Here is a 937,043-nt window from a genome sequence, read left to right on the forward strand (position 1 = left end):
ATAAATTTAGATTCGAATTAAATAGAAAATTAATTAACTTCGATTATAGAAGGAAGAAGAGCGAATTTCTATTAACACTAAACTTTCCGAACAATAAAATTGATTGTGCACTGCCTGACACGAGTGAAAAAATCCAATTTACTTAGATTTTGTACATTTTCTGTTATATTCTGTTATAGTAGTTGTTCCAACAATTAATTAAGTAATTTAACGCAATAATTTTCCTTGAAAATTATATTATATCTTAATTCTTAACAATTTAATTTATAATATCACTTTTGCAGGAGCTTTCCTGATATGCAACTGATTTTTCCACTAAACGAGTAACGACTAATCGAGCAATGACTTTGAGTCGAGCGAGCAAACAAAGGACAAACGGATTTAACAAAACGCAAAGAAATTTAACCTTGCCTTTGACGATCAACGCCAGCCGATCGTCCTAGTCTGCGCCCCATGCCAGCGCATGACGTCAGCTGACCGTTCAGCAGCCGCCGGCAGCAGCCGATCATCCTAGCCAGCGGCCGACGACAGCCGATCGTCTTAGTATCGTCGCAATTCGCAATGTTTAGATTGCGACACTCACGTACGCACGCACACGTACATCGTGTGGGGTAAACGCCCGGGTGCTGCGAAACCGATCGACTACGTAATTTCGAAGGTTGCTCCGAAAGCGATTCTAACACAACGCGTTGACAATTTCTCGCCACGCTTACACACAACGCGTTGTTTATCTCGTCTTGCAACTCTAAAGAAAATCGCGAATGCCTGAGCACTACGTTTCCTTTAAAATTATATTACATCTTAATTCTTAAAAATTTAATTTATTATAATTTTATGCACTAAGTTTCCTTTATACTTATATAATATCTTAATTCTTAACAAAGGATTCTTATTGCAAATGGTATTATTAAATAATCCTGTGGCTATTTCGTTGTAACATTTAGTAGCGGAAGTAATTAATAACGTCGAACATACGAAGTAATTTTTAAAGCACGAATTTGTCGAAGAATCGTTACATCAAAAATATTCTATCGCGACGCATTTATTATTTCTAGCTGTTTTAATAATAATTTAGAGATAGTAGGTTTTGGAAACTACTCTATTTTTTAAGCCGTGTTCATTATATTATAATCCCCTATCGTTATTCGTATCTTAAACCGTAATCGTGATTTTATAATCGTAAATTGCCTTACGACGTTCGTCACGTTCTGTCGTGTTCTGTCGCGTTCCCTGCGAGTGCGTCCTTTCGAATTGGTGGGTTTCATTCAACTAGTGCCCGACGTCCGCCGATCGTGCTAGCAGCCCCCGACGCCAGCCGATCGTCTCAGCCTGCGCACGATGCCAGCCAATGAGGCTGGCATGACGTCAGCGCATGACGTCGCCGACCGTTCAGCAGCCGCCGGCGACAGCCGATCGTCCTAGCCAGCGGCCGACGTCAGCCGATCGTCTTAACATCATCGCAATTCGTAATGTTTAGATCGCGACACTCACGTACGCACGCACACGTACATCGAAAGCGATTCTAACACAACGCGTTGGCAATTTCTCGCCACGCTAACACAGCGCATTGGCAATTTCTCGCCACGCTAACACAACGCATTGTTAATTTCATCCCGCAACTCTAAAGAAAATCGCGAATGCCTGAGCACTAAGTTTCCTTTATAATTATATTACATCTTAATTCTTAAAAATTTAATTTACTATAATCACAATATTGGAAGAGCTTACTTGAAATACGACTGATTTCCTCACTAGTCAAGTTCCGATTAATTGAGCAACGACTTTGAGCCGAGCGAGCACGTAGAGTACCCCCACCACCGACTTTGCTGATCGACGATCGCGCGATCGACCACGATCGATAACATCGATAACTTCGATTATTTCCAATGATTTAATATTTGCGGTAATTTATTTTGCAATAATGCTATCCGGTGCCCGGAAAATTATTTCATCACTTAAATTGTTCGTGAAAAGTACCAACGAGGTTTAATTAACATGAGAACAACGGTTGCACAAATCGGTCGATGAGTTATTAAAGTTTTATTTTCCTTTAAAATTATATTACATTTTAATTTTTAACAATTTAATTTATTATAATTTCACGCAGTAAGATTTCTTTGAAATTATATTATATCTTAATTCTTAACAATCTAATTTATTATAATAACACTTTTAGAAGAGCTTCCCTGAAACGCGATTAATTTCACGCACTAAGTTTCCTTTAAAATTATATTACATCTTAATTCTTAACAATTTTATTTATTATAATTTCACGCACTAATTTTCCTTTAAAATTATATTATATCTTAATTCTTAACAATTTAATTTATTATAATAGCACTTTTGGAAGAGCTTTCTTGAAACACGACTGATTCCCACATTAGACAAGTTCCGACTAATTAGGCAATGACTTTGAGACAAGCGAGCACGAGATATACCCCCACCTCTGACTTTGACGATCGACGACCGCACGATCAACGGCGGAAGTACTATTGCGGACCAAGTGGATCAAAGAAGAAGTCTCTGATCCACGGGGACCAAAATGAATCAGTGCAGAAGGCTCTGATTCTTCGAAACTAAGAAACAAGGACGAATCAGGGCAGAAGGCACTGACACGAGGGTGACGCGACGCGTACAATGCTCGCACAAGTCTGGAGCCTTGCAGATCTCGTTGCTCGCCGTTTTCACATGAGGAATGATGATCCAAAGTTGGATCATCCTACAATGAGTCGGATCGCCCTGCGCCCCGCCCCCAAAAGAGAGCTAAGGACGTCTTACATTGCGAATACGCGAAGCGAGAGCCTCCCCAGCAGGAGGGTCCGCGTTCGAATCACCATGCCGCATGGTCACTCGTCGAACAACGAGACGTGTCCGGACTTACCCAAGAGTTTGCGCAAGCAAGGCCACCACAGCTTTCTGCTGTGGCGGAGTCAAAGACGAGACGCGAAAAAGTAATGCTAAGGCAATACTACTGGACATATGCGAAATTAGCGACTCGGGTACCTCGGGGACGCTACCCCCCGTGCCCCCCACGGGCGCTCCCGTGGGTCGGGGGCCCCTGAGGGAACTTAACCCCTTGCCATACTATTCTCTTTAAATTTATGATGACTAGAAATTTTTCTCGATTGTAATTATTTCTCAGAAGGAGAAAAAAATTTGAGTTTACTGTGAGACTACACTTCTTGAGCAATTAAATATTGTGGTGAAAAGAAGAGAAATTTAGATAAAATTGTAAGAGCAAAATAATATTCATTCTAAAGAGAAATCTTTATTAAAAGCTGGACCCGTTACAGTACGGCAAGAGGTTAAGAATCTTAAACTAACTCACATACACTTATTAACTAACTCGCACGCACTTAATAACTAAGTCGCACGCACTTATTAGTTAAGACGTATCCCACGACGGATGATAATCCCACGACGGATGATAATCCCACGGCGGATGAAAATCCCACGGCGGATGAAAATCCCACGGCGGATGATAATCCCACGGCGGATGATAATCCCACGGCGGATGATAATATCTGTAATAAACCTGAAAAGATTGAATTAAAGTTAGTCTGAATTCAAGTCAAAATAGAAAACCTAAGACCAGCACAGGGGTGCCAAGCTAACCCGCACACGAGTGCAATTTTTGCGAAAATTATAGAAACTAAGACGCAACCCACGGCGGATGATAATATCTGTAATGAATCTGAAATGATTGAATTCAAATTAGTCTGAATACAAGGCGAAATAGGAAACCTAAGACCAGCACACGAGTGCCAAGCTAACCAGCACACGAGTGCCAAACTAACCCGCACACGAGTGCAATTTTTGAGAGAATGGAGGAAACAAAATTTAACAAACTTAAATTAAGAACCCTAGCAACCTACAAGCGCCTCGGGCACCTCGGGGACGCTACCCCCCGTACTCGCCCACAGCCCCACCCATGAGCGAGTCCCTGAGGGTCCTCCTATCGGAGGAATACCAATTTCAATATTTTCGAACGAAACATTATTTGGAGCTCCAATTTATTCACACACTTTTACAATGCAGACTTTGTTACAATATAAAGTTTGCAGCTATTTGCTCGCTATCATCCTCGACTCAGAAATTCATAGCAATTCGCAAGATTTTCTGAACCGAGGATGATACCGATTGCCCGAGTCTCACCGCGAGGAGGTTGCTGCTTTAGAGACCCGAAAGGGAGTCAGAACGAAGCCGGAATTCGCTATGGCTCCCTTTCTAACAACGACGACTTATAAACTAATACGCTCGCTAGCTAGCTATCACACATTCCCACACACTCGCTCGTTCGCATATGTCAAGTACTATTGCGGACCAAAGTGGATCAAAGAAGAAGTCTCTGATCCACGAAGACCAAAATGAATCAGTGCAGAAGGCAGTGATTCTTTCAAAGTGAGAAACAAATGCGAGTCAGTGCAGAAGGCACTGTGTCGTGGGTGACGCGACGCGTACAATGCTCGCACAAGTTCGGTGCCTCGCATATCGCGATGACCGGCGTGATCACATGAGGTGTGATGATCCAAAGTTGTATCCTCCCACATTGGGAGTGAGTGGCCATTTCTCGCCCTGCGACCTAAAACTAAGTTAGGCCGCCTTACCCGTCTGAATCGGCACTAGGTGGGAGACTACACAGGTAAACCTGTGTGACCATTTCTCACCCAACGCCCCGCCCCCAAAAGAGAGCTAAGGACGGATTACTGGCCGAACAGCGTCCAGGAGAGAGCCCTCCCAGAAGGAGGATCCGCGTTCGAATCACTACGCCGCATGGTCACTCGTCGAACATCGAGATGTGTCCGGACTTACCCAAGACTTTGCGCAAGCAAGGCCACCACAGCTTTCTGCTGTGGCGGAGTCAAAAACGAAACGCGAAAAAGTAAAAGTAAGGCAATAATACTGGACATATGCGAAGTTAGCGACTCGGGTATCTCGGGGACGCTACCCCCCGTGCCCCCCACGGGCGCTCCCGTGGCTCGGAGGCCCCTGAGCAATCTTAACCCCTTGCCGTACCATACTCTTTAAATTTATGATGACTAGAAATTTCCCGGCTGTAATTATTTCTCAGAAGGAGAAGAAAATTTTATTTTATTGTGAGATTACACACTTCCTTGAACGAGCAAAAAAGAATAAAAAGAGAGAATTAAATAATGTTCATTCTTAAGAAAAATCTTTGTTCAAAGCTAGACCCGTTAAAGTACGGCAAGAAGTTAAGAATCTTAAACTAAGCCACACACACACGTATCAACTAACTCGCACGCACTTAATAACTAAGACGAATCCCTCGGCGGATGATAATCCCACGGCGGATGATAATCCCACGGCGGATGAAAATCCCACGGCGGATGATAATATCTGTAATGAACCTGAAAAGATTGAATTCTAGTTAGTATGAATACAAAATAGGTGACAAGTCAAATTAGGAAACCTAAGACCAGCACACGAGTGCCAAGCTAACCCGCACACGAGTGCAATTTTTGGGAAAATGAAGGAAACTAAGACGCATCCCACGGCGGATGATAATATCTGTAATGAACCTGAAATGATTGAATTCAAATTAGTCTGAATACAAGGCGAAATAGGAAACCTAAGACCAGCACACGAGTGCCACACTAACCAGCACACGAGTGCCAAACTAACCCGCACACGAGTGCAATTTTTAGGAAAATGAAGGAAACGAAATTCAGCAAACTTAAATTAAGAATCTTAACAACCTACAAGCGCCTCGGGTTCCTCGGGGACGCTACCCCCCGTACTCGCTTGCGGGCCCCTCCCGCAAGCGAGCCCCTGAGGGACTAAGACTTATCCCTCGGCGGATGATAATATCTGTAAAACCTAAAATGATTAAATTCAAGTTAGTCTGAATACAAGGTAAAATAAGAAACCTAAGTCCAGCACACGAGTGCCATGCTAACCAGCACACGAGTGCCACGCAAACCAGCACACGATTGCCAAGCTAACCAGCACACGAGTGCATGTTTTGAGAGAATGAAGGAAACGAAATTCAGCAAACTTAAATTAAGAATCCTAACAACCTACAAGCGCCTCGGGTACCTCGGGGACGCTACGCCCCGTACTCACTTGCGGGCCCCACCCACAAGCGAGCCCCTGAGGGACCTCCAATCGGAGGAATACCAATTTCAACAATTTTCGAACGAAACATTATTCAGAGCCCCGACTTATAGTATAATTTCACATACTTTTACAATAAATACTTTGTTACAATACAAAGTTTGCAGCTATTTGCTCGGTATCATCCTCGATCCAGAAATTCATTGCAATTCTCAATATTTCCTGAACCGAGGATGATACCGATTGCCCGAGTCTCACCGCGAGGAGGTTGCTGCTTTAGAGACCCGAAAGGGAGTCAGAACGAAGCCGGAATTCGCTATGGCTCCCTTTCTAACAACGACGACTTATAAACTAACACGCTCGCTAGCTAGCTATCACACATTCCCACACATTCACTCGTTCGCATATGTCAAGTACTATCGCGGACCAAAGTGGATCAAAGAAGAAGTCTCCGATCCACGGGGACCAAAATGAATCAGTGCAGAAGGCAGTGATTCTTTCAAAGTGAGAAACAAATGCGAGTCGGGGCAGAAGGCACCGACTCGAGGGTGACGCGACGCGTACAATGCTTGCACAAGACCGGAGCCTTACAAATCTCGAAGTCCGGCGCGATCACATGAGGAGTGACGATCCAAAGTCGGATCCTCCCACACAGTGGGATGCCATTTCTCGCCCTGCGACCTAAAACTAAGTTAGGCCGCCTTACCCGTCTGAATCGGCACTAGGCGAGAGCCTACACAGGTAAACCTGTGTGACCATTTCTCGTCCAACACCCCGCCCCTCATAGGAGCTAAGGGCGGATTACTGGCCGAACAGCGACCAGGGAAGAGCATTCACGCCGCATGATCACTCGTCGAACATCGAGAAGTGTTCGTACCTACCCAAGAGATTGCGCAAGCAAGGCCGCCACAGCTTTCTGCTGTGGCGGAGTCAAAGACGAGACGTGAAAAAATAAGGCTAAGGCAATAATACTCGACATATGCGAAATTAGCGAATCGGGTACCTCGGGGACGCTACCCCCCGTGCCCCCCACGGGCGCTCCCGTCGGTCGGGGGCCCCTGAGGGAACTTAACCCCTTGCCGCACCATTTTCTTTAAATTAATAATGACTAGAAATATACCGATTATAATTATTTCTCAGAAGGAGAAGAAAATTTCTAATTATTGTGAGACTACATTTCATTGAACAAGTAAATATTGTAGTGAAAAGAAGAGAAGTTTAGACGAAATTGGAAGAATAAAATAATGTTCATTCTTAAGAAAAATCTTGAATAGAAGCTAGACCCGTTAAAGTAAGGCAAGAGGTTAAGAATCTTAAACTAAGTCACACACACTTATTAACTAACTCGCACGCACTTATTAACTAAGACGCATCCCTCGGCGGATGATAATCCCACGGTGGATGATAATCCCACGGTGGATGATAATCCCACGGTGGATGATAATCTCTCTGTAATGAACCTGAAACCATTGAGTTCAAGTTAGTCTGAATATATAGCGAAATAGGAAACCTAAGACCAGCACAGGAGTGCCATGTTAACCCACAGCCGAATGCAATTTGTGTGAAAATCATTGGTAACGAAATCTAACAAACTTACATTAAAAACACTGCTTGACTAAGACGCAGGCAATTATGAACTAAGACGCGCGCAATTATTAATTAAGTCTCATCTTTCGGCCGATGATCCTCCCTCGCGGATGATAAATCGTCGGCGGATGATAATCTCGGCAGAAGGAGTTCGAAGACTTGGACATAAGTAACGTGTATCGCGATTTTACGCCAACTGCTACGACTTGTAAATTCTCGGATCGAAAAAATGAATTCCTACTGCACGCAGTGGTTTCGCGGGCATTTGCACCACGTGCTCGGTCCTGGTCTAAAAAAGTCCGAAGGTACGAATAAAATATTCTTGCTCCCTGTGATGACGATCGTCCAGTGCTTCGCAAGGATATTGTCTGCGAATATACGAATTACAATTTAATTTTGGATGTCAGAGAGGAAATCAAAATGAAAGTGGCAAAGAAACGCGGACTCCTTTCTCGCGACGCTAATCCACGAGAATTAGAAGTGGATATTAATTCGTGCTAATTCGTCTAAATATTAAATCCGATGTTAATTCGTCAGATCCGGAAGCGAAAACACCCGCGAGCTTTGATTTGTTTTCACGCAACTCTAAAGAAAATCGTCGACGATTGCGAGACAATGTTGCGATCCTTGGAACGGCAACTCGCAGTGCGGCATTTATTTCGCGACTCTAACACAACGCGTTGGCAGTTTTCGCAATTCTGATACAACGCATTGGCAATTTTTCGCGACGCTAATACAACGCGTTGTTAATTTCGTCTCGCGACTCTAAGGAAAATCGCGAATGCCTGCACTGCGGAGCGTTGCAACTGCGGCATGGGCTCTGAAAGACGAACGAAGCTACTGCAACGCGATTATTCTCGCAACGCTAACTTCGAAACTAATTCGAAGAAAAAACGCGATAATTCATTTCGCAACGCTAGGATGGAAAAATCGCGATGTGCCCAACCCAGCTGATCGTTGGGACCTCGGTCCATTGTTGCAACTGCGGAATGGGCGCCTGGAAAGACGAACGAAGCTACTGGCAACGCAATTATTTCGACGCTACGCTAATGCATCGAACAGAAATCCGAAAGATTTAACTTTACTTTCTGGAAAGAACGAGTCTGTAGACTTCGAGAAATCTGATAGAATTGCAAAGTTGAAACGCGATTAGTTCGCAACGCTATATTCAAAGCTATTGTGCTTGATTATACAAAGAAAAGTCGCGTCTATTTTATTCGCAACGCTATGATTTCTGTTCGAAATTAATTATAACAACGCGTGAATAATTCGCAACGCTATGGCAAGTCGCGGATGTGCCCATCCGAGCTGTTGTTGGGGCGGCGAGGCCCTTCGTTGCAGCTGCAGCATGGGCGCCTGAAAAGTCGGAAGGTAAACTATTGCAACGCGATTATGTCGTCGCGACACTAATTCAATGAACAGAGATGCAAAAGCGAGTGGACTTTGATGATCTTCGAAAATTTCAAACTTGAAACGCGAGCGTACTTAGTCGCAACGCTATCTTTGACGCTTCTTGCATGTCGAACTAAATGAAATCGCGAATCTTTCATTCGTGACGCTATACTTTGAATAATTAATTTCGATGCTAATGATAATCGCGATGGTTTTATTCGCGACGCTAATTTTCATCTCTGTTAAAAATGAAGTGAAACAACGCGAGATTATTTCGCAACGCTATTGCAAGTCGCGGATGTGCCCATCTGTGCTGATCGTTGGGGCGGCAAAGCCTGCCCAAATACTACTACTACTACTATTACAAGAACTACTGTTACTATAGCAGCGAGTACAGTGACCAATTAACAATACATATACATAATAATATACATGATAATATACACCATAAGTTTTGTCTTACGATAGTATTAACCTGAAAATAAAGAATCTGAAAATAAAGAACCTGAAAATCCTAGCTAAAATGGGGTTATTAGTTTCGAATTATTCTTCAAAATTAATCTGTTTCGATGACTACGCGTGAATTTAATTGCTCGAGAAGTAACGGCAATAGCAATGGCAAAAAAGTAATGGAAGTAACGATGATAGAGGTATTGGCGAGGGTAACGGCAATAGTAATGTCAAAAATTTAATGGAAGTAACAATGACAGAAGTATTGGCAAGGGTAACGGCAATTGAATTCGAACGGAAAACGCAAGTCATTGAAAAGAATACATCCTAACTAAATATACAATAGAATTCGCAACAAGTATGTGGTCACTGTACTCGAAAAAATTGAGAGAACTACTGGTCAAAAAAGATTGACTTACATTTCGATGCGATGTTGGTCCTGGAATTTGTAGTAGGAAGAAGTAGAAGAGAGTAGCAGCGTAGAGAGAGTAGCAGCGTAGAGAGAGTAGCAGCGTAGAGAGAGTAGCAGCGTAGAGAGAGTAGCATCATCAAGAAGTGTCCAAGTTTCCATAGCACACGCATTTAAGATTTTAATCGAAAATATTAATTTCCATTCGCGGAAAAGATTTAGAAATTATCGGAAACCATTTGGAAATTCGCGTTGAAATTAGAGATACGATTTTGACAAATAACTATTAATAATTTTACCGAATGTTAAGTAAATTTAGATTCGAATTAGATAGAAAATTAATTAACATTGATTTTAGAAGGAAGCAGAACGAATTTCGATTAACAATAAACTTTCCGAAAAATAAAATTTATTGTGCACTGCCTGACACGTGTGAAAAAATCCAATTTACTTCGATTCTGTACACTTTCTGTTATATTCTATTGTAGTAGTTGTTTCAACAATTAATTAAGTAATTTATCGCAATAACGTTCCTTGAAAATTATATTATATCTTTATTCTTAACAATTTAATTTATAATAATATCACTTTTGCAAGAGCTTTCCTCAAATGCAACTGATTCTTCCACTAACCGAGTAACGACTAATCGAGCAATGACATTCAGCCGAGCGAGCACGAAGGGTACACACCCCCCCCCCCCCCGATGACTTTGACGATCGACATTATTGGAAGAGCTGTCTTGAAACACGTCTGATTCCACCTTTAGTCAAGTCCCGACTGATTGAGCTTTGACATTCAGCCGAGCGAGCACGAAGGGTACCCCCCCCCCCCCCCAATGACTTTGACGATCGACATTATTGGAAGAGCTGTCTTGAAACACGTCTGATTCCACCATTAGTCAAGTCCTGACTGATTGAGCTTTGACATTCAGCCGAGCGAGCACGAAGGGTACACCCCCCCACCCCCCCCCCCAATGACTTTGACGATCGACATTATTGGAAGAGCTGTCTTGAAACACGTCTGATTCCACCATTAGTCAAGTCCCGACTGATTGAGCTTTGACATTCAGCCGAGCGAGCACGAAGGGTACCCCCCCCCCGCCCCCCCATTGACTTTGACGATCGACATTAATGGAAGAGCTGTCTTGAAACACGTCTGATTCCTCCATTAGTCAAGTCCCGACTGATTGAGCTTTGACATTCAGCCGAGCGAGCACGAAGGGTACACCCCCCCACCCCCCTCCCCCCAATGACTTTGACGATCGACATTATTGGAAGAGCTGTCTTGAAACACGTCTGATTCCACCATTAGTCAAGTCCCGACTGATTGAGCTTTGACATTCAGCCGAGCGAGCACGAAGGGTACACCTCCCCCCCCCCCCCCCCCATTGACTTTGACGATCGACATTAATGGAAGAGCTGTCTTGAAACACGTCTGATTCCTCCATTAGTCAAGTCCCGACTGATTGAGCTTTGACATTCAGCCGAGCGAGCACGAAGGGTACACCCCCCCACCCCCCCCCCAATGACTTTGACGATCAACATTATTGGAAGAGCTGTCTTGAAACACGTCTGATTCCACCATTAGTCAAGTCCCGACTGATTGAGCTTTGACATTCAGCCGAGCGAGCACGAAGGGTACACCCCCCCACCCCCCCCCCCCAATGACTTTGACGATCGACATTATTGGAAGAGCTGTCTTGAAACACGTCTGATTCCACCATTAGTCAAGTACCGACTGATTGAGCTCTGACATTCAGCCGAGCGAGCACGAAGGGTACACCCCCCCCCCCCCCAATGACTTTGACGATCGACATTATTGGAAGAGCTGTCTTGAAACACGTCTGATTCCACCATTAGTCAAGTACCGACTGATTGAGCTTTGACATTCAGCCGAGCGAGCACGAAGGGTACACCCCCCCGATGACTTTGACGATCGACATTATTGGAAGAGCTGTCTTGAAACACGTCTGATTCCACCATTAGTCAAGTCCCGACTGATTGGGCTTTGACATTCAGCCGAGCGAGCACGAAGGGTACCCCCGCCCCGCCCCCCCCCCAATGACTTTGACGATCGACATTATTGGAAGAGCTGTCTTGAAACACGTCTGATTCCACCATTAGTCAAGTCCCGACTGATTGAGCTTTGACATTCAGCCGAGCGAGCACGAAGGGTACACCTCCCCCCCCCCCCCCCCATTGACTTTGACGATCGACATTAATGGAAGAGCTGTCTTGAAACACGTCTGATTCCTCCATTAGTCAAGTCCCGACTGATTGAGCTTTGACATTCAGCCGAGCGAGCACGAAGGGTACACCCCCCCACCCCCACCCCCAATGACTTTGACGATCAACATTATTGGAAGAGCTGTCTTGAAACACGTCTGATTCCACCATTAGTCAAGTCCCGACTGATTGAGCTTTGACATTCAGCCGAGCGAGCACGAAGGGTACACCCCCCCACCCCCCCCCCCAATGACTTTGACGATCGACATTATTGGAAGAGCTGTCTTGAAACACGTCTGATTCCACCATTAGTCAAGTACCGACTGATTGAGCTCTGACATTCAGCCGAGCGAGCACGAAGGGTACACCCCCCCCCCCCCCCAATGACTTTGACGATCGACATTATTGGAAGAGCTGTCTTGAAACACGTCTGATTCCACCATTAGTCAAGTACCGACTGATTGAGCTTTGACATTCAGCCGAGCGAGCACGAAGGGTACACCCCCCCCCTCCCCCCCCCCAATGACTTTGACGATCGACATTATTGGAAGAGCTGTCTTGAAACACGTCTGATTCCACCATTAGTCAAGTCCCGACTGATTGAGCTTTGACATTCAGCCGAGCGAGCACGAAGAGTACACCTCCCCCCCCCCCCCATTGACTTTGACGATCGACATTAATGGAAGAGCTGTCTTGAAACACGTCTGATTCCTCCATTAGTCAAGTCCCGACTGATTGAGCTTTGACATTCAGCCGAGCGAGCACGAAGGGTACACCCCCCCCCCCCCCCAATGACTTTGACGATCAACATTATTGGAAGAGCTGTCTTGAAACACGTCTGATTCCACCATTAGTCAAGTCTCGACTGATTGAGCTTTGACATTCAGCCGAGCGAGCACGAAGGGTACACCCCCCCCCCCCCAATGACTTTGACGACCGACATTATTGGAAGAGCTGTCTTGAAACACGTCTGATTCCACCATTAGTCAAGTACCGACTGATTGAGCTTTGACATTCAGCCGAGCGAGCACGAAGGGTACACCCCCCCCCCTCCCCCCCCCCCAATGACTTTGACGATCGACATTATTGGAAGAGCTGTCTTGAAACACGTCTGATTCCACCATTAGTCAAGTCCCGACTGATTGGGCTTTGACATTCAGCCGAGCGAGCACGAAGGGTACCCCCCCCCCCCGCCCCCCCCAATGACTTTGACGATCGACATTATTGGAAGAGCTGTCTTGAAACACGTCTGATTCCACCATTAGTCAAGTCCCGACTGATTGAGCTTTGACATTCAGCCGAGCGAGCACGAAGGGTACACCCCCCCGATGACTTTGACGATCGACATTATTGGAAGAGCTGTCTTGAAACACGTCTGATTCCACCATTAGTCAAGTCCCGACTGATTGGGCTTTGACATTCAGCCGAGCGAGCACGAAGGGTACCCCCGCCCCGCCCCCCCCCAATGACTTTGACGATCGACATTATTGGAAGAGCTGTCTTGAAACACGTCTGATTCCACCATTAGTCAAGTCCCGACTGATTGAGCTTTGACATTCAGCCGAGCGAGCACGAAGGGTACACCCCCCCGATGACTTTGACGATCGACATTATTGGAAGAGCTGTCTTGAAACACGTCTGATTCCACCTTTAGTCAAGTCCCGACTGATTGAGCTTTGACATTCAGCCGAGCGAGCACGAATGGTACCCCCCCCCCCCCCAATGACTTTGACGATCGACATTATTGGAAAAGCTGTCTTGAAACACGTCTGATTCCACCATTAGTCAAGTCCCGACTGATTGAGCTTTGACATTCAGCCGAGCGAGCACGAAGGGTACACCCCCCCCCCCCCCCCCACTGACTTTGACGATCGACGATCGCGCGATCGACGGCGATCGATAATATTGATAATTTCGATTATTTCCAATGATTTAATATTTGCGGTAATTTATTTTGCAATAATGCTATCCGGTGCCCGAAAAATTATTTCATCACTTAAATTGTTCGTGAAAAGTACCAACGAGGTTTAATTAACAAGAGACTTGTATAAATCGATCGAATTGTTTAAGTTATTATATCGAATCGCTTTCGTTAATTAATTTATTATTTCTCTGTTCTTAATATTTGCAATAATTCTGCTTGTTAGAAGTATGGTTAAGAAGCACACTGGCTATTTTGCCATTTAATTTGCTCGCGTAGATAATCGCGAAGATCAAGAATGTGAAGTAATTTCTCGAGCACGCGTGTTTCAAGAAATTGTTGCAGTAGACAAGTTTCGTTAATAAATTGATTTTGCTTCTCGATGTTTAATATTTATTTTAAGCATCCCCGTGGCTATTTAGTTGTATCATCTCGTGACGGAAGTAATTAATAACGTGAAACATACGAAATGATTCTCGAAGCACGAATTTATTGAATAATCGTTTCGTCGAAGATATTTTATTCATACATTTATTATTCCCAGCTGTTTATTAATAATTACAAGAATTACTTTTACTAAAGACCAACTTCTAATGCTCTCTCCTCTGTTTTATGATCCAATGTTTAAACAAATATAGCTAAATAGTACTCGAGGTTTGATATTCACGAAAATTCGTTTCGCGTTTCGTTATTACCTAAAGTTAAGGATGTTTATTTTATAAATATTTTTAATGAAAATTTCATTGCAATACCTTCAATGGTTCAAAAGTTATAAAAAAAATGTCACTGCATTTCTCGCGACTCGGAGAATTTTTCTGCTTGAATTGAGTTTCTTTTTTCGTTCGTAATAGAAAATGCCGGTGGCTCCATCTTGTATTTATCAAGCAGCTACACATCTCTAGATAATTCCACTTATGCAACGAAATCTGTACAACAGGTACCGACCTACTGTATCCGTCAAGTCACATGGCCATACCATCCCTTAAAGGCGAGATATAAAAATAATCTTGGCATTTTTGATCTTAGAATGTCTCCGGCAATTCACCGTATTGGATCCATGTCGCTGATTCTTATAATTACAGTGTCTAGATATATACGGGGCACAGATTAGGTTAGAAGAAATTTAATTGACAAATTATTTATTTATCGATATCTAATGTATATAATAATTTCTTTTCTTAGCAATATTGTTTGTTACCTCCTTAACTATTTTACCGTATAATTTGTCATTGAAAATACCTAATGCTGCTGGAAGAATTTTTATTTTCCTTATCATACCGACTAATACTCTCTCATCTGTTTTACAATCTACTGTTTAAACAAAAGTAACTAATAGGATACTGATACAGAAAAGCCTTTGAAGCACACATATTTAATTGCAAATAATTCGACGCTTTTATCAAAAACATTCATCAACATTTTTGAAATATAAAATGTTATACTTTATAAGTACCGTATTCGTCATTTGAATATGTGTGTGCCGCATGAATTTGTCACCTCCAAATCATAAATCATGCCTAATTACAAATGGGGTATGGGAATGGTAATGGGGTTTCTGAAGCACCATTCTTGAGTGACGAAATAATATATTAGGTGTCGAGTCTACTTCTATACGTAGTCTGTGGTGAAACGTAACTATGCCGTCTATGGATCTAAAATCTGTGACGCGGTAGCTAGTGGCGCCAACTATGGCAAAACGCTGAAGCTGTTAGCACATACACGATACGGACAGTTGTCTTATGATAACATTAATTTTTTTAAACTTTTATCGGCAAATATTGATATCAAAAAAATTATACTTAAATACCAAAAGAAAGAAGATCGTGGTCCTTTCTTGTGTGTATATGTAAAATATAGATTATCTCGCAACGAATGAACCTGAAAACCTAAATAACGCTCATCTACGCGCAAATGTCAATTGAAAATCAAGTGTTAATTTTGACTAGCTATGCATAGGATACGATTGGATAAGGTCAGAGAATCGGTATATTATTTTATTATTATTATTATTACTATAAGTACGAATGCACATGAAGCAGACAGATTTATTATTTCGATTTATTTAGAAATTATGTTTTTCGGATCTATTCTTTTTATGATTGTTTAATCTTGTAATTTTGCTTATTACTAACTGTACAATATTTTTGTTATTTAATCTGTCCTAGAATGCGAACCTAGAAATTATATTTTTGTATCGCCCATTCACTGTCCGTTTAATACTTTGTGCACACTAATCATCTGAATCATTTCATTTTTCGAGGATCTTATTTCTGAGATGAATAGAGTATATTTCAGAAACACGTTCTACTGATTTATACGATCGCAAGATATAGAGCATAAGGTAGGCTCTATACGTGGCAAAGGTGATCTTTTTGTTTTTCATGGCTTACGAATCGCGCCCAACAATTTACGCGCGCACATTTCCCGCGTGGTCCAGGCGTAAGTGCATGCGTGCATTCGACCTGAAGCTTGTGTGCGTTGTCCGAGAATCAGCTGAGCGCCAGCTGTGCTCCCCGTAATAACCAATAGGAAAGACGCATGCGATTACACAGCAGCGCCACGGATATACGGCCGGTGCTCACTAGTTTGGCGTTCCCGCGAAACTAATTCATAAGCGCCAGTTCGCGGTTTAAAAGCATTATTTTGTGGACAGATACGGCTATCGGCAGACTAGAACAACAGATTCAAGTGAGGAGTGTACGGTACATTCGAGAGTAATATAATTTTCGTGGTTTTTGTATGAAAGCTGAAGAATAATCGAGCGGGAAATACAGATGCGCAGTACGCGTGGGTGCTGCAACTCGTCGGATTTTTGCATCGTTTGCACACAATATTTCATGTTTTTCTACGAATGTATCGTGTTGTAGTGGTAAAATGCGTTTCTCCTGGATAATGCATAGTGTTTTACATGAATTTTTGTGATATTTTACTACAGAAAAACCGTGCGATACGCGGGCGTGTGTCACAGGACGCCAACGCTTCATGGTGTTTTTGCAGTTGTTAAATTCGGTGTATGTACACAAATGTGCCAGTGTTTTTCTATTGGAATTAAACGATTGGACCTTGAGGAGACTATTCTACCGAAATTTGGAATTTTTTTTACTATTTGAGGTTATGGTACAAGTATAGAGGGCGTGACAGTGGCAGATTGCAAGCAGGGGTTGGTCATCGTTTCGCGCGCTGGTCTCCCGCGCTTCGACTTCCACGTCCCTTATTTTTCTCAAGATTTACCGTTCTGTGATATTCTGAGGCTGAAAATAACATCGAAAAAGATTCCGAGAAATTTTCGCGCTGCATAATCAATCGGTAATAAGAAGTTATAATATAAAATATTGAATCAAACGTAGCCAAGTATACGTGCATTATGGCGATCGAGTGCGTGTAAGCTTCGCGCGCTCCTTTACTTTTCGCCCTTTTCTTTGGGAAAATCCACGAGCATACGTTGTGAAAACCGAACGGGCATTACATCGAGATATCAGTCAGTTAGTGTCTGAATTAAAAAACCCCATTCCCGTTGGAAATATTTCTTGAACACGTCGACAATTCTGCGACAAGATGCCACAGACGAGGTAAGTGAAAGACTTTCCATTTGGAGTTGATATTTCATTGTATTTGCTCGATATTTCGACGGAAACTCTGTCAAGATTTCAAAAATAGTCTTCACTCCGTGTAAACAATTTATCACGCTTCACAATTGGAAAAAAAATAAGTAAATGTGCTTGTATAACCTTCTTCATTGAGTACTCGCTTCTTGAATACTTTATTAATATTTTCCGAGTAGCAAACATAACACTTTTTTGTTTATTGTTTTATAAGATCTTTACGAGGATCTAGAGCATCGGATAAGGTATACATGCGGTGCATATGAGGTGAAACGAAGGATTAAACGTACTATCACATATACCTTTTACCTGTAATCTATGAATGTTTTGATCAATCCTGTCCCAATATTTCACTTTCAATGCATGTGTACAGCCGATAGTTTCACAGAACAATATGGAAAATGACCCGTTTGGTCTATTCAGTTTACAGGAAAAAAAATCACAAACTTATTTACAAGGTGGCAAAGTAGCAACACAATCTTTAAAACGTAAAAGACGTACAACAGAGATCTCTGAAGATTCAGAAAATGTGTATCCTCCCAGTAAAATACCAGCATTGTCGAATGTATCATATACAGAATCTTGTCATTCAGTACATTCATTAGAAAATACGTATACACCTCATCAAGTATCTCCATTAAAAGAGCAACAAGAAGCAGCCACATGGTCTGAGCTACGAAATGCAACATGCTTTTTAACGCCATCGTCATCTAATAATGTGACAAATAGACCTAGTCCTTTGCCTTCGTTTCCATGGGCTGATGGTTCTCAAGTTTGGTCTCTTATGTGTTCGGGAGATCAAAAAACAGTTACACAGAGAAACCCACAGATGTTCCAAAGGCATCCAACACTACAGCCACGTATGAGGGCAATTCTGTTGGACTGGTTAATCGAAGTATGTGAAGTATATAAACTACATAGAGAAACTTATTACCTTGCAATGGATTACCTAGACAGATATCTGTCCACTCATCAAAATGTACCTAAAAATCAATTGCAGTTAATAGGAATCACATGCCTATTCATAGCTGCGAAGGTTTGTGCTTGTTTCGTTCTTTCTTTTAATTCTTCTTTAATGAAACAATCGAGTTATTGATATGTATCATATTTTTACAGGTCGAAGAAATATATCCACCCAAAATAGCAGAGTTTGCATACGTCACAGATGGAGCATGCACAGAAGAAGAAATCTTAGGAAAAGAATTGATAATACTGAAAGGTCTTGGGTGGAATTTATCTCCCATCACAGCACCTGGTTGGCTGAATATTTATATGCAAATTGAATCTGGCGACTGGTCAAGACCAAGTGCTTTTATTTACCCTCAATATGGAGGCCTACAGTATTCTCAAGCTGCTCAGTTGTTGGATCTAGCTACGTTAGATGAAGGAAGCTTGAAGTTCCCATATAGTCATATAGCAGCAGCAGCCATCTATCACACTCAAGGAAGGGAATGTGCCTTGAGGGTATCACGCATTTCATGGGAGCAGCTTGCACCCTGTGCCAAATGGCTTAATCCATTTGCAGTAACAGCAGCAGAGGAAGGTTCTCAGCTTCTTTTAAGGTCTGCAGTACCACCTTCAGAGTCTCATTCTGGATCTGGTCTCAGGGCAACAGTGCCCAATATAGTTATGGATGAATCGCATCGTATCCAGACACATGTGGTTGATTTAAATATGCTGGAAAGGGCGCAACAGCGGTTAGCTGATGATGTCCCTTGTACAGACACAAATGAATCTGATTCCAACACAGAATCTGGGAGACAAAGCCCAAATGAAAGTGGCCTCTTAACTCCTCCATCTAGTAGTCAGAAAAATTCTACAACACCCTCGCGTCCTCTACCACAGTTACATCCGTATACATAATTAAATATATGCACACTTCGTAGTCGAAGATGAAGTGTATCGTTTACTAATTGTTGGTGAATAATTTTAACTAGGCACTGTAGTGTATATGTCTACTAGGAGATATCATTTCATTGCTTTGAATAATACAGCCAATGTGTAAACGTGCATAGACGTTACTAAAATATGGGATTGCATTAGTGCACGATGTTGATGGTATATACTGTGTTTATTGTTGGAAATAATACGGTGCTTCCCATTTCGGTCCATTGTTTTGTGCAATGGTACTTCTATTTGTTATAGCAAGACTTGCAGTACAAGGTGTTAACCATTTTCTATAGTGTTTCAAAATGGCACAGAGTTAATTTAATATTACTTATTTTATTATAGACGTTTAAAAAAGAAAAAAAAGTGCCTTATGTGAAGAAACGTAAACTTACATGGAAGCCTATGGCTAATTTCTGTGATTATATCCCCGCAGTGAAACATAATGCATTACATAGGTATGATAGGATGAATTAACGGTTATAATTATTGTCAGAAATTTAGACTAGCACATACAGAAGTGTCTTTAAAGCAACCGTTTTAACTAGTATCAAGATAAACGAGATCATTGTGAATAGTATTCTTTTATATAATTCGCTTTATTTTAACGCATCGTATTGTAACAATGCGTTACCGAGCCGGGTGAATGTATTTTTATGTATATGTACATTGTGAGGTACTAATAACAAATAAACAAAAAAAAAATGAAAATAATGACGAGGGTGTGATGGGATGAATGTATGAGCGAAGAATAAGACTACTTACTTGTGAAACGAGAGAGACTTCGTGATCAATTTACGCTGCCTTGTATGGATAACGCGGCAGTTTAGTACACCTTTGTATAAAAAAATTTGACAATAAACATTTGTAAATCTTACACTGAAATTGGTGTTTCATCCCTTTTAAAGTCCATATAAATTTTCCGACGTTATGCTAGGTAATGTAAAAACGTGGAATTCATAATGATTACAGTTACGAAATTTCGAAGCCGAGACTTACGCGCCGCGCGGTGAACTATCGATATTTAGTATCGATATTATCAACCGCGAAAACAGCACAGCAGCGCTGTGGACATTCGACCAACTATGTAAGGCGAGCTGCGATTGGTTGCTCCGTCCGCATTCAAGTTGTCAAACGGAGGACAGCCGTTAAGAAAGCGGTTGTGGCGTTGTGGGCTAAACATCGTAACGCTGGCGACTTTGTTCACAACGCCGCGAAGCAGAGGACGCAACAGAGGTTTCAAAAGTGTTTTTTGATTAAAATACGAAATTCCCGACTCAAAGTGGTTATTCGGAGGTTCGAGATTACCAGCAGTGCAACAACGGAATACGTTTGATGAACATATAACAAGAAGTTTTTGAATATTTGTGCGATATCGTCGAGATGTCAAGCCCTAGGAGTATCGGTGGTTCGGTTCGTGAGGGTACCCGGGTTGTGCTTCGTGAAATCACTGCATCTCTCCACAATTCGCCGCCGGCGCCATCGTCTTGTTTCAAGGTATTTATATTATCTTTCCCTGTTATATTCGATAATACGTTTCTATCGCACACGTGACCACAAAGACCGTTTGCAAGTTCGACGCTCTCATCCTTTTTTCCTCTCTCTGTTCTGACCTTTCCCCTTGTCTTTATTGCCAACACTCGCCAACAGCCGGAGAACCCCTATAAATAAACTCTGAATCTCCAGGAGCACCTTGAAACGAAAATAAGTTTCGCTTCTCGCGCTGGCGGCATTTATTTGACGTCCGAAAAAGAACGCATGCTCACCAAAAATGTATGGAATTATTCTGCATATAATAAGCCTTCATAAAGATTCATAAATCGTCGCGTTTCAATAGGATACCGAACGAAAAAGGGTATCAAAAAAACTGTTTCTCAGTATCACAAATAATATAATAAATTTTATTTTAATCTGTTAATTTAAGTTAAACTCTCAATTACAAATGTCTATGAACCGGCGTGGCGGTAGATTTCGAACGTTGGTAAAACTAACAATAAACATCGTCAACGAAGGATGGCCGTTTTACCAATGGTTCCAAGAAGTCGGGTAATCCAAGGCGAAACAATTCGAAGTTTATGTCTACAAACCGCTGTTGAGACCATTTTTGTAGATGGTACAAATATATCAAAATATTTTTATTATCAAAATATGATTATTCCCAACTCGCATCGAATTGGAACATTATGTTCAAACAGCTTATAGTGAAATCCATGATATTGGTTATTTGTTAAGAACGCATATACTCGATTGATATTTAAATTTAATGTTCTCGAAAACGCGAAGCCTTCCATACAATTTCGTTAGTCTTGATTTCCGTCTTATTTCCAGTTAGAGAATTTATCTGTGACCCAATTTGTACCACGAATTATGAAATATCCCGTATAGTTAATAAAGGTAGTAACATGAGGCCATAGACCTCTTGCGACATATTCGCGAAAAAATGTTCGCGTTTTTCACGCGCAAGGCAAAACCTGGTTTACCCCTTGAACCGGTTCTACTCACTGCCGGGAAAAAGTCGTTGCATTCTCGTTTACCTTTACGGAAGAGATAAAGACATACATCGATTGGGAAATAAAACTGTCTTCACCGTTAACTTTTCTTCTGATAATGACGTTGCAGATTTATTATTTTTTTAGCATACACCGAAGATGCAATTTAATTAGTGTACACTAGATACAGATGAAAGATTCGGTCTAATTTGTCGATTGAAATGAATTGTCAAGCGTAGCAACAAAAATTATTGATCGCTAAAGATAAAAGAATGAAATTGAACTCTTAAACATTCGAATTCGTCTGTATCGCAAAAGCTTAACGTAGCATACAGAAAGTTGGATCATGCACGAATTACGTTTAACGTTCAACTATCTCCGCTCGAGAGAAAGTGTTGTTGATTAATGAGGATAGTGCAGAAAATATTTAGCATTCTCACTGTGTCCGATATGCATACTGACCATTAGTAAGACTATTTTACAATGTTCATCTTCACGATATTAACGTTTTTTTTTATATATTTTCCCCTTCCTATCTTATTCATCGAAAGTAGAAAAATACTTACTGCAAAATTAATCTGTTCTTGTAAATTCTATTTTCACAAAACCTGTCTTCATTTAATTTCTAAAACTCTTTGTGCTAGACGTCTGGTTCGTTTCAAGAATTGCTTGAACATGTTCCATCTTCTCTGAAACTAACGTTGCCTAAAACTAACGCTAATGAAGGAAAGTGGCTTTTAGATTTGTATTCAGTGCACAAAATACTACGCAGATCGCCTATTAATTATATGTACACAAATAATATGCTGGATACTGTAATTATTATTATTAATAATTATTATTAATAATTATTATTAATTATTCAAAGCGTCATAAATCACGATCTTTTGTACTATTAGTTGAAAATCGATTTACCGATCGTGTCGTGAGATGACAGGATTAACGAGTGCCGATGAGTTGCTGTAGATAGCGCCACACCGTTCGTAAAAGGTCTTCTGTTTGTTTTAAATCGTGTCCCACTTCGCTTCTCCCATAGTTCGTAGCTTCTCTAGCCTAATCAAAGAATATGCATGTAAGAGAGAGAGTTTTTCATATTGAAATTCTTTATAGAGAAGAGAGCTGTGGGAAGCGCGACAATGTATGTCGAATTGTACGCTACAACATTCAACAAAATATTACAAAATTTATATTATATTATAATATTACAAAATAATACAAAATAATACAAAATTACTTTCATCTTACACATTCTAATCGAATGTGTCCTTCCATAATTGAGAATTTTCTTCTATTTCTATATATTAATTATAAATTAATAAATATAATATAATAATTATAAATTATAAATATATTAAATTTCTATATAATAACACGACTTCGATATCTTGTAACTACGTTCACGGAACACAATTTACCTACGCATGCGTAGTGGAAAATTAGATCTTCGGAAACGTTAGAGTTTCGCCTCTAATCAAGTGCTCCGTGTTTTGTGGCGTAATGCCCGTGCGGCGTGTGCGCGCTTCGACGTTCGAACAGCGGTGTTAAAGGAGCCAGAGGAAAAGTGTGTATTAGAACGCGTGTATGATCGTGGCAGTACGGTGGCGATGACTCTCCCGTGGCCGGCGATCGTCCTTTCCGAGACAGAAGCTTGTACCACGTTAGGCCGCGAAATCGTCTTGTGGAAAGGTGAGCCGCCGTGACGCTGTAGCGTTTTCCTCAGTGTGCCTCTACGTTATACCACGGGTCCCCACGCACACGCCTTCGAACGCATGTACGTGCACCACGTTCCGTGATCGCTTGCTCGCGCGCGCGTGCCAACCAGTGGTAGTGGTGGTGGATGTCTAGAGTATCGACTGGAGAATGCTCTGCGCTAATATTAGAATTTCGAGAGGAGAGACCATAATCCTTCGTTGATCGTCAGGTTCGGTGAGTGGCTGACTCCTCCGACGGAATTCGTCGCGGCGCAGAGACAAGAAGCAGGCCGCCCAACCGCACATTTCCTTCATCGATTCGCTTCTCTCTTTCTCACGACCCGTTGTCGTTATCGATTCCGAACAAACTGGAATTCGATTCGCAACATCCGTACGTAGAGTTCTCTTCTTCCGATCCTTCTCGCAAGTTCGAACGAGCCGAATATTATCGTTCACGTTTTTCGGCGCCCCCCCCCCTCTGGTCCTCCTGCAAGCAATACATATTTCTAGGTGAACATCGACGAAATCGTTGCGAGAAAGCGGTTCGTCGCATCGCAGGGCCGTAAGTAACGGGGTCCACAGGTTTTGTTGACTTTGAGTTTCGATTTGATTTCCCAACGTGTCTCCCGTATCTACCGGAAGTGTCCTCAACTAAAGGCTAGTGACCAAACGGAATCGCTGATAAAACGTGACCGCTTGACACGCATCGAATAATTCAGGGGAAACATTAATTTTCGGTGATACAAATCGATTCAAGTTATTCTTAAAACGTTATATGCTTCCGTTTGTTACGGCCGATTCTGAAATTATCGTGTTTCTTAGACGGACAGAGAAAGATAGACACACCCTTTTTGAGAAGTGTTAGCCTCTCTCTCTCTCTCTCACACACACACACACATACATACACATTCACACTCATTCTCTCGCTCTTTTCTTCTTCCTTCCTCTGTGTCATCACAACCAGATGCGAATGACTCATGCCGATGGTGTGTATGTGTGTTGCGGTCTCTCTACGACGATGTCAAGAACGCGCCGAATAAGGAGCTCGCGAGCTTCTCGAGTTTCAAAGGGAATCGCCTACCGATCGCGTCGTGTCGGCGCGATCGGCGGACTTACCCGCGCCTCGCGGTCAGCGTGCTCGACCGTGTACGCGCTCGCTTTACGCCGTAGATTAGCAAGTAAAAGCGCTCGGTGTACACGTCACGGTGCGTGGCTGTGTCCTTATAATTTCAAGTCGTCATATCGGCACGGAGTAGTAACCTGGTTCTCCTCGTAGCACGGGAATTTTGTCAGCGGTAAATAGCTTCTGGCCCACATTCTGTGCGTGCTTCTACTACACCTTCTCCTTCGATCGATTTGCCCGCAAGTCGCCGATCGAACTTCCCTGCGACGCATTCATTAATCGTTGGATGGTGCATTGCTGACGAAGAGAACAGACGGAGAAGATTATCGGAAGCCGATCTAGTCCGCTGTTATTGTACGTTGACATTTCATATCGGATTTTAATAACTTCATTATTCGGCGGTAATGCTAATAAATCAGTCGATCAGATCTTCTCGAAGAAGCTGTAAATAAAATTTCAAGTAATCGAAATTCGAATCGTACCACGAACTTCTAACATTTCCAATTGTTTCAATAGTATTGTTGTCAAGATCCGTGAAACTATCATTTTTGACTTGCCGATTCGAGATATTGGATTAAAAACTTATTAAATCTTGCCAAATTACTTAGTTATCGGTAACCAAACGTTTGGAAGTTCTTTGATACCGAAAGTGGAAGTGAATTAGTGAAATTAAATTGAACACACAAATTTATATCGAGAATATGTTTATATGAACTTTCCTTCTTATTTTAGCGTACCGAATCCACCTTTGAAGTCGTGTCTATACGTTTTGAAATACCTTGCACGTAGAATAAAATAATCGTTGGGACTAATTTTTCAAAAACTTGTGTGATATTATATATGTTCGTCCGAAGATAAAATTGTGCAACATCATCGTACGATAAATCGTAATGCGTATGTATCGCTTTGATTAATATTTTTTATTATGACTTATGCCGGCCAGAGCAAGTAGCAATTAGTTGGAATTTGGGAGACTTGACTGTTATTTAATTTTTATAGACGCGCTAATATTTATATAACATATATAATATAATATAATAATAAATATAATGTTTTTTATTCTGACTTATATCGGTCAGAGCAAGTGGTAATTAGTTGAAATTTAGGAGACTTGACTATTATTTAATTTTTACAGACGCGCTATTATGCATATGTCCCAATCGGACCATTATTTCTCTATTGCAATAACTAATTTGTTGCATGCACACCTGACTCTCCTTGACTGTTACACTGTTATATCATTTGCAATAGCCGCAATCGCGTGCGGATTGGCCTCAAGCACCTACTAGTGAAATATTCTAACGAGCTATACGATTGATGCTCGTGCCGTAGGTTTTCAAAAGTTATTTACACACCCGTTTGTTTCACGTTGGCCTTAATGTGTGCACCGAGAGAAAGCAATGTTATTTTTATGATTCGAACGGTAGCTAGTAACGCAACATCGGTGAACGAAATCTGTACCACTGAAAAAGAAATTTTGTTTAGTATAAATATGTTATTATATAGATTACCGATTTCCAACCTTTTTCATAGTGCAGCTTAGTGTTATTTAAATGTATTGGCTACGTTATAAACGGAAAGTTTCATGCTTCTGCATCGTGTTTATTGCAAAAGAATTTTAATGTTTGTTTGTGGCACACATGTGAATGAAACTTTCATACTAAATTTACAAAAACCGCAAGACTTTTTTCTATAAAAAAAGTAATAATATTTTTCTATATAAATACATTATTTCTATGCATATAGCGAAGTACCAAAAAATTAAGTGCGATCATATTTCTTTGTCTCACATTGCGTTGCTATTGTTATAGCAATATAATATAGAAACATAATATAGAATATAGCAATATATATATTGCTATATTATATGTAGCAATATATAAGTACCAAAAAATTAAGTGCGATCATATTTCTATATTATATTGCTATATTATATAGCATATTGCTATAGCAATATAATATAGAAATATGATCGCACTTAATTTTTTGGTACTTCGCTACGCATAGAACTAATGTATTTATATAGAAAAATATTATTATATAGCAATGTAATATATAATATAGAAATATGATCGCACTTAATTTTTTGGTACTTCGCTACGCATAGAACTAATGTATTTATATAGAAAAATATTATTATATAGCAATGTAATATATAATATAGAAATATGATCGCACTTAATTTTTTGGCACTTCGCTATGCATAGATTGATACTTCGCTATGCTTCGCTATTTATATAGAGAAATATTATTACTTTTTTATAGAGAAAAGTCTTGCGGTTAAACGGATAACATTAAACGGATAACAATCCGTTTCAGATGAAGTAATTACAATAAATTCTCCCTAATTGACGCTCAGATTATATACAAAAATGGACAATTTGGAAAGAGTAACTATAACAAATAATCGGATTTAATATTATATTAATTATATTAATTGTCCATTTTAGAGTGCACAATCTGAGCGTCAATTGGGGAGAATTTACGGTGCTCGGGTAACATTGCAGCGCCACATTGAGCCTACAATTTTCTAACGAAATCAGAGCAACAAACAATTACGCGATCGCGATAATCAGCGTTGATATTCGCTATAATCCGACGACCTCTCGAAAAACTGATAATTGTATAATACGGTATAGATCTCGAGTGCCCGATAACAAAAGCGTGTACGCAGAGGTTTCACGCGACAGAGCATCATCTCTGAACGAACGGCCGTGGGCGCTTCGGTAATAGAATAGTTGAATGCTGCATCGATAACATCGTCGGGTGTCGGTGAACCCGAGATACGTCGGATATTTTTAATTTCTTGGGGAAACAGCGCGGACAGGAAGAAGGACGGGGAAGCTCGGGACGGCGAAAGAAACTGGAGTAAACGTTCGTCCGGCTCTAAAATCGAGCAAAAGAGAAAACGCGTATACAGAGAGACGGGAAAAGGGGTGAATGGCTGACGAAAGACGTCTCGCGCCGTCGAAAATAAGCGTGTCGGGGGTGAGGGTAACAAGGTGGGGAACTAAGAAAACGGGCTACGTGGGGTTCCGTGGACTCGCGCGTAAATATGGCCTCGAAATCTGCCGGCAGTGGCAGCCGAAAGTGGAGGTCCTTTGGGAAGTCATGGGGAATCTCATCCACAAGGTAATCGCACCGCGAACTCGCGTTCTAATCGCTTCGTTTTCCATTCACGACGGCCTCTAATGGTGCCGGGTACCGCACGATCGATAACCGCCTAAGATTACTCGATAACTTCGGACGTTACGCAAGCGATGTGTAGCAAAAATCTCTGCGTTCTTGCCCCCGTGCCCCTCTCGTAGCAGAAATCCCTTACTGATAGAGTGTCCTTGTTGATAGAGGGGTCGAAGTATTAGGTTGGAGAAACTATGAAACACGGGCGTTTCTGGTTAGTTCCGTCAGTTCGTGCGGTACATATGAGTCCAATTTTTATACTTTGTTTATTGCACGCAGTGTTTATTAACACATTAAAGGCGGGGGATCTTGAGGAAAGTATGCTAGGTAACGCGGCGACCGCCCCGCCTCGTTTTTCGTCCTAGAGCGGGCGATATTTTGTGTAATCATAAAAAAATTTAGACTTAAAAAAGTTTATTTAAACTCTTAAAACTAAAAGAAATATTAAAAAAGAACTAAACGCTAATTACAAAAAATGTTTTAAAGTACATATTTATGAGAAGTCGAGATAAATCGTAGTACTACGACTCCCGCCTTTAATGTGTTAACACAGCTGTATGGCTGGTTCCTAGCTTAGTCCCAAGTTTAGGAATAATTGTGTTTGGATCGGATTCCACAGTCGTCCTTAATTCCTCGTTATCAATATGGACCGGTGCTCGTATGCTCAAATTGCCAGAACGAAATTTTTGCAACCAATATCGAGTATTTTTTTCCATCGGTGGATCCATCTTTGAAAGCTTGATTAATGTTTCTCGAAGCTTGAGCTGCGCTATGATTCAATTTGTACTCGTACAAAAAAAAAGTAGATGTAAATCGCGTTTTGTTTCCATCTGGTTTCGGAGAAATATAAAATAAGAATGGAACACGAACGTGAAAAAATTTTACAAAATGAGTGAGGAGAATACCTTTAAAATTTATAAATAAAAATATCGAGCGCGCGTTGTGAATGAACCTCTCTCAGTCGCAGTTGAACACAGACTAATCGAAAACGCCCGTTTCATAGTTTCTCCAACATAATATTTGCAGAGTAAATAGCATAAGGATGCTTCGCTTGTCTAAGTTAATTTCATTTCAAGTAACTACAAAGCGAGGAGCTAACAAAGCAGGTCAGTGACACATTTAGTGATCTTCAAGATGACTGCTCTTTACTGCGACGCACAGCTTCGAACGAGACTCCGCCGGGGATATTCGGTTACATTTGACGAGACACATTGAATCAAACAGCGTAGGCAGGTTGAAATTTTCATGCAGTATATTAGAGCGCTATATTACAGCACTCGTCCGTTCAGACATCGAAATTATGCGCTTATCGCTGTATTGCGGTATACGTAGAAACCGCAGATGTCGGGATGATACACTTCTTAACCCTTTTGGTGTCGAGCAAAAGCAAAAAATACCGGATCAATTTGACGAATTTGCTGAGGTTTGGGTAAAAGTTCGTAAAAACCAAAGTAACAATGATATTTATGAAATGCAAAAAGAAGAATATTACGAATATTAATTGTATTGAAATATTGTCAAAATACTGCCAATTGTATTTAAATATTTGTTGAAAATTATACGGATAATATGAATGTGAAACAGTATGAAAAAGAGAAAAATCAGTTCTCTTTTTAGAAACAGTATTTGCACATAAGAGAAATTATAGTTTGATCGTAACTTTATGTAGATCACTTAGTACGAAATATAGCAATATGTAATGTCTATTACATTTTCAATCATTTGTAACAAAGTAGCTGATAGCGGACCACGAAATTAAGATATAATGCCAAGTGAATTGGTGTAGTTAGTATAACATTACTGAAAACAAATTTATATATATTATATAATAATTAAATATTACATATTTTCAATAGACAGATAAATGAATATATTATAATATATATATATATATATATATATTACAAATATGTATATTCATTTATCTGGCTATTGAAAATATGTAATATTTACTTATTATTACTCGCACAAATAATTTATTTAACATTGATGCTTGCTAACGCATATACTAATGCATCCCGAACAATTAGGCGCCATCGCATACGCAATGTCTCGTCGCTCGGCACTAAAAGGGTTAAGCAAGACCAATGGCTTTGTGATTCTAGACAACGCTATCTTAGAACGCTTGAAAAACTGGACCAGTCGAAGCAAAGGTCGTCGGTTTTCAAAATCGCTGCAACAAGATAAATATCTCAGCCAGAGATTTCTTTAAACCAGCATTTTTCAAACTTTCTAAATCCATTTATATACAAACATCGCCACTGTTTCTACGTATCGTAAAAGAATTATATTTTCACGATACGAATCGGGAGCATTTTTTGAAGGTTACGAAGCACGGTTTAGAAACGCGGATTTCAACAACGGCGGAACATTATTATTCGTTCGTACTGCGTTGCAGTAAGAACTCGGTGAAAACCGAGAACAGAGCGGTCGCGGCGTATATCTCGTAAAAATGCAGAGACACAGCGTCTATATTTACAAACACAATTTGCGGGCACCATTGGTCGAGACATCGATACGATCTGATTCGTTTCCGCTCGGATTACAGTGACTGATGATTGGCAACAATTAAACGCAACGGAGCCGTGGAAACGAACCGGTATTTTCGTCCGTGGGAGTAGTACGTACCCCCTTTTTTTAACTCACCTTCCAACTTCTCTATCCGATCGGCGTCGATCGGAGCGCAGGAACGGGGAACTAACGTCGAAAGATCGGGAACTAGCTTTTTATCGCAAACACGCCAACTACGCCAGCAGTCCTGTTCATAACTGTTCTTGGCATGGGTTACGCGGCCGCGAGACCGGTGCGGGATTCAGCAAAACGAAATCCTTCTCTCTCCGCCCCTATATTTTATAATTAGTCGCAGCGGGCAGAAGAAGTTGCGCAATTCCTGAAAGAAATTCGCGAGCGCCCGCCTTTGGGCGTCAGCTGATCAGACTCAGTGAACGGTGTGAACTAGCTGGGAAATACACGCACGCAGAACTCGCGCTATCGCAGAAAATATGGAATACATCAATAAACTGCTGCAACGTGCTGCTGCAATCCCGCCAAGGACGTCGCCCACACCACCGGTATTTTGCGTCGGACTCTCGCGTTCGTCTCGTATCTCTATCAGGCCGCGAGAAACTCGCAGTCCGCTCTGAAGTAGAATGATCCGAACGGAAGAATGTCCGCGTTCGCTACGGATTTGTAGAGGCGTGCTGCGTTGTGCGATTGCTGTCCGAACGATTGGGTACTAATGCGGTGTTGGCGCGATCGATCTACTGCAGACTTAACCGAAGCGTCCTCCAAATGTTCCGCTCCCGCTGTCGAACTTCGTTAGAACAACAAGAAGCGATCAATAAAAAAAAAAACACGCTCACTTCCACGATAGTTCGATTCTTTGAACGCGAGTCGTCTTGAAGAATACGTAACTCTTTGTTGTTGATCGCTTGAAAGAAGCTTGTTAAGTTTCATAAAGAACGATAGCGAACGCTTAGGAAACGATCCCTGGCAAGCTTTGGCTAATAAGTTTCTCTCTCTTTTTTCTAGAACGGCAACGACAGTTCGCTACAGAAGACAGCAGAGCATGAGGTGAAGGTCCGATTCGCTCGGGAGTTCGCCGACGTCGGATCGATCGGCTATACGGTCCCGGAGTCTCTGTCCTCGTCGAGCAGTTTCCAAAGTCTCAGCAGCACAGTCAGCACCAAAAGCAGCAGCGGCATATGCCTGGACTCGGCGCACCAGACGCCGGACCAGATATCGGATATCTCCTACTTGAATTCCAGTATACCCGGTGTTGACGAGCTGATCCTTGGCTGCGGTAACATAAGGTTAAACTCCGAGGAGGACTCGATCGACTGTATTCAGGATCTCAGCCAGGATCAAACGTTCGCGTCCGCCACCGACGAGCCTATCACTGAGCTGATCGAGGATCTGAACAACAGCAGCTCGTTGTTGGCTGACTCTTGCAACGACGCCCAAGAGACCAGCCTCTATTTGACACAGAATCGCACACAGGATCCGCAGGATCGACCCATTCTGATAATTCCTCTGACGCAGACAGAAGAACCAATCGAGAATTCGGATTCTTGTAATGGTAACGATCACGTGACCGCCAATTCGCAAAGCTGCGGTTTCGACAACGTCGAAGAACTTCCACTGCCATCGCATAGCGCTCCTCTGACACAGACAGAAGAACCGATCGAGAAATCGGAATCTTGTAACGGGAATGATGACTTGACCGCCTACTCGGAAACCTGTAGTCTCGACAACGTCAAAGAACTTCCGCCACCGTCGCATAGCATTCTGACACAGACAGAAGAACCGCGCGAGAAATCGAATTCTTGTAGCGGGAACGATGACTTGACCGTCGACTCACAATCCAGCAACTTCGATAACGTCGAAGAACTTCCCCTAACGTCGCATAGCACAGAAGGGTCTAATTTGAATATTACGCAGTGTTTATCGCCCGGCAGAGTGAGTCCAGATGCGCCTAGAATCGAAGAAGAAATCGTAGAGGATATTCAAGCTCAGATTGTAGTTGAGGATATCCAAGCCCAGATCGTCGTTGAGGATACCCAAGCCCAGATTGTCGTTGAGGATATCCAAGCCCAGATTGTCGATGAGGATATCCAAGCCCCGATTGCCGTTGAGGATATCCAAGCCCAGGTTGTAATCGAAGATATCCAAGCCCAGGTTGTAATCGAGGATATCCAAGCCCAGACTGAATTTATAGCTGTAAATAATGTACCATGCTCCATAACAGACTCTGTAACCTCGGTGTCCCCGTTCACAGAACATACAGAAGACTTATCGTTGCCTAGTATACCGACTCTGTCATCGTTGCAGTTGACAGATTCTTCGCGATTGTGCGTAAACGAAGTCCATGAAGTTAGTGATATTGAACATCCTCCCTTACCTAGTTCGTTGCCATCTGTAGATGACAAAGCATATTATATATTGAAAGCATCGGTCGAACTTACTTCAAACTTAAGTGACACAAGTACTGAAGTAAAAGAGGAATTCGCGAAGACAGATGCGACCGATTCGCTGAAAGAAACAGAGGATGAAAACGAAGAGAAATCTTCTGATGATAAGTTAGATACGACTTTAACCTTTGAGGATGCATTATTAGATCCGGAGACTGTGCCGGAAGAGGAACAGTATAAGGATTTCAAACCTCAGAGACAGAGCACCACTTTAGTATTGCCTAGTATCGAACAACCGAACTTCGATGAACTAAAGTCGGCTGCCGAGGAAGTTTCAAATGATATTTTCAAGTCCTCGTTTGAATTTCCAGAAGAAAGTGGCAATTTCGTTACTGCAACATCCGATAGTGAGTACCGTTTGTTTCTTTTTACAGAACATTTGACTCTTGTAAATATTATTGGGATGCATTGTTTGAATCGCCTTGCAAGTATCTTTGCAATTTTATTTAAATTCATCCGAAAGTTGCAATGTTAATGCATTATCTTAATGGTAACCATGGTTTGCAGTATTCCAAGATCCAACGAGTTTCGACTTTCTGACAGCCTGCGGTAATTCCAAAACCATAAACCGTCTTAGAACGGAATCGTTGTATGTAAACTTTGACCCATTGGTGGGGGACACCATCAGTATGCTGCCCCAAGGGAACACAGAACCAATCAATGAAGAAGAACAAAATGGAAAAACCGAGAGCCCACCGCCAATTATTGGCACTCCGAAACGTAATCCTGCTATAGCGGCTATAGACAGGCTATTATTTTTCAGTCCTATCACTACAAACATGACACCGAAAATGGAAGAACCTAAAGAGAAAATTGTAAGTAACCATTTATAATATATTTGCAATATACAAGCACTTTATTCGTACAACATTACTAGCGAAATCGTAGAACCATTCTTCTTTCTTTACCAAAAAATACAGATAAATTTCAGAAAATTGAGAACCTGATTACCTTATTCAATCAGAATCGTGTGAATATTATCAAATAATTGAACAATCTGAAAATATTTTTTGCTAGTTGTGTAATACCTTTGTAAGTACAGTATCAGCCGAATGTAAGTCCGGATCTAAATCCGAGAAAACATTTATAGCAGCATTTAAAATTGAGTGTACAAACTGAAAAATTTCGAAATACCACTGAATTACTTGAAACACTATATGAAAAATGATAGTCCAGCCATCCTGCAATAATACAAAATTTACTGAAATCTACGCGTAAAAGGATGCAGGCAGTTGTTGATTTTCGAGGATTTTCTACGAAATATTAAGTTTTTCTTTTGTTTCGTGCCGAGAATTCGTTTATTTCATAACATGTGTAATATTTAAGTTTTGTCAGAATACATTTGTCCACCAAATTTTTGCTTGTATAAACATATATCTTTTATGTTACAATTCGTTAAATTAATTATTGTAAATTATTCATTGCACTGTTCTCTATAAACTAGCTAATTGGTTTAATATTATTATATTGTACTGTTTATAAAAATTGAGACAAATCATATGTCCAAATACATTTGGCCAATACTGTAAATGGAGGATACATGTAATGTGTAATACAGGAACAGCCTGCGGATGAACCAAAGTCAGATACTCCGTTCATTAACGGTGTTAATATGAGCAAGGAGTTAGAATTAGTGAGAACAACTGTATTGCAATTAGAAGAAGAATTGGAGAAACAAAAGAAGGAGCACAAGACAGAATTAGAAAGGCAGAAAAACTCTTTTCAAGAGGAGATTAATCAATTACAGGCACAAATAGCGCAAGAGATAAAGAGTAAATCTCAGATAACGTAAGTCTGCTACTTTAAGAATATTATACTTTTAAAGTAGTTAAAGTAACCGAAGTGTTGATACTAGGGTCGTGATCGAAGAATATGAGAAATCGATTAGCCGATTGCTTACGGAGAAAACGAAATTACAAGAAGAATTACAAGCCACGAATGTTCATTTATCAAATACCGAGGCTGCGTTCAACGATGTTCACCAGAAATACGAAAAGGTGAAAGCAGTCGTATCGGTATACAAAACTAATGAGTTAGTATTAAGAGAAAGTATCCAAGAAAATATGGACACCATAAAGTGCTTGCAAACGCGGTACGATAATTTGAAAGTCCATGCTACGTCTCAACTCGAAAAGTATGTATCCGCATAATGTGTAAAATAGCATATTGATAGTTAATATTAATCCATTTAATCAATATTTTAGGGCTAATTCTGATTTGGAGAACATAAGGAAACAACACGAAGATGAAATAGTTAAGCTTCACGCCTTGTTACGAAAAGCAGAGCTTAAAAGTAATTCATTGGCCCAACAGGTGGAGCAAAAGACTAGAGAAAACAAAGAACTGGCACAAATATTGGATGAGGTGATCGCTCGAGTAGGTCAACAGAATGCGGAATAAAAATGCGAATTAATAAACACAAGTATCGCGACTGCAGAACGCGATTAGTCGTTATTTTTTTATAAAGAAAATGACATGAATGATGTATATATATTATTTTTACGTTTACGTTACAAATTTCGTTTTTGTTTCAAAGTAGCACCTTTTATTTTAATAATTATTTATACGTTGTGACATATATATATATATATACTATTTTACCGCTAATAAAAAATTAGGCACATATAAAATAACCTTTCTCATTCATATTTATGCAGTAAAAAATGTCTTAATACTCCTTAAACATCACTCTATTTTTACAGTCACACACGTTGCATGTTGAAGTTTTATCACATGCTCTAGTTATAATACATTTCAAGTATATCTCACTATATATTTTATTAAATAAAATCCAATGGACGTGGGCATATGCTATCTTAACATACCAACGATCACTTATACTTCAAATCATGTAGACTTCGTGTAAAAAGTTGAGTCAATTTCTTCATGTCTAGTAGTAATGAGTATTGTCAGTCGGTTGGTCCCGCCTCAATTATAAATAAAACATGATGTTTTGCTAGTTTTAACATGCGATCACTTGTACTACCCGGCTTGCGAGGAATATTTCTATTTTCAAGATCAGGCATATATTTTTTGATAGTCTTTGCTAAGTTCGTAGCATATTGCTTGAATTGCGGATGAGTCATACCAATTCCTTCACTTCTTAAAGCCTCTGCTACTGCCCATAATAATTTCTAAAAAAAAAAAAGAAAAAGAAATAGTATAGATTTTCATCGACATTTATAATCGTTGCAAGAAGAGGAATTAGATGTACTTTGTAATTACGCACTTTTCTGTGAGCATCACTAAGTTCCGTTCTTCCTTCATTTGAAGATACCTTAGTTTTCTCAATTAGGTTGCTAGTCGAATGTCTATCCCATGTAACTGTAGAGTTATTATGAATTTCGTGAGAGCAATCAAATGATAAACTCTTCGGTCGCTTAAATCGTGAACCTTCCAATTCTTCTTCGTTTTTCCTCTTCCTTGATTCTTCTATCTTCTGAATTACTTCAACATTATTTTCTTTTGATCCACTACTGAATAATACACGTTTAATGCTTTGAGCATTTGCTCCACTTGAGAATAACTTGCTCGGCCCAGCTCTATCCGAAGGGGGACTTTGAAATAAGGCCCGCTTTGATGTTTCTATTCTTGCTTTCAAAGAACTAGGTTCGTCTAAAATAAGTCTTCGAGCAACTTTTTTCTTTGTTGAACTCTTCGGAGTTCCTCTTGGACTTTTACCTCGCGGGCTCTTTCCTCTTGGACTTTTACCCTTCTTAATAGTAGGTTTCCTAAATTGCAAAAGAGGAAGATAAATAAATACTTTAAATATTAATAAACTATGTTAGTAACTTCATTACACACTTAATATTTAACACTAGTAGTTTTTTATTATTGAGCGCTAATCCCTGTAAATTTGCACTAGAAAATGTCCTCCGTCTTCGCGTTAAATGACTTAGTCTCTTCCCAGGACTTTGACCATTATCACGTTTAGCTAAAAGATTTCGTTTCTTGGCACTTCCTGGTGCTTGTTTAGAAAACCACACAGTACAAGTGGATTGAGTTTCAGCTCCTATGTATCTCTCGCATAACTTCATTGAAAGACTTTCAAAATCCTCCACAGCTTTGTTTCTATTGTAACTAAAATTTGTAATACAATGTTACAAAATATTTTTAGTAAAATATTGATAGATGAGATGATTAAAACATTTATACACTCACTGAATTCCATGAAATTTGTGATGGTAAGCATCAGGCCATGTCAAACTGCTAGCTTCTTTTTCATCAACGGTATGATAAAAAAGTGATTCTTGTAGGGAGGTAACAGATGATTCTTGTGAATTATTTTCAGTTGAAGCTACCTGTACATTCTCAGTACACATTGTGTTTGTCTTATTATTAGGAACTACTTGTTCTATTCTAAAATTATCACGACAAATGTTATTCGTAACATCTTTCGTCTCTAAATTATTACTAATATTGTTTTGAAATTGTGGATCACATTCATCAAAAGCAATAGATAAATTCCTAGATGTGCTTTTGCTAAGTTGTACAGAACTATTTGTACTAATGTTTTCTTTTTGTTGTTCTGGGAAATCTTTGTTTACGTCAGGTAGCAATTGTTTCTTCGGTAATACATCTGGTGTCCAAAATAGGTGAGAATTTTCATAAATACGTACTAGAAGTTCTGAACAGTCGGTTCTACAAATTGTGTGCTTAGGTGGTGGAGGTATCCCACTTAATAGTTTATTGATTCTGGCTAATAAATTACTATCAGATTTAGTTACTAAATCAGCTTGAGAAGGCTTCGCAGGACTAGCTGTTGTTTCATGTTCTATAATTTCACTGCTGTGTGTATCATCTTCATCGTCGCTGTTAAACATTTCTGGGCTAGATATGTTTGGAAGTTCTCTTTCTGTCTCAAGACTTCCATTTTTGTTAAGATAACAGCAATCCATGGCATTGTCTACAACAGGTAGGAAAATATAAAGATAAAAATAAAAAATGTATCACCTTCCTGGTGATTACTTAAATAAAACTATACTATAGTCCATTTTTGTTACATTTACATTATGATATTTATTTGTGTTTTCAACCCTTTCCCCGCTAACAATGACTATAATCTCTGAATGTTAAACACTTCTTATATGTATACATTAGCAGTGATTGCAGATACTCGTCAAAATTTTGCATATAATAACAATTCTGATTTACTATCCAAATTTCTATTCTGACGCTCGATTCGCGGCAAAATTTAGACTCGTGGAAAACTGCTTCCTCCCGTAATGAAGGGATTAAAATCCAAATACCTGTTATTTCAAAATGGATCTCGAATAAGAAGAAAAACTTGTGCACAGCTCCAATTTATCGTTCCAAGAATGAACGTTATCTAACCTTTCAGAAAATATGTGGTAAGTGCGATATGATAAGAAAGAGATATTGCAAATTTTTCAATTATTCATGTATCATAAATGTCTATCGCTAAATACTTTAATGATATATGATCCTCATTCAAGATATGGACAGTCTGTTGTTTCGTAAAATTTATGATAAGATGTATGTATATAAATCGCATAATATATTTCAAAGTTGAACATGCAAAAATACGTTTTTATGCGAACGTTATAAGCCAAAATTTTGGTGACTCACGTCTTAAAATCTATCGACGTTTAAATTTTCTTCGCTCAATAATTCACTGGCTAAAAGCCAAACTTATTTATTTAATTTTCTAACACATGCTAGCCATTCTTCTATGCACAACACTGGCATTCTGTACTCAGTCTGTAAGTCTGTACTGTACGTTGCTGTACGTCATGCAACTGACGACGTGACGCATACACGTTTCAAACATTAAGGCTCATTCTCGTGTTAGATAATTTAAATTCAGATTGTGGAAGGTTGCGATTTTGTCAATAAATGTGTATTTTGAAATACATACGTTACTTTAGAACATGTTCTATACATAATTGCTTTGTTTTAACCTCTTTCCTTCAATCTTTTGTATTTCTAAATGACAATTTTCATCTGTTAATCTCGAGTGTTAAGATAATTTGTGACAGTTATCTAAACAAATATTGCCGTCAGTCGGAAATGTAACTGAATCACGGAATTGTACAGTTTGTATACATACAACTGCATTTGCATGTCAAACTGCTGGATGCATTTTGTGCGTGGTACTTGGCACTTCCACTTCGTACACATTTGTGTAGTCTATTGTAGAATGATTATTACGGGTGTACAATATGTCTAATTTAAAGTGTTCGAGACTGATAATTTTATTAAATGACAGAAACATAGTAACGTGAAAATATAGACAGTGATAACAGGATTTGGCAAAAGAACGTTTGGTGCATTGAATGAATGTCCATTTCCATGTAATTATACATACCTGTGATTCATAATGAGGATATAACCCATTCATCAAGTAGGTATATAGTTGTTAACCTAATCTTGTGTATCAGAAATTTTTATTTGGTCGTGTTTTGTTCATCACCAATAACTTCATAATAATTTGTCTTTCAGTTACATTCATCGAAGAAAGAAAGAAATACTTTTATATTTAAATAAAGCTCCCATCAACGGTAAACTTAATGACTATAGAGATAATTTGATTGTCAAGGTTCCATAGTTGATATATATTCTGTCCTATAATACCATGAACTGATTCATACATCAATTCTTATTATCAATTCATAGTACTTTTATGTACTTTCAATGGCAGTGGATAACTGGTTGATTTGTATGCAGAAAGCATAGGTATATTTGTATGCAAAGCAATGTTATTGATTGTTCGCAGTGAAGCGTTTCATTAAACAAGACCATTTGATACAAATTAAAACTCCAAATGGCGAATAAAATCAGAATTTTTGGCTTGTTGCTATATAAAAACCTGAAAGTGAGAATCAGGCATTGGAAATCAGCAATATTTTTACAATGTTTGGTACCGATTGCCTTGTTTGTATTAATACAAGCTGTAAGGGATTTTAGTGTACATCCACCTCGTGTAATTAATGAAAGTACCTACTATCCTATAGAAACTAAAGATGAATTAACAGACATAAGCACATATATGACAGAAATCTATTATGTGCCACAAAATGAATATACAGAAAGAATTGTCGAGGATATTCGAATGTGTTTGATGTTAGATCATAAAAGTAATTATAATATATATCACTTAATATTTTATTCAATATTTGTACTTTACACTTAATAATATTCATTATTATATTTTATAGAGATATCAGGGTTTCCATCTGAAGAAGAAATGATAAAAAAGTACACAATTGCAGAAGCGGAATCTGAAAATATTAAGGTGTTAGGTCTTGTGTTTGAACAATATAATACAAGCGATATAAGATATAAAATCAGGCATGCCATAGATATACCAAGTATATTATTTGAACATGTATTGTCTCAATCATCGTACAGTACACACACTTTATATATGATTGCTGCAGAATTTGTACAATTACAAGTATGTGCTGACGAATCGCTTATTCAGCATACAGCTCCTGATATAAAGCCTGATATAAAGGTATGAAAAACTACAAATGTTACACGTATCACTAATTTCTAATAGAATTTCTAATACAACTTAATTTGTGTAATTGCTGACATATATTTTAGATATCTGCACAAAGAATGCCGTATCCACCTTATATTAAAATAGATGAAGCTGATGTAATACTAAGACTGGTGATATGTATGTTTGCAGTTATAGCTTTTCTTACTCCACTTTGTGTAGAAACAAGTTATGCAACAAAAGAAAAACATATTGGAGTGAATGTTTTAATGGCAATGAATGGAGTAAAACAATATCAAAATCTACTTAGCTGGTTAATTACGAGCATATTGTTTAGTATTTTTTATATTATACCAATAATTGTATTGTTTAAGAATACATTCTCCAAAAATGTTGTATCATACTTGTATTACAGTAATACTTTTATATTTTGGTTCATACTTACAATGCACGTGGCTCATCTAATATCATTTGGTATGCATATTGCAGCATATTTTTCTAAACGTAAGTTTCATATTTATTAAAAGTACGAATATAAATGAGTATCCATAGCTTAAAATAATTCTTTTACAGCACGTTTTGTAACAATAACATTAGCAGTTATTTACACTGGATCTTTTTCACTCCATGGGAGTTTAATAAATCAACAAGTATTTTCTATAACACCAACCTTGGGTATACTGTTTCCTAATATATTATTATACAGATTTCTGGAAGAGGTGAATTCATATGAAACTCAGTGTATGTAAAATGTTTTGTAATAATTATTTTAGTATTTTTCAATTGTAGTGTCTAAATTAGCATGAAATTAAGTATATTCAATTTTGCAGTGACTGGAATTCAATGGTCAAATATGTTCTTGGTTGGAAATGCACAATATAATTCTACTGGAAGTGTTGGAGTTATATTAATTTATTCATTACTAGGGTTGTTGTTACATTTCACACTTGCAATATATATTAATGCTGTACTGCCAGGGAAGTATGGAGTACGCAAGGAACCATTTTATTTTTTGAAGGTAAATTTTTTAATATTTTCATTCAAGAGTATTTATTAATATACATATGATGTAAGCCCTTCACCAACAAAGATAAATTTTACAGTATATAAAAAAGAACAAAGTGAACCTTCATGAAGATATTGATAATTTTGATTACGAAAATATAGATAATGAAAATTTTGAACCAGTAACAAAGGGTGTGCTTACTCCTGGAATTCAGATTCGCAATCTTAAAAAAACTTATAGGACTGGTTGCCTAAGAAAGACGGTATGTTTAAATTGTACTCTAACATTCTTTATCATTCTTATGATAATTGTATTATAGACAGTCCAAGCTCTAAAAGGAATTTCAATAGATTTGTATAAAGGACAAATAACGGCTTTGTTAGGCCACAATGGAGCAGGAAAGACTACACTCATGTCTATTATAACAGGTAAAAATTTTAATATTTTTCATAATACCACATATATTACCATACAAGCCTTGTATGTACATTATTTTGCGATATTACACATTAGCATTCTTTGCATTCTTACACATCATATACAGTTTACTTGTTATTTACTTTCTATTAGGTGTAATAAGTGCAACAGAAGGGAAAGTGTTTATAAATGGTAAAGATATTACAACCCATTTAGAAACCATTAGAAACGATTTGGGTTTATGCCCTCAGGAAAATTTAATGTTTCCAGATTTGAATGTGTACGAACAGTTAGAATTCTTTGCTTTAGTGAGTAATTTAATAATTAATAACCAAGTAATGTTGCGTTAAGTACAATAAAATTAATCATGGTATTTTAGTTGAAAGGTTTTAACAAACCGAGGAAACAGATCAAACAAGATATTGCAGTTTTACTTGACAAATTAAAATTAAATGAAAAAAGAAATGCTCTACCAAATACATTATCTGGTGGCCAAAAGAGAAGACTGTGCCTTGGAATGGCCCTTGTTGGCGATGCTAGTGTAAGAGTTGTTTGAGATGCTAGTGCAAGCTTGTTTTTCGAAAAAAGGATACCGATGTATACTAACAGTTTCAGATATTATTACATTGGTGTGATTGGGATGGGATAGAGAATTATAATAATTAACAGTGTACATCACAACTCTATTTTTAGGAAAACAGACTAGAATGTTAATATAAATTCATCTTTTAAAAACAAAAATCTAGTAGACTTTTTGTTTCATTTACTTTCTACAGACTGTAATCATGGATGAACCAACATCAGGAATGGATCCCGAAACTAGGAGAGATATATGGAACATTATATTAGTAAGAATGTTATACTATATTTCAAATATATAGCCAGTGATTAATATATGTGTAAATTTCATCTTGTGAGTAATTTTGTAGAAAGTAAGAGGAAAGAAAACAATTTTGATCAGTACTCACAATATGGAGGAGGCCGACATTCTGGGAGATAGAATTGCGATTGTACATGGAGGCAAATTAAAATGTTATGGCACATCACTATTTCTAAAGAAGCAATATGGTTGGTGGTATTTATTACGTGGAAGTTACAAGTGCTTTAGGAACTAATTATTTATACATTGGTGGGTTTTAGGCTATGGCCACATGGAAGTTATATTATCAACTAAATCATGGTGTAATGCCGATACAGTTATAAGAAAATTTGATCCAAGAACGCAGCAAGTGAATGTGGATAGTGAGAAGATTGTTTTAAGCGTACCATCCACTGAAACTTTACCAGAATCTTTGGATAACGTGGAAAGTCAGAAAAAGAATTTAGGTGTTACAGGAATCAGTGTATCGCTAATTACTTTAGAAGAAGTATTTCTGAAGTATGTTATACTTAAATGTATCCCGCCCTTAATTAACGTAGCCGATAAAAGAAATATTACACATTTACTTTTATTTCCAGAGTCATTAAAAAGGAAGATAATGGAAAATATTTAAATGAATCATTTAGTCCGCCATCACAACGGGTAGATGGTTGGAATTTATGTGTGCAGACAATTTTGGCACTTTACCATAAAAAATATACGTATACTGTAAAAAATTTAAGTAACATTTTATTCATTGTAAGTTGCACAGATTGAATAATTCTAGGCTACAAAAGTATCCAAATTTAATAGGAATTTTAATTCTTCAGTTGTTTCTCCCACTTATATCTGTTGTATTAATGGGTCTAAGTAATAGTCCACCACGTGAATCAACAAATGAATTTCCAGTAGGACTTAACATGTATAGAAGCCCCAAAGTGTTATATTCAAGTCCAAATACTTCTATGGGCAGGTATTACAAGAGTGCAGTCGAAAGTTTTGGTGGTACTGCAATAGAAGTAGCAGAGAATCTAAGTGTTACGCATGGTAAATATTGCTTACAATTTCTTTTTGTGAATGTTGTAATGCAGTTGCAAGTGAAATGTTAACGCAGTTTTCATTTCCAGCTTTATTGAACCAGTCCATTAAAAGTATTTCGGAATATCGTAATAGATACATTGTTTCTGCGGAATTCAATACTTCGGATGGTGCATTGTATGCTAATGGTTTTTATTCTGGTATTGCGCTTCATAGCTTACCGATAACAGTGAATCTTTTATCAAATGCATTCATCAAAAGTGTTGCTGGTGAAGAATACTCCATCCATGTATCGAACCAAAAATTTCCAAGTAGCCTTTCTGCGACAAAATTAGGCATGCCAGAAACACAATCATTAAGTCAAGTCTTGATGTTTTGTTGCTTTTTCTTTCCCACTGTGGCCCTTTTTGTTATCCACCCTTTTCAAGAAACAGAGACCAAAATGAAACAGTTGCAAAGAATGACAGGTGTTTCATCTATATCGTATTGGCTCACTATATTCACATTTGATTTACTAGTTTACATAGTATCTGTACTTATTATCATGTTTGGATATTACATTATTGATATTATTCTGGATACTCGAGTGTACTACAAGATAGAGATGTGTAAGCCAATCAAATATTACAAATAGCTAAATCTTTAATACACTTTGGTTACCTGTGCAATTATTTTGATCTTGTTTTCAGTAACGATATTGTTGATACTACTTCTCTTTGGCATCAACTCTTTATTTGTAAGTTACATCTTTAGCTTTTTAAATCTATCAAGACATAGCGTTGTGAGTATGTTGAGTCTTGTGCCCATCGGGTTTGGTGAGTTATATTTTATTATTATTATAAATCTATCAATGTAAATTTTCAAGAGACTAGTCGTTTAAGGGTTTTAGAGAATTGTACATTATTTGACAAGTCTCGATTTATATAATTAGTTGATACCAAACATGTTTTGTTGTATTTCAGTCTTTTTGCAATACCTTTTGCACCAAGTGATTCGCAGTTTCACTAATTTAAGAGTTTTACACATGATTCAAAAGAGATTATTCCGTTTGGTACCGCATGTGAGTCTATTTCATGGTCAATTATCATTTTACAATGTCGCTGTACAAAATGCAAGATGTCGTCGACTGCCAAATCGTTTGTTGACGGTCGTATGTCCTAGGCTAGAGGATATTTGTTGCGGTATGAATAAATTAACAGCAATATTGTTTAATTCTTAGTATTTGAATAATATGTTCTTTGCAGGATTGGAATGCGATGATGGTGATTGTAAAAATCAGCTTTCCTATTTTCACACCGAAGACACCGATATGAACTTAACCGAATGTATAATATATCTATCAGTAACACCTTTGATATATTTTTCCCTGCTTATTATGTTGGAAGAGGGAGTGTTCAAAAAATTTTATATCAAGATGTTTGGTAAACATTTAAGGAACGCAGTTGATATAAAAGACGATGAAGTGGAGAAAGAGAAACGCGCCGTTGCATTGGAGATAAGGAAATTGAAAATGCACGGTATGATGTTATAAAAAGTTTTGGATATTTGATAAAATTTAAAAGCAAAATTAAAGTAAATATTATGTTTCGTTTATAGATCTAACCAACAGAATAGAAAATAATACCAAGGCAGTGCCTAATGCCGATTCTAACTGTTTGGAAAGTCTAGAGAACAACAATGATAGCCTCTTTTTAGTGTACGAGCTGAGCAAATATTACGGAAACTTAATGGCGGTGAGAGAAATAAATTTCCGTGTGAAACAGCGAGAATGCTTTGGATTGCTCGGTGTAAACGGCGCTGGAAAGAGTACCACATTTAGAATGTTGACTGGTGAAGAAATGCCAAACAGCGGCACCATGTATTTAGGAAAGTCCGATATTCTCACGGATCGAAGAAATGTAACATATAATTTTCTTCGATGTAAATTGTCAATGATGTATTTTCTTGTTGCTATATTGACTATCTTTGCAGTATTTGGCTCAAATGGGATATTGTCCACAAACCGACGCCATGCTTGGATCGTTGAACTCTTTTGATCATCTTCGACTGTTTGCCTTACTTCGTGGAATACCCAAATCAAAAGTTGATCTAGAAGTGAATAAATGGATCAATCGACTAAGTAAACTTCATTTAGTTGTTTCGAAGAATCGTTGGATGAACTTCTCTAATATTTGCATTATTTCAGATCTAAACGCGTGCATGTCACAGCCAAGCAGTACTTACAGTGGTGGTAACAAAAGGCGCTTGAATATCGCAATGGCATTAATAGGAAATCCAACCCTTGTTCTACTGGATGAACCAACGACTGGCGTTGATCCTGCTGCCAGGAGGTCTTTGTGGAATATACTTCAGTCCTGTCAGGCATTGGGACAAGCTATTATACTTACTTCGCACAGGTATTTCACTTTACTCGGTAATACATATTATTACAAAGCCACAGTACCATGATTTACATAAAATAAAAATTCCACAGCATGGAGGAATGTGAAGCTTTGTGCAACAGACTAGTCATTATGGTGAAAGGTCAATTGGTTTGCATCGGAGCTAGCCAGGAATTGAAGCAACGTTTCGGTGCCGGCTATGATATTCACATCAAATTAAACCCAAGCCGATCGGACAGTGATCTTAGTATTATTAAGAACGTTATGGAGTCTTCTTTAACGTGCGAAATCAGGGATGAGAATTTGGTAACGTGTTTAGACTACTGTGAATTCGTTTATATGTTGGACACACCGGTGATAACAATTACTTTTTTTACAAAGGGCCTTCTCGCGTACCATGTGAACGATGCTGCGACAACGTGGGAGAAAATGTACAGAACAATGGATGAGTTGAAAATACGAGTCAATTGCATCGAGGATTACGCCGTCTTATCGGCTACATTAGAGCAGCTATTTATTCAATTCGCCAGAGGAACTGAGCAGTCAAACCGGGACCTTACAAATGGCGATGTGTAATAAACAGGCGTTCAAATAACGTAACAATAGTTCTATCTCGAGATATTATTATCAACTTAAAATTTGCAGCTTAAATTCAATTTTTAGGTGTTTAAATACCGTAACAATCAGCCTATTTCGAAATATTATAATATATATTATAATATTACGATCCTTTCAAAATGTCTTTCTTGTCTGTATTAATATACACACATTTCATTGGGCACTATGTTTAATAGTATTATATATGAGATTATAATGCAAAAGATGTGTACACGCGCATATTTAAAAATATATACGGTATTAATATATTCATTACTTACTAATAATAATAATATATGTGAAACAATATCTGTATATAATTGTTATTAGCGTATGGAGATTGAGATTGCACTCATTGCGAAAGGGCGGCGGGGGGGGGAGGTACAATCAAATGAACAACGCGTACTTTGTATAAATAAAAAAGTTACATAAACGATATATTCTTATGTACATAAATCCGCCATTAAATACAATTATTGTAATGGAACAGAATTGAATCGTATAATATTCAATAACTTTTACGGTGTCGTTATCTAGTAATGGTATCCACCCGAACTTGTTTGGTATGAATTTGGACCTTGGTAAGAGCCGCCGCTGCCGCCACCGCCACCCCCTCGGGGTCCACCTCCGCCGCCAGTGCCGCCGCCGCTGCCACCACCGCCGTTTCCTGTGTTCATAAAGCAGAAACAACCAGTTAGAACGCGTTGATAATAAACATTTCAATGAACGTTCTGCCAGCCAATTACGATGAAACGCGAGCCGAGAAACATTTTCAAGAGATTGTCATCGATGCAACATACCGTAACCACCCCCTGGAGAGTATCCTCCTCTGCCGCCGCCATTACCACCGCCGCCACCACCACCACCCCCGTCTTGATTCTCGCCTCTAGCCTCGGCAGCAAGCGCTAACTCGACGCCCCGTTGAATCTCTGGCGGGATTGGAGGTGGTGTCGGAAGATGCGCACCCTGGGGATGGAAACCCTCTTCATCCGCTGTGTACTGCACGCTGTATTGCACGCCGTCGGGTCCTGTGTACGAATACGAACCGCTCACCGCTTCCCCGTTCCCTGCGAACAAGGGAATATATTTTTTAATATTGTATAGTTATATATTTTTATATTATAATTTTATTAAATTATAATATAATATATAATTATATATATAGTTATAAATTATTATTATTATATATTATTGTAATTATATATATAATTATAATATAATATATTATTATATATAATTATATTATTTTTTTGTATATTAATTTAAAGGGGAGAGCACCGAAAATTTAAGGCGAAGCAAATTTAAAGTAAAAACTATTGGCCGTGAAAATCATCGGAAATCAATCGACGAAATAAAGACTTCTCACCACGGCATCTTAGCTCTCAAGTTCAAAGCGTTGCGGAGAGCACCGTGTAACAAGTTGTATACGTATGTATTGCGCTCGTCGCATCCCGTTGCCCGTACAGAGCGCAGAAACAACGCATGGTGTTTGACGCAACAGGCGGCGGTCGAGCCGATTGCGTCACTCTATCGGCTGTTTTTGCGGCTTTCCAGCTTGTTAGAAGCAATCATTGTTCGGTGATCACTCATCACGAACCGAAATAGGAATACTAAGTTGCCCGAGGGATCTGTCGAAAGCCGGAAGAAGCTCGCGTTTTGGATCAGATCTTGCCGTTCCTGCTCCTCACTGACGCGAATCGATCTTTTTTCATCGTTAGATGAATATAGAGTTGCTTCTAACTTGTGGAAAACAGCCATATCGCGACGAATTAGATACCGAGGAAAGGAAACTTTCTCGCTTGCCGTGATCGATAAACGAGTAATGGTAAAATATTAGATGACTTCTCTGAATATAAATAGCGTGACTTGAAATATCGAAACAATCGACTCGACGGTTCCATAGCGCAGGGTGGCTCGTGGGTCGACCCCGCGCATACCGCATTCCGTTCACCGGGTCTGTTGTAACGAGTACACTCGAGGATGGACGCGATGATGGATAGGAATTCATAACACCGAAACATGATAGCGACGGACCGCGAAGACGAGTTCGGGATACGGTTGTTGGGAAACCCGTGTGACCCTGATCTCACCTTGCTGATGGCCGGTTTCCTGCGCACTGATACCGTTTCCTGTTTCGTAGCTGAACTGGTAGTTGCCGTCTCCGCCGTTATCGTTATTGTACGAGATGATCGGAATCTCTTGGCCGCCGCCGCCGCCGCCCGGTCCGCCCCTGGGTCCGCCACCCCCGCCGCCGCCGCCACCCCCAGCTGCTGAAATGGAAATGCAAAGAAGGAACCGATGAAAATTCGAAACGATCCACGAATAAGCTAGCAGTTGTCCAGCGAGAAATTCGATTCTTTTGAAAAAGAACAAAGTAACCGATACAACATTTAATTATACTTATATATATGAATATATTAATATTTATACGCGATTTCTTTTTCCAGGAATTTTCGAAATTCACCGTGGAACAATTTGCGACAGCCTTCGACTCGGTCCGATTTCAAGAAAAGGTTTCACCGAAAGCGTTTTAACGAGATCGGAAAATGTTCTCGTTTAACGACGAGACGTTTCCACGACGATTTTCCCCGTAGAAACGTCGATCAAACCGTTCCGGGGGCATAATCGGTTCTCGTTATCGATCGACGTGTCTGCGCAATCCGAGGGGGGTTGCGCCACGAAACCGGAGAAACCCACGACCCGGCGTGCCGGAGATTTAATTCGTAATTGAATAGAGACTAATTACACGGCACAAAGGGAACGACACACGAGATGTTCCGATGCGTTCCGATTCTCGCAACCGCCGCCGCCGCGAATTCTCACCGAGTTCGGAATCGTACTTGGGACACACAGCCGTCCTCAGATGCGGCGTCTTCATTAGACGGGAGCGCCTCGAGGGGGATTCGGAGCGATTAGGCATTCCGCGTTAGCGGTTTTCACTTTTCTTTCGCTGTCGAGGCGCTAATTCCACGACATACTTTACATAATTGGTGTAACTACGACCACGCGGGCCACTCTCATCGTTAGACAAAGTGGTTTCCCTTTGTCTTTCACGGAAATTGCTCCGATGTATGTGCATTCAAAAACGCGAACATTATTCATTCTTCGTTCGTTTTACGTTCGATTCGAATCACTCGAGTTCTCGCTATTCGGTTCGAAATTATGATTTTGTGGGAACAGGATCGAACGAAACGTTGGGTAAGAGATCTTCTCTTACGGATGGAATTCGCATTGCGAAAACTCGGGACAACCATGATTGCGCTCTTTGAATGTTTCGGAAATAAGAATTTATTTTAATTTGTAATATTTATAATAAGAATTTACAACGAGTAGAAGATATATACATATATACATATATATATATATATATGTAAATTCTTATTTTAAATATTATAAACTAATATAAAATAAAACATAGAACATTGAATTAAAAGAATCAAATATTTGAACGAGAATCAAAAAGAAAAAGAATACATGTATGTATATTTATTCTCGTTCAAATATTTAAATATTACTATATTAAATTTACTTACAACGAGTAGAAGACATGTATATATATTTGAGAATATTTTTTAATAGTAAAATTATATATTAGTAATAATACTAAAATTTTGAGAATAAAGAAAATATATATGTATTATATTGCATTGTCATATATGTATGTATAATATGTATTTTCTTTATTCTCAAAATTTTAGAATTACTATTAACATATAATTTTATTATTAATATTCTCAAATATTTCAATATTTTAATTTGTTAAGAAGGAACAAAAATACTCACGGCCACCGTATCCTCCTCCACCGCCGCCTCCAAATCCACCGCCCCCGGATCCGCCGCCGCCAAATCCACCGCCCCCAGGTCCTCCGCCGCCGTATCCACCGCCGCCAGGTCCGCCGCCACCTCCTCCAAAGCCACCTGGTCCACCCGGTCTGCCGGGTCCTCCCGGTCCTCCGTGACTACCAGGACCTCCAGGACCGCCTGGTCCCCCAGGTCCGCGTCCTCCGGGACCACCCCGTCCGCCGGGACCGCCGGGTCCGCCAGGGCCGCCGGGTCCCCGGTTAGGGGCCTGGATCAATCCACCGCCGCCCGCGCTACCCGCATTTCCCGGAGGGAGGTAAGTGTTGTCCAGTCGGGCCGCGTAACACGTGGCAGCCACGGCAAATACCGCCAAGGCGAGCTGTCAACAGTGACGTTACCTCAGATTTCTGACGTTTTTTTTCAGAACGTTGTTCTAAACTAACGAGGTAATCTCGGCGATCGGAAGCGCACCGATTTCGATGAAACTTGGCAGAAAGTGTTCGATAGACGCTGCTCGATTACTTAGTCGTCGTTCGTGCTCGTTATTTTGTTTTTTTTTTATTTTTTAAGGGAGAAATCAACACTTTTAAGCGAATCAACCTTTCGAGCGAAAATGCTTTAAAAATCGCCGGCGATTTCAACGATATCGGTAAAAATGAAAGTCGTGTACGTATTCTTGAGTCGAGAAATCTGTGCAAAAACTTTTCTCGAAGGAGAATGATATTTTTGCGAAACCGAGGAGAACCGCGGCTTTTTGAAGAGAAAGAAGAATTACGCGGGCGGGCTCAGTTTCGCGGGCCCAGAAATACGATGCAATTTCGTTCGAACAACATTAAGTTCTATATAATCGACGCTCAGCTCAGGAAACAAAAATGGATAATTTGTGGAGAGGCGGTACACGATTGAGCCCTGCGGCTCGTTTTCATAGTTATCGACAATCGGTTGCTATAAAAACTTCGAGCGGCAAGGCTCGAATAATCGCATCTCCTCTTCCCAAATTGTCCATCTTTGCGCACGATCTGAGAGTCAATTACAGAGACTTTACTATATTTTCGAGTACAGTAATGTCTCTGTAATTGACGCTCAGATTGTCCACGAAAATGGACAATTCGGGGAGAGGAGATACGATTAATTTGAGTCTTGCGCCACGTTCTTATAATTACCGATTTTCAGCAACTATAAAAACGAGCTGCAAGACTCGATCGAATAATCGTATCTCCTCTTCCCAAATTGTCCATCTTTGCACACCATCTGAGAGTCAATTAGAGAGACTTTACTATATTTTCGAGTGCAGTAATGTCTCTGTAATTGACATTCAGATTGTCCACGAAAATGGACAATTCGGGAAGAGGAGATACGTCTTGCGCCACATTTTCATAATTACCGATTCTCAGCAACTATAAAAACGAACTACAAGGCTCGAGTAATCGCATCTCCTCTTCCCAAAATTATCCATCTTTGCACACCATCCGAGAGTCAATTAGAGAGACATAACTGTATCTTTCGTCGTTCGCGATTTTTCAACCGTTACGCGCAAGGGTTGATTTCTCTTGTAAAGCAAAAAAAGAAAAACGAGAAACAAACGAACGAAATGCGACCGAATAATAGAACAGGTCCAACGGACCGAAACACTTACGCAAAGTCCCCTAAAAATCGACGCTTATCGCTTATCAACCTCGAGTCCCTCGCAAGCTAAGAAACGAGTTCGCTCGTTGCTCGGACCGAAGCGATCATCTCGTCCGAGGCCGTCACTTGGCGCATGTCATCCCGAGGCTCGCACTCCGTCCCGGTTCACCAACTTGCAAATTCTCTCTGAGAGTTCCCGGCGCGGCTCTCGTGAACAAACGGATTCTCAAAGCGAAGCAACAAAACGAATCGGGCGACGTTCTCGTGCGGCGGTCCGTCGCGAGCCGACGCCACTGACTCGAGGGCCCGGGGACCGGAAGTCGCGGGACACACCGTGGCGGCGGCCAACAGACAGAGAGTCCGGTCTTCTCGTTTACCGATCTCATCTCGGCGTCGAATCCGCTCCTCTATGAACGCGAGCCCTCCTCTCGATGCTATTCGTCGCACAGCCGTAACGTGTCTCTATGGCCAAACGATGGCAAATAATTGGTCTGTGTAGATCCAGGTCGAAGCGAGCCTGCTTATATACCGATCCGGTGTACTCGAGGCTCGTCTTCCTCCCACCCGGCGACGCAACCAGAGTAGTCTCGTTGGGCCTGACGAACACCCGGTGCGCCGTGTCCCTCGGCGAAGTTCGCGAACTCCGGGGGGACGGGCGGCGGAGGAGAAGGATTCGCACGGCGATCGGCACGATGTAAAAGGAGGAGGAGGAATAGGAGGTGGAGGAGGAGGAGGAGGAGGATACCGACGAAGGGGGAGAGGGCGGCCGAAGATGAGCACTCTCGGGTAGGGACGCGGGGCTGGGGAGGCGGTTGCGCAAGCCGGGTGATACAGATCGGCGGGCATCTCGAGTCGGACCTGAAGGTCGGCTAATCGGGTCGACATGAAAGTGAACCGAGCTTGGCATGTGGGAGAGCATAGACGGGCGAACGGGCCGCGACGAGAAAAAGAGAGGTTACGGGCTCCCATCGGGAAAAGACGGACGGATCCGCGCGGCGTTGGAGGGAAAAGAAGAAGAGGAACGCGGCGAGCAGAGTTCGCGGCGGGTACCGGCGCCGCGAACGCGTCTCTTCTTCTCTGATATCCTCGATTGCGTAGACAGCCGGGCACGATCCTAAGACGCGGTGCGTTCCTCCTTGTAATTATATCGGTCGCTCGGTGTCCGACATCGCGCCGGGGTCATCATCATCCACGATGCCGCGCGCGGGGATGGCTCTATGGAGAGCAACGCAAGCTCCTCCGCAACCGTCGATCCGTTGCGCAACCACGAATGCGTTGCGCATCGGATCACGCTGGATCACGGTGGTACGATCGTGTACGTATTAGAGAGGAGCCGCTCCAAATCGTTTCTTCTGTTACCGATCGGCACGTAACTCGCCGCGGCTTAACGATCCACCGCGGGTCAACCGTGTTCACGCTCCCAGGCGGACGCCTCCCAGATCGGCGCCGCCGCTTCTTCGATCGCTTCCCGATACCGCACAGTTCGTTTCGTCGTCCCGTCTTTCGAGACGACCGCGATCTTACCCCGCGGGGCGATCCTATGCATTCGCAGTTCCTCGTTCGCGGCCGCCGTTCCTTCGTCTCCGCGGAGAAAACCATACACGCCGCTTTTTCCCGCGGGGAGCGGAATCCGTGCGCGTCGAGAGACCGATCCCGCTGCACCGATTAACCCTCCGTTACCCATTGTTCTGTCCGTTCGACGACTTCATTTCAGGAACAGTGATTTAGGGTAGCCGAACGCGCGAGATTTATCGGCGGTACCGCGGCTTTCGCCCGGAGATAGAGCGCACCGTCCCGAAGAAAGGGACTCGTCGGTGATTAAAAATTGTTCACGTGCAGGATGACGATGATACGTATAGGCGACTAGGAAAACGTTCTCCTCCGACCTCCGCCGGGCACCTTCTTCACCTACCGCGAGGATCCGGAACGTCGAAGACAGTGTGTCTCGGCTTAAATGTGGCTTCCATTAGTTTCGGTTGAAAGACCGCCGCCGTTCCTAATTTCACAAGTCGATTATACGTCTCTATGCAGGCGTATTGCCGGGGCCCGCTTGTACACACATCATCGCCTACTGTCAGAACGATCGAACGATTAGAACGATCGCGCCGCGCCGCGCCGTCCGAAAGCCATCATCGTAATCGCCGCGCGTCGACGCGTCGCGTCGCGTCGCGTCTCCGGCTGCCTTTACTTTAACGTCGGATCGCCGTAAGGGCGAGCGAAATGCCTTTTACGTAATCGGTCATACTTTCTTTGTATGAGATTCATAATATGCACTCGCGAAAGAAAGTTCTTGAACCGGTGTGAGGTAATCATCCGTCGAACTCCCCCGACGACGCCGATCTTCGCGCCGCGGATCCTTCGTTCGCGGCAGTTATGTAAACCGTTTAATTTCTAAGATCGATTTATGGCGGCGGCGGCTGCCGCGGGGATCCGCGCCGCCATTGCGGCAGGCCCAGGGAAGCTGCTACCATTTTCGAGCGAGGGAACAAGGTTCGTTAACCCATTGACTGCCAACTACGAGATATCTCGTAGCAGGCGTCTGTACCAAAACTGCCAGCTACGAGATATCTCGTAGTGTTTAAATTGGCAAGTTTAGATTGGCTACGAAATGGGGCTAGTTGAGTTGGGAACTGTTAGAAAGGATGAATGAAAAATGTATGCAGGGTGTTCCAAATATGTCTCGCGATTCGAAATTAGGGGATTCCTGAGGTGATTTGAAGCAACTTTTTCCTCAGCGAAAACGCGATCCGCGGCTTCGTTTACGAGTTATTAACGAAAAACAGTGACCAATGAGAGGCGAGATCAGTTGCCGCGAGGTGGCCGAGCCGATGAGCGGAACCGGGCTCCGTGCGCTCGTTGGCTGGGCCGCCGCGCGCCAGCCGAGCTCGCCTCTTATTGGTCAGTGTTTTTCGTTAATAACTCGTAAACGAAGCCTCGGAGAACATTTTCGTAAAGGAAAAAGTTGCTTCAAATGATCTCAGGAACCTCTCATTTCCTGATTGCGAGACATTTTCGGGACACCCTGTATAGGACATATTGATTATCAATAAAAAAGATACTGTAAATGCCATTGCAATATTATATCAGTGACTTAATATTATTATATTTTGTAAAACTTCATGTTTTCTTTAAAATAAATAATAAATAAATAATAAAAAACCGTGGCACCCAGGGCAAGATGCACTAAATTTGCGTGGCAGTCAATGGGTTAACCCCTAACTACTAAGGGCGCCTATAGGCGCTTAGAATTTTGCGATTGTGACACTGAGAGCGCTTTTAGGCGTCGACGCAGTTTGGTTTTTTTTTCACGGAGGGTGTCCATAGGCGCCCTGAGAATTCTATCGATATTTACATATTCCGATAGATCTTGTATAAAGTTTTACATTAATCCTTTCGGTACGAGCGCCGGATATACCCGGCACCCATCTGATGACCGGTATATGGACGAGTGCCGAATACATCTGGCATTCGTGCGAGTCACATTTCTGACATATTAGAAATTATTCTAATAACCGTTTGAGTCCCAAGCAAGTGCGATCGCGCTGTTCGGATCTTGTGTCGCGATCAAACTTTAGTGACGCGCGAACATCGCATATAGCTGCTTTTTTTTCTTCATTCTTTTTTCTGTTTGTTTTGTTTGTCAATTTTGACGAGCGCTATCGCGTCGCTTGATTCTCTTCGCGATCAATTAAGACAAGCGCGTTATCACGCTGTTCGGCATTTATCGACCGTATTATTTTCCAATAATCCCATATTTTCCAATAATCCCTAGGACTCAAACGGATAAAGTCTTTTCTTACAAGGATTCCAAAAGATATAATTGTAATATATATTTATATAATATATTATATATAATTAATTTAATTATAATTAATAATTATATAAAAATGTATAATATGTAAATGTATAATTGTCGTTTGATCTGAATTGATTTACAAAATTTCAGGTTACATTTTTCTTCGAAACTTGTTCATAGATTTGTTAACATATCGTAGGCCCTTTACAGAATGTTTACAGGAAACAAAAGATTTAGAAACGGATTAAGCACAGTTATTTATTACTTAACGCTTATGAGAATCTTCGTACAAAAGTGGACTGACTCACTGTGCTATGCGCGCATTTTTAACGCAGCACCCTGTACAGGGTGGGAGTGTCACGGCGGACAGCGCGCTCGTACCGAAAGGGTTAATATCAACCCTTAGGGTACCAAAACTATTTATTTCCAGTTTACACACTGCCAAGTCCAGACCGTTCTTCTCAGACGAAGAGAAATTTCTTACTGAAAATTTTTCTATCAAACATAGAGAAGAGATATCCATTTTTTAAAAATAAAACTTCGTTGATATATTTTCATCGAAACAATCGCGCCTATTCTTTCAACGTTTCCTGCCAGATTCTACTGGCAGGAAATTTACGCGGCAGGATTTCTGTCGCGTATATGACGGCATTGAACCGTTAAGGGTTAATCTTAAATTTCGTAATATTTATAGCAATTTGGTTCAGAGAGAAATGAATAATATCGTTTCAATGCGGTGAAATTCAGTTTCTCGATTACCGAGATATGTTTTCACAAAAATGCATCCCTACCCAAAAGATCGCCGTGCGATCGGCGTACATCGTGACTCAATTCCCGCCGTATGGTACGGTCGGCGCGTCTCGAAACTTGCCGCAGTCGAGGGGTTAAAGACGAACAGAGAAGCCAGAGCACACCCTTCCGCGATCCATCGAATAAACGTCCGTCAGCTCGATTTCGAAAGCCCGAGAGCGGACGCGTTGCGGTTGCGAAGGGAAGAGACCCGGGACGACGGCCTCATGACCGATGCGTTCCGCTTAATCAGCCACTAAATTGTTCGAATTCAGAGCCGGCGTATTCACAAGCTGACACTCGGGCCTCCGTCGAGCTTATCTAACCATCGTTGCCGGTTTATTCAGCCGGCGAACGTTTACAGATTTCTCCGAGCGATCGGCCGGAGGAATCGAGGATTCGGATTCGAAACGATGCCGTTCGCGTCCCGCCGGTTTCCCACGATTCGACCCCGCTCCCTCGAGCATGCGTCAGAACCGCGGCGGTTTTCTTCGGAGATAAGAGACAGGGGATCGCGCGAAGCGCGCGCGGCAGAGCCGTATACAGGGTGTCCCGAAAATGTCTCGCAATCCGGAAATGGGAGATACCTGAGATCATTCGAAGCAACTTTTTCCTTTGCGAAAATGTTCTCCGAGGCTTCGTTCACGAGTTATTAACGAAAAACACTGACCAATAAGAGGCGAGCTTGCCTGACGCGCGGCGGCCCAGCCAACGAGCGCACGGAGCCCGGTTCCGCCCATCGGCTCGGCCGCCGCGCGCCAAATGATCTCGCCTCTGATTGGCGCACTGTTTTTCGTTAATAACTCGCAAACGAAGCCGCGGATTGCATTTTCGCTAAGGACAAAGTTGCCTCAAATCACCTCAGGAATCCCCTGCTTTCGGATCGCGAGACATTTTTGGGACACCCTGTAGATCTTTCCGCAGATTTTACTGAGACGCGCGAGAAGTTATCAGAAGTTTCTACGGGCGCGTTAACCGCGCGGAGTCGGTTGCATCGACGCGATGAACGGCAATCGTAAAAATGCGGGAGCACGAATCGAGAGGAAGAGGAGACGCTGCGAGCTAGACGGGTTCGAAGACCGATTCGTATTCAATAAAGTCTCGCTGGCTGAAGGAACGACGGACGGGATACACAGAAACTAGCGTGATCCGTTGATCGATAGGGATCGGTTCGGCTGTTCGAATTAGCTGATGCCGGAGGGGTGCGGCCCGCGCTGAAAAAAACAGGGCGATCGTGAGCCAGCGCCTCGATAATAGGATACAGCGGCCCCGCTCTCGAGACAATGTATTTACCCTGCTTTCGAGAGGAGCAGAACGATGTGCTTTCTAAACGGATCGAGTCACCGAACGCGCCGATACGCTTTGAGAAGACCCAGCCCTTTGCCGCGCTATCCGCGCGTTCATCTATCTTTTGCTGCTCGTGTTATGCCAGAGGTGAGGTTCACCCGGAGAAACACTTCTTCATGAGGCACTGCTCTCTGTCACGGTATCGTCGGCAGTTTGCTCCCGACGTCGGCCGCTGTCGCCAAAAAAGGATCGTGGAAGAAGACGAGCGAGATCCGAGCCGGGTAATAAGCGATCTCCGTGTTCCGCCGAGCTGTTCCTAACAGAGACACCCGATCCCCGCGGTAAACGCCGAATAAGGATTCCCTAGATTTTGCCGGAATTAAGAGTCGCGCCTTCCAACGTGCGCCGCATCGTCGGATTCCGCAGAGGGGTTGAACGAACCAATCCACTTCTCCGTGGGATCATTGATTGTCCCGCGTCCCGTCGGAATGGCGTGTAGCCTCGATCCTCTCCGACAACTCTTTCCTGTTCATCGTGCGACACGCTCAATTGGTCGTCTTCGCCAGTAAATCCTTCGTGCGATCTCCGCGGGAATACAGTGATTTCTCTCTAATTGGCGCTCGGGTTGCGCGCAAAAATGGACGATTTGGGAATAGGAGATGCGATTATTCGAGCCTTGTAGTTCGTTTTTATAGTTGCTGAGAATCGGTAATTATGGAAACGTGGCGCAAGACGTATCTCTTCTTCCCGAATTGTCCATTTCTGTGGACAATTTGAGCGTCAATTACAGAGACATTACTGTACTCGAAAATATAGTAAAGTCTCTCTAATTGGCGCTCGGGTTGCGCGCAGAAATGGACGATTTGGGAATAGGAGATGCGATTATTCGAGCCTCGCGGCTTGTTTTTATCGTTGTTGAGAATCGGTGACTGTAAAAATGAGGGAGCAAGGCTCGAATAATCGTATCTCCTCTTCTAGTTTTTGTTACAAGCTGAAGGAAAATTAGGGAGAATTTACTGTAATCGGATAGCGAGGGCTAGGAGAAGAGAGTGTAAGTCGGAGTTATTAATTGTGCAGAGAAGCACAATTAAAAGTAGGTTGAAGTATTAGATTTTGTACAATTGATATTAGGTTGGTGCATATGAAATGTCGGATTTTCTTTGCACGCGATCGTTTGTCTCCCTGTTTTCGTTGTGCTTTTCTTTTTGGCATAATCTCGTTTATAGTTGTACCGTCCATTGTCAGAGTCACGTTTCAACGAAGAAGATTTTCTCAAAAGTGTTCCATTTTGTTATTTGTTTCGAATTTCGTAAGGATACGAATTCAACCGATATTCGTGTAATTTTTTTATACGAGTATAAACTTGGTAACAATGCTGCGAAAGCTGCACGCGATGTAAACCAGGCGTTCGGGGAGAATGCTGTTAACGATCGAAAAGTGCAGCGTTGCTTTGAAAATTTTCGGTCCGCTGATTTTTCCCTAGAAAATGAACCGCGCGGAAGACCCGAAACGTCCGTGAAAAATGATGCTCCGAAAGCATCGGTGGAAACGAATGTGACCGGAGTAATTCGCTACTCGTTCCTTCGAACTGGGGAGACAATTACAGCCGAAAAGTACTGCCGGTACATCGATGAGATGCGTGAAAAATTGAAAATTATACGCTCATCGCTTGTTAATCGGCGTGGCCCGATACTTCTCCGCGACGACGCTCGGCCGCATACCTCGTATAAAACAATTGCGAAATTAAATGAATTAAAATATGAAATTTTGCAGCATCCAGCTTATTCGCCGGATCTTTCGCGAATCGACTTTCATTTGTTTAAACATTTAGTACAGTTTTTACGGTCTGAAAAATTCCATATCGGAGTTTATCGATTCTAAAGATCAGAATTTCTTTGAGACAGGCATCTGTGCATTGAAATCTCATTGGGAAAAGTGTATCGAAGCGAATGGAGCATATTTTGATTAAATAAACAGCTTTTGGGAAAAGATACGCAGTTTTATATATTCGCATAAAAATCCGACATTTCATACGCACCAATCTAATAATACAGTAAAATCTCCCTAATTTTCCTTCAGCTTGTAAATAAAAATGGACAATTTGGGAAGAGAAGATGCGATTATTCGAGAGTCTTGCGGCTCGTTTTTATAGTTTTTGCCAACTGGTAACTATAAAAACTATGAAAATTATGAAAACTATAAAACCTATACAAACTATAAAAACTATAATCATATCTCCTCTTCCGAAATAGTCCATTTTTGTACGCAATCTGAGCGCGAATTAAAAAACTATACAAATTATAAAAACTATAAAAACTATAATCGCATCTCCTCTTCCGAAACAGCCCATTTTTCTGCGCAATCTGAGCGCGAATTAAGGGAAAAGAATGACCATGGTTGCGCAAAGTACACTCCCGTTCGCGTGCAACGCTTTGTGCAATATTTTAAACAGACGCATCGAACAAAAACGACATCGCAAAGGAAAAAAAATTCAACGGTATCCAAAGAATTTGAGAAATTAACTCCGCGTATCCTCGGCCGATTTCTCGGCTTAAAAGATTTCTTGCGTTAAAGACTGTTGCGAACGCTGTGAAAAATCGCCGTGCAAAATTGACGCGCTTTTTGATCGTCGGATCAAACGATTTCCTCTGACAGGTAAAAAAGAAAAAAGGTACTGAAATGCCTGTAGCAAAGCGATTCGAAGGCTCCAAAAACTATCGAAACATCACAAGCTGGGAAAGTTGAACGTAGCTGAGACAAGTTAAATCGTCTGTCCCGGTTCGCGGGCCGCGATTGGCTAAGAGAGCTCTTTACCCTTGAAGCCACCCGCGAGGACAATAAATGCCAGATATTCTGAAACCATTATGGCATCACGGACAGGTATCGTTCGGTCATGTTTCATTGTTCCGCGGCAGTTAAGGGAATCGGGGATATCGCGGCCGGCCGTACTTGCTCTGCCATTTTCCGCTTAATTATTTATCGGCCGCGCAGATCTACGCTTTAGACAGACGTTTGTTGGATACAGCAGACTCGGGGGGACCTCTCGGTTTTAGAGAGAGATTCCCGGTAACCCGGGACACCCATGCGAGGCATATTTCTACACACTTGTCCAGAGAAGGTTGAGCTATAATGGATTAAGAAACGCTGCTGCTGCTGCTGCTGCTGCTCGTCTCCACTTGATGACCTGGCTAATTGCTGTTATGCGCGCATCTCGCGCCCGGTTACGTGCGCGCGCGCGCGCGAGCGCGAGCGCGAACGTCCAAAGAGAAATGATTTCGCGCCGGGGCCCCTCCACGCACGTTCCCGTAATCAGAATAATCAGGGGACAATTCCAATCGACTTTCTCCTTGCTACGAATTCCTCGGCGAATCGGCGGCGACGAGCGGCGAGAATACACGGAAGCGGGTTCGCACGTCGTTATTGAATAATGATCTCGAACTCGAGTCGGGAGACTGCGCGCGCGCGCGCGCGTACACACGTTGCGTGTTCCCTCCTCCGATCGGCATCTGTCTTGCTTTCTTTGTTACGACCTCGATGCCGCGGATGATCGTACCATTTCGAAACACCCCGCGTCGGAGGTCGGTACATAGAGGAACGGGAGGGAAGAAAAAAAAAAGTCTGCGGTCTCGCGGCGGTTCTTGCGCGTCCTGACGCAACGAGGTGAGCGCGGATGGACGTTCCCGACGGTAACAAGGAGAGCTACCGCGTGGACGCTATCCGGCAAATTCATTTTCTAAACACGACCAATCATCCCCTCTCCCTCGGTCATCGAGAAGATGCGTCCGCGGACGGTTTCGCAACGGCGACGCGCGCACCGACGGCGAGGACGACGACGGCTGACCCCCCCTGGCGTCAACGTCGGAACCGTCAACGATGCCCACGAAAAGACCCTTTTAGATCGCGCGCACTCGCCGGGCCAGTTGTGTCTTCTTTCGCTCGGAAGTCTCGTGCCGGCGCGCATCTGTCCCGATCATCGCTGCCAGATAGAAAACCTGCTGAACCGCGTCCTTTGCCGAGGCGATCTTAATTGTTGCGATTACTCTCGCGTTTGTAAGCTGTCGCCGGTCGTTTCACCCTTTCGAGTCTGTCTCGGGACGTATGTGTCACATCTATGCGTTTTCGTACGTTTTTCCACAATACACATTTATATATGTATAAAAACATTTTCTCCATATATATGTATAATTACATTTTTGTCCCAAAAATGTCTCGCAATGCGGAAATGGCGGGTTCTTCGGATCGTTTGAAGCAACTTTTTCCTTTAGAAAAATGTTCTCCGAGGCACCGCTAATGAGTTATTAACAAGAAACAGTGACCAATGAGAAGCGAGTTCAGCGGGCGCGAGGCGACCGAGCCAGTGAGCGGAACTGGGCTTCGTGCGCTGGTTGGCTAGACCGCCACTAGCCGTACTCGATTCTTATTGGTCGGTGTGTTTCCGTTAATAACTCGTTAACGGTGCCTCGGAGAAAATTGTTGTGAAGGAAAAAGTTGCTTCGAATGATCCGAGGAACTCGCCACTTTCGGATTTGCGAGACATTTTTGGGACATATATATATACCAGTCTCAGGATGCGTATCGCCCACGTATTTGTTTACACGTAACCACATAAGCTCTCAGTTTGGCGGCGAAGTCGGACCAACGCTATTAAAATTAACGTTTCTTGTTATTAGCAATGCCTGCGGTGATTCGTGACAATCGATTTGAAACATTTATTCGTAACTTCACGCGAGGACGATGCACCGTAAGCTGTATTCTTTTGAGGTTATAAAATGACATATTAGAGAGACAATATGTATTTAGACTTTACAAACGCGTGCGTACTTAATGGTTGTAGAAATTGAATTTCGAATGTAGAGAATTCATGAATAACTTGATTTCAGATATAACGCAAACTAACGAGAAATAAATCAGGCTTCAAAGGGTTGATCGAACGTCAGCTTCTATCGTAAACGCGTAACAATTATATCGCTGTATATTACGCAGTTCGGTACTTTATGGTATGAATGCGAATTTATATTTATACCGCAACAGTAATATTATATTATATTATTATATTATTACATTATTATTAGTATTATTATTATTAACAGTATTATTATATTATATTATATTATTATATTATATTACATTATATTATTATATTACGTTACATTATATTATTATATTACGTTAAATTATATTATTATATTACGTTACATTATATTTTTATATTATGTTACATTATATTATTACATTACATTACATTATATTATTATATTACGTTACATTATATTATTATATTACATTACATAACATTATATTATTACATTACATTAGATTACATTATATTATATTATATTATATTATATTATATTATATTATATTATATTATATTATATTATATTATATTATATTATATTATACAGCAAACATTTATTCCGATCAGCTTCATACACGACGCAGCGCCATTTTTATTTCTGCTCGACAACTTAATAAATCGAACGACCGATACGAGTCGAATATCATCACGATTCGATCGAAATAAGGACAATAGAGTTTCGCTTGGAAATCGTAAGTAATTTCGTTTTCATTTAAATCGAACATTTCTTCGTAATAATCATTCCAAGTAATAACTGCTCACGATTTAAATGTTTCGCAGGCGGTGCCGTTCGACGCAAATCAAACGCATTAATCCTCGTACTAATCGTTTCTCAAAAATCTTATCGTCTCGCCTGTCGGAGCAATTCCGGGACAGCTGACGCAACACGTTCGCGTGTATCGGAATCCGCAAATACTGGAGCTGATTGTACTTTCATCCCGGATACCGAGCGCGGCGCAGATAATAGCCAGGCACACAGTGTTCTCCGGCAGCGTGTAAATTTTAAGCATTCGTGCCCGTAGGGTAGCAAGACGTCGATGGAACGGTAATGGAGGCGGGTCAGCGAAAGGATGAGGCGAACAAAGGAAACGCGCGACGTCGAAGAACGTCAATATCGGTGAAGGTATATCGCTGCGGCTGTTGGTCTCGAAAGGGGTCCCAAAAAAGGTATCGACATGCCATCATCCGTGGGCACCGTGGATCGCTGGATCGATAGGATCAGGACTCGTGCGCGCCGCGAAGAGGAACGGTTTCTCCGGTGTCGAGGAACGAGCGAGTGAATGGGTGCACACGGTAGCGTTTCAAGCCTTCTCGAGCGAGCCGGCTCCGGGGAAAGAAAATATAGTGCAGTCCGGTTGCATAATGGCACGGAGGCGCATCACGTCGACCCGAGGCTCAACGCGAGCTACTTTGAGAGAGAACCTACGGTAACCAGTCTCCTGTGCACCGTCGACGGTGACCTTTGCAGCCGAAGGCGGCCGCGTCGGGGTAGGGGTGCCGTAACGCTGCAACCGACCGGTGCGCGTCCAATCAGCCCTAGGCTGTGAAGGTGGATGATGATGATACAGTTTCCATGCGGCACGAACAGACAGCGCCGGCATCCGGAATCGTAGCCGCCTTAGACGGTCCGCGAGGGCAGATCCTTCGAATCCCAATACGGGAGACATTCGGCATCCGCGAATCAAGGATGCGATTAGACGCGGCCGGCCGACCGCGGAGAGCAGTTTTCCGTACGTACGTGCGAGCAAAGCGTATTGCCAACTCGAAGGGATGACGCAACGCGAGGCTCTCGGTGCTTTGATAATCACTGGTATCAATTACAAATCTCGAAGTTTCGCACAGTTGACGGATTTCACTCGAGGAGACACATTCTAATTAGCATCGACAGGCAGTCGCGTCTAATTAATAGGGACACGGGTGATTAGAAGTACAGCGCGCGTGTACGTGTACAGAGTTTGAAAGGAACGTTAATTAGACAGAATGAAGTTATTGCGTGTGTTCGGTTGCCGTTTTTTCTTTTTCTTTTTTTTTCTTTTACAGCCGACCGCAACATCTTCGAGTCGTGTTTTTCCTTATTCCGAATTTTATCGCCGCGAGACGCAGCGTCGTTGCTCCAGGGAAGTAATTAACGTTTCTCCTACGATCCTGTAATTAATTATTTCGATATTGATTAGGTGAAAGCTTTCGTCTTTGTAAAATCATCCTTTTCTAACGTGTATGTAAAAATTTGTATCTGTCGATGCGCATGTACATATTCGATGCTGTTTACGGTCTGAAGTCCGGAACGGCGAGTTTCATTTTTCGAATTCGGACGCCAGGCTGGGCAATTTCCAGTTTGTACCCGGCGCGTAGGTTGGCAACGCTAAATTTGAACGATTTCGGCTGGAACACCGCCATCTGCAAACGGCGTTCCGAACCATCGCGAGACCACCGACACACATGCAACCGATTCGAACTGTCCTGAGCATCATCAACAGTTCCGAGAGACGCGAAAGTGGAAGTTCGTGTTCCGTAGAATGCGAGAACCGTTATGGCCAGCTTTCGTTGAAGTATTTGGTTACCGAAACACGAGAAGCCAGTAATTACTCGCGCCGCGGTCGGATATGGCGGAGGATCCGGAGGACGAACGGCCGAACAATGTTCTTCTATTTCGCATCGCCATTTCAAATTGCTTCAAAAGCATCGCGGAATCGGTTGGGTAAGTAACGAAAATTCTTTTCGATGTTCAACCAGAAATCTGACAATATTAACTAATGTAAGTTTATGTGATATTTACTAATGTAACTTTATGTAAGAATAATGCACCGCGAGCTGTATTATTTTGAGGTTATGAAATGACATATTTCGTGCCAATAGTCGCGGTTGTTTTAGACGTTGCAAACGCATGCGCAGTTAACGGCTGTAGAAATTCAATTTCGAACGTGCAAAATTCATTGTCGCGGCACTAAACTATATTAATTTAGTATTAACAATAATTAAATAGTTAAACGGAATTGTTTGCGTGAGGAACGAGAACGAAAATTGAAGCCGCACGAATTCCAGGGAATAGATGATAAACCATGCAAACGTGTCGAATTTATAAGCGAAGAAAGTGAGAAAAGACTGGCACGTGTAAAAAGCTTCAGCGTATACAATGTGAATGCGATTAGCTCGGCTATTCACGGGCTAGTGTTTCGGCGGTGTCAGATTGTACAGATAAAATAGACGCACAATGAAAAACGTACGATCAAAAGAGCGTCGACTGGCAACTCCGAGGGTAAGCAGATTGTAAGCCGTATCGGTCGCGTGTATACGATGGAAAATATTGATTACATTATGACGAGCGATGATTCATTGTTACCGAGAATTTCGTCCGCTTGTACGAGGACGCAGTTCGTGCTTCGAGTTACGCTATTTTCGAGTAAATTCATGGCGGCGATGGTACTGGAAACGTGAAGTGTGTCGAATCGAGGCCCGCGGTCAAGAATGTCGACTCGGTTCGGATGAAAGCCGAAAGATAGCCGCTCGCACGAACGTTGTACATAACGTTACAGCTTATTAACCTATTAACTATAAATTGCGTGTACACATATATATATACGTCATTCCGTAGCAATGTAAATTGTATTGTAGCGGTATTCAACATAGGATAAACCCACGGACCATCGCCGTTCCCCTTTACTTTACGTCCATGAAGATATTCGTGATCAATAAATCATCCGGTTAACAGGTTAATCGGGAAAGGCGCGTTAACTCATTATTCAACGCTGCTTTTCAGTAACTTCTTTTTCGTTCGGAGGATACGAATTTCCATTCCGCTAATGATACTTATTTTCTGTTACGTAACGGCACGCTTGCATCAGCAGAATTCGCGCCGCGCGGCATAGGCGTTAATTATGACAGAATCTTTACGGTATTAATTTGGCTCTTCGCGAAGCGAAGCCCCTTCGTGCACGAAAAATCTGCTGGTTAACAGTTTCGAGAGGCACGGCGGACCGTTTATCAGTGTCAAGAGGGGCGGGGAGGGGGGAGAGGTTCGGGTCGTCGATGACCCAAACGACCGATGCTGTTACTCGATGTCATTGGCCTCTGTGACTCGCCTGTTAATTTGTGGCCGTTCACGTGGCCAAGCAATTGTCCGACTCTTTGACCACCGCCAACACCAACACACATTATTGCTCGGGTCTCGTTCCTGTGCCGCGATCGAAGTTTCGGGTCGAACGATGGTTTGAAAAAATTTGGTTTCCCTTCGGGGTTTCCGCTTCCCAGAAACTGCCGGTCTTTGAAACCCAACACACCAGTCGACCTTCGAGGAATTCCACGAAGTGTTCGAGGAAACAAAGGGCCCCTGGTGTGTGCGGTCACCGTCGTGTTCGGCCTGCTCCCATTCCCATCATTCGTGCAGTGCGTGTCGCGGGGATCGCGCGTGCTTCTGGCTCTCCGTTCTTCCCACGTTAGAATAATTCGGTGACGGAACGGAACGGAACACACTCATCGATATGGACGCCATGTTCGGCTTCGAGAAACGCTTGTACAACGTTCGTCGCGGCTATACCTCCGCGATTCGTTCGTTCGTTCGTTCGTTCGTTCGTTCGTTCGTTCGCCGTTAATCGCTTAGAGACGAGTTTAATATCGTTCCAGTGATATTCTATTCTTTGTTTTCACATCTGTTCATTTATGGTTCAACACGTTGATAAAATCATCGCGTCGACGACAATCCTAACGTCCGTGTAGCTGAAGTTAATTAATTTATATTTGTACTCTTTGTGTGAGTTGAGAATCGCAGCTGATCGTTATCGTTCACCTTCGCTTGCTATAGTGCGCCCGTTTCGCGTGTAGGTATTCGTTAGTTAAGACATTATTCGGCGTATCAATTAACTATGTCGAAACATTGTGCAATAATACGTGCACACTATTGTATTCAGTTTTGTTGCCGCGGTATCTGAGTTTAGTATTCGTTTAGTTCTTAATGGGGCATTAATAAATAGCAACGGCGAAGATTTTTAATGAAAAGATCGACAATCGAAACACGCAATTAACGATTTAAGATTGAATCGGTCGCTCGGTTAAATTATTATTTTTAAAATTATTATTATTTTATCATTATTTATTATATTCATTATTATTATTATTATTATTATTTTATTATTTTTTAAATTATTATTATTATTCGCGATGATTCTATGAAGTAGATGCTAACGCAACACGTTTCGACCGCCGCCGAATCATTTTCTATTCCCACAGAAATCTCTAAACGAGACGGAGACGCGTCCGAGAAGATAATTGGACAGAGAGACCGGCCACACTCGGTTAGGTCCGGACTAATGCAAATATGTAGCATCGATATCAAATTGCACCAGTCCCGGCCTAATGGAGTGCGCGCGAAACAACGGAAGAAGAATCAAAGGTGTGGCCTTCATCCTCGGTAATTCCAAGCGCTTCCCACGAGAACGATAACGTACAGCGAGAGAAGGAGAACGGTGTTCATACATTCTTGATTTCTCGTTTCCGGGCTCTCCTAACATCTTTTCCAGGATACTATCCAGCAAACGAAACTATTCGCGGCCGACCATTTCGTAAGAACTTTATACTTGGCGTAAAAGTTAAAATGTATTGCCGAGAAAAAGATATCGTAGGAGAACCGTGTAGATCGTGAAACGATTTGCTTGTAAGACACAATTAGTTCTAGTTATATCATTGTTTCGCAGCAGTATGGCCACCGCTAATTACTTACATGCTTTATATTCTACGTGAACTTGAAAGTTTTGGTTACAATTATGAGACAGCGGATGAGAATTTCTCATTAAAATAAATTTTATGGTGTTCGTATAGCATCATTGTGTGAATCGTTCAGCTAACGTCTTTCAATGTGCGTAAACAATTTCTTTTTCATGCATACATTTTTCGTTACTGATTTATTGGAGGACACAGATGGCGTAAAATAATTTTTATATTATAATAATATTTATTATAATATTTAATTATAATAATAATATTATAATATAATTATAATAATATTTTGATTATAATATTTTTATAATAATATATTATTAATAATATTTCATAACTGATAGACTCGACGAGCCGTTTTTTCGGCAGTAATTAACGTTCGTCGTTAAAAGCGAGAGTTCTGCACGAGCATATTTTCTCTTCTCCTGTTCCATGTAATAAGATCCGGTATTGTGTCGTTAATAAATAAAATTCTCTATACTCACCGGAGCTTTCACAATTACGGAAAGAAGAGACTGTGTTTGCGTTTATTAATCATCTTGTGACGCACGAAAAAATTATTCCGGAAATTGTGCAACACGATTACGTCTTGCTATTGTATGCTTATTATAATACTACAAAACTGGATTGGGTCTGCCGGAATACTGGTTCTCCCCATTCAACCGCGTCGAGGTATTCTTTGTGTGCCGTAAACAAAGAAAAATTTGATTCCGGCGATAGCAGAGCCACCGCGTGCACACAAAGACCGGCCAGTGTGTAGATCGTTCACGGAAGTTCACGTTTACCTGGCCAGGTGTTAGTATAAAAGGAACGTTTTTCGCTCGAGTTACTACGGCACTTAACACCGCGCGTATATTAAGTAGTCTTAAATTCGTTTTTGTTCGGCCGTTTATTATGCATTTATTTATTTATATATCGGCATGTTTAATTATGCCTCTAAAAATCTTGTCGACTTAAACTGTTTAAACTGAAGTAAAATTGTATTATAGTTATTATAACAATTATTACTTTCAGATTAAACGTTAGAATGTGTGGTAAATGTACGTTGACTGCTGCAGAAATTTGTTGCGCTTTAATAAGTATCATTTATGTATACGTATTACAAAAATAAAGATTTAATTTATTAACAGTAGTTCTTATTTTATACTGTTGCTAAGTTCTTTGGGACCTTACAAAAGCTGTATCCATTAATTATTATATAATATATATAATAATATGTGTGTATTTATATATAATTGTAATATAATTATAATATATAGTGTTATATAATAACACTATATTATAGTGTATTATAATTATATAATTATAATATATAGTGTATTTATATATAATTGTATCCATTAATTATTCTGTAAAATATTATTTATTTTAAATTTTATTAAATACTAGCCAAGAAAGAGATGTAACGATCGCAAGCAAAGAGGAGTTCGACAGTAAATATTAAATTGTACAGTTTCGTTTCTGTTAAAATAGAATGTTATTTCATCTGTTAAACTCGTTAACCATGTGAGCTTGATGGATAGTCGATGCGTTGTTATGAGAGTAACGGAAATTCAGGATGCGTCACGGGCCATTATGTCGTAACAAAGGTTAATACAGCTCTAAACAGCGAATAATAGTGTTTAATCACTCGGTTGACCTAATTAATAATGGTCAGAATTTTTGCAAACATTTAAAAGAAATTATTTCAATTATTGTTTCAGTCACGACACATTTTCCGACATTTTGGCGGCATTGAAATCACAGCCATTGGACGAGCATACTATACAACAATTGCATGCGGCTATGATTAGAGAACTTCACGATGGCATGATCAACGATTTGGAAGGTATATTGAGCGAAGGAAGTATGGAGGAAGCTTTAGCGAAATTAGCAAAGTTGCGCGCGGATTCATCTACGCAAGAAGAAGCCTGGTAAGTTAAAACGGTATCTAGAAGCTATAAATTTTGTTTGTTTTTCTATTATTAATCAAATTCTTGTTTCAGGAGACCACCCGGGAATGTAACTTTACATTTACGCTCTTTGGACGCACAAGTGATGGAAGAAGAAATTGATCTGTTGGCGAAACGTGTGAACGAAATTGAAGAAGAAAATAAAGTTTTAATGAAAGATATCTCGGAGAGAAGGTCAAAAGTGTCTGCGTTACACGATACTATAACGCGGACGTTAAGTAGAACGCCAAACGCAATTGAATTATTACACAACAGGATGGAAGATCTAGAAAAATGTTTGGAGTTCTTAGACCATGAATAAACAACGATGTATTGGAAATTAGAATCAATGAGCACAGAGAATGTTTTATAAATATGTACACAGGAAACGGTATACGTGTGCGAGAATGAATTGCGTTTAATTAAGATTCTACTAGATAGTTATTATTGCTGGTTCTGACCTCAGACTAGAATGATGTACATAAGTATCGCCATTGTTACTACATCTTGTTTATACAGTATTTTGATTAGAAATGTTCGTTCCAGTAATTCTGGGATCACGTAAAGCTGCATTTATTCTTTCCTTCAAATCTTCTGTTAGAGTCTTCTTACCGGCCATTTTCTTCAATCTCCGCAGTAAGGCAATGTTCTTTTTCTGAGAAAAATGTTCTATGGCAAATTAAACGAAATCACCGAATACAATCGCTAATGAATATTTAATAGACGTACTTCTTGAACTGTGATTCTTCTTTTAATGTCGGCCAAGTTTCTACCATTTTCATCTGCACGTTTTTGCAATTCCTCGAGTTCTTGTTTCAAATTGGCCCTTAACAAGGTCAGAGATTCGATTTTATGTTGAACATTTTTCTCGTAAGAGTTCACTTTCTCAACACATTTCATATAATCATTATGAATTTCGTTCATTTCACTCTCTAATTCTTTGTATTTTCTCTCCTTGTCCTTTAATATAAACAATCCTTTATCCTTCAATCGACACACTTCGCGAATCTCTTCTTCCACGGATTGATATTCCTTGCGAGATTTTGCTAATTCTACCTTGATGTCATTTATTTCTTCATCTACAAGACGAAAGTCGTACGGATTGCAAGCTTTAGCATCTTCGCATTTCGTTGCTGTACAAACATATAGTAATAGTAGTAGTAGTAGTAGTAGTAGTAATAATAATAATAATAATAATAGTAATGTTATAGCATAACACAAAAACATAAAGTACAATATAGCGTAGAGAACGATGCGGTAAAATAATAAACGGTAGAGTTAAAGTAGAATTTTTTAACCAAAAAATGCACCTAAAAACATATTTCATGTAGAAAATCTTAGAAAAATGAATACTTCTTGTAACGATATATTTAAAAAAAGAGGAAAATCGTCAAGCTACAATACCCATTTCTGTGTCATCGTCATCATATTCGTTATCGTGATGCATCTTTTGTTATAGCGCGCCGTCCGATTTGAACGAGTAAACAACATGGCCGACGTCGCGCTAAACGCTTCCCGCCTAAACGGACGCCGTCACCCGATTGGCCGTTCTCGGCCAATCGGAGTAGCTCTTTTTGCCGTTGATTTGGCGTAACGGTCGCTAGATGGCGAGACTATTAGCTCAGTCCCTGCTACGCGGCCGCTGTTCGCCATTGTACCGTGATTGCTGTTAAGTCTCGTGTTTGTGAGTGGGAATTGATCCGGTGTAACCGAGTTCTGGAATTCCTCCACGCATCAGGTAAGTCGAAAATTTCATTTCTCACGGACGAGCGACTTGCGTGGGATCCCGGCGCGCCGCTATTGGCTATCATTTGTCACGTAAATCGGCTCGTCCCGGTGGGAAGTACGTGTACATTTTTTGGGGGTTAGTTTCCGACCCTCGCGCGTCTAGTCAGCCCTCTTCTGTGCGCGTGGTCAAGCCGTGTGTGCAAAACCGTACAGACGATTTCCTAATCGAATCTCCGCAACGTTCGCCGAGAATTCCCAGAGAACTACTCGGCCCGCGTCGAAGCGTCGATGAAACATTGAGGTTATGCGCGATTTATGAGTTCGCTGTTTTTCCAGCGGCGATATTGCGCCGCGAAATTTTTCCGCTTGGTCCCTGGTGCCGAGTCAATAATTTCGGCCATGCGACTGGTCGCTGAGACGAGCAGAACTTTTATTTAAACAACACTTATACTTCTGTCTTTGAAGTATTTTAGCGTTCCGTACCGAGGTTTAAGTAACTTCGGATAATATTTGTAAATATATTTTCTGGTCGAAAAAGAGATATCGCGGTTCACGAGATTATCTTCCCGAAAAGTACCTAACGGTTCTAACATCTGCCACCACTTCACGGTGGCAGTAATCATTTTGTCCGATGCCAGTGAATTTTATACAAACGAGAATACTCGGGTCGGACTAGTCTTTTTTTTTTTTTTAATCGAAGGAACGATTTTTATACGACCCGATAGCGACATCTTAAGATTATCTTAAATTTAACCTAACGTTGTCTGTTTCACAAAATTCCTTCACCGAGGGTTGAGACGTGGGTTGAACGACAACGATTACCAGACATTTCTTGTGCGGCATTCGGCGCCCGTTATCGGCCGCGTTCGGTAGAAATTCTTCGTTCTCTGTTTAAGTTATTCAGCGTCGAGTAGAGGATAAACGTACTGCACGGATGCAAACGAACCATCGATATTTTTATACGCGTTATCATCGCCTGGGAGCTGATACGAGCTGGATTTTCACGCTTGTGGTTGTTTTACGCCACGCTTACAATGCCACTCGACGCTGATCCGTGTTGTTCCTCGGGCCGGTGAATGGGACAGAGCGAACCTGAATTAATATTTGTAAATGATTATATAGGTTGCAACACGCTTTTTCGTCCCTGTTGTGTTGCGCCGATGCAAATAAAATGTAACGAACTGTGCCCGGCTCCGTTAATTATTCGAATATTCAATTGATCATCAGCGCGTCGAACGGTATTTATTTATTTTTTTCCCCGCATTGCGTCGCTGATTGACTTTGTATCCGACATAATTCCCCCCCGCACACGGGGAAATTTCCGTTTTTATCGAGTCTCGTTCGCTTAATGAATCCGTCGGTAACAAGTTTAACATTTATAGGTACCGTGCGACATTCTAATCCACGCTCCCAAATGTTGATCAAACTAATTTTGGTCGTTTCTCTTTGTGTAATTTTATGTCAATATTTTATCGTTGATATAACACTTTTTTAATATTATTTTATTCCAAGCGATGAATGGTAAAACAGCTGACGTTGATCAAATTACAATATTGTAAGACTAATTTTGGTCGCTTCTTTTTGTGTAATTTTACATCAATTGTTCGACATTCTAATCCGTGCTCCCAAATGTTGATCAAACTAATTTTGGTCGTTTCTTTTTGCGTAATTTCACGTCAATATTTTATCGTTGATATAACTTTTTTAATATTATTTTATTCCAAGCGATGAATGGTAAAACAGCTGACGTTGATCAAATTACAGTGTTGTAAGACTAATTTTGGTCGTTTCTCTTTGCGTAATTTTACATCAACCGTTCGACATTCTAATCCGTGCTCCCAAATGTTGTCAAACTAATTTTGGTCGTTTCTCTTTGTGTAATTTTATGTCAACATTTTATCGTTGATATAACTTTTTTAATATTATTTTATTCCAAACGATGAGTGGTAAAAGAGCCGACGTTGATCAAATTACACGGATTGTTTCAACAATTGTTAACGTCACTGTATCACTGTTAATTGTAACTGTGTTACAGTTCGATTTTGAAAAATATTTTCATGCGATGCAAGCGTACCAACTCTTGCAATCTATTGATTAAAGATGGACACAGTTTGTCGCGACTAGTAGGTGTGGTGCGTGAGCGTGTTTATGCAAGAAACACCGTGTGAACGCGTTCATTCGTAACAAGTTACCCTACATAATGTTTGCTGTTGTTATTTGTGTTACTTACGATCGTTAATTCAGACTTATTATTTCGACCGTCGATAAACGGGGCGCAATACAGTAATGTCTCCCTAACTGACGCTCGGATTGTCCACAAAAATGGAAAATTTGGGAAGAGGAGATACGATTGTTCGAGCCTTGCGGTTTATTTTTTGCCGTTTATAATGTAATAATTAATAATATAATAATATATATATATATATATATATATAATATATATCATATGTAATATATAATACTACTATATAATATACTATAATATACTATTATATAATAATATATTACATATATATTATATATTATATATTATTACATTAAATAATATTACATAAATAATATATTACATATATTATTTATTATATATTATATATTACATTATATTATTATATTGTAATATAATATATATATATATAAATAATATAATAATATAATAATTAATTTTGCGGTTTACAATTGCCCACAATTATAAAAATTAGCCGCAAGGCTCGAATAATCGAATATCTACTCTTCCCAAATTATCCATTTCAGTGCACAAAAATTATTATACTATATATATATTATATTATTATACTACTATATTTCAAAAGAATTTTCACATTATTTATGAGTTTATATTCCGTAAGGGAGACATTGCTGTACTTGAAAATCCTTTCGATCAAATTTGTATTTACGAAGTCTGTCACGCATAAACGATCATGGCCACAGAGCGACATCAAATTGAAGACTTTCCAAAGCAAAGCAGTTCGCGACGAATTTTCAGTGGTAACGTCAATGAATTTAATTTTATAATATTATCGTAATCGCTGAAGGTTACAGTCTAACACAAAACTCTGTAAGCCGCGATGTAAACAGAGAAATCGATGAAACATGATACGCTATTTGTAAATATCGCAAAGTTTGCCATTGACGACCGCTTTTATCGCGCCCAGCGAAGCTACTAAACGATGGTCGCTGGCCTGCTCAATGATTCTCCATTATCCAGCTTGAAGTTCATCGCGAGAAACGCTTAGACGCATGGGAGAGAAACCGTTCCGTAATAAGTGACACAATGGCCGCGTTATCATCATGTGCTCGCTTGCATAATGTTTTTCCTCTCCGGCACAGTGTCTCGTGTTGTTGTTGGACACAGTGTTACACGATGCTAGATCTATCTACTCGAGATTTTCTAAAACGACCGCGTTTCCCCACCGTTCGCACAACACCGTCGAATATTTATTTATAATTATCTATTTAGAGTCTGCGCCCCAAAACTGTAACTTATACTTTGCATCGCCATCGAATATCGAGTGCTATTTTCCCAGAAATTATTATTTCATTAATTCGTTCCAAAATGACGTCGGTTTTTCGTGTTTTCAAATTTATGTGATACAGTGTATCGATGAAATCGTTAACACGGGGTTAAGTTACATAATAATTGACTGTCGAGGACTTGGTAAATTTCTCCATGCTCGACAGGTGATGATAATAATAATAATAATAATAGTAATAATAATAATAACATAAGCATGTAATCTTTAAATCTTCCTTTTGTGCAATATTAATCTTTCAGTCGACCAGAAATCGTTAACACGGGGTTAAATTACATAATAATTGACTATCGAGGACTTGGTAAATTTCTCCATGCTTAACAGGTGATAATAATAATAATAATAATAGTAATAATAATAGTAATAATAATAATAGTAATAATAATAATAATAATAATAGTAATAATAATAATAATAATAACATAAGCATGTAATCTTTAAATCTTCCTTTTGTGCAATATTAATCCTTTAGTCGACCAGAAGTATTTTAAGTTGACGCATCGCCGAGTTCAAGCTATTTTTCGTACGAAGAGAAATTATAATACTAAAGATTTGTATAATCGAAATAACATTTAAAAAAACCCGAAATAACATTTGAACTATATTTCTTGCGTGTCAAAAGGCAGCAAACTAACTATAGCATTGTGCTTGTTTAACTAAGAATTAAGTACGAAAATTCTTGGACGACATATCTTAATTTTAGCAATTTATATTACCGACTTTTTATATTATTCTAATTAAAATTATAATAATTAATATTATTATTAATTACTATAATTTTCATATTCGAATTTGTTTTTAAATCTAGAATTCCCAAGCTATTATGCCGGCGTCAAACAAAAGAATCATATCTAAGATCTGCTATAGTGCTAATAAACATTCGTCGATTCGATCAAAATCGCGTCTATTCCACCGAAGCTTTCTGCCGGATTTCACAATCTCGTTCACTTTTTTTTGTCGAGTGTACGGCGACATTCGACCGTTGTCGAGGGTGTTAAACCCTTCAATTTTACATTAGCTGCCCGGACGTAATTTTTCCTCTTCGTTTTATCTGCGCGGAAGTGGCAATATTTGTTAACGAATCGATAAAAGCGTTCGATTTGCGCAAATTGAATCGTTCGCGTAACAAACAAACAAAAATCGCTCTCTCGGCCGGGACCGAAAAGCCGTGTGTCACGATTCGTCAAAGTTGTGGATTAGCGAATTATTGAACGCGCCGGTGGCCTTGTGGATCGCGGACGCTCGTATCGTGTTGTGATACGGACGTAGGAATTCGTAGGATCGAAGGTGAGAAGCGACGGTACGCGATAAATTCTGCTCGTTCGAAATCGAGGCTCCGTCAGCCTCGATCGCGCGCAGACAGAATTTCTCCTTCTTCTCGGCTTGTTGTTTGCTTCGACGGTGACTCTCGTCGATACGGCAGAGCATCGAATTGGAAGATGATATTGCCGTTTGCGTCACGAGATATACAGTAGATTTCTTTGCACCGGTAAACTCGGGAACACGACGTTTGGTTTCGTTGCAGCGTGTGTGTATGTACACTTGCGTTCGGTAACGCCAGGCCGAGCGCGTGTTGTGTGCGTTGGCAAAAGTTCAGCTTTCCATGAAATTACACCGGCGGTAATTGTAAATTGAACCGATGGAACAAAAATAATATGGTCATTCGAAAGCGAGAGGCGGCGCCGCAGGATTAGTCGTTTCATCCGTTGCACGTGATTCGAGACTCTAAGCTCGGCGCCAATTTATTGCGGGAGAGAGAGAGAGAGAGAGAGAGAGAGAGAGAGAGAGAGAGAGAGAGAGAGAGAGAAAGAAGCAGAGAGAGAGAAAGAGAGCGAGAAAGAAGCAGAGAGAGAGAGAAAGAGAGAGAGAAAGAAGCAGAGAGAGAAAGAGAGCGAGAAAGAAGCAGAGAGAGAGAGAAAGAGAGCGAGAAAGAAGCAGAGAGAGAGAGGGAGAGAGAGAGAGAGAGAGCAAAAGACCGAGAGAAAGACCGAGAGAGAGAGAGAGAGAGCGCACGAGAGAGAGACCGAGAGGAAGAGCACGAGAGAGCAAGAGAGCGAGAAAGAAGCAGAGAGAGAGAGAGAGAGCAAGAGACCGAGAGAAAGAGCACGAGAGAGAGAGAGAGCGCACGAGAGAGAGACCGAGAGAAAGAGCACGAGAGAGCAAGAGAGCGAGAGAGAGCGCGCACGAGAGGGGGGGGGAAATATCGAATGGTTCGTATTTCGAGATGGTCGCGTCCCGTTTCGGGTTTTTTTCTGACACTTGGAAAACTTGAGACTTACCTGCAAGATGTCCGAACAATTGTGATTGATTCTGGCAGTTCCGTGGACGAAGATATGACGACACTGTAGAACGAAGTTATCGAGAAGTTCTGTAAGAATTCGTTATTTATCGATTTTATTGGTACATTGGGGGACAAAAGTGTTGGGACACCTTTCGAAACGGTGTAACTTTCCTGAAACTGGAATAAATGACTGAATTTTTTCGGAGACGTTAGGAGTAGTTTATTGTAAAATGACCAAGATGCTGTTCTTTCTTTCTTTTTTTTTTTAATTTTGCTATTGCTTGGAATGATAAGAAAGGTGAAATACTCGCGTTCTTTAATTTTCTTTCTATCCGAGCCTGTAATGAAAATTTATGAAATGCGTTCTTCTTTTAGATCTTGGAAACTCATATGCAATACTGAAAATTCGAAGTATAATATTATATATTGTATAGTGCTGTGAATAATTATCGATTTAAATAACTTTTGCATTTTTCGTGATATTTAAACAAAAACTTAACGAAACATCACGGTTGTATATTTCTATTTTCTGTTCTTTCTGGCGTAGAAATAAAGAAATACGATGTATTGTTAAGTTTTCGTTTAGACACCAGCAACAATGTAAAAGTTGCTCCGAGTCGATAATTACGCACACCTCTGTAAAAAGGTACTAAAGATTATTAAACTTCCTCGAAAGTGGAGTTTTGTACGAACAAGGATTAAGATGTTCATCGTTGAGAATTTTGAAAGGAAGTAAACGCAGGGGAGAAATTACAACTTTTGTGTATGCCAGGGTGAACAAAGGTAACGATAATGGATGCCTTTCAGTTGTCGGATAAGAAGTAACGTGCGACAGGATCATCGTGATCCCAATGAAAAGAATTGTTTAATAGTTCAGGTAAAACAGGTACAACAATAATAATAACCATAACAATTGAAAATGATATTCTAGTTTCGACCGTTTGTTTCAACCCTTTGCACTCGTTCGGCGACTCCGAGGCGGCGCCAAAAATTATTATACTATATATATATATAATATATATTATATTTATTATTATTATTTATTTATATTATATTTACTATTATATTTATTATTATTTATTATTATATTATATATATTATTATATTATTATACTACTATATTTCAAAAGAATTTTCACATTATTTAAGTTTATATTCCGTAAATTTAAAACAAATAGAAGTCTTCTACAAACCAACGGGTTCAATTTTCTACGCATCCAATAAAAAACGATCATGCGATATGGCGAGGTTATTTTTTAAACGAATTTTATATATTATTTAATTTTTAATTTTGATAATTATTATATTATTTGTTACTATAATCATTATATTATATTATTTTATATATTATAATCATTATATTATATTATTTTATATATTATAATTATTATATTATATTATTTTATATATTATAATTATTATATTATATTCTTTTATATATTATAATTAATTTTTCTATATTATTATTATTATTATTATTATTATATTAATTTATTATTATTGACATTGACTTAAACCGAGCGTCACAATTCTGTACTCGAAACAGCCTCGAGTGCAAAGGGTTGACCCTCGGGCGCGCCGCCATTATTTCTTCGGCGGTGGGCGAGCATCGGAACGCGAGCGAGCCCCTTGTATTCCGATAACCTGGAATCCGAAATACTAACATTGTTTCGAACTGCTAATTCAATCAGGCCGAGCCGTGTAATAACCACGATCACGCGGCGCGGCCATTAGCAATACCGCCGGGATGATCGATAATTTCTATAATTCTGTCGATTCGTTACCCGGGCTATCTGTCGCAAGTTACCCCGAGAGTAGTCCTCGGCGCGGTGTCCGTGTCTCCCGATCGCATTTCATCGCGAGCCTCGTCCGGAACCGGCAAATTGTGTTTTCCTAACGTTAACTGCCGCCGACAACGTCCGTCCTGCGTGCCCGCAAACAAATTGCTCATTACATACATGGTTCACCACCCGGTTCCTATCGCGCGCGCCTTTCGATTCGTGCGGGTGCTGCAGCAGCTACGCCAAGCAATTATAACGACGACACCCGCACCGACGGCGATTTTCTTACCTCGCGAATGAAGAATGAATTCCATCCTTTCGGTTGTCCAATTAGAGCCGCGACGTGACGTAAGCGAGGGAATCTGTTGCGTTCGCGAGAGAGATCCATGTTTCAGCACAGCAACCGTGCATCCAGCAACACGACCATCGCGCACCGTTCGTTTAGCACCTTCGGCGACCGATCGCGTCGTCCCTGTTGCTTGCTTTCACCACCATTTCTCCGCCGCCGCACTTTCCGCCGCTGTGTTCTTTTAGGCTCGTTCGCCGGCACCCTCGGCTCTCCGAGCCACCTGGCCGACGATCGATGAATGTTTCCGCCTGATTGATCACCGTCGCTATTAATTACCTCGGAACAACCAGCGGCCGGCGTCCCTGTAATTTGGTCCAAATTTTTCTTCGTCGAATTCCTAATATCCCCGGATCCTTCGTTCGCCTTCGGTCAGGGTATCCTCTGTACCGATTCCGGGCACCCATAATTCGTTCTTCCGTTCTCCCGCTCGAAGTTTAACCCTTTTAGCGCTCCGTTGGCTCCGCTATGGAGACATCCGTCATTTGTTCCGTAAATTTGAAGACTTAGCTGCGAAGCCTAATGTTCTTAGCATGATTACACCGAAGATGCTATGTTTTTGTCGACGTTGGCGATCGTTATTTGTAGCGAAAACGTGCTCAGCGTGTGTACCGTTACGATTGAAACATTTCTTTGCCCATTTTTATACTTAGCAACATGAAATTAATAAAATCGGACGCTTTCCGCTCGAAATAAGACTTCCTTTATCTCGGGCGCTTCGGTCCAAAAATGTGCCGGAATTGCTGGTAGTGATATTTTGCAGAAAAACGCCGTTCAACTTTATTTTAGAACGTCCGAAGAATGTTTACTAATTTTTAATTTAATTTAATTATTAATCAAGCCGATTCCAGTGAAGATTAACGATACAAAAATTCCGGCAAACTCGCGCAAAAGATATTTTTGTTTCGATAATTCCGTATCCGAACAGAATTCAACGGACGATTCGCAATGTTAATTTTATAATAAATCGCGTCGAAGAACACGAGAGATATATTTATTTAAGAATTGCGAAGAATATCGTTAATAGTAAATTTACCCATTTCGATGAGGATGCATTTGCTGCTTGGAAATTTCGGTCACAATTCACGATATCGATGCACTGACCTCGCACAACGTTAAGTAGATACCATTACGATCGAAACATTTTTCGCCCATTTTTATACTTAGCAGCATAAAATTAATAAAATCGAACGTTTTCGCAGGGACGTCTAATCTTTTCCGCTCGAAATAAGACTTCCTTTGTCTCGGGCGCTTCGCTCCAAAAATGTGCCGGAAATGCTGGTAGTGAAACGCTATTCAACTTTATTTTAGAACGTCCGAAGAATATTTACTAATTTTTAATTTAATTTAATTATCATTCGAGTCGACTCCAGTGAAGATTAACGATACAAAAATTCCGGCAAACTCCCACAAAAGATATTTTTGTTTCGATAATTCCGTATCCGAACAGAATTCAACGGACGATTCGCAATGTTAATTTTATAATAAATCGCGTCGAAGAACACGAGGGATATATTTATTTAAGAATTGCGAAGAATATCGTTAATATTAAATTTACCCATTTCGAATTCAATGGACGATTCGCAATGTTAATTTTGTAATAAATCGCGTCGAGGAACACGAGGGATATATTTATTTAAGAATTGCGAAGAATATCGTTAATAGTAAATTTACCCATTTCGATGAGGATGCATTTGCTGCTTGGAAATTTCGGTCACAATTCACGATATCGATGCACTGACCTCGCACAACGTTAAGTAGATACCATTACGATTGAAACATTTTTCGCCCATTTTTATACTTAGCAGCATAAAATTAATAAAATCGAACGTTTTCGCAAGAACTTGTAATCTTTTCCGCCCAAAATAAGACTTCCTTTATCTCGGGCGCTTCGGTCCAAAAATGTGCCAGAGTTGCAGAGGTAGGTAGTACTCGAGAAACGCGTGGAGCGCTAAGGGTTAACCATTCGGCCGGTACGTGTGTCCCCTTCGCGGTCCTCCGTGGCCAACGAGCCGTGAACGTTTCTTCCCCGCCGGAGGATCCCCGTCGATATTAATTCTCTCTACCGTCTCCTCTATCTTTAGATCGTCTCTATCCTTCGTCGCGTTCTTCTCGATCCTTCGCTCGCCTGTCCAGGCCGGCGGAAGACTCGCGTTCCAAACTTAACGTCCGTCCCGCGCGTCTCCCTCCCCCTCCCCTCCGCCGTTCACCTGTTCGACGAATCGTGAACGTATCCTCCGCATTGATCCCCATCATTCATAATTCGGGAACCGTGTGCAATCGAACATCCTCCGGGAATCGAGCGGACAGTTCCGAGGGAAATGCAATCCCATCTCCTACGACCTCCCCCCCACCTGGATAGGGGTTGCTGGAGGTGGAGTGGGGAGGGGGGCAGACGGGAACGGTTTGGGCTAGGTCAAGCCGGGGTTAGGTCGAGTTCAGGTAGGAGTGGACTGACGGCCGGGAGTAGGGGCGGTCGGGTGGGGGGTGCGGATCCATCCCCTCCCTCCCTCCCTCTCGGTTAGACACAATGGCACAACAAAGCGTTACCGGGGCAACTGGTCGTTCGGGGTTGCCATCACAAAACTTTCCAACTTGTGACTGCAAACATTACCACCGGCACACGCGCTCCATCCACGGCAGAGAACCGTCGCGTCCATCGGGGGCGGCGTAGGCGAGGGGCCGCTGGAAGGGGGCGGCTGCGAGGGGCCGGGGCGCGGGGGGGGGGGGGGTGGCGCGTGAGCTCGAGCGCACGCACGGCCGCCGTCACGCGACCACGCGTGCTCCCGACACGCACCGCGCTCGTGTCCCCGCGCGGAAAACAATGGGAAAGGGGAAGGATGCGTGCACCCCCCGGTCGTACCCCCGTGCCATTATTTTCGAGTCCGTTTCTGTTTTTAATGCTAGACTGTTCCACGGTATGTATTTCGTTTCTTCTTGTTCGCGCGGTTATTAATCACCGGTTTTTGTCTCCTCTTTTAAGAAACGATACGGAGATACGCGCGGATTTTTAACCCCCGGACGACCCTCTTGGGTTTTGAAGAACGAGGGACGTTGTGGAGTTACTGGAGACTCGTAATATTAACTCTTTGCACTCGAAGCTATTTTAACTGAAAGTATAAAATCATTTTTAGAATATTTATAGTATTTCTACCTTATATTGCAAAATGCATTTTATGCATATGATGTTGAGTCTTGGGACTCGCACAACGGTTACACTCTTAACAATTTTTTAAATCTAAGCTTTGTTAATATCAACATCATCTTGAGAGGTGATGTAACAAATTTTAGTGGTGCCTTAAAGTCACCACTCGAGTGCAGAGGGTAAATAATATTAATAAGCTATTTTAACTGAAAATATGAAATCATTTTTCTAACTTGTAGTATTTCTACTTTATATGACAAAATGCATTTTATGCATATGAAATTGAGTCTTGGTACTCGCACAACAGTTACACTCTTAATTTTTCAAATCTAAACTTTGTTAATATCAACATCATCTTGAAAGGTGATATAACAAATTTTAGTGGTGCCTCAGAGTCAGCACTCGAGTGCAAAGGGTTAATAATTAATCCGTATGCCAATAACTAGGTTGCACCCTTTTGCGTATTCTTTTGAAAGTATTTTTTTGTTCTTGCTTAAATATTTCAATATCCAATAATTCGTTATTTTGCATATTTTATATGGATATCTGTTTCGGGTCTACAATTGTTGTTATTGCAAAAGTTATTGCAAAAGTACTAACGTTGGACGAGAAAGTTGAATACACGTTTGTTCAACAACCGGAGCACCCTTATTAGGGGGAGAATGGATGTTCCTCAGGCAACGAATAAAAATAAAATTTTATGGCGATTATAAATATGAGATAAATAAAAGTTAATGTTCGTATAATTACATGAAAGCTATAAAAAACAGTAACGTGTAATATAGGAGCTCGTCGGAAGGTTACCCGGGTACCCCGGTTATAGAACAACGTCCACAATTTCGGTTATTGACACAAGGGTTAAAATGTTATTTATTATTTTGAAAATATTATTCTTTGTGTTTTTCACACTGGGTGCCTTAAGAAATGATAAATTGCACGGTTCGATCTTCGTTTACAAAAAGAACAATCTTGCCACAGAAATATCCAATCGATTGTTTTATGTATACAATTATTTCTGTTAAAATTCTATACAAAATGTTTATTATTATATCGTGGTTATTATTATCGTCTATTATCGTTTATAATAATAATAATAATAATAATAATAGACGATAATAATAATAAATAATAATAATAAAAAACAATAATAATAATAATAATTATTATTATTATTATAAACGATAATAGACGATAATAATAATCACGATATAATAATAATAATTATTATTATTACATCGTGGTTATTATTATCGATTATTATTATTATTATATTGTGATTGTTATTATCGTTTATTATTATTATTATTATTATTATTATTGTTATTATTATTATTATTATTGTTATTATTATTATTATTGTTATTATTATTATTATTATATCGTGATAACTGTAGGGGATACACTATAGTATACACTTATCAACGAAAGATAGGAAGTAACTTTTTTTAAAATTGGACTTGAATTTTTTTTTGAGATGTCGATGACTCTAGTATACTGTACAATGATTAAAATACTTTTTTAAAAACTTTGCCATTACTTAGAGTGACGAAAATAATGAACACTCGTTTCTCAACGTTTTTTTATCTGAGCCAATAACGAAAATTTAGAAAATGCGTTTCGTGGGCCTCGGTAACTTATTTAGCCGAATATTCCGGTTAATTGTGAAAGGCGTCCAGTTGCTCTCAAAGGGTCAACCGGTCCGTCACGCAGTATCATTGGCTCGCGGAGTCAGCGCGATTGATGACAGAGAACGATACGCGCGTCTCGTCGAAGATGTCGGCGCGCCGATGCGATCGGCGGCTTTCGCGGCGCGCAAAAAGCTTCTGGGCCGTCTGTAATTACATCAGCGCGTCGGGGATGGTGTAATGAGCGAACGTTGACCAAGGTCAGTAACGAGAACGCTCTCGCGAAAAACGGGCCGCGGACCGTAGCCCGCACTTTGCGAACCTGAGCATCTAAAATGGAGAGAAAGCGGCCGGCGCGCGATCGCGATAAACGCGAGCAGGCGAAAAGGAAATTTTTCCGCGTGCAAATGCGAATGCGGCTAAACGTTTCCCTTTCGCATCGGAGTCGTGTAACGCGCTGCGTATCTCTTTGCCATCAAATCCAGCGGAATTGAAGTCGATTCGCCGATCAGCCGACCTATGCAGAATTATGACGAATCTCAGAAGCTTCGTGTCCATTTCGAACGGCTCTATGAATAGTTTCAGAGAAGACGACGCGGTGTTTACATCTTGGAATGGACGAGAGTGATGCGTTGTGCAACGAACGCACTGTCATCCAGTCAAGCGTCTGACTCAACTTTCGTGAATAAGCGCACATGTGCAGCTTGACGATGGAAGCACTTGAAATCTCCGCGTAACTCTTCGCAATTGTCTTAGCCTTCGCACCGAACAAATTCTGTGTCGGACACTTTCGGCAATTTTTTTACGTGGGTCGCGTGATACTCGTGATCCAAGCAGATCATGAAAATACGTCTATTAACACAGGCACGATTAAAGTATTTTAATCGATCAAAATACTTTGCGTTTGAAATTTCCGTGTAACTTCTCGCAATTGTCTAAGCTTTTGCATGAAACAAATTCTGCGTCGGACACTTTCGGCAATTTTTTTACGTGGGTCGCGTAATACTCGTGATCCAAGCAGATCATGAAAATACGCCTATTAACACATACACACACGATTAAAGTATTGTAATCAATTAAATTAAACTTGCTAAGCAAAGTTATATGACGTCGATTATTATTTCAACATTCTTACTTCTTGAGAATCTTAATGAAATTACGAAATTTGTATGCATTAGCATTGAAATTAAATTTTAAATAATTTGTAGGATGGTTTGTCAAAATCTGCTATGTAAATTGCACGTTTCCTCTATCGGAAAATTTTTCGTACAGAAGTTGTAGAGTATGAAATAGGACATACGCTCTCTGATACAATTAATTTATTTCTATATTTCTTTCTCAACGAGAGATATAAAATTCATTTTGAAGACGTGCGTTGATTAGAATGGGCAACATCTTGTGCGTCTTCTACATTCAGCATAACTTAGTCGATATCTTGGCGAAGTATAGGATTTTGCATCTTGGCTTCCATACTCTTTCCAGTAACAGTGTACAATTTTATACATTATGATTACAAAATTTGAAGTGATAAAGAACAATATAGAAGAAAAATTAATTATGTCCGCGTATGCTTCATTTCATACTCTACGACTTTTATTTGAAACATTTTCCTGTAGAAGAGAACAGTTTTCGAGTAATTTAGGTTATAGTGTATATCCATTATATTTATTAATTTAATATAAACCTATATATTCATTATATTTATTGATTTAATATAAACCTATATATCCATTATATTTATTAATTTAATATAAACCTATATATTCATTATATTTACTAATTTAATAGAAAACTATATATTCATTATATTTATTAATTTGATACAAAACCTATATATTCGTTATATTTATTAATTTAATAGAAAACTATATATTCGTTATATTTATTAATTTAATAGAAAACTATATATCCATTATATTTATTAATTTGATATAAAACCTATATATTCGTTATATTTATTAATTTACTATAAACCTGTATATTAATTATATTTATTAATTTAATATAAATCTATATATTCATTATATTTATTAATTTAATATAAACCTATATATTTATTAATCTCTCGCATTTCATGCTTTCACTTCGAATCTCCAAACTTCAAGTTTAGAGCGACGTCACCGCACCGATAATCATCCAAAATCTCTTAACATTTTGGATTCCGAATCTTTGAACCAATATAAATATCACCAATAAACACACACAGAACTATCTTCGAGAGGTAAAACCTCAAACATGGAACTTTCGTCCAGATCAAACGTGTTGTTTCCAGCCGACCGTGCGCCGAATCGAGTTCATAAATTAACCTCGTACTCGGACAATCGCCGATACATTATCGGGAGCTCTTCCAGAAGCAAGGAAATAAAACAAAATAGCCCGGTAAATAAATAAATTGGCAGCGGCGGGCCCCGAACTATAGAGGCGGAAAAGAATTCTGATATCTCGAGGTCCGGCGCCCGCTGCTCGCGCCGCGCGCGTATAAATCTTACGTCCGAAAAATCGCGGTTGAATTATTAACGTATCTGCCCGGGCTGAAATTTATGCATCGATCAGACCGGAATCGATCGCGCACGGGCATCGTAAATAAAACGGCGCCGATAAACGGATGTTAATTGAAAATCCCGGGAACTCTTCATGTCCGCGGAGAACGCATCGCGCGCGGCCCAGCCGAGAGAGGAAACGGAGGCGGTTGCGACACGCGCGGCTCTCTTTTTTCTCTCGTCTTGCGTTGCCTACTCGCGGATGCAACAAAAACTGGAAACCATCGAGGCCAAAGTAACCCGCATTTTATGCAAATCCGTGGCCGAGAGGCGGAATAATTAATTCGCTAAACCGCGAGCCGGCCGTGCACATGCACGCATCGATTTGTTGTATTCGCAGCGAGATCGCTCTGCCTCGAATCCCGTATCTATTTATCGCGTTTATGAACACTCTGTCGAGCGTGCACATTTCGAGCGCCAATTAACCACGAGCCTCTGTCGATTACACGGTCGCATTTTTCCCTTTTTTTTTCTCTTCTTTTTTCTCGATTTTCTTTCGTTTACGTCTAACTTGTACGGCAATGTCTCCCTTACTGACGCTCGGATTGTACACGAAAATGGATAATTTGGGAAGAGGAGATACGATTATTCGAGCCGTGCGTCTCGTTTTTTTACAGTCATTGACATTCGAATAATCGCATTCGACATTCCAATAATAATATAACAATATATAGTAATATATATGAGAAGATATTATTCGAGGAATGTCGAATATTGTTATATATATATATATAACAATATTCGACATTCCTCGAATAATCGCGTATTCTCCTCTTACAAAATTGTCCATTTCTGGGGACAATCCGAGCGTCAATTAGAGAGACATTATTGTACAGTAATGTCTCGCTTACTGACGCTCAGATTGACCACTAAAATGGTTAATTTGGGAGGAGATACGATTATTCGAGCCTTGCGGATCGTTTTTATAATTGTGGACAATTTATAACTATAAAAATAAGCCGCAAAAGGCTTGAATAATTATAATATAATATAATAATAATATTTTTATAGTTATAAATTGTCCACAATTATAAAAACGAGTCGCAAGGCTCGAATAATCGTATCTTCTCTTCCCAAATTGTCCATTTCTGTGGACAATCCGAGCGTCAATTAGAGAGACATTACTGTATTTAGCTCGAAAATCAAGCGACATTCAGAACGTAGAAAAAAAAAGTAAGAAGTACGCGTCCAATTCGCCGGAACGGGACTCGAATGCGCGTAGCATACGATGTATGTATTTGTTTAATTAATTAGATCGACCGGTTGCGGAATCCGGCGAACAGGTTGAAACTAGAACGCGCGGATAAAGAGAGACATTACTGTACAATAATGTCTCCCTTACTGACGCTCGGATTGTCCACTAAAATGGTTAATTTGGGAAGAGAGGAGATACGATTATTCGAGCCTTACGGCTCGTTTTTATAATTGTGGACAATTTATAACTATAAAAATAAACCGCAGGGCTCGAATAATCGTATCTCCTCTTCCCAAACTGTCCATTTTTGTGGGCATAGTCTGAGTGTCAATTAGAGAGACGTTACTGTAACTAGCTTACTACAGTAAATTCTCTCGAATTGTTGCAATCGTAAACAAAATCGTAAACAAAAGCAGACAATTTGAGAAGAGGAGATACGATGATTCGAGCCTTGCAGCTCGTTTTTATATTTCTTGACAATTCGTAACTATGAAAACGAACCGCAAGGCTCGAATAATCGCATCTCCTCTTCCCAAACTGTCCATTATTGGGCACAATCTGAGTGTCAATTAGAGAGACGTTACTGTAACTAGCTTACTACAGTAAATTCTCTCGAATTGTTGCAATCGTAAACAAAATCGAAAACAGAAGTAGACAATTTGGGAAGAGGAGATGCGATTATTCGTGCCTTGCGGCTCGTTTTTATAACTGTGGACAATTTATAACTATAAAAATAAACCGTAAGGCTCGAATAATCGTATCTCCTCTTCCCAAACTGTCCATTATTGGGCACAATCTGAGTGTCAATTAGAGAGACGTTACTGTAACTAGTTTACTACAGTAAATTCTCTCGAATTGTTGCAATCGTAAACAAAATCGTAAACAAAAGTAGACAATTTGGGAAGAGGAGATGCGATTATTCGTGCCTTGCGGCTCGTTTTTATAACTGTGGACAATTTATAACTATAAAAATAAACCGCAAGGCTCGAATAATCGTATCTCCTCTTCCCAAACTGTCCATTTTTGTGGACAATCTGAGCGTCAATTAGAGAGACGTTACTGTAACTAGCTTACTACAGTAAATTCTCTCGAATTGTTGCAATCGTAAACAAAATCGTAAACAAAAGTAGACAATTTGGGAAGAGGAGATGCGATTATTCGAGCCTTGCGGCTCGTTTTTATAACTGTGGACAATTTATAACTATAAAAATAAACCGCAAGGCTCGAATAATCGTATCTCCTCTTCCCAAACTGTCCATTTTTGTGGACAATCTGAGCGTCAATTAGAGAGACGTTACTGTAACTAGCTTACTACAGTAAATTCTCTCGAATTGTTGCAATTGTAAACAAAATCGTAAACAGAAGTAGACAATTTGGGAAGAGGAGATGCGATTATTCGTGCCTTGCGGCTCGTTTTTATAACTGTGGACAATTTATAACTATAAAAATAAACCGCAAGGCTCGAATAGTCGTATCTCCTCTTCCCAAATTGTCCATTTTTGTGAACATTTGTGGACATTTGACGATCCGAGCGTCAATTAGAGAGACATTACTGTATTTAGCTCGAAAATCAAGCGGCATTCAGAGCGTAGAAAAAAAAAGTAAGAAGTACGCGTCCAATTCGCCGGAACGGGACTCGAATGCGTGTAGCGTACGATGTATGTATTTGTTTAATTAATTAGATCGACCGGTCGGAATCCGGCGAGCAGGTTGAAACTGGAGCGCGCGGGTAATGCGCGAACGTATACGCGATATATGTATCGCTTGGATATATTTAATCACCCGTTCGACGGATGATTATCCTCAATTACCTTGACAATTTTCGTTTTTCTGGCGACGAGAAATTTGCGGCGGAAGTTCTAGGGGCGTTCGCGCAGTCGCGGTTGGGTAACGGAATTAGGAAACCGATCCTGTTGAAACGGCGTGTGTGTTGTCTTTTTAGGCGCGCAACGATGTTCTCGACTCGGCATAGCTTTTGCGCGCGTTCTCGTTCTAATCGTCCAAGTGGGTCGTCGCGATAACGAACGATTGCGAAGATATGAAATGTAAGAGCAGAGTTTGGCGAAATTTTATTCGGACGTCGGATAAGAGATAATTGATCAACGAAATAGAATTTGATTCGACGCTGTCGAACGAATATTCGATCGGATAAAAATCGAATGAAAATTTGTCTGGAGAGAAATTTATCCGTGTAAGATTTTACTCGAATGTTGCATTCGAAAGGTTATTTTTGGGCAGATCGATCGTTGATGTGTAACTAAGTAAACTTATGTTAATTGAATATTCTTATAATTCTATATATATAATTCTATATTTTTATATGTTTTATATTCTTATAAAATCACCGAAAAGCAAATGTAATCAGCAGTTATTCGCATTATTGTTCAAATAATTTTACGATCTCTAATCGAATAACTTATTTAAATTAACGCGAAAATTAAAAATAAATTAAAGGAACGCAAACATTTGATGACGAATTGCGAATAATCGTAATTGAACTAAAACGTTCGACTAAAACGAATTAATTCGGATAATTATGTTAGATATAAATATTTATTCAAATAATTATTCAAATAATTGTTATATAGCTCTGTGTAAGAGTAATAAATTTCGCGTAATAAATATCTCGGCGCGATCGGTGTAAATACAATGTTAGTTTATTGTGGATTCCATCGCTTAAAAAGAGAAGAATTAAAGTGATAGCAGTGCACAAATTACGAGTGAATTCGTCGTTCTTTTTTAGAATTTCAATATTTGTACATTCACACCGAATAACGACATGGTCGTAGAAAAGCAAGAAATTCGAATTAATTGAATTCGAATTAATTGAATTCGAATTAATTGAATTTGAATCGATTAAATTTGATACGATTTATTTGAGCAAGCGGCAACGTTAGATTGTTAAATATTTCAGCTTCTTATTTTGCAACGTTGAAACGGATCTTCTAAAATTAAATCGGTACACATGACAGAGTTAAGTATTATTAAGTTAAGTATTATACACTGTAAAATAATAAAAACCGTCAACTTCGTTATCTCGCGAGAGAAAAGCGAATTCTGCTTCGCCTAATGACCGTAGCAACCTAAGGTAATAATCGATGTTGTTTGCGGTGTTACGTTTACCTGTTATTGTTTGATCGTCGCCTGATTATCGTTTGATTACGTAACGAAACGCAGTCGATAAACGGCAGAGAAATTTCCCGGGCCTACGGGTGAGCGCGTGTGGAAATGTGTCATCGATTCCGCTGACTTTCGTGGTGTTCCAGTTATGCCACGTGGTGGTAAGTTCGGTTCGAGGAAAACACTCCTCCGGAGGTAAAGTGAAACTCGCCGCGCGCGATGTGTAAACCGCGCACACAGATCTGAGACCGCCGGCAACCGAAACGGGAAACGACCGGCTAGTTTTCCTGATAAGGCATCGAAGCGACTCCGTACTTTTGGTTTTACACAGTTCACGTGCTCCCCGACCGTTCTTCTGCGAATGCAATTTTTTCGTTTCGCGAATTTCGCAACGCGTCTCGCAACACGACGAAGACCGACCGAAATTGGTCAGCGAACTGTTTGCGAAAGTTCTTAGGTCGACACGTTTTTACATGACACTAAAAATAAAAGGACTCTTTGTTTTATATTTTTATTTTCTTTCCCTTGGAAAATCATTTTTAGCTAAAAGTCTTATTTATCGTTGCAATACGATCTTGCAATGATTATAATAATTAATATATATATATTATCTATAATTATAATTATAATATATATTAAATATAATTATAATTATAATATATATTAAATATAATTATAATTATAATATATATTAAATATAATTATAATTATAATATATATATTAAATATAATTATAATTATAATATATATTAAATATAATTATAATTATAATATATATATTAAATATAATTATAATTATAATATATATTAAATATAATTATAATTATAATATATATTAAATATAATTATAATTATAATATATGTTAAATATAATTATAATTATAATATATATTATATATAATTATTAATCAATATATATATAATAATTAATAATTTGTTGAAAGATAAATAATATTTGCATTCATCGTGTGTCCAGAGCAGAGTTGGACGTTATTCAAATTCTTTCGAATAAATATTTATCTGAGGTAATTATACACGTATGAATTAATTTTAGTCGAATTTTTTTATTTCGTTCGAATAATTGTATTTATTTATTTGATAATCCCGAACGATATGATTCATGTTGCTGACTGATTTATGCGACTGATTGGTACTCGATTGAAATTGCTATTGCCGCCAAACATTTTTATTTTCTTTTTTTTAAGAAGTTTCTGTCTGTAAGTTATAGAATTCTCAAAAATGATGAAATAATCATCGTCAGAATTTGCGGCACGTACATGGATTTATCTGCGGATTCTTGCAACGTACGGTAGAATGAGATCGACTTTTGTTCAACTGTTACACGGTACATTGGTCGCGAAAGGGGAACACACGATTCGTAAATCAATGAAATTCGTTTCCATAGGTATGCAGTCTGTTTGTAATCGAAATAATCGCTTGTGAAAAGAAGCTACTCAATCTGGTCACAAAGCGCGGGGGAATTTGTAAATTAATATTCCGTTGTAATCAGTTTTCTGGTCGACGTTTAATGGGAATTTAAAAATAATGCAAACGAGGAAATTATTTGCAACACGATATACCGAGCTGGACAATATTGTTCACTTTTAACCTGTTAAAAATAAGCTTGTGAAAGGAGATTTTGCAATTTCGTGAAAACCGTGAATTCGAAATTACGATGCGAAAGCGGAATATCAATTAAAAACGGAATATTTATTTGTATTCTGTAATGCAAATTATTGTTGCTAGGAAGCGGAACTATAATAAGCTAGAATAATAAATAATAAACAATATAAAATATAAGATATAATAATATATAAAAAATATAATAGAATAAAATATAATAAATTGATATAATAAGAAATATAATATAATATAAATTAAATAATAATAAACTACTAATAAACTAGAAAACGGAAAAATAAAAATTATTCCTCAATTGCAGCAAGCATGAGTCGAATAGAAATTTGTTTCTTTCTTTTCTTTTTTTGATGATTGCAGTGAGTTGAAAATAATACATAGATGTCTCTAAATGTTTTGAACATTTAGTAAAATACAGTATACTGTACTTTTAAATTTCACCTACTCTTCTTTGTCATAAATACTAATACTTATGTCAAATCCTAAATACCGATATTTATGTCAAATCCTAAACACTAATATTTATGTCAAATACTAAATACTAGTATTTACGTCAAATCCTAAATACTAGTATTTATGTCAAATCCTAAATACTAGTATTTATGTCAAATCCTAAATACTGATATTTATGCCAAATCCTAAACACTAATATATTTATGTCAAATACTAAATACTAGTATTTATGTCAAATCCTAAATACTAGTATTTATGTCAAATCCTAAATACTAGTATTTATGTCAAATCCTAAATACTGATATTTATGTCACATCCTCAATACTAATATTTATATCAAATCCTAAATACTAATATTCATGTCAAATCCTAAATAGTAATATTTATGTCACATCCTCAATACTAATATTTATGTCAAATCCTAAATACTAATATTCATGTCAAATCCTAAATAGTAATATTTATGTCAAATCCTAAATACCAATATTTATGTCAAATCCAAAATACCAATATTTATGTCAAATCCAAAATACCAATATTTATGTCAAATCCTAATATTTTCGTCATAATCCGTAAACCATATTTAACTACTCACGCTACGATCGATAACAGACACAATCTTAAAAATATCGTATCCACTTTTGCTCGCAATTTGAGCGCGAATTAGGGAGAAATTACTGTATCCTATAAATCAACGTACACGCAATTCTGCCAAAGGAACCGATAAACGACGCGATCGCACAATTTTATCGAGCACTGGCAGGAGCGCGAAGCTGTCGTAATAATTGTTTCGAACGAAGATGATGTTTCATTTAGAAAGCGCTTCGGCGTTACACGATCATAGATGCGAACACGGTAAGCAAATCTCGATTCGTAACTGCGGGTTTCTCTATTTCCTCCCTCGGCACGGTTGCGAAACGTCGGCGAACGCGCACGTAAACACACCGGGGAGACCTCGGTTCGGCCTAACTGCGTTTATTACGAGCCACGATCCCAGCTGGATCCATTTCCAGCTATCATTCTCCACCGACAATCCGCCGGTTATTATTTTTCCCCGCGGGTTTGACAAAACCGTGAGAGTTTCCCAGGCGTTCATGGAATTTCTTGGCCGTTCCGTCGATCGAGCAATTTGTTTACGCCGCCGCCGCCGCTTTTGCAACACCGGGAAGAGGTATAATCGATGAACGGAGCATGATTGCGCAATCCTAACAGGTGTTCCTTTTTTTCTCTTTCTCGCGATCTCTCTCTCGCGATTTCTCTCTCGCGCTCTCTCTCGCGCTCTCTCTTTCTCGCTCTTTCTCTTGCGCTCTCTCTCTCTTGCGCGCTCTCTTTCTCGCTGTCTTGCTCTTAGTCTCTCTCTCGCTTTCTTGGTCTCTCTCTCGCTCTCTTAGTCTCTCTCGCTCTCTTGGTCTCTCTCTCTCGCTCTCTTAGTCTCTCTCTCGCTCTCTTAGTCTCTCTCTCGCTCTCTTGGTCTCTCTCTCTCGCTCTCTTAGTCTCTCTCTCGCTCTCTTAGTCTCTCTCTCGCTCTCTTATCTCTCTCTCGCTCTTTTGGTCTTTCGCTCTCTTAGCCTCTCTCGCTCTTTTGGTCTTTCTCTCGCTCTTTTGGTCTTTCTCTCGCTCTTTTGGTCTTTCTCTCGCTCTCTTAGTCTCTCTCTCGCTCTCTTAGTCTCTCTCTCGCTCTCTTGTCTCTCTCTCGCTCTTTTGGTCTTTCGCTCTCTTAGCCTCTCTCGCTCTTTTGGTCTCTCTCTCGCTCTCTTGGTCTCTCTCTCGCTCTCTTGGTCTCTCTCTCGCTCTCTTGGTCTCTCTCTCTCAATCTTTTTCGCTCCCTCTCTCCCTCTCTCGATATCACTGTGAGACAGACCGTGATCGAAGAAATGGCGCCCGCGCTGGACGTTACGCAAACCGTCGACGTCCCCGGCGCTTGTCTATCTAACGAAGCGATAAAACGAAATTCAGCCGGAGTTTCGGTAACGCGAATCTCGTAATAACCGGTCGGCACACGTGAACCCGAGAACGTTAACGCGAAGAGAGCCTCGCTCGGCAAAGCTTACCCCGGTTATCCGTCCTCTCCCATCGCTCTCACGTAAACGAGAACGCAGCCCCGGTCCTCGGATGATTAACATCGACGCTCGTAAAAATTCGGAGCCGCACCGGCGCGGAATTAACCCCTCGTCTCATGCCTTATTGCCCTCGTGTCAGGCTCGTGATCAAGATCCCGAACGGATTTCAGCAAATACGAGCATCGTGCACACAGTCTCCCTAATAAGGAACTTGCTGATTTTAATAAGATTGTTCGGAGAGCTATATTCTTGGGAAAGAAAGGACTCGACGAGCATTATAATGTTCCTCGATGTTGGGGCGGCGGGAACATTCAACGGACTCTTTGACGCACACACACGAGCAAAATATTGTACTTTTTATTAGCACGTTCGGAAAGGTTGTTCAGTTCTTTCGCGGGAAAGTGAACGACGATATTTTTAATGTTCACGGGAGAGACGAAAGTTCTTGACGTTTTTCTGGCAGCTTTGAAATTTTACGCTCGCGGAAGTCCTGTTCTGTTTTTATCGATGAAATACTGTGTCGAGTGCTTTTTTCTTTTTGTAACATCGTTGTAAAACGAATTTTTCTTTTTTAGAAAAACGAGCTACGTTTCGAACGATTCTATAATTGGGAATCGAACGATTTATTTGGACTTGGTATAATTTCTATCGTAATGTTTGTATAGATAATGAAGTTTATCGAAAAATTGCTTATAAAAAGATTTTCATCATGCGAGGATTTGTAAAAGAAAAAGATTCGAAACCAGTCGTGTTTCGACTGGTTTAGTAATTCTAGTATTAAAAATATTGAAACACAAATATCGTAGACGATGTTGACTGAGACAAATATGAGTTCGCGATGTTTATTTTACCTGTAAAACTTAGGCACAAATTACTGTAACGTGGTAAAGATTATTATTATAAATATTGTTATTATTAATGAATATTATATTTAATATATTCTATTATTATTATTATATTATATATATATATATATATATTATATTATAATATATTACTATTATTATTACATTACATTATATATATTATACTATAATATATTATTATTATATATTATATTGTAATATATTATTATTATATATTATATTATATATTATATTACAATATATTATTATTATATATTATATTATATATATTATATTATATATTATATTACAATATATTATTATTATATATTATATTATATATATTATATTATATATTATATTACAATATATTATTATTATATATTATATTATATATATTATATTATAATATATTATTATTATTATATTATATTATATATATTATATATTATAATATATTATTATATTATATTATTAATAAAATATTATTTCCATAAAAGAAAATGTGACACTACCAAACACGCGATATTTACATGACACCAGCTTCTGAATAAACTGAACTTATCTCTTCGCTACGCATAATAAATGTGACAATTAGATGAATACAACAGAACCGTGAAGTGCGAGCGCGTGTGCAGTTATCCTTGAAAAGGTTCGTATCAGAGGATTTTATGATAGCGCAACACTGCGCGTAGTTTGTCCGGAACAGGCGACCCGGGGGGGGGGGGGGCGCCATCAGTCACGATTCTAGTTCTATTCGGTATCGTGTGCAGTTGTGTAAATTTAAAAAGGACCGTCGCCCGCGCCGCCGTTAAGCCCGAACAAATAAAAACAACAAACAATTTGAACGATGACGGCCGATAGGAATCCCGGCTCGAAACAAAAAAGTAGATTCGGAATCGACACGGTCGCCGCCGGCCGGTGGCGCCCGCGGCTTCGTTCCGACCGCGTTTCGCGCGACTTTATTGCACCCCCGGGAAGAAAATTAATTAACATCCGTATATAATCTGCCAGCGGAGAGGAGCACCGAGGAGGCCCGCAAGAACTCGTTCGCACGCGTTCACGACGCGTGTGTGCCGTGGCGACCGTAAATTTCAAATATTTGAATAGCCGCGGCAGCGTTCGGATTACGCGAATCGCGTTACTTGGAAAAGAAAGAAGAAAAAATAACGCTGATTGCTACAGCTAGGAAAATACTTCAACGGTGATGGAACGTCGTCGATAAGTGGTCGCGATGCGCGGCGAATGCGATCCGTTAGAGATTAAAAGCTTTGAATTTATTGGAGCGAAGTGTTTTAAATCTTATATATTTATATAATTTTATATAAATTGTGGCGTCGCATCCCTCTACCTGAGCGCGGCCGCTAGCAATAAAACAAGTACCGTTCCTAATCCTCAAAATTCCCTAAAAATCACGCACCCCTAATAAAACAATTCTCCTCACATCTGGACACCTCGACCCGCACGGGACTTTCCCAACTTTCTCCTTTCCTACGAAAGTCCATCTATTCCTTTCTTCTCTTCCACTATAAAAAAGACAAACGCGCAACTCAAAAAGCTCAGTCTGTCCTAAGTTGCTAGTCCTACGACACCACGCTAATCGCGCCCGCGCTCATCGATAACAATTCAATAAACTGCATTAATAGTAACCTCAAACACGCTCTCCGATTCGCTAACCTTACCTTCACAGTGCTAAAAAATATTAATAATTATATTAAATCTTAACGTAGAATTTTAAGTATTATAGGATTAGTATAATTATTAGTATATTAATATAATTCCAACGTCTTTACAGTTTCGATATGTTCGTTTTTTTGTTACGAACGCATAAAATCCACGGTCCAATCATACAAGTTCAAATATGAACAATTTGTCGGAAATGTGAAATCCAGTGCACGAATACTTTTTACACCGACTGTGAGTATCGCATTCTGTAAGACACAACATTCGTTTACCTAAATTGGATATTAAAAGATCTTTGAAAAAAATGTCATGGAAGTCGATGCTGTATGACTTAACCCCTTGACATAACATTTTTTAATCAGAGATCTATTAGAAATTTTTCGAATGCAATGATTTCTTAGGAGAGACAGAAAATTGATGCTTATTGTGTGCCTAAATTTACTTGGATTCTTAAATATTGATGACAGGAGATTAGAATTTTATTCCAATTTTAAAGAGTAAATAAAATAAATAAAAAATATAGATAAGAATAAAATAAATGAAAAGTAAAATAAAATAAACATAAAAAATAAAATAGATATAAAATAAAATAGATATAAAATAAAATAGATATAAAATAAAATAGATATAAAATAAAATAAATATAAAATAAAATAAATATAAAGTAAATGTAAAATAAATATAAAATAAAATAAATATAAAGTAAATGTAAAATAAATGTAAAATAAAATAAATATAAAGTAAATGTAAAATAAATATAAAATAAAATAAATAACATCTATATTCAATAAATTATTCCCAGAAATGTCCATAACGTGTCGGCCTCGTCAAAGCGCGACAAGGGGTTAAGCACGGCGCGCCGGAAAGAGAGTGCAAACGTCAGACGCGAATTCCAAACCCGTGTCGGCCCTGAATTAGGACTCCTGACGGCCTAATCGGAGGCCTAATCCCGGCGTCCAGACGCGATCGTCTCGAAGAAACGCTGTCGCCTCGAGGCCCTCGTAGAAGCAATTCCCGCGAGGTTTAAAAATCTCGGGTCTCGCTGGGAGCTCGGGCACGAGCGGTCAATTTGCAAAGAGAGAAGGGTTTTAATGGCGGTTCGCGCGGGGCGCCGTGCTCGCGCGCGCGCTGGATTCGCGATTACTCGCCGGCGGTAGACCTAGATCAAGAGCTCGCGACACCGGCAATCGCTGCATTCCATCGTTGTAAAAGTACACGACGCCGCGGTTCCAAGGACTACGGGTCCGCGAGGGGCCGAGGGGGGAGCGGCGAGATTCGAAAAGGGAAACGGCAGAGGGACGACGAGCTCGCGAGCGCGCTCTCCGCAACAAGAATTCGCTGTCGCAATTTTCTTGAGCAACTCGCCGGTGCTCCCGCTGCGACCAACTGAATATTCACGGGCAAACGAGTACGGCACCGGCTTCTTTTTCTCTCGGATCTGATTTTTGCGGGACCGCGGGCGAGAAGGGGTTCGCGATTTATGGCTGAACTAGCCGGGGCTACTGCAACCGCGGCTCTACGCGTATCGCCGTTGGACGCCGAGTCTGGAATGACGCATTAATGCTAGCTATCTTTCGTAGACGATAGCTCGTCGCTAACAAGGGACCTTACAGAAACTGTCCTATCGGAACAAAGGGCGAGTCGTGAACAATTTGTTCTCGAGCTCCGGTCGTGCTGTGGAGAAGCAGACGATTTATTTTGGGGAGGGGCGCTGCACGAAAAATAATCGAAGCACAGTAAATTCTCTCCAATTGTCCCGCAGCTTGTGAACAAATGTAGTCTGTTTGGGAAGAGAAGATACGATTGTTCGAGCCTTGCGGCGCTTGTTTTTATAGTTGTTAACTATCGGTAACTATGTAACAATGAGGAGCCGCGAGGTTCGAATAGGTTCGAACTTCGAAGATTCGCTCTTGTTCCTAAATTGTCCGCTTTTGTTTCCAAGCTGAAGGAGAATTGCGGAGAATTTACTGTATATTTATTGGTAACATTTTAAAGATTCAGAATCCAGAAGATTAGACGTTTTAGGTAATTATCGGTGCGGCGACGACGCTCTAAACTCATAATTTGGAGGTTCAAAGTGAGAGAACTCGTTATAGAGCATGAAATGTAGGATTAATAAATATAATATAGGTTTATATTAAATAAATAAATATATAAGTTTGAATTAGTGTTTTATATTATATTATTATATATAATCCTCTAATAATAATTATTAGATATTAATATTAGATATTAATAATTATTATTAGAGGATTATATATAATATTATTATAATATTACATATAATATTATTATAATATTACATATAATATTGTTATAATATTACATATAATATTGTTATAATATTACATATAATATTATTATAATATTACATATAATATTAATTATTATATATATTATTAATATTATATATAATATTAATTATTATTATATGTAATTATTATATATAATCCCCAAAATTGTCCATTTTTGTGCGCAATTTGAGCGCGAATTAGGGAGAAATCACTAATCGTAATCTCCTTGTTCCAAACTTTTTGTCTACACGCTGAAGGACAATCGGAGAGAATTTACTGTACCGTTTAAACAATTGTCGACTAAATTTAAGAATCACGTTACACAAATGCATACGCGTGGGTGCGATAAACCTTCTTAAGCAGCTGTAACTGCGGTTGTCGCGTGTACACGCTAACGCAAAGCCCTGTTGCGGTGCGGTCAACGTGTACACGCGTCTTGTGAAATAAAAAATGACCAATCGAGTATAAGAACTCGGAATTTTAATATAAGTTTATAATAGGAGCATTTCCATTGCGGTCGACGTTGTATAAACGTCATTGCTTGATGTTAATTCCGCACACCGCGAGGTATTTTTAAAACTACACTCTGCAGTTAACTGGTCAATAGAGAATATAAATTTGTATTGTGTCAACGTAAACATTCGTTCTAATTTTCTATAATTTTTTCATTTTTAATTTAAATTTTATTTCCTATTTTGTGTCTTGTTTTTGTTTATCTTTTATTTTTATTTGACGCATGCACTGGATATAACAATGTTGCAATATGAACAACGTGTTATATGCTTCACTATAATATGCACTTTTACTTTAATAAGATGTTTATTCATTAAAAAATATATATAAATTTTTTAATATATATATTTATATATATATATTATAATAATATATATTATTATTATTATTATTTATATATCATATATATAATAATAATGTATATATATTTTTTAAATATATATAATTTTACTAAAATATTAACGATAAGTTTCTTATATTTTGTCGAGTGACAATCAGATTAGACTAAATGATTTTTAAGTAACAATTCGGTAAAAATTGTTGCAAGCTAATTGTCCATGTCTGTTTATTTCTGCTTCAAAATTTCCATTTTTATCAATCTTGAATCAACGTTTCAATTTACTGTGACAGCCATAAATAATATTTAGCAGCGAAATTGACAGCCATAAATAATATTTAATATACATGATGTGTCAACAACGTACAATAATTTGAACAAGAATACTTCCCGCCACATTCCAGCTTGATATTTTCAACGTATTTCTCATTAACGTATTACCAAAATAATTTCCAAAAACTCGACGAATTGAATTACCTAAAACGTTCGCCGTTGAAATTTCGGTTTCGTTAAATTTATTTTTATTCCAGCCCTTCTATCATCGTAAGATCAAACTCTATCAAGATCGACGATTTACGCGAGCATCGGAGATCGTTTCAGCATAAAAAAAAAATGTAGCTCGATCGAGTTCTATCGAGTTCGCGGAAAGGAAAATATTCGCAACACTAATGCGATCACCTACTTACGACTGCGCTCGGCCCCGTAAACTTCTCTCCGTAGTTGTAATGTTTTATGCAACCCGCGTTGCTGAATAGTTGAAATTAGACCGGGAACTTGCGTAGTTAATGGAGCGGGGAACATCGGGCCGGAGTTTAGCGACATCATCTTGGTCGGCGAGTCGTGAAAGCGGTCGTGTCGTTGCTTTAATCCCCGACCGACGACGCTTTAACCCTCGGACCCGCTGCGGTGCCGGGGTCTATTTTCACTCGGCCTTTCAACAACTTTATCTGCCGCGTTTACGTTGGCTAACTTTTGTCGAAGGTTGTTTACACGGGCCACAAAAATCGGGGGCGTCCCCCGAAGAAATGCGGCTTCAATGCGGAAAATGGAGAACGGGATGAATGCGGTTCGTAAATGGAGCATTCGCACTTACAAATTCATGCGAAAAAAAGGAACCACGTACGACTGCGATAACCAGACCTGCGGTTCTACGGGCGAGATGAACATTTTCCGCATGTCATTTTCGGCGAGACGAAAAAATGATAGAAATATATCTTCTCCCGTGTCGGAGTGTAATTGTTCGCGTAGAGCTGTATATACAGTGGCCTATATTCCATTTAGAACGGAATAACTTTTTTTTAAGATTCGACCGAACGACTTGTATTTTTTTGGGACGATGGAGAGCTTAAATGACCGAACAATGGTAATTAAAAAAATGTAAACTAAAAGGAATTAAGATACTTCGGGTTTAAATGATTCGACAATGGTAATTAAAAAAGAATGCAAATAAAAAGAAATTAACAAATTTCGGGTTTAAATGATTCGACAATGGAAGTTAATAAAAATGTAAATAAAGAGAAATTAGAAAATTTCGGGCCTAAATGACTGGACAATGGTAATTAAAAAGAAATTGAAAAATTTCAGGCTTAAATAACTGGACAATGGCAATTAAAATAAATGTAAATAAAGAGAAATTAGAAAATTTCGGGCCTAAATGACTGGACAATGGTAATTAAAAAGAAATTAAAAAATTTCAGGCTCAAATAACTGGACAATGGCAATTAAAATAAATGTAAATAAAGAGAAATTAGAAAATTTCGGGCTTAAATGACTGGACAATGGTAATTAGAAAAGAATACAAATAAAAAGAAATTAGAAAATAGATAACATAGTATAAGTTTATAGAGAATCCTTTGTCCAGGCTCGAATAATCGAATCTCCTCTTCCAAAATTGTCCATTTCTCTGTACAATCTGACTCTCGATTAAGGAGAATTTACTATAATTCCTTATCGAAGCGCTCATTTTCTCAGACCTTATTCAGCTAGATTTGCAGTAGGCGCACGAAGATCCGTATTTTCACACACCGCGCGATAAACTACAGCTTTCATTCGAACAATTAACTCGTGAACGAAGCGGTTAAGAACATTCACATATTAATTATGTATATTTCGCGGCGGCATCCGAAGATGCTCGAGTGTTTGCAGACAAGAGCGAGGGCCGCGCCATGGCGGATATTATACTTTTTTCCCCCAGTCGATTTCGGGACAGGAATAGAAGTCGTGATTTGTTGATCTGGCGTTCGTCCAGTTCTACTTTTTCCGTTGTCCGGTGCAAAGAACGATTCGTTCTTTATTCCATGTATCGATTAAAATACGGGAAAGTGGAAACGAGGAACGGCCTCCCGGGAGCAACGATACGAATCGCGGAAAAACTAATCGAGGAGGGGGAACAACATTCCGAAGTAATTTTTTCGCTGGATCCGTACGATCGTCCGGCGCACATCATTCCTCCATCACGGTCATTTCGATTTTTATTGGAATTAAGAAATCGAGTTTCTTAAAACAAAATATTGACGACTTCTTCTCGTTATTGTTATCAGTATGTAACTTTTATCGGAAGATCATCTTGATTGCAGTTGCCCTATTAATCCTGGACATTTCACGGCAAAAGTGACTAACTCGCGCGAGTTAAGCGCATAATTAGACACATACAAAAAATAGCGAACGAACGCGGATCGGAAATTAAAACGAACAGTCGCCTCGGAAATTGCGTTAACGTCTTTTCAAACGGAATAACTTCTTTCTAAAATTGCTTTAGAGGACTCGAATATTTTTGAGTATTTTTACACCGACTAGTTTTCTTTGAAACTGAGTGTACAGAAATTTTCTTTCAGATTGCAATCGATTGGAACGATAAAAAAATTAAAAAATTGTGTTTAAAAATTTCTTTCACTTGAATCCGCAACGACAATTTAAGAAACGCAGTTTTCAGATCACGGGCCGGCGATTATCACAATTTTTGTCCAGCGTTTAATCATTTCCCAGCGGGTCGGTCTCGTTCCGAGATCGTCTTTCAGCAGCGGAATCATTGAGTGCTCGCACTCGGCGGGGCGCACGCGGCTTGTTTCGAATCATTCTGCACAACGTCGTTCCCCTTTTCACGCATGCAGGTCGTATCTCGTCCCTGGACGGCTCTCTTTTCGTTCTAAATCACCGCATCATTAGCAGGGGCTGCGCACAAAACGCCATTCATCGTTTCCGCGGAATAAACGCGAGCGTAATTAATAAGATCCCGCACGGCTGGTTAGACTGCGGCCGATTCTGATTACGTGCCGCCGACTGCTGACAGACATATGTGTTAATTAACGTCGGCCCGTATCGATGATTTCATCCCTCAATCTCTCCCGATTCGCCCGGTTCCGCGAAACACACCCCTTGCTCTCGCCGACTGCGCTGTTATTCCATCTACGATACGCTCTGTTCGCATCCTGAAATCCATCCGCGGTTATCTACTTCCATCTCTCGTGCACCAGAAGCGATCCCAAAAAATGATTTCGCGTAGATTCCGTTCGTTCTGCTTGTTCGATGCAGCTCGATTTAAGGATCACAGAATTATGGCATACATACGAGCTGCATGTTCGTTAACACGCGTTTTTCGATATTGTTAGAGCAAACATTTTTTTGATAATTTTTGCTTCGCAGTGTATACTAATTTTGAAATGCAAGATTCGGTAAAAAGTACGTCAACTATCAATGAATGGATACATTTTTACGAAATGACATCTCTATGATGGCTGTAGATCTATGATAGAACTATTCTATAATGTAAAGATAGCATAATTATCGTTAATTTTTCATATAATGGAAGAAAAATGAGAGATGTGTTCGTTCACTAGAGACGTTCATTCAAATAAAAGTTTATCTAGATACAAGTCTAGCCGAACAAGATTTTATCCGAACAAGATTTTATCCGAACAAGATTTCATTCGAACAAGATTTCATTCGAATAAGATTTCATTCGAATAAGATTTCATTCGAATAAGATTTTTATCCGAATAAGATTTTATCCGGATGAGATTTTATCTGAATAAAATTTATCCAGATAAGATTTTATTCGAATAACTTGTTCGAATGATAGATAGAATTATTAATGATGAATAACGAATAATCGTTGTCTAATAATGAATAAAATAATCGATTAAAAAGAATTCATTCGAATGATCATGTTAGATAAATATTTATTCGGTACAACTGGAATAATGCCAAACTCTTCTAAAAAAATCATTCTGAAAAAACCGTTTTCACGAAAACCCTGCTACCAGAAAAAATAAAAATCAATTCTTGTTTTCCGTAAAAGAAAACCGTAACCATTTTTTCAGCGCGACACTCTTTTTCTGTTATTTTTGGCCACTTCTTTTTTTTTATTGTTTTGATTTTTAACAGTGGCGCATCGTTACGCTGTTTGGCCGTGCGCGAGCCGTAACATCATTCCGGAAGTTAATGTAGATTTTTTGTTGTTGCTGGTGCACCCGATATCGTGTTCGTTTTCGGCAGAAATAAAAGCAAAACGAAGATCCGTAACACGGCTCGCGAATTTTCCCGAACAGTTGGAACGAAATAGAAAATGCATTCGGCGGAGAAGCTCTCCATGGAGATTCCTGTCCTCGAGGTTTTGTTTTTGCTCGGACAAAGTTGGTCCGGCTTCTGACTTTCCGCGGGGTTAATTGTTTCTACGTGTCGGTTCGTTTTAATTAATGTTACTTCATTTGCGAAGACTCGGATAGAGGTGGGCGAGAAACTGCTAACTTGTCGAGAAGAAAAGCTAATTTCTGTGGAACCAAAGTTAATTAATATCTGCAGAAATATAAACAATATTTCGATGGTAATTAATTTTTCGATAATAATCTTACAATATAATAATGAAATATAATAATGAGATATAATAATGAAATATAATAATGAAATATAATAATGAAATATAATAATGAAATGTAATAATGAAATGTAATAATGAAATATAATAAAGAAATATAATAATGAAATATAATAATGAAATGTAATAATGAAATGTAATAATGAAATGTAATAATGAAATATAATAATGAAATATAATATTGAAATATAATATTGAAATATAATATTGAAATATAATATTGAAATATAATATTGAAATATAATAATGAAATATAATGAAATAATGAAATATAATAATGAAATATAATAATGAAATATAATAATGAAATATAATAATGAAATATAATAATGAAATATAATAATAATAATCATTGACCACTTCGCAATACCATCAATTTAACAAAAATTCGAACTCGTACATAAAACGTCTGTTCAAAAAATTACAGAATATTTGTTAATTTCGTGAGCTTCTTATTGAAACAAAGTTTTCGTATACACTAATTGCAATTAATGCGCCGATACCCGTCAGTAGAGAATTAATTTGCGAAGCCATTAAAAATTCAGTTTCCTGTTGAGGGAAACGATGGCTTCGAAAATCACCGAGTTACAAATAAATTACGTATCTCCCTGAATAATCTCGCTAAATAAAATTCGTATTAATTGTAAGTACATAAACATGTAACTTCCTTTCTCAATAATCGTAATGTGTTAAAACCAGAATTGGACATTATTCTCGAATTGTTTCGAATAAATATTTATCCAAGATAATTATCCAAATGAATTCGTTTTGGTCGAATATTTTATTCGAATACGGATTATTCATTGTTCGTGGGGAATTATTCTATCTATTTATTCAAGTGATTCTTCGTTCAAATAAATTATTCGGGAAGAGATTGTAAAATTATTCGTGCAATAATGCATACAACTGTTGACTGTTTTTGTTTTACATAATGTTATAAGAATATATTTATACGAACACATTCAGGAAATGTTCGATTTCAACTGCTTATAAAATAAGCAAAAAGTATATGGACGAAATAAATCGATAAATTATGAAAAAGCATTTTATATTATATTTTATTCAAATCGATTGTTTTCCGTATGAATTTCTGTATGAATAAATTCTTATTCGAACGAATCCTTAATCGGATAAATTTGTCATCTAGATAAAGTTTTATTCGATTGTATGTTTATTCGATATTATCGAATCAAATTTTATTATTTTTAATTATTATTATACTCGCCTGCCAGTCGAATAAAACTTTCCTTGACTCTGGTTAAAACCGATATAAAACTGCTCTCAGATCCTGTAAACGTTTGATCTAAACGTTCGTCATAAATGCACAAAAATCGCGGTCTAGTAATAACAGTGTTCCCGTATACACCGAACGGAATTAATTAATTAATTAATTAGCCGGCAGTGGATCGTGGATGTTTTGGTAGGTTTACATTTCCATAAATTAGTCCGCGAAAATATTAATTGAACGGGGTTCCTTCGTGCACGATAATTTGCAAATTACAGATTGTTCTTCGACGGACAAGATCCGCGATTTAATTATTATGATCGATGCGAGAACAACGCGGCGCGGTCCGGGAGCAAAGGACGAGGAAAAAGTGGGAACACTGAAACGGTCGTAACAGGCGATCGGGCCGATTCAATGGGACAGGCCTTATCTGATCCGAGTAATTAACGCTAATTAGTGGAGAGGTGCGCGCGGGCTTTTAACCGTGGATAGTCGCAAGAAACTGCGACAGGGCGTCCAGCGAATGCGCGGGGCCGCGTTTTCCTTGCTTTTCGTCGACTCGCTCCAATTAAAGGTTTCCGACAGTAATGACTGTCTGGCCGTGTTTACCGAGACCCGATGAATGGACTGAAAAAGAACAGCCTTGAATAATCGGCACGCGTTCCGCGATCTATCTTGATCCGCGCCGCGCGGTTCAATCTCGCGCTCCCATTCGTCACGCACGATATCTCGATCGACTCCTGAGCCTTCGAGACATTCGATTACGCGAGTCTACGAATCTGCTAAGCTCTCGTTACGGTCCGGCCGCCTTATTGACTTTGGCGAGATCGTCTTCTTTTTCGTTCATTTTTATGCAGACTTTCGCGAGAGAGAATTTAGATCGGATAAAAGAGAATTTGATTCAAGTTTTTACATTATCTATCTTATAATATAATCTTATAACAGTTTTCTAGTAGTTCTATTAATTATTATTTTCTAGTAGTTCTATTAATATATATCTTATAACAGTTTACTAGTAGTTCTTTCAAATCGAAGATCGGTAGCTGAAAATTGGTTAAAAAATTGTTCAAAAGCGACAGTAATTTTATCCATAAACAAAGAAATTTCAAATTGGTACAGTGAAACCTCGATTATTCGGACTTCCATTGTCGGAATTTCTGCTTTATTTAAATACGTTTCATACGTGATCAGCTTAACATCTAATATGCAAAACGATTTACCGTATTTAAGTGGATACATGTTCGTCATTGAAAAGTCTATTGATAGGCTTCCGGTAGATGAAGACGGTGTTAAGACGATATAAGACGATACAAACGATACTCATAAGTGGCGACGGAACGTGTTCGTACACTGTCAACTGTTGATTGCAAATTATGATAGCTATTGAAATACTTCTGCCAAGGGAATTATTCGTAGAAAAGTATCGCACAGGATGTAAGTTTTGAAATAGTTATATTTTATTACCAGAGAATAATTCATTGTATCGACAGATAATATAATAAAGTACATCTGTAATGTATAGAAGCATCGGGTTTTGAATAATATAAAATGAAAAAGTAACTAATATTCGGTTGAATATCCACTTGAGTATTGCACTTACGATGTATGAATTCTTGTTCCAAGGAATTCTTGTTCCAAAGCGAATTCTTGTTCCAAAGCGAATTCTTGTTCCAAAGCGAATTCTTGTTCCAAAACGAATTCTTGTTCCAAAACGAATTCTTGTTCCAAAACGAATTCTTGTTCCAAAACGAATTCTTGTTCCAAAACGAATTCTTGTTCCAAAACGAATTCTTGTTCCAAAACGAATTCTTGTTACAAAACGAATTCTTGTTACAAAACGAATTCTTGTTCCAAAACGAATTCTTGTTCCAAAACGAATTCTTGCTGCGAAGCGAATTCTTGCTGCAAAGCGAATTCTTGCTGCAAAGCTAATTCTCGCTGCAAAGCTAATTCTCGCTGCAAAGCGAATTCTTGCTGCAAAGCGAATTCTTGCTGCAAAGCTAATTCTTGCTGCAAAGCGAATTCTTGTTCCAATGAATTCTCATTCGAATAAAATCTTATCTAATTTTTATTTAGAACAATTTTATTCAATTGCATATTTATTCGATAATTCTGCTTTAGGCTCGCTGCTACGCAGATCATCACTCTATATTCACGCATCTTCTACCGGAGAATCAATAAAGAATACAATGAAACAACAGCAGAGACTTCTAGGCGAGCATTCGCCTAGTTACGCTAGTTACGACATCGAGAATTGCGCGGGAGGTATTTCTTTTTTTTTTTCAAACGCGACTGGAATTTCAAAAGCAGCGATAAACGGTCGAGCGGGAGTAGAATGCGATTCGCAGTTTCGCGACGTTTGCGAAATGCAAATCCGTCGTCAGGTGTGGTTCGCGCGTATCTCTCACGCGCGCACATGTCCTTATTCTCGGTGCGCTAAGGTCACGTGGGCGCGCGGGTACGCGGCTGAAAGTCGAAGCGAAAGGTTTCGTGGCTAAGAAAGAGCGAGAGGATTCGTTGCCGCGTTTGACACAAGGCCGTGCAATGGCAGGTTCAAGGTCGTCGAAGATGGAAAAACGATTGCGAAACGGGGACACTCGCAGCAGCCTGCCCTCGCGTACGAACGTGCGCTGCACCTGCAAGCGCCGTGACACTCGCCGCCCACATTCCTCGCGATCGGTCTTACGAAACGCGAGTGCCACGATCGGCAAAGTCGAGTCGAGGCCGACTTGAGAAAAACGGGAAGTTTTCGATCTGCGTACAGATAGCACGCCGAGGTAAAAGCACCTATTATGAAACACCGTTCAATCGTGACTCTCTTCGCAACAATAGGACGAACAATGCGATAAAAAATCGATGAAAGTGGATGTAAAAATTCTGTTCATATTTTTGAATATCGTCCTTTATATATTCGCTTGCTTAAACATTGTTATGCAACGGTCAGTTGTGAACAAAATGGTTATTCGAATACGGGCGTTTCTGATGCACGTTGTTCCATGTTCGCGTACTTCGATTTTGTCATAGTCCCGATTTATGGAACAGTTGGCATCCGTATTTTATATTCGGCGACTCTATTTCGGAACGGACATTTCAAATGCGCGTTCCAAATTCGGGAAAACGAATACGATACACGGGGATATGGCACGAAAACGGTGTTCCATATTAGATACACGCTCGCGTACTTTATATAATGTTCCATTTGTACTATTTTTTTGTTCGTATTAAAGAAATATTTCAAAGTTCGTTGCGTTTTCTAGAAACATCAATCTATCAAATAGTAGACGAAATATTCAACAGTGATACTTTTAGGTTGTAATAAAATCGACGATAATCCTACATCTCTTGATAAGCGTTCCACGATAGGTACTTTTACCTTACGTATATTATGAAACGCTTTTCAGGGGATTTATTACAACTTGAAAGCGTTACTATTGAATGTTTATGCTACTGTTCGGTAGATTAATGTTTCTAGATAACGTAATGAATTGCATACATTGTAACATAATGATTGACAAATCACGCAATTGTCAAATTGTAACGTAATGAATTATTAGAGCAACTGTTGTAATAAAAATTGTACAAAATCCACGTAAATTGCATCCTCTCACTCTTTTGAGACAATCATACTAATCGATTGAACTACTTGGTCGCTTTCTTGTCGATACGAATCAAAAATAATACGATATAAATAGTAAAGTACGAGCATGCACCCAATATGGAACGCTGTTTTCGTGTTCCACGTTCCCGTGTTCCATATTCGAAGTCCCTTATTTTGAAACGGACATTTCAATCGTGTGGGACATCGAATATGAAACACGGCCACCACTGTACCATAAATCGGGCCAAAAAAAATAATTGAAACACACAATATGAAACAGTACGTTGTCACGTACAATTAGAAACGGCAGAGAAATAATTACAACACAGACTGAGGTTCGATACGATTTATTGCATCGATCACTAAACATTTGCGCTGCAAGTAATCGTTCGATTATCCGCGCATGCATAATTAATTCCTCGATTAGTCTGTATAACCGATATTCTCCTGTACGGACATTTCGAAGAGGATTTAGCATCTGATCTGACGCGCGCGCGCGCGCGCGCGGATCTCATGGATTTTCTCGCGCGATTGCCTTCTGTGGTCAACGACCAATCTTCGCTCTGCACGGAAGAGAAATTACAGTAATGTCTCTCTCGAATTGACGCACAGATTGTTCACGGACAATTTGGGAAGAGGAGATACGATTATTCGAGCCTTGCTGTTCGGTTTCATAGTTACGAATTGTCAAGAACTATGATAAAGGAGTTTGCGAGGCTCGAATAATCGTTCCTCCTCTTCCCAAATTGTCCATTTTTGTGGACAATCTATGCGTCAATAAGGGAGACTTTGATGTACAGTAATGTCTCTCTTACTGACGCTCAGATTGTCCACTAAATTGGATAATTTGGGAAGAGGAGGGACGATTATTCGAGCCTTTCGGTTTGTTTTTATAGTTATAAATTGTCAAGAATTATAAAAACGAACCGCAATGCTCGAATTAATCGTATCTCCTCTTCCCAAATTGTCCATTTTTGTGGACAATCTATGCGTCAATAAGGGAGACTTTGATGTACAGTAATGTCTCTCTTACTGACGCTCAGATTGTCCACTAAATTGGATAATTTGGGAAGAGGAGGGACGATTATTCCAGCCTTTCGGTTTGTTTTTATAGTTATAAATGGTCAAGAATTATAAAAACGAACCGCAATGCTCGGATAATCGTATCTCCTCTTCCCAAATTGTCCATTTTTGTGGACAATCTATGCGTCAATAAGGGAGACTTTGCTGTACAGTAATGTCTCTCTTACTGACGCTCAGATTGTCCACTAAATTGGATAATTTGGGAAGAGGAGGAACGATTATTCCAGCCTTTCGGTTTGTTTTTATAGTTATAAATTGTCAAGAATTATTAAAACGAACCGCAATGCTCGAATTAATCGTTCCTCTTCTTCCCAAATTGTCCACTAAATTGGATAATTTGGAAAGAGGAGGGACGATTATTCCAGCCTTTCGGTTTGTTTTTATAGTTATAAATTGTCAAGAATTATTAAAACGAACCGCAATGCTCGGATAATCGTATCTCCTCTTCCCAAATTGTCCATTTTTGTGGACAATCTATGCGTCAATAAGGGAGACTTTGCTGTACAGTAATGTCTCTCTTACTGACGCTCAGATTGTCCACTAAATTGGATAATTTGGGAAGAGGAGGAACGATTATTCCAGCCTTTCGGTTTGTTTTTATAGTTATAAATTGTCAAGAATTATTAAAACGAACCGCAATGCTCGAATTAATCGTTCCTCTTCTTCCCAAATTGTCCACTAAATTGGATAATTTGGAAAGAGGAGGGACGATTATTCCAGCCTTTCGGTTTGTTTTTATAGTTATAAATTGTCAAGAATTATTAAAACGAACCGCAATGCTCGAATTTATCGTTCCTCCTCTTCCCAAATTGTCCATTTTTGTGGTCAATCTATGCGTCAATAAGGGAAACATTACTGTACTCTGTAGAAACGATCTGCTCGCAATGCGACGACAATCGTCTCGTCTACGCGAATTAGTTAACGAAAACGCTCGGAAAATAATGTTTTCGCGCGGAAAAACGGCCGGTGCTTCACCTCGTCGCAGTCCGCTCGAAATTCTGCCGGGGCTCTTGAAGCGTGTAGACGGCGCTGATTTTCGAGACGCGTCGTTCTAACGAGCCTTTGGAACCGGTATTCAAAGTCGCGAGCCAGGACAAGACGTCGTCGCGTTGCAAGCGGGATTTTCAGGCGGAACCGTGAATGAAAGTATTCGATTCATAATGGGCAGGCCGGCTCTCGGACACGCCGCTCTCTTTCTCTCTCTTTCTCTCTCTTTCTCCCTCCTTCTCTCTCCCTCGCGCGGATCTCGAACGGTGCCAGGTTCTCTTTGAAATGTTAATTCTAGTCATTACGTATGATCTTGGCACACTGACCACTTTAGTTTCGCTGTGAATGGGGGACCATGCCGCCTGATCCTCATTTTCATACTCGGCGGGCCCGGGAACGGCGGAGCAGCCCGCGTTTCGCGTCGCGTCGCCGCTCGTAAAAAGAATTCTCACGCGCGCGGGTTCCGCGCTCGTAAAAACCGAACGCGATGAAGTTTTATTTCCACGACAGAAACATAAAGTAAGGGTTCGCGACCGGTAAGCTGTTTCGTAATGTCTATGACGTTCCGCGGACGGCCCGTTTCTCAGCCGACGCGATCGAACCGACGAAAATATCGAGCGCGAAACGTATCGTTGTGTTCGGCGGATTCGTGCGTCGGTCGCGAACGAGAGTGATACACGCCGGCTCGTTAAGTGGATTTCTCGTTCCTTTTTTTTTTTTCGTCGTCGTCGTCGGTGAGGCACGGGGATAAGAAAGTTCCGTAATTGAAGCGGCTTTGCAGTTAATTCACCAGGCAAGTATACATGCAAGGTCCGCCGGGGGTTGGTTTACCCTCGTAATTTAGTTGTCTCGAGCGGGTAAATAACTCGTCGGGGCCGAGTCTGCATTGCCGTGGCTTCCATACAAAAATTCCCCGGCGGCTGTTTAAACCTTTCTCTCTCTCTCTCTCTCTCTCTCTCTCTCTCTCTCTCCGGTGGGTGCAGCATCCCTTAAAAACAACGGATTAATGTCGTTAAAGCAATTCCGTTGTTGGTCTGCGGTCCCCGACGCGATCCCGAATGTCTTGTCCCGTATTTCTCCAATCTCGCAGCCTCGCAGCAATCTGCTCTTCGACTTTAGTCCTCCATCCTCGAGCCGATCGCGCGCGCGCAAAAAACGAAGATTTAGAGCCACTCCGACGAGCAGTCGATTTTTGTTGTTGTCGAATGGCGAACCCTTTAACCGCGTACAATAGGTGTAAAATTACGACGAAATTACAATTGGAGCAAGCACGCTTAGGATCTCGATTAACCCTTTGCAGTCGAGCGGTGACGCCGAGACACCATTAAAATTATTATATCACATTTTGCGATAATTTTTGTATTATCGAAGTTCAGATTTTAAATGTTACCGAAAGTGTGAAACTGTTGTATGAATCGCGAGATTCAATTTTGTAAACGTAAAACGCACTTTGTCGTGTAAAATGGAAGTACTGTAAGTCGGAAAAATGATTTTAGTTCTACAGTTAAAGTGGCTTCGAGTGCAAAGGGTTAAAATTTTGATGAAACGTATTCGTTGAACGTAGTCGTTTTAGAGTAATTAGATCGATAAAATGTGCACGATGTCGATCTTTAAAGGATCAGTCGACGGTGCTAAGAGTTTCAGTGGAAATTAGAAGCGATATCTAAATATATTAGTTGAGCGACTAGCCTGTTTATTATTTAACGTTTCTACTTATTTAAAGCACAAATATATGTAATTTCTCTCCAATTGTTCTTCAGCGTGTAGACAAAAAATGGACAATTTGGAAAGAAGAGATACGATTATTCGAGCCTTGCGGCTCGTTTTTATAGTCGCCGATTATCAATAACTACATATAATGATAACTATAGTATAAATTATATATAATAAATATAATATAAACTATATAATAACTGTAATAATAATAATAATAATAATAATAATAATAATAATAATAATAATAATAATAACTATATATAATGATAACTATAGTATAAATTATATATAATAAATATAATATAAACTATATAATAACTGTAATAATAATAATAATAATAATAATAACTATAACATAAATGATTGTATCTCCTCTTCCTAAATTGACCACTTTTCTGCACAATATGAGCGTCAATTACAGAGACATTACTTCGGAAAGTGGCGCCCGGTACGAGATTAAACAGGATAGTACTATCATTTGGAGCCACCCGGTATGTCCGCGAACGTGCTTGTCGGAGACGCATCCTCTACATCTAATACGGGCAATCAAATTATATAATATAATGATACAGCTTCAGTAAGAACGGTTAGTCTGATTGAACTATACAACAGCGCCTGCAGCACCTTTCAGTTTCTCTCATATCTCTGTTCGTGACGTGGGAAAGACGCAAATCGTTACCAGGGACGAGTAAAGCAAATTAATTATGCTATTAATATAATCGGTTCATTCAGTATTCAGGTATTAGAAGATCCAGTCCGTGCTTCGCTGGCCTTTCAAATGCCGTTGCAACAATTATTTAGTTAGAAAAAGATGAAGTACGTGATTTAAAAAAAAGGAGAGCACGTCCTCACTTCGATGCAGTAATGCGCATAACAATTTCGTGATCATTCTAGATCGAGTTTTTACGGTTTTACACTACGTTTCTTTTTGTATCAGTTCGAATAGAAAAAGCATCGAAAAATTGGATTTTCAATTGCTTTAATTGCATCACAGTTCTAGAATAATCTAACAGAAATTGAGAATAATGTTTACAGCAACGCCGTGTCATACAGTTAATATCAAATTGTTATCTTGCAAACTCTGATAAGGAAAAAATACGCTTTTCCAAATTCTTCGAGGTTTTCAATTCTTGCTTCTTTTTCGACTAGCTTCGACAATTTCGAAAAATCTAAAAAAGTAAAGAATACATGGAGAAACAGAATAAGAAACAGAATACGAGAACACCATAACAGGGGAACAGAACACCATTACTATAAAAATATAAATACGCTCACCGACAACTTCGATATGAAATCCGCATTCTCAGCATCTGAATTCTTAAGAAAACTGATATATTTTTCAACTTCTTCAACTTTTAACTGAAATTCAAAGCAATATTTCATGACAGAGTATGTTTATGTGATTTCTCTCGCAATCATCCATTAGACAGACATTAATCCGTTGATCCGATTTCACTCTGTAACTACCCTCGCGGCACCATCTTGCCTATGAAGCGGCCCGAACAAAAATCAATAAGGTTTGAGCACGATTGACCGTGTCTCGTCCGGCCGTAACTTTTCTGCAGCGAACATCAAAACGTATATGTCGAGGCTTCTCAATCGTGTTTAGGTGACTGCAACGCTGACAACGGCGAAGTATTATCGCCGGCGCTGTGTGTTAGCGTCGTTTAAGAGCAGTAGAATCCAGCGGGAGTACCAACAGTTACTGGTACACGTGTCTGGAATTTAGGTCAGCCATTTCGCTGGAGTCTGCCTTTTAAGCTGTTTCGCGGCACTTTTTGGATCGCTTCGATCTCTCTCTTTCTCTCTCTCGCTCTCTTTTTCTTGCTATCTCGCGCTCTCTCTCTCGCTCTCTTTTTCTTGCTATCGCGCGCTCTCTCTCTCGCTCTCTCTCTTGCTTTCTTGCTCTCTCTTGCTCTCTTGCTCTCACACTCTGCTTCTTTCTCTCGCGCTCGCTCTCTTGCTCTCTCTCTCTCTCTCTCGCTCGCTCTCTTGCTCTCCCTGCTCTCTCTCTCGCGCTCGCTCTCTTGCTCTCTCTCTCTTTCTCTCACACTCTGCTTCTTTCTCTCGCTCTCTTGCTCTCTCTCTCTCTCTCTCTCTCTCTCTCTCTCTCTCTCCCTCCCTCCCCCTCGAATACCGAGCGTCGCGTATCCCGTCACAAGTATCCTGACTTGGCAATAATTCCGCCATCCCCCGGCCTCGTGTTATCGATCCGGCCGCGACGGAGCATCCCTCGGCTCGCCACCCTCCGCGGATTTCGATTTTCCTCGCCACTTTGTCGCGCGTATCCCGGATAAGGCCCCTCCAGCCCCGTCTCGATCTCGTTCTCCACGCGATTCTCTTCTCTTCCGCGCGATCCCCGCGCGTGCCGATTCTCCTTTCCCTTTCTGTCCCGGCGCGCAATAAGTCGCAATTTGGTAACATCTGGCGCCGCCGCTGATCACAGGTAGCCGGGCCGCGTTCACCGAAACAGGTGCGAAAGAGGCGAAAGTGCAAACAGACAGTTAGTGCCGAAGCTTTTCGTGGTAGGATCGGGGTCGAAAGCGGGGCTTGAATTTAACTGCGATTCAACCGTAAACGTTTTTCGTCAATATTTCGTTATTCACGTAAATTTTTCCCCCCCCCTTTCGAGTTAACGTTTTACAGGAACAGTTTAATTGGTAATTAATCGATTATGTTGTCGATGCTGTTTAACCAGTTAGCTGTGGCGCCTCCATTTTGAAGCGCGCGCCTATATGCGTCGCGAGAATCGGGCGACGACGAGTATACTCGTCGAACACGATGTAAGTGTCGCTGTTAAAATATTGGATCAAAAAGACGGTTTTATTTGATAAAATTAACAATTTTATTACTAATATTTACTTATTCGCTTGACGTTAGCATATACCATATACATAATAAACGAAAAACCCAGGGATGATCAAATACCTATAAAAGTTAGAAATTCAAATTGCTGCTGCAGAGAGAGTGGTATTTAGCAAAGCGAGGAACAATATATAATGGCACTTTGCGCGCCGAACACCAATACCGTGATTCTTTTCTAATTTTATTTTTATAACAGTGTAAACAACTTTGTGCAGGATTGGCCTCGAAATATTCTGAACATCTTGAAATTTGAGAATATGTTTTTGTTTTCCTTAAAATTATAATTTAAGTAGCCAATGGTCACTACTTCTTACGCACGACGAGTATTCTCGTCGTGTCACAAAATATTGCCATTTCTCCATGACGAGTATACTCGTCAAACACAGCTAACTGGTTGTTATAAAATTAAAATTGACTTCCTCGTTTATGCGATCGGCATCTGTTGTTACGATATCGCGCGATGAATTAATTAACACTGGAACTATCGTGCCCTAAACGCGACTAATGTATATTGTTTTATAACAACGACAAGATTGGATTTATTTAACCCCTTGACATACGATGACGAGTTGGAGTCGTCGTTCATTTCATGTGCCACTGCAGACTTTGACTAGCCTAACTCGTCAAGGGTTGTTTTCGGCGAACGTAGTGCAGTATGGAGTAATGTCTCCCTAACTGACGCTCAGATTGTGCACCAAAATGGACAATTTAGGCGCAAGAGATGAGATTATTCGAGCCTTTAGCTCGTTTTTATCGTTATTAACAATAACACACGCTCTCTTTTGCTTTCCTCACCCCTTTCTGATTACAGTAAATTCTCCCTAATTTTCCTTAACAACAATTATAAAACAATTATAATATCAACAATTATAAAAAGAGGCGCAACACATCAGGCTTGTTCGTCTAATTTTCCCAAATAAAATTTAGATCTAAATCTCAAATTAAGGATCAGTGCATTATTTGTTTTAATAGTTGTTGACAATTCGTAACTATAAAAACGAACCGCAAGGCTCGAATAATCGCATCTCCTTTTCCAAATTGTCCATTTCTGTGGACAATCTGAGCGTCAATTAGAGAGACATTACTGTATTATTAAATTACTCAGTTGCATCATTCGTGCGTCCATTCTGGTTTGTTTACAATGTTCAAGATGCCCCACCCTCTTCAATAATACTTCAATAATAAAGTTGCATCCACAAATCAGTAATCCATGTTTCAAAATAAAACATACTCTTTCTCAGCGTGCGCATAACTGTTCAGTTGAGCCGAATTAAATAGTATTTTTCGGACGCATTAAATTCCGTTTTATCCTACGATTTTTATTATAATATATCCTTCGAACGAGAACATTCACATAAAAATTTCTCCTCGTCAAATGGAACGAAATACCTTGAGATAAATTCGTCGAAATAAATCACGGTAAAATTACATAATTCGACAGTTACAATTACATAATTACATAGTTCGACTAGAATGAAGCAGAGTGAGAACGAGCGAAACGAAGTGAGATAGAATAAAATAGAATAACATAGTTCGACAAGATAACGATAAAATAACACAGTGCGACAAGATAAAGTAAAAATCAAATTAAACGAAATAGGCTAAGACACAACGGCTATCATTTCTTGTAATTGCGCTAATCGTACCGTAACAGACAGTATCACATGAAAGCATAAAATCGCGGAGAATTGCAAGGGTTGTAAAATTATCGAATTGTATATAATGGAATCGTAAGATTACAAAGTTATCAAGTGATAAAATCGTGGAGCGGCGAGATCGTTGATTCATCGAAGAAGCATGTGCGTTGCTCATCGTTGGTATTTTAAAGTACGATGCAGGAAGTCGATAGTTAAATAGATAGCCACACCGGGGAATAGATAAGTGAAAATATGTGCGCGTCGTAAAGATAAAATGGCTACTAAAACACAAAGTTCGACACAGTTTTTATAGACTCGGTTTCTAAAGGAATAACCAAAATAAAAAAATAAAAAAATAAAAAACCCAGATGAAAGCCATGGGAATACATCTTGCGCAACGATTTCGGGGGGGAAGCGTGGAGGGTTTTATTCCCCAGAATGTTCTCCTTTATATACCGAACTTTCCTTATTTCGAAAGAACCTCGTTCTTTCCGTAGGAAAAACAGTAGTACAATTGAGCATCGCATGACGGCGGTTCGAGGGAAAGGCGGAGGCTTTGCGTCAGGTGTTAAAAAACTGCACGACAGAAGGCACACAGCAGCCAACGATGCGGGCATATTTCGTGAAAGAGAACGACGACGACGAGGAGGTGGAGGACGAGGAGGAGCAGCAGGAGGAGGAGGGGGAGGAATTGGTGAACGGGCTGGCGCGCATACGTTCGATTCGATTCGTTTCATTTCGCAGGGAACCGATCGTTTGATGTAACATTAAGGCATTACTGGAAACGACTAGGCAGACGGAAAGGTTGTGTGTTGCGAGGACAGCGACGAGTCGCACGCTATCCTCAATAATTCAGGAAAGGGTTCTATCTTTCACGGCGGGGCACACAGCAGCGCCTGAGGCCTCCTCGGGCAAGATACGCGGCGGGCGCCGATATATCCTCGACAAATATCTGGAATATATTCATATCTTTCTTTATTTATTGAAAGTTAACGGGGGGAGGGGACCTATTGGCAGATGATGCGACAGGCCGATTCGCTCGATAAGGGCGCGTTTTTCGGACCGTGGACAATTTACGGTAGCATCGGCGCAGCGAATACAATAATGTCTCTCTAATTGACGCTCGGATTGTCCAGAAAAATGGACAATTTGGGAACAGCAGATACGATTATTCCGGCTTTGCACCATGTTTTTATAATCGTTGAGAATCGATAACTATAAAAACAAGTCGCGAGGCTCCTCTTCCCAAATTGTCCATTTTTGTGGACAATCTGAGCGTCAATTAGGGAGACATTACTATACTCGCGTATTTCGAGAGAATGCTTAAAATATCAAAACGTCCACAACTTTAACAAACGTCCACTCGAGCCCTGTGGCTCGTTTTTTTATAGTTATCGATTGTCGACAACTATAAAAACGAGATGGAAGGTTCGAACGATCGTATCTCATCTTCCCAAATTGTCTATTTTTGTCCATTTTTCTCTGCACAATCCGAGCGTCTATTAGGGAGGTATTAGTGTATTGCGGACACGCGGAACTCGCGAACTCGCCGAAGAGCTCGTAATACCGTGAGAGATTCTTATTTAAATGCCAGAGCCAATCGACGCGAACGAGGCATAGAATTTGCGTGCGTGTTCCACGATGGCTTCGTTCTCCCAGCCCTTGGGCGAACTTCGACCGACGATAACTCCGTGAAAAATCCTCGTAGAACGATGATTCGTTTTTGAAATTAAAGCTCGAAATCTGTGCTTCGAGACAGTGTTGATGGATTTGAAGTTCGACTTCGATTGACACTTGGATCGCGTTATCGAAGCTTGCATCAACACAAGCGACTGACTTCAGGAGTAATGGAGTAACGCGGAGGAAACACGCGCTTCTGAAATTTATATACACACAAACACACAAGATGTGCATGATTCGATCGGTAATCTTCCCGCGGTGCACATCCGACAACGCCAGAGTAATGTGGTATAGTTCTTTATTCTCGATAGATAGTTTTCTTCGACGTTTAAAATTGTATCGAGACTACGTTAGAGCTGCAAAGAGAAACCTATTTTACTTGTACTTCGAAAGCAATCTAGGAAACAGAAGATGTAAAACGCAAATATTGCAACGCTGAAGCATCAACGTTTGTGTGTCCATCGCGAAAAATTAAACTTTCCGTTACGATGAACTCGATTTTGATTAAAGATGTTGTTTCGAAAGGTTCAATCTCTTGTTGTAGTTCGACGAGACGTGTCTGATTCCTGACGGAGATATCTTTGAAAATTAGTTATTAACTAATTTATAGTAAGCAACGAGTTATAATCGTTAATCGTTGATCGGGTCACTTTTTGATGCATTATTATAAATTAGTTGCAACTAACGAGTTATAATCATCAATCTTTGATGGGATTACTTTTTGTCAAACTCGAAGGTCACTGTATGCGTTGCTTTTTAAGAATTGCAAGACTGAATTTATTCGAATATTTTTTTTTTTTGTTACAATTTATGCTTCATTTAAGGGATTTATTCAGTCATTTCCTACGCGATATTCTTTATGATTTTAGCAATTTTTAAATAAAAGAAGAACGTCGTACCGGTAATTATGATCGGCGCATCAGATTTGTTGTTATGCATGAATATTGTAATATATATATATATATATATATATGTACAAATATTATAATATAATATTAATATCCATGCTTAACATTAAATCTGACGCGTCGATCATAATACTGTGTATATATATTATGAATATTATATATGAATATTAATATATAATTATATAATATAATATTTATTATTAATTATTTTATTTTATTTTTTTAATATTATTAATTATTTTATAATATTTAAATATTCAAGTAAATGCTAAGCGCGCGATAAATATACAGTAAATTTTCCCTAATTTTTCTTCAGAGCTTGTAAACCAAAATGTACAATTCGGGAGGAAGAGATACGATTATTAAAAGCCTCGTGGCTCATTTTCATAATTAGTAACAATCGGCAACTATAAAAGTGAACCGCGAGACTTCAATAATCGCGTCTCCTCTTCCCAAATTGTCCATTTTCGTTTGCAAGCTGAAGGAAAATCGGGGAGCATTAAATGTTCTTTTCTTCTAAGAAACGTCCACGATCGACAAATCTCTAAGCATCGCAACTGCGAGAGGGAAAATGTAAACACGAATTGCCGAATCGGAAATCTCGTTGAACTTTGCTCGCGAAACCTCCTTCATAGGCGAAGAGACGCGCGGATTGTTGCGAGTTATTTGGACGGGAAACCGAATGGTCGTGACCAGGAGTGGATACGAAGGACGCGGGCGCGATTCGCCGTCGAGTGGGCGCGACTCGTGCAATTTCAGGTCATCTCGCACTTATATCGGCTTTAATTGAGGCGCTCGTTAACGGCCACGTCCTTGTTAAAATTTTAGCCGCGCCCTCGCGTATTCCCGCACGGTCATCCGTGCAGTTTTGTGCCCCGTGCCCCGCGTAGCTCTGCTCGGCTTAGAAATTGAATCTGTCCGATCGTTTCTCCGGGTTGGTTTCGTCTGGGGGAGGTCAATTCGCTCGGCTGAAATTCGGGACCTTTTGGTAATGTTCCGCGAACTTCCCGTTTCGCTTACGAGTAATCCTACTTTCGAACTTCCTTGGTTATTCTATCGGACTTGCCGAAGACGGCTCTAAAGTCAACCTCTAATCTTCAAACGAAGTCTAAGAGCCGGGGATGCTTTCTTAGTTCGTAAACATTGGCGGAACTTGCACGTCCTGGACGAATAATTATTAGGGTGCATTCTTAAGAATTACGCGCGTCGAGCCCGGAATGGCGCATTATTTATTAACCAATTTTCCTGGGTTAGAATAATATTTTGTCATTGGACAATGTTTTGCCATGTGGAACAATTCTACGACAATGGGCCTAGCCGATTAAGATGGTCAAAATTGCGCTTAGAGGTTTTTCAATGACTATTATACCGTTCGATTGTTGACCAAGAGAGAAATCATCAGGGAATTAATATAAAAAAGAAGCACAATTCTTTGTTTTCGAGAAATCTTTAATTTTCCGATCTTTTGGGGGTTTTTCATTTTTGACAATCACAGATTGCAACCGAAAAATCTGCAAAAATTCTACAACATGCGGCTCGATGTCCAAAATAAGTCACATTTCTCTCAAAATTTTAGAAAGCCACCCAAGAGGGGAAATGGGTGGAAAAAAGCGCGCGATCTAATTTACCCTGTAACTACACTCACGGACAAGTTACAGGGTTGAAATTTTGCACAGATGAGTGTTTCTTGGTCAACTAACGAATAGTATAATACTCATTAAAAAAACCTGTAAGGGCAATTTTAACCATTTTAATCAGCTAGGTCCTTTATGAAAATATTTCGTGTTGAAGTTAAAATCATGAAGAGACGCATGGAGAGTACCTTCTTCTTTGTCTTCTTTCATCTGTATCAAGTTACACTGTTTCTCCTGCTTGTGTAATTTGTACTTTTATATGTTTTTATTCTGTGTTGTTATTACATTCATTTATTTTTACCTGTAATACAAAATAATGTGATACTATAAATACTATATTATAATATATAATATAATATAATATAATATAATATAATATAATATAATATAATATAATATAATATACATATACATATACTACAGTATAACACTATAAAATATAATACCAAAAAGTGTAATAAAATAAATAAAGTGGAATAATAAAATTCTTATTCCCTTTTTTTGCAAACGTACTCGGTTCAGCGAAGATCCAAAAACTCGCAGTTCGGTGCAAGCATAGTCTGCGAACAAGCGTTCGCGTCGACGCGATACGCGGCAAACAGTTGTTCGCAATCTTAGCATCGAGGCCTGGCATCGTACAGTTTTCCACGGGCAAGAATTTTCGGGCGGGGTGCAGGCCGCGCGTGTGCCGCCTCTCGGAATATATGTCCCGAAGTTTCGCAAGTTCGTAGCTCCCCGGGATTTACGCATCGACCCATCTGTTCAGCCAGCATTTTGTAAGGCGAGGATTTCCCGTGGACGGGGCTACCATTTAATCTTCTTAGCTCTTCGTTTAATCTCCCCGATTTGTTGGCCGATGTTTCTGCCGTTTAAGCTAATGGGTGAGTTAAATTTGCAAAAGGGTGCCCGGAGTAATCTCGAGGCGGCGGAGCGCGCTCGCGCGCGAGCGTAGTCTCGGAACGGGTCGCGATTTCTAGGCGTCTTGCGAATCAAGCTCGCGTCATCGTTCGTGATTACTCAAGAGACCGGCGCGGATACGGTGCGTTCGAGTCAAACGATTTATCCGTGCCGGCTGTTCGCTTTTTACCATTACGAAACGCCGCGTCGGAACGTTCTTTCCCGGCGAGCCGCGCAGCCGTTTCCATCGGGCCCGCGGAGCGCGCAGGGATTACCTAACGCAAAGGACTCGAACGCGCGCGTCCCTGACGTATTTTTTTCTTCTTCCAGTCTCTTTTTCCCCCCGTTTCTCGCCTTTTTTCCCCTTTTCTTGTTTTTTTTTCCTTTTTCATTGCCTAACGGCTCCGCCGTCATCCAGCCGTTCCGCGCACCTATGTGCGGTCGCACCTCCCGCGACGCGTCGCGCTCGCATCTGGCCTCCCACGCGTCACCTCGCCCCTCGCCTCGCTCTCTCGCGCCCACACCTTTGTGAGCCGCGGCCGCATTGAAACTCCGCCGCGGAAACGAGATTAAGCGGGCTCGTCGAGCTCGCGCCGTCGCGCCCTGATCTTGAAACCTCCGCGAAACACAAGCTCGGTGTTACACGACGCCGCCTGGAGACGCCGCCGCTGAAGAGCTCGCGCAATTGTTCGCCGCGCGAGAAGCGATCTCTCGGACTCGGACAAAAGTAGCTTCGTCTCGAAACTACGATCCGTTCGAGGTGCACAGGTTGTTGCCGCGTGTATTTACATCTTCGAACTCGAGCTAGTTTATAGAAAGGGTTCCGAGTTCTTCTTTTTGCTGGAACCGTGATAGATCGACTTTTTGCGGATTCTTATTTTGATATGTTGCTTCGAAAAATTGAGAAGCAAAGTTCGCTTTGTCAATTAGGAAATTAGTCGTGGAGAGAGAAAATAAGAATGCTATTGAGAAATTCGAAGCGAACTTTAGCTTCGTCGATTAAAAAATTACTTGCGGAGAAAGAGAATAAAAATGATATAAAAAAATTGAAAAGCAAAGTTCGCTTCGTCAATTACAAAACTGTTCGCGGAGAAAGAGAATGAAAATGCTATCGAAAAATGCGAAAGCAAAGCTCGCTTCGTCAATTACAAAATTACTCGCGGAGAAAGAAAATAAAAATGCTATCGAAAAATTCAAAAGCAAAGTTCTCTCTTCGTCAATTACAAAATTACTCATGGAGAAAGAGAATAAAAACGCTATAAAAAAATTGAAAAGCAAAGTTCTCTTCGTCAATTAAAAAATTACTCTTGGAGAAAGAAGATAAAAATGCTATCAAAAATTTCGAAATCAAAGTTCTCTTCGTCGATTAAAAAATTACTCGCGGAGAAAGAAGATAAAAATGCTATCAAAAATTTCGAAATCAAAGTTCTCTTCGTCAATTAAAAAATTACTCGCGGAGAAAGAAGATAAAAATGCTATCAAAAATTTCGAAATCAAAGTTCTTTTCGCCAATTAAAAAATTACTCGCGGAGAAAGAAGATAAAAATGCTATCAAAAATTTCGAAATCAAAGTTCTCTTCGTCGATTAAAAAATTACTCGCGGAGAAAGAAGATAAAAATGCTATCAAAAATTTCGAAATCAAAGTTCTCTTCGTCAATTAAAAAATTACTCGCGGAGAAAGAAGATAAAAATGCTATCAAAAATTTCGAAATCAAAGTTCTCTTCGCCAATTAAAAAATTACTCGTGGAGAAAGAAAATAAAAATGCTATCAAAAAATTCGAAATCAAAGTTCTCTTCGTCAATTAAAAAATTACTCTTGGAGAAAGAAAATAACGTATAATATTGTCAATTAATTTGTTCGCTTGCATTCCGAATGATTTTTACATGCCACAAAATGAACAAACGTCCGCAGTATAGTGTTTCTAACGCGTCCGTTACGCGCGTCATGCGTATGACGAACGCGACGCGGAATTTCGTATAAGCAACAGCAAATTATGCATTCGTGCTTGTGCGCAATGTTCTTTCTCATGTTTCGCAAGGCACGTTTTACAGTAAATTCTGCTTAATTTTCCTTGAGCTTGTACACAAAAATGAACAATTTGGGAAGTGGAGGCGCCTCGTTTTTATAATTGTCGACAATCGACGATATAAAAATGAGCCGCCATTTTGTTTACAAGCTGGAGAAAATTTGGGGAGAATTTACTGTATTTCATAAAATATCTTGACTGCACGAACATTTTAATGAACCCTTGCATTGTGCTCCCTTAATGGCTGTGTCTACATTGCTCTTCGTAGCTGAATAATAATAATAACAACGTATAATAACATATACGAGACGATGTTTTGCAACATAGGCGGCACAAATCACGCGGTTATAATTACAAGAGAGTTAAAACAATATAAAAGAAACAAGAATAACAATAATAAGCGAGATGAGACATTGATATAAACACAATAGAATAAGGTACAAACGAAACAATAATAGCAAAACAGGGGAAATAAGGCTGGATCTAAGAAAATATGAAAAAATAGAAGAAATTGCAGGCAAATTTAGAGGAAAGGAGTAGATTGGTGCGCCGTAGCGCGCATGAAGGCAGAGTGGCGAAGGGATTCGAAAAAAGTCGAGAAAGGTCGACGCGACGGTCGACGACACAACAAATTAGTAAATAACGCTCGTATAAAATGCGCTCTGCCGTACAAAGGCGAGTAAAAAGTACTTACAAAATATACCGCAAAATATTACTATATAAATACATACACGCAAGCTCCACGTTCCACGCGAAGAACGAAAACTTAAACGTCCCTTACGGGGTCATATTGATCCGAGCACACGGCAAGAGGGTCGAAGTTCTCCGGTGCGACCGAGACAGCCGTGCCTATTATTCTTTAAGCCGACCGGATGCATTTCTACGCGTGACACCGCGGCGTCGAGCAATTATCTTATCCCTAAAATAAGCGCGGGGCGCGCGTTGCAAGTTTCACAAGCGGCGGCGCGTTTTCCAAAGGCGGCCGGAAAGACGCGATCGGAAAGTTTCGCTCGTCGGGTCTCGGATTTTCGCGCGAAAGGAGGTCTCGGTTTGTGCGCGACGCATTTCTATCCAGAAAATAGGAAACAGATTATCGGGGCGCTTATCGCAGCCCGGTTTCGTTACGAGGAGGGTGGAATAACCTCGCGTCCGCTACATTATTGAACAGCCGCTCTCCCCCTGGCCCCCTTCCTCATCCCGCGGCTCTATAGCGCGCGGCCGGGTGGAACGGAACAGTTCTTTTTTCTGTCGGGGCGTAATTAGTCCATCGCGATGCGCACGCTGCGGCCGCGATATTATTCCGTAAACGCGTAAACCGGCCTCGTTACGCGCGCGACACATCCTCGCGTAGTTCGTCGTCGGGGCACTATCGATCGATCGCGTCGCGGAACACTTAGCCGACAATTCGACCCGGCCGTAGTCCTTTGCCTCTGCACTTTCCTAATTACGGGTCGGGCGGGCATCGATAATGGATCGGCCGCCATTTTCTCCGCGGACGCGCGGATCTGTGCCATTCAACGCGCTGGCCCGACCGGTCGTCCGCCACAATTACCGCCGCCCCTTCCCACCCCTTGCCGCCGGTCAGTGATCGATCAAAATTGTTAACGCGGTCGTAGGGATAAATCGATCGAATAAATGTTACAAACACGGCGCGGGCGGAACCTCGCGATTTTCTTTTTCTGTACTAGATACGAGTGTTTGGACAATAGAACGGATGCTCGATGAATATTGAATCGATCGTGCAACTCTAAGCTTTCGAAGCTGAAAACTCGAAACTCTTAACTGTTTACAATAATTTCGACTTTTCCGTATCTCCGGCTACAGCTGTATTCTTTTTGATGCAGCCGCTCCGTTCTTTTCCTGATTTACCCCTTTACTTGTACGCTCGAGTTAATTCGAGCGCGCCAAACAGGCCAAGCTGTGCGCACTCGAGATAATTCGAGCGGCGTTGTATTTTATGCTGCTGTAATTTTTCACGCTCGAATATAATCGAGAATTGAAAATAACAATGTGAAAGCAAAGAAAGAAAGTCGTTTCATTGATATTTATCATCTGCATCTTTACTCAAGAATAAAATATAAGCCTTTTTCCATGGAACAAAAGAGAGCGCAGTACATCAAAATTCTCCGTCAAAAGAAAAGTTGAATCAGGGACGGTATGAAATGGAAACCTTTGAGGATGTGGATTTGGTTGGATATTGCTTATCTACTTCCAATCAACGGCTTCTTCTGTACTATCTTCAGAATCACTATTATACTTATCACTTTCTTCTGAGCCGCTTTCCGACAGCGTATTCATATTCAGATTCTGATTCGCTCATATTTCAATAGATTTTTATATTCAATATATTTTTTTGCCAAGACAATGTTCTAAATTGTGTTTCTTTACATTTAAAAAAATTGATTCTTTTTGGCCGGGGTTTTTCAAAAAAACTGTGCGTTAAGGGGTTAATGGGGCAGCTGGAATGATGTCAGCCATGTAGATATTTTTTTTTAACGGGACTCCAACGTCCGATGGCGTATACGTATGGCATTATTTTCACTTGGAAAAGATACTGTAAAAACAATACCAAACAAATATTTAAAAAAATACTAGAAACATAATTAAATACATGTATAAAATCCCAACATGAAACAGTCTTTGGTTCGTGTAAAAAAAGAAACTCCAAAAGAATGCCTAAAAACGCGCTGTCTGAACCGAATCATCCCCTTAAATCCGACCAAAATTTCGTTTCCTCGTTACCGATCTTCAACCACATCTTTCTCTTCGAAATAATTCCAATCAAAATCGTGTTCTATCCGAAAAAAAACCTGCGCATTATTTCGAACGAAGCCACTGTTTCCACCGTGTAACATGCAAGCCTAAAAACGCGCTGTCTGATCCGAATCATCCCCTTAAATCCGACCAAAATTTCGTTTCCTCCTTATCGATGTTCAACCATATCTTTCTCTTAGAAATAATTCCAATAAAAATCGTGTTCTATCCGCGAAAAAACTTGCGTATTATTTCGAACAAAACTATCGTTTCCACCGTGTAACATGCAAGCCTAAAAACGCGCTCCCTGAACCGAATCATCCCCTTAAATCCGACCAAAATTTCGTTTCCTCGTTATCGATGTTCAACCGTATCTTTCTCTTAGAAATAATTCCAATAAAAATCGTGTTCTATCCGCGAAAAAACTTGCGTATTATTTCGAACAAAACTATCGTTTCCACCGTGTAACATGCAAGCCTAAAAACGCGCTGTCTGATCCGAATCATCCCCTTAAATCCGACCAAAATTTCGTTTCCTCGTTACCAATATTCAAACATATCTCTTTCTTAGAAATAATTCCAATAAAAATCGTGTTCTATCCGAAAAAAAACTTGCGCATTATTTCGAACGAAACCACCGTTTCCACCGTGACGTTGCGACCGCAAAAATTGGCCGTTCCGGCCGACGAAAGTGACGCGTTAACACGTTCCGTGCCACGTGTACCATCGATGGTACACGCTTGCATGTTTACTTAGTGAACTGAACAAATTGTTTACAAGAAATTTAGAACCGAAGAATCAATTTCCACCGCAAGAATGGGCGTTGATAAGTTTTTGTTACGTTGTTATGTGTACGAGAATTAATAATTGCACGTAATACATCAAGTTTTAGTAAAATATCAAAGTGTGAAGATTCGAGTAAAAAAAGCTCGGCACGGAACGTGTTAATTCCACATCGGTCAAATATAATCGAAGCGGGCAGTTTCTAGCGTTTGGAAAGCACAACCCCTCCCCAAGCTTCGCGAAAGTAGCAAGGGATGGAACCTCGCGCATCTCGCTCGCTCCGCGGACTCATTTCCCTTACATGCCAATTACGCGATACTTTCCTAGAATTACGCTCGTCCCGCCGCGCGTCCCTCTCTCGAGTCCGTTCGCGCACCGTACATTTTCAACTCGCCCGTCTCGGGGAGGAATTCGACTCGAGACCGCGCGGCTATATACCGTGTGGACGCGGCAAGAAAGAGGGAAAACGGCCGCGAACGCCGGGCAGAACGGTTATTAGAGGGAGAGAGCGCGGCGGCGACGGCGACGGCGGCGGAGGGTGGCGGCCGAAGTCGAAGAATAGGGTGGCGGATATCAAATATGCTCGGACAGATGCGTCGTCCCACAGTAGTTTGCCATTCTTTGTCCGTTTTTCTCTGTCTCTCTCGCCGTTTGGTCCGCTCCTCTCGTCCCGGCTCCTCCGGTGTGCTTTCAACCCCCGTACGAGCGACGTGTCCGGACCTGCTGGCTCTGTCCACGTTTTTCCCGCCGTGTAATTACAGTTTCCCGTGTGTTGCATGCCCCGACAACTGCTCTCGCGCGCTCTTTGCGCCGGCAACACCTGAATTAGGCCCGAAAGGCGGCAATCTAACGTCATACGGGGGCCCCTCGCCGCACCCGCCCTCCCCATTGTGTACGCCACTCGACGTCGAGCTTTCCTCCTCGACGTTTTCCTGCATTTTCGAGAGCGTGTGCAATTTTTTTCGCGGCGCGCGGAGAAGCCGACGCGGCGGACCACCCGCCAGCGATATTTAAATAACAGTTGGTTAGCGGACGAACAATGCCCCGGTCGCGGGCATCGCTTTTTTCTCTCTCTCTCTGTGGGAACGCGGATATCGAAATGGCGAACCTGCGTCGGGAAGTTGAACGTAATGACTCTTGACCTTTGCTACAGAAATCAATGAGTTTTTACTTTCTGATCTACGCTGTGAATTCTTTAACCCTTTTGCGTCATTAGCGTGTATCGGAGCGGAAAGCTCGAAAGCTTTGTGGATAGGTTGTTTAGAAGAAACGAATTGAAAGGAAACGATTTTGGTTGGCGTTGTTGGATAACGCTGTATGCAAATAACAATTGACGATAAGATTATTGTTATTAGAGTATGGAGTTTTTTTGCATTTATAGTATGCGCGAGTTTGTAATTAATATCGAAGATAGTTTGGTTGTTATTATAACGCGGATTTTGTGCAGTCATATCTAAAAAATGAATAGATCAAATACGAGAGTTATTGAAAAAATACAGGAAGACTTGTGCTTTGTTTGCAACCCGTTCGGGTTATTAAGTATAAAAATCTAGCGAATGACTTTTATTCTTGTAAGGCGAACAGGATAAACATTTATCGTCTGTGATCAATTTATTTATCGTCTATACATTTATCGTGCTTGTGATAATGAAATCAGGATAAAAACAGTTTCGAAAACGCGGAGATACAATCAATTCTTCCTAATTTTCCTTCAGCTTGTAAACAAAGATGGACGACTTAGGAAGAAGAGATATGATTATTCTAGCCTTGCACCTCGTTTTTATAATTGTTGACAATCATAATTCAACGATCTTCTTCTGATAATCTTCTTCCGAAATTGTCCATTTTTGTTTACAAGCTGAAGGAAAATTGGGGAGAATTTACTATACATCATAGTCTAGTATTCGAAAGAAAAAAGTGAGCAATGAAATTGCAGTTCTCCATTTTTTTGTTCACGTATTATCAACAGACTGCGGATCTTTACGTAAAATAAAAATTGTCTGTATATATAATTTATATACATATATATTTTATAATATAATTTATAATATATAATTGTAATAATATATAATGTATAGTATAATTTATAATATATAATTGTAATAATATATAATATACAATATAATATAATTTATGATATATAATTGTAATAATATATAATATACAAAAATTATATATGAATTATAATATACAAAAATTATATAAAAATTATAATATACAAAAATTATATATAAATTATAACATACAAAAATTATATAAAAATTATAATATACAAAAATTATATATAAATTATAACATACAAAAATTATATAAAAATTATAATATACAAAAATTATATATAAATTATAACATATAAAAATTATATATAAATTATAATATAATAATATATAATACGATAATTTATACTGTAATATAATATAATATATTTTATAGTTACCGATTGTCAACAAATATAAAAGCGCTCGCATCGCTGAAGAATTCGTCCGCGGAAAAATTGTCGAGAGTAGTTCGAAGAACCGCGAAATAGAGCGCGTTTCAGCGCGAAACAGCGCCCCCCCCCCCAAATTGTTCGGACGATTTCGAAAAAACGACAAGGGTCCGTTCGACGTGTAAAATTGCGAAAAAATTGCCGGAATACGGCAGCACCGGGGAGAGGATCGTTTCGACTCGTTTCTGCAGGCGACCGTGTCCTGTTTGTTCCGTGCGAAATGCGATGTTCTGGGAGGAGCTCTGCGATATACGGGCGAAGCTGCGGCTGTAAAATGGAATTGTCGGCGTTGTTTGATCGATCGAATTCCCGGACCGTCGAATCCTCGAGCGATCCAACCCGAAAATCCAATTTATTCATTGCATCTCGTTGGAGGCATTACTCCTCTAGGAAGACCTTTACAGTCTGTGCAACCCCTCCGCCGGGGTTATCCGACTTTAAATATTGAACTTCGGCTTTGGCGGGACGTCTTCCTACATCCCTTCGATCAGCGCTTTCTTTCGGCGCCACCGTCCCCGTCGACTTGATAGGCTTCTACCCTTCTGTTCCGACGCGTCACGATCTTCTCTCTTGACTTAATTTCGCGCGCGCGTTCCTCGCGAGCCGTCGAAACGCAATCACATTTCTTGGCCCGCGTTAGCGCACTCGACTTTGCCCGACAATTCCATGGTACTTCGAATGAAATTCTTTAATTTATTTTGCGAACAATTGCGCGGCTCGTGCGCCGAGCTGAATAAGTAGAAAATGTTTCTAGGAGACTTGTAGAACTTTTTTTTAAAAAAAAATCTCCGACGTTCTTTGCACAGCCGTTTCGCAGGCATTTTCTGTACGTTCACGACATTTATCGTTGAAAAGTGTACCATGCTCTGCAGAGTATAATAAATTTTGAAACGTTAGTGTATTAAATTTTGAAATATGGATTATACCATACTCTGCGGAGTATAATAAATGTTGAAACTACGGGTAGAAGAGATAGTAAGATAGCAATTCATCTCTTCGTACGATAATCGGACCAGGGAACATTTTATTTCGAATGAAAATAAGAAATGATTTTAAATAATTCATATCGAACCCGTTATTTTCGATGCTGTTATTTGAAAATACCGATCATATCGATCCGTTTGAAATAACAGCACCCTCTATTTCGATCATTCTATTTTCATCGCAATTATATTCACCGTATATTTATATATATAACATAAAAATATATAATATAATATAATATAAATATATAATATAAAAATATATATATATAATTTTTATATATATAATTTTAACCAAGACCATTTTCACCATTTTACCATTTAACCGAGAAATAACAGCACCCTCTATTTCGATCATTCTATTTTCATCGCAATTATATTCACCATCTACTTATATATATATAATATAAAAATATATAATATAATATAATATAAATATATAATATAAAAATATATATATATATAATTTTTATATATATTAATATATATATAATTTTAACCAAGACCATTTTCACCATTTTACCATTTAACCGAGAAATGATCACGGTAACGATGCAGGCAAATATTTATATTCTCTTCCAAAGGCTAAATCTTTTGTTTAGCAATATTACCCATAAAAAGGATTCTCAAGCTAAATTTTTAACGCTTCAAGGGTGATATCCTCCCCCTGGTCCACGCGAGTTGTCAGCGATCGGGGTTCGTTAATCAATTTCGTTCGACCCGTGCGACCGCAGACTTTTTCCTTGCCGGGCACCCATTTTCCCCATTCATCATACTCCATCACGTTTCGCCGCAACCTCCTTGAAAAAGAAGGAAAAGGAAGGGCGGAAGGATAAGCAACGAAAGCTTTCTCGAACGCGGGCGGTGTTTCCCACCGACGCGATACAATAACTTATGCATTCATAACGACACGCGGCAAATTAAGTTGAACGGAAGGCAGACCCGGGTTCTCTCAGTTTCGACGTGTACACCCCGCACCCTTGCTCGGCTGCGGAGGAGGGGATGATGCCTCCAGGAACCTCGGCTCTCTCTCTCTCTCGGGGGCCGCTAGATTCGATCGAAATCCATTTAACTTACCGTCGCCGATTCGATTCGTAAGATTCGCCGTGGCGCGTGGCGAGGGAAGAAAATAAAGGACGAAGGAGCGTGTAGGGGGTGAAAGAGAGCGAGAGAGAGAGATAGCGAAGAGGGGGTGGCGGGGGTGCGACGCGCGAGCAGCGGGGCTCCGGGAGGAGGGCGAGGACGGAAGGCGCGATTAATTATGCAGAGAAGCTGCGATCGATGGAGAAACGTGCCCCCGTAAAATATTGATACCACGAGCAGACTCTACCACCATAACCGTTCTCTGTTCCGCCACCCCCGATCCAAGTATACGGCCGTGTGTGCTATTTCGCTCCGCGGCCGCGGGGAGGCGAATCTCTGTACGTGTGCAGGGCCTCTCGATTGTTCTACGACCGACACGATCCGTGTATCGATGGTTCCTCCGGATACACGAAATGCGACGAAGCACTGGTTCTGTTGAACAATGCCATTAATTGGCATTATTATCGAAGTTGAGAACTCGACTTTTGCGAGTTGTGGAAGTAGAAATCGGCTATTTATCGGATTAATGGAGAAGATTGTTTAGTTTCGTTTTTGAATGGGGTTGTAAGGGGTGCCTGATTTTAATACTAGATTTACGGAATCCGTCAAAATGACGATTATTCTTATATATTATTATTCTCATATATTGTTATTATATATTTACGATTAATATAACTATATTAACTACTAACTATATTATTATAATACATTATTATTATTATTATTATTATTATTATTATTATTATTATTATTATTATAATATTATATGTTAACTACTAACTATATTAACTACATTAATTATAATACAATTATTATTAAATTAATTTATTATTTTACGATTATTAATTTACGATTATTCATATTGTTAAGATACATTTATGAGTTATTCATTCAATTTATATGTTACTTACGGTAAATGTTACAATAATACCTTTTAAAAAGCAGAATAAATGCCTTATTGTTACTTTTATAAATTAATATAGAACAGCTGGTTTTTGTGCTCCGTAAATCTAGCGTTAATATATGAATGAGAATAACTCGTTCATTGCACAATATGTAAAAAATGATTCCCACTGAAGTGGTTATTGAATGGTTACGACGGGACCACAGAGGATGACGTGATTCATTTTTCTGCAAGTGGACGCGTAGAGAGTAAATGAAGATCAACTTTGCATTTTTTTTCTTCTTTTATTTGGACGAAATCATATTATTTTGAATACGCCAATCGAATCAGTTTGCGATTCTCAAGAAGAATATACTGGAACACGTGTGGCAAAAAATGGTTAGTCTTGCCAGATATTTCAGAGCCAAATATTGCAACTTAACGATTTAAATCTTTCATCAATTCGCAAGATCTCAAGAAGAACGTTGTTGAATATTTGGAACCAGAATCTCATTAAAAATGAAATGGTCGACTGTACTTTAACCCCTTGACATACCATTTTCTTCGTAGTTACTGTGATTAGAAATTTTTCGATTGCAATCATTTCATAGAAAGGAAAGAAAATTGATGCTTACTGTGTGCCCAAATTTACTTGAATGCTTAAATATTCATAAAAAGAGATTAGAATTTTATTCCAATTTTAAAAGAGAGAATAACATTTACACTCAATAAGTAATTACTAGAAATTTTCACGACGAGTCGGACTCGTCAAAGTACAGCAAGGGGTTAACCCTTTTAGTGCCGACCGAAAGTATCGCACCTTTGTAAAAAATACCGAACCAGCTCGTCGAATTTTTCTAAGATTTTGGGGAAAAGCTCATAAAAAGCAAAGCAAGAATGATATTTACAAAATTCAAGAACAAGCATATTACGAAATAATGGAAGAATAAAGTAATGTGAATTGTATTTAGGTGTTTGTAGAAAATCATACGAATAACATAAATATAAAACAGTGTGAAAAAGAGAAAAAATCAATTCTCTTTCTTAGAAACAATATTTGCACCTAAGAAAAATCATCGTTTGGATCATAGCTTTGTGCAGATCACTTAGTATGAAGTATAGATATTCCACTTTTAATTATTTGTAACAAAATAAATAATATCGGACCACAAAACTGAAGTATAATAGCATGATGCGCGGCGAGTGTCAGAAGGATCTGCTGCAAAACAAGTGAATCGATGAAGCTAGAATAACGTTACTGCAAAAGATATTTATTATTATTATAAATATTTATATCTAGTATTACCTGGCTATTGAGGATGTGTAATATTTACTTACTATTATTCGCACAAATAATTTATTTAGCATCGATGCTTGCTAATGCATACACTAATGCATCCTGAATACAATAATTTCTCCCTAATTTTTAGATTCGGCAAGAGAAAATACGATTATTCGAGCCTTGCGGCTCGCTTTTATAATTGTTGATAATTCGTAACTATAAAAACGAGCCGAATAATCGTATCTCCTCTTCCCAAATTGTCCATTTTTGTGCGCAATCCGAGCAATCATCGATAATTACTGTCATCGGGCGCCATCGCATAGGCAACGATACATCATCGTTCGGCACTAAAAACGATCTAACCAAGATCTTCTCGATAACGTAGACTATCGTTCTGAAAATTCATTTCATCTCTGGACATTTTTAATCCTCGCAATCATGCGATTTCCACGTAAACAATCTTTCTGTGACTCAATTGCGTTCCAAGTTAATCGACCACGCACCTTGACCGATGGCAATTCGCTTAACGACCGACTGTTTCCGTTCCCCGATAATGTCCGGCAAGTGTCGACGGAACGGGCCGAAATATTAGGGTGTCCCGTAAGTTCTTTCCTTTTCTCTGATGCGAAACGATTGCACGATATTTGTTGTTTAAAGTTGATTTATCGAGTTATATATGAACCGTTCTGCTCTATTACCTTCTTCCATCTTTCAGGAAGCCTCATTATGCTGTCTTTCCAAGATTGTTGAGGCTTATTTGCAAAATATTGATCAAGGTGCGTTTTTATTTCGCTTACGAATTTAAACCGTTTTTCACGGGGAGAATTTTTTAACGAGAAGGACAAGTAATAATCGGATGGAGCAATGTCTGGGGAGTACGAGGTAGAACGTCTCAATCAAACTGCAACAATTTTTGTCTTACGACCAACGCAACATGCGGTTTTGCGTTGTCGTGATGGAAATTTGACGGTGTGGAACTTCGAATCGATTCACATGTCCCATCTTGATTAAATGCTTATGTACCGTTTTCCTGGGTATGTTAGTGGCATCCGCTATCTCGCGCACACTATATCGCGGATTTTCAGCGAGCATATCTTTGACAAGGTCCGCATCCGTCGTTGTTGGACGACCGCTGCTAATAAATATTATTATTATATTATTACAAATTTAGGTAAAATTAAATATTTTTCAGTTTTTTTTTCGTCTCCTCCTTCCCCTTCAAAATAGTAACTGGTAATTGAAAAACAGTACGATGGGTACAAAATTCGATCTGCAATGCGATTCAATATTCACGATAATTATTTATCCACTATTTTTATTGAATTTTTAGTAATTTTTGCATTTCTTTTACATATTTATTGAAATTAAGGTCCAAATATGTATATTTTCTTAGATAAAAAAAATCGATCTTTTTTGGTCGGTTTTTTTTTTAAATTGTGCATTAAGGGGTTAATAGCGCGGCGCGGAAAGAACTTATGGGACACCCTAATATTTTCCGAAGGCGGCCCGCTCGCGAGTGGCTTGGAATTCGGATCGGCGCGGAATGCTCGGGAATATTATTTTTCTCGAAGATAGGCTCGTCTGGGTTATAAACGCGAAAGAGATTAGGCGTCTACGCGCGGTATCAGGCGTCCCCTTTCTGTGTCGCGCGGCCGCGATAAGGCATTCCGGCACGCAATAACCGCGATAAATCCGCGCCACCGAAATATATAGCGCGCCGGCGACGCGCAGAATGGGCACGCCAATACCGGTTCCCGCGATGAGTAATAAACAACGCGGCGTATATTTCTCTGACGAAGCGCCTTGGCTCCCCCGCCGCGTCATTACGCTTGTTTCGGGATCCTACGATTTCCACTCGGGCCGGCGAAATCACTCGATTACTCCTCCTTCTACTTTCTGTCGACGATCCTCGGACTGATTCCTCCCTGTGCACAGTTTCGAAACGCGCGCGGTGTGCCTGCGAGGTGTCTCCATTTTATGCGACAAAGTGCATTTTATGCATATAAAATTCAGTCTTGTAACACATGCAACAATTAGACTTTTAAACACTTTCTATATCTAAACATTAATAATATAAAAATTATCTTGGAACGTGATGTAACAATGTTAGTGGTGCTTCAGAGTCACCACTCGACTGCAAAAGGTTAATTGCATTTTCGCAAAGGAAAAAGTTACTCAAAATGACCTCAGCTACCTCACATTTCCGCATTGCGAGACATTTTTGGGACACCCTGTTATATTTACACCGTCTATCACAGCTGATGCAGAGACGAATTTAATAACCAATTAACACGTCCCGTGCCACGTGTACCATCGATGGTACACGCTTGCATGTTTACTTAGTGAACTGAACAAATTGTTTACAAGAAATTTAGAACCGAAGAATCAATTTCCACCGCAAGAATGGGCGTTGATAAGTTTTTGTTATGTTATGTGTACGAGAATTAATAATTGCACGTAATACATCAAGTTTTAGTAAAATATCAAAGTGTGAAGATTCGAGTAAAAAAAGCTCGGCACGGAACGTGTTAACGCGCAAATATTTTCACCTACGGCGACTCGCATCGATAGTCTGGCACCTATTCAAATAGAATGTGTAATCTTTTTCGAATCGTACGAAATCAGTTGAATTTTTTTTTATTTTTTTTTGGAGATGTTGGAGGGATTTTGATGTTACTTGAAATTACTTCGAATTATTTAAAAAAGAAAATTGTACAGAGTTTCATGTTTTTGTTTAAGTTTTTCTTTTTATCGGAGTCTGTAACGAAAATTTGAACAATATGTTTTGTGGATCTTGAGAATTTATACGCGTATTGTCAATTTTATTAAAATCGGTCAGCGCAGAATCCGGCTATGGTTATTGAAAGAAGTTAAAATCACTCGATTTCTCACAGTTTTTGGTCGAAGGACGTAGGAAAATGTGAATTTTCGCTATATTTAATTGTTCGTTATTTCCTATAATTTTTAGTACAGTAAATTCTCCCCAATTTTCCTTCAGTTTGTGAACAAATATGAACAATTCGCGGCTCATTTTTATAGTTGTCGATTATCAACAATTATAATTGTATCTCCTCTTCCAAATTGTCCATTTTTGTTTACAAGCTGAAGGTAAATTAGGGAGAATTTGCTGTAGATTGTAAAAGAATGCATATTTTAGTTTTTTAGCCTTCGTCTACTTTCGATAAAAATGTTACTAATCGAAAATTATGATTTAAAAAAGATGGGTCTGATATTAGGCACTTTTACCCTATTTTCTGTCTTGTTCCATCTCTTTTCCTACCTTTTCCTCCTTGGTCTGAATATTCTAGTTTTTTAGCCTTCGTCTACTTTCGATAAAAATGTTACTAATCGAAAATTATGATTTAAAAAAGATGGGTCTGATATTAGGCACTTTTACCCTATTTTCTGTCTTGTTCCATCTCTTTTCCTACCTTTTCCTCCTTGGTCTGAATATTCTAGTTTTTTATAGCCTGTGTTTACTTTCAATAAAAATGTTACTAATCGAAAATTATGGTTTAAAAGAGATAGGTCTGATATTAGGCACTTTTACCCTATTTTCTGTCTTGTTCCATCTCTTTTCCTACCTTTTCCTCCCTTTTCCTCCTTGGTCTGAATATTCTAGTTTTTTATAGCCTGTGTTTACTTTCAATAAAAATGTTACTAATCTAAAATTATGATTTAAAAAAGATGGGTCTGATATTAGGCACTTTTACCCTATTTTCTGTCTTGTTCCATCTCTTTTCCTACCTTTTCCTCCCTTTTCCTCCTTGGTCTGAATATTCTAGTTTTTTTATAGCCTGTGTTTACTTTCAATAAAAATGTTACTAATCGAAAATTATGATTTAAAAAAGATGGGTCTAATATTAGGCACCTTTATCCTATTTTCTGTTGTTCCATCTCTTCTCCTACCTTTTCCACCTTGGTCTGAATATTCTAGTTTTTTAGCTTGCGTCTACTTTCAATAAAAATGTCTTGAATCGAAAATTATGATTTAAAAAAGTCGGGTTCTGATATTAGGCGCCTTTACCCTATTTTCTTTCTTACTCTATCTTTTCTCCTACCTTTTCCTCCTTGGTCTGAATATTCTAGTTTTTTTACCTTGTGTCTACTTTCAATAAAAATGTTTCTAATCCAAAATTATGATCTTATATTAGACACCTTTGTCCTATTTTCTCTCTTGCTCCATCTCTTCTCCTATCTGTTCTCCCTTGGTTTGCATATTTTAGTTTTTTAGCTTGCGTCTACTTTCAATAAAAATGTTTCTAATCGAAAATTATGATTTAAAAAATACGAGTCTTATATTAGGGGCACCTTTACCCTATTTTCTTCCTTGCTCCATCTCTTCTCCTACATCTCCCTCCTTGCTCTCCATCCGACTTCGCCCACCATCTCCGTCCGACTCGTCGAACCCCGGACTCGCCGATCGAAGGATATTCTCCCGCGTTCTCCATCTTCATCTCCAGGCACCTCTGCCTTCTTTTTCGAAACCGTGTATATTTCCATTCTCTATCTTCGCTCTCATCCCATGATCTCTATCCACACTCCTATCTCTTGTTTATTTCTCCGGTTATTCGCTTCTCCGGCGGTTGTCGTTGCTCGTTTCTCCGAACTCTCTGCGCGCGCGAGCCGCCTCCGTCCTTCTCCAGCTGCCTCGATCCTTCGGCTCTGCGGTTGAAGGATGCCCCGGGGCCGTGAGAAACATCGCCGCGGTCGGTTTTCCTTCGACCAGCCACGAACCGGGCTCTAACCGCGAGCATCGTATCTTCTCCGCGCCGATATTCCGTGCCCCGCCGCCGCCCCCGCCGGCGATTTTTTCCACAGCCTCGGAAACCGGCTCGCGACGCCTGGGCGGCCGCGACGGGAATCGGGCTGCTGCATCGCCGTCCAAGGCACACAATGGACCTGTTCGTCTTCCTGCCCGGCCGCAGGTTCGCGCGCCGTGCGAAAACCACTGTCCGCGCGCACGCGGACGCGCCGCATTGTGAGCCCGGCATGAATGAATTTTACGAGCGGCTGCCTCGCCGCGATCGGCCCGGCGATCCTCGATCTTCCGACAGGTTCTTGACTCGGCGAAGACGGCGGCCTGACTTGTGTAGCAAGGATAATCATCGGGTTGCCGACGTTTACCGCGCATCTCTGCCCGGAAATAGGTTCCCGTCGGCTTATCCTCTTTCATCGAGATTTCTTTCACAACTGCGTTAACCAGTCAGGTCTGTTCGACGAGTATACTCGTCGCGCGTAGAAAGTAGCGATCTCTTTTTAAGATAGGGAGATTTTTTAACCAGTTGGATGTGTTTGACGAGTATACTCGTCACGGAGAAGCGGCGGTATTTTGTGGCACGAGTTCCTTTAACCAGTTAGCTGTGTTCGACGAGTATACTCGTCACGAGGAAGTGGCGGTATTTTGTGTCGCGACGAGTATACTCGACGTGCGTAAAAAGTAGCGATTTCTCTGCAAAATAGGGATTTCCCTTAACTAGTCAGTTGTGTTTGACGAGTATATTCGTCATGGAGAAGTGGCGGTATTTTGTGTCGCGACGAGTATATTCGTCGTGCGTAAAAAGTAGTGATCTTTCTTCAAGATAGGGAATTCCCTTAACCAGTTAGTTGTGTTTGACGAGTATATTCGTCATGGAGAAGTGGCAGTATTTCGTGTCACGACGAGTATATTCGTCCTGCGTAAAAAGTAGCGATCTCTCTTCAAGATTGGGAGTTTCTTTAATCAGTTAGCTATGATCGACGAGTATACTCGTCACGAGGAAGTGGCAATATTTTGTGTCGCGACGAGTATACTCGTCGTGCGTAAAAGGTAGCGATTTCTCTTCAGAATAGGGATCTCCCTTAACCAGTCAGTTGTGTTTGACGAGTATATTCGTCACGGAAAAGCGGCAGTATTTTGTGTCACGACGAGTATACTCGTCGCGCGTAAAAAGTAGTGGCTCGTTTTTACGGTTATTGAGAATCGGTAACCATAAAAACGAGCCATTTTTTTGCACAATCTGAGCGTCAATTAGGGAGAATTTTGCTGCATATTTCGTGATGGAACCACGCGTCGTATGAACCTAAATTCTATTTAAAGGAATGCAAGAAGAATGATAATACGAGATTCTACAGAAAATAGTGAAAGTTTCCGTCTAGGTTTTAGCAAACGTTTCTTCTATTAGTTCGTTTCTACTCGATGTTAAAGTTTTTTTTTTCTGCGATACATAACTTTGTTCAGGTTGATGTGTAGCAATCTCGGACGATTGACAGAAAATCCCAGGTTTCGTTCGTCACTTTAACGTTAATTTTATCGGAAATATTAAGCGAAGAGTAGATTAGATGATCCAGGTTCGACGTTGCACCGGGTTGTACACATACAGCAGACTTGAAATTATGTAGCAACAAATTGGATTTGTCGAAGCTATTAAATAACCTTTCACCGTTAGAAACGTTCCTCTCGCAGTTGCAATTTTCGCGATGTAAAGTCCCCCGTTAAAATTGCATTGTTGTATTATTTAAATTAATACAGAGTATTTAGGTGTCACAGACCTGGTGAAATTTTATTTGAAATCAAACTGGAAAAAAATAACTATTTGAAATAATGTATTCCAGAATTTTATTGGACAATAAAAATAATATCGCTATATTTCTGACAAAGTGACTTCGAATAGTAAATTATTTCTTTATTTTAAATTGGTCGCGAGAAATAATACTGAAAATAGCGACGAACAAAAAGTTTCTATTTTACGAAATCTTTGGATCAGTTTGTTCAAAGCGATGCTCTCTATACAAATAAATCACCCATGAAATAATGATCAAATAATCTTTCTTTTTATGAAATTTTCACAATAATTTGTTTAGAGCAAAATGCTGCGAATCGTCTCCAAACATTAAATCTGGCTCCGTCATTATCTCAAATAATTAAAAAATGAAATAATATTGTAAATATTTAGTTATTATTTATATATATATATATATATATATATATATATATATATATATATAATAATGTAGTATAATATACTATATTTAATATACAATAATTAATATACAATAAAATATAAAAGTATAATAATATACTATAATTAATATACAATACAATATAAAAGTATAATAATATACTATAATTAATATACAATACATAGTTGTTATTCCAGAAGGGGTCGCGGCATGAGAACAGCTGTAAAATAAGATAACATCCAAAATGATACTTTAAACAATGCGCCCAGTCGTGATTTCTCCGTTTTTACTGTAAAAACGAAAAAAAAGATCGAATGAAATAAAATGAAAAAGAAGTTCGAGGCCGAAAGAAGACGTTCCGAAAATGATGCATAAGATGAATCCGCCGATTCCCGACGCTTCTGTATAATTCAACGGGCGTAATTCACTCTGAACGGATATATGCGTCCTCGGCACGCGAAAGAATAAACTGCGAAACAATGGGAGCAGCAGGGTTTTTGCGTAGCACTGCGAGGGAAAATTCGGTAATCCTCTTATTAGATTGACTCCGGAGTAAGAAAGTCTGGCAGGCCGGGGGAAGGGGGGAGACAGTAGTGTAACACGTAGGAAGATAAAAGAAACCGGAATGAAATAAGGAAAATTTGTTTTCTCTCGGGGAAAGAATGGGATGGCCTCTCGTATAAACCACGCCGGGCGACGCGCACCCACTTGACGTTTTCACGGGCAGAAGCGAAACAGCCGCGATGAATTCGCGTGCTCGCGCGCGCGCGGCATTCTTGCAGCAGCTATTTCTCCTCCGTGCTCTCCGACGCCTCTCTTTCTCCACTCTCCCTTTCTCCGCGAAGTTGCTCGGGATTTCCGTTCGTTCACCCTTTTTCCGGTCATCAGCCTCTGGTCTCTCCCGCTCCATCGCATTGTTGTCCCTTCGCGGCACGCTTCCGCGATTTCTTCTCGCGATCGTTTCCCCCGCGGTCTCAGAAATGTGCATCGACCTAGCACGCCGTGCTTCGACCGTCTTCGCGAGCGGATCGCTCGACCGGAACTTCTCGCGAACTCCGCGCGCGGGGCCACCCTACGCGGAAAACCGGCGGATAGGTGCTAGATCGGCGCGCGAGTAAAACGTCGGGTTTTTGATACGTTCGTAGAAGATTTTTTTTCGTTGCGCAGTGACCTGGCGAAATTGTTTCTGGTATCCAGGATTGTTTCAGCGTTGTCGCAATGTCCAAGGGGTCGTGGTATAATTAACACGTTCCGTGCCGAGCTTTTTTTACTCGAATCTTCACACTTTGATATTTTACTAAAACTTGATGTATTACGTGCAATTATTAATTCTCGTACACATAACAACGTGACAAAAACTTGTCAACGCCCATTCTTGCGGTGGAAATTGATTCTTCGGTTCTAAATTTCTTGTAAACAATTTGTTCAGTTCACTAAGTAAACATGCAAGCGTGTACCATCGATGGTACACGTGGCACGGAACGTGTTAATTGGTTATTAAATTCGTCTCTGCATCAGCTGTGATAGACGGTGTAAATATAACAGGGTGTCCCAAAAATGTCTCGCAATGCGGAAATGTGGGGTAGCTGAGGTCATTTTGAGTAACTTTTTCCTTTGCGAAAATGCAATTAACCTTTTGCAGTCGAGTGGTGACTCTGAAGCACCGCTAACATTGTTACATCACGTTCCAAGATAATTTTTATATTATTAATGTTTAGATATAGAAAGTGTTCAAAAGTCTAATTGTTGCATGTGTTACAAGACTGAATTTTATATGCATAAAATGCACTTTGTCGCATAAAATGGAAATACCGTAAGTCAGAAAAATTCATTTAGATTTACAGATAAAATGGCTTCGAGCGCAAAGGGTTAAATCTTTTCGCTCGCTTTCCTTAACTCCCGAATCTAGAAATTGATTTTTAATATATATATATAACAATATCATCCTAACCTTGATTTAATTATTATCGTTTTAATCTTGATTTTCAATTTTTAACCCTTTGCACTCGAGTGGTGACTCTGATGCACCACTAAAATTGTTACATCACGTTCCAAGATAATTTTTATATTATTAATGTTTAGATATAGAAAGTGTTCAAAAGTCTAATTGTTGCATGTGTTACAAGACTGAATTTTATATGCATAAAATGCACTTTGTCGCATAAAATGGAAATACCGTAAGTCAGAAAAATTAATTTAGATTTACAGTTTGGCATCGAGTGCAAAGGGTTAACTCTTTTAATCCTTGAAAGGGTTAACCCGGTTTTAATTCCGTAACGAAGACATTTGTTTCAATCTGCAGTATTTCCATTTTGTATGATTATTTTGTGATTTGATACATATGAAATCGAACACTTATAGAAGACTTCTATTCTCTGATAATTTATCGGATGCAGACACATTTAATAATGTGAATTCTTTTGAAAATGATATAGCAATTTTTAGCGTCGCCTCAGACGAGGTTAAATTCGAGTGCAAAGGGTTAATGTTAAAAATTTACCACTCGACTACAAAGGGTTAACGTTAAAAATATCGAATTAATTGTAGTAAAAATATCGCTTCTGAAATTTGATATATTAAAGTTTGTAGGATAACGAACGCAACGGATTATCATCGCGTACGCGCGCGCGTATGCTCGTAAAAATACACGCGGAATTAAAAGCAGCAGGAAACTGCACTTAAAACTTCCACGCGTACATGTTAACGATACCGCGAGATTTCATATAAATGAAATCCGGTGTCTGTCATTTTTAATCAACTTTTTTTGTAAGCTGTCTCAGAGTTCAAATTGATAAAAACTTGGCGGGTTCTCTTCATGAGTTAAAAAATTGTTATGCAACGTATAAATAACTGGAACGTAGTTGTTGACACGTGTACAAATGCACTGCACACTTCGCATTCGATATTCTATGGGGAATAATCAAAATGATTTATTTCAGATTACATTTGAAGAATTTTCTTTAACGTTGCTAAGCAAGAACTAAAAAATCTTAAAGCTGAAATAGATTTTCAATTTAAACTGGAGGACATTCATATCTAACATAAGCGTTAAAAATTGATTTCTGACCAGAAATTAAAATTTGGCCTAAAAAAATCTTGAAACTTAAATAAAGTTTCACTTTAAACTGAAGAACGTTCATATTTAACATAAACGTTGAAAGATTGATTTTTGGCCAGAAATTAAAATTTAACCTAAAAAGATCTTGAAGCTTCAATAGATTCCCATTTTAAACTGGAGAACATTCATATTTAACATAAACGTTGAAAAATTGATTTTTGGCCAGAAATTAAAATTTGAGCTAAAAAAATCTTGAAGCTTCAATAGATTCCCACTTTTAACTGGAGAACATTCATATTTAACATAAACGTTGAAAAATTGATTTTTGGCCAGAAATTAAAATTTGGCCCAAAAAATCTTGAAGCTTCAATAGATTCCCACTTTTAAACTGGAGAACATTCATATTTAACATAAACGTTGAAGAATTGATTTTTGGCCAGAAATTAAAATTTGGCCCAAAAAATCTTGAAACTTCAATAGATTCCCACTTTTAACTGGAGAACATTCATATTTAACATAAACGTTGAAAAATTGATTTTTGGCCAGAAATTAAAATTTGACCTAAAAAGATCTTGAAGCTTCAATAGATTCCCACTTTTAAACTGGAGAACATTCATATTTAACATAAACGTTGAAGAATTGATTTTTGGCCAGAAATTAAAATTTGAGCTAAAAAAATCTTGAAGCTTCAATAGATTCCCACTTTTAACTGGAGAACATTCATATTTAACATAAACGTTGAAAAATTGATTTTTGGCCAGAAATTAAAATTTGGCCCAAAAAATCTTGAAGCTTCAATAGATTCCCACTTTTAACTGGAGAACATATATGTTTAACATAAACGTCGAAAAATTGATTTTTGGCCAGAAATTACCATTTTCCGGACCGCCGACGAGACCGGTTTCGTTATTCTTTCGTTTGACGTACACGTACATCCTTGAACAGTCTATCGTCTATTACGTGAGTAACATTTCTTGAAGGATGTTTTATGTAATCGTGAATTTTGCTGGACAGAATGACCGGCTTCATATCTTTCAGTTTCAAATCGTAAAAACTGCAAAGACTCTTTTCCGGGAAAGGGTGAAAAGAATTTTATATAATAATTCGAGCAGACGTTGAAATGAAAATAACGAAATGTTTAAATAAATTCGGTCGATGTTCGTGTAATTATGAAGAAGCGGATATTTCTCGTTATTTTTAGAAACAATGGAATGTTACATATGCAGCTCAATATTTTGATACGATGGTTCAAAAATCAAGGAAATTTCAGACGCCGTGTTCGACGATAATGAAACAACGATATCGTTGATTTTCCCATTGTCATTTTGCTCGAGAAATTTCGATGATTTATTCTTCCTCGAAAAATGGATTCCAGGATCCTTTGTATTTCGTTCATGTGCTGGATTTCTCGTTAACAATTTATCAGAACCCGGAAATCCCAAAGGAGCTTCTATTTGAACGAACCCAGTTATCGCGTGGAATGAAATCAACCACGTAAGGGAGGCGCGATACAATGGCGTCCATTTGAATTACAAATGTCAAAATTTTTGTAAAAACGTCTGCTTTTTCAATCACTTTTCACGCTCGAATATTCGACATTTTATTAATGCTGATTATTTAAAAAATATATATATTCTATGCTTATTTTAGATCGAATTCGATGCAAAGTATGAAACCTGCGTACAATGATCTCTAAATTCCGTTTATTCTTTTCTTGAACGAAATTCCAACATGGTTATCATTTTTGAGCAGTTAAGATGATTTCATCCTTGAAATGATAACGATGCGAGAATGAAGAAAATAATGAAATTGAAATGAACAATGCAAAATTGGAACATGGTTGTCACTTTCGAACAATTAAGATGATTTCATCCTTGAAATGAAAACTACGCGAGAATGAAGAAAATAGTTAAATTGAAATGAACAATGCAAAATTGGAACATGATTGTCACTTTTGAACAGTTAAGATGAGAGCTCATCCTTGAAATGAAAACAACGCGAGAATGAAGAAAATAATGAAATTGAAATGAACAATGCAAAATTGGAACATGATCGTCACTTTCGAACAATTAAGATGATTTCATCCTTGAAATGAAAACAACGCGAGAATGAAGAAAATAGTTAAATTGAAATGAACAATGCAAAATTGGAACATGATTGTCACTTTTGAACAGTTAAGATGAGAGCTCATCCTTGAAATGAAAACAACGCGAGAATGAAGAAAATAATGAAATTGAAATGAACAATGCAAAATTGGAACATGATCGTCACTTTCGAACAATTAAGATGATTTCATCCTTGAAATGAAAACAACGCGAGAATGAAGAAAATAGTTAAATTGAAATGAACAATGCAAAATTGGAACATGGTTGTCGCTTTTGAACAGTTAAGATGAGAGCTCATCCTTGAAATGAAAACAACGCGAGAATGGAGGAAACAAAACGCGATACGCAACAATACCTCGAGAAAATTCAAGTAGAAAATCGTGTACTCTGTTCAGTGGAATGTGAAAGTTCCCGAGGTACTATGTGGCAGACATTTTTCATTCTCAAAGCCAGAGAGATAAGAGTAAGAGTCGCTTGAAAATTTCTTCGGTGCTTGGGCACACGAGAGTGTATCTTGTCTCTCGGCGCAACGTTCGGTTTACATGTTTTCTTTTAATTTGCATTGTTTGAGCTAATCGGTGGCGTCGAGCGTCCTCGTTTTTAACACCGGAACGGCCAAAACAGTCGAAGTAATTGGTTTCCGTTCCTTTTAGAGTTCCTGATATTATACAAATATATTTCTGGAAGTATACATTATAATATAAATCATAGGAAGCTTAAATAAATTTGGCATTGTTATAAAACAATGATTTTGGATTTGTTTAAACTTCCTATGATTTTATATTATAATGTATACTTCGCGCGCGCGATAAAGATACCTAAAAACTAAAAATCTCTGTACCTAAAAATTTCTCCTAGAAATATTTCTATAATATTAGGAACTGTAAAAAAAAAACAGAAACCAGTCATTTTGATAGTATGCATATGCATGCAATATGCACGATATTATACAACATTTATACATAACAATATATATATACATTAATCGCGTTTAGAGATCGGTATTTCTAGCGTTAAGAAAAGAAAAATAACACATCGCCAATTAAAGCTATTCAATTCGCAACAAGATTAACTGAATTACCTGTTCATAGATCGGTAGTTCTAGCGTTAATTAAATAACACATTATCAATTAGAGCTATTCAATTCGGAACAAGATTAACTTAATTACCTGTTATCAAACCACAGACACCACGCGTTCACGTCGAAATGCACCAAGTGCGATATACCGTAAATGCATTTAAGGAATTTTAAAACGCTTTCGCGCTGCTTCCAGCTCCGCGAAATCGTCGGAAAGCGAAATTAATGTCCGCGTAGCTTCTTTATCTCGCGACGAACGCAGTCGATTGTCGTTTCGTATAAAACTCCGCAGAGCCCGTTTATTACACTCAGCCCGAGAATAATGTTTGCCATAGATCGTGTTTTGCATAGCGAAATTGCCGCGAATGCTGCGGAATTTTTTCGCTTCAACGGGAAGAAACGCTGCGAAACGCGGCGAGTCAAAAGAGAAGCGCCGGCTAATCGCGCGGCGGCCGGCGTCGTTTTGAAATTTGTATCGCGGGTAGTCTGTTTTCATAGCGATATCGAATCACCCCCGGCTCACTTATCGGTGATTGGAATCTCAGTTCCTCTATAATTGGGAATTCAATCACCGAGGGTAAATTTGAGCTGCGAGAGAGAGAGAGAGCGAGAGAGAGGGAGAGAGAGAGAGCGCGAGAGCGCGAGAGAGCGAGAGAGAGAAGAAGAGAGTGAGAGAGACGGAGAGAGCGAGAGAGAGAGAGAGAGAGAGCGCGAGAGAGAGGGAGAGAGAGAGAGCGCGAGAGAGAGAAGAAGAGAGTGAGAGAGGGAGAGCGAGAGAGAGGGAGAGAGAGAGAAGCGCCGCGCGCTGCGCGCGGATATTTCGATGCTCGCTCCGCCGAGAATTCCCGCGAATTCGCAAATTCCGGGCAATAAATAAATTCGCGGGGCATAAGTATATTCCGCGTTAATATTGATGAGCGTCGGGAACAGCGGGGCGAGTAACTTCGAAGTTGTACGGTAACTGAAACCGCGCTTTGCAATTCGGCGCATATTTACCGAAATGTTACCGTTAGAAAACCGGCGATTTTTAACTCGTTCGACGGGAAACGCTTTCGCGCGATCCGTTTACCGAACCGCGCATTTTTTTAGCGAAACATTCTCTGCGCCAGCTGCGAAAAACATATGACGAACCACGACGTCTCTCTTCGGTCATTCTAACAGATTGCCAATAATTATTTATTTTCATTTTAAAAATATTTTCATTTTCATTGTGATTCTATTATTGTTATCGTTATTAATATATTGAATTTTTGGAGAAGAATTGAAAGGGCATCTGGCCCCCGTTTATGCTGAATAAATCAGATTAAAATGATACATCGACATGCTTAAATGTCTTTAATTAATAAAAAATGCCTGAGATGGTAAAAAATGCCACTTGCTTATTTTTCTCATAATTGCGGAAAATTCGCAATCCGTCCAGGATCGGTAATTCTCGAAGCATGAAATCCGAATCAACGAAGTCCGCTGAATCTTATAAAATTATTTCAAAGATGAAATCATCGCTTGGTTGTGTCCATTCGTGGATCGCATTTGGTCACACTTTAATCGCTGTATTTTCTGTCGTAAAAGGTCGACGCTTCGAAAGGATAAATTCGCAAATATTTCTCAACGAAGAATGAAAAATTCGATGCCGATACATTCGGACGCAAGATTGTTCGCAATATCGTAACTTAACGCAAGTGATTAATGCGTAAATCTGTGTCCGTATTTGTTACCACACGCGCGCTACCGCGTACGGTTACTCGTTACATGATTTTCTATTACGACACAGCAATAAACAGATTAAGTTAAGTAAAAAATGTATTCCGAACGTAGTTGCCGCTTCAGGAACGATCGCGAGACACGACAATGAAGTGCTTCGAGATTCTTTAGACACTTAGGTTGTCCGTAAGTTAACACTTTAGATAGTATATTATAATTTGAAATGCGTTTTCGCGTCACTGAATCTGTGAAATTGATAGAAATTTGTAGAAAATGCGTACTTTCATTTTCTGTGTACACGATATTACACCTATTTTCTTGGCTTTTAAATTGAAAGGATTTGAATGAACACATCAATATTATAATAATAACATTTCTTCTTTTTCCATTCTTCTATTTGCGCTCTATTCGATCGTTATTGTATTTTGGTATCGTATAACAACATTTTAAATTGAAAGGATTTCAATGAACGCATCGTTTGTTAGAACATTTCTCCTTTTCCATTCTTCTGTTCGCGCTCTATTCGATCGTTATTGTATTTTGGTATCGTATAACAAAATTTTAAATTGAAAGGATTTCAATGAACGCATCATTTGTTAGAACATTTCTCCTTTCCCATTCTTCTGTTCGCGCTCTATTCGATCGTTATTGTATTTTGGTATCGTATAACAACATTTTAAATTGAAAGGATTTCAATGAACGCATCATTTGTTAGAACATTTCTCCTTTTCTATTATTCTGTTTGCGCTCCATTCGATCGTTATTGTATTTTGGTATCGTATAACAACATTTTAAATTGAAAGGATTTCAATGAACGCATCATTTGTTAGAACATTTCTCCTTTTCTATTATTCTGTTTGCGCTCTATTCGATCGTTATTGTATTTTGGTATCGTATAACAACATTTTAAATTGAAAGGATTTCAATGAACGCATCATTTGTTACAACATTTCTCCTTTCCCATTCTTCTGTTCGCGCTCTATTCGATCGTTATTGTATTTTGGTATCGTATAACAAAATTTTAAATTGATAGGATTTCAACGAACGCATCATTTGTTACAACATTTCTCTTTTTCCATTCTTCTGTTCGCGCTCTATTCGATCGTTATTGTATTTTGGTGTCGTATAACAAAATTTTAAATTGAAAGGATTTTAATGAACGCATCATTTGTTAGAACATTTCTCCTTTTCCATTCTTCTGTTCGCGCTCTATTCGATGATTATTGCATTTCGGTATCGCATAACAAAAGGTTACTTAAGCTTATTTCTGAAACAATCAACCTTATTATTATGATTATTATTATTATCTTTAGATCACGGGTTTCCCGCGCGTTTGCGACAAAATTAGGCGCATAAACTACGAAACAGCGAATCCATTTATATAAAGATCCAGATTTTTCTTCGGCATAAAAATCCGCGGTCGACGCGTTTATCCGAAGATTCGATGAAATACGAAATCTCGACGCGTCGGCGATCTCGATCGATGAAGCGGCGGTGCAATCGTATTTCGAGCTTACGGGAGAACGATCGCGGATAATGCGGGGAGGGCCGCGAGGTAACATGCCTCGTCGTTAGTTTCGCAGCGGATTTGGATGCGACGCGGAATAAACGCGCTCGCGCGCTCCCTGACAAATGGTCCCCGGGGACTTTCGGTAACTTCAGCCCGTCGAATGGCGAAAACTCGATACCATAAGATCGGCTCGGAGGAGACTAGAATAGCCGGGGCTTGGGTATAGATCGTCGGTGTTGGTTCATGGTCATGGATTCAGCCGACCACCGGCAGCAGATAATTTATCACGCGATCACAAGTGAATATCAATGCGCCTGTCCAATGTTCATCGATCTTCAAGACCATTTTCTCTTTCTCTCTCTCTCTCTCTCTCTCTCTCTCTCTCTCTCTCTCTCTCTGTTTCTCTCTCTCTATCTCTCTATCTGCTTCTTTCTCTCCGCGCGACCGCGTTCCTCCGTTTTATTTGCATTTGCAACGTCCTCTTCGGAGATTCCATCGCGCTGCTATTACATTTGATGCTGATCCTCCTAACCTCCTGCTATTAGGATCGTCGGAGACGCTATATCGCTGTATCCGTATTACCGGAATCGTTCAGTTTATCGTATAAATGAGTCGGATAAATACGAACGGCCGCGGGTGTTTCTGTTGGCTAGCCTAGCTTAGCGTAGCTAAGAGATTTTTTTATCGAACGCTCTCACGGTGGACATTTCTCGATCAGAAACGTGATTAAGAATGCTCTGAACCGTTTATCATTGTGTTTAGCAATTAATTATTTAGCAATCTATTTCCTCTAGAGACGTTTAAGTTCTTTATGGACCGTAACCCTTTGCACTCGAAGCCATTTTAAAACTGTGAATCTCTAACATGATTTTTCTGACTTATGCTGGCGTCTCTGTTTTATACGACAGAGCGCATTTTATGCGTGCGAAATTTAGTCTTGTGACTTATACAACAGTTTATATTTTTAACGAATTTTCAAATCTTAATTTCCTTTTGATGCAAGAATTGTTTTCGAATGTGATATAAACAGTTTTTAGGGTTTTAACCCTTTGCAATCGAAGCTATTTTAATTGTAAATCTGAAATAATTTTTCTGACTTATGGTATTTTTATTTTACATGACAAAGCGCATTTTATGTATGTGAAATTGACTCTTGTGACTCGCACAGCAATTACGCTCTTAACAATTTTTAAAATCTGAACTTTGTTAATATAAAAATTATCTTAGAGTGCGATATGACAAATCTTAACGGTGCCTCAGATTCACCACGCGAGCGCAAAGGGTCAATAATTATTTGTACGATTGCTTTAACAATTATCACATAAAGGAAAAATATTAAATTTGTTGTATTAATATAAACTTTGCAGTCGGAGCTGTTTTAATTCGAAATCCAAAAGATGCTTTCTGATCTGCAGTATTTTTATTTTACACGATCCGGTGCAGTTTATGGATCTGAAATTCTGCCTATTGGCAAGTACAATAATTGCAATTTTAACAGTTTTTTAAATACAACAAATCCGATACTGTTACGATTATTCAATGAAAAATGATATAACAATTTTTAGTTGCGCCTCAGACTCGCCGCTCGAGTGCAAAGGGTTAATTAAACTTCCTACGATTTTTATTACAATGTATGCTTGAATGAAGAAATTCGTATAAAAATTTCTGACTGAAAAATTTTTACAGCGTCAGTGAATTGTGAAGGAAAAAATCGGAAATCATTTTTATTGGTTTGGTAATTTTAGTGTTAATACATTTCTATCTCATTGTGTGGTGAATGTTCAACTTTCCACGTTTTTATTATTTAATAAGCCGAGTACAATAATCGCAATTTTAACAGTTTTTTAAATACAACAAATCCGATACCGTTACGATTATTCAATGAAAAGTGGTATAACAATTTTTAATGGCGCCTCAGACTCGCCCCGCTCGAGTGCAAAGGGTTAATATGAAACACGTGGAAACTTCGATGAATTCTCAGAGTCTGGGTTACCAGTTTGAGTTATAATGTTCGGAGACGTAACAATATTTATAGTCTGAGTCGAAACGGACTTATGGCTCCGCCCGGTTCGGGTGTTAATACGGAATTAGAAGATTGAATTTTTCTGAAGCGATTAAGGACATAAATCGAGAGAAAAGTGTGCGCGCGAATGACAACAGTTCTACTTGGCTGAGAAAGATTGGAACTTAATTTAATAAGAAATGAATCTTTCGCGGATCGCGAGCTTGGTAGAAAAATTGTTTCCACTTAGCGTATTACCATCCGGAGTCAGGTGTACCGAAAGCATATAGGAAGTTCGAAGTTGAGTGGAGTTTGGGATGATGCGACAGCGCGAGTACACAAAACGGTGTTCCGCGAGAAACGCGATTTAAGTTTGTGTCATATCGTACATATATATATCGTTATAACTTCGTCGATTTCCGGAATTTAGGAAAATGGTTTCACATTTCGAGCCATCTGCTTGAAGAAAACGCGCGAACTCTGAATTCCCTCGTACCGCTACCTTAACCCTTTGCACTCGAGCGGCGACTCTGAGGCGACGCTAAAAATTGCTACACCATTTTCAAACGAATTTTCACGTTATTAAATTTGTATGCGATTAAATTGTCAAATGATAGAAGTCTTTTATAAGCGCGCACATACCAATTTCACGTGTATCAAATTGAAACAATTTGATACCAAATGGAATTACTGGCGCGGGGCCACCCTTCGCGGAAAATCGGCGAACGGGTGCTAGGTCGGCGCGCGAGTAAACCGTCGGGTTTTACACGTTCGTAGGAGATTTTTTTCATTGCACCGTGACCTGGCGAAATCGTTTGTCGTATTCAACATTGTTTTAGCGTTGTCGCAATGTCCAAGGACGTGGTATAATAATGGTCATTGAATTCGTCTCGGTTCCAGCTACGATACTACGACGGCATAAATATATGTATTTAACCCTTTGCACCCGAGTGGTGACTCTGAGGTACCGCTGAAATTTGTTATATCACGCTTCAAGATAATTTTGACATTAACGAAGTTTAGATTTACAAGATTGTTGAGAGTGCAACTGTTGTGCGAGAACTGCATTTTGTCGCATAAAATAGAAATACTATAGGTTAGAAAAATGGATTTTATATTCAGAGTTAAAATAGCTTCGGGTGCAAAGGGTTAAAATAATCTCGAGTGCAAAGGGTTGATTGATCGCGAGTTTTTCTTGATGCATCTTTTTTTAAAATCTGCGAAACAGTGTCATCGGTAAAAGGTTCGTAAAGGTTTTTTCGGTCTCGAGTTCACGCGATCGCCAAAAATTTCCACGAATTTCGCATTACAGTACAGCCACGTTCGGTTATTCGTTCATTTCAGTTCATTCATCGTCGATGTTCAGATAATGGTACAGTTATTTAGTTCAAGTGCGAAATGTTATCTATAATTCGACTTTAATTGAGCTCGTTACAGCTAATATTACAGTGCTGTAATTACAAACAATAGTCCACTATTGTGAACCCCCTTTACCAGAGCATCGAACTTAAAGTTAATCTAAATTAATTATAAAAAATCGATTTAAATGGAAAGACTGACTAAGAATCGTGATTTCTTCGAAATGATTTGCTAATCCGCCGATTCTTTTTCACAATCCCGAAGCGGTAGATAAATGAAGCAGCCGAATTTGAAATCAGCTCGTCGAAATCTACGGGAAATAATGCACAAAATATCGTTAAAAAAATAGTCCAACTGTACACGATGTCGTATAAACCACAATTTTGTTGGACTATTCGAAGTTCAACATCAGTTTTCAAATTTAGATCGCTGTTTGTTCCTTATTTCACAATAAAAAAATAGTCCAACTGTACACGGTATCGGATAAACCACAATTTTGTTGGACTATTCGAAGTTCAACATCAACTTTCAAACGTAGATCGCTGTTTGTTCCTTATTTCGCAACGTTTCAACTTCAACATAACAAAATATGGAATCCCTTTAACTCATTTCCATCAAAAATTCTTGATGGAAAATTCTCTCTTCTTCGATTCTGACAAAACATTGTCATCCGACCCCACCGTGCAACGCATGGTTAAAAAGAAAATCGTTCAAAGAGGACATGCTGATACTTGGCAGCTAAAGGGTTAATGGCATTCAAACCCCTGGACCAGCCGTTGGATCCCACAGTAGATATCGCGTCTCGAGCATCCATTTGCACAACCCGACGAGAAAGTGAACTAAGAGGGAGGGTTCTCCAATCCAAAATACCCGAAGAAGAAGAAGAAGAAGAAGGCTCCTCGGGGTGCACGGTAGGAGAACGCAGGGTGCCCCTCGATCGCCGAGGGGTGCGCGCTGCCGGCGGTTCGAAGGGTCGGTAGAGGAGGGGGGTCATCGTCGGTGGAAAGGAAGAAGCGGTTGCCCTCGAGAATTCCGGCTGGAGGTTATAGCCGCTAATCGCGTGGCGTACGGAGGGGGCTAGCAGGGGGGTTCCGCGAGGGAGAGGCGAAATGTAACGCGCGCGGCAAAGGTAGCCAAGGTGGTGATATCGACCGTAGACGTTGTTGATGCAAACGGTAACCATGGGTGACTCGGGCCGATTGACCAATTGCAGTGTTCACGGTGGCCGTACCCCGACCAATCGGCGTACGGTGTTCTGCCGGTTTTTTGATTGGGCGATACCGGGGATAAGAGGCCAGTTCGAGGCCGCCGAGACCCACAAACGGACGTCGAGACTCTTCGAGTGGACAACGGCATCGACGGCATCGACGTCGTCGTCGTCGCCGCCGTCGTCGTCGTCGTCGTCGTCGTCGACGGCGCCATCGTCATCTCCTGGTTTCTGGCCGCGGCCGAAGTGGAACGAACTTGGTCGCCGATGTGTACTCCTCTTCTCCTTCGCCACTTTGGATTTGGATTCTCTGTCTGTCCGTCTGTACCCGGGTGCCCTGTGTAAGCCTCTCTTTCACGCAACCCTTGTACAACGCACAGCCACTACGTGTTTTTTGCCCCCTCGTCGACGCGTGTTTCCGTAGATCTGCACCAAAGTCTTTCTCTCTGTCTTGCGCTTTTTCTATCCACTTTGTGACCCGCCGTGGCCCCTTCGGGCCGTTAGTCGTTCCTTTCGACCGGAACTAAATCCCCCCGTCTCTCTCGCTCTCTCGACCAGCCTCTTCCCACAGGCTTTGTCTATGCTTTCTTTGTCGCTCTCGCGGGCCCATTGTTCCCCCGCTGTGCCCGCGTTTCCGCGCCGAGTCTAGCCCGGATTGTTCTCCGTTCGTCTGACGAATTCCTCGGCTCGCCTAATTTCGTGGCCCGCGGACTGGATGTACGGGAATATCGCTACGGTCGCTCGGCTTTTCTCCTCCCGGCCCGGAATGCCGCGGGGACCCCTTTTGTCCCCGGACGACGAAGGAAATCGGAGTTTGTCTACTTACGATTCAACCTTGCCGGGGTCTAACTTAGCTCCTGTGCTTCGCTGGCTCGTTCCCCGACGGCTTTTCGTCTTCTCGTTTATTCGACCTGATAGCCCTCGGATTCTAAAACTCTCGTGCTCGTTCATCCGCCGCTAAAATGTGCGTGAACGCGCCATCGATTCGATCGCCGATGCCACGAAGGCGATTCCGTTCGCCCGAAGGCGCGCGCCCCGCCGATTGTCCTTAATCTCGGAATCGGTCGAAGCCGTCGCGTATCGTTCGCGTCGTTCTGTCCTCTTTCGATGGGAACGCTTTTTCTTTCTGCCCGCAATATACTGCACACGCGAGGTCAGTCTTTATCGGCGTCCGATCGAATAGGAACTCGATCGATCAGCTTTCGTCCCGCGTTCCCGCCGTTATTTATCAAGCACGGTGTTTCGTTCCGCGAATTTCTCTGCCGTGTTCGCATTCGTTCGCCGACGCATCTGATATCCGTTCGAAAACGTGTAATGGCCGCCGCAGGAGATAGCCCCGTCGCTTTTCGCGTTCGATGGAACGCACACGCGAGGATTCTAATCGCCGAATTCGGGCCGCGCCGTGGGTGCCCTCCTCCCTCCGGGATCGTCTCGCCTCCGCGCGGCGTTCTTTTTTTTCTCTTTTGTCTTTTTTTAGGCAGTTAGTGCTCTCCGCCGAAAAAAGTACGCTCTCTGTAGTATTATGTAAATCGGGAGTTCGCCGGAAGCCGGCTGCGATTAACTATTCATCGTCGTTTCGACGGGGCGCACACGCGCGATGGGTGTCCGGGGGAACGAGTGCGCCCAGATCAGACCGGCAAAGTGGATTACACGGTTCTCGGAGGTTTTAACACGCTTCCCATCGGTCTGTGTCACATATTTTACAGCCAAGCCGGCTGATCTATGTGTTTGCCGATGCGAAAATTAAGTTATTTCATTATCGAGCGACGCGTACGCGTAGGTGCCGCCCGGCCGCTGGCGCTGTTTTGGCGCCAAGAAGCTTCTCTCGCGCCGACCCGACGAAAAACGAGCGTCGTTTGCCCCCGCGAGGGCCGCCGGTACATCAGACGCGTCTCCCTTTGTTTCCGCGTTTCGTTTCCTTATTATCGAATCGCTCCGGGGAACGCGAGCGGGGAAGGTTGCGAGAGACGGACGGCCGAGATCGATTTCTCGCGACGACGCGACGTAACTTGGTCACCTTATAGCTGCTTCTTACGTTGGATTCGGTATCGCGGGGGTTTCTAAGACGTTCCAGTACCCGATCCCTTCTATACGAATCCAGATTTCTGGCGTATTACACGGTGTATAATGTTCCCTGTTTCTGTTTGCTTCAGGAAACGCTGATCTACAGGAGGTCGTCGCGAGCGCGAGCATAGCCGATCGCTCCGAAGGTGAGTCTCTGTGCATTTTTTTGTTCGTTCTTTTTATCGTTGTCGATGGTGTTGAATATTGACGGATGCGGTCCCCGTGGAAACTGATAAGTGCGTTAAAAAGTATGGAGTATTTAGGCTTGGAAAGATTGCGGCATGATCGCGTCTCGATGGGATAGTTGCTCGGAAGTAGCAATTTCTTTTTGCAATTTCTTTGCTTACTTTTGCAAATTCGCAGCATCGATCGCTGTTTTACATAAATTAGAATTAGGTAGCTATGCTGAGAGCAAGCTGAGTGTATTAACCCTTTGCACTCGAAGCTATTTTAACTGTAAATCTAGAACAATCTTTTTGACTTATAGTGGGGTTTCATTTTATATGACAAAGTGCATTTTGTGCATATGCAATTGGGTTTTGTGATTCATACAACGGCTTCGCTTTTAATGATTTCCTCAATCTAAACTTTGATGATATAAAAATGATCTTAGAACGTGATATAATAATTTTAGTGATATAATAATTTCCGACGATTAGTTTATATTCGCAAATGTTTCATTGTTTCTGTAAAAATGCTGACGTTTCTAGACGAAGTACCTTAAACAATACGTTGACAAAATTGATAAATAAAACGATTAATGACTCTAAGCGTAGTCGGTTATATTTTTGTCAAGAAGGCTCGCCTTTCGTGCGCTGAAGTAAACATTTTTTAAAGTAACTATATTAGAATTTAACGAAGATACAAATATTAAGATTAAGATAGATCCTCGAAATATTCTCTGAAAATTTATTTGGAATAACTCGGAAAATTGTATGAGCCAGTGAAAATAATAGTAGAAATGCTATCAGACCTTGTTAATTTATATGTATTTTTCATTTTGAAAATCTGCACATGTCGCAAGGCCCATAAAAATCCACAGTTCGCTCATAAACGTTAACTCGGGTTTGTGTCTCGCTTGATCGAAGAACGCGCGTTATTTCTCGAAAGAAATGTGACTTCGCGCGCAACTAACACGATTAAGGCAAAATTTACGATTGTTCGCAAACTGTTAGCAAACAGAATGCACGGTGAAATTAATGAACCGATCTTTAATTAACCCTTTGCACTCGTGCGGTAGCCCCGAGACACCGCTAAAAATCTTGCATCACGTTCCAAAATAATTTTAATATCGTCGAAGCTTAAATTTAAAAAATTGTTAATAGTGTAACCGTTGCACGAGTCACAGGACTCGATTTCATATGCGTAAACTGCACTTTGTCGTATACAATGAAAATACTATGAGTCAGAAAAATTATTCTAGTTTCTTCAATTAAAATGGCTTCGAGTGCAAAGGGTTAACGAGTTACACGCGAACATTTCGATACGATAAAAAGTGTTTTACGGACGCTCTGTTCATCGATTGGTTGCGACCTTCCCGTAGCGTCGATAGCGAAAACACCTTTAATCGAGTTCTCTAAGTCGAGCCGTGGGACTAGACAATGGGACGATTGTATTTTATTCGGAAACGTCTCGAAGAATGTCGGCTCATTTGAAAAGGAAACGAGAGGAGTACTTGGACGGTATATCTCCGCGGCCGCTAATTAAGCCTCTCTCTTTGAAAAGGAGGCGCGCGCGAGACTGTCTCCCGAGTCCTTCGCGGATTGCAAATGAATGCCGGTCGCAACGAATACCGGAGAGTTATCCGTTTAATTGTTAATTACACACGGGTTTCGCACTGTTCTCCATTTACCGCGATCCCTCGATAACGAACGATTACCATCTCCATTGTTTGATCGGGGATTTTCAACTTTTCCGTTGTCTCGGCTTCTTCCCCTCTTTTCACCGAGAACTGCATTTTACGCGCGCATTAAGATGCGCCGACTATTATTTTCAATTAAAGTATGCCGGGTGTTCGCAGTAGTATCGCTTTTTCGTAACGCATCGCGGTCTAGTATTCGAAAGAAAAATGAGCGAGCGATGAAACTGCAGTTTTCTATTCTTTTCTATTCGCGTCTTATGAATTATGCGGATCTTTGGGTAAAATCAAAATTGACTGGACTAATTGCAAGAAGCCGTGATCAGTTCGGAGTTCGTTTTTTTATTTCGACAATCTTAATGAGTTTAGAACAATATATCGACGTTCTTAAATTTTTAAATAAAGTTCTTAAATAAATATGACCTAAATGTAATATAATCTTTGCACTGTACTGTACTTGTTGTATTAATTACTATTTCGAGACTAAAGCGTGTGTGACGCAGTTGAGAGAACCAGTATCTGCAAATACATGTACAGTGGCCCACAAAAGTGTATGCGCACCTTTTAAAACGCGATAACTATTTTAAGACTGAGCGAAATGACTTGAATTATTTTTTAGATGACAGAGGGATTGGTCTACTAGACGATGACTGAAATGCTTTTTTTTTTAAGTTTTGCTATTACTTGGAATGACAAAAAAGTAAATATGTCTCGTTTTTTAACTTTTTCTATCCATAACGAAAATTTTAAAAATGTCGTAGATCTTATTTAAAAAATTTTATGGAAATCGGTTCACGTTGTTACGAGTTACAACAAATCAAAGAACGCAAAAGTCGCAGAATTATCGCGATTTTGACCAGAAATTGTAAGAAATCTGTAGTCTTTAAAGTCCTCCAACTTCAAATTTTTAGCACGCGTAGAAGTTGCCGATATCTACCGGCATTTTTTAAATTTTCGTTATATGCTCAGATAAAAGAGTTAGAAAACGAGGGTTTTTTCTTTTTTCTTTTCATTCCAAGTAATAGCAAAATTTAGAAAAAGGAAAATTTTGGCCAACGTCTAGTAGACTAGTCCCTTTATCATTTAAAAAAGTTGAAGTCATTTAGTCTAAAATTTAGTTTTGGAGAAGTTAGTAGGACTTAGTTGAAATATTATATATATTTATGTAATTATTATATATATTTATAAATATTTATAATATTATATAATTATATATATTTATAATATTATATATTATATATGAACAAAGACTTTCTCGAAATTTAATCGAATCGTCATCGTTCAAAGTGACTCGTCTGCGTTGCCTTATGCAAACTACTGTATCGAATTTATTTAGGCTTTTCCAATTTTGATATTAATATACGTCGGGATTAATATATGTCGTCAATTTATTAAATGTTTCCAGTGGATGCATCCTCATAATTTCAATAATTACACAATAAGAATTATCGCCCCTTTCATATAAAACCAGCGATCGTTATGGTTAATCTTCAACATTAAGAATGCAAAAAGGTCCACGCATCGATAGGGTCGCATTACGTTTATATTTTATAATCGGTACCGCGAACTTCCGTTTTACCAAAATACACCTAAAAAGATGACCTAAATGCACCAAAATTTCATCTCGATAGCTGCAACAGACCCTGAGAAAAATTAACATTGAGCCGCCTTACTTTCTGTGCACCGTAAAAGTTGCCCCCCTCCCTTCCCCGCCAAAGTTCGGGCGCCCCGAGGATTAGGCGTTTTTCTCCGTTGTCGGTTTCCACGCGAGCGCCGCGTTTCGAAACTCTCCTCTGCCGATCACGTAAAGATAACGAGTCCGTTAACCGCGGGCCCCGCAGCCTGCATTCGAATGAACAGAAAAATGAGAGTCTCCTCTCGGTGCCGATCCTTCTTCTGTCTACGCGCAATAACGTGTTTCTCACGGTAACGGCGGATGAATGGAACGGTTAGAAAGTTCATTTGCAACTTTTGCATCTTTTCAACGGTCTTCCTTCCCCGGCTGCGCACTCCTTGCTTCCTCTGGGGGCCCGGGCCTGTGGTGTATTTTACGCTCATTTCTCGTTCTCCATATTCATAGATTCGTCGCGAGTTTGTACGATCGAGTCTGTAAATCGCGAGCAGAAGTGCTATACTACTCTGGCAGCTGTAATAAAGAGATTAGATGATCATTCATTAGTTCGTTCGTCGAGTAACAATTAGCCTCGGTAACAATGCTCGTTACTTAATAATGAGTAAAAGATCTCGTTCACTGTTGCTTCGTTTCCTTCATTTTACTAATCATCGTTAGGCTGAGGACGATTATTAACTCTTTGCCTCTTTGATTTAGTTCACAGCAGCGATTTGGTATTTCTTTATCGTTTGCGATCTCCTCGCTGTAAATTACGCGATAAAATGCTTAATGTGTAATTCGATTTAATCTGATTAATGAATGATAATAGATGTTTGTACGTTTCGATTACTATTACGACGCTCTTAGAAAGTCATGAAATTATTGATATATGAAATTATTATATGAAATAATAATTATAATAATAATATGATAATATGATAGTACGAAATATTGTAACATGATAATACGAAATATTATAACATGATAATATGAAATATTATAACATGATAATATGAAATATTATAACATGATAATATGAAATATTATAACATGACAATATGAAATATTATAATATGATAATATACGAAATATTATAATATGATAATATACGAAATATTGTAACATGATAATATGAAATATTATAACATGATAATATGAAATATTATAACATGATAATACGAAATATTATAATATGATAATATGAAATATTATAACATGATAATATGAAATATTATAACATGATAATATGAAATATTATAACATGATAATATGAAATATTATAATATGATAATACGAAATATTATAATATGATAATATGAAATATTATAACATAATAATATGAAGTTATTGTATGAAATTATTATTACATGTATCCTCAATTGATGCGAAAGATTGGTTCTTTTATTCGACTAAAAATGTCGTTTCTCAAGCAAAAAAATAAATAAATAGCTGGCTATCTCGCAGATAAATTGCTTATTATTAGCATCAAGGCTCTAAACCTATCATCAGCGGTCGAATTACCGGCTTTCCATTTGTTATTTCAGGATTATTGAAATAACAAAGATGCCTTTATGGAAAAATGATCGACTGAATTCTTTAATTCAAGCATACGTTATAATAAAAATCACTAAAAGTGCAAGTAAATGCAATCATACAACTTTCATAAGATGCCACTTTTAGCACACATTGTCAGCATATTCAGTGTTAAGCCTTTGCACTCGAGTGACGACTCTGAAATGAAAATTGTTATATCACGTTCTAAGATCATTTTTATATTATCGAAGTTTAGATTTAGTATAGTATTATATAATTATTTAGTATAACTGTCCTGTGAATCGGGAGACTCGATTTCGTACGCATAAACTGCACTTTGTCGTATAAAATGGAAATACTTAAGCCAGAAAAATTATTTCACATTTATAGTGAAATTAAAAATAATTAAATAAAAGAAAAAAAGACGAAGGGTTAAATTTCCATTTTTCCCTTCTTGTCAATAATTTCTGCTGTTTACTATAATCGCGATGCAAGCCAAGTGTTGGTACGTTGAAACGATTTCTGGAATCATGAAAAATCGTGTCTCTCTGACACACTTCTTGAAATTCACTCAGAGCCACTCGATCTGCTGACGCTACCGCCGAAAGTCTCTTCCAGAATAATCGCGTTTCTGCAGAATGAGTTGCACCCGCGAATCCGCGCCTCTCATTTCGTTTCGATTTCCTTTGGCACGGGAACGGTCTGGCGCCATTATTCGCCGGGTTTCCACGTCGACGGTGGTCTCGGTAACGACAGTCAATTTGCATAAGAAAGGAAAACAACGGACAGTTAACAATGTTCCGATCCCGCGAATTCAGAATATTCAGCGACCCACTCGACGCGTGTGTTTGTCGTTAACGAGGTTCTTCGATCCGCCGGATCTGTGTCGCGAGTATCGGGTGATACACCTCGCGGGAATAATCCCAAAAAATCGACTCCGATCGTCTTCGAGAACAGAGACAAACCGAATCACGTCGCGCGAAATGAAAGGTTGAACGGCGATCGATGATTTTTATATACTCGCTCGTAAATAATATGTTATATATAAAATATATAAAATAATAATAATATAAAATATTAGCAATTTAGTAAATTTTTAACATCTGAATTATTTCTTTTTCTGTTGTAAATTGACTTTTATATTAATGTAGAGCTGGCACGGGGAAATCGGATGAAATTTTGAAAATATCCGTTTTAATAGCATTTTTTACGCTGATTCGAATTATGAGGAAATTATTTTGCCAACTTATTTTCTTGTTAACAAACAAAATTTGTTTTATCAAAATATGCGAAATTTGAGAGAAATTGATTGCAAAAAGGAATATGGAAGAAATAAATCGATAAATTTATATTTCATGATTTTTATTCAGATCGTTTATTATTGTATATTATTATTATATATTCCTGTGCAAATTCCGATATGAAATCTTGTTAGAATAAAAGCTTATTCGCATAAATTTTTATCTAGATGAATTTTTATTGGATTGGATATCTATTCGAGATAGCGTCTAATATAATTTTATTCTTTAGTCTTATCCTATCTCTTATCATTCGAATAAAATTTTGCTCAACTCTGATGGAACGCAGTGCCAATAAACCTCACTAAAATTGATATAACTCGAGCAATAACATAGTTTTCGCGCTGAAATTTTTACTTGCAGTTTCTGTACATGATGTAGAGAAGAATTGTGTCAGCTTTGTTCGACTCGTTTTTTTTTCATAAGAAATAGATTTGTTTATGAACAAAAAAATAAGTTGGCAAAATAATTTTCTCACAATTAGAATCAGCGTAAAAAGATGCTATAAAAATTCATATTTTCAACATTTTATCTGGAAAATTGTTCGTAATTGATTTTCGCCTGGCCGCCCTCCCTGCTTTAATCATTTTATAAAAGCTCAATTTTTACAGTTATTTTGTATTTGATCGATAAAAGTTGTGTAAAGAAATTTCAATATTAAACCGTAAATTTGTCTCAAAGTACTTCAACATTTCAAAGCAGAATCATTGTTACCGTCCAACCGGAACTTTTTCCATTTCCGAAGCGGTAAGAATTTCCTGTTTACGCATAAAAATACGTGGAACACGATTTTCAGCGGTTTTAAAACCGTGCTCTTCGAACGGAAGCGTTCGAAGTCGAAAAATGACTGTTACATCGGAACCGACCGAAAAATTCAACGGTTTTCGTTCCGAGTCCTGTTTGTAGATTTACCGAGCGTCGGGTTTTCAATCGTTGAGGAATTAAAAGTGCCATGACTCGCAGTCCCCGATGTTGTCGGCAAAAATTCACTTTGTAAGTTGTACAACGCATAATTGCGAACAGCTAAGAGGGGCGCGAGAGGGAGAGAGGAGGGTGGTCGCGTCGAGTTGGTAATGCGATTCGCCGCGGACAGGGCGAAACTAGTTTTCAACTGGCATCGAAGAGCACCGCTAACGAAATGAAAAGTCCGCTCCACGCTAGAAATGGGATGAATTCCACTTGGTCCGATTCTACTTCTCCGCGATAAGGGAGGGGGTGAGAAATTGGGGCTGTAAGCAAAGTTCGAACGGTTTCGTAACAATAAGTTTGAAGCCGCGAGTCCGAGTTGCACCTAATGACGACGACGGCTTTCCGCCTAGCATTTTACCATTTGTTTTGTTCACTGTTTTTAAACGCGGCACACTGTTTTTCGTGATTATCAATCGCCGGAGTTTTCACGTGTAATTAAAATCGTCCGTGACAATTATTATTATTTATTTATAACGATGACAAGATTGGATTTAACCCTTTGCAGTCGGAGCTATTTTAATTCGAAATCCAAAAGATGTTTTCTGATTGCAGTATTTCCGTTTTAATTGTAATTTTAACAGTTTTTCAATTACAACAAATCTGGTACCGTTACAATTATTCAATGAAGAATGGTATAACAATTTTTAGTGGCGTATCAGACTCGTCGCTCGAGTGCAAATGGTTAATTGAACTTCCTACGATTTTTATTATAATGTATGCTTGAATGAAGAAGTTCGTATAACAATTTCTTATAGAAACATTTTTATAGCATCAGTGAATTGTGAAGGAAAAAATCGGAAATCAGTCACTTTTACTGGTTTGGTAATTTTTGTGTTAATACATTTCTATTTCATTGTGCGATGAAAGTTCAACTTTCCACGTTTTTATGATTTAATGAGCCGAGTACAATAATTGCAATTTTAACAGTTTTTTTAAATACAACAAATCTGGTACCGTTACAATTATTCAATGAAAAATTGTGTAACAATTTTTAGTGGCGTATCAGACTCGTCGCTCGAGTGCAAATGGTTAATTGAACTTCCTACGATTTTTATTATAATATATGCTTGAATGTGGAAGTTCGTATAACAATTTCTTATAGAAACATTTTTATAGCATCAGTGAATTGTGAAGGAAAAAATCGGAAATCAGTAACTTTTACTGGTTTGGTAATTTTTGTGTTAATACATTTCTATTTCATTGTGCGATGAAAGTTCAACTTTCCACGTTTTTATGATTTAATGAGCCGAGTACAATAATTGCAATTTTAACAGTTTTTTTAAATACAACAAATCTGGAACCGTTACAATTATTCAATGAAAAATTGTGTAACAATTTTTAGTGGCGTATCAGACTCGTCGCTCGAGTGCAAATGGTTAATTGAACTTCCTACGATTTTTATTATAATGTATGCTTGAATGAAGAAGTTCGTATAACAATTTCTTATAGAAACATTTTTATAGCATCAGTGAATTGTGAAGGAAAAAATCGGAAATCAGTCATTTTGACTGGTTTGATAGTTTTAGCGTTAATACATTTCTATTTCATTGTGTGGTGAAAGTTCAACTTTCCACGTCTTTAATATTTATTAAGCCGAGAGTAAAATATCAATAGAATTTTTATGTAGATTTAGTATATCAGTCATTTTTTGGGAAAATCGTGACACCAGATAAAAGCTAATAATTTTGACAAGATGGGAATAATTGCATTCTTGAAATGATTTTAACGTCTCGCATTTGGTCAGCTCATTTTTGTCATGAGTGCATAATATTCGTAGTTTAATTACTATAAAGCTAAATAAAGTAAATACAGTAAAGTCTCCCTAATTGACGCTCAGATTGTGCACAAAAAAGAACAATTTAGGTAATTTAGATACGATTGTTCGAGCCTCGCGTCTCGTTTTTATAATCATCGATTGTCAACAAGTATAAAAAAACGAGTCACGAGGCTTGAATAATCGTACCACTATTTCCCAAAATTGTTCATTTCTGTTTCGAAGCTGAGCGACAATCGAAGACATTAATTTTAAACGATATAAAAATTTAACCGCAACGTTGGCAACATTATTCAAAATTCCGTTTGAAATTTTATACGATGGTTTTACTGATTCAAGAACGACAGCATGTCCGAACTAGAAACAGCATAAACTAGAAACTTCATAATTGCAGCTACTTTTTAAATACCGTGACGAAAATTGCCACGGGGAAAATCTCGCCACGAAAGACCCGGTATGTATGTATACGCCTGCGTGGTTAAGCCGCCTAGTAGAGATCTGAAATAATGATGAGCACTTAACCCTTCCATGATGTCTCGGGTTTATATGACCCAGACTGTATATTAGACTGTTTTTGTTTTTATTATAAGCTTTCAAATCTCGGATGAGATTCATTCGCTGCACAGAAAAGCGAATGTATGTACACTTAATCATGAACCTTAAATAAGTAATTCATGGGTTATTCATACATTTATGTTGCATGTTTTTAAGAATAATAGAATACAAAACAGACGTGGTGGTTGGTAGGAACAGTTTTAAGCTACTAAATTGTTGATATAATTTGGATCTTTGAGATTCGTAAAGAGAACATTGCCAGACAATGTGAGCAATACAGTAATGTCTCCCTAATTGACGCTCAGATTGTTCACAAAAATGAACAATTTGGGAAGAGGAGACCCGATTTTTCAAGTCTTGAGGCATATTTATATAGTTGCAGATTGTCAACAATTGTGAAAACGAGGTGCAAGGCTATATTATAGCTCAAATAATCGCTTCTCCTGTTCCCAAATTGTACTTTTCTGTGTACAATCTGAGCGTCAATTAGAGAGACATTACCGTATCTTGTTCGTTACTGTTGCAAGAACATCTGGGATTATCCAAGAAACCTACTCGACATAGGCTAAAGAATAGTGGTTATTAATTATACTAATTTATTTATTTATTTATTTATTTATGCTACACTATAAAATGTTTGTACAAACATCGATTTCACTAAAATCAGTTGAAATCGATATGTCAAATAAGTTCGAATTAATTCACGTCTGAAATAGATCCTAAATAAAAAGTATAGTTAAAAATACGATTAAAAAATCTATGAAATTCAGTGTTGCAGTTACTTGTAAAAAACTATAAAATTCTGAAACTGTAACAAGTAATGCATCCTAAAATGTGAAAATCTTCGGGATATCTTTCGTCGTTTCTGAGATCTTTTAATTTCAAGTTTTTTATGCAAATAACGAGTAAAACGTTGGACATCGATAGAGAAAGAATCTATTTCCAGTAAATATAAAAACAATGCAAATACCTTGGCTAGCATCTTCCATTGTACAGAATTTGAGTAAATTTAAAATAAGTGATAACTAATAATATAATAAAATGTGAAATGTGTTCGAGCAACAATTCACGTTCTTCCAAAGAATCCGAATCTCTCCTTGGATTCTTATTCCTTCGCCGATAGATATAAAACAAACGTTATAAACAAATTAAGAGTACAAATTAATAATTTTAACCTGCACAAAAATGATCGATATATCATTATCGCATAATTTTGTTACGATTCACGTTCTTCCGAAGAATCTCGATCTGTCCTTAGATTCTATATATAATTCCTTCTCCAATTCATATAAAACAATATAAGTTATAAACAAATTAAGAATACAAATTAATAATTTAATCCTGCACAAAAATGATCGATATATCATTATCGCCTAATAGTCTTACGCGTAAAAATGATCGATCCATCGTTATCGCGTAATTCTCTTATAAAAACAATTAATACACGATTATTCGTAACGATCGCCATCGCAATAAGCATTTTTCGCAGAAAAGTATATCTCGCGTCCCGGACAGACCACGAATATAGACTTTTGAATTTCGCCGATGCGGTCCGTCCGCGGCGCGCGTTTGACGCGTGCGCGAGCCTTTTACAGCCGCAGTTTTTTCTGTTTTACGCTCGTATCGAGTGTGTCGCGTAAAGACGCCTCGTTATCATTTATTTTCCGCACTTGGTACGCGCACTAACGAGTTCATGGTTCCACGAACGCGGCGTAATTTTCCTTGTAAGCGCGCGCGCCGCCGCGGCCGCGCGCTCTACTCGCGGAATTCGCTGAAAGCGGAGCGCATCTTGCCGCGTAAGCCGCGCCGGAGACACGCGCGCTCGTAAAGGAGGAAAGGGCTCCATCCGCGCGGGAGCACTGTTATTTCATGGTTGGCACGAGCATAGGACTGGCAGTCACGCGGCGTGATTCAGCCGTGGATTCGCGGCCAGAGAGAGAGAGAGAGAGAGAGAGAGAGAGAGAGAGAGAGAGAGAGAGAGAGAGAGAGAGAGAGTGAGAGGGAGAGGGAGAGGGAGAGGGAGAGAGAGAGGAAAAAAAAGAACCGGAAGGCTTTGTTTCATAGCCGCGGCGAAAACTGGTTCGCCCCGCATCCAGTTACAGTCTCGGCGTTCGCGTATCGCCGCGGCTCGCTCCGAAACTCGCTACGGATCTGCTTATTTTGTTAATTAGTTGCCGCGCCGGGTCTGTTTAATTTTTAGCCCGCCGGTGGAAATTACGGGTCACGAGAGCTTTGTTCAGCGGCGCTGCCTTGCGAAAGGCTTGTTAAATTCATAATTCGACCGAAATTGAATTGTTGTTAGCGCGCGCGCATACACACGCATACACATACACATCCGGCTCCGCGACCTTCGGATTCCCAAAAGGCTACGGCGAAAATCGAACTTCGCTATCGGACACATCGTCGCGATGAATTCTCTTCAGCGGCTCTGAAAGACACATAGGCATAATGCTTGAACTGTATTTGCGCTCTCGTGTGTACTCACGTATAGACGAGTAATTATAGATTATGGTTGCGAAGTCGCTGTCGATACGAAGATTCGGAAGTCAATCGGAATAACTAGCTCAACACGAAAACAGAGATCGTCGATCTTTTAGAATTTACTTGTATGAAATATCAGCACGGTTTTTCCCGCTTTTATAGTATTTTCTGGAAATGTGGGGTTCCTGAGGTCATTTGAAGCAACTTTTTCCTTTGCAGAAATGTTCTCCGAGGCATCGTTCACGAGTTATTAACGAAGAAGCAGTGACCAATGAGGGGCGAGCGCGACGCTGGCGCGAGGCGGTCCAGCCAACGAGCGCGCGCAGTACAGTTCCGCCGAATGGCTCGGCTGCTAAGCGCCAGCTGATCTCGCCTCTCATTGGTCACTGTTTTTCGTTAATAAGTCGTAAACGAAGCCGCGGATCGCATTTTCGCTAAGGAAAAAGTTGCTTCAAATGACCTCATGAACCCGTCAGTTCCCGGAAATACAATAATTTTAGGACACGCTGTATAACAATAAACCTAAAATTTCAATATTTGTAAAATTTACCTGACAATTTCTCGCTGATTTGCAAACTATAATTTAATTATAATTTTGTTTGCAAAATAGCAGTTTAATCCAGGATAAAACGCTGGCTCGCCACGAAGGTTTCTCATAAAAACGCGCGGCCTGTAAAATGTGAACCCATTGCACTCGAGTGGCGACTCCAAGGGGCCATTAAAAATTGTTACGTCGCGTTTTAAAATAATTTTATTAGTCAAATTTGTTTATATTTTTAAAAAACTGTTACCAGCGTAACTGTTGAATGAGTCAGAAAATTCAATTTAATATGTATAAAATGCACTAGGTTGTGTAAAATAGAAATATCATGGATCGGAGAAGCTGTTTTAAATTTTCCGTTAATTTTGCTCCGAGCACGAAGGGTTAATAGCGAATGATTCTCAATGGTGGATGATTTTCAACGATGGTTGTAGACAATGTCGTCGTTTGTCGATCCCGAACTCTACGATTGACAAATTAAGAGACAATTTCCAGTTCCAGACAGTCGCTCGACAAATCGATAGTTACCGCGAGCTACGCGTGCAGGGCTGAAATCCTCTGTAGGGTAGTACGGGGAGGGGGGACCCAAGGGTGTCACGAATCCTGCGGATCCCCTCGTTGCCTCGCGTCTTGAGGTTTATGACACGTCAATCGCTATTGAGTTTGATAGCTAGGGTATTGTAGCACACGGCGTAACAGTAAACCGACTTCCAGGGGCTAATTTCGAAAGAAAATGCCCGCGGCTGAAATATCGCCTGGATCCATTCAGTTTTAGGGTTGGATGGCAAGCCCAAGCGGTAAGCCTGTACCTACGATGGAAACGCGGAGGGTGGAACCACTGCCGAAGGTGGACGAATCTAATAAATTTCACCGGCACTTCTTAATTGAATTACTCTCGGTTAGGATATTATTTCATTTATTTAACATCGCGTCACCCGTATATGGGTGACGGCTATGTTTCCGCAGTCTTCGGTCCGATTAATGCAGGATTTCGGAGGTAATTTATAGTAATTTTAGTTGTTACACTATTGTAACTATACTATTTGTAACTATGTGGAGTATAGACAATATAAGGTAACGATGAAGTATAAAGTGAACAAAAAGAAACGTTAAAAATATTGTTATACTAATGATAAAGTAAGATAATAAAATATAAAATATACTTATATTAAGAAATTATACTTATATTTAAATTCGTTTATTATATTATTCGTATATTATTTAACAAACATTAAAAATATACATATACTAATGACAAAGTAAGATAATCAAATATAAAATATACTTATATTAACAAATTATTCTTACATTTAAATTCGTATATTATATTATTTATTATATTTATTATCATATACTGAAGATTGATGTATTATCACGCGATATTTCATTGCATCATTAATTCAAAAGTAGTTAGCTCGTTTGGAGCACAGTCATCGCGTCGTGTACCATTTATGATACAGTCAGTTCGAAGCTTTTCGATTAGTGAAAAAAACCTGCTGTAGCAAGACAAACGACATTTTGCAGCGATTGCCCGAAAAAGCTATTTTTATGCATCTCTTGTTTTAACAAATTCTACTATTACATGGAATTACTAATTATCGTATGTCAAGTTTATCAACTCAGAGCTTACACTGACATCTCCGTTGACATTCCTGCAAGATAAAAGCACCGATCTGACAATGTTAAACGATCATCCGATAATAAGAAACATTGGAAACGTTCCAAACAGTCGAACGATTACTTTCTTTTACGACAATATTAGATCAACGTATCCAGATAATAAGGACGAACCTTTCCTTTTAGGAAACTGTTTTGCTCGAAGTAAATCGATGCAACGGTTTTATAAAATAAAACGTTTCGGTCTGGTATCGTTTCGACGACCATATCTCTTGTCATATCAAGAATAAACAATAACGAAAAAATTCATCACTCGAGAGATTGCTATTATCTCGCATAAATCGATATTAATTTATCCTGAAATAACAGCGTCGTAAAATAACGGTTCTAAATTAATTATTTCCTATTTTCATGTCAAATAATATTTGCCCCGGACCGCGACTGCACACGCGCGCCTACTTCATAAATTGCGCTCATCACTGGTCCGACCAGTTTATCGCCTGCCAAGTGGTAAATAAAAGAGTTGTTAATCGAGATCAGTGACTTCTCGGAGAGGCAGTTCTCGCATCACGGAACTTCGTCCCAGCTAAACCCGTCGACGAGACCATACCCTAATCGACTGCATCGTGAAGTCGATTTTCCGAGCATCCGTGAAGTTCTCGCGAACGATTTACCCTTCGGTTGCGACACGTCGCGGATAGAGGAGTGCGAGATGAGAGACATGGTGTGAGGCGATAAGAGAGAGACGTGGCGCGAGGAAAAGTGAGAGAGAGAGAGAGAGAGAGAGAGAGAGAATGAGGGAGAGAAAAAGAAAGAGTGAGGGAGATAGAGAGAGTGAGAGAGAGAGAGAGAGAGAGATAGAAAGAGAAAGAGAAAAAGATAGAGTAAGAGAGAGGGAGAGATATGGTCCGCGCGAAAACGCACGGGAATTACGTAACGGCGCCGATTCGGTATTCCGGGCATCGATTCCGCATCGCGTTGTTGACCGGCGCACGTCCGCGGTCTAGAAATCACGAATTTATTTTTCGCCGGTTCGCGCGCACCCTCTTCACCCTCGCCGGAGACGGCGGCACCCGGTTTCTCTTGACATTTTTCGTCGAACAAAGGAGGGAGCGAGACGACGAGTGCTTCTGGTGACACAGTGAGAGAGAGAGAGAGAGAGAGAGAGAGAACTAGAAAGAGATCGAGAAAGAGAACGAGAAACAGAGAGAGCGAGAGACCGAAAGCGAGAGAAAGAGAGCGAGAGATAGAGTGGCAGAGTGTGAGAAAAAGAGAGCGAGAGAGAGAGAGAGAGCCAGAGAGCAGCAGAGTGCGAGAGAAAGAGAGCGAGAGAGTAGTAGAGTGCGAGAGACAGAGAGCGAGAGATAGGGAGAGCGAGAGAGAGGCAGAGTGCGAGAGACAGAGAGAGCGAAATAAAGCGAGAGAGAGTGAGAGAGAGCGGGAAAAAGAGCGCGAGAGAAGCAGAGTGCGAGAGAAAAAGAGAGCAAGAGAGAAACCGAGAACGAAAGAAAGAGAGCTAAAGAGAGCGAGAGAGTGAAAGAGAGACCAAGAATGAGAAAAGGAGAGCGAAAGATCGTGAGTGAGAGAAAGAGAGCGAAAGAGAAACCGTGAGCGAGAGAAAGAGAGCGAGAGCCCTTGAGCGAAAGAAAGAAAGAAAGAGAGCGAAAGAGAGACGGAGAACGAACGAAAGAAAGAAAGAGAGCGAAAGAGAAACCGTGAGCGAGAGAAAGAGAGCGAGAGCGTTGAGCGAAAGAAAGAAAGAAAGAGAGCGAAAGAGAGACGGAGAACGAACGAAAGAAAGAAAGAGAGCGAAAGAGAGACGGAGAATGAACGAAAGAAAGAAAGAGAGCGAAAGAGAGGCGGAGAACGAACGAGATTCCAAGACCAAAAGAGAGACCCCGCGAGCGCGAGAAAGATAGCGCGACCAGCCGTCACAGGGACGAAGGGGCAAGGGGTAGGGGCGGCCGGCCAGGAAGGCAAGAGTGGCGCGGAGGGGCGGCGCGGCCGTGCCGAGGGGTCGAAGCGCACGAAAAGGGAGGCCGAAGGGAGCGAGGGCTCGGCGCAGGCGCGCTGACGCAACAATATGGTGAATTCTGCGAACCGACCCAGTATCCACCCGACCATCAGCTGATCAATATACTTCCGCACACACGCCACGTCATACGCGCGCGACACGCATGTCACGCACCGTGCGAACCGTTACGCGTGCGAGACTCCGTGAACCCGTGAACGTGCACGAGCACGAGCACGAGCCGAGGAGGTGCACGCGGTTCCTGGCCGGTGCGGAACGCCGCCGTCGACGTCGCCGAGCGCACAGCCTCGCCGGGAAGTCGTCGGGGATACCCTTTCCTCGCCGCCAGGAAGGTGAACCACTGCCAGGAGGTACGTTCCGGAGGACATCGCGAGCCAACCCTTCGCGATTCCAGCCGCATTCGCGCCGCGACGTGGTGGCCGCCGGCGCTCCTCTTCGGGGCTGACTGACTCGTGGGACGGAAGCGACCGTGTCTCTCGGCTGGACGACGGACTCTTTTCTTCCGGCTGCCACGAGGTTCGCGGAACGATCTCGACGGATGATCCGTCGTCTTCCCACTGCGACGGCTCTACGCGAAGGCACTCGTGTAAGGCTTCTTCCCCCCTCGGGCTAGATTCGATCGAGAAGCAGACGGAAGATCGTTCGTGGATCCAGTGATAAAACCATGCTCCCCGAGCGAGCAGTCCGCTCGCGCGTGATCTGTTCGGCCGTTTTGTTCGGTTGGTTCGACGCCGGACGACCTGCCACGAGGTCCGGGGGTGACAACGTTCCATCGGAAGATTAATGCTCTCCGGTTAGGTAATTCGATAGAGAGAGAGATTTGTTTGCCGCGTGGCGTTAGGCGATCGAGACCGTTGAACCGCGTCGTCCGAGCGTTTTAATCCCGTTCTCTAATTGGTACCGTTCCGAAGTTCCGCGTCTTTCCGGCTGGCTCGTCGCGAACTGCCCCCGGGACACACCGTTCCTCGCGGTGATTCATCGTTCTCTTAGTCAGACTCTCTCTCTGCGGCTTCCCTACGGTTGGGTAATCGGAAGCACTTCCGATTCGGTCGGCCTCGCACACCATCCATCGTTTTTGCCATCATTTTGCCAGCACGAGAATTATACCGCTTGCGGGAGTCCTGTGTGTTCGAGGTGGTTCGTGGGGTATACCGGTTTAGGCGTGCGTATTTCGTACCGATTTCTGATCTTTTTCTTTTTTTTTTTTTGGATTAACCGTAGGGTGTTCTACATTTGGCTTTCGTATGTATATTTAGTTATATTAGGTTATTATTGCTTGTATTAAATTAACGTTGATTATATTAAATTATATACATTTAATTACATGTATCTACTTAAATATATTTACATGTAGTAAAAATAATGCCATACGTGCAAGCCACAGTATATTGAAGTAAGTCTCGTGAAAAAAAGTGTCTCCATGGCTGTGACGTGATTTCAGCTGTCACGTTAATCGGAAAAAAGCAGGGGAAAAAGTGTGTCCATTAGAAAGGACGTAGTTATGGCTGGGAACTAGGAAAGCGTCAAAATTTGTACCGACAAAAAGTGGCAGCAATTTAAAGTTACAGTTTCGACTTTCTAGCTTCCTTCTTTCGTGTCTTGGGCGTTAAAAAAGTTGCGAAATAAATATTTTGCAATTCTTCTAGTTGTTTCGTGCGTTAAAGATACGTCTGCTGGAAGATTCTCCCTGTAAATTTGAAGTCAATCGGCCAACTAGATCTTGAGATACTGTGTCAGCCAGTTGAAAAAAATAAGGTTTCGAAAAAAAACGTGTTTAAGGGCTGTAATTGTTAATAATATATTGAGTAATCAGTTTCAAACCTCAGAAACTTCGTTATCTTTTACAAATGACTTTGTACAGATATTTCCGACGGTTCTTTTTCGGAGGCTCTTTTTCAAAGGCTCTTTTTCGAAGGTTCTTTTTTGGTGGCTTTTTTTCGAAGGCTCTTTTTTGGAGGCTTCTTTCGAAGGCTCTTTTTCGAAGGCTATTTTTCGAAGGCTATTTTTCGAAGGCTATTTTTCGAAGGCTATTTTTCGAAGGCTATTTTTCGAAGGCTTTTTTTGGAGGCTTTTTTTCGGAGGCTTTTTTTCGGAGGCTCGTTTTCGAAGCCTCTTTTTCGAAGCCTCTTGTTCGAAGGCTTTTTTCGGAAATTCTTTTTCGTAGGTTTTTTTTCGAAGGTTCTTTTTTGTAGGCTCTTTATCGAAGACTCTTTTTCGAAGACTCTTTTTCGTAGGCACTTTTTGGAAGGAAATGAGGCAATGAAAAAGATCGATTTTTTTTTTCAAGTTCTACGCCGCGGAATACCCTTAACAGAATCGCTCCTTCTTTCGGTACGTAATTTCCGTCCCCGTTCAGGTTAATCATGCAAAGTCTAATGGACTCCGAGCATCCGCCTCGTTGAAACTCGATATACACTCCGTTCGAAATGTTGAGAAGTTTCAATTACGCGAAACATCGTCGACGTTAATTAGCAACCGTCGAAATTCCGATACGGACAGTCTCTCGCTGCGACTGTATAAACATTTTTTTTTTTGACCAAGTTCGGAGGATTTTCGTTGCCGGATGCGCAGGAATACTTAGAGGTGCGCGCGGGTGGGCCCGCTTAGCCGAAGACTCCGCGCCTCGGATTACACGTTAAATTAATACAAAACATTAACCGGGCTTCCTAACAATTTGGGCGCATTTCATTAACCTCGCCGCTCCTTATAACGACGGTCTCATCGCTCTGTTCCGTGATTGGTCGCAATGGAAGCCGAATACCGGTGTCTGGATTCTATTTCGGTCTTCCTAATTTTCAGTTCGTCAACTTCGAGTCCACGTTGCTTCTAAGCCCAGTTATCTTTAATAATTGATACTGTAGTTGCCAGACCGAAAAGTTACGCATTACAGATTTCATACTGATGTTAACTGCCAAAATTAACATCGTACCCTGTAACAACGAGTCAGATCCGTTAATGAAGATTTCACTCGTAATGTACTACATACGAATAATATTTATTTTTTAATAGTTGAAACATAATTCGATAGTACCGTTCTTAAAATTTAGGAATCGATTAATTAATCAATCATTTTTTCAATTCATTTGTAAAAGTTTATATTGTGGCAAAAATCGTGGCGAATCTAAATAAATTGGGTTTTGAAATTTCTATAAACCATACGTTATAGTTACTCTCAGATCATTTTAAGAAATGATTCATTAAATTCACTTGTAAATCTAGGAATCGATCAATTAATCAATCGTTTCTTAAATTCATTTGTAAAAGCTCACATTATGATCAAAATCGTGACAAATTTAAATAAATTTAACCTTGAAATTTCTATAAAACATACGTTATAGTTACTCTCAGATCATTGTAAGAAATGATTAATTAAATTCGCTTGTAAATCTAGGAATCGATCAATTAATCAATCGTTTCTTAAATTCATTTGTAAAAGCTCACATTATGATAAAAAAATCGTGACAAATCCAAGTAAATTCAGCCTTGAAATTTCTACAAAACATACGTTATAATCACTCTCAGATCATTTTAAGAAATGCTTGATCAAATTAATTAGTAAAAGCTCACATTACGATGAAAATCGCGACGAGTCTAAATCAATTCAAGCTTTAAATTTCTACAGAGCTTACATTACGATGAAAATCGTGGCGAGTCTAAATAAATTCGGTCTTGAAATTCTTAAGGCAAAGGATCTTCGTCATCGTATCGGCAACGTGAGAACAAAAGATGTGAAACCACTTTTTACCATAATGTGAAGGAGTTCCAGGAGTTCAGTGTCAAAAACGCAGAACTGTAAATCACCGTGGAATAAACCGTGACGCAAAGGGTTAACAAGATCACAAAGCCATTATCGAAGGAACGTAAGCTCGCAATTTTTCTGAGAAATGGAAATCGAATTATTTTAGCTCGATCTATAAACGTCGATGAGCGCGGTTCGTAAAATAATCGACGATCGTAGTTCAGGCTCGCGAAGTTCAAAATATCGTCCAAAGGGTTAACTTCGAGTGAACGTAAAGTTACGGGTTGACTTAAAAACCTAAGAGTTTTTAACAGAGACGAGCCAGAATATCTTCACGGCGTTGTTAATGCAAGATCCTCGGCGAGCGTATCGGAAATCCGTGTCACATTTATCCGCGATATTTTCGTCCGCGGGATCGCGAATTCGTGGTGGAAACGCTCGCAATATCTGCGGTCGCATCGTTCTCGAATCAATCTTCGCCGTTGAAAAATGTCGCGCGCGTCACCGTGTATCTCTGGCATCTTTGCTTTATGAATTTCGTGACTAGTAGCCGGCCAGAGAGTCGGCGGGCGAGCCCCGTTGCGGGCAAGTATTTTTCTTCTTCGATCGCGCGCGTCCGCACAGCACCCACCGCAAGCTAGATCGTTTTTCTAGCCGCTATCATCGGATACTGTCGGCAGTGTTCGGCTCGTTTACACGCGACCGCCGCGTAAACAAAATCGCTGTAAATATCTGTTCACCGAAAACTGCGGGAATATCGCTGGTGTGTGCTCCGGCGATCAACAATCAATAAAGCACAAGTAATTCATTTCGGCAACACGTTGCTCTCTCGTCGAACCAACGCGACCGCCCGTTAGACTCCGCGAAAAGTAATTCACGCGATGCAATCGAAACTGAAAAGTTTTCATCTGTTTCAGCGTTTAATCGCGCGGAATCCTAACCGAATTTTTGCGCGTTTCGTCGCATCGGCAGCCGCGGTGCTTTAATATTTTAATCCGAGCAGATAATCGCCTATAGCTGTGGCTCGATGAAACGACGCGAATTCATTTTTCGTGAAATTAATGAGTCGTAGCACCCGGCGTAAAACGCGGATTGTTATTTATTAATTTATTAATGCTTCTCGAATCGGATGGTTTATTTTTAGCCAATGCGGGGTTGTTACTTTTATGCGCGTTTGGTATATTATTTATTATCGTTATTATTAGCTTCTAAATTCTTATCGAACATTTTTAAAATATCGCACGCGATCGTTTACGAGAACGTAAATAATTTTTAATTGAGAATCGCGATGCAGAGATGCATGTGCGATTAAAATTTATTCAGCCAATGCAGGATTGTTACTTTTATGCGCGTTGGATATGTTATTTATTATCGTTATTATTAGCTTCTAAATTCTTATGGATCATTTTTTAAAAAAATCGTACGCGATCGTTTGCGAGAACGCAAATAATTTTTAATTGAGAATCGCAATGCAGGGATGCACGTGCGATTAAAATTTATTCAGCCAATGCAGGATTGATACTTTTATGCGCGTTTGGTATATTATTTATTACCGTTATTATTAGCTTCTAAATTCTTATGGATCATTTTTTTTTTAAATCGTACGCGATCGTTTGCGAGAACGCAAATAATTTTTAAACGAGAATCGCGATGCAGGGATGCATGTGCGATTAAAATTTATTCAGCCAATGCAGGATTGATACTTTTATGCGCGTTTGGTATATTATTTATTATCGTTATTATTAGCTTCTAAATTCTTATCGAACATTTTTAAAATATCGCACGCGATCGTTTGCGAGAACGCAAATAATTTTTAAACGAGAATCGCGATGCAGGGATGCACGTGCGATTAAAATTTATTCAGCCAATGCAGGATTGATACTTTTATGCGCGTTTGGTATATTATTTATTATCGTTATTATTAGCTTCTAAATTCTTATGGATCATTTTTTTAAAAAATCGTACGCGATCGTTTGCGAGAACGCAAATAATTTTTAAACGAGAATCGCGACGCAGGGATGCATGCGCGATTAAAATTTGACTATGTTGACGCCGGCTTTTGAATTACGCACGGCTCTTAAATACGTTCAGGCGATTTCTGGATTCGAGTGTCCACGGCATTTCCGCAACGAGTGGGCGAATGATAAACGAAAAGAGAGAAAGAAAGATCGAGAGAGAAAGAGAACGAGAGAGAGAGAGAGAGAAGGGGGAGGTATTTTCGGAGATCCTGTTGCAACATCCCAGCACTCGGCGGCGTACGATAAAGTTGAATGGGATTCAAATTTAATTCGGAAATTTCGAGAAGGGTTCATTTTGCCGTGATCAGTGCAAGCGTGTTTTTCGCTGATTGACAGCCTTCTCGTTTCGGCTCTTTTATGGAAGTTGGCTCAGCTCGGTCGGTTGCACGACGCGCGCGTTTAGCTCGATTTAGTCGCTCGAATTAGAACGACGCGGTGCGACGCTGGAATTCGTAATGAAAATCCAATGAACCGCTGGATTCATTAATCGCGGAATATATTTCGGTGGTTTCTATTTGAAAAGCTGATTACGATTTAACCTCCTGTCGGACTACAGATAAATCCAGTCGCTGCGAGCTGCTAGGAAAAAAATAGAAAATAGAATATTTGCTTTTAACTGCCAGAGTAGACTTTTAACTACCGGATCACTCGAAGTACACACACACACACACACACGTACACGTTGCTTTCTGATCTTTGCTTTCCATTTATTGAGGCGGCGAAGTTGCTTTTGTACGAGACTTGGGGCAAATCTAAGGGACAAGTTTAAAATTACGTTATTTGAAATATTATTTCAAATAAGACTTTCGAAGTAACGTTATTTGAAAGAACACTTTTGAAGTAACATTATTTGAAATAATACTTTTGAAGTAACATTATTTGAAATAACATTATTTGAAGTAACATTATTTGAAATAACATTATTTGAAGTAACATTATTTGAAATAACATTATTTGAAATAACATTATTTGAAATAACATTATTTGAAATAACATTATTTGAAGTAACATTATTTGAAGTAACATTATTTGAAGTAACATTATTTGAAGTAACATTATTTGAAATAACATTATTGGAAATAACATTATTGGAAATAACATTATTGGAAATAACATTATTGGAAATAACATTATTGGAAATAACATTATTGGAAATAACATTATTGGAAATAACATTATTGGAAATAACATTATTGGAAATAACATTATTGGAAATAACATTATTGGAAATAACATTATTGGAAATAACATTATTTGAAATAACATTATTTGAAATAACATTATTTGAAATAACATTATTTGAAATAACATTATTTGAAATAACATTATTTGAAGTAACATTATTTGAAGTAACATTATTTGAAGTAACATTATTTGAAATAACATTATTTGAAATAACATTATTGGAAATAACATTATTGGAAATAACATTATTGGAAATAACATTATTGGAAATAACATTATTGGAAATAACATTATTGGAAATAACATTATTGGAAATAACATTATTGGAAATAACATTATTGGAAATAACATTATTGGAAATAACATTATTTGAAATAACATTATTTGAAATAACATTATTTGAAATAACTTTATTTAAAATAACTTCGTTTGAAATAACACTTTTGGAGTAACATTATTGAAATATTTCATTTTGTACTTATTTGAGATAATTATTTGAAACAAACGTGAAAATCTTCTTAAAAGTTATGTTAGGAACTATAAACGAATCGGCAATGAATCTCGTTTATACTGATATTATCATTGAAATTTCTGGAAGATAAAGGTCCACCCTGATTATATTAACTGATTATTCGATGATAAAAAATATTTTTCGAAGAATATAAATATAACTTCTTGCATCTTTCGCACCGATGGGATGGTTATTTTCTTCCGCAATAATATTAGACAGACCGCGGCAAAAATTTCTTAAGAACGAATTTTTTTAGGAAAGAATTTTGCTCGAAGCGAAATCAAAAGATTTCTTAAATCGAAATCTTTTGATTGCATATTGTATTTCAAGGATTATATCTTTATAACGAGCGAGAGAATTCTACTCCGAACAAATCGATATAAAAGTTTATTCAAATGAAACAATCTTTTCGTTGCATTTCAATGATTACGACGAATTTACTCGAAAGAAAGAAAGAAAGAAAGAAAGAAAGAAATCATAGTGCAAGGGTTTAATCGAAACTCACGGAATAATAAAATCGGAATAAACGCAGTCTCGTCAGTCTGGTGCAAGCACCAGTCAAGCACGATCTTTGCCAGCTCCGCGGTTAACTCGACGCAATCGAGACAAAATCGTGCTTTCAATTACCCTTCCACGCGGCGTCCAGGATTCCGTGCTTTTCGTAAACGCGTCTCACGGAGCTGCGTCGCGAGAGACGCTTTGAAAACGAGCATCAGAATTCTCGGATGGTTCGGGAACCCGAATTCTGCTCGGTGAATAACTTCCGGCCGTGCCAGTCCTCAGCTTTTGATCTCGGCGAACGACTTTCCTCTGCGCGCGGCTCGCGGTGTGCATCGTCAATCCGCCGCCAGTTTTTCTTTGAATGGGAAGCCTCGTCACGCACTCGGTGGACCACCCCAAACGCTTCCCGCGCGGCGTTGGATCCAGAAACGTTATGCGGACCAAGATTATTCGCGGCTATACAGTGTGTCCCAAAATTATGGTATCTCCTGGAAATGAGGGGTTCTTGAGGTGATTTGAAGCAACTTTTTCCTTTAGAAAAATTCTCTCCGAGGCATCGTTAACGCGTTATTAACGAAAAACACTTACCAATGAGGAGCGAGCTCGCTTAGTGCTAGGCGGCCGAGGCAGTAAGCGCTGCGCGAGCTCGTCTCTGATTGGCTCGGCCGCCTAGCGCTAGGCGAGTCGCCTCTGATCGGCTCGGCCGCTTAGCGCTGCGCGAGCTCGTCTCTGATTGGCTCGGCCGCCTAGCGCTAGGCGAGTCGCCTCTGATCGGCTCGGCTGCCTAGCGCCGGGCGAGCTCTCGCCTCTCATTGGTCAATGTTTTTCGCTAATAACTCGCAAACGAAGCGGCGGAGAAAAATTTTGTAAAGGAAAAAGTTGCTTCGAATGACCTCAGGAATCTCCAATTTCCCGGACGTACCATAATTTTGGGACACCCTGTATATACGGCTCGCTCCCGACAGACCGCGTTCTCCGGACTCGTAAACTTCGGTTTATCGGCGGGCCTTTATTCGCTCGCATTATCGGCGTTATCGGGCTAATTACCGAGACTACGACGCTCCAGCGAACTGAATCGTTGTCGATTGTTCTGCGGTCTTCTTCACAGCATTCGAAAGCGGGGTACGATCGTCTTCAAGTGGCAAATTACGAGCCCTGGGAAATACGTATTGCAGTTCACGTTTTAAAATGAAATAACTTCTTTCGAACTGGTCTAATTGACTCGAATCTTTTTTCGTCTTTTTTTTTTAAGTGTTAAAGGAACTAGTTTACAGTACAATGACCGGTATATCCTTTTTTAAATTCTGCTATTACATAAAATGGCAACAGAAGATAAAGGACATTCTTAACAATTTTAACTTTTTTTATTTGAACCTGGAACGAAAATTTATATTTAAAATTATATGCATATTATATACAGTTCATCGAAATCGGTTGACGTTTGTTACGAGCTACGAGCAATTGAAAATCGTGAAAATCGCAGTTCATTCCGTGTCAGACGAATAGAATTATTCTGAAATATTTGTACATCGTTTTATATTCGACTGCGTTCGTTGTTCCCAATTTTGACTTGGAACTAGGTAAAATATCTCTGTGAATAGATATTTTAGTTCGGATCATGCACGCGAACATCTTTCAACATAAAATACTTTGTTTACTCGAAAGAGAACGTATTTTAAAAAATGATATATTGTAAAATATTCTTAAGATAATATTTCATTCGAACATGAGAGAAACGTTGCAGGGAACAGTTCGAAAACAACAGTAATAAAGACGGTTGTTTCCCCCTCTCTTCATTCAACATCGTCAAGCTTGAAACCTATTAGACACACTATCCAGCTTGGTCTGGCCGCGATCGGTCGAAAGCTCGAATGTTTTTAATCTCGGGCAGTCTGGCCGGCCAGACAGCGTCCAAAATGAAAACGGCGTTCGATACAGAAAAACGCGAAGGTCTTGGGAAGCTCGTTTATGTAATTGCGGGGGGCCACGGTTCGATCGGAAAGCGAGAGGCGAGCGTCGGGGGTGGAAAATGCATGTAGAGACCCCGGGAAACTGTAAGTAGGAGCCTCCGAGAGAGACGGAGAGAGTGAGAGAGATGAAGAGAGAGAGAGAGAGAAACGTAGAGAGAGAGAGGGAGAGACGATGAGAGAAACATACGAAGAGAAAAACAGATGAAGAGAGAGAGAGACGATGAGAGAAACAGACGAAGAGAGAGAGAGACGAAGAGAGAAACAGACGAAGAGGAAGAGAGAGACGATGAGAGAAACATACGAAGAGAAAAACAGACGATGAGAGAAACATACGAAGAGAAAAACAGATGAAGAGAGAGAGAGACGAAGAGAGAAACAGACGAAGAGGAAGAGAGAGACGAAGAGAAAAACAGATGAAGAGAGAGAGACGAAGAGAGAAACAGACGAAGAGGGAGAGAGAGACGAAGAGAGAAACATACGAAGAGGGAGAGAGAAACATATGAAGAGAGAGAGAGAGAGAGAGAGAGAGAGACGAAGAGGGAGACGAAGAGGGAGAGATGAATGGAGAGAGAGGAAGAGAGAGAGATGAATAGAGAGAGACGAAGAGAGAGATGAATAGAGAGATGAATATAGAGAGACGAAGGGAGAGGGACGAATAAAGAGAGGGAGACGAATAAAGAGAGGGAGACGAATAAAGAGAGAGAGACGAATAAAGAGAGAGATACGAATAGAGAAAGGGAAATGAATAAAGAGAGGGAGACGAATAGAGAGAGAGGAATAGAGAAAGAGGGAGAGAGCAATAGAGAGAGAAGAGAGACGAATAGAGAGAGAGAGAGAGAGAGAGAGAGAGAGGAGAAGAGAAGAGAGACGAAGAGAGAAATGAATAAAGAGAGAAGAGAGACGGAGAGAGAAATTAATAAAGAAAAAAGAGAGGCGAATAGAGAGAGAGACGAAGAGAGAGAGAAAGAGAGAGAGAGAGAAGCCCGCAACCGTGAAATTCTCTCGCCGCGTGGCGATTGCGGTGAAGTCGTTCATTGACTTCGCCCCCCCTCGGCACGAGGCCCCACGGCCCGCGGATGCATCCGGATTATTCGTTCACGTTGCAGCTCGCGGCCGAGTGCACTTACGTACACACATGTGTGTTTCCAGCCGCCCCCACCCGCCCCGCGGCCCCCTCCCCACCTCTCCGCCGTCTCTCTATCTCTGGTTCTCTCCCCCCGGCGATTCTCTCCTTCTCCGTTGCCCTTTCGTCTGGCTCTCCCTCCTCGCCGTGGCTCGTCCCGCGTACACGTGCCCCCCACCTCGTCCTCGCCCGTGCCTCTTCGCGACGAAGGAAGAGGTAGAAGAAGCCCGAGGAGGGTGGGGGGACACCGGAGCGTCGAAGAGCGGAGGAGTGTGCCCACTCGTTGGAAGAAGCAGGGCTCACCGCTTCGCGAACTTACTCGTGTTCCTGCGTCTAGTGTCGGTTCTTGCTCGCCGAGAACTCCATTCTACCGCGTCCCCTGCTCTCACCTGGATATCCTCGGCCAAGCAGGAATTCGCGCGTCACGACGCCAGGATAGCTCAAGGTACCCGCGCGCCCCCGGCCCTGACCTAGGCACAGTCTTCCCGCCGTGCTGCATCCTCCGCCGGTTCGAGAAATCGATCGCAACGACGGCCGGTGTTTCGATTTCGCGCGTTTTTTTTTTACGGAGAGCGCACCCCAGTGGTCCCAGTTGTGTCGGCCAGTCTCGACGCCGCCGTGCACGTGTCGAAGAAGCAGTGCAGTGTGCCGGTGTGTGAATTCGTCGACCAGGTGGCCCCGGGTGGTGCACCGGGCTCGGGTGATCGCGAGTCGACCGTGTTACCGGTAATTGCGTAATCGCGAGGAGATCGCCAGGAATGCAGGTGACTCGGCGATCTAGCGGCTAGAGGCCGGCCGACCGCGTGGGACTAGGCGCGCAAAGGCGGCCCGCGGCGCGGGTCGGTTGGCAAAGCGCGCGAAAATATTCAGCCGAGCGATAACGCGATAGCTAGCTGGCAGGCTGGAACGATAACCGAACCGACTGCGCGGCCAATCGACGACGCTCGCCGGCCGACCAACGGCGAAGCCTGTCGCCGCAATTAAATAAGCCGTCGCCTCGATGGACGATCGGCCCGGATTCCTGAGATTCCATCGGGAACGATCGCGCTGCGAGAACGCCGCCGACGACGCACCCTCTTGCAATTCATCGACGAGACCGCCACTTTCACTAGCGATCGGACGCGCTCGGTGCTACGTCCGAGATTCGATCGTTGTTGTTTCGGCGTAGGTCGTTCGAATTTGTTAGGAGAGTTGAAAAATGCTGAGGTGTTTCCTGGTGTCTCGTCTCGTCGACGCGGAAGACGAACACCGAGTTGTTTGCATTCGTCGCGTCGCTGATTCATTCACAATTCTTGGAGCTGATTCCACTGGACAGTGTCGGACGAAAATATAGGACACTTCGCGTGTCTCTATGTATCGTGTGTTTGAAGGAAAATGATGTATTAGGTTGGTGTATATGGAATGTCGGATTTTCTTTACGAACGTTCCTTGCGAATCGTTTATAGTCGTACCGTCCATCGCCAGAGTCACGTTTCAACGAAGAAGATTTTCTCAAAAGTGTTCCATTTTGTTATTTGCTTCGAATTTCGTAAGGATACGAATTCAACCGATATTCGTGTAATTTTTTTGTACGAGTATAAACTTGGTAACAATGCTGCGAAAGCTGCACGCGATGTAAACCAGGCGTTCGGGGGGAATACTGTTAACGATCGAAAAGTGCAGCGTTGCTTTGAAAATTTTCGGTCCGCTGATTTTTCCCTAGAAAATGAACCGCGCGGAAGACCCGAAACGTCTGTGAAAAATGATGCTCCGAAAGCATCGGTGCAAACGAATGCGACCGGAGTAATTCGCTACTCGTTCCTTCGAACTGGGGAGACAATTACAGCCGGAAAGTACTGCCGGTACATCGACGAGATGCGTGAAAAATTGAAAATTATACGCCCATCGCTTGTTAATCGGCGTGGCCCGATACTTCTCCGCGACGACGCTCGGCCGCACACGACGTACGAAACGATTGCGAAATGAAATGAATTAAAATATGAAATTTTGCAGCACCCGGCTTATTCGCCGGATCTTTCGCCAACCGACTTTCATTCTTTTAAACATTTAGAACGGTTTTTACGGGCTGAAAGATATGAAAATGAAAACAGTCTGAAAAATTCTATATGAGAGTTTATCGATTCTAAAGATCAGAATTTTTTTTTCTTTGAGACAGGCATCTGTGCATTGAAATCTCGTTGGGAAAAGTGTATCGAAGCGAATGGAGCATATTTTGATTAAATAAACAGCTTTTGGAATAAGATACGCAGTTTTATATATTCGCTTAAAAATCCGACATTTCGTACGCATCAACCTAATATTCTTTGTACCATATCCTATATATCTACAATATGTACGCATCCTATGTACAATATTTATGTACAATTTCTAGCCTGTGTATATACGAAACTTGAAGTTCGATCGGAACGTTACCATAAAAATTTAACACAAATGTTACAAGATAATGAACATAAAATGTTAAAATAAACCGAAGTTGTTTAGGCAAAAGTACAAGACGTCCGGTTTGTTTATCATCGTTGCAGCACGTGCCAGTAGTTATTCGACAGCGGGAAAACGTAGAAACGTTTCGCTGTCTTCTAGTAAGCACGATGCATCTATCTATTTAGGTCGTAGAAAATTTTCCAGTCGTCGCAAAGAATCGAACGAAAGCGTGGCGGATCGAATAACGTTGTCGAAGAATCGTGGCATCAACGCGAAATAGCTAATTTATATTAAACAGAAGTCGTTACGCTGTGGTGCTAAGAAAGTCAGAAAACAAGGAAAGAACTGGACGTCCTCGTGCCATAACAGAACGTGATAAGCGTGCAGTTTTACGAGTCGCATCGAACTTCAAGGGAACGGCAACGCAAATATGCAAAGCGTCTTATATTTTCGTCCGGCGCTGTAAATCACCGCTTGAATCGCGTTCGCTCGATGCTTGTTTCCAATGAAATTTTACAATAATAGGCTCTAAACAGCTCCGAGAACGGAACGAGATATTCGACTTGGATTATCTGTGAAAAGTTCGTGGCCCCTTTTATCTCGAATTAGCCTCGGTCTTCTTTCGCCGTGAAATCGTTTTATCATCGCGCGATTGTGCAACATTTTTCTTCGTTTCCTTGTGAATCTTCTCTCGAAGATTTCGCCGCAATTTCCTGTACCAAAAATACCGCCGGTACGTCGAGATATCTTTTCCTTTTGGAAAAGATTTATCGCGGTTAAAGGACGCGCGAACGCTATCGAACGATGTTATTATACTTTCTTCTCTGAAAATGTTCTCGAACGTTTTGCTTCAATTTTCTGTATCTAAAGTACACAGATTTGTCAAGGTATTATATATGCTTAAGATTTATTGCGGTAAACGGACGTATACAGGCCATTGTGCGACATTTTCATTCTTCCCGAACACTTTTTTCCCAAAGATTTTGCCTCGATCTTCCGTGTATCTCGAAAAACCCGGGTTTGTAAGATTTTTTTCAAATCTATTGCGATAAAAGGACGTGTGCGAAACATTTCTGAAAGATTGCTATTGCATTAAACGAACGTATACAGGCCATTACGCAACATTTTTATTCTTGCCGAACACTTTTCTCCCAACGATTTTGCTTCGATCTTCCGTGTCTCGAAATACACGAGTTCGTCACATCTTTTTTTCAAATTTATTGCGATAAAAGGACGTGTGCGAAACATTTCTGAAAGGTTGCTATTGCAGTAAACAGATGTATACAAGCCATTACGCGACATTTTTATTCTTCTCGAACACTTTTTTCCCAAAGATTTTGCTTCGATCTTCCGTGTCTCGAAATAAACGGATTCGTAACATTTCTTTCAAATTTATTGCGATAAAAGGACGTCCGCGGAAACATTTCTGAAAGGTTGCTATTGCAGTAAAGAGATGTATACGGACCATTACACAACATATTTATTCTCCTCGAACACTTTTTTCCCAAAGATTTTGCTCCAATCTCCCGTCTATCGCGAAGTCCACGATTTCGTCACATTTCCTTTCGCAAGCGTATTGCGATAAAAGGACGTGCGCGGAAACATTTCTGGAAGGTTGCTTACCGGAAGAAGTCTGTTTCTTCGAAAAGCACAATGCTGTCGTCCTGTACCTGTTAGGTATCGCGCGTCGATGGTTGCTTTGTCCAGCGTTCAGCCAGTTAACGAGTTAACTGTCGATAAAGAACTGTTTAGAGAGCCTTCGACATTGTTACGACTTCCGTTCATTTTGTTCCTTTTTCGAAAAGGGGAGACACAGTGTCCGAAAAGTTTGCGGAGTGAAGAAGAAGAAGTGTAGTTGTCGACGAACAAAGCAGGTCCGCGCGCGCGAGTGCGGCTTCGAAGGAAGAGGAGGACTAAACCGATGCTTGTTTTGTCTGTGCAGGGTTCTCTGCCGATCCATCCCGGAGGCTGCAGCGGCGGACACCATTATCGGTGAGTAACAGTTTCGAATTGTCGCGGCGGGAATGTAGCCGCGCTTCATTCCGCATGCGGAACACGCGGTCGAGGAATGCGCTCGGCGACGACACGCGAGGAATGCTCGGTCGTGTCCCCTCCGGCTCGTCTCGCGAATCGAAGTCTGTTCGATCCGGCTGAATTCTACGCCGGAATCCGGGATACTAGTCTCCTCGAAAACTGAACGATTTCATAAGATTCTGTACTCTCGCCCCGTTTTACAGCACCCTATGCCGCGCCCTTCGGCCGGGAAACTTCGGATATACGGTAATGTCTCTCTAATTGACGCTCGGATTGTCTCTCTTATTGACGCTCAGATGTATAGTTACGAATTATCAACAATTATAAAAACGAGCCGCAAGGCTCGAATAATCGTATTTTCTCTTCTCAAATTGTCCATTTTTCTGCAGAATTTGAGCGTCAGTTAGGGAGACATTACTGTACCTGGCAAAAACGTTCTCAATTTCCGAGCTCGCGTCGCTCCAAATGCGATCATTGCTCGCTTTTATCGATCGCTCTCATCTTTCGCTGACATTTTGCCGTTATTATTGTTACCGCAGAAATTGCGTAAACGTGGGTAAAATAGGATCATTTAAAATATTCAATGCAGATATATCAACGCCAAAGGTTCCTAGAATATCAGAGTCGTTTAATCGATGAAACGAAAAATAGGAAGTCAGAGTTTATCGGATATCATTTTAATTCTCTTGTTTCGTAGAAATCATAATAACGTTCAGTTTGTTTAATATGTTACAATAAAAATGAATTTCATAATCTGGTTAACGCGCCATTTATCGCGAGAGCCTATTCGCAGGCTTTTCAGTCACTGAACTAGGAGAAGCTCGATAATCTTGTCGTGAATAATTAATTAAAATAATTTCAAAAGTACCGCAGTAAATTCTCCCTAATTGACGCTTGGCTTGGAAAGAGAAATGAACGATATGGGAAGAGGAGATACGATTATTCGAGCCTTCTAGCTCGATTTTGTAGTCCTTGACAATCGGTAACTATAAAATCGAGTCCCAACGTTCGAATAATTCGTATCTCCTCTTCCCAAATTGTCCATTTTTGTGCAGAATCTGAGCGTCAATCGGGGAGAATTCACTGTAGTTATATTTAACTAAATTATTCGATGGATTATGAACGAAGAGGATCGCAGATTATTTTCAAGAAATTCTTAAAAAATTGTTCAAAGATCACTCTATATACAAGATGTCCCAAAAATGTCTCGCAATCCGAAAATGGAGAGTTCCTGAGGTCATTTGCAGTAACTTTTTCCTTAGCGAAAATGCGATCCGAGGCTTCGTTTACGAGTTATTAACGAAAAACGCTGACCAATGAGAAACGAGCTCGGCAGGCACGTGGCGACTGAACCAATCAGCGGAACCGAGCTTCGACCACTCGTTGACTCGGCCGCCTCGCGCCAGCTAATTCTCGCCTCTTATTGGTCAGCGTTTTTCGTTAATAATTCGTAAACAAAGCCGCGGATTGCATTTTCGCAAAGGAAAAAGTTACTTCAAATAACCTCAGGAACCCCGTTCCGAGACACCCTGTATAATCTCGCTCATAATCCATAATCAAAATCACAATTTATATCAAATAACCAGCTATAAAAATAACCAGTTCTTTTGAGAACATTATCTAAGACAAAATAATGATCCTCGACTGCAAGAAAATCATTATAAATCCGCACGCATGAACCGACGCGGCGCTCGACGCGTCAACAATCTCGACTGCTTTTAACATTCCCCGAAGATCGAGCCGATAATTTTGCCTGCCATGCTCACGGTATTACGAAGAGCTCCGCGAAACAACTGTTAGACGCAGCTGAAATACTTCGTTGCAACGGTCCGCTATCAATTTCGGTGCGCGCGCGTGCTGCACCGCTGTCGGAACTTAGAGGTTCGCCGCCTCGCCGCGGCGAGGAAAACCGACGGGGTAATTTTTGTAAAAGGACTTGTGCACACCCAGGAAGTTTTCGACGAAGCGGGAGCAAAGTTTCCTGGCGAACGGTCGCGCGTCTAAGCGTAGCAGAGAGTCGCGAGAAGGCGCGCGGGGAGAAGGCGGGGAGAGAGCCTTCGCCGCGAAATAAAACGAAATGCTGCGGAGGAAAGGAGCCAGGATATGCGGAGGACGAAGGAAGGCGAGAGAGTGGTCAGACTGGTGTAACAGGACGTTACTCCTTGGCTGGCAAGGGCAGGCCTTGTATTATTGCTCCGTCCTCCTTCGATATCCGCTCGCCGCGCGGCCGGCTTGCTGCTCTCCGGCTGTGTTCTCTAAGTCTCCTAAGCGTGGAATGCCACAGGGAGAGGAGACGGGTTAGCATACGGATAAAAGACCCTTCGCGGCGCGGCTGCCGGCTCGAGGGTTCTCCTAGCAGGGTCAAGGAACGCGAGCAATACCCTCGACTGTGTCTCGCGAACTTCACACCAGCCGATTCTACTACCGTTACCAACCATCTAACGTGATTTCACCTTAGAAAATCGAGACGCTCCTTCTTCAAGGACGACTTTTACGCGATGCACACTAGCTCTTGGACAGATGCATGCGGATACTTGAGAGTTTTAATGAATCAAGTGTGGTGTACGATATTAATTAACCGGTTAGCCCCGCGGTGTTATCGAACACCGACATCGCGATTCTTTTCTAATCTTATTTTTGCGACAATGTGAACACCTTCGCGGAGGATGGAAGCGTAGGATAAAATATTCGAAACATCTTGGAATTTTTAGAATTAGTTTTTGTTCTCGTGAAAATTACAGTTTAACTCGTAAATGCGCGACTTTTCTGTTTTCGATTTCTATTTATCGTTAACTTCACTGAAAAATGTGTGTATATGCGGGGAAAAATACAGAAAAACATTATATCTTTAGGAAAATAGCTTTTTTTATTACAAAATTATCGTATATAGCTAATCGACCATAAAACAAAATATTCTTCTAGATATATATATATTGCCAAACGGCAACACGATGCATTTAAGGGTTAAATAGCCAATGGTGACTACTTTTGTGTGACGAGTTTACTCGTCAAGCACGGCAAACTGGTTAATGTTATACCGCGTCTCATAATTATGAGATCAACCAAAATTTTTCATTTTCATATTATGAAAAGTTATATATTTATGTAGTCAACATAATTATATAATATATGTATATTTATGTAGTCAACATAATTATATAATATATATTTATGTAGTCAATCTAATGAGGAATTAAATTTCTTATTCAATTCAACGCGTCTCGACATTTTTTTTTTAAATTTTCCTCAGAGCTTAAATTGCTTAAATATTGCGCCACTCGTACATAGATTATAGAATGCTTAGGAACTAATTAAATAACAAGAACACGCCCCTATCGATAAATATAAGACATTAATTCGTACCTGTTACTTCATACTCTATATACAATGAATTTTTAGATCAATTGGTTTGACTTCGAACCCCTAAATTTTGCCTTCGTCGCGACACCTCCAAAATATAATAATAATTAGAATAAATTAGAATATAAATTCTTTAATTAATTAAAATATCTTGAAAACGATGCAAGAACGTCCTCGAATTCTCCCAATGCCTTCGCAGTCTTGTATTCGATCTGTTCACGTTTGTCAACGAACGCATAAAATCCGCGGTCTAGTTAATTATACTAATTACCATATCAATTACATCATCAATATCAACAGATGTATACAAAATTTCTTCCGAATTGTAATACGCCGATAATTGAATTTTCACCACGAGACAATCGCGAGTTTCCAGTTTGCCTGACATCGCGTTCGTCCCTCGGCTTTTCCGTGTCAAAATGGCGCCGCGGTTTGCAGCGATCTCGAAAGAGTCCGCTTTCGAAATTTCCGCCAGCTATTCTCGCGTAAGGAACGACTCTCACCGAAGGAAATTGTACCACCGCCGAGTGTTTCCCAACAGATTCCCGGGGAATGTCGGCCACCAAGGTTCGTCTCGCGATGAATGAATCGGCGCTCGTCGGCGGCGCGGGCCGCTAAATAAATTTTCTGCGGGCTCCCTCGTCGTTTCGCTTCCGGCTTGTTCGTTTCGTAGGATCTAATTTTAAGCCCGGCCGACCGGCTGAACGAACGAACGAACGAACGAACGAACGGACGAACGGACGGACGCTGACATGAAAGCTCGTTAGATGCTCGTCTTATGGAAATAATTGAACCGTCAGACGCAGAAAACACGTGGTCGCGGATCGATTCACCGGCTCGTTCGACGATCGGTCGGTCGGTCCGCTGACCGCCGAAATTGGCCGCGCCGCTGCAACCGCCGAATTTTGAGGGGATTTCCGCCGTTATCCTAAACCGCTGCACCGTTTCTAGGAATCCGCAATCCCTCGAGGAAACGTCGGCAATGTTCGAGCCATCTGCTGCTGCTGCTGCCGTCCGCCGTATCTGCTTTCCTTATTTCCCGATCCGTTTTCCAAATGTTCCGAGAGAGAGAGAGAGAGAGAGAGAGAGAGAGAGAGAGAGAGAGAGAGAGAGAGAGAGAGAGAGAGAGAGAGAGAGAGAGAGAGTTCGGCGCTTCGAGGCGCATCGCAGTCGCGAACAAAGGATTCGAACGAGATGAAAGAAATTACGAAAATGCACCGCGGCAGTTACAAATTCCTGCAACATCGCGATCTTCTTGCGGCGGAGTATTATATTTTTTGCCAATGCCGACTTGCTTAGGTTTATACGAGCCTTGGAAAGATGCGCCAGTGCCAGGTTTCGTGTGCTCAGTTGAAAATGTTCCAACTGTCTTCTAAACGTTCCAGCATCGATTTGTACGCCATTTGTTGAATTTTGCGATTTATGTCGCGGTAGATAATTGTTGACAAGTTCGAAGTTAACACAGTTCTCTCGAGTAAATAACAAGAATATTAATACCAAGAATTTAACCAATATTAACCCTTTGCACTCGGAACAGATTTTTCGGACATTCGGATTTCGTTATACGGAGTCGAATTGAAAGGAAAATCGTTGTGCTGCTGGAAAATTTTATAAGAATTAATTAATAATAGATTTGGTGTTTTTAATTATGCTTTTTACGTGATTACGCGTTCTATAGTACGAGAGGAAAAGAATGATTAAAAGGAGATGTCACTTCTACGTGAATACATTGTGTCGCCGCATCGGCGACATCCGAGTGCAAAGGGTTAAGGGAACGTTCCCTTCGGTTTCGATCGCAGCTTCTTTCAACCCTTTGCGCTCGAGTGGCGACACTGAGGCGCTACTAAACATCGGTATACTGTTTTTCAATATCATTGCAAGAGCATGAGACTCGTTTATATTTAAAAAACCAGACTGTTCAAATTGCATTGTTCTTGCCGACGGGCTCAGAAATAGCGCGGATCAGAAATCATATTTTGGACTGCGAATTGAAATAGCTCCGCGACTGCAAAGGGTTAATGTACAGTTTGTCTTAATAGTTAATTCTCTCTCGTGCAGAACGCTCGTAAGTGAACAACGGGTTTCATGCAATTATGACGAGATTTAGTACAATGCGAGATTTAGTACGAGATTTAGTAATAATATTAAATAGTAGAAATATCAAAGGAATTTAAGAACGTCAATATATTATTTTTGTATTATTTTAGAATGATATTATAATTTTATTGTATATATTATTTTACTATATATTATGTTATTGTATTATCTTAGAATGATCAAATGGATACAGTACTTTCCATTTTGCTTCTCTTTCATGAAATCGACGCACGCCATTTTTATTTTGCAAGAAAATCCGCGGTCTTCTTATAAAACAACCGAACTTGCCAACCTTGGAATACAAAAAATTGTCGAGAATTTTCTTCGATGTTATCGTTTAAATTGATTTCAGCTGTGATATCGGTTGCAGAACAAAAGCGATCCGTATCGCACAAACGATGAATACGACGATCCACTTGTTCGGCCCCTTTTTAATAGTCTGTCATTTTTCAGTCGGTGAAACTGAAAAAATTTTATTGAAAAATTTTGAAAAATTTTGAAAAATTTGTACCACGTTTGCTTGCAAGCATGTCCTCGCCTGGTTACGTAATCTTACGATTTGTTCCCTCTCGTTAAATATTAATTTCCGTGATCTTCCTATATAGTTGCACGTTCATTAAACGAACTTAAATCAACCAAGGGCACATTACACGCGGATTTTGATATTCGTGTACCATTGGATCCGTCGATTTCCCGCGTAATAATTGCCTAACAATTACGTCTTGTACGTAATTCGAAAGCTTTGGTTTTCTCCTGTTATGCGATTGTTTACTTATTCGTTCCATGCGAGCAAGAAAGTGATTAATCTTTTGAGAACTATGAAGTGTCTAGTCATCAATGGATATCTCTGACATATTCTGCTGCACGATTAAATCGCAAATGTTTAAATTCTTCTTAATTTGACGTCCTATAATTTTTAAATAAGTAATTTTTAAATTCGTAATACAGTGATCGATTGAACGTCAATGAACATCTCCGACACGTTCTGCTGCACGATTAAATCGCAAATGTTTAAATTCTTATTAATTTGACGTCCTATAATTTTTAAATAAGTAATTTTTAAATTCGTAATACAGTGATCGATTGAACGTCAATGAGTATCTCCGACACGTTCTGCTGCACGATTAAATCGCAAATGTTTAAATTCTTGTTAACTTGACACTCTATAATTTTCAAATAAGTAGTTTTTAAATTCGTAATAAAGAATGATTGATTTGACATACGACATAATAGTCGGGCGATCGTTATGCGGAAAATTTGAATAGAAATGAAAACCGCACAAACTTGCGATAAAATAATGAAACGAAGCAGTAAAGTATTTCTCGCTGGACAAATGACTATAATTAATATAATCGATCGTGACGCAACCACGGAAACATTTATAAGAGTATCGTAGCCTTTTTTTTTCTCGTGTCATCGTTCCCGAAAGATAGCAGCAGTCTGCTGTGAAACTGTTTGCACGTTCTGTCCTTGTACTCGTGCGATTAGAGAGCCACGATAATTCTGTGTACGTTGTTCCGCAGGTAACATTTCGTTTCCGATAACTCTAATCGGAATTCGAGGCGGTCGTCGCTCGTCGCGACATTTATGATTCGAATTTTCCTGCACAGTCTGCGCGTAAATGCTCGACGAGACCATCAAGCATTTCCTAGACGAATAATATACTTCGGACGACTTCCTTCAATGTCGAAGAGTAGTTGAGAGCCCAGAATCGATAACGTGGCTTTATAGTTGCGATTAGCGCTAAACCTTCCGAGGTCTCGATGGCGACATAAACTTGACGTAACCTTGACATAATCTCTCCTTATAAGAACTACAGGATAGAATTCATTGTAATTCTTCATACAGTGGGCCTTCGACTTTCGCACACAATTGGTTCCTGAAAGTGAAAGTAGAGTGAGGGGGAAGAGGGAAAGAATACTCGAAAGTAGAGGGATGTAAAAACAATATGCACTATAAACGGTGTTTTAAAGTATTTATTTATTTACTTAGCTTTCCGGTGTTTTCTTTATAAACTTGTCGAGAGTTAGTTGAGTACCACCTTTTTTTCTTTCTTTTCGCGATAAAGATTTCTATAACGCGCAGTGTCTTTTTATTGACCTACGTACTCGAGAGATATACGTTCTCCACTGGGATCGCATTTTTCCATAATAGTTAAAAATTTGTCTAGACGCATAAAGGCTTCGTTCATATTTTTAATTGTCAAAGTCTTGACCTCTCTCGATCGGAATAATATTGTAATCCGATGGCTAAAGTCTAATGTCTCCCTTACTGACGCTCAGATTGTCCACTAAATTGGATAATTTGGGAAGAGGAGATACGATTATTCGTACCTATTCTATTCGTTTTTATAGTTGTGGACAATTTATAACTGTAAAAGTAAACAGCAAGGCTCGAATAATCGTATCTCCTCTTCCCAAATTGTCCATTTTTCTGCGCAATCTGGGCGTCAATTGGAGAGACATTATTGTACAATGTAGCCTCCTCGACTCGCGATGTCCGCTCAGAGGGAACATTCGCCTGCAAAGGTTTACAAAGTTGAATTTTGTAAAATGTGCGAAAGTAGAATGTGCCAAAATCGAGGGCTGCCTGTAGTAGCATAGTAAATGTACCCTAATTGACCCTCAGTTGGAAATAAAAATAGATAATTTGCGAAGAGGAGATACAGAAATCTTTCCCTAATTCACACTCAGATTGCGCACGAAAATGGACAATTTGGGAAGAGGAGATTATTCGAGCCTTGAGGCTCGTTTTTATAGTCGTTGATAATCGGTAACTATAAAAATGAGTCGCAAGGCTCGAAAAATCATCTCTGCTCTCTCAAAATTGTCCATTTTTATGTACAAGCTGTATAATTAGGGAGATTTTACTGTACGATTATTCGAGCCTTGAGGCTCGTTTTTATAGTCGTTGATAATCGGTAACTATAAAAATGAGTCGCAAGGCTCGAAAAATCATCTCTGCTCTCTCAAAATTGTCCATTTTTGTGTACAATTTGTATAATTAGAGAGATTTTACTGTAGGATTATTCGAGCCTTGAGGCTCGTTTTTATAGTCGTTGACAATCGGTAACTATAAAAACGAGCCGAAAGGCTCGAAAAATCATCTCTGCTCTCTCAAAATTGTCCATTTTTTTGTACAAGCTGTATAGTTAGAGAGATTTTACTGTACGATTATTCGAGCATTGAGGCTCGTTTTTATAGTCGTTGACAATTACTAACTATAAAAACGAGTCGCAAGGCTCGAATAATCGCAACTCCTCTTCCCAAATTGTCCATTTTTGTGTACAAGCTGAACGTCAATTAGGGAGATTTTACTACAGTAAGCTTTCACGAGACAGCTGCGTTCCGAAATTTATCATCGTCGTACGCGATAACGATGTTTACTACGACGACGAGGTTAAATTGTTGCACGTTGCTGAAAGAACAGACAACAATAGGTAATTGAAAAAATTGTTAGCTTGTCCGTGAAAAAAACTATAGTAAAGCCCTCGTGGAACTAAACAGTAGATTAGGTTATGGCCGCGATAACGATTTATATGAATTTCAACGCAAATATTCTTGAAGTCTTGTATCGCATAACGATTTGTGCAAGTTTTAATAGATCATTTAACCATTTAGATAACTTCATTTATCTATCATTTAGATAACTTTTGTTATCTAACTTGTAATAGGATAACAAACTTATTAATGAATAATTACAGTACAAAAATAGTAGAATATGCATATTTCATTAATTTTTTTCATCAACCAGTTCTGGTCATGTTTGGTACCATTTTTCTCGCTATTAGGCGCAGAAAATTCGAATTCCAGTGAAAAAAGTATTTTCTGGGAATTCGATTGCAAAAATTTTATCTATTCGTTATATTGCCATTTGGTGCAATTCGTTTCCTACCGACGCATTTAAATCGGCAACTCTGTTAATAAGAAGCGACGGCAAGATCAAAAAACAACAAAAAAAGAACCACGGTGAACGACAATGCTGTTCAAGCATGTTGATCAATTTGTTTGGTTCTTGAAGAAGGTATTCGTGTCTGTGCCACATTTTTTAAAGAGAACATTATTTTCGAAATGTTGCCAGGGAACCAAGAACATCGCTTCCAGAGGATTAGGACGTCCATTAATGCTAGATTTACGGAACCCGTCAAAATGGCGGGTCACTAATTCTTTAATGTACTATTATTCAAATCGTAAATATACATTTATGAGTTGTTTATTCAATTTATATGTTACTTACGGCAAACGTTATGATAACACGTGTTAAAAATCAGAATAAACGTCTTATTGTTACTTTTATTTATTTAAGTTTCTAACGCTAGATTTACGGAATCCGTCAAAATGGCGGGTCACTAATTTTTAATGTACCATTATTCACATTATTCATATCGTAAATATACATTTATGAGTTGTTTATTCAATTTATATGTTACTTACGGCAAACGTTACGATAACATTTGTTAAAAATCAGAATAAACGTCTTATTGTTACTTTTATTTATTTAAGCTTTTAACGCTAGGTTTACCGAATCCGTCAAAATGGCGGGTCACTAATTTTTAATGTACCATTATTCACATTATTCATATCGTAAATATACATTTATGATTTATTTATTCAATTTATATGTTACTTACGGCAAACGTTACGATAACATTTGTTAAAAATCAGAATAATTGTCTTATTGTTACTTTTATAAATTAATATAGAACAGCTGCTTCTTGTGGCCCGTAAATCTAGCGTTAAAAACTTAAACAATAAAGAACACCCAGCGTGTCTTGATCACTTCTTACGTACATATATCTTTGCAATTTGTGTAACAAAATCCGCAGTCCTAACATCGTTGCTATGTTCGCTCTCAAAGAACCAAACAACAAAATTCGAAGAAAATTTACAGAAACATTGAAGGAACGTCGAAAATTCGAGGAACGTGTTAAGGAAGAATCCTCTTATCGTAGATTACATATATATATCTATCGAAAATTTATCTCCTTCGGAACAGACGGCAAATATTTGATCTATCCGAAAGAGATGCGCGTAATCCTAAGCAGTCCGGCGACGACCATTTCGACGGCGTCGGCATCCTCGCCGACGGCTAAAGCGACGTTTCGTAGGGATTAATTCGAAAACGTTTGCTGGTTCGTTAGTCCACTTGATGCTAATGCAAATAAAAAGACGAGATACGTATCGCGCAAACGTCTCCGCGGTCGCCGATTGTGTCACGCTCCGAGGTGTGCGATGTTCCGCTCGGCTTTGAACGAGAAGCTCCGCTTTCCGCGAAGCTCGAGGATAATTTCGCAGCCGCGGGGAACGCGGGGCATTCGGCGAGGAACTTTGTACATGACCGCGACAAATGGGCGAAAGCTCCGCTGGAACGTCTTCCTCGGCGCGCGGCGCAAATTAGTGTGGATCGAACAAAGCGGGTGTACGCGCGTAGTTACCGGGATCTTGTAGTCGGTCGACCAGTTCTCGTTAACACGTTCGCCGGGGACATCCGCCGTGTTGATATTAATGAGAAGTTCTGTAAGGATCGTCAGCACAATAGTGTGTAATAGACGTCCGAGGACGGGGCCACTCGTACGTTGATTCGGGGACGCTTCAATTCGGCTGTTCTAGGATCTCCTCCCTCTGTACGATACGCGAGCGTAGAACTATTTTTGTATACATTCACGGTAATGTCTCTCTAATTGACGCTCAGATTGTCCACAAAAATGGACAAATTTGAAAAAGGAGATACGATTGTTCCAGCCTTGTGGCTCGTTTCTTATGGTTATCGATTGTCAACAACTATAAAAACGAGTTGCAAGGCTCGAATAATCGTATCTCCTCTTGCCAAATTGTCCATTTTTGTGCATAATTTGAATGTCAATTAGGGAGACATTATTGTATTGGTAACTAGATCGCGGATTTTATATGCGTTTATTGACAAACATGAACGCGTCGGAATACAAAACTGTAAAGGCATTGGAAGAATTCGAGGACATACGTCGTATTCATTTCATTCGAATTACTAAAAGAATTTATATTCTAATTTATTCTAATTACTGCTAGATATTTCGGAGACGTTAAAGACAAAATTCGGGGATTCAAAGTCAAGGTGCGAGTCAATGTTTCATATTTATCGATAGGCGCGTTCTCATTATTTAATTAGTTCCTAAGCATTCTACAGGATGTCCCAAAATTATGGTACGCCCGGGAAACGAGAGGTTCCTGAGGTCATTTGAAGTAACTTTCTCCTTTGCGAAAATGCAATCCGAGCATTTGTTTACGAGTTATTAACTCTGAAACACTGACCAATCGGAGAACGTGTGCGGCCGGCGCTCCACGCTCGCGGCCAGTGCCGCGTCGCGCCGGCTGTCTGACGTAGCGGCAGTGGTCGCGAGGGCGGGGCGTCAGTCGGACTCGTTCTTTCATTGGTCACTGTTTTCTGTTAATAACTCGTGAACGATGCCTCGGAGAGAATTTTTCTAAAGGGAAAAGTCACTTCGAATGACCTCAGCAATCTCTCGTTTCTCGGAAGTACCATAACTTTGGGACACTTTGTATAATCCATGTACCAGTGGCGCAATATTTAAACAATTTTAAGGTCTGAGAAGGGTTTTAATAAAATGTCGAGACGCGTTGGATATTGGATTTGCTTCGTGCAAAAGCTTAGACAATTATGAGGGGCAATGCGCGAATTTCATTCCTTATAATAAATAAGAACTGTATATGAAAGCTGAAAACTTTCGGGTTTAATTTAACAGTTACGAAACGCGGTGTAACATCGATTAATATTGGATGTCACTTATTCATTAATCAGTTAGCTGTTTTTGAGAAATGACACAATAAATTCTCACCGTGTGTCCCCGAGCTTGCAAACAAAAGTGGACAATTTGTAAAGTGGGGCCACGACTATCCGCGTCTCGCGGCTCGTTTTTATAGTCACCGATCGTCAACAACTATAAAAACGAGTCGCGAGACTCGAATAATCGTATCTCCTCTTGCCAAATTGTCCATTTTTGTGCACAATTTGAGCATCAATTAGGGAGACATTACTGTAATCCCTCGTCGTCGTCTCATTTCCTTGCAGCATACTCGCGAGGCTACTCGCAGAACGACAACGGTATCGATCGGATTCATAAAGTCAATGACTCATTCTATGTTTTGAGAGTTCCCCGCATTGTGTCAAAAGATTGCTTTGTTCAGTCGCGTGCTGAAACACGCGGCATTATCGTATTATACTCGTTTGATCGTATCTTGTTCACATTGTTGTGTACTAAAAGGCTCTGACGCGTGAATAAGCGAATAATGGTAACGATAATGGCAACGGTAACTTCACATTTTACGTCTCGAAACCGTATTACGAGAATATGTATATCGGAAACATGATATTGATTCAATTTTGCCAATTAATGCCGGCTGCGCTCGAATAAATCACGTTCCCCCGTTTGGTTTTCATTTGAAGAACTCGAACTGTATCAACGATCCAAAATAATACTTCCAAAAATTGTCCATTTTTCTGGACAATCTGAGCGTCGATTAGAGAGACATTACTGTAATATTTTAGTATCGCAGATACTAAATGTCGTAAAATGTAATCTCCATACTTGCCAAAATGTTCGAAAAGGCGATTGAAATAAATTCCGAAGTTCTTGCGAACTAATCGAACTCTTGAATTATCTTAACAATAAATTCGTCTTAAAATGTAATCTCCATACTTGCCAAAATGTTCGAAAAGGCGATTGAAATAAATTCCGAAGTTCTTGCGAACTAATCGAACTCTTAAATTATCCCAGCAATAAATTCGTTTGATAAACAATGCACGTGTTATTAAACAATAACACTTCCTCACGATCAGGGAAAACATGATTTACGCGATTTCAACCCATGCTCGTTCGACGAACGAATTCACGGGATTCGCGGCTCAACGATGTTCCGTGAACAAAAAATGACTTTAATCGCACGCCTATCCCATTCGCCGTTCATTTTCGAAACTACGGTAACGAGATCCAAGATCGGAAATACCATTATCCGCTCTTCGCCGATAAAATCGTTGAAAAAAATGCCTAACACGTAATACTGAACAATGCAATCTTTTGACACAATGCGAGGAAGTCTCAAAATATAGAATGAGTCATTGACTTATGAATCCGATCGATACCGTTCTCGTTCTATGAGTAGCCTCGCGAGTATGCTACAAGGAAATGGGACGACGACGATGAGTAATTGATATTTTAGTATCGCAGATAATACCTTACGTATTAAAATGTAATCCATACTTGCCAAAATGTTCGAAAAGGCGATTGAAATAAATTCCGAAGTTCTCGCGAACTAATCGAACTCTTGAATTATCTTAACAATAAATTCGTCTTAAAATGTAATCTCCATACTTGCCAAAATGTTCGAAAAGACGATTGAAATAAATTCCGAAGTTCTCGCGAACTAATCGAACTCTTAAATTATCCTAGCAATAAATTCGTTTGATAAACAATGCACGTGTTAGTAAACAATAACACTTCCTGTTTCTCACGATCAGGGAAAATATGATTTGTGCGATTTTCACCCATATACTCGTTCGACGAACGAATTCAGCGATGTTCCTTAAACAAAAAATGACTTCAATCGCACGCTTATCCCATTCGCCGTTCATTTTCGAAACTACGGTAACGAGATCCAAGATCGGAAATACCATTATCCGCTCGTCGCCGATAAAATCGTTGAAAAAAATGCGTGACACGGACACGCACGTGTGGATGAATCAGAGGATAATATTGGCAATTTTTCCGGGACGTTGAATCAATTCGAATACTGTTAAAACGAACTGTGTCGTCATAATCGCGAGTGCTTATCCCATTGAGGCACGCACACAGCGACACATGTCGCGAACGCGCACGCAAGCAAACCCCCGCGCGGTTTGCTCATTACTATAATAAAGAGACTTCAAACACCGGGCGTTTCCTCCGTGCGCGGAACGGATCCGCCGCGGCGTTTCCATTAAAATTGCCGTGTGTCGACTTCTCGGGGTCGTGAATTTGTATTCCCGGGTGGTCCCCGTGTATTATCAGGAATGCACCAACCGGTTCCCGTTTCATTACCGGGGCTCTGCGTAAACCATCACCGCGAGCACTCGACGTGAACGCAACGCGCTAACACGGCCGTTGTTGACATAACTGTCTTATTTGCCCGGAAAGTGCGAGTCCACGTTGGTACTTCTGGTTTCCGTTTCACGGGGATCGGGGCGCAAGGATCCGCAGACAAGAGCCGGTCTTTGTTTGCCCAGCCGATTTCAACTGTTAACGCGTCAAAGTCGTTCGTCGGCCTCTGTTTGCTCGCGCGAGACTTCCGCCAGCCAGCCCGTTTCCCCCGGCCCGGTGCTTCCTCGTGTTCGTTGTATCGTTTATTCTAACAATTATCCGCAGATTTTTCGAATCGGGACTGACGCGCGCTACGTGCTACCTGTCGAACGGCAGAAAAGTATATCTCCGTTCGAGGACGGAGATTCGTTCGATTCGATTACATTTGCGGAAACAGGGATCCTCCGAGTTCCATTGTTCTTGCGTTCGCTTAACCCTTTCGATACTACGGGCCACTATAGCGGCCTTCCATAAGATGCCACCGAGGTACTACGGGCCACTAAAATGGCCCTCCATAAAATGCGACTGAGGTACTACGGGTCACTATAGTGGCCGTCCATAAGTTCGATCGTTTGTAGCGAATAAAGTCAGTGCTTACTGCAGAAAGGTAATTCACCTTATTTTTCTCTCAACAAGGGATAAATAGATATGCTTTTATTTTTTTTCTTTCAATTTTGTTTAACTTTATTTGGATTAACCCTTTTGCTACGGGCGGGTTCTCCGCTGCGGTACCCCCGCAACGATCGGCGTCTTGTAGCGTGCAGCGATGTCGCAGCGCGCCGTTCAGCAGAAGTACCGCGGCGGAAAATCCGTCCGTAGCGAAAGGGTTAAAGATTGTTTAAATATTGGGTTGGGCTGAATGTTCTTTTCTATGAAAGTCTAATAAATAAATAGATTAATTAATTAATTTATGAGTTTATTTATTATAGCGTGGTCGCCTCAATTGTGAAATCATAAGCGACCGCATGGCTTACAATTAACTATACATTAAGACATATGTTGTAGATTATAATTAACATTTATATTGGCATGAGAAAACAACAGAAAGCAAATTTTTATGGATGTATTGTAGATTATAATTATCATTTATTAATTAACAGCATGAGAAAACAACAGAAAGAAAAGATTTATGGATTGTGAAAGTCTAAAATTGATATGAAAATGATTTCTAGCTGATAAGAAAAGGATGTTATGTATACAGTGATTCCTATTAATATTGGGACACTTTTTAAAAGGCAATAATTTTTTTTAAAACCGGAGTAAACGATTTGAATTTCTTTTTTAGGTGATACAGGTTAGAGATTTTCGTTGCAGGCTCAGATAAAAAAGTTAGAAAACGAGAGTTTTATTTTCTTTTGTCATTCTGAGCAGTAGCAAAATTAAAAAAAAAAGCATTCTAGTTATCTAAAAAAATTTTTAAATATTTAGTTCAGTTCTGAAAAAGTTATTGCGTTTTGAAAAGTGTCCGAATATTAACGATAGTGGAATAAGGTATCTAAAGATGTTCCAGCGCACAAAATTGAGCTTATTGCAAATGTTTAAAAGTAAAATCATTGTTTAATAACGAGAACTGGAACGAACAAACTTTCTGCACAACCCTATATATTTGTACAAAAAACTTATAATATATAAAAATGTATAAAAACTACTTATAAAAAAGTACTTACTCGTTGATTTGCGTTTATTAGAATCGATCTTTTATTAAATTTATTAAATTGATAGAGATAAGATCACTATAAACAGATATAGATGAATCAGAGCGTAATAACAAATAAAACTTGAAAATAACAACCTTGAATGAAGCATACAAAGCTTGCATAATAAATGCGGCAACGAACGAGAGGAAAAGTAAGAGGAAAAAAAATAGCCTGGGAAGTAGAAAAAAAAATGGAATCAATTAAACAGCTATACGAGAAAACAATTAGAATTAAGCGGAAACATCGTGCTGCCGAAGATAACAACTGATGATTTTAATTTCTTTTAAAGGAGCATACAAAATAAAGCAGCGTAATTGCAAGCGTAATTGGCGAGCAATTAGTTCTAGCTGCAGGACCGTATTCTTCTCGATCGAAATCGAGTAAACTGCATTGCCGTAAGATACGATTCAGTTCCCTCGAGATCGTTCCACGTTTACAACAAGAAGGATCGAGCGAAGAAAAGATTTGATTTCAACAGCGAAGTGTTGAGATTATAACGAGTCAAGTTTAGATGGAAATCTAAGTCAGCTGTCAGAGCCCAAGTACGCGCATGACGATCCCTAATTGCTCGATTTAAATTCATTCGGCTGTCGTCACGCGAGCGTTAATCTCTCGAACGAAAATTAGATCGTAGTTATCGCGAGTTACAGAAAGAATAAATCAAGGTGGAAGCTGTTTACGTTTCTTATTAACTTTTCATGGAACAAGCTCGTTCGCAAAAACCAATCAGTGCAAGTCCATTAAACTTAAAACTGAGATGAATAGGGTTTTGCAGATTAGCTGTAAGAAAAAATAACGATGCCATTAATAAAGCAAAACACAATTTTGATTACGATCAAATAGACGGGAATTAATGGTAACGTCTAAACATTTTATTTAATCCTTTTTATTTATTTTTTTTAATTTGTCTTTTTGCTTTGTTCAGTCATTCCGTGGTGAACATAAGTGCTATCTACTGTTTATTTACGACGAAATCGATTGTATCGATTTATCGATCGAAAGATCCTATGATAAAGATGCGCTTGCACTCTAATTCCTTTTTTTTTTTTTTTTTAAAGCGAACTTGCCTCTGAGCATTATCTTCTGAGGCGTCAATTGTCTTCTTGTCAATTTTTACGAAAAACAATTTTCGTTCGCAGACAAAGTAAATGGAAAATGTAAACGCAGCTTGCTTCGACCTCTCCCTCTCCCCCCCCCCTCTCTCTCTCTCTCTCTCTCTCTCGAAATTTCATGTCGATGAAATTTTAATTCGTTCGGTTGGGATCGATAGGGTTTCTCGGAGCTGCGATTGCGATCCGGTAAATTAATAATTTGCGGTCCGTCGACGGCCACTACGCCTCGGCCTGTTTCCACACGTCACGCTCCGTCGACTGTTTCGGCGCGGCTTCGATCATTCGATTAATCTTCAGGTTCGATTTGCACTGGGCGACCAGCTAGCTGCACGGTGATCAATCGGGAAACAAAAACGTTGAATCCATTACTGCAAGATCGAAAGACATTCCGTGTTTAGAATTTATGAAATCGATGGCTTTTGCGAAATTGCGTGCTAAAATTGCATCGTAAAATTGCTTTTCGTCGGTCTATTATCAAAAACGTGACGGTGGAGCAATCACGTTCAGTTTCGGCAACGAATTTTCGAAATGGGGGCAAGTGGGAATTATAAACGAAATTTCGGGAATGATTTTTTTTTCGTTTAATTCTTTCCGTGATAAGCTTCTTCGATCATTCAATATCAGAGGTTATTTTCTTGTTCTATATGTATTTTATAGATTTTATATTATATATTCTATATCAATATTCTATATATTCTATATTTATATTCTATATTTTCTAGATCTATATTCTACATATTCTACATCTAAATTCTACATTTATATTCTATATTTTCTAGATCTATATTCTATATATTCTATATCTATATTCTATATATTATTTATTTTATATATTTATATATTTTATATATTATATATATTTATTATATATTATATATAAATATTTTATATATTCTATATTTTCTAGATCTATATGTATATATATATATATATATATATATATATATATATATATATATATATATATATATATACATATAGATCTAGAAAATATAGAATATATATAGATCTAGAAAATATAGAATTATAAATATAGAATATATAGAATATAGATCTAGAAAATATAGAATATAAATATATATGTTCTATACCTATATTCTATATATTATATATATTCTATATTTTCTAGATCTATATTCGATATATTCTATATCTATATTCTATAAATGTTCTATTATTCGAATCTTTCTATCGGATTGACTAGATATTGAAAGGTACAACAATTTTTGGTAACATTTCGTTCATCTTCTTAATTCGACTAGTTTTGAAATACTGTTTTTAAGAATAAAACTCTCCATGTTGTCGGGGAGAGATTCAACTTTATTCTCTTCCATTGTCGTATTTTCCGCGATCAATTACGTATTAACCTTTCGCGGACGAGGATTTTCCCAAGCGCTAAGAACACTTGCCTCAGAAAACTGGATCACGCGTTGAAGACTTGAATAATGGTAAAAAATGAACAATACATAATACATTAATTACGACGGCAAATTAATATATTAACCCTGAACGGTCCAATGCCGCCATACACTCGGCAGAAATCAATAAAACCGTAAAATCTGGCAGGAAACATTGGACGAATAGAATACGATTGATTCGATGAAAATACATCAACGAAGTTTTATTTAAACAAAAAAATGAATATCTCTTCTCTATATTTGATACAAAAATTTTCAGTAAAAATTTTCTCTTCGTCTGAAAAACAGTCTGGACTTGGCAGTGTGTAAACTGGAAATAAATAGTTTTAGTCGCCTAAGGGTTAACTATATATTAATTATACATTAATATAATTATATATTGCAATAATTTGTAAAACGGATTTCGTTATCTCTCGATACTCTATTTTCCTACGGCATAACATGCGAAGTTCTGATCGTCAATTCGACGTACCGATCGTCCGTCGACATTCGTCGGCAAAGGGTTAATAATGTTCGGCGCGTTACATTGTTCGCACAGCTGTCTCGATGTCGTGCGCGGCATTATTCGAAAATGAACTTAAATTTCGAAAAAAGCGAATTTTCCGAGCAACGGAAAATCGGTTCCCCAGATATCTCTAAAAACGCGTTCGCTCACCTGTCGGCGTGATTGCCACCTCGTCCACGTCGCAACGACGGTCAACCGAAATAAAGTACGTTGTCAGTCTCTTCCCGCGAACTCTGTCTGTCACATAAGTTTATCATGTCGCCGGTCGGAATGTCCCGTGCGGATTTTCACGAGAAAACGTAGTCGTCCCGCGACGCCGGTGTAAATATCTGCGAAGTCTGCGAGCGTCCAATCAGCGGTATCATTGATCACGCTATTTAAAGAAGCCGATGGATAGCCGCGAAGCGGCGTGACGTCAAGCGTCGAATTTCCAAGCCAACTCTCCGTTTAGTCTCGAACGAAGCCAATAATCGGGCTGTCTCTGTTCACCTGGCAGCAGCAGCAGCAGCATCATCATCATCATCGCGTCCTCTCGATTCCCGTTCGCATACTCTTGCTACCATGCTCGCGGTCTCCTCTCGCCGCGCCGCTTCAGCAGTGCACGCGCGTCAAATATTAGACGCGGCTGCTTGCTTTCGCGCTCGTTCATCCATATTCATATGGATTTTCATGACTGCCGGCAATTTTCCTCGTTACCCTCCTTTCCTGTCTCGCGAGACTCGCGGCCGGGAGAAACGACGAGGGGTCGATCGCGACCCGTCGCCGACTCGGAACGGGAACGCGCGGAGCAATTTCGCCTCGCCGAGAGGACGAGGAAGGCTGGCCGTTTCGTTTAATTCTTTCCGTGATAAGCTTCTTCGTTCTTTTAATATCAGAGGTTATTTTGTTGTTCTATATATATTCTATATTCTATATTCTATATTCTATATCAATATTCTATATTTATATTTTATATTTTCTAGATCTATATTCTATATATTCTATATATTCTATATATTCTATATTTTCTATATTTATATTCTATATTTTCTATATCTATATTCTGTATATTCTATATTTTCTAGATCTATATTCTATATTTTCTATATCTATATTCTATATATTCTATATATTATGTATATTCTATATTTATATTCTATATTTTCTATATCTATATTCTATATTTTCTATATATTATGTATATTCTATATTTATATTCTATATTTTCTATATCTATATTCTACATATTCTATATCTATATTCCATATATTCTATATCTATATTCTATATATTCTATATTTATATTCTATATATTCTATATCTACATTCTATATATTCTATATATTCTATATTTATATTCTATATATTCTATATCTACATTCTATATATTCTATATATTCTATATTTATATTCTATATATTCTATATCTATATTCTATATATTATATATATTCTATATTTATATTATATATTTTCTAGATCTATATTCTATATATTCTATATCTATATTCGATATATTCTATATGTATATTCTATAAATGAACGGGAACGCGCGGAGCAATTTCGCCTCGCCGAGAGGACGAGGAAAGCTGGCCGTTTGGAACGGAGCGTTTTTTTTCCTTTTTTTTTTTTGAGGACACGTTTTGTCCTCGAATTGTTCGTCGAAACGGCGTGCTCGGCAAACAACCGGCGCTGTCGGAAGAAACTCCGTCGGAAGAAACTGTAAATAAGCTTCTTGCCGGGCGGCGAGTTTATTATAAAGTTTTTCGAGTTCCGCTCGGGCGGAAGAACGAATTTCGCTGGTAATAATTGGAGAGCATGACGGTTGTTACGTTGCTGTTTGCTGTTCATGCGTTCGCGCAGCGTCTCTTCACGAACATCGTTAAAATGAAGATGTAAATAAGTTGGATTTGCTGCGCGCCACTGTGTGTACGTGTGTGTGCTGTCGTTAGCGTGCAAGTTTATTGCGCGAAATTCGATTCGGATACTCGAGAGCCGCCGGAACGGAAGACAGAATTTGCTTTGACGCGTTAATTGTTTTGTTTGGCAGATTGTTAAATGCATCTGTTTGTGATGCGTTGTGTCTGTTGAGATTCCTTAAACGATGTTTCTGTTTCGTGGAACCTTTCTGATTGTATATTTCTTTACACACGTTGTTACATCCGTTGGGGATAAGAAAAATTGTATGATTGTAAATACGATTGTAAATACGATTGTAGAAATTGTACGATTGTATATACGATCGCAAAAAAGATCAGCTCAGAAAAAGACAACCTTAGAAAAAATATTTTTTGCAATACGATGGTTTTTTCTGATCTTTCAAATAGCATACAAAATATTTTTTGCAATACGACGGTTTTTTCTAACCATTCAAATAGCGTACAAAATGTTTTTTGTTCCTCGCAATTAGAGGAGATATTTAGGTCTTATTTTAGTGGACCACCCGGTATATATGTCGGTTCTGATATGTATGTAAATGTAGATTACATTAATTTATTAATCTAATGAAAGAAAAATATGGGAGAAGATACTTTGAATGTATCTGTAGGATAATTACATAGGAAGCAATAATGGGGTTAATTGATGAAATAGTGGTGAAAATTGATGTACGAAAATCAGGTAAATTCTTCAAAATTCTGGAAATTCTGGTAAATTGAAAATACAAATTAGAAAAATGCCAACAACGTCGAAAGAAATGTTGAAACAAAGTTCGAAGGAAATTGAAAAAAATTACCTGCGATACGACTCAATTACAATTAGTTAATTGTGTTATAATTAACTAACATTTAACTAGTCAATTGCAATTGATTTATCGCTAATTATAAAAAGTAAGAAAATATTCAAAGTATTCAATATATTTAGTAATCGATATATTAAAGTGCAGCTAAAATCTAACATTGTTCTATCATTTCTAACATAATTTTCTTCTATTATGAATAACATTATAATGGAACAAAGTTAAAATGTCGTGCGAATTATTATTATTTGTAGTGCAAATGTTATTGTTCGTGCAAATGACCGATGTCCCCGATGCACGAAGAAAAGCGATTGACATCGCTTCGATTTCTGGGTCGGCAAAGAGGAAGAAGGATCCGTGCGTGTGTAGAACAATTCGACGCAAACGAGCCGGGAACGCGAACGCGATTACGGTTGTAAACTAAGGATAAATCAATTGCGAGTATAATGGACGCGAAGTGGTTTACGAAGCTGCAAGGAAAACCCCTTGCGAGAAGCGTCGCGAAGAGTTTGTCGGAGGGTTGGCTCTCTCGAGGGTGGAACGGAGAGAGAAGGAGTCGGACGCGATAGAGAAAAAAACAGGCCCGGCAAAAACTGTAAACAAGCTACTTTCGCCGCCGTCTGCGACTCGGATTTATGGTTTCTTCCGCGTTCGCTTTGTTCGCCGGCCCGTGCACGACCCTATCCGACCGTTCCGCGCGATTTTTCTACGTTCGCGTTCGAAGCAACGCCAAGCGATGCGCAAAAATGAAATTTCGATAGAACACGGAAGCGATTGCAAAATGCGCGGCTCAGGTACTCTCTCGCTCTCTCTCGCCCATTCTCGCTCTCGTTCGCGCTCTCTCTCTCTCTCTCTCTTTCTCGCGCTGTCTCTCTCGCGCTCTCGCTCTCTTTCTCACACTCTCTCTCTCACACACTCGCGCTTTCTTTCGCGCTCTCTCACTCGCGCGCTCTCTCTCTCTCTCGCTCTCTCTCTCTCGCTCTCTCTCGCGCTTTCTCGTTCTTTCGCTCTCTCTCGCGCTCTCTCTTTCTCGCGCTCTCTCGTTCTTTCGCTCTCTCTCTCTCTCTCTCTCTCTCTCTCTCTCTCTCTCTCACGCGCTCATTCTTTTGTTTCGAAAAGGAAGAGAACCGATCCAACGTTATCGCGTCGAGTATGCAATTTTCTTTCGGAAAGATGGGAAACGGGAGCCCTCTCTCTGGTAGCACCCTTGGAGTTCGAATGTTCTCCAGCGGCTTTCAAAGGGCGCAGAAAACGTTTGAAAATATGGCGCAACTACTGGAGCGTTAACGGAAAATACAAGACGCCTTCTACATACTTATTACGCGAGATGTGCCCTTTGTTGAGCTACCCCGCCTTTGGCAGAACGTTGTTTATTATTAACTGGTCGGGATCACGATCGACAAGAAAATCAACTTGTTTGCTTCTTACACCGTCGTCTCAATATACCCCGTCGTGAATAAAATAGCTGAATAAATGAATAAATGAATAAGAAGCTCTCTTGCGCAGAATTAATTAATTTATTATTTTGCGCGTAGCCTGTTTGTGATTTTTTTTATTTAATTTTAATCCATTTGTTCACTGGTTTAATTCCCTGGTATACGATTTATATGAAATACGTGCTTAAAAAGAAATGTAAAAAAATGTATAAATTACATCGTTGATATAACAATTATAATTTTAATATTTAATATCTTACATTTACGCGCAGCTGTGGATGTATAATTGACAGTTAGTTTCATTGCTGAATCGATGCTTTAGGTCGCGTTTGTACGTGTCTTTGTCGTTCAGTAAATGTTATAGTAACATAATTGGGCCTATGGTTTTTCTTGTTAAGCTATGTTGAATTATATTTAGTCGTGGGAATAACTTTAATACTTTTCCCCATTTCAACTGCCAATTATAACTTTCATTTTTAATTAAAGAATATATAAAATATGTTCTCTATAAAATATGGTCTGCATTAATTGGCACGATTCAATTCATTGAAAACAATAACGATTAAAAAGGTTAAATTACATTATCACGTGCATCCTTCACGATTAAATCGTATCAGCTGGTAAATGAAAATCTATTTGCTAGATTGATTTTTGTATTCAATCCCTGTTTGCTGAAATTTAACAAGCTTCGTCATTCTCTTCTTGTATCAATTATAATACTTGATACTTAATTATAAAACACTATATACTTGCTATTAAGCAAGGGTAAAACATTCGTTTGAATCTCGCAGGAATCCGATCTGAGAATCTCGGTTTGTCGGACAATATTGTCACGGTGGGATGGAACAGGCGTCACGATTGTTAGTACAACAACGTGAGAACGAAATAGCATGTCGGTTAGTTGGACAACAACAACGCGAGGAAGGAGTGAACAACATCTTGATACGTTGTACAACGGTACAGAGAGATATGTGCCTTGCACAGATTGGAAATGATTATCTGCAACCCGGACTCTGTGCAGATATCTAACGGTTACAGGAAATCCCACCTAATACGCTGGAACTTTTCGCAGCGTAACGGGTCGACGTAACACAGCGCCAATTAAGTTGCTCGTTTAATCGGAATTAACGCGATGTTCACCGCTTATTGTTCGTTGACCTAATTAGATGGCCGACAGTAATGAAAAGAGAGTCGTGCGCTGTCGATGGGCGCCGCGATAGTCGTCAGCTTCTCTCGATCGGCTCGCATTCTCTCTCTTTTTTTCTTTCGATCGTCTCTCTCGCTCTCTCTAACGCGCGCTCTCGCTCTCTCACTCTCTCTAGTGCGTGCTCTCGCTCTCTTGCTCTCTTGCTCTCGCGCTCTCTTGCTCTCGCGCTCTCTTGCTCTCACGCTCTCTCTCACGCTCTCTCTCACGCACTCTCCCTTTCGCGCTCTCTCCCTTGCGCCTTCTCTCTCGCGCGCTCTCATTCTCGCGCTCTCTTGCTCTCTTCCTCTCTCGATCTCTCACTCTCTTGCCCTCTCGCTCTCTTGCCCTCTCGCTCTCTTGCTCTATCTCGCTCTCTCTCCCGCTCTCTCTTGCTCTCTCGCTCTCTCTCACTCGCTATCTTGCTCTCTCGCTCTCTCTCCCGCTCTCTCTTGCTCTCTCGCTCTCTCTCACTCGCTATCTTGCTCTCTCACTCTCTTTCACTCGCTCTCGCGCGCGCTCTGTCACTCTCGCTCTATCACTCTCTCTCTCTCTCTCTCTCTCTCTCTCTCTCTCTCTCTCTCTCTCGCTCTCCCCCCTTTGGTCGCGAACGAGGGTCGAAAGTGCTGAATACCGGCACACTTTGGGTTATCGTTGACGAGTAACAGACTGGAAATTTCGCGGTTCTGAACCATGATACTACTCGTTGTTCTATCTTAATGCAACCCGACGAACCTGAAAAACTACATGCCGGATCCGATGAATCACGAGATCGAATACGCTGATGCAAAATACGCTGGAAACACCATGTACATACATATAGAGTATGCGTATATAGTCTAAAGGCGCGCTTGAGGTTTTAAGAGTAAATTAAAGAGACATTATTGTAATGCGCTTTTGTTTCTTGACATTTCGCAATGCGATGTTCGCATGGAAATCGTTGTACAATAAATTCTCTCCAATTTTCAATCAGCTTGTGAACAAAACGGGACAATTTGGGAAGAGGGGATACGATTATTTTGGGGCCCCGCGGCTGGTTTTTTATAGTTGCCGACAATTCGTAACTATAAAAACGAGCCGCAAGACTCGAATAATCGTATCTCCACTTCCCAAATTGTCCTTTATTTACAAGCTGAGGGACAATTGGAGAGAACTTACTGTAGCTTGGAACCATCTTTCGTGTCGGTATTCTATGAATTGTCCCCCAACAATGGAATCATTTGGATCTCAAATAGCGTCGAATAAGAAACGCGTACAGTTTTTAATGGTCACCAAGGTTATGCGAAAAGGAACGATTTCTAAGCAGAGTATTGTCATTATTTTATCTAGCCCAGTGAGACTTAGTGACACATGCTTGTAAATTGACGCGTTCCACAAAATGAACGCCGTGCCAGAAAATTGTCTGAAAAATCAAAATTAACGATAAGACTGCTGGTGGCTGTCTGTTAGCGAGACTCGAATAATCGTATCTCCTCTTCCCAAATTGTCCTTTATTTACAAGCTGAGGGACAATTGGAGAGAACTTACTGTAGCTTGGAACCATCTTTCGTGTCGGTACTCTATGAATTGTCCTCCAAGAATGGAATCATTTGGATCTCAAATAGCATCGAATAAGAAACGCGTACAGTTTTTAATGGTCACCAAGTTTATGCGAAAAGGAACGACTTCTAAGCAGAGTATTGTCATTATTTTATCTAGCCCAGTGACTTAGTGACACATGCTTGTAAATTGACGCGTTCCACAAAATGAACGCCGTGCAGGAAAATTGTTTGAAAAATAAAAATTAACGATAAGGCTGCTGGTGGCTGTCTGTTGGCGAGACTAGAATAATCGTATCTCCTCTTCCCAAATTGTCCTTTATTCACAAGCTGTGGGACAATTGGAGAGAACTCACTGTAGCTTGGAACCATCTTTCGTGTCGGTACTCTATGAATTGTTCTCCAAGAATGGAATCATTTGGATCTCAAATAGCGTCGAATAAGAAACGCGTACAGTTTTTAATGGTCACCAAGTTTATGCGAAAAGGAACGATTTCTAAGCAGAGTATTGTCATTATTTTATCTAGCCCAGTGAGACTTAGTGACACATGCTTGTAAATTGACGCGTTCCACAAAATGAACGCCGTGCCAGAAAATTGTCTGAAAAATTAACGATAAAGCTGTTGATGGCTGTCTTTGCCTCGTACGATTGCTCTTTCGTTGATCGCGTATTTCTCCTTGCTATTTTGCGGCCGACGAAGGAAATGTTGACGAAAACGTTGTATCTACGATGCGAGCCGAGACTGCGACAGCGGCTCGAAGCTTCTGCCGAGGACCTGTTGGGGCCAACAGCGGAGCATTCCGGGCCTAGAGTAAGCGCTTTGTCTGTCAGCAAGCAGCATGCAAACTTGATGACGTGCCAGCGCCGAATTCGGCGGGCATCGTTGTCACGCTCGCCACAATTATCCCGGATATCCGTCGTCTGCGCGACGTCGAAATAATTACTTGGACTGCAACTACCGGCCGGCAGGGTTACAATTATCTTAGCGACGCGCACCTCGCCCGGCCGCGTTTCTCGGTTTCTCCTTGCGCAGAGGATCCTCTTCCAGTCAAACTTCCGCGAAAATTGGAATAGTTTCGGTTCTCTCACCGTCGGTGGATCACGTTGCTCCCGTTTACCTGTCCTCATTCGATTTTCGATACATTTCACCTTGTTTTACGCTTCCCGACGCTATATACGCGGAAACTTCTCCAGACTTTCCCCCGACCGCGTGCCACAGCTTCGGCCAACTTCCCTCGACTGTCCGACTTCGTTTTGTTTATATTCGCTTGCTCGATTTTTTGCTGTCGCGGGTCATCGAACTTCCTGCCACAAGACAGCCGAATTTCCTGATTAACTTCGTCTCGTTTCGTCGAACTTCGGGACAACTTCGATTTATGATTAAATGTAGATTTTATCCTTTGAAACGTGCTATAGGGCAAGTGTGGGTATTACTGCGGACGCTTCGAATTTAGTAAATTCTCCCTAATTGACGCTCAATTTGGAAACAAAAATGGACAATTTGGGAAGGGGAGATACGATTATTGGAGTCTTGCGGGTCATTTTTATAGTTACCGATTATCGACAATTATAAAAACGAGTCGCAAGACTCGAATGATCGTATCTTCTCTTCCCGAATTGTCCATTTTTGTTTTCAAGCTGAGTGTCGATTAGAGAGAATGTACTGCACTGCGGTACTTTATGAAAGTAATAGAATCTAACGTTTTATAGCGTGTAATCTTCTGGAAATGAATCTCATAATTTTTTATATTTTTAATATTGATAGCAACGTTTAATGTTGACAGCAATCGCAGTTTTAATTTATTTATTGACTTTTGATATTCGGAAGCTTATGGAAACATCGAGTCTTATGAAATACTCGCAATGGCAGCTGCGAACGCTTATTCCTAAGGCATTTATATTTTGGTAATTAATAATAAACTTAATAATAAACTATTCATTTTAGCATTACTTTTAGATAAAGTAATCGTTACTTTGATAACAAATCGACGTACACTGTCGCTATCATCTGCCCTCAAATATTATTTACTAACACAGTATTTGGCGCAGAGTTTTTTACTATGTGCGTACATTACTGCGGTGCTTTACCGAACCGCGAACCTTAACCTATACAGCGCAGTTCTCGGCGAGCCGGTGCAAACACGCTCGATCGTAGAGTACCTATACATAATTTGTAAAGTGCTCCAGTGAGAATATCTTGATTCTAGGAATTGTAGCTGTGTGTGTACATTTAAAAGAAAATGGGTTATGTCAACCTTGAGACGCAGTAATCGGAACGTCCGCAGTATTTGGCTCGCAGTAATAGATACATAATCGCGGTAATATATGCACACGTATGGTTTCTTTACATTACGCTTTTTAATGAAATTTGTGCTTTCAGAGATCCAATATTTTGAGAAAAGTAAATGCTCAAGTTAAATAACAATAGGTGTGGCTCAAGTTGTCAATTTATTGGCGTAAAATGTCTTATTTTCTCTGTCAAAGTTCGTCATCATTGAGAAACCGCAGTAATACCTACGCTTAACCTAAAAGAGTATCGAGAGATTAATTTTTGCGAAGTTAATGAAAAAGATACCGTAATAAATGGAAGTATAAATGAATTTTATTATCGCGCCCCAGTGCACAGATGTAAATACATCGGCGGGTGAATCAGCTTTATTAATATCATTCGACGTTTTATTGAAACGATTGATTAATTCGGCCAGATTGCATCGTATATAATTTGCGGTGTTAACTAAAGTGCGGAATATTTGAAGAACGGGATATTCTGTGCACGCTTTCGTAAGAATTGTCGTCAAAATACAATATAGTAGAAATCCTGTGTAAATAAAAATGCGTCGTTTGTTCACGACACGCTGATTCTATTTGTAAATATGCAAACTAAATCGATGAATTTCAAAGAACGAAACGTTGCACCGAATCGATTTTATTCGATTTCTTCAGCTTATTTCTGCATGGAAAAATATCGCAGATCGGACCACGATTTTAAAATCTCCACGTTGAAAGGAGACAATTTTTATTTTTCGCGTGTCTTCGTTTACTTTCGTTCCTGGAGTTTGATCATCGAAGAATCAAATATTGTTTTCGTTTCAAAGCAACGAATAACGTTTACATTTAGTATGCGACCCGTTGCTATGATGCAAGAGGGGTAACAGTGTTTTTTCATATCAAATTGGTGAATAACTAGAACGATAGCATTCGAATTTATTCGACTGAATTTTCACCAATCGAATAGTCCTCGTGCACAAAATATTTTACCGGCTTCCTTATTTAAATGAACTTCAAGTGCATTCTTATTCCTTCAATCATAGTCGATAAATGAATATAAGCCGAATACAGCAATGTCTCCCTTACTGACGCTCAGATTGTCCACTAAAATTGATAATTTGGGAAGAGGAGATACGATTATTCCAGCCACGCGGCTCATTTTTATAATTGTGGGCAATTTATAATTATAAAAATAAACCGCAAGGCTCGAATAATCGTATCTCCTCTTCCCAAATTGTCCATTTTTGTGTGCAATCTGGGCGTCAATTAGAGAAACATTACTGTATTTTGTAACAATTATATTCGGATAATAACTTATTCGAATACAAAAATTATTTATTCGTACAACGAATCGTTTATACGAATACATAATTATTTATTCGAATAAAAAATTGTTCGGCTAGAGATTGTAAGATTATTCGAATAATACCATAATGTCTCCCTTACTGACGCTCAGATGGTGCACAAAAATAGACAATTTGGGAAGAGGAGACACGATTATTCGATCCTTGCAAACTCGTTTTTATAGCTGTTGACAATCGATAAGCATAAAAAACGAGGGACAAGGTTCGAACAGGTCCTTTTCCAAAATTGTCCATTTTTGTGGACAATCTGAGCGTCAATTAGAGAAACATTACTGTAATACGAATAATTGTTGACCGTGTTTGCTTCTATGTAATTTGAAAAGAATTTATACGCTAAAGAATTATTCGAACGAATCGATAAAATAATTTATAACGAAGGACGACTAATTGTTATTCGAATAAAATATTCGACTAAAAGGAATTCATCCGGATATAATCACCTCAAACTAATATTTACTCAAAAACAATTCGAAAAATTCTGAACTCGGCGTCGCGTCGCTCCGGTCGTGAAAACTTTAACCGCACATTGTGACTCACATACATCCTGATAGAGGACAAGTTGCGACGAAAAATTGTCCAGCGAACAACAGTCCGGGCGGGCGTTGCACACGCGTCGGCCGCCGCTCCGTCGCGAAATAGTCGCGTTCTCGTTAGATTACGAGCCGCGGCGGCCCGGTCAAATTTGCATGATTACGGGCGTCGATAAGGTAATTACGAGTACGACGGCGGCGGCCGCGATTAAAAACCCCCGTGTATCTGGCACGCATCACCGACGGGAAAGAGAGAGAAGCGGGACGCGTCCCGCCGGAATGAAAAGAAACACCGCCGGGGAAAACGCCAGCCGTTGAAACGCGATGGCGGATGCGGATCACGCGACACGGCTGTGGATTAGAATTTATCGCGGGGCTGAATCTACGCCGGCAAATATTGAAATCGAGTTCGCCGACGCGTCTGAAAAGGACGGGGGGGGCAGAGCTCGAACACACGGTGTTAGGCTCGTCGTCGGAGCCCAGGAACGGCTGGAAAAAAAAGGACCTCTCTCGTTCGATTTTCCACTTTCGAGCGAGAATGGAGATTCGGTTTTCTCTGTACGGGGCGAGCATATTTTCTCGTTCTCGCGGACGTGCCTTTTAATTATCGACGCGCGAATTCGTACGCGCGCGGCCGGTTGTTAACTCGTTTGCGGCGGAAAGATACGCGCGTAACTCTTTGCGGTCGAATTGTCTTTCGTTTTTCGCGATCAACAGCGGACGCGCGCGATCGTTATCTTAACGCTGTGTAATCTTGTCCATAAATCGTCAACTTACTTGGGTATTATTTAATAATGTTATTATTATTTGTTATTGTTATATTTCTTATATATAATATATTTATATATATTATATATAATGTAATAATAACAAAAATATATATATATATTTTTTATTAAATAATACAATTATATATAAATAAATATATCAATTATTATATCATATTGATATTATTATATTAATATTAAAATAAATATATATATTTATTATTTGTTATTATTGTATTATTTAATAAAACATTATTTAATATAATGTAAGAAGTTCTTCTCTAATTAGAATTTGAAAGAAAATTATTAAGCTCCTTTTAGACACATTTTAGTCATTAAAAAACTTGTTTATAGGCATCCGGCAAATACTGTCTCAAAAATACGCGAATATTATTTACTTACGAAGAGTTTTGCTTAAAGAAGAGTATCGCATTCTGTATTTACATAATCTTACGTTATTATCAGATTACGGATTTTTATGCAACATCCAAATTTTCCAATACGATTGTTCGAAACAGAAATTATATAAAACTAAATTATTTCTTGTAAACGTTTTAATAAATTAAAAATAAGGTTGTGAGAAGTGCTGAAAAGATGAAGGAATGAAGTAAAAGAAAATGAGCGTTCCATCCTGATAGAGGACTCACCAGTAAGACTACTGTAAATTCTCCTGAATTATAAACAAAAATGGACACCTTAGGAATAGAAGATACGATTATTCGCCACAATGCAAACGCATTGTCTAATAGCCTCATTGTCTAATTAAATTCTTATACAACAACACACTTTTACCGCGAATGCGTAAAATCCGTATTCCGATTATAAGAAAACGCGTCGGACGATTCTTTCTCGAAACTCGTATAAAATGAAATAATAATTGCAAAGTGGACCACATAAAATAGCGAAAAATAAATAAACGATAACTTGACAGACAAATAAATACGATGTAACGGTGGAAGCGCGAGAACACCGCGTAAGCCGGGGGCTGGAAGGAGATACGTTAATCTCTGAAATATCTGCGACACGAAACGAGGCGTGGAATCTCGAAGAACCTCGGCAGTGTCATCGAACCAGCCCCTAATTCTCGCCCCTCCGCCTTACGGTGGAAAGCACCGGTGTCGCGAACACGCGTCGGAAGTTCATCAAGTTCGAATTCCCGGCTCAAGTTCAGTGAGTTCAAGCTGGTCGCCGCTCCTAATTGCGGCCTTTCCCCCCGGCCCCGCCGCCCTCTGCCCGGGTCCCCCTTATATATATCAGCTCGGCGACCCTTACGAGTGGCGTGCGGACTGGTTATGGACTGGTTAGTTGATGCACCGCTGCCGGCAGTGGACTCTTCGGCGCCTCACGCTACTTCCATTCCAGACTCTGCGGCGTCCCCTTTCTACCCCCGCCCCCTTCTGCCCCCTTTTCAGCCCGCGTCCCACCCTCCAACGCTCTCTTTTTCGTCCCGCCCTCGGACCCGGTGGTGTCTCTCCCGCGCACCCCTTAGTCAGCCCGTTCACGCTCGAACGGAGCCGCGTGTCGGAAAAACGAACCAGACGGATACGGTTTTTCTTCTTTTCTTTTTTTTCGCGAATAACGTCGGGCTCAAAGGGTTTTCTCCCCGCTGGACAGAGAAATGGAATTCTCGAGACGGCCACTCTCGATCGTTCGAGCACCTTTTATCAGAGATTAACTAACCCCTTGTCTTGCGAGAACGAGTCAAGCCCGCGAATTCGATCCCCGTTTAACGGGTATCGTTAACGCCCCCACGAGGCCTCGGTATTCTTTATGGTAAACGTACCCTATTGTGCTACCTGGCCCCCTCCTGAAACAGTGGCACAAACAATGGAATAGAAATTGAATGGAGCTCGCGACAGTGGTCGTAAAAATTCTGCCCGTATTCTAGGACATCGTTCTTTATAAATGTATAAATAGTTATAAATATAAATATAAATTTATATATTATAAATTTGTATATCTTAAATTTATATATTATATAATATAAATATATAATATATAAATTTATATATTAAATTTATATATATTGTAAATATAAATTTATAAATATAAATTATAATTTATAAAGTAAATAAAATACTGTCTTAAATTAAATAAAATACTGTCTTAAATAAAATAAAAATACTGTTTCTAAATTAAATAAGGATACTGTTACCTAACAATTAGCTGTAAGAAAGAATGTTTACTTTACAGTAAAAGAAAAGATATCGAACTGGAGTTAAGACTTTGCTGTATATTTTCTATAATAGTCTTCGTATTTAACTAATTATTTTTAACAGTATATTACATGATATAAACACCCCCAAAAAGTGAAATATAATAATTGAGATAAATATAATAAATGAAATTAATATAGCAAATAAATATAATAAATAAAATAACCATACAAATAACCAAATATTTACTCAATTATAATTGTTATTAAGCTACCGAGTTCTTCGTCTGTGCTCAACAGTTCACTGCGGTCGCATGAAATCAAAATTATAATTCGTACAATCTGCAAAGATCAACGAAGTGTTGTTCCTATAAACTTTTACCATTTAATTCCTGTCGATTCAATTATTTCGTTTGCTTTCTCGACGCAGCTATTATTCGGCAGTCAAGCAGACGCAGATTGTTCCACACAAGAAAAAGAAAGTAATTCAAAAGTTCAAATCCTCGTAGCTCTCTCGTCCACGTGAAATGGAACAATCGTACAATTTCCCCAAGCAACTTTCGGAATTACGCAATTCGAAATGCATTACGAACGCGCACGCGATGATACTTATTTCATTAAATTCGTTCGATACAGTTATTGCGTAACGCGAAACAATAATACTGAAAGCGCGGCGTTATTGCCGCGCGGACAATATCGTGATTAGAAATACGTGTTCAAAAACGAAAGAGCGTTCTTCGATCGGCCCCGGCCGATGTGTTACGTGGAAAACCACCCCATCCCTCTCTCTCTCTCTCTCTCTCTCTCTCTCTCTCTCTCTCTCTCTCTCTCTCTCTCCCCTTCCAATTATTTTATCATTCGTTTTCTCCCCACGAGCACGTCGATCGACTGCTCGCTCGCTCGCTCGCCCCCGTTTTACCTCTCGAGTAATGGCGGGGACGGCCAGGAAACGTAGGAGGTCCTTGGGAGTTCGTGTCACGACACTGCCTGGTCACGCACGCCGCTTGTTTGTTGAAAACATGGCGGTGCTTGTAAAAATAAATCATTTCTCCCGTCGCGGCAGAGACGACGACGAGAGCCCCAATGGATACTGATGGCTAGCCATAAAACCGGCCGTTTCAATCGGTTACGTTGCCGCCGTTTTCTTCCGGAACGTCTGCGAATTTATTAACTACAGTTAAGGCCCGCAAAAGCGTTAGTACACCTTGTAAAATGTAATAACATTTTTGGAAGTCAACGAAATCGCTTGAGTTATTTTTAGACGATTATTATTATTTAATTATTTATTTAAGTATTTATTAAACGATGACTAAAATGTTTTTTAATTTTGATATTACTTGGGATGCCAAAAAAAATAAATAAATGAGGAATTCTCGTTTTTTAACTTTTTTATTTGAAGCTGTAACAAAAATTTAAAAAGATGCCTCTCGCAGATCTCGGTGATTTATATACGTGCTGAAAATTTGGTAGGAATTGGTTAATCCAGAGTCGAGCTACAGGCGTTGAAAGATTTAAAAAACTGGAGATTTCTTCCAGTTTTTTGTGAAAGTCGTGATGAAACTGCGATTTTTGCCACTTTTAATCTGTTATCACTCATAACAACGTCAAAATAAAATTTCTTAATATTATACTTAATTTTCTTTTTTAGATGATAGAGGGACTAGTTTACTAGACGATGGCTAAAAAGCTCCTTTTTCTAATTTTGCTATTGTGTTTTTGCTTGGAATGAAAAGAAAAGATTAAAAACCCTCGTTTTTCAATTTTTCTATTTGAACCTATAACGAACATTTAAAAAATGCCTTTGTAAATCTTGATAATCTATATGCGTGCCGAAATTTTGATCGAAATCAGTTAACCCGGAGTCGAGCTACAAGCATTTCTTCCAATTTTTACGTTAAATTTCTTACAGTTCAAAATCGTGATAAAACTGCGATTTTTGCGATCTTCAATTTGTCGTAATAGACAACAACGTGAAGCGATTTCCATAAAATTGTCAACATCCATCCAAGTTACCCAGAAAGACATTTGTTTTAAATTGTCGTTATTAGGTCAGATAAAAAAAGTTAAAAAACGAGGGTCTTTTATTTCTTTTTGTCATTCCAGATGATAGAAAAATTTTTAAAAGGCGTTTTGGTCCCCGTCTGGTAGACTAGTTCCTCTGTCGTCTAAACAAAAATTTGAAGCACTTAGTCCAGTCTCAAAAAAGTGATCGCGTTTTAAAAGGTGTACGAACACTTTTGTGGGCCACTGTGTACGTACAACCGTATTTATGCGAATCAACATCGACGCTACACCGTTCGGGTAATATGTTACGCGATTCGCGATTAATGATCTGCTACCAAATATTCGATTTCCAATTGCGATTTGAAACTTCAGCTCCAATTATCGTACAATCGAAGTTAACAGTTGGAGCAAATTCCGATTGATAATTATCCAATAAATCGTCGAATATTTATGCGGTAGTAATTTTAGTTTGATCTATGAATAGAAATCGATTAACTCCGGTGCACTTGTAATTCTGATATTCTACAGAAGCGATTAATTAAACGATTTAAAACCATTGACCCGCGATCATCTGTAATTAGAAATTACCGACAATGATGGCGCAAATGTTTAATTCGTTGCTCAGTGTTGACTGGTGCATACATACATACATACACGCTTCGCGAAAGCAAATTTACCGATAAAAATCGGTGAATTAGACATTAATATTTCTAATTAATTTCTAATTCAATTTCTTCATTATTCTCTAAGCATCTAACGCACAATTACAAATTGCTATTTTATACTGTTTTATGAAAGTAAGAAGGCGCGTTTCGAGCGGTGATTTATATCGTGTTCGAGGAGATAAATTTATTCACGCACAGAAATGTGCATTTTATAATTCGCTTTTGCAATCGTCATAATATAGAATGGCAATTGGGTTCACCGTTTAATTGATGGTTTTATCGAGACTGCGAATTTGTGGCAAAATTGTATAAAAATACAAAGCAATGGAAATATAATATATAATATAGAGGATATTCCAAAATTATGGTATTTCCGGGAAATGAGGGATTCCTCAGGTGATCCGAAGCAACTTTTTCCTTTACAAAAATTTTCTCCGAGGTATCGTTAACGAGTTATTAACGAAAAACACTGACCAATCAGAGGCGAGCACCATTGGCGCAAGGCGACCGAGTCAACGAGCTCACGCAGCACCGTTTCGCTGATTGGCTGAGCCGTGTCGCGCCAGCCGAGCGCTCGCCTCTCATTGGTCAGTGCTTTTTCGTTAATAACTCGTAAACGAAGCCTCGAACTGCATTTTCGCTAAGGAAAAAGTTGTTTCAATTGACCTCAGGAATTCATTTCCCGAAAGTATCATAATTTTGGGACACTCTCTATAAATCGAAACACAGAGCAATGGAGAGGCATTTGAAGAATATAAAACTCTTGTTACACACTTCTCAATTTATCGACGCTACTCACCATTTACTAACCAAGCATTTAACTGCTGCAATTAGACTCTGCTTGATTTCTTTTTTCCTATTTTGTTCAAATACAACGCTTAATTAAACAACGTATAATTAAAAACAGCCAACCGGTTGAAAGAAGAAGCGCGTGATCGGTTATCTTTTCTTCTGCACAATCGATACCAAAAAAAAATATTTAATTTGCATGAAAATCCGCTGCCTAGTTGTAACTGGAAAGGTCGAAATCGTTCGAAATTTGCGGGAACAGCGAGCCTTAGCTCGACGGAAGCACGAAATTGGAATTCGTAAAGTGGTTCGCGGATGCATTTTCACCCCGAAGCGTTTAACCCATTTGTAGCCTATGAGAGCCCCATTTGGGAATTTGAAGAGACGATAGAGCGGAAAGTCTTACGGAATCGTTCGGTAAATATTTGATGGCCCGCGTTTCGTTCGCGTCGCCGGTTTCCCGCAAGGGGGTAGCCCGGGAAACACGGGGGGTGAAGGGGGGGGGCGACTCAATCGTTCATCGTTTCGTGATCGATCACGGGGCACGGCGAGAATTCATCGAGTTATCCTTCGGCAATATCGACAGGACGAAAAAGTTTCTCCTTGTCCGACAGGCGCTTTTGCCCCGGGAAAATTGCTTTCGCGTTTTTAACAGAAAGTCGATAATCGGGGTGAGCGCGGAGAGCGAAGCAAGTAAACAACGTTGTCAAAGCGGAACGAATTCACCGCGGGAGGACCGGCTATATTAATATTCATCATGCTCGAACGCTACCGGAAGAATGGAGCCGAAGCGCGCTTCGCAAAGCGTATTCGCGCGTTATTAAGCAACTGTTAAATAATTTTCCCAACGACGTCGCCGTGTCGCGCGCCCCTGCGAGATTTCATATTTCCGCTGTTGGAACGCTTCTTGGAACACGGCCGAACTTCGAAAGTGGAAGAAATATGGACTCTGCTAACTGGGAAAAAAAAGAAACACCGGCGGCGGAAAAGAAAGCAAACGGGAAACTGGAAAACAATTATCGGAAAAGGTTTTACGAGAGAGAAAAAGAGAGAGAGAGAGAGAGATCGTGAAGGATGTCGAGTGAACAATGAATAATGAAAAACATATTCTTCATTTCGCTACGAGTCACAGATTCCTAGCAGTACGACTTCTGCGATTACTATCGTTCCGTCGAAACAACGAGACTACCTTATTAAGCTGACTCTCTAAACAGAAACCAACAGCAAGTTCCAGATGCGTGGTTTACGTTATTATTAAACCACAGTTGATTCTTTCAACCGTATAATCACAGAAACTTCTCCCGGCAACCGTGCAACGAAGCGCCCGTTATGCACTCGTGATCCGCAGTTGCAACCAAATCAGCGCAGAATTTCAGACTTTCGGATGCCATTTGCGTTTTGCCAGGATTTCACCAGTTGTGGGATATTTGACGAATGTCGGCGAACTGTAGATTCATTTTCTAAATAATAGAATAAACATTATAAAGCGATTTTGTTAAAAATATTTCAAAGCTATTGGAAATGTTTAATGGAATAACTCTTGTCTGTATGATATAATATTTTAAGATTTATTTAACGTAGTTGGGGTAAGCGAATGTAATGGAAATAGTGATTTCTGTTATGGTAAAGAAAATTTCCTGGTAATAGTTTACTGGTAATAATTATTTGAAATAGTATCTCGTGTGTCTAATTAATGTCTATTAATTATTTGACATTCTGTTTCGTACGATTAATGTTTATGAATGAAAATAAACCTGTGAAAAAGGTACGAACACATATCGTTTCGAAAGATAAGATTTTTTCTTGTATTTCTTATCTTGTATCGATTAATGAATATAATAATGAATACAATAACGAATATAATGAATATAATAGTGATTATAATGAATATAATAGTTAATATAATGAATATAATGAATATAATGAATATAATGAATATAATGAATATAATGAATATAATGAATATAATGAATACAATGAATATAATGAATACAATGAATATAATGAATATAATGAATATAATGAATATAATGAATATAATGAATATAATGAATACAATGAATATATTGAATATAATGAATATAATGAATATAATAATGAATATAATCTCTAACGTCTGCTTGCTTTCATATCGCAGATATTTCGTTGGCAAGAAAGCGATTTCGGTTTCGGAACAACATTTACAACGCTCTCTATGTGTGACAACATTGTGTGAAGAAACAACGCGTGGAAAACACTTTCTTGGCAACCCAATGATACGTATCTCAAATGTAAACACGAATGCGAATACACATACTCGCGGTTGCTTGGTCGATAAAATTTCATGGAAACAACACATACACGAGTGTTTCATTTCGCGCGGGATAAAGAAAATTCTCCGTAAAGAAAATATCTATTTCCATCAGGTATCTCAGGTTCGCACACATTCTGAACTATATATCATTTAAATACTTATTATACATATTGTTGCGACGGCAACACCGAAGGTCGAACGTCCCTGGCCATCCCTTGAGCAATTAAGCGATGCCTGCGACAGTAAAAAATGCACCCAAACGAAAATACCCTTCGACCCGACGAACGGACGACACGACTCATAAATTCCATATTTCCCAAAAACGGAAAATTTACAACCCGAACTTTCGAACAGTTTCCCACTCCTCATTTCAAGTTCCTTCCGACACACCCATCTCCAATCAAAAACGCTTCATTTCCTCCACCAAAACCCACCATCCACCAATCAACAAAAAAACCGAGGTGACAAGCGGAAAGGCACCTAGAACGTTAGACAGAACGGCTAGAACCACCAGAATTGTTAGAACCACCAGAACTGTTAGAACGGTCAGAACTCGTAGAACTCTAAGAACGCAGATAACGCATCGCTAAGACCATAGCTGTACTATAATATTAAAGTGTACATAAAAGCAACCAGCGACTTCATTAAACTTAATTCCATTTGGAAACAACGCGCATATACACATATATTCGTAAGATCGACGAAGTATTTCACAAGTAGTATCTTAATTTAATACAGAAATAAATTGCAATTTCGATCGAAGCGACACAGTTGAGGAGAACCGGTGTCGGAAACAGATATTTGTATATCCTTGGTCGAAATATTTTCATCGAGGCCCGTTCGACGTACCCAATGCAGATAGCATTAAAAGGGGAGAACTACGAGAGCCGCGGCCACAACGGAGAAACCCGTTGCAGGGAGAAACGGAATCGAAATAGCCACTCGATTTAGCCGCACCCACGGCCGGGGGTCCCTGGGCATCGCGGTTTTCGTGACGCGAGCCTCGTGTGTCTCGTGATTCTTTAACGAGCCGCGAACATATGTACGTGGCTCGCTGCCGGACGTTTTTCTCGAGGCCTTTTTCTCGCCGGCGTTCCAGCGACCGCAATGAAATCGAAACGGCGAATCGCATGGGGGTCACCGTTCGCCGCCGAATCGCCATGGTAAATTATGAACGTCGCGTGCCGACCGGTCTCTCTCCCTCTCTCTCTCTTTCTCTCTCTCTCTTTCTCTCTCTCTCTTTCTCTCTCTCTTTCTCTCTCTTTCTCTCTCTCTTTCTCTCTCTCTTTCTCTCTCTCTCTCTCTCTCTTTCTCTCTCTTTCTCTCTGTTTCTCTCTCTCTCTCTCTCTCTCTCTCTTTCTCTCTCTTTCTCTCTCTTTCTCTCTGTTTCTCTCTCTCTCTCTCTTTCTCTTTCTCTCTCTTTCTCTCTGTTTCTCTCTCTCTCTCTCTTTCTCTCTGTTTCTCTCTCTCTCTCTCTCTCTCTCTCTCTCTCTCTCTCTCGTATCGATTCGTCTGTCCGGACTGTGCGCTTACCTTTTTCCGGACGCTCGTCCGTCTTTTCAATTTCCAAGCGACCATTGGCGTCGCCGGGACCGTGGAAACCCAACCCGAACCGAACCGCCCGAGCTGCATTATTTATTCCTCGATTATACGGTTCGGTCTTTCGCTACCACGCAACAGACCAAGCGACGCTGCTGCCGCGGCTTGAAAACTTAATTAACGGATCATGGGATTTTATTGAACGGTCATCCTCGCGACTACGCGTTCTTCGGACGTTCTTACGCTAATGCGGCTGTTGCTGTTTGGATCTACGGTAATGTCTCTCTAACTGACGCTCAGATTCTTGACATAATCTTGGCGATTTGGGAGAAGGAGATACGATTATTCGAGCCTTGCGGCTCGTGTTTATAGTTACGAATTGTCGAGAACTGTAGAAACGAGCTGCAAGGCTCGAATAATCGTATCTTATTTTCCCAGATTTTGATTCGCCAACGATTCGTTTTTATAATTACGAATTGTCGAGAACTGTAGAAACGAGCTGCAAGGCTCGAATAATTGTATCTCTTTTTCCCAAATTTCGATTCGCCAAAGATTCGTGTTTATAGTTACGAATTGTCAAGAACAATAGAAACGAGTTGCAAGGCTCGAATAATCGTATCTCTTTTTCTTAAATTTCGAGTCGCCAAAGATTCGTTTTTATAGTTACGAATTGTCGAGAACAATAGAAACGAGCTGTAAGGCTCGAATAATCGTATCTCTTTTTCCCAAATTTCGATTCGCCAAAGATTCGTTTTTATAGTTACGAATTGTCAAGAACAATAGAAACGAGCTGTAAGGCTCGAATAATCGTATCTCTTTTTCCCAAATTTCGATTCGCCAAAGATTCGTTTTTATAGTTACGAATTGTCAAGAACAATAGAAACGAGCTCCAAGTCTCGAATAATCGTATCTCCTGTTCCCAAATTGTCCATTTTTGTGCGCAATCTGAGCGTTAGTTAGAGGAGACATTACCGTAGATCGGCACTGAAGTATCGCTTCTAATGTCATGTTCTATAATCCGCGGACTCGATTAGAATGATTCACTATTGTAAATGTCATTAGAATCTTCACCGAAGACCAGGCGTCGGCGACCTATGACCCGCGTGCCACCAAGTGACCTATTTTGACATTTTGACGATTATATCAGTCTTTGTAGTGATTGAAATTATAAGAATTATTATTGGAAACCTGTTCTCTCCCCAGGGAGGAACGGAATCGAAATAGCCAATAATAATAATTTATTTCTATGAAATTTCCATCCCAAATCTAATTTACCCTATAACTACCATCATAGAAAAAGTTACTTTGAAATTTTGCTCAGATGAGTTTTTCTTGTTAAGCTATCGAACAGTATAATACTCATACTCGTTAAGGAATCTCTAAAAGGCAATTTTGATCATCTTAATCGGTTAGGCTCTCTTTATGAAACATGATGATAGTCGAATTGGAAAATCTCAGCTTCGCAAATTTTGTTTCATTCGACAGGGCGTAAATTAACGATTATTCCTTTGAACGTAGGCATATTACCTCATTATACGTGAAACGGGATGGTTGAAATACATTAGCGGGCAGTTTCCGGATCGTTCACATTACGTGGGCAGATATTATGTCATTCTATGTCCGATCAAATACATACAGTATTCATATTATCGATAATTATATTTATCGTATATACGTATTGTATACAATGTATACATATTTTATATTTATTATATTATATTTATATTATGTTTGATATATTATATTTATTATATTACATTTATATTATATTTATTATATTTCATATTTATATTATATTTGGTATATTACATTTATACAATGTATACATATTTTATATTTATTATATTATATTTATATTATGTTTGATATATTATATTTACTATATTTTATATTTATATTATATATTTGCTATATTACATTTATATTATATTTGATATATACATATACATATTTTATTGTATAATATAAAATGCATTTTTTAATCGAACAACCGTGCATACAATATACACAGTAATAAACAATATAAAAAATTATACGTCGCACGCAAGTTCTTTTCATCGCGTGTTGGTATCGCTTCTCGCCTAAAGGAATATTTTTGATTCGATAGGTTTATATATATATATTCCTTCGACTAAAGGAATATTTTTGAACCAAAACCACACTAGCGTGTTTCGGCCCTTCAATTCTGAAGTTTCCATCTAACACAGTTCCTCTAAAAATGTGATCAAAGCAATATCAACGTAACGAAAAGAACGACGCGTTACATTTCCTAGCAAAAACGACGATTAACGGCAACGAAGCTGTTAAAAAAAAGCAACGAGCACTATAGGCTACCAAGCTGCGAGATCGCGTAATTACACATCCGCATAGAACCATAGACGGTCTGAAATAAACATCGAACAATGACGCAGACAAACTGCAAACATTCGTTGGAGCAGCGCGCGCGCGCGCATTTCACACTCACTTTAGAAAGAACGTTTTAATTAAGTTCGTACAAAAGGGAGGAGGAGAGGAGGGAACACCGGCAGAGAGAAACGGTTTCCTCTTCGAATGAATCCTTTGGCTTGCTTTTGCGCACACTCTAATAAAATTAATGTAGATACCGGCTAAACGGTGAATCGTGAATTGTGCCGCGCCGCGAGATCCGCGGCGAAATGAAACGCACCGGGAATGCGCATTGCGAAGATACCCGACTAATGAAATGCTCGCGCGCGCGCCGTATCTGCAAATAGCAACGTTACGAGTAATTTAGCCGAACGTTAATTAGCATGTAACGAAGGAGCGTAGTGGGTCGAATCACGGGATTTTCATTGTTAGCCGGCGGCCGAGTCCGTATGCGAGTCGCGCGTTCCCGATTCCTATGCTAAACGCGTATTATCGCATTATAGCCGCACGAGCGAGCGTCGCCGTCACGTTCCGCTTCGTTTTCGAGGCGACGACACCGTACGGCCGAGAATTTTTACGCGCGTGCCGCGCGAGGATTGATCGGCCCGCGCCTGGAAATTCCGTGCGCGACTCTCGGCGACCGTTCCGCGAGAGGATCCGTCGTCGACGCGATTCGGTCCTCGACTCCGCTGCGCGTTTAGACGACCGAAAACGCGGCCAAATTAATATTGTATAATTATATATATATATATATATATATATAATTATACAATATTAATTGTATAATAATAATAATAAATTATACAATATTAATTATATTATATATATATATATATATATATATATATATATAATATAATTATATTATATTATATTATATTATATTATATATTATAATAATATATTATTATATATTATATATAATTATATTATATTATATATATATAATATAATTAATATTCTATATAATAATATTGTATAATTTATTATTACACTGTATGTTACAGTTTAGGGCAAGTTCTAGGGCTTCCGGGGCCGCTGATTACGGAAATGTGGGTTCTTAATTATGAAAATATCGAATAATATGTTTTCGATTAATCGTTCGTTGGCAAACGAACGTCGCACAATAGTCGGTTTCCATATAAAAAAAAAAACGATAAAAAAGCATATGACAATTAAAATGATATATTTAAGCCTTACTTTTTCATTCTATGTTATGTATAAAATATTCGCATTTCATTTCATATTGTTATATTTGTTCTTTTCTTGGGATGGAATGATGGAAACAAATGCAGTGTTTTCATTGTTTATGGACAGATTTTGTAAAAATACAATCTTTGTTTTCGATTAAATCACAGCTCCAGGTATAGTTATATATGTATATGGTTTCATAAAATTGATACTAAATGTATTCATTTGAATTATTCCATTGTTTGATCGTCGAAGAATCATACGTAAAAGTTGTTTAAATGTATAATAAACAATGAACGGGACGTTAGCAAATTTTTGTTACATTTCATAGGATTCGAGTCTGTTAAAATTTCGATGAAACCAAGATTCAGCAATTTTATAATCACTTTTTCTTGCTGATATTTATTGTTTCGAATACCTTGAATTGTTAGTTAACAATATTAGATTATATTTTCAAGTATTTTTGACCGCGTTTTGGTCCAACGTCGATCGCGACTACGTTCAAATCATGGTAATTAATGCTATGGTAATTATATGATAATTATAAGGCTAGAACCCAGAATGCAACTAATGTACACTGTTTTATAACAATGACAAAATTCTATGTACTTAGATTTTGTACAATTTTATTCGAATCAGACCGCGGACATCTTTGCGCAAAGTAAAAATCGTTTATTTCGATCATGTGATAATAAACAAACAAATACATATATAAAAATATCTCAATAAAAAGACATTTCCAAAATATATTTAAATAAACAAATATTAATTACGAATATAAAAGACAGAGAAAACGTGAAACTCCTGGAATCGATACACAGACGATTTTTATTTCTCACGAAGACACGCGTTTCAATCACGACGAATCGAGCGAATTCTCGTGCGCGCGCGAGAAGGATTATTCTAGTTTCTTTACGAGACCCTGCAAGCTCTCCGCGCTATCGGTGTTTTCGCTGCTCCGCGGCTATGACGTCATAACGTTACTCTCGTAATCTTATCGCGTTCCGGAGCTGGCTGCGCCGTCGTCGTTTAAAACGCGGGATTTACGACGGTCCTTTAGCACGCGTTTTATTGCCAAACGAGTTCTTGCGTAAGCTTTTATTAAGAGCCAGCAGACCACGGCTGGCTATATTAGAATACAGATAATATGATTCGCTGCTCCGAATTGCTGTGCATCGATGCTCCTCGAAATTTATTTATCATACCGAGTGCTGCTGCCGTCGCGCAACACAATCTCGAGCTTTCGACCGGCGGTATCACTCGACCGACCCCGTCGATTCGAATCCGACAAGTTTACCAGTATTTTCTGTTCCATCGGATTCCTATGGGCATCAAAGTTTCCGTACAGCATTTCGGTACTATTACGCAATTAGATCCCCTAAGAGCACCGTAGTTACCGATCTAGTTTCCACGCCGGCTTCCTTCCATTTTGCCGAAGCCCGCTCGTAACGCACAGACCTTCGTCGAAATAGTACAATTGAGATTACGCGTAGCCTATTTCCCAGACAATGGAATCTTTCGATTTCAATTGGCGCGCCTCGGCGAACGAACCGTCGAAAACACGGAACTTCGATTTACGTTTAAACATAGCTTTTATCCTTCGAAACGTGCTATAGGGCAAGTGTGGGTATTACTGCGGACGCGCAAAATATAGTAGATTCTCCCTAATTGGCGCTCAATTTGGAAACAAAAGTGGACGATTTGGGAAGGGGAGATACGATTATTCGAGCCTTGCGGGTCATTTTTATAGTTACCGATTATCGACAATTATAAAAACGAGTCGCAAGACTCGAATGATCGTATCTTCTCTTCCCGAATTGTCCATTTTTGTTTTCAAGCTGAGCGTCGATTAGAGAGAATTTACTGCACTGCGGTACTTTATAAAAGTAATAGAATCTAACGTTTTATAGCGTGTAATCTTCTTGAAATGAATCTAATAATTTTTAATATTTTTAATATTGATAGCAATGTTTAATGTTGATAGCAATCGCAGTTTTAATTTATTTATTGACTTTTGATATTCGGAAGCTTATGGAAACGTCGAGTCTTATGAAATACTCGCAATGGCAGCTGCGAACGCTTATTCTAAAGACATTTATATTTTCGTAATTAATAATGAACTTAATAATAAACTATTCATTTTAGCATTACTTTTAGATAAAGTAATCGTTACTTTGATAACAAATCGACGTACACCGTCGCTATCATCTGCCCTCAAATATTATTTACTAACACAGTATTTGGCGCAGAGTTTTTTACTATGTGCGTACACTACTGCGGTGCTTTACCGAACCCCGAACCTTAACCTATACAGCGCAGTTCTCGGCGAGCCGGTGCGAACACGCTCGATCGTAGAGTACCTATACCTAATTTGTAAAGTGCTCCAGTGAGAATATCTTGATTCTAGGAATTGTAGCTGTGTGTGTACATTTAAAAGAAAATGGGTTATGTCAACCTTGAGACGCAGTAATCGGAACGTCCGCAGTATTTGGCTCGCAGTAATAGATACGTAATCGCGGTAATATATGCACACGTATGGTTTCTTTACATTGCACTTTTTAATGAAATTTGTGCTTTCAGAGATCCAATATTTTGAGAAAAGTAAATGTTCAAGTTAAATAACAATAGGTGTAGCTCAAGTTGTCAATTTATTGGCGTAAAATGTCTTATTCTCTCTGTCAAAGTTCGCCTTCATCGAGAAACCGCAGTAATACCTACGCTTACCCTAGAAGAGTATCGAGAGATTAATTTTTGCGAAGTTAATGAAAAAGACACCGTAATAAATGGAAGTATAAATGAATTTTATTATCGCGCCCCAGTGCACAGATGTAAATACATCGGCGGGTGAATCAGCTTTATTAATATCATTCGATGTTTTATTGAAACGATTGATTAATTCGGCCAGATTGCATGGTACATAATTTGCGGTGTTAAGTAAAGTGAGGAATATTTGAAGAACGGGATATTTCTGTGCACGCTTTCGTAAGAATTGTCGTCAAAATACAATATAGTAGAAATCCTGTGTAAATAAATGCGTCGTTTGTTCACGATACGCTGATTCTACTTGTAAATATGCAAACTAAATCGATGAATTTCAAAGAACGAAACGTTGCATCGAATCGATTTTATTCGATTTCTTCAGCTTATTTCTGCATGGAAAAATATCGCAGATCGGACTACGATTTTAAAATCTCCACGTTGAAAGGAGACAATTTTTATTTTTCGCGTGTCTTCGTTTACTTTCGTTCCTGGAGTTTGATCATCGAAGAATCAAATATTGTTTTCGTTTCAAAGCAACGAATAACGTTTACATTTAGTATGCGACCCGTTGCTATGATGCAAGAGGGGTAACAGTGTTTTTTCATATCAAATTGGTGAATAACTAGAACGATAGCATTCGAATTTATTCGACTGAATTTTCACCAATCGAATAGTCCTCGTGCACAAAATATTTTACCGGCTTCCTTATTTAAATGAACTTCATGTGCATTCTTATTCGTTCAATCATAGTCGATAAATGAATATAAGCCGTATACAGCAATGTCTCCCTTACTGACGCTCAGATTGTCCACTAAAATTGATAATTTGTGAAGAGGAGATACGATCATTCGAGCCTCGTTTCATTTTGAACAAAGTAAAAGTTGTCAAAAAAAGTTGTCAATTTATTGGCGTGAAATGTCTTATTTCCTCCGTCAAAGTCCGCCTTAATTGAGAAACCGCAGTAATACCAGCGCTTGTCCCAAGACCAACAATTCCCTTTCAACATCCGACAGTTTCCGAGATAAAGGGTTGAGCCTACAATCCCAACTCCGATGTCAATCGTCACCTTCGAACACGAATGGAGGCTGCGAAAAATCGGAGGACGCCACTTGCGTAATACCGTGTGCCACAGTGGCCGCTACACACACAGTTGGGCACAATAGTTATTCGTTTCACTTGAACCATTCGAACGTAGTCATTGTCACTGTAATGGGATTATAGCGGGGTGGACAGGTATTACGAAAGATCGGGTACGTCAGGTCTTTTCTTTCGAAGAGCAGACTCTGCGGTGCAGCAATGCGTATCGTACGAACGTTAAAATGCCGTTCGACCGTTACTAAATACCTAAATACACGATCGTCTATGGGATCCTAAAGCTTATGCACAGCGATTACTATTACCGGTGGTGTGTACCACACTTTTCCGATCATTTACGAACGCTAAAATTTCTTTCGCACCGACTAATCCGCGCCGTGGAAGGGGCGATGAAAAGTTCTTCTTCCCCTTCGACATTGTAGGGAAAATTAACAAAGGCGGCCCGGAAAGGAATCGAGAGATCAAGTCGAGGTGTAGTCCGACCTCATTAATTACGAAGTTATTAAAACGGGGCCACTCATCTTAGTCGGAACCTCCGCAAACATAGCTTAACCCGGATGATCGATGAGAGGTCGACGTTCTCCGTGCGACTGAGATACCTTCAGTTACCTAGAGATACCTGGATTTGGGCATTGTTTAAGTAAACGTTCATTTAATCGCTTGAGTAAATTTAAATAAGAATTTAAATAAAGAAATTAAATAAAGAAATTATTCGTTATTTGGGAGTTTAAACAAAAGACTGAAATAATTACTTAGTATTTGTATTGATCTAAATAAATTGCTTAAAGTAATCAAATTTATTTCTTTTAATATCCAATAGTTCTATCTCTAATGATTATCTAAATTATATTATCTGAGATACCTAGATTTGGGCATCGTTTAAGTAAATGTTCATTTAATCGCTTGAATAAATTTAAATAAAAATTTAAATAAAGAAATTATTCGTTATTTGGAACTTTCAACAAAAGACTGAAATAATTACTTAGTATTTGTATTGATCTAAATAAATTGCTTAAAGTAATCAAATTTATTTCTTTTAATATCCAATAGTTCTATCTCTAACGATTATCTAAATTATATTATCTGAGATACCTAGATTTGGGCATCGTTTAAGTAAACGTTCATTCAATCGCTTGAATAAATTTAAATAAAAATTTAAACAAAGAAATTATTCGTTATTTGGGAGTTTAAACAAAAGACTGAAATAATTACTTAGTATTCGTATCGATCTAAATGAATCACTTAAAGTAATCAAATTTATCTGTTTTAATACCTAGTAGTTATATATCTAAAGATTATCTAAAATATATTATCTATTTATTTATTTTATTTTACTTGTATGGATAATTTCAATTGTTGCTTGTTAATAGTAATGGTCAAGAATCGTTCCAAGCGATATCGTCGAGTTCACGAAGAAAGACGCAAGTTTTTCCGCAATAATAAATGTAAATTAATATTTATTACGCGATAAACGAAAAAACAAATTACCTATTATTCCCTTTTGACATGAATTCGTATTTAATTTGCAAATTTAATTTGCATTCGAATTCACATTTCATTCGCAAAACTGTGGTGTACGAAATGTCCATTGTATAATATCCAACAGACGAAAAAGAGGCAGAAATTATTTATTGTTTGTTTTTGCTTGAAATCCAAATAAAAGGTAACATTTTATTTTGCAAATAAGGAATAGCAAATAAATTGTTTGTGGAATTATTTAAACGACCTTTTAAAGCACAAGAAATTCATATATATCGTTGGCAAATGAAATATCGATTCAATTTTTGTAATTCGTTATTTATTATCGAAAATAAAATTTGCCCATCGCCGACAGTAAAATCCATCGAACGGGGCCAGGTTAAAGGACGCCGGCGCAGTAATTAAGCCTTCTTGTTGCCGGAGTAGCTGAAATTTCGAGCGATTAGCTGACAAATCGCGGCGATATCAATCGTTCACAATCGCATTCTTCTCTTCCATCCGGCTAATTCGTCTAATTATCGCGCGTTACCGCGACCCCGTGGCTCGCGAATTCAGCCAATTCCGCTCGTTTCCCTGGAACATGGGAAGATCCCAACCCTTTTCAAACCGTTACACGAACATAATATCATTTGCTGCGTCAATAGCTCTCGGTTTCCTAATGATTTATACCGTCGGCTTTGCGGAACTTCGCACAAAACTCGAATTCGCTTCCGCGTTTACCCATTCGGGGATTATTGAAATCAATTTTAGGCCTTTTTGTCGAGAAGTTTATGCCAATATCGGGACCATCGATCCTCTGTATTCGTTCGATGAAATTCGTCGAGCCATGTACATTGTTGCGTCTCAATTTCGATGTTCTGATTCAACGTTCTGAAAGTTGCAAATGTGTCAGCGCTGCCGTTCACATTTATTCGAAACACGAAATTCGACGATTCAGTGTTAAAATCTATATACAGAACGCGTTCAGTTGATCTGCGCACAAAGGACTTTCGAGAGATATCTCGCGCCTTTGACACTTTAATTATCGACCATCGAAACTCAATTGAATCGAAGCAATTTATTTACTAAAACGAATACCGAGAAATGAAAAAATGACGTTAATTATCGGACTGCGGATTTCATTCGTGTTTGACAAAAACGAGTAGTACAGTATGAAACTGTAAAGATATTATTAAATATTCAATATTTAATTGTTTCTGTAAAGAAATCATTTGATATCTAATATTTAATTATTTAGTTCTGTGAAGAAATCATTTGATATTTATTTATTTCTGTGATGAAACCACATTTAATATTTAATTATTTATTTCTGTAAAGAAATCATTTGATATTTATTTATTTCTGTGAAGAAATCACATTTAATATTTAATTATTTATTTCTGTAAAGAAATCATTTGATATTTATTTATTTCTGTGAAGAAATCACATTTAATATTTAATTATTTATTTCTGTAAAGAAATCACTTGATATTTATTTATTTCTGTAAAGAAATCATTTAATATTTAATATTTAATTATTTATTTCTGTCCAGAAATTATTAAATGTTTAATTATTTATTTCTGCAAAGAAATCATATAATATTTAATTTTTTGGTGATGATTGTATTTTAGATAAGACTTATATATATATATAGTGAAAAATACGTCGACCGGCCAATGAATGAACGCTTAATCAGATCGATAAGCATTTAAAAGACAAGACGTAATTAATAAGACGTAAACGTTACTTTTTCATGCAATCCAAAAAATGTTCATTCATCGTCTGATGTTTCATTCATGGAACTTGTCCCAATTTTTTTAGCAGTCAGATTCCGTCGCGACACGTACAGTAATTTTTCCCTAATTTTTCATACTTGTTGATATAATATATATATTTTTTTAAATAGTTGTTGACTATGAAAACGAGTCGCGAGACATGAATAATCGTGTCTCCCAAATCGTCCGCGTTTGTTTACAAAAGCTGAGCGTCGATTCACCGTGTCAGTACTCGGCAACAGATATTTCTAATTTGTCGTCGGGAAGCACGAGACGCTCTGAAACGGGAGATTAGTGATTTCGACGGTGCTCCGACTGCAACGTGAAACTCTTAGCACGCGCATTCGTGATTCCGAGGATCTCGCGTCACGCACCGCGCGAAGAGAAATATCGCCGCCCTTGCCGAATTAATGGCCGTTTCCGTGCGACCGGGTTTGCGGCAAAAATACCGGAAGCGATCGAGTCTCTGTGTGTCACGGGGGAATCCTCGGTCTCCGATAAGTCGCCGGCGAAACCGGGACGAGCGTGTTCCGTCGTAAATATGTCGACCGGGAACGTCGCGTTCCATCAGTTTCCCGTAGTATCCGCGCCATTAAATCGAACCGGCCGATTTAACGGACAATGAATTACAAACCACCGCCGCAAACGGACAGTTACGCGAACGCCGGACGAGTTTATAGGTGTTTATTACGAATCGGACCGCGCCGCGTTGTTCCCGAATTCGCACGCTCCAAAAGTCATCCAGTTCCCGTCCAATGAGACACTAAAACGTGTTAGCCTGATCGGCGACCTGTTTGACCCACGATAAATTATTTTTTATTTTTTTTGAAGTATTTTTTTTAAATAGTATTATAATAGTGTTTATATTAGATATTATTGTAATAGTGTTTATATTAAATGTTATTGTAATAGTATTTATATTAGATATTATTGAAATAGTGTTTATATTAAATATTATTGCAATAGTATTTATATTAAATAGTATTTCAATAGTATTTATATTAAATAGTATTGTAATAGTATTTATATTAGATATTATTGCAATAGTGTTTATATTAAATATTATTGCAATAGTATTTATATTAAATAGTATTGTAATAGTGCTTATATTAAATATTATTGTAATAGTATTTATATTAAATAGTATTGTAATAGTGCTTATATTAAATAGTATTGTAATAGTGCTTATCTTAAATAGTATTGTAATAGTGCTTATATTAAATATTATTGTAATAGTATTTATATTAAATATTATTGTAATAGTATTTATATTAAATAATATTATAATAGTATTTATATTAAATAGTATTAAAATAGTGTTTATAATAAACAATATTGAAATAGTATTTATACTAAATAGTATTAAAATAGCATTTTTACGCTCGCGCCGGAAAGTATGCTACCTTTTGAAACGGCGTAACTGTTTTAAAATTATTCCAAATAACATGAATTTTTTCGAGATGTTAGACCGATCAATTTTCTATAAAATGAGTGCACAACAATTTTTTCTACATTACAATTAATTTGAATAATAAAATGATTAAAATATGATCTGTTTTAAAATTGTTAATCCGACTCCGCAACGAAAGCTCGAAAAATGCATTTTCCAGATCTCGGCAACTTATCTTATAATTTCTTTTCAAAATTATATAAGAGAATTTCATCGAAATCGGTCGACACAATTACGAGCTGTTAACATTCAAGCTCGAGAAAATAGCTGTTCTTTCCACGAACCTATGAATGCTAATATATTCATTGGAATCTTATGGAAGAAGTCGAAGTCTGAAAGAAAACTGTGCTCGGCACCTGCGTCTCGCAATTAATGCAGACAATGTTGTTCGTCTTGCGTAAAGACTCGCGCGCGGTCCATTTATACCGTTCTTCTGGAATGGCGCCGCCGTTGCGTTGTTTTCGCGCTTCATTAAATAACGATGGATATCGGAATTCCTCGTGATCGAATGAAAAACCTTTCGCCGAGCTTATAGTCCGTGCGCGTTTATCAAGGTCTTCTAGTTCGACTAATCTACATTTAATGAACTGTTCGGCTGGCGTCTAATTCAGCCGCGGCGAATGTTTCCCTCGTTGAAGTATCCGAGCGACGCAGATTGACACTCGACTGGCGTGTATCGATTTAATGCGCGTCCGATCGGAACGAGTTTAATTGAAAGTCGATTTCCGTTTCTGTTGCAGGAATAATGAAGAGAGAAGCTGATGCAGGCGCTATGACAGGCTCAGGAGGACCGACAAGTCCTCACAAGCGTTACAGACAGGGTGACGATGAACTCCGTCTACTGATCCCCAGCAAGGTAAGGCTCCCGACTTTCAACTCGGCGCCCGATTGGTGCGCCAAGTCCTACAATTTTTTTTTTTTTTTTTTAAATGAATTTGTTTTCATATTCCCGAATACATGTGCAAGTAATCTAGAGTAATATTATGTCATAAGCAATAGTAGTTTCTCGGAAATAAATACTGGAAATTGGCATATTACCGCGATAAAGAAACATTTCGAGAAATATATGTATAATAGTAGAATATATAATAGAAGGTATATGAAAAGTGATTGTAGCTTTTGTGATAATGATATAAAGTGATAAAGCTTTTTGCTTTATTCTCTTCTGTGGTTTTGATGGGATAAAAAGACGAAAGTAATGCTTGTTCGAGAAATAAATACATAACGATGAATTGTCTAACATCTCTTTATTTCCTTTTCTTAATGTTTAGGCACTGTTCTATACAGTCCATAACAGATTAGACGCCAGGGAGTGCCTAAATTAAAGTAATTTAACTATTTTCAGTTATTAAGTAATTCAGGTGTGGATCAAGGCTCTGATTTTCAGACAGATAATATAGTCCAAAATATATAGAGTTTTCCATAATTGTGTTAACAACAGGAAAGGGCTGATTCCTGAGGTCATTCGAAGCAACTTTTTCCTTTACAAAAATTTTCTCCGATGCATCGTTATCGAGTTATTAACGAAAAACAATGACCAATGAGGGGCGACCTCTGCTGGCATGAGGCGGCGCAGCCAATGAGCGCACGCAGCACAGTTCCGATCATTGGCTCGGCCGCCTCGCGTCATCCGAGCGCTCGCCTCTCATTGGTGACCGTTTTTCGTTAATAACTCGTAAACGAAGCCGCGGATTGCATTTTCGCTAAGGAAAAAGTTGCTTCAAATTACCGCGAGTGACTTTTGGAACACTCTGTATATCCCTTTCGATATCAAGCACCAGCCCTTTCCGAGTGTTAACATAATTATAGGACCCTCAGTATAGCGAGTTTTGTCTTTGCTACAACTATACTCAAGATCTCCTCACACTAATTTCTACATTCGAATTCTCGTTTGTTATACAATTTTTAATGAACAAAGCATCAATCCTAAAATTATAAAAATATCTATTGTATTACACTAGAAGGTTATAAAGCATTGAAATATCTTGTTTTCGCAAAAGACGACACTTGTTTTGACACTTTTAACACGTTGACTGCCACGCGTATTTACAACAAAATCTCGTACAGGCCACCCGTGCCGCTATAGGAAGCGTGCGCTGTTAATTCATATCTGTTTCTGTTCCTGCATGAACAGTTGGAATCTTTGCCGAGTACCGAATGGTATAACTTAAAATCTCTGCCCTTATTTTTTTTCAATAATGAAAAGAGATCGGATTGGCCGGAAGGAGAAGCATAAATAAAATTACATCGTCAGATTCTGATTTGGATACTGATAAATATAATCCTAGTGATAATGAACGTTATGAAGATACTATCGACGAGATTTTACGAGAGAATTGGTCATGGAAGAAGAAAGAAATGTTGATGATACCGAGGAAGCTACAGTTCAAATAAAAGATACGAAATGGATCGATCAGAGGCACGAGCATATCTGAAAAAACAAACAACTTTTTGTCCAAGCTGTCCCGATCAACCTCAACTTCGCAGAGAATGTTTTAATGTTATACACTGCGAATAATTTTTTTAATAAACCATTTTTATAAGAATTCAATAGTTTCATTACCTCCTGTAGAATATTTGTCGAAATATTTTCGGAAATCCTTTGTAAGTAGTCGAATCAGCGTCACCCGAATTACGGGCGACGCGGCCTGATGAGAACTTTTGCTGTCACCCGAATACGGGTGACGCGGCAGTCAACGTGTTAAAATGTATTTTTGTATGCCACCACAATGCCGATGTTAAGACGAATTCAACGATACAAATATTATGATCGCCAGACAACGAATCGCTCTGCGCAAAGTCTCTTCTCCAATCGGGCGAAACACCCCGCCGCCGCCCCCGCCGTCGTCGCCGTCGTGCGGCGTTCGTATTTCGCGGAAAGAGGGAACCGTCCTCGGGCAGATACTTCGAATTCCCATGGAGAATCAAATATTTAACGGGTCGTCTGTTATGCAAATTCGAAGGTAGACGCGCGGAGAAACTGCTTAGAGTACTTTCTAACTTCTGGTGAAACTGAGCGTGTACTTTCCAATTCCTGGCCGCTTTTAGAGTTTCGAAAGGGATTTCGAACGGCGGCCGGGCATCGTTCCGCCGTCTAATGAATCAAGGTACACGAGCGTTTCTGTCCAAGAAATTGGCAGAAGCGCGCGCGCGCGTTCTGTTCGATTCGAAGAAATTGATCCGCGTGCCGTAGCCGCGAGCGAGCTAGCTAGCACAGATAACGATCGACCGGTGTCTATTTTCTCTTGGACGTCGCAAACGAGACACGGAAGAACCTTCACCGACGGTTTCCCCGGCCAGATAAGGCGCATAATGCATCCGCGTGTCTCTGCGCGTACTTCTTTTTTCCCCCCGTCCCGCGAACGGTAGCCTCGGTTTTCCGTTCGTTTCTTCATACAGCACGCGGCGACGGCGTCGACGGCCAGAACACGGCTGGCGAACGAACACGAAGCCTCGCAGTAGCACGTTCTTCCGGTCATTGTCGCCACGCTCGGCAGACCGTTATCGGGTTTCTTTCGGCTTTCTTTCGCCAGGGAAATTCCAACAGTTTCACAGATCTTTCTCTCTTCTTCTGTCTGTCTGTCTGTCTCTCTGTCGAAACGCTAACATCGGGAGTCGTCTTGTGCTGCGAGTCGGTTCCGATGAATGAACCGGAGTCAGGGTACGGGTGTACTCTATGCGTTTTTCAGTTGCATGCGACGCAATGTTGTGGGACTCGTTTGGGCATGCGAAAATTCATGTTAATTGTCAGAAATTTTGTGATCGAATAGCAATATTCTGGGCCTCGTCTCTTATTGGAACATGCGAAAGTTCAAGTTAATTGTCAGAAATTTTGTGATCGAATAGCAATATTCAGGGACTCATTTCTTATTGGAATATGCGAAAATTGAAGTTAAATGTCAGAAATTTTGTGATCGAATAGCAATATTCTGGGACTCATCTCTTATTGGAATATGCGAAAATTGAAGTTAATTGTCAGAAATTTCGTGATCGAATAGCAATATTCTGGGACTCGTCTCTTATTGGAATATGCGAAAATTCAAGTTAATTACCAGAAATTTTGTGATCGAATAGCAATATTCAGGGACTCATTTCTTATTGGAACATGCGAAAATTGAAGTTAATTACCAGAAATTTTGTGATCGAATAGCAATATTCTGGGACTCGTCTCTTATTAGAATATGCGAAAATTCAAGTTAATTACCAGAAATTTTGTGATCGAATAGCAATATTCTGTAATTATATAATGTATTATGTAAATTATACTGTGGATTCAATGGAAACTGCGCGGAACCGATCCTCACCCTTCGAGTGTCACTAGATTGTACAGTAATGTCTCCCTAACTGATGCTCAGACTGTCCACAAAAATGAACAATTTGGGAAGAGGAGATACAATTATTCGAGCCTTGAGGCTCGTTTTCTATAGTTGTTGATGATTGGTAACTATAAAAACGAACTGCAAGACTCGAATAATCATCTCTCCCTCTTCCCAAATTGTTCATTTTTATGGACAATCTGGGCGTCAATTAGGGGCGATCATAATATTTGTATCGTTGAATTCGTCTTAACATCGGCATTGTGGTGGCATACAAAAATACATTTTAAAAGTGTCAAAACAAGTGTCGTCTTTTGCGAAAACAAGATATTTCAATGCTTTATAACCTTCTAGTGTAATACAATAGATATTTTTATAATTTTAGGATTGATGCTTTGTTCGTTAAAAATTGTATAACAAACGAGAATTCGAATGTAGAAATTAGCATGAGGAGATCTTGAGTATAATTGAGGCAAAGACAAAACTCGCTATACTGAGGGTGCTATAATTATGTTAACACTCGGAAAGGGCTGGTGCTTGATATCGAAAGGGATATACAGAGTGTTCCAAAAGTCACTCGCGGTAATTTGAAGCAACTTTTTCCTTAGCGAAAATGCAATCCGCGGCTTCGTTTACTGCAGTCTTGCAGTAAACTTCGACCGCTAAAATTCACACAATACGCCAAGTTAATTTTCAAGAAATTACAGATAAAACTACGTTTTGTATTATTGCAACTGAGACGACTGTAAAATTCAGAATCACGCAAACCAAAGGAGGTTGCCACCTTCGCGCAGTTTAGTAGGCGACAGTAATTAATACGTGAAGTAACAGCTCGCGATGCAAAACATGATTACAAAACCGATCGACCGTTCTTTCGCATATTTTTGCATATACGCAAACACAGTCGGCTTCCAACAATAACTTCTAGAAAACTACCAAACTAGTTGTAACACAGATTGAAAGTTTGGTGGAACCCGAGTCTGGCAACTTCTGCAACCTAAATCGGTTTTTTGTACAGTTTTCAGTAAAACAAAGAATCTAAGAGCAGTTGTTCGACTGGTCCAATAGTTTCCACATGAAGGGTTTCACAGGGCGTTTCGAACATCCCGTGCCAGGCTGCGGATATTTCGCGGCAAACTGTAGTTTTACGGAGCAACTTATGCGCTTGCAAGGATGTATTCCAACCGCGAGTATGTGTCGGTGAAAATATCGCGTTCGTTTGCTCGAACGTCGAAAGCTGCGGTTATTCCGAATACGATTTCCGATCGCGATGCGAAGTATACTTTCGCGACGCAGACAAATCTCACTTGTTGCAACGCGTTCGCAACGCGTGTCAAACCCGCCCTTGCTGCAAATTGAGACAAACGAGGAATCCACGTTCGATCGCATACGCGAGTTGATCGATTCGTTTCGATATTTCCGTGCAACCGTTGGATTCTGGTGCATAATTTGTTCACTAGCAGTCGATTAAACGCGTGGCTTATTATGTACTATGATCCTTTAACACTTTATCGACCGCTAGCCTATTTATCGGCTTTTCGATTGCCAATGTTTATCGATCGCTAGCCTATTAATCGGCTTTTCGATTGCCAATGCTTATCGACCGATAGCCTATTAATCGACTTTTAGCTATCGACGGTTTTCGCTTCTTTACTGTTTTGTTAGCAGCTGACCTCCTGTATGCTGACCTCCCCATATCCTTATGAATTATAATAATAATAATTATTATTATTTATTATTATTTTTAAAGGAATAAGCACAACACAATGAATAGCGAAAATTTAGCCGGTACTGGGAGCAAATGCGCGCGCGACTAAGCCAGTCCTTACTGAGTGGCAGCCTCAACCACGACCGGACGATAAAGTGTTAAAATTGTCCCAAATTTAAGGATCCATTTTTGTGCACAATCTGAGCGTCAATTAGGGAGACATTACTGTAATTGGAATTACTTGGCAGTCTTGCAGTAAACTTCGACCGCTAAAATTAACACAATCCGCCAAGTTAATTTTCAAGAAATTGCAGATAAACTATGTTTTGTATTATTGCAACTTAGACGACTATAAAATTCAGAGTCATGCAAACGAAAGGAGGTTTCCACCTTCGCGCAATTTAGTAGACGAGTATCGATTAATTATAAAGCAAATAATAAGCATTCGGTGCAGCCGCGCTTTCGTTTAAAACTTTATCGTTATAATGCAGATGATTATTCTCGGTTACGTTGGCGATCATGAAACTTCGATGAAGATAATCTGGGCAAAATGATATTCTTCTTCGCAATTTGTGTCTACCGATACCGTACAAATTGCACGCGAAATATTTGTTTATAGCGTCGCTAGACCGCGGGTTTTATGCGTTTATGACGGAAAGTAGGTGTAATTTAACTCTTTGCGCTCGCAAAGCCGAATTAACGCAACATTTAAAATAGCTTTTCCCAGCCACGGTTTTTCCATTTTATACGACCTAATGCATTTGATGCGTATGAAATCGAATATTGTGACCAATGCAACAGCTAGGCTTTCAACAGCTCTTTAAATGCAAACAAATTTGATGAATAAAATTATTTTGAAACGTGATAACAATTTTTAATGGCGCCACGGAGTCTCGCCACTCGAGGGCAAAGGGTTAAAGCAGCGAAACGATTAAAAGTTACGAAACAAGTATTGATTTGAACTTACTAAAATTATGAAAGAAAATAATAATATTTAATTATTAATATTAATTATTAATAATTTTCTTATTTTTTAAATTAATGAAAAAACAAACTACGGTTTATTCGGAGAATACATCATCGAGTCCTTTTAGCGACAGTCATTAACGATTTGGCATCATTAACACTAGATTTACGAAGCACAAAAAACAGCTGTTTTATATTAGTTTGTAAAAGTAACAATAATACATTTATTCTGATTTTTAACAAGTGTCATTGTGACATTTGCCGTAAGTAACATATAAATAATAATAATCTAAATTGAATAAATAACTCATAAATGTATCTGTACGATATGTATAATAGTAAATTAAAAAATTAGTGACCCGTCATTTTTACGTAGATCCGTAAATCCAGTGTTAACACTAAACCAACCGACCTGTAATGATGATTAGCGTGCACATTGACTCGTAAGAGTGAAAAGATAGAATTCATTTGGATTTTGTAAAGTTTTAATTACGAGACTTGTTTCAATAATATAATTTATTCAATCATTTTCCACGAAGGAGTCTCCAAAGTTTGTAACATCGTAAAATAAAAAATCGGTCATTTTGACCGTGGTAGGTGTAGTGTTAATAAAACCTACAGCATTTACTAACACAGTACCACCGCTCAATTGCAAAAATAGAAGAAAATAACAAAGGCTTATTGACCAATCCAAGAAAAAAGAATACCTCCTCGAAGCTCGATCCTCGCATTAGTTTACAATCAGCCGGTAAACTAGCATGATCCAGTCGTCATCGCAAACTCATGGTAAAAACATTGAACAATGAGACTACAATCTCCTCGAAAGATCGATCATTGTTCTAGATCGCATCCCCGTGAATAGCGAAGAATAATTCAGACAAAGAAGCCCTTTGATGTTGGATCTTTCGTTGCGTTCTGGTTGTCAAGTCCGATCCTCCTCGACGAGATCTCGAGTCGGCTCTCGATCGCGATTCAGCCGGTCGCGCACCAACGATTCGGTACAATGTCGATCGTCGTCCGTTGGCCGGCAGCACGGCCGCGCAATTGGAATCTCTGCAAAAAGGGCTGTCGGTGTGTCAGGGTCGATCGGGCCTGGAAATCGGTGACGGGGATCGCTGCTGCCTCTTTTCGCGACCGTTCCGAGGACCGCGGAATGTAATTATCGCTGGACGGCGAGCAGTTGAAAGCGTCCACAAGCGTGGTCCTTGGCGATCGTAAAGGTCGCAAATACTTCTTCTTCTTATAAGAGATTCTTCTTAGATTTTATCCCTCTAAATTGTGTCGCTTGATGGGGAAAACGACTGTGCAGGATTTGGAAGCGATCGGACTGTGGGAAAGCGTGCCGCGTTCGCGTTAAAGTTTAATTATCGTTAGTAATTATTTAATTTACTTTTGGAACGTAATTTGATTTCGATAGTTATTTCGGTACGGGGTGTCCCGAAATTATGGCACTTCCGGGAAACGAGGGGTTCCTGAGATCATTTCAAGCAACTTTTTCCTTAGCGAAAATGCAGTCCGCGGCTTTGTTTGCGAGTTATTAACGAAAAACGGTGACCAATGAGTGACGAGCTTGGCTGGCGCGAGACGGCCCAGCCAATCAGCGGAACTGAGCTTCGACCACTCGTTGGCTCAGCGAGCTTGCCTAGCGCTAGGCGGTCGAGCCAATCAGCGGAACTAGGCTTCCACCACTCGTTAGCTCGGCCGCCTCGCGCCAGCCGAGCGCTCGTCTCTCATTGGTCATTATTTTTCGTTGATAACTCGTAAACGAAGCCGCGGATTGCATTTTCGCTAAGGAAAAAGTTACTTGAAATAGCCTCAGGAACCCCTCATTTCCTGCTTGTACTATAATTTTGAAACATCCTGCATGTTTTTAATTAACAGACAGTATCTTAGGTGAACAATGACGAATAGACTGCGGAATTTTAGAAAACATTAAAGTTGTCTGCATCAATTGCAGGGAGAACTAGATTATGCATCTAATCCTTAAATAATGGGAGAAATGAGGAATACTTATCCTAATCTTTTGATGCGGATATAATTAAATTATATATTTGTAACTTCTGAAGCAGGTATGATCAATCTTTCCGGGTTCAAATTATCATTTTATCACTGAGGCAAGGACCGGCCACAAATTATTAAATGAAATGAATTACACGAATTAAAACAATTTGCTACTTAATATTTGATATATTTATAGTAATGCTTCCTTCCACCAAGATATTAAACATAAAAATGTTTCGCATCAGTTTTGAGTGACAAGAGTTGGACACAAATTAATGCCCTCTCTTAACTGTTTTAATGTGCCGGAAACATTGCAACAGTCTTTCCAAATCCTGTCAATGTTCTACCGGTTTTGCATTTCGCTTACTTATTTTTGTAATAAATATATAAAATCCGCTTTCTAGCCATAAAGTAACGCGGTTTTCACTTTTATTGCTTGGCTCTAAGGCAAATGCAGCGCGGATTCTCGTTGTTAGATTGCTTCCGAATTTAGCGGACATTTTCTCACCTAGCATCACGACGCAAGCCACAAATTATAGGGGGTGAGATCAGGAAATATAGATCATAATAATAATAATAATCTTGACATGGTTTTCACTATTATTGCTCGGTGAATTTAGTGTTAAGCTCTAACGCGAATGCAACGCAGGTTCTCGTTGTTAGATTGCTTCCGAATTTAGCAGACATTTTCTCACCAGGCGTTATGGTACAGGCCACTAATTATAGGGGGTGAGATCAGGAAATATAGATCATAATAATAATAATAACCTTGACATGTGGTTTTCACTATTATTGCTCGGTGAATTTGATGTTAAACTCTAACGCAACTGCACCACGAATTCTGCTTGTTACATTGCCTCCGAATTTGGCGGACATTTTCTCACCAAGCGTCGCGACGCAGGCCACAAATCAAGGGCTAAGATCGAGGAGAACAGGAAGCCGAAAAATAAGGACCACCCTAATGGACAAACTCGCGCAAGCGTGTCGGAAAAACGTGTCGCAACCGGTCGCCGCGACTTATCGGCGCTAATCGGCGGAACGCGCGGGGCGCGTTGACCGTCTGAGCGATCGATCGACCTTCCGGCCGCGTTTCTCGGCCGAGATCGCCTCGATTCCCACGAAAATTGATCGCCTCGGGGAGGAGCCAAAAAGAACGAGCGAAAATGGAACGCGCGGCCAGATTAACCCCTTCGCCCGGCTTTTGTGCCGGGATCGATCGTCCCTCGGCCGCGCGCACTTTCTGATCCCGGCTCGATCGCGACGCGCTGCCTCGATGAAATATGGTTGTTCATCGATCACACGGCGGGCGAGGCCCTCCGGCGATCTGAAAATCGGCTTATAATCGGCCGCGGGACGCAGGCTACGGTAAATAAACACCTGCGCGGATTTCTTTACGCGCCGCGCTTGCTTGCCTCGCGCTTTTGTTCGTAACGTCGAACGCTCTTTGTTGCTTCTTATTTGCAAAACGCACGAGAATTTCGTAAGCTCGCCGCGAAGACCTCGGCTACGGCGCTGGAGAAAGAGGCAGTCTTTGTTTAAGGCGAGTGCAGTGACGGACTCAAGGACTCTGGCGACGCGCACCTGTCGCGAGCTGTGCTGCACACCTTCGAAGAACTTGGCAAACGCTCCTTCTTCACGGAAGCGAAATTTGTGTAATTCCCAGGCGATTTCACATAAATGATGTTTTCTCACGTAAATGATATTAACCGTTTGAGTCCCAAGCAGCGCGATCGCGCTGTTCGGATCTTGTATCGCGATCAAACTTTAGTGACGCACGTACAGTAATGTCTCCCTAATTGACGCTCGGATTGTCCACAAAAATGGAGAATTTAGGAAGAGAAGATACGATTATTCGATCCTTGCGATTCTTTTTATAGTTATAAATTGTCCACAATTATAAAAACGAGCTGCGAGGCTCGAATAATCGTATCTTCTCTTCTCAAATTGCCCATTTTTGTGCACAATTTACTGTAATTACAGTAAATTCTCCCTAATTTTCCTTCAGCTTGTAAACAAAAATAAACAATCTGAGAATAGGAGAGCCTTTCACCGAAACTTACACCTCGTTTTTATGGTTGTTGACAATCGGCAATTATAAGAATGAGCTGCGAGGCTCGAATAATCGTATCTTCTCTTCTCAGATTGCCCATTTTTGTGCACAATTTACTGTAATTACAGTAAATTCTCCCCAATTTTCCTTCAGCTTGTAAACAAAAATAAACAATCTGAGAAGAGGAGAGCCTTTCACCGAAACTTACACCTTGTTTTTATGGTTGTTGACAATCGGCAATTATAAGAATGAGCTGCGAGGCTCGATTAATCGTATCTTCTCTTCTCAAATTGCCCATTTTTGTGCACAATTTACTGTAATTACAGTAAATTCTCCCTAATTTTCCTTCAGCTTGTAAACAAAAATAAACAATCTGAGAAGAGGAGAGCCTTTCACCGAAACTTACACCTCGTTTTTATGGTTGTTGACAATCGGCAATTATAAAAATGAGCCGCGAGGCTCGAATAATCGTATCTTCTCCTCCTAAATTTTTGTTTACAAGCTGAAGGAAAATTGGGGTAAATTTATTGTACAGAGTAACGGAGGCATCGGAAGAATATAAGAATCTTGTTACATGCTTCTCAATTTATCGACGCTGTTAACCAGTTAGCTGTTGCAATCACTTTGAAAAGTGTGCAAGCTACTGCAATCAGACTCTGTATGTTTGATTTCATTTCTCGTATTTCGTTCAAATACAACTCTTTTGTGAAACATATAATTAAAAATAACAAATAATTAAACATATAGAAAACTATATGTTTGTTACGATGTCGGTTAGGGAGACATTACCGTACATCGCGTAGCTACCTTTTTTCATTTTTTTTCTTTTTGTTTCGTTTGTCGATTTTGACGAGCGCTATCGCGCCGCTTAATTCTCTTCGCAATCAATTAAGACAAGCGCTATTACGCTGTTCGCCACTTTTCGACCGTGTTTTCTGAATAACCCCCGGGACTCAAACGGTTAACACTGCTTGCCGCCGATCGAAATAACCGGTCTCTTATATTTTCATTCGGTACAGGCTGTTCAAACGAAAGCATTCAATATTTGTATGGTATATAGGACACGCTGTACCGAGGAGAAAAGCCTTGGTAAACGTAGGTCAAAAGGTCAACCGTTTCTGAGACATGATTGACTTGCTATTGACTTTTCGATATTTACAGAAGATTTTCCACGTGTCCTCCTTGAATTTCTGTACACGCTTTTGGCATCTTCTTTTTGCGAAATTCTCGGACTCTCTCTCGAAAATTCGACATCTCTGACGAGATTTATCATAACATCGAAGTACTGTCCGTTGCTCAGAAGAAGTCCGCTGAGAAAAGCGTAGGAACGATCTATCGGCTCACCCATTCTAACGCTCTCGCAGAAGTAGGGTAAACACGTTTTCTTTATTGGCAGTAACGATCACCTCCTATTAGTGGCAAGTGCACGCGACACAGAATTTCCACGAAACGAGGGACACGAGTACGGCTGATTAAAAACAAACAACGCCTCTTGACTCTCGTCAGAGACTCGCTTCGACGTGGTCGCCATTTTCGGCTAGGAGCACATCAGACTCTCTCTCTCTCTCTCTCTCTCTCTCTCTCTGTCTCTGTCTCTGTCTCTATATCTTAATTTCTCTCGCTCTCTCTCTCTCTATTTCTCAATCTCTCTCAATATCTCTCTCTTTCTCTCCCAATATTTTTCTCCTTCTTTCTCTCTCTTTCTCTCTCTTTTTCAATTTCTCTCTCTCTTTTTCAATTTCTCTCTCTCTCTTTCTCTCTTTTTCAATTTCTCTCTCTCTTTTTCAATTTTTCTCTCTCTCTCTCTCTCTCTCTCTCTCTATTTCTCCCTCTTTTTCAATTTCTCTCTCTCTTTCTCTCTCTTTTTCAATTTCTCTTTCTCTCTCTCTGTCTCTATATCTTAATTTCTCTCGCTCTTTCTCTATTTCTCAATCTCTCTCAATATCTCTCTCTTTCTCTCTCTTCCAATATTTTTCTCCTTCTTCTTTCTCTCTCTTTCTCTCTCTTTTTCAATTTTTCTCTCTCTCTCTCTCTTTCTCCCTCTTTTTCAATTTCTCTCTCTCTCTCTCTCTCTTTTTCAATTTCTCTCTCTCTCTCTCTCTCTCTCTCTCTCTTTGTGTATGCGCGCGCGCGCACGCGTAACCTTGACGGAACCTATGCTTACGAAGGTTGTTTTACTTAGTACAGTGTGTCCAATGATTCAATTTTCTTCATTCTAGCATACATTCTAATGAGAATAGCGAAATGTCTCTAAATATATTCAATATTGTTATTCTTATACATGTACATATATAGAGCACCACACGTTAACCAGTTCTTGCGTCCGATAAGTTTATTTACCTTGGATAGCATAATTTATAGTTTTTGAAAATTTTTTTTGCGTTTAGTCTAGTGCGACGTATGTATATGAGTTACCTCGATCTACAAAATACAGTTTAAAAATTATGGTTGTAACCTCAGATAAGAAAGTTAAAAAAGAAATCATTATTTCTTTAATTTGCTATCAATCCAACCAATTGCAATCTAAGAAGATTTGTGTATACAATTCTCTAGAAAATTCTGTAGAAAACATGTTGGTCTGACATCCCAAAAAATTCAAGTCATGTGTATCAACTTTAACCCATTACCTGCCGCAATTGAAAAATTCCCCCAAAAAATGAAATTGAGGTTATTAGTTTCAGCCTGAAGTTTACAATGATTTAAAACAAAATAGCGAGAATTCTTGATACTTTCATAGAGCACATGATATGTTCTCCCTATTTTAATCCCTGTATTTTATTTATTATAGAAGCTGCAGTTTTTAAAAGAAAAAAAATATGAAAAAGTGTCCCAGAAATAGGACATCGGCGGATAACGGATTAAATAATTTATTCCATTTGTCAACGCGCTTTCCACCGCGAGTGTAATCGATATCAAACATTTCCACTTGCCAATTTCAATTACCTTTAATTTAACCTAAATTCTCCAAAGTTTTGTCAACTCTTCGATCACAAAAATAAAAATCATTAAAGACGCGTCCTCGTGGTTGCCGATTTTTAGGCCGCCCACCAACGAACTTCTCTCGATCTAACGAACGAAAAACGTTTCTCTGTTGCAGGTGGCCGGTTCGATAATCGGCAAGGGTGGCCAGAATATCACCAAACTGAGAAGTCAGGTAAGCTGTTGCTACTTCCGTTCGTCGATCGCGCGTGTCCCGTCTTCTCGTTCCCTCTGTTTCCCCCTCCCTCGTCTTCGCGGCTCGCCGAAGACAGCGGAGCAGCGCGGTGGGGGGAAACAGAGGAGGAAGACGAGAAACGTTTCGAACCGAAATGCCAGGCGCGAAAGGAGCTCGCGAGAATGAACGTTGACGATGTGCGCACGGGACTCGGACGGCGAGTCGGCCGGTGGCAGACGGCAATTTATTTTCACGAGCTCCTTGACCACGGGTCTCGCATCGACCTGCTGCGAGAAAAGCATCGAGCCGGACTTTCGAGAGCCCTCGATGTCGGCGATCCACGCCGGATCGATCGATCCCGCGGCTCCGATTTGTACCTGCCACTCAGGGGAAGTTCCGAGAGACACGTGTGTGGATGATGAAAGTGTTAACTTAATTCGATCTTTTGTTTTTTGTTTCCCAGATCGTTAAGAGGATCTCGCGCGGACGTTAAATGATTCCTATATCTCGTATCGTTTCACGACAGCCATAATTCCACGCACGTACGAAAACCGCCGTCGTCGTCTCACACATTTGGTTCCTGAATCGGGAAACTTTTCGCCGTCTTCCGCAATTACGCTGACCCGCACGCGACGAACATATATATACAGGGTGTCCCAAAAATGTCTCGAAATCCGAAAGTGGCAGGTTCCTCAGGTAATTTGAAGCAACTTTTTCCTTTACAACAATTTTCTCCGAGGCACCGTTAACGAGTTATCAACGAAAAACAGTGACCAATGAGAGGCGAGCTCAGCTGCCGCGAGCCGGCCGAGCCAACGGCGCTAGCGGTCGAATCCCAGCTTAGCTGGCGCGAGCCGGCCGAGCCAACGGCGCCAGCGGTCTAGGCGGTCGAATCCCAGCTCAGCTGGCGCGAGCCGGCCGAGCCAACGGCGCCAGCGGTCTAGGCGGTCGAATCCCAGCTCAGCTGGCGCGAGGCGACCGAGCCAATGAGCGGAGCTGGACTTCGTGCGCGGTTGGCTGGGCCGTCACGCGTCAGCCGTACTCGATTCTTATTGGTCACTGTTTTTCGTTAATAACTCGTTAACGGTGCCTCGGAGAACATTTTTGCAAAGGAAGAAGCTGCTTCAAATGATCCGAGGAACCCGTCATTTCCGGATTGCGAGACTTTTTTGGGACACCCTGTATATATTCTGTTCCTGCTTTTCTCTATTCTTTTTTTTATCAATTTTTTTTTCTTTTTGTTTTCATTGTCACTCTTCTCTCTGCGTTGCTCACGATCGATCGTCACGGACGTCGATCATGGACGGCCGCGTAACGTGCATCCGAAACGATCACGATCCCAGAGAGCGTGTGGGCGTGTAACGCCGCTGCATCCGACCCTGAACGGTCGATTAACGATGCGGCTCGAGTGTCGACGAGTAAAGCCCGTTCTCCACTTGCTCCGAATTCGTTTACGACCGCGTCGGACCGGTCCAAACGTCGCGCGATTAGCAAACGGTTCCCAAAGAGGGGCCGAGATCACGCTGTCCAATTCGAAAGCCTCTGACGTTCACTGAATTGTCCTTCCGCGTGCAAATCTGAGCCTAAATCCACGATTATTGCTTTAGGGATATTTAGCGGTGTTCAAAAGTTCTCGGCCAGTGCGCGCGCGCGCGTAATAAAAAGATAATGCTTGTTTTTTATTGGGTAACTATTTTTCGGTGCATTATTCAACAGTATTATTATTATTGTTATTATTATTATTATTATTATTATTATTATTATTATTATTATTATTATTATTATTATTATTATTATTATTATTATTATTATTATTATTATTATTATTATTTTTCAACATTATTCGGGGCCATGCCTTTTGCAACAATGATAGCAGCACACCAATGAGAAATGGATTCAATTAACCGAGTAATATAGTCGCGTGGTACCTTGTTCCATTGTTCTATCAAATTTTGAAAAAATTCTGACTTATTCGACGGTTCATTTTTCCCCAAAGATGTTGTCGATTTATGTTCGCTGGTTGAGAAGGCCAGTATAAAACCTGTACTTTTATTTATAGGCGACTTTCGATGCACGTTTCAGGTTTTTATCATGCCGAAAGATCTTTTTTGACGTTTTTGGAATTTTCTGGCATTTTTCTTCCAGCATGTGGTAGAATATGGATTTCGAAAAGACTAATTTCTTAAACGGAGAAAGCTCCCTGTATTATAACGTTTATTGCACCATGTTTAACACTAGATTTACGGAACCCGTCAAAATGACGGGTCACTAATTTCTTAATTTACGATTATTCATATCGTAAAGATACTTTTATAAGTTATTTATTCAATTGATATCTTACTTACGGCAAATATTAAAAATCAGAATAAATGTCTTATCGTTACTTTTATAAACTAATATAAAACAGCTGTCTTTTGTGCTCCGGAAATCTAGTGTCAACACTAGAACGTGTTTAACACTAGAAATAACCAGTCAAAATCACTGGTTTCTGATTTTTTTAATTTACAATTGCTGATATCATGAAAATGTTTCTCTGAGAATTTTTCAGACGAATTTCATTGTTCAAGCATATATTATAAGAAAAATCTCAAATAAATCCGATCTTGCGATTGTTATGAAACAATATACATCAGCCTTTTGTTCGGTAGTTCTACTGTTAACAATTTGTGTTTGCTATCTGGTGTATCAATTCTTGTGCCAAGTGGACGTCGTAGCTGTTGTCATCCATCGCTTCCAAACAAATTAAATTTAGATTCGGCTGAAAAAAGAACAGTATTCCAGTTTGCAACAGTCCGGTCACAATATTTCTTCGCGGACATTAATCGGACTACTTTATTCTTCTCGTTCATTAATGTATTTTTCCGATATCGTACATCGACTAATATTAGCAATGCTTTCTTCTTGCAGCTTTGCTGCGATATCGACAGTTGTCTCCATCGAGCCCGCAATTTAATTCCCTTTCATAATGTTATCAGTTCTTTTAGCGATGTTTCGCGACCTCATTTTCCCAACAGAATTTTTCTCCCCATTTTTTGGAGAGAGATGAAACGTCGAATAAAGAATCGCGGAAGTTCTAAGAAGACAGAATTTTTTCAATAGTTAATAGAAGAGCGGAAAACAACGCACCACACTGTTAAATAATATAACTTTTATCTAACCTAACCTAGTCTAATCTTTATTAAAAAATAAATTAACTAAATTAACTGTAATTATGTTAAACGATCTACCACAAAATTGCTGAAAAATAAAAATGAAGTGTTACTTCTTTTTTTTTTGTTAAATACACTGGCCTAACCTAATTTTATCCAACTCTAAATACGTTAAATGATCAATCTCAAAATTGTTGCAGAACGAAAAACAAAGCATTATTTCTTTTTTGTTAAACGCACTGGCCTGATCTATCCTAATCTAACTCTAAATACGTTAAATAATCTTCCACAAAATTGCTGCAGAACGAAAACGAAGCATTATTTTTATTTTATCAAGCACACTGACCGCAAGCTTTCAAACACCTCAATTTAATGAATCATCGAATAAACGCGTACGATGAATAAATAGCGTCGATTTTTGATTTAGTATACTTTCACGCAAGTATACGCCCTTGTAGACGACATTAATAAAAATTTCTGAAGCTTCTTCTTCTGGCAAAAAAAAAAACTGCTAGAATCAACCGGCTGGATATTTTTGCACACCGCTGCATCTGCATAAGATATAATGAATCTTATCTGCATCTGCGTAATAAATATGAAATACAAAATCGAACTATGACGTCGAACGTGTCGAGAAAAAGACGGAAAAGCTCTCGTTCGCATTTCGACACGAGAAGACCGCGAAGTTCCGCTCGCGGATTTCCGACCGCGACGCACCGGGTGGGATATTTCAGAGCGGAAACGAGGCTTCGATTATAGCTGAACAGCGGGGATCGATGTCACAGATCATTCTATTGAGCCGCGTTCGGTACGCGGCCAAGCGTGCAACGGGCTTTACGAGCTTCGCCGCTCGACTCGGTTGCGCAACGTCGATTGTTTTCCACGTGGATTTCTTTCGCCGTCCTTGAGACGCGTCGAGAGAGACTCACCCTGCACGAACCAAATGGCCGAAGGAACGCCATAAAAGTAGGTCTGCGAGGCGGTGACGTTTGTCCGGGCGACGAACAGGGGAAGCCAGTCAGTCCTCGATCCGCGAACTTCGCTCGGGATCGGGTTCTCTCGATCGGGAACGGCTTTATATCACGGCCGTGGGGCGACACGTAGCCGAGAAAAGCACGCAGAGTCTGCGAATCTTACACCGAGCGCACAACACAGGTCACCGATTCTCGGCCGAGACGCAAGCCCGCGAACGCGAGCTTAAATTCGCCGCCGGCGGGCCTCGTTTCTACAAGCGCGAGAGCTCCTCGCCTTTTAAGCTCGCGTTTCGACAGCCGATTCGATCGTTCAGGCATGAAAAAGCCGCGCGCGCGGCTCTCTCTCTCTTTCGCCGAACCATCCGTCGATCATACACACGCCTCCGTCGTACACACTGTTCGTTTTATTATTGTTGTAGCTCTTTCTGTTTTTTTTTTCTTTTTTGTTCTTTTTTTTGTAACGCCTGCGACCCATTGCGAGTCCGTTTCGCACGATAAAACGCAGGCAACAGCGGACCCGGGAAAGGAAACGAGTGGATTTGACGGGGCTTCGCGGTCGCTTAATTGATCATTTATTCGCCTAGTTAATGATCGTTTGAAGATGGTGTAATACATGGTTCCTGGGGGACCGTACGCGTTGCTCCGATTCCTCGGCGACGGTCTCCGTGCAATTTTATTCGATTTTATTCGATTTTATTCGATTTTATTCGATTTTATGTTGATGATTTTCCTAATGAAACGGATCAACTTTTGTTTCTTGTATGTCTTCGCTAATTCCCGTTCCTTGACTTTGAAAACAGGAGAATCAAACGTTTCTATTTAGATGATATTAGGATGAACTTATTTTAATAAGTGAGACTTATTTTAATCGCTTTATCTTGACGCGTATCTAACAGAAAAAATAAGCAAAGAACTGTCGGTCGGACCGCGAAGTCTTTCGAAAACTTTACAACATTTTTTGATTCGGATTTCTTGATTACACGGATACATATATATATATGTATAAGTGCATCTTTTGTTACACGAGATTTAATAATGCGATCTTAACCCTTTGCGGTCGAAGCTATTCGAATTCGAAATCCAAAACATGATTTCTGATCTACAGTAGTTCTATTTTATATAATTTATTGCGACTTATGCGCATGAGATTGAGCCTGTTGACAAGTACAACGCAATTTTAATAGTTTCTTTTTAAGTAGAAACAAGTCCGATGCTCTTAGAATGATTTTGAAAAATGGTACACCAATTTTTAGTGGCGCCTCGGAGTCGCCATTCGAGTGCAAAGGGTTGATAGTCCTTTTTACGCCGAATATGCAATCCGTTTCTTTTTTCTATCGCGCAATCTACGGTATCTGTCGCGTTATCTATTCGATAATTACTATAATTACGAGGTATAAAATGTATTGTTTGCTGATTTTTCTGAAACATATGGCTTCTGGAACACGTCGTTCGAGTGTCCAGCAGAGTAATCGGCCGGCATATTAACGCTTAAACGACCGCTCACGAGATTTCTCGTGTTTCAATGCTGTGACGTAAAAGACCGTTTTTATCTCTTTTCTTTGAAAATTATCTGTTCTAACAGTATTACAAATGCCAAGTATTACAAAATATTCGAACGAATCCACGTGTTACAGAATTCAGTGAGCATGTACATCTTGAGCTTGCTGGACGCTGTTTGGTGTTCTCATGATAATTCCAATGTAAATTGAAATAATTCGCGGTCGTTTAAGTGTCACTTCGTTTGCGAACAGATATTAAACTTCATTCGAAACGTTGTTATTACGCTCGGTGTCGCGTGAGTCTCGTATAGGTGACACTAATTTTTAACTAGATTTTCGAAATTCATTTTTATCGTAGTATATTGAACAAATTTAATGTTGCTAAGATTTATAGAATACAAAATAGCTGGAGCAATATTTTCTGTGATAAAATTTTCATTTGCTAGTTTCGGTGTAATTAATTAAATGACTTCGATATCGCGTGAATCTTTCGACTTAATATTCGGCACTTAACCCTTTGATTACGGTGATATAGGCAAATCAGTCGATGCGAATGTGTGTCGCATAACACCACGAAGATAAGCATAAAGAAAGAAATTCGATATTGATAATGAATAACAAGTGTTTCCTACAAAAATAAACATAATGTTCGACAATCCGTGGCGGACCATTTTCACAAAACTGTAACTGAGCATGCTTAGGATTATTTATAATTTCATTTAACAATCTTTTCAATATAGTTTTTAATTTTGATCTTCTGGATACGACGGTTTCATTAAAGACATTGATCAAACACGTGCAAATTTAAATTAATCGTCAAAAATTGGACAATCGATTAACGATGTTCGTACTCTGGGTCCAAATGGACCCGAGACTCGTCCACCGAGCGTTAAACAAAATGTAGAGAACATATATTTACGTCTTTCGTACACATTGGCAGACTCGTAATGACGTATATTTACGCCTTTCGTAGCCAAAGGGTTAAACGTGCCATTTGAAACATCGAGTTTTCGGCGATCGAAAGCGCAATCGCGTCGAATATTATTATTACGAATAATATTATAATATTATATTATTATATAATATTACGAATATTATGTAGAAAAAAGCGGATTCCGTATTCGGCGAGAAGAAATAGATAAGAATCTGTGTAATTATTCTCCGCAACTAAAATCGCATTCATCAACGTTATAACTTTCAAAAAAAAATGATTAACCGTTTGAGTCCCAGGGGGTATTGAAAAAACACTGTCGAAGAATCCCAAACAGCGCAACCGCGCTTTCTCTAAACGAGTACGAAAATAGTCCCAATCAGCGCGTTAGCGCATGTTTTATTTTATATCGAGAAATACCAAGCGGCGCAATAATAATGAATTAAAAATTTTTATTTTGCAATGTATTATTGCATTATTATAGTATTATTCTACCTATTGTAAAATATATTATTTACTATATACTATTATATATTATAATATACTATTATAATATTATAATACTATTACTACTACTATTATTACTATAGTACTATAATATTATAATACTATTATAATATACTATTTACATTAACCCTTTGCACTCGAAGCCATTTCAACTGTAAATCTAAAATCACTTTTCTGATTTACAGTTCTTTTGTTTCACAAGACAAAGCGTGATTCGTACAACGGTTACACTTTCGATAATGTTTAAACTCTAAACTTTGATAATATAAACATTATCTTGCAACGTGATACAACAATTCTAGTGGTGCCTCAGAGTCACCACTCGAGCGCAAAGGGTTAAAGGGAGCCGCGCGATGGTACTTGCTCCGGTAAATCTGAGCGCGCTTCCACGATCGGTAACGCACCGTCGGTTGTCCACAAATGTTCAAAAAACGTGCTGGGTTTTCTCGACATAGAATCTCAGATCGCGCTGCTCGGGACTCTCAAACGGTTAAAAATCGGCGAGCTCCTGTCGAGTTCCTTTCGTTCATCCTTACATTTCATCGTTCGCGGTCCGAACAGTTTCGAGTCACTCCGGCAGGAATCGGATAATTGAAACGGTGCGATAAATACGGTTCGAACGCGGGTTTTCGTCGAGCCGAGGAGTCGAGCCGAGCCGAGCCGAGCGGAGGAGCGAAGCTTAGGATGCCAGAGAGGTCGGAACTATCGAGATTCATGGCCGGGTGGCCCGTCTCCGCGAGCACACATCGGGGCTGCGTTCGAGACGCACAAAGGCGGCCATAAATATCGGCGCGATCGCCGAGAGAGGTTCTCTTCGAAGCCGGCGGGCCGTTGCGCGCGTGAAATTAACCGAACGCGAACTAAGTCAAACCCCACTCGATCTTGTCCCGGGTCGTAAATAATCGGTCGACCGGCCATTCGTTCGGCTGAGTTTCGCCGCGCGTCACTGCCCGAGATTCGCAGGTGACACGCACCTGCGCGACCCCGACGCGAGGAAGGCCAGAGATATCGTATGCCCAGAGATATCCGTCCGGAGAAAATCTCGCGGGGAAAAAGCGCAGTTTCTCCTGGGGAATCCTCTCGCCTAGAGTTTCCCAGAGACTTTCGCAGCGAGCTCCCTGCGGCGAAGTCCGTCGTTCGACTAACGGGGAATCTCGCGCGCCGCTTTCGGGGCCTTTGATCGTCGTAAAGGGCGCCGCTCGAATCGCCCGACAAAAGGTTTCACTGTTTCCACCGAGACAAATGCGCCAGCGACAATATTATCCGACGATTGCGGCCAATTTTCCGAGGCGCCGAACTTACGGCGGGTTTCTTCTCTTGTTTCTCAAGAGATCGAAGGTGTTCGATTTTATTTCGGTTGTTCACGCGATGATCGAGGTTCGAGTTTTCGCTATTTACAATAGCGCTGTTTCGTGGTTACTGTTTGTGTAAACATTTCAGTTGGCTCGTTTAGTTGTTTCATTGTACGACCGCGTACGCGATCTAGCTGAAATACGTCGAACATTGCGGACGAAGCGAGAATGCAACATAGCGCGTTGCAGGCTTGAGAAACGCGGTTTATCCGAAATTAGTCTTAACGATGAGATTAAGAAATGAAATCGTTATATTAGGTTGGTGCATATGAAATGTCGGATTTTCCTTACACGCGAACCTTCGTCTCCCTGTTTTCGGCATAACCACGTTTATAGTCGTATCGTCCATTGCCAGAGTCACGTTTCAACGAAGAAGATTTTCTCGAAAGTGTTCCATTTTGTTACTTGCTTTGAATTTCGTACGAATACGAATTCAACCGATATTCGTGTAATCTTTTTGTACGAGTATAAACTTGGTAACAATGCTGCGGAAGCTGCACGCGATATAAACCAGGCGTTCGGGGAGAATACTGTTAACGATCGAAAAGTGCAGCGTTGCTTTGAAAATTTTCGGTCCGCTGATTTTTCCCTAGAAAATGAACCGCGCGGAAGACCCGAAACGTCTGTGAAAAATGACGCTCCGAAAGCATCGGTGGAAACGAATGCGACCGGAGTAATTCGCTACTCGTTCCTTCGAACTGGGGAGACAATTACAGCCGGAAAGTACTGCCGGTACATCGATGAGATGCGTGAAAAATTGAAAATTATACGCCCATCGCTTGTTAATCGGCGTGGCCCGATACTTCTCCGCGACGACGCTCGGCCGCACACGTCGTACGAAACGATTGCGAAATGAAATGAATTAAAATATGAAATTTTGCAGCACCCAGCTTTTTCGCCGGATCTTTCGCCAACCGACTTTCATTTTTTCTAAACATTTAGAACAGTTTTTACGGGCTGAACGGTATGAAAATGAAGACAGTTTGAAAAATTCCATATCAGAGTTTATCGATTCCAAAGATCAGAATTTCTTTGAGACAGGCATCTATGCATTGAAATCTCGATGGGAAAAGTGTATCGAAGCGAATGGAGCATATTTTGATCAAATAAACAGCTTTTGGAATAAGATACGCAGTTTTATATATTCGCTTAAAAATCCGACATTTCATACGCACCAATATTTCAAGCGTTTGCAGCTTTATTTAAAGACAAATTCTAGAAGTTCACCTAACTCGTCTCGAAAAGATTGTACAAAGTAAATGTTATTTCGATCAGTAATTAACACGAGAACGCTAATGAACCAGTTTCCACCGGTGTTTGTCTTTGTTATCGAAGCACCGTTACGTTGTTATTTCGAAATATAGTATTTGTCTTCGACTGTTTATCGCTCCGCGGTCGGTAGCGTTGCAAAATAGACTGTAAATCATAAACCGGCGTCGAATACAGCGTAGACACGGATCTAGATAGATGCGTTTTTCGCAGGAGTTTCTTTAATTACGCGCTCGAGATGCGGGAGATCGTGTTTCGAAACGGCACAATTGGAAGGGAATACACACGGTGAACGTTGTTGTCGATTAATATTGCTGCGCCGGTCAAGGCTGGTGTCGGTGAAATCTGTGTCGGTGGTTTTAATGTGACCCATGGAAAGAGCCTACGGGGTCGGAGAAATATTTGCAAGCGACACACTTGGCACGCGCGCACGCCTGTTCGATTGCGATCGCAACGCGGAGCCACGCGGCGAAGTCGCGGCCGATCGATTTCCGATTCGACGTTCGAATTTCGGCGAAGCTCCGAGCGGGATTGCGCGTTAATTATTAAGCGTCTCTTCGATCAACCGTATTCGGGCGACTTCGTTGGCGGCAAGAGGCACCGCTCGGACCGCCGTTTCGGTTTAACCGGCTTCGATCAGCTCGGAAATCGACTGGGCGCTGGAACGCGCGCGGACGTCTTGGAAGGGTTGTTCGGGATGTTTACGGGAACGTGGAAATGGCGGAGCTGATATCCGCCACGCACAGCTAACATTATTCCGTCTCTCTTGTCCCATGTGGAAATGCAACGATACGATTCGATCGTCTTCCTCCGATTAATTTCGCCCTTGTTTTCGCCCCTGGTGGCTGCATCGATTTCTCGTCGTTGCGTTCGGGAGACCTCTCTCTCTGGGTCACCCGTTCACAAATTTCGTTGCCGCGACGACAAAGATACGCGAGATAACGATGTTATAAAAAGGGCACGATTTCGAAACGGAGGAAAGAAATTTGCTGGCGACAAGTTGAAAAACGTTGTAATAAATTCAATCGGATGCACAGAAAATGTTCGAGCGCCATATTTCACATCAGGGGTGGCAAAACTTTCGATCGTTACGAGCGACCTGTTTCTGTTTTTTAAATTATAGGCGGTGGTGTGTTAACCCTTTGCACTCGAATGGTGACTCCGAGGCACCACTAAAATTAAAAAATTGTTACATCACGTTCTAACGATAATTTTTATATTAACAGTGTTAATATAACGTAAGACACAATTTCATATGCATAAAATGCAACTTGGACGTATAAAATGAAACCACTATAAAATAATAAAATTATAATAATATCTACTATAATAATAAAATTACTTTAGATTTACGGTTAAAATAACTTCGAGTACGAAGGGTTAACACGTTGAGCACCGCGTCGATGCACATACGTGCGACACTAATTTCTAACCAATTTTGAACATTCATTTTCATTCCAATATATTCGAAAAAATCGAATTTGATTAGGATATCTCGTTTGCGAAGGAATTCTAATATTATCCACTGTAATAAATTTTAACTTTCTAGTTTCGGTTCAATTAATTAAATAGCTTCGAACTTGCGAGAATTTTAACACGTTCCGTGCCACGTGTACCATCGATGGTACACGCTTGCATGTTTACTTAGTGAACTGAACAAATTGTTTACAAGAAATTTAGAACCGAAGAATCAATTTCCACCGCAAGAATGGGCGTTGATAAGTTTTTGTTACGTTGTTATGTGTACGAGAATTAATAATTGCACGTAATACATCAAGTTTTAGTAAAATATCAAAGTGTGAAGATTCGAGTAAAAAAAGCTCGGCACGGAACGTGTTAATGATTGCTTATCGGCGCCGAACGTCTTAAATTATCACAAGAAAAGCAGTAATATCAAGCCAAAAATAAGTTCAAATTTAAAATAAACATAAATAATATCAATCGGACGGATGACTAGGAGCAGTTACGCGATGCTCGCCACCCCTGTTTTACCTGGATAATTCGCTCTATATATCGTATTAACGCGTTGTCTGTCGCATCGCGATCTCCGAAGATCCGATAGCATCGAAATTCCCCTTTAACCCTTCCCGCGCCCTTCAATCCCTATCCCAGTACGCCACAGTGAAAATTGAATTCCGATACAACCTACGCGGCAGATTCAACATATTGAATCACGGAGTTCGAAGTATCAAGTTGCAATTAGATCGAATAAATCAGCGCAGCCTCATGGGACGGGAAAACGACGCAGCTCCGCCTTTCATCCGACGATCCGTCGTACGACCGACGCTCCGCGTCTACGCCGGATGCTCTCACGAATGGACGCAACAGTCGCGAACGTACGAAAATTCGTCAAACCTAGCTTATCAGTAATAATAACAATATCTTAACAATAATCTCCGAGCCGCGAGCGCGAGAACTTCGGCAGCGTCGAACTGCGATCGTCGATTCGTCGCCGTTTGATTGCGCGTCGACGACGCGTTCGACCGTGTTTGCTCGCTCTCTCTCGCTCTCTTTCTCGTTTTTGACCATGTTTGCCGACGTTTGCGATCGTTGGATCGGTGTTCGCCGAACGTGCGAGCGCCGCGTCGCCGGCCAGCGTCCGGCGGTCGAACGCGCGACAGAGGTCGCAGCGCGCAAACATTTCTCCAACCCTCGTCGCGAATTGGGGAGGGGGGTGGAAACCGTGGAACGGTTTCCGAACCGACGGTGGTAGTAGGCGGGTGCAACAGGAAGGAAGGAAGGAAGAAAGGGAAGGGAAGGGGGTGGTCGTGCGGGAGAAAGCGGTCCGTGCACGTAGCGGAAGCGGGATGTGGAGGAGAGGGGGTGGGTAGGTGGGGAGGGGGTTTATTAGACGATTAAGCCGCGACATTAATCCAGCCGTGAGAGACGTGATGTCTAACTTGGTTGATGGTTTGTGCCCTGGCCCCGCCCCAACCCCGGCGTTGCCCCCCTGGTGTGTTGCCCTGCCGTTGCCCTGCCGTTGCCCTGCCCGGAACGACGGACCCTGACTCGATCGGCAAATGGACCACCCTACCAACAATCGACAACAACCACCAACCAACCACCAATGAACCAACCACCAACCACCACGGCCCGACAGTACAAAGCCTCAATCATTGTACCCGATTGCCCCGGACCCGAACGGTAATGACCAACACCACTACTTAATGTCTTATTTTTCTTTGTCTCTAATTACAAGAATACCTAAAGCGCCGATATAATACGGATCGCTGTGCCGTCTTTCTTTTTTTTTTAACCGAACGACAGCGTCCTTTTTTTCTCTCTTCTCTCTCGCTCTCTTTTCTTCACTCTCTCTCTCTCTCTCTCTCTCTCTCTCTCTCTCTCTCTCTCTCTTCTCTTCACTTAATCTGCCTATCTCGCCATCATTTTTTCTGTATTCTTTACTATACTCTGTTTCATTTTCTCTAGTTCTATTTTTCTCTCGATTTCTCTCTATCTTCCTCCCTCTGTTTTCTCTCTATTTCTCTCTATCTTTCTCTCTCTGTTTTCTCGCTATTTCTCTCTATCTTTCTCTCTCTATTTCTCTCTCTGTTTTCTCGCTATTTCTCTCTATCTTTCTCTCTCTATTTCTCTCTATCTTTTTCTCTCTATTTCTCTCTATCTTTCTCTCTCTGTTTTCTCTCTATTTCTCTCTATCTTTCTCTCTCTGTTTTCTCTATTTCTCTCTATCTTTCTCTCTATCTTTCTCTCTATCTCTCTCTCTTTCTTTCTTTCTTTCTCTCTCTATTTGTCTATCTATCTATCTATCTATCCATCTATCTATCTCTCTGTTTTCTCTATCTCTGTTTTCTCCGTCTATTTCTCTATTCTCTGTTTCACGTCCACTTTTTGTACCTGTCTCTGCCTGTCTCTGCCTTGCCTCAAACGCCTGTGTCTGTTCGTACGTCTCTTACAAGCCTCTCTCAACCCTGTACATGTCCTCGACCGCCGCCGCCACCGCCGACGTTCTTGTGCCATGATTCATCGCGAGAGCCGACCATGTACGCGAGCTTTTCACCGAAGAACACGCGCGAGCGCGCGCGATATCCCCGACGCTTGTTGTTCGTGACTACACCTGCCGCCAAGCGGTTGCATGTCCTCTCGCTCTCTATGGCTACCCGGTCTATTCCCCTTTTGATCGGAGATCACTCTTTTCCCCGTTTCGTTTTTTCTATCTTTCTCTCTCCGTCTACCCTTCACCCGGATAGCTACTGCTATCTCTCTCTCTCTCTCTTTTTCTCTCTCTTTCTCTCTGTCCTAGTGGCATATACACTCTGTGCGACAAATTGACGACACATCCGTGAATTTTCAGTGTTCCAGCGGGTTATAATGCCGGCCAAAAGTTCGAGATCGTATCGCGAATCAGTTTCTTCGTTTCTCTTCTGTAAATTGACGCGTTTCCGGTTGCGTAAAAATCGATCGCGGGGGACTTGTGTTCGTAACTTTTGGCCGAGTCTGCGCAATGCGAAATAATTTCAGTTTGATTGGAATTAAGTTGCTGACGAAATGGAACGCAGTATCGTGACGAGCGCGAGAGCATTGTACAGTAATGACTCCCTAATTGACGCTCGGATTGTCCACGAAAATGGACATTTTGGGAAGAGGAGATACGATTATTCGAGTCTTGTAGCTCGTTCTTATAATTGTTGGCAATCGGTAACTGTAAAAACGAGACCCAAGGCTCGAATAATCGTGTCTCCTCGTCCCAAATTGTCCACTTTTGTTTCTAAGCTGAGCGTCGATTAGGGAGACGTTACCGTATTTTGGGACAATCGCGAAGTCTTGTTGTTCTCGGAATTTCCTCGTCATTCTCCGAATGTACGCTCGCTGTAACATTTCCCAAAAGAATTCTAGCACTGTCAAATTTGCTTATTTTTCGTGGAATTTTCGAAACAACGCGAATGCTGTACGAGCAGATGCAGGCTTGATTTCACATCCATAGAATAAAGAGAATCGGGTCGACGTTTTCTTTCACGTCGGTCGACCAAATTAACGCGCACCAAAGCAGAAACACGAATTTTCAAGCGACGTTCTTGCGCACCTGTGTTCTATGCATTTGTAGTTTTCAGTTTTTTAAATAGTTTTCATAGATATATTTTGTTACATTTGCTTACAGATGTATAATATATTTTGTATTAATTGTACACAAGGGAATTAAAACCGCGAATTAATTAATTCAATTAAATTACAATAAATATTCTGCATAAATTAAATAAAAAAAAGTTACATTCTAATCTTCTAAATTACATTCTAATATTCTGCAACGCGTCTAAATCTTTTTCTCTCTACCTCGTCTCCAAGTTACTATGTAACAACCATGCTACTATGTTTGTTACCGTAAATATAGTGCCTGTCCAATCTTGTTCCATGTACGAAGGGAATCTCAGCGTACGAACGAAACAAGATTGCAAATTTCTGCGCAGAGCTGAATTTTTCGGGGAACACCAAAAAAAAAACACAGGGGTGTGCTATTATTTTGTCGCCGAGTGTACACCGTACCCCCGAAGCTTTTACCATGGCTACAAATTGAATAGAAGGTCCGCTCTTCTGATTCTCTCTCTCTCTCTCTCTCTCTCTCTCTCTCTCTCTCTCTCACTCACTCTTTCGCCGTGCTCCTCGGAATTCCCACGATGGGATTGCGCGCAGATTGAGAGCAGCGAATGGTTCCGAGCTGGAACAGGAACGTCGAGGTCCCCCGGGGGTCTGGGAGAATGATTATGACGGATGGAGCTGTGCCGGAGATTGCTCCCGTCCGAATTTAAACCGAAGCTCCGAGCCAGACGACCTTCGCAGGTGTGCGACTATCTGCGAGAAGAGGGAAAGTCCCGCGGAATGATTTCGCGCCGCACGCGCGCACGACTTTCGAGCAATTAGGTGTCGATCCGTCGTCGTAACCCTTCCTGTTTCGTTGAAGCGTCGAAAAGGCGTCGATGTGGCCGATCCATCGGTTCTTCCTGAAGTATACAGTAAATTCTCCCTAATCGACGCTCGGATTCTACAAGAAAGATGGACAATTCGGGAAGAGAAGATGCGATTATGCGAGCCGTGCGGTTCGTTTTTATAGTTACGAACTGTCAACAACTAATAATCGTATCTCCTCTTCCCAGATTGTCCATTTTTGTGCAGAATCTGTGCGTCAGTTAGGGAGACATTACTGTATACTATAAATTCTCTCTAATCGACGTTCGGATTCTACAGGAAAATGGACAATTCGGGAAGAGGAGATGCGATTATCCGAGCCTTGCGGTTCGTTTTTATAGTTGCGAACTGTCAATAACTAATAATCGTATCTCCTCTTCCCAGATTGTCCATTTTTGTGCAGAATCTGTGCGTCAGTTAGGGAGACATTACTGTATACAATAAGTTCTCCCTAATCGACGCTCGGATTCTAAAGAAAAATGGACAATTCGGGAAGAGGAGATGCGATTATCCGAGCCTTGCGGTTCGTTTTTATAGTTGCGAACTGTCAATAACTAATAATCGTATCTCCTCTTCCCAAATTGTCCATTTTTGTGCAGAATCTGTGCTTCAGTTAGGGAGACATTACTGTATACTATAAATTCTCTCTAATCGACGCTCGGATTCTACAGAAAAATGGACAATTCGGGAAGAGGAGATGCGATTATCCGAGCCATGCGGTTCGTTTTTATAGTTGCGAACTGTCAATAACTAATAATCGTATCTCCTCTTCCCAGATTGTCCATTTTTGTGCACAATCTGAGCGTCAGTTAGGGAGGATATTACTGTATACAATAAGTTCTCCCTAATCGACGCTCGGATTCTACAGAAAGATGGACAATTCGGGAAGAGAAGATGCGATTATGCGAGCCTTGCGGTTCGTTTTTATAGTTGCGAACTGTCAATAACTAATAATCGTATCTCCTCTTCCCAGATTGTCCATTTTTGTGCAGAATCTGTGCGTCAGTTAGGGAGACATTACTGTATACTATAAATTCTCTCTAATCGACGCTCGGATTCTACAAGAAAAATGGACAATTCGGGAAGAGGAGATGCGATTATCCGAGCCATGCGGTTCGTTTTTCTAGTTACGAACTGTCAACAACTAATAATCGTATCTCCTCTTCCCAGATTGTCCATTTTTGTGCAGAATCTGTGCGTCAGTTAGGGAGACATTACTGTATACTATAAATTCTCTCTAATCGACGCTCGGATTCTACAGAAAAATGGACAATTCGGGAAGAGATGCGATTATTCGAACTTCGCGTCTCGTTTTTATAATTGTCGACAATCGGTATTTATAATAATGAGCCGATATTAATAATAATCGTATTTACTCTTCCAAAATTTTTGTTTACAAGCCGAAGGAAAATTAGGGAGAATTTATTGTACACAGTTGGACGGCGAGTTGGATTGTGCGCCGTTCTCCAAGCATTAAGGGAGCACACCACCCTGAAGCGTTAAGAAATAAGTAAAGTTTAGTGATCTTTATTATAGGTTATTACTAAACTGAAGATTTAGTCTTTCTGAGAGAATATAAATATACGTTTCAGCTTCGTATTTCAATTTTCTTTTCTCACTAAAAATCGTACAAAACTTAGTTGTTTTCGAAAGCCCTTCTCGCGGAACTCTGATTTGCTGGCCGTCAATTCTGGCAAATGCTGGGACCTCTGATACAAACAAATTTTCGCGATTAATGACCTAGAATCTATCGTTCGAAACGTAGCGTTCGGGTTTTCGAAAATTGTAATAATCCAAGAAATTTTTGCAATTTAAAGAAAAACTGCTACTTCTATCCCAATAAAAAATCAACTTTAAATGCATATGAGAAAAATCAAATAATAGACATATAAAAATAAATCATACACTATGTAGTGTAGTATACTCTATGCAGTACTCTATGTAGAATTTTGTGACGGTCAGGATGAAAAATGTAATTTCGCGAAAAATATAAGAGAAGTCCCAAGAGAATTTATCTCTGATAAAGTACGATTTTTTTTTCAACCATTTTCGACCAAATGTACGAATTTCGAAGAATTTCGACTCGACGTAACGTTCGACACGCTCGAAACTTTGTGATAATAAAGTAAAAAGTCAATTTTTTTGGATCGTAGGGGTGGTGTGTCTCCCCTTAACCGGGGAAAGCCATTTCGCTTGGAAACTTTTCTTCCTTCGGCATCCCCTTGCTTCTTTTCTAATTGTACGTCGAACTAACGCCTCTCTCCTCGACACTTTGAGGACTTCCCGCGCAACGATCGAAGCAAGAAAGTCGAGCACGGTTCTCGTTATTTCTTGCGTTCCGGCTCCGGAAGCTTCTCGGCTGCTTCTTGCGTCGAGGGCCAGTTGAAGAAGCTCGGCTGGTTCTCCGCGGTGCCAGTCGAGACATTGGAGGTGTCCGACGTGTCCCAACTAGACACGTTATTCTGTTTTCATAGCATACGTGCACGTGCTGCGGTGCTCGCAACCAAAATATGATACAGCACCTAAGAAGCACGTTGTTTGCTCCGTCCGTTTGCCTCCGCAAATTAAGGAGAGGTTCCGGTGTTGGAGAGGCGAAAAAGAAGATGAGTTTTGGGACTATTTTATTACGAAAAATAACCAGGATGATAGTCTAAGGGGGTTTCGAAATTATATTATATATCTTTTTAATGTACAAAAAATTATATAATTCTTTAGTTTATTCAACTATTTGGAATGAACGAGTCTCATTCAATAGGGGTTGTCGAAGAATCCTCTTTGAACGGTGGCGGACGTTTATCGTCTGTAAATTCGAAACAAGAAAACGAAATGTATTTTTAAACTATACGATATTTTTCCGGCATTTTAAAGTTAAACATCGCTCTTTTATCAATTTGCCCCGACTCCACGTTAATTAATGAATTAATTTGGTAAATTTTGGGACATCGAAGGTTCACAGCCTTCCTTGAAAAATACATTTCTTAATTAAACAAAAAATTCACTTGAATCGATCGATCAGTTTTCGAGATGTTCGTCCCATCAGTTCGAAAGATGGTGTTTCTAGAAGAACGCGTGTTAAGTTTTACTTGATGAAAAGAACACATTTTTACTATTTCAATTTTGTCATAAATGCATAAAATTCGCAGTCTACTTATTTGTTTTTCTCTACTAGCAATCTGTAACTTTGGTAATTTTCGGAATTTCGAAATTTTCTTTTCACTACATATTCTTGCAGCATCATAGAAAGCGAAAAACGAAAAGAAAGAAGGAACAGATTTGTTTAAAAGTTCTAGACCGGAATCTGCCCTTAAGCTTGCAAACTATTTAGGGAGTTATAATATCATTTGACTTGTGTAAGAGTTTAATTCGATACACGATTGTTGTCCCATCTTAAATGACACGGTATCATACGTCCCGGACATGTTCATCCGATACACCTCTATTTACCTCTGGTTTCTTTCTCTATCTCTCGAGCAAACTTCCCCCTCCTCCCTCTCTCTATCTGTCTATCTATCTATCTATCTATTTATCTATCTATCTATCTATTTATCTATCTATCTATCTATTTATCTATCTATCTATCTATCTATCTATCTATCTATCTATCTATTTATCTATCTGTTTATCTATCTGTTTATCTATCTGTCTATCTATCTATCAATCTATGTATTTATCTATATTTCTATTTGTCTGTCTATCTATCTAATCTATCTATCTAACTTTCTATCTGTCTGTCTATATATATATATATATATCTAATCTATCTATCTAACTTTCTATCTGTCTGTCTATATCTATCTATCTTTCTATCTGTCTGTCTATCTATCTATCTTTTTATCTATCTAATCTATCTATCTATCTATCTATCTATCTATCTATCTATCTATCTAATTTATCTATCTATCTATCTATCTGTCGGTCTATATATATCTATCTATCTGTCGGTCTATATATATCTATCTATCTGTCGGTCTATCTATCTATCTGTCTGTCGGTCTATCTATCTGTCTGTCAGTCTATCTATCTGTCTGTGTGTCAGTCTATCTTTCTGTCAGACTATCTATCTGACTATCTATCTATTTCTCTCTCTCTCTCTCTCTCTCTCTCTCATTTATCTCTCTCTTTCTCTCCCTCTATTTATCTCTCTCTTTCTCTCCCTCTATTTATCTCTCTCTCTCTCTCTCTCTCTCTCTCTCTCTCTCATCTATTTATCTATCCATCAATCAATCAATCTACTTATCTCTCTATCTATCTATCATCTATTTATCTGTCTGTCTGTCTATCTGTCTCTCTGTCTGGCTGTCTCTCTGTCTGTCCGTCCGTCTATTCGTCTGTCTGTCTATCTGTCTGTCTGTCCGTCCGTCCGTCTGTCTGTCTGTTTGTCTGCCTCTGTTTTTCGTTTCTCCTTGGATTGTCTCGCGCGCGGCCGACATTCCCGAACACCACACACAATCGCCGATGAACCACACTCACTTGTTCTATGTCGGGGATATGTACACCGTTGTGTCTCTTTATCTCTCTTTGTCTGGCTATCTCTCTCTATCTATCTATCTATCTATCTATCTATCTCTCTAATTTTGTTGTGGCTAACACGGATGCTAATCCGTGGAACGAGGCGGCAGCCGATTCCACGCTTAACGTCTCGAATATTATCACGCTTACTTTCTAGGTACGGCCCTGTCACCACTGACCATCTTGGCAGAGAGCTGCCGATGTGATTAACGAATAGTCCGTAGTCCGCAAAGTCGAAAGTCATTACCGCCCCCGATTCGCGATGCTCGCGTGTTACCGCGCCTCTCGGACATTTCGTTGCCGCGCCCCGCGGATTTCTTTAATTTGGAAACATTCGAATCGAATTGCAGCGTGACACGTTAGCTCGGCATTGATTTTCTGCAACGATCGAAATTCTGTCTCCGCCGTGGGTTTTCACTTTCAACCCTTTGCACTCGGAGGGTTAAATTTTATATAATATAAATATGATATATTATATATAAATATAAATGTTATAAATATATATAATATATTATATATATAAAAATATAAATGTTATAAATATATATAATATATTATATATATAAAAATATAAATGTTATAAATATATATAATATATTATATATATAAAAATATAAATGTTATAAATATATATAATATATTATATATATATATATAAATGTTATAAATATATATAATATAAAATTTATATTTGAACTGTAAATATAAAATTATTTTTCTAACTTATAGCGTTTTTATTTTTACGTCAAAATGCATTTTATGCATATTTTATGCATGAAATTAACTCTTGGGAGTCACACAACAATTACATTCTTAACGATTTTTTGAATCTAAACTTCGTCGATACAAAAATTATCTTAAAACGTGATGTAACAAATTTTAGTGGTTAGTCACCACTCGAGTGCAAAGGGTTAATATGCTTCACATTTGAAAATGTCGAGTCGTATTTCTTTTCAATAACATTAGATCGACCCTCTGTTCGATATCAGATTTTATTTTTCATGTCTTCATCGCGTATTTCTCTCGTTATTTTAATGCAAACTGATTCGCGAGCAAGATATTTTTTATTTACTCAAAATATTACATAGTTTATTTACCAGAAATATTTAATACGCGTGGCCGCAATTCCAAATGTTCGCATAATCTTGTTTCGGAGGCAGTTTCTGCATCTTCTTCAAATATCCTTAAAATCGGAATCCATGCAAACAATATTAAATACTCGAAGCGTCTTCGTACTTTGTTCGTGGACGGCGGATTCTTGTGCAAAATACGAATTGTCCGCGTCAATTGCAAGCGGCAGAAACTAAACGACAAATTTCTCCTCTCCGTAATCGTTTTAATAGATTAAAAATGACGCATCGATATTCTGGAATTCTTTTCATATTTGCCACGATTGCATCAAATCCGCGGTCTACTTACTCGTTTTCTTTTGTACTAGCTTTCAAAACAAGATTCATCGCAAAGCTCGATTCGGTTCAAACGAGAAAACACGAAGAAAATCTGCAAAGATTCGCAGAAATCCTTTTCGCGAAAATTCTTCGCGTCGCCTCGTCAATGCCGCCCCTCATCTCCGTCGTTAATTTGCCACCGTAGCGATTCACCGAGGAGAGAGAATTTCATTTGGTGCTCTCGGAGCTTGTCGATCGTTCAGCGGTGATCGAGTTATCTCGATCGATCGGCGCCGGCCGGCAACGAAAGGGTTCTTCTCGCGTCGACGGAACGCGGCGGGCCGCGGTGTCGAGGCTGCTCCCCAACCCTTTCGGAAGGGTCGCGAGGCCAGGTTTTCGTCGGGATTTTCGCGAGAATGCCGGGAGAAGCACACTTTGTCGCGGGTTTTAGACGCCGTTAACTCGGATCTCGAAACAATTAAGAATGTCCCCGGAGCGACGCGGCTCTCTTTCTCTCTATCTGTCTATCTATCTATCTCTCTCTCTTTCTCTCTCTCTCTGTCGCAGGGGGGAAAACACACTCGGACACTAACAAGAAATTTATCTTCGTTTCGGGACGTCACGTGCCGGGGCAATAAATTTTTTTATCACCGACTATAAAAGTCCCCCGGTCTGGCCTTAATGCGATTTCTATTCGCGAGCGGACGGACGTATCCGGGAACTTAACGGGAGAAGTTTCCCGCGGGAAGTTTCCCATATCGCGGCGCCGTCGCGTCGAAATTTACGGTGATTCCCGGGTAATTCGATCGTTTAATCGCCGACGGAATATTACGCCACGAATTTTCGCCGGACTCGGACTTTCGCGTGTCGCCCGCTTCGATCCGAACGAGTCCCCTCATCGTCCGCAAATGCCAACCCGCGCGAATCGAGACCCGAAAATCAGGGCTTGAAAATGTTACAAAACTAATAAACGATTTCCAAAGCGTAATAAAGAATTTCTGGCGGGAACTGTTACGGTGGACTTTTATTCTGAATAACTGTTACGAACAATTTAAGAACATTCGAACCGTATCAGTTTTAATTTAAGGGTTCTTGTGTTAGCTTCCGTGTAGGTTCTATAGCTTATGTTGTTTTTTTAAGTTCTTTATGGGTTCTGAGACGGTTTCAAGTTTATAATTAAATATTTGTCGATGCCGTTTTCGAGATATTTGCGAACTAAACGAGAGTTTATTTTTTGTAACGCGGTCAATTATCGCGTTGAAACAAGCATTCCTTTGTGCATTTGAGTTATTAATTAATTAATTTAACGGAAACAACGGGTCTGATCTTTTACCGCGAATGTAGTTTTCGTACTTTGTTTTATTTCATAATTTATGTATGAAAGAAATTATGCGTTTTGTTAAACGTTCTCTTGTACCTTCTGCATACTTAGTCGCGATGGACAAATGTGGCTTTTTTAACGTACTGTCGAGATCAATATTCCGAATAACTTTTTCTTATGCATATAACTTTGACTTAGTATGAATTTGCGAATATTTCGAAATAATTATCGACATGCGACGCGATCGTCGAGAACTACAAATATTTACCTTATATAGATTCGAAACCGTTTCAGAACGTACAAAATAATGGTTATAGAATCGCAGGGTATCCGAAAATTATAGTACTTCTCTGGGAAATAGGGGGTTCCTGAGCTCATTCGAAGTAACTTTTTCCTCAACGAAAATGCAATCCGCGGCTTTGTTTGCGAGTTATTAACGAAAAACGGTGACCAATGAGCGGCGAGCTGGCCTAGCGCGAGGCGGCCGAGCCAATCAGCGGAACTGAGCTGCGTGCGCTAGTTGGCTGAGCCGCCTCGCGCCAGCCGAGCGCTCGCCTCTCATTGGTCACTGCTTCTTCGTTAATAACTCGTAAACGATGCCTCGGAGAAAATTTTTGTAAAGGAAAAAGTTGCTTCAAATGACCTCAGGAACCCCTCGTTTCCCGGAAATACCATAATTTTGGTATAACCTGTCTACGTGAGCTAATGCAAGAATCTTAACTTAAACTTGTATAGTCCGACTTTTAGGTTCTTCGTAACAGCTGTTCGGAACAAAAGTTCTCCATAATAGTTTCGCATACCTAAGCCGATATTATAACAGTTTTCGAGCCCTGTCGAAAACGAAGAAGTCTCTCCTCTTCGCCCCAGCACGCGAGAACAAACGAAACAGGGTTTCGTCGAGAGAAACGTTAAATCAGCGATCCGAACTTCCTCAGCAAACGGATCGACGCGCCACAATGTCGATCCGCTCGATCCGTCACCGACCTTCTCCGCTGATTCTTTTCCTTTCTCTTCTCCGTTTCATTCGTTACACGCCTCGTTTTATTACCTCTATATATGTTTTTTCTTCCAACAACAACTCCGCGCGAAACGCACACAACGATCGGTCAGCTTCGTTCTCGAGGCGATGACTTTCGACCCGTCCGTTTCGGCGTGCACCACGAATCTTCTCCGTTTCGTTTCAGCTTGTTTCTGTGTGTGTGTCTGTCACTCCTAAAATTTTGGGGAAATTAGGGAGGACTAGTTGGTGATGGCCGCTTTCACGGTTTAGAAGCCGCCGACTAACAAAACCGTTCCCTCGCGGGCCGCCGCGTCATCGGGCCGGGCCCGCGTCCGATGATCGCGTGACGAGATTACACGTGCCAGGGAGAACCCGTGATTAACCCTGCAACTGTTCAAGGGAGGTTCGCAGAACCTGCGGTCCTTCGATGCCCAGCTACTTCGCGCCTGCGAATTCGATTCTGAAAATATTATTTATAATATTCGTATCGGAACCGATACCCCGCGAGATGATCGCCGATTTAGAAATCTCGGACTCGATTTATTTTCGTTCATTTATTATTTTCGTTCGCAAAATCTCGTTATCGCGAACTTCGCTGTGTAACTTACATTTCATCTTGATATCATAATTTATATTGACGGTATTATCAACAACGATATTAACGGTACGAATAATAACGCGAGCCCGTTCGAAGATTATCGAACGTAATGCACGCGGACGGTGTCCGGAAATCGTTCCCGCCGAAATATAAATAAATGATATTTGATAAGATAATGGAAATGTTTCGCCTCGGTGTACAATTCGGTTTGTTATTATACGAGTAGCTCTCGAATTAAACGCAAATGGAACTTGTCGCTCGATCAACGAACTAGCATTGTTTCTATGAAATTTCTATAAAATAAAGAAAGAGATATACATTTAAAGGAATAAAAAGATATATAAAAATACATTCTTGGACTAACAGCAAACAAGTCGGAGGAACGATTATTAAATGGTAAATAATGTCTTCAGAATCGTCGGAAGTATCTGTGTTTCGGGGCTCCCAGGTTCGACGAACGTCGTCCATAGAACCTCGATGGTTGACCCTCAATTGGTAGGGGTGAGTCACAAAGGTGTCCCGCGATTGGCCAGGATCCGTCGACGTTCGCGGAACGCGTCGGTCTTAACCAACCGCGCGACTGTCTTTCTGTTAACCCCGGATTAACCATGCGACGACCAATGGAACAACGGATTAACCAACAATGTGAGAACAATAAATTCGACGTATTGTTCTCGGCAGGTTTCATTAGCTTTCTGTGTGCCTGGTTCGGACACGAGAGAACGCCGCGTTCTACTACGTTCAGCGCAAACAAGGTTTCGGGAAGACAGTGGGAACGTACGCCATTGATTGTCTCTTTCCTTCGGGGGCTATTGTTTAACCGTCCCACCCCGGCGACCACACCCTGTCAATTGAGGGTTAACGTTAACAATAAATAACCAAGCTGTATAATCGACGAGCCGGCCGAGCTCGTCGCGAGGCTCTGGAACCGGGCATCAAAAGTGATCTCTTTTTCCCTTGATCTCGTTTGAGGAGAATCGAGGAAATAGCGTGTTACAATAACAGGGAACGGAAAGAGTGCTCGATTCAACGGTGGATCAGATTGTACCGTGAACGTCGGCGAAGTTCAAAAAGTTGGCCCGGAATTTATTCGGAGCCGGCCAGAAGCGGCGGCTTGATCCTATTTCGTTCGAGCACTCTCGAAGCACAACAGACGTCATCGTGATTAATTGAATCGCGATCGGTGAATACACAGTCTCTTCCACGGTTCTCGGTGTCCTCTCCTTCGAACGGCCAATTATCTGCGAAATCACGGTGTGCCTGGCAACAAACTCCTGGGATACTTTCGGCAGCTTCTCGCCTTTTCGCGTGATTTTCGCCCGCGCAAGTCGCAACGCCAGACGAATGGAAAGTCTTGGGAACGATAGTGAAGTATACAAATGTCTTCTTCGTCCCTTTTTAATCGAGGTCAAATTTAATTTGTCTGTTATTAACGCTTGGATTTAGGTAATAAATCAATAATATTTATATCTTTTTATATTATTATTATTATTATATTTTTTTATATTATCAATAATACAAATTTCATAATTATTATTAACCCTTTGCGCTCGACTCCGATTCATCACTTAAAATTGTTACATAACGTTTCAAAATAATTGTAACGTTAAGAAACTTGGTCGTATTTTAGAAACTGTTAAAAATGCAATTGCCGCACGAGTCGTAAAAGTGAATTCCATATATATGAAATGCACTGAAGTCGTACAAAGAGTGAAGGTACTGTGAGTCAGAAAAATTATGTTGAATTTCGAGTTAAAATGGCTTCGAGTGCAAAGGATTAACAAAGATCATTCTATTTATATTGTTAATAGAGAATATTATAATTGCACTATTAAAAAAGTATATCATAATCACGCTATTAACAAATCGATTGCCGCGTCACCCATATGCGGGTGACAGAATTAACTAAAATTTAATTTTTGAAACTTAATTTTTGCGCTAATCCATTATAATTTCTTAATTGTGTTGAGATTCGCAATAGGTCAGAATGTCGAAAAAGTAATCGATTGTCGTACAGATTTGCTTTGTAATTTTCATATAATTTAATAGAATATACTCGTCGTGACACAGAATGCAGTAATTTCTCCCTAATTCGCGCTCAGATTTCGCAAGAAAATGGACAATTTGGGAAGAGAAGATACGATTATTCGAGCCTTGCGTCTCGTTTTCATAGTTGTTGTCAACTATAATACTAATCATAACTATACAATAACTAGACTACTATATATAACTATAACATAACTATAAAAACGAGTCGCAAGGCTCGATCAATCGTATCTCTTCTCCCAAAATTCTCCATTTTTGTGCGCAATCTGAACGCGAATCAGGAAGAAATCACTATACTGCCGCTTCTCCGTGACGAGTATACTCGTCATGACACAAAATACAGTAATTTCTCCCTAATTCGCGCTCAGATTTCGCAAGAAAATTGACAATTTTGGAAGAGGAGATACGATTATACGAGCCTTGCGTCTCGTTTTCATAGTTGTCAACTATAAAACTAATCATAACTATACAATAACTAGACTACTATACATAACTATAACACAACTATAAAAACGAAACGCAAGGCTCGATCAATCGTATCTCTTCTCCCAAAATTCTCCATTTTTGTGCGCAATCTGAGCGCGAATTAGGGAGAAATTTCTTTATTGCCGCTTCTCCGTGACGAGTATACTCGTCATGACACAAAATACAGTAATTTCTCCCTAATTCGCGCTCAGATTTCGCAAGAAAATTGACAATTTTGGAAGAGGAGATACGATTATACGAGCCTTGCGTCTCGTTTTCATAGTTGTCAACTATAATACTAATCATAACTATACAACAACTAGACTACTATACATAACTATAACACAACTATAAAAACGAACCGCAAGGCTCGATCAATCGTATCTCTTCTCCCAAAATTCTCCATTTTTGTGCGCAATCTGAACGCGAATCAGGAAGAAATCACTATACTGCCGCTTCTCCGTGACGAGTATACTCGTCAAACACATCCAACAGGTTAAAAGCACCGTAACTAAGTAACTCTTTTACTGTCCAAACACTCGCGTGCCAGTTCAAATAGCCGCGATCATTTCCTTCTGGCGTTGCAATGCTGTATCACAATACAAATCGAGAACAACCACGGCGAACAAGAAACGAGTTGATCAAATCGAGCTGTTGACAGCGACGGCCCTCGGTACGGGTTACCAAGAAGCCGAACGCATTGTTCCGGGAGAACGATCGGAAAGAATGGAGCAGCAGCAGATGTAGGTGGAGACGACCACCTCCGAGTTGATTCGTGGCCGGTGTCGTTTCGAAAGTTCGCTGTTTATCTTCGGAGGCACCCCGGGAACTTTTTCCACGGCTCTCTCGGTGGCGATGTTTCCCGTCGTGCCTCTGTCCGCGTTCTCGCGCAGCCGCCTCTAGAAGGCGAGAAGCGGCCGATCGTTCGTAAAAAGAAAGGAACACGGCCGAGTGTCGCGTGAATTTCGTCGCCGGGAAGAAATCCCGGTCGTTGGCGACACACGCGGAACGACGGGTTCGATGTCGGAAATTCGAAAAAAGTTCGATTTGAAAAACCGAATCGAAAAAGAGGGAGATAGCACGCGGACGTCTCGCGGCAGTCGCGAGCCGGGAGCCAGGTAACCCGGATTTCGCGGTTAATTCTTCGCGAAGAAGAGGACTCCGTGGAGATTTACTTTTGCTAGAAAGAAAAAGAGAAAGAAAGAAAGAGCGTGAGCTCTGTAGCACGTAATCGCAGCTTCGGCGAGGACCTGAGTAACTGTTGGAGTCTTTCTGATTCTAGGGTGCTTACCATCAGCTCGGATCTGACCACCGTTCTTCAGGTGTTGAACGAGGTCGTACCTAATCTCGAGGAGGTGAGTGTTTCTACCAGAAGAGGATCGTACGGGAAAAGAAATGACTCAATCGTGAGACTTTTCACATGGCCCCTTGCTTCGCTAGGCTCTTTTAAAAAGTTCATTCTTCGCGTTGTCGCTTCGACACGACTGCTCTTGCTGTTACGTTTCCTCGGCTGTGAGATTGTCGAGAACAGTAATGTCTTTCTTATTGCCGCTTAGATTGCGCACAAAAATGGACAATTTGGGAAGAGGGGACACGATTAATTTGAGTCTTGCGCCTCGTTTTATGGTTTCGAATTATCAACAACTATATAAAAACGAGCTGCAAGGTTCGAATAATCGTATCTGCTGTTCTTAAATTGTCCAATTTCTTGCGTCAATTAGAGAGACATTATTGTACCGCTAGAAGCGCGGCGATTATGTTTCAGAGTCTGTTCTTTTCCGAACTAGAAAAGTGAAAGGTCCATGATTTGTGTACTTCCCTCGTTGTCTTCGGGTTGAAAAAGTGCCTAAATAATAAGTTAAAACCTTGGCGAAACGGAAGGATACCTTTCCGCCTCCAGTGAAAAGTATGAGACCAGGTCTTCCTTTTAGCGTCGCTTAAAAGTTCGATTAAAGTAATTTACCGAACCGAGATGATAAGGATTTGTATAATGACTTGCGCTACGATTTTTATAAAATTCTCTCGAAATTATGTAATCTATTGTCGTCGATCGTTGGTCTCATACTTTGGATCTTCGTAAGTGGGGTGCTTTATTTGTCTGACCACGATTTGAACGAAATTTTGTGAGATTAATTAACGCGGGTGTAGATATTTAAGACTAAAATTGTACATTTAATGATTTTTGCCGTATTCGTTTTTGTTGTTGTACTTTGTTAAGTCTCTTTTGTTATGTTTGTCCGGTCCTGTGGAGTTAATTTTCAAAAATTCTGTAAAAATTTTCAATTTTGCCTGAAAAAGAGATTTTCATAAAAACAGCTTTATATTTGCAATGGTTTTACGGTGCAACAACAGTTCAATCTGCGCGCGGAACGCTCGTTCAGCACGTCGTGTTATGAAATTACCTCTGAGAAGTATTCAAGTAGCGTTTCCACACAAATTGAAAGGTACATCGTGCTTGTACATTATGAAACTGTAGAATTGTTAAACAAAAGCAAATAGACTCGGTGATTGGAAAACGTCATCTCGCTTAACCAATGCAGCTTCGATATTGCTGCACCAGCGTTCCACTAGCATTTGCAACGAATCTTTCGAACTGACAAGTTCGGTAAGTTCTCCTTAATATTCCTTCACTTTGTAAACAAAAATGGACAATAGGGGAGAGCCGCGCGGCTCATTTTTATAGTTGTCGAGTGTCAACAAGTATAAAAACGAGGCGCTAGGCTCGAATAATCGTAATCTTTTCTTCCCAAATTGCCAATTTTTGTGCGCAATCTGAGCACGAATTAAGGAGAAATTACTGTAATAGATGATTTTTAATTGCAAATAGAAGCTGTTTATATTATGTATAGTAAATTCTCCCTAATTGATGCGCAGCTTGCACACAAAAATGGACAATTTTGAAAGGGGAAATATGATTATTCGAGCATTGCGACTTTTTTTATGAATTCACTTTCATAGTTGCTGTTAATAATAATAATAATAATAATAATAATAATAATACAATAATATTAATATTCTGATAATAACAATAGCATAAATAATAATAATAATATAAAGCCGTTGTTATAGTTGTCGACAATCGGTAACCATAAAAACGAGCCGCGAGGCAAATCGCATCTCCTCCCCCCAAATCGTCCATTGTCGATTCCAAGCTGTAGAAAAATTCGGGAGAATTTACCGTGCCCCCGCCTAATTGCACATTTGGCATCGGAAGAACCCTCGGCCTCGCAAAAAGTCGGTAACAATCGAAGACAAACGAGTCCCTTATCGGTTGCGCACGATTGACAATGCAATTTGCGAAGCGACCGCCGAGTATCTCGGCAGTGGACTTACCGATCAAGGAGACTCATTAGCCCCCCCCCCCCCCCGAAAGCACCGAGTGTTTCATAAAGCGTGGTCGTCGGTATCGTTCCCATTAATCACGGCGGCAAGAGAGCAGCTCTTGTTCCCGATGGCGGCTTCGTCTTTGCGAAGCACTCGGATGTTCGAATTTCCTGAGACACGAGTGGAACGCTGCAACCCAGAATAGCGGCGACGGAGACGGGGAACGTCGGATGGTTCGCTAACGGTTCGAAAATAATTTTCAGAACGGATCTCGCCATGGCAGCGATGAGATCGACGTGCGTATGCTGGTGCATCAGAGCCAGGCTGGATGCATCATCGGCAAAGGCGGGCTAAAGATCAAGGAGCTGCGCGAGGTGAGTCATGCTCGCATAATTCTCGCGGCCGTGTCACGTTCGACGCCGCGCGCCAAGGCCTCGGATAGTCGCGGGGATATTCATTCGTTCGCGCGAGCCGATTCGCCGTTCTTTTTCATTTCGGGGACGGTGTCACGTAAAACGGTGATCAAGAATATAAAAAAAAAAGGTAGTCGAGCCGTAGCCCAACTTACTACTTGCTTTTATTTCAAATAATTACACACAGATTATAATGGCACTTGGTAAGGTATCCGACGGGTTCGGTAGTTAAAATCAAGACTGTTCTTTGGGCGAAGTACAGCGGCTTATATACACGTATTTGTCTTATCATAGCGGATGTTATGGTTTATAAATGAAATGAGAACTACTGGATCGTGTTATGGGAATTGGGCCCGTTACAACGGCGTCGCATGCGCCGCGCGCGCCTGCAGCCTCGTCGCCGATTCCCCGGCGTCGTTGCAGCAGGCTCGCGGAACTGGGTTAAACTCGGAATCGTCCGATATTTAAATCGTCGCCCGCGGTGATCTCGCCGGCGGCGGCTGATGCATCTGGAATTCAGCGGCCGCGAGGGCAACGAGGAAATTATGCCGACGCATCGCGATCTCGCGTCGCGCAAGGACATCGCGATTCTTCGGACAACGTGGCACGATCGTGATTCAGCCGGGGCCCGGAATCGGATTAACCGATGCCAATTAAGAAATTAATTAGATGGCCGCGGATGGGCGGCGGAAAAACCGCGCGACAGCCTGTTACGGACCGATCGCTCCTCCGTCGGGCGGGATAATCGTTGTCCGTTTTAGGGAATCGCGAATTTCGGCCGACTTCTTCTCTCTCGCCCGAATGGTATTGTTTTCGGAACGATTCTGAGAAAACGTTTTATCGTCCGACGCAGACGGTGCTTAAACATTGACTTTTCTCTGTGCGGACGTGCTAATCGACGGAAGTTTTTGACTCGCAGCTGTTGAACAAAGTCGGGCATTATTCGATAAAATTTTATCAGGACAACGTCGCAAATAAATTTTTGGAATGAGATTTTATTCGGATAATAGTTTTACGAATATATTTTATAATATAATATATAATATAATTTATTATATTACATATTGTATTATATTATAAAATATATTTGGATTATTTGATATATATTATTATTATTGATATATATATACGTTAATAATATATAATATATAGAGTGGGCCACGCAACTTGTACACCTCTTATTTTTTCTAAAAATTTTCTTTACGTAATATCAAGTTGGAGACAATTTTCAAGAAATAAAGTGAAATTACTCGTTAACTATTAGATTTAGGGCTAATAAAGGTCAATACTTTTTTACGGAGAATTTGATATTCTTCCATATTTTCATGCAAAAAATACAGTAATCTATTTTAAAAAACAAAGTTGACCTTCAAATCTCCGAAACGCCTCCACCTATAAAAAAGATAAATACACTATACAATACGCCCCTTGAAACCATGCATCTTTTATATAAAGAATTTTTTCGTGCGACGCATATTTTGGGACTTATATACCATAAGAGGTGCAAAAGTCGCGTGGTCCTCCCTGTACAATATAATTCATAATATGAGCCGTTTATTTTGAAAGTGGCATAAGTCACTTTGTTCTTAAGTCGATGTATTTAAGGGTTTGCGTTTTAACACGTTTCAAAATATGGATGCTAACTTTCGAGAAGATCTACTTGTATTTGTTATCTCAGGATACTGATATTTTTCTCAGTATAAATAGTTTTGTATAAACATGAGAAAATCACCGCTTTTCATCGCGGTAAAGTGACTTATGCCACTTTCAAAATAAACGGCTCATATAATGCAATATATATTCTTTACGAATTTTTTAATTCGTTATTCTGATAAAATACATGCTCGACTCTGCTCGCCGATCGTCATTGTAGGAAACAACAATCTAATAATCAGAGGATCTAATTGAAATCCAAGGTGTAGTGGAAAGAAGCCGACAAATCGCTGGATTTATATAGCGGCTGGATTTCCGATGTTGTACCGATTCGCTGGAATTAAGAAATGGGGTTAAACTATGAACTGCCGACGCGTTCGATGAGCGACCGACATGCAAAGCAGCCGAAAATGACAATTAAGTCGCTTTTAATTAGCGATCTCTCTCTCTCTCTCTCTCTCTCTCTCTCTCGTCGGGTTGGGGTTGGATGGAGATTTTTTTACGTAACAACAGGGGCCCGCCGCCGGGTCACGGCGGAATATGCAACGTGGCCAAGTGGCTCGTTACGTTTTCGCGTTCAGAAGAGGCGAAACCGAACGATGCAGACCTTTTGTCCCGGACCGAGTCGCAGCGAGCCTCTTGAGTCTCGGTGACTTTCCAAGCTTTGTCGGCTACCTCGCCCACTCTCTCTCTCTCTCTCTCTCTCTCTCTCTCTCTCTCTCTCTCTCTCCCTCTCTCTCTCTCTCTCTCTCTCTCTCTCTCCCTCTCTCCCTCTCTCGTCGCTTCATCCCTCGATCTTGACACACTCGCGGGTCCCCAGGTTCGCGGCGCACCTTCACCGACGCCGGAAACGAACGGTCGCATTGAAATCAACGGAACGGATCTCGACGACGCGACGTTGTTTTCATCGGGAATAAGACAACGAAGATCGTCGGGATCGACGTTCGACGATACTGATTGCGAAGAGGCCTGTTGTTAGACCATTGTTGTTAGATCTCCGGATCATTAACCCTTTGTCGTACTTCGACGAGACCGACTCGTGAGGAAAATTTTCGTTATTCAGAAGTTCTAAAATTGAAGTGCATGCACTTTTTGATTTGTTCATATTTGGACTGATTTAATTATAATTTTCTTTCGTTATTAAATAATACATTGTTTTAAGACGTCGTTCGAATAAAAGCTTAAAAATTATTGCGATACGAATATATGCATAGAAGTTACATTTTCTAATTGCTAGTTTATTTTCCGCTTGAAATCTAATGATATTCTCGTTCTCACATTTTTATCAAATTAATAATTGGAGAATCATGACAATTTCTGGTATTAACTTATTAAGTATGGATGTTATTCTGTCGTTTAAAATTTGAATGGAATTCTAGTATTAATATTTAAGCGTTCGAGTACATTTAGGCACGCGATAAACATCGATTTTATTTATCTTCGAGGAAATTATTGCAGTCGAAAAATTTCTGATAGCAGTAACTGCGAAGAAAATGGTACGCCATGGGGTTAATGCGGAATGGAAATTTTTTGTACGAGTTGCAACGAACAAGAATCAGATGGAGAGATCGTTAAAGAGTTGTTAAAAGTATATAATCTTCAATTTTTCTAATCTCGTCGCTGTTTCAAATTTCGCTGACCTAGCTTTGCCGCAAACGCGTAAAATGCGCAGTCTAGTTATTATACTTATCGTTCATCTGGTAGCTGAACATGCACTTTTTGTTCATAATTTTAGCTGCTTGCGTTTTTTATAATGCCTTGGGTAAGGTAAGAAGTGGTTACGCTGATTAGAAAATATATAATATATAATAATATAATATATATAATAATAATATAATATATATAATAATATAATATATATAATAATAATATAATATATATAATAATATAATATATATAATAATAATATAATATATATAATAATATATAATATATTAAAATTCCATCGAATATATTCGTATCGAAAATATAAAATATAAAATGAAAATGTCAAGTGACATATAGGTCAACAAAATTTATACCATTAAAATGAAATTTTGCAGAATTCAAATGCATAAGTAGTACACTTACATTCGCATCGGCAATTAGCTAAATTAAACAAATTACCGCTGCATAAATAACAATTTTACATTTCCGTTGATTTTGAGGAGGGTAGCTGAGTTAAATAGTTAACGAAAATGAAACAAAAATATACCGCATTGTGAACCAGTTCGATTAACTCTATCTCCGAATTGCCTTCGAATCGTGGCAAAGAATTAGAAATAAAAAAGCTAAGTAATCGTTTTTATTCTAGCATCACTTATGTATTCGTACACTTCTACTATGGCCTACACTACTATGGCCACTCACTCACATGTATGTGATGCTTTAATAATAGGTGATTGCTTTAAACACAAAGGAAAAATATTAGATTTGTTGTATTAAATGCGTTATTATTGTTGGCGTTGTCTTTTTTTTCGTTTTATGCGTACGTTCGCACACGTTGAATTATTTCATGAATTTACGTAAAGTTTTTTTAAAATTAATTCTTCAAAAATATTGCCGGCCCCTGACGTCATTTGACTGCGTAGACGTGCGTCCATTAAAGTGTTAACCCTTCTCACTCGAGCGGCGACTCCGAGGCGCCATTAAAAATTCTTGCGTCGCGTCTAAAAATAATTTTATTAATTAAATTTGTTTATGTTTAAAAAGCTGTCGAAAGCGTAACTGTTGCACAGCTCACAATATTCAATATTATTTTGTATGCATGAGATGGACTAGATCATATAAAATGGAAAAACCGTGGGTCGGAAAAACTATTTTAAATTTTGCGTTAATTCACATTTCGAGTGCAAAGAGTTAACATACACCGGCACGCTGGCCGTTGCCTTTTCCTGCCGACTGCGCCGAGTTTCCATAAAAACGAGCCGCGAAGTCTCGACGAATCGCGACTTAGTATTCTCAGATCAGCCGGTTTCAATTCCGACCTCCGAACATTTCCGGGAGAAATTACTGTATACCGATATCGAACCCGCCGCGACCACGGCCTTACGCTGTTGCGGAAGGAGTGGGGGGAGAGGTAACGCCACGCGTCGAGAGGGTCCGCCGCATTCTGTATCGGGGCGAAAAGCCGGAGAAAACGGTGCGCCGGCGATAATGAAAGCGGCCGCTGCAAACGATGCCGGCGCGCCGGCGACCCCTCCCCTCCTCGCCCCTCCCCTCTCCGCACCCCCGCGGCCGGAGGAACGAAGACATGGCACCGCCACTCGGCGACGTCGCCGCTCGTTTTATTTCGACTCGCGGCCGGGAGGGGGGCGACTTTATTGATTCCTTTTTTCCCGTGTAACACGAAGATTTCATCCCTCTGCCTTCGCCTTGCTCTCGGAACCATTTTAAAGGGGGGGGGGGGCGGTTATCGTCTTCAACCCTTCCGATACGTTTCTCGATACGATATTCGCGGCCCGGGGCTACGTATGTATTTGTCCCGCGCCTTTTGTCTCGCGGTGTACAAACCGCGACGCAACAATTTAACCTGTCCCTTGGGGCGCGTCCTCGGAGTCGGGTAAATTTTATTCGAATTGCAAATCACCGATACGATTTCTTCAGATTTATTCGAAAACGACGAATCTCGTTCGACGATCTCGTTCGAATTTAAAATTATTCGTTGATTTTGAATGACTTCGTGTATTCGCGGCTTTCGCTCAAAGAATTATTCGATTAAAATATTCGAAATAATTATTCGAAACGTTGTTCGAATAATATCCGATAATTATCCAAACGTTCGAAATAACTGTTCGATACGTTCGAATAATATATCTAATAATTATCCAAACATTCAAAATTACTATTCAAAATATGTTGCTCGAATAATATATCCAATAATTATCCAAACATTCGAAATAACTATTCGAAACCTTGTTCGAATAATATCCGATAATTATCTAAACATTCGAAACAATTCTTCGAAACGTTGTTCGAATAATATGTCCAATAATTATCCAAACATTCCAAACAATTATTCGAAACGTTGTTCGAATAATATATCCAATAATTATCCTAACATTCGAAATAACTATTCGAAACGTTGTTTGAATAATATATCCAATAATTATCCAAACATTCTAAATAACTATTCGAAACGTTGTTCGCATAATATATTCAATAATTATCAAAACATTCGAAATAAATATTCGAAAAGTTGTTCGAATAATATATTCAATAATTATCCAAACATTCCAAACAATTCTTCGAAACGTTGTTCGAATAATATATCCAGTAATTATCCAAACATTCTAAATAACTATTCGAAACGTTGTTCGCATAATATATCCAATAATTATCAAAACATTCGAAATAAATATTCGAAATGTTGTTCGAATAATGTATCCAATAATTATCCAAACATTCCAAACAATTCTTCGAAACGTTGTTCGAATAATATATCCAGTAATTATCCAAACATTCGAAACAATTATTCGAAACGTTGCTCGAATAATATATCCAATAATTATCCAAACATTCGAAATAATTATTTAAAATGTTATTCGAATAATACCCAATAGTTATTAGATAATAATTAGATATTATTCAAGCCACGTTTCGTCTAATTATTTCGCGTGTTTCAGTCGAATAATCTTTGAACGAATACACGAAGTTGTTAAAAAATAACGAACACACCGTCCCCTCGTCTCTTCGGCGCTATTGATAGAACGCCAGCGAAATCTTTCGCCGCGGTTTCGCGATGCAGCCGGTCTTCCCTTTTCCTCGATTAAGGTCTCGGTTTCGGCAAATTCGCGGAATTTCCCGTGGAACAAAGGAAAGTCGAAGAGCATTTTCCCGGTTCGTGTGCGGGGGTGGCGCGCGGTAAGGCGAGCGACGTGTCAGCTCGGCTGTGAACTTAATCCCAACTTTAATGGTCTCGCGGTTCCCCGATCCGTTTTCCTCGTTTTCTGGCATGTCTCCGCGCACACCCTCTCTCGTGCTCGACACCGTCGCCGATCAGTCTCTCTCTCTCTCTCTCTCTCTCTCTCTCTCTCTCTCTTTCTCTCTCTCTTTCTCTCTCTCTTTCTCTGTCTCTCTCACTGTCTCTCTCACTCTCTTTTTCTCAGACCCGTCTTCTCTCTCTCTCTTTCTCTCTCTCTCTCTTTCTCTCTCTCTCTCTTTCTCTCTCTCTCTCACTCTCTTTTTCTCAGACTCGTCTTCTCTCTCTCTCTCTCTCTCTCTCTCTCTTTCTCTGTCTCTCTCACTCTCTTTTTCTCAGACCCGTCTTCTCTCTCTCTCTCTCTTTCTCTGTCTCTCTCACACTCTTTTTCTCAGACCCGTCTTCTCTCTCTCTCTCTCTCTCTCTCACTCTGTCTCTCTCACTCTCTTTTTCTCAGACCCGTCTTCTCTCTCTCTCTCTCTCTCTCTCTCTCTCTCCCACTCTCGCCTACTCTTTTGCCCCTGTCCCCGCCGTTCTGTCAACAATAACCGACGCTATTTCGGCGTTCTCTCGAGCGCCCTTAACGTGTGCAATATTTCGAGTATTTCGGCTCAAGAGACGCTACGTCTCGTTTATTGTGATACCTTCCGGAATCCCCGTTGCGGGATATACACCTCCGGCCTCCACTCGAAGCAATAAACCTGGTTGTTTGCGACGCCGCCGCGTCGCCTCTTTCCAAACTGATTCCTTGATACGCGGAACACGATGGGAATTGGTTGTTTCTCGGCGCGACGACCACGGATTAGACGGCGAGATGTGTTCTTCGATCATAACTCTTGTGTTCCGCGAGCCGTGTCGTCATGTTCGCGTTAAAATGACTTAATCGACGCGGATGTAGAAACCGCGAAAGTTTAGAATATCTTTTCGTAGGTTTTTTTCATGTAATCGAGGGTATAAGCTTGGTATTCGATTTTGTTCCTTGTTCGTCTGGAAGCGATGCGATGTTAAAATTTACTTCGATTTTGGTTCCGTTAATTTAGTCGATGGGAAGCGGGAATCTTGGAGATTTTGTATGGAATTTTTTGAATCGATATTAATTTAATTGTTTTTATTAATGTTAAATTGGGATGGTGCTGGAACGTTCGGTTTGAAAGAAAATGTTTGCGAGTCTATGATTGGCAGAAATCAAACGCTATATCGACATATTGTATTATTATATTATATATACAATATTCTATTGTACAATATTTTATTATACTATATTTTGTTATACAATATTGAATTGTACAATATTTTGTTATACAATATTCTATTGTACCATATTTTATTATACAATATTCTATTGTACAATATATTATTATACAATATTCTATTGTACAATATATTATTATACAATATTCTATTGTACAATACTTTATTATACAATATTGTATTGTACAATATTTTATTATGCAATATTCTATTGTACAATATTTTATTATGCAATATTCTATTGTATAATATTTTATTGTACAATATTTTATTATGCAATATTCTATTGTATAATATTTTATTATACAATATTCTATTATACAATACTTTATTATACAATATTCTATTGTACAATGTTTTATTATACAATATTATATTATACAATATTTTATTGTACAATACTTTATTATATAATATTCTGTTGTACAATATTTTATACAATATTCTATTGTTCAATATTTTATTATACAATATTGAATTGTACAATATTTGATTATACAATACTCAGCAATATTCTACAATATTCTCTTGTCAAGTTCACAGCGTAACAATCACTACCAAATTTTTGTGTTCAACATACACACATATACATACAACAAACAATCGTGCAGCCTCGCAAAGATGAGACGATCGAATTAATTCAAATTCCGCATGATTTTCGTATCAACGTGCACCGAGACCTTTATAATTTCAATAATAGAATAATAAAAAAATACATTCAGCCGCAGCCGGCTCGGTACTAATATTTATTTATGAATGATGAACGAAGTTCAATGAAAACGATTGTGCAAGAATTTGCGCGACAAGATAGCAACCGCTATGTCGAGGTTAAAGAGTGCAAAAAAGCAGCTTATCGATACCAGTCCAAAGAGCCTGAGAACCGGTCCGTTTTATTGCGTTTAACCCTTTGCGCTCGAATGGCGGCTCTGAGGCGCCACTAAATATTGGTATACTATTTTTCAAAATCATTATATTTAAAAAAAAACTATTAAAATTGCATTGTACTTGCCAATAGACTCAATTTCGTATGCATAAATTGCAATAAATTATATAAAATAGAAATACTGTAGATCAGAGATCATGTTTTAGATTTCGAATTCAAATAGCTTCGACTGCAAAGGGTTAAGTTTCCGTTGAAGTTGAAGTTTTACTAATCGGGCCTCCTCGGACCCGTGGAAATAATAGAGTGTCGGTCGATTCGGCGGGTACGCAGCCGATGATTAAGCGTGCACGCACCGAGAAACCGGATGGCCGCGTGTTCTATCGGGAAAGTGTGTTTTCACACGCACAGCAACCCCGCACACACGCGATCGTCCCCTCGGGGGCAGCGCGATCGCGGTCGCGATGAAAATTCGTTTTTTTTTTTTCGATCGACCATTCCATACGATTTCATGCGGCGAACAAGCCAACAATTCATTTCAACATGCAATTGACTGCAAAATATAGATCCTCGTGGATCGATCCATAGAATCTGGAACCGAGCGGAAGCTTCTTTGTTCCGTTCGGACTTTTATCACGGGAGCGAATGAAATAATGATGTTTTTATATTTTATTAAATTTCGTTAATGTTAGTCGCGTTTAATAAAATACGGTAAATTGCATTCGCGATAACGTGCACTCTTAACTGGTTAAATGTGGCGCCTTCTTTTCAGACGGTTTTATTTGATAAAATTAACAATTTTATTTCTAATATTTACTTATTCGCTTGACATTAACGTATACTGCATACGTGATAAACGAAAAACTTGGGAAAAATCAAATACTTGTAAAAGTTAAAAATTTGCACGTCGTACATCGATATCGTGATTCTTTTCTAATCCTATTTTTATAACAATGTGAACACTTTCGTGTAGGGTTGGCCTCAGAATATCCTAAATATCTTGAAATTTCAGATTTTGTTTTCTTAACCAATTAGCTGTGACGCCTTCCTTTCAGACGTTTTTATTTGATAAAATTAACAATTTCGTTTCTAATATTTACTTATTCGCTTGACATTAACATACATTGCATACGTGATAAACGAAAAACTTGGGAAAAATCAAATACTTATAAAAGTTAAAAATTTGCACGTCGGACATCGATATCGTGATTCTTTTCTAATCCTATTTTTATAACAATGTGAACACTTTCGTGTAGAATCGGCCTCAAAATATTCTAAATATCTTGAAATTTCGGATTTTGTTTTCTTAACCAGTTAGCTGTGGCGCCTTCCTTTCAGACGTTTTTATTTGATAAAAATAACAATTTTATTTCTAATATTTACTTATTCGCTTGACATTAACATACACTGCATACGTGATAAACGAAAAACGCGGGAAAAATCAAACGTTTATAAAAGTTAAAAATTTGCACGTCGGACATCGATATCGTGATTCTTTTCTAATTTTATTTTTATAACAATGTGAACACTTTCGTGTAGGGTTGGCCTCAAAATATCCTAAATATCTTGAAATTTCAGAATATGTTCTTGTTTTCGCTAAAATTACAATTTAAATAGCCAATGGTCACCGCTTTTTACTCGCGTCGAGTATATACTCGTCGTGACACAAAATATGTCTCCCTAACTGACGCTCAGATTGCGCGCAAAAGTGGACAATTTGAGAAGAGGAGATACGATTGTTCGTGCCTCGCAGCTCGCTTTAAAGTTATTGACAATCGGTAATTATAAAAAACGAGCCGCAAGACTCGAATAATCGCGTCTCCTCTTCCCAAATCGTCTATTACAGTGCACAATTTGAGCGACAATTAGGGAGACATTACTCTACTTCTTTACTCTTAAACTCTATTTGTTCGTCACGAAAAAAAATAAGACTCGCCATAAAAGGAAGCTAGTAGAGCAGCCTGTATCTCGTCCGCCGGAAAAGGACACCTGGAACACGTTTACAGCGATAATAACTTCCCATTCCTACGTTGTGGGGTGCACAGCTATTATGATTACAAGCACGATTGAGGTATCTGTTTTCAAAAAGCAGACTATGGAGTGTTTGCGAAGGTCAATATTTTCGTATATTGTACAAACTTACTAAATCTAGAGCTTACTATTCGAACGTTCCTCCTCGAGGCGCACACGTTTGCTCTCTCGTAATTATGCGAACACAAAATATTATTAAAATACTAAAAATTATACTATATATATTATACTAAAAATTGGTCTTACGGAGCACCTAAAAAATCGATCGATTAGCACGTTAGCTTATCACAAAAATGGAATTCGTTGAAATCACAAATGATCAGATGACTTCTCATGCGATATTCTTTAATCGGTGTGACAGATTTTGTGCCAATGCAACGTTGCATTGCAAAACAAGAAGACCTTAGAAAAAGCTCATAAAAATTTCTGAAACATCAATCTACATAAAGACCGAAAAGAATTTCAATTTTGCCAGTTTCCACTTGTTTTGCCAATTAATTCGCCAGATGCTAAATTAACCAAAATGCCGAGAGTTTCGTAATTAAAGCACTTCTTCGTCCTAGGTATTCGAATTTTCCGCACGAAAATTCCTCCGCGACGCGAACATCGTTTCAGCAAAAAAAAAAGAAAAAAAATAGAAAACGCGAAATTCCTCGTCGTTAAATTCGTTCAATTCGTTAGGACAAATATTTCGTGCGTCCAAACTAATTTGGCGTCGCATACGCGGCGGCGGGGGTGGCGTCGCGTCGCGAGCTGCGCGCACGAGAAATGAAAAGCCCGTTCTTCCAGGGAAGTTCGAAATTAATTCTAAGAAAGTGCACCGTACGATTATGCACACGCGATGCCTTTATTATCTGGCGCCGGTGTTTTGTCTGCGCTCGATAGCGGACGCGGCGACGACTGCGGCCGCGGAAAAAAGAAGGAAAATAAACTGCTAGGGACACGAAACGACGCGCGGTGTCTCGCGATTCTATCTGCGGTTGTTCGCGTTTTCGCCCCTCGAAGTTAGCGCGTGTCGCTTCTGAGCCATCGAGTAGAGAAAATGTGCACGAAATGATCGTACGTAACGTACGTGGAAGTCGACGGTAATAATTATAATTTTTTAACTAGAATTCGTGCAAGTGTTTACGCGCTCGAAGGATTTTCATTGTGAAATCGCAATGCAGTTGTAAAAGTGTGTACTTTTACAGTGCATGTAATCAGTATTATGCGAATCTGCGATATTTGAATTCTTTGTTAACACTCGAACGGCGCACTTTTTTAAATAAAAATATAACTCGGTATGCTTAGGATTATTTATAACTTTGTTGATTATTTTTTGTTTTTGTTTTTTTTTTAATATATTGTTCAAGCACTTCTTCTGAACACGTTAGTTTTTCTATAGGCGTCAGTGAAACATATGAGAATCTAGACGAATTGTCAGAAATTAAACAACGAGATAACAATATTTATATTCTGTGTTAAACAGTTCAATATTAAATAATCGACACACAACACTGGGCTATAATTGAACAAGCATATTCCTGTAGCACAGAGATGTGACATCTTTCAAAATCGGATTTTATGAAAAGTGTATTATTTATTTTATGAAAGTATTTTTTATTATATTTGTTTTATGAAAATTTTATTACGTGTAACATTCGGTGAGGGAAACAAATAACCCCTTTTTAAACTGTTACGTGAATTTAATCTTCCTAGCACGAAAGAAGAAAGACTAGCAACGAATCTTGGACGATTATTTTAATTAAATATTATATATTATATTATTTTAATTAAATATTAGCGACGAATTCAGGGTATTTCCAATTTTAATTGTTACACGGAGTTAAATTATTAGAATATTGACAAGAGATTTTTATACGATATAACAATTTCCTGCAAAAATGGTAAAAAACAGACTTAGAAAACCGTTCTTATTCGTCAAACTTATAACAAATCGAGAATAACGTGTCGCTTTTCCCTAATTCTTTCTAACGTTTCTGCTGTTTTAACCCATTATCCGCCAAAGTCCTATTTTTGGAACACTTTCCCAAACATTTTTCTTTCAAAAACTGCAACATCTAAATAAAATACAGGCATTAAAATAGCGAGAACATATCACGTGCTCCATGAAAGTATCAAGAATTCCCGCTACTCTGTTTTAGATCATAGTAAACTTCAATTTGAAACTAACAACCTCAATTTAATTTTTTCTCGTATCTTCGAACTGCGCCGGCTAAAGAGTTAATATGCAGCCATCCATTTTTCTAAAAAAAAGAAAGGCATTGAAATAGCAAGAACATATCACGTGTTCCATGAAAGTATCAAGAATTCCGAGCTACTCTGTTTTAAATCATAGTAAACTTCAATTTGAAACTAACAACCTCAATTTAATTTTTTCTCTTATCTTCGAACTGCGCCGGCTAAAGAGTTAATATGCAGCCACCCATTTTTCTAAAAAGAAGAAAGGCATTGAAATAGCAAGAACATATCACGTGTTCCATGAAAGTATCAAGAATTCCCGCTACTCTGTTTTAAATCATAGTAAACATCAAGTTAGGACTAATATCCTCAATTTAATTTTTTCTCGTATTTTTGAACTGCGCCGGCTAAAGGATTAATTTACAGCCACGCATTTTTCTCAAAAAAAAAAAGAAAAGTAAAGCACCAAAATCGCGGTCTACCAATGGAAAGTTCGAGAACCCGACGCATAAATTACAAAATATCGAACATCCGTGAGAACGGTTTCCGCTGGGCGATGGTCGCATAGTCGAAAAAAGGGCCGCAACCGACCCAGCCGATGATTTCCATCTATTCTCTCCGTGTACCTTCGGCTAGAAAAATAGTTCGCCGTGCAAGTTGCTTCTAACGTATGCGCCGATCTAGTAAAACTCGCTGCGCGAGCCGAACAACAGCAGGCGGCAGAAATTTCGAATAAACCGGCCCCGCCGACCATTCTTCGTGGCTGCGCAACGCGTATATATCGTGCGAAGGCCCTCGGCTCGTCCCTTCGTCCTCCGCCTGGCGAAGGCAAAACAGACGCGCTTCCATCGGCCTCTTTAATGCCGGGGCCCCGGGTTTTCTTGCGCTCTCCGGCAACATGTGTTGCTATGGGGCAGTTCTCGAGGGTCCACGCGGCACGCAATCCGAACAGGTGCTGGGGAGCCAGGTAACGGACGGTTTCTAGCAGCTGCCACATACACGCCAGGTGCAGCTGCCTCCTCTCCGGACGTCGTGGACACGCGGCAACAGGAGCTTTTCACGTGCCCGCACCTTCTCTCCTTCCGATTTCCCCTTTGCCGGGGCCCTAGGAAACGCGCACTCTCGTCACCCCCCCCCTTATCTACGAGTCGCTCGACAATTTTCCGTCCCCCCTTACTTGTTTCCCCTTCGTTCAGGATACACCGTGTTCCTGGAAGGTTCCGTCTCCCGGGCTCTTTGTCAGCGGAACGGCCAGGTGACTCTTCGTCCGGCACACGGGCGGATAGAACAGCGGCGCCGGTTACTGTGGGTCCGACCAATCTGCGCTCTGCTTTCGATCCGTTTTCGGGATCAAATTTATATTCAGCGAATTTGACGGGTTAATTGTGTTCGACGAGTATACTCGTCGCGGTTAAATTGGCGGTATTAATCGTGTTAGGCGAGTATACTCGTCGCGGTTAAATTGGCGGTATTAAGCGTGTTCGGCGAGTATACTCGTCGCGGTTAAATTGGCGGTATTAATCGTGTTAGGCGAGTATACTCGTCGCGGTTAAATTGATGGTATTAATCGTGTTCGGCGAGTATACTCGTCGCGGTTAAATTGGCGGTATTAATCGTGTTCGGCGAGTATACTCGTCGCGGTTAAATTGGCGGTATTAATCGTGTTCGGCGAGTATGCTCGTCGCGGTTAAATTGGCGGTATCTTTTTGCCGCGACGAGTATACTCGTCGTGCGTGAAAATATAGCGATCATTGGCTGTTTAAATTGTAATTGCAGTGAAAATAGAAACGTGTTCTCGAGTTTCAAGATGTTTAGAATATTTCGGGGTCAGGTTGGGGAATAGAACAAACGAATCAAAAATATGAATAACTGGTTAACATTGACCTGAACATAACCTTGCTTTGCCGGATACCATTTTGCAGCAGCAATTCGAATTTTTAGCTTTTATGAGTGTTTGATTTTTTCTTTGCGTTTCTCGTCTATTATGTATGTTAATGTTGAGCGAATAAGTAAATATTAGTATAGTAAAATTGTCGATTTTATCGAATAAAACCGTCTTTTTAATGCAATATTTTAACAGAAAAAAGAAAGAAAAAATTCTTTTATTTTGCTCACTTCTGAATAGAGAAAAATTTAGTACGTCTCATTAGATAAATTTAATAAATATAATATTCAATAAATATAAAGTTAACTATACTAGACTAAAGTTAACTATTATTATAAATAATATAATAAATATAATATTCGATAAATATAAAGTTAACTATACTCTACTAAAGTTAACTATTATTATAAATAATATAATAAATATAATATTCGATAAATATAGAGTTAACTATACTCGAAAACAAAACAAAGACACGACAATTGGCCGCCCCACAGTAACCGGCTCCCGGTATCCTGGTCCCCAAATCAGAAAAGATTTAATCAAAAAGATCATTTTGTTAATTTCTGAATAGAGAAAAATTTAATACGTCTCATTCGATAAATATGATAAATATAATATTCGATAAATATAAAGTTAACTATACTATACTAAAGTCAACTATTATTATAAATAATATAATAAATATAATATTCGATAAATATACAGTTAACTATACTCGAAAACAAAACAACGACACGACAATCGATTACCCCACAGTAACCGGCTCCCGGTATGCTAGTCCCCAAATCAAAAAGGGTTAATCCATAAACGAAACATTCGTAATTCACAATATCATACATATATCCCGTTTCGTTCAAACTCTCGTAAAACATTGCAAGGGTTGTTCATTACTTCATCGATCCAGCGATATTTTATCGATCACTATTAGATCGCTTCTATCAATCTAACCATCAATTCCACCGCGTCCCCCCGTGTCACGCTACGAAAACGATCAAAATTTCGTCGGACTCGGGCTGCGAACGAATCAGCATTTGCGGCAGGGTAGAAGGGGTCGCGGTCGGCTTAATTCCGAAAATTTCGGAAATTACAAGCCGAGGAGAGGTTCTCGGTAACTCGGAGCCCGCCGGAAACGCGTGTCCACCCCTCCGGCCTCCTCCGGCCACCCCTCCAGCTTCTCGCCGCAGGCCACGCAACTTTCCCTTTTCCCGGGGCGGCGGGGCGGGAGGGAGGGACGAGGCAGGCCCGAGCCACGATGCAAAGCTGCACACGTTTAAGACCCGAATAATGAAAAGCAGCCGCGGGTAATTCTCTTCGTGGATGAATGAAAGTGGGTGGAGTCTGAATCGCGGCCGAAACGGAATCAGGGGCGCATGACAGTCCTCGAACCCTCTGCCTTTTCAGTTCTCGGCCGGTCGTCCGCGCGAGAGGGTCTCTTCCGACTTGTCCTCCGTACTGTCGCGGCGGTGGCTCCCTTCCTCGCTCCGAGATCCTCCTTTTCCGCTGGGTTAGATCGTCGTCTCATCATCCCTCGTGTGTCTCCTTCTTAGTTCGTTTCGGCGTCGTCGTTGCCCCGTGCACGATGACCACGCGCACGTTATCCGGATTTCGGTGTTTCCCTGGATTTCTCGCCGCCATCGGTACGTAAACCTTTCTCTCCCTATCTTTTTTTTTTTTTTTTTTTTTTTCTTTAGCCGGTTATAAGGGCTCTACGTGACTACGCGAGTCGTTTAACTCGTTAATTGCGCAACGTTTCTCGCACTGCTCTCGCGTGAGCATAATTCAAGGTGAATAGAAACGGTCCGATCGCGTCCGCCGATAAGGCACGCCAGTCACGCGTTATTTATAGTGATAAAAGCGTCGTTGCTGAACTCGAAACAGGGAGGAATATTCGCGGATTAAAGCCGCGTCGTTAATTCACTTTGTATATATTTGTGAGTATATATAGTATATATTTAGTATATATATTTAGTATATATATTTAGTATATATTTAGTATATATTTAGTATATATATTTAGTATATTATAGTGGTAAAAGCATTGTTGCTGAATTCGAACTGGGAGGAATATACGCGGATTAAAGCCGCGTTGATAATTCACTTTGTCTATATTTGTGAGTATATATAGTATATATTTAGTATATATTTAGTATATATATTTAGTATATTATAGTGGTAAAAGCATTGTTGCTGAACTCGAACTGGGAAGAATATTCGCGGATTAAAGTCGCGTTGCTAATTCACTTTGTATATATTTGTGAGTATATACATATGGTATATATTTAGTATATTATAGTGGTAAAAGCATTGTTGCCGAACTCGAACTGGGAAGAATATTCGCGGATTAAAGTCGCGTTGCTAATTCACTTTGTCTATATTTGTGAATATATATATAGTATATATTTAGTATATATACTTAGTATATATATTTAGTATATATATTTAGTATATTATAGTGGTAAAAGCATTGTTGCTGAACTTGAACCGGAAGGAATATTCGCGGATTAAAGTCGCGTCGTTAATTCACTTTGTCTATATTTGTGAGTATATATAGTATATATTTAGTATATTATAGTGGTAAAAGCATTGTTGCTGAACTCGAACCGGAAGGAACATTCGCGGATTAAAGTCGCGTCGTTAATTCACTTTGTCTATATTTGTGAGTATATATAGTATATATTTCGTGTATATCTAATATATATATATTTAGTATAAATTTAGTATACATTTTCGTCGTCGCGAATTGAATTTTCACGAGGGAGATTCGCGGCGCCGTGGAGAAGCACGTGCGCCCCGTGTAATCCTCCGTGGGTTCGAATACTCCCCCCCCCCACCCCCGTTGGTCCCGTTGCTTTTATTCTCAGTTGGTTTTCGAGTTACGTAGCTGGAAGTAGTTCGCTCCGGCCGAAAGGGAGGAGAGCAGTTCTTAAGTGATTTCTTTCGGCCGTCCTTTTGTTTCCGTTGATATCGTCGGCCACGGCTCCTCGGGGCCGGGCAAAGTTTCCGCGAAACAGGTTGTAATTGGACGGGCCATGCTTTCCGTGTCCCGTTGTCGAGCTATCCGGTTGCCCCCTTTCAACTCGAAATGGCTTTGGCTTTCTCGGTTTTCCGTGGCGCGGCACCGCGATCATCCCACGGCGCACGCCGCGAGGATCCACGCGAAAGCACCATCGAAAATAGGAACGAAAGAGCGTCGTTCAATCGAGCCGTTCAATTTCGTAATGGAAGAAATGACCGGTCGGAGAAGAAGCACACCGATCAATTCGTCCTCTGCTACTTCCATTAACCTATATTCGAGTTTTTCTCTCGGACATTTTCTGGTTTGTTTAAACCGGCGATTCTCGTTTTTTTTTTTCTTTCTTTTTTTGTTTTTTTTTGTTTTGCTTCTGGCGCTTGGTAAAACAGCGGCGAAGTTTGTTTAGCTCGGTCAGCTGTTGCGACTTCTTCGAGAAATGTCCGTGGGAAATGTGTCGCGAACAGCGAGCTATGACGGTTTTTTTCGTAATTATTATTTGTGGACTTTTTAGCCGTGCATTTTATTTCTTTTCTTGGCCCCTCGACGTTCGAAATATCTTAACCCTTTGCGCTCGAGTGGTGACTCCGAGGCACCACTGAAAAATTGTTATATCACGTTCTAAGATAATTTTTATATTATCAAAGCTTAGATTTGAAACATTGCTGAAAGTGTAGCTGTTGCATGAATCACAAGACTCGATTTCGTGCGCACAAAGTGCACTTTGTCGTGTAAAATGAGAATAATACAAGTCAGAAAAATTATTTTGGATTCACAGTTAAAATGGGTTCGAGTGCAAAGAGTTAATACTCACGATGTACATTTTATAGTTTTCACTATATCAGTTTTATTTGAAATTGCAATTTAGAGAAAATTTAATTGAACTTAAATTTTCTCATATTTTATTTGAAAATAGCCTTGCCCTACTTTGACGACGAGAACATTTCTAGTAATAATTTATCGAGTACAGATGTTACTCTGTCCCTTTAAAATTCGAACAAAAATTCTAATCTCTTGTCGTCAATATTTAAACATCCGAGTAAAATTTAGGCAAACAATAACCATAAATTCTCTTCTCCTTGCAAAGAAATCGTTGCGATCGAAAAATTTCTGATCGCAGCAACTGCGAAGAAAATAGTACGTCAACGGGTTAAAGGGTAAATTAATATTATTTCGTCGCGAAACAAAATATTTAGCCGTTTCTCTTCGTGACGAGAATACTCGACGAAAGCGGCCAACTGATTAACACGTTCCGTGCCGAACTTTTTTTACTCGAATCTTCACACTTTGATATTTTACTAAAACTTGATGTATTACGTGCAATTATATTAACCCTTTCGATACTACGGGCCACTATAGCGGCCTTCCATAAGATGCCACCGAGGTACTACGGGCCACTAAAGTGGCCCTCCATAAAATGCGACTGAGGTACTACGGGTCACTATAGTGGCCCTCCATAAGTTCGATCGTTTGTAGCGAATAAAGTCAGTGCTTACTGCAGAAAGATAATTCACCTTATTTTTCTCTCAACAAGGGATAAATAGATATGCCTTTATTTGTTCTTTCAATTTTGTTTAACTTTATTTGGATTAACCCTTTTGCTACGGGCGGTTTCTCCGCTGCAGTACCCCCGCAACGATCGACATCTTGTAGCGTGCAGTGATGTCGCAGCGCGCCGTTCAGCAGAAGTACCGCGGCGGAAAATCCGCCCGTAGCGAAAGGGTTAATTCTCGTACACATAACAACATAACAAAAACTTATCAACGCCCATTCTTGCGGTGGAAATTGATTCTTCGGTTCTAAATTTCTTGTAAACAATTTGTTCAGTTCACTAAGTAAACATGCAAGCGTGTACCATCGATGGTACACGTGGCACGGAACGTGTTAAATGGTCCTCGCTTAATGTAACTCGAGCAGGTCGCGATAAACTATTAGTCTTCGTGCAGCTTAGCTAAAAAATGTCGGTTAAAGATTACATTTTAGCAACGACAAGTGGACTGCATATTTTACGCGGTTGTTATAAAGACGGATGCATGAAATATAAGACAACGGAAACTTAGGTAGGATTAAAAGAACGCTGCTTGCTTCGTTCTCGCCGGCTTAACGGGAGAATTGCATCAGAAAAGTCTGATCTTGCATAAAGATTCGCGGACTGGTTATGCAGTAGCTTTCCATGATTCAGAAATTCTAATCCGAAGTACTGAAAACTTCGATGCACGGTAAATTCTTCCCAATTTACGCTCAGCTTTCACACAAAAATGGACAATTTGGAAAGAGGATTATTCGAGCCATGCGGCTTTTTTTATAAAGCCGACTTTATAGTTGCCGTTAATAATAACAAGAATAATAATAATATAAATAATAGTAATAATAAGAATAAAATGGATAGTAATAATAATAATATAAAACCGTTTTTATGGTTTTTGACAATCGATAAGTATAGAAACGCGCCGTAAGACTCGAATAATCGTATCTCCTCTCCCCAAATTGTCCGTTTTCGTGTACAAGCTAGGCGTCAATTAGGGAGAATTTATCGTATATAATATCAGCAGCTTCTATTTTCAATTTCGAAGCACGGTCAACGATAAAAAGAAAATAAATCGGCATAGAAAAATCTCTAAAACGTGCAACGAGATCTGTAATCGTAAACTTGGCCTAAACCATCATCGTTATCTCAATTCATTGAAACACCTATATTAATGTGGGCTAGCACGTTCCTCGTCGTCGAGATTGGTCTCGTCTAATTTGCCTCTAACAGTGCATGATTGTGGGTAATTCGATCGAAAAATCAGCCGGTTAACAGGCCGAATTAACCTGAATTCGCGGAATTCATGTAACTCGCTTCATTGGCTCGAACGAGACCGATCTCGGGCCGAGTAGGTGGCAGTCTTCGGCGTGCAAACGACCAGGAGTGGAAGCCGAAGAACCGGGCAACCACACGGATTCCCCAGTGTTTCCGGTCGAGGCGTCGAGAAAACGAGCGAGGCGCTGCTCCTTTTACGACCATCCTTCACGGGAGGGCCGCCGATGTTATCGGTTTCCTCTTCCGGGGGGGGAAAGCGTTATCGTATCCAGGCCGTTTGTCGAAGCTTATTTAGATTCGAGCATCGAAACGGAATTATTATTTTGGCCCCCGTAGAAATGTACGCGCCATAGGAATTCGTTCCAACTACGGTAAAATCTTCCTAATTGACGCTTTTCGGCTTCGAAACAAAAATGGACAATTTGGGAAGAGGAAGAGGAGATTATTCGAGTCTTGCGGCTCGTTTTTATAATTACCGATTGTCAACAACCGTAAAAACGACTTTATATTATTATTATTTATATTATTATTTGTATTATTATTATTCACGTTATTATTATTTATATTATTATTCAAATTACTATTATTTATATTATTATTCACATTACTATTATTTATATTATTATTCACATTACTATTATTTATATTATTATTCACATTACTATTATTTATATTATTATTCACATTACTATTATTTATATTATTATTCACATTACTATTATTTATATTATTATTATTCACATTACTATTATTTATATATTATTATTATTAACGGCAACTATAAAAGCTTCGAGAGCAATCGCGTCGCGGTAGAACCCGAAAACGTTCTCGTCTCGGCACGAGCGAAAATTGTTGCAAATTAGGAGGATTCCATTGAAGCGGCGAGCCCTCAAAGTCTCCGCGCGCGTAGACCCGGGTTAAATTATTTCAACTGAAAACTACAAATCGTACGAAATAGAATTTAAAATGTTAAGAATATCACCATTTTAAAAAAATAGGGTAAGCACACATATATAGAAAAGTGTTGCAAATTATTTTGTAGTACTACCAATTGAATGCTCACCGCCCTTCTGTTTATTTACAATTGTATACAATATTTTTTATTTATATAATTTACAATTGTATATTGTTTCTTTCCAATTATATATTGTCCATTTATAATTGCGAGACCGAAGTCTAAATCGGTGAGAACGTTGCTTTTCGACAAGTTTACCAAAAATTTAATTACGTCCATGGTTTGGAAAAAAATCAATGCGAAATTTTACACGCTGGTATGAACGGAGTTCGACGCAGTACTAGCAACAGATTTTTTTCGCCATTATCTCGGAAGTGAAAGCCGAGCGACGGTAGCATCATGTACAGGAAAAAGTTGTTCAGAACATTGACCTGAACAACATAGTTTAAATAACGACCAAAAAAACCATTTCAATTAATAATTTCCTTTCCCACAACATAAATAACTATTTTCAATATCTCTACGAAATACTATTAATTGTTGCAATACTATCAATACTAATAATACAAATACTATTTCAAACACACAAGAGTATTTTGTCAACTATTCGCAATACATTTTGCAAATATTATTACCCAGATCTGATTTCAGCAAAATAAGATAAATCCATGTTGCGCAGAAATTTTATTGCACTTTAAATTAAACAAAATTGCTATATTTATATAAACGATTCAATGGCCGCGCGTCTACGCGGTCAAACGTCGTCAGGAGCCGGGGCGATATTTATGTAAATGCATAAAATAATTCCACGTGTGCGAACATAACAGAACATAACAAAAAGACAACAATAATAGCAACAGATTTAATGCAACAAATTTAATATTTTTCCTTCGTGTGATAATTAATAAAGCAATATTATCTACGTAATTATTAAAACATCCCGCGCACGTTGTGTGAGCGGCCATTGGAACGTTAACAAAGGAGTCGCATAGTATAAAAAGCATAAAAATAACAATAATAATTACTTCAATTTGTTGTTATATAGGGTGGTACTCAAACAGTGCCACACGGGTTTCGCGTGCAGCTGTTGCAATATTTCGAGGCGGCTCTGAAAATGTCCCGCCACGGCATTACCGTGCGTCAAAAAGATGGGACATTTTTAATCGCAGCGTGCCCGAAAGAGTTAACCCGCTCGAGCCGCTCGCGGTGTCTCGTGTCGGTTCGACGCGCGGAACAACTCGAAATAACAGCCCCGCGTCGATGTCGTGTCCGCGATCGTCTCTCCTCGTTTCTCCCGCGATAATTACATAATGCCGGCTCGTGACGGAAAGTCGCGCCGCGGCGACGCGCGTTAAAACCGCTCACGTGAGACCCGACATTCGCCGTGGCACCCCTTTCGAGCCTGGCCCCCGCTTCGGTGCTCTCCCGCAGGGGTGGCGAGAGAGAGGTAAGCGAACCGAGATCTCGCGTGTCATTTCGCCATAATTCTCGCCGGCAATTTATGCTTTTCGCAGAAAGCTGTCGGGGTCGGGGTAGCCGAGTTAAAAAGAAACCGGGGGCGGGGGTTGGCGTTCCCAGGAACGGCGGAGAGACGCGAAGAGGAACCTCGGACCACTTTGCCGGGGACAATATCGTATGTCTTAGCTACTTCGTAAAATAAACAGCGACCCCGCCTCTTTCTCCGCGGCCCGTCTCGCCCGTCTTCTTCCTCGCCATCCCTTTCGCAGGCTACATTTTCATACGTTCCATCCACCCCACCCCTACGGCGGTGTTTCGCGAAAGGTAAACTCTCGGCGTGCTCGCGTTTCCCTCGGCCGTTCGTCCTTCCGCTCGTCTTCTCTCCCCGCTTATGATTTTCTTCCCCGTCGCTTCCGCTCTCTTTGTCCTGCTCGACGACTACCCCCACCCTCCCCCTCTCCTCTTGGCTACTCGGTCTTTCTCCTTTTTTTCTTCGGTTCGCGCCAGGATTCCTCCCCGCCCCCGCTCTTGGAGAATCTTTTAGTCAAGCTCCAGCGCCCTCTCTCTCTCTCTCTCTCTCTCTCTCTCTCTCTCTCTCTAGCTCGCTCTCTCTCTAGCTCGCTCTCTCTGCCCTCCGGCTTCCTCGTTTAACCCTATCGCCATTTCCATCCAGCCACCGAGGAACAATCCTCGCCGATGTTTCACCGAAACCGCGCCGTCCGGTTCCTGCCACCCCGCGTACCCCCTTCGCGACTTCTGTCTAATTTTTTATTTATCCCACCGGGCACCGTTTCGTTAACTGTCCTCGCTTCATTCCAGTTCTCGCGTTTTCTTCTTCGCGGTGTTCCACCCACGCCGCGCAGTTTTATGGAACACATATTTCCTCGGACATCGTCGGTCAACGTTTATTTATTGGCGACATTTTGTGCCACAGCTTCGTTGAGTATTTCATTGAAACGAATGAAATGTTCGGTATACGTGTACATGTTACCGAGATTTACGAAACGTGTTTTTTACATTTTCGTTTAGATTGAAATTTATATAAAAATTCTCATATAATATTTGATATAAAATAACATATGATGTTTGTATGAAATTTACGTTAAAAAAGTTGAGGAAGCGTCGCTGTTAAATTTTTTATCACTCGAACCAATTGCAATGTAAAAAAGAAATTGTGTACTCGTTTCCTAGAAAACCTATCTCTCTAACAACCAAAAGAAAAAATTCAAATTATTTGGACCAATTTTAAACAATTTATTTAATTTGAAAAGGCGTTTGCGTACTTTCTGACGTATATTAAATTCATTTTGTTAAATGCACCTGTTATCAGCTAATTTTTCTATTTCTTGAAATCTCATCACTGAAACAGTGAATTGGTTGAATTGTGATAGTATTGCGATAGCATTTTATTATTATTATTATTGCTAATGTAATGCGGTGTTTCTTCTTTTATAGAAAATCGTTGTTAATAAAATATTCAGTAATACGCAAAACATCGAGAATCTATATAAACCGGTAGAATTTAGGTAATAATTATACAGAGTGTGTTTCATAATTATGTTAACACTCGGAAAGGGATGATTCCTGACGTCATTTGAAGTAACTTTTTCCTTGGCGAAAATGCAATCCGCGACTTCGTTCACGAGTTATTCGCGAGAAACAGTGCCCAATGAGAGGCGCGAGCTCGCCTAGCGCTGGGCGGCCTAGCCAATCAGCGGAACTGTGCTTCGTCCGCTCGTTGGCTCGACCGCCGCGCGTCAGATGATCTCGCCTCTGATTGGTCAGTGCGTTTTTATTAATATCTCGTAAACAAATGCTCGGATCGCATTTTCGCTAAGGAAAAAGTTACTTCGAATGATTTCAGGAATCATCCCTTTCCGAGTGTTAACATAATTATGAAACACTCTGTATAATTATTACCTAAATTCTACCGGTTTATAGATTCTCGATGTTTTGCGTATTACTGAATATTTTATTAACAACGATTTTCTATAAAAGAAGAAACACCGCATTACATTAGCAATAATAATAATAATAAAATGCTATCGCAATACTATCACAGTATTTACTATCCCAGTTATTAACATAATTATAGGACACCCTGTATAAACCAGAGCAACTGAAAAACAAAAAGCCCGAAATTCTCGTAACAGTCGCATTCACGCTCGATTCGATTAAACCTAACGCGCGTACAAAGTACATTTCTTAGAATTTTTTAATGCTACGATACCTTGTCAGAGATTTAATGAAACCGCAGTACAAAATTTTGGCCGATGATGTCCGAGAATATAGATGTTTCGTTCGGCTGTGCGCCGCACTCTGATTCATCTGCAGCTTGTTCCTCATAATTTCCTGCTTCTCCGTTTTCCCGTTCGCTTTTCAATTCTGGTCGACCGTGCCCGAACCGTCGTCGCTCTTCCATTCAATCTCTCCGGCGCGGGGGTGGGTGCCTCAACGAGAAGACGTCCACCCTCGCCCCCTCCCTGCCGGTCCCGCTCAACCTTGCACCCCTACCATATTCTTACGTAAGCAGCCAACCGTACCGATGCGCTCAAAGACTGTTTATTAAAAAGCTTTTAGCGATATTAGACTGCCCACCGGGAAGCTTCCTTCCGTGCCGAAGACGCGCGGGAATTTCGCAGATTTCTCGGTCCGGGGGTTGTTCCGAGGAAAATACGGATCTCGGTGTTTTAATTGCTCCAGTAGGAAGGTGGAGGGATGGCGAACGGTCGCCGCTTGGACGAGCATCGACAGCTGCAAGCTCCTCGCGCCCTCGTGGAATCGAAAGAATCCGATCGCGCGCGTCTTACAATCTTTTGCTTCCGCGCAACTGATACACACCACCTGCTCTTTCCACCTGTGAATCGAGTTTGCAAGTCGACCATCGAGACGCTTCGCTTCTCGGGAGTGTTCTATCGAACAGGTGTCTGGGAAATTGATCGTCCGTCGACAGGAAGGAACGATGCGTCGAACAATGCTGAGGGAAGAAACAGAAAATGAAAACTGAAATATACGGTGGGGCCCGCAAAAGTGCTCGTACACCTTTTGAGAAACTATAATTAAAATATAATAAAAATTAAAATAATATATATATATATATATATATATATATATATATATATATATATATATATGTATATAAATTAAAATTAATATAATATAAATAAATCTTTTGAATCAATAATTATTTTAAAACTGAACCAAATGACTCGAATTTTTTTCTTAGATGAGAGAGAGATTAGTCTACTAGACGATGACTGAAATGATTCTTTTTTTTAATTTTGCTATTACTTGGAATGACAAAAGAATAAAAATCTCTCGTTTTTTTAACTTTTTTATCTGAGCATATAACGAAAATTTAAAACAAATGCCTTTCGTTGATCTGGGTAACTTGGATGGATGTTGACAATTTTATGGAAATCGGTTCACCTTGTTGTCTATTACGACAAATTGAAGATCGCAAAAATCGCAGTTTTATCACGATTTTGAACTGTAAGAAATTTAACGTAAAAACTGGAAGAAATGCTTGCAGCTCGACTCCGGGTTAACTGATTTCGATCAAAATTTCGGCACGCATATAGATTATCAAGATTTACAAAAGGCATTTGTTAAATGTTCGTTATAGGTTCAAATAGGAAAGTTAAAAAACGAGGGTTTTTAATCTTTTCTTTTCATTCCAAGCAAAAACACAATAGCAAAATTAGAAAAAGGAGCTTTTTAGCCATCGTCTAGTAAACTAGTCCCTCTATCATCTAAAAAAGAAAATTAAGTATAATATTAAGAAATTTTATATAATAGTAAGAAATGTGCAGTTTTTAAAATCGTTCGACGCCTGTAACTCGACTCCGGGTGAATCGATTTCGATCAAATTTTCAGCACGCCTATAGATTATAAATATCTACAAAAAGCATTTTTTAAATACTCGTTATAGGTTCAAATAGAAAAGTTAAAAAACGAGGGTTTTTAATCTTTCCTTTTCATTTCAAGCAAAAACACAATAGCAAAATTAGAAAAAAAGCTTTTTAGCCTAGTAAACTAGTCCCTCTATCACCTAAAAAAAAAATTCAAGTCGTTTGGTACAGTTTTGAGGAAGTTATTGCGTTTTAAACGGTGTACGAACACTTTTGTGCTCCAGAATAAGACAAAGAAGGAAAATGATCGAACAGTCGACTCTGCTTTCAGACCAGTTCTTTCTTCACAGAGGCCAATCGCGACAGAGATCCTTTCGTCGGAACTGCTCGATTAACCTTCTTCTTGAATGAATTACTTATCGTGATGAAACAAGTGCTGGATACCGGGAGTAGGCGAATGAAAAACATTTTAATTCATGCAAATGACCCGGTCGTCGAGACCGATCTCGTTATCAGGCTTCATTTAATTCTTTGATATCGCAGCGTCGATTGCACGCGACGGATCGCATAAACGAGATCATTTCTTGGTGTGTTCGAAGGTATTTCGAACCTTTTTTTTCTTTTATCTGTCCCGCTGCATTATGCCGACTTCCATGCAATCGCCGTTTTTAACGTCGCTCGTTAAAACGAATGCATTTTAATTCCGAGCGCGTATTTCGTTAAAATTAGCGCAGCAGTCGGAATAATTTTAAGTCAACGCGTTCGCGAACGTTGACGAAGTTATTTTACGATGCGATGCAAAGCGCGCGCGCGCGCGTACGATTGCGGTACAAATCATACATTTTCGCTTTATACTTTAATTCGACCGATTATAATTAATTATTATAATCGTAATGCCATATTTTAATCGAGTATAGAAATGTAAAATATGTTTTGCAATATTTAAAACCGGAAAGAGATGAATTTCATCTGCGGGGTTAACGTGTTTCATTTTAGCTGGTTCATTTCTAGTTTATTTCTAATTATTTATTTATTTCTGGTTCATTTCTGGCTTATTTATTTATTTCTATTATTTATTGATTTCTAGTTCTCATTTCTGGTTTATTTCTAATTATCTATTTATTTTTATTATTTATTTATTTCTGGTTCATTTCTGGCTTATTTCTAATTATCTATTTATTTCTATTATTTATTTATTTCTGGTTCTCTCATTTCTGGTTTATTTCTAGTTATCTATTTATTTTTATTATTTATTTATTTCTGGTTCATATCTGGCTTATTTCTAATTATCTATTTACTTCTATTATTTATTTATTTCTGGTTCATTTCTGACTTATTTCTAATTATCTATTTTTATTTCTATTATTTATTTATTTCTGGTTCACTCATTTCTGGCTTATTTCTAATTATCTATCTATTTCTATTATTTATTTATTTCTGTTTCATTTCTAATTTATTTCTAGTTTACTTCTGGATTAGTAATCCACTAATAACTCAGAAACTGATAAAGCCTCGTATCCAGAATTGCACTCTTGGAACACCTCCGACTCCCAAAAATCGACACCCTTATCACAAAAATCTCAGCCGACTACAATAATGTCTCCCTAACTGACGCACAGATCGTCCACAAAAATGGACAATTTAGGAAAAGGAGATACGATCATACGACCCCTGCGGTTCATCTTTATAATTACGAATTGTCAACAATTACAAAAACGAGCCGCCGGCCTCGAAACAATCGTATCCCCACTTCCAAAATTGTCCATTTGTCTGCACAATCTCTGCGTCGGTTAGGGAGACAATTACATGTACAACAAGAGAGCAAATCATACCGCGCCATATTCGAAAAAGAATAGCATCCTCGAGGACGAGTATACTCGTCGAGCTCGGCCACAATAGGGCAAAAATATCGAGATCGAAGAATAGAACATCGCGCGGGGGCCGCGAAGGATAGAGAGGATAGGGGGTGCGAACGAAGCCGGATAAAGGGGGAGGAGTATAGAGGGTGGCGGTCTGAAGAGTTCGGTTGACCGACGAGCGGAAGTGGCCGCCGCGAAGAGAACAGATGGCGGTCGGTCGGGCAGGAAGGGTATGCGGCTTTCCACATGTGTCACCCGCTCTGTCGTGCTCCGGCAGGGTCAGGCCGTCGGTCCGGGTTGGGCCGGTAAACCGCATCCACGAGAAGAAAGCAGGACCCGTCGGGTCCGGCCGGAAGTCACGCTCGCGATGATTAACCGCACGGCCACTTTCTACCGGAAGGAGAGAGAGAGAGAGAGAGAGAGAGAGAGAGAGAGAGAGAGAGAGAGAGAAGAGAGAGAGAGTGAGAGTGAGAGAGAGAGTGAGAGAGAGAGAGAGGAGAGGAGAGGAGAGCGCGGGTCGGGCGATCGCGCCGCGGATCGGCCAACAATGACGCGAGAACACGGCAATTAGCGGGCACCAGGGGGGAGGGAATATGCGCCGTTGCGCTCGCCACAGGTGTCGAGAAAACTCGGTGAGTGCACGCGCGCGCACTTTTGTTCACGCAACGTGGCCCCCGTTAATTAGGCGAAAGCAAGCCGCGCGCGGCTCCCCCGTTTCGCTCGTGCCCGATCGTTACCGATCTTCGTCGTGTTACGATTTACTGCGAGATACGTACCTTTACACGGGTATACATTATTGCGGAAAGAAGGTGGGGGCGAGTGTGGGTATTACTGCGGACGCACCGAATACAGTAATGTCTCTCTAATTGACGCCCGGATTGCGCACGAAAATGGACGATATGGGAAGAGGAGATACGATTATTGGAGTCTTGCTTGGTTTATTTTTATAGTTATAAATTGTGCACAATTATAAGAACGAGCCGAAAGGCTCGAATCATCGTATATCGTCTTACCAAATTATCCAATTTAGTGGACAATCTGAGCGTCAGTAAGGGAGACATTACTGTACAGTAATGTCTCTCTTTATCCGCGCGCTGCAGTTTCAACCTGTTCTCCGGATTCCGACCGGTCGATCCAATTAATTAAACAAATACATGCATCGTATGCTACGCGCATTCGAGTCCCGTTCCGGCGAATTGGGCGAGCACTTCTTACTTTGTTTTTCTATGTTCTGAATGCCGCTTGATTTTCGAGCTAAATACAGTAATGTCTCTCTAATTGACGCTCGGATTGCGCATTAAAATGGACAATTTGGGAAGAGGAGATACGATTACTCGAGCCTTGCGGTTTATTTTTATAGTTAGAAAATTGTCCACTATTATTATATTATATTGCATGTATACAATATTGTTTATATACAATTATTATATTATATTGCATATATACAATATTGTACAATATATATATATATATATATATGCAATATAATATATATATATATATATATATGCAATATAATATAATAATTGTATATAAACAATATTGTATATATATTGTTACAATATATATATGTGTGTGTATCTACTCTTCCCAAATTATCCAATTTAGTGGACAATCTGAGTGTCAGTAAAGGAGACATTACTGTATTGCGGTATTTTATAATGTTAATAAAATCTGACATTTTGTAGCGTGTAATCTTCTGGAAATGAATCTCATAATTTTTAATATTTTTAATATTGATAGCAATGTTTAATGTTGACAGCAATCGCAGTTTTAATTTACTTATTGACTTTTGATATTCGGAAGCTTATGGAAACGTCGAGTCTTATGAAGTTCTTGTAATGGCAGCTGCGAACGCTGATTCGAAAAGCATTTATATTTTGATAATTAATAGTAAACTATTCATTTTAGCGTTATTTTTAGATAAAGTAATCGTTGCTTTGATCAAAAATCGACGTACACTATCGCTATCATCTGTCCCTAAATATTATTATATAATTATTATTATATAAATATAACCTTAACACAGTATTTGGCTGTCCTAAACTCTCGCGTTCTAAAGCAGACACCACTGTACATGATTATTATTACTCAGTTGTGACGCTGAGTCACAATCATGGTATTTACAGCAGCTGTTTATTTCAGTCGATATCGCGAACGAAATTCTTTTCATTTTTGCATCCCTAACGAAATTTCCTGGTGCCGATTTCTGATGACTCTGCATTCACGAAATGCGTCATAACTGCTGATCGTACATGAATTTACGATTAGGACATGAAAACAAGTCGTCAATCTTCGGAATATCGCTTACTTCATCAAAGAGACATACAGAAAGTTAAACAAAAATTCTATAATTATAATAAAATTATTATTAATTTTATTTGTTAATTATTACATCATCGATCGTCCGATTCTTCAAAAAATTGAAGAACATCATTCGTATATTGTTTGAATTTCTTCGTTTTAATAATCTCAGGCTCGACGAATCTGGATTCGAGGAAATCAATAACCCACGAAAAACACATCTTCTGGGTTCTCCAAACGAGAACATTTTCGCTAATTCGACTATTTTAGCAGATAACCGAGTACTCGAATCGCCGGCTATCTCATGAGATCCACTGTTACGTTCTTATTTACTCGAGTACCTCATGGTTAACTCGAATATCCGAGTACCTCATAAGTAGACCGTGGATCTAAAAAATAAAAACCGCGAAATAAAAATCGTCCTCATCGATTACATGGAACAGAAGTTGGATAAAAATGTTGTACCATTTCATCGGACGACATTAATACGGTATTTTTAAATTCATCCGGCGACTCCGCTGCGTTTCGTTTCGTTCATCCATTACCGCTATAAATGCATACGATCCATCCATACTCTGCTCACGAGTTACAGCTGTAATTACGATCGGAGACAGAAGTGCCATTTAATTTTTCGCCGCGCCGCGGTAACGATTCTCTTGCGCTCGACTCGTAGAAACAACCGCCAGTTATTTTCCCATTTCTCCGCGTAGAATTCTGCTCGGTTTCCGCGTGCAGCGTCTGTCATATAAGAATACCGTTACCTTTCCACCTAATTCGTAAGCGAAACGGCTCGTCGTATTGTCTCGTCGAGCGTACTGTGCCGGGGACGCCTTTCGGCCACTCGGTTATGCATAGTTACACGGACCGACCGGACTTTCCCTTTTGAGATTCCGCGACTGAAACGCGTCGTCGATGTCCAGAAATAACGGAGGATCGATTGTACGGGTACGATCCTTGAACTCAATGCATGTAATACGTCATGTGAGCCACCTTCTGTAATGACATGTGGACGGACAGTGAAAGGTGTAGTAGCATCAACCGCGAGGACGACGTTCAAAGACGTTGCCGCATAATCCTTCGGCTGTTCTCCGTCGAACTGGCACGAATCGCTGAAAAAAGAAAAAGAAAACGTCGTCTTCGGTGTTCCTCGCGACCCGAGGTAATTAATGGCTGGTCTGCAAGTATAAGCGAGGAGCCTAGATACCTGACCCCGAACCTTCTTTTTAACGAAACGCGCCGGCTGCATTTATGAATACAATTTTGAATGCCGGCTTCCGGGACTATCCTTACGTTGCGGACAAAGTCTACGATACAAAGGCTCTCTCTATCTCTCTCGCTTGTTCTTTCATTCTTTCTCTATCGCTCTTTTTCGTTCTTTCTCTCTCGCTCTCTCTTTCTCTCGCTTTATTTCCCCCTCTCTCTTTCATTCTTTATCCCTCGCTCTCTCTCGCTTTATTTCGCTCTCTCTCGCTTTATTTCGCTCTCTCTTGTTCTCTCTCTCGCTCTATTTCTTTCTTTCTTCTTTTTTTCTCGCTCTCTTGTTCTCTCTCTCGCTCTATTTCTTTCTTTCTTCTTTTTTTCTCGCTCTCTTGTTCTCTCTCTCGCTCTATTTCTTTCTTTCTTCTTTTTTTCTCGCTCTCTTGTTCTCTCTCTCACTCTATTTCTTTCTTTCTTCTTTTTTTCTCGCTCTCTTGTTCTCTCTCTCGCTCTATTTCTTTCTTTCTTCTTTTTTTCTCGCTCTCTTGTTCTCTCTCTCGCTCTATTTCTTTCTTTCTTCTTTTTTTCTCGCTCTCTTGTTCTCTCTCTCGCTCTATTTCTTTCTTTCTTCTTTTTTTCTCGCTCTCTTGTTCTCTCTCTCTTTCGCTCTATTTCTTTCTTTCTTTCTCTCTCGCTCTATTTCTTCTTTTTTTCTTGTTCTCTCTCGCTCTATTTCTTTCTTTCTTCCTTTCTTTCTCTCTCTATTTCTTTCTCTCTCTCTTATTCTCTCGTTCTCGCGCTCTATTTCTCTCTCTCTTTAGCTCTCTTGTTCTCTCTCTCTCTCTCGTTCTATTTCTTTCTCTCTCTCTCTCGCACTTTTTCTTTCTTTTTCTCTGTCTCTCTTCGATCGACGTCAAGTATTCAATCAATAACAGGTCGCTTGTTCCCGATCAACGGAGACGGACGGAGGATTCTTTGTGTCGCAAAGGGTTGAAAAGCATTATTAAATATGCCGGACGGGGCCAGACGTTGCCCAAGAGGGGCGGGGAAGGGAAGGGTGGCATTGATTCAGCGGAAGACACAAGCATCGATCCCGTCTTCCGATCGATTTCCTTTAGTTTTGTAGCGCCATCGACTATGATCACGTCACATTCTCTCTCTCTCTGTCTCTCTCAATCATCTTCATTCTTCTTTGAAAGCGTCCATGTCCCTCGTTGGCCCGGCGTTGCAAGGAGAGATCGAACCCGTTCGCGATTCACGGTACCGCGTCTATTTATTCGTGGCAATTCAATTACTTATCGCCAGGTGTACCGTCTTCCGGTTTCGCGAACGACAAAGTTCGCCGAGAGGAGCGCATTACGCGATTGTTAACGCGAGACTCAATTCGACCTGGCCCGCCCCCGAGAGACGTCGCTTTAGCCCCCCATCGATTTCATTTCATTCGCGACGGTGCTTCGTTTCGCATTCACGACGTTCCGCTAAGAAACGGTGCTACGTTTATAGGAGCTAGCTGCGACAGACAGAGTAGAGAGTGTTTTCTATGAGCTCGCCGGCGTTCCCTATTCAAGCGGGACACGTATGTACGAACCAGCCGAACGGCCGTTCCTCTTCCTCATCCAGGCCGTCCTCGCGCGCGCATTGTTAAATTCTCCCGGTCTAGTTGACGCCGACGCTCTCGGCGGTCCGTTTCGTTAACGTCTACGATCTCTTTTCAATTAGCGCCGGCGATCCGCAAACCTTTATTTTCCGGTGTTCGAGCGCATAACCCTGCCAGAAATAGCCGGGTTCGACTCGCTTAACTATCTCGCTTCGATGACGCCGCACCATTGACAGTTTACTATGTGTCCGGTTGTGTTGCCTCGAGTTCCATTGCGATTCGTGGATTCCCCTGAGTTTCTTTTCCAGCAAATACGGTAAATTTTCCGTAATTTTCCTTCAACTTGTACACGAAAATGGACAATATGGGAAGAGGAAATGCGATTATTCGAGCGGCTCATTTTTATAGTTGCCTCTTCCCAAATTTTTGTTTACAAACTGAAGAAAAATTAGGGAGAATCTGCTGTAACTATGGCGTCTTTGTTACTACGGCTTGATAAGTTTAACCTTTTTCACATAGACGTCTCCTTTCGGGGGATATAACGGAACTGCCGACGATTATGCTACTCCGAAAATTAAGAATTTCTGTCTTACAATACTTAGCAAACGAGTATGGTATTTAAATCTCTGTAACCGTGTTTATTCAGTCAAGACTTATTTCAAAATGGCATTTGTGCAGGCTATCCAAAAATTATGGTACCTCCGGGAAATTAGAGATTCCTGAGGTCATTCGAAGCAACTTTTTCCTTTACAAAAATTTTCTCCGAGGCATCGTTGACGAGTTATTAACGAAGAACGCTGACCAATGAGAGGCGAGCTCGGCTGGCGCGAAGCGGCCGAGCGGAAGTGTGCTGCGTGCGCTCGTTGGCAGGGCCGCCTCGCGCCAGCCGAGCTCGCCCCTCATTGGTCAGTGTTTTTCGTTAATATCTCGCAAGCAAAGCGGCGGAGAAAATTTTTGTAAAGGAAAAAGTTGCTTCGAATGATCTCAGGAATCTCTAGTTTCCCGGAAGCACTATAATTTTCGGACACTCTGTATATGTGCCATTTTGAAAGAAGTCTTTCGACTGAAACGAAGCCGCGGATTGCATTTGCGCCAAGGAAAAAGATACTTCAAATAACCTCAGTGACCCCTTATTTCCCTCTTTTTATAATTTTGGGACACCCTGTGTGTTAAAAACTCTTCAAGAAGATCGCATCGAAACAAATGGGTCATAATTTGATGGAGCGAACATCTGTCAAAAAACGATACTTTTGTTAATACTTTTAAATGACAGCTTTCGCTGCTTATTTAAAGATCGAACGTGTTTTATACGCGCCGAACTAATGGAAAATATAAACAAATGCCAAGAAATGATCGGGATTGCGGTTTACGCGAATTTGAACCAAATTCGGAGTTTCGCATTGCACAGATCGCACCGCTGTGATTTTCGCAGCAAAATTAATGTCGCCTAAATTTAAACGATGCCAGCAACAGTATCCCGAAGCGTTATTCGCGGGAGAACAACGGAAAGCGGAGCTCCTTCGACTAGGATTGCGCTAAGGAGCAGACACAGACCCGCGGAGGAATCCTATCGATTGGATCGCGTCGCTTCTCTCTCGACTCTGCCGTTCATTGAAAACTTATAACGAGGCTTTTGCGACGCGAGCCATTCGGATGCAAATGCCTGCTCGGCTTTCTTCTTGACGGTTCGCTTGGGAACGACTGATTTAACGATTAGAGAACCGTGGACGGGGTCTGCGGTTCGAGCACGGGTCAAACGACGCCGACGTTCCTCGAATTGTCGTTCCGATCCGACGAATTGATCCGCGTTCTTTGCCGTTTCGCGTGCAACGAAGTCGTTCTTCTCCGTCAGGAGGCCGCGAAGTTTTGTTATTTGCCTCGGCGAGCAACATTCGAAACGGTATCGACGATGCCACGCGTCAGATACGATCGTGTTCTCTCAACAATGCTGAGTTGACAATAGCTGATTTCTTAATTGTTTCATATTAAACATTTCGACTATTGCACTTTTCAATTCTCCAATAGTTAACAGTAATGTCTCTCTAATTGACGCTCAGATATATTGTCCACGAAAATGGACAATTTAGGGCGAGCTGATACGATTATTCGAACCTTGCGGTTCGTTTTCATAGTTACGAATTGTCAACAATTTTAAAAACGAGCCGCACAAGGCTCGAATAATCGCATCTCCTCTTCTCAAATTGTCCACTTTTGTGTACAATTTACTGTAATTACAGTAAATTCTCCGTAATTTTCTTTCAGCTTATAAACGTAAATAAACAATCTGAGAAGAGGAGAACCTTTCACCGAAACTTACACCTCGTTTTTATAGTTGTTGACAATCGGCAATTATAAAAATCAGCTGTGAGGCTCGAATCATCGCATCTCCTCTTCTCAAATTGTCCACTTTTGTGTACAATTTACTGTAATTACAGTAAATTCTCCGTAATTTTCTTTCAGCTTATAAACAAAAATAAACAATCTGAGAAGAGGAGAACCTTTCACCGAAACTTACACCTCGTTTTTATAGTTGTGGACAATCGGCAATTATAAAAATGAGCTGTGAGGCTCGAATAATCGTATCTCCACGCCCTAAATTGTCTATTTTTGTGCACAATCTGAAGCGTCAGTTAGAGAGACATTACTGTATTTTGAAACAACGGTGGAACATTTCTTGAAAAATTTACTCCAACGCGACATTAATTTGATCTATAATTGAACAAATTATTTGGATTGTTGTAATGTAGCAAGTTCTTTCGAGATTATTATTTTAACAAAAAATTCCCGATCTCCGTTTACAACGTAGCTCGGTTATTAAAGATTCTACTGATAGGCTTCTGCCTATAATAATAAATAAGCCACGGTATTCTACAGACATCAATCAATTTCTAATTGTTTCATATTATACGTTTCAACTATTGCACTTTTCAATTCTCTAATAGTTATTTTGAAACAACGGTGGAACATTTCTTGAAAATTTTACTCCAACAATAATTTGATCCGTAATTGAACAAATTATTTGAATTATTGTAATGTAGCAAGTTCTTTCGAGATTATTATTTTAACAATAAATTCCCGATCTCCGTTTACAACGTAGCTCAGTTATTAAAGATTCTACTGATAGGCTTCTGCCTATAATAATAAATAAGCCACGGTATTCTACAGGCATCAATCAATTTCTAATTGTTTCATATTATACGTTTCAACTATTGCACTTTTCAATTCTCTAATAGTTATTTTGAAACAACGGTGGAACATTTCTTGAAAATTTTACTCCAACAATAATTTGATCCGTAATTGAACAAATTATTTGGATTATTGTAATGTAGCAAGTTCTTTCGAGATTATTATTTTAACAAAAAATTCCCGATCTCCGTTTACAATGTAGCTCGGTTATTAAAGATTCTACTGGTAGGCTTCTGCCTATAATAATAAATAAGCCACGGTATTCTACAGGCATCAATCAATTTCTAATTGTTTCATATTATACGTTTCAACTCTATTGCACTTTTCAATTCTCTAATAGTTATTTTGAAACAACGGTGGAACATTTCTTGAAAATTTTACTCCAACAATAATTTGATCCGTAATTGAACAAATTATTTGGATTATTGTAATGTAGCAAGTTCTTTCGAGATTATTATTTAGCAAAGAATTCTCGATCTCCGTTTACAACGTAGCTCGGTTATTAAAGATTCTACTGATAGGCTTCTGTCGAGTAAAGCGTTAAATAAGCCACGGTATTCTTCAAGCATCAATCAATTTCGAGATAATCTTTATCGCAGAGACTGCACAACAGTGTCCACAAAAGGCGCGCAAACACAGAACGATTTGTTTAATTAGATAAGGAACGATATTGCTTTTGTAACCCTATTAACATCTCGCATTCCTAACATCGTTCAACTTACTTAGTAGTCTGTAATCAAAGCTTCAAGTTTGACAGAAGAATTGTGTAACTTGCACATATCGAGTTACTGAATTCGAATAAATCCATCCTCGTAGTATTAAAAATGCTCTGGGATTGAGAATTATCTAACTGCTGAAGAAATAATATCAACGTGAGACTACAGTAATCACAGTAAAAAAAATTGGAGAATCGGAAAATATTCGATTTTAACACTAGATTTGCGGAGCACAAGAAACCAGCTGTTTTATGTTAGTTCAGAAAAGTAACAATAAGACATCTAACTGCTGAAGAAATGATATCAACGTAAGACTAGAATAACCACAGTAAAAAATTGGAGAATTGGAAAATATTCGATTTTAACACTAGATTTACGGAGCACGAGAAACAGCTGTTTTATGTTAATTCATAAAAGTAACAATAAGACATCTAACTGCTGAAGAAATGATATCAACGTAAGACTAGAATAACCACAGTAAAAAATTGGAGAATTGGAAAATTTGATTTTAACACTACATTTGCAGAGCACAAGAAACAGCTGTTTTATGTTAATTCGTAAAAGTAACAATAAGACATCTAACTGCTGAAGAAATGATATCAACGTAAGACTACAATAACCACAGTAAAAAATTGGAGAATTGGAAAATATTCGATTTTAACACTAGATTTACGAAGCACAAAAACAGCTGTTTTCTATTCTAAACTAACAATAAGACATTTATTCTGATTTTTACCAAGTGTTATTGTAACATTTGCCGTAAGCAACATACAAACTGAATAAATAACTCAATTAGTGACATCCGTCATTTTCACGGGTTCCGTAAATCTAGCGTTAATTAATAACTAAATGGATCTACTAAATTACTAAATCGATCGATTCGACACTTTCGTCGATGTTAAGCCACAAAAAATATCTGCCCCAAACGAGAAATCAATAACGATACCGATCTGATGTTCGCATAACCAGCAACCAGCGAGCGTATATTTTCGAAAAATACCACTTTACACGTACAAGTACACGGAAATTCGTAGTACATAATTAATCGACGCGGTAATTACCGAGCGCACACGTAGCATCTACCATTAGTTCCCAACAAACACGTCGTACCGGGTTAATGAACGCACTAAATGTTAATACGGTATTAATAGAATGAGCGAGAGATGGTCGACCACAAACAATGATACTGTTCCGTTATCGCGCGTGTAATATCGTTACTTCGGGTCATCGTCGACCCGAATGGGCTCCATCGAACGCTAACACTATTCCGGCGATCGGCGATCGGTTCGGTGGGAAGGAAAACCAACGACTCCGGTTGTGCATTGAAATACGTGTATTTACCGTTTCTCGAGCGAGCACGGCCGCGCCTGCTCTATTTCACAAAATAACGATATAACAAGGAACAACGACGATCATTTGCCCAAGCAGGCGCGCGTCCGCTTATTGGAAGTTATGGTTCCCAGGGGTCGACAGCCCTCCGGCGATTTACGCGGATAGTCGACGCGCGCTTATCCCCGGCTCTCTACGCTTTGTTCAACGCGCCTGGGCGCGTTTCGACCCGTTTCGCCTAATTCCACAGTTTCTTATCAGCGACGTTCGCAAAGCAATTAGGCTCCGTAATCGTCGCACGGCCGAGAAAAGACGCGTAAACTCCACGCGAGAAAGCCGATTGTATCTAATTATGTAGCTTCGATCGAAGCCGCTTTTGACAATTCCGTCTCTTTTTGCTCGGCGATGCAGCGATTTTTCGAACGTCCGACAGATCGAGGAAAATCGACGAGAAACGGTGAAAACGGACCCGGGCGGTCGCCACGGTGCGTGTTGCAAGGCCGTTAAGAAGGCAATAAGGATAGAAAGACACAGTCAGTCGGTCGTAGGCCCCGGATCGTCGACGCGTCACGCCCGGAACCACGCGTCCTTTTTCGGGCCCCGAGCACGGGCCCAGTCTCCGGGGTGAGACTTTATAAGTACACAAAATACAAAATGGCGGCGAATATAGCGACGACGAGGCCCAGGGCCAGAGGATTCATCCCGTCCTCCTCTTTCTTCTGGGTCTCCTTCCCGTAGCTGGACGCCCAGCCCTCCTTCGGGTTCTTGTTGCTCTTCTCGGAGTCGACCAGCTCGCCGACCACGTACTTCTTCATTAGATCGAAGGCGTCCTTCGAGTGACCGACGTCGTCGAAGTCCTCCGAACCGTCCTTCCCGCTGTGCTCCTGCAGGATCTCCTCGCCGCCGGGGTGCTCGTTCAGAAAGCACGTGACATCGTACACCTTGTCGTGCAGGATTATCAGGGTCTTTTCCTTGCCGCTGCCATCCGCGACTTCGCTCCTCGTGAACGTTTTGCTCATCCTTCCGTCTTGCTTCTGAACTTCGCGTGAATCTGCGGGTGATAAATGGACCTTGTTAGAGTTCGCTTGCCGGGAAATGTTCTTAAAAAAGTCTTCGAATTCGAACGGTTCCTCTTTTTTTAACCAGCTAGCCGTTTTCGACGAGTGCAGACAAGGTTTTCGTTGTAACAGGAAATATTGCTACTGTGTTCCACTACGGGTGTACCCGTTGAAATTTGTTAAATAGGGGGTCCCAAAATTATTGTACGAGCGGGAAGTGGGGGATTCCTCAGGTCATTTGGAGAAACTTTTTCCTTAGCGGAAATGCAATCCGTGGCTTAGTTTACGAGTTATTAACGAAAAACGGTGGCCAATGAGAAGCGAGCGCTTGGCTGGCGCGAGCCAACGGCGCCAGCGGTCGAGCGGTCGAATCTCAGCTGGCGCGAGGCAGCCGAGCCAATGAGCGGAACTAGGCTTCGACCGCTGGTTGACTCCACCAGAGCTCGCCTAGCGCGAAGCGGCCGAGCCTATCAGCGGAACTGTACTGCGTGCGCTCGTTGTGGCTGGGCCGCCTCGCGCTCTCCTCTCATTGGTCACTGCTTCTTCGTTAATAACTCGTGAACGATGTCTCGGAGAAAATTTTTGTAAAGGAAAAAGTTACTTCAAATGACCTCAGGTATCCCTCATTTCACGCTTGTGCCATAATTTTGAGTCACCCTGTATATACTCTGACGTTGCGAGCTGAGTTATACGTTTCACAGAAGCGTGCGAATATGCAGATTTTGCGCGCGAGATGTGCGCGTTCGTCAACGTTAATTGCACGAACGCGTACAATTTTAATTAGTATCGTGCACGCCGAGTAAATTGTTGCAGTTTCCGCAGATTTATGTTCTACGGAGAAATGTGAAAATTTTCGATCTTTTTGTTGATACGTGCTGTAGATTCGAATGAAATGAAACTCCGTCGAGTTTTATCAAATCTTGCAGTAATTATAATCGTTATCGACATTGTTATCGATAAAGTAATCTATTCAATCCGATTTGATTTTGATCATTCTTCGCATAAAACAAAACTATTCTTGTTCGATTATTTCGTTCCTTAATATTTCGTTGTCTTCCATTTTTGGACTGGGAACCAAAATCGGTGAAAACGATGCACGCGACATTTTGATCACGATCTTCCGCAGGTTACATCGCGCGCGCACAAGCTTTCTATATAAAAAAAAAGCAAACTAATTTAATTGGTCGCATTCAATTGAAATCGATAGATGCTCGCCGCGAAAAAGCGAGCCGTTGTTTTTGCAACAAGCGTCGACGACAAATTAATTACGAGGATAGGACGTAATCGACAGAATGCGGCGTTCGGCTGAATTCCCTCGAATTACACATTATCGGCGTGGATTAAAATGCATCGGTCGATCTCGGATTACTTTCTGTGATCGCTGATTGCGCCCTTCAATTAGAAGCGGAGCGATCACGCCGGGACGCGTGGTTAATAATCATATAGGACAGTAACTTTCACAGCCGACTCAACGGCCGCGTATCAGTTGCGTCGTTAACGCGTAATCGCGGCGCGTTCGGGCCAGCGCGCGCTATGAAATTCCGCAAAAAAGATAAAAAAAAAAGAAAACGGTACAATGTACTTGATTTCATAATGTTTACGTAATTGACGAAGGCGAGCACGGAAGAAGCGTTCGCTTGGAGATTACAGAAATTTTCGAAATCGCGACGGAAAAAAACGGTCGTGAGTCACGTTCGGCCCTCGGCTACATACAGGGTGTCCCAATATTATGGTACTTCCGGCAAGTGCGGAATTCCTGAGGCGACTTGAAGTAACTTTTCTCCGAAAATGCAATCTGCAGTTTCGTTTAACGCGTTCCGCGCCACGTGTACACACGCTTACGTGTTTATTTAATGAACTAAAAGATTATTTACAACAGAGTTAGAACCGAAGAAATAATTTCCACCTCAAGAATGGGTCGTAACAAGTTATCTTAATATAATAAATTAATATATAATAAGTTTCGTTGTTGTATATACGAGAATCAATAATCACATACAATAAATCAAATTTTGGTAAAAAATATCAAATAGCCAGTGTAAAGAGACGAGTAAGAACGAACAGCTCGGCACGAAGAACGTGGACCAATGAGAAGCAAGATCAGCTGGCGCGTGACGGCCGAGCCAATAGGCGGAGAGCTGGGTCAACGTCATTGGTCACCGTTTTTCGTTAATAACTCGTAAACGAAGCCGCGGATCGCCTTTTCGCCAAGGAAAAAGTTCCTTAAAACAGCCCGAGGAATCCTCATTTCCCGGAAGCACCATAATATTTCGACAATAAATTACGACTAGAAAACGATTTTGCGGATCGTCGTCCCGTAGAACAGCTCGTAAAATAATTTGCAACCGGTTGCGGTTGTCCGACTCGGCAAAAAATCGGAGCTGTTCTCGTCGTCGGCTGGCGGCGACGGGGGGGAGGGGGGGAGATCGGTGCACACGTATCGATCGGAATGTTAATTTCGTGTTTGCCGTGGCATCGTCGAATCGATACGCTACCATCGCGCGTCGATATATCTTTGTTTGCTCTGTTAGTCAGCAGAACGTTCCTTTCGGCAAATAACCGACACGCGGCGATTTTATCGTGGCCGGCGCGATCTTCTGCCAGCGCTAATCACCCTCCCCGAGTTTATTGTTTCTACGTGGACGGTTTGTTTGCGACGATAAACGACGGGGCCGGCCGTTTTATTATGTAAGGCACTTCACCGAAGCCGCGGCCGGATAACGAACGGACTCGATGCGATACCGAGTGAAAAGCTTATCTAGATTTATTCAATCGCAATCGACCTCGTGGTGCAGCACACCGTTTTTGCCTGTTTATCGGTGCACCTTTGCATTTTCTGAAGGCGATCACCGGCTAACTAGACGTACGAAATCATTTTGGCGATGATACCAGGGACGAACAGTCATGAAATCGCGCAAGATGGTTGTGCGATTTTTGCTGGACTTGCTGACGACTTGCTTCTATATTAAAATTATCCTGTTTATATATGCAGGATAATTATATATATATTTCATTTTTATTATATTCTGTTATATTCTTTTATATTCTCTTATTATATTCTGTTATATTCTCTTATTATATTCTGTTATATTCTCTTGTTATATTCTTTTATATTCTCTTATTATATTCTTTTATATTCTTTTATATTCTCTTTTATTGTATATTCACTTATTAGATTCTATATTAAAATTATTCTGTTTACAACTATAATATAATAAAAATGAAATATATATAATTATTGTATATATGTACAGAATAATATTATATATAATTATAATTATATATATGTTATAATATTATCTAGCAAATATCTATTTTTTTTAAATTTATTATATATAATTATGATAATATAATTATCTACATAATTATGATTATAATATTATCCATCAAATATATACAATAATTTAACCTTGACATAACCTTAAAAAATGCAAACATCCACCGAATTCTGCAGAATAGCGGAAGAAAACGAGCCGAAAGAGCGAGCAAAGCGGGTTCGAACAAACCGAATTCGTGCGAACGTCGCAGCAAGCCGAGCCGAATGAATATGTATCAAAGATCGACGGTCATTAAAAATCGCATTGTTTCACGCGGGTCACCATGGGCTAACAATTAATGTCGAATTTTATTGCCGGCAAATCCGCGCGGCAACTTGATCGTTAACACGTTGGCGCGCTCGGTAACGTGATCGTCGCGTGGTAAAGTGAAAAAAGGAAAAAAAAGAAAGAAGAAACGGGTGCAAAGTCGGCAGAAAATTGATTTTACGATCGAATGTTCCACGCGCGACTGAGAATTGGCTTTCCCCGAAGAGAGACATCCGAAGCGCGGGCTGTTAAACGCGTGAATTGCAATCACGCAGAGAGATCGCCTGAAATTACGCAATCATACGTAAAACGATTCTTGGGCACTTCTAAGCCGCCGATAGCCGGCGCCCGTTATCGCAGATTTCTTATTTTCGGATCCTCGAGAGAGAGAGAGAGAGAGAGAGAGAGAGAGAGAGAGAGAGAGAGAGAGAGAGAGAGAGAGAGACGGAGCGGAAATTCTTCGGCTCGTCTGAAACCTGCATGATCATTCTAATAAGCCACACACGTTTGAAAACACGTCGTCATCCTCTGTTGCAATAGAGTGACGATAACGAAAAACTCGACGGAGCTCTCGCTAGGCTAGAGACGCGGCACGATGATCGTACCACGAGGAAGTCGCTTTTTAGAATCTTTCCGGAGCAAATATTTGAACTTATAATCTGTTCGAAAAATTCCTTTCCATATTTATACGGAGCGTCGTTTAAACATTGACACAGCCGGCAGTGGAACGATTCAAGTAATAATAATACGAAAACGTGGATTACGAAGTTTTCATTCGGGGCTTCGCTCTCGGAGAGAAACTGGGTCCCAGAAACCGATAAGTTCGCGTGTGCTGCACGACTGCGTGTCCTTCCACGAGAAACGTAATCAGCTGATCGCGGTCAGACACGTCGACCGATTGCTGTTAACCCTTTGCACTCGAGCGGCGACTTTAAGGCGACGCTAAAAATTGCTAAATTATTCTCAAAAGAACTTTCATAATTACTAAATTCGTCTGCGCTCGATAAATTGTCAAATAAAACAGAAGTTCAATTTTACGCGTTCAATTTCATATGTATCAAATAAAAACAATTGTATCGAATGGAAATGGTTGAAACGAATGTCTTCATTTTGGAATTAGAATAGTCCCGAGTGCAAAGGATTAACCGTTTGTGTCCCAGTGGTTATTCAGAAAACACGGTCGAAAAGTGGCGAACAGCGTAATAGCGCTTGTCTTAATTGATTGCGAAGAGAATTAAGCGGCGCGATAGCGCTCGTCAAAATCGACAAACGAAACAAAAAGAAAAAAAATGGAAGAAAAGTAGCTACGCGATGTACGGTAATGTCTCCCTAACCGACATCGTAACAAACATATAGTTTTTTATATGTTTAATTATTTGTTATTTTTAATTATATGTTTCACAAAAGAGTTGTATTTGAATGAAATACGAGAAATGAAATCAAACATACAGAGTCTGATTGCAGTAACTTGCACACTTTTCAAAGTGATTGCAATAGCTAACTGGTTAATAGCGTCGATAAATTGAGAAGCATGTAACAAGATTCTTCTATTCTTCCGATGCCTCCGTTACTCTGTACAAGAAATTTTCCCCAATTTTCCTTCAGCTTGTAAACAAAAATTTAGGAGGAGAAGATACGTTTATTAGAGCCTCGCGGCTCATTTTTATAATTGCCGATTGTCAACAACTATAAAAACGAGGTGTAAGTTTCGGTGAAAGGCTCTCCTCTTCTCAGATTGTTTATTTTTGTTTACAAGCCGAAGGAAAATTAGGGAGAAGTTACTGTAATTACAGTAAATTGCGCACAAAAATGGACAATTTGAGAAGAGGAGATACGATTATTCGAGCCTCGCAGCTCGTTTTTATAATTGTGGACAATTTATGACTATAAAAATGAATCGCAAGGATCGAATAATATCGTATCTCCTCTCCCCGAATTGTCCATTTTCGTGGACAATCCGAGCGTCAATTAGAGAGACATTACTGTACCTGCGTCACTGAAGTCAGATCGCGATACAAGATCTGAACAGAGCGCGATCGCGCTGTTTGGGACTGAAACGATTAAAACAGTGCCACGATCGACCGAATCCAATTTTCGTCTAATTTTCGCGAGCGGAATCGCCGCGTCCGGAACCACCAGTTGCACGACACCCTGTATAAAACTGTTGTGCGAACATGGCCGAGGATCAAGAGTAAGCAGTAACAACATTACGCAACATGTAACCCGTGGAGCCGATAACGTTATCAAGCAGATTCGCGAGGCGTACACCAATTGCTCCGTCCACGGTCGGTTAATTCGAACATCGCATCTTTTATTAGCGAAGGCTCGATGTTCGCAAAACGACGTCGCAGCGCGAGCTGTTTACACGGGCCTAGAAATGCCCGAGGGAGCCTGCCGCAAACAAAGGTGATCCATCGGGCGATACACGGGAGAGAGAGAGAGAGAGAGAGAGAGAGAGCGATCGCGGGGGCCGTATTTATATTAACGAAAGCGTGTTTCAGCGTCGCGTGACGCGCGCGCGCGCTCTTCTCCCGACTCGCTTCGACGAAGCAACGCGCTCCGTTGGCCTCCAAACGTTCGCCTTCGACCATCGACGACGCAAATACGGTGACGCGCGGATAGCATGGCAAACATAGACTCGTTATCGGACGGATCTCCGGCGAAGAAAGCGATCCGAACGGCGCTGGATCGTCTACGAACGCGTATTTGTTACACACCGCGCACCTTGGCGGAGAGGGGAGGAGGGATTCCTCGATGAAAGTCGCAAACGGTTAGTACACGGGTACGGCAGTTTCGGAGCTGCGCTGCGTCGACAATGGACGACGGGAGGGAACGCGGCCGAGAGAAACTCGTTAAACCAGATGAATCGACTCTCCGGACGAGGCTCTCTCTCGGCAACGATCGGAGCGCCGCTCTCTCGCTGGCATTCGAGGTTCTCGCGACTGGAATTCGCCGCTACATGTCTACGAGTCACGGTCTCTGTCCACTTTATTCACTTCCGGCAACGAGAAATGGTACCACCTCTCTTTCTCTCTCTTTCACGTACCTTCTTCTTCGTCGTCGTCGTCGTCGGCGGCGTCTACGTGACGGCTTGGAAACGCACTTGCTCTTGATATATCGTGGCCCGACTGACTGCCGGTCGATCCTCTAGAATTCCTTTGTGCGCTCTTTGACCGGGCCGGCGGAGAAGGGAGGATCAATGGCGAGAAAGAAACACGAACGAGCGAATCAACGCGGACGGATATATCGCTCTCTCTCTTTCCTTCTCGCGCTGTCTCTATTTCGCTCTCTGTCTCCCGGTCTATTTCCCCCTCTCTCTCGCTCGCTCGCTCGCTCGCTTGCTCGCTCGCTGTCTAGTTCTCCCTCTTTCTCTCCGTCTATCTCGCTCTCTGTCTATTTCTCCCTCTTTCTTCTCGCTCTCTCTCGCGCGCGCACACTATCTCCCCTCTCTTTCGCTCCGAACAGGCTCTTCGCGAGCCGCCACTGGCACAAACACTGCTACGATCCAGGTCAGGCTGTAGCAGCTTTATCCTTGCCCCCTCTAGAAGTTGCCCCACCACGTTCCCCTTATCATCATCGACTCCCACTCGACGGGACACCGGTTAACTACATACGTATGTACGTACGTACATACATAGTTGCTGTTGGATAAATAAAATAGTCGCACATAGAATGATTTTTCTTTTTTCGTTGCTTGTAATTTTCTACACGCGACGAGCTCTCTTGCAAACGTGTGGCGATGGAAACATGGATTTTCTTCTTCTTCTTCTTCTTTTTCTTTTTTCTTCTTAACACTGTGCCGTCCGGTGGCACCACGCTCTGGTGCCATGCAAAATCTATCTGTTGTATGCCGGTGATACCATTTTGGTGCCATTTTAACCCTCCGCACTCGAAGCTACTTTAACTGTAAATATAAAATCATTTTTCTAACTTATAGTATCTTTATTTTATGTGACAAAATGCATTTTACGCGTATGAAATTGACACTTGGGACCAACGCAACAGTTACATTGTTCACAATTTTTTAAATCCGAACCTTGTTAATATATAAATTATCTTAAAACGTGATGTAACGAATTTTAGTGGTGCCACGGAGTCACCGCTCGTGTGCAAAGGGTTAAAAAACTGAAGTAACATTTGAACTATATTTCTTGGGTGTTAAAAGGCAGCAAACTAACTATAGCATTGTGCTTATTTAACTAAGAATCAAGTACGAAAATTCTTGGATGACATATCTTAATTTTAGGGATTTATATTATATATTTATCAATTATAGGGATTTATATTAAACATATCTAAGATCTGCGGAGACGGCATAGTGTTAACACTAAACCTACCAAGCCGGTCATAATGACCGGTTTTACATTTTGTATTTTAAAATTGCTAAAATTATAGAGACTTTTTCATGGGAAATTATTAAATGAATTTCACAGTCCGAGTATTCGTTGAAATGAAAATTATGGAAAGTCTAAATAGATTCGGTTTCATCGTTCTTACAGAGCAACAGAAATTCGTCGTTTTTAGTGCTCGGTAGGTTTAGCGTTAATACGAATAGATTTTGATTGCAAAAAGTTGATCGTCAAAAGTTAACGTAACTCGTGTCGCGAGTTGTAATTTAGCGGCGCTGCTATTTGTGTTGCTTGAAACTAGATTCGGCTGCGAATTGGATGATTCGAATCGACGATTCCGCGATGATCGCGGAACATTCTACCGCAGAATTTAGCGCTGGCTTACGTCAGGGAATGCGGGAGCAGCTGTGGGTTGAAGCAGTGGGTTGTGGCAGTAAGGCGATGGAAAGAACGACGGGATATCGACCTTACCGAAATTATTGATGGCTCGCGACGTTTCACGCGACAAATAGAGACAATTTTTGTTTCGCACGATTTGATCCCGCGGTTTGATCGTGAGACACGATTATTGAGAGATCGCGGATAATTGTTGAAATGAAACGTGACGCAAGCTGTTTTTATGATGCGCAAACAATTATGCGATGATAGCGCGGTATTATTTGTTACATTCCTTCCAGGTATTTGGACAGATTTTTATAGCGAAGCGACTGAATAATGTTTGTTGCGGGTTTGGAATATACTTGTCTTTTTTCTCTTTTTTTCTTTTAAATGTTTCATTTATGTTCGATTTTATTTCGGTCGAACGATTATGTTAAGTTTGTCGCGAGTGTAGAATATACTTGTTTTTTTCTTCTTTTTTTGAAATGTTTCATTTATGTTCGATTTAGTTTCAGTTGAACGGTTATGTTAAGTTTGTCGCGAGTGTAGAATATACTTGTTTTTTTCTTCTTTTTTTGAAATGTTTCATTTATGTTCGATTTAGTTTCAGTTGAACGGTTATGTTAAGTTGCGAGTGTGGAATATACTAGTTTTTTCTTTTTCTTTTACGATTTTATTTCAGTTGAACGCTTATGTTAAGTTTGTTGCGAGTATAGAATATACTTGTTTTTTCTTCTTTTTTTTAATGTTTCATTTATGTCCGATTTTATTTCAGTTGAACGCTTACGTTAAGTTTGTCGCGAGTATAGAATATACTTGTTTTTTTCTTTTTTTACAAAAAGGTTTCATTTATATATACGGTTTAATTTCAATTTAACGCTTACGTTAGTAACGAAAATTTTTCTAAAACGTCCAATAATATTGCATTTGTTTAACTTCATCGTTGCAATTGCCAGACTTCATAGTTGCAGTTGCCAGACTTCGTAGTTGCAGTTGTCAGACTTCATAGTTGCAGTGCTTAATTACGTAAATCGATTAAAATCGATAAATTAACGTAAATCGATTTGTAGCAATGCAAGAAACTAGAGAGCTACGGCTACGGATCTTTATGCGAAATTAGAGTTGTGTAAAGTGCATAAAATCCGCGGTCTGGCGATCACGAAGTAGGCCACCGATCTGCAACCACGTTGCAGAGATTGCTTTCATCCTTCCTTATTTGTTCAAATTACCGTCGGTTTTCAACCATAATAAACGTAGTTTTCCAAGTCAAGATCGAAACAGCCACAAACAGATCGTTCAACTGAAATATCATTTTTAATATGCTTTAACAACAATTTCACGATACCGCGAAAATACAGTATTATTCTCTGCAATTTTCCTTCAGTTTGTTTCATGCAAATTAAAAATCGTCTGCATCAATTATACGGAAGAAAAGATAACCGATGACGCGCTTCTTCTTTCAACCGGTTAGTTTTTAATTATACGTTTTTAATTATATGTTAGTCTTTTATATGTTTAATTATTTGTTCTTTTTAATTATACGTTTCATAAAAGAGTTGTATTTGAACAAAATACGAGAAAAGAAATCAAACGTGCAGAGTCTGATTGCAGTAGCTTGCACACTTTTCAAAGTGATTGCAACAGCTAACTGGTTAATAGCGTCGATAAATTGAGAAGCGTGTAACAAGATTCTCATATTCTTCCGATGCCTCCGTTACTCTGTACAAGAAATTTTCCCCAATTTTCCTTCAGCTTGTATATATAAACAAAAATTTGGGAAGAGGAGATTATAGAGATTATAAGAGATTATACAGATTATATAGTATATAGATAGTGTATAGATTATATAAGACTATATTACACTATACTATAGAGTAATATAAATTATAACTTATATATGTATATAAGACTATATAAGAGATTATAGGAGACTATATAAGTATTATAAAAACGAGGTGCAAGGCTATCGAATAATCGCATCTCATCTCCCCAAATTGTCCATTTTTGTGCACAATCCGAGCGCAAATTAGGGAGAAATTACTGTACAACCCAGCCTCTGGTCTAAAGACTAATTATTTCAATGAAAATTCGTTAATTGATGCACGTGGCTCCGATAATTTAATCAGCCACCGTACACAAACATTGCAACGAAGACATTTTTAAATGAAACTCCCGCGAAACATTAGCGATGGCGTTTGACGTACAAGCAATTACGTTGTAATTAATTAATTACGAAACACTCTCTGTCGGATGTAAACGAAGTAATCACACAAATGTAATCCTGTTGCATTCGAACGCAAAGAAAATCAGTTAATCCGTGAACATCTTTTCAAAAACCTTTGTCTAAATATGCAGAATTTGACGAAGAACTTTCTTTGTCAATAATTGTTCGGAATCACTGATAAATTTCTCTCGTCAACCGCGTTCTTTTCCTATGAAAAATATATCATTACAAGCTAATCGTTGGTTAATTAAAGTTTATAACCTCCACGGAGTCGGAAGAATTACTATTATCGTTTCATAGTTGTCGATTGTCAACAATTATTAAAAAACGAGGTGCAAGGCCCGAATAATTTTATTTCATCTTCCCAAATTAGGGAGAATTTACTGTAATTACAGTAAATTGTCCACAGAAACGGACAATTTTGGAAGAGAAAATACGATTATTCAAGGCTCACAGCTGATTTTTATAATTGCCGATTGTCAACAATTATAAAAACGAGGTCTAAGTTTCGGTGAAAGGCTCTCCTCTTCACAAATTATTTATCTTTGTTTACAAGCTGAAGGAAAATTAGGGAGAATTTACTGTAATTACAGTAAATTGTCCACAGAAACGGACAATTTTGGAAGAGAAAATACGATTATTCAAGGCTCACAGCTGATTTTTATAATTGCTGATTGTCAACAATTATAAAAAGGAGGTCTAAGTTTCGGTGAAAGGCTCTCCTCTTCACAAAGTATTTATCTTTGTTTACAATCTGAAGGAAAATTAGGGAGAATTTACTGTAATTACAGTAAATTGTCCACAAAAACGGACAATTTTGGAAGAGAAAATACGATTATTCAAGGCTCACAGCTGATTTTTATAATTGCCGATTGTCCACAACTATAAAAACGAGGTGTAAGTTTCGGTGAAAGGTTCTCCTCTCCCAAATTGTTCATTTTTGTTTACAAGCTGACGGAAGATTAGGGAGAATTTACTGTACCTGTGTCTTCGTTCTTGCGTCTTTCGGGAGTCTTTCCACCGCGCAACACGGACTGAATCAATTTTTACGCCCGCTCCGGACCTCTCCCGTTTTTCATCAAAATTTATGCCCGGTAATAAAGAAAGATGCCGGTCATAATCCGACCGCGGATCATCGTGCAATTTTTCGGCCGCGCCTATTATGTACTTCCTCGACAATTTAACGAGCGACTGCCCTCGGCGTTCCTCGCGTCGAATTCGTGTACGCGAACAATCTGCATACGAACGTCAGCCAAGATTCTACTTTCGATACGGTTGCAAATGTAACGTTATTGACCGATCGTGGTAACAAAGCAGAATGCGAGGGCTACCTCTACACCTGTTGCCGAACCACGTTATCGTTACTCGTAATCCGTGTAACAAGTTCCAATGTGGCACAGTGCGCATCACGATTTACATTCGTTATCGTTTAGACAGCGCTGAAGCTATTTTCGTCGGCATCCAACGTGCTATCATCTTTTAGCTAAAACAGAGACATTCGAACGATTTATTGATAAAAATATCGTTCTTCCAACAAATTGTCTCTTATTTCTATGTATAATTTAAGTATACGAGCCGCCGAAAGCAGAAATGACGTAAATGGCATTAATAAAAAAAGGAGACATTCGAACGATTTATTGATAAAAATAGCGTTCTTCCAACAAATTATCTCTTATTTCTACATATAATTTAAGTATACGAGCCGCCGAAAGCAGAAATTACGTAAATGGCATTAATAAAAAAAGGAGACATTCGAACGATTTATTGATAAAAATAGCGTCCTTTCAACAAATTGTCTCTTATTTCTACGTATAATTTAAGTATACGAGCCGCTGAAAGCAGAAATGGCGTAAATAAAAAACCTTAATTCCTGGATAATGAAGGATGAATTAAAAGTTTTGTAAAAAGCGATAACGTAGAAAATTGTCATAGCTCTTTTACGTGAACCATTTCCAAGCTTTAACTTGAAACAGTACAAAAGAAGAATAAAATAACATGTTAAATTAAATACGATTTAGCAATATTAACCCTTTGCGCTCGAGTGGTGACTCTGAAGCGCCACTAAAATTTGTTATACCACGTTCTAAGATAATGTTTAAACTAACAAAGTTAATACAACACAAGACACAATTTCATACGCATAAAATGCACGTTGTCATACAAAATGAAAGTGCTACAAGTCGGAATAATTATTTTAGATTCACGGTTAAATTAGCTTCGAGTGTGCAAACGGTTGAATCGAGCCAGCAGAACATTGACTTTCGCAACACTTTTGCGTTGAACTGTTTACACGTGCATTCGACAATCGTCGTAAACAAAGTTAATGCACTCGGATGGTGCATCAGCGTTGAAAGTGGCGTTTTCAGGCTTTAATTGAAGAGACAAAATAACACGTTAAATTAAATATGATTTTACAATATCAAATCGAGCCCGCAAAGCATTCACTTTTGCAACACTTTTGCTTCAAACTGTCCATACGTAAATTCGACAATCGTCGTAAACGAAGTTAATGCACACGAGTGGTGCATCGACGCCAAAGGGGTGGTTGCATCGCGTTCCAAAATAATTTCCACGTTATCGAATTTGTTTACATTTGCAGACCCGTTAAACGTGTACACGGTGTACACGGTATAACATGGAAATACTTAGGAAAAGGATTAGAAAAACTATGAAAAATGGTTTCGCGTGCGCACGGTAAACGCAAGTTATCTTTTTCGGTTCGTAAAGCCGCGGGTAGCGTTCGCTGCGAAGCTGTTTCCGAAGGAACGAGCTCTGCCAAACAGAAACGCCGCGCGCAAACACGCGTGTAAAATCGGAATTCGTATGGGAAAACTCGAATTTACCGGCGAAGGGAATTGCGAACATTCTTTTCCACTAAAGCACGGTATTCGTGGGAAGAACGCGTTGTAATTTTCTTCCGGCGAAACCCGGCGATCGACTAACGGGTCTCGCGAGGGTTCGTTTTGTTGGTCGCGAGTTCTTCTGTTCTTTCCGCTCAAACCCCTGCTCGAATCCGACAAGAATGTCGTTTCGCAAATCATTGGGTCCCGACAGGACCTTGGCGACACGAAATCAGCGTGTTCGGAGCCCGAGGTATTGATCGGCAACGGTGCATCATCGTATGCGGACCCTGCATTAGCCGCATGCGGCTGCATTCGACGCGTATGCAATGCGCTGACCGTGCTACCGGTCTGCGCCTGATGTGGATGAAACTTTATTACCTGCTGGTGTCATTCTCCTCGCGGTCACGATCATCCGAATGCACGGTAATTCGGGAAGCGGTGATCTGTGGTCAAAAGTCGATTTTTTAAATTTTATATTAGAACAAAAATTTGTTTTTTTCTTTGCACCGAGAACCTCTATTGAAGCTTCAGAATAAGAAATATTAATTCTGTCGGATAATTTCACGAGTCTCGGTATAAGGTTATAAAGAAAAAAATCTTTGGATTGAAATTAAAATTAATTATTTCGATTATTTTCTGTAAGATATCAAATGCGAAGTACATGTGTAGAATATTTTTATACATGACAATACATCTCATTTATAATAAAAAATTATATTAATTATATATTTATTAGTATATTAATATACTAATATATTAATATATTAATAATATATGTATTATTTTTTTTATTTAAAGTCGCATCTATCTTTTTGAGTTATTAGCGACTAAATAATAATTATATATATTATGTATGCATAAATAATAATATAATAATAATATATTTATAACATATATAATATATATTATATATATATATAAATTTATTAATATATATTACATGTATAAATATATCATAAAAATTCCTTAACTCACCGATTTAAACTTCGAGGGAGCTTACAAAAAATCGATTGAAAGTGATAGACACGGGACTTTGTTTATATAAAAGTTTGCACTATTGTTAACCCTGTGCACATAACTTTTCGAGTGAAAACATCTGCAAAATTGAATTCTACGCTTATTTTAACAAACGAGCGTTGCAAATGTATTCGTATCTTGAAAATGATTGTTTATTTATATTGGATTTTTGTTTAACCTTCAGGAAAACGTTTTCTAAATGCACTTATGAATTTGTACATTCTATAGATTATATATAAATCTTGTTTTTAGTAACTATATCGCTGCCTTAGAACCCGTCGAAAATTTGTTTCAGATTTACAGACGCGTATTCTATGGGCAAACATATTTGTAGCTACATTTGTTTACTTATTTATTCGACGGTATGATTATTTATTCGACTGACAAACTTGCTTGATAGTGAAACTATTGTTAAAAAACATAAAAGAATCGTGCGAATCCTCCTCTTTAGTTTCCCCTTCATATTCACACTCATCTTTCCGTAAAGTTCGATAAATAGAAATTGAGAACAAAATCGATGCAACATCGATGCAATATCTGGTCAAAATTGCAGCGAATCGAGCCAGTTCGTCCAATATTTGTCCAATGTATCATTTAATATTTTATTCAATTATCCAATATAAATTCGCCGAGATCAATTTTGGAGTGATCCGTCGCGCGAGCATAGAAAACGCAGTTTTCAAGCAAGATAATATATTCAAGCTTTTATTGCGTTGCATTAACATACGGCACGGAAATACATTTCTAGTTCACGCGAGGAACAAATTGGCTCTCTGTATACACAGATAGCGCGCGTACAACCATCTCGCGCGATGATGCAACTCATCTTGCGCGATAATGCAGATAATACTTACCAGGCTTGGCGAATGTAATCGGGCAGTTCGGTTTTATCTGCTCAGATACTGAATAATAATGCCGGTCGTGACTGATAAGCAGCAATTGTCTTGCGGTATTTATAAGTTCTGCTGCTATTTCCAAGCTCGTTTTTCGATCCGTCGTCGCGTAACGCAGCGTAATTATTGTTTCGTTGCACTTACAGAACTGTTCTCCCAGATAATCGGTGATCAAATAACGATCGCGTATCGAGCACCCGCGGCAGATAAGTTATTGAACTCGCGTAGACGGCGCGTCACGCTGCGTTTCGACCGGAATGACAGCCATATTCGATCGCGAAAATCGCCTAGTCACGATGAAAACGCGATGCCTCGTTTTCTTATATCTTCGTATATCTTCGCGATATACGGCGCGAGACTCCCATTAATATTCGGACACTTATGAAAACGCAATAACTTTTCTAAAACCGGACTAAACGATTCCGATTACCGGCACGCTAGATAATGACTGGACTACTTTGTTAAAATTATGTATCGTTACTCGGAGTGACGAAAGAAAACAAAAATAACTGTCTCGTTTTTTTTAATCTTTCTATCTGAGCCTGTTCAATTTTAAACGTTTATAGGATACGCTTTTGCAATCGGTGAACGCAAAGTCAAGTTGAACGATTGTTTTAACTGCAGATCTCTCGCACTTATCAAAAATCGGGATAAAATTCCAATTTTTAACGATCTTTGGTTGTTTATTGCTTGGGTCAAGGGCAACCGATTTCGATGAAATTTTCAACATGCGCGAGTTTTTGACATTTTACCGAGTTCTACGAAACGCATTATTTAAATTTTCGTTGCAGGCTCGGATTAAAAAAAAAGTTGAAAATAGGAGCTTTTTATTTTCTTTTGTTATTCTATGTAATTGCAAAATTTAGAAAAAGCGTTCCAGTTATGATCTAGTAGACTGATGTTCCCCTGTCGTCTAAAAAATAGTTGAAGATGGGAGCTTTTTATTTTCTTTTATTTTAAATAATTGCAAAATTTAGAAAAAGCGTTCTAATTATAGTTTAGTAGACTGATGTTCCTCTGTCTAAAAAGATTCAAGTCGTTTAGCCCAGTTCTAAAAAAGTTATTGCCTTTAAAATGGTGTCCGAACACTGTAAATTCTCTCCAATTTTCCATCAGCTTGTAAACAAAAATGGACAATCTGGGAAGATGAAATAAAATTATTCGAGCTCTCATTTTTAATAGTTGCCGATTGTCAACAATTACAGAAACGAGACGCAAGGCTCGAATAATCGTATCTCCTCTTCCCAAATTGTCGCTTTTTGTGCGCAATCTGAGCGCGAATTAGGGAGAAATTACTGTATCCTGTGTCACGACGAGTATACTCGTCGCGCGTAAAAAGTAGCGACCTCCTTTTAAAATAGGGAGTTCCCTTAACTAGTTAGTTGTGTTTGACGAGTATACTCGTCACGGAGAAGCAGCAGTATAGTGATTTCTTTCTGATTCGCGCTCAGATTGCGCACAAAAATGGAGAATTTTGGAAGAAGAGATACGATTGTTCGAGCCTTCCGGCTCGTTTTTATAGTTCTGTTATAGTTGTCTAGTTATGTACAGTAGTCTAGTTATTGTCTAGTGTTATTGTACAGTTATGTTTAGTTTTATAGTTGTCAACAGCTATTAAAACGAGACGCAAGGCTCGTTTAATCGTATCTCCTCTTCCCAAATTGTCGCTTTTTGTGCGCAATCTGAGCGCGAATTAGGGAGAAATTACTGTAATTCGACTAATGGAGCTTGATCCCAGTCACCTAGCGCCGGTGCTCGTGGCGGCTCGGCGCTTCGTTCGAACTCTCTGATAAACGACTTTTGTTCTTCGGAACACTCTGTGTCATCGGAACACTGATTACATGCGACGCGTTCGACTGTAACTCCTCCCGCGAAGTTCATTCAACCGTTCGCGTGTATCTGTACTCGAAATGCACACGGAGCAATCAGATTGGTTACCGCGATCGCGCGATACAATGTCATATCTCGGATCGAACGATCGCGCAATCTTTCGCGAAAGACCGCCGCGGACACCGAAGAAAAATGTTTGCTCTCGCGAATGAATTTACGACGGCGTTTGCTCCTTTCTCGAAATCTTATTCGGTTTTCAAGGATACAGTAATGCCTCCCTAACTGACGCTCAGATTGTGCACAGAAATGGACAATTTGGGAAGAGGAGACACGATTAATTTGAGCCTTGCGGCTCGTTTTTATACTTGTTGGCAATTCGTAACTATAAAAATGAATCGCATGGCTCGAATAATCGTATCTCCTTTTACCAAACTGTCCATTTGTGTCTAGAATCTGAGCATTAAGTGGGGAGAATTTACCGTGCAGTAATTTCTCCCGAATTCGCGCTCAGATTACGCACAAAAATTGAGAATTTGGGAAGGCGAGATACGATTATTCGAGCCTTGCGGCTCGTTTTTATACTTATTGACAATTCGTAACTATAAAACGAGGCGCATGATTCGAATAATCGTATCTCCTTTTCCCAAATTGTCCATTTGTGTCTAGAATCTGAGCATTAAGTGGGGAGAATTTACCGTACAGTAATTTCTCCCGAATTCGCGCTCAGATTACGCACAAAAATTGACAATTTGGGAAGACGAGATACGATTATTCGACCCTTGCGGCTCGTTTTTATACTTGTTGACGATTCGTAACTATAAAAATGAACCGCATGGATCGAATAATCGTATCTCCTTTTCCCAAATTGTCCATTTGTGTCTAGAATCTGAGCATTAAATGGGGAGAATTTACCGTACAGTAATTTCTCCCGAATTCGCGCTCAGATTACGCACAAAAATTGACAATTTGGGAAGTCGAGATACGATTATTCGAGCCTTGCGGCTCGTTTTTATACTTGTTAACAATTCGTAACTATAAAAATGAACCGCAAGGATCGAACGAATCGTATCTTCTCTTCCTAAATTGTCCATTTTTGTGGACAATCTGAGCGTCAATTACAGAGACATTACTGTACTTCAAATACTGGAATTTCCGAGCAATCGGAATGTTCGATTGCCAATTTCTTATCGAAATTGCAATTTAGCTTATCCAACGGCAATCGTTTGTCGTCGATAAACAAATGAATAAATTTGCAACAAGATATCGGTTACAATCGTGAACAATCGAACGTGTCTGTGGTTGTGTGTGTGTGTGTTTGCCGGTTTGTTCTCATCCGACAGTTCCAGTGTCCAACGGTACGTACATTTTTATGCGAACATCCGTTGATCGAAGATAACTGAAACAAACAACGCACGCGCAGAGACGTTTTGCCGATCGATTGTCATCGTTTAAATCTTTGCCAAGAATCGTCGCGTGGCCTATCCTCGTTTTTATTTCAGATAATCGCATACAAGTAATACTGTATTTCGACATAAATTAGAATTTTACTAGTCATGGCGGCGCCTTGTTCCCAGTCGTGTTTTAACTCGCGTCCGAATCGAGTAACGTCCGGTTTTTACGAGAGCCAGAAGTAATAAAGCAGGATGCCGTAGACGCCGACGCCGGCCGCGATGAACCCGAGAAGCATGCTGGAATCGTTTTTCGCCGGCTTGTATTCCCAGTTGTCGACGTTGTCGTTTGTTGTCGCGCTTTGTTCACCTGCGGATAGAAATTAGTTCCGTAATTACGCGATCGTAAGAAAAGTTTGTCCGAACGTTACACCGTACACCTGTAGCGATACAAACGAATGACATGCAACCTCGTTTGCACCTGGACAAACTTGAAAGTTCGCTATGGTAGCGGTGCCGGTTACTGTGCCCTTTTTTTGCCGTGTTTTTCATTTGTTTGCTGGCATAATGAACTTTGTATTTATCGAATGAGAGACATGTTACATTCTTTTATTATATTGTTTTGTTTACTTTAGGATTATCTTGAAAGTCTAGATATCAATAACTTCGTTATTCTTTTGTTTTGCTTATTTTTGAGTAGAAAAAATTAAAAATTAACTTTATATTCATCGAATAAGACATATTGCACTCTTTTATTCTTTTATTTTGTTCACTTTAGGATATCTTAAAAGTCTAGATATCAATGATTTTGTTATTCTTTCGTTTTGTTTACGTTAGGATATCTTAAAGGTCGAGATAGCAATAATTTTGTTCTTCTTTTGTTTTGTTTACGTTAGGATATCTTAAAAGTCGAGATATCAATAATTTTGTTCTTCTTTTGTTTTGTTTACTTCAGGATATCTTAAAAGTTCGGATATCAATAATTTTGTTATTCTTTTGTTTAGTTTATTTTTGAGTAGATGAAATTTAAATTTAACTTTATATTTATCGAATAAGACATTTTGTATTCTTTTATTCTTTTTTTATTTTGTTTATTTTAGGATATCTTAAAAGTCTACATATCAATGATTTTGTTATTCTTTTGTTTTGTTTATTCTTTAGCAGAAAAAAATGTATAATTAACGTTATACTTATCGAATAAGGCACATTACATTTTTCTATTCAAAAATAAATAAAATAAGACACCAAAAGAATTATTGATATCTAGACTGTCTAGATATTCGAAAATCATTAAAATTGATGAATGAACAAATTTAACACATCTTATTCGATAAAAATATGAGGTTAATTATGCCCGAAAGCAAACCAAAGGCACAGCAATTGGTCACTCCACCCGGCTCCATTACTCCGGTTCACGAATACTGTTCAAAGTTGTTCATTATTTTATACACGGTGTCCCATAATTATGTTAAGGTGAAAGGAGTGATTCTTAAGGTAAATTGAAGGAACTTTCTCCTTAGCGAAAATGCAATCCGCGGCTTCGTTCGCGAGTTATTAACGAAAAACGCTGACCAATAAGAGCCTAGCGCTAGGCGAGCTCTCGCCAATCAGCGTAACTGTGCTTCGCCCGCTCGTTGGCTCGGCCGCCTCGCGCCAGCTGAACTCTCGCCTCTGATTGGTCACTGTTTTTCGTTAATAACTCGTAAACGAAGCCGCGGATTGCATTTTCGCCAAGGAAAAAGTCACTTCAAACGACCCGAGGAATCAAATGATCCCCCTTTCCAAGTGTTAACACAATTATGGTATACCCAGTAAATCTAGGCGCAATCAATTTCCAGGACAATTTAATGTTCTGATTAGAGCAATCCACTTTTGAGCGAGCTGTGTCGACATGCTTGTCCGAACTGGGCCGACAATTTGGGTTAACCCGCGGGGTGGTAGGAAGTTGACGGAGCCCGCGGGAAGCTAGGTCAGAACGTTGCGGTCGTTCGAGGGTCAAACACTGGAGGATATTCTAAAGTTTCGTACCGGGAGGGTCGGCGGCCGGATCTCCGGAAAAGGGCTCGCTCAAGACGCCAATTTTATAGCTCTCCCGCAGTTGCACGGCTTCGGTGGTGTGTCCGATTTCGTCGAAGCACGTTGTCCCGTCTTTCCCGGCCAGTTCGATCAGCACATCCTCGCCGCCCGGATGTTCCTTCGCGAACTTCGTGATGTCGTAAACGCCGCCATTGTACACGAACCATAGATCGTCCTCGTCGTTGTGCGCGGCCACCTCGACCGGTGAGAGTACTCGCGACATCTTTCCTGAAGAAGCTGTCCCGTTAGCCGAGCCGTAGATCTCTGCACGAGAAAAAAAATCGACAGCGAATTGGAACCGGTTCATCGATCCGCGAAAACCTCTGCCGAGGACTCTGCACGCTAGATCCTTCGCGGTTCACGCCCAGATCCCTGGATCTAGGCGGAAACCTTGGATCCCGTGGAAACGGTAGATCTCGTGGAATTTTTATTCGGGCCTCTCTCTTGATCGCGATAACATTGCGACCCGTGCTTTGAAAGGGAAAACAGTTCGCCGGGAACATCTGATACCGGAAGAAGAAAAGCGAGTTTGTGTCAGGGCCAGCATTCGTTGCTTACGTTGACTTACGTCAACGACTCTGACGCGACCTCGCTTTTCTATTTCTTCTTCTTTTTTTGGAATTCGTGGAAGCCGATATTTCACGGTCGGCTCTCTCCTTCGACGCCTATCGAAGGTCTCCATGCAAATCCGCGTCTATTTACATATTCCGGCGATGAGTTTGTGCGACGAGCGCGCGAGCAGATTTACGAATTGATCATTTTTTGGCTAATCGTGCGACGGCATTAGCAATGTTGCTATTTGTGTATGTACCGGTATTCTATTATTTTGCAAGATTTTCTTTAACCCTTTGCACTCGGGTAGCGACTCTGGGGCAACTCTAACATTTGTTTTGTCACGTTCTAAGGTAATTTTTATATCAACAAAGTTCAGACTTAACAAATTCTTGAAAGCGTGACCGTCGTGCAAGTCGCACAATTCAACTTGGTATTGCATAAAATACGTTCAGTCGTGTAAAATGAAAATGCTGCGAGTCAGAAGAATGATTTTAGATTTACAGTTAAGGCAGAGCTTCGAGTGCAAAGGATTAACGCTTAAACAGTGGACGTTTTTGACAAAAATGTAACTGTATATGCTTAGGATCATTTGCATAATGTTATTCGTATGCTTATGCTTTTAGCTACTTAGCTATTTCAATCTCTGTTTGACTATTTTTCATCTTTTGTTTAAATGCGATACTTTTGTAACGTATATAATTTAATAAGGAATATCAAAGTGGAATGAATTCTCCCGAATTTTCGTTTAGCTTGTAAACATAAATAAACAATTTTGGAAAAGGAGATATAATTGCCGATTGTCAATAACTATAGAAACGAGGTGCAAGCTTCGGTGAAAGGTTCTCCTCTTCTCTCTTCGTTTACAAGCTGAAGGAAAATTAGGGAGAATTTACTATAATTACAGTATATTGTCCACAAAAACAGACAATTTTGGAAGAGAAAATACGATTATTCAAGGCTCACAGCTGATTTTTATAATTGCCGATTGTCAACAATTATAAAAACGAGGTCTAAGTTTCGGTGAAAGGCTCTCCTCTTCACAAATTATTTATCTTCGTTTACAAGCTGAAGGAAAATTAGGGAGAATTTACTATAATTACAGTAAATTGTCCACGAAAACGGACAATTTTGGAAGAGAAAATACGATTATTCAAGGCTCACAGCTGATTTTTATAATTGCTGATTGTCAACAATTATAAAAAGGAGGTCTAAGTTTCGGTGAAAGGCTCTCCTCTTCACAAATTATTTATCTTTGTTTACAAGCTGAAGGAAAATTAGGGAGAATTTACTGTAATTACAGTAAATTGTCCACAAAAACGGACAATTTTGGAAGAGAAAATACGATTATTCAAGGCTCACAGCTGATTTTTATAATTGGTGATTGTCAACATTTATAAAAAGGAGGTCTAAGTTTCGGTGAAAGGCTCTCCTCTTCACAAATTATTTATCTTTGTTTACAAGCTGAAGGAAAATTAGGGAGAATTTACTGTAATTACAGTAAATTGTCCACAAAAATGGACAATGGACATGAGCCTCACGGCTCATTTTTATAATCACCGATTGTCAACAACTATAAAAATGAATCGCAAGGCTGCTATAATCGTACCTCGTCTTGCAAAATGGTCCATTTTTCTTTCCAAGCTGAGCGTCGATTAGAGAGAATTTATTATAGCCGTTCTTGACGAGTACACTCGTCACGATGAAATGGCAAAATGTTACGTTATCACGGCTGTTCTTGTCGAAGTATCGTCAAAAGTATCTAACTGGTTAATGAAACGTTACACTTCTAACTGTTGTCGACGAGTTGACTTGCCACTTCATGCTCGCCGTCAACGTCGTTCCATTCTCATTTCAATGAATAAATTGTGTGTCGTTGAATTCACGTTGATTACGATTTTGGCCGCGAACAAATTGCCAGTTCCAGTTGTCTCTAACCGTGTATCATACTAAGCACGTGCAATTGGAAGATCATTCGGTGAGAATAATCGGTATTTCTTGAGCCGTTTATTTTGAAAGTGGCATAAGTCACTTTATCGTAATGAAAAGCGGTGATTTTTTAATGTTTATACGAAATTATTTATACTGAGAAAAATATCAGTATCCTGTGTGAGATAACAAATACAAGTAGAGATCTTCTCGAAAGTTAGCATCCATATTTTTAAACGTGTTGAAACGCAAACCCTTAACCCTTTGCACTCGAATGGCGACTCTGAGGCGCCACTAAAAATTGGTATACTATTTTTCAAAATCATTCTGAGAGCATCAGACTCGTTTATGTATTTAAAAAGCTATTAAAATTGCATTGTACCTGCTGCAATAGGCTCAATTTCATATGCATAAATCGCAATAAATTATATAAAATAGAAATACTGTAGATCAGAAATCATATTTTGGATTTCGAATTCAAACAGCTTCGACTGCAAAGGGTTAAATATATCGACTTAAAAACGAAGTGACTTGCGCCACTTTCAAAATAAATGGCTCTATTGGAAAACTCTTTCGCCATGGCGCGGATGCAAATGCTTTGAAATAACCGCAATAGAGAGAGAGAGAGAGAGAGAGAGAGAGAGAGAGAGAGATACATAGAGAGAGAGAGAGAGAGAGATACATAGAGAGAGAGAGAGAGAGAGAGATACATAGAGAGAGGGAGAGAGAGAGAGAGATACATAGAGAGAGAGGGGGGAGAGAGAGAGAGGGAGATACATAGAGAGAGAGAGAGAGAGAGAGGGAGATACATAGAGAGAGAGAGAGGGAGATACAGAGAGAGAGAGAGAGAGAGAGAGGGAGAGGGAGATACATAGAGAGAGAGAGAGAGAGAGAGAGAGAGAGAGAGAGAGAGAGAGAGGGAGATACATAGAGAGAGAGAGAGGGAGATACAGAGAGAGAGAGAGAGAGAGAGAGAGAGAGAGGGAGAGGGAGATACATAGAGAGAGAGAGAGGGAGATACATAGAGAGAGAGAGAGGGAGATACAGAGAGAGAGAGAGGGAGAGGGAGATACATAGAGAGAGAGAGAGAGAGAGAGAGAGAGAGAGGTGTTCAGTTATATAAAATATTGCGAGGCAGAAATCTGTAACAAGACCGGATTTTACAGGTTCTCGGTGTATGCGACACGTGTCTCGTTGCGCTCGCGCATCTTTAATACCATGCTCTGCCTGTTAATCATGTTTGATACGTTCCTTCGGGCATGACGCAGCTTAAGACAATATCGTCTCGGAACAAGTTTGTTCTCCGTGATTTGTTTCTTTTAAATCGTTCAAGTAGCGCGAGATATCGCGGGATCGTTTTATTCGGATAAAAGGCCATCTAAATCGAAAGAACGCTGTGTCATCGTGACGCGTACTATGTATTTCCTGCAGCGTAGAGTTCTCGGCAGTAAAATGGACTCTATGTTGTCCTCGATATACAAGGTGGGCTTAGAAGTCGCTAGCCGGAAAAATCGAAGAAAACGGTGCACGATAAAATTAGTCGATTCTAAAATTCTAGTCGCGACTGCGGCGATTGATTAATGGCTTGATTGAATCGATGAAGTCGACTTTACAAAAAGAAATAGACGAAGAAATTTTATTCTGTACGTTCCGACTGACAGTAGCGGTCGTTAATTTAAGACGATGAATATTAATCTCAGTTATACGGATATTATATAAGCGTCATTTATTTAATTTTTATTTAATTTTGATTCGTTCCGTTTTGAAATCTACGGATGCGTACAAGACACGGTTGCTTTTATGTTTTCGATAGCTTGACTCTATTAATGATCGACGAAGAAATAGGACGTGAAACAACAGAAAGAAAGATAAATATTAACCGTTGCATCAATCGTAACGGATCGCGTTTGTTTCTGCAACCGATATTGCAACATTCGATTAACATTAGATTTACGAAACAAAATGACGGGTCTCTAATTGTTTAATTTACGATTATTCATATCGTGAAGATATACATTTACGAGTTATTTATTCTATTTATACGTCACTTACGGGCACAAATGTTACAATAATCCTTATTAAAAAAACCAGAATAAACGTCTTATTGTTACTTTCATAAACCAATATGAAACGGCGTCTTTTTTTGTGCTCCGCAAATCTAGCGTAAAGAAGGCAAAAAGATCGCGTAAGAAATCAACACCGAGTATCGAAAATTTACTATTCGCGTCTGCTAAAGTTCGTAAAGATTGAACAAGTCAGGAATACTGGAAAAAATAGCTGCGATCGGTGCTCGTTGTTTTACCAGTTTCTTTCTTCTCGTCTGAATTCGTTCGTCCGCCACTGTCTTTCTAGAATTCTCCAGAAAATTAATATTTCTCTAGAAAATTGATTTCTCTAGAGCAGTTTTATCGTATCTTCTCGCAACGAACGATCGAAACAGGGCAACTAAATCACGGCGAGGTTCGATTAATCTTAGTTCGACGAGCTCACCTGAATTTTCCCCGCGAGTTTTGTCGCCCGTTGAAAACGATTCGAGGCGTGAAACCGATCGCGGCACTCGTCGCACTGAAACGACGGATCGCCAGTTTTCTGTTTCTGGCCCTTGGATTTTATACCGCTGTCTCATTTGATGGAAATTTCTGGGCCGCGGTGCGCGGTGCACGGCCGCCGGTCATTTGCACAGAATGGGAACTGCGTTCGTCGATCAATGAATCCTTGATTAAACTATCGGCACCGGGCCGAATTCAATTTGTCAACACCGCCGGCCCGTTGTTGGTACACGTTTGTTCAGCCGGCCGGGATCTCCGGGAGTGGGGCGGGCGGGTTGGGGCGAAAAGTAACAAAAATCCGGCAATTATCTGCCGTCGGCCGGCGCGCGAACAAATAACCACAAGAGGGTGGTTTTCCCTTGGTTAATGAGCGCCGCTTATTAAGCCTCGAGTTTGCCGAGCAACGTGATACTTCGCCGGCTCAACGACGCGCCACCTTTCTCTCACCGTTCCCCCTTTCCCTCCGCTCCCCTATTTTTTCCTTGTTTAAACGAACTCGATTCTCCATTAATTCGGTGACGCTCCGGCGAACGCGAACGTTCGCTAATACCGGTCGCGGCGTCGTATCCGTTTCCCAATCCGTTAACCCAGTTTAATAACAACATTACCCTGCGAAACGTTCAACTCTTCCGGCGCGACGTTTTCCAACCCGCAAATCATTTAACTGGTCGCAACAACACGCGAGACTCTTGCGAACAGGAACGAGGTACGTTAATGTAACTCGTTTCGAGAACGGCGTTCCTAGTTTCACACCGAACGCATCGGATTCTATCGACATCGAATGTCACGCTGCGCGCGATGATTTCGAATATGACATTGTAAAGCGTAAAATTAGCTCGTTTTATGGGATGTAATGTACCATGGCTGTCACGGGTTCGACGCCGATAAACAAACGCGAGAGCATGTGTCTGCGAATGTTGTTTAATCAACGGAACATTTAACGCGCGTTTATTACTTTCCGAATTACGCGGGGAATTCGATCGATGCGGAATATTTCGTGTAAATATGAATTGTGGCCGATTTTACGAAGGGCGGGTTCGCGGGTATTTGCGAAAATACAGGGAAATTATGATACTTTCGGGATGTTAGAGATTCCTGAGGTCATTCGAAGCAACTTTTTCCTTTACAAAAATTTTCTCCGAGGCATCGTTTACGAGTTATTAACGAAGAAGCAGTGACCAATGAGAGGCGAGCGCGAGGCGGCCCAGTCAACGAGCTCACGCAGCCCAGTTCCACTGATTGGCTCGACCGCTCCGCGTCAGCTAATCTCGCCTCTCATTGGTCACCGTTTTTCGTTAATAACTCGTAAACCAAGCCACGGATTGCATTTTCGCTAAGGAAAAAGTTGCTTCAAATTACCTCCGGAACCCCTCATTTCCCGCTTATACAATAATTTTAGGACTCCCTGTATATTTTCATTGTTTCGATTTTCTCCTCTATTAAGTATACGTGAAATAAGAATCTCTAGTTCAGGTGCAACGGGAATACAGTAAATTCTGCCTAATTGACGCTTAAATTGTACACGAAACTGGACAATTTTGGATTATTATCACATTATATATAATATAATTGGAACATATTATATTTGGGATATGATTATTCGAGCCTCGCGGCTCGTTTTCATGGTTGTCGACGATCGGTATAAATAATCGTATCTTCTTTTCCCAAATTGTCCATTTTTGTGTACAATCTGTGAGTGTCAATTAGGAAGAATTTACTGTACTCGAACTTGTTTTCTCTTGCATTATTCGTTGCCGCAGATTTTCGAAACTTTCCGGGTAGCCGGTGTCCGTTAATAAATCAGCAAATTTGACGATCAATCCCCCTTCTGCATTTATAAGTCCTTTATCCCGGGATGGCACTCAAACATTCCGCCCCCGCCTCGCCAAACTTCCGGTACTGGATGAACCACTCGTTCCCGATTCTTCGGCGCTTCATTAATTGATGATTAAATTATAGACGGTCTTTGTTGTCACGGCGAATCAGGACGAACGTCAATGTCGTTTTAACAGGCCCCGCGATCGATTATAATCGAGTTGCCTGTAACTTCGTTGCCTGCCGAGCCTCCGAGGATCCGATTGAGAAAATCTTGGAATCGCTAAAGCCGACGAGATTTCTATCGAGTTTAACTCCTTGAAAGTTAGCCCGGTCGGCCGAGTGGACGAGTTGTCCTCTCTCTCTCTCTCTCTCTCTCTCTCTCTCTTTCTCTCTCTCTCTCTTTCTCTCGCTCTCGCTCTCTCTTTCTCTTTCTTTCTCTCTTATCGCCTTCCAATGATTGTTCATCTTCTTATCCATTCATCCAAAGATTCTTCAACTCGATTTCTGCTGTGCACTGTTTAATCGATTTTTTCCGCTGAATTAAAATCCGATCAAAATAAAAATTCTTTCTTTATCGAAACCCAAACGAAAGGTCAACGATGTTGGGATTAAATATTTCTTTGTGGTTAGAAAATCGAAAGTTTCAGTGTTCATTCAGTCAAAAGATTTCTTTCAAAATGGCATTGATACACGCTGTCCAAAAATTATGGCACCTCCGGGAAATTAGAGATGACCATAAAAAACGAGCCACAAGGCTCGAACAATCGTATCTCCTCTTCTAAAATTGTCCATTTTTTAGGACAATCTGAGCGTCAGTTAGAGAAACATCACTGTATTAAGAGTACCGTAAAGCGTTGTCATCGTTTAAGTAACGCACATACGCGAGTATAGTTCATCAATAACATAATCCCCGTCGCTTTGAATCACTTTTTCGCATCTACCAACAAGCTTCCCCGTTCTCTCTTTCCACAAAGGGAAACCAATAATCACACCAGTTGGAGGATTTCGAATACGAAGACATTTTCTGCGCTTAATATAATTTAATTATAAATATCTGGAGGAGCGGCAACGAGATCGTCACACGCGAATATCCCGACGTATAAAAGGTTTCAAGTTAGAGCAGATTACGGTCAAGGCAGGGGATAGAAGCGCTCACGAATTTTCACAAAAACCACCGAAGAAAGCTTTGAATCACTCTCTCTCGGCAGCTGTCGACGAAGTTTTTCACGAGCAACGCTCGAGCGGCTCTCCCTGTGTTCCAGGAGGCGGCAAACGGGCGGAGGTGCAACGAAAGTTAATCGTTACACCGTCAAAGGCAAAGAATAGATCTTTTTGCGCTCGAACTACGTCCGAAGGCCCCGGTTCGAACGGTTCGGCCGGAAGTTCGAGTGGTCCGCTGGTAATCGAGAAAATGGCACCGCGTTGTAAACGAAACTTCGAAACCTTCATTCTCGAGTGCGATTAACCCTTTGCAGCCGGAGCCGTTCTAACTAGAAATCCAAAATAGTTCTTCCGACCTATAGCGTTCTCATTTTATATGAATTTAGAATTTTGTAACTCGTGCAACAATTACGCTATTAATCAATGAAATGAATCATTAAAAATTACAATTTACCGTAGGAAATATTCATTTAACGCTTTTGTATTTTAAAAGTTGTCCTAAGTCGGCCACCGGTGACCGGCGCGCCCAAATTGATAGAAATATATATAATTGAAAACAAATGTCAATATCTAAATTTTGTATTATTACCATCGTCGATTCAAACAGTGACCCCTGTCACAATTAACATGTCAAACATGGTTATACATTGTAACTTATCTATTGCAGATAATATTTCAACATTATATGTGTATCACATAAAAGAAAATTCATCGTGGCGCCACGGACAATTTCTGTAAAATCGGCGTGGCATTCAACGTGTTAAGGGTTTCATAAATATAAACAAAATTTGATTACGTTATCGTTATCTTCAAACGTGACATAACAATTTTTAATGGCGTCTTAGAGTCGCCACTCGACTGCAAAGGGTTAATCCCTCGAGACTGTTATCCGCTTGTGACAGTTACGGGCTCTCGTAATGCACAAAATATTGCTCGATGTTGCTCGATAATTCAATAAATATTGCTCGATGTTGCTCGATAATTCAATAAATATTGCTCGATGTTGCTCGATAATTCAATAAATATTGCTCGATGTTGCTCGATAATTCAATAAATATTGCTCGATGTTGCTCGATAATTCAATAAATATTGCTCGCATTCGTTAGCAACTTAATCGCGTCCGAATCGAATACACCCCCGTACGCCATTTTCATTTTATCTATTCGTTTGCTGTTCTTTAACGCTTCGACCGTCGCGTCAACAATCTCCAAATAAAATTAAAGTACTTCTTTTGACTAAACTGAAGCACTGTATTTAACCAGTTAGCTGCGTTCGACGAGTATGTTCGTTACAGAGAAGTGGCAGTATTTTTTGTCACGACGAGTATACTCGTCGCGCGTAAAAAGCAGCGACCACTGACTATTTAAATCGTAGTTTTAGCGAAAGCAAAAATATATTCTGAAATTTCAAGATTTTTAGAATATTTTGAGGCCGATCTTACACGAAGGTGTTCAAATTGTTATAAAAATAAGATTAGAAAATGATGTGTCGTTCCTTACTTTTCTGAATACCACTTCACAGCAGCAGTTTGAATTTTTAACTTTTATAAGTGAATAAATAATTATTAATTTTATTAAGTGAATAAATAAGTATTAAAAGTTAGTAATAAAATTGTTAATTTTATAAAATAAAACCGTCTCTTTGATCCAACTGATTTTAACAGCGCCACTTTGTGTTCGACGAGTATACTCGTCGTCGCTTGACTCTCGCTCTGAAAAGGGGGCGGCGCAGCGAATTAATCGATTAAATTTGATAATTGATCGATCGAATTAAAAGCACAAAGCGAAGTGTTAATAATAGCAATCACACTTGTTTAACATTCCTACGCTTTGCGAATCTTCGTGAAATCAGGAAATTATAATATTGATTTTCGAATCCGAGTTAAATAATTCGGTCGCCCGCATTAACCCTTTGCAGTCGGAGCCATTTTAACTCGAAATCCAAAATAGTTTTTCCGACACTGATAGCGTTTCCATTTTGTATGAAACAGAATTTTGTAACTCGTGCAACAGTTTGCACTGTGTCGAGAGTTACATAAATATAAACAAAATTTGATAACGTTAACATTATTTTCAAACGTGACAAAACAATTTTTCGTGGCGTCGCCACTCGACTGCAAAGGGTTAACGCGGACGATAACGCGAATTATTTACTCGGATTCGAAAATCAATACTATAATTTCCTAATTTCACGAGGATTCGCAAAGCGTGGAAATGTTAAACAAGTAATCGATATTACAACACTTCGCTTTGCGATTTTAATTGCTACGTTGCTTAGCAAATTATTCGAAAACGGAGGAAGGACATGCAATTTTTAGACCGGATTCTTGGATCTCGCGAATCACTCGCGTCGAAGTAAACCCGCCGGAATCGCGATCCTGCGATCGACAGAAAATTCCGTCAACGCGACAAAGCGATACGAAAAAGCCCGGCGATTTTTACAAACTTTTTACAAATCAGCCATTTATTCGCCTCGAAGAAAGTCCTTCTTCGGGCCGGTCATCGTTCGACTCGAAGCGATCGTGTGCGCTCCGCGCTATCGAACGCGCCATTAGCCCCCCTCGGTCCCCTAACAATAGGGGTACGCGTTATCTTCGAATCTCCCCGTTTCGCTGCCTGTTTTTTGCGGCTCGGTTACGATCTCCACGCCCTCTTATCGCCTCAAATAATAACGCTAATCCCGTGAAAAATCACGCGACGCAACTTTCTTTCGTAATTCTGCCGATCGGTTCTCACGCTAAAGCGGCCGACGAACGGCTTTACATGAAAGATTTAACGGCGTCGCAGATTTCGCAATCGAGTCGCAATTCGATTGATCATCGCGCGTTTCAGCGCGAAATGTCGATTAGATAATCGTGTTCGATCAACGAGACTAGCAATTTTCTTTCGGTTGCGTAACGCGTCCGCGTCGGGGAGAAGTTGTAAATCGAGGCAGGCGAACTCGAGGATTGAAAGACAACGAGCGTTTAAAGCGCACGATTACGGAGATACGGGAACACGGGAGGAATAATTATTTCGAGAAATCGATCGGTCCGAGAGGAAACAAATGAAGAGCGACTTTCTCGCTGGGCGTTGGCCACCCCACGGGGCGAGAAGAGAGAGCGAGTCGTGAGAAAACCACCGAGTGCGAAGGTCGTACACGTTTATGTTTCGTAGTTTTTCTTGTGAAATATGTATTGCTATTCGCCGTGCATCGTTTTCTTCGGTTCATCGGGACATCTTTAATCGACTACAAAATACTGTATAATCATTTTTCTAAGCAGACAGTGTTCGAACTGTTGTTAAGTGTGGCGCGTTGTGTTTTAACCCTTTCGTGGGCGCAATACGAATGTTCAAAATAATTGGAATATTCGCTTACCATTATTTTTTTCGTATAGCAATGCAGCTGTTGTTCGCGGTCTTGTTAGTTTTCATTTTTCATCCCTTAAAATTGGGGATGGTGGGACCTATATATATATATATATATATATATATAGATGGCAGCACGTTTCAACGGTGGGAATATTTGAGCCTGGCGTTCATACGCAAAGTGGGTGGGAAGCTTGGTTCCAAGTGCCTGTGAAAGGGTTAAATGCTCGAACTGTCTTCGGTGGAAAATTATGGAGATTTCTAGTAATAAGCGAGTAATAAGTGAATATTATTCCGTTCTCTCAAATGGGAACAAAATTTTATTCTCTGGTCGTCGATATTTGAGAATTCGAGTGAATATAAATTTCTTTTTCTTCAACAATATTATATACAAAAATTATATGTTATATATATAAAAAATATTATGTAATATATAATATTATTTACTATATTATTATATATATCATATACTATATACTATATTATATAAAAATTATATAATTCTATATATTATATACTATATATATAAAAATTATATAATTATTATAAATAAATTGTTATAAATTACATGCAATATATATATATATATATATATATATATATATATATATTTATTTATTATAATCGAAGAAGCTCTAATCATTGTAACTGCTGCAGCTTTCACAGAGACGATAATTTGATTGTGGAAAACAAATTTCGAACGATTATCATTAATTTCCTTTACCGAAATTTCCTCTACTGGATGTTCAAAAAATGAACATCGATTTCATAACAAACATGAACATAACAGAACCTTCGCGTCGCGCAAGAAAAAGTGGGAGTTCCAAGTTGGTCGGATCCGTGGGCGGGAAACGCGAGCGACCGTTAATGTTAATCACACCGTCGGCTCGCGATATTTTTCTTCGGGGGCGATAATTGCTTCGGAACCGTTCAGACCGTTCTACGAGGCAGGAGAACACGCGCGCGGCCCGGCTAATCAACGAGGGTGGGACAGCGCGACCCGTGAGGGCCGGGTTGGGGGGGCAAAGAAGAGATTAAAGGTGACCGAATGGCCAGGTTCGCCGCCTTTAGCCCGACCCTGTCTCCGAGGGCACGATCTCCTCGTGCCGGCGACGAGGGGGTTGCTCGGCTGTTTAAGCAACTTGTGGCACGCGATCCGCCCATTGGCGCCCGACAATTGCTCCGCGGCGAGTTATCGAGCCGAGAAACGCGACGAGAGGTTTCACTTTCTCCGGATCACCGCGCCACGGTGTCTCGATAAGACGCGAAAATTACTCGCCCACCACCCTCCCTCTACCCCCGCGATTTTTAACACGCTCGCGTTGATGGTATCCTAGAGTTTCTCGCTATGACGCGCTTCCGATAAAACAAGCTCGGTGACCTGACGCACTATGCGGCAATCGCGCGCCACACGTGGTGAAAAGTCACTTTATATAAAAGAAGTTTTAAAATTTGTTAATTATTTAAAAATAGTTATTTAAATTTAAAATTAAAATTAAAATTTTTTATATAATTTAACTTTGAAATTAAAAATTAAAAATTAAAAATTTAACTTTGAAATTTAAAATTAAAATTTAGAATCTAAAATGTTATAAATAAGTTTTATAAGATATGCTCATAGTGAAGGAAATGTGTGCACCAATAGTTATTTAGACACGTGTGCCATAATGTGTTATGCCTTTTTTTATCACTTGTCCGTTTCGAACAGGACTTCATAAGCTTCGAAGCAATCAATCTCTCGACCAATCTGAGATTAAAATCGTCGATTCGAAGTGAAATTAAATCGTAAGAGATAGAAATAAATTTACCTCGCGTGTACTTAAATTATACCACGAACTAAATTTTTATGTTTCTAATACTTTCTAAGTTATATCTAATTGAATAATATTAAATTTTCACTTAATTTCTTAACGATGAACGCAGCTGGATGCAGTGTCAATTTTAGTTGCATTCTAAACAGTGAAATCTTACCTTTTCGTTAGCAAAAAAATTGTCTGCTACCAGCTGCTATTGCAAAAGTTGCAAAAGCAAACATTGGAACATGTGCGAGCGTAGCCTGAACGGATTAAGTTACGCTCGCGGAGACATTTTTTTGAACATATACGAAAGCAAATTAGTTAGCTAATATTGCTTACTTATGTCACTGATATTGCTCATTGGATTAAAAGATATATTATACAATATATTATTACAATATATTATACAATATATCGTTACAATATACAAAATATAATATACTGATCTATTCTTTATAATAACATCGAATTCATAATTAAAACGTGTATTATTTGTCCCCGCCCTAAAGTTCATACATTACTTAAAATATCAGTGTGCTTATTGATAAATAAAACATATAAAATACAATTTTAAACAATCGCTTCAAAAACACGATTCTCCCTAATTTACTAATTATTTAACGAAAGAAGTGAGAGAGAATGCACGATGAATATTCTCTACAAATGTTACGCAATTTTTCTATACTACCGTATCATCAGCTAAAACGTCCATATTTACAAAATTGTAATGATTCAAGTGGATTACAAGTGTCTTGAGAAATGAAATGCAAGATTTGTTATTTAAAAAAAGAATAAAATAAAACAACATCGTATAAAAACAGTAATTGCATATTACAATAGCATAGCATATTATAATACATAACTAGCATAGCATCAGAAATAAAGACCAAAAAAAAAAAGAAAATAAATTAAATATGTATTTGAACATGTATTATATGTGCAAGTATAAAATAAAAAAAATGTATTAGGCATGCAGAGGATTTCAGCGTAAAATGCTTTTCACCGCGTTTGGCGTGCGTCTGCCCCATAGGGCAACGCCCGGTGTACCCTAAGCGTCCCGTTATCCGAGGATACAGGCACGCACTCTCGCAAATAATATTGTTTCCTGATTGTTGCTTATCTCGCGGTCGATTAGCCCCCTCCGGTATCATATGCGGTGACTGGAAAATTTAATTCAACGCGATACCGGCACATATTCGTATATTCGTATTCTGCTGCGTTATACGTGCGATATATCTAACCTGGCTATCGTTGTTCGTGTGTTACAGAAAACTGGCGCCAGAATCAAGATCTACTCGCACTGCTGTCCCCACAGCACAGATCGGCTGATCAGCATCTGTGGGAAGCCGAACACATGCATCGAATGCATCCGCGAACTGATCGCCACTATTAAGACTGTAAGTATATACGGATTTCGTAACATTCTAATGCGACATGTTTTCTTTTTTTCTGGAATTTTGAGGTTTTCGAAGTTAAGGAATATGCTATACGTTAAGCCTTTAGGTGTCCAGTCTGCGTGGAAAATTCGATCTACCACGATCTTTGCAGTCGAATTTTAACTCTAAATTTCCGAAATAGTTTCTCCGAACTATAGTATTTATATCTTGCAGGAATTATTGCATTTTGTGTATATGAAATTGAGTCATGTAACTCATACATCAGTTATGATGTAACAGTTTTCTTTTCTAATATAAACAAATTTGATAATTTAAAATTATTTTGAGTTACATTTACAATGGATTAAACGATTTATAATATGAGTATAATGCAAGTACTTTTTAATGTAGTGTAATGAAAATAAATGTGATGATGATCATGAAATGATCATGCCACATCGATTCTACACTCTCAATTTAGTGGGAAATAACATAACAATATCCCGCGATATTGACCTTGACTGATTCTTTTCAAGATCAGAAAGTTATTTTATTACTTTCTACTTGTCTCAAGCACCAAACTTGTTGACGGCAATCTGTTAACAAATCTTAACAAATGTGGTGCATGAGACAAGTAGCAAGCGATAAATTAAAAAGAAATATTTCAACATTTTGACCTTGCTAACATTATTTTATGCTAAATGGAAGGTGTAGAAGTGATCTAGCATAATTGTGACGTTCATTTTTTACACTCTGAACAAGCAATACGATCACAACGCCATTGATATTATACGAGTGTAATGTAAGGTCTTAAAAAAATAATACAAAAAGTAGATATTTCTTCAATTAGGCGTTCTCATTTTAGTCAGCTTCTTGAAAAACAAAAGAAATGTGAGAAAGAGTTAAGAATAGAACAGAAATGACATTTTATGAAAATTAGAACCGAATGAAACAGATTATAATGCCATCGTAAGTAAGCCTGTCTCTTGAAGGTCAGAATAGCAAAAAGACAATGAATGCCTAATCGAAGACTATGAAGAACCTATATATGTTCATCGTCATGCAATTGTTTTACATATTACAATCATGTCTTTAATTACAATCGATGTCACGCGATCGACGATGTACCAACATTATCGTGTCTTTAATCTACACTCTAGTCTATTCTTTGGCGAATTATAATTCGTTTCTTACTCTGTAATTTATTTCCAGTCTATCATTTGTTTCGTCGTAAGAATCGAATGACTTTCATTATTGCATCTGCTCTTCATCTCTTATTTTCCTTAACTTGTTCCTTCAATCTTCCAAGTCTTCCACTTTTACATTCATCCTCCCCATCACTACTTCCTCCTTCCATTAAACATATAGCATTCCACTGTCATGAAGGGTGTCCCATAATTATGTTAACACCCGGAAATGAGCGGTTCCTGAGGTCATTTGGAGTAACTTTTTCCTTAGCGAAAATGCAATCCGCGGCTTCGTTCGCGAGTTATTAACGGAAAACGCTGACCAATCACAGACGAGCTTGCCCAGCGCTAGGCGACCGAGCCGACCAGAGGCGACTCGCCCTGCGCTAGGCGGCCGAGCCAATCAGAGGCGAGCTCGCGCAGCGCTAGGCGGCCGAGCCGATCAGAGGCGAGCTCGCGCTAGACGGCCGAGTCAATCAGCGGAGCTGGGCTTCGACCGCTCGTTGGCTCGGCCGCCTCGCTACAGTTGAATTCGCTCCTCTGATTGGTCAGTGTTTTTCGTTAATAACTCTTGAACAAAGCCGTGGATTGCATTTTCGCTAAGGAAAAAGTTGCTTCAAATGACCTCAGGAATCACACTGTTCCAGGTATTAACATAATTATAGTGCACCCAGTATATACATTTAATAGCATCCTACTTCCTCTCGTGCAAATCTCTCGCACGCTCTTTCCTCTAGGTTCCGCCAATATTCGTTCCTCGCTTCCGTTTCCTCATCCAACTCAAACAAATCAGATTTCGGCCACCTCAGTTTCCAGTCTTCCCCGGATAATCTCGCTAACGTTCTCATTGTTATATTCCAGTCCCCCTTGAAGGGTGTGAACAACCCGTACGATCCGCACAATTTCGATGACTATTACGCCGACGATTACGGCGGTTATGGCAGCGGCGAGGGTGGCCAAGGCAAAGGCGGCGGTTTCGGCGGCCCAGGAGGTCGAGGTGGCGGCGGTGGTGGGGGCGGTGGCGGTGGCGGAGGCATGCCACCGAGACGCGACAACCGTGGTGGAGGGCCGGGTGATATGAACCGCGGTTTTCCGCCGCCACCTCGAGGTGGACCTCGCGGCGGCGGCGGCGGGGGTGGTGGAATGTCTGGCGGACCACCCGACCGCGGCTTTGGAGGTAATCGTGGCAGTGGAGGCGGCGGTGGCGGTGGCTATGAGGGTGGCCGAGGCGGCTACGGAGGCAACAGAGGCGGCCCACCACCGTACGGGGGTGGAAACTACAACGGTAAGGATATTGGACGCGAAGAATCTGTTGCTAGCTGAGAACTAAGGCAGTTATGCGTTACCGGGGATTGTGCGTTTCTCGGATTTTTTAGTTGCCGCGAGCTTGCCGATGTTTCTTTCACCATTGGTTTGCTAACTGTTGTTAAGGGGGTGTAGGATGTTAGCTTTGTAACTTTTAAAAGACGGTTAAAGTTCACCTCGAGCCAAAAGTGTGTACTGTGTGGGATACTAGCTACTGGAATCTCAAATCTGTGATCTGAAATAAAGTGAACTCAAATATGGTAAACTATTGTACAATTATATAGTACAATATAGTACAATTATACAGTACATTATAGTACAATATAGTGAAATAATTGTATAGTACAATATGGTACAATAATTATATAGTAGAATATGGTACAATAATTACATAGTACAATATAGTACAATAATTATATGTACAGTGCAATATAGTACAATAATTATACATATAGTACAATATAGTACAATAATTATATAGTACAATGTAGTACAATAATTATATGTATAGTGCAATATAGTACAATAATTATATGTATAGTGCAATATAGTATAATAATTATATAGTACAATATAGTACAAATATATAGTATAATATAGTACAAATATATAGTACAATATGGTACAATATAGTATAATAATTATATAGTACAATATAGTACAATAATTATATAGTACAATATAGTACAATAATTATACAGTACAAGTATATAGTAAAATTGGGGCACTGCTTTCGCCTCGAAGGGAAAATCGCATCAGGAAAGTCTCGGTACATAACAAATCCGAACGTAACAGCTTCGGCTAACGTTCAAAAAGTGTTTCTCCTTGTTCGATTAAACTGTTGCCGGTGAACTTTTCCCATTTGTCAACCTTAATCCCTGATGTAATTGGTGTACTTTGTTCAGGCGACGGCTGGGGTATGCAAGGAGGAGCACCGAACGGTTTGGGCGGAGGTGGAAATTCTGGAATGAGTGGCCCTCCCATGGGTGGCAATAACCAGGGAAACCAAGGCAACATGGGTGGTAACAAGACTAGCACCCAGGTCACCATTCCTAAAGACGTAAGTAGAGGATGTTCGAAGATGCTACGGTTGGCGTAGCGATATCGTTGTTCGTTAAATTGTTGCCGTAGCGCGATAATGCTGTTGCTAGCGGTTAATTCGTAATTTGTTCTGTGTCGACAGCTCGCCGGTGCTATTATTGGCAAGGGAGGCGCCAGAATCCGGAAGATCAGATCGGACAGCGGTGCCGGCATTACTATAGACGAGCCGTTGTCCGGTAGCAACGATCGTATCATCACCATTACCGGATTACCCAGTCAGATACAAATGGCCCAGTACCTGCTCCAGCAGAGGTAATTATCAGCACCGTTCCCGTTCCTGTTACACGTCGATATCATCGCCCCAAAGACGCTTCGATTCGACACACAGAAAGAACTGCGTATCTTACATTCGACTTATTCTAACTTGGTCCGTGAAAATCTGCATATGTATAAGTATTGCGTTGTCTATCCGTATGTATGTAATTCGCTTGCCCTCACAATCTGTCATTGCTTTTCAATCCCACCTTGTTGCGTGACATTGGAATATGTATGATGAGACAACGTGTAAATGAGCGCTCGAATGTTCTACGAAATATGAAAATTTCAACGCGCGTTCGTTCTTTTCAAAAGACTCTTATCGGTGAGGTCGCTAAGTATAGAATAATACGGAAGCTTGACCTGTTCGGTTTGCGCAGAAAATACATAATGCTGGATTGCATGCACGTTGTGATAAACTCCTTAAGTATGGCATAATATATAGATATGATATTGTTCGAAGGCAATGAAAAAGGTTGTAGAAGTAATTCGACTCCTTTAGATAACGCGTCGAAGTTGTGATGTACTCTCTACTGTATCGATAACGATGTATACATTCGTCCGCAACGCAACGAGAAACCGCTTCTGATAACATTGTCGATGTCTTACAATTAACACTTGTAACAAGCAATATATATATATCATCCCCGAGTCCTCGGCAACCAGTGCAACTAATTCTGCTTGACGTGTCTCCGCGGCGCATCGTGTCGTCTCCATCTTGCACGAAGAAATTAACACAAATTCCATTAACCAAAACGAAGAAAGGGGGTGTAACAGAAGGCTGTGTGCGGCGTAAAACCTCTTGCGCGATGGTGGAGGAACAGTGTCGGAGGCGCAGCTGCAGAGAGGATAATCCTGTAGGGAGCGAAGCGAAGATCTGCTAGATCAACGCAGTCGTGGGATTAAATCGAGTGCCGTTGTATGGAAGACTAGTGATTTTGTTGTTCTACTTTCGATGTAACAAGGAATCACTAATCATCCTACGAAGGCATTCGCGATCGTCGGCTTCCGAGAACCTGCTTTTGGAACTAACATCAACCCTGCGGATCCGATATGCTCGGCGGCCGCGAACGACCTTGACTTCACGTTGTACAGCTTGGGGAGTCTTGTCTGTATTGTACATAGCAGTTAGAATAATTTGGACGCGCTAAGTTATTTCTTCAACGTGCGTGATGTGTCTCAATGACGTATGAATATTCAATGAACCGTGTAGTTTTGTAGACAGTTTCATTATTTTGTCCAAAGTCATTGATAATTTTACTTTGTACGTCTATCGTAGATTGTATAAAATTCATTTGGAAGCTTATGTTGCATAAGACGCGACAAATTTCAATGTTTTCACAGGTTCGCGTCGTCCTCGACACGGTAGAACTGTTAACCAACTAATTTTTCGATAACAAATGTTTGAGATTCTGTCGTTTTCATTTAGAATGCCTAACAATTGTATACTAGTAGGAATCTAATAATGTGATAGTTTGTACCGCAAGAAACATTAGCTATATGCTCTTTTTTTGTATTCGTATCAGCCAGTGGACTAACGAGTTGTCTTCCCCATGTTTTGTTGCAGCGTGCACGAGAATGCAGACCATTATTAGGACGTGGTGAAGAAAGCATTCGGGGGGAGCCAAAGATGCGTTTGTAATTTTTTTAAGGATACTTCGCAAACGGGCAAGCATATTCGCGCGAGTAAACAAACAAAAAAACAAAGTGGAAACTGGAACCATAACGAACGGACTTCACCCGCGTCGAGGAGCGGGGACGCGCTCTCCTCGCGCGTCACCAAATGAACAAAGCCTCTCTCAGGAAGAAAAGTCAAGATTGGACTCAGCCAGGAGATATCAGAATTTCCATTTGATTCGATGAACCCGTCGATAAACCTTGACAAATCCGGACATGCATAGATGCACGCGCGGGCGCGCGGTAGTATATCGGCTTCGCGCCGGACCCTAATGAGAATCGACGATCCTCGTCCAAAAAGGCCAAAGAAAAGGCATTGTTCATACGCCTAAAAAAAAAAATCATCGTTCCCACACATGCGTTTCTTTTATTTTTTCTTTTTTCGCCATTTTTTAATCGTTTTGTATCGCGTCGTAATTCTTTTGATAACTAATTTTTGTCCCCCTTTTTATTTCGTGCCCCATGCGTTTACTTCCCCCCCCCCCCCCTTTTAATCGGAGGATTCTCAAGACCGTCGAAATACGAACGACGGTCCTCTTAAGCGAAGAATTTTAAAGCGCACACATCATTGTCTACTATTTTCCTTCGTCCTCTCGCTACGGGAACATTCCGAGTGGCTGAGCCTCCCCCGAGATATATGTAAAGATATACATATACATATACATATACATATATATATATATATTATATATATATATATAAATATAAAGATATACGAGAATATAATCGTCCCGTGCGCACCAATTTCTTACGAAAGAAATTCGTTTTGCGGCTGCGCACGGCGTTCCAAGTGTAGAGAGTTGCCTCGAAACATTTCAAAAATAGTTTTTCTGCTACACATGTGAGAACCCATCATGGCGCATTTCGTTCCCGTAGCGAAAAGGTTGAAGGCCGATGAGCTAAGAATCAGTGGAAAATGTTGCGACTAAATCAAAGGAAGGGACGGACCGCCGAGAGAGGAAGACGACAATGAATCGAGATAGGATTATTATAGTACGCGAAAGGAATTTTGTATATACATATAAAAAGATGAATATCGAAAAGATGAGAAAAAAAAGGATGAAGATGAAGAGAGTAAGATGAAGATGAATGGAGAACGATGACACCACTAACAAATATCCTTTCCCTTTCCTTAATCGCCACGTACCACGTTTCTGCTGTTGCATCATGATTATTATTATTATTATTATATTATTATTATTATTATTATTACTGTACGATTATCTATAAGAATAATTTTGCATTAATTATATTCCACTCCCTCCCCCAAGTCTCTTGTACTAATGACACCCTTTATTCATAGATATCGAGCGCGCGTTAATACCAGGCGTCTCCTTAATAATTTCGCGCGGTAGAATCGTTAAGTGTCCTAGAATTATAATAAGAAAGCGTGAAAGAGACAAAAGATAATATGAAGCACCATCGGGTTGACGAATCGCGGCGTGATGGAATCAAAAAAAGTAACGGAGATGGAAGAACGAAAAAGGAAGGAAGGGAAAAAAAAGAAGATGAATCACTTGCAACGAAGTTTGACACTGTGCATAGAAAGTTATTAAGTACACGTTTAAGAAGCCACTTGGAACGTTAAACTCGAGAAGCAGCAGACGCTCGCGACGCTTCGCCAAACCCACAGAGTCCCTGTCTATTTTACAAGCAACGCCCACAGGCGCGGAAGAGAGGAGCCCGTTGCTTCAGAAATTCCATTGGTTCCATCGTTGCACCGGCGTTCCCGTTCGCTGTTGTTCGAGTTTAACGTGTCGAACATCGAATACTTTGGTCTAAAAAAAAAATGGTCTGAAACAGAGAGCACCTTGATGTCCGACGAGCTGTCGAACAGGAGACGTTTAGCGGCAAGGTCGGTCGAGAAAGGAGACACGACAAAGTTGCCGCGACTACTGCTTCGCTTCGGCTCGCATTAGCTTTTAGTTTGTAACTCGCATAATTCGACACGTTCGCTGCCGACGTGACGCGTAACTAAATTCCTCAAGGATTCGAGAGACCGTGCATCGAGGAAAATTGAAAGTATAGAAAAACCGAGATAAGATAGCGGTTTCGGTGACCTCCTATAAAATCTCTTGGCTGCCGCCTTGAATCGATTAATTTGCAATGTAAAAAAAACGAAAAAATAGCGCGCGTCACCGGCGTGCGAGCGACGTGACAAAAAAAAAAAACATTACGGTACAATATATAATCTCTTCGATCTTGCGATCGTGTCGCCGTCTCCGAAGACATTCGTGTCCAAGATGTCGGACATTCGAGTGTACCTTTTCAGGGATTGCGTGCCGAACCGCGGTTTTTTTCGGAACGTATGTACGCCGCGTGAGGAAGTCCACGAGCCTAAACTTCGAACGAACTCGTCCTCTTTCCTTCCCCCCCAGTACCTATATCCACCGGGAGAGGTGACTTAACTCGTCAACTGTGCTCGACACCGGTCTCCCTCCCCCCCACTCCCTGGAAACTAATTTTCTATCAGCTCGACGTTGGATTATAATCGCGTCCAGTCCGCCCGCGTGTCCGTACTTATTTGTGTGTGTTTCCATACCGAAAAAGCAAACGAGAACACAATGTGTTATGAAAATCCGCTTTCGCACGTTTCGCCACCCTTATGTTCACGCAGCATTCAGTTAACGGGTTAAAACGAACGCCGAGCCCCGAGAAAGTCTCGCAGCACCCCTGAACACCTCTCTCTCCTCTATCCCCGGATGCTGCATACACTCTCGTCGAGGAAAAATGAAAACGATTTAAGGATAAATAGGATCCGGAGTGTCCCTCCTTGCCAGGGCGACGCTATACAAAGGGCATTTTTTTACGCATCTCAATGGAATAGCCGACGGTTCCTCGAACGAACCCGCATTCTCTTAGGTTTAATAACGAAGCCACAACATCCCTCCTATTTCTCCAATGAACAGTCCACGGTCGCGTGGTTTTCGTTTGCCACTTCTAGATACGTTCCGCGTGGGCTCTCCCGTCTCTCGACCTTGCGACCGGTCGCGAACCGAAAAGGGCGAACGGCGAAAATTGTGTCACAGTTTTTTCGTAGACCGAGTCTTGTAAAGCGTCTTCTGCCCATGCGTCCTGTTTTGCGTGCGACCCAGCTACGCGGAACGGGTAAACAGAGATATGTACACCTAACACAGCTGAACACCCATACACACACACACATACACACACGAAATGCGTGAGAGGAAAGAAAATTCGGTGCGTTTATGTGTGCTTGTTGAGAGCGCGCGGAGATGGAAAACAAAATCCCCCCCTCCCTCCCCACGGAGAAAGAAAGAAAGTTTTTGACTGTAACCCGCGAACGAACTACGGAGAGAAAGAGAGTGAGAAAGTGTACGAGTAAAAAATGAAAAGGATGTATATGGGTGAACGAGAGGGAGAGAGAGAGAGAGAGAGACACAAAGTCGCTCGAATCACGATGTGTGTACTATAATAAGATATACAGTTTACAATTATTTGTAATGGATACTTTTTATTTGTCAAATAAAAGTTAGTACAAATGAAGGCGAAACGGGAGTGTTTCTTCATAAGGTACCGTCGATTTTCCTCAATTTTTTCCTCGTCTCGAGTTCGAACGAAAACATCGGTGTCGATAATTAAAGAGTTTACATTTTATTTCGTCAATTCTGCTCTTTTATACCCTCTCTACGTACACACTTGAACTTATCGTTTAATCTTTGGTTCGACGTTTTAGGTACAGACCACTTCTCTTATTTCAAGAGAATCATTCTCCCGCAAGACAAGCTCTTCGATCGATCGAAATTCATTATCGCATCCGCACACGCGTGTTCCTCCGCACACCACGGATCACACAGTTTGTAGTTACATAGTTTCCTGACGGGTCCGAAGTTCCGAGCACGAGAGGGAGAGTCACGTGAGGGTTGGGGGAGCGGGGAGTGTACAGTGACTTTCAATGATTGTTATAAGCAAACTCGCTCTCGAATTACGGATCGTATATGTACACACCGCGGTTGCGCGCGCGGCCACCGATGGCGCCACCGTCGTTGCAACTTTTCCACCGAAACGCCGCGTGTGTTGTCCTCCGTCGCGAACACAAATTCACCGGGTTTATCGGGGTGGGGGAAGGGGGCGGGGCGCTGTGAAAGGTCCGTTTCATTTACAGCCGTTGTGAAAACTTTCTGGAACATTTTACAGGGAAAAGTTCTCTCCTGCCGACCGCTTCGCAATCAACACGAAAATGGCACCGTTAAAGCGCCTGGCATCCGGGTCGGTCCGATCGTTCCACAACTCGGTTATTCGACGGCGGCCGCGTTCGCGGAGATGGTTGCACCGCGGTGCATGGCTGCGCGATGCATCTTCGTCAAGCGCGAGCTTCCTGACGCCGGTGTCGTCGTCGGGTTCGGCGTCGGTGTCAGCGGCTACGTACCCTGAAGACTAATGGCCAGGGGAAGGGCGGTCGGTGTGCACAAACTCATCGCGTTGCGTCCACCTTCCGTCACCGAACGATATCTCTCCGGCCTCGCTAACCTGGAAAACGTTTTTTTTCTCTGCTCAGGAAGTCGCGTCAAGGAACAGACGCGGGTTCCGCGGACCGATGGTATAACGTCGCAATTTTTAATGCGACCTTATTCCATCGACAAGCACGTTCCCCGTTCCTGAATGATGTATGATCTCGGTGACTGCGCACGGTGCATCTTTTCCGGAGGACGAATAGTCGGGCGAGCAAGTTGCCGGTGCGCCGCGCAGCTGGGCGAGATTTCAAGTGTCGGCAACGGTTCGCGTTTCGATGCATATTCTGCGGAGGAATATGCAAGGGAAATGTGTTCTTTGAAATTTAACGGAGTGCTTGTTTCGAGTACTTCGAAATTAATATTTGATTATTGGGTATATTTTATATATATTATATATAATATTATATTATATAATTAATATAATATTACTAATACAATATTACTATAAACGTATATGTAAATATATATTATATAATATAATATATATATATATATATATATATATATTATTATTTATATATATTTACTATATATTATTACTAATATAATATTACTATAAACGTATATATATATATAAATATATATATTATATAATATATATTATTATATTATATACATTTTATATATATTAATATTTATATTTTTTACGTATTGTATATCAACTCGCGAAATATTTTGCTTCTTTATGAATAACTTTCTCGCGCAAATGATTGCATAGAGAAATGCCGGGAATTATAATCATTGAAAGAGATTAAAATTTCTGAGACGTTGTTACGTTTTTTTCATTGCTCTTTTTGATCGAAATTTTTTGATACAAGTTGATATAGTATTTTCTATACGATAGTTTATTCAACGGAGGCAGACAATTTGTATTTTGCACAAGCATCTGCTGTCTAGTTATGAGAATGAGTTTACCGGTTACAAAACGTTCTTCCGTGCTCACCTGGAACACTTGCATTTCAGCAGCCTGATGAACGCAGCCCTGAAAGTCTTGTTGAAGATAGTATAAATGACAGGGTTGATGGTGGAGGACACGTACCCCAACCATAGACACGTGTCCACCACGTGGCCGGGCACCGGGCACTCCGGACACGCGGCGAAAAATATGTTGAGAAGAAAGAATGGCGCCCAGCACAGGACGAACGTGAAGAATACAAGGCCCAACACCTTGCTAGCCTTCTGCTCCGTTGCCACCATGTTCGCCGCCAGAATTCTTCCTTTCGTCCGTCCCGCCAGAAACCTGCTGGATCAATTGTATAAATTTGTATGAATTAGGAAGTTCAAAACCGTAAGCGTACTCGCTAAGAATAGTTCGTTACACGGAGCTGCACGGGAATACGTGCAGATCTCATCACGAGATGAATGCTTATATTTCAGTCATTTCTCCCAGAAATGTTCGAAGGTCGGAATTGAAATCGGCAGATCTGAGAACACTAAGTCGTGATGCTTCGAGCCTCGCGGCTCGTTTTTATAGAAATTCGGGGCAGTCGGCAAAAAAGGTAATGCAGGAATAAAAACGATGACTTAACTTTTTTATTTTTAATTTTTTGCCACGATTCGAAGGCAATTCGGAGGCCACGCGACACGATTCGAAGGCGATTCGGAGGCCACGCGACACGATTCGAAGGCAATTCGGAGGCCAATATGTCATGATTCGAAGGCAATTTGAAGGCCACGTGACACGATTCAGAGGCAATTCGGAGGCCACGTAATACTATTCGAAGGCAATTCAGAGGCCACGTGACACGATTCGATGGCAATTCGGAGACCACGTGACACGATTCGATGGCAATTCGGAGGCCACATGACGCGATTTGAAGGCTTGAAGGCAATTCGGAGGCCACACGACACGATTTGAAGGCAATTCGGAGGCCACATGACGCGACTCGAAGGCAATTCAGAGGCTACACGACACGATTTGAAGGCAATTCGAAGGCCACGTGGCATGATTCGAAGGCTATTCGGAGGCCACATGATACGATTCGACGGTCATGAACCTAGTACCTACCATGTACAGTAATTTCTTCCTAATTCGCGCTCAGATTGCGCACAAAAATGGACAATTTGGGAAGAGGAGATACGATTATTCAAGCCTTGCGTCCCATTTTTATAATTGTTGACATTTGGAAACTGTAAAAATGACTCGCAAGGCTCGAATAATCGTATCTTCTCTTCCCGAATTGTCCATTTTTGTGCGCAATCCGAGCGCGAATTAGGGAGAAATTACTGTACCTCATAACTTCATGGTTTTTCTTACCTGACTCACAAAAACAGACCATTTTATATTGTCTTCCGGGAATTCGCGTCGTATGCAATAAATTACATAGGCGTAGGACTAGGACAGGGAAATTCACAGCAACCCGAAATTTGGCATTTCAGGGAGAAATTACTGCATTTGGAGAGAGAGAGAGAGAGAGAGGGAGGGGGAGGAAGATAGAAAGAGAGAAAGAGAGAGAGAGAGAGAGAGTATCATAATTATGTTTCAATATAGCAGCGTTCAACAGGATAACGCAACCATACGAGAGTCCATTACGCAGAAATGTCTTTCAGCAAGAACATAGCCGTCGACGAAACGCAATTTTCCGGCGGCCGGAGTTTTCAGCGATTTCGGAAACCGGAATTGGTCTTGGTCCACTCATTTGCATTCGCAAATAGCCATTCGTGCTCGAGGGCTAATCCACCTTCGTCATGTGTACCGCGGCAACGCATTAATGCAAGACCAGCCTCGCTCGCGGTGACTGTTGCATGAAAATCCCGGGACACCCGCGAGCGAGCTACGTATTTCCGTTGGAGAGGGAACATCGATTTTTCACTCGGCGAGCAGATTAAAATACATATCGGAGCCAATATAGTAATTGGAAATCCTATCGTAAAATATGCTCGGGTATAAAGGTGGTCAGCGGAACGCGAAACTGCAGACACAAAGGTTTCCGCGCTGGAGTTACTTGTTTCGAGGACCGTGTTCCCCAGCATGCGAGTAGCTTGATCCACTTTCGACAACAGTTTCGAGGAGGAGCAGCACTTCCGGCAGGACTTGCTGTCCCGTATCCTGTGAAATTCAGCTGCGGTTCGGCTTTACCCGGCTTCTCGTGTCCGTTCTGCACGAGGTGTTCAAGCAATCGTGAATGGACTGTTATGTAACTAGACGTCCAGCTTGTCCGCTGTTATGCAAAAATCCTGATACGTATACGCCGCATCAGGAAGCCCGGGGTCAACGGCGAAACGAATTATTCAAAATCTACTGAAACTGTTGTCGCGAAGTTTGGATATGCGAAATTAGTAAGCAGTAAACGTGAGTTAACATGTCTGCGGGCAGACAAACTTTTAATGAGCTGCAGAAATAGACAGGTGATTTATTCTCAAGCTATTAGTGATATCGAAATATTGATTAGCCGCATTTTGGCCAAGTACTTGGAATATCACATTTTAATAGTTATATACAATGAATTATACAGCGTATTCCATAATTATGTTAATACTTGGAATGAGGTGATTCCTCAGGTCATTTGAAGTAACTTTTTCCTTAGCGAAAATGCAATCCACGGCTTCGTTTGCGAGTTATTAGCGAAAAACGGTGACCAATCAGTGGCGAGCACCGTCAGTGCTCCGCCCTTGCGGCCAATGCCGCGTCGCCCTGGCCGTTTGACGCAGCGGCAGTGACCGCGAGGGGAGTGGGGCATCCAGCCGTACACGATCTCTCATTGGTCAGTGTTTTTCGTTAATAACTCGTAAATGAAGCCGCGGATTGCATTTTCGCTAAGGAAAAAATTACTTCAAATGACCTCAGGACTCATCCCTTTCCAGGTGTTAACATAATCATGGGGCACCCTGCACAGCATCCATGTTGATGCAGATCGAATTAAAGTGCACAAAGATTTCAAAAAATGAACGCTATATAGAATCGAATACACGATAATGTTGTTTATAAATTTGAATGTTATAGGATTCGTGTCATTTTGCAGCACAATAAAAATAATTGCTATAGCATTCACGTCCGCAAACGTGTTAAGTACCTGTTTTTTAGTGTTCGAGAATTGTGATATGAACATTCATTTTACGAGTGAACGTCGTTTCTTGTTTTTTAAAAAACAATGTCACTCGCCAACTCGATAGTAACACACGTACCGATTACTAATATTTGTAAAGTTTCAGACAGAAATTCGAAGTATGTAATTGCGCTGATACGATTCAGACGAAACAGAAAAATATTCCTGCTAAAAGCTTTTTTACTGCACAGGATGACTAATACAGCACAATGGCAACCGTAATTGGACTATCTAATGCTAGATAAAGTGGAGGACACATCGTGTTACTAGTCAATGACGCAAAGTCGCATTCTATTCTGGCATACGAACCGCGCATACTGTGTGTTCAAGTAAATCGAACTGATCGAAACGTAACATAATAAAAATGTATACAATGTTTCGCATTTATTAATTCCATTTCTCCGTTTCAAGATAAAATGCTAAAAAAAAGTTGCAGACATTCTATGAAACGTTTTAACATTAGGTGGGGGATAGGGTGTTCCATAATTATGTTAACACATGGAATAAGATGATTCCCGAGATCATTTGAAGTAACTTTTTCCTTAGCGAAAATGCAATCCGCGGCTTCGTTTACGAGATATTAATGAAAAGCGCTGACGAATGCGAGACGAGAGCTCGCCCAGCGCTAGGCGGCCGAGCCGATCAGAGGCGACTGGCCTAGCGCTAGGCGGCCGAGCCAATCAGAGGCGAGAGCTCGCCCAGCGCTAGGCGGCCGAGCCGCTCAGAGATGACTCGTCTAGCGCTAGGCGGCCGAGTCAATCAGAGGCGGCCGAGCCAATAAGAGGCGAGAGCTCGCCCAGCGCTAGGCGGCCGAGTCAATCAGAGATGACTCGTCTAGCGCTAGGCGGCCGAGCCGCTCAGAGGCGGCCGAACCAATAAGAGGCGAGAGCTCGCCCAGCGCTAGGCAGCCGAGCCGATCAGAGATGACTCGTCTAGCGCTAGGCGGCCGAGCCGCTCAGAGATGACTCGTCTAGCGCTAGGCGGCCGAGTCAATCAGAGGCGGCCGAGCCAATAAGAGGCGAGAGCTCGCCCAGCGCTAGGCGGCCGAGTCAATCAGAGATGACTCGTCTAGCGCTAGGCGGCCGAGCCGCTCAGAGGCGGCCGAACCAATAAGAGGCGAGAGCTCGCCCAGCGCTAGGCAGCCGAGCCGATCAGAGATGACTCGTCTAGCGCTAGGCGGCCGAGTCGCTCAGAGATGACTCGTCTAGCGCTAGGCGGCCGAGCCAATCAGAAGCAAGAGCTCGCCCAGCGCTAGGCGGCCGAGTCAATCAGCGGGACTGGGCTTCGACCGCTCAGTGGTTCGACCGCCTCGCGACAGCTGAATTCGCCCCTCTAATTGGTCAGCGTTTTTCGTTAATAACTCGTAAACGATGCCCCGGAGAACATTTTTGTAAAGAAGAAAGTTACATCAAATGACCTCAGGAACCCCTCATTTCCGTCCCGCACAATAATTTTGGGACACTCTCCGTACACGGAAAAGTCCAATGCCAAATTGTTACTTTTCAGCCGAGTTTCTCCCGTGTTTAACCAGACTGTAACTCGTTTATACTGTTATGCGGGAAACTGTTGTTCCCTGGAACGGATACGTGTCTTCTCGCTCGATGCACCCGGAAACAGTTTCGTTTACGAGTTTTTCGGCGAGAGTAATACCGTTACAACGAGTCTGTTTATACTACTCCCCCGTTCGTTGCTCGAAACATTTAAATGCTCCCACGCGCGATTCACCCGGCGCAACGAATAAATTGCGCCGTTTCGAAGATCTTCTTCCGGTTTGAAAGGCGGACCGTTAACGGCGCAACTAAAAATCTACCTTCGCGCGCTTGCTCCGCTGCTTCGCCGGCACTTATTTTTCCGACAGTCAATATTTACGGATTTGTCGGGGCGATTCCGACGGCGCGCTTTGCTCGCGATATCGAATAAACAGAAAATTCAGTCGGACAAAAATACAATTCCGCGCGAAATTCCGGGGCCGAATCGGTCGCGCGTTCCGCGGCGTTATTTTCTTCTCGTGCTCCGTTCAATTCGATCCGCTGCGTTACGTGTCAATTTCGCGGAACCGTCGGAGTCATTAGACGAGACGCCGGCTGACGAACGAAATTTTCGATTCCATTATTGCGTTCCTACGTCGCCGCCGCGGCCGCATAATCCTCGCGCTAGCGAAATTGCATTCGCTCGTCGTCAGTCACGAACACAAGGATCCTCTCTCTCTCTCTCCTCTCTCCCTTTTTCTCGCGCGCGCGCATTAACTTGTTAACGCGCCGCTTTCTTGCACCCCCAAGATCGTGTAATCCTAATGAAAAACTTGCGAGAATAGTCGTGTGTAGAAAATATATAGGGTGATCCACGCGTAAATACAGGGTGTCCCAAAAATGTCTGGGAATCCGGAAATAGGGGGTTCCTGGAGTCATTTGAAATAACTTTTTCCTTAGCGAAAATGCAATCTGCGGCTTCGTTTACGAGATATTAGCGAAAAACTGTGACCAATGAGAGACGAGATCAGCTGGCGCGAGGCGGCCGAAGCACAGTTACGCTGATTGACGAGAGATCGCCTCTGATCGGCTCGGCTGCCTAGCGCTAGGCGAGCTCTCGCCTCTCATTGGTCAATGTTTTTCGCTAATAACTCGTAAACAAAGCCGCGGGTTGCATTTTCGCAAAGGAAAAAGTTGCATTGGTTGACCTCACGAATCTCTAATTTCTCGCTTGTACAATAAGTGCTGTATAATAATAATAAATAAATAAATATAAATATAATAATAAATAATAATAAATATAATAATAAATAATAAACGCTCTACACAGAATAGTGTGGCGCGAGACGGTCCAGCCAATGAGCGCTCGAAGCCCAGTTCCGCTGATTAGCTGAGCCATCTCGCGCCAGTCGAGCTTGCCTCTTATTGGTCAGTGTCTTTTTTGTTAATAACTCATAAACAAAGCCGCGGATTACATTTTCAGTAAGGAAAAATTTACTTCAAATGACCTGAGGAATCCCCCATTTCCGTATTGCAAGACATTTTTGAGACACCCTGTATATCTCTATCAAGAGCGATGTTAAAAAATGTTCTTGCATGGAATTTTTCTGACATCCAGAGACGAATATGATGCTAAGAGGTAGTTTTTATTTCACGAGTATTTTTTTCCGGACTTTTCAAGGTCGTTCATGTTGATTTCCACGTAAGTGCATATTTTTTAAATTTATGCTAATAATATTAAAAGTTCGTCACCGATTATACGGGATCGATGCGAACGTTGTCAGGCTGCATTCACAATGTTCACGTTATCTGACTGACCAACGTTCTGACGAATGCATCAGAACAATTACGTAAATGCATTTGTTTGACTAGACTCCGGATATTTATGTAAATGTATGCTTTTCTGGGAAACTGACAACGCAACGGGCACAAGAGAGAATTTTCTTGTGACTGGGAAGTTCCAAAAATATATCGTCTATTTTGCTGTATATTGTTGCATGTCAAAAATGTATAAAATTAGCTCTGTATATCAGTAAACTTCTGAGCCATAACGATTGCTCTGATTCAAGGATATTAACGGTAACAAATGCAATTGTAAAATATGTATTATCAATTATATTGTTATATGATTATTATTGTATCGTCAATTATATTATTCTATGATTATTATTGTATTATCAATTATATTATTCCATGATTATTATTGTATCGTCAATTGTATTATTATATGATTATTATTGCATTATCAATCATATTATCCTATGATTATTATTGTATTATCAATTATATTATTCTATGATTATTATTGTATCGTCAATTATATTATTCTATGATTATTATTGTATTATCAATTATATTATTCTATGATTATTATTGTATCGTCAATTGTATTATTCTATGATTATTATTGCATTATCAATTATATTATTACATGATTATTATTGTATCGCCAATTATATTATTCGATGATTATTATTGTATCGTCAATTGTATTATTCTATGATTATTATTGCATTATCAATTATATTATTATATGATTATTATTGTGTCGTCAATTATATTATTCTATGATTATTATTGTATCGTCAATTGTATTATTCTATGATTATTATTGCATTATCAATCATATTATTCTATGATTATTATTGTATTATCAATTACGAAAGATATATATCAAAAAATATATTTTTTTATTCTTACTGCAACTATTGTTTGCAACTAATAGCTGCGCTATTCTTGGATGCAACAGCATGCATTTCGATGTTCAGTACGATTTAATATTTATGAAAGTGCTTCCTTGAATATTTTAGAGGCCGATACTATTTAACATTATTAAACTTACAATCGCAGTATAAAAGCTTATGATTTACTGCGTGCTTGTACACAAATGTCATTCTCGCAAGCGTCAAACATATTTGTCAGAAAACGCATCCATTGTAACTGGAGCCTTAGGCTACGCACGATAGCAACGCAACGACAGCCATCAGGCGAATTCGAATTAGTTTACGTGCTTTGAACAATGTATAATTTAATTAAGCAGATGTCACGATGAATTACGGGAAACATTGTTGAAATGTATCAGATATTTAAATTCGACTGCTTCTATACTAACAGAAATATACCAAAAAAAGCTTGCTGCTTCATTCTCGTATACTCGAAAAAGTTCGCTTGTTGATGAAACTGAACGGAAAATTGACACGAAATTTTCTTTCCTGATCAGAAACCTCTCGACACAAGATTCGTCTTAAATAAATAAATGTAGGCACGCGGTAAATATGAATTTGCTATTTCTTCTAAGATGTTATTGCAATCGAAAAAGTTCCAAACGTTGCAACTGCGAAGAAAATGGCACGTCGAATGGTTAGTAAAATATTCTAAGTGATTTTCGTCGACGTCCGACGAACGCAATCTGACGACCAATGTCGACGGTACCATTGTATCCACAACCTTAGACCTTTTTCACACGATAGCGCAATGTATGCGACCGAAATGTGTCGTGATACTTGCATTAAGAGATCTCAGTTTGGCATTATTATTAGATGATTTTCCCAATAGCAGCTATATATATATATAATAGCAGCCAATATTTATTTTGTTATTAACGTAAGGCTTTGCTCTTCAAAATGCAATCAAAGGGAACACTGAACTCCACCGAGAACTCATAATTATAAAATGAAATAATTCAATAATAATAAATAATTCAATAAAAAAATTCAACATATTTAATTGGACATAACTCAAAAAAAGAGAGAGATAGAAACGTGTCCTGTGACACAATTTAAGTTCATACTAAGTACATTAAAGCCTGTGCAAATTATTTATTTCCAAAGAACAAAATAATTATAAACGATGATATAAATTTCGGATGATTTGGAGACTACTTTGAAGCCATATAGCCGTGTCCAAAATGAACAAACGGTAAAAAAGATCGTAGTAAATAATAAGCAACATGTTTAATTGACTACTAGCGAATAAATTATATATTACAGGGATATTTTTTAAAAACTGACTTTTCTCCGCTTTTTGTATGAAAACCGACCACTGTGCGTCGCACATCTCGCTACCCATGATCGCTACTTTCGTCTCGGAATGCCTCAGACACGCGGAGAAACGTAAAAATTAATTGTCGAATCGAGAAGCAGATAATTCCGTCACACGCGTATAGATGACGCGGCAGTCGAAGCGTTAAGCACATTACGATGCAACGTTCAATTGTTCAATAATGCACAACAATTACAGATTCGGCGAAACGTCGTCTAATTTTGCCGAACTTAAGCTCGATCTCTGCGATCTTTCGTCAAGCTTTCTCTGCACAGTTTCCTACTTTTACCTACGCGTGCACCGAACGCCAGTTGGCGGACGAACTCTTACGCGGCCGACCGTACGCTTTTCGTCGGCTCGTGTGTTTCACCTGTCGCTACCGGCGCCACCGGAAATCCTCCACGCGTGTCGCGTCGCTAGGGACGCGGTGCTGGACGTCGTCGTCGATGCCTTCGTCGACGAGTATCTGCCGCCGACCCTGCGGAATTGGTCCCGTTCCGGGTGTTCCGCGACGAAACGCGCCTGCTTCCTCAGCAACGGCACCGTCAGAACGTACGTGGCCACCATCACGATCATGGGGATGTAGAAAGCGATCAGCGAGCCGAACACAAAGAACGTTCGATTGTTTATCACGCACGTGCTCGGCCGTGGCATGATGTTCACGGAATTGATTATACCTGGACAATCAAAATGAAAGCAATTTGAATGCCGTCCGTAGCAGGAAGGCGACAGAGGTTAGGATTATCGCGCGAAGAGTTGTTTACGGATCGCTTACGTAAGCTTCGCTGGAATTATCTGACTAAGGATTATCTGAGGACACTTACGCTTTGTAATTATTTCACGTGCCGCCGACGCGCAAATGTCACCTTTTGTTTTCCGATCGCTGGTAACGGGTGAAACAATTGTTCGCGTCTTTCGCGTGCGGTAATTCTGACTGTTAAATTCTTTCGGAGAAGCGAATGGTGTTTCGAAACCGAAGGTCCCTATTTCACGTGTTCCTAAATACATGCGTAGTTAAAATATCCGTGTAATTAACCTATGTACCTCATAATACACGAGTGCACGTGTAATTAATGCATCCGTGTTTTAGTTCGTTCGGAAAGCATGACAATAAGGGTTTTTTTTTTAATTTTACGGAGACGCATAACAAAAATTAATGTTATTCTTTGTTGAGACAAAAAGTGCAAATAGATGAAATAAATCGAAAGCAAAGATCGCGAGTTATTTGGAAACAGTTTTATTTAATTAACCTCTTATTCTGATAGAAAAATAATAGTATTAAGGTAATAATAAAGGTAATAATAAAAATAATAGTAATTAAGGAGGGGGAATTCTGTTTAAAATCAAATGTACTAGTAATTATCCGAATAAAATTTTGAAAAAATGTATTTCTGTAGTATTTTTTTACACAGAATCGAATGATGTAAAAATGAATTTTCCAACTTTCCGCTTATGTTTGCATAGTATCGAGTACAGGTCAAAGTCCGCAGATCCGATAAAGTATTTCCATATCTAACACGCATCGTGTCAATATATAGGGTGTTTCATTTGTTCTGCACATTCAAATATCTTCGTCAATTCTGTTTATATTGAAAAAAGTGTCGTAACGAATTTGTTTGGTTTAAAGGTAGGAATATTATAATTGATGGATTTTTTTCTTTCAAAATTATTTTTTTCGTGTTCTGATGATCATCGTCATTTCTTGCGTATGTTTACGCTTTATTGTTTATGATACAGGATTGCAGTGCATACCAAGACAAATTTAATGGCTTACGACACTATATTTTTTCAAAATATTATTTGGATAATTAATAGTATTTGATTTTAATTACACGTGTACCCACCGTGTACCAATGTATGTATTAAAAAGTGTACACACGTATATACAATATCCGTTCAAAACCGAGATATATCATTGAAACTGTCTTATATCATTTGAAAATGTTAATAATACTAATAAGGTTTCATGGTTCATAAAGCTTTGTGTATTATTACGTTTTTTAATATCTTCGGTGTATTTACAGATAGCGATGGCAATTCGAATATAAGCTTTTGAAACGACGACTCGAAAAGTATAGGAGCTTCTATATAAACTGCTTGAAAATTTTGTAGTATCGTAGAAGATAAAGAATTTAAGCACTTAATTATTTAGAAGGCTCTAAGAAAAAATTATTAATTATTTAATAATAATTATTTAGAAGACTCTAAGAAAAAATTATTAATTATTTAATAATAATTATTTAGAAGACTCTAAGAAAAAATTAGTCAGAGACACTTTCAATGTAAAAATGTTTTCGAGGTCTCAAACTGTAATCCTTTTTTTATTTAGCACCTAGAATCTTGCCTGAGGTTCTTATTGCTTTAATATTTTACGTCAACGATGCTGGTCGATGTAGGTCGAAAGTAATCACTAGAGTTGTAAGACGATCAAGACTTCCAAGACTTTCAAGACTTTAGCCGTGCGATGCTGTTCATCTTCGTCCTGTGATTTTTCTTTACCATAATCTTCCAGAAAGATTTTTAAATATTTACAAGAAAGATTATCAAACAGAAGGAAAATCAATTTTGGGAAGTTTCAATAAGCTTGTTTATTATATATTCATTCAAGCTCAAACGTAGATCTTCATTTTATTATTAATTTGAATTTACGAAAAACGACTTTATTGACCACGTGGGACACTGTCAATTAGTAATTCCCAATTTTCTCGTTTACAGAAGATAGTGAAGATGTTTTCGTATGCGACGCAAATGATTCTTGCTGCTGCAGACGCGATCGCTTATGCCACGAGCGGCAAGATTCATAGGAACGTCGTCTACATACGAGTACGTATACGACACCAGCAACTCGGTTGTGCAATTTCGTCAAAATTCGACTTTTTGTTATCAGGAATAGAGAACGCCGGCGGAGGTTTTGGATCGTGCGACAAGGAGAGACGATCGATCGACCAACTCTCGTTATGCGTTCCTGCCACGTGACGTCACGTACCAGGCGTGGATAAACCGAGGAGTTACGCGGAACAAGGACGAGTTCACCGTGCGACAAAGATGAAAGCAGTTGGAGTACTAACTTCTATTCATGTAATTCTATTACTGTGGGACTCATTTTACTAGGAGCAAAGGAGCACAATGGAGCAAATTCTAGGGAAAGTAAAGGTGTACAGTAAAGTCTCCCTAATTGACGCTCAGATTGTCCACAAAAATGGACAATTTTGGAAGAGAATAATAATAATAGTAATTATAAGTAATAATTATAATAATAATAGTAATTATAAGTAGTAATAATAATAATAATAATAATAATAATCGTATCTCCTCTTCCCAAATTGTCCATTTTTGTGCACAATTTGGGCGTCAATTAGGGAGACTTTACTGTATAATGTAATCGGGAGAAGAAAAACAGAGCAATGTGTGCAAAAAAATCTCCGTGCAAGATCCAAACGCGAGTGATTGGATTCATCCAATCAATTCAACCGCTTACATTATTGCGGATATCTCATATTGTTAATCTTACAAGCTTTGTGATTCTGTCTAATTGATTTTATATTCTTTTGCAATTTATTTTTTTTCGTTTGCTAAAAATGAAAATTAATAAAATAAAAAATGAACAATTTTATATTAGAGAAAATTGTTAGAAATGATTTGCTACAAATGCATGTTGCATCGTATAGTCGTAGATTTGGAGTTCTTGTTATATGTTATTAAAGACTGAATATATTTTTTAATAAAAAGGGTTTCACAAGCGTATTAATAACTCCATTGCTGATTAAAATTTAAGTTAGCGCCAATTTAAAAGCACCCACAATAATTTGATATTCCACGTAGGCTTCGGAAATTAATTCAAGTTGTACTTTGACATAATTTCATATGCGATTGTGCAGTTTTTGCATACTTTCGTAGACACTATTTTGAAAATTGGCTGGTCGTCTGCGCCTATTATCGCGGTTACGATTATTATAGATAAGAATCGATCGCCTATCAAATCTCATTGATATCGCGTTCGCATCTGAAACTCATCTTGAACGATTAGTTAGACTTACTATACTTGCAATAACAGTAATTTCTCCCTAATTCGCGCTCAGATTGCGCACGAAAATGGACAATTTGGGGGAGGGGAGATACGATTAATCGAGGCTCGCGGCTCGTTTTTACAGCTGTTCGCAATCGGTAACTACGAAAACGAGCCGCGAGGCTTCAATAATCGTATCTCCTCTCCCCCGAATTGTCTATTTTTGTTCGCAATCTGAGCGCGAATTTGGAGGAGAGGAGATACGATTAATCGAGCCACGCGGCTCGCTTTTACAGCTGTTCGCAATCAGTGACTATGAAAACGAGCCGCGAGGCTCGATTGACCGTGTCTCCTCTCCCCCAAATTGTCCATTTTTGTGCGCGATTCGAGCGCGAATTAGAGATAAATTACTGTTATTGCCTAGCAAGTCTAACTAATCGTCCAAGATGAGTCTCAGATACGAACGCGATATCAATGAGATTTGATAGGCGATCGATCCGTATCCATAACAATAATCGTGTCTCCACTTGCCAAATTTGCCAAATCCATTTTTGTGCGCGATCCGAGCGCGAATTAGAGATAAATTACTGTTATTGCCCAGCAAGTCTAACTAATCGTCCAAAATGAGTCTCAGATGCGAACGCGATATCAATGAGATTTGATAGGCGATCGATCCGTATCCATAACAATAATCGTGTCTCCACTTGCCAAATTTGCCAAATCCATTTTTGTGCGCGATCCGAGCGCGAATTAGAGATAAATTACTGTTATTGCCCAGCAAGTCTAACTAATCGTCCAAAATGAGTCTCAGATGCGAACACGATATCAATGAGATTTGATAGGCGATCGATCCGTATCCATAACAATAATCGTATCTCCACTTGCCAAATTTGTCAAATCAATTTTTGTGCGCGATCCGAGCGCGAATTAGAGATAAATTACTGTTATTGCCCAGCAAGCCTAACTAATCGTCCAAGATGAGTCTCAGATGCGAACGCGATATCAATGAGATTTGATAGGCGATCGATCCGTATCCATAACAATAATCGTATCTCCACTTGGCAAATTTGCCAAATCCATTTTTATGCGCGATTCGAGCGCGAATTAGAGATAAATTACTGTTATTGCCCAGCAAGCCTAACTAATCGTCCAAGATGAGTCTCAGATGCGAACGCGATATCAATGAGATTTTATAGGCGATCGATCCGTATTCATAACAATAATCGTGTCTCCACTTGCCAAATTTGCCAAATCCATTTTTGTACGCGATTCGAGCGCGAATTAGAGATAAATTACTGTTATTGCCCAGCAAGTCTTAACTAATCGTCCAAGATGAGTCTCAGATGCGAACGCGATATCAATGAGATTTGATAGGCGATCGATCCGTATCCATAACAATAATCGTATCTCCACTTGCCAAATTTGCCAAATCCATTTTTATGCGCGATTCGAGCGCGAATTAGAGATAAATTACTGTTATTGCCCAGCAAGCCTAACTAATCGTCCAAGATGAGTCTCAGATGCGAACGCGATATCAATGAGATTTTATAGGCGATCGATCCGTATTCATAACAATAATCGTGTCTCCACTTGCCAAATTTGCCAAATCCATTTTTGTACGCGATTCGAGCGCGAATTAGAGATAAATTACTGTTATTGCCCAGCAAGTCTTAACTAATCGTCCAAGATGAGTCTCAGATGCGAACGCGATATCAATGAGATTTGATAGGCGATCGATCCGTATCCATAACAACAATAATCGTATCTCCACTTGGCAAATTTGCCAAATCAATTTTTGTGCGCGATCCGAGCGCGAATTAGAGATAAATTACTGTTATTGCCCAGCAAGTCTAACTAATCGTCCAAGATGAGTCTCAGATGCGAACGCGATATCAATGAGATTTGATAGGCGATCGATCCGTATCCATAACAATAATCGTATCTCCACTTGGCAAATTTGCCAAATCCATTTTTGTACGCGATCCGAGCGCGAATTAGAGACAAATTACTGTTATTGCCCAGCAAGTCTTAACTAATCGTCCAAAATGAGCCTCAGATGCGAACGCGATATCAATGAGATTTGATAGGCGATCGATCCGTATCCATAACAATAATCGTATCTCCACTTGGCAAATTTGCCAAATCCATTTTTGTGCGCGATCCGAGCGCGATTCGGCGAGAATTTACTGCAGTTTCGTGCGCTGGGACTGGCAGAGAGATCGGCAGACGATTAGCCGGGGGTTTCTAGAGGACGCGCGGGAGTATAATTCGCCGCGGGATTCGAACGGTGGAAGATTAGGGCACAAGAGTTTACCTAACACTGTAATGGAACTAGAAACCAACATGGCGAGAAGCCAGACCGCCGCGATCTTGAATCCGACCATCCGTTTGGTGGCGGTGTGCCTCGTCCTGAGCGGGTTCCGGATGCCCAGATAACGGCCCAGCGAGATGAAGCACATGTGCATTATGCTCGCGGAGCACGCGAGTACGTCGCACGTCACGTACACGTTGCACCATATCATGCCGAACGGCCAGTATCCTGCAACAGAAAACGGTGATCCTGCTGAGAGAACCGGGCACCATGCTCGTAAATCCAGCTTCCCGTCCGTCAGCTTTCGTCCCGCGGGACGAGGACCGCGGCGTCGGATATCGAGGGGACCCTCTGGAGGACTTTCTGGATAGGATCTCGAAACGCCGGGAACTCGAATAAAATTCGAGAGTTCTCGTGGATCGATGCGATTCGAGGAATATCGGCCCGGTTGGACGAAGGGAACCGGTCGGAATCATCGTCGGGGCTCGTTCGGGCCAAGGAGGATCAAGGATCGGTATACGTGTAGGAGGATCGATTATGTTCGAAACGAGACGGCGCAGAGTTTTCTCCGATCTCCGAAGAATTTAACGGGCTGCGCGTAGGCTAATTCGTCCCGAGTTTTATTTTACGATTGTTAGCCAGCTGCAAGCGTTCGCCTTGGTCGTAAGAAAATTCGATCGTTTTGTAGAGGAGATCGCGATCAAGAGTGATAATTTGATTTTGGGCTAGGATTAGTGTAAAAATGATCAGCGCTTTAGTCAAAATTTGTAGGTAAAAATGCTGAAGCGTGTTTAAAAACTGTGGGACATCGAGATCAATTTGATTTTGGATTAGGATTAGTGCAAAAATGATCAGCGTTCGTAGTCAAAATTTGTAGGTAAAAATGCTGAAGCTTGTTTAAAATCTGTGGGACATCGAGATCAATTTGATTTTGGACTACGATTAGTACAAAAATGATCAGCGTTCGTACTCAAAATATGTAGGTAAAAATGCTGAAGCTTGTTTAAAAACTGTGGGAGATCGAGATCAATTTGATTTTGGACTAGGATTAATACAAAAACGATCAGCGTTCGTAATCGAAAATTTGTAGGTAAAATTGCTGAAGCTTGTTTAAAAACTGTGGGACATCGAGATCAATTTGATTTTGGATTAGGATTAGTGCAAAAATGATCAGCGTTCGTACTCAAAATTTGTAGGTAAAAATGCTGAAGCTTGTTTAAAAACTGTGGGACATCGAGATCAATTTGATTTTGGACTAGGATTAGTGCAAAAATGATCAGCGTTCGTAATCGAAAATTTGTAGATAAATATGCTAAAGCGTGTTTAAAAACGGTGTCATAGTAATTATGTTTTATGAAAAGTAATTTCTATGTTCTGCATAAATAATGCGGACCGGAAAACGTGGCAACGTAAGCAACAATAATGCAGCGTACTTTTTTTTTTTAATCGAAACAGTGCATTCGAAAGAAGTGCATACGCAATTTTTATCCAATTAGAAATTATTCGACTTCGAAATTATAACAGACGCGTTAATAAATAATTTACGTTTACATTTTACCGATTTACATTATTACGCATTAATAATTAATTTATAACTGAATTCATTTCTACGACAAAGAGTTTTTCCGAATAAAGAGTTCACAGGGAATATGGCAACGTCGCAGTGGCTCCCGTTAATATTCGACACCTCCTGCGAGGGAAGAGCTTTTTTAAAATTGGACTGAACGAGTTTTTGGAAAAATTGGTAACAGGGTAGAAGAAATTCTGAAAATGTTGCAATCGATTGAAATTTCGGCACAGGACTCCGGTAAAGAAACGAATAAATACATCTTCGAAATCGTTTATTTATGAAGAGTGTTGAACGCAAAATCGCGAAGAAGGATCAAAATGTGCTTGAATTTAGAATAGAATAGTTCTCTGGTCATTTTTCAATCGGCTGTAGATAATTTTGCAGCGATAAAATAGAGCAATTCGGATTTATTGACAATCGGTAACTATATAAAAACGAACTTCTGTTCTATTGGACGCTCAACAAAATATTGAACATTCAAGATTTATTTACTTTCGATTTAAATTTAAATTCGATTAATTCATTTTTCCCTAATTGACGCTCAGCTTGGAAACAAAAATGGACAATTCGGGAAGAGGAGGTACGATTAATTAATTTATATGATTATTATATTATATATATAATTTTATATATATATATATAATATAATATAATAATATAATATATATAATATAATATAATATAATATAATATATATATGATATAATATAATATAATATAATATAATATAATATAATATAATATAATATAATATAATATAATATAATATAATATATATATATATATATTATATTATATTATATTATATTATATTATATTATATCATATATATATATATTATATTATATTATATATATTATATTACTATATTATTATATATATATTATATGATTATTAATTTATATGAATATATTATTTCTATGAAGGCTCGAATAATCGTATCTCCTTTTCCCAAATTGTCCATTTTTGTGCGCAATCTGAGCGCCAATTACGGAGAATTTACCGTATTCACAAGAGATAACTGGCATTACTGTGGTTGACAGCCGCCAGATCCTTGTTACTGAATCGCTGGCTTCGATTTCGGTTACGTGTAAAGTATCCCGTATAAAGGTTCGTCTAGTCGACAGCCACTCCCGATCAGAGTATCCAGCTCGTTGCATCTTCCACCGTTCCACTTTTATACGGTAAGTCGAGTTCGGTCTTGATCGACGAATACAAGGGCGAGATTCTCCTTGGATCGAGTGGCCGGCGAACAAGAGCGGAACAACCTGAGAAAATGGCGGAACAGTCTGTCGCGGCTGTGTATTAAGGGGAGAGTCTCGGGTAGACCGTTAATATAAGGATTACTTTCGGCAACTTTTTTACGACACGAAACATCGACGAAACTTTTCGTCGCTTTCCATACGTATTCTTCGACATTTCAACGTTATGTTGTATAACCCGAGAAAGATAACCTACGTCGCAGAGGCGCCTGCGAAGACTGTTGATTTTTGTTAATTTTTCATAGAGGTCTAGTGATTTAAGTTTAAAATTACTTAAGATATAAAAAAATATAATATAAATGCATTTTATTTTTACAATAATGCCAAACCTTTAAAATGACTAGATTAACTTAAATAAATATCCATTGTTAGTATAAAATTGACGCCTTAGAAAAGCATGCGCCTCTGAAGCGTATGGTTATCTTTTACGTACGTTGTCATATGGTTATCTTTCTAGGGATAAATTAGGTCGTACGTCCATGACCTCCGCGAGCTTCCCGATCGACGGGATTATTAATCGGTGTACAGTTTTTCGTAACAGAGCTACGCGTCGCACGAACCGAAATCTTATTTAAAACTTGAAAAAAAAGAGAACGACAACACGCGGCTCTGCTATGAAAACGGTCGAGTGATTTTTGCGTAAAATTTGTATTTCGATTACGCGATAAACATCAAATGCATGATGAATATTATGAATCGAATAGGTTCGTACGACGAGTAGTTCTGTTACGAAAGGAAACACCGCTTTATATTTTCTTCTAGATCGAAGGAAAAAGATGCTCGACCGAAAGAACAAGATTCATTATTTCAATCATGTATATTCAATGTCGATGAAATGTAATAATAATTTGTAATAATAATGTATGATGTGATAATGTAATGTAGTTATAATAATGTATAATGTAATAATGTAATTTAATTATAATAATGTAAATGTAATAATGTAATGTAATTATAATAATGTATAATGTAATAGTGTAATGTAATTGTAATAATGTAATGCAATTATGATAATGTATAATGTAATAATGTAATGTAATTGTAATAATGTAATGCAATTATAATAATTTAATGTAATTGTAATAATGTACAATGTAATAATGTAATGTAATTGTAATAATATACAATGTAATAATGTACAATGTAATAATGTACAATGTAATAATGTACAATGTAATAATGTAATGTAATTGTAATATAATGTGAAATTTGTAATAATGTAATGTAATGTAATTGTAATATAATGTGAAATTTGTAATAATGTAATGTAATGTAATTGTAATATAATGTAAAATTTGTAATAATGTAATGTACAATGTAATAATGTAATGTAATTGTAATATAATGTAAAATTTGTAATAATGTAATGTACAATGTAATAATGTAATGTAATTGTAATATCACGTACAATTTGTAATAATGTAATAATGTAATGTAATTGTAATATCCCGTAAAATTTGTAATAATGTAATAACGTAATGTAATTGTAATATAATGTAAACTTTGTAATAATGTAATGTAATTATAATATAATGTAAAACTTGTAATACTTGTAATAATAATTCACGTATCTCGAAATGTCAAAGGGATGCGTGCGTGGAAAGCGCGCGCGGCGAAAAGTATTCATCGACGCCGTTACCAAAAAAATTGCCGAAATCTATCGTTATTTCAACGGTTTACTCGCGGGACTCTCCCCTCCTTGGCGTTTCCCACGGGAACGATTCAGCATCTCGGGCACGTAAATTGCGGAGCAAATGATTGAATTACACGGGAATGCGGAATCCCGTGCGTAACTCTGAAAGGAATCGAGTTTACAATTGTGCTCCGAGTGGAGCCACGTTTAAATGGAACGAACGGCTTTGACGAGAATTAATTTCTTCCCGGCTGGTTCTAATCATATTCCATCGAGTCGCTTTCAATGTTTGGGACACGAAGCATGCCGGTAGTCCGAACCAACCGGAAGCGTTTAATTGGAAGACCTGCGGAATCTTTTCCGACGCGATTTGAGACGCTGCTCGCTGCGATAACGGCAGCGTAAGCCGTCATAGAGCTTCTTACATCATCGCAGGCTCTATTGTTGGCCGGATATCCGGAATAACTGGTCACGATCGAGGAATAATTCTCCGTCTCTCCGTCTACCGCTATTGAGCTCCAAATTTTCCACCATTCACGGGCCGGCTGTGTTCGATGTGCTTGTACACAATTTCCTCGTTATCGAGGAGAACCGTTCCTGGATTTCAACTAATTGTTACTATTGCGAATAAAAAGGGGCTATGTATTCAAGTCTATACCGCAATTTCGAACATTTTCTTCTGAGATTTTTGGAGAAGAAATGGAACGCATATCTGTATCGCATTGCTTCGCGTATTTTTCGCCTGTATTTAAAGATTACACGGAATTAGTTTAACGTAAAAATATTATACAGATCCTTTGGATCCTTTCCTCTTGTGTGGAAAGCGCGTCCACGGTTGCCACGATTCTGATCTGAATCGAACGATATCACTGTACATGGTATCCCAAAAATGTCTCGTAATCCGGAAATGGGGGTGCCTTAGGTCATTTGGAGTAACTTTTTCCTTAGCGAAAATGCAATCCGCGGCTTCGTTTACGAGTTATTAACGAAAAACACTGACCAATGAGAGATCGCGTACGGCTGGACGCACCACCACCCTCGCGACCACTGCCGCTGCGTCAAACGATTAGCGCGACGCGGCATTGGCCGCAAGGGCGGAGCGCCGGCGGCGCTCGCCTCTTATTGGTCACTGTTTTTCGTTAATAACTCGTAAACAAAGCCGCGGATTGCATTTTCGCTAAGGAAAGAGTTACTTCAAATGACCTCAGGAACCCTAAATTTCCGAATTACGAGACATTTTTGGAAGTTGTATATTCGGAGCCAGGAGTTTCCGGAAATATTGAACATTAGAAATTTGGCAATGCATTAATGTTCGATTTGCTTTTGAAAATAGTACAGAAAAATCTATAATCGAGCTTTAGAAAGATCTATTTATTATATAATGACTAGACTTTTTTCCTCTGACAATCATATCGTTGTTTCTTTCACATACTTTCATGTATACGGCCTATAAAGGCAAGTTAAAAACGCTTTTAAAAAATTATAAAGAATCTTGCAGTTTTTTCTTAAACGCACTTAGAGTAGTTCCAGTCTTTTAATGTTATAATATAACAGCTGTGCAATTATTGTTTATCAAGCTGCATTCGTGCAATTTCAAAGATGTTTTCACATTCGAAACAAGAGCACAAGACAAATCTTATTAATATACGTATTCACATTTTCTTCAACAATAACAATATATTATAACTAGAAATTAGAAATTATTATAACTAGAATTAGAAATTGATGTAAACCTGTTGCTCACTAATGTAAACGCGAATGTAACATATATAAAGGATGGTTCTGGCGAACTAAATATATTTAATATAATATAATTAATTTTTTTTTAATATTATAACTAGGAAGTAGGAATTATTATAACTAAATTATTACAACTAGAATTATAAATTGATGTACACTTGTTGCTCACTAATGTAAACATGAATGTGGCATATATAAAGGATGGTCCTGGCGAATTAAATATATTTATAATATAATTTAATGTATTTAAATAAGAGAGAGCGGAGGAGAGAGAGAGAGAGAGAGAGAGAGAGAGAGAGAGAGAGAGAGAGGAACAGCGAAAACGACAAATAATTCAGCTCGAAATTTGGCCGCGCAACAGAGGCCCACAAAGAATTTATCTATTTACTTTTCAATTTTCTTACATATTCAACTAGAACACCTTTCTCTTTAAAATGCAGTTCGGGCAGAATTTACGAAATCGTAGCGAAAGTCTCGCTTCGTTGTCCACCGGCCGTTCCAGCATTTTGCGCAGTATTTTGCCCGGCTTCGAGACACGTTAGGGAAACCGTATTTCCCCCGGGACCGGTGTAATAACGTTACAATTAACGGGGAACGGTTGATGCGATGCTTTCAACCCCTTTTTGGTCCATGTAACGCGTTCATTGTTCGTAATGATCGAGGAAAGCTAAAAGCAACGAGAGAGAGAGAGAGAGAGAGAGAGAGAGAGAGAGAGAGAGAGAAAGAGAGAGAGAGAGAGAAAGAGAGAGAGAGAGAGAGAGAGAGAGAGAGAGCCGAAAGAAAACATGGAATCACGGTGATAACAAGAGCGTTGCCTATATTGCGAAATAAAGTGATAGCAAGGTGATCTGTCCAGCGAATGAACACTTGAGCCGCGTGTTCGTTAACACTTCGACCGGCACGCCAACAATCTCAAAAATGTTCTAACAGTAAAACATTTCGTTCGATCGGGACAAAAATTGGAAAGTTCAGTTCTACGACGTCGATTACTTTTTCGATGTTCTTATGCTTTACGTATCCTAATAATGATTAACACTAGATTTACGGAAACCGTCAAAATGGCGGGTCACTTTAATTTTTTAATTTACGATTATTCGTATCGTAAAGATACATTTATAAGTTATTTATTCAATTTATACGTTACTTATGACAAATGTTATAATATAAATAAATGATGTTAAATTGTATAATACTATATTAACTGTATTACTGTATTAACATTAAAAATAAATATTAATTGTTAATAATATAAATATTCATAATTTATTAATAAATATTAATATTGTTACAATATTAAATAACTTGTTAAAAATCAGAATAAATGTCTTATCGTTACTTTTATAAACTAACATGAAACAGCTGTTTCTTGTGCTCCGTAAATCTAGTGTTAATTACGTATCCTGTAACTGCGACAGCATTGTGTTCGAATTTTAAATAAGCGTTAATCTAACATAAAAATAACCGTATAAATGTGCAAACAAAAGAATGTCATCCTATTAAATAATTAAAAATACGCAGGCGTCGCTTTTGTCTCTGTGATTACAGTTTAAAGAAATTTTACACGAAAGTAAAGATAAATGTGTCAGTGGAACAAAAAATTAAAAAAACTATTTAACATCTACCTAATATAGTACACGTGATTTAAAATCGTTTGCAATACCTGATTGCAGGAATAAAACACTAAAAGAATGAGAACACTAATAACATGAAGAAGATGCGACAGTTTAGCGTGACAATTAAGCATAGAATGAAGTAACGAATAAAGAATAAAATTAACGAATAAAGAGTGAACAAGTTGCAGTAACTTTGTGGAGCGAGATAACACCAGTAATAAACGCTTCTATGGGATTAAAATACGATCGGTACCTACGAGGAAGATCGCGGAATTAACCGGACGGAGTTCGAGGAGGCGGGAATCGAATCTTCCGCGCGGCTCATCTCGATAATGTTTTATTGTCTCATATTTAAACGTCTCGAGCCATGTGGCAAACAGTTTACAGAATCGAAGAGAAGTCGCAAACACGATTTCTGTAGCAGATTCAGTTCCCCGTTGCCGATTCCCTGTGTGCGTCACACGTGCCGCGCGTTGCCGCGAATCGCGTTCTCTGAAGCCGGACACTGCGGGCCTTCTTATAATACATCTACCACGACGGAATTTACAATCAACGTAAGTACCATTCGCATAGAATCACGTCGAACAAAATACTCTGTTTGCCTGAGAACGCGGTCTAGCCGAGACTCGATCAATTCGAGCCGCTCGGAGACGAAATACAGCAATTTCTCCCTAATTCGCGCTCAGATCGCGCACAAAAATTGGGAAGACAATTTGGGAAGAAGTGTAATGATTATTCGAGCGGCTCGGTTTTATAGTTGTCGACAATCGGTAACTATAAAAACGAGCCGCTCGGAGCGGATCGTCCGAGACGAAATACAGCAATTTCTCCCTAATTCGCGCTCAGATCGCGCACAAAAATTGGGAAGACAATTTGGGAAGAGGTGTAATGATTATTCGAGCGATTCGGTTTTATAGTTGTTGACAATCGGTAACTATAAAAACGAGTCGCTCGGAGCGGATCGACCAAGACGAAATACAGCAATTTCTCCCTAATTCGCGCTCAGACCGCGCACAACAATTGGAAAGACAATTTGGGAAGAGGTATAATGATTATTCGAGCGGCTCGGTTTTATAGTTGTCGACAATCGGTAACTATAAAAACGAGCCGCTCGGAGCGGATCGTCCGAGACGAAATACAGCAATTTCTCCCTAATTCGCGCTCAGATCGCGCACAAAAATTGGGAAGACAATTTGGGAAGAGGTGTAATGATTATTCGAGCGATTCGGTTTTATAGTTGTTGACAATCGGTAACTATAAAAACGAGTCGCTCGGAGCGGATCGACCAAGACGAAATACAGCAATTTCTCCCTAATTCGCGCTCAGACCGCGCACAACAATTGGAAAGACAATTTGGGAAGAGGTATAATGATTATTCGAGCGGCTCGGTTTTATAGTTGTCGACAATCGGTAACTATAAAAACGAGCCGCTCGGAGCGGATCGTCCGAGACGAAATACAGCAATTTCTCCCTAATTCGCGCTCAGATCGCGCACAAAAATTGGGAAGACAATTTGGGAAGAGGTGTAATGATTATTCGAGCGATTCGGTTTTATAGTTGTTGACAATCGGTAACTATAAAAACGAGTCGCTCGGAGCGGATCGACCAAGACGAAATACAGCAATTTCTCCCTAATTCGCGCTCAGACCGCGCACAACAATTGGAAAGACAATTTGGGAAGAGGTATAATGATTATTCGAGCGGCTCGGTTTTATAGTTGTCGACAATCGGTAACTATAAAAACGAGCCGCTTGGAGCGGATCGTCCGAGATGAAATACAGCAATTTCTCCCTAATTCGCGCTCAGATCGCGCACAGAAATTGGAAAGACAATTTGGGAAGAGGTGCGACGATTATTCGAGCGGCTCGGTTTTATAGTTGTCGACAATCGGTAACTATAAAAACGAGTCGCGAGGCTCGAATAATCGTATCTCCTCTTCCCAAGTTGTTCATTTTTGTGCGCTATCTGAGCGCGAATTAGGGAGAAATTACTGTAATCGGAATCATGTTTCTAATTCTAATTGTTTCCAATTTTTAGGTGTTTTTTAAAAATTTTGTCGGTTTTATCTTGTTGGTTCGCTTCAGTTTATCGACGAGTTTTTTGAGAGGCACAGCGTTTCTCCATCTTGTACGCGTTTAAAATATATGATTATATGTTAAAATATAATTATTTATATGATATAATATATATAATAATAATAATAATATAATAATAATAATAATAATAATAATAATATATTATATATAATTATATATATGAGTTATACATGAGATATATATATATATATATATATATATATATATATAATATATATGAGATATATATCAGAATTATACAATATTTATACATTGCGATAACTATGGATATAATATAATATAATAATAATATATAATTATATTATATATATTATGTTATTTATGTTATTATATTGTTATTATATATTATTATTATGTATATTATATTATATATATATATATATATATATATATCATTATATCGTACAATATAATTATATTATATTCTCAGTTATCGCGATGTATAAATATTGCTTCTTCGTTTTTTTTCATGTTTTTCTCTCTATCGCAATTCCGCTTTATTTTCTTAAAGAAGAATTTATTCGTTTATATAAAATTCTGTATGTCGCATGCTCACTCATTTCGAGTATTTCCTTAAAATAAATTCAAGTGTACTCGTCCCACAGTTTCAAATCCCACGCTCATGGAGAATCGAACCGTTTTACTACGTAGGTATCTTCGACAATAGACTTCTGATATCAAAGAAAATTAATTCGTCTTCGCGATACAATGTTAGTTTCACGTAGACTCACTTTGTCTACGCTATACATAGTTCACCACGCTATAGTCGCACACATTCTTTCACATTCTTTTCTATCTCGTATTTCGATCAAAAGCATAGCGAACATATCTCGAAGCTACTGCAGCTGCATCGCGTCCATTTTCGTGCGCATTTTTTAAATAAACTCTACCCAACGGCAAAGATAAACTTCTGAATAAAAGAAGATAAAAATACCGTATAAACGCGTACCGTTTAAAAACTTCCCGTAGCTGCGACAGCATTGCGTTCGTATTTTAAATAAATGTTAATCTAAAGTAAAAATAACCGTATAAATGTGCAAACGAACGAATGGCGTCCCATTAAAGAATTTTACGCAGGCATCGTTTTCGTCTCTGTGATTACATTTTAAATAGATTTTATACGAAAGTGAAGATAAGTGTGTCATGTTCAGTAGAACTAAAAATTAAAAACTAATATCTGTCTAATATATTAAATATTATATATAGTACATAGAGTATATTATATTATATTATACTATACTATATTATATTATATTATATTATATTATATTATACTATACTATACTATACTATACTATATTATATTATATTATATTATATTATATTATATTATATTATATTATATTATATTATATTATATTATATTATATTATATTATATTATATTATATTATATTATATTAGATATTAAATATTATACATACATATATTAGATATTATACTATAATATACGTGATTTAAAATCGTTCATAAAAACCTGATTGCAAAAACACAACACTAAAAGAATGATAATGTTCAAGACATTAACGCTAGAATTATCAAGCGTAATAACGTATATTGTTTTATAACAATAGCAAGACCGGATTTACTCAAACTTTACACTGATTTTTCTGTGAAAATTACTTATATTTATGTTACATTTCTGTTAAAAAGACTACAAGAATTAAAGAGTATCAATATATTACTTTCGGTCGAATAATTTTGTCAAAATAAAAGAATGAAGAGTTTCTAAATGACACCAGTGTTTTGCGACAGTTGCCGAACATTTCTATTTCCGCAGCCTGACTATAATATTCCCCAGAATAAAACAGCTATAGCAGCAAAGTGCTCGCAGAAACATTTTCTACAGAAACCGGCGGTTTTCGCTATTTCGATAGAGTTAAAAAATCATCGAGAACGAAGTTACCATTTTCAAAATATTTCCAAAAAAAAAAATACTTTTTTCAATCCATTTCCAACAGAAGTCCGAGCATCGATGGCGGAAGTCGTGTTACATTTAACGCGCGGACCCGCCGATGCTAATTCGCGCGAGAGATCCTGGGACATCAAAGAACGTCAACGTCAACGGTTCGTTTACATCGCGGTCGCGGTATGAAATTCAGCTGTTGCGTGGCGTTTCCGGTCCGGGCCGGTCTGTGCAACCCGGAATCGTCGAGATTTCATCTGACGGTCGTTTCGTTCCCGGTGCACTCGGCTCGAGGCTCGAGGCCGGAGGCGGACGACGCGCGAGCGCGAAGATTCACAGCGCGCGGCTTTGTTGGCAAATGCCTCTCGGTGATATAAACGAATGGTAATCGAAGGGAACCGGTGACAGAGTGCTATACCCGGAAACGGATGTTCCGCGAGTCAAACGCGCGCGACAGGCGCCGATGCAAATGCATAGACGCACGTCTAGGTTTGATGCGTCTTCGCATCTGCATCGGACGATAGTTTCTTGTAATTTCGTTTCACCTTTTATAATAACGAATAAGACCCGCGATGAGGATTTCATACATAATATTAAATCATTAATTTATTATCCATGCACGACCATGTGTATTATATTGTATATATGTATATTACTTATGTAGATTTACTACATATATAATACTTGTATTATTTACTATTATGTACTATTATATAGTATTATATACTATTATATGCTATTATATAGTATTCTATGCTATTATATACTATTATATTCTATTATATACTATTATATTCTATTATATACTATTATATACTATTATATAGTATTCTATACTATTCTATACTATTCTATACTATTATATACTATTATATAGTATTCTGTACTATTATATAATATTCTATACTATTATATAATATTCTATACTATTATATGCTATTATATACTATTATATAGTATTATATAGTATTCTATAATATTTTATACTATTATATACTATTATATAGTATTCTATATTATTATATACCATTATAGACTAGTACACACTATTATATAGTCTTATATACTATTATATACTATTCTATATTATTATATACCATTATATACTATTACACACTATTATATAGTATTATATAATATTATATACTATTATATGTATATTACTTACAATTATTACTTACAACGTTAAGTATGTATTAAATATTATATTAAATAAAATAATCCGGCAATGCACACGTGAACTTTTTAAAGTAACAAGCGACATTTATTGATAATAATATATAAGTATCTATCTATCTATCTAAATATATAATAAAGAGAAAAAAAAATATATAATAAAAAATATATATATTCTTCATTAAAATAAGTATAATGTAATAGTACAATATAATTAATGTAATATAAATACGTGAACGAGATAAGGCTACCTAATGGCGAGGATCCACTTCCACGTGCATACATTGTCAGATTAAAATGTATACTATTCATTCCATTTAAATCGAAATTCTTCGAAATTCTTAAATCGATTGTTCTCTTATCAAAATTTAGGGATGAAAGGTAAATGAAGACACGCGAGAAACGAGAACTGTCTCGTTCCATTTGGGAAGTTCTATTTACGTTTGTTTCAATCCAGAACTTCTGGCATTATTTGTTTCACTTACGAATCATCAATCGCTTAATCCAATTATAATTAGCACGATATCGTCTGTCATCTTTCGGCAAGACGTACACTTCTTTGCTTCAACATCATGCTACCGGACTGCGGACTTTAGATGTATACATTGCAAAATTCGCAATTTACAAAAAATGTATATCGAAATGTCCATTTAATTATATAAATTTATTAAATTATAATCTAATAAATGTCCGTGTTTCTAAACCAGTTTCTACACATTTTTCACAAATATCCGCTAACCGCTAATCGTCATAAAAATGTCATAAACGATTTCATAAAAGTTCGCGAACCGAAAGACTTAATTATACTAAAATTGTGCTAAATTAATTTTACACTAAAATTAATGTTGCCACAAGCTTTCGTTAATTTACAGATTTCCCGGTATTCGAATGCGCGCGTCACAAATGCATAAAGATCCGCAGCTTAATGATCGCGATGCCTGGACGCCATTATTTACATTACCGGTGCCGGTATTCGAACGGAATGCCGGTGTATTCAATTTCCGAGTACCGCGGGGAGCGTTATGAATCGCTCGCGAAATTCGGGGCAACGAGAGCCGGAGGAGAGACGAGAGAGCGTAACGCGTCTTCGTTGCCGGGGCGCGGCGCTTTTCCGATATCGTGGTTCGACAGGTGACACGCGTGATCGTTTGCAAGCGCAACGGTGGGACACACTTGCTCGCATAATTTTGTATCTAATGAAATTCCTCGGGTGCAGAGAGACTCTGGTATCCCGCGGCTGTCTCGAATTAATAACGCCTCTATGGAAATTTTTGCTTCCAACTGAACCGGTAACCTCGGATTAATTGCGGCCTGGAAACGAAACCCAGGGAAATATTCGAAGGGGAGGACTGTGTTCGAGGACTCGGCGCTTTTCCAAGCGACGGCTGCCGCTTCGGCGAAATTTTCTACGTCGCACGGCGCTGTTGACAACTCGGCTTTAGTTTGGATAATCGTCTTTGCGAGAAACTATGCTGATGATCTAGTATTATATATAATATCGTTATTAATTTAGTATTATATGTAGTATCATTATTAACGTAGTATTATATATATAATATCATTATTAATCTAGCTTTATATATAATATTATTATTAATCTAGTATTTTATATAATAACATTATTAATCTAGCATTATATATAATATCATTATCAATCTAACATTATATATAATATCATTATTAATCTAGTATTATATATATAATATCATTATTAATCTGGTATTATGTATAATATCATTATTAATCTAGCTTTATATATAATATTATTATTAATCTAGTATTTTATATAATAATATTATTAATCTAGCATTATATATAATACTATTATTAATCTACCATTATATATAATATCATTATCAATCTAACATTATATATAATATCATTATTAATCTAGTATTATATATATAATATCATTATTAATCTGGTATTATGTATAATATCATTATTAATCTAGCTTTATATATAATATTATTATTAATCTAGTATTTTATATAATAATATTGTTAATCTAGCATTATATATAATACTATTATTAATCTACCATTATATATAATATCATTATCAATCTAACATTATATATAATATCATTATTAATCTAGTATTATATATATAATATCATTATTAATCTGGTATTATGTATAATATCATTATTAATCTAGCTTTATATATAATATCATTATTAATCTAGTATTATATATAATATTATTAATCTGGTATTACATATAATACCATTATTAATATTACATTATATATACAATAATATCATTATTAATCTAATATTAGATATAATTTTTTTTTATTCAGATGATATTCTATAATAGATTCAATATCACATTATTAAAAGCTTACGCGTCTCTGCTCTCTGAAATGTGCGAAATAAATTCAAAATAATATGTTACATGCAGTGATTCGTAATATTACATGTCAGTCACCGATTCTTATTTTTGTATATCGTATCGCCAGCGTGTCATAGGTGTGTAACGATTACGATTTTCTATGTGATGTAATAAAATCGAGTTAATATTATGCATATTATTCTTAAAGTTATAGCTCTGCATAATATTTGGAGAATTTTCAACAGCTGCGACATTGTATAGAACACATAGAAACTCGTGGCAGAATGTCGTAATTAGACATTGTGCAGAATCAAAATTGTCTACTTCAATTCCGCGGCAAACTTATAAACAGAATAGAAAAAATTTCTCTCTTGACATATTAAATAGATTCGCTGATCATCTTCATCGCAAACAGACGTAAAATTCACAACCTAATTATAACCATGAATGTCGTAATTAGACTTTATGCAAAATTGTCTACTTCAATTCCGGCAAACTTATAAAGAGAATAGAAAATTTTCTCTCCTTCGAAGAAGCTATTTTTGAGAAGACAAGCTCACCACTTGATAGCACATGTTTGCAGTAGAGTCTTTTAAGAAATTCCTCAATAGCTAAAGAGACCGTCATAAATTAGGAGAGTTTCCGAAGGGTACTCGAAGCGGGCCCAGCGACCCAAAGGCCATGTGGTCCGACGCGGGTGACCCGGAGGAAAATTTCCACACGTTGTCACGTACAACTCATCATCCCCTCCGATTACCAAGCCGTCCCGAAAATACGCAAAGAGCGTAAGGGGCGGGCGGTAAAAAGTAATATCGTAGATAGATAATCGTCTTTGCGAGAAACTATGCTGATGATCTAGTATTATATATAATATCGTTATTAATTTAGTATTATATGTAGTATCATTATTAACGTAGTATTATATATATAATATCATTATTAATCTAGCTTTAGCTGATTGGAAAGGCCCAACGCGTGGGGTTGACCAATCAGGGTTGTTCAAGAATTTTACCAGGGCAAACGGCGAAACGAAAGATTTACCGTTCGGAACGATCAAACGACATCCGAAGGCGAAAGAAACGATGCGAACTGTGCCGAAGATCAAAGTAGCATCGGCCAGCTATAATCGGACGTAGGTAGCTGCACAGCGCCGCGAGAAGTAGTACAGACCGATGTATTCCGAAGGGATATACGATTCTTGCATCGAGTATCGTAAGACGAAACTATTCCGTCGTCGAGACCCGCCGTATTCCCGGCGACGTGGAGCACGCGCCGGAAATTCCTTCCGTTTCTTCGTTCTGTACGATTTCCTCGTGAAAATTGTGCGATTCTTCTCGGTCCGCGACGATATTTCAGAGGAAAAGAGTTCTCTGTTGTTGAAATCCGTTTTGTCGCTGGTTTTCGAAATTTTCACGGAACGCTTCTTGCTCTGCTCCCCCGCGATAACAATATCCGGGAGCTTTCTACGCTCCGCGGAAATGCTATAAGATTCTATATAAAAACCGTATGTGTTTGCTTTATAAGAAAGAATTTCTTATTTGGCGAACACAAAATATTATTGCTGGTATATCGAGAGACTTTCTTCGAGACACCGTGTTATAATTGGAAACTTTCGTAATTATGTTTGTATAGAACAACGGGCATGTCTGTGTTTTAAGCGAGCTAGTGAAATACGAAAGATAAATTTCACAATGTTGTTAGATCGTTTTCGTGTTATTAGAAATATTGAGAATAGAAATACATTTTTATTTCACTACCATTTCAGGATCTGTACGTATTTCTTCTATTTTTTCTTCAGGTCTTGAAGAACGTCTCCTCAAGCGAAGAATAACCAGATTGCTGATTTTATGCATTTATGGCAAAAATGAGTAGCTCAAATATAAAATTATGAGGACATAAAATGAATCCGATAATACTATATTGCAGTATTTTCTAATTATCAAAATTATTAAAAGAAACGATTTATTTTTATTTGATTTCTTACAATCGTTTTGGAAAATTTTTATTTTGCATAAATAAATTAATAAATAAATTTTGCTTTCAAATTTATTATTTCCGGGAAATGAGGGGTTCTTGAGGTTATTTCAAGTAACTTTTTCCTTAGCGGAAATGCGATCCGCGGCTTTGTTTACGAGTTATTGACGAAAAACAGTGATCAATGAGATGAGATTAGTTGACGCGAAGAGGCCGAGCCAACGAGCGATCGAAGCCCAGTTACGCTCATTGGCTCGGGCGAACCAATCAGCCTCGCGCCAGTCAAGCTTCGCCTCTCATTGGTCCGCGTTTTTCGCCAATAACTCGTAAACCAAGCCGCGGATTGCGTTTTCGCTAAGGAAAAAGTTGCTTCAAATGATCTCAGGAACCCCTCATTTCCCGGACGTAACATAATTTTGGCAGCTTGTATCATAACCATGTATAATAATTACGATAATTAGATGAGAGCTTGTGGATTTTATACAATTATGATACAAATGTGTAGCTAAAACACAAGACAGTGAAAATACACGAAGAGATGTCGAATACTGTAACACTGTCAAATCATTTAAGTCGTCGAGAGAAGAAAAACATTTCTGTTGAATTTTTATTTTTCACGAAAATATGCAAACTACAGACAAACCTGTTTTTATACGGTCTTTTTAATGCAATTTTTTGTGCGATTTGTTTTGTGCGATTTTTGTATGCGGTATATGAATACAGTCGAATCTGTTTTTGTGCGATAGGTAGGGACCGCAGAAAAAAAATCGCACAAGAACAGATTTGACTGTATTTGATAACAGTTAATTTTTATCCAACTCTGTTAACAGCGAATGTAATAGTGGAAATCGTACAAAGTTTAAATAAATCCAACGTCATGTCTTCTCACCCGACGTGTCTCGCTCTCTCTCTCTCTCTCTCTCTCTCTCTCTCTCTCACTCTCTCTCTCTCACTCACTCCCTCTCTCTCTCTCTCACTCCCTCTCTCTCTCTCTCACTCCCTCTCTCTCTCACTCACTCCCTTTCTCTCTCTCTCTCACTCCCCCTCTCTCTCTCTCTCTCTCTCTCTCTCTCTCTCTCTCTCTCTCTATTATCGATAGCGAGTGAAATATCTCAACTGTTCAAGTCGGACAAAAATCTGATCCGCGACCTCGCATTGCGCTTGAAATGTGCTTACTTTTACAGCTACTGATTCTAACTTATACTCCATTGTTCGCCCGGCAGAGGTATAGAACGTCTTATAGAATTGTCGCGGAGCATAGTGCCGTAAGAACGTCCGAATTTTAGGGGTTGCAGAGGGCGAGTCAACCGTCCCTAAAATGGATTGGTGTACATACACGAAGCCAGAGGGAGGTCGTCTTATTTGCACGGACAATGGCACACCGTGGTCACTTCGCACGGATGTTCGAGATGTCTGGTCGAACAATGATGGTTCGAGGAACGAACAATGCCGCGGCAGATTCGTCTTCCCTTCCGGTTTGGTTTCTGTACACAGGGTGTCCCAAAAGTGTCGTATTTCCGAGAAATGAGGGATTCCTGAGGTCATTTGAAGTAACTTTTTCCTTAGCGAAAATACAATCCGCGGCTTTGTTTACGAGTTATTAACGAAAAACTCTGACCAACGAGAGGCGAGATTAGTTGACGCGTAGCGGTCGAAGCCTAGTTCCGCTGATTGGCTCGGCCGCCTAGTAGCGCTACGCGAGCTCGCCTCCCATTGGTCAGCGTTTTTCGTTAATATCTCGTAAACGAAGCCGCGGATTGCATTTTCGCAAAGGAAAAAGTTGCTTCAAATGGTCCCAGGAACCCTTCATTTCACGGCAATACGATAATTTTGGAACACCTTGTAGAACGTAGGGACGGAACATATCGCGGTGACTCTCGTGCGAATGTTCGGCAGGTGTTTTTTTTTTCGTAAATGGTTTATGATTTTCGTTAAAGCCGCGCCGAAAATAAAAGCACCGGTTAAATAGAGACGCACGTTTATCGACAGGAGTACGCGATGTTCGTTAGCATGAAAGAAAAACGAATACTATATTCGGCGACGTGGATGAAGTGAATTTTCATTGGATCGTGTTCGATTTATTTGTGCGGGCTATAGCTCCGATGGACCAGCACGCTTTAGTTTATTCGCCAGTTAGCTCGCGACTGTAAATGCGCTGCTTTAATAGCGGTATTTGATAGGAATATTTGACGTGTGTGATTTATATCGCGATTTTAACGAAACATTAATCATCGGTTGCGGTGTAGATTCTATGGTATTGCTATACTATCGTTAAATTTTATATATTGTTCATATATTTGACATATTATTGTTGCAATGTTACTGTATTGTAAAGGAAGAGCATTTGCTAAAACTCGAAAAAAATTTGATAAAACTTGAGTAACTACATGGGCAATCTGATGTACACGAAAGCAACTAATTTCTTAAATTTTCTCGTGCAAATAAATTCTTTATTTGGCAGTGTCGCGGTTTGAGAAACGTTATTTGCTTACATTGCCTAATTTCTACGGTATCTTAAAATATACATTTAATTTTCAGCTTTGGAGACAGTCGTCGCTAAACAAAATTGTCAATATAAAAAATATGTAGCGAATATTATTCTAGAAACTATATCCTATATAAATTTTATAAAAATTGGTTTTATAACTGTGTGTTACTATAACGTGTTCCCCTCTACGTTGGGAATTGTTTAAGCACACTTTTCAATCAAATTAGATCACGAACTGCCTTGACAAAGTGAAGAACTGTTACTTAAAGTACACCAAGTTTGAAAATTCGATATATCTTCTTCTCCTATTACCGAATGTGAAATTTGGATTCATCGTTATTCTACCGAACGTTTCGCGTTCATGATCGAGTCGATCGTGATCGATTGATCACTGACTCGCACTACTTGCATCCTCGCGTTCGCTTCAGAATTTTACAGAACGTTCGTGTTCGCATTAAATTGCAAACATATTTTCACGCTTGACCGACTCCGTCGACCCTTATCATCGACGCAGCAATAAATTACATAGGCGTAGGACCAGCGCAGGGAAATTCACGGCAACCCGAAATTTGGCATTTCCGGGAGAAATTGCTATACTATATAGATCGTAGTTCACACAATGCGAAGACTTTTAAATCGCTTGTGCTTTGCTACAAGTCACGTTCGGCTCGGTAATCAATCCCACATAGCTTTCAGAGCTCGATCAGCGACCGATGCTCCCGTGAAACGGTAGTATTTTTACACGGCTGAGAGATCCATGACGAATATTCAAAATGTAAACACGCGAACTCTCACACATCGATACGTCTTCGCCTTGCAAAAACCCCCTCCAAGCAATCCCTGAAGTCTGATCCACGATGCAGCGGAATCTTCTTCGATGCAAAACGCGTGTCATCGTTCGATATATAAATAATGCATGTCGGTATTGTTGCCGAGCACAAAGAACTGCCGCGACAAATAAACGAAATTCTCCGTGCGTCGCCGGGACGCACGGCAGGAAACGAATAGAACGAAAATCAAATTCGGGGAGGAACAATTTTCGAGACGAAGCGCCGTCACACGTGCGCATACAAACGTAATTTTGTTCACGCTGGAATTTAATATACAAACAACTGCAGCGAAACGAAACGCAACGCTGCGCAGATAATTTAGATCTAAAACAGAGGTTAATGAATGTTTTTGGTACCGACAACATAATCTGAATGCGAATTCCTTATTGTATATATGTATGTGTTTATATAACAATTAAATACTTTATATTTTATCTTGCATATGGATTTTATGCAACTTCGATACTGAAAAATGCAAGAATAAATATTGTGTATAGAATTTAAGGAATCGAGGGCGATCTTCGTGTCTCGATAAAAAAAGGAACAAATTATTTATTATTGCACCAATTTGTTCGGGAAATGTCTCTTTATACAGTAAACAATTTACTGTATACTCTGTGCACGAATGCAATGCATCAACTGCAGATTGTATTTCTTTTTGACAAGTATTTGTTGCAATCGTTAAATAGAATTTTCATTTTCCATCAAGATGTACAATGTATTACTATCTAGTCATAGAAGCTGAATATTTGATTGAACGATAGCGCAAATATGCAAATCACATACGTGATTTGTGCATGAAAGATATGGAAAATATGCACGAAAATATGTAAATATGCATATACATATATTAAGTATATGCTACACTAAGTGTTAAATCAAATGTTAAGTATCAAGTAAGATTTATACAATATATTATTGCATATGTTTGTAGACATAAATACGCAGAACATTCGAAAGAAAAAATATATTTCTGGAATTATCAGAACATAAATTTCTGCTCAGATCCCATCACTGGTACACCTATTTCCTAAGAAAATATGCACCTGCACAAAGATCCGCTGTCTACTTGTCAAAATTTTCAAGTGTTCACTGAGAAAAATTAATTCTCGACTGCATACATATATTATATATTATTATATTAATATTATTATATATTATATTATTATATTATATATTAGTGTATTAATATTATTATATAATATATTATTATATTAATATCCGCTGTCTACTTGTCAAAATTTTCAAGTGTTCACTGAGAAAAATTAATTCTCGACTGCATACATATATTATATATTATTATATTAATATTATTATATATTATATTATTATATTATATATTAGTGTATTAATATTATTATATAATATATTATTATATTAATATCCGCTGTCTACTTGTCAAAATTTTCAAGTGTTCACTGAGAAAAATTAATTCTCGACTGCATACATATATTATATATTATTATATTAATATCATTATATATTATATTATTATATTATATATTAGTGTATTAATATTATTATATAATATATTATTATATTAATATCCGCTGTTTACTTGTCAAAATTTTCAAGTGTTCACTGAGAAAAATTAATTCTCGACTGCATACATATATTATATATTATTATATTAATATTATTATATATTATATTATTATATTATATTTTAGTGTATTAATATTATTATATAATATATTATTATATTAATATCCGCTGTCTACTTGTCAAAATTTTCAAGTGTTCACTGAGAAAAATTAATTCTCGACTGCATACATATATTATATATTATTATATTAATATTATTATATATTATATTATTATATTATATATTAGTGTATCAATATTATTATATAATATATTATTATATTAATATCCGCTGTCTACTTGTCAAAATTTTCAAGTGTTCACTGAGAAAAATTAATTCTCGACTGCATACATATATTATATATTATTATATTAATATTATTATATATTATATTATTATATTATATATTAGTGTATCAATATTATTATATAATATATTATTATATTATATATTATTATATATTATACTATTATATTAATATTATATATATTATACATATTATTATTAATTCTCGACTAAGTAGAGAAGGCTCGCATAACGGCGCAGTGGTACGGCTCGACCATGGCCGGACGCCTGTTTTTTCCGAGTCACGTGCACCGGTCTTATTTTATTATCTTCTAAGGGACGGCGTGGATCACGCCGCTCGGTCCGGATTATAATATTCTGTATTCTCGCGAAATACGAAATAAACAGGGCCGCGTCGCGGGAAGGGGTAGACGGGGGCGTGACACGAATGCTCGGGCTTAGGTACAGCGCGAGATAAATCGCGCATTCGATAACAGTAGGATTGTGAGCTCGGCACAATATCTGACCCGCTCCGAATCCGTTTTATCTTTGTCTAGCCGGGAACGCGCGGAACGACGAAAACGGGAGAAGTTCTCCCGGCAAATAAAGCTACAACGCTGCCGTCCCGTACGTAACGTTTCGGGTTATCCGTGACCGTAATTCGGGAAAAATTATCTGCCCTCACCTGAGTTCATCTCTAGATGTTTTTCTCTCCCTTCCTCACGGTTCGCCTCCTCATCTAGGCACCCTTCTCTCTTTTTTCTCCCTTTCCTCGATGGGTGCAGCGTTTACCTCCGGACGCGACGAGCTCGGAATTTTTAACGCGGCCAGTCGGCCGAAGAATCATTTTATCACCGATTCTAGTGCTCCCGGCTGAGTTGCAGCGACCGATGCCGCGTGAACGAACTATCGGTTCGCTTCTTGAGACGCTACATCACTCCGACGAAAGACGATTTCTTTTAGCTGAGATGCTAATTTATAACCTGCGAGCGAGTCTCGCTAGTGGAAGATTTCGTTATGTGTCCGAAGTTGCGCGAAATTTGATTCCGGTGACGGATAAATCTAAGTCAAGATTGACGAATAAAATTTTATTCGACACTGTCGAATAAATATTCAATCGATATTTGCCTAGTTGAATTTTTATTCTAATAGAATTTTAATCTACGCTGTCGAATAAATATTAATATAATAATATAAAAATATGTATAATGATATTGATATAATAATATGTATAATATATATAATATTAATATAATAATATAATATATAATAGTATATAATATAATAATATAATATATGGACCATCATTAATATAATAATATATAATGAAATAATATTAATATAAATAAAATCTAGATAAATATTTATCCGAATAAAATTTTATTCAAACAAGAATTCATTCGTACAGGAATTCGTACGGAAAATAATTGATTTGAATAAGAATGATAAAATATATAAAGTATTTTTTCATTATTTATCGATTTATTTATTTCATTTTAACTTTTCGAATTGTTCGAACAAAAAATTATTCGAATAAAGAGATGATAGATAAAATGATAACGATTAATGAATTATTCGAATAAAGTATTCGACTAAAAAGAATCAATTCGAATTATTATAATAACTATATTCGGCTAATATAATTATTATAATATTCGAAACAATTCGAATAATACTTAACTCTGTACGCGTCCCGTTCCATTTAGCCGGTGAAAGGACTGCGGATATTTATGCAAAATAAATATTATCTACGTCGATTGCAATAAGCAAGAGTGTAATGATCATTGCTTTTCATTCTGAACTTTTTTGATCGATTAAAAACGATCTAACATCATTGTTAAATTGATCCCCAGCATTTCCTGTTTTTGTATTCGTTCTAGCCAAGAATCAATCAACCATAATCTCTTCTTTTTAGAAGCCTGTTCTTCGAGCGAGTTACCGAGCTCGAAAAGTGATTAATGAATGTTGCCTTATACAAGAATGGCAAGACTGAATGGATCCAAACACTCCGCCATCTTTATTCTAACATAATGTTGAATCAAGAATTAAGATAAATCTTAAGAAGCGACTGAAGACATTTCAAAAATCATGACGATTTATTATCATGATTTCGACAATTTGAAAGCAAAAATTGTGAGGCCGGTGAAGCAAGCGTGTTCGGTATTAACACGTTCCGTGCCACGTGTACCATCGATGGTACACGCTTGCATGTTTACTTAGTGAACTGAACAAATTGTTTACAAGAAATTTGGAACCGAAGAATCAATTTCCACCGCAAGAATGGGCGTTGATAAGTTTTTGTTACGTTGTTATGTGTACGAGAATTAATAATTGCACGTAATACATCAAGTTTTAGTAAAATATCAAAGTGTGAAGATTCGAGTAAAAAAAGCTCGGCATGGAACGTGTTAAACAATGTCACAATTTCGGAACTTGTCGACATTAAAGAGATGTTTCATCTACAAGACACCGGAGGAAATGAAAATCGTCGGACCGTTCAAGCAAAACCGCAAAGTTTCACGGCCCAAGAACGTTTCGGTCCATCAGGAAATATAGCCGGATTGGATTTAGCGTCCCAGGTTCCAGGTCCAATAGGATATAATCCCTTAAGCAATCGGGAATCTTCTTTTTTTCGCGGGGCCATTTCCGAGACAAAATGCCGGTCCGAGCGATCGGATTGCGGCGGATCGTGATCGCTCGGCGCAGTGAACCTTTTTTTTTTTTTTTCTTTTTGAATAAAATTTATTAATATGATTAACAAAAATATACTATTACAAATACAGTTTATCACTAGACTTATAATAATACTTAGTAGACATGTTCTGTTGGGTAGTCTCTGCTTAACTTAACAAGCTTAACCTACTGTTCGGTCGTGATTGATGCAATCTTTTACAAGATTGCTTATCGGATGCGTTGTATGTTTAGATCATATTTGGTGTTAAGTTTGGTAATTATCTTATTTTGTAGGAAAAGTTCTCGACAAAAACCTACTTGCGACAATTACTTACAAGGCTAGTATCCCAGTATGTTTGTTTAAGTTTTGAGGTATTTGATTAGTTTATTATTTGTTTCTACTCTCAGTCTTTTTCTTCACAGTTCTTCGTTAAATATATTAAGTACTTGATATGGCAATTTATGTTTAATTTCAAAAGGTGCATTGTAGCTTCTTATGCTAGTTAAATTTTTGGTAAGTTTGTTGTTCCCTAGTTGGTTTCTATAAAAATTTTCAGCTAATTCTTTAATATACTCTATGATGGTTGGTATCGCTGTCTCTTCATGCATATCCCTGATTCTTGTATAATTAGTTACTGATAGTATGAGTCGAAGACATTTATTTTGATATATTTGTAAAGGTTTGATGTTTGTTGGCGCTGCACTACACCATACCGGAGCCGCGTACAATATTATTGGCCTGAGTAACATGATGTATATTAATTGTTTGTTGCGTTGCGAGAGCGCCGAGTCTGCCACCATTAGTGGATAGATTCTCTTCTGTACTGCATATGCCTTCCTTAATGCCTGTTTTATGTGGTTTCTGAATGTTAGTTTGCTATCTAGGTGGATTCCTAAGTATTTCACTGTGTTTGTCGTGTCAGTTCTGTAACCGTTTACTTTTATCGGTTGTATGATTCTGATATAATGGCGCAGTGAACCGGTCGGTCGCTTACAACGGAGAAATGGGACGCGCGGCTGGCGCACGCGAGGATCTCGAGAACCGTATTATAATTTCGCGCACACGAGGAAGAAACTCCGTTGACGAAGTTGAAGCGGCCGCGCGCGCGTTGAGACCAGGCTCGACTTGAAATGGAATTTTCTACGGGCTTTGTGCGCGCCGGATCATCGGTTAGGATCCTGAGGGAGCAAAAGCCACGGCGAAACAGGAAGAATCCGACGGCCGGATGAAACGAGATGTTTTTGAGAGCGTCATACGGCTCGCGGTGAATTCCTCTTTGTAGGAGGGAGTTTATTCTACATATAGTATAGCTCCGCAGCGGAATAAGGTAATAACGTTATGGATTATCATATATACATATATACCGCCAACTGCGGGGCTATCCTTTAAAGAAATTGCGTGTACCTTCGGAAGATAAATTTCTGGTATCAAGTACGGCACCGTTACACGATTTTATGTTCTCTTAGTCCCTATCGCATTCTAGAAACATTACGAAATGATTAGTTGCTTGAACATCAGAATTGTGCTAATATTCAAGTTGTAATTCAGTTATATTGTAATTCAGTTACATTATAAGTCAATTATATTGTAATTCAGTTACATTGTAATTTAGTTACATCGTAATTCAGTTACATTGTAATTCAATGACATTGTAATTCAGTTACATTGCAATTCAATTATATTGTAATACAGTTACATTGTAATTCTGTTACATTGTAAGTCAATTACATTGTAATTCAGTTACATTGTAATTCAATTATATTGTAATACAGTTACATTGTAATTCAGTTAGATTGTAATTCAATTATATTGTAATATAGTTACATTGTAATTCAGTTACACTGTAAGTCAATTACATTGTAATTCAGTTACATTGTAATTCGGTTAAATTGTAAGTCAATTACATTATAATTCAATTATATTGTAGTTCAGTTACATTGTAATTCAGTTACATTGTAATTCAGTTACATTGTAATTCAGTTACATTGTAATTCAGTTACATTGTAATTCAGTTACATTGTAAGTCAATTACATTGTAATTCAGTTACATTGTAATTCAGTTATATTATAAGTCAAAATTGCATTGTAATTAAATTATATTGTAATTCAGTTACATTGTAATTTACTTACATCGTAATTCAGTTATTTTGTAATTCAGTTACTTTGTAATTCAATTATATTGTAAGTAAATTACATTGCAATTCAATTATATTGTAATTCAGTTATATATTTATATATTATACTTATATTGTACTTATATACTATTATTATGTTATTAATAATAATATTACTATATTATACTTATATACTATTATTATGTTATTAATAATAATATTACTATATTATACTTATATACTATTATTATTATTAATAATATTACTATATCATACTTATATATTATACTTATATTATACTTACATACTATTATTATTATTACTATCGTTGTTACATCATTTACTATTGTTAATGTATAATTTTAATATATATATACTCGTATACGTATATTTGTTGCCAACTGCGCATGAAACCTGGAGCCTTAAGTATTAAAGTCAAAACGCTTCGCTGTCATCTGCAACAAATTCTGTCGACGGCACCGATCCGTTTGTAGCAAATAATACGAAGTTCCGTACGAGAGAATCATAGAGCATCGTTGTATCTAGAAGTTCTATCGATCGTGTCGGTCCGGAACTTTCGGTTCTCGAAAGTGGAATGATCTTACTTGTTAGAGAAGATAAAATTGGAGTGGCTCGAGAATATCGTACCGCGCCCCCGTATGTCGTCTATTCGTGACACGGCCGGGTCTCTCGAGAATCTACTTCTCGTGTACCTACGAATCTCCGACGCGACGTGATAATATGGAAGTGGCAAAGTAATGGGACGCAGTTAATGGGTCACTGGAACGAAAAGAAGATTGAGATCGCGTGTCCCGTCTCGTCGAAGCACTCGCTGTAATTCGCGGACGCTCTCCGCCATCTTCGAGGACCGGCAGATTCCTCGACGATCGTAAACGTGACTGGCTGTGATTCGAGCTCGATGACGCTCGAGGATCGCCGCATGAAAATTCCGTGCCAAGTTTTCCCGGCGCTAACGAGCCGCGGAACTGCGATTTCACTGCCACTCGTTAAAAATTGATTGGTTTCTTTTGCCCGGCGAGGAAGTTGTACAACAGTGATCATAATTATAATTTATTCATTGCACGCGATGAATCACGATAAAACAGTGCGAGGACTGCTGTTATGTCGTCGCGACACAACGGGAGAGTTTCCCGAGAAATGTGAGGGTTCTTGTGCTCTGATTGGAGAATTTACCAAGACTCGATCTGGGTAATTTCTTTTTTTTATTTTGACAATTATTTCTGAGCGCGTTGATGATGCGAATAGATCCGAGGATCGGTATCTCGTTAGACGCACGTTTTGAAGGAAACTGCGTTGGTGCAGGTTTTCAAGGGCTCTGGGCTGTGGGGAAGTTAATGTGTACAGTGTGTCCCAAGAAGGTTCCGCAATGCGAAAATGCGAGGTTCCTGAGATCATTTGAAGTAATTTTTCCCTTTATAAAAATTTTCTCCGTGGCTTTGTTTACGAGTTATTAATGAAAAACGCTGACCAATGAGAGGCGAGCTCGGCTGGCGCGAGGCGGCCCAGCCAACGAGCGCAGGAAGCCCAGTTCCGCTCATTGGCTCGGCCGCCTCGCGTCAGCTAATCTCGTCTCTCATTGGTCGCTGTTTTTCGTTAATAACTCGTAAACGAAGCCGCGGATTGCATTTTCAATTAACATGATGTTGGTATACCATATAACATTAACGATAGTAAATGATGTAACAACGATAGTAATAATAATAATAGTATGTAAGTATAATATAAGTATAATATATAAGTATGATATAGTAATATTATTAATAATAATAATAGTATATAAGTATAATATAGTAATATTATTATTAATAACATAATAATAGTATATAAGTATAATATAGTAATATTATTATTAATAACATAATAATAGTATATAAGTACAATATAAGTATAATAAAATTAATAATAACAATAGCAATAATAATAAAAGGAAGAAGGAGAAGTAGAATAAATCTAATTAGAATGAAAATGTTAGATTAGGACATAAAATTAATAAAACCCAATAACAGTTGTGTTGTCACTTGATACGTTGGTTAATAATATTAATGCAAAATTCGCATGGGATGCGTCCAAAACAACATTCGAGAATTAACCTAAGATAACGTTTAATTGTTGTTAACAAAATCCATCGAGAAACGTGAAATTTCGATTTAGGTATTGCGACTCTTTGGAATTTGAAGTGTGATCTTCTTCTAAGGTACGTGAAAATATTTTCATCCGCTTTCACTTAATTTACTTCGCAAGTTTTAAAAATAAATTTCGCCATTAAAATTCGCTATTAAAATTACATTTATAATAAATATGATTAAACTAATATATTGATTTAAGGTTAAGTTAAAGCTTGCCGTTTACGTAAACTGATTTAGAAACTGATATTAAACCACCATCTTCTGATTCTATCAGACAGGATTAATAATGAATCCCTTGGCTCTTATTTCTCAATATAATACAGTTAGCAGCAGCGCGTTAAGTTTGTCGACTTAACAAGCCGTTTTGCATTTTCGTCGATTCGCAAAGTAATTTCAAACTTTCGTTCGGTAGTATAATATCTACAGAGTTACATTTAACGGATTTCGAAACGCTTTGAATCTTGTCAGGCTTTAATCTATTTTAATTAAGTTTCAGAGTTTGGTTCTTCTTTTCGTGATATTTGAAAAGTTTCGCAAAGAGATACGATTAATAGAAGATGCGATAAATATTGCAGCCGGAAAATAAAATAAACGAATAATTCCGAACAGCGTAACTAAAAAAATTTAGCATCGTAGAAACGATATTATCAATAAATAAAGTACAAATTAATCTGTGTTGCATTAATATATCTTAATACAATATAATAAACACCAAATGATTTCTTTATGAATTATCTTAACAAAACAATTTCCAGACATGATTCTGCTGACACTGAATAAATTTTAAGTTACGCTTATTTCGCATTTCTCCAATTGTTAAATATAATAATAATAATAATAATAATAATAATAATAATAATAATAGTCTACAAGTATAATATAAGTATAATATAGTAATATTATTAATAATAATAATAATAGTATATAAGTATAATATATAATATACAATAGTAATAAGATACTATATATATATATATATATATTAATAATATTACTATATTATTATAGTATATATATAGTATATTATAGTATAGTATATATATATATATATATATATATATATATATATATATATACTATACTATACTATATATATACTATAATAATATAGTAATATTATTAATAGTAATAATAGTAACAATAATAAAAAGAGGAAGAAGAAGTAGAATAAATCTAATTAGAATAAATGTGCTGCATTGGGTACAAAGAATCTAACTGACTGAAATAGCACATTTTAATCTGAAAAATCGAAACGCGATCGTAATGCGAAGAGTTAACGTCCACTATAGTGAAGCTAAAATTGCGAAATACAATCAGAGGGCATTGTAGAAACGATCTTAAGCAACAACGTTGCTATGCCGATAACCGGCGGACAACGCGGTATAATTAAAGCCGAACGGACGACAATTAAAATTGAAATGGAAAGCAAACAGTATTAACATACCAGCGCTCAAATTAAAGTCAATTAAACGAGGATTAAAGTCTATAAGAGCGCAATGAAATTAGCGCCGATCGAACGAGTGGCGATAATAAGGCTCGCCGGGAATATCGAAAACCATCGGTTAAACAAATTCCGGGGAACGTTAATGTTTAATCGACGCGTCTTTCGTCGTAGCGAACCTGCCGGTCGCCCCGCTCATGATTTTACAAACGACACTTGCCGCGCGTAATATTAATAGCGACTATTTTCTCTATGGTACGCGAGTCGTTGGCGTTTCACAGGAGTCGGCTGGAACTATCGCGGAATCGATGTCGAATTAACAGAAATTAATTAATGATGACGCGCGAGAAGCGAACGCTGGAGTCGCGAGGGAACCGTTCCGTCGCGAGCCCTCGGTCGAAACCAATTACGGGACGAGGAAAAATAATGAGAGGCTTCCAAGCGGATTCCATCGACTATTTCACGAGAGATTTCAGCGGTTTTTTTTTTTTTAAATAAAAAGAACGGTTTTCACGGCGTTAGACACACAACGGCGAACAGAGTTTTCGGAGATGAGATGAACGAACGGATGCCGACGAGCTTCAATGTTAATGCCTCGGGGGTAGGTAGTTTCCGATCTGGAAAGCACGACTGGGAATACCAGAAACGTGACACGAAAATATACTGGCGAATCTGGCTTGTTGCTCGGTAGCGTGGCAATATGGAGCTACATATACATATGTATGTGTGTGGCGGCGAGAACGAGTTTCTGAAAAACCGTTTTTGGGAAGCAAATCGGCGATCAACGATCGTATGCGTGCACGAGAACAGAGTATTTTGAAATATTTGTGACCGTTTCGTGTGTGTCTTCTAATTTTTCTCGAGTTATTTATATTTATATTATATTATATCTATATATAATTTATATATATAGTTATACATTTATACATATTTATATATTTATATATTATTTATATATTTTCTATATATTTATATATTTAGACATTTGTATTATATTATATTTTATATTTAGACATTTATATTATATTATATTTATATATTTATATTATATCATATTTATATATTTATATTGTATTATATTTATACATTTATATATAATTATATATTTAGACGTTTATATTATATTATATTTATATATTTAGACATTTATATTATATTATATTTATATATTTATATTATATCATATTTATATATTTATATTATATCATATTTATACATTTATATATAATTATATATTTAAACGTTTATATTATATTATATTTATATATTTAGACATTTATATTATATCATATTTATATATTTATATTGTATATATTGTATATTATATTTATAAAGTCGTATATTGTATTATATTTATATACACATCGGTCGTGCGAGGGTGTTACGATTTTTTGATTAGTATGCCTGCAGGAAGAATACAAAAGCGTTCGCTTTAATCAACTTTAACCAGTGTAAGTTTCCTCGATTAAATTACGTACATCGAAGTTACAATATTTTTGCGATTCAATGTGTGAAACAAGAACGCTGCGATTTTCAGTTCTCGTTAAAATATCGCAGTTCAGCGAGTGCCGAATGTACCGTAATGAATTAAAATACCATCGAAGCACATGATGCCGCAGTAATCGGTACATTTACTCAATTCATTAAATTTACACTGAAAAATCGATGTTATCGAAATATACGATACTCGTCGAACCCGAAAAGATAGAACTTGCTCTGTTTTATAAAAGCTACTCCCGATTGTGCGAGACAAGTGTATTTCTACGTCAGGATATTCCCGTCGACCATCAAAGATCGAAACCTCCCCTTTTCTTCGCAAACTGTTCCGGTGTTTCTCCAGCGAGAGTAGGTTAAACTCACAGTAACTGCTGCCGGTCGCCGGATGATAGGACACCCTCGAATGCTCTTTGACGTCGATTCGCGACGCGCAGTCCACTATTTCGTTCTATTCGCAGTTGTCATCGATCAGCGAGAGCGGGAACAGATCATCGAGCAACTCGACAACTTGTAGAAAGTGACGTATTTTCTTTCCGGCGCAGGCTGTCTCGACGCGTTTCGTGCAAACGTAGATTAACACGTTGAATGCCACGCCGTTTTTACGGCTAACGAATGCGAGCAATATTTACTGAATTATCGAGCAACATCGAGCAATATTTTGTGCATTACGAGAGCCCGTAACTGTCACAAGCGGATAACAGTCTCGAGGGATTAACCCTTTGCAGTCGAGTGGCGACTCTAAGACGCCATTAGAAATTGTTATGTCACGTTTGAAGATAACGTTAACGTAATCAAATTTTGTTTATATTTATGAAACCCTTAACACGTTGAATGCCACGCCGATTTTACAGAAATTGTCCGTGGCGCCGCGATGAATATTCTTTTATGTGATACATATAATGTTGAAATATTATCTGCAATAGATAAGTTACAGTGTATAACCATGTTTGACATGTTAATTGCGACAGGGGTCACTGTTTGAATCGACGATGGTAATAATACCAAATTTTAGATATTGACATTTGTTTTCAATTATATATATTTCTATCAATTTGGGCGCGCCGGTCACCGGTGGCCCCCATGGCGTCACCGCCAAGTTAAGTGCCGGTCACCGGTGACCCCCGTGGCATTCAACATGTTAAGGTCGACGAGTGGCCCGAGTGATCCGACGCCGTACTCGATATCCACTAATTCAATCACCGTTTCATTTACGAGCAGCGATATCAATTCGTTGTTGGACGATTAACCCCTTAACGCGCAGAAACGTATTAACGCGGGCGTACAAAACCGGTCAAAATGTGCAGACCCGTATATATACGGTCGGCGTCGCAACTTATGTTATGTTACCTATATTAATTGAAAAACAGTACGATGGGTACAAAATTCGATCTGCAATGCGATTCAATATTCACTATAATTATTTATCCACTATTTTTATTGAATTTTTAGTAATTTTTGCATTCTTTTTACATATTTATTGAAATTAAGGTCCAAATATGTATTTTCTTAGATAAAAAAAATTGATCTTTTTTGGTCGGTTTTTTTTTTTTGAATTGTGCATTAAGGGGTTAATCAGTGCTAATTGGTTGCAATCTCCTTAAAAAATATGTAAGTTACCGTAATTATATACTGTATATGTTTGATTTTCTTCGTAGTTCGTTTAAATATGCAACACTTTCATAAAATATATAATTTAATAGAGAATACTAAAGTATATGTATATTCTTTTTAACCAGGTACATAACTATTTTTGGCGAGTGTACTCGTCGAGAAGATGCGACAACATTTTGATTCATGACGATTATACTCGTCGGAAGCAGTTAATTGGTTAATACTAGATTTACGGAGCAACGACAAGACATTTATTCCGATTTTCAACCAGTTATTTAATATTGTAACAATTAATATTTATTAATAAATTATTAATATTTATATTATTAACAATTAATATTTATTTTTAATGTTAATACAGTTATTAAATATAGTACAATTTAATATTTATATTTATTTATATTGTACAATTTTATACATACATACATATACAATATACAATATTGTATATATATATATATATACGTACAATTTTATTTATATTGTTACAATTTCATACTAATATTTATTCATATCGTAACATTTGCCGTAAGTAATATATAAATGGAATAAAAATCTCATATCTTGTATCTTTACGATACGAATAATCGTGAATTAAAAAATTAGTGACCCGCCATTTTGACGGGTTCCGTAAATCTAGCGTTAATAAACAAATCCGGTCGGAGGTTTTCCAAGATCCGTGGATGCGTGTATCGAGTCGTCGCGATTAAAAGGCAATGCAATTATCCCGAGGATAAGGAAGGAAGGACGTGCGCCGGAAGGGGTTTGCTCAGCCCTTAGAAGACCTGGAAATTGAGTTCCCGTCTCCGTTGTTTTCTTAGCGGGGATGTTCCGTCGCGTGTGGGTTCACTGTTTCTCATGTGCCGCCTAATCCGGCCGATTCGAACCGGGATCGGAATGCTTTATTCCTGCGGCGACGTAGCCTCTCGACCGTCTTCCTCTCCGTCCTCCTCCTGACCGATTCAATTTCTCCCACCCGAACAAGATTACGCGACGATGAATAAAAATCCTCTCGCCAATTCTCTCGACGCTCAAAGCGCGCAATCTTCTCTGCGTAGAACCCGTAAAAATGTTCAATTAACCAAGCGAACCGCGAAATGAATAAGTCTTCTCGTTCCAGCCCGCTAATTAAGCGACAACGCGTCATTTCACTGGTCCGGTCTGTCCGAGCACATTTTTTTCATACCTTCCGCTTCGTTCAACGAAGGATCCTTGTCTTTAAACGTTGGAACACTTCCGATGGCACCAGATCAATATATGACTTTTTTACGGTGCACGATACGTTAGGTAGTTTTATTTTTTCTTTAATGGAATTTGTAAGATTGTAAACTGTGAACCGAATAAAATTATTCGACGCAAGTATTATATTTTATGCGGGAAGTAGATTTTTTAATGGCAAACTCATACGCACCTACAAAAGATATTCATATAAAAGTTAATATTATTATATTAATATGAAAATTTATGTTAATAATAATATAAATTTTTATATTAATATAATATTTAATATTTATATCATAGTAATATAATATAATAAAGAAAATTTATATAATAATATTTAATATTTATATAATAGTAACATAAAATATAATATAAAAAATTTATATAATAACATTTAATATTTAATATTTATATATTAGTAACATAATATAATATAAAAAAATTTATATAATGATATTTAATATTTTATAACAATATATTTATATGAATATAATCAATATAAATTGATATGAAAATTAATATTATATATAATAGTATATATAGTATATATATATTACTAGTATATATAATAGTATATATAGTATACATAATAGTATATATAATAGTATTTATAGTATACATAATAGTATACATAATAGTATATATAATAGTATTTATAGTATACATAATAGTATACATAATAGTATATATAATAGTATATATATAATAATAGTAATTAATAGTATCGTAATATCGATTTCAATACTATTTTGTCTACACAAAAATGAATATTTCCGTATAAAAATATTGTATCACTTTCGTCCTATCGTTGCCATTTAGTGGTTTCATCTATCGGCGCTTGCCATGAAACAAAGTGTCATTCTTTTCTCAGGCGTCGATTGTTCAATAAAATGCCGGTGTCTGGCGTCACGCGACTCCAGATTGGATACCTGCGTTCTGGAAGAAAGATCGCCAAAGGGGATCCAATCTAAGAGCGAATAAAATTACAAATACCGTAAAAACGGCGCAAGGGAAGGAAGAGAGGAAGGATATTCAGCGTCTCGCATTTCCGTGGGAAAACACGCGGAAGAATTGAAGGGAACTGAAAAGAACAAGCACACCGTCGAGTCTGATGGGACCAGAGCCTCGGCAAAAATCCCCAAACATCAGCCTTCCCAGCGTTCGTTCCTCCCTTCGCGGACCCTTTGCAGCTCCCCGGCGGGGGATGGAGAAATGCTCTCGGGTTTAATAGATGCCGCGATGGCCGAACTCGAATCGTACGGGGGAGCGACCCTGTCTTTTCCACGCTTTTTACCTCGCCAGATTTTCGCGATACTGTGAACCAGGGGGACTACACGAACGAACGATCACCCACCCGATGTACCATCCCCCGCGTGCTTGCTCGCCGGACGCGGCGACCGTGAAAAGCGCGGATCGAGCCGGCGTTTCCCGCGGTTTCGCTGGTACACGGATGTTATTGTCCCGAGGACAACAATGCGCGGCCGCGCAGACGATACGCTAATTGCCGGCGCATTACGCGCTGGTCCCATTGTCCAATAAACAGATCCGCACCCTGCGCGATGCGCGTCCGGCGATAAGCATCCACGAAGGAAGCCCGTTTTCAGGTAATATCCGGGCAACAGGTCCAGACGACAATACGGCTGAGGTATGTTTCATTGGTGCGGAAGGAAAAGGGCTTCGTGAGGGCCCGTTCAGAAATGAGAGAAAGGGTTTGAAAGTGAGGAGGCTTAATTAACCGTTTGAGTCCCAGCGATTATTAAAAGAAAAAACGGTCGAAAAATGCCGAACAGCGCGATAGCGTTTGTCTTAATTGATTGCGAAGAGAACCAAGCGGCGCGATAGCGCTCGTCGAGATTAACAAATAAAACAAAAAGAAAAAGGAAGAAAGAAAAACTAAAGTTTGATCGCGACACAAGATCTAAACAGCGCGATCGCGCTGCTTGGGACTCAGACGGTTAAAGAACGTATGCTAGTCATTGTACCGTAAACTAGTCCCTTTAACACTAGATTTACAGGTCACTAATTTCTTAACCCTTTGCTATTGCTTTCGAGACTGTTTTAGCTCTGTGAGTTTGATAATGCAGACAGGTGTTTGCAACAATAAAGCCTTGCCGCGACAAAGTATAACATTGGATGGGAGAAAGTTCTTTCGCGATCTTCGTGCTTTTGCCTTAACCCTTTCGCCACGGTAGCTCCATCCGCCGAAGTACCGTCACCGAACGGAAGGTCGCTCCAGAAATATGCACAGTGCGCGTGGTTTCTGTATATATGTTGTTCTAAGTCTTAAATAATAATTGTGCCGAATGAAACAATCATTGCTCTGATGTAACAAGTATATTTATATTTTTAATTTAAAAGTATTTACAAAATTATAGGTAACATAGGTATTTATATAATTACAAAGCCTAAAGATTAAATGTTTAATATAATTAATAACGAGACGGAAATTATTAAAAGATAATCATATGTAAAAACTAATAATATGATTCTGTGTGATATAGTTGAAAGCAAGGATCTATACAAAGGTCAACATCGCAATCTTTGCACTCGTACCGCGATATCCGTTCTTTTATCATTTTTGCTACAAATTACACATCCGCATCTTCTGTATACACTTCGTTTCGATGCCGCATATATGCGGCGCTCGGCGCGAAAGGGTTAATGCGACAGACCTCGTTCTTTGAACTTTGACAGCTATAGACAGCAACTTGAATGTCAAAACAGTGGTATATGATTAACCAAATTGTTTGGTCCGTCACTTTTTATTACAATCTATCAAGTAAGCCATATTTTGATATGTATAATGAATCTATAATTAATCTTGTCTTCTCTATTCTTACGTTATTACACAAATTGTTCTGATTTTCTGTATCTGCAACTTCTTTTTTCTTTTATTAAATTTTATTCAATTACATTTAATCACCTCATTTACTAATTGAAGCACGTCCTTAGATACGGAAGTTACATTCTTTGATAAAAACGAAGCTGTAAAAGTTTCGCTTTGATGTTTCGTTTTGCTATTAAATCTTCCACAATGAGAGAAGTTATTTTTAACTTCACCGAGATATTAACGGGATTAATATACGTATTATTTCATAACAAGGACAAGATATAGCATCAATTTAAATCTTATACGATTTCTACTATAATATAAGAATAAAGAAGAGTTTCTCTAAAAATCTTTTGCAGAAACATTTTTATAATATCAGAAACTGTAATAGAAAAAATCAGAAACCAATTGTTCGAACGAAATTTGTAATTCCAGTGTTAAATATATCGTAAAATCGACTGTTTGGTATTTATCGCACTGAACATCGCGTGGTTCCCATATGGGCGACACTAATTGTAATTTTTATAAGCACTATACTGAAACAAATTGAATTTCACTAAATTTCTAGGATGCAAAAGTAAAAATAAAATAATAAATTCTAATAAAATTAAAATACCATTCCCATATGATCAATTTAAATTTTATAATTTCGCTTTCATTAATTATTAGGTTGGAAACTATGAAACGGACGTTTTTGTTTAGTCTGTGTTCAGCTGCGACCGTGTTCATTGTAATGTGCGCTCGATATTTTGATTTATAAATTTTAAAGGTATTCTTCTTACTCATTTCGTAAAATTGTTTTCGTGTTTGTATCCCATTTTTATTTTATTTTTCTCCGAAACCAGATGGAACTAATAATTTACTTTGATTTCATAGGAATTTGGTGAGTTCGATGTTCGACATTTAACGCGTTCAAAATGCGAATGTCTACTTTCCATCGTGACCGGTGTCATCGAAGAGCCCTTCAACCGGAACAGCGAGCTGTTATGATCGAATTGTTGCGTGCGCGGCGAAACTGTTCGGAAAATGAAAATTTTTCGTATCGTCGAAATTATGGCGGGCACGAGCGGAATTCTTATTTATCCGTTTATTTACGTGCACAGTGGGTGTGGATAGAACGCAGCGCCGCGGTCGAGCACGTGCTCTCACGTGTAATCGCATGTGACACGTGTACGTGCACGGCCAGCCGATCGAAACTTCCGTGTCGAAATTCCGGATCAAAGTGCGCGTTGGCGATTCTTGCATGCGGCCACCCCCGCGCCCGACCGGAATACCCGATGCCGCGGTCTTTTATTTCCGAAGTTTGACAAAATTGCGGTCCACGCGGGCGCCCTCGAACTCGAAACTTTCCGTAATTCCGGTCAATGTTCAAAAAGCGAATACAACAATTTGAAATTAATTCCGGTCTCTTCGGTTTGATCGTTTCAGCACAGCGCTGGCAGATAATCAATTTTCTTACCCCTAGAAAGATAACCATATGACAACGTACGTAAAAGATAACCATACGCTTCAGAGGCGCATGCTTTTCTAAGGCGTCAATTTTATACTAACAATGGATATTTATTTAAGTTAATCTAGTCATTTTAAAGGTTTGGCATTATTGTAAAAATAAAATGCATTTATATTATATTTTTTTATATTTTAAGTAATTTTAAACTTAAATCACTAGACCTCTACGAAAAATTAACAAAAATCAACAGTCTTCGCAGGCGCCTCTGCGACGTAGGTTATCTTTCTCGGGTTAAATTATCTCTATTGAATATTCAATCAGTTTTACTACAGTTCCTCTTTGGATTTTGTTTAATTTGTAATAATTGTTTTGTATACGATGAATCGTACGGAGTCTCGTCGTGACAAATTAATCATGATTTTTCTATGTTCCCTTGTAATGTTGACTAGGTTATGTTAATACAGTAAATTCTTCCTAATTTTCCTGCCACTTGTAAACAAATAGATACGATTATTCGAGCCTCCTGGCTTATTTTTATAATTGCCGATTGCCAACAATGATAAAAATTAGTTTTATGCAATGCAATTATAAAAATTGTCCATTTTTGTTTACAAGCTGATCGTCAATTAGGGAGAATTTACTGTACAGAGTTTTGCAACGTGCAACAAACTCGATTTACCAATTACAAAATTCCTTATGTTTATAACAGAGTAGAAATGTTATTGATATTTGTGCAACAAACTCGATTTACCAATTACAAAATTCCTTATGTTGATAACAGAGTAGAAATGTTATTGATATTTGTGCAACAAACTCGATTTACCAATTACAAAATTCCTTATGTTGATAACAGTGTAGAAATATTATTGATGTTTGTGCAACAAACTCGATTTACCAATTACAAAATTCCTTATGTTGATAACAGTGTAGAAATATTATTGATGTTTGTGCAACAAACTCGATTTACCAATTACAAAATTCCTTATGTTTATAACAGAGTAGAAATGTTATTGATATTTGTGCAACAAACTCGATTTACCAATTACAAAATTCCTTATGTTGATAACAGTGTAGAAATATTATTGATGTTTGTGCAACAAACTCGATTTACCAATTACAAAATTCCTTACGTTGTTAATAGAGTAGAAGTGTTACTGATGTTTGTTAACGTACATGTTGTTTTGCATTTAAAAATTACGCAAGCACTTGATACGTTCTTCAATTACACTGTATCGTGGGCTGGAAACGTTTTAAGAAATTTTATCAAAATTTATCAGCGTAAGAATGCTTTCGACACCCACGGCACGCTGGGGTTGCAAACGTGATTCAATTTACTTCATTTCAACAAGCCTTATCACGATGACACCGTCTCCTATGTTCGTGGACGAATGCAGCAAGATTTACGATCTCGGCTAATTCAAGAAACTGCAGTTTTCGTGGACGAGGCTAACACCGTTGCGGTCGCGTAGCTTTTGCGAGTTACACGTGTTCCCATGCTTGAAAAATTCTTTTTTCAAATTTCAAAGATGAAATGGCGCACTTTTGGGAGCCGAGTTCGCTTTAGGATCGTAGTAGTCAATCGGTTAACTCTTTGGGGCATGGTGGGACTATTTGAGTATCACCCTATAACAACAAATTGAATTGAATTATTATTGTTTTCTTATATTTTTATATTATGTGATTTATATTATATTATATTATTATATCAGTTATTATGTTATTAGTTATATTATATTATTATATTATTATTATTTTCTTATATTTTTATATTATGTGATTTATATTATATTATATTATTATATCAGTTATTATGTTATTAGTTATATTATATTATTATATTATTATTATTTTCTTATATTTTTATATTATGTGATTTATATTATATTATTATATCAGTTATTATGTTATTAGTTATATTATATTATTATATTATTATTATTTTCTTATATTTTTATATTATGTGATTTATATTATATTATATTATTATATCAGTTATTATGTTATTAGTTATATTATATTATTATATTATTATTATTTTCTTATATTTTTATATTATGTGATTTATATTATATTATATTATTATATCAGTTATTATGTTATTAGTTATATTATATTATTATATTATTATTATTTTCTTATATTTTTATATTATGTGTTGTATATTATATTATATTATCATATTAGTTTTATATTATATTATATTTACTTGTCAATAAAAATATACCAATTTCGTTTAATTTAAAACTCGATAAAACTTCTGTGCGACACGGGTCTATTTTATTTGTCTGAAATCCAGTGCCCCAAAGAGTTAACAGGTTGCAGATCGCATGGAATTATTAATATTCGTATTGGCGCGGGAGGACCATTCTTCGCGTACCAATTACCAGCTCGTTCAGACTGCAATTGGCCAGATTCGAGGACGATCCGCGTTACCGTCGAGCGCAGCCCATCCATTATACAACATGACAACTGGACCGAGACACGTATTCTCCAGCGAAACCAGTGTGACGCCTGTCTATCGCGTAATTTCACGTTAATGCGGGACAAGTGGCTCGAACTTGATCGCTTAGGAGTGGAACTCGCGGAGAGTTGACGTTTTAATAGAGAGCCCTTCCATTAGACTGAGCCGATCCGGTTATGTTCGGTGACCATTTTCGAGACCGTTTGCCAAACAGTGCATGAATAATATCAATTCAATCGATGACCACCGATGTTTACCGGTCGGGGAGTACGTCGTACCGTTATTAATCCTACTTTCACGATTCAGATAAATCCACTCACACCCTTCATTTACATAGTCTTCGATCCACTTCTTCGACATAAACGTTATCTTTGTGGCAGCTACCTTCGCACTCGCCAGCAGATGCATACCTTTCCGCAGATACCGTTCCGCAGTTTCTGGTCCGTTCCGCTTTGTATATTTTATAATAAATTATAATTTATAAATTTTAATTAAACCTCAACTGTCCCTCCGACATGCCCGCATCTAAAGCAGGGCCCGCTAGAAAGCCTTGCCGATGAGTTCTCTAGCGGGACCCGGACGAAACGCGCTCTCCTCCTCTCTCTACTTTTCGCTACTCTATTCACAATGCCCTCAAAATTGGCATCCCCGACGACTACACACAACTAAAGCCAGCAAAACAGCACGGATCAACGCCAGGAGGACGGATGCAACCGCAGACTAAATAGGCCGGGACTACGTAATCCCTCTCCTAGCGTGGCCATCCCGTCGTTCTGACGGAGACGTCTGATTATCACTCGGGAGCTCGAGATCCCGCATCTATGTACCTACGAGACGTGTATCAGCAGATCGGCGGACAACATGCATCGAAAAAATGCGCACTTCACCTTATAAAAAAATATAATATATATATTATAATATATACAGGATGTTCCAAAAATGTCTCGCAATTCGAAAGTGGCGGATTCCTCGGGTCATTTGAAGCAACTTTTTCCTTTACAAAAATGTTCTCCGAGGCACCATTAACGAGTTATTAATGAAAAACAGTGACCAATGAGAGGCGAGCTCAGCTGGCGCGAGCCGGCCGAGCCAACGGCGCTAGCGGTCGAATTCCAGCTTAGCTGGCGCGAGCCGGCCGAGCCAACGGCGCCAGCGGTCGGCGGTCGAATCCCAGCTCAGCTGGCGCGAGCCGGCCGAGCCAACGGCGCCAGCGGTCGAGGCGGTCGAAGCGTCAGCCGTACTCGATTCTTATCGGTCACTGTTTTTTGTTAATAACTCGTTAACGGTGCCTCGGAGAACATTTTTGTAAAGGAAGAAGTTGCTTCAAATGATCTGAGGAACCCGCCTTGAAGTTTCCTTGCATATACACAGGGATAGCGCCGGAATTCGTGGTACAACCGAGGAGAGAAAAAAGTAAGGAAAGAAATATGGTATAACATGTTTTTATCCCGGGTTTCGTTTCCGAGAAAATCGACTTCGAGGTTTGTTCATATTTCTAAAGGATTTAGAACTTTCTAGAGGAACATTAAGTGTTGCGAACTACGTAGTAAACTACGTGAACGTTGCGAATGTTTGTAAACATTGTCTCGGACGGAGGCAACTGCGGTAGAAGAATAGTCGACAACTAAAACCTTTACAGAGATGAACAAACTTTAAAAGTCGATTTTCTCGAAAGCGGAACCTCGGATAACAAAATTTTATACCAACTGTACATTGTTGTAATAGTGTACGCGAAATTGTTTAAATCTCACAAAATTGTTCTTTATTTTGAAAATAGTGTAATATTAATCTAGAAATGGACACAATAAATGTATAACTTTTTAAAAATTACGTAGACCAGTGTTTTGTTGCAGATTAAATAAATCTGCAAAATTTTTACAATAACTGATTATTCAAATAATTTATAAATTGCCGGTAAATTGTTTTCGATCTGCAGCACTTCCAAAATAAACGATCCAAATGATTTGACTGTCAGAAAATACGAATTCGTATGAAATATTCGCAACTCTGGATACAAATGGTTTCAGATCATTTATTGTGCAATTATTGAAATTATGAATTCGCTCGAATAAATTATTTTACGTACACGTTACAATAAAAAGGGTTAATAGTATTTTCACGTTACTTTTTACGCGAAGCAGCATTTTATAACGAAATAATTTCGCTACAAAAGAAATAATAATTTCGCTATTATAGAAATAATTTCGCTATTATAGAAATAATTTCGGCGAAATAATTTCGCCCGCGTCGCAGTTTCCACTATACAATTCGCAGAAATGAGACTGCGCGCATAAGCTGGCACGGTCTATATTTATTTCTCAGGATCAAATATAGTCGGATTAAGATAATACGCGACGTAAAGAGTGTTAAAGCCGGCTGGAGCATCCCGCGGAATCGCCGCAAAGGAATGTTCTCGAACGATTAAATTAAAAATGAAAATTATGTCGGGACACGGCCGCGCTGTATTTTTTGCAACCGGATGCTCTTGCTCAGCTAAACGAGTCCACCAAAACTCAGGTTAATACGCGCCTGTATATATAAGCCCGCGTTACCAGAATGGCCAGAGAGTGGTTAAAGACAGCCGCACGCTCTGTGCGGTGGAATTAATTAATTAGCTCATTCCAGAAGCTGTCTCTGTAATAGGCACGGACCGCACTCGTGGCGCGGCGGCTTCACTTTTCCTCGAAACGGTCCGGGCGCAATTTTCCAACAAATTTTCGCCGCCGCGAGACGCCGCGTTGCCGGAGGAAATACGCGGAAAACCGACCACCGACGATTCACGTGTTTGATCAGAAACGAATAGGAAAATAGCTTAATCCGAATCCCACGATCTTGTCGGCAGTGCTAATGCGTTCCACCGTTTACACGCTGTTCGCAGTGTTAATTACTTTGTTAAACCAGGACAGAGAAGTTCTCTCGGCGCTTAGGCTAGTAGGCGCCTCCGGTACAGCTGTTCGGCAAGCAGAAAGTGTGTATGAACAAGTTTGCCCCGCGCAGCCAGAGAACCGCACTGTGTCGCGTTGACGACAAAAGGAAATCGCTTGCAACGCACTTGACCAGAAAATCTATTTAGCCGGCCAGATTTGCATCGACTTGGCCTATATGCTAGTCTCGTCGATATTGATTATTCTACTTTTTCAAATATAAATTGCATTCAAGTATTATCGCGTATCTGCTATACCTAATGTAGCAACATTATTTGTGACACATTAATTTTAGCGTAAACTTTGACATTTTGCGTACAGTTTGGCAACACTGTATTTAATAGTTCGTCAATTCTGTTCGCAAGTGCAGGTTATTTTATTATATTTAAGTATATTTAATCTTATTATATTTAAATATTATGTTTAATTTTATTATAGTTAAGTATATTTAATTGTATTATATTTAAATATATTTAATTTTATTATATTTAAATATTATCTTTAATTTTAATATATTTAAATATTATATTTAAATTATCTGTTCTAACAGTAGTTGCTGTGAGTATTACAAAATATTCGAACTAATTCTCTTAATTTTGGTATTCTCATAATAATTTCAATTTAAATTGAAATAATATGTGGTCATTTAATCCTTTGCGCTCGAGTGACGACTCCGAGGCGCCATTAAAAATTGTTATGTCACGTCTCAAAATAATTTTATTAATCAAATTTGTCTGTATTTAAAAAACTGTTGAAAGCGTAGCTGTTGCATGGGTCACTATATTCAATTTCATATGCGTAAAATGCACTTCGAGTGCAAAGGGTTATATGTTAAGCTATCGATTACCGACTTCGCAGTCATGCGTCTAGAAAACATAAATAACCTGACCAATGAATGAACATTTAAGCTCGTTCGTTAAAATGATCATTCGCAAATAGTTATTTAACTGCCTGAATGATATTGTTGCAAAAAGGATGCTTCACTGTGAAACAGTAATATTAGATTTTGCGAGGAATACGCCAAACGACCAACGAATAAGCAACAATTTTTAACGAATGAACAGGAATATTCCAGCGGATTACATCGTACAAACTTATCAAAGTTTCATAAAATGCACCTTAAAATACAAATTATAGATTTCGAGTTGTAACGTGAAACAAATTATAAGCAAATCAAAATGCAATCCCCAAAACATCCGTACATGTGTGATAGAACCATTGCATATATATAAATTTTAACGAGAAAAAGATACGATAAATATTACTTCTCGATAGAATACGGAAAATGTTCATTCGTCGGATAGATCACCTTTTGCTAATCGTTTCATGGCGCTCCTTGCCGTAGTTTCGCAAATTCGGTCGTTTCTGAATTTCCGGTGGCAATCACGCAGGAAATTAATTGACTCGGTGACGGTATGGTTCTGAGTACACGAGGGACTATGGTTTTATTCAGCAAAATATTGGTTCGGCTCCGGTGTACACATATCAGTTCGTTAGAGACCGGACGTGGTCCAGTTCCTCTTATGGAAAGTTTCCCCGTATTACGGTGGTGGCCGTGTTCCACGAAATGAACTGTCGCGGACAGTAAATTAGACCGAACTAACGACACTCACAAGTGCACTTTAATTTTCGTTAATTAACCCAGACTGAACTTGCTTCGGAACAACGCAGAATTCAGCGGCGTCGGTGCTTTGTGACCTTTCTACCTTCGCGCTTTGTCGGTCCTCACTGATTGCGATGTTGAGCTGCTAGGGAAACAAGTTTACCACAATGCGGTCATGCTCGCCATGAACTTTTAGCGGCTTTCGTTCCTTTATCGGACCGTATTGGCTTCGCGTCGATAAAATACTTCCAGCGAGAAGAAAAATTGAAAAATAAAATTTGTTTCATGATTTTCTCTGGTTAAATTATGTATGATTTATCGACATCGATTATCCACCCTATTTATAGAAGTTTAAGAGAAGCTGAAACTCGCGCAACGTGCCGTGTGAACTTACTTATATTATTGTACTCAAGGTCATATCAAGGTCATGGTATTATAAATTGTCGAATTCATTTCGACTTTGACTATTGCGTGACGATAATGATAATATAGATTTCTATTTATACGTTACGATGATTGCTCGTTCAAACTTAATCATGCTTCTTTTTAATCTCATTGGATCTATTAATAGTAAATGAGATATTTTTTTAGAATGTTCAAATTTGATATTGGATAATTCTATATGCAATCAGCAGAATCTGCAGTCGAACAACATGGAGAACTAATTACGCAACAATCGCATGAGATTAGGATATTTTTTAAAAGGCATTAACATTTGTAAAACTAGAATAAACGATTTGAATTTTTTTTAGATGATAGAGGATCTAGTATACTACACAACGACTAAAATATTTTATTAGAATTTTGCTATTATTTGGAATGACAAAATAGAAGACTCTCGTTTTCTAACTATATTATCTGAGCCTATAACGAAAATTTAAAAAAGTGCGTTTTATAGATCTCAAGCTACAAAAGATTATATACAAGATTGTAAAAACTGCAAATTTCAAAAATCGGGGAGAAAACTGCGATTTTTGCGGTCTTGAATTGTTTACAGCTTATACCAAGGTCAACCGATTTGAGTCGAACTTTTAACATGCACTTTTAGCATGCACCGAGATCTACAAAACGCATTTGATAAATTTTCGTTATAGGATCAGATAAAAAACTTAAAAACGAGAGCTTTTTATTTTCTTTTGTCATTCTAAGCAGTAGCAAAATTTAAAAAAAAGCATCCTAGTAGACTGGTCGCTCTATCATCCAAAAAAAATCTGTCTAGTTATAAAACAGTTATTTCATTTTGAAAAGTGCCCGAATATTAACGGGAGTCACTGTACAGTAAATTGCTTGCTGCTCGTTTTCATAGTTACCGATTGTCAATAACTGTAAAAATAATAATCGTACCTCTTCTTCCCAAATTACCCATTCTCGCTTCCAAGCTAAGAGTCAATTAGGGAGAATTTACTGTATGCGGTGCATACAAAATTAAAGATCGATTCCTGGGAGTGTAGAAAGATTTCTATCAGTAAGAAAGTCGGCGCGAATTCATTGGACGAAAGCAATTTATCTACCGGAAGCGTACGGGACCCGAGCTCTCTCTCTCGATGTAAGCTCATCACGCACGCCTCACAGATTCATATTACTGAATCATACGCTTCATAGATAAGAACGGGCAGCGAAACACGTGAAACATGTATAGGAGCCTATTACCGTACAGTTGCTCGCGAACGTGCTAATGTTCTGTCCCCATAAACTGCGCCAGTTTCACGGTACAAAGCGATCCAGGGAAGTTTCGTCGGGCACACACCATAATGACCGTGCGGCTCGTTATAAACCCCGCCGTGAAATTCGGGTCACGGCGCTTCAGTTTCACCTGTAGTGTCGAGTAAATTGCAATTAACCGTGCGAGCGGCCGCGCCAGTCACGTCATATTTACCGTGGAGACGCACAAATGCGTCCCGCCCACGCTGAGACTCGATTTTTCAACTGTGCCCCTCGTCAAACGTGACCGCGAACATGGCTTTCGGTGTCCGATATAGGCTCTGCTTTGCGAATCGCAACGATGCTCTGTTGCTAGCAAATCTCCACAAGTTTGTTCATAAGTTCGCTCATAAATTCATGCGGTTTCAATCTCGTCTTATTCCGCATAATAATTGCCTAATTATCGTATCCTATAATCGTAATTATAGCATACGATTTACGTAGGCGAGTATGGTATACAAGGATGTCCCATAATTATGTAAACACACGGGAATGAGTGATTCCTGAAGTCATTTCAAGCATCTTTTTCCTTAGCGGAAATTCAATCCGCGGCTTCGTTCGCGAGTTATTTGCGAACAAACAGTGACCAATGAGAGGCGAGCGCTCGGCTGGCGCGAGGCGGCGAGCCAAAGCCAACGAGCGGTTTCGCTGATTGGCCCGACCGCCTCGCGCCAGCCGAGCTCGCCTCTCATTGGTCACCGTTTTTCGTTAATAACTCGCGAACGAAGCCGCGGATTGAATTTTCGCTAAGGAAAAAGTTACTTCGAATGATCTCAGGAACCCATCATTTCCCGCTTGTACAATAATTTTGGGACATCCTGTATGTCTCGTACGTTATTCGATGGCTTCAGTTCTCTCCTGTCGTGCGAGCTGTGGTTTCGAAAACCATGGACTGTCAAGTTAACAAGAACAAACATGTCCGCGGTGTTTCGCTGTACGATTAAATCATAAATGTTCGTCCTCGTTTATCCCGACACACCGCGTGTTCTCGAAAAATAGACCGCTTTATTACGAATTTAATCGTGTACAGCAAAACATGTCGGAGGTGTTCATCCTTGTTACACGCTCGTTAACTCGACGGCCGCCGTAATCCCGTCGAGAGTTGAAGCAGCCCATTAATATCGTTAATTTTGTTTAATTCCCTTCAGCCTTGAACCCTGCGAGGTTTTCGCGAGTTGAACCAGCATTGACCGTGTCTCCGCGGAAAAATGGAGCGCGCGACCTTATTCCGACGGTGAAACGCTGAGAATTTATTGTTTCCGCGAGATTCGAGGATCCGCGCGGCGAGGTCCGCCAGAACCTGATAAATGGGGCTGTCGAAAAAAGGAGGAGGGCGCAGGGCGAGAAAGCGAGAGGGAAAGAAAAAGGAAGAAAAAGTGCGAAGAGAGAGAAAGAGAGACTGGTAACGGCGAAAATGGCAGCCACGCGGCTCGCAGTCGAGATATATTTCGTTTTTATAGGTGACTGGCCGATACTACCTGCGGTTCGGTTTTTGTGCTGGTCAAAAATGGAAATTCGCCGGCCGTTTTTTCGGCCAGGAAAAAACGACAGCTTTGCCGGCCAGCGTGTTTCGCGGCCGGAGTTTCCGCCGGAGAGTTCGTTCGTTAGTCCCTACATTTTTCATGCGATTTCGTTACAGATTTCCATAGAGAGTTTACGCAAACTTTCCTGCAGGAGCCCCCGAGACAAGTGACACGATTGCAATCGAATCCACTGTGGAGCCCGGCTCTGTGCTCTGCGAGGATGCAACTTTTTCCCACCGGGAAAGAGCTATCGATCTTTTTGTACCTTATAATGATACTAATTTAGCCTTTGCACTCGCGAGTCTCCTTTTTTTTTTAGAGCACGTAAGAAGAACTGCTGGTAATTACTTTCAATATTGAACGCTTTTTTATCATGAGTTATGAATCGAATACAAATTTTATGGATCATAAAATTATGTATGAATATAATGCGATTTTATGCCGAAAATGTAGGAATAAAATTAAAGTATAGGATAATAAAATTAAAGTAAGGGAATAAAATTAATAGAATGAAAGAGAGAGAGAGAATTTAACGACACGACGTATTTATTTTAACACGTCGTATGACTGACGCGCGAGAGAATGAGTCTTGAGTTTGGAATTAAGACTGAGTCGATAAATATATTCTTCGACAAATTTACTTTTTGAAATAAACGTAAATTACGCCAATTGTCAGTATAGCCGTATTCGCGTTTCTCAGTTTTATTATAACGTTCGTTCGATTAATACAATCGCGGTTACAAAACAAATTACAAAAAGCAATGTTACTTAATATCACAGGTTTTCACTTTCGAGATATTTTCGCTTAAAATTCTGATCGCTAATCATTCGTATTAGCAGCGTTTTAAAATCTACTATATTTTCGAGCCTGCTGAATTTATATTTAAAAATTATATTATTATTATTATTAATTATATAAATATTATTATTATTAAAAAAATTATTATATTATATTTAAAATTTATCTTCTATTAAAAATACGTAAATCCCATATTTTACAGCTGAACTAACCCTTTGCACTCGAAGCCACTTTAACCGCGAATCTAAAACAATTTTTCTGACTTATGTCAAGGTTTTTTTATTTCAAGGTTTCAAGTATTTCCATTTTATATGACAAAGTGTATTTTATGCATATATGAAATCGAGTCTAGCGATTCATGCAATAGTTATACATTTAATAATTTTTTCTAAATTTAAACATTGATAATATAAAAATAACCTTGGAACGTGATAGAACAATTTCAGTGGTGTCTCGGAGCCACTACTTGGGTGCAAAGGGTTAACAAAGGGTTACATAAACGTAAACGTTTTGAAATTACAATACGCAATGTTGTTCCTTACGGAACAATAAAAATGTTATTTATTATTGCTGTTTTCGCGATTTTCCCCGTTACCGTGGTTTCCCATTGGCGCCGCAATCACGAAAAAGCAATTCGGCGAACCAAAAAGCATCGTTCCCCGGCGAAGCCTACGACATAATGAACAGCACTCGCTGCCCCGTGGCACGATACGTCGCGTCGGCCTCATTCGTTCTGACATTTATCGAGGCCCCGACTTCGGAACTTTTCGCCGTTTCTCACTAGTACAAATACCTCGGGGATGCGCATTATTCACCGCGGTGCGTTCCACGTGCTGTCCGAAGTAAATTTTCCGGACTACCTGCGATGCGAGTACACATACCGAATACTCTTTGAATCTAACTCGGATCTCTTGAAATTGTTCTGAAACGACGAGTTTTTCTTGATTAAGATCGGTAAGGAGAAAGAATCCCGTTGGATCGAATACTTTTCTGTCAACTATTGTGTAACTTGTTTATGTTATTAAGTAGGCTTTCGGTCCTCATCGCCGACGAATATATTTTTATTCAAATGTATTGTATTTGTGCGAAATTTGTATACTGTTGCAAATAAATGAGTCGAATTGACTCGGTATCACGCATTTGTGCGATATAAGTCCAACGTATAAATTCAGCTCGTTTAATTGTTGTATATGTATATAAATAATAATAGGGAGATAATATATAGAGATAATAATAGTGTGTAAGTATATAGTATTATATATAGTATAAGTAGTATAAATATAATAAGTATAGTATAATATAGTATAATATAATACTAGTAGTATAGTACTAGATAGTATAATATAAGTATAGTATAATATAGTATAATATAATATTAGTAGTATAGTACTAGACAGTATAATATAATTATAGTATAATATAGTATAATATAATATTAGTAGTATAGTACTAGACAGTATAATATAATTATAGTATAATATAGTATAATATAATATTAGTAGTATAGTACTAGATAGTATAATATAGTATAATATAATATTAGTAGTATAGTACTAGATAGTATAATATAGTATAATATAATACTAGTAGTATAGTACTAGATAGTATAATATAGTATAATATAATACTAGTAGTATAGTGCTAGATAGTATAATATAAGTATTATATATATAGTATATAATGTAATACCAGTAATATAATACTCTCTAGGTAGTATAATAAGAGAGTATAGTATAAGTAGTATATATATATATATATATATATACTACTTTCTAGTCTCTCTTTCTCTATATATATATATATATATATATATAGTATGTAATAGTATAAATATGTAATGTATAGAGATAATAATAGAAAATATTTTTTTTAATGTACGTAACACGCACACGTGTAAGCGACCGAGACCAACAAAACTCGTTGAGTAAATTCTTGTTCTAGGGTCAAATTATTTGTTCGATTTTTCTATTTCATTAGCTCGTTTTAGATAGAACTTTATCACCTATTTTGCGTCGTATGTGTTTCGCAACAAAAAAATAGCGTTTCTCAATTTCTTGTCATTCACGTCAGTGGCAATTTTTGGTAAAATTATTTTAAACGTTATCTAGTAAACTAGTCCCTCTAACAGTTCGAAAGTCGGGTCATTTGCTTGAATTTTGAGATAATTATTCCGTTCGAAAAAAGAGTGTACGAATACTTTCGCGAGGCGTTTCACTGTCTCCATGAAATATAATATTACCATTTTGGTCGTTGAAAATTTATGCAAATTCTGAAACGCGTTCGTATTGTTATGCATTTGTTTACATGGTCCACTGTCATCGAACGCCAACTCAGTAATTGCAGCGAACGAAACGAAGCGTACTGTACAGCGTTTTACTTTTCGCGTTTCACTTCTCGTTTCACTTTCCGCTTGTGACTTTCCGTTTGTTTTTTTCTTTTGTCTTTTCGCTCGACTGTTCGTTTCACCTTTCGTTTCACGCCAATACCTAATTAATCAACTCGAACAATTTTCGTAATGGCAGCTGTGAACGCTGATTCGAAAGCGATTTATATTTTGGTAATTAATAATAAGCAATTTTTATTATAGCGTTATTTTTAAATAAAATAATCATTACTTTGATAAAAAAAGTCGACGTACACTGTCACTATCATCTATCCTCAAATATTCGTAATGGCAGCTGTGAACGCTGATTCGAAAGCGATTTGTATTTTGGTAATTAATAATAAGCAATTTTTATTATAGCGTTATTTTTAAATAAAATAATCGTTACTTTGATAAAAAAAGTCGACGTACACTGTCACTATCATCTATCCTCAAATATTATTTATTAACAAATTATTTGACCTATAATTTTTTGCTATGAGTGTACATTAATGTAACCTATAATATAATGCAGTTCTCGCACACGCTCGATCGTAGAGTACCTATACCTAATTGGTAAAGTGTTACAGTGAGAATATCTTGATCCTAGGAATTGTAGTTGTGTGTGTACATTTCAAAGGAAATGGGAAAAGTACAAAGAAAGAAGACAAAGGAAAGAGAACAAAAAGTATCAAACGATATAACGAAAAGGAAAAGTGTAAGGTTATGACACCCTAAGGAAAACGTGGCGTTAGCCTTGCAAGAAATTCGCGGAGGAAACTCTATAGCACAAATATCTCGGAAATATGATATAACATTCCGGAGTAACACAGTAATCGGAACGTCCACAGGAATTTGATACGTAGTAATCGAAACGTCCGCACTATTTGACATAATATAATCGGAACGTCCACTGTATTTGGCTCGCAGTAATAAACACATAACCGCGATAATACAGGGTGTCCCGAAAATGTCTCGTAAATTTCAATGAAACGCGTGATGTAAAGAAACCATACCTGTGCATATACAGGGTGTCCCGAAAATGTCCCGCAATCCGGAAATGGGAGGTTCATGAGGTCATTTGAAGCAACTTTTTCCTTTGCGAAAATGTTCTCTAAGGCTTCGTTTACGAGTTATTAACGAAAAACACTGGCCAATAAGAGGCGAGCTCGGCTGGCGCGCGGCGGCCCAGCCGAGTGCGCGGAGCCCAGTTCCGCTCATTGACTCGGCCGTCTCGCGCCAAATGATCTCGCCTCTGGTTGGTCACGGTTTTTCGTTAATAACTCGTAAACAAAGCCGCGGATTGCATTTTCGCTAAGGAAAAAGTTGCTTCAAATCACCTCAGGAATCCCCTACTTTCGGATTGCGAGACATTTTTGGGACACCCTGTTTATGCACAGGTATGGTTCCTTTACATCACGCTTTTCAATGAAATTTCTGCTATCAGAGATTCAATATTTTGTGAAAAGTAAATATTCAAGTTAAAGAATAATAGCACGAGCTGTCAATTTATCGGCGTAGAAGGTCTTATTTTCTCTGTCAATGTTCGCCATCATTGAAAACAAGCTTATCCTAGGAAGTTTCACTGTTTCAATGACAATGCTCGGTTTACCCTTTTTCGTTCGAGACGGTGCGCGCACGCGATCAAGTTTGTTTTTTCCGTTCCGGTGGCAAGTGGACCGTGTCAGTCGGTGGACAGGCGGCACGCGCAAATATTGACCTTGATCACTCCACTCGACACGGTCCGTGTTTCCGTGAACCTTGCTCTTTCGTTCGCGTCTCCAGGGTTCCCGGGTTCTCCGTCGTCGCCGGGCGAGCGATTCAAACCACGGATCGCGTTACAAACGTAATCTGAGAGGACGCAGTCTCGAGCGAGTACGCAGCACGGCCCGTAACACAAGCAACCTGTTCCAGCACGTCCTTCGTTCCCGTTTCCACGAATTTCCATGGCCGTGCTCTCACCCGTTTCCTCGGAACCGCAAACACAGCATTCCGACGAGTATTAACCTTCCGTCCCGATCGCGCCTGCAAACCGGGGGGAACGGCGTTTGGATTCTCGTTAAGGAAACGAGGAGAGCTTTGTTTGCCGAGCCACCGGAGCCGCGGAGCTTCCTCGCGACTGACGTAAATTACACTGCAGATTTTTCTCTCCTCGCCGAATTCTTTTTCTACTCGCCTCGTATAAAGTCAACACACAGTTTCTGTTTTTTTCTTTTCTTCTTTTTACTGTTGTTGGATAACAGTCGGGATTGTCACGCTGCGGCGATCGAGTGCGAAGGCGAGATCGGTATCAGAGGTATTGCACAATTTTTGTTACGAAATAATAATGTCGTATTTAGCCAAGAGTTGGATGATCATCGGATCGTTCTGCGAAGCTGCAGATATTAATAGACTCAGCGCCGCGAAGGATATTTGAGGTTATGAAAACGGAACGTTATGTTTTGTTCGTGATTAGTTGATCGCTAATTGCATTTATGATAGCTCTTTAGAATACAAATGCAAAAGTATTAAGCGAACCTGTATTATAAATATAGGTGAAAATGATAAATTTTTAAATAAAGTTAATATTAGTTACCATCTGTAAATGCCAACTCATCGACATACTAGACTGTCGAATACTTTGTACCTTAGCCACTGCCGGAATGCTATATATGTACAGTGTCTCACAAAAGTGTTCGCACACCTCTTATAACGCATTAACCTTTTAAAAATTGGACTAATTGTATCGAATTTTTTTTTAGATGATAGCGGGACAACCAGACGATGGTTAAAATGCTTTGTTACAATTTTGCTATTGCTTGGAATGACAAAAGGAAACAAAAACTCTCGTTTTTTTAACTTTTTTATCTGAGCCTATAACGGAAATTTAAAAAATGCTGCTCGTAGATCTCGATAACTTACACGCATGCTGAAAATTTATCGAAATCTGTTGACGTTGTTTCTTATGGGTTACAATAAATTAAAGATGATATAAATCGCAGTTTTTTCACGATTTTGGCCAAAAACTGGAAGAAATCTGCAGTTTTCTAAATCTTTCAACGTTTGTAGCTCGATTCTGGGTTAACCGATTTCGGTCAAATTTTCAGCACGTAAGTTATTATATTAGATAATATAATATTATATATATTATACATTATATTATATTATATATATTATTATATTACATTTGTAATATAATAATATATAATCATAATAATAATAATAATAATAATAATAATAATAATAATAATAATATATAATATAATAGATATAATAATCATTATCGAGATCTACGAAAGGCATTTTTTAAATTTTTGTTATAGGCTCAGACAAAAAGGTTAGAAAACGAGAGTTTTATATCTTCTTCATCATCCCAAGTAATAGCAAAATTAAAAATAACCACTTTAATAATCGTCTAGTAGACCAGTCCCTCTATCATCTAAAAGAAATTCAAGTCATCTAGGTGAGTTTTAAACAAGTTATTACGTTTCAGAAGGTGTGCGAACACTTTTGTTGGCCACTGTACTTCACTTGTTAGCCACTCTGGGATCCATACGTTTTTACCGTACCGTTGCATCGTTATCCCTTCTTCAGTCTCCTAAGCGTCATTCACGAAAAAGTTACGTGTACAGTGACTCGCAATAAATAAATCCCGTTCGTTCGATTTTACTTCATTTTAACCCTAGAAAGATAACCATATGACAACGTACGTAAAAGATAACCATACGCTTCAGAGGCGCATGCTTTTCTAAGGCGTCAATTTTATACTAACAATGGATATTTATTTAAGTTAATCTAGTCATTTTAAAGGTTTGGCATTATTGTAAAAATAAAATGCATTTATATTATATTTTTTTATATTTTAAGTAATTTTAAACTTAAATCACTAGACCTCTATGAAAAATTAACAAAAATCAACAGTCTTTCGCAGGCGCCTCTGCGACGTAGGTTATCTTTCTCGGGTTAAAACGCGTCGTACGCGTTCTCACTGCCGCCGAATCAAACATCGTTTCGCTTTCACTTCAAACACGAGTTTGAAAACTGCTACGATATCGATCTCGGCACTGAAGCGGTTTCCGAAGAAATTTTTGTTCGCGAGAACTGTCGCGAAGAACCTGAACACGCAACTATTATATCAGGCTGATCCATAAGTTCGCGCGAAGTTTTTTCACAATTGTTCTTCGCGATTCGGTCGTGGATTTTGTGCATTTGTAATAAGAACGTGGACATGGAATTTACGATTATAGAAAGATTCTAAAAATGATATCAATGTGTTAATCAGAATTTATTAAAATCATTGGAGACAACAAAATTGGCGCAAAAAATGTTCACTTTGCATTAAAAATCCACGCTCTATTTATACTTGTTCCAATCAGGATGTTTATGTAATAATTTTGGGACAGTTATTATATTTTCAGGAACTGAACTGACACATTTTTTTTCGAAGTTTCTGCTTCTCCTCGTTTATTTCTAATACGTTATTGTACCGTTTCAACGTTTTAGAACAAAATAACGCAGAACGGTTCTTTCGTTCCACATTTCTATTAGGGTAATTATTCTACGTTTATTGTAAAGTTCAATATTCGGTTGTTCGTTCGAAATGCATTGATAGAAGTGGAAACGTTACCAATCATGGTTTCATATTGGTTTGTTCGGATCGTCGCAGCTCATCCAGAATTCGTTACCTTCGAACTGGAGATACGTGGTGTAAAACAAACCCACACGATTTCAAGGATTAAGGTAAGAACCTAATACGGGCTCGCTCACAGCTGTGTCCTCGAGTCCGTGTGGGTTTATGATGCTCGCATTTCTGCTAGGATGTACGAAGGATTCCAAATACTCCATTGCTAAATTAGTTTCGGAGCTCGCTTGGCAATAAATGGGGAACAATGAACAAAAAATATCAAGACACTGGAAATCTGAATGTATTTTATTGCATGTAGAAATGGTTTTTACGTACTTTATCAAATTTTATCGTACATATTATTAATTTTGTACACCATGGTAGCGAATTTTAATAATAAACAGCTTTTCGTTAATTGCCATTGCGATAAATACCGAGGAAAACGAAGTACTATCCAATTTACGCGAAGTTAATTGGAATAATTACTTGTACACGTTCATTATGAATCTAATAGCAATTATTTGTTAAGCAAAATAAAATTTGGAAAGATTTTGATTATATAATTAATTACGTAATAATTATTATATTATATAATTAATATATCATTAATTAAATAATTAATTAATACATTATATGATTAATATATTATTAATTAATTAATAATATAATATAATTTAGAAGACTACGATTTAAAATCATAAAGATTATACAACAGTTTAATATATTTTTAATATAATTATACATATTTTAATATAATAACTTTCAGTTGAGAAATTATTTACCAATTTCCATTCATTGATGCTTCATTTTCATTTTCTGCAGTTTAAAATGTTTTTCAATATTCCCAATTCTTCCAAACATTTTTGCACGGTATTATTCGGTTAAACTGTTCGATTAAAGCACTTCAACTCAAGTGCTTTTTTTGTTGTTTCTGAATCTCTCTAAATACCAATTGGTTAGCCAAACGATGAGGAATTTCACGTTGCAACAAATTGTTCGTTATCGTTGTTATATCACTTAAAGTCCAACGGATACAAAGACAGTGGGGTACACAAAGCGCAGCGAACACAGCGCAAAATAAGTGCAGAAGAATAAAACTAAATAATATGATATTTTAAAAGCATCGACGCGTCCCCTTTGTGTCTCCGATGGATCTCGTACAGAGAAATTTCTCCGCGAGACCTTTACACAATGCGTCCGCCTTTGCCACAGTCAGATCTTCCGGTCGCTTTCACGGAGAGAGCCCCCTTTGTACACATTTTTCAATGGTGAATCGTCTCGAACGTAAATCGTTCATCAGCACTTCAAGTCCTCGAGGTATTAGGTCTTCGATCGGCTACCGCCACGATGTTTTTCGGGTTCATTTTTCCTGTACCTTATCTATCGATACTTATCCGGCTTTGTCGACCGGATTAAACCCGATTACCAGTCGATGAATGTTGCAGATCGAGACGCTGCTCGATGCTCTAATCCACTTCAATCGGTAGTCTCCCCGCGGGTTATGATTGCGCCCTGCCGAGCCTGCTCCTCTTTTAAAAGAGCGCCTTTAATCAACGTGAATCTGTTCCACGTTATCGCGCGATAGACTCCTCGAGCGCCTTTGACGAACAATGCGAGCCGGCGATAACAACTCGTGGAACACGGGCGCAGTATAACCGGTGTGTGTCTCAGAGGATCGCTTGAGTCGATGTTATGTTTTCGTGAAAACCGAAATACTCGAATGGAACTCCGTTTAGTGTATACGCCCATTGCTTATTCATTCTACATTCCCCGGAGGACGTCTCAAAGGAGCTTCGAGTCCTCGAAACCTCCACAGGATTCTGCAATTTAATTTGCGCCAACCTTTACGGGCGACGTGTCCATTAAAATTTGTTTATTTATTTGACCGGTTTGCTGCGACGCCTCCTTTTCAGAGCGCACGAGAATCGAGCGACGACGAGTAGAGTAATGTCTCTCTAATTGACGCTCAGATTGTCCAGAGAAATGGACAATTTGGGAAGAGGAGATACGATTATTCGAGCCTTGCGGCTCGTTTTAGTAGTTACCGATTGGCAACAATTATAAAAATGAGCGAAGGAAGGCTCGAATAATCGTATCTCCTCTTCCTAAATTGCCCATTTTTATTTATAAGCTGAGGGTCAATTAGAGAGAATTGATCATATTCTGCAGATTTTCTATAATTCTCGACACTCCAAATATATTATATAAATTAACTTCAAGAAATCTAGTTAGCTGTAACATCTGATCGCTGCATTTGTAATTTGTTATTAGTTTACATTGTCAAATGAATTCTGTTATTTACAGTTACGTTCGAGAAATTGACATATATAACCTTAATAATTTTATCCTCACTCTTTCGTCTTCCGTTTAGGATCTACATGAGCAATGCATGCAAGGTGTTTCATCTATCTTATAATATTCGCATGTGTGTGTATGTGTCTCGTGACGGATTAAATTGATCGTGGACTAAGTGGAGGTAAATATTTTAAATACGATTTTTATGAAACACATTTTCTCGAACCGATTGTTGATTCACTATCCAGAAATAAATCGGGAAGAAAGAGTAATATTTTTTTTTTTGGTCACGGCTTCGTTCTTCAGAAAAATTTCTCTAAAAATCCAGCGGATTATAATCAGATCCCTGTTTCAGTGTCAGCAGATTCCAATTTCAGCCGCTCATTTGTCGAATCGATTGACTCCGCGGAGCAAAAAGTAGAGCAAAGCAATAAAATGGCATATCATTTTCAAATTTTCGTGGAAATGTAAAATCAAATAAATATTAGAAAATGCGTTATTACTAGACTAAAAAGTTCTATCCGACTCTTATTTGCTGGAATTGATGCAGAAAATTTGTATTATGCAATTTCGTTAATATGACAGCACTAACGACTTATATAAAAAGCATAAGATTGTTTTAAAAAAATCGTTACTGTTATTACAATTTTTGTCATGACCAAGAGAGTCAATCGACACAATTCTTTGTTATTATGTGATTTCTAAGCAATATTAACGATAGAAAATAATATATGTATATATGTAATAATATAATATAATGTAATATAATATAATATAATATATAATATAATATAATATAATATAATATAATATAATATAATATAATATAATATAATATAATATAATATAATATAATATAATATAATATAATATAATATAATATAATATAATATAATATAATATAATATAATATAATATAATATAATATAATATAATATAATATAATATAATATAATATAATATAATATAATATAATATAATATAATATAATATAATATAATATAATATAGTATAGTATAGTATAGTATAATATAGTATAGTATAGTATAGTATAGTATAATATAATATAATATAATATAATATAATATAATATAATATAATATAATATAATATAATATAATATAATATAATATAATATAATATAATATAATATATTTTAACTATGGAAAATAATCAACAACAAAAGTTTTAAAACTTTCAATGGCACGCGCATTAATCGAATTTTCGAACCGAATTTTCTCAAGAAGAAGGCTCGAGACCGAAAAATGTTATTCGTTTTTGTCGTCCTATTTTTATAGGCGGATTCGCTGCTCAGCCGACCGTGCCATAATTTCGAAGACTCCCAGCATTTCTCGGCAGGCCAGTAAAACGGTTGTGCAATCGAATATCTCGGTTCGATTGCATCGAGACGAAAAGAAAGACGATAACGAGCGAAACAAATATTGATTTATCGCGTCGCACGCGGCGTTCTCCATCGGGGATGTTTTGCCGGTGGAACTGCTGGCTTATGCCGGTTCTCCACGATAATTGAAAGCGAATTAAACGGGCCGCGATACTCGAGCACTTCCGCGGCCAGAAAATCCGCTAAGTTCGCGGACGCGCCGGATTTCACCGGCGAAGTTTCCCAGCCAGTTTCTCGGGTTATCGGGTTTGTCGCTTTATAACACCGCTTCCGGCCGGCGAAGTTCGTCTCACGGGCCGAGCTATCAAACTTTCGGGCGATTCGCAGCCGAGAAAAATGTTCAAAACGCTGGCCAGGCCTCTTCCGCGGAGGCATCTCTGTTCGACCGGCTGGAATCGGCAGAGTCCTGGCCGAGTTTATTCGAGCTGAGTGCGCTCCCCGCGTCCAAAGCCGGCGCAATTACCCCTGAACTCGTCTCAAGTTTCCCCCAGTCTCGAAATTTGAATTCTGGACATCCTCCGGGAAACTCGAACCACCCGAAGTCGAACGTTTCTGAAAATTAACCCGGGCGAAGGCTAACGAAGACTGTCGAAACGAAGACTAACAATACGATGGCGTTCGTTAGTCCACCTAAGTTTGCCATTCTTCGTTTGCGAAGCGCCCTTTGCGAACAAATATTCTAACCAGCTTCCTTAGAACTTCCTTCGCCGAATATATCTCATCGATGACACAGTAATTTCTCCCGGAAATGCTCCCTGACCGGTACACCGAATATATTAGCGCAAGAATTCGTTCTTAGATCTGGTTAAATGCTTCAGCTTTAATGGGGTGGCGAGTTAAGTCGTTCTGCGAGATTACCATCACCTCTTAGAAACTTTTCATCTTCTTCGTAATCTGATAAATAACTCGCTTAATTGTGCCGTATTGTATTTCCGTTGCATTGTAAATCCCTAGTCTCAGTTTCGCTTGTTTCTCGTCGTATCTTCGTAGCTACAGTAATTTCTCCCAGAAATGCTAAATTTCGGGTTGCTACGAATTTCCCCGTGCTAGTTCTACGCCCATGTAATTTATTACTGCGTCGACGTTAACACTTAGCCAACCGAATGGTGAGATCTCCCCGTTTTAAATTCAGTCGACTGATGACCGAATGGGGAAATCTTCCACATCTAATTTCTAAAAATTAAAAATGATTGCTCCATTTTATTAAGATTTGCAAGAGGTACGAATGCTGAAGAAGTAATTGATGCTATATAAGTTTGCTTCGTAATTTTTGTTTAATTGAATGAAATATTTTAATTTTATGAAATTTTCGAGGTTTCTGGCGCGGTCGTGGAAGTGTTAAGGATCGACGGAGTCGGTCGAGCGTGTGACGCGGCGCGCGACGCGAATTTCCGGAAGACAACACAAAATGGTCTGTTTGGGTGTGAGTCAGGTAAGAAAAACCGCGGAGCTACAAGGTACATGGTAGGTACTAGGTACGTGACCGTCGAATTGTGGCACGTGGCCTCTGAATTGCCTTCGAATTGCCTTCGAATCGTGTCACGTAGCCTCCGAATTGCCTTCGAAACGTGACACGTATTCTCCGAATTGCCTTTGAATAGTGTCACGTGGCCTCCGAATTGCCTTCGAATCGTGGCACGTGGCCTCCAAATTGCCTTCAAATCGTGGCACGTTGCCTCCGAATTGCCTTCGAATCGTGGCACGTATCCTCCGAATTGCCTTCGAATCGTGTCATGTGGCCTCCGAATTGCCTTCAAATCGTGGCAAAAAATTAGAAATAAAAAAAATAGGTCATCATTTATATTCTAACATCACTATGTATTCATATTAATGTATACCGGCATACTGCCGCTGCCTTTTATCTGCAAACAAGTGTTATTGTAACATTTGCCGTAAGCAACATATAAATTGAATAAATAACTCATAAATGTATCTGTACGATATGAATAATCGTTAATTAAAAAATTGGTGATCCGTTATTTCGACGGGTTCCGTAAATCTAGTGTTAATAACACACTTGTTTCACCAAATATATTTACTAAACAGAAATTGATTCTTTCATAATAATTCTAAGATTACAAACGTTACATAATTCTTCTAAATATTACGAATAAAAGTACAACATTTCTTGTAAATTGTCCACGTTTCTCCAGAGTCAGTACTCATGGGAGAAAGGGGGCTCGACATAAATCAGTTCAGGTGGGATTTTTATTAGCACGTGCGAATCGTGTTCCTCGGAACGAACCTTGAAACGCTTTCAGCCGGCACGGCGTTAGCCCCGATAGGCGGAAAATTTTGCGGTCAACCGGATCGGCACGTTGTCGCGAAACTTGCCAAATCCTGGTAATTACTTCAATTTCACCGACCGATAGCTCCTCCTTTGTTCCCGCAGAATTGGCGTTCATCCAAACCGCTGCTGGCGTCTGCAGGATACCATCGTTCGTCGGCAGAAGAAACGTGAAAATGCCGCAAACCGATACGGTTTTGAGACTGCTGCGTGCTTTATGCAAATCCAGACAGTGTAAACAATCCTATCCGGGAGGATTTCGCGCAGCTACGCCTGAAAACGCGCGCAGGATTCGACTCGACTGATATTCGCATCTACGACTCCGACTTTTTGATCAGGCTTCGCAAGTAAATTGTAGAGCATCAAATTTTGGAGCTAGTAGTTAACCCCTTCACGATTAAGGGAAACATTTTTCCCCATTTTAAAATTGGCAATTTTACAATTTTAAGATTGTCGTATTTAATTATTGGTTATTCTTGGTACAAAATGCCATTTTCCAGCACACGATATGAAAAAAGCGGAAAAAATGAAAAGATGTGCCAATTGTGCTAAACGCCGCGTTGCATAATATATGTACTACGCGCAATGTTCATCTTTGCTTCACAACCAAAAGAAATTGCTTCGCAGAATATCATAATTAGCACGTTATTTTGTATAGTAATTTTATTTCATAATTTCATATTTATTTATTATATTATATATTATTTATATGTTATTTATTTCATAATATTATTTTAGTTAACATTTTGTTATAATAAACCAATAAATAAAAGGCATTGCATAATAAGCCTAACCATAATTTGTATCATCTTTACAATCCATTGGGAAAAATATTTTCCATAAAATTACAAAAAAAAACTACACATTGTAATATATTTTTCTTATGATTTTTATTGAAATATAAACTAAAATAAATATAAACTAAATAAATAATTTACTAAAATAAACAGTTACATACTAATATTTACTCGTAGCAACCTTATGGTGCTGTAAGGGTTAACACAGACGATTAATAAGTTTTGAGATATTTAGCATCGAATTTGCATACTCATCTGCCTCCAAAGAATTGGAGACAGAGTAGCATTAGCTTCAATATTTGATGCTTCACTGCTGTGCATAGCTTGATCAAACAGTCAGAGTTACACACAGGGAACCGGTCCTTTGTGAGTTTCGTTTGCCCACGCACACGATACTGCTATGATGCATTTTTTTTTTTTTCGTTTCGATATCTCCAAACGGGGAACGGTGTCAGTCGCTTTCTGGTGGACGCGCGACGCGCCCGTCTCGTCAATCGAATTTTCGCGTTTTTACATTCGCAAAATATCCGATATTGAAACGTCGATATCCTTCTGTTCGTTATGCCAGCGGAAATTCTCCGGCTTCGATTACGTCAAAAATGTTATCCATTTATTTGTCGACTAATTATGACAGCGTCGCGTGAAAAAGAGAGACTGAACCATAGGAATGAAAAAGAGAGACTGAACCATAGGATTAGTCGTGTTTTGTCCGTGCTCTTTATCTCTTTGCATTGAATGAAATTGTTTTGAGAAAATAATACTATTTTAGGAAATAATGGACCGATTATTATTTTTATTATTATTATATAATAATTATTATCAATATATTGATAATAATAATAATTATTATTATATAATTATTGTTATCAATATATTGATAATTATTTTTATTATTATTATATAATTATTATTACCAATATATTGATAATTATTTTTATTATTATTATATAATTATTATTATCAATATATTGATGATGATAACAATAATAATAATAATAATTATTATTATTATTATTATCATCATCATCAATGATTTTTGCATAGTTAATATAATATGGGCACTAATTAATATAGGTACTTCATTTCTGCGATTAATTCGTTTCTGTATGACACCTTTTTTTAGAGCTAACTATAAATATTCTTCAATATTTATGGCACTGTCATTATAAATACAGGGTGGCCCGGAATTCGTAGTACAACCGAGCAATGGGTGATTCCACGTGAAAAAATAAAAAGCCAATTTCGTATAACATTTTTGTATCCGTTGCTCCGTTTTCGAGAAAATCGTCTTTAAAGTTTGTTCATCTTTCTAAAGGATTTAGTTGTCGTCTATTTTTCTACCGCGACTGCCTCCGTCCGAGACAGTGTTTACAAACATTCATTGTTGCGAACTACTTATGCACTTAGTAGAAACGGAATGTTTCCATCAGTGTCAATGTTTGTAAACACTATCTCGGACGGAGGCAACTGAAGTAGAAGACGAATAGACGACAACTGAATTCTTTGGAAAGATGAACAAACTTTAAATGTTGTACCAAATTTGTTTCTTATTTTGTTCACGTAGAATCACCCCCTGCTCGATAGTACTACAAATTCCGGTCCACTCTGTATATACGTTATCAACAAAAATACGTTTTCTATTAAGCAAATAGCTATTGTATTTGTTTACACTTTTAGAAGTTCGATTATGTGGCTCCCATTACAATACTAATATATATGAGAGTTTATCAATCTATAGGTTTGCTCTAATTTTCCCTTTGCCATGTAATAATAGCTAAAGCTAGTAAAGTAATTAAACATTACCTAATAATTCGACTATATTAGACACTTTTTCTATCATCGAAATAACTTGCATTACATAAAATTGGCAGCTTTACGTTTCCCCATAAACAAAATAGACACGTGTTTATAATAAACTTCCCACGTAAAAGATACTGTTAAATGTGCCTAATTTCATGTATCAGCTAATCCCACAAGTAATATTCGATTTCTTCTTTATTTCCCAGTGTAGAAGTTACTATACGTCTACGTTTAACGTTGAGAAATTAGTTTTTAAGGAAGAAATATAAAGGTTCCTATAAAAAAAGACACGTTTATTTAAGCAAGATAACAATTACTAAAGTGATGACCCAACGTTTATTTAGATCGCGACATCATTACAAACAGCATCGATACGCAAAAGAAAGGCTAAAAGAACGCTGATCTACAAGGTGTCCGAAAAATGTATCGTAATCCAGAAATGGCGGATTCCTGAGATCATTCGCAGCAACTTTCTCCTTAGCGAAAATGCAATCCGCGGCTTCGTTTGCGAGTTATTGACGAAAAACAGTGACCAATGAGAGGCGAGCTCGACTGGCGCCGAGCCAATCAGCGGAACTGGACTTCGACCGCTCGTTGGCTCGACCGCCTCGCACCTACTCGAGCTCGCCTCTCATTGGTCAGTGTTTTTCATCGATAACTCGTAAACGAAGCCGCGGATTGAATTTTCGCCAAGGAAAAAGTTACTTCGAATGACCTCAGGAACCTCTCGGAAGTACCATAACTTTGAGATACTCTGTATATTATTCCACTTGTGAAACTCGTGGACGTAATTTCATGTAAAATGCAGCCGCGCAATTGCTGTTGCAGGGCAACCTTTCTCTCAAGATAAAAGCTCTCTCGTTTTGAAAAAGTGAATCAGGAAACAATGGGGATTTCGCGTTGCACCCAGAATTAATGTTGAAGAACTCACCGAGAAACCCTTGTATGGCGCCCAGCGGCATGACGAGCAGGCTGACGAGGAGATCCGCGACTGCCAGAGACAAAAGGAAGTAATTGGTGACGTTATGCAGCTTCCTGTCGAGTGCTACAGCGAGGCAGACCAATATATTGCCGAGGCCGCCGGCTACGATGAACACCGCGACGAAGAGGAAGATCCAGTCGAAGCGACGTCCTCTCGCAGTCGAACTTAGTTTCGCTCGGTGCGAGCAGGAAACTGCCAGGTCCTCGGTGGTCGCGTTCTCCGACGGTGTGCACTCCAGGATCTGTGAACGTAACGAGACTTTCAACCAGCAAAGGCCAGGGATATTCGACTCGCAGCCCTTGGAGCGAAGCAGCGGTGGCTAGAGTCTTTGAGCATGTCGGGTTAGTCAATAAATGAGCACGTGGGATGCCTGTACTGGAGACTTGAACTGCTTCGTATTCGAAGCCGATTGAGTCTGGCAAAAGATAGGTTCGATTCGAGCCCGAAACCGTCTGAGCTTATTCAGCCTCTACAATTGATCGCTATACCTTTAAAGCTGCCTTATTCGGCAATCAAAGAGACCTTAGGGACCGAGTGTCGTGTTAATAATGCATGCGCTACAGAAACCATTGCTCAATATGTATATCATATATATATGATCGAATATTTTCGATATGTTCGTCGTTTTGTTTCTCTTATTCACAGATCAAATTTCATATTTTCGAGTACCGAGATCGAGTTTGAAAACAATTTCTTAGAAACATTTCTGTAATTTCCAAAATATATTGTATATTGTTATTTATCGCTGAATTGTGTTTATAGTCCACGACATTTTTGTATCCTGCTATCGGGTTGGCTAGGAAGTAAGGAATAGGTTTAAGTCGATTTTAACGCTGAAGATTGTATTTTTAACATTTGAAGAATCTCTGGGGTACAATTTATTTTCAATCAGGCTGGAGATTTGATTGTTATCAATCACCGCAAAACATTTGTCACTGGGGTGAGATTGAAATATCCATCATGAAGTTTTCAAAAGTTATTTTTTTATAACATTGCTTCATTCTTTGCACTAGTCTCGTTGTTTACGTTCAGATCAAACACTAAGAAAATTTAAGCAAATATTTATCTTTGTTAGATACATGAAATCTCCACATTTGGACTGCTATAATAGTAGGTTATGAACAGTTGTTTGTGTTAAAAACTGAGAAAACGTGCTGGATGGCGATATTTAACACCTGATGAAAATAAATATGAACACAGTCTGATTCGATTTATTTATAATTATTAGGATTATCGTATATCGTCATGGAAAATCAATTTCAACATTAAACGAAGCTTATTTTATCAGTAAGCACTCGTCTAAAATAAAATAAAATATCTCATCAAAAATACCTGGGTGTACGTTTCGTTTTCGTCGTCCGAATCCAAGTTACTAATCCCATTAAAAATATTATTAAAATCGATCTATTCCTTTCCTTACTTCTGTATCCAATACTAACAAAGGAAGCGTTCACAATTAAAAGAGTATTTTTCAACCTGAAAGATCGTCGATCTTTGAACCGCTGCGGCTTTCTAAACGAAAGTGATACAAAAATATACCTTATCTCGTTTTAAAATCCGAAACCTCTACTTTCGCTCTCCAGAGCTTCATTTTTATGAATCACTTATCACTTCCTGTTGCAGAATTTAGTTGAAAACCATACAGGCCACTTGGTGTACACTTGGCCACCGAACATTCCTCGGCGTTTTCTCTGGAACGCGACTTAATTTCTAAATCGCGAAATGTTGATCGTCTCATTCCGCCGAGTTAAATGACAAGATATGTACTCTGTGATGAGTCTCGTTTAAAAGTTTCGAATATGGCGTTTGATGCGGGACAGCATTTCTCAGCCCCCCCCTCCCCCGCCTCTCGATACTCGACGCAGCGTGAAGTTTCAGTCGCGGTAAATTCCGGGATCGCATTAATTGACGCAATTTTCTACGGAAAGGGGGGGGAGCCGTAAACATCGTTACCGGTGGTATTAATGAATTTTCGTTCGTGTGGCGACTAAATGTTCAAAACAACCCCGGACGTTCTCGAGCGAGTTATGCAACAACCGCCGCGCGACGACGTCGGCGATGACGTAATCGCCGCGCGACACAAGAAACTTCCCGTTACGAATGTTAATCGTCCGCGTAAACGAATTCGCAAGTTTGCGACGTTGTTACGGAATTTTTCATTCCTCGCGAGACCCGCGTTCCCCCGAAGTTTCCGAGAAAAAGACGAGACAAATTGGACTCGTTCCCCTGCAAAGTCGTGGTAATCGGTTCTCCGGCAACTCGCTAAACGTTCTTACTGCTTTTAATACAATACGCCGGGAATTGTATTAACTCTTCAACAAATAAATTAATCTCGCCGCGGATCGACCGCGTCAGAACCAGGAGTTTAGCACTTCTCCAGATAAATCGGTTTGTAGGTTGCGCTCTGTTCGTCTTTCCGTGTGCTTTAGACCTTTGTTTCATCGATAGATCGGGCATAGATCGTAATTTTGGCTAAAATGCGCTATAGACGCTTACACCGCCGCTAAAAAGTATGTAAACAAACAATGATGAAATTTTTAACCCATTGCCGTAGCATTTTCTTCGTAGTTACAATGATTAGAAGCTTTTCGATTGTAATAATTTCTCAGAAAAGAAAATATAATTTACATTCATTTATATTCATATATAATTTATATTCATATATATATTCATATATAATTTATATTCATATATATATTCATATATAATTTATATTCATATATATATTCATATATAATTTATATTCATATATATATTCATATATAATTTATATTCATATATATATTCATATATAATTTATATTCATTATATTCATATAGACAATATTCACTTAAATGTAATTCACTTAAAAATACCGATGACGAGAAATCAGAATTTTATTCGGACTGTGAAGAGGACGGAATAACATTAATAATTTAACAGGTTATTACTAGAAATCTCCATCACGTGTCAGACTCGTCAAAGTATGGCAAAGGGTTAATAAACTTGATTAAATTTCCTGTATGCTAGTTTGCACAGTACGAGAGATCGCATTTAACCAATAATTAATCAAATAACTCATCAATAATAATAAAAAAGCAATTATATCTTCCTCTCATCAATATATCCGCCGTGCGCTTTTATAACCACATTTACTAGTCGTGGCATTCTGGTTATTAGCTTGTTTATCACTTCACTGTCAATTGGGCTGCACAACGATTGCAAAACTTCCCGTAAATGTTTTAAGAGATGAATGTTCTTTTTTTAATATTTTTCTTACGTAAACTTTCATTTATTTAAAGGATTCAAATACCTGAATTGTTCAAGTTGATGTTACCAAGGGTACGTTACATATTCACGCATTTACGGGGGTTATGTTGACGCCGTTCTCTAGCTATCCGTAGGAATGAGAGTGATCGTGAAATATGGAGGAAAAGAGAGAAAGGGGAACGTTTCGTCTGGGCCCCGCTAGAGGACTCGTCAGTAAGGCTTTTCTAGCGGGCTCTGTCTCTTAGACGCGAGGATGTTGGAAGGACGGACGAAATTTGTGTATACATATGTAAACAAACGGGTCGGCTACTTGCGGAAAAGGAGAATCTATGTGGCGGAGAACGCAGACGGTAACACTCCACACATTCACAATAGAATTTAGCAGTTTTTTTTCCCAATAACAATACACATTATATTTCGTAGTTTCTACAAAATTGGTTGTATACTTTAATATACTTGATACACTATGATAATACTTTTAAGCGGCAGTGTACACTCGCTTGATATTCCATTAAAAATTCTTTCAGAAAATCAAACGGAGTTTCAAAGCGATTGAAAGAAAGTAATTAATACGGCTGAAACTTTACCCCGTTGACTTACAACGTCGACTTGGATTCGTAACGAGGAATTTAGATTGAATGGAACGAATATGAATATTTATGTTTTCTTTTAAGTCGCAGTATGATGTATTTGATTAGTAAGAAAGTTCTGTTATAAAGGCTGGCGCGACGGATATTGATAGAACGTTAAATTTCTCGGATAATGAACTGTTATTCGCAATGAGATAGAAGAATGTTCAGCGAAGCATTGAAATGAAATAAGCGAAATCAAACGACGAAATCATGGTATGTGCAAATAGAGCGTTTTTGCCAGCGAGAATTCTTTTCATAGCTCGTGAAGTTAACCAGTCGAGAGCCGAAACCATGAAGAAGCGAATAGCAGCTGTGTGTGCATAAAGCTTGTTTGAGGGTTCGAGTCACTGTTTGTTCAACTGTTAATTCAACGTGCCTGCTCTCTGTACACTATACAGCCACTATTTACAAGCACTTGGATACTTTGTGGAATCTGTTCAAAAACTCCTTATTGTTATCATTGTTATTCTTCTTATTGCCATTGTAACACTTATAAATTTTTAGAGGAATGTTTTCAGTTAAAATAACACAGAATATATTTTTTTCCAATTTTAATTCTTTCGAGGCTGAATAACGATATACGTTGCCTTCAACGCTGGTTGTAAATATGGGCAACAACGAAATACATCGTCGTGTAGTGCTAAAGAGTTAATTGGGGCTTCTGTCATAATTAGAAAAATGCACGCTTCAAATAGTCTCACTAGGAACATAGAAGCATGAAGCTTGAAAAGCAAGTACATTAGGGTGACCCAAAAAATGTCGGAATTCTTAGCAAGAAGCAGATGCATATGGTTCTCAATGTACTTCGATATTTCTAATTATTCTACTTCGAGAGGATTATTTTCAATTAGACCTAAAATCTGTAATCTGAAATTAAGAGTAAAATCTGAAAAGTGATAGCTTTTTACTTTTGAGATAGTTTAATTTTCTATGCTCGGCTCGACATTTATAAACGCTATTGAAAATGGCTATTATCAAAAATTTTGCACTGCTCATCGATTTGAGTGACTTTCAAATATAATAAGTAATCTTCGACTACGCGTTACGTGCAAGAAAATATGGTCAGCATTACACTGTATTATTTTTACTGTAGAATATTGTGGTTTGTAGTGATCAACCCATGATCTAAACCAGCCTTAATTTATGCAATTTCTTTATCACTTTTCATTTGAACAAAGTATTTCCTTAAACACAAAACACATTGTCAAACGTTAAATAGATCAGGACTGGAAATTCCCGATAAAACGAAGAAATGGAATAGGTCTGGGTTCGGTTTCGATTCACGTTAAATTACAGTGAGGTCTAGGTTCAATTTGGTTTAGATCTAGGGCGAGCTTAATCTCTCTCACGATCAAATTGACCACAGCTTCAAATTACATTTTATTTGATTAGAAATTGCAACAACTTAACGTAGAACGTTAAGAAGCTGAAGGAAATATCGGGAAACGTGAAAATGAAACACTACGCATAAACTAAATGACGCAAGAGACAAGGGGAATCGGTCGCTCGCTTCACCTACCTTTTTCCAATCCTCAGACTTTTGATTATTATTGGCTAAGTTACGTGCTGAGCAAGAGACGTGACTGGGTGGAGCGGGGGACCAATTAATGTTTGTAAACACTATCTCGGACGGAGGCAACCGCGGTAGAAGAATAGACGACAAATAAATCCTTTACAAAGATGAATAAACTTTAAAGTCGATATTCTTGAAAACCGATGCACGGGTAAAAAAATGTTATACCAAATTTGTTTCTTATTTTTGTCATGTAGAATCACTGTATATTGAAGCTTTACAAAAATATTAAAATATTAGAATATTAAAATATTGAAATATTGAAATATTGAAATATTGAAATGTTGAAACATTGAAACATTGAAATAAATATTGAAATATTGAAATAAATATTGAAATATTGAAATAAATATTGAAATATTGAAATATTGAAATATTGAAATAAATATTGAAATATTGAAATAAAGATTGAAATATTGAAATATTGAAATAAAGATTGAAATATTGAAATATTGAAATAAAGATTGAAATATTGAAATATTGAAATAAAGATTGAAATATTGAAATATTGAAATATTGAAATACTAAAATATTGAAATGTAGAAAAAAATATTGAAATATTAAAAAATATCAAAATATTAAAATATTAAAATAATATTAAGATAAATATTAAAAAATAAATATCGACAAAACAAGTATAAAAATATTAAAATAACCTTGATAATATATTCCAAGGTAGCTCAAATCGGCGAGGATAGCAAACTTTAGAACAATCACAGCGAAGATTGGATTGCCACATCAATCAGTCGAAATCAGAAGCAACGAGACTCCGCCAGCTCGACGTTACAGAGACAAACATCAAGACGGTTAATCTCGGAATTGCAAGGGCAAGCCGATGAAGAGATCGTCGATGACCCGTGGGAAACGGGGAACGTCTTACCTGAGTGCCGAACGCGGTCTCGTTGCACTCCCTGAACCTCGGTATCCTGGACAAGAAGACGCCCTCGATGCTCTCGAGGCCGCTGAGTATCAGCGAGACGTTCACGTCGCAAGTGTAGTCGCAGGGTCGGCAGAGCAACGTCATCGACGAGGTGAAGCTGCCCCTCTCGACCATGCAGAGGTGATCGAATCCGAAGAGGCCGGAGCCGCAGTCGTCGAGACAGCCGAGGAAGCTGTCGTTGCAAGGTACCTGGTGCAGCATCGCGGTCAGATTGCCCGTCCACGCGGTCAGGTTGCCGTCCATGGTTCCGGTGTCGTTGTGGCTACGTCCGGTCGGTGCTACATTTGCGTTTTCGCGGTCCAGGACGAATGGACGGTTCACTGGCGTGGAAGCATCGCCTAGCCGGTGCAGTTGGCCTCGAGCTGCGCGCAATCCTGATCAGTAGCGCGGACACCCAGCTGCCACGTCGGTCCCCGCTCCGCATAGTCGCCGCTCGAGACCTCGGCAGCTTCTTCAGTGGCTGGGCGGCTTCTTCAGGGACGCGTCAGGTGGCCGCGGCGCGGGATCGACCCTTCGGGGTCCGTTACACGGCCCCTCGGTGTAACGTGACGCACGGCGGCTCGTAAAACGCGCCCCATCCCTGGTATCGGCTCCAAATTGACCAAGAAACCGGCCCGGGGGTTGCGTTTATTCAGCGGCACCGATCCGCTCCGCCCCGGACCAGGTTTATGGATTCTTCGGGTCCGACTTTACGACCGGCTGTACCACACTCGCAATCCCCGGGATCAGCCGGCCGATTATTCAGGCCTCTCCTCCATCTAGAACAAACGATGACAGTTTCAACTTCTCCCCGGAGGAATCGATTTATTGCCCTCCACTCTGCCCACCCCTCCGCCCCACCCCCTCGGCATTATTAGGCGATCTCCCTCCTCGCGTTATGGAATCACTCTATCCTGCACCAGCCAGTGCTAGCCCCCCTCGCGAAGCGGAAAGTCTGAGAGATTCAGGGTCGCCGCGAAACTCGGACGCTGTCTCTCGTAGGATATGTTTGTTTGCTCTAATGTTTTTGGTTTTCAAGCTGCCCGATTTGTTCCGCGACGCGACAGCGGACGTGTGACGCCTCGGGGGCAACCTTAGGGGACTTCGGAGATTCATGGTTCACGTCGAGGTTTTATAAATATTCGATCGAGCTGTTCGCTCAAGGTATCGGATAGGTTGAACGATTCCAATTCACGGTGATCCGGGGAACGGCTATTCATGGCCAGAAGTTAAAAGACGCGTGTGTCGACACTTTTTAATATGATTTAATGTGATTCAATAGTGTCACATCAATGTAGCAAAAATTTGACTGCTTTAACTCTTTGGGGCACTAAAAATGTCCCATCTTTTTTTTTATGCACGCCACTGCATGGTGGAACATTTTTAAACCTACCTTAAAATATGGCCCATGTGACACGGTGGGACTGTTCGAGTCCCAATAATTAAATTGAATTATTATCACCTTTTTTTATGTTTTTATATTATGCGATTCCTTTGTTAATAAAAAATATATCAATTTTGTTTCATTTAAAACGCAATAAAATTTCTGTGCAACATGGGCCCTTTTTTAAATCTGAAAACCAATGACCTGTGCCTCGAATAGTTAATCTGCGCAATTCGTTCACATTTCAAAATTCTTTTAATACTTTTAAATTGCGCTCGATTTCGCCATAAATGCATGATATCTACTCATGACAGAATTATCTAGGAAGAATAATATTTTGGATTTGATAGTTCTTTAACCAGTCAGCTGTTGCAATTTCTTTGAAAAGTGTGTAATTATATTGTAATTATACTGTATACAAAGTATCCCAAAATTATTATACGAGCGAGGGATGAGAGATTCCTCAGGTCATTTGAAGTAACTTTTTCCTCAGCGAAAATGCAATCCGCGGCTTCGTTTACGAGTTATTAACTAAAAACAGTGACCAATGAGAGGCGAGATTAGCTGATGCGAGGCGGCCGGGCCAATCAGCAGAACTGCGCTTCGACCGCCTCGCGCCAACCGAGCTCGCCTCTCATTGGTCAGCGTTTTTCGTTAATAACTCGTAAACGGAGCCGCGGATTGAACTTTCGCTAAGGAAAAAGTTACTTCAAATGACCTCAGGAACCCCCATTCCCCCCTTATACAATAATTTTGGGATACCCTGTATATCGACACTGTTTAATATGATTTGAAATGATTTAATAATGTTACATCAAGCAAAAAATTGACTGGCTACACTTCTGCTTTAAGTTGCTCGATTCGTTCACGTTTCAAAATTTCTTTAATACTTTTAAATTGCAACTAGTCGATTTCGCCATAAATGCAGAACATCCGCTGTCGAGTCATGACAGAATTAACTCTGGAACGATTAATATTTAGTATTTTGTAGAGCTTTTGTACAGCTGAAGGTGTGTAATTGTACTGTAATTATACGGTATATGTTTGAATTTCTTCGTATTTTGTTCAAATACGACACTTTTATAAAATATATAATTTAATCAAGAATATCGAAGTACGTATCCTTCATAATCAGTTAGCTGTTTTTGTCGAGTATACTCGACATGAAGGAATAACATATTATATGTTACAGCTAACTCGTTAAAGAGTTATCACCTCACAGCAAAGAAATATTTGCTCCTACATCGATCTTGGAAAAATCGACTTCTGAACGGAGAAAGCGGATTTCCAGATCACCGTGCGGCGCCTTTCGTGCAGCGTGCCGTATCGATCGCGAAACTTGAAATGGAGTTCAGAATTATATCGAGAACGAGAGAGGCGTCGATTGTGGAAATTATGGTGTTTCGTGAGCGAACCAGCATTTTCAATCTAGCTCGCCGAGAGAAATCTGAGATGGCGTTATAATCGACGGATCTCACTTACACTTTCCGCGAGGCGCGTCTTATCGAGACATCAAAGCTCCTTTTGACGGTTCGACTGGAATATTTATTGGGGATTATGAAGCCAAGCAGGTCGGGAGCAAGAGGAATAGTTCGTGGAATCGATGCTAACGCCGGCGGAGAGACACAAAACTCGGCGAACCTTGGACGGAAAATCGGGATACAGGGACGCGAGATATTTCGTACGCTCGCGGTGGCTTATATTTTATTCAAAGAGCGTGGCCCGAGGATCGAGGCAGATATAATAATATTGGATCGATCAGGCCGGCTTAAGGTGACACTGGTGTCGATACGTATCTTCGACCGGAAGCCGCGCGTTAAATCACGTCCAACGGGGGAGGAAGCATCGCGCCGATAGCCTCGATAAGTCGAGGATTTTATGGATTTCCCAAAAACTTTCGCCAGGCGTGCGCCGCGAAAAACTGGTTTCCCTCGCGCGTCCTAATGCGTCCGCTGCTAGAAACCTAGAACCACGCGGAACTAGCCACCGAAACTGAATCGGCGCGCCGGTGTTTACGCCAATGAGACGACCTTGCGGGGCAACGCGTCGCCCGGCGAAAATATATCATCGTTTCAATTCGAGTCAGATTTCCACAGCGATTCGATTACCCTTGGCGCTGGATGGATAAAATTATCTTTTTTACGGTAATGTGCTCGTTCGAGGCTGCAATGCGTAGACTAACGACATAAACAAATTGCGCTTATTTATAGATTAATCATAATTAGCATTGGTTTGCAGAAAATGTAAATAAAATTAAGTTGCAAGTATTCGAATGTTAATCACAAATATTCAAGATAATACGTTAACATCCAAATCAGGTGAATTCGGAAGAAATTATTTATTTGAACTCTTATCGTGTTGCCGTTTGACAATATACAGGGTGTCCCAAAATTATGATATTTCCGAGAAATGAGGGATTCCTGAGGTGATTCGAAGCAACTTTTTCCTTTGCAAAAATTTTCTCCGAGGCATCGTTAACGAATTATTCATGTAAAACGCTGACCAATGAGGGGCGAGTTCGCTCGGCGCTAGGCGCTAGGCGACCGCTCGGCCGCCGCGTGCCAACCAAGCTCGCCTCTCATTGGTCACTGTTTTTCGTTAATAACTCGTAAACGAAGCCGCGGATTGCAATTTCGCTAAGGAAAAAGTTACTTCAAATAACCTGAGGAACCTCTTATTTCCTGGGAGTACCATAATTTTAGGACACCCTGTGTATAGTGTATCTAGAAGAATATTTTGTTTTGTAGCCGATTCGCTGCATCCAATAATTTTCTAATAAAAAAACTATTTTCCTAAAGATATAATTTTTGCCTTTTTGCCATTTTTTGGAAATAAAGTTTGATAAATAGAAATTGATAACAAAAAGGTCGTGCATTTAAGGATTAACTTATTATTTGCACGTACGGTAAAATTTGAAATCTATTTCCGCTGGTGTACGCTAACTTCGCCATTTACGCCTAGAATTCATCTATCTTTAGCAGTTCGGTGGTTTCGAGTCCTAGCCCGGTCATAAATCAAAGTCGTTGTCCCGAAAACCGCAAACATGATTACTTCATGGCCCATTTTGCGACCTGGGAACATCACGTCCGCGACTGCACGGAACAATCCCCGGGCGTTGGATATTAAAAATTTTTTCGTCACGGGGCGCACCGCAGGGTTCTTCAGGAACGGACGCACTTGGTTTTTCGCGCAGCGTCCGTCGGATATTTTCATCCGGCCTGAGAGGTCCATGAAAGAACCACGCTTCGCGGAGATTCTGGGCTAAGTGGTGTGCGGTCAAACACGCCACTCTTCGTAAAAGGCATCCTTCAAGAACAATGGTACTTTTAGTTCAGAAGCAATGCCGGGCTGCTTGCCATTCCTAACTTCGACCGGGCTTTGTCAAATAAACGTCTCTGTGAGCAGGCTACAAAGATGCTGATAATAATTATCAGCTGCATATCGGGGGAGGTGCAATCAGCCGATTAGCCTGCAGGCTTCGGTAAGAAAAATAGATAATTGGTTTTCAAGGTAGGGTCAGTGTGACCATCCCGACATTTGTACAAATTTAGTAGTAACAATCTGAGGATATACTGTTTTATTTCGTATAAGCTATAATTATTGTGCTTTACTTTTATAAGTTGAATTATAATTTAATTTATAAAAGTTAAATATGTAAATATATAAGTAAATATAATATATAAATATATTTAAATTATGTACATTATTATTATATATATATTTACTTATATTTATTTTTATATTTATATTTATATTTATTATATATATTTGGATAATTTATATATATTATATAATTTAAATTAAACATATATATAATCATCTATTTAAATAATATATATTTAAATATATAAATACATACGTAAAAGATAAATATTATAAGTTAAATAATAAGACAATAAATATAAGTCTAAGTACTATGTTGCAACATTGGTGAACTTTTCAGATAAATCAAAATGTGCTTGTTACTTAAGCACACCTGCGTTTAAAAAATGAAAAAAGTTTATCTTTGCGGTCATGATTAATCGAATCCTTCATTCAGCTTCCCGACTGAATTTGCTCGTTCCCGGGAATGGAGAATGATCGATATTTATTTAATTTCTCAAACATCCGTCATGCCGGACATAATTAATTAAAATCTCAGAGAAGAGATAATAAAATTGAGACATGAAATATAATGGTGAGTATTTTATTTAAAATAGGAATTAATGTGCAAGCGGTCTTCGAATTGGTGACACATCCCGGAAAATGGAAAATGTAAACGAAATAATGCATCGAAAATGTATTATTTCATTTATTTGAAATAACATGACAAATAATAACGTGGAATGAAATTTATATTTTATGTCATTGAAAAAAATTGTTTTCTAGAGACTACATTTTTAGGAAAACACGTTTAATAGAATCTCGAAATGTACTAATGCGTAGTATCAAATAATAGCTGATACAATCAATATGCAAGAAAATATAATTGTGGGTAGATAATAATAAATAATAATTAACCAGAGAGAGTTATATTAGTTGTGCCAAATTTTTCAAATTAAATCTGGATAGCATAAAACAATGCATTACTATGAAAAACGATTCAATTATCTAAACGAAAGTTATATCAATGCGAAATCTATTATTGTACGAATTAATTTACGCGACAAGATTTAGGTGATCAGTATGCATTTGGCAATTACAATAAATTTTCTATAACCGACGCTCGGATTGCGCACAAAAATGGACAATTTGGGAAGAGGAGATACATTTTTATAATTACCGATTGTTAACAACTATAAAAACGAGACGCATAATCGTGTCTCTTCTACCCAAATTGTCCATTTTTTTTGCAATCTTTTTTTTGTGTGCAATCTGAGCGCGAATTAGAGAGAAATTTCTATATCTCCTATTCACGTGTTTGACAGCGAGAATAGCGAAGAAAAATGAAAGGCAAATTTCCGCTGTGGGCAAAACGCTGAATACGTCGATTTAAATGTTATTTATCGTCACGTGCTGCAGTAAAAGGCTTGCGGATTGGATGGTCTCTTCCGGTCTAGACTGAAGAGCGTCAGCCTCTTTACGTGCTTTATGACCTTAGTCGAGCGCTGTTGATTCAGCTAAAGTTGGATTCGCGTCGATGTCGTCTGAACGCGATGCGTTACAGTCAAACTCAGCATCGTCTCTGGAAAACGCGGGACGCTGCCTTATCCTCTTAACCCTTCGTAATCCTATGTCGGGGTAGACTGATTCAAGTTATATTCGGGGATTATGTGGCGATTACATGTCAGACGTAAGCATTGCTCAAATAACTTATTCAAAAAATAATCGTTTAAATAGTATATTATGTTATCTGGGTTATTAGACAGTTAGATTACTTTTAGTGTTACTTTTACTGGGTTATTATTACTAGATTACATGTCATGGTTACATGACAGACGTAGGCATTGCTCAAATAACTTATTTAAAAAATAATCGTTTAAATAGTATATTATGTTATCTGGGTTATTAGATTACTAGATTACTTTTACTGTCACTTTTACTGGATTACTATTACTAGATTACATGTCACGATTACATGACAGACGTAGGCATTACATAAATAACTTTTTTAAAAAATAATTGTTCAAATAGTATATTCTGTTATATAGGTTACTAGATTGCTAGATTACTTTCACTGTAACTTTTACTGGATTACTGCTACTATATTACATGTTACGATTACATGACAGACGTAGGCATTACATAAATAACTTTTTTGAAAAATAATTGTTCAAATAGTATATTCTGTTATATGGGTTACTGGATTGCTAGATTACTTTCACTGTAACTTTTACTGGATTACTGTTACTAGATTACATGTCACGATTACATGACAGACGTAGACATTACATAAATAACTTTTTTGAAAAATAATTGTTCAAATAGTATATTCTGTTATATGGGTTACTAGATTGCTAGATTACTTTCACTGTAACTTTTATTGGATTACTGTTACTATATTACATGACACGATTACGTGACAGACGTAAGCATTACTCAAATAACTTATTTAAAAAATAATCGTTCAAATAATATATTCTGTTATATAGGTTACTAGATTGCTAGATTACTTTCACTGTAACTTTTACTGGATTACTGTTACTATATTACATGACACGATTACGTGATAGACGTAAGCATTACTCAAATAACTTATTTAAAAAATAATCGTTCAAATAGTATATTCTGTTATATAGGTTACTAGATTGCTAGATTACTTTCACTGTAACTTTTACTGGATTACTGTTACTATATTACATGACACGATTACGTGACAGACGTAAGCATTACTCAAATAACTTATTTAAAAAATAATCGTTCAAATAATATATTCTGTTATCTGGGTTATTAGATTACTAGATTACTTTCACTGTTACTTTCACTGGGTTACTAGATTATTTCGTTGTCTCGAATTTATTTCAAAAGTAATTTGTAAAATGCGATAACATAAAAAATTGTCACAACTCTTCCATACAAATATAAAACTTATACAAAATAATAAAAAAATAAAATATTAAATGAAATATGATTTAATAATATTGATTCAACCTCTGGGAAAAAGTTGACTTGCCCCACTTTTGCTTCAAACGGCTCATATGCAGACTGCGGATTTCATGCATTTATGACCAAAAAAAAAAAATGCAGCAGATGAAATACAAAGCAGTAAATTCGGGGAAAATTGAACAATCCTATCAGATTATTTCCCAACGTATTAAAGATATTAAGAACGAAAACAGAATTGAACAGTTGCTCGTTGCAAACGGGGTAAAAAATTTTAATTTGATACAATTAGACCCGCGATATCGATAACAATATCTAAGAACGACCGTGCCATTTTCCAACTTTCCCAAATAAATCATAAAGCTCCATATGAGAATATAATTGAATTATACGCAGAGCAAATTCTGCAATGAAATATCGAAAACACCGTGGACCACTGTGTAAATTACAGTGCCGGCCGCATGGATTTTAATAACGTTGCAACAGAATTGCAAGGACCGTGATAAAGTGTGACTCCGCCGGATCCATAAATACGTTTCCATTCCGGGTACCAATAATACATCATGCGGGGAGCGCGCACGTTATCCGCCCGAAGCCTTCGCCGCTTTCGGGTGTCGATACTTCGGCGAAGTTCCACTTGAAGCGAAAAAAGAGATGGCCTCCGGGGGGCGAAAAAGTTTCGAACCGAGCCCGTAATTGATACCTACCCTTCCGGCGGGTTTTATGAAAATTCGAGCATCCCTATAACTGCGAGCGCCCTCTCCCCCCTCCTCCCATCCCATCCCGCCCGGGGAGGGGGGTACAAATTAATTTCCCGTATTAAAGCGTACGAATAATTTTCTCGGCGGCGAGCTCCCTTTAAACCGAAACGGAAGCTTTAATATTTATCCAACGCGCACCGTGGAATGTTTGGCAACAGCCGACGTCCGACGCGCGGATGTTTTCCACGGGAAACCGTTCTGTTAATCGAACCGTGACTCTCGAAAATCCGATCGTGTTTTGTTTTTTTCGCGCGGCAATCCGATCGCAGATCCGCGCGGCGTGTTTCCCTTTTGTTCCGATCGAGCACGGATCTATATATCAAAAGTCGCGCTGCCGACTCATCGGCTGGTCTGTCTCCCTTTGACACGACTGGTTTTTGGTCAGCGTGCTACGTGGAAGGTCATCCGGGACAGTTTACAAAAACGGCATATCGTTGGTATGGATACATACGAAAGTAGGATTATTGATGATCGAATAGACCGGTCGAATGAGAAAGAAAAAAAGGAACAAATGTCAAGAAGATGTCCATCGACGACGGTCCTTTTTGCTTCGGAATAGCATTTGCTATACGTTACGTCATTATCGCACGATTGATCTTATGTATGCTGAAAGACAAAACCCGAAGCTAGCTCTCAACACATCAAGAACGATGTCTGTGCAACGTGTAGACTCTACTGTCGTTCCTATATATGTATTGACAATTTTTATGATCCTCCATAAAATACTCGAAATAAATTGCACAGATTGTTTGAAGCCTCTCTGAATAAAAAATCGTAAGAATGTACCGGGGTGCATAAAAAATAGAATGCTAAAATACAGAGAAATAATTTCACAGCACGATGGGCTACATATACATAAAAACTAAAATAATTTTTTTATTATTATTTAAAAGTTATTTATTATTTCTAAAAATGGTTGAGTTTAAATTATTATTTAAACTTAAATTATTAAAAATTATTTATTAATTAAATTATTAAGTTTTTCTATATATATTTTTTTCTATATACATATATATATATTCATATATTTTTTCTCTCTCTCTCTCTATATATATATATATATATTTATATTTTTTTTCTATATATATATATTTATATATTTATATATGCATTTTTCATATTTATATATATATATATATATATATATATATATATATATATATGAATTTTTTGTCTTTCAGCATACATAAGATCAATCGTGCGATAATGACGCGACGTATAGCAAATGCTATATATATATATGTACTTACATATTTATTTATATATTTATAGATATATCGTAAATTAGTCAAATTGACTTGTTCCGGCAATCTACCGTTAATAAGATCTGAAGAAACTTAAGCGAACCTTAGGCCAGTTTCCGGATCGAGGGAATGTCATAATCAGCGATATCCCAGGCATAATGTTAACTTGCGCATACTTTTGTTCGACACGGGAATTTACCTCTTTCATTGATCAGTTCGCGGCTCATTTCCGCGCGAAATTAGCGCAAACCCTCGCCAACGGTTTCCGAATTCAATCAGCAAATCTCTGAGAGAAGTTTTCTCATTTCGCTCCGACTTCCCCTGTTTCTTTGTGTGTTACCATGAATACATACATTTGACCGATATATTTTCCGATCCTATAACATAACGACCATGTTTCTTGGTCGATTTATTAGCATCGTTCCGATAGGATCGGTTGGAATCAGCGTTATTAGGTCCCGCGCGATAACTAAACACGTCGAAAAGCTTTTTATTAATGTGTTATTTCCGGCGTTCGCCAGCAGATAGATATATTTCCCCGCAATTATCTGATTCGTTACACAGCGATAGAATATATAGTAACTTGGAAGCCAAACATACAATTTTACTCGCGGATAATAATATAGTCTCTGTAAATAAACAAATATCTGTTATCAATTATCGTTATCAACAATGATAAGAAATTCTCTCGGCTACTAATAATTACGCATCATTATGCAGAATAAAAATTGTCTTTATCAATTTGCTAGAAACAGTAGCGAAATAAAAATTTTACTCTTTCCTCGATCATTTTGACGAGATGAATGTGATATATAGATACTCCTAAGTTCATTTAATTTTTGATTTTATTTTTAGGTTCTTAACATTTTCGTTGCAACGATATGAAATCTGCGGTCTATAATTATATTTAAATTGATGTAATTATTATTTAAAAAAATATATATATTTTTTATAATTAAAATAATATAATATATATAATATTATAATAATATGATAATATATATAAATAATATTATAATAATATGATAATATATATAAATAATATTATAATAATATGATAATATATATAAATAATATTATAATAATATGATAATATATATAAATAATATTATAATAATATAATAATATATATAATATTATAATAATATAATAATACAATAATATATATAATATTATAATAATACAATAATATATATAATATTATAATAATACAATAATATATATAATATTATAATAATATAATAATATATATAATATTGTAATAATACAATAATATATATAATATTATAATATATATATATAATATAATATAATATATAATTATAATTAAAATATATTATGATGGATATATAATAATGATTTCAGTCCAAATGATTGTAATCCTGTGACTCTCCCTCATTTTAGTTACAACAATTATGGCGCCGGTTTTTCTTCCATTTCGAGAGCTAGGTTCAAAGCGTGCTCGAATCGATGAATAGGAGGTTGCAGAATATAAATGACTCCAACTAATTCCTTGCCCCCGAGCCTGTATCCATCGATAGATAATTGTTCCCGCTTTTGTTCCCGATGTATTGTCACTGTGGCTGACTCGAAACAATTTGTTGGTACGCAGTCAAAGGCTCACCGAATGAGAATCGACCGATCCCCGTCGCCGGAATAATTTCAGTACGGATTTTCTGTTAATGGCTATCGCCGAGATAGAACAAATCTAACGGCAAATAACAAAAAAATATTTATGAAAATTTTGTATGAAAGAACAAAACAGATCATTAATTCTATAATATTCGTGGGGGAAAACTAATGCTTCGAAAAAAAAATATTTCGCTTTCGACGGTTATGCAAGTTCTCGGAATGCAGTACCGCGAATCCTTATCGACCACTTCTGCGGTTCTCAATTATCTTGTTTGGAAACGTATCAAAAAAATGGTCGCTCCGTGCCAAGTTCGATCATCTCGGTCGTCTACGAGCGGCCGAAGAAAAAAAAACCCGCTTGCCTCTTCTCTCGCGAGATGGCAAACGGGAAGTGGCCCGGCTCTTTCATTACACTGGCTCCGTTCGAGTTTGCCGTAGCAATCCCGCTAATCAGAGTTGTTTAATTAGGGGCATTTTATTTGGAATAAAAAGTTCCGCGATCGATAGCGCCGGCTATCCGGAATTTCGAGTCGCCCTCCGCGGAATCTCGCCCCCGCGAACTTTGCAAGTTTGCACGGTCGATTATACTCGAGATCGGCGATGGACTACGTATCTCCCGGCCACACGTGCCACGCTAATTATCCATAATAATTATGAAGATGCAAGTTTTCGTTCTGGAAATTAATTACCGCCGAACTAATAAGTGAACTATTCGCTTGACGTTGCCGCTGTGAAGGTGAAATTTATGGACATTCGCGTACTCTGTAACAACGTTCCAAAAAGAAATTGAATTACGTTAAAATTTGCGTGTCATAATTTTGTATATAGACATTTAGAATGTAATTGCGTTCGATGTTTTATTGGCTCAACTTTAGTTCGACACCTTCGATCATAAGGTAATTTCTAGGAACTTCTTAAAAAGACTGTATTCGACAATATATATAATTCCAATATAATACAATTCCAAAGTCGGTGAGCTTATTACGTAACATTCTTTAAAATTATAGCAGCAGTAAACTCGTTTGTGAAAGTTCTCGTGTTGCTTTTGGCAAATGTCGAGGTTAAATTTTATTACACGTATTTTGCAACTCTCATATAAATATCGGGTGTTCGTAATCACCCGGAAACGGGTGATTCCTGAGATCATTTGAAGCAGCTTTTTCCTCGGCGAAAATGCAATCCGCAGCTTCGTTTACGAGTTATTGACGAAAAACAGTGGCCAATGAGAGGCGAGCGCTCGGCTGGCGCGAGGCGGCCGAGCCAATGAGCGGGTGAAACTCTGCTCCGCTGATTGGCTCGGTCGTCTAGCGCTGGGCGAGCTCACTTTCCAATTGGTCACCCCACAGTAACTGGCTCCACTGCGCTATTTCATCTATCGTTCGTTTTTCATAGCTATCTTTCACGTGTTCCATTAAGCTCTTTAGAACAGCCATATATATATTTTATAAATATAACATATACATTTATATACATATATAATATATATTATTTATATGATATGTAATATAATATATAATATGTATTAATATACAGGGTGTCCCACAATTATTTTAACAGCCGAAAATGAGGGGTAGCTGAGGTCATTTGAAGTAACTTTTTCCTTTGCGAAAATGCAATCCGCGGCTTTGTTTACGAGTTATTAACGAAAAACACTGGCCAATGAGAGGTGACGGTGCGAGAGAGAGAGTCCGCGAGAGAGTACGCAGCACGAGGCTTTGACAGATGGTCGGGACGGACTCGAGCCACGTTCGAAGTATTGAACAAATCACGAAGCGAGAACTTTCCGGATTTTTTTTTTACTACGTGACAGTGATATTTTGAAGAAAAACGCTGTTCACCTTTACTTTAGAATGTCTGAAGAATATTTACTAATTTTTCGGACCCGAAATAATAAGTAATTTAACCGTGACGGCCGTTTTAATTTTCTAGTGTGCATGACACCTCGTGCGTAACATATGAAATTTTTAAGCAAGGTGTACAGTGAAGATTAACAAAGTACGTAAATGATATTTTACGTTAATGGTATTTTATTTAAATAATTCCGTGTCCGAACATAGTTCAACGAATGATTCGCAAAGCTAATTTAATAAATAATAATCGTGTTAAAGGATGTAAGGGATATGTTTGTTAGAGAAATATGAAGAATATTATCAACAAGAAACTCACCCATTTAGTTGTAAAATCCACTTCATGCACGGAAATGTGTGCAGGAGGATAGTGCATTGACCTCGTACAATGTATGATGAACTGCACAGCTGATCTGTATCCGACGGCGACGAACAGAAGGATATCTCCAGGCAGGCAATTTCAACGTTTACTTTCACTGCATTATCACTAAACACTGATCACTTATCAATAATATTTATGGACCAACTTTCCTGGGTTAATATGTATGGCCCTGAAAAGAGCCGATTGTTTTATGCGACGCGTTCGAAGTTCATATCGTTAAGAACACATACCGCGTTGACGGGATAAACTGCGGAAGACTAGCACGATGGCTGACAATGTTCGCGTTCGATGGAAAACAGTTGAAATTCGCTCGTAGGAGAACGAAACACAGTCGGCCATCGTGCCAGTCTTCTGCAGTTCATCTCGACAACGCGGTACATACGTGTCGTTAACAGTGAGAACTTCGAACGCGTCGCATAAAAAAATCGGCTCTTTTCAGAGCTATACATATTAACCCAGGAAAGTTGGTCCATAAATATTATTGATAAGTGATCAGTGTTTAGTGATAATGCAGTGAAAGTAAACGTTGAAATTGCCTGCCTGGAGATATCCTTCTGTTCGTCGCCGTCGGATACAGATCAGCTGTGCAGTTCATCATACATTGTACGAGGTCAATGCACTATCCTCCTGCACACATTTCCGTGCATGAAGTGGATTTTACAACTAAATGGGTGAGTTTCTTGTTGATAATATTCTTCATATTTCTCTAACAAACATATCCCTTACATCCTTTAACACGATTATTATTTATTAAATTAGCTTTGCGAATCATTCGTTGAACTATGTTCGGACACGGAATTATTTAAATAAAATACCATTAACGTAAAATATCATTTACGTACTTTGTTAATCTTCACTGTACACCTTGCTTAAAAATTTCATATGTTACACACGAGGTGTCATGCACACTAGAAAATTAAAACGGCCGTCACGGTTAAATTACTTATTATTTCGGGTCCGAAAAATTAGTAAATATTCTTCAGACATTCTAAAGTAAAGGTGAACAGCGTTTTTCTTCAAAATATCACTGTCACGTAGTAAAAAAAAAATCCGGAAAGTTCTCGCTTCGTGATTTGTTCAATACTTCGAACGTGGCTCGAGTCCGTCCCGACCATCTGTCAAAGCCTCGTGCTGCGTACTCTCTCGCGGACTCTCTCTCTCGCACCGTCACCTCTCATTGGCCAGTGTTTTTCGTTAATAACTCGTAAACAAAGCCGCGGATTGCATTTTCGCAAAGGAAAAAGTTACTTCAAATGACCTCAGCTACCCCTCATTTTCGGCTGTTAAAATAATTGTGGGACACCCTGTATATTATATAAATATAATGTATATTTTTATATATTTTATGCAATATTATATATATTATTATATATAATAATATATATTATATTATATATTATTATTATTATTATTCATGCAATATTATATATTTTATATATATTGCATAAAATATATAAAAATATATATTATATTTATATAATATATATTAATACATATTATATATTATTGGAATTATATGGTATTATATATGTATTGCAAAAAATTGATAAAAATAGAATTGTAAATGCTCGCACAGCACACACAGTTACACTTTCACCTGGAAAGGCCGCAGTTAGATCGTTAAACCATGAGCACGGTCTCATTACTTTTTAGTAACACCTCGTAAGTCGCATCCGAGCGGATGCACAATTTGTCATCCCGAGCCGACGAATACATCGCAAAAGTCGGACAACGTCGTTATCCGTCGAACGCGGTGCCCATTAGTGGCTCGAACGTCGATCAATCTGCTTAGAGGCACAATTTAACTGTGAAACACCGGCACCAGGATTTAAAGCTGCTTGCCGCTGGATCTGATCGCATTAATTACGAGGGGATGCGGCGGATTACTAATTTACGTAGCGAAACGAACGTCGCTATAGCGAAGAGAGGCGTTCCAGGAACGGCCCCGTGTTCAAGTAAATTAACGTCGCTTCCGCCGCGAGAATTTTCTTTGAACGTTCGAAACGCGGATCGCGGCCGTTCGAGGCAACCAAGAAGAAGCTATTGCAGATTCCGGCGCTCTGCGGCGGGTGTAACGCGCTAGTAATAATTAAGTCCGATTGCCTACGAAACGGATGCGAGCCGCAAGAGTTCGACTTGGCGGACGATTTGGCGTGACCAATTGCTGTGCCCTTTGGTTTGTTTTCGGGTTCTTTACAGTTATCAAACGAGGACTTGTATATAACTTTAATATTCAATTATATAATATAACTTTATTATATATTTTATAATATATGATATTATATTATAATATTATATATTTTATAATGTATAATATTATATTATAATATAATATAACTTTTCTATTCAAAAATAATCGTAATAAAAGAATGAAAAAGAAATAACATGTCTTATTCGATAAATTATATTATAATGAATAAATTAAAATAATAAATAAAATTATAATAATTTATTATAATAATAAATAAATATATAATATTATATTATAATATTATATATTTTATAATGTATAATATTATATTATAATATAATATAACTTTTCTATTCAAAAATAATCGTAATAAAAGAATGAAAAAGAAATAACATGTCTTATTCGATAAATTTGAAGTTAATTATGCCCGAAAACAAATCACAGGGCACAGGAATTGATCATCCCGCATTAACCGGTTCCATTACCCTGTACAGTAATGTCTCTCTAATTGACGCTCAGATTGTCCACAAACATGGACAATTTCGGAAGAGGAGATACGATTATTCGATCCTTGCGGTTCACTTTTATAGTAACGAATTGTCAACAACTATTAAAACGAGCTGCAAGGCACGAATAATCGTGCCTAAATTGTCCACTTCTGTGCGCAATCTTAGCGTCAATTAACTAGAAACTACTTCCGTAATCGGAAGAAGAGATAAACGTAGGGATAGCTCACGGCAATTCACAGCGACCCGAAATTTGGCATTTCCGGGAGAAATTACTGTAAGAATTTATAATTACGTTACTATTTCCCGATGCATTTTCTAAATACAGTAAATTCTCTCCAATTGTCCCTCAGTTTGTAAACAAAAATGCACAATTTAAGAAGAAGAGATACGTTTATTCGATGCTTGCGGTTCATTTTTATAGTCACGAATTGTGAACAACTATTAAAACGAGCTGCTTCGTATCTCCTCTTCCTAAATTGTCCATTTCTGTGCGCAATCTGAGCGTAAAATAAATTTGTCCTATTAATTATTCAAAAATAGTTTTGTTTATTTGAAAGATAGCAGTTCAATCCAGGATAAAACGTTGGCTCGCCACGAAGGTTTCTCATAAAAACGCGCGCGGCCTGTAAAGTGTTAACCGAGATAACTGCGACGGACGGTGAAATCGAACAACAATACGAGCAGAAAGGACGGGGAGAGGCGGGTGATGGATCTAATGGCATCAACAAATTTTCCCGTAACGAAACGCGCGGGTCACTTTTTCATTGGCCGGCCGCGTAACTGTGGTGTCGAAGCGCGGCGATGCATCGATATTAATTTGTTGACGCGGAACGGCCCGGGACGGAATTTCTGGTCTGCGGCGCTGCGAAGTCGATTAAACGACAGCGGCGCGCGGTGAAGCTTGGCTGGGGAATAGCGGAGATGCGAAAATATGGCGACAGGGATACGCGCGATTCGCGACAACTAGTGTTTAGACGGATGACTGGGAAATGGATAAACCAGTGTCACGGACACGAAGCGGACACGGGGTTTTGGAGAGATCAAGATTTACGATAGAGTATTTAGAGCAGAGGATATTTTATTTGAAGGGGATAATATATAATCATTTGCATACGGAGAATTTATTCTGATCCCGTACCGGAAACTGGGACGTATTTATTACCGAAGTAATGTTCCAAATAAAATGTAAATACAAGTGTATGAAGTACATAAGTCTTTAAAAGAGAGAATTATATTTCAAATAACTTCAATATGACAAATACCGCAGAACTTCGGTTAATTGAACTAATTAAAGGACCATGGATGTTCGTCAACTCCTAAAATTTTCACATGATCGAAGTAGTTTAATTAATGAAATTGAAACTGAAAAGTTAAAATTGATCATGGTGATAGGTATTTTAAAAAGTTACATAAAATTTACATAAAATAAAATAAAATAACATAATATAATGTAATGTAATTGTAATGTAATTGTAATGTGATGTAATTGTAATGTAATTGTAATGTAATTGTAATGTAATGTAATTGTAATGTGATGTAATTGTAATGTAATTGTAATGTAATGTAATTGTAATGTGATGTAATTGTAATGTAATGTAATTGTAATGTAATGTAATTGTAATGTAATGTAATGTAATTGTAATGTAATGTAATTGTAATGTAATGTAATTGTAATGTAATGTAATTGTAATGTAATGTAATTGTAATGTAATGTAATTGTAATGTAATGTAATTGTAATGTAATGTAATGTAATTGTAATGTAATGTAATGTTATTGTAATGTAATGTAATGTAATGTAATTGTAATGTAATGTAATGTAATGTAATTGTAATGTAATGTAATTGTAATGTAATGTAATTGTAATGTAATGTAATTGTAATGTAATGTAATTGTAATGTAATGTAATGTAATTGTAATGTAATGTAATGTTATTGTAATGTAATGTAATGTAATGTAATTGTAATGTAATGTAATGTAATGTAATGTAATGTAATTGTAATGTAATGTAATGTAATTGTAATGTAGCGGCGATTCTTAAAATAATTTGTTTGAATAACGTCGATGCCTGGTTTCGAAATATATTTCTCATTTTTAGCTGGAAACGAAAGTTGATAATGTATGTGAATGCGCGAGGATATCCGTCAACGTTTCTGGGTCATTATTTTCTAGATTGCGAAAATCCACGCGAGCTGGAGCATGCGAAAAAATATTGTTTTCGAGGCCGTTTGAGGCGGTTGATCGATTTGAACTGTACGATTCACTCGCAGCGTCTTATCTATGACACCGGGACAGTTCCTTTTATCATCGTACTTTTTAACAGCCGTTCTATACGCTCGCAATTTTTCCTTTGCAAATACAGATCCCGGCAAACGGAACTCGTCATACCTCTTCTCGACAAATCGTCCCACTTTGCGGAGTATTAGTTCTATCGCAAGGGGAACAACTCCGAACACTCGAAATCGCGCAGATTACTGGGAGAATCTTGGCGAGTTATCTTCACCCTCCATTAACCCGTGAGCAATTTGTTCTCCTGACTATTTTTTATGATCGCGGAAATGTGCCGGCTTTCTACTGGATTTAATCAAATAGCTTGATAAAACGGCAGCTTTGCATTTTATATGTTCTGTATTCATTTTCATTGAATTTCATTCGTCTGTTACGTATTTTACTTCATTCGATTATCATTCGTCCGTTGTATATTCTATTTCAATGAATTTCGTTCGTCTATTTCATATTTCATTTCATTTACTCGAGCTCGCCTCTCATTGGTCACTTGTTTGTTCGTTAATAACTCGTAAACGAAGCCGCGGATCGCATTTTCACACTGTATAATTTCATAATACTACCCATTTAGAATATTCTCTGAAAGTATTCTTTGGATATTTGAGAAATGATATACAAGGTGTCCCAAAAATGTCTCGCAATCTGAAAGTGGCGGGTTCCTCAGGTCATTTGAAGCAACTTTTTCCTTTACAAAAATGTTCTCCGAGGCACCATTAACGAGTTATTAACGAACAACAGTGACCAATGAGAGGCGAGCTCAGCTGGCGCGAGGTGGCCGAACTAACAGCGTCAGCGGTCGAGCGGTCGAATCCCAGCACAGCTGGCGCGAGCCAGCCGAGTCAACGGCGCCAGCGGTCGAGCGGTCGAATTTCAGCACAGCTGGCGGCTGGACCGCCTCGCGTCAGCCGTACTCGATTCTCATTGGTCACTGTTTTTCGTTAATAACTCGTTAACGGTGCCTCGGAAAACATTTTTGTAAAGGAAGAAGTTGCTTCAAATGATCTGAGGAACCCGCCATTTCCGGATTGCGCGACATTTTTGGGACACCCTGTATATAATTTGTAGTTGCGAAAGTACTTGAACATGTATAGGTCGGAAATGATAAAATTCGGTTTCATTAATTTCACGAGCCCTGACTTCTTTAAAAATTGATTTTATCAAAATTGGACACGTCGAGTACTTTCTGTGTCAAGATTTCCGCAACGCTGTAACAATGTGCTTCATGTAAAATCTCGCGGAGATATACATTTGGCACCGAGGACAGTATTTCGGCGGAATGGGTCTGGGAAAATAACTGTCACGTCGTTCTATTTCCGATAATTATGCTAAAATTTTCAGCTTTCACTCGTTTATAAATGTTTCAATTGATTTTCGATGAAACATTTTCATACAGAATTCAAGGGAATTCTGTATTTATTATTTTATTTTATTATTCATTATAATTCTGTTTATTTTATTATTATTTGAACAATATCTTTTATTATTATCTTATTATTATTTTAATTTATTATTATATAATTCTGTATTATATTTTCGCCGTTCAAACGTCTTCCTAACGCCTTCGAATCATAAAAGACTGCTATAAAAATGAAACAAAAAATTGTTTATAAACAAAAAAAACGGTAATACACATAATGTTCAATAAAATCCAATCGACCTCGTCGTTAAATGTTGCCCATAAGAATAGAATATTGCACAAATGCAACGTGCCATACGAAGCGAAGACTCTGTTGCAATTTTTTCTTTTTTAGAAAATATTTAACGAGAATATGTTTCAGAAAATCTCGTAACGGTAAAGACTGATATCAAGAGAAATAGCAATACTTTTGTAGGGTCGATTTCTTCGTTCGGTAGCTGCGCTTTTATGAAACTTGGAGCCCCGCGATGCAAATTGGCGGACGTTTTCAAAACCCGTGCCGTGTATTTCTAATTAAAAGCCGCACCTCGAGCGCGGCTGCACGAGCTGCACTCCGTAAATGGCCGAGCATCTCTCCCCGTTATGTTTAATTACTCTCATAATTACCACGGTGATGAAGAGCAACATCTCGCAAACGAGATTCTCATTTTCGACCCTGGAAACATTCGCCGGTGCCACTGGCGAATCGAAGTTGTCGAGCTAACAAGCCGAGCATCATCGCGTCAAGGGGCCCATACGCGTTACGATTGATCGTTCAACGGATTGTGCAACTTTGCTTCACGAGGCTGTTCGAGCGATAATCGGAGCCGCGCGCGGGACTGTTGTGTTTCGCCGCAATACGACTCTGCCATAAAATTTACCGCTCCGCGGGCTGAACGTACGACGGATTGATACGTCCATTACCGGACCGAAGCTTCGAACCAGTTACCGATTTTCAGGAAAATTGCATCGTCCGATGCAATTCTCTATTTCAAGGGTAATTGAATCTTTCGAGCTGGCTAACATTTCAATTACGAGTACAGTGATTTCTCCCGGAAATGTTCGGAGATCGGAATTGAAACTGACAGATCTGAGAATACTAAGCCGCGATTCTTCGGACCTCGCGGCTCGTTTTTGTAGAAACTCGGAGCAGTCGGCAAAAAAAGGCACCGGTGTACGTTAATATGAATACATGGTAATGGGAGAATAAAAACGATGACTTAATTTTTGTTTGTAATTTCCTTGCCACGATTCGAAGGCAATTTGAAGGCCACGTGACACGATTCGAAGGCAATTCGAAGGCCACGTGATACGATTTAAAGGCAATTCGGAGGCTACGTGAAACGATTCGGAGGCAATTCGGAGACCACGTGACACGATTCGAAAGCAATTCAGAGGCTACGTGATTGGAAGGTAATTTGAAGGCCACGTGATACGATTCAGAGGCAATTCGGAGGCCACGTAATACTATTCGAAGGCAATTCGGAGGCCACGTGACACGATTCGAAGGCTATTCGGAGGCCACATGACACGATTCGAAGGCAATTCGAAGGCTACGTGACACGATTCGAAGGCAATTCGGAGGCCACGTGACACGATTCGAAGGCAATTCGGAGGCCACGTGACACGATTCGATGACAATTCGGAGGCCACACGACACGATTTGAAGGCAATTCGGAAGCCACATGACGCGATTCGAAGGCAATTCAGAGGCTACACGACACGATTCGAAGGCAATTCGAAGGCCACGTGCCACGATTCGAAGGCTATTCGGAGGCCACATGACACGATTCGATGACAATTCGGAGGCCACACGACACGATTTGAAGGCAATTCGGAAGCCACATGACGCGATTCGAAGGCAATTCAGAGGCTACACGACACGATTCGAAGGCAATTCGAAGGCCACGTGCCACGATTCGAAGGCTATTCGGAGGCCACATGACACGATTCGAAGGCAATTCGAAGGCTACGTGACACGATTCGAAGGCAATTCGAAGGCAATTCGGAGGCCACGTGCCACGATTCGACGGTCACGTACCAAGTACCTACCACGTACCTTCTAGCTCCGCGGTTTTCCTTGCCTGACTCACACCCAAACAGACCATTTTGTGTTGTCTTCCGGGAATTCGCGTCGCGCGCCGCGTCACACGCTCGACCGACTCCGTCGATCCTTAACACTTCCACGACCGCGCCAGAAACCTCGAAAATTTCATAGAATTAAAATATTTCATTCAATTAAACAAAAATTACGAAGCAAACTTATATGGCATCAATTACTTCTTCAGCATTCGTACCTCTTGCAGATCTTAATAAAATGAAGCAATCATTTTTAATTTCTAGAAATTAGATGTGGAAGATTTCCCCATTCGGTCATCAGTCGACTGAATTTAAAACGGGGAGATCTCACCATTCGGTTGGCTAAGTGTTAACGTCGACGCAGTAATAAATTACATGGGCGTAGAACTAGCACGGGGAAATTCGTAGCAACCCGAAATTTAGCATTTCTGGGAGAAATTACTGTCGTTACGAAGATACGACGAGAAACAAGCGAAACTGAGGCGAGGGATTTACAATGCAATGCAAATACAATACGGCACAATTAAGCGAGTTACTTGTAAGATTAAGAAGATGAAAAGTTTCTGAGAAGTGATGGTAATCTCACAGGACGACTTAACTCGTCGTCACCAATTGACTGTCCAGTGTCCAATGAATCCTTATAGTTGAAGGATTCAACGAGATCTAAGATTGAATTCTTGCACTAATTTATTCGGTGTAATGGTTGGGATCTGCAAAAATGTAGGAACTGTAACTGCAAGAAAATGTATCTTTTCAATTTTTGTTTCGCTAAATAATTAACTTTAATTCAATGGAATTGTTGAGGTCGTTGAGTTGACGAAGCGTAAATCCTTTTCATTCGAAATTATTTTAACTCTAAATCCAAGGCATTCCTTTTCTGCACTTTATGCATATGAAATTGAACATATTAACTCAATGTTAATTATTTTTAAACGTGGTGTAGCAATTTTTATAGGCTTGATACTGCATATTATTGGAGGTGTAGGTGTAAAAACCGGTTTGCTATTGTCACAAGACGAGTGTATCTTTCTAATAACAAAAATTTCAAGGGGAATGATTCAACTAATATTATAAATAATACTGATTTAATTTTTTAAAGTCTCTTTCGATTAATTATCACATTTGCCTCGCATATTTCTCAATGGTGACGACAGAATTGTTCGCGTTACAATAAAATCTAATTTCATAATGCACATCGATAACGACGATTTATTAATTTATGTTATTTGATTGCACGTTCATCAATGCCGATTCAATTTGCAGTGAACTGTGATCATCTCAATTAGAATCGTAGATCGGTAATAACGTGTGTCCCCTATAATTTAACTATTAAATTTCGATCGATATCGGCACCGTATAATTGCATTATACTGTATCCAAGGCTGGATTCGTGTTCATTTTACATAATTGATACGTATTTAACATATTTCACGTATGACGTTTTTCGTTCAAAAATCTAAACCGTGGATTTTTATGTACGGCAAACACGAACGGAAAGAATATAATAAAATATGCAGCTCGATGTAATTGGATATTTATTTCTCGTTCAATGCATAAATATTAAAATGACTGACGCGGAGAGTAAACGTTCAGTCAACTTTAATATCCACGAGTAATGTCTTGGGAATTTTATCTTGCCCAAAGATCCATCATAATTTATCACTCGGAGCGTTTTGTTGATCGATGATCGAAATTACTATTGTCGCAGACTAGAAAAATAAAACAGTGAATAGCAGATTTTCGAAATGCATTGTTTGGTCACCAGTAATTAATGTGTTAAGTCAGATAATTTATAACTATTTATAACCATTTATATCGAATTTGACGATGATATGCTGGATAGATCTTCCAAGATCTTCTAAATAGCGATATAAGATCGAACGTAAAATGCTTTACAGTATTTGAGAGAGTCAAGTATTTTTAGCAATATCGGAAATGCTTGCCCCATTGCCGAGCACATTCCCACAGCTCAGAGACGAAACCTTGTCTCTGCTCGTGACCTTCCATTCCGGTGAAATACGCCACCATTCTTCATTAATTCCAGCAACTTGCTCCCCACACGAATGGAAAAACGTTTCGCGATGCAAGTCGAGTCGAACTGCATTGGCTTCGATGCGTTAACCCGTTGACTGCCACGTTAGCCTTATTTGGGTGACACAATATTTTGGCTGTCTTCAGAGATTAATTTCTGACGTTGTACAAGGTTAAATTAGTGGAGGATATTGAGTGGACAATAATAAGTGGACGATATTTTGTGTGCTGATTCAGCGCCTAAAGACAATGAAAAATGTTCGTATAAACACATGCCCTGTTCAATCTTGACTACAAGATACAGTAAATTCTCCCCAATTGACCATCAGCTTGTAAACAAAAAAAGGATAATTTGGGAAGAAAGAGAGAGAGAGAGGAGATACGACTATTATTATTTATTATTATATTATTACTTTATAGTTTTTATAGTTTTATAGTTACCGTTTTTATAGTTTGTATTTTCTCTTCCCAAAATGTCCATTTTTATTTAGCTGAAGGACAATTAAAAAGAATTTACTGCATTATCCTGTTCCACTGTTTAAGAACAGTACGTGATATTTATCATATAATGGACATCATGATCATCGTAGAACAATCTTTTTATTGTTCGACTACGTTTCAAAGTAGCCAATGTCACCAATTTTCACTTTTTACAATCCATAAAATTTTTATATACTATTGAAGTATTTGAAATAATTGAAATAATTGATATATTTGAAATATTTGAAATAATTGAAATATTTGAAATATTCGAAATAATTGAAATAGTTGATATATTCGAAATATTTGTAATAATTGAAATAATGAAAACTTTGTAAATGTGATTGCAAAAGGTATTACAGTTTCCTCGCGAAAAAAGCTCAGAGAAAGTTAAACAAGAACGCAATTACGCAAGAACGCTGGAATACACCCTTGACGTGTTAGCTAAATTACTTCGATATCGCTGAATTTTTCGAGATAGTAGTCCGTTGTCAGTTGATAGTAGTCACATGTTAGTCAACGTGTAGCCAACGCGTTAGATTGGCGAATGTGTATCACGGGTGCACGCGGTATCACGGGCAAAGTGCATCGGCCGTTCGGCTGTGTGGCAACCGGGTGCACAGCTTCGGAGCCAGCTGATTGGACATCGACCGATGGGAGCGTGATACGGATGTAATTTGTTAGCAGGCCCGCACACGGAAAATAATACGACTCGATAACGAGATATGACACACCAGCGGAGGTTACTAAGGCCAATGACAGCGCCCCGCGCTAGAATCGCTTGCATTTCGGATTAGATCTAATATCGGTTCTGTTTTCATCTGTTCCGTCTGCACGCGTCCGAGTTACCTTCATTTCGGTCGATCATTTGGAACGCAATTACAGCGCCGCTTTCTATATCCAAATATTCCATATCCAATTCTCCCCAATTTTTCTTCAGCTTGTAAACAAAAATTGAGAATTTGAGAAGGAAGAGATACGATTATTCGAGCCTCGCGGCTCATTTTTATAGTTGCCGATTGTCACAAATTATAATAACGAGGTGCAAGGTTTGAGTTATCCATCAAATTGTTCATTTTTGTTTACAAGCTGAAGAAAAATTAGGCAGAATTTACTGTACTCTAATATTGGAATCGTGTCGGTGCATTTCGTTGCAACCAAAGAACACAGCGAACATACGCTTTTAGGCAATAATAAAACTGTTACTTAATTACAATGTTTTCTGATTTCTTTTACCTTATTAATTCGGCACCAGGTGGTATAATAAAAATTAATAATAACAAAAATTAGGAAGAATTTGCTATACTCTGATAATGGAATCGTTTTAAAAAACTCGCGTCGATGCACTTCGTTGCAGCCAAAGAATACAGCGAACATACGCTTTTAGGCAATAATAAAACTATTACTTAATTACAATGTTTTCTGATTTCTTTTACCTTATTAATTCGGCACCAGATGGTATAATAAAAATTAATAATAATAAAAATTAGGAAGAATTTGCTATACTCTGATATTGGAATCGTTTTAAAAAAACTCGCGCCGGTGCATTTCGTTGCAACCAAAGAACACAGCGAACATACGCTTTTAGGCAATAATAAAACAGTTACTTAATTACAATGTTTATTAATTTTGTTTACCTCATTAACTCGGTGCCAGGTGATATAATAAAAATTAATAATGATAAAATTTAGGAAGAATTTGCTATACTCTGATATTGTAATCGTTTTAAAAAAAACTCGCGCCGGTGCATTTCGTTGCAGCCAAAGAACACAGCGAACATACACATTTAGACAAAAATATAACAATCACTTAATTACAGTGTTTACTGATTTCTTTTACCTCATTAACCCGGAGCCAATGTGATACAATACATCGGCCAGATTCAATTTCAATGATCACAGCTTTCGCAATACAGTTGGACGCGGGGAACATTTCGCGCGGAGGAAGACCTTCAAAAATCGTCGAAAGCTACGAGCAAACGTGACGCAACAAATTAACTTGTTCGCTCAGCCAGCAAGTCGTTTTGCAAAAAATAATTTCGATAATTCGCACGCTCTGTTGGCATCGCGAGCTTCATCGGACCGGGTGTTCCACGTCCTATGATTGTTCACGGTTAAACTGCGCCCTGTTCATGTTCCGGATCGATAGGCACCTCTCGGCAAAGATTTTAATTAGTTAAATTGGTCAAGGCGACAATTAAAAGCTGCGATACACGCAACGGTATCGTCGTGTCTCCTGAATCTCCGATAAAATTACACCGCTGCCGGGACTAGGGTAAAAGTATGGAATTAAATTAATCAATCCGTCCTGTTATTTCATGCGGGAACATTTTTCAGGATTTTTAGAGGCGTGCCGAAACTGGAAGCTGGAATCGGACCGGGTCTGAATCTTGAAAATTTGGAACCGAACGAGCACAGTGCTTTTACATAATTTCACAATTTTCCTAGTTTTATTTCAATTTTGACAGAATTGACACTGTTAATGAAAGCAATAGTTTTAATTGAACAAAGCAGGTCAACGAATATCAAATGCGCTAATTGAATTTGAACACACGTTCGAAGGAAGCAACGCACAGCTGGCGTTACATCGATGACGGCAAAACAACTTCGCATTATAATATTCATCATTCGTTACAATATTCATCTTAATATTTATTATAATGTCCATTATTTCGTGTGCATAGATTGATCACGCATTGGAATGATTTTTATATATTTTTTTTAGTGTACTCAGATATTAAATCTCATGAAAAGAAAAATATTCTACAGGGTGTCCTAAAAATGTCCCGTAATCTTGAAATGGTGGTTCCTGAGGTCATTTGAAGTAACTTTTTCCTCAGCGAAAATGCAATCCGCTGCCTCGTTTACGAGTTATTAACGAAAAATAACGACCAATGAGAGGCCAGATCAGCTGACGCGAGGCGGCTGAGCCAACGAGCGGTCGAAGCACAGTTACGCTCGCCCGCCTAGCGCTGGGCGAGCTCTCGCCTCTCATTGGTCAGCGTTTTTCATGAATAACTCGTAAACAGAGCCGCGGATTGCATTTTCGCCAAGGAAAAAGTTACTCCAAATGATCTCAGGATCTCACCCATTTCCTGATTGCGAGAGATTTTCGGACACTCTGTATATAATACGTTGTCTAGAACAACGTTATACCATTTCAAATTCGTATGGAGGAAACACAATTGTTCCCGCTCTGTCTCTGAAAAGACTATACATACATGTCTTTATGTTAGAAACATCAAGATACTATTTCAATGCTGCAACAAATGCGGGGACAGCTTTACTATGGAATCCGCAGGCTCTCATTAATCAGCATTCAAATTTTCTGGCACAATTTGTCACGCAATGCCTTTGTGATAATATTAATCGTTTCAGCATTAACAATACATCGTATTCTATCGCGAGTCTGCATCTTGCATCAATTAGAAACATGTACATATTTTCATAGAATTCGTTGTTTCATTGAATGATATAGTTGCTTAATTCGTATGATATCTTCTCTTCAGACTTTAATCACCAAAACTCAGCGAAGATCATTTATTTAATCAACGATGTATTCGCTGCTATTGTAAAAAAATTGAAAAAAGGTATAAAGGGTTTGCAACAGGTTTTTATCAAAATTAAGATAACGGTAAAGTTACGCAATGATTGTAGATCACTGTAGTACAAGCGGATTGCAGATGTTGCATAAGAAGACAATGTAACGTTGGAAACAAGAAGCGTTTTAGGTGTTTGGAATTTACGGGTGGCGGGAAGGGGGAGGGAGGGGTCTGTAGCACAGTTTCGCAGCAGGGCGATTAAGCTAACTGTTCCGTTGCATCTTTCGACAGAATAAACTGCAAACCGATTCATCTCGAACTGTGCCACGTGTGCTTAGTCAGTATTTTCCACTGTAAATTCTCCCTAATTGACGCTCAGATTTTACACAAAAATGGATAATTTGGGAAGAGGAGATACGATTAGCCTCGCGCCTCTTTTTTATGGTTATCGATTGTCAACAACTATAAAAACGAGACGCAAGGCTCGAATAATCGTATCTCCTCTTCCGAAATTGTCCATTTTTGTTTACAAGCCGAAGGAAAATTAGGGAGAATTCACTGTAGTTGCAAAAGTTCTGCTTGAATCAATTTAACGGCAACTGTGAACTGTTCACAGCAATGTTAATTGCACCGCGGATCTTTATGCAAAATGAAAATTTGTTGCTTCAATGTTAACGAATTGATGATAATATATCGATACATCTGGATTCTTTTTTATCTTCCTACTATTTTATATTTCTCCCACTCACTTTTGTCGAAAGCGCATAAAATCCGCAATCTAATAGTAATAATAAATATGGCAGACATTATGGAACGACTTAATTACAGTAAAATCTCGATCATCCGAACTTCTAGTATCAGAATTCTCACGTATCCAATATACGTTTCACATGCAAGCAGCTCAATCTAAGGCAACCCATATGCAAAACGATTCATTCAATAATTAACAGCAAACCTACTGAGCACTAAAAGTGATTATGGTATTTCCACTTTCGTAGAAAATAATTATAAAATATATTATAAATTGTAAAAATATTGTAATAGAAGTGACGACAAATTAAGCGAATTCAGTTTGGTAATTCTTGTACAGACTGAATTAGTCGACTTAATTTGTCGACATAATATTTTTATAATTATAATATTATATTCATAATATATAATAATATTATATAATAATAATATAATAATATAATAATATAATAATATAATAATATAATAATATAATAATATAATAATATAATAATATAATAATATAATAATATAATAATATAATAACATAATAATATAACAATATAATAATATAATAATATAACAATATAACAATATAATAATATAATACTATAATAATATAACAATATAATAATATCATAATATTATAATATAATAATCATAATACTTTTATAATTTATAATAATTTTTATAATTACTTCCTACGAAAGTGGAAATCCCAAAATTCTAACGATTTTGAAATAAAAAGTGCGAAGCCGGTCAGTTTGACTGCCACGATAAGTTTAATGTTAAATCACCTAATCGGATAATAAGACTTTTTGTCTCTGCAATTGTCTCGGATAATCGTTCACGAAAGCATCCCCTTAGATGACGCGGATAGATCGTAGAACAGATGTGGACAGTGGATAAAAAAAGCATAAACTTCGATCGTAAAGTCGCGAAAGAGAACAATGTTCGTGCGACGATTACAAAGTTCGGGACTCCGTACCCGTTTCGAACTAACGATTTTATTAGTCGCAGAACCGGAGATCAGTCATTCCGACGGGTTCTCTGGCGGCGACCCGATGTCCGATACCCCGAGTGCTGCAAACTTTACGAGGCGAACGTTCCGCGAGCCGTGCGGGAACGGGAACGGGAACGTGAACGGGTGGGCGACATGAAATTTCGACGCGAAAAAACAAACGAGCAGAAAGTTACGTGTGGCTGGAAGACGTATCCTTCCGTGGAACAATACCACAGTTTTCGCGGATGACCGCGCGGCTGCGCGATATACCTCGTTCGACCATTTCGTTTCGCCGCGACGAGAACCGTTCGCAAAAAACGCGAGCATACCGAGCATCAAAAACCCGAACACCTCCGGGCGAATACCTCGAAATATTCTATTACCTCCTCCGGCCGCGTAAAACTCCGGCGGAACTGTAGAAATGTTGATGAAAGTTCGAATTTAGGAGGGGAACGAGAATCGCGGTTCTCCCATTTTCTTGCGTTGCCCGGTCTTCGATTCGCGAACCACGATCCTGATAACCCCGCGAGCCGGAGGGTGGGCAGAAGGGAAGGAAACGTTGGCGCGCGCAGGCCCCTCGTTGTTTCGAAAGTTCGGCGAAATTCTCTGCTGTTCAACGAATCGAAACCGGTGTTACGAACGATCGCGGGTTCGGACGCGTTTGTAAGGCCTGTCGTCAGTGCGCGGAACTCGGAAATAGGATTCGCCGATTCATCGAGACAAAGGTCTCGCGAAACACGCCGGTTGCGAATTTACGCGCCCGCTGGACAATACACCGTGGATTATTCGGCCCGAGAAACTAGCCGGAAATCGATGTAGATAATCTTGTGGAAAATGGAAAATGTTTGCTTTCCGAGATTATCAAATGCAGCTTATTAGTGGGAAATGGAATTTTGCTGACAGTCGAAAAAATGAAATCGCTATTGTTATAGACTTTTGTAGTGGTTTGTTTCATTGGGTAGCGAAGTGAAATATTTATTAATATTTGAAGACGTATCTCAATATGTAAATGATTCTGCTATTTTATCAATATATATATATAATTCTCGTTTTATTATCTTCTTTTATTATATTTTATAATATATTTATAATATATTTATAAAATAGATAATAAAACGAGAATTAATTTATAAGAAATTGAACACTACAAATAAATATTTATAATTGAAATATGTTAATTAATTTGTTTTAATATTGTAGTTAGTTCATTTGCAATTACATTCGCTTTTATAACATTAACGTGTTTATTTACACGCTTCTCTTTTTTCATTATATTTGAAAATTGTTTATTATCTATCAAACGAACTAGCAAAGTTGGGACTCATGTTAGGATAAATGCTTTATGTTAAATTTCGTTATTTATAGATAATAAACAATTTGCAAATGCTATGAAAGAAGGAAAGTGTATAAATAAACTCGGTATTATAATCGAAGCGAGTAATAGTAATTGCAAATGAACTAACTACAATATTAAAACAATCTAATTAACATATTTCAATTATAAATATTTATTTGTAGTATTTAAATTATTATAAACTAATATATTAATATATACTTCATTAATATATATTATATAAATATATATACAAATTCTATTAATATATATTTTTATAAATTAATATATATTTAATAATAATAATAATATTTAATAATAATATATTTGTATTATCTAATAACAAGAAATCAAGGAACGTATGTCCGCCCAGATCGCATTTCACAATCGCAAGAAACAAGTGCATTCGATCCGATTGTATCAAATTCTAAAGCCACGTAGCGAACGAAATTATGAAACATGTTTCTAGCTGCCGCCAGATTGTCGAAAATATTTTTTCGCGAGAGCTCGACGGAGATACTTCAAAAGTTAGTATCCCGATTAGGGGGCGATCTGGGGAATAAGCTGGTGGAATCTCATACTCCAGCTCATTGAATTTCCGCAAAGTCGTCGTTCGCGAGATACGCGAACGGCGCGGCGATTGTCACGAAATGGTGTACTCCGTTCAGTTGGTATCCTTGTTTTAATTTTTCGGCCGAAGTTGAGCTGTCCGTTCACTGTCGTTCCCCTGGCCAAATAATTGGTCAACGTTGCGAACAGTTCCCATGGTTTTACGTGCCATCGCGAACGCATTCCGATGAAACCATTCGAATTTCCTTTTTTCAATTTTCCACCGTCTCGTTGACATCGCCGAACGAACAACACAAAACGACAGAAGCAAACCCATTTGCGCCAAACAATAGAGTCAATTTGAAAATGGTGTGTCACGCGAACGAGCGTTTCGAACCAAAGGGCCGTTTCATCTCAATTAAACGTCGAAATATAAGAGCGGCAAAAATGGTAATTAAATTCTGTTGCTTAGCGCTTGAACTGGGGATCACGATTTCGTATCCACATTGACGATACAGGTGTACGCGAGTAGTCAATATACATGGTATCCCAAAATTATGGTATTTCCGGGAAATGTGGGGTTCCTGAGACCATTTGAAGCAACTTTTTCCTTTACAAAAATGTTCTCCGAGGCAGCGTTAACGAGTTATTCACGTAAAACGCGGACCAATGAGAAGCGAGCTCGGCTAGCGCGGCGCAGCCAACGAGCATTTATGGCGAAATCGACTAATTGCAATTTAAAAGTATTAAAGGAATTTTGAAACGTGAACGAATCGAGCAACTTAAAGCAGAAGTGTAGCCAGTCAATTTTTTGCTTGATGTAACATTATTAAATCATTTCAAATTATATTAAACAATGTCGATATACAGGATATCCCAAAATTATTGTACAAGCGGGGAATGGGGGTTCCTGAAGTCATTTGAAGTAACTTTTTCCTTAGCGAAAGTTCAATCCGCGGCTCCGTTTACGAGTTATTAACGAAAAACGCTGACCAATGAGAGGCGAGCTCGGTTGGCGCGAGGCGGTCGACGCGCAGTTCTGCTGATTGGCCCGGCCGCCTCGCGTCAGCTAATCTCGCCTCTCATTGGTCACTGTTTTTCGTTAATAACTCGCAAACGAAGCCGCGGATCGCATTTTCGCGAAGGAAAAAGTTTCTTCAAATCACCTCGGGAACCTCCCATTTCCGGATCGCGAGATATTTTCGGGACAGCCTGTATATTATTCGTGAAACTCGTGGACATAATTTCATGTAGAATGCAGCCGCGCAATTGCTATCACAGGACGACCTTCTTCCAAGATAAAAAAAGCGCGCTTTTTGAAAAATTAATCAGGAAACAATGGTGATTTCCCGTTGGACTCATTTCCCGGAAATACCATAAATCTGGGACACTCTGTGTACGCGTGTGGGATACATTAATTACACGCGTATTTTGAATACGCGTGAAACGCGCATCTTTAATTTTCGCGATCATTTATTGAAATCGTTTATTCCCTGTGCCGTCTAAAATAAAGTAGCTCGTTTTGTTCCGCCGCGTACTTTATATTCCGAATATATATTTCACTTTTACAGTTCATTACCAAACGACAAAATATTCCGAGCTGATCGATAAGCTCGCGTTAAAGCGGTCCGACATCGTGCGCGTTATCAGACGGTGAACGCTTTAACGAACAATTGCTCGCATGCTAAAAAGTCCGTGTTAATACGTGTTGTTAAGGTTTCCGTTCCATTTGCTCGCGACATGTTCCGCTGATTTATTGAGCGTGTTGCTAATTCCCGAATATTTTATGACGGTCTACCGACGCGTCGCGACGCGCCGCGTCGCGTCGCCGGCCGTCCAGCGTCGCGCGATCATTTGTTAACGAAAAATCGTCGGAAATTAATCGCGCAACGGTTTCCGCCATAATCCCACCTTCTCGCCTGGCTCTCTCTAAATAAAGTTAAAGTCGCACGCCGAAATCTGCGATTTTACGGGCAGATTTTATGCAGAATTTTACGAGCTTTACGCGGCCGTTATCCCGGCGTCGCTCGAAAGGAAACCCTATCTGCGAGGATTTTCCGGAGCTTTCGCCACGGTCAAACGGTGAATGTTAATCGCGTAACGCCGCGCCCGGAGCTTGACAAAATTACAGTGCAATAACTAACATTCCCCCCTCCCCCTACCTGACGGTAATTCGCCAGGGGAAAATATTGTTTAATAGAGTGCCGTGACCGTCATAACATTGTTTGCTTTGATCGCATTTTGAAGAGAAATGGCTTGTATTAGTAACAAAATAAACAACTGTCAGCTGTTAGCTGTTATTGGAGAAAAATCATCTAATAATAATGCCAAAATGGCGCGTGTTTTACTAAGCTTACCGTGATATCTATGGGCTACCGAGTTTCGCGAGATGTTTACAGTAGGTTCAGTAAAACATCGATATTTCAAATGTTGTCAGCTTCAACTGTTTTAAACTATTTAAACTAATGAGAGTAATTATATATTATTTTTTTGGATTATATGCAAGCTTTTGCTAATAACCGGCTCGTTCGTGTCGAGAGGATGTTCAATTTAATTGAATTGAAAAAAAACAAAAATTGTATTTTTAAAAGACTTGTTTATAAACTATTAAAACACTGTATTTTATCTTCATTATTCTATCCCAACAAAAACTCAAATATGCAGGGTGTCCTAAAATTACGACAATTCCGAGAAATGAGGGGTTCCTGAGATCATTTCAAGTAACTTTTTCCTTAGCGAAAATGCAATCCGCGGCTTCGTTTACGAGTTATTGACGAAAAACAGTAGCCAATGAGAGGCGAGCTCGCCTAGCGCTACTAGGCGGTCGAGCCAATCAGCGAAACTGTGCTGCGTTCGCTCGTTGGCTCGGCCGCCTCGTGCCAGCTTAGCTCGCCTCTCATTGGTCAATATCTTTCGCTAATAACTCTTAAAGGAAGCCGCAGATTGCATTTTCGCTGAGGAAAAAGTTACTTCAAATGACCTTAGGAACCCCCCATTTCCGGATTACGGGATATTTTTGGGATATACATAACCTTGTATATCGTTCAATTTACTTGACAATTTGAATGAGAATAATACGTTTAATTAAATAATACGTTAAATTGTGTTACTTTTTAAGCACAAAAGCAGGAAACCAGTGCGTCAGGAACCATTTCCCTTAAATACCATAATTTTGGAACACCCTGTATTAGCAATACAAAATGTAAAAGTAAGGTTTAGATGTATAATTTAATCGTATGTATAATTTAATTAATTAATATAATATAATTAATATTATTGATATAATTTTTGAAAATATGGATGTATAATTTAATTGTATAATCTTTTCCGCTTTTTGTATGGAAACCGATCACTATTGCGACGTCCAATCGCGCGCGAATAAAATCAGTACTGTTTATCCAAATCGATGCTTTTCTCTCGGCTGCGAGATTCTATTAATCACTCGTTCGCAAATGATTCATTAATAAAATTTCGCGGCCGAGAAAAGTGTTCGATAAACAGCGCGGCGAATAGTATTTAACTCGTCGATGGTTCCCCGCTTTTTGCAGAGCTATCGCCTCTGGTCAGACAGTTTCGAATTAATTAGTCCGCCGACGGCCGGTGAATCAAATCGACGCGACTGCGACGGGAGCTGCATATGGAAACGATGGAATCAATGAAATATTGGAAGCTTCGTCTAGCTTCCGACGGTATATCGGTCGATTGACGTCTAAATCGTTTCTTTTCCGGCTGCTGTATTTTTTTGATGCATCGATTGACACTCGTACGTTCCTCGATTATAAAGGATCGATTAAACAAAGGATCGATTAAACAAAGGATCCTCCCGCAGCTTTCACGCATTTTCTTTTTTACCCTTTCGTTCGACTGATATAGTTTTATAAGCACAGTAATTTCAACCTAATTTTCCTTCAGCTTCTAATAAAAAAAAAAAAAATGGACAATTTCGGAAGAGAAGATAAGATTATTCCAGACTTGCGGCTCGTTTTTATAGTTACCGATTGTCAACAACTCGCTGGTTCCATTATTTTAGGGCGATCAGATTTAACGCTTTTTTATCGTAACATTGGCGTAATATACCGAGTGTTTATAAACATTTCAAAAAGCTATATTCATTAGCACTTTATCCAGCGAAGATATTCTGATAGCTCTTTTAAAATCGGAGATCAACGGTTAAGAATTTGTTCAAAAATCGTTGAAAAACTACAATAATCTCATCCACGATTCATCGAACTATTTGGATTATTACAATGTAACAAGTTCTTTTGAAATTATTGTTTAAAATAATATTATGGAGTTTCTCTTAGACGCAATCGACTCGTTGAAAAGCCAATTAGCCCCTTGACATAACATTTTCTTCGCAGTTACTGCGATTAGAAATTTGTCGATTGCAATAATTTCTTAAAACATAATTTCAAGAGATTAGTATTTTGTTCCAATTTTAAAGGACAGAATAACATCCATTATCTATCTTATTAGAAATTTTCATCGCGAGTCCGACTCGTCAAAGTACGACAAAGGGGTTAACAAGCTTCGAATAAATGAAATGTTAACGCTATGTTCACGGAGCACTGAAAGCTACTGTTTCATATTACTTCATAAAAGTAACAATAATAAAATTTATTCATCATTATTTCTTGTCACACTTGTCCCAATTAACGCCGAGCAAGTTTCTCATAAACGCGTCTTCGCGATCTCGGCGATCGGAAATTTGGAAACGCGAAGCTCGTTGTTTCGACGGTTCCCGTAAACCAAATATGCTAATATTCAGGTTCCCCGTGCCACCGCGATCTAATAATATTGAATAATTTATTACGAAAACGCCTTTACGGCTTCGGCAACTGAAATAAAAAGTTTCAAATGGATCGTTTTGACCTCTCCTAGTTCTAGCAGCCACGTTAGCCGCCAGAAGCAGAAAAGTTCTTTGCGTTTCGCGGAAGACGGCCCGGTAAAAAGCGAACGATTTATCAGGGCCAAGCAAGAAAGACATAGAGAGGCCGTGGAAACGGGAGAAAGAAAGAAGCATTGAACATGATCCGGTTAAAGCTCGATCTCGCGGGCCGCGCTATTTATTGGTGTCTCGACCCGGGCAAAGGAAATATAATTTCGTAGCGCGCGACACGGGCACGGTTAATCAAATCGGGCACAGGTGGGCGAAGGCACTTAACCCTTTGCACTCGAGTGGCGAGTCCGGAGGCGCCACTAAAAATTGTTATACCATTTCTCGAAACAATTGTGTCAGTTCCAGATTTGTTATGTGTACAAAAAACTGTTAAAACTGCGAGTGTTGTACTTGCCAAAAGGCACAATTTCAGATGCGTAAACTGCATTGGATCATATAAAATGGAAATACTGCAGGTCAAAATGGAAATACTTTCGATTTCGACTTAAAATAGCTTCGACAGCAAAGGGTTAAAATCCCATGGACGTCGAATCGACGTTCGCGGAGCGCGCAGCTTTTTCTTGGGGCGTCTCTTTTATGCGCGAATCCGCCGACTCTTTGACCCGCGATCCGGTTTCTCTCCCTTCGATGTCCGCTAATTTCTCACGATCCGATTGCCGCGTTGCCGACACTCGGGGGATGGGGATAATATTAGGTTGGTGCATATGAAATGTCGGATTTTCTTTGCACGCGAACGTTTGTCTCCCTGTTTTCGTTATGCTTCTGCTTTTGGCATAACCTCGTTTATAGTCGTACCGTCCATTGCCAGAGTCACATTTCAACGAAGAAGATTTTCTCAAAAGTGTTCCATTTTGTTATTTGCTTTGAATCTCGTAAGGATACGAATTCAACCGATATTCGTGTAATATTTTTGTACGAGTATAAACTTGGTAACAATGCTGCGAAAGCTGCACGCGATATAAACCAGGCGTTCGGGGAGAATACTGTTAACGATCGAAAAGTGCAGCGTTGCTTTGAAAATTTTCGGTCCGCTGATTTTTCCCTAGAAAATGAACCGCGCGGAAGACCCGAAACGTCTGTGAAAAATGACGCTCCGAAAGCATCGGTGGAAACGAATGCGACCGGAGTAATTCGCTACTCGTTCCTTCGAACTGGGGAGACAATTACAGCCGGAAAGTACTGCCGGTACATCGATGAGATGCGTGAAAAATTGAAAATTATACGCCCATCGCTTGTTAATCGGCGTGGCCCGATACTTCTCCGCGACGACGCTCGGCCGCACACGTCGTACGAAACAATTGCGAAATTAAATGAATTAAAATATGAAATCTTGCAGCACCCAGCTTATTCGCCGGATCTTTCGCCAACCGACTTTCATTTTTTTTTAACATTTAGAACAGTTTTTACGGGCTCAACGGTATGAAAATGAAGACAGTCTGAAAAATTCCATATCAGAGTTAAAATTGAAATCTCGTTGGAAAAAGTGCATCGAAGCGAATGGAGCATATTTTGATTAAATAAGCAGCTTTTGAAGAAAGATACGCAGTTTTATATATTCACTTAAAAATCCGACATTTCGTACGCACCAATCTAATAATTTATAGCACGGAAGGCGAGTTCCCCGATTTCGAATAGCGGAGGGAAAATATGTGGGATCCCTCAGGGCTCCGCTAATCAAGGGTGGCGGCGCTGTCTCTTCGAATTGCCAATTTGTTGTTAGATCGGACGCGACAGATAAAAAGAATCCTACTTTGTCCGTGATATCTCGCTTCGGATCTTGTTTCAACGGAGGGGCTCGCGCAATGCTAATGGGAAATGTCGCCTTCTCGAGTGATCATATTGACTCTGATTTAATATAATTCAACGGAGTTACGCATACGGCGGAGCGATTATCAGAGCCGAGCAGAGTGGATCTCCGTATACTAGAACAGTTAATTATAGTGCCAGACTTAACCTTTATTGATTTATACAGTAAATTCTCGTAAATGGGTTGGCTTAGGTCGAGCTGGTTGCGCATGTTAAATGTGTTTGGATAATAGAAATATCTGACACTGTCGAACAATTAACGCTTTAACACTAGATTCACGGAGCACAAAAAACAGCTGTTTTATATTAGTTTATAAAAGTAAGAATAAGACATTTATTCCGATTTTTAACCAGTGTTATTGCAACGTTTGCCGGAAGTAACATATAAATTGAATAAATGACGAATGAATAATTTGAATGAATAATCGTAAATTAAAAAATTAGTGACGGGATCCGTAAATCTAGTGTTAAATTTATTCTTCAAAAATATTGCCGGCCCTTGGCGACGTGCGGTCATTAAAGTGTTAATGTTAAAGCCATATAATATAGAAGCTTAGAGCAAAAGTTGCAGGGTCATCCTGGAAATCAAGGTCATCCTGGGTTTTACAAATACGAACACTCATTTTCTTATTTTTCGTCGTAACGTAGAGGATATCATTACGAATTAAAAACGCATGTTATATGATATTTTTACTAACATATTAGTCATACTCCCTCATATAATTGTTTAAACCGTCAACAAGTTGCTATGTTGTCATTGTTGTAATAGCGCGACTTTTCTGCGCCACTTGTTGAATATTTTCTGCACCACGTGTTTGCAGTGATTTTCCCGCGTGATTCGTGCTTTTTAATATTTCTACACTGATCTAGCCAGCGAATGAACACTTCAACACGTTGAGCGCCGCGTCGGTCACGCATGAGTGACACTAATTTATTAGCAATTTTGAAAATTCATTTTCATCGCGATCTATTCGAACGAACCGAATTTGACCAGGATGTTTCGGATACGAAAGAGTTCTAATGTCACCCAATATGATAAATTTAACTTTCTGTTGAATTAATTAAATTGCTTTGACATCGTGGGAATTTTAGCGGTTGATTGTCGGCGCTGAACGTGTCGAGCTGCCATTAAAACGCCTTTTGAGCGGCCATTTAATCGCCTGCATGATATTACCGCAAGCAAGCCGTTTTTTCATAGTTATAGCTTTTCATAAAAATGTAATAATATAAGAGTTAGCGAAAAATACGTCAAACAACGGATGTGAAGGAACAAATAATTAAAATTGTTAATGAATTGTTAGGATCATCCTGCTAATGATACAAAATTGAATTTCGTAAGATAAGGAGAATTACAAATACATTCCACCATAGCAATGAACAATACCAATTTAATAATACCGGTACCGGTAAATACAATACCAATTATTTAAGATATTATTCCGCAATACCAATAAACAAATTCGTTACCACCGTTGCACGCGCGATAACCACAATTTTGTATCTCGCATAAAGATAATTCTAACAAATCGTATCAAATTCACGGCTTTTAATATATTTTTAATATATTTATGGGGCATAAAAAACAGCTGTTTTATATTAGTTTATAAAAGTAACAATAAGATATTTATCCTAATATTTATCCTGCCATATAAAAAATTATTGTAATATTTGCCGTAAGTAATATATTATATAAATTGAATAATCATAAATTAAAATATATATAATATTTTATTAAATATATTTATTATATATAATATATGATATATATAATAAAATCATATATAAATAATCGTAAATTAAAAAATTAGCGACCCGTCATTTTTACGGATTCCATAAATCTTGCATTAAATACCGTAAAATTATAATCTCGTGTTTCAAAATACCTAATTTTTAATTATCCCGTAGCGTCTGCATCGGTCTGCATCACGAGTGCAGTTTCATAGAGAACACGTAGTTAGCCGGTTAGTTACGCAGGCGGTATTGATTCCATCTAAACCCTGGTTCATGAAGGAACAACTCTGTTATTAAAAGGAATATATTAATGAAGAAACACGAGCGTTCAAGTGCGGATCCCTGGAAAATTGCCGCGAAGGTGCCCGAGAAGCGGGACCATGGTTTTTCCATCGATAACAAGAGCACAAAAACCGGATGAACGATGGGACGATACAAATTGCTTGTGCTTTCGACCCAGATTGTGTTATAAAGGGGCAACTGATTCGTTTTCGCGGTGCTGTACCTCGTTAGGATAGAGAACTCGCGCCATTGCTGGCCGCTGAATGGAAAGATATTCCGGCGACGCTGCACCGCGCCGCGCGTCGAGCTTCAGATGCGATTTGAACTAATCAGACCCTCGGATGAACGAACAAACAGAGTGAAAAAGTGGAGGGAACCTCTCGTTGTCGGTGTCGGTGCAACCGCGATTTATTTTCGATACGGAAACAAGGTAATAAGAGAATTATATTTCCTCGATCATTTCATACCGGAGGCATTCGGTGCAAAAACACCTTAACTGGAATTAAGTTGTTTTGTGGAATCCGTCGTAAACGTGTTCTTCGATCTTCTATGTGTAGGTTTACGCAATTCTAGAATACGCGTTCACGATTTATAATAATTTCTCCCGGAAATGCCAAATTTCAGGTTGCTGCGAATTTCCCCGTGCTAGTCCTACGCCCATGTAATCTATTGCTACGTCGATGTTAACACTTAGCCAACCGAATGGGGAGATCTCCACGTTTTAAATTCAGTCGACTGATGACCGAATGGGGAAATCTTCCACATCTAATTTCTAAAAATTTAAAATGATTGCTTCATTTTATTAAGATTTGCAAGAGGTACGAATGCTGAAGAAGTAATTGATGCTATATAAGTTTGCTTCGTAATTTTTGTTTAATTGAATGAAATATTTTAATTTTATAAAATTTTCGAGGTTTCTGGCGCGGTCGTGGAAGTGTTAAGGATCGACGGAGTCGGTCGAGCGTGTGACGCGGCGCGCGACGCGAATTCCCGGAAGACAACACAAAATGGTCTGTTAGGTAAGAAAAACCGCGGAGCTACAAGGTACGTGGTAGGTACTAGGTACGTGACTGTCGAATCGTGTCTCGTGGCCTTCGAATTGCCTGGGAATCGTATCACGTGGCCTCCAAATTGCCTTCGAATCGTGTCACGTACCCTTCGAATTGCCTTCGAATCGTGTCACGCGGCCTCCGAATTCCCTTCGAATTGCTTTTGAATCGCATCACGTGACCTCCGAATTACCTTCGAATCGTGTCACGTGGCCTCCGAATTACCTTCGAATCGTGTCACACGGCCTCCGAATTGCCTTCGAATCGTGTCACGCGGCTTCCGAATTCCCTCCGAATTGCCTACGAATCGTGTCATGTATCCTCCGAATTGCCTTCGAATCGTATCAAGTGGCCTCCGAATTGCCTTCGAATCGTGGCAAAGATATTAAAAGTAGGAAAGTTAAGTCATCGTTTTTTATTCTACCATTACTATGTATTCATATTAATGTACACCGCAGCTTTTTCTTGCCGACTGCCCCGAGTTTCTATAAAAACTTCTATAGAATCGTGACTTAGAATTCTCAGATCTGCCGGTTTCAATTCCGACCTCCGAACATTTCTGACAGAAATTTCTGTAGTCGCCAATTTTCAATGTTTGCCGAACAGTTTCGCGCCAGTCGTATCATATTGCGTTTGTCTCGCGTTGCCATCGGAACAAATGAAACGCGCAACTACAATCGTATCATTGAAGTATTTTTTGATCATTTGATGCGCATACCGTAATTGTAATGGATACATTAAGCGATAACGATACAAGTTGATGCGATGCATAGTGATACAAGTCTCGATAACGGCAAAAAACATTCGATTAAAAGGAAGAAATAAAAGAAAAATGTTACTAAATAACCAAATATATTATATTGGATATAAAAATGAAACAATTTTTGGGCAAAAAAAATCTCAGTTCATCGATAAATGTTGCTTCAAAAAATTAGATTTTCAGACGAGGATAATGATTAAGGTGTTCAAGTATAGTACCATTAACAAACCATTAACAATATGTACATTGTTTTACATGCACTGACTCCTTCCATTTTAAGAAATGGAAATTTGTGATAAAAATTAAATACAATGTTTTTCTGCTCGAATTTATCTCCATTTCTGAAAATGCATATCCGATAATCGCAAAAACAACTTGAATCTGTTTATGCATTTCCTGATATTTAACGTGTACGACTTTTTCAAGTGACTGCACTTTGATGATAATTTAGTTCCATAATATATATTATTATTATTATTATATGTATATATTTTATATATATTATATTATTATTATTATATGTTTTATATATTTTATATAATATTATATTACATATTATATTAATATGTATCAGAAAACTTCGTTCGTTTTCACTACATCGTACAAATAAGCATTTCATTTGTCCTTTTTATCTTCCAAATCTGAAGGATTAAGATGATTCCGCAAGCAATGACGTATACGTCGAGTCAGCAGCTATTGTACCCTTGTCACGTTTCCACAGAAATTGTTACTAAAGGTGGTCGAAACTTTCCCGCAATCGGCCGTCGTTAACTTTCCTACGATCCCAAACACCTCCGGAAGTCTATCAATTGTTTACGCGGGACACAATGGCTTTTTTATCCACCCCTGTCCGGGAGCATTAGAGTAGGTACTTAAGAAGGATCAGCCGAATCTCGACAACCGTTGGAAGGTAGCTTCGTAATTTAACACTTGACTGTTTCCGCTCTCGAGACAAAGTTCGAGCGCAAAGTTATTTCGGCAGCTTCGAAACGCAGAAATATCAATCGGAACCAGAAGTTCTGCAGAAAACGTTCGATACGGAAGAAACTGAAGTGGCAGTGAAATAATTTACTCTATCAAACGAGTAAAATTCTAGCAACTCGCTGAATACAAATTTTCACTGTTCACACCCGGAAGATTCACTCGAATTGCTTGCCACTAATTCGAGCATATTTGTTCACGAATATGCAAGTAATATGTAAGTTACCATTCGAATGAAGTATAAAATAAGGTTACGTCACGAAATAATTACTTTAAATAGAACTTAATTACTACTTTAAATAGAACTTGGCGGAATGGAATGGAATTCTACTGATACAAACTTCATGGAGAAGAGCAATTTTTCATTTTGAAAGCACCATAATTGCCCATAGTTTTGTACGTTCTTGAACTCTTTAGTGCACGGTGGGATTAGAAATGTCCCATCTGTTTGATGCATGATAATGCATTGTAGGATATTTTTAGACCCACCTCGAAATATTACAATAGCTGCATGCGTCATTCGTGAACCCATGTGGCACGGTGGTACAAAACAAAAAGTAAACTAAATTGTACAAGAAAAACAATAGCATACATTGCTATTTAAAGTCAAATAAATATTACGAGGTATGTTATCACCAAACTGCGAAATTTCACGCGAAACAAAATTGTTTTTAATAAACTGTGTTAAATGTAAGTCGAGGATAAATGTAATTCTTCTGCTAATAATTCTAATAAATTGAGAAGAATGTAGAAGCATTCTTAACACATTGACTACCGAATATTAACTCGAAAAATTCGCTCAACATCACAAAGTCGTTTAATTAACCCCTCGATATTTATTTTAATTAACCCCATTTTCTTCGCAGTTGCTGCGACTAGAAATTTTTCGATTACAATAAGAACTTAAAATGGAAAGAAAATTGATGGGTCCATGGATGAACTAATTTTATACAATTTTAAAGAACAGAATAACATCTATATACAATAAATTATTATTAGAAATTTTCATGACGAGTCGAACTCGTCAAAGTACGGCACTAGAAAGAGAAAATTCACCATAGGAAATATTGGTTCAGCTATTTTGTATTCTACAAATCCCAATAACATTCAATTTGTTCGATATATTAGAGTAAAAATAGATTTCAAAAACCTAATTGAAAATTAGTGTCGCCCACAACGTGGTCGCCGACTCACGCGGCACTGAACGCATTAAATTAATCGAATATGTCATTAGAGTCCGATGTTTTTCCAAGGAATTTGTATCATAAAATATATATAGCATAAAATATGTCCAATTAGTCTAATTACGACAGACGCGGCACTGAACGCATTAAATTAATCGAACATGTCATTAGAGTCCGACATTTTTCCAAGAAATTTGTATTATAAAATATATACATAGCATAAAATATGTCCAATTAATCTAATTACGACAGACACAACCTACTCGTTGCTATCATGAAATCGTTGCATAACTAAGAAAGCGAAACGGGAAACACGATTCAACGGCGTAGAGCCGAACATTTATGAAACTCGCATTAACTGTAAAAAGCAATCCATCAACCGGTTCGACATTAAGATCCGAAGAAAGTCGAAAAAGTAGAATTAACCGGCGCGGCGGGGTCTCAGCTGATACATGCGCAAGCAGTTCCGCCGAGTTTCAAATCAGTTTCCGCAGTCGGCGTGTGCCCGCAAGCTAGGCCAAATTTTATTACACCTGAAAAGTTACATCCTCCGAACGCTGAAACTTCCGCGGCCGAGATTTCGTATTTTTATATCGGCACCACTCTCCGGGCGATACGAAGTTTCGCCCCGATTCGCCGCCGGAAGTGCTGTGTCGTTTCACTCACATTTCCTCGCGGCGATCCTCCAGCAGATCCGCGGCGGCTCGCGGAGCCGGGGCGACGGGATCCTCGCGGGCGCTCGCACTTTCACCGCGCGCGAGATGGATCCTCGGATCGTTCTCCCCCACCACTTCCGGTCCCGATCTTGGACCACCGCGAACCACAACTCACGGCACCACGGGACCCCCGTGATTTCAGGGCAGCCGGGGATTACGGATCCGCGCGATCCCCGATAATCGATCGCCGAGGAATTCGCGCGACAACCGGACGGCTCGCGGCGCCATAAAGCTCGCCGAGGGGGGGAGAGCGTGTCGGGACGGCGGGCGACGGGCCCGTCTTTCCGATGCGGCCGGGCCAATTTGAATTTTAAATCGCGCGAAAATCCATCGAGATCACGGGGAACGGTCGCGTCGAGACGGCAGCCTCGCGGAAAGATGTGTACTCGCGAAAAGCGGATCGGCCCGGAGCGTGTTCATTAAGTCTCGAGCCGAGCCGGGGGACGATCCGGACGCCTCGGCCGAGCTTGAATTTTAATACATCCACGAAAGGGGATAATCAACGGGGATCGATGGAATACAAATGAATTTGTCGGTGTCCTCGTTGCCGGTTTCTATCGGCGCGCGCGGATGCGACGATCGCCGCGACGATGCTGTTGGAGAGACGCGAAGTTGCTCGGGAGGATTCTGGATCGCGATCGCGACGCGATTTTAGTTGATCGCGATGCGTCTTCGATCGAATAGTCCGGCGAACATGCGTCTTATCGTATTTAATTTAATTCAATATAATTCCTTTTCATTTCATTTAACTTAATTTAACTTTAATTAATTCCATTTTATTTCATTTAATTTCAATTAATTCCATTTCATTTCAATTCATTTCAATTCATTTCAATTAATTCCATTTCATTTCATTTAATTTCAATTCATTCCATTTCGTTTCATTTAATTTCAATTAATTCAATTTCGTTTCATTCAATTTCAATTAATTCAATTTCGTTTCATTTAATTTCAATTAATTCAATTTCGTTTCATTTAATTTCAATTAATTCAATTTCATTTCATTTTATTTCAATTAATTCCATTCAATTTCTTTTAATTTCAATTAATTCCATTCAATTTCTTTTCATTTCAATTAATTTCATTTAATATAATTTAATTCAATATACGACTAAACACCGATTTTTGCAATAAAAAAGCAAAACATAGGTCGCTTAGAATGACAGAGATTCTGCAAATTGCGAATCAGTTTGTGAGGGCTCGTTTTTGAAAGATTTTCAAACATTGGCTTCCCATATGTCGAACTTGTTCCCCGTTGTTTTTAACGAAATGAAATGTTCCATAGAAAAGAATGAATATCACATTGAATCTCGACGATACGAATCATATTTCAAACTTCTCCGGTTTATTCTCACGTTCGATGAAGCCAACTCCGCGGATATATCGCTGCTCTTAAAAGCGCCGACGTTAGCGCATCACCATAATTCTTGAGCGTCGTTCACGAATCTCTAACGGTGTCTACTAATTTTCAATCGTCGCAATGTCGATCGCAATGCGAGCGTTTTCGTTTTCCAAGCTTCCCCTTCTTCGTGATTTCTAAAACCTCGACGACGCTCGGTCCGGTCCCGACGATTCCGGAATTTCTGCAGCCTAACCGGCGGAAAGTTAGTAATTTCGAGGAGAAACTGGGCGCTTCGAGACGCGTACACTTGGCGATTCGCGGATCGAAAAGCCCCGGCGATACGGAAGGATCGGCGCGGCTCGGGTTCCACGGATGTTGACGATTCCTCGCGTTCCGGAAGACGACGTTTTCGTAATCGGAGCTGCACGGAACTGTTCGGAATGCCGCTACCGTTCCGGAATTTCTGGGGATCCGGAGCTGCGACACCTGTGCGGGGCTCCGATCTCGGGGATCCGTCGACGGAATCAACGGAGACGAGTTAAACTGCGCCGGATTAACGAGTCGTCGAGACGCGTCGTCGGAGAAACGAAACTGTCCGTCGAGAACGCGAACGTTTCGCGTATTTCGCGCGATTCAACTTCGACGGTCACCATTGGAGTTTTAATCGCGGAACTGTGTCACACCGGTCGATCGGCGGAGATCGGTCGCCGATCGAGTTATCTCTCGGGATGATGTCGATTGTGTTTGTAATCGTGACGATTAGTGGGAACTCGATTGACGTACACCCTCCCGAAAACACATCCTCGCGGTCGGGCCGCGTGGATCGCACTGAAGACCGAGCTGCTCTGCGATGTCCAGGAGAAAGAGAGACAGAGAGAGGAGAGAGGGAGAGAGAGAACGAGAGAGAACGAGAGAGAGAGAGAGAGAGAGAGAGAGAGGGAGAGGGAGAGCTGCGTCGCGCGCCAAAACTTCCTTTCCGTCGGAGGCCCGAAAGATTCTTCCGTCTTCCGTTCTCTGCAGCCGTGGAATGCACCGGCCTGCAATAACGGCGCCATATTGTGCATCATGTGCCTTCCAAAATCCAAATACATACTGCACGGCGCCCTTTCAACAGCGAACGAATAGACACCGCGTCTATGTTCATGGAAATAGTTACGGCAGTGTCTCCGAAACTTCTCTTTTGGACCGGCATTTACGACTACAGTAATGTCTCCCTAATTGACGCCCAGATTGTGTGGACAAAAGTGGACAATTTAACGCTATTGAGAAGCATAAAATATTGTAAATATCGATACTGACATATTCAGGAAGCTTTTCGTCTATCGTTTAGGCCAATATGGTATTTCTAATGATTCTAGTTTCTGTGTAATACAATAAGTTCTCCCCAATTGACGCTCAGCTTGGAAACAAAAATGGACAATTTGGGAAAAGGAGACACGATTATTCGAGCCTTGCGGCTCGTTTTTATGTTTGTTGGCAGTTCGTAATCAGGGTTGTTCAAGAATTTTACCAGGGCAAACGGCGAGTGTAAATACGAATATAGTAATGTCTCCCTTACTGACGCTCAGATCGTGCGCAAAAATGGACAATTTGGGAAGAGGTGATACGATTATTCGAGCCTTGCGGTTTATTTTTATAGTTATAAATTGTCCACAATTATAAAAACGAGCCGCAAGTCTCGAATAATCGTATCTCCTCTTCCCAAATTGTCCATTTTTATGTACAAACTGAGCGGTCAATTGGGAAGGATTTATACTGTAGTGATTACGCTGAGGGTTATTAAGCGTTAAGATTAATGGACAAAGTGTGTGGACAAAAGTGGACAATTTAACGCTACTGAGAAGCATAAAATATTGTAAATATCGATACTAACATATTCAGGAAGCTTTTCGTCTATCGTTTAGGTCAATATGGTATTTCTAATGATTCTAGTTTCTGTGTAATAAAATAAGTTCTCCCCAATTAACGCTCAGCTTGGAAACAAAAATGGAGAATTTGGGAAGAGGAGATACGATTATTCGAGCTTTGCGGTTCGTTTTTATAGTTATAAATTGTCCACAATTATAAAAACGAGCCGCAAGGCTAGAATAATCGTATCTCCTCTTCCCAAATTCTCCATTTTTATGTACAAACTGAGCGGTCAATTGGGAAGAATTTATACTGTAGTGATTACGCTGAGGGTTATTAAGCGTTACATTGCACGAAATCTATTTTTAACCTACTTTTTCTGGTACTCTCGAGAAAATGTTCCAATGAAAATATGGAAAGGGTCGGGAAGCGTCCTGTAACGTAATTACCGTTGCCTGGACTGCTAACTTTAGTTCCGTAAATCGTATTCTGTGGTCGCAGTTGCTCTAACGTATAGAATTACGTACTATAATGTTATTATTGCTAAAACCTCCACGTCGAATAATTTCTTACCGCAGAGTTCTTCTAACAGATTATTGGTAATATCACAGAATAATATTACAGAGAAATATTTTTACATGTTGAAGGAGGAATATGGGACTCGCGATTATTCGACTACGGATCTTTATACGAAGATAGAAATTTCATGCTTCAATTGCGCGAAACAAGCGTTAAATAACAATGTCTTTCTCCTTATAATAATTTTAATAAACTGAAAGTAATATAACATTTCGAAATTCATCTAATGTCTTCGCTCTAAAAGTGGACTTATTCGAGCCTCGCGACTCGTTTTCACAGTTATCGATTATCAACAACTATAAAGACGAGACGCAAGGCTCGATTAATCGTATCTCCTCTTCCTAAATTCTCCATTTTTGTGCGCAATCTGAGCGCGAATTAGGGAGAAATTACTGTACAACCAGCTTCTAGATTCAAAAACTAATAATTAGTTTAGTGAAAACTCGTCAATCGATACACGCGACTTTGATAAATTCAATCAGCCACCGTGCACAAACATTGCAACGAAGACATTTTTAAATAAAACTCCCGTGAAACATTAGCGACGGCGTTTGATATACAAACAATTACGTTGTAATTAATTAATTAATTATGAAACACTCTCGATCAGATGTAAACCTAGCAAACAGACAAACGCAATTCCGTTGAATTCGATCGTAAAGAAAATCGGTTGTTAAACTGTGAAAAAAATGTTATTTTTCACGCAGTGAAAAAGAAAAATAGTTAATTTTCAAAAACATCTTTCCAAAAAGCATTTTTCTAAATACGCAGAATCTCACGAAGAACTTTCTTTATCGATGAACGTTCGAATCACTGATAAATTTCTCTCATCAACCACGTTCTTTTCCCATAGAAGAATATATCATTACAGGCTAATCGTGCGGATTTAAAGATTATAACCTCCGCGGGCTCGGAAGAATTACTATTATCCGGCCCGAACGACTTTCGGGGTTCCTCGGGTGTTACCTTCCCTAATAACACCGCTTTTACCGGCCATTTTAAAAGCACAGTTTCGCGGATTTCCAAATCCATGGGTCCTATTCGTCTGCTCCGGATAAGGTCGTCAAGGATTTATCTGTTTGCCGAACCCTGCTCGCATCGTCCCCCTTCGTTCCTAACCGTTTCATGATATCTCCGTTCCCAGAGTCGGCCGACTCTCGGTTGTAATCTTTCCTCATCCTTTATCGCACTTTTAACGCGCCCCTCTATCTTTACGGCGGTTGTTCTTACTCCCGAGCATATTAGTTTTAATTACATTCAATTTTCGAACTTTCCGGATTATCTGTTCTATCGGTTACCGCGAGCACCGCGCCGACACCATTTTCACCAGAATCCTCGTTCCGCGTATCCACGCGGCGGCGGCTCCCAGATGACGAGGATAATCATCCTCGGGATAACGGCGGATCTCGTTCTTAACGCTCGACCTTTCGAATTTCTCTTATCTTTCGCGCGCCATCGTCCGACACGAAGAAGGCGACGCGCGATTCGCGCAGAAATTCGCGAACGTCGTGGCTCCACGTTCCGCGCGCGGCTTCCCAGATGACGAGGAAAATCATCCTCGTGATAACGGCAGATCTCATTCTTGTTGCGTCCAGTCGTACGCACGATGGAAACTTTAGTCCTCGTGCAAACGACCAGCGTAATTCACGACTATCCTTCGAAGAAGCTATTTTTGAGATGACAAGTTCCAAACGTTGCTTGACGACGCATGTTTGCAATGGAGCTTTTTTTAGAAATACAGTAATGTCTCCCTAATTCGCGCTCAGATTGCGCACAAAAATGGAGAATTTAGGAAGAGGAGATACGATTATTCGAGCCTTGCGTCTCGTTTTTATTAGTTGTTGATAATCGATAACTGTGAAAACGAGTCGCGAGGCTCGAATATGTCCACTTTTAAAGCGAAGATATTAGATAAATTTCGAAATGTTATATTACTTTCAGTTTATTAAAATTATTATAAGGAGAAAGACATTGTTATTTAACGCTTGTTTCGCGCGATTGAAGCATCAAATTTCTATCTTTGTATAAAGATCCGTAGTCGAATAATCGCGAGTCCCATATTCCTCCTTCAACATGTAAAAATATTTCTCTGTAATATTATTCTGTGATATTACCAATAATCTGTTAGAAGAACTCTGCGGTAAGAAATTATTCGACGTGGAGGTTTTAGCAATAATAACATTATAGTACGTAATTCTATACGTTAGTGCAACTGCGACCACAGAATACGATTTACGGAACTAAAGTTAGCAGTCCAGGCAACGGTAATTACGTTACAGGACGCTTCCCGACCCTTTCCATATTTTCATTGGAACGTTTTCTCGAGAGTACCAGAAAAAGTAGGTTAAAAATAGATTTCGTGCAATGTAACGCTTAATAACCCTCAGCGTAATCACTACAGTATAAATTCTTCCCAATTGACCGCTCAGTTTGTACATAAAAATGGACAATTTGGGAAGAGGAGATACGATTATTCGAGCCTTGCGGCTCGTTTTTATAATTGTGGACAATTTATAACTATAAAAATAAACCGCAAGGCTCGAATAATCGTATCTCCTCTTCCCAAATTCTCCATTTTTGTTTCCAAGCTGAGCGTTAATTGGGGAGAACTTATTTTATTACACAGAAACTAGAATCATTAGAAATATCATATTGGCCTAAATGATAGACGAAAAGCTTCCTGAATATGTTAGTATCGATATTTACAATATTTTATGCTTCTCAGTAGCGTTAAATTGTCCACTTTTGTCCACACACTTTGTCCATTAATCTTAACGCTTAATAACCCTCAGCGTAGTCACTACAGTATAAATTCTTCCTAATTGACCGCTCAGTTTGTACATAAAAATGGACAATTTGGGAAGAGGAAATACGATTATTATTATTATTATTCGAGCCTTGCGGCTCGGTTTTATAATTGTGGACAATTTATAAGTATAAAAACGGACCGCAAAGCTCGAATAATCGTGTCTCCGCTTCCCAAATTCTCCATTTTTGTGCACAATCTGGGCGTCAGTGAGACATTACTGTATTCGTTTTTACACTCGCCGTTTGCCCTGGTAAAAATCTTGAACAACCCTAATTGGCCAACCCCACGCGTTGGGCCTTCCCAATCAGCGTTGTTCATTCGGAACGGCGTTCCGAATTTTGACAACGTGTAGAACGAGCTGCGAGGCTCGAATAATCGTATCTCCTTTTCCCAAATTGTCTATCATCTGAACGTTAATTAGGGAGAATTTACAGTAACAATTCGACCGAAGATATTTATGCAAAATGCAAGGAAATACTGGCATTGATAAACTCTAATTATACTTTTATTTCATTTTCACTGAAAACATATTTTCAGTCAACGTGAAAGATGTTTTCTTTTTACAGTAATGTCTCTCTAATTGACGCTCAGATTGTCCATAAATATGGACAATTTAGGAAGAGGAGATCCGATTATTCGAGTCTCGCGGCACGTTTTTATAGTTTCCGATTGTCAATGACTATAAAAATAATGAGCCGCGAGGCTCGAATAATCGTGTCTCCTCCTCCCAAATTCTCCATTTTTGTGCACAATCTGAGCGTCAGTAAGGGAGACATTACCGTACTCGATCACTGCACCGCGACTCGTCCGAAAACAAAGCTCGCAAAAGAATAAAGAACTATTCCACACCGTACAACGAGTGCACGAGTCCATTTCGAACAAATCTCCATCCCACCCAAATTCTTAACGCTCGACTTTTCGAATTTCTCTTATCTTCCGCGCGTCGTCGTCGGACACGAGGCGCGATTCGCGCAGGTTCGCGCCGAAATTCGCGAACGTCGTGGCTCCGCCATTCCCGAAATCACGTTTGACATTAACCGCGGGTATACTTCGCCGTTGGATAACTGAATACCTGGCTCAATAACTACGGTATCGGGAATTCCGGGCAGCGGCGAATAATAAATTTCAATCTTCGGCGAAATTTCCGACTTCGGTAAGTTTCACGGATCGCGGGACTGCGGCGCATGGAATACGAACGAAAAACATCCCCGCCGCGGAAGAAAAATGTCCTATGAAATTCATTCTTTCGACGCGTCTCCGTCTTCGCGAATCCACCGGCTCTGAAAATTATGCGTCGACCAAATCGATGATTTCCGATACAATTTTATGAGACAGAGTTTTATGACAGTTGAATATCGATGCCTTCGGCTCTTCTCGATCGAATTATTATCCAACGTAATAACTATCGAAACTGAAGAGACACGTTTTTCTTAAACAGTTCAGAAAATTCGCCATAATTTTCTTTATGAATTTCTTCTCCCAGTTTGGGAAGAGAAGATACGATTATTTGAGCCTTGCATCACGTTTTTATAATTGTTGGCATTCGGCAACTATAAAAATGAGCCACGAGGCTCGAATAATTGTTTCTCCTCTTCCCAAGTTGTCAATATTTGTTTAAAAGCTGATGGGAAATTGAGGAGCGTTTATTGTAGTCTGAAACATTTTCGAGCGAAAATGTTTTCTATTTTCTATATTTCGAGCGAAAATTCTATGTCTTTCATTCTCCAAACGTAAATTTTGTATTCGTGTGAAAGGATCTTGGGAAACAATGAACGGCGACCTGAAATGACAGAGATTTCAAGCTTTGAAATAAGTCTAGGTTTACCAAGCGTTTTCATGAAATTGAAACAGTTTAAATATCGATTATTTGACGAAAATTGGAAAGGTGCGAATACTTTTTGGAGCCACTGTACGTGTTACGATTGAATTTGTGTTATGGTTTAATATTATTTACGTTATGGTTGTAACAATGAGAACAAATAAAATTGTTAAGCTTACAAACAGATTACACTCTCGATGGGAAATGTTACACAAATGTTAATACGTGGATGTATTGATTCGTTACGAATAATGTCTGCCTATTTATTTGTTTCATTCACTTCATCTCTGAATATTAACTCTTAGCATTTGTAGCCACTTGAACTCTACAGGGTATCGAATAATTATGTTAACACTCGAAAAGGGGCGATTCTTGAGGTGATTTGAAGTAACTTTTTCCTTAGCGAAAATGCAATCCGTGGCTTCGTTTACGAGTTATTTAGGAAAAACAATGACCAATAAGAGACGAGCTCGCCCGACGGGGCCTAGCGATTGGCTCGCTAGGCGGCCGAGCCAATCAGCGGAACTGGGCTTCGTGCACTCGTTGGCTCGGCCGCCACGCGCCAGCCAAGCTCGCTTCTCATTGGTCACTGTTTTTCGTTAATAACTCGTAAACGAAGCCGCGGATCGCATTTTCGCTAAGGAAAAAGTTACTTGAAATGATCTTAGGAACCCATCATTTCCGAATTGTGAGACATTTTTGGGACACTCTGTGTATCGAAAATAGTTTTTCTTATCTACAGTATTTCAATTCATACGATTCATTGCATTTTATGCATATGACGCTGAGTCTTGTGATACAATAATTGCACTTTGTTCTTTTATAAATATAAACAGATTTGATAATGTAAATATTATTTTGGAACGTGATATAACAATCTTTAGCGACGCCTCAGGATCACCACTCGAGTGTATTGGACTTTTCGTGACTGATCAGGATTTCGATTTACCAGATTTAATTTATTATTTAAATTATATATATATATTTTTATTAATATTTTTATATTTAACTATTTTATATTTAACTATTTATTTTATATTATCTATTTACTAATATTTACTTTTGAAATAAGTGTACCAGTTATCTAAATTAGCAACGTCGAAACAGTTGGAGGTTTCGGTAACTGGAATAAAAGAAGAAAAATTCTCTTAACGCTTTCAATGAACAAATATTGCGAAGGTTGAGTACATAATGCAGCTATTATACAAACCTGATGAACCTGCAAGTGGACGTAATTTAAAAAATGAACGAACAAACTAAAAAAGCGATAGAGTCAATATGAACATGCGAAGAACACAGAAATGTTCCGCGGGGGTGGCAGAGACACTTCGGAATTCACTTTGCAGAAGTTCGTCCGCAAGCGAATCTTCTCGGCCAGGGACTCGTTCGGTCGGTGATTCGGGCGTGTTACGGTCGTATCGGCATCCCCTAAAGCTAAACCTAAAGACTTGTACCGCGGAAATTCTCGAAGTTGAAAGGCGCAACGCAGCCGTTTTCGTCCCGTTGCACCCAGTCGAGAAATTAAATAAAATTTCCGCTGCTTAACATGAAACGTGCAGTGCCGGTCAAAATGGCTAGTGTCACATTTTTCATTTTATACGGCCGATACGGCGTCGCAATATATTCATGTCAAGTGGCATCTCTTTTTAATTATTATTCTCCTTTATACTGTGAGGTGATCACGTAAAATGCATAATTAAGAACTCAAAATCTTTTATTTATCAGTTCCTATGATATTTTCGAGCAGCATAATGATTGCTTTCTTTTAATTCGATTCTGTGTAACGAAATCTCAATTTTTGCAAAATCTGTTTGAACAGGATTGAAAGAAATATCATTTTTAATTATGTAATTTATTGTTAATTACGTGATTATCTTACAGTATGAAGGAAAATGATAATTATATATTAAGGAGATATTAATTAAATAAATATTAAGAAAATATTAGTTAAATCAATATTAAGAAAATATTAACGAAATCAATATTAAGAAAATATTATTTAAATCAATATTAAGAAAATATTAATTAATGGCACTCCGAAGTGCTCGAAATCTTCACCTACTTATTTCTACTTTTTCTTTTGTCACTCCAAGTAACAGAAAAATTAAAAAAAAAGGTATTTTAGTCGTTGTACAATAAAATAAACTATTCCTAATATCTCGAACAAAATTCAAGCGATTTCGTTCAATTCGAACGAAGTTATTCTGTTTTAAACGATGTCCGAATATTAATGCGAAAATTAATTGCACCCGAATTGTACGCGGCACAATTTCGCGTTCGTTCATTAACGTTTTCGCGTTCCTCTCGAAATCGCTGTTTATCGTGTTCTGTCGAGTCCGGTCGCGTTAGTGGTCATCGTCGGCTCGGTTCTGTCGCGATTGCTTAGGATGTATGTAGTGGTCGAATAGTGGTGGTCGAATGCTCTAATCGGTTTACAGACGTGTTTGAAATTGTCGTCGCCGTCGTCGTTGAAGTGGTCAAGTCGAAACTGTCAAGTGAAAGGACCGTCTTAGCGTCTCGTGTTGTCAACGTCGTAATTTATTCGTCAAGGGTCTTCTTCGTTTGGGCCTGTCGCGCGTGATGTCCGCATGTTCGATCGTGACTGCGTGATCGCGGCCTTGCTGGGCCTCGCACACGGACACGCGCTCTGTTAACACGTCGAACGCCACGTCACCCTTATTTGGGTGACGACTATGTTTCCGCAGTGTTCGTCCAATTAAAGCAGGATTTTGGCAATTAATTATTATTATATATTATATATTATTATTATTACATGTTGTATATTATTATTATATATTATATATTATTATTATTACATGTTATATATTATTATTATTATTATCATTATCATTACCATTATTATTATGATTACCAATATCATTATCATTATCATCACCATTATTATTATGATTATCATTACCATCACCATTATTATTATGATTACCATTATCATTATCATCACCATTATTATTATGATTATCATTACCATCACCATTATTATTATGATTACCATTATCATTATCATTACCATTATTATTATGATTACCATTATCATTATCATTATCATCACCATTATTATTATGATTACCATTATCATTATCATCACCATTATTTTATGATTACCATTATCATTATAATCACCATTATTATTATGATTATCATTACCATCACCATTATTATTATGATTACCATTATCATTACCATTATTATTATGATTACCATTATCATTATCATTATCATCACCATTATCATTATTATTATTAATTATAGTAATTTTATTTGTAGTTTTACAACCATGGCGAGCATAGACAATATAGTTCAACAATAAAGTATAAAGTAAACAGAAACAAACATTAAAAATATACTTACACTAATAATAATGAAATAAAATAATAAAATATAAAATATACTTATACTAACAAATATTATACTTACATTTATATTCGTTTAAAAAATATTATAACATTTAGTTCCGATGGAATTCGTTGAAACATTGTAAACATAATATTGGGCTGACTCTGGAAACTCAGGACAATACGTTATAGTCTTTGGTAAAATTCTCTTTGCTTCGTGGCGCCGGGAGAAACACTACCAATTCACGCTGGCCATTCGACGTGTTCAAGATCCATAATGAAGGATCCATAATGAGATTGATCCTGTCATTCTTGCAAAGCAACACGCGTCAGTCGTTTTTAGAGCCCGATAGTTTTAAGTGGCAGATTTTTAGCGTCGAACGCGAGACGCCGGTTGGTTCAACACGCGGGGCCCGTCTCTGAAACGAGCTCGTTCCACGGCCTTCGAACGCTGTTTGCTCGGTTAATTACGTTTCCCCGAACGGTACACAGCGCGCGGCGCAACGTTGACGAGATCGCGCGTTAGGGTCGTTCATTCTCCGCGGATTTTTTGTTCCACGCGGAAGGGTTTGCGGAGGAAATTGAAAGGCTTTCGGCAAACCTGTTGGCGCTCGGAGAGAAAGCGAGAGAGAGAAAGAGAGAGAGAGAGAGAGAGAGATTAGCCGATGCTCGCTAACATGTTTGCAGCCAATATTCGCGACGCCATTAATCCTCGGCAGACTCGCTAGTCGCTGGCTAAACAGTCCGGAGTGCATTAGATCGTAACACGTTTAATAAAGAGCTCTATAAATATTCTTTATCGCTTGCAAAATGTCGCGCGCCGACCTTCCACGGGGCCCCTAAGTCGGGAGTCTTGGGCGCACAGGTGACGCGGCGCTCATTAGAAATTCGCCGGGGTCCGCGGTGAGCAGAAACGACGGAAGTTTGCCCCACCGACTCCATAAATCTAAGACCAACGAGATTCGAGGTTTCGTCGGCGCCCGACGGCGAAAACAGCCTCGGGGATTAGACTTCGTAAGTTGGGGTCCCTGTATTGTAGCCGCGCGGGGGATGCTTCGTGGGAACCTATTACGATACACTTTCGCAGATTTACTGTGAACCCCGCTGGAAAACTTTCACCGGCGAAATGAGAAGTTTCCGCCGTGATCAGGGCACGTCGACATCGGCCGGGAGAAAATTTAGTTGGACAGTTCGTGTAACGCGCTGGAAATGAAGCGCGATTTTCATGGATTTGTCGGAGCAAACTGTGCGCCGCATTTGATCGACGTATTTTGGAATACAATATTGCTGCGCGGGTTGGAATGTGAAAATATTTTTTATATTTAAAAATATGTTTATGGTCACACAAATGCCATGGTCGCATGTCATGGTCGCATACGTGTGAAACGTACATGTCATGGTCACATTTGACTCGAAATTCCGAGACACGCATACAATTACCATTTTTAGCTAGGTAGTCATGTCATTCGATTCATTGCATGTACATAATTTCCATTATGTTTAATCCAATTAATTCCATTATGTTTCAATTTTGATACTAATTCTGATTCAATCTCTGGAGTTTATATTCTTCTAAGTAATACCGGTATTGTATCGGTATATATCGTCATATGCAGGCAAAATATTGTTGCGAATTTTTTTAATTTTCTGTAATACACGTCGCGGTATTTTATTTATGATAACACACAGAGTAATAATACAACACAATTATATAGCGATTGCTCAAATGGCGGTAAGTTGATCGCTCGACGGTTCGATCTTGATTGCCGAGTATCTGTCGGTACAACAGTTCCGTGGCAAACCCCTATCTTTAATTATGCCTTTAGGGGTTGTCCACCGCACAGGGCAGTATTACATTGCAGCGACGTGATTTGGACAAATCGCTGTAACAATATCTATGAAAATACTAGTATCGACTGTAAATACAGGTATTAAAATCGTTTTAGCTAATAATGAATTAGTTAATACTGGTATGATACCGATATCTCAAAATATACTAGTATTTTATACCCTGAAAACATTGGACATTGGACATTGTACATTGAACGTTGAACATTGAATGTTGAATATTGATCACTGACCATTGACCACTAACCACTGACCATTGACTACTGGTCACTGACCGTTGACCATTGACCACTGATCACTGACTACTGATCACTGACTACTGATCACTGATCATTGACCACTGATCACTGACTACTGATCACTGAACATTGACCACTGATCACTGACTACTGATCACTGATCACTAATCCTCACCCTTATACTATAGGGGTGACCACTGATCACTGATCACTGACTACTGATCACTGATCATTGACCGCTGGTCGTTGATCATTGACCACTGATCACTAAGCATTGACCATTGATCACTGATCATTGACCACTGATCACTGACTACTGATCACTGAACATTGACCACTGATCACTGACTACTGATCACTGATCACTGATCACTATTCCTCACCCCTATACTATATGGGTGACCACTGATCACTAATCCTCACCCTTATACTATAGGAGTGACCACTGATCACTGATCATTGACCGCTGGTCGTTGATCATTGACCACTGATCACTAAACATTGACCATTGATCACTGATCATTGACTACTGATCACTGATCCACTGGTCATTGATCATTGACCACTGATCACTGACTACTGATCACTGATCATTGACCGCTGGTCGTTGACCATTGACCACTGATCACTAACCATTGATCATTGACCATTGACCATTGATCACTGATCACTGATCACTAATCCTCGCCCCTATACTATAGAGATGACTATTCTAACCACTATAGTCTGACTGGTACACTATACTGACCACTCACCACTGATTTAATAAAAAATGTTTCGAATAAAAATTAGTCAGTACACAGTTTCCAAAAAATTACGATACTAAACATTGATAAAAGATCCTTTTATTCAACAAAGAAACAAAATCGTTTTACCTTTTTAACATAACTGTATTATCTTGTATAAATTATTTACGTACAAATCGATTCATCTTAGTATTCTCCTTTAAAAAATTATTAATATACTTAGATCGAAAATTAATTAGTTAAGATGTTATAATTATTATCCCGTACGCCCATAAGATCGCATCACTGTGCGGCGCAGCGACGATGGTTTGATCGTTGCATTGCTCTTAACACTATTAATATCGATTCTTTTTGTACACTCTTTAACAGTATTAATTTTACTCTCAGTATAGAGGAAAAGTTGAAAAATCAATCGAGAAAATATGATTAATCGTATAAAATAATTTTAAATTTGATTCTCCCGATCTTTGCATCGCTTTGGTAAAAATATTGTTAAGGTAGAAAAAAGCAATTATAATAACAACAACGTGTTTCTGGTAACAGAGGGTGGCAATCACCCTCGGAGCGTTCCGTGCGAAGAAACGATTCCCTCGAATCTCTCCGGCTGTCTTCAGGCGAGGGAGAATTGTTATTTCAAGCTCCGTAGTCCGATCGTCCGTCGGAATTTGCGTTCACCGAGCTTGCTGTTCGATATTCCCGTTCAGCTGTAAACAAAGAAACAAACGGGATTTGCGAATCGCAAAATCGCCGCGTTACAACGGCAACCGTTCCTGCAAATCGGGCCACTGTTCTCTTGGGGAAGGTAAATGACGCGGATCGACGGGCAATCAACGCGCATCACCGATCGATTTCTATTAACACGGAATATCTCGGGGCTCGCTATAAACAAACTAGATCGAGCCGTGGCGATTCTGCCGTGCACGTTCGACGGTAACGTCGACCGTGAGAACACGTCTAATTAATTTTATTCGTTCGGTCGAACGGAACGTTCAGGACGGGGCTAGAGAAACTATTGTAGAATACGGACGGACTTCGATTCGCGAAGTTTGTATTTAATCTACGGTTGGCAAAAAGCTTCCGTGCACCGGCATAATTGGAACACTGTCGGAAAGCTCCGTCGATAAGTTTCAAGATGTTCCTTTTTCCCCCTTTTGTCGCCTAATCGAATATTCGAGCAGAACGCAACCGATCTCGGGACGATTGTTAATCTAGGATCGACGAAGCGTTCGATTCTTTTGTTTAAACGTGAAAGGGCTCGTGCAAATTTTTTCAATAGAGAATTCAAGCTAACTTGATCGGTGGCGGCGAGTTTTGGATGAACAGACAGCGACTATACTACTGAAACTATAGTCTTGAACATGTGGAACTCTCTCTCGTGTAGAACAAAACTTTCTTCTCTTATTGCATTTGCATTTTCATAAAACTTTCTACTCAAAATTCACAGAATTGCTCCATCCACCGTATATTGTTTACTTGTTTGGCTACAACATGTCTGTTATATTTGAAGATCGTTTTTATAATTTTCATGCAATTCAATATTCTATTTGTACAATAACAATGTACACAATAATGTACAACAACAATGTTGTACAAGTAAAATAGATATTTGAAATAATTTCTTGTAGCGTAATAATAAAGAAGTTCACTTCTCCGGAAAAATTTATATGTATAGTATATTTATTCAACTTTTGTAATCCAATACACAATTATACACTATATTCTTCTGTTGCAAAGCTTATTTATATTAACGCATTTATACATCATCCATGTCAATTTTGTAAAACGTGTCTTTATTAATTATTCCACAGTTAACGCGACCACGTTAAAATAAACTATATATAGTAATCAAACTAAATTGGAGTAATTAACCGTTGTAAGTGAAAAATCATTGACACAAAGGAGGAATGTAATATTATAAATAATCAATCAATATTAAAAATTCATATTAATTCATTTAAAAATTTTAAATTCATTTTTGAAATTCATTTCAAAATATAATATTAAAACTAATAAATATATATATATATATATATATATATATATAAATAAATATTACATATAATACATGTAAATAAATATAATATATTGTATACCTGAATATCTAGTCTGCAAATTGAATAATAGTAATAATAACGAAATAATAATAATAATTGAAAAATGATAGTAACGCTGCTGAAAATGTATTTAGTAATAAATACAATGAAATGATCAATGAAGAAAAGTTTCTTGGCACCTCTGAGAATTCGCATCGCCGGCTCGCCAACCAAGAATTCTCCTGCCGAGCTATCTTCGCATAAGAAGAAGAATGGCCGCGCGCACATTGATTTCGTTACTCGTTCCGACAGCGAGTTAAAACGGGTAACACCTGCGACGTGTCGTTTATCATCGAACAGAAATTCTTGACGCGAATAATGAGTGGTGCAGCGTCCCGACGCGTTCATATTCCGACGAGAATTTATCGTGCATTCAACAAAGCAACGTGTTCCCGTTCCCATACGGGTATTCACGGACAGTGGATGCGAAAAATTCGCGAACGTCTCTGTGTTCCGAGCGATCATCCCCTGCGATGAATACGCTCTGCGGTTTAATTGATTGCGACTTACGAGGCCGGCATCCGAACAGTCGCGAGAATATTTTTCCCCGTGACCTCTTTCACACGGTGATTCGCGTTTGATTGATACCGAAAATACGTGTGATTCAATGGGAACGATCGGACGAAGATCCTCTGAATCTTTTTTTTATGTTGCCTTCTTTTCGCCACGATGATAAACTTTTAGCTCTGAGAAGTATGGAACGAATCGTCGAATCGTGTGCAGGATTTTATTAATCTGAATACGATCTTTGTTTATAATGACTAGACTGTGCATCTTTATGCGTTTCTGAGGTCATTTCAAGTAACTTTTTCCTTTACAGAATTTTTCTACGAGGCTTTGTTTACCAGTTATTAGCGAAAAACGGTGACCAATGAGAGACGAGATCAGCTGGCGCGAGCCGGCCGAGCGGTCGAACCTCTCAGTTTCGCTGATTGGCTCGGTCGCCTGGCGCTGGGCGAGCTCGCCTCTCATTGGTCACTGTTTTTCGTTAATAACTCGTAAACGAAGCCACGGATTGCATTTTTGCTAAGGAAAGAGTTGCTTGAAATGACGCCAGGAATCATCTCTTTCCGAGTGTTAACATTATGGCACACCCTGTATATGCTAGATTGTAAAATGCAATAAAACGTGAATATTAATGAAAATTAATATTGTTTCATTATTTTAAATTCATCAGTAGAAGGTTTTTAGCTGACGTAAAGCATCTGTTTCTTCAGATTTTTGTAAAACAATTCATGAAAATGAGAGTTTGCACAAAGATCCGTCTAATAATCAAGTTGAAGAGATTAAAAGAAATTAAAAATATCGATGTATCAATTTGAACTTATTAAAACGATTAAGAAATCCGTTCCCTACTATCATCTATCATCGACTCAAACGCATTTATTCGTGAAATAATAAACACCGCCTCAAATACACTGTAAAATAAAATAACGTCAGGGATAATTACTGTATTTCAACAAAATTTCGCATTTTTTTTTTTAGATTACATTGGTACAGGTCTTATAAAAACAAAAATTTGGAATCTTGAAATTACAATAGTTACCAGCAACCTTGTTTCTGGTGCGAGGGGACCGTTCGAGTGCAGAGGGTTAATAAAGGCTCCGGTATCGAATGCGAACCGATGGTGGAGCTTGTTGCACAAGCTACGATGCACGGAGCATCGACACCGCGAAGGTCTGAATGCCGGTAAATCCATTTGGCACAGAGTCAAATACTTGTTGCTCGCACGTGTCAGCGACCGAGAATCAGTCGAAAGCGGATTAACCGTGGCCGAGCCGCGAGCCGAAAATTCACGCGAATTAATGAGAGAAGTATTTACCGAGGTCGGAAATTTCTCGTAACCTGTTCGCAACACGCAAATAACATACGACGATATCGCAACGAGCACGGAAAACGAGGAATACCGATAGAGCGTCCGATATACAGGATTTATTAAATTATTACAGCTATTATTATATGAGAATACACAATTTTTACATGTACATTATAATATATTACGTATCTCGCTATTTACTCTCTTCTTTCATTTCTCTTTTATACACTGTCTTACTTAATACGTTTGTCTCTTTCGCGTGTCCTCTCGTTCTCATACAAAAATGAATTATTCGGTAGTTTCGACGACACTTTCCTCCCCCCTCTCTCTCTCGCTCTCTTTCTCTCACGCTCGCTCTCCGCTTTTCTCCCTCTTCTCACGAAACCGTGGCGAATAAATTAAACCGCTCGATGCGTAATTTCCACGTGACAATAGCACTCTGCCGGGCGCCTTGGTTCGCGCGACTCCCCCCTCGCCCCGATCCGAATTTAACCCTACACTGCAGACACGTTCGCTCGCGAAATCGAATACTGTGACTACATATACATTAATTGCTGGACGAAACAGTTTTGTTGAATCATTTTCCTTTCTCGCCGGCTCGCGTAATCTTAACTAGCTAATTATGCCCTGCGTGATCGACCACGATCGTGAGACGCCACGCGAAGAATGTACAATTCGCAGCGAGTACGCGTTTCTCTTTATCTTTACAATTCCTCCGCCGTGGTTGTCGGGGGCGTAGACAATTTCAACGGAACATCGTCGGGATCCAACGATCGCTTCCCAAGGACTCTCTCGAGCCCGGAGAATCTCAAGGACAGCGCCGGCTGGATCGTCGGACGCGAGAAACGTTCGGCGCCCCTCCGCATCGCGATCAATTGGTCGACGCACTCGTCGAAACGCGGCACGAACGCGCGTTGAACAGCACCCATCGTTGACTCCCACAGCACGATTAGCACGCCGGATCTCGGCGCAATCGGTTGCCCACGCTCCAAGTCCAGCTCCTATCCGTTCAAGATCCGCCAAAGTTCCTCTTCGAGTCCGTCGAGTTCGGTATCATACAAAAAATATTCGCGCGCACCCGCGCGCTCGGATATAAAATATACCCTCCTCTGATACTCCCTCTGCTCGCCCCGAGCCCCTAAGCTTGGACTCGCGCCTACGGGGACCGCGGAACAAGTTAGCCCCCCGAGATGATCCCACGCGTCAGACAAGAGACAACGCGCGGCCCGAGTCTCTTCCGTTCCTCGGCTCGAACGATGTTACAGTAATGTCTCCCTAGTTGACGCTCAGATCGCGCGCAGAAATGAACGATTTGGGAAGTGGAGATACGATTATTCGAGCCTTGCGGCTCGTTTTATTGCGTTGGGGAATATGTTCGTAGCTTTCATTTTACAACGATTATTTGCTGTTTGACAAGGTGTATGATATTCATTCGACAGAGCTCTTTCTGCTCTACAGAACTGTGTTAATCGTCTTTTTGAGTAATTTTATTTTGTTATTACTTTTGAGGCTTAGAAATGGAATATCCCGGAGGTAAAAAGCAACATTTTCGAGAAGGTGTCGAAAAGTTGTAAAATAATTTTAAAAAAGTAATAAAAAATTGAATTACTCAAAAAGACGATTAGCACAGTTATGTAGAGCGAAAAGAGCACTATCGAATAAATATTGTACACTTCGTCAAGCAGCAAAAGATCGTTGCGAAATAAAAGAAAATATAAAAACGCTACGAACTTATTCCCCGGCCCAATAGTTGTTAACAATCGATAACCATAAAGAAAAACGAGTCACAAGGCTCGAACAATTGTACCTTCTCTTCCAAGATCGTCCATCTTTGTGGACAATCTGAGCGTCGATTAGAGAGAGACATTACTGTACAACCGCGCGGACAGCGTCGCGCCACGGGATTCGCCTAGTTTTTAAATACTAACTGGACATTCACGGTGGACTCTCCGATCCTGAATAACTATGTCGTTTAAAGCGCGACGAGCGCGCACCTGCCCCCTCCGATCGTCCGGAAACATCGCCGTTCTATGAAACATCGAAGAGAGAGATGCTGGCTTTGGTATGATCGATAATAGTCTCTCCTAAATACACGTCTGTAAATGCTAAGTCGATAAAAAATACTATCCTCCATTGGCTCCCTCTTGTATGTACAATGTAACGCGCTCGTTGAAACGCCGGGGGCACGGTCGACGTTCCCTGTGCCCCTCCGGTCGTTGCGCGTCCCCCGGCCCCACCCCTCCCTCGAGTGGTTCAAAAGCGAAGAGAATGACAAAGTCCTATCGGTTTCGTTTGGTCTGTTCAATTGACTTTTTTTCGTTCGATATCCGCGCGCAACAGAAAGCGCGACGGCGACGGGCCGCCGCGAAGCTCCGCCGAGGTCTCTTAAAACTTCAAAACAATGCCAGGCTGGGTCTTTTCGGTTTTGAGCCACTCGGTCGTCTCTCGCCTCTTCGGCAAGCGCTCGGCTTCGCTAATCGTAAAGTCACGCTCTTGGACACGAAGCAGAGGTTGCTTCAATTTAACGCGCACGCTGTCGCCACTGGTACATCGCCAACTGTTGCTAGTCTCGCTAAAGTTGTTTTGTAATTGACAGCGGACGCCTTAACGTTCGGTTCGTGCTGGTACGATATCGTACAGAGAGCGTTCCCAAGTCGCGGATCTCTGTGACTGGTCGTAGTCAAGTAATTCGCAGAGTCGATTCGTATTTGTGGCTTGCGACGAATAAAAGAGAAATCGAGTTCGTTGCCTGCGACGTTAATTAAAAAAATAAGAAAAAACATCTCTGCCCGAGGATGTACGCTGGAAAATCGCATTCGTAAATTAATTGACCAGTTAGCCGTGTTTGACGAGTTTACTCGTCATGGAGAAGTGGCATTATTTTGCGTCTCGACGAGTATATTCGTCGTGCGTCTAAACTAGCGACCATTTTGGCTATTTAAATTGTAACTTTGGCGAAAACAGAAACGTATTTTCTAATTTCAAAATGTTCAGAATACTTTGAGGCCAGGTCGGAATAAAACAAACGAATAAATAGTATGAACAATTATGCGAATAATTCACGATATTGTATTGTATTGTACCTTGCTTCGCTGAAATACCATTTTTTCAGCAGCAATTTGAATTTTTAACTTTTATATGCTTTTAGTACTAGTCTATTATACATACGTAGTATATGTTAATGTTAAATGAATAAGTAAACATTAGTAATAAAATGGTTAATTTTATCAAATAAAACCGTCTTTTCGATCCAATATTTTAACAGCGACACTTGATCTGTGTTCGACGAGTATACTCGTCGTCGCTTGATTCTAGCGACGACACGTATAGGTGCGCGAAAATTGAAAAAGAGGCGCCACAGCTAACTGGTTAAAGGCGACTCGACGAAGCTGATCCGCCACTTAGGGACAACTGTTTATCCACGTTTGTTCTTAAAGGCGTTACACATCAATCGCATACACCTGGAATGATCCCTTTCTCTCGTCTTGCGCTCGGAATTGTTCTGTTATTCGTCTCGCTCGCCGCCTCTCTCTCTCTCTCTCTCTCTCTCTCTCTCTCACGCACACACTCTCCCCCCCCCCTCTCTCTGTCTGCCTCTCTCGACAAGAGAACCGCTACGCGAACAGAAACTTGAAACGATTCAGAAGAACTCATGAGACCCGCCGTGGAACGGTCGATGCAAAGCTGACGGCGTGGTTTCACACGAAATATCGCGATAAACCGGACCGGTGTATCGTCGCCCCCTGTCCCTGGATAATCCCCTCGGTCAAAAGAACGTCCAACAAGTAATAACGATGGCACTATGATATCTGGTTCGGTACAAAATGTGCGATACAATAAAAAAGGGAATAGAAAAGTTGTACGATTAGCAAAAACCCAATTTGCCTTCCTGACCTCGGTATAAACGTGTAAAAGCTAAAACCGCTTGAATTTGTTTACCTAAACATTGTTTTTTATAACCAGCCTCGCTTAAAGTCGTCGTTTAAGCATCGTGACACAACGTCGTTTACGTACATCTATACATATACATACATACATATGTGTCCGTGTTCGTATGTGTGTGTGCGCGCGCGCGTTCGTGTGTGTATACGTGTGTGTACATTCATATAATATAACGTTTAAGTAGGATTCGTTGAATTTGTTGTTCCGCGAGCATACGCGGAAAGCAACGCGACGCTCGCGTTGCTCGACGTTCGAGATTGATACAAAAGACGCACGCTTCTCCTGACCCGAGGCGCGAACTTCGACCGCGTGTTCGAAAACATTGAATGCACAATCATCGTCCGTCTAGGATCGATGGGACGCCGTTTGCTCCGGCAAATGTCGTCTCCGCGAAGCGCTCCGGTCCGCGCTCTTCGCCGGTCGAGGACTCGCAAACGTTTTTTTTTTTTGGTCGCAAGGATCGGATTCCAGCCATAAATTCGTGTCGGGTTTCTCGCGACAGGCTTTTCTCGCGACCGTGGGGCACGCCGCGCCACGGCCGCCGCTATCGGCGATTTAGCTATCGCTAAATGCGCCGCTATACACGAGGAAAACGGCTATCGGTACCGCGCGGAGTTCGTTTCGTTTAAATTTGCGTCGCTTCGTTCTCTCGAGGACCCGCCGATAGGTAATTTGAATAGAACCCGCGCCCCGACTCCGGTCCTCGAGGATCGCGATCGACGAACGAAAGGGCACGCGCACGAAACGCGTACACCTCTTCGTCCGGAGCACGACCGAAGGGTCTACAACGAAACAGGCTACAACGATCCTAGGAGAACAAATAAATAATCTGGCCCTACGAAGACGGACGCCTTCTCTTTTTTCCTGGAGTGATCAGCGAACGACTGGTAAAAGCGTCTCTACAGGTTGACAGGATTGATTCACCACACGGATCAGCGTTGTAACGCTGGGCCGTATTTACGTCCTATACTGGCCATGTTAATTAAAGTTACAGAAACGACTGTCGGTTTATAGTCCCGTATCTCAAGAGACTTTGCGCTTCTCGTCCCTCCCTCCCTCCCCGCCCCTGAAAATAATCTCCTCCACCGACGAGATTTCATCTTCGAAACCGCGAATCCGTTGTTCGTGGTTGATGGAGAGTTTACGATAAATATGTTATTGGCTATGTGTTCTCTTTGTTTCGTTTCGGTTATTCTCTGTCAACGGTGTGTATCAGTCTTTGATGCCTCGTTACATGCCACGAAAGAACGCGCCGGAGCGTGAAGGCGCCCCGCCGCGCGTCGCCTACAAAATGCTGCTCCGTAGAGCGACGTTCGTCGATTCCGCTACGGGGATATTCCGTTTCTTTTTGTGCAACAATTAGTACCATTCTAAAGCGTGTTACCGTCTCGCTGTTTCGGATAAAAATGTGATCAACCGGAGATCGCCGGCGCTCTCTGTCCCCCGTCGTTTGAACGTTCTCGTACCGCGGTACGTAGAATTCTCGGTTTATCCGTGCAATTAGAGACCTGCGTGCTCGTCGTGCACGTACAATTGCGGACGAAAGTGTTCGCACACCTTTTTTACAACGCAATAACTTTTTTGAGACTGGACTTGAATTTCTTTTTTAGATGGCAGAGGGACTAGCATACTAGTATATACTACTACTAGTATACTATATACTAGTATACTATATACTACTACTAGTATACTATATACTAGTATACTATATACTACTACTAGTATACTATATACTAGTATACTATATACTACTATACTATATACTAGTATACTATATACTAGTATACTATATACTAGTATACTATTAACTAGTATACTATGTACTAGTATACTATTAACTAGTATACTATTAACTAGTATACTATATACTAGTATACTAGTATATACTACTAATACTACTGCTAGTATATTAGTATGTACTACTAATAGTATACTAGTATATACTACTAATAGTATACTAGTATATACTACTAATAGTATACTAGTATATACTACTAATAGTATACTAGTCTATACTACTAATAGTATACTAGTGTATACTACTAATAGTATACTAGTATATACTACTAATAGTATACTAGTGTATACTACTACTAGTATACTAGTATATACTACTACTAGTATACTAGTATATACTAGACAATGATCGAAAGGTCTTCTTTAAATTTTACCATTATTTGGAATGACAGAAGAAAATAAAAAACTCTTGTTTTTTCTAACTTTTTCATTTGACCTTGTAACGAAAATTGAAAAAATGCCTCTCGTAGGTCTCGGTGACTTATATGCGTGCTGGGAACTTGATTGAAATCGGTTAAGCGAAAATCGAGCTACAGGCTTTCAAAGATTTTTAAAACTGCAGACTTTTTACAATTTTTGATCAAAATCGTGACAAAACTGCGATTTTTGCTATCTACGAAATACATGTTTCAAATTTTCGTTATAAGGCTCAAATAAAAAAGTTACTCTATTTTCTTTTTGTCATTCCAAATAATAGCAAAATTTTTAAAAAACATTTTGGTCACTGTTTAGTTCTAGTTCTAGAAAAAATTCAAGTCACTTAGTCCAGTTTTAAAAAAGTTATTACGTTTTAAAAGGTGTACGAACACCTTTGTGAATCACTGTACACACGAATCGTACATATACAATGTGTACATATAGGGTATCTCAAAATTATGGTACAAGCGAGAAATCAGGGGTACCTCGCATCATTTGGAGTAACTTTTTCCTTAGCGAAAATGCAATCCGCGGCTCCGTTTACTAGTTATCAACGGAAAACAGTGTCCAACGAGAGGCGAGATCTGAGCGGAACTAGGCTCCGCCTACTCGTTAACTCAGCCGCCCCGCGCCAGCTAATCTCGCCTCTCATTGGTCACCGTTTTCCATCAGTAACTCGCAAACGAAGCCGCGGATCGCATTTTCGCAAAGGAAAAACTTTCTTCAAATCACCTCAGCTACCCGTCATTTCTCTCTCGTGCAATAATTTCCTTACACCCCGTACACAGAAAATATCAACCGCGAAGTGAAATACGGATGCTCCGATCTCACGCGCACCCATGAAATAGGAACCGTGTACACGCGCGTCTTTAGCACACGCTCGCGGCCTCTTGGAGCGACGAGTTTCGTGATCTCCGGAGCACGCTTTCGCTGCCCTCCGGACGAACAGCTTCGTGACCGGTGTTGCCAGGAAATTGATGGCGCGTGGGGCTCCTCGAATCGTCGTCGCGCACTTTCCCCCCTCCCTGCCGCTCCTACCGGAGGATCGCTGAGAGAGACAGCGAAGTGGCGAGGGGACGCGTCGTGGGCAAAAAGCTGTCCTATGCATCGTCACGCGACGATCCAGCGACGCTGTACGCATCCACTTTATTATTCCAACTTCGGTTCGTTGGCGTTTGCTTGGCATGAGGCGCAGGGGGCGTGGAGGGGCGGGGAGGAAGGGCAAGCGAAGGAATTCCCCTCGCGCCATCAATTTCCTGTCAACGCTACTCGTGACACGCAGCGATCGGCTCCGCTCGAGATATGCTCGATCTCGTTTCTCGCGACGCTCCGCGGGCGACGCCGTTCTCACGGTAGCTGTCCGGGCGCAACGTATCAACAAGCTCTTTGTTAAGTCGACGGCGAATTGGTTGGACTGTCGAAAACCACCGAACGTGTCTAGGATCCAGCCGGGAGAAAGCTACGCTGTCTTTAAGCTCCTCGATCGCCGGTACCGAAATTTAACCTTGACATTAAGATTTTTCTGCGAGCGAGTCCTCGCACTTCTCTCGGCGTTCCAACGTCTAACACGTTGTTCTATCGGTCGCCTACTCTTCGATCTCGTCGAGACGCTAATAAACAAGTTCTCCGCTCGTAAATGGATCCTAGATCGCCGGTCGATTCGGGCAGCTTACACGTCCAACTAATTTCTATGGTCGACCGTTGCGGCGGTTCGACGCCCTTAGTCCTGATTAGGAAGATCATCGAGAGACCGTAAAACATTAGCTTGACAAAGAGTCTAACACGCTCCGTCTCGAGAGTATCGTTTCGTGGCTCGCGCGGCACGATCTTCCCATCCCCCCCCCCCCCTCTCGTAGGATCGAGGTATCTTATGAAATCAACTTGATCGGCGACGCAGCGTTCTGGAACATTGGACGTTTCGCTGTTTCGTACAGGTCGATCGTACCGGCACGACTTGGTCAGGCCTCCGTCTCGCCTTTCAGCCTGAGCCGCGCGAAATCCTCGAAGATGATGTCGTCGTCGCCGTCCGCTTCCCTGCAACCACAACGGGGAACGGGAGTTTAAAATTTCGCGACCTTTGTATCGTGCGCGGCGAGCGGGATTTAGGCTGCAAGGAAACCAGTCTTTAACCTTTTAGGCCCGACGCGCCACTGTAGCGGCTTTCGCGGATGTCATCTTTCACAACGACACGCCACTATAGTGGCTTTCGCGGATGTCATCTCTCTGAACGACGCGCCATTATAGTGGCTCTAGTAGCTCACTCGCTCATCGTTTGAATCAAATAATCGTCTTCATATGCATTGTTTCACACTTCTTTTGTCTTCGCATCGATTTACAACAGTCTACAGGGTGTCACAAAAATGTCTCGCAATCCGGAAATGGCGGGTCCCTCGGATCATTTGAAGCAACTTCTTCCTTTACAAAAATTTTCTCCGAGGCACCGTTAACGAGTTATTAACGAAAAACAGTGACCAATAAGAATCGAGTACGGCTGACGCGAGGCGGCCTAGCGAACCAGCGCACGAAGCCCAGTTCCGCTCATTGGCTCGATCGCCTCGCGCTAGCTGAGCTCGCTTCTCATTGGTCACTGTTTTTCATTAATAACTCGTTAACGGTGCCTCGGAGAAAATTTTTGTAAAGGAAAAAGTTGCTTCAAATGGCCTGAGGAACCCGCAACTTTCGGATTGCGAGACATTTTTGGGACACCATGCATATACAGTATCAGACTCTGTACAGTACACATCAGACTCTCTGCCGTCCAGAGAAATAGCCTCGCGCAGAATTCAGCCGTACCTAAAAGGTTAACCCTTAGCGCTCCGTTGGCTCCGCTATGGAGACATCCGTCATTTGTTCCGTAAATTCGAAGACTTAGCTGTGGAGCCTAATGTTCTTAGCATGATTACACCGAAGATGCTATGTTTTCGTTCGACGTTGGCAATTTTTATTTGTAGTGAAAACGTGCTTAGCGTGTGTACCATTACGATTAAAACATTTTTTGCCCGTTTTTATACTTAGCAACATAGAATGAATAAAATCAAACGCTTTCACAAGGACTTGTAATCTTTTCCGCTCAAAATAAGACTTCCTTTATCTCGGGCGCTTTGCTCCAAAAATGTACCTGAGTCGCTGGTAGTGATATTTTTCAGAAAAACACTGTCCAACTTTATTTTAGAACGTCCGAAGAATATTTACTAATTTTTAATTTAATTTAATTACCAATTGAGCCGATTCCAGTGAAGATTAACAATAAAAAAATTCCGGCAAACTCGCGCAAAAGATATTTTTGTTTCGATAATTCCGTATCCGAACAGAATTCAACGGACGATTCGCAATGCTAATTTTATAATAAATCGCGTCAAAGAACACGAGGGATATATTTATTTAAGAATTGTGAAGAATATCGTTAATAGTGAATTTACCCATTTCGATGAGGATGCAATTGCTGCTTGGAAATTTCGGTCGCAATTCGCGATGTCGATGCACCGACCTCGCACAATGTTAAGTAGATACCATTACGATCGAAACATTTTTTGCCCATTTTTATACTTAGCAGCATAAAATTAATAAAATCGAACGCTTTCGCAGGGACGTCTAATCTTTACCGCCCAAAATAAGACTTCCTTCATCTCGGGCGCTTTGCTCCAAAAATGTACCTGAGTCGCTGGTAGTGATATTTTTCAGAAAAACACCGTTCAACTTTATTTTAGGACGTCCGAAGAATATTTACTAATTTTTAATTTAATTTAATTATCAATTGAGCCGATTCCAGCGAAGATTAACGATAAAAAAATTCGGGCAAACTCGCGCAAAAGATATTTTTGTTTCGATAATTCCGTATCCAAACAGAATTCAACGGACGATTCGCAATTCTAATTTTATGATAAATCGCGTCAAAGAACACGAGGGATATATTTATTTAAGAATTGTGAAGAATATCATTAATAGTGAATTTACCCATTTCGATGAGGATGCAATTGCTGCTTGGAAATTTCGGTCGCAATTCGCGATGTCGATGCACCGACCTCGCACAATGTTAAGTAGATACCGTTACGATTGAAACATTTTTTGCCCATTTTTATACTTAGCAGCATAGAATGAATAAAAACAAACGCATTCAAAAAGACGTGTAATCTTTTCCGCTCGAAATAAGACTTCCTTTATCTCGGGCGCTTTGCTCCAAAAACGTGCCGGAGTTGCCGGTAGATAGTACTCGAGAAACGCGTGGAGCGCTAAGGGATAATTAAGTCGGTAATTTTTGAAGTGGATAATTTTCGAATGCCGGTGGATCATCGTCCGTCGGTCGGACAAGGGACGCGTCGTCCGCGCGGACGTCATCCTTGTCGGCACGATCGAAACGTTCCTTGACTGACGGGAATAGATCGGCTACCGTACTTAAATATGTATTGATCACGTACGTGTCCAGCTGAATGAGGTTCGTGTCGAGCGGTATTTCGCCGCTGTCCGCCTTCTGCGTCGGGCTCGGCCGCGCCGTCGATGGCGCCGGTTCCTCTTCTTCCGGTTTAGGGTGCATCAATATGAACGGCAGCTCCGCCACTAATTCACTGTTAACGAGACAGAGAGAGACCACCGGTGCAACGTTCGCTTAAACAACAGGATCGCCGTTCGTTCGACCGTCGATCGACGGGGCACAAGCGAACTCGTAAACATTTGATGGCTGATCGCGTTAATATTTCTGGCTTCGCTCTAAGGTCGCTAGGGAGGCTTTTGAACTAGAGCGGTTTCACGAGCGGCCGTTAAACTGTACGGAGCTTTGCAATTCTTCTGTGCGTGTTCCGTTGAGTTGTGATCAGCTCTCGAGGATGCTACGAATATAATCGAAATACGAGTCGAATGGAACGATATCGCAGAAATGTTTGTGCACGTGGCGTTCCATTCGATTGTATTTCACTATATTTTTAACGATGCTTTTAGTTTTACTTGTTTTTGATTAATTGATTTTCTCGCGTTCTTCGGAAATTGTTAAACGAAATATATTCTGGTTATACATATTTCAATTATTATTGTTTTACGGTTTAATTCGATCAATTATTTGAGATTAAGATTTTGTTTTGAAATCTAAGAAATTAACGATTTTGTAAGGATATTATGTGATTGATTTAATTGAATGAAGATATCATTTAATATATCGTCAAAATCAATTCAAGGAAGAAATTAACGATTTTCTAACGAGATTATACGATTTATTTAATTGGATAAAGATATCGTTTAATGTTTCGACAAAATCAATTCAATTAAGAAATTAACGATTTCATAACGAGATTATACGATTTATTCAATTGGATAAAGATATCGTTTAATATTTCGTTAAAATCAATTCAACTACTTAGTTTTAATCACTAGTTTCAATTACTTACTGAAAACTACTTAGATTGTTCACAACATATCAATAGTATCTTTTTATAAACAAATACAATTTATAAATGATGGAGTATTCCTTTAAAATAGACCTTTTTAATATGCGAAGACATTTTTCGGATAAAGATTTACGATTTCTAAGCAGAACTGCAATGATAAATTGCAATATAAAATCGTTAATTTCTTAGTTGAATTGATTTTGAGGAAAAAAGTAAATGATATCTTTTTATCCAATTAAATAAATCGTATAATAATAAGAATTATAATTACTACTTCTTTAAAAAAATTTGTTTCAACCTTATATAGTTGATCGTATTAAAGTTTACGGAAATAATAATAATTTAACATTTACAGAAATAATAATAATCATTCTTATTATTATACGATTTATTTAACTGAACAAAGATATCATTTAATAAGATATCACTTTTGTACAACAATAATAATTGAAATATGTATAACCAGAGGATATTTCGTGCAACTATTTTTGCACGTGACTATTTTTGGAACGTGAGAGAGTCAATGAAGTGTGCTATGATCGCGTAAAAATATCACATTAAAAAAATAGTAAAATTCAATCGAATGGAATACCCCACGTGAACAAACATTTCTGCGACATCGTTCTATTCGAATAATCGTATCTTCTCTCCCCAAATCATCGATTTCCGTTCACAAGCCGAAGAACAACACAGGAAAGAATTGACCGAATTCTCTAAAATATTATATCACGTTGTTTGCTTCTCGATAATAACAAAGGAAATCTTGTTCGCCGGACGCAACGCGTCGAACCGGTAGCGAGCATATGCGCCCGAACGATGACGACACGGGGTCGATGACCTGGAAATGAGATTGCGGAACGGCAAGTCTAGCACGAGGCTTACGAAGTCTAAGGTCATGTTTTGGTTTATTAGCGTCGCGTAACACAGCCAGGCGTTACGAGTTCGCGCCGCGCCTCTTGTCCACCGACTTTGAACACTCAGTTTAATAATCCGACTTACCCCGCGAGCGCCCCAAGGCAGAGCTTCACTTTCACCTTGTACTGGACGATAATTCCAAGGTTCTCGCGCTGCGAGGGATCCACCACACTGCGAAACAACACGATTAACCATCCTCGCCTGACTTCCTCTCCGACAACTAATTCACCAAGCCGTGCATGCACCGGTGTTAGCATTAGCCATTAATTGCGCCAAGTAAAATGTGTACAGCACAGAGACATCAAAGGGAGAGAGAAACGTGAGCTGGATGTGTACGATTACTTAAGAGCCAGAGCTTCCACAGATTACAGAGAACAGCCGAGAAGGAAAAAGCGTTCGCGCGGATGTCTAAGATCGCTGAAGATAGATTCGGAAGCGTACAGAGAGACAGAGAGAGAGAGAGAGAGAGAGAGAGAGAGAGAGAGAGAGAGAGAGGCAGTGTGTCATGCAGTTGCGACGCAACAAGTGCAAATCGGCATAGCAGCAGAATAGAAAAAGAAGAAGAAGAAGATGAAGCGGAAGGGTGGGATATCGATTCTGTCCAAGCTCACACGCCTTGGAATTCGGTCGATTTTGAGTTCTCTTGAATGTCGAGTGCGGCCTGGGAGGAGCATCACAGACGATAATAACATCGGTAATTAAACGGAAAATGTCGTTCGGCTCGTCGACACTTCGAAGTGCTCGTACAAACGCGATTCGAGTCAATTAAACAAAAGGCTCTAGTCTCGCTCGTTAAAAGCGAGAACGATAACAACAATGGCCCATAAACGTGTTTATGTGTGTCTTTCAAAACGCAACAATTTCTTTTTAACTGGACTGAATTGCTTGATTTTCTTTTTTTCTTACATGATATATATTATATATTATTTATTATTATATTATAATATATATTATATTATATATTATTTATTATTATATTATATATTATAATATTATATATTATTTATTATTATATTACATTATATTATATAATATAATATATATTATTATATATATATTATAGTTATATATATAATTATATTTTCTAGTCTACTAGAAAATAACTGAAATACTATTTTTTTTAAATTTTGCTCTTATTTGTGACATCAAAAGGAAACAAAAAACACGTTTTTCAACATTTTTATTTGATTCTAAGTCTATAACGAACACTTAAAAAGTGAGTTTAATAGATCTCGATAACTTACACGCGCACTGAGAATTCTATGGAAATCAATTAACAGAGAATTAAGCTGCAGACGTTGAATGATTTCAAAAGCTACAGATTTCTTACAATTCTTGGTCAAAAGTGTTAACAAATCGTGACAAAAGTGCGATTTTCGCGATCTTTAATTGTTCGCGAGTCGCAACAACGTTTTGGATGAAATTTTCAGCACGCATACAAAGCGCATTTATTAAATTTTCATCACAGGCTCGGATGAAAAGAAAGTTACGAAACGCGTGAGATTTTTTATTTTTCCATCGTCTAAAAGAAATTCAAGCGATTTAGGGCAGTTTCAAAAAGATTATCGCGTCTTGGAATGCATGAGAACACTTTTGCGGGCCACTGATGCTTTCATAAATACAGTTCGAACAAAGTACAGTAAATTCTCCCTAATTGACGCTAAGATTGTACGCAGAAATGGACAATTTGGGGAAAGAAGATAGGATTATTCGAGCCTTGCGGCTCGTTTTTATAGTCGCCGATTGTCAACAACTATAAAAACGGGTCGCAAGGCTCGAGTAATCGTATCTCCTCTTCCCAAATTGTCTGTCATCTGAGCGTTAATTAGGGAGATATTACAGTAACAATTCGACCGAAGATGTTTATGCAAAATACAAAGAAATACCGACATTGATCAATTCTAATTATACTTTTATTTCATTTTCACTGAAAACATATTTTCAGTCAGCGTGAAAGAAGTTTTCTCTTTACAGTAATGTCTCTCTAATTGACGCTCAGATTGCCCATAAATATGGACAATTTAGGAAGAGGCGATACGATTATTCGAGTCTCGCGGCACGTCTCCGATTGTCAACAACTATAAAAACGAGCCGCAAGGCTCGAATAATCGTATCTCCTCTTCCCAAATTGTCTGTCATCTGAACGTTAATTAGGGAGATATTACAGTAACAATTCGACCGAAGATGTTTATGCAAAATGCAAGGAAATACCGACATTGATCAATTCTAATTATACTTTTATTTCATTTTCACTGAAAACATATTTTCAGTCAACGTGAAAGAAGTTTTCTCTTTACAGTAATGTCTCTCTAATTGACGCTCAGATTGTCTATAAATATGGACAATTTAGGAAGAGGCGATACGATTATTCGAGTCTCGCGGCACGTCTCCGATTGTCAACAACTATAAAAACGAGCCGCGAGGCTCGAACAATCGTCTTCTCCTCTTCCCAAATTGTCCATTTTTGTGCAGAATCTGAGCGTCAGTTAGGGAGACATTACCGTATTCTTTATTCTAAATGTCGAACCACGTGAGCAGAAAGCATAGAGATCCGCACAGTTCACTAATTCGTTTCGACCAAAAAAGGTCCGATTACGTCGACTCAGTGCAAAATTCTGTGTTCGTTGAAAAATTTCTGTGATTTCATAGCCAAGTCGACAAGGGATCAATATGTATTTAAACGTTAATACGCGATGTATTAAACATGTGACATGTCAATAATATATTTTGACAGCTTTTAAAAAGTGACACGTATCGCGTAAACATTTTTTTTCTTTATCCGAACACACGTGTCCCTTTATTCGTTCGCAGATGACAGGTTCTGCCGCGTATTATTACGTAAGTGCAAAAGGTTTGATTAAATTCTCTGTAAATATCGCTCGAGTATTGTGCACGCATAACAAAGGCTAGTGAATAACTTTGCTATTAAAAGAAAACTGAGCATGAGCATCGACCAGTGCTATTTGCGTGCGATTTGGATGTACGAGTTTCATAAAGAAACAAGTAATGCGAGGTAAATAACATTCGTGACGTGTGTTTGGAGAGACAGCGGTATCGATTTCGCATTACAAATGGAGGAAAGATATCAATTATTACGTTCTTTTCATTTCTGGAACAACGGTCTAGTACACGTTACAAAACAAAAATGTTCAATAATTATTGCCAGATCGATGGAAGAGAATCTGCTTATTATTAACCCCTTGCACTATAACAGTTCGCTAAATATGAATGTTAGCCATTTCACACTGTATCGGTAAAACATTGTTTTATTAGCAAAATTTCGAATGAAAAGTTGGACGACGCGCAAGAAACAAAAATTGTCTCGTTTTATTAGGAATATGATTAAGAACGAAGAAGTGCTAATCAACGTAACTGTGAAATAAATCGTGATGCAAGGGGTTAAGGCGTAGCACGATCCATTCGTTCACCGAAAAAACCGGTTAAAACTTCAGTGCGAACTCAATAATAGTATAATTAAACGAATAATACTTTAATCGAACGAATAATGCTGTAATCGAACAAATAATACTTTAATTGAACGAATAATATTATAATCAAAAGAGAATAATACTTCAATCGAACAAATAATACTTTAATTGAACAAATAATATTATAATGGAACGAGAATATTATTATAATTGAACGAATAATACTTCAATCGAACAAATAATACTTTAATTGAACAAATAATATTATAATCGAACGAATAATACTTTAATCGAACGAATAATACTTTAATTGAACGAATAATACTTTAATTGAACAAATAATATTATAATCGAACGAATAATACTTTAATCGAACGAATAATACTTTAATTGAACGAATTATACTTTAATTGAGCAAATAATATTATAATCGAACGAATAATATTGTAATCGAACGAATAATACTTTAATTGAGCAAATAATATTATAATCGAACGAATAATATTGTAATCGAACGAATAATACTTTAATTGAGCAAATAATATTATAATCGAACGAATAATATTGTAATCGAACGAATAATACTTTAATTGAGCAAATAATATTATAATCGAACGAATAATATTGTAATCGAACGAATAATACTTTAATTGAACGAATAATATTATAATCAAAAGAGAGAGAGAGAGAGAGAGAGAGAGAGAGAGCGAGAGAGAGAGAGAATAATATTATAATTGAACGAATAATATTATAACCGAACAAATAATATTATACAAATAATATTATAACCGAACAAATAATATTATACAAATATCATAACCGAACAAATAATATTATACAAATAATATTATAACCGTATAATAATATTGTAACGAATAATATTATAATCGAACGAATAATATTATAATCGAAAGAATAATATTATAATTGAACGAATAATATTATAACCGAACAAATAATATTATACAAATAATATTATAACCGTATAATAATATTGTAACAAATAATATTATAACCGAACGAATAATATTATAATCGAACGAATAATATTATAATCGAACGAATAATACTGAAATCGAGCGAATAATATTATAATCGAACGAATAACATAATAATCGAACGAACGATACACAAATACGACTGAAGCAGACGTTCTCAAGTTGAAGTGTTCAGTATTTAGAAACAACAAATTGTCTTTCCCTCTGTATACCGCGGTAAGAACGGTACAAAACGTTAATCCAGAGTCGAACTGAAAACCGGCCAGAAAGTTCGTCAAAAGAATATAACCGTGTCGCGGGTTCCGTTTGAATTGACGGTCCTCTTCGCCTTGCTCGTCAAACATATCTCGTCCGTTCATATCGCGTCATATCTCTCCACGGATCAACAGTAACGTTACCCGGGGTCTTGTTGTTTTGTCAGCAGTGTGGACGAAGCAGAACTGATTCCGTGAACGCGCGACGCTACCGTGCCTGAACGTAACGTAACGAAACGAAACGAAACGAAACGAAACGAAACGATAACCATAACGATAACGAGACAAGCAAAATCCACGCGCATCTACGGCCGGTCGTGATCCATTTTACGGGACAGATCTTCCACGGCGCAGCGTGGAAGAGATCGTGACCAGAGAGTGTATTTTTTGTTTGTTTGTTTGTTTGTTTACGCACTAGTGTTCTATCAAGCAGCCAACGTTATTGTGCCTATAATTCTCGTCTCGTGGGTATCGGTAATTAGAAAACGTGCCAATCCGCTACGTCAGCCATGTCGCATGAAGAAAAGGAAGAACGTTCCGAGACGAGAACGTGCCACGAAGCACGGTAGAACGCGCGCCGAAGTCGCCGCGACTTCTTCGCTTCGTCGCGCCCCGCAGAATTATGGTCGTCGTTATCGCGCGGATTGGCCGCGATTATTTGCATAATCGCGTGTAATACCGTCGCCGCGGTATCTTTATTGCTTTATCGGAAACAACAACCGACGGCGATCGTCTTTCGACGCGTGCACGCCGCTCCTTTTTTTTACCTCGGAACGTCGCGCGGCGCGGTGGAAAATGATCGGTGGAAATGATCGATCTAGATTAGGAAATCTCGTTTTCTTTAATTCCAATCGAACCTTTCCAGGCTCGAGAATCGCGCGCGCGCGTTACTACGCTTTGACGTTTTGATAACGATTTCTACGAAGTGGATGCGGAACTAAAGTTCGGCGAACACAACAGAGAACGTAAGTTGCTCCGCTCTTGGCGCAAAGTATTCGAACAGATCTGTCATTAAAGTATCATTGTTAAATTGCGGATTTTCTGTGCGAAGTGATACTTGTTCGACACGGTTGCGAGAAATATAAATCGAATAAACGTGAATCGTCTCTTTGAATAATTCTGACAAGTCGGAAACGGTGTAACAATATTATTGAATTCCTCGCGTGTCTTCGCAATTTTATATTTCAGCTACACAATTTTTGGCCATAAATGCATAAAATTCGCGGTACAATCACTATGATTGTTCGCGCGGTTTTTGTGGAATATTTTCTTTGACACTGAATCTCCTAAAAACTCGACAGAAATATAAAGAATACGCTTTGTTTCTTTTTACGAGACAAATAATAAATTTTAAGAAATCATTCGCAAAAGCGTCCGCGATCTCAAAAATGATCTTCATCGTCGAAAAGTATTTGAAGGATGTTCTATAATAATACTTTATCGTGCTACGTGTACCATTTTATGATATTTACGCGATAGTGTTTTAAACATTGTATTATTTAATTTTTGATAAAGTGATAAAAACACTCGTTACTTGATTAACATTTTCTTTAAACATCGCTACCTCTTTTATCGTATTTGTCTAATAACTACATACATGCAACACTCTATCGCATTTTTAATAAACGCTCTGTTAATTCTTTCAGCAATCCTGTTTGTCATTTTAATAGAATATTTTCTGCCAAGAATAGTAGCGCCTTGCGCGGTTTCTGTATTGGCATTTTAATGTTAATAATACTTAATAATAATTCTACATTGATATTTTATTGTAAGACATAAATGTTGGAGAATATTCTTTAATTTGCCAGTCTTGGCAATCATAATTTGTATATGAACAGTTAAATGTATTTGTTAACTACAGTAAATTCTCCCTAATTGTCCCTCGGCTTGTACACAAAAATGGACAATTCGGGAAGAGGAGATGCGATTATTCGAGCCTCGCGGCACGTTTTTATAGCCGTTGGGAATCGATAACTATGAAAACGAATCGTGAAAACAAAAATGGACAATTTGGGAAGATTAGGAAGGTTTTTGGACAAGAGGAAGTACGATTATTCGAGTCTCACGGCTCGTTTTTATAGTTACTGATTCCCAACAGCTATAAAAACGAGCTGCAAGGCTCGAATAATCGTACTTCCTCTTGTCCAAAGTCTTTCCTAGTCTTCCTAAATTGTCCATTTTTGCTTCCAAGCTGGGGGACAATTAGAGAGAATTTACTGTACTCGTGAATTGAAACGTGCAAGTCGTAAAACATTGTAATGGTGATTCTAGTGTGTAACATGAATACGCTAGAAATTATTATATTAGTATCATGAATCCATTCAATAAATTATAATATCAATACTGAGGGATTTTGTTCCATCTGCATCGATCATTTCGACACGTGATATATTCTGTTCGCGACTTTTCCATAAAATTGACAATCGTGAAACTCGTGGAGGACATTGAAAAATCAGTTTTCATCCGGTCTCTAGTAATTAAAAAAATAAACTCGGTTCTTTTCGTTTCTTCGCTGTCCATGATGCTTCAAGAATATGCAATTAAAAGGAAATTTCAAAATTCTAAAAACTACAAAAGTTATAAGCCTTTATGTGAAACTGAAGGACCGATGACGTACGAACTCGGAATTGCAGATTAGATGTAAATATCTTTTCATCGGACTTTTCATCGCGGCAAGCTTTAAACGCGTTGTTTTTTTTTCTTCGAAACATTATTTTTCTAACTGGTGGAACAGATATCGTGAGAACTAAATTAATCGATTTTTGAGTGAATTTCTTTTTTTTTTATTGAAGAATATATTTTTCCGCAGGTAGTGAACAAAACAACGTTTAACAAAAGGTTCATTTTTAATAAAACGTTCCACCATTGATGGAGAATTTTTCGACAACCCTGAAACGACCCCCTGGGGTTACCAGCGAACCCACCAAACTTTCAATTTGTCTGTAAACGTGTAAATAAAAATACTAAAACATTGAGGTTACATTATATTATATTATAATATAATAATAATGATTTATTGATTATATAATATGTAACCTCAATGTTTTAGTATTTATTTACACGTTTGCAGACAAATTGAAATATATAATAATAATAATAATAATAATAATAATAATAATAATAATAATAATTGATATATGTGTATATCATTATTATATTAATATTAATATAATATTATATTATAATATAGTATATATATAATATTATAATATATACATATATTATAATTTTATATTATATTAATTATTTTTGTAATATATATAATAATGAAAATTGCAACAGTATTGCAAATTATATTACAACGCAACCCCACAACGTTGCTCACGCCGACAAATATAAAGGGGTCGTTCTAGGATTAACAATGACATAAAATATTATAAAAAATTACGTAATTTCTCGTACACCGAAAAGATCCATAATCAAATATGTCGAAAACACTAAAATTACCATCTTATTTCCCTTTGGTATAAAAAAAAAAATCCTACATATGATCTCATTTTTATCTTCCTAGACCAGCACGCACCCTTCGTCAACTCGACGAGACAGTAATTCATGAACCAGAAACTAAAATTGCCTTGTCCCTCGTATTTTCCGCCGTACGCACCGAAGATCTCCGAAGATCGAATTTTCCATTCGCCGCGTTGTCAGATCGATCATTTCAGCAATGGATTGCGTTATAAATGTTGCACGCGGTTGACCGCCGGTCGTTACCTGTGCGCGCGAGAACGCTCGCGATCGAAGAGCCGCTCGGTGAAACGGGTTAAATATACATAACAGCCGCGTCTGCGGACGCGTTCTCCCGTTGAATTTTTCTCCGCGCCGCGGAAAGCATTCTATTTCGAATCGGTCGTGCCATAATTCTGCGAATGCTCGAAAGCGAAGCCGGGACTGGGCAAGTTGTTGGAACGCGTTCAACCGTCGAGAAGAATGGAGCAACGCGCATCAAATCGACCGGAGAAGAAAGGAAAACTTTATTTATTCGGCTCTCGATTCGTTCCGACAAATCGCGCGACGAAACTCTCGCGGATTCTCGCCGACCGGGACGACGCGGCGTTCCCGGAGATGACCTAGAGAATACGTCTCTCGTCGAGACGTCGAAAATGTCTCTCTAATTGACCCTCGGATTGTCCACAAAAATGGACAATTTTTGGGAAGAACAGATACGATTGTATTCGAGCCTCGAGGCTAGTTTTTACAACCGCCGATTATTAACAACTATAAAAACGAGCCGCAAGCCTCGAATAATCGTATCTCCTCTCCCTGAATTGTCCATTTTTGTGCGCAATCTGAGAGCGTCAGTTAGGGAGACATCACTGTAAATTCGTAATTTTAAGAGCCCGATTCGCCCAGTCCCTGACGCGTCGCAGACAGGTTCTTTCGTCAGCTAGAAACGAGTTCATGGTACCAACGGAACCGATCAAGTAAGATCTACGTCACGGAAGCGTGCGTGCGACCGAAAGTGTCCGATCCTCTTCGGGGAAACGAAGCGATCCTTTCGAGACACCAGCCGCGGCTATGTTTGCGAACCACGGGCTGCTATACAGTAATGTCTCCCTTACTGACGCTCAGATTTGTCCTCTTCCCGAATTGTCCATTTTTGTGATCAATCTGGGCGTCAATTAGGGAGGCATTACTGTAGGTGCCAGCGCCGCGCGAGAAGTCGATTTCAGCGTCGGTATCTCGCCTGACACCGATAGAGCTAATCCACGTGGCGTTGGCTTACAAACAGCGGACATGGTTTGCGAACAAGTAGCGAGCTTCAAAGGCGAGCCTGCTGTGCGATAGATCTGTTCGGCACGTGCCACGTCTGACGAGATAGAACGTAGATTATGCTCCCTTGTTTTGCTTCCTTGACCTTCGATCGCGCAGCATCCAATGCATACACGTCGGGATCGCTCTCTTTGTTAACGTTTACCTTTTCGGAACCACTAAATTTTCACTGTTTCGCAGAATTTCGAAACTTTAACGGCCGTACGTTTCTCCGGCGATTTCTAGAAATTCGTTGAACGTTTCACCCTTAACCACGGACCCGGACTCTGACGGATTCTACTGTAAATATTATTGCCTTGTGTTGCTGCGTTCCCTCGCCTCTTCCGTATCCGTTTTGTAAACAATATATTTTAGCGGCGGACTATATTTGACCGGACTCCCGTCGATTCCTACGAATTCGGATGTCCGCAGTTAAGGGTTGAAATGGGACTCGATCGAATACCGTGAACATTTGGACTACCAGTGGATTATAGAGGGGGTCCCAAAATTATGGTATTTCCCGGAAATGAGGGGTTCCCGAAGTCATTTCAAGTAACTTTTTCCTTTACAACAGTTTTCTCCGAGGCACCGTTAACGAGTTATTAACGAAAAACGGTGACCAATGAGAGGCGAGCTCAGCTGGCGCGAGGTGGCCGAGCCAACGGCGCCAGCGGTCGAGCGGTCGAATCCCAGCTCAGCTGGCGCGAAGCGGCCGAGCCAATCAGCGGAACTGGGCTTCGACCGCTCGTTGGCTCAGCGACCTCGCCTAGCGCTAGGCGGTCGAGCCAATCGGCGGAACTGGGCTTCGTCCGCTCGTTGGCTCGGTCGCATTGCGCCAGCGGTGCTCGCATCTCATTGGTCGGTGTTTTTCGTTAATAACTCGTAAACGAAGCCGCGGATTGCATTTTCGCTAAGGAAAAAGTTACTTCAAATGACGTCAGGAACTCCTCATTTCCAGGAAATACCATAATTCTGGGTCACCTTATATTTTGATATTTTTCGTTGTCGCGATACGAAAATGATAAACATGTGATAAGAAAAGAAATGATTCTAAAAGAGACGAAAATCCATACACAGTGGCCCACAAAAGTGTTCGTACACCTTTTAAAACGCAATAACTTTTTTTAAAACTGGACTAAGTGATTTGAATTTTTTTCTAATGATAGAGGGACTAGTCTACTAGACGATGGCTGAAGAGGTTTTTCTTAATTTTGCTATTACTTGGAATGACAAAAAAATAAAAACCTCTCGATTTTTAACTATTTTATATGAGCCTATAATAACTATTTAACTACATAACTAAACTATAATAACTATACGATAACTGTATAACTAAAATTTTAAAAATTTGATTGAAATCGGTTAATCTATATATATAGAGTCGAACTACAGGCGTTGAAGGATTTAGAAAACTGCAGATTACAGTTTTTGTTAAAAATCGCGATGAAACTGCGATTTTTGTGATCTTTAATTTGTTGTAAATTAAAACAACGTGAGCCGATGTCGATAAAATTTGTACATAAATAAATTGATCTATATATAAATACAAAAGACATTTTCTAAATTTTCGTTATAGGTTCAGATAAAAAAATTAAAAACAAGGGATTTTTATTTCGTCGTCATTCCAAGTAATAGCAAAATTTAAAAAAAAAACAGCATTTCAGTCATCGTCTAGTAGACTAGTCCCGCTGTCATCTAAAAAAAATTCAAGTCATTTAATTCAGTTTTAAAATAGTTATCGCGTTTCGAAAGCAACGTTATTGCCGACTTTTGCGGGCAACTGTGTATGAAATCGCGTGGGAGCGCTGTATTCCAACTAATAGCCAGGAGTAATTGCCGTTCTCGGATCTACTTGCTGGCAGGAAGCTGAAACTGCCGTATTACATCTCGATAACGTAACAAACCAACGAAAACGCAATTACTTTATCGCGGGTTTTCCTCTCGATAGGACGCGGAACGTTCGCTTTTTCGCGCAGCAAACCGAAGCGTGGGCTGATAGATATAATAGACTGTTTCCCGATAGAAAACGCGGGAGCATGATTGAGCGAAAACCATTGAAATATCGGCGGGGCTCGATCATCAGAATCGAAAACAACGCTTCGTTTCCGTCCAGCGGTGCTCGTTACGTCTAAATAAATAACGCGTACGCGCCTCGTGTGCGGCAACAAGCTGGCGCCAAAAAGCGGATCGATAACATCGGTGTTAGCCTAGCGAGCTACAGGTTTCCCGAAGGCTTGCACACACACGCGAGCGCGCATTCGCGCGTCTACGTGGTCGCAATTTCGGACGCACGCAGCTTCTCGCGCCGCGAGAAACAGCGGAATGGTGATTGCGCGCGCGATCAGCCGCGCAACGATCGTATAAATATAGTGAAAAGAGAGGAAGAGAGAAAGAGAAACAGAGGCACGCACACACACGCGGGGCCGATCGAAAGTTCGGGTACCGCGTCCGTTTCGGCGATTACGTCGATCATTGTGCGAGTCCTGAAAGCTCAACCGGGCAAAACTCACTGGAAACGCGCCTCTAACGGGCACGGATTTAGGCTGCACCGGGAATTGCCGATGCGCGATCCTGCTCGCGACGCTTTAATTTAACCCTTTGTCTTGGTTCTACGTGCCCACTGCCCGCGAACTGTCTTATCGTCTAACCCTTTGTAGATGATTACCGGCAAATAACCGTATCGTGACGCTTGGCGGCAGTCGATTAGGGTAATTGGCAGGTGTCGTGGGGGTAGAAAGTATTCGTACACTTTTTGTTGACACGGAATAAGTTTCTCATAATTGAACCGCGCGGTCTAAATTGTTTTTGGGATGATAGAAGGATTAATTTACTAGACGGCGATTCAAAAATTCCAATTTGTTGGTATGATGGAAGAATTTTAAAAAATGACGTTTTTTTTTAACTTTTTTATCCGAGCCTATTACATTTTATTTTTATTTTTCACCGAGAACCACAAAATGCATCTTTTAAATTTTCGTTACAGGCTCAGATAAAAACGGTTGAAGAAACATTATTTTTTAATTCTTTTATCGTGCCAACGAATTGCAATTTTTGAAAATAATTTTTTAGCTCTTGTCTGGTAAACTGATCACTCTAACATCCCCTAAAAAATTTAGACCGCTTTACCACCTGATTATAATAAAGTTATTAGGTTTTAAAAGGTGTACGAATACTTTCTACACCCACTGTACGTTGCTTTGATAAGTTACTTTTAGGTGGTTGATACCTCTGTTTTAACTGTGGTGTAATGGTTATAATTAGACGGCGGATCGTTATGCGAAATAAAAATTGTACGTGTTAATTGCGAGCAATGGGAACTAAGTAACAAATTCGTTCTTTCTTTCATCACTTTGATAGATTAAAAATGATATATCGAGATTTTAACCCTTAACTGCTGCATATCTATTGAAACGTGTTCGTTTACCTGCAGATCGCTAATGTTTACTGCGTTAATGTTTATTGCGACATAAAAGTATGGTAAATATAAAATTAGAATCAACTGCTCTTATTTTGCATATCGATAATAAAGGCACGTCAATATTAAAAAAACGTTACTTTCTTTTTTACAATTATATGCATATGTATGTTTCCATCACGGAGGTAATTAATTAGTAGACAGAGGTCTCGCAGACAGGTAGTAATAGTTGGAGGTTAAAAGCTTTTGGATCTTTTTACTGTTTTAAATTTCAGCTACACAACACTACTATAAATGCATAAAATCTGCGGTCTAGTTATGGTACTACCTCGCTAATGCACCAGCGAATGCTGAGTGCCAATAAATATTCGCACTTCGTGCACACATTCGCGATAGAGTTACTAAAAATTGCATCACCCTGGTCTGAATATTTGTCCATTACACTGAATATCTTGTAGAGATAGTCGTTTCTACATTTTTAAATTACTTGGCACCCTCTATTATACGTATTACTGAAGGGTTTCGAATTGCCAGGACAAAATAAGGATCATTCTGAACAGAATCAGAAATCAGGCTAAAATGCGTTCAGTAAATGTGTTTGTTAAATTGTCCTAATATTTGTAGAGTTAAATATAAAAAACGCTATTGGACTTCGATGATAATTGTGATCTCTTTCATCAACAGACGATTCAGATAACGTAGGACATTGTCGCACGAAGGAATGTATCTAAATTATAATACGCTGATATTTATCGATTTTGAGAGGGTTGCTAGACACATATTCTTTTACCGTCCAACGTCCACATCGAAGGGGTGAAAACAACCCTCAATTTTAAAACTGAAAAACATGTTTCTCGAGGTGCAATAAATTCTCTCCAATTGTCCATCAGCTTGTACACAAAAACGGACATTTCGTTTTTATTAATAGAAATTAGCTATAAGCTTTTATGAACGTAAACTTTATTTTCATAGTTGTGCACAATCGGCAATTATACATATAAACAAGCCGCGAGGCTCGAATAATCGTATTTCCGTTATTTTCCAAATTGTCCATTTTTGTTAACGAGCCGACAGACAATTGGAGAGAATTTACTGCATTTTAGAAGACTGAGATCGTAGAACGGTAACATTTCTTTTTTTTAATCATTTCGGCAAATAAGGGAAATATGAAAGACGAAAAATATAAACGAGATGTGTCTAAAGATCGACTGAACTTTCCTCGACAAAGGCAAAAAAAAAGAAAGAGACTCATTTCGAACGATTCGTCACCAAAGTGTTCACAACTTTCAACCAACAGCGAAACTTTTATATCATTTTTCAAGAGATACAGTAATGTCTCCCTAACTGACGCTGACTTTGTGCACAAAAATGGACAATTTTGGAAGAGGAGATACGATTATTTCGAGGCTTCGGGCCGTTTTTATAATTATTGACAATTCCTAACTATAAAAATGAACCGCAAAGATCGAATAATCGTATCTTCTCTTCCCAAACCGTCCATTTTCGTGGACAATCCGAGCGTCAATTAGAGAGACATTACTGTATCGCGTGTCGCGGTTCCATTTACAGCTCAATTACCAAATGAACAAACAATTATTAACCAACGAAATTACCACGGAATTACACAATTACCATAATTAACAAACGTAACGCGCAAGAACAATGTTTCCTAAAGCATCGTTCTCTCGAGGATCAATTTCGTAGAACCGTTCCATTAAAAACAGCCGCCAGGAAACAATTCTCGCCATTTCAATCGAGCAGTTCCCAACATTTCCCTTTCGATCGTCTCGATCGGCCACCCAGCCGGACTCTCCTGCCAGACGGTCTTGTCCGCAAAGGGTTAGTATCGCAGTCGTACGCAGCGGAAAGCGCGTCGTAAAGCGCGACGTCTCGGTCGTCTCTCCCGGAGGACGATTTCCCCGATCGTTTCGAGAATATTACCGGCGAGTGGAGCACGAGCATTTTACGATTCGATTCGATTCGATCCGGGACGGGACCGCGTACCCGAAGGTTCGATCGGCGGGGTGTGTCAATATATCCAGGCGTGTTGTTGAGAGTTCCATCGAGAAGCGGCGGTTTCCTTACAGGGTGCTGGACGCCAGATTGGTGTCCTCGTGTTTGAGCTGGCCGTCGAGGGCTAACCCCCACTTATTTTTGTTGTTGGCGAGAAGCGGTGTCAGAGAGAACACTTTGCTCAGCGTGAAACCTGGCCCCACCGGGCACCCCTCCCTGACAAACATGTAGCAGAAGGGTGAAGGTAAACGTGCCCCACGGGCCCTCGGGGTCCGGATCACGGAGTTCCGGGACTCGGCCGGAACTTGGTCCGATCACCGGCGCGTTTCGGGCACACCGTTCGAGATATATCGCTATTTGTTTTTCTCTCCTGCGTTTCCACGCAAAACTCAATTCGACCACCGCGCCGGCGTTCCTCTGGAACGCGCGGCTCTAACAGAACCGGGTCGCCGACTTCGTCGAACCGATTTTTTAACGACGCCCGCTCGCATCTATTCTCTTCTTCCGCCATCGACGGCGGCGACGACCATAGCGTGGTCGTTTGGTCGCGCCGCGCAATTCCCGCGAGGGGCGCGATAATTGCATTTGAAATTTAAATGTTCTTTAACCAGGGTCCGTTGTTCTCGAGGGTCGCGATCAAGCCGCCTGTCAATGCGAACTGGTCAGAAATCGTGTTCGCCGGAGCCGCGGCATCGATTTTCTTTTTTACTTTTCCATCCGCTAACGATCCGCACCACCATCCCCCGCGACCCCTGAAAATCTTGCGAGCTCCGAAATAGACGACCCGCGACATGGAATAATATCGCGATCACGTCGACCTCGACTGAGACCGACTTCTGGACCCAGGGATAATAAGCTACGTGACACCCGGACTGTGACGAGAGACCGTAAATGTACAACCGCGCGCGCGTGTCTCTGCGTGTATACACGAAACTTCAGCTTGTGCGTCACACTGCAATACAGGCTACGGAGATGATATATACCACCGGAGAACGGGGTAAGGAGAAACGATGAAAGAAACGATGAAAGAGGGGAGAAGGGGAGGGGTGGAAAAGTGTCATGGGTTGGGTATTCTGTCGATCAGCATATCAATCGTGGAAAGACACAGACGTGGAGATAATAGAAAAACATAGTAAACCGGATCTCTGTGTAAATGTGCGCGTACGTGTGTATGTATGTATGTATGTATGTAATGTCGTTTGTGTATGTGTGTGCGTGTGTGTATGTCGGGGGATGGTGGACCGGACGGACGTGATCTTTGTACAGGAGGAAAACAGAAAGGCAGAGACCACCACCGATATTGGAGTTTCATATCCATAAAAGTCCCCAGCAAAAAAACCATCAAGAAAAATACTGGCATTCCATTTTGGAACGGCGTTCCCATACAATATCGCAGTTCGTTTCAGCGATGGTCGTCAACGAAGACTGCAAACGGGCTCCCGTGCGTCGCGCGATCCCCGTCGTAAAAACTAATGGAAAAGTGCTCCCTCCGGTGGGGCAATCGCGCGCGCGCGCGCGCGCGCAGAGCCGTTTTCTACGGCCGCGACTTTTAAATCGCAACCGCGGCATACGTCGCGATCGTTAAAGTCCGCCGACGGATCAACCCTTTACACTCGAAGCTATTTTAACTGTAAATATAAAATCATTCTTCTCAATTATAGTATTTTTATTATATAAAATGCATTTTATGCGTAAGAAATTGACTCTTGGGACTCGCGCGACAGTTACACTCTTGACAATCTTTCAAATCTAAACTTTGTTGATATCAAAATTATCTTAAAACGTGACGAAACAAATTTTAGCGGCGCCTCTGAGTCGCCACTCGAGTGCAAAGGGTTAATAATTGAGAGCAGAACGGGATTAACCCTTTACACTAGAAGCTATTTGAACTGTAAATATAAGATCATTCTTCTCAATTATAGTATTTTTATTATATAAAATGCATTTTATGCGTAAGAAATTGTCTCTTGGGACTCGCGCGGCAGTTACACTCTTAACAATCTTTCAAATCTAAACTTTGTTGATAAAAATTATCTTAAAACGTGACGAAACAAATTTTAGCGGCGCCTCTGAGTCACCACTCGAGTACAAAGGGTTAACAATCGAGAGAAAAACGGGATTAACCCTTTACACTCGAAGCTATTTTAACTGTAAATATAAAATCATTTTTCTCTATAGTATTTTTATTTTATAAAATGCATTTTATGCATATGAAATTGACACTTGGGACTCGCGCGGCAGTTACACTCTTGACAATCTTTCAAATCTAAACTTTGTTGATAAAAATTATCTTAAAACGTGAGGTAACAAATTTTGCGCGAGTGCAAAGGGTTAACAACCGGGAGCAGAACGGAGACGCAAATGATGCTGCTTGATCGATTAGCCGACAACGACGCGGGGAAAACGGGGCCCGTGAACAAGGCCCGGGAGTCCCGAGGGGTGGGGGGCGACGTCGCTCGGCCCGTTTCCAGTCTTCGGTTCCCGCTTTGCCAAAGAAAAAAGAGACCACGACGGTCAATGGTGGAGCACTCACATTGTGCTAGATGCTAGATTGGTGTCCTCGTGTTTAAGCTGACCGTCTAGAGCAAGACCTCGCTTGTCTTTGTTGTCAGCGAGGGTCGGCCTTAGAGAAAAGACCTTGCTCAGGGTGAATCCTGGCGCTACCCCTATACTGCCAGTGCAATCATCTTATTTTCCGTAATCGTGGTGTCGCAATATCCTTCGCTTGCGGCGAATTGTGCGCGCGTTTAATCGTGGCGCGCCTATCGCGCCGAGATACTCGTCATGCTAATTTCGTTTCCTCGGGGCGCAGAGACCGGGTTACAAAGATCCGTCGTCGTGTCGCGGACTTTGCTGCACGGGGGAGTGTTCGCGACGCGGATAGCCGGCGCGCGGTCCGGAGCGAAATTTATCGGGCCGCCGCGCGATTTACGCCTTCCCGCGGCCGCCGCGTCGATAGATCTTCTTGGCTGGCCGGTGGTGTCCGGTCACGGCGCTACGAGATCGATCTCTCGTAAATCCTCCGGACAGAGGACGTGCGAGGCTGGGACAGAGCTCCGAGCAATTTCGATAGTAGATGGTGTCCCCGAGTTTTCTATCAACGTCGCGCGACGGGATTTTCCGTCGGGGCGCGCCGTGATCGGGCGCGCGGCGCTCGCCTTCTTCCGTCGCGGCCGCGGAAAAGAGGATCGGTCGGCGTGACCGCGATCGCGGCCGGGAAAATTGAATTTCGTCGCGGGCACCTGTCTTCGTTGGAACCGCAATGGGAAGCAGATCCTCGATCCGCTCGCCGCGGATCATCGGTTCCGCGCGGGAACCCATTCCGAGGGACGGTGAAGACGTCGTCCGTCGGCGATCGTTGGGGAGAACCGGATGTACGTCGCGTATGGATCCGGCGAACGGCCGCGACGAGCCTGCTTCCCATTGTCGACCGCGGCTTCTGAAAGAATGATGACTTGAATGATACTCACTCGCTCTCCGCCTCGGCGACCGTGCACTTGTACTGCGCCGTCGAGAACAGACAGATGTCCGCGAACTGCCTCACGGACACTTTGATCTTTTTCACAGTCCGGTTGCTATTGTTCGCTATGTGCACGTTCACGGCGATGTTCTCGCCGTGATGGTACAGCTCCTTGTCCAGGGACGCCTCCAGGTGTAACTTGTTCGGCGACATCACGAACTCTTTGCTAACCTCGACCGAAGGCTGCTCGCCCTGCTTCGAGGGCGCGTACATGATCTTTCGTATCGCCAGCCTGACCAGATCTCTGCAACCGATCGATCCACGACTGTGAAACCACGACGAGATCGCGCGGATCGCGATTTCACCGCGATTCGAGATCGTTCGGACGAGTCGCTCTTGCATTCGGTTGTGCATTGAATCCTTGACCATTTGCACTCGATGCCAAATTAACGCAAAATTGAATACAGTTTTTCCTGATCCACTGTATTTCCATTTTATTTGTTTATTTATTTTATACGTGTGAAATTGAATTTTCTGATTGATGCAACAGTGTTATACTCTCGACAGTTCTTCAAATGTGAACAAATTCGATTAATAAAAGGATTTTGAAACGTGACGTGACAATTTTTAATGGCGCCTTGGAGTCGCCATTCGAGTGAAAAAGGGTTAAGTGATCCGCGAGATTTAAGAATCAGGGCTATAAAATTGTCAATCGTCTTTTTCTGTTATCGAATGGTTCGCTAAGCAACGTAGATTTTTATTCGATGATAAATGAAGAAATAGATTGGCCCTCCGCTGTCACGCCGAGTCAAAGTGACCCACATTTCTTTTTTTGGTAGAGCGATATTGTCAGGAGAAGAATGAAATTAACAATTAATTCAATGTACTGTAAATTCTCCCGGTTTTTCCTTCGGCTTGCAAGCAAAAATGGACAATTTGGGAAGAGCAGATACGATTATATTCGAGCCTCGAGGCTCGTTTTTACAGTCGCCGATTATGAACCATTTGCACTCGAAGCCATTTTAATTGTAAATCTAAAATGATTTTTCTGACCTACGCTGCCTCTATTTTATATGACAGAGCGCATTTTATGCGTGTGGAATTGAGTCTTGTGACTTATGCAAGTTATACTTTTAACAATTTTTCAAATCTAAATTTTCTTGACGTAAGAATTATTTTGGAATGTGATATAAACATTTTTTAGTGGTGCCTCGGAGTCACCACTCGAGCGCAAAGGGTTAACAATTACAGAAATGTACTGCGAGGCTCTAATAATCGTATCCCCCTTCTCTCCTACCGAAATAGTCCACTTTTGTTTACAAGCTGAGGAACAATTGGAGAGAATTTACCGTAGTTCTGTAAAAATCTGTTTTGACACGTTTGTTACTCCATTATCTTCATTATCTATCTTCAATGCTGAAATGTATCTGTTAAATGTATCCACCTCGTTTTTATAATTCTTGACAATCGACAACTATAAAAAGGAGCCGCGAGACTCGAATAATTGTATCTCCTTTCCAAGTTGAAGGAAACTTGGAAAGAATTTACTGTACTTGGAAGTGAGATATCGAGTTCCAATGAGGAAACGATGTTCTAGAATGTTCAAATTCTGTTCCCAAATTTTTGGTATTGCTAGTTAATGGTATAGCTAGTTTTTTTGGGTATAGCTACTTAATGGTATTGCTAGTTTTTCAGCGATGGTTGTTTGAACACTGAAATAGATCTGAATGAGCCATTATGACACGCGTACTTCGCACAGCAAGTGTGACAGCGGAGGGTTAAACAAAGATTAAATTTTAAAATAGAACTTTTCAACTGTTACAGCTTACTGGAAAATTTTCAACTTTTCAACTGTTACAGCTTACTGGAAAATTTTCAACTTTTCAACTGTTACAGCTTATTGGAAAATTTTCAACTTTTCAACTGTTACAGCTTACTGGAAAATTGTCAACTTTTCAACTGTTACAGCTTATTGGAAAATTTTCAACTTTTCAACTGTTACAGCTTACTGGAAAATTGTCAACTTTTCAACTGTTACAGCTTACTGGAAAATTTTCAACTTTTCAATTGTTACAGCTTACTGGAAAATTGTCAACTTTTCAACTGTTACAGCTTCCTCAGAGTTCTTTTTTTACACGTCGTAGACACTATTTTTATTTTCTCAAGCTGTTTCGATTCGGAGATGCTTTCGCGCTAAGGAGCGATATAAAATCTGAAATGCTTTTCTTTCTCGAAATCGTACAGATTCAAATATCCTTACGGAGCTTGAGAGGAGTCTCGCGTTTACGACGAGCTCATAAAATTTGAAGTACGAGTTTTTGTTGTCGTTTTATTACACCGTAAATTAAAGGCGTGTCGCCTGAATTAAAATAACTCGAGGCTAAGCCTGTACGCGACATGATCGATTCTATATTTCTATATTATTACGTATTTCGCTAAATTCGTTATTAAATCATTGCTTAACACCGTGCAACGTACAAGCGAGACGTTGGCCAATGCCAGCGACACGCTTTTTATTCAAAGTGTAATAAAAGTGGCAACAAAAAATCGTGCTTCAGGTTTTATGGACCCGTCGTAAAGGAGAGAGGCCTTCAACCGTCAAATCTACGATAGGCGGAGTAAATGTAAAATTTTATTTTTCATTCGGATCCAGAGATCTATAAAATTTTCCGGAAAAAAGGACTATCTCCGCTTCTCTTTGCGCTCTTCTGTTGAAAACAATTTTGGAAAAAGTTACGGGAAAGTGAAAGTAGAAACTTCATCCTTTAACGTTTGACCTAAGTAGATTACTTCTCAAGTTAAGCTTTAAAGTTACATCGGGTTAAGCACAGAGTGCTTTTAACTCGAAATTGTATCTCAACGTGAGAAATATGAGATCTCTCCAAGATTTAAGTTGCTGGATAAATCCTGTTCCCTTCGTCGCGACTGCTTCGTCAGCTCTATTCAATTTGGCCAAATACATTTTGTATAACATGTGTAGTATAACATAATAATATGGTCGGCAAAAGTAAAAAGCGTTTCTGAAAAATCGAATCGCTACTTGTTGAAACAAGAAGATCTCGAATCCCAAGATAGTTCCACGTAAGTACCTTAGTTCAGCTATCCTGTTCTTAACACATTAAACGTCACGTGATTTATATTGAACTCACGCTGCGTTTGACCAAGAGGTTGCGTGAATTAAATGTAACTGCAACTGTGGATTGGACCTCTACGGCTCGTGAATGGGATACGCGGCACATTTATATTATGTAGCATACATTTACGTAATGCAAATTCAATGGTAGACAAATCTCTAATTCATTTTAAAGAGAAATCAATCATTTTAAAAGCATTTCTGCTTTCATTAATGACTGGTCAATTATTTCAAATTTAAATGTAAACTGAATAACGAAACCCTGTAAACAATGTACTACGACCAAGTAAATTAATTAAATCTCTTATTTTGGGTTTTCAGCTACCTTTAAACATGGACATGTTCACAGTGGAGCACAACGATGAAGTTTATACTTACACATTCACTCTTTCTTCAATGATTGCAATCTATGTATTAATTGTATATAATACGTATGTTGTTTTTGTAACTTTGTACTTGTAAAGTCAAATAACCGTCTGAGAGTTTACAGAGCTTAATAAATAAAAAGAAATTAAATCAGTTTTAAAACCTCAATACTTCAAGAGTAACTTACGTTTTAACATTACTTAATACCTCCTAAAGCGCGATAATTTTGTTAAAACTGGACCGCACGACTCGAATTTTGTTCAAATGTTAAAGGGACTAGTTTATTGCAACAATATATTAAATAATATATATGATATATATATAATATATTATGTAATATATTGGTATTATATATTACATAATATGTATAATATGCATATTCCAAGTAATAGAAAAATTAAGAAAGAAAGTATTTTATATATATATATATCAATATAAATCAATTAATTTAGTCCAGTCTCAAATAAATCATTGCGTTTCAGAAGCAATGCCGAATACAGTAATGTCTCTCTAACTCAGATTGTCCACAAAAATGGACAATTTGGGAAGAGGAGATACGATTATTCGAGGCCTGCAGCTCGTTCTCATAATTGCTGACAATTCGAGACTACAAAAACGAACCGCAAGGCTTGGACAATCGTCCTTCCTCTTCCCAAATTGTGCATTCTTGTGCGCAATCTGAGCGCGAATTAGGGAGAAATTACTGTACAGTAATTTTTCTTCAGCTTGTAAACCAAAATAGATAATTTGGGAAGAGGAAATACAATTATTCGAGGCCTGCAGCTCGTTCTCATAGTTGTTGACAATTCGAGACTACCGCAAGGCTCGAACATCGTATCTTCTCTTCCCAAATTGCCCATTTTCATGGCCAATCTATGCGTCAATTAGAGAGACATTATACCGTATCTTTCACGAGGTACCACAATTAGAGCGTCCTCTCGTAACAGGAAAAAATCCAAGATCGTTCGACGTTCGTAGAATTTCTAATTAGCATTGCAGTTTGTCAGAGCAGCCACCGTGAGTAGCGTCTCGTCCGAAAGAGTCGTCGCGCCTCTCGAGTGTCTCGTCCGCGTCGCCGTTCGCGAGAAGAGACAAAGGGGACGCAACAAGATCGGGGAACGCGACGGTTCCCCGGCGCCGATCGCGATAATCGATGGGGGGCTCGTACCGTTTGTGCGGTTTCTCGTCCTGCGTCTCACCTACGAACGCTTTGAATTCGTAGTCGACGCCGCAGGGCTTGCCGGTGTCGCCGGGCGCAGGTTGCAGGGTGACGGACGCGGGACAATGGGGCGGCAGCTCGAAGTAGAACGGGTACGCGTTGCTGCCCAGCTTCTTGATCAGCCTCTCCTGCAGCCGTGTCAGCTCCCTCTGCTGCGAGCCGGGCACCACCGGGTAGATCTGATCGGCCGCGAGGTAGAGGTCCTTGCGGAACGACAGCCCGAGAACGTCCAGGTCCTCCCTGCCGTATTTGAACACGGCGAGAACATGGCCGAAGACCTTGCGATCCTTCACGTAATCTGGGTCAATCAGCACGACCCCGTCTGCAACGATTGAACAGCGATCGGTCAGCAAGCTTTAAGTGGCCTTAGCGCGGGATCGAACGACCCCCGACGACGCGTAAATCGAATTTCCCAATCGGAACACCGCCAAAGAGTCTTTCCAGACGGCTGCTGATTCCTCGAGTGTCAAGTGGCCGCCTCTGAATGGATCGCCCCTCAATGGGCGCGAGCAGCCCGTATTCAAGATTAACTCCCCCAGGCCAACATACACGGTGGAACGCTTGTTACGTAACGCGAACCGTAATGCCGGGACGTCGCCGGCCTCGCCGACGGGTCACGGAACGTTCCGTATCTTTAAGACGATTTCCACCGGACTTTCGTGGTCTCAGAAACGACCCCGACGAGGTTCTTTCACGGAGAACGTCTAAAGTTAGCGCGGAGTCGCGCGAGTTTGAATGAACGGCGACCGTGTCTCGTGTCTCACGGCGCGAGTGAACTGATTTTATGAATCGACCGTCTGCGAGGGTGTTTTGAACTCGGCCGGCGTTTAAGGGGATTTTCGTATGCGCGAATAACGGAGGTGTAATCGCGTCGCGATATACGATGTGAAAGTGTGGAGACTGCGTTGTGGGAGACAGTGTTCTGCTGCTTTTACGTTAGCGGGCGAAGTTAGGAAACAGTTTATTATTTTTTATATTTATTATTATGAGATTCGTATGGTGTTCGTATCGGATTTTCATTGCACGCGCCAAAACGTGCAGCGAAGCGATTGTGATAAATTAAATGATTAGAAAAGAAGATTTTCGATTGAAGCAGCGGGAGAGATAAAGAATGTACCTTGCGATAAATTGTATTTCAATTAGTGAAAGAGTAAATTGATCGTATGATAAATTAATCGAATGTAGATCACACTCTGTACGAAACCACTCTGATTTGATTATTAGACAGTTATGATTTCCGGTGATTTTTTATTTATAGTGAAAATTCGCACGATACTGAGGCAATTATTTATCGAATATTATATTAGAGAGCTGATCATTGTTTATAAAATACAAATATTCTCGTTGAATATTATGCTGAAGGCTTAACAATTATTTATCAAATGTTATATTAGAAACCGAAGAGTGATTTATCAAATATTATATTGGAGAGCCAACCAGTATTTATTAAATGCTATATTGGAGAGCCGTCACAATGTCAATACACTTGAATGGACGAGAGAACGAGCAATCAGAATCAATCGATCACAAATACTGGACGAAAAGAGGGAACAAAACGCCGCACAGCGTAATTACAAATTATATGAGACATTGATGAATGTTAATATTCCTTGATAAAGGAAAAAGGTTACCGTTATTTCGATAACTGTTTCGAAAATATGAAATTATGTTCATCGACAATTGTACGAAGAGTACAATTTTCTAAATTGCACAATTGTACAAAATTTTCTAAATACGATTTTATACCCTAATAGAACAACTGAAAGGAACTTCATGTTTTAATATGCAAAGGTTGGTGTTTATAGTCACAACATGAAAAAGTATTTCCGAACTGAAGATAAATTGAATAACATTGAATTAAATTACATAACATCGGCGTGATTAAAATGACATAGAACTTGATTATAAAATTAAATCATATAACAGCTTGCTTCATCGAGTAATCGTGGTGGTTTTAAGAAAGGATAGTTCGCTACTGAATCAAACATCCTTAACAATTTTATTTAATTACACTGTGTTGTAATTTCATTCAATGGAAATTCTATTATTTTGCAATTAAGACCTTTTTGTATCATTCGTTTCAGTCACGAAGATGTCAGTCACAATTAATTCTTCGAGGACAAGGTCTAATCGTCGATTTCTTTCTAAAAAACGATGCAACTATAGCCGTAATCTGATGCTGATTTGAACAAAAAGAAAGATAACAATAATGCATAAAACTTACGAAACATACATAAATCTCCTGTTTCTGTAATGTATGAACGATGCTGTTCTAGAAAAACAATGTTTAGATCTTATTTTAGTAATTTACACGTATTTCCTAATTTTGCCCACTGGTGTAGTCCTACAGGTATCGTAGCAAATAGAAAGCAGAATAACAAGCGTCACTCGTGAGCTTGACACGAGTGCCACGTCATTCATATATGAGTAACACAATTATATCGTCAAACTCGGAAATGGATTTCAAATTACAGTAAATTTGCTCTAATTGACGCTCAGATCGCGCACAAAAATAGACAAATTGGGAAGAAGAGATACGATTATTTGAGCCTTCCGGCTCGTTTTTATAATTATAGATTGCCAGCAACTATGAAAACGGGCCGCGTGGCACGCATAGTTGTATCTCTTCTTTTCAAATTGTTCATTTTTTGTGTACAATTTGAGCACCAATTAGGAAGAATTTCCTGGACAATCTATTGACACTCGAACAGCGAGGATCGGTTCCATTTGAACCTAAAGTATAAATATTGCTATTCGATCACAAAATTTCTGGCAATTAACTTTAATCTTTGCATGTTCCAATAAGAGATAAGTCTCAGAATATTGCTATTCGATCATAAAATTTCTGACAATTAATTTGAATTTTCGCATGTTCCAATAAGAAATGAGTCCCAGAATATTGCTATTCGATCACCAAATTTCTGACAATTAACTTGAATTTTCGCATGTTCCAATAAGAAATAAGCCCCAGAATATTGCTATTCGATCACCAAATTTCTGACAATTAACTAGAAATTTCTCATGTTCCAATAAGAAATGAGTCCCAAAATATTGCTATTCGATCACAAAATTTCTGACATTTAACTTGAATTTTCGCATATTCCAGTAAGAGATAAATCCCAAAATATTGCTATTCGATCACCAAATTTCTGACAATTAACTTGAAATTTCGCATGTTTCAATAAGAGATGAGTCCCAGAATATTGCTATTCGATCACAAAATTTCTGGCAATTAACTTGAATTTTCGCATGTTCCAATAAGAAATGAGCCCCAGAATATTGCTATTCGATCACAAAATTTCTGGCAATTAACTTGAATTTTCGCATGATCCAACAAAAGATGAGTCCCAGATGTCTCTGAGACCTTGAAAGATGCTAAAAAAGATCGATAAGTTGTATTGTTCTGAAACAGATCCGAGTGAAACCGTTCGAGTGTTACATGCACCAAACTTTGTTAGGATCTGCAAGGTGTAAGGAGATTAGAGAAGCGATTGTTGTAATAAATCTTATTTGTTCCATATTATGGTACAATTCAAACAAGCGACATCGATATCATGGTTTCCCATGGAGCGACGATGAACGCGTTCTGCTTACCGATCGGATCGACGTGCGTTATGTGATCGACGAAATCCCGTTTGCCGAGGTACACCGTGATCTTTCCATTTAAATTCGACTTCTTGAAGACACGAGTAGCTTGCCGCTTGCTGGTACTGTCCACAGTGTCCATCGCGGAGATTTCGGGGCTGACGATGGCCCCTAACTCATTTGAGTCCTCCGCCTCCGAGCACTCGGATTCCGAACTGTCCCACTGTACAGAGAAAAAGAATTCAATTATCGTCTCGCCCGTCTCTTATCGACCCTCGGCATCTCTTATCGAACGGCACACCGTCGCCGTCCTCGTCCCCGAGAACGACTCGAACTCGAAAGAAGTCGAACGAACGAGTGTTTTCGTTTCCCCGACCGCTTCCACGGGAACACCGGCCGGCCGGGAACCGTGCTGCAGTAAAGTTGCAGTACATTCTAACTTTCGCGGAGTTCTGCCAGCGAGCCAGAAGTCGTTGCTGAATTTGTTAACAGCCAAGTGCCGTGGCGCCCTTCGTTCAAACGAACCTTCCATTCCCTTAGCTCCTCCGACTCCCATGGCTCTCTCCTATGCTTTCCTTTCACCTGCGTAAACGAACCTAGTTTGCGCTCCCGGCTTTGCTGAACGCGTTAACCGGCGAAGACGAGTTACCTCGCGACTGTACATATTTACCGATTAACCCTTAATTCCGTGGATCTTCAATTATTGCCTCTGCGCGCAGCAAAATGTATACAGTAAATTCTGACTAATCGATGCTTAGCTCGTGCACAAAAATGAACGATACGATAGAGAAGATCAATTTTATTCGAGCCTCGCGGCTCGTTTTTATAGTTGAAAATCGGGAACTATAAAAACGAGCCGCGAGACTGGAATTATCGTACCGTTTCTTCCCTAATTGTCTATTCTTCTTTTTTTTGCTGTGCGTCAATTAGACAGAATTTACTGCACTTTCTCAAGAACAAGCGAACGATAAATTGTTCTTTGTTTGACTCGTTAACAGGGTATGACGAAATATTTCGTCATACCAGGAAGGCGACGCCAACTGGCGTGACGACTTTTTCCGTCTGGGAAATTTTTAAAAGTGGAGCACATTTCGTGTTCTGCGTTGTTCTTGCCCATTGAAACATAGAGGGACCATATGGTGACATTGCGAATTTGCACGGTTTTGTTTCAAACGTCGTTACAATGCATTTTGTACAGGGTGTCCCAAAAATGTTTCGCAATTCGGAAATAGAGGATTCTTGAGGCCATTTCAAGTAACTTTTTCCTTTACAAAAATGTTCTCCGCGGCTTTGTTCACGAGTTATTAACGAAAAACACTGACCAATAAAAAACGAGCTTGCCTGGCACCAGGCGGCCCAGTCAACCAGCGCACGAAGCCCAGTTCCGCTCATTGGCTCGGCCGAACCAATCAGCGGCTGCCTCGCGCCAGTCGAGCTCGCCTCTGATTGGTTACTGTTTTTCGTTGATAACTCGGAAACGAAGCAGCGGATTGCATTTTCGCTAAGGAAAAAGTTACTTCAAATGACCTCAGGAACCTACTATTTCCGGATTGCGATACATTTTTGGGATATCTTGTATATGTAGCCATCAGATTAATTGAAAGACATTTTGCCAATTATGCACCGTCTAATTCTTCTAGTTCAAACGTAACCAGAAGGTGCAAACTGTGTCATTCAAAAGGTTCGAGAAAAGAAACAAGATTTTGGTTTCGTTTCGATTTCTTCAATTAATCCTCCGTATATTGGAAGTACTTGATTGATATGTTTTCAAAATATCTCACGAAATATTTTGTCCAAATAAATAATCAACGATCGAATCGCGAATTCTGTTATTACTTTAACACTATAACGGGTCGCCAATTTTTTAATTTACGATCATTCCATATCGTGAACATACGTTTATGAATTATAACGCTTGTTAAAAATCAGAATAAATGTCTTATTGTTACTTTTCTAAACAAAACATAAAACAGAGCTGTTTTTCGTGCTCCGTAAATCTAGTGTTAAGCGTGACAATTCATATCGTCTCACCGCGAAGGAAGGAGTCCCCATTGTGGAACGAGTTGAACAAAAGTTAATTCCCCGGTTAAAGATAAAAAAAAAATAGCTTGGTTCGTCAAAGTTTCTCGCCATTTGGGAGTTCGTCACCTAAAAACCTCCTTCCCGCTGTGAATTGTTAAAACAGAAATAACAACAAGAACTTTACCCTCTAAGCACGTCAGGTTTTAAACGCGCGAAGTATGCGCTTATGGCTGCGAGCGCGTCGCTGCCATCCGAACGCGGGATAAAAGCCAAGATTTTTTCTGGAACACGTCATACGGGACGGGTCGAACCGCTCGGCGTTCCGCGTGTAATTAATTTTCCACGGTAATTAGTTCTAGATAAAAATGCTGCCGGTGACGTTCCCGTTAGGAGGACTGAAAAATTGCGGTAAACCCTTTTTATAGATCCTTCTTCACGCCCTTCGGACGTTCGACTATGAACGAGAAATCGCTCTCTCGACGGATTGATGCTCGGCTTCGTTGAAAAAGCCACGTGAAACCGCCGTCGTTCCAACGAAGCTCTGCGTTTCTCATTGAATTTTATTTAATTTTCGACTTTCTCGCTCGATCGGCTGCATCGCCGGTGCTCTCTTCCGGACTGGCACGCACCGCTCGCACGCATTGTTAATCGACAAAGCGCCGGCTCTGCATACCGCACGCATAATGCCCGCCGAAAAGGACTTTCATTGTCGTTCTTTGAGTGCGCGGCGCACTCGTGGAACGAGAACCTTTGATCGCCGACGGCGTCAAAGGCGCGGCCTACGGGAACGCTGGAAAACGGTATCAAAAAGGGGGATGTCAATGATACATGTTTTTTTCGCTCTCTTTCCCTGTGCACGCGCGAATGTTACGCGCGGTCCGACGGTCTGTGCTCCGCGAAGGGTGTCTTCAAGGACGTGTTTTCGAGACTCCAACGGTTTCGCGCTCCAACCACCACCCCAAATGAGACGGGGCGAAACTCTATTTGAATCGTGCCGCCTGCGTTTGTCGTCTCTGTTGTGTTGTCTCGCGAACTACCGTCCGCACGTACGCCGCCGTGATTTCGGAGAATTGCTATGTTTGCACCGTGATTTCCACCGGAAACCATCAATCGTTCTAACGTCGATACGTTATCGGCGACACTCTGCCGCGGACACTTCTAGTTTTTCATTCTTCGCGCAAGCTTTCAACGCGCGATCGATGAATTGCCTAATTAGTTGCTTCGGATATGGTTTTACAGGGACGATAAGCTTCCGGTGAACGCTATAGAAGAGTTAAGAGGCGAGTAACGAATTCTTTGTGTATCTGGTCTTTGTCGTTTCATTTTTGGGACATTATTGGTCTGCATTATTTTGTCTGCATTTGATGCAATCTTTTGGAAAATCGAGAGCCACGAAATACTGTGCACGGAGCATAAATATTTTTCAATAACTGTGCGTTCCGCGTTGAAACGAATAAAGTTGGTAGAGCTATTGAAATAAATAAAGGTAAATGTGTTTGCAAGCATTTCTAATTTTTTTCTTCTCACAACAATACTTTTAGTACTTAAAAGCTCTTTTGTAAAAGCCTACTTCTAGTGTTTAAGAGGCGAGTACGAATTTTTCATGTATCTAGGTTCTATCGTTTTATTTTTGGGACATTATTGGAATCTGCATTTGATGCACTCTTTTGGAAAATCGAGAGTCACGAAATACTGTGCGCCGAGCATAAATATTTTTCAATAACTGTGCGTTCCGTGTTGAAACGAATAAAGTTGGTAGAGCTATTGAAATAAATAAAGGTAAATGTGTTTGCAAGCATTTCTAATTTTTTTCTTCTCACAACAATACTTTTAGTACTTAAAAGCTCTTTTGTAAAAGCCTACTTCTAGTGTTTAAGAGGCGAGTACGAATTTTTCATGTATCTAGGTTCTATCGTTTTATTTTTGGGATATTATTGGAATCTGCATTTGATGCACTCTTTTGGAAAATCGAGAGTCACGAAATACTGTGCGCCGAGCATAAATATTTTTCAATAACTGTGCGTTCCGTGTTGAAACGAATAAAGTTGGTAGAGCTATTGAAATAAATAAAGGTAAATGTGTTTGTAAGCATTTCTAATTTTTTCTTTCCACAACAAAAATTTTAGTACTTCAAAGCTGTTTCGTAAAAGCGTGCTAGAGTTGCGGAGCGAGTAAAAAATCGTTGGACTGCTGTGCGGCGATGATGGTTTTATTAAATCTAGTTTCTAAAACTTTCTCGCGCAACTTTTCATGGAATTGTTGTAAAGTAAATGAAATTACGAATGCACACGTACGAACTAAAAATTATTAAAATTCTCAGAATTCTCAGAAAAAACGTTATACTATTTATGAGTTATTTATTCAATTTATATGTCACAGCAAATGTTACAATAGCACTTGTTAAAAATCAGAATAAATGTCTCATTGTTACTTTTATAAGCTAATATAAAACAGTTGTTTCTTGTGCTCCGTAAATCTAATGTAAATAAGCCCCGATTGAACTGCATTTATTCAAATATTCACAATACTTTAGTTATTATAACTTCTAGACTGCGAAAGTTTATGCTTTGTTATTAGCTATAATAATTTAAACTCAACCGTGCAAAATCGTCGAAACTCGGATTAAAGGAATCGTACTTCTTTTACGCGATGTAATAATATTGTAACATAGCCTAGAGCAATTAACACATCTCACAATACTTTAATTATCACAATTTCTAGACTGCGAAAGTTTGTGCTTCGTCTAAGCTATAATAATTTAAACTCAACCGTGCAAAATCGTCGAAACTCGGATTAAAGGAATCGTACTTCTTTTACGCGATGTAATAATATTGTAACATAGCCTAGAGCAATTAACACATCTCACAATACTTTAATTATCACAATTTCTAGACTGCGAAAGTTTGTGCTTCGTCTAAGCTATAATAATTTAAACTCAACCGTGCAAAATCGTCGAAACTCGGATTAAAGGAATCGTACTTCTTTTACGCGATGTAATAATATTGTAACATAGCCTAGAGCAATTAACATCGCAGTCTTCCAAAAATACTCTATACGGCTGCACAGCGAAACCGGCGCAGATCCGAGCAGCAATCTGGGAATCTTTATGCACTTCGGTGCAAACATAGCTGAACGAAAACGCAATAACACAGGTGATTCCCAATTCCCGGCCGGTCTGCGAGCTCGTGAATCTACAATCTACAGAAACATCCGCAGCTCGACTAGTCACTTTATAGGAGCATTTATCGAGTTTCTGGTGTTCACCTGCAGCATGCTCCCGCCGGCGGATACCTCGGTTCTCCGGGCGCTTTTCTAATTTTCCGGCTGCGTCGCCGAGCGTCGCGATAAATAATCCAATCGCGAGAGCACGGCCGAGTAATCGCGTTTTAAAGCGCGTTCCCCTTCGTCGCAGTAGCCGTGTAATCTGATTATCGGTACCGGCTCACGCGAAACGCTGATTTCACGTTCCGCGAACGCGCGATCGTGTCACCTGACGGACATTCTTTGTCGTTCCGCGAGCAAAGCAAGCAACCGCGCCGCCGCTCGCGTTGAGAAACGGCGTGCAGCACACGCCGGACACAACACAATCCGAATATCCGCGTTATCAGGTCCATAGAATTCGGCCGGGTTTTATCGAGGACAACCGCGCCGGGTTCGCACTTCGTGCGCGCGATCGACGATACTACGCGCGGCGTGATTTTCCAAGGGAAAATGCGTTGCTCGAGAAGAAGCTCGCCGATCCGCGATCGCTGCCGCACTAACTTTTCAGCAACAAAGCGCAACCCTCGCGAGCGTCGACCACGGACTAAACAGGCCTTGACAAATGGATGTCAATTTCAATCGGCGCTCGTGTAATTCTTAGCGCGATCTATGGAACGATTCGTGCGCGGCAGAGCGTGTAAGCACGCGGCCGGGTTCCGTGTCGTTTCTAGATCGGGATCGCGAGATCGCGTACGCGACGTCGCTTCGAAAAACCTTCTCCCCTCCCCCCTCTTCCGAGACAATGCAAATTTTGCACGACAGACGAAAGAAATACGGCGGACGGAGCAACGGTTGTCAGTAGATGATAGATTTCATGCACTTATATGAAAAGAAAGGGATAAACTAAACACTGAACAGTGAAGACAACAGAAGACGTATATTTTTGTCTGAAATAAGGAACGATGCAAATTTTTATTTCGCATGCAGATTCGCAGTCTGGCTATCAGGATAGTTATCTGAATAAACTAAACGCTGAACAGTGAAGACAACAGAAGACGTACATTTTTGTCTGAGATAAGGAACGATGCAAATTTTTATTTCGCATACAGATTCGCAGTCTGGCTACCAGGATAGTTATCTGAATAAACTAAACGCTAAACAGTGAAGACAACAGAAGACGTACATTTTTGTCTACTTTCTGTTTGAGATAAGGAACGATGCAAATTTTTATTTTGCATACAGATTCGCAGTCTAGATATTAGATACTATCCGTATTTTGTACGAGAATGGGTTATTTTTATAATCGTCGAGATTTAGGACTGCGTTTAATCTGTAGAAAACGTTCGATCATAATAAACGCGATTGTAAAACGCGATATTGAACGCGATACATCGAAAGGAAAAATTAAGGATTCGCCGAGGAATTCGTGACGGAAATGATTTATTCTCATTCCTCTGAGATTATTTATCTTGCACAACATTTCAAAAATATAAATATTGCTCCTCTGTTCTTCTATAGTTTCAAAAATCGTCCACGTAGTAAAGATTACTAATTACTTACTAATTACTTGCAGAGATCTTTTTAACTATTGAGACATAACATTTCCATACTATCCCATGCAATACCAATGATTTCATTATCATTTATTTACGGTCTATTAAGCTCCTTTATAATATGCATAATCCGGAAAAAATAAATTCGCTGTTCTCGGCGGCGATGTCCGTGCAAGACAGAATAGCTTTGGAAACTACACGAGTGATCGAATTCGAGAAGATCTTTGGTTCGCGGATTGAAGTTCAAAATCCCAGGGTGAATTTCGCCGATCGATCACGGACAAAGGACGATTCTTTAGGAGGATAGCTAGCGAGCCGGCACGTTTACATTCGGTAACCAGAAAAGTTTCTTTGGCGAGCGTGAATAGCTCGCTCGCTCGCAGCCTGGTTTCTGAATCACGCGGCGGACAATTTCCTTCGTTTCGCGAACAGTTTCCCTCAGAGATCGACTTCCAGTTGTGTAAATTATTGCGCAAGTCGTTTCGCGGAATCTCGCCGCGAGAAGCCTTCGGATGAAAGTCGCTTCTCCCGTCGACGTTTCTCGCGTAATTCAATCGGCCGGGGCCCGCGGCAGAAATTAAATCGGGACCGGAACGGGCCGAGACGCGGGAAAAATTGATAAGCAGTCGATTTCATTCGATTACCGACTGCGAGAAGAATCCGTTTTTCCCGGGGCTCGGTCTTTTCGTTCCCTCTCGTTCCCTCTAACTGTTTCCCCTCGTCCTCGCGTCATTTCTCTCTCTCTCTCTCTCTCTCTCTCTCTCTCTATCTCTATCTGTTTTTTCCTCACTCCCTCGCTATCGTCTATCTGGCCGGGTTTACCGTGCTTCGTAAAACTGAACGGCCAATTTTCCGATAAAAGAGAAGGGAACGAAATTCGCGACGCGGCATGAAATCGATGGGAGAAGTTCCCGAAGAATGAGGGACGAGACGGTATCGGGAAACTTCGAACGAGCGACAATAAATTGGCTATTCTTGGCGGCGATTTCCGAGCAAGATGCAGGTTCGTCACAGATTCGGAAATAGATACCCGGTTTCGAAAACATATCGACACCAGAGCCAGGCACAGCGTCAACTTTCTTCGGCGAGTTTCGCGTACCGATCGATCGACGACGATCCATGATCTTGTGCACGCTGCTTCGTAGATCGCGGCTACGAAAGCTGAGGAACGATCCTATAGGGTGAGCGAGCCATCTGTTGATTTCTTTTTAATCAGTTAGCTGATGCAATCACGCCGAAAAGCGAGCAAGTTACTGTGATTATGCTGCATATGTTTGATTTTCTTCATATTTTGCTTATATACAATACTTTTCTAAAATATGCAACTGTTTAAATATATATTATAATTATATATTATATTAATTATATAGTTAATATGTAATAATATAATTAATATATGATAATATTACTAATATATAACTATATTTAATATTAACTATTAAATATATATCTGTTTTCGACGAGTATACTCGCCATGAAGAGACGACAACATCTTCTGCTACGACGACAATGCTCGTTAAAAACAGCTAACTGGTTAATAAAGCAAAAAACCTTCGGAAAGTATTAAACGGTTTTTTTTATAGCAATCTAAAAAGGAAAGCAACAGATGACCTCACCCTGTACAGGAATTCGTAGCAGAACCGAGCAGGGGCTGATTCTACGTGAGAAAATAAGGAAAAAAAAATTGGTGTAACATTTTATTATCCGGGGCTCCCTTTCCGAGAGAATCAACTTTAAAGTTTGTTTACCTTTGTAAAGGATTTAGTTGTCGTTTATTCTTCTACCACAGTTGGCTCCGTCCGGGATAGTGTTTACAAACATTGATTGTTGCGAACTATGCAGTCAACGGAATGTTTCCATCATCGTCAATGTTGGAAAGTATTAGAATTATAGTACTACAATTATAGTACTAAAATTGTAGGATTTGTAGTGCAACCCCCTGCTCGGTTGTACATACGAATTCCGACCCATCCCGCATAATACTTTTAAGTCGAATATTAGTCGAATATTATTACTCATCAAAAATTATTCTATCTATTTATTCGAATAAATTATTATATTTATTCTATCCATTTATTCGAATAAATTATTACATAATCAATCGAATACAAAATAATTTGTTGCAAAATTGAATGTAAAATTATATATATATATATATATATATATATATAATTTTATTAACAAATTATTTTATATTCGATTGATTATATATTATAAAATTATTTCAATAATAAAGCTTTATTTTAATATATTTATTTTTATAGATTATTTAATCTATATACAAATCGTTTATTTCTCGCACGAACTCCGGTACGAATAAATTCTTATTCGAATAAATTTCTATCCACAGATTAATTTTCGTACGATTTCATACGTATCCGTTAGCGTCGATTAAAGTTTCGTCGTTAGTCCCTGCACGCCTGCGACCGATGGTTGCGCAAGATAAAAGAAAGCACGAGACAAGGGACATTAATTTCTCGATTACATCGTAAACAAGTATCTATGACAGTTGGTTTCGCGCATTTGCAACAAGATCACGGTAGCTAATCATAACTAATTATGGAGGACCTGACGCGATTGCAAGGCCACGCCTGCACGATCCACATAAATCATGGGAATTCGCTTAGCAGAGCATCATTTCCGCAGTATGTGCATGGTTCGACGAGTTCGTACTAATTATCTCATGACTATAATTTCATATCCGCGGGCCGGGTCCTCGGTTAGGCGAACAGGCGACCGTCCCGTGTCGCCGAAGTAATCGAGTTTGCCAGGACTCACGCGGGAAAACGCGAGGAAAGAGGGAACAACCCTATTCCCATCGACGCGGAACTTTTCGATACCAATTATCGACTTCGTCCTGACGTTATGTCATCTCTGTATCCTACCTACGCATATATACATTACGTGTACATTAATCACGACATTTCCTGCCTTTCATCTTGCACGAATTACGGCCGGAGTAACTTCGCTTTTCAACTTGATCTTATTAATTAATTCTTGCTGGACGAGTGCTGTTCACGATTTCATGGTTGCGAAATGTGTATTTCTTTGAGATGGACATCGACCCTCTTATTAGATTCGATGCGAACAGCTAATGATCCAAGCTGGCTACTAGAAAATTGAAGCAATTAATTTGCTAACGTCACGGTGTTTGTTAACACGTTCCCTGCCGCGTGGGGCGTATACGCCCCACGCTGAACTTTCCGTTCAAGCCATTTGGTATTATCATTGTAAAATGAAGAATTTTTTAAAAATTCATTATGCAGTCAATTATGGACATCTTAATACTATTGCTGATGCCCTCATTTAATCGTGGGGCGTATACGCCCCACGCGGCGTGATGGGCAATTTTTCTTTACTGTAACTTGTTTTAACTGCATTTCTCTTATTCCGATCAGTCATTTATTCGCGTGTCGTTGACACAATACTTACTGCTTCACTGAAGCTGGGATTGATTTATAGTTTAGTGTGTTTCTTCAGTGTGTTAAACGAAGGAAATACGGTACGTACATATTATTTCAGTGTCATAAATTCGGATATTTTGCATTTAACTCGAGACTATTTTAACTCAGAAATGAAGACATTTGTTTCAACTTACAATATTTCCACTTGTTATGAGATTGTTTTTATTTGATACGTGTGAAATTGAACGTGTACGATTATAGAACACTTCTATTATCTAACAATTTATCGAATAATTTAATAATAAAATAAATGTAATAATGTGAAGATTCTTTTGAAAACAGTGTAGCAATTTTTAGCGTCGCCTCAGAATCGTCATTCGAGTGCAAAGGGTTAAATAATTAATTTTATAACGCCGAGCTGGGGATTACAGTAGATTTATTTTATTTAATTTATTTTTATTTAAATAGGTCAGTTGATTGCCTCGTTAGATTTGATGCAAATGTCTAACGATTTAAACTGGCTGCTAGGAAAATTGTAGTAATTAAGCCTGCGTGCATTGGTTAAATAATTTACTTTATAACATCGAGCCGCTGTTACTATAAATTTCGAACGTTCTCATTTTCACGTTTTCGTGGAGAACGGGAAATTCTCCTCGCTGTGGAATAAATCTAACGAATGCTAAATTTCTCTGCTTCTACTTAATTCTTGCATAATATAGTACTGAAAAGGTTCATTTAGCATGTAATCTCGACTGATTATATTTATTATACTCTACCGAGTATAATGTATAATAATCCAATGTTTCTCGCAGAAGATGTTCTATCTCGAAGCGAAAATGAAAATATCAAAAGTTAAAAAACTCTATTGTATTTCACAAGTTAAATATCCTCTTCTCGCCTTTATTTTTCCTCAACTACAGAATTGATACATAGCGTTGGCCTCGCATCGCACGAACAAGAATATTTTTAAACTAACTAGAACAGCAAGTTCGAAGTCACGCAAACATACAGATCATTCATAGTAACATCTCATACTACAGATTTTTATGCAAAATAAAAATTGTCTGCACCAGTTGCAAGATACAGAAGCTCCACACTTGTTTGTTTCGTTCCTCGATCGCTTCAACGAGTCGAGAATAATAATGTAACACAGTGCTTTTTGCGCTTGCAGCTTTGTATTCGACTTCTTTATTCTTGTCGTAATTGCACAAATGCGCAAGTTTTCGGCGCTACGATAGTTTACAAGCTAACCAAATTGTGGACCATTATAACTTGTTATGAAAGTAATTACAGGCCGCAAAGGGTGAAATGTTCGATACTAGGGGAGCTTCGTTCTGTGTTATGCATTGAAACCGCACTTCGTTGAAGGAATTAATTCTGTTGGATAGAAATCTGAGTTTCAATCCGAGTTTTCACGCGGCAATGTTCTAACGTTGCTGTGATTGCGACGAAACGAAACACAGAGAAACTGAGAGAGATAGAGAGAGAGAGAGAGAGAGAGAGGGATACATAGAGAGAGAGAGAGAGAGAGAGGGAGAGAGATACATATATATATATATATATATATAGAGAGAGAGAGAGAGAGAGAGAGATACATAGAGAGAGAGAGAGAGAGAGAGAGAGACATAGAGAGAGCGAAAGAGAGAGAGATACATAGAGAGAGAGAGAGAGAGAGAGAGAGAGACATAGAGAGAGAGAGAGAGAGAGAGAGAGAGAGAGAGAGATACGTAGAGAGAGAGAGAGAGAGAGAGAGAGATACATAGAGAGAGAGAGAGAGAGAGAGAGAGAGAGAGAGACATAGAGAGAGAGGGGGGGAAGGAGGGGGGGCACGCCGCGTAACTTTAATTCGCGGTGATCGCAGAGGCGAATTGTTCGGGGGCCGAGCGTATGTTCGCCGGCCATTCAATTACGTTTCAAGGGACAAGAAAATTGCCGCGTTAACGGTGCAATTTCCCTCCTGAAAGAGACACGTTTTCCAGCGCTTTGATACGACGGAGTTTATGCGACGGTTACGACGACACTTTGTACACGCGCACGCGGAACGAGGGTGCAGAGAGAAGTAATAGACGTCCCACTATACTAAATTGCAGAATTTATTAGTTATTATCAGGAACATGCGTGTGGTGCTCGTCACAGTTCGGCCGTGCCGTGCACGGTGCACAATGCGTAGGACGACCACGGGAGATCGCTTGAATTGCTCGGTAAACGTGCAACCGTACCATGTGTTCGTATCAGAACTTTAAATCGAAATATCTCGAGAACATTTGCGGGAAAAATGTCATTTTGATAACGGATAAATCTTGCTTCGATTTCGACGAAATGAATAACATTCAGATTTAATAATAGATTAGGTATGAAATCTGCAGACAGAAACAGACACGTTGTCATAGTGCAAGGGGTTGAACAAAATGTACTTTGATTTTATGACATTTTTAACTCGGTTTCGAAACTCGCTTTTCATTGTGATGTCATTAGGACTTATAGTTTAGAATTTATTTACAGTGACTCGCATTAATATTCGGACACGATATTGTTAGAAGAGTTATTGCTCCTTTTTATTGTTTATGATAGTAGCATTGAATCAATTGTTCTGTCATATGATAAAGCACTTCTTAAAGTAAGTAGAGACATAAATTTTGTTTATTTATTGCACATGTACCTTTGTATAATAAGCGATGAACAAGATTGTGACAAAATGTGACGTCGCAAAAATATTCGGACAGTGAATGAATTACATTAATTTTATATAAAATGAAAATCTTTTTAATCATGTTATCATAATGTTAATATTTTATCGGTTGACCCTTTTATTTTATTACTTCATGTAATCGCTTGGGCATGTTACATGGGCATGTACCTTTCGATGTACAAAAAAAAATATTAAAAATTACACAAAAATTATACAGAACTTGCATAGAATCGTTATGGGATCGTAATAGTTGTAATGCGAATTTGTCGAAAAAAAGTGAACGTAACGAAGATTTTTATAATGCAAAGTAACTAAACTAGTACAGTAATGTCTCTCCAATTTAACGCTTAGATTGTTCACGAAAATGGACAATTTAGGGAGAGGAGATACGATTATTCGAGCCTTGCGGCTCGTTTTTGTAGTCGTTGGCAACCTATAACTATAAAAACGGACCGCAAGGCTCGAATAATCTCATCTCCTCTCCCCAAATTGTCCATTTTCCTGAACAATCTAAGCGTCACTTAGAGAGACATTACCATAGTTACTATAGCAAATATTATTAATATTATTCAATTTCGGTCTCATTAATTGAACGACCAAGAAATTCCCGGATTTGATATTCGGCACTTGACGTGTTAAGGGATTATCTAATTCCACGAAATGGGGGAACAAGAGCTCCGTAACGGGTCTCGCCGAATCCGATTTTATGCATGTCGAGAAAGTTCTTCTGGAACACGGTGAAAAGACTTCTGTATCTGAAAGGCTTTCAAGCCGGGGGCGTTATATCGTATTTAATATTCGCGCTATCGATTTTCCCCTATACCTTTTCACCCGCGATTTTGTGGCTGACAGTAGCTTTCAATTTCTGTTCCGTTCCGTTCCGCCGGACGCGGCCGATCATGAATACGGAACCGCCCGAAAAATCGTTGCTATACGTACACGTTATGATTCTTGATCAATTTGCGCAGTGTTCCGCCGGTCAATTGATTAAACATGAAACATTTTCCCGTGAATTTTAATGCCACGAATTGATATTCGCCGAACGAGGGAACGAACGAAGAGATATGATGGCCCGTGACAACGTGCACGCGTAACACGAAAGCAGACAATGGCCAGGCACGATTTATTATCTACTTGTGGCCGTGCCGTACCGAAATTGATTTCCAAGAAATCAGTAACTGTATCGACGCGCGTTAAATGCACTAGAATAGATGCACCGGATGTGGCGTGGTCGGCGCACCGTTTCTGACCATCGGTATTATTATTCGTACTTTTTTATTCGAAGTTGGCTACGGTTCCTAGCGATCAACATCGAACTAGTAAATACAGTAAATTCTCCTCAAATTGTGTAAACAAAAATGGACAATTTGGGAAGAGGAGATACGATTATTCGAGCCACGCGCTTTGTCTTCAGAATTGCCGATCGTCAACGACTGTAAAAACGAGGCGCGAGACTCGATTCAAATTGTCCAAATTGTCCATTTTCGTTTACAAGTTGAAGGACAATTCGGGAGAGAGTTGTACATTGTTTCTACCGGATACGTACAATTAATGGAGAAACCAGTTTTTCTACACCGTGAAGCATTCTCAGTAAAGAATGCGTGAAATTGTGTGTTTTTCTTGCAATAAACGTAAAGGTCGCGCGGTAAATAGTATAGATACGTTTTCGAACCGAACGAAAACGTTCAACTAAACGGATTAAGTTTAGCTTATAAGGGTGTCAGATGTTTTCAAAATCGATTGTTAAAATTCCTGCACGGTTTAACAATTGATTGACGTAATTCTGTATTAATTTCTATCTTTAATACGCTAATGTAATTGGTATTGTAATTAAACAGAAATCATTTCTTGCTCGTACTTTGTGCTCTACGAAAGTTTGAAACTTAACTTTCTCGGTTTTTAGTAACTTTTTTTACGCTATCGGCTGCAGCCAAACTTACATCGTAGTCTTATAACTTCGATCTTTTCTTCCGAAGTTTCAATTCTAGTTGTTATTATCGTATTCAATAAATAAATGTCGTTTTTCTTATTACGATACACAATATTGCCGATAAGACAAAATCTTTGAATCTTTGTATTTTTATAATACTTTGATTCGAAACAAAAATATCTGAGATAATGGAGCAGTGAGGTTGTAAAGAAACTCAGAATGAATTTCTTCGTTAACATATTTCGTAAACATATAGGTATTATGGAAATATAGCTATTATTTAAGATATATGTTGACATTATTATAATAAAGATATTGTTAAAATATAGGCATTATTTAAAATGTGAACGTTATTATTATATAGACGCCACTACAACATAAACGTTATTGAAATAGATACAGACATTATTAAACTGCATGTAGTCATTATTTAAATGCATATAGACATTATTAAAGTGCACATAGACATTATTAAAATGCATATAGACATTATTAAAATGCATATAGACATTATTAAAATGCATATAGATATTATTAAAATGCATATAGACATTATTAAAATGCATAAAGACATTATTAAATGCATATAAACATTATTAAAATGCATATAAACATTATTAAAATGCGTATAATCATTATTAAAACGCATATAGACATTATTAAAGTATATATACACATTATTAACGTAGATATAGCCGCTATTAAAATATAAGCATTATCAAAATGTAGACATCATTAAAGTGTAGACATTATCTTGAAAAAAAACAGGCTATTTATAATAGAGCCATTAATAACACACAGAGAAAAAAAGTATCTTAACCTGTCCCGCGAAATCAGTATAATCTTTACGAGGAGAACTCGTAGGAAACTTGAAGTGCAGTTCCGCGCGACCATTAATCCTCGAATATCCACCGATTAAATTCCGTGCTTTGCAAATAAGTGTGAAGTCATCGTGGATCCCGTGGGCTTAATTGCGTAACACCGAGTAGTCCGCACATCTAATTGTAAGAGTTAATCCCTGCAGACTGTGCCTGTTGTTTCCACCGTGACGCATGATTATTCTGTCGTCGTCGACCTAATCTCGGATCTACGTATAACACGCGGGCAAAGTGTCGCGACGTCGGATCGATAACGCGTTGATCGATCTACGGTAATTAAATAGGCCCTGGCCGCCTTCGCCCGTAAACATCTGCGTACTCTCTCCGCGAAACTGCTTTAACCTACATCGCGCCACGGCAAACCTCATTATTTCTGCTCAACTTTGACCAACTTTCATGTCCGTCAATATTTAGGTATACAATTTCCAGCGGGGCGCAATTGTTTGCTCGTCCGCGAGCCACCTGCCGCGCGGCCGATATTCCGTCGTTTTCGGTGATCGGAGAACCGTAAGTATATGTATATGTGATTCACGCAGCGTGTATGCATGTATGTATGCATATATGTACGTACGTATCGACGACTCGCTTCAAGATTCCACTTATGATAAATATCGTCGGCAATGAATCAACGCGATACACCTAGTATCGAGGAGTGCTATCGATTTCCCAACGGCTCCGGAACACGTACACAGTTTTTTGGTGCGCCCCGGCTATCTGGCAAATACGTAGCTTCGTCGCACGAAAAAGAAAAAAACTCCAATCATTGTGCAAACAGAGCGAAAATCCGCCGGAACGCAAATACATAGATCGCGATCGAGAGTAATCGCGACAGAGAAGCGGCAGCGAGACGCTGCAACGTGCATTTATAATAATCCCGGATGTTTCGTTGTCTGATCGAACAACGGGTACGCTGTGCCTACGACAGATTTTTTTTATATCGAAGGTATACAATGAATTGGAAGATTGTAATCGAGATAGGAACGAATGGAATATAGCTATTGTTTGAAAAATTATGGATCTTTCTATGTTAAAATTGTACTTGTTTTGTAACTATATTATGCACGCGTAATTCGAAACCGCTGCTAATTAATACGCAACTGGGTCAGAGAATTAATATTTTTGATGCTGGAACGTAATGTTTTCTCCATGTTTTTGCTGGTAACGTTGTATGCAGTGTTGTTACTTTTGACCGAATCCTTTTTTTCAGTTTTTATTCCATCAGGTATTTCAACAATGTTGGTGCATTATGGGATTGGATAATCTCTTTTTATCGTAGTAATTAAACGAGTTACATTTTTAATGTTGTTAACGTGTAAATGAAACGTTCTTTTTGCTTGTTATGTCATTAATTTTTTTAATTAAGAAGTTAAGGAACTATTGTTAATTTTCTTCGGAAATTTTTATCATAAAATGTGATGTGAATCCGAAGACATAAAGAAAATTTGTGTAATTTAAGATTTTAGTATATAATATAATACTATAATATATGTAATACTACTAATATAATACTAATATAATACTATAATATAATATTAATATAATACTAGTATATATATATATAATATAATATATGTACTTACAATGAATAGAAAAAAACAGTACTTGTAAGATTAATACCAATGATTACTTTACTTTGTTGTCTCATTCAATGCAACCGATTGATGAATGGAACAAAAAACACTTTTTAAAGTGTTAAAAGATTAAAAAAAACTGATCTTTCGATCGTTTCAAACTAGAATTAGGTGGTTTCGATTTTTTTTTTTGGTATCTTGACCAAACAACAGATAGTGTGCCTACGACAATCATTTCGAAGGCGTGCCATAAATCGTGAGCTCGTAATCGAGATAATAGTCGTTTCATCGTCGCTGAACTTCCGACGCCATTAACAGTTTCTAATAATTGCATAATTAATAAGGTCCGTCCAGACACGGTCCTGATCCCCTAGATTCATTCCACTCCGCTATCCGTTAATCTTCCTCGAATATTGGATAACCTGAGGTTCGCCCGAGGGCTAATTTCCGCGGTCCACTCCGAATGGTTTATCGTTGCATCAATCACGCTTTATAAGCTCTCTTGTGTTGAAGTTCGCATTGCGCTGGCTTTACGGATCGGTATCCAGGCATCTCTACGTATAATACAATAAGAGCGATCCCGTGGGTCTTATACACGTAGAAACGATCCAATGACACCCGCACGTTGTAAACTCCGCGATGGATAGACCCGAAAGCTGCGCCGATATCGCCTGTCATACGCTTATGTGCGTCGACCTGCCTCTAACTAGGCGAGTTAACAAGTTAATCGCTCGCTGAACGACGACAAAAACTTGATAAAATCGGGACAACTTCTTTAATAATACCGAAACCTCGAGATTTATTACATTGATTAATTTTTGCAAGCGCGTTGCATTTCGCAGACGTCAGGCGAATTTCCTGTGCTCGGTCTTCCAGTGTAAAAATCAACTTTAAAGATCGGATAAATTATTATTATATTATATTTGGTTGTGCTGGGAAAGTAATTTCATTTTTTTACAAACCAACTTCGCCGATCTTTTGATCGGCCAACTTCATTCTAAGAGGTATTATTGTTGCATATTTTGACAATTTCAAGGTTCATTTGTAAACAATTTTGTTGGATTTCGCGCGATTTTCAGGCGTTCCATCAAACGCGGAAACGAAAGCAGCATTTTCAGCATGTTTTGTTCTTTTTATTAACGAAAATGTAAGAATGATGCGCAAATAAGAGAAATATTGCGTGACGCGTGACGGAATCATTTCTGACTCACACTGATATTCCATTGATCATATTTCCGGTCCATCCCACTTTTGCCAGCCGTAATTCCGGCACAGTGAACAGAGGATTGAAAGTAATTTGGCTCTTTCGACGGAAAATTAAAGGAGACTGTTTAATATTTAATTGCTACCTATTCATTTTATCGAATATGTAGCGATCGCTCCGTTCTACATCATTTTGTCCTATTCGTGGAAACTGCGACATTAAAACCGCACGAATTTACGGATCATTGCACTTGGCTACGATGAAATTATAAAAGGAAATACACGTTGTAAAAAATAAAGAGTTTATTTTCGTACAGAAAATGCATTTGATATATTTCCCCATTTATCCCCAATCATAACTCCGGCACAGTGAACAGAGGATTGGAAGTAATTTGGCTCTTTCGACAGAAAATTAAAGGCGATTGTTTAATATTTAATTGCTACCTATTCATTTTATCGAATATGTAGCGATCGCTCCGTTCTACATCATTTTGTCCTATTCGTGGAAACTGCGACATTAAAATCGCACGAATTTACGGATCATTGCACTTGGCTACGATTAAATTACGAAAGGAAATACACGTTGTAAAAAATAAAGAGTTTATTTTCGTACAGAAAATGCATTTGATATATTTCTCCATTTAGCCCCAATCATAACTCTGGCACAGTGAATAGAGGATTAAAAGTAATTTGGCTCTTTCGACAGAAAATTAAAGGCGATTGTTTAATATTTAATTGCTACCTATTCATTTTATCGAATATGTAGCGATCGCTCCGTTCTACATCATTTTGTCCTATTCGTGGAAACTGCGACATTAAAACCGCACGAATTTACGGATCATTGCACTTGGCTACGATGAAATTATAAAAGGAAATACACGTTGTAAAAAATAAAGAGTTTATTTCGTTTTTATTTTCGCACAGAAAATGCATTTGAAATATTTCCCCATTTATCCCCGATATATTCCCATTCATCTCCCGATTATGCCGATTAATCGAGGTCCAACGGTAGTTAAATTGAATCTATCGAATCATTCTCAATAAAAGAGTCCTCATAATTTCAAGAATTACAGAATGAGACCGGCGCGGCGGAATCGCGCAGCTGATTTGCGCGAAATGAGCGCGCGAAGGCCGCAGAAATCGCGAACGAAATTCGAGCCGCAAATGAATGTATTTCCGATCGAAGGACTTAAAACATTTGCTCGGAGTTCCCCCGGTATCATCGTTCCACTTATCTGTACGGCAATTTATCATCCGTTGCACTCTAATTGATCAGAACGACCGTTCGATAACGCGGCGAGATAACGTGACGCGAGCAACCATTGAAAAAGAGAGTGTCTCCTGCGGAACGTTCGTTCGACGCTCGACCGTTGATCCTGAAGAGGGGGAGAAACTATCGCCGGAAATTAGTTTGGACAGCTGGAAATATTCATAAACAAATACTGCTTAATTTCCGGAGTGAATAATGCAGGGACGCAGCCCGCGGTTCAACGTTCCCGGTTTTAATAAACGTGCAATTGAATCATTTACGAGAAACGTGACAGGCACAAAGAGGAAACGACGCGATAAAATCGTGCTCGCCTCGCGTGCAAATGAATTATTAATTCTGTTAATTACACCGGTGCCGGGTACGTATGTGTGTGTGTCCAGTCCGATTCCGCGGATAAAGCGTTTCCGATCCGTCCTGCGCGAGAAGACCGGTCGCGGGGAACAGGCAACGTTCGTCGTTCGAAAACACGTTCGAACGAAAAGAAACAATGCCCGTGAAACCGGCCACGCACTATCGGCGTCCAGGAAACCGATCGATCGCGGATTTCCGCGAACCAGGGATCAAAAACGTAACTTGTATAGTAGTAGTTACCGTAACCGGTTACTGGATCACCGGATTAAAATGATGTCCATCAACTTTTTAATGAACCAGATGCTCCATATTATATTATTATTATTATTATTATTATTATTATTGTGGTCATAATATTATTATTTTGTAATATTATGTAATATTATGCATTATATAATAATAATAATTATTAATCATTATTATCGAATGACATAAAATTAAACAGCAAGTAAAAGGATCTACTTTATTAAAAAAATAATTTTTAATATCGTTTCGCCATTCTCCATTAATTAATTTTGCATAATTATTATTTTGTAGTACTCTGTAATATTATGCATTATATAATAATAATTGTTAATCATTATTATTCAATCAAATAAAATTAAACAGCAAGTAAAAGAATCTACTCTATTAAAAAAATAATTTTAATATCGTTTCGCCATTCTCCATTAATTAATTTTGCGTAATTATTATTTTGTAGTACTCTGTAATATTATGCATTATATAATAATAATTGTTAATCATTATTATTGAATGAAATAAAATTAAACAGCAAGTAAAAGAATCTACTCTATTAAAAAAATAATTTTAATATCGTTTCGCCATTCTCCATTAATTAATTTTGCATAATTATTATTTTGTAGTATTATGTAATATTATGCAGTATATAATAATAATTATTAATCATTATTATTGAATGAATTAAAATTAAACAGCAAGTAAAAGGATCTACTCTATTAAAAAAATAATTTTAATATTGTTTCGGCATTCTCCACTAATTAATTTTGTCGTGCGTGCACGTCACTTTCGATACAACAAAAAATCATAAAACGCAAGCAAATTTTGCAAAATAAAAGCTGTCCATTTCAATTGAAACAAACTAAAGCAGAATTGTAGTTTGTTTCCCTTCTTAATTCGTTTAATAAGTTGAAAATAATGTAACAACATTCGTAACACTAGAACTACCGAGCCTTAAACGCGACTGATGTTTTATAACAATGCCAAGACTAAATTTATTTAAACTTCCTATGATTTATATTGTAATGTATACTTTTTAATTTAAAAAAATGTATCCAAAAATTTCTTCTAGAAATATTTCTATCACATCAGGAACTGTGAAAGAAAAAATCAGAAATCAGTCATTTTTTATTGGTTTAGCAGTTCTAGTATTAAAGTCTTATAATCTTTTTACAGCTTTGTGTTTCATCTACACATTTGTCCCATAGATGCATAAAATCCTCGTAACGTCAGAATTCGAAGATCGTGTTTGAATTGTTGGAAGACAAAGTTCTAACTGGCGTAAAAAAAAAAAAAAACGAAGATTGCTTGTTTTTTACGCAGTTCACTGTTATTTGAAGTACACGTATGCACATGTGGACATAGACGACTAACTTCGAAGAATCAAATCAATAAATTACGTTTCAGATATAGTTTTCACTCGAGAGGTCGAGAACAGCATTTTTTATACTTCCGGGGAGGAAAAGGAAAATTAATTGAAGAAAAGAAAATTAAAAAAGAAAATTTCAAACAGAAAATTAAAATTTCAAGAAAATTACAAGGACCGACAAAATCGCCTTACGCAACAATGTTGGTATACTATAGGATTGGATGATCTCTTTTCATCATAGTAATTAAACAAGTTAAATTTTTAATGTTGTTACCAAGTTTACGAATGTGGGACGCACAGAATATAAAATTTGAGTATAGAATTAAAATTTGTTGTATATCTGTTATATATAGTTAAAATCTGAAATTTAAATAGACCGGTAACCCCGGTTGCCAAACAACCGCGACGATTTGCCTACAAAAGGGCTAGTTAGAATCCCTGTGCCGTCGTCTTCGATGCCGGCGGGAACGGTTTCCCTTCGATTTTCCTCCGCCGAGCTCGAAATTCCGGTAACCCAGTTACGTCGACGTCTGAGCTCAACTTGGCGAAGAAAACGTGACTAACTGTTACGGAGCACTCGAATGACCCACTATTCCTCGCGACAGAAGACGGTGTATGCATTTCTCCTCCGTGTTCGCGCCCTTTCGATGCCCGGCCGCACATGTTGGCCGCACCGAATTCCGGAGAGCATCTTCGTGTAAAGGTTAGCCTCGGCGCAGGGGACAGGTGAGACTTAAGTGGCACGTATTCAATGGGACGCTGCAATTATCCGGAGGATGAAGGATCCTCCTACAATGAAAGTATTCTTGTCTGGTAGCTATGCGTGTCCAATTGCATTTACCTTGAAGACGCTGACATTTCGAAGGTAACGCTGTTGTGTCGCTGAATTTCTCCCGGCTGAAAAATTCAAATTCTTAACTCGATAGGTTTCTTTTTTTTTTTCGAAGTGCTGCAGCTAGTTTCTCCGTTACTGCTATCCGACAGGTATTTTTGTTCGAGGACGACGTAAAACGCTGATAATTTACTTTTAATAGCACTTTCTAAACGTAATCTATTGTTTTGTAACAATGGAAATAGTGAATTTAGTCAAACTTTGTATAATTTACATTATAATGTCCGAATGAAAAAATTTATCAACAGATTTCTGGTAGAAATATTTTTATCAGTTTGAGAAGTTTAAAAGAAGAAAATGAATCTCGCATATTTGCACGAAAAATTGCACTAGCACCATCTAAACGCAATCTATTGTTTTTTAACAGTGGAAATAGTGAATTTAGTCAAACTTTGTATAATTTACATTATAATGTCCGAATGAAAAAATTTATCAACAGATTTCTGGTAGAAATATTTTTATCAGTTTGAGAAGTTTAAAAGAAACAATGAATCTCGCATATTTGCACAAAAAATTGCACTAGCACTACCTAAATGCAATCTATTGTTTTGTAACAATGGAAATAGTGAATTTAGTCAAACTTTGTATAATTTATATTATAATGTCTGAATGAAGAAATTTAACAACAGTTTTCTGGTAGAAATATTTTTATCAGTTTGATAACTTTCAAAGAAACAACGAATCTCGCATATTTGCACAAAAAATTGCACTAGCACCATCTAAACGCAATCTATTGTTTTGTAACAATGGAAATAATGAATTTAGTCAAACTTTGTATCATTTACATTATAATGCCTGAATGAAAAAATTTATCAACAGTTTTCTGGTAGAAATATTTTTATCAGTTTGAGAAGTTTAAAAGAAAAAAATGAATCTCGCATATTTGCACAAAAAATTGCACTAGCACCATCTAAACGCAATCTATTGTTTTGTAACAATGGAAATAATGAATTTAGTCAAACTTTGTATCATTTACATTATAATGCCTGAATGAAGAAATTTATCAACAGTTTTCTGGTAGAAATATTTTTATCAGTTTGAGAACTTTCAAAGAAACAATGAATCTCGCATAATTGCACAAAATAAGGGTAAAAAATGAACGAGACAGAAACTAGAAAGTTAATATATTCAGTGCCGCGTGAGTCACGTATGGGTGACACTAATTTTTAACTAGGTTGTTGAAATTCGTTTTTATTGTAATATATTGAGCAAGTTGAATGTTACTAGGATTTGTAGAATACAAAGTAGTTGAACTAATATTTCCATGGAAAATTTTCTCTTCTCAGTTTCGGTTTCATTAATGAAATGAATTTGATATTGTGTGAATTTTTTGAGTCGATATTTGGCACATGACACGTTAAAACTTGCTATAGTGGGTGCTATCTTAACCCTTTCACATACCAAAGATCCTATCAGAGTGCAATATATTCGACTTGATCACAGTAAGAATGAATTGACGTATTGGCGTCGATTTCATAATTTTTAATATTTAATAATTAACTTTTAATACTTAAGGACTTCGTAATCAATCAGTCACTGGCGCTCACAATTTCCATCGTCTACTTAGTTATTCCTCGAAACATATCTAATCGTTTCGTAGAATATTATCATATCCAAAAGATATTTAGAATTGCTCTCAGTATGACGCAATAGTTAAAAATTATATTAAAAACCATATCTATCGATACATCGTCCGGCGTGAAAGTAAATACTATTTTCTATTATCGTATTATAATTTCTTTCATAGCGATAAGAAATCAAGGTTACAACCCCGTCAATAAGTTGTTAATATCACAAAATAAAATATTTCTTTTTACGAACTTCAATATGTTCGCGAAGTTTAAATTAGAAATCAATCAATCCCGTCGACGCGGTGTTAACAGACTTCCGCTAGACGAAGTGTCAACTTGTGCCGACAGGGAAAAAATTACAGAAAAAATTTGCTCGCAACTTTTCACTCCCGTGTTTACGTATTTTTATCATTCTGTTTACTTTGTAGCTGCTCGCACAGTGCCGCATCATCGGCACAGAAACGTCCGGCGCGCCAATTGATCTTGTTTCAATTTTATTCGCGCTCCCCCCGGAACAAGCCGTCGTCGGAGTAATCGAACGACTTCTTGATTTCAGTTTCCGCGGATTGGTCCGCGAACGCGGGCACAGTGTTCACAATGAGTAGAATCGGCAAGCAATTAACGGAACGTCAGCCGAGTGCGATCCAATTGCCCGGGTATCCGCCGCGCATTTAATCCGATTTCCGCGAAATTGAAGCCTCCTATGGAACGATTTGGCCGCAATTTAGGCTTACCGGTGTCACCGAAGGAACCGCCCCGTTTCCCAGGGTGCCTCAATTACCGGGACACCCGGTACCGGCATGAAAACGCGATTCTAGCTGAAGAAAATTATTTTTGTCGTTCCATTTCCCTTTGCGTGAATATAATATTGTAATATACAATACTGTAATATTTATACGCATTATTTATTTATATAATATTATATATTTACACATACATGTATCTGAATATACGGTATACGCGTAATTTTATGGTAATAAAAAATTCAATTACCGCATAGTTATAATAATTAGATTGCGGGTTCTACTTTTAGTTTTTCCTTTATTACGAACAAGCGGAATTTTGTCTCCGTATTTTCCAGTAGATTGTAAAGGAATACAAACAGGGTGTCCCAAAAATGTCTCGCAATCCGAAAGTGGCGGGTTCCTCAGGTCATTTGAAGCAACTTTTTCCTTTACAGAAATGTTCTCCGAGGCACCATTAACGGTTTATTAACGAAAAACAGTGACCAATGAGAGGCGAGCTCAGCTAGCGCGAGCCGGCCGAGTCAACGGCGCCAGCGGCCGAGGCGGTCGAATTCCAGCTCAGCTGGCGCGAGGCAGCCGAGCCAGTGAGCGGAACTGCGTTTGGTGCGCTGGTTGGCTGGGCCGCCTCGCGTCAGCCGTACTCGATTCTTATTGGTCACTGTTTCTCGTTAATAACTCGTTCACGGTGCCTCGGAGAAAATTTTTGTAAAGGAAGAAGTTGCTCCAAATGATCTAAGGAACCCGCCATTTCCGGATTGCGAGACATTTTTGGGACAACCTGTGTATTAGTTTTTTAAAACGTGCGTCCGCTTTTAACCCTTTCGCTGCGAACAGCGCCTTTTGGCGCTCGGCTATAGACACTTTCTCTCAGCGGACAGCGCTTTCTGGCGCTCGATTAAATTTTGTTATAATATATTATATTAATTGTCTATATTATTTAAGATTATTAAAAATTTCTAAAATTGTTATTATCATCATTATTACTATTATTGTTTGGCTGCCGTGTCGGCCAGTGGCCTCAAAGAAAAGACCAGCAAAATCGGTTTCACACACCGTCTTACGAGCGTCGCGCGTATCGTGTCGTTCGTACAGACAATCTACTATCGCGCCGGCTGCTGAGAGAGTAATTCATTTTTAGGCGTTCCGCAGCGAAAGGGTTAATGAAAGTATTTTTAATTCAAAATTACGATTTTAGAAAACTGAGGCTCGTATTAGACGCTTTCACTCTATAACCTTTTCTTCTTTCACTTTTTTGTAATGTTTACTATCTACAAAAAAAGAAAACGCTGTCTAGGATTAGCGTGAACACGCAGTGTATCCACGCAGAGGAAAATATAAACGGCAAAAATCATTTCGCTCGGCTGGAATTCGTGTTAGCTCGCCGAGCGCTGACCGCGTGCATTGTTGCGCCGCAGCAACGACGCTCGCGGTTTACAAGTTCCGCGGCCTACAACTCGAAGTTGAAGAGTCCAGACTGACAATCGGCTGTTCTCCCCGGCCGCGGATACGCAAGGGCAAAAAGTTGGCCCCGTTAGAAATTTGTTCGCAGCCCCCGATAACCCAGAAACGGATCGACGCGTCGCGGACTGTGTGCAAGGTTGCAGGCTATCGCGCGCGATCGATCCGATGGCGAACCATCGAGAGCGTGTAAGGCACAGCTGAAACTGTTGCAGGGATTCGCGTGGATTATTCCATTAGGCAGTGCGTCGTTCCATTAGATAAAAAAAAAAAACGCGCGCCGCAGAAACAGAAGTCGTTGGATCGCGGTTCGATCGCGGGGACCAGTTCGATCAAAGAATCCTTTGTTCCCGATTAACGCGCGTTCACTGGCATGTCGTCGGTCGTGCGTCGGTGACGTTGTTCATGTATCGAGCTTAAAAATTCATTTTTACATCGAGGTGTATTCGAGCAAATTCAATTCCATTTGCACTCCAAAGACGCGGAAAGGTTCATTGCAACGTTAACTGAAATGAAAATGTATAATGGAAGAAATGATATTATAAAATTTTACATTGTTTTTATGATTCTATATTTTTGCTGTTGTTGTAATTAATTGCTCTATCAATAAACTATATCTGTTTGTGGATGCAAGTGATCAAAGCCGATCTATTCCTAGCCGGCAAATTTTATTTGAAATAATAAACGATAAACTACGAATTAAATTGATATCTGTATCTGCAAATAATAATTACACTTTTTACAACATTTCCACGAATAACAGAACCAAGCTAGAGTAGACCCAATCGGAAGTTTTTATTTAAAAAAAGTTTGTTTATCTCATGATATTGTAAAATCAATACGAAAAATCGATAATCAAATGTCAAAATATCGCCATTTTCTTTTTTATTATCGACTTCTTTCATTCTGGTATCTTCTGCAGCCAAACTCATGCTAATTAAAGATCTTCCATTCTTTTTTTGTTCATTTCAAGTAAACAAACGATTCTCTTTTTTTTAAATTCAACTATACATATTTCAAAGTAACCAACGACACCGATTTTAATTTCCTGCTGCAGCCAAGCTCATGCTAATTAAGGGTCTTTCACTCTGTTTTGTTCACTTCAGATAAGCAAACGATTTTTTTAAAAATTTAACTATACTTCAAAAGTAACCAAACGACACCGATTTTAATTTCTTTTTCTAGTCCAAAAAACGTTCAAATGTTATTGAAACACGCATAAATAAACCTTGCGAAATGTGACTGCAAAAGATATTAGTTTAGAGCAGCCGTTCCTAAACGACCGTCGTGTTGATTGGACGATCGTGGTTTCGATCACGGGACCGAAAATCGTTTGACACGGCGCGATCGGCATCCCCCTACGTCATCGTGCGCGACACGTGATTTCCTCGTGACGCACATCGCGCTACGTACACGCTTGTTATATTCATAGCGGGAATACTTCCAGGAATCTTAACGGCGGATTTGAACGTTAAACACGCCGCGGCTGGAATACCGACTCGTTACATGGGGTTATTTTCGGTCGGCCATTAAAATTTTCACCCGCGAACACGCTCGGGGCTCGCGCGCGCCGCAAGTTCCTGCGGCCAGGAATTTTTGCAGGCCGCCGACATCCTCGGGCATAGTTCTCGGAGGACACCGTTCGATCGGCGATCGTTTCCGCCGCTATCGAATTGCGAATCGAGGCCGGTCGCTCGAACTCTCGACTGACCCGAACCGACCAGTTTTCGGGCGATATTCGACGCTAAATCTCTACCGGACCGGTCAGAATGACCGCTTTCAGCAAAATTTGTAAATTCGATGCGTTTTCGCTTTTGCTCTAATTACTGCGCGGCTCTTTCTATAATATAATATAATATAATACAATATAATATAATATAATATAATACAATATAATACAATATAATATAATATAATATAATATAATATAATATAATATAATATAATATAATATAATATAATATAATATAATATAATATAATATAATATAATATAATATAATATAATATAATATAATATTATATAATATATAATATAATAATATATATTAATAATTAATATATAATTAATATATAATATATATATATTAATAATATTAATAATATATAATAATATATAATATTCTTAACATATACAGAGAGCGTTCAGAAAATCGCGGTCGCATAGAACTCGCATAAAACCGAGCCGAAAATATCTCGAATAAAATTGTATCGCGCAGGGCTTCGTCTCCGCAAAAATCGAGTTTGAAAATTCGTTAGATAACGTGTGCGCACTTATTGTCAGACACAGTTCGGTTCGTTTGACCGGCCTGCTGAAACCCATTGTATCTAAGTGCACGTGTACCTAACGAAATTTCCAACTAGATTTTCCTGGAAATGAAAGCACGTAGGGAAGAGTTTTATTCTATATTTTCGGCTTAATTTTATGCGAGGAACCCGCTCGTTTGCCAGTTGTACCACGATTCTTTGGACGCTCTGTGCAGCTTACTTAATTTGTCGATAATCCATCTCTCTTCTTCTTTTTTCGTCTTTTCTGAGATTCTTATATTCTCTCGTATTATGTGCCGTGGGCGGTCTTTCGACCGCTGGAAAAATGTATGCGCTTTTAGAACGGTATCTGCATTGAAATTACAATCTTATTGTTACCGTTGATTTTTCTAAAGGAAACGTATACCTGAGATTTGATAGTAGCAATTCTTAAAGTAAGTAATAATTATGTAAGTAATAATAATTAAAGTAAGTAATAATAATTAAAGTAAGTAATAATAAAGTAGTAGTAATTCTTAAAACCAAAAATGCGCTAAATTCGGTGCGAATATGACGGATCGAATGGCTAGGAAATACAGTAATGTCTCCCTAACTGACGATTGTGCACAAAAATGGACAATTTGGGAAGAGGACATACGATTATTCGAGCCATGCGGCTCATATTTCGTTCCAAATTGTCCATTCTTGTGCACAATTTGAGCGCGAATTAGGAAGAATTTACTATATTTTGTCGTTCCTCTATAACAGCAAAATCAACTAAACTATTTCATTTATTCTCTAATTCGCTAGTCCTGCTATCATCAAACAAAAATCAATTAGTCCAGTCTCAAATAAATCAATGCGTTTCAGAAGCAATGCCGAATACAGTAATGTCTCCCTAACTGATTGTGCACAAAAATGGACAATTTGGGAAGAGGAGATACGATTATTCGAGCCATGCGGCTCATATTTCGTTCCAAATTGTCCATTCTTGTGCACAATTTGAGCGCGAATTAGGAAGAATTTACTATATTTTGTCGTTCCTCTATAACAGCAAAATCAACTAAACTATTTCATTTATTTTCTAATTCGCTAGTCCTGCTATCATCAAACAAAAATCAATTAGTCCAGTCTCAAATAAATCAATGCGTTTCAGAAGCAATGCCGAATACAGTAATGTCTCCCTAACTGATTGTGCACAAAAATGAACAATTTGGGAAGAGGAGATACGATTATTCGAGCCGTGCGGTTCGTTTTTATAGTTGTTGACAGTTCGTAACTATAAAAACGAACAGCAAGGCTCGAATAATCGTATCTCCTCTTCCCAAATTGTCCATTTTTCTAGACAACAACCAGAGCGTCAATTAGAGAGACATTACTGTATAGCGTCAAATTTAAACCTCGCAGATGTAAATGAAATTCGATTCCTCGATCGTCAATATTGAAACATTAAAGTAAAGGCTGGCGCACAATAAAAATAAATGTCCTTTCTCGCATGGGAATTCATTAGCATCAAAAAAGCGCCAATCAACGGAATTGTAAAAGAAATCGTAATGCGAAGGTTTAAACACAAATTGGACTTACACCGATGCGTAAAGTAAAAGTAGAAAACGGCGATGCACAACCTCGTTAATCGCGATGAAGAAACAATGGAATAAACTACAATATATATGTAAGCTACAACAGAAAAATCAACATTTAATCAACCTTTTACATAGTTTAGAATCGGGGGGAGGAGAATTTCAACGGTAAAACTGCGAGATGAGTGATCTATCTAAAAATCAATGTCGTTAGAATTAAGCTTTTATAGATCAGTGGAATTTTGACAATTTATTCCGACCTATCATGCTTTCTAGTTTTCTTTTTAGCTAGAATGTAAAGCTAATTAGCTTTAGAAAGAGAACTAGAAAGCACGATAAATCGGAACGTGACGTCAAAATTCCACTGATCTGTAAAAGCTTAATTCTAACTGTACATATATTTTTTAGCTAAAACGTAAAGCTAATTAGCTTTAGAAAGAAAACTAGAAAGCACGATAAATCGGAACGCGACGTCAAAATTCCACTGATCTGTAAAAGCTTAATTCTAACTGTACATGGATTTTTTAGCTAGAATGTAAAGCTAATTAGCTTTAGAAAGAAAACTAGAAAGCACGATAAATCGGAACGCGACGTCAAAATTCCACTGATCTATAAAAGTTTAATTCTAACTGTACATGGATCTTTTAGCTAGAATGTAAAGCTAATTAGCTTTAGAAAGAGAACTAGAAAGTACGATAAATCGGAACGCGACGTCAAAATTCCACTGATCTGTAAAAGCTTAATTCTAACTGTACATATATTTTTTAGCTAAAACGTAAAGCTAATTAGCTTTAGAAAGAAAACTAGAAAGCACGATAAATCGGAACGCGACGTCAAAATTCCACTGATCTGTAAAAGCTTAATTCTAACTGTACATGGATTTTTTAGCTAGAATGTAAAGCTAATTAGCTTTAGAAAGAAAACTAGAAAGCACGATAAATCGGAACGCGACGTCAAAATTCCACTGATCTATAAAAGTTTAATTCTAACTGTACATGGATCTTTTAGCTAGAATGTAAAGCTAATTAGCTTTAGAAAGAGAACTAGAAAGTACGATAAATCGGAACGCGACGTCAAAATTCCACTGATCTATAAAAGCTTAATTCTAACTGTACATGGATTTTTTAGCTAGAATGTAAAGCTAATTAGCTTTAGAAAGAAAACTAGAAAGCACGATAAATCGGAACGCGACGTCAAAATTCCACTGATCTATAAAAGTTTAATTCTCTAACTGTACATGGATTTTTTAGTTAAAACGTAAAGCTAATTAGCTTTAGAAAGAAAACTAGAAAGCACGATAAATCGGAACATCAAAATTCCACTGATCTATAAAAGCTTAATTCTAACTGTACATGGATTTTTTAGCTAGATCATTTGCCTGGCGGTTTTACCGTCGAAAGTCCCCCTCCCCCCGTTTCTAAACCACATAAACGGTTGATTAAATTGAAGCTCGCGCAATGCCGAGTTTTAGACAATCGCGTACGCCGCGCACGTACGAGATCCGCACTTTATTTATGAGCGTATTGTTTCTAGGTGAAGCTCGGATATGGCGTCTCGACGATCGTCGGATACCCGTGGGAACGATTTTTACGGGGACAGCGGAGAAACAAGATATCCAATGATTCGTTGCGAACGAATTTCTGTGCCACGACCACGAGCAATCCGGACGTGCACGCCACCGGCGCGATGTGTTTGTCAATCATCGAATACCTAGTAATTCAAGGCCGGCCGGTTCACATAGCCAGGGAGGTCCTTGATCGGTTTTGCAATGATCAGCCGTATCCGCGAAAGCCAATTCGTGCTTTCCGCCGGATGCTTTTTCCCGTTTGGTCGGAAACGATGGAAAAATGTCGGCGCACGGCCGTAAAAGCACTGGCCGAGCAACCGTGATTACGTCGATTAGACGTCGAAGCACCGCGGGGACACATCGCATCCATTATTGATTGTGGAATCCGGTGATCGGTTTGCATATATTTATGCAGATTGCCGCGCGACGTCGGGTGTTCGGTGTAAAATCGAGAAAACAAAAATCTGAATTTCCTATAATTGCGGCCTTCCTATGATCGCTGTTATACACGTGTATAGTGCTATTTATTCCAATCTTCGGTTATAATATATGAACGCTTGATTATAATCTTTATCCCACTGATTTTTGCAGAAGCCATAAACTAACGTGTACTCTAATTAAGACAGTAAAAAGGGGAAGCACGAAAATAATTCTTGGGCGGTGTTAGTCAGCATTTGGATCCGACAGGGTCTGTTGCGCTTATGGTTTAAGAGTGCCGAGACTCATTAGCATTTTTAAAACGCAAGAAACTCAACAGATGAATCGTTGCGATAAATCTGAACTTACTGCGCGCTCGAATCTCGACTGCGCGATATTAATAATTATCGTATCATAATTCAAAGCAATTTACATCGTATAATTAGCTCGAATTTATTGCATTGTTCGTTTAAATGAAGTAAAGGAGTAACCGCGCGATCATCATTTTTCCTTTCTCTCGTGTACACAACTTTCTGGTTTGTATAAAATATGCACATTTCATTTTCCAAGCTGTGCCAAGGGTAAAGTTTTCAATTCCCATTCCTCCGTGGAGACTGTGTTATAGTTTCGCTATAATTGCGAAGTCGTGCAGACACACGTTAAAAGTTCTTCGATTAATTATGATAATAAAAGTCGATCGGGATTTCAATGAACGAACTACGAAGCTGCGCAGAGAAAATACAAGCCGATCATTTTAACGGGTCGGTGGTCGCGCTGCGCTGAATAAATCGCCTCGATTTTGTAGGATTTTTATGGGTGCGACAGCGAACGCGTTGAAACATGATGTTCCGATGGTGAAATCCAATCGGTTCGGGAATCTCGGGGGAGCGGCGGCCCGTGAATTGCGCCACTTAGAATAATGATATTTCCAGTCGTTGAAACAAATTTCCGCCAATAATACCGCGCCGGCGAAGGCTCGAGTTTCGTGCAAACACTGCATCGTTCTTTCCCGCGCGGGAAACAGAAATTAGGTTAATTAATTCGATCTGGCGATTCGGTCCGCGCGAGACAAACGGTTCGTTTCGCGATTCGCGACCGCGACCTGTGGCCGCGACTACGCTAACTACACGCTTATGTGTGCCGGTGATTTTGAAAGTGGTGTAAGTCACATTATTTATAGATTTCGTTCCGAGATATTTAGACTTTTGCATTCAAGTTTATTAAAAAGCATTTTTCTATTATAGGATAAAATATTTTATGAATTGTATGATCTTCCAACGTCGAAGAATATCACTGTAAAATTTGTTTAATAACAAGCAATATGTTTTCTGAATACTTCGATGATTACGCCACTTTCGAAATGGATAGCAAAACAAGTATAGCGAATTTTATTAAAAAATACGTGTTTCACACACTGTAATTTTGTTTGTTACATGTGTGTTACTGTATACCATTATGTAACGGCGATCATTTTATAATTTCCGGAAGTCCATAATTTACAGTTAAAAATTTATTAGTGAATTTTTCATTGGTACTGACTAGTTCAATCGTATTACAGTTGTAATCGTAGTATCGTAATACATTTTTTGCTGCATGAAAATGTAAATTGAATTTCGTGTTGACAAGTTTCCCTATGATTCATTACTTCCTACACTTTTTCGACGAAAATATCCGAATATACGAAATATACGAATATTAATATTTAATATACGAATATTGAAATATTTTCGATTTCGAGAATATCGAGCCCTAATAGTCCTAGTAGCTTTCAAATGCTGAAAAACTACAAATGCCTGCTTTTACAGCCTCGATTCTATGACTTCATAGCTATCACAAATTCTTTTATAATTGACATAACTGATCTTCTACAGGTTGTCCCAAAAATGTCTCGTAATACGGAAATGGGAGATTCCTGAGATCATTTGAAGTAACTTTTTCCTTGGCGAAAATTCAATCCGCGGCTTCGTTTACGAGATATTTACGAAAAACGATGACCAATGAGAAACGAGCTCGTCGAACGCTAGACAGCCGAGCCAATCAGTGGAACTGGGCTTCGTGCGCGGAACTGAGTCGCCTCACGCCAGTCGAGCTCGCCTCTGATTGGTCAGCGTTTTTCATTAATAACTCGTAAACAAAGCCACGGAGAAAATTTTTGTAAAGGAAAAAGTTATTTCAAATAACCTCGGGAACCTCCCATTTCCGGATTACGAGACAGTTTTTGGGCACCCTGTATATTGAAATATACATATTTGTTACACGAAACAAATGAAAACCTCAATTTTGTTTGCTTCGTAAATTATTTCACGATTTACAAAATCGCCGTCACATGTAACGCATACCCGTGTAGTTGCTGTACGCGAAATCCCAACGTATTTCCTGTCCCCGGTTTTTCTTCCACGGCCGACGGAAACTGACGTATTTGCATTGCAAATGGTTGGCCTGCGATCCGGTCACGAAAGACTTTCCCCGGCGTGTTTCGCGTGAACCGGGAAAATTGGAGCGAGCAATATTGATAAAAGCACAGGGGCTGTGTTTTACGGCGGCGACCGCGCCGGGAAATGTTATGAAAATTCTGTTAATACGACGCACGTTGGATCGAACGGGTCGCAGAGAAAACGGTGACTTCGTTGCCATCCCGGAACACATTCATTGCCGCTCCAGAAATACATATTATGAACGTCGCCGATCGAATCCCGTGATTTCGTTTCTCTCGTTTGACACGCGCGTCCCCTTTGATACGGGAATCATTTCAAACGCGGAACGAGCGGAATTACGTTTCGTGCGACTCGCAGTTTACTCTGTCGGGCAGTTTGTTTCGTTTTTATGAAGTAGGAACTATAAACCCGTGTGTGTCTCCATTATCCGAAGTAACGTCGGAAACACAAGCAACATTACTTAATTAAACTGTCAGATTAAGGCTTTATTAATTTAATTTATTAATATTATTGAATTTAATTTAGTAATATAAATTAAATTAATTTGGTAATATAAATTAAATTAATTTATTAATATAATATTATTTAATTTATAATTAAATTAACAAAATCTCTTTTTTAAAACTAGACTAAATGAGTTGAATTTTTGTGGACAATGACTGAATTCCTTTTTTTTTTATTTATGCTACTACTTGGAATGACAAAAACGAATAAGAAACTCCCGTTTTTTAACTTTTTTTTTTATTTGAGCCTATAACAAAAATTTAAAAAGAAAATGCATGCTGACAATTCTATTTAAACCGGTTGACGTTGTTATGAGTTACAACAAATTGAAGATCGCAAAAATCGCAGTTTTGTCACGATTTTTGACACTTTTTACCAAAAACTGTAATAAATCTGCAGTTTTTAAAGTCTTTAACAGCCTGTAGTTTGACTCCGGACGAAATTTTTTTACGTTTTTTGTCATTTTATATAAAAAGTATTTCAGTCGTTGTACAACAAACTAAACTCTCTAAAAAAAAGTTTTTAGAAGAACTCCTTAAAAAAATTCAAGTCATTTGATCCCGTTTTAAAAGAATTATTGCGATTCAAGTGGTGCGCGAACACTTCTGTGAGCCACCGTATGTTTATCGAGTTTCATTACTACAATTGCCCTTATCACGAACGAGCAGAATTTCCATATCAAATGTACGAATAATTATATTACACGCTCGGCTCGGGCGAATACATTTCGCCAAGCGGCGGCATCGTAGAGAACCGAAATCCCGACGTTCTCGAGATTGATTCCGCGAGCTTTTGTATTTCCTTCATTCGGCCATTTTCCACTGAAACTTGAGGCGGATAATTGTCCTTGACAAGAGAGCACTTCCGAGCGTTTCATCCGGCAGGAACGGTCGTGCCTCCGCGTCAGATTCGATTTACGGCGCGGATCCCTCCGCGCTTATTGTCGCGGGGATGGAAAACGGAAGCCTTAATCAAGCAAGGATTCATAAAACCGTGTACTTGCACGGTGAACGGTCGCGCCGCGTGAAAGATATTCCGCGGATATTGCGTTGTTCTTTGGCCCGACCTCGTAAACTTTTAATGAAACGGCGGGCTCTCTCGGTCGCGATTCGAAAGAAACGGCCAGGTGATTTCCATTCCACCCTCTCGCGGACGACGGAGGGAAGAGTAACGAGACCCGGCCATTGTCTCTCCTCCGCGAGTACTCCACTTTGCGTATTCGAAGGACGAATGGGTGCCGTTCTCGCGCAAGCACCGCGACAGAACGATGCCGCGTCTTAATTAACTGCGCCGCCGTTACACGATCTTCCGGCGCTGAGTAGCCTTCCGGTCAAGATTGACGATCGCCTTCCGGTCCGTCGGCTCTCCTTCATTAATAATGGGAATAACAATCTATCTTTATTGCATAGGCGATCGTTAATCCCCTGTCTCGCGATTTATCCCGAGACCTCGCATGCGACGGTCGGTTTGTTGTTAATAATTTCTTAGCAACGAGAAACACGGCCGGAGCTGTTGAAAACATCTGTTCTTTGCAACGACCGAATATGCATAAGCGTGGAAATGTTTTCCTTCGGCTGGTTATTTATTTGTTGGCGGACGAAATGTTGGCGATGTTCGCATTCGTTAACATTCCGTTTACAGTTGCGTTTACGACGCGATGCTGTCGGGCGAGGGGACGCTCGGACAAAGAAAAAAAAAATAAGGGACAACATTTATGCGCACTCTGGCCGCAGAAACAGGTGGCGGTCGGATTAAGACGACGATGAACGGTGAAGGCTGAACCCGACCACGCGAGAATTTCCGCTTAAATGTGGGAGACACTCGATATTTATTTGTTCTCTCGCGTTCTTTCTCGCTCTCGTGATAAGAATTTTTCATTTGAAAATGTTAGATTGACGAGGAAAATTGTCCGGATGTACAATTAGTTTTGAAAAGCCAACGATTAGCTATTAATTATTATATTAGATATTGTTATCTTTCTCGCTCTCGTGATAAGAATTTTTCATTCGAAAACGCTAGATTGACGAGGAAAATTGCCCGGATGTACAATTAGTTTTGAAAAGTCAACGATTAGCTATTAATTATTATATTGGATATTGTTATCTTTCTCGCTCTCGTGATATCAACTTTTCATTCGAAAACGCTAGATTGACGAGGAAAATTGCCCGGATGTACAATTAGTTTTGAAAAGCCAACGATTAATGATTATATTAGCTATTATTAGATATTTATTATAATATTAGCTACTATTAGCTATTTATTATAATATTAGCTACTATTAGCTATTTATTATAATATTAGCTACTATTAGCTATTTATTATAATATTAGCTACCACGAGTTATTATCTAATACGAGTGTCATTCGTTCGGAAAATTTGCTATTCGTTAGGAAAGATGGAGTCGAAGTCAAAAGTTCACTTCTTAAGTTTTTCTGCATTCGTGTGAGTAGTATACCTAATCGGAATAGAAAAGAATAGCTTTTCGTATCTAACCCTTTCGAATTGCGTTTGGATGTGGCACAAATTTGAAAAATATCCTATTAATTTAGTTCAATTACATCGAAGAGAAAAATTAAAAATGTATTAACATGCAGATTAGTATGTATATAAAGTAACTGTACAATATGATGTATATACAATATACATATCAATGCATAATGAAAAATGTATAACAAGTGGACCGCAGATCTGCATGCAAAATAAAAATTTTCTACTGTTGTTACAAGCAACAGGAGCCACTTTGAAAATTCTTTCTCTGTCCAAGACTTTTAATGTTTTTTTTTTCACAATGTATCAAATGTTTTCTAATTTTATCAATCTTTATCGTGTTTCAAATTGCAACTATTCATTTTTGTTATAAAATGCATAAAATCTGCAGTCTAATAATAAGTATATTAGACTAAATGAGTAAATTCTTGTCCGAACAACAAATAACTTCTTATTCGAACTAATTTTTATTCGAACAAAATCGTATTCGGATAAATTGCTGTCCAAATAAATTTGTATTCGATTGAATATTTATTGAATATTGTCGAATAAAATTGTATTCGTTAATCCCTATCTGTTATCTGCGGTCCCGATAACGTTTCGCTGAAGTTAGTAAATATTTGTAATTAACAAATTTTTGTTTACATTCAATGTTATCGCTTCAAGCACAAATATTCCTTTAAGAAATGTCGTCTTAATTACAGCAGGACCGGTTTCACGAAGCGGAGGAGCAAATTGATTCCATTAGTGCAGTATAAACGAGGAAATCAACTTCCGAGAGGCTTAGATAGGGCCGCGCATGTGACACCTTCGCCACGGTCGCATCATTTCAACAGATTCCGGGAACGAGCGCAAAGTAATTTGAGTAACGAGCGAGGAACACGAAGTTGCTCGAAATACGTCACCTGTGAAAAAAGACCGACACGCGTCGTGTACAGAAGGCCTTGGCGTTCGCGGGGATAAAAAAAAACATTGCCGGTTATACGTAGTTTTCAGTGTCGCTTATCGTTTAATTAAACGTTCCGTCGCCGGTGCCGGTGATATTTGCAAAACGGTCAACGCTTCGTCGAGAGAACCAGTTCGGCCTAATTTTCTTCTTTTTTTTCCTTCTTTTTTCAGCACGAGGCCATCGTCAGGCCACGCTCGGTTCAATCTATATTTCGCGCAGCCTGGATTTCATTTGCATTTTAATGGAGGCGTACTATAGTTCTTATACCCTCGGCGATCGAAATTTTTCCAGTGAACCGTAGTTTGTCTCTTTCGTAACGAGGGGGGCACGGCGAAAGAGCTCGCGATTCGGAGAAATGATAACACTGTAGCGGCAATCGCATATTATTTTTTCAGATTAGCGAGAAACACCACACTTTAATTCAGGGTCCGGCGTGATCTTGACCAAGTAAGGAAATCAATAAAAATATACCGGAACGCTCTCGGATACCAATGAGCGTAAATCTCGTAACTGTTGAAATTAAGACAAATAAGGATTTTGGCAAAACGAGATGAAGATTTTTGGTTAAACAGAAGCGACTTTAATTTCTCACGAATGAAAATGACGAGTCTCGCCCGCAAAGATTTTCTGTGCTAAACTTCGAATGTTTATCCAATATATTTAAATGTTTGAAAATCATATAAATTTCTTCTAACTGTTAACAAAAATTATTACGACGTTTACGCACTTTCTAACCCTTTCTTTACATCCAAAATAGTGTCACTAGGGTTATAATGAATTATCCGAAAGTACACAATATCAAAAACAAAATAGTTTATAAATTTTCTTTACGATAATTTCAATTACGCTAAGAATTGTTTATATTAATCTCATTGTAACTTAACACGTTCCGTGCCACGTGTACCATCGATGGTACACGCTTGCATGTTTACTTAGTGAACTGAACAAATTGTTTACAAGAAATTTAGAACCGAAGAATCAATTTCCACCGCAAGAATGGGCGTTGATAAGTTTTTGTTACGTTGTTATGTGTACGAGAATTAATAATTGCACGTAATACATCAAGTTTTAGTAAAATATCAAAGTGTGAAGATTCGAGTAAAAAAAGCTCGGCACGGAACGTGTTAAAAGAGAAATTTGTATTCTTTCTTTAATATTAACATCGTTCGCATAGAGTTGCGCTAAATTAAATGGTCACCAGAGGCGCCCGTTTCTTTGAAAATAAATCGTCAGGCAAGAGATTAACCCTCGCCCGACGGACTCGGGGTCCTTGCTGACCCGTACAATGTTAATGTGCGTCGTGAAATGTTGTTGCGGCTAGCATCGCGGTTAGCTTATTACCCCTACTCTAAACGCAGACTCCGTGAAACAGCAGTCGTCGTGCGTCGCGTAAAGATATACAACCGGTCATTATTTGAACGTGGAAGATGCAGCCTGTGTAACGGTAATGATAATAAATATACGCAGAAATGCGAAGACTGCCAGATACACGTATGCAATACAATACATGCAATCAAAAAATAGTATTTTATATGATAAACAATGATATAAAGAATAGTAAAGGATATATAAAGAATTGTAAAGAATATATAAAAAATATGTAAAGAATATATAAAAAATATGTAAAGAACATATAAAGAATAGTAAAGGATATATAAAGAATAATAAAGAATATATAAAGAATAATAAAGAATATATACAGAATATATAAAGAATATGAAAAAAATTAAATTAAATTAAAGAATAATAAAGAATATGTAAAAAATATTAAAGCATAGTAACGAATATATACAGAATAATAAAGAATATGTAAAAAATAATAAAGAATAGTAACGAATATATACAGAATAATAAAGAATATGTAAAAAATAATAAAGAATAGTAACGAATATATACAGAATAATAAAGAATAATACAGTATATATAAAGAATAATAAAGAATAAATAAACTATAATAAAGAATGAATAAGCTATAACAAAGAATATATAAAGAACAATAAATAATTTTCAAATAACAGAAAGCAAATCCTCAATCAAACCCTATATATTCACACCCTAACTAATGAAATCCAGACTTGGGTCTGCACGGACCCCGAGTCCGTCGCTCGCGGTCATAAAGGCTCCGCCATGAGAAGGTTAAGACGCTTTTCATGGTGCAGGAGCAGGTAATGATCGAATAAGGGATCGATCGCAGATGGTAAACAGGTGATCAAGAAAGGAGCTCGAACCGGGACAGATTGTTCGACGGTGAGCCGGCGATTCATAAATGGTCGGCAGAGTGTCGGGACCGAATCGATCCGGTTCTATTGACGAGACGGTCGGCCCACGACATCGTAAAACCTATTCGGCCAATGAATGAATGTTATCTAGCAGCCAGTCCGTGTTCGAGACGTAGCGCGATAAGAGAAGCATCCCGCGTTGTCTGCCCCAGTTTGCGAGACTTCGTGGCGCAGGGGTACGGCGAGCATGCGCCGTCCGGATCGAGCAACATTGCCTTTTCGAGGATCCTCGAAAACGAACAACAACCCCCGGAGACTCGTGTCGTCCTCCGTGGAACACGATCAAACGATCTGTAGTCGGTGAAGTGGCAGTCTCGCGGCAATCTCGACCGTGGATTCCGAATGAAAAATCGCACGGCTCCGTAGAGCTCGCGCCGGCTTCCGTATTCTCGGCATCGATTACAGCCCGTTAATTGATAAAGTAGCCTCTGAAGCGGGAACGTTTCCTACGGCCGCCAACCCTTCCCCTAATTCGCTGGCCTCTCCGCTAGAATTTTAAATCGATAGAGATGTCTAATTTCCTTTGCCGCGGCCGCTTCCACCGATTGCTTCCAGAGCTCCGGTTCCGCAAGCACGGCTCTATCTCTCCGCGACTCGCGCTCTCTCTCTCTCTCTCTCTCTCTCTCTCTCTCTCTTTCTCTCTCTCATCGTCATTACAAACTTCTGTAATTTTCAAACGGTGTTCGCGAGCCGTTGCCCGCCCCCAACCCTCGACGAATGTGAAAATTCCACGTCAAAGCGAACGTAAGAACGACTCGCTGGAAGAACGGGGATTAAGTATTACGGGGATAACGACTTTGTGAATTCTAAGAAGCGATTCCGCTGGATTTAGCGAGGCAACTCGAACGGTAGAATATGGTTCTTCGGGGGCGCGGAACGTTCCGCTTGGTAAGAAAAGATTTTTTAACGCGAGATGCGATCTTCCCAGTTGACTCGAGGGTTCGACATATTTTATTATCGAGAGAATGTCACGGGCCGTTAAACGCATTTCTGATATATGTTGCTCTTTGTGCAATTCAGAATTCTCAAATTTATTTGAAATATCGTACAATGTTATTGGAATTTAATCTGTTTATTATGTTAACCCTTTGTTGTCCAAAATAACCTCCTTTTGCAACCTGTCACGGATATGTTCGTTGAATTCTAATTTTATAATATTTTGAAGTCTGACATATTCTGTGTTTATAAATCGCCGATCTTATTTTTTGGTATTTGGATGAACAGGATGCAACCAATAAAGCTATCATTGTTACTATTATTATTACTATTATTACGTTACAATCTATTTAATTCTAATTTATTTATTCATATTATTATTATTATTCGTATTATTATTTATTCATATTTATTTATTCGTTATAATCTAAATCAGTAAAATAAGCAAAAAATTAATTCTAATGTTATTAATATTAAAATTTCAGCCAGGTGCAAGCCATACTAAAAGAACAAAATAGATAAAATACCGTTATCTTAGGTACAAGAATAAGATAAAAATCATATAATTAACTGATTATAAAATTATATATATAATTTTATAATCAGTTAATATATATATATATATTATCTACATACTATTATCTGTATAATTAATGAATTATTATTTAATTATCTAATTATCTTAGAAACAAGAACAGAATAGGTTAAAAAATAAAATAAAAATCATTCCTTAGGTACAACAACAAAGTAGGTCGGAGAACAAAATAGAAATCATAAGATCGTTATCCTGAACAAGGCACAATATAATTAATTAATCCTTCATTCCATTCCCCGATTTAATAGCATGCGGTGTCTTTTAATAACGCTCGAATGTATCAAAGGGATTACAGTCGTAATAGTAATAATATTCACAAAGATCACATGCTCAGCGAAATGATATTTCATTAGACGAATTAAGCCGAAATCATGATCGAGCTTCAACAAGCTGGATGATAGATCTCTCGACATTTGGCGACGACGGAATCACCAGAAGCGATTCTCACTCTTTCTCTATACGAGACATCACCCGGAATATCTTTGTTAATAATTGACAACCATCGACTGTCACCAGGGACAGAGAAATATCGACACCCTCGGTCTTTAGTTGTACAGGAATAGTGAAGCAATACCTACACATCAATCATTCAGTGTTGTTAAAACAAAGCCACTTGAACGTCAATAATTTCTATATCGGACATCGATACTGTTTTCCGCTCAATACATTAATTGTTACAACACATTAATTTGTAAGAGTAATGCGAACTAAGCAATCGGATGGAACGAGCTTCAAATATCATTTCGATACGTTCAACTGGATTTAACATAGATAATACAGTAATTTTACCCTAATTCGCGCTCAGATTGCGCACAAAAATGGACAATTTGGGAATAGGAGATACGATTGTTCGAGCCTTGAGCCTCGTTTTTATAGTTGTTGACAATCGGTAATTATAAAATCGAGTCGAAAGATTAATAATTGTAGTTATGGATGCTGAAACTCTCATCGAAATCGGTTGTAGCACAGTCAGCCGCTGAAAGGTGTAAAGATTACTAGTTTTTGGTTGAAATTCGTGAAAAACTGCGACTTTCGCGATTTTTAATTATTTACAGCACACGTAAAAGTCAACCGATTTCCATGAAATTTTCATCATGCATAAGTTACCGAGCTTTCTAAAATGCATTTTTTAAATCCTCGTTATGGGCTCAGATAAAAAAAATTCATAAAACATCATTTTCTAATTCTCTTACCATGCCAAATAATTGCAATTTTTCCAAATAGTGTTTTTAGCCATTATCTAGTAAACTACTCCCTCTAACATGCCAAGAAGATTTAGATCGCTTATTATTAGGCGAATTATAAAAAAGTTATTCCGTTTTAAAAGGTGTACGAATACTTTGTACACCGACCGTATATGCTACTTTGAGCTTGCTAAAATTATTAAAAGCAGAATGAAATATCTATTCGACTCATGTTCGATGTAATTGATGAAGACCGTTTGTGTTTTGCATAAAGATCCGCAGTCTAATAGTTGCAACGCAAGATTTATTCTTTACATTCTAAGAATGCTCTAAACTATCATTCATATCAAGACACTGTTATGAATCAAATACACCGAAGACATTAACATTTTGCAGACAAATGGCATATTCCTGAAGCGGTAAAAAAATGATCACTCTCAACTGACGTCACATTTAGCTCTTATATTTAGCTTCTATGTACATACGTAATCCTACTTTATCTAGAAAATGATGTCAAATTTTGTTGTCTGAGCCCATAACGAAGATTTAATTCTCTAAAGAAAATGCAACGAATATCCCCGTGATATGCCAAAGGAGTGCACGAAATGTTTATTCTGCGCGATATACGCGTTACTTGCGCAATCTAAACAGTGCAGGAAAAAGGAACAATGACGTATAAGAATGGTAGAATACCGAACATGAGAAGTTAATTGCGCCGCATTGTCTTAAATCCAGCTTCAACGTTCTCGTATAAACTGGCGAAGCTTCTTTGAAATCACGATGGAACGAAAACGAAATGTAGCGACCGAACAATGCTAATGAATAACACCGCAGTGATTCAGCGCTAGTTAAATGCGCTATAAAATGATGAAACGGAAAGGTCCGGAATCTAACAAGCTCTGCTGTACTCGTTATCGGCGAACTGTGCCAGATCTTTCCGTGCGAAGACGTTCACAAGAAAGACAGACAGCGGGGCCTTAGCAGCCGCGTACGTTCGTTCGTTCTTTTTTCGTTCTAAGCGACTGGCATTCCTGAAATGCCTATCAATTAGCGAATGAATCACACGCTTCGCGATGCAGATCGCCGTTCTCGTGTCTGCAGGCCAGTATCTCGGGATCGACGCGTCTCGAAGGATATACGGATCGTCGATTACGCGTACAATGAAGCACCGCAGCCCATTGTTTGTCCGCAATGCACGCTGGACAAGGGTTCGTCATCGATCACCGATGGAATCAAGGGTAGAACGTCAAGGTATCGCGATTCCGACAACGCTGACCATTCAACTCTCTTTGTTCCCACGAAACTGGCAAAAGTCGATAGAAACGTACGCGGGACGGGAGGGGATCGCCGATGCTTTCCTGCATTCGCGCGAATTCTTTATGCGATCGATAGAGTTGTGCAAGGACTCGGAAACATCGCGACGCACACAGTGCGTCGTCGCTTAATGGAAGGAAATCCTGTGAAAATCAATGTTTTTCTTTTTTCGATGATTTATAACATGATCGTAATCTGGCCCCTTTGTTCATTAGACGCGGAGAACTATCGATGGTCTTCGCTATCGTCTATTTTATTATCGATGGTTCCGATCCGATTAGCTAAAATATACAGTAAATACTGCCTAATTGACGCTCAAATTGTGCACAAAAATGGATAATTTGGGAAGAGGAGATACGATTATTCGAGGCTTTTGGCTCGTTCTTATAGTCGCCGATTGTCAACAACTATAAAAACGGATTGCAATTTTATGCACAATCTGAGCGTCAGTTAGGGAGACATTGCTGTATTGGAGTAACTTTAGTACTACTACTACTGCTACTACTATTACTACTCTATTACAGTCGACCCTCCTACGATACGACAGATTTGCTCCGCGTTGTAACGAAACCGTGTTGAAAGAAACCTAGAGACAGCATAAATCAAGCGAATGCGTTCCGTGTTATATCGAAGTCTCTCTGTCATACGTTAAGGTAAATTTCGAAACAGTAGAAATCCACTTTCTATTTTTTTCCAATTTATCTTCTCTTTATAATTGTATTATAATTTATTATTTACTTTTTTATCCAATTTTTTCATTTAAAGTATTTCCAATGCTTTCGTACAACACAAAAAGACATTGCACGTTTTTATAAAACTGAAAAGTTCAATTAATACACGTCTGAATATATGAGCCGTTTATTTTGAAAGTGGCATAAGTCACTTTGTTTTTAAGTCGATATATTTAAGGGTTTGCGTTTGAACACGTTCAAAAATATGGATGCTAACTTTCGAGAAGATTTACTTGTATTTGTTATCTCAGGATACTAATATTTTTTTCTCAGTATAAATAGTTTCGTATATATATAAACATTAAAAAATCACCACTTTTCATTACGGTAAAGTGATTAATGCCACTTTCAAAATAAACGGCTCATATGACTATAGTCAAAGAATAACCATCTACCCCGTCAGTTGCTCGGAAGTCAACTGAGAAAAATATAGTTTCAATTCTGACCAACCCAGCCAAGTTAACGCCCTCGCAGAAGTGGGGTAAACATGCTTCCCTTATTGACAGAAATAATGAAATGCCACAAGTGAACCGCAACACTGAATTTCCATGAAACGAGGGACTCGAGTCCGGCCGATTAAAAACAAACAACGCCTCCCGACTCCCGTCAGCATCTCCTTCCTCCGTTTCGGCTAGAAACACATCAGCGCGTGTGCTTGTGCTTTCTGTGTATGTGTATGTGTATTATTTACAAAAACCACGGGCAAGAGAGACACGCGACGCGAGTCAGGAAGCGTAGAACAATCGAACAAAGTGAAACAGGCGCAACAAAGACAAGATGCAAGAGCGTTGATTTATCCCTAAAGCGTTAACTTTAGATTACTAATTACTAATTAACATTGTGATTAACTTTTCATTGGAAAAACGTGCTGTACTATACACGTATTTTTTATATTTATATTGTATCATATATCTTAAGCCTACGTTATCGTATAATATAATAATATTATATATTATATATATAATATAATATAATAATATATATATATATAATATAATATAATAATATATATATATATAATATAATATAATATATATATATATATATATATATATAATATCGTATAATGTAATATATTCTATACATATTAATTTAACCTGAAGATAATATAATAAATTCTCTCTCAGCTTCGCAACAAAAATGGACAATTTCTATATATATTGGACAATTTAATATATATATATATATTATTATATTATATTATATATATACATATATTATTATATAGAAGAAGAGATACGATTATGCGAGCCCCGCGACTCGCTTTTATAATTACCGATTGTCAACAACTATAAAAAACGAGCCACAAAACTCGGATAATCGTACCTCCTCTTCACAAAATCGTCCATTTTTGTTTCCAAGCTGAGAGCGAATTAGGGAGAATTTACTATATTGGTATAAATGAGACACTACGCATAAGCTAAATGACGCAAGGGACACGGGGGCAAGGGGAATTGATCCCCCGCTCCACCAAGCCCCTTCCAATTTCCAGACTTTTGATTATTATTGGCTAAGTTACGCGCTGGACAAGAGACGTGATTAGGTGAAGCGGACGACCGACTCCCCCTGCCCCTCGCTTCGATTAGCTTGAGGGTCTTCACCTTTACCAATAGAAGCGGTTTCGGGAGGTCATAGAAGAGGGGAGGGGGGCTACGAGCGTGCAGGTCAGGCGAAGCGAGTGGAATACCCACGTTGCCCCTCTGCCGAAACGGCGGACTTCTTCTGTGCAAGGGGATGTACTCTACTGAATTAGTTTTCAGTAAGTACAAGCAACGCATTATTTATATATGTACAAGGCGAGCGTCCTGCGTATGTCAACGAAACCGTGACGCGATGTAAACATTTCTTCTACCGTTATGACCCGTGCAAAAAAAATAATCGTGTTATAAGAGTAGCGTGTCGTGAAAGCAGCGTCGCAATTTTCATACCGTGATCTCAAAGTACCCTGTTATAGGAGGATTGACTGTTCTACCATCGTGATTTGTATTTTAACACGTTGACGGCCGCGCCGTAAACATCTCAGAATATTTCGTAGAATTGAAGTATTTTAACACTAGATTTACGAAGCACAAAAAACAGCTGTTTTATATTTGTAAAAAAAGTAACAATAAGGCATTTATTTTGATTTTTAACAAGTGTTACTGTAAGTAACATAATTGAATTTGTAATTGTGAATTTGCCGTAAGTAACATATAAATTGAATAAATAACTCATAAATGTATCTTTGCGATATGAATAATCGTTAATATTAAGAAATTAGTGACCCGTCATTTTGACGAGTTCCGTAAATCTAGTTTAATCGATTAAATTAATGTTGCAACGCAAAGTTGTATGACATCGATTACTATATTCCAACATTCTTACCTCTTGCAAATCTTAATGAAATTAAGAATTTTTTATGGATTAGCATAGAAATCAAATTTTAAATAATTTCGTCACCCGCATACGGTTTAAATCAAAGTGTTAAGGTGCGTTCCGTGGAATTGTGTTCAATTTGTTTGTACAATATTATTCACCGGAACGTTACTGTTCATTCATTGAAAACGTTTAATTATTCATTAGACGCTCGACGTATTTTTTTCAAAATCTTATATTGCACTTTTAAGAAATAACTGTCAAAAATGGATTGTGCTTAGGAATGTATAATAGTGTATAATAATAACTCAGTACAATAGTGAAACAACTCGCTCACGATGTCATCCGGGCGATTGATTAACGATTTGCGAATGATCGTTTTGACGAACGCGCAGCTTAATTGTTTATTCATTGGACGGGCCACCCTGTATCGATAAATCTCATACTTTTGAGAATTTCCACATTTTCGAGATCTCGAACACGATCGACGATTGACGAAACGCTATACGTGCAGTGACGTAATCACCAAATTCGATGGCAAAACCGCGACACGTGCTAAGAAATGACGCACGCGGACGACCTTTGAACCAAGTTTCCGCGGACAGGAGTTTTTCTATTTAATTTCAAGCGTGCCCTCCCGATAAAAGCACTTATCGCGGCTTACGCAACGTCCAATGCGCTTCGGTCGTTGCGAACGATGTTGATTCCGCGAGCGTGAACTATTTCGGTACAGTTACGACCGTTCTCGACGCGAATTCGATTCCGACAACGCGGTTAAAAATTCTGCGGGATGAACGAACCGCCGATAAACAAAGCGGAGAACATCGCAACCGCGGTTGCCACGGTATAAAAAATGCAAGTGGAACTAGAAGCAAAAAAATGGGAAGCAAAATAGAGCGAAAAATATCGTTCGTCTCGAATAATGCCACAATTGTAGGTAAAAGTCGATATTTGTGCCGCAAGTTAAAAAGCGTGCTGGAAATGTTAATTGCGGGTCGCATATGGATGACATCAGTCTTTGACTATAAGTATAATAAGTATAGTATATATGTATAATAAGTATACATATTATATAAGTAGAATAATTATATATAAATATAAGTAGAATAATTATATATAAATATAATAAGTATACATATTGTATAAGTATAATAAATATATATAAATATAATAAGTATACATATTGTATAAGTATAATAAATATATATAAATATAATAAGTATACATATTGTATAAGTAGAATAAGTATATATAAATATAATAAGTATACATATTGTATAAGTATAATAAATATATATATAAATATAATAAGTATACATATTGTACAAGTATAATAAATATATATATATAATAAATATATTAAGTATATATAAATATAATAAGTATAATAAATATATATAAATATAATAAGTATAATAAATATATATAAATATAATAAGTATAATAAATATATATAAATATAATAAGTATATTGTATAAGTATAATAAGTATATATAAGTTATATTCTAATTTATATTCTAAGCTTGAAAGAGCAATCAATACGGTAAATGTTGCCTCTTCGGTTTCATTAACTAAATTATTTTCACTTCATTGAATTTTTGGAAGGCTGCAATTCGGCAGTGTCGACGTGTCAATAATTACATAACACGATCAATCAAGATAAAAATGCAAGGATTCGTTTGACCGTAGAAATATCTCTATAATTATTAATTTAATCAGTTACATAATAGAATAACACTTTATTAATATCGAAGGTGCCAGAGTTATCCAAATTTTATCCATTCTCTGGCATCCTCGTTCATGTTCTCGCTAACGTTCAGTATCCATCGAACACAAGGTGGGAACTGCAGCGAACGCAACATGTGATGGCAATTTTCGATCTAGCTTATCTTGTTCGCGCAGCTGCAATATGCGAAAAGACGCGTCTCCTCTGTACATTAAAATGCAAATTTTCCTGCGTCGTTTCATTGATCGTAAACCGGAAGAAAATGTATCGGTGGGCTTTCGCGAGGAGGAACTTCGTCTTCGACCTTCTCTGGACACTGGTCTCAATGTTATCACGCGACATATGGCTTATCCCAATCGTTCATTTTGCTGCGAGATGACGAATCAATTTACACGATTAACGAGGAAATGGCTTGATGACGTAAATCCCGATTTTTTTCTTGTCAAAAGTAGAGCATAAGCTAATTTTAGATCGGCAAGCAACGTGACGATAAAAATTCGACGTAAATGTATGATTCGGATGCTCGCAAGCGATTATTGTACTTCGAGGAATTATATAAGTATAGTAAATTCTCTCCAAATTGTGCCGCAGTTTCTATAAAAAAAAAAAAATGGACGAGTTGGAAAGAGGAAGTTGCTCGTTTGTGCGAGCCTTGCGGCTTGTTTTTATAGTTGTTGACAATCGGTCACTATAAAAATGAGCCGCGGATCTCGAATAATCGTGTCGCCTCTTCCGAAGTTGTTCATTTTTAACAAATTTTTAAAAGATGATTTACTATTGTGTTTGCTAACTCGTTTAAATGCGAAACTGATTCAGTAAAATTTTTGTGAATTTTTCAAACGAAGAACTACTGATTTAACCGTTTGCATTTACTATTCATGACGATTAAACTCAATGCCAACTGTAATTTTTCAATTTTATTAATTCAGTTTCTTTGCATTGTCTATAACTAATAAAAAATGAACACCTTATATATTTAAAAATTCGAAATATTTCGCAAATAAGAAGTAAATAAAAAAAAACATGATTAAAATAAAATTAATGTTATATAACACTTATATCAATATTAATATTTATTTATTAATAATAATATTTATATTAATATTAATATTTATTTATTAATAATAATATTTATATTAATATTAATCTATTATATAATATTTATATTAATATTAATATATTATATAATACTTATATTAATATTAATATTTATTTATTAATAATATTTATATTAATATTAATATTTATATATTGATAATAATATTTATATTAACATAAAATTAAGTGATATAATAATTTAAGAAGAAAACTTACTTAATCACCACGTAATTGTCGGAACGATTAAAACGGAACAGCGCGGATCGTTTAGAATCCTATTCGCACAATGAATGAACTCGTTTTTTCACATTATCACTATTTATGCATCCTGATCCGTTATTACGTTTCCAGTTGAATTACTCTCGCGCATAGGCGGATCATAACCGCGAGCCACTGCACGTGTTCTGTGACGCATAGTCGGCAGATAATCTCGATCATCGATTATTAATAATTGCCGGCGATAAAGAGTGACAGTTTCCGTTTAGATCCGCGCGAACAGACCTCGAATTAATGTTTTCAGCGTTCCGCGGTGGCTCGTAAACAGATACACGGCGGCTCGCTATCCGATAATTAACTGTACATCTGTAATTTATTCGCACTGATTACAAAGTGTTCGTGCAAGTGGACACTCTCGCGCACGTGCGTCACAGATCCCCGAGAAAAACCATCCGGCGCTCGCGCCGGCTATTGTTGAATGCGAAATGTCATTGATCAGAAGTCGCCTCCAAACTTTTGATCGCTCGGTTGCGAGTTATCGCGAAATAAATTGATATCGCGGTAGATAACGACTTATGTAAGTTACATACAGTTACTAGCAAAATTGAGCGTACACCTTTTAAAACGCAATGACTTCTTTAAAGCTGGATTAAGCTGCTTGAATTTTTTTTTATTGATAGCGGAACTGGTATACTGGACGATGACCAAGAAATGGTTTTTTAAAATTTTGCTATTAGATATTTGGAATAACAAAAAAAAAAATTGAAAAATCTCGTTTTTTAACTGTTTTATCTGAAGCTATAACGGAAATTTAAAAAATGCCTCTCGTAGATCTCTGTAGTTTACATGCATGCTGAGAATTTTATTGAAATCGGTTGACGTTGTTACGAGTTACAGCAAATTAAAGTTTGCAGTTTATTAATTAAAGCAATTAAATCTGCAGTTTTTTCAATCTTTCAACGCCTGTAACTCGACTCTAGGTTAACCGATTTCAATCAAATTTTCAGCACGCATACAAGTTACCGAGATCTACGAGAGGCATTTTTTTAAATTTTTGTTACAAGCTCGGATAAAAAAAGTTAAAACACGAGAGGTTTTTATCCTTTTCTGTTATCACAAATGATAGCAAAATTTAACAAAGACATTTTAGTCATCGTCTAGTAGACTAGCCCCTATGTCATCTAGAAAAAAAAAATTGAAGTCACTTAGTCCAGTTTTAAAAAAGTTATTGCGTTTTAAAAGATGTACGCTCAATTTAGTGAGTGACTGTATGCATCTGTATTGGATAAATTACGCATCATCGACGAACTTCGCCTTCTCTCGCAACATTGTCTTCTACGACGGACATCTAAACTTTACTTCCATTTGCTAATTAATTTGTCCCCGCTCGCTTTTTCTGTCCTCCATGCGCGTGTTTCGTTCTTATTCGGACACAGTTCTCAAGCATTTGAAATTCGGCCATTTGCAATGATCCGTACACGAGATCGTATAGAATTGTTGCATTTGTTCAAATGGCAATAAACATTGTTCTTTTACTTGTCCTTAAAATTAGGAAGAATATTTGATTTTATTTAAACATGTCTGAAACCCTTACGTGCTTATTTGGCTACATTTTGAAAACATGCAAAGTGATAAATATTTATATATAATTTTGATTTTATTTTTATATTTGATTTTATTTAAACATGTCTCAAACCTTTACGAGCTTATTTGTCTACATTTTTAAAACATGCAAAGTGATAAATTATATATAAATATTTATCACTTTGCATGTTTTCAAAATGTAGCCAAATAAGCTCGTAAGGGTTTGAGACATGTTTAAATAAAATCAAATATTGTATATAAATATTAGCCATTTTACAACGTGTAATTGTTTGACAACTTAATGCTTATGTTGGCAACCAAGCAAGTAAGGTTTTTTAACATTTAACAATTTTCACATAATTACTTTGAGAATACAAAATGATGTAACAGTTTCCTTAAAAATGGATATTCGGACCGACTTCACATGTTCGGAACAGCAAAAATCGTTAAAGGAATCATTAAATGGGTATCCGGTTAATGTTTAATCGTTACTTGAAAATTACGATATCAAATCCGGATGTCGCCGTGTACTTTTCCAATTAGGTGAAGTAAAGTGAGCATCATAAGCCGAAAAGGAAACTCGGTTTTCCGTTGCGTATTGCCCAGCTGTAATCGGGGCACGTGAAAGCCGCGTCGCCATCGTCGTTTCCCGTTTCGAGTAACAAAAGGAAACCACTGGAAGCGGTTTTAGTCTTTACAGAATGCTCGGTGTATCGTTTTCAAATTCGATTCGCCCGTCGACGTTCATTCCGATGCGTTCGTTGCTAAAAGATATCACGGTCTGTCCGATACGACGGGTTCGTGACCTCCGGCCCTTTCAAACGAAACATGCCGAACACTTGCGAAAGATCGTATTCATTACTGTTATTAACAATTATAGGTTTAATACGCATTAAGCAACAAGTAGACGATAGATAAGATAATTAGTGGTAAGTGTGCGGAGCATAAAAACCTAATGGTGGCGTGAGACTAAAAAAGTGTATTCATTAGAAGCAATTTCTCACATGAATAGACTATGGATCGTTGCGCCTCCATTAATCTGCTAATGTGTGAAATACAAGACGTTAACGATGCTTCTACTTTATTTTTTCACGTATCGAATCATTTAAATCGGTTTTGCTGCAGAAGTGGATGCCGATCGTTTGTAACCATTGCAAAAGCTATTGCATTTACTACGACGATTCTGGTGTGAACAGGTCGCCTACTTAGCTAAGATTATCGAAGCACTGTTATTTTGTTATATATCTTGAAATATCCGGGTTATTAACGCTAGATTTACAGAATCCGTGAAAATGACGGATCACTGATTTTTTAATTTACGATTATTCATATCGCAAAGATACATTTATGAGTTATTTATTCAATTTGTATGTTACTTACGGCAAATTCACAATTAAAAATTCAATTATGTTACCTACAATAATACTTGCTAAAAATCAGAATAAAAATATCTTATTGTCGCTTATATGAACTAATATAAAACAGCTGTTTTTTGTGCTCCGTAAATTTAGTGTTAATAAGAAATGGAAGCCGGAGAAAATGTTACAAGCGTCCGAGACCCCGGATCTGTTGTAACACCGCTTGGGACCGATGGTAATACACATTTAATTTTAAGAGATCGGGACGCAAGATAATAATATTCTGTACTTTCTTTTCTCCTCTCGAGTTTTGTACAGTTTTGTTCTTTATATTTCTCTTTATTTTTTCCCCGCCCCGTTGTTACGATCGTCCGCGATTACATTTTTGAACTTTAGTTATAAATTGTCGTTAATAACACGCTTGTGTGCATTAGAGATTCAAAACAAAAAGTACGAACGTATTTGCTAAAAAAAAGCATTCATAACACAATTTAAAAGCAACAAAAAGATTGAACCGTACGATAGCGATTTCCTCTTTTGAAATTTGCCATTTCTGTGCACACGCCGAGGGTCAATTAGGCAGAATTTACTGCAGTTCGCAAAGATGAACAAACTTTAAAGTCGATTTTCTCGAAAACAGAGCCCCAGATCAAATAATGTTATACGAAACTTTTCTTCTTATTTTTTCACGTAGAATCGCCCTCTGCTCGATCGCAGAAATTCCGGCCCACCCTGCATATCTGAACCGTGTAACAACATCTATCATGCATTTCGATACATTTAACGTGTTCCTATCGAGGTCGTTTTGCCCTAATCAACGAACGATCCGCGGTCCACATCTTAATGACACACGACCGATATACGATGAAATTAGTCGTATAGAAATGCAGTTCTCGAGGAGGAAAGATAAGTATCGTGTTGTGGATCTAACCGAACTTCGGAGACACGGCAAACCCTCGAGACAATGAAACTACACAATACACCGAAACAGTAAATCCAGCGTAAGCAGTCTTTGCGCGAGAGGCATAAGATGCGAGCGATTCTCAACGTACAACGTCGTGCGAAGTTTCCAGTCGAACTATTTACATTCCGGAAGCAGCGGCTCTAGAAACTTGGGACTGGCAACACGGAAAACGCTGCTCAAACCGAGAGTAAAAACCGATATCCTCGTATTCAACGTTAGTCGGGGCTGTTTTAACCGATGCTCTTGAAACATGCACGAGATAGGAAATCTATCTGGGTAGAAAAACTTTTGCAGATGCGGGATCGCGTATCGGCGGAACCACGCAGAGACGGCCGCCTGTGTGACATCGACGGCGAGTTCCTCGGCGATACCACGACCAAATAAGAGAACAATGGTGCGAGCCTGGCCGACGTCGCGGCGGCAATAAAGAATTCTTAAAGCGGCGGCCTCCTTAAAAATCGCGCGAGAACGAAATAAATGTTTCGGAGGCCGTCGGCCACCGGACGGACCGGACCGGCTGACAAACGAACCATTTTCTACGCTCCGTTCCTACTACAAGCTGTCACGAAGGGAGGGAAAAGTTTCCCCCCGCGAATCGCCGGCGCAATTTCACAAACAGCGGCCGCGCGGCGTAAACGGATTCCATTGAAATTCCATGCTGGTGAATCGCGACGGCACCACGGTCGCCGGGGCCTCGTCAACCGAGCTCCCTCGATAAATTGCGTCGGATGAATTCTCATTCAGAAACAGAAATTCAGCTCGAATTTCTCCGGCCCTCCACCCCCACCCCATGGAAAAGGTGTACCATTCGTTTTCGGATCATCGCGTCGCGGTCCCGACCGGCTTAGTCGCACGATACTCTAGCATAATCGCGATGTCAGACAATGCTTCATGCATCGGTGCGCAATGATTCTTAAATGCAGGATTTTGTGGAAGAAATTCTATTTTTCGACTATTGCGTTTATGACAATGTTTGTTTTTGCTGCAAGATGGTATCCTTGTTGGTATCCTGATGGTATTCAAATACAGTAAGTTCTGCTCAATTGACGCTCAGATTGCGCACAAAATTGGACAATTTTTGGGAAGAGGCGATACGATTATTCGAACCTTCCGGCTCGTTTTTATAGTCACCGATTGTTAACTACTATAAAAACGAGTCGCAAGGCTCGAATAATCGCATCTCCTCTTCCCAAAATCGATCATTTTTCTCTACAAGCTGATGAAGAATTGAGAAGAATTTACTGTACAGCAATGTCTCCCTAATTGACGCTGATATTGTGCACAAAATTGGACAATTTTTGGGAAGAGGCGATGCGATTATTCGAACCTTCCGGCTCGTTTTTATAGTCACCGATTGTTAACTACTATAAAAACGAGTCGCAAGGCTCGAATAATCGCATCTCCTCTTCCCAAAATCGATCATTTTTCTCTACAAGCTGATGAACTATTGAGAAGAATTTACTGTACAGCAATGTCTCCCTAATTGACGCTGAGATTGTGCACAAAATTGGACAATTTTTGGGAAGAGGCGATACGATTATTCGAGCCTTGCGGCTCGTTTTTATAGTCACCGATTGTTAACTACTATAAAAACGAGTCGCGAGGCTCGAATAATCGCATCCCCTCTTCCCAAAATCGATCATTTCTCTCTACAAGCTGATGAAGAGAAGATTGAGAAGAATTTACTGTACAGCAATGTCTCCCTAATTGATGCTGAGATTGTGCTTAATTATAAAAATAATTGTACCTTCCCTTCACAAATCGTCTATTTTTGTATACAAATTGATGTCAATTGTGTACAATTACGGAGAATTGACTGTATATTATGTATATTACATTATACTATTATATAATGAGAAATACTGAGAGTTGAAGACCAAATTATGCAAATGAAGATACAACTAATTATCTTCGTAACTCATTATAAAACATCGAGAAACAGGTTTGTATTACAGTTTGATGCTTGTTGGTATAAATATATGTATTTCAATTATTGAATTGTATCAAATAAATTTCAACGCATCTATCTATTTATCTATCAGTGTAAATTGGAGAAGGTTTTAAAAAAAAATGTTTCATGTGGAAGTTAAAATTGTTGGAAAGAAAATTACCTGTACTTCAAAAGAGCTTCTTCTCGCTACATTCAAGTTTCTGTGAATTCTAACAATTGAGCGGCTGAAGTTTCAACGGCCGCGTTCAATGCCCGTATCAAACTTGAAAACAAACTACGATTTTACAAACATTTCTGACGACCACGCAAAAAAAAAAAGAAAATACTTCGAACAAAAGTTGGCCAGCATTCACTTTTCCGTAAATTAAAATATCAAAACTTGCCAGAACAAATTTTATTTATAAAAACTGCTGGTCACCTCGAGTTTTTAAATGTTAACATATATTTTTAACTTGACGATATTCTGGCCGGTGTCGAAACAAATTCAACGACCTACTATACTTATAATCTTAATCTCGAAACAACGCTAAAATAATTTTGGAAATTACAGAAATACAACGGAAATTCCCGGAGCACCGAGTAGGGTTTCGATCGACAATAGAATCCTTAATTACAGTAAATTCTCCCTAATTGACGCTCGGATTGTGCACAAAAATGGACAATCCCGGAAGCCTCGCGGCTCGTTTTTGTAATTATTGACAATCAGCAACTATAAAAATAAGTCGCGAGGCACGAATAATCGTATCCCTTCTTCCCAAATTGTCGATTTTTATGTACAAGCTAAGCGTCAATTGGGGAGAATTTACTGTAGTTACGTCGACCTATGTATGCGTTCAACGAAAGATATACTTTTTCCCGTGTCGTTTTGAACCTTCGCTGATTAAGGGTTTTGGAGAATTTAGAATGCGAACGTGCGGCAGAAGTTCAGATAACAGAACAGTTGCATAATTAAAGCGCTAGATTAAATCTTCACTGGTTTATGCAATGGGAATGTTGTATCTAGACTGCGTTAAATCCATCGATTTTCGTGCGCCATGTGGTTAGATAATAAAGAATTCAGATATCGGAGATTCGGTAAATCGCAGTGTACGATTAAACTCTCCAATATTCTTGCACAGTCTGAAAGTTGAGGTATTCGAAAGAATTAATCGTCCAATGATCTTCTGTTACCTTATTTAAAATATATTCAATTTCGGAATAGTAGAATTAGATTATTATAATCTATACAATAACAATCTAATATATAATAATAATAATCTAACTCTATTATTCTATTATTCTATTATTCTATTATTATATTATTCTATTATTATATTATTATATTATTCTATTATTATATCATTCTATTATTATATTATTCTATTATATTATTCTATTCTATTATTACAGTTCTTAGATTAATTTCTCACAAAATGATAATTATTAAATCCATAAACGGTCATGATCGTTCAACAAAAAAGAAAGCTAGCTGTACGAATGCTTTCCTTGTAGACGAACAAAAGATTTGCTGCACGATTCGTGGATAGTTACGCTTTCTACGAAAAAAGAAATATTATTAAAAAACTTAACTTGCACAGAACGAAGTAAAATTCCGGGGAATAAAGAAGTTGTGTGCGGCTGCTCTTTCTTGATTGCGTTCCGAGTTTCATGCAAGAGATTAAAACTTTCGTCACGTTTTCGGCTGGTACGGTCCCCGAACGGTGTTCGCGGGTTAATCGGTTATGCGGTTTAATCACGGGGTCCAATCCGAACTTTTCATCTCGCGGGGATAGCCGAGTAATGAAAATTCCGTGTAGCGGATAGATTGATCGAATCGCGGTCCGAGTAATGGCGTGTAGTTTTACGATTAACCAATATCTATTTACGTTTCGTCGCGAGCGACGGGATTAGGAGGCGTGCAATCTCGATGGCGGTGCCGTGCCGCGATACATCCTCGGGGCAATTTGCTTTATCGTGGGCTCTTCCCTCTGCATATACATACTGGTTAACGCAAACGGAAAGCCGCAAGTATCGCCGTGCGATCGAAAAGAAAGAGTGCAACGGGAGACGGGAGTTAATAACATTGATTATTGTCGCGAACTGTTCGGAATATTCGCGCGAGCCGCGAGAGGAAACGTTGAATTAATAATCGCGGCAACAGATTGTTGGTTAATTTGCCATAATGCGCCGTATTTAAACGACAGCTTAGCCCGTTTACGATAATTATCACCGCCGAATAAACGATAATTAATAGCGTATTAATATAAATAATAATGTCAACAACGTTATTACCGTGCACAATTTGATTTATGGTTATCTGATGTCGCCACGTGGACTGCGGAAGTTCATTAACTGCTAACAGATTTCTCAAACAGTGAACATTCAAAAGTCTAATCTGTTGCTTCATAAAAACGACAACGCCGAGTGTAGACTCTCCGCCATTTTCATCATTCTCGGTTGCAATTTCTTTTTTCTTTGCGGAGAATTTGAGAAGTATTTGCATCAAATTTGCATTATAATTGTTAATTGTAATATATTGTCAATAATAATATATAATAATTATCAATAATTGTCAATAATAATAATAATAAATATTGTATAATATATTGTCAATTTTAGGCGACGTGTTTCTTTTTTATATATTTGTCCACAATTCTCGATGAATCGTAAATAATGTCACGACTACGATTCTCAATATAAAATCGTACAATATTTTTAGCAGGACTTCTTCCGTGCAATAAATTGCTCATTGTTGTCGTTTCACGCGGAATGTTGTCCCATCCTGGGACGAGTCTGGAGTATTCTTACTCCGCTGGAGTTGAGGGTCGTCATCGTTACGATATTGTTATAATAATAATAATAATAATAATAATAATAATAATAATAATATCCGTGATCCCTTGTTACAGAACCGATTATAGAAGGCGCGGGTTACTCGGGGGCTGGAAATAGGAGCGCGGCCGCCGCGAGAGTCGTCGAAATATCGACGGGTGACGGAACCGGAAAACGTTTCGCGTGTAGAGACGCGTTTAATTCGGCCGGTCGCCGCCCGCGCGAATTAGTATGCTACGCGGCGTGTGTCCGCGGTGTTTCGTTGTCGTTACGACTGCGTTCTCGGCCACGTCGAATTTAAGGGAACGGAATGGCCACGGCCGTTGAAGAAAACCGTCGTGAAAGACGGCTGACGCGCCGACACGCACGCACACAGGGCTCCCACGGTGCACGGCCATTTTCCCATGGATTTCGTGCAACCGGTTCCGAAAACCGTGGAGAGGTGCCTTTAACGCGTGAATGGGACTCCGCGCGATCGCGGCCATTCACCTTCCGCGATTTGGCCACGGCACTAAGCTTTTATTCGTACGCATCCTCCCGTGCAGACCGGCAACGTTTTCCACGTAACGCTTCCAATAAGACACCCGCCCGTTCCCTCTTCCTCCTCTCACTTTCCTTCTTCTCACTTTCTCCTTCTCTCCTCTTTTCCCCATTTTTTTTTCAAGCAGACGAACTACTTTCCTTTTTTTTTGCGCGCGCGCGCGCGCACACATGGAACAGTACGTTGGGCACGCTCGCAGGTTTTTCGGAGGTTGCAGTCTTCTTGGATTAAAGGTAGCAAAGCTCCGGCCTCTCTCTCTACCTATATCCGAACATGAATTCTCACGGCGAGCGATTTTTCAGTTACCGGTTTCAAGATATATGTACCGTGTTCTTAAAAGCCGTTTCAGGAATTCTTGCTCAATTAGTCCACTTTCACTCCTAAAACCGAGAAAACATTCGAGGCTGCGGGTAATAATTTGACAGCGGCACGAGACGTGTATCCTCGGAGAAATACAAAAATGTTCAACATTTTGAATCGCAGCTGAAACCGTGTGAACAGAGTTGTAGTTTCACACTGATATTTAATGATATCTCGAGAAAAAGACGCGACACATTTTTCTGTGTAAAAGCATTGGAAACAGCTGTATACACGGTATCCCGAACGAATGTCAGAAGATAATCTTCCCAGAGGGGAGCGCAACTAAATCGCAGAGATACCGAACCCTCCCGAAAAAAAAGTAGTTCGTCAGCCACGCGTGTTCCCGCGATACTCTAGATTCGAGATATTCTCGCAGACACTGCGTACCGAGGAACGCGGATCGATCGAATAGCAGAGGTCCGTGTGCGTTTCGCTCCGTTTCGCGTGAGGATTGATTCGCCATTGAATTTCAATGGAAATGATTTTCCACGAAAATATTGACGCAACCGTTGCACGCTCGTCACGGTACGAATGCGTCAAAGCGCACCCGTGCCGCGGCGGCGGCGGCCTTTTTCTCCTGTTTTCGGAGTGCACGCACGTACCGCAATGGCACGTGGATTATGAATTAGTTTTCATATGTAATTGTAAGTACGATGTGCAGGACCGGTCGACTTTCTCGGCGGGCTTTAAAACGACAGTTCGATACACTTCGCTCCGGAAACCTCTGCAGATACGAGTACGCGGATAGATCGGTTCGTGAACGCAGGCTAGGAATGTTTTGAAACCTGCCAAATACTTAACCTAAGTTTCGGGATCACCACGAAAGGCTCCGAAGGCCTTCGATTTCCCGGCTTCTAGATCTCCCTGTCGATTCGAGGTTGGTGTATCCCCCGGTATCTCGATCGCGTCCGGACAGATGCGAGTCGGAAAGCGAATCGCGTGTTTACGAGCGACAGTGTACGTGGGAGATTCGATTTTTGGTAAGCGATACATCGTATTCCCGGAATTCGAGCGCGACATTCCATCGAATTGACGCGTGCATGACAGAGGGGACGCGACGTCGGGGTGTACGATTTTCGCGCGAAAAAAATATTCCTGTTCTTCACGGTTTTTTTTCTCGTCGCGAAGCCGCACGAAAATCCTCGCGCGAGCAAAACACACCACGGTTTTTACTGGCGGAACGCACACGCGACGAAAACGTTATAGTGCGATCGGTGTAATAAGATCTTACCTAATGTTTCCTGGCGTCGTGGCCCACACCCTTTTCAAGAATTAGACACCAACTGTCACTCGTGACGCCCACGGCTGCACACAGGTACTCGCCGCGACACACCGCTTCACGACACCCACCCGCTTTACTCTTATTTATTTCGAGAACGCGAAAAGTACAAAGGAGCGAGTCGTCAGAAACGTACACTGACTGTGATCACTGCACGAATGCTCCGAGTACGTCATGTCCTGAGAAGCTAGCGCCGCAGTGCGAACTGCCGTACGCCGCCTCTTGGTTAGGAAACACTGCCAGTTCCTAGGGTTTTTTGTCCCACCCGATCGACAGTCCAGCCAGTAAACAGTAATTTTTTGTTTACGCTCGAGTTCGAACCTTCCCTTCTCGTACAATCGACGTCCGTAAAGTGGCTTTTATCTCGGTGAACTCGTTTCGTATTGTAAACTTTTTAATCGAATTGGTACGTTTATCGGAAACTCGATCGCTTGAGAATTATACGGGAACTTGCGATGCACGTATTACTTACCGACCAGAGCTGTGTACAATATGACCTAAAACCGTTTCAAATGTGTCCATTTAAGCACACACCAAAGGGTTTTTAAAAAAATATTTTGATATTGAGACTTGAACAGTGACAATATTTTACTTGTGTAATCGTTTGTTTCAACTGTACTATATTGTTGTTAGATATGGAATAACCTATGCGCTACGCACAGTAGAAAGGACAGATTTTACTCGGTTCTGGTAATGCATTATGTTGTTAGAGCAACGTTTTAAGTATTAAACTTTCACAAATAGCAAAATGGCAGAAGAAAACAATGATGAAGTTATGGACGATAAGTCCAACGGTAATAAAGAACCTCCAAAAATGAGCGCTGCAGAGGAACGTTCAGAATATTTTAGAAAGCTGGAGAAGTGGTTGCACGAAGCGTATGCTTGGCAGAGCATGGCTGCGATGTTCCCATATTATCTAATGTCGGGTCAAATATTGAATTCATCATCGGATATGATCATTACATGTATGTATACTTATGTTTCACTTATTAAATGTATTATATTTTGTTAATATAAAAAATTATTCTATAAAATAGAATAATTACAGATGTACCACCATTTTCATCTGCAGCATCAAATGCAGCAGGTACACAGAGATTAATACTAGGCACAAATGGTCAACAGAATGATCCGCTAAGGCAAAGAAGAGCCCAAGATCCCATGGGATCTCCGTTTCAACCTCCTGGAGCAGAAGGTAGAAGGTCATAACGATAACTCCTGAGTTCATCACATTCCAACAGAGGTTCAATTAGTACTCTATGTGCTTTTGATACAAAAATACTGCATTTGACATGTTCCTTTTACGCCAACATATTTTATACGTATTCTGAAGTAGAAAGAAATTTTCTGGTTTGATCAATGCAGTGTTTTTGAACCATACATCTTCATCATAATCATGTGCTATAAAGTTAATTGCACTTACTGAAATCTTAGAAAACCATTTTTTCAGGCTTTGAATATCGTATACCACGAATATGGAAAAGATTTGCTGCTGAATTTATAGATTTCACCATGTTATTCTTCTTGAAGTTTTCTATTGCTTTCATTGCCATTGATGTTTTTGATCTTATGTATGTAAAGTTAACGGACTAGAGTAATAAGATTTTTTATGAAAGATTGTACTACATTTTATTTTTTATAGAGATATAGATGATTTGTGGATGAACTTGAGAATCGATTATATAATGTCTTTAGAAGTGACATATGGAATGATAGTGTTGCAGATAATACACTGTGTAATAGCGTGTGTTTTCGAGGTAAGCATCAGGCCTCAAAATATTGACATCAACAAATAAACATTATTTTAATCAAATATCGCTTAGGCATTTTGGCTGCAACATGGCGTAAATGGTCGTGGTGGTGGTGCAACACCTGGCAAATCTATGATGGGATTGCGGGTTGTACAATGCCGAAATATTACACCTGTCGATAGACCTGACAATTCGGAAGTTGTACGCGTTTCCCCAGGAACAAAGTTAGGCTTACCATTCGCACTTGGAAGATCTGTGATTAAGAACATGATCCTGGCCTTCTTTTTCCCAATATGCTTTGCATTATTCATTTTTAGATTTAACAGAGCTATTTACGACTTACTTTGTAACTCGATCGTAGTTGAAGATCCTTATAGAAACTTAAATAATAATAGATTGCATCAGCAATGAATACAAGTTCTGTTATAGGAACAATGCATTTCTAATTTGCATGTTTTATGTGTGTGTATGTATGTGTGTGAGAGTCAATGTACATATATGTATAAATTAAATGTAGTGTCGTTACAAAGTATTTTTCTAAACTTTATGACGGTTACTATCTACACCATTGTAAAGTAAAGGGCTATGTAATATCTTTATAACAGGCGCGTACAAGTTATTTAAAAGTGGACACTTAATTAAATTAAAATCTGCACAACTTGTACACATCATAATTATTGTAGCTATGAATAAAAACATTTTATAATTGACACTTGAATTATCAACTTATTCTCGGACTTACTTTTTATATATAATTACTGGATTATTGAAATACATATATTCACTTGAGTTTTGATATTCTATTTAATAAATTTAAAATTCATATTTGTGTTTTAAATTTTACACGACTGTTTGATAAGTTCGGCACGCCATCTGAAAGAAGATGGCCTGAAACTGACAAGACTAGCTCCTAACCAATGACGTCACTTCCCAGTTAAACGTGGCTGCCTCACGACTGAAGGAAGGAGTGGCTTTGCGATCTGTCAAGTTAAATGAATTCTCGTGAAAATTGATGACTTATCGCATCGATTAAGTTGTTTCTGTGTGCTTAATATTGATAATTCATCGTGCAGTAGTTTTAAACTACAATAAAAATGTCGTCTTCGGGTGATTTTTGTAACCCGTTACGTAAATTTAAGCTTGTCTTTCTCGGCGAACAGAGCGGTAAGTATTTTCCGTAGATACTTCCGTTGATTTTCGATCAATATTGCCAATGAATCTGAACATTTTACTTCACTGACGATTTCTTGCACGTCACAGACGAAAATTTCACTCGAATTCCGTTGGCCGTTCTAGGTTATAGATCAATATTTCTGGTCGCTTTGCAACATAATCGTTGCGATCGAATTCGGCGTCGTTCTTGTTGTCACCATCTCAATGTAGCATTTCATTTTAACGATGTCGTTAATACTGTATGTACCTCATATTAGAAACCGTTGTTTCTTAACCTTGCCGATAGGAATATTCATTTATCATTGAAATTTCTAATTTATGCATGTAACTTCGACTGATATCTGGTGTATTTATTTCCCTTTAAACGATTATCAATCACGTCGGGTTACTACAATTTTACTACATCTGTATCATGGTTAAGTATAGTAAATAATTTTTGGAAGGAAATATAAATTTTTAAAAATTATTGTATAGATTGAAAATCTATATGTATATTAAAAGAATCTAACATCTTTGATTCAGATGTTTGTAGCTTTTTAATTAAATGTACCTGGCTTTTTGCATTAATTGTATAATTTGATGTTACAGTTGGAAAAACATCTCTCATCACACGGTTCATGTATGACAGCTTTGACAACACGTATCAGGTATAAAACTACCAGTTTTATAATGATTATGATATATTAATTAGATTTGTGATATATATATATATATATATATGTATATATACATATATATCACATATCTAATTAAACTATTACATGTACACTCACACGTATGTCTGTATTCTTTGACATCAAAAGCATATGAATTAAATATGAAGTAATTTATTGAAATTCATTCTTGCATGAATATTTAAATTTGATGTCTTGTTGGCTGTATACAGTGTGATACAACCCACACTTAAATCTTCTGAGATCATCTATATTCTAGTAACACACTTTCCATTGGCCTTATGGGAATACAATAATCATATAATCCCATCTTGCTTTCTATTTATGTTGGTGAAGTTTTCATATGACTTTAAAGTAGGAAATACCTTTAATGTCTAAAGTGGTCAATATCATATGTTAGGGGCAAATGCTAGTAGGAGAGACAGTACTGAGGTCAAGAGATATTGACTTTTTCTAATAGATTGATTGAAAGAAATTATAGTCAATATTGTTATATATATATATTTCTTAATGTATATTAAGATATATATCAAGAGATATATTAAGAAGATATCTCAGGTATATCAAAGAAAATAAGATTATATATACTTAATTATTTTATTTTCAAAGAACATACTTGGAATGCAATGTAATGTGAAGTATGTGTCGAACATATTATAGTGAAAAGAACATAATGTTATTTGTTGCAGGCTACAATAGGTATAGATTTTTTAAGTAAAACTATGTATTTGGAGGATAGGACTGTAAGATTACAGCTGTGGGACACAGCAGGCCAAGAACGGTTTAGATCTTTGATACCAAGTTATATCAGAGATTCTACAGTTGCAGTGGTCGTATATGATATTACTAGTAAGTGTGGTTCATAGGAAGACTGATCTTCTTGTTTGCTAAGTCAACTGAACTGAACTATTTACACAGATGCAAACTCGTTTCACCAAACATCGAAGTGGATCGATGACGTTCGAGCTGAGAGAGGAAGTGATGTAATTATAATGCTAGTGGGTAATAAAACAGACTTGAGTGAAAAAAGACAAGTTCCAACAGAAGAAGGTGAACGAAAAGCTAAAGAGTTAAATGTGATGTTTACTGAAACTAGTGCTAAAGCTGGATATAACGTTAAACAAGTACGTGTTAAGGAAGTCATTTTATCTTTTGTCTTACTAACTAATATTTTATGTGGTCAATTGTGCTACCTGTTCATTTCAGTTATTTAGAAGAGTAGCAGCAGCTCTACCAGGTATGGATTCCACTGAAAATAAGCCTCCTGAAGACAGTATCCTTTCTGTAAGATATGTAATATACACACTTGCATGGTACATACACACATAATCGTATTTCAGGTATTTTTCTTTCTAAGAATTTAGCAGTAAGAAGCATATCCTAGGCCCTGAATTTATAATAGTGATTGTGTTCGTTACACAATTAATTATATATTTTACAGGAATCACATTAATTAATTAAGTTACAAAATATTTCTTAAGCCACTCATTTTGACATTCTTCATCACTATTGTCCATCTTTTGAACATCATTTTCGACTATATTTTTTTTTTGAATATTTATTATTTGATATTATTAACAATTTCTTTTTTTTCCGTTCTCTTTTTGTGTTTTCCTTAATATGTTGCTAAACCTGTAGTGCAAGAAGTAGTTCTCAAGGACACACCAATTGAACTGAAAGCAACGGAGAGCAGTTGTGCATGTTAAACCACCGATCAGCTTAACGGTAGACAAAACACTTCTTTAAGTTAATTTAATAAATTAAACTTTCGACGTTAGAACGGTGACATATTCAGCCTTGTGTTCTTTTCACAGTTTAGAATGTGGAAAGTGTCAGCACAGTACTGAATAGGTATAATACTTTATTCATGAAAATATAAATATCACACGGTAGCTTAAGTGGACTGCTTTTACACAATAACGTGTTTCGTTTGTATCAGTACAGCAATTCATGAACATAAGCCAATTTATTTAAATCCTCGAACTTTCTACCAATGCTGCTTGTTCTTCTTTCTTTGAACGCGTCAATGGTCGATAAATGTCATATTTAAAAAGAAAGCATCGAGGTAATTTTTTAATTTTATAAAATGAAATTTTCAATCGGACGTTTTGTTTTAGCGCGTGTACTTATCGTAATTTTAACTTTAAGCAATGACACTTGATATCTTTTGCATTCTGTAAACAAAATGAAACTTTCAACGAGATACTAGTTGTGTGCATGATCGGTGTAGCAGTTGCATGATGTGGTAAACTTACTTATATATATACACATATATGTATATGCATATAAGTATATGTATAAGTTGACAGCAGTATCCACTGATCGGTGAAACTATAAAATTACGTATTGCGTAAATGCAGTCAAGCATTTAGACAACAACGATTTATTGATTTAAAGTGATTGCAACAGTCAGCAATAAGAGTCTTTTATATTTATGAATCCAATCAATTTCAATTTAAACGAATGTGCTGAAGAAGAGAACTCGTACACAGATTGTACCTGCGTGCGAATTATTACGAAGAGAAAAAAATTTCTGAGGGAAAATAATACGAATTTGAACGTCGCAAAAAAACTAGCAGCTAATGTTATCTGATTTTTTTACGAATATTTTAAGAACCCATTGCTCATGTGTGAGGGCTTTCCGTGTGTTGGAATAGCCGCTGCATAAATTAACATATTGCATTTCCCGTGGAAGTATTATTTATACATTTTGAACCGAGTTAAACTCATTTAGAACGAACGAAGAAGAAACGTTATAGATAGAGAAATTAAGCAAAAAGATTCTGACAAATTCAGATATGTACATATTAACTTAAAATTGGGATACGGATAGACAGAATGCTATTATACCTAATATTATGACATTTTTGTTAATAATTATTGTAATATTTTAATTTATATAAAAAAAACCTCGAATAGCATTATTTTTTTATGTTGATTTCTTAAAGTCCACAATATTTTCTTGCCATTTTTCCTTATATACATATGTATTTCCTTGTTTCGAAATTGCTATGAGACTTACTTACTTACTTACTTTTATCAGTGTTTGAACGGTAATTATAAGTAGATATAATACGCATACAACATATTGTATGGCATTGTAAAGAAAAAACGTGACTAACAGCACTCAATGTATAATTTTAATTAAGGTGCTTCGTGGCTGTAAACCTCTCACTATTATTAATGTTAGGGAATGTTCCGTCCCATTTTTGAACTGTTTAAATTTTATACGCTTTTTAATTACAGCTACTCTAGCTTCAAAAAGTAACAAAAAAAAAAAAACAAAGAAAAGAAAAGAGAAAAAGAATTGTACATTTTAATGGGACTAATTCTACAATTTAACGTTTAAGAAACCATACCGTTTGTAATAATAATATCTGAATCGTATAGTATCAAACTTATTATGCTGCCTGAACGCAATGGAAAATAATTAAAATCTACAGTATTGATTTTAAGGCCTAATATTCATTGCATCGTGTAGTCTTAAGATTATCAAATTTCTGTAACAATAACGATGATAACAATACTAACAATGACAGTGATAATCACGCGAACGTCGCGAACGTGTCTGTTCAATGAAAAAGAAATAGAAAAAGAAATAGAAGGAAGTTGAAAATGTGTACACGATGCCGCGAAAACATTGAACTGTTAACTGTGCCACACTAACACTCTTGATAACGCCTTAACACACGAAAGCAGCTGTCGACTTGCAGAACCAATCACCGATGCAGAACGGCTCCGAGTCCGAGGGGGAGAGCGGCTGCATTTGCTAGGGAGTTGGTGGTTTATCAATGTGCAGCTAATTAATGCTAGCTACCTTTGAGACAATTCAGATACGAGAGAACCAAACGATTCATCCACATACTATTAAACAAGATGCTGGCTTCTTCTGATGTCGACTATCGTGGCCCGTAATGTTTGCGCGAGGAAGGCATAACAGAAACGTTTTCATTAAATGCCATTCTAATATCGACTACTTCTGCCGTAATCATTTAAGTCGTTACTTGCGGGATTCGTTGCTATTCCATGTTAATCCGGGGAAAGAGAGCGAAAGAAAGAAAGCGAGCGAGATAGAGAGAGAGAGAGAAAGAGAAAGAGAGCTTCGTACGGTTATAGTGCGCGTTACCTTGTTGTATGTGTTGGAAGAACTTGCGAATCTGCGCCGCGTCGTCGAACGCAGATCTGCGTCGATCACAGATCGATTACATCGATGTAAACGCCTACGCTCGAGCACGATGATACTGCGGCCCTTTTGTAACGTGTAAATTCACCAGGCGACCGAAGCAATACACAGCAAAAAAAAAGAAAGGAAAAAAAGAAAAGAAAAGAATCAGCTTTCTACGACTCCGTACATATCACGAATTTCTCGATGTTACCCTTCGTTTCGTTCGTGTTTCGTTTCTTGAGCCCATCTAGAAACACATTCTCTGTCGGAAGTCGATAGTTTTACCTGTCGGAGCATATTTCATAAGCCCATTCGAGATCGTCGTTGTTTCATTTCTTATCGCGACCATATCTTCTTGCGCGCGACACGCACAAAAAACACCGGGAAGCTTGACGAACGAGTCTCTTAGAGAAACCACACACGTACACACGTGCGATCACGAGAAAACGACTGAAAGTAAACAATATATTAGTCCGTCATACTCTTTGTTAGTCGAGGAATCAAAAGATCGAGACGCGACCGCAACAGCCTGTCGTTAAAGACCGAGGAAAATTGTAATTCGTAGAGCGCGTTTATTGGCGAGCCTTGTTCGACGAATTGTTCAAGATTTATAATGTAATCGTAATTACAATCTTTATAGACGTTTTTTCGATATTTCTTGGTAATAAGCGTGCGACTCTTGTTACGCGATCCGTTGGTACATTGGAGGGAAGAGAGAGAGAGAGAGAGAGAGAGAGAGCGAAGAAAAGAGGCGCGTTTCAATAACGGCGAGCGCAAAAGTGAGAGAGAAACGACTTCGCGTTAGGTGTATCAGAGAATGCTCAACGTTGCTTCTACTCGCCATTTTGTACGATCGTTTCGATGGATCCGAATTTCCGTGTTTCTTATTGATTTTTAATACGATTCTGACGAGAATCCGCGGCCACCTCGGCGACGCGCGATGTTCCGCGACGACGTCGCGAGACGTCGAAACCGTCGGAACCGCCAAGCAATATTGTCGCCCGCGGCCGAGGAAACCGGCGAAACAAATTTCGAGTTGAAAAATAGCTGCGCCTTCTTTCTGCGAAATGATCCGCGCGCAAAACGGCAGATAAAATGCCGACGCTAGGACGCGCGTGTCAATTCAAGAACGCGTGTCTCTCGCTCCTCGACGAGCGTCGAGCGACGAAATACCGGTTTTGTGTTTCATCGAGGAGACTGAACGCTTCTAGCATGCCAATGTGTAATTAATTAAACGAAATTAAGGTAACTCGAGCGATCTGTACGACTTGTACTGGGCGAGGTACAACGAGGAACGCCTTTGGGACTGGAAAATGGGGGGATCGAAGCGGAAAGAAATCGAGGTCTGGATTAGAAGTCTGATGTGGAGGTTCGCGTTTCCGATAGAAAACGAGAAGCGGGCCAATTTAGCATTTGCTGAAATAGAACCTAGAAGACCAGTAGAGACGCGTCCGTCGGGAGTAAAAAACGCGAGGTTGAGAAAGCTTCGCTTGCTCGCGAGCCAAGAGCAGGCGCAGGTTTCTCTAGTGTCGTCGTTGTACATTGATGTGATAAGGCTTTTACCGAGAAAACGATACTACGAGAAATAAGGGCAGTAACGAAGAGAGAGAGAGAGAGAGAGAGAGAGAGAGAGAGAGAAAGCGCGAGAGCGAGACAGGAGTGATGATAAGAAGTCATAACGTTGTAATTCATTAATCCGCCGTGCTTAACGTGAACTCTACGTCGCCCTAGCACCACCGTTTTCCGAACGTTAAACTGTCTTTCTAGCGCCCAGCCCCTCTGTATAAGGTGTCGTGTAGCGTCGATTCGTACCGTAACGTACCGCGAACGCGCGAGAATCTCGACGACGACCGGATGATACAAGTTTCCATGTTTAACGCTCGTGCCGCACAATTCCTCCGTGATAACTCATTCGATAGACGACTCGTCCGAGAGCGACGATCGTACTTAGAAACGAAATTCGACGTGACGAAAATCCGACGGACTCGTATCATCCCCGGCGTCCGGGTTCCTCCCCGTTTAACGTACAGCCTCGAGAACTATGTAATCAGGAGTTCGAGGGCCGTATGCGTATGTCAAGGTGTCTCTTCTTCTTCACTTTGCTTCGATCCCGCGAGCGGCGTGGACGCTCGCCGTGAGATCCCGTTTGCGACCGGAGACGCGCTCGTAGTTCGACGTAGCATATAGAATCTTTTACGACTTTCCATACCGAGAGTAAATCGCTAATATTTAATATTCGCCTATTGTAAGACTCACGCCTAAGAGGATGCGTTACTTTTTCGCACGGCCAGAGGCATTGTTCCGGTCGCGGTCGGCGCGACAATTTGCCGAGGACGTCGTCACCACCGCGGCCGACGGGATCGAAGCCGCACTGATCTAGTCGGGAACGATCGACGCGTTGATCATTCATTCGGTGGTCCACGGTGCTTGCTTTCACGGGGGGCGCAGTTGGCATTGAAAATAACCTTTCCGTTGCGGTTTAGCCCCTTTGCTACGGCGGGGTAGTCCGGGGAAATCGGTGAACCGAATAGCGGGTCCTAGTCGAAGAAGCGTTGCTTCTTAATTTTCCGTACCTTGATCCCCTAGGATAGATAGAGGAAGTCGACAACGATGTTGGATCGAATTTCTTGCTTTTCTTTTCTCTTCTGAATCCGGAAAACAAATCGTGTTTCGTTTTTTCTTTTTTCGTGAAAGCGACAGTCTGCGGTAGTTGCTCGTAGCAGAGGGGTTAATTAATGGTGGTTTAATAGTATGATAGCGACACTGATTTGTAGCATTTCGAAAGGGAATTCTTGTGAATGTAATTTGCAAGGCAAGCCGCGTTCCGTGGTAACGTTATTGTAGCCGATGTTTCTTAGTTGAATAGAGGTGTTTGCTGTATCGTCTCTTTGCAATTAAATTGTCAAACTTAAACGTAGGCAGTAGGGTGCGATATTCATTAATTGTAAGATCGACCTTTCGAGCCTCGACGCCGTTCCACAGATATTACGTACGTGGCCCCCTCCATCCCGGTATCGTGGCACTCCATTTCTTGATAATCCCGTTTGCTCATCGAGCCCCACGCATAAATCCACCGTGACAGAACAATGAGAGTGAACTTCGATTTGTGATACTTTTGATACCTTCGATTTTGCATCGGTTTTTTAAACAAAAACACGGCGTATCGTTTTCCGTAGCCTAGCCCCTCCCACATACCCCCCCGCTCCCCCCCACCGTTCATTTCGCGACCACCGCACGAGGCTCGAAGGGTCGAACGCCAAGGCTTTCAGTTTCCGATACATTATATAAAATAGGAAATAATGTACGCTTTTGTTTAACGTCATCGAACGAGATCTTGCAGAAATATAATTGAAAATAAAAACCAGAGACCTTGTTCTTTCAGGAAACACGGCCGGAACGAAATGTCAATGATTCACACTGTCCAACGCTTGTTCCTCTAACCCTTTGCACTCGAGTATGCGGTGACCATGAGACACCGTTGAAATTGTTACGCCACGTTCCAAGATAATTTTTTATAATATCAAAGCTTAGCTGTAAAGAATTGTTAAAAGTCTAACCGTTGTACGAGTCGCAAGACTCAGAATTCCGTACGCATAAAATGCACTTTGTCGCTGAAATGGAGATACCATAAGTCGAAAGAAGTTCATTTAAATCTTCCAGTTAATACGGCTTCGAGTGCAAAGGGTTGACCCAGCGGCATTCCGTCGTCGAACACGCGCGCGAATCCTTCGCATAATTTCCTCTTTCGCTTCGCTCGGCAACGACCGTCCCGACTAGACCGGAAGCTAAAGTGCATTTATGACCCGAACATTATCATATATAATTACTAATTACGTGCGTACCATGTATATCCGTCGATCGAGTTCGTTGACGGGGAAAAATCAAAAAAACTGATAAAAAGCATTACCCGACGTTCACTATTGTTTCTCGTTCGCTCTAGCGCAACGCTGGTAACGACTGCGTGGTTATCGTCTATCATCGCACCGCAGCGAATGCGTGTATCGATCGCATTATCCGAAGAGAGAGAGAGAGGGAGAGCCACGAGTAATGTTACTCGATTTATTTGAATCGGTCATGGCCTGGTTTAGCGCCACACATTTCTATTAACATTCTATTGCGATACTCGATCATCCAGAATACAAGTGAAACGGACAAGTTATCCGGTTCTTCTCGAATGATTTTTATTCCAGCAACGCAGCCCGCGCGAGCAACGTTATCGCTTAATTAGAGGCAACGATGAGGGGACCACGATGGTGCACAGATTTAATTTCGATTTGCTAATACGATTCTAGATTCAATAGCCTGATCAAAGAGACGTTCAATCATGGACGTACAATGACGTTTCCATCGCAATGCTATACATTGTATAACGATTTCGTGGATAATCAACGGCGGCACTCTCTCTTCATGGTCGAGACGCGACAAGGACGCTGTTTGATCTTACCTTGTGGACTCTTCTCGCTATTCATAAAGCAATTTCGGAGCGCGGTTTATCGGTGCGCGGCGGGTCTCGGTCTGATCTCGAATACCGCCTGTCTCTTTGTTTCCGGCACAGACGGGGTCGCCGGTGCGAACGAAATCCAGCCGGGAGCAGCCGCGTGGGCATCAAACGCCTTCGACGTGTTTGCCGGCCCGCATTACCGCGATAGTCCCGGCATAAATACCGGACACACAGGACGCTTCGGTGACCGGCGAGACGACCGGAACGATGAATTCCGATCCGTGCGGGTCACGCTCGGCCGGGCCCCGCGAACTTCGATCCATGGTAATCGGAGCGTCGAAGTTCGCGGAACGAGGACGGCTTGCGGAGAAGTTCCGTGGGAACGCCGATTGTTTAATACCTCCGCGATTCTTTCCGTTTCGAACGCAGTTTCAATCGAAACCCGGGATATAATCAGCCCCCGGGTCCGCCGAACGGTTTTTCGTCCGGGAAGTTCCTGCGCGCTGGTTGAACAGCGCCGGTGAGTTGAACGGAACGAATAATTGGGTAAGTTCGTGAAATATTGCCGATTGAAAGCGGAGTTGCAGAGGGCGGACGAAAGATACGAGCTGCTAGGTTGGTGCGTATGAAACGTCGGGATTTTTATGTGAACATATAAAACTGCGTATCTTCGTTCGGAAGCTGTTTATTTAATCAAAATATCGCTTCATTTGCCTCGGTACACTTTTCTCAATGAGATTTTAATGCACAGATGCGCCTGTCTTAAAGGCATTCTGATCGGATTGCACATTTTCGCTAAGGAAAAAGTTACTTCGAATTACCTCAGGAATCGCCTGAAAAACATCTTTCCGGGTGTTAACATAATTATGGAACACCCTGTATACCTAATCGTAGTTCGATGACAAATCGCTGCTTCTTACCGAAGTGTTTCCTAACTTTCGTGACGATAAAGGATAGCTGTCCGACGTAAGGGACTAATGGTCCTCTTATGGGGGGAAAGAATAATTTTCTCGCGAAGAAGAGGAATAGTCTGCTCGCAGAGAAAACGAATAGCGCGCTCATGAAGAGATTGGGTAGCTCTCTTACGAAGGAAAAGAATAACTTTCTCGTGGAGGAAGAATGTAGCTCTTTCTTGGAGAACAATAATAACTGTCTCGCGTAAGAGACCAGGGTTTGCTTTTTGGAGAAAGACACCTGAAACAGGTTCACGTTACAATTCTGAGGTGACAAAAAGTTTGGCGGACAGATATTATCGCTACGAGCCTGTTATCACGTGCCCTCTTCCGAAAAACGAGCCATGGTTACGAGCCTCCATTAAAGACAATTGTTACCGGATTGCTGGTCTTTATGCAATTTAAAAATTGTCTGCCTCAATTGTAAGAAACAGAATAATACTTGAAACTTAATAACGCAGAGAATGATACGTTGATATTCTTAAAATCAATTAATCTATTCCCAGGTTGGAATTTAACTTAGTATTAGGATGGTGAGTATGAAATGTCGGATTTTTAAGTGAATATATAAAACTGCATATCTTTTTTCAAAAGCTGTTTATTTGATCAAAATATGCTCCGTTTGCTTCAGTACACTTTTTCGAACGAGATTTCAATGCATAGATGCCTGTCTTAAAGAAATTCTGATCTTTAGAATCGATAAACTCTGATATGGAATTTTTCAGACTGTCTTCATTTTCGTACCGTTTAGCCCGTAAAAACTGTTCTAAATGTTAAAAAAAAAAATGAAAGTCGGTTGGCGAAAGATCCGGCGAATAAGCTGGGTGCTGCGAAATTTCATATTTTAATTCATTTAACTTCGCAATTGTTTTGTACGACGTATAATTTTCAATTTTTCATGCATTTCATCGATGTACCGGCAGTACTTCTCGACTGTAATTGTCTCCCCAGTTCGAAGGAACGAGTAGCGAATTATTCCGGTCACATTCGTTTCCACCGATGCTTTCGGAGCATCATTTTTCACAGACGTTTTAGGTCTTCCACGCGGTTTATTTTCTAGGGAAAAATCAGCAGACCGAAAATTTTCAAACCAACGCTGCACTTTTCGATCGTTAACAGTATTCTCCTCAAACGCCTGGTTTATATCGCGTGCAGCTTTTGCAGCATTATTACCAAGTTTGTACTCACATAAAAAAATTACACGAATATCGGTTAAATTCGTATCCTTACGAGATTCAAAGCAAATAACAAAATGGAACACTTTTGAGAAAATTTTCTTCGTTGAAACGTGACTCTGGCAATGGACGGTACGACTATAAACGAGGTTATGCCAAAAAAGAAAAGCATAACGAAAACAGGGAGACAAATGTTCGCGTGTAAAGAAAATCCGACATTTCATATGCACCAACCTAATATAATGTTCGACTAATCCGGATATTCGCGGGGATTGCCCCCCCCCCGGGGGGGGGGGGAGAGACAAGCTAAGATTGCAATTTAAGGGGTCCGCGGGGATTATTAAAAATACATCCCGTAAGCGAAATTATAGCGGGGCAATTCGTTAATCCGCGAGGAATAACGAAATCTGCGGTTGATTGAATTTCATCGTTCGACGAGAACGCGCTCCTTGGCGAAAGTAGGACAGATTTAATTAAACGGTTTTCATCTGAAGGATATAATTTAGAAAAGTCGTTTATTTTTAACCATCTTGCAATCAATCCGCGCGAAAGTCGGCACACTGCCGCGTGCGCTCGCTTGAAATAAAAACCAAAACGCAGGATTTCCGGGGAATTAGGGAATTGTGATCGGCGTTCGGGAATTGTTCGGAGGCCGTCGATAGTAATTGTTTACATAGTTTATTGTAATGTCAATTATATACAAATTTAAAATTACGTCCAGTGCTTCTACTCTGTCACACAACATTCCGATACTCGACAATTACGGTCAATTTTCCCCTCGTCATTCACTTCGTCACTTCTCGGCAGTTCAATATCAGCGACTCGACGAACCACTAAATGTAATTATTCGTTATTTACAGTCTAAACCCGTTCTCAGCCGGAGTCCTTGGCGCATTCGCATACCGTCGATTCACACTAAACAAAAATCATACTAAAACAACGGTGTCTGTTCCGTTAGTTTTTTCGCTTCTCCGTCGGCCCGTCGACAATCGGTGAACGCGATCGGCGATTTCTCGCCGGCGGATCGCTCGCTATTAGACGCGACAACGCCTCGTGTATTGACACGCCGGGTTCGGCTAAGCGTCGTCTTCGTAATCGTTATGGCAGTATGCTGTTAGATATTTTGAACGGTTAAATTGTCGATCATGCGGCCGATCTCGCGTCTCGATCCACTTCGGTCTCGATCAGTAAAAAAATGAGTTCTTATTCGAGCAGCAGTTCGATTCGAGATCGCGGACCGGTCGTTCTTCCTTTTTCTTTCCTTTTTTCATCGTTCAAAGACGTATTTTCGTTCGCATTCGTTTCTTTCCATTCGTCTGGTTCCTTTTATTATTGAGCATTTAGGCTATCAACAGCGCCTCGAACCTCGCGCAAAGTTCCATCGATCGCGATCGGATCGATCCCTAGGCTCTGGGTTATTCGTCAGACGACGGTCTGACCAGTGTTTGAAGAAATTAACGCTAAAACGAACACACGGTCACGAACAGGCAACGAAAACATCCACGACGAAATGATTCTGTCCGCGCGGCTGTCGCGAAACGGCTATTCGTCTACGAACGAAACGACGATCTCGTCGCGATATCGAGCCGGCACGCTCCGGATTCAGCCTACGACAGAACTCAGACGTTCTACAACACGAAACGAACAAAAACGGTGCCGAACGAAGGCGTTCCGATCGGAAGAATCCCCGTGTCTTTTCTCCCGGAGCTCGGTTCTACTCGCGTCGCGCTATTTAATTATCGAAGACTACTCGATTTTTTCGGCAGTTGGTCGCGTCACTTTTCTTCGCCCATCGTTATCGGTAGAAAAGAAACGTTCCTCGTTCCTCGAGACACTTCCTCGCTTCCCGCGAAAGAATTTAGGCTGCACCCGACTGTCTCTCTCTCTCCCAGGCGTCCCGCGTCAACGCTTCGCAGGGGCGTTTCTTTCACGTGTCGGGAAGAAATTGTGGCAAGGGGGAGCGATCGAGTATTTTTTCGTTTTTCGATCGATCTTGAAGATTTTCAAGGATCCTCCGACGGATCGTCAAGAATCGCCAAGAGAACTCGATCCGGGAAGCTTCCGTTCATTATATTTTTTACAGTCTTCTAGTTGAACACACTGGCTCGACGTCTTTACCCGTGATAATATTCGATTGAATTAAAGTTAGATCGAAGATCCTACGATTAAAGGTTGATGTCTCGATAATTCTCGTGGACGAACAAGCGAAATGCTTTCCATAATTTCACAGGCAAATGATCTCTTTCTCTCTCTCTCACACACACACACACACACATACACGCGTACATACACGCACGCACGAACAGACGCGCGCGCACACACAGCCACACGCAGAGACACGCGCGCTCGCTCTCTCCAAGATTTCAACGGTCGAATAGAAACAAACGCACGTTTTTTTTTTCACAGAGTCGTCAGCATTTTCGTATCGAAGCATCTATCCGTCCGTGTTCCACCGTTCCGCGATCCAGCCCCGGCCGCACTTTCACGCTCGATCTCGCGCAGGCTCGACCAGCGCCGATCCTCCGCCGATCCGTCGGACACGCGGCGCAGCAGCTCGCCGAGAATGTCGAGGAACAGCTCGCTCGGGTCGCTCGTAAGACTATCATCAATTGTCCGTTTCGTTCGTTTCCCCGCGCCTAGAAGCTTCTCCCGGAGTCAGACCCTCAGCTCGTCCATGACCTGTTGCTGATGATTGTGGCCCTTCTTCAAGGTCCCCGTGCCGGTCATGGCCATGCTCTCCTGCTGGAGCTGGTTCGGGCTGATGATCAGATTCTGGCCCGGCTTGCCCGGCTTCGTGTTCTTCGGCGGCGGCGGCGGCATCGGCACGTGGCAGCTGTTGTTCTGCAGATCGGCGAACTCCGGCGGCGGTATGTGCTGGATGTGGTGCCTCTCGGCCGTTTTGGTCTCCAAGTCGCCGCAGATGTTGTTCGGCATCTGTCCGTTCTCCTGCCTCTTCTTCGAGCAGTTGTGCTGGCTGCTCTTGTCGCGCTGATAGTAGACGCCGGCGAATATCAGCACGTTCAGGATCAGCAGGCTGCAGCCGATCGCGATCGTCACGCTGAGCGCGGTCGAGTACGCGGCGAACCCGTCCTCCGGCTGGATCGTCGTGTCCTCGAAGGTCAGCTCGCTGGGCGCGGCCGTCGAGACGTTCACCGTCTTCTCCGCGACGGTCACGTCCGCCGTCGTCGTCCTCGCCGTGGTCGGTATCCTCTGGATGAACCGCGGCGGCACCTTGTCGAACGAAATACGAGAAATCGAGTCACGCCTCGGTCGAATAGAAGTTTAAAACGTCGCCAGTATTTTTGAAGAATTAATTTTAAAGAACTTTATTAACACGTTCCGTGCCGAGCTTTTTTTACTCGAATCTTCACACTTTGATATTTTACTAAAACTTGATGTATTACGTGCAATTATTAATTCTCGTACACATAAGAACGTAACAAAAACTTATCAACGCCCATTCTTGCGGTGGAAATTGATTCTTCGGTTCTAAATTTCTTGTAAACAATTTGTTCAGTTCACTAAGTAAACATGCAAGCGTGTACCATGGATGGTACACGTGGCACGGAACGTGTTAAATTCACGAAAAAGTTAACATAAAACAAAAAACAAATAGGCAATAATTACCTATAATCAAAGACGTGACAATGAAATATGAAGCCAATAGCAATATCCACACTTGTTTACATTCATAAATTATCACACAAAGAGTGTGGTACTGGCCAACAACCTTCGGCGGCAGCATCACACACATGTTGTGTGAGCGGTCGGTAACGGTTGTTCCGGCTATCACACACATGTTGTGTGAGCGGTCGTTAAAGTGTTAATCCTTAGCGGACGACGACCTTTTCGGACGAGTCAGGCAGCAGGACGAGGCGATTTTTGCAAATACAGTAGTGTCTCTCTAACTGACGCCCAGATTGACCACAAAACTGGACAATTTGGGAAGAGGAGATACGATTCGAGCCTTTTATATATTGTTAACAATTATAAAAGCGAGCTGCAAGGCTCGAACAATCGTATCGCCTCTTCTCAAATTGTCCATTTCTGTGGACAATTGAGCGTCAGTAAGGGAGATATTATTATACAGTAATGTCTCTCTAATTGACGCTCAGATTGTCTACAAGAATGGACAGTTTAGGTAGAGAAGATACAATTATTCGATCCTTGCGGTTTATTTTTATAGTTACGAATTGTCCACTTTTGTGGACAATCTGAGCGTCAGTAAGGGAGACATTACTGTATGTCGAGTGTCTTATATGGTAGAATAAAATGATCTCGCATATAAATTATCTTACGAAAACGTTATATTTCGTTAGTTTATCTACAGGATGTCCCAAAGTTATGGTATTTCCGTCTTTATGCACTAAACAGCGCAAATAATGTTGTACGAACTAACTACAGTAATGTCTCCCTTACTGACGCTCAGATTGTCCACTAAAACGGATAATTTGGGAAGAGGAGATACGATTATTCGAGCTTTGCGGCTCGTTTTTATAATTGTGAACAATTTGTAACTATAAAAATAAACCGCAAGGCTCGAATAACTGCATCTCCTCTTCCCGTATTGTCCATTTTTGTATACAACCTGAGCGTCAGTAAGGGAGACATTACTGTAGTCCGCATTGCTATCTCTATTAACGATAATATACAGGGTATCCCAAAGTTATGGTATTTCCGAGAAACGAGGGATTCCTGAGGTGATTTAAAGCAACTTTTTCCTTTGTAAAATTTTTCTCCGAGGCATCGTTTACGAGTTATTAACGAAAAAGCACTGACCAATGAGAGGCGAGAGCTCGTCTAGCGCTAGGCGGCCGAATCAATCAGCGGAACCGAGCACCGTACGCTCGTTGGCTCGACCGCCGCGCGCCAGCCAAGCTCGCCTCCCATTGGTCACACTGTTTTTCATTAATAACTCATAAACGAAGCCGCGGATTGCAATTTCGCTGAGGAAAAAGTTACTTCAAATGACCTCAGGAACTCCCCATTTCCGTATTACGAGCCTTTTTTGGGACACCCTATAGAAGATCAATTATGTCAATTATAAAAGCATTTGTATCTGATAGCTACGAAGTGTGAGCAGTGATATATAAATGTGTGAGTCGTAAAATCGAGGCTGTAAAAGCACACATTTGTAATTTCATCATTTCCCGGAAATACCATAATTTTGGGACACCCTGTATATTCACGATTTTATGAGGACTAAGACTGTCGCCTCGCACTCGTCACTCGTCCTGCCGCGCGAAACAGCGCGGCGACCGAGAGTCGTTAATCTCGTCCGCTAAGGGTTGAACAATGTAAGTGAACGTGAACGGCGTACCTGCTCGGTATCGAGTAGATGATGCGACCTAGGAACGTCGTCCGAGCCGGGCTTGTGCAGATCCGGGACTAGGTTCAGCCAAAAGGAGAGTCTGTGCGCCCTGTAGTGGTTCTTCAGCTTCGACTTGAGCTCTGAAAACACGGATGGGTTCTCAGCGGATGGGGTCGGCGGTGGTGAAAGAGGTGGAAGAAAATAAAGAAGAAGACACAGACGTCGAGTAGGAAAAGGGCAAAACGAAGAAAGAAGAGCGAGTCCCAGGGGGGAACGCGATAGGGTCCACGGCCGGCCGTGCCAGCTACTCGCACGCCGGCCTCTCGAGGATGGTTTTCCACGAAGCCCTTTCGCAGTAACAGCGAGGTAATTAATTATTGTCGCGTGGTAATCTCATACAGAAGGCAGCTTCGTTAGTCAGTGTGCCTCAAAGTTCGAAACTGGCGAGTCGCTACTGTTGCGTCAGGCGGAGCCGGTCGCTGCTAAGGTGGAGGGTGGTTAACCCTCGGGCTGGCTGTGCCCCGACTTTTCTACTTGCGGCGACGACGCGGCATAGTTTGAGCTGCACTGCGCTCGAGTGCGAGCGAACTTTCCCGCTCCGGCGTTATTCAGCTCGTGCTGCTCACTGGATTCTCTCGTCCCCCCTCCCCCTCTTCCCGCTGGGGGGTTACTTGTCGCGTTAGAATCATCGTAGCAAGAAAGACGGCGCTCGGAAAAAATGGGGAAATTATTAAGTTGGCAAGAAAGTAATTTCGGTTTGCATAAATAGATAGCGTTATGTTTGCATTGGCATTATTTTGCTAAGGTTATAATTATTTTGTCTCCAGCTTTGGTAGTCGACACGTTTAAGTTACTATGGAAACAAATTCCGTGTAGTTTTGTTTATAACTGGTAGTTTGTTGTCGATTTTAACATGGAGTGCAAAAATGAATATTCTCGACGCGTTCTACTTTTTTATTTTCATAAAGGCAAGAAAGCGGCCGAGGCTCGCAAAGAGATATGCGAAGCTTATGGCGTCGACTGCTTGACAGAACGTGCGTGTCAGAATTGGTTCAAAAAATTTCGTTCCGAAGATTTTTCACTTGGAGATGACCAACGTCCTGGTCGACCTTCCGAAGTTGACGATGACAAAATCAAAGCCATAATTGAATCGAATCGTCGTATAACTGTACGAGAGATTGCAAAAAGGTTAAATGCGTCACACGCAACAATCGAATGTCACGTAAGATGTCTTGGACTTGTTAAGAAGCTCGATGTTTGGATTCCGCATGAATCGAAAGGAATTCACTTAACGCAACGAATCGAATGAATTCGATTAATGAATGATGGATGAAATATGGATCGTTTCCAATAACATTAATCGGAGATGGTCATGGTCCAAGCGTGATGAACCAGCACAAACCACATCGAAAGCCGAATCGCATCGGAAAAAGATCATGCTGTCAATTTGGTGGGACTATGAAGGTGTTGCGTATTTTGAGCTGCTTCCAAGCAACCAAACGATCAACTCGGATGTTTACTGCCGACAACTTATGAAATTGGAGGAAGCGATCAAAGTGAAAAGGCCAGAATTGACAAATCGCAAAGGAATCGTGTTCCACCACAATGCGAGGCCTCATGCATCTTTAACAACGTGTACGAAATTATTGGAGCTTGGTTGGAAAGTGATGTCGCATTCTCCATATAGTCCTGACCTTGCACCATCGGATTATCATTTACTTCGAAGTTTACAAAACTTTTTAAATAGTAAAAATTTCAATAATAACGATAGCTTCGAATCGCATTGAGTTTTTTACTGACAAGGGCCAGAAGTTTCATGAAACTGCTCAACCGCGCTCATGAGCGCGGAATCATGAAGTTAGCAGAAAGATGACAAAAGGTCATCGAACAGAATGAAAAATATTTGAGCGATTAAAGTTCATTTCTTGCAGAGAAAAAAGATTGAGTTCTATCTTACATTGAAATACCGAAATTACTTTCTTGCCAACCGAATAGATTCGAAGAGGACCGCCGCGCGTACAACGGGAGACGCGATCGTTAATGTTAAAAATTGTGAAGAACGTTCGCCGGTTGCTCGAATGAATTTCGAGAAGCGATTCGTTGAACACGTGAGCGGTGAAACGAGAGTCGTGGCTCGTTACAACGTCGACGGGCGCTGAAAGGGGCTCGTGGGTGACGGGACACCATCGTCGCTTCGTCGGCTTTTCATTTCAGAGTCGCGTCGTTGCAATCCGAAGAACGAGGTACCGGGGAGCAAAAGTGAACTCCTGACGAACTGCCATTCTCGTCTCCCTCCTCGGGAAACGAGAATTATGCAAATAAACCCTCCCTGATCCTCTTAGTTACATGCACGAAGTGCGTGCGAGCTCGCAGAGACTAGATTCATTATACTCACTTTGGGGCGTAATCGGATTAAATAATAATTCTCGGTCCCGGTTTCGAAACGATGCGCCCGAATCCTCCGGCGGAGGCAAAAACGTTCTCATCTGCCGGAAACGAGTCAAGGCTCACGGTTCTCGCGGTGTTCTTGCGTATTCGACCATTCGAGGAAACAATCTACATGCTAATTTTCGCGCCGCCGCGGCTCGCGAACATAAATACCACGTGGGTCGCCTCTTCTTTTTTTTCCCGTTTCGGCCGGTGCTCGAAATTGGACTATTCGGTTTCGGGGTTGAGGAGAGTTTTCCGACATCGTCCGAGACTGTACACCGGCTAATGCTAAGCTGCGAAGTCTGAAGCTGAACTTTTCACGGCGATAGCTTCGCACTTTCCTAACGAGTTCTTTGTACTCTAACGAGAGTTTCAAATGTTTGTCTTCGCCCCCTCCCCCTCTCCCTCCTTTTAAAGTCAGCGACTCGCTGGAAAATTTGCACCATTGAGTCCTCCGTCCGGGGAACGGTTTAACGAACATCGAACTCGTAGCTTTTCAGAATTTCGAGAATGTTCTTGGCCCTGGTAAACGCTTCGAGATCCGTTCGATCGGCTCCGACGTTTCTTCCCCGACACTTACCGATGCTCAGATATTTCTTGTGCACGGCCTCGTACGCGGCCCAGTCGATGTTTTTGAACTTATTTCGCTCCGATCGCATCGATCCGAGATCCGGACGCAGCGAGCCCAAGTTCGACGTACCCTCGTTCGGATTTCTACGGCGGAAAACGCAATCGCTATAGTTTATTTCCTTCGTTGTAAAATCGTGGTTTTGAACTGCAAATACAGAGAATATGAAACATCGTAATGAAATCCATAATAGCTAGTTCCAAATAATTTATTTTCGAAACGCAACAAAATTGAACCAATTGGACCAATAATATAATAATAATAATAATATAATATAATAATTTAACGGATAAAGGTTATTTATTTATACTTCGATGAAACGAAGTATACAGGGTGTCCCAAAATTATGGCATTTCCGGAAAATGAGGAGTTCCCGAGGAGATTTGAAGCAACTTTTTCCTTTACAAAAATTTTCTCCGAGGCGTCGTTTACGAGTTATTGACGAGAAACAATGACCAATGAGGAGCGAGCTCGCTTGGCGCTAAGCCAAGCGCGCGGCCTTGGCGGCCGAGCCAATCAGCGGAACTGGGCTTCCACCACTGGCTCGGTCGCTTCGCGCCTGCCGAGCTCGCCTCTCATTGGTCACTGTTTTCCGTTAATAACTCGTTAACGATGCCTCGGAGAAAATTTTTGTAAAGGAAAAAGTTGCTCCGAATGACCTCAGTAATCTCTAATTTCCCTGAAGTACCATAATTTTGGGACACCCTGTATAACGATAAATTAAAATTTGTCTGTCACGTTCGTGGTACGAAAAACTGCAACAAATCCGAAAAATAAGATGTATTTGTTTATCGGTAAGAGTTTTTAGATGTTCCATGTTGGATACTATTTTTGGAATCATCGATTTTCATTTCATCTCGTTCGTTTACTGTGACGGTAAAAAATTGGAATTTGTTAAAACTTAACTATGCAAATACGTTCAATTATTGTATACGAGCGCCTTTAAAAATGATATTTGTCTGCTTTCGGCCAGCTTCGAGAAAAGAAGATGGTACATATTCCTAGTGCAAAATTGGATAACTATGTGACAACTTACCCAGTACGTGCGAAATTTGTCAAGTACAGGATCACGCTCTCGGAGAGGGTAATCTCGGATTTGGTATAATTCTTCGGCCAGTGCGATAGGCCGCCTACTATGGGTGCTCCAAAAAAATATGGCAGGTCCTCGCCGTGGATGCAGCCTGGCCTCTGCAAACAGAGTTTTAAACGATTTAGCTGTTGGAGATCTCCGAAAGGCGTTATACACATTTTCGTTATTAGCTCAGACAAAAAGAATGTGAACAAACGTGATTTTTTTATTCCCTTTTGACGCGCCAATCAATCGAAATTGTTTCCAAAAATTTGTTTAGATATTGTCTGGTAAACCAGTTCTTCTAACGCTTAATCTGGAGTCATTTTCATTTTGGGCCAATTTGTAAAAAGTTTTAAAGCCGATTCGAAGTTAATTTTGTAACTATTTTTCCTCATAATTAGTTAATATTTAAATATATATAATATATATAATATAATACAATATTAACTTATTATATATTATATATATTATTATAATATTATATTATATTATAATAATAATATAAATTGAGAAATATTAACTTATTATATATTATATATATTATTATAATATAATATTATTATATGGACAATTTGTAAAGCGAAGGTACGATTAATCAAGCCTTGCGGCTCGTTTTTATAGGTACCGATTGCCAACAATTATAAAAACGAGGTGCGAGGCTCGAATAATCGTATCATTATTGTACATCAATAAAACCACCGCGCCAACTCTTTTACTTTCTTTTATCTTTTACTCTCCGCTTTTACAATTTATCAGCGACCATCGCACACCAGAGCGTTAAATCGTTATTCCCGATTAGACGATTTGTAACAGCGACTGAAAGATTAACCGAGGAACGTGTGTCTACATCCTGTAAGCTCTCGCGAGACAGCCGACTGTCGGCTTCGTTCCGTTGTCGTCGAATTTCTTCCCGATTCTATCTCGGAACGTCTGAATATACAGGGTGTCCCGAAAATGTCTCGGAATCCGGAAATGGGAGGTTCCTGAGGTCATTTGAAGCAACTTATTCCTTTGCGAAAATTTTCTCCGAGGCACCGTTAACGAGTTATTAACGAAAAACAGTGACCAATGAGAGGCCCAGCTGGCGCGAGGCGACCGCTCGACCGCTGGCGCTGTTGACTCGGCCGCCTCGTGCCAGCTGAACTGGGATTCGACCGCTCGGCCGCCTCGCGCCAGCTGAGCTGGGATTCGACCGCTCGACCGCTGACGCTGTTGACTCGGCCGCCTCGCGCCAGCTGGGCCTCTCATTGGTCACTGTTTTTCGTTGATAACTCGTTAACGGTGCCTCGGAGAACATTTTTGTAAAGGAAGAAGTTGCTTCAAATGATCCGAGGAACCCGCCATTTCCAGATTGCGAGACATTTTTGGGACACCCTGTATGGACGGAATATACAGTATCAGACTCTGAACAGTACACATCAAAATCTGCCGTTCAGGGAAATAGTCTCGCGCAGAATTCACTCGTACCTAAAAGGTTGATGGTGCCTCGGAGAAAATTTTTGTAAAGGAAAAAGTTGCTTCAAATGACCTTAGGAACCCGCCACTTTCGGATCGCGAGAGTACATTCTTGGGACACCCTGTATATATTTTTTTGCTGGTGTGTCGGGTAGACACGACCGAGAATCCACAAAGGTAGCCCCCGACTGAAGTATTGATGGCATTTTAACGACGCGGACGTCGCTCATATTTCAAACGGCGGAAAGGTCCTTCCGGCAGACGAGCAGGGAAGATATCGAGGTGGAAGAGAGGCTGGATGAACGGCACACGGCATGATATGTGCTCGAGCCAGAGTTCCGAGATTACTCCCGGCCTTTCGACGGTCGACTTCGCCGCGGGAAGGTACCCTCTTCGAATACCCCTCGTTAAGTCTGAAAGATCGGTGTTCTCGGAGAGAACGGAGAGACCGGCAGGGAAGCGTGGCTCTCTGCCGTAGCCGCTGGACGTTCTCTCCATCGCCCCGAAAAATTGGGAATTTCCTGGCTCAAAGGGTCTTCCATTGCCTTGAAACGGAAACCAAAAGGAACGCCGGCTGATCCGTTTTCGTCTGATAAAGGCAGAAACTTTCATTCCGGCGAGATGTTTATCCGGGGAATTTCGAGGTGAGCGCGGCCGGCCGGGGGAGCTACTACTGAATAATTGTCTGCGAAACTTTTGGCTCTCCGTCGCGTCGTTTGTAGTTTCAATTTTCAAAGGGACGCCGCGTTGTTTCGCTCCATCCCGCCGGTGGTTTCCTTCCGATCAAATATCGCGTTTTTGGTCGGCCCCCGGCCCGGCCCGGCCCGGCCCGGCGAGGGCGCGAGTAACGGGGACGGGGACGGGGAAAGAGTTGATTTGTTCCGACAAGATTGAAGCTGGAAACTTCCCTTTGAGCACGCCGTCGATAGAGAACTTCTGCATCTTTCGCGGTGTCGGCATTCTCTCTCGCGAATATTTCCACCCTCCGTCGATTCGCCGTGCCGGTTTTTCACGTCCTTTGAAAATCGTGTAACAACATGCACATCGCCGGACGAACTGCTGCTGCTGCTGCTGTTGCTGCTACTTGCATCGGCGACGTCCCGCGAACGAATTTTCCTCTCTGCTCGTTTCGTTATGCAAATACGTTTCCCTGTTTTTCACGAGGCTAATCCGTCGGCTCGGAGGGTCCCGGCTTCGGGAATCCTCTTCGAAGACGTCAATGTCCTACATTGATCCCGGTCTTTCAGCTTTGCATCCGTCTTGCGATGAAATCGCCGAGCCACCCGGCGAACTTTGAACACTTCACGGATAGTCGAGAAACTTAGCTCCCTCGGCGGGATCCGGATCCATCAACGAGCACCGCTGGAAACAGGTCGATCGAACGGCGTGAGCTCCGCGGCACGACCAACCGTTCTTTTCGTCCTTCGCGCTCGTTTCCTTAATTATCGATCTACTATGTTCGCGTATTCGTTTTCTTTGATCGATAGTAACATGTATAGTGAGTCAAGAAAGACATCGAACACCGTTCAAAGCGAAACTTTTTTTCAAAATTGACCAAATCCTTTGGATTTGTTTGAGATGTTAGAGGAACTATTTCACTTTCTTTTTCATTGTTTTCTGTCGTTCCAATTAATTGCGATTTAAGACAATATTTTTTTTTGATATTGTCCAGTAAACTAGTCTCGAAATCATCTAAAGAACAATTTTTTTAAGAATTCGACCAGATGATTTGGATTAGTTTGAGGTGTTAGAGAAACCACTTAACTTTTTTCATTGTTTTCTGTCATTCCAATTAATTGCGATTTAACACAATATTTTTTTAGATATTGTCCAGTAAACTAGTCTCGAAATCACCTAAAGAACAATTTTTTTAAGAATTCGACCAGATGATTTGGATTAGTTTGAGGTGTTAGCGGAACAACTTAACTTTCTTTTCATTGTTTTCTGTCATTCCAATTAATTGCGATTTAACACAATATTTTTTTAGACATTGTCCAGTAAACTAGTCTCGAAATCATCTAAAGAACAATTTTGTTAAGAATTCGACCAGATGATTTGGATTAGTTTGAGGTGTTAGAGGAACCACTTCACTTTTTCTCATTGTTTTCTGTCGTTCCAACTAATTGTGATTTAAAACAAAATTTTTTTAGACATTGTCCAGCAAACTAATCCTAAAATCATCTAAAAAGCAATTTTTTTTTAAAATTCGACCAAATGATTTGACTTAATCTGAGATGTTAGCGGGACTACTTCGTTAAAAAATATATACGTGGAAATCTTTTCAAAAATTGCAACGAGTTCGAGTGACAAGAAAAGAAGCAAATAAAAAAGATGCGAGTTTCTCTAGTCAAGTTCGTCTAACATCTCGAAAAGTTCAATTCAGACGATCCAATTTCACGGATAGCAAAGGAACTTGGCTCCCTCCCCTTAAGGGGATCGAGATCCATCGCAACGAGCATCGTTGAAAATGTAGCTGGAATTTCGCGAGCCGCGAGATCTCGCGAAGACGGATCGAACCGGGTGAATCCTCCGTGGCGTGTCCATCGTCCTTCTCGTCCTCCTCGCGCGTTGCCTTAATTATAATACCACGGAGTCTGTTCCCTCGCGCGAACATCCGCGATAATTCGCCGCCGCGCCCGTGGATTTTTTCTCTCATTCCACCCCACTGTTTTCCTTCCTCTATTCGGCCGCTTCCCTCGCGCGGACGTTTCGTGTTATTAAATAATTTTACATTCCCTTTCCTCGTCCGCTTTCACAGGCCGGCTGCTTAATTATGCCACGAAACAACCTAGACTTCTATTTACCTTGCCGCTTTCATCTTCGCCACGCCACTCTGTGCTCCTCCGTCCGTTTTAATTACGAATCGCCATTGTTTACCCCCCTCGCCGAGTTACCGGATTCAATTTTTATTTTTTTTTTTAGTTAGTCCTCTCTCGTCTACTTTGCGCAGCGATGGACGGGGAGCCTTCGCTTTCGCCTCGGCTCCTTGTCTTTCTCTCTCGCTTTGTCTATCGCTCGCCCGCTCTCTTTCTCTCTCGTTCTTTGTCTCGCGCCCTCTTTCTTTCGCTTTCTCTTTTTCTATTTCTTTGCCTCTCTTTCTGTCTCGCGCCCTCTCTTGTTCGCTATCTTTCTCTGTCTCTCGCACTCTCTCTTTCTCTTTCTCTGTCAAAGAGGTCTCGGTCTCTCGTTCTCTCTCTCTTTTCCTCTGCCTTCCTCACTCTCTCTCTCTCTCTCTCTCTTTTACGATACTCTCTCTCTCTCTTTTACGATACTCTCTCTCTCTCTTTTACGATACTCTCTCTCTCTCTCTTACGATGCTCTCTCTCTCTTTTACAATGCTCTCTCTCTCTTTTACGCTGCTCTCTCTCTCTCTCTCTCTTACGATGCTCTCTCTCTCGATGCTCTCTCTCTCTCTCTTTCTCTCTCTCTCTCTCTCTCTTACGATGCTCTCTCTCTCGATGCTCTCTCTCTCTCGATGTTCTCTTTCTCTCTCTCTCTCTCTCTCTTACGATGCTCTCTCTCTTACGATGCTCTCTCTCTCTCGATGCTCTCTCTCTCTCGATGCTCCCTCTTGGTGTTCTCTCTCTCTCTCTCTCTCTCTCGATGCTCCCTCTTGGTGTTCTCTCTCTCTCTCTCTCGCTCTCTCTCGAGAGCTCGCGTTTCTGTTTCCTGTCGCGAGCGGCTGTTTGACGCGCGCTCGTTCCGTCGATTGCATTGTCGCTCGAGGTTCGAAGCGTTCGCTGGAAAATTGCGAGTTCAACGGCGCTCGATTCGCGCGGCCAAAGAAAGCACCCTGTATTCGTATGCAAAACGGGACGAGAGAGGGGCCCGGGGACGCGGCGGAGGAGCCGGGAAGAACGGGACGAAGCCGGTGAAAAGAAGAGTTGGAAAAAGAAATGAAAAGAACCGGCGGGAACTTATTCAACGGGTTTCTGACGTGGAAAGGCTACGGGGAAAACGGGAATGGCGAACGCGCTAATGCCATCGACGCTTCCCCGTTCCTTCGAGAATGCAAGATTGTCGAAAACGATCGCTATCATGGCCAATTTTGATTTAACAATCTTCGCGCGTTTCGGGGATGTGAAACGTGGAAAAATGGAAGCGGAATGTTTCATCGGGATGTTAATTTCTATCGACGCACGTATCGCACAGATCGGTTTTCCTTACAAAAAGCGGGAAGAAGACGGTTTTAGGAAATATTCCCATGATGCGTAATTTATTCACTGGTAGTCAATTAAACATGTGGCTTATTGTTTACCATGATCTGTTTTTTGTTTGTTCATTTTGGAACATATCCATTTTGGCTGCGCGGCTTCAAAGTAGCGCATCTCTAAATCATCCTAAATTTATATCATCGTTTATAATTAGTTTGTTCCTTGAAAATAAATAATTTTTACAGAATTTAACGTACTTAGTGTGTACTTAAATTATGTCACAGGACGCGGTTTCATCTCTCATATTTTTTGATATATATCAAAAATATGATATATATATATTTGATATCTCTCATATCTTTTGTCCTATTGAATATGTTGAATTTTCATTTCATGTTTTAATCATGAGTTCAGATTATATTAAATAATATAATCATTCAATTATATTATATAATATAATTGTTTAATACAATATTCATTATATCACTTATGAATACAATAGAAACATTGAACACATACATAGAAAGTTACACGTTTCCAACGAGGCATAAAATAAGATACAAATGTACCGTAGAAAACATACATTGTTGTATTTCGAAACAAAATAGCCCATTCGAATCGCACGGAATTTTTCTTTCGTATAACGGCCATTTAGACGATTAACAACATACATTGTTCGGAATAAAGTCAAAATTCCTCGAAATTATTGCCTTCGATAATGATAATCGTAAACAAAAGCCGCGAAAAGGAAAAGCGTAAAAATGTAGGAAAAACGTAATAAAGAGAAACACCGGCACACAGAAACGTACAATAAACAATGTAGAATATAATACCGGCACGAGAGGAAAGGTGCGTTAGGATAATCTTCAGCGAGTAACAAGCACAGTTGCGGCTGACCCAGTTTAAACATAAACTACTGAAATACATAGTATTTAAGCGGAAGCGTCGTTCGCGGGAACGTGTTGGACTCGAAACGGATTAATTTGAAGGCGAATTTTAATTGAAACAACGTCGCAAACAGACCAAGTTACAAGCCCGCGGCGTGGAACAAATGGATCGTGGGAGGTATAAGTAGGTTGTCGGTTATTTCGTGCCTCTAATAACGACCGTTCGCCGACCCGACCGGCTGAACTCGCCGTACACGGACCCAACGGTGTCTCTCCATTGAACATCGGAAAAACAGAGTGCAAAAGTCGGTCGGGCTCCTCGAGAAACTTGAAACAACTTGCTCGGGGGGAGAAAAACCGTTGCTGTTTCGCGAACGGCGAGGATCTGATTTTTCGAATCGAGATTCGGTGTTTCGCCTTCGGGAGACGCTGTTGCACTTGTATCGGCGGTCTCGAGATCCGATGTATCGATTGCAGCTCGGCGAGGAAAGAAAGAAAACGAAGCCGGGAGAGAGAGAGTAAGAGAGAAAAAGAGAGAAAAAGAGAGAGGAAGAGAGAGGGCGGGAGACAGAGATATAGAGAAAGAGAGAGCGAAAGAGAGAGGGCGAGAGACAGAGATCTCTTTGAGAGAGAGAGAGAGAGAGAGAGAGAGAGAATTAGAGAGAGCATCGAGAGAAAGCATCGAGAGAGAGAGAGAGAGCATCGAGATAGAGAGAGCATCGAGAGATAGAGAGAGCATCGAGAGAGAGAGAGAGAGAGCATCGAGAGAGAGAGAGAGAGAGCATCGAGAGAGATAGAGAGATCATTAAGATAGAGAGAGCATCGAGAGAGAGAGAGAGAGAGAGAGAGCATCGAGAGAGAGAGAGAGAGAGCATCGAGAGAGGGAGAGAGCATCGAGAGAGAGAGAGAGCATCGAGAGAGAGAGAGAGAGAGAGAGCATCGAGAGAGGGAGAGAGCATCGAGAGAGAGAGAGAGCATCGAGAGAGAGAGAGAGAGCATCGAGATAGAGAGAGCATCGAGATAGAGAGAGCATCGAGAGAGAGAGAGCATCGAGAGAGATAGAGAGATCATTGAGATAGAGAGGGCATCGAGAGAGAGGGAGAGAGAGAGCATTGAGAGAGATAGAGAGATCATTGAGATAGAGAGAGCATCGAGAGAGAGAGAGAGAGAGAGAGCATCGAGAGAGATAAAGAGAGCATCGAGAGAATTAGAGAGAGCATCGAGAGCTCTCTCGAGAGAGAACGCTGCCGTCTTCCTCCAGTTTCCCCCTCTCCACGGAGACATCGGATCGTTAATTAGCGAAGCCGCTTGACAATTATCGCTGCGTTCGAAACGCGCGAGGCGCGTCTCATCGCGAGCGATCGCGACGGAAGTCGAAGGAAGCGCGGAACTCTCTCGCGCCGTGCTCTCCGGCGATCTTCGCGTTAGATCCGGTCGGTGCGAACGATCCCCGGCCAGGTGGTTACGAGACGGTTCCAGCGACGTGCAATCGATGCGATCTAAATTTAAATTCAAACACGCTTCCCGGCTGCCTTTGATGTTTCGCCCCGCGCAAACGCGACGGACTCGCTGCTCCGTTTTTTGCTGATCCGTCCTCTCCTTTCGCTACCCCCGCCGGAAGAACGGTCCCCGTGATTGCGCGACAAAGAATTTTTCGGCGCGGAGAACTGTCGAAGTCAACGTCTGCGAAACTTTTGTTTCTTGTCCGCCGGCATTCGCACGATTATTTCGAAGTTACAGGCAGAGTCCGATCTATATACCAACTTCGCGCGTTTTCTTTGATCAATAGCTGCACACGCTGGCTCACGAAACTGTCCTTTTAAGATCGGAACGGCAGAAATGGCGGGCTTCGCGTTTTCTGTGTAATTTTGTTGGAATTATGAAGACTTCTTCATAATGAAAACGATCGAATTTTCTTCGTATATATAATCGTACGCTGTGATGAAAATAGAGAAAGATCTAAATACGGTACGATCTTCCCGTCGTTTTTCTTTTTTTCTTTATTAACGAAGCTATTTTAACTGTAAATTTAAAATAATTTTTCTGGCTTACAGCATTTTCTATATGTTATAGAAATTCTATATATTAATTAAAATTCTATATATTATATATAATATATAATAATTAAAAGATAATATATAATAATTAAAATTCTATATATTATCTATATGTTATATGCATTTTCTTTTATGTTATACGACAGAGTGCATTTTCTGCACGTGAAATTGAGACCCGTGACCTCGCGCGACAGTTAAGCTTTTAACAATTTTTTCAATCTAAACTTTGTTGATATAAGAATTATTTTAGAACCTTGATATAACAAATTTTAGCGGTGTCTCAGAGTCACCTCTCGAGTGCAGAGGGTTAAGCTGTGAAACAACGATTTATGGCAATGCTGACGAGTCGTTAATAATCTTCTAAGAATGAGAGAAAAGTAATGTTTACTCTAAATCTATATTTACTTTAACGTTTGATATTGTTAACAGAAGATATTTGGCAGATCCTATTTGCAATGTTCATCGCGAATCTGATTAATTTATATGATTGTAAATTTAGATGGTTAATTTATAATTTTATCTGTGATACAATTTTATCGTTTTAAATACAGATGAGATATGCACGAGGAACGTATATTTGTTCGTTGAATTGTCGAAAGTTTCGGGAATTGTTTTAAATATATTAATTTCAACGAATCATTCGTTTTAAGAAATTCGGATTTACACCGTTACCATTTTTCGATGAATTTTATAATAACTCTATTACAATGTTAATGTCTCAATTCTTTGTAATTCACACACGAAACTACTCAATGATTTTATATCTAATAAAAATTTAATAAAAATGCAGTAGGATGCCATGGAGGGATGGATATTGAATTTTTTATTACTACAAAAAATGAACAGTAGAACGTACGTGGATACCGTTATTAGACAACTATCGAAATATGCACAAAGAATAGCTAAGCAAAACTACAATATCTTTCAACATGATAACGCAGCTGTGGATACTGCAAGAGAGAAAATAACACGACCTTATTTCGAAGATAGAAATATATAGATATTTTACCGTGGCTAGCAAGTTCGCGCAGTACAATTTGAATATTATTGGAAACTGTTCGGGAATGCCAGCCGAGGAAGTATACTCAAGAGAAAAGCCGTTTAACAACGTACAAGAATTAAAAAGGTATATCGAGGATACGTGGAAGAATTTGAAACAAAGCACAGTTAAAAAACTGTATCAATCCTTATCACAAAGAATGTTGCAAGTAGCAAAAAGGAAGGATAAAAATACACATTATTGCAAAGTAACAAAAAGAATTCTGTGTGTCGATTTTTTACGGAAAATTCATTTCTTTTTCATAAACTATTACCATTACTGTAGAATAATACGAATACTGGTCAATTTTTTATATGTATATTATGTATATATAATATAATATATTTATATTATAATATATATAATAATATAATAACAATATAATAATAATAATATAATAATATAATAATATAATAATAATAAATAATATATAATAATATATATATAATAATAATAAATAATATATATAATATATTTATATTATATATACATATATATATTTTTCATATACAAAAGCTTTGTACACGTCCATGGTTTTAAACTTTACAGGACGATAAGATTGTCAAGAGTAAATATTAGTATGTGACTGTTTATTTTAGTCTGTTTAGTCGTAAAATAAATAAAAATCATTAAAAAAATACATTTATGGAAAATATTTTTCCCAATGGACTATATAGGTAACAGAAATTATGGTTAAGCTTATTATACAATGCCTTTTATTTATTGGTCTATTATAACAAAATGTTAACTAAAATAATATTATTAAATAAATAATATATAATACAATATATAATATAATAAATAAATATAAAATTATGACATAAAATTACTATACAAAATAATGTGCTAATTATGATATTCTGCGAAGCAATTTCTTTTGGTTGTGAAGCAAAGATGAACATTGCGCACAGCACATATATTATGCATCCTATTTTCTACGCGGCGTTTAGCACAATTGCATGTTGTGTGCTGGAAAATCGCGTTTTGCACCAAAAGTAACCAACGATTAAGGAGTTAAGAAACATTATTGTGTTTCTTAATTTATAAATTTATAAATTCAGTAGCGTCTTACAGTTTCGTCGCGGTGCATAATTAACCGCTGTATTATCCGAAGATCCACGTTCGTTCGGCCAATTCGCATAACCTTCGTCCCTGCTGCACTTTCCGCGGCGCCTTGGCCATCACACGGACCCACGCGTAGTTGTCAAAGCCGGTCCCCGTGGGGACCGATTCGTTTCGGTTCGCGAGATTTTTCCGGAACGTACCGCGCGCGGCTGTCGATCGAAGCGAATTACGAGGTTCCTTTTAGCGGTCGGGATTAAAGCTTCGCCGCGGCTCGCACCGCCGAGGCGTCAGGTTGCATTTACGGGGCTAAAAGGATTACCGTGCGCGGCGACGTGTGTGTTCCACGTCAAAACAGCGCCGATCGTCCAGCCGCAGGCCTGTTCATTTATTTTCCCCCGATTACGTTAGCGCGGCCGAATCGCGTTCGTCCAGCTCGTTACGATAATTAAGTTTATCGTTACTCGTTATCGTTTTGCCCGCGGAGCCCGACGATTCTTTCCTTTTTTTCCCCCCTCCCCCCACGAAGGACCTCTTTCTCTCCCGACGGATTAAAAAGTTTGCTCGACGACGCGGGGGTGCCTCGTTTTGGAATTTCTCCCCGACCGCGCCGCCGGTTTTATTTTCCCGCGGAGCTTTAAGAGCAAAGGCGACACAAAGTTTCCCGCGTTGAAAAGGCGCTCCTCGCGAGAGAACGCCGCGGCTCGCCGTATCCTTTTTAAATTCGGAAACTTTGACCGGGAAGGAAAAATTTGTTTCCCCGTTCCCCGCCCCTGATCCTCGTCCTCGGCGACGTCCCGCGGCAGGCAGTCGACTAATTCCGTCCTGAAAAGGTTAATGAAATTCTTCCCGTGGAACGTTTCGGGAACGCCGCGCGATGAATATGCGACCGTCGCGCGATTCCATTCAGAAGTTCTCCGCTTCGAGCCGTGTCCCCCGAAAGGTCGCGTTGACGTTTTCTCTTTTCTTGTTTTCTCTTTCTTTTTCCCAGCAAGATGCAATTTTCTTTCGCCGCGCATCCGATATCCGCGTCCCGCCACGCCGCGTTATTTGCATGCCAGAAAAAAACTCGTCAGAATTCGTCAGTTATTCCGTAGCGACAAAAATGTCTGTGACCAGAAAAGTTTAAAGAGCTTCCTAAGGAAGTTTCCAGCCCATTCTCGTCACCGGCGATGACTTCGCCGCCCCCTTTTACGCCTTCGTCTCTCCGCGGCCCGCGTCCGGCGCCGCTTTAAACTCGACACTCTTCGCGTGTAACGCGCTTCGCCAAAGCTAAACGACAGGGACGAACAACGGGACATTTTTAACGAGAATTCTTACGAAATAAGGAACGCGGAGACGCGCGGTCGTTATAACGCGCGGCGCACGATGCTTCACATCCATTAAGAGCGCTGCGGAATTGAACAGAAATTACTTCGTAATTTACGGGCGTCGCTTTGTTCGTTACGATCGTTATAGTCGAAATAATTTCAACTGTTTTAGACCATTTTACGCGTGCGAGGCCTATCGATATATTTATTTGTTGTCGATTGTATTTATTATCGAGGCCAGATGTATTTATAATCAAATTATTTCGAATATTTTGGCAATCGATTTGTGGCAATTTTTCGTTCAATGTCATCCGAAGGCCATCATGTAGCAGGTCGTTGAACTCGTCTCGACGTTGCCTACAATACTGTCAAGTTAAAGTTACCTAATCTCATTTAAAAATTCGTTCCAATTATAATCGTAATAATCTAAACTATTTTAGATCATTTTACACATGCGAGGCCTATCGATATATTTATTTATTATCGATTCTATTTATTAGCGAGGTCACCAAATTATGTCAAATATTTTGGCAATCGATTTGTGACAATTTTTCCGTCAATGTCATCCGAAGGTCATCGTGTAGCAGGTCGTTGAACTCGTTTCGACGTCGCCTAAAGTTACCTAATTTCATTTAAAAATTCGTTCCAATTCTAATCGAAATAATTAAAACTATTTTAGATTATTTTACACAAGCGAGGCTTACCGATATATTCATTTATTATCGAGGCCAGATGTATTTATAATCAAATTATTTCGAATATTTTGGCAGTCGATTCGTGGCAAATTTTCCTTCAATGTCATCCGAAGGTCATCGTGCAGCAGGTCGTTGAACTCGTCTCGATGTCGCCTACAATACTATCTCGTTAAAATTACCTAGTTTCATTTAAAAATATAACGATGATCTTCTCTTTCAATCGAAAATCAATTTGTTTTTAAATTTAAGCAATTGTAGTTTCTTCTCGGTTAAATACTGATTAACTTCGATACGGAACACTTTCTTGTCAGATCATCGGAAGGGGCTGAGAAATCGAGGGAACTAATTTCTGACTCACCCTGTACATACATGTACACGTTCCGTATACACGTACGTAAATAATAAACATTGTAAATATATTTAATATTTATTTTGCTTCGCCGTGTACACATATAACAACGTATGAAACGTGTTGTCGGATCGATCGGCTGTTCGTTTATCCGATCGTGGCCTGGTCCCACAGGTGCCGGATGATCGAGAGTCTACCGTAGATTAATTCGAATGCGGTCGTTTCGTAGACGGGAGCCGCAGAATTTTTCCTCGCGTGTCCCCCAATTACCGGCGATCCTTACGCTCTTTCTCTGTCTGTGTACACGCGTAATCGGCAAACGGAAGTTTAATCTAAAATCCGTTTCCAGCCAGTCTTTACACAGCCCCGCTTTGATGGTAACGCGCGCGCACACAACCGCCCCCCGCGCGCCGCTTTGGGCATTCAGCACGCGGGCCGAACAGAAATTTTTCACGGTGGAGAAGGAAGCTCGGAGACCCTTTTCAGGCGAGTCGCTTCCTTCGTTATCCAATTTTGCGTTTCTTGGCCCCGGGAATGCCCGCGAAAAAAAAGACTAATCTGTCCCATTCGACGATTCAACGCTCCCGTCTACTTGCTCGGGGGACTTGTATTCGCAAATGCATTAAATTGTCGAATATTCGGCATTCAAACTTTGTTAATCGTATTCTCAATGGCAAGGTACGGTTAGCATGTTACAGAATCGTTTGCAATTGCCGGAAATTTTTAATTTTAAAGCGTACATTTTCCCTGATCGACGCTTAGCTCGTACATAAAAATGGACAATTTGGGAAGAGGAGATACGATTGTTCGAGTCTCGCGACTCATTTTTATAGTCACCGATTGTCAAAAATGATAAAAACGAGCCGCGAGACATTAATAATTGTATCTCCTTTTCCCAAATTGTACATTTTTGTGCACAATCCGAGCATCAATTAGGGAAAATTTACTGAATTAAAAAGCAGCGCTATGTGAAATATATATTTTCGTTTATAAACGTTCAGATTTTGTTACTTAGCCCTTTAGATGTTCTAGTAGCAACCTGTGAAGTACGAATGTTATTCTGTTCATTCAAGTTCGTCTAAAATTCTGTTCTTTTCTCCACAATATTTAAACATTTAAAGAAACGTAGGCACACAATAAATATAAATTTTTTTCTCCTTCTGAGAAATTATTATAATCGACGACAGCTAAATCCTTCACGAAGATGAACAAATTTTAAAGTCGATTTTCTCGAAAAATTTGTTCTTCCCCTTGGATAAGAAAATGTTACACCAAATTTTTTTATTTTTTTCATGTAGAATCGCCTACTCGCCTGCTCGGTTGTAATATGAATTCCGATCCACCCTGTATATATTCTCAATTGTATATTATGCAATGATGTCATACAAAGAAGTACATAGATATTTCTTCTAATTATACTTTTTCATTTTAGTCAACACAGAAAGGGTTAAATGTTCTATTATCAGGGATCCGACAACGCAAATACAGGGTATCCAAAAATTATTATACAAGCGGGGTTCCTGTGATCAATTGAAGTAACTTTTTCCTTAGCGAAAATGCGATCCGCGGCTTCGTTTACGAGTTATTAAGGAAAAACGGTGACCAATGAGAGGCGAGCTCGCCCAGCGCTAGGCGGCCGAGCCAACTAGCGGTCGAAGCCCGGTTCCGCTAATTGGCTCGGCCGCTTCGCGCCAGCCGAGCTGGCTTCTCATTGGCCATCGTTTTTCGTTAATAACTCGTTAACGATGTCTCGCAGAATATTTTTGTAAAGGAAAAAGTTACTTCAAATAATCTCAGGAACCTCTCATTTCCCTCATGTACAACAATTTTGGGATACCCTGTATATCTTTCACTCGCCACGCATAACGCGTTCCAGTTACTCACTTAACGTTTCGAAACTCCTCCTAACGATGCAGTCCCAACCACACGAATTTACAAGAAATATCATCGCGCATCTTACTATAGTTCATTGAACGAGATCGCACGCTCGGCTCAGACAGAAGGCGCTTCACGTTCGCAGCCGTTCCCCCGTGCTTCCGTTTCGCGCGTACAAAGTGCCGCGGTTTAGCGAGCGCAGTCGTGCGCCCAGCGCGGAAACTCGATTCCCAGTTCGTGAATTTCATTCGGCGACAAAACGGTGCCGCGAAGACCCGAGGAGCTTTCCACATGGGCTGTAGTTGCGGCCGCGAAAAAACGTGCCCCTTCTAATTAGGAAGCGGCGTGGCCCGCGATTCCATCGATGCCCGGATTTTAATTAATCGAGACGCCGGACTCGCGAACGAGCCGAGGAACAATCTGTTGCGTCCAGAGACAAGGGCCATAAAAAGGTCCCACCATTGGGGAAACCCTCTCAGGCCCCACCAAGGGTCAAGGCAGACACCCCCCTCCAAGGGGTGATTCGTGCCTTGACCAATAATAAACAATCTACCTCCATCCACGGGTGCTCTTCCACGACTTTCCAGCGTTGGAAGAGCATTCTTCCACCAGCGCTCGCAGAGAGTACAACACAAAAAATAAAGTTCGCTAAGACTACTAGAGACCCTTCCACGTCATTAATTTGCCGTAGGAAGCGCGAATCGAGCGTACAATAGTTCGGTCGCGCATGTACGTTAGGCGACTAACCGAACGTACGGACAAAACACAGTCTACGCCGTCCCGTTTCGATCCGGCCGCGTCGATCGATCCGCGCTTCATTTCGCGAGTCCGTGAAAGATTTTATCGTTGAAACCGGTTTCCCGGCGATTTCCACCGGACATTAATCAGTCCCGGATTGTAGCTCTCTTCGGTGTCTTTCCGCGCCGCGCAGTCGGCTGATACCCGGAAACCATTCGTAAAGTGTCAAAACCTTCGAGGCGATCCCACATTACCGAGTCCCTCTTATGGCCCCGCGATTCACCGGCCGATTTATGCCGGCTATTTCTACCCGGGAAGCTTAAATATTTGAAGTTATGTTTGGGAAGTTGAAAGCGGATTTAACGAATGAATCATAAGGCGGCAGATTTGATAAGAGTTTCCGAAAACTCCGCTCGCGGGAACCGGCGGCGGGGGTGGGGGTGGCGGAGCGGTTGCTTGAAAATCCGGAAACTTTGGCTTCGGAATTAATTCCATTACCAAGGTTGCGTCGCTATCTGCGACAAATACCCCACCCTCCGGGCGTTTCTTCGCAATTAACGTCGTCGCCGACCGTACCCACGAGCCCCGCGGTTTCCTTTTTCAATCCGGTTTTAAACAAGCCCCGCCCGCCCCGCCCCGGCACCCGCCACCCTTATCGCGGCAATTTCCGACGCGCGCGGTCGCGCGACCCGCTTCCTCGGAAATCGTAACGTTATCGTCGATGATAACCGGGACATCCGCGGCGAACCGAAACTCCCAACGGAAACGCCGAGTTCTAACGTGACACACAACCGATCGCGCGCTCCCCGGAATTTTACAATTTCCCCCCCGCGTATCCGTTTCCTGCGCGAAACGACGCGCGCAAGATTTACCGCGTAATATACACCCCCGTGCACGGTAATAATAATCGGACGTTCCTGGCGAAATTCATCCCCTTCCTCCCTCCTCTGTTTCTATGTGTTTCTCTCTCTCTCTCTCTCTCTCTGTGTCTCTCGCTTTCTCTCTCTCTCTCTCCCCCTCTCTCTTTCTATGTGCCACTCGGTTTCTCTCTCTCTGTGTCTCTCGCTTTTTCTCTCCTCTTTTTCTGTGTCTTTCGCTTTCTCCCTCTCTCTCTCTCTCTCTCTCTCTCTCTCTCCGTCTCTCTCCGTCTCTCGTTTTTTCTCTCTATCTCTTTCTCTGCGTCTCTTGCTTTCTCTCTCTCACTCTCCCTCTCTCGCTCTCCCTCTCTCGCTTTCTCTCTCTCTCCGTCTCTCGCTTTCTTTCTCTCTCTCTCTCTCTCTCTCTCTCTGTGTCTCTCGTTTTTCTCTCTCTCTTTCTCTGTGTCTCTCGCTTTCTTTCTCTCTGTGTGTCTCTCGCTTTCTCTCCCTCTTCCTCTCGCTCGCTTCCTCTCTCTTTCTCTGTCTCTCGCTTTCTCACTCTCTCCCAATCTGTCTCTCTCTCTCTCTCTCTCTCTCTCTTTGGTTTGAAACTGTTGTCTCGACGGTGGAGATGTGAAAGATACAAGTTCCAGACATCAGATTCGATCGCGGGACACTCGTAAACATCCCTCTGATGTTTCCGAGTATGGCAGATCACTGTACAGTGTAAGAAGTATTCACAAACTTCTTCGATTTTCCATAAATTCCTGATATTTAACACTAGTTTTACGGAGCACAAAAAACAGCTGTTTTATATTAGTTTATAAAAGTATGTGGACTCCGAATTGCCTTCGAATCGTGTCACGTGGCCACCGAATTGCCTTGGAATCGTGTCATGTGGCTTTCGAATTGCCTTAAAATCGTGCCATGTGCCCTGCGAATTCCCTTCGAATCGTGTCGCGTAGTCTCCGAATTGTCTGCAAATCGTGACATGTAGTCTCCGAATTGCCTTGGAATCATGTCATGTAGCCTCCGAATTGCCTTCGAATCGTATCACATGGCTTTCGAATTGCCTTCGAATCGTGTCACGTGGCCACCGAATTGCCTTCGAATCGTGTCACGTGGCCTCCAAATTGCCTTCGAATCGTCTCACATGGTCTCCAAATTGCCTTCGAATCGTGGCAAAAAATGAGTAATAAAAAAGTTACGGAGAAGTTATGGAGAATTTACGCCAATTGAAGAAATTAATAAGTAATTATTTTCTTGCATTTGAATAATATATCATAATTCAGATAAAACTCAAAAGTGATAACGATGGTACGATACGCGCGCGATAAAGAATTTTCGTTCGTCAAGCATTAATTAGTCTTGTCGTACACGGATATAAACTACAAGCGCTGTTACTTTCCACGAGTTTACAAAAGAAAAAAGTATCGCGTATCAGAACGCACAATGGGCTTATTTAAAAAACATTTCCCGTCGGTCCTGTTCGTTTTGTTGCTAAAACTGTTGCGGAGCGTTGACGGAAGGACAGTTGGCCGCGGACAGCTGAAAATTAGAGGCTTCGTACGCCGAGAAAAAGGTAATTAGACGGAAAATAACCTGGTCACCGTTCCACAAAAATTTGCGGCTCTGGTTTTTCACGGGAAACATACGCCCTGCGGCACAATGTTAGATGCGAAAATGGCGCCACCGCCCCGCTGAAAAATTGCCGAGAGTCTTAAACGACTTACCTCCCCAGCTCTCTCCGCCCCTCAGCCAATTCCAAGTTATCCGATTTTAGAATTGGCTCCGAGCTGTCGTCTAAGAAGCATTTTCCATTCTTAAACGATGGAAATCGCGTCGCCGAATCGTTGAAAATAAGCGATCCGGCTCGAATTATGTATTCGCAAACGCGCAGCTTTTCCCCAATGCATTCGAAACCGTGATACGGTAAAGTCTTTCTAATCGAGGCTCAGATTGTGTACAAAATTGGACAATTTGGGAAAGAGGAGATACGATTTTATAGTTACCGATCGTCAACAACTATGAAAACGAGCGAGCCGCAATGCTCGAATAATCGTGTCTCCTCTTCCCAAATTGTCTATTTTTGTGCACAATCCGAGCGTCAATTAGAGCGAATTTATTGTACTTATCGAAATCGAAGGAATTGGCATTATAAACAGTGAGTCGACTGATTCCGTCGGAAGTTAATCGAGTAAATAATTAAGTCCGGAGATTCATAACAATATTTGCATTATATATATATTATATATTTATATTATTATAAATATATATAATATATTATTATATAATGTATATTATAATATTATATATAATATATTATTATATTATTATTACATATATTATATATTATATTATATTACATATATTATATATTATATATATATATATATATATATATATATATATATATAAATATCATAACGATATTTGTAACGATATTAAAATTTGATGCGCGAATTCGCGAACCTTATAAAAAATTGCCACTTGTTCCCGGCAATGCAATGCAATTGCAATTTGCTCTCGACTAGGCTAGTATAACTGACTTTCTCCGCTGCGCACAGCTCATCGAGAAAATAATTATCGATCGAACGGCGACAGTTTTTACTTAACACCAAAAGCTGACATTCTCGAACAGTAAAAAGCGAGTTTCGCCGACAATGATTCAGGAAATATGCGCGTCCTCCGAGTAGGATATGATTTAAATTTAAAACGAACGGAGAGGCGGGGCGAGTGCGCTGAGAAACAGCGCGCGATGCATCATCGTTAGTAATAAAATACGCGCACGTCGGTTAATAACCGGCTCTCTGATTAAATAACAGACACCTCCTGGCCTCCATTCTCGGATGCCATTGTGCGAGGGTTCTCCGACTTCCGACGCTCGCGCACGCAATTTCGCGGTAAACGAAATCTTCGACGGTGGAATCTTATTGGTTTGGCAAGAAAGTAATTTCGTTTTGCTCCAATAGATAGCATTATGTCTGCGTCGTCATTCTTTTGCTAAGATTATAATTATTTTGTCTTCAGCTTTGATAGTCGACACGTTTAGGTTACAATAGAAACAAATTCCGTGCAGTTTTGTTTATAACTGATAGCTTGCTGTCGATTTTAACATGGAGTGCAAAAATGAATATTCTCGACGCGTTTTACTTTTTTATTTTCATAAAGGCAAGAAAGCGGCCGAGGCTCGCAAAGAGATATGCGAAGCTGATGGCGTCGATTGCTTGACAGAACGCGCGTGTCGGAATTGGTTCAAAAAATTTCGTTCCGAAGATTTTTCACTTAAAGATGACCAACGTTCTGATCGACCTTCCGAAGTTGACGATGATAAAATCAAAGGCATAATTGAATCGAATCTTCGTATAACTGTACCAGAAATTGCAAAAAGGTTAAATACGCCACACGCAACAATCGAATGTCACGTAAGATGTCTTGGACTTGTTAAGAAGCTTGATGTTTGGATTCCGCATGAATCGAAAGGAATTCACTTAACGCAACGAATCGGTATCTGCGATACGCGTTTTAAACGTAACGCGATCGACCCTTTTTTGAAACGAATTATCACCGGTGATGAAAAATGGATCGTTTCCAATAACATTAATCGAAAATGGTCATGGTCCAAGCGTGACGAACCAGCAGAAACCATATCGAAAGCTGAATTGCATCGCAAAAAGATCATGCTGTCAATTTGGCGGGACTATGAAGGTGTTGCGTATTTTGAGCTGCTTCCAAGCAACCAAACGATCAACTCGGATGTTCACTGCCGACGACTTATGAAATTGGTGGAAGCGATCAAAGTGAAAAGGCCAGAATTGACAAATCGCAAAGGAATCGTGTTCCACCACAATGCGAGGCCTCATGCATCTTTAACAACGTGTTCGAAATTGTTGAAGCTTGGTTGGAAAGTGATGTCGCATCCTCCATATAGCCCCGATCTTGCACCAACGACTTATCATTTACTTCGAAGTTTACAAAACTTTTTAAATGGTAAAAATTTCAATAATAACGATAGCCTCGAATCGCATTGAGTTTCTTACTGATAGAGACCAGAAGTTTTACGAGCGCGGAATCACGAAGTTACCAAAAAGATGGCAGAAGGTCATCGAACAGAATGCAAAATATTTGACCGATTAAAGTTCATTTCTTGTATAGAAAAAATTGAGTCTCATTTAACATTGAAATACCCGAATTACTTTACTGCCATCCGAATATTATGACTTTTAAGACGTACCTGAGGGTAGTCGCCGAATTTCGTCTGGTAATCGAATACATAGAGGTAAGAGTTTCGACGAGATTGACTGTGGAGGTCCGCGGTCCTCGTAGCCGGCGCCACCGTGTTCGCATCTCCTAAAGCTTCCAGCGTTTCGTCCCTGGAAAATTGGAAAGATATCCTTTTATCCCGGATCGAAAATTGAAATCTGAATACTGTGTAATTCGGGCGCGTTCTCAGATGTAATTCGCGATTCTTATTTTTTTTTTTTTCAAGGGAAACATTCTCACTTTATGTTGACCGGATGCTGCACCGGCCGCTCCCAGTCCGTGTACTCGTTGATGATCGTCGCCAGGATCTCTGCTTGGTGGTACGTGTACGTGTTCCGAACGAATTCCCTGAGAATCTTCGTCCTTCTGTCGGCCTCGATGCCGTATTGCGCGTCGGTGGCAGTCAGCGAGAAGTACGCCTCCGAGCGCACCACGCCGATCATTAGATCGTACCTGAAATCATTGGTGACTCTAAAAATATCACTTCTAAAAATCTCTCCTACGAAAAATTACAGTTATTTATTTATTTATTTATTTCCCAAAATTATGTTACTTCTGGGAAATTAGGGATTTCTGAGCTAACGCGCATTACTCCAAGTGCATAAAGATTTCCAAATTGCTGCCCGGATCTGCGCCGGTTTCGTTGTGCAGCCGTATACAGGGTGTCCCAAAAATGTCTCGCAATCCGAAATTGGCGGGTTCCTCGGGTCATTTGAAGCAAGTTTTTCCTTTACAAAAATTTTCTCCGAGGCACCGTTAACGAGTTATTAACGAAAAACAGTAACCAATGAGAGGCGAGCTCGGCTGGCGCGAGGTGGCCGAGCCAACAGCGTCAGCGGTCGAGGCGGTCGAATCCCAGCACAGCTGGCGCGAGCCGGCCGAGCCAACGGCGCCAGCGGTCGAGGCGGTCGAATCCCAGCTCAGATGGCGCGAGGCAGCCGAGCCATTGAGCGGAACTGGGTTTCGTGCGCTGGTTGGCTGGGCCGCCTCGCGTCAGCCCTACTCGATTCTTATTGGTCACTGTTTCTCGTTAATAACTCGTTAACGGTGCCTCGGAGAAAATTTTTGTAAAGGAAGAAGTTGCTTCAAATGATCCGAGGAACCCGCTGTTTCCGGATTGCGAGACAATTTTTGGGATATCCTGTAGAGTATTTTTGCAAGACTACGATGTTAATTGCACTACGATACGTTACAACGTTACTAAACTGTTACATTTCAATATTATTTGCACTACGATTTCTCTTTTATGGATACGTTGTGATTAGCATTTCTTCGTTCTTAACACTAGATTTACTGAGCACAAAAACCAGCTGTTTTATATTAGTTTATAAAAGTAACAATGAGACATTTATTCTGATTTTTAACAAGTGTTATCGTAACATTTGCCGTAAGTAGCATATATAAATGGAATAAATAACTCATAAATGTATCTTTGCGATATGAATTGCAATCGTAAATTAAAAAATTAATGACCCGTCATTTTGACGGGTTCCGTAAATCTAGCGTTAATAACCCAGTTATTCCAAGATGTATAACAAAATAACAGAGTGCTTTAGTAATCTTAGCTAAGTAGGCGACCTGTTCAATGTATCTTTGCGATATGAATTGCAATCGTAAATTAAAAAATTAATGACCCGTCATTTTGACGGTTCCGTAAATCTAGCGTTAATAACCCGGTTATTCCAAGATGTATAACAAAATAACAGTGCTTTAGTAATCTTAGCTAAGTAGGCGACCTGTTCAATGTATCTTTGCGATATGAATTGCAATCGTAAATTAAAAAATTAATGACCCGTCATTTTGACGGTTCCGTAAATCTAGCGTTAATAACCCGGTTATTCCAAGATGTATAACAAAATAACAGTGCTTTAGTAATCTTAGCTAAGTAGGCGACCTGTTCAATGTATCTTTGCGATATGAATTGCAATCGTAAATTAAACAATTAATGACCCGTCATTTTGACGGGTTCCGTAAATCTAGCGTTAAAGAAGGCAATGAATCAATTTGAACACCCAATAATATCATGTTGACGGATGACAGCGCGGAAGGCAGCGTTCATTACGGTCAACGTTGTTCGTGTTTACTAATCATTTCGATCCGCAATGATCGAATAAACACGCAGTGAGACCGCGGCTACTATTCCAGAAATATTTAATGGTAAATTGAGTCCCTCGTTAATATCGCCACACACACTCCGATGCATATTCGTTAGTTATTTGCGAACAGAAAAATCCTGTCGAAACACATCGCTGTTGGTTCGTAAATATACACAGCCCTGTTTGTAATAGATTGTAGAGTACCCTTTCACTCTGTCCTCATATAAATATTCGCTGCGAGTCAAATCAAACTTGTTTTTCCGATATCCCGTCCCAATCCAATTAATTGCTAGACAAATAGATGACATCGCAAAAATAGTTCGACTCCGTTTTCTCACACCGCAAACATTCCGGAAACATTTCTCTTGGTCCCAGAGATCGTTCACGTAAATATCCCAAACATTCTGCGGCGTGTAAAAATATAAAAAAAAGTCAAGTTTCAGAACTTTTCTCGGAAGTACGTACAGTGGCCCACAAAAGTGTTCGTACGCCTTTTAGAACCCAATAACCTTGACAAAACTGAACTAAATGACTTGAAATTTTTTTAGACGATAGAGGATAACTTTTTATTGGACGATGACTGAAGTGCTTTTTTCTCTAATTTTGCTATTACTTGGAATGACAAAAAAAAACACTTGTTTTTTTTTAACTTTTTTATCTGAGTCTATAACGAAAATTTAAAAAATATCATTCGTAGATCTCACGGTAATTTATATGCATGTTGAAAATTTTATTGAAATAGGTGCACGTTGTTAGGAGTTACAACAAATTAAAGATCGCAAGAATCGCAATTTTATCACGATTTTGACCGGAAGCTGTAAGAAATCTGCAGTTCTTAAAATCCTTCAACTGTTATAATAAAATAAATCAAAATAACGACTCGACTCTGAGTTAACCGAATTCGATCAAATTTTCAGCCGAGATTATTATAAATTATAAGTTGCCGAGATCTACGACAGGCATTTTATAAATTTTCGTTATTGGCTCGAATAAAAAGGTTAGAAAACGATTATTAACATAATAATTTTAATAACCTTTTCCTTTCATTCTAAGTAATAGCAAAATTAAAGAAAAAAAGACTTTTTAGCCAACGCCAAGTAAGCTAGTCCTTCTCTATCATCGAAAAAAAGTTCAATTCATTTAGTTCAGTTTTGAAGAGGTTATTATCTCTTAAAATGTGTCCGAACACTGTCGTTGGTCACTGTTTCTATCAGTTGAAAAATTCCAACTTTTCGAAGTGCAAAAACTGAAACTTACACTTTCAACATTTCACACCGAAACGTTGCAAAACGACGATGTCATTCGTTTGTGCCAAAATCTCGCTTCCTGTAACACGATATTATCGCAATGTTCCGTAACGTTTCGTCAGAAAAATTCCCGTTGATTTATCGACGGAAACGCATTATCCAGAAATGCGACGCGTAAATATTCAGAATTTTCAATTGGTAAATAAACGGCGCCGTTCGACGTACGAAAAACCTTTCTAAAAAGAATCACCTTTTAAATATCCACAATAAACTAAACTCTCGAAATACCAAAAAAAAGAAACAAAAAGTCGTGCGCCGCATCGCGGGCTACTTGATCCCGAGTAATCTCGAACAAAGTCGTACGTTGCCATGATTTCGCTAAGTATCGTTGAAAAAAAGTTCCACCGTTTCGAATCATCAGAGTATGTAATCCGCCCCGTTGCCGCACGATTGCCAGACTGTTTTTCCAAAGAGGGGACCGGTGTTTCGAGACCTGGTCGGGGGTTTCTGGCAACGGCGCGAGCCGGGGGCGAGTTAGCGCGACAAAAACGCAGTAATTAAAAGTAGTATATCCGGCGCGGACGAACGAGGATCACGGTTAAAAAAAGAAAAAGGAAGAAGGAAATAATGCGAACGGTTCGAACGAGGTCGAAACGAGAGGAGGCCGCGTCGTCGTCGGGGTCGCAGGACGCGACAGGACGCGGGGGTTGAATATAAGGGTGAGAAATAAAGGAACCGGGTGGGTACAAAGGGCAGGAAGATAATGGACGGCCGTGGCCGAAAGAAAACCGAGAAAGAGGGATGCGGGACAATGTATTCGAAAAAGTTTACGAGGGGTGTCGTCTAGCGCGGCGGGGCTTGAAAGGCGCGGGAGGGCGGCGATGGTGGTGGTGGCCGATGGCGAAACGAAGAAATAGAAGGAATTCATAGAATGACTGGCGAGGGGCGAGGTCGGGCGCGGGGGCAGGCTCGCGAAACGTTCTATTTATCACAGCGTCGAAGCGAGCGAAAGCAACCCCCCCGGACCTCGCCATCGCCTCCACCCTCGACCGAAGTCCAGTAATGAGTTTCCAGCACGCGTTAACCGATTCTCCTTTCTGCCCGACGTTCGAGCTGTGTTTTCGCCGGCAGAGAGAGAGATTGGCGAACGCGCCCGCGATGGAAGAAATACACTGTCCGTTGAAACCGTTCGGCCAGGTTTCCTGACGAATAGAACAGATTAATATTAAGCCGGATTCACGGTAGACGGTCACGGTACGGTACGATCGCGCGTCAAGCCACGATCTGTCAATACAGATTACGTGTAATCCGATCCGTGAACGTTCATAGTGGCCGGTTTGGTCAAGTCGAATCGAAATTTGTTGATCGTCCCATTGATTTGCTGCTGATTAGGAGCGCGATGGCCTTGGGCCATCAAGATGGCCTTAGAACCGTTTGACTCGCGATCGTCGATTGAGCACTGTCGAAGATGAAGAATAGGTATAATATAATGCGCCAACGGTATAATATTGGGTTGGCAACTAAGTAATTGCCGATTTGTTCAATTAAATAAAAATTTTTTTTGCTTGGAACGAAGTTTAATCTGTAACGTATTTTCCGTTTTGTTCGATGACCTTTCGCCGTCTCTCTGACAACTTGAAAATTCCACGCTCGTAGAAAGTCTGATCCTTCTCGGCCAAAAACTGAGTTAAGTGAGATTTTACAGCGTCATCGTCGTTAAAAGTTTTACCACGAAGGGAGTTGTCCAGGGATCGAAATAAGTGGTGATCCGATGGCGCGAGATCAGGGCTATATGGTGGGTGTAACATCAATTCCCAACCAATGTCCATCAATTTTTGCCGAGTGGACAAAGACGTGTGCGGCCTAGCAGTCCTGCTGGAAAATGACACCTTTACGATTGACCAATTCTGGTCGCTTTTCCTTGACAGCTGCATTCAATTTGTCCAGTTGCTAACATTCGCGGATAATAAAAAATAACATAATAATAATAATAATTTTATAATATAACATTTACGGATATCATAAAAATGGGAGTGAGAGACATCTATAACTGAAATCGGCAATTACTTAGTTGCTAACCCAATATAATGTAAGCCATCGGACGAGACGGATGAAAGCGAATTGTTCAATTAACTGTTAACGAGTTAGCTACAATTGGAGATGGTATTTAAGATGTCGCGATTAAGAGAGACACCCTGCATCAATTTTCTGTTCCATGTAGGAATTTATTAACAAGAGAATAAAGTTCTGCTGCGAAAGAAATTGTTTCGTGAGGTTTTAACCAGTTAGCTGCGGCGCCTTCTTTTCAGAGCGCGCACTTATACAGGGTGTTCCATAATTATGTTAACACCCGAAGAGAGGTGATTCCTGAGGTGATTTGAAGTAACTTTTTCCTTAGCGAAAGTGCAATCCGTGGCTTAGTTTACGAGTTATTAACGAAAAACGCTGACCAATGAAAGGCGAGCTCGCTTAGCGCTAGGCGGCCAAGCCAATCAGCGGAACTGGGCTTCGACCGTTCGTTGGCTCGGCCGCCTCGCGCCAGCCTCGCGCTCGCCTCTCATTTGTCATTGTTTTTCGTTGATAACTCGTAAACGAAATCGTGGATTGCATTTTCGCTAAGGAAAGAGTTACTTGAAATGATCTCAGGAATGCCCAATTTCTAGATTGCGAGACATTTTTGGAACATTCTGTATAATTGGAATGTAAAATTTAATACGGAATTTAATTTAATTTCATTTGTGATTCCCGGGTGTCGATTTTTGATTAATAATTTGGTACAATCAGCAGAGACATGTACTTGAGCTTGTTTATTTCTCAGCAAGAGATAACGCGAGGATAAATTATTAGTTATATTTTTAACGTTATACGCTACAACATTGTGTATTGGAACATGCAATTAAATCTCAGACTCAGAATGTGAATGAAATATGTGGTACGGAATGAACAGGTCTGATTTCATACCTTTGGTTCACTATGCATGTAGAAGCAAAGTCAAGAGTCTAGATGTGAAATGTCGCGACAGGGCATTTGAATTGCAGAAAGAGAATCTGTTATTCATAAGAATTATTAAATTTGAGTATGATCATGTTTTCCTCACCTACTTCCTTGTTCAAGTTTCATTAATAATCAACGCAGCGGCTGCGAAGTGTTGCTGGTTTTCTACGAAGACGTTTCTATTAATTAGTAAATAATTTCAATTCTTTCACGTTGTGTGTATATCTACCATATAATGGTATTTCAAAGTGAAACAATTTTTATTTGACCCGCACATGCTCCCGAGGAAAAGCTACATAAAAGATCGTGACATAATCAGCGATTTTTGCTTTTGCTTCTTACTTTTAAATTAACAAATTATGTTTCATTTATAATGTCACAATTTAAAGGTATACATGTGCAACATAGACAAAAGGTAATTGAAACTTTTTTATAGTAGATATATAAATGAAAATAACATTTTCATCTTGAGGAATGTATAAACGAAGTTTAAACAGCTCCTTTTTGTATAAAAATTTGCAGAAACCTATCAGGTGTTTCGTTTTAAGTATCTCAACATGCACAGAGTGGTCAAAACTGATGTGTCAAATATTTTGAGGGATGATTTAACAAACAACCAAAGTTTATACCACTGTTATTGACGATTAAAGGCGAAAAATAAAACTGTGAAGACATTAACCCTTTTCACTCGAGTGACGAATCCGCCGCGCCGTTGAAAATTGTTATGTCACGTCTGAAAGTAATTTTATCGATCGAATTTGTTTATAATCGAAGAGCTGTTGAAAGCGTAACGTGTTGCACGGGTCACAATATTCAATTTCATATGCACAAAATGCACCAGGTCATATAAAATGGAAAACCCGTGGATCGGAAAAACTATTTTAAACTTTCGTTAATTCGGCTTCGAGTGAAAATGAATGTTAGAGAGCGTTAGAGCACCGTTGCATTTCCGTTCCAAAGAATCGACTTGGAACGCACGCTTCTATCTCGCATAAAGATCCGCAGTCAAATCGTCAGTAACTTCAAAACGAATCGGTTACAGCAAGATCTCGTTACTTTTAAACAACTTTATACCGAGAACATAAAAACACAGATAAATGCAGAAGAAAAAGGGACGACGAGTGGTGGGGGAAGATTAGGCTGCTTCGACATGCAACCGAGGGAGACCCGTAGGTCTCTCAAAGGGACAAAGTTCATCGGCAATACCTGGATAGTTTGGCTGCGGCGTCCTTCCGCAGCAGGATATTGTTCAGCGTATTGATCGTGTCGACTTGCAGGGTGAAGTCCTGATCTTCTGGATCACCGGGATCGATCACGACGCCGTCTATGCTCGGGCCAAACGCGGGGGCGAATTCCAGGCCCTTCACCGGCACCGAGACCAGCGCGTTCAGTGGCACTTCTCTCAGGCATCTAAGCAATTCCTGAGGATTACCCGCGGCCTGAACAAACAGAACACGTTAGTTTACCTCCGATAGGGTTTCGGAACAGGGTTTCTGCTTGCAGCGTCGCAGGGCGGCTCCACAAAGAGCCATTTGTCTTTGAGATCTCGCAGCGATCGCGGATTGATCGGCGGCGGCGCGCACGCGCGCGCCGACTTCGGGGCGCAACAGTTTGCTACTTTCGTTTAGGCTAACGGCCGAGAGGAGAAGATACACCGCCGATCGAGCAACGATTTCCACGCCGCGCACGACATTCGATTGCGGCGTGACCTCCGCGTCTAGCTTGCGAGCAGGATTTCCAAAGGCGATTACTGTCCGGACGCTAAAGCAATTCATTTGCGTGCAGCCGAATTAAAGTCAATCGGCGCATCGGTCCGTGCAGCGGCGTCACTGCGTTCCGTTGCGCGGAACATCCGTTTACCGGGGCTTCGTTAACCCTTTTCGGGGGTGTACGTTTCGCTGGAGATCCCGCCGGGAATTCCGAGAGAAATCGTTAGCCGGTCCGCGCTCCCGTTTGAGCACCAAAGGCACCGTTGCTGTTATTGTGTCCGGGATTGCATGTGGTGGAGTACGGATACGCGCTTTCGCATGCTGCTCGTTCCCGGTGTTCCGATACTTTCGACGCGCGGCACTCTCTCTCCTCGTCCTTCGACGAGAACACAATACCAGCACCCTTCGGAGGGACGCGGCGCCGACCCCGGGGAAACGCGATTTTCCAGGTAGCGCCGCGAAAATATTGCAGACGCTGTTCTCTCGTCCAGCAATCTTATTTGTCTTCGTTACTTGGGGCCGCTGGATGGCCATTTATGTTGCTCCAACGGGGATTTATGTTCCACCGTTCCGCACTCTACGAACACGTTCTTTCGACTTTCGTTCTGAACAAGCGCATCCGTATTCGGATGATTTTGGATCGATTTCTGAGAATTCGATTTACAATGATTTACGTGCATGTACATTGAAAACTAATCGAACTACGAGGGAGAATCAACGTACAGTAATCGAAGCACGGTAATTTCTCCCGAATTCTTTTACAGCTAGTTTTTAGAATTTCGAAATTTCCTTTTAACTGCGTATTTCTTGAAGCATCGTGGACAGTGAAAAATGAAAAGAATCAATTGTTTTTTTTCTTTTTGAAGTATCAGATCGGACGAAAGCTGATTTATCGATGTCCTCCGCGAGTTTCGCGAGTTTCAATTTTGTGGAAAAATCGTGGACAAAATATATCGTATGTTGAAATGATCGATGCAGGCGGAACAAAATCCCTCGGTATTAATAGAATCCACTGAATGGATTCGTGATGCTGATGTGTACGTTTCTAGCGTATTCGTGTTACACTAGAAACGCTATTACGAAATAGTACGCTTTGTAGTGTTGAATTTACAAGTACAGTAAATTCTCCCTGATCGACCTTTAGCTTGTACTCAAAAATGGTCAACTTGGGAGGAGGAGGTATGATTATTCGAGCCTTGTCCGATTGCCAAGCCTGCCGATTGACAACAATTGTAAAAACGAGACGCAAGGTTCGAATAATCGCATCTCCTTTTTCCAAAGTGTTCAATTTTGCGCGCAATCTGAGTGCGAATTAGAGAGAAATTACTATATTTACTCGAGTTTCCATGAAAAGTATATTTTTATTTCAGTATTTAAAAACAGCAACAATTGTTTTTTGCATAAAGATCCGCAGTCTACTTATTATAATTATAAATATAATAATTATAATAAATATTATACTATTATAATTATAGTAAATATTATATTACAATTATAATAAATATTATAGTATTACAATTGTAATAAATATTATAATATTATAATTACAATAAATACAAATAATTATAAATATAATTATAAAAGACAATTACGTATCTTTATAGATACAGTTATCAATAGATTGCGGATTTTATGCGTTTATGCCAAAAATGAACACAAAACTAGAAAGACATTAGGATAATTTAAGGACACTTTGACATTATCTTCAACTAACCACGATCGTCAAAAAAGCAAGTATACTTTTATGTAATTTATATTTCTTAAATATAACGTCGATAAGTTTTATTCTGCATAAAGATCCGCAGTCTAGTTATCACCGATAAAAAGATTGTCATCGTGTTTCTTCGTCGGTACTTGAATATCGAAGCACCGGAGTTCAGAAACTATTTTTAATGTCAGAGCTCCTATCCGTTTAATTTCGGGATTCGAGCAAAAGCTAGCGAACGGCCATGGAATTCAAGCGTAAGGCAGCAAAAGGCAAAGCCAGCCCCACTGAAATTTAATCGCTACCAATTCCACGGTATGACACCCTTTTCTAATCCTGTCCAGCCCTCAGCTAAATCCTGCAGCGAAATTAATTTCGTCATTTTTCCCGCGAATCAAATTCAATCAATCCCAGCTGCGAGTATCCACCGCCGCAGCATGATTCCATTCCGTTTTCCATTTCGGCCGAATCCACTTTTTTCCGCTCGATGAATGCTGAGAGCGAGGGACCAAGAGAGACCAGGAGGGAGAGAGCGATAGTGAGAGAGAGATAAAGGGAGGGACAGAGAGGCAGAAAGGGAGAGAAAAACGGAGAGAAACACACAAAGAGGGAGAGAGAAAGCGAGACACACACACACACACACACACACACACACACAGAGAGAGAGAGAGAGAGAGAGAGAGAGAAAGCGAGGGACACAGAGAAAGAGGGAGAGAGAGAGCGAGAGAGAGGGAGAAAGCGGGAGAGAGTGAAAGCGAGAGAGAGAGTGCGAGAGAGAGAAAGCGAGCGAGAGAGAGAAAGTGAGAGAGTGAAAGCGATACAGAGAAAAAGCGAGAAAGAGAAAGCGAGAGAGAGAAAGTGAGAAAGAGAAAGCGAGCGAGAGAGAGAAAGTGAGAGAGTGAAAGCGATACAGAGAAAAAGCGAGAGGGAGAGAAAGGAGAGAGAGAAAGCGAGAGAGAGATATGGTGGCAGAGAGAGAGAGAGAGAAACCTAGAGTGAGAAAGCGAGCGAGAGAGGGAAAGCGAGAGAAAGAGAGAAAGCGAGAGAGAAAGAAAGTGAGAGAGAGAAAGCGAGAGAGAGAAAGAAAGCGAGCGAGAGAGAGAAAGCGGGAGAGAGAGAGAAAGCGAGCGAGAGAGAGAAAGCGAAAGAGAGAAAGCTAGAGAGAGATAACGCGAGAGGGGGAGAAAGCGAGAGAGAGAAAGCGAGAAAGAGAGAGAAAGCGAGCGAGAGAGCCAAAAATAGAAAGAGATAGGCGGAGAGAAAGAAAGGGAGAGGGGCATAACCGAGCACGTTTGTCCCGGTCCCACGTTTAATCGTTATTTTCAATCGGCTAAAAATCGAGGGGCTGTTTAGGCTCGCCTGCTCGCCTCCGGGTAACGGCGGAGTGGTCGTAAGCATCCGACACGCATCGATATTGCCTCTCGATGCCGTCCGATAAAAACCTCGATCGCGATACCGTCGAGCCGCGTATCCGGCGATGTCGTTACATCCTTCGAGTTAGAAACACGAAATTGCAGGACGAGGATCGTGGAAATTATGAAGGACCCCACGCGGGGTACTTCAGCGCCCGTATCGGTTTTCGATTTTTCGCTGACGTATCCGCCGCAGTGTACTCTGTTACGCTGAATGTCTCCCAAAATAGGCAATCGGGTATTCAAGAAGCATGCATTAAGTAGCGCTGCTTCCTCTCCTAAAGTTGGATATACAGCTATTTACCGGTGATTCTTAGTTTCTACAGAAAGAGCGGATCGTGGGAAAATGTTTCCCTTCTAAGAATTCGTCAATTTTTGGTTCAAACGTTCCAACCGATATAATCCGCTTTCGATTATTTCTTTTGTTAGACGATCTTCGGAGGATTTTTAAGAAAAATGAGAATTGTCTGCACGAATCGCAAGAAGCAGCAGCGAGTTGGAAGTTTCTTTCTTCCTTTAACGATCTTAATTAGTTGAGAACAATGCGTCGACATTTTCAGATTCCTCGAAACTTTCTACAATTTTATATTTCATCGTCATAAATCGATCAAATTCGCTGTGTATTTATTATTTATATATTATTTTACTTTTCGAGAATGTCTCAAAATACGTCTTTAGCGACCGGAATGATTGATATTTAACCCTTTGCTGTCGAGGCTATTGCAACCCGAAAATGGAAGCATTCGTTTCAAGCTACAGTATTGGAAATTTAACCTGTTTGCTTACAGAAGAGATTTCTATTTCTTAACAATTTATCGAATGCAAAAATAAGAAAATTCTTTTAAAAAATGGTACAGCAATTTTTAGTGTCGCCTCGGAGTCGCCGGTCGAGTGCAAAGGGTTAAAATGGTATCCGAATGTTAAAAGCCTATTGCATCGTACTAAGTAATTGCACTAAGTATTGATTGTAACAGAATTTATAATAGCCAGCACTTTTATATTATATATAATTATTTACAAATTATTATATAATTTATATTTCTATATTTTCGAGTCAGACTCGCATTAATAGCTCATTTTCACGACTCGCATTATATGCGCGATTAAATTACCTGGTAAATTACGCGATTACGAGGCACACAGAACAATTATAGTATTTCTAGTTCAAATTAGGTCGCAACGTTACGTACAAGAGTATGCTTAATTTGTGTTACAGCGAATTCTGAAATAAAAGGAAGAACGTACTTTGGAGCGCAAAGGGTGAATATCACGATGTCAAATATTCTACAGGGTGTCCCGAAAATGTCTCGCAATCCGGAAATGGGAGGTTCCCGAGGTTATTTGAAGCAACTCTTTCCTTTGCGAAAATTTTCTCCGTGGCTTCGTTTACGAGTTATTAACAAAAACCACTGACCAATAAGAGGCGAGCTCGGCTGGCGCGCGGCGGCCCAGCCAACGAGTGCACGGTGCCCAGTTCTGCTCATTGGCTCGGCCGTCTCGCGCCAAATGATCTCGCCTCTGATTGGTCACTGTTTTTCGTTAATAACTCGTAAACGAAGCCGCGGATTGCATTTTCGCTAAGGAAAAAGTTGCTTCAAATCACCTCAGGAATCCTCTACTTTCGGATTGCGAGACATTTTTGGGACACCCTGTATACATGTCAAATATCACGTACAAATATTACATAATACTATATACAAATATTATATAATATGTCAAAGATCACGTACAAAACAATTTAAACGTCGCGACGAAATACGCGACTAGTCTCCGTTTCTAAAGGACCACGCTTCGAAAAGGTTAAAACCGTATATATATATAAGAAATCCTGCAGCTTTATCGTCCATTACCGTAACGTTCGTAATCAGCCCCATTTATTATGATTTCAAAGGATTCACGAGCTCGGAAGCGTTCCGCGGGAAGTTGATATTTTACTGGCCATTCCGTTTCGAGCTTCTTAAGTTACGTTTCTTGTTTGTTACACCGCGGCGGGCGTAAAATCTTCAACTTTATGTGTGTGTAGCACGGGAGACCGTTCGCGGCACCTCGCGCCGCAGTTAGCCGAACACCTTGTACATACAGTAATGTCTCGCTTACTGACGTTCATATTGTCCACAAAAATGGACAATTTGATAAGAGGAGATACGATTATTCGAGCCTTTCGGTTCGTTTTTATAGTTATAAATTGTCAAGAATTATAAAAACGAGCCGCAAGGCTCGGATAATAGCATCTCCTCTTCCCAAATTGTCCATTTTTGTGTACAAGCTGAAGGAAAAATTGGGAGTATTTACTGTACACAATAATTTCTCCCTAATTCGCGCTCAGATTCCACACAGAAGTGGACAATCTGGAAAGAGGAGATACGATTATTCGAGCCTTTCGGTTTGTTTTTATAGTTATAAATTGCCAACAATTATAAAAACGAGACGCAAGGCTCGGATAATCGTATCTCCCCTTTCCAAATTGTCCATTTTTGTGTACAAGCTGAAGGAGAAATTGGGAGTATTTACTGTACACAATAATTTCTCCCTAATTCGCGCTCAGATTCCACACAGAAGTGGACAATCTGGAAAGTGGAGATACGATTATTCGAGCCTTTCGGTTCGTTTTTATAGTTATAAATTGTCAAGAATTATAAAAACGAGCCGCAAGGCTCGAATAATAGCATCTCCCCTTTCCAAATTGTCCATTTTTGTGTACAAGCTGAAGGAGAAATTGGGAGTATTTACTGTACATAATAATTTCTCCCTAATTCGCGCTCAGATTCCACACAGAAGTGGACAATCTGGAAAGAAGAGATACGATTATTCGAGCCTTTCGGTTTGTTTTTATAGTTATAAATTGTCAAGAATTATAAAAACGAGCCGCAAGGCTCGGATAATCGTATCTCCCCTTTCCAAATTGTCCATTTTTGTGTACAAGCTGAAGGAGAAATTGGGAGTATTTACTGTACACAATAATTTCTCCCTAATTCGCGCTCAGATTCCACACAGAAGTGGACAATCTGGAAAGCGGAGATACGATTATTCGAGCCTTTCGGTTTGTTTTTATAGTTATAAATTGTCAACAGTTATAAAAACGAGACGCAAGGTTCGGATAATAGCATCTCCCCTTTCCAAGTTGTCCATTTTTGTGTACAAGCTGAAGGAGAAATTGGGAGTATTTACTGTACATAATAATTTCTCCCTAATTCGCGCTCAGATTCCACACAGAAGTGGACAATCTGGAAAGAGGAGATACGATTATTCGAGCCTTTCGGTTTGTTTTTATAGTTATAAATTGTCAAGAATTATAAAAACGAGCCGCAAGGCTCGGATAATAGCATCTCCCAAATCGTCTCCTCTATCCCAATTGTCCATTTTTGTGGACAATCTGAACGTCGGTAAGGGAGACATTGCCGTACGCCGCTTGTTCCGCGGTCCTATTCGCGAGAAATTCATTGTCCGGCGTGGATACCGGCCGCTTCCGTGAATTAATTTATACGTGTCGGCGGTTCTTCGTTCGCATCGGCGATCGGCGCGACCGTGCCATCGGTTACTATCGGGCATATCCGCGTTTCCGCGTGCGGCGGGAAATTTCGATACGTCTGAAAGTGTTGTTGCCGCGTTACATTCGTGCCCGACTTTCGCACGCCGGGGAATTCCCATTCGCGACCAAACAATTTACAAAACAACGGGGGCCGACAGCGTCGGGACAGCTACACGGAGCCGTAACGCGGCCGGACATAAATTAAACTATCAGATTAAACCGGTGCAAACGGTGTTTTTCCGTCCGTTAGTTACGCACTACCAATTATATTAACGGTGCGTTTCAATTAAGCTAATATGCGCGCCGGACAACGCGGGATTCGCCCGCTGGGAGTTCCCCGTGAAAACACAAGGGTAATACGCGTTACGAAAATATCATCTCGTCGAATGGAATTAAACCGGCCGCGAAATGGGAATTAAAACAATGTCCGACGTTCAACACCTCGGCGACCATTCTCGGATCATTCGAGAAAAGCCGAGCGTCGGAGGATCGGCGAAGTGACGAAGACGGATGGAATGGAATGAGAATAATCTTCCGAAAGGCCCCTATGTGGGAAGGGAGAGGGGGGGGGGGGAGTGTATGGACGCTAAATATAAAATTTTAACTTCGGGTTTTTATTGGCTTTTGAGATATTAACCAAAAATTATTTATTAAAGGTGTCCTGACTGAAATCTAACCTAGACATAACCTAACTATTATAAATGTAATCATATATAGAGTCTACTCCCAATCCCCCCTTAGACCACCAAATTTCATGTCGATCGGCAACAGAGGTTATTCGGAAGTACACCCTAGAATGATCCTTGTCATCAACTTTTTCGCTTCTCTTCTTTGGCGAAGCAGCAATTTCTCCCTAATTCGCGCTCAGATTGCGCGCGAAAAGATTTTGGAAGAGGAGATACGATTGTTCGAGCCTCGCGGCTCGTTTTTATATTATTTTATTGTATTATTTTACTTAAATATGTATTAAATTAAATATTTAAATATATATTAAAATAAATATATTGATATTAATATAAAATAAATGTATTAAATATATATTATATATATTTTATTATATTGTTTTACTATTTATATATAAATTATTATTATTTTGTTTCATTTATATATAAATATATATTAAATGAAATATATTGATATTAGTATAAAATAAATATATGAAATATTATATTAAATTAAATACATATCATATATATTTTATTACATTGTTTTATTATTTATATCGTTAATTATTTTTATATATTTTTATAGTTGTTGACAATCGGTAACTATAAACACGAGCCGCAAGACTCGAATAATCGTATCTCCTCTTCCCATATTGTTCATTTTTGTCGACAAGCTAAAGATCAAAGGGAGAAATTACTTTATTTGGGAATTCAACAATAGAAGGCGTACTATTTCGTAATGGCGTTTCTAGTGTAACATGAATACGCTAGAAACATACACATTAGTATCACAAAACCATTCAATGGATTATATTAACTAGTTACTGCGGGATTTTGTTCCACCTGCATCGATCATTTCGACATATGTTATTTGTTTAAATTTGCTCACTAAACATTTACACTTGTTCGCGATTTTTCCAGAAAACTGAAACTCGCGGAACTCGCGGAGGACATCGAAAAATCAGCTTTCGTCCAATCTACTACTTTAAAAAAAATCGATTCTTCTTCTTTTTCTTACATTTTCCGAATCTACGATGCTTCAAGAAATACGCAGTTAAAAGGAAATTTTCGAAATTCTAAAAGCTAGCTGGAGAAAAATTAGGGAGAATTTATTGTGCTCGTCGCAGTTCGATTCCCCTCGTGTTTTGATTAGTTTTCGATGAAGACCGGGGTGTACGTAAAGAATCGGATCGAACCGGCATCCACGTTGTTCCAGGTCGTGGGATTGTCCCCTTTACTGGGAAAACCGCTCCTCGGATTATTCGGTTCCCAGTTGTCACCGAAGTAAGGACCTTAATGTAATGTACTCCAGCCGGCACTCACCCATGAGCAATTTAGATGTTCGGCAACTTGCTGAGCGTAATTTGCGGCTCCTCTCACCAGCGCCCACGGAGAAAGCGCGCTGCCAGACATCAGGACGCTGCGATGAAACAGCAGTCCTGAAATGATTAAAGGAATTCTGTAGGATTCAACAGATTCCACGTTGCAATTGATGTATGTCCGTTCGCGAGTGCAAAGAACATCGGTGATTATATTGGATTGATTACAATATGCCGTAAGATGGTACCGTAATATTATACAGGGTGTCCCAAAAATGTCTCGCAATCCGGAAATGGCGGATTCCTTAGGTTATTTGAAGTAACTTTTTCCTTAGCGAAAATGCAAACCGCGGCCTCGTTTACGAGTTATTAATGAAAAACGCCAACCAATAAGAAGCGAGCTCTGCTGACGCTCATTGGCTCGGCCGTCACGCGCCAGCAGATCTCGCCTCTCATTGGTCACTGATTTTCGTCGATAACTCGTAAACGAAGCCGCGGTTTGCATTTTCGCTAAGGAGAAAGTTGCTTCAAATGATCTCAGGAACCCTCCATTTCCGGATTAAGAGACATTTTTGAGACACCCTGTATGTACGATACATAGTAATATGATACACATATGCAGTAAGATGCTACAGTGACGAGTGTTACGAATAAATAAATGGATGCATCGAAATAGGAAAATGTTATCGAATAGTTTAAATAATACTTTAAATACTTTTGCCTTGCTTGCCTCTCATTTTCCGGATGTACCATAATTTCGGGACACCCAATATATATGTACGTGTTACAATTATTTATATATATATTTATGTTATAAATATATATATATATACAGGGTGTCCCACAATTATTTTAACAGCCGAAAATGAGGGGTAGCTGAGGTCATTTGAAGTAACTTTTTCCTTTGCGAAAATGCAATCCACGGCTTTGTTTACGAGTTATTAACGAAAAACACTGGCCAATGAGAGGTGACGGTGCGAGAGAGAGAGTCCGCGAGAGAGTACGCAGCACGAGGCTTTGACAGATGGTCGGGACGGACTCGAGCCACGTTCGAAGTATTGAACAAATCACGAAGCGAGAACTTTCCGGATTTTTTTTTTACTACGTGACAGTGATATTTTGAAGAAAAACGCTGTTCACCTTTACTTTAGAACGTCTGAAGAATATTTACTAATTTTTCGGACCCGAAATAATAAGTAATTTAACCGTGACGGCCGGTTTAATTTTCTAGTGTGCATGACACCTCGTGTGTAACATATGAAATTTTTAAGCAAGGTGTACAGTGAAGATTAACAAAGTACGTAAATGATATTTTACGTTAATGGTATTTTATTTAAATAATTCCGTGTCCGAACATAGTTCAACGAATGATTCGCAAAGCTAATTTAATAAATAATAATCGTGTTAAAGGATGTAAGGGATATGTTTGTTAGAGAAATATGAAGAATATTATCAACAAGAAACTCACCCATTTAGTTGTAAAATCCACTTCATGCACGGAAATGTGTGCAGGAGGATAGTGCATTGACCTCGTACAATGTATGATGAACTGCACAGCTGATCTGTATCCGACGGCGACGAACAGAAGGATATCTCCAGGCAGGCAATTTCAACGTTTACTTTCACTGCATTATCACTAAACACTGATCACTTATCAATAATAATTATGGACCAACTTTCCTGGGTTAATATGTATAGCTCTGAAAAGAGCCGTTTTTTTTATGCGACGCGTTCGAAGTTCTCACTGTTAACGACACGTATGTACCGCGTTGTCGAGATGAACTGCAGAAGACTGGCACGATGGCCGACTGTGTTTCGTTCTCCTACGAGCGAATTTCAACTGTTTTCCATCGAACGCGAACATTGTCAGCCATCGTGCTAGTCTTCCGCAGTTTATCCCGTCAACGCGGTATGTGTTCTTAACGATATGAACTTCGAACGCGTCGCATAAAACAATCGGCTCTTTTCAGGGCCATACATATTAACCCAGGAAAGTTGGTCCATAAATATTATTGATAAGTGATCAGTGTTTAGTGATAATGCAGTGAAAGTAAACGTTGAAATTGCCTGCCTGGAGATATCCTTCTGTTCGTCGCCGTCGGATACAGATCAGCTGTGCAGTTCATCATACATTGTACGAGGTCAATGCACTATCCTCCTGCACACATTTCCGTGCATGAAGTGGATTTTACAACTAAATGGGTGAGTTTCTTGTTGATAATATTCTTCATATTTCTCTAACAAACATATCCCTTACATCCTTTAACACGATTATTATTTATTAAATTAGCTTTGCGAATCATTCGTTGAACTATGTTCGGACACGGAATTATTTAAATAAAATACCATTAACGTAAAATATTATTTACGTACTTTGTTAATCTTCACTGTACACCTTGCTTAAAAATTTCATATGTTACACACGAGGTGTCATGCACACTAGAAAATTAAACCGGCCGTCACGGTTAAATTACTTATTATTTCGGGTCCGAAAAATTAGTAAATATTCTTCAGACGTTCTAAAGTAAAGGTGAACAGCGTTTTTCTTCAAAATATCACTGTCACGTAGTAAAAAAAAAATCCGGAAAGTTCTCGCTTCGTGATTTGTTCAATACTTCGAACGTGGCTTGAGTCCGTCCCGACCATCTGTCAAAGCCTCGTGCTGCGTACTCTCTCGCGGACTCTCTCTCTCGCACCGTCACCTCTCATTGGCCAGTGTTTTTCGTTAATAACTCGTAAACAAAGCCGTGGATTGCATTTTCGCAAAGGAAAAAGTTACTTCAAATGACCTCAGCTACCCCTCATTTTCGGCTGTTAAAATAATTGTGGGACACCCTGTATATATATATATAAATTCAATTTTATAATACTTTGTTATATTTTGAAATCCTTTGTGCAAGAATTTAGAGTTTTGAGAATATGTTGTTATAACAATCTCGATTTGTTTGTGTGTGCGAAGAATTCCTTGCTTTATATCTGTTGATTGCGATATGTTGAACTTTGAAAAGGATAAACATGTATTATATTCTTCATTGTTTACAGTCTTTAGCGTTTCCACATCCTCTGAATTGGGTAAAAGGAATGCTTAGGTATTTGCAATTGTTTAGGTCATCGCAAGAAGCACATTTCGAATCGATTATCTGCATAATAAATTCAGGTCCCGTAAAAAATCTTGCTAAGTTTATACGTAGTCAAGTATATACGTACGTGTTACAATTATTTATATATAATAAACATAATTTCAATTATTATATAATAAAAATAACTTCAAAATTTTATAAAAGAAAATTATAACTTTTAGCACTCGCGACTGGTGACTCCGACTGACAACTTAAAATTGTTATATAACGTTCCGGAGTAATTTTAACATGATCGAATTCGTTTACATTTTAAAAATCGTTGAAAACGTAATTATTGCAGAAATCACAGAATTCGATTTCATATATATAAATTGCACTTGAGTCAAGCAAAATGGGAATCCTGTAAGTCGCGTGAAAACTATTTCGAATTCAGAGTTAAAATAGCTCCGAGTGCAAAGGGTTAAATGTTCTTTTCGTCGATATATCCACCGCGCTTTTTTCAATCGAGATTGCTTACGCGTTTATTTTCGAATACATTGTCACATCGAGGTCGAACAATTTCTTTATTACTATTATCTGATCGGTTGTCTCGTAGCAGCACTCGGGAAACGTGGCTGCATTTTAGTAGAAGCGCGGCCTTCGCCGGAAAAGTGGATTCTACGCAAGAAGATCAATTGCTCGGCGTTGAATCTACCTGCGAGTTACTGGCACGTCTTCCCGAACAGCTATCCGGCAAAGACAAACGGTAAAGTCGAAATAAATTTCCGTCGGAGTAAAGTGCAGCCACTTCGGCTTCCGCGGGGCCAGTATCGCGGAAAAATCAAGTACACCGGCCAACCGGGACCTCATAGGGCGACGGGTTACGCGCGGCGAGGGAAATTCATTCGGCTGGTTGGCATGGAAGTGGCATACGTCGCAGTTTAAGAACAGGATTCTAAATGGTCACGGGAAATTTGCGAGCGTGTGCGGTCACTACGCTCTGCCAACGGCAGAGCGCTCGCCCGTTTACAAATCGAGAAGCGAAGCGACCGGCGAATCGAGAAATCTCGGGATCGTGTCTCTGTCCGTGGAACCGGTGTCTTTGTTTTCTTAAATATTCGCTGACTTCTTTGGCGAATAGTTTCGCCCGTGCTTATTTTCGGACACGATTCTCCACTCTGCTTTATGGAGCGCGGTTCTGCGAACGAGAAAGGACACGATCCTGACGAGAACAATTGCGTCGATTTTATTCGTCGACCTGAAACGTTTACAGCGAAATTCTGTCGTTTAGGTTGTCTGGCTATGTAAAGATCGATTTTCGTAAGATTTATCAATAATCTATCTATTATATATAGATAGATATAATATAATTATATAATAAATAGATATAATATATAGATAGATATAATATAATTATATAATAATATAGATATAATATAATTATATAATAAATAGATATAATAATATAGATATAATATAGATATAATAAATTATATAATATAATTATATATATAATATAATTTTATGATTCGCAGGCAAGGACTTTTAGACGAAGACTTCGACGACAGTTTTAACCGCGAGAAATAATGTGAAATCGTCGAGTCGGCATCGCGATTTATAATTATATCTTTCGAGATTAATTATCGGAAGATTATTTTTAAGTTTCTTTACGACGCGGCACGATTGCTGAAAATCTTATCGATTGATTTTTAATGGATAAAATGCGGAGCACGAAGTTTGAAGTTACGATGAACGAAGTGTTCGTGTAATTTACGAATAAAACTTCGTTCTGCGGTTTTATAGATTCTATTGTCATGAAGTATGCTGTTATTTTCTGATATTTTCTGTCAGATTGAAATCTTTCAATTTAAAGTGATGATTAAAGTGAAATTTAGATTTAACTTTAAAATGATGAAGGCCGATTTAAAGGTTTTTGGGAACTGAACACAAAACAACGAAGTTTTCTTTGAAAGTGAAACGAGTATGAGATAGTAACAGAAACTAAAGCAATGTTTAAATAGCATGGCAGACCAGGATTAGCTAAACAATGAGATTAGTTAACTAATTTCGTTCAATTATTGTACAACCGCACGAATGTGGCGCTTTCACTCGCAATATCGAAACACGTAAACGATTAATGCGCTATTTAACGCGTCAATGCGACACGCGACATATATATCCCGTGTTATGCCAGTAAAAAGATAATCTAAAAACATCAACGGTATATCATTACTTTTTGCTATTTACACGATTTTCTGCTATTGCATAAGGAAAGTAATTATTTTTCTAGAATTTATGTTGGAATTTCAACGATGACCCATCGAACTGTTTTATGGCCCTTTTGCGAGGGCGAGCCGTTGGCGACAGAGGCCCAGGTCGGCTCAGACGATAGTCAGTTCAAAAGTAGAAACCGAACCGTGAGGTTGCCACCTCGGGATTTCACCAGCACCATATTTTCTGTATCTCTGTAGTTTTGTAATATATCACCATCATTTATTTTACTGGATACGCGAATGTTCTGGAATAGAATTTGTAATTCTGAATAAAGTGCTTTTAAGTATCTTTTCATTTTACAACAATTTATATACACGAATTTGATGTATTCCATTGTACAGTCAAATATTCTGAATTAACGATTCGACGACTGAAGGATTCATCCCAAAATTTTCCTAAACAACTCGCGAACTATTAAAACAAACTCTTACAACTACTTCGAATTGCCTATTAAAAAAAAAAGAAAAAACATGATCGCATTTAACGATGTATTGTACGATCGTGATTACAAAATATGCTCGAATGAATGCACATACTGTTACGTTGACGAGTCTCGTTGTTCCAGCGTAAAGGCTCGAGTGTACAAAACAAAATAACAATGGCCCCGTAAGTTGTGTGAAACTCAAATCCAATTGACGACACAATGCTTCCTATTACTAAACAAATAGACTGTTTAATTTGAAGGTGGTGCAAGTCCATTTTCTGTCGTTTCGAGAAAATTAAAGGTTGTAGCGTATTAACAACATCATAATAATCCTGTCCATGGAAATTTGACTTCCGCCATTTTCATAGTCGATCGCTAATGCAATTTCTTTTATTGATCAATTTTAAATCGAGCGAAGTATTGGCATTTTTTAAGATGTTATTGCAGCAAGTTCCCGCAGCTAAGATCCCGCCGTTTTTTTTTAAATTTTAACATTGCGCATGTCATTAAATGTTTTTGGCATAATGCTTTAAATCATTCGAAAAAGGATGTTTCTTTTTTTGTTCGAGCTAATTTATGTTAATTGGTGGCATTTCCATATGTCCATGGAAATTTGACTTACACCATTTCCATAGTCGATCGCTAATGCAATTTCTTTTATTGACCAATTTTAAGTTGAACAAAGCATTGGCATTTTTTAAGATATCATTGGGTCGGCAGCTAAGTTCTCGCCGTTTTCTTAAAATTTTAACATTGCGCGTGTCATAATGCTTTAAATCATTCGAAAGAGGATGTTTTGTTTCATTTTGTCCAAGTTAATTTATATTAATTTTCAGATCATTAAAATGGAATGTCAAGTTGAGAAAAATGCGCATTTTCGACACTTTCTTTTTGCTATTAATCAAGATTCTAAGCTCGCAAAAGTAAACTGCATACGCAATATCAAAATTAAAAAAAAAAACGACGGGAGCTTAGTTGCCAACCCAATAAACATCGACCAATTATAAATAAAACGATTGCGCTAAATTAATCACAAACTACGCGATATATCTCGGTTTAAATAAAATAAAAAAATCGACTTACACATCGCTTTCAAAATGAACGGTCCAAATAATATCGCAGTTTCGTTGCAAGAACGGTGGAATTGGGTCGACGTTTTTTCCCGAATTCGGGCGATTGTGCGTCTCCGGCCGCAGGATCGCCGGAACCGTCAGCGTTGCGGCGGGTTAAATCACGGAATGTCGTTAATCTTCGGTATTGGCGAGGGCTCTGTCTTGGTCGGGGAAGAGTAATCCCATCGCGACGGTTCACAACGATACATCATTATCCGAGTGAAAACGGCGACGTACAGCGGCGACGTGTATTTTGAGAACGGATTTCCGAAGGATTTCCCGTGGAAACGGCTTCGACCGGTGGCGCGATACCGAAAGGCCCCTCGATGGGGCGTGGTTATCGCGGTTTCGGATGGCTTCGTTAGCGGATCGAGATAACGTTGTTTTCGCGGGCCGAGACAAAAGCGGCCCGCGGCCGGCTTTTCCCGTAGCCGCCCGTTTAATCGGGAACTTGGGAGTCGTTAATCTTCATATTGGGCGGCGGCGGCGGCGGACGACTCGGCTCCGAGGAGATTTTGCCGCGCGAATATTCGCCCGTTTGATGAACGCGAGCGGGACAGATAAGACGGGCCCTCGAGAGACGTGCCTTTCGTTGCGATTCAGGAATCGGCGCGGACGACGTGAATAAAGTGTCGTTGCGCCGAGCCATAAATTTCGTTCCTGCATGCGTCGGTGGAAGCGGCGGGGCTGCGACGCGCGTCGACCGAATTAGGATAAAGCCGCTAGAACCGCGGAGCCGGTTATTGTGGGCTGACCGATTCCTGTGACTTTCGACTTGGTTTTTCGGCGGAATTCATTTGATATTTATACGATAAGATGTATTAAATATATATCTATATATATACATATATATATATTTTTGTTCTTTTATTTTTCGATTATGTTCGAGTGGATATCTTTGAAGGAACTGGCTCGAGCAAATAGGAAAAAGAAGGTCGAGTTGGAGAGCGAAAGAGAATAGGGAGAGGTTAGGGTTGAATAGATGTAATTAGGATAAGTGGAACTCGCAATAATGTGCAATGTAACGTGAGCTACAGTCGGCCACAGAAGTGTTCTTGCACCTTTTAAAACGCAGTAATTATTTTAAAACTGAACTAAATGACTTGAATTCTTTTTTAGATGATAGAGGGCGACGGTTGAAATGCTGCTTTTTTAAGTTTTGCTATTACTTGGAATGACAAGAATAAAATCTCTCTTGTTTTTTAACTCTTTTATATCTGAGCCTATATGACGAAAATTTAAAAAAGGTCTTTCGTAGATCTTAGTAACTTATGTGCATGTTGAAAATAACTTTGGCATAACCTTGAAAATTGTATCGAAATCGGGTCCAATTACGACAAATTAAAGATCGCAAAAATTGCAGTTTTGTCGCGATTTTCACCAAAAACTGTAAGAAATCTATATTTTTTTAAATTTCCGTTATAGGCTCAGATAAAACAGTTACTTTTTAATTTCAATTTTAATAATTTCATTATAATATAATTAATTTTTTCTTTTCGCTCCAAGTAATAGCAAAATTAAAAAAAGAGCTTTTTAACCACCGTCTAGTAGACTACTCCCTCTATCATAAAAAAATTAAGTCATTTAGTTCAGTTTTAACGAAGTTATTTAATTTTAATGAATTTATTATTTAATGCGTTTTAAATGGTGTACGAACACTTTTGTGGGCCACTGTATCTAGATTAAGATACGTTTCGTACACGAATATTATACATAAAAACCACCGTTCGTTTCAGGACTATAAAGAGGTTAAAATAAAGATTTATCTATCAATTCCAAAGGTTACTAGGAATACGGCTAAACCATGTTCCATCCTTTTCCCTTAGCGACGCCTCGGTGGTGATATGAGCCGTTTATTTTGAAAGTGGCCTAAGTCCATTTATCAATTATTTCCGGTTGCCCGTGGTTACATGTACAATTTAAAGTTATCTATCAATAAAGCAGGTTTCAGGTTACTTATATTCCGAGTAAATACGATAATTTTTGACACATAAAGAGTGAGACACATTTCAGAGTTAGTTCAATAACTGAGCCGTTTATTTTGAAAAAAAGCGGCCCCTAAGACCATTTATACTTAAATTGAGATATTTATTATTTGATAATGTCCAGGGGGAGGTGATGAAGATAATTTCAATTAATTAGTATCTTTAACAAGTTAACCTCAGTTTTTGGACAATTACTTTAGTTAAATAATCATAAACGTTTAATTAATGCAGTTAAAACAAAATTTACGCAATATACATACTTACAGTTGAATATAAAACTTAAAAATTTAATATTGAATTTTAGAAATTATTGCACCCATGGGGAAAAACAAAACGACAAGACCATTTAGTTCAGATAGTGAAGAAGAATTAGAAACCAATGATTTCAAGGAAAATCGAAAAAGAAAGAGAATTATAGAACAATATTCGTCGTCGGGGGACGAAGATACAGATAACGAGAAATAATAATAATAATAATAATAATAATAATAATAATAATAATAATAATAATATATATTATATATATTATAATATATTATAATATAATATATAATATTATAATTATAATATATATTATAATATATTATATTATATATATAATAATATAATATATATTATATTCTCCATAATGGAGAAAAGATTGATGAAACATACATCCAAAAAGTGCGAAATATTAAACCGAATTCAGGAAAAAGATATTGTATTCAAACAGTCATCGGCTAGTTCGCGCATTTCTCGCCACAGTGGCGCGATACGGCAAAAAAAAATACGCACGGACCGGTTCACGGCACACAAAAGAATCACGCAAAACCAAAGAAAATTATCGGCCGCGCACTGTTGTGCTTGCTTAGGCCCTCTGCTGGCAAACAAAGCTGACCTCGCCGGCGAGTCCCGATTATTATGGAGAATACGGCGATCTCTCTGCTCGATTTTGCGACGATGAAGCCTGTCGATACGTATTCGAGAATCTTGCGGGAACATGATACTTATCGCGAGCCAAGATGCGTCGACCCATTAGCTCCAGCCGCCATCAATGTCCACGTAGCAGCCGTTTAGATGACGCCCCTTTGCTGTCCCAGTGTCTGTCACTCAACGAACGGATGCTGACTGACGGTTTCCCTCCCCGCAAACTAATGCGAACGTTTCTGCAATATCCGCGTCTCTTACGACAACGTTGCCTCTCGTGTCTTCGGCGACCATCGCGAACGGAGAAATTAATTGCAACGGCCGGGTTGGGGGGGGGGGGGCGCTGGCCGGCTATCGATTACTTTCGGTTTCCTTTTTTCTCGCTGCCGGCAGTTGTCGGAGGGTCAATTGGCCCGATTCAATCGAACGGAACAGTCCAATTATGAGCGTTCCCATGACGGACGAGTGGAAAAACGTTTCCGACAGACTTCATTTGTCCGGCCGACCGAAGATTCTGTCCGGGCAATGCATGCCGGGGCCGCGCTGTTGTGCGGCCGCCGGTTGCTCGATATCCAGTCATGGGAAAATTAACCTGTCAGCTCACCCATTAATATGCATATGTCCTGCTGGTAACAGGCAAGATGGCGTACTGCAACATCCGTCACCTAAGAGTACGACACACTTTGGCCTGTATACCAATTAACCTGGATCAATGATAACCTCGTAAATCCCTAAAAGCCCCCGCGTTCGCCGGCTCCTGCCGCTCGCTCCTTGCTGAACCATTTAACAATTTCGATCTCGTTGCTCGTCGCGCGGTTCGCGATTCGATCGCTATTTTTATAGCGCGGAGAAGATATTCTATATTTCTTATAATTGTACGATATTTTGATCAGAGGCGAGTCGTCTAGCGCTAGGCGGCCAGGTCAATCAGAGGCGAGGCTTGCCCAGCGCTAGGCGGCCGAGCCGATCAGAGGCGACTCGTCTAGCGCTAGGCGGCTGAGCCAATCAAGGGCGACTCGCCAGCGCTAAGCGGCCGAGCCAATTAGAGGCGAGCTCGCCCAGCGCTAGGAGGCCGAGCCGATCAGAGGCGACTCGTCTAGCGCTAGGCGGCTGAGCCAATCAGAGGTGACTCGCCAGCGCTAGGCGGCCGACCCAATCAGAGGTGACTCGCCAGCGCTAGGCGGCCGAGCTAATCAGAGGTGACTCGCCAGCGCTAGGCGGCCGAGCCAATTAGAGACGACTACTCGCCCAGCGCTAGGAGGCCGAGCCGATCAGAGGCGAGCTCGCCCAGCGCTAGGCGGCCGAGCCGATCAGAGGTGACTCGTCTAGCGCTAGGCGGCCAAGCCAATCAGAGGCGACTCGTCTAGCGCTAGGCGGTCGAGCCGATCAGAGGCGACTCGTCTAGCGTTAGGCGGCCGAGCCAATCAGAGGCGACTCGTCTAGCGCTAAGCGGCCGAGTCGATGAAAGGCGAGCTCGCCCAGCGCTAGGTGGCCGAGCCAATCAGCGGTACGAGGCTTCTACCGCTCATTGGCTCGGCCGCCTGGCGCTAGGCGTGCTCGCCTCTCATTGGTCAGCGTTTTTCGTTAATAACTCGCAAACAAAGCCGCGGATTGCATTTTCGCTAAGGAAAAAGTTACTTCAAATTAACTCAGGAATCATCCCTCTCCGGGTGTTAACATGATTATGGGACATCCCGTATGATTGCCTGATTGCCGTAAACAATTGAATTCATTTTATAATTGAAGCGTAAATTATTCATATCGTAAAGATACATTTATAAGTTATTTATTCAATTCATAGGTTACTTACGACAAATGTGACAATAACACTTGTTAAAAATCAGAATAAATGTCTTATTGTTACTTTTATAAACTAACATAAAACAGCTGCTTTTGTGCTCCGTAAATCTAGTGTTAATAGTAATAATAGTGTTAATGATAATGTTGTAATAAGTTGTGAGGGCAAAGAAGTGTGAAGCAATATACAAATGAAAATTTAGTTTAGTTCAAACGGTGAGCGAATGGGTCACTATAATGACACGTCGTAAATAAGATGACGCTTCGTAAATAAGCCACTTAATAACACGTGTGTCAAATTTCGATAGATGAAAGACCGTTTCCAGGCTATCGTCTTTGTTGATCGAGCCGCGCGCATGCGACAACTTGGAAACGATAATCCCGGCGGACCGGCCGGACTTGAACCGTGCAAGCTGCGTATGCGACTCTGAAAAATGAATGTCCGTGTCCGAGATCTTTTAATTAGCGCCACTACTTTTCCCGGTTTGCTGTATCGCGGCGCGCCTAACGCGTCGGGCTACTAAATACAAATTCGCACGTTCTTTTGTGTGTATTGTTGCCGTGCGCGCGCGCGCGCAACACACACACACAGACGCACAGAAAAGGAAGCCGTAACATTTCATAACTACCTTCCATGTCATACATTATCTTGATAACCTACATGACAGAGAAATACGAGCGAGCGTGGGGCACGAGCGACATAATGCGTACTATTATTACGCGTACTTCAAATTCCCGGTCTTCTTTCGAAATGACTCGTCTGAATGGAAATAAAAAAAAAAGCACACCCGAGCGTGCAGAGTTACGTCGTGCCATGAATTTGCAGGAGTGCATGTCAACGGTCCAATATTTTAAGCGCGACGCGGTGCAATATTAAGAAGAATTAATTCTAGGTAAGTAGCAGTGTTTTTGTGTAGCGTATTTTCACTGTTCTTCAGGCTAATTCTTATTTTTTTCGAGTATTTCCTCCGACTATCTCACAGATTAAAGCTACTGATCAGAGATACGATTACATGCAACTCGGGCTATTTTTATTAACACATTATCCAACCGACGATGATTTCACAAGTTTTGAGAATCTAGAATTTATTGTTTAAAAGTTCTAACCACTTAGCTGCGTCGATCTATTCTTAAGATCAACCGTGTACGCGTTTTATCGATTTCGGCAAGTTGTTCTGGAATTATTCTAAAATGTGCGAAATTTATGAATATGTTTCTCAAGCGTTTTAACTGCTGTAACTTCTGGAACTTTTGAAACGGAATCGTAGCTATTTCATTGTGACATGTATACACGTCGTTCGCAGCTAAGAGATTAACAAATCATTCAACGATGACAGCGACATAGATAATTTTGTTCGGATTTATTATGTAGAGAAAGACATTTAAGCGCATTAATTGAAAATCATGTATAAAAAATCCTACTGAAAATTCTATGTCAGGATTCCGGAAGATAAAATGTTAAGTAATTAAACGAATATGAACGTTTCCAAATTGCTGACGGTCAGATTCATTGATTTCCTCCAGGCTACTAGGATTTCTTAAAACATTCATGAATTCGTTGCTGTGCTATTTTCATCATTTTCGATTACAATGATCGGTAGTTTTCGATTGTATACAATATTTATAAATTGACTTTATAAATTTAAAACTTTAAACTTTTAAACTTTATAAATTTGAATGTTCAAATATCGATGACAATAGAACAGAGTTTTATTCCAACTTGAAAGAACAAAATAACATCAATCCTCTTCGCAGGTTATCAGTAGAAATCTTCATCGCGAATTGAGACTAGTCGAAGTACGGCATGAAGAATACCCTAGTCCGATTAAAAACAGAGAATTTTCCCCGTTGTTTCCGCAATCATCCGCAGAATCTGTGTACACAAATATTTACCAAATGCTTAATATCATAAACCTTGTTTCGAGAGTTCTCGGTCGACGCTCTCCCGAGGTGAAGTTTATTAACTTTATCGACCGTGGCAGCGGCCGACATTCGCACCTCTGCTTTCGGAGGAGGTGGCTACGCTTTTCCGGGCGAGCGTGGAGGCATCCGTAAGTGAAAAGAGAGAGGCCGTACACGTGACGAGAGAGCGAGGGAGGCTGAAAGCTCGCGTTCTCCGGCAATATTCATAAGTTGCAAGCGGCTTACTGTCCTCTACTTTCGCGACTCCCTGCCGAAACGTATACGCGATCGATATTTAAATTAGCCGGTCCCTCGAGCAGGTTTTTCCTCTTTCTACGCGGTTATAAACACTATCTAGAGCGCGACTGTTAGAGATTTCACGGCACATTAAGCGAATACCTCCGGTAGAACACATTCTATTGGGTTGGCAACTAAGTTATTGCCGATTTCAGTTATAGATGTCTCTCACTCCCATTTTTATGATATCCGTAAATGTTATATTATAAAATTATTATTATTATTATTATGTTATTTTTATTATCCGCGAATGTTAGCAACTGGACAAATTGAATGCAGCGGTCAAGGAAAAGCGACCAGAATTGGTCAATCGTAAAGGTGTCATTTTCCAGCAGGACAATGCTAGGCCGCACACGTCTTTGTCCACTCGGCAAAAATTGATGGATATTGGTTGGGAATTGATGTTACACCCACCATATAGCCCTGATCTTGCGCCATCGGATTACTACTTATTTCGATCCCTGGACAACTCCCTTCGTGGTAAAACTTTTAACGATGATGACGCTGTAAAATCTCACTTAACTCAGTTTTGGGCCGAAAAGGATCAGACTTTCTACGAGCGTGGAATTTTCAAGTTGTCGGAGAGATGGCGAAAGGTCATCGAACAAAATGGAAAATACATTACAGATTAAACTTCGTTCCAAGTAAAAAAAATTTTTTTATTTCATTGAACAAATCGGCAATTACTTAGTTGCCAACCCAATACATCCGTTCCTTTTCATTTCATTTTCTAAAAGTATGTGCTCTTGAAAATACTTCTACCACGGGTTATTGTTGTATTCGAGAAATTGAAGTTCCAGAAAATCCAGAAGTAACAGAAGTTCCAGGAAGACTAAAAAGTTCAGAAGTTCTAGAAGTTCCAGAAGTTCTAGAAAGTCCAGAAGTTCCAGATGTTCCAGATGTTCCAGAAGTTCCAGATGCTCCAGAAGTTCCACAAGTTCGAAAAGTTCCACAAGTTCCAGAAGTTCCAGAAAGTCCAGAAATTCCAGAAGTTTCAGAGTTCTAGAAGTTCCAGAAGTTCCAAAAGTTCCAGAAAGTCCAGAAATTCCAGAAGTTTCAGAGTTCTAGAAGTTCCAGAAGTTCCAGATGCTCCAGAAGTTCCACAAGTTCCAAAAGTTCCACAAGTTCCAGAAGTTCCAGAAAGTCCAGAAGTTTCAGAGTTCTAGAAGTTCCAGAAAGTCCAGAAATTTCAGGAATTCTAGAAAGTCCAGAAGTTCCAGATGTTCCAGTAGTTCCAGAAAGTCCAAAAGTTCCAGAAGTTTCAGAAGTTTCAGAAGCTCCAGAAAGCCCAGAAGTTCCAGAAAATCCAGAAGTTCCAGAAGTTCCAGAAGTTCCAGAAGTTCCAGAAAGTCCAAAACTTTCGAAAGTCCCAAAAGTTCCAAGGGTTCCAAATGTTCCAAGCTAATTACTAATTAGCTTTGCCTAGTATCCGTTCGTACTGTGCGACGATCAACTCCATCAAAGTGAAATTGAATGCTCCACGCTTAAGTTGCGTGAGCCATTGTAATCCGGTTTGGAATCAGAATCCGAGTGCCGAATTGGCTCGGGTTCGACTTCCGATGATTATGAAATACAAATCATTGTAGTCGCTCGAGTGTCGGGTGTAATTGAAAAAACCCGGGCGAAGAATGCCGAACAGCGCGGTCACGCTTGTCTTAATGTACGTGCTATTAGTTTACAAAAAATTTCAAGTTCTGTACAATAAAAATGATTGAGAAGACAACAATGGAATACAAAATGTGTTATTTACATGATTAAGAAATGCAGCTTCGCGATGCACGTTCATCGGAAAGGTTGAGCGCGCTACTTCGACAGTCCGCGGGAGTATCGTCAGTTGTCCTGCGATTTTTCCACCGAAAATCCTAAACAATACGATCGCACAATACGATCGCGCTGTTTGGGACTGGAACGGTTAATGATGGCTCGTATTATGTTGCGTGGGAACTTCGCGGCCATTGCAATTCGGTTAGGATTGAAAATCCGCGCGCCGTGAGAATTGGCGCGGGTTCGATGCCCGACGATTATGAAGAACGATTCATTAGCGACTTTAAAGAGCTTAGAGATTGTGGCAATCGATGGAAAGCACAAATCTGCAAGCGGCTTCTCGCGCGTCGTACACGCATGGTCACGCAGATCGGGCAGAGTGTGCGTCTGACGGCGCGCTGGCAGCTGTACGTCATTCAGCGCGGTAATGGGCAGCCGAACGTCATAGAGCAATATCGATCCCTCGTTTCCTTCACATCCTCCGTCCTCTCGCCTTTTCCTGTTTAAAAGTGCCCGCAGGCGTCTGCCGATAGAGTCCCCAACTTTTTCCAACAATCGCCTTTCTTCTGTCCGCGTCGTTAACTCGATGCTGTTTTGTACCTCTGGTCCTCTTTCTCTTTTTCTTCGTCGTACCCGGCTCCCTAGTTATCTGCCATCGCCGGCCCCACCTAAACCCCTTTCCACGACCGTTCTCATCGTCGTACACCCATCGAGTCCAATAACAGAAGAACTTTGTTTCGTTTCACGCGGGTCCATTCACGGCGCGTTCCAGCCAAGCTTCGTCCATCTTCTCCCGGACTTTTCGGGCCCGCCGGGCGCCACCCGGAAGTCGGACCGCTGCCGCGGACGATTAAGCAGAAGACGATCGGAAATTTTCAAATGCAATTCCGTTCGGGCAGGCATTCTGATTGGCGGGATTAAAGACCTCGGGAAATCGAGCGATCCGGCTCTCCAGGGCAACGCCGAGTGGTACAGGTCAGCTATTAGCCGGACCGAAATTAATACGTACCTGGTAGCCCGATTTTGCGAACTATTTCTCAACGATTAAATAATATTCTTACTGTTAGCGATGTAAGATTCGCGATGCTCAAATATTGTTGAATTATTGATATATCGAGTGTGTTTTTGCAGATAAACTTTAGCGACATGTTCTCTACGAGTACAAATGAGAAACAAATCTGGACTATTGAAGGCTGTAAAAAAGAGTTGCGATAAAAACGAGTTATTTATATAACGGACGTAGAGAATAAGATTGTAGTTTATCATCGTTTCGTATTTTTATTACAATTTTTTAATAATGTATTTTTCCTAATTTTTAGTATGCGATCTTCGCGTGGCAACAATGACAGGAAGAGATTTTTATGAATTACTGACAACCTAACTAGTCGTGATATGTGATACTATGTATATCTTTCTCGTGTATGAAGATAACTATGTATATCTTTTTCGTATATAAAGATAACCATGTATATCAGGGGTGTCAAACTCAAAAGCTAACTTGGGCCGTAATAATAAATAAACAATGCTTAACTTTAGGTGGACCGCAAAAACAATCAATGATCATAGAAACAAATATTTTTATTTTGACTAGTACATTGTAATAAACATATATAAAGTTAAATTATTGTTTACGTCCTGATACTTGACATCAAAAATGTTCATCTCGGACCGCGAGTTTGACACCCCCGATGTGTATCTTTTTCGTATACAGAGAAAGCAGGGGATTCCTGAGGTCATTTGAAGCAACTTTGTCCTTAGCGAAAATGCAATCCGCGGCTTCGTTTACGAGTTATTAACGAAAAACAGTGACCAATCAGAGGCGAGATCATTTTGGCGCGATCACTGGGGCTCCGCGCACTCATTGGCTGGGCCGCCGCGCGCCAGCCGAGCTCGCCTCTTATTGGTCAGTGTTTTTCGTTAATAACTCGTAAACGAAGCCTCGGAGAAAATTTTCGCAAAGGAAAAAGTTGCTTCAAATGACCTCAGGAACCTCCCGTTTTCGGATTGCGACACATTTTCGGGACACCCTGTATAAAGATAACCACGTATATCTTTTCCGTATATCAAGATAATCATGTATATCTTTTTCGTACATCAACATAACCATGTACATCTTTTTCGAATAAAAATCTGCAAGTGTCCAACATCGAGAAAATTTCACGGCTTTCGACAAGATCGTCACGGCACAGTAAGTTCTCTCCAAATGTCCCTCAGCTTGTGGACAAAAGTGGCCAATTTGTGAAGAGAAGATACGATTATTCGAGGCTTGCGGTTCGTTTTTATAGCCAGTTGACAATGGGCGGCCGTAAAAACGAGCCGCGAGGCACGAATAATCGTATCTCCTCTTCGCAAATCGTCCATTTCTGTTTACAAGCCGAGAGAACAATGCCGGACAATTCGAGCGAATTTACTGTGTCGCGTAAACTATACCTCGGGAACGAAAGAAATGAATAATTTACACGAGCAAATAATTCGGAAAAATTGCTCGCGCCCAGAGCTGTTGCGCGAGAATTCTCCCATGGATCCTAGATCCAATTATCCAGAGACATGGCCGGCGATCTAGATCGATGTGTCCCGGTGCGCTAGGAAACCGCGAATCGCTGGAGATCGCCCGATCGATCCCGTCGGTCCGGCGTATGGATCTCAGGAGGGGAGGCGGGGAGGCAGATCGATGGGACGGGCGGTGCTCGTTGCGAGCACGATCTCCCGCGGGAAAGGTTAATCGAGGGAAGCGAAACTAGGCCGATAACATCGATTCCGCGGCGCTCATGTTTTATTGAATACGCTCGTTGGCCGGGGCGCGAGAGTGCACTCCTCTCGAGCCGGCACTCGACCAGGCAAGAAAGCAAGAAAGAAAGGAAGAACGATAGGAAGAAAGGGGGAAAAAGAAGGAAGAATCGTTTCAGCGGCGGCGGCGGCGGCGGCGACGACGCGAGGAGATTCCCTCTCACGGTCAGAGAGTGCGCGCCGCGGAATGACCTCGTTAAGGGAGCGATTTGATCCGCGCCTTTGTCGCCCGACGACGACTCGAGAGGAGGAAGTTTTAAGCCGCGGGATTCTTTCGACGCTCATGGATCCGCGTTCATCGGGGAGCACTCGACCGATCCTCCTCCTCCTCCTCCTCCTCCTCCTCCTCGGGGAGAGCAGACACTACGGAACGGTTTAAAGTTCGTACGACCGGAGTTCACCAGACGAATCGGTACCGATGTCGGACGTTCCTCCAACCTTCGCGGAATTGGGGCGATTCCTCAGCGTCACGGAATATCGGGGAAAGTCGGCCGAAATCCACGGAGAGCTGGGATCGTTATTGGCTGACAAATTCGCGTGTCGGTTGCCTTCCAAGTTTCGTGCCCTTTGAACCCGGCCAGACTTGCTAAAGTGCCCGGCTTCTTTCCGCAACTCCCTCTTAACTTCGCTGATACAGGGGACGGTGCGGGGATTAACGAGTTCTGTCAGGAATTTTTTGGTTATTTCTTTATCTCGTTCGACAGTTCAGGCGCGAGAATGGCCGAGCGGAACTGCTCTCGTAGCTTACGGGAGAACGACGGTGACCGATACACGTTGATTTTCATGGAATTTTGTACAAATATAATATAATGTAATGGTAATGTAATGGTTATGTAATGTAATGTAATGGTTATGTAATGTAATGTAATGGTTATGTAATGTAATGTAATGTAATGGTAATGTAATGATAATGTAATTGTAATGGTAATGTAATGGTTATGTAATGTAATGTAATGATAATGTAATTGTAATGGTAATGTAATGGTTATGTAATGTAATGAAATCTAATGTAATTGTAATGGTAATGTAATGGTTATGTAATGTAATGAAATCTAATGTAATGTAATGTTAATGTAATGTAATGGCAATGTAATTGTAATGGTAATGTAATGGTTATGTAATGTAATGAAATCTAATGTAATGTAATGTTAATGTAATGTAATGGCAATGTAATGTAATGGCAATGTAATCGTAGTGTAATCGTAATGTAATGGTAATGGCAATGTAATCGTAATGTAATCGTAATGTAATGGTAATATTATGGTGATGTAATGGTGATGTAATGATGATGTAATCTAATGTAATCTAATGGTAACGTGATGGTAACGTAATGGTAATGTAATGGTAATGTAATGGTAATGTAATGTAATGGTAATGGTAATGTAATGGTAATGTAATGGTAATGTAATGTAATTTAATGGTAATATAATGTAATGTAATCGTAATGTAATGTAATGTAATGTAATGGTAATGTTATGGTAATGTAACGGTAATGTAATGGTAATGTAATAGTAATATAATGTAATGTAATGGTAACGTAATGGTAATGTAATATAATATAATCTCTTATATAATATAATATAATCTCTCTCTTGTAATCATTTTAATAAGTTGCACATAAAATACAAATATCCTCAAATTCTTCTATAATGTCTTCACAGTTTTGCATTTGATCTAATCATTTTCGTCGAAACTGCACAAAATCCGCAAATCGATTCACGAATAACGTCACAGTTACACGATACGTGAAAGTAAACGTTAAAGTACACAAAGTACATAACGTTAAAGTAAATTCTAAAAAGAAAAAGAGAGAAAAGCGAAAACACTTCGAACAGCTTTTGAACATCACATTGAAATATTCTATATACATATTCCGAACTATGCCACCGTTGCTGGAGAAGCGATTTCATCTGCGAATCACAGCATCGCGTGGAACACGCCGGTTGCGAACCCCTGGATTAGATTATACTCAATATCTCTGGGCAACAGTTAAACAATTAATTCCGGGGATCGATGTCGCGGGTCCCCGTCGCATAAATCCGGCGCAGTTAATCTCACCCGCCCCCGCGGCCCGTGAAATTTATCAAGAGCCCTTGCCGGAACTTACATTCACGGAAGTATCCGTGGCATTCGGTCGCAATTACTAAAATGCCTCGGCGTGACGTTAACGTTGCCCGAGCGACCGTTCGAAATCACATCCTCCGCCCAGGCCATCCCTGTGACGCGCCGGCCGCCCTCTCTGTCGCGTCCCGTCCTTTAACCGGTCGTTCTCTGATGGGATCTAATCCGTCGAATTTAATCTACGCGGCTCGCCGGATCCGAATGGATAATGCCCGCGGTTAGGAACTCTCTATCACGTGGCGGACCAAACAGAATCAGTATCAGTTGCGATCTACCAAAGGGGACCGAGCCCAGACGGCCGCCACCCAACGCTTTCGCGACAGACTCTGCATAAATACTCGATGTCGTCTCGAAGGGGAACCAGCACCTCTGATCGCGCGCAATTACTCGTTCGATTAAATGGGTAACTCTTGACCCACGATCTTCTGAAAAATTCATGGCAACAGCGTCAGCTTTTACACAAGAGCACGTCGCGAGGCTGAGCTGATAACTGTCTGCAATGTACAGGCGAACGAAAATTGCACGTTGCGATCATTACAGCGAGATTTTATAGTGGCAGGGAACGCAACGTGGGAGGGGAGGAATTTTCGGACGCGGAAATTCTAAACTTTCGACACGCCTCGCTATACTTCAAGAAATATCATACTCGAATTTTAGAATTTTATTTATTATTTATTATTTATGGTTTATTTTCTGTAATTTTCGGACGCGGAAATTATAACCTTTCGGTACGCCTCGCTATACTTCAAGAAATATCATACTCGAATTTTAGAATTTTATTTATTATTTATTATTTATGGTTTATTTTCTGTAATTTCCGGACGCGGAAATTCTAACCTTTCGGTACGCCTCGTTATACTTCAAGAAATATCATACTCGAATTTTAGAATTTTATATATTATTTATTATTTATGATTTATGATTTATTTTCTGTAATTTTCGGACGCGGAAATTCTAACCTTTCGGTACGCCTCGCTATACTTTAAGAGATATCATACTCGAATTTTAGAATTTTATATATTATTTATTATTTATGATTTATGGTTTATTTTCTGTAATTTTCGGACGCGGAAATTCTAACCTTTCGGTACGCCTCGCTATACTTTAAGAGATATCATACTCGAATTTTAGAATTTTATATATTATTTATTATTTATTATTTACTTTCTGGAACTTCGAAGCCTTTGAATTGTTTTGCATTGTAATTGTTTTACCGTATAATTGTTACAGCTATGCATACACTCGGTAGAAAAAGTTATACACTCAGTGGAAAAAGTATAACTTTTTAAAAATTCGTCGAGGTGTTAAAAGTACCAGTTTGCCGGATAATTGATTGGAATGTCAGAGAAAATTACGTATTTTTAATTTTTTTCATTTGAACTTGTAACAGAGCCGGTTTTAAAATGAGTTATTTATTCTATTCTGAAAGGTGTACGCAGACTATTTCAATAGAAACCACGTGTATTATCAGTAACTTCGTAATTGCTGGCAGATTTCATTGAAAGAACTCGCAAATAGGTATTTTTTTGTTACCAATATTTTTATCGAATTTTTTCAAATAAATTTGACAATATTTCAAGCGAGGAGAAAAACGAACTTACGACCGCGTGAAAGATAAAACTAATCACACATTTTAATGGAAAAGACTGATGTTAATCGAAACTAACAACTATCGTTATTCGATTCTCCTAATTTATTGCGAGATGTGATTTTCTACGTGTTGCGAATAAATACCACAATTTAAAGGATTTAACAAATGTATTATTTTTGTCTATTTGCTTTCAATCTCTCACTTCGATTATAACGTTGAAATAAAAGACTATTTTGACTCGATGGCGATATTAATTACGATAGATGCACCGATAGATGCGCTATACGATAATATAACTCCTATACACGGTTACGTTACTCGAGATTCATCAACAGACTCATTTTAATATAACCATTTTTCACAACGTCCGCGTCATCCGGGAGCGTTTCGTATTAATGCCAGCTAAAGATCCATTAGCGGATCTCCATTAGCAAATCCATTAGAGTAACTAATTAACGAATCGTTCATTTCCTATCGGAAAATCACTCAAATATTGAAGTGTTCGTTAGTTCAGCGAACTTGTTTATGTTTGGCCAGTTTATCAGCCGTCGTTCGATCTCGATATTCTTCGGCCACCCACCGAGTTTTCCAATCAAACGCGATCGGTAAACAAAAATACCAAACATTGCGCGAGCCGTTCCAGCGTATTTTTTGAACCATTCGTAAGGGCGCCGCGTGTCCAGGACATCGAGCGCGTTAAGATTGTATCGGATACTCGTTCCAGCCGCGTGTAAATCACTGGCAAGAGGCATAAAAAACGAGCCGCGATAAGCTGTCGGTCTTTAGACCGGAGGCCGGCATGCATTCAGCTCGAGCGGCGGTTAATTAAAACAAAATGGAAAACGTACAGCAGCACGTGAGCTTATTGAATGAAAAATAGTTGGTATACGTCCGTGCGGATTATCAACCGGAAGACTATTCGCGTTAATATCTGGCAGAACAGGCTCGTCGCGTCGTTGAAGTAGAATGATAACGATTCAATGGAATTTTCTATAATCTAGGGTAAAAATCTAAGCTATTCATAAATTCTTTTTTATCAATTCTGTATATACACGCACAATAATACATATTTTTTATATTCTATATATTATGTATCTATATTTATTATTATTATATTTATTATTATTGTATACTAGAAATTATAATTATTATATATATATATATATATATGTTATGTATATAATACACGCAAAATGATATATATTTTGTATATTCTATATATTACGTATCTCTTATTTATTATTATTATATTTGTTATTATTATATAGAAAAAATTATAATTATTATATATATGTTATGTATATGCACGCAAAATAATATATATTTTGTATATTCTATATATTACGTATCTCTTATTGATTATTGTAGTATTTATTTTGTTTATATTTTGTATATTCTATATATTACGTATCTCTTATTGATTATTGTAGTATTTATTTTGTTTATATTTTGTATATTCTATATATTACGTATCTCTTATTGATTATTGTAGTATTTATTTTGTTTATATTTTGTATATTCTATATATTACGTATCTCTTATTGATTATTGTAGTATTTATTTTGTTTATATTTTGTATATTCTATATATTACGTATCTCTTATTGATTATTTATTATTATTATATACTATAAAATTAGATGATTTATTTAGCGACTACAATATTGTTATCTCATTTGAAAATAACAAGTTCGAATTTATTTACTTATTTCTCGTTATTGTTATTATAACGAATATTTAAATTAAAAAAATGTATTTTATCGTCTCCAATATATAGACAAGACTTCATAATATCTACAATCTTCAAAGAGAATACATTTATTTTAAGGCGGATGGAATAAAAATATTTTATTTGGACACGGTTAAAATTATCCATTTTTGTTGTACAAGCCGAGGATAAATTCGAGAGAATTTACTGTATATTCAGAACTGATGAAAACCGGTGGCTCATTTTTTGGTCTAATCCTTTTGCGTAGCCGCTGGCAGGTCTGCCTGAAACGGAAGGTCCGAAACCCTCGCTTGACGCGAGCACGCGCGACTGAGCTTGCTTCCCCCCTCCCTCTTTTTTTATTAAAACGATCTACGGCGGACACAGAATTGCCGTCATTCATCGGGCGACGGCGGCGGTGATGCCATCAGCGCAAATTACGCGGCGCGTTCTCAGGAAAGAAATGGCGGCGTTGCGTGGCACTTGGGCGGCCGCCGGTCTCATTAGGCGAGCCGTGCGTCTCGCAGTGCCTCTCGGCGTCGCATGGTCCGGTGCTTTTTCTGGGACGCGGGATGCCCGAGACGATTAAACTCGCCGCGCGAGCCTCCCCCCCCTCTTTACGCGCCACGAGCACGCCCGCGGCATGCTCGCGGGCAACGCCACTGTCGAGAGAAGCTGCGGTCGAGGAATCGACGTCGCGCTGTCGTTAGAATCTCGCGGGGACGCCTGAAAGAGGCCATACTTGCGGTTTCGAGGAACGAAAGGGTCGCGAATTTTAATCACCAGCGCTTTGTATTATAACATCTGTCTGCAACAGATTCGCCGTGCTCCAGGTGCGCTTTTCTTTTTCGAGATCGATAATGATAGTTTCGAAGATTCGATTCTAATTGGGCGAACTCTTTGGAATATTGTGCTAATTTCACGGATCTTAACAACTTTGACTACCGCTTCTGCTTTCAAAAGTTTAGTTTTGAAAGTGTAATTTTTCACTGGGTTTTGAAACTTATTTTTATTGGAATTTAGTGGATAAATTTAACTTTGGAATATTGTGCTAATTTCATTGATCTTGTCAACTTTGACTCACACACTTCTGCTTTCGAAAGTTTAGTTTTGAAAATCTAATTTTTCACTGGGTTTCGAAATTTATTTTTATTGGAATTTAGTGGAGAAATTTAACTTTGGAATATTGTGCTAATTTTACTGATTTCACTGATCTAATTTCACCGATCTTGTCAACTCTGACTCCCATTTTTGCTTTCAAAAATTGAGTTTTGAAAATCTAATTTTTCACTGGGTTTCGAAATTTATTTTTATTGGAATTTAGTGGATAAATTTAACTTTGGAATATTGTGCTAATTTCACTGATCTTGTCAACTTTGACTCACACACTTCTGCTTTCGAAAGTTTAGTTTTGAAAATCTAATTTTTCACTGGGTTTCGAAATTTATTTTTATTGGAATTTAGTGGATAAATTTAACTTTGGAATATTGTGCTAATTTTACTGATTTCACTGATCTAATTTCACCGATCTTGTCAACTCTGACTCCCATTTTTGCTTTCAAAAATTGAGTTTTGAAAATCTAATTTTTCACTGGGTTTCGAAATTTATTTTTATTGGAATTTATTGGACAAATTTAATTTTGGAATATTGTGCTAATTTCACTGATCTTGTCAACTGCGACTCCCACACACACTTCTGCTATCAAAAGTTCAGTTTTGAAAATGTCATTTTTCACTAGGTTTCGAAATTCATTTTTATTGGAATATATTGCACAAATTGACGTCATGGGAATTCGTGGAAATGGTATTCGGCATTTCACGTGATAATACTTTGACGTACAAATAAAATTTGTGGATGCAACTTTGTTATTGGTACTGTCGAGAAGGTGGGAGAGTGGGGAGAGAGTGAACATTGTAAACAAACCAGAGTCGACGCACGAGTGAAACAACTGAGTAATCTAATAATATACTGCACGGCGTCGAAAACAACTCTTGAGTTAGACCCGTCAAAGTCTATAATGACACGTGAAACGTGGTATTTTCTAATGATTTAGAAAGTAAATAAAGTTCAAAGATCCACAGTTTAAGAAAAAGTATTACCGGTATGAATTCTACATCACAGTTTGTCCAACGAAACGAGTCAATAAGTACAGTAAGTAAATAGTAATTACAATACTCGATAAATTTCATGTATTCGAAGTAATAATAATAAAAATAAGTAATAATAATAATAATAAGTAATAGTATTGTATAATATATTGTATTTGTAATAGTAATTTTGTAATAATATATTGCTGATATATATTGCTAAAAATATATTGCTAATAACGCCAAAGGGAGTTTCATAGATAATAAATAAAATAGCCATAAATAAAGAAAAGTAAATAGTAAGTAAATGTAGTATAAAATAAAAATAAAAATGAACAATTTGAGAAGAGGAGGCTCGAATAATCGTATCTCTTCCAAAATTGTCCATTATTATTTTCAAGCTGAACGTCGATTAAAGAAAATTTATTGTGCTAACAAATGTGCGAGGATTACGGTTTACAAATTTGTTAATAATGGGTCTTTTCGACTGCTAATAATGACGGTAATTTAATGTTAAAAACTATAACTAATTATCTAAGTCTGCAGAAATCTTATATCACTATATTTCGAACGTTGTATCATTTTATATTCTGTTTAAAACGTTATTTACCATTTCCTGTATAAGCTCAAATTGCTGGTTGGCATTCTATGGAAATTCTCCGAGTGCAAAGGGTTAAAATAGAGCAAATAGTTTACACGAATCACACACGAATATTGCGCAGCCGTGTTGCGTACACACGCTAGAAGATTAAATCGCCAATTTCTCATGAAAAATTCTTCCAGGCCTTTGATCCCCAATTAGTCATCAAGGGTCGAATCTCCGAACCTGTTGCGCCAATAAATCGAACCGCTTCCCCTCCCCCCGTCGCCCGACAAAGTATTAATTTTTGTGATCGATGCGATCTAACGGCGCGATTGTAACAATCAGTCACTAAATTGATTCAGATTGAAGCGCGATATTAAGCGTAATCCCGCCCCTAACGACACGGGACCGCGCGTAACAGCGGGGGTGGTTCGGCAGACGCATTAAATTACGGTGGAATCAGCTGGCCTGCCCCTCCATTGACAGTTCGCAGCTGTAGTGAATTATCGTTCGGTCGGGTTAACGATAAGCTCGAACGCTCGGACGGGTCCGCCGCTTCGTTTCGCGTTTTTTTTTCGCTTCTTCTCCCCGCGCCGCCCCCGCACCGGCGGGTCGATCTGTCTTCGGGCCGCTGAAACAGCCCCGGAACACTTTCCGCTCACGCGACTGTCGGCGCTGCAGAACGGCTGAGAAATGATTTTCATCGGGGTTTGGTTATTAATTTCGTCCTGCGATACGGCGACACGAACTTCAAAGGGAATTTATGCGCGCCGCGGGGCCCGCTCGCCTGCGAATCGGGGGTGTTGAGGGATGGGGTGACGAGATCGGGCGGAATAATTTAAATATTTTACATTTTAATGGAATCAAATAACTGCCCTTCGTGTAATCCATCTTCTGCTACGATGGCCGTCCCGCGGCCCTCGCGAATCTTCTGCCGAGGGTGCTCCGGAAACCTGTCACACGCTATTAATATTATTTTAGCCCCGTGGAGGCCACGGTTGATCCGATAGATGCACATAGAGCGAATCCCCTGTATCGACGACTTAAAAATAGCCGTAAATTATTGACCGGCGGTCATACGACGCTGCCATTCTGTTTCTTAAATCGGACACAGAATTGCATTTCTTTTCGAATTTCACGAATTAACGCTAGATTTACGGAACCCGTCAAAATGATGGGTCACTGATTCTTTAATTTACGATTATTCATATTCTGGTTCCATTGTCATTGAAGTTGTATTAAAAAGCACTTTGACCGATTTATTTAAAAAAACATAAAAACAAAAAATGTCTAGAAGAAGTAGTTCAAGTATCTTAAAGAAGTCTAGAAACGGTATCTTAAACACGTCTACAAACAGTTAGTTTGGATAATCGAGGTTCTATTACTCAATAAACACTGAACGTCTTAAAGACGTCCATTTTACGTCCATCTTAGGTCTGAACGTCGTACGCCCTTAAATGGCGTCTTATTCCGGACATTAAAAGGACATCCAATTCAGAACATCTTTAAGACGTCTTAAAGACGTCCGGAATTGGACGTCCTTTTAATCTCTGGAATGAGATGTCTTTAAGATGTCCTGAATTGAACGTCCTTTTGGTGTCTGAAATAAGACGTCTTAAAGACGTCTATTTTAAGACGTACGACGTTCAGACCTAAAATAGACGTAAAATGGACGTCTTTAAGACGTCCAGTGCTTATTGGGTAATATAACCTCGACTATCCGAACTAATTGAGGGAAAACTAGTGCGCGAACAACGGAGCGCTTATTTACAAGGTTTTGTTAACTCATAAAACCCGAAAACTACGAAAACTGTGCGAGACTATGCGTTCGAATAAAATAGAAAGTTCAGACGCGATAGCAGAGCGATAGCGAAGGACCAAGAGCGACAGCAGAGGGCGAATCGTTCGATTATTAAATTTCCAGTGAGCAGCTACTGTAGCAGAAAATGGGGGTACGGGTGGTTCGGGCCACCCCCTTCTGATTGCACCTCGGTACCCCTTTTGTCGACGAATCTGAGCACAACGACTCACGCTCGTAACGACTTGCCGGAAGCAAGCGACAGTTTTTGCGGCTCGCCATCGGCCGTGCCACCCGCCCCTCGGGTTCCATTCAACCCTCGTTTACATCTAACGCTTTAATCTTGAATATTCCGTCAGTTATTTCTAGACGCGGCCATTAAAAGGGTTAGCGTGACCCGACGTTAATTATTCCAAGGGCCGGCGCACGACAGAAATAAAATACACGCCGTCCTGTACCCGACACGCTCCGAGAGGGGTGAATCACCTGTAACTCGATTAAAGGGACCCGTCTCCTCTCCCGGCCGTAGGAATTCTTTTGATCTCATCGTTCGCGCCGCGAATTTTTCATGTGAATTTGCTACGGCGTGCTGCCTCCTGTCCGCACCTTCGGTATTCAAATAAATCTCTTTCATTTGACTCGCTGGACAGTGTCGTCCCTTTGCGAACGCTGCTTTTCGCGAATCGGACGAGGAATTGTTTTCGTAAAGGCGCTTTCTCAGATGAAGATCTTCTTTTTGTTCTTCTTTTGTCTTTTTGCGTCAACGAGACTTTAAGTGACGATTACATAAATATTTAAATCTCATCCCATATTTCTGCTGTAATTTATGATGAAGATTTGATACACGATCCGCTAAGCATGAATATCAACAATAGGAACGGAAATGAATAAAGACATATATACAAGAAGCAAAAATTGCTACGTTCGATTAGGATAATTATCGAGGACGAAGGCGCGCTAATCAATGCAGCTCTGAAAGAAATCGTGGTGCAAGAGGTTAATGAAGTTCGGCAGGTTTTGTCTATTTTGTCCCGACTTGCAGTAACACAGCAAGACGATTACTATTCCATTCGTATTCCGCATTTTTGTTATAACTTTTTAATAAAACATTGAATGATCTTTGCAACGGTTATTAACGCTTTGCCCTACAACCACGTTTGAGAGACGTGGGCCAGATAATCGGGCCAGAAATGATTATCACGTCTGGGAGACGTGGTCAAAAGATCGGGTCAGAAATGATTATCACGTCTAAGAGACGTGTTCAGATAATCGGAACTGAAATGATTATCTCGTCTGGGAGACGTAGTAAAAAAAATGCTTATCACGTCTGAGACACGTGGTCAAAAATTGAGCCAGAAATGCTTATCACGTCTGAGACACGTGGTCAAAAATTGAGCCAGAAATGACTATCACGTCTGAGAGACGTGGTAAAAAAATCGAGCCAGAAATGATAGCCGCGGCGCGTCAGTCAGGCCAAATATAAACATAACTAGTTAGGCTCGTGTTAGATTAGGGGATCTGTGTTTTGTGGTTTTTTGTTTTTCGTCATTTAATTGTTTTATTAGTAGCTAAATTAGGTGGATTTAAAAAGCTTTTGATTTTCTTTTATTATTCTAAGCAATTGCAACCTTTAAGAAAAGCATCCTAGTTATGGTTTAATAGACTGGTCGCTCTATCATCTAGAAAAAAAATTCAAGTCGTTTATTCCAATTCTAAAAAAAGATATTGCATTTTGAAAAGCGTCCGAATATTAACGGAAGTCGCTGCATTTACATTCCGTAAGACGTGTGCGATTGGCACAACTTCAGACGTTCCGCGCAACCGTGAAAAGACTGGACGAGTGACCGACCTTGTTGTTGTTTGCGGTACATAAAATATTATTGAAACATAAATCGTAGAGCAAGGAATTAATATGGTATCTAAGAACTTTATATTATAACTTTACATACGGAAAAGTTTCAGTTGAAGTTACAGTTTAACAACGAAAGAACAAGAATTTCTGGCTTCATTGTGTACCAGATAGACCGAATTAACGCACAAGCGTGAAAAATAAGCTGTCTCCGACACATGGACCGTTTATTTTGAAAGTGGTGTAAGTCCTTTTTTAAAAAAAAATAAGATATGACGTAATTTATGCTTTATTTAGTGTAAACTTTTTGTTTATAACTAGTTAGTAGTTAATATCTTAAAAAATGCCAATGCTTTGTTCAATTTAAAATTGACCGGTAAAAGAAATTGCGTAATCATTGATTATGAAAGTGGTGTAAGTCCAATTTCCATAGACAGGTGGCGGGGTTAGTGGCCACCGGTGGCTTCACAATTGCTTTATTTGCTATTTACATTGTTTTATTTTCGTGCCAAAAGTTACTATTTTAGGTTACTTATTTTATTTTCCTCCAACAATGGATAATTTCATATTCACATCAGATAGTGATATAGGTAAGAAGAAATAGTAAATCAATGTTATTTTATGACAATATTATTTTATGACAATTGAAAATAGTTATTTTATTTTATTTAAAATAAATTTACACGGAAATAAGACCCACGAATATGAACAAAAGAATAATCTTAGAATCGGGGGATGAAGATAATTCTACTATGAAAAATAAATTAATGAAGCGTAAAAAGAGAAGAAGAATTATAGAGATAGAATTTTCATCAGATGAGGATATTGTTACTGAGAAAACTTGGATTCTGTAAAAGAAAATAAAGGAAAATATACGCAACGAATAAATAAAATTAAGCGAAATGCCGGACAAGAGTACTTTACAAAAAAAGGAAAATTCATTCCAGCAAAAAAAGAAAAGGTAACATTTGTTATTTCAAAATTGAAATTAAATGATATTTACAATTGACTAATTATGAAAGTGGTGTAAGTCCATTTGCAGCCTGGAAATTGTATATTATTTTAGTTAAACTCGCCTAAAAGAAATTTATATAATCAAACTACATATTGATAAATCAGTACAAACATTCCCAGACTTTACATAATCGACCTATATTTTTTAATTGTCAGATCTGCTAACATTCAATTCTCTCGAAACGAAAGAAAGTGGACTTGCACCACTTTCAAAATAAACGGTCCACATGTCGGATGATTCCAATGTACTTTTACTCACCGTCAGGCACCGCGTGGCTCGTCATCAGGAAGTTGACGCAGGCTGCGCCAGTCCCATGGCCGATCAGCGTCACGTTCCTGGGATCGCCGCCGAAGTAGCCAATGTTCTCCTGCACCCAGTGCAGCGCCGCGATCTGGTCCATCAACCCGTAATTTGCCGGCGACCGTAAGTGCGAATCCGTGTTAGCATTTAGAAAGCCTGTAATCAAAACAAGCCCGCTTATGGTCGTTGCGGCAGTCTCTGCCGCGCTATCAGCGCGGGCACCGTAACCGCGCCACGAAATTACCGGGCCCCGTCGTAATCGGGATTAATTCGAATCTGCGGATCGGCCGTGGATTACTACTCAGAGGTTGTAAATTATTCTTTACGAGCTCCTTCGGACTGATCGTCCTGGTCGATCGGCGGTACAGAGATATTTACGACGCCGGTTCAACATTTTCGTAGTCGCTTCCTCCGTGAATTTATCGTGACACGTTTCCGGTTTTCTTCGCGATACTTGGTACGCAATCGATTTCTATCGTCGAAACGGTTCGAAAGAACCGACGCTTTTTAAAACAGTTGTAAAGTAATAAACATCGTGATTATTGTGATATCGATTTTGACATCGATTGCACAGCGGTTGCGTTTCGGTTCTACGAAGTCTGCGAACCTTACGCATTCACAATAAAAATTAATAAATACGACACACACGGAACTGTGAAAATAGTAGAAAAATTTCGGATTATTATTTCTGGACTATGGAGCTTTATGTTAATTTCAGTATTCGAGTGTTTTTAGAAAAGTCTGGATGGGGAACAAATTCAATTTACGAACTAAACATTTTTTATAGTAACTAGAGATCATTAGTGTTGTTGTTAATGTACACTCTTTCTTGTAGTGAAAAGTGTAATACTACATTTTTTGTTCGTCACATTAAATTTAATAAAAGAAGACGTACAGTTTCGTTTAATTTTTCTCTATTACGATAAATATGGAAAATCAGCAGTCACGTTAAAATATGTACAGTGGCCCACAAAAATATTCGTACACCTTTTAAAACCTATTTCAAAACTGAACAAAATGACTGAAATGCTTTCTTTTGTAATTTTCCTGTTACTTGGGATGACAAACAAAGATAAATAAATATGGCGTTTTTTCAAACGTGTACGAACACTTTTGTGGGCCACTGTACACTTCATCGTTTGGTATACGTATAAGGTTGCAATAATATTCGCATTTAATTTACATCGTGGGATTTAATTGATACTTTTGGGATCGTTTTATATTGTCGGCAATTTTTATAACTTACAACAAAGTAAGGAATCGATACGGTTAAAAAAAATCATCAACACTTATAAATGCTTCTTCCTTTGTTACGTAATAATTTTGTCGGAAGCATGTACATGTGTAGACAGTGATATGCAGCTGAAACAGCGGGTTGTTAATTAGTACAGGTTCCTCAAAACTGTTTCAAAAATCTACCAACGGTTTCCATGCTCTGCTAACACATCATAATTCCAACATCATAATTTAACAGTTCGGAACAGTTATTTTCGAAACCTTTTCAATCCCAGCTTTCAACCTCCGTACGCGGCTCAGGATGAAATTTCACTTCTTCTCTGTTTCGGATGCACTGTAATATATTTGATTGTTTTCCGTTCGGGTTCTATCTGATAACGTGTTTTTGCAAATGGCGAAATTACAAACGGAACGAAGTTTGTTAATTTAAAGCGCGAGAGGAAAAGCAAATGCAGAAAACTTCATGCAACGATTTTCGAGGAGATTGTAAGGATTAAAGTAGCTTAGGAGGTTTTCTTGGAGATTGCCAAGAATTTTCGAGACAATTTAGAAGATCTTGTAATTTTCCAAGACCTTCTAGAACCTCCTAAGACTCGGTAAGATGTTCTAATTCTTCTAAGAACTTCCAAGTTACTTTGGGGAATAGATACTCGGGAATATTTTCAGGATCTTTTTGGATTCTAACAACTTTTTAGAAGATTATTCGAGCCTTGCGGCTCGTTTTTACAGTAATTGACGATCGGTGACCGTAAAAACGAGCAGCAATGCTCGAATAATCGTATCTCCTCTTCCCAAATTGCCCACTTTTGTGTACAATCTGAGCGTCGATCGGGGAGAATTTACTGTAATTGGCTTCATTTGATCTTTCCCAAGAATTTTCCCAGCTTCTGTTCAAAGCTCTACGACTCAACTAGCACGTTGTAAGTCCTCGAGAAATTTTCGGATACCCGTGAGGATCATTCAGGATCTTCTAAGTATCTTAAGAGCTCCCAACACCTTGCGTAGGACCTTTTAAGATGTGACGACACCTTCAAGATCTACTATAATATACTCGCGAAGGTCCTGAAGCTCATTCAGAGGATATTGTAAATCCTTATAGGATCTTCATATATTCTTCGCGATCATTCCAGACACTTCTCGATACTTCGGATACTTGTGTATCCTTTATGTGTATCCTTGTGTATCTTAATGGAAGAAAAGATGTGTTAAGTGATGAAGAATCTTTATTATGTGCTATGTTCTCGATGCACGCTTACAGAATGAGAGAAATAGAGAGAGAGAAAGAGACAGAGAGAGAGAGAAAGAGAGCAACGAGAGCAGAGAGGGAGCAGAGAGAGAGCAGAGACAGCAAAGAGAGAGAGCAGAGAGAGAGAGAGAGAGAGCAGGGAGAGTAGAGAGAGCAGAGACAGCAGAGAGACAGCAGAGAGACAGCAGAGAGAGAGAGAGAGCAGAGAGAGCAGAGTGAGAGGAGAGAGAGAGAGCAGAGAGAGCAGAGACAGCAGAGAGACAGCAGAGAGAGCAGTGAAAGCAGAGAGGTTCCCGAGGATATTTGAAGTAACTTTTCCTCAGCGAAAATGCAATCCGCGGCTTCGTTTACGAGTTATTAACGAAAAACAGTGACCAATAGGAGGCGAGCTCGGCTGGCGCGCGGGGGCCGAGCGAACGAGCGCACGGAGCTCGGTTCCGCTCATTGGCCCCGTCGTCTAGCGCTGAGCGAACTCGCCCCTCATTGGTCAGCGTTTATCATGAATAACTCGTTAACGATGCCTCGGAGAAAATTTTTGTAAAAGAAAAAGTTGCTTCAAATCATCTCAGGAATCCCTCGCTTCTCGGAAATACCATAATTTTGGGACACCCTCTACATCGAACTCTTAACACTTTAATATCTTTCTTTCTGTTACTCAAGCTTTCGATGACACGCGTAGGACGTTCTGGGACTTCATAAAATATTCACATAATCTTCTAGGATCTTCGCGAGCTTGCAGAATCTAGCGCGACCATCGACGATCTACCATCGCCTGCTGAACACGGATTCTTAAAAAGCAGACAAAGAGAAAAGAATGGATGGAATTCATTATTGAAAGAGGTGATTCCGGGTTCAAAGGCATTCACAGCATTGCATTATCTTTCATTTCGTTTGACGCGCCGTGAATTCTGTGCGCGTGATTCCGATCTTTTGAGCGAATGCGTGGCGTCGGCTATGGAACGTATTTCCATAGAGGATATTTACCATCGGGACATAAAGTCTTTTGTGGTGAACACAGGCGGCAACGGTCTCCTTTTCTAGCGAAATTAAATGATTCTACAGCGTTGGTTCGGTACATTCGGCCCCGAGGGCGGCCGGTCTTAACAACGGAGGCATTTCTACTGTTCGGAAATAGGTCAACTTCGTTCCGCTATCTGTTCGCCGGAATCGCTGCCAAATCGATAATTTGGAAAGCTCGTCGACACTCGTCGAAAAATGCGAGGCCCCGAACAACGGGGCGCCGATTTGAAAGGAATTTTCAAGCGGCAAGTCGTTCCGTTTATTGTCGCGCAAACGAGCAATTGCCAGAGGCTGGGAATATCTAGGGTGTGAACCGCTCCCCCAGACTGTACATATTTCCTAAGATCGGCGAATCCTTTTCTACTCAAGGCTGGCATCAACGAACGCGTCTTCCGTTTGCGTTTTCAAAATCATTAACACGTTAAGCGTACAGTGCCGTCACCGGAAGTTCGCACAATATCGAAGTCAGTGAAATAAAATTAACCGAAACTACGATCTAGGTGAAGTTTACCACAGGAAATGTCGGTTTAACCCTTTGCACTCGAAGCCGAATTAACGCAAAATTTAAAATAGCTTTATCGACCCACGGAAAACTGTTTCCATGCAACAGTTACGCTTTCGACGGCTGTTTAAGTATAAACAAATTTGATTAATAAAATGATTTTCGGACGTGACTTAACAATTTCTAAATGGCGCCTCGGAGTCAAAGGGGGGCGCACTCGTGCGCAAAGGGTTAATTCTTTTGTGTTCTACAAGAAATCCTAGTAACATTCGGTTCGTTCGTTATTGTACAATGAAAATTAATTTTGAAATCTAGTTAAAAATTAGCGTAACTTAACATGTCGATTAGATAGTTAGTTTCGGAATTTCAAAAATCATTCTTTTATTATTGTCATCTTAATTCTCTGACGATGGATCATTTTCATAGTTGTACAATCGATGATATTTATAATCATTTCCTGCTATATTCATGGATTTTTTCCAAACGTATCTTTTAAGACACTTTTTGTAGATTTAGTCTTTCCGTTGTTCCTCGTGCAACCGTTATTTACTTAACGATTTAATTATTATTTTATATTATATATAATGTTTTATAATATAATAATGTAATAATATTTATCGATTTATATTTATTTATATCTATTTATCTATTTTTATTTAATTTATATATAATAATAATAATATAATATAATAATATAAATAATAATAATATAAAAATAATATAGTAATTTAGTAATATATATCAATTTATATTTATTTATCTATTTCTGTTTATATTTTATATTTATAATATAATAATTTAATAATATTTATATGTAATTATATATTTATTATTTTATATATTTTCTAATATTTATATTATATACCACATTTAATATTGATCGAGAAATGACTAATTCAGCGATAACAATAACGTTTTCATTTTCAATCGCGAGTAGCTCGCGAAAGTGTTCGGGACCGAATTGATGGAGGGGAAAAAAAATGCGGGGAACCGCGGGCACCGTCGTATCCAATTAAACGGCGATGAATCCGGCACCGGTTCGTTCGGCGATCAAATAATCGGACGATTTATTCGCTGGTTCCCCGACATGTTCTATTTTGCATATCGTTCAGGCCGGCGCGAGATATCGCTATCAATCGATTCGGCGCATTGAAATAGTATTTACGACGACCGGAAGCGCGGAGAACCGGAAGCTGGCGCAGAGCAGCCCGCTCGAGAGTGTCTTTCGCATATACGAGCTGGCTTCATTTCCTTTGAGAGAGCGCCGGAGAAGATTCGATCCTTGTCCTTCATTCCGCGTCTCTCGCCGGGAAGAAGCTTTCTGCGTTCGTTTAGATGCGTTTACGAGTGTGTGTGTTTACAAGGTGTTCCGAAGGAATCTGGGACGGAACCGGCTCCCATCGCGGTCTGGGTCAAGAACGGATGATTATCTGTGTCTCCGTACGTTTCGTTCCCGTTTTATCCCTTTGAAAACTGTCGCGAGTAGCGCGACACGCCAGCTGAATGTTCCGGCATACCGAAAATTATTCCGCGAGAAGTTCCGTGCATGCTGTCCCCGGCTAAAAATATTCGATTGGAACCGCGAATGTAACTCTGTTTTGACTTATTTAAGAATTGAATTATTTAAGAATTCGTTCGAAACTGGTGAAAAATGGTTTTACCGGTATGTTATAAAAGTATAATGAACGAGTTCGTGACATCTGCAAGAAATGTTAATTAAGTAACGAATGATGTTGACTTTTTATCGAATATTTTTATATAATATTTTATATTTTATATAATATATCGAATATTTTTATTTATATTGACAATGCATCGTCTGTGGTAAGAACAAAGTTTCAGTGAGCTTGTAATAAAAAAAAAATGATAACCACCATTGTCAATTTAGCCATAAAGTTTGAACATGATTAAGTATTTCTCAAATCGGTGCCCAATTTTTTCTTTCTACAGCTTATAAAAAGCTTCCCTAACACGTTAAAGTTTCGTGCATGCTGTCCCCGGCTAAAAATATTCGATTGGAACCGCGAATGTAACTGTTGACTTATTTAAGAATTGAATTATTTAAGAATTCGTTCGAAACTGGTGAAAAATGGTTTTACCGGTATGTTATAAAAGTATAATGAACGAGTTCGTGACATCTGTAAGAAATGTTAATTAAGTAACGAATGATGTTGACTTTTTATCGAATATTTTTATATAATATTTTATATTTTATATAATATATCGAATATTTTTATTTATATTGACAATGCACCGTTTGTGGTAAGAACAAAGTTTCAGTGAGCTTGTAATAATAAAAAACTGATAATCGCCATTGCCAATTTAGCCATACAGTTTGAACATGATTAAGTATTTCTCAAATCGGTGCCCAATTTTTTCTTTCTACAGCTTATAAAAAGCTTCCCTAACATTTTCTCGTTATATGACGATCTTTCTCATTTCTAGTCTGCAGATTTCACGCGTCTACAACAAAGCTGAATAACTGAAATATAAAACTAATAATTGAAATATAAAATTGAGACATTGCATGAATTTAGGGAAATATCGTTATATTATTTCGGGCTTGTTTGAACGATCAGAAGAAAAAACACGTTTATCTTGTCCTCCTTATCATTGACTCGCTTAGACAGTTTTTATTTTGCACAAAGATCGGCGGTCTTATCGTTAGATTTGCATTTCTCGTTAACGAAAAATCTTTCCATATCGTATATTATCGTTATTCCTATTAATAGAATGAATGTTATAATTTTCCTGGAATTCCACTAAAATTCGAATCGATAAAATGCAGTTCTCACTCTCTAAATAATTTCACGATTTTATTAACGTTTTATTAATTTCATCCCGGTAAAAATTCCAGGTTTCAAAGCTGTCGGTCTTTTCAATCTACGCGAAACGGGATTTATGGATGTGAAACAAAAGAAAATTATTCAGATCTCATGTTTGAACAAAGAAAATTCCGCAATTTATATGCGCGGCTAGTAAATACAATCGAAGTCTAACAGTAGCGAGACACGCAGACCATATATCGTTTAATGAACAACGCTAAAGAAACAGTCAAAATGAATGAGTAAAATAACGAAAAGAATATAATTTTTAAATCGTTCATATCCATGGAAAAACCCAATATTATTGTTCACGAATGTAACCGAATTATATTTGATTATCTTGCTATATGTGCTGCGGTTTGTTCCAACGAACTCAACACAGCAACGAATCACACGATAATCAATAAATCATAAAACTATTTAATAGCAACTATTTAATAGCTTCAACTTCTCGCAATACGAATTTCTCGTCGTTTTCACCGTTCAGAATTCTCCTCTCATCGTTTCCCAGCAGAAACCGAGAGCGCGTATTCATCGCACAACTGTATTCACTTCAATTAATATCAAAGAGCAACAGAATTCCATTTCGATGTAAAGGAAAGGATTAACGTTCCTCCTTATAGCAAATTGTGTTTAAAATCTCCATCGCGAGCATCGTCCGATATTCCAGGGCAAGGCGGCCAAGGGTACTACTCTCTGATTACCGAGCGATATTTTTGTATTTTTGTTTCTCGCTGCACCATCGCCTTTTGCCCGCGAGTGTACACGGGTTATTATACCCGCCGATTGGAACAATCGCCGGCGCAACTGGAGCCTTCGTATCAAAACTTTCTTCGGCTAAACCGTGCCGGCTCTTATTGTTAGCGAGCGGATCAACGAGCGCGCGCCCCGGTTGCGTCGAATAGCAGAGCGCCGGAAGTGGAAGTTGACTTTTCCAAGCGGACCTAATAATGCCCGGCGTGTTTAGCGGCGGCGTCTCGCGGTGTGTACGATACGCCGGGCCGTATAATTCGAGGGCGCGCACACTCGCGACGCCGGTATTGCGCCGGAATTGCCGGGGATAATATAGAAATTTACATTTAATTTCACGGAACGGATGGTTGCTCGGCGAAACAAGTCCGCGCGAATGGAAACGCGACGCGTTTCTTTGCCCGGGCGCTCCGGAATTTCCGGCGATATTCCGCTCCCTCCTCCCCCCCCTCCCGCGCGATCCTCGATAAGTTAATTTCCCAACGAACACGCCAATTATCCGTCTATCCGGCCTCTCGAAACTAAATTCCTTTGTTCCGCTCGGAACTCGGACCGGTACATTCGAAAATTGCCCGAGCCTTGTCGGCCCGTTTCCAACATGTACCCGCGTTCTTTCTGATTTTTAACCGATCTCCGCGACCCTCTCCGCGTCGAAAACTACGCTGGTTATGATACGCGCTGTTATGACATTTTCTGTTCTAGAAAAAATCGTTACGAAATCGTTGGCGACTCGATGATCCATCGCCGGATCGATAAGCCAACCGCGGCGGTCCGTCAATTTCGACGGATCTTCTTCGGAGCTCGCGGATGACGCTGGCTAAACTGGTTGTCTCTTTATTTTATACGAACCGGAAACCATGTACAGTGACTCTGATTAACCCTTTGCACTCGAAGCCATTTTAACTGTAAATCTGACTTAACTTTTCTGACTGATAGTATTTCCATTTTATACGACAAAGTCCATTTTGTGCATGTGAAATTGAGTCTTGTGACTCGTACAACAGTTAGACTTTGAACAATTTCTTATATCTAAGCTTTGATCGTGTAGAACTTATCTTGAAACGTGGTGTAACAATTTTAGTGGTGCGTCAGAGTCACCGCTCGAGTGCAAAGGGTTGATATTCGGACATCATGCTATTCAAACAATTGTTGTGTTCTTGTTTTATAATATAATAGAATAATAGTGTGTCAAAACACACTTACAGACGATGCTCGGTCCGGGCACGGTCCGTGCACATTGTTGGTGTGTCGACTATCCCAAAAATGTCTCGCAATCTGCAAATGGGGAGTCCCTGAGATCATTTGAAGCAACTTTTTCCTCAGCGAAAATGCAATCCGCGGCTTTGTTTACGAGTTATTAACGAAAAACAGCGACCAATGAGAGGCGAGAGCTCGCCCAGCGCTAGGCGGCCGAGCCAATCAGCGGAACTGTGCTTCGTCCGCTCGTTGGCTCGGCCGCCGCGCGACAGCTGATCTCGCCTCTCATTGGACAGTGCGTTTTTATTAATATCTCGTAAACAAAGGCGCGGATTGTATTTTCGCTAAGGAAAAAGTTACTCCAAATCACCTCAGGAACCTACCATTTCCGGACTGCGAGACATTTTTGAGACATCCTGTATATCCTATATGGTCAAACGAAATTTCAATCGTACTGTTGATATTTAGCTCTGTTGACTAATGAGTTTACCGACCACTGTTCTATACAATATGGCAGGCATGGGCGAATCGCGACCCGTGGGTCAAGTCTGACCCTTTCCCACTACAGTAATGCCTCCCTAACTGACGCTCAGATTGTGCACAAAAATATAAAATAAATTTGGGAAGAGGAGATACGATTATTCGAGCCTTGCGGCTCGTTCTTATAATTGTTGACAATTCATAAATTATAAAAACGAATCGCAAGACTCGAATTATATATTATATTACTCTACTATATATATTACTCTTCGCTCAGATCGAGCACAAAAATATAAAATAAATTTGGGAAGAGAAGATACGATTATTCGAGCCTTGCGGCTCGTTCTTATAATTGTTGACAATTCATAAATTATAAAAACGAATCGCAAGACTCGAATTATACATTATATTACTCTACTATATATATTACTCTTCGCTCAGATTGTGCACAAAAATATAAAATAAATTTGGGAAGAGAAGATACGATTATTCGAGCCTTGCGGCTCGTTCTTATAATTGTTGACAATTCATAAATTATAAAAACGAACCACAAGACTCGTATCACATATTATATTACTCTTCTATATATATTACTCTTCTCTTCCGAAATTGTCCACTTTTGTGGACAATCTGAGCGTCAATTAGAGAGACATTACTGCATTTCGATTCTCCATGGCTCGTGCCGCACACACTCACGCGACACGAGGAACGATATAACATTGTTACTCCCGTAAAACCAGAAGAAATTCTCCGCGCGAGGCTGTCCATGTCACGTGTAACAATGTGCACGTAGGAGTAGTAGTAGTGAAGCTTGTGGCCCGCGGCCGAAATGACTCGCCCATGCCGGTAATACGGTATCAATTTTTACCAAACTGGATCGATACCATGTATATAGACATACACTCGAAACTTCAACAATGTCCACGAACTGTACCCGGACCGAGCATTGCCTGTAAGTGTGCTTTGCTCCATAAAAGCTCCACAAGGCGAAAATTCGAATTCTTGCGAACTCCAGTAAAACTGATTGTGCTTGAAACGGAGGAGTTGTAAGAAATAATCGCGTTATCCACACTCACACACACACACACATACGCGCGACAGAGGTTACCTTTCATCACTTCCGAACAAATTGTTTTCGTGGATCGTTCGGATGCATGTGAAACGAATAGGCGTTAAAAGGTCGGATAGAACGGGCCGCGGCAAAGGAATCAGGAGAGCGAGTGATTCGCGCCAAAGCTAATAGGAGGCTCGATCGTTTCGCGTCGAAATGCAACGTCGACTCGAAATCGCGGCGGGCTCGCTAAATCATGGCATCGATCGGTTCTCGTTAAACGTTCCGTTCGCGGGATGTCGTCGACGTCGTTGCACTACTCATACAGGTTGTCCCGAAAATGTCTCGCAATCCGGAAATGGGAGGTTCCTGTGGTCATTTGAAGCAACTTTTTCCTTTGCGAAAATTTTCTCCGAGGCTTTGTTTACGAGTTATTAACGAAAAACACGGACCAATAAGAAGCGAGCTCGGCTGGCGCGCGGCGGCCCAGCCAACGAGTGCACGGAGCCCAGTTCCGCTCATTGATTCGGCCGTCTCGCGCCAGATGATCTCGCCTCTGATTGGTCACTGTTTTTCGTAAATAACTCGTAAACGAAGCCGCGGCTTGCATTTTCGCTAAGGAAAAAGTTGCTTCAAATCACCTCAGGAATCCCCTACTTTCGGATTGCGAGACATTTTTGGGACACCCTGTATAATTCAAGGCGAAAGTGTGCATCTTTTTCCCCCCTCCCACCTTCGTTTCTCCGTCTCCCTCTGTTCTCGAAATGTTATCGCTCCGCCGAGGGGGGAAAAGAATATCGGGCGTTACACGCGCGCGAATCGCGTCGACGCGCGCGAAACCGATTTTACTAGGCCTTCGCTTTTGTCCCGTTTCGCGTCGCGCGGTTCCATTCAACGCCGACAGAGAGAATAAACGCGACGTGATTAACGCGAGCCCGGAAAAACGGCGGGCCCCCGAACGTTTTATTTGCCCGGCGGAATATGTTAATAAATATCCCAGGCGTTCATCAGTCTCCCGTACATTGAACCCGTCACGCTCAATTTTCGGCGCGCGCGCTCTACGAAATGATCGATGAAAACGAGGTTTAAAGCAACGCTTGCGTTCTAAACAATCCGCGTTGAATATGCATGCGCGATTCTCAATTTTCCGCGATAATATATCGCGCTGCAATTTTCTAGGGTTCCCGTTCGTTTTCGGATCGGCCGTGATTGATGATCCTTTCAGACATATTACCGGGTTCCCGTTCGCGCGGCCCCTCGCTCTTTCCATGGCTTCCTTCCATTCGACTTCATCCATAGGGTGTTAGATTGCCGGCTAACAGCGCGCCACGGAACGAACGACATTCGCTGGTTTCGGTGAAAATGCATCGGGGGAGTAGTTTCTATTAACCCGTTCGCTGCCGCATTGTGACCAAAGAAATTCGGCGATTTTAATATAGTTTAGTTAACCCCTTGCAATGTAATCAGTCGGATTCGTGATGAAAATTTCGTACGTAATGTACTAAATGTGAATGTTATTTATTTGTTCCGATTCGAAGCAAAATTGGACTCTTCTAGTAGATATAAATGTTATTTCTTTGTTCTTCATCGAAGCAAAATTGGATTCTTCTACTAAATATGAATGTTATTTATTTGCTCTTTATCGAAACAAAATTGAAATCTTCTACTATATTTGAATATTTGTTTATTTCTTATAAATATGAATGTTTATTCATTTCTTCTAAATCGAAACAAAATTGGATTCTTCTACTGAATCTCAATGTTTATTTATTTCTTCTAAATCGAGTCAAAATTGGATTCTTCTACTATATCTGAATGTTTCTTCATTTCTTCTAAATCGAGACAAAATTGAATTCTTCTACTAAATCTGAATGTTTCTTCATTTCTTCTGAATCGAGACAAAATTGGATTTTTCTACTAAATCTGAATGTTTCTTCATTTCTTCTGAATCGAGACAAAATTGGATTCTTTTACTAAATCTGAATGTTATTTATTTATTCTTTATCGAAACAAAATTGGATTCTTCTACTAAATCTGAATATTATTTATTTGTTCTTTATCGAGACAAAATTGGATTCTTCTACTAAATCTGAATGTTTATTCATTTCTTCTGAATCGAGACAAAATTGGATTTTTCTACTATATCTGAATGTTTATTTATTTCTTCTTTATCGAGACAAAATTGGATTCTTCTACTAAATCTGAATGTTTCTTCATTTCTTCTTTATCGAAACGAAATTGGATTCTTCTACTAAATCTGAATGTTATTTATTTGTTCTTTATCGAGACAAAATTGGATTCTTCTACTAAATCTGAATGTTTATTCATTTCTTCTGAATCGAGACAAAATTGGATTCTTCTACTAAATCTGAATGTTTATTCATTTCTTCTGAATCGAGACAAAATTGGATTTTTCTACTAAATCTGAATGTTTCTTCATTTCTTCTGAATCGAGACAAAATTGGATTTTTCTACTATATCTGAATGTTTATTTATTTCTTCTTTATCGAAACAAAATTGGATTCTTCTACTAAATCTGAATGTTATTTATTTGTTCTTTATCGAGACAAAATTGGATTCTTCTACTAAATCTGAATGTTTATTCATTTCTTCTGAATCGAGACAAAATTGGATTTTTCTACTAAATCTGAATGTTTATTCATTTCTTCTGAATCGAAACAAAATTGGATTCTTCTACTAAATCTGAATGTTTCTTCATTTCTTCTTTATCGAAACGAAATTGGATTCTTCTACTAAATCTGAATGTTATTTATTTGTTCTTTATCGAAACAAAATTGGATCCTTCTACTAAATACGAATATTTATTCATTTTTTCTTTATCGAAATAAAATTAGATTCTTCTACTAAATCTGAATTTTAATTCATTTCTTCTAGATCGAAACAAAATTGGATTCTTCGACGAATCCAATGAATCCAATGATTTTCATTGTGTTCAAAGTTTCTATTCAAAAGAATATACATAAGAATATATTACAGTTAAATTTTAAGCAATGAACAATAAATTTAGACGTAGTATATCAGTTTCTCTCCACAACTGAATTCTTTTATTTAAAAAAAAAGACATGCAACGTTACCGTTCACAATGTCTTTCCTGGTTTTATTCGTTATGCGAGGTAGTCGAGCAAATGTGGATCACCCCCAACTTTTAAGGCTATTTTCATTTCCCCAATATGAATGATGGGCGATAAAAAACGTGTTAAAAACTTTTGTAAGAATTACTTCCCATAAAAGCTCCATGAAATTTGATAGACGCACACACCGAGTGGCTAATAAGTTTTGGAGAACTTTTTCTAAAATAGGTTTTTAACGGCTTAACATTTAAAGCTGAAATTTAATACAGATCGCCAGGTAGTAAAAAGTTTGAGTAAAGCTTTATTTCATTTCACTAATTGTTCGAAAAAATTCCCATAGTACAACATCGACTCTTGCTATTTAAAGTTATCGTTAGCTTCTGACGGTTAAATTTGTCATGTTTCTTCTCGCATTATATATTATATAATCGATATATAATATATCGAAATAATATATAGCACACTTGTGCTATCTTTTTAATTGGGAGTGTAGTATATTATTCCTTTTCCTCTTCATTCTATAATTGATAACATTTCGATAAGACTGCGACACTGTATTGCTTCCGAAGGCAAACATTTTCTAACAATATTAATTAATATACCTTTGAACGAATATTATTAATATTATTAAATACCGATTAAAAATGCGACCGTATATTTCAATCGACGAAATTGTAATTCGTTTGCTGAATGAAATCCCACGTCGTTGTATAACATTCAAAAATTGTAGAAACGTCGAAAACTGTAAAATTGCGACGGCCGAGCTATTTCTTGCAACGAGATCGTCCATTTTACATCTGGAAACCGTTTTTCGTCTGTAGAACAGAACACGGTCAGAGACAGACACGGTTTAACCCCCATTCAGCATCATGTGATACACGAAACACCCGGCGCGTTCAGCTAGCCGATCCGAGAGGCACACCTAATTACACTTCCGGCGTCGCCTATCGCGGCACCCACGCGTACGCATAAAGCATTAACGATAAAATCGCGTTCGCTATTTTTTTTCCCCCCCGACCGCTATCGTGCCCGACAGATCGCATCCAAACATGCGGCGTGCACGCAATCGCGTCACGCGAGCGCAACGGCCGAAAAAAAAGTGTTCGAAAAAATGAACACGGCGGGGATTAAACATGCAAATGTAGCGCGCTTTTAATTAGAAATTATGCCCGACGGAATCGACTGCCCCGCGGGGTCCTATAACCATCGACGATAGGGACGTGCTGGGGAAACCAAGACGATCCGTTTCCAACGATTCGTACAAAGCCGTTTTATCTGCGTTTCGCGTGACTTCCGAATGGGGCACGCAAATAAATCCGTTCACTTATCTGCCAATTCGCGTTTCTTCGAAAGCTTGTTACTTTTACATCGTCTATAAAGCAGCATTGCCCGCGTACCTGCTGCACTTAAGCACATTTATAATCGATCGTAAGAATATTATTCAGATTCTATAGTGCATTTCGAGTAATATAAACACGTGCAAAATGGGACACAAACATTGTTGTTTTTCATAATACAGTAAATTCTCCTGAATTTCTCTTAAACTTGTAAACGAAAATGAACAATTTGGGGAGCCTGTATACCGAAGATTGTGATAATAATTATTTATCTCATAATATATATATAATAATTATTATAATAATAATAATTTATTTCATGGATAAATATACAATGATAAAGATAATTATTTATCTCATAATATATAATAATAATAATAACAACAAAATAACAATAATAATAATAATAATAATAATAATTTATTTCATAATAATATAAGAATAATTATAATTATAATGATAATAATTTATTTCATGGATAAATATACAATAATAAAGATAATAATATTATTATATTATAATATTATTTCATAATATACATATACATATAATAATTATTATAATTATAATAATAATAATTTATTTCATGAATAAATATACAATGACAAACATAATGGAATGATTTTTTGCCACAATGGCTGTACCACGTACATTGCAACACCGTTAAGGTCCATTGTTTATCATTACAAATAATAGCAAAATTTCACCAAAAAAAAAAACATTTTAGTCATTGTCCAGTATACTGATCCCTCTATCATCTAACAACAAAAATTGAAGTCATTAAGTCCAGTTTCAAAAATGTTATTGCGTTCTAAAAGAACACTTTTCCGGGCCACTGTAAACGGATCGTAAAATTAATTTCCAAGTCAATTAAAAATCGCCAGTCGTACTGTACTTGTTGTTGCACTCAAATTATCGAGCGACCACGTACAGTAAACCGGTCGAGTATCGAGTAGTGTTCTTCGCGGACGTTAAGTAATGATCACGAGGCCGATTCCCGCGGTTTTTAATAAAAGAGGAAGGAAGAATCGTGTGCTCGCTTTTCGCGGACGCTACAAATAATGAACGAGCCAGATAGCGAACCGCGCGCAGTTTCGCGGAGAGTGTGGTGGGAGGGGGGTGGGAGAGGATACGCGCGAAACTAGAATAGAAATAAACCACCACCGGTCATATCCCATTTGATATTCAACCTCCGGAGTATCTGTCGTGCAGCGCTTCCGTGTCTCCTATTCTTCTCGCTACAATGGAACTGCTGAACGTTACTCGTTGATTTAAATTTTCCGGTACATGGGCGTGCATAGCCGTGGCTGGATATCGCCGGCCGTCACACACCCCTCTATCCCCGGTCCGCCCCTAGCCGTCGTCCTCCTCCTCCTGCGCCGCCTACTGTTCGCCGCCCAACTCCTCGCCGAGGCACAAAGCGCGGCGTCACTTTTGCCAGGCCGAAGTAAAAACGAGAAAAATGGACAAACGAAAATTGTGCGGCCGGGAGAAGAACGTGCTTCCTGAAACCGAGCCTCTTCCGTTTGAACGGGGTAACGATGGAATCAAATTTCGATATTTTCCGCCACACTCCCTGCTCGCCCCCGCCGCCGTTCTGGGCCAGTTCGTTTTGCCTTTTCCCCCCGCAGCCGCACGGTAAACGTAACATTTTGACGCCTCTGTCCGCCAATTTTTTGCTCCGATGAAAAGCTTCTGTGCCTCGATTGCTCCTTTCTTTTTTTTTCTCTTTTCTTTTTTTTTCTCTTTTCTTTTTTTTTGTTATCACCGAGTACGTTCTTCATTCTATAATGTTCGCCATGTTTCGCGATTAAGTTTCGCTTCAATCTCTTTTTCCTTCGGAAGCATCGTCGGCGTCTGGTTTAACTTATTTGTTGTCGCAGCGAACGCTGCGGCTATGAATATCGTTTAATATACACACTTTAACGCGAAGGTATTCGAACTTTGTTTAACTTTGATTTATTGACATATCGGGGAGGTATGAAACTCTAGTAATATAAATTTAAAAAAGGATTTATTATTACAACTTGTTGACTCAATTTTATAAGGCGTCGAATACTTACGTAAAAATTCGATGTCTTTTTCGTACTTTTTAATTATGCGTGCAATGTTTTGTACTATATTGAAAGTTTTTTCTATTTTGACACCTATACAGGGTGTCCCAAAATTGTGGTATTTTCGGCAAATGAGGGGTTGCTGAGGTGATTTGAAATAACTTTTTCCTTAGCGAAAATGCAATCCGCGGCTTCGTTTACGAGTTATCGACGAAAAACGCTGACCAATGAAAGGCGGGCACGCCTAGCGCCAGGAGAGCTCGCGTCTTATTGGTCGCTGTTTTTCGCCGATAACTCGTAAACGAAGCCACGGATTGCAATTTCGCCGAGGAAAAAGTTACTTGAAATGATTTCGGGAACCCCTTATTTCCTGGAGATACTGGAAATACTCTACTTTATTATACCATAAAGGATTTTTTCCCTTCAATGCATATTTATTTAAACATACGGTATAGAAGTCAAAGTTATACTAGTGTACATATCTCGGATGCATCACAATACTCCCAGCACCTATGTTCTACTCCCAAGTACGACTTAAAATCAGTCAAATAAATTGCATAATTGTTTACTAATTAGCTCACATGGCTGCGATTTGAGATCTTCGGTTTCGACCACGACTGTCGTACTCACAACTGTAGTTATCCAACCAAGTCCAACCAATTTTACACTCATACAATTCTCAGGGTGATAATTCAACCATTTTTTTTTTATATTGTAATCTGCATTTCTTTGAAATGTGACGATATTAATCAAACGTAATTTTTTAATTTAAAGTATGCCACAAAAATGAATGAAATTATTATTATTCTGGAATCTTTTATGCAACTCTTTCTGTCGAGCATATAAGCGATTTGTTATAGATCTCATTTTTCCTCCAAATAACCTACAAAGCGATCACCTAAAAATAAATAAATAAAACAGTTGAATTTCCCCCTTAACACTTTGACTGCCGCGTCACCCGTATTCGGGTGACAGCAAAAGTTCTCATCAGGCCACGTCACCTGTAATTCGGGTGACGCTGATTTGACTATACTTACAAAGGATTTCCGAAAATATTTGGACAAATATTTTACAGAAGGTAATGAAACTATTGAATTCTTATAAAAATGGTTTATTAAAAAAATGATTCGCAGTGTATAACATTAAAACATTCTCTGCAAAGTTGAGGTTGATCAGGACAGCTTGGACAAAAAGTTGTTGGTTTTTTCAGATTTGCTCGTGCCTCTGATCGGTCCATTTCGTATCTTTTATTTGAACTGTAGCTTCCTCGGTATCATCGACATTTCTTTCTTCTTCCATGACCAATTCTCGTAAAATCTCGTCAATAGTATCTTCATAACATTCATTATCACTAAGATTGTATTTATCAGTATCCGAATCAGAATCTGACGATGTAATTCTATTTATGCTTCTCCTTCCGGGCAATCCGATCTCTTTTCATTATTGAAAAAAATAAGGGCAGAGATTTTAAGTTATACCATTCGGTACTCGGCAAAGATTCCAATTGTTCGTGCAGGAACAGAAACAGACATGAATTAACAGCGCACGCTTCCTATAGCGGCACGGGTTGCCTGTAGGAGATTTTGTTGTAAATACGCGTGGCGTATCTTTCTATTTAACATTTTCCCAAAACCGTGTCGTTTCCGAGATATTTAGATCTTAACTCTTTCCAAGTGAACACCCCGTGTAAATACTTCGTTAGGTGAATTGCTCTAAAGTATAAATTCGAAACAGAAATTACGTCCGCGTACAGCAGAGATTACGCGAACACAGCGTTCCTAGCTTCCACGAGCAAGATTGTTGCCGTCGTCCGACCGCGGATAGAACTATTCCAATTAAAAATGGAGAATTTACTTAGCCCCTCTCCCCCGCCGGAGCTATTCCAAAAAATGTAAACGCGAGCGAAAGAGTAGCAATTTTCTTGGTGGCTGCCGCAGAGCCCGGCAGTGCGCCGGAGGGTTAAAATAGTACATCGTCCGTGAAAATGGCCGGCAAAGCTTCGACGCAACACAGCGAGTTTGACCGCCGCGAACGGGTCAAGGGACTCCTCGGGCCTCGGCGGCCTCGTGCTTGAAATTTCTGGCGAAATGCGTCCTGACCATCGGGCGATCCAGATTTCGCAACAGACATTATTCTGAACGCGCCGCGGCGCTCGATGTTGTACAAAATGCCAGGAATGTAATTCAAGAAACGGAACCTTATTACAGCGGCCGGATGCCGCGACAAGGCACGCGCGCGCGCGCGCACGGCCTCGTCGCTTCAGCAGAGGCCGAAACGGACGGCGGACGAAACGAAAACGCGGGACGCCGAAAAAAAGGCGGGGAATCCGTATTCGTGACATCGTGAAACTGGATTCCGCTTCATTTCCATGTAAAATTAACGGCGGCCAAGCTTAAAAATTCGGATTCGCCGGCCGCGGCGCGGCGCGGCGCGGCGCGCTGTTTCCTCTCGAAATTACGTTTCGGGTACGTGGATCTGGTGCCTCCAAGTGCCGAATACGCTTAATTTCACGTCCCGGCGGCCGGGACACGATGAAACCATCTTTTCGAGTCTACGCAAACAGTGGAAAACCCTGGAATAATATACGGCTCCATTTTTTCTCGTTCCTGCCTTCATTTGAATCTGGTCTGGAGACTAATCCTATTCTATTACACAGAGGAAATCAAAGATTGTACCGTCGGTTGCAACACGGGTCTCAGTTTTTGTACTCGTTTTGAGCGAAATGTTTTAATTAGATTACGCGTGCTTCTTCTTTCTTGTACTTTTAGTTTCGTTGCCGCGTCTTAAAAATTCGAGAGAACAATATCGTGTTTTGTAAGTGTATGTTGCCTGTTTGGAGAGGTATTCAAAAATAAATTATTCTGGGTACGCACAGCGTGATATTCTTACGTTTGCTGTCATTATGACAAAAGAATAATGAGATGTTTAAGAAACAGCAAATAAAAGGAAAGACAATGAAAGCAGACGAAATAATAATGAAATGTGTAAGAAACAGCAAATAAAAAGAGACGATAAAAACGGACAAAATTTATAATGAAATGTGTAAAAAACAGCACACGAGAGATAACGTTTTGCAAAGTAAAAATACCGTCAAATTAAATATAGAATATGTGTTGATATTTTGGCTAATTTAACGTGTTGTAAGACTGTAATCTATTTTCGTTCCTTCTGAAGTCGGACAGATCCTCTTCAAATTTTGCGTGACAAATTTCCATTGTTAAGAAGCAAATCGTGAAATCACGAGAACTGTATGACAGGCCCGTACACATTGTTGAAAAAATATATATATAGAGCATGCAATTATGCGTGTGAACTATGCCTGTGAACTTCGCAATATTTCGGGGATTTTTTGGAGAAGTTTCGAGTTTCTAAAGATAAGTATTTAATTCCTCTTATTCATTAGCAATATATGATGGTTAATAACTATATAAATTTAATTAAAGTTGATAATAATAAAGTTGATAAAAATAAAGTTGGTAATAACTATACAAATTTGTTGCTAGATGTCTAATGCTTCGTGAAGAATGATCACGCGTTTCCGGATTTCGATAACGATTTCAAGGACGTTGAGGTAACAAATATTTTATTCACCTCCAATTTTACGTTCGTTCAGCATTTTCTTCCACTCGATCGCGCAGGATTAGATCATTTTCTTATCAGAGAGATTGCAAATGCGCCTCAAATATTTTCCTAATTCGTAAAACCTGTCTCAAGCATCTCGTAATTAAATCTCTGATCAACGCGTTGTTTGTCCGAGACTGTGTGCAAAATGATCGTAAATCAGATCGACCGAAATTATATCAACAGACTGCGGGTTTCGCGCATTTCCAACGGAAACGAATGGAAACGATCGAAACTATAGTAACAAGAATAAATCAAACTAAGAATATTGATACATCGACGTTCAGTTATTAAAATTATCGACGAAAGAGAAAATTTCGTATCGGGCTTCTCTCTGTTGCAACGAATGCAGACAATTTCGCGGCACGAAGATTCACGGTCTATTTATCAAACTTAACCGTCCGTATGCTTTGATCCCATAATAGAACAGCGGACGAATCATCAATCATCGAAGAATAGAAAAGATGTCTCGAATTCAGTTCTCTAATCCGTCCGATTCCCCCCCAGATTCCGCCACCCCGTTTCCCCATCCCGAGTCCGTATTCCCGGCGAAGCTCTCGGAACACGAGGCTGCTTGATTACAAGACGTTAACCTCCGTTCGACAATTGGCTTCGCGCAAAGTCCCGATTAATCTTCGCGCGGTGCACGAACCGTCGGCTTCATTTCCAGAAATACGTGTCCCGTCGGCGACAGCGCGACCTCACAGCTCTCTCTCCCTCTCCCTCTCCCTCTCTCTCACCCTTTCCCTACTCACTCACTCTCTCTCTCTCTCTCTCTTTCTCACTCTCACTCTCACCCTTACCTCACTCTCTCTCTCTCCCTCTCTCACACCCTTCCCCTACTCATTCTCTCTCACTCTCACCCTTACCTCACAATCTCTCTCTCTCTCTCTTTCTCTCTCACACACTCACCCTTACCTCACAATCTCTCTCTCTCTCTCTCACACACTCACCCTTTCCCTACTCTCTCTCTCTCTCACACACACTCACCCTTTCCCTACTCTCTCTCTCTCTCTCTCTCTCTCTCTCTCTGTCTCTCTTTCACCCTTACCCTACTCTCTCTCTCTCTCTCTCTCACTCTCACCCTTACCCCACTCTCTCTCTCTCTCTCTCTCTCTCTCTCTCTCTCAAATCCTTTCCCTACTCTCTATCTCTCTCTCGCGCTCGCTCGTTCGCTCGCTCGCTCTCAGACGTCGAAGAATCGCGCTGACGTCACTCGAATATATCATAGCCCGAAGAAGCTGCTGGCGGGCCAGCCGCGTATATTGCCAGCGCAGACAGAACCGTGGCAGCCGCTGTCACGGAAACGGAGGCAGAGTCAAGAATTTAGTTTGGCGAAAGCAGGAAGACCTGCTCGTAATGAGTTTCCTATTAGATTTGGTTGGCCGGGTTGCCAGGCAACCCTGTTGAAACTTTCAATCCCTTCGACGTGGTCCGCGCCAGCCAATGCAATGACCTTTTTATGCCGCGAGATTCGCGGCGAGAGCTACACGGACTGCACCTCTCCGCGAGAGTGCTACTCATCTCCGTCCGGAGAGCTACACCTAATTGTTCTTTTCTTCGCGGGAAAGTTATCCTTCTATACTGTGAGAAGACTGCTAATCTCTTCCACGAGAGTTATTTCAGAGAGAGAGGGAGAGAGAGAGAGAGAAAGCTATTCTTGTTATTCGCGAGAGAGCTATTAGAGATCAGTCTGTTCTTCGAGAGAAGACACACGGAATGATAATAGCTGTCTACCCTGCACCCACGTCGCAAGCGTGAAGTGGCAGCTAGACTGCGGATTTTATGCATTTATGACAGAAATTATTAGGTTGGTGCATATGAAATGTCGGATTTTCTCTACGTGTCAACGTTTGTCTCCCTATTTTCGTCACGCTTTCGTTTTTGGCGTAACCTCGTTTATAATCGTACCGTCCATTGCCAGAGTCACGTTTCAACGAAGAACATTTTCTCGAAAGTGTTCCTTTTGGTTATTTGCTTTCAATTTTGTAAAGACATCGAATTCAACCGATATTCGTGTAATTTTTTTATACGAGTATAAACTTCGTAATAATGCTGCAAAAGCTGCACGCAATGTAAACCAGGCGTTTGGGGAGAATACTGTTAACGATCGAAAAGTGCAGCGTTGGTTTGAAAATTTTCGGTCTGCTGATTTTTCCCTAGAAAATGAACCGCGTGGAAGACCTGAAACGTCTGTGAAAAATGATGCTCCGAAAGCATTGGTGGAAACGTATGTGACCGGAATAATTCACTACTCGTTCCTTTGAACTGGGGAGACAATTACAGTCGAGAAGTACTACCGGTACATCGATGAAATGCATGAAAAATTGAAAATTATACGTCGTACAAAACAATTGCGAAGTTAAATGAATTAAAATATGAAATTTCGCAGCACTCAGCTTATTCGCCGGATCTTTCGCCAACCGACTTTCATTTATTTTTTAACATTTAGAACAGTTTTTACGGGCTAAACGATATGAAAATGAAGACAGCCTGAAAAATTCCATATCAGAGTTTATCGATTCTAAAGATCAGAATTTCTTTAAGACAGGCATCTATGCATTGAAATCTCGTTCGAAAAAGTGTACCGAAGCAAATGGAGCATATTTTGATCAAATAAACAGCTTTTGAAAAAAGATATGCAGTTTTATATATCCACTTAAAAATCCGACATTTCATACTCACCAACCTAATAGTAAGTCAAATTCCAACCTGGGAAAAGATTAATTGATTTTAAGAATATCAACGTATCATTCTCTGCGTTATTATGTTTCAAGTATTAATCTGTTTCTTACAATTGAAGCAGACAATTTTTAAATTACATAAAGACCCGCAGTCCGGTAACAATTGTCTTTAATGGAGGACCATGGCTCGTTTTTCGGAAGAGGGCACGTGATAACAGGCTCGTAGCGATAATATCTGTCCGCCAAACTTTTTATTACCTCAGAATTGTGACGTGAACCTGTTTCAGGTGTCTTTCTCCAAAAAGCAAACCCTGGTCTCTTACGCGAGACAGTTATTATTGTTCTCCAAGAAAGAGCTACATTCTTCCTCCACGAGAAAGTTATTCTTTCCCTTCGTGAGAGAGCTACCCATTCTCTTCATGAGAGCGCTATTCGTTTTCTCTGCGAGCAGACTATTCCTCTTCTTCGCGAGAAAATTATTCTTTCCCCCCATAAGAGAACTATTAGTCCCTTACGTCGGACAGCTATTCTTTTTCGTCACAACAGTTAGGGAACACTGAGGTAAGATGTAGCGATTTGTCATCGAACTACGATTAGGTATACAGGGTATTCCATAATTATGTTAACACCCGGAAAGATGTTTTTCAGGTGATTCCTGAGGTAATTTGAAGTAACTTTTTCCTTAGCAAAAATGAGATTCGCGGTTTCGTCTACGAGTTATTAACGAAAAACAGCGACCAATGAGAGGCGAGCTCAATTGTTGCGCGGCTGCCGAGCCAACGAGCGGTCGAAGTCCAGTTCCGCAGATTGACTCGGCCGCCTAGTGCCAGTCGAGCTCGCCTCTCATTGGTCAGCGTTTTTCGTCAATAACTCGTAAACAAAGCTGCGGACTGCGTTTTCGCTAAGGAAAAAGTTACTTCAAATCATCTCAGGTATCGCCTATTTCCGGGCCTTAGCATAGTTATGGGACACCCTGTACAAGCTTTCATACTAGAACATTAAATGGATATTTGACGTTATTAAGTCAGACGACGCTTTATAACAATTAATATCCAAGTAATTAACAACAAAATTGAGAGTTGTTATACCGCATGGAGATAGTAACGCAATATTTTTCTAACAAAATATATGTAAAAGTAAAATGTGTCAGTAAATAAAGAGAGGCACAAAAATAAAAGAAGAGGATATATAAATAAAATTCTGTAAAATGTTACACTATTTTTATCTGCTTTGAGGCTATTCGATTTCACAATTCTAACAAACGTATAACTCATGTTGTTTCGTGCATTCTCCATGTACCCAATTATTACAGTTCATGCTCTGCACCCATTTTTCATTTGGCTAGCTGGAACCGTATGAGAGAGAATCGAAGCATACACGGCAATAATACTTCTTATCTTCTTCATCGTGACATTCTTCATTTCTGGTCTTGCTCCCGTTGTTTCCACGTTTTCCTTTCATGTTCGGATCACATGCCCTTGTGTTCTATTTTTTTTCCTTTGGATTTCTTTATGCTCTGCTGTACTCTTTTCTTTCTTACAAGTGCCAGCGGAAACAATTGACTTTCTTTTCTGTCCACCTCTATTTAAATCTTTTCAAGTTGGAACCTTCATTGTGTACGGTATAATATGCGGGGTGGCTAACCTAAAGGTAGCCACTTAGAATCTTTTCCGGTTACGACGACGTAGAAAATATTTTCTTTATAGCGTGCAAATACAATATTTCGAGTCTGTATTATTTTGTTCTGAAACGTTGATTTTTGCAAATTATTACACAGTTACCACTGAGAGTGTATACTTTGCTTTTCTCTCGTTGCAACTAACGTCGAAGTGCATTCAGAAGTTCTAACAGCATGAGTTCCACGCGACTATTAAAATTAAAGTCAAATAAGAAAACAGATTATCACGTGAAAAAGACAGTTCGAAAAAACTGTTACAACCGGATGAGATATTTAAATACCTTACTCGAGTGTGTAACTATGATGTAACTTTTTTGTACAGCTCAACTGTAATTTTGTAATAAAAATATTTGTTAACGATGACTATAATATATTTTGAATTATTTGCACACCCTTCTACGATTTCTTTACGAGACAAGTATTTTTGCTCCGTATAAAATACATTAATAAGTATAATAAATTATAAATAAATATATAAATATATGTATACATTATAAATATATAAATTATAAATAAATATATATTTATTTACAATTTATTATATTATATATTATAATATAAATATAATATAAATAATATTATATATTATTATATATGTTATAATATATATAATATTATAATATAAATAGTAATAATAATATAAAAATATATATGTATATATTAAGAATTACGTTGTTTAGAAACAACGTAATTGTTTGATACATTTAATTGTTTCAATTATCCTAAATATATTTTATATTATTTACGTATATGTTCATAACTTATTTTATTTATTTTTATTATATTTATATAATTATATTATAATATATAAATTTAATATTTTCACAATATATATCATATAATATAATAAGAATAAATAAAATAAATTATGAAACGAGTCATTATTTTTCCTCGCGTAAGAGCTACGGATTTTCCAGTGGCATAATTGCGCTCGTTGTTCCCGACGATAGCGATCAAAGACTTTTCGAACTCTGGTAACAAGTACACAGGAAAATCCAATATTTCCTTTCAGAGAGTCGTTGCGGAACCGTGGCTTCATCCTCGAGCCGATTCATAGAAATCACATTAAAGTTGAACGCCCGAAGCGGTTTGGTCTCCGTGCGGCTCTGGCGGGAAACACTTGGTTAAACGAATAATTCCGCTGGCGGTGGTCCAACGGCTCGGATGTTATTCTTTATCGCGATGAAAGCGAACTAACGCGAAACGGGCAACTGCATAGTTTCACCTGGCTCGGTAGGGATACACGCAGTCGCCATGCTAATGACTACGCTCGCCTCGTCGGTGGAAGGGGTTGTTGTAGAGCTGCCTTCGCACCCGACCCGACATCAAATTCTCTACGCACGTAATTAAGGCACCGTTCGAAGCGCTAACGATCAGCTTCTGTGTCTCGTTCCCGGCTGGGTGAGCCGAATTTCCAGAAACTGGGCGACGAAGTTCAACTCTCGCGCCCGCGCGTTCGTGTCAAGGGATCGAAATTAAGATCCCTTTTCCCAGGATATTGTCTGTTGCCCGTGGGGTAGGGTGGAAACCAGATTTTCTTCGACGGGGGTCGTAATCAGAGACGGTTTTCCTCCCTTCTTTGTGGGGGTAATTGCCGCTGTTCATCGTCGGCCGAGGAATTTCTTGATTGAGTCCTGATGGAACTCGCTGATATGTAAGCCGGCGGACGGTAACCCATTGATTATCTCCTTCCTAGCGAGGCGGGGATCTCTTTCCGTGATCTCGTTTAACTAAATTAGCTAGGTGAAATAACAATTTCCTTAAAGCCGGTGCTTCGAGCCTGCTCTCCGGGGCCACAGTTTTGACAATCGTATCGCGTATCTATTCTTAAGTAGCATTTGATTTTCGATTGAGAGAATGCTTCAGAATTTTTCGTTGGCCGTGAAACAGGTATCAAATATATTCTGGTAGAAATGTATAGATACAGTGATGTCTTCCTAATTGACGCTCTGATTGTCCATAAAAATGGACAATTTGGGAAGAGGAGATATGATTATACGAGCCTTGCGGCTCGTTTTTATAATTGTTGAAAATCGGTAACTATAAAAACGAGTCGCAAGGCTCCTCTTCCCAAATTGTCCATTTTTGTGGACAATCAGAGCGTCAATTAGGGAGACATTACCGCAAACAATTACAGAAATTAGTCCCCACGATTTTTCAGTCCTTCTCGATGGTCTGACAAGAAAATGTTTCCTATCAAAGTTAATCAGTATTTAACCGACAAGGAATTTCAATTGTTTAGATTAAAGAACAAATTGATTTTCGATAAAGAAACAAGGTCATCGTTATATTTTTGAATATAACCAGACAATTTTAACTTCGTAGTATTATAGGTGACATTGAGACGAATTCAACGACCTGCTAATTGAAGATCTTCAGGTGATATCGAAGAGGAGATTGTCGAGAATCGATTGCCACAATATTTGAAATAATTCGGCGATAAATAACACCAAGGCCACGCATGTAGATACGAACAAATCAACGTAAAAATTACAGATGCTCATTTATACAATATTTCAGACCTTAATACATAAAGCAACAGAAAAATTTATATAAAACCAAATATTATGGCAATCGATTCATGGAAATTTTTCCTTCAATGTCATAAAAAATGTCGTCATGTAGCTAATCGTCGAATTCGTCCCGACGTCGCCGATAACACTATGATGTTAAAATTACCTAGCTCCATTTAAAAATATAATGATATATATAATAATAGTACAATGTATCCTATATACCATATAAATATTGAATGGTTATTTTTATTACATACAGATGTAATAATATATATATCATTATATTTTTAAATGAAGCTAAGTAATTTTTTTTATTCTATATTTATTCTATATACAATAAAAATAATAATATTAATATAGAATAAATATAGAATAAAAAAAATTACTATATATATATATATATATATATATATGTAAATTTTAAAATAAAGCTAGGTAATTTTTTTTTACTCTATATTACATATATATATGTAATAACAATAACTATTCAATATTCATATGGTATTATATTACATATTCAATACCTGTATACTATTACATACGTATATGAAATAATAATAACCATTAAATATTTATATGATATATAGGATACATTGTACTATTATATATATATAATAGTACATATATATTATATATATTATTATATTATTATTATATTATTATATATATATATATATATATATATATATATATATATATATATATATAATAATAATATAATAATATATATAATATATATAATATATATGTACTATTATATATATATATAATAGTATATATATATATATAATAGTATATATATATATATTTTATATACATATACATTATACAGACTTCTGAATGAGATGAATTCTGATTTACCAGATTCAGTTTCGTTAACGTATTATAACAGGTTCAAAAGATGACAATCAACGTACGGAGAGAAGATTGTAAATTATAGATGGTACGAGCGCGCGATTCCGAACGGTGTACGGTTTGACCAATCGAAAGCCGGCCGAAACGCGAAATTACTCACCCAAAATGCCGAGTCTGTAATTAATGGTGACGACGACGACACCCCCGTAGCTCGCCAACACGCTGCCGTCGTAGGGGTTGCCGCTGCTCCATTCGTAGCTCTCCCCGTGCACGAACACGATCACCGGGTATCTTCTTCCGCCGCCGTCCCTCGCGCCGGCTGTAATCAATAAAATTATCTGGTGATTGATCGGTACCGCTGGCACTTGATAGTTCCCGTCGCGCATCCTTAAAGAGCCATTTTTCAAAAGCGACGCCCTATAAAGTTTTGACAGCGCCGTAAAGGATTATCATGCGGACTTCGAGGCCTCGCGGGGATGCCTTCCGTGTGCACGAACGAAATAGTTGCTCTATTTGGGTAACAAATTATCGGGAAGTCCTGCTCTAAACCGTGCTTTCGGCTCTCCCACCCTACCTTCACCTATCCCTCGTTCGCGACGCCTTTGTGGCATGCTGTGTTTCTCAACAGTTTCGCCGCGAGGGGTAATGAGAAACATAGTTTCGGGCTGGCGAAGTAATAATGGCATTTTCGCTTCGAACGCCGCGCCGCTTGAAAGTTTCGTTAGACTGATTTCTCTTTGTCGAGCTATGCTATTTCTAATTCCAAAATGTCCTCCTTGTTTCTTTAAATGGTATGTACTTGGAACGGATCCTCCGACGCTCGATGCGGATATTTGAAATCGCGCGTCCGCGATCGGCGACTCGTGCTCGGAAATATGCTTCGAATTTTCGTGACGGAAACGCTTGCATCATGTTATATTTGCAACATCGAAGTCACAATGAGACGAAGACTTTTTAATTTTAGATGGTATTAACCTCGTGCCGTACCATTTTCTTCATATTACGATGATTGAATGTCTTTCGAGTGCAATAATTTCTAAGAAGAGAAAAGATAATTTATATATTTTGGCCGAAATAATTTCCTAAAAATCGCCGAAATAATTTCAAAGAAGAAAACAGATAATTTATGGTTATCATGTTACTACATTTGCTTAAATGTGTATAGATTGATGACGAGAAATCAGAATTTCTAAGAAGAAAAAAGATAATTTAAATATTTTGGCCGAAATAATTTCCTAAAAATCGCCGAAATAATTTCAAAGAAAAACAAAGATAATTTATGTTTATCGTGTTACTACATTTACTTAAATATGTATAGACTGATGACGAGAAATCAGAATTTTCTACGGACTGAAGAGAACGGAATAATATTCATATTTTAACAGGTTATTACTAGAAATCTCCATCACGTGTCAGACTCGTCAAAATATGGCAAAGGGTTAAAGCATTCTCCGAGTTTAATGAAAGGGGTATATTTTCATAAAGTAAATTTTTTTTAGAAGAACGGGGTTGAGCAGTGACGAGTAACCTTTTATCCGCAGTGGACTACAATTAAAAAACTCACACTCAATTTGGACTGATCCTTATTTGTTTTTTAACAGGAGCGTCGCGTTAACGAGCCGCGGATAAATAATTGGAATGTTATAATTCCAAATTTTATACGTTTATTAAATAATAATCGGAGTTACGTATACTAATTTTTTTTAAGCAACGACAACAGTTTTCTTCGAAGTTACAGTGTTAGCAACAAAAGCGTTTGAATAAAAATAATTAAAATTATTATCAGCGAAAATGATTCAAACCTTTTTAATTAAGTGACACCAAAAATGGTGTTTTTTACTCGTTCGCATGATAACAAGACATGCACCGAGTACGTCTATCAAGATCCAAGTTATCTGATTCGTTAATTTTCTTTGTTTCAAGCTCGCCAAGTCGTAAAAGCTATCTCGATAAAAGAAAAACTTTTGAATTATCACCAACTATTTTAATTTAATAGAGGATAACAAGTAATGTACGATGCAGGGACGCGAATGTCTGTAATCTCCGATCAAGTAATCGCGAACAATTGATTCCCTCGTTATCTATCAAAGAAATAACCCTGTGAACATTTTAGATGTTTATCGCGCAACGTATGACCGGAGTCAATTCAAAGTTTAAGTGTAATTAAGATTCGGCAGATAGCAGAGGGAAAGTGTTGCCAGAGAACTTCCGAAAGAAGAACTTTGTGGCGGACCAGACATAAAAAGACACGTCCTCCAAAAGCGGGGTGTACAGATGCCTTTTTAAACAACAATAAAAACGTTGGGACACAGCTTCGGACCATAGGTCCCGGATCACCCCGGTCGGAAAATCTTCGGGAAAGGCCTTCGCCCTTCCCAAGGACTTTCCCTTACCAATTTCAATACGTTCTCCCCAATAAATACGAGGACCTATGGTCCGCCACAATCGCAAGGTTTTTGCGGTCGTTGTTTACAAATCGGAACTTGTAATTTAAAGGTAGAATTTTGAAACATATGCAATAATTATTTCAACAGAAATATAACGTATGCGTGAAACACACACTTTTGAGTATTAGAAAATATTCCAAATCTTATGCGTTTTCTCTTTGGGACACAGCTTCGGACCATAGGTCCCGGATCACCCCGGTCGGAAAATCTTCGGGAAAGGCCTTCGCCCTTCCCAAGGACTTTCCCTTACCAATTTCAATACGCTCTCCCCAATAAATACGAGGACCTCTCGACCGGGAGACGTCAGTTAGCAAGTTTTCCTCCGACTCTCAACGTGTTCATATTTCTGTCTCATCCGTCACTCGTTTACCTTTACCTTTTACACACTGTACCCCCCATCGCCTTTTTGTTACAAGTTATATTAAAGTTCTCGTTATATAAAAACCAAAAAAACTCTCTCGGATTATTTTATATAAACCGTCGCAGTAACCCCTGCGACAAAACTTGATGAAGTGTACGAGAATGGTATCTGCAATCGAGCAAATGAATTCAGAGGAGGGTATGCGCAGATAAAAGCATCGAAGCAGAAAATGTTCTCCTAAAAAGCATACGGGAAAGATAAATTTCGCCGAGCAATTGGGGCTGTTTGCAGATCCTCCAACTAAAAAAGAAGCCCGAGACTGAAACGAAAACTTCAATATAACGCTGGACCGTGTTTTACGAAAGTAAAAATCTCTTAGCCAAACGCAAGAAAGTGAAAATACAGACGTTTCGGAAAAGCAAACGGAAGTCGCGACGTTCCCGGTTTCACAAACGAACAATTCCTTCCGCGAGCACGTCACGGATTTGCATAATCGCGGAATCGTGTTCCTGTACATTGTACCGAAATAACAACTGTGATAACAACGGAAACTAAACGAATGTTATCTTACGGCTGTCGGCGGATCGATCGTCTCGATCAAATTTAATTTCAACGCTTCGATCATTTTTTGCAATCGCGCAATGGCGCGATAAGCCAGCGTTAAAATTTCCACGCGTTTCAATGTGAATTTCGACTCGGACGTCCAGCCCGAAGAGAATTATTTTACCGTTGGACAGGCTTTTCTTGCCCGCGAGCCCATTCAACCCTTTGATCCGGCGAGTGTCGATTTATCGACCCTTGAACGTCGATTTATTTTTCACGGTTCTGTCGACCGCTGAAAGCGGAGAGGCGGCATTGTGACAGTGGTTATAAGCCTTTTTAACTTTTATCTCTCTGCCGCCGGAGTGTCTCCTTATGCGCCATTACCGTGATTGGTCATTAAGGGGGCTTACGGGCGGGTCTTCTAGATCGAGACGCCTTTGAATTGTGACCGATCCTTCTAATGAGGGCTTCCTCGCAGGGAATGGCAAATATCGCTGTTTTATTCGCCTCTAGTGAATTTATTTCTTCGATGGAAGCATATAACCCCGATATAGAGGGCTCCGATCTTCAAACTTTTATGACGCGCACATTATGCATTGGGGCATTTTGAATATCTCGCTTAGTTTTTATTGTTGGAGAAATGCCAAATAGTGAAAATATTTGGTTCGAGGGGGGAAAACTTATAACGTTCGGCAAACAATTTTCTGAGAATAATTTTCCTCGAAATTTTGAGGTCATTAGAGTTTGTTTAAATGTGATATCTTTTTGGTCATTGCTATATGTTAACTAGGCCAACTAAAACCAAAATAGATCTAGTAATTTATAACATATACATTAAATATAAATTAATCATAAAATTAATATTATAAATAAATTCTAAATTAAATTAATATATAAATTAAGTATATCTAAATTACTAGAATTATATAATATATAATACCGTGATATTTAGATGGATTTGAGTAAAAAGAATTACAGTTGTATATTATATAATATATAATACCATGATATTTAGATGGATTTGAGTAAAAAGAATATTTGTAATAGATAATAGATCAAAGTGAAACAACGACTGTGATTAAATGACCGATGAAGAAGAAATTATTTTGTTATGAAAAATGTTTCAATTAGTGGCTACGTATACGCGGTGATTAACTAAAGCAATATCTCCGTTATCATTAACGATACTCAAAAATGCTAGACGAACAAATTTTATGGTTCGGAGGGACACGTATTTCGATGAAAATAGTTTTCTCTTGAAGGTCATATTTTTCGATATTTCAAGGTCATCGGTGTTCTTTTTAATGCGATTACATATTTCTATTATTATATTGTGATAGCTAAGATCGAGACGAATCCATTGATCTATAGTAATATGAATTTTGCGTGACCTTAAATGCGAATAAATTAAACCTAAAACATTTAGAAATCGAAGTTCAAAATTATTTCCATTGACTTCTGCACATTTTTTAATCCGGGTTTTTATGAATTGTTTATGAACGTTTAGTATTCTTGAATATTTATTATATTATAATTTGAACATCTATTATAATGAAATAATTTTTCCTTCCATCACAGTTATTGTCTCACTATCTTTTATCGATTCCTATAATATTATGAATCTCTTTACTGCAAATTATCTGAAGGTTATAATATTTACAGATCATTGGATTCGTCTTGACATTATGCCAAGGTTGTCAATACTGTGATGACAAAAATATGTAGCACAGATACCACCAAACTTACCACGTATTAACAATAAGTAACTGGTTCATGTAGCGTATAAAAATGACATAATTGGATCTATTTCAATTTCGAACAATCTTATTTATGGTATCATGAAATGTATCCTAATCATATTCCACGAATATATCCTCATAATTCCAGTAATTATAAAGTGACAAAAAGACCGATAACCTAATCGGAAATGGTAGACTTACCGTTAAAAAAAATAAAAAAATACTGCGACGACGTTGGTAACATTGAAGAAACGGACCTCGAGAAATTATGCTCGTCGAATTTCGAGTTTCGCCCCCTTTGAACCAGACATTTTCACCGCCCGACATTTTTCGTACCTTAAAAAAATAAACGCGACGCGCATACAGATCGCTCAAATAATTCCGTACAATCACATCTTCGGAAAAGAACCGCCGCTGACGTGAAAACGTCGGCGACCCTCTTCGAAAGATCGCAGCGCATCGATAAATCGCGATATCGATCGGCGGCCGCACGACTGGACTCGCCGTATTTCGTTCGATAATGCGCGCGATTGAATTTAAAAAATCTCTCTCGATGCTCCACGGTTCGGCTGGTTCTCACGCTGACTGGTTCCGACGTTAAATACTTTTCGTTCGATTCTGAGTCCTTAGATTCGATGAAAAGAAGAGGAGAGAAAAAGAGTGCATCGGCATTGCCGGACGTATCGTTGCATGCAGAAATTTTCGCTGAATGGAAAGGGGTCGGCCGTATTATCGGAATCTGATAAAATTTCAATATTAAATCAATGGCGTATCGATACTACAATTAAAAGCGGGAGGAAGACCGGGATTCTGTTAATTAATTACTTGCGCAGGAACGGCCCTTTTGCCGCGACTATTAATTAATCCGCGCGCATGGCGTCCGGCCCTTCAAAACACTCGAACGAGATCGCGAAAGCGCGCGGAACGTCGTATCGCGTCGCGACGCCCCGTTCCGCGCCCGGTTTTTCCCTCGTACATAGTTAAAACAGCCGCCGTTAGTTCGGCTCGTTTCAATTTAACGGTCGAACCCCTAAAAACATTGAAGATCCCTTGCGCTCGCTACACCCTCTGACCGGTGTAGCCGGGGCGAGCACTCGTTAGGACGCCCTGCAAATAATTTGAACTGCGTGCTCCGCGTTATTGAGCGGCGTCGCGACGCCGATTTCGATGTTCGCGGGATCCTCGGAACGGGAACGATTCCGTGATAATGGCCGCTCTCATCAGGGCCCGCCATTATAATATTCACCGTTTAGCGGGGCGAATTCGCATTCGCTAACACGCGCCGCGCCGCGTCGCGTCGCATCGCATTTGCTAAACCGCGCCGTGCCGCAACGCATCGCATCGCATCGCATCGCATCGCATCCACTAACCCGCACTGCGCCGCATCGCATCGCATTCGCAAACCCGCGCCGCATCGCATCGTATTGGCTAATCCGCGTCGCGCCGCATCGCATCGCAACGCATTCGCTAGTCCGCGCCGCATTGCATTGCATTGTATTGCATTCGCTAACCCGCGTCGCATCGCATCGCATTGTATTAGGTTGGAAACTATGAAACGGAAGTTTTTGTTTAGTCTGTGTTCAGCTGCGACTGTGTTAAAGGTAATCTTCTTACTCAATTCGTAAAATTCTTTTCGTGTTTGTATCCCATTTTCATTTTATTTTTCTCCGAAACCAGATGGAAACAAAACGCGATTTACATCATTCAACGTACGTTTCATAGTTTCCAACCTAATATTTGCTAACTCGCGTCGTATCGCATCGCATTCGCTAATTCGCGCCGCACTGCTTTGTATCGCATCGTATTCGATAATTCGCGCCGCGCTGCATTGCATCGTATCGCCTCGCATCGCATCGCATTCGCCAATTCGCGCCGCGCCGCATCACATCGCATTAGCTAATCCACGACGCGCCGCATCGCATAGCATAGCATTGCATTCGTTAAACCGCGCCGCGCCGCATCGCATCGCAACGCATTCGCGAACCCGCGCCGCGCCGGGTTGCATCGCATTCGCAAACCCGCGCCACGCCGCATCGCGTCGCATCGTGTCGCATCGCATCGCATTGCATTCGCTAATCCGCGTCGCATCGCATCGCATTGTATTTGCTAACTCGCGTCGCATCGAATCGCATTCGCAAATTCGCGCCGCACTGCATTGCATCGCATCGCATCGTATCGCGTCGCGTCGCATCGCATCGCATTGCATCGCGTCGCGTCGCATCGCATCGCATTCGCTAATTCGCGCCGTATCGCGTCGCGTCGCATCGCATCGCATCGCATCGCATTGCCTAATCCGCGACGCGCCGCATCGAATAGCATTGCATTGCATTCGCTAAACCGCGCCGCGCCGCATTGCATCGCATTCGCAAACTCGCGCTATGCCGCATCGCGTCGCATCGTGTCGCATCGCTTCGCATTTGCTGATTCGTGCTGCACTGCATTGCATCGCGTCGCATCGCATCGCATCGCATCACATCGCTTCGCGTCGCATCGCGTCGCATCGCGTCGCAACGCATCGGACAGAGTAAAATTGCGAACGAGTGGCCATTAACAGTCTGACCGCCTATTTTCGAGAGCCGGTGTTCGATTGGTTCGATCGTGTCCTTCGAATAGGACTCGGCGAGCATTATCTGGCCGACACGCGACGTATCGCGTTCGGGGTAATTAAAACGAGGGCCGGCGGACGCGCGCCGAGTACGTCAATCGGATTTAGTATGCTAATACGGAGCCGGAACACGCGCGAGCATGATCGCCGCGACCGCCGCCGGGCTCGGTCATAATTCAACAAATCACGCGTTACCACCGCCACGGCCGACAATGCTGTTCATACGATGCCCGCCTGTTTACTTTCGCTCCGTGGTAAACAGCGGTGCCAAACGCCGGTCGAGCCGAAAAATTTGTTGTCCCGTTATCCGAACGGCGTCGAGCCCTTCCTGCAATCGCGTCGATTAGCATCGGGACGCTGATTACGCCGCGATATGATTCTATCTTGTTTATTGGTTGCCGGCTGAACGGTTTACAACGGTGGATAAGGTACAAAAAAAAGGGTCTAATCCGAAATGCTTTTCGGGGAATACAGTAAAATCTCCCTAATTTTCTTTCAGCTTGTAAACAAAAATTTTCCATTTTGTCCATTTTTGTCATAGTCATGAAAGTTTCATTTTTATTAACAAAAAAATTAATTGGCGAAATAATTTGCTCATAATTCGAATCAGCGTAAAAAAAAACGCTATCAAAATGCATACCTTCGAAGTTTTATCTGAAACATCGCCGGCGATAGTCATTTTTCCCTGAACGCTCTCCCTTAAAGTAACCAGAAATTGCCAATTTATCGCTTCATAAATCTCTTTTACGTTTATATTGGTTTGTCTACTCTCTCTCTGCAGCGTTGTTCGTGATTGCGAAGATAATTATAGAGAGCAGATAATGCGATTCTATTTCGTCCGCTGATTTCAGTATTTTACAGAGGAAAATACTTTCTGTAATTATATTGTTCAGACATAGAGGAGTGATTCTATTGAAGAAGGATGCGATTGTGCTCCCATTATTGCTGGACGACTTGATATTCAGTACTATTCGTGTACAGATGCCTTGATCAGCGTTGAAAAGGCGATTATAATGAACGAGGAATAATGATTTACTTTATTATGCACGATATTGAAAATTTTGAATAAGGAATTTATATATATACTTTCCTCATTTCAATACTTAATACTACTTAATTATTTTCATAATTAACTAATAAATACTATTTAATTATTTTATTTAATACTTAATACTTTCCTTGTTAATTTATCGTACATCAAATTATATATATATATATATTATATTATAATATATTATATATATATATTATATTATAATATATTATATATATATATTATATTATAATATATTATATATATATTATAATTATATATATATATATAATTTGATGTACGATAAATTAACAAGGAAAGTATTAAGTATTAAATAAAATTAAGTAGTATTAAGTATTGAAATGAGGAAAGTATATATATAAATTCCTTATTCAAAATTTTCAATATATATATATATATATATAAGATCGACCTTTGAGATAAGTAATAAATTTATCGTGGATTAAATTATATAATATATAATTTTATATATATATATAAAATTATATAATTATAATTAATTAATTAATTACTCATCTCAAAGGTCGTTCTTGATCATTTCAAACGAATCTCCACTTTTACGGAGATTTATTTCAAATTATCAAGAACAATATAGTTAAATCAATAGTTCGCTATTAAACATGCAAAAAACGAAACAGCAGACTCGAGAACACATTTTCCTCGATAATAACAAATTACAAAGTTTCGACAAATTGTAATAATTCTCAACTATCACGATAAGTTTTACCTCGAATATTCCGTTAATATTCCTTTATGCTACGTTCCATTTATCTTTCGCTAAAAAAAAAATTTGAAACTTCGACGTAGACCAGCCACCGATTAAACAATGTTTTCAAATCTTTCCGTGCAAAAAGAAATCCATTCACGATGTAAAAGCGTTCGACAAAGGTATTTCGATAAATGAATATGTCGCGCGATAAATGAATACGATCGCATTAACGAACGACTTTCGACAACGTTCTCAACCTGTACGTACAGATAGAAGATATATTTTGCTCACGGTTAACAGGAATCGCTTAAAGCGTCTATAGAAAGAAAAGGACGCGCGGTTCCAGGCATTGACCATTGACCGCGCTCGTGTGCGCATCGTTCATTCCGTTTCATTGTTGAGGGGCTTAAGCAAAGCTTGTGCTCTCCGCCGACGAGTGTAATAGTCAACGATATTGTAGAGACGGCGATGCGATTACGCGGGATCGATATAACAGGATCGAGCGAAGCTCGGAATCCCGCCTTTTTATTTTGCGCGGTTCGCGAAGCGATCGGCCGGAAAGTCCCTAGAATAATTCAATCTGCCGCTGAAGTATCATAATCAGAGGCGATCCGAAGCACTGCTCCTTATTCAGCGGAGCTCCCGTCGTTCTTCTGTTTTGCCGGCGGCGTTGGTTCCCGCCCGCTTTTACATTTTAAGAAACAGAAACGCGGTTGTAAAGGGGATTTACTGCGCGGCGAGATCGTCGTTACTTCGCGAATAAAAGTTTCCCGTCGCGCGCGACCTCGAAGCTAGAGGCTGTCCTGATTAAATATTTAATGTAACCTCTTCTCTCCCCCCCCCCTCCCTCCCCGCGGCGTCGTCCTCTCGTTTTTATTAACTTATCAATCTACTTCGTCAGAGGCATACAGTTTTTAATAAGACGGGAATATCGTCTAATGAACCTCGACATCCGCGGAGGATGACAACGAGAATTCTTTCTTCGCAGCGTCGTCGTCGTCGTCGTCGTTGCTGCATTCGAGGAGGAGCCGTGTTCAACGAATTATTACGCAAACAGTTAATATACCCGAAAGCGGGAAACAGGAAGCAAATAAAGAGGAGTAAAAGGGGGCGGCTGGGGAGAGACGTTACAGAGCCCGCGCTCATCCGAATAAGAATCTCTAATGAAATAACGGTGCCCGTGATAACTTATCTTTCATATCTGTAATTGCCCATTTCTCAATCCTTACTTCCCAGTTAACTACGACCAGAACTTCCACTCCCCCACCGCCGCCGCCGTCCCACCCGCCGCGTTGTATATTTCCTTCTGATTGCTTCTCCAGTTGCTCGAGCTTCTCTCTTTGATCTAGTTTTCCCTCGTTTCTTCTGTCCCACCTCTTAAAATCGTCCGCCCCCTTCGCCGTCGCCCACTCACCCGTCCTTCCCTTTTATTCCGACCTGTTTCCCTCGGTAACGTTCTCCAGCACATCGCGGACCGTGAGCCGCGCGTGCACGCCTTCGAAATATCTCGCAGAACGGACCGCCAGGCTTCCCAGGAAATACGCCCTTTCCCAATTTTCTCCCGTGTACCGTTGGACCGTCGGCGACAGTCCGTGCCATTTTGCGTCACTTGTTTCCACGTCTTCGTTGTGCAGCTACGAGAATGCCGCCGGCCCGGCAGTCCTTGTCTATCTTTCGACTCAACGGTCTTTCGACTCTAAGTTAACTCTAAGTAGACTCTAAGAATCGTGGCACATGGCCTCTGAGTTGCATTCAATTTTCCGAATTGCCTTCAAATGTCCGAATTGCCATCAAATCGTGGAATGTGGCCTCGGAAGTGCCTTCGATTCTTCGAATTACCTTTGTATTGTCTTCGAATCGTGGCATGTGGCCTCCGAATTGCCTTCGAATAGTGGCATCTGGCTTCCAAATTGCCTTCGAATCGTGGCATGTGGCCTCTGAATTACCTTTAATTCTCGGAATTGCCTTCGGATCGTGGCATGTGGCCTCTGAATTGCCTTCAAATCTCCGAATTGCCTTCGAATCGTGGCATGTGGCCTCTGAATTGCCTTTAATTCTCCGAATTGCTTTCGAATTGCCTTCGGATCGTGGCATGTGGCCTCTGAATTGCCTTCGACTCGTGGCATGTGGCCTATGAATTGCCTTCAATTTTCCGAATTTCTTTCAAATCTCCGAATTGCCTTCGAATCGTGGCACGTGGCCTCTGAATTGCCTTCACATCGCGGAATTGCCTTCAATTCTCCGAATTACCTTTGAATTGCCTTTGAATAGTGGCCTGTGGCCTCCGAATTGCCTTCAAATAGTGGCATCTTGCCTCCGAATTGCCTTCAAATAGTGGCACGTGACCTCCAAATTGCCTATGAATCGTGGCATATGGCCTCCAAATTGCCTTCGAAGAGTGGCACGTGGCCTCCGAATTGCCTTCGAATCGTGGCACGTGGCCTCCGAATTGCCTTCGAATAACGGTACGTGATCTCCGAATTGCTTTCGAATCGTGGCAAAAACTTAGGAATAAAAAACTGAGATCATCGTTTTTATTCTAGCATTACTATGCATTCGTATTAATGTAAACCGTCATGCTGACCGCTGTCTTTTCTTGCCGATTGCCCCGACTTAGTATTCTCAGATCTGCGCGTTTCGATTCCGACTCCAAACATTTCTGTGAAAAGTTACCGTACGAATTTGTTTTCGTAAAATGTTTTATGTACAGTTACAGAAAAAAATGAGATCTAAAAACTAGCGTAGTTCGTTTTCTGCGATTGTTACACATTTTTGCCTCCCGGATCCCATGCCAGCACGATCTGTATGCACGATCGAATGGAAAATGTTTTCTATAGCAGGCAACGTACGATGTGTACGGTATTAGCGAACATGATTCGCATGAAAAGCGATACAAACCTTCGTACAACCGGTGCACAATCGTCTGTTTCACAATCAGCCGGGCAACAATGGATGGGTTTTCGGCGATAAAATGAAAATATTTGAATCAGCGGAAGTGGTACAATGAGCAGAGATGTTGCAATAAATGTTTAATTAAACAGAAGTGGAGTTTTATTAACGGTGGTTTGTTTCGCGTGAATCCATATACCATAGTGCGGAAGTTACAATGTTGTGAAAAAGGGATCGTATGAAATGGTATTTGCCATTTTAACAAAACAACGCGCGAAAAACACGCTCGCTAAAGAACTGCAGTTTCTGTAATATAGTAGAAATAGAACAGGAAAAGAGGAAACAATTTTAAGTCGAACGTCCCTTTGGTTTTAAGTGATAAAGGAATCTTGTTGTCACAGTTTCATTGTTCATTATCAGTAATTAAGACCTCTATATTTCTAAATACTGCATACTGTATCTGCATTGTTCATAATTTTCATAATTTACAATCAATGCGAAATCAAACTGGCGCGCTTCAGATCTTTATTTTCAATTATTTGGATTGGAATTATTAGAATTATTGTATAGAATTTCTTTTTAGTTTCAATTTAATAAAAATAAATAGAATCTAAATGAATACATTGGTATCAATTTGATAAGCTGATGCAAATTAGTTACTCGTAACGTCCAATCATTCGGCATTGGTAATGAATTTATGCTATAATATAGCATAATATATTTATGTTATAATATAGCACAATATATTCATGCTATAGTATATAATATATTTATGCTATAGTATATAATATATTTATGCTATAGTGTATAATATATTTATGCTATAATATAGCATAAGATATTTATGCTATAATATAGCATAATATATTTATGCTATAGTATATAATATATTTGTGCTATAATATAGCATAATATATTTATGCTATAGTATATAATATATTTATGCTATAATATAGCATAATATATTTATGCTATAATATAGCATAAGATATTTATGCTATAGTATATAATATATTTATGCTATAATATAGCATAATATATTTATGCTATAGTATATAATATATTTATGCTATAATATAGCATAATATATTTATGCTATAGTATATAATATATTTGTGCTATAATATAGCATAATATATTTATGCTATATAATATAATCATGAAGAAAGCGTTAGAAACCGTGTAAAAGTTACTTATGCGAACACATATTGCGGGAAAGAGGCCTGTGTTCCTGGAACTCGACGATGCTGCTCGGAATAAACAACGTTAAAAGGAAGAGGAAACAAAGGTAGGCTGTGTTGGGATTTTTCGGGCCAAGTGTCGATTCACCTATAGGTCCAGATCTAAAGATAAACGCGCGGTTACGCGTACGTTTCGTTTCTACATCATTCCGGCGAATGCTGTTCGTACCATCTGGCTCGTCCCGAATCACAAAAACCGCGAAACGCGCGCGGCAATATAAAAACGTCACTAACTTTATCTAGTGGCTTCTGTCGAAACGAATGAAATAAACGGATCAAATATGTAGGTCCAATAAGTTTCGAAACACTCTGCAGTTCTTTATAGCTCGCGGTGTCCTGAAAGGCGACTTTTTGTGACCAGAACGGTCAAGATTCCAATGGACCTTTTCCAAACTAGGTAATCATCCATTTTCGAGGTCGATAATAACAAATCTCATAACCGTGATCGAAGAACGAATACGAATTAAGGTAAGTATAATAAAATGAATTATACGAAAATGTACAATAGCTAAAAATAATTAAATGTAATTAAAATATACGATATAATTAAAAATAATTAAAATGTAATTATAGCAAGTATAATGTAATAACAACATTTCGATATACAAATTTTAATGCTTAACATATAAAATGAAATTAGACGAATCGATATGAAATATGTTTTATTGTGTGTATCCAGTGAAAGATTAACGCAATTAAACAAACCTAAGCTTTGCGAGAACCAATACCTAATAGCATAATTTATGTTAATCTCATTAGCATATTTATTTACGTTAAGAGGCGAAAATCAACCCCAAATATTCCCACAATAAACACAGAAACAAAATAATATACTCGATGAAATTGACGGTAAAAATTTATCTAGAAATTTATTTATATGGAAATACAAAAATTTATTAATTCTTTGGCATATACTAATTATCGTAGTAATATTCAATTTGTTCGAATATATTATAATATAAATGAATTCTGAGAACTAGTCACCGCTATATCGTGTTGTGGCGCTCATCGTGTTAATTAATGTATTTGAATTGTTAAAATTGAAGAATTCAATCTTTTTTCAATTATGTGTTGCATAAATTGAAGCCACGTTATTTCGTACTACAACAAACTTGGTAACATTTGTGGACAAATATATGCAGACATCATTTATAATAACATTGTAGAAGAGGAATAACTTTTCTCAAATTCGATCAAACGTGATGAAATTTTTGTGATGTTAGTAGTTTACTAGACATTAAGTAAAAAAAGAAAAACTAAACGAACAAATATAAGAAAAATATCGCTTCTCAGTTTTTTTATAAATGTTATATACAGGGTGTTCCACAATAATTGTTAATATATAATATATAATTGTGGTTACAATTATTGTGTATATATATTGTTAATATATAATATATAATTGTGGTTACAATTATTGTGGAACACCCTGTAAAAAAAATCCTGTAAAAAAGCTGAAAAGCGAGATTTTTTATAAATATCATATACAGGGTGTTCCACAATAATTGTAACCACAATTATATATATAATATAATATACAGGGTGTTCCACAATAATTGTAACAATAACATTGCAATAATAACAAGTGTAAAATAAGTGTAAATAACAATCAGAAGATCCAACGACGGTCACCAAAATTATTATTGTCCAGCACAATGAATTTTCCGGCACGCTGTGCAACCAGTTCGATTCTCGAAATTCGTCCTCCAGTTTTCGACTCGAACGTACCGTGCAACGTCGATCCTCGATCAACAGCGCAGCATCGTGCTCATCAACGGGGATCTCACGGAAGCTTAAATGTGTGTGTGTGTTATCACGGGCTAGGAGAAGGCGGATCGAATCGCCGGTGGAAGAAATTTAATCGGTGTGCAAATTTGCCCGATCGAAAATTTTCGTGCGGCGGGCGACGCGTCGCGTCGCGTCGCGACGCCCGGGGGAGGGATGATAAATTCAGCGAAGTCGACGTGACGCGACGCGACGCCGGGCGTCAGGACGCGACGCGGCGGGATGCGTTAAGGCGCGGGACGTTCGATTTTATCGGGCGTGCACGATACATTATTTCAGCCGGTGAATAAATTTGCCGGAGCACTGTCAATATTTGATACGGCGTGCAAACAGTTTCGTGTGCCCGGAAACGCCTCTAACGGACTTTACATATTCATAAACCCGCGCTCCCCAGTTTGATCGCAGATGGTAAACGAGAACTCTACGTAATCCCGCCCCCTCGTCGGCGTCACAGTCGAATCACTTTATTTTCAGGACGTGTCTTCGAGCCAGACGATATCGCCTCGGCTCAGACGATCGTGATCGCCGCTTCGATCCGGAATATCGCCGCCGCTAATTCCTTCTCGTCCAATCGCTCGTCGGGAAATCGCCTCTGCGACTACCGCGCAGATTTTCATGCTTCCACCGAATTCGTACGGTGTCGCGAATAAGCAAGTTTCGGGCGAAACGATTCAGTGTCACATTACTGTCGCGCGGAATGAAGTATATAATAAATAAACAATAAATTTTCTCCGATCGTCGCTCAGCTTGTAAACAAAAATGGACAATTTTGGAAGTGGTGATGCGATTATTATTATCATTGCGCGGCACGTTTTTATCGTTGTTGACAATCGGCGATTGACAAAAACGAGCCGCGAGACTCGAATGGTCGTATCTCCTCTTCCCAAATAATCCATTTTTGTTTACAAGCTGAGGCGACGATTGGAGAGAATTTACTGTACGTGGACATCATTTATAATAATTTCGTGGATGAGGAATAACTTTCTTCAAATTCGATCGAACGTGATGAAATTTTTGTGATGTTAGCTGTTTACTAGAGAATCGGTGGAAAAAATACTGTTGCAAAAATAGTAATTAGGTGAAAGGACGAACAAATACAAGAAAAATCTCGTTTCTCAGCTTTTTTGTCTGAGCATATAAAGAAAATTCGAACCAGATGGATTTTTTAGGTAACTTATACGCATGCTGAAAATTTCATCGAATTGCAATTGCGAGCTTTGCAAAGATTTTTCTTTACAGTGTCCACTGTCTTGAAACATTCAGATCGTGTGGTGCAACCTTAGTGAAGTTATTCTGTTATTTTACATTCGTGAGAGATCAGTTCAAACAATAAATTCAGTTGGTCGTATTTTTATAATTTATTACCTTAATCATGTTTCAGACTTCCACAATATAAAAATTAGTCGATAATTTTATTCTCAGCAAGTACAAAGTTACTGTGGAAATCGTATTAATAAAATATCCACGATTCCACGATATAAAAATTATATTGGATTTTATTGATATGATTTGCACAGTAACTTTGTACTTGCTGAGAATAATATTGTCGGCTATAACGTATAAATAATCATGAACTATTTCTCGTGTTTCCATAGCTTTAAATTACAGCTACTCATTTTCGTCAACGATACGCAAAATCTACTGTCCAATTATAAATTATTTAATTGAAAGCACTGTATATAAGGCAGACAGGCAGAAGGATTATAATTACACAGCGTGTGCAATTTGAAACAAGGGCGAAGTGCATCCACGGTCTGCTTGAAACCTGACCTAGAAAACTATACTAATACTGCAACCAAATTGCATTATGCTACAACAATCCGGCAGTAGATTCCCATGTATTTCTAGGAAATGGTACTGTATAAAGTCCGCAAAATAATCTCTTCCAGAAAATTAGACACGGATTAGCATTTATCTGCATCAAGGAAAATACGAATTGTAATTATGAATTTCACGATGAACCACAACAGATACATAGGACGAGTCTCGTAACATGACGACATCAAACAACTCGTAAAATCTAAAACCTAAAATCTTCTAATCGGTTTTATGTTATTTTACATTTTTTTATCAAAACATGATGGTCATCTTCAATTTTCTAAATGGAATAGTTAATATTTCTTTCCGAATTCGGATGAAGCATTGAATTTTACATAAAAAGTATTCTACCAAATTGGATCTAAAACACGTAGTTATACTGGATGTTCCATAATTATATTGACACTGGGAAAGTGTTAAGTGACCTGATTCCTCAGATCATTTGAAACAACTTTTTCCTTAGCGAAAATGCAATCCAAGATTTCGTTTACGAGTTATTAACGAAAAACAATGATTATTGAGAGGCGAGCTTGCCCAGCGCTAGGCGGCCGAGCCGATCAGAGGCGACTCGCCTAGCGCTAGGCGGTCCAGCCAATCAGAGCCGAGCTTGCCCAGCGCTAAACGGCCGAGCCGATCAGAGACGACTCGCCTAGCGCTAGGCGGCCGGGCCGATCAGAGCCGACTCGCTTAGCGCTAGGCGGCCGAGCCAATCAGAGCCGACCTTGCCCAGCGCTAGATGGCTGTACCGATCAGAGACGACTCGCCTAGCGCTAGGCGGCCGAGCCAATCAGAGACAACCTTGCCTAGCTCTGGACGGCTGTGCCTATCAGAGACGACTCGCCTAGCGCTAGGCGGCCGAGCCAATCAGAGCCGACTCACTTAGCGCTAGGCAGCCCAGTCAATCAGAGCCGAGCTCGCCCAGCGCTAGACGACTGAGTCAATCAGCGAACTGGGCTTCGACCGCTCGTTGGCTCGGCCGCTTAGCTGGTAGGCGTGCTCGCCTCTCATTGGTCAGCGTCTTTCGTCAATAACTCGTAAACGAAGCCGCGGATTGCATTTTCGCTAAGGAAAAAGTTGCTTCAAATTGTCTCAGGATTCACTCCATTCCCAGTGTTAACATAATTATGGAACATGCATTATGTAACCATATATTCTTGGACTTTCAAAAAGATTTTTCTTTACGCATTCTATCTTGCATTGAAACATATTTCTACTATTCTGAGATGTTAAGATTTCACTGTTAATATTAAAATTCCTCTCTTAACCGTCGACTGCAACCTTATTAACGCCACATTTACTTAATCGTGTGAATAATTCGCGTTAAAACTCATCCTAAATCCGAATTCACTATCCTCTTTCACGATCACATTCGGCCTGCATTTAGGATTTTTCGCGGCCGTAAGAGGGCAGAGGCTGGTTTATCGCATTCATTCAAGGTGTCTGAAAACAAAAGCTCGTCGTTCTCTAAAAAAGACGATTTCGCCGGGAATAAAAGATAAGTTTCCTACCGGTTCGCTCCGAAGTTCCACGAACTTCTTTTGGGATCGTGTTTCATGATAAAACGGGGGATGTGTCCCTAAGAAGATTTCCTTAAAAGGCCCGGCTCGGAGAGCCGTCTACGTCTAAGGGATGTCGTTGCCAGCCGGGGCTAACTTTCCGGCTCCGCGGGCGAGCTTAATTTTGAAACGCAACGACGCCGTTTCAAAGCCACGCGAAACATTTACGCGCACGGGCAAATGTGAAAGCCGCTGGCGACGAATAATTGATACTCGAAGCCTTCGCGCAAGTCCGCGGAAAACTTAAACAACTAGGAAGCCTCTTACATATTTCAGCGGCGCCCCTATCCCGGCAAACGGAATTTAATATATGTACCGCATCATCCCCGCCAGAAATTTCTCGGTAGGCGCGTAAATTATTCAACAAATAAAAGCGTCCTGTCGCTATCCGCAATAAAACATCCTCCGTTCGGCTATGATACGCAAACATTTATCCGCGCCGTCATATAGACACACCGTGTAAATACGGATTAATATTAATTCGAACGACCCGTTGATTAAACAATGCGGTGCGGATCCACGTCGTGAAACAGATTCTGGAAAAATTATTGCCACCCTCGCTGATATCCGCGCGGGCGCGTGACGTGATCTGTATGACCGCTAAATTAAATCCCGTAAATCTTAGAATCGTCGCGCGTGCCTCGCGATAGTAGGGTGAAATAGGGTGAAGTAGGGTGAAATCGGGTGAAATCATGCTACGCATGTTTTCCAAACATGGAAAACCGGTTTGATCAAGGGGGCATTCCAGTGTGAACTTTTGAAAAAATCAATTTTCTTTTTGCATGTTCTTAAAAGGAAATAGCTTCAGAAATCGATCTCTGGAATCTTATATGCGAACTCCTAAAATTAACGAAATTATGGTTGTTTAAAAGATGCGACAACTTTATATCATTATCGATATTTTAAAAATTAAAGGCATTTTTTTGAAAAATATGTTTTTCAGAACGATGTCCACGATATCTCGAAACCTACTTGACTCAAAATTTTAAGTGCATTTATTGATTTATTATTTAGGTACATAAATTATATTTTTGCATATTCTTAAAAGGAAATAGCTTCAGAAATAGATCTCTGGAATCTTATATACGAACTCCTAAAATTAACGAAATTATGGTTGTTTAACAGATGCGACAACTTTATATCATTATCGATATTTTAAAAGTTAAAAGCATTTTTTTGAAAAATATGTTTTTCAGAACGATGTCCACGATATCTAGAAATCTACTTGACTCAAAATTCTAAGTGCATTTATTAATTCATTATTTAAGTACATAAATCAATTCCATTAAGTACATGTCTGACTACAGCCCCTATTAGAATCAACGAAAAATCGTTATTTTTTCTACTTTTCAGGCCTCCGAAGTTGAACGAAACATGGGAAAATCGATAATCGAACTACAAAGTATCGCCACTTTTTTAATTACCAACTTTTTCTTTGGTTCTAGTACCTGCTATAGCTAAATTCATGCTAATTAAGGAACTTTCACAGTTTTTTTTTTTTTTAGTTCAGATAAGCAGATCAGCCGGAATTACGGACATCGTGAGACGACCCTTTTTAAAAGCGACTATGTTTGAGAGTATACAGTGCCACTAATTTTAACTTGATTTTGTTCCGAAGAATTTTAAAACATCATTGAGATTTGTACAAACAAACCTTGTCAATTTGTCTGGGAAAAGTATAACAGTTTCTCTGCAAAAAATTCTCTGACAAAGTTAAAAACCCATGCTCTTCGCACAAAATGAATAACAAAATTATGGCGGACGGCTGGAACATATAAAACTGAATTTTATTACATAAAATCGTTATATTTATAAATTAATATTTATAAATTAATATTTATAAATTAATATTTATAAATTAATATTTATAAATTAATATTTATAAATTAATTATATATATGGAATTATTCTAGGATATCAAGAAATCATTATATTTCAAGCTCGTTTTTATAGTTGTTGATAATAACGAGTTATTATTATTATTATTATTATTATTATTATTATTATTATTATTATTATTATTATTGTTGTTGTTGTTGTTGTTGTTGTTGTTGTTATTATTATTATTAGTATCATTATTATCATATTTAATTGTTTTCAAGAACGAGCCGCAAAGCTCGAATAATTGTGTTTCCTCTTCCAAAATTGTACCATTTTCACGTACAATCTGAGCATCAATTAGGGAGAATTTACTTTCCTATTAGTCACACAAATGAGAACATAAAAATTAGAATATAAATACAAATTAGAACGTAAAATAAAAACTGTCCGATATTTAATCCAGCAAAATCGATCGCCTGCGTTTCACTCGATCGATTCGTACTACCAAATACGTCTCGCTTCGATAATACGAAACTATTTCCGATATAATATGTTCCACAAATTCGACTCCAACCCTTCTGTTCTTCACCTCACGACAGGTTTCGTCCAGTCGCGACCGTTCCCGCCGACGATCTGTCCGATTTTTATCAAAGATTTCGGTAATTACCGGTGGCCGGTGTTGCGAAACTTTGCGGCGAACAACAAGCTCACGGTTAATCCTCCGTTTCGTATCCGGCCGAGTTCGAGTATCACGGCTCGGAGCGGAACAGCGTTCCACTTCGTCACTGGCCGTGCCAAACTATCCGGCCCACGGTACTGTTTCATCCGCCGAACAATCGGGCTTCGCATGCAAGGCCGCAAGCCGCGTTTTCATCGAGACGTCCTTTCCCGCTGAACAGGCCGCAGCCCCGACAATGTAGCGGCGGGAATATTACGAGATATAAACTGGACTAACACGATGTAATTCTGCTTAGCATGCTAACTGCGTGTTCGGTTGTAAGTCCGAGCGGAGAGGGTGGCCACCCTTATCCCGGAAACAATCTGAAACTGCTGTACGTATTCCGCTTCCAACTACCCTCTAACCCTTCCGTGCCGGGCCAACGACACGGTCCTACCTGCTCGCATTCGAGACGCGCGCGACGGAAAGGAATCGGAACGTATTTGAGGGGGTCGCGGGGGTGCTGGATTCAGAATTCTTATGCGAGGAGGTTGGAAGCCGATCCGAATTCCAACCGAGAGTTTCCCGTGGCTCGATTTTTCCGACCTTCTTTCTTTTCTTCCCCCCCCCCCCCACCCTCACACACACTTTACCCTTGGATCGTTGCTTAAACCACGAATCCGGACGCCGACGTGTGCCGGGGTCGAGAGGGCACGCTTCTCCGGAACCCTCTTGCTCATAGGTATGTAAAATGATGCGGACTTGTTTTCTTTCTCTAGCTGCTGCTGGCTCGTCGCGGACTCTTTTTATCCGAGTTGTCGTGCTTAACCTTTTAGGTACGGCTGAATTCTGCGCGAGGCTATTTCTCTGGACGACAGAGTCTGATACTGTATATTCTGTATGTATATACAGGGTATCCCAAAAATGTCTCGCAATCCGAAAGTGGCGGGTTCCTCAGGCCATTTGAAGCAACTTTTTCCTTTACAAAAATTTTCTCCGAAGCACCGTTAACGAGTTATTAACGAAAAACAGTGACCAATGAGAGGCGAGATCAGCTGCCGCGAGGCGGCCGAGTCAATGAGCGGAACTGGGCTTCGCGCGCTGGTTGGCTGGGCCGCCTCGCGTCAGCCGTACTCGATTCTTATTGGTCACTGTTTTTCGTTAATAACTCGTTAACGGTGCCTCGGAGAACATTTCTGTAAAGGAAGAAGTTGCTTCAAATGATCCGAGGAACCCGCCATTTCCGGATTGCGAGACATTTTTGTGACACCCTGTAGACTGTTGTAAATCGATGTGAAGACGAAAGAAGTGTGAAACAATGCATATGAAGACGATTATTTGGTTCAAACTATGAGCGAGCGAGCTACTAGAGCAAGCCACTATAGTGGCGCGTCGTCCAGAGAGATGACATCCGCGAAAGCCACTATAGTGACGTGTCGTTCTAAAAGATGATATCCGCGAAAGCCACTATAGTGGCGTGTCGTTCTAAAAGATGATATCCGCGGAAGCCACTGTAGTGGCGCGTCGTGCCTAAAAGGTTAATGTCCGAGGGTGGACCTAGTTTATTGGCTCGCGAGAGTTTCAACCCTGTCGCGGTCGTTTCCCTTTCAGTTTTCCGAGCGGTCAACCGGTCGCGGTTTTCACGATATGAAGAGCTTCTTTGCGGTACGATTCACAGTAAAAATTCTCCCTAATTCGCGGTCAGATTGCGCAGAAAAATGGACGATTTGGGAAGAAGAGATACGATTATTCGAGCTTTGCGGCTCGATTTTGTAGTTGCCGATTGTCAACAACTATGAAAATAAATGAAAATAAGTAATAATGTAAATAATAAAATAATATAATAAAATATATATTTATAATATATATTTAATATATGTTTAATTTGTATTGACATCAGTATATTTTATTCAATGTATATTTATATATTTAATTTAATATATATTTAAGTAAAATACTACAATAAAATAATATAGAGAAGAGACGCAAGGCTCGAACAATCGTATCTTTTATAATTTAAATATTTTTCTTAGAAGTTTAAAATTGGCTGGAATCGAAATTTCAATTTCGTATCGCCCATAATGTGTTAATTAACGTACTTCGGACAATCAAAACCAGTTTTAGGGATCGCTGTAATTGATCAGTCACCTTATTAATGGTTATCGTATTATTTGAACACACATGCATCAATTTAATTAATAATTTAATTAATAACTATTTTACTAATTATGAAATGGTAGATGCATCGAGTGCAATGAACAGATACATACAACAAGTAGAGGTAAAATCTGGTATGTATTGAATATACATACATTGTGAATGGAGATAATATATATTCTACTGACCAAGACATTCTGTAATTCCAAAATTAATTGCTTGCACACACGTTTATGAAAATCCTTTTGTTTGTTATTCTGATTACTACATATATGGGATTGTACACGTATTGATTGCCTTGATATTTGGGCGCATTTTGTCAATTCGGGCGCCAGCTTATTCCCAAAAGTTTAACAAACGAATATATAAAATGAATATACATCGGTATTAAATGTAAAATGTGCACACGTGAAAGAAAAGCATCGTTTTCTAAAAGGAAGTACAAATTACAGTACACACACATTTCTATTTATTTAACATTACCATCAAGGTTCTGTTTTTATACAAACTTTCAAAACACTACTATACACATAAACAAATAAAATAGAATTGAATTCCGCCAGTCTAAACAATTTTATTTGAAAGAAAAAAGAACTTTTAGCGATATACAGTGCGACAAAATGATAGCACGTTCAACTAAAAATAATGTATAGCAATAAATCCGTGAATGGTATTTAATGGTTAATATTTTATGGCTCCTCCTTTACATTCATTAAAGTTCATCGTTATCATTGGCAAAGATTTATAGAGTTTTTTAATAGTTTTCTGCTCTAATTGCACTACAAAATATTAATTTAATATTGCTATATTGCTATATTGTTAATATTGCCAATATTGCTACCTTAATGAAAAGTGCTATCAGTTTGTTGCTCTATCAATTCTACTTCATTTTTGTGTGTGCATTTCATTTCTGTTTTGGAAGCTTGCACAAAAACAAAACCTCGATCGTAATGTTAAATAAATAAAAATCACTTAGTTTTAAAGCGTGCTATCTTTCTGTCGCTTTTTATAGTTAAACAAAGAAACATATTACTATACCATTAAACTTAACTTTCCTCGTACATCAAGGATATAATAAATAAAATGTACGTGGTATTGTTTAAAAAATATTATACAATCTGGTTTATCGATTCGCTGGAAAAATTATATTTTCAAACCATTCAGGACATACGCAAATCAAGTAACACCGATGCGCAATTCTTATAAAATTTTGAAAATTCTATTACCCGGCGATTTTGGTTCATTGTCGTCAATAACGTAGTCGCGTCTGGTAGTCAAGTACAGTTCGGGAGCGATACAACCGGTATACAATTAAGCTGTCCATTTGGTGTTGCCTGGTTTCGCCGGGGAAAACGGAATTCGATATCGCGGCGCGGACTCGTAACTAGTATAAACCGCGAGGTGCTTTTTCCGTCGACCAGCAGCAGCTCTCTGGCCATTTTTTTTACACGCAACATAAACACTCGCGGCGCAACGCGAGATATTAAAAAGCAGCGAGCGTTGATATCTTCGTTTTCTTCCTGTTTCTCATTCCGGGTTAATGGTTTTTGCCGCTGCGTCCCGGTTCCTGTTGCATTGTTATTGCGGTTCTTCAAACGTTACTGTTCGATCCTCTTCCTTTTTTTTCTTTTTTTTTGTTTCGTTTGCGGGCATCCGACACGAACACACAGTTTCGCGCGGACGCGCGATACTATACTATAAACTAATACCGACACGCTTCGTCCGCGGCCGTCCACGGCCACCGCAATCAAGGAATTCGCAAGCACGTTTAATTACCCGTTAAAACGGAAAAACCGCGGATCCCGTCACGGCTAATTGATATTATTAAAGATATTAACCTCGTTCGGAACGGTCGAATTTTAGTCCGGCGGCCAGCTCGGAACAAACGAAAATGCTGAAGCTTGTCCGACGGCGAATTCTCTCTGTACGCTTCAACATTCCGTTACCGTTCCGCCTCCTAAAACTATTTGGACGATTCAATTGTGTAGCCAAATTGACTTGACTGATTCAATTATTATTATAATTATTCCGCTTCGCGTTTCATATCTGAATCATTCAATCTAAAACGATGCGCAGCAACTAAATTAATTAATAAATTGCAACGTAGTAAAAATGTCAGACGGTATTTTAACTAAGTAAATTATCCATTATCCGAGCATTTAACTCTCCAACGTTGATCCTGATTATCCGGGTTTCACTGCGTTAGGTTCTTTCGTTGCGTCATCGCGTTATTTCGTCAACCCTGGCAAGACAGCGCGTTTAACAATCGCATGGTAATTAATTAATGAAATTAATCGTTCGATTAATTTCATTTGACGTATTTTCGAACCTACTTCTTTGAAATCAACGTTATTCTTATCGGAGTATGACAATTCTTATTCGGTAGGAAAAGATCTGCAAGAGGCATTTTTTAAAGTTTCGTTATAGGCTCGGATAAAAAAGTTAAAGAACGAGGGTTTTTAATTTTTTCTTTTTCTTTTTCGACTAGTAGACTAGTTTCTACTAGTCCCTTCGTTTTTTTTTAATTTCGCTATCACTTGGAATGAAAAGAAAAAATTAAAAACCCTAGTTTTTTAACTTTCCTATCTGAACCTCTATAAAAGGCATTTTTTAAATTTTCGTTACAGGCTCGGACAACAAAATTAAAAACGCGAGGGATTTTTATATTTTTTTTGTCATTCCAATAGCAAAATTTAAAAAGGAAGCATTTCGGAAGCATTTCAGTCGTCTTCTATCATTTAAAAAAAGATTCAAGTCATTTAGTTCAGTTTTAAAATAGTTATTGCGTTTGAAAAGGTTGCAGGAACACTTTTGTGGGCGACTGTAGCTCACGTTACATTGCATATTGTTAAAAGTTTCTCTTATCCTAATTACATCTATTCTACCCCAACCTCTCTCTATTCTCTGTTGTTTTCCAACTCTACTTTCTTTTTCCAATTTGCACGAGCCAGTTCCTTCAAAATGACCCACTCGAAAATAATCGAAAAATAAAAGAACAGAAGCATATATTTAATACATCTTATTGAATAACTATAAAATTAATTACCCCTGAAAAGGACAAACAACCAGATCACGAGAGAAGAACTCTTCGCCGATTTAAAAAAATTCTGTCATCCATATACGATCCACGTGGCAGTCAAAATAATGTTCGCGAATAAAAGCGCGCCGCTTCGACCGCCGGATCGGCGAAACGAACCCTTTCAATTTTCTCAATCGGAAGAAGAAAAAAAACGCGGCGGTTGCGATGTGACGCCGATGGAATCACCAGCGACTCGACAAGCCCAGGGGGAAGATCCGGCCGATTGTTTTTCCGGAATCCTCGGGGGTGGTTTCAACGAAACGACCTACATACCGCTTGGTCGCTGGCACACCGAAATATAGACTCGTTCCGCGCCCCCTGCTCGCTCGGCGCACCCACGGCACAGCTCAGCAGAAACAAGAAATCCTTCAGGAATCCTTCTTCCGTTGTGACGGGGATGGAATAAATGTTTATTTAAACGGGCCACGGTACCGCGGGGGTAATTACAGTGGATTTTAAGAATCGCCAATTAATTCAGCCCCTCGTCCTTTATTTTCCTTCTTCTTAACTGGGATCTGCGGAGTCATCGAAGAACTTTCGAGGCTGTCGGAAACGTTCAACGGTGGCTCCCCTTTTTGGCCATGGGTGCTGTCGAAAGCGTAACTTGAACCAGCAGGGCGTGGTTTGCCGTGCGATTCGTCCGTTCGAGTTTGCATGTAACATCCGGAGCACCGGTTTTAGTAGCATTTTTAACGACAAACATTGATAAAACTGTATTTTATTGTTCATTCTCCCTGTAACGGCCATCGATACATTTCAACCGTGGACGATTGCTGCGCAGATGTTCAACGAGCAACGGCGAAACTGTTTTTGAGGAAACCGTTCCAACGCGTACCTTGAGACTGGTACGCGTATCAGATATCGGGACGTAACAGTACGCGTTATCAGGACGCGTGCCCTGGTATCACAAAGCCTGGGGTTTCCAAAGTGCTCCGTAGAATGAGGGTCGACGATCCGCAGTCAGCTCGCAGCTAGCCCGCAGCCGAAAAAAGGGAGCAATGGGTCTTCTACTAGCGACCTGAATGTTCAGCAAGGTATAGTCCTCGCGCGACAGCAAAGCACCGTTGTGTTTACATTCCCCCCTCTTACTAGCTTCCCTACTACCGCAGCTATCGGTCACTATTGCAACGAAAACGGCGATGGAGATCGACGGTGGTCGCTAGCGACCTGAATGTTCAGCAAGGTATAGTCCTCGCGCGACAGCAAAGCACCGTTGTGTTTACATTCCCCCTCCCACTAGCTGCCCCACTACCGCAGCTGTCGGTCGCCGGCGACCGCTGTCGATCTCCGTCGCCGTTTTCGTCGCACTAGTGACCGATAGCTGCGGTAGTGGGGGAGCTAGTAAGAGAGGGGAATGTAAACACAACGGTGCCTTGCTGTCGCGTGAGGACTATACCTTGCTGAACATTCAGGTCGCTAGTAGAGGACCCGTTGCGCCCCTTTTTTCGGCTGCGGGCTGGCTGCGAGTTGGCTATAAACGAATGTATGTATATAAACGAGCCTCGTAAACGAAGCCGCGGATAGCATTTTCGCTGAGGAAAAAGTTACTTCAAATATCCTCAGGAATCCCCCATTTCCAGATTGCGAGACATTGTTGGGACACTTTGTGTCTAGTAACTAGCTTCATATATCATAGCTGGTTAATCAGGTAACTGTATCATTGTTCGGATATTCAAGTTCTTTTTGCGAATAATCAAGATTCCACATACACTTGCGGAGTATTCGTTGTCGGCGTTCCAGAAATCGTACAACAAAATTGTGCATCACGCTTTTTATTTATTTTCGGTAAAGGAATCGCTTCTGCGCTGTGTATTTTTTTCTCCGTCGATCGTACCGGCTGCGGAAGGTCGAAACGATGCGCGGCGGAATACTTTTTGAACCCCGCACAAACGACCGGCGTGTTCGCCTCAGGGCCGGAATTGCAGCAAATTTTTGGAAACATAGATGAAGCGCGGCACGAGTGTATGTATACGGGAGGGGGGTGGGGATAGGGAACGGATGAAAAATGGTCGACCGGCGAGACGAGCTCGAGCACGATCGTTTCGATGGGGATTCGAACACTTTTGTGAACGCCGGTGCCTGTGACGAACGTGAAAGGGAAACGGTGATATCACGTGCCATCGCGCGGCGCTCGCTGCTTGCCAAATTCAATTTTTCGTTTGCGATTTGTCGGCCTTCGTACGAGTGTCTTTATCGGGCCGCGAATTTTTATGGTCAACGTGTACGTCGATGGCACGACCATCGTTCGCGGTATTTGCTACTGCGAATATGGCGAGATAGACGCTTGATATGGCCCGCCAGATAACTGCCCGCAGCCATGTCCTTCATTCACACGCTCACATACATATATGTACTCTGATATGTTGCCTTTTTATGTATATTATTTCGCATACTTGTTTTACTTGCACAGGCTCGTTTGCTTAAACATTTGTTTTCAGATTCCGAGAGATAACGAAGACAATTTAACCCTTTGCAGTCGGAGCCATTTTAACTCGAAATTCGAAACAGTTTTTCTGATCTATAGTATTTCCATTTCATATAACCTAGTGCATTTTATACACATGAAATTGAATTTTGTGACGCCTGCGACAGCTACAGATTTCACAGTTTTTTTTTAATACAAATAAATTCGATAACGTCGAAATTACTTTGAAACACGATAATACGTAACAGTTTTTAATGGCGTCTTAGAGTCGCCACTCGAGTGCAAAGGGTTAATTAAACTTGATGTCTTGATGAGGCAAAATTATAATGAAATAATAACTGAAGTAATGAAATAGTGAATAATTTTCCCCGCTTGATGTAAAATTCTCTAAAAATAGTATTCCCAATAATATGTTACACGGATGAAAATAGTTAGCCTTTAACCCATTTTTTCTTAGGAGTTGTTCAGCATTAATTAAAATTTGACGATTAATTAATTTTTAAAATTGATGAGAATTAATTAAAAGTTTCTCATGGCTCGTTAACACTAGATTTACGAAACTCATGACTCAATGACGAGTCACTAATTTTTTAATTTACAATTATTTATATCGCGAAGATACATTTATGAGTTATTTATTCAATTTATATATGTTACTTACGGCAAATGTTACGATAACGCTTGTTAAAAATCAGATTAAATGTTTTAGTGTTACTTTTATAAACTAATATAAAACAGCTGTCTTTTTTTCGTGCTCTGTAAATCTAATGTTAAGGTCTATAGAATAACTATTGCGTCTAAAAGAATTGTACAGAAATTGTACAGAAAGAAATTGTTAAACAAAACATTACAAACGATCGTCAGCATACATAGCTATATTTTTGTCGCAAAGATCTGCTGTTCGTTGCCCTATAAATTCTCGTACGAAAATTTATATTTAAAATTTATTATTAAATTTAAATTATATTTAAATATTATATTAAATTTAAATTATATTTAAATATTATATTATATAAATTTAAATTATATTTAAATATTATATTATATAAATTTAAATTATATTTAAATATTATATTAAATTTAAATTATATTTAAATATTATATTATATAAATTTAAATTATATTTAAATATTATATTAAATTTAAATTATATTTAAATATTATATTAAATTTAAATTATAGATAATAATTTGAAAATATAAATAACAAATTTATATTAAATTTAAATCATATTTAAATGTATATTATTTAATATTACATTATATAGACCTATAATTTCTCGAAGAAAATTTATATTCGTGGTATACGAACCTTTACTTCGACGTTTTTCGAAACACCGATAATCGAAGAGACGAATTTTATTTCGGTGTAAAAGTATGCTCGAAATGTTCGCAACGAGCCTGACACGATACTATAATGCAACCACGCCGCCGCAACGTACTAAATAAATAAAGGGACAAAGCGATGACGGTGCGGCGGCGACTAAAACGAGCAACAGCGACCCATTAATTTCTAGGTCATCAATTCCGTATCGCGAGCCGCCTTTTATGAAACGATCAACAGCTTGTTCGAGGTCGCTGGAGGCAGCTGGCGAAAATAAACGCGGCGCCGCGGAGGGGAGAGGGTGCCAAGAATTAGGGGCGCCGCGCCGCCGCTGCTCAACAACCGCAACACGTCGGACACGTTCTCCGCGGCGGCCCGCGATCGATCAAAGCTCGTGTTCCCGCGATTTTTCCCGACCTTCGCGGCCAAGATGAAAGTGTATAACAGATGGTCCGGGGTGAGCTCTGGTTAAATAAGGGAAGAGGTGAAACACCGGGACAGAGACAGAATGGAAACAATGCTCGGGCGCAGAATTTTGTTTATGTGGCAGGGGGCTGCGCCGGGGGAAAATAGACGTCGATGACCGTCCGGGGGTAGGCGTCGGAGAGGGTTTCTTTTCGGCGAAAACGGTTCCCCGGAGCGGGGGGGGGGCGAGGGAAAGGACCCGAAGGAAATGTCAACTTTTTTATTAAATATCTCGTGCACCGACGCCCGAGAAAACTGGATGGAGACGCAGAACGAATTGGATCCTTGCCTCCCTCCCCCCGGACTCCCAACCCCCGGCCCCAAGCTGAATCGAATTTCTGGTTGACGCCCCGGCGCTCGCCATACGGCTTCGTCGACGTAGCGACGCCCGGCCGTCGATCTAACGACACGTCGCGTCACGCCGTGTAATTCGTCAAGTATTTTCGCCAGCCGTGTTTTATTCGGTTATCCAGGAATCAGTCGCGGCCCGGATTCCCTCGGTCGCCGACCGAGAAAACGGTGGATTAATCGAGATCTCAAAGCTCGGTCAAACTCGATCGTCAAAAATTCGATGGATAGTCGGGATGAAAACGGGAAATTTGTCGATTTCGTGTTAGCTTGTGATTTGGAGATGGGAATTCTTTTTGGAAGATAGGGAAATCGCGTTTATCGATTCGCAACGATTATGGTTGGGTTGGCGAGTTTTTTGTCGCGCTGTGTAAAGTTAGAAGAGGAAGTTGTGAATTTGATATTGTCTTGTTAATATTCTCTAGAGTTTGGTATATTTTATTTTAAAAATGCAAGTATTTTAGTATTTCTTTTTTTGGGGGAATTACTTGTGGAAAGTAATTTTTGGCGCGAATAAAATGAGAGGTAATTTCAAATTAGATATGAATTCGACCAATTAATTTAAAACAGTCTTTCTTCTTGATTGAAATATTTTATCAGAGTAGCGTTCATATTATGGTAAATCTATATGGAAATCTGTATTTGAGACATGTTAACACAATACAGACGAGACTGAGATTTTACACAATATTTTTAATTTATATATATATAAATCTCAGTCTGTATTGTGTAAAATTAAATATAATATATATATATATATATATATATATATATATATATATATATATATTATATTTAATTTTACACAATACAGACTGAGATTTTATTTGAACAAATATTTGATCGTAGAATCGTTAATAAGGAACATTAAATAAAATTAAATAAGTACTAAATAGCAAAATAATCTAGAGTGAAATTATTTGTGCGATTAAAGTAACTAACACGTTATGACTTCAAACACCATGTTGACAAATAAACTGACATATTATTTATTGATTTATTAATTACTGATTTCTTATTTACCGACTTATTATTTACCGACTTATTATTTACCGACTTATTATTTACATTCGCTTAGGAGTCGAGAACGTAGAAATTGCAAGTAACATTCGCCTCTTAATTGTGACATTAAACAAGCAGGACCTATTATTTTACTGCCAACGATGTTTATATGCCCAAATACTAGCATTCTATCGATTAAGAGAAACTGCTTTTATCTGTAAACGAGATCTTTTCTAGAATACGTGGATTTCTTTCTAATTTTTTTAGCATCTAGCGACAGAATTTTCATCGAATGGCATGATCATTTTTTCGTAATTCTTGCACACGATGAACTTTGCAAGAACGCAGCCCTTCTTCGTGTATTATTTTTCTCACTACCATATAAAACACTCCTACTTCACGACCTATCCAACGTAAGCCCATCAGTGGATACGCACGTACACAAACAACAACACAATCTTCTTTACGCCAGTGGAAACGAGGACGACCTTCTCCCTTCCGTCGAGTAAGCAGTTACTCTATCACTTCGTGGCCACTAAACTGTTGACCCAATCGCTGATAATCTCGACGATGAGCTCCTCACGCATGTAGTGATCTTCCATTACACTTTACCGCATTTCGATATCTTTCGCGGGCTAAATAATAATTTCCTTCTGCTTCGTCAATAGCACGAAGCATGTATATATTGTGTCCCATAATTATCTTTACACGCGGGAAGGGGTGATTCCTTAGGTTATTTGAAGTAACTTTTTCCTTAGCGAAAATGCAATCCGCGGCTTCGTTTACGAGTTATTAATGAAAAACGCTGGCCAATGGGAGGCGAGCTCGCCCAGCGCTAGGCAGCGAGCCAACGAGCGGTCGAAGCCCAGTTCCGCCGATTGGCTCGCCCAGCGCTAGACGGCCGAGCCAACGAGCGGTCGAAACCTGGTTCCGCTGATTGGCTCGGCCGCCTAGCGCTGGCAAGCTCGCTTCTCATTGGTCAGCGTTTTTCGTCAATAACTCGTAAACGAAGCCGCGGATTACATTTTCGCTAAGGAAAAAGTTGCTTCAAATGACCTCAGGAATCGTCCCTTCCCGATGTTAACATAATTATGGAACGCTCTGTATTCCTATACCGCATTCGAATCATCGTGAACTGCTTGATTCGGATTAAACGCCGATAATAGGCTTTAGAATATCATGGTTTCGCTGGTAGCTATAAACAAAGCCGATCAAATTGATACTCAAACCTTGCGCATACACACATGATCTCGCGCGTATTTGTGCGAAATGTAAACAGAGACAGTGCGAAAGCTACGAATTGATAGATTTTAAACCAGTCGTACTTTAGAATCTGAATAAAATCACTTTGAAATTCTACGAAACATTGTCATCATTTTCCAAGGGAAAAATTAACTTCCGACAGGTGATTCCTTCGACAAATTTAGTCTTCGAGGCGAACAGAATGCGATGCAACGAAAAAGAATTTTAAATATTTTAACCTCGAAGAAACCAGTCGAGGATGATTTTGCGACACCTTGGCTTGCATTGTTTTCCACCAAATCGAGGATGCGAGGAATCGAGATACGCGCATAGTCGTGAAACTTCTTTTTTTTTACAGCCTGCATTTTATACTCCGAAAATATCGATGATCAACACAGTACATTCATTGCTGTATTTGTTAAGTGCTCGCGGCAGGCGTATTAATTAGAACATACGTACGTATACACGACTCGAATGTTTCGCACGCTTCTGTAATTTAACGCAAATATCGCGCAAGTAAATAAGGGAATTGGAACTGAACCGAAGCCGAACGTGAATATTTTATTCGAAGTTAACAGGTTGGCGTGCTTCGTCTTCCTTGCGCACCATTCATAATACATCAGCTCTGTTTTCACTCACCTCTTCGTTATAACTCGGCATAAATATCTCGAGTTTCAGGTGCGAAAAAAAAAAGAAAAAAGGAAACGTGCACTGAAGAATATATAAAATTTAATAACTACCTTCCTCCGGGAAATTGAATTTTCAATTCAATTCGCGCCGGAGTCGATGGTAATGGTCGTTAATATTCATACTAGCTGCCACTTCTCGGGAATATTTCTCCAATATCCTCGGCTATACATATTCGCAACAAATATTGATCGTAATCTTCTTCAGCCAACGGATAAATCCCGGTCGAAAATACATTCTAACATCTCAAAATCTCACGCTCTTCAATACACGCTTCTTTCTCCTCCTCGTGCTCTCTCTCTCTCTTTCTCACTCTCTACTCGGAACTATTCTCGAATTTGTGCTCTTCCACGCGCGCTTTTCCGATATTCACACTTTCCTTCTCCGTCGCTCGCTTCGTTTCCCAATCGAAATTTCCTCTCGCCCTTCGCGCTCGTCTCATTTCCTAATCCAAATTCTCCTCTCCCCGTTTCTTCTCTCTCCATTTCATTCGATTTCGCAATTTAACATCTCGCTTCGCTCTTCGAAACTCCGTCTCTCCCTCTCTTCCTCTCTCTCCCTCTCTCGGGTTCGATCTCTCGCGCGCTCTCTCTCTCTCCCACGCTCTTTCTCGCGTGATCTATTCCTCGCGCTCTCTCTCTCGCGCTATCCCTCTCGCGTTCTCTCTCGCGCTCTCTCTCTCTCGCTCTCTCCCTCGCGCGCGTTCTCTCTCGATTGCTCTCTCTCTCTCTCTCTCGCGCTCTCTCTCTCGCTCTCTCCCTCGCGCGCGTTCTCTCTCGATTGCTCTCTCTCTCTCTCTCTCGCGCTCTCTCTCTCGCGCTATCCCTCTCGCGCTCTCTCTCTCGCGCTATCCCTCTCGCGTTCTCTCTCGCGCGCTCTTCCTCTCTCGCGTGCTCTCTCTCGCGCTCTCTGTCTCTCTCGCTCTATCCCTCTCGCGTTCTCTCTCTCGTGCGTTCTCTTTCTCTCCCACGCTCTTTCTCGCGCGCTCTCTTTCTCTCCCACGCTCTTTCTCGCTCTCTCTCTCTCTCTCTCTCTCTCTCTCTCTCCTCCCATTTCCCAACGTAAATTCTCTCTGCCTCATGCCGCAACATCTGCTCTCTTTCTCCGGCCAGCAACTCCTAGCCACCGTGTCTCGTTCTTTTTTCCTCTCGCCAGCTAGAGCCCGGTTACCCTAACTCCCGCTATCTCTGCGTACCATCCAGAACCGGCCACCTCCTCCCACGCCGTCACTTTGTGCGCCGCCACGTTGCCCGCCCCTTTCCCTACGTTCCTTTTCTTTCAAAGTAACCCGGCCGCCCCCGCCGTATCGCGCGTCCTACACACCTACTCTCCTGTTCCTTTGACCTCACATCCTCAGGCATCTCCTAGCTTCCTCGCCCTTCCGACTCTCTAGCCGCACCACCGTCGCGGGTCCCACGATCCCTTTTACACTCGAGGGCATCGCGCGCGCGTTAATTAAGTTCCGCGCTTGCGAGATCCTTTTTTTCCCCCGTGCCTCCTACGCGGGCCGATGTTGAAGGGATTCCCTCCGCGAAGGTAGTTTGCTGGCTGGAATTCGCGTGGCCGGCTGTAGGGCGGTCGAGGAGCAACGGTTAACGGTTGGTTTAACCGGATAACGACCCGCGAAGCAACAAGGTCGGCTGCAGCTGTAATGCAGTACTTTATGCTGCAGCCTTGCAGTGACGCGCGGCCAGGATTATGGCGTGCAGATAAGGACGATGACGGTGCGCTTATCGGCGGCCGGATCGGGCTGTGTGTACGGGAGAGGAGCGGCGTGTTCGCCGAGATAAGGCCCGTTATTGTTGCGAACGTCGTTACGCCGGGAAAAATCCGGTGACGCTACGAACAACGAGGCCCGGATGCGTCTCTCTCTCTCCCTTCCTCGCTCTCTCGCTCTTTCGCGCGCTCTCTCTTTCTCTTTCTCTCTTTCCCTCTTTCGCTCTCTTCTTCTTTCGCATTCTCTCTTTCGCTCCCTTCTTCTTTCGCTTTTTCTCTCTCTCGCGCTCTCTCCATCTCTCTCTCCCTCTCTCGGGTTCTCTTTCTGGCGCTCTCTCTCTCTCTCTCTCTCTCTCTCTCGTTATCCCTCTCGCATTCTCTCTCTCTCGCGCTCTCCCTTTACCTCGTGCTCTCTCTCTCGCGCTCTCTCTCACGCTCTCCCTCTCTCTCGCGTTCTCTCTCTCTCGCGCTCTCTCTCTCGCGCTTTCTCTCTCTCTCTCTCCCTCTCTCGGGTTCTCTCTTTCTCGCGCGCTCTCTCTCTCTCTCTCTCTCGTGCGCTCTCACTCTCGCGTTCTCTCTCGCGTTCTCTCTCTCTCGCTTTCACACTCTCCTTCTTTCGTTTCCTCTCCCTCCCTCTCTCTCTTTCTCTCTTTCTCTCTCTCGCTTTCGCTCTCTCCTTCTTTCGTTTCCTCTCCCTCTCTCCTTCTCCCTCTTTCTCTCTTTCTTTTTCTCTCTCGCTTTCGCTCTATCTCGTTCTCCCCCTGTATCCCTCTTTAACGGCTAGAAATTCCTCTGGGAGAAAAACGAGAAGCGGAATTTCCAGTCGGCGAAGGCTAAAAAACGAAGGCAATAAGTCGAGTACGCTCGAGCGAGCTTTCTTTAATCGGCGAGCCGCGATAAATCGACACCGCGGGCCGCGGCGAGGAGACTTGAAGAAGCTCCCAACGGGAAGCCCGGAAATGTACACCTAGGAATTATATCGTGATTTATCGCGGCGGAATTCGCCGGCAAGGGGGCCGGGCCGGCCTCCGCCGACAAAAGGCCTCGCCGCGCATAAAGGAATCGATGGTGTTTGAAATTTGGAACGGGGCCAATTTCCACGAACGCGCGGGAAACGCGGAACGGACAGCGAGATTTACAGTTGCGTGCCGCGGCTCTGCCAGTGACACTAAATAGAGATCGGCCGACGAACTGCGCTCGTTACGCCGCAACAATAATCACGAGTATCGCGCGCGGACATATCGACGGAGAACATCGGTGTCGCGATGCACGGTTTTTTTCCTAAAAAGTTGGCCAAAATGCAATTTTTTAGTTACAGTGATTTCTCCCGGAAATGCCAAGTTTCGGGTTGCTGTGAATTTCCCTGTGCTAGTTCTACGTCTACGTAATTTATTGCTACGTCGATGATAAGGGTCGACGACAAAAAGTGACGGACAATAAGAAAGGGTTTTTTTTTTGGGTCAGGTAAGAAAAACCGCGGAGCTACAAGGTACGCGTAGGTACAGTAATTTGTCCCTAATTTGCGCTCAGATCGCGCAAAAAGATGGACAATTTGGGAAGGGTAGATACGATTATTCGAAAAAAAACGAGCCATAAGGTTGGAATAACCGTGTCTCCGCTTTCGAAATTGTCCATTTTTGGGCGCAGTCTGAGCGCGAATTAAGGAGAAATTACTGTACTAGGTGCGCGACTGTCGATTCGTGGCATGTGGCCGCCGAATTGCCTTCAAATCGTGGCATGTGGTCTCCGAATTGCCTTCGAATCGTGGCATGTGGCCTCTGAATTGCCTGTAATTCTCCGAATTGCCTTCGGATCGTGGCATGTGGCTTTTGAATTGCCTTCAATTTTTCGAATTGTCTTTAGATCTCCGAATTTCCTTCAAATGTCCGAATTGTCTTCAAATCGTGGAATGTGACCTCGGAATTGCCTTCGATTCTCCGAATTACCTTCGAATAGTAGCGTATGGTTTCTGAATTGCCTTTAATTCTCCGAATTGCCTTCGGATCGTAGGATGTGGCCTTCGAATTGCCTTCGAATCATGTCACGTGGCCTCCGAATTGCCTCCGAATCGTGTCACGTGGTCTCCGAATTGCCTTCGAATTGTTTCTAACAGTAGTGGAAAGCTATAATAATCTTGTACACATTTCAATACATCAAATGCCGTTTGAAATTTTAAAATATCCTGCATACTTACTAAGATTCTAAATTGTCAAGATTGGCGAATTTACGTGCTTCGAAGTATCTTAGAGATGATAACGTCATTAACGTGATTCGTATTTATGATTGCTTCGTTGTAGTTATTCAAACGTTTCTAGCGTAAAAACTTTTCTACATACAATTTCAGTGCAGCCAATGCATAGTAATGCGCGACACCATCATTTGAGAGACAGTAAGAACATCCGGAACAGTATAAAACCGCAGGAGAAAGGTTCTTCCGCTTCGCATTTCTTTGTAAGGGATTATAAAATACGAGGAAACCTGACAAAAATGAATGATATTATTGTTTTGCGTTCGCCATGGGAAATCAACGTCTTTCTGATCGATAAAAGCGATTGCAGTCTGCTCCAGGCTGTCATCAAATAATTAATGGACGTATACAGTTTTTTGTATACAGTTCCAATTGTTTACGCATCATCTGGTAGAACGTTCTATGTCACGTGCGACAATTTTTCAACGAAGTTTATCCGATGGTTCATTGTAGGTGATCTTCTTTTAAGCGTGGCTCTCGAAATATCTTCTTTAATCTTGATCGACGATTTTGTAATTCGAGTGGCATTGAGCGTTCAGCGTCCTCCAAGGTTTATATTTTCTCGTACTTTTTAAGGTTGTCGGTATTTTTCTTCCAAATAACTAGGCACATGTATTTTAACACTAGATTTACGGAACCCGTCAAAATGGCGTTGCTAAAATAACGGGTCATTCATTTTTTTAATTTACGATTATTCATATCGTAAAGATATTTATTTTGTGTTATCGATGAGTTATTTATTCAATTTATATGTTACTTACGGCAAATGTGACAATAACACTTGTTAAAAATCAGAATAAATTGCATAAAAACAGCTGACTGAACCGCCGTAGCGAAAGGGTTAATAGTAACCTTAAACACGCTCTCCGATTCGCTAACCTTCCCTTCAGTGCTAAAATTCTGTAAAGGGCCTACAGAAATATGGCTTACATGGATGCCAGATGTATTTTCGGCACTCGTCCATATTGGTCATCGGATGGATGCCGGATATATCCGGCGCTCGGCCACACAGGTGACTAGATGGATGCCGGATATATCCGGCGCTCGTACCGAAAGGGTTAACAGGCTTCCGGTGAATAAAGCGTCGGCGACCAGCGAGCAGGTACGCGATCAAGTACGGGGAGTCGCTGTAAATGATCACAGTCGCAGAGCAAGGCTCTCAGTCAGCCTGCAGCCCCTCGGTCTATCCAGGGTTAAGTCGCAACACGAAACGTCACTTAACCCCGTATCCTGAATGCTGAAAAACGAATCTTGGCGACGACTCCTTTAGAGAGTCGAGCGTATCCGAAAATGGGGGACGAGCGACGGAACCGTCGCCGGTGTCCTCTTTTCTTCCTCATTGCGGCACGGTATCATTGTCGGCGGCGGCGACGCCTTTCCGTAGCAGCCCCAGGAAAATGGAAGATGGCCGGCGGGGGTGGCAGCGTGGAGTTTTCTGGTGCGCGCATTTTCACGGCAATCGCGGTAATTTCCCCGAGGATAGAGCCGTGCCTTTCGCGGCGACGGTGGCGGCGGCGGCAGCGGCGACGCCGGCCAACCAGAGAGACGGCCAGACTTATGCTAATTAAACCGAGAGACCGGGCGGCGAAAGGGATAAACGGCGGGGGAGGGGGAAATGAAATATGTCGTCCTATTTTGTCCCGTGGATGGCGCCGAACCCGGGGACCCGGCGAACGCCTCGAGCATCCTTTCCCGCGGTTAATGGCTGTCGCGGGAAGAGATTGTCCCTTCCTGCCGCGTGCTAGAGGCTGGAGGTGGGGAGAGGAAGGGGCGCCATTTGCTCCTCGATGTCCTGTCAACGATGATAAAAACGTCGCCGAGGGTTGATTGCGTGGAAATTACCGATTTTGAAGGGTTCCGCGGACGGTGCGAATCACGGGGCCGCGTCCACGCGGGAGGCGTTTTAATCTCGAGAATTGTGCCGGCCGGGTACTAACTCTTCGGCCAAGGGGACCGGGACAAAGGGAGTCCTAAATTTAAATAAAGAACGACTCGGCCCGCGTCAGACTCGCTCCCTGTCTCGCTGAAAATATTGGATAGGCAAGAAAGTAATTTCGGTTTGCGCCAATCGATAGCGTTATGTTTGCATCGTCATTCTTTTGTTAACACTTTATCGTCCGGTCGTGGTTGAGGCTGCCACTCAGTAAGGACTGGCTTAGTCGCGCGCGCATTTGCTCCCAGTACCGGCTAAATTTTCGCTATTCATTGTGTTGTGCTTATTCCTTTAAAAATAATAATAAATAATAATATAATTATTATAATTATAATTCATAAGGATATGGGGAGGTCAGCATACAGGAGGTCAGCTACTAACAAAACAGTAAAGAAGCGAAAACCGTCAATAGCTAAAAGTCGATTAATAGGCTATCGGTCGATAAGCATTGGCAATCGAAAAGCCGATAAATAGGCTAGCGGTTGATAAAGTGTTAAGATTATAATTATTCTGTCTTCTGCTTTGGCAGAGTTGACATGTTTAGATTACTATAGAAACAAATTTTATGTAGTTTTGATCACAGCTGATGGCTTGCTGTCAATTTTAACGTGGAGTGCAAAAATGAACATTTCCGACACATTTTACTTTTTTGTTTTCATAAAGGCAAGAAAGCGGCCGAGGCTCGCAAAGAGATATGCGAAGCTTATGGCGTCGATTGCTTGACAGAACGCGCGTGTCAGAATTGGTTCAAAAAATTTCGTTCCGAAGATTTTTCACTTGAAGATGACCAACGATCTGGTCGACCTTCCGAAGTTGACGATGACAAAATCAAAGCCATAATTGAATCGAATCGTCGTATAACTGTACGAGAGATTGCAAAAAGGTTAAATGCGTCACACGCAACAATCGAATGTCACGTAAGATGTCTTGGACTTGTTAAGAAGCTCGATGTTTGGATTCCGCATGAATCGAAAAGAATTCACTTAACACAACGAATCGGTATCTGCGATACGCGTTTTAAACGTAATGCGATCGACCCTTTTTCGAAACGAATTATCACCGGTGATGAAAAATGGATCGTTTGTAATAACATTAATCGAAAATGGTGATGGTCCAAGCGTGACGAACCAGCGCAAACCATATCGAAAGCCGAATCGCATCGCAAAAAGATCATGCTGTCAATTTGGCGGGACTATGAAGGTGTTGCGTATTTTGAGCTGCTTCCAAGCAACCAAACGATCAACTCGGATGTTTACTGCCCACAACTTATGAAATTGAAGGAAGCGATCAAAGTGAAAAGGCCAGAATTGACAAATCGCGAAGGAATCGTGTTCCTCCACGACAATGCGAGGCCTCGTACATATTTAGCAACGCGTAGAAAATTATTGGAGCTTCGTCGGAAAATGATTTCGCTTCCTCCATATAGCCCCGATCTTGCTCCATCGGATTATCATTTATTTCGTGGTATACAAAACTCTTTAACTGGTAAAAATTTCAATAATAACGAATCCTCAAATCGCAATTGATTTTTATTGATAAGGACCAGAAGTTTTACGAGCGCGGAATCATAAAGTTACCAGAAAGATGGCAAAAGATATAACAAAATGCAAAATATTAGACCGATTAAGGTTCATTTCTTGTATAGAACAAAATATTGAGTCTCATTTCGCATTGAAATACCGAAATTACTTTCCTGCCGACCCAATATTTCTCTCAAAAGAATGAATTTTCGTTCGAAGAGCGAAGCCGAAACAGTCCCGGCAACACTGAAATAGGTTCAACGAACGACTCCGACGTCCACGGACTCGATTCCCATGGTGTTCCGAGGCGGTCGGTGACTCGGAAACGGCAACCGCGGTCGCCAAGTTCGACGCAGCTCGACGACGCTCGCTGCACCAGTCGCAACGTGGGAACGGCGTTGAGACGATGAAAATTGTGATAAGAAGCAGACGCGTTGTTCCCATCCGCTGGCGCGAGGCTCCGGCGGGGCTGGATAAGTTCGCGATGTAATTTCAGCTCGTTCTGAGCCACGACTTCCTATTTAATTCCCCGACTCCTTTTCGAGGGCAGCGGAATTAAAATACACGTGGAAACGGAAGCGAGAACGGAAACGGTAACTCGTGCAATTGGTAGCACCGCGGAGGAAATTTAATTTCATTACGGGAACCCTTCCCGGCTTTTTTCCCGTGGCCCTCCGACCTATCGATCGTGGTCAGGAAAGGGCGTTCCTTGGTCTTTCGTTTCTCCATCGTTCGAATATCGCCCCTGGTACGAACCCGGCTCTCCCGGAAAATGGGCTTTCGCTCTGTCCCGACTTCGTTCGTTCCAACTCCGAATTGCCAGCGAGCTTTCCCGAACTGCAAGAACGTTTTCGATCCTCGTACGCTTCCGGTGAAAGTTCTTCTTCCATTTTCCATTTCGATGTATCGCGAAACGTTGGACTGGTTTCTCTCGCTGTCGTTTCAGACGCGGATGTTTCGATTGGAAATTATGATATATATACGTACAAGCAACTTGACCACGCAACTTGTGCACCGCTTATAACTTACAAAATATGAGTCGCACGAAAAAATTTTGTATACAAAAGATGCATGATTTAAAAGGGCATATTATGTAGTATATTTATTTTTTTTTATAGAGGGAGACGTTTCGGAGATTTGATGGTCAACTTTGTTGTTTTAAATAGATTACTATACTTTTTACATCAAAATATGGAAGAATATCGAATTCCGAGTAAAAAAGTATTGACCTTCATCAGCCCCAAACCTAATAGCTAACGAGTAATTTCACGTTATTTCTCGAACATTTTCTTCACTTTTCGCTGACATAACATTGTTGTGTAGTAAAATGTACGAGTAACGAAAATTCTATTGACATGTTTAAGCACTAGAGACATTCGCAGGTCAAGCATGTTGAATAGAATTTCACAGTTTTGTCGTGAAAGTGTTATTTTCTATTGAAAAATCGTTCTCAATGTCTGAAACTTTATCTAATAAATTCTCGAGATAAGGTTAAAAATTTGATAAACGCAGCGTAGAATTGTCAAAAATCCAATCATTTACGATTCGTAATTATGGATCCAATAACGGACTATATCTAATAATAAATCCAATTATGGATTCGACAAAATTACTATATACTTCGAAAAATCAACTTTATATTATTATATTTTATACATTTATTATATTACTATATATTATTTATTACAGCTTATTAACCCTTTGCAATCGAGTGGCGACTCCGAGGCGCCACTAAAATTTGGTGTACTATTCTTCAAAATCATTATAAGAGCATCAGACTCGTTTATATTTAAAAAAAAAGAAAAACTGTTAAAATTGCATTGTACTTGCCAGTAGGCTCAATTTCACGCACATAAATCGCAATAAATTATATAAAATAGAAATACCGTAGATCAGAAATCATGTTTTGGATTTCGAATTTAAATAGCTTCGACTGCAAAAGGTTAAATGTTTGACGTGTACAAAATATCCTACTCTATATTTTAGACAATACTTTCTAGTTTAAGAGAACAAAAATCTTTTCATTTTCAACCTTCAATATTTCATCATCGATGATAGCAATCTGCAAAACGTAACGATATACAGTAATTTCTCCGTAATTCGCGCTCAGATTGCTCACAAAAATGAACAATTTAGGAACAGAAGATACGGTTATTCGAGTCTTGCGTCTCGTTTTTATAACTGTTGACAATCGGCAACCATAAAAACGAGCCGCAAGGTTCGAACAATCGTGTCTTCTCTTCTCAAATTGTTCACCTTTTTGTACAATCTGTGCGTCAATTATAGGGAGAATTTAATGTACATTCGAAACATAAAGCGCCCATTCGAGGGTTCGCAAATGTATATGCAGGGTGTCCCAAAAATGTCTCCCAATTCGGAAATGGCGGGTTCCTCGGATCATTTGAAGCAACTTCTTCCTTTACAAAAATTTTCTCCGAGGCACCGTTAACGAGTTATTAACAAAAAACAATGACCAATAAGAATCGAGTACGGCTGACGCTTCGACCGCCTCGACCGCTGGCGCCGCTGGCTCGGCCGGCTCGCGCCAGCTGAGCTGGGATTCGACCGCTCGACCGCTGGCGCCGTTGACTCGGTCGGAGAAAATTTTTGTAAAGGAAAAAGTTGCTTCAAATGGCCTGAGGAACCCGCCACTTTCAGATTTTGAGACACTTTTGGGGCACCCTGTATAATAATCTAAATTCGAAAAGTGCTAGCAAGCGAATATATTCGAGAAAGAAAGCGTCGATTCAAGGGTTCGCAAGAGTATTTTTCATACATTACACTAAATTTTCTCTTTATGCTAAATCCCCTCTTCCCAAATTATCCACTTTCGTCCGCAATCTCAGCGCGAATTAACCCCTTAATGCACAGTTTTTTTGAAAAAGGCCGGCCAAAAAAGATCAATTTTTTTTCATGTAAAAAAACATAATTTAGAACGTAGTCTTGGCAAAAAAATTAAAAGAATACAAAAATAATCAAAATTTTAATTTTAATTTTGGATTTTGATCCACATTGCAGAAAAGAGCCGAATATTGCAATGTTACACGTACGTCGACTTTTTTATCTTTCTTTTCGAATTGCTATTTCGGAAAAAACATATTTTTATCGGTAAAAGTATAGATAAGCAATATCCAACCAAATCCACATCCTCAAAGGGGTTTCCATTTGTTACCGGTCCTGATTCAACTTTTCTTTTGGTGGAGAATTTTGATATACTGCGCTTTTGTTCCATGGAAAAAGGCTATATTTCATTCTTGAATAAATAAGTGTTCTAGCTTACAATCCCATGTAAATGATAAATATCAATAAAACGATTTTTTTCTTTGCTTTCACATTGTTATTTTCAATTCTCGATTATATTCGAGTGTGAAAAATTATAGCAGCATAAAATACAACGCCGCTCGAATTATCTCGAGTGTGCACAGCTTGGCCAGTTTAACGCGCTCGAGTTAATTCGAGCGTGCACGTTAAGGGGTTAAGAAGAAATTATCGCAAGACCATAATTAAAAACAGCAAATAAACGCTACAAATCCGTCACCACGGTGTTACAACCTCGCCTGCCTGGCCGCAGAGAGCATCGCCGTGAAAACAAGCCGGCAGCCCGTCCGAGGTTTCAAAACCGAAGACGTCGCGTCGGCTACAACCTCGGGCTGAAGCGATCCCCTGCAGGCGGATCTGGCCTCTTCGAGCGAAGCCGATGGATGGCGCATCTGGGACCGGTCTAGTAATTAGTTAGCAAAATAAATTCCGCGCGGAGAGTCCTTTCAGCGATGCAATCCGTCGTAAATCATAGCGAGGGTGAGTTGGCCGGGTCGTCTATGGTCGACGCGGGATAAATTATTTAATTTAACACTAGGAAGGATAAGGCACTCCGGGCCAAGAGGGGCTCGAGGCTGAAGTATGCGCCGGCTAAGCTACGCGCCGAGAGGGTAAGAGAGGAGAGGAGAGTAGCGAGAAGGAGAGAGATCGCGCGCGCTTGCGACAGAAAGAGAGAGCGAGAGAGAGAGAGAGAGAGAGAGAGAGGGCAGCAGAGGGAGACTGCCTTAACAGGGTCGGACGTATGGCACCTCCCTTGGCGTGTACCGTATTAAATTTATGCCACTCGTATAGCTTTCCAGGGCGCGCGGGCGCGGAGCGGGGCGGGAGGGTCGCTGGTACGCGCGTGTAAATGAGAAAGACGGCTGGTGGGGCGGTAACGAGTGGGAGGGCAGGGTGAAGGGTTCCTTCGGCCGCTGCCGGAGACGTGTACCTTAATTCGTTCAATTTCGTGGCTCCTGCAAGAGTAATCGCGCCAGATTGGATGGCATTACCGGATCATAAAGCCTCTAAGGCGGGACAATTATGATAAGAAAGTAGGCCAGCGTTGCTGATGGCAGCGACGCACGAAGACACGTTCGAGCCGCGGGGCTCGCTCGGCAGCCCGTTCCAGGCCCGGGGCCGCGTTCGATTCTCGGCCGGTCAGAGATTGCCAGCGCCGACAGTGCTCCACCGTAGAGATCCTTTCCCCCCCCCCCCCCGATCGAAGGTGTTCGCTGGACGAAATTAATCTGGCCCGGGCCGAGTCGGGGGATCGAGTCGTTTGCTCGCGATCCAGGATCCGCCGGAGAATTAACCCTCGACGAGGAACGCTTCCGAATCTTTCTCACGGAAATCGGTATCTCCGATCCGAGGCTCTCATTGTTTACATTCCTCTCCGTGTTCCCCGTCCTTCGTGCTCGCTCGGGTTCGGCGTCCCGGCCGCCCGCCTCTCCGGACCGCCGCTACTCCTTTGGGAAAAGGCGCATGGCCGAGATGGAGCCCAGCAACGCGGCAAATGGAGATTATTCGGGGCTGCGAACAAGGACGCGACGATTCCTCGCCGTTTTCCGAGTCGTTGCCGCCTTTTCGCCGGGATAATCTCTCGCTCGATCTCCGGGATTACCGTTCGCGCTGCGACGTTTCTGCAGCCCGCCGCGCCGCGCCGCGCCCGGCCTTCGCGGCAGACGCCGCGTCGCGTCGCGCCGCAACGGCTCGAAACAGCGCGCGAAACCGGGGGACCGGCAGACACCAGGACGCGCCCCACGGATCGGAATCTAATTATAAGCGCGCGGTTTACTTTGTAATTGGATTCCTGCGAGTTTCGTACCCCTCTCTGCCCGCTCGACGCGTCCCTCTATCTCTCTATTTAGCCGAAGGATTTCGATTTGCCGGTCGAAGATTGGATTTTAACTCGACCGGGACCCGGCGTGTTCTTTGCGAACGGAGAAGAGCATTCTTCGGGTTCGCCGGAAGATACCGGCGCCCGTTACCTCGGATGCCTCGCGGATCGGTCCCCCTTTTTCGACGATTTACTGCGCGGTTAAACGTTTAGACTGCTTAACCGCCGGAATTTATGGTCGAACTCGCTCTCGCGACGCCGTGAGATTCGCCCCCGCGATCCGGGTAACCTCGAACTCCGAATCACGGATCGCGGTTTCGTGAATTCGGCGACGCTCTTCGTTAATACGAACGAGTCGCTTTGGGGCAATCTCGCGGGGGCTTGCGAAAATGTGCGTGACTTTTGGCAGCGTGAACTATGAGCGTGTGTGCAGCAAGAGAAAGTTCTTGCGATCTCTTTTGAGATATAGTGAATTTAAATGTTGTACCGTAGCTAGGGATCGTTGGGAAAGCTGGTTCATAATTGGTAGTTACGCGTGAAATTTCAATTTAAATTATTTAAATTTAAATGATTTAATAAACGATTATTAACACATTGACGGCCGCGATGAAAACATCTGAAAATTTCATAGAATTCAAGTATTTTAATGCGAAGTTATGTGACATCGATTACTATCTCAACATTCTTACCTCTTGCGAATCTTAATCAAATTAAGAAATTTCTATGGATTTTCATAGAAAAATTATGTTTTAAATAATTGCGTGGTCCGCGTACGAGTACGATTACAATTACGATTTACGAACATGGTTACGATCACGATCACGGTTTACGATACGAATAACGATACGGAATTATACAGGGTGTTCAAAATAAAAACCATTCAATATTTATGTGGTATATAGGATACACTATACTGATTACAAAAGCTTTAGTAAACATAGGTCGAAAGGTCAACCGTTTCAGAGATATAAACATTTTTGTTTGCTAGTTTTATAATGCAAAAAGTTACTTCGAATGACCACAAGAACCCCTCATTTTCCGGAAGTATCATAATTTTGGGCCGTTATCTAATCCTGTAACCAGCGTCCACTTTCAATTTTAATGTATCCTACGTATAATAATATTACACCAATATTATAAATTATAATTCATAGTACACACAAGTAAATTCTCCCCAATTGATGCCAAAAGCAGCCCTAAATTGTCCCCAATTGTATCCAAAAATCGTGGCTCGTTTTTTATATAATAATTGTTGGCAATGGGCGACTATAAAAACGTGCCGCAAGGCGCAAATAATCGCATCCCCTCTCCCCGAATTGTCCATTTTTGTTTCCAACCCGAGCCGCGAGTCAATTAGAGAGAAATTATTGTATCACGTCGTACGGTGTTACATAAACTTGGCTCGCGATTTTTCCGTCAGACACGAAAACTTCCGCAACGAAAAAATTAGCGCGCGTTCCACGAGCATAAGATAAATTATCCTAGAAGTAAAGTAACCGAAAGGAACCGTGCCACGGATTCTTCGAAAAAAGAATTGCAAACGTCACTTTACTTTCAGCGTTCTGAGTCGGGCTGCTCCCTTAATCACGGCGCTGCCGAAGAAACCGTTCTAGGAATCGAACGTTGAGACATCGGCGATGAGAAAGGTTTTTAGCAGAACCGATCTTCCGGGACATCCGTCAATTTTTTTTACCGTCGACCGTTTACGGGGAAAAAGTGGTCGGAACGGTCGCCGGACGGCGTTTCCTTCGCTGCTTCCTTCGCTGCCAAACGCGGCGTTTACGCGCGCGCCGCGGAAAAACCTCGCTCGAGGAGAATGTAACTCGCCGTTCTGCGAGGCCGGGGTTTAAGGTTCTTACGTCCGCCATTAAATTTCGGCGGTGCTGCGGGGACGGTTTTGCCCCGCGGCGCCTCCGCGCCGCCGTCTCGCAGACATCACGGGGAAAATCGAGTTACGTGCTCGCGGGCGGACAGGATTTTTAGCTCGGATAAACGAGAAGACGTTGGCCGAGAACGTCGCCGTCGTCGTCGTCGTCGCTCCAATCCCGGCAATCACCTCTCCGCGGCAAATACAGGGTGTCCCAAAAATGTCTCGCAATCCGGAAATAGCGGGTTCCTCGGATCATTTGAAGCAACTTCTTCCTTTACAAAAATTTTCTTCGAGGCACCGTTAACGAGTTATTAACGAAAAACAGTGACCAATAAGAATCGAGTACGGCTGACGCGAGGCGGCCCAGTCAACCAGCGCGCGAAGCCCAGTTCCGCTCATTGTCTCGGCTGCCTCGCGCCAGCTGAGCTGGTATTCGACCGCTCGACCGCTGGCGCCGTTGACTCGCCTCTCATTGGTCACTGTTTTTCGTTAATAACTCGTCAACGGTGCCTCGGAGAACATTTTTGTAAAGGAAAAAGTTGCTTCAAATGACCCGAGGAACCCGCTACTTTCGGATTGCGAGACATTTTTGGGACATCCTGTACAATAAAGAAGATAGCGGAGCGACGTAGAGAGAAGAGTCCGCGTCGAAAGTCCGGTTAAATTATGAAATCTTCGGAAATCGGATCGTCCGGAACGCGTGGATTGTTCCGTCTATCGGTTTTCCGGAACCCGCAGACCCCGTTCCGCGGATCCGGCATTCATTTTCATTTTCCCCTCCACCTTTTAATTACCCGAAACAATCAGCGGCCAGTTGGAAGTTTCGAGCGCGCCGAGCTCCGACGGTTTTCAAACAACTTTCCGGGCTATCCAATTTAGCGTACAGTTCGCTGCCTAAATATTCTCCGAACTCGACCTAATCACTGTTATTGCTGCGAAACGACATGGTAATTAGCGCACTCGCCCATTACTCGATACTTTCGAATGCAACGTTCTACGGATAACGATAATTTTATGCGAGCATAATTCTGGGAGAATTTTATCCGTGGGAAAGGAGAATAAATGGCAAGTAGTAGAGGCTTGTTATTAGTCAGACGCGTACGATAAGTGACCGATTGCTCTGCGTACACAGAATTTCGGCGATAATTCCGATCGAGTCGGTTAAAGTTTTCTGAGAAAAGTCGATCGAAGATGCGCGCGTGTATTTAATGAAAATAGTGCGAGATCGGGGTCAGATTATAATATATTTTATAAAATTGTGCGACGATTCGTTACTTCAAGCATCGAAAAATTGAAAACGTTGTCTATTATTTAAAAAATGCGGTGTAACGTTTCACGAACTATTAAATTCTACAATTATAATACTGATCGTATCATGTTGACGTCTGTAATACTGTTCGCGTAATAATTTAATCCCCGAACGTAAATTAATCTAGATCGTGAAGGAAAAAATCGATGCAATTCATCAATTTTGGAACACAGTTTCAAATTGTATCAAGGTTATACGGTTCAGAACTGTTTTTTTGTTATACATTTTTCCTTATAAATCGGAAAGTTGAAATAGCATCGAGAAACGAATTCCAGTTCACTTGAAGGAAAGGCCCCGATTCACGCCAATATTTTGTAGAAAAATATTGTACCTTTTAGAAATTTCATATATTATACTTTTTAGAAAAAAACTCGATACGTATTTTGGGGTGGAAACGATTCTCCAAATTGGGACTTGGAATCATATATGGGTCGAATATCTGACACTATTATAGATGGAAGGTTGGTTCAAATTGCAGGGAAGTTGAACAATCAATTAACAAAAAATCTAACCGAATCCAAATTAAGAATTAATTAAAAATTAAAATTGTATAAAATCTTTTACCCCCTTTGTGATAAAAATAGCGTCAAATTAAAATCTCAGAAGATAGCTTTTGATCCTCTCGGTAAAAATAGTATTAACCCTTTGCGCTCGAGTGGTGACTCTGAGGCACAACTCAAATTGTTAAATCACGTTCTAAGATAATTTTTATATTATCAAAGTTCAGATTTTAAGCACTACTGAAAGAGTAACTATTGCATAAATCACAACACTCAATTTCGTACACATAAAATATACTTTGTCGCGTAAAATAAAAGTAATACACGTCAGAAAAATGATTTTAGATTCACAGTTAAAACGGGTCCGAGTGTAAAGGGTTAATTTCTTAAAAATACGTATTCAAAGAAATACGCACTTTAACGATTAAAAATTTCCATTAAAATGCGAAACAGCCCGCGCGTGATATCATCTTGGAGGATAACCGACAGAGCCCAGCATCTTTCTGATTCCACGTGCACGTCGGAGCCCTTTGGGCAAACAGTCCACGTTTCTGATTAACGAAACAGGTCCGATCTATCTACATTCCTCCGCCGGTGTGCGGTATTAATTTTCCCGCGGATATGATCCGGAGCCGCCGCGATAAGATCGATATCAGGGTCTTCGACAATAGTCATGGATGAGAAAGGAGCCGGTTCGCGATGGGTTTGGAGAGTTAACGGCGAGGATCGAACGACAGTAGGCAGTAAACCGTAAACGGCGAGGATGGAGAAGCAGGAGTAGTAGGTGGAGGGGAGGGGGGGGGGATATTACGGGCTTAGAAGCCTTAAACAAAATTAGTCGGCCAGCTCCCTCGGGTGTGGCGCGCTCGCTCCGAGCTAAGGGAAAATTCGGGGGGACGCGCGGAGAGATCAATTTTGCCGTAGTTTCAAAGTGAAGCCTATTAAATTCCGGGGCCGCGTCTCTGGAGAGGCTCAAAGGAGCCGGGGCCAGACCGTCTCGATCTCTCTCCCTTTCGCGATCTCCCTCTCCGTCGTTCTTCCTTCCCGGCTACCTTCCCTCCTTGATCCACGTATAAACACGAGATTGCTCCAACGCCTGCAGCAGACCGGGGTGAAATTTGTAATCGGATAACACTTCGATATAATTGGGGCTGCCTCCGCATCAACGATGTTGGATGCTGCCTCGCTACTATGCAACCAGCCCCGCTGTTTAGGCGTCCGTCAGCGTTAACTCGCAGATGCGCGGGCAATCGAAAAGTAACGGCCGGCCTTTTGGGCCGGTACCGTAGCGGCTCGTTCGCTATCGGCGCGCGAGATAACGCGGAAAACAGTAATCGTGAGCCGTCTTCAACCCTTTTGTTACGGGCGCCGACTATAGTCGGCGGCCGCGAGACGATCTGAGTACCGGGTGATGACTATAATCCATGTATATGTGACCACCTGTGTCGACTCTCGCCGATTAATATTCATACAATATATTAATATATTATAATATATATAAATATATTAATAATATATTATAATATATATAAATATATTAATGATATATTATATATATTAATATATTATAATATATATAAATATATATTAATATATTAATATATTATAATATATATAAATATATTAATAATATATTAATTAATTAATATTCATATAATATACTAATCTTCATGTTTTTCATATAATACGATGAAACAGTTGTTATGTAACACTTAAAAAAGTGTACATACAAGACAATCACAAAAAGTTACTTCAAATCACCGCAGGAACCCCTCGTTTCCCGGAAATACCATAACTTTGGGACACTCTGTATGCTACGTATATGCGTACTATCCATACGAACGCAGTAATTTTTCCCGGAATTGTCAAAATTCGGGTCGCAGTGAATCTTCCTGTGCTAGTCATACGACCGCGTAATTTATTGCTACTACGTCGATGCTAAGGGCCGACGGAGTCGGTCAATCGTGTAATGCGGCACGCGACGCGAATTCCTGGAAGACTGTCTGCTTGCGTGTGAGTCAGGTAAGAAAGACCGCGGAGCTGCAAGGTACGTGACCGTCGAATCGTGGAATGTGGCCTCCGAATTGCGGCAAAAAATTAGAAATAAGAAATTTATGTCATCGTTTTTATTCGAGCATTACTGTGTCCTTTTTTTGTCGACTGCTCCAAGTTGCTATAAAAACGAGCCGCGGGGCCCGAAGAATCGCGACTTACCACTCTCAGATATGCCGATTTCAATTCCCACCTCCGAACGTTTCTGGGGGAAATTACTGTGCAAGGCTCTTATCTTAACCCTTTCGTTACGGGTGCCGACTACAGTCGGCGGTCGCGAGACGACCTGTGCGCACGTGTGCCGACTATAATCGGCGTTCGCGCGACGATCTGTTAATAGAGCGACATTTTCCTTCGCTCTATGTACCAGTTGGAAAAAAACCGAAATAGAAGGTGCATTGTTTGCAGTGCAAACGACGAAAGACACGAGTCTAGGTACGAATGCAAAAATTGTAATGTAGGCCTCCGCGTTGACCATTGTTTTAGAACTTTACCATACTGAATTAAATTACTAAGAATTATAATTTGATGTCTAACTACCTCAAATCGTATTTTTACTTATAATAATAGCAAAATTTCTAAATATGTAGATAACTTAACGCTTTGCACTCGAGGCCATTTTAATTCTAAATCAAAGATAGCTTTTTTTCACTTACGCTGTTTCCATTTTATATGACTTAGCGCAGTTTATGCGTATAGAATCGAGTCTTGTAACTTATAAAACAGTTACCATTTTAACAGTCTCTTAAATATAAGCAAACATGATAACGTAAAAATCACTTTATAACATGATTCAACAATTTTCAGTGGTGTCTCAGAATCACCACTCGAGTGCAAAGGGTTAATATTTATACAATATACTAATTTTCATGTTTTTCATATAATACGATGAAACAGTTGTTATGCAGCTCTTAAAAAAGTGTACATACAAGACAATCACAAAGCGGCGTTGAAAGACGCAAGTCCAAACATCGAAGACTATCGACGTGCAAAGTGCATACTTCTCGGCGCGGTGCCCCGTTCAGTGGCGTCGCCCCAGCGGTGCGGGCTGCCGTAAGGAAAGGGTTAACGCTAGAGTTACCGACGATCGACGTATACCTACTTGTACTGGATGAATCGAAACGACTTGTTTCTGAAATCAATTAGATTCTTCGACGTTCAGAATTGATTACTTTTGTTCATCTGCTAACAGCACGTATTTGCGTTATGTAACTTGTGCGTCCAAAGCGAAGTGATTTGATTGTCTGATTACAAATATACAATCTGTTCTATTCCTCTGAACAGAAGCGGGATTACAAATGGTATCTAAATCCCGAGATATCGGAGATCCTGGAAATGGATTGGTTGGTCCGTTTCGCGACATTAGAAACGAACAACGCTGTGATGGATCAGGAAGCGTTCATCAAAGGATGATCAATCGGCTTTATGTCTTTAGTCGCATCGATAAACTCGTAGCCGAAATTTTGAGAGCTTGCTATGCTTCTAGCTATCTGACACGAGTCGTTGAACAGAAGTACAATAATGTCTCTCTAATTGACGATCAGATTGTTCACAAAAATGGACAATTTTGGAAGAGGAGATACGATTCCTCGAGCCTTGTGATTCGTTTTTTATGGTTATCGATTGTTAACAACTATGAAAACGAATTACGGGGCTCGAAGAATCGTATCTCCTCTTCCCAAATTCACCGTTTTTGTGCACAATCCCAGCGTCAATTAGGGAGACATTACTGTACAGTAAGTTCTTCTCAATTGTTCTTCAGCTTGTAAAGATAAATGATTGATTTTAGGAAGTGGTGCTACGATTATTCGAGCCTTGCGACTCGTTTTTATAGCCGTTGACAATCGGTAACTGTAAAAACGAGCCGCAAGGGTCGAATAATCGTCTCTCTTTTTCCTGAATTGTCCATTTTTGTTTCCAAACTGAGCGTCTATTAGTGAGAATTTACTTTCTTATTAGACAGAGAGGTGATTGAAGAATAAAGTTCTTTCCAATGCACAGGGTGTTCGAAAAAAGACATTCGATGTTTGTATGGTACATAAGACCGCTTTGGCGAATAACAATACCTCAGTTAACATACCTCAGTAAACATTGAAAATCGGTTTTTGAGATATAAACATTTCTGTTTGCTAGCTTCATGATCGACTTATGTACTTGCTTCCATCGCATGCGATGTTTACTTCAGAGTTTATAAATCGTGTTCTGACTGTCCCCATTCAATTGTTTGCTTCAGATTTCTGCTTCAGACGTACAAATAAAACGAAATTCGATGCGTCCGAAGAACACTATTTAACCCGAGAAAGATAACCTACGTCGCAGAGGCGCCTGCGAAGACTGTTGATTTTTGTTAATTTTTCATAGAGGTCTAGTGATTTAAGTTTAAAATTACTTAAAATATAAAAAAATATAATATAAATGCATTTTATTTTTACAATAATGCCAAACCTTTAAAATGACTAGATTAACTTAAATAAATATCCATTGTTAGTATAAAATTGACGCCTTAGAAAAGCATGCGCCTCTGAAGCGTATGGTTATCTTTTACGTACGTTGTCATATGGTTATCTTTCTAGGGTTAATTTGACACGACTGAACAGTTATGTGCAAGCTGAGAAAGAGAATGTTTTATTTTGAAATTTGGATTACTGATTTGTGGACGCAACTTTGTTGTTGGTACTGTCGAGAAGGTGGTAGGGTGGGGCATCTTGAACATTGTAAACAAACCGGAATCGACGCACGAGTGAAGCAACCGAGTAATCTAATAATACACTGCACCATGTCCGTCGAAAATAGCTCTTGACGAGTTAGGCTCGTCAAAGTGACATTTCAAGGCACATGAAAATGAATGAAATGAATGACGATCCCAACTCGTCATTGTATGTCAAGGGGTTAATAGCGTTACACAGTTACATCAACATTACTTAGTAAGTAATTAGTTAGTAACGATCATGTTTATAAAAATGTTTACATAAATGTTCACATCTCAGAAACGGTTGACTTAACGACGTATGGTTACCAAGGCTTTTTTATTCGGTAAAGTGTGTCCTATATACCATAGAAATATTGAATGTTTGTTTTAACACCCTGTATGATATACAGCTACGAATGTTTGAATATAATTGATAATACAGAACATATTACTAAATATTCAGTGGAAGAAAGGTGTGTGAAGTGATTAAAAAATCTTTATTACGTGTTGTGTTCTCGATACATGCTTACAGACTGAGAGAGAGAGAGAGAGAGAGAGAGCGACAGAGAGGGCAAGAGAGAGCGAGAGAGAGAGAGAGGGAGAGCGATAGAGAGGGCGAGAGAGTAAGAGAGAGCGCGAGCGAGAGAGTGAGAGACTGAGAGAGTGAGAGAGAGTGAGAGAGAGAGACTCAGAGAGTGAGAGAGAGCGAGAGAGAACGAGAGAGTGAGAGAGTGAGAGAGTGAGAAAGTAAGAGAAAGTGAGAGAGAGAGAGAGAGAGAGAGAGAGAGAGTGGGAGAGAGCGACGGCGATCGCGAGAGAGAACGGGAGAGACGAGAGAGAGCGAGTGAGAATGTGCGAGAGCGAGAGAGAAAGGGAGAGTGAGAGAGGGAGATCCTGCCACCATAATCTTTACGATGGTGATAATCAATAGATTGCGACGTTGCTATACATCGGATTCTTAACACATATTGTTGCTTTTACTTTTATATTCCAAGTGTACGAACACAGTCGCCCCTTACTGCACCTTTCTGTCGTTACAAGTAGCAGTTAGTTCGAAAGTCGCTGAATACTTTCTCCACTTGCAGCGAAGGAGAACGAGGCCGGTGTTATTCACTGGCAAAAGGTAATCGAAGAATAAAGTTTCATTTCTTTTTTGTCACCGTTGCGTACACCGAACAGTTTGCGATATGTATATACATATACATATATATATATATATATATATATTACCATCGTAAAGATTATGGTGGCAGGATCTCCCTCTCTCACTCTCCCTTTCTCTCTCGCTCTCGCACATTCTCACTCGCTCTCTCTCGTCTCTCCCGTTCTCTCTCGCGCTCTCCGTCGCTCTCTCCCACTCTCTCTCTCGCTCGCTCTCTCTCTCTCTCTCTCTCACTTTCTCTCACTTTCTCACTCTCTCACTCTCTCACTCTCTCGTTCTCTCTCGCTCTCTCTCACTCTCTGAGTCTCTCTCTCTCACTCTCTCTCTCTCTCACTCTCTCAGTCTCTCACTCTCTCGCTCGCGCTCTCTCTTACTCTCTCGCCCTCTCTATTGCTCTCCCTCTATATATGTATATATATTCCGAGCGTGCAAGCAAGTTTTCCACTTTCAGCGAAAGAGCGAGAAAGCAATTGTTATTCGGAAGTGTGATTGAAGAACAATGTTTCGTTTGGCATTGTATCGGCAATATGGTAGATGAAATGTGGCCAGCGAAGCATGGTCCTGAAACACGAACACGTGAGTACCGCGCAGCAGTCGCGCGGATAGAAACGGGGAATTAATAAAACGAGGGGAAAAGGAAAGAGACCGTTAAAAATAACGAGTTCGTTAGAGATAGTTGTTCGCGAAGCTTATCCAGACTGTGTTGCAGCGCTCGAATTGAGTTCGACTCGCGGCGCGGGATTTAGTGATTTAAATTGAGTTATAGCGTCGATAGAATTTTTCTTCGAAAATAGAGGAGGAGGAGGCTACGAATTTTTTCGTCTCTGTATCGAACCAACGAAACGCGTTACACGCGGCATCGTCGCACGTGTTCGCTCGGAAACCCGATTTTACGGCGAACATTATTTTAGCGTTAGCTCAAGGTTTAACTCTTTGTTAGAAAGACCACGAAAGTATAGAAAAGTGATACTTCGTTTAACTCTTCGGGGCGCAGGATTTCGGACGAATAAAATAGACCCATGTTGCACGGGAATTTTATTGCGTTTTGAATTCAACGAAATTGGTATATCTTTATTAACAAAGCAATCGCATAATGTATAAAAATATATAAAAATTGTAATAATTCAATTCGATTTGTCGTTATAGGGTGGGATGTTATTAGGGATGCTATTTTATAATTTAACTAATTTAACAAAGGAATCGCGTAATATGAAAATATAAAAAGATTGTAATAATTCAATTCGATTTGTCGTTATAGGGTGGGATGCTATTAGGAATGCTATTTTATAATTTAACTGATTTAACAAAATAATCACGTAATATAAAAATATAAGAAAATTATAATAATTCATTTCGATTTGTTGTTATAGGATGGGATGCTCTTAGGGATGCTATTGCAATATTTCGAGGTGGGTCTAAAAATGTCCCACCATGCATTACCGTGTATCGAAAAGATGGGACATTTTTAATTCCATCGTGCCTCAAAGAGTTAACAAAAATAAATGCAGCTCAATAATGTTTGTACGTATCAAGTGGAAGGACAAAAAGTGATCATAACTAATAATAGACAAATAGTGTAAAATAGGGTACCAGCTAGAGTACTACGAAGCCAAACATATATATATTAACATTTAAAAACGCGAGTTGAATCCACGTTTGAATAAAAAACTTTATTTTTGAAATTTTTCAAATTGAAATTTGTAGAAAACTTTATATTCAACATTGGTGGAAACATTTTCTTGCCGTAGCGTCGTAAATGTCTAAAAAAGTTTGTTAAAGTTTGACGTACCGTTTTTTCAAAATTCGCATAACTTTAAATGTTGCATGTAATCGAACTCGAAATTTCCTGTTCATAATGTTTAAGCTTTCAATGATCGTTTAATTTTGCAAAAATCCTACATTCTTTACATTGTTATAAATATTGCGGCAATTGAACATGTATTAAATAATTCTTAGGAACTAATCAAATACTAAAAATACGCATAAGACTTGTTAACCGTATTACTACGTATTTTACCGTACTTTTCTTAAATTTTTAAGGAGAGTTGTATTAATCATGTAATTGAACAATACAAGAGCACAAAAAATTCGTTGTAGCTCTAACGTAAACAAACAGCTGACAGCATCAGGTGTTAAATAGCCGAAGACAGGCCTCGAGCCCTGGGTCCGAAAGGACCCGGGCGTGGTATGACGGGGGTTAATTTATGCTCAAGAACGAGTTCTTGAGACCAATTAATATTAGTCGTTGATTTCGAGGTTTGCAAAGGATGCGAAGATATTTCTCCAATCTTCGGTCTAAAGCCGCAAGTTGAAATCGCCAATTGTCTTTTCCTCGAATAATGGAAATACAGTAAGTTCTCCCTAATTCGTGCTCGGATTGCGCACAAAAATGGACGAGACTTGCTGCTCGTTTTTATAGTTGCCGATCGTCAACGTCGAACGGGCCGCAAGGCTCGAATAATCGTATCTCCTCTTCCCAAATTGTCCATTTCCGTGGACAATCCGGGCGTCAATTAGAGAGACATTATCGTATCGTCGAAACGTATTCACAGAACCAAAACAATACACCGTCAACAAAACGTATGCTTTTATAACATCTGAAACAACAGGAACATATTATTTAAGGATCGATTCAATCGAACCGCATGCTCTGTGATCAGAGAAACCGGATTTCTACCGGACTCACAACCTGACGAAATCGCGATGCGAACTACTGGTTCGCTGCTCGAATACGTTCGAAGACTTATAACTCGAGACGCTGCTCGCGAATCGCGTCCGCAAACAGGACGTGGTATGACGAGGATTAATTTATGCTCAAGAACGAGTTCTTGGAATCAAATCGATTTCTCTTTGAATTTCTGAATTTTATTTTCACAGAGCGATCTGTATAACATATTTTTCAAAATGTAAACCATCAAGAATGCAATTTTTGTCGAGGATAAACGGGCCGGTCCCATCGGAATTGGGAAGCCGGCGAAGAATAATTCCGCGACGTGCTGTATTAGGGCGCAAAAGGTTTCGTGCGCCGGCGAATAGTTGTTAAGTGTCCTATGGGTGCAAACTCGAAGCGGAACTTTAGTTAACTCGACCGAACCGCGTCGCTTGCTTGCCGCTTCAAATGTCTGCTCATTCCGCGTGTCCCATATTTCTATAAACGATGATTGCAGAGCAGACCTTCAATTACTCCCGCGGACTTTGATACGGACCTTAGCGAATTTTCCGCGTGGCTTGTTAATGTATTATATGTATGCACATCTGTACGAGGCACGCGGACTCCTGCTGAAATGGTAATACCATCGAAAAAGATTTAATCCCGCCGCGCTAAAAGCAAATCCAAATTATACTGCGAAATCCCTTCTTATGAAGTTCTGCCTCGAAGGAAAGTTATTCTGGAAATTTTCGCGATTTCCTCTGTATCACGTTTTTCGTGGACGAAGTTTCTCAGTGTGGAAATTTTCATCCGCCGCTTTTACATATTTCCATGTAACGAGCTGCTTCTTCTTCCTTGCATAAAGCTCTGTATCGATATTTCTCGTGTTTTTTTTAAATCTAATTATAGCGTATACGATTCGAAACAATTAAACGAACGGAACTTTGGTCACGTTATTCGTCAGCAACCGGAATTCGTGATTTAGAAAATTAAACTTTGGTTCCACTTTATAATATTCGTTGTATAATTTAATGTTATTAGTTCAGGTTGAGATCGCTACGTCTTCATTGAAATATCGTAACTATGCGAAACGAGACGAAGAGACGACTTCGAATCATTCATAAAATAGTAATTCGCGTAAAGCATCTATATAAGTACATAATAAAGCATTTTATATTTAAATAGACAAATTTTGTACATTAAAAAAGAAGCTTCGTATTTTGGTAACTTCTGAGCACATGCAATATACATGGTGTCCTAAAATTATAGTACATCTGGGAAATGAGAGGTTCCTGAGGTTATTTGAAGTAACTTTTTCCTCAGCGAAAATGCGATCCGCGGCTTTGTTTACGAGTTATTAACGAAAAACAGTGACCAATAGGAGGCGAGCACAGCTGGCGCGCGGTGGCCCAGCCAACGAGTGCACGGAGCCCAGTTCCGCTCACTGGCTCGGCCGACTCACGTCAGCTGAGCTGGGATTCGACCACCTCGACCGCTGGCGCCGTTGGCTCGGCCGGCTCGCGCCAGCTGAGCTGGAATTCGACCGCTCGACCTGAGCTCGTTTCTCATTGGTCACTGTTTTTCATTAATAACTCGTTAATGGTGCCTCGGAGAATATTCCTTGTAAAGGAGAAAGTTGCTTCAAATCACCTCAGGAATCCCTCATTTCTCGGAGTTACCATAATTTTGGGACACCTTGTATATTATCGTTGATAGAGATAGCAATGCGGACTACACAGTTTGTACATTATTTGCGCTGTTTAGTGCATAAAGACGCTTCACAGTTATCCCTAGATTGTGGATCTTTATACAAGAAAAAACCACCTCCTTTAATTACAAGAGATATAAGTTACATGAAAATGTCATTCCTCTTTTAATGATTGTAGCAAATAGAAAATAACGTCATAATAACCTTAAATTATATTCAAACGATTTATTTTTGTAAAAAGTGCATGAAGTCTGCAGTTAATCTGCGGTTATCGCATTTATAAATTGTTTCCCTTCCACTTGTCTTTTGGTTCTTGCAGCTCTTGTGACTCTGGTTAAATTAAATAATCTTAAATTATATTCAAACGATTTATTTTTGTAATAAATTCATAAAATCTGCAGTCTGGTTATCGCATTTATAAATTGTTTCCCTTCCCTTTGTCTTCTAGTTTTTGCAGTTGTCGTGACTCTGCTTACCGGACACGTCAATCAGAATAAACCTTAGAAAAATTCAGAAATAAGAAACTCGGTCTAACAATTTCGAAAGCAGCGAAGTTAGAGGCACACCACCGACCAGTAATGGTTACCGTAGCTTTTTAAATTATTCGCTCGGTTACTTTCGGCGGCTGGTACTTCTGGCTTCGGTCTCCCCGGCAACAATCTCATGATCGACAGTTTCCCACTTGCTCGTCAGTTCATCCGTGACTTCTAGGCAACGACGGGTTCAACTAGCCGCGAATGGAGCGCAGAAGTGGGCAGGTGGTGCGACGAGAGTGACACAGCCGAAGAAGCACGAGTAGACGTCATACCGATGAAACGCGACGACTCCGAACCGACAGGACTGCAGGCGAGTGGAAATTCAAGGAGGCAAGCAGCCGGAAAAATGCGGACCTGGTCCGGTCGATCGGCACGCTCTTAAGAAGATTACGGTCTCCCCTACTACCGCGCGTTTTTCTTGGGGTGGGGAGCGCTGCGGGTGAATGAGAGGGGGGAGGAGGCAGACGGAGGTCGGACATGTCTCGATGCTCTGGCCTAGCCGCAGCAGGAGGATCCTTCAGTGGCTTACTGACTTATGAAACTTCTGCTCGAATGCGATGTCTCGAGCTCGCGAGACATGGTTGCGGTGTTCTTTGAGATTATTATGGGGCTCGCTTAGGATTCTTTTGACGAGTATCGATGACATATATCCCCTAAGAATTATAGATCGTTCCAGACTGTTTGCGGACGCGATTCGCGAGCAGCGTCTCGAGTTATAAGTCTTCGAACGTATTCGAGCAGCGAACCAGTAGTTCGCATCGCGATTTCGTCAGGTTGTGAGTCCGGTAGAAATCCGGTTTCTCTGATCACAGAGCATGCGGTTCGATTGAATCGATCCTTAAATAATATGTTGCTGTTGTTTCAGATGTTATAAAAGCATACGTTTTGTTGACGGTGTATTGTTTTGGTTCTGTGAATACGTTTCGACGATACGGTAATGTCTCTCTAATTGACGCCCGGATTGTCCACGAAAATGGACAATTTGGGGAGAGGGGATACGATTATTCGAGCCTTGCGGCCCGTTCGACGTTGACGATCGGTAACTATAAAAACGAGCCGCAAGTCTCGTCCATTTTTGTGCGCAATCCGAGCGCGAATTAGGGAGAACTTACTGTATTTCCATTATTCGAGGAAAAGACAATTGGCGATTTCAACCTGCGACTTTAGACCGAAGATTGGAGAAATATCTTCGCATCCTTTGCAAACCTCGAAATCAACGACTAATATTAATTGGTCTCAAGAACTCGTTCTTGAGCATAAATTAACCCCCGTCATACCACGCCCGGGTCTTTTCGGACCCAAGGCTCGAGGTCTGTCTTGGCTATTTAACACCTGATGCTGTCAGCTGTTTGTTTATGTTAGAGCTGTAACGAATTTTTTGTGCTCTTGTATTGTTCAATTTCATGATTAATACAACTCTCCATAAAAATTTAAAAACAAGTACGGTAAAATACGTAGTAATACGGTTAACAAGTCTTATGCGTATTTTTAGTATTTGATTAGTTCCTAAGAATTATTTGATACATGTACAATTACCGCAATACTTATAACAATGTAAAGAATGTAGGATTTTTACAAAATTAAACGATCATTGAAAACTTAAACAATTATGAACAGGAAATTTCGGGTCCGACTACATGCAACATTTAAAGTTATGCGAATTTAAAAAAAAACGGTACAACAAACTTTAAACAATTTTGTAGGCATTTAAGATGCTACGGCTAGAAAATGTTTCCACCAATGTTGATGAATATAAAGTTTTCTACAAATTTCGATTTGAAAAATTTCAAAAATAAAGTTTTTTATTCAAACGTGGATTCAACTCGCGTTTTTAAATGTTAATATATATATATGTTTGGCTTCGTAGTACTCTAGCTGGTACTCTATTTTACACCATTCGTCTTTTATTAGTTATGATCACTTTTTCTGCTTCCACTTGATACGTACAAACGTACGTTTATGTTAGAGCTATAACGAATTTGTTATACTCTCGTATTGTTAAATTACAATACCGATTACAACGTGCAATCGACAAAGATGTCGCAACGTTAAATTCTCTCGTTAAACGATCTATTCCAGTTTCTCTTTAAGTAATAAAAGAAAAGTAAACCAATATTGTTATACCGACGATGCAATTCTTTTCCTCGAGCCATTCGGCCGCGAGAAATTCACCGAATTCCGAAATCCTGTTGGCTCTCCCGGGTCTCCGCGAATTATGTAATTCTCTCGATCCATCTCTTTCTTCCGCTCTCTTTTAGCGACGAATAACGATCGCGGCGAGCGTGAGAACGGCTAAGGCTTTTCAGACGGGAAACCCGGTGACAAGCGGACCGTGAACGCGAAGGTGACGAGCAGAAAGAAAAGAAACTTTCGGTCAATCAACCCTATCCCTCTTTCTTTATGATGACGTTACACTTTTGAGGGTGACATGGCCCGAAGAATAAAGGGAGCCGGGGACGGGCGGAAAAAGGAAAGGAAAAATGAGGAGCTCGCGGGAGCGGAGGCGGAGGCGCAGGCGACGAGGAGGCGAGGCGAGGCGAGGCGCGGCGGGGCGAGGCGAAGAAACCGGCGCTGATTGCATCGGTCTTAATGTTGGCCGACTGTGCCCGATAATTCGGCTCCCTTTTATCGGCACTTCCGCGTAATCCGAGCAGCATCTCGCTCTTTGAAGTGACCTACGGCTAACGGCGGAGCCGGCTTTCATTCTCTAATGGGCTTGCAATTTCCATTCAGCTCATAATTTCGCGAAAATAACGCAATATCGTCGAGTGGATCTCTTGAACAGTCTCCCGCAAACTTTCAGCCCCGGAATTCTCCATTAACTTTTTACGAAATAGATTCTCTCCCCTTTGGCGGCGGCGGCGGAGGCGGCGGCAGCTACGAAGGAAACCTGTTCGAGGGGGTAAATGTTGCCGTAAACTCGGCGATAATCGTTTGGACGACTCCGGTGGCTCGATGATGCGCCGAGGGATATCGATTTTAATCCCGCTACGGCTTATCGCCGAAGCCTGTTCCGCATTCGGGCTTACCTGAACGATTCCTCCGAGGATCGGACATGATTTCGGGATACCTTTGCGCGATTCACTCGTTCCGATGCGATACGTGCCGCGGACGTTCTAATAATTTTCGTGGAAGGGCTGATCGAGACCCTAGAGCGACAGATTGACTAATCCCTGAGAGAACAGCTTAATATTCCTTCGAAATCAAAGTGATCTCGTTAACCCTTTGTGCCATTTTCTTCGCGGTTACAACGATTAGAAGTTTTTCGATTTTAGTAATTTCGTCGAAGAAGAAGGAAATATATGTTAATCGAGTGCTTACGTTTAGTTTAACGATCTTTTAGATATGAGAGGAACACGAATTTTATTCTCTAAATCAAAAGAACGGAATAAAATTTATACTTAATAGGTTATTATCGGAAGTCTCTATCAAAAGTCAGACTTTTCGAGACTTTTAGAAACCGAAATTTGAACGATCAAATTTATCAAAGTGGAAGAAAACCGAATTCTAGTGAACTTGAATTTATTCGAGTCGATAGAAATGGATTTTTAACCTACTTGGAGATTAGTATTACAACAAATAGACATTGACACGTTTTATATAGTGCTGAGATGCAATTCGATTGATTTATAGATAGCGTTGTCATGTTTTGTGAAAGTTACTAGAATTTGCCAAAAAATTGTCTAGGTAAGTATTATAATTTTCTCTTAAGAATTTTATGTTTTCACATTTTATGCATTTGCGGTAGAAGATATCCAAAAAAGATATTGCAAAGCTCCTTTAATTATTCATAAATATTTCTTACACACGAGTTATGTAGGTTATTGAAGTCAAAATAATTATTCGCGGAGCTAGTTATCTAATTGACGTTCTAAGTTTTAATTTGTTTACGAATACAAAAGTTTTGTATTTTATTGCAAAGATTAATGTCTCCGTATATAATATTCTAAGTGTGTATTGTATCTGTCGTTCCTGCTATGTTTATATCTTACGTTTTTTTTTTTTACTAAACTGGAAATATAAGGTTATTTTATATATATGTTATATATATTATTATATTATTATTATTATTATATTATTTATAGAAAGGTATATATTTTATATTATATAGGTTATTATAATTATATATATATAATATATATAATATATTATTTAACTGAAAATATAAGGTCATTTTATTATATATGTTATATATTATATATTATTATATTATTTATAGAAAGGTATATATTTTATATTATATAGGTTATTATAATTATATATATATAATATATATAATATATTATTTAACTGAAAATACAAGGTCATTTTATTATATATGTTATATATTATATATTATTATATTATTTATAGAAAGGTATATATTGTATATTGTATAGGTTATTATTATATAATGTTATTTATTATACCGACGTCAAGAACAACATAAATTCCCAACCATTTTTCGCTTTAGCACTCTAACGTGTCGGTTCGTATAAAATTGATATAATGTTGAAAGATCGACAATTGAACTAACAAAACTAAAAATAAATAAAAATAAAAATAAAATGTATAAGTAGAAATAAACAAATTAATCGAACTAAACGATATGAAACTGTAGAAGAAGCAGTGCGAACTATACGAACTGATACGAACTCTATCGACGAGGCCGAAAAACATTTACAGGGTGTCGTGGATGCCTCGCAGGTCGGTCGATCGTTAACCCCGTGAAATTCCGAACGGCGACCGGCTGCCAAATACATTTGATGCCCGACGTTCATAGTTGGCGGTCGTTCGTTTCATTCTCTGCCGGAGACATTCGGAAATAGCGGGCGCAAACAAAACAGGCTGGCACGAAGTTAACGCGGAGTTAGCTGGTGACCAGAGTCGTTTGGAACACCGGTTTGATACGGCCCCGGCCTCAACGTGTGCTCGAACTACTAGCTAATATGTCAAGCCGTTTATCCTGCGCGCGCGTTTGTAACTCCGGACACGTATGTTCGAATCTACCTCTCCTCCGTGCGTCCTCCGTCGACCCTTCCAGACCGCTCCCACGCAATTGTCTCCCTTACTCCGGGCGCACCGAATCCCTCTCCAACGGCCTTCCCTCTATTCATCCGCGCGCATACTAATTTTGTTCCTGCGAAAACTAAGTAGCATGGCTACGTATGCGGTCGGACGTGAAATGGAGCATTGTGAATTCCACGGGACGGCTCGGGGTTCTGCAACTTTTACGGGTCGATTGCGGGGTCACTGGTTACCCCAGCCGCGTCATTGGCGCGAAACCAGCGTCTCCAACGTTTCGCTTTAAACATTTATTATTCTTCTGTTGAAAATCGCAGATTCTTTAAGATACTTTTCAAATCTCGTTAATTCGTTGAAGATGATACTTATTTTATGGAGACGCTTTTGTGTTGATAAATTTTAACGTATTTCCTGAGTAATAATATTAGACTGGATATGCTGTTCATAATACATATTATAGCCGTATATTGTTAATAATACAATTTATTAATATTATTCCGAATTTAATATTATAATATATAAATATTATACGGAGTATATATACATAATATATTACACATAAATGTTTAAATTATATTATTTTAATATATATTTGTAAATATTATACATAATAAATTATATATAAATGTATATATATTTATATATATTATACATAAATGTATATACATACATATATTTAAATATATATTATACATAAAAGTATATATATATATATACTTATATACATTATTCATAAATAAGTATGGTAGCGAGTGTAAAATAGAATCATAAGACTATAGAAACACGTTTTGATGCAATCTGTGCTGAAATTAAACACTAGTATCATCGACGGTATTATACGAATTACAGCAATGAAATAACATATTGCATACGTTACACGATCGTAATTATGCGAAACCCAGAATGAGAAACGCGTTTCTGGAATTCTCCGAATTATAATAAAACGTTTGTCCCGTGTCCATTGTTTTACGTTTCCCCCGTAATTACATATATCCGCGCCAACTCCCCGAGTCTAATTATGACAAAATTCGCATAACCGTGCACGCGATATACGCGGCGCCGTTCGCTGTCTTTCACGGGTAAGAAGAACCAGTTTTATACCCCCAAACGACGGCTTTTAATCACAGATACACATTCTATATATACGATAGAACCCGTAATATACGGTCCGAATTTTCGCCGGAAACACGACGGCCGGGTCGCAATTACCGAAATTCATTCTGTCGAACGAATTACCGTATAGAGTTACAAGACCGTTAATACCCGAACAGAGAAAACGGGCAAAGCCATCGTTCATTTCCATCCGCCATCGAGCCGGCGGAAAACTATGGCCAGACAAATAGGAATTATGCGAGCAACACGCTAATAATCCCGCGCGTCACCCTCCGACCCCCCCCCCCTCCGCCGCGGCAGCCGGTTTCCACCTAACAAGCTCCCGAAAACAAACCAGATGCGGTCGCAGTCGGAATTCCGTCGCGCCGTCGGCGTTCGGTGGCCCGTTCTCGCGTCGAGATTCGAATTACCCGCCGTCCGCTGTGCCAGAGATACGTATCTCGAATCGCGGTACCGCGGGGATTACCCCGGAATTTTGGTTTATCGCTGGCTGGGTCGCCGAGGCTAACCGCACGGGATAAAACGTCGCGTTTCGGTGCGCGGCCGCTCCCGCTCCCGCTCCCGCACCCGCTCCCGCACCCGCTCCCGCCGACCCTCTTCCAACACCCGCGCCCTAAACACGTGGTTTTCGTCGGTGGCGCGGCCGGCACGGCCAGCGCGACGGAAGACGAACTCCGAGCACCGATCGATCGCGTCCTAGGAGCGTATCGGTGCTCGGTTTTCTTCTTACGAAAACAAGCGATCGCGCGGACACACATTCGGCCCAGCCAGCCGCCGGCTCCGCGATGTCGTTGTAAAACGACCCCGCTCTCGGCCGATCGATCCTCGCAATGCCCCGACGAATATCATCCTCGACCAGCCACGGTGACGAGCTCCTGGATTCTGACGTCCCGAGCGGAAATATTAGGTTGGTGCATATGAAATGTCGGATTTTTAACCCTTTCGATACTACGAGCCACTATAGTGGCCCTCTATAAGATGCCACCGAGGTACTACGAGCCACTATAGTGGCCCTCCATAAGATGCCATCGAGGTACTAAGGGCCACTATAGTGGCCCTCCATAAGTTCGATCGTTTGTAGCGAATAAAGTCAGTGCTTACTGCAGAAAGCTGATTCACCTTATTTTTCTCTCAACAACGGATAAATAGATATGCCTTATTTTTTTCAATTTTGTTCAACTTTATTTGGATTAACCCTTTTGCTACGGGCGGGTTCTCCGCTGCGGTACCCCCGCAACGATCGGCGTCTTGTAGCGTGCAGCGATGTCGCAGCGCGCCGTCCAGCAGAAGTACCGCGGCGGAAAATCCGCCCGTAGCGAAAGGGTTAAGTGAACGTATGAAACTGCGTATCTTTGTTCGGAAGTATTTGGTTATTGGGGGTGTTCGGATAAATAATTGTTGCGTGCGGTGTAACTACTAACTTGATTAGACAAATCGCGCAGAGTCACCTCGGGCAGCGTATCGTCGTAGTAAGAGTAACGGCGTTGCGTGTGCCACAAGCTTACAAGTCACGCAAGAAATAATTTTGATAGAAAACACAGGTTTATAATTAAAAATTGTAAATTTTTTATTGATTTATATAGTATACAGTATAGGGTTATGTATGGAATAGCATTTCGGGTAAATGGCCTCCACGACTTTGCTGGCACATACGCACTCTTTTGTTGAAATTTTCCACGATTGTTTTGCATAGATGTGGCTGAATTTCGTTGATACAGCGCTCAATTTCCTCTTTCAAGGCGTGGGCTGTTTACTTAATCAAAATATGCTCCGTTTGCTTCGATACACTTTTCCCAACGAGATTTTAATGCACAGATGCCCGTCTCAAAGAAATTCTGATCTTTAGAATCGATGAACTCTGACATGGAATTTCTCAGACTGTCTTCATTTTCGTACCGTTTAGCCCGTAAAAACGGTCCTAAATGTTAAAAAAAAAAAATGAAAGTCTGTTGGCGAAAGATCCGGCGATTAAATCGGGTGCTGCGAAATTTCATGTTTTAATTCATTCAACTTCGCAATTGTTTTGTACGACGTATAATGTACGACGTATAATTTTCAATTTTTCACGCATTTCGTCGATGTACCGGCAGTACTTTTCGGCTGTAATCGTCTCCCCAGTTCGAAGGAACGAGTAGCGAATTATTCCGGTCACATTCGTTTCCACCGATGCTTTCGGAGCATCATTTTTCACAGACGTTTTGGGTCTCCCATGCGGTTCATTTTCTAGGGAAAAATCACCGGATCGAACATTTTCAAAGCAATGCTGCAGTATTAACAGTATTCTCCCCGAACGCCTGGTTTACATTGCGTGCAGCTTTTGCAGTTAAATTACACGAATATCTGTTGAATTCGTATACTTACGAGATTCAAGACAGATAACAAAAAGGACACTTTCGAGAAAATATTCTTTGTCGAAATGTGACTCTGGCGATGGACGGTACGACTATAACCGAGGTTATGCCAAAAACAAGAGCATAACGAAGACAGGGAAACGAACGTTCGCGTGTAACAAAAATCCGACATTTCATGTGTACCAACCTCGGAGATGTTCTCCGAGTTGTTCTCGCTGCGTGGTCAGCTATCGAAATGTCAGATTCCACGGTACCTGTGTTCTGTTTTTCTGACTCGCGACGATAATTTCGGGAGCTATTTGAAACGATCGCGCATTTTGTAATGCAACAAGAGATACAGTAATTTCTCCCGGAAATGCCAAATTTCGGGTTACTGTGAATTTCTATCTGTTAGTCCTACGCCTATGTAATTTATTGCTTATTAGTCGATGCTAAAGGCCGACGGAGTTCCCGGAAGACAATACAAAATAGTCGGTTCAGGTGTGAATCAGGTAAGAAAAACCGCGGAATTACAAGGTACAATTAATTCTCCCCGATTGACGCTTAGATTGTACACAAAAATGAACAATTTGGGAAGAGAGGATACGATTATACAAGCCTTGCGGCTCGTTTTTATAGTTACTGCAGTCGCCTAAAATTAAAATCGAGTAATTTTAGTTCGCCGGTCGAGCATTGCGTTTTTACGAGTATCACCTGGGTCTGTGTATAAGAAGTCCAGCGTGACGTCAGTTTGTGTACACAAAGTCAAGCTCTGCTGTTCGAGCTCGACGCCGGCCCAGGTGGACGACCCGCTTTGTATACATTTAACTGTCTTCTGTTTATATCGTCGCTATGTATTTGTCGACGACTATACAGTCGTCCGCGTGACCGTTAAATCATGGCATGAGGCCTCCGAATTGCCTTTGAACCGTGGCATGTGGCCTTTGAATTGGCTTCAAATCTCCGAATTGCCATCAAATTGTGTCATGTGGTCTCCGAATTACCTTCGAATTGTAGCATGTGGCCTCCGAATTACCTTCGAATCGTGGCATGTGGCCTCCGAATTACCTTCGAATTGTGTCATGTGGCCTCGGAATTTCCTACAAATCGTGGCATGTGGTCTCCGAATTGCCTCCGAATTGCTTTCGAATCGTGGCATGTGGCCTCCAAATTACCTTCGAATTGTGGCATGTGGCCTCGGAATTTCCTACAAATCGTGGCATGTGGTCTCCGAATTACCTTAAAATCGTGGCATGTGGTCTCCGAATTACCTACAAATCGTGGCATGTGGTCTCCGAATTTCCTACAAATCGTGGCATGTGGTCTCCGAATTACCTTCAAATCGTGGCATGTGGTCTCCGAATTGCCTCCGAATTGCTTTCGAATCGTGACATGTGGCCTCCAAATTACCTTCGAATTGTGGCATGTGGCCTCGGAATTTTCTACAAATCGTGGCATGTGGTCTCCGAATTACCTTCGAATCGTGGCATGTGGCCTCTGAATTGCCTTTAAATCGTGGCATGTGGCCTCCGAATTACCTTCGAATTGTGGCATGTGGCCTCGGAATTTCCTACAAATCGTGGCATGTGGTCTCCGAATTAGCTTCAAATCGTGGCATGTGGTCTCCGAATTGCCTCCGAATTGCCTTCGAATCGTGGCATCTGGCTTCCGAATTATGTTCGAATCGTGGCAACAAATTCGAAATAAAAGAGAAGAAGAAAGAATCAATTTTATTCCAGCATTACTATGTATTCATATTAATGTACACCATGCTGGCCGCTGCCTTTGTTTGCCGACTGCCCCGAGTTTCTATAAAAACGAGCCGCAAGACCCGAAAAATGGCGACTTAATATTCTCAGATCAGCCAGTTTCAATTCCGACCACTGAAATTACTGTAATACCGTATTCGAAAACATAACAATTCGACGTTTTGCGTGCAGATATTCGACCGCTCGTTTTTGTAGATATCGAAAACAAAGCATCGCCGAATTCAATAAAACACCACCACCGTGCTTCATCGAACATGGGATCCGCAAATGCTTGAAAAATAACAGAAACATGTCGACGTCGGTGTGGATTATTCCGACGATTAACAATTAATTTGATCATTTTTATAAACGAACACTCGTGTCAGGGGAAAAATGTCCGAGAAATAATTCGCGAACCTAACACGATCAGCTGGTAATGCGTTCTCGAACGTTCTCCGTTCGTTCAACGGTATCGAGCATAATCGGTGGCGCGGGATTTTGAATTTAAAACGCGTTATCTGCCTATCGATCGATTTACGCTACTCTCGCCGGAGATGTCTCGATGGATATAGCGTGTCTACGGCTGCCCAGGCGGAGCGAAACGCGCGGGATTACGGAACGTGGAGAACGGGGGATCGTGCGAAAGAGCCGTAAGTGCGGGTCTGGAAGCATGACGATAATGACCGGGCCGATTGAGCGCGATAAATCAGTTAGTTTTATATGCAAATCGTTTCCTTTAACCGTGAATGAACCGCGGCGGCAATTTTCTTGGACGCGCGCGTGTGCGGGGAGATTGCGCGCCGGGCAAATCAGCCGTGAATAATACGCGAGAAGAAAGGCGTCCCATCGAGCGGATCCGCGCGATATAGCGCGCGCGCGCCGGTAAGTGAGAGAAAAACGGAGAAAGACGATAAAAGAAAGGGACGGAGAAAGGAGGGAGACGAGGTCTCGCGCGCGACCGGGCCTGTGATATAATCGGTACGTCCTCGAAGAATGGGCACTCGTTAGTTGCGCGAAACTTCCACCCCTTGGGGGAGGGGGCGGAGTGGGGTTTAACATAATGCGAAAATAAATCCGACGGAAAATTCCGTGGCGCGGAATCGCGCAATTTAAAGTCCGCGTGCGAATGACGCGCGGGCGAAACCCGTTGGTTAAAGTTGAAAGATTTACAATCGGCCCGAAGGAACCCGGTCGTTTGCATTCTAAACGAGCACCCCTTGTACGATTTGCGACGCCGGCCCACGGAGACCCCGGATTTTTTATAGCGTTTATGATATATATATATATAAACGGTGTTTATTGCGTTCCGAAGCGGATTCTTAGAAAATGAAACGAACCTAGCCGCGAGCGAGGAAAACGCCGCAGCAACGGTGACCGCGAACAATACTAACAATAGCTCGCGTGTACGACGAAAGCGACTTGCAGAATCTGGGAAGACGATATCGCATTTTTAATGGTTTAGTTGCGACGTTGTCGCTGGACCGCGGATTTTGTGCGTTTTAACCCTTTCGCTCCGAACGACGGATATATCCGTCATCCATATGAACACTCGCGGAGCCGAACGCCGGATATATCCGACATCCACATGATCGCCCCCTGGGGACGAACGCCGGATATATCCGACATGCTGGTAAAATCGCGACCTAATTTTTGGTCTGCACCGCCTCTTGTTACTATTGCGTGAATCTTTTGACGAAACAAACAAACGACAGTCCGAAATAAACGACACACCATTCAAGTTATATTTGTTCTACCTGCATTTCCCATTATTATTGTGTTACATGTCATAAAGGGATAGAAAATCGAAAGTACTAACTTTAGGACTAATTATTATGTATTATGTTTTGTATTATGAATATTATGTTTTATTTTATTACTGTATATTATATATTATTTCTTTACTTTTTCCATTGTTAATGAAACTCTTTTTACCTATTAAATAACTTTATACCTTATGCAGAAATTATAACTATATTGTTTTAAAGAAAAATCCCTTTTCTTCCCAAATACACTATCCACGCGCAATGTGCACAATTTCGGCGGGTGGTTCCGTTCAGGAGGGGCGTTACGGCGGACTGAACCGCCGTAGCGAAAGGGTTAATCTGGTCGGATCACAAGCAGCTGCTGTGTCCTAGAGAACTTGCAATTGATAGAGACAATTTTTGTTTCGCATAAAAATCCGGTGGTTAATTTATTTAACACTAGAAATAACGAACCTTCAAGGTGATTGATTTGGATTGTTTTAATTCGCGGTTATCGAGATTGTAAAGATACATTCATTGGTGACTATTCGATATATTCATTTCTTTAGGTTCATGTAGCAATAAAGATCGTTGGAAGCTTTTAGGCACAGGTTATTTTTTTACTTTTTATTTATATATTTATATATTTTATTTTTTTATTTCTTTACCTGTATATAATTCTCCATATGTTCTAACATTTGTCCAACCTTCATCGTAAGCCAACTCAGCCCGTAGAAGATTGCTCCGGTACCCACGTCGCTATGTTTATACGAGCTTTTCTTTTCTCCATGTCTGGTCTGCCTGTTCGTTCTACCAGACGACAGTAAAGCGTTCGATGGCGAACCGCGCTCCGTTTTCAACAAAACACGGCCGCAAGATCGTGACCCCCGGGCCGATTATTATTTCATGCGGACGTTCGCCAGCGATCCAAAACTGTTTCAATATATTATGCTTCTTACGCGGATGCCAAAAGTTTCCCGTGGCGGTGCTTATCGCACGTTCCAGCTTGCAAAACCTCTCTCGAAACGAAGTTGCCGTCTCTCGTTTCTGGCTGCGGCCAGGAAAATGTCGGACGTAAAAGCAGGCCACCCCCCCCCCCCGCCGCCCCTCCACGGGCCCCGTTCGCATTCGAAATCCGGAACGAGCGTGTCGGAGTTGTTTTTCGTGGTGGTCGGCGGCACGTGATCGCGCTCGGCCAGTCCTATCGGCCACTCGAAAACTGGCAACGGAATTCCTAATTCGGCGAGCGACGATTGTTATTCATCGTTCGCGCTGCGAGTCGAAGACCGCCGTTCGAACTCCCACGGACCGCCGGCGGATGGAACCGTTTCGAATCGCGCCTCGTCTAAGAATATTATATTAGGTAGTACGTTATCTTTAACCGGTGCGCCGCCACCCTCGGGGGGTCGCGAGACGACCCTTCGCGGGTCGCGAGATGCCGAGGGGTCGCTTCGAACCCCCGCGCCGTTACCTTCGCCGTTAGCTTCGCCGAGAGCGCGGGGGAGAGGGAAAGCTCGAGAGAGAGCGCGCGAGAGAAAGAGCGTGAGAGACAGGGCGAGAGAGAGAGAGAGAGAGAGCGTACGGGAGAGAGAGCGCGAGAGAGAGAGCGCGCGAGAGAGAGCGTACGAGTGAGAGAGCGCGAGAGAGAGCGAGAGAAATATCACGAGAGTGAGCGCGAGAGAGAGAGTGCGAGGGAGAGCGAGAGAAAGATCACGAGAGAGAGCGCGGGGGAGAGGGAAAGCTCGAGAGAGAGCGCGAGAGAGAGAGAGAGAGAGAGAGTGCGCGCAAGGGAGAGAGAGCGCGAGAGAGAGAGCGCGAGAGAGAGCGTACGAGTGAGAGAGCGCGAGAGAGAGAGCGTACGAGTGAGAGAGCGAGAGAGAGAGAGAGCGTACGAGTGAGAGAGCGCGAGAGAGAGAGAGAAATATTACGAGAGTGAGCGTGAGAGAGAGAGTGCGAGAGAGAGCGAGAGAAAGATCACGAGAGAGAGCGCGGGGGAGAGGGAAAGCTCGAGAGAGAGAGAGAGAGAGCCGTTAACCGTTAGTCGGCACGTGCCCGAGATTTGTAATTCGAATCCCGAGCTTCGACTTCCGGCTGGATATCTGGAACAATTTTAGGGGGGGGGGGGGTGAGTGAGAGTTTCGCGATGCCGCGATCGCTACGCTTTAGCTCGTTTCTAGCTTGGATTCTCAAGCTAGAAATAAAAGATTAAAGAATGTCGACGTCGATTCGAATGTCGAATCATTGCATCCGATTCGACGCTTCTTACTGTAAACGTGATCTGATCAGGTTTACGTATATCGACGCTCAGATTGTACACAAAAATGGACAATTTGGGAAGAGGAGATGCGATTATTCGAGCCATCTGGCTCGTTTTTATTGTTTCCCGACTGTCAACAATTATAGAAACGAGATGCAAGGCTCGAATATTCGTATCTATTATTCCCAAATTGTCTATCTTTGTGCACGATCTGAACGTCAATTAGGGAGAATTTACTGTAATTTGTACACGTACGAACTGTTCTAATATTTGCTATGTTTTTTATATTGTTTTTATATTGAGATTGATTTATTTCGTTTTTACATTGAGATGGCAACTAAGCTCCCGCCGTTATAAATTTGAACATTCCGCATGTTATTAAATGCTTCCGGCATAATGATTCAAATTATTCGAAAGAGGATATTTTGTTCTACCGGAATCTACGTTTTGTGTTTTTGTTCGAGTTAATTTCTGTTAATTTTCCGTTTATTAAAATGGAATGTCAAGTTGAGAAAAACGAGCATTTTCGACACCTAATTATTTTTGCTTTTAATCAATCATTTTGCTTCAAGAAAATTCAAACATTTCCGCAGAGAAATTAAAACATATTTCCCCTTGATTCTACTATTTCAATATCGCATTTAACGACAGTCTGTTCCAGAGTTTGCAACAGTCGTTCCATACGAATGCTTTAAACGCCCTCTAACGTAGCCCTCAAGTTGCAGTAATTAATCCGTACAAGCCACGTTTCTCCTTGCAACATAACATTCGTATTTTATCGCTTTATAAACTATACAAACCGAAACCGAAGCTTGACACCGACACGATGAATGCGCGTTGTTAACGACGGAACACCGAGGGGAAGTTATTTCCTGCGAGAAAGCTCGTTCGAGGTAGAAATCGATTAATCTTTCTTAGCTCGTAATTCGCAATCTTCGATAGGAAAATCTTTCTTCCGTGTTCTCGACAGAGAGAGAGAGAGAGAGACAGAGAGAGACAGACAGACAGAGAGAGAGAGAGAGAGAGAGAGAGGGAGAGAGAGTGCGAGAGAGTGCGCGAGAGAAAGAGCGAGAGAGAGCGCGGGAGAGAGGGAAAGCTCGAGAGAGAGAGATAGCGCGAGAGAGACACCGCGAGAGAGAGAGAGAGCGCGAGAGACAGCTTGAGAGAGAGGGCGCGGGAGAGAGGGAAAGCTCGAGAGACAGAGAGCGCGGGAGAGAGGGAAAGCTCGAGAGAGAGAGAGAGAGTGCGCGAGAGCAACGCAGGAGAGAGGCAAAGCTCGAGAGAGAGAAAGAGAGAGAGAGCGCGAGAGAAAGAGCGCGAGAGAGAGCACGGGAGAGAATGCACGCGAGAGAGAGAGAGAGGGAGTGCGCGGGAGAGAGAGAGAGAGAGAGAGAGAGAGCACGTCGTACATGGTATTAAAGGAAATCTGTCTGGGAAGTATAAAAACCGGTTGCCGCACCGTTCTTGTACACAATGATTACTTAATACAACGTTACGCAATATCGATTCGCCTGGGACCTCGGCTGGGAAACTAGGAACAACGAGTGCTGTGTGCATCTGACACCTGGCTGGCTTGCTTGTTCCACTGGCACGGTTAATCGAGATGATCCAACTTTTCGTTTCAATTTTCTATTACCCAGGAGCCGTCTCCGTGGCCCGAATACAATAATAATAACAATAATGCCGGAGCTCTCGGCTTGCGCAATTTCGCCGGGCCGTCAACTTTTTCGATTGGTTTATCAGCGAGCACAAGGAAACGGAAACGGGACGGCCGCCGAATTTCGTGGATTTCATTCCTATTGTCACCGGTTCGGTGTGACAGGTTTCGATTTGTCGAGCACTGTGTTTCAGGGCGTGGCGCGTCAACTTCTTCTCGCGCTTGGTTGCCTAGACAGCTGTGTTCCTTCGCGAATCCGGCCGCCGCGCCGCGGTCTTCTGCGGACAGAAGGCCGCCGCGGATAAGGAATTACACCGTGGCGGGAAGTTTCTTGTAAACGTGATTACTTAGTTAAAATCCTTCGGCCGCGAGGAGCCGTTCAATTACGGCCGGCCTCCTCTCCCGAAGTTCGTTTTCGTCGGGCGGCATCGATGCGTCTCCTATCGACGCACCCCGGCGCGCCTCGTTATTTATATACACCGTTATTTTCCTGTGTACACGGGACACACACCGTCGTCTGCCACATCCGGCGCATTATCCGCTGGGAAGTTTACGGCTAAGCCGGGAGACGCGGCTTAGCCTCGGTTATTTCAAGAAACTTCATCAAAAGTTTCCCCATTTGCTTTTGCTCCCGGCGATGGATTAGGATTCTCATTATAATTATCCGGGCACACCGGCGCTAATAAACAACTCGTTATTCGTTTGTGTCCCGTTCCGCGGATTCGCTCGTCGAATCTAATCAGAGATCCCCGCCCCGCCCCCGCGTCAATTTCATTTCCGCGATATTGTTCGACGAAGCGCGTGTCCGATCATTTATTCGCGAATTGAAAAAGAATTTGTTCGCGTACTCCGTCTAATTTTAGGTATTATTATTCAGTTCCCTGTTTAGATTTTCTTGTTATCGAAATTGTTTCACCTTGAAATTATCATGTTTTGCCAAATGGTTCTCCCGAGGTTTCATGAAAAATTTACGATATTTGGATTACAGAGAATAAAACAGCATGTCACCGCGGCTTGCAAATAAACGTGGATATTAATATTTTCCGCACAATATTTACATAGAAATGTAATTGGAGTTTCGAAATGGATCGTGACGGTAATGTTGCTATACGCGCGATACTATATTGAATGTACAGGATTTTGTTTTCAACCCCTGTTTTTTTCCCGAGAACGTTTAACGTAACGGTGAAAGCGAGCACCCGTTGCGATTAATGCACAATAGCCGAATGTAAAAAGAAGCGTGCAATGAACATTCGCCACGAAAACGAATGCTTTGTATAGGAGAATTAATACTTGGCCTGCGAACGTAAATCGAAAGATGAAAGTAATAATGTTATGACTTGACGATAAATAATATTAAACTCTATTGCATACAAAATTTCAATTTATTTGAACGTCGGTTCCGTACACGATTATACGTATGCATAAGAGAATGAACTAAAAATTGACTAAAACGTTAATCGAAAATCTCCTATCGCAGATTAAACATAATTATTAATAGCTGAAACAACGCCTCTGTTTAAATATCGTTACGAAAACTGTGCGTAATTAAGTTTGTTAACGAACTACAGGTACAAATTGTGTTCACCATAAGTTAAAATGATCGAGTAACAACGTTAATTTCGTAATTGGTATTTCGAAAGCACGGTATAGAATAGTGTTAATAATATAACAGGTAATAGACACCGTAAAACCAAAAGCAATGAATATTAGCTATACTTAAGGGTGGGTGATGAAATAACCGCAATATTTGAAATACGTATTTATATCCTTTTATAAATTATTTATATTTTAGTTTCGCATTAATGTGGATACCTAAATGTATTATTTGACTGTATCGTATAAATAAATATACCTTAAACGGTTTAGTTTATATTATTGTATAAATTCTATTCTATTCTATATTAGGCATTGTAATGTTATAATGTAATAAATTAGATTTTTATATTAATTATATTATATTATTATATTATATTGTATTTTATATGAGTCATTATAACGTTATAATGTAATAAATTAGTAATCATTTTTTATATTAATTATATTATATTAGATATTATCTAAGTTATTATAATGTTATAATGTAATAAATAAGTAATTACTTTTTATATTAATTGTATTATATTATATTTTATATTAGTCACTGTAATGTTCTAATGTAATAAATTAGTAATTATTTTTATATCAATTATATTATATTATATTTTATCTTAATCATCGTAATCTTATAATGTAATAAATTAGTAATTATTTTTTATATTAGTTATATTATATTATATTTCATCTTAGTCATTATCATATTATAATGTAATAAATTAGTGATTATTTCTTATATTAATCTTATTATTACATTATATATTATATTTATAGTATATCAATATTTATTTATAATATTTATTTTCTTTTATTAAGCGGCGCAGAATTAACAGAAAAAAGATAAAAAAACGTTGTATTCGGACGGAAATAAAAATCCGTTCGATACACTCGAATCAATTTCGTCCGAAAACAAGGGCGCCGCGGCCACAGTTCGTTAATCGAGCTGTTCGGGGGAAAAAAGTAACCGGAGTACGCCCTCCTTAACGGGCAATCAACCGGTAATCGAGATTGCGTCACGCGTCTACTCCTCTAAGCAGGAATGTCATTTTCACGCGCCATCGATTTAAATCCACGCCCTACTAACGCTTTTAATATTTAACTAGCCGAGCGTAATTTCTTCGTCGCCGGGCGCGGCTTGGCGACAGTCTACCCGGGCGGGCTGCTTCGTTAATTATCCCGGCGACGGGGTAGGAAATGAGCAGCGAGAGTATCGAAGCCAGGCCCGATAAGGCAATATCCACGGCTGGTTGCACGTCGACAGTGAAATTGCCTCCCGTTTTTTCTTCTAGCCGCGAAGGGGCGGCTACGAATGGAGCGCGGTGGGCGCGGAGGAGGGAATGGGTGCGAGGGCGAGCTTGCGGGGACCGGCCGGGTGGTGGTGGGTTTCGATCCAGCGGGCGCGAAGGATTATTCGATTGAATAATATCGAAGTCCTGCAGCAGAGCCAGCGGTCGGCGTGGATCGGCACGGATGGAATTTCATCCCCTTCCTTCGGCACGAACGCCCGGCGCTTCGCTGTTCCGCGAAAGACGCCGCGAGCAAAAAGAAAGAGCCGCGCTGGAATTGCTAGACTGTATAACCTTCCGCCGCGAGGCAAGGTGGTCGACCTTTGCACAGTGACCCCCTCGATCCGCCGATTCTTCCGGGCCACCCCAGCGCGCGAACTCCGTTCCCTGTCCGCCCCCGCGGGAAATAGCTCGTTCGTCGTCGTTAAGCGGAAATCTTTTTGCTCTATAATCGAACAACGGGCCGGTTCCGATCGGCGAAATTAGGCGACAAACTCTGCAGGAAGATTCGTTACGGGCTTCCGCGTTTGTTCGTGTCGACGGTCCGGGCTCTGTTTGCGCAGACCCCGATCTCCGCGGACTTTGCAGCTGCGACGGGCAATTGATCGAATCTTTTCGGGGCGCGCTCTGCCACGCGTCTTCCGCCGAGAATTATAGTTGTAACTACGGTTCGGATCTGCGCTCTGATTACGAAGGTGTCCAGGGATGATGGGTGAAGGACGGGACAGGGTATACAGCCGGACGAGGGTTTGATTCGACGATGCACGGCAATGCTATCGCTGCGCCGGACAGTTATGTGGAGTTTACGCATCGCAAACAGAACTCGTGTCGCTGAAACATATCTCGGCGACCCTGTAGTGGACAATGTGCCGGCGTCATTGACAAACGACGATTATTTTGCCTTTAGTTTTGCCGGCCCTCGATCCGACGTGCTCGCCTCCTTGGAAGTAATCCTGCGGCTCGGGCGCGGTCCATTGTTTTTTTAATATATATATCGATCCTTGATTTGTGATTCGACTGAGAAGGGAAACTGCGTAATTGAGAAACTGTGATACAAAATGTGATCAAAAAGAAAGAAGACTCTCGCAAAGAAATCTTGATATTTTATATTATTAGAACTATATTTAGGGTGTTGGAAACGAGTTGAGTTGAATTTTGTAACTTTTGCGAGTTACGTTGCACACTTGAAAAAATTCCAAGCATTATCGTTTGTAACGATGTTTGCAGTAACGTTTGATCGACAATTTTGTATTAATGTTACGGTATCGATCGAATATAATATAGTATATAATATAGTGTATAGTATAATATAGTATTAATGTTACAGTATCGAAAATTTATTGGTTATCCGTAAGATAGGGCAATCACTATGCATCATTATTAATCATTATAATCAATATTATTAATTTTTATAACATCATTATAAACAATGAATTCATTCATACATCTAATAAATTCTTCTATTTTATTACGAGTGGAATTCCATTTGCCAACGTCAAAATATCTTTCGACTTTATCCAGTCATTTTAATACTTGGCAGCAAACATAGCAATATTATCGCCTGCAGTTTCAAGCAGATATTTAATATTCACATATTTTTATATATTTTTTATATATTTTTTATATAATTATATATTTTATATATATATAATATCTCTTTTACTATACTTGTCTTGCAGCTAATTGCGAAAATGAAAGAAAAACTTACTGGACCGATCAATTTGAAATTTAAAATGTATACCACGAAACACAGTTCTATTATCTTGTTTCTTATTAAAGAAGACAATAACTTGTATACTTACATCGACAGAGTTGCAAAGTTTATCTACAGTCTACTCCGCGTAGCGATGATATTTAAGTAATATTCATTATTAATTGAATAATAATGTTTATTATTATAAATCAAATAACCAGTTCGCAGTTTGTTATTTCAGGATTACTTAAATGACAAAGATTATAATAAAAATGTGATAATAATAATAATAATAATAATAATATTAATATTAATAATAATATAATAATAACAATATTAATATTATTAATAATATAATAATAACAATATTAATATTAATAATAATAATATAATAAAAATAATATTGATATTAATAATATTAATATTAATAATAATATAATAACAATATTAATATTAATAATAATATAATAATAACAATATTAATATTGATAATAATAATATAATAATAACAATATTAATATTAATAATAATAATATAATAAAAATAATATTGATAATAATAATATAATAATAACAATGATATAATAATAATAATATTAATAATAATAACAAATATTATAATAAAAGTGATAAAAAGTCTCGATAAACGCAATCTTATATTTTTTACAAGACGAGACAACCAGCCAGTTTTAATGTTCAGCACCTTAAAAAGGAAACGACCGCTTGACCGCGCGCAAAGAAATCGCGTGCTTATATATATATGTCGTGCTACCGAACGCGGACGCCTCCTTAAATCATCGGCGAAATTGAGCGAAAGCCGCGAGAATCTCCGTAATACTGATTTCAGGAGGTGTCTGACCATAAACGATCCTGTTCCACTTAGCCCCAGCTGCAGGTACGGTCGTTAATCAACAACTTCATCGCAACAGAAACTCCCGGGACATTCGAAATTACGTTGTATCCGGAATTCTATGAGAGATCCGAGGCCCTCCCTTGTTCCGTGTACGTACCGTTCGAAAAGCAACGGCTCAACTCCCGGAATCACGTCGCACCTGTTCGTCACAATTGAACGCAACGGGCGCGAGCTTCTCGCGTTCGATCGCTTTCGGCCACTTTACACGTCCACGAGAACGTAGTGTCCGAATTTGTCACCATTGTATCTGCCGTCTTTTTACTCTATTCGGCCTCGATCGACCGTCTAACATGGAAGAATGTTATCGCGAACGGAGAACGCTTTACCGCGGCGAAATAAAGTCCCTGCGAAAGAGGTAACAGCGTCGGACGTCGATCCGTACAAAGGCTTGCGTGTGTTAGGCGAAAACGGAACGTAAGTGACAAGAAGCATGAAATAACGTTCAACCCTTTATCGCAACATTTTATTATTTTATATATATCGTACATTTATTTTCTCCAGTGTTACGATAATTACAAGTCTCTCGATTGCAATAATATTCTAAAAGAGAAAGAAAAAATATATATATATATTTATTTCTCTTTTAAATAATAATAAATATATATATAATAATAATTAAATATATATATATATTTTTATTATATTATTATTATTAATATTAATATTGTTATTATTATATTATTATTATTAATATTAATATTGTTATTATTATATTATTATTAATATTAATATTAATATTGTTATTATTATATTATTATTATTAATATTAATATTGTTATCTTCTAATTATCGTAACTCCGGAGGAAATAAATGTAGAATATATATAGGGTGTCTAAAAATGTCTCGTAATCCGGAAATGGAGGGTTCCTGAGATCATCTGAAGCAACTTTCTCCTTAGCGAAAATGCAAACCGCGGCTTCGTTTACGAGTTATCAACGAAAAGCAGTGACCAATGATAGGCGAGATCTGCTGGCGCGAGACGGCCGAGCCAATGAGAGGAGTTGGGCTTCGCGCGCTCGTTGGCTCGACCGCCTCGCGTCAGCAGAGCTCGCTTCTTATTGGTTGGCGTTTTTCATTAATAACTCGTAAACGAAGCCGCGGTTTACATTTTCGCTAAGGAAAAAGTTACTTCAAATAACCTAAGGAATCCACTATTTCTGGATTGCGAGACATTTTTGGGACACTCTGTATATATCGTATTCATTGTGTGGGACTATATTTAGCTGAATGCTTTAATATCAATGTGAAGAGAACAAAATTTTGTTCGGACTTAAATGAACGGAATAACATTTATAGCCAAGCAAAATTATAGCAACCAAATGTGAAGTGATTTATAGCTTTAGTATGTTAAATTGTTTTCATGAATAATTCTGAAGTTATATATATATATATATATTCGATAGTATTACAAGAAATTGAGGTTCGGAACAGTTTTATGGTATTTTCATGGTATTTTATTTTCATGGTATATTTTCATGGTATTTTTTGCAGTCACTTCGATATGACTAACAGAGCAAATTCAAATATTGTTGCTTGAAGATTTGAAAAAGAAAACTTTGAAAAATTCGAAAAGAGTGTACGTTATACTTAAAAAAAAAATCGTACAACGGAAACCGTTATTTCATGTTCCCATTCAAAAATATTGTTCAACTTGAACAAAAAACCATTTCTATTATAAACAATAATGCTGTTACCTCGATATGTGTTTTTATAGAATAGTTTTTGCTCGTCATGGTTCACTAACATGAAAATCCAAGCTACATCAACGATCTAAATAACAATAAAAAAAACCAAATGAATTTGAAAAGTGTTATCAACGAAATATTTCGATTACAAGTTACTTATATAGAACTCATTGCCGGTATCGAAATTATCCGACAACAACGTTACAAATAAATGCAAAGAGTAACGGGATGACAAGAATATGAACGAAATTCTGTTTTCATTCGGTAACATCGATCCTCTCTCTCTCTCTCGAATGATTCTCCACTGATCCTTATTTTTGCATAACCATTTAATTAATGCCACCAAATGCATCGAACGAGTTGAATTTCACCTGAAAAACTCTTCCGTTATTATGTATAATATATCCGTACACGGTGGAAGTTACCGATAAAATGTGTGTTCTCTTTTGTAATTTCATATTTTAATTTCATTAAATTACAGCACGATATCATCCGAATAAAATCATACGATGTTACAATATATCCAGGAGACGCGGATTAAATGAATTCTCACCCAAGGACCATACGAGGTTTAATACGTAAAAAGGTTAAATTATTGATCGTCACCCTGGTAATATATAATATGTATGCAGTCGGAGCGACGCGGCGTTGCATCGATGCAATCTCGCGTGTTGCTCTTTGCCTCTCTCGATTGCTCGCCCGACACTTTCAAATATTTAATGCGAAATATTTAATGCTCCTCCGAAGAGCTGTGCCGCTGAATGGACACGCGGGGTCCGACGACGTCGCTCGAACATCGATCCGAACGTACGCGCGTTCGTCACCAGCTGGAAATGTCGCGCGAGACATTAATATATCATTATCAGCTATACGTAATATCGATACGGTGTTCACCGGCGACGGATTGGTTTCGTCCCCCGGCGGCGGTTTTTCTCCGCTCGGACACTCTCTTATGCCGGCAATAAAAATAAAAGTTCGAACGAAAAAGTTGGTCGACCGTTAACTTACTGAACGTGGATTTATTTCAGCCGGGGCCGATCGTCTGATTCGCCCGAGCAATGGATTTCCGATAATTACCTGGAACAGAAAATACGATTTCAAATTAGATTCTAATCCTCTTTCCTAACAATATTTTCGTTCCGAGCATCGCTCCGAAGATTAAAAGCTCTATGAGCCGGAGGTCACGAGGGCGCCTGACCATAGATAAATCGCTTCCTATTAGTCCAATTTATATGTATATACATATGTATATGGCAGTATGTACTCCGAGCCTCGAAGTGCTCGCTATGCGCGATCTACTCTTATTGCGAGTTATTTTTATTCGTAGTAGAATTCTGTGCGCGTTTTGTTGCAATTCCTTGACTCTGAATACAAACAATGATTTTTATTCCTGCTACGATATCGCGTTCACATTTTGTTATTATTCATCGACTTTGAATTAACTCTTTGACGGACGAGAAGTTTTTCAACGGTTAAGAACATTTTTCTCACAGAACTGGATTGTGTGTCGATGACCAAAATCAGTGGAAAAAATGAACAATGTATCCTGATCTTTTGTTATGCGAATGATTAAATTATAGTACTTTAATATGCAGTCGGAGCGACGCGGCGTTGCATCGATGCAATCTCGCGTGTTGCTCTTTGCCTCTCTCGATTGCTCGCCCGACACTTTCAAATATTTAATGCGAAATATTTAATGCAAAGTACCAAAATTATGGTATTTCCGGGAAATGAGAGGTTCCTGAGGTTATTTGAAGTAACTTTTTCCTCGGCGAAAATGCAATCCGCGGCTTCGTTTACGAGTTATTAACGAAAAACAGCGACCAATGGGAGGCGAGCTTGGCTGGCGCGCGGCGGCCGAGCCAACGAGCGCACGGTGTCCGGTTCCGCTCATTGGCTCGGTCGCCTAGCGCGGAGCGAACTCGCCCCTCATTGGTCAGTGTTTTTCATGGATAATTCGTTAACGATGCCTCGGAGAAAATTTTTGTAAAGGAAAAAGTTGCTTCGAATCACCTCAGGAATCCCTCGTTTCTCGGAGATACCATAATTTTGGGACACGTTGTATGCTCGCAACTACTGAAATAAAATTTACAGTTTTGACGCTTTAATACGTCGACATTCGTCCTGAAAGGGTTAAAGCAAAGATATACCAGTAAAGACATATAAGAATCAGCGGACTTATTATTCGCATTGTTTTCGTAGTTTTTCTCTCCTTTAACACATATTCGTCCGCATGACGAAAATTCGTCATTTTGCAAACAATCGCCAATAGCCAAATGACGAAAATTCGTCATTTGTGTATTACAGAAAATAATTGATTCCTGTTCTTTTAATTCTAAATAAATTGAATTCTAACTTTTACCAAACAGAGATAATTCCGATAAAGAACTGATTTCAGCTTCAGTCGCGTCGCAGAACGCTGAAGAAGTATTAATTATTTATAAAAGTAAAGATTCAAAAATAATTTACTTCATCTAATAAAAAAGAGGATAACAACCTTGTGTTTTCAGTCATTCATTTCAACTTTTTTCTGTATTTAATTTTTTTTTAACTTCGGAAAACAAAAAGAAAAAAGTTAAAAATTTGTGAGTGGCGGTGCAACAAATTACCGGACGAAAAAATTAATAAAATAATACATTAAAATAATACAATTAAAAATGAATAAAAAATTACCGCACTTCCATTAGGAAACGCCCGATGATATAACAATGACGTAAACAAGAATCGTTAGGATTAAGAGCTAAAGTCGATCAAGCCGTAAATTGGCGAGACAAAGTAAAAAATATCCTAAAAAGTTTCATTCGGATGTACACTAAATTTACAATTTTCTCGCATTTAAGATAACGTACTTTTCGCACAGACCTGTTTTCTTAGCAATTAATTCGCTTAGCTTGAAATAATATAACACAGAAATTGATGAAAATCCTTCAGATTTCACGGTAATTTTCGTAAAAAAAAACTGCACGAAATCTAGAATATTACGACGTCGAAAGTCCACGTCAATACTTCATCAGATGAATTGTCGAGTCGTGACACACCACGATCAGCTTCCAGGACGTTCGTCGGCAATTATTTCCTGCCGACGGCTCCTTGGCTCCAAACACGGAATTAACCCGGCCGTTCCCGTATTCAGAGCGCCGTACCCTGCCGAATAGGAACCGAGCCGTAACTCGCTAACAATGCGCGAAATCAGCCGGCTGAAGTCGCCATTTGCGTTCCCTTCACGTATGACGCATCAAGGAGCAATCTCGATCGACGTCCGCAAAAAGAGATTGGAACCAAGAGAATCCGGACCCCGTTGACCCGACCGCGACGGGCATCTTCGTCGTCGAGTGATCGTCTCTAGGACCGGTTCCCATCTCCATCGTACCGGCAGCGTCTCTGGAACTGATAGCGGCGTGGATTTGCCGGCGGAACGAGGAACTGTCCCCGGGATATCGGAAGAAACGCGCTGGAAAAATGAACCTGTCCCCGCGCAGCTACTAGCCTCGGAACGCCACGAACTTCAGGGTCGAACGCCCATCCCATTATTTTTTTCCCCCCCGTGACAGTGCTGCTCGATAGAGCGGCCACGAAAATCGCCGGGACTGGAAAAAGATCGTCTTGTTCGAGAGCATGCTACATTACGGAGAAAAGTAAACGACGCTTTGAGCCGTCATTTTATAAACTCGCCGCGCGATCGGGACGAGTGTCCGGCGAATCGTCGTGGCACAGTATGGCATGATAGTGACCGATATACAGGGTGTCACAAAATTATTGTGTTTCCGGGAAATATGGGGTTCCTGAGGTGATTTGAAGTAACTTTTTCCTTAGCGAAATTGCGATCCGCGGCTTCGTTTACGAGTTATTAACGAAAAACAGTGGCCAATGAGAGGCGAGCTTGGCTGGCGCGCGGCGGCCGAGCCAACGAGCGCACGGAGCTCGGTTCCGCTCATTGGCTCGGTCGCCTAACGCCGAGCGAACTCGCTCCTCGTTGGTCAGTGTTTTTCGTTAATAACTCGTTAACGATGCCTCGGAGAACATCTTCGTAAAGGAAAAAGTTGCTTCAAATCACCTCAGGAATCCATTTCTCGGAAATACCATAATTTTGGGACACTCTGTATATTGAGCTGGCAACTAAGTTCACGCTGTTTTTTTCTATTTTAACATTCCGCATGCCATTAAATGTTTTTGGCATAATGTTTCAAATTATTCGAAAGAGGATGTTTTGTCCTACCGGAATGTGGCATGTGAACTCCAAATTGCCTTCGAATCGTGGCAAAAAAGATTAGAAATATGGTAAAAATAATAAAAAAAATAAATAATAAAAAATAATAGGAAAAATCATAAAATGATGAAATATACAATTTTCTAAATAAAAGTTTCTTCATTTTTCAGTAATGCTAATAGATAGAAAAAAATATTACGATACCCATCTTGTCTAGTATTGTGGATGCCACATTTTTGTGACAAGTGCATAAAATATGCAGTTTGAGTGTGGCTCTGGCGTGTTTCCAGGCAAAAAGGTAACAGAAGTTTGCGATCATTAGATTCTGAGCGATACATCATTATTCAAATGCCACAAATAGTACGCATGTATTATCATTTTATAACAAGCTGAAGAAGAACATTCGATCAGAACACGTTCACTTCGAGGATTTATCGACATTATAATGATTCTGCAAATCATGGGAATATGAGATAATATTATGTTCTGTGCGTATATTTTCAGATTCGTATACACGTTCACGCACATTTACAACGCTTCCTCTAACGAAATAAAAATTAATAAATGTCAATAATAAATAAATAAATGTTAACTATTCTGCACTACTATGCACTACGATCTCTTTCACAGCGGATTATCATTCGTTCGTCGTTGATATTTGGCCAAATAAAACCAGACAATTATCGCTTCTTGCACACAATTTCCATTTGTTTCCATTCCTAAATTTCGATAATGGAAGAATCAAAATTTGTTTCGATTTAAAACAAAAGAAATTGAATAACATTCGTATCCAGTAGATCACCCATGAAAACTTTATCGCGAGTCTGACGTCGATACAGTCGAACGCTCCGGTGTCAAAATTATTTATACAGTTCGGTTGCCTACACAGGAATTCAATTTCGAAGTGTAAAAGGTCGGTAGAAATGCATCAAATTCGAAGAGAATCGCGGTGGAATAAAAGATCCGGCGCTATCGAACGTAACGAATAGGTGAATGCGAAACCATGGAGTGTACGAAGGTTAAAAGAAGTTTAAAGTCAATGTTTCACGAAGGTCGGACAGTCGCTAAAAATGTCCCAGCGTCGCACAGTGCAGAGGATCGGGTGACATAACTTTTCCAGACCGTTGACGATATCGGCATCCACGTAAAAATGTTGTCGTGCACACCGTTGAGAGAGAGAGAGAGAGAGAGAGAGAGAGAGAGAGAGAGTACACGCGTGGGTCGTGTGATTGCGGCCGAGCAAGCTCGAATCGATCCCGTGGAGCTGGAGGGCAAGGCGGCGGTGTTTCCATTGTCCGCCGCTGCGCCCACGAAACAGGTTAATAAACTGTGTTTAAATTTAAATAGAGGGCTGCGGTCCCAGCAGAGGGTGCGTGACAAACGCGTTTCGACCGCGCTCGTTGGGGATTAGGGACGTAGAACGAAGCCGGGGCGGAATATTTTAATTGGAATTCCAGCTACGTGCTTTCTTCCCCTGTTCAGGATCCCGTACTCCAGAATTTATTAAACACAATATTCCTGCGACGAAACCTGCAGCGTGGAAGGATTTTGAAAAACGTCACTCGATATATGTTAACAAGGACGCCCAATGATTCATTTGCAATATGTCCCGAAATATATGAACTTATATATTACGCTGTTTTGTGTTACAAATCGTGTTACAGAATGCGTTCGGGGAAAGAAATTTGTTTAAATAATTGCTTAGATATGTATCTCTACAGCATCGATAATTGTATATTTAAAATTTGAAATTTCCACGGATCACATATATTTTGGTTACTCGATATATGTTAACAAGGACGCCTAATGATTCATTTGCAATATGTCCCGAAATATATGAACTTATATTACGCTGTTTTGTGTTACAAATCGTGTTACAGAATGCGTTCGGGGAAAGAAATTTGTTTAAATAATTGCTTAGATATGTATCTCTACAGCATCGATCATTGTATATTTAAAATTTGAAATTTCCACGGATCACATATATTTTGGTCACTCGATATATGTTAACAAGGACGTCTAATGATTCACTTGCAATATGTCCCGAAATATATGTACTTATATTACGCTGTTTTGTGTTACAAATCGTGTTACAGAATGCGTTCGGGGAAAGAAATTTGTTTAAATAATTGCTTAGATATGTATCTCTACAGCATCGATAATTGTATATTTAAAATTTGACATTTCCACGGATCACATATATTTTGGTTACTCGATATATGTTAACAAGGACGCCTAATGATTCACTTGCAATATGTCCCGAAATATATGTACTTATATTACGCTGTTTTGTGTTACAAATCGTGTTACAGAATGCGTTCGCGGAAAGAAATTTGTTTAAATAATTGCTTAGATATGTATCTCTACAGCATCGATAATTGTATATTTAAAATTTGACATTTCCACGGATCACATATATTTTGGTTACTCGATATATGTTAACAAGGACGCCTAATGATTCATTTGCAATATGTCCCGAAATATATGTACTTATATTACGCTGTTTTGTGTTACAAATCGTGTTACAGAATGCGTTCGCGGAAAGAAATTTGTTTAAATAATTCCTTAGATATGTATCTCTACAAATGTATATTTAAAATTTGAAATTTCTATGAATCACATATATTTTGGTTAATCGCAATGGTTATCATATAATACTTTCAAGTGGAAACCTCAATTCTCGTTACTACACATATTTATATAACTAGCGTCGAGATTTTGATTTGATTCATCGTCTGGATATAATGTTCCAAAACAGAATGTAGGAATTTCAAACAATGAAAAAAAAAAATGCATATTGCCACAGATTTCGAGATCATATGCTCGATAAAAGTTTCCCAAATTATATTTGAGAATTGGAACGATATTTTTGGAATTATTACTTGCATGCAATTATTATTGCATGTAGAATACATAAAATCGTGAACAAACGACCACAAAATTCAGAATGAGCATTTTATTATGGAAAACTTTTACACATTAACAATACTACAGCACTGTATAGTGTTATCTTTCGACATTTTTAATGTAATTACTTTCGGTAATTTTTACTAGAGTTGTAGAAAGTAAACTACTTTTTCATCGCTTAAAAATAGTGTACAATAAATTCTTTCCAATTGTCCCGCAGTTTATAAACAAAAATGGGCCATTTTGGAAGAGAAGAGAATTTACTGTAAAATTTGCTTTTAAAGCATTTCAATGAATTTGAAGTTACTATTAAAGTGCAGATTTCGATTAGAACATCACGATGACTTTCATAGAACGATTCAGGAACATTGCAACATCAAATATATGTAGAAGACGATGATATATGTTCTTTGACATTCTACGATTATTGATACATCGTGCAACACTTTTTAGTGCCATTCGAATTTTGTTAAACATTCGAGCGTTTTTGCGCGCCGTATTTAGATTAATATTTATTTTTATCAATTAATATTTATTTATTTTAGTATTTAGATTAATGTTATATAATATATTAATTATTATATTATATATTATATATTCGGGTGTTATGCGTTACGTTCTCTTGTCACTTTTGATAGACTGCGCGAAAATATAATTCGGGAGACTTTTATCGAGCATACGATCCACCCGAAATCTGTGGCAACACGCGTTCTTTTTCATTGTTCGAAATTTCTACATTCTATTTTGTAGAGATCTCCAATAGCTTCCGTGAAGTTGTTTCACGTCAATAACGTCTATTTTATATTTCCCGTAAATTTGAACGGAAACGATTTTGTAATCAAATATTACAACGCCGATGAAAAATGAAATTGATTTCTTTCGTTCCGATGTGCTGAAAATTTCGCAAAAATGCGTCGGTCACTTTATTGAAATGTCTATTTAACTCCCTCGAAACAGCAGCTTCGACGATCTCCATACTATTTTTTTTTTTTTAATCGGAGCAATTAGTAATGTGTAACGCAAAAAAAAATATCAGACCAAACCGCGGCCTACGGGACGTTCGAGCTTTAATATTTCCCAAATATGCGATGGGTTTTTGAAAATTTAAATGGAGCAGCGGATTTGTTTGCACAACCGAAATATCGTGATCGCGCTGGGACACCGGAGATGGGCGCAATTTTCGAGTGCAGTAAATTTGGAAAATTGATAGGAAATACCGCGGCCGAGTATTACAGCAGAAATCATTTGTTTCGCCGCTCGTCGATAACTCAAGTTTCCGATGAGGTTTTATGTTATTCGAATTTATCGGATAAATTAATAAAAGCCTCTAGCGTTTCCAAAGAGCGTTGAATTATCTCCTGCGTGGGTTTGGAGAGGGGGAACGAAGTGAGCACATATTGACCGCCATAAATCTATACGATACCTCGGAATTTCTAGTTTTAAGAATTTCTATTGTGAGATATATTAGAATGATATATGAGATATTAGTTTTATTATTCACTATTGTGTAACGTTCCTGTATATGTCCCATAATTATGTTAATACTCGGAAAAGATGATTCCTGAGGTCATTTGAAGAAACTTTTTCCTTGGCGAAAATGCAATCCGCGGCTTCGTTTACGAGTTATTAACGAAAAACAGTGACCAATGAGAGGCGAGTTCGCTCGGCGTTAGGCGACCGAGCCAATGAGCGGAACCGAGCTCCGTGCGCTCGTTGGCTCGGCCACCGCGCGCTAGCCAAGCTCGCCTCTCATTGGTCACTGTTTTTCGTTGATAACTCGTTAACGGTGCCTCGCAGAAAATTTTTGTAAAGGAAGAAGTTGCTTCAAATGATCCGAGGAACCCGCCATTTCCGGATTGCGAGACATTTTTGGGACACCCTGTAGTTCTGTCGCATCCGTGTTTCTTATAAACTGTTACCAATACTGTAAAACAGCTTGAATGCTGGTCGATTTTGTACACGTTTTCGTACAGCAAAAGGGACATTTTTTATACATTCGTATGCGAAAGCTCCTTCGTACACGTCCACGATTATAAGAGACACTGGAAATTCAGGGGTGTCTTATAGTTTTGTCGCGGTGTGTACTGTTCGAACGATCTTCCGCGTGAAAGATCCGCGTACAGATCGCTTTCGCGTCGAATTTCGTATTTTGCCCGTTGAATCGAGCGTGTTTTCCGAAATGGCCGCGGGTGACACGCGTCTCGCTCTTTCGCCAGCCCCCCTGGCCCCTAACCCGCTCTCGGCCCGGGGGGTTGATTGCCGAAATTCATCATCTTTCGCGATGCAATGCCGGTGGCACCCCGGTGCGTCATCTTGCTGACATCGAATCCGACGGCGGGCCACAATTTATCGAGCGCAAAGGGTTCCCAGTGAACTCGTGAACGCTGATTTACGCCCCGAACGTACGTGACGATCTAGAAAATAGCGAGCGATTTGCCGTTCTCCCCCCCCCCCCCCGTCGCCCCTCTTGACGCCAACGATCGAGCCGTTTCGCTTAGCGATTGCCGATCGGCTCGTGAAGCATGGAATCCACGGTCCGGCGAATTGTTCCGCAAGAATGTCGCTTAGTTACAAAACTATTTTGCCCAAAAGGCGACTATCCGTCATCGAGATTGGCCCCCGAAGATCACTATCCGTGAAACTTTTCGTCGTCTTTGTCCGCCCGATCATTTGTTAGTCTTAAACCCGCGTTCCCAGAACGTTCTCAGAACGGCGAAGAAATTGTCGGGACTTGCAAGAACTCGCGAGACTCGGACGGTTCTCGAAAATCGTCAACACGAAAACGTTTAGAATTCGTGGGAGAGTCTCGCGGAGAATTTTCTTTTGAAGCTTTCTGAGGTGGCGCGGCGCGACGCCGACACGCGGAGGTGCCATATTTAAATGCAAAAACCGGAAGTTTCATCATATGGACGCGGGACCCGTTCTTTTCCATCTTGGTTGATGCATATTCATGTGCTTTCGAAGGCGTTCTTAATTTTTCGCGGGATGCCAATTTCTTTTTTTTCTGCTCCCCACACACCGCACAAATGAAGCAAAGAATTCCGACGCCGTTAATGCCGGATTATTCTAATTTTACTTCTGCTGGAAGCATTGTTATATTTCACGCTTCTACTTCGCAATGCGCATAGTTTTCTAGAATGACCATTTCGGTTAAAGAATAGTGACAATATTGTAAATAATTAATACGACATTTAATACGATTTTTAAATGCAACTACGTTTTTTGTTTGATAATTATGATTTTTTAGTTTCGGGAATATTATAAAATGTACGTACAGTGGCGCCAAAAAGTATTTAACGTCCGGACCCTTTTCGGGCTTAAAGTATAAATGTTACTCGGCTATATAGTTTCTAGAAATACCACAGAGAAAATCTAACATTTCTAAGAGTACTGTAAAAAATGTGTTAAAAGTATAAACAAATAAAATTATACATGGTCCTATGCATATTCGATTATATTTTTGTCCAAAATATCCGCTGTTCAAATTTTATACACATAAAGCTCCATTTTTTAAATGTTGTCCACATTTAACCTTTTTAACACAGCTAAGTGTACTTATATTCCACTAATATTATAATAACATAATATTATATAATATATTTTATATTTTTTTATATTAATTTATGTAATATATTTTATACTTTTTTATATAATGCAATATAATATAATATAATATAATATAATATAATATAATATAATATAATATAATATAATATAATATAATATAATATAATATAATATAATATAATATAATATAATATAATATAGTATAATATAGTATAATATAATATAATATAATATAATATAATATAATATAATATAATATAGTATAATATAGTATAATATAGTATAATATAATATAATATAATATAATATAATATAACAATATTTTTATATTCTATAAACATTTCAACACTACTGGAGCTGTTAAAAGAGTTTAAATAGGAAGCTTAAGTGTATTCGAATATTTTCCAATGTTTTCAGAGAAGTTTCAATTTTTTCACAGCCACTTCTTCGAGATTCCCGAGATCGCTATCGAAACTGTAACGCAAGGTGCATACGAACGGCACTTCGCCGAAAATCGGTTCAGTATGTGACGCGCCAACGGCTAAAGATACCGTGGCAAGATGCTATCCAATAGCGGTTGGATCTCGCTTGCCAGACATAAGCTTAATCGAACCGTTATAGAGAAAACGCGACCTGCGAGACTTTCTCTGTCAGCGGTCTGCTTTACTTCCGTATGGATCGCAGGCTTACACCGCTGTAGATTCAACGATTTCTTCTGGAATCTTGCGACGGAAATGAGAAGTCGGGGTCCATCTCTTCGGAGAGAAACCATTGGATTTCCACTCGCACCTTCAGGCCGTCTGTATGTGCCACGACGGTCCTCGAAGCTCCACACGATTAAGTATTTATGCTTCTTTTGCTGACGCCGGATGGAAAAACCAATCGATCATGGTTGGAGCAAAGATGATATTCTTAGCTCTATAATAATTCTTAATATTTATAATGTGATATAATATTCGCCTAAATATTAGTCTTCATTTCCACGAAACGCCTTCATCGATTTGGCGACGTTCATAATCTGCTGCTCGATAAGTGATAACAGCAATATTTTGTTAAAAATGAAGTCGCAATTGATCACTTGTGTTACGTACAGTGGCTTACAAAAGTGTTAGTTCACCTTTCAAAACGTTATAACTATTTTAAAACCGGACTAAATGACTTGAATTTTTTTTTATAGGCTCAGATAAAAAAAGTTAAGAATCGAGGAGTTTTAATTGTTTCTTTCCATTACAAGTAATAGCAAAATTAACAGAAGAAGACTAGATTAGAAAAGACTAAGTTCCTCTATCATCTAAGAAAAATTCATGTCATTTAGTTCAATTTTGAAAAAGTTATTGCGTTTTAAAAGCTGTGCGAACACTTTTGTGGGTCACTGTATATTTCTACACGTTTATTTACGTATTTACCTTTCGATTTACTTTTTTTCTCGTTATTCTTAAATTACACCTTCTTCTCTTTTATCTTCATTTGTATCGTATTTGTTGAGAGGCTGTTACCTGGTATTTTTCGGCGAAATAATCGTACGATTTAATTTAGATAACATTAAACCACAGGACTCGCGTCGCTAATCACCTAGATGTCGACGCGATGCTACATTTCCACAAAGATAAAAATGTCTTTATACAAGCGGGGTTCGTTTTTGTCAATTACTTTCCTTAACAACCAAATAAATATCATTAATATACGATCATTAAACGTTTCAATGTTTAGTCGACGTGTTTGGTATAGGCAAGACTCACATTGTTTAATTTATGGTACTTAAGATACCATATACTATGGTATCATATACCGTATACTATTTATAATGTAGATATTGTTTACAAATAATATTATTTTTATTATTTCTTTCACTTTGCTTTTTATGATTTACAATATTATTCGTATTACTTCTTCCACTTCACTTTTTATGATTTACAATATTATTTGTATTATTTCTTCCACTTCACTTTTTATGATTTACAATATTATTTGTATTATTTCTTCCACTTTACTTTTTATAATTTACAATATTATTTGTATTATTTCTTCCACTTTACTTTGTATGATTTACAATATTATTTTTATTATTTCTTCCACTTTACTTTTTATAATTTACGATATTATTTGTACTATTTCTTCCACTTTACTTTGTATGATTTACAATATTATTTTTATTATTTCTTCCACTTTACTTTTTATAATTTACGATATTATTTGTACTATTTCTTCCACTTTACTTTGTATGATTTACAATATTATTTTTATTATTTCTTCCACTTTACTTTTTATAATTTACGATATTATTTGTACTATTTCTTCCACTTTACTTTGTATGATTTACAATATTATTTTTATTATTTCTTCCACTTTACTATTTATAATTTACAATATTATTTTTATTGTTTCTTCCACTTCACTATTTATAATTTACAATATCATTTTTATTACTTTTTCCACTTTACTTCTCATGATTTACAATATCATTTCTATATTCTAAATATTGTTTACAAATAATATTATTTTTATTATTTCTTCCACTTTACTTTTTATGATTTACAATATTATTTTTATTATTTCTTTACTTATTATAATTTACAATATTATTTGTATTATTTCTTCCACTTCACTTTGTATGATTTACAATATTATTTTTATTATTTCTTCCACTTTACTATTTATAATTTACAATATTATTTTTATTATTTCTTCCACTTCACTATTTATAATTTACAATATCATTTTTATTACTTTTTCCACTTTACTTCTCATGATTTACAATATCATTTCTATATTCTAAATATTGTTTACAAATAATATTATTTTTATTATTTCTTCCACTTTGCTTTCTATGATTTACAATATTATTTCTATTATTTCTTCCACACTTTACTTTTCACGATTTACAATATTATTTCTATTATTCCTTCCCCTATACATTCTCATTTTAACCAGCACTGAATGGTTCAACGTAGAACAAATAATACCCATTAGGTTTTTCCGAACACTTAAAAATTACGCGGCCTTCGGACCGCGTTAACAGGTATCTTGCCAACTATCCAACGTTCAGCGTTCCACAACCCACGATCGGATGTAACATAATTTCTCTCTCCGCACATATTTTTTGCGAGCCCGGCCATAGTGATTCCCATTCGTCCGCGTCACACTCCCGGTACTTCCTGAATCCTGTTTGCGCTTGAAATTTCATTTAAATTTCCTCGCTCCTTGACCTGGTTCCCACCGCTCCATCCCCAATTATCCCTTATCTGTTCCCATCGTGTTTTCCGCGTTCTTCGGTCCACCCAGCACGGCCCATTTCTCTTACGTCCAATCCGATCGCATCTTCCTTCTGTCTCTCCGTTGTTCCACGCTTTAATCTCCATCTGTTTCTCGCCGGCACCGGCCCCGCCGCCCCCGAGCCGCCCTTATCCGACCCCATCTACCTGTCTATCCGCTTTTATCTTTTCGCCTTGTCCTCCCACCATTATCGCAGCCAGCTCCGCGGGGAGTCGAGGAACGAACATCGAGATTATTTCGAACAAGAAGCAACGCGCAGTCACGTGTCTCGCTACTGTTAATTATCTTTTAATTATCTTGTTTATCCTGGTCGACAACGAGATCCCGGCCACAAAGCCCGGCGTTCGCCCGCGTCCAACTCCTTAAAATTCCGCAATGCGGAGCTGCGTCATCGTGTAAACCGCGCGCACGGAGGAAGTAACTTTTAAGTTAACGACGTCACGTTCTTTTTTATGGAACCTTTTCACCGCGATAAGGGGTGGACGCCCTTGCTCGAGAGGATTCCACGTGCTTGACGATCCCGAAAAATTGATTTCTTTACCTTGCTTTGATTTTTATAGTCATGCTTCCGCGTGCTTTCCCCGGGGAGCTCGACGTTAGCTGAATTATCGTTGGAGCCACCGTATCCTTAATGGATATGTTAATAATAATAATGATAATAGCGATGGGATTGAGTTTATTTAAACTCGGTGTTACAGTGATTTTTACCTAATTCGCGCTGAGATTGCGCAGGAAAATGGATAATTTGGGAACAAGAGATACGATTATTCGAGCCTTTCGGCTTGTTTTTATAGTAACCGATTGTTAATTAGTATAAAAACAAGTCGCAAGGCCCGAATACAATAATTTCTCCCTAATTCGCGCTTTAGATTCGCGCACAAAAGTGGACAATTTGGGAAGATAAGATACGATTATTTGAGCTTTGCGGCTCCCATTTTTTATAGTTACCGATTGTCAATTACTATAAAAACGAGACGCAAGGCCCGAATACAATAATTTCTCCCTAATTCGCGCTGGAATTGCGCAGAGAAATGGACAATTTGGGAACAAGAGATACGATTATTTGAGCTTTGCGGCTCCCATTTTTTATAGTTAACGATTGTCAATTACTATAAAAACGAGTCGCAAGACCCGAATATAGTCATTTCTCCCTAATTCGCGCTGAGATTGCCCTCAAAAGTGGACAATTTGGGAAGTTAAGAGACGATTATTTGAGCTTTGCGGCTCCCATTTTTTATAATTACCGATTGTCAATTACTATAAAAACGAGTCGCAAGGCCCGAATACAGTAATTTCTCCCTAATTCGCGCTGAGATTGCGCACAAAAATGGACAATCTGGGAAGATAAGATACGATTTAAGTTACCGATAAGTCACCGATTGTCAACAATTTTTGTGCACAATCAGAACGCGAATTAGGGAGGAATTACTGTATTTCGGTGATAACGTCTGCTTAAATAAAGAAGTTTAGATCAAATTTATCGTAGCAACGTTTTCACAATAGTAAGAATTAGCTCCAGATTTAAAAGAGTTTCAATTGCACTTAAGGAAAAGAAGCTCAACGATTATATCGAGATATAATAAAAATTGAAAAATAAATAAGTAGAAAATAAAAATTAAATAAATATATTGAATATTTGAAGTAAACCGAGGCATGTTAGAATCTGCAAGGTGGTTTCGATTTTGCGTGACTTTTATTGCTGCGACAGTCATTCGAACGAATATTATGAATCGGTTTTAACTTTTTATTCTGACCCATGAATTCAAACTGTAGAATAGCAAAAATTTGCCGAAACAACGCATCGCTATCGAAGTGCTCGTTTCAGATCTTATGCTTTGTATAATAGTTGAAATGATTCCGGTGTGTTCGAGAGACACATTTAGTTCCATTTATCTGTACTTATAGGAATTTTTGTTTATATGAGACAACATGAAATATAATTTTCACTGTTAAATGTGAGCTGTCTACATTCTTATGAAGCAAGAACTACAAGGTATTACATAATTATATTCCATAATTAATATTCGGAAAGGGGTGATTCCTGAGGTCATTTGAAGTAACTCTTTCCTTAGCGAAAATGCAATCCGCGGCTTTGATTACGAGTTATTAATGAAAAACAGTGACTAACGAGAGACGAGATTCTCTCTCTCTCTCTCTCTCTCATGCCCTCTCTCTCTATCTCTCTCCCCCTCGCGCTCTCTCTCGCGCGCTCTCCCTCTCTCTCTCTCATGCCCTCTCTCTCTATCTCTCTCTCCCTCGCGCTCTCTCTCGCGCGCTCTCTCTCTCTCTCGCTCTCCCTCTCTCTCGCGCTCTCCCTCTCCCGCGCTCTCTCTCCATCTCTCTCTCCTCCTCTCGGGTTCTCTCTCTGGCGCTCTCTCTCTCCCGCGCTTTCTCTCTCTCGCTTTCTTCCATCGCGCTCTCTCTCTCTCTCTCTCTCTCTCGCACCCTTCCTCTCGCACGCTCTCTCTCGCGCTCTCTCTCTTCGCTCGTTGGCTCGGCCATAACATAATTATAGAACACCCTGTACAAGCAAAGTCTCATTTCAAAACTACGACTGAATTTCAACTTTTCCGGCAGAGTCGTAAGCGTCCAAAAACGTTTGCACGATACCATAACCGTTCACTTTTTTTTTTTTAAATAATCAATACGCCGAATTTTTCCATCGAAGAACATTTCCATTTCATTGACGACCAGTTAGGGATAAGTCGGCCGAGCTTGGTCCTCGATTGGGGAACCAGCGAAACATTTTACTCGCGGGCATGGAACCCGGGTGGCGACCGAGCCGGATCATAAATTTCGCGGGAAAGTTATAAAAGTTAATAACCAGTTGAATGAATAATGTATTTTTCGAGCGGGCACCGAAAATCCGTATAAAACTAACGATTGGCAGGGCCATTGTCATGCAGTGCGTCAAAGTGAAAAATGAGCTTTCCATCGACCGGGGTTGGCTTGTTACCGACTCGGTCCTCGATGTGTTAGTGAAAAACCACCATCGCCACGACGATCCACCCTCCCGTCGTCCCTTGACGCCATCGCGAGATCGACTCGGCCCTGGGACACACCGAATAATGCGCGATCATTACGGACTGATTCCTCGGCGGAGTGTACCATGTGGGAGCGGTCGACTTGATGGATCGAGGGTCTACGTCTTCGGAGGGGCGAAGCTGTCGTCGTTTAACGTCTGCCCGGGGCGCCGATGTGTGACGGCAATTTGAAATTTGATACGGGCTTTCTTTGGCCAAGCGATGTAATGAGCGGGGATAACGGATCTGAATTCACGATGCGACAGTGCCGAAAGCAACGCGAGTGTCTCTTGAAACTCATCCGAGGTTCGAATAGAGCGAGGCTCGGATTACATTCATCGTGGACGCGTTGACTCTTGTGTCGTCGAAATATTGCCTGCCGAATGAATACAGGGTGTCTCATAATTATGTTGACACTCGGAAAGATGTGATTCCTGAGGTCATTTGAAGCAACTTTTTCCTTAGCGAAAATGCGATCCGCGGCTTCGTTTACGAGTTATTAATGAAAAACGGTGACCAATCAGAGGCGAGCTCGCGTAGCGCTAGGCGGCCGTGCCAACGAGCGGTCGAAGCCCAGTTCCGCTGATTGGCTCGCCCAGCGCTTGGCGGCAGAGGCAACGAGCGGTCGACGCTCAGTTCCGCTGAGTGGCTCGGCCGCCTAACGCTGGCAAGCTCGCTTCTCATTGGTCAGCGTTTTTCGTTAATAACTCGTAAACTAAGCCGCGGATTGCATTTTCGCTAAGGAAAAAGTTACTTCAATTGACCTGAGGAATCATCTCATTGCGGTTGTTAATATGATTATGGGATACTCTGTATAGAATATAACGGAAACAAATGGAGGATGGTGGATTAGTGGCTTTGTTATTTTTAACATTAGATTTACGGAGTATAAAAAGCAGCTGCTTTATATTAGTTTATAAAAGTAACAGTAAGACTGTTTATAAAAGTAACAGTAAGACAGTATTCTGATTTTTAGCAAGTGTTATCGTAACATTTGCCGTAAGTAACGTATAAATTGAATAAGTAACTTATAAATGTATCTTTACGATACGAATAATCGTAAATTAAGGAATTAGTGACTCGTCATTTCGACGGATTCCGTAAATCTAGTGTTAAAGATACGTCAAATTTAATTTTGAGAAAGGCAGCTGCTGATCTGTTATTTCTTTTTAAGATCATAAATGGCCAAATTAATTATCCTACTTTTTTATATGCTATTGCTTTTTATATGCCAATAAGATTTTTGTAGATTTACACGTATATTCAGCCCCGTTTGCTTGACGGGACTTGTTTTGGCACCACATAGTAACAGTTTATATTAAACAGTAAAAATTATATTTCATATTGTCTCATGTAAACAAAAGTTCTTACAACTACAGATAAATGGCACTACAATAACTCGCGTTTCCACATTTGCCTCTAATCACTGTTAAATAATGTATCTATTTGGTGTCTTTTCACATTTATTTCGCAGATCCATTTCAAGAAGATCGTAACTTCCGCACTTGTTCAATAATCTGTGTAAACTGATGGGTTTTTCCTGTCCACGAATAAATAAACAAATATCTTAAGGACAAAATTGAATGGTTTCTAAAGATATCGAGGTCATCTTTATTTTATAAATGGTGCCACTCCTCTTTAAATACGTACAATGATAGACCCCGCCATTAAGAATTCGGTGACTACGATTGTTCAAGGTCATTCAAGATCACGCAAAGAGAAAACGCATAAGATTTGGAATATTTTCTAATACTCAAAAGTGTGTGTTTCACGCATACGTTATATTTCTGTTGAAATAATTATTGCATATGTTTCAAGATTCTACCTTTAAATTACAAGTTCGGATTTGTAAACAACGACCGCAAAAACCTTGCGATTGTGACGGACCAGACATAAAAAGACACGTCCTTGAAAAGCGGGGTGTGCATATGCCTTTTTCGGGTTTTCCCGACGCAAGGCGTACACACCGCAATAAAACAATAAAAACGTTGGGACACAGCTTCGGGCCATAGGTCCCGGATCACCCCGGTCGGAAAATCTTCGGGAAAGGCCTTCGCCCTTCCCAAGGACTTTCCCTTACCAATTTCAATACGTTCTCCCCAATAAATACGAGGACCTCTGGTCCGCCACAATCGCAAGGTTTTTGCGGTCGTTGTTTACAAATCCGAACTTGTAATTTAAAGGTAGAATTTTGAAACATATGCAATAATTATTTCAACAGAAATATAACGTATGCGTGAAACACACACTTTTGAGTATTAGAAAATATTCCAAATCTTATGCGTTTTCTCTTTGGGACACAGCTTCGGACCATAGGTCCCGGATCACCCCGGTCGGAAAATCTTCGGGAAAGGCCTTCGCCCTTCCCAAGGACTTTCCCTTACCAATTTCAATACGTTCTCCCCAATAAATACGAGGACCTCTCGACCGGGAAACGTTAGTTAGCAAGTTTTCCTCCGACTCTCAACGTGTTCATATTTCTGTCTCATCCGTCACTCGTTTATCTTTACTTTCTACACACTGTACCTCATCGCCTTTTATTACAAGTTATATTAAAGTTCTCGTTATATAAAAACCAAAAAAACTCTCTCGGATTATTTTATATAAACCGTCGCAGTAACCCCTGCGACAAACGATCATAAATTTTCAATCAGTTCATTTTTATGGCTTGTCTACCTCTTCGAGATTTGGGACCACTGTGCGGCGGAACAGGATAAAAGGGTCCGCGGCACTCCGGAGACAGGGTTGGTCGAGAATTCTGGATGGGCGAAGCTTCACTTGGAAGCAGTCGAGGCGTTTCCCAGCGGATCGGGCAATACTTCACACGCCTACGCGGAGAGTCGAATAACGCGGTTCTGTTGCGAAGACCATCTGTTGATATTTACTTTGGTGAAATTAACCCTCCGCGCGGGCCGTATTATGTTTGAACGCGACGTGCTCGACGAAATTGTTCCGGGCGCCGATTGAAAATCGATGACGGCCAATCCGTAAACATTAATCCGTCAGTAAGTATTTCCGGTTTTGCGGACGCGCGAGATATGTTTTCAGCCCCCGAAACTCTTCTCGTACCGGGGATCGGGCGATTAGCCTATTGCGGGCCGCGTGATCGATTGCAACGGCTATAGGGTACCACGGTTTTCCTTTTCTTCTTTTTCTTTTTTTTTTTTTTTTTTTTTTTTAATTAGACCCCTCCAGACGTTTAAGCACTCTGAATAATTGCTGAACATCGGCAGTTCCGTAAGTTCGCCAATTTAAACTTTTTCGGGCCGCTCTCACGGTGCCTTAATGTTTTAAGTATCGGTGTAACATCCGAGCACAACTCGTTCCCAACTTCCCTTTTATATCGATTCCGTGAAACTTTATTACGCGTGTAAATTATTTCCGACCGTGTCGCTATTGTCTGCCGGTTCCCCGGTTAAATCCAACTTGGACGGAAATATATAGGTATGCAGATCGGTTCATTAGCGAAAGTTCAACATTAATGCTTGTACGGAAATTGGGTCAGTTTGACCCCAGATCGAGCCGCAGTATCGATCCGGCCCGAACGTTTTCGTATCCTTGAATGCGGTATTAAAACTGTAACGAACAAGTTTTATATATATATTTGAACAATTGTGGTGCTACAATTCAATTTTTATATAATTAATCTTTTTCTATGCTTCTATATTTTCTAACTCACTTCTTGAAGGTAATGTTCTCACTAAATTTTTAGTGGAAATTGCTAATAATTAGATCTATGTGATGAGAAATTATGATTTTAGTCGGACGTTCATAATTTCGGGCCAAAATGGACCCAATTTTAACGGTTTATTATATCTGATTTATAAGAATTTGTTTCAGTTAGACGATAGAATCAGAGTTTTCTATTTTGCAATGTTAATACAATAGCTTGTTTAGAATAATCTACCTTTCTCTTAAATAGTCCACGAAATAAAAACAATTTTATTATTCGGATAATTTAACGCTTTGAATGTAGAATAAGGTGTAATTCAAATACCGGGAATGCTATGGAAATGTATTTTCAAATCATGTTCCTCCGGGATTACAATAGTAAATTACACAACAATATCGCTTTTCCGCGAGAGTTAATTATATATAAATTAGAATAAGATAAAATGAAATATAACATAGTATAATATTACACAGAATAGGCTACGATAATGTAGAATAAGTAGAGAAGGGCAATTAACCCTTGCCTTATCACCTCTATTCGTTAAAAAAATAAAATAAACGAAATAAATAGATAAAATATAGATTAGTGAAGTGACCTAAATGGAATAAAATATCTTAGCATAAAATGACATAAAACAATTAGAGTAGAGTGAAGTAGAAGGGAACAAAGCGGAATAAATTAAAATAAAATAAAAAATAGAAACGAATAACATAATAGTGTAAAAAAAGACAAAATAAAATAGGCTAACATTTTGAATGTAAAATAAGGTGTAACTCAAATACCAGGAATACTAAAATAATTTTGTGCACACAAAAAAACATTCGTTTCCATCAAATTATAATTATTACAGCTTTCATTCATATATATAAGGGTGCATTGGATATTATTTTCATTATGAAATACTAATTATTTACGTTGTAATGGGCACAATTTCGTTGTAAAGGCTTCATGGAAGTAATAAGTATTAAGTCACCGAAGACTTATTGCTAAAAATAAACAATATCATGTCACACAAATAACAAAAATTCGTGCGACTACACAAAAAGTGTTTCCAATTTAAAAAATACTGTTAACATTGAAACTAAAGACATGCTTTTTCAATCGCACCCAAATTAAACCATAATCGAAATTTCGCAATGATTTCTCAGAGATGTTTCGCTTTCTTGCATTTTTAGATTATGCGTTCTCAGTTCGTACAGCAAAACGAGAAATGGAAATGTTCCACAAGTTCCACAAGAAATCCAGATTTATTATTATACAATTCTATTGTACGAATTTATTGAAATTTTCAGAAAAAATACGCGGATACTTTTTTCAGTTACCGTATCGTATAAATATTAATTATTATAAATAAAAATTAACAATCATATCGTAATTGTATAAATTTATTATAACAAAATAATATACAATATAATACACAATATTATATAATATTGTATAAATCCGGCTATACGACGGAAAGTCTTTGTTACACGAATCGCGAAATTTCTCGGCGATATTAGAAGAATCTAATTTCATCGAACGACGGGAACAAAAGCCGTGTCCGATTTCCATGGCAGAAGGCTCCGCCAATTTTTCGGAACGCGGCTCGCCGGCCCGCGACAAAAGCCTCGGCGTTCAGCGATTCTATAATATTTTTTCCCCGGCGTTGTCGCCGGCTATTCTTGTTTAACACAGAGGAGCAGATTTTCTTCTCGCACGTTTATAATCCTTGCGGCTTAAAAGTCTCTCGGCGTTTCACGTTCCAGGAATAAAAGCGGTCCCTCCTCGCGTAATAACCAGGAAAAGAAACACCCGCGGGAGAAATTTTCCGTTTCCCGTTGCGCGGCCGCCGCCTACGTAACGTTTATTTGCGAGAAACTTGGAATGTGTCCACACTCGTTTCCCTCTTCCTATTTAAGAGTTGTCGTTGCATAGTCGAATCTCCTGCCTCGGCGAAACAGTAATTTCTCTGCTGGTACCGGGGGACAAAGGTCCGCGGTTTCCAGCCACCTAATTTGCGCAAATTGCTCCTGACACCGAAACTTAGCTATGCCGCTTTGCCGTTTTCTGTTTGCGCAGGAGAATCCGAGCGGCCGGGGCTCGCCCGGCGCTTGGTAATAAGTTCCCTGGTACAAAGAAATTAAAGGGTTTGTTGGTCGAGAAAAGTGTACCGGCCGCGTAAACGTCTCAGTTTGTCTCTCAAACACTCGTTACTTCTGCCCGGTACCTCCTTAGTGGCCAATGACGCGCCCCTCCGCCACCGCCGCCGCCAAAGAATTTATCAGTCTCGTGCAATTAGCGCGGGGGAGGAGACCCCTTTTTTCCAACGTTTTGATCGCGGCGTCGCGTCGCGTCGCGTGACGAAAATTCATTCTACGGAGCGGAAAATTCGCAAGAAAGTTGCCAGAATAATCGCTGCGAAGCCACGCGAAATTTCAAAGGCTCGGAGAAACGGGATTTACGTGAAATTCCATTTCTCTTGACGGGTTGAAAATCTCATTGTGGCACGTTTCGTTTCGCTGTAACTCTTTACATCTTGAAACCGGAAAGATCGTTGCGTGACGTAGAATTAAGGTTCAGCAGCCACGTAAATCTTGATCTTAGGTTTCTGTTTAACACACTGTCCGATGGAAATAGTCCAGTTGATTCTTCATTTAAGCACACTTTATAATAAAAATTATGTTAACCATGGGTGAATTTAATTTTATTTATAGAAAGCAACGTACGGCTGATACTTTCTGCAACAAGTATCATACATAATTGTTTGTGTTCCAACAGATATATCAATTAATATATCAATTAAATTAATTGTAATAATTATATCAATATTATATTAAATAATTATATCAATTAAATTAGTCATAATAATTATGTCAATATTATATTAAATATTATAGTAAATATTATATTAAATAATTATATGAATTATAAATTAATCACAATCATTATATCAATGTTATATTAAATATTATGTTAAAAAATATATGAATTAAATATATCAATGAAATCAATCATAATAATTATATCAATATTATATTAAATATCACATTAAAAAATTATATTAATCAAATATATCAATTTAATATATCAATTAAATCTTAATATATCAACTAAAATGTTCGTGGAACGTATTTATAAATTTCAGACATATAAAATGATACTAGAAAAGCGTATTGAAAAATTGCACGATAGCATGATCGACGAAATCCGTGCAAAAGTGTAAAAATTAGCGTGCACGATCAGGAAATCAAGGATCATTTTATCCGATACAATAAAATCGAAAATAATCCAGTACGCAAACGATCGATTTCAGAATATTCATTTCTAACAACTGCAACACGTTTGACCATAACAGCGGCATTTCACCGAACCGTTAGCCGTAATTTCACTGCTTCGCCGAGTGGCTCTTATCAGTTACGAAGACGTCGTAGCGCCGTTGAATAAAGACACCGACGGTCCTCAACAGGATCCCCTAAGTCTTTCACGGAAATATTCTTCAAACCAAAAGTCTCGCCGCCTTTAACACCCCATTCACCGATAACAAAATGCCCGAGTATATCGGATTTTATTCTCCTCTTAACTGTTCACCGGATCCAAGGAATTCCTCTAACGACCGGAGCACCATCGTGATAAAGATGTCTGACGGCTGGAAAAGCCCTGCCAGGAACGGGGCAAGGTGGAACGGCGAAATTTAGGGGGAGAAACGCGGAGCAACGGGCTTGCAGATTGTCGTTTTAAATTCGCCAACAGCGATTCCGGGACGGCGCTTACGTAGGCTATTCCCGAACGTATATAAGACTCCTCCACCACAATTTTTGAACCCTCGAAAATTCACGAGCAGAGGGGAGCAACGAACAACACAGGATCATTTGCCCCTTTGTTTCCCCGCGAATTCTCCCCCTAAGAAATTCACCGCCGTCTGTTGGTAGGAGAATGTTGTCAAATGCGTACCGGTGACCTATATCCAGTGAATTAGTTTGTTGCTATTTATTGTGGTATCTACAGTTTTTTTTTTAACAATGTTTCCTCTGCGAGAGATTCAATTTATAAGATCAGGAGCGAACAATGCGACATTTGTTAAGTATCCGAAAATTATTGTAAATTATTGTACAAGCGCGGGAAACTAGAGGTTCCTGAGATCATTTGAAGAAACTTTTTCCTCAGCGAAAATGCAATCCGCGGCTTCGTTTACGAGCTATCGACGAAAAACGTTGGCCAATGAGAGGCGAGCTCGCCTAGCGCTGGCGGCCGAGTCAATGAGCGGCACCTGGCTTCGACCGCTCGTTGGCTCAGCGAGATCGCCTAGCGCTAGGCGGTCGAGCCAATCAGCGGAACTGGGCTTCGACCGCTCGTTGACTCGGCCGCCGCGCGATAAGCGATCTCGCCTCTCATTGGTCACTGTTTTTCCTTAATAACTCGCAAACCAAGCCGTGGATTGCATTTTCGCTAAGGAAAAAGTTGCTTGAAATGACCTTAGGAATCCCTCATTTCTTGTTCAATAATTTTGGGACACTCTGTATCTAGGCTTCGGATTTTATGGGTTTATGACAAACATGAGTAAATGAAATACGAAACAAAAGAAAATTGTTCAAAGAAGAAATAACTAACTATTTCTAAAGAATCCGCTGTCTAGTTCTAAGCAACATCATTTCAAAATCCTGGTCAATTACATTTCTTTTCGCCCGTTGATTAAATCTAATACATTTGACATTATTCGTGAATTTCTTGCATACAATTATTACCGAAAGTCTTCGTAAAAAAATAAATCCGGATATTTGAATCCAAATTTGAAATAGCACCAATTTAATAAACTATGCAACTATTTAATAAACTATGTAGAAATGTCACATGACCCGTTACTTATCGATCAGCAATGCAACAACTAATCAAAAAATCACATTTACCTATTTTTTTAATTTATAACATTTTACAGATTCGCCAAAGTTCCTCGCATTTTATGCCATAACATTTCCCTACATTCTTCCTGATTCGATCAATTACATTGAATCAGTATTTACAACAAAATAATCTCACGTGCGAAACGCTACTGTAAAATCGATCGTCGCTACTAATATTCCATAATTCGTTAAAATCTATCAGAAAGATATTTTTAATGTTAAAGATATTGAAAAAAAGATATATATTATCTTTTAAAGGATTTATTATTATCCTTTATCCTTATCCTTATCTTTTATACGATATATCATTACGTATCATAACAACGATACATCATTAGTCAGTAAAAGATCATATTGTTTCCACCGGTTATACGATTCACCCCATCGGAAGTGTCGCAATATTGCCATGCATTTCCGTTGCATTTTATTATTCCGCTCGTCTCGTGGCAAAGAAACTTCTGTACGGCAAGTAGTACTGTTATCGGCACGATGAAGGTGTTGAACCGGGTCAAATGATCGGCAAGAAGAGAAGAGCACTCGAGCCGTGGGTGGTTTCGGTTTTTCCGGTGGATGGGGTCGTCGGCGCGGGTCTGGCCCGACGAGAGACTCATTTTTCAGCGTGACATCCTGCATGACAATGGCCCGCCGGCTGTATCGGTAGCTGCGTGGTTTCGCAGTATCGGCAAAACCGAGTCGTCCCGTCGGAGCGGCCACGTCGTTTCACGGCACATTGCGCGTCGTCGACGGAGAAATACTCGCGCGGCCGCCCACGAAAAAGCCCGGCCGAAGAAAACGGAGCTCGAGTGACTCGAACAGAACGGTTTCGATGCTCGTCGCGCGACGCTTCCTCGCCGCGCCGAGCAGAAGCCGCCCTCGCCGGAGCGCGCGACGCCGCCTTCGGCGTTCTCGCGGAAATTTTTCTACCCCAGTTACAGCCGCGTAACGAATCTACCAAAGCGATATTGTCGGATCCGGCATTCAAATGTTTTAACGAAATTTCAGGTTACAAGCCGCATTGTCGACTTCGCGCTTCGAGCCCTCCGATTTCAACGAAGCTTTCGAGCTGCCTCTGCGCCGCGAGCTCAAAATCGCTTCTATAATTCGCGGCCCTTTTTTTAATTACGGCCCTTTATTGCGGCCCTTTCGACATATTTCTCCGCGTAGAAATATTTGTCCTATCATTTTTTAATTATTAGGTCGTTCGATTGTGGTTACGTTGTTCGTAAACGTTAATGTTACGTTGAAAATGGTGATGCACGTTTATATTTGTTTTTCAAGGGGGGATATAATTATCATGCTTCATTGTTATATTCATTTATACGTTTTGCATAACGTTCTAATGTTTAAATTTGTTCGACATTATGGCATTGTCCGGCATTTCATCAACACTTCATTTATGATATTTGTTACGATATGTAATTTGATCACTAGATTGAAAAGAAATACGATATTGCTCTTACGGGTAACACAATGTTGTATTTATTTTGCTATATTTTATATAATTTATAAATGGACGTAGTCCGTATATCCTGGCGTAACGTTATCAGTTACGGTGCGATATTTTATGGAACAGGATTTAGTAAAGCAATATGGATTTATAATAGTAATTTATAATAGTGATTTTTTAACAGTAATTTTCTTGCGCTTAAGGCACACTAACAAAATTGGTTTATTAAAAATACAAGACAGCATACACGTCCAAGTAAAAAATAAAAATAAAATTAAATAAAAATAAAGAATAAAATTATAATATTTAACATTTATATCATATGTTATTTATATATCAAAAAAGTGTAAATGAAATACGTTCACTGTATGCTCCACGAGTAATGTAAACGATATTATATTTAATAAACGGACCATACTTAATGACGACTCTCTTATAAAACTTCAATTTTATTGTTAACAGAATTTCAGTATTGGTCATTTTATTAATTAAATTTGGCACTGGAGATATTAATTAATTGGCTTTTCACTTCAAAGTATTCCTTATTAACGCTTGCGATGAAAAAAGGAAATTACAATAATTTCTCCTTAATTCTCGATTATTCACGATTCTCGATTATTTACAAAAGACTATAACCTATTGTCCTGAGTGTCCAGAGTCATCCCAATTATGTTTACAATGTTTTAACAAATTCCATTGTAACCAATAAAATGTTATAATATCTTAAAAACAAATTTAAATGTAAGTATAATTTGTTAGTATATGTTATATTTTATTATTCTATTTTATTATTAGTATAAGTATATGTTATATTTTATTATTCTATTTTATTATTAGTATAAGTATATGTTATATTTTATTATTCTATTTTATTATTAGTATAAGTATATATTATATTTTATTATTCTATTTTATTATTAGTATATGTATATTGTATATTTTATTATTCTATTTTATTATTAGTATAAGTATATTGTATATTTTATTATTCTATTTTATTATTAGTATAAGTATATTGTATATTTTATTATTCTATTTTATTATCAGTATGAGTATATGTTATATTTTATTATTTTATTTTATTATCAGTATAAGTATATGTTATATTTTATTATTCTATTTTATTATTAGTATAAGTATATATTATATTTTATTATTCTATTTTATTATTAGTATAAGTATATTGTATATTTTATTATTCTATTTTATTATTAGTATAAGTATATGTTATATTTTATTATTTTATTTTATTATCAGTATAAGTATATTGTATATTTAAAATTATTTGATTTCATTATTACTATATATAAGTATATTATTAACGTTTGTTTTTCTTGACTTTATACTTTATCGTTACCCCATATTGTCTATACTCGTCACAGCTGCGTTAAATATAAAATCACTATAAATTACCTTCAAAATCCTGCTTTAATTGGACGAGGACTGCGGAAACACAGCCGTCACCCAGATATGGGTGACGTGTGGCGTTCAACGTGTTAAACCGAGAAGAGGAGTGTCAAAAGTGACCGAGTGACGTGAGTTAAACGTTACCAACCCCTGACCACGCCCCTTTCACAAAGTCTCAGTCGTGTCAGCGGTAAGTATTTAATTCGTCGGTGATTTAGTTTCTACAAAGGGAATGAGGCGAATCCCTTTAATCACACCCCCCTCCCCCTCCGAAAAGCCAACTATGGTTCTACATTGTGAAACGAGAGGATGCGGGGACACGGAGTGCTTTCAATGGAGAACACGGCCTAATTTATTCGCCAGGCTCGAATTTCAGGGCGGGTGACGAGTCGCACGCCCCCATGGCCCATTCCGGCGAATCCAATCTCCGTTTTCCACCCTCGAAAGACTTTATATTTCTTCGGCTGGAAAGCGGAACACCGTCGCCCGACACAACGCGCCCCTATGCTACTTGAATTCCTGATCTAGCTCTCCCGACTGTCTATTTTCTTTTCCCTTCCTCGTATCTTCCTGCATGATTTATATCTTTCCGTATTACCGGAATCTGACGAAGAACACGCGATAAAAGCACTCGAAAGATCGAACAGTATGTTTTGTCCGTACGTTCGGTTAGTCGCCTAACGTACATGCGCGACCGAACTATTGTACGCTCGATTCGCGCTTCCTACGGCAAATTAATGACGTGGAAGGGTCTCTAGTAGTCTTAGAGAACTTTATTTTTTGTGTTGTACTCTCTGCGAGCGCTGGTGGAAGAATGCTCTTCCAACGCTGGAAAGTCGTGGAAGAGCACCCGTGGATGGAGGTAGATTGTTTATTATTGGTCAAGGCACGAATCACCCCTTGGAGGGGGGTGTCTGCCTTGACCCTTGTTGGGGCCTGAGAGGGTTTCCCCAATGGTGGGACCTTTTTATGGCCCTTGTCTCTGGACGCAACACAGTATGGTCGACCGGAGAGTTTACACCAGATTTTCCGGCGCCGTATTATCGAGACGCACAATAATGCGCACGAAGTTAGTCCGCTCTGGAACTTGTTTTCCACAGGCTCCGCGCGGTAACTCCCCACGTTCGTTGGGGGAATATAGTCCACGTTAGACTTCAATTGTTTCCGTAACAACTGCTCCCGGCATAGCGGCAGTGTGCGTTAGATAATGAAGGCAGGAAACTCTCGTACAGGCCTAGTAATATTATAGCGAACGTAGACAATATCGTCGCGCGTTAAATCAAATATGTTTCTAGTCATTCGGTTCGGTCCTTTCAGAGGAACTAGTACAAGGCAAGCTCTTCCTAGAAGGCCCGGAGCGCGGAATCGGGAACGGTAATTGGCGGACACGCGGACACGATTCTTCGAGCCTCGCGGCTCGTTTTCATAGTTGCCGACAGAGAGGGCGAGAGCGAAAGCGCGAGAGAGGGCACAAGGGAGAGAGAGAGAGCGCGAGGGAGAGCACAAGGGAGAGAGAGACTGCGAGGGAGAGCACAAGGGAGAGAACGCGAGAGAGAGGGAAAGCGCGAGAGTGAGCGCGAGAGAGAGGGAAAGCGCGAGAGTGAGCGCAAGAGAGAGAGCGAGAGAGAGAGAGCAAGAAAGAGACAGACACAGAGAGAGAGAGAGAGAGAAAGAGAGAGAGAGAGATAGAACGAAACTCGGGGCAGTCGGCAAAAAAAGGCAGCGGTCAGTACGCCGTGTACATTAATATGAATATGTACATAGAAATGCTGGAATAAAAGCGATGACTTAACTAATTTATTTCAAATTTCTTATACATGGAAATTCTCCCCCCGTGAGTCCAGTGTTAGATCGCCGGTATAGCGTGTTACCGTGACCCTTAAGGGAAGTAATAATCTGTTTCCAGTCTGACGAATTATTGCCGCACACCGTCGAACCTCTTTTCCGGTCTATAAAGTTCGGAAAATCGGACGGGGCTGAAGCCGGTCGGTGCGGCGGCGCCCCGGCCGAACCAATTATGCGGCAGGACTTCGATACGACTTAATCGATCCGAGTCAGCAAGAGTCAATTAACGCGGAACAACTTCATAATAAAACCGTGTAACCAATCCCATCGGATCTGATCACCGGAAACGATCGTTTCTTTTCCTCTTTCTTTCTCGCTCTTTCTTCCTCTCTCTCGCGTGCGCTCTCTCTCTCGCTCTCCCTCTTGCGCGCGCTCTCTTGCACTCTCTCGCTCTCTCATTCTCTCTATCGCTCTCTCTCGCTCTCTCTCACTTGCGTGCTCTCTCTCTTGCTCTCACTCTCGCTCTCTCTCGCGTTCTCTCTCTCGCTCTCTCTCGCGCTCTCCCTCGCGCTCTCTCTCTCTCTCCCTCTCTCGCGCTCTCTCTCTTGCGCTCTGTCTTTCGCGCTCTCTCTCTCTCTTGCACTTTGTCTTTCGCGCTCTCTCTCTCTTGCGCTTTGTCTTTCGCGCTCTCTCTCTCTCTCTCTCTCTCTCTCGCTCTCTCTCGCGCTCTGTCTTCCGCGCTCTCTCTCTCGCGCTCTGTCTCTCGCGCTCTCTCTCTCGCGCTCTGTCTCTCGCGCTCTCTCTCTCGCGCTCTGTCTCTCGTGCTCTCCCTCTCGCGATATCTCTCTCTCTCTTGCGCTCTCTCTCTCGCGCGCTCTCTCCCTCGTGCTCTATCGCTTTCACTCTCTCTCCCTCTCTCTCCTCCGCTTCTCTCTCTCTCTCCCTTTCTCTTCCTCCCTCTCTTCCTCTCTCTCTCTCCCCTTTCTCTCTGTGTGCATCTCCCTCGTTTCCTCTTTTATCGTGTACTCTCTATCGGACTCGTTAATTAGCCGATCTCCGTGACACGAAGCCTCTCGATGTCTCTGTCACTAACGATTATTAGCTATACCGCAGCGTAATACCAGCGGACGGCAGAACGCTGGGGCCAGCCAGTGGGACACGATCAGGCAATAGGAGTCGGAACCACTACAAGCTGTTACCGAATTACACCGACGGCAATCCCGCTGACCATCAGACCGTGCGAGCGCAGTTAGACAAATTATGTAGGTACGTGCTCGTGTTGTCGCACGTTAATCCCACCTATCCACCTCTCCCCCAACCCGCTCTTTAACGCTCGTGCGATTTTTCCCTCTCTCTCTGGCGCCTCGTTTCTTCGTCTTGTCTTTTTCTTCCGAGATCGGCTGTGCGGTCAACCCTTGCGAGACTCCAGTTAAGAAGTCTTCTCGTTCCAACGGCGTCATAAAAATCGTTTTTTAATTTGCATCCAGTTATTGTTTCATATTTGCAGAATATAGGCCCGCGTTATAGACCGAGCCGTAAAATTGGCGCTCTTTATAATGGAGCGCACCTCGTATACATATATATATATATATATATATATATATATATACAGCTATAGTACAGCTATAAACTATAAATATATGTATATATATATACAGCTATAGTACAGCTATAAACTATAAATATATGTATATATATGCTATAGCTGTATATATATATACATATATTTATAGTTTATAGCTGTACTTAGGAGTCTAAATGCGTTTTCCTAAAAAAGCCAACGCTGCGGCAGCCTTCTCCCATATACGTTTTATTACGTTTTGAAATGGAAGTTGACACTTTGCTAAAAAAACGATTTCAGCGAGTACGGGGAACCGCGATACATTCCAGAAATAGATATTTCATTTTGCATTGTTTTGAATTTGTTTTAAAACAATTGTTAACAACGTGTATGCAGATCAACTTTGTTGTTTTTTTTGCACTGATGGACACATTGTTTTCGGAGTGCTTTTCGGTTGCGTTATTATCGTTTTGTTGGCAATAAAAATGTCAAAGATAAAAATAGACAACATTCTACATTTTTTTAAAACCAGAAATTTCGAAACCAGCAATTCTGAATATCGTACATTTACTAAAACGCCCGTCAAAAAAAACGGGCATTTCAACGGTAGAAGTACCCAGGTTTAATCTTCATCTGGTTTCAAAACCGACGCGAATCGTCCGAATAAAAATAGATGAGAAATAATGAAAGATAAAAATGAACCCACCTCTCAAATGTTTACCGTTCGATAAACTTGTTACGCTCTTATTCTTCGAACCGTCATTGTAATTAAATCGGCCGATTGGTTTCTCAGATGTTCCGCGTAAAATTCCTTAATATTTCGGGGCAATAAAATCGTAAAAAGGTTTCGAATGAAAGTCGATTATTTGAAGCCGTTGCGATAGAGGCGGTCTTAAGTCCCGGATCTATCTTTTAGCTCGCTACCGCGGCAATTCTATCCTTTGGCCGACTGCTGAAACAATTCTCTACTTTCATGTTTCGTGATTCCGCGCCGGAGAAGATGATCTTCTTGACGGATTTCTGAACTCTTCCCTTTTTTTCTTCTTTCCTTCACTTGTTATTCCCGCGGCTTCGCAATTTTCTTTTTGTTTTCTCCCTGCTGGTAATCCCGGATGATCCTGTTAATCCCCGCTCTCCTTTTTTCGTCTCCTTTCGTCCGGGCACGGACGTCGGACTTTCATATCTGCTTTACAGCGTTCCAGAAGCTAATTTGCTCCTTTTGTCTTTGGTATCGTTTATTCCATCTATTTTTCTCGCTCGGGCAATACGAGCAATCTATTGTCTGGGATTGACACGAACCTCGGCGGTAAGGGGAAGCGGGAAAATTTAATCCCACGCAGACGGAGGTCTAATGCCAAATAACGCGAGTTCACCGAGGAAAAAAGCGACGGGGTTTTCAGCGACGGGAAAGTCTGATGCTGCTGCTGCTGCTGCTCCGGGCTCCAGAAATTATTTTCCTGCGGGGGCAATTTCGCAGAGATTTTTGAGCCGCGGCTCGAACTCGTTTCGCTTCTTTCTCGTTTCTTCTTTTTTCTTTTTTTCGGAATCAGCCGGATTGCACAGGAGCGACGAGAAATTTTGGAAATAAACTCTCCACCCTCGATGTTCCGTTTACCGCTCTCGTGCGAATCTATTAGTATCTCGCTCTCGTAACTGGGGCTCTCTCTCTCTCTCTCTCTCTCGCTCTCTCTGCTCGAAATGTTTTTTCATCGGTGTCCCGTGAAACGGCGAATTAAATTACCGCGCGGACAATGGGAAACTTTATTGCTTAACGACTCGTGTGATTGAAACTCGGCAATAGTTTAGAAATATAAGTTGCAGCTTTCTCGTGGCTCTGCTTCTGTCCAGGATTATTATATGAAATAGTAATATAAATTTGATAAATAATAATAAATTAATAAATAATACATTTAATAATAATTAAATATGATCTCATTTGTGAGAAGTTTAAACGATTTATTTGATTTAATTGAAAGTTTCGTAACGAGTATTCGGTAAATAAAAAAAAGAACACGCTCATTTGTTGCATTTGTGTCGGACGTTAAAATTGTTTCAAATACATTCTATATAGCCTACTGTATGTTCTTACATAGCGTCATTAAACTTTCACCGTGTTTTTCTCGAATTTGCAGTTGAAAATTACAACATCTCATACTCTAGCGATCGAATGAATTCTGAGGCTGAAATTATGCTATCGTAAAACTGCGACGAAAGTTTATACGTTTTATAATTTCCAATACGTATTTTCCATGCATTTCCAATATTTTCAGAATTATGGTCTTTCGATGAGCCGTTAACGCTAAAACTATCAAGCCAGTTGAAAAGACTGATTTCTGTTCTTTGTTTCTTTTACAATTATCAAAACGTTTCCACGAGCAATTTTTCGATGTATTCCTTTATCGAAGCATATATTATAATAAAAATCGTACGAAGTTTACATAAATTCCATAATATTATTGTTATAAAATCATGTACAATAGTCGCGTTTTGGTCTCGATTTTTATAAGTTTAAAGTAGAAAGTTAATTTATAAATCCGCGTACATTGTTTATACATAAAAGTCAAGATAAGACGAAAATTAGATTAGCAGAATAAGAACGCTAGAAATACGTGCAACGTTTTGTAACGTAAATTCTACAGGGTGTCCCAAAATTATGATATTTCCAGGAAATGCGGGGTTCCTGAGATCGTTTGAAGTAACTTTCTCCTTTACAAAAATGTCCTCCGAGGCATCGTTAACGAGATATTAACGAAAAACACTGACCAATGAGAAGCGAGCTCGGCTGGCGCGAGGCGGCCGAGCCAACGAGCGCACGGAGCCCAGTTCCGTTCATTGGCTCGGCCGCCACACGCTAGCTGATCCCGCCTCTCATTGGTCGCTGTTTTTCGTTAATAACTCGTAAACGAAGCCGCGGATCGCATTTTCGCTAAGGGAAAAGTTACTTCAAATGTTCTCATGAATCCCTCTGTTCCCGGAAATACAATAATTTTGAGGCACCCTGTATATAAGAGAACGCGAAAATCTGCGTGCGCGCGGCGAACCGTTAAATAATATCCCGTGATTAGCATATATTGTCATAACATCGTTACTTCGAATTGTTTCAAGGGGAAAATCTGCTGTGAAAATAAAGGATGTCCGGCAGCGCGGGCTCGAAAAGCCCGGAGCAGGTGTACGCGCCGGGCCGGGCCGGGCCGTAACAGAAGATATTAATATTCGCTCGTTAACGTCCGTGGTCAATCGATACTTTGCGGGTGCCGTATACTAACAGCCTCGGACCCGTGCAGGAGGCACGTAGCAACACGTATTCCCAAACGTTACGCCAGCCTCGCCACCGAGTGGCCAAAAATAATTTCTATTTGCCCAGGTGATTAAAACTCGATTATATTTACCCTACCAATTCCTTCGCATAGCAGCGGAATCAAAACGTTGATTAGTAATCAGGATATAATTACCAATAGCCCTGAACGGGCCAAATCAAACGACGAAGTGCATGCGTCGGGTAATGAAACTCTCGCGTAACTGGACGTGAAAAAGATGACTGAATCGCACTCGCTGGATGTAAATTCCAATATCTCGGTGACAGCGAGGAAAACAATGAAAATTGCAAATTTTGACCCAATAAGTTGCACGATGATTGATATACGTTAATTCCGAATCGTTGAAGTAAATTAAAACTGCGAGGTAATGAAGCACAATCTCGGGTACGCGTTATGTAGGAGTTTCTCCTTTGATTCTGTCTAAAGAAAAAATTAATGAGCTTCTTGTCGATAAATGTCCATTAAAGGGGTCTATTATTACATTGTCAAGCGCAAAGGTGACAGCGTCTTAAAATATCGCCCAGACAGGTCTGGTAAATATCCGTTCAACTCTGTTGCACGCCGCGTCATCGGTAGACCGATAATATTTACATTATTATTATTATTATTATTATTATTATTATTATTATTATTATTTAATACGTGTATTATGTATGTGTAAATATTCTTTCATGCTAATGTATTATAGGGGCTTAAACAAGAGTTTAAGAAATACAATCAAATAATACTGAGAACGAAGAAGTTATTTTCACATTGATGTTAGATAGATCGTTTATTATACTCAAATGATAAAAGAATTAATGATTTAGTGATTTTATTTCGATGTCTTTAAACCTTCTTGGAATCTCGTTCAATTTTATAACAATCAAATAATTCGCGACATTTTCTGCTTAACAAGATATTTTTAGAAAGATGAGGAAAGCATCTTAAAAATCGATTTCTTAGAATATCCTAAAAATTACGAATTTTGCATAGTAAAAATATCGGATTTTAATCTACTCTCTTATTATACAAGGTGTCCTAAAATTATGGTATTTCCGGGAAATGCGGGGTTCCTGAGATCATTTGAAGTAACTTTTTCCTTTACAAAAATGTTCTCCGGGGCATCGTTAACGAGTTATTAACGAAAAACACCGACCAATGAGAAGCGAGCTCGGCTGGCGTGAGGCGGCCGAGCCAACGAGCGCACGAAGCCCAGTTCCGTTCATTGGCTCGCCTGCCACGCGGCAGCCGATCTCGCCTCTCATTGGTCACTGTTTTTCGTTAATAACTCGTAAACGAAGCCTCGGATTGCATTTTTTCTGAGGACAAAGTTACTTCAAATGACCTCACGAACCCCTCAGTTCCCGGAAATACAATAATTTTGGGACACACTGTATATTCATTTGATTATTTTAAGGTTTCCTTGTTAACTTGAAAATACGTGTTATTAGATACTTATACCGAAGTAATTCTGTTCTCTATCCAGCATTGAAGATGAATTGCACGTTACTACAATTGTTTAGTCCGACAGAAAATAAAAGAACCAAATATCACGTTCATAAATAGTTCTAGGTGACAATTATATTAAAACTGGTTCATTAAATCTCCAATTTTCAGAAACTGTTCCTGTCAAAAGACCACGGAATCCTAATTTTCTAGGGTTAAAGAAATTTCAGCTCGTAATGCTTTCGCATTAAATTTAATGCGAAATCTTAATTTAATAATTAAGAATCAGTTACACCGTGTCTGCTACATAAGTAATGCGAACAATTCGTCTCGCCATCCGTGCAATGCTATTTTATGCTTCTCGTCAGAAAAGTATTTCTTTCTCTACAAAATTGGTTTTCCAAAAAGAAAAAAAAATTAACGACCAAAGTAACGTACTCAACGAAGCCAGCACATTAGCCACGCGACGAAACGTTCGAAAACTGTGTTCTCAACCAGTTGCGCGCAATTTCCCGAATCGCCTTTGGAATTCGATGCGTCCGAATTGAATTTAAAGCCGCGATTGGAACGCGCGCGACTCGCAAATACGCGATCGTACCGCGAACGCGAAACAGTTAACAGACACATTCTCTCTTATGCATTTAATTGACCGGTGCAGAGCGTAGAATGTTCTCCGAGTCGTTGATTCAATCGATCACCGATTTATTCAACCGTCCGTGGAACGTCGTCCCCTTCGATCCGCCGTGTCGGCCAGTTAATTCGTCACCGTGGCCGACCCTCTTTCTTCCTCGTGCTCCCCCGCATTGTCCGCTAATTCCCTGAGACTTCGGCTGCGGATCGATCCGCAGCAGCCGGCTCTCGCGAGGCTTCGGCTCCCGGCCGAATTCGCAAATTATCATTGCCCCTATTGGTGTCTGCCAGCGTCAAACCGCACCGCGCCGCGCCGATATTCATGCAAATCCGTTGAAAGTTCGCAACACTGCTCGAGCCGGAACTTGGCTGCAAGCCCTGCTAATAGCGGAAATCGTGCGAAAATCGCAGGACCCGTTCGTTCGGATCGTCTGGAAACTTCGACAGGGTTTCGTTAATGTAACTCGCGGTCGCGTCCATTCCAGACGCGAATCTCTGGCCCCGTCTCCTCGACATCTTTTCTGTCGCCCGATCGACTACGGAAAGATGATCGTAGCTGCTCCAGGTTATGACAACGTTATCATTGATGTTACAATCGTGAACGTTGCGCGGTAAATCGTTGAGTCGATTAATAATTCACAACGTTCTCCGCAGGTTCCTACAACTTGTTACGGTAATAATGATTTTGTAGACGAGCAAAGGATAGTAGGTTTGGTTGTTGAACCCAATATCGAAGCGTGCACATGTATTCTATTATTCTTAAAAACATGCAATATGTAACGTATAAATAATCTATGAATTACTATTTGAAGTTTATGATTGAGTACATTTACTTTATTCACTGTATAGCGAATAAATCTCATAATTATATTACCAGACGGAAGTAGGCGGTACCTGAAGTAATTTCAAGTAACTTTTTCCTTAGCGAAAATGCAATCCGCGGCTTCGTTTACGAGTTATTCACGAAAAACAGTGATCAATGAGAAGCGTGCTCGCCTAGCGCTAGGCGGCCGAACCAACGAGCGGTCGAAGCCCATTTTTTGCTGATTGACTCGGCCAACTAGCGCTGGCGAGTCGCCTGTGATTGGCTCGGCCGCCTAGCGCTAAGTGAGTCGCCTCTGATCGACTCGACTGCCTAGCGGTGGGCGAGTCGCCTGTGATTGGCCCGGTCGCCTAGCGTTAAGTGAGTCGCCTCTGATCGGCTCGGCTGCCTAGCGGTGGGCGAGTCGCCTCTGATTGGCTCGGCCGCCTAGCGCTAAGTGAGTGGCCTCTGATCGGCTCGGCTGCCTAGCGGTGGGCGAACTCGCCTCTAATTGGCTCGGCCGCCTAGCGCTAGACGACTCGCCTCTAATTGGCTCGGCCGCCTAGCGCTAGGAGAGACGCCTCTGATCGGCTCGGCCGCCTAGCGCTAGGAGAGTCGTCTCTGATCGGCTCGGCTGCCTAGCGCTGGGCGAACTCTCGCCTCTGATTGGTCACTGTTTTTCGCGAATAACTCGTAAACCAAGCCGCGGATTGCATTTTCGCTAAGGAGAAAGTTACTTCGAATGACCTCAGGAATCATCCTCTTCAGGATGTTAACGTAATTATAGGACAACTTTTATAAGATGTGACAACCATCACGGTATAAAATTATGCTGCTTGTACTATAATTGTGCGTTTGCGTATGTCCTTTTCGTTTCTAACAATTGCGACCTTATTTCCTGCCTTCTTGCAGCGTATGTTTCAGTGGTTGTAGTTTTTAGTCTTATTTTTGTTTCAGTGGTTGTAGGATGAAATTTTTCAGGCGTATAAAGTTGCACCGTTTAAATTACAAGCTCAATTAAAGAAGCTGGAAAGCGTATCTTTCCGCAAGTATCTTTTTGTACTCAAACTTTGGTGAACTGATCAGTCGAAAAGGAATCTGAAGAAATTCTCAAATTATTTTAACCATTTTAAAGAAGTTGGCGCGTTTCAAACGATGCGTTCAATCGTCGACGTTTAAACATTGCACACCGCCGTGCAGATTCTATTATTTTAGAACTAAAAACCGTTCGATCGACGAAACATTTTTCCACGTGTAATCGATCCGAAGCGTTGAGAGCATCCCGTCGTCGGTCCGAACGAAGACACGGGGCCCCACGAAATTCTATAATTCTCAGGGTCAGACAACACGGCAACTTTAAGGATTAAAAGAACTGCCGGAGGAAGTTCCGGCTCTCTCCACCTTGAAAACTGTCGGAACGTACGCGAGAAGTTTTCAGTGGCTCCCGAGTGTCTGGTTGACTGCGCGCGGCGAGTTCAAGGATCCTGTTACAAGACAAAGACGCGATAATAGTTATCTGTCGTGGGATTCCGGGCACGAGAGAAGAAGTTGCACCGTTGCGACCGTTGCGAACGGTAAAAGTCCTCGCAGATAAAATAGCGCTCGAAATTTCTGTCTACCTTGAATACGATGAACGGTTGAGCACGAAGCGACCGCGTCGCAACCGCATCATTCTCTTAGCTTCTTGAATATTCCGCAAGTTGATTGTAGTAGCTCTGCGGCGGGGAGGGCGGGGGACGGGTTAGCAACGTTCTGAGATAGCTGACGGTTCCCGCGAGCGTAATTAATGACATCGCCGGGTTCGACAATGCTCGCTTAATCCGTGACTAGTCGCCGAGACAGGCGGATCGTGTTGCCAATGCGCGTGGCAAATAAAGCGTCTCCGTCGAGTTATCGAGTTATCGAACGGTTAATTATTCCGCGTGTGCGCGCTCGCTCGCCGCGCGCGTCACCGAAGCTGTTTGCGGCGTGAAATGCGCATCGACGTCGCGATAGGCTGAATTATTCATTTCAACATTTGTGCCGATTGCCCGATACTTGCCAGATTAGGTGTTGATCGCCGTGCAACAACGCACGGACAATTTCCCGACGTGTTTCCTTTTTCTCTTGCTCCTTCCTGAGAGCGTACGACGGGCTGACACCGGCCGGCGGGTTCGCTCTGTATGTTGCGAGTCAAGTGCCTTCGAAGGGATGCGATGAAGAAATCATCTTGAACCGGGGCACATATGGACATCTCCACTATCGTTTTTTAAGAACATTTTGAGCATATGAAGGATCCAAACGCGACCAAAAAGCGGGTTTAGTTTCGAGTTAGTCACTGACGAAGGAACGCTAACGAGACTGAGTCTGATTCTCCCTCGAGCATTTGAACAGAGTTTGTAGATCGTTACAAGGTTAGACACCTTTGCGTACATAGTGCGACAAACTGGAAGCAGGATCTAGACTGAAAGCGTGTAATTTACTATCTTTTACCAGTCTGTCAAGTTGTCAAATTCAATTATTCCGTTTCCTGATTCGAAGCAGTAGTTGGTACAAACTCACGGAGGTATATCTTTATCGCTCGAGGTGATCTGCATTTCTTCTTTGCAAAAGTAATGAGGCTTCCAAGTACTAGTTTGGGTACCAATCTATCTTCTAATGGCGATCCGGTAAAGAGAAAAGCATGAAACATATCTCCTAAACCTAGTGGCGACTCGATGATGAAGGAAGCATCGGCTAGTTTACGCAATATCCTCTAAATCTAGTGACGATCTAGCATCTTGGTGATGAAAGAAGCATCGGCTAGTTCGCATAGTATCCTCTAAATCTAGTGATGATTCGATGATGAGAGAAGCTTTTGCTAATGCACGAAACATATCTTCTAAACCTAGTGGCGACCCGGTGATGAAAGAAGCATCGGCTAGTCTCCGCAATATCCTCTAAATCTAGTGACGACCTAGCGTCCTGATGATGAAAGAAGCATCAGCTAGTTCACGTAGTATCCTCTAAACTTGGTAGTGACTTGATGATGAAGGAAGCATCGGCTAATCCACGAAACATATCCTTTAAACCTAGTGGCGACCCGGTGATGAAAGAAGCATCGGCTAGTCTCCGCAATATTCTCTAAATCTAGCGACGACCCAGCGACCTGGTGATGAAAGATGCATCGGCTAGTTCACGTAGTATCCTCTAAACCTAGTGATGACCTGGTAATGAAAGCAGCATCGACTAGTTCACGAAACATATCCTCCAAACCTAGTGACGACTCGATGATGAAAGAAGCATCGGCTAGTCTCCGCAATATCCTCTAAATCTAGTGACGACCTAGCGTCCTGATGATGAAAGAAGCATCGGCCAGTTCACATAGTATCCTCTAAACCTAGTAGTGACTTGATGATGAAGGAAGCATCAGCTAGTCCACGCAATATCCTCTAAACCTACTAGCGACCCGGTGATGAAAGAAGCATCGGCTAGTCTCCGCAATATCCTCTAAATCTAGTGACGATCTAGCGTCCTGATGATGAAAGAAGCATCGGCTAGTTCACGTAGTATCCTCTAAACCTAGTAGTGACTTGATGATGAAAGAAGCATCGACTAGTCCACGCAATATCCTCTAAACCTACTAGCGACCCGGTGATGAAAGAAGCATCGACTAGTCCACGATCATCTTATCTACTGACACCCGGTGATGAAAGAAGCATCGGCTACTTCAGGCTAACCTATCCCTACGGCGACGACCTGATGATGGAAGAAGCATCGGCTAGTCCATGCAATTCCATACCAAAAACACCGAACTCGCATCTAACCTCCGGCCACGCAAAACTGCCTGGTCCTCGGCTCGTAATAGCCGAGAGACCGTCGTTTTTCCTGTTTCTTTTCTCTGCAACCCGATTTCTTATTCGAGGCTACCATCATTACTCTCTCAACAGGGTTTTTCACAAAAATGATGTCGAAGACCTACTTCTCTTCTATCATCTTCGATAACCTCGATCTTTACGTGGGTTGTCAAGAACACTCATATAAAGAATCGTGAAAAGATTTTGGTAAAAGCTTTTTGTATCGGTATAAAAGATTGACGTGTCTGCAATTATGTAATTGTAAATTTATCTGTAAATCAACGAAGGATTCAGAATCTAAAACGAAATTTTACTGCGATGTGTCAAGTAGTAGTTAAAAATCACGATGCACAATGTTTTGTGTTGCGAATCGGGAACAACAAAGTAAGCTCCACAAAACATTTTAGTCGCACTGTGGCTAACGATGCTATTAAATTAAAGAAGCGCGATAAATTAGCACGTGACGTGAACGTTACATTGTGCTATAGAAAGTTAACGCTTGTTGCAGAGTGCAAGGTAAAAACAGCAATAAAAATATTAGTTAAAATATTAAGTGAACTTAAATGTAATGCAGTAAATTCTCCCGAATTGACGCTCAGCTTGGGAACAAAAATGGACAATTCGGGAGGAGGAGGCACGATTACTCCAGCCTTGCGCCTCGTTTTCATACTAGTTGGCAACCTGTAACTGTAAAAACGAGTCGCGGAGCTCGACTGTGCGTATCTCTTCTTTTCAAATTGTCCATTTTTATGTACAAGCTGAGCGTCGATTAAGGAGAATTTACTGCATTAATCGTTTCAGTCACAGGGATTATTCAGAAAACACGGTCGAAAAATGCCGAACAACGTGATAGCGCTTGTCTTAATTGATTGCGAAGAGAACCAAGCGGCGCGATAGCGCTCGTCAAGATTGACAAACAAAACAAAAAGAAGAAAAATGAAAAAAATGCGATGTACGTGCGTCACTAAAGTTTGATCGCGACACAAGATCTGAACAGCGCGATCGCGCCGCTTGGGACTGAACCGGTTAAGACAGTAACAATTCCTAACCGAATAACAATCGTACCTGTGAACATCGTTTTATTATTTGCTGTCTGCCGAAGCTGTCTCGATTTCAAAAACGAAACACTGACATTTTTAGAAATGTATCGAATACAAACGATTTCGGCAACGCAAAAACCGTTCGCAATTGTGGTATGAACGGATCTGAAAAATCGGAAAACGAGCAACGGTTGAAACCTATCGAATAACAGTGATTTGTTTTCCAGTTTTACATATCCGTGTGGTTCGATGATTCTCGCGGTCGACTGATTGCGCGAAGCTCGTTATGCTGGACGTTGTAAAATGAAAAGATACTTAAAAGCACTTTAGTCAGAATTACAAATTCTACTCCAGAACATTCGCGTATCCAGTAAAATAAATGATGGCGATATATTACAAAACTAAAGAGATACAGAAAATATGGTGCTGGTGAAATCCCGAGGTGGCAACCTCACGGTTCGGTTTCTACTTTTGAACTGACTATCGTCTGAGCCGACCTGGGCCTCTGTCGCCAACGGCTCGCCCTCGCAAAAGGGCCGTAAAACAGTTCGACGGGTCATCGTTGAAATTCCAACACTGGACCAAGCCGGCGCGGGCACGGCGAGAAGACCATTGACACAAGGACACGACCGTGGTTACAGAGACGATGAAGAACGGCGCATTAGGCGGACCTCGCCGTCTCAAGCTGCAGCGTACAACAGCCAGACATATGTGCAGGTGGAACTGTCAGCCGTGCGCAGAGCCATTCGAGTCAGGAACACAAGGCGTCGGCCCAAGAATCGTGAGGATGACACGTCCATGCCAGTAAATTATCATTCGACCGAGGCTGCGGCGAAATTTATACAAGCCGGATACAGTATGGACAGACAGTGGGGTCTGTTTAGATCCGTGCCGGCTCCACCGAGTGCCCAAGGGTTGATTCATCCCTTAATTGAACTTCGCTCTTGCGATTCGCGCAACAGAGCAGATCCGATTCACCGTTCTCGGTAAATCATCAACACGTTATTTGTCTTCGGACTTCTAATCCGTAGCGCCAAAGGGTTGTTTCGCCCCATAACCTAACTTCGCTTTTGTGATTCGCGTCACGGAGAACCGCGAACTTGGGCACCGTCGGTAAATCATCTAGGTATTATTTGTCTTCGGGATAATAATCCCGAGGGCTTGAAGGATATCTCGTTTCAGACTTTCGACGAAACCATGGTTCTTTGCAGGATTATGGACAGGAACGATCCAGAATGGATTCAATGGATTCGAAGCTGAATGTTATTTGAAAAAGTGGTCGATGCTTTGAACAAGTTGTTTGTTGACTTTTGGAATTCATTAACGGGCGATGTGAAATTAATTTCGATGGTATACCTTTAAATTCGTTTTTGTCTTTAGAGACATTTTCTCTCTCTCTCTCTCTCTCTCTCTCTCTCTCTCTCTCATTTTTGAGTTAAGATAATCGTATCGACTCCTTAACGGAGAATTGTTACAATTGTTCCATTTTCTACGAGGGAATCGAATGACGTCAATTTTCTTTTCACAATAATATTAAAAATTATTCTATTATTCTATCTATCATACTGCACGGTCTATCAACCGTGCAGTATGTTTGAAAAGAAGGAAGGAAATTGTACTATTTCGACTAAGAATTGGGCATACTAAAATAACACATCGGTACATACTCTCTAAAATAAATAATAATATATAAATATATAAATAATAATAATAAATCAATTTGTAACAACTGTAACACTGAGCTTACAGTTAAGCACGTCCTAATAGAATGTCCAGTGTACAACAACATCAGAAAATAGTAAAATGCCCAACACCATCAAAGAATGTTTGGACAACTACAAATAAACAGTAAAAGTTATGTCAAGGTTAGAAGAAATCAAATTGTTTAACGAAATTATGTAGTAACTTGAGAAGCCTGGATTATGAAAATAAAGTAAAAGTGTAATGTAAAACAATTTTATATATTACACTACATGCAACTTTACAAATGTTATTCCACAAGTGATCGCTAATTGCTATTGAGCAGATGAGACATTAAATAAATTTAATAAAAAAGAAAGAAAAAAGTTCACTCGAATACAGTAAATTCTTTCTAATTGACGCTTAGATTCTGCACAAAAATGGACAATTTGGGAATAATCGTATCTCCTTCTCCCAAATTGTCCATATTTGTGCACAAGTTTTTTTTCTAAGCGTCGAGTAGAGAGAATTTACTGTTTACTTATAATAATATAATATATTAATATTAATAATATATAGAAAATCAGTATACTGATATTATATTATATAATAATATAATATATTAATAATAATGATGATAATAATAGTAATGATAATAATAATATAATAATTATTAATAATAATAATACATTATATTATATACAGGTCTTATATCTGATATACAGAAATACTCAGTATTTCTAATGTATAGAAAAATCATTATTTCTTCGAAACATGATTACGTGATCATAAAATACACGAACCTAAAAATTAAATTAATACGCATTGGAAGCAATTGTATTTTAATAAAATTTAGCGAGTTCAAGAAAATTGTACAATAATATTGATGAATAAAGACCTGAACGACTCCTCTCTCTCTCTCTCTCTCCAGCTGCCATAAAATTATCGAAAGCGTGATCGCGCAAGATCTAAACAAATCGTCCGCGTCAATCCGTCGGTCTACAAAATGGATAAGATCGAGCCAGCCGAAAGGTTTCAGACTACCGTCGACAAATTTGTTCCGACGCGACGATCGGATTACGAAAGAATCGCGGGCATGTTGTCAACGTCGACGGCGGCGCAATCGGAAACGAGCGGCGCTCGGTGTCGAATAATAAAACCGGGTCGATCCGATCAATACGTTCGACGAACGAAGCATATTAATTATCGGGCTGATGCGTCCCGTTCTGCACGCGTAATTAACGCGGTCGTTAATAATAAATTGATTAATCGCTCTTTCATGTAACCGGCCCGGCGCATACGTGCGTCGCCGTAACGCGACGCGACCGTAACTTTTCACGGGGTCGAACGTGAACGGGGCGGGGGTGTGGAAAGGGAAAAAATGCCCGGTCGCGTTTCGAGCGTCTTTCATCCGCGTAACACTCGAATTAATCGTCGAGAGACGACCCCGCGCCGGCAACTTTCCTTCGGGGATAAAAACTCTGGATCCTCTCTGAAACGATAGTGCTTCTTTTCTCCGCGAACCCTGTTCGTCATCGTATGGTTATTCATCAAATGCCTTTTTTTCTCTGTCTCCCTCTCTCTCTCTCTCCCTCTCTCTCTCTCTCTCTCTTTGCCGTTCCACCCTCCAACACCGCGCACTCGTCCCACAAAAACTTGCCATTTCGAGGGGATGAAATCCCGCCTCTCCGGCGCGTCCGATGAAACGTCACAGGGCCATTTTCTCGCATAAATTCTTCCCGAATTATTTGCCGGTCGTTTTTTCGATCCCCTAATCCCCGGCATTTCCGCGTCCCACCGGGGTTAGCTGATTTACCTGATCCCACCGCGGTCTCGGCGTAATTTTCTGCAGCGCCTTTGAAAATTCGTACACGCCACGAGGTTACTGCGGCGCGGTGTCTGGTTTCGGTGCCGGCGAATTCCAATTAGGAACGAAAACCATGAAATGCAGTTTAATCATAACAAAATACATTTCAGAGATTTCTTATAAAATATTGTGAAACGTCGTGAATGAAAATGTTGTTGTAGTTCGAAGGTTCACTTGAAACAGTACTTCGTCATTTTTTCATTTAAATATAACATAGGAATTACGATGTTGTGACTCACTTTCCAGAGATTTTTCTGAAAATCGTACAAAATTGGTCAATATGCCTTATTATCTAGTCCTTAAATAAATGACTTGACGAAATAATGATTTCAGGCAAAGTGATGGACGATTCGAGGTATAGTTGCGATTTTTGCTCTATTAGATCTAGATAATACAAAGTATTAATACAAAGTGATAGATAATAGAAAGATAATTTTGATAGATAGATTGTAGATTTCTTATTTGATAGATTTTTGATTTTGATAGATAGATAATAGATTTAGATAGATAGATAATAGAAAGGACCCAATTTTTCTTCAGCCTGTAAACAAAAATGGACAATTTGGGAAGAGAAGATACGATTATTCGAGTCTTGCGGCTCATTTTTATAGTTGCCGATTGTCAACAATTATAAAAACGAGGTGCTAAAATAATCGTATCTTCCCTTCTCAAATTGTCCATTTTTGTTTACAAGCTGAAGGAAAATTAGGGAGAATTTACTGTATATCGCATAATAACGGTCATCACGTACTGTCCTCTTCTAACAAGGTCTCTGATAGCCACAACTTTGTAAAATAATTATGTACTTGCAAATTAGGTTCTTTGTCGAGCGAATTATTTTACGATTAATTTTTTTTATGCGAATTCTGAATATATTTGCAATATTTTTTCCAATCATAAGCACTTTTATTTCACATAGTTGCTACTTTGTCAAGAAACTTTTCTTGTGTGATTTGAGTGCGTGCACATATAGATTAAGTCCATCCTCAATTTTTATTTTTCAGATGAGAACAGCAGCATGAACCGTGGGAAACAGACAAAATAATACCCTGTGGATTCAATATAACAATATAAAATTACATCGTAGATGCTTACATGAAAATTGCTCTGTGTCTTCTTGAAGTACAAGGAAGTATGTTCGAAGAATACAAAGTTACTTGATCGCACAGTAGCATGAAAACTTTTTATTCGAAAAATCCTTTTCACTTCAAAGAAATCTGATAACAAGGTCGTTAGGAAACAACAAGCAATTTTCTGATTTCCGTTTGCGTAAAATCTATGCGTATACATTTCGAGTGTTCTCATACTTTTTAAACAGCCTGCACATCCGACTACATTAAATTCTCCCTAATCTTCCTTCAGCTTGTGAACGAAAGTGGACAATTTGGGAAGAGGAGATTACGATTGTTCGAGCCTCGCACCTCGTTTTTATAGTTGTTGACGATCGGCAACTATAAAAACAAGCCGCGAGGCTCGAATCATCGCGTATCCCAAATAGTCCATTTTTGTTTACAAGCTGAAGGAAAATTGTGGAGTTCAACGCACAGTTCAACTGTACTTCAACGCCAGGATCGGTCATGTATAAATTCCTTTGCTGGACGCGTGACGCGCCGCGACCGATATCGAACTTTTCAGAGAAAACCGTACATACGTCCCAGTTTCGAGGACCTGAGGAGGCCGAGTCCCGGGTTAAGGATTAATGAAAATTCTGCTGTATTAAAAAATGGAGGAACCGGACGGTTAATTAAAATTTAAAATCGGCGGAAAAAGTTAAGCTATGTATATGTGATGTAATATATATGGTAATCTATGTAAATCGTCCTCCCCCCCCCTTTCGCGGGCTAAGCGAATGTAAATTTTACAGTGCTAATTGCGCGGGCTCGTTAATTCTAAAATAATTTAAATTCCTTCAACTTTTATCTGGCCAACGCGCAGCCGCAAAAAAGAAACGTATGAATATTCAGAATTGGTAGAAATTATCTTCGTTTTCTGCTTCGGAATGATTTTTCGTCAAGTGCCGTCGACTTTTGAATACACCCTCGCTTCTTCGTTGATAAAAATAACGCAAAGAAAATTTGTTTCGGGAAAGATTTTATAATGTTTTAGTATGTTCTTATATTGCTACGTTGGTAAGGTTTATATTCAATCTCGTAGCTGGTTCGTTTTAATTAAGTTGGTTCGTCTTAATTTTTAGATATTCTTGAAAATTTTACAAGTTTACGAATCAGTGAAAAATCTCCTATTTTCCTATATAATAAACTTTCTAATAATAAAACCAGTTGTCGCTGAAATGCAATTATTTCCAACCTAAATTAAACTACCATAAAAATATAGGTAAGCAAAATATGTTTAGATTGTACAAAAGTTACAAGCATATACGAAAAATGTCGCAAAAAGGTTGTCAAACAGCATTAATTTCTCTAGATTTAACCCTTTGCACTCGAGTGGTGACTTTGAGGCACCATTAAAATTTGTTACATCACGTTCTAAAATAATCTTCATATTAACAAAATTTAGATTTAAATAATTGTTAAGGGCGTAACTGTTGCGCGAGTCGCAAGAGCCAATTTCATATGCATAAAATGCACATTGTCGTATAAAATAAAAACACTATAAGCCAGAAAAATTATTCTAGATTTACAGTTGAAGTAGCTTCGAGTGCAAAGGGTTAATTAATTCCATCGAGAAAAGCTCAACAGCGCTGGTTAATTTGTCCATAACAAAATTTATACAAATTTTATGCGTTGGTCACTTTAAATAATGCCGTAGAAAGAAATCGATGATACAGTTATATTACGTTAAATTTCTTACGAATTTTGATTACGTATGACAAAAATAAGTCAATTAGGAGGTACAGTCGCATCATCCAAAAATATTTTCCTTGGAAAAGAAGGGAAATATTTTGAATAAACCGGATCAAACTGAGAAAAAAGAAAAAGTTTCTTCTGTCATAAAAACATTATCGAAGAGAGAAACGAATTAATTACGTATTATGTTTAATTTTTCAGTGTTTCTCGTTAATAACTCGCGAACAAAGCCGCGGATTGCATTTTCGCCAAGGAAAAAGTTACTTCAAATGACCTCAGGAATTCCCCATTTCCGGATTGCAAGTCATTTTTGGGACACCCTATACACACGACTACTTCATTATTGATTGAATTAATTGCTAATACGCAACATCCAGCAACGAATATGATATCTATAGTGTATTTTTATGACCTCAGGCATCACCTCTTTCCGGGTGTTTTATTTTTAATTACGGAACACCCTGTATGTACAATCTCATATAATATGTTCTTCTGTACCAAATCTCTCATTGCGACGAGCAAGGATCGCCCCGTACTACTTTTCCCGAGACGATACTGCGACAGAGTTCCGCGGAATCGTCCCTTCGAACCAGCGATGTCTCGATGCCGCGATTCGAACGTTTTGCGGCGTCCGCAATTCATCATCGGATGAACAATCGGTAACGTCGAGTCACTCTCGCCCCGTCCGTCGCTTTTTTCAGCGAGAGAGAGAGAGAGTGCCGATGTCATGAAGCCGCGATAAAAAGCCTTGACAATTGTCATAAACAATCCTCGGCGCGGGGGTGGCGCGGCAGCGGGCCAGCAGCGATCAAACACTCCTCCCGGCCCGTTGGCTCAACGAGCGAAATGAATTACTGCTTTCTATTTAATAATAGAACCCCCTCGGCCCACCCCCGCATTAACGCCGCTGGATTTTACGAGCATTTAGCCGGTGCCCGGGGGCTGTTAAGTTTTATTGCGCGAGCGGGGAGCGGCGGCAGAGCGAGCCGTCTTCGACAGGAGCTCGGAAACACACCGGGCGAGAAGTCGCTAAGGTCTACCTTCCGGCTGAAACCACTTTGGAACTTTGGTCCCCGTGTTTCCATATATCCTTCACGAAAAACTGTGCAATGTTTCTTCGGTCTGCGACATATTGGATATTGTCGTTCGAGCTGGATTCGTGGATCAGCTCGATGGACATGATTGCCTCAACTCGGAGAGCTGAGTTTTTCTATAAACTAAGGGTTCATTGACATAATCGACGACGTTTAACGCTCGGACTTCCATGTCATCCACAAGTGGCTGACGGAATTATTTAGTCGGATTTAAAAATTAATTCGCACGCTGGTCTATTGTATATCCTCCATTTTATTAGGATGCGAACTTCGTGATCTTGATTTGATTAAATAAGATACTTTAATGAGATATATTGCAACGTGACTGGAGCTGTGACGGTGATGTGTTTAATGACTTTAAATCCTAGAATGGGGTTTATTTCATACTATTCGGTAATTTATTATCAGAATAAGAATGCTATAATAAATTCAGGTAGATTAACAATTGTAAAAGATCGTGTTGGTGATGTAAGGATTTTTTGGTATCGCAAATAAGTTGGAGCTGCCTTTAGCTGTTTAGTAATTTATTATCGGAATAAGGATGCTATAAGTTCAGGTACATGTTGGTGATGTAAGGAGTTAACCGGTGCTAGTCCTATGTATATGTGATTTATTGCTACGTCGCGATGCTAAGAGTCGACGGTGTCGGTTAAGCGTGTGACGTGGCACGCGACGCGAATTCTCGGAAGATAACAAGAAATGGTTTGTTTGGGTGTGACTTAGGTAAGAAAAACCGCGGAGATACAAGGTTGCCTTCGAATCGTGGCACGTGGCCTCCGAATTGCCTTCAAATCGTGTCGTGTAGCCTCTGAATTGCCTTCGAATCGCGTCATGTGACTTCCGAATTGCCTTCAAATCGTGTCGTGTGGCCTCCGAATTGTCATCGAATCGTGTCACGTGGCCTCCGAATTGCCTTCGAATTGTGGCATGTGGCCTCCGAATAGCCTTCGAATCGTGGCACGTGGCCTTCGAATTGCCTTCAAATTGTGTCGTGTAGCCTCTGAATTGCCTTCGAATCGCGTCATGTGGCTTCCGAATTGCCTTCGTATCGTGACATGTGGCCTCCGAATTGCCTTCGAATCGTGACATGTGGCCTCCGAATTGCCTTCGAATCGTGTCATGCGGCCTCTAAGTTGCCTTCGAATTGTGGCACGTGGCCTCCGAGAATTGCCTTCGAATCGTGTCATGTGGCCTCCGAATAGCCTTCGAATCGTGGCACGTGGCCTTCGAATTGCCTTCAAATTGTGTCGTGTAGCCTCTGAATTGCCTTCGAATCGCGTCATGTGACTTCCGAATTGCCTTCAAATCGTGTCGTGTGGCCTCCGAATTGTCATCGAATCGTGGCACGCGGCCTCCGAATTGCGGCACGTGGCCTCCGAATTGCCTTCGTATCGTGACATGTGGCCTCCGAATTGCCTTCGAATCGTGACATGTGGCCTCCGAATTGCCTTCGAATCGTGTCATGCGGCCTCTAAGTTGCCTTCGAATTGTGGCACGTGGCCTCTGAGAATTGCCTTCGAATCGTGTCATGTGGTCTCCGAATAGCCTTCGAATCGTGGCACGTGGCCTTCGAATTGCCTTCAAATCGTGTCGTGTAGCCTCTGAATTGCCTTCGAATCGCGTCATGTGGCTTCCGAATTGCCTTCAAATCGTGTCGTGTGGCCTCCGAATTGTCATCGAATCGTGTCACATGGCCTCCGAATTGCCTTCGAATTGTGGCACGTGGCCTCCGAGAATTGCCTTCGAATCGTGGCATGTGGCCTCCGAATTGCCTTCGTATCGTGACATGTGACTTCCGAATTGCCTTCGAATCGTAGCCTGCGGCTTCTGAATTGCCTTCAATTCTCCGAATTCTTACTACTTATGAAAGTTCTGTTACGTGTGCGTGTGAAATTACTGTTCTCATTATCGAGCATCAATACCTTCGAATCTCTATTTCAATAAATAAATTGCCTCGGAGTTGCATAGGTAGCCCCTTCAAAGTAATAAAAAGCTGTCCCTCCAACTAAATCTCGCTAAATCCTGATTGTTATAGATCCGGACTGTTCATTCGATCCGGATAATATTCGGATCGAATAAATATAAATATCGGATGTATATTGTCGAAACCAATCAGGATGTCGCCTGCGAACCGTGATACCGATCCTTCATTTTCTATTCTTTTTTCCCATTATCATTCTACGCAACGGCGCCTCGGAATCGGAGCAGCAGAGAGCCGGCCTAGGGACTCGCGGAGATTGTTCAGATTTTCCAGACGGAAAATATCCGGGGCGGATTCGCAGCCGCGCCGTGGAAATACGAAACTGTGCGCCGAGAGGAGCGGCGCGGCGTTTCCGCACGCGACGAAGGCAAAGAAAACGTAATTGAAACGGCCGGCCGATAGCTCATTTTTCCGGAGATCGTTGTTCAAACAGCAGCCGGGATACCGGTCGTCAAACAGAGAGTGGAAGAAACGCGAAGAAAAGTCGCGGAAACTCCGCTCTCGAACGGATTCTGCCCGGAAGCGGTCCATTCGCTCCGGGAAGAAAAGCTTTCCATCGGCGGAGTCGAGCGCGTAAGATCGATCCCGTCTCTCGCACTCTCCGCTGTCTTCGGCCTTTCGTTATTTATCGAAGGATCCGTGTTAGACGGCAAAGGATCCGGGGTAGGAGCGGGGGCGGGTTCGTGCCACGCCGTTCTTCCGTCTCCTTTCATAAAGTAATTTCTCGAGCTCGCGACAAAAGCGCCTTCGCGGGTATAATTCTTCGCCGCGACACAGCAGTCCGGGAAAATCTGACCCCGTTATCATCGAGCGGATCGAACGCGAAGTTTTCTCGGGGATCCAGGAATAGCCGGGCGAGGCTGCGTTGAAAATGAACGGCGACCCTCCGGTCGAGATGAACGATCGCCGAACGAACGATCGCTTCGCCTCGCGACTGTCTCGAGATCCACGGTAATCGTCGAACCGGCCCCCTCTCCCCCGTTCCACGGTTTTTTTTATTCTCGCGCGGGCAGCAGAGTTAATTGCTTGGAAAAGGATTGCCCGTTTCCCGAGCGCGTTTAATAAATATTTAAGCCGCCGCGGTACCGACCCGGTCTTCCCCGGAACGTTGTTACAATTGTCGGGTATCGCGTGACAGACACTGGAAAAACTTTATTCGGCCAACACAGCGTGCTTCGCGCTTCTTCCGTCGCTATTTCTACTTCCTTTTTGCGGCGCCCTTAAATGGAAAATTATTACGGTTTTTACGCGGGCCTGATGTTTTTGTGCGCGCGACGTCGTTGTCTCGGCATTTTTATCTCTGCGAAGTTCCCGTGTTCCCGGCGCTCCGTTGCGCGAATAGATTTTCTTTGGCTTCCGCGACCGTACAGAGGCGATAATTATAGGGATTGCGTCGGTTTGTTAGAATTAGAGATATTAGTGTTCTATACGTTTTTATTCGACTTCCGTTTGTTAACCCTTTGCACTCGAGACTATTTTAACTGTAAAAGACATTATTTGTTTCAACCTACAGTGTTTCCATTTGGTATGATTGTTTTTATTTGACACATATGAAATTGAACGTATACGCTTATAGAAGACTTCTATTATTTGACAATTTCTCGAATACAGACAAATTTAATAACGTGAAAATTCTTTTGAAAATAGTGTAGCCATTTTTAGCGTCGCCTCAGAATCGTCACTCGAGTGCAAAGGGTTAACTGCGATCGTGGTAGACAATTTTTACCTTGCATCCGCAAGGTTATATTTGGTAAACAGGTAAAAATCCGCTGTCTAGTTAGAACCGTTTATGTCATAATTGCACTGCGGGTGTTTATGCAAATGCAGATTTTTTTTAGAAAATAAGTAGATCAATGGGATTTGGACAAATGTTTATATCATGAACAGGTAATCCCACAAATATGTTTTTTATTTTGCATATTTTGCATGTGGCATATGTTTTGCATATCTTTTACAAAAACGTACATAGACGTACTGCATATGTCATATAACATTATTTAGTTATCGATGACAGATGCAGCTGCGTCTTATTATATTATAATAATAATTTATTATATTATACTAATAATTTATTATATTATATATATATTTTATATTATTATTTTATGTTATTTATAATATATATTTTTATATTATATTTTATATATTATGTTATATTATTAAATTTATAATAATAATAATTATAATAATAATTTATTATATTATAATATAATATAATAATAACATAATATATAAAATATAATATAAAAATATATATTATAAATAACATAAAATAATAATACAAAATATATATATAATATATTATATTATAATAATATTATAATAATAATCTGTTATATTATAACAAAACTGCGTTTTATTCAAGTATGGTGCATATAACGCGTGTGATTTATGGTTTTTCTTACAGTCGCGAAATAAGTGCACCAATATTTTCCACTTGTGAATGATTTAGTATCGTCTGTTTAAACAAATATTTGTACTTCGAGTCGAATGCCATCGAAGAATTTTAGGAGATTTTCCATTGCCACCCGAGCCAATCTTAATGCATTGGCAATTAGAAAAGTACAGCGTGCTCTCCAAACTGAATCGTTAATTCGGTATTTAACATTTATCGAAACCCATTTTCAAACTTTCCCGGATAATACAAAAGAATTGGAAACTATTGGAATGCATTTAACTGAATCGATGGAATTATCGACGAATATAGATCGAAATTTTAGGAGCATTCCTGAAATTTGCGGAGAAAGGATTATAGCAAAATGGAATGCAAGTTTTAACAAGAAATCTCGGTTTCGAAACGATATTAAAAATTAGTGAAATTTTGCGGGATCAGATTGTTAACGAACGTTAAAAATTAATGCATTCTGGCGAATTCAAATATGTCGCAACGTATTGTATTACTTTAAATAATAATTGGTTACTATTATGTTTAAGTAATAAAATTATTTCGACGTATTTCGAATATATTTTGCATATTTTCGTATATATTGCTATATTGTTGATACATATTTGACATACGTCGCTTACATATTTCGATATACTTTATTGACACAAACTTGCGCATTCTAGTCGTAGTATTTATTATTTCAAAACTTTTGAAGATCCTGCTGAAATATTTCACTTTGACGTACCTGTATTTGCAATTTCCTCGATATTAGAAAATCTGTATGATTAAAGAGCGCTGCAATTTTAATACCGCAATGTTCTCGTCTCCCTCGCTGATGCAAAATGAAGGTACCAAAACAAAGCTATTAAGTTTAAAATTACGAACTTCCAAATAATCACCGTATCCACTTGTGTCCATAAATATTTGAACACTCGTAAAAAGTGGAACAATTTTATAACTGTATCAGTGCCACAGCTAATATCGAATATTGAATTAGAAAAACAATACGTAAGGACGCAAAATATTTATTGTCATAGCCAATAATTATCTAAGAGTTTTTAGTATTTAGTAACAATTTTAAAACTGTATCAGTGCCACAGCTAATATCGAATATTGAATTAGAAAAACAATACGTAATGACGCAAAATATTTTTTTTTTATTGCCATAGCCAATAATTATCTAAGAGTTTTTAGTATTTAGTAACAATTTAAAAACTGTGTATCAGTGCCACAGCTAACATCGAATATTGAATTAGAAAAACAATACGTAATGACGCAAAATATTTTTTTTTTTATCGCCTTAGCCAATAATTATCTAAGAGTTTTTAGTATTTAGTAACAATTTTAAAACTTTATCAATGCCACAGCTAATATCGAATATTGAATTAGAAAAACAATACGTAATGAGGCAAAATATTTATTGCCTTAACTAATAATTATCTAAGAGTTTTTAGTATTTAGTAACAATTTTAAAACTGTATCAGTGCCACAGCTAACATCGAATATTGAATTAGAAAAACAATACGTAATGACGCAAAATATTTTTTTTTTATTGCCATAGCCAATAATTATCTAAGAGTTTTTAGTATTTAGTAACAATTTTAAAACTTTACCAATGCCACAGCTAGCATCGAATATTGAATTAGAAAAACAATACGTAATGATGCAAAATATTTTTATTGCCTTAGCCAATAATTATCTAAGAGTTTTTAGTATTTAGTAACAATTTTAAAACTGTATCAGTGCCACAGCTAATATCGAATATTGAATTAGAAAAACAATACGTAATGACGCAAAATATTTATCGCCTTCGCCAATAATTATCTAAGAATGTTTATTATTTCCAAAAGGGAAGCCCGCTTGTATTTTTCAACCTGAAATGTATAATAACAACAAGTTCACTGCATTTGATTCAATTATTTTAGCGCTTATCCGAATTCTAAAATGACCAACGAAGAAACGTGTTTTCGTTGCAACAATGCTGCGTCATTTCGGCAAATCTAAAAATGCGGTAGAAAAACTAAAACTAGATATTAATATGCTTAAATACTGTCACCAGATTTAATCGAAAATGAATAGCATCAGGGTACTCGAGAGATCGTCAAAATATTAGGAAACCCTTTGTCTCGAGTAATTGGCGAAGAATGTTCTCGCAAGAAAAGCGGCACGGGATAATGCTCGTTTAAACGTCCGGCATCGACGCGAATCGGCATTTCGGTGTATTTCATTAGTGACGTCGGTATTTAATACGGTTTTAGAGCCGCTAACGAGAGGTCGTAATAAGACGGAGACAGATCAAGAGCCGGTAACGAAAAGCATCAATGGCCAGGCCGGAAAGATCATTAGGAGCCGGTATTATTATATCGTACTTTCTGGCCATTGTTCCGCGACCAGGGCCAGCGAACGGCTTAAACAGTGACCCGATTATTAAATTCGACCTGCTTGCACGTCGCTAGCGGCCGGTTCCCTGTCGGGTATAATTGTGACAATCTCATTAAACGGAGCCCCGCGCTCCTTAATGAAACAAATAAATCAGACATCAACGGGAACGCCCGCGTCGACCGGATCCGTCGTCGACAACTAATTTATGAAATTTCGTCGCTGGTAGACCGCAGTGGAGGGGGGGGGGGGGGGGGTGACGAGACTTTTCGAGATAATGGTCCCAGAATGATCACAATTAACGCGTTGCGCCACGCCGATCGCACGTGGTCGAGGCTAATCCATCTGCATAATAAGCTAGGTTTCGAAATTCCGTTTTATTGCGATATTAAATTATCACTAATTGAGCACAAAAATGGACGATTTGGGAAGAGGAGATACGATTATTCGAGCCTTGCGGCTCGTTTCTATAGTTACCGATTGTCAAGAACTGTAAAAATAATATAATAACTATGATAATATAATAATTATAATAATATAATAATTATAATAATACAATAACTATAATTATATAATAATTATAATAATACAATAACTATAATAATATAATAATTATAATAACTATAATAACTATAATAATATAGTAACTATAATAGTATAATAACTATAATAAGTATAATAATATAATAACTATAATAACTATAATAATATAATAACTATAATAATATAGTAACTATAATAGTATAATAACTATAATAACTATAATAATATAATAACTATAATAACTATAATAATATAATAACTATAATAACTATAATAATATAATAACTATAATAATATAGTAACTATAATAGTATAATAACTATAATAACTATAATAATATAATAACTATAATAACTATAGTAATATAATAACTATAATAACTATAATAATATAATAACTATAATAAATATCATAATAAAAACAGAGCCCCGGATAAAAGAATATTACACCAAATTTTTTTCTTATTTTTTCACATGGAATTATCCCTTGCTGGGATGTACTACGAATTCCGACCCACCCTGTACATGAATAAAACCAAAGAACGAACGACATTTAAATTCTTTACAAAGATGAACATACTTTAAAGTCGACCTTCCCAAAAACAGAGTCCCGGATAAAAAGATGTTCTACTAAATCTTTTTCTTATTTTTTCCACATAGAATCGTCCCTTGCTCCGTTATACTACAAATTCAGTCCCACCCTGTATATGAAAAAATAAAACCAAATATAAGAAATAAATAGACACTTTTAATGTACTATTATTAGATTGCTCAGTTGCTTCACTCGTGCGTCGATTCTGGTTTGTTTACAGTGTTCAAAAGATGCCTCCCCCCTCCACCCTGCTTCTCAACAGTATCAATAACAAAGTCGAAATCAGAAGGAAGCACGTTGAAAGCAGTATTCAGTATAGCAATGATCTGCTATATATAGCTTGAACATAACAGAGTTCATTCGAGCCAAATATAAAAATAATAAATAGAATTTTTCGGGCGCATCAAATTCCGTTTTATTTAAATACAATATAAAATCGCAAATTAATATAAAACTATATTATACGCACGAGAGACAAAAATCGCATAAGACTCGATACTTTCGCAATACATCCATCGACGCGTACCTACAATTTCGCTAAAACAATTACATCGATGTCACCTGTCAATTAATATTCCTCGCATGCAATAATGCCGCGATATTCGAGAAACGATTTACGTTTAACCCTTAAATGCATATTGTTGCCAATTCTCTACATTCCAGTTCCACTGAATTTTATTCAAAAGCCTGAGTACGTGCGTTTCCGAACACACGTTGATAACAATAGACAATAGACCACGTGTGAAATATAAGACTTGACATTACTTTTGGCGAGTAAGTTATATGTTTTTTGACATATATGACATATATGTGGTGGGTGATAACTTCCAGGTTGCAAAGGATTTTCACGGACTGAGTGCATCAAACGCAAGGTTGCTTTGTGTTCACAACAAAAATCGCGATTGCTTCGCTGCATTTCATCTATAAATAATGTGAAAATTCCTATACTGATAGATAATATAAATACATGACCATTTGTTTACAATAATTTCAGTAATAAACGCATATTGCTGCCAATTGTCTACGTACAACTTCTTTTCAAAATAAATACTCAATATTTGTATGTGCGCGATGTTTCCAAATGGAATTACGTTGAACGAAGTCGCTGGTTGCCTTTACGTACACTTTAATAATATTACAGCTATGGTCTTAGCGATGCGTTATCTGCGTTCTTAGAGTTCTACGAGTTCCGACAGTTTTAACAGTTCTGGTGGTTCTAGCCGTTCTGGTGGTTCTAACAATTCTGGTGGTTCTGACAATTCTGTCTAACGTTCTAGGTGCCTTTTTTCTTGTCGCCTCGGTTTTTTTGTTGATTGGTGTATGGTGGGTTTTGGTGGGGGAAATGAAGCGTTTTTGATTGGAGATGGGTGTGTCGGAAGGAACTTGAGGAGTGGGAAACTGTTCGAAAGTTCGGGTTGTAGATTTTCCGTTTTGGGAAATATGGAATTTATGAGTCGTGTCGTCCGTTCGTCGGGTCGAAGGGTATTTTCGTTTGGGTGCATTTTTTAGCGTCGAAGGTGTCGCTTAATTGCTCAAGGGATGGCCAGGGACGTTCGACCTTCGGTGTTGCCGTCGCAACAATATTATTACCTAGATTTTTTATTTATTTCTTACGTAACCTATGCGACTACATTCCCATAAAAAACGGCGTTTTAAAATTCAAAACAAAAAATCATGCATTTAAGGGTTAAGTGAATCAAAAGAAAAAGGAAAAAACTACCATCGACGTGTCCAAGAAAAATGTCACCGACGAACACAATTCTGCCGGGCGGAATCGTCGTAGTTGCGTTCTCCGGAGTCAAACGACCGGAGGCGAACGAGGCAAATCCTTCTGTCAAAAGACAGAAAAAGGACGATGCCGCGCGCGGCACGCGCGTCGATCGGTGTTTGACAATTTTCTAGACCGACGACGATTGAAGTGGAAAAACGGGGGGAACGAAACGAGAGAAATTCGCCGTCCGGTCGTCGTCGCTACTCGTGTGCTGCTGCGGCGTTAGGAAAGTTGCCGAGCCAGGGAATATACCGGTGGGCACGGGGTTGGGAATCCGGGAGAAAAATATCCCCGACGAAATTTAGTTCGATCCGATCGCCATTTTCAAATTAAACTCCGCCGGGGAACATCCCGCGGGCGAATATCGTCCGACGAAATTGCTCGGCAGAGGATTCACTTATCCGAGCAAGTTAGACTCGCTTAGGAGGGACTGTTCGAGGACTGGGTGCTGCAGCAGTAGCACCAGCACCACTACCACCAGCACCAGCAGCAGTAGCAGCAGAAGCAGCAGAAGCACCAGCAACGGCAGCAGATCGATCGGATACGTATTGCGAGTCCGTGCCGAGGCGGGCGTAGCTTTACGAGCGCTCGTTTTCGGATATATCGTTTCCGGATGTTGGATGCGTCATTCCGTGTGCACGAGCATCCATCGAGCTTCGGCCTCCGGAAACGACCTGGTTCAACTCGATACCCTTGGCTCTCCCAGCCCGCCGAAGACCGCGTTCTTACCATTAATACTTGATCCAGCCGGTATTTCGTGCCGAAAGAGTACGCGACGTTCCGCGGGATTTTCACGCCGAGGCCGAGCTCGGTCGGGTCTTCGCCGGGTCAAATTCGCCGACCTCTCTCTCTCTCTTCCGTTTATAGAGGCTGGCCGCGTCCCCGAGGCCAGTAATGATCGCCGCATGTCTTCGTGCCGCTATTACGCCGCCGTAAACTAGGACACTCGGATAGTTTCGTTCTACGGCGAACCGAGTTTCATCTTGTCGGGGGCTGTGTTTATCGATAGGCGGCCGATGTCTAATAAGACGCACGTGTTCAAGTGATAAGTTCGAACGGCTGTTTCCAGAAATTATTTGATCGACGCTTTCGTTGGTTGCTGATGTTGCTGTTGAAAGTGCGAGAAGGCTGATTAAATGCGGACCTGGAATTTCAACGAGTATGGTGGAGTACTATCGGAGATGGAATTGTGGGAGCTGATGAAGTTTTATATCGTTGAAATATTTGATTTTGATTTGATTTGATCAGAGTTTGATTTACGAGTGAAATTACATTATTAGAGATATAGATTATTATTATTATTATTACTATTATTGTTATTATTACTATTATTATTATTATTGTTATTATTATTATAAATAGTATTATTATTATTATTAATAATAGTATTACGATTACTTATTATTATTATATTATTATTATTACTTTACTAGAGATATATGAACGATTAATGTCGCACGTCAAAAGTAAAACAAACACTTTTCTAGAATATCGCTGTTGTTTACACTTTGAATACTGATAGCAGGTTTCATTGTACGTACGAACGAAATTGCATCGAGATCTTGTAGAACGAATTACACATTCGAGAAGTCAAGATAATATTGATCGTTCAACAGTATCTCAAGTAATACGTAAATTCTCCCTAAATGGCGCTCTGATTGTGCACAAAAATGGGGAATTTGGGAAGAAGAGATACGATTCTTTTATAGGTTTTTATAGTTGCCGATCGTCAACAATTATAAAAACGAGGTGCGAGGCTCGAACAATCGTAATCTCCTCTTCCCAAATTGTCCACTTTCGTTCACAAGCTGAAGGAAGATTAGGGAGAATTTAATGTAGTCGGATGTGCAGGCTGTTTAAAAAGTATGAGAACACTCGAAATGTATACGCATAGATTTTACGCAAACGGAAATATCAGAAAATTGCTTGTTGTTTCCTAACGACCTTGTTATCAGATTTCTTTGAAGTGAAAAGGATTTTTCGAATAAAAAGTTTTCATGCTACTGTGCGATCAAGTAACTTTGTATTCTTCGAACATACTTCCTTGTACTTCAAGAAGACACAGAGCAATTTTCATGTAAGCATCTACGATGTAATTTTATATTGTTATATTGAATCCGCAGGGTATTATTTTGTCTGTTTCCCACGGTTCATGCTGCTGTTCTCATCTGAAAAATAAAAATTGATGATGGACTTAATCTATATGTGCACGCACTCAAATCACACAAGAAAGGTTTCTTGACAAAGCAGCAACTATGTGAAATAAAAGTGCTTATGATTGGAAAAAATATTGCAAATATATTCAGAATTCGCATAAAAACAATTTATTCGTAAAATAATTCGCTGGACGGAGAACCTAATTACCGAGTACATAATTATTTCACAAAGTTGTGGCTATCAGAGACCTTGTTAGAAGAGGACATTACGTGGTGACCATTATTATGCGATATACAGTAATTTCTCCCTAACTTTCCTTCAGCTTGTAAACAAAAATGAACAATTTGAGAAGAGAAGATACGATTATTTGCACCTCGTTTTTATAATTGTTGACACTCGGCAACTATAAAAATGAGCCGCAAGACTCGAATAATCGTATCTTCTCTTCCCAAATTGTCCATTTTTGTTTACAGGCTGAAGGAAAATTGGGCGCTTTCTATTATCTATCTAAATCTATTACCTATCCATAAAAAAATCAAAACTCTATCAAATAAGAAATCTACAATCTCTCTATCAAAATTATCTTTCTATTATCTATCACTTTGTCCTAATACTTTGTATTATCCAGATCAAATAGAGCAGAAATCGCAACTTACACCTTGAATCGTCCATCATTTTGTCTGAAATCGTTATTTCGTCAAGTCATTTATTTAAGGACTCGGTAACAAGGTACACCGACTCGTGCAGAATCTGAGCGCCGATCAGAAAGAATTTTCTGTAACTACAATTAATTACAGTTATCGGATGGTACGGACGCGATGTAACGCTCGCACACAATTCTAAAGACACCCCGCCGGCTGATATCCCGGTGTCTCTTCGTCGAAGAATCGGAACAACAAGTGCATCGAGAGGCGCGCATAGACTCGGTCATTCTTAAAGGAGTAAACCAGAATACATCCTAATAGAAAGCAAACAATGGGGAAAAAGGGGGAAGGGTACGGTGGCAGCGGAGGATCGAGGGAGGGAGAGACGGATTCAATCCTAGCTCGCGTTTTACATCGCAAACATCTTCGTGCAGAGGAGAAAGAGAAGAAAGGTGAAAAGAAAGGAGGAGAAAAGAGATCCGCCCTCTTACTTTCGCAATTACTACCCACCTGACGGCAACAGGGACTTCTTTCTTTCACCTCGTTCGTGTCCCTTTGTCGCCCCCACCCACTCCACCCGGCCGTCCCCCCTCTCCCGCCCTGCTATTGTTCTCCCTACGCGTTTTTGTTCAACCGGGCAAAAGCATCGCGTCAATACGCGCGATAGCGGCAGCCACGGCGGAGCACGAGAGCTCGTTGCAAATAGTCGTTGTGAATTGCAATTTATCTCGGCAGCATTGAAGGATAGAAAGCGAGGTCCTGCAATGGACCTTCTCGTCTCGTCGACGAGAGACAATGGCGTAACCCTCTCGCTCTCTTTCTCTCTCTCTCTCTCTCTCTCTCTTGCTCTCTCTCACTCTCTTTCTCTTCCTCTCTTTCTCTCTTCGTCGACGTCTGCTCGCGACTTCCGGGGACATTATAGTTTTCAATTTAAAATTAGTTTTGGCTATTAAACGTCCCTTTTCCGGAAGCTCGTATCGTTCGTGCGCGAAATCTTGCGGAGCATAAGCCATTCTGCACGCGTTCCACGACAGTCGTGTCTTAGACTGGTAAATGATCTTCCCTCGGTATTGTCCACGTAAACTCGGCTGACAGTTCTCTTCTGCCAGTTTTAATTTTCCAGCGCATTGCATGCGTATTGTTTGCTTTCTGATATATTTTCGAAGTTTCATTCTGGCGTTAGGTTTCATTTAATAATAAATTTTACGGAATAATTGTTATAGTTACGGATATAATTGTTAGATTTGACGTTTAATGCTACAGATATTGTTATTACTCTCTCTCGTTCGAGATGATTTAATTAATCTGGAATCGTGGTGCGATTTAAGTAGACTGTTTCTTTTAACGCTAGATTTACGGAACTCATCAAAATGGGTCACTAATTTTTTAGTTTACGATTATTCGTATCGTAATGATACATTTACGAGTTATTTGTGCAATTTATACGTTACTTACGTACATAAATACTACAATAACATTTGTTAAAAATCGGGATATATGGATAAATGTCTTATTGTTACTTTTATAAAGTATAATTATATTATAGTATATTATGTTATATTTATTGTTTCTATATATTATAGTATATATATAATATAATAGTATTATATTATAGTATATTATGTTATATTTATTGTTAATATAAAACAGCTGTTTTTCTATGCTCCGTAAATATAGTGTTAAAGAGCTCTCTGTTAATATTACAGAAAACGACGTTCTTATGGTTTTTTCATAGTAATTGTGCAATCATTTAGTTATTATTAAATATGTACTGAAAGTTTCTCATTAGCATGAAGATATTATTTACAGAGAAAGACAAAGATTTGTACTATGACGGAAGTAAAGTTGAACATAACACGAAGTTTGATGAGGAGCTCAATTATATTGTTCTTGTCAATAATATTTCAAGACCATGCTGGGTTATTCAATATTCATAAATTTCATGCTTGAAAATACTTGTCAATGTTCGTACTGCATGAACAGCAATCGTAATTCATACAGCAATATAAAATAATTAATATTCATACAATTAAAAAGTACAGTTCAACATGCTCAACAAAGATTAATCCAGAATTATGCAGAAAGAAAGTTTTAAAAATCGCACTGAATAAGCAATGTAGATGACAGAACATTAAGGTGACATAATTTCGCTAAAGTATAATGTCCGAGACACTCTGATATAATTTCTGTTCAAATTGAATACTTCTCCTACAATTATACAATCTGAAATAAAAAACTTACGAATATCCGTTTCCAACATGAAACCTTTATTCCGATCATTTTCGAGAATTACATAATTTCCATCGCTATTCCATAAAGTCTGTTTAAACGGTCACGACGCATACTAACTGCATCGATATCGTAGAAGAGCAACGTAAAAAGAATCCTCCGGAAGAACGAAGATTTGACCGAAGTTTTCGGCCGCGAAACGAAAGTCAAGCCGAGCGTCGAACAAAAATCCTTAACCCTTAAATGCATGATTTTTTGTTTTGAATTTTAAAAAATCGTTTTCTATAGGAATGTAGTCATAGGTTACGTAAAAAATAAATAAAAAAATCTAGGTAATAATATCGAGTATTTATTTTGAAGAAAAGTTGTATGTAGACTTTTGGCAACAATATGCGTTTATTACTAAAATTATTGTAGACGTAAACAAATGGTCATGTATTTATATTATCTATTAGTATAGGAATTTTCACATTATTTATAAATGAAATGCAGCAAAGCGATTGCGATTTTTGTTGCGACACAAAGCAACCTTGCATTCGATGCACTCGGTCCGTGAAAATCCTTTGCAACCTGGAAGTTATCACCCACCACATTCGAATGACAAAAAACATATAACTTACTCGCCAAAAGTAATATCAAGTCTTTTATTTCACACATGGTCTATTGTCTATCGTTATCAACGTGTGTTCGGAAACGCGCATACTCAGGTTTTTGAATAAAATTCAGTGGAACTGGAATGTAGACAATTGGTAACAATATGCATTTAAGGGTTAATAACTTCATTGATACGGCTGATCGACGAGCGTCTGTAGCAACGGTTTGTTGTCACTTATCGGTGAAGTGGCCTCCGCCAGGATCTTCGTTAAAGAGCGCCAATAAAATATTCAAGCATCAGCAACGCCTCCGATGCGGCCACCATTAACCCGGATCATAAGTACGATCCGATGTCGCGCTACACCGTGAAAGCCCCATTAAATTGTCACCGTGATCCGATGAATTAATCGTCTCTAATGATCGTTCCCTCTTCTCGGCCGTATCCCGGGCAGCCCGATTGAGTCCCGAAATCGATACCGGGTAGATCGAAGTATTCGACGAGCAGCCGGGAAGATTAATTACTCCGCGGAAATCTTGGTAGCACGACGAAAGGTTTCCTCGACGGTGGCTCGCTACTTTCATCCCTTCGAGTCTGGGGAAGAGATAACGCGTTCCAGTAGCCGGGGCTCTCTCTCTCTCTCTCTCTCTCTCTCTCTCTCTCTCTCTCTCTCTCTCTCTCTCTCTGGTTTGGGAACGGGCGCCGGGAACGAGGATTGTCGTTAATTTTAATTAAAACGTTATACCGACCGGAGAGCGGAGGGAGCGGCGACTTTTATCTCGACGGAAGTTCCCGTTTATTTGCCCGGCTTGTTCCTGTCTGATCCGCCGAGAATCCGCAAGGCCGGACCCGAATCTCGGTTGCAAAGAATATAGAGCAAAAAGCGGGCGAGCGTCGACAGTGATCCTGCGGATGAACCGTAGGCGATTAGCACGATAAGATTTATAAAGCACCGATCGGAAGGTAATTCCATCCGCTTTCGATACCCCGGGACCGCTCAAATAGTATCAAACGATCGGAAACCGAAGTTATCGGCGACCGAAGTTGTTTGACGAATTGTTTTTTCTTGAATGGTTTTTTTTTTAATGGATCGAATCTACTGTATTTATGAAGAATTATTTAAGAGAATGATTGTAAGAGAAAGTTATATTGGAATTATGTCGACATTAAATTGGAAAGATGGACTACAATCTTTTGCATGTTCATAATAATAATTCAATAATTGTAATATGTTCATTTATATATAATAATAATAATAATAATATAATAATTATAATATGTTCATTTATATAATAATAATAATAATATAATATTCATAATAATAATAGTTTCATGTTCATTTACCAAGAACAATGGACGAGCATAGACAAGTAGGGAATTACAATCTATTAACATCTATCGTTATATTGATAGGATCAGGATTGGGCAACAATTTAATCAACGATTAATGATTAAATTCGTGCAAGTATTATAATTATCGAATTTTTGGTTTAGTAGTTAATTGCAATTGACAATCGAATTTCTACTTTGGTCGTTGATTATGATTAATGATTATATATACCCTTTAATTGTACATTCCAATTAAATAATTGAATAACGATTTAGTGAAAAATTCTTTTTACGATGGAAGTATGTATTGTTATTGTAATTTTGTTATCTTAAGTATTAATCGATGAATCGAGATAAAAATTTCAATCGATTAATGCCACAATAAACAAATTTTGTGCTATCGAGTTTCGAACTTCTAGGTTCGTGATTGATCCACGACAAAAACAATCTAACATCCTGGCATGACAATTCTAAAATGTGTTTATCGTACTTAAAATCGTTTGTTAAAAAAATCCATTATAAATTTATGAAATATCAAACTTTATAATATGAAATAAAACGTTTATGATAGAGCTTATAGGATCAAATCGAATCTAAACGATGGCAACACAAAGAACGACCTCCTCTTCATTAGATCCATAAATCTACAGGGTGTCCCAAAATTTTGGTATTTCCGAGAAATGTGGGTTTCCTAAGATCATTTAAAGTAACTTTCTCCTTTACAAAAATGTTCTCCGAGGCATCGTTAACGAGTTATTAACGAAAAACATTGACCAATGAGAAGCGAGCTCGGCTAGCGCGAAGCGGTCGAGCCAATGTGCGCGCGGAGCCCAGTTCCGTTCATTGGTTCGTCCGCCACGCGCCAGCTGATCTCGCCTCTCATTGGTCACCGTTTTTCGTTAATAACTCGCAAACGAAGCCACGGACCGCATTTTCGCCAAGGAAAAAGTTACTTCAAATGACCTGATGAACACCTCAGTTCTCGTTAATACAATAATTTTAGGACAATCTGTATATAGCTATAACTAAATCCATATAACTATAGCTTTATCTAATAATTACTCGTGTCCATATAAATTGTAATTATAATCTAGAATATAAGTCCTTACGTATAGTTAATTATAAACCGTGCGGTCGGTAAGGACCTCGCAGTTAATGCGATCGCAGTGCAATAAATAAATTCACCTTAATATTAACCTTGAAAACAAACAATTACTTATATTAATAATAAAGAAACAATCACAAAGAGTCGTGCGATCCATAAGTAATTCGCCACGGTTAAATATACTGCCGGAATACGGTGTAAATGTGTAAGGAACGTTCCCCAGCGTGGACTGCAACCTGCAGCGAGCGGTTCCTTTGCAAGCTATTCATCCGCTTTAGTGAGTAAAACGAATCGAAGCTGCAAACGAGAAAACAAGTTCGTGCCCGGCCGCAAACGAGTCCGCGTTAAACAAGACGAGGTATTCAATGGGCAAACACCCCGAAGACGGAGGGATTCCGGCCACGGTGGATTAATTAACGCCGCAAACGTTCGCGGGACGTGTTCGCCAATAAAAGTTGCGCTTCCGGAACAGAAGTTTCGCCGGCGTAGAAAAAAAAAAGAAATACGAGAAATGGGGAATATCCCGTAAAATGCAAACAAGGGAGTGCCATCGGGTTTAATTAAAATTATTTAATCACCGGGACAGCAAGTTCCCTGATATTTTCCGAGCGTCCTCGGACTTTTACCGGGAAACTCAGCCGTGTTCGAGGAAAACCGTTAGCGAGTTTGTGTCGTATACCTGTTCGCTTCTCTACGTCATCAGAATCTTTCCTGCCTCGGGAGAAGTCCCGGGGAAACGGCGGCGGACTGGGCAAATGTTTAATTTCTTAATTTCAGACCTACCTTTCTTTAAAACGTCCAGCTTTTGTTCGAGCGGCCGCGATTTTACGAGGCCGCGAATATGCTCGTAGAATCCTTATTACAAATTAACTGGAACCATTTTATAGCCGGAGAATAATAGGAGAATATGCTCGTTCGTTGCGTGCGCTATGCGGGTACGTTTTTTAAACGCAGAACGGCAAGAAATAATGGAGAATGGTCCAGGTAGCTGTTTCAATTTGCAAGCTCGCGTAGACTGAAGATCTTTGGGCACTTCTAATATAAAAACATTTTCAAGGATTTGTATTAAATCGTGACGAATGAAATGACAGATCGCAAAATTATTGCACGAGTGAAAAATGAGGGGTTCCCGAGGTTATTTGAAGTAACTTTTTCCTTAACCAAAATGCAATCCGCGGCTTCGTTTACGAGTTATTGGCGAAAAACGCTGACCAATGAGAGGCGAGCTCGGCTGGCGCTAGGCAACTGAGCCAATCAGCGGAACTGGACTTCGGCCGCTTAACGCTGGGCGTGCCAATCAGCGGAACAGGGCTCCGACCGCTAGTTGGCTCGGCGGTCGCGCGATAAGCGATCTCGCCTCTCATTGGTCACCGTTTTTCGTCAATAACTCGTAAACGAAGCCGCAAATCGCATTTTCGCTAAGGAAAAAGTTACTTCAAATGACCTCGGGAATCCTATTTCTCGCTTGTACAATAATTTTGCGATACTTCGTGTAATATTTGTTCCCCGATTGTGCTTGTATTAACGCCTTAACGCTAAATAATTTTCGTGTACACGTGACGTTCCAGGACGATAAATGAATTTTTAAATTAGTTTTCATTTAACCCGAGAAAGATAACCTACGTCGCAGAGGCGCCTGCGAAGACTGTTGACTTTTGTTAATTTTTCATAGAGGTCTAGTGATTTAAGTTTAAAATTACTTAAAATATAAAAAAATATAATATAAATGCATTTTATTTTTACAATAATGCCAAACCTTTAAAATGACTAGATTAACTTAAATAAATATCCATTGTTAGTATAAAATTGACGCCTTAGAAAAGCATGCGCCTCTGAAGCGTATGGTTATCTTTTACGTACGTTGTCATATGGTTATCTTTCTAGGATTAATCGTCAAGAAAGGTCAAGAAGGTCTTTTGTACATGCATCAAGAACGGAATATAGTTCCGAATTACGATTTAAGATCATTCTTTGTTAGTTTAATGTACGATGACATACACGGGCATGAGCGTTAAGAGATATAAAAAATAGTCCATATTTTTTATACTTTTGACGGTATTATTATTCTCTGCCTGCGAAACATGTAAAACCTACGTTTTCATCTTGTTCAAAAGTCGTTTTATAAAGACACGTTTACGTCCATCGATATAATTTCTGCACTATTTTTATTTCTCAAAGGTAATTGCTCTGTCGCACAATCTAAAACGATAATAACTGGAGACGGAAATTTTCCTCGACAAACACTTTCGCCATTTTCGCTCGAGAATTATACGCCAAAAAAAAAAGAACTTTACAAAACATTCGTGCGACGTCATATGTCAGCCAATTTGTTTTCAATCTACGTGATTAGATACACGTTTGAGAGCTAGGTTTTATTTATTTGTCGGGGAAACGTTGACAAAAGTGCGCGCGACTGTGCATATTTCACCAATAAAACGTTCATTTGAATGAAAAAAGCAATTGTCCCTTCTCTTTGAACGATCCAACGTTTCGTGTCACGCGTCCAAATAAAACGTGAAATTGAATGAGGTTTAATAAACGTTGATATTGTTTTATACAATATTTGTACTGCGAAACATTTTCAACAATGAAATGAAATGTTCTTGTATATGAAACTGGGATCTTCTGCAGAGATGAAGTATTGCGACTCGCGGCACGAATGGAAAGGGACAGAGAAAAGAAAAGCGACTAATAACTAAGGAATGAGGAAGGGAAAAAGACAAAAGGAAGGAAGAGAAGGGATTGAAAGGATCTCCAGGTGTACCTGCTGAAGTCTCCTTCGACAGAAGTTGGAACCCTTTCGTCCGACTCCTCGAGAAGTCTATCTTGGCTGCTTGAAGGAGATCGACGATTTTTAACTTCGGCAACTACACTCTTGTTGGTTCTACTTTATTTCTAGTTGCGAAACGCAAACAATGTTAAAACCAGGGGTTATGTCAGAGTTACGTTAGGTTGAAGGCGGTTATGATAGCAGTTGCGGTTTATGATACAGTTACGGAGAACCGAAAAAGTCTCGTAACTGCGTAAGTGCTGTAAGTAGACTGCGGATGTTTATGCACGATAAATATGCAGAATGCACGGGAACCGTGTGCATAATATTCAAGAAAATATGTAAATATATACCGTATTAAGTATGTTAAGTATAACTACACGTATATTGAACGTAAAGTCTGATATTAAGTATTGAGAAACGTTTTATAGTTATTCTCTGATGTATTAAACTTGAAATTACAGTATATTAGAAGAATTCTTTCTAAAAAACAGCGTTACTTGATGTGGCGCTTGTCGGTAAAAATTAATTTGTTCACGTGCGTATTTAAATTTAAATTTGCTCAAGCAAGTTTTATCGATCGCAATTCATTGCATTAAATACTTTCTTTATTATCCGATCCAGCTTTTTTTCAATAATGAAATTCTACATTTCCGAACTTTCGGCATTTCGGAAATAGTGAAACATTTCTACAACATTTCTTCTTCAACACATTTGCCTTGTTCCCTCAATAATAAAATTGAACTATTCAAATCCCAGCTCTATGTTTTGGAAACACGGTTTGCTGCGGCGTATACTCGGCGATGTATTATCGCATTTGTTTTAAAGCATAAATATGGAAAATATGACATATATAAATATGACATGGCATTAATATATATTATTAATAATATAAATATGACACGGCATTAATATATATTATATATATACTATGGCATAAATGTGACATAAATTTCTGTCCAGATTCCATTGTTTTACCTATTCTCTAAAAAATAAAAAATAGTAAACATTGAGTTCTTATCTTTGTAAGAACTATTACATAATATTAACTAAATTCGCCTTGTAATTACAATCATCCAAATCCCTCCGATTGGTTAAGAAATTGATAGCACAATCTTCATGTACATAAAGCACACGATGTGTCTCCAAACTTTTGCTCGTCACTGTACCTTATAACTAGACTATGAATTTTATGTATTTCTAGCGAAAATGAGTGGTTGGCATACAAAATTGTGAAGACTCAAGAAAAATGTATTATATTATTATAATATAATTAATAATATATTTATAAATATATTATTATTATTTATTATATTGGAAGAATTAATAACAACATCACACTATTTCCAACTGATCATAATTATTCACGCAAGCAATTCATTCTCGTTTCATTTCTGTCGCTTAAAATCGCCTCGGGAACTGTTCATTTTGCACGAATCAGATCCAGAATCCGCTTGTAACAGTCACATCACGAGATCTCCTCGGTTCTTCATAACCGTTTTTCAGTCACAATCGATGCACGCGCGTAACAACGTTAAACGGTAATTTTCGGGACTTTTTCAATCTCCGATTACAACCGCACCTCTGTTTGGTCTTCCTGGCACGATCGCGCTGCCGAGCCGACAATGCAACTAGATACAGCCGGAAAGCTGTTGCGAGCGTGTAACTACGCGTAACAAATGCCGCCCGGTAACCGCCGGTATGCGATTCTACGATCGTCGAACTGTTTTCTTCGGTTCCATGCAAATTCCACGAGCCCGTTCTCCCCGTGAAACGAACTTTAATTCAACCATAGGTTACGTCGACGCGACCGGGAGCGAGGGCAACGGGCTGCAATTCATGCGGCCCCTTGACGCCGCCCCCGCCGAGTTGGCTCTTCGCGCTATTGTAGCCGGAGAACGGTCAGCCGGCCTGGAATACATTATAGGGTGGAAAAGCGAGCCGGAGATGAAGGCGAAACAAAAGTGTTTCGCTGACCGGAACAGGAAATAGCCGGTAAGCCGACGTCGGCATGGCGCGGGGCGCGGGGCGGTTCGGAGCGCGCGCGGGGGCAGGGGTCAGTGATATTGTCTGGGAATCGAGAAAACGTTTCGCGCTCGCTGAACGCTCTCGCGTAACATCGATAATACGGCAACAGAGGATCCCTCCGCTCGCTCCTGAGGGGCGACACGGGTCAAGGGAACGTTAATGTTGCGGGACGCGGGAGCATTGTTGTCCGGGAAAACGGGGACGGGGGCCAGAGCTCCGAATTTACTTCGCCGGGATTTCGAATCGACTTCGCGGTTCGAAACAGAAAGCAATTTGCTGTCCCCGGATTGGAGTAGCCGGCGAAGATGGTTTCCTGAGTTCAGAGTTGACGAACACACAATATGCTAATGCCGGAGATTGGAGTGCGCTTCCGCGCCTCTGCTCCGCAAACTGGCCGGCCCTGAGTATGTGCGTCGGGGACTCTTAAATACACCGGTGACCAATGAAATTACACCGTCCTTTGTCGACGCTAGATTTACGGGGCGCAAAAAGCAGCTGCTCTTATGGCAGTAAAATATTATGAAAGTAAGGGAGACGTTTTTTTGTTTAAGCGAGACATGTATCAACGATTACTAGTAAGCGTTATTGTATAATGTTTGCCATATGGCAGTATAATAATTGGAATGATTGGAGTGAATAGTTGGAAATAGTGTAACGTTATTATCCAATTTTTCTTGGGTCTTCACAGTTTTGTATATGCCAACTACTCATTTTCGCCAGAAATTGCCGTATAAATTGGATAAACAACTCACAAATGTATCTTTATGTTATGAATAATTGTCAATTGACAAATTAGTGATCATTCATTATGACGGGTTCCGTGAATCTAATGTTAAATGGGAGAACGTTGTTCAAATATCGTCCACAAGTGTTCGAAGCTGTCCAAAACGAAGCCAATTTTTTCATTTGGATAAATACAATTGTCGCGAAAGTTTTGAAACGGTGATCTATAAACAAAAGTTTGTAGAAATTTCAGTGAAGAATGTTGAAAATACGCAAATGTGTACACTTTTCAAAACGGAATAACTTTCTTAAAACCGGACTAAATGACTTGAATTCTTTTTTTTTTAGATGATAGGAGGACTAGTCCACTAGAGAATGATTAAAATGCTTCTCTTTTATAATTTTGCTATTACTTGGAATGACAACAAGAAAATAAAAATCTCCTTAACACTAAACCTACCAAGCAGTAATACTAACTGGCATGTACTGCTTCACAAAAGTGAGAAGACCGAAGAAGATCCTTAAATATCCTTAAATATTATATCCTTAAATATCCTTAAATATTATACCTTTAGAAAGTAAAAATCTCCTTAACACTAAACCTACCAAGCAGTAATACTAACTGGCATGTACTGCTTCACAAAAGTGAGAAGACCGAATTTATTTGGAATTTGTAAAGTTTTTATTATAATAATAAATACTATAATAATAATAAATATAATATAATATAATAATAATAATAATAATAATAATAATAATAATAATAATAATAATAATAATAATAATAATAATAAATAATAAATATTTGCTCTAATAATATATCTTATCCAAGCGTTTTCCACGGAAGAGTCTCGGAATTTTGCAGAATTGCAAAATAAGAGTGTTAAAAATCTCTTAATTTTTCTATCTGATATTTTTCTTGTTTTGTCATAATAGCCATTATTACTAAAGCGTATTCAACGGCAACGAATGTGTTAATTTGATTCAGCGATTTAATCACATTTCTCACGCGTTTTAATATTCTCCAAGTGCGTCCAATTTTAGGGAAATATTTCAGCCAATTGAAGAGTAACACTTAGACCAATTTAAGAGTAATATTTGTACAAATTAGATATTAATTTGCCTTGCCGCGGAGAAGCAATTTGCTTATCCTTCTTTTCACAATTTCCCAGACGGTCGATTCCTCTATTTGTTCTTCTACACTGAAGATGGTAATCCATTGACCACGGCACGCTCTGCCAAGCGACTCGATTCGCGCAATCGTTCCTTAACTTTCGCAACTTCCTAACTTTTATAGCGCCATAAAACGAGCCCGCGGGAAGCCCTAAAATCTGTAGAGCAGCCGGAGTACTCCTCTGAAGAAACACAGAGCCCGTTGCGCGATCCTATTTCGATCATCGTCGTTCGCCCCGGGGATGCTATTTTGGAAGAATCGATCGACCGAGTTCGCATTAGATCGTGGACTGTCAGTTCCACGACGAACCTTCGTTCCTTGCGCGGCACAAAATTCGCAGGAAAGAATAGAGATTTACGGGAAATTCTCAGGATCCGATCTTACGTCGGCATCGCTTAATTTTCCGAATAAACTCGACAATCTGGTTGCTTTGTTTGTAGAATATTAGCTAAATTACTTCTTCGAAATAAATATTTTCCTCTTCACAGTCGTTAAATTAATTTGTTTTCATTGGCAGTGAGCAAGCGAAGCTCTTCCTTTTGCTCGTGTTTTAATAAACAGGAAATTATTAATAATATAATAATATCCTTTGTTTGCATAACCACAGTAACGAGAAGTTTATGTGACAATACTTTAATAGTTTTAATTAGATTTTGTCGGAAAAATTACATTTTGCGATATATGAAATCAAAATTTTTATATATAATCAATTACAATACTGATTCAAATTGCAAATGATTTTATTAACACGTGTACATTTTATTGCCACGTGTACCATCGGTGCTGCACGCTTACATGTTAATTCAATTCGTTAATAAGATATTTTATAACAAATTCAGGACTGGAAAATTAATGTCCACGAAAACAATGGGTCATAATAAGTATATTTCATTGTTTTATTGTTGAATATGTACAATAATATATAACGAACAAATAATATATACGATAATTAATAATTACGTATAATATAGCAATTTTTGTCAAAATATCGAATCGCCTCTAATAATCATCTACGCTCAAGAGACATCACATTTAGGCGTCTTATGAGAATTAACAAGCGTTGTTGTAACATTTGCCCTAAGTAACATATAAATTGAATAAATAGCTTATAAATATATCGTAAATTAAAAAATTACTGACCCGTCATTTCGACGGATTCCATGAATCTAGCGTTAAAAGAAACGGTCCATTTAAATCGCGCCGTGACTCCGGATTAATTAAATCATCTTGAACGAGAGAGCATTAAATGCCAAAGCTAACAATTATATCCGGAAAGCTGCTCGTTAATTTCATATCAATTCATTTGAATAATTTAATCATATCTCGTGAACGAGGCTACACACGATCGAAGGCATCGCAGGATTACATTTGTACGCGCGTGACGTAACGGCCGCGTTATAAATAAATAAAATATCGATCGGCAAAGTACGCGGTAATTGGGACGAAATTGAAGTTTGGATCGACGTGGAGTGGAGAGGGATTGATGCGAGAAACGAAGTGAACTTCTTCGACGGAAAATCAATCATCCCCTTTTGGAAAAGGTCGTTCGATCGGCTTAAGTGGCGTAACTTCTAAAATAGGGGTCGGCCGTAGGTTCCGTGAATTTCGTAAATGGCCCGCGAGGAAACCGGCTCCGCTTTTCGGGCCATCGGCCTCAACGATCGTCGGGGAACAGAGAAAATTAATCGGGCCCGGACTCGTTCCTAATCCGGTGAACACGCGCTGTCTCGCCACCCAGGACCCCCGCGATGAATATTTCAACGCGGAAATCTAATCGGGGGGAAACGGTAATTGAATCTTTAATGCGGCCTGCTGTCAGTTCGTAATCAGGTGCAAACATTCGGAAATCAGTAGGTGCATCGCGGGCGGCTTTCGATCCGTTCTCGTGGACAAATAGCTCCCCCTGACGCAACGATGATTTTCACGCCGTCAGATATTTTGACATTATTTAACAGTTAATTCGATCGTTATTTGCGATCGTGTCGTTCTTCTATTCTATTCCACTGTTCGTTATCTGCACTATCCGATTCTTTTATTGAAATATTTAACGAATAAATGTACGAGTAATTGTATGTATAATTTAACCCCTCGTTCCAAAAACGTATAAACGTTGTTTCAAAATATGTGGCATGCTTCGCTGGCGCATTCGGTATACTAAAATAATTGAAAGAATTGCGTGAATATTTCTTGCGAATCGAGCACATACTTTATTTAACTGTTTATAATATTAAACTTAATAATATTAACTTAATAATAATTGTAAACTTAATAACATTAACTTAATAATATTAAACTTATAATATAAACTGTTTATAAATAATGTTTTATGTATTATATAAAATTATAAACTTAATAATATTAACTCAATAATATTAAACTTAATAACATTAACTTAATAATATTAACTTAATAACATTAACTTAATAATAATTATAAACTTAATAATATTAACTTAATAATATTAAACTTATAATATAAACTGTTTATAAATAATGCTTCATATATTATATAAAATTATAAACTTAATAATATTAACTCAATAATATTAAACTCAATAATATTAACTAAATAATAATTACAAACTTAATAATATTAACTTAATAATAATTATAAACTAAAAAAGTATAACTGTATTGTTCAAGACGTTCCATTTTAAAGAATAACGTTTTACACTTGCTCTGTCGTTAATTTCAAGGCGTAAGCATAATTCACTAAGTATGATACAGCTACGCGAGTATAATAAATATAATAAGTATAATAAGTATATAACTTTTATTTTGTGCAATTAAACGGCGTATGTTATTTCGTTGCAAATTAATAAATCAATAATTTCGATACGAAGGGAATATCCAAAAATACAGATTTCGTCTAGGATGACGTTTCACTGGTTTCCTAAAATATTTAATTTAACATTAATATAATAAGAATATATCTATATTTTTCATAAAAATCAATTATATCGTGTTTGGTCTTATTTTAATCAGAAAAAGCTCACAGTTGCATCAGCAAAAGTCTCATTAAGAAAAAATAAGAAATAAAAAAGTTACACATTGCATAATTATCCATTCTTCATGAATTGCTGTCCTTTTCTACGTTCGAAGAAGATAAAAATGAACGCCGAATCTCGGTCTAAAATACTTCAGTTCCGATCCTGCCTGACACCATGCTCGCACAGCTAATGTGAACACTGTCAATCTATCACGTTGCAAGCACGACCCGAGCCTGGCACGTAAATGAGTCTCGACCCTAAACGTCCTCTTTCTATTAGACGATCGAGAGTTCGGGTTGGATCAATGCGCACCGAACAACCGAAATACACCGGACCCGGCACAATCTTTTTCCACAACGCAATCCTACCGCACCTCTTTCCCGTTTCAACGAAACATCGACGCGAAATAAATGCCCCGGTTCGCATCCGGTTGCTTTTGTCTTCGGGCGTGCCGATCGATCGCTCGAACCACGGCTCTACCGCGAGCCCTACCTTTCTCCTCTGCGTCTAGGCTTTATCCTGCGAGAAGCATTTTCGAATCGAAGAAATTTCGACATTTTCGTGTGTTCACCGTTTCGGCTAATTATTGTAACATTAATCATTAAATATCGACGTTAAATTAGGGGTGAAATATATTTTTTTTCATGGAAAGTGGAATGCATTCCTTGAGTATTTCATTCGAAGGAATGTTTGCCTAATTATTGATTTGTTATTAAAAGATATTTATCCTATCATTTTCTAATTATTATAACATTAATCATTAAATATCAACGTTAAATTACAAATGCTAATGCACGCTTATATTTGTTTTTCAAGGGGGGAATATATATTTTTTTTCATGGAAATTGGAATGCATTCCTTGAGTATTTCATTCGAAGGAATGTTTGCCTAATTATTGATTTGTTATTAAAAGATATTTATCCTATCATTTTCTAATTATTATAACATTAATCATTAAATATCAACGTTAAATTACAAATGGTATAATGCACGCTTATATTTGTTTTCCAAGAGGGGAATATATATTTTTTTTCGTGGAAATTGGAATGCATTCCTTGAGTATTTCATTCGAAGGAATGTTTGCCTAATTTTTGATTTGTTATTAAAAAATATTTATCCTATCATTTTCTAATCATTATAACATTAATCATTAAATATCAACGTTAAATTACAAATGCTAATGCACGCTTATATTTGTTTTTCAAGGGGGGAATAGATATTTTTTTCATGGAAATTGGAATGCATTCCTTGAGTATTTCATTCGAAGGAATGTTTGCCTAATTATTGATTTGTTATTAAAAAATATTTATCCTATCATTTTCTAATCATTATAACATTAATCATTAAATATCAACGTTAAATTACAAATGCTAATGCACGCTTATATTTGTTTTTCAAGGGGGGGTATATATTTTTTTAAAGTATTTCATTCGAAGGAACGTTTGCCTAATTATTTATTTGTTATTGATTATTGATTTGTTCCATAAGTCGCGCCGTTTATTGCCCACAACCTTCAATTCAGAGTAGTAATGTATAATGTAAGTGTAGATATTACTGCGGTTTCTCAATGATGGCGAGCTTTGACAGAGAAAATAATGCCTTTTATGCCAATAAAGTGGCAATTACAATTTCTAGGATCGAGATATTCTCACTATAACATTTTTTCTCATCGAGAACTGCACTGTATAGGTTAAGGTACGCAGTTCGGTAAAACACCGCAGTAATAAACACACATAGTAAAAATCTACGCGCCAAATACTGTGTTAGTAGATAATATTTGAGGATAGATGACAGCGACAGTGTACGTCGATTTTTTTTATCAAAGTAACGATTACTTTATCTAAAAATAACGCTAAAATGAATAGCTTATTATTAATTACCAAAATATAAATGCTTTTCGAGTCAGCGTCAGCATTACAAGAATTTCATAAGACTCAACGTTTTCAACAGCTTCCCAACATCGAAAGTCAATAAATGAATTAAAACTGCGATTGCTGTTACTTGAACGTCATAAATTATCGATATTAAACATATAAAAAATTATGAGAATCATTTCTAGAGGATTGCACAACATAAAATGTTAGATTTTATTACTTTTACAAAATACCGCAGTATTTGGGACGTCCAGGATAATACCCACGCTTGCTCTAATTGCATTGATTTTCGAAGGGAGATTATATTCTTTGCAACAGAAATTGGAACGTGCCCTTTGGACGTACTCATTTCATTGTTACCGGTATTATCAATCGTGAGCCACGACGTCAGCAATTTCTCTCGGCATTCTTCCCCAGCTCACCCCGTCCCGGAACAATTCAAAAGTTTCGATTACAATTGCGTTTCAGTTTTTCGAACCGCGCTAGAGGTAATAGAATTTCAGAGTGAAAAAGCGTGCCGTTCGAAAAAAAAAAAAAAGAAAAAATGTCCAGGGCGACCTGGCAGAGCGGCGCGACGCGACGCGGCGCCTCTCGTTCTCTTTGATTTGTAATTAAAAGATCAAAAACGCGCCGGGGATGTTCGGCGATGTCCAAAAAGAACGGACAGGCATTTTTACACGCGTCGAGAAACGATGGACGCGCGTGATTGAAATTCAATATTTAATTCACGCATCGGTAATTCTCTTTGGGGGGAGGTCGCCGGCGGGCAACGGGGACGGATCTGGTGCAGGTGCGCTTCTCGTCGCAGAAACTCGTCGGAAACCGGCGGAGGGACAGGTGAGACAGAATCGATAAAGCGGATCCGACCAGCCACCGGCTCTTCGAGCACTATTAAAAGATAAACGCCGGAAGTCGCGACGCGCGCCCTCCGCGGAAAAATGGATTTCGCTCGATTGCATTTTTGTCGGGCGCCACCGTCGTTCGTTCCCACCCCATCCCCTCTTCGCATCGGCGTAGAGATCGCGCGGAGCGGGATTTCGGAAACGGATAAAGGTTTACGACAAATTCAATCGCGTCGGATCGCTTTAATTGGTTTTCAGAATCACGGCGAACTTTCCCCGTACAACGTGATCCCGCTTGATACTGTTCCTACAATCGAGCGGGCCCGTGGATACGTAGAAAACAAACCGATTCATCTTTTAAACGATCGAGCTGTCGTCCAGTCGATGTCTTTTCTGTTCGTTCGATTTCCTCGGCGTTAACGTTTCTTGTCGATAATTGAATGGTTACTAATTGGTTACACCAATTTTGAATCCTTTTTTAAATTCTTTATCCTTAAATATTACATGCTTAAATATCCTTAAATATCCTTAAATATCCTTAAATATTCTTAAATATTATATTCTTAAATATCCTTAAATATCCTAAAATATTATATCCTTAAATATCCTTAAATATTATATCCTTAAATAACCTTAAATATCCTTAAATATCCTTAAATATTATATTCTTAAATATTATATCCTTAAATATCCTTAAATATTATATCCTTAAATATCCTTAAATATTATATCCTTAAATATCCTTAAAAATCCTTAAATATACTTAAATATTATATCTTTAAATATCCTTAAATATCCTTAAATATTATATTCTTAAATATTATATCCTTAAATATCCTTAAATATTATATCTTTAAATATCCTTAAATATCCTTAAATATTATATCCTTAAATATCCTTAAAAATCCTTAAATATTATATTCTTAAATATTATATTCTTAAATATTATATCCTTAAATATCCTTAAATATTATATCTTTAAATATCCTTAAATATCCTTAAATATTATATCCTTAAATATCCTTAAAAATCCTTAAATATTATATTCTTAAATATTATATTCTTAAATATCCTTAAATATACTTAAATATTATATCTTTAAATATCCTTAAATATCCTTAAATATCCTTGAATTTTTAATCCTTTGCTCTTTGGGATCATCTGTCAGGAATTGGAACGCAGTTATATACTTATTTGTGGAACGATATGACGGTGGAAATATTTAATTCGTTTAATTATGATAATAAAATGGTCATACGAATTGCTACGGATTTAAAAAAAAAACATGTAATAAACATTTTCTTAATCAATTGTAATAGCGAGAAGTTAAATAGAATCTTTATGTAACATACAAATGTTCTCGGTCACTTACAAGAAATCGAAATTACATAAATATGTACCTATTTTCTTATCAATAATTTAAACAAATCAAAAACTTCACAATTTTATATTTCACCTAATCACTTTTGTTATAAACTCATAAATTCCGCGGTCTACCTGTAACACTAATTTTATTTCAATGCATAATTTTACAGTAAAGTTTTTAGCGTTCTTCCAACATTCAATACAGCTACATATTATATCTTTATTTTAAAACATTATCATTCGTTTAGTTTAGTATGTTTGTTACCAGTTTCGCGAACGTTCTTAGATTCTGATAATGTCTTCGCTTTTAGTTCAATTTGCGACGTCCCCTCGGACGGGACGGACTCTACTTCAAAGGATTAACGGCAGTCATATTAGCAGCTTGGAATCTTCGTTCTCGAATCTCACTTCGCATCTCAATATCTCAAATTACATCCGTCTGAAATATGCGCGGTACCTACATACGTGTGCCTCCTTCTGGCGTGTCTATAAATCTTTCAGCCTGTGACGTGAACCTGATCCTGTATTCTATCTGATATACCCCTGCCTCAGCTAGAGGTCAGTACACACGGAGTTGCCAACTGTCTACTTTTAGTTTATGCTTGCACTCAACTTATGAATGTTCCTTTATTTACTGGGAACCTGAAGGTTCCGTTCGTCATCAAGTCGTATTTTTCGGATTAAAATTTGGAGAACGTGGGGTATAATCGTAGTTTTTGTTAATACAGTAATTTCATCCTAATTAGCGCTCAGATTGCGGAACAATTGGGGAAGGATAATGGACAATTCGGGAAGAGGAGGTGCGATTATTCGAGCCTTGCGTCTTGTTGTTATAGTTGTTGATAATCAGTAACTATAAAAACTATTAACTATGAATTAGACAATAATTAGATAATTATAAATTAGGTAATAATTAGCCAATAATTAGATAATAATTAGGCAATAATTACATAATAATTGCGCTCCCAAATTGTCCACTTTTGTGCGTAACCAGAGTACGAATTAGGGAGAAATTACTGTACTTATTAAAAAAAATGTGAGGAAATTCATTCTTCGACAGATTTTATGATTCGAGCGACACTAAAATTCGAAACAACAATCGAGAAGATCAAGCTTGCACTTAATTGCGAGATAAGAGGATAAAGATGATGACTTCGTGCTCAATTTAAGGTTCTACTTAAGCTTTCTTTTTGAATCAATTAATTTGAAATGAAGCTTTCAATTTAAACTTCTACGTAAGATAAATTTGTTACACATGTCGAATTGTATAAATATCGTTATTCGATCATCTAGCTTCTGACAATAACTGAACCTTTCACCTCACTTGAGTACCTCGAAAAGATCTGAAAATATATAAAGAAATGAGATTATAAACGAACCCAAGCATACCGAGTTACATTTTCATCGAGATGGTCAGTCGATCGAGTGTTAAATTTGAATTCACCGAGAACTCCACTCCCGTCTGACGCGAATGCAATCCCTTTTCTTGCTTGCTCCGTCTCCGTCGCGCCCGGTTCGCCAACTGGAGGCATCATTGCGGCTTGCTGCCTGATAGAATTATGTTTCCCAGCGTTCCCTCGCGGCCTTAACGGGGAGCGGTATCCTCGGAGAATCGCGGAACACGATCGCGCCGGCCCCGTAAACCGTTCACCGACGCATAATCCGTGAACGCCGATATAACGAACATTATTACTCCCCGGGCCTGGACGGCTTCTCAGCGCCGACGAATGTCCGACGCGGGACCCGCCACTTCGCGTTGTATATTCACGCGAAGGGTTAACCGGCGGCTAAATAGTTCATTACGCGGGAAAGGCCTGGACCTTCCCGGAGGGCGGGCGCCCGGGATAAGCAACCGAGCTCATTTGCGGCTTTCAAAAATTCACCGGCTACTCGGCTCCGGGTATATTTCGACGGGATCTAATTTTCACCCGGGGTAAAAACGGATTTACGGGCATAAGCGGAATTTATGAATCGCGGCACGCTGCCCGGACTGCGATGCATTATTCCGTTCTCGGGGAGGATGCGAGCGGATTAGTCATTTAATATTGCACACCGTTGCGGTCGCAGTCGACTCGAACCGGTCTCCTCCGACGGCTTGACGATTTCAGGCTTTCGGAGACGCTGCTTGGTAAGATTTTGAAAAAGGGGATGCTTGATAACGGGCCGTTAACACGTTGCGTGCCGAGCTTTTTTTACTCGAATCTTCACACTTTGATATTTTACTAAAACTTGATGTATTACGTGCAATTATATTAACCTTTTCGATACTACGGGCCACTATAGCGGCCTTCCATAAGATGCCACCGAGGTACTACGGGCCACTAAAGTGGCCCTCCATAAAATGCGACTGAGGTACTACGGGTCACTATAGTGGCCCTCCATAAGTTCGATCGTTTGTAGCGAATAAAGTCAGTGCTTACTGCAGAAAGATAATTCACCTTATTTTTCTCTCAACAAGGGATAAATAGATATGCCTTTATTTTTTCTTTCAATTTTGTTTAACTTTATTTGGATTAACCCTTTTGCTACGGGCGGTTTCTCCGCTGCAGTACCCCCGCAACGATCGACGTCTTGTAGCGTGCAGCGATGTCGCAGCGTGCCGTTCAGCAGAAGTACCGCGGCGGAAAATCCGCCCGTAGCGAAAGGGTTAATTCTCGTACACATAACAACATAACAAAAACTTATCAACGCCCATTCTTGCGGTGGAAATTGATTCTTCGGTTCTAAATTTCTTGTAAACAATTTGTTCAGTTCACTAAGTAAACATGCAAGCGTGTACCATGGATGGTACACGTGGCACGGAACGTGTTAACACATTAAAGGCGGGGGATCTTGACGAAAGTATGCTAGGTAACGCGGCGACCGCCCCGCCTCGTTTTTTGTCCCAGAGCGGGCGATAGTTTGTGTAATCATAAAAAAATTTAGACTTGAAAAAGTTTATTTAAACTCTTAAAACTAAAAGAACTAAACACTAATTACAAGAAATGTTTCAAAGTGCATATTTATGAGAAGTCGAGATAAATCGTAGTACTACGACCCCCGCCTTTAATGTGTTAATTGCCGGCAGCGTGGCGCTGCTGTCGCTGATCATCTCGATAGAGATTTGTTGAATTTTTACAGGCAACGTAAATAATCGTAACAGAGTTAATTTTTTCATTGAAAAAAAGAAAGAAAAGGAAACACACATAAAGCTAACTGAAATTACGGGTGATGGTTCGGTAGGCACAACTACACACCTCGCTCGTGCGCAGGCAACTAACTAAAGAACAAAATTTTTGGCCGTAGGAGCCTCAGAAAAGAAAGGCAACGCAGAGAGTAGACAGTCGTCGCACTCTCTCGCCAGATGCGGCGCAGCTCATCGTACAACAATGTAATACCGTAATTTAAAATGTTATGTCGTACGTAGGGACAACCTTCAACAAGATTTTTAAACGATTGTTATGATACGTTGTAGTGAGAAGGACGATGATTTGTGTAATTATGGTGCGGCGATTATCTCCAGCGCTCGTCAGTAGATGGATTCCTTTACCACAACTACCTGATTTTTCTTCGATTCATATACAGGATGTCGCAAAATTATTATACAAGCGGGAAACGGAGGGTTCCTGAGGTCATTTGAAGTAACTTTTTCCTTTACAAAAATGTTCTCCAAGGCACCGTTAACGAGTTATTAACGAAAAACGTTGACCAATGAGAGGCGAGCTCGCCTGGCGCGAGGCGACCGAGCCAACGAGCGGACGGAGCCCGGTTCTGCTGATTGGCTCAGCCACTTAGCGCCAGGCGAGCTCGCCTCTCGTTGGTCAGTGTTTCCCGTTAATAACTCGTAAACACGAATTGCATTTTCCTCCTCCTGGAACTCCTCATTTCTCGCTTGTACAATAATTTTAATTATGGGTTTCATCGTCATCATTTGCCCGACAATGTTTTCATCGACACGATTTCAGCGACACCGAATTTCACCGACATTGTTTACACACCGACATGTTGAAGTCACCGACAAATGTTTACATCCGACAATTGTTATTATTCAAACTTCGTGTATTAGAAATGTAAAAATACAGCAATAATGGTATGTTTATATTAGCACTTTATTGATCAACGTTTTCATGAATTGTCATACATTAACCTTTTAGGTACGAGTGAATTCTGCGCGAGACCATTTCCCTGGACGGCAGATTCTGATATGTACTGTTCAGAGTCTGATACTGTATATTCCGTCTATACAGGGTGTCCCAAAAATGTCTCGCAATCCGGAAATGGCGGGTTCCTCGGATCATTTGAAGCAACTTCTTCCTTTACAAAAATTTTCTCCGAGGCATCGTTAACGAGTTATTAACGAAAAACTGTGACCAATGAGAGGCGAGCACGGCTGGCGCGAGGCGACCGAGCTAGCGTTGGAAGCCCAGTTCCGCTGATTGGCTCGGCCGCTTAGCGCTAGGCGAGCTAGGCGCCTCTCATTGGTCAGCGTTTTTCGTTAATAACTCGTAAACGAAGCCGCGGATTGCATTTTCGCTAAGGAAAAAGTTACTTCAAATGACTCGAGGAATTTCCAGCTGTTAACCCTTTGCACTCGAGACTATTTGATATAATTGTTTTTACTTGATACACATGACATTGGACGTGTATGCTTATAGAAGACTTTTATTATTTGACAAATTAATCGAATACACACAAACTTAATAACGAAGAATCATGCTTGTAATACAAAAGTAAATAAGAAAGATGAAATTATATATAAATAAATTGTATTCAAACTATACGATTTTATTAAAAGAACATACTTGTAGGATTCTCGGCTATTATTGATAAATATGCAAGTGTCAGGATGCTTTCGACCAATGATGTTTAATTACTAGACCGCGGATCTTTATGCAAAATAAAAGCTTTGCTGCCACAATAACAAGAAACCGAAGCTAAATAGAAATGCATTTCATCTTCTAAGTGTTTTAATAAATTGAAAATGATATTACAACAATCTTAAATTACTCTAATATTCCTATCGTTTCGTGTCTCTCATCCATCCATTTTTGTCGTGAATGCATAAATACCGCAGCCTAATAATTACGCACCGTACATTATCTGTTTGAGAGAGCTGATATAAATATTATAAAGCATTACCGCGGTGTAAGCTACCGTTCGAAAAAAATGTTCGTCGCCCGCGCGGGCGTTTTAACAGCTAGAATGAAAATGGATGATTAATTCCATTAAAATCCGGCCGTTAGACGCAGAAAAATTTACTCCCGTCCATTTACTCTCGGCCGGATTTATACTGTTCGCACGCGAGGTCCTGGGAAACTCTTAAAATGGTATTCCCGTCCGGATTATGTGTAGCGGTTCCATTTTTGTGCCCTTCCTGTCACATTCGATTAATGAACTCTCGTCAAAATCGGTTTTATATTTCGCGCCTGGTCGGGCCACCGGAAACCAGCAGCTGCGCGGTTCGGAATGAAAAAACCCGGTCCTCGACCTGGCCTGTTCCTCCCCCGGCCCGAAAAAGTGTCCGCGGATCACCCGGCCACGCGTGTAGGCGCGCGTCCTGGGAGGCTTTTCGATATTGAAATTGACACCGGGCAGAGTTTTCACGGGTCCCCGTTACGGGATTGCTGGCGTCGAACTGATTGAAACGGACTTCCGTGGCTCGCGCAGAAATTGATTCCAGCCCTCTGACCGAGTCCCGCTATTTAGGGAACGTTCCGTTCGCAGAAAACGGAGCTCCGCGAGCGAACTTCCTCCAGCACGATGGAGAAACTCCGCTCTCGCCGGATATGTTTCTAGTTCTTTGATAGATGTGCCATCGGGATACGAATATATCGACTTTTCCGGAGGTTTTTACGGTCTTGTATTTTAAATAATATTAACCAACAATTATTTCATCGACAATGTAACTACAAATATATCTATATCTATATATATAGTTACAAAAATATATATATAAACCATTATGAATACATATATATAATATAATATAATATAATATAATATAATATAATATAATATAATATAATATAATATAATATAATATAATATAATATAATATAATATAATATAATATAATATAATATAATATAATATAATATAATATAATATAATATAATATAATATAATATAATATAATATAATATAATATAATATAATATAATATAATATAATATAATATAATATAATATAATATAATATAATATAATATAATATAATATAATATAATATAATATAATATAATATAATATAATATAATATAATATAATATAATATAATATAATATAAGATAACATAGTATAATATAATATAATATAATAATATATATATATAACTACATATAACTACAAATTATTTATAGAACTAACTGCATTCGTTCCTTCACTGTCGACTTTGCCTTCTGTTCTTATTACAGCCGTTTCGTACTCTTTGCTTTCTTCCTCCTTTCTGTCTTTTCTTTTCCACCGTAGCCTTTCGAGCCATTTTGTAATCTTTTTACCGCGTTCTCATTTATTATATCTTTTAAACCGATGCTTGTATCGACTTTTATACCGTTTCTTGGTAGATGTACCAGATTATATTTTAAATCTTATAAATAAGTGTTATATGCAGGTTGCATATCGTAGATTAAATGACGATTAAAAAATATGCGGTGGTAATGTAATATATATATTTGTTGTTAATATATGTAATATATTAACAAAACTACCAGATACGTAAAACCACCGCGTTTTGTATATTTTATTTTCTGTTCGTTCAGATTAAATTAAAAATTTCGCGGTACGTTGCCTAATTAAAATCATTTTTAGACAGAAATCAACCAAAAATGAATCTAGAAAATTTTTAGAAGTCGATTCCGCTTCACATGAATTGACATTTTACAAATACACATTCTTACATTTAGTTCGCAAATTGAATAAATTTGTGACAAAAATAACAGAGTTAAAATGTCAAGCTACAAATAAATCAGAAAAATTAAGAAGAAAATTAAAATTACTAACAATAAGTACTATTAATAGATATTACAGATATTACTAACAATAGAAACACATTTTCTCCCAAAACCGCCAAACAAACGTTACACCCCGCGCAAACATTACCCGGCAACCCTCGAACGCTAATCGTCCACGTCCGGCTACATCCTGCAAGTGAGCGCGCAAAACACCGGCAACGCAGCAAAAAGCAGAGAAGTTTCGATGGAACGGTCGCGCCGTAGAAAAATCTGCGACCCGTTCTTTGAGGGTTCAACCAGATACCTTTAAATCCTATTATCGGACAACGAGCCACTCCGGGCAGATCCTATCTCCGGCACGGTTCACAAAGGTTCGAAATCGCGCACGAAATTCCGAAACGAGATGCGAGAAAAAAAGAAAGAGAGAAAGAAGAAAATTCGCAGCCGCGAGAACGGTTCGAGACTCTGCTGCGACTGCAAAGTGGTGCTCGAAGTTCGGCGGCAACGAGCGCGGCGGAGGAATAAATCAAGAGAGCCAGGGGTCCCACCGAGGCGGGGTCCGTTGGGAAAAATAGAGGCAGGCAAATAAGAAGATAAATAGAAAAACTAGGGGGATGCTGGTAGAGGAGGAGATACAGAGGCGGGGCGGGCGGAGCGGAGGGGGGTGAGGGGGTTGGGCTGGTAGATGGCTCGGAGGATAGGGGTCGGGCGTCGCATCGAGTCCGCAGACCTGTTCGCTTTTTCGTGTTCCCTGTCCGATCGATATCGGGCGAAGTCGTTATTGACGCAGTAGGAGAGCAGGACCGACTCGGTGTGTGCGCCGAGTACGTACGGCAGAGAAAAAGGAAATCGGGTTCGGCAAGCGCGGAGTCGGCCTTTGTACGTGTATACCGAGGCTTAATGGATTAGCTGCATCCGGATCCGGATCGGAGCCAGCGCGTGCAGGCCGCGCCGCGCCGCCTGCCGCGCCGCCTGCCGCGCCGCCTGCCGCGCCGAGCTTACGTAAGGACGATAAATGGAACGTTTTTAGAAATCAGTCTCGAGGATTTTCGTTTTCTTCGTGGTGGGGCGCGCCGGCTCGCATTTTGCAGTCCGCCTAGCGAAATCGGAGCCGGACCGTAGCGGCCGGCTTCCTGGGAACTTTCAACTGGCTCGCTGGCTGATGCCGCGAAGCACTCGACGGAACGCGTTCCGCGATAGTTGTGCGTTCGTCTTATTTCGTGTAATGGAACGGCCTCGGGGATCGAGTTCGCTGACCGGTCGCTCGATCGGTACCTACCCGGTGCTAGGCGACGCGATGATATTTTCCTTCGTACTCGAGTAATTTCGCCCAGAAATTAGAGGAGGTTAGAATTGAATACGGCAGATCTGAGGATACTAAGTGATAGTAAGTAATATTAAGTAATACTGATTAAGTAATACTAAGTAATACTGAGTAATACTAACTAAGTAATACTAAGTAATACTAACTAAGTAATACTAAGTAATACTAAGTAATATACTAATTAAGTAATACTAAGTAATACTAACTAAGTAATACTAAGTAATACTAACTAGGTAATACTAAGTAATACTAACTAGGTAATACTAAGTAATACTAACTAAGTAATACTAAGTAATACTAAGTAATAATAACTAAGTAATACTAACTAAGTAATACTAAGTAATACTAACTAAGTAATACTAAGTAATACTAACTAAGTAATACTAAGTAATATACTAACTAAGTAATACTAATTAAGTAATACTAAGTAATACTAACTAAGTAATACTAAGTAATACTAAGTAATAATAACTAAGTAATATACTAACTAAGTAATACTAATTAAGTAATACTAAGTAATACTAACTAAGTAATACTAAGTAATACTAACTAAGTAATACTAAGTAATATACTAAGTAATACTAACTAAGTAATACTAAGTAATATATACTAACTAAGTAATACTAAGTAATATACTAACTAAGTAATACGAAGTAATACTAACTAAGTAATACTAAAGTAATACTAACTAAGTAATACCAAGTAATACTAAGTAAGTAATACTAAGTAATACTAACTAAGCAATACTAACTAATACTAACTTCGAGTCTCGCGGCTCGTTTTTATTTACGTACGTACAAGAGTTAAAAATCAGCTGACACGCTTCATGTTTAAAAAAGTACTCGTAACTTATAAATAAATATTATAAATATTTTCTTATTCATCAAAATTGATTTTGTCGCTTACGAAATATTTGAAAATTTCAAACGGCGTTTCACGGTCCAATATTATTGAAGTAGGGCTTCCTGTGTTGGAGTCATTTTTGACTCGCGCTAATATTCTTCCAATACATATTAACGTTCGCATAGGGTGTCCTAAACCAGCTGTCTACTCCGATTAAAATGAAGGGAAACGATTTTCATTGGAAATTGACAAAATTGTAACAACCAATTAGGATACGTTCTATCGAACGGTGGCAGTTGCAACTTTCAGATTGAACGTCCGTTTGTTTAAATGGGATCTGACGGTTTTCGTTGCTTGTTCCGATTGTACGCAAACGTATATCAGAGTGTATGTCTCGATCATGTTTATTTTTCGAAAATGCGGGAATATTTGCAGGTAGAATACAATGAATGGAAACATACATATTTTTAATATTGTGTTGGATGCTTTGCCTTTCAAAACAAATTTTATGGTTCGTGTTACCATTATCTTTTTAGTAAATGTAATCGTTTTCGTGGGATCAGTTTGGAATCGAACTCGAATTCTCTTGGAGTCAACAGGTGTGAATGAAAGTTTCATCACAAACAAAGTTCATGGCCAAAAGTGTACTACTACTATTACATCTTGGAATGATGAAAAATCTTCGAAAGAATAAAAAAAATATATCAGTAAACAAAAAGCAAAGTCAGTAAACAAAAAGTCCCACGATATTTTCCTTTGAAACCCGTTTAACCCTTTGCACTCGAGTGGCGATTCTGAGGCGACGCTGAAAATTGCTTCACTATCTTCAAAAGAATTTTCACGTTATTAAATTTGTCTTTATTCCCCATAAATTGTCAAATAATAGAAGTCCTCTGTAAGTGTATACGTTCAATTTCATATGTTCCAAATAAAAATAATCATACTAAATGGAAATACTGTAAAAGTTGAAACAAATGTCTTCATTTTGCAGTTAAAATAGTCTCGAGCGCAAAGGGTTAAATTGTGCTACAAATATTTGATGTTGTCACTGTCACGTAACATTTGAAATGATCTCTCTTGACACGTTAAATTATCGAATATCAACTTCGAACATTCTCACAATACCAAAGTCGTTTTATTGGTATGAACCGAAACTAAGAACTTAAAATTTACCATAAGAAATGATTAATTAGTCTAATACTTTTGTATTCTAACAATCCTTCTAACAATCCCAGTGACATTCGGTTTATTCAATGTATTAAAATAAAAAAATGAATTTCAAATACCAGTTAGAAATTAGTATTGTATATACACAAATGAAGCGTCGCAAATTATTAAATCACGAAATTAATATCACAAATAGAACAATGAGGAAATATTCCAACACAATTTCTATTGGAAATAAAAGCTCGCGAAATAAATTTAAAGACCCAGAAATAAATTTCGCGTGATCATATTTTTCAATCGACCACCGCACGTGTATGGACACTCTGGGAAAAGTGAAATTGTTTTCCCTCCTTAATTCGTAATGAATTTAATAATAAAAGCGCCACACAATAACCCTGATAATAAGCAAGGCGATTATAGCAGGAGCCTCTTAAAAATTAATTTACTTCATGGGACCATTCGAGTATATTAAAGCCGAGGATTCTACGTACTCTGCTAACGTTCCTGCGGCAGTGTGCCGCGATCCGCAACTACAGCGTCGAGGTAAATAGAATTTTTCAGCCGCAGTAGGGAGAAGGTCGATCTTTATTACCGAATGTCCGCCCTCTTGGGCGAAAAGCCGTCGTTAAATGAACTTCCCCTGATAGCTCATTTCAGACTACTGCCTCGCCCTTCATAATCAGTGTCTTCTTATTTCACTGTTCACAAGGGCGCTGTCATTTTTCTTCTTCTGTTTTTTTTACTACGAACACGTTAAAAATTAACGAAAAAACGTCTGCACGACATGGCGATTAGAGTTAATATTCAAGTCATCATATCTTAACCCTTAAATGCATAGAGTCCCAAATAATGACATTTGACTTCAATATTTGTATCTTTCTGACGTTATACCAATTGGCGCGCATTTTTGATAGCGGGTTCATTTACGTACTTTTGGAAGTGGATTATTTAGAAATATTTTGGTGTATTCGTTAAACAAACAATATTTTGTAAAGGTAAGGCTCTTATTTATTAACCCTTAAATGCATATTGTTGTCAATTGTCTACATTCCAGTTCCACTTAATTTTATTCAAAAACCTGAGTAGGTGCGTTTACGAACGTTGATAACAATAGACAATAGACCATGTGTGAAATAAAAGACTTGACATTACTTTTGGCGAGTAAGTTATATGTTTTTTGACATTTGAATGTGGTGGGTGATAACCTACGATGTGTTACTTGGAGAGATATTTTCTTTTTTCGAGTTTCACGGACTGAGTGCATCAAATGCAGGGTTGCTTTGTGTCACAACAAAAATCGCAATTGCTTTGCTGCATTTCGTTTATAAATAACGTGAAAATTCCTATACTAATAGATAATATAAATACATGACCATTTGTTTACGTCTACAATAATTTTAGTAATAAACGCATATTGTTGCCAATTGTCTACATACAACTTTTTTTCAAAATAAATACTCAATATTATTACCTAGATTTTTTTATTTATTTTTTACGTAACCTATGACTACATTCCTACAAAAAACGATTTTTTAAAATTTAAAACAAAAAATCATGCATTTAAGGGTTAAATTAGAATAATATTACTCAGTACCGGCATTGACTTATTTATAATTCCATTTTTTCGAACAAAATCCTTATTAACATTGTTAATTATCCCCCTCTGTCGTCTAAGAGAAAAATTCAAGCAATTTAGTCGAGTTTTTAAAAATAGTTATTCCGTTTTAACGCGTTCCGGGCCGAGCTGATTTTCGTCGACTCTCCATTCTGGTCAATTGATAATTTAGAAATTGATATATTATATGTATTTATTAATAATTTTATATATAACGATATATATAACTTATTACGATCCTTTCTATTGGTGGAAATAAATTCTTCAGTTCTAAACTGGTCAGAAAATTTCTATTTTAGCGCATTAACACTAGATTTACGGAGCACAAAAAGCAGCTGTTGTTACATTATTTCTTCAACTTTTCTTCATGAAATCTGTCACCGATCCAAAAGTGTAGAGTCACGCTATAACGATCGCGGCATATAATCTCCCAACACCCTGTAAATAAGGCATTGAAGTTTGTAATCCCAACTCGGCGCTGGAAGACACGAAACATTTAAATTCTGTGTCGGAAGTAAGTCGATAATTAACAAATTTTAGAACGCGAGGTAATTCCGTACTTACGCGATTGCATAGTTAACGAATGCAGAATAATGCTGGCAGTACAATGCAGTAAAATAGAAGAATTCAGTGCATATAAGAATCGCGACATAACCTTGAAAAGTGGAATTCAAAAAATGGCACTTCTAAAAATATAAAAATTTCCAATGGATTTCCATTCGTCCTTGCAAACTCTTTAAATTATATAGAATATATTTTTAAAGACAATGTGGAAAATACGTAAATATATACATAGATACATATGAGCCGTTTATTCTGAAAGTGGCATAAGTCACTTTTTTTTTTGAATGAAAAGATATCGTTTAATTGTAATTAGTGTTACCATTAACCGGAGAAAGATAACCTACGTCGCAGAGGCGCCTGCGAAGACTGTTGATTTTTGTTAATTTTTCATAGAGGTCTAGTGATTTAAGTTTAAAATTACTTAAAATATAAAAAAATATAATATAAATGCATTTTATTTTTACAATAATGCCAAACCTTTAAAATGACTAGATTAACTTAAATAAATATCCATTGTTAATATAAAATTGACGCCTTAGAAAAGCATGCGCCTCTGAAGCGTATGGTTATCTTTTACGTACGTTGTCATATGGTTATCTTTCTAGGGTTAACTCGATTTCTTTTGAAAAACTGACTTACGCCACTTTCAAAATAAACGGCTCGTATGTTGGTGCAAATAGACTGATCGCAGACTATTTCGCGATCGTTTCATCGTACGAAAACGAGTATTCGATGGGCAAACAAATATTTTTCAGCGGCATCGATAATGCATGCCAGCGTTCCAGTTTGCAGCTTATGAAAAGTTCTACGAAATCACGGGCAAGTAGGCGATCGTTGAAATTTTTCCTTCCGCTTCCGCTTTGCATCGTCGAGGGTCGAGCAGCGAGAGGATATATCATCCGCTGATTTGTTTCGACGTAGATGCCGATAACGGGAGCAAGTTCTTTAAAACTGAAGTCTATTTCCCGAGGAGAGTGCACGGTGTTTAATCATCGTCGATTCTCCGGATGGGCAGGCAATGGATGCGATACCGTCGATACCCGGACGTTCGAGAAAATCGAACCCCCCGGCGGAATCAAAATTGAAATCTTGAGATGAGTCTGAGAAACTTCTCCGTGGCGGACGCGGGTACGCCAAGGAATTTGTTATTCCGTTAGAGATACCGAATTTGCTGGATTTCTTGGAAATATGGCCTGATAAATATTACACCTCGCTTGCGCGCTAAGTACAGTAAATTCTCCCCGATTTTCGTTCAGCTTGTAAACAAAAATGGAGAATTTCGGGAGATGAGATACGATTGTCCGAGCCCCGCGGCTCATTTTTATAGTTCCTAGATTTTTATAGTTTTAGTTTTTCTTTATAGTTTCTAGTTTTTGGAGTTATATTTTTATAGTAGTTGCTTCCAGTTATTTAATAATTTTTTAACAAATTATTAATTTCATGCGCGTATTTTGAATTCTTGAGGTATTAAGCCGATTCCATTTGCAGGATAACAAATATTTTTTACGTTTCTACCGGGTTATTGCACATGAAATGGCGGCTGTTAATTTAATAATAATTAATATTAATTAATAATAATTATAATACTTAATAATAATTACTAATAATAATTTTAAAAAAAATTAATAATTTAATAATTGATGTTAATATTAAAGTATCCGCCATTTCATGTGCAACAACATTATATTTTCTTTAAATTAATAGTGTAATATATATTTTCGAAAATAATTCCTAAAAATACAAAGTTCTTACATATATATAAATATAAATATTCTTTTGTAAACGTTCAGCGAATATACGTCCAGCGAAAATCCAGAAATTCTTAAAATCATTATGAGCAGCGAATATCGCACACTAAAAACAAGCGTACCCACTGTCCTACTAACAAGGGAAAATACCTAAACGAGATACGACGAATTTTTTATGAGCATTTTAGTATGATATAGAGCTCATAAAAATATTCAACACGAATTTTTTTTCGCCGGCCAGCGTTCACCGTTGAAAGGATGAAGGCATCCCTGAAAGTTGGGGTTTGAAATATTTCACTTGAATATCTCCGACACTACTGGGCGTACATGAAAATTTCAAAACATCGTCTGCTTATCATTTCGTGGCGAATTTAAACGGAACTTTTTGGAAAAATCGTTCTTTCGAAAAACATGTTAAAGGTTAATTTACTTTTGCAAATTTTCGTTGTAAGTAATCACATTTTTCTATAAAAATCTGCGTGCACGATCGGTGTATCTTGGTTCAAAATGCAGAAAAATTGTAATTCTTAGTTTTTTTACTATCAGCATGGATATACATATCATCTATCAATTTCTCCTGTTTAGCTGCATGTATATATGAGCACAGTAAATGTTAGAAGTTCACAAATTGTTAAAATATTATTGTTCTATGAGGACCACGCGTGTATTTATTTATTTATGATTTATATAAATTTATTTATTTATAATAATTATATACATATAAATTTATTTATTTATAATAATTATATACATATATATTTATTTATAACAATTATATACATATATATTTATTTATAATAATTATATACATATATATTTATTTATAACAATTATATACATATATATTTATTTATAATAATTATGTATATTTATTTATATATTTATTTATATTTATTTTTATATTTTATTTATATACATATTTATTTACTTATAATTTATTTATTCATATCTTAAATTGCAATAGAACGTATAACAATTACAATCTCTATTTTTCACAATTTTCCTTTTACAATAGCCTCCCGACGAAGTAAACATTTCATCAACTCTAATGTTCGTAAGATGACGCACGAAATCGCGAATTCGCCTAAGGATCCGCAGCATAGTTACAAAGCACGAAAACTTCGGGATTGTTCGCGTAGAAAGAGCCATTCCACGATCCGGCCAATCGGAGACCAATTTGTTAGCGACGATCTCATCGGCTCTCGTGTGACAACAGCCTGAAGCTTCGTTCTTCGGTTACTTTCAGCGCGAGCTTCTTCCCGGCTTCTCGACTCGCCGAGAAAACTTTCCCCCTCCCTCGCGCGGCGTCGCCGGGTCCGTAGGTGGATTTTCGCGGGAAAAATCATCCGACCCGCGCGCTGGCAGCGCAGACGTCGCCGTCTGGCGTCGCCGTCTGGCATCGCCGTAGTCGTCTCGCTGCGTCCAAAACTCGGACGCGAACGTATCCGGCTGCGAGTTACGAGTTCGGCCGAGTATCCGCGAAGGGAAATTCGCCGCGCGCGCGCCCGCCCTTTCTCGCATCGGGGAGAAATTCGCAGAGCTCCGTGCCCGAGCGACGAGGATTGTTTAAAAGGATTAGGAAAGTTGCCGGTCGTCGCCGGCGAGAACGGGGAAGGATTAATTTTTAATGCGAAAATTCGAACGCGCGACGTCGCAAGTTCATTTCCTTCCGGAAGTTTCCGGTTGAGCGGATGGCGGGGGCGAGGGGTGGGGGGAGAGGGCCCGCCGTGTACAAAATACATATTTCCCGTCGGGCGTTACGCCGCCGACGTCCCGGGGCGTTTGTTTTCACGGGTAGGAAACTTGGCTAGTTCGATTGCGCGGCGAAATATGGCGCAAGAAAAAGTTTTCTTACCCGAGGCGGTAGTCACGACTACGTAATTGAGGAGCGGAATAGAGTTTCGCAGTTTTTAACTCGATGCGGAGCAAATGAATGGTAAACAGCCGGAAAGCGAGAGTGCCGCTTCGGGTTTCCGGCGCCGGCCGAAGAAGAAACTTCGGCCACTTTACATTCGATTACAACCGCCGGCGAATGTACAAAGTGTCCCGTAACCGCTGACGCTTCTAAATGCAAAAGTATGTCGGACGGACCCGGACGAAATTCTTTCACCCGCGGCACTCGAGAAAATTCGAAGCGTCCGGCAGTTCTATGGACCGTAGACCTTCGTTGCATCGTGTCCTGCCGGTCCACGAAGCACGGGACTTCGATCACTGTGTATTTCCATTAAAAAGAAAACGGACTCTGGCGAACAGTTTCTTTTGTTAAGCATCGACACGGTAAATTCTTCCCAATTTTCCTTCAGTTTGTAAACGAAAGTGGACAATTCGAGAGGAGGAGATACGATTATTCGAGCATTCTGGCTCGTTTTTATGGTTGCCGATTGTCAACAATTATAGAAACGAGATGCAAGGCTCGAATAATATAATTAACAATAATATTTAATGTAATAATATTTAATATAATAATATTTAAATTAATAATATTTAATATAATAATATTTAATATAATAATATTTAAATTAATAATATTTAATATAATAATATTTAAATTAATAATATTTAATATAATAATATTTAAATTAATAATATAGAATAGCTAAAGAATAATCGTATTTAAAGCTTACGACACGAAAGAAAGGAATATGTTAGTAAACAAGATCGTTCTCACTGATATTCGTAGTTCGTCGAAATAACGTGTAAACACAAGGAGCGAAATAATAGCATATTTACAAAATTCATATATAAATTTAGTTTAGGAACACAGTTTACATCAAAATTAGTCATTAGTACAACTGCCTTTATTCTCAATGACTTCAATTATTCGGTTTGGTAAGGATTTGAACAGTTTCGACGCAGTAAATTCTTCCCAATTTTCCTTCAGTTTGTAAACGAAAATGGACAATTTGAAAGGAGGAAATACGATTATTCGAGCCTTTTGGCTCGTTTTTACAGTTGCCGATTGTCAACAATTATAGAAACGAGATGCAAGGCTCGAATAATCGTATCTACTCTTCCCAAATTGTCTATTTTTGTGCACAATCTGAGCGTCAATTAAGGAGAATTTACTGTAATTTGTATATGTACGAACCGTTTTAATATTTACTATGTTTTTTATGGAAACTCGTACGTTACGAGTTTCGAATGAATATCGTGCTCCTTTAATTGATCGAACAGTATTCGTTAGTTGTACAGAAGTTTAAATTTCCGTCGGCTCATATTCTAACAGCTTCTCGTTTTCAAAAATCTCGTTTTATCGAATTTGTAATTTATCATTTCCTTCCGTTGGATTATGTAATGAGGTCCGATCGTTGAACTCTGACACCTGGTAGAAAACGAGGAAAATTACGCGAATTCAAAGCGACATTTGAGAAAAAGTTTGAGATATGTTCTCGTGAGGCTATTTCTATGCAACTTGGCTCAAATGAAAGCTGGAAGTGACTATTTTAAGACAGAGTAGATTAGATTGCGATGGAATGATGAGATCACTTTGAACAATTCAAAGGAATCGACCTCTGACATTATAGAGTTTGTGAGATTTAAAAGGAAAAGTTCAAATGGTTTCCGTATAGAGCTATTTCTATGCAACTTAGCTTAAATGAAAGCTGGAAGTGTCTACTTTTAGACACTCTACTTTTAGGTGGTTTTACTATACCTAATTTCTACGAAGAAATTACAAGTTTCGGCAGTTTCTTCAGTTTTTGAAGAAAATAAAACCAGATGTATAGATTTTGAAACGAAAGAAAATACATAAATTACATAAATAATTAAAATTCATCGTCTTAAAATAATTGCTATTGTAGATGTGGTCTAGTAAGTAAATTTGATATGATTGGCTATAAGATGTGCTGGGAGGAACGTTCTTGTAAGAGAATATATTTGATCGTTCGAGCCGGATTGTGGTGCTTTTTGTGGGTTTGCTGCTCTATTTCTCGAAGTTCTGAGCGCTATTCCTCCTAAGCCACTTATTTCCCCTAATCCGCCTCCTGCGAAGTAATTCTCCCTCTCCCCCCTGCCTCTTTCTCTCCCTCTCTTTCTCTCCCCCTCTCTCTCCCTCTCTCTCTCTCTCTCTCTCTCTCTGTCCTGGTTGCTCTAAGTCCTTCTCATACCACCCCCCCCCCTCTCGAACGCTAATTCGATTATGTAATAAGCAGATTGGTCGATATGCCACTAAATCTCTCGCCGTTTGAATGGACACATTTCAAAATTGTCAGTTAGTTAAAAATTATAGCAGTCGGCGTGTCACTTGTCCTTGGCAGCGTTTTCTCTTTGTCATTTATTCAACCTTCCGTATCTACAGTTTCTTTTTCACCAATTTCTTTGACTTTATACCTTCTTTCAAGTAGTTCAATTTTCATTGATACATTTATCGAATAATTTGAACAAATCTGAGTTTATGCATTCAGCCGTAGAATCTAGGATTTGCGTATATATCAGAAAAAAATTCGATAGGCTTAAAGAAAAAGATGATAAAGCAAGAGAAAGCTGCTAATACGAGGAATTAGCGATCAGAAACTTATGCAATAATGTCTCGAATGTGAAAATACGTGACACGTGGCGTTGTTTCTTACAACCGCGGATATTACACAAGAATTTTTTCGTACTCTGTTCGATTGCCCACCGATATTTTTGCCGCGTGCATCTTGTACACGATGCACGTGACGATATTTCGTTGCCTTTCGCTTCATTTTTGTATCATCTTAGTTATCTTCTATCAAGTTTCTGTTGTTAATTAAGTCAAGCAAAGATTCTATTAACTGCTTCAGACGTAACACTGTAATACGGTGCCACCCGACCGCTTCGAGAGTTAACACGTTCCGTGCCACGTGTACCATCGATGGTACACGCTTGCATGTTTACTTAGTGAACTGAACAAATTGTTTACAAGAAATTTAGAACCGAAGAATCAATTTCCACCGCAAGAATGGGCGTTGATAAGTTTTTGTTACGTTGTTATGTGTACGAGAATTAATAATTGCACGTAATACATCAAGTTTTAGTAAAATATCAAAGTGTGAAGATTCGAGTAAAAAAAGCTCGGCACGGAACGTGTTAAACAATAAAATCGCGTTACGTTCACTCGCTACTGAAACTAGAATCCACAGGATCATCGTTTAAACTAGTTACGAACTCCTAATTTCCAAATAATTCTGCAGTTTAGCTTTTAAACGTGTTATACTTAACAAATACATTACGCACAGATTGAATGTATTAGACGTTTCCTTCGGAACGAGTCCCTTCTGGTTTCCGCATTTAACATTTTGGTAACATCATGGCGTCGTTACAGAATCTCTTACGGTATACATCAATATACCGATAGAGATATACAAAATAATTTGTTCATTATCGAATTCGATTGCATTTAATCTAAAAGTGTCGCTGTTGTATAAGTCGTATGATTCAATTTCATAAAGCGCACTAAGTGTAAGTCGTGTAAAATGGAAACATTGTAGGTAAAAAACAACTGTTGTGGATTTAGAGTTAAAACGACCTCGAGCGCCAGGGATTACATAAACATAATCCAGTACTCAACGTAACTATGAATCGTCAACAATTTTTCCAACGCGAAGCTACGCACGGTGGCCCACAAAAGTGTTCGTACACCTTTTAAAATGCAATAACATTTTTGAAACTGGACTAAATGTTTTGAAAAGCTTGTTATAAATTTTGCTGTTACTTGGAATGACAAGTAAAAAAAAATTTTTAAAGCTCTCGTTCTTAACTTTCTTTATCTGAGCCTATAACGAAAATTTAAAAAACGCCTCTCGTAGATCTCGGTGACTTGTATGCATGCTGAAAATTTCATCGAAATTGATTAACGTTGTTACGAGTTACAACAAATTAAAGATGGCAAAAATTGCAATTTTATCGCGATTTTGACCAAAAATTCGAGGAAATCTGCAGTTTTTTAAATCTTCCAACGTCTGTACTTCAAATTTTCATCACGAATGTAAATTACCGAGATCTACGAAAGGTATTCAAAAAATTTTTCTCTCAGATTGAAAAAAAATTAAAAAACGAGAATCTCTATTTTTTTCTGTCATCCCAAGTAATAACAAAATTTTAAAAAAGACACTTTAGTCATCGTCAAGTAAACCAGTCCCTCTATCAGCCGCAAGAAAATCCAAGTGATTTAGTTGAGTCTCAAAAATGTTATTACGTTTCAGAGGGTGCACGATATTACGCCACTGTATTACGCTCCGCCCATTGCGCGTTCGGACTCGTTGAATCGTGATTCGAAGCCAGTTTCTTGGTAAATCACGCTAAAACCGAGCTCCGTCGTTAACGAACTAATTTCGGGGCAGCGGTGTGTGCAGAGTAAAAACGTCGGTCCGGTTTATCCTGTACGAGAACAGTGAAACCATGCATCAGCGAGCGTCATCAGCCTCGTATTTCCCATGAAATGAATATTAATCTCCCTTTGGCGGCCAGTTATTCGCGCGAGTGTACGCATTCACGTGCACCGGCCGACACTCTCGCGTCTGTCCTTTATTGCCACTGATACCGGAGCGTCGGTGTGGGAACGCCGGCATCCACCACCACACTCCGCTAGTAGTACGGCCATTCATTCGGTCAGACAAAGTACCGACGCCGCTCTAAATATACGGTCGCATAGCGCCGCGAGGCTTCGACGCGACCGTGTACGAGAGGCGTGCAGGTGGCCTGTCGTCTGGCCGCCGCGAGAGCGCAGCGCTCTCTCGGCGCGCGCCGCGCGCATGCGCGAACGTCGCGTCGCACGCACACAACGCGGCGAGCGGTGAGTCACAAGGAACGAGCCGGGCGCACGGAGTCTGCAACAACGGAGAGCGATAATTTCTTGGAGCTGGCGAAGGACGAGGTACAGGAAGGCTGTTACCGGGGCTGTTGTCAGTGGGAAAGCCAGAGGAGGGAGAGCATAAGGAATGTTCCATCCTGTGTCCGCCATTAATTCTGGCCCCCGACTTTCGAGCGCCGCGCCACTTCTGACTGCCTTCGCGTAATCGTCAGGCTTCTCGGTTCATTACCTGTTGTTTTCGGCTGCTATTTTACTATAAACCCCGCCGCCGCGGCACTCAAAGAGGAGTGGGACTCGAACGACGGCGGAGTGTCTGACAGAAATTCTCGCGGAATTTCTTCGGGGAAACGGACGGAAGCTGCGCCAGTTGCTCGCATAAGGCATATGGGGAATGACCAGGAGTCTGATCATGGTTGGATCATTCTGCTTGCTGAAATTGGTTCTCCGATGGAATCGAAGGGGATTTTTAGGGAAATCGGTGCACAACTTTACTGCGATGGTGATTCTTGTTTATTTTATTATATTACTATATAATAAATATATTATATTATTATATAATAAATATATTATTATATATTATTATATTATATGTTTGCTACCCTTTTTGTATTTATGAGTACAGTAAATTCTCTCTACTTGACGCTCAGATTGCGCAGAAAAATGGAGAATTTTGGAAGAGGAGAATACAGTCCTGGACAAAAAGATCGCACATGTATGCTAGCTTTAATTTCTCGAAAACTACGTGAAATTTTTCAAATATAAATTATAGTATTTAAAGCTTACGACACGAAAGGATGGAACATGTTAGCAAATAAGATCGTTCTCACTGATATTCGTAGTTCGTCGAAATAACGTGTAAACACAAGGGGCGAAATAATAGCACATTTACAAAATTCATATATAAATTTATTTTAGAAACACAGTTTACATGAAAATTCGTCATTAGTACAACTGCCTTTATTCTCAATGACTTCAATTATTCGGTTTGGTAAGGATTTGAACAGTTTCGACGCAGTAAATTCTTCCCAATTTTCCTTCAGTTTGTAAACGAAAATGGATAATTTGAGAGGAGGAAATACGATTATTCGAGCCTTTTGGCTCGTTTTTACGGTTGCCGATTGTCAACAATTATAGAAACGAGATGCAAGGCTCGAATAATCGTATCTA

At 39.6% G+C, this 937,043-nt stretch overlaps 15 protein-coding genes and 7 long non-coding RNA genes across 42 annotated transcripts; 8 read left to right on the top strand and 14 right to left on the bottom strand.

The window, feature by feature from the left end:
- The first annotated feature begins 16,613 nt into the window (after window positions 1-16,613).
- On the top strand, window positions 16,614-20,425 carry CycE (cyclin E). The gene is made up of 3 exons (XM_033465219.2): window positions 16,614-17,628; window positions 18,085-18,697; window positions 18,778-20,425. The coding sequence occupies exons 1-3, from the start codon at window positions 17,615-17,617 to the stop codon at window positions 19,522-19,524; spliced, it is 1,374 nt and encodes a 457-aa protein (XP_033321110.2). The 5' UTR covers window positions 16,614-17,614; the 3' UTR covers window positions 19,525-20,425.
- A 278-nt stretch (window positions 20,426-20,703) lies between these two features.
- tacc (transforming acidic coiled-coil protein) lies at window positions 20,704-35,634 on the top strand. 2 transcript variants are annotated; one of them, XM_033465353.2, is made up of 6 exons: window positions 20,704-21,045; window positions 31,563-33,348; window positions 33,509-33,816; window positions 34,560-34,789; window positions 34,857-35,135; window positions 35,206-35,634. In XM_033465353.2, the coding sequence occupies exons 1-6, from the start codon at window positions 20,932-20,934 to the stop codon at window positions 35,399-35,401; spliced, it is 2,913 nt and encodes a 970-aa protein (XP_033321244.2). In that variant the 5' UTR covers window positions 20,704-20,931; the 3' UTR covers window positions 35,402-35,634. The 2 variants fall into 2 exon arrangements, with proteins under 2 accessions (XP_033321244.2, XP_033321245.2); XM_033465354.2 differs by lacking the exon at window positions 20,704-21,045 and adding an exon at window positions 30,890-31,102.
- Window positions 21,429-30,816, bottom strand: LOC117217618 (uncharacterized). Its single transcript, XR_004489598.2, has 3 exons — window positions 30,678-30,816; window positions 23,453-24,215; window positions 21,429-23,090 (listed from the first exon to the last, which is right to left on the bottom strand). It is a non-coding gene; the product is annotated as an uncharacterized LOC117217618 (long non-coding RNA).
- Window positions 35,627-38,771, bottom strand: mi (cyclin E-interacting protein minus). Of its 2 annotated transcripts, none has more exons than XM_033465355.2 (5): window positions 38,591-38,771; window positions 37,163-37,907; window positions 36,806-37,081; window positions 36,231-36,732; window positions 35,627-36,135 (listed from the first exon to the last, which is right to left on the bottom strand). In XM_033465355.2, the coding sequence occupies exons 2-5, from the start codon at window positions 37,897-37,899 to the stop codon at window positions 35,911-35,913; spliced, it is 1,740 nt and encodes a 579-aa protein (XP_033321246.1). In that variant the 5' UTR covers window positions 37,900-37,907; window positions 38,591-38,771; the 3' UTR covers window positions 35,627-35,910. The 2 variants fall into 2 exon arrangements, with proteins under 2 accessions (XP_033321246.1, XP_033321247.1); XM_033465356.2 differs by lacking the exon at window positions 38,591-38,771 and adding an exon at window positions 38,251-38,478.
- Window positions 38,772-38,976: 205 nt separating this feature from the next.
- On the top strand, window positions 38,977-47,071 carry LOC117217614 (phospholipid-transporting ATPase ABCA3). 3 transcript variants are annotated; one of them, XM_076524286.1, is made up of 24 exons: window positions 38,989-39,365; window positions 39,464-40,098; window positions 40,180-40,478; window positions 40,571-40,970; window positions 41,040-41,207; window positions 41,297-41,484; window positions 41,570-41,734; window positions 41,792-41,900; window positions 42,043-42,197; window positions 42,269-42,430; window positions 42,666-42,737; window positions 42,819-42,957; window positions 43,030-43,267; window positions 43,348-43,507; window positions 43,579-43,795; window positions 43,876-44,394; window positions 44,476-44,601; window positions 44,749-44,967; window positions 45,031-45,303; window positions 45,383-45,684; window positions 45,758-45,905; window positions 45,972-46,182; window positions 46,260-46,473; window positions 46,549-47,071. In XM_076524286.1, the coding sequence occupies exons 2-24, from the start codon at window positions 39,786-39,788 to the stop codon at window positions 46,741-46,743; spliced, it is 4,992 nt and encodes a 1,663-aa protein (XP_076380401.1). In that variant the 5' UTR covers window positions 38,989-39,365; window positions 39,464-39,785; the 3' UTR covers window positions 46,744-47,071. The 3 variants fall into 3 exon arrangements, with proteins under 3 accessions (XP_076380400.1, XP_076380399.1, XP_076380401.1); XM_076524285.1 differs by having other exon boundaries at window positions 38,977-39,369; window positions 45,758-46,182; XM_076524284.1 differs by having other exon boundaries at window positions 38,977-39,365; window positions 45,758-46,182.
- A 99-nt stretch (window positions 47,072-47,170) lies between these two features.
- On the bottom strand, window positions 47,171-52,694 carry LOC117217558 (uncharacterized). Its single transcript, XM_076524290.1, has 5 exons — window positions 52,569-52,694; window positions 50,554-50,944; window positions 48,855-49,031; window positions 47,565-47,831; window positions 47,171-47,431 (listed from the first exon to the last, which is right to left on the bottom strand). Exons 1-5 carry the CDS (start codon window positions 52,575-52,577, stop codon window positions 47,298-47,300), a joined length of 978 nt encoding a protein of 325 aa, XP_076380405.1. The 5' UTR covers window positions 52,578-52,694; the 3' UTR covers window positions 47,171-47,297.
- Window positions 52,695-62,840: 10,146 nt separating this feature from the next.
- Window positions 62,841-66,262, bottom strand: LOC143259961 (uncharacterized). The gene is made up of 2 exons (XR_013034012.1): window positions 66,146-66,262; window positions 62,841-65,066 (listed from the first exon to the last, which is right to left on the bottom strand). It is a non-coding gene; the product is annotated as an uncharacterized LOC143259961 (long non-coding RNA).
- Window positions 65,166-71,127, top strand: LOC117217596 (uncharacterized). Its single transcript, XM_033465308.2, has 3 exons — window positions 65,166-65,619; window positions 70,334-70,543; window positions 70,616-71,127. Exons 1-3 carry the CDS (start codon window positions 65,525-65,527, stop codon window positions 70,881-70,883), a joined length of 573 nt encoding a protein of 190 aa, XP_033321199.2. The 5' UTR covers window positions 65,166-65,524; the 3' UTR covers window positions 70,884-71,127.
- Window positions 70,866-72,283, bottom strand: LOC143259959 (uncharacterized). Its single transcript, XM_076524289.1, has 3 exons — window positions 71,966-72,283; window positions 71,291-71,694; window positions 70,866-71,216 (listed from the first exon to the last, which is right to left on the bottom strand). The coding sequence occupies exons 1-3, from the start codon at window positions 72,006-72,008 to the stop codon at window positions 71,073-71,075; spliced, it is 591 nt and encodes a 196-aa protein (XP_076380404.1). The 5' UTR covers window positions 72,009-72,283; the 3' UTR covers window positions 70,866-71,072.
- Window positions 72,281-373,632, top strand: HnRNP-K (Heterogeneous nuclear ribonucleoprotein K). 4 transcript variants are annotated; one of them, XM_033465311.2, is made up of 13 exons: window positions 72,281-72,299; window positions 160,178-160,234; window positions 191,769-191,818; window positions 245,261-245,376; window positions 258,659-258,715; window positions 271,497-271,540; window positions 286,925-286,997; window positions 289,230-289,340; window positions 364,489-364,617; window positions 366,645-367,068; window positions 367,994-368,148; window positions 368,272-368,441; window positions 370,012-373,632. In XM_033465311.2, exons 4-13 carry the CDS (start codon window positions 245,266-245,268, stop codon window positions 370,037-370,039), a joined length of 1,302 nt encoding a protein of 433 aa, XP_033321202.1. In that variant the 5' UTR covers window positions 72,281-72,299; window positions 160,178-160,234; window positions 191,769-191,818; window positions 245,261-245,265; the 3' UTR covers window positions 370,040-373,632. The 4 variants fall into 4 exon arrangements, with proteins under 4 accessions (XP_033321202.1, XP_076380402.1, XP_033321203.1 ...); XM_076524287.1 differs by lacking the exon at window positions 72,281-72,299 and adding an exon at window positions 114,216-114,234; XM_033465312.2 differs by lacking the exon at window positions 72,281-72,299 and adding an exon at window positions 158,104-158,365.
- On the bottom strand, window positions 77,277-82,503 carry LOC117217602 (uncharacterized). 3 transcript variants are annotated; one of them, XR_013033955.1, is made up of 4 exons: window positions 80,171-81,157; window positions 79,885-80,024; window positions 78,099-79,744; window positions 77,277-77,416 (listed from the first exon to the last, which is right to left on the bottom strand). It is a non-coding gene; the product is annotated as an uncharacterized LOC117217602 (long non-coding RNA). The 3 variants fall into 3 exon arrangements; XR_013033957.1 differs by lacking the exon at window positions 77,277-77,416 and adding an exon at window positions 81,264-82,503 and having other exon boundaries at window positions 78,947-79,744; window positions 80,171-80,693; XR_013033956.1 differs by lacking the exon at window positions 77,277-77,416 and having other exon boundaries at window positions 78,947-79,744; window positions 79,908-80,024.
- LOC143259962 (uncharacterized) lies at window positions 116,120-116,817 on the bottom strand. The gene is made up of 2 exons (XR_013034013.1): window positions 116,433-116,817; window positions 116,120-116,326 (listed from the first exon to the last, which is right to left on the bottom strand). It is a non-coding gene; the product is annotated as an uncharacterized LOC143259962 (long non-coding RNA).
- LOC143259960 (uncharacterized) lies at window positions 208,994-222,312 on the bottom strand. The gene is made up of 2 exons (XR_013034011.1): window positions 222,205-222,312; window positions 208,994-209,603 (listed from the first exon to the last, which is right to left on the bottom strand). It is a non-coding gene; the product is annotated as an uncharacterized LOC143259960 (long non-coding RNA).
- LOC117217599 (cytochrome b5) lies at window positions 328,051-336,560 on the bottom strand. 2 transcript variants are annotated; one of them, XM_033465319.2, is made up of 2 exons: window positions 335,059-335,293; window positions 328,051-329,479 (listed from the first exon to the last, which is right to left on the bottom strand). In XM_033465319.2, exons 1-2 carry the CDS (start codon window positions 335,276-335,278, stop codon window positions 329,061-329,063), a joined length of 639 nt encoding a protein of 212 aa, XP_033321210.2. In that variant the 5' UTR covers window positions 335,279-335,293; the 3' UTR covers window positions 328,051-329,060. The 2 variants fall into 2 exon arrangements, with proteins under 2 accessions (XP_033321210.2, XP_033321211.1); XM_033465320.2 differs by lacking the exon at window positions 335,059-335,293 and adding an exon at window positions 336,117-336,560 and having other exon boundaries at window positions 328,415-329,479.
- LOC117217600 (cytochrome b5) lies at window positions 348,074-355,197 on the bottom strand. Its single transcript, XM_033465322.2, has 3 exons — window positions 355,040-355,197; window positions 350,021-350,332; window positions 348,074-348,362 (listed from the first exon to the last, which is right to left on the bottom strand). Exons 1-3 carry the CDS (start codon window positions 355,173-355,175, stop codon window positions 348,220-348,222), a joined length of 591 nt encoding a protein of 196 aa, XP_033321213.2. The 5' UTR covers window positions 355,176-355,197; the 3' UTR covers window positions 348,074-348,219.
- Window positions 373,574-510,144, bottom strand: 5-HT2A (5-hydroxytryptamine receptor 2A). Its single transcript, XM_033465310.2, has 7 exons — window positions 509,113-510,144; window positions 463,818-464,635; window positions 457,433-457,724; window positions 390,470-390,694; window positions 384,520-384,826; window positions 375,537-375,836; window positions 373,574-374,609 (listed from the first exon to the last, which is right to left on the bottom strand). Exons 2-7 carry the CDS (start codon window positions 464,118-464,120, stop codon window positions 374,501-374,503), a joined length of 1,536 nt encoding a protein of 511 aa, XP_033321201.1. The 5' UTR covers window positions 464,121-464,635; window positions 509,113-510,144; the 3' UTR covers window positions 373,574-374,500.
- Window positions 384,561-387,880, top strand: LOC117217601 (uncharacterized). The gene is made up of 3 exons (XR_004489594.2): window positions 384,561-384,701; window positions 386,865-386,972; window positions 387,037-387,880. It is a non-coding gene; the product is annotated as an uncharacterized LOC117217601 (long non-coding RNA).
- Window positions 510,145-527,274: 17,130 nt separating the features above from the next.
- Window positions 527,275-628,752, bottom strand: krz (beta-arrestin protein kurtz). 6 transcript variants are annotated; one of them, XM_033465337.2, is made up of 9 exons: window positions 628,486-628,752; window positions 566,730-566,943; window positions 563,085-563,457; window positions 558,428-558,721; window positions 557,491-557,628; window positions 555,030-555,173; window positions 540,185-540,271; window positions 538,226-538,372; window positions 527,275-535,844 (listed from the first exon to the last, which is right to left on the bottom strand). In XM_033465337.2, the coding sequence occupies exons 2-9, from the start codon at window positions 566,860-566,862 to the stop codon at window positions 535,769-535,771; spliced, it is 1,392 nt and encodes a 463-aa protein (XP_033321228.1). In that variant the 5' UTR covers window positions 566,863-566,943; window positions 628,486-628,752; the 3' UTR covers window positions 527,275-535,768. The 6 variants fall into 6 exon arrangements, with proteins under 6 accessions (XP_033321228.1, XP_076380290.1, XP_033321227.1 ...); XM_076524175.1 differs by lacking the exon at window positions 628,486-628,752 and adding an exon at window positions 617,686-617,793; XM_033465336.2 differs by lacking the exon at window positions 628,486-628,752 and adding an exon at window positions 572,007-572,587.
- Window positions 588,529-589,488, bottom strand: LOC143259937 (uncharacterized). Its single transcript, XR_013033989.1, has 2 exons — window positions 589,240-589,488; window positions 588,529-589,157 (listed from the first exon to the last, which is right to left on the bottom strand). It is a non-coding gene; the product is annotated as an uncharacterized LOC143259937 (long non-coding RNA).
- On the top strand, window positions 628,160-630,994 carry LOC117217611 (protein FAM8A1). 3 transcript variants are annotated; one of them, XM_033465342.2, is made up of 6 exons: window positions 628,160-628,234; window positions 629,278-629,498; window positions 629,582-629,728; window positions 629,984-630,104; window positions 630,176-630,290; window positions 630,357-630,994. In XM_033465342.2, the coding sequence occupies exons 2-6, from the start codon at window positions 629,282-629,284 to the stop codon at window positions 630,693-630,695; spliced, it is 939 nt and encodes a 312-aa protein (XP_033321233.2). In that variant the 5' UTR covers window positions 628,160-628,234; window positions 629,278-629,281; the 3' UTR covers window positions 630,696-630,994. The 3 variants fall into 3 exon arrangements, with proteins under 3 accessions (XP_033321233.2, XP_033321232.2, XP_033321235.2); XM_033465341.2 differs by lacking the exon at window positions 628,160-628,234 and adding an exon at window positions 628,780-628,939; XM_033465344.2 differs by lacking the exon at window positions 628,160-628,234 and adding an exon at window positions 628,780-628,939 and having other exon boundaries at window positions 629,606-629,728.
- Window positions 630,995-631,201: 207 nt separating this feature from the next.
- Window positions 631,202-639,682, top strand: Rab6 (RAS oncogene family member Rab6). Of its 4 annotated transcripts, none has more exons than XM_033465348.2 (7): window positions 631,204-631,448; window positions 632,046-632,104; window positions 632,821-632,980; window positions 633,050-633,255; window positions 633,338-633,404; window positions 633,770-633,856; window positions 635,845-639,682. In XM_033465348.2, the coding sequence occupies exons 1-6, from the start codon at window positions 631,379-631,381 to the stop codon at window positions 633,835-633,837; spliced, it is 630 nt and encodes a 209-aa protein (XP_033321239.1). In that variant the 5' UTR covers window positions 631,204-631,378; the 3' UTR covers window positions 633,838-633,856; window positions 635,845-639,682. The 4 variants fall into 4 exon arrangements, with proteins under 4 accessions (XP_033321237.1, XP_033321239.1, XP_033321240.1 ...); XM_033465349.2 differs by lacking the exon at window positions 635,845-639,682 and adding an exon at window positions 633,946-635,052; XM_033465346.2 differs by lacking the exon at window positions 633,770-633,856 and having other exon boundaries at window positions 631,202-631,448; window positions 635,831-639,682.
- Window positions 639,683-643,527: 3,845 nt separating this feature from the next.
- On the bottom strand, window positions 643,528-749,612 carry Nlg3 (Neuroligin 3). Its single transcript, XM_033465325.2, has 10 exons — window positions 749,387-749,612; window positions 721,041-721,238; window positions 689,728-689,843; window positions 680,591-680,823; window positions 673,288-673,500; window positions 673,019-673,157; window positions 652,271-652,422; window positions 651,187-651,320; window positions 648,186-648,316; window positions 643,528-646,096 (listed from the first exon to the last, which is right to left on the bottom strand). The coding sequence occupies exons 1-10, from the start codon at window positions 749,610-749,612 to the stop codon at window positions 645,521-645,523; spliced, it is 2,118 nt and encodes a 705-aa protein (XP_033321216.2). The 3' UTR covers window positions 643,528-645,520.
- Window positions 749,613-937,043: the final 187,431 nt, after the last annotated feature.

The sequence above is a fragment of the Megalopta genalis genome, chromosome 8 (genome assembly GCF_051020955.1).
Source record: "Megalopta genalis isolate 19385.01 chromosome 8, iyMegGena1_principal, whole genome shotgun sequence".
NCBI lineage: Eukaryota > Metazoa > Arthropoda > Insecta > Hymenoptera > Halictidae > Megalopta > Megalopta genalis.

Excerpts from the sequence above, each read along its gene's own strand:
- Nlg3 (XM_033465325.2), bottom strand. The coding sequence starts at position 749,612 with ATGCGCGACGGGAACTATCAAGTGCCAGCGGTACCGATCAATCACCAG. Across the intron at positions 673,501-680,590 it reads GCCGCAGCCAAACTATCCAG|GTACGATCTAATGATCGGCG; the intron begins GTATTGCCGATG and ends CAATGATTTCAG. Across the intron at positions 651,321-652,270 it reads ACAAATTTCGCACGTACTGG|AAATCCGAACGAGGGTACGT; the intron begins GTAAGTTGTCAC and ends TTTCCGCCGTAG.
- LOC117217558 (XM_076524290.1), bottom strand. Across the intron at positions 47,832-48,854 it reads GGAAACCGGCCATCAGCAAG|GGAACGGGGAAGCGGTGAGC; the intron begins GTGAGATCAGGG and ends CCTTGTTCGCAG. Across the intron at positions 47,432-47,564 it reads CTCTCCAGGGGGTGGTTACG|GAAACGGCGGTGGTGGCAGC; the intron begins GTATGTTGCATC and ends TTATGAACACAG.
- LOC117217614 (XM_076524285.1), top strand. The coding sequence starts at position 39,786 with ATGGCGAATAAAATCAGAATTTTTGGCTTGTTGCTATATAAAAACCTG. Across the intron at positions 40,971-41,039 it reads TGCAGCATATTTTTCTAAAC|CACGTTTTGTAACAATAACA; the intron begins GTAAGTTTCATA and ends ATTCTTTTACAG. Across the intron at positions 42,431-42,665 it reads CCCTTGTTGGCGATGCTAGT|ACTGTAATCATGGATGAACC; the intron begins GTAAGAGTTGTT and ends TACTTTCTACAG.
- LOC117217600 (XM_033465322.2), bottom strand. The coding sequence starts at position 355,175 with ATGAGACAGCGGTATAAAATCCAAGGGCCAGAAACAGAAAACTGGCGA. Across the intron at positions 350,333-355,039 it reads AACTCGCGGGGAAAATTCAG|AGATCTACGGCTCGGCTAAC; the intron begins GTGAGCTCGTCG and ends TTTCTCGTGCAG. Across the intron at positions 348,363-350,020 it reads TCCGGCCGCCGACCCTCCCG|GTGAACAAAGCGCGACAACA; the intron begins GTACGAAACTTT and ends TTCTATCCGCAG.
- mi (XM_033465355.2), bottom strand. The coding sequence starts at position 37,899 with ATGGATTGCTGTTATCTTAACAAAAATGGAAGTCTTGAGACAGAAAGA. Across the intron at positions 37,082-37,162 it reads CACAAATTTCATGGAATTCA|TTACAATAGAAACAAAGCTG; the intron begins GTGAGTGTATAA and ends TACAAATTTTAG. Across the intron at positions 36,733-36,805 it reads CTACTAGTGTTAAATATTAA|GAAACCTACTATTAAGAAGG; the intron begins GTGTGTAATGAA and ends TTTGCAATTTAG.
- LOC143259959 (XM_076524289.1), bottom strand. The coding sequence starts at position 72,008 with ATGCATCACGATAACGAATATGATGACGATGACACAGAAATGG. Across the intron at positions 71,695-71,965 it reads TGACGATGACACAGAAATGG|CAACGAAATGCGAAGATGCT; the intron begins GTATTGTAGCTT and ends ATGTTTGTACAG. Across the intron at positions 71,217-71,290 it reads GAAGAATCACAGTTCAAGAA|AAAAAGAACATTGCCTTACT; the intron begins GTACGTCTATTA and ends CATTTTTCTCAG.
- HnRNP-K (XM_033465311.2), top strand. The coding sequence starts at position 245,266 with ATGAAGAGAGAAGCTGATGCAGGCGCTATGACAGGCTCAGGAGGACCG. Across the intron at positions 271,541-286,924 it reads GATTGCCCCGGACCCGAACG|GGTGCTTACCATCAGCTCGG; the intron begins GTAATGACCAAC and ends TTCTGATTCTAG. Across the intron at positions 289,341-364,488 it reads AGATCAAGGAGCTGCGCGAG|AAAACTGGCGCCAGAATCAA; the intron begins GTGAGTCATGCT and ends CGTGTGTTACAG.
- LOC117217611 (XM_033465342.2), top strand. The coding sequence starts at position 629,282 with ATGGCAGAAGAAAACAATGATGAAGTTATGGACGATAAGTCCAACGGT. Across the intron at positions 629,499-629,581 it reads ATCGGATATGATCATTACAT|ATGTACCACCATTTTCATCT; the intron begins GTATGTATACTT and ends GAATAATTACAG. Across the intron at positions 629,729-629,983 it reads TCAACCTCCTGGAGCAGAAG|GCTTTGAATATCGTATACCA; the intron begins GTAGAAGGTCAT and ends CCATTTTTTCAG.
- krz (XM_033465336.2), bottom strand. Across the intron at positions 558,722-563,084 it reads GACGAGAAACCGCACAAACG|AGATCTGGTCAGGCTGGCGA; the intron begins GTACGAGCCCCC and ends GATCGGTTGCAG. Across the intron at positions 555,174-557,490 it reads AATCTAGCATCTAGCACAAT|GGAGGGGTGCCCGGTGGGGC; the intron begins GTGAGTGCTCCA and ends CATGTTTGTCAG.
- Rab6 (XM_033465346.2), top strand. The coding sequence starts at position 631,379 with ATGTCGTCTTCGGGTGATTTTTGTAACCCGTTACGTAAATTTAAGCTT. Across the intron at positions 632,105-632,820 it reads GCTTTGACAACACGTATCAG|GCTACAATAGGTATAGATTT; the intron begins GTATAAAACTAC and ends TATTTGTTGCAG. Across the intron at positions 633,405-635,830 it reads AAATAAGCCTCCTGAAGACA|CTGTCGACTTGCAGAACCAA; the intron begins GTATCCTTTCTG and ends ACACGAAAGCAG.
- LOC117217599 (XM_033465319.2), bottom strand. The coding sequence starts at position 335,278 with ATGTTGTTACTGCTTACTCTTGATCCTCGGCCATGTTCGCACAACAGT. Across the intron at positions 329,480-335,058 it reads ATCTGACTTCAGTGACGCAG|ATTCACGCGAAGTTCAGAAG; the intron begins GTACAGTAATGT and ends TATCACCCGCAG.
- CycE (XM_033465219.2), top strand. Across the intron at positions 18,698-18,777 it reads GCCTATTCATAGCTGCGAAG|GTCGAAGAAATATATCCACC; the intron begins GTTTGTGCTTGT and ends ATATTTTTACAG.
- tacc (XM_033465353.2), top strand. The coding sequence starts at position 20,932 with ATGTCAAGCCCTAGGAGTATCGGTGGTTCGGTTCGTGAGGGTACCCGG. Across the intron at positions 21,046-31,562 it reads CGCCATCGTCTTGTTTCAAG|AACGGCAACGACAGTTCGCT; the intron begins GTATTTATATTA and ends TCTTTTTTCTAG. Across the intron at positions 33,349-33,508 it reads CGTTACTGCAACATCCGATA|TATTCCAAGATCCAACGAGT; the intron begins GTGAGTACCGTT and ends CATGGTTTGCAG.
- LOC117217596 (XM_033465308.2), top strand. The coding sequence starts at position 65,525 with ATGGCGGAGGATCCGGAGGACGAACGGCCGAACAATGTTCTTCTATTT. Across the intron at positions 65,620-70,333 it reads AGCATCGCGGAATCGGTTGG|TCACGACACATTTTCCGACA; the intron begins GTAAGTAACGAA and ends TTATTGTTTCAG. Across the intron at positions 70,544-70,615 it reads TCTACGCAAGAAGAAGCCTG|GAGACCACCCGGGAATGTAA; the intron begins GTAAGTTAAAAC and ends TTCTTGTTTCAG.
- 5-HT2A (XM_033465310.2), bottom strand. The coding sequence starts at position 464,120 with ATGGACGGCAACCTGACCGCGTGGACGGGCAATCTGACCGCGATGCTG. Across the intron at positions 384,827-390,469 it reads TAGTTCCATTACAGTGTTAG|GTATAATCAATTCCGTGAAC; the intron begins GTAAACTCTTGT and ends TTGATTGTCCAG. Across the intron at positions 374,610-375,536 it reads CTGAAATGCAAGTGTTCCAG|GTTAGCGAGGCCGGAGAGAT; the intron begins GTGAGCACGGAA and ends AACGTTTTCCAG.